This window comes from Meles meles, chromosome 10 (assembly GCF_922984935.1).
Source record: "Meles meles chromosome 10, mMelMel3.1 paternal haplotype, whole genome shotgun sequence".
Taxonomy (NCBI): domain Eukaryota; kingdom Metazoa; phylum Chordata; class Mammalia; order Carnivora; family Mustelidae; genus Meles; species Meles meles.
In genome coordinates this window covers 27,961,545-29,010,153 of record NC_060075.1, presented here as the reverse complement: position 1 = coordinate 29,010,153, position 1,048,609 = coordinate 27,961,545, and the positions used below count along the sequence as shown (strand labels likewise).

The 1,048,609-nt window shown below is 38.7% G+C and overlaps 7 protein-coding genes, 2 non-coding genes and 2 pseudogenes across 31 annotated transcripts; 4 read left to right on the top strand and 7 right to left on the bottom strand.

The window, feature by feature from the left end:
* The first annotated feature begins 63,598 nt into the window (after positions 1-63,598).
* LOC123951498 lies at positions 63,599-64,963 on the top strand (annotated as a pseudogene).
* Positions 64,964-120,448: 55,485 nt separating this feature from the next.
* Positions 120,449-122,778, bottom strand: FEZF1 (FEZ family zinc finger 1). 2 transcript variants are annotated; one of them, XM_046019976.1, is made up of 5 exons: positions 122,350-122,778; positions 121,978-122,199; positions 121,612-121,746; positions 121,236-121,368; positions 120,449-120,807 (listed from the first exon to the last, which is right to left on the bottom strand). In XM_046019976.1, exons 1-5 carry the CDS (start codon positions 122,776-122,778, stop codon positions 120,449-120,451), a joined length of 1,278 nt encoding a protein of 425 aa, XP_045875932.1. The 2 variants fall into 2 exon arrangements, with proteins under 2 accessions (XP_045875932.1, XP_045875931.1); XM_046019975.1 differs by having other exon boundaries at positions 121,978-122,778.
* Positions 122,779-137,497: 14,719 nt separating this feature from the next.
* Positions 137,498-657,331, bottom strand: CADPS2 (calcium dependent secretion activator 2). 17 transcript variants are annotated; one of them, XM_046019950.1, is made up of 32 exons: positions 656,621-657,331; positions 531,695-531,808; positions 468,254-468,586; positions 447,097-447,177; positions 439,274-439,510; positions 434,398-434,519; positions 390,007-390,118; positions 365,181-365,320; positions 320,683-320,749; positions 295,439-295,547; positions 293,994-294,194; positions 290,172-290,180; positions 284,770-284,906; positions 282,363-282,550; positions 261,482-261,583; positions 255,729-255,792; positions 251,745-251,868; positions 249,630-249,650; positions 226,222-226,325; positions 224,586-224,594; positions 213,999-214,155; positions 199,915-200,056; positions 199,670-199,789; positions 194,688-194,843; positions 192,983-193,130; positions 192,272-192,286; positions 186,617-186,691; positions 178,267-178,350; positions 178,128-178,160; positions 164,383-164,490; positions 144,252-144,356; positions 137,498-138,489 (listed from the first exon to the last, which is right to left on the bottom strand). In XM_046019950.1, the coding sequence occupies exons 1-32, from the start codon at positions 656,957-656,959 to the stop codon at positions 138,319-138,321; spliced, it is 3,927 nt and encodes a 1,308-aa protein (XP_045875906.1). In that variant the 5' UTR covers positions 656,960-657,331; the 3' UTR covers positions 137,498-138,318. The 17 variants fall into 17 exon arrangements, with proteins under 17 accessions (XP_045875906.1, XP_045875907.1, XP_045875909.1 ...); XM_046019951.1 differs by having other exon boundaries at positions 290,178-290,180; XM_046019953.1 differs by lacking the exon at positions 192,272-192,286.
* Positions 182,585-182,688, top strand: LOC123952385. Its single transcript, XR_006820635.1, has one exon. It is a non-coding gene; the product is annotated as a U6 spliceosomal RNA (small nuclear RNA).
* On the bottom strand, positions 211,509-211,646 carry LOC123952417. The gene has a single exon (XR_006820657.1). It is a non-coding gene; the product is annotated as a small Cajal body-specific RNA 20 (non-coding RNA).
* On the bottom strand, positions 486,761-487,891 carry RNF133 (ring finger protein 133). The gene has a single exon (XM_046019967.1). It carries the CDS (start codon positions 487,889-487,891, stop codon positions 486,761-486,763), a length of 1,131 nt encoding a protein of 376 aa, XP_045875923.1.
* Positions 490,363-491,277, bottom strand: RNF148 (ring finger protein 148). Its single transcript, XM_046019968.1, has one exon. It carries the CDS (start codon positions 491,272-491,274, stop codon positions 490,363-490,365), a length of 912 nt encoding a protein of 303 aa, XP_045875924.1. The 5' UTR covers positions 491,275-491,277.
* An 84,062-nt stretch (positions 657,332-741,393) lies between the features above and the next one.
* TAS2R16 (taste 2 receptor member 16) lies at positions 741,394-742,359 on the bottom strand. The gene is given in 5 exon segments (XM_046020249.1): positions 741,394-741,677; positions 741,680-741,777; positions 741,779-742,097; positions 742,100-742,254; positions 742,256-742,359. Coding segments are annotated over 5 exon segments (960 nt in total).
* Positions 742,360-789,206: 46,847 nt separating this feature from the next.
* SLC13A1 (solute carrier family 13 member 1) lies at positions 789,207-911,677 on the bottom strand. 6 transcript variants are annotated; one of them, XR_006820512.1, is made up of 18 exons: positions 911,552-911,677; positions 888,253-888,381; positions 879,426-879,562; positions 876,128-876,315; positions 875,497-875,545; positions 875,367-875,415; positions 849,635-849,786; positions 837,694-837,813; positions 832,953-833,051; positions 832,432-832,533; positions 829,235-829,341; positions 826,604-826,713; positions 823,466-823,627; positions 821,925-822,062; positions 819,663-819,832; positions 819,406-819,578; positions 797,203-797,268; positions 789,207-789,378 (listed from the first exon to the last, which is right to left on the bottom strand). XR_006820512.1 is itself a non-coding variant. In XM_046020769.1 (16 exons), the coding sequence occupies exons 1-15, from the start codon at positions 911,648-911,650 to the stop codon at positions 819,695-819,697; spliced, it is 1,779 nt and encodes a 592-aa protein (XP_045876725.1). In that variant the 5' UTR covers positions 911,651-911,677; the 3' UTR covers positions 789,207-789,378; positions 819,663-819,694. The 6 variants fall into 6 exon arrangements, 3 of the variants coding, with proteins under 3 accessions (XP_045876725.1, XP_045876724.1, XP_045876726.1); XR_006820513.1 differs by lacking the exon at positions 797,203-797,268; XR_006820514.1 differs by lacking the exon at positions 819,406-819,578.
* Positions 847,337-847,824, top strand: LOC123951762 (protein mago nashi homolog). Its single transcript, XM_046020772.1, has one exon. The coding sequence runs from the start codon at positions 847,343-847,345 to the stop codon at positions 847,781-847,783; it is 441 nt and encodes a 146-aa protein (XP_045876728.1). The 5' UTR covers positions 847,337-847,342; the 3' UTR covers positions 847,784-847,824.
* Positions 911,678-1,033,978: 122,301 nt separating the features above from the next.
* Positions 1,033,979-1,034,170, top strand: LOC123952339 (annotated as a pseudogene).
* The last annotated feature ends 14,439 nt before the right edge of the window (positions 1,034,171-1,048,609 follow it).

Here is a 1,048,609-nt window from a genome sequence, read left to right as displayed (position 1 = left end):
TGTCCTCCTTATACAATAGCCATTTGTCAAGCTTATCTCCATCCCTCACCTGTTGTCACCATCAGCTCACAAAAAACTTAATAAAAGCAATATATATGTGTGTTATATATATCCTTACTCATTTTTCCCCATTTTGCTTCTAACACAATACTATGCATGTGATGGACCAAAGTCTGAGAAGGAAACAGATGGCATAATCCAACTGAGTAAGTTAGGAGACAGAGAGACATGAAAGGAGCAAGCGTGAGCAGCAATAGAGGAAGGCAACAAAAAGATGCTGCCCTCCCTCTCGCCTCCCCCCCCCCCAGGGACTAGCAACAGTAAGAAGTATCCGCAGGCCTTCATGTGGCCGGGTAAGGGATGGACACCAGAACTCAGAAAGAGCTCTAGCTGCAGTGTGGCTGAAGCTATGTGGGAGTGCCACTTGATAGTGGTAGCTTTTAGCCATCATGGAGGGCGCTGCCTAAGAACAAAAAACTCCACCTAGAGGGAGCTATCTAAGGCAGAAGTCAATAAACTTCTTCTTCCAAAGGACCAGAAAGGTCTCTGTCACAATACCTCTGTCATTTGGAATGTAAAAGCAGCCAGAGACAATACTTAAATGGATAGGCATGGCTGTGTGCCAATAAAACTGTATTTATAAGAACAAATTGCAAGGCAGATATGGCCTGGGGGTCATAGTTTATAGACCTCTGGCTTAAGGAATGAATAATCTCCCTTCATTCTCCTACCCTCCCATCTCCTGCTGGTGCTGTCTACAAATTGAACACAAGAAAAACCAGAGGGTTGGTGCAGTCCATAAATGTTAGTCCCTCAGGAACAGAGCAGGTAGAGAAGGAGGCAGAAATTCTAGAAGATTCCAAGGAGAATATTCAGCATAAAAGGTGTTCAGCAAATGCTTGTTGAAATTAATGAATCATATGACTGGTTACTGTGATTACTCTAAAACTGGTTGAACATTCATGGAAAAGCTATCAAAATAGCTTCCCTGAATGCATGAATTTGGGAAAGGGCCCATGAGGCTCAGTCAGCTTCTCTCCTGCTTTACTTTGAGACCCCATCCACTTCTGACCTGCCCCCACCTTGAAGAAATATTAACCTGGCCCAAATCCCTCCTGTGTGAATTCCAAACTACTGTTCAAATGCTTATGGTATTCAGGAATTTTGCAAAGCATGTGAATGAGAAATACTGTTCCTTAAAATGGGGAATTCAAATGTTTTTCATCATACTAATATTTGTTGTAATAAATGTGACAGTACTCAGAAAGAGGAAGAACAACACATGAGATTAAAAACAAGGCTTGGATTCACCCCAAGTTGGCTAGCTCCCACAGTCAACCCCTCAGACACCTTCAATATAGGAGACCCCTTCCACCCATGTGGGGTGCTAGGTTAACACTCCTAAATTAGAAAGCTGTTTGGGGCACTCAAGCTGCCTCTCTTTCTCTCACCATCTTTGGCTTCTCTCTTCCCTAATTGTTCCTTACTTTGGTTCTGTCTTTCCTGAGAGATCATGAGGGTAGTTAGGCATCAGAACACTGCAGGTGAGCAGGACCTAGACTTAATCCCTCCTTTTCCACTCACTAACAAGCTATTTTGTCTCTTCATTTTCCTTGTCAGGACAGTGGTATATATCACAGAGTTCTCAGAAAGATTAAGTGAAGAATGTTCTCAATATATGTGAACTATTATTAGTGCTTACTATTTTATTCTGTCTTATCTTCTCCTTAGAATCCACTCTCAATCTGAAGTGAACTCGGCCATGAAGAGAAAACAGATGGATATTTGGAAGGAGGAAGTGGGAGCAATCTAGCACGCTACTAAGTTTGTTCTGTTTCTCAAGACTTTATATTTCTTACGTGAACGGCAATTTTTATTATATCATCTATAATCTTCCCACCCTAGTAAATTATTCCATTATAAAGACAAGTTTCTTGTAGACAGTGCAAAATCAAAATTTAAAAAAAAATAGTTTAGGAAGGCAACGTTTCTAAATGACTATTACTATTGTTGCCTCCCCAGTTATCTTAGGAATGAAACACACCTTCTTTATCTTCAAGCAATTTAAAACTCTGATCAGAAGCAGGAACCACCCACAGATAAACCTTAATTCCTGCAAACAGGCTCTGGCTGGAGATAGTGATGTCCGGGGGGACTGTTCCCTCCCACCCCCACCCTTTTATAAGAAAGCAGAGAAATCTAATTCCAAGTTTACCTCCTCTACTATTCGCAGCCCTTAACAAGCATTCCTGAAGAAAATAAAATTCAAGAAAATGGAAGTTTTCAGCGGTTCCAACACAACCTTTACTAGTTTCTAATGTTTCACAGAGTCGTCCAAGGTCTTGGCATCCTGTGAGAGTTGCGTGTGTGTAGGTGTACCTCACTGGGTGAGTTTGCTGCCCATCATTTCTTGCTTAGTAACTGTTATTAGAAGTCTACTAGGACTTACAGTTTTCAGTTAGTACCATCGTATTTTATCAATTGGTTGAGAATTATAAGTTATAATAATATTGGAAAATTTGGGGAATGCAAATTTTGGAGTATATGCCCCTGACAAATGATGGACCTAATAAATCCAAATCAAGGAAGAAAACCCAGTGTTTTTCCTCTGAGTCTTGTCCAAATGAAAGTCTCAAGAGAAAAGGTGACTGAGGGACTGAGAGAAGATTGGAAAAAGGAGGGAGGAGGTCATCAAAGCAAAAATAAAACCCAAGTATAGTTCTTCTGGAGTATTTGTAAGCGTAATTAAGCCAGAGACATCTAGCAGGCCAGGTTCAGGAGTCAGGACCTTCTCATTCTAGTCCTAGTCCTGGTGAGGGACTGTATGAAACCAACCTTTTACTGTTGTCATCTAACCATAGAACTAGGAAGGGGAGACACACACACACACACACACACACACACACATTTGTGGGTTTTTACAATATAAGAAGTAACAGCTAAGAGAAATAAGCTCAGCATAGGCAAGATCACAGCACGAAGCAGAAAATCAGGTGCAGAAAATGTCCAGCATTGAACTGACTTTCATAATTGCCATTTGTATGGTTACTCAGAAAAATGTAAACAAATTTCAAAAGAACAGAAAAAAAACACCAAAGGAAGATATTCCTATTGGATGGTGTACTGTTGACATGGCCCATGGTAGGCACAGGCCTTTTTCTCACTATCACTTACTAGTATTGAAGGACCCAACCCTCTAAAATGAAACAAAGGCAAAAGACAAGAATTTACAAAACAGCCAGAGTGCTGCTCGGACTAATATACATAGGCTAACTCCAAATGTTTGTTAGGTATTTTGTAAACATTTACTTTAAATAAACACTTCCCTACCCTAAGAAGCTAAATGCCCACAATGCCAAAACTATGTCAAGACAAACGCCACACCAGTGTATAAACTCCTAGGAGTCAGAGACTCGCTGTGTCTTTGGAATCCACCAGTGTCTACTGTTCACGCTACACACACCATGCCCAAGGGATCCATGCAGTAACGTGGAAGAAATAGATCTGGACTACGGGTAGAACAGGGAAATGAAAAGAACAAAATGAGGGAGAGTGGAAAAAACAAGGATAAAGAATGAGGTGAGTGAAGGGGGCCAGGCTTATAGCAGAGAATTAAAGCAAAATGTATTCACTGTGTACAAATCCAGTGCAAGGGAAACAAGAATGAGCTGCCATTGAGAATAGGAATGTATTTCAAAAAGGGAAAAAGAGTCAAAGGTTTTGTGAAAACACCCAAATCTTAGAGTTCCTCTACTGAATTTTAAGAAGGGAACTAGTTTGGGCCGCCTGGGTGGCTCACTCTATTAAGCGTCCACCTCTTGGTTTCGGCTCAGGTCATGGGCCGTGAGATTGAGCCCCACGTTGGGCTCTGTGCTGAGCTTGAAGCCTGCTTAAGGTTCTCTCTCTTCCTCTCCCTCTGCCTGGCCACTTGCTCACACTTGTGCTTACTATCTCTCTCTTAAGAAAGAAAAAAAGAAAAGAAGAAGAAGGAGGAAGAGAAGGAGAAAAAGCAGCAGCAGCAAATTAGTTCAGGAAACCTTTCACAGCTAGCAATAACTTCTGCTCCTTAATACCCTTCTTTCTAGGGCACAGGCTGCCCTTGCCTCCTTACATCCTCAGGCTCTTCCTGACTGCTGGGAAGGCTCCTTGGCTTGGCTTGTGGAAGCATGGCTGTGCTATCCACTGAGCCACAACGCTGAACCTTCTCACCTGAAAGGAAGGGAACTGTGTCCCTGAGCACCGAATGGGCTTCCATGGCCTTTATATTGAGTTGAATAATGTCTCCCCAAAAATTGATGTCCACCCAGAACCTCAGAATGTTTGTTTGGAAACACAGTCTTGGCAGATAAAATTAAAGTAAGAATTAAGATGAGATCATATTGGATTCATGTGAAAATGCCATGATAAGAGACAAAAAAGAACACACAAAGGCACAGGGAAGAAGGCCATGAGAAGACAGAACCAAAGACTGGAGTTATGCTGTGCCAAGCCAAGGAACCCCAAAAACACCAGGAACTAGAAGAAACAAGAAAGAATTCTCTCCTTCTCCCCCCACTCCCCCGGAGACTACAGAGGGAGCATGATGGTGCCAACACCTTGAGAACAGACTCTGGGCTCCCGAACTGTGAAATAATAAATTCCTGTGGTTCTAACCCAGTTTGTGGCACTCTGCTACAGCAGCCCTAGGAAACTAATATACTTGCAATCGCCAAAGAGCCAGGCTGCCATCCACTGTTTGGGTGATTGTTCGTGTACTGCTATCTGAAGACAAAACAAAATCATACAATCAATAAAAAAAATTAAAATGTACAATAACCGCATAAGCAGGAATTTAAAGTCAAGATCACTTTGTTAGACTGATCTTTGAAAGACTATTTGCTCTAAATGTCTAGAAAAACTGACGTTAACTTAGAGCTCCACTGTGAGCTCTAAAATCAATCTGAAATATAGGTACAATGAAGCTCTTTGATCCTATTTTTAGAAGATCCTATTTTAGATCCTTTAAATCCTGCCTAGGGATTTTGGAGGAAAGGCCTTATCCCTTCAATTTCTACAGATCCATTTAGCAAGAGTATCTCACTTACAAAAACCTATGAAAAGAAAAGTGGTGGAAACAAACTTGTTTTTATCATTTCATTCTTGACAAGTTGTCTGTAACTTATGCTCCCTCATTAGGTAGGCTGAAAAAAAGCTTATCGGAGAAATGGTAAATACTATCTTGAAAACAGCATCACTGTTATTATTATACCTGGTACACTGGGCAAATAACCCCCAGAATGTGAGAAAAAAGTCAGAAAAGTATCACCGTCGAATGAAACAGATGAACAACAGTAAAAAGGAGAGAAGTGGCCAAATTTAGAAATTGTTTCTAAACGAATTGCTGAAAGACTAAGAAATTTCCCAGATCTTCTTTAGGGACCCTGTTGTCTTCTCATGAAGATCTCTATGGGATTCATAAACGAACTATAACTTAATTGCTTGTTTTCTTTTTTTTTTAATATTTTATTTATTTGACAGAGAGAAATCACAAGTAGGCAGAGAGGCAGGCAGAGAGAGAGGAGGAAGCAGGCTCCCCGCAGAGCAGAGAGCCCGATGTGGGGCTCGATCCCAGGACCCTGGGATCATGACCTGAGCCAAAGGCAGAGGCTTTTAACCCACTGAGCCACCCAGGCGCCCAATTGCTTGTTTTCTGCCTATAGGAATAATGTGATAACAGAAGAGCAGTGAGATACATGGAATTGAAAAAAAGGTAAACAGGATCTTGTGCAATGACAGCGTGTCCTCTGGCCAAGCCAGCACAATGTCTATGTCCCTACACTAGAGACACAGGCGTAGATCCAGACTTTGAGAAAATACAATTTGGAGGATCTTCTTTTGCTTTCTTTCTTTCTTTCTTTTTTCTTTTCTTTCTTTCTTTTTTTTTTTTTTTTTTTTTCTGAAGTAAGCTCTACACCCAACATGGGGCTTGAACTCATAACACTGAGATCAAGAATCACATGCTCTATCAACTGAGCCAGTCAGGCCCTCTAGGGACCTTTCTTTCTTTCTTTTTTTTTTTTTTAAAGATTTTATTTATTTATTTAACAGAGAGAGATCACAAGCAGGCAGAGAGGCAGGCAGAGAGAGAAGGGGAAGCAGGGTCCCTGCTGAGCAGAGAGCCCGATGCAGGGCTTGATCCCAGGACCCTGAGATCATGACCGGAGCCGATGGCAGAGGCCTTAACCCACTGAGTCACTCAGGCACCCCTAAGGACCTTTCTAATATAAAAGGCAAAATTGTGAATTCAAAATTAAATACAAAAGTAAATACTTATACAAAGACAAGAATTCATCATGAATTATTAGAGGCTTGCAAATTCAAGTCCCATTCTTCTGAAATCTCTTTAAGCAATTTACCAAAAATGTGTCTAGAAAAAGTCTTCTGGCTTCCCCTCTCAACCTAGAACACACTACAGCTCCCAGCACTTACATTGCTCAAGTACAGGAGGGGCCAAAGCTGAAGGGTTTCTATGTTATGTTATATCTACCCCTAGAAAGTTGCATCCAGACTGCATCGTAACACAGACTTCCCTGAGCAGGAGAGAAAGCACTGTCAAGCGATGGCATGTACTTCTAATAGCAGATTAATAATAAACAGACATTTTGGCTTTCAATCTTATTTGAGTTCAATCTGCATAAGGCAGTCCCTATGACAATAATGAGGAAGGTTGAACATTGGGGTTCCTAGCAAATAACAGCATACTGAGATTCATAGTTGGCCAGCCAACCACACTGAATTTTTGACATCTTCACCAGTCCCACCAACTTCCAAGACCATATATCCACTTAGCAAGAAATGCTTGACTCTTCCCCTTCCCAGACACACATACTCCTCACAAGATAGAGCTCACTCCATTCCCTAAAGACTATGATCTTGGTTTAGGGTGAATTTATATCTAATATAGAGGTTCTTGCCCTTGCCTGTGCATCAGAATCATAAATAAGAAAAACATTCTGATAACAATATACAAACAGATTTTTAAAAAAGAGGAATGCCATTGGACCAAGGGATAAACTAGTGCCTTCATTAAAAAGAATCACATCTTGTTTCCCTGGTACAATGTCACAGCAGTGCTGTTTATGAAATGGAATGGTAGAGGAAGGGATGGGCTAAGAAGAAGAGTTAAGTTTCATGCATATTTCATTTGCGATACTGCAGAATATGTCTAGCTACAGATATCTTGTCACTATGGACTGCAATTACATTCATGTGTGTCTTTACCTTCTGGTATACTGTGAGCTCCATGAAGTCAGATAATGTATCTTACTCACCTTTATAATCTTGGTGTCCATCTCAGAGTCTACAATACAGAAGGAGCTCAATAAATATTTTATGAATGGATGAACAAATACACAGACATATGAAGTAAACAAACCAGTGTTTGATTATCTGTTTAGGAACTGAATCATCTAGACTGAAGCTTTTCCATTCACTAGCCAAGCCCCAGAGACAAGGGTGGGGAGGAGGGGGTATTCTCTACACATTTTCTTTTTTAACTTTGCACTTTCTTTATATAATAGTTTGCATTTTGGTTATTTGCTGCCCTGGATACTTTCAGGAAGAATGACTTAACTATTCAGGGTGAATGAGTTGGAATGAAGATCTGAAGTTTTCAGCTATGGAAACAGGAACAACATAGAACATTTTAACTTTTGACTGTGGAAGATGACGGTTGCATGTTTCTAATTTGTATGTGTTTTCCATCTTTGTGATAAGATGCTTTAATAAATCTCTTAAATATTAAAAAAAAAAAGCACCTGAAGCTTTGGTGTCTGGAAACCCTGATTCTCTCATTCTGTCTGCCTGGTCACCAGATTCTCCCAAAAACTACCTTCTCTTAGAGTCTTCACCCCCTACTCCACACGCTTATCAATTCATACCACTACTCCTTGCAATTACTCTGTAATGCCAATTGCTCATCTAGAATGCCAGCTAGTTACCTGCCCATATTCTCTGTATTCTGTGTTCTGCCTTCCAAGCTGCATGTCCCCTACTACTTGTAACTGTGTCCCAATGCCAATGGCAGTCCTTACCTGATTCCTCTCAATTTGTCCTTCTCTCCATGGTGTATCAGTCCACGTACTAGCAGGAAAGAAGTGGTAAGCACAAAGGCTGTACCTGAAAGGGTTTAATGAAAGTATTATTTAAAGAACTATAGACCAGAATGGCTAAAATTAACAAGACAGGAAATAACAAATTTTTGCAAGGATATGGAGAAAGGGAAACACTTTTATACTGTTGGTGGGAATGAAAGCTGGTAAATAGTATGGAGGTTCCTCAAGAAGTTAAAAATAGAACTACCTTATGATCCAGCAATTGCACTACTAGGTATTTACCTCAAAGATACAAATGTAGTGATCTGAAAGGGCACCTGCACCCCAGTGTTATAGCAGCCCTGTCCCAAATAGGCAAACTGTGGAAAGAGCCAAGATGTCCATCAACAGATGAATGGATAAAGAAGCTGTGGTATATATATACACAATGGAGTATCACTCAGTCATCAGAAAGGATGAATACTTACCATTTACACTGACATGGATGGAACTGGAGGCTATTATGTTGAGCAAAATAAGTCAGTCAGAAAAAGCGATTATCATATGGTTTCACTGATATGTGGAATATAAGAAACAGTGCAGAGGATCATAGGGGAAGGGAGGGAAAACTGAATGGGAGAAAAAATGTGAGAGAGACTTAGCTATAGGAAACAAACTGAGGGTTACAAAAGGGAGGGGTGGAGGAGGGGGTAACTGGATGATGGGCATTAAGGAGGGCATGCGATGTGATGAGCAGTGGGTGTTATATGCAACTGATGAATTACTGAACTCTACATCTGAAATTAATGATGTACTACATGTTGGCTAATTGAATTTAAATAAAAATAAATAAATAAATAGATGTGGACAAGACTAGAAGGAGCAAAAGGCCTAGAGAAACACCCAGGGAACAACAATAGTAGGAAATCATTGTCAACCCCAACTGAAGAGGCAAGAATAGTAAGCATTGTTGCCAGAAACTGGAAGAAGTTTGGAGCCACAGTAGAACTGCTAATAGAATCTATAAGCCTAGAATACAGCCTCTGCCAAAACTGTGGCCAAGTAAATGTGGGAGAGGGGGAATAAATACTTTAACCTCTTTCTCTTCCAACCTGTCAACACTCCATGGCTGTCTTCGTTCGACCAACCAAACTGCTCTAGAAGCCAAAGGGCAAGGGGACACTGGAAATGGAATCCATAGAGGTCGGTGTTGGTCTAGGGCACACAATGTGAAGGGCATGGTATGGACCAAGATATGGGTGGGGGGGAAGAAAACTGAGAATAACCAATACAGTCCATCTCCCTTTTGCTACTCAGTTTCCACTCTTGACTTTTAACTGGATGAGAACTCCTGATCCCATCACAGAGAAACACAGTCTCATCAGCTACAGGCTCATTGTTGAGTGATGTCAGTTCTGCCATACTTCCTACTGGAACCTAAACTGTAATGTTAGCCACCATTAGCACTCTTCTTATAATGTAAGGGAAAAAAAGAAGAAAACAGTTAATGAATTTAAAACTAGCTTCTACAGTGCTCTGAAGCTGGTCATAAGACCTAAACTGATAACAATAGCTTCCCTGTTTTATCACTCATTTCCTTGCCCACTACCAATACTTGGCAGTACAGAATATCTTTTTTAAATTTCAGTATATTGAGACACAATGTTATATTAATTTCAGATGTACAACATAGTGATTCAACTTCTCTGTTATGTTATCTTATGTTCACCACAAGTGCAACTACCATCTGTCACCATACAATGCTATTTCATTATCATAAACTGTATTTCCTATGCTGTGCCTTTTATTCCCATGACTTATTCACTCCTTAACTGGAAGCCTGAATTTCCCACTACCCTTCCCCCATTTTGCCCATTCCCCCAAGTCCCTCCCCTCTGGCAAACATCTGTTTGTTCTCTATATTTATAGATCTGATTCTGCTTTTTGTTTAGTCATTTGTTTTTTTAGATTCTACATGTAAGTGAAATCATAGGGTACTTGTATTTCTCTGTCTGACTTATTTCACTTACCATAATACCGTCTAGGTCCATCCACATTGTGACAAAAGCTGATCTTATCCTTTTTTAAAGCTGTGTAATATTTCTGTGTGTGTGTGTGTGTGTGTGTGTGTGTGCACGTGCGCGCCTGTGTCTGTGTCTGTGTACATACCTGTCAGAATGACTGAAATAAAAGACACAAGAAGTAAGTGTTGAAGAGGCTGTGGAAAAAAAGAAAAAGGAACCCTCATACACATACACTATTGATGGGAATGAACAGAATTCTTTATCTACCAAGTTAATCAAACATTCTTTACTGCAAATTCTGAGTCCTTAGTATTTCTGACTTTATTGTTATTGCAATTTCTCACTGACTTAGTGCTTTGAGCTGGGAATTGTAGAGTTTACGTATATTTCTTTTGTACACTCTCCAAAGCAGCTAGAAGTGTCCAATCCATTTCACAATTTAATTTCATGGTTGCCATGGCAACTAAGTGCCAGTTTTTTGATCTCTCTTTAGTCCCCTTCCTGTATTCCATCACATGCTACCTTCAATAATAATTTGAGTAATGTGATGTCATCACGTGACATAGTATATCCTATTTGCCCCGCAAAGGAAGTTCTCCATACACTCAAACATGTGAGCACTGCAATCCTACAATGCCACTTTGAGGATCTGCTTCCTGGGGTCACTTCTCAGAACAGTATCAGCCATGGTCTCAGTAGAAACATGATAGTTCACTCAAAGAGTCCCTCAGCATTTTTTTTCTTCCCATACTCCAAACTTTGGCCAGAATATCTCATCAACCCAATTCAACAAGAAAGGGGAAACTCTGGTGATGCAACCCATAAAGGTCACAGAACAAGTCAGAGAAACCTGGAGGATGGGTGGGATGGAGCAGTCAGATAATAATGAGACATTTTTTAAAAAGTAACTTGTTTTTGTAAGTTGTAACTCCTGAATTATAAAATTTAAGCTTAAGAAGATTTTTAAATCTTCTTTAGTGGATAAAAATATCAATATCTGTTTCTTTAAATCATTTGATGTATGAGACTATATGTGTATGGACAACACTCTCCATTCTAGAGGCCTGGGACCCCACTACCTAAGTCTATTTCTTGGCAAACCATAACAGACTCTCAACTATAGGAAACAAACTGAGGGTTGCTGGAGGGGAGATGGGCAGAAGGATGAGGTAATTGGGGGATGGGCATTAAGGAGGGCACTTGATGGAATGAGGACTTAGTGTTCTATGCAACTGATGAATCACTTAATTCTACCCCTGAAACTAATAATACACTATATGTTAACTAAATTGAATTTAAATAAAAAATTTTTTTGAAAATCCATTTCTTAATGGGAAGATTACTTGGCAAATGCCAACATGACTTATAATTATTTTCCTTTGATTATATTTTCCTTTTGAGGTTTAATGAGTTGAATAATTTGTTGGTGCAATTTTGTTAAAATGGAATTTATCAGTTTTAGAATATAATTTTATTACAAATTATATTTTATATAATTACAACTAGAAATATTCCTTCAATAATACTGTATGTGTTTGCCAATGCTATTTAGAGCAAATAAAATTGCCAGAGCAAATGTGACCTTTTTTTAAATTTCTCATCACCTGACCAGAATGCCTTTATTCCCACCCAGTCATATCCATTTAATAGAGCCAAAAACAAATCTGAGGAAGAGTGGGCAAAAACCTTCATTTCCTGCATGTCCTTCTCTCAGCCTCTCACCAGCAACACCTATTATTGCTTCCCATAAACTTTCTATTTTGGGTGAAGGAGAGGATCAAGAAATAGGGGGCTTGTGTTCAGGCTTTTCCTATTTTTGCAAAAATAAATAAATTCATCTCAACATATGTATATTTAAAATGATATTAACATGATTTAATGACTATTGTGTATATTATCGTTTCAATATACGACGAAACTAGAGAAATGACATTTCCTTTTTTCTCTACTTCATTATGATCACCAAATTTGTCCAGGGTCTGTTTCACTGAAGCTTGATCATGAATATTGATGTCTTATGCCATGAATACATTTTACTGTTTTTATTGATAATGTTATTTTATTGATAATGTTAGCTTCCTTGCTAGCATCTCTATAACAAAATACCATAGACTGGGTGACTTAAACAGAAATTTATTTTCTTACATTTCTAGAGGGCACAAGTTCAAGATCAAATGTCAGCAGATGGGATTTCTTCTGCGGCCTCACTCCTTGACTTGTAGATGGCCAGCTTCTCACTGTATCCTCACATCCTTCTTCTGTGCTGGTTCACCCCTGGTGTCTGTATGTACTAATCTCCTCTTTTTATAAGGCTGCCAGTCAAAGTGCCTCATTTTATCTTAATAGCCTCATTTTAACTTAATCACCTCTTAAAAGTTTCTATCTCTAAATACCATCATGTCTGAGGTACTGGATGTTAGGGCTTCCAACATACGAATTTTGAGGGGCACACAATTCAACCCATAACGGATATGTTTATACTGCAACATCAGCCTTGCACTGTGTACAAGCCATATTCCTCCTTCTCTGTCAACACCAGGCTAACGTTTACCTCTTTTCTTTCCTCCTTGCATTGACTGACATGCAGTTCTTATTTTGAAAGCATATGATGACAGCCTAGTAAAAGGTAATAAAAATCAGACTCTAACCCCATGCCAATATATTTTTTTAAAGATTTTATTTACTTATTTGACAGAGAGAGATCACAAGTAGGCAGAGAGGCAGGCAGAGAGAGTGAGAGGGAAGCAGGCTCCCTGCCGAGCAGAGAGCCCGATGCGGGACTCGATCCCAGGACCCTGAGATCATGACCCGAGCCGAAGGCAGCAGTTTAAACCACTGAGCCACCCAGGCGCCCCCTCATGCCAATATTTTTATAACTAAGTGATTCCGGATAGGTATCAATGTATCTCAAGAGACTAGAGTCTGTGTAGATAGTACAGAATCCTGGGGAGCACATGCTGAAGTAGTGAAAAAGAAAAAGGGTAACTAACAGGGTATGACGTGAAACTAAAAGGGGCAATACAAGGGGAATTTTAATGTCAGAAGAGTGTGTTTGAAGAAGTTTCCAAACCAAAGTGTAGGCAGTTGAAGAGACTTTTCAGTTTTTATGACCATTGACATCGCTGTGTCTGGGCACTTGAAAAGCAGAAAAAGAATGTATAGGCATGAAAAGCAGGGTTCATATTGATAAGAAAAACAGTACAGTGCTACAATCAATAGAACTTTGAAGATGCCTGGAAACCAGGGGAAGACAGGGAAAGAATTAGCAGAACTGAGACCAGCTGAGTAGGAGGATAATGCCTACCATAGCAGACAGAGTTGAAGAGTTGTATTAGAAAATCCAAATGCAGGGCACCTGGGTGGCTTAGTCGGTTAAGCATCTGCTCTTGATTTTGGCTCAGGTCATGATCTGAGTTGTGGGATGGAGCCCCATATCAGGTTCTGCGCCCAGGGGAGAGTCTGCTTGAGGATTCCTTCAGTCTCCCTCTGCCCTTCTCCCCATGCATGTTCTCTATCTCTCAAATAAATAAACAAATCTTAAAAAAAAAATCCAGGGTGGGAGGTTGGGGAAACAGGTGGTGGGTAATAGGGAGGGCACGTATTGCATGGAGCACTGGGTGTGGTGCAAAAACAATGAATACTGTTATGCTGAAAAAATAAATAAATTTTAAAAAAAATCCAAATGTAATGTTCCAGCAAGATACCTACATGACCATATACAGGGAAATTTAAGACTAGAATTAGAAAACTTAAGACTGTAGATAAGGATTTGGTGTGTGTGTATACAAGACAACACAAACCAGGAGTTGGTGAGGATACTGAAAGCAAACAAAAAGAAGAGTGGAGGACACAAACTCTTCTGGAACCCTTCTGGACTGGACTATGGTTCCATTTATATGTAATTATTGAAAAAAAAAAAAACAAAACTATAGCAACAGAGGATAAATCATTGGTTGCCTGGGGTTAAGGATGGGAACAGGATGTTATTACACAGTATGTCACTAGCATGAAGAAGTTTTGTGGATGACATAATTTCTGTATCTTGACGTGGTGGTTAGAGTTTAAGAATTTATACATATGCTAAAATCCATAAATTTGTTCTCCAAAAAGGGTAAATATTACTGTATGTTTACTTTTATTTTTTATTTTTATTTTTCGGGAGTGTGTGCACACGTGTGTGCAGTTGGGGGGGGGGGGCAGAGGGAGAGAATCTTAAGCAGCCTTCACGCCCAGTGGGGAGCCCAACACCCTGTTGGATCACACAACCCTGAGATCATGACCTGAGCAGAAACCAAGAGTCAGATGCTTAAATGACTGAGCCACCCGGGAGCCCCATGTACATTTATTTTTAAAATAAAGTAAGTTACACAAGTTCTTATTTTGATTTTTTTCTTCCCAATCAGGTGAAAGACTCATTGATCTTCTTTCACTTGCTGACAAACTTCTCAAGACTACTGAACACAAGAACTCCCCAAACTGGTTTACTCAGGGAAATGGTTCAAGAAAAATTAATAGCTTTGATTGTGGGCAGGGGTGAGGTGGGGTGGGGACTGGGGAAGAAGGGACTTTCTTGATGCAGTCAAACAGGTTTCTTTTCCTTTTTATTATGACGAAGTATTTCCTAGATTCTTTAATATCTCACTGTTTCTTGTGAAGTTCTGAGAGAATAATTTACAACACATTACCCAAGCTTCTATGACTAGAACATCTATTATTCTTGGTGTGTTAACATACCCCTGAAGTAGCAGTTGTCTTAGCTAAATCTGCTACAGCAAAATACCATAGACCAGATGATCTAAACAACAGAAATTTCCCATAGCTTTGAGGGCGAGAAGTCCAAGACCAAGGCACCAGCAAGTTCGGTTCCTGGTGAGATCTTTCTTCCTAATATGTTGTGAGTTCATTTTGCTACTCAGGAGGGGGATTATGAGTTTTATGGGAACCTTAACTTTATAAACAACTGCCAATTTGCTTTCCAGAATGGCTCAATCATGTTTTATTACCACCAGGAAGCCAGAAGAATTACAGTTTTTTCTGCATCCTCACCAATACTCAATATGTTTAGTCATCGTAATTTCAGAAAGTCTAATACATGTATAATGATAGCATTAAAATTGTGTGTTTTTTTAAATATCTATTTATTTACTTGAGAAGAAAAAAGAGAGCAAGCAGGAGAGAGAATGGTTCTATCATGGTTTTAAGTTTTACACTTGAACTTATGACCCACTTTAAAATTATCACATAAGATGTGAGGTTATATCAAGGTTTTTGGTTTTTGTTTTGTTTTGTTTTTTTGCTAATGGTTATCTAATTGTTCCAGCATGGTTTAAAATACTACCCTCTCTCCATTGAAATGCCCTTGCATCTGTGTCAAAGATAAACTGACAACACTTGTATAACTCCATTTCTGGACTATATATTCTGCTCCATTGATGTATGTGTCTCTTTGCCAATATCACACAATCTCAATTGCTCTACCTTTATAGTAAATCTTAAAATAAAGTATTAATAGTTCCTCTGATTTTATTTTTCCCTTTTAAAGTGTTTTGGCATCCTAGTTCTTTGGCCATCACATACAAATGTTTATATATGTAAAAAAAATCTTGAGATTTTCATTTGAATTACATTAAATCTGTAGATCAATTTGGGAAGAACAGATATCCTCATTTTTAAGTGCTTTAATCCATAAGCATTTATTTAGGCCCTCTTTGAGTTCCTTCCTCAAAATTTGCAGTTTTCAGCATACAGATCCTATACCTTTTTTCATTAGCATCATGCTTAAGGTTTTGTAGTTATTAAAAGGCAATTTTATTTTTTTAAGATTTTATTTATTTGACAGAGATCACAAGTGGGCAGAGAGGCAGGCAGAGAGAGAGAGGAGGAAGCAGGCTCCGCACCGACCAGAGAGCCCGATGCAGGGCTCGATCCCAGGACCCTGAGATCATGACCTGAGCAGAAGGCAGAGGCTTTAACCCACTGAGCCCACCCAGGCACCCCTAAAAGGCAATTTTAAAATGTCAGTTTTAGGGATGCCTGGGTAGCTCAGTAAGGTGGGCATCTGCCTTCAGCTCATGTCATAAACTCTGAGTCCTGGGATTGAACCCCATGTCAGGTTCCCTTGATCATTGCTCTTTCTGTCAAATAAATAAATCAAATATTTTAAAAAATAAAATGAAATGTCAGTTTCAACTGTTATTGTTAACATGTAGAAATACAATCAATACTTTTGTTGGTCTTACATTCAGTTTTCAACCATCTAACTTATTTTACAGAACTCAAAAAGAGGTAAACATTCTATTATGTTAATTCAGATATTTACCATTTTTTTTAAGATTTCATTTATTTATTTGAGAGAGAGAGAGGGAGAGGCAGAGCGAAAGGGAGAAGCAGACTCCCCACCAAGCAGGGAACCCAATGAGGGGCTCATTCCTAGGACCCTGAGATCATGACTTGAGCCGAAGATAGATGCTTAACCAACTGAGCCACCCGGGCACCTCCAGATGTTTACCATTTCTATTGCTGCCCCTTCATTCCTGATATGTCATGTTTCCTCCTGATATCATTTTCTTTCTGTCTGAAAAATGTACCTTAGCAATTATTTTAGAGCAGCTCTAAGGGCAACAAAGTCTCTTAGTATTCCTTCATCTGAGAATGTTTGACTATTCTAGATACCTCATGTAAACAGACTCATGCAGTATTTGCCTTTCTGTGACTAGCTTATTTCACTTAGTAGATTGTCTACAAAGTCCATCCATGATACAATTTATGATAGAATGTCCTTCTTCTTTTAAGGCTGAATAATGTTCTTGTTTTTGCATGCATGCATGAATATGTGTGTGTGTGTGTGTGTGTGTGTGTGTGCGTGTGTGTGACATTTTCTTTATCCTTTCATTTACTAATAGAGATTTAGGTTATTTTCACCTCTTGGCTATTATGAATAATGCTGTAATGAACATGACAGTGCAAGTATCCCTTTGAGATTCTCTTCAATTCTTTTGGGTAAATACCTAGAAATAAGATTGCTGGATAATATGGTAATAATGCTTATTATTTTTTAAGGAACCTCCCACTATTTTCCATAGAAGATCCACTATTTTACATTCCCAGCAACAGTGCACAAGGGTTTCAATTTCTTCATCCTCTCAGACACATCATTTTCTATTTTGAGGTTGTTTTTTTTTTTTTAATAATGGTCATTCTAACAGGGGAGGTGAGGTGGTAACTCATTAAAGTTTTTATTTACATTTCTCTGATGATTAGTAAGATTGAACATCTTTTCATATACCTGTTGAACATTTATATCTTCTTTGGAGAAATGCCTCTTCAAGTACTTTGCCTATTTTTAAATTGGGTTATTTGCTTATTTGCTCTTGAGTTGTAGGACTTCTTTATTTATTTTGGATACCAACCTCTTAGCAGATACATGGTTTGCAAATAATTTCTCCCTTTCCATAGCTCTCTTTTCACTCAGTTTCCTTTGTTGTGCAGAAGCTTTTTAGTTGATATAGTTCAATATGTCTATTTTTCTTTTGTTGTCTGTGATTTTGACATCATATCCAACAAATACTACCATACCCAATGTTATAAAGCTTTTTCTCCATATTTTCTTCTAGAAGTTTTAAGTTTCAGATCTCACATTTAAGTATTTAAGGGATTTAGAGTTGCCTTTTGTGTTTGATGTAAGGTGAGAATCCAGTTTCATTTTTTTGCATGTGTATATCCAATTTTCCCAACACTATTTATTGAAGAAACTTTCCTTTCCCCACTGTGTAGTCTTGTCACCCTTGTCAAAGATCATTTGACCACAGAGTATGGATTTATTTCTGTGCTCTCTATTATGTTTCATTGATATATATGTCTGTCTTTGTGCCAGTACCATACTTTTTTGATTATTGTAGCTTTGTAATATGTTTAAAAGTTAGGAAATTGAGGGGTGCCTGGTGGCTCAGTGGGTTAAGCTTCTGCCTTCAGCTCAGGTCATGGTCTCAGGGTCCTGGGATCGAGCCCCACGTCGGGCTCCCTGCTCAGCGGGGAGCCTGCCTCCCCCTCTCTCTCTGCCCGCCTCTCTGCCTACTTGTGATTTCTGTCTGTCAAATAAATAAAACTTTAAAATCTTTTTTTAAAAAAGTTAGGAAATTGAGGCCTGTAGTTTTATTCTTCTTTCTCAAGATTATTTTGGTTATTTGGGGTCCTTTGTAAAATTCCATATGAATTTTATTATTTTTTTCTATTTCTATAAAAAATGTCATTAGGATTTTGACACAAATTGCATTGTATATTGAGTCTGTAAATTACTTAGGGTAGTATGGAAATTTTAACAATATTTTCTCTTGGAACACTTCTGAACTCATTTTGTGAGTTCAGTGTTACTTTGATATGAAAGCCAGGCAGATGTTACAAGAACATTACAAGTCAATAGCTCTTATGAATATAGATGCAAAAATTCTCAACAAAATACTAGCAAGCTGAACCCCATAGCACATTAAGAAACATACACCAGGGGGATGCCTGGGTGGCTCAGTAGGTTAGGCCTCTGCCTTCAGTTCGAGTCATGATCTCAGGATCCTGGGATCGAGCCCTGCATCGGGCTCTCTGCACAGTGGGGAGCCTGCTCCCCTCCCCCCGACCTGCTTCTCTGCCTACTTGTGATCTCTCTGTCGGTCAAATAAATAAATAAAATCTTTAAAAAAAAAAAAAGAAAGAAAGAAAGAAACATACACCAGGGCACCTGAGTGGCACAGCAAGTTAAGTGTCTGACTCCTGGTTATAACTCAGGTCATAATCTCATGGTTGTGAGATCAAGCTCCATGTCAGGCTCCGTGCTCAGCATGGAGTCTGCTTAAGACTCTCTCTCTCCCCTTCTGCCTCTTCCCCCTCTAAAATAAATAAATAAATCTTTAAAAAAAATAAAAGGAATATACACCATGATCAAGTGGGATTTTTATGAAGAATGCAAGGATGGTTCAACATATGGAAATCAATCTGATACATCACATTAATAGAACAAAGGATAAAAATTACACAATCATCTCAACAGATACAGAAAAGGCCTTTGACAGAATTGGGTACCCTTTCATTATAAAAATACTCAGAAAACTAGGAATAGAAGGAAATTACCTCAATATAATAAAGACCAAATATGAGAAGTCCACAGCTAACATCATTCTCAACGGTGAAAAACTGAAAGATTTTCCTCTAAGATCAGGAATAAGATAAGTACGTCCAGTTTGGACATTTCTATTCAACATAGACTGGAAGTCCTAGCCAGAGCAGTTAGGCAAGAAAAAGAAATAAAAGGCATCCAAATCAAAAAGGAAGAAATAAAATGATCCCTGTTCACAGATGACATAATCTTATATGTAGAAAACGATCAAGATTTCATCTCAAAAATTGTTTGAACTAATATACAAATTTAACAAAGTTGCAGGCTACAAAATCAACCACAAGTATGTATACACTATTATCTCTATACACTAAAAATCCAAAAAGGAAATTTTTTTAAAAACCAGCATTTACAATAGCACCAAAAGGACTAAAATGTTTAGGAAAAAAACTTAACCAAAGAAGTAAAAGATCTGTACACTGAACACTACAAAGCATTGATGAAAGAAATTTTAAAAAACACAAATAAATGGAAATGATATTTTGTGTTCATGGACCAGTTTTACTCTAAACACAGCGCACCTTGTACTTCTGACTTCTTGTCCCTCTTTTGTCCCATCTTAGCATATCATTACAGAATATCATCTTCTTTAAAAGGATATTTATTTATTTATTTATTTGAGAGAAAACAAGAGCGAGGGGTGGGGAAGAAGAGAGGGAGAGGAAATCTCAAGCAGATTCCACACTAAGCATGAAGCCCAATGCAGAGCTTCATCTCAGGACCCTGAGATCATGACCTGAGCTGAAATCATAAGTTGGATGCTTAACTAACTGAGCTACCCAGGCACTCCCAGAATATCATCTTTTAAATGATTTATTGCACCCATGATTTTTTGTCCCTTCTTATTCTCCAGTTCTGAAAATCACTAATGACTAGAATTGCTACTTTAGAATGAAGGGTTATAAACTGGTGCTGGAAATGGTTAAGAGGAATAATAAAAGTAACCTTATGCTCTTTTATCTTCATCCTGTAATAAAGGGCTAAAATATCTAATAAGGTACCCCAAAATACTATAAAACATAAATATAGTTTCATCAGACAAAGGCAGGGTTTTGTTGAGTTAGAAAAGTAATAGGATTATTAGGAATATTTTGGAGTTTGGTAACAACAGAAATATCAAAAAAGAAGAGAGCTATTGTCAAGAGGGAAGGTTCAAGGAGCTATAGGCCTGGGCAGAATTCACACGAAAAAATTAGGTTGAACTGGATAGGGATGAAAAAATGGGAAAAAAGGATGAAAAAAAAGGAAGTGTTTCAGTGGCACTTGAGTTCCTATAACTTGTCCCACCTCCCTTCTGAGGTAGCCTGATGGAAAGAATATATTCTAAAAATCAGTAACTAAGCAAAAATTTATTGTCAATTTTACTAATACTTGGTACATGCCCTATATCTCAACAGTAAGTGATAAATAAGAAGATATAGCTGAAGCTCAAATCTAAAGGGAGATCTACTTCATGAGTACTGGAAGGGAGGGAAGGACAGTTGGAGGGAGGGATGGTGTGCAAAGAATTAATCTAATTCACTAATCCAACCAGCCACATGAATGAGAAGGGTAGGACTATTTCACTTACCCAGTCTTCTGCTTGTTGTGAAGACACTACCCAATTTATCAAATTTTCATTTAAGCCCAGGAGCATACCAGAGTCCAAGAGTCTGTGTCACCAAAAGGCATTGATGTAGCATAGTGACTCAGACTCCAATGAATCAGGACTGTAATTTCTTCTCCCATGAAGAGGAGTGAGGACAGGGAAAGAAAAAGGAAGGCCAGAGAGGGTTACTTCAAATTCCTCTAAAATGTGAGTGTGGGTTGGCCCCCAAGTCTCTTGTTTACAAATAGACACAGAAACATAGGAAAGAAAGGGAAATGTTTTCCTTCTTCCATAGTAGTTAATTAACCCAAAGATTTCAACAGGAACACTGGTGTAGGAAGGGTACCCTGTACAAATGGAATCATAGAATCATTTTAAACATCAAGGAAATAGAATTAGTTATGGGGTTGTAGTACTTTTTAAGTGAAAACAAGGTCAGCTGACTTGATTTTCAAGGAAACTCATGAATTATGTAACAAGGAAAACAGTAACCAGATGTTCACTGCAATTTAGTCTCTTTTTTTAAAAGATTTTACTTATTTATTTTTGAGGAGGGGAAGGACAGACACAGAGGAAGAGAGAATTTTAAGCAGATTCCATGTCAAAGGTGGAGCCTGATGTGGGGCTCAATCTCACGACCCCAAGATCATGACGTGTGCTGAAATCAAGAGTTGGACACATAACCAATTGAGCCACCCAGGCACCCCCATTGTAATTTATTATTGAATGTTGGAAATGAAAGTTTCCATACCTTACTTCATGAACTTGTGGTACAAGCTTCCAAAATCATGAGATGCTATCCTTTATCTGTCCCTCAGTTTTACATCCCAAATTTTAAGTAACTTCTTCACTTCAAGAGTGAATGATAAATTCCTTGTGGACTAGAACATATTAATCTATTTATTCTCATGAACATCTAGTCTGGTGGTGACACAGAGTAGATGTTCAATAAATGTTCATTCAATTAATTAGAGAAGGAAATGAATAGCAATGTACAGGAACCAACTGGAGCTGGATATCACTGATGGTTAAATATTTAGAAATTTTGAGAGCCATTGTTAGCTTAAAAGCCACCATGACGGAAGTATTTACACCATAGAAATCAGCAAACACTATGTGAAATCAGGACATGTTTGTTGGTTTGTTTGTTTATTTATTTTATTTAGAGGGCTAATTTTTCAGCACATCACTGCCCATCCCTATCATTGACACTCATGCTAATCTTTCCACTGTGGGAGTATCTCTCTTCCAGGTGATCTAAACCCAAGTTTACTAACTTCCAACAGACAGCAATATAGCCAAATGTCTTTCTGTCTGTTTTTCATTATCAGGTATATTTTGTTTGGTTACATCTTAAGAAAGTGTCAAAATATGGATATATTAAGAGCGTTTAATCTGGATTTAAAGATATATGGATGTGTATTTTCCCCCCTTAGTTTTAAGTACATATTCATGTAGACTTTTTTTAAAAGCCTAAAAGTAAAAGTTAGCACTGGTCAAGGGAACCCAAGGCAAAAGCTAAATAAACTCTGGCAAACTAAAAGAATTTATGAAATTACAAGTACACATAAAGATTTACTGACATGGGGTGCCTGGGTGGCTCAGTGGGTTAAAGCCTGTGCCTTTGGCTCAGGTCATGATCCCAGGGTCCTGGGATTGAACCCCGCATCGGGCTCTCTGCTCAGCGGGGAGCCTGCTTCCCCCTCTCTCTGTGCCTGCCTCTCTGTGTACTTGTCATCTCTCTGTCAAATAAATAAATAAAATCTTAAAAAAAAAAAGATTCGCTGACATGATGGAGAAAACAGTGAAGCTATTTGTTTCCATGCAGTCCCAGCCTGTTTTGTGCCTTGAACAAAAGGAATAAAAATTAATCCTTCAAACACTTTTACCAACATTTCAAAGCCAAGGTCCAAATATATTGAACACTGCTACTTATAAGCATTCCTGTGCTCTTACAAAATATCACTCTGACTAAACTCTATATATGAAGGAAAAAAGGAGAAATTAAGTGCCTCACCCTAATGCACAATGTTTCAAAAGCATTATTTGTGTCTCTGGTATTTATTTTAATGACTCCTTTTTTCAATTCAATGAGAAAATGCAGTCAAATAGATTGATTTTGAAAGATCACTAGTCTTAGAACCCTTTTATTGCCTCCTCGATATTGAAAATTCTTTATTTTTTCAGAAAACTAGACCCAGGCAGAGAAGAGTAGCATTTAGAACTAACAAAATTGCTCACAAGTTAGCTACTCATAGGTACTAACCTTTATTATTCTTAAATACATAGCAATAGAAGCAAATGATTCTATTTACCCTCACTATTTGATATGCTACTTCATATAACCATGAATTTCCCATTCCTCAGGGGTAAAACACTGGATCATATGGAGCAATCCAATGTAATTCCTTCTATAAATTCAACCTAGAGAAATCACTGAAGACTAATGGAAATTTATGAAATAAATGGCCTAAGTAAATAAATGAGGTTGTAAGGCTTATCTGATCCCAAATTGTGAAGTTTTTCTGGATAATCTTCTTCATGCCTTCCTTCTCCTTCTCTATGTCCTCCCCAGGCAAAAATTTATCTAAAGTGAATGAAGTTTTTTATTTTAGCCAATCTGACAGGTATAAGGTGATATCTCATTGTAGTTTTAATTTACATTTCCCTGACAATTAGTGATGTCGAGTATATTTTCTGTATCTGTTGGCCATCTGGATGTCCTCTTTAGAGAATGGCTAAAATAAAAAAGACAAGAAAAAAACAAGTGTTGGTGAAAATGTGGAGAGAAAGGAACTGTCATACACTTTTGGTGGGAATGTAAATCGGTATAGCCACTGTGGTAAACAGTATGGCGATTCCTCAAAAAACTAAACATTGAAGCAACAGCCTAGAAATAAACATACGATTATATGGTAAATGAATCTTTGACAAAGGAGGCAAAAATGTACAATAAGAAAAAGACAGTCTCTTCAACAAATGATGCTGGGAAAACTGTACAGCTATATGCAAAAGAATGAAAATGAACCACTTCCTTACACCATACACAAAAATAAGCTCAACGTGGATTAAGGACTTAAACGGGAGGTCTGAAACCATAAATATCATGGAAGAGAGCTACAGGCAATAATTTCTCTGACATCAGCTATAGCAACATTTTTCTAGAGAGCTCCCTTGAGACAAGGGAAACAAAAGCACAAATAAACTCTTGGGACTACATCAAAATAAAAAATCTAAATACAGCAAAGGAAACAATCAACAAAACTAAAAGACAACACACTGAATAGGAGAAGATATTTGCAAATTACATATCTGATAAAGGGCTAGTATGCAAAATATTCAAAGAACTGATACAACTCAATATCAATAAACCAAATAATCCAATTTAAAAATAGGCAGAAGACATGAACAGACATTTCTCCAAAGAAGAAATACCATATTGTACACCTGAAACTAATATGACACTGTATGTTAACTATACTGAATCAAAATTTTTAAAAGTTTAAACAAAATTAGTAGGAAAATCAATCAATCAATGAAAATCAAAATAGAAATACCATGTGTTCTAATAATTCCACTACTGGGTACTTAACCAAAGGAAAAAAACTCACTTACTGAAAATATATATGCACCCCTCAGTTTACTGCAGCATGATTCACAATAGCCAAGATATGGAAGCAATCTAAGCATCTATTGATAAACAAATGCATAAGTATAATGGGAGATATATACATACATAATGAAATATATATATATGGAATGGAATACGAGATAGATAGGTAAGATAGATAGATAATGGAGTATTACAAAGAACATAAAAAAGGATGAGACTGCACCATTTGCAACAACATGGATGGACCTAGAGGGTATTATGCTAAGTGAAATAAGTCATACTGAGAAAGACAAATGCATAGGACTTCACTCATATGCGGAATCTAAAAACCAAATGAATAAACAAACAAACAAAAAGTGGGATCAGACCTATAAATACAGCGAACTTACGGTGACAGAGGGGAAGGGGGTAGAAGGAAGGGCAAAATGACAGAAAGAAAATGGGAGTACAGGTTTCCAGTTATGAAATGAATAAATCATAGGGAAAAAAAGGTATAGTCAATAGTATTGTAATAGCAATGTATGGGACAGATAGTAGCTACGCTTGTGGGAAACAGGGTGTCCAATAACCCTGTTGTACACCTGAAATTAACAGTGTGTGTCAACTATACTCAGACAAAAAAAATAATAATAAAGTGAATGAAGCTTAAGCTTCAGGGTCTCTCTCTTACGTGGACCACCCTAAAGGCTGGAAACGTTCCCTTCATGGTTAAGTTTTTTAACAACATTTTTAGGCTACATTCCCCAATAATTCAATCACACACTAATCTAGGTATTGCTGTGGACATATTCTGTAAATATGATTAAAGTCCACAATGAGTTGACTTTAAGTAGGCATTTTACCCATTGAAGGCCTTAAGAGCAGAGCGGAGATAACCCTGATGAAGAAGAAATTTTACCTCTACAGAAGTTTCATGCCTGAAGGCTCCAGCCTGCTCTAAAGATCTCAGACTTACCATAACCATAGAAATCTATTTTTTGTAATCACTCTCTTGCTATATCCCCTACTGGTTCTGTTTCTATGACTGAACACTGACTGACACAGACCCTAATGTATGCATCCGGTTTTTTCCAAACACAGTATATAAGATATTTCAATCACACCACATTGCAACAATGATCTCTTTCCACTCTGACTTGCCTACCACACTGGTGGAGCGGTGAGCAGTGTTGCAGTTGCCACAGGCATCTGGGGGATCTTGCTAAGGGGAAGATGAGCTGGAGATATATTCAGTTTGAGTTTAGTCAATATATTTATGAGACAGTCACTTCTATAAATCATTATTTCTAGCTATTGCAACACAGGAACGCCTTCCTAAAGATATTCCTAAAATTTCAATGTACAAACACGTATGGCATCTGATAGAAGAGTGAAGGGCCAGAGGTCATATCAGATATAGATGTGTGCCCCGACATCTAGGACAAGATACATGTGGGTAGCAGAGAGTTAGAAAGCTTGAAAGGTGTGCAGCCAGAAGCCAGTGAGTGAAAAATCCTTCCAAAGGTAAAACATGTAAAATTTCAGCAAAGGAGATGATTCTCATTGACATCTTAAGTAAACGGAAGCTCCCTGACATGAAGAACATATTCAGTAATACATCCATGTACCATCATAATAAATGAACAGCCCAACGATCTTTTTGACGGAAAGTACTTAAAATAGCATTTATTACAATCCCTATGATTACAGTGTACAAACTTACAGCAGTACTGTAAATGTTACATGTTTCACGTCCCTCAACAGTCAAAAAACAATTTCAATTAACCATGTTAGATGAAAGACTGGAGTAATTTTCTATTCTCTTTAAGCCAAATGTCATTTCATATGAAGTGATTAAAAAATAAAAGCTATAGGGAAAAAAGTATTAACAAAGTGTGTCACTTAGTTTTTCTTGATTTTGTTGCATTTACCACCTTTGAATGTATAACTTGTTATTTCTTTTCTCCTAAATAAATATTAACTTTTGTACCTAATTGTGCATTTATAATTTTGTGGTATTTTTCTTAAAGAGGGTCCCTCAAACTGTTTAAGCTTCAGACCTCACAAAACCAGGATCTACCTAATCCATCCCCACATTTGCAGTTTGTCTGTTTTGGTGTCTCTCAACATTTTTCCCATTTCATCATGCTACTCAGAGCTCCCACTAAGAACACACCTTTCCTTCCTTAATTCGTATTTCCTTTTCCTTCCCCAAACAAGAAGAAGTTGTCAATATTCATGCCACTGTAAAAACTCTCTTGGTAACAAATACTATATAGGACTGGAATTGTAGAAAAGATGGTTATAAATGAGAGCCATGCAGTCAGGTGATCAAGCATTGGATAAAGTGTTTGGACTCAATCACATGAAAGGATTTTCCAAACTTGAGATTTCTACAATTACAAGAACCTTTATTCTAACATGCATTCTCTTAGGATTCTCTTCTCTGTCAGAGACTATAAAACAGTTTGAGCTAAAGGCTTAATGATAAATGTGCTTCACTGTATGCTATATTAACATAAACACAGAGAACAGCTCACATTAGGATACGGAGACGTGCCCTTATTTCAGAATCACGAGATTCTCCTAAGAATAAATTTGTTTTGGGTAAATGGCACCTGGAGAGAAGAGCACAGAAGCATGAAAACTGATAGTAGCTGAGCTTCCCTTTTTAAAAAAAGCATAAAATAGTCTATGCAAAATATGAAATTATATATTCTCTAGATTTTTTTAAGGATGATCTTAGTGAAGAAAGTGTAGTAATTAACAGATTATAGTAATGAGAAAATCTAACCTGTTCCAATATGATGGGATGGATCCTCATACAACAGTTGAATTTCATTCAAAATAATATTTAGGTGATACTGTCTTGCTGCTATGGTACATTCAAGGGAGTAGTGGCTCTGAGTTTGACACTATATATACCACTGAGTGGATACTCTTAGAAAAACCAGGAATGACAGTCTTGGGATTAAGAAGATGCAAGGCTCATGATGCAGGCCTAGAAGAATTCCAATAGGAGAGAAAGGGAAAGGTCAGGAGAAATTTTAAAAGTTTAAGATCATAATGATAGAGTAGTTCCACTCATTCTGGCCCACTCTTCCTGCGTACCTACTGTGAGCAGGTCATTGTACCAGACATATGGGGAATTTCAAAGAAAGTAGAATCTGCCCTGAGTAAGAGGAACAATAACACCTACAACCATCACTAAGTTAAGTATGTGCATAGTTCAGGGAATGGCAGTATGCAAAGGAATTTCAACATTTTATGCCCAGCACCCAGGAAGTTAAAGTCTGAAACAAAATCAAAATGCTCAGTTTTTCAGGATGAATTACATCCTCCTCTTCGGGGGTCGCATGATTGATTTTCTATTATCTGCTATGTGCTATTGCTGTGTTTATGGAGATCAACTTCCTTCTAAAGAAAGTGTCTTTTTCACATTTCCTCACACCAGGCCTTGCACAGTATCTATGGCAAAGATGGCTAGCAACAACATTTCCTAAGGGTCCTGAATGGGCATGTGACCCATGTGATCAGTTCTCACCAATGGAATATTAGTGGAAGAGTCCTGCTCGGTGCCAAGGCTTTTAAGAAACACATGCACCTTCTTTACCTTCACCAGCTAGATTCACATGACTACAAGTCCCCAGGATGGTGAGATCACAAGATAGAGTTTGGTTTCCTGACTCACTGCATGAGTGAGAGTCAACTAGGAACACCTTCTTCAAATTATTATGTTCCCAAGAAATAAATGCCTATCATGTATAAAAAGTAGACATGCCCGGGTCTTCTTGTTCTGCAGTCAAGCAATCAGATACAGTGCCTATATAAATGCACCTAATATAAATTTACTGAATTAAAAGTGACAGGCTAAGACAAGCATTCAAGTCCTTGCATAGAGCCCCACACACATCCTATTTCATGCTCTGTAGTTATTCAAGGGAAGGGAAAAAATGATGGAATGCATGACCTGTAAATTAAGGCCATAGTGAAAATAGAAGGTTGAAAAAGATGCAATGGCTGAGTTTTAATTAGTCATGTGAGGTGGGCAGTTACAGTTTTGCCATCTGACACCCACTCCCCATTCCCATGATCATCATCTCAATTGCACTTGGCAAACCCAGCTTTTCCTGTCCTCAGTCCAGGAGCTTAAGATGGGGCTCTACTTCAAGCTCCAGGCATTTCAATGTGACTCATACCAAACCTATCAGAATTCCAAGTTCGCTTTGTCACAGTGACTGGTTCAGGAATGAATATGAACCCAATTAGTACAACTTCATCTCGCTAACTATAAAAGTTGGCTCAGGTATAGGCATGTGACACAAGTCTGTCCATTTCTCATGAATTCATGGAATTACAGGGAAGTTACCAGGAAGAGAGGTCCCTGGCCACTTCTGGGTGACAATAAGAAGTTGGAACTGCTGTAGCCATTTCACTGTGGCAAGATGAGAGCCCATCTGAAAATAATATTAACCTGTGGAATAGAACAATGCCAAGGGACAGAGATAGATCACGTTCAGCCTTTGAAGCAATGTAGATCTGAAGCAGGCACGTTCAGCCTTTGAAGCAATGTAGATCTGAAGCAGGCACTATCCCTGTACATTTCTCTCATAGTAGATAAAAGCTCTGACCAATATATCACAGAAGGTTTTAGGGTATAGGCAATATACTCTGCCATATCTGGGTGCAGCTAGCAATTTTGTCAGATCCCTCTGATGGGCAATCAAAGGCCTAAGGAGAACAGGGTACTGAAATCTGTGGTGCTTAAAATGGTCTGGGGCTATGCCACAGTTTTATTCCCCACTCCCATATGATTTCCCTTAATCATCTATCTCTAAGCCATCACCAATATTAAGATAGACCAGAATTCCTGGGTACAAGTATTTTCCAGATTTTATCCCTAAGTATCTTTTTAAAATTTTGCATTTTAATTGCTCTCCAATAAACAAGCTGAATCAAAACAATGTGTTAGTCACACATGTGCAACTTGTCTACAGCACCCCAGCCCCTGCTTTCCTACCTTCTTGCCACCCTATGCTTTTCCCAAAGAGAAATTCCAGAGTTACACCAGCTTAAAGCGAGTTGAAAATTTTGCTCAGTAGAAAAAAACCAACAGCAGGGCCAAAATGGCTCTTCAGCATCTAGAGGAAAGATCTAAGATTTTCAGTGAGATTGGCACTAAGTGCCAAGGACCAGGAGCTGATGACCTGATAAAGAAGGACATGGTTAGTGAGAAGGAATGAATGGGATGCTGTCTGAATTGCTTTGGAGATAGTCAGTAATGAGAGCAACCAGTCTTTCATGTGATTTTTGTGACATGTCTCATTTGTTGCCTTGATCCATTTAAAGGACTTAGAAAGTGACCAAAATTGGGGCTTGGAACATTTACTTGAAGTTCTAAAGATAAAGTGGACAACCTCTATTATATCGACATTGCCAAATCAAACACTCAAACTTTTCACAATTTTGTTTCTGTGCCTCCCCACGCCTTATATTGAAGCCCTATATGAGCATTAACAGGCAGCACAGTCTTGGTTCAGCTCCCCCAGACTTTGTTTAATGGACCCCTTCCAACTACCAACCCATATTCTCACAGATTCATTTTAGATAACCTACTGAGAAAGGTCAGGAAAGAGACCTACTCTAGCTACAATGTAAGGAGTCACAAGTTCATATTCCATTTATGTCTCCAGTAATTGTATTTGTTTCTATTGCATTAGATGTTCCAAGATAATGAATACTTCCATAGCAACAAAAGTCGACAATAAACTGTTACCTTGATTTCCACATTTTCCAAGAAAAATCCAAACCAGAAATCTCAGCAATGAATGTGCAATAATGGCTACAAGGTGAACAGTTTTTCTATTCCTTTTTCTTAGCAACATCATTGATTGATTCTCTCAGAGAGGAACATAGATTAGATTAGATGATTTTTTTTTCAGTGGTAGAGCTTGTCACTAGCAATTAAAATATGCAGTCTCTTTTGACAAGCACAGGTGACATCAGGGAGATTTATTATATTCTAACACAAATGATTTACAAATGCAATTTTATTTTAAAACTCCCATCCTTTCTGTCTCTCTGGTTACAGCTGTCAAAGTATTCCAAAAGCAGAAAGTATGTGTGTAACTGAAGAAGAAGTACAAAATATTTTAGATAGTAAATGTTTTACAGGCTGAATTCAAAGGATTGCTATGGCTATATCTTTTTATTTTTTTAACCAATCACCTTTCTTCTTGGCACAACATGGGGGGCAACCACCTTTACATTGTGGAAAACCAGAAAATACTTTGTAATGAATTATAGTTAAGGGAGGACTACACCTGTCAGGCACAAGGAAACTGAATTCTGGCACCTGGAATTTAAGTCCTAGAAATGTTGAGGGGTCAAGACTCCCAGAATCAGCAGCTGCCTTTATAAGGGTTAGAGAGAACCCCCATATAGAACATAGGCATGTCCAAGAGAATCCCTGAAGATTCAGAGCTTCAGTGAAGTCAGTATAAGTCCTAAAGTACAGATTCCTAAACATCTACCTTAAATGTTTCTAAACCGGCTTTACTGGGTATAACTTAAAAAGTGAGGATTTCATTTTTCTGGACCTTGTGATTGTAGTTTTAGAGGGCCAATAAATTACACTTCTCTCTTCCCTACCCCAGAAAGATGCAGGATTCTGACAGAAATGAAAGCATGAATTTCATTTTTTAAAAAAGATGTCTTTATTTGAGAAAGAGAGAGCATGAGCAGAAGGAGGGGCAGAGAGAGAGAGGGAGAGAGAGAATCCTCAAGCAGACTCCCCACTGAGTGTGGAGCCTGACGCCAGGCTCCATCCCAGGAGATCATGACCTGAAATGAAGGTAGATGCTTAACCGAATGAGCCACTCAGGCACCCACAAAGCATGAACTTTATTAATGATAAAACTACAAGGATGAGGCTTAAATGATCAGCCTCAGGGCGCCTGGGTGGCTCAGTTGGTTAAGCAGCTGCCTTTGGCTCAAGTCATGATCCCAAGGTCCTGGGACAGAGCCCTGTGTCCAGCTCCCTACTCAGCAGGGAGTCTATTTCCCCTTCTCCTTTTACCCCTCCCCCTGCTTGTGTGCGTGCTCTCTCTCTGAAATAAATAAATAAAATCTTTTTTTTTTTTTTAAAGGTCAGCCTCAATAAATTTCCCAACACTGCCACCATATTGAGCTTGTGCATAGGAATATTCCAGTGAACTCACTATACTGGGATCTGAGACTGGCACCTGCTCCTTGTGACACTGAATCAACAAGCAAAAGCGGGGATGATCGTATGGCTAGGGGTTGATTGGTGAAAACGGGGAAACTGAGGTTGCTAATACATGAAAGAAATGAGTTTAGAAAAGAGAAGTTCCTGTAGGACACTTCTTAATACTATCATGTCCTGTGAGTAAAGTTCACGGAAAACAACAATCAATTTAAGCAGAAATATAATGGTTCAGATCCTTCAAGGATGAGAATTAGTGTCCCTTCACCAGGCAAAGAATCACAACTGTGGAGGTAAATGCTCACAGCAAAGGAAATATTGAAGGGGTAGTAGAAGGCAGTTATAAATACTAGCTACATCCATGTGACCTGTTGCAGAAAGAAGAACTGTAATCGTTACCAGTGTTTTACTTAGCTTTATATGACTATTTTTGTTTTCTTACCTCCTTCACCTCTCATTATCTAAGATGTGTTAATAATAGTAACGAAATATTCAAATTAACAGGATATCAAAAGGAGAGTGTAAATCAACTAGGAGAAGAATGAACACATAAAAAAAAAGACTTGTAGAAATGGATGAACCCACCTAGGGAGCTAAAGAGAAGAAAGTGATCTGAGAATGGAAAATGAAAGAGGACAAAGAGCTGGAAAAATGAAATTGATCTGCCAAAAGATTAAGAAGGAGCAACCAATGATGTGAAGAAAATGGTGTCCAACTGTGTCAAATGCTTCTGTAGATCAAGAAAGATAAGGACTTAAATATACCACTGTATTTAGCAATGGAGAGGTAATTTCTCACTTCAATTAGAACAAAGTGATAGGGATGGAAGCCTGACTAGAGCGGATTCATGAGGAATGGGAGGAGAGGAACTGGAGACTGAAAACATAGTCTACTTTTCTGAGAAAACCTGCTGTTAAGGGGAGCAGAGAAATGGTGGAAGCCAGTAGGAGGGAGGGGGTCAAAGGAATCTTTTTATTTTTTAGGTGAAAAATGCTAAAGCACATGTATATGCTCATCTGAATGATCATGTAGATCAATACAAATTAATAATTGAAGAGGGAGGGGAGAATTTGCTTGAGCAATGCCCTTAGGGAGGTGAAAAGCAATGGAATCCAGGGCACAAGTGGAGAAAGTGGCCTTAGATTGGTACTTAAACTGTTCATCTCCTTTAAGTGGAGGTAAGAGTGTTATGTGCGTTTAGATATAGATGCTTTAGTAGATTAGGTAGTGGGATCCTGTGCAAGTTCCTTGCTAATAACTTCTATTTTCTCAGCAAAGAAAGGATAAGCATCTTCACTTGATCCTGTGGTTCAAGGAGGGAAGTGCTGGAAGTGTAATGAGATAAGAGAAGAATGGGGTATTCATCTGGGAGAATAGGAGTGGGACAGAACTAGAAAACTGGGGTACAGTCACTGGGAGGCACTTGAACTTAGCAGACATGAAGGTAAGGACACAGTCCATGTCAGGCTGCTATACTACCCCTCAAGGACCAGGATACAGTTTCTTTTTGCACAAACAGAACTCAAAAGAAGAGAATGTAAAGGAGCAGAGCCAAGCATACTCAACTTCTCCAAAACTCCCCACTCAGGTAATTCAATCTTCTCATAGGGAGAAGAAAGAAAAGCAATAGGGAGAGGATGGAAGTGTTCCACTTGTAGGCTTTCCCTCCTTGGGAGGAGAATGGAAATTCCCTTCCTTCTAAGAAAACATGAGAAGTTAGGGGTAGATGTCCCCTAACCTGGAGAAGCATTTAACAGTACCCCAGTGGGATATACCTTCTGCATACTGGGTTAAGGGATTTCTTTGAGACATTTCTTAAAGAATCTGGCCAAATTTATACAAATACTCGATAGATCTAATTGTTGAGATTCATTTTATACCATAACAGAAAAAACAAAAACCTTTGGCCCCAAAAGTGGAAATCTGGAGCACAAAGAAATGATTGGTTCTAGTAGGTATGTAGCCAACAACTTCCTGGTCAAATTGGATTACATCAAGATTCTGAGGTTCCTAGTACAACCCAGAATAGCCTATGTGTTGGCAACACTAGAGAAAGATTATGGTTTCTGAAGAGTTTTTCCATCAATAAAATTGCCTCTCTCTCAAATCTTTTAATGACAAAAAAAAGTTTTAATCATTTAACTGTAATCAATTTATTTAAAGCTACCTAACAATTGAAAATGTTAGGAAATGGTAGGCAAACACAGTTGTGTAAAATGGTAGTTAATTTTATTGCTGACACTACTTTAACATACCAGTCGAAGTTGGGGCAAATTTGAGATTCAGTGAAGTGCTCATATGAGAGTACTAAATCTACAACATAGTTATAGTTTCTTATCCCAGAACCTGCTCTTTTAATCTAACAGAAATGCTCTATAAGTTCAAGTATAAGTGTCAGTATGTAGAGTGGCCCAAAAAAAAAAAAAAAAAATCACGAAAGAAACTCTTTTCCATCTCTAGCAGAGATTTTCAGCCCTGCTTACAACAATTATAATTACTTCAGAAACTTTTTAAAAACACAGATGCCTGAGATCCACTCCAGATTAACTTCAGCATAATGAAATGAAGGGTGGGATGGGGGATGGGCACAGATATGCTTTTAGAAGTCACTCATGTGATCCTGAGGTACACCAAGTTCTAGAACAATGGTTCTCAATCTTGCTGCAGTTAGAATCACCAAAGCACACCTTAGATCAATTCGATTAGAACCTCAATTGCTTACTTCAGGCATCAGTATTTTTCAAGCTCCCTTGGTGATTACAATACGTAACAAAGGCTGAGAACACTGCTTTTGAACCATTGGTTTAATGGAACCAGTTGCATTGGTTTAATTTCTATCTTAATTTTGGTATAATTAAATTAATTAAATAATGTATACATGTATATTTCACAAAGAGAAGAGTATTGGCTTGTTTGGACCAGATATTCTATTTTCTAAGGAAACTTGAACTTATGAGGCACAGTAAGTTTTGAACCATACTAGTCCTGAGAATTGTCCTCTGCCAATTTGTCTCCTATGGCTTTAAAGATGGAGAAGTATAGAGAAAGCTACGGATGAAAAAGGAACAAGGCAGCCATCATGGACGGAAGCTGCATGTTCAAGATCACAGATAAAAGAAGCCTGGGTCCTGGATAATGACAGACATCGTAGAATAGTTCCCTAGTCTTAAATCACCTACTCAGACTTTAAAATGAGAGAGAATTTATCTCTATCTTATTTAAACACTGTTATTACTGGATGACTTTCAATAGCCGAAACTGCCAGTTCTGACCTGGCAGTCTTGCTATAAAAGTGTATCTCCTATTCAAGGAAGTGTTTTTAACCCATATGGTTGTCATTAAACTGGATGACAAAAAACTTCCTAGTACTGCCACAAAATACATCTGTGAGCAGGAGGGGTCTCTTACACAATGGATATTTTCACTCTTAATTTTGGCACTTAGAGCAATATTCCTCGTATTTTGCCTGTGAATGACTTTCAAAAGTTCAGACTTTTACAAGGCTCTTGTAAATGGAATAAAACATTTAAAAAATCTTCAGGGGTGCCTGGGTGGCTCAGTCAGTTAAGCATCCAGCTCTGGATTTTGGCTAAAGTCATACACAGGGTTGTGAGACTGAGGCCCCCCCACTGGGCTAGGGGCTGGATGTGGAATCTGCTTAAGATTCCTTCCCTCTTCCGCTGCCCCATCCCCAATATTTTTTCAAACATGTAAATGTAAAGATGTTATTTAACAGAGTGTAATACACAAATCTTTTTTATAATCAAATTCAGTCAATGCCAAAGTATGATATATAATTGTAATTTATATCTTAAAAATACAAGTTGTCCAGCTCTCTGCCATCATGTAGGTAACACTCAGATCTCACAAATGAAACAACTCCAGAACAGTCTCTTAATTCCAAGTTTTAATTTTTATATTATATTATGTTGAAGTTAAATGTACTTCCAAATTTATTCTATTTTTCTTTTATAATTATTAATATCTCTGTGAATTACAGGGTATAATAATGAGTCAATTACCATTTCAATTTTAAATCTTTTCTTCACAAGTGAGCTTGTGCTGCAATTTGCAATTTTGCCACTGGATGGCACCAGATTTTACCTTTTAAAATCAACTGACTCCATTGAAATGGAGACTGGTGCACAGCAGTAAATATTTAAATTACAGGAGTTAATCAAGAACTAAATGCTTCAATCAGGTAAAATCACACCCTGATCCCCAAGTCAGTGCTAAAAACCAACACTGTTTCACCACGTTTGTAACTGAAGAAACAAAGTATGTGTGCAGTGAACATTTCAATTCCAGAGTGCTGACTCAAAGTAAATTCTATGTAACAACACTAACGAAAGTTTAAACTTGAAATCAGATTAATCCAAAGGAAAACTGTTCAAATATGTAAGTCACAATAAACTCTAACTCAGTACAAAGACACATAAAGTAATGCAAATATGCTCCAACTTTGTGAATTCAGGTTGGAGAGTATCTAAAGCTTATGATAACCACCTATTTTCTTGAACAATCCCCCATGTTTTGTGCCCTTGATAGGTTTTCTCAGTCCTTCTGTGGTCTGAGAAGTCATCTTTTGATTTCCCTATCAAAGTGGCCTTCTCTTAAAGGGAGTAAACCTTCAACATGCTCTTGTCTGATCCTTCCTCTCTTCTTTGTAATCTATACATTCAATCCAAAATTATATTTTAATAATTTCATAATATACACATGTATCAAATCATCACATTCTGCACCTTAAACTTCCACAATGTTATATGTCTCTTATAGCTGAATAAAACCAGGGGTAAAAAGTTGTACTTTGTATATGGGTTGGCTGGGCATTGTAACCAGCCATCTTGTACACTACTGAGAAAAACCATGCACAGGAGAAAGAGAACACCAGAAAAGGACAGTTCACGGGAGACAAGAGAAAAGTCCTACAGGATAGCTCTTTTCTCCCAGTTGCCTGGACCAGAAAAACATGGAATTATCCTTGACTCCTCTCTATTTTTCACACTAATCCATCAGCTCTATTTCCCAACTTGTAGGACTACTATGGTCTGAATATTTGTGTCTCCCTAAAATTCCTATGTTGAAATCCTAATGCCCAATGTGACGATATTAGGAGATGGAGCCTTTGAGGGGTGCTTAAGTCATGAGGATGGAGCCTTCATGAATGGGATTACTACTTTTCTTTGAAGATTTTTTTTTATTTTTAAGTGATCTCTATGCCCCACATGGGGCCCAAACTCACAACCCCGAGATCAAGGGCCCCACACTCCACTGAGCCTGCCAGGTACCCTGGGATGAGTACTTTGATAAGAAAACCCCACAGAGGCCTGGACCCTTCTGCCATATGAGAATGTAACAAGAAGTCAGGAAGCCTTCACCAGAACCCAACCATGCCAGTACTGTGACCTTGGACTTCCAGCCTCCAGGACTGTGAGAATGGATTTCTGCTCTTTATAAGCCACTCAGTGGAAGGTGTTTTGGTATCAGCAGCCTGAAAGGACCAAGACAAGGACTCAGTCACTTCACTCTCCTCCTCCTGTAACCCTGCTCTGAGCCACTACCATTTCTTGCCTCCATTATATCAACAGCCAAATAACAGCCTCTGCCACCACCTTCCCTCCCTGCAGCCTACTGTCAACACTGCTGCCAAGGATCCTGCTAAATGGGAAGTATCACTCGGCTGCTCAAAAGCTTCCAATGGCTTTTTCTTCTTCACTGAGTGGAAAGGTTGTGATTTTTAAGGTAAATCTTTGTATTTCCTGATAGCAAAATTAGCCTTCCTGAAGCAAACCTGTAACGAGTCAAGCTACCTTCAGCACAGCCCCTTCCTTTATTTTTTTTTTTAAGATTTTATTTATTTATTTGACAGACAGAGATCACAAGTAGGCAGAGAGGCAGGCAGAGAGAGAGGGGGAAGCAGGCTCCCTGCTGAGCAGAGAGCCAGATGCAGGGCTCCATCCCAGGACCCTGAGATCATGACCTGAGCTGAAGGCAGAGGCTTAACCCACTGAGCCACCCAGGCGTCCCCAGCATAGCTCCTTCCTTAAAGCATTTGTCTTTCCTACTGTAGTAAAACCAACATCAATGATGATGAGAACGATAACAGCATGTATGTGTGTGTGTGTGTGTGTGTATGCATGGCCGGGCTCTGTGGTATGTGGTCAACACCAACCAAATGTTCTCAACATCATTTGAGATAGGTATTATTATTTTCTCCTTTTTTTTTTTTTATTTTCTCCTTTTACAGAAGAGTAACTGCTCAGATAAGCAATAAGGCCATGACCCAAGCCTAGGTCAGCCTATCTTTATGCTATTGTTCTCACAATGCCCTCTTGCATTGTTGCGGCGGGTGGGGGTTGGGGCGGGACAGTGGGCAGAGGCCACAGCAGCTGGTTCTTCTCTGTGTTTCAGATTCCATCACTCCTTCCATCTCACTCAGATCAGAACTCCCCAGTTCTGTGCCTCAGCTCTGGGCTGGGAAATTTTATTAACTGATCTCAATGACAAAAACTTGGTTTATGAATTCTAATGTTCATTTTTAAACACAGTTATATGTGTTTGGTATAATTCTCTTGTTGTAAAGATAAAAATGTCTTCAAGCAAAAGAGTGGCCTTGGTGCTGAGCTCTGCGGCAGAGGCAGATATGTGGGGTAGGCAGAGGTTATTTCCAATGAAAGGCAGGAAGTTGGGGCACCTGGGTGGCTCAGTGGGTTAAGCGTCTGCCTTTGCTCAAGATCTCAGGGTCCTGCAGGGCGCCTGGGTGGCTCCGTGGGTTAAACCTCTGCCTTCAGCTCAGGTCATGATCTCAGGGTCCTGGGATGGAGCCCTGCATCTGGCTCTCTGCTCAGCAGGGAGCCTGCTTCCCCCTCTCTCTCTGCCTGCCTCTCTGCCTACTTGTGATCTCTCTCTGTGTCAAATAAATAAATAAAGTCTTAAAAAAAAAAAAAAGATCTCAGGGTCCTGGGATTGAGCCCCATATTGGGCTCTCTGCTCAGCAGGGAGCCTGCTTCCCCTTTCTCTAAGCCTGCCTCTCTGCCTACTTGTGATCTCTCTCTGTGTCAAATAAATAAATAAAATCTTAAAAAAAAGAAAAGAAAAGAAAGGCAGGAAGTTGAGGGGGGAGGAGGGAGCAGAAGAAAACCCCCTCTGCAGGACACTTTCTATCATGCCTAAACACTGCCCACTAATCTTAATCTTTACATCAAAATAAATTCTCTCCATATTTTTTATTAATTCCATTTCACTATTTACCCCCAAGGAAATATGGTGGAAATACTCGGGAAATATGCTGCAATTGCACAATACATAATACGGACTAGTTATAAGAAGGAAAGCCCCCAATATTAAGTCTTGGGTTCCATTATTTTTGAGGGTCAATGGAACCCCAATCTCTAAGGGTATTTTTTTAAATTGTAGCAATGCCTATCATCTACTTCCAAAACTCCTCTCCAGCTTGTATGAACCAAACTTGGAACAGTTATGCCTGGGAAGAATAATAAACTTTCAGATTTCTCAGGGATTGATTATGTTATTTCATAAGCTTCCTTGCATGTTTTTCATATATGTATTATATTTCTGTGTTGGTCAGAACTGTTAGTTGAAAATAACAGAAAGATACCTCAACCTGTGTTTTCAAACCAAAAAGGTAATTAGGAAGTTAAAACACAGCGAATTTGAGGGCCCCAACAAAGGCATCAGCCTTGGTGTCTCCTTCCCCTGTCTCTCAACTCTGCTGCTTTCCATGCTGGTATCCTTCTCAGGCATGTTTTGGGGTTTTTGTTTGTTTGTTTGTTTTTTGTTTTTTTAAGATTTTATTTATTTATTTATTTGTCAGAGAGAGTGAGCACAGGCAGACAGAGTGGCAGGCAGAGGCAGAAGCAGGCTCCCTGCTGAGCAAGGAGCCCAATGTTGGGACTCCATCTGAGGATGCTGGGAACATGACCTGAGCCAAAGGCAGCTGCTTAACCAACTGAGCCACCCAGGCGTCCCTCTCAGGCATGTTTTTGTTGCTATAGTTATTTTGCCTTTTTTGATGACATTTGGTTTTGGCTTTGGTTTTTTGTGGCTTTTAAAAAATATTTTATTTATTTATGTATTTATTTGAGAGAGAGAGAGCGCAAGAGCAGGGGGAGGGACACAGGCAGAAGGAGAAGCAGGCTCCCCTCTGAGCATGAAGCCCAACATGGGGCTCAATCTCAGGCTTCTGGGATCATGACCTGAGCCAAAGTCAGACAGTTAACTGAGCCCCAGGAGCCCAGGGTTTTTTGGTTTTTTTAATGATGGTCCATGAGCCATGAGGTCCATTTCCTGGGGTGACAATTTATACAAGTTTCAAGTGACAAGTTTCTTTCCCAACAGCTCCAGCAAAACTCTCAGTTTATTGAGCTGATGTAGGTCTTATGCTCAGTCTTGAAGCAATCATGATACTTGGGAACTGGTCATCTCCAAAAGGCCCGGCCTGTGACATAGATGCCTACCTCTGAAGAAGCCCCAACCCCATATACAAATTTAGAGTAAGGTGGTCAAGTCCTGAAAGGATGAGAAAAGATGCTGGACAGGAAGAGAAGAAGAAAAGAACATTTTTTATTTTTTAAAGATTTTATTTATTTATTTGACAGATTGAGATCACAAGTAGGCAGAGAGGCAGGCAGAGAGAGAACAGAGGAAGAAGGCTCCCCACCAAGGAGAGAGTCTGATGCAGGACTCGATCCCAGGACTCTGAGATCATGACCCAAGCCAAAGGTAGAGGCTCAATCCACTGAGCCACCCAGGTACCCAGAAGAAAAAAAAAATTTTTAAAGATGTCCTTAACTCTACAACATCTGTGTCTTCACCAGGCTATAAACTTATCAAGAGTAAGGACTACTTGTGACAATTATTTGTACTCCCAAGATAGTACCCAAAAGCAAAAGAGCTTATAAATAAATGTTTATTTACAAATTTCCTAGGTGCCTGAATTTAATGGGTTAAAAGTGACCTTTCTCGAAATTGAAGAAGACACAAAAAGATGGAAGACCATTCCATGCTTTTGGATCAGAAGAATAAACATTGTTAAAATGTCTATACTGCCTAGAGCAATCTATACTTTTAATGCCATTCCGATCAAAATTCCACTGGTATTTTTCAAAGAGCAGGAGCAAATAATCCTAAAATTTGTATGGAATCAGAAGAGACCCCGAATTGCTAAGGAAATGTTGAAAAACAAAAATAAAACTGGCGGCATCACGTTACCTGATTTCAAGCTTTACTACAAAGCTGTGATCACCAAGACAGCATGGCACTGGCATAAAAATAGACAATAGACCAGCGGAACAGAGTGGAGAGCCCAGATAAGGACCCTCAACTCTAATGTCAAATAATCTTTGACAAAACGGGAAAAAAATATACAGTGGAAAAAAGACAGTCTCTTCAATAAATGGTGCTGGGAAAACTGGACAGCGATATGTAGAAGAATGAAACTCGACCATTCTCTTACACTGTACACAAAGATAAACTCGAAATGGATAAAAGACCTCAATGTGAGGCAGGAATCCATCAGAATCCTAGAGGAGAACATAGGCAGTAACCTCTTCGATATCAGGCACAGCAACTTCTTTCAGGTATATCTCCAAACGCAAAGGAAACAAAAGCAAAAATGAACTTTTGGGACTTCATCAAGATCAAAAGCTTCTGCACAGCAAAGGAAACAGTCAACAAAACAAAGAGGCAACCCACGGAATGGGAGAAGATATGTGCAAATGACAGTACAGACAAAAGGTTGATATCCAGGATCTATAAAGAACTCCTCAAACTCAACACACACAAAACAGATAATCATATCAAAAAATGGGCAGAAGGGGCGCCTGGGTGGCTCAGTGGTTTAAGCCTCTGTCTTCGGCTCAGGTCATGATCTCAGGGTCCTGGGATCGAGCCCCACATCGGGCTCTCTGTTCAGTGGGGAGCCCATTTCTCCCTCTCTCTCTGCCTGCCTCTCTGCCTACTTGTGTCCTCTCTCTCTGTCAAATAAAATAAATAAAATATTTTTAAAAATGGGCAGAAGATATGAACAGACACTTCTCCAATGAAGACATACAAATGGCTATCAGACACATGAAAAAATGTTCATCATCACTAGCCATCAGGGAGATTCAAATTAAAACCACATTGAGATACCACCTTACACGAGTTAGAATGGCCAAAATTAGCAAGACAGGAAACAACATTTGTTGGAGAGGATGTGGTGAAAGGGGAACCCTCTTACACTGTTGGTGGGAATGCAAGTTGGTGTAGCCACTTTGGAGAACAGTGTGGAGATTCCTCAAGAAATTAAAAATAGAGCTTCCCTATGACCCTGCAATTGCACTACTGGGTATTTACCCCAAAGATACAGATGTAGTGAAAAGAAGAGCCATCTGTACCCCAATGTTTATAGCAGCAATGGCCATGGTCGCCAAACTGTGGAAAGAACCAAGATGCCCTTCAATGGACGAATGGATAAGGAAGATGTGGTCCATATACACTATGGAGTATTATGCCTCCATCAGGATGCATACCCAACTTTTGTAGCAACATGACGGGACTGGAAGAGATTATGCTGAGTGAAATAAGTCAAGCAGAGAGAGTCAAGTATCATATGGTTTCACTTATTTGTGGAGCATAACAAATAACATGGAGGACATGGGGAGATGGAGAGAAGAAGGGAGCTGAGGGAAATTGGAAGGGGAGGTGAACCATGAGAGACTATGGACTCTGAAAAACAACCTGAGGGTTTTGAAGGGGTGGGGGGTGGGAGGTTGGGGAACCAGGTGGTGGGTATTGGGGAGGGCACATATTGCATGGAGCACTGGGTGTGGTGCAAAAACAATGAATACTGTTATGCTGAAAAGAAATTAAAAAAAAAAAATTTTTTTAAGCGACCTTTCTCTAGATCAAAAGATGTGTTTCCCTCCCTAAGTAAGTTACTTCTTAAATTCCACTGTCTGTGCAGTAAAAAACATGCATAAGACATACATACACTTAGTGTTTTGATGCGTATTATTTCATGTAATCCAACCATATGCTAAGTACTATTTCTTTTACAGAATAAGGAAACTGAGCTTCTGAGTGGGTTAAGCAATTTATTTAAAGCCTCCCAGTTAATAAATGAGGAGGGCTTGGGGAGGTTTTTGATTCTAATACCAAATTATTTCCATGAGACTAGAGGTAGACATTTAAAGGTGACAGAATTGTATGGACAGAAAGTTATGTTAAGTAACTGAAATGGGATGCCTTTAGGAAAGACTTGTATTCATGTTTATGGTATAAATCAATCTTAATTGACTTAGTGCTGAAGTCCTCGTACATTTGATACTTGCCTGGTTACCAGAAGCATTTGAGTTAGGGCTCTCTACAGGACCATGAGGGGCTTAGAGAAAGAAGTCATTCATGCTCTATAACTTCCCATCAATGTTATTTCCTTGTTAAAATGAACAGTATTTATACACATTTGAAAATCACATCTAAATTATCCAGTATTGGAGGGCCTGGGTGTCTCAGTCAGTTGGTCGGCTGACTCTTGATTTCGGCTTGGGCCATGATCTTTGGGTACTGGGACTGAGCCCTGCGTCTGGCTCCGCACTCAGCAAGGAGTCTGCTTTAGAATTCTCTCTCACCCTCTATCCCCTTCCCACTAACTTGCACTCTCTCTCTCTCCCTTTCTAAAATAAATAAATAATTTTTTAAAAAAAGACTTAAGCTTTCTGATATGAAATAAACTAATAAATAAATTCATATTTCTGATATGAAATAAACTAATAAATAAATAAATAATAAATAAATAAATAACAGAGTCAAAGAAAAACAGAACAAAATGGTGAGTACAAAAACATAGAAATTTATATGATAAATGTGGCATTCTAATCAGTAGGAAAGGATTGGCTATTCAGTAAGTAGTACCATCATGAATGGCTATTCATTTGGGGAAAAAATTAAATTTGGTTTATACTGCACATAAAAGGAAATTCTAGAAGAAATGTAGTACTAAAAGAAAATATATTTAATAAGAGATATTTTCATAATTTGGTGGTGAAGACTTTGTAAGCAAATTATGAATGTCACAGCCACAAAAAAAAAAAAGAGTGAACTATTTGACTAGAGAAAGTTAGGACCTTCCATGTGATGGAAAGAATTACAAACCAGTAACAAACTATGGGGGCGAAAGAGTGCTTGTAAAACTAATGAAATCAGGGGCGCCTGGGGGGCTCAGTGGGTTAGAGCCTCTGCCTTCGGCTCAGGTCACGGTCTCAGGGTCCTGGGATCGAGACCCGCATCGGGCTCTCTGCTCAGCGGGGAGCCTGTCTCCCCCTCTCTCTCTGCCTGCCTCTCTGCCTACTTGTGATCTCTCTCTGTCAAATAAATAAATTAAAAATTAAAAAAAACTAATGAAATCAGAATAAACTAGGTGGAATGTGCCAATGTCAATTTCCTGGTTTTGACAGTGTACTATCATTACACAAGATATTACTATTGGCAGAGTCTGGGAGAAGAGTACATGGTATCTCCCTATGTAGTTTGTGTGTGGCAACTTTGTATGTATCCCTTTTTTTTTATTTGTTTAAGATTTTATTCATTTATGTGACAGAGAGAGACACAGGGAGAGAGGAACACAAGCAGAGGGAGTGGGAGAGGGAGAAGCAGGTTTCCCACCAAGCAGGGAGCCGGTTGTGAGGCTCAATCCCAGGACCCTGGGATCATGACCTGAGCTGAAGGACACTTAACAACTGAGCCACCCAGGTGCCCTTGTGTATATCTCTATATAATGGTTAATTTTATTTATCAACTTGACTGGGACATAGGTGCTCAGATTAAACATTACTTCTGGGTGTGTCTGTTAAGGGTATTTCTTGATGAGATTAACATTTGGAGTAGTGGGTTCAGGAGACTGTCCTCCTTAATGCCAGTGGGCATCATCCAATCCATTGAGGGACTGAATAGAACAGAAAAGTAACGAAAAGAGGAGCCCACTCTCTCTGCCTGACTGGCTGTGCTGGAATATGAGTAGTCTCCTGTCCTTGGATCAGGATTTACACTACTGACCCTCCAGTTCTTGAACTATAGCACTGGCTTTCCTGGGTCTCCAGCTTGCAGATAGCAGTTTGTGGAACTTCTCAGCCTCCATAATCACATATATATTTATATCCTCTTCCTGGTTCTGTTTTTCTGGAGAACCCTAACATGCCATAGTTATTTAAAGTAAAAAGTTTTTAAAAAGCTAAATACGATGAGTGTGTGAACTGAACAATTAAAAAAAAACTTGTGTTTAGTTGTGGGAAGTGATAAATAACATGAGTATCTGTAGAGAAGATAAGCAAACACACTTAATACTTCCCTGGAACAGCACTGTCAAGGAAAGTCCAGGCTCGACAAAACTGTCACCCAACATCCTCCACTGGGCAAGAGTTGGCAAGTTCCTCAATCTCTATATGCCTCTGCTTCTTATCTATAAAATGGACCTCAGAATAGCTATCACATTGGGGCTGTTGTGAGAACTGAATGAGCTAATATCTGTAAAGCACTAAGCCCAATGGATGGCAAGTAGTAAGTAATATTCACTCAAAACATAAGTAGTTAACAATTAAAGTTAGATTCATTCATATTTAACTATGTTGTATAAGTGTCAATACCTACATAATTTTGGGGTTTTGTACTAGGTTTTAGTTCTAAACCTAGTACAAGTCTAAAAAATGGTATGACAGTTATTTTCAAACTCATTTTTGTATTAGAACATAATTTATGAAATCCTTATACAAGACCATTGGAGCTTTAATTTTCTTCACTCTCTATTTCTCAGCATGCTAGAGAGTGTATTATCCTATGGGCTATTTAGACTTAGAGTTTCGTTCACACCGTCCTCAGGAACTGTTGCCAAGGTGCACAGAAAATCAGAATTGTCAATCTTTCTTATCCAAATCTCACTGCTAACTCCACCTCTGATGGCTGGTCATGTTAAAGACTAAAGTGAGTTGTTATAATGTAACCTTTAAATTGCACAATCCTTTTATTCAAAAAGCATTATTTATTCAAATGGCAGCAGAGATCCCAGAGTCCACAGCTACTTACAGAGTTTTCGAATATATAAGTGATTTTCTGTTCTGGATAGAAAACACGAGTGGATCAGATACTGGAATGACTAATGAAATGGGTGTGACAGACAACGAGATAAAGGATAAAGATACAATTAAATGTCACTGGCCAATCTCATTATCATTAGGACATCAGATTTTTTGGAGCATTGTTTTTACAAGCAAGTACTGAAAGCTGTTTGGGTGAAAACGATCACCATTGGGTGAAAGCAAACATAAGGAAAATTCAGGCCTAAAATTCTTCACATAAGTCGATCAGTTCATCATTTCAAACTATTTTGCTGCTAAATTTTTAAAAATCAGAATTTATATTTCCATTTAAAACTTTAGATGTGACATGCAAAAAAATGAGTAAGATTTAAATTTAAGTAGTTGCCAAACAATACGTTCTAGTTAATTGAGAGACAGAATTATATAAGCTTTTGTCACACACATAAGGGATTCTAACTAAAATGCTTAGTTCCATGATTACATGAAGAAGGACATTTGCTCTGAAACCTGCAGGCTGCAGCAAGTATTCAGGAAGCAGCTTTCTCTAATAGAAGGAAGAAGTTGCAGACTCTAACTTTTTTTTTAAAAGATGCATTTATTTATTTGAGAGAGTGAGTGCAGGGAGAGGAGAGGGTAGAGAGAGAATCTTAAGCAGGCTCCACACTTAGTGCTCAGTGTGGAACCTGACGTGGGGCTCGATCTCAGGACCCTAAGATCACAGCCTGAGCTGAAACCAAGAATCAGACACTTAACTGACTGAGCTACCCTGATGCCCCTGCAGACTCTAACTTTGAATATCAATTATCCCAGCATCCAGGCATTTGAAATTTCCCAAATCTGACTTGTAAAAATTCTTAAAACCCCAAAGAAAGTCCGGTTTGCCCAAAATAACCTTCATGTTATGGCTTTATTAAGGGTCCTAATCTGGCCTCATTTTGATTTGTACAACATTTATGGATAAGCAGCCCTGGGGACTTCTCCCAAAACCCACTGTACAGTGTCTCCAGACATGGACTAAATTTATTATTTCTTAAGATTGGTCAGGACTCTTCTTATTGTGAGTGACAGAATTCTTACTCAAACCAGCTTAGGGAATAAAACAAAAGGAAATATATGGGCTCATATACACATTAGTTCCATTAGAAAGTAATGTTTACTTAATACTCAACCCATTTTCCCATTCTTTCCCTCTTTAACCTATAAAATGTGATAAATTTCTTCATTTTTTTAAAAGATTTTATTTATTTATTTGACAGACAGAGATCACAAGCAGGCAGAGAGGCAGATAGAGAGAGAGAGGAGGAAGCAGGCTCCCTGCCAAGCAGAGAGCCTGAGGCGGGGCTCGATCCCAGGATCCTGGGATCATGACCTGAGCCTAAGGCAGAGGCTTTAACCCACTAAGCCACCCAGGCGCCCCTAAATTTCTTCATTTTTATTTACTATTTATTTTTATTTGCATTATGATCTAAATAAATGAATGACTACAACTGCTATATTAAGCAACTGTTTTAGCTAAGGAAGATCAAAAAGGCCTAAAGTAATTGATCCAGCTCAGTGACTTGCTCAACTTAAATGATACAACAATTTGGGACATTCTGATAGGCTATGCCCAAATTATGTGCCCAAATCTTGTGCTTTCTCAGATGAAGGAGGAGGGTATAGGTACTAAAAACAGACTGGGGCATCTGGGTGGCTCAGTTGTTAAGCATCTGCCTTCGGCTCAGGTCAGGATCCCATGGTCCTGGGATGGAGCCCCATATCAGGCTCCCTGCTCCGCAGGAAGCCTCCTTCTCCCTCTCACCCACCCTGCTTGTATTCCCTTTCTCGCTATCTTGCTCTCTGTCAAATATAAAAATAAAAATCTTAAAAAAAAACACAAAACCTAAAGTAGTGCCCAACTTTTAAAAATTTAATTATCTATTAGGTATTTAAAACATGCCATGCACTATAATTATGATAAATATAATAACTCTAATTATAGTTATACATACTCATAAATATTTACATATGATAAATACATATTAAATGGAATAAATAAAATAATACAATGCACATTTATTCATGTATCAATTATTAATATACTTAAAAATATAATTATATATTTCAGCTTATACAAGTTCATATTATATAACTCTCTATATAATAATATAAATATGGATATAATGCATATATAATTATGCTTATATAAATTTACATAAACATTATAATTATAATTAATATAAATAGTAATCATTGTATCCCTAGGGTTGCTTCTCATCCATTCATCACCACTAAGAATCAAGTGTTACTCTTAACTTATAGTCAATAACACTGAGGATTCAAGAGTTGTTAAGTAACTTCTCCAAAGTCTCACAGCAAGTGGAGGCACCCAGACAGTCCAAGTCCCTCTTGACTGTTACACTGTGCAGCTAGTAGCACAGCCGCAGCCCTCTTTACCGTCTGGTGTTTCCTTATCTAGTAAAATCTGCAATCCCTTTGCTTTTCAAATATCTGGTCTTCACCTTTTTCCTATGAAATATGAAGTACTAGGAGAGGCCAGATGGCGGAGGAGTAGCAGACTGAAATGACATCAGGTCACAGGAGTTCAGCTAGATAGTTATCAAACCACTCCAAACACCTACAAACTCAACAGGAGATCCAAGAGAAGAGGAGCAGCAATTCTAGGAATGGAAAATCGACCACTTTCTGAAAGGTAGGACATGTGGAGAAGTGAATCTGAAGCGACAAGAAGATAGACCATGGGGGGAGAGACCAGCTCCTGGCAAGCGGCAGAGCAGTGGAGCACAAAATCAGAACTTTTAGAAGTGTGCTCCACTGAGGGATATTGCCCCCAGAGGATAAGTGGGGGTGGAGCCCTTGCAGGGACAGTGTGGTCTCAGGACCTATGCAGTCAATGAAAGATCAGGGGTATCTGAATGTGGCAGAGCTCCCAGGTATCAGAGCAGGTAAGCTGACTACAGAGACAGAGTAGAGGAGTGAGCTCTCAGCTCGGGGTTACCTTAAACTGTGATCTGCGGCACAGTCGGACCACTGCTCTTTGAGCAGGGACCCCACAAGTGGCAGATCCAGGGAGACTCAACTTCCTCCTCTAAAGGCAAGAATCTGTTGGGTTTGGAGACTCCAAATGGGGCTGCGTGCCAGAGACAGAAATGCTTGGTCCCAGGTCGGGTGAGCCCAAAGCGTGGCTGGAGAGACCAGGGAAACAGGAGTGATTGACCCCTTTTTTCTAAGGGCGCACTGAGGAGAGGGGCCCTGAGCTCTCAGCTCCTCTGGCTTGGAGATTGGGAGGCCACCATTTTCATTCACATCCTCCAGAGCTCCACAGAAAGCATTCAGGGAACAAAACTTCCCAGAGCAAATTCGAGCAGATTTCTTAACCTGGCCCCTGGCAAGGGTGGTGCAATTCCACCTGGGGCAAAGACATTTGAGAATCACTTCAACAGGCCCCTCCCCCAGAAGATCAGCAAGAACACCCAGCAAGACCAAGTTCAGTGATCAAGAAAAATCAAAGAAACACATTCACAATAATACAATAACAGTAGGGAACGTTAATACCCCCCTCACTGAAATGGAGAGATCATCCAAGCAAAAGATCAACAAGGAAATAAAGGCTTTAAATGACACACTGGACCAGATAGAATCACAGATATATTCAGAACATTCCATCCCAAAGCAACAGAATACACATTCTTCTCTAGTGCACATGGAACATTCTCCAGAATAGATCACATCCTGGGTCACAAATCACATCTCAACTGGTACCAAAAGATTGGGAACATTCCCTGCATATTTTCAGACCACAATGCTCTGAAGCTGGAACTCAATCACAAGAGGAAACTTGGAAAGAACTCAAATACATGGAGGTTAAAGAGCATCCTACTAAAGAATGAATGGGTCAACCAGGAAATTAAAGAAGAATTGAAAAAATTCATGGAAACAAATGATAATGAAAACACAACTGTTCAAAATCTGTGGGACACAGCAAAGGCAGTCCTGAGAGGAAAAAATACAGCAATACAAGCCTTTCTCGAGAAACAAGAAAGGTCTCAAGTATACAACCTAACCCTACACCTAAAGGAGCTGAAGAAAGAACAGCAAAGAAAGCCTAAACCCAGCAGGAGAAGAGAAATAATAAAGATCAGAGCAGAAATCAATGAAATAGAAAAAAAAGAAAAGAAAAAAAAAAACCAATAGAACAAATCAATGAAACTACGAGCTGGTTCTTTGAAAGAATTAATAAGATTGATAAACCCCTGGCCAGACTTCTTAAAAAAAAAAGAGAGAAAGTAAATAAAATTATGAACAAAAGAGGAGAGATCACAACCAACACCAAAGAAATACAAACAATTATAAGAACATATTATGAGCAACTATACGCCAGCAAATTAGACAATCTGAAAGAAATGGATGCATTCCTAGAGACCTATAAACTACTGCAACTGAACCAGGAAGAAACAGAAAACCTGAACAGACCCATAACCAGTAAGGACATTGAAGCCGTCATCAAAATCTCCCAACAAACAAGAGCCCAGGGCCAGACAGCTTTCCAGGGGAATTCTACCAAACATTTAAAGAAGAATTAATTCCTATTTTTCCTGAAACTGTTCCAAAAAACAGAAATGGAAGGAAAACTTCCAAATATGAGACCAGCATTACCTTGATCCCAAAACCAGACAAAGACCCCATCAAAAAAGAGAATTACAGACCAATATTCTTGATGGACACAGATGCAAAAATTCTCACCAAAATACTAACCAAAAGGATCCAACACTACATTAAAAGGATTATTCACCACAACTAAGTGGGGTTTATTCTTGGGCTGCAAGGTTGGTTCAACATATGCAAATCAATCAATGTGATACAAGCCATTAATAAAAGAAAGAACAAGAACCATATGATACTCTCAATAGATGCAGGAAAAGCATTTGACAAAGTACAGCATCCTTTCTTGATCAAAACTCTTCAAAGTATAGGGATAGAGGGCACATTCCTCAATATCATCAAAGCCACCTATGAAAAACCCACAGCAAATATCATTCTCAATGGAGAAAAACAGAGCTTTTCCACTAAGATCAGGAACATAGCAGGGATGTCACAATCATCACTGCTTTCAACATAGTACTAGAAGTCCTACCCTCAGCAATCAGACAACAAAAAAAAAAAAATTAAAGGCATCCAAACCACCAAAGAAGAAGTCAAACTCTCACTCTTTGCAGATGATATGATACTTTATGTGGAAAACCCAAAAGACTCCACTCCAAAACTACTAGAACGTGTACAGTTCAGTAAAGTGTCAGGATATAAAATCAATGCACAGAAATCAGTTGCATTTCTCTACACCAACAACAAGACAGAAGAAAGAGAAATTAAGGAGTCAATCCCATTTTTGGTTGCACCCAAAACCATAAGATACCTAGGAATAAACCTAACCAAAGTGGCAAAGAATCTGTACTCAGAAAACTATAAAGTACTCATGAAAGAAATTGAAGAAGATACAAAGAAATGGGAAAGTGTTCCATGCTCATGGATTGGAAGAACAAATATGAAAATGTCTATGCTACCTAAAGCAACCTACATCTTTAATGCAATCCCTATAAAAAATACCTTCCTTGGGGCGCCTGCGTGGCTCAGTGGGTTAAGCCTCTGCCTTCAGCTCAGGTCATGATCTCAGGGTCCTGGGATTGAGCCCCGCATCCGGTTCTCTGCTCAGCAGGGAGCCTGCTTCCCCTTCTCTCTCTGCCTGCTTCTCTGCCTACTTGTGATCTCCATCAAATAAATAAATAAAAATCTTTAAAAATAAAACACTTTCCTTTTTTTTTGGTTGTTTCAAAGAAATGGAACAAATAATCCTAAAATTTATATGGAACCAGAAAAGATCACAAATAGCCAGAGAAATGTTGAAAAAGAAAGCCAAAGTTCATGGCATCACAATTCCAGACTTCAACCTCTATTACAAAGCTGTAATCATCAAGACAATATGATACTGGCACATAAACAGACACATAGGTCAATGGAACAGAAGAGAAAGCCCAGAAATAGACCCTCAACTCTGTGGTCAACTAATCTTCGACAAAGCAGGAAAGAACGTTCAATGGAAAAAAGACAGCCTCTTCAACAAATAGTGTTGGGAAAATTGGAAAGCCACATGCAGAAGAATGAAACTGAACCATTTCCTTATACCACACATAAAAATAGACTCAAAATGGATAAAAGACTTCAATGTGAGACAAGAATCCATCAAAATCCTTGAGGAGAACACAGGTAGCAACCTCTTCGATCTCAGCCGCAGCAACTTCTTCCTAGGAACATCGCCAAAGGCAAGGGAAGCAAGGGCAAACATGAAACTATCAGGACTTCAACAAGATCAAAAGCTTTTGCACAGCAAAGGAAACAGTTAACAAAACCAAAAGACAACTGACAGAATGGGAGAAGATATTTGCAAACAACATATCAGATAAAAGGCTAGTATCCAAAATCTATCAAGAACTTATCAAACTCAACACCCAAAGAACAAATAATCCAATCAAAAAATGGGCAGAGGACATGAACAGACATTTCTTGCAAAGAAGACATCCAGATGGCCAATAGACACATGAAAAAAGGCTCCACATCACTTGGCATCAGGGAAATACAAACCAAACCACAAAGAGATGCCACCTCACACCAGTCAGAATGGCTAAAATTAAGAAGTCGGGAAACGACAGATGTTGGAGAGGATGCAGAGAAAGGGGAACCCTCCTACAGTGTTGATGGGTGCATGCTGGTGCAGCCACTCTGGAAAACAGCATGGAGGTTCCTCAAAAAGTTGAAAATAGAGCTACCCCATGACCCAGCAATCACAGTACTGGATATTTACCTAAAGATACAAATGTAGTGATCTGAAGGGGCACGTGCACCCCAATGTTAATAGCAACAATGTCCATAATAGCCAAACTATGGAAAGAACCTAGATGTCCATCAACAGATAAAAAGATAAAGAAGATGTGGTGTATATATATATAGGAATACTATGCAGCCATCAAAAGAAATGAAATCTTGCCCTTTGTGACGATGTGGATGGAACTAGAGGGTATTATGCTGAGCAAAACAAATCAATCAGAGAAAGATAATTATCATATGACCTCCCCGATATGAGGAATTTGAGAGGCAGAGTAGGGGGTTTGGGGGGTAGGGAAGGAAAAAAATGAAACAAGATGGGATCAGGAGGGAGACAAACCATAAGAGACTCTTAATCTCACAAAACAAACAGATGGTTGCTGGGAGGAGGAGAGGTATGGAGAGGGTGGTTAGGTTATGGACACTGGGGAAGTTATGTGATATGGTTGAGGGCTGTCAAGTGTGTAAGCCTGATGATTCACAGACCTGTACCCCTGGGGCAAATAATACATTATATATTAATAAAATTAATTAATTTTAAAAAAGAAATATTAAGTAATTTTGACAGTCTGATCTATTATTCAGGATATCATGGCAAGGAGAGGGGGCTCAATTTACACAAGTGAGGAAACCAGAACACTAAGATACCTAGTAAAGATTGGACAGCTCGGGGTGCCTGGGTGGCTCAGTGGTAAGCCTCTGCCTTTGGCTCAGTTTATGATATCAGGGTCCTGGGATCGAGCCCCACATCGGGCTCTCTGCTCAGCGGGGAGCCTGCTTCCCCACCCCCTCCCTCTCTGCCTGCCTCCCTGCCTACTTGTGATCTCTGTCTGTCAAACAAATGAATAAAATCTTAAAAAAAAAAAAAAAAGATTGGACAGCTCTGTCTTTAAGCAGAAAGCAACCTAGAACTAGGAGCTCACACAGCCCTAAAGACAGAAGTATCCCAACAGCAAGTCCCAGTTAGAAATGAAAGAGTCAAAGGTAAGATGGTGGAGTGGTTTTCACTTTCTGATATAACTATTTACCCAGCACATCCATTCAGGAGGTTAAGAATACTTACACCTAGTTTAACTGATATCAGTAATACTGCTCAAAATCTGCAAGAAAAATCAGCTTTAGCCTTCTTTTAAAGCTATCAGAGCTCCCTCAAATTCATGCCTACTAAAAATGCAATCAGCATACTGATGTCCCCTTGCCTTGAGTGAATCAAAGAGCTCAGAGTAGCATAAACAGTACTAGAAGAGCATAAATACAACTAGACGTCCCTTGTTCTCAGTCTTTGATCATAACAATGAAATAATCCCTAAATGATATGTGAAAGGATTATACTAAATTCTTATCGAAACTTTCCTTCAACTGTTTCCTTCATTAACCAATTCTGAATTGGTATTCCAGTGATGGTAGTCTATTTTATTAAAAGCCTATATAGAAGCATAAATATTATCCAAGATATATGCATAGTAAGGTGATAAATGACTTCTCCAGAAGTGCATGCAAATTAAATTAACATTGGGAGTGAAGTCCTTCTTATTCAAAAGAATTCCACACAATCTACTGCTTCCCCCCCTGCTGAGAGTGCTAATTTATTTTTTCTTAACTAGAAAACCAGGAGAAGATCTCTCTTAAGACTGGGTTTTCTGTTTATTAATTTCTTTCATTGATTCTAAGATACTTTAACAACAACAGTGCATCAATGGTTACAGTATTTTCAAGCTATCTAATATAATGTCAGACAATATGTTTCATAGCGGAAAGAGAATCCCTTTGGAGTGTTATGCAGTTTGCCTCCTTGTACAAGGCATCAAAAGACAAACAGTAGCGAGTATTTGTCACAGCTTCAGAAGCCTAGTGATTGGACAGGATTTTTTGGTCAAGGACAGATACAGAGGTATTAATAACGACTTTCCAAGCATTTTATTTGTAAAGCACTTCAGGCAAACATGTTCAGGTAAAATAGTATTAATACTGGCTGTTTATGACTTTTCCCTCTGTTCACAGGAGCCCAGAAGCTCAGGAAATTAAAAAACAAAAACAAAAATCAGCACTGCTCTGTTTGTCAAACGTAATTTATATGAGAGGTAGTAAGTGAAGACACCCAGGTTAAATGATTTATATGTGTCTCCAAGGCCTAGGACTCCAATTTGAAAACTGCTTCTGTTCTAAAAATTAACCTGTAGCTTCACAAAAGTGAGGAAACCAGAACTCTAAGATACCTAGTAAAGATTGGACGGCTCTGTCTTTAAGCAGAAAGCAACCTAGAACTAGGAGCTCATACAGTCCTGAAGGTAGAAGCATCCCAAGAATTAAATATTGTCAGGGTAGGACAGCATATACTACTAGTTGTGTAATCTTGTTCAAAAACTTAGTTTATCTGAGTTCAATTCTTCATATACAAAATGGACCTAATTTGGGGCACCTGGGTCGCTCAATGGGTTAAGCCTCTGCCTTCAGCTCAGGTCATGATCTCAGAGTCCTGGGATCCAGCCCCGCATCTGGTTCTCTGCTCAGCAGGGAGCCTGCTTCCCCTCCTCCCCTCTGTGATCTCTGTCAAATAAATAAATGAAATCTTAAAAAAAAAAAGAACCTAATTTCTAACTTATAGGATTATTGTGAAGATTTAAAATAATGAATGCTTAATATTTAGTATACTTCCTAGGAAACAGTAGATGTTAAACAGAAAATAGCCCAAAAAGGCCAATTTAAGCCATTTTAAAAACTGAACACAAATATTAAATATGTTAGTATCAAACAGTTATCAAGAATATACAGGTTGTTTTTTTCAACTTAGCTTCCTACTGAAATATAAATATGAATAGCAACATACACAAGTAATAAGCGAATTACTCAATAAGTATTTAAAATATACACAGACCCAAACTGAGAAAAAGAACATTACCAATATTTCAAAAGCCTGTTCTTTTGTTTTTTCTTCCCTGTCACCGACAGACTTCTAACACCACAGTTTAGTTTTGCCCATTCTTAAACTTTATTGAAATGGAATATACAGGGGCTAAGTGGGTTAAAGTCTCTGCCTTCAGCTCAGGTCATGATCCCAGGGTCCTGGGATCAAGCCCCGCATCTGGCTTTCTGCTTGGCGGGGGAGCCTGCTTCCTCCTCTCTCTCGCCTGCCTCTCTGCCTACTACTTGTGATCTCTGTCTGTCTCTGTCAAAATAAATAAGTAAAATCTTAAAAAAAAAAGAAAAAGAAGAAAGAAATGGAATATACAGTATGTACTGTAGTGCCGGGCTTCTCCCCCTTCAGCATTACGTCATGAGATTAATCTATGTTGCTGTGGTGTCACAGTTCTTCATTTTCATAGCTACATGGATGACTATACTACAATTTCTCTCTCCATTTCAGAGTTGATGGATTATTGGAGCTATCACTGAATAATGCTACTACGAAGATTCTCTGTATGTCCTTTTTAGTGCACATATGTACACTTTTCTGTTGGGAGTGGAAGTTCTGGGTCATAGGGTATGCATATGTTTATTTTCAGTAGATACTGCCAAACTGTTTTCCAAAAATGTTGCATCAATTTATACTCCCAGCTGCAGCATATAGGAATTCCATGTTCACAAACAGTTGGGATTGCCAATCTTTTTTATTTTAGCCATTGTGTCGAATGTATACTGATACTTAATTGTTTAATTTAAATTTTAATTTCCCAGCATCATAGTGATGTTGAGCACCTTATTACAGGCTTATTGACCATTTGGAAACCCTCTTTTGTGAAGTACCTGTTCAAGGTCTTTGCCCAATTATCTAATGGTTTGTAATTTTCTTACTGATTTAGAGGTGCTTTCTTTCCCCTTACTCTAGATATGTCTTTAAACAGATATATGGGTGTAAAAATCTTTCTAAATATTTACTTTTAATTTATTAATGGATTTGTTTTAGATTAATTATTTATTTGAGAGAGAGAGAGAATGGGCAGGGGGTTGGGGAGAGGGAGAAGCAGACTCCTCACTGATTAGGGAGCCCAATGTGGGTTTCTATTCCAGGACCCCCAGATCATAACCTGAGCCGAAAGCAGACACTAAACTGACTGAGCTACCCAGACGCCCCTTAATGGCTTTTCTTGATAAATTAAAGTTCTTGATTTTAATGTGATCCAACTCATCTATATTTTCCTTTTTAGTTACAAGACACATTGTTTTAATTGCATTAAAAACAAACAACAAAGGGGCGCCTGGATGGCTTAGTTAAGCATCCAAATCTTAGTTTTGGCTCAGGTCATGAACTCAGGGTCCTGAGATTGAGCCCCACCCCAGATGGGGCTCCACATGCAGTGGGGCTTTCTGCTTGAAATTCTCCCTTCCTTGTCCTCTGCCCCTCCCCCCCCAATAAAAATAAATAAATCTCAAAAAAAAAAAAGATTCAGGAAACTAAAGGCTTCAGATATTGAAATTAAGATATATAATATCAAATTACTAGGTGGAGAATATTTTAAAATAGAAAACAAATTCTTTTAGAATGAGAAAAACAATTATTTAAAACTTCCAACTGCCACAAGAGAAAGGGTGGGTGGATGGGCAGATTAGGTGAAGGGGATTAAGATGTACAAACTTCCAGTTATAAAATAAATGAGTCACAAGGATGAAAAGTGCAGCATACAGGTATACTTAATAACACTGAAATAACTTTGTAAAGTGACAGATGATAACTACACTTATCATGATGAACTCTGGGTAATATACAGAATTATCAAATCAGTATGTTGTACACCTGAAACTAACATAATACTGTATGTCAACTACAATAGAAAATAATAAAAATAAAATATCCCCAAAAATAAAACATCTGAGGTAATTTGAAACTTTTATTATTTTTATTGGGAATTAGGTATACAGAGTTGGCTTAATCATAACCCTTAAATCATGATGCATTAGAATCATTTGCCAAGAATGGTCTTTTTAAATTTTGTTCTATGTTAAAAATATAATGAACACTTGGAAATTCACCACCTAATCTAAGAACTACTAACTTACATTTATTGCTGCTACTACTACTACTAATACTACCTCAGTGGATAGGTTAAATGCATGTTAAGTACAGTTGAAAGCAAACTGAAGAACCAGAAAATAGAGCTTTAAGGTTACCATAATGCAACACAAAGAGGCAGGAATATGAAAAATATAAAAGAAATTTAAGAGATAAGAAAGTTCAAATAAGATGGTCTAATTGGAGTCTAAGAAAAGATATGAGGGAAGACAAAGAAAGGGAACTATAAAGAAGTAATGGCTAGCAATTTTCAGAACTAATAAAAAATACCAAGTCTCATATTTTAAAAATATCAAAACCAAGCAGACTGTATAAAATTCATACCTAGAAATATTGTAATGAAACTGGAGAATTTTGAAGGAAACATTCACAATTTAAGACCTTACATTTGTACAACAGCTGGAAAGCAAGGACTGATGGACAGACCAACAGTCACTATGCTAGCATCCATCGTTGCTAAAGAACAGTAAAATAATATATTCAGAGTCTGCTGAAGAAAAAAACTAGAACCCTCCACCTAAAAAAATAAAGGACACATATTTTGTCCAGTACATGAGAAACAAAATATTGACCACAGGCCAAAAATAAGGCTCAAGAAACTTAACTATTATCATTCAGACCATGATTTCTAACCACAATGCAAATATGTTGGAAATTAATAAAACATTAAGACCATGTTTTCTAACCACAATGCAAATATGTTGGAAATTAATAAAACAGTAAGACCATGTTTTCTAACCACAAAGCAAATATGTTAGAAATTAATAAAAACAAAAAGCTACAGCCACAAGGCAAACTTAAAACAATTCTAAATAACTTCTGGGGTCAAATATTTTGTTATAAGCACTGAATCTACTCAAATATAGAACTAAGACAAACAACTATGGAAATATGATTGCAGAAAATTAAGGCTTTAAATTTGGGCACTTATAAAATACTAAGTAACAATTTGGAAGGTACATGGGAATAAATACAAGTTTTACACTTTTAGCATTTTTCTTAGTGAATAAAAATATTCTTATTGTGATAAATGAAGATTTATATTTTTAAATACTACTAAACTACCAAAAGTGACTGAAGTGGAACATAAGAAAAGAGCTAAAAGAACGTGTGAACTGCTGTTTTTCTTATTTCCTACTACAAAGAATACTATTGTCTAAAGTTGCTAAATTTTAAAATAAAAGAGTAAATGTAATATATAAAGTTATAAATGTATATAGAGTTTTAAAAATAAACAACAATTGTCCAAATTTAAAAAAAAACAAACACACACACATCAAAAAAAAAATCCATGCAGCAAAAGAAAGACTATGGGGAAAGCATTAACAACTTAACATAAAATAACAATAAATAAAACACAATATATTTGTTATATCAATAATACAACGTATAAGTGATGAATCACTAAATTCTACTCCTGAAGCCAATATTACACCACATGTTAACTAACTAGAATTTAAATTAAACTTTGGAAAAAAGAAGACAATGAAAAAATAAATATAGTATAAATTCATTGGCTAAAATGAAAAATTCATATTTGATAGTTTTTAAAATTATATATTATTTATAAGAACACATTTAAAACAATGTGATTCAGAAGAAGTTTAAAAATGAGAATATATAAAAATGGTTGCAAAAAGGTAAATAAAACAGGAATTAAAATATAATCTGTTTTGTCATTGTAATTTGAAGTGGTACATGCACCCTAATGTTTATAGCAGAATGTCCAAGTAGCCAAAATATGGAAAGAGCCCAGATGTCCGTCAACAGATGAATAGATAAAGATGTGGCATATATATAATGGAATATTACTCAGTCACCAAAAAGAATGAAATCTTGCCATTTGCAATGACATGGATGGAACCAGAGGATATTATGCTAAGCAAAATAAGTCAGTCGAGAAACAAATACCATATGATTTCACTTATATGTGGAATTTAAGAAATAAAACAGATAAACATAGAGAAAGGGAAGGAAAAATAAAATAAGACAAAAATAGAGAGGGAGGCAAACCATAACAGATACTGAACTCTAGGAAAAAGACTGAGAGTTGCTGGAGGGGAGGTGGGTGGGGGGATGAGGTAATTGGGAGATGGGCATTAAGGAGGGCACTTGAAGTAATGAGCACTAGGTGTTGTATGCAACTGATGAATCACTAATTTCTACCTCTGAAACTAATAATACAGTATATGTTAATAAAAAATAAATTTTAAAAAATTTAAAAATAAAAAAAGAAAATATAATGTTTTGATAATGAACTATCAGAAAGAGAAATTAAGAAAACAATTCCACCTCCCCCCAGCAACCCCCAGTTTGTTTTGTGAGATTAAGAGTCATTTATGGTTTGTCTCCCTCCCAATCCCATCTTGTTTCATTTATTCTTCTCCTATCCCCCTACCCCCCCCACGTTGCTTCTCCAAGGGGGAGGGGGCTATGGACATTGGGGAGGGTAAGTGCTATTGTGAGTGCTGTGAAGTGTGTAAACCTGGCGATTCACAGACCTGTACCCCTGGGGATAAAAATACATTATATGTTTATTAAAAAAAAAAAAAATTGGAAGGGGAGGTGAACCATAAGAGACTATGGACTCTGAAAAACAACCTGAGGGTTTTGAAGGGTCAGGGGTGGGAGGTTGGGGGAACAGGTGGTGGGTAATGGGGAGGGCACGTTTTGCATGGAGCACTGGGTGTTGTGCAAAAAGAATGAATACTGTTACGCTGAAAAAATAAATAAAAAAAAAAAAGAAAACAATTCCATTTACAAAGCATCAACAATAATAAAACAGGAATAAACTTAAACAAGGAACTGAAAGACCTATACACTCAAAACTATGACACTAATGAAAGAAATTGAAGACATAAATAAATAGAATGATATTCTAGGTTCACGGATTGATAAATGCCCATATTATCCAAAGCAATCTATAGATTCAATGAAATCTCTATCAAAATTCCAATGGCATTTTCCACAGATATAGAAAAAATAATCCTAAAATTTGTGTGGAACCACAAGACTCTGAACAGCCAAAGTAATCTTAAGAATAAACCTGGAGGTATCACATTTCCTGATTTCAAACTATATCACAAAGCTAGAGTAATCAAAACAGTATGGTATATTTTCTCCTATCCCGTGGGTTGTCTCTGTTTTGTTGACTGTTTCCTTGCTGTGCAGAAGCTTTTGATCTTGATGAAGTCCCAAAAGTTCACTTTTGCTTTTGTTTCCTTTGCCTTTGGAGACATGTCTTGAAAGAAGTGGCTTTGGCCAATGTTGAAGAGGTTACTGCCTATGTTCTCCTCTAGGATTTTGATAGATACCTGCCTCATGTTGAGGTCTTTTATCCATTTCAAGTTTATCTTTGTGTATGGTGTAAGAGAATGGTCAAGTTTCATTATTCTATACATAGCTGCCCAATTTTCCCAGCACCATTTATTGAAGAGACTGTCTTTTATCCAGTGTATATTTTTTCCTGCTTTGTCAAACATTATTTGACCATAGAATTGAGGGTCCATATCTGGGCTCTCTACTCTGTTCCACTGGTCTATGTGCCTGTTTTTGTGCCAGTACCATGCTATCTTGGTGATCACAGCTTTGTAGTAAAGCTTGAAATCAGGCAATGTGATAACCCCAATTTTGTTTTTCTTTTTCAATACTTCTTAGCATACGGAATAATATGGAAGACATTGGGAGATGGAGAAGAGAAGTGATTTGGGGAAAATTGGAGGGGGAGACAAACCATGAGAGACTGTGGACTCTGAGAAACAAACTGAGGGGTTCTGGGGGGGTAGGGTGAGCCTGGTGGTAGGTATAATGTAGGGCACATATTGCGTGGAACACTGGGTGTGGTACATAAACAATGAATTTTGGAACACTGAAAAAAATTAAATTAAAGAAAAAAATTGATCTGGGAATTTCATCACTGACCAACCTAATGTGAAATTTGGGGAGTAGATCTCAGCTATGTAACTCAACACCCAAAAAACAAACCAATTACAAAATGGGCAGAAGACATGAACAGACATTTCTCCCCAAAAAAGAAATACAGATGGCCAATAGACACATAAAAATATGCTCAACATCACTCATTATCAGGGAAATACAAATCAAAACCACAATGAGATTTTACCTCACACCTATCAGAGTGGCTAAAACCAAAAACACAAGAAACAAGTGTTAATGAGGATGTGGATTAAAAGGAACCCTCTTGCACTGTTGGTGGTAATATAAACTGGTGCAACCAATGTGGAAAACAATATGGAGGCTCCTCAAAAAATTAAAAATAGAGCTACTCCATAATCCAATAATCACAAGAATATGCAGTGAGAAAAAAATATTCTCTTCAACAAATGATGTTGGGAAAACTGCATAGCTATGTGCCACAGAATAAACTGGACCACTTTCTTACACCATAGACAAAAATAAGCTAAAAAATGGATTAAGAGGGGCGCCTGGGTGGCTCAGTGGGTTAAAGCCTCTGCCTTCGGCTCAGGTCATGATCCCAGGGTCCTGGGATCGAGCCCCGCATCGGGCTCTCTGCTCAGCAGGGAGCCTGCTTCCTCCTCTCTCTCTGCCTGCTTCTCTGCCTACTTGTGATCTCTGTCTGTCAAATAAATAAATAAAAAATATTTTTAAAAAATGGATTAAGAACCAGAAAAATCCTAGAAAAGAGCACAGGCAGTAATTTCTCTGACACTGGCCATAACAACATTTTTCTAGATATGTCTCCTGAGGCAAGGGAAACAAACAGAAGTAAAAATAAACTACTGGGAATACATCAAAATAAAAAACTTCGGCACAGCAAAGGGAACAATCAACAAAACTAAAAGACAACCTACTGAATGGGAGAAGATATTTGCAAATGATATATCCAATAAAGCATTAGCATCCAAAACATATAAAGAACTGATAGGGGTGCCTGGGTGGTTCAGTCATTAAGAGCTGCCTTCTGCTTAGGTTGTGATCCCAGGATCCTGGGATTGAGCCTGCAGGTGTGTTCCCTGCTCAGCAGGAAGTCTGCCTCTCCCTTTCCCCCGTCCCTCCTTCCCCACTTGTGCTCTCTCTCACTCTCTGTCTCTCAAGTAAATAAATAAAATTGTTTAAAAAAAAAAAACAAAAACCTGATACAACTCAACCCCCACACTCCTCCCCAATAATCGCACTACTGGGTATTTACACAAAGAATACAAAAACTCAGGACACCTGAGTGGCTCAGTCGACTAAATATCTGCCTTGGACTCAGGTCATGATCCTAGGATCCTGGGATCGAGCTCCACATCAGGCTCCATGCTCAGCAGGAAGCCTGCTTCTCTCTCTCCCTCTCCTCTGGGTTGTGTTCCTTCTCTCTTGTCTCTCTCTCTCTCTCTAAAAAATAAATAAATAAAATCTTAAAAAAAAAGATATAGTATATAGAAATATACATATATATGATGAAATAGTCTTCAGCCATAAAGAAGAATGAAGTCTTGCCATTTGCAACAATACGGATGAAGCTAGAGAGCATAATGCTAAGTGAAATAAGCCAGTCAGACAAAGACAAATACCATAATGACTTCACTCATACGTGGAATTAAACAAAACAAATGAACAGCAACCAAAAAGAGACAAACCAAAAAAACAGACTTTCAACTGTAGAGAACAAACAGATGGTTACCGGAGAGGAGGTGGATGGGGAGACGAGTGAAGTAGGTGATGGGGATTAAGAGTACACTTATCTTGATGAGCACTGTGTAATATATGGAATTACTGAATCACTATATTGCACACCTGAGACTAATATATCACTGTGTGTCAACTACACTGGAATTAAAATTTTAAAAATTACATTCTGGTTACAAACCACGTGATCTATTTTTAGTAAACATGGAAATGAGAAAATTCAGCTTAAGATAGTAGAGGTCATGTAGCATTGCTGTTACTCTGCAGAGAGAACAGTCTGTAGAGGAGTGCAAAAATGCAACAAAATCTTTAACTCAGAGAACCAAAACCATACTCCAAGGAAGCATCGTCAGCATCACCACCAGCAGCAACAGCAGCAGCCACCACCACCATCAGTACCTGCAAATGGACAACAAGCCAGCAGCCAAAATGAACACTTGACTATTAACCTGAAGAATTTTAGGAAACCAGGAGAGAAGACCTTCACCCAACACAACCAGCTCTTCGTGGGCAGTCTTCCCCCTGACCTTACTGAGGATGAGATGAGGAAACTCTTTGAGAAATATGGGATGGCAGGCGGAGTCTTCATTCATAAGAAGGGCTTTGGCTCTATCCACTGGCAAACAGGAACACTAGGGGAGATCTCGAAAGCAGAGCTGAACAACGTGCCACTCCGTGGAAAGTGGCTGAGTTTGTGCTCTGCCTGCCGTAGCACACCCAGTACGGTCCGAAACCTTCCTTGATGTGTTTCCAACGAACTTCTGGAGGAAGCCTTTTCCATGTTTGGTCATGTGGAAAGGGCTGTAGTCACTGTGGAGATCGAGAAAGGCCCTGAGGGGAAGGAACTTAACTTCTCAGGGAAGCCAGCTGCTCAGAAAGCTCTGGACAGGTGCAGTGAAGGCTCCTTCCTGCTGACCGTATTTACACAGCCTGTGACTGTGAAGCCCATGGACCAGCTGAATGATGAAGACGGACTTCCCAAGAAGCTGGTGATAAAGAACCAGCCATTTCACAAGGAGTGAGAGCAGCCACCCAAATCTGCACACCCTGGCACCTCTGAGTATGAGTATGCCACATGCTGGAACGCACTCACTGAGACGGAGAAGCAGCAGCAGGACCGAGTGGACCACAACATCAAGGAACTTGTGAGAAGCTGGAGATAGAGGCTGCCCACCGTGACACCAGCTCATGCTAATGAGACAGGATTTGATGAAGCATCAAGAACTTCGGAGGATGGAAGCGCTGCACAACCAAGAAAGACAAAAACGGAAGCAACTGGAGCTTAGACGGGAGGAGGAGCGCAGGCGCTGTGAGGAGGAGATGTGGCAGCAACAGCAAGAAATGAGGCAGCTACAACAAGAAGGATCAAGGGAACGTGCCCTGATGCAAGAGAACAGGAGACACGGATGGGCCAGGTGGCAATGGGAGGTGCTGTGGGCATCAACAACAGTCACCGCGCCCCTGCTCCAGTGCCAGCTGGAACGGCTCCTCCAGGACCTGTCACCATTATGCCAGAGGGAACCTTGCGATTGACCCCACCAACTGAACGCTTTGGCCAAGCTGCTACAATGGAAGAAATTGGGGCAATTAGTGGAACCCTGCCTCATCCCCACCCTGCATTCAATCATGCAGCTCCTGGAACTGAATTTGCTCCAAAAGAACATCTCTGATACTAATAAAAATGTCAATGTCTAGTTTCCCATAAACCCTTAAAAGAAGGAACCTAGCCTAGCTTGAATTCTGCCTTGGAAAAGTGTTAGGGGTTTCTCCCAATAGTTGGGTCTTCCTTGCCTGGACTACTCTGAGGGTGTTTGCTGGAGGCTGAGGGTGAGGGAGGGCCGATATTTAACAAATCAGTTCTGTGTGGTATATCATTTCACAGATTGATTCTGTGTGGTTTATTCCTGAAGTCTCCCTTGATTGTTGAGGGCCTGGGGGTGTGGGTGGGGAGGAATTATGGCAAAATGGATCTAGTTAGAGCTCCCATTAATCTTGATCATTCCATTCTTTACTCATCCTGTTGTATTTGCTTTCTCATTCTTATACCCTCCAAACCCAGGAGCACTGCCACATACACCACAAAAAAAAAAAAAAAAAAAAAATCCCACCTCAAGGATCTTAGTCCTATTGTTCCATTCACTTGCAGGTGGGAATTCAGGCAAGTGTCCAGAGAGGTCATAGACAACAAACATACAGTTCTTTTATATCCCATCCATCACCCCCTCATGTCCTAAGGAAGACAATTTCTCTTAGAGATTTTTATTTTAGTGTATCTTTAAAAAATCTTGTGTTAAGTTTCCTCCATCTTTTTTCTTGGGTAAGGACAACCCAGGAATGGCCCTTTTGTGCCTGTGATGTTGTTGTTCACATATTTTCTTGATAGGCCTAGTATAATCTTGGAAACAAGCTTACTATGTGCTGACGGTCAGTCACTCTCAGCCTTGCCTGTCTTAGGTAGTTATGCTGTGCATTATTTTTTACTGGTGTACTATGTTTGATTTGTTCCTGATATCTTTGGAGTTTTTCTGAGAAATGGAGCAGTAATGCAGTGTCTACTTATTAAAATACATTTTAAACCTTTAAAAAAAGAAATGAGAAAATTCATGCATTAGATATTATTATTAATTTTCGCAATAATTCTTCCATCAAGTTCATACTTTTATATTATTAAGTAAATTGTCAAAGAAATAAATTTACCCAAGTCCCAGTATCTTAAAAAAAAAAAAGTATGGTATTGGCATAAAGGCACACAGATCAATGGAACAGTATAGAGCACAGAAATGAACCTGTGCTTATATGATCAGTTCATTTTCAACAAAGGAGCCAAAAATAAACAGTGGGGAAGGACAAGCTCTTCACCAAATACTGTTGGGCAAACTGGATGCCCATCTACAATAAAATGAAACTGGACTCCTATCCTATACCACACAAAAAATCAACTCAAAATTTTTCCAAAGAGGACATACAAACGACTGACAGATACATCAAAAAAATGTTCACCATCACTAATTACCAGAGAAATGCAAATCAAAACCACAATGAAGTATCACCTCATGCTTGTTAGGATGGCTCTTATCAAAAAGACAGATGACTTTATGCTGAGTGAAATAAGTCAAGCAGAGAGAGTCAATTATCATATGGTTTCACTTATTTGTGGAGCATAACAAATAACATGGAGGACATGGGGAGATGGAGAGGAGAAGGGAGTTGAGGGAAATTGGAAGGGGAGGTGAACCATGAGAGACTATGGACTCTGAAAAACAACCTGAGGGTCTAGAAGGGGTGGGGGGTGGGAGGTTGGGGGAACAAGGTGGTGGGTATTAGTAAGGGCACGTGTTGCATGGAGCACTGGGTGTGGTGCAAAAACAGTGAACACTGTTATGCTGAAAAGAAAAATTTAAAAAAAAGACAGATAACAAATGCTGGTGTGGATGTGGAGAAAATGGAGCCTTTGTGCTTTGTTGGTGGGAATGCAAATTGGTACAGCCACTATGGAATACAGTATGGAGTTTCCTCAAGAAATGAAAAATAGAACTACCATGTGCTCCAGCAACCCCACTTCTGGGTATATATCCAAAGCACACAAATCTATTTTCTCAAAGAGATAACTGTACTTTCATGGTCTTGCATCATTATTCACAATAGCCAAGATATGGAAAGATATGGAAACAATCTAGGTGCCTATTAACGGATGAACGGATCAAGAAAATGTGGTATACGACCAAATGGGATTCATTCCTGGGCTGCAAGGTTGGTTCAACATCCACAAATCAATCAATGTGATACAATACATTAATAAAAGAAAGAACAAGAACCATATGATACTCTCAATAGATGTTGAAAAAGCATTTGACAAAATACAGCATCCTTTCTTGATCAAAAATCTACAAAATGTAGGGATAGAGGGCACATTTCTCAATATCATCAAAGCTACCGATGAAAAACCCACAGTGAACATCATTCTCAATGGGGGAAAACTGAGAGCTTTTCCACTAAGATCAGGAACATGGCAGGGATGTCCACTATTACCATTGCTATTCAACATAGTACTAGAAGTCCTACCCTCAGCAATCAGACAACAAAAAGAAATTAAAGGCATCCAAACCACCAAAGAAGAAGTCAAACTATCACTCTTTGCAGATGATATGATACTTTATGTGGAAAACCCAAAAGACTCCACTCCAAAACTGCTAGAACTTGTACAGTTCAGTAAAGTGTCAGGATATAAAATCAAGGCGCAGAAGTCAGTTGCATTTCTATACACCAACAACAAGACAGAAGAAAGAGAAATTAAGGAGTTGATCCCATTTACAATTGCACCCAAAACCATAAGATACCTAGGAATAAACCTAACCAAAGAGGCAAAGAATCTGTACTCAGAAAACTATAAAGTACTCATGAAAGAAATTGAGGAAGACACAAAGAAATGGAAAGGTGTTCCATGCTCATGGATTGGAAGAACAAATATTATGAAAATGTCTATGCTACCTAAAGGAATCTACATGTTTAATGCAATCCCTATCAAAATACCATCCTTTTTTTTTTTTTTTCAAAGAAATGGAACAAATAATCGTAAAATTTATATGGAACCAGAGAAGACCTCAAATAGCCAGAGGAATATTGAAAAAGAAAGCCAAAGTTGGTGGCATCACAATTCCAGACTTCAAGCTCTATTACAAAGCTGTCATCATTAAGACAGTATGGTACTGTCACAAAAACAGACACATAGATCAATGGAAGAGAGTAGAAAGCCCAGAAATAGACCCTCAACTGTGTGGTCAACTAATCTTCAACAAAGCAGGAAAGAATGCCCAATGGAAAAAAAGACAGCCTCTTCAACAAATGGTGCTGGGAAAAAATGGACAGCCACATGCAAAAAAATGAAACTGGACCATTTCCTTACACCACACACAAAAATAGACTCAAAATGGATGAAAAGCCTCACTGTGAGAAAGGAATCCATCAAAATCCTTGAGGAGAACACAGGCAGCAACCTCTTCGATCTCAGCCGCAGCAACTTCTTCCTAGGAACATCGCCAAAGGCAAGGGAAGCAAGGGCAAAAATGAACCATTGGGACTTCATCAAGATCAAAAGCTTTTGCACAGCAAAAGAAACACTCAACAAAACCAAAAGCCAACTGACAGAATGGGAGAAGATATTTGCAAACAATGTATCAGATAAAGGGCTAGTATCCAAAATCTATAAAGAACTTATCAAACTCAACACCCAAAGAACAAATAATCCAATCAAGAAATGGGAAGAGGACATGAACAGACATTTCTGCAAAGAAGACATCCTGATGGCCAACAGACACATGAAAAAAGGCTCCACATCACTTGGCATAAGGGAAATACAAATCAAAACCACAATGAGATACCACCTCACACCAGTCAGAATGGCTAAAATTAACAAGTCAGGGAATGACAGATGCTGGCGAGGATGCAGAGAAAGGGGAACCCTCCTACTGTTGGTGGGAATGCAAGCTGGTGCAACCACTCTGGAAACAGCAGGAGGTTCCTCAAAAAATTGAAAATTCAGCTACCCTATGACCCAGCAATTGCACTACTGGGTATTAACCCTAAAGATACAAATGTAGTGATCCAAAGGGGCACATGCACCCAAATGTTTATAGCAACAATGTCCACAATAGCCAAACTATGGAAAGAACCTAGATGTCCATCAACAGATGAATGTATAAAGAAGATGTGGTATATATATCTACAATGGAATACTATGCAGCCATCAAAAGAAATGAAATCTTGCCATTTGTGACGATGTGGATGGAACTAGAGGGTATTATGCTGAGCGAAGTAAGTCAATCAGAGAAAGACAATTATCATATGATCTCCCTGATATGAAGAAGTTGAGAGGCAACATGGGGGGGTGTTGGGGGGTAGGAAAGGAATAAATTAAACAAGATGGGATTGGGAGGGAGACAAGCCATAAGAGACTCTTAATCTCACAAAACAAACTGAGGGTTGCCGGCAAGAGCGGGGAGGGAGAGGGGGGAGGGTTATGGACATTGGGGAAGGTATGTGCTATGGTGAGTGCTGTGAAGTATAAACCTGGAGATCCACAGACCTGTACCCCTGGGTCTAATAATACATTATATGTTAATAAAAAAATGTAAAAATTTTTTAAAAAGAAAACATGGTATATACATATATAATGAAATACTATTCAATCTTTAAAAAGGAAGAAATCCTTTCATTTGCAACAACATGATGAAACTGGAGAGCATACTGCTGTGTGAAATAAGCCCTACAGAGGAAACAAATGCTGCATGGCGTTACATATGTACAAAATCTAAAACAAACAATCAAACAACAAAAAACAGTAAAAAAGTGGTTGCCAGGGGCTAGAGGGTGAGACAAATAAGTACAGGTTAATAAAGGGGTACAAACTTTAAGTTATAAGATAAATAAAGACTAAGGGTCTAGTGTATGACACGATAACCATAGGTTGGTGACACTGTATTGTACAACTGAAATTTGCTAAACGAGTAAAACTTAAACATTCTCACCAAGAAAAGGTAATTATGTGATGTGATGGATGTGTTAATTAATCCTTTCACAATGTATACATATATCATCTTTGTTTTGTACACTTAAATATCTTAGAATTTTATTTGTCACTTATACCTCAATAAAACTGAAAAACAATCTGTTTGGCATAAGCAGTAATTGTAGTTCATATTTCCTGAATGCAATATGCCAGGAGTATGTTTAACATAACACATTCAATCCTAAAAGTAACCCTCTAAGGTTTACTAGCTCCATTTGACAGATGAAGGTACTAAAGCCACAGAGAGACTAAATAACTTATTCAAAGTCCCACAATGTCATTGGAGGAGACAGGATTCCAGCCCAGATTTTCTAGTTCCAGAACGTGACTCCCTGGCAGCCTTGTGCTGTTTTTGCAGTCCAATAAAAGGAATATTTATAATATATATTTTAAATGCTTAGAACATTTTCAAGAAAGATATACTAGAAATTGGCAAAATAGTAGTTTCCTTTAAAGAGAGTACCTAGGGATAGAAGAAGTTTTTACTTTTCATTTCAGTCAGTTTTTGTTGTTCATTTATTTTTATTTTATTTATTGTTGTTGTTGTTGTTTTAGAAAGAGTGCATGAACAGGAGGTGTGGGGCAGAAGGGTAGAAGAAGAGGGAGAGAGAGCCTGAATGTGGTATATATATATCTACAATGGAATACTATGCAGCCATCAAAAGAAATGAAATCTTGCCATTTGCGACGATGTGGACGGAACTAGAGGGTATTATGCTGAGCAAAGTAGATGTGGATGGAAGAGGAAGAGAGAGAGAGAGAAAATCTGAAGCAGACTTCATGCCCAGCATGGAGCCTGACATGGGCTCAATCTTACCATCATAACCTGAACAGAAATCAACACTCAGATGATTAACCAGCTAAGTCACCCAGGCACATCATTTATTAATCATTTATTTGAGGGAGAGTTAAAGACTGGCCTCCATGTAACACTGGATGCATACAAAACTATACATGAAAAATTTACACATATTTTGCAGCATAATAATAAAATGAATTCCTGTGAATCACACATTGTCAAACATTACCAATACTATATATTACCAAAACACCAAGAGCCCTATTGTAACTTTCTTTTTTTTTTTTTTTTTTTTAAAGATTCATTTATTTAACAGATAGAGATCACAAGCAGGCAGAGAGGCAGGCAGAAAGAGAGAGAGAGAGAGAGGGGAGGAAGCAGGCTCCCCGCCAAGCAGAGAGCCCGACGCGGGGCTCGATCCCAGGACTCTGGGATCATGACCTGAGCTGAAGGCAGAGGCTTTAACCCACTGAGCCACCCAGGCGCCCCCTATTGTAACTTTCTAATCATATCACTGCAGCGCTTTTTCTTTTTTATTAAAAAGTTCGACTGGAGATACTTGGATGGCACAATTGCCTCACTTTTGTCTTTTTTATACATGTCCAAATATTTAAGAAACTAAAAAGTAAAGTGGAGAGGTAGATTAGAATGTTACATTCTCAAAACCGTAATAGCTGTGCACCCCAGTCACATTGTATGTGAGAGCATATTAAACCTAGCAATGCCCTGATTAAACCCGTATATTCCTGGGGGTGCCTGGGTGGCTCAGTTGGTTAAGTGGCTGCCTTCGGCTCAGGTCATGATCCCAGGGTTCTGGCATCGAGCCCCACATCAGGCTCCTTCCTCAGTGAGGAGCCTGCTTCTCCCTCTCCCTATACCTGTGGCTCCACCTGCTTTTGCTCTATCTCTTTCAAATAAATTTTTTTAATTAAATTTTAAAAAACCTATATTCCTCACCTGATGCAATGTGAGACACTACAGAAATATCTGCCATAAAGTTCATATAACAGGTTATTCTACAACCTCTCAAAGGGCAAGTTAGTTCCAAAGGGAAAAAAGCAATTTTATGCAAGGACTTTGCTTTTTAAAAAATACGTGTATGAAAAAAAATGCCCATGTTTAAATATTGTTATCACTATTAATGATAACATGAGAACTTATTTCCACAGGTACTATCCGCTTTTGTCACTCTACTCATTGTCATTGACAACATCACTTTTGGTTTAAAAAAAAGAAGAAGAAAAGAAAAAAGCAACTGAAAACCTTGAAACCCAAAGATCTTTCTTATGTGATTCTGGGATGAACAAACAAGTATTGTTCAACTGTTCCATAATAAAGTTAAGGACCTTTAATAATGCCAGTGCATTGATGATATTGTCAAAAGCTTTATTCTAATTCTGAACACACAGGCAGAATAAACTGTTCACTGGTGCTTTTAGGTGTTCTTTTAAAAACCTTTAAAAACCTGGTGCCATATGAAATCTTTAGCACTTAATGGAGAAGTTTCAATTCTTGAGAAATCTACTTATACGAAATAATTTTTTTTCATTAGCAAATTGAGACCCAGCAAAATTTTTAAAATAAATTCAAGTTTCTTAGAAACACATTTTATATAATACATTCTTTTCAAGTGATAGTTTACTTCTTTCACTGCAAAGTGTTAAAATGACAATTCAGGAAATTGGATGTGAAGATGCTATTTGAAACACTACACACACAAAAAAACATATCCTTCAGCATAATCTTGGGATTGCTGGTGCAGAGATGATTTAAGTAGAAGGATCTTAAAAGTACGAGCCAACACAAGCCATGTTTCTAGAATAATCTATACATTGTTATGTTCACTTTAGAATACATTTTAAATACACAGAGGAGTCACTTGAAATCATTTATCACGCTGCTCCCAAATAGTTATTATTGTTACTATTTATATTATTATTACTGTTATCTGAACACAATTTATTGATGTTCTAGTAGATGCCAAGAACCTACTAGGGACCTTATATACACTTTCTCTAACCCACACAATTCTACAATTCTCTCATGAGGAAATGAAAGGTGTCCCAAGGTTCCACTGCTGGAAAATGGCAGCACTGGCTGGTAGCCTGAGCCCAATCACCTCAAAAGTCTCTCTTTAATGACCTATACATCCTCTCATGTTTCTGTATATAAATCATAGTTTTTCATCTGGGTTGAAAATCAGCCTACACTGTAATTTTTAATAAAAATTTTATAACAATTTACAGAGAAAATGATACTTTCCAACCAGCTGGCATTTTTAACAATTGAGGCAGCTGATCAATTTGTAATAAGCTGGCATTTTTATTTCTTACCCTGTGCTCTCCATCAGTCTTCCTTCCCTCTCTGCACACAACACTTTAAATCCACCTATCCACACACTTTTATGATAAAATCAGATGCTATGAAGTGCATTAGGAATGACCCAGAAAGCAAGATAAGAGACTGATATATTCAGCAATTTGAAAAGTGATAAAAAAAATTATCTGTGGCATAGGACACATCAGCTTAGATAGTGGCTAAAGAGCAAGATTCTTTGAAATTTTAGAAGTTTTTGATAAATACTACCCTCTGGCATAGATTGGAAACTGACTCTGAAACAGTGATTAGCCTGCAGAAAGTTACTGGGGAGTGGTCTTGGGATCACCCTTGTGTAAGAGAGGGGTAAGAACCAAGATGGGGTAAGGCGATAAGGTGGGATGGGATGGTTCCAACAAAGGCCCCATCTGACTCCACAGGGAGCTCGGCAGCTGGGATGCCCATTCAGAAATATCCAAGCTGGGATAAAGGTGCTGAGAAACTATACCCACTCATTGCTCAGGATTTTTGTTTGTTTGTTTCTGTTTTTGTTTTAATTTTTTTTATTTATTTGACAGATCACAAGTAGAGAGGCAGACAGACAGACAGAGAGAGAGGAGGAAGCAGGCTCCCTGCTGAGCAGAGAGCCCCATGTGGGGCTCGATCCCAGGACCCCGAGATCATGACCAGAGCCGAAGGCAGAGGCTTTAACCCACTGAGCCACCCAGGTGCCCCCATTGCTCAGTTTTTTGATCCAGACTGCCCTAAAAGGAGCCAGATCTTGGGAGAGGTTGTTTTCTTCAGCTGATGGCAATGCCAGGAAGGTGTGATGGCTGCATACCTCTTCCAGCAGTATCTTCAGCAGCTGAAAGGGGTCAGGGCAGCCCATCACATGTTCATCACATGTTATGTTATCACATAAGGCCCATTTATGTTGAACCCCTATTCCCTAGGACCTCAGAATGTGACCTTATTTGGAAATAGGGTCACTGCAAAAGTAGTTAGTTGAGATGAGGTCATAGTGGAGTAGAGTGGGCCTTTAATTCAATATGACTGGTGTCCTTACAAGAGGGAATTTGGAGACACACACACTGGGAGAACAAGTTCTCACTCAAGACCCACAAACCCATGTATAATTCAGTGACATCCTAGATCTAGACCTATACACAGGTGCATAGATAAGATGTAGAAGTTATAGGGGTGCTTGGGTGGCTCAGTTGGCTAAGCAGCTGACTTCAGCTTAGGTCCTGATCTCAGGGTTCTGGGATTGAGCCCCAGGTCAAGTCTACTTCTATCTCTCTCTCTCCCCCACCTCTTATCTCCTGCTCGTGCACTCTCTCTCTCTCTCTCTCTCTCTCAAATAAATAAAATATTTTTTAAAAAGATGTAGAAGTCATACAGGGGCTTTTCCAGACATCTTCTGGGATTCTTTTTAGCTAAAATTCAGAATAACTGCTGTCCTGACTTTTAGAATGCTTTAGCTTTCTGGAGAGAACAAAAACTGCTTCTGATGAGAGCTCCTAGAGTGAGCACATAAGGCTCTGACCTGCCTTTTCACCATTTGTTTTAATAATTTAGGTAAAACACTGATGGCATGTTACCCAAACCTTGAAGAAAACAGACCTTGGATGTAGTTACTTCCACGTGACAGAGCCAATATCCAAAAAGACTAAACAATAGAATAAACCTAAATGATGAAATATGTCACAGAAATATGTAATATAATGTCCTTAGTTAAAAATAAGTCTAAATATAGGATGAGAAATACATGATTAAAAATGATCATAGGTTTCCATCGACCATAAGCTCACTCCAAGTCAACTCTAAAGAGACTGTCCAGGAGCTGAGGAGATAGCAGTCTTTGTCAAGGAAGCCCACAAGGAAGGCAGTGACTGTCCAGTGTTTCCTAAGGCAGTCAGACCATGCCTAAGGTGTTAAATTCAATTCAAGTACCACGTTCCCCAGGGCTCCTGCCAAACTAAAGACTACTCAGAAGAAATTAGCATGTGATGAATGACCTCATGTCATTTCACATTCAAAAGAAAACTGAAGGAACTGGGAAGAATTCACCAGGAGAAAAAAAATGGGAAACAAAGATTGAAAGCCTACTGTAGACAAGAGATTAAACTTGAGAAAAAAATGAAACAAGATAGGATCAGAGAGGGAGACAAACCATAAGAGATTCTTAATCTCGGGAAACAAATTTAGGGTTGCTGGGGGTGGGGGAGGAGGGATAGGGTGGCTGGGTTATGGACATTGGGGAGGGTATGTGCTACGGGTGAGTGCTGTGAATTGTGTGAAACTGACGATTCACAGACCTGTACCCTTGAAGCAAATAATACATTACATGTTAATTAAAAAAAAAAAAAAAAGATTAAGCTTGCTCTAACTGGTCCTGAGAAGGAGAGGTTTCAGAGACACTAACCACTGTTAGTTAAAGAGGAACTTAGGAACCAGGAGAGCTAATGCAGGGAAACAGAAACAGAGCAGTGAGCTCTCTGAAATTAGATCCAGCAGAGTTGTACCCACTTCCCAGGCACAGCAGAGAAAAGACAGATGCATCGGATAGAGAATATGCCTTCTGGGAACCTAAGTTTTATGATTTATCCATTCCTGGTCAAAAGGTCTTTCCAACACCTCAGTGCATAATGCCCACCCGTTCATCAGCCCCTTTTCACTTTGTATTTCATTCTTCCAGGCCAATTAAAGGGTCACAGAATCTTGGACGCAAAAAGCACCTGGAAGACCCCTTGATGCAATTTGTCACCCTGGCAGAAATCTTGCATTTGACACTCCTGAGAGGTAGCATACATCGCACCCCAACAGGGCTCCCATTTGATGCACCCCCATTGCCCTTCCCTGAAACATCCCCACTACCTTAGCCCTGTCAGCCCACATCTGTGTCCTGTGCTTTGAAGCAATGCAATGAAATGACTGGGAGCCTGGCTTTGGGAACCTCCCTGCATCTAATCCTGACTCTGCCCATTCCTAGCTATATGACTATAAGCAAATTGTATAACTTCCCTGTGTCTGTTCTGTCATACGGAAAACACAAATTATAATAGTACCTACATTACAGTACTATTATAAAGACTGAATGTGTTGGAGCACCTGGCTGGCTCAGTGGAAGAGGGTGCAACTCTTGATGTTAGGGTTGTGAGTTCAAGCCCGACATCAGGGGTAGAGATAATATCTAAGTCAATATTTAAAATAAATAAATAAATAAAGATTAAATGTTCTAATACATGTAAAACACTTGGAACAGCACCTGCCAGGTAAATGCAAATTAACTGTTAGCAAATACCACCTTACATACACTTCCTTCTCTATACTAGGTTTCATGTTTTCCACAACTCCTTGTGCTTTTTATTCCTCTTCCCCCCACAATATACGCACCCAGAACCTTAACTAAGGTGCTGCCAGGAATGGTTGTGAGTATAGGGAAGAGACAAACACTATGGTGAAGCCTGTTCCCTGTTATTCTTCCATCTGGACAATTTCCCCTACTGCATCTTATAAAAATAGTAATAGTAAAAATAGTTTCCAAAGGCCCATTTCCTGAACTAAATCATGTCACGGTATGGTAAAATAACATTCTACAGGAGAAGTAGTGACGAGAACCATCTTCAGCTCTCTCTCTCTCTGCCAAATGTCACCTTTTCATTCATGCTGCTGGTGATAACATTTCTCCAGTGGCTTACTGTAGCAGCAACCTTCTAAACCAACCACTGACATGCAGACCACAAGCCCCCACATCAATGAGCCTTGTGTAACGCTTACTTCGCTAGCCTTTACAAACTCTCTTCTATCCCCACCTTTACCCCGCCATCCCTGAAAGATCTAAAATAAAGGATAGGAAGAGACTGCCCTGTTCGACTGCTATCATTATGATCACAAGTTTATTAGGAACAACAAGGGAAAGGTTTCTTTCGTAAAAGAAAATACAAATAACAGCATGAACCTGAGTTATTGCTGTCAGAAACTAAAACGCCCCATGTCGCTAGTCCCTCCCTCTCCTGGATGTCCTTCAAGCCAGCGTGCTCTAGGCCCACCCGCATTTGCTCCTGGCAGCTGCAGCCCCGTTCCTTCCAAGCCTTCAGCTGGATGCTTGGTCCCTTAGATTACTTGAAACCCATCACTTATTTTCCAGAGCCTTAAAAAAGTTTCTTTCTTTGCTGTGATACCATATGCCCTGTCCTGCGCTCACCACACTTCCCCACTGTAGGTCTCTGGCTGGGGAGGGGGTGATGCAGGGGCAGAGAAAAAAGTTGGAAGGCAATCACCAATCACCTTTGGCAAGAATTCTGCAACTCCCAGATCCCACTCACACCGACACCACCATTAGTTTTTTCCAACATACCACATTATCAACCAGTGACATGCCATATATGAACTTGTTGTTTACAAGCTGTTAATTACAATACAGCCTAATTCTGTTTCTAACGTGGCCCTGGCTTGGTAGGCAGGCCATCTCCTGCTACTCCCTTGAGAGAGAATGACTCAAGGTGAGAAGCCAAAGAATCTTTTATTACAATTCATGGTGGTTCATTAAGACAACCTTAGGAGTGATGGAACGACCTTTCTGCTTACCTACAAATTCTAAGCTTATAGAAAATTAGAATAAACCTAATCTTTGGATTAGGTACCTGATTCCATGGAGCACAGACAAATCCCTTCCCCCAGGGGATTCTGATCTGGATGCAGTTAGACCTGTTGGAGATTATCTTGAAACAATTTAAATAAAGTTTCCAATAAAAATCCAGTAACGCTGTACCCAATTTTAATTGACAAGTCTAGGTATTAAGACTTTTAACTGTAAATAGTTAATTAATTCAAACTCCAAAATCAGATACTTAATAACATTTTAATAGGAAAACCTAATAGACCACAAATGTCTCCCAATTAGGAAATGTGTAACATGGGGAAAATTAAGCATATATGTGTATGTGTGTGTGTGTGTGTTAAGAAGTAGGACCCATGGGGCCCATTTTAGTTCAACTGAAAAAATAAACCAGGGATGGAATAAGCTTAAAACCCCAAATATTAAGTTTTTTTTCTTTCATTTCAGGTAGGCTCCATGCCCACCTGACTGAGCTAGCCAGGTGCATCCCAAATGCTAAGTTCTTATCACTTCGCAAGCAAATGCTTTTTGTAACCTCAAATACAGTCACCATTCTTTTTCTTTTGATAATTCCCATTAAACAGATAACAGGATGGAGGGGAAAACGTTTAAATGTGCCATAGAATTTGAACTGTTGTAAATATATTTCTTCTTTAAAACTGAGTTGGAAGTAAAGTCAAACAAACTAAAAACAAAACAAAACAAAACAAAAAAACCCTTGAGATTGAGTCTTTTTCAGAATACCAAAGACAAATACCAGATTGTTTTAATGATATTTAAGTTTTTATGAAAATATGACAGTCATTGGTTTGGCTGATATGTCCTTAATGGAATTGTTTGATCAAATAGGCAGCCTGGTTTGCTACAAAGCAGATCTATCTTAGACTTTCTGAATATCTCTTCTTGTACTGGTACTACTTTTTAACACCTTTTGAAATACCCATTTGTTACTTCTGGCACCCGGGTACACAACATGGGGAGGCAATATAATGCCTGGTTTCTAGCCACTATTTCTCATGCAGTATAAAAAACTAGCATCTAAAATAAGTACTTGTTCTCCTGAACATAATGACAGCCTCATTTCTGCAGTCCAATTAGGTAAGTCATGGTGCTTGATATAAATTCTCCTTCTGCTAGATCTAATTGGTAACAATTAAATTTCTCCGGTAGGTCTATTCCATATTATTTTAAGATGTACCATCCCAACTTAGCCACAGGTAATAGATGCTGTTCTGAAAAGGACTCTCAAAGGTAAGGCTACTTTGCAATTACAGGACAGCATGAAACTTCCATCTGTCTGCCCTTCTGAATTCAACAATCACAGTCCTTGGGTTACGGCCAGCTAACAAAAGACAATATATTATCATCCTTCTAATTTATTAGATTATCCTGTTGACAGTATGATAATCCATGTGTGTGAACAAGACTGAAAAGAAGGTGAGTGAACAGAATTGCCTTTCTTCACAGCAAGCCTGTGAAAAACGTCATTTGGATTTTGGCAAAAGACACTGCCCTCAGAGCATCCCTGGTTGTAGTTCTGCGATTCTACTGTTCAGATTGTATCATCAAAACATTTGCTTGATTTGTTTGTGCTTTGCCTCATCCCCACCCCATGTTGTCAGCTTATTGAAGGCAGGAAATCCAGTGTGTATTTCTCTGAGATCCCTAGGGAACCTGTGATCTTCTCTGAACACTAAGTAATCAATGAGGACTTGTTTAGCTAATTTGTTTGCAACTCCTGTTTGCCAACAGTTCACAGCTACTCCACATTACTTGATATAGTGCTTCAGTGAATCCCATATAGGTCCTCAGAACAGTGTCACGTAGTGGAGAATGCAGGAGACAAGGGATCCTAATACCTGCATTTGGGTTCCACTTTGCTGCTAACTTAAGTGTAATGGGAAATGTTCGGAAAAAGTCCCTTTATTGGGCCTTCAGACTCCCTGCCACCTTCCCACAGAGAATCTTTAATGTTACCTTTTTCATGAGCTCTTTCCTAACTACCTTAGTTAAAATCACAACTACCACCAGTTCCAATCCAGAAGCTCTATCCACTGTTCTCGTTTTATTTTTCTCCACAGCACTTAACACCATCTCACACGTTAACTTATTTATTGACTGTTTCCCCTCACTAGACTGTAACCCCCATAAAAGCTTTTGCCTCTTTTAACAAAAGAGTTCCACTACTTGGAACAATGTATGGGTGACTATAGATACTCACTGAATGTTTGTTAATAAGCAATATGTAACTACCATTCCCCTCTGAGAAGGAGATGGAATTAATAGATTGGGACTGGACTAGGGTCCATGGCTTTAAGATTTGTGGGCTTCTTTCCCGGAAGACAAAACTACATATTGCAACAAAGAAAGAGAACATAGAATATTTGTAAATTTCCTATTACAAGTCCCTCTTTGTTTAGAAATTATGCAAACCCAGTCTTTGTGTTTCTTCTGGAGAACAGGAAGACATGTTCCCTCTAGTGTCCTGTTTAGTAGAAATTATCAAGAAAAAATGAGTGATGACTAGGTCCCAGGTTATGTAAAGCATTTAAAATGAGTGATGACTAGGTCCCGGGTAATGTAAATCATTTGCTGGAATTTGACATCCCAGGGAAAGTCAGCAAAAGGGGTCATATCTCTTTCGGGAAATGGCACTTCAGTACAGCAGGGACTCAGTTGCAAGTTTCAAGAACCTCTCTGTTCATAGCCCATTCCCAACATGGCAAGGGTAATGTCAATTCATGGCTTAGAATTCTTCAAAAATTGAAGAATCCCACCTTTAGGCAAAGGACTGGAAGCAGCAATGAAACATCTCAGTACTGCTCAGTATTCTATTTGACGGTATAAATGGATTGAAAAGATCTTTAGCATGTTCTGTCTCTTGGTGTCCTGCAATTTTCCATTCAATGTCACTTTAAAGAGTTAGAGAATAATGTAACCTAGAGAGAGAAGTGCTGTGAGAAAGAGCCATGCAAAGTCTGGCAAGTATATATGATAAGAATTCTTCTAATCCTTCCCCAAAGGCTCATAAGCCTGCATACTTGGGTAACAGTAAACTTGGGAAAGGGAATGCAGTTTGATTTGTTGTTTTTGTTATGCTTTGTTTTAGGACTCTTGGATAAATGGCCCAAGTTGAAACTGATACCCAGGGACTTGAAGTGCCATAAGAGTCCAACTGTTAGAATGGAAGCATATGGGAATTAAATAATACATGGTGTTCTGACCTAGATTTGATTCATGGCAGATCCACTGAATCCAGTTAATTCATGGACTCATCAAATGGTCATTTCTCTGGACCATGAATGAATATACTTAGTGCATGGCACAATTAACACATTAATTCCTTATATAAGAGCAGCTGCATTGAAGGAAACCAGGTGGAACCTTCTGAATCTGCCCTTACCTATCTGAGATAATGAACAGAAAAGCAAAAGACTTTCACTTCTAGTTATACACAGTAATGAGACCACTGCTCCAACATCATTGCCAACAAGCTAAAAAACTAAATTATGGCTTTATTTAACTGATGAAAGGGCTTAGGACTCAAACCAAAGTAAACTAAAAAACAGAAAGAGATGAGCTACTTCTATTTCTGACAGAGCAGTAGGAAGAGGACGAATGTACCCTCGATAATGGCAAGGGGAATCCAAACAAACCTTTAACAAGCCTCTGATGGCAGAACATGTGGACTGGAATCCCAAGAAGTCCCCAGACAAGAGCAAGTCTGCACCTACCCTAGGCTAACATTTTCCCACAGGTTTTCACCAAGTGCATAAGAAATATAAATCAAAGATTGGTGACAGTGTGGCGGAACCAAGTGAAACACTCCCTGAAGTGCTCTTCAGCAACTCTAACACCTTGCAACTAGGCTATGGAACCCAAAGACTCTAGAATCTGGGCAGAACTTAAATACTAAGCACGGCTGAATGAAAACTCCTGATGTTGCCCCCAAAAAAAGAAAAACAATATTCAAAACAGAGGTGAATTGAATTTAACTAAGTTCAGATTCAGTTCAAAGTCTAGATTAGATTGCCTAACAATCTTACACTGATGACCTGCCCAAAGAAGGATCACCATAGTATCTACTTCAATCTCTGCTATTCTCTTACACATAATGTCTGGCCATATAATCCAAAAAACATAAGATACAGGAAGAAACAAGAAAATCTGAATAATGGCCAAAGAAAACAGATTAAGAGATACCTCCTACTATAAAATATCCCACAATTAAAAGCTAGTGATTTTAAAATACTTATAATAGAGGCCCTGGGTGGCTCCGTCAGTTAAGCATCTGACTCTTGATTTCAGATCAGTTAATGATCTCGGGATTATGAGATCAACCCCAGCACTGGGCTCTGCACTCAGTGGGGAATCTTCTAGAGATTCTATCCCTCTTCTTCTCCCTCTCCCCCTGCTTGCTCACTCTCTCTCTCTCTCTGAAATAAATCATCTTTAAAATAATAAATATGTATTAAGAAGAGATATAGAAAAAACAAAATGTGAAAACAGATAAAGAATTTTAGAAGAGATGGAAACTATAAACAAAAGTTAAAAAAATTACTATAAAAGAAAAATATGGTATCAAAATTAAGAATTCAAGCAATAGACTTAACAGTATAATGGATACGGCAGAAGAAAAAATAAGTAAACTTGAAGATAAGTCACTGACAATTACTTGAATTGAAATGTCAAGAGAAAAAAGAATGAAAAATGAAACAGAACATCCTAAATTACTGGGACAAATACCTAGGACCCTGATATACATAAAAGCAGAGTGCCAGAAGTAAAGGAGTAAGAAAACAGAACAGAAGACATTCAAAGAGATAATGCAATTTTTCCCCAAAATGATAAAAATACATCATTCCAAGGATCCAAAAGTTTCAGTGAACCACAAGTGGAGAACAAAACACACACATACCCACACACACACACAAACATTCACTTATACACAACATAGTCAAATTCCTGAAAAACAAAGATAAAGAGAAGATCTAAAAAAGCAGACGGAACAAAAAGCACATTATATACAAAGGAAATCTGGTATCACTTCTCATCAGAATAAATAAGAAAGCTAGTGGAAAAGACCAAAAGAGAATGGAAAATTATTTGAAAATGCTGTAAGAAAAAGAAAAGGCCATCCTAGAATCCCATACCCAGCAAAATCATTCTTCAAAGATGAAGACGAAATAAAGACATTCTCATTAGTGGCCATCTGAAAGATTTTTTTCACCAGAAGATCTGTATAGGAAACCTTAAAAGAAGTTTATCAGACTGAAGAAAAATACTATCAAATACTGGATATGAGGAAAGAAAAAAAGCACTAATATATAATCACATATTATTAAATTTTTATTTAAAAGATTATCAATTATGAAAAATAAAAACAGTAACATTAGTAATGTAAACTTTATAGCAAATACAGAAGTAAAATATGTAAGAATAAAAGAACAGAGGTCAGGAGAAGGAATAAAAGTACTTGCATTGTTTTAAGATTATTATAATTTTCATGAGGTAACAGGATATTACTTAAAGATATTCTATGACAAAATACATACCATAATCTCTAGAGAAGACACTAAAATCAAATGCAGAGATAGAGCTAAAAATAGAGGAGATAAATGAAGTTTCTAAAAAATAACTTCATTGAAAATAAGGCAGCAATGGGGGGGTAAAAGGAAACAAAATACAAATGGTAAAATTAGGGAAAGAAAGTAGACAAATTCACAATTATAGTTGGAGATTTTAACAGTTTTCTCGCAGTAACTGGTAGAAAAATTATACCCCTCCAAAATCACTAAGGATATAGAATATTTGAGTAACACTATCAACCAATTTCATCTAATTAACATTAAGACTAAACCACAATCAAAATTTCATAATACACATTCCTTTCACATGCATAAGGACCATTTAAATTTAAAATGATTTATTTAAAATGATATTTATTTATTTAAAATGATAAATATATAACAAAGTATGTTCTCCAATCATGATGGTTTTAGATCAGAAATCAATAAAAAAAAAGACACTTAGAAAATCCCTAACAGTTATAAATTAAGTAATACACTTCTAAATAGCCCATGAGTCAAATAAGAAAAAACTATAAGAAATACTGGAAAATATTCTGTACTGAAAGATCATGAAAAAATCATAATATATTAAGATAACAAAATCTGTGAAATACAGAAGTAGTGCTTCGAGAAAAAATGTATTGGTTTAAATACTTACATTAGAACAAAAAAGTAAAAAATCAGTTAGCTAAGATTCCACTTTAAAAACTTATTTTTTAAGTAGAATAAATTACATCCAAAATAATGGAAGAGGATAATAAAAAGAATGAAAATCAATACAATCACAAATAGACCAAAAAAAAAAAATCAACAAAAAAAATTTTTTTTTAAAGATTTTATTTATTTATTTGACAGAGAGAGAGATCACAAGCAGGCAGAGAGGCAGGCAGAGAGAGGAGGAAGCAGGCTCCCTGCGGAGCAGAGAGCCCAATGTGGGGCTCGATCCCAGGACCCTGAGATCATGACCTGAGCCGAAGGCAGCGGCTTAATCCACTGAGCCACCCAGGCGCCCCTCAACAAAATTTTTTAAAAGTTTAAAAGTCTAACTGAATTTATAATCCTCTAGTAAGATTTATTTAAAAAGGAAGACACAAATTACTAATAGCAAGATGAAAGGGGGGACTTCCCTATAGATGCTACAAATATTAAGAAGACAGTAAGTGGATATTATGAATAACTTCGTGCAAAAAATTTGACAACATAAAGGAAATGAAAAAATTCCTTAAAAAATACAACTTTCCAAAGTGGACAGAAGACAAATTAGAAATCAAATAGCCTTCTATCTATTAAAGAAAGTATATTTGTAACCAAAATCTTGTAACAAAAACAGCTGCAGGCCCAGATAGCATGACCAGTGAATTCTATTAAGTACTTAAGGAAGAACTCATTCCAATTTCACACAAACTATTTCAGAAAATGTAAGAGGAGGGAACACTTCCCAAATCAATTTAAGAAATTAGAGCTGAAAAGATACTAACAAGAAACGAAGCCTACAGAATAACATTCTTTAGGAATACAGGAATAAAATAATCTTAATAAAACATTAGCAAATCAATTTGGCAGCATATATAGATATATATACATGATATATACATATATAGGGTAATACAACATGATCAAATCGGATTTTTTTAAAGATTTTATTTATTTATTTGACAGAGATCACAAGTAGGCAGAGAGGCAGGCAGAGAAAGAGAGAGGAGGAAGCAGGCTCCCTGCTAAGCAGAGAGCCTGATTGGGGGCTCAATCCCAGGACCCTGGGATCATGACCTGAGCCGAAGGCAGAAGCTTTAAACCACTGAACCACCCAGGCGCCCCTATCAAATGGGATTTTAACCCAAAAATTCGAGGTTGGCTTAACATTTTTACATCAGTCTATGTAATTCACCTTATTAATAGCACAAGGGGGGAGGATCATATTATTATCTTAAAAGACGGAAAAAAGGATTTGACATCTCAACAGATGAAAAAAAATTTATTCACGATAAAAACTCTTAGCAGAGGCGCCTGGGCATCTCAGTCACTGGCTCAGTCTGACTCTTGATTTTGACCCAGGTCATGATCTCATGGTTATGAGATTGAGACCTGCACCAGGCTCTGTGCTCAGCATAGAGTCTGCTTGTCCCTCTCTCTCCCTTTAAATCTTAAAATCAAAAACAAAACAAAAAAAAAAAAAAAACCTCTTAGCAAACTAGGAAGACTAGGAAGAAAGGAAACTTCTTTTTGATAAAGGGCATCCATGAAAAACCATAGCTTAACATTACACATGATGGTGAAACACTGAGGTCTTTTTCATTAATATAGGAAGCAGTACAAGGATATCTGCTGTCACTTCTTCCCTTAAACATTATAATGTAAGTCCCAGCTAATGCAATAAAGCAAGAAAAAGAAATTTAAAAAATAAATATTAAAAAGGAGGAAGTATAACCATTGCTATATTCCAACAACATGTAAGTATACACAGAAAACCCAACTGAATCTCAAAAAATACTAATAAAATTACTGATAAAATAAAATATAAATAATACTAGTAATAAAAATACAAATACTAATGAACTTATTAAGTATATATACTAATAAGTACACTTACATATAATACATGTATAATATATAAAATTACTAATAAGTATCATATTAATGAATATATACTGTACACACTACATATAATATATAACACTAATTAAGTATATATCACTAATGAATATATTAAGTATATACAGTATGCAAAAATCGACTGTAATCCAAAACACTTCATAGTAACATTTGAAAATATATAGTTTATAATTCTATGGAAAACATCATACAATTAAGAATAAATCGAACAAAGGGTATGTAATACATCTACACTGAAAACTACAAAACCCACTGAAAGAAACTAAAGAAGACATAAACAAATGGAAAGATATATGCCATCATGGATTGAAAGAGTCAATGCTGTAACTATTCCCTGTCTTTCCAAATGCAATGCGATCCCAGTCAAAATTCCAGTAAGGGGGCGCCTGGGTGGCTCAGTGGATTAAGCCGCTGCCTTCGGCTCAGGTCATGATCTCAGGGTCCTGGGATCAAGCCCCGCATCGGGCTCTCTGCTCTGCGGAGAGCCTGCTTCCTCCTCTCTCTCTGCCTGCCTCTCTGCCTACTTGTGATCTCTCTCTCTGTCAAATAAATAAATAAAATCTTAAAAAAAAAAAAAATTCCAGTAAGGATTTTCATAGAAATTTATGAGCTGATTCTAAAATTTACAAGAAAGTGGGGCACCTGGGTGGCTCAGGAGGTTAGAGCCTCTGCCTTCGGCTCAGTTCATGAGCCCAGGGTCCTGGGATCCAGCCCCACGTTGGGCTCTCTGTTCAGCAGGGAGCGTGCTTCCTCCTCTCTCTCTGCCTGCCTCTCTGCCTACTTGTGATCTCTGTCTGTCAAATAAGTAAATAAAATCTTTTAAATAAATAAATAAATAAATAAATAAATAAATAAAATTTATAAGAAAGTGCCAAGGAGTTAGAATATCCAAAGCAATATTGAAAAAGGACAAAATAAAACACACTGCCTGACTTAATAATTTTACAGCTACAATAATTAGGACAATGTTGTATTGGCCCAAGCATAGATGAATATATCAGTGAAACAGAATAGAGTCCAGAAATAGACCAACATACATATGGTCAATTCAATGGGAAAATAAAAGGTTTTTTCCCTAACAAATGATTCTGTAACTGCATAAACACATGGAAAAAATGGACCTCAACCTCTATGCAATCATACACAAAAATTAATTTGCGATGGATCATAGCCTAAATGTAAAAGCTAGATTCATAAAGCTTTTAGCAGAAAAGTAGGTATGTATCTTCATGACTCCGAGGTAGGAAAAGGTTTCTTAAATCATGGAAAGCATTAACATAAAAGAAGAATTTCTGCTCATCAAAGTCATTAAGAAATGAATAGCCAAGGGGCACCTGAGTGACTCAGTCAGTAAGCATCTGCCTTCGGATTCGGCTCAGGTGCTGATCCCAGGTCCTGGGATTGAGCCACATAGCTCTGTATGGATCCCTGCTCAGTGGGGAGCCTGCTCCTCCCTTCTCCCTCTCCCCCATGTCCCCCTTTCCTCCTTGCTCTCTCTCACTCAAATAAATAAATAAAAATCTAAAAAAAAAAAAAAAAGAAATGAAATAAATAGCCTAAACAAACAAACAAAAGAACAGACTCTTAAATACAGAAAGCTAGTGGTTGCCAGAGGGGAGGTGTATAGGGGAATGATATAGGTGATATACGTAAAGGGGATTAATAGATACAAACTTCCAATTATACAATAAATACATCGTGGAGATGAAAAGTACATCATAGGGAATACAGTCAATAATACTGTAATACCATTTTATTGTGACACACGATTATACTTACTGTGGTGAGCACTGAATAATGTATAGAATTATCAAGTCACTATGTTGTACACCTGAAACTAATATAACATTGCATGTGAAATATACTTCAATGTAAAAAAATGAAAATCAACCCATAGACTGGAGAACATACGGCATATCCTTAAGAAAGAACTCATAGCAGCAATATACTTTTAAAAATGGCTACAAACCAACTATTAAACTAAATCTTTTTGACGGACCATAGAGTTAAACAGACACTTAGTAAGAGAAGATTAGGTACAGCCAAATTACATGAAAAGGTGTTCAAAATCATTAATCAAGGAAATGCAAAGTAAAACCACAATGAAATACCATTTCACACCTCTTAGAATGGCTAAAGTAAAAAACCATCCCAGTGCCGAATGTTGATCAGGATGTAGAGCAACTGATACACTCATATATTGCCAGTGGGAGTGAAAAATTAGTACAGTCTCTTTAGAAAACAGTTTGCACGGTAACTTTTTAATTAAACATCTTCTCTATGACTCAACAATTCAAATTTTAAAAAATTTACTCATTATAAATGAAAACATATGTACACACATACACACAAACTAGATATGAAGGTTAATAGCAGCTTTACTCTCAATGGCCATAATGGGGAGATAATTTCAGTGTCCATTAACAGGAGGATGGACAAACAAATTATGATACATTCATTTACTGGAATACAACTCAATTATAAAAGGAACAAACAACTGATACCAGGAACAATACGAATGAATCTTAAAACATTGCGGTGAGAGAAAGAATCCAAAAACAAAATGAAAAAAAAAAATCATACTGTATGATACCATTTATATAAAACTCTAGAAAAGCCAAATGTAATATATAGGCAGAAAGTGAATCAATGATTGCCTGGGGTCAGGGTTGAGAGGACAGGCAGAATTAACCTGAAAATGATGTACAAAAAACCTCTTTAGATGTAGAATGTTTTATATCTTGGCTGTGGTAGGTTACACAGTTGTACATAACTGCCAAAATTCACTGGACTATACACTTAAGATTTTATTGTATGTGAATTATACTTCAGTGAGAATCAACCAACCAAAGTAACTGAATATACACGGTTTTGAAAACAGAGTAGAGATTTACAGCATCCTTAAAAATCTAAAGGTTGGGGGCACCTAGGTGGCTCAGTGGGTGAAGCCTCTGCCTCGACTCAGGTCATGATCTCAGGGTCCTGGGATCAAGCCCTGCATTGGGCTCTCTGCTCAGCAGGGAGCCTGCTTCCACCCCCACCCCCACCCCCCGCCTCTCTGCCTACTTGTGGTCTCTGTCAAGTAGATAAATAAAATATTTTTTTAAAAAATCTAAAGGTGGGGCGCCTGGGTGGCTCAGTGGGTTAAAGCCTCTGCCTTCGGCTCAGGTCATGATCCCAGGGTCCTGGGATCGAGTCCCGCATCGGGCTCTCTGATAGGCAGGGAGCCTACTTCCCCCTCTCTCTCTGCCTGCCTCTCTGCCTACTTGTGATCTGTCTGTCAAATAAATAAATAAAATCTTTAAAAAAATAATAAAAATTAAAAAATTAAAAATCTAAAGTTTGTAGAGGTGGGAGTGTATAGCCCATTTTCATTTAATTCACTGTGTGGCCCCTATAATATGATGAATCCTGAAGAATGACAGTAGATATGTTCAAGTTCAATCTAGTAGTAGCCCCAATCATACTTACGGCCCCAGATATGAAATACTTTCTAGAGAAGATTAACATGATTCCAGATATATGATATGTAACTATTGGTCTGGCAAATGCTTTCTTTTCCATCTCTCTCAAGGAGGACAGGACACAATCACATCCATGCAAGATAGACAACAGTATAGTGTTACAGTTTTTCCCCAAGGCTATATTAACTCTCCTGCTCTCTGTCACAGTATAGTCCAAAGAGGCCTAGATCATTTGGATGTTGACATTCAGTGTGACATGACATTGACCCACTCCACCAATGGTATTATGAAAATCGGACCAGTTAAGCAAAAGCAGCCAGTATGTCGGAGACATTCCATAAAGTTGTTTTTTGTTTGTTTCTTAGGATTTCAGTGGTCTGAGGTATGCCAGGATGATCACACATGAAGTTCTGAAGACAACACACTTCGCACTTACAAATACTACTCCAACCTATTTACCGAGTGATGTGGAAGATTGACAGCCTTTAATGGCATCCAGACACGTAGAGGACGCTGTGGCAGGTTTGGGCTGTAGTACAAGCAGCCCTGTCAGTCGGGCCATATAATCCAACAGACCCTAAAAGAATCTGTGATGAGAAAAGTATGGATTTCATGGCAAGTTCCCATAGAAGAATTACAACATTAGATACCTAGAGTTCTGGAATAAGGCCATGGCATCCGCAGGAGAGAAGTGGCCATAGTAAGATATAAGTGGTACTTCAAAATCAATCATAAGCAAGACCAGAGAGCACCAGTAAATGCAGGAGCAGATGAGCCAGATTCCTACGACATCCATTAATACTGCAATTATGCCTCCCCCTCCACTCACAACTATAGCAAGTATTATCTTAGACCCAGAGTCCAGAGGTGGAAAAAGGCCATGCTGAGTTCACAGATGGGCTGGCTCGGTACATTTGTACAAGCCAAAAACTGGCTGCTACTGCACTGTATCCTGACCTGGGGGAGGGAAGATGTCTGAGAGGAAATGGCACATGCCATATAGAACATCCTCCTGAAAGGCAGGTTTGGACCTGGGCTTCCCCTGGAGAAGGGGCGATTCAAAGGCTCAGCCCCCTTGCATCACTTGAGGACCTCTCTGCAGAACTATGCTAGCTTCTTAGTACACCAGGGGATCGGCCAAGGCTTTTGTGACAACTGCATTACAGTTCAACTTCTCCCTCTGCCCCATCCTGCTTCCCTCATATGCTTACAAATGTCTTTCCCTAGAGCATATCTCAGTAATCTCCAACTCAGTCTGTTTCCCAGGAAACCCAACTTGCAACAGTTAACACAAAGAATCAATGTAATAAGTCAGGATTAAAAGTTCTACATCTAGAAAGTTTGTGGGAGTCAGGGAGGAATGGCTGTTCTGCTTGGAAATCCAAGTTATCCATTTTGATACTTAGGTTTTTTAGTTCTTTTGTTTCTGACAGGGGAGACGAATACCTTGTGCTCCAGCCTAGACCGGTGACACTCAAAACAGGACTGTCCCACCATTCTCTGAAAGCAGAGGGCGCTTTTGCCTGGAACATGTGTGAACAAATTACTTTCTCACTATTCTTCTGCAGCAAGGGGAGAGTATTTCCCAAAAGGCTAAGGCTTGCTGGTGGAATTGAGAGTTCTCTAGAGAGATTCACTTATTATACATATTTATCTGTATTTAAAGACAGGAAGAGTAATTAATGCTCGATATTGGGTGAAAGAAATATACCATATAGGAACAGCCGTGCTTAAAGTCTGCTACTCAAAGGACAAATATTTCTTTAACCCTTTCCTTCACCGTTATTTTAAAAACTGGACCTCAGGTGCACAGAACTGCTTTAATCATAACCCTAAATTCATAACAGGCTTCCATCATTTATTCATAGAAGGTTCTTATTTATTTATTTGTTGTTCATTTGGCTTGTTGATTTTAATAATAAACAATTGTGAAATCAGCACCCAACAAAAATTAAAATGATGATAATAACTGATCATCAGATCCCTGACCATCCTATCCCCCTGCTCCTCACCACAAAACTTGAGTTCAGGGGCACCTGGGTGGTTCAGATGATTAAACGTCTGCCTTCAGCTCAGGTCATGATCCCAGAGTGCTGGGATCGAGCCCCATGTCAGGCTCCTGGCTCAGTGGGGAGCCTGCTTTCGCCCTCTGCTCATTCTCTCTCTCTGGGTATATCTCTCTGTGACAAATGAATAAATAAAATCTTAAAAAAAAAACAAAAACTTGAGTTCATTGTTGCCTTGCTTTCCTTTGGATGTTGTTATATTATGCTTACATGTATTTATTAATAGCATATACTCTTGGTTTGGTTTTTAAATTTCCAAAAAGGCTATCTCTACACACTTTCAGTGTGTTATATGTCAAAATAAAAAGGGTTATTTAAAGGTATCATGCAGGATGTAATTTCTGGGGACTTTTCACCTAAAATTATATTCTTAAAATTCATCATATGTAGCAATATTTATTCATTTTGCTTATTGACTTCCTTTCCCACTTTTTTTTCCTTTCAAGGATTTTATTTATTTACATATTTGAGAGAGAGGAAGAAACAGACTCTGCATTGAGGGCAGAGCCCAACATGGGGCTCGATCCCACAACCCTGAGATCATGACTTGAGACAAAATCAAAGAGTCAGAGGCTTAACCAACTGAGCCGCCCAGTTGTCCTACTTCCTTTTCCATTTTAAAGATAAACTGTTAACTCAAAGCAACACAAAAAACCTCATCTGTTTCTGGAAATGCCTCTATAGATATCACCCTTTTTTTCTCATCTCCTCCTTTAAAAACATTAAATTTTTGTTATTTCCTCTCTTTTCAACATATTCTCATTTCACTTTACTCAGTATCTTGTACATGCCTTGCTTTTTCTTTTTCTAACGTAGTTTCAAGGAACCCTGGAACCTGTTCTTCAGTCTCAGGAGGAAGGGTGCTTGTTTTTTAAAAACTCAGAACAGAGAAATTAAAAATGCCTTTAATATAATGCCACACTTGAATATCCCCTGTGCCTATACATAAACCTTGTTCTTGTGGGTCCCTTAAGCCCACCTGAGGCCTTACACCAGTTGAGCTGTTTATAAAGATTCATTTGGTTGGGCATAAAGAAATCTCCTGTGGTATTGAAAACACATCCCTCAGAGAATAAAGGACCAAGCTGTTGGGCATAATGAAAATCAAATATAAACCTAAGCCATACTGGCACTTCATACACCTGGAACAACAGCCTGATGCTTTGGAGAGACAATGGCAGAAAACGAATCTCATGTGTATTCCAGATGGTTCTGAAGGATCACAGACAAAAAGCGTTCATCCCCACCCCCTTTTCAGAGCAACTCCAATTAAAATTTTCTCCTACTTTCCACTCAATACTAAAAGTTAATAAGCCCCAAGGATGTGACAGGTGATCCTTGTCCCACTGACTTACATGTGAACGTGAAGTCATCTTGCAGGAAGAAATGACAAACACCCCAACTACAACTACAAGATTACACTGACTTCTTCTTTGTGGATGTAATGACCAACAGAATACACAGATTTCCACACTGAGATGAATGCAGATGAGAGCTGAAAATGATCTGAGCTCCACAGTGCTGGAGAGGTTGGGCAGGACAGAGAAAGCCCCAGCTTGAAAGGGTGGCAGCAGTGGACAGCTCAGCCACATTTCTGCAGATACAGAAAGAATACACTTCCACCATTCACAACAGCTTTTAAAAGAGCAAGTATTTTCTATTCATTCTAAAGAAAATTATGTTTGTGAGATTAGAAAATTGTGTGGATGCAAATTCTCCAACCTGGTAATTATCTCTGATCCATTTCAATAAGCAAAGGTTTGGGGGAATTATTCACATATGAATCATTTTCACTATTTTTTATTTGCAGAATAGATTGGAACTGTATGAATAAGAGACCTTCAACTCCTATTAATATTTTTGCAGGCAATTGAGGCTCTCCAGAAATTGAAAGACAAACATTGGCAAATCAATAAAAGAAAACATTATTTTATTTCACCTTGGGCTCAGCCACCCACTGCCTATCTTCTCTCCATCCCTGGAAATTTTTCTTTTGAGCTGACCCAGCTAGAATATAGACAAGTGGTGAGGAGGTAGGAGTGGGCACTGCAGGTGAAGGGAGCTGCTTGAGCAAAGGTGAAACTTCATGGAGGGGGAAAAAAAACAAACTGACTCCTTTAGCTGGATTAAAGCATTCATGTGGGGAAGTGGTTGCCTGTAGAGGAGGACACTGTTTGTGGATGGATTTGAAGGTCAGGAAATTGGAAGCCACAGAGGCCAGTGGGGTGAGTAAGAGGGGGTTGGGGGTTGGGGGTATGAGTGCCAGCCGAGGACTTCAGCTAACAAGGGACAACTGGTAAGTGCCAGTAAGTAGAGCACCACAATGCAAACTGAAGGACTGGTGTCAGACCAACCACAACTAAAATATTGGTTCAGCTACTCCCTAACTCTACCACCTTGGGGAAGTTACTCACCTTGTCTAAGTCAAAAATTACCTACTTTCTAAAATGGGGATGACATTAGCAAGTCCTAATTCATGAATTGATTGGAGAATTTTTAAAAAAAAATCATGTGTAGAAGGGTGCCCAGGTGGCTCAGTCAGTTAAGCATCTGCTCAGGATGATGTCAGGGTCATGAGATCGAGCCCCATGTAGGGCTCTGCTTTGAACGTGGAGCCTGTTTAAGATTCTCTCTTTCTCTCCTCCTCTGCCCCTAACAACTATAGAAAGTACTGGTCACATTGGAAGATTAAGTATAAATATCAGATACCATCATTGTTATCTTCAGTATTACAATTATTATTTCAGGAAAATTAATTCTATGAGATGAGTAGAAATATCCATCCATTACTGCATGACAGAAAGAACCTAATTATCAGCAATTACATAAAGCGACTGTTTTCATTTTGAATAGCCTAAAAAACTGTGCCTTTCTTGGAATAAGCTACTACGAATTCCATATTTAAAATGTCCTTAGGGTAAAGTGAACTTTACCACTTTAAATTACAAAGAATAAACACAGGTGAACTTCAACTTAAATTTCTCTGTAAATTTTCTCTGGGAAAAAAAAAAAATTGGCCCAAATCTAGAAAAAAGAGCTAACTCACATGTGAAAGGCAAGTCTGTGCAGAGAATATACAGTAATGGCTGCATCAGCCAGGAATCACCTCCCTCGGGGAGGAGCAGGGTAGCTACAGATTGTAGCAGATGGGGATTATGTTTTCTTTGTTTGGCTTTATAGGTCTGAGGCACAAGAACACGATGGAACACAACTGCAGAATTGGGCAATTCCATACCCACCTAGTGACTCCAGTTTTCTTTTTATTGAAGGAATGAGGAAATTCAAAGGAACAGCCAAGCTCATTTTCTAAATAAGTTACTTAAAAGTCAAGATTTATGTTACTTATTTTAGTGGGTGGTTGTGTGAGGTAAAAGAAAGCTTGGTGACATAAGGATGGGATAACTCAGGTCAGATCCCTGCTCCTTAATTAGGGAGAGATAGATTGTATCTATCTCTCCCTAAGTAACCTGATCCATAAGAAAGGAAGAGAATTTGAATTAAATGATCAAAAAATTTCCTCCAGGTCTCAAATTCTGATACTACATTAGCCACAGTTTACATAATAATAATTACATCATCATCATCATCATCATCATCATAATACATAATAATAATACATAATAAATATAAAATAATAAATAATTACATAATAATGTCTCCCAATTCCTCTAAACCACTTATGATCTTTTCCTCCATTAAAAACCTGTAAGATTTTCCTCTTTTTTAGAACACTTGCTATGTTCCACCTAGTTAAGCATGTGTCTATCTCTTTAGTCCCCTCTAATTAACTATAAGATTCTTTAAGGCAGGAGTTTTTTAAAATTCATATTTAATTAATCCAACAATGTATAGAAAGAATTATGTACCATAGCCAAGTGGAATTTATTCCAAACGTTCAAGGCTGGTCAACATTCAAAAATCAATTAGTTTAATCCACCATATCAGCAGCATAAAGAAGAAAGGTCATACGGGCATATCAACTGATGCAGAAAGAGCATCAACTTTCTACTTTAGAGAGAAAACAGAAACACCCAATAGTGATAAAAACTCTCAGCAAACTAGGAATACAAGAGAACTTCTTTGACTTGATAAATAATATTTATATATGCTAACTAAATGTAATTAAAATAAAAACTTTAAAAAATAACACTCACAAAATATCTACAGTTAACATCAAGTTTATGGTGGTGGATGCCTTCCTCCCAAGACTGGAAACAAGACAAAGATGTTTTCTCTTACCACTCCTATTCAACATTACACTAGAAATCCTAGCTAATGCACTAGACAAGAAAAAGATATACAGATTTGAAAAGAAGAAATAAAACTATTTTTAGTGATAGATGACATGATTGTCTATAGAGAAATCCCCAGAGATTCCACAAAGAACTTCTGGAACTAGTAAGTTAGTACAGCAAGTTCAGAGGATACAAAGTCAATGTGAAAAAGGAAATTTTTTTATGTACAAGTAATGACCATTTATAATCTAAAAATGTTTCTTTTTTTTTTTTTGAAAGATTTTATATATTTATTTGACAGAGAGAGAGAGAGAGATCACAAGTAGGCAGAGAGGCAGGCAGAGAGAGAGGAGGAAGCAGGCTCCCTGCGGAGCAGAGAGCCCAATGCGGGGCTCGATCCCAGGACCCTGAGATCATGACCTGAGCCGAAGGCAGCGGCTTAATCCACTGAGCCACCCAGGCGCCCCCTAAAAATGTTTCTTAATACTATTTCCAACAACACCAAAGACATATATATACTCTGGTATAAATCTAGTATAATATATACCGAATATATATGTGGAAAACTAGAAAACATCAATGAAAGAAATTTTAAAAATCTAAAGAAATGAAGAGAAGGTGAGAGAGAGAAGAGATTTCCATGGATTGGAAATCAATCAGGAATTCAAGGGGAGAGGGGCTGAACAGATAAGGCGCAGATTTTGTGGGGTGTTGAAATAATTCTGTGTGGTACAACAATGGTCAATATATGATACTATGTATTTGCCAAAACCCACAGAACTTTATAGCACAAAGAGTAAACTTTAATATGCGCAAATTTTTAAAAATATGACTTAGAAGATCTTGGAATCCCAAGAAGGAAGGCAGACCGGGAGAAGAAGATCTCACTGTATTATAAATACACAAAACAACCTCATTGAAAGAAAAGGGATAAAAGGTGCTGACCTAAGTAATGATGGAAGTAAGTGGTCTGTGTAAGACAAAATTAACTGTACATAAGCACTATATTCTAGCTGATGAAGTTTTTTTTCCCCATAGGTGTACAGGCTACCAGTTCAGAAACTATACCTGAATAAATCAGTAAGTGGATAATAGAAGGAAGGAACCAGATTTCTCACTGTTTGAATGGAAGATTATAAAGTATAGAATGATCACTGTGCTACTACAAGTTTGAGACATCAGTACAAACTCATGTTTCACTTCATATAGATACACACAGAAATACTTGTAAGTATGTATATATATGCCAGTTACTGTAACACCTATATATCCTTGTTCTGACAGCTCTGAGGGACTGAAAGCAATGACAGCCCAGTAGCAAAGAGTGCCCAAACCTTGATTTCTTTCGTCTTTTAAAGATCTTTACATTTATTTTAGAGAGAAAGAATGAGGACAAGGGAGAGAGGATCTGGAGCAGACCCTGTGCTGAGTGTGGAGCCCACTGTGGGGCTCAATCCACAATCCTGAGATCATAATGTGAGCTGAAACCAAGAGTCAAACGCCTAACTGACTGAGCCACCCAGTTGCCACACTCCCCCCGCCCCCATCTTGATTTCTAATGTCATTCTCCAAAAAAAAAAAAAAAAAGAACCAGGGACCCTTGGGGAAATGGTTGCATTTATGACTAGAGAATGAAATTTGCAAGATGAGCCTGGAACACCTTGCTGTGCCAGCATATAAGGGAACACTCAAACACACACACACACACACACACACACACACACACACACACACAGACAATGATGGGGTTATGTTAAAAGGACATGGGAGCCAACTGAAAAAGTTCCCACCTGCCAAAGCTGGAACAATTGGAGCAAAAAATAATAATAATACGTAACCTAGTATTGTATTACAACCCAAGATATAAAGTGAATATCCATGAGGTCATACTGATATACATAGATGATTAAATAAATAAATGAAAAAAAGGCAAATCTTCCATGCAGAAGAATTCCAAATAATTTACGTAGATGCTCTGCCTTCAGAGAGGTGGAACTCCTCACCTGAGATTGAAACCAGTCATATTAGTGGCATAAATCCATTCAGTTTTGTAGTTTTTTCCAGCAGCATGTTAGCAACCTATGTAGAGTAAGAGAGAAAGCAGGTACATGAATTGATTCAAGACTGAAGCTCAAGGTGAGGGGGCAGTAAAATCAGATTAGGATGCTGAAAATACTGGTGAGCAAGTGGCTGACATCATGCACTGTGAAGCATAGGCCAGTTAGGGAGGGAGGCAAGACCACAAAGTGATAATGACCTAGATGAAAAAGGATGAAGAGGCCTCAGAGAAATGTAGTGAAGAGAGGTTAGCAGTGGAATTGATGAATGGCTTGAAAGATGACAATTACTTTGTATAAGAGCAAAAAATGACCAGAGAGACCTGCATTTTGAGTGTGGCACAGGATTCAGGAATGAGAAGACAGCAGGACTGAATGGTCTTAAGTCTCATATTTTAAGCAGGCTTACTGGAAGTCCTTAAGGGTGTCAGCGACTATACTCTCCCTAACCGAGTTAGTTAATGTCACAAATGAAAGGGTAGTAAGTAACTACTTGGCTGCTTTTGAAAGGCTGAAATTGGGGGTGCCTGGGTGGCTCAGTGGGTTAAAGCCTCTGCCTTCAGCTCAGGTCATGATCCCAGGGTCCTGGGATCGAGCCCCACATCCGGCTCTCTGTTGGGCAGGGAGCCTGCTTCCCTTCCTCTCTCTCTGCTTGCCTCTCTGCCTGCTTGTGATCTCTGTCTGTCAAATAAATAAATAAATCTTAAGAAAGGCTGAAATTGGAGACTGCCTATTTGTTATCCACCTGAAGCTGGTTATTTCTCAAAAGCATTGGCAGTGCCTGCATTGACTATGAGTCTCAGTCTTTTTTCCCCCCGCTTTATTGAAGTATGATTGACGAAGTTGTATACATTTAGTTTGTACAATGTGATGTTTACATATATTTTGTTTACAACAAAATTACATTACATATATTATGTTTAAAACATGCAACATATATTGCAAACATTACATTGTGTATTTACATGTGGTAAAATGATGACCACAATCAAGCTAATTGACACATCGATCACTTCATATAGTTACCCTTTTGTGTGTGTGGTGAGAACACTTGAGATCTACACTCTTTGCAAATTTCAAATATATAATAGATATGATTAACTATAATCATCTCCAGATGATTATAGTTTCCAGAATGTATTCATCTTTTTTCTAAAGATTTTATTTATTTATTTGACAGAGAAAGCACACAAGAAGGGGGAGCAGCTGGCAGAGGGAGAGGGAGAAGTAGGATCCCCACTGAGCAGGGAGGTCAATGTAGTGCTCAATTCCAGGACCCTGGGATCATGAACTGAGCCGAAGACAGACACTTAACCAACTGAGCCACCCAGGCACCCCCAGAATGTATTCATCTTATAACTGAAAGTGTGTACCCTCTTACCAACATTCCTCCTTTTTCCCCACCCTCTTGCCACATGTAACCATCACTGTCTTCTCCGCTACTATGAGCTCAACTTTTTTCTTCAGATTCTACATATAAATGATACCATTCAGTATTTGTCTTTCTGTGTCTGGCTTATTTCACTCAGTACACTGTCCTCTAGTTTCACCAATGTTGTTACAAATGATAGGATTTCCTTCTTTTGAGGGGCTGAATAATATTCCATTGTGTATATATATGTTCATCTGCTGATGGACACTTAGGTTGTTTCTATATCTTGGCTATTGTTGTAACGAACATAAGAGTGCAGGTATCTCTTTGAGACAGTAATTTTATTTCCTCTGCATATATACCCAGAAGAGAAATTGCTGGATCATTAGTTCTTTTTTTATAATTTTTTTAAAAGATTTTATTTATTTGACAGAGAGAGAGAGAGATCACAAGTAGGCAGAGAGGCAGGCAGAGAGAGAGGGGGAAGCAGGCTCCCCGCTGAGCAGAGAGCCCGATGCGGGGCTTGATCCCAGGACCCTGAGATCATGACCTGAGCCGAAGGCAGAGGCTTAACCCACTGAGCCACCCAGGTGCCCCACTGGATCATTAGTTCTATTAATTCTATTTTTAATTTTTTGTGGCACCTCCATACTGGCTATATCAATTTAAATTGCCACCAGTAGTGCATGAGGGCTTCCTTTTCTCCACATCCTTTCAGCAATTATTTTTCTTGAGTCTTTCACTTTCAAGAGTTGAGATGCATCCAGTCCCCAAAGAAGACATAGGCTGATGTAGCAAAGGCAGGAAATTGTAGTCCCTGAAGAAACCAGCAATACCCACCTAAACGAAATTCAAGCTCTATCTTCCAAAACATTCTCAGTCTATTCCACCACAGTCCTGATTCTTTTCCCATTTTGGAATCTGAGCTTCTTTGATGTGCACTTCATACCAGGTTCTGTGCTGGATGGATGGGTGGATAGATGGATGGATAAATGGATGGATGGATGGATGGATGGATGGATGGATGGATGGATGGATGTGTGGATGGGTGGGTGGGTGGATAAACATGGATAAATGTTACCTCTGCTTTAAGGACCCTCTTGAATACTATCTCTTCACTGAATGCCTCCCTTATTTCCTCAAATGAAAAGCAACCTCTCATTTACCTGTAAAACTCATGGAAAAATTTTTTGTCTTACTTATTCAAAAGAGTATCTCCAACCTCTATAGGCACTAAATAATATATGTTGAATTAAATAAATATATGTTGATTATACTACCACAGAATAGGTAACAGTATATATTCAATTATAGTTTATTTTATAAATAAGTATTGAGCTGAAATTTCTATAAAGGCAAAACTCATATTTGGTCCTAACTTTTATTTCTTTTGGCTCTTATCACAGGAGTAGATGTTCGACTAATGTTTGTAGAATCTAAAGGTATTAAGAATAACATACCTGTGACACCTGCGTAGCTCAGTCCGTTAAGTGTCTTGATCTCAGATCAGGTCTCAGTCTCAGGGTTGTGAGTTCAAGCTCTATGCTGGGCTCCACACTGGATGTAGAGCCTACATTAAAAAATAATAATAATAAATAAAAGAATGACACACTTGTCCAACTTTTCTCCAGGAGCTGCAGATCAATGTCCTATAATATTCCTCTAGAATTTCCTGGTATAATTTAAGGGTCTGATACCAGCCAGTTATAAATTTGGAAGAAATATTTCTGATGTTTTCAGGCTGTAGAAGTGATCACTGTTAAGTGAGACCTAAGCAGATTTGAGAGTTCATCAATAAGAGAAGTGTGCACTGAAAGAGGGTTTCCTTATGCTCATCATAAGGAAGTCCAGTTAAGGAGCATAGTCCAAAGGGGAAGTCAATGCTGACTAGAGTCACGATAGGGAAGCTTCAGATCATTAATTTTTCAATCACAACCACCAAGTCCAATGCCAATAATGAAGACTAAATGAGGGTTTATAGAGAGGGCCTGACCCAGTAAGCAATCCCAAAACCCCTTTCCATATTTATGCTAGAGATTTCTGTCCCTTAGCCTATATTAGGCTATTTTAATTGAATTGACTCTATTCACATTCATTAATTAGTTAGCAAGACTAATACTATGTAATATATTATTACCATTGACTATACCTCTTCAGGGTTTCTTGATTTCATAATCTGCCCATTGCAGCGCCCCACCATGATGATACATTGCTGCTTCCTCTGCTCTAGAACTAAGGCTGAATGCCACCAGGTGACCTCCAATGCTATTGTCTAAGTGGGTTCTTGGCAGCAGTCAATCAAGGAAGAAAAAGCAAGAAGCCTGGTAAAAGAACTGCAGAACTCGTGAGAGACTGGTGCTTAGTGAAGGAGAGGTAGAAGCAAGAGACTCCAACTGAAACCAAGAGAACAGCAAACTCCAAAGCCACACAAATATGCAGAAAGCAAGAGTGATGGAATTGGAATGTGCTGGAAACTGGAAACATGCTGGCAGATGGAGATAGCTAGCAGCACAAAAAAGAAGCTTGACAGGAAGAATGTGTTGACCCTCAGTTGATTCCTCATTAACTCAGGAGAGCATCAGACCTAAATAAGACTGGCCAAGTGGACGATGGCAAAAGACTGCAGAATGCAGTTTGGGAGGCAGGTCAGAGGCAAGAGTGCTGCCCTCTAACAGAGTCACTCCTTGGAGTTATGAAACCATAGAAGAGTCTTGACATAGACTTAGTGGATCAAGAAAAACTTCATTCCTCAAGGAATTGATATTTAACCTGAGATTCAAACAGTTGAATCAAAGGAAGTGAGGATTGAGGGTCCCTGCGGAGAAGAATGACTGTTAAATCAGAACAAACAGCATGGGCAAAAGCCCTGAGGTGGGAAGGACTTGCTGTGTTATCAGGTTCCTCTTCACATTGAAGAAGCTAAGAAAAGACCAGTGTGGGAATGTGGAGTAAATGAGAAAGGATACGGCAAAAGATTTAGAGGTGATTACTCCACCTCTGACCTGAAGAAGAAATTTGTTAAGAATGACCAAAAAAAAATTATTTTGAGACTTCCAGAATATCTATACATCTATGCTCATACATTTATATCAGTATCTATATTGGGATGAAAATGTTCTAAAGCTAGATTTTAGTAATGACTGCACAACCTGGTGGATTTACTTTAAAAAATTAGGCTGTACGCTTTAAATGGGTGTTTTTTCTCATATGTATATTATACTTCAATACAGCTGATTTAAAACTTGTTTTGGGCTTTTCCTGATCTTTTTTCATGTTTTAAATTTATGGAGAGGAAATGATTTTAAGACAAGTTCCACAGACTCTCAAAGCCATGAAGTTCATGTCCGAACTTTAGGGTCACGCTGGGTGGCAGGTGTTATGCAAAATAAAGATTTCTTTTCTCTCCCTTCTACTGTAATAACTTGCTACAATTTGAGGATGGCAGCTCCCCAAGCTAACAGTACAGCCAATTTATTGTCCTAATTGGCTATATATTTACAACCAGTTTATCTTGGAAAGTTCATCTATGAACAAAGTTATATCACCCAATGTTATATATTATTGAATAACCTGAGGCTTCATGGGGGGGGGGTAGTTGTTTGTTGTGTGTGTGGGGGGGTGTGTGAATTGTTGTTGTTGCTGTTGTTGTTTTATGGCTGAGGTCAGTATTTGGTTACAATTGCTTTGAAATTTCTCCAGGCTAAACTCAATACAGCTCTGCCCTATAACAGAAAAAACTGGATTTCAATGATTCATTGTAGATAAGAGCAAAGTCTCAATTTAACATCCTACAGGAATCTTGGCCCTGTATAAATGTATCCCTCAGACCTTCTCTATGCCATTGTAGTGTAGCAATCTATTCCATCGCGAAACTTAATCCGATTCCTCAATTTTCATAATGGGATTTTAATGCAATCCTCCATCTCTATTGATATTTAAAACATTGCTTATTGATTTAGTTAGCAATATATATTACAGGTTATGTAACCTTAACTTAATTTTCAGTTATGCTGAAGATTTTTTCGATCTCCATTAGGGGAGACTCAACATTCATGAAAAAATACCTGAAATACAGTCTAACTATACCCACAGAATCTCTATTTTTAGGGGAGGGGAAGAAAAGAAGAAGAAGAACCAAATTCCTGAATCAAACTGCTAGGCCCTCCAGTGGATGTTCTGTTAAGTTTTATTTTCACATCTCACCAATGGCCCAAGCGGAGCAATGCAGTAGGACCCAATTTTTAAGAGTTGGGTGTTTACTGTAAGGGACCCTTTGAGGATGAAATTCACTACATCCACTCTGTGTCCTCTCTACATACACCTACTGTGGCAACCTTCACCTTGCCTCACTTCTAGTGTAGTTTACTTCTTTGCAGCAAATTTTGGTATAGAGACAGTCAGTCACACCACTGATGATTTCTCCCTTTTCACGTTTCTTTTCGAAAGCATAAAACAAAACTTGTGTCTCACTGCCCGTAAAGCAACAAAATCTGCCAACAGTTTAATGTCCTAAACCCAGTTCAGGCTTGATTTTACCCTTCCTGGCTTCATTTTCTCATCTGTTAACTTCAGACTTTATTTTCTTATTGTATTCATATACTTTAGTAATCTATTTTACATTCCTCCTGAAACAAACAAAAAAAATCATTTTTAATGCTCTTACAGAAACTTTTCTCAGAATATGTTTCCTTCCTAAAATTCTGAAGGCATTTCAGATAACCAAGTAGGAAAAAAATTGTATTTCATTAGAGGGGCCTCCCTTATATGCTCTTCTTCAATGTACTCTACCAGCCTGCATAGAATGTTACCGCGGAGGAAGAAAGAAAGGATCTTTTGTAACTCATTTTTGAGGAGTTTTTAATGAGCCTTGGATCTATAATCTGGGGAAGCTCAGGAGGATGAGTGGAGTAAGTATCTAAACACGGTTCTCTGAAAGGCCAATGTAGTATTTCTGACCAGGATTCTTTGTTCTGCGATATTAGCACCAGGACCCACGGCTGTGCTGGTGTAAGGTATCCAGTGGCAATGGTGCCTATGACACCTTCCTGTGACGAATCTTGACTATTCCTTGCCTCTCTTTGTTTCTGAGTTCAGTTCAAAGCTCTGTGATCCAAACTGTGAGCAACTGTGTTGTAAGTCAATTTCCACTCAACAAATCCCTTTTCTTTTCAGATACACAGATCCAGTTTTATGGGTTATCCTCCAAAATCCTAATTAGTACACAGGGCCACTCATTTTCTTAAGGAGAGAGGCCCCACTCTCTGATTCAAAAGTAAATATGATGATGATATCTGGCTAGTGGGTCCCAATCGTGAGACTATGCTCTGACAAAAGAGGGAAAAATAAAGAAAAGACAGAATTTATTCTATGTCAGAAGATGCTAAAGGATACAAATGCCACATTACCTCTTCATTTTTTAAGATGCTTTTAGCTCCAAATAACAGAATTCACAAGTCAAAATGACTTCAACAAGGAAAGACCTTAGGTAGATTCAAGCATTAGGAAACCGAAGCGTCTATCATTTTTGTGGCTCTCTTCATGCAAAAGAATGTAACATTACAAATTTAATACTGCTAGGCCACTCTCCAGGTCTTAGAAAGTCCTATGAAAGAAAAACACCTTGACTTTTAAGCTTTATCCTAAATCTACCTCCAAAAATGATTTCTACCTCCTCTCATTAGAACTCTAGAAGTAAATCTGCAATACTTTAACTAATTCAGCAGCTTGATAAAGTCATTTGGGTGTAGGTTCCTTGCAGAATTATACTCTTCAGCATGTTCTTTTCAAGTTACCTTCCTTCATATTACAAGGTGGCTGCTAAAGTTCTAGGCAACAAATAAAAACACTGTAATATTCAGAAAAAGAGCACTGGCCATTCCAATAAGGCAAGGAAAAAGAAATAAAAGGCAAAAGGACAAGAATGAAAGAAGCAAAACTATTTTTATTTGCAGATTACAAATGTTTGCTCAGGAAACTCAACGGAATCCACTCATCAACTACACAAGTCGATAAATTTACCAAGGTCGCAGGATATTAGGTGAATGTATAAAACTCTACTGTGCGGGCTCTCTGCTCAAGCAGGGAACCTTCCTCCTCTCTCTCTCTGCCTGCTTCTCTGCCTACTTGTGATCTCTGTCTGTCAAATAAATAAATAAAAATCTTAAAAAAAAAAACCTCCACTGTGCTTTTGTAAGCTAAAAGTAAACAACTAGAAAGTTAAATTTAGAAATAATTCAATCTACAATAGGACCAAGAAAACATGAAATATTTAAGAATAAATTCAACAAAATATGTAAAACCTCTATACTGACAACTGTGAAATATTTCTTACAGAAATTAGATACTGTCTAAATAAGGAGATTAACTGGGATGCCTGGGTGACTCACAGTCAGGTAAGCATCTGCCTTCAGCTCAGGTCATGATCCCAGGGCCCTGGGATCAAGTCCAACATTGGGCTCTTGCTCAGCAGGGAGCCTGCTTCTCCCTCTGCCTGCCACTCCCTCTGCTTGTATGGTCTCTTGCTCTATCTGACAAATAAATATATAAGTAAATAAATAAATGAAATCTTTAAAAAATAAAATAAAGAGATAAACCATATTCATGGATTGGAATTCTCAGTGTTGTTAATATGTCAATTCTCACTAAATTGATTTATAAATTCAGTATAGTTCCAACCATACTTTCAGCAGGTTTTTGTAAATGACAAGTGATTCTCAAAGAGGTATAAAAATCCAAACTTGTCTAGAATAGTAAAAACAGTCTTTAAAAAGTAATAATAAATGCTATAAAGCTACAGTACTCAAGATAGTATACTGTTAGAATAAAGATAGTCGTTGGAATTAATCAATGGAATAGCATACCAACTCCAGCTATAGACCCTCAACTATATGGTTATTTTATTCTTAATAAAGGCACCAAAGAAATCCAAAGAGAAAGAGAAACTTTATTGACAAATAGTTCTGGGAAACCTGGATATGCATATGGAAAAGAAGTGATCCTCAATTTCTGCTTCATATCAAACTCCAAAATTAAATTAAAATGGATTCTAGACCTCATCATAAAAGCTAAAACCATCATACTTCTATAGAAAAGCAGAAGAAAACATCATGACTTTGAGGTAAGAATACATCTCTTAGGGAGAATGAATAAAAGAAAAAATTTCATAAATTAAATTTCATCAACTGCTCATCAATAATCACCATTAAGAAAATGGATATGGAAGCTACAGGCTGGGAGAAACACTTGCAAAATTATTTCTGAAAAAAGACTGGCATCTCAGATATATAAATAACTCCTACAACTTAGATATAAAAATGAGCAACCCAACTAAATAAATAGATAAAATGTTTCAATAAATATTTCACTAAAAAGAATGAATAGCTAATAGGCATGTGAAAAAGTGCTCAACATCATTAGTCCTCAAGGAAATGAGATACCACTACATGCCCACCACAATGCCAAATGTGGAATACTTGGGGCTTGCATTATTTTTTGTAAACATCTTGGAAAACTTTCTTATAAAATTAAAACACATTTTCCTTTGACCCAATAACCCCACGTTTAGGTGGTTACTCAAGGGAAATAAAAAGATTTCCACAAAAAGATTTATATAAAATGTTTATAGCAATTTTACTCAAAATAGTCAAAAACTGGGAAAATCCCAGATAGCCACTAATAGAAGAACACACAAACAGTGGAATATTCATACAACACAGTATTACTACACAATTTAAAAAGGAAGAAATCATTGACACATGCGACAATGGAGATAAATCCCAAAAACCCTATGCTGACTGAAAAGTTTTACACAAAAGAATACATAATATATGATTCTATTTATACAAAATTCTAGAATAGACAACATTATAATAGAAAAAAATAGAATAGTGCTTCTTGGGGGAAGAGGTGAGGATTGACTTAGAAAGAGAATAAGGGAACTTTCTGGAGTGAGAACAATGTTCTGTATGTCGGTGGGAATTTGGGTTACACAGTATATATGTTTATCACTTAAGATTTTTTACATATCATTTGTAAATTTTATTTCAAAAGGAAAAATTATAAACAAAATAAGCTCTAGTTAATATTATACATGCTGATATATCTAGTGCGAAGGGTATTGACATCTGTAATTCACTCTGAAGTGCATTAAGAAATAAGACAGATCAAAGGAGTTATAGATGGGTAGATATGTGATAAATCAAATATAGTAAAATATTTTTTACTATAAAATATTTTGTACTATCATCATCTAGTAAAACCTATCATTTACTATCTATCATCATCTAGTAGAATCTAGATGATGAGTATATATGTTTACTGTAAAAATCTTTCATCTTCGCTAATTGTTTTTTCACAATAAAAAGCTGGAAAAGCCCCCAGAAGAAAAAGGATTGTTTTGTTCTTCTGAATCTCTTTTGATGAGTAATGAAAGCTTTCCCCCAGTAATTCCCAGAATAATTTCCCTCATTTCTCACTGGCAGAAACAATCAGATGTTCACTCTCAGGGCTGTGTTGTAGCTGGCTCATACTGGTTTGCAAGAGTCAATTGTTAAATTTTCAGGAATTTTGTGAGCCAGTTGATGTCACATTGGTAGAATCAGCCACAGTGGGAGTATTTACATCAGGAAAATTGTTGAATGTTAACAAATCAGGTCTTTTTTTTTTTTTAAGATTTATTTATTGGGGCACCTGAGTGGCTCAGTAGGTTGGGCCTCTGCCTTCAGCTCAGGTCATGATCTCAGGGTCCTGGGCTCAAGCTCCCAATAGGGCTCTCTGCTCAGCAGGGAGCCTGCTTCCCCTTCCCTCTCTGTCTGCCTCTCTGCCCACTTGTGATCTCTCTTTGTCAAATAAATAAAATCTTTAAAAAAAAATTTTTTTTTTAAATTTAAAAAAAAAAATTTTTTTTAAGATTTTATTTATTTGACAGAGAGACAGTGAGAGAGGGAATACAAGCAGGGGAGTGGAAGATGGAAAAACAGGCCTTCTGCCTACTCCACTTGCAGGGTGTGGGGGTGGGGGGTCTCGATCCCAGAACCCTGAGATAATGACCTGAGTGGAGGCAGCCGCTTTACTGACCAAGCCACCCAGGCGGCGCCACTGGCTTTTTTTTTTTTTTTTTTTTGAAAGCCAACCACTTCTCACTCTCAAAAACCCCCGACAAGGGGAAAAAAAAAGAAACAACCACCCACTATGATAAGCACAAATTAAGCAAAATATACTTAAGTTACAAGTCGGACTCTGACTTCACGAGTCAGAATGTGAACACCTGAATCCAATCAGGTCTATTACAGTGTGGAAGAAAGGAAAACAACCGATAGGGTAGGAACATGGTCTGCCACACACATACACTGACTCACAATTCAAAAGAGTATACAGTACACTTTTGGTTCAAAAAAGTACACAGTAGGGACGCCTGAATCGCTCAGCCGTTAAGCGTTAAGCATCTGCCTTCCACTCATCTAGGCCCACATCCAGCTCCCTGCTGGCTGGGGAGCCTGCCTCTCCCTCCCCATGCTTGTGCTTCCTCTTGCTCACTCAATCCCTCTCACAAATAAATAAATAAAATCTTAAAAAAAAAAAAACAAAACAAAACCAGAAGGATATACAGTATAGTCCCCCGCCCCTTATCTTCAGGGTATATGTTCCAAGACCCTCAGTGGTGCCCGAAACTACGGAAAGTACCAAACCCGATATATACTATGACTTTTCCTATATATGCACACACCTATGATAAGATTTAATTTATAAATTAGGCACAATAAGCGATTAATAACAATAAACTAGTAAAATAAAACAATTATAACAACAGACTATAATAAAAGTCATGTGAACATGGTCTCCCCCGCTCTGTCTCTAAACACCTTGCTAGGCTGTACTCACCCTTCCAGCAGGGATGCGACAGGGTAAAATGCCTATGTGATGAGATGAACCGAGGAGAATGACGTCGCATCCTTGAGGTAAAGTTAGGCCGCTATTGACCTTCTGCAGATTCGTCAGAAGGAAGATCCTCTGTTCCCAAGTTGCCTTGGCCAAAACTGCAGATAGTGAAACCGCAGATGGGGGGTGGTGATGTAGGTAAAATGTGGCCCCCCACTTTCCCACCCTTACAGCTGCCCGTTCTCGGGTAAGTTACCAGTTTCTTGCATATCCTCCCAGGAATATTATGTTCATGTACAAGTAGAAGACATTTACTTCCTTCTCACAATGATAACTGTAAAACTTTTGTTTGGTTTTTGTTTTATTTAGCTGGTTAAAAACTATGTTGAAGGGGTGCCTACCTGGCTCAAAGCAGCATGTGACTCCTGATCTTGGGGTCCTGAGTTCGACCCCAATGTTAGGTACAGAGATTGCTTAAATAAAACTTTAAAAAAAAAAAAAAACGGTTTGGGGGTGCCTGAGTGGCTCAGTCAGTTGAGTACCTGCGTTCGGCATGGGTCATGATCCCAGAGTCCTGGGACCCTGTCCTGCGAAGGGCTCCCAGCACGGGGGGGAGTCTGATTCTCTCCGCCTGCTGCTCTGTCTACTGGTTTTTCTCTCTCTCTCTCTCTCTCATAAAAAATTTAAATCTTTAAAAAAAAAAAAGCCACAAAACTATCTTGAAGGTAATTTTTTAAAGAATTATTTATTTATTCATTTGAGAGACAAAGAGAGCACAAGCAGGGGGAGGGGCAAAGGGAGAGGAAGAATTAGATTCCCCGCTGAGCTGGGAGCCAGACATGAGGCTCAGTCCCAGGACCTGGAGAACACCATCTGAGCCACCCAGGTGCCCCAAAGATAATTCTACCCTCATTATATATTTAAGGTCTTGAATTGTCCTCAGATTTAGATGTATCCTAGAGGTTCCAAAATGTAGTGGTTTTTCTAAATCTTTTTTTTTTTTTTTTGAAATGGAGGGGGAGAGAGAGGCAAAGGAGGTGCGAAGAGCATGTTAAGCAGGGCTCACACTGGACACAGGACTCAGTCTCAGGTTCCTGAGATTCCTGACCTGAGCGGATATCAAGAGTTGTTCACTTAACCGGATGAGCCACCTGGTGCCCTAAACTTTTTCTACTAAGTATTAATCAGATGGAAAATAATAGCTATAAAATCTATCAGGAATTCATCATAGCAAACATCTCTGTAATAGTCTGTTTGAACAAAAAGACCTTAACTAATAGCATTGACACCTCCTGCATATCCTTCCTCATTTGTTTATTTGCTGTTATTCCAAATTTCAGTTCAATTACTCCAAATTTTCTGTTCTTCATTTCTGGGTCTTATTGATAGCCTTATCACAGATACTTTTAAAATGTTTTAGTAATGGATTCACATAGTGTGATCCTTCAGTAACCTGCATATTTACTCAAACTGTGTTCCTGAGATTTATCCGTGTTGTTACATCTAGTAGTCATCATTTATTTTCAATGCTGTATACTATTACATTGTGTAAGCGTACCACAGTCTATGTATTTTCCTGTTAATAGACATTTGAGTTGTTCCCAATTTTTTATAATTATAACAGTGCAATTATGAAGACTTCTACCCTTGTACCTCCATGTCCCTGGTACCATGTACAAGAAGTTCTCTAAGTTTCACAGCTAATGGAAGAATTTTGAGGTGATAGGAAGTTGCTAGATAATGCCAACATGCCTTCTAAAGTGACTTCTAAAACTATTATGGGTTCCTTCCCCCTCGAGAGCATGTAGGTATTGTGGGTGCTCTATATGCTCACCATTCTTGCTGTTGTAAAAATTTTAATTTGTCCAATTGGTTAAGTATGAAACTGTATCTCCCTGGGGTGATAAATTTGCATTTTGAGGATTGCTAAGAAGATTAAGTATCTTTTCACATGTATATGAGCACTTTTGGTTTCCTCCTTTGTAATTCCTTGTCAAGTTTTTGCTTGTTTTTCTATTAGTTTTATCATTTCTTTTTTTTAAAGGATTTATTTATTTATTTATTTATTTGAGAGAAAGAGAGAGATCATAAGTAGGTAGCGAGGCAGTCAGAGAGAAAGAGAGAGGGAAGTAGGCTTCCTGCTGAGCAGAGAGCCTGATGGGGGGCTGGATCTCAGGACCCTGAGATCATGACCTGAGCTGAAGGCAGAGGCTTAACCCACTGAGCCACCCAGGCGCCCCTGTCATTTCTTTTTAATTTACAAGTTCCTTTATATATGTTGGATAGTATTAGTCAGTTATGTGTGTTGAATGGTTTACCCATTTTATTCATTGCAAATACCTCTCATAAATTCACTATATATTCACAGTTCCATTTTCTTGCTATAATAGTTTTTGATCTAAAAAATTCATGTGGCATGAAGGTAAATGAGGAATTTAGAGAATTCATGGATAGAAGTACTGGCAAAAAACACCATGTACAAGACAGACAAACCACTATACATGACAAATGTCTACTCCAGCAAAGACAACACACTGTCCTCCATGAGGAGGGAGTGCAGTGTGATCAGTATATCTCCATGTAGGCAGCTGGTCCTGTAGTGCCATACCAAGGGCTCTTCATTAGATCCCACTATTGGCAAGGTTGTCATTCATCCATGAAAGCCACATCAGTCTAGTGACAAGCCCATACATAACTTTCACCCTTTTCATCACGGCCACTTTGGGTTTGTTTTTTTTTAAGATTTTATTTATTTGACAGAGAGAGAGATCATAAGCAGGCAGAGCAGGCAGAGAGAGGGGGGAAGCAGGCTCCCCGCCGAGCAGAGAGCCTAATGCGGGGCTGGACCTCAGGACCCTGAGATCATGACCTGAGCTGAAGGCAGAAGCTTAACCCATTGAACAACCCAGGTGCCCCCACAGCCACTTTGTTTTTGAGTCCAGTGGCAGGTATGGGATCACTGGGGAAAGAGGTAGTCTTGTCTACCTGATAATAATGATGTTTCATCACAGTTGTGGATTGTTCCAATCATATAGGACAGAAATATCCTCAGATGTGGGGCCACTCAGAAAGGTCCATTCACATGTCTGTTTTGGGGGGTTATAATATTCCAGGTTTCACTTCTGACTAGTGTCAGCATATCATGTGGAGCAATCTTTATACTAGGCTCATACTTTTCTTTCCTCAGTCAATTATTATAAAGAATGCTCCCCAAAAGGGCATTCTTTATAATAGTCTTATAGACTTGCAATTTCCTGCTCAACAAAGCTAGTCAACATGATATAATCAATATAGTGGATCAACATGATTTCCTAAGGGATAGTGAGACTCAAGTGTCTAGTAGTTCAGGTTGTGCAGAGAACATGAGAAATTACATAACTCAAAGGTTAGACAAAGTATACTGCTATCCTTTCCAAGTGAAAACAAATGGCTTCAGGCAGTCTCTACTCATTATTACAGAAGAAAGGAGTATTCAATAGTGATATGCCAGCCCAAGGTACATATTCATTTACTCCCCAAGACAGTCAATGGACAACAGCTATAATTAGAAACAGCCCTGATTAAGTTTCATAATCCAAGTATCATTTTCCAAGATCAACCTATCTTTGGAACAGCCAAGCAATTGTTATAGAAATGCTTGTATTCTTTATCTTTTGTATGTTTGAGATTAATATGTAAAACGGCCCCCAAGATATCCAGGACTAAATGTGGATTTTGAAACTAAGAAAAGTCATTTGTTTCTTGAAAAAGCCTAGATTTAAAGATCAACTCTGAGGTTCAAAGTAGAACGGTAAACTTTTTGTTCTAGAATTTTCTTTCTAGTATTTTCTTTCATTCTCTAAGCTATGTCTCTTGCCAAAAAAGATAGGGTTTTAGACAAGGAAGACCCGTAGGTGGCAAAAATGCTCCCATTAAAATCACTTCCTTAGGAAAGCTTTTTCAAATATCCACTTCTCCCACTCCAAGACTTTGTTAGATCCTCTTTGAGAGACTCTCTGTTCTTTCCCACAGTACTTTTCGTACTTTTAATCATTTTTAGTTACTTCTAAACACATATTTATTTCTCATATTATATTTTAAACTCACTTTATGAAAACTTTGTGCTTAATTAAACAATATATATGCATGTGTATTGTATATATATGTGTGAAGCGGCAGCATGGATTATGTAACATTTTCTGCCAGTTTGTGTGGGATTAAGGGTCATCCTGAGTTCTGGTCCACTTCTCATATTACTTTTCTAACTTTTTATATAAATGATTATATAAATGAAAGACTAAATTTCCTCAAAGGTAAAAATACCCAGCCACCCCACTGACCACATGGTATTCCATCTTCTACCTTTAGCAATGGAGACTTTTTACAAAGCAAGGCACAGGGAAGTGAGTCCAAATAGAAAGCAACCATCTTGGGGTGCCTGGATGGCTCAGTCATTAAGCTGCTGCCTTAGACTCAGGTCATGATCCCAAGATCCTTGGATTGAGCCCCGCATTGGGCTCTCTGCTTGGCAGGAAGACTGCTTCTCCCTCTCCCACTCTCCCTGCTTGTATTCCCTCTCTCCCTCTCTCTCTCTTTCAAATAAATAAATAAAATCTTTAAAAAAAAGGAAGAAAGAAAAAAAGCAACCATCTTGCTGGATGGAGAAACATACCAGACTGTGGGACTGCTGAAGTGGCTGGAAATTGGAGGATAGAGTAAGAACTGTAGAGAGGGAGGCTCTCCAGAAATACACATGGGGTCTCATTGAGTCTTTGGCCAAATATTAAGCTCTATATGCATAGAGAGAAATTCTATGAAGCCCGGTAGAGACTAACTGGGGGACTCTGAGCTGCACAGAGATTTTGTAGTTTGCCAATGCTGAGAGTTGTTGGAATTCTGACCAGCAATATTGGAGGGACTTGCTGAATATCAAAGCATTTAGCATAGACCTCAGGAAAACTACTTCTTAACTATGGCTACTACAGACTATTCTAACACAACATAAGCCCCAGCTCCAATTGGATCATGCTGATTCATCAGCAAATTAACTGCATATTTTAAAAAATACTCACCACTATTTAAAAGATATAAAAACTAATAATATAGTAACTCATATTACATATCTAGTAAACAATAACAAAATTAATACACATAGAAGCAAAAAAACGTGACATAAGATCTGGAAAATAAACTACAAAAACATATCCCAAGGTGACAGAGATGTTAGTGTTAGCAGGAAAGGACTCTGAAATAACTATTATAAAAGTTTTCAATAATTCAAAGAAAAATATTAGGCATAATGAGCAAATAGATGGGGAATCTCGGTAGAAACGTATGGGATACTATAAAAGAAGAATAAATGGATATTCTAGAACTGAAATTTATCATATCCAAAATAAAATTTTTACTGAATGGGCTTAATAGCATAGTAGATACTGCAGGAGAAAAAGTCGATACTCTTGTCCATAATGTCATAGACCATGAATCAGTAACCAAACAGGTCAAATAAAGATGCTGAATTGACCCCATCAGAACCTAATCTGAGGAATTAGATCCTCTAAGATCAGTTTCTAAATCTTGGCACTATGGGCCTCTTGGACCAGATAATTTTTTGTTGTAGGGAAATGTCTTATACATTTTTAGGATTTTTCGTGGCATCTGTGGCTTCTACTCAGTAAATGCCAGTTGAACCACCTTCACATTTGCAGAAACTGCAATGTCCCCAGACATTGCCAAATGCCCTCTAGCAGAAAATTGCCCCCAGATTGAAACCATAGCTCTAAATGAATGAAAAGAAATAGAACACTAGATTTCAGTCCGCTCCAAAGATCACTCATGTTATCTGAACACATAGTACTCTGTTCACACTTATAAACAACTCAAAATCATTGTTGATTTCTATTTCCCTTGCTAGAATATAAATTCCAGGAAGATAAAATAATCTGAGTCTTATGTCCTATCGCACATCTAAGCTGGTGCCCCTCACACTTTGAATGAATCGATGAAATGATGAATGCTGAGTTTAAGTTCTGTTTTTTGGGGACTCAGAGTGACTATACAATGCTGAGATAGTTTCCCTTTATGTATCACCTTTCAATAAATCCCTGAATATTGGGGCACCTGGGTGGCCCAGTTGGTTAAGCCCTCAACTCTTGATTTTGGCTCAGGTCATGATCTAAGGGTTGTGAGTTCGAGCCCGCATGGAGCTCTGTGGTCGAGATTCTTTCCCTCTGCCCCTCCTCCTTCAGTTGATGGCCGATCTGATTGATCCATACCTAAATTCACTTCCCTTCTCCTATATTATTTTTAAGCAAGTCCCAAACATATTATCATTTCACCCTTAAATAGTTGAATACATAGCTCTAAAAACACTGTTTTTTGGGGCACCTGGGTGGCTTAGTGGGTTAAAGCCTCTGCCTTAAGCTCAGATCATGATCCCAGGGTCCTGGGAGCCCCACATTGGGCTCTCTGCTCAGCGGGGACCCTGCTTCCTCCTCTCTCTCTGCCTGCTTCTCTGTGATCTCTGTCTGTCAAATAAATAAAATCTTTAAAACAAACAAACAAACAAAAAAACACTGTTTTTTTAAACAAAACCAAAATACTTTCTTCACATCTTAAAAGTTACTACACTTGATCTTAGCCAAATTAAATACCCAGTCAGTGTTCAAATTTCCAGTACTCTCAAGTGTCATAAGTGACTTTTATTTTCACAGTACATTTGAATGATTTGGGATTGAAATTTAATTTAAATTTGTTATTATTATTTTATTATTTTTTAATTTATTTTTTAGAGTGAGAGAGGAAAGGGGCAGGAGCAGGGAGAGAGGAAAGATAATTTTTAGCAGGCTCCATGCCACGTGGGGAGCCCTATGCAGGGCTCCATCTCACCATCCAGAGATCCAGAGCTGAAATCCATAATGGAATACTTAAGAGACTGAGCCACCCAAGCACCCCAGTTATTCTGTTTTTAAAATCTCTTTTAAATGATAGGTTTTCTTGTTCTCCCTGTCCTAGTCCCCTCCTCCTCCTTTTGCCCTGCCTTCTTCCTCCCCTTTCTCCTCTTCCTCTTCTTCTCCCTCTCCCCCTTCCTGTTATTCATCAAAGAAATTGGGTTCTTTGTCCTGTAGAGGTTTGTTCCAAACACTGGTTTTTGCTGAAATTTTAAAGATGCAAATATTATTCAGGGATTTGTGTAAAAAAAAATACATTTGTAGAATGTCTCACCTACTCCAGATTTGGTTCATATTTAATGGAAAAGTTACATTTCTGTGGTGTATTATCAGAAGATGTCACCATATTTGTTATGTGATCTGAGGGATCTGCATCAGAAGGGTCTGAACTTTTAGACTGTTTATACACAAAATGTCTATATTATTGTTACCAAGAAGAACAGTTAAATCAAGCTGAAGATCTGTTCTTCCTTTTGTGATAGATTTTTAGCTCCACTTAGGAGCTGTTACATGGTGTTTTCTCTCCCCACTCCCACCTTTGTGCCCAGGAGCAACGTTTGTTTGTTTGACAGAAAAATACTGGCTCTGAAGACTTGTATTGACAGAATTTTATTTCATCTTTATTTAGCAACTTGATCTCCATAAGACCAATAGCACTTTGATTTCATTTGATACCAATGTCACTTCAAACTTGAACAGACGATGTACATGGGTATTTGTAATAACTTAGTGCCCGTTCAAGTGCATGATGGATTCTGACTTTTGCTTGAAGTTCATTATGAGCAACATGTCACAATACAAGCAGAAAAACATAATAACAGAGGCAGATTTTCCTGTCAAGGTCATTTAAACACCAGGCTTTCTCCTCTTGTCTATTGCCTGGAGTAAGATAACCTACCATGACTTGAACTGGCAAATTGCTTCAGCACTAGGAGTACACAAATGACGAGTGTGTTGATTAATATATCTTTACACTATTTGCTTTTAGTTAGTATGCCCTGGAGCTGGAATGAGCATATACATCGATTCTCAAAACAATGAGATTCATAATAAGGTATCTTCTACTTACAAATATGGTTTATTTTTTGGTTTTAATTAATCTAATGGAAGTATCTAATTTCTTGTGTGAAAGTAATCTGTGGTTTGGCAAAAATATACCAGAAAGACAGTGTTATCTGGTTCAAATTTTTTTTTCAGGACTAGTCAACAACTTCATATTCTCACCCTTTAAAATTTAGGATTGTCTTTAATTTTCATGCTTCTAAATATGTACTGTTTGGTAACAGAGTAAGTCATGATTCCTTAAAAATCATAAACCTGAAGTGCAACAGAAATTGGCAAAGGTTTACTATGTGACCAAGAAACCAGTTAAGGGGGAAAATCACCTTTTAGTATTTGTTGGAGGGGCAGAATTGTAAGGTCTTCCATTGACTATTGGCCAAGTATCCCTCTTCATAAATTTCTATCTGCCCACCCCCCACTTAATCTCTAAACTCAACTATCTTTAAGGAGATTCTCCTTGATGTTTAGTAAGCTCTAGCAGCTTTGTCATAAACCAAAGTTCATTGATAATTCGCCTCCTGACAAGCAGTTCTCCTGAGTGCTTATTTTAGAGAATTTCCTTCTGGCTTCTTCTACTTAATCACCACCACTTCAAGCTACTCAAACCTGTAAGCAGACAGACAACCGTTTCCTTTTGCCAGCTTTCTCTGGAACGATTGTACCATCCCAAATTAGACCTATACAGTCATTCTGGTTCACAATAACAGAGCCCTCCCTCAACACACACACACTTTCTCTCTCTCTTTCATTCTTTCCATCTCTCCCCCACCCACCAAAACCAACTCTATCCTTCCATAGAAGACTTCTGTTTTCAATATTAAGTCAAAGCACATTAGCATGGGTTAGAAGGTGGGAATACCACATGTAAGTACTTCCTCATTGTAAGTATTTTACGGTTTAGTAATTTTCCTCAACAATGTTCGGCTTGCTTTTTACTAGGAAAATCGGATCACCTTGAAAGTCTGCAAGAATTACATCCTGGGGTTTTGAGAATAAGTTCAAATACTTACTGAGGATAAGTTCAGGAAGCAAAGGCCATTTTCTGCCCTTTAAAATGACCCCTGACCTCATTATGTTTACTCAATGAGAACAAATGCTTTCAAGATCCACCTAAGCCACCTCCAGAAAGTGGTTATCTATAACTACGACATTTCCAGAAACTCCCTCTGTGGCGCGGGCTGCTGTGAGGGAATGCAGCCAGCGCCCGGGACGAGCGAGGGTTTTCAGTCGGCGGCGACATTTGGAGAAGGGCTGCACTCCTGCCAGCCCCTCTGATTCGGAACCCACCCAACCACGGAATTCCCCAATTCACCATCACTTTCTGAGTCAAATCTAGCATGGATCTGGTCGCAGCAAAGGATAAGATGAGGTGTGGGGATGTCAGGAAAAGAGAAACGTGGGGGATTCGATCTAATAATTGCTAAGCCTGGCCTTAGAAGCCCCAGTGCGCGAGAGCCAAGGGATGGCGAAGGGCGTGCGTCCTGGGGTAAGAGCGGGGGGCTGTTGGGCCCCAATCCTGCGCGTGGAAGCAGTAATTCCCTGTTCTTCGAACCCTCCGGTGCAACTCCGCGCTCCGTGTCTTGGGCTTCCCCAACCCGAGAGGGACCGGGTTGGACTTGGCGTGGATATCCAGCAGGGCCCGCTCACCCCCTCGCCCTCTGTCCTCTCCCGGGCTGTCGCCTCCCTGCCCTTTGGGCCAACGAGGAGACCCTCAGGTCGTGGGCTCACGGCGCCCGCGTCAATCTTTCCCTGCCTTGAAATGCGGGTTCTGGTTGCGAAGGAAATCGAGGCCGTGCCCCTGCGGTGCCCCTTGCCCATCTTCGTCCTTCGTCCCGCCTTCGACTGACGGCGCCACATTTCCTTGAGCTCCGCAAGACGGGCAAAAGTGAGGCAGGACAGCAAATCTTAGACTCGTGCCCCGCGCTTCCCTCCTGCTCCGTCGGGGCGCTCCAGGAGTTGGCGACGCTGCCCTGCCCCAGGCGCAGGAAGGAAGTCTTGGGTTCTTTGGAGCCTAAGCCCGTCGCGTGGAACTGCGGCGGTTAGTCGGCGGCAGCAGCGAGGCCTGCCAGGAGTGCCAGGCCGAGGGAGGGGCCGAGACGCACCCAGCAGGCCGGCAGGGGTGCGGGGACCGCGGAGGCGAGGCGGGGACCCCTGCGGCCCGCTTTCCCCAGCACCTCTCCTCGGATGTGGTCCCGCTGCGGTGGCATGGCTGCGCTGCGCCGTGAGTTTGTCTGGCAGCTTCTACTGAGCAGCTAATAGTATAACAACCCGGCTTTGATAAATCTGAACTAATTACCCCTCTTAATTAAAGTCTTTAGCAGTTGTTTCACTGTTTTGGCAAGAAAGCAGGAGAGACTTGCAGTTAGAAAACACCAGAGCCCGAGCTCACAGCGGAGCTGCTGATTAACACTTGAAGCATTTCAAGGACCTGGCACCCTCCACACTTTGGTTTTCATCCATGTTTGCTCCTTGAATGGAAGTATAGTCGTCTATAAACACATATACACACATAAAAACACGGAGGCTCTTTTTGCCAGCTGCATATAAGTCAGTATGTGCCTTCTGGATGCAAACAATAGATATCCTTCTGAATGGTATTGTCCTAAAGCCTGTTTGGTATGTATATTACACACCTCTCCTGGATATGTTGTTTCCATTTAACAAACGTGTCAGATGGCCCAGGACAAAGACATGTTTCTATTAGAACACTCCACATCTACTGTCTCAGAACTTTGTCAAATTTCATTACCAAAGTTATAACTGTTTAAAAAGACTATTGTTTGTTCTTGGTGAATTTTTCAGATCAAATGTTAGGTGATATTAACCCAGGGTTGGACATTTAAAGAATATGAAGGATGAGGGGGTCAGAATAGTGATCTCTAGATGCATCCTATGAACAGAACCCTAAAGTTTGTTGATTAAATAAGCATGTTCCAAGTCTTTATTTCCAACAGTCAATGAATCAATTTTCACGTGCAATAATCAAAACCAAAATTCAAATTCATCCATAATGAACCACCTTTCTCTAATGTGTATGTGTGTGTATGTGCTCACGAATGTGGAACGTGCCTTTACAGGCACACACATCTATGCGTGTGTATATAACATACACACAGTGTCTCGTTACCTCAGGGAAAGAGGAAATGATAATAAACAATCGGCAGGCATCTTGAGACAGCAGAATAACACAATGGGAATATATACAATCATAAAATTAAAATGGTGCAGCATTCCCGGGTAGGATAATACAGATCTCAATAAATACAGCAGAATTTTGTTTAAAAACAAAAACAAAAACAAAACAAAACAAACACCATCTCTCCACCCGAGATGAAGTCTTTCCAAATTAAAAAAAAAAATGGAAACAAAACCCCATATTTTCTCATGATTGTTAGTGCCTATATAGGATATAATACACAAAACCATTTAGCAGGTGCATGCAAGAGGCGAAAGGCCAGGAAATGCAGAGGCTTCTGATCTGCTTTAACATGTGGGCCCCAATATGCCCAGGGGTCTGCAGACAAGCTTGGATCTGCATGACCCAGCTCTATTCCCCTGCTGCCTCAGTAGTGGGGACCCTAAAGGGGCTGGGAAAGGACTTTGGCCTTAATCACTGATGGGCTGGGTGGAGCCCGGGCTGCAGGGGCCCAGGGGGTGGCAGCGGTGGTGGAAGAGGTGGCAAGGTCGCAGGTGGCATCTGCTGTAGAGGGGGCGATGGGTCGGTGCTGGGCTCCCCAGCAGACGTGCGGGCCAGCCCCAGGCTGCTGTCATGCAGCTTGCGGACGTGCTTCTTGAGGTCAAAGTTCCTGCAGAAGCCTTTGCCACACGTGGGGCAGGTGAAGGGCTTCTTGTCATTGTGAGTGTGCATGTGAAAGGTGAGGTTGTAAACCTGGTGGAAAGCCTTGTTGCAGATATTGCACTTGAACTGCTTCTCCCCGCTGTGGGTCAACTTGTGGTTTTTGTAATTCCCTGAAACAGACAAATGACAGGGATGTGGATCTGAAAAGAGAGCCTGAAAAGAGAGGAGTGGACCATTGGAAAGCAAGAGGAAAAGCAGCCACAGCTCGGACAGCAGGTGCAGGGCTGCCCTGCCGCCTGCACTTCTCTCCCCAAGTTTACTTGTAAATATCAACAATGAGGTCGTTCCCTCCACATATTAAAACATATTTATTAATCCAATTTTATAAAATGAAAACAAGCAATTAGGAAATACCCCTTCAGTGTATTAACTATGCCTTTCTCTAATATTAAATCAGTCACACAGGTAAGAGGTTGAAACGTCAACATAGGTGCCAGTAACCAGCTGCACTTCAAAACATCATTTTCCCCCCTAAAATATCTGGAGAAGATTAGAACTTTTGGTAAGACTGCCATGAAAGGCCTCCTGGGTTCTGTACCTTTTTGATGAAATCCTTTGCCACAGAATTCACACACAAACGGTTTGTAGCCTGCGTGTATTCGGGTATGTGTGTTTAAAGTGGAACTTCTATTAAACGCTTTGCCACACTGGTTACATTTGTGAGGTTTTTCCTGAGAGAAAGGGAAGAAAAGTGGGAAGTTAGGGTATTTTGTTAAGGGGAGTCCTGCAAACTCAAAAACACGGTAATGCTGTCTCTCTCGCGCTTTTAAGCAGAACAAAGGCAAAAACATAGCATTTCCCCCGCCCAGCTAGCACATTTCAAACCTTATGCTAAAGAATAAGAGTTCAGCAGCTATTTTTCTACGAACTCTTTGGAAGTAAGCCAGGTGAAACTGAGACAGATGAACACACACCTGGGTGTGAATGATCTTGTGCCTGCACAGGGTGCTGGCTTGCCGGAAGCCCTTTCCACAGACTTTGCAAACGAACGGTCTGGCTCCTGTGTGCACTGGCATGTGACGGGTTAAGTTATAGTGTGCGTTAAAGACCTTAAATTTAAACACACAGAGAACAGGTTAGCCCAACAAGCACTTTGAAATCAAACCTGGAGGGGGGTGGGTGTACGGGGAGGAGTAAGGAAATAATCTTATAGCAAATGTATACAAATAATAACAAAATAAAATGAAATTTGAAAGGAGGGAAGGAAAGAGGGAAGAAGGAAGGAAGGAAAGAAGTAAAGGAAGGCAGGCGGGCAGACCTTCCTTCTACAGAGTACTTGCCTTTCCACACACTTCGCAAGTGAAAACTTTGGGCTTGGTATTAGGAGAGCCTCGGGTGAAGTCAGAGGTTTTGAAAGCGATTTTTTCCGACAGAAGCTGGGCGCTTTCTTTCATATAATGCTGCAGCTGAACCTGGGACAAGTCTTTGAAAGCTACTCCCGAGGGGTACTTCTCCACCGCCGGGACCACCAGTTTATTCCTTTCAGCTAAATACGTTTTTGGCTGAGGGTGCAGAGGGGAACTGAGAAAGTAGGAGGCCACCGGGTGGATGTTGACGCCGGCCGCCGGGTGGCATGGCCCATCACCTCGATTCAGGTAGCACAGGGTTCCCATGGCGTGGAAGGAAGAATGGTTGACCACACGCGGCCTTACCAGCTTGTACTGCTGCAGCGGCAGCGCGTCGCGGGCCAGGTCGCCCTTGAGACTCAGCGCGCAGTTGAGCAGGTCGCTGCAGCTGAACGCGGGCGCTGCGGGCGCCGCCGCCGGTGCCGCCGGAGCCTCCAGGCTCGCCTTCCGCGGCTCCGAGCCAGTCATTCCGGCCTTGGAGCTCGTGTCGTACGCCACAGGCACGAAGGGGATCATGCAGGGGATCGACGAGTTAAGATGCAGAGAGTGCTTGGGGTCCCCCTTGGGCACGGCTCCCTGCAGGAAGTGAGGGACGGGCAGGGCCTTGGGCTCGGGGGTGCGCGCCATGATTCGTTCGATGGAGAAAGCCAAGGGTTTGGAGGTGCTCATCATGTTGCCCCGGGCCGGAGCAGTAGCTAACATTTTGGCAGTCGCGTTGTGGCAGGTACTGTCCATGACTGAGTCGCCAGCGTCCGTCAGCCGGGGCCAGGCTGCGCCGTCGTTGCCTTGTTCCCTGCTTGTCACAGACCTGCGGAGAGGAGGACGGGCACCATCACCACCAGCAGCCTCCTCCTCCTCCTCCCCAGCATCACCAGCCGAACCTGCCTGCCCAGCCCAATGGACTCCTGCCAGCCCATCGCAGAGTTCTTGGCGCACCAATGACTCGAGGACAATCACTACTTATTTCTATCAATAGAAAGTGTTGTGTCAATAACGCAGCCAAGATCTCGCCAATCGTTAACTTCCAAGAGGAGAAGGTAAACTAGATAATTGCTCAATTCGCTTCCAACAGTCAACAGGAAAACTTTTTTTTTTTCTCTGCAGTCAGTAACTACTTTTCATTGGCGAGTGAAGTTCCCCCGCCCAGAAGAGGCGGGGGCGCTCTTCGCAGCGCGGCACGCCCTCCCCTCGGCTCACAGTCTTTCGGGCCCACACCTCGCCATCCTCCCCCGCCCCTTTGCTTTTTCCTCTGTCTTTTTAATTCTCAATCTGCTTAACCAGGCTTTAAAGGCCAAGCAAATCTGAGATCAATTTTCTCGTTTAGCTCTAAGTGACATCATCTAAAATCATTGTGCAAGGGCTAAATAAGGAAACAGAGTCTAATTCAGGGGCAAACGCCAGGCTATATTTATGAAACGCCAGGCTCAAGGCACGGCCAGGAAGCCGACCTCAGCGAAATCCGAGCTTTCCCTGCACGGTTCCGCCGCGCAGAAACTGGGCCCGGGTCATAGCAGCGCCGCCTCCTCCGCAGCCCTCTTTCTAGGGCTCCTCTGGGGCGCGGGGCTCGGGACTACCGCATCCCAGGGTCTCTGGCCCGAACCGAGTCTGGACCACTTGGAAGACGCCAGCAGGTAACTGGCCTCACAAAACGTCCCTGAGTATTAAAGGCCTTGGGAGGCTTGTTATGTGTTTGTGGTTTTGTAAATGCGATGTCACGACAGGAGCTTGGGAAAGACGCACTCCATTCACAAAGTTGAGGAGGAGTTGCCAGGAATAAGCGGGTGTCGCACCAAAAGAAGCCTCGGCGACGGCCGGACCCCACCCCTGATACACACCAACACACACGCGCGCGCTTCTATACCCACCGAGAGCCCGGAAATGTATTTAAATACCTGCTCTCAGAGCTCTGCCGGAGCATTTTAAACATTGAAAGTTGAGCTAAGGGAAACAACTAAGTGATCCCACCCCCAGGCCCCCATGTCCCTACTAGTGGAGTCCGAACTCCCCCAGACAGCGGCGCAGGAGGCAGCCAGGGGTGTGTGTGCACCGCGAGGCGGCGAGCACCAGGACCTGCGGGAGCGCGAGCACGCGGAGACCTAGCCCCTGCAACTCCCGCGTATGCAGGCGCCCCCGGGTCTAGCGCCCGGGTCAAAACTCTCCTCCAGGAGTGGTAGAACCTAAGGAGTGTTCCGGAAAAATTCCTCTGGCAGTTCCTCCGGCTGCGCGGGGTCTCGAAGCCTAGGCGGGCGCAGCCCGAAGCGCACCGAGAACAGCCGCGCTCAAGTCCTTGGTTGCTCCCCTTTGCGAGCCTGCAAGCAGGCAGAGCTTAGCCCCGGACTAGCGGCAGTGCAGCGAGGAGTCGGCGCCGGGAGCTCAAGCCAGCGAGTAAGTGGAGGAAGAGCGCAGAGGTGCCAGCTCAGAACCTGGCGGCCTGCACGCCCCCGTGAGTGGTCGCCCGCAGCAGTCCAGGGTGCCATCTACCTGGTGAGTTACCCTCAGCGAGCGCGCGTAGAACAGGTGGTGACGGGTGCCAGACATCGGGTGGGTGTAGGTGTCTTCTTGCAAGAGCCCTGAAAAGGAGGCTGGATGCAAACTGACTAGAAACCCTAGGACTGTTGAGCCCCTGAGGCGTGCCACCCCAAAACGCGAAATTGGACCTCAAACGGAGGAAATTAACCTCAACACAATCCCTCCTCCCTACCCCATTGCTCAGTCCAGGCTACTCACACCGGCTCTTCGTAAGGGTCTGCCCCGCCCCCGCCCGGCGAGCCCAGAGGGGTAGAAACCGCAGAAAGCCGGGGCTGATAAGGCGCCCTAATGCCCAGCGGCAAAGCAGGGCAGCTGGAAGGGTGATGGAGAAACTCAATTGCTAAGGATTTGGGGGAGGAGGCGTGAGTCCTATTGGAAATTGAAGGCAGCCAAAGGGCTAAATGGGGAGAAAGGTCTGGATGCGACTGGCCATAACAACTAGGCCAGGGAACTGCCTCGTGTCAGGTCTTGGGGTGGCTTCGGGCTAGGAGGGCAGATGTAGGGGTACAGAAGTGCCAACTGACTGAGGCGAGCATAGGGCACTAAAAGCAGAGTGCAGGAAGAGGCGCCACGCCACTTCGGGGCAGTTCTTGGCCCGGGCTCCGTCACCAGGGTGCGCCCACCCTGCAAAATCGTCCTTCCTTTTGCTGTTGGGGTCTCAGAACCTGCCTCCTCTTCTTCCTCGCTCAGACAAAGAGCGCGGGACGGCTTTGCTAGGCAAAAGGCGGGGTTGGGGGGGGGGTGCGTCCCGCGACAGATGGGTCGTGGTTAAGACTTTAATTGCTGCCTTTTTGGGCAGGTCAGATTTCCTTTCCTACCTGCCTCTTCCCAACATCGAAAAATCCCCCTCATGCTGCACTGCTCCAACATAGGGCCAGGTTTAAAGGAAAAAGCAACGAAGCATGAAACGGCCTGGCTCTGGAAAGCTTTGGAGCGCCCAGCTGACTTGCACAACTCACCTGCTTCCGGAGCGTTACCTGCCTTCTGGACTGAATGCCACCAGTTTCTTTTACGTTCATCTCGTGTCCCTCCCTTTCCCTTTTTCTCCCCTCCCCCACTCCCTCCTCCTTATGGGCAAAAGAGCCTTGCTTTAACCTCAGTAAATTTCTCCTTCAGTGGACACTGAACAAAAAGGGAAAATTACTGGCTAAGGGGTATATGTGTTTTCTATAGTTAATATTTCAACTATTTGCATTTCACCGGTCTTTTCGGGATTTGCCTTTTTGACAAGTGTTTGAAAGTATGGTGTCATTCAAGTAACACGAATATCTCAAAGTAGCAATTGCGCCCTTCCTTTAAAACATCAGACTCGAGCTTGCTAATCCTAAAGACTGAAGAGATGTTTTTATAAATCAAGGTCTTGATATTCCAACATTTGTTAATGAGTATTTTCTATTCAAAACCTAACCTAAAACTGTTAATTTAAAAAAATTCTCTATTAACTAAAGATTACCTTAAACAAAATGCAAAATGTATTTATGAAAGTCTTCCATCTTATTGTCAAATCTGTCCAGGACTTGGGTCCCCCCCAAAAAAACATTTGAAAGATAAAAAACAAACAAACACCAAAAAACAAACCAAAAAAACCACCCAAGAAAAGCAGAGCATATCTGGCAAATTTAGAAGTTTCTAAAACGGTCCAACCCTTTAAAATTCTTTATTCAAAGAATGCAAGAAAACCTTGTTCATTTCATTAATGGCAAAATAGAAACTCAGTTGTAGTTTCTTTGGATTTTCTCGGAGAATCTTATAATCCCCTCTCTCCGTCAGAGCTGGTGATTTAAGTGTCCCTCCTCTCCCCACCACAGAAAGGAAGTATTTATTTGCCTCACTTTAAATCCTTATGGAAGGTGAGTATTAAGTGTGTGGCTTATCCTGCATGAGATGTATTGAGGAGAGCAAAGCATTCCTTGATAAGAACAAACCAGATAAACTCTGAGTTAAGACCTTTTGAGAAAATAAAAAGTGCTATTCCTCTAAAATAATTTAAAGCTGTCATTTTTTTCTACAGAAGTTAATTTTTGTTTCAGTGCTTCCTAAACTGCATTCTTGATTGCTCAAGAACTTGCATGATTTTCACAGGCTTTTTATTTACAACCCTATCATAAGCAAATGTAGTTTTTGGTCAAGATTATTGCAATCTGAAATAAAAGGCAATATAGTGGAGCCTTCAATGACCAAATAATCCACAATCTTTTATCTCTTCTTCCTTAATAGGTCATAGAATATCTTGAATTTAAAAAAAATGGATTGAGAAATATTACAACCTATCTCACCTGCCAAGTGCATTACTTCATCTCTGGACATGTTTTTAGGATTATCAGACCTTTCTAATATCCATGACCTCTGCCTCTTCATCAAAAATAGCAGTCTGCTTTCTTTTGCTTCTTATTAGCTACTGTGAGCTAAATGGGGGAGACGAGATTATTATTTTGACCACCTCCCCTCCCCAGGCACTCAGACCCATCCACATTTCTTCCTGTTTAATAAATAGCAACCTACCTTCCTTCTAGAGAAGCAAAAACATTCCTAAATTCTTCTACAGCTTTGCTCAATCTTTATCTCTGACTGGTCTTTTGTTATTTCTTGTGGTGTGTGATGGAGGCGGGGTATTGGAGTAGGCCCCAAACGGGAGGGTCTGCAAGGTTCAAGGAAAAAGTCTTGTTGAGTACTTCAGATTAGCTAATGAATACACAGTGAGAGCTAACTTTCTAGCACATCAACCAACACTTAGGCAACAAGTTCAGATTTAAGGCTACTAGTGTACTTTTAGTATGGAAGCAGATAAAGGGTTTTTTCCCTAATTTTATAGAGCTTGTGAAGGGCAGTATTACTGGTTAGTTGTAAAGGAGGGGTCGATTAACTCACAGAGCCCTCCTTTCTTTTGGGGGAGGGGAGGCAGGCCAGTGGTTCGTTGTTTATCTTTAGACCTTTATTTTTACCACTATTTCTTTTTTAGTAGGGCTTCGTTGCAACCTAGTGAAATTATTGTCCTCAGAACAGTATTTACATATGAAATCAGTTTGTAAAGGTAAATGAAGAGCCCCAAAGGTGAGAGCTGTTAATGAGCCCACAAACATTACAGACAGGAATCACCTGCCCTGGGTTTGTTTCTGCCCCTGCACTAATGCTGGGATTTTTCTCACCCGTTCCCACAGGCCTGTGAGGTGTGTTCCCTACAGACTCGACTCAGGGCTGGAATTGATGGAAAAAGAAGTTTATAAACAAGCAACCCAATTTCTCAACTTATTCAAGAAGCTGCCTAGAAGTCAAGCTACAAAAGCCAGAAAAGTTTGGCTTGCAATTTCCAACGGTGTTGTTGAAACCTGGGACGTGATCAATTAGAAGAGGACGCCCCAAATATGCGCTCACTGAGAGCTGGTTGTGCAATTGGTTGATTAGCGTTTTTGCGCCAGTCCCCAGATAATTTTTTGTGGGCAAAGTAAAAACTACATTCAACACAGCACGATTCTTTCCTTGATAACTACCCAAGAGGTTTAGAGCAGTTTTGATGTTATTTTCAAACTTTCTTCCTTATTTCCCGCGAAATAAATGTCTATAATAGATATTCAAATAATACAGAGCAGAGAGTGAGGTTAGAGCAATGGAGAAGCAGAAGAAGTAAATCAAAATCCTTGAGCTAGAAATCTCTGAGAACCGTTTAACAATGTAGTTACCTCCCGGCCCCCGGCCGTCGGCGGCTCCCAGCCGGGAGCGCCCCGCGCCGACCCGTTGCCCTCGGCCGCGGGGGCCTCCATAACCGCGGCGACCTCGGCGTCCCCGGCCCCGGCCTCGGACGGGAACTGCGTTCCCGCTGCAGGTGCCGGCGCGGAGGTGCCTCGCCTCTTTCGCGATGCGTTGCTCGGCGCAGAGCTATTTAATGGAAGCCCGAAGTGGAACAGAAAAGCTGATCCCTCTCCCCGGCTGGACTCTCCACTTATTGGTCCTGGCTCAGGAGTCTCGAACAGTTACAGTGACGTTGGCGAGGCCAAGGGCGACCGGGCTCTGTGACACTGCCTTGGAGGGGCTGGGGATGGTGACTCAAGCGACTTAGAGGGGACTGGGAGCTGGGCCGCTACTCCCGAAGCCCGCCGCCAGCCAGACCTCCCCGTCCGCCGCCCGCGCCGCCGCGCGTCCAGCCGGGCTCTGGCGCCCACGCGGGGCCTCCCCGGTGCCCCGACTGCCTGCGCCGCGCGGTCGCCACCCGCGTCCCCCGACCTCTGGCCTCCACACCTTCACCCCCCGCGGTCCTTTGGGGCGCGATCGCGCTCCTCCCTCTCCCCGCCGCACCCCCGCGGATCCTGCGGCGGTTCTGTCCCTCCCCTCCCCACCCTACCCCAGGGCTGGGAGAAGGGGGCTGTCACCAAAGAGTTTCGGAGGGCGTGCGGGATCGGGTTTAAAAACCAAGTAACAGATGGCGGAGGACTCCCGTTTGAAAAGTTTTGAACAGAACAGTCGCTAATAGACTTGCTTTGACGACTCCGAGTGTTACTGAAGGGTCATTTAATCTAGATGTCAAGAGAAAGAAAACAGGGCTGACGCTGTGGCACGCCCAAGAAGGAACTAGAGCATTTTTTTTTTTTAAATAAGTTTTGCCTGTCATTTTCAGTTTCCCGGAAAACACTTTCTTAAACCGATGTTAAACGGGGTTGGGGAGGATGGTCGGGTTGGTGGGGAGGGTCACCTTTGAGTTCTACTCCAAAACCCTTTCACTGTCCGTTGTCATGTATTTCTGTGCCCACCCCTGCCCCCCTCGAATCCTCCCTTCGGAGCCGTTTGGCTTGTGCTTAGAATTACTGGGTATCTGCTGACGGTCCGGGGGAAAGCGAGCGAATTTTCTAACTAGAGTCTTCTGTTGAAGAGTTTCCTTTTACCTCCCGCTTCCCCCCACCCCCCATTTGTCCTTTCATTCCGCTTCCTGAGCTCTCCCGGCCAAGCCCTCTTCTTCCTTGCTGAAGGAGAAGGTGGGATGGCTGTCCCCCGAGCACGGTACCCCTTGGCCACCTCCAGCTGGTTTCCACAGTCCCTGAAAGAGGGAGGGAGACCCTCAGCCACTGGCCGTCCCCCTTCTTCTAATACAGGTGGACGCCCGTCTTCGATGTAAACTCCGCTACCCGCCAGGCCTCTCTCAGACCCGATCCCACAGGCTTCGCACACATTTCAAGAGTTGAGATGTAAATGCCAAGAAGAGATTTGATCCGTCTTTAAGGAACCTTACTAACTTTGACCATGTTAAATTATTGCTGCCTTGCTTTGAATTAACTTGGAAGTCGTTTTTCTTTTTCTCTCCCCTCCGTGTCCTCTTTAAGCTCAGTTCACTCGTTGACTTTCACTATGGGTAGGTCTGCCCTCGTAGTTCCCCACTAGACTCGGACAGGAAGAGGGTCCTGGAAACACTGCGGAGCGTCAATGTTGACGCGGGCAACAGGGGAGCGGCACCCCGCGGCCCGCGGTGACCTCGTGGGGTCGGCCGGCTGATGTCACCAACGTGCTCGCGGAGGCTCCTGGGGCCTGCGTGGCAGCTCCGAGGTCCTGCCGGCCCGCGGGGTCGACGCTGGGGAGAGGGGCTGGGTCTGCGTAAAAAGCCGGAAGAAGAAGGAGGCTGTGCGCATCATTCAAAGACTGAATGGGGTCGGTTCCTGCTGCCTGTGGAGGGGGGAGAAACCCCTCCTCTACCTAACCCTGTGATTCACAGCTTCTCACAAATTTACATAATACAGAGGCGTGGATGTAAACCTAAAGGACAAAAATAATAATTCAACAGCACATATTCCATTTTCGCACCGTGGGCCTGGATATGTTCCCGGTGTTGGCACATAAGCTGATTTCCAAAGCTTTTTACTCATGACAGAGAATAGCTGAACTTTCACACCACTGTTGAAAGAAGAGGCAGAGAGGGAGAAAAAAGGGAGAGAAAGAAATTGGCTTTAATGACTCTGATTTAGATTTCTTAGGAACGGCGAAAGAATTTTAAAAATTAAGAGCGTATTCTGTGTTCAAAAGGCGGTAGCTTGATAATAACTGGGGTTCCTTACTTTCCAAAGGCTCTCTGCCCCCTTTTACTTGGCAGATACCAACGTTTTGTTTGAAAAGCAAAATCATCATCCTCTAGTATTAATAAGACAGGCCAATTTATTATTTCTCAAGATAAGTGAAGGCCACAACATTTACTGGCAGAGTGACCCCGCGGTCAGCCGGGCTCCCACTGGCCAATGGAAATACAAGATGGAAAAGCGAAACGTGGCAGCTGTACGATACACGTGATTGCTGTCGTTGCCGTTCTAGGGTTAGAGTTTTTTCTTTCTTTTTTCTTTTTCTCCTGAGTTTGAAATTAGATACCCCTGGTAAATTCAAATTCTGGAGCTCTCTTTGAGGCATTTTCTTAGTGATTCCCTGTGGAACGCAGGGCAAGGGCAAATCCAGACGCAACATCTGTGGGACACTAGTGTCCCCTTATTTTAGCCACGATAGCCGCAGTGGTGCTGAGGCCCTTAGGTCTGGAGCTAGGCCTCGGCCAATGAGTCTCCCGTCCAGCCGCGAGTGAGCAAGGGCGCCCTCATCCCCTTGTTTCGGTGCGGGGCAGAGGAGCCTGTGGTAACTGGAAATCCGCAACTCAGAAGACCCTTTTCTCTACTCTCTTCTGTCTCTTACCGTCCTTCTCCCGGTTTCCCTCTTCTCTGCAAAACTGGCCATATTCTATAACTTGCAACCACCCCCTCCGAAGTTTGCAGTTGTTATTTACATTAATTTCTAGAGCTTTTAATTAAACCTGTAAGGGCAGGAACTTAAGAGGAGAAAACATGCACTTTTTCAAGTAGGCAGTGAATTCTGCCCCCACTTGCCACCAACTGCTGCCTCATAAAAAATACATTGTAATCCCCTTGGCTCCTCCAGGTCCCTTGCTATCCTTTTAAAGCTGGATTCTTCAATTATCTATTGAAATGGAGAACAACCTTTCCCCCTTTCTAAGAAAGTTCTTCATAAGTACTTTTACCACCAATTTGTCCAGACACTTTGAGGGCTAGAATAAATGATGCCAGTTTCCTGCCCTGTTTTGGCCTCCTAAACTGGGGTACCTTCCTCTGGGGAAGGCCACACAGCTAGTGGGCTCCTTGTTAACCAGAACAGATGGTGGCAGTTCCCTTTGCCTTGAATTGTTTTTCTGTGAAATGGGACCAAATCAAAGCCCACTTCATTCTTGGGAAGCTTGGAGATTGAAAAGAGATTTTAAAATTAACTACTTTACATATGAAAAGCTACCTATCATCTTGTTAAAAAGTTAGGCTATAAACTTTTCCAAAATATTTTTCAGATGACTGTATTTAAAAAACAACCCTTCTGCTCAATGATTCAGTTTTTGGTTAGATACATGGACATGTTAAAATACACACAAAGAATCACATTTGCTATATTATTTTTCACAACTTTGAGGATTTTCCTTATCCTCAGGGGCCTGCTCTCCCACATTCAGTCCTGAGGTCCCCAGGGGACACTTTCTTCTAAAGAACGACGAATTAACCTTTCACAAAAGCTTTTCAAAAATCCCAGTTTGATTAAAGCAGATTTCATCTCTTTAGAGGCAGTTATGCATTTCTAAAATTAATCAACTTTCTGATAGACTATCCTAATTATATGGAAGAACACACCTAGCAATCACACAATGTAACAACAATTAAATAAGAACTGGGCAGTTTGAATGAATGACAATGAAAGCAATTCTTCAATACAGCAACTTTGAAGTGTGTTTTAAAATTATTACCAGGCTTTGGGGGTGGGGAGGTTCTAACAAAGCTCTCTTTTGCCACAATCTGCTGCTACCCCAGCCTTTCCGTGTTTCACTTTCCACTTTCTGAAATACAGTCCTGTTGGGTTCTGACCTTTTCCTAAGCAACCCCCCTTTTAATGAAACTTTTCCTACTTCCCTACCAAAATCTTGTTGCAAAGTTACAATTAGTTTTGCTTCCTTGGCGTTTTAGGGAAATGCCCTAAACAACAAATTTCAGCATTTAAATGTTTCTTTCTGCCAATCACACCCCAAAGAGGTGTTGACTTGTTGAGTGTTAGCGAGGAAGTAGTGTTAAAAGACAAACTAGAGCTGATTTAAAGCAGAAAGGGACATAATTGGACATACAACTCTTAATTTTGCAAAGGTACACAGTGTGTGTAGGGGCTCCATAAAGCAAGTGTATACCAGAGCCCAGGAAAGGGGAACTACCCTGCCTGATGATTCTTGAATTCGAGATCAACTCTTCACTTCCACTCTTGACTTGAGAACCACGGATCCTAGGGATGGAAATTTAGACAATTTGAGAATGTGTTTGTTACCTTTTAAAAGTCACCCACAAATAAGCACATAAATACAGTCACTTTTAGTGTAAAGTTGCGAAGTACAGGGAGATTAAAAGCATCTGCGGTATTCCGGAGTGGTGTGTGTGTGTGTGTGTGTGTGTGTGTGTGTGTGTGTAAATTCCTGGATCTGGAACTCAGAAGCTGAAGGCAGGCTGCCTTAAGGGAATGATTAAAATGGGAGACATCCCTCCGGTTAAAAAAAAAAAAAAGTAGCTCTAGTCCCAGCCCAAAGCAGGGCGAGGCGTCTTCGCCTCTGGTAAGCGATGGGTTTCTGCCTCCCTGAGGCCACCGAGTGTCTGGCCCCAGCACCACCAGGGCACGCGTCTTCCTCGTCACGGACACGCTGGGTTGTGACCCTGGGGCGTGCCCTCGGCCCCGGCCGGTCTCCAAATTACTGGCTTTTTCCTGACCGCCTAGTAGGGCTGTCAGTTCAGCGCTCTGAGCCAAGACTCGGTGCTGACTGTGGCCCTCAGTGTCTGCGGTTTTTGCTCGGTTTCCGCGGCTCTGAGGGCGGCTTGGGGCACGCTGCGACGGTTTGCTTTCCTTTGCTTCTCTTTCGGTTCCGCTGCGCGTTTTCCAAGCGCTTCCTGCGCGCTCATCTCTGGGCTGAGACGCAGGACGCCAGCCTAGGTTTCCTTCAACTTTGGGAAACGTTAACGAACACCAATTTGCCCCTTAAATTCTCTTGAACTTGACCTACTGGGTACGGGCCGAGGTCTGAAATCCCTTGCTTATACGGCTAGCATCTCTGGATCATACCTGTCCGGTTTCAGAGCCCCTGACCAACATCATCCCCCTCGTGGCCCAAAGGCACGTTTCCAGCGGCCTCCCCTCCCAACCACTGCTCCAAGGGCTGCTCTCCCGGCCCTTGCAACAGACCCGAATAGGTTTGCCCCTCCCCGTTTACTCCTCTCCTCCCACTTGGCCGGCTTTATATAAAACCCAGGAACCGGACAATTCTAGCCAGTCCACTGACACGCCAGGGTGAGACCCGGCTGAAGATCCGCGGAGCCAGCTATGATGTCGAAGGACCCTGAAACCACCCCGGGGAGGATGGCCAGAGAGTGGTGGTGCACGCTGGCAGAGGGAGGCCTACCACGGTTTCTTCTCAATCCATTCCTCACGAAGAGCTAGTTAGTACTGGCCACAACTTACTATATGCCTCTAATTCTTACAATCACCTCCGCAATTAAGTGGCCATTTTACAGAGAAGTGAAGTGACTTGCCCAAGGACACAGAGCTCAGACGCAGGCAAGAGTGAATCAGTTAGGAGGCAAATCCAGGGTTTTCTGCCTCCAAGGCCCTGCTTACTACGATTTACCAAACTGTGTCATGTACACCTGGTTCTGGTCTATTTCTCTAAACCAGGAGTCTTCTTCATTTGGGAAGCACATCGAATTCTTCTACCCTCACTTCCTCTTTTCTCAGTAGTGTAGTCTCACGCTCCAGTGCCTATTCCCTTAGAACGATCACAAATTGCACACGGACTAAGGGCGTGATTGACTGTCACTCGTGACTTCGGGAACCCAGGCTCAGAGCGTTGTGCTCACGGTCTTTATCCGCTTCTGTTCCTTTAAGTATCTTAGTTCAGCGTCACAGAGAAGAACTGATTAAGTCCTCTTTGCCCCCATTTTTCATCCAACGCTGGGGGAAAGCCTCACTCTTGGAAGTGGGTGGGGTGGGCAGACCCCGGCCGCGTGCCTCGGGGACTGTGGGGTTCCCAATTCCTCTTCGCCTCCTCCCTGCTGCCCGGGGCCCTTGGGCTCCACTCTATCTGCCGCAAAGGACCAGAGCCATCTGAGCCGTCCGCTTTCCCCAAGGTTCCTGCCCGGCCGGCGAGCAGAGCTGGAAAGAAACCGGTTCCCGACCGCGGCTCCCCGCACAGTAGTCGGGCAGGGGGTGGGGGTGAGGGAGGGGGACCCCATGCAAAGGTAGGATGAGCACTGTCTTCCCAAACGGCCACAAATCAGGCCTCCAAACTCCGCACACAACTAGTCCACTTTTTGGTTGGTTTGTTTTTTCTTGGCCCCGATGGGACACGTGGAGGGCTGCGGGTGAGGGTTCTGGCGGGCGGTGCGGGCAGAGCGCGCAGGGGCCGACCCGCTTGCTCTCCGGGAGAGCGCTCGCCCAGCCGGCGGCGGCCGTGACCGTCTCTCAGGAACATCGATCCATCACTTCCCTTAAGGGACCCGGACCGGGAAATTTCCATTTTCTGTTTGGGGAGTAAGACATGAAAGAGACCGAACTCTCGCTCCGATCTCCCGGCTCTGGTCCTTCTACGAAACGCGTGGCGGGAGGGGCTGGGAAGGCAGGTTCTGGGCTGCGGCTCGCGGGGATCGCGCGCAAGGCCGGCTCGCTTGGCCCCTGCGCCCAGGGCCGGCCCCGGGTCCCCACGGGTTTTCGCGGCGGGTGGTTGGGGGCACGCGCCGCCCGGAGGGCAGACGGTCGCGGCAGGGGAGGGCTCTATGAGCAGCCGTGGCCGAGCAATGGCCGGGTGACCTTTCTCACCAAGCGCACCTTCCAGGAGCTCACGGACACTTCACCTGAAGTCTTCGCGGGCCAAGGAGGGCGATGCCGGGCCAGGCCAGGCTCTGACCGTGGGGGGCGGGGTGGGAGCCCTAAGACACTTTGCACCGGCGTTTACTGCAAAAGTAGCAGGAAATCCTTTCTGCAGAGCGAGGGACAATGAACAAGAACTAAGGGGAATTCAAGTGGAAAAATCCGTGAATACAAGAACGACCCACAGCTGGAGCTGAGAGGTTTACGTTAAGCTCTGCGTGGTTCTTTCCCTTTCCGGGAAAAGGAGTTATTATTATTTTTCTCCATGAGTTTGGAGAAACTTTCCTTTTAGACGTGTTATTTTAACAGACCCATTCCAGCTGGATATTAGACTGCATTATTTTCTCCAGCAACACTTCTTAAAATGCCCAAAGGATGCACTTTGGGCCCTTCCCCCAAGGAAGGTAGAGCTTTTTCTCTACCATTTAGGAGGGTAGAGCTATTTCTTTTGAGTTATAAATGATTTTCATTTTTTAAAAAATTGTAAGATTTGTTAGGCTTTCAATTAAATCCCTTTTAATGAACTAATACTTGAAAAATAACACTTGGCTTCCTTTAATAGACAGATGCTTGGGTATTCACCCTAACAGTTACACAGACCAATGAACAATTATTAAGTCATTTCAAGCAATTTGCAGTTATGTTGAAGAGAATTTCTGGGCAAAAACCCAAAAATGACTTTTCATTCTTTTTCAGTTACTTTATAAATTTCTCTTCATACACCTTTCTGTGCCTCAAAAGCTGGTCCACAAAGTCGTCATATACCTGTGAGCATCTCCACTACCTGCCTTTGTTGCTCTCCTCTCTGTGGAAGCCACTGGACGTTGGACTGGGGAATGGAGCTTTTAGATATCTCCTGGGCACAGAAGGGAAGGAGCAGAGAACGTTCAAATCTGGAGAGAAACTACAGGAGGCTGACCAGCAAAGAGGGCCAATAGGCAGCTGAAATAGCTCAGATCAGCAGCAAGATCCTGCTGACCCCAAGTGCTTTCCCTTGCATAAATGAATTGGATTAGCTAGGTATATCCTTGAGTATCTCTATATATGGCTAAGGGGGGCCATCAGTAATTCATCATTCATAGTTCAGGACAACATGGGCCAATTACTCAGAGATGAGCTATATCAAAGACACAGGCATTTAGGGAAAACAAGGGTGGGTAATTTCAGAGTCTACAGCCGCTTGAGCTGTGCAGCAGCAAGCATGGGGAGGGTACCGCTGAGTTTAGGGAAGCAGGACTGGACACCTGGTGGCCCGAAGACAGGGTGCTATTGGATATGAGGACAGAGAGAGGAAAAGAGAGCATTCCAGGGCAAATTGCCTTCCCACAACACTGAGTTGGGAGATTTAGTCTCTAATCCAGGAAAGGTGAAGAAATCTCCTTTCATGTTTATCTTGTGTCACAGGAGGTCTTACCCCTAGGACCTAGATTTGAGCCCAAACCAGTATCATACAATAACCAGATCAAATGGATTTTTGTGGACCAGTCCAGCTCCTGAGGGATCATTTACAACACTGTCAGAGAATGAATTTGGAGGTCTAAGAAGTTGTTTCACTTGCAAAATTCCCGAACTAGAGTTTACACAGATTCAGGATACCTCCAGTTATTCTGCATTAATTTACCTCATTTAAAAATTACTATGAATGAATGTAGTAGCACAATATGCCAGGATATTTTAGGGAAAAAATACAAGAATTAAAATTCATAGAGAAATTATACAGTGTAATCTACTTTCAAAATTATAGCAAGAAAATACTGTGGGGGGGAGAAATAACTGTTGACTAATACGTCAAATGCTAGTTAAATCACTAGCACTCCTAGTATTATTAGTTAACACAAATTGCTAATGTTGGTAATATATGAGTACATAGTCAACATTACTTTTGCTATGGAACAATGCTTTCGTAATTATTCTTTTCAGAAGTGTGTGTGCCCATTAGGTGCAAAGCAGTGTTAGTATCTTTTATTCATCTGATTGTAAACAAAACAAAACAAAAAGGAAAAACAGAGCCAAATTGTTGGGATGTTTGTAATACTGCAAACATTTTTTACTGCATTTAATTTATATAAGTCTAATAAATACAGAAGTGGTTTTGACCAAATACATTTTTATTGCCTGCAAGCTGTTACATTTAGAAGTAGGAGAAAGCGGTATGTTGATGGCGGCACACTTAATTACCTTACGCTTTGGGATTTTTTTTTTTCTAAACTTGAAAGGTATGTTCGGAATAGAACAGGACACAAGCTGACAGAGGAGCGAGTCTATATTTGGTTTGGCAGTCCTTTAAGCCTGCAGATGAACTCAGAGTACTAAGAACCAAGGTTAAAGTTTTTACACACATTACAACAATGGCAAATTAACTATGAAAAAAACCCAGACAAACCCTGACACATAAATGATAAACTATTAAATACACAGCATTTTAACAAGGGTACAATAGAGCTGACGCAGTGATCCGGAGTGGCTTCTTCTCACAATATCATACTCTGAGAAATGCAGATCTCATTTCACACAGAGGACACTACTTTGATGTAATCACCGAAGAAAAAGTCAAAGCTTCTAAAAAAAAAAAAAACAACAACCCCAAAATCATGTTCCAATCACAAACAAAGCCAAAGCCCATTTTAGGTCAAGCTACACTGGAGAGGCTGATCCTAAAAACAAAAACCAAAAAAAACTTGGCATTTTCCCCTTTCACTCTACTTCCTGGTTGACTCCTTGCAAAGTGGAGCTAAATACAAGCATTTTTATTTGGTCCAGACAATCGATGTAATTACAAAGATGGGGTACAAAATAAACGAGGTCAACATCCTCCTTCCTCCTACAGCGCTGGGATTATCAGCCTTCTTCTTCATCGCTGTCTTTCATGGTGATGCCCTGAAGTCCTCCTCCTTCCGAGACAGAGGCTGTAGCCTCCTCCACCGTTAGCCGTCTGTGCAGAGTATCGTAGGTCTTACTGTTCAGCGTGCCTTCCAACACACCCTGCAGTCGGAAGTCCCTGTACGTTTTCTGGAGGAAGAAGAGAGAATCTGCTTAGAGAACTTAGGGGTTGTATGTGTGGATGTCAATATGGATGTCCACATGCATATATCCTCGGTTGGCATTTCATAAATGATCTTGGACAAATCACTAATGGATCCCAATCCTAGCTGCCTGTGTCAATCAGCTTGTTGGTGTATTTCTGGGGAGAAAATGAAATGAGACTTTGGATACTGCTTTTCAAGCTAGGATCACTCTGAATAGATCAAAATGTTGTGACAGATGACAAATGAGCTTTCCTCCAAAATATTCCTGGTTGCGCAGACTTTACTATTTGAATGACTGGGAACAAAGGTGAAATGATATGCACTGATGTACATTTTTAATAGGAAGGAATTCTTGGTTTTTCAGTTCCTTTAATACCAAAAAAATATATTTTATAAAATGCATTAGCTTGTTGGAGGGAAATGTGGATGGAGAGATTTACTCCTATTATTGGTAAAAGAAATGTGCACTTTCAGTATTTCTGAATTATAACATTTATTATATGTACCATGGGTAAAAATTTGTGTACACCAGAAGTCTGTATGAATTCTGCCCTTTCCCTTTGAAATTCCCTTGGAATGTGAAGTGTCAAATTCTGGCACAGAGCTTCCATAGATGGGCTAATAAAACATGTATTTGTATTTTCTGTGAAAAGTATATAATTTGATGTATTATATGTCAAAAATAGGATAAACACATTAGTGTTTATGTAGTGATCCCTAAGAACAGCGACAAGAACAACAGAATGCTGGGCTCTTTGGCACAGAAGATACAAACCTATAAATCTTCCCTTATTTCACTCATCCCCTTAAGGCCAATCTTCCTAAGATATGATTTTTCTTTGGCAAACAAGACTGGTATCTTATTATTGATTTTTTTTTTTAATTTTATTTATTTGACAGAGAGAAATCAAACTAGGCAGAGAGGCAGGCAGAGAGAGAGGAGGAAGCGGGCTCCCCGCGGAGCAGAGAGCCCGATGTGGGGCTCGATCCCAGGACTCTGGGATCATGACCTGAGCCGAAGGCAGAGGCTTTAACCCACTGAGCCACCCAGGCACCCCCTTATTATTGATTTTTTAAAAGAAGATATCCCATTGTATGGAGGCACTTCTAAGGCTGTTTTTAATGCTATCTTTTAAGATCTTGTTTCCCGTCCTAGGTTACATTTAGAGGTCAATAGACGGGCCCTCAAGTACCAGTACCTTGTGCCGTTGTTTTGTTCTAAATGATTTCTAGTGGGCACTTTTTTTGCTGTTTGCTTTATACTTAATAGATGAAGAAAGTCAAATAAGAAGAAATGTTGTACTTCCTGGCCCCACACTCTAACTCCAGTGGCGGAAAATTAACATTAAGAGATGCCTGGTTTCCCTCATCTATAGAAGTTTCCTTCTATATTATATATATATAATATTCACATGGTTGAATTTTAGGTACTTATTTGTAGGAGGTAGGAAATGCTGCTGATGAGTGGCATCTTGATCCCCTTGATATACACACCTGGCTTACTAACAGACTTGGGGGAAGGAGTAAAACCATAGAAAAGACGTGGGACCCCTGGTATTTCACATATCTTCCTGTCTTCTTTACTCTGACTCATGCTCCCAGTATCATTCTAAGTTTCAGAGGTGATATGCTGAAAGCAGTACGGAGGGTGAATAAATTTTTTTTTCATTTGGATAATCACTTGTTATAAATTAAATTTACATTTGAAAAGTTCACCCCCACAGTCCACCAAAAATACACTGAACTGTGAGAAATGTTATACACAGTATCAGACGCAGTATCTTAACTGCAAATAACAATTTGATTCAGGGACTGTTTTTTTTCTTAAATGATCAGAACTATTTTTTACTTACATTTTAAGACACCTACACCCCACCACCTTCATATTCTCTAAGCTTTTTCTAAGCTTATTATGACTAAGGTGGAACTCTTTTCTAGCAAAACTTACATAATTTGCATCAAAACCCGTCGAAATAGCTCTGAAAGGCAAGTTTTGTCCCGAAAATCTGGTAACTGATACACATGGTATTATTATCACAGGTTTGTGTGCAAGACTGTAACTGTTTAATAGTTCGATTAAAAATATATCTAGCACACAAAATATTCACATACAGATAATGCATTGGACATGAAGTATGATTGTTCTGCTGATAATCATACACTGAGTTTGTCTTACTTTCTTATTATTAGAACTGACTTTCCTTAGACTTAGCTGAATCATCAGTATGTTGGTGAGAACGTATTTGTATTGTGGATTTACAGTCCTGAAAGCTTTCTAATTGACATGTTGTTAGGACTCTACTTCCTTATTTTATCACCAGGCAATAAGCAGTTAGGGGAGCTGCAGGACATGTACCCCTGCTATCTTCTCTGTTTCTTTTTAGGACTCATAAAACTTTATTGACTCTGGGACATCCTCTGTGGCTGCCAGCGAAGGTCTGCTAGGTCTTATTTAAGATGAGGGCCTGCCATGAGGGTGCTGCTCACTTGTCTTCTTTGCTCTTAGTAGAAGAGGCAGCTGGGGCGCCTAGGTGGCTCAGTGGGTTAAAGCCTCTGCCTTCAGCTCAGGTTGTAATCCCAGGACCCTGGGATTGAGCCCCACATTGGGATCTCTGCTCGGTGGGGAACCTGCTTCTTACTCTCTCTCTGCCGGCTTCTCTGCCTACTTGTGATCTCTATCAAATAAATAAATAAAATCTGAAAAAAAAAAAAGAGGCAGCTGATTTATGTTCACTGCTTTTAAACATCATATGGTCACTAGGGAGAACGCAAATCCATCAGTCATTTTGATTTCTCGAGGAGTCTATTTTTCTCCCTTCCTCAATGCCTCATTCTGATGTTAAAACCTGTAGATAATTTCTTAGTCCTAAACTCTTTGTGAAACTCTTAGGGGAATTTGTATTTTCTTAGCAAGCAACATGAATGAACCGATTACTATCTAAGCGTCTTTGTGGGGCAAAGTTGGCTGTCACAGACAGCTTGATGGCATCTGTGGGCACAGATGTCTCTGGTGGGCACAGAAGATTGACTATGCCTGTGGAGTAGTAAGGACGAGATTGCCAGAGTTGTGCAGCCTGGCTCCTGCATGGGATGCCCTGCTGTGTGGTAGCATGCTGGCTTACTCTAGGTGATGTGGATGGGAGGAAAGCCTACTCAGGGACCTTCACCATTGTATACATTGCTCTTTAACAGCTTCTTAAATTCACTGAGAAATGAACATTGTAAATAACCATATAGGTTCTAAAGAATTATAAATCTATGTATGAAATTGGTCAAAGTCTGTTTACATTCAAAGTAGGAAAAGGAACAATTAAAACATTAAATTATTAATTCATCCTGATTTTCACTGTGAAAATAATAATTTTTAATTATTAAATAAAGCTCTACAATTTGATTAGGTGTATCAGGCAAAGAAAGAATTTTGAGTCTGGGGACCTGCTTGTGAAAAACAAAGCATGGAAACTCAAACATGCTCATGAAACTTATTTTCATATTTATCAGTCTTGACTACTGGTAGCCCATAATGAAGACTATGTTAAAATAAGATAAGCTGATTGGCTTAGAGTACAATGGAAATGTCACCGTATAGTTCATGACATTGTCATTTTATTCTGCTAAAATATTCATTGCTGCTTGATCTTTAATTGTAATGACAATGTGAATATGAGAAAAGGAATAACGTTGAAAGAAACAGATGATGGGCTGGTAAACAATGGAGACTTTTATTCTGAAAACAGAGAACTTAACAATCTATCAATGAATGTCGATCAGCTGACTAGGTCCTTTCTGAAAAATATGGCTGATTTTAAGGGTAAGCAGCTTATCCCAATATTAGTCACAGTACAGACTGCAACCTTAACATACATAGATATTTAGAAGGTATACATAGATAACCCGGATTCTCTCTGATGACAGACAAACTTCATTTGGAAGCTCTCCAAGTCACATTTATAGAAACAAGGAAGAAACATTGCAGAAATGAAGGCAAATATGAAGGGATCATAGTGTGCTTTCAGTTTCTTTGTAAAATAAATAACACCTGGTAAGGACAGCTCTGGACCAAAGAGATTCTGTCCAGTGAAATGTAGTATGCTTAGTAGTATTAAAAATGAGTGGGGGAGGGGCGGGGTGCCTGGGTGGCTCAGTGGTTAAGTCTCTGCCTTCGGCTCAGGTCATGATCTCAGGGTCCTGGGATCGAGCCCCACATTGGGCTCTCTGCTCAGTGGGGAGCCTGCTTCTCCGTCTCTCTCTGCCTGCCTCTCTGTCTACTTGTGACCTCTCTGTCAAATAAATAAAATCTAAAAAAAAAAAAAGTAATTGAAAAAAAAATGAGTGGGGGGCTATCATTTTACTTGTTATTTATGACTAATCGTGATTGCTATTACTGTAACATGACTGGTCTGGTTTTATGGTCCAGTGGACTGGCCAATTTCTCACTCTAGAACAGAACTTTCCTAGTTATGGTTCTTTCTAATTTGTGATAACCTGTGTGGCTATGGCACAGAAGAACTTGTATTCTAATTAAACTGTAGGAACCTAGAGAATGCTGGAAAGTATTTTAATGTGGATAAAACTTAACGATATAATGCAATAATAGTTCTTCTCAAACTCTAACATCAGAATCATCTGGCAGGCTTATTAACATATTGCTGGGTCCCATTCAAAGTTTCTGATTCAGTAGGTCTGGGGTGGGGTCCGGAAATTTGCATGCCTGACAAGTTCCCAGGTGATGCTGATAACAGTAGGTCAGGAATGACACTAAGAAACATTGAGTGTGTGTGTGTGTGTGTGTGTGTGTGTGTAATATATGCACATACATACACAAACATATATATATATATATATGCCTATTACACATATACATATATGGGCACACATATATATGGATCTGGATCTATACATATGGTATATATATTCCATTTGATAAATGAAACTAAAATGGAAGTGAAGGTCATCATTTTAAAAGAACAGCTGACTCTCAATAACTTGTTATATTTTTAGGCATAAGGTAGGATTTGCCTCAATTTTAAGAAAAAGTTATACTTGTGGTAAATTTTGTGTTTCCACTAGAATATACAAAGTGTGAAAAATCATGTTAAATAAATATATGATTTTAAAGTCCTTACTAAATAACTGTAATTGTTATTTAGCTGTTAACTGTAGCTGTTAACCTTTTCTTTCAAAGAACAAATGTCAAAATGGCCTTGCTTAAGTGATGGGACACCTGTTGGTTGTCTGGGATCAAACTGATGATCAAACTGATCATCTCTTATGTGTGAGATGGGGCGTGCTTCCAAAGGAAGTCAGGCAGTGACTGTGTGACTTTCATGTCAGGATATGACTCTCCTTATGCTGTGGGCAGATAACATTCAAAAGCCTTCATAATGATACATGATCCTAATAAATACGAAGGAGAAACCATTTCTATAATCGAGAAATTTAATACCAAATTACTGTGGACCTACTACAATCAGGTAAATGTGTCCGAGGCTTTCTGTACATTATCTTAAAATGTGATTACTGGATCAAATATATTTCATTAGGGCAGAAAAGAATGATTAGCACTGACTTAATAATCTAACTGAAAATGTAAGTGAAGAGTAGCCTGTCATTGCTGAGAGCGATGTTTTTAAAGTACTTACATCCACCCAGTTACATCAAACACCGTTTTTTTTGTATGTCAATATCTGGCCAATACTCTTCATAGCTTGGTGGGCAATTCACATCCAAACACATTTTGTTTACCTTCACAATCTTGATGAGCGTCTTCAGTTGGTAAATATGAAGTTGAAGGTCTAATCTATCAGCCAACCAGACACAAATGACTTTCATGGAACTGCTGTACCATTGCTGGAAAGAAGGATGGGGGCAGAGGGGAGGAGAACAAAACAGAAAAACAGCCTCTGCAGTATTCATGTAACAGATTCGGTAATGAGGGGGTAATGACACACTCTGGAATGACCACAGATCAGCACTTGAAGTCAATAATGCTATAATTTCCTGTTAACAGAATTGTATGTTTTGCTAGAAAATCTGCTACGTTGACCTGGGCTGTTCTCTACATGAATTAACATGAGTCTTTCAGCCGGAACATATTCATGGGAAACTGTGTTCCCGCACTTGTAGCCTAGTGGCCTGCTTTGTAATCTGTAGGTAACAAAGGGCACTAAATACACGTTACGGGTTGAATGGGCTCCCAAACAGCAGGACGAAGCAGGTGAATTATTTTCGGAGGGAAATTTCTTATTAGCCTGTACATTATGTAAAAATCGAAGAGCGGATGCGTTATGCCATGATACATGCAGTCAGTACCCAGAAATAACAGGCTAGAGAAGCGACGGAAAGCCCTGCCACGGCTTAGGAGCCAGGGATCCGCAATCACACCCTTACCTACTAGTGGTTGAGGAATATTTGCCAAGATGCTTTAAAACCACCTAAAATAAAGATTTTGGACCTTAGGAAGGCATTTTACCAGGATGGAATTGCTGTGTCTATCAGAAACAAAAAGAAGAGGTCAGTTGACTAAATTGTGAAAGAACTGGTTTCATTTTGCTAGTGTTTTTGAAGGGTTCCTATTTTTTTCCTCTTTATTCTTTCTCTCATGTAATTTCCTGCTCCTAGGTAATGTCTAGGGGTATAATAAAAGAAGACTTTTTTTTTTTTTTTTTTTTAAAGGGCAATCTACCATTAGCGGTAGCATTTTAAGGAATTCGCCACTCCATGCTAGAACTAGGTTTGGGTGATACTGTAAAAATAATAATGCTCCTCATTCAGGTAACCTTGAGAAATAGCAAAGTCCATTCAGCTCGTAGGAAATGACAAGAGTTTTTGGAAAGAGAAGGGATTTTGTGTCTCTTTTGTATACGGAAATATAGTGACACTAGAGGTCAGGCACATGGGATGCGTGTGTGTTTAGGTATTCCAACACAGGAAAAAGATCTTAAAAAAATATTTTTCTTCCATAATAAAATAGTAAATTCAACTGTGAAGAGAATCTTACTTGATACGAGTAAGTATGAAATTCATCTGGACTTGTATTTAACATGGTTCTGATAAAACTTCGTATAAAAAATGGTATTTTAAGCCTCAATGAAACATGAATCAGTGTCACATTTTGTAAGATTTTTTTCTATTAATTTGTTAGTAGACTGAACATACATACATAAAATGAGATAAGCTAATTAAAAGGAATAATTGATTTGCTAAACATTATGATAGCATATGGATGAATGAAAATTCCAGGTTTTTAAAATGTGAGACAGGCTATGATTTTTAAAAAAAAATGTTATTCGTGTACCCAATTTTGCTCTTTCCTAAAGGTTGTTTTCTTAATTTTCTGGACTTTATAAAAGTATCAGAAACAAGTTTTACAAAAATAAGATATATCCTTAAATTCTTAAAAAAAATTGCTGATGAAGTCATGACAGAGTAATCACCAACGGTATTTCAATCCTATACTTCCCTATTTCAAATTATTTATAGTTTCAACCTCTTGAGTTCTATTTTAATATAAGTAAACACTCTCGGGTACTGGTGATAGCAAATATGAGATACTAAGTTAAGACTCTCACTCTATACCAGTCTCCAGATAATTTGAAAGCTAAAATGCAGTCATAGTGGTTATGACTCTTAAATTATAATCCTTCTGTAAGAGATAATATTTTTTTTGTTGGGGGGCCAAATATGATATATGAAGTCTAGCATACCTTACTAGTTAATCTGTTAGACTATAAAGTTACTATATCTATGGTAAGTTGTATGAATTTGAGGGAAATGAAAACACTTTCTGAGAATTTCTCCATATGCCCCTCTATGTTTAAAAAAAATCTTTACACAATTTAAAGTTAACTCATTTTCCCATTACACATGATACTTATGATTAAGTGATAATCAAAAGGACATCTAATGTAACACAGAAATTTATTATTAACAGCACGTCTTCGACACAATGCCAAAATTGTAATTTTAGAGAAAAATCAACTGGGGATAAAATGATGGTAAGTTAACTATAAAAACAGAGAAGAAAAGAGAACCATTGTGAAGTGAATGAAAAGCTTCAGCTACTTTACCATCATCTTAGTTTGAAAGGCAACCAATTATTCGATAAGGAAAGTTCTATAAGAAAAATTATTCTTTTCAGGTAAAAATGCATATTTCTTGGTTCCCGAGGCAAAACATTTTGAGGATTTTCAGCTAAATCAGGTAATTAAGGGAAAGCAGCACTTTAACTCAGAGTTTATGTTGTTACTAACAATAGCACAAAACCCACTAGGACTGTTTCTTTCTTGTATATGGTGAAAGAGACACACAAACACACACACACACACATTCCACGCAAACAAATAAGCAAACAAACACAACCACCAAAAAGAAATCTCCAACACTTTCCTATTTCTGGTGCTGGAATTGATATGTTCCTCTTTTGGGTGCTGGAATATGGTAGGTCCCATTTTTTTTGTTTGTTTGTTTGTTTGTTTTTTGTTTTTCATCTTAACACAAAACTCACAGGTAGATTCGCTTCATTTTCACCCACCCAAGCAAAAGCAACTTCCCCTACACAAAGGAGAGGAAAAAAAAAAAAAAAGAAAGAAAAAGAAACATTCAAAAGGGCGAATGTGCAGGAAAGTCTGAATGTTAGCAAATGTCCTTTCATTTCGGGAAAAGTGAACTTTATAAAACACTCTGGTTGACCATTCACTTTTTCCCTTCGGGGGATGACAAGGAAGGGGCGCTGCAGATCGCACTGAAGTCATGGGTACGGCATTACCGCTTCATTCTTTGCTTTGGTCTCCTTAGGAAGAAAGCAGTAAGTGTATATTCTACACTTTTTCCCCCTGCATCAATCCATGACAGCAGCCTACCACTTTAACAAAAAATATGTTTTTTGTTTTTTTTTTTCTTCTTTCTGTGGTTCATTCAACTCCTGTAAGGGCATGCATTACTCACTTCATTTTCTTGAGATATTTCTTTTAAAGCAAAAATAAAAGAAAAGGAAAGGCTAGGGTTGACTCTGTGAGACCCCTGTATTTATTCACACTTATTGTGCATGACTGTAGACTGGTAAATCATATTAGCAGCCCGTCTCCCCATCAAGCTGCTACTTGCTTTCCAGCCCTGGGAAGGTTCAACAACATCAACAGGAGCACGGAAAACAGAACATCAGTCTAATCTAGTGTTTAAGGTGAAGTTTTCAAACCCAATCTAAGAAGATCTTTAGAGCAAGCAACAAGCTGAAGGGCTCAGAAGGTGGTATTGACAATGAAAGAGTGTTGAAATATTGAGAAGCGTAGCACTTGCGCATTTTTAATAACAAGAGGGTCAACAAGGACACAGCTCCCTCAGTGCCAGGAGTTGCCACTGACTATGGAAATTGCCACACCAGGGCTATAAACGCTTGCAGTTCATCAGCTTTCTTAAACAGTTCATCAGCTTTCTTAAACACCCTGAACCCCCTCAGTGGACCTTTAGTCTTGAATTAACAAACCAAAGCCATGAAAGAGGGTGCAGTCTGAATGGCTGGCATTGATCCCCGACTGAGTGAGCACTGCTACAGGCCCTGAAAAACTCTCCATTGTCAATAGAAATTGACAAACCTCCTCTCCTAAATAGTGCAGCTGAGCCGGGCGGGATCCACGCAGCTGTAAAGGGCTCTGCTCTTGGGGCCAGGGAGCACTAACAATGGACCAAGCATGAGCTCTTTGTCAGTCCCAGACTCGGCAATTTTCTAACAAGGATTAAAGTTGTTTCTCCGCGGTGCCGGTGAAAAGAGATTTAGCAACATACCGTGCTTTCTTCGTGCAAGTTAAAGAGAAGTAGTTAAGGAATTTCATTATTCCGTTGACTAGGGGAAATATAAAACAAATATATTAAATACGCACAACTCCCTTTTCTGCCTATTTTATGATGTTTTTGAGGATGATTCAATTAAATAAAACACTTGCTGCCTGGAAACAAGTGTTTCCCATTTATTTTGGAAATTCTGTTTTTAAAAAGTCCAGCTGCTGGCCACCTGGAATGAGGTCTCAATACGTACTAATGCACAATGCCTTTAGACCCTCTGAGGCTGATATTCCTAAATCTGAATCACGAGACCACATAGGGCTTATATATCACGGCTGCTTCAAGCAAATGATTTCTGTCAGAATGTGGCTTCTGATGATGATGGCAAGGCAGAAATAGCTCCTTTGCTAGGAACAAATCTGTGATAAATTTTCTGCTTAACTGTTTAGCTTTTTATTGATTATGAATTGGTACAACCAGTTGATATATTTTCATTCTTCTCCAGCTATGCTTAACTCAAAAGGAGAACAACAGGAAAAAAAAAAAAACCAAAAACACAAAACACAAAAAACCAGAAAACAATCAAACACTTTTTAGTGCACTAAGATCTGGAATGGCTAAATTTCCACAGTCTATTTCTTCATTTATTTCAAGGGAAGCTGTCTGTTTTAGAAGTGTTGAGGAACCAAGTTGAAGTGAAATACCATCTAGAAAAGGTCATCTTAGGAAACTACCTTTCAAATGCTAGGTTGAATCGAATTAAAGAACAAATAACATTTTTGAAATGCTGAAGGTTTTGATAGACTCGATAAAAGCATTCTTTAGGATCATTTTGTAGCTTTGGAGAGTGACAAAATATTTAGAAACATTAATGCCCTACAGTTTCACCAGTATATTAAAAAGTAAATGTAAATGCTTCATTGTACATTGTGTGTTCCTTTTGTCAGAAGCACGTCTATTCCATAGAGCTAAACTCGTGGCCAGTCACTTCCCATTTCCAAACACTAAAACGCCAATTTTATATTAACGGTAAATTTGAAACAGTAACACCAACATCCCCCCCACCCGACCCTTTATGAGGTATCTCAGAAATGATGCTATGTGTTTCTATAAAACAGACTCCCGAAACACAAGCATCTATAAGTTTTAAGTTTGCTTTTTTTGTGGGCTTGAAATAGGAGTAAGGGCTACATTTCAGGAAAACCGAAACCAGTGTATTACAGTTAGAAATATAGGAAGTGTTTAACCCAACCTATACCTATCAACATTCCCAGCTAGACCCAGAGCCTGGTTCATGCCCGAAAGATAGACCCGCCTCTGAACATGGCAGCTGGGGGCTGACTGTCCACACACCGGAGAAGGACATCAACATAGAAGCCGAGAGGGCAGAACGGCCAACACCTTTTGTGTGGCTATTTGCCTGATTGAGCCTGTCAAAGCTTCCTCTATCTCTCAGTTTTCTCCTCTGTCATATGAAGGATAGATGAGGTGAATCTAACTTTTTACATAAGATTCTGATGTTCTCCAGAAATACTATGATGTTAGATTTGATTATCAGAGTAAAGGGCACAATTAGAACCAATACAGCCTGTGGGGTGCCTGGGTGGCTCAGTGGGTTAAGTCTCTGCCTTTGGCTCAGGTCATGATCTCAGGGTCCTGGGATCAAGCTCCGCATCAGGCTCTCTCTGCCTGCCTCTCTGCCTACTTGTGCTCTCTATCTCTCTGTCAAATAAATAACTAAAATATTAAAAAAAAAAAAAAGCCAAACCCTTTCCCTTTTTCATGGTGCTTAAATACAGCTTTATTAAAAGCAAGCAAGCAAGCAAGCTAGAGTTCCAGAACTTTCTATCACTTGCTATTTTGTCTGTTTTTAACTTTATCCATTTTGGCCTTTTTTTTTTTTAAAGATTTTCTTTATTTATTTATTTGCCAGAGAGAGAGAGAGAGAGCGCACGCGCATAAGCAGGGGGAGCAGCAAGGCAGAGGGAGGAGAAGCAGGCTCCTCACTGAGCAGGGAGAGTGACACAGGACTTGATCCCAGGACCCTGGCAATCATGACCTGAGCCAAAGGCAGATGCTTAACTGACTGAGCCACCCAGGTCCCCTCATTTTGGATTTTTAATGAAGCACATATTTATTATAAAAATGAAACGAGCATGTGTCATGAGGAATGAATGAGATTTCTAACGAACTCTAAGATGCAGTTATTCATGTCGTTATTTTTATGGATTCCGATTACAAAGGCATCTGACATACTTGTTAAGTCTTCCCTGGGAAAGTTAAGTGCATCAGTTAAAATTTCATTTAATTCCTACAACAACCAGGGGTGCCTGGGTGGTTCAGTTGGTTAAGTGTCTGCCTTTGGCTCAGATTGTAATCCCAGGGTCCTGGATTGAACCCTGAGTGGGGCTCCCCACTCAGCAGGGAACCTGCTGTCTCTCACCCCCCTTGTGCTCTGTCTTGCTCTCTCTCAAATAAATAAGAATTTTTTAAAAAATAAAAAAATTATTCTCAAAACAACCTTCCCGAGATGGCTATTATTATTCCCATGTTGCATATGTGGAAATTGCACTTATATTGGTGGAAAATTGAGTTTAGATTAGGTGTGTTATTCAGGTTTATACACTAAGTGTAAATGGCATTTATATCTTATATCTTATTTATGACATAATTTATATCTTATATCCATGCTTTAGAGTCTGTACTCATGACTATAGGTTATTCCATTTCCTTCTAGAAACCAGTCTGTTCTGTCAATAAAATCTCTGATTCTTTAAGGGTAGTTCCCTACTTCCAGCAGAAAACTAAGAAATCAATATTCACTATTCTTGGGGGGTTCCTGATAGTCCTATAACACAGGATTGTGAAGTAAACAGGAAATTGCTTATTGTTTCAAAGAAGTCTACCACATTTTCTAGCAAGTTAAAACAATCTACATTTCCAAAGACCAAAGATATTTGTAAACCTAATAATATGTAATGCAAGTAAATTCTTGCAAGAACCATACTCTGTTAGGATAACCAACCAAATGGCTCTTGCACTATGCCATTTCCACATATCCCATTCTTAAGATTTTTTTCAAGTAATCTCTATGTCCAGCGTGGGGCTCAAACTCATGACCCTAGAATCAAGAGTCTTAACGTGCTACTGAGCCAGCCAGGTGCCCCTCATTCTTAAGATGTTTCAAAGTGCTATGCACTTTAATGCTTAGGAATACTGGGAAGGGTTCTTTTTTTTCACTGTAACAAAACCATGCAAGGTGGGAAAGAAATCCTTGGTTCATTCATTAGGGGGCTCAATCTATATATACTGCTTTTGTCATTTTTTTTTTAACATCGAACCAAAGAGCATTTGATTCATGTTTTTCTTTTTCCATGTTCAATAACCTCATAATCAGGGTGGTTTTCATTTTCTACCTCTATCAGGAAGTCTGCAAAGGAGAGTTTATGAGCACTTTGATGTCTATTAAGAAAATGTAGAAAGTGCTAATAACATGGGAGGATTAACATATAGTAGGATAGTAGGTACCAAGTATGTTTGTTGAATGCTGAAAAAGCTTTCCTATTCTTGAAGTTCAATACTTCTGCTCCCGCACTTTCTCTTTTAAAAAAATATAGGGGTGCCTGGCCAGCTCAGTCAGTAGAACAGCTGACTTTCTTGATCTCAGAGTCATGAGTTTGAGCCCTACATTGGGAGTAGAGATTACTTTTAAAAAAAACTGGGAGACAAACCATAAGAGACTCTTAATCTCACAAAACAAACTGAGGGTTGCCGGGGGTGGGGGGGGTGGGGGGGTAGGGAGGTGGTGGTTGGGTATGGACAATGGGGAGGGTATATGCTATGGTGAATGCTGTGAAGTGTATAAGCCTAACAAGTCATAGACTTGTACCCCAAGGCAAATAATACATTTTATGTTAATGAAAATAATAAAAAAAAGTTCAGCAAAAAGCAACAACAAAAAACTGACCAAAAAAAGGTATAAATACCAAGCCATTTCTAGCTGAATTAGATCCTGTTCAGTTACAAAACAGAATAAGTTACAGAACAGGATAAATTCCGTAAACTGGGAGTTGTAGAAGCTCTTTTCTGCTACTATTTCATTCATCCAAAATGTCCTAAAAATAATATTATTAAGCTAGCCTATCTCTTACTCCACTACACAAAGTCATTAAAGTTAATACTGTTCTGGGGCTACCTGGGTAGCTCAGTCGGTTGAGAGTCTGACTCTTGGTTTCTGCTCAGGTCATGATCTCAGGGCCCCAAGATCTGGGGCTCTGTGCTCAGCAGGGAGTCTGCCTCCTCCCTCTCCCTCTGCCCCTCCCCATCCTTCCCCTCACTCATGAGCATGCTCTCTCCCCAAAATAAATAAATCTTTAAAATCAAACAAAGTCAACATGGCCCTTTATTATTCATGATTATCAAGCAGGTAAGTTTTATTCTGGGGCTCTTCACCTGGTGTTAAAAAGATTATAAGTGAAAATTTCAGATAATCAGTTGTTCCCCCTCTCTACTATTTCATGACAAATGATGGGATGCGGGCTGGTCTAATTTTTTGACTAAAATGACTAATCAGTTATTGGTTTGGCCAAACTCGGTGGTCAGTCCAGTTATCACTGTTGTGGCTAGTTTGGGGCCCATTGCCACTGCGTGGTTCATGTGGGCACAATGACCTTTTCATCGGGTTGAATGACTCATGTTGAATACTATATATAAAATTTTGGTCAATATTGCTTCTAAATTCATACATAGGATCTGAACAAAAATAAATCAGATTCCTGGCATGGTTATTGAATGGCACAGTTTGAGAGAAAATCTGGGCCTGAGAATTAACTAATAGCAGATTTTCCTGTTTCAGTTTCCTTATAAAAATGGAAAACAATCATTCCCAAATTACTTTTTGAGAGTGCTGGAAGGACTGGACTAACTAGCTACCGTTCTGTCTCCATCTCGTGGGCCATGCCCATAGGATCCATTCTCCACAAGCTGACTGAGCTGCTGCTCTGCTGAATGTTGGGTTTCTCTAAATCTAGGATTTCTGGGCATGTCAGTCCCTCTGCCTGGACTTTAATCCTGAGGTATGTTTCCTTGGCCAGATCTATGTCCACTTTTGAGATTCATTTCAACTACTATTTCTGCTAGGAAGCCATTACTACCTCTTACTAGGCAGAATCAGATGCTCCCATATTTTCCGCCCCTCGAACTCTGTAAGGCATCTATGAAAATATTTCACGGTGTGCTGGTATGGCTGCAAAGGACGGGCTATATGTCAACTCAAGGCAGCAACCAAGGCTTATTTTTATTGCTGTCTCCAGCCCTTAGCAGACTGGCACATATCATGTATTGCCTATTTGCTTTTAAATATTTGGAGACAGAGTACTGCATGTATGATGATGACAGCACAGGTTTTTGTTTGTTTTTTGTTTTTAACATAGACAGGACAGAAAAGTACCCAAATCAGGTTGTTGACTTGATTCACATGTTTCAGTAACAGAAGAAAAAATAGTTGAATAGATGTGAAAGTTGAAGAAATCACCAAAAGGTAAACAATGGCATCTGGCCAGAGAAACTGAACATAGGACCAAACCGGGCTTTAAATGTGACAGTTTGATTTCATTTTAAGGGATGAATTGAATAAAGGAGAATGTGCCCCCGGGTCTAGGTCAGACATCAGTGTCCACATACATAGTCTTACATATAAAGATATAATATTATGTGCTCAGATGTTGATGTGCTCAGCTCTGTCATGTCAGCAGGGAGCTGGCTCTCCAGCATATGCTTAGGGGCACTGGTCCCCACTTCTGGGGGTTATCTAAGGCTGTGGGGGCATATCTGGAATAGGGTTGGCAGTGCTGCCTGTGAATTTTCACTGCCAAGTGACATGTCCTGCGTGACTTCAATACTTGTTGGTTTTGTAAGCTATTTTTTTTAAAAAATGCAGAAAAATATCACTGTTATGCCATTGTTGACTTCAGTCTAAGGGTACAAGAGAACTCCCCTGGGATTTGAAATAAGCCCGGCTTTGAGCAAGGAACCCATGAAGGGTAGAAAGGGAGAGTGTGTCCTTATCTTGTAGTCATGGAGCTAGGTACAAACCTTGCATTGGCCCTAACTTTAGGCAAATTTCCAATCTTCCATCTGAAACAGAGAAATAAATGAATTTTATGATCACTGTTACCTCTTTTGAAAGGGAATTAGATTTTACTTCTCCATAATACATCCATTTGAAAGAAAATATGTTTATATCTATTCCGTAGACGAAAATATAACAAATTTTAATGAGAAGTTCCCTTTTCCAGTAGTCCCATTTGAGCATAAGATTGTAAGTTCCCTTAAATCAGGTACTTGGTATATCTTCTTCAATGTTGCCACACAGTGTGTGGCCTCTATGGAATAAATATTGGCTGGATGAACAAATGGTTAATAAGGGGAGTTTCAATTTCCTATTTTAATTAGAATCCATTGTCTCCATGAAAGAGATACACAACTCTGTGGGACAAAACAATGCCAAACCTTTTTACCCCAGCATTCCCCACCATGTTTTACACATATTAATTGAACAGTGAATTAGAGGTTTCCTTATGCATCTAAAACATCAACTGGGGGCGCCTGGGTGGCTCAGTGCGTTAAGCCTTTGCTTTCGGCTCAGGTCATGATCCCAGGGTCCTGGGATCAAGCCCCACGTCGGGCTCTCTGCTCAGTGGGGAACCTGCTTCCCTTCCTCTCTCTCTGCCTGCCTCTCTGCCTACATGTGATCTCTGTCTGTCAAATAAATAAATAAGATCTTTTAAAAAATGTTTAAAAAAAAACCATCAACTGAATGGACATTCTCCAACAATAAACATATACATTATCTGCGTACAGTGCAGGCAGTTAACTGAGGGGAACGTCAACACAAAGAAATGTGGGGAGTATATGGAACCATATTTATGAGCATCTGTAGAGCCAAAGTATGGGAATGTTATTTATTAGAATGCATGGAAGAACATGGCCTGAAAGAATCTTGTCCTGCCGCATTCAAACACCGCATCCGATTCCTGAGTCAAAGCCCTAAGCCATGACAGAGAATACTTAGAGAAGTTTCAAAGGACAGCCACGAAGATGATTAAAGGGCTAGCAAAGGGGCCTATGAAGAGAAGTGAAACAAATAGGGATTATTTATCCCAGAGTGGACAAGTATGACAAGCGTCTTAATAACAGTCTTCATATACAGGAAGGATTACTCCCTAGAAGATGCTGGCTACCTGTTTTTTTTTTCTCCACTCAGAGGAAAAGGGGAAATGGGTTTAAAAAATAGCATGAAGAATTTAGGTGAGATGGGGTTAGAACTCTATTTCAAATGAAATGTTTTGCCCAGTTTAACACAGGAAAATTTAGATGGACTCTTACCTAGGGCTGGGCCATCATCAGGAAATTAAGGGCCTCTCTAGGTGTTTGTAAGTACCTTTGAACACTGTTCTTTCATAGAGTTTCCTTTCAATCCATTCAATAAACACACCTAATCACGGTTTTACCACAATAGCCACTTCCTTAAACAGAGTTTTTTTTCAGTTGGACTTAGTTAACAGTGGCGTTCTCGCTGCCCTATCCGTTCATGAACATAGACGGGATTCAGGGGAAGGCTTGTAGACGGGGTGGCTGACAGAGGAGGACTTGAAAAAGCCACCACAGGAAATGGCTTTATGTCATGTGTCATTTGCTGATGAAGTTAGGTCCAAAGGGAAGGAGAGTAGTAGCTCCCAGTTCTACGAAAACTTCGCACTGGTCAGCAGACCGAGATGCTGGTCTCCGGGGAAGCCCACGTCTTTTCATGAATGAGTCACTAGTGGCCAGTTGCTGTCCAAGCATGCGGAGTCGCTGTGGAAAAACCAGGCTCTGTGTGGGGAAGTCAGATCTTCCAGAAGATCTTCAATGTGGAAGTCGCGTGAAATCAATACTAACGAACTTTGAAAATGCTCAGTGTGTTGCCCTCATTTTAACTATCTTTTATAAAATCGCTCAAGAGAATATTCTATGTTTCTTCAGTGACTATTAAGTCGTTGATATTGGCTTGGGTGAGTGAATGCCAGTGTACATTTACACATCTGGTGTGGAGGAAAACTGCTCGATGGAAATGAACGTTTTGTCATCTTCCATTCCTCAAAGACAATTTTACCACTGCTAAGGGAGTTTAGGGGCTCAAGAACAATTCCTTTCCCCCCTCTTCAAGGAAAAACCTCAGATCAGTTCACATGTGAGATTTTTTTTTTTCTTTCTTTCTTCTTCTTCTTTTTTTAAATTCTGAGCACAATTAAAGGTGAGTTAAGGCTCTGGTGGAAATCTAAAGAGCATCGGCAAATCTGAGCACTGCTCAGCTTTTGAATTGCTTTTCTACTCCTCAGTTCTTTTAAATGGTTTTCTATGGCAGGGACATTTTTCTTAATTAGTCACAGCTAATTAGTGTTCTGGCATAGACAAGTAATCAGAAATGTCAGAGCTGCAAGGCTACATCTCCCTAATCCTTTGATAATAATTTAGCCTCCTGGGAGGGCCCCAAGCTGCGGTAAGTAGTGACTGACAATAAGGCAAAATTAGGTGGGCAGCAGACCATTAGGATAGAAAAATAAAAAGCACTACCCAACCCTGCTGAGCACCATCAGGCAACTGGCTGCATCGCCAGATGAGGTGCCTGTTTAAGCCTGTGTTGTTAATTAGCTGATTCTACCAGACCTGCCACATATGTCCAGGTGCCTCATGCAAAGATGCGTATTTCTGGGAATGTGCCAAATGACAATTGTGTTTCATGATCACATTTCAAGAATATAAGTAAGAAGTCCACATAGTTCTTGAAGATCCTTTTGAATTATCAAAGAAATCAGATCAACCCGCTACGCGACATTTTCTTGCTGAGTTTCTTTTAGGCGATTAGGCACGCGTAGCTCAAGTTTCTCAGGTTTTTAATTCACCAACAGCTTAGATTCAAATGAGGGCCTTTGGCTGCCCTAAGCTGCGTCTGGACTTGCCAAAGCTATTTTGGCACCCGCCGTACATCAAAAGTAGATCCTTTTATAAATTCTTATACTTACAAATAATAACTTCACATTAAAATAAGGATTATAAACAAAGACGAACCAGACAGCTTAATTCGAGAGGGGAGGTTTTAAAAAGAAACAAACTTTGAGGGGGGAAAAAAAAGTTAAGGAGCAAGGTCTGTATGGCATGTCCTGAGGCAGACGAGGCAATGTAGGGAACGGGTTTGACTATGACTATCTTAAAAGAGGTCAAAGGACTTCAGTGTGAGTCCAAAATACTGTAGGTAAAATGAACCAGAAATTCAAACAATTAAAAAGACAGAACAAAACCCCCAAACACCTGGGAAACAATGTGTCCCAGCAGCTAAATCACACAGTGCTAAAGGCAACACAGATCACAAATGGAGGTTGAACTTTTTATCTACCTTTGGTACACAGCGAGGTACCAGCGTATATAACATCACCATGTTTAGAAACACGTGATCTCAAATAGCCACCAGTACATCAATGGATCTACGTCATCCATCCCTTTCTATTGACGAAGAAGGAAAATAATGGTAATGACATGACAATGATATTCACTTTTCGCTTTGCATGTTGACAGAAAAATCATGGTTGGGCATGATGGTCTAACAGTTAATGTCTTACATCTGAATTCTTTTATTATAGAGACAACACCAAAAAGAAAATCCTCTGTAATGGGAATCTATACTAATTTATGTAGTTTATGTAATAACTTCATAGTCTTTGAAAGTGAAAGATTATTGAAGAGGAAAACTATTTTTAAATCGACATTCAAAGAGAATATATCTATTATAAGAAATGCAAGAAGACAAAGACGTCTTCAGGCTTAATGGGCTGCAGCCTGCGTTCCCAATAATGAGACTGATTACACACACAAAGAAATTTATCCAAAGGAAAGGACTGAAAAAGTAGACATTCGATTCTAAATATATATCACCAAGGGCATCCTGTAGGAAAGTTGTATCTAACAGCTACTCCTATCCATGCTCTGCTGATTTCAAACATTCTCATGAAATCAACATGATAATGAACTGAATCTTTAAATAAGTTAAAAATAGTAGTGTTGATCTTACTGAGGATGGATAAATTCCTGAGACAGAAAGTTTGGGCACTGGTGTAAAACACTAAACTCAAAAATTCTGAGCATTTCTGCCCTTTCTTATTTGGGAGTCCAGAGACAACAGCACAGAAATGGAAAATGAGTTTTATTTTGAGAAACAAATTCTCTTGTAATAGGTTCAGGTTTTTTTTCTTTGTATGTTACCATATCTTAAAATGGCTTCTGAACTCATTTATACAGTTAAGGCCAATTTTACTTAAAGTGTTTAATTTAGAATTTCTTTAGTGAAAAGAATTCTTTTCAAGGAAAGTCCTGAGAAATTAATCCTTTATAAAACACTACTTAGATGAATATAACTGATTAACTATCATTTAAAGAATTACTTTTAATTTCACAAGACATCACAACAATATTTAAAAAAAAATCTTGTTGAGATGAAACTCTTCAACAATTAAATATTTAATCAGTTTATAACACAAGAGAATGTTTAATCTGCATGATTTACCAATTAAATACTGCACCCTGATGTGTCTTCAGCAACATGAGAGCTGAAATGAAATTGTTTCAAAGGGACTCAAGAAGGGCAATGCCCGATAAATGTCCAAAGGTTTAGAGAGGTAGTTAGGTTTAGTATGTATCCTGGACAATAAGATGTATTTCAGTCAACCCCTAACTACCTTCAGGTTGTGATATTCTTGGACATTATGAAACGACCACAGAGGGTGCTCTTGGGAAATTACTGCAGATGTCAGTTTTGACTTTGGAAATATCCCCGTGATCCAACCCAGGGATCCAAAGCTCTGAAGGGACTGTCCAGCATCTCTCGTGACACACGGGCGCCAGTGGCTGCCACTGTGTGTCCTGAAGCCTGAGCGTGAGGGAAGAAATATCATACCGTAGTAGACATAAAAATGGAATTTAAGAATTGGAAAATCTTTGTCATACTTTTGGATTGGGGTCAGATGAGTTGTAGATGGTTTTGATTTGATAAAAACTATCAAAGGTTGCTGACAATGATATTTCATATAGAAGAAAAAAACACACTGGGGTCAGAGAGATTGCATACAAAGCAGAAAAACCTTTGGGCGAATCTATGATCTTACTACAGGAAACTTCCTTAAGATTTCTCTTATTCAGAGAAGACACATTTTTCTAAACTGAAAATGTGAATTTAACATGTAGATTTTAAACTTTGCATGTGTAACGATGACCATTTGAGAGGAAGAGATAGTCTCTGTTGAAAATATTCTGGTCACTCAGAAAGACTTAGCATGGATATGGAGTAGAGGAGTTCCAATTAATTTTCTACATTGGGGTTCACAGCCCTTGTGGTAGATATAGAGAGTGTCATATGGCACAGCTATGTTTAATCTCTCTTCTACCTTATCTATTGCACTCGCTGTTGCTTCGTGGCTGGGATACCTTCCTTTCACGCAGCCATGACCAAAAAACTTACTGATAGCTACTGGGGGTACAACCTTAGCATTCAACCACCCACTAATTTTTGTCACCACTGCTTAAATTAAAATGAATTTAATCTAGTTGGTTTAAAATCTGGAAGATATTTCAGAAACCATCTGGAGTTCTAGACCAATTTCTTCAGTTTACACGTACCAACTCTACTGTGTCCGAAACAGGGGACATACCTTCTTGAAACTCACTCTGACAATCCATGGCGGAACTGTGGCTGGAACTCAGGTTTATGGATTCCTGGTCCAGACCTCCCCCCATAGTACTGTTTAACCACTTCAGATTTTGTAAATCTAAAGGAGGACAGAGATAGCATAGACTTTGAAACTGGAGAGACGCAATTTTGAAGTCTGATTCAACACTTAACAAGTCACTTATCTTCTCTGAGTGAGTGGGAGAGTGGCCTTAACCTGAGAATGAGGTCAAATGGGGACTATGGCATCTGGCCAGCGGGTTAGAAATGATGCAGGTGAAGCACTGAGCCCATTGCCTGGTACATGGACGTGCTCTGGGAACGGTGGTGGTGACAGCTTGGGCTGGGATTACTATTTTGATAACTGGAGATTACGGATATACCTTAAAACAAACTCAGTTCCTTCTATGAATAGCGTGAATCTGCCATTGTTTATTTAGACTTCTAAAAAATTATTTCTGTGTTGTGCAAAAAATGTTTCAGAAGGTTGACGACTTATGAATGAAGTAGAATGTCTTGGTTATTTGCCTTAATATTAACTTTTTTGGTCTTCAAGATTTAATGTAAAAGTCTAAGATTATCCTATTTAGGGCCTTGCAGAGAATACAAATTTTAATCCTCCCTAAGACTTTGGCAATAAGGAGCACAAAGACTATGGGTGGAGGCCAGAACAATAATACTAGCTGTGCCGGATGCTCAGGACCTGGGTCGCGGCTTGTGGCTCTATGGGTTGTATATGGACAGCTGGAGAAGCTACATTCTCCTTTGTCGGTGCATCCCAAAACAATGGACACAAATCTAGGGTAATGGTCATTATGTGGTCTTCGGTCACTGGTATAGTTATTTAAATAGAACCCTCAAGTATTTCACTACAAATATCAGGAATAATTAAGATGCTTACTGGATCAAAAAGCTTTTGAGGTCAGAAACACCACAACTAATTACTATTCTCCAGGTAAGTTTGCCAAAATGTTCAATAGTTTTTTTTTTTTCCCCATGAGTAGAGCACCATGCAGAAAAAAAGATTATTTAGTAAAACACGCAAGTGTTACAGTGTTGGTATTGGAGGCAGGAGGGATATGTATCTTCAGAATAACAGTTTTTTTTTTTTTAAAGATTTTATTTATTTATTTGACAGAGAGAGAGATCACAAGTAGGCAGAGAGGCAGGCAGAGAGAAAGAGGAGGAAGCAGGCTCCCCGTGGAGCAGAGAGCCTGATGCGGGGCTCGATCCCAGGACCCTGAGATCATGACCTGAGCCGAAGGCAGCGGCTTAATCCACTGAGCCACCCAGGCGCCCCAGAATAACAGTTTTATATAAAAATGTTGCAATTTGTGGTACTTCCAAAACTGAGCAAATCTTATTTTGGTTAAAAGCCTATCCTTTTTAAAAATTTTTGGATTAAAAAAATTTTAATTAACATATACTGTATTATTTGTTTCAGGGGTGCAGGTCTGTGAATCATCAGTCTTACACAATTCACAGCGCTCACCATAATACATACCCTCCCCAATGTCCATCACCCAGACACACCATCCTTTCTACCCCCTCCCCAAGCCCATCCTTCATACCCCATGCCCAGAAATTGGATGCCCTATGCCCTTATTAGGGTTGGTTAAGCCACTAAGTGTTGACTCGCTGTGGGGCATGTGCAGGTATGTGTGTGTTTGCACATTTTCCTCTGCATCTGAAGTTAGGAGTCTCTGTTTCCTTCCTTCCTTTCCTTCTATTTACATCTTACTTTAATTGGAATAGCAAAAGTTTGTCATGATAACTGAATAAAATCGTTCTCATCAATCTTTTTCCTCTAATAGACTAAGGTTGCCAACAGTATTTATAGGGTCATTATTTTCAACTGTTTCTTGACACCTAACAATATTATTTTAAGCTCCAACCAAGAGGATTTCTAATAATTATATAATGCCTCTCAGTAATGATCTGTTGTAGAAGATACACATTCTACTTTACCTTTCAACACATACTTGATAACCTCTCATTTACTAACTATAATTGAGGCAAATTCAGTCTTGGCTAATTAGGGGCTCTTAGTACCCCCTCATACATGTTATTCTTGATGACATATCAATAGAATTAGGGGCTACTTTTTATTTTTAATTACAGTAATAAAAATGTGCAATTTAAAAATATTAGAATGTTTAAGGACATTATTACTATTTCACAAATAATAAGTCCAGTGTCCCACTGGGGATATGCAAAATGACAGAACCTTCACAACCAAAACAGTATTGCTTGTCAAGCGTTCCTTTCAATAGCTAACTTACAGCCATGTCAGATGTTTAAGAATCAAAGAAAAGTATACCTAACCAGGACAATTAAACTAGACATAATTTTGTGTTTTTGTTTTTTAAGTAAGCTCTACGCCCATCGTAGGCCTTGAACTCAAAATCCTGATATGAAGAGTTCTATGCTCTACCAACGAAGCCAACTGGGTTCCTCTAAACTATACATAATTTTAATGTTGACCTCCTTGCGTCCACTTCAGTTAGCTCTGTTGGTTCCTGTGGTCACCACAAAAGGTCTTTGAAAAAACTTCGATGAATGGGAGGGATTTGAAGTAGGTTATATCTTTTTTTTTTTTTTAAGATTTTATTTATTTATTTGACAGAAAAAGATCACAAGTAGGCAGAGAGGCAGGCGGGGGCGGGGGGGAAGCAGGCTCCCCACTGAGCAGAGAGCCCGATGTGGGGCTCAATCCCAGGACCCTGGGATCATGACCTGAGCCGAAGGCAGAGACTTTAAGCCACTGAGCCACCCAGGCGCCCCAAAGTAGGTTATATCTTGATAGAGAAAGAAATTCGACCTCTGTTATGAATTGATGGCAAGCTTTGTAGTAAATAGGTCACCAAGGTGAAAAATTGAACATGTTAAGAGAAAACACACACATACACACGCACATACTCACTCTCTCCCTCTCTCTTGCTCTCTCTCCCCTACGTATGATGGCCTATTTCCAGATGAGTCTACCTTTTTCTCATCATAGAATGCATGCTTCAGCTATATGAAGAATAAACATAAAGGGAATAACATCAATCCAATTTTCCTATCCTGTTCAGCATTTCTGAAAATTACCACATAAGCAAAAAAGAGTAAAAGAGGATCTGGAAGTAAAACATATGCTTGTAAATTCAGAGCAATACCAAATGGAAGCAGAAGTTGCTAATATGGTTTCAGTATTTTGTAAAAGAGCCAGCTGGACAGATGATAATTTTTCTACCCCTGCAGGGCATCAAAAGCTTTTAGGAAATCATTCTTTTCACACATATTAACACTTAGCTTATTAAAACAGATGATACTTTTATTGTAAAACAGCCCGGGTAGAGGCTTGAAGCATAAAATCTGAGAGGGAAGACTCCTTTTGACCACCCAACCTGACAAACAGCGAACACTGACACCACAGACCATGGCGGAGAGGATGACGCAGCAAGACCTTCCGTACCTGCCACAGCTGAGTGTCACCACGAAGCCCGTGAATTGCTGTTATGAAAACATTTGTAGTAACTTGCATAATTAAATGAAACTGCCAGAAAAGCATTTCTAAAATGCAGGGGAGATGCACATAAATAAATACAGTTCAAAGCCAATATTCCATTTCAGAACCAGCGCTGTGCTGAGTTACGTGAAATTACATCCCGGCAAAGCACCATTTTCCTTTGACTTGACTGTTAAATAATTACAAATGAGTGACAACATCGTGATTGAAATGGATTGCTCTCTTAGTTTCCTTTGCAGGTACTCGACAAATGAAACTCAATGATCATGCTCTCTAAAACCACAATCCCCCATTGCTGGGAGTTGCTATGGGTCAATGAAGACTTCTGTCCCAATAAAACCACAGGGTTATGTTGTTCGCTTGCCATCAGTGCTGTAAACCAAGATAAAAAATGTTCAAGAAAGCAGAGTGGCAGGTACTTGCCTTTACTGCCGCTTAGGTCTTTGTTTAACTAAAGAGCGTCATATCAACTCAAAAAAACTTTTACAGGAAGAGCCAAATCCGTTATAACATGATTCTGTTTATGGACTGCGGCAAAGGCGAGTGAAAGAATGCTGTACACAGTGATAAACTGGCTATCATCTTGCTTGTTAAAATTAACCTTCGAAGGTTTTTGAGACTCTCATTCTAACAATGACAGTTTTCATGTACAAAAGAAGCCAATTAAGGCTTCTGTCAACAGTCAGAGAAATAAAAATATCAACTACATTAGCTGTATAGAAGAAAAAGGATCAGAAAAGGAGTCTGCTTTGCAAGCACACCATCAAAATGCAATTTTTCCTGCACCTATTTCTACGATGCCGGGAAGCCTTGCAAGGACAGTTACTTACATCAAACAGCTTTTCTATATACATTTCCTCATTGACCTTCTCTCGAAGAATATCCTGGTTTTGCCGAACAAACATAATGTAGGTGTCTGCCAGATCCATTCCCGGCTTCTGTTGTGAGGGAAAAGCATGGGGAATAAAAGATCAGGTCTCAGTGTGAAAGTACTATTTACTTAATCACAACCTTAGAAAATAATTCCGTATATCATTTCAAAAATTCTATCAGTAAAATACGCTCAATACCAAAATTGACAATGAGCACCTTCAGTAAATTCCATAATTTAAATAAATAAAAGTTTATTATTGATGACTGTAATTTGAGGTTATTACTAAAAGAAGTAGAGACATGTGGTTGTAAACTAACCAGATATCTTCTTTCTTTAAGGGCTATCTTGAAAGGTTAATATGCCAAGTATAAATGAGACTTTTTTTTTAAAAAGTCCCCACTTGAAATAATCATTTCCTAATTGGCAATATAATTTATTGTCACTATCTCTGGCTGGTTATACATATATATTAAAAACAAAAATGCTAGTTTTCCTTGGATTGCCTTCCTCAACTACTGTAGGTGTTCAAGGCGCATAAGCTAAATTTTGTTAATTTGAGTAAAATATTATTAAGAAGATCTTGGGGAAAACAATTTAATGGATTACAAACTGAAATGGAAACCAAAATTTTGAGGATTACCCATTGGTTCTACTCACTCCTATTTATCAATACTAGTTCAAAGATATATTTTATTTTAGAAATACAGTAAGAATTTTGATGAACTGATTTCCTAGGAAGAGTCTAAAGTATGAATTAGATAACCTTCTGAAGTTATCCAGCATCTGGTGTCTTGTAATGTTAGGGGAAATAGGGCAGAGTCTACAAAGTCAGTACCAGGAAGGGACAAAAACCTGAATGGCTTCTAAAGAGTTTTCCTTCCGGGCTTATCTTTAGTTCTTTTTTGAGTTTCAAATAGCTAGACTAGTTATTGAATGATCTCCACTTGGGGTTGATCTATAATCTATATTGAGTCATTCATTTGGTTAGAAGATGGCATTAACAAAATGGTGGAACTGATACCCAAATGAGCCAGTCTTTTATCATCTCCTATCCACAGAATGTACTGATAACCTCCAACAACAGACTCATTTTGCTAAAATCTTGCAGAGAAATGGGGTGAAAGAGAATATGGGCCGTTTCACTATTACCACTGCAGGAAAAACAAGGCATACCTCTGAATGTTGCGGTAGCTCTTCTCCTTGAAAGGACAAAGTTTTTATTGCTTTTTTTGGTGAGGGGAGTGTATTTTATATACCATGATAAAACCGCCCATCTCTTGAGCAGTGCACAGTATAGGTAATGCACGCCTCATTAATAAAAATTACTTTGATTTTTTTTGGTAACGAAGTTAGTTCTGAGTAATGAGAGTCACAGGAAGCTCTTACTGCTCTTATATTTGGCCTAAAGGGAAATATATACCTTTCAAATTCAAAGATCCTTTCAAACATGACCCAATAAAACAAACTTAGTTATTAGGTATAATGTGAAACAACTACTTATGTCTTCATAAAATGTCTTCACTGGTCTTCCCTTGACAAACACCCATATATAATGCAGGGAGTATGTTTCCAACCTAATGCAGGCAACTTATATTCATTCCTTCACTATTTTTCTGCATAACTCTCTTTAGCAATGTCTGAAAGTTTAAGCAAAATGACAAGGCTAACCAAGAGAGAAACCTAGGTTGTTTCTTCTTTTTTTTGGTGGGGCGGGGGAAGGGAGGAGGTGTTATAGATCAGTTTTTCCAGTGAAGAGGCAGGGTAATTTGCACAAAGTTTACTACTATTAATACTCGAAGACAGCTAACCCATAAGATAAATACTTCTCTCCATGTTTCACAAACTTTGTCAAAACACCAAAATATGAGAACATTCAGAAAACATACTGCCACAGAATGAAAATGACAAGAGAACACTTTTCTATGCATAATGGATCATGTACAGGAAGGTAGCTCAGCATCTGAGGTTCAATCAGGTGCCTGGAAACATACTACTATGATATACATAATACCAAGGCAGTTGGGCACACTTAGCGAAACGGGGGGTTAAAGAATATGCAAACAAGAGGCTTGCTTGTTCTACTATTTCTCACCCCCGCCAAACCCCATTTTTATTTCTTTTGCCAGAAGAGTAGGCTTACAAATTTAATCTAGTCAATCACTTGACCCATCAGACTCATTGGAAATCAAGCTATAGCTTGGAGGACTGGGGAATAGTGACTTTAAACACTTGCCATAGCTTCTAAGGTCTTTTGTCCTCTTTCTTTCTTTCTTTTTTTTTTTTTAAAGATTTTATTTATTTATTTGACAAAGATCACAAGTAGGCAGAGAGGCAGGCAGAGAGAGAGGGAAGCAGGCTCCCCACTGAGCAGAGAGCCTGATGCGGGGCTCGGTCCCAGGACCCTGAGATCATGACCTGAGCCGAAAGCAGAGGCTTAACCCACTGAGCCACCCAGGTGCCCCTGTCCTGTTTCTTTAATCCCTTTCAAGATAACATTCGACATAATGAAACCCCATCCAGGAAGAGTTTATCTTCTAACATCTAAAACTAACAAACACTTTATGGTTTAAGCCTAAAAGAAAATTAAATGCTGTTCCCTTTGGCAGACCCAAGGGAGAGGATACTGAAATCTGTAGGTTGAGACAGTTCTACACTTCCTAAGGAAAGAAGAATCTCTGGTTGAGGGTGTGAAGTAAAGCTCATTTAAAAGTTTATTTCAACAAAATTAAGTGCTTATATATATATATTTTTTTTTTGAAAATTATGTTTTCTCCCCTTTTGGCAAATTAAGATCCACTTGCCTGGAAAACAAAACCTTGCATTCTTACATTTCTCATTAGCATTATTTCTTTCTTTATCTTTGAGCTGTTTACCTATTCTTGAAACTGTGACATATGGGAATTTCACACCTAGTGAATATATTTTCATGTAGCTGTGGCATGAGACTATAATCATTAAAAGAATATACACAAGTAAAAGTAACTGCAACAGTTGGTGACATTTACCAATTAGAATTATAGTTCTTTATCCTTCCTTTAGTGTATGAAGGGTAATTATCTCTGATAAATTGCTGAAAAAGATGTAATTTTCATTTTAAACAGTTTCTACTTACAGTACAAATGTGTTTGGATAGAAGATATTATTGCTGGTTCAGTGCTCCTTTGTGCAAAGACTCTGTTTTATGGCAGTAAAATTTACATACTTTGGAAGTCACGGCGTCTAATTCCGTTATTACATGTTATGCATTTGATTCCATCATTCCATAGTGTCTTATTAGGAAATGGAAGTTCTGCTAAAAAGCAGAAACTGAATACACTCTCTTAAGGTTTTGTTGTTTTTTTTTTGTTTGTTTGTTTGTTTTGTTTTGTTTTGGGGTGTGTCAGTGAATGGGATGCCTGTCACTGCCCGGCAGAGACAACAAGGGCTGGTGCAGGTGGGTGTCCACTACCTTAGCAAAGCAGATGTCTAGTAAACTTCAGGAACTGTTGATTTGGATGAGTTTTTATCAAGAATACTGTGTTCTACAGAACTATATTTAGAAATCTTTTCTAAATGGTAATTATAGTTTTCTTAACGAACAGGAGAGAACAATTAAAAACCACATAGCAAGCACTCTATGGATTTAATGCCACTTAGAGTCCATGTGTTTTTTTTTATTCCCCCATTTAAAGCTCTGAGATCCATGGTTCACCAAGCACTAACTCCTCCATCTTGTTTATTAGGATAGTAATCTCTAAATCAAAATAGGAATTCTCGAATTCTAATTTGATTAAAAAAAAACAACAAACCAAAATTTGGCTACAAAATTTGGCTAACAAAGTTATAGTAAAAGGACACAAACATCTAAAAACTTCGCCTAGGAGCATCAAGAAATCAATAAAAGAGGAAGGAAAAGAAGTACAGTCAGGGGAGTGTCCCTGACATTGGGTGCTGAAGTAAGAGAATAGACCAGTGAGTGAGTAAGTTTAGGTAAGGGTGCAGGCTCCAGCAATTTTTTTTCAACCATTAATCACCAGTTAACCTAGTGAGATGAAAATGCTGTTGAGAAAGAGAGAAAAAAAAATTCCTTGTTAATTACATGCTGCAAATGCTCTTACTTCCTGCTGCTACACCTAATCCCACAGGTGCAAGTCTTCACTCTCCCTATTCACGGGAAGGTGTGTGCAATGCTGCAGTCATTTTCCACAGCAACGGATTTAGATGCAGAAGAAGCCGCTTAACCTTCCACGGGAGGTTAACAAGACACTATGCAAACACTGTCATGGTGTCTATGTAACAAGGAGACGATTTCTTAACTATACTATTCCAGTCTCAAGGATGAAATAGAAGCTACAGTATAATTGACTTAATTTGAAAGTGCACTTCTCATAACCTACAAAAGCTTGACTCGAAGAAACAATCAAGAGTGGGACTGTGATATCCTGGTTTACGATAATCTGCACATAAGAATCTTCGGAGATTTAAAACCATGGCAGGTCTCCTCAGTTCGAAACTGTAACAGCAATTTCTACTTCAGCTCCAGGACTGCAAGTTCAGAAGTCAGTCTGTAACTGATCATCAGGGAACGTAGGGCATAATTCTACAAACACAGAACGTATCCCAGGTTTTAAAATTTTATTATTTTTTAAAAAGTATTCTTTTTTAATATTCTTTTTAAAAAATATTTTATTTATTTATTTGACAGAGATCACAAATAGGCAGAGAGGCAGGCAGAGAGAGAGGAGGAAGCAGGCTCCCTGCTGAGCAGAGAGCCCGATGTGGGGCTCGATCCCAGGACCCTGGGATCATGACCTGAGCTGAAGGCAGAAGCTTTAACACACTGAGCCACCAAGGCGCCCCTTATCCCAGGTATTTTTTAACAATACATATCTTTCTTTCACTGTGTAATATATTCTTTATTACGTGGGCACTTATGCAGAAATTTCTACAGTTTTCCATTTGAGTGAAAATGTTCTTAAAGTGAAGCTTCTCAAAAACATTTGCAGTAGGTTAAGTGAATTATATAGTCTCAAAAACCTAAAAAAATAGGTTTGAGTATACCTATGATGGTTCCAAAAATATGTATTTACCAATTTTGTACAAAGTAGAATAATTATTTGTATTCACATAGAAAAAGCAAAAGGAAATAAACAGAACTAGAGCCTTCGAACTAGATTTATCCTATCTTAAATATTATCGAAGCCCAGGAAGAGGAATAATTCATAAGTTGGGGCAGGAGAGAAATGTGAACAATGAAAATGTCACAAGGATATAAAGTTTTCAGAAGTTTCTAGTAATAGTTTATCTCTTTTAAAAAAATGAAAAAAAAACCCCTCAATTGTTCTAAAAAAAAAACAACAACCCTCCTATTATTTCTTTTTTTTTTTAAGATTTTATTTATTTATTTGACAGAGATCACAAGTAGGCAGAGAAGCAGGCAGAGAGAGAGGAGGAAGCAGGCTCCCTGCTAAGCAGAGAGCCGGATGCGGGGCTTGATCCCAGGACCCTGGGATCATGACCTGAGCCAAAGGCAGAGGCTTAACCCACTGAGCCACCCAGGCGCCCCCCTCCTATTATTTCTAAGCAGCGAAATGGCCACAGTCATATTTCTCTTTGTTAAATTCAGAAGTATTCAAAGTTCCCTTAAGTCTATTATACATTCTGACTCCAAATTGGAAAGCAAAAAATTCTGAATTAAAGACAACAGCGCCCACATCCATTTGAAAACCTCTTTTAGATATCGAACATATAATAAGTGTTTTAAGTATGCATGTTTCCTTCATTCCCACATTTCTAAGGGAGAGAGTTCCATTACTCCAGCTTTCTTGCTCTGGATAAGGTTATTCTGTCTGCCCCTGGGAGCATAATTAGTAAAAAGCACGTTCTGACTATAAAGCTATGAGAGTAGATCATATCAGAATCTGCTATACTCATACTCATACTCATGCCTTATGTGGTCATATTGTTTTTAGTCCTAAATTCACATGGATGCCTCACACTACGTGGTGATATATTTTACTATTCACAGATCTTAGAATTTGCATGTACACTTTGTTGTATCACGGGGGGAAACAATCCTCCCAAAGAGGAGGTTCTTTTATGTACTAAGAGGGATACTGAACAATAGTTTAAAATAGCAGCCTGAAATGCTCAAGGCAAAGAGGCAGGTTGACTCTGAACTGAGATTATGGGCTTACAGTTTTCTCTTGCTAGTTCTAGTCTGTAATGAGGATCACTAACATCTCAGAGTTTGGAGGAACAGGTGCTGACACAGCACCACCATGCCAGGAAAGTGCTAGTATGTGTAGCACGTGATTCCTCTCCACTCTTATTTTCAGGAGTAATGACCGCGACGATGATGAAGGTATTCAATTCTCAGTTTATAGCACTGTTCGCTAACCTCTCCCTCATCAGTTGTTATGAGGTCAACCACAGAAACTATACTGAAGACTTGAAGACGTGAAATTAAAATGCTGTGGGTATTATTTCATTTAGCTTTTAAAATTTAGATTGACTCGGATTGATTTACTCAGTCCCAGTTTGGAACATTTCAGAATTTGGCTTAAAGGAGCCTTGAGGATGTACAAATGTCAAGGTCCAGAGGCAGTCAGTCGGTCCATGGACTTCCCTTGTATAGGTCAGAACAGACAGAAAGGAAAAACAAAGGAAGAAAGATGGGAGAAGCAAAATGCTTATCTAGGAAGGGCAGCCGGCAACCTCCTCTGCTCCTATAATGGCGAGACTTTAGTCTGGTCCTGGAGTGTATCTCTCCCTCTGGGGGAGTATGTCCCAGTGGGCAGGAGCTCCATCCTCTGGGTTCTGCCTGGCTCTCATTCTAACAGAAAGCATTGAGTGTTCAAGTGGCCTTATCTAAGAAATAAACGATATCTGAAGCAAAGGAAGGAAGAAAATACCACTGTCACTGAACTGACCAACTATATCTTTATTTTTAATTAAAAAATCTTTATTCAACTGTTAACCATTACCAAAGGGCACTAATATTTTTTTAAAGTAATCACTATACCCAACATTGGGCTCAAGCTCATGACCCCAAGATCAAGAGTCATATGCTCTACCAACTTAGCCAGCCTGGTGTCCTGTGACATGGTGGTCTAGGACATTTAAAGCTCACCACTGACATGGGGCACTTAGATGGCACAGTCAGTTAAACCTTCAACTTGTGGTTTTGGCTGGTGTCTGATCTCTGGTGGTGAGATCTAGCCTCCATGTGGAGTGCGGTAGGCACAGAGTCTGCCTGGGTTTCTCTCTCCCTCATCCTCTCCTCCTCCCCCAGCACGCTCTCCCTCTCTCACTGAAATAAATAAATAAATCTTGAAAAAAAAAAATGAAAGTCACCACCGATCTATGCAAGGTGCTTAACATTTGAAAAAAATAAATGAAAAACAATTTGATTTTTTTCACTCTGTTGAAGGCAAATGATTTTTCTTTTGGAAAACAATCGTGTTCTGAAGCAAGGAATGACAAATGCACAACGTATGAGAACAGGAAGCATCATTCCAGGTAGAAGCAGTAACAATCCCATTCATTTCAATAGTGCTTTACCTTTACCATGAACTTCTATACTAATACGCCTGTTGGAACTACTAAGAACATAGTGAGGGAGACGGCACAGGGATTATCCATTATCTTTAGTGCACGGGTGGGAAAATGGAAGCCCATGAGTCAGACAGCTAATAGGAAGCAAAGGGTGGGATGTGAACTAAATCTTGGACTCCACAGCAAGTTTGTACAGTATAGAGCTGAATTCAAGCCACACTTGGCAGATTAGACATCTTTGGCTGTGTCATAAAGAAGACCCAGCATTTGAAAGAACTATTCATAAAGACAAGAGAAAAATCATCTCCATTTCTTAGGACAGACAACCAGGCTTGGGTATCAGCAATAGGAAGCACAACAGTGGAGCGTTTCCCCTTTGCTTCCTCCTTGGTCTTGGTCACAGTCATCCTTGTCATGCCCTCCAGGTCTCTTTATCTGTGTCACCTCACTGTCCAGCACAGAGGTCATGTGCATTGTGTGTGCTAACGTTAAGACAATTTTCCATAGGCATTGTACACATATCCCTCACCCCCCAACAGGCCCCATAACTAACACGACCTATAATTTAGTCATCCATAGAATGGGTATGTTACAGAAACTGCAGGAGTCCTGCTAACTGTGACATTTTATCATTCTGTGAATTCTTAATGTCTGTCCTGTTCCATGCAAGAGACAGCAGAGACCAAATATGTCAGCTGGAAAATGATGAGAAGATGAGGAACGAGGGAAGAAATTCTGTGGACAAAGGAGCAATGACTAGACCAGAGTTAGAGGTTTTTTGGAGGAAACCACAGAGTATTTATTAAAAGGAAACACTATGAACATAATTTATCACTCTTGCTGTTGACCTCAATCAGTTGGCTGAGGGAGTATTCGTCAAGTTTCTCCCTGATAACCCAACGACCTCCTCCCTCGCCTCCACCCCCATCCCACCCTCCTTCTCATAGGAAGTCACTATGCACAGCCTTAAATTGCAGGGAGTTAAGCTGTCTCCTTGCAAGTAAAGTATCTACACTAACTATTGGGAACTCTTCTGTAAGGGAGGTTTATCTTTCTCATCATGTGTTTGCTCAATCGCATTTACTTGTATGAGTGTGGACTAATGGATGTTTATTTTATACTTTGGGTTATACTCTAACACTCCCTAATTTACTTACTAGTTCAAATGATCCTAGCTCAGACCATTGGGAGCTCCTTCAGAGGCCTCCTGTGTCTCTTAATATATCCCCTATCGTTGTGGGGTTTTTTTTTTTTTAAACATTTCCTTACTTTCCGTCACTATAAGATGCTCCAGGCTCATCTTGTGTATTTCCCCAGTCCTGCCCCAGTCCTAGTATCTGCCATTTCTCCAGAGAGTCCTGGTTCACTTTATATGCGAGATCAGATACTAAGGGCTGGGCACTAGGTATGGTGACTGCTACTGGGGTATCGTTGCTTCTGGGCTCTCTCAGTTAACAAGCCAAGGAAATATATGCATATAGTAATATTTCTACATGCAAACAGCTCTATGTTAAGTTCAAGACAAGTTCACACTAATGTCTCCAACTCTAACCCATTACCACACAGATTGTCCTATCCTCCTCCTTGTCTCCAACCTCCTACTCCAACAGGGAGAAACTTAGCTTTCACCAAACACCATCCCCGTACTTAATCCTTCACTTCCAGTGGATAGGTGTAGTGGTTTCTGAATTGTTAGCCTGGGGGGGAACAGCTTTATCAACTAGACCACCAAGCTCATGTTCAGTTTCTTTCTCCTTTATTATTATTATAGACTCCAGTCATTTTCAAAGTCACTCAAATCAGCACTTTTTCCTCCATCTTTTTCAGTGACGTTATTCCACACATTTGCAATAGAATTCAATTTTTTAATAAAAATCCAAATCTCCTTTCTGTCCTGGGATCCCATGGTATCCTATTTGATCTCTTAAAAATTTGCCCATGTTCAGGTTAAATCTTTGCTGCAAAGTTAGGTTTTGACAAATACATAATATCATGGAACCATTACAGTGTTGCATAGAATAGCTTCACTGCTCCTAAGTTTCCTGGGCTTCACCTTGTTGTTTCACTGACCTTGAACTTATGGCAACCACTGATCTGTTCTATAATCTTTATAGATTTTGCCTGTACTAGAAGGTGATACAAATGGGATCATAGTACCCTCCTCAGACTGGCTTTCTTCACTTGGCAATACGCCTTTAAGATTCATCTCTATCTTTATCTCTATGTGGCCTGTTAGCTGATTTCTTTTTCTTTTTTTTTCTGGATAGTATTCCAATTGTTTCATTCATCTATTGAAGGATAGTTGGGTTGCTTCCAATTTTTGGTGTGGATGTACATTTTCGGATCAGTGGGACAGATACCTAGAAGTGCGGGTGGGTTGCACGGTAAGATTGTTTAGCTTCTTGCCATTGCGATGACGTGGATGGAACTAGAGGGTATGATGCTGAGTGAAATAAGTCAATCAGAGAAAGACAATTGTCATATGATCTCCCTGATATGAGGAAGTTGAGAGGCAACATGGGGGTTTGGGAGGTAGGAAAAGAATAAATGAAACAAGATGGAATCGGGAGGGAGACAAACCATAAGAGACTCTTAATCTCACAAAACGAACTGACGGTTGCCTGGCCTGGTGGGGGGTGGGTAGGAAGAGGGTGGTTGGGTTATGGACATTGGGGGGCGTATGCGCTATAGTGAGGGCTGTGAAGTGTGTAAACCTGGTGATTCATAGACCTGGGGCTAATAATACATTATATGTTTATAAAAAAATAAAAAAAATTTTAAAAAGATTGTTTAGTTTTGTAACAAACTGCCAATCTTCCCCAGTGGCTGTGCTGTATTACATTTATACCAGCAAGGAAGGAGAGTCCCTGTTGCCCAGCATCCTTGTCAACACCTTACCAATTTTTAAAAATTAAAATTAAAATTTTAACCACACTAATAGGCATGTAGGTGTACCTCATTGTTTAACTTGCATTTCCTGGGGTGCCTGGTGGCTCAATCAATTAAGACTCTGCCTTCGGCTCAGGTCATGATCTCAAGGTCCTGGGATCAAGACCTGCATCAGGCTCCCTGCTCAGTGGGGAGCACTCTCCCTCTCCCTCTCCCTCTTCTGTGCTTTCTCTCTCAAATAAATAAATCTTAAAAAAAAAAAAATCCTTGAGTTTCCCTACCAACAAATGACATTGAGCCTCTTTTCATATGTTTATTTGATAGCTGTATGTCTTTGTGATAGTGTCTTTTCTGATTTTTTTTTTTTTTGCCATTTTTCAAATTGGGTTGTTTCCTTATTGCTGAGTATTAAGAGTCCTTTGTTCATTTTAGATACAAGTTCTTTACCAAATATGTGTCTCTGGCTTGTCTTTTCATTCTCTCAACAGAGCACAGTAGTTAATTAATAAGTCCAATTTAGAGACTTTTTCTTTCATGGAGGTTTTTGGTGTTGTACCTAAAAGCCTCATCACCAAACTCAAGACCACATATATTTTCTCGTACGTTTTCTTCTTAATATTCACAGGCATCAGTAGTAGAGATGTAGGGTCAGGTCTGAGGGGGAAGCTCCTCCATTAGTAATCTGCCATGGCCAGACCGTGTCAATGGTTTAGTGTGCTCTGCTGGGGCAGGGGGGCAAAATGATTTAATGACACTGGTAAGTTGAATCCATCTAGACAGTGATGAGTGACTGGCATGATAAAGAGCTTGGGTACAGTTGTTGTAGCAGTTTTAACGCATGTCTATTTCTCTTTCTCTCTTTTATCCTGGACACTGATTGGCTTGTGGGCAGTCAATGTATAGTTTCATCATGTAAGCTTGGGACCTAGCACTTAGTGTTAAATAAATATTTAATTAGTGAGTTCAGTGAAGAAATTAAAGATGTCTAATATAGAAAGTAAGAATTCCTCAGACAATATATCCCTTTCAATAGTCACCACATCCTTTGGGAAGAGGAGGCATGATTAATTATCATCAAATATTTGAAGGGCTGTCATGCAGAAGGGGGATTAGAACCAAGGTAGAATTCACAGAGGTACAGAATTTTAATTCATTATACGTATGAGGAGGTAAGCCTGCAATCACTGAGAAATTTTTAAAAAGCCTGAATGAATCTTTGTAAGGGATATCAAGAGAGGCACTTTCTGCATTGAGAAGGAGAATGAATGAACCACTTTCTATATCTTTCAACTCTGAGGCTCTATAAGGTGTAACAGGTCTAGTACAGGGTCAAATTAAGAACTTCAAAAGCCCTGGAGCACTTGGGTGGTGCAGTTGGTTAAACATCCAACTCTTGGTTTTGGCTCAGGTAATGATTTCAGGGGTCATGAGACTGAGCCCTGAGTCAAGGTCCTCCACTCAGTGTGGAGTCTGCTTGAGATTCTTTCCCCGTCTCCCTCTGTCCCTCCCTCTTGTGCTCCCTCCCTCTAAAAAAGATTTTTAAAATCTCTCTTTTTTTTTTTTTTTAATGAAAGAAACTAGACTTGTAATACTGGAGCAGATTTTAATCTCAGTCCACAAATTTAAAGATTTTATTTATTTATTTGACAGAGAGAGAAAGAGATCACAGGTAGGCAGGGAGGCAGGCAGACAGAGGAGGAAGCAGGCTCTCCGAGGAGCAGAGAGCCAGATGTGGGGCTCGATCCCAGGACCCTGGGATCATGACCTGAGCTGAGGGCAGAGGCTTTAACCCACAGAGCCACCCAGGCGCCCCAAAGATTTTTAAAATCTTAAAAAAAAACCCAAAACTTCAAAAGCCCTAAGAACAGAAATATTTATGGTGCCCCATTCCACTTGTATTTCAAAATAAAAACAAAGCTGTATTGTAAAATATGTTAGGAATTCCAACGAATTTCACGTGTTCCTATGATGATCTGTCTCTTTCTTTTTAAGACAGGAAATACAAACTCTCCTTAATCTTCCCTCTCTCTCTTTTCTGCTGTCATTTTTGTAAGACCCTACACGTGGGATTATTTCTGTTTATTACCCAGTGCTGACTTTCTGATTCTAGGTTACAAGACAAGGAGTATACCAAGACTTCTTTGGAATCATCTGTGAAATAAAAAAGCCATGTTCCAAAGAAACCCTACGCAAAGGCAGAGAAGTCCATGGCCTTTTGATTTAAAATGTCCATTTATATTCTCAACCATAGGGAACAAATGGATGGTTACCAGAGGGGAGGTGGGTGGGGATATAGGGACTGAAGAGTACATTTATCATGATGAAAAAAAGATTAAAAAATCCATTTATAATAATTATGGTAGCGATAAATCTGGGGACTATTTAGTCCATGGTATAAAATGCGGTTCTGCACTTGAAAACTCTAGCACTTTAGAACTGCTATACATAGCTGGCCAGCCCTTAAGCCACTGGCATTCATGATGACAGTAAAGATAGGATGCTACCTAAGCACAGTCTTAAGCAAAGATGAGAAGACTTGTATCCCATTTCAGTTTCATTTTCATTGTGCTCAAATTCTTTGAAATGTGATACATATGCCAAGATATATGGTTAAGCAGAACATACTAGGACTTGATCACATAATGTGATAAGAGGATGAAGGCAAAAGTAATTTGTGAAGATTATCAATTTAAAAGACTGCACTAACTTGTTGATTACATTTATCCTGTGAATTTTCTAATTATAGCTCATCGTATCTTCATCTTTGAACAGATTTACAGGTTACAAATTATTTCCCAAGAACTATGCGAAACACCAAATGCTAAGACAAGTGAATATTGATTTATAACACTTCTGTATTTAGAAAAGTAGTTTTTTAACTAGTTCATCTCTTTTGTCACTTTAACTCCTATTAGAAACCTGCTTCCATACAAAGGGAAGAGAGAGTGAGCATTTTTTCATAAATGGTACGAGGCATTCCCTACCTGGCCCTAGAGTATTAGAAAGAACTACCCTCTGCAACTGAGCTGACATGTTCTCATAATGATTTTACCTCCATAAGAGTTAAGCTAAAATGGAAAAAGTACACTGAAATGATCATGTCAAGCCTTCTTATGAGGGTTAGCACTTGCTTAAGGAAAATAAACTGCTCCCTGAGGGAATGACACTCATTGCTTTAAAGATCTGAAATAAACCTTTGGTAAACCATAATTATTTAAAAAAGAATTATACACACATACACACACATAGTTTTTAAAAGCAAATAAAAATACTTACTGGAACATCAACATATTTTGCAGCTGCTTTCACCTTAAGTGGAAAAGAGATAATTATGAGAATTATTTTCTTAACTGTTAGATAAGTACTTTGACAACAGTCAAAAGACAACAGAAGAGAACCTCATGCAAATACTTACAGTGAATGACAGAATGGATGAAAAGAAAGTGCCTTCATCGTATCTTGACAGCTTAGATAACACCCCTTCCAACACTGAAACAAACTGTAATTGTTTATAGTGAGTATTTAGACTATTAAAAATTAATAACAGGGCACATAATTTCTGGACCAACTTCTCCCATAGCACAAAATCCACAATGAATAAACTGATAGTCAAGGGGCTGATTTGTAATGTTTACGCTTTCATTTTGAAGGTGGGCTCTAAGGTCCTTTTCCATTGCTGGAAATAACAAAGTGTTTTTGTTTGTTTGTTTGCTTTTTAAGATAAAAGAATAAGATGTTCTAGGAGCCTGGTTACCAAACATGTGAGATAATTTAAGCCACTGATAAATAACTTGACATTCCTGAGACTATTCCTTAAAACGACTTTCAACTTCAGTAGAGATGTCTAGAAGCAATGATGGGTCAAGTGCAATCAGATTCCTTTCTATCACAGATCACTTGATCATTCCCCAACTTTTCTATCTACAGAAGAGGTTGAATCAAAATGACCAGATAATGGAAGGAATGTATAACATCCGAGGCTCCTATGACCCTGCGACCAAGTCCCACATTAGTTAACAGGCATTTGTCGAGCAGTTCTAATGAGGACATACAAGGATCACATCTGCTTTCAGAGGCTTACGAAGCACTTGGAGATAAAACATATGAACACTCTGTAAGCTACGAGGGAAAGAGCACTAGAGTGAGCTTAATATAAGCTCCTGATTCCACACTACTATATGGGCTCAGGCCAACCACAGCACCAATCAGTTCCTCTATCAGTTAAATAGTGTGTGTGTGTACGTGCATGCATGCATGTCTACTGCAAGTGGTATGGAATTAAAATGTCTCACAAGTGTTTTACATTTCTTTTTTAAAAATTATTTTATTTATTTGACAGAGATCACAAATAGTAGACAGAGAGGCAGGCAGAGAGAGAGAGAGGAAGAAGCAGGCTCCCCGCTGAGCAGAGAGCCCGATGTGGGGCTCGATCCCAGGACCCTGGGATCATGACCGAAGGCAGAGGCTTTAACCCACTGACCCACCCAGGCGCCCTGTGTTTTACATTTCTACAATTTTATATTTCTCTGAAGTTAAAATTAAGATGTGTATACCATAATATGATTAAAAATGTGGAGAATTATATTTCATTGAGTGGAAACACTAAGATCTGGCACTAAGAAAAGAAATTAGTAGGAATGCTGCCGTGTATCTTTCCTCTTTAGAACTAAAATAATACGCACTATTGACAAATTACATACTCCCAAAGGGAAAATACTGACAAGGTTTTTTAAATACGAAAAGGGAAATTAACGAAGGCTGGTTTTTGTTCACATAGCAGCTTCTTCAACAAAGTGATAATAGTTCCAGGGACAGAGCTTATTGGTCTCTGGTGACCAGAGAACTCACTGAGAGCGCACAGGAGATAATCTTTTCTCTGTGGCTGGTCAATTACTGCAAAATAGTTTATGCAAAAGAAACAAAAACTTCCCTATAGATTTCTCCATCACATCATGTGCGACATGATGTAAGAACACAGAAACAAAAGCACGCCAACGGCTGACTAAAATCGAATTTTAAAGAATGAAAACTATGCGTGGCTCGTTAGTTATCCTAAGGGATACAAACAGCAAAAAACACAAAATTACAAATTGCTCACAACTAAAAGTCAATTTAGCGCTTTCTTCCTGCCCATTAGGATTTCTTACCAGTCACAGCTGGCTAACTCAACTTGATGTGGTTTTCGAAGACCCAGAAGACCAATACCCCAGGGCTAGGTCAGACCAGGGGAAGGGAATTCCAAACTTAATGGCCCTCTGTGGAAAATGCCTCATCTCTTCTAACTCAAACCTTGAGAGTCAGTGTGTGCTGGGTGATCTCATTTGCCACGAGGAGAGCGACAATTGCTATGGTTACCAGACTACCTGAGCCAGGGAAGGCTCTAGCACAGCACCTGGATCTTGGTGCCCTCAAGTGAGTATGTGTATACACACGTAGGTGGTGCTGAGGGACCAGGCAAGGTAGAGGCAAGAAGCCTGTGGCTGGAATTAGAGGGTCTTAGTTCAATCGCAGCCCTGACCTGACAATCTCTGGCTCCAGGGTGATGGTGAAACCTTGAGCTTCTTTAGTGTTAGCACATTCATCAGTTGAAGGGGGGAAAACGACAGCCATCCTGTCTGTCTTACCAGGGATCAGTGAAGCTCAGTTGAGAGGATTTATGTGAAAAGACTGCGAAAACGGCAAAATACTAAAGAAATGTGAAGAATTACTATTACCCGTATGATTAGCTAAATCACTAGCCATTATATAGGTCTAAAAATCTATGTATGTTAAGTCACAAATTCGTGGGGTTAGCCTTGGGATTGCTTAGTGATGAGGAGTAATAATGAGTTTGGCTACTGGCAAATGGGTCTAGTTCAATAAAAGATAACCTACTGAGGTAGAAGAGAGTTGAGGATGTAAATCAAAGACCTGCGTTCAAGTTCCACCTGCTTCAGGGCTATTGGGCTCACAGCACGGGAAGGTGGCTTTGAACACGGCGGGGGGGGGGGGGGGGGGTCTGGCTCCAAAGCTCATGTTCTTTACAATTAGGGGGACACAGGTGTAAGCATCAAATGAAGTCAGTCTTGTGCCCAACCTATTTGTACTCAGTAAATGTCATTTTGTTATTATTGAGCCCCTAATGTGGGAAAGAAAGACAATACGAATTTTTGATCTTTCCTTCCAGGAACATGCAAACTAGCAGGAGAGACAGACATGTACGCTACCGGTCACGACAGGCAGCAAGTTTGAAGGGCCAGTAAAGATGGGCAAACAGGGTGACTGAAACTCGAGGCGGGAAGGCACGACTTCTAACTGGAGGATGTTGGTAAGCTCCCAGGTGGCCCAGGAGCTGACTGGCTTCAGGATGGCAGAAATGGAGGGGATAAAATGATACTCGGGGGAACCTACTGGTGGGCAGTTTTAGGGCAAAAGTCCCCCACTGCAGCAGCCGCAACCTGTCTGGCTCACCTTCTCTTGAGAGCACCTACCAGCCCCGGGGTGTATCCGTGTAGGTCCTACACAAGGACCGGTGGGCTGTTGCCCCCATGTCACAACATTCTTTGCCTCCATTTTAACAATAGCGGAGAGCCTCTCCTTGAGTCCCTCCCCACCCCACAGGGTCCCTGGGGAGGCATAACCCAGCGGGGACCCTGTGCTTACATGGCAGTGAACTGTGTCTGTACCCCTGGGATCAACCAGCTGAGCCATACCGTTCCTCCAGGAAGACTGCCTTTGTGAGATTTCTCCGAGGCACGCACGGCAGAAGAGTGGCCTTAAAAACCAAACTCTATTAAAATCAAGATTGACTAATAATGATGTATTTTCCATCTGGCTGTTAATTGCACAAAACAGCAAGATTCCAAAGAAATCCAGTTAAACGCTGGGTTTAGTTGCTGTGTCTTTAACTGCTTCCTGTGAACTTTCTCAGTACAGCTCGGGGAGGATATAAATACTTAGGGGTTTGCCTTGTGCTCTCTGTTCTCCTGAGGGTGTCAGGTTGGAATGAAACACTGTAATCTCTTTGTTTCCCTGCTCTTTATTGTAGATGCCATTTACTGGGTTTGTTTGAATAATATTTAACACCTAAAGTCTGTCTGGGTAATTACCAACTTTACCTCACTATGTACACTCCCAAGGAAATTAAAGATGAAAAGCACTTTGAAATGACGAGTAGAATGAAACATGCAGTATGCCACAAGGCATGGCGGTTTCAATTTCCTGTTGAATTTTAACAGGGTATAAGATTCATTTTCCCACATGTATGGAAAGTAGACCACAAATTCTAAAACGTTACTGGGAGGATTCCAGCTATAGATTGGTGGGTTCCAAACACAGTTCCTGCTTTTTCAGCGGTGACACTTCATGAAGGGATATTTGCCTCATTTATACTGCAAGTTGTAACATCTTTCACAGAGAAGAGATTCATCCAAATAAGACTGATCGTGAAAAACTAAGTTCTTTCCCTTCCTTCTCTTTTTTTTCTTGGAGGAGAGGGTTAGTGGTGCTGGAGATATTAGCAGATGTTTTATATTTATTTGGTAAGATCAGGACTAGCAAGTATTGTTAAAAATCCACATGCATACCATGGACTGGAAAGAACCGGGCTTCCTTCCCTGAATCAGAATCTTAATGTTATGATACAATGCAATTGTCCCTTCCTCGTCCACTTTTCTTTGAGCCTTTGTTCCAACTGACTTCCAAAAGGTCTTTCCAGATTTTCTGTATCGGTGTTTGGGATGCATACTATTTGAGTGCTTGCTTCAACAGCACATATACTAAAACTGGAGTGATACAGAGAACATTAGCATGCCCCTGCCCAAGGATGGATAGTATTTGACAGCAAATATTTATTTGTAACATACCTCGTTTCACAAAGTATCTAAGACAACCTCCAAAAGGACACATCTAGCCCAGACACTGGTAAATTCTTCACACTCTTCCCCTTGTTCCTTTTTTCCATTGCCGCACAAATAAAGTGATCTATAGTATTTTGTCTTTCCTTTCTTTCTAATGGCTCCTAATAATCCTTTTAAGCATGTCTCTGGGTTAATCCACCAAAGACCAAAGAACACTCTCCACAGTACCCTCTCTGTAATCTATTTGCTACAGGCAATCAGATGGATCTTCTTATAATGCAGATATGATTAATTCCTCACCTTTACTCGCTGCCTCCCCAACCCTTCCACGGCTTCCCAATGTTCTGAGATGAAGACATTACGTTCCTCAGGTCTGAAGTTGGGCTTTTCACCATGATTCCACTCTGCCTCTTAGGCACAGAGTTGGGAATGGTTAGTACACAAAAGCAGAAGTGTGAAAGTCACAGAAATTTGTGGAATGAGCTCAAAAGAAGACAAAAGATGGAAACTCAAGGGCTACCAGCATTTAGGTACTAGGTGGAGAAAGGACATAGAGATGGAAAGCCAAGTCTTTTCTCAGCATGGCAATGTGCATGCAGTTGGGGCACATACTGCTGAGTGCTAAGTATGATCGAGAGCTCTGGCTCATTCTCCAATCATTTGTGAAGACGTGTGTAATAAGAGGAGGATATGCAGGTGGGATTGAGGAGAGGAGGTAAAAAGAAGGAAGTATGCTTTCTAACTTAACCAAACGTAACAAATATATTCATCATGATGCACAGAATAACTAAAACGTGGGAAGAAATATTTGGGATCTTGACATCTGACAGGGTAAAAACAGTAAATGTAGAAGCTGCCCATTTTAATTTTTAGAGTGTTTTGCGTTTTGCTGATTTCCTAGACATCTAGAATTAGCATGTACATTGGATTAGGAATCTGAAGCTCAGAAGTTTGGTTCCTGACTCTCTTACTTAATTAGGTATGTGGTCAGTTTAGTAGACTACTGTGAGGATAATGTTTGTGTCTGTGAATTAGGGTAAAACTACCCATCCCATCGGAGTTTCACAGCTGGTACTTTCTAAATATCCCCTTTTAAGATATCATTTCATCAACAACAACAAAAATGCGAACATATTATCTTAGAGTACGATACTGGAGTTTAAAGATCTTTCACATGATAGCCTGGATAGAGATTCATCAGAGCAGTGTTTCCCAAAGTCTGGCTCACTGAACCCTTACGTTGAAATTACTGTGGTGTCTGGTTAAACATGTACCTTCCTGCTCCCCTTCTCAAACTTCTAATTCAGAATTGTTGGAAAGTAGGCATGGAATCCACATTTTAAATGGACCTCAAGTAATTTTTGGCTAGCTAACATTTAAGAATTGAATTATAGAGCCTTATTTTCTTTGTTTAATAAAATTAAAAACCCCACCATTTATTGTCATTTCCTATGGGAGCTTAAGATGGTTGATTCAATCTATCAAGTCAGTTTATTTTATACTTTTCAACTAAAGAATTAAAGATCATTAAAAAGTACTGTTAGACTGCAGGAGAAATGATCCAGAGAAAAAGACTAATCTAGACCTGATCTCATGTATAATAGTTACATAAGGCTATTTAAGTTAAAATTAAGTAAAGTTAAAATTTCAGATCCTTAGTTGCCCTAGCCAAATTTCAAGTGGTCCACAGCCACATGTGACTAATAGTCGACTGGATGGTGCTGAATAAATAATTTTATACCACAGAAAGTTCTACTGAATAGCACTGAACTTGAGAATACCGTTTCCTTACTTGATGCAAAGGTACTATTTTTTCATTAAAACAGATATATTTGATATAAAAAAAATCATTTTACTTGGCCAGGAAAGAATGCAGAGATGATATGCAGCCCTGCCAGCCTCCTCTGCAACCCATCCCCCACCATCAGAAATCCCGAAGTAGTCCTCTTTCCCTTCCTATTTCACCTTTCACCAACTGCCTGTTTTCATGCAATGTCATGACTTGCAGTATGCCCCCTTGTCACAGAAGATGCCCTGCACAGGAGAACTGTAAAGATGGGGAGGGGCCATCTGCGTAAACTCTCTCTGAATGACTCACAGACAATGAAGGCATCAAGTTCACTTCATCTCACTTTAGTGGGCTGTCTGTGCAGTACGGTAAGCCGCTATGCTGGGCCCCTGGGAGGACGGAAACCTGCCCTGCTCTGCCTCTGGAGCTTTGTTCTCCAGTGGTTCCCCCCTCAGCCACCCACTGGATGCTTTCACTGCTCACCTTTTCCCTTTCTACTTGTTGGTGGGTATGTGTTGTATGTGAAGGGGCAGGTATTCCTATGGGGGTAGAAGTCAAGAGAATGGGAACAAGCTGGAGGGCTGGTGTTATGCTGAAATCTTCCTTGTGGCTATTTTCCATCTCAAGACTTGCTACCAAGGAATTTGGGAAATAGTGAAATATACAAACAAACCCTCCCAAACCCCGAAGAATCCCCCTGCCTCCAAAATCAAGTATAATCCCACCATCCAGAGAAGCTCTGCCAACTTTTTGGTGTTTAGCCTCTCTTTTCTCTATGTGATGCAAATTCAGATTTGCATTTCTAAATATTTCTATTTCTGAAATAGTTTCCATTTCTAAAATGTTAGGCTTTTTTTTTTCACTTAATACTATATTATGAAGCCTCTCCTTTATCATTAATAGTCTTTGAAAGCATGGTTTCTTACTATAGACGTTCCATAGTTTACTTCACCATTCCCTTCATGTTAGATATTAAAGTTGTTTCCAATTTTTCATTAGAAGTAATGTGACCATATCAACGTATATATATTTTGTGCATCTCTCTGAGTAGGAAAAAAATGCAAAAGTACTTTTTAGGGTGTTAATGTACTTGATATAGTTCCAAACTATCTCTAGGAAGGCTGTAATGATTTACACTCCAGCAGACAGGAAGTGTGAGTGTCCCACCTCACCTTTTCTAAAACCAAGTGTTAGTTTAAAAACATCTATGCTAATTTGCTAGAAAAAGTGGTATGTTAATTGTAGTGTTTCTTCATTCCTTAAATGATGAGTGAGGTTTCACATTTTTCATGCCTCTTGGGCATCTCTGCTTTTTCTTTTCTAAACAGCATGTCCTTCATTTATTAAATTGGGGGCGTTTCTTCCTTTGCTTTTTTGTAGGTTCTTCTGATTGTTTTATGAGGCCTGTTTGGGGGTTCTCTGACCAAGCCTTGCAAAGAGCAAAGGCTCCATCTGCTCCTGAGAATGTGTCGTTAGACCACGTCCGTTCTGACTCCACACCCTCCTGAGTTCCATTTTCTGTCTCTTTCCCCCAGACCCAGATCTTGAATGTCAGCTCATGTTGGTCTGTTCCACCTTGGTGGGATTTTAAATCGTCTAATCACTCCATGGAATACTCATTGACGCTTCATCTCTACTTTTATAATGACAGGCCATAGCCTTCGTCAGAGATATCTGGAGCATCAGATCGGAAACCGTGGGTGCCTCTCAGGAGTGGGGAACCTCAGACTGTCATCCTTCTCAGTCTGCCTGGGACCAGCTCTAGAGCCTCGGCACCGTCATCCCCATAAAGAGGCTACACTCAATGACCGGTGACAACTCGAATCAGCCAAACAGATAGACAAATAGGAAGAGAACATAAATGTGAAATAATAAGGTCTTACTGGAAGACAGAGTTATTTTTAAAAGCCAACAGCTGCAAGAAAAGCAAGATGAACTGTAAACAGAAAATCAAAGTTGCTGACAAAGAGTGTCCACATTTTGTTCAGAACTCTTCTTGAAATCTGAACTTTTCTTGCATCTCTTTGTAAAACTATTTTTCCGTTAGGTATTTAGAAACATGAGACAGATTTTTCTAAAAATTCTCAGCAAAATGATTTTTGAGTCTGACTTAAAAAGATGAATAAATAATACATTACCTTTGAAACTAGCAGTGAAATGATTTCTTTTACAGCGTTGTCAATCAAATCATCTATTTTTGAATGGTATTGTTGCTGGATATTAAAAGACAAAGATGTATTAGTTGATGTAGACACAAAACTTTTGTCCTAAGTCATAAATGCTTTAAAGCTCCTAGTTATCACATATCAGATTTACTTAAAATGATCATTTTGAACACCAGAAGAACAAAACCTTGAAAACGATCCACCCAATCAACACTTTTTACATTGTGGCTCAGAAATTTTCCCATGTGCACTGTTGAGTTAAGCAGCTAATGGGGTTATTATATAGATGAATTGGGTTCTTATTCTTATTCAGGCAGAGGAATGTGAAGGATACTTTTTGTCTTCTCTTCTATAATTAAGGTGGCCGTGTATTTTTCTAAAGGGTTGGTTTAGCTGGAGAAGCAAAAAGACTAGAAAAAGATTTAATTAATACAGCATTTCATGTCTGACAACTCTCATTCATAAGTTATTTTAAATGTGCTCTAGAAATAAAATGAGCTCCCAATTGTTCAGTCTAAAAGGACCGTTTTTGTCAGCGCGGGGAGCAGGAGTTTATACAATCCTTACAATATGCTCAAGCAAGGGCAAAATTAAAATTTCATCAACAAAGGTGAATAGATGGTAACAAATTAATAAGCCATAAAAGGTATAATGAAACCGCACTCACTCCCCCCAGTTTTATCACTGCTTCCGCATGAAAAAGACGCCTTCAAGTAAATATAAAAAAGATGTATTTAAAATAAACCTGAAAGCCTCCTTTTCTGCTCTTAGAGAATACGAGAGAGTTGCATTCTTAAATTAGCAGCAGCTTTGGCAGTGTGTGAAGGCACATTCATTTAAACAGTAATTCTTGCTTTAGAAGCATTTATCTGACAGCCGATTGTCCCCAATAGCCACTTCAGAGAAAATGTGACTTGTAAAGACTAACCCTATCTTGATGGTTCAAGGCTTCTCGGAACAGCTAACATAATGCATAGAGTAAAAGTACTCAGGTCAGTATAAACATTAGACCAACTTAACAGCTGCCGGATGAATGGTTTCCTAAGATGTAAGTTTTTGAAAGCGATGTTTTTCTTCTGAAAACATGTCTCAAAGTTTCCACACACAACAAAACATCAGCGTAGGTCTGCTCTGGAATACACGGGAATGATTCCCCCCCACCCCACCCCCCCAGGCTCTGACCGTTACCAGCGGCTGTCTACCTGTAGACACAGAACAGGAAGCCCTGTTCTGGGGCATGGGAAGTCTCTGCTCTGCGTGTGTGAGTGTGTGCTGACAAGTGGTCTAAAATCAATAGCACACACATCAGTGTGGAGCTTTCTGGGCACGTATTTCACCTAGTGAAGGGAAACATGATGTGACTGTTTTCCTGAAAGACTTACTGATTCCCAAACTTGTGCTTCCCAGAGACGACTAGAAAGAAAATAAACATGGAGTGTGGATTTCTATTAGAGTAGGACCATGTCCTTTGCTTTTAGAACAGCTTGAAGGAAAAGGGGAGACAGTAAAGAAAAATGACAGAGAAGAGAGAGAGCTTGGAGGATCTGGCTGCTAGTGGAGGTGGCTGGGAAGCTTCCTCCAGACAAAGGTACCAGAAGTCCCCGGCTCCAGCCAGTTCTACAGCCGACTTGGTGTGAGGAGCTTACACAAATGAGGTCTGCCCACCTCTCCCTCCCTGCTCCTCTCACTTCATACTCTTCTCTCTCCAAATCTGTGTCTGTGCAGCAGGACGAAGTAAAATACCAGACTGAGGCTCCTCTTTGGGGCAGAATAGAGGCGATGGGCTCCAAGCTTCTCACTTTCCTCTTCCCTGGAAAGTGCTACAGAACATACATGGATCAAGGTGCCCAGATCCCTGAGCGCTTAAATATATACTTGATATGTTCAGTGTTTATTTGTATTTGCCGTAGGTTTCATTTCTTAAAAGATTTTATTTTTAAGCAATCTCTGTACTCAATATGGGGCTCAAACTTACAACCCCAAGATCAAGAGTTGCGTGCTCTACTGACTGAGCCACCCAGGTGGCCCTGCCCTATGTTCATTTTTTAACTCAAGAGTAATCAAATGTCATCGAAAGGCTATTGGATATAAAACTGTAGAGCTTCTACATCTTAAACTTTTAGACTGGATCGATTTGGACATATCCTAAAATCAAGAGATGAGCCACTGAAGAGGTTCCTTTGACCCTTTTTATCAAAAGGCAGGGAAAGGCATGGACCCCAGGAGCCATCACATTTTCCTATAATATACACCTTTAGACTGCTGTTTTCTTTGACACCTGATCTAGCCAAAAGCAGTGAGAGGAGAAGGAGGGAGGGAGTGGAGAGGGGAACAGGGAAAGAGGAGGAGAGGGATAGAGAGAGAAACGCAAAAAATTAAAAAGGAAGAAAAGTATACTAAATGCACTGCCCAAGGGGCAAACCCAAATAGCATAAGGGTTGTTAGGTTTTTACGATATGAGATTTTGCTGTTGTTGATTTATCTGATTAGCTGGGACTTTCACTAATGTTAAAATTGCCGGGAGCTTCCAGAATCTGTCCTAGCTGCACAGTCAGTGGAAGGTGATCTGGAAGCACTGTGGGTGGGAGTGGCCAGCTGGCCTCAGAATTCATATTTCATATGTACATTCTGCAAAGAGAATAGCTCACATATGCCACAGAGAGATGAAAAAAAGATTAGTTAGAACGAGTTATAGCTTCCAAAGACAAACACAGACACACAAAAAGAGATCACAGAGAAGAAAACACTTTATCTGCATAGACATTTACAATACCTAACCTGAAATTGGTATATTTTATTTAGATTAACAGACCCAATTTTTCATAAAAAGCTGCAAAGTTTTTTTGACTGCAACAATAAAAACCCATAAAATTTCTATCAGAATATTTCAAGTCAGGTCGATAATCCTACATACCAGGGCTTTGGCAAATCACAGCCCATTTCTTTGACTAATTCTCCCTACATCTGCCCCCAAAAGTAAAGTGTATGTGCTCCTCCAGCAGCGGATGCTAACTTTAGATCAAGATTAACCTTTAAGGAGTTCATACTTCATGGAACCCAGGGAATTCAGCAATCAAACACGGGTCTGAAATCCTGGTGCCCCTACACTCATGTACCTATCCTCATCTCCCCTGACTGTTGCTAATGTAAACATTCCAGAAATGGAGGCTGACCAGATGCCAGTACAATCCAGCATTCTTAAAAGATTTTGGTCCTTCTTTTGGGAAGAACTTTAAAGGTACTGGATTGTCAGTTCTGGAAATGGAAGCATTCTACTGTAGGTGAGAACAAATCCTACACAAGGAGCCCCCATTAATGTACTTCTGTCCTCAATGGATGGGCCATTGGATGTGGGGGCACCTTAGTGAGACCCATGCAGTTGGTAGAGAACAACGATTTCTAAACACGGGTGGTTTTGTGGTCCCAACATCTGTCCCTGAGGAACTGGCCTAAGACTGCTGACTCATTACACACAGCTGTCGCGTGAGGAGATCATTTGCTCACTAATGACTCCATTAAACACCATTCCAGGCTGCAGTTGAGCACATTTTCCTCAGGTGCCATGTGAGAAAACAGAATCTTAACTCAGGAGCACAGAAGGGGCTGCCTTGTGGAAAAGGAGTTGAGAAGGCTTCGTCTCAGCAACGACATGTAACAAATTTACTGAAGATGTTGGAGAGAGAATTCCTTAAAATTCAGAAAACCATCCCGACTGGGTTTATCTACAGAAGCATATATTTTACAAGGTTCCAAATTGTGTAATAATCTAGTTTTTAATTTGCTGCTTACTACAGAATGAGGTCACCACCTCACCTCTGCATGTAATGTATTTGCTAATTTGCCTCAATTCCAAAACTTATCTCAAGCACAGAGAGGGAAAGCCTGTGCAGTTATGTGGGTGTATTTATTGGTGATTAAAAGCAAAGTATAAAGTCCTTCTTTTGCACTGAAATTCTTGCTAACCACTTTTCACAGTTGCTAATGGGTTTTACACCTGCACATTTTGAATTATATTAATTGTGTGAAAGTTGTGGGGAACTAATTGTCTCTGGTGAGAAGGTACAGGTGCGAATATAATGAACAGTAGCAGATTACTTTTCAAAGCCATTTACCTATTAATATAAAGAACCATTTGACAATGCAACAATGTTTTGTCATTTGTGTGTGTGTGCCTGTTTTTCTTTTGAGGTACTATTGAGAGCTGTTTCTTACAGGGGAGGATTTTTAAAGTGGTGACAAGAAATCAGTCTGTTCATTCGAGCACTACATACTAAGTGCCTATTATGTGTCAGGTACTGCCATGTATGTTAAAACAGATGGATAAATCCAATATCAATGGGAAGAGGCAAAGATGATCTTATAAACGTGACAAGAAATGGATGGACTTATGGAGAGACTTAGGACAATATTTCTGAGTAGACCATCAAAGACTTACATCTGGATATCGAAAAACATGAAAAGGGAGAGAGATGAGCCATTGATATCCAAGCCAGCTGCCTCTTCAGATGACTAGAGGCAATAAATCATGTTGTAGGCATTCACAGAATGATAATTATTGAACATTCTATAACACATATAAGTTACTTAATATACATGTAAGGTTGTATGCTATGGTATTAGAAATGCATCTTTTCCCTTTAAATTGCTCAAAGAATGAAATATGTGTGCATGTGCATAAATTATGGCCAAATAGCTAATGTCTACATCTGGGTTAGAGAAGTATGACATTCACAAAAAATGGGCCCTCTTACCCTCTTTCAGAGCTACCTAGCCTTTCTGCTCGGATGAGAATTGTCAGCCCAGTAGAGTCACCCTGAGTGTCTTACAGTGTAAGACTTGTAAGATTTAACATATCCATAGAGCACAAAAACACTGTAACATATCAAAACACATATATAAGACAGGTAAGTATACATAATACCCAGTTTATTTAATATGCATAAAATTTTTCATATCACGTTCCTCTGAGGTTCTGGGTGGTAATTCAAGACAACTTTGTGTGGGGAGAAGAAAGGCTCCTGACACACAGGCCTGCCTCTTCCCATCTCTGAGAATGGTTACTTCCCAGGCCACGAATGGGAAGAAAGAGTGTATCACTGGTGGGCATGTACCTTATTGAGATCCACAACTGGATACTTCTGCATGAAGTGGCCTTAGGAATGGTCTCCTGGTCCTCAAATTTAGAGATACCCAAATAGTATATATTTGTCATCCAGAGCTCCAAATTTTTCTAGTATCGGTGAAAGTATATACTATAGGTATATGCATCTTGAAAATATTAATAATCATACTGCTTCTGAATTTGTTGAAAGGAGGGTGAGTTCATTTTGTTTTAAATAATTTTATCCTTAAAAAAAATCTAAGAGCAGTTTGCAGATCCTGCAGCCTAACAGGGAAGAAACATTCCCCTGGCATTATTTGGGGCATAAGTATTTATACATGCTTTAATGTGTCTCTGGGTATTGCTATGTTATAATAAGCTGTTAGTGTTATACACATACATGGAAAACATAAATCTGAAAGTGGAATTAATTAATTTGAAAAGATGAAAATAAAAAGGGCACATTTACACAAATAATAATTCAAATAAAAGTGTGTTTTTCCAAAAAAAAAAAAAAAAAGACTTACCCATTGACTACCAAACTGGATCATGCCATGGAGGAAAAAAAAAAGACGATGAACATAGGGGAAGAGTAAAGAAATGATGAAACAGTAATTACAATGAACAAAATGTCAACTTAAACAGATAATCTAAGAAAAATTGATCCACTTTCACCCAATCAACACTCTTAACAAAAATAAATCATGGGGTAAAGTAAGCTGTGTTTCTGAATATAGAACCAAACAAAACATGAATCAAAGTAAAAAAAAATGGGACATTTATTTAAAAAAACAAGTAATTTTTTTAGCACGTTTCTACTTGATCTTTAAAACACGGAAACTTTTGTGTAACTAAAAATATTTCATGTGCTATTTTCTGTGCCTTGTGTTTTGAATGCAAACTCTGGGTACTCTAGATTTGTCTAAACAAAGCAGGTAGCTTTCCAGCTTTCTTATTTGCTTGTGAAAAGCGAGGTTTATGTAAATACACAACACCTAAGCTGTTAAAAGCCTCAATGGACACTTGTAAAATTTGGGGCAGTCTTCATATAAGACAGAAGAAACTGACATGAGCAAAGGGATAAAGGGCCTTCCATTATTACAGTCAAGAAAAGCTCAAACACCTCTATTGAAGGACTTGGGTCTTTTCATCTAATCAAGCGAGAGACTTCCGGAACCAGCCTCCAGCACCCTCCTCTGTCAGGGTACCTATCTGTACCTGACACTCAGTTCACTCACCTCTTGTCCTCCATCCAGGGCACAAAGCTTGGTGCTTTGCTTTTTGGCATCGACTAATACATTAAACATTGTACACACGGAAGCCGGGATGCGCAACTCGGTGGTTTTGCTTGCCTTTTGCAGCTTGGCTTCAAATGCAGTTCTTGTTCTAGTCATTAAAACATGAATTTGGAGTAAGAAATTCGGAAATATGTCTCACCTGTTTAGTAAAAGTGAAATCAACACTACAAGATGCTGATTTAACACATGCAAATAAGGAGTGTGGCATTGCTTGGGAGCTAGGGGCTGGGATGCTCTTCTTGTCTCAGGTGTCTCATGTAAAAGATCAGGGAGCTATTTTATATTAAACAGCTTTTACAGTCATGCAGACAGTATCTCTACCCAAAGGAAGCTATTTTTTACAGCTAGTGTAAAACTTTTTACGGAAACACCTCTTAGTTTTACTTAACTGCCTGAATTAATTTCCAAGTATAAAAACCACTTGCGGGGCACCTGGGTGGCTCAGTGGTCACCTGAGCCTTTGGCTCAGGTCTTGATCTCAGGGTCCTGGGATTGAGCCCTGCATCAGGCTCTCTGCTCAGTGGGAAGCCTGCTTCTCCCTTTCTCTCTGCCTGCCTCTCTGCCTACTTGTGATCTGTCAAATAAATAAATAAAATCTTAAAAAAAAAACAAACACTTGCTTCTCCGCATTAAAGCAGAACAAATCTGAGCAAGGGTTTGCCAAATTTTAAAAAAACTACAAGTCTGGAAAACTCTAAAACATAATTAATGTACAATAGAGAATGCGTAATTCTTTTGTGTCCCTTAGCTTTTCTTTCAAATACCCAAATTTGTAGGCAGGCATTTGAAAGAAAGTGTATTGCAATTGTTTTTGTGGAAGTAGCCAAAGAACACCCACAGATTTGAGACATTAGAATCACGCATGAAAATAATGATATTTTAAAACATTAGATAATCTAATTGGTGGCCTTGCTTTAGGAATCCATTAAAAAGACAGGATTTTTCTTAATTTTGAAGAATTCAGGATTGTTCAGTTGCTCCAATCAGTGTTAATTCCAATACGCTGCCCACAGCGTTCCGTAAGTATCATGAACAAGGGCAACGGGAAAAACACTGCTTGGCTAATTAGAGATTCAGTGCTGATTTTCTAAGAACTATTAAAGAAAATGAAAGTACTTTTGGAGAAATTCAAAGCCTCATAACTTAGTTCTGGTTCAGTTCTGAAGAATATAACTGGATAGCCGGAACTCATTCGATATGCGAAGGGAATACCAGAAAACAGAACCATTGATGGCGCGGATCATAATCTGGGTTTGCCACGCCATTTCACAGCAGACACTGCGCATAATGCATCAAGTACTTAACAGACCTCTTCCATATGTCTCAGCAAGTACTGCCTCGGGAATTGAAAGCACAGTATTCCCAGAGAGACAACCATAAGCACCACAGAAATGATTAATATAGTATGGATGCTACTGATGAGGACAATGTGAGAAGGTGTGTAAAAAAAAAAAAAGTTTCAGGCCAATTTTATCAGTTACAGGAGGCCCGAGGATTAGGTCTGAGAACCCAATGTTCATTAAATTTTGCAGTGGTAGTACATATTGAAACCTTCCCTTGCAACAAATAAGTAACAGGTACTCGGTGAAAAGTGCTCCTCTGGGTGCTGGTTGTACAAAGCAGCAACTTGAAAACACAGGTCTACCTTTTGACACAGGCCTCTATCATATCACTGGCCATTAGTTTAAGTCTTTGCTCTAAGTGGTGGGCAAATTCTTGTTCTGGCCAGTGCAGATCAAAGACAAACATCTGAAGGGCGTCGAGTTTCCAAAAAAGGTCTTCTGATGTTGCTGAGCCATTGCTAGAAGAAAAAGGAAACATGAAGAACATCATGAACTTGCACTGTTCGCCAACACACTGCTTTTTGCCTTTCTGTATCAATTGCCATTAATGAAAAAATATCACATAAAATCTCTAATAATCGGTCATTTCTTTATTCAACCTTCTGAATCTCTTCCTTTTTACTTAATGAATATATGGTGAGGCAAAAAAAAAGCAAATAGAAATGAATATAGTAAGGTTTCATAAAAAAGGGGTAGAATGTCAGGGGTGGGAGGTTGGGGCAACCTGAGGGTTTTGAAGGGTCAGGGGTGGGAGGTTGGGGGAACAGGTGGTGGGTAATGGAGAAGGCACGTTTTGCATGGAGCACTGGGTGTTGTGCAAAAAGAATGAATACTGTTACGCTGAAAAAATAAATAAAATGAGAAAAAAAAAAAAAAAAAAAAAAAAAAAAAAAGGGGTAGAATGTATAAGGGTACTTGACTAAGGAAAAGAAATCAAATTGTACACAGAAGAACAAACATGTTAAATGCTTTTTACCAATCTATAGGATACAGATAAATACATAAGCATTTCTTCCTGGAAATTCAAAGAGTGTGTTTTACGTAAGAAAGTCCATCTGACTGCCACTAGGAGCCTCACTCCTTCGTGCACACACGTGCCTCTGTCCTCACAGCGCCTTCTGTCCGTCTGCAGACAGGTGCACAGTGTACAGATCCTCAAATCTCTCAAGGACAGGGGAAGTGGAAGTGGAGTAACAGGCTGAGGAGGGAAGCAAATCTCAGGCCCACTTTGAAATGCTTCATGACTTTTCTAGCTCGTAACGAAACTGAACAGTACAACACACAGCCTAATAGGGAAATGACATCCTGGGTGCTCGGAAGTCGGAACACGGTTCAGGTCAGGTCATCCCATCTGTCTAACTTGGGATCTGTGGCAAAATCACTCTAGGGGACTAAAGTTTCATCCCGTGCATGAAGGTAATTTGTAGCAAGATACATATAATATTTGGGCGAAGGATAATAACTACTGCTTTCCATTATGCAAGTAGATAGCCTAATAGGGAAACAGAAGTTTTGAAAGTAAAATAATCTTATGTTCAAACACACTGAAACTTAATAGTAAAAGAGAACAAAAGGAGAAAAAGGGGCTGTGTGATTCAGTTCTCCTCAGCCTTCCTGTAAGTGCTTAACATAGACTCACCTAAAAATTGTATTGTTAGTGTGCAAAAGAAAAATAGAGAGATGAAATAATTTATCACGAGAGCACAGTGGAAAACTTTCATAAAAATAAAATTCTTAAAAAAAAATTCTTTAAATACCCACTTTGTTTAGCCAAATATATCTTGATTAGTGGCTTAAAAAAACAGCTCCTTCCCTGGCTAATTAAATGTGTACTTCCCTCCCCCACCTCCACCTCAGTATCTTTCCTGCATCACCAGCATCCTTTGTGTTCCTCCTCCCATTCTGCCAGTAACTCCTCATGGTCTCCTTGCCTAGCCAAGATGTGCTCAGAGTTCAATTCTCAAAGGACCATCCACAGCTCCTTACTCAGTATCTCGTAACTAAAAATCAGTGCCCCCAAAGTACCATTAAACAAAGGAAAGAGTCAACACTATGTTGACGTTGCTGTAAAATGTCAGAAAAAAACACATTTATTTTTCCCTTTTGCCACATATATAATAAAAATCAGAGGGAAAAAATTGTCCAGGCAAAATCCTCTTATATATTTATAGTGTGCAATGGGTAAATTAGAGACCCTATATTTTAAGAGTAATTGAACCTAATTAGTTAAAAAAGCAAATCTACTAATAATTTTTTATTTTGGAGAAGTAGAAGGTAGCTATTTGAAGCATGTATGTATTCTTAATAACATAACAAAACAAACAAAAAAAAACCATCATCAGAACAAAACCTGAAATAATGAAGATGGAATTCTATTGAAAATGGACTCTTGGGGCGCCTGGGTGGCAGTGGGTTAAAGCCTCCGCCTTCGGCTCAGGTCATGATCTCAGTGTCCTGGGATCAAACCCCGCATTGGGCTCTCTGCTCAGCAGGGAGCGTGCCTCCTTTCCTCTCTCTCTGTCTGCCTCTCTGCCTACTTGTGATCTGTCTGTCAAATAAATAAACTCTTTAAAAAAAAAAAAAAAGAAAAAAGAAAATGGACTCTTGTAACATGACAACTAAGTCTTCATAGAAAATATGGATATATGTTTCTTTTGTTTTTTGATGCTATGGAATGATAAATATGCTTAATTAGGAACGTAATTAAGGTAACAAGTGTTTGTTATAATAAAAAATGTAAATAGGTTTTCTGTTGAGCTGGAATTTATAACCTTCAATTTACTCAGAAATTTTCGTCTTAAAATTACTTTTAATCACTGACGTATTCAGAAAGTATTGTTAACAGATTAAAGAACTCAAATGTGAATAATGAACTCTGAGATAACTTCCTGAAAATGCCAGTAGGAAACTTATCTTATTGATATCTACTTTTAGAGCTGAAGAACAAAAATAACAAAAAACAAAAAACTGTGAGGGAAGACATAGAGAAGCACCTCGTAAGGTGCTACTGATAAATTGGTAGGTAGGAATGTACCTTTAAAGCCATGGTTATGTTCTCTTTTTAATTCCTTACATATGAAACATAGTTTTTATTTATTTATGTTTTGCAATTTAATGCTTTATAACAAAAGTTCAAAAAACTAAGGATGCCTGGCTGGTTCAGCCAGTGGAGCAGGAGACCCCTGATCTTGGGGTTATGGGTTCAAGCCCTGCATTGGGGTTAGAGATTACTTAAAAATAATAGAAATAAAATCTTTAGCAAAAAAATCACTCAGAACCCCAAAACACTAGTGATTACACCATAGCATTATAAGTAATTTTAAGCACCCTGATGAAGAGCCTAATGTTGATAATCTTAGCAGGTAAAGATAACAGTGATTAACTTGTAAAACATGTTTTTTTATTTACTCAGAATGATGAAAGTATGAGCACTTTAGTTACAAAGCCACAATCGTCATGATTCCTGTCCTGAGAAGTGGGTCATTTTAAGATGGGGATTCCAACAAATGAGATTCAGGCTTCACACATACCTCAAAGCCAAAAAATGACCCCTCAAAAATCGAAATATCACAAGGTAATGCCCACAATAATGTTTTTGGTTAAAATCAAGGGTGTTAAACAGATGAGGAATGAAGAAGGAGAGGAATTAAATTATAAAACAGTGTTAAGGAGCACAAAAACACATAAACTTAGAAAGATACATTATACTTCCCAGATAACTGCCAAGCACGCACAGACACGACTCTATACACTATAACTGCCCAAAGCATTTGCCTGAAAGAAAGAGATTCATGTGTAACCTAACCTCCCAGTAACTATCGTGGGCACAGTGGTGACGTTTAACTTGGAGAGATCTCACTAAGCTATTTTGCAAGTTATTCTTGGTCTCTTTTTTCTTGAGGGTATGCAGTCTTGACTGGGAGCAGATTTACCAGTGGTGGGAGGACAGGCAGAAAGGATGCTGGGCAAGTTCTTAGCCAGTATATTCTTTGGAAGCTGAATACATGAATAAGGATTGAGAGCTTTACGGTCTCCCAAACCTGGGTTCAAAGCTTGCCTCTGTCACTGACTTACTGTGGGACCTGAGGCAGGTTCTGTTTCTTAAGTTCTTTATGACTTAGTTTCCTTAATTGTAAAATGGGGACAATGACAGTTACCTACCAGGATTGTTGTGAGGCTTAACTGAGGTAAAGGATTTGGCCCTTAACCTGGAATATAGTAAGTGCTTAATGAGTGGTAGCTATTTTTCTTCTTCTAATTATTATTTTTTCTAGCTGCTGTCATATGAGACCTTGGGCAGAGCATGGACTATTATTGAGTTCATTTGATTCTCTGAGGCTCATACATTTGAAAACTCTACAGTTAGGAACAATGATGATTGATGATGTAATAATGATAAAAATAACGATAAAAATCATAATGTAGCGTAGGAGTAGTTATTATTTATTGAGAGCCTGGGATGTGCCAGGCACTTTTCATCGCTTTTTTTCTTTTTTATCCTCACAAGAATGTCTTTAAATTAGGTGTCATAACCTTTTTAGCATTGGGGAAACTGAGGCTAAGGAAGACTTACTGATTACTAAACTAGGACCTAAATTCGAATTTCAAAGCCTGTGTCCTTTTTGTTCTAGCGACTCTTAATTACCAAATCTGTACTAGGTGGGCTGAATCACAGGGTGGAACTAACAGGTATGGATTTTATGATATAAAGATTATTTAAAAATAACAAAGTACATCCACTGATAGATGAAAGGACAAAGAGGAACTTGCTGGTGTTAGGAAATAAAGGACAATCACTTCTCTGCAACATGAAATATTATTTAAAAGTACGACTGAGATAAAATAGAAAAACATATCCTTGACATGATTCTTAATGATGGTTTTCTACTTGTACAAGAGAAACCATGTGGGTAGTAACAAAGCTGAAGTCAACTACGGTTCCTAGACATACTGTTACCACAGTGATTGCCTGGACTGTGGTATATCGTTTAGGCTCGAGTCTACAACCTGGGTCACAAAATGACCTCTCACCTACAGATCACATATGAACTACATCAAATCAGCGAGTGGGGTTGTTTTGTTTTTGTTTTTGTTTTATCTGTATCATTTATCATCAATTTGCTCATCTTAGCTTAATAGCTTAAAAAATTCACACAACACTAAAACATAGGATTCCTCAACCGATGATGATAAATGCCATGCAATCTGAACACATGTGCACAGAACACAGCCCAGGCCATGCACTAGCTAGCACACCACCAGGAAATAAGTGAGGGATACACACGTGGACTCATATAAAGGAGCCATCCACGAAGGAGTAGAAAAGCTAGGAATCTGTGGAAGATTAAGAGGCAGACTTGGAACTTTTGGAAGAGCTACATTGGGAAGACTGTTGGCGATATTCCTGTAAAGAAACAAACAACGTGGGAAGGGACCACCATAAGCAATAACTACAGATGGCCATGTGTAAAGTCATAAGGTCAGGACTGAAGAGACAGATGTTCTATGGACACTAGGCAAGATACCTACTTGACAGGCTGCCATGTCTCTTGCTCAAAACCTCTGTGAATTGACTGGGCGATGGAGGACTCCATGAGATCGACGTAGCGGACAACCAAGGGCACAAAGATTTCTTGCAAATGTTTGTGAAATTTTCCATTACATAAAAGTGCTGAAATAGTCAAGCAGAAACAGTGTTCGTCAGAGGGATCATATCAGGCATTTGGGAAACAGAGGTGAAAACACGTTTCCTGAAAGAGTCTGACACAGAAGAACTGGTATAAAATACAGATGGTATCGGGTCTTCCTCCTCGTGTTGAATATATCATGAAAGCTTATCAAGAAGTATAATCAACCTCCTAGGTATGGCTGTCAACATGCAAACAGATTATATCTCGACAAAATCTTCCCGGCAGGTGGGATGTCTTTACTTTCTAAGAGGTTTAACACGTGAGGCACATGACCACTTGCCAGAGACTCAATGGAGCTGCTGGATACCCTGAAGGTCTTGACACACGTAAATAGAGCAATAAAGAGAGTTACAATCCCTGGGCTAGATGGTATGTCACGGGAGAGCTAAACCCATTCAATTCTAAGAGCTAAGCTTGATGAATTCTAAGAGATACACTTATTTAATTCAGCAGCAGGATGACTGTGGCCTTGGGACTATCTATTCAGATTCATGAACTTTTCGGTTATTTGTGGATTTTCCTGTTAGTCATCCAGTTTTCTACATGTGTCTTTCAAAACAGCATATCATATGCATTTTTCAGGTGTCCATTTGTCTTAATGAAATACACTGTGGGACATCCTACCTAAAGCAGTTGTGGAAGTCTTAGAATTTGTGCTATTGGGATAGGACTATCAAATAGGTAGGTAATAGTTAACGTGCACTTCCCTATACCAGAAAGTGGGCGCTTTCTATGCCCAGGATGTGATTTCATTAGGAAAAAGTCAGTGCTGGCTATAGACTGTGTCACACCTACCCACTCCCCTGCCAAATTCATATGTTGAAATTCCAACATCCAGTGTGATGGTGGGGCCCTTGAGGGGAAATTAGGTCATGGGGGCAGAGTCCTCATGAACAGGATCAGTGCTCTCATAAAAGAGATCTCAGAGAGATCCTGGACCCTTTCACCATGTGAGCACATAGTAAGAAGACGGCCATCTGTGAAACAAGCTCTCACCAGATACCAAATCTGTGGGCACCTTGATGTTGGACTTTTCAGCCTCCAGAACTGTGAGAAATAAACTTGTACTTTATAAGCTACCCAGTCTCTAGTATTGTGTTATAACAGACTGAACGGACCGAGACAGTCAGTATGTGTCTAAGCTGTATCATGAAAGAATAGAGAATCTGTAGGAAGACACTAAGTAATGTTAAATAATATTCAATAAGTCATTTGTAACTTTTTAGATGATGGTACATATTTGTTTCTCAAGTGAACATATCTTAAACCCAGCTGTAATTTTTTTTGACTCTCAAAGTGAGAACAGGTTCATGTAAAAATATCCATCATGGCTGGGAAAGGTATTTCTGAAGAGATGGTATTTTAATTGAGCCTAAGTGACAGGTAGCCATTCACAGGAGATTTGGAGGAAAGATCTCCAAGTAGAGGAAATAGCTAGTAAGAAAGTTCCAGGCAGGGAACAAGCTGGTGTACTTCCAGAAGGACGAGAAAGCCAGTGTGGCAAGAGTAGCATGAGAGAGCGGAGAGAACAGTCCGAGATTATGTCCAGAGAGTAGGACATGGTGAGAAGTATGGGGTTTTACTACATACAAAGGGAAGAATCATTATTTTAATTATTATTAAGCAGAGGAGTGCCATGATAAAAAATATCTCTGGCTGCTGTGTGGAAAATGGAGTAGATGACCAAGGGTGGAAGCCCAGAAGACAGTTCGTGCTCAGTGCTTGACGGCAATAGACCAGGTAAAGGGTGATGATGATGATGATGGTGACCTGGATAGGAGTAGCAGAGGAGGAAGATGGGGAAAAGTCTCCCCGTGATCCCATTCACTTTTAGGACTCTGAATTGCTGCATATGCTTCTTTTTTAATTTTTTTTTTTTAGATTTATTTATTTATTTATTTATTTGACAGAGAGAAATCACAAGAGAGGCAGGCAGAGAGAGAGGAAGGGAAGCAGGCTCTCCGCTGAGCAGAGAGCCCGATGTGGGACTCGATCCCAGGACCCTGAGATCATGACCCGAGCCGAAGGCAGCGGCTTAACCCACTGAGCCACCCAGGTGCCCCTGCTGCATATGCTTCTACACGAAATCTAGTCCCTAGAAATTTTAAAGTAATGCCTCATAAAACATGCAGCTAAATATGCCACTTGTCTCACATAATCTTTAGGGCAAAAATACCCCTAAAGCTAAACAGTGTTTTAAAACTTTGGCAAAATGTATGATGCTTACCACAGTGGTATGAATATTGTTTTAATGGATTCTGAAATTTGTGAGAAGCTGGAAAACTACAGACACATAGAAGTGAGGTAGGAAGCAATTTTAAATACAGAAGACAACATTTTTTTTTTCTATTTCTAGTTACTCTAGTTTAGTATTTTTTGTGGTTAAAGCATTTTTTCTGGCTTATCTATATGCTAAAAGATTTCCTATTAAAGTGGGAATGATAATCATAATTAAAGATAAATGTCTTATTTAGGAGACTAATGTTATCTTTTTTAAAAATCATTTTATGTTTTTATTATTTCAGGGCCCTTAAACACAAATAACCTGTTCTCTTTTCTTGGAGTACTTTCTTTTATTTTCTCTTCTTTTCTTTTATTTTTTTTCAGTGTTCCAAGATTCATTGTTTATGCACCATACCCAGTGCTCCATGCAATACGTGCCCTCCTCTTAATGATGTTTTCATTAGCACACTGAAAGGAGCTTTATTTATTCCTGGAGATTCAATCACAGAGCTAGAAGGTACTGTATAGATCATGCAGTTCAGTTCCTTTTGCCAAATGTCACCTAAATAAGATGCTGAACATTAAGGATGAAATATTCTCACTCAAACCACCTCAATCACTGCGGTAAGCAAATTAAAAAATAGGCTCTCCACTTAAGAGCTCGCTCTTCCTCCTCCTCCTTGCCGGCATTTTTGGAGTGTCAAGCATGGGACTAAGTTTTTATATGCATTCTCTCATTTAACCATCACAAAAATTCTATCAGAGAAGCACTATTTATAAGGAAGCTGAGGAACAGAGAATTTGGGGACATGTGGTAAAGTCATCTAGTTATCAGACAACAGAACAAGAGCCCCTTTTAACCTCTATAGACTATATTACCATCACCCCACAATTTGCATTACCATAAATTATTATTTATCAATCTAGCCATTCATACAGTTGCCCAACCTATCAGCAGTATATCAGCATCTTTTAAGACCTAGAAATGCAGAGATTATTTAAGGTAGAAAAAACCCTTGCAAATGACAAATGCTTTACTCTGTATCTTAGACAAATTATATGTTTCTACAATTAGAATTTTGAAAAACTCAGTTTTACTATGAAAAAGTCAAGAGACCAAAGAAAACTATTATATTCAAAGAGCTGAAAAATGAATCAACACTGTGAAAATATTTAATGTGCTTATAATATATATTGAAAGCTGGACAACATTGCATTGCTATACAGCTAGACTGTAGCCTAACTCTTAATTTACATGGCCTAAAACAGAAAGACCCAAAGGCTCTACATCTTGATAGGTGCTGTTAAGCACTGTCATTTTTTCTAACTAGTCCAAGACACGCTCACTTAAGAAATTATTACATCTACAAATATAAATGAGTACTCTACCTCATCAATTCAAATGCTTCTTTATTATACATTTAGAGATTATGCATGTTGGCTATTAAGTCATACTTAGTTTGTTAAAATGAAGAAGCACATAGGAGAATCAACACTCAATGTTGTTATTAAATGTTATAATGATTCTAAGATTAAGTGCCAGTTGACTCAAATGTAATTCTAGCAAGAGCTCTCTTTTTTGATATGCTTGATAAGCACTGAATTCATCAACTTGTTAAATAAGCCTCCTTCTCTTGTATTCCCACTATGGGAGTGAAAACAGATTGTCCACCAATCACTATATATCAGTACCTGGTGATTATACCATAGGCTTGGCCTTTAGTTCCTACATCCAATTAGTAACCAAGACCTGTGTATTTTTTTTTTTTTAAAGATTTTATTTATTTATTTGACAGAGAGAGATACAAGTAGGCAGAGAGGCAGGCAGAGAGAGTGAGAGGGAAGCAGGCTCCCCGCCAAGCAGAGAGCCCGATGCGGGACTTGATCCCAGGACCCTGAGATCATGACCTGAGCCGAAGGCAGCGGCTTAAACCACTGAGCCACCCAGGCGCCCAAGACCTGTGTATTTTTTTAAATTTTAAATTTTAGGTAGCTAACATACAGTGCAAGATTGGTTTCTGGAGCAGAATTCGTTGATCATTGCTTACATAAAACACCCAGTGCTCATCATAACAAATGCCCTCTCTAATACCCATCGCTCAGCGTATTATGTATCCTTAATATCCTTCTTAACAGGTCCCTTCCTCTTCAGCACCACTGCTGCTGCCCTACTTCTAATCTTCTCATATCCTGCCTTGATTAGTGCAATAATCTCTTTACTGGTCTTCAGGATCCCAATTTTCCCTTTGTCGACCATCTTCTTCAAATCTCAAAGCAGACAGACTTGTCAAAATATGAAACTAATAATGTCCTTCTGAAAGATTATATCTTTTGGTGGATCATCACAACAAATTCTAACAACCTTTGCATGGTATGAAAGCCATCTATGATTTATCTTAAAAATGACCTTGGTGGCTCATCTCTGTGGTCTGACCCCCATATTTCCTGTGGTCCGGCCACAATGATTCGCATAGTTCAGTTCAAGTCTACACTTAACTCCTTCCAACTTTTCTGGAAATGCTTTGTTCTCCTGTCCCCCTGCCCAGTTATTGGTTCATCTGTCTACTCTCTACCCTGTGCAGGCTTCCACTGCGGGCCAGAGCATGGTTCTGCACCTGTTGCCGCTTCTGTTTCTTCCTACAAGTGTATAAGGTCTTTGAGGGAGGGGCCGTATCTGTATTCTTAGTATCCAGCAAAATGTCTGGTTCCAAGCAAGTGTTCAAATGTTTGTTGAATGAATAACTACATGGATATAACATTAAGATGACCACATTATTTTTCAGGAAACTGTCTACGAACATACTAAAGCCTGCATATTTCTTCATATTTTCTATGCATATTTCTTCATTGAATATGCAGTATTAAATAATATTGGCATGAACATCTATTTTTGATCCATGTCCAAGATCAGACTGCTAAAAATTCTGCTGGATATGAAGGTTGGCTATTTTAGGTCTCATATTTTAATGAATGTGGCAGAGGGGGTTTTTTTCTGCTCAATCATGACTCTTGACAGCAAAAGTTCACATCCTGAAGATAGGGGGTGAAAATAGAGTGTTCCTGTATTTCCTAAGGCCAGTCACAAATGCTTAATTCTGGCCAAATTCTGCTCATGTTTCAGCAGTGTTCCTTTTTACTTTTTTAAAAAAATCAAATTTTAGACCCGCTTTCCAAAGTCTTAGAAAACTGGCAATTGGCAGTATTATTTCTTTGGTAATTAGACTCATGAAAGGGGGAGGGAGGGAAGGAAAGAAAGAAAGAGGAGAAACAGAGAAGAGAAGAAATAAAGAAAATCTGCAGAGGGGCGAGGAAGGACAAGAGAAAGCATGGTGTCAAAAGGCAGGGCTACGGGAAATACACACGCGCTGTACTTGTGTATGGAAATGTATGCTCTTTTTCTCAGTTGCCCATATGCCAGTTTGCATTCTGCTCCTATCAGACACCATCAAAAGCCCTCTTAATACATAGCCCCAGGCACCAGAATGAGTGCTTCTATCTTCTCCATCTGGTTTAGTCAGGATAGGTTGTGATTTGGGCCGCCACCTGTCCCAATCAAGCCTCTCCGAGGCACCCATTCTCACAGTTCATTGGAAGAGGCAAGTTCTCGGTGTGGCCTTATGCAAGAATGCTCCTGACATTCTACTTGAGGTGTGGAAGTAGAAAGGACTGCTCAGAAGGAGTCTAAAACAGTGGCTGGCAAGAATGTAAGTGGGGGACCAGCATCCACTTTGTTAAATCATCTTTTTTTTCCATCCAAAGATTCCACGTTTCCAAATATCACCTTGTCAGAAAAGGAAGCATCAGTGAAGCATCAGTGACATCAAGCCCAAGAGTGCAATTAGAAATGGCAGAAGAAAGCAAAAGGCTTAAATAAAAGGTAAACTAGGAATGCAGATGTGCCCAATTATTTTGAGCATCCCAGTAATTAAGAAATTAGTGTTGATTATTTACACACCAAAAAGAGTCTTACGTTTACAAAAGTACTTGTCAGAAGCTTCTAATAGTAAGAGTTCGACTGAGAATTTAAACTATGATCCAATTAATAATAATTACTGAGATAATAATCATGGAATAAACGAAGAATAAGCAGATAAAAGAGTTCCTGTATTCTTTTTAGGGTAAAAATAGGCTGTTGACTCCTGAGCCCATATAACCCAATTTTATAGTATGCCACCCCTTTCCAATTAGTCAGCATTAATGGATTACTAGGAAGAATGACTTTCCTACCTAAAATTCTAAATAGGCACTTCAGAAGAAACTAGTAATTCGTGGCCAACAAAACAAACAACACCGACCACACTAAAAACAAGACTTGGCCACAAAACAACAATTATTCAAGGGACTACAAACTGTGGGGATCTTGCACAATGAGAGCCTACTGGATAAAGATATAAAATTAACAGGCCACTTTCCATGTTGACAAATGCATATAATGAAGATTCCTATCACTGAAAATATGAACATGGGTTTCGGGAGAAAAGTCAGGAAGATTGCAGCCAAAACACACTTATGTAAAAGGAACAAAATTCATACAACCAAACAAAAAAATCTCCTGAGATCTAGGAGTAGCATCCAGCCAAGAATCTGGCACATTATTTAGGCACTCCATACACGTGTGTTTACTGAATAAATACCAACAAAAACCCACTGCCTAAAGGAGACTTAGAGAGTATGCTTTTTAAGTAGAATAAGAAACTCATTGAGTTTTATTTTCCTTTTAATTAAAAGCCTGATTGGTAAATTTATATAGTTCGGTAATATTTAATTTGTACACTTACTAGCATAACAACCTCCTAAAACCATGTCCACTTCCTCCTTTTGTGTTCACTTGTTAAAAATTATCTACCTACCTATTTACCTTCCCACCCATCCACCTACCTAAGGAATGAAAGCCCTGGTATTATAATGTTTCCTATATTTTGCACAACAACTCAAAATCCAACAAATCCAAGTTTAAAGCTATAATTAAAAAATCTTTAGTACAGTATATGTAATTGAGTTATATTTTTATAAATTATTGCATTATAGTGGGTCGGGGATATATGTCCATACGTGCTACTAGATGATACACTTTTCAAGGGCCAGAGCTGTTTTTAATCCATGTTTCTGCAAGGTGATTGGGATTTGTAAATTTCAGGCATTCAGCGCCTATTTCTTACAGAATTAATTCAGTAAAAAACAATATAAACATTAACCACGGCTTAGCGTAAAGATGGAGAAGTCTCATACTCCTGCAGTTCTCATGCCGTCTTTTATGAGATTAATATAAAACCCAAAGGGGAAAGTCTGTAATTTTATTCCGGTTATGTACAAACTTCTGACTGGGATTATGTTCCATGCTGCTCGCTCTAGAAGAGGCAAACAATTGAGAATGGCTGTAACGGGATCAACAGTCCCCAGATGTAGGGTCCTTGATGCTCACAGCCTCCAAGACCAGAGGTCTCTGCTGATCTACTGTGAAGGACACATAGGCCTTCTAGAGCAGGTTATTTTCTTGAAGGCATTAAGTTGTATGAAAATATAAGAAGCAGACTAAGAATTTAAAATATCTACATGTAGGAAAGAACCTAGAGCAACACTGTGGAACTCAACGAAAAAGAAAAAGCTAGCGACTCCTTGTTTTCCTACTGATACGCTCTGGCAAAACAGATTCTGACGTACAATTTTGAATTCAGTCAACCTGGAAATTGGAAGTAAATAAATGTTCACATTTTTGTGGTCATCTCATCATTTAAAGAAGGGTTTATCTATAAAACTAGGCTGGTTCACAGCCCTGCTATAGTCTAGAAGTCCTATCCATCCTGCATTGTTCCCAGTAGATCTACGCACAGATGTAGATATCAACACCACTTCGTGAATTTCAGAGGCACAGCTCATTCAAGCGCTTGAGGTAGAGGAACATGCAGGTGTCAGCCCTCCCTATTTCAAAGCTTGAAGATTAACCTCATATACAATATGGTGACCTAACAGTTCCTCATTTGAAAGAAATCTGAAAAATAATCTCTGATACAGCCCGAGTGTGAGAATAACCCAGCGGGATTTCCACTTCTTCATTTCTTAATGAGTTTTTTGATAATGAGAGGTGACTTTGCCAGTCACTCTGGGCTCTATTATGGCTAATTTGACTCCACTTCACTCTCCTTGTTAATTATTAACACTAGCCTTTTTATCCTCATGAGACCACATTCCCATTTTTCTTTTTTCGATCTTTATGAGCCCATCTTTATGAAGGTGAAAGTCTTGGAGAATAGGTTTTCACTTAGTGTAGAGCTCGAACATTTATTATTCGTTTAGGCAGAGACGCTGTGACATTGATTATATAAGCACGGGTGTTCTTCAGGATGGCTTTAATGTGCTAGCAATGTGAAAAGGCTGTTAATTAAAGAAGAAGCACCGTGGTTATTTTTCACTTGGGAATCCGTTCCCAAAAGAATGGTCATTTGCCACTTGCTAACATATCCACAGATTAAAAGGTGACTAGCTCCAAGGGTTTGCCTTTCAGGAGTGCTGAAAGAAATGATCTGTGCCATTTGCAGATGGCTTTCGTTTGTCAGAAGCAGTCACTTGCCATATCTATTATCGACAGGACAATTGCAGAAGACGGCAGGCAAGGGTAGAATCTTTTTGTGCTAGCTTTCGAGTCACACAGCACCATTTAGCTAGCATGTTAATTGCTTCATTATGAAAACATTTATTTTCTCTCAATTTTAATATATCTCTTTCTCAAAACTGTTTCCTTAGATATCATTTAAAGTGATTACCCACTTAATTATCGCTTTAGTTGGGGGGGGGTGGATCAGGGTGGATGGAGGGAAGATGGAGGGACAAGCAGGAGCTGTCTTTTCTGGACAGAAATCAAGGAGCTGGAGTTTGTTTTCCTCATCAGTCCTGCTCTGGGAATCAGTGGATTGTCTGTGAGGGGCAGGAGATTGGGGACACTTGCTAAAATTATGGTGCAGCTGGTACTCTTCCCTTGAGGAAACACCACATTTCATCTCCAAGGGTTCTTAAGGCTAAGACTTTCCTTAATCATGGCCAACTCTAAGGAAAGACGCAGGCCACTGGCAGAAATTTTCTTCTTCTTAAAATAGAAACTGAATTTGCTGTCTTGAATCTTCCCCCCCCAACTCATTATGTTAGTCCCTGGCATTCTCACCACGGACGTTTCATCATGTACTCAACAGGACAATATATACCATTTTCTGGTTCTTTCTGTACCCTTTAACCACCTCTCTTCCCCTGCCCCCATAACTCAAGGACCTTCTGAGAACTTTCTAAGGTAAAAATAAAACTTCAAGGAATTTCCTTTCTTCCTTGAAAAGGAAGAAAGTTTTATAAATGCCCCAGAATCTGCTTTTTTTAATGCAGACGCAGACTGAACCAGTGATCCTCGCCAGCAAGCTCACACCCGGCACATTGTCTCTTAGAGATTTAGTTTCCTCGCCTGGAAAACGAGGAGCTTTGTCAAAAATCCTGTCCACTTTCCAAAAGATAAACACCTATTTTAAAATATCAAAGCATCATGATTTTAATAAAAGAAAGATGGTAAACCACCAGCGGGGACATCTGAATTATTTGTTAAAAAACAAAACCCTAAACTACTCAGCTACCAAATTTTCGAGGCACAAATAAAGTAAAAATTCTAACTAATACCTCCAACTTACTTGGAGATGTGTTAGTAATTTTTATTTTGGAAAAGCAAACATAAGCAGGAACATTATCATATATCAAAACCATTTAAAATCTATATAATTCATTGTGCACTGCATGTGAGGTTATAGCAAACATTGTTATCCAGCAAAATATTTCCACTTCCAAGACTGGACCTTGCAGAGCGATCCGTTTCTATTAGTCGTGGCTAAAGTTTAATTAACTAGAATTTGGGCTATAATGTTATTGGGGTCAAGGTGGTAAAAGTAGTCATTCCCATGGCAGTGAGATAAGGCTGTTTCCTTCTAAGTGGGATTAAACGGAGGAAGTTTTATGTTTTCCTAAAGCTTTCTAAAAGGTCAATATGGGGGCAGCAATAGTTTCACATTTAACATTTGGATTGCATTCACTAAATCACTATTTGAATACTTCAGGGATTTAATAAAACAAGCACGTAATTATTAAAAAATTCTTCATTATTATCAAGAGTGATATTTATAGCAAAAAAAAAAAAAAAGTATGTTTTACCGATCATTAACATGCTCAGGGGTCTTGGTTTTTGGATAGTAACTTGTGAGTTTGAGATGTAAGTCACTACATTCTATTTCAATTCCCCAGACTCTCCTGGACTCCCCATACCAAAAGGAAACTATGGCACTGGGGAACTTTTCTATTTACCTCACTACATGGAGGAGCTGTTTTTCTCTGAAATCACGGATGTTTTCTCAAATCTGTTAATTACTGCAAAAATCAAAGCCAAGATCTAGACTTACCCCAAAACTGACATCGCTCAAAAGGGATCAGTACTAAATGCTTCCATGGTTTAACTGAATCACGTGGGACAAAACAGCATACAATACACATTATGAGTTTAATAGCAGCCGATGTTACAGAAATGGTTTAAAGCAGGAAAGGGAGTAAGCAACTCTTTTGAATTCAATATTTGCAGGTCTAGATAAAAACTAAATTTCTGCTCTTCTCATTTTAGTGGTTTCTCCCGCCCCTCGCACAGTTCCACAGAAAGTGATTTATTGCTTTCAGAATAAAATAACATATGTCAGAACTTTTGTTAGTGAAGAAAAACTTGAAAACTTGTCTCAAGCATTATTTTGTTGGAGGATGGATGTAGGCACTTCAACACAGAAATCTTCCCACTTGGAACCGTGTAGAGGGTGAGCTGGCCAGTCTGACACAGCTAAGGGCTGAGAAGCGGGGTTTGCGCTCACAACTGGCGTTCCCCAGTGTCGGGGCTGACCTCCTGGGTTCCTGATGCCCATGGCGCTCCTTCTCTTCCAGCACCTGTTCTCAGCTCTTTCTTACTACCCCACGCCTTGCAATCCTGTGCAGAACCCTGTTTAGGTGTATTTGTTCAGTGCTGTCTTCGGGGCAGGCAGGAGGCCAGGCTACTTTTGGGGCGATGCAGGCCAGCATCAGCCCATGGGAGTCCGGCACTATCCCAGGAGAGCCAGAGGTCTCATGTCCAGCACTGCCACTTGGCACCCTAATTTGGCTGTGGGGTCGCAGCCCTACTATAGACCAAGTGGGGGTCCCAGCAACTACAGAGGTCTGAGACAGGAAAACAAAGCTGTCAGCTCATGGCCACCCAACAATGATCCTCGAGGGCTGATCTCGGCTTCCAACCCTGTGTGGAGAAAGGGGAGCCACCCCTTCCATAGCCTTGCATTTGGGTGAGAGGTCTTGCATTTTAGTGTTCTTAGTGATATAACTCTCATAAATTTACACTTGCAATGCAAGAACTCTTCTTAAAAACAAATATTAAAGGATGCTAATTCACTGGAGTTGTAGTAGAGGTTCCCCAAACCCCAGTTTCTAAGAAGTCCACACTTGTTTTCTCCATAAATTCCGAAATGTTGAAAAAATTAAATGATTCATCATCTTTGCTGTTTGAACATTAATAAATGCCCCATCTTTGAATAAACTCTCCAATAAATTTAAATATGGTCAGTTATTGAGTTTTCGTGCAAATGGAGAAAGCAGTGCTAGAAGTAAGCCTACATTTATTTACTTTCAGTTAGGGACCTAATGCATAATATATGTATTTATTTTCTGCCCAGGTTTATGGTCTTAAGACAATATTAAACCTGAGTTATAATTCTTAGCAGAAAATTAATGATGCTAAAAGACTGAGAAAAGAAGAAGGTCACTAGCTGGCAGGAGGGAACCAAACTACAACTTAAAAGCTGGCTGGTCATTGTCTGCAGAACGAATGATCCACATACAGATAATTCAGTGTGGGGTTAGTAACTTCTGAGAGTAGACCCTGGGATTAAATCTTTAAAGTAGGAAATAGAGCTTAGTTCTCTGGCTTTCTAATAGGATCTTTTGGAAATGGAATTGGATAGGAGATGAAACTGGTTGAAAGAGGCAAGACTGAAATTTTCAGTTAGTTTCAGACTAGTATCTATAATATTTATTTTGTCTCTACTACACGTGAGCTGCTATGGTTATTAATCCTCACCACCAATGACACCGTAGTACTATTATCTTCCTTCCTTTATAGATGAAGAACCCAAAGTCCACAGAAGTTGAGCCATTGTCAAAGGTCAAGGTGCAAGTGGCAGAAACAGATGTGAATCTGTCTGGCATCAAAGTTCATGTTATTGATTACTAAAAAATGATGCTTCTCTTACCATAACAGAGGTTCTTAACCGGCTGTCCTAAATCTGATGTCCATGGGAAGTCTAATACTATACACAATTTCATATTAGTGTGGCTTCCCCCACCCCACAGTAAAACAGTAGTTTTATCAGAGATTCACAGGGACGAACAACCAAAGAAAAGTAAGAAATAATGGAGTGATGAACAAAACCAAAAAAGTAATTTTTTAAAAAGAAAAAACAAATGTATAGACATGGATTTAAGTTTAAACCTAGAAGTACACAGTAACGGTTCCCCGGGGGAAGAGAGCAGTTAAAAAAAGCTCTGGAGTTTTAAAATATAGCAAGTTCGAAATGTATCACAGGTGAGTCAGAGCAGCGTGAGGGCCCCTCTCCTGGGGGGCTGGGTTACTCGGGTCACACTGTGAGCACCGTGTTCTCCACAGCACCACGGTCCAGAGCAATACTGAAAACTGGAGGGAGGTCGGGGCAGGGGAATGTGAATGGAAGGGTCATGGGCACAGAAATCCCACCATGTGAGGAAGAACTGAATGACCTAGCAGCAATGACTTGGAGAAGAAAACACAGACTGGGAGAAGGCTGTTCCATCCATCGAGCAGAGCAAGTCACAACCAGAGCAAGTCACAAGCAGAGATCAACTTGGAATAATAATGGGAAGGACTGTATAGAATAGGTAACTGGTGATTCTATGATCAACGCAAGTGTTAAAGCAAAGGCTGTCAGCAGGACCCAAGGTTGAGTTTAAGGGAGACTTTAAAAAAAGAGTCATCACAGGAAAAGCCCAAGAATCTGTATGTTAAGAAATATCCCTAAAAAATCCTGTTGTAAAACTAGGTCTGTTCCGGCTGTTAGAAGACCATGCATCCGAAAATTCGTAAACCTTATTGCACCGGGAAGAAATGTCTCAATAGAGGACCTTTACATTCTCTTACATGTCTCAGTACTGAGAGAGCAACCCATACCGCACAGCAATACCACACCATCATCTGTGGAAGTGAATCCTTCTAGGGCCGACAATAAGGTTTCAGTAGAGAAACCTTAACAAAGCATGAATTCCTAGAATAATGACACATTTCTAAGGTGTCTTTCAGAGACGTAAGTATCTCAAGTGCTTTAAAAATGCTAAACTTTGAAGATTTTTCTGCTTCACAAGGTGCAACAAGAAAGAAGTCTATGTTAGCAGGAGGTTGCAAATAAGAGGAGCTTCAGAGGCCCGTGGAGCAATGTGGGCATGTTCCTGGTGTCCCCCAGAACCAGGCCTGAAAAAGTCAGGGAGCCTGAGCAAACACTAATGTTATCTATGTCCGCCTCGCCGAGTGAGTGCGAGAGCTCTATACATAATACATTCACACACACAGCATTTTCTCTGTCCCGCCCCATCTCATAGACCAAAGAAAACGCAAGTGCTTACTGTCATTTCTGAGGAAATTATTGAGTAGCTGGAAAAGAGGAAAACTATCCCAGGAGTCTTGTGGTTGGGCCTCCAGTGCAGTATCCATATCTACTGTGAATAAAGCCCAAAATTTCTCCGCATGCTCTGCCAATAAATCAGGCCACCAGGCAAATGCCTATAAAAGGATAAACAATGTAAAATTAGACTACTTCTTCGAAACACAAATATCGTGCCACCTGAAAACATGTCACTGAAAATGAAATTGTAGAATGTCGTTGAATAGGATACCACATTTAAAAACATTTCTAGTCACAGAAAAAAGTAGATATTAAAATATATAAGATACCATAGTAGTTACGCTTAAATTAAGAGATACTAAAAAGTTTTCCTTTTGTTTTATATATTTTGCAAATGTTCTAAATTAAACATGTATTTTTAAAGTAAAGTAATAAATGCATTTTGCATTTTAGTTCTGTTTTCGATTTCATATGTTATTCAATGACAAATTTGCTTATTTAAAATTTGTGTTTAACATTTCTTCTCACATTCAAAAAATGTTACCTTTTATTTGTAGTACTTTAAAAAATAAATCTAAGGTCTAAAGCTCAAACATGCTTTTTTAGAGAGGAATTTCCAGACCCTCCAATGTAAATTAGGTACTCTGGTAGGTACGTAGTCTTTTCAAGTCTTACATAGTCTCTCTGATGCTCAGCATTTTAATTTTACAAGTCTTGGTATTGCATCTATGACTACATATGTGAATATTTTAATTTCTGCCACTTAAATTAGACTGTAAACACTACAAAGACAAGTCTGTATATGTTGTTTATTACTTTATACTCAGGTATTTTCTGATGCCTTCTGCTAATGGCAATAATCACCCTAAAAAATCTGCTGTTTAGATGAGTGAAAATACTATTTACTTTTTAGAAAGTTCTTGAAAACAATGTGGTCTGATAATGGATCATAGCCCCAACACCACCTGCCCATGCAACGTAGCAGCAGGCCCGATTTCCCATGGTCCCTGCCAGCCAGGTGGACCAGAATCCTACCAACCACAAAATTGCCAAATTGTTCCCTAAGCTACTAAGTAGATAAATAGGACTGTAATGAATAAGTTTGGGTTTTGTAAAGAAAAATCAAATCCAAATCAGATAACTCATACTGAAATACAAAGTTTTAAGTATCTTTTTCTCTCAGATCTATTTGATTTATATTAAAGGAGCAAACTATAATATAGGAAATTATGTGACTTTAAATGTGGCATGCATTTTAGAAGTTGGTCCAAGTAAATAAAAATACCTTTAACAGACAGTCAAGTTTCCTAAGAAATCCATATTTAGATAATAGAAGATATTTACAGTCAGCACTTTTTTCCCCCAGAGCCTTCACTGGGGCTAATGTCAACAAAAAATTTAATATGGCAGTCTTGTATTTTAAGCTCAAGCTTTTGGGGATACATTCTCAGTTCCTATTTTTTTTTTAAAGATTTTATTTATTTATTTGACAGAGAGAGACAGATCACAAGTAGGAAGAGAGATGGGCAGAGAGAGAAGAGGAATCAGGCTCCCTGCTGAGCAGGAAGACCGATGTGGGGCTAGATCTCAGGACCCTGAGATCATGACCCAAACTGAAGGCAGAGGCTTAACGGACTGAGCCACCCAGGCGCCCCTCATTCTCAGGTCTTCTTTAATGTGCAAACTGCAAATACAACTGCCAGTATATGGTAATGGGAGTTAAAGAATGTAGAGTTCTCATGGAAAGATTACAACATACTTTTCTCTTAGCTCTTCAAGGACAGACTTTCAAAATGCTTGATTCCACTAATCCCATGCTTCAGTGAATAGACTGATTACTCCCCATTTTATTAATGTGGCTGGGCTATGTGAAATCTGAAATCAGCTGATCAAGATGTTGGATTCAGTTATGAATGAAAATTGTCTCAATTCAACTTTTATGACTCTCATCATGAGAATGCAAGGTGCTAATGAAGGCTTTTTTTGAATCATAAAAGGGAAAAGTATTAATAAGGACTATTACCAGAAAAATTTGTTAATGGATACACAGTATAGAAGAAGTAAATTCTCACATCAGTAACATTGCTTGTGTGTGTGTGTGGTGGGGGGGGGCGGTAGTAAAAGTGTAGTGTTTCTGTATGTGATTAGATTTACGTTATCCCTTTAAAATGGACTGTTAAAAGGTCTGGAGTCCAGTTAAAAGGTAAATACTTGCCCAAGAATAGTTTAAGTGTAAATGAATTAAACTTCCCAGTCAAGAGACACAGACTGAATAAACGAATAAAACAACAAGATCCCATTATATGCTTATGAGAGACTTTAGACTTAAGGACACACATAAGCTGAAAACGAAGGAATGGTAAAAGATATTCCATACAAATGGTAACCAAAAGAGAGCAGGGGTGATTATAGTTACAGCAAACAAAACAGACTTTAAGTAAAAACTGCTATAGAAGAAAAAGCGGGTCACTATATAATGATAAGAGGGTCAATTTACCAAGAAGATAAAACAATTATAAATATATATGCACCTAAATATATAAAACAAACACTGACAGATCTGAAAGGAGAAACAGAAAGCAATACAATTACGACAGGAGACTTCAATAGTACACTTTCAATAATGAACAGATCTCATCCAGATGGAAAATTAATAAGGAAACAGCAGACTTGAATAACACTATGGACTAAATGGATCTAAGAGATAGAAATATAACATTTTACCCAACAGCTGCAGACTGCACATTCTTCTCAAACATACACCCAGGATAGATCTCATGCTTTGTCACAAAAAACTTAACTTTTGAAATCACCCCAAATGTCTTTTCCAACAGCAGTGGAATGAGATTAGAAGTCAGTACAAAAGGAAAACAGAAAAATTTACAAAGACATGGAGATAAACAAGACATTCTTGAACAACTTTTGAATGAAAGAAGAAACATAAGGGAAACAGAAATATCTTAAGACAAACAAAAATGAAAACACAACATACCAAAATTTATGGGATGCAGTAAAAGCAGGACTAAGAAGGAAGTTTATAGCAATAAACACCTATATTAAAAAAGAAGAAAGATCTCAAACTACCATCTCATGTCACACCTCAAGAAACTAGAAAAAGAAGAACAAACTAGGTTTGGAGTTAGGAAAAGAAAGAAAATAAGAGCTTAAATAAATGAAATAGAGAATAGAAAACAAGAGAAGAGATCAATGAAATTGAGAGTTAAGTTTCTTAAAAAATAAATATCAACAAAGCTTTTGACTAATAAAAAGACAGAAAATGCAAAAAAGTAAAATCATAAATGAAAGAGAGGACATCGCAACAAATGCCACAGAAATTAAAAAAAAAAGACCATTCACCAATGCCTTATTGAATATGACACAAAAAGCACAGACAACAAAAGCAAAAATACATAAGTAGGACTACATCAAACTAAAAAGGTTCTGCATGGCAAAGGAGACCATCAAGATGAAAAGGCAACTTATGGAATGGGATAAAATATTTGTAGAAAGTTTATCTAATAAAAGCGTTAATATTCAAACACGTGTAAAGAACTTCTACAACTCAATAGCATGAGAACCTCAAATGACTTGAATAAAGGATGGGCAAAGATCTGAATGTACATTTCTCTGAAGAAGTCTTACAAATGGCCAACGGCTATATGCAAAGATCCTCAACATCATTAATCATAATTTGATTTTTCAAATGCAAGTCAAAACCACAATGAACTATCACCTCACATCTAATTAGGATAGCTATTATCAAAACAAAACAAAACAAAACAAAAAAAACCAAAAAACAACCCAAAAGGTAAGTTTTATTGAAGATGTAGAGAAAAGAGAAGTCTTGTATACTGTTGGTGAGAATGTAAATTGCTACAGCCACTATGGTGAACAGTATGGGGATTTCTCAAAAAATCAAAAATAGAAGTACCATATGACCTAGCAATCTCATTTCTGAGTTTGCATCTGAAGGAGTTGCAATCAGAATCTTCTTCTTTTTTTTTTTTAAACCAGAATCTTAAGGAGATATCTGCATTGCCATGTTCACTGCAGCATTATTCACAATAGCTAAGACATGGGAGCAATCTAGATATCCACCAATAGATGAATAAAGAAAATATGACATTTATATACAATGGAATATTTTTCAGCCTTAGAAAAGGAAATCATGCCATTTGCAGCTACATGGTTAAGCCTAGAGGATGTTATGCTGAGTGAAATACTCCAGGCACAAAAGGACAAATACTACATGACCTCACTTAAATGAGGGATCTAAAACAGTCAAATCCCTAGAAGCAGACAGTAGAATGGTGGTTTCATGGGGCTGAATGCTTGGGGTGGGTTGGGGAGAGTGTGAAACACGGAGGTATTAGTGAAAGGGTACAAAGATTTGGCTATACAAGACAAACAAGTCTTAGAGATCTGTATAGGGCCTATAGTTAACTGCTATTATTACCTACTCAGCATTTTCCTTAGAGGCTACATCTCATGTTAACTCACACAAGAAAGTAATGTGGATTTCTCCCGCTATCTGATCTCAGTTTTGTTTTAATTTGTTTTAATTCTTTAATTAAGAATGAGTTTAAACACATTTTTTTAAATGTACAAGGATCCTATACTGTTTTTAGTGAACTGTTTTTTAGGTCTTTCCCCCTTCCCTTAACATTTTTTTTTTTTTTTATTAAGTAAACTCTGCACCCAACATGGGGCTTGAACTCATGACCCCAAGAGCAAGAGTCACATGCTCTACAGACTGACCCAGTTAGGCACCCCCTTCCTCCCCTTTTAAAATTTATTTTTTGCTGGTGTTACAACTTTTTAACCAAATAACTACAAAACATTCACCCTTCTGGGATATAGAATTTTTTATTATTCTTCCAATCGAAACTAATCACAAAAAAGGATTCATTATACTATAGCCAGAGAAGTCAACATTTACTTTCAAGAACTTTCTAAGAGATACATGGTTGTAAAACTCCCATTTAATTTCTTCAAATGTAAATTATATTAAAACCACAAGATAGTCAAACCACAAAACAAAATGGATTATAAAATATCAACACACTGGGTATTTTCTTTCTTTTTTCTTTTTAAAAATATTTTATATCTTTATTTGATAGAGACAAAGTGAAAGTTCAAGCAGGGGTAAGGGCAGAGGGAGAAACCCCCCCGCTGAGCATGGAGCGTGATGCAGGGCTGGATGCCGGGCTGGACTCAGGGCTTGAGCCCAGGATCCTGAGATCACGACTCGAGTCAAAGTCAGATACTTAACCAATTGGACCATCTTGTTGCCCCATCACATTGGGTATTTTCTTAAAAACTTGTATCACAAGAATAATGTTCAACATATTAATTAAAAAAACACCATGTGATGAATTAATGGATGGCAAATATAAGAAAATATTGCCTACTAGGAAGAATACAGATACTAGATTTAGGGACACTCAATGCCTGGCTCAAGGTTTAGAACTTCAACTTTGCGGCTACAAATATATAAATGTGCAAAACTGCTGGAAATGGTATGCGCTATGTCATGAGCTATTGCTCTTTCAAAATATTATCTTTGAATCCTTTTAAACTGTCTACTAAAATGGGTATATGACGAGTATTACAAAAATAAACAAATAAAACAGTATAATTCCATTACATAGGTCTTACTCTTGTTTTTTAGAGCTATAGCAGTGCCTGACCTGACACTCTAGGTAAAGCAGAATAGAAATTCTAGTAAAAATGCAGCCCGAGGCACCTGGGGGGCTCAGTTTGTAAGTGTCTGAATCTTGACTTTGGCTCAGATCATGATCTCAGGGTTGTCAGACTGAGTCTCATGCTGGACTCCATGCTGACTGTGGAGCCTGCTTAAGATTCTCTCTCATTCTCCCTCTGCCTCTCCCTGCTTGAGCTTTCTCTTTATTTATTTTTTTTTTTAAGATTTTATTTATTTGACAGACAGAGATCACAAGTAGGCAGAGAGGCAGGCAGAGAGAGTGAGAGGGAAGCAGGCTCCCTGCCAAGCAGAGAGCCCCATGCGGGGCTCGATCCCAGGACCCTGAGATCATGAACTGAGCCGAAGGCAGCAGCTTAAACCACTGAGCCACCCAGGCGCCCCGAGCTTTCTCTTTAAAAAAAAAAAATGCAGTACTGCAAAGACAGTTTAAAGTCTCACCTCTAGCTCATCAATGCTTTTACAAAAGATTAAAATTAAGAAAATTGTGGCTTCTGGGTGGCTCAGTTGGTTAGGCTCCTGCCTTTGGCTCAGAGCATGATCCATGCTCAGCGGGGACTCTGCTTCTCCCTCTGACTCTCTCCCCTCTCATGGTTTCTCCCATCCTCTCTCTCTTTCAAATAAATAAATATAATCTAAAAAAAATAAAATAAAATTAAGAAAATATCAATCATGTTAGGTCAGGATTGTTTCAAGACTTGGAAAAATTTCCACAGCGCTTTTTTTTCCCCCATAGCTCTTTTTAAAGTGAACTTGGAAGACAAAGCCACGAGGGCGGAATGAAATAACATGGAATAGAATTTTCTTTAAAAAAAAAAGTTGCTTCAGGATAGCAAGATTTTGCCATCAACTCAAAATTTTCATCATGTTTAGCAGAAGTATACATCTATGTGTAAAACTGTATTCCTGACGAACGTCAGCTGGTCTGTGACGAAAGCTTATCGTTCTCCTAGAGGTGAGAGGAGAAAGCTTTCAGCAATCATGGTCTTTGAAAAGGAAAAGCAAGGGTCACAGTCTGTGGCCTTGAGAACACAGGGTGGATTCTACACTGATTCCCTCATCTTTTCTGCCACCCTGCTGGGGGGCAGTCCTCTCACCCCGGACTGTCAGTAAGAGGAGAGGCTGTGTAATGTCCTCCCTCGAGATGGTAGAGGGTCCAGAGCACCAGGATCTCCACCAGGGAGGAGGAAACCCCACTCAGAAATGCATCCAGCTGTAGTGCCCTAACCAAGTCCTGATCATCTGGGTTAAAGTCATCCTGGCTCTAACGTTAAGCCACTAATTAGTATAAATGAGATGGCAGAGGCAGAGGCAACGTTTAATTTGATTAAGAGGAAAATACAAAACAAAACTTGATGAAAAATCTTTAGCCAAACCATTTCTATCAAAGTTCTAACAATAAAAAAAAAAAATCTTATACAGTGAAAACAATGTATGTGGCCATGAGACAATACTTTAAAGCTGTGTTTGTTTTCTGGGTGTTATTGGAAACAGTGGCAGCTAAGAAGGCACTCCAAACCTGGCAGTGAGTACTGAGCTTCTGTACTTAGTGGGGAGACTTGAGCGCTCCTGGGCAAATCAGTTCCCTGGGTGGATTTCTATTTCCTCACCTGCAATCTGGCAATAATAATACTTGTCTGAATATCCCCTCGCATTGTTATGAAAATTCTATGAATATGAAAATCTCCTGATCTACAAAAGTAAAAAACTAATCACTATCAGTAATTACAGAAATGAGCTGAAATCCATACAGATCTTATAATGTGAGTTGAGATGTTTTCCATGCCATGTATTGTTATAAAGGATCTTTATACATTACAGTATTAACCCTCCAAATAACCCTTCAAGAAAGGTAGATGGCATAATTATCCTTAATTTGTAGGGCGGCAAACTCAGAGAGATTAAATGACTTGCCCAAAGTCAAATAGATGGTAGGGTACAGAACAATAATTTGAATCCAGGTCAGCTGGAGTGCAGAGATCAAGTTCTTACACATGCAGACTCTTCTTAATTAACTATATATAGTGCATTACCTGTCCGTCCATATGTATATTTATCACATTTTGCAGCTCAGACCACTGGTAATGTCCTGTTTTTTTTTTTTTCCTGCAAGAGCATCTATTAATATCTTATTTCTTTATATCTTTTCTAATTTCTTTGAGGGCGGAGGATTTTCATTACTTTTACACTCACCGTATAGTTAAAATTTATAATTTATGACCATAAAAAAGAAAATGGCTGCCTAAATGAGTAAAACCTGTGAATCTGGTTTTGGGATGCTGTATGTGCTCATTTTTCCCCCAAGAAAAGATCAGTTTGCAATCCTGTATTTTGTAGATGATCCTGAAAGCTCAGGAGATAGTCCAGTGTCTTGAATAACCTCCAGCCCCAAAACACACACACACACATACACACACACCCAGGCAATGTAACACTGACGGGCCACATTCTAGAAACATGTAAGCTCTTCTGAGGAGCAAGGAGAATAGACTAGAGGGTGACAGCTAAACCACTGTCAGGCCAACCATCAGTTTTTTACAACTCTTTCAATTCAACAAAATCTCTCCCTAGTTGGGTTCATACTTGAATATGGATATTGAAGTAACCGAGTGTGGTGATAAATGGAAAATACCTTTAAGCATAATCAGGGTAAAATACCACTCTTATTGTTATATATATTATTATATATACTATATATATAGTATTAAAAATTACTAAATAATTAAAAGCCTTTTTGGTGAGATATTCATACCCATGGAAGTTCATTTGAGAGTTACGGCGGCAAATGCAATTCTGCCTCTCTAACTCTCCCATCTCAAAACCACTTGCTGGTCTTCATCTTCCATGATGAGGGACATTTGTTGGACCAGAGGCTAATCTAACCCTAAACCTAAAACCACCCTAAAAAAATGCTGGTTTATCTCACTGGCTATCTACCTGGCTATCCAGATATAAATACTATGTAATTAACAATAATTCAATTATTGAGATTACTGAGAGTTAGTTAGTAGTAGGTAGTAAACAGACCTTATTCATGAATAAGTAACCGGACTTTAAGATGTTCCTTAGATGTGCATGCTAGTGAGATGAGCAAGGTCGCACAGAAGCAAAACAGATGGGAAAAAATATCAAATACCCCTTCTCTTCGGGTTAGAATCCAACCAGAAACATAACCTGGTTCAGATGCTGACGTTCATGTGCGTGAACAGATGTGCAACTGTGTGTGTCCACACTGAACTCCTTTCCTGTCCTGCCTCTATTGCTGGAGGGTCTGGGGCACAGGCAGCTGAAGTGCAAGGTGAATCAGCTACGTGCACTGAACTGAGAGCTACCTGTGATGTAAATACCAAATTGCTGCCAAACATCGTTTTTGCTTCAGTATCACCGACATGGTGGACAATATTACATTTAGACTATTTTAGGGAACTAAGTCAAGACTCTGCTGTCATAATAACCAACAAAGCAGCAACTTGAGCTGTGCTTGTATTGATCTTATTGATCTCCTGATCTTTTCAGCACTCCATCCCCCTAGGCAGGGTCCTAGGATACACCAGCCAGCAAGGAAAGGAAGAGAATGAATGGAAAGGGACATCTCCAGGCTTGCACCATAATCATCCGCTCTGCATTTACATCCCTGCTGTGATGCCTGGTATGAAACTTGGCAACAGATCCAGGCTCAGACAACACCTGCACCCTTCTACTGAATGAGAAATAACAATGTGGTTCTCTGCAAAGCGCCCAGGTCTGAGTCCCATCACTAACCACCTGTGCACATGTGGCAAGTTGCTCAACCTTTCTGGGTCAGTTTTCTTATCAATCCAATGGCGTATGTGGAGACAGGGTGCTGGTGAGAGCCCAAGGCATTCTCATCAGCATCTGGGACCTCCCGCCACCAGCAAATGGAGAGGCCTTTGGATGGATGGTATACAGATCTGTTTGCCTAAATTCCTAGTTAGGCACAGTCTAGTCACTGGAATGTGGAGACAGCCTTAAAGATTTTCTGGAAAGGATCTTAAATGATCTTTTTAAAGAGAAAACAAGTCAGAAAAAAGCCGGAGAGAAGAGGTTAAGAGGCCATCTGAGAGAAGGGAGGACTGTCTTTTAAGCCAGTCACTGTCAAAAAATGTGAAGGACACAAAGACTGCCTGACTGGGAAATTGCTGAAAGATCCAAACAACCTCTTAGCCCTGAAGGTAAACTGCCCTTGGGAGACTGGTAGAATGAAAGTAAAAGAAGCCTGAGCAGGAGCCAAAGGGAGGGCTTTGTGAGGCAGACGTGCTGACCTCCACCGAGGGAGCCAAGCCAGGTGCTCTCTCACGGAGTAAAGAGACCCCAGCTTGAACATCCAGCAGAATAAAGATCAGTGCAGAGTTCAGTCTCCTAATTCACTCTGGAAATGACTTTAGAATCAGACCAATTTCACTCCACAGTATTGTCTGGAGAAGTTGGATCTTCTGGTTAAAAAAAGAAAAAGGCAGGGAACATGGCTGGCTTAGTCAATAAAGCTTGTGACCCTTGATCTTGGGGGTTGTAAATTTGAGCCCCATGGTGGGTATAGAGATTACTTAAAAAATAAAATAAAAATCTTTAAAAAAAAGAAAAAAGAAAATGACAAAAAAATAAGAGAGAGAGAGAGAAAACTGCATTATCCAAATCCTTTTAGCTGGCCTTAATTATGCATGCAATTATTAATAATACACAATTACCAAAGCACAACAATTGTAAAGCCTATTCCAAGAAATAGTCTTTAATTGGAAGGAGAATTAGGTTGGCTTTAAAATTAACTATCGTCAAAGTGAGTTCTATCTTACCTTCACTAAAAAAGTTATTCCATGCTAGAAAAATAGTGGGAACAGTTTTACTCACCTCTCTTCCCTGATGGATTCCAAGAATTTGGAAGCATTGGGGGATGGAAAATGCCATAGTGTTACTAAGCATTTTTAAAAGAGGTCATTATAACAGTTCTATAGTTATAGTAGAATATTTATGAGTTATGACTATCTCTGTTCAGTAAAGTCAACCATATTTTTGTGGATTAGAAAATATTATTTACATTTTAATTGTGTTTGGATACATTATCTTTAATAAGCATGTAGTCATTGTATGGAACAGACAACATTGAATAATTATATTTAAAAACAGGAAAGTAATTATTTTCCTTACGAGGGCAGGAAAATTAAATAGTGTTTCTGTGAATTGTACGGGAATATTAGATGTACCTGTTTAGGTGAACTATACTGCAACTGAATATCCAATCAGCAATAGTTTTTAATTCAAAAGGTCTAATACTCTGATGATAATGGCTTTTAATAGAAGACAAAGACGACACGTACATATATTTTATCACATAATCATTCTCATTGTAACATAGCAGTAGTACCAGCCCAGAAAATATCCTCATGGGGATTCATTTCAAATTATTGAAGCAGCTGTTTCTTCAGTTTAAAATACAATATCCATAACAAGTTCACACATGACAGATGCAAGGTAAAAACTAGATTCCATAGTGTGAGCTAAAAGCAGATGTTTTGAATGATCATATTTATAACCAGATACAATAAAGCTTAGTAACCTATAGGAAGGTTTCATGAACATTCTTTAAGAATTTGCTTAAAATGTACTTCCTATAGTTTCTTATATTTTTGAGAACTTGGCTTCATTACATATAAATATTGTATAAATTCTTAAGTATCTGGGTTTTTAAAATTTTTTTTGCCCATTTCATGTGCTTCTTCAGGAATAACAGCACTGTCAGAATGCTGAAATTGGTTCTATTTACTTAATTCCATACATTTTCCCCCACGCAATCCATTCCAATTTTAGTTTACATGCTGCCATGTAAGCACTCCCCACCCAACCCAAGTGCCGAAAAAGAAAAAAAAATTTTTTTTTGTTTAAATAAACTCATGACTATTAGAAACAACTTTGGAAAGACTATTAGAAAGACTTTTAAGTCTTAGAAGAAGCAGTTGGCCTGGGGAAATACCACTCTACAGAGGGAATGTTAATATATAATGAAAACTTCAGAAAACTATAAACAATGAAGGCTTAGTGAAAACGTAAAGAAAAGTCTGATGTAAGAATAAAAGACTAGTTCTCAGTCATACAGTTATGGATGTCTTCTATCTGATTTTGTTATAGCGGATCACTACTTTTCCTTTTGCACACTGATGAATTTACATTTCCAAACTAAAGCAATCATGGCATCAAGAGATGGGGTTTGCGCTCTAGCTTTGCTTCTTACTACTGCTACATCTTTGGCAGCTCCCGTAAGCTCCCCCATGTTCCAGGACTATTGTCAGGAATAGATGACAAATTCAATTTTGACAAATTTGTAACATATAGGAATTATGTATCAGGGAATGCACACATGGTCTCAGTTTTTTACAGGTAGATGGCCAGATGTATATCAAATCTATGGGCAGGCCACTCCTTCAGTGCTGTTCCCGTTACGGCAAAGCATTATATGAAGCTTTATATGACAGTTAAAGCAAGTCATCACCTCTGCATGATGCTCTTCATTCTGCTGTAAGACTTCTATGCAGAGCTCTGCTAGATGAAGAACCTCTTCCAGTTTTCTAGCAGGAGGTGCCTGGTTCATGGTCTCTATGTTAAAAAGAAATTATAATAATGTGACCTTGAAAATAAAAAGCCAAACATATTCCAGTTTGCAATGAGACCAGGGGGTTGAAATAGAATAGAAAGCATGTTTTTGAGAAATAAGAGATGCAAAATACACAAGTAAATACATTCTTTAAAAAAAAAAAAACAGTTCACCAGATTGCAGAAAATATTTCACCCACAAAGCAATCCCAGGAACTGCAAGTGCTGTGACATTTAATATATAAGAACGAACAGGTGCATCAGCACATCAGATGCTCAACTTCTGCAACAAACAAGTTATAATTCCCCTCAAGGTCAAAAACACAAAGAGAGCAGATACCACAGTCTTTTCCTTCTCTCTGTATTGTATTATCAATACAATACCGTTCTTACCAGATGAGTCATTCCTGACAGCAAAAACCATGGCTTTTTTCCCCCCTGTTGTTGTTGCTACTTAAATTCTCAGCCTGAAATGTCTATATAGTTTATGTTGATTAAATTCAAGAAGTATAAAGTCACCTAAAGCAGTCTGACAACCTTCAATGAACTGATTTCCTCCCCTCCTCTCCTATCCACCATTATGTCACCCTGTCCCCTCCTCTATCTGCAGAGGGCTGGGGAGGCATTCTTTAAAGCTGAAGGTTCTTTCGGCATCAAGGCAAACTGGTATGAAAAGGACAGGCCACAGATTAAGTATGGCTATCCTAAATTCAGCAACAGAGAAGGAAAAGCAGTTGATTTTAGAGATACAAGAAACTGGCAGAAATTAGAGGTGCCCTATGTAATGCAATCATTTCAAAATTGAATGTGAAGAACACTGTTTCCAATAAAGACACGGAAGATAAACACTGTCTTACATTCAGGGACTCTCTCTTTGTCCCAGGAAGGAGGTTATAAGGAAGAGAAGTAAAATTTTCAGAAAAAGAGCTTTTGCTGTGGAACCTAAGGAGTTTTGTTTTTTGGCAATGGATCTTTTCCTTTAACGTCTAAAACTTCAGCCTTAAATTTGGAGGATGCTCTCCTATTTGCTCATTTCCAAGGGATATACAATGATGCAGTGAAACACTGCTTATGACTGGTTCTTGTTCATTAAACATTCACTGTAAGTTTACTATAGGTCACAGTGTGATAAACATGGGGGGTTCCGCCCCTCAACCCTGAACTCGTCCTCCTAAACCTTCCTGCAGGATGGAAGACCACCGTTTGTCTGTGACAGGGATCAAGAACAGAAAACCAGTCTGCCAAACACCATGTAACGGAGTGTGCCTATAATGTTCTTAGCTGTGAGAAGTAGGAGGACGTATAAGCCATGCCCCTGTTCTTAAACAACTCAGACTCCAACAATCACTACTGAAAGGATCCTTAGACATCAACTATCCAATCTTCCATCTGTTTCATGATCACTTCAACATCCTCAAAAGAGGGTGATGTCAAGAAGGCTCATGACTTTGCAAGGCAGTCTACTCCACTTGGGGGCAGCTCTCCTTACTAAAGTCTGGTGAGGAAGACAAGATCCTTAAGAAGAGTTTGGAAACACTGTAGAGCAAATATGGCAGTCATGTAGGAGAGGTGAGAACAGCTGAGAGCAGGTGGGTTTGGGGGGAGGAATCAGCAGGAAGGTAGGACCTGAAGCAGGTCCTAAAGGAATAACAAATGACCTAGGTAAGTAGAGAATGGGTTTTTAGAAATGACTGTGTGACAGAGATGCGGTGCATTTCAGAGGAAGGTGATGATGATGATGATGATGATTACAAATGTTACCACTTACTGAGAGCCAATGAATGTGTCAGGCATAGCACCAGGCACTTTCCATGCATCATTACACTAAATTCCCCAACAGCTCTAAGTTGTTTGGTTATTTGTCCATGTAACTTGTAGATAAGGAAACAAGCTTGGAGAGGTCAAGTGCAACAGCTAGCAAGTGGAGTAGGTGAGTCCTGAGCTTAATGTGGGCTCTTACCATCTCTGCCTTGCCCTTGGCTGGCTGGAGTACAAACGTGCTGGAGAACAATGGGTGATAAGCCCCAGATTAGACTGTGGCAGGATTTTGGTGAGATGATAAGTATCCTGTATAACTATGTAAGTGTTTCTTTGCAAGGCTTCAAATTAAATTAATTTTAGGAAAATTTATCTGTGGTTGCATAGAAAAAAGGATTGGTAAGGTTGTACAACCTGGGTCAGGTCTAGTAAAACAGAGAACTATGGGAAGATGATAGTGGGAACAGAATAGGAAGGTGCAGGGATGCTCTGAAGAAAGAATTTGCAAGCCCTTGTGAATAACTAAAAATTGCAGGCCACAGAGAAGAATGACCCCGAGGTTCAGAGACTGTGGCTCAGGGAGTGAGGGCGCATGGTTGATGAAGCCAGGGAATGGGTAGTGGGACATTCCATATATTTTAGGACTAATTTCCATATATGTATAAATTAGTTATTCTAAACAAAAAAGAGAAGTAAGCATTGCAAAATCTGCACACAGAGGGAGTTAAGATATTTGGATTCTCTGCCTATGAAACTCCTACTTATCACCGAAGATACAACTTGAACATTACCTTAAATGTACGACCTTTTCAAAGTTCGTGGCCTGAATGAGTTGCTCCTCTCTTTGAGCTCCCCTCTTATGCGCTTATGAGCCTGTTTACTCCACAGTGTCCAAATCAAAGTCAGAGACAGGGTCTTGTTATCTTGTGCTCTCAATATCACAAGTACCTAATGAATATTTACTGACAATACAAGATCACTTTTTTTTTTAAAAAGAAAAACCCTGTTAAAAGTAAAATCAGTACCCAAATTATTTCAAGTAACTGTGTGTGAGACGGCAAATATCTCTTCTGTCACTAACACACCAACAGTGGACTAGTCAGCAAGTCCACCAATGACGTGCAGCGGCAGTCCGAGAATGATGCTCAAAAAACTGATGGGCGCTGCGTTCTTAAAGGATTTGAGAAAGACTTCTTTGTAAAAGAGTTCTTAAAATCATTTTTAATTCTCAAGAGCATATCACTTCTTTTTTTAAAAAAATTTTTTTAAAAATATTTTATTTATTTGATAGAGATCACAAGTAGGCAGAGAGGTGGGCAGAGAGAGAGAAGAGAGAGAGAGGGAAGCAGGCTCCCTGCTGAGCAGAGAGCCCAATGCGGGTCTCGATCCCAGGACCCTGAGACCATGACCTGAGCCAAAGGCAGAGGCTTAACCCACTGAGCCACCCAGGCGCCCTGAGCATATAACTTCTATGCCTTAATTTTTCCATCTTGAGATTGAAAGTGGTGAATTACATTGAGAACTTGGAGCCCAAGGGATTTAGGGATTAGGAATAGGTTTTAGTGTGTGTCCTTCAAATTATATACAAATTCTATATAGAGAGGCGTTTGGAGGCAAGAAGGATTGTAACTTTCAGGTTTTCAAAAGCCATAAGCCAAACAAATGCTAAGAGTCCACTGAACCCTATAATCTCTACACTTCTAGCCAGTGAATTCTATGCCTCCTATAAATATAAGCATTGGGCTTTCTTGACATTGTATTATATTGTTTAAACATATTCCTATGTTTTTTTACATCATGTTTCATAAGGAAATAGAAAGGCAACAATCTTTGTTTTTATCACGAAAGAAATTATTTTTCCTACCTACTTCAGTACATTATTTACTGAATCCTTACAACCATTCTGCCAGTTAGATAATCATGGCCCCCATTTCCAGATTAGGAAAAAGAGTTCTTGGGAGAGGTTAAAGAACGTGTCCAAGGTCATACAGGGCACTAGGTGAGAGAGGATTAAAATCTTACTTCTGATGCCAGGTAAGCAGCAACAAGACAAAGACTTGAAATCTTTTTCACTTTCAGCTCTCCGAATAACACACACACATACACACACACACTAAACTGCCTGTATATATTCAACAGAAAATTCTGAAATGGCTAAATGTTTGAAGAGTTTATAAAGTCACCATATCCTTAGCCACAAGTATGCAATAATGGAGACTAATCACAGAAACAACCTGAAAACTTATTTCTGTGTACGTGTGAATATGTCAAACACAGCTTTTACGTTTGACACTAGCTTAAGTAAAGCTCTGAGAGGACACTGTGTTCTACTGAAACTTAAAAACAGTCTAAAACGTTTATTTTTCCTAGACTAAATTTATCAGGAGGAGTGGAACTTTGTACTTAAACATAATGGGCACTCTAATCCTTTAAATAAATAGCATTTTTATCAAGTACACTGTGTACGCCATCTCTGGCTGTCACTCATTTGACTATCACCAAGAAGTTTAATGCGTTCTGTAGTCAGAACTCTATTAGACAGGAAGGTTATCAACAGCCCCTTTAAAACCAGAACACTGAATATTTGAGAATGCCTCCTCAAAATATTCACTTTCACTTTTTGTAACATTTTTACAGTGTTACAGATATCTCTATATTCTATATTCTACAAACTTCACACCAAGTTGCTGATCGTTGTAATACATTTCAAATAATAACAGTTACAGTGAATATGCCCAGAGTAGTGAGGCTTCTTCATGACTTTCAGTGCATTGCTCTTAGGTATGTTTCTTCATTTTGGAACACTTTTACTTTTTTACAATAACACTCCCCGGCTGCTCAGATCAATTCCTTTTAATTATACCTCCGTACATTTAAGAAGAGGTCTCACTAGAGGAAAGGTAGGGAGGTGGGGAGAGGTAAGAAAGCTTGGCTGTTCTGCTCTGGTAGGTTTTAATTCTGTTCCCCCATTGCATACTTCCAGCACATTCTCCCCAGCTGCCTCCCTTCCAGCCATTTCCTGTCAAAATCTCTAGTGGTGGATACACACTAATGCTCAGAGTGAAGGTTGTGAGGGGACCTGGAGAAAAGACCAATAAGATAATTTCAGTCCTTCCCCCCCCCATATAGGATATGGAAAAATTTATAGGGTACTTGACCTTAACTCTTACAAACTCATATCTATACTTGCAACTAAACAAAACATTGAATTCAATAATAGTAAAAAAAAGTTTGAAAATTCCAGTGTGGGGGGGGGGGGGAAGAATTCAAGATGGTGGATTGAAGAACCATGGCAATAATGCCATCATAATACTTCTCTCCCTTGCATCTAGGTCATGATAACCAGCTAGAGTGCATCAAAAAGTAATTCCTATATATGCACTAAGATTTCTTGCTTGGTTCTTCAATATCCTGATTTTGTGACTCTGAATTTGATTCAATAAACATTCATTGCCTGGAAGGTATTGTACTAACAACTGAGGGATACAATGAGGAACAAGGTAATACTTCTGCCTCCAAGAATTTCTGTATCTCTCTCCCTAACCAGATTATAAGGTAGAAGATAGATGCATACTGTTTTTGTTAAGTATGAGGAAGTCCTTCTATAAAGCTCTGATAGAGACTGAATTAAATGTACTCAATATTCAAGAACAGCATTATTATTGAGCATGAAATAGGATCAAAGATATGTCAATAGGAAGGCTTTAAATTGCTCATGGATAACACGGGGATCTTTAGAAAGAAATACTGCTTCTTTTAATGGGTGTTTGAGGTCGAAACCTTAGATCAGAGAAAGGTAGCAGCAGTCTAACACTGAAGGCTCCCACCTTTCTATTCCTTCTGTTTGAAGAAAAAGAAAGAAAGAAAGAAAGAAAGAAAGAAAGAAAGAAAGAAAGAAACAGACAAACACACTCTTTTGCTTCTCCCATCCTCTAACGAACATCAGTCAGATGGATGAGGAGAAAGCCCTGACGCTCAGGACACTGAGGTGAGAAACTTGTAAGATTTAGGGAGGGACTGTAGGGGTAACTGTGGGTCCTGAGGGGGGGGGGGAAGAAAAAGAGGAAAGGCAAACATGAACACTCTGTAGGGAAAGGAGACGAAGGACCACAGCTTGGAAGGAGCAGGGAGATCAGCAACACAGAAGCATTCACCTGGGATACACTGTGGGACCTAAGCAGTAAGGTTTTACCTTACCTGGTATAAAAGATCAAGAAAGTTGGGCCAAGGGTATGACATCTGATTTCTTCTACCTGGAACCCTAAAGGTCATCCAGAGGCAAGGATGATCAGCATCCACTCCATGGACTGCTGCTTGGAAAGCTTATCTACCCTCAGACCTCGCTGAGCAATGGTAGAATGGATCCCTCCATTTCCTTGTGCTGTCTCCCTCCACCAAAGCAGGTACTGACTGCTTCCTCCTTTCTTGCCTTACAGAAATATAAGGCACCACCACATCTCTGTCTCTCTCTCTCTCTCCCACACACACTGCACACTGCTATAGGCGTGTAAATGATGTGTTCCAATTAGATCAGAAAAGGTTCCATCTGAGCTACTGCTCCATGTTACATGTCTTTTTCCACTTATAAAGCCCTTTAGACCAGTCTAGCTGATTCAGGGAATTTCTACTGGCCCCTGATTCTGTCCTAATTTTAACCTTAATTTCTGTTGGGGTCAATGTTCTCCCCCTTTGCAGGATCAAGACTGACGACTCAACTGGAAAGTCGAAACTTTCATTGAGGCATTTCTCTGACCCATCGTCTGGCTCTAGCCACAGCAACCTGTGGTGACACAGCACCAGAGGCCAGCCCTACCAGGCCCCTGAGGGTCCCAGTCCTGGCCAGATCTCAGTGCTCGTGGGACTTCTCATCCTGAAAGGGAGAGGAGGGTAGGAGATCAAATACTTCCTTTCCCGTTAAGCAAAACCACCTGTCCCTCTCCAAGCCTGCCTGCCACTTTCCAGATTTATGAAAACCTGATTCTGGGGGCTCTCCTCTGACTTAGTCACCTAGAAGGAACAGGATATAATTTGCTAAGAAGGTTGCCTCAGGATCTAGGGGAGAAGTGGTTTTTAAAACCAAACTCCATTTCCCCAACTCTTCAGGGCCAACCTGACTCCAACTTGCCCAATATCTGACTCCCCAAGACTTGATACTGTCAATTAATGCAAGAGAATAACCTCACATTGACCCGTTCCTGGTCTGAATACAACCTAAATGCGGGCATAGTTCTCTGAGTGCTGGAATATATATTCCTTTAAACAATGAATGGAATATCTATAATTCCCAATAGATTCATGCTTCTCAACTCCAGCAGGCACCAGAATCTCCTGGAAAGCTTGTTAAAGCACAGATTGCCTGGCATCACTCTCAGAGTTTCAGATCAGGAGCTCTTGTTTGGGGCCCAAGAACTCACCTTTCTAACAAGTTCCAGGGAAATGCCAATGATGCTTGTCTCCGGTAAGCACTTTGAGAACTACTAGTGTTTATGGAAAAAGAACTTACATACAAAGGCGACCTGTTGAAACTTCAGGTTACTTCCTCCTTTCCTTGAAATCAAGCTACATCATTGTATAAACTTCGTTTTAGGAAAAAAGGTGACTTTTTCCTGTAGAATCTGAACATGTTTTACTTTTCTGTAATGTTATTCCATACAGGATAGCATCCATATAGATATGGATACTATACATATAGCTAGAACAATTCTGTGTGAATGAAAATATCTAGATGTCATGGACCCCTACAACAGTTTAAGATCCGTGAGAATACTAATACCTCAGATGTTTGGAAACAAATAAGTCTGTGGACTGCTAATTCCTAGCACCCCTTTAGGACCAGCTCATTGAATGACCCTGTCATTAAAAACAAAGTTCCAGTTAATACCCCTTTGGAATTAACCAGGCTTATGATGTAGTACTTTGGAATAATTGTCCTGTGGTGATGGTCACATTAACTACTTTACCTGGATTATCTTGTCAACCAATAAATTCATATTAAAGCAAATGGTCAACTGTGGAACAAAGGAGAATTGGCCACTGGGGTATATAGGCCAATAGCAGCCAGACTGGACCCAAACTGAATAATCTGCAGAAGCCAAGAACAAGGGAGATCCAGGAGTGATGACGGGCCATAAAAAGCCAGATACATACGTGAGGTAGATGTCAGTGATGTTTTATGAGACTTTCTTCAGGAGGAATATGAAGACACAGTCTTAAGATTTTAAAATAAGGAATGTTGGTGATGGAATTAGAGAAACATCAGTAGGCTTTAATACGTAGTTTAACAGTTGTCACAGGCTTTTATGGGATTTTATGAGTGGAGAAACACAGACAGCTTGGTTTGAGTTTCATTAAAGTTGTCCTTTTAACTCCTGAGACCCCGGCTCTCAAGTTTGTGAAGCAGGAAGATCCAAGATCTCACAGGAAAAAAAAAAATCATTATAGTGTTGCTGGCTGCAAGAACTATGAAGGCTTGGAAGAGAAGAAAACTCTCTCCAGTGGATATTTAGCCAGCTCTGGTTGGCTCTGGCTGGAATATATGCCGCAGGATTCTAATGAGAGCATAAAAATTTTCTACTGGCAATTCTACCTGGTAATTGTATAACAGGGGTTTTCCCAAAGACTGGTCTTTAGCCCTGATATATATCGATATATCCTATATATCATTTATATATAAATACACACACACACCTCACACTGATACATATTTGGCAGCTGAAACTGACAAATGGTGTCCTTGGTATTACTGTTCTTTATGCATACATTGTATATCTCCTCTCACTATAATTCCGATTCAGGAACTGAAAACCCTCAGAATCATCTCAGTTATAGTGACTGCCAGGCCAACACTAAATTATCATATAATTAATATAAATTAATTAATTTAATATTTAATATTAAATAAATTAAAAGAAATATTTAATATATAATCAATATAAATTAATTTAATATTAATAATTAATATAAACATATTATATAAATAAATATAAATCTTAAATTTCATGCCTGGTTCTTCTTGTCTTCAAACTACATTTACTTAGAACAGGCTTTCCATGGTCATTTGTTATATTAATGCATCAAAGAAGTACCATCACACCTCCACAGGCCCATTCTCCTGCCCCTTAAATGCTCTTTCCTTCTCAAGGAGAAGGTCTGCCATAAACAATGGGAGTCAGGCAAGGCAGGATCCCATGAGGTGCTGGGGATGAAGGTGTGAGAACATGGGCAATAGGAGGGTGAAAGGGACTACAGAGGCTGCCCAGCTGGGGGACAAGCTGAAGGAGAAGGAAAGAAATAGAAAGATAGACTTTGAAAGGATTTGTAACCTTGGGTGCTAAGAAATGAGTTCAAGATCTTGCTGTCTATATGTACCTCTGTTTCCCTTGACATGGAAGAAAGATGTGTTAGGGCAGCCAAGTGATGTGTTAGTAGTAATTTTTTAATTTTTAAAAAAGATTTATTTATTTGATAGAGAGAGAGATCACATGTAGACAGAGAAGCAGGCAGAGAGAGAGGAAAGGAAGCAGGCTCCCTGCTGAGCAGAGAGCCCAACGCGGGGCTCAATCCCAGGAGCCTGGGACCATGACCTGAGCTGAAGGCAGAGGCTTAACCCACTGAGCCACCCAGGCACCCCAGCAGTGATATTTGATGCTTCGATTTGGACAATGTCTCCCAGTTGGACAGGTGTAAAGACCAGGTGTAGAGAGGAGAGTTGGGCTTAGTGATATCTCGAATATTTCTACAGTTTTAACATCCTGGGTTTGCTGGCCACTATGAACATGTGTGTAACCAACATACCTCAGGGATATTTTACAGGTTCATTTTTCTGAAATTAAAAAAAAAAATCGGACATTACAAACATTGATCAGGCCTTTTCATGTAGTGCTTGAAGCTATATGGCCACTTAGTTATGGGCCCATAAGTAATGAACTCTCATCTGTCCAGGCTGTGAGTCCTTACAAACTCTGTGGAGAAATAAAGAGGCGAAATCTGTCAGTCTGCATTACTCTGGTTTTGTCCAATTGGAAAAGACTTTTGAATACATCTAAAGTACTCAGATTAACAAGGTGCTGCACGAGCCACACTGGTCCAGGTCACTCGGTTTACCTGCCGACACATGTTAGTGAATAAATGAAAAGGTCACCAACCAGTCGGTTTCAAACTCTGGATATGAAGGATGATAAATTCTATCAAATTGCTCATGAAAGAAAGAAAACTTGCCATGTCAAGACTGCATTTATCTGTGCATCGCATTCCATATACAAGTAAAAAAACACACACACACACACACCACAAATATATGACACATTGTCAAGTGAGCGGAGTAAACTGACATCCTTTCTGAGACCTTTTAGAGAACAGGTGTTGAACGCTTGTAATGAGATTTCTATGCATCTTCAGAGGAAGGAGACAAGATTGTAGCAAGAGCCATTCAGAGTGTGACAGATCACGGCTGAGGGAATAATTTCCAGTCAGGGGCACGACAAAGGAGATATTACATAAATGCTTTGTTTTCTCAGGAGGTGCTTATGTTCTCGCTAAGAATTCCTACAGAAGACAAATATTCACTGAAGAAAAGATTTGGAAGAATAGATTTTTCCAGATCCTGGGGAATCTGGGATATAGTCAATTAACTAACTCCTGATGCACTCTTTTGTGTGGTTACCTTATATTATTTTACGAATCTTTTCCTCTTGCAACTGTGAATCGATAGGATTCATAGAGCTTTCAAGGCATCACTTCAGAGGGGGCTAAAAAATTTTTTTCTAGCATAGATAGCTAGCTGACAATTCTATGTAGAAAATGAACTAAAATGGAACATGTTATGTTTTATAAGAAAGTTAAAGCAATTTTGCTTCAACTCAAATAGGTATCAGATAAGCTCTGAAAATCAGCAAGGAAATGAAAAGGTAAAAACATTAGTTGGGGATAGTCACAATAAAGAGAAATACTAAGTCCATAGTGGTTGACATTTACTTCATAACACTGAACTTTCTCATCACTCTGGAGACCATGTTTCTGTCAGAGAATGATTTAGTTTTTTTCTATGTAGAAGTCCTTTTTCTTAAAAAAAGATCTTTAGGGGTACCTGGGTGGCTCAGTGGGTTAAAGCCTCTGCCTTCGCCTCGGGTCATGATCCCAGGCTCCTGGGATGGAGCCCCGCATGGGGGGGGGTGTCTCTGCTCAGCAGGGAGCCTGCCTCCCCCTCTCTCTGCCTGCCTCTCTGCCTACTTGTGATCTCTGTCTGTCAAATAAATAACATCTTAAAAAAAAAAAAAGATATTTAGGGAGAGAGTATGTGCACACGCACGTGCAGTGGGGAAGGGCAGAGGGAGAGGCAGAGGGAGACAGAGTCTCAGACTCCCATCTCAGTGCTAAGCCCCCTCTGCAGCGCTCCCTCCCAGGCCCGATATCATGGCCTAGGCCAAAACCAAAGTCAGGCTCTTAACCCACTGCACCACCCAGGCGCCCCAGGAAGCCCTTGTTTCTAACTTCATCTCTGAAACAGCCCATCCTTTCCCCACTGACTTATGTTCCCGCTTTAACACGGATGAAGCATAGCAGGCTTTTCCTGTTTGTACATGGGTCTACGTTCTTCACAGGCTTTGGTGAAGGTTTTGTAATCTTAGTGTCAGGACAAGGCGAGTCTGTAACTTTTTTTTCTTTGACTTATTCAATATCCTCTATTCTCCCATTTAAATTTGTCATGTTCTTAAAAAAAAAAAAACTATGGAATTCTGATGCGACACTTCAGTGAATTATAGATTAATTTGGGAGTGAGCTTATATATGAGGCTATCAAGTCATTCCTCTTAGGGCATGAATCTTTTTTTTTTTTTAAGATTTTATTTAATTATTTATTTGACAGCGAGAGAGAGAGAGATCACAAGTAGGCAGAGAGGCAGGCAGAGAGAGAGAGGGAGGGAAGCAGGCTCCCCGCCGAGCAGAGAGCCCGACGTGGGACTCGATCCCAGGACCCTGAGATCATGACCTGAGCCGAAGGCAGTGGCTTAACCCACTGAGCCACCCAGGCGTCCAGGGCATGAATCATCTTATATTGATTTTTTTTAAGATTTGAGAGAGAGAGAGAAGGAGATAGCATGTGTGCATAGAGATGGAGGGGAGGGAGCAGGGACAAGGAAGAGAGAATCTTAAGCAAGGTCCACACTGAGCAGAGTCCAAGGGCTCGATCTCATGACCCTGATGTCAGGACCTGAGCTGAAACCAGGAGTTGGCTGCTTAATCTACTAGACCACCTAGGCGCCCCTTCTTGTATCTACTTAGATTGTGCTCTATAACCTTTGATTTTCATATGTTTCTTTAGAGATCTAGGAAATTTTACATGCTTTTGGCAAACTCAATTCCTGGATGCCTTGTAGTTTGGTTACTGTAAAAGACACTTTTTGTTTATATTTTTAGCTAGTTGATCTATGGTGTGGAGCAGTGGTTCTCCGACTGTGGTCCATGGACCACCGGGGATCCCCAGGACTTTTCAGAGATCCATGAGGTCAAAATTATTTTCATAATACTGAGATTGTTTTTTGTCTTTTTGGCTCTGTTGATATTTACAGTGATGGTACAAAAGCAACGGCAGGTAAAATGACTGTTATGTCAGCACGAACCAAGGCCATGGTGCTAAATTCTACTCATTGCTGGGTTCTTTACCCCCACGCACACCAGTAAAAAGTCAGTTTTCTATACGAAAGTCCTTGATAAAACAGTAAAACAAGCTTTGTTGAATCTCTGCCCTTGAGTATACATTTTTAAATAACTGACAAAATGAAAACTTTGCACAAAGTACGACTACATACTGAAGTGTAATGATTCCCTAAGGGAAAAGTGTGTCATTGTTTGAGTCGGGGAGGGGGGCACTGTTCTTTTCAGAGAACCATTTCTAGTTGAAAAGACGACTGATGGACAAAATATGCTTATTTAGACTTGGGGATATTTGGCAGACATTTTCTGAAAAAATGAAATCAACCGGTTGCTTAAAAAACCAGCATTGGTTGTAATTATAAAATCAAAGGTTTCAAAGAAAACTAGAATTTTAGAAAACTTCTACCTGTCATGAACTTGACAGCCTCCCAAGACTTTGAGTCTTTCTGATGAGGCAGGTGATATTAACAAGGACGACTTTTTGATATATCAACACTAAGAAGATGATCTTGGGCACCTGGGTGGCTCAGCTGGTTAAGCTACTGCCTTCAGCTCAGCTCATGATCCCAGAGTCCTGGGATCGAGTTCCACATTGGGCTCCCATCTCCATGGGGAGTCTGCCTCTCCCTCTGACCTGCCCTCTCATGCTCTCTCACTCTGTCTCTCTCTCTAATAAATAAATAAAATCTTAAAAAAAAAAAGATCTTAACTCAGTGGACCAATAGTTTCCAAATGATTACTTCATTGTGTTAAAAAATCATGCATGGCAAAAGATCTATTCAAAGTAGATGATGAACCAACTGGATTGAATAGTATGAAAAATTCACTGATAAGCTTTCAGATTCTACATTGCAATTAACCTGTAAGAAATTACCACTTGCCAAGCTTTGGTATAATATCACAGAGTTGAAAACCCACAATTACCTAAAAAAGTCTATTAAAATACTCCTCCCTTTCCAACTACACATCAGCTTGAGGCCAGATTTCTTAGAACTATATATCAACCAAGACAATACATTGCAGTAGACTCAATGCAAGAACCTATGAGGATCCAGCTGTCTTTTATTAAGACAACCATTAAAGATGGGTGCAAAGAATATTTTTTTTTCAAAGGCAATTTATGTTGACAGGTGATGAGTTTCCTATTGTTATTATAAAAATTAATATTTCATAAATTTCTCCATTTTACTTCTATTATAATAAATATTGGTAGGAACAATCCATCTAAAGAAAAGTTCTTTGGGATCTAAATCTTTAGAGTGTACTAGTTTGTGAGACTGAACATTTGAGAACCACTAGTGTAGAGAAATGGTATTTATTTTAGCAGGTTGACTTTACATCCGGCAACCTTACCGAACTCTTACCTAAAAGGTTCTATGTAGGGGCACCTGGGTGGCTCAGTGGGTTAAGCCTCTGCCTTCGGCTCAAGTCATGCTCTCGGGGTCCTGGAATTGAGCCCCATATCAGGCTCTCTGCTCAGCAGGGAGCCTGCTTCCCCTTCCCTCTCTGCCTGCCTCTCTGCCTACTTGTGATCTCTGTCAAATAAATAAATAAATAAATCTTAAAAAAAAAAAAAAGGTTCTATGTATATCCTGTTGGATTTTCTAGAGAGATGATCATTTCATCTGCAATGATGGGCTTTTTTTTTTTTTCTTCCATCTGCAATGACAGCTTTATCTCCTCTTCCCATTCTTTGGATTTACTTTTTTCATTTCTTTAATGTTGTCCAAGACTCTCAGTGTTGTGGCAATGATTCTCTAAGTACTGGTCCCTAATCCTAGAGGGAATGCCTCTAAAACTTTCTTCATTATGTAAAATATTTACTTTAGATTTTTTTCTATATGGGCTTAATAAAGTTAAGGAATTCTAGGATGCTAATAATGTAATTTTTAATCATGTTAGCACTGAACTGTTTCACGTACTTTTTTTTTTTAATATCTCTTGAGATACGAGTTTTGCTTTCAGTTTGTTAGTTTCCTGATGTTGAACCCCTTTTATATTCCTGGGATAAACCCCATTGATTATTTTCCCAATACACTGTTGGATTTTTGTGAGCCTTTACTTAGTGATTTTGCATATATGCTCACAATGAAATGGGCTTATGTTAATCTTCCTTTGTTCAACTCCCTTTATCAGGTTTGGGAATTAAGACTGTATTTGCTTCATGAAATGAACTGGACAGCTTTCACTCATTTTCCATTTCATTGAACTTATTTTGGATAGGATCTCTTCCTTAAAAATTTGGTAGAACTCACCTCCAAAGCCAACCAGGCTTACGGATTTCAGAATGGCAGGGTTCTGACAACTTTTTAATTTCTTTAAAACTGATTGGCCTGAGTTTCATTTCTTGTGTTGATCACACCGATACAGTTTTTCAAGAAATGTATCAATTTCATCTAAATTCTCTATTTTTGTCTTTTTTTTTTAAGATTTTATTTATTCATTTGACGGAGAGAGAGATCACAAGTAGGCAGAGAGGCAGGCAGAGAGAGAGGAAGAAGCAGGTTCACTGCGGAGCAGAGAGCCCGATGCGGGGCTCAATCCCAGGACCCTGAGATCATGACCCGAGCCCAAGGCAGCGGCTTAATCCACTGAGCCACCCAGGCGCCCCCTCTATTTTTGTCTTGTTCATAATACTCTTCCATTATTTTCTACATCTCATATCTCTTGTTATTTTTCTTTCATACTCTATTTACCTGAATTTTTTTCTTACGCTGATGAAAGTCGATCTTACTGTTTCTATTCTCCACATTACTTAGCTTTCCTTTTACATTGTCTATACCTTTTCGCCTTTCCTGCTGCCTTCACTCTGATCTCCCAGATGACTAATAAGTTCTTCAGCTGTATTCATCCTGTATCCAATGTTTCTTACACCCATTTATTACTTTTATACCTAATATTTCCATTTGGTTTTTCATGACTTCTGGTCCCTGCATCATATTGCTAGACTCTTCCTACATGTCCTTGAATATATGTATTATGCTTAATTTAAATTTTCACTCCAAGTATAATAAGTTCTAGATGATAGATATCATCGGTCTTTTATAAGGGCTGTACACCTCAGGAGTCTAATTATTTTGACCTGAGAGCTATTGGCCATTTGGAGAAACTCAGGATGAGATGGAGGGCAGGAGCTTGCCTGTGTCCTTTGAGGACAGAGAAAGTTCAGCATTGGAGCACAGGATCCCAGAGTACAGAACCAAAATGAATAATTCCCTTTTGCTACTAACCCATTCGGCAACTCCTAAGGATAGGGATTCATTGTTAATCTGTTAGATTCAAAGCTGCAGCACTTGACCAAGAGTCCCCTTAGGTTGTAATTCACTAGGCTAGAGGTTGGGATGCAGAGGAGGGAAGGCGTGACTGCCCGAGAGTGGCGAGGCCCTTTCCAGTTTTCATTTCATGACAGCACAGCTGGGCCCAGTCTTGATAATGCCAGATACCAGCCCCTGCTACCAACTCCAAAGGCAAAAGGAAAGGAATTGATTGTCTCAAGGCAATGCTCTATTCACTCTGCTCAGCTATACTCCTGATGAGTCTAACTCCCCATGAGACAAACTGGTGAGATTGGAAACCAAACTCCTTTGGGCAGACAAGCGCAGTGAAGGTGAGGGAAATAAAATGGAGTATATGCTCTTCTTTGGATGGCAGATGGAAGGCAGTGGAGAGGTCAGGGTAAGGCAGCTTTATTTAGGGAGACACCAGGGTTATAGATGGAAAGGAAATATGTAGAAAGATGGAGGAACAGGAGAAAGAGATATATGACAAAGTAAATTCCATCCAGAAAGGAGGAGGTGAAGTTGAGATCAGTATCACAGATGGATGAGTCAGCCTTGAAGAAAACACCTAATCCCTTGATGCTGGAGAACAGGAGACATAGGTTAAGTGGGGATGCTGAAAAGTTTGCAGGTGCAGAGCTACAGAGCTGAGGCTTACTCTGTTTCCAAGGTGGAAAGGAAGGGACTGCTCTTGAATACCCTAAACTTATTTAAGATCAAGATCTTAAGTACTTAAGATCAAGTTCCTGTGAGAGCTGGATTTGGAAAGAGAACATCAATCAAGATTGAATCCAGGTTCATTTTGAATATGGGACTAGCTATGACCATACCTGATGGAGACGGTCCTCATCTATTATAACGCACACTACAAAAATAAAGAAAGAAAGGGCGGATGACTCATGACAGAGACTGTGAGTCAAGGAAAGGTGGCACCACTTGGGGTCACAGAGCACCTCGGCAGAAGCACGGCGAGTCATCCAGTGCTGGCAACGTTAACGCCGACGTGAGGTATGGAAAGCCCAAACCAGAGGCAGCAGCAAAGTGCTGTCAGCAGCTGTTTTCAATCGAGTGGCAAATACTAATGTCTCCTCACAATTAAACTCAGATAAATCAGGAAAGATGGTAATGAAATGCAGATTTAGAACCAATTTCAGAGGTGAGGGCACTCAGCGTCCTTAAATGTCTCTATGGTTTGTCTGGAGCTGAGGCTCCTCCTCATCCTTTGGTCACTAGAGCTGAGGGTAGAGAGTGCAATAGCCCCGAGACTGTTGCCAGCATTACCATCATGCTGCCACTGGTATCCCGGGCGCTCCTATGGCCTCACTTGACTTGTCCTGTCATTGGTTACCCGTGCGTGCAGAGAGCGAATGTACACCTGCACAACACACTTTCTGCATCTGAAGTCTGCGTTGAGCTAACTGAAGGTACACACATAGCTCCAAAACCCTGTCGGATGGAAGCCAATGTCTTCCTTTGCCTCTTCTAGTCAACAGACCCTGCAACTCCTGTTCACTATGTCCTACAACATCTCCGGATTCATAGGAACTAATCTGTCAACATTATCATGAGTTAACTAATTGGTGTGAACACAAATTATACAGTGTGGGCTTGCCATCTTGTGTGAGGTGGTGAGGAAAAGAGCCGCAGCAAACAAACATACTACAATTGTTCATTCATTCCAGATCAGCTGTGGAAATGGCCAGAGCAAATTCCTATCACTCAGAGTACATAAAAGAGCATAGGGTTGTAATACTCTCTGGTATATACATTATATAAACGAAGGCTACTGGTGTAGCAAGGAAGTAGTGTTAAAGACATTTAACTCAAGATACTGATGAGAAAAAGATAGTTTAAAATGAACATTTTAATTGCATATTAGATGATGGAATAAAAGTAATTTATGGCTGTCAGAAAAAAAATTTATCTTCTTAGGTAATTTAAAGCATCCACTGATCATCTGAAATATATCCAGTTTTTCTTTGCATATAGGACAAAAATAAATTTTAATTTGATCCCTATCCAGATGATGCAGCTCAAGCAACAAGCTTTTACTCTATATACACATATGGGTTTTTTTTTTTTAAGGTTTTATTTATTTATTTGACAGAGAGAGTGAGTTAGAGAGGGAACACAAGCATGGGGAGTGGGAGATGGGGAAAAAGACTCCCCACTAAGCAGGGAGCCTGATGCAGGGCTCTGATCCCAGGACCCTGGGATCATGACCTGAGCCAAAGGCGGTGGCTTAACAACTGAGCCACCTGGCCACACCAATATACACATATTGTTTTATAAACTAAAAGCCCTTTATAGAGTTATGATTTTCTAAAAAAATTTTTTTTAAAGATTTTATTTATTTATTTGATAGCGATCACAGGTAGGCAGAGAGGCAGGCAGAGAGAGGAGGAAGCAGGCTCCCCACTGAGCAGAGAGCCCGATGTGGGGCTCGATCCCAGGACCCTGAGATCACGACCTGAGCCGAAGGCAGAGGCTTAACCCACTGAGCCACCCAGGCGCCCCTAAAAAAAAATTAAAGATAACAATAAGTAATTCTCTCTCACAGCCAGAAATTACATTTATCAATTTGTCTCTAAATCATCAGGTTACTTAGAAACAGAAATGGTCATAGAGGTTTTACTTTCATGCCAAAGTTCCACTGTTCAAGCAAAGCTGTCCAAAAAGGCTACAAAGAAATTCTTTAAATCTTCCATTTTGCCTTCTAGTTTTTAAGCTGAGAGGTCTGTTTCTTCCAATATTCAAACTACCTCCATCCAAGTATCATCAATTCTAATGGGAGTGCAAAATTGCAGGTCTATTACCTAGACATTAACCTGAACTCATTGTAACATAGACTACTCAAATAAATTTTAAGTCAAATTTATAACACATACAACTTTTATGAGAGAAAAGGGTCATTCTAAAAATATTAGTAAGAAATTATTCACTAACAAAAAATATCCTCATCACTGTGTAGTTTTTTATCTACTCACTGCTATACAACAGATTTTATTATTTATCATTACACCCTGACAATGGAGTGCTAAATTAAAATGCCACCTGATGGCAAACACATCCTAATGACGTAAGGACTGCCAAAGTGCAACTTCTCTCAAAGAAAGCAAGCAGTGTGGCCCTCTGGGAAAGCATCTCTACCTGTTCAACAGAGACTTTGAAAATGAGAGCACTTGGGGGTTAGACCTGGAAACCTGGCAACCAAAGGGCCCAGACAGATCCTCAGTGTACAAAGACTTTGCCTGTTCATTCCATGCTACCTTTTGTTTAAGGCACCTCCATGTTTTGAGATTCACCACAAGTCTAACTCCAAAATCTATGCAAAAGATCTCAGGTCAAGGCAAGCTCTAGGAGCCGTCTCTCTCTTTTATCGTAAGTCCTCATACGGTGCATAGTTTTCAGAAGAAAGCAGGGACTGTTATTAGATATATTATTGCTGTTCTGGTCTATAAGAAATTCCTTCAATTAAGGAATTGATTCTCCTTTAAAAGGACCAAGTTTGCATCAACAAGGCATACAATTAAAAAAAAGAAAAAGGAGACACAATTAAGAAAATGAAGTTTCAGTACCTTTTGAACCCTATATTATACTGTAAAAAGGATCTTACCATTACATAAACAGTAGTGATAAAATTAAATCAAGGAAGAAAACTAGCTGATTTTGCAGCCATGTAAATCTCAAACATTTCTTAAAATTTTTTAAAAAAATGCTTTCCAGAAATTTTAAGTTCTGAAAATGAACTATCTGTTCTCATGAAACAAATGCAAAGAATTCCCGAGGAAAGAAGGCATTAAGAAAGAGGGTATTTGTTTTATTTAATTTATTACAAAGTCGTAAAATCCCTTTATTCTGCAAATTTGTGTTGCAGATGGAGAATGTGATGAATTCCAAGGATGGAAGAGAAGTAAGAGTCCAACTGAGCATCACGCTGAATTATAAAAACAACTGAAACAGGTAGACTGCTAAATATTGCTAATGCAATTGTTCTCTATAACCTTTGGGTTCTGTGATTCAGATTTAGTCTCCGTGCCCCCCACCCGTCCATGATAAGAGCATGAAATTCCGGTTTAATTTTTCCAATCTTGTTATTTTTAAATGGTTAGTTTTTGCTTTTATATTGTTAATTATTCAGTGATTGATTTGAATGACCTTTTGCAAGCCAGTTTGCCAGTTTACAGATGTTCTCTCTGCTATAAATAGCCTGATCACTCTCTGCCATAAACTCATTCATTTATTCAATAAATATTTATCGAATACCAAACATGTGCCAGTTGTGGTTTTCAGCACAGGAGATAGAGCAGTTATTGAAATACAAAAATCCTGCCCTTGTGGAGCCAACATTGTAGGACAATCGAAGGATGAATGAACTATACCATGTGTTCGATCGTTAAGGCCAAAGAGAAAAATAAAGTAGGGAAGGGAGGGAGATGCTCTGGGTTGGGGGAGAACACCTTTCAACACCTGACACTGTGAGATATGTTGTGTGTGTTGGGGGGCGGGGACAAAAAGATTCAGATTCTCGAGTCCAACTCTTAGCCTTACGATAGGATCTGTGTTGCCCAATTAATTCAGCAGCCACCAGCCACAGGTAAACAAGTACTTGAAATGGGGCTATAAAACGTGCTAGCAGAGTAAAATACACACCAGACTTTGAAGACAATGTATGAAAAACTAACATAAAATATCTCATTAATAATTTTGTATATTGAATACTTTTTTAAATATTTTGGATATATTAGGTTAAATGAACTATTATTAAAACTAATTTCTCCTGTTTTTTACCTCTTTAACGTGACTACTAGAAAATTTTAAGTTACATCTATAGCTTTCATTATAATTCTACGGACCCTACGGTTTCAGACTTCCTGTCAAATGCCCACGTATCTTAATCAAGTGCAAATTTAACTACCCAAGTTGCCAAGAAAAGGGAGGGAGGAAGACTCAGGAAAATAAGACAACAGCTCAACAGGTAGATAGTATGTTGTAATTGCCTACTTCCTAGCTGTCTCTGGGCGGATGGCTAGTGACCTCCCTGCTTCAGTTTCCCGGAAAAGCAATAATAGAAACATTTATTGGAAAGGGTGAATGGATACATGTAAAGTGCTTAAAACAGTTCCTGGTAATAAGCGTCTGCCCTTCTTAAACAAATATCCATACTTTTGGCAAAAGTGACCCCTTGGCCCTTGTGATGTGCCTGAGGTGTTGAGGTCAGCCCTTGGAATCAGAGAGCCTGGGAGGCACGGCAGCCAGGAACATGGTGATCCAGGGGTGCAAATTCCACGTGTGCTGAACTCAATAACAACGGCACATCCTTTGGCAGCTCACTGACTTTTCTGAAGTCTCAGTTACCTCTTCTGTAAAGTGTCTGTTTTGTAGAGTTGTTTAAGGAGCTAATGAAACAGAGTAAAGAAGAAAGCCTCCGAGGGAATAGGCAGTCAATAGATGACAAAATCATGACAAATCTTGGGCAGAATTTGACTCCTCTCTAGATGGTACAAACTGACTGAAGAAAGGATCATAATGCCCAAGAGAATACTGCTTGCAAGTCGTATCAAGCATTCGAGCTCTTACACATGTAACCGACTTTCTCATTTTTAGTCACTTTTAAAAGTACCTCCAAGAACATTTACTAGGTAACCCTGTTAACTTGCTACCAAATGCAACCAAAGAAAGAGAACTACATTTCTTCAAAACCTCTCCTCTGTTACTTCAGAAAATTCTTCAGCTGAGATTAGCTTTCCCCTTCAATCCACTTAAATCACCTAGACGACACTGATTTTTTTCCCCTCTTTTACAATTCTTTATATTAAAAATTTAAGGATCTTTTAAAAAGATTTCACTGAGAGACAAAGAAAGAGCAAGCGAGCGAGCAGCTGTGGGGGGGGGGCGGTGGCGTGCAGAGGGAAAGAGATCTTTAAGCAGACAGTACACGGAGTGTGGAGCCCAACTCAGGGCTCTATCTTGGGACCCTACAATCATGACCCCAGTCAAAATCAAGAGTTGGATGCTTGACTGACTCCACCACCCAGGTGCCCTTTAAAGATTTTTAAGTCATCTCTACACCCAACACGGGACTCGATACTCATAACCCCAAAATGAAGCCTCCCACGCTCCATCGACTAAGGCAGCCAGGCGCCCCGGTGAGCATTTAATTTTAAGGAAAATGTTTCTCCAAGAGTCATCAGCCTGTACCGTTGAGCAGTAGTATGAATGTCAAATACGTGGGAAGGGAAGGTTTCTGTCTGGAAGCGAGGTCCGTGGGAGACAACAACTCTCCCATTCTCTCCTCTCTTTAATGGGAACGTGTGCAACTTTACATGGTGCCTTTGCCCGTCCTTCATGAAGGCTCTCTGTGACCCCTTCACATCTCACAGGGGAGGGAGCACAGCCTCGGTAGGCTGGGGATGAGGACACCCAACCCAAGTCCCAGCTGGCTTACTTGTTTACTTTGTATCAGTGGGAAAGCCCCTAACAACTCTGGACTTACTGTGGGTCAACTACATACAAACTATCTTTACAACAGAAACACTGTGAGGGGTGAAATGCCCTGAGAGATTCTGAAGAAGTTTGTCACAGAGCACTGGACTGCGGCTGTTACAAAGAGCTGTCAGAAGAGGCAATGGTGTCTCTGAAGGGCACTTCCATGATCACTGCCCGTGTGTTCTTTCCCCTTCTCCTGGCTCAGAGCTTTTTGTGCCTGATGCTTTCTGGGGTTAAATACTGAAACGCAACTGAAAAAGTTCGGAAATGTAGGAATAGTCAAAGACTTCAGTGAAAAACAAGCCAAACTTGTCTACAACCCTCCATGCAGGGTTTGAAAGAGGGAAGGGAACGTGGACTAGGCAAGTTCATCACTGGTCTCTTGCCCTGTGGTTTGCAGATGGAACTAACTAGCTAAGCTCTCATCCCTCTCCAAAGCACTGAGAGCCTATGTGGTGTCAGCGGTGGGGGGCTGGATGCTGGGCCCCAACAGTGAACCTGTTCCAGCTGGACCCTGCCTGCGAGGGGCTAAAGAAGAGACAGGTAGGATAAACAGATAACAGCACATGCAATTACATTAATTGCAATGGTGATAAGTGGCATAAGAAAAAAGTAACAAAACCTTTACAGATTCAGAGACCCAGAGAAGAACGCTTTCCTAGCAACTGCCTGAGGCTGGGATTTCAGAACCCCTGTTCATTCCTCACATGAGCAACTTTGAAAGTTAAGAGCAGCTTACTTAATAGCATTTATGCTTTTTACTGTTATTTTTCAGGAGTGATAAAGGAAAGATGGTCCTCTTTTCTAGGTGTAAGAGCCCTCCAAATATTGGCAACAGCTTCCAACTAAGATTAGTGTCCATGCTTCGAACATAATGTATAACATCAACACAGCCTCAGGTTTTCTGCTTTGAATTTATGTAAAGAATATCGCTGAAATTTTACAGAGATAAATGGCCTGAACTTTCCCTACAAAGCATTAATAATAGTTCCAACAAAATCAAAGTATTGTCAGTAACTTAATCAAAGTGCCTAACAGGAGCCCTGAAAAGCAGACAGCTACTCATCTCTATCAAACATCACGCCACCACAACAAAAATCACGACATGTGCATGCACAAACATTCATTACCTGCTTCCTTTTCTGCTGGGCCTAAAACATAAGAAAAGACAATTTAGGAGAAAAACAGATTCTACGCTTGCTGCTCACATAAATAATGCAGGCAGGCAATCAAGCAAAGAAAAGTGGCCCACTTTGTATTTCTAACTTAACAGTTTGTTTTTGGTCTGGTCTGGAGCATAAACATTAAGTTTATTTATTTATTTTTAAGGGGGTTAGAAAAAAGGAAGATAATGCATAGAAGTTTTCTCATATAATAAACATGCATTTTTTTTTTTAAATGGAGACCGTTCAGTAGTCCCACCCAATTAGGTTTCTAGGATCCATTTTCTAGAATCTTCTCAGTCAACTAGAAGTTAAGAGACAGATGACTCCAGAAGGGAAAGAGTGGGAGAACTCCCTGCCCACTGTCCATTTAGTCCTATGATAGGCTCTTCTCTAACACAGACTTGCTTTTTTGTGTGATCCAGAAGAACAGCTCTGTCTTTTGACCACCAGTGTTAGCCCGCCTAGCTAATTAAAAAAAGCTACCCATGGTGGTGACAAATAATTTTATTTGTCCACGTTAAAATGGACTATGACTAGAAAATAGAAATATTCTGCATATCTTTTCAGGATTCCTGGACAACACAACAGTCAAAAATGTTAACTAGAATAGACTGCTAAGAACAAAAGGATTCTCCTAGGTTCTTTGGATAGAGTTTAAACATTTGGGTAAAACAGTATTGTGTTTATTCAAGTTATGCACAAACTTTTTTCCCCTTATCCAATTTGAAAGGTTTTAATATGTCTATTTTTGTGTCGATTCTTTCAAACCATGTTCACAACACATAATATTTCAAAATGCAAAAATTGTTTGAATGAGTATTCAAGATGAGAAAACCAATCTGTTTATTTTCCACTTTCCCCAAATGATCTAATATTCATTGCTTTTGCTTTAACACAACGTGATATCATAATTAATGATGTTAAACTGGTAACTAAGGAGGTTTCATGTTGTTACTCTCGTGATATAATATTGGTTGCTATAGTGATGGGATGGCTTTTTTGTTAATCACTCAGGAGGTTGGTTATTGCATGCTTGTTAGAAATCTTGATCAGATTTGGAGAGAAAAAAGGATATAACATAGCCAATTAGAATCAATTTTTTTCATTGTCCCAATTTTGATAAAAATATTCTAATGTCGGTGGTGGGTGATGGGGAGGGCACGTTTTGCATGGAGCACTGGGTGTTGTGCAAAAAGAATGAATACTGTTACGCTGAAAAAAAAATAAATAAAAAGGGAAAAAAAAACATATAACATTAAAAAAAAATTTATAACTAAGTACAGTTCTAAAGTTACTAACATTTTTCTAAGAGAGGATTTTGCTTTTATTTTTAGATTAAGTATTTAACACTATAAACTTTTTTCCTAAGTTAATGCTACATGTACTACAGAAGCCATTTGTATGGTAATTAAAGCAAAATATTTGAGGCTCTTCCTATTTTTAAAGGATTGTTGAATAAAGCTGATTTGGGGATTTTGCCACGAATTTCAATCTAGTTATTTCTAAGCACCTTAAATTTCAGCATTCTTAATGAATGAAACTGGAAGGAAGAAGAAAAAATGTGCAGTCCTCTCAAGAGGTCTAATCTTTCAAGTGCATTAATATATTGCAAGCCATGAAAAGTTGAAGGGACTTCTATCAGTTTATTTTGGCCCTCACCATAATCAAGTTTCCTCCTTCTCTGAGAGTGTTGAACAGAAAATAAAATTATGTAACACTATACAGTTACTGATCAGGACAGAAGACACTACCCATAATTTAAATGTTAGACATACTTACGGTAATATCAAAAAATACAGCCCATGAAAACACCTTTTGGTTCCTTGAAAACTCAAAATAAGAACAAAGGACAACTTAAGCACGAATCCTGGGTCTTTCATTCAAGCAGAGTCCCAGGAGGCATATTAAAGCAATGAATAGGAAAAAGCTCTTCAGTTCACCAGCTGAGATTTTAATGAGACATTTCCCTTTGCCACGGCACAGGTTTGTTCAGGAAAGGAAAGAACTTCTCACAGAAAATTCAGTTAATAGGCATTGTTGGCTCTCCCTGCCACTTGGGCAATTGCTCAGTGCACTGACCTTCTATTTTGGCATATTCTGTGAGTCTAGTGTAATTGATCAAGGCCGCTTTCTCGAGACATTTTCTGACCACTTTTTTCACCTCTTCTGCTGGTATGGGAGTGGCGATATCTTTCATTAAAACCTAAAGAGGGGGAGAGAAAGAGACTGTGTAAAACAGATACTACAATCAAATTACACAAATTGTCCTAGAGCTATTACAAGGAAGGGGTCCTAGGTAGTACTGGGGGAAAGTAATGAGTCGGCACCTCACAACTGGGAATGTAATCCTCTCGTCTTGGCTCCTCCTGTCTAAGCCTCATTTATGCACATCAAAACCTCCCATAGGCCAAACCACCATTCAGTGTGATGACTGTCACTTTTCCTCCAGGGGCCTATGACACCATTAGAGCAGCTGTTTCAGATCAGGATTATAGTCCTTGGGACAAGTAATAAAGTTTGTCTTGCACATCCCTAATTTAAAAGCTTTAAATCATTTGAGCAATATATATGAAAACAGTAACAAAATGCTATGAAGAATAAGCACTATTTTTTTTCTTTTTCCCCATTTTATTTATTTTTTCAGCGTAACAGTATTCATTGTTTTTGCACAACACCCAGTGCTCCATGCAAAACGTGCCCTCCCCATTACCCACCACCTGTTCCCCCAACCTCCCACCCCTGACCCTTCAAAACCCTCAGGTTGTTTTCCAGAGTTCATAGTCTCTTATGGTTCGCCTCCCCTTCCAAAATTTTTTTTTTTTTTAATAAACATATAATGTATTTTTATCCCCAGGGGTACAGGTCTGTGAATCGCCAGGTTTACACACTTCACAGCACTCACGATAGCACATACCCCAATGTCCATAGCCCCCTCCCCCTCTCCCAATCCCACCTCCCCCCAGCAACCCCCAGTTTGTTTTGTGAGATTAAGAGTCATTTATGGTTTGTCTGAATAAGCACTATTTTTGAACCATATAAAAATCAAGATCTCTAATTCTCACAATTAAACTTTAATTACTTAATCTGTTGAGGGGGAGAAAATCTTTTCATGAAATGAATGGAATATCAAATGTTAAAATACACAGAAACTTTCTGAAATTAAAAAACAACAGATTATTTTCTGTTGAGTTCCTAAATATATTTTTGGTGTTTTTTTTTTTTTTCCATTAGAAGTATTACTATTACCAAGGGGAAAATACAATTACATTCAGAATTCAAAACATAATGTATTTGAGCACTTTTATAATTATTCACTGATAATTTTCCTCAAAACTTTCTCAGCGATAAAACCGCTTACAGTCAGTTTTGATTATACCACTAGTTAACCTCTCTCTTTCCATACAGTTAATGCAGCTTTTCTGGCTTTACTTATATTCAAATTATAAAATAGAAGACAAAATGTGAATATAGAGAAGACAAGAACGGTAAGTATTCTTACTATTCTGTTAGTCTTTTAACTTAAAGATTCATCAAAAGATTATGAAAACATCCATTTAATGCTTTATTATTTCCTTCTCTTTAATCAACTTTGGTACTAAGGATTTTATAATCTCAAACTTACTCAACCATTTAAGCATTGGTGATCCTTCACAACACAATTTGTTAGTCAAGCTTTCCTTTTCAAAACAGCAAACCTTAGCACTTAAAAATCTGCTTGCTATCAAATTCAATTATTCTTCATAGTCTCATATTAAAAATCTTTAACACAGTTACATATATGTGGCACTTTAATTAGAAATGCACCTTAGGTTCTTAATAAGCAAAAAAAGAAAAAACAAAAAACAAAAAAACCCTTCTGCTCATAGTTAAAAAAAAATAACAACAAGCATTAATGTACTATTATTTTTGTTTTTAAATGTACTATCATTTTTAATGTGATCATTACTACAGTAAGTTTAAAATTAATTTTGTCCCATATACAGAACCAGGAACTTTACTATTAGGCCTTCCCATGGTGACACGCATTCATTCATTTATTCATTCAGAAAGAGTGTGAGCACAAGTTGGGGGGGGTCGGGGGAGAGAGGGATGAGGGAGAGACTCTTAACCAGGCTCCATGCTCCAATATGGAGCCCAAAGTGGGGCTTGATCCCACAACCCTGAGATCATGCCCTGAGCCAAAATCAAGGGTCAGATGCTTAACCAACGGAGTCATGCAGGCACCTGACACACTTTTAAATAAGAGAAATAGCTGTTAAAATTAGAATGTATATGTTGTTACAGAGGTGAGTCCCGGGTCAAAATATTTAATTTGGAGTTGGGGGGAATTGTATCCCCTTTCCTGGCAAAGTACAGATTATGGGCTGGCAAAAGCAAAACGGGAGACACAGCTTGTTTCCTGTATCCCCTCCATTTCTTCCAAAGCATAATAAGTATGAAGAATTCACATGTAGATTTCGTTTTCCTAAGATGTCAATAAGTACAGAGATGTGAAAATGAAGAAATGGCCCTACCATTTCTCTCTCAGTTCAGCAAGAGACATGATAAGTGACTATAACTGGAAAAAGGTCACTGTTCATCCTGCCACTTGTCAGTGCATGAGGGCATCTATGCTATTATCAGCTGTTCCTTGCTGGGGGAGGAGGGAAGCTCTACCATGGAAACCAGAACACAGAGAGGCTGCATTAGGTACCCAGGATGGGATGCCATTCCAAAAGTAAAGGTCTCGGTAAAGATTTTTTCTTTTCCTTGATACCTCAATGGATTAGATGAAATGAATACTTTGGACGGGTCTGGTTTACATGGAGTTTTATTATAAAAATTCCAACACAACAAGTAACTACTACAATAATAGTTCTATCACACGATGCATAGGAATCAAGGATAAGATGGGGATAGATAAATGCAATCAATGTATATAGTCATCAGTTCTCGCCCTCATCTTGCAAGTCCTTCAATCACTGAAAAATGTCTTTTCTTTTTGCTTTTACAAGACATGCTAATAAATAATGCAATATACCTAGACTTCTTTGGCAGAAAAGTGGACAAGACCAAGTGCTTTGAAGTCAATAAATCAGAACCAGTTGGGGCTCCTGGGTGGCTTAGTTGTTAAGCATCTGCCTTCAACTCAGGTCGTGATCCCTGGGTCCTGGCATCAGGCCCTGCAATGGGCTCCCCGCTTGGCGAGGAGTCTGCTTCTCCCTCTCCCTGCAGTTCACCCTACTTGTGCTTGCTCTCTATCACAAAAATAAACATCTTAAGAAAAAAAAAAAAATCAAGAACAGAATAATCAAATCATGAGCTTTAAATGATCCTTAGAATTTTTTTTTTTTTTTAAATGTTTATAAGGAACAGGAATTGTCCACATCACTTACCTGTTAGGCTCCAACTAGCATATGAATAGTTCTATAAATAAATGAAAATGATACTTCCCTTTCAAACCTTGTCTGTTACATAAACAGACATGGAGATGTACTTTCATTAATAAATTATTTTAGCATGGATAGGAAAGCCTTGTGTTACTTATTTTTTGAGGGAAAATGAATTTCTACAATTCATGAATCCATTTAAAGTAACACAAATTGAAATGGATTCTGAGATTGATTTAGGATGGAAGGAAGGATACATTTGGGCATGTTAAGTGATAAACCTTTATAGGTATGAGAGATGGGAAGGTAGACAGACAAATAAGTCATGGGGGGGAGGGGGCGGGTAATGAAAGAACTGTGAAGTCTGAAAAACAGATGATTATACTTAACTGGAAAAAAAAAGACTATTTCATGAGGGAAAGAAAGAGGTGGGGGAAATGGGTACTACCAAAATGTCATCAACTCAGCCTCAGATGGCAGGGGCTGGCTTCAGAAAAGCTGCGGGGAGGAGGAAGTAGGAGGTAGGGAGAGTTGGAATGTAGTTAGGAGCAGGTGAGAAAGTGATGAAATGTGAGCGGACAACCCCAGAGGACACACTCCTTGTGAGGAATGAGCCTATCTGCCTGGTTCAGTCACTAAAATACACAGCCACTGCGCGTGCAAATAGTATTTATAAAGTAGTGTTCAAACGTACCCTTTCAAGTAATGAAAGCGTAGCTTTGAGAGCACCTTCAGGTCGTCCAAAGGGAAAACAGTATCTTTAAAAACAAGAGGAAGAACAAAAACATCAAACATTTACTATCCAAGACTACTCAAGAATTCCCTCTTCTATTACTTGGCATTATTCAAAACCAGTGAAAAGTGGTTAAACTAGCATCAACCCATCTGGGAAAATCTTAACGGCAGAAGTTTATTTAGTTCCATGCTTTCAGTTTCCTTCAACAGTAAGGGCATCAACTGTGATGAAACATTCTAAAATTTTGATGATGTATGTTCAGAAAGAACAGAGTAAATTAAGAACAACAACAACAAAAAATCTCCAAGAGTCTACCAGTAAAAAGATAATTAAAAAACATTTCCTAAAATCTTCATAAGGTTTGCTGTTATTCAAGCCTTATGCTAAAAGAAAGGATTTCCCCCCATTTCCTCCAGTGTTTGTGTGTGGCCTGAGATGGACACATACCCCACAGACATAACTGCTAGTGCAAAACACGTTCCAGCTCCCTCCTTTCCTGACTATTACACCTGCCTATTACGCCAGTAGCTAACTCTACACCCTCCGCACACAAAACACCAACTTTCCAGAGCTCTGCCACTTGCCATCCGAGATGGCCATCCTCAGTCTTTCTAATGTCATGCATTCCTAATAGACACCAACAACCAGAGGGCAGGTCACGCCAGCGTTCTGAAATCAGGGTCAGAGGCTGGATGAGTGAGTGGGCTCCTCAGAAATTAGCTGACACATGGTGGTAACAGATTTATTGCTCTTTACACGGGTCCCTGTTCAGGTCACTTTCCACTTAAAAAGCAGAGAATGTCAGGGCCTCTTCTTCCTGCTAGAGCTGCTCGCTCTCTTGAATCAGGCTTGGTAAAGCACCTCCTCCCCAACCACCACCCCCAGCCTCAAGATCAAGGGCTGCTGGAGGCTGAGCTGTCCTCCGGCTGCTACTTGGCTCTGGACTAGAAATCTCCAAACCAGTAACTTGAGGTTTATGTATTTCCATGTCCTTTGCAATTATTCAGGGGCTTGGTAAACACACCTTCTAAGACATAACTCACAATGAAATTATTATTTTTTTTCCACAAGGCAATCTGAACAGGTTTCCCTAAAAACACACACATTTTTTTAAACACATATATTTTAAATTCAATTTCTTTTATAGCAGCAAATTTTAAAGACTGATAAAAGATGCATTTTTCACACAGTTGTTAAATCCATATTACAACAGGGTTTTGACTTTATAGAACTTTTATTAGTGTCAGATAATTGCAAAAAAAAATCACAAGTCTAGTCAAATTTTTCTTCAAAAGTCTATTTCATTTGCTGTTAAAAATTTCCTTCAATTAACTCTTACTTCAATGCATTCTCTTCCTCCTCCCCGCTACCATGCACAAAAGCAACAACCAATTTATTTTTGATAGTTTTTTTTTCCTGTGCAGTGTTGCTTTTTGGAGCATTAGCAAATTAGCAAAGTAGCTTTCATCATTTTGTATACCATAAACCTTAATCCACGTTTAACTAAAACACAAATTGGGTTCTTATAGTCCCCTCCCCCTGCTTAAATCTTTTCAGTGTATTTGCATAATCCACCCATTGTCTTTCCTATTGTTTATTTCCATTAACCTGTGGGTGACACATTTTATGAATGGAATGTTACTGATCCCCAGATTACATTTAGCATTTCAGGGCTCTGAGGTCCCACTGGGTATGTTCTGAATTAGCATTAGCTGCTCATGATGTGTAAATAATTCAACACATTTACAGAGTACAAGTAATCCTGAATCAATAAAGTACAGAAAATAACTACACAGAAGCCTAATTAATCTTTACAAAACGAGTTTTAAAAGAAAGGAATAGTTTTGCTCCACTTTCAGGATAAATATTTTAGGTTTTTACCACTTTGACAGCTCTGCAATAACAAAGCAAAGTGGAAAATACTCAACCGTCAAATAAAATTCAACCAATCTTAATATCTAATCTGAATAAATTAAAATCATCTTGATTCCCATTAGTAAATTGATCAGATAGATGAGCCTGCATAGACGTGTCTCACTATTAAACTTTTTTCCTTTATCATTTTAATATACAGTATTTTTTAATCAAAATTATATATGCACAAGTCTGAAAGGAAACTTCTTCTAAAGCTTTATTATGAAAAACAGAAGTCCTTTATGTCATTTCCACCCCATTCCCCAAGTAATTTCTCCAGAAAAACAAGTCTTTTACTTTAAGCTGTTTCTTTCTGTATTTAAACATTATATTCCTAACCTACATGCTAATATTTCTAATTCTCGATTTTTCAGTTTTATATATTATTCTACTAACTTTCCACGATGGAAGTTAGACTCAGAGGTATAAATGACATATAACTGCACATATTTAAAATACGTAATTGGTAAGTTTTGACATAGGTATACACCTGTGGAACCATCACCACAATCAGTTTAATATACATATTCATGACGTTTCCTCTCCATCCCATGAACCCAAGCAAGCATGGATTTACTTTGTATTTGGATTGTTTGTATTTTCTATAATTTTGTGGAAGAGGGATATTATAGCACATATTTCTTTGCATCTGATTTCTCTCGGTATATTTTGATATTCATTCATGCTATCAACCATTCATTCCTTTTTATTGCTCAGAAGTATGGGAATACACTGCTTATCTTTTCCTTGTTGATGGCCATCTGGCTTGTTTTCATATTCTGGCTATGATGAGTAATGCTGGTATGAACATTCATATGAAGAGTCTTTGGGTGGACATGTGCTTGCATTTCTCTTGGGGAATACCTACAAGTGGAATGGCTGGGTCATATGTTAGGTGTTTGAATTTTTAATAACCTGCGAGCTACCTTATACAGTGGATTGTACACTTCTATACTGCTATCAAGAGTACATGCAGAGTTCCAGCTTCACATCCATGCCAACACTTACTGGATGGTAATTATTTTTCTAATTTTAGTTATACTAATAATATAGTAGTACTGCATTGTGTTTTAGTTCGTCTTTCCCTAAAGAATAAGAATGTTGAGCACCTTTTCATATGCCTTGTCACCATGTGTCTTTGGTGAAATATCAGAAACAATTTTTTATTGGGTTCTTTCATTTCTTACTAATTTTTAAGAGATACTTAAACATTTTGCATAGAAGTTTTTTTTGTGGGGTATCTATTGTGCAAATACTTTTTCCCATTCTGAGATGTGTCTCTTTATTACCACATCAATGTCTTTAAAAGATCAAATGTACTTAATATTGATAAAGTTCAAGGTAACATTGTTCCATTTATGAATCATGATTTTGGTGTTTTGAAGAATCTTTGCTTAGTCTAAGAACAAAGAAATTTTCTGTTTCCTAGGTCTATCCATTTTGAGTTAACTTTTTAATCAGGTATGACGTATGGGTCCAGGTCGGTATTTTGCATCTGGCTATTTAATAGTTTTAGCACCATTTATCGAAAAAAAAGTGTACTTTGCAAACTATCTTTGTATATCTTTGAAAATCAATTGACCATATGTGTGTCAATTGTGTGAGTCAATTTCTGAACTGTCCATACCACACAACCTTGATTACTTGATTTTTGAGCAGGTATCTTTGCCTTGCTCTTGATCTTAGGTGAAAAGCATTCAATCTTTCACTGTTAAGTATGAAGTTGCAGGTTTTCCACAGATGCCCTTAACAGGTTGAACATACATTTGGTACGAATTCGTTTAATACTATTGTTTACTAATTCTATCTTCTGTGTCACTTCCACTTTTGCCTGTTTTCATTCTCTTCATTGGTCATATTTTACCATTTCTTTGTATGCCTAGAAATTTTTGACTGGATGCTAAGCATTATTATTTTACATTCTTGGTGGCTCAGTACTTTTGTATTCCTTTATTCTTGAGCTTTGTTCTGGAATGCAGTTAAATTACTTAAAAACAGTATGATTTACTTGAAACTTGATTTTAATCCTCATTAGGAGAGATAAAAATAGGGCTAATATTTTTCTATTACTGAGGCAAAAATTCTCTTTAGTATCTGACCCTCTGTCCACGACTTAGAAGCTTTCTACCCTGGGTGGTAGAAACTGGTACTCCTCTTAGCTCTGCGTTAGCTTTGGGGATTATCTCCTGTAATCCTACCTCAGAGTGAAAGGATTATTTGTCTGACTTTAGTTTCCATACATACACGCTTAAATCAATACTGAGTTCAAGACTCCAGGGGGACCCTCAGCAAATACCTGCAGGTCTCTCCTCTCTTCTCTTTAGAAGTTTGACCTGCAAACTCTGGCTGCCTTCCCTGGACTCCCATCTCTGCCTTGTCAAGGCGGGGGTCCACTAGGATTCTCCTCCCTGGGCCATGGCCCAGAAGCACTCTCCTGGTGTCAGGCAGAGACAATGAAACGGCTTAGTCATTTATTTTTCATCTCTCAAGAATCACTTTTATTCATTGTCTTATGTTTAATGTGCTTTAAGAGCATTTTTCCACATTTTAAAGAAATTTAAAAGTTTGTTTGTTTCAGATGGGAGGGTAAATATAACCCTGTTACTCCACCTTAGACATATGTAGCTTTTTGGTTTTTTTTTTCCTTTTTGGATTACTTTCCCCCGTCCTAAATGGAATTCCTGTCCTTCCTATCTTTCTAACACAGTTATGCCATTTTGGGGTGTTAAATTCAGTATATTATGTAAATGTCCTAGATAAGTGAGACACAGTATATACTATGATTTATGCGCCATTATTTTGTTTATAATTAATACTTGTCTTTGTTTTTAATATCCTCTTTTTATAGACATAATCTAATGTAACTAATATAATTAATAGAACTCCAAACTCAATCTCAGGTGGGTAAATCCTCTCTCAACATACTAAAACAGCTGAGTATTTTGTCAATTTAATTTATTTGAAGAATTTTTCTGACCTGCTCTCATCAGAACTGGTTGCTTTCTAAGCTCAATCATCACTTGGGGTTTCTATTAACTATCACTATGAAGACTCTCTCCTCTTTAACACTGATTTTCTGTTCAGGGATCTTAACTACCCTCTTTGTTTCTTTGTCTCCTTTGTCTTGAATTGCATTCTCCAGAAATATTTCTGTTTTTAACCATTAGGTTCTATTGAGCTAACTGTAATCAGGGGAAAAAATACCAAGATTTTGATCTTTCATTCTGTATATGTTTTTTAGTATCAATGGTTAATTTTTTTGAGCAAGGAAATGTGCCAGGTAACATGTCCCTTGTTCTCATGTAAATAATGTAAATTAAATTACTAATGACTTAAGAAATGGATATTATAACTATGTGATAAGTGACTAGCGATGAGTACAGATGATAAATGTTGAAAGACATCAGGTTTTCTAGTCTTTGCAGGAATGATCGAAAAAAAGCTCTACTATGAAGATAGGACACAAGAAGCTCCTTGCCTGGTGACTCAGAGAGAGGTAGGACTACTCACCAGAGCTGGAAGAGGCTGCTCAAGGATGAGAAATGCACGAACAAGAGAGAGAAGCATTCCGTAAATTGAAGGGGTAAGGGACCTACCTTCATGAATGGTGGAAACTGAATGACAGGCTTGGAAAGAGACCACAGACTGAGGAATATGGATCTTACCTGACAGGCAATGGAGAGGAAGCTACTGATAGTTCTTAAGTAGCCACAGAAAGACATAGTAAACCTCTATAGGGAACTGGAGTGTTGAGTGAAGAAAGCAAATACTTAATATTAATAAACAGAGTATAATACCTGAAATGGCTTATCTGGTTTTCTAAAAGGGAAGAGAGTCTTTCTTTTATCTCCTCAAATCTCTCTTTTTCTTCCATTGAAACAGTTCCAATTCCATCAGGCCTGGAAAACAAAAATCAGAATCAGTAATTTACAGTGATAGAATGTTTACTTTCATATATTTTATATCTTTATATATCTTTATTTATATATATTTATATATGCATTTATCTTTATACCTCTATTTCTCTGAAAAATAATTAAGGAAAATGCATATTAGTTGACAGAATACATATTACTTGCACCTATAATGGAAATTTATTTAAAGGAAGTATTTGTAGCCATTTGCTTCATATTTTGACCTGGAATGAATGGAATGGAATTATTCTGTTTTAGACAGCTTTCAAGGTAAAGGATTACAATAAATATTTTCCAGATCTACTGAAAACAATGACTAGTCCTTGAGAATGGTAGTGAAAAGTATCTTATGTGGTACCAAACATTTGACAAATTGAATAAGTATTCCATGGATGAAAATATTATAAAAGCATACTGAATACAAACTAAAATGTTTTAACTACTTTTCTTCCAAATAAAAATTAAGCTCATGTGAAGCAAGAGATTTCATTCTAATTGTAAAAAACACAGAAAATTTGAATGCATTTGGTGATTTGCTGCATAATTTTTTTGTTTAAATGTGGGGGTTTATAATTCAAAACAAATAGTTGAATAAAAGCTTATAGAGAACACAGATTAGCTGCATTTCTGGAGCTTCTGCTCAGCCAAATATCCCTATCGAATCAAGGCAAGTTTTACAAGAGCTTTTAGAGGTAGTTATGAAGACTGAACAGAAATTTCTTACTAAGGTCAGGATTAAAAGAATAAAATATTTCTGGGGCGCCTGGGTGGCTCAGTGGGTTAAAGCCTCTGCCTTCGGCTCAGGTCATGATCCCAGGGTCCTGGGATCAAGCCCCACATCGGGCTCTCTGCTCCGCAGGGAGCCTGCTTCCTCCTCTCTCTGCCTGCCTCTCTGCCTAGTTGTAATTTCTCTCTGTCAAAAAAAAAAAGAATAAAATATTTCTAATGATGGATTTAGAATTTATTCTGTATCAGTTTAACTACCAGGTTGTATAACAGTCATCAAAAATTTTTAACACATGAACTATAACTTTGTTAATACAATGAGAAAGACCTATTAATCTCATATTCCAAAAGTGTGTATTTTAATGAAATGAATCTTTTGCATTTGATAATTAACACCAATCACTTCCTCCTCTATTAGCTTATTTTTCTAAAGATTGTATTTTAGTTCCCAAAGACTTATGTATTATAATTTTAAATAATTTTTAATATTATGGGTAAAATAGGGCGCCTGGGTGGCTCAGTGGTTTAAGCCGCTGCCTTCAGCTCGGGTCATGATCTCAGGGTCCTGGGATCAAGCCCCACATCAGGCTCTCTGCTCAGCAGGGAGCCTGCTTCCCTCTCACTCTCTCTGCCTGCCTCTCTGCCTACTTGTGATCTCTCTCTGTCAAATAAATAAATAAAAATCTTTAAAAAAAAAATATTATGGGTAAAATAGGTAGAAATGATTATGAAAAAGAAAAATGAATGCTTGATATAACTTTCCCCAGAAGATTTTTATTTGGTGCGCCCACTCTTTTTTTCATCTATATATAAACATGTATGTGTGTGCATGTGTATCTTTGATGCTTGTAACTAGTCAATTAGGATAAAAGCAATTAATTTTAAAGTTATACCTGAATCATAATGACATAAAGTCCTTTTATACATCTCAAAGCATCATTTCAGTCTGAAATTTTTTTTGCCATTATAGAGAACATAATGTTATTTCAGAGACTCATATGCTGCTGGAATTTATGCTCTGAAAATCTTACAATTATACTTCATTCCTAAATAGGGAAACATCAATTATTTTATTTCATAGTCAGAATAATACATCCTACCAGAATGTATTTTCAATGTGAACCGCAGCAAAACTAATAGCAAATATTGGTCTTTCAAATACTTTAGGAAGGAGAAAAGAAAATCTGATCTATAAATTACAAAACAATGAACTCTGAGCTAACCCCCGTAATTGATAAAAATTTATTATATCACAATAATTTATAATATAATGTATTTTATCACATATTACTTCAGAGTCAATTCCCACTGAGCAAATGATAGCACAAAACCAAGACTATAATTTAAGTATACTAATGATCACAAAACTTCAAGTGGAGAGTTCTATATACATCATTAACTTGGAAATTTGAGCATTCAGATGCAAACTATGACTACATTATGTTATCATACAGGTAGCATAAAAACTCACCACAAAGTTGTGGGTGGGTATTTCACTCTATACATCTACGCAAACTTGATGAAAAAGAGCAAAGAACTTCTATTTATTATTCTGATGACTGATACGGTTCTTGGGCTTTGCTCTCTGACAGACACCACATGGTTATATTAGAGTGAATTTTACTGTTTGCTTCAACTGTCAAAGGACAGTTTAGCCAGGGGTTTAGGTGACGAAAAGCGAGAAAGCTAAGTCAGAGGAACATCACTTGTGTCACTAAGACAAAGACTGCTGTATACAGTGAAAAGCCATCATTTTAGTGAGTTTATTATTAAATTAAATAATATTTAATTGTATTTAACTGAGAAGTTAAATACAATAGTATTTTGGACCTGTCCTTATTTACATGCCTTTTAGTGCCTGCACCAGACTAGGTACTGAATATTAGGTATATGAAGTGGACATCTATACCTAAGTGACTGGGAAAAAACAACAGCTTTGATGCAGTCATGCCTAAAAGTAACAGCTCCTTCTAATATTATTTCTCCTGGGGCACATGGGTGGCTCAGTTGTTCACCAGCTCAGGTCATAATCCTGGGGTCCTGGGATCCAGCCCCGAGTCAGGCTCCCTCCTCAGCAGGGAGTCTGCTTCTCCCTCTAACCTCTGTCCCTACCTTTGTGCCTGCTCTGCCAAATAAATAAAATCTTTTAAAAATATTAAAATTATTCTTCCCAATAAATGCAAATATGTCCGGTGTCATCAATATCTTCCTTATCATAGCCATTTATTAAAATTTACGTAACAACGATCAGTAACAAAGTTCTAAATATGCTCCTGGTACTGTGCTGTTTTATATGCATAACACAGGATGCTCACAGCAAACCATTCTCCAGCATCCAAGAAAGGAAGCTGCTGAAGCTCAGAGAGGTTAGGTGACTTCCCCAAAGGTGCATAGCTAACAAGAGCCAGAGCCTGTACTTGAACCTAAGTCTCTTGCATTCCAAATCTAGGGCTCTTAGAGCCCATGTTTTATTCTCTTTCCCCAACACTTTCAGAGAAAGTAATAAAGAGGGGGGAAAAAACCGCCTCTATTAAAAAATGTGAACTGTATCTGAGAAGCAATGTGTAATATTTTAAATATACTTATATCAGACATTTTCTATATTACTTATATAAGGCAGAGGGCTTAAATAGCTATAAAATTTAAGATAAATGACACTGAATCAGTAATTTTCTTTTTTTTAGATTTTCTTTATTTATTTGAGAGAGAGAGAGCACAAGTAGGCAGAGCATCAAGCAGAAAGTGAGGGACTCGCAGGCTGCCCGCTGAGCAAGGAGCCCAATGTGGGCTCAATCCCAGGATCCTGGGATCACGACCTGAGTCAAAGACAGAATCGTAACCAACTGAGCCACCCAGGCACTACTGAATCAGTAATTCTATTAAAAACAAAACAAAACAAAACTCAACAAGGTCAGTCCTTAAAATTTGTACTTGCAGAAAGTAGCTTTAAGAGAAATTTAAACTATTTGTATTTAATGAACATCCATCTAGTAGACTCAGGGTAACAGAGATTTAAAATAATAACTTTATAAACTCAGTTTATAAATTCTGTTACCTGTACCCTTCAAAATATCCCAAGTATGGTTACAGTCTCCTTAATCTCCCTCTTCTAGTCTTTTCTGTGTCAGAGTATTGGCGACACGCTACAGTGAGCTTATTCCAAGCCTAAGCCTACATCGTAATTCTAATACTCATTCCAAAACTGAACATTCTTGGAACTATCTGCAAGACTTTGTAGGACCTCCCCATACACACCCTGATCTTCTCTACCCCTCATAGCAGGTCCCTTCACTCTAGCCACTCTGGCCTCCTAGCTTTTCCTTAAAAACAGGACACATCCTCTGCCTCAGGGCCTTTGCACATGCTGCTCCCACTGCCTGGCATGGTATTTTCTGAGGCACACAGAGCTTGCTCACTGCCTTCTCATCTCTACCCACATGACTCAGGATTAGTAAGGTTATCTCTAACCACCTGCTGTAAAGGTATCATTTCCCATTCCCACAGGTCTCTTCTCCTTTAACATGCTTTGTTGCTGGTTATTGTACATAATATGTCATCACCCCCATGTGATAGATCTGTTTATTGTTTGCCCCCTTTGTGCTGCACCCCTGGGACCCAAAGAGTAGCTGGCAGATTGATGCTCAATGGCAATTAAATGCTAAAGATGTGAATAAATGATACACCACATATAAAAATACCAGCTATAGCAGATACTAAAAACTCATGAATGAGTAGTATCACAAATATTATTGCTTATTAGTATTAATAGGGCATAAATTAATTGGAATGTTTTAAATCATATAACAGTAGGTAAAACGAAATTTTTTGAAAAGCAAACAGTACAGGAATTATAGTTAAGTAGTCTGGGTAAAAAGATCTCTGACAAAAGTTAGCTGTTTTTATATTTAACAGAAAATTTTCAGTATTTACCTGCCATTTTAATTATTAGTGAAATCAAGGATAGAATTTTTCCCCTGAGATAATAAAAGTAAAATAACAGTCTCTTTGATACTGATAAAAAGACAATGTTAAAATATGGTTATTGGCAGCACCTGGGTGGCTCAGTGGGTTAAGCCTCTGCCTTCCGCTCTGGTCATGATCTCAGGGTCCTGGGATCAAGTCCCACATTGGGCTCTCTGCTCTGCAGGGAGCCTGCTTCCCCCTCTCTCTCTGCTTGCCTCTCTGCCTACTTATGATCTTTGTCAAATAAATAAATAAAATCTTTAAAAAATATATGGTTATTGAAAATTCTAAAGTAAAAGGCCAATTTTCTGATTTAATGTTAACTGGAGCTTAATTCTAAGACTGATAAATAGCAAAGTTGTTCTGATGCAAAAAAAGGGCATTTTCATGTATTGAGATTTAAATTTTTCATTTTTTTCCTGGTGCCTGTAGTTATTGAAATCACGTGATTTTAGTAGGAAGTTTTCCATGAAAGTTTAAGAGCAAATTATAAAATACAGTTTAAAGGTAGATGCATTCTTTTAATAATAAGCAAAGGGACACCAAATATATTTAGGTCTACATTAATTATACTTGATTCTTAAAAAAAGGAATTTGTACACAATGGAAATTCTGCCACTGATGCTTACCAGCCATCTCTTCTATCTGCCTACGGGTCTCAATCTGCTTCTAGAGAAAGCATCACACGTAGGCACACGTAGGCGCGCGCACACACACACACACCTTTTTCTGAAAGGCAGATTTGTCCAAAATAGTTCTTATGCATATTAACGCCTATACAAATTAATTCCACTAAATTCATGCATGAACAAAGGGATCTCACGATGGACTTTAGAACTTGTGTTATTCATCAGTCTGGCAGAGTAGGCATTTAAAAACAAACAGAATCCATCCTGTATACTGGACATCTTATCATCACTATCAACTCTTTCTGTAACCAGTACAATATAAGCTTTAAGTTGAGAAGGCTCTTCTTGAAAGACTACTCAGGAAGAAGAGAGAGAAACCATATCCTCTTCTCCATCTTCTATCTCTCACGGCTTCTGAGGTGTTTCTGATAAGAAATTAGTTTCTATGAAGGGAAGAATCATTACATTTTGAGAAAGATCTAAGAGGAAAAGAGTGTGAAACTGGGTTGCAGAGTTAGGCATTTGAGCGGAAGAGTAAACATCAATGGCAGAATCTGCTTAAATATTTAAATATGGACTAACCTCATAGCTCTACTTCTCTTGAACAGCTTACAGTTCACACATTTTATGGTCTTTTTTTCCCAGTATAATATAACCTTTCAGAAGCCCATAAAGCCCAATAAGAACAAATTTTAATATCCATTTCATCCGGCTGCCAACAGGTTTTAAAAAACAATTGTCCTGAAACATCCTCCCAAAAAAGAGAAAGGGTTAGAAAGCCCAAGGATGTTTTCTGAACATTACAAGACCTTGCTGGAGGTCCATAATGGAAGCAAAGCATATATTAAGGAGCTCGAGAAGTCTGATAGTAAAGAAATCTGCTTAACATCACTTCTCAAAATTATTTAATCATGGGATCTCTCCACAATTCCCACTTAAAAAGCATCATTTAAGTGCTGACAAGCCATCTGTTTTATTACTTAATGAAAACTGTACCATACTCTGTGGTTATTTTCTCAATCATTTGATCAGCTAGACCCACCTCTAGATACTTGAGGGATAAAAAAGTGTCCTTGGTTTTATAATCTCTAGGAGTCTGTGTGTTGCCTGGAACAGAGTGCTCAGGAAGCCTGTGGGTTGAATAATACCCCAGGAGTGAACACTGTATAGAAAAGTCTGGTAAACTGATGAGTTCAATTTCCTTTACCACTCCATAGACCCCCTGACTCCCCAGTGCATCAGGTGCAACCCCCTGTCCTGCCACTTTGGAGGCTTGCAATAAAAGCTATTTTACAAGCAGTGACAGGGCAGAGGACCAAGTTCATGGTCCTTTGAGTTTCTTAGAGGCTTCTTTTCATGTGCCCTCTTCCAGGAGGAATGTAGGACATCTTAGTTTCCTCTAGACAAAGTAAGAAGGGGACAGACACATAGGGAGTGGCATTTCTGAACTGTCAATTCTGCCCATAGCACAGCAGGTGAAAGTCACTTTGCACTTCGTGTCTTTCCCCCCAATACCCAGTTGTGAACAGAATAACAAGGAGAGGAAGACACAGCAGAAGAATAAGAAATTATGGGAAGAGGAGGCAGACAACAACAGTCTCATATTTCTGTTCCCTAACCTAGAACACTTCTTACTGTTCCAAACAAAATGGTACTTCATTTGGATGGTCATGTATTGGTCACAAAATCAGTGTCCTTTCATTTTCCTTGAAATTTTACTTATCCAGAAGAAGTTAATTTGACCCATAGAGTCATTGAGCTAGAAACAACATTTTCTTTGAGAAAATATTTTGCAAATAAAATTTAAAATTCCTGTTTTGTTTCTAAGCACTCCTTCCTCCTAATTCTTTTATGTATTTCCTACTGTAGTCTCTTTGGTGGCTGTAAAAAAAAAAAAAAGATACTTCTTTAAAAAATGTAGTAATTGGACTCTTTGAAGATATGAGATCTTGTGACTCAGTTTTTGTGTTAAGTTACTGACAAAAGACAGGTCATGGACAGTAATCAAGGTGTTTGATAACTGGGTTCTCCTAGAATCAAACTAAATTCATTATCACACACATCATTCTAGAATTCAAGAGAAATAGAATATTGAGGTGATTTTTAGATAAAAATAAAGAGTATTAAGATTGGTAATACTTCTCTGATAGGTCATCTTCGCCCCATACCTTATATTATTTTTAATAAACCAGTTTTTAGTATTTGTCTTTGTGTTTTTCTGAATTGCTCTCCTAAATTACATATAGACCTTTAACTAAACATTTCTTTAAATGTCCCAATCATAAGTAATAGGTAATACTCTTTTGTAAATATAATTCCAGTTTTCATTCTACAAAATCTAATCATACGCTTTAACTCTGATTTTCAATTTGATTCCGTTTTTTAATTCTTTTAATGAAGTATCAACATCTCACATTATTCAAATATCCTAATATATGCTTCTTAATGGAAGCATATTTCATTTTATCATGTACCAGAATTTATTAATCCAATATTAATATATATTAATTATTATTATTAATTAATTATAATATATTATATATATTATAATATATATAATATATTATAATATAATTATAATATATTATATATATATAATATATAATATATAATTATAATATATTATAATATATTATAATATATTATATATTATATATTTATATATATTATATATTATATATTTATATATATAAATATATATTTATATATAAATATATAAATATATAATATATTATTAATTAATATTAATATATATTAATTCCAATATTAATCCAATATTAGAATTTAGACTTTTCCCCTCTATTTCTTCCTACCATACACAGAATACATAATATACTTATCTTCTTACAGATATATAATCTTACACCATAATTTTTTTAAACCATCCTTACTGTTTGAATGGAGTAAATTCCTTTTTTTTTTTTTAGGGATTTTATTTATTTGTCTTACAGAAAGAGAGAGAATAAGAACAAGCAGGGGGAACAGCCCAATGTGGGGCTCAATCCTAGGGCCCCGGGATCATGACTGAGCTGAAGGTAGGCACTTAACTGACTGAGCCACCCCAAGTGCCCTCTTGGGGGTAAATTCTTAAAAATATATTGTTAGTTTAAGTGGTGCTGTGGACTGAACTGTGTGCACCCTGAATGAAAATTCATACACTGAAGTCCTATCCCACAATGTTACTGTATTTGGAGATGAGGCATTTATGAGGGAATTAAGGTTCGAAGAGGTCAGTCATAAGTATGGGGCATGAATCTGATAGGATTGGTGGCTTTATGAGACAAAGATAAGGCAGTTATCTGCAAGCCAGGAAAAGAGTCTCTCCCAGGACCGGACCGTGTTGGCACCTTGATCTCTGACTTCAAGTCTCCAGAACTGTAAGAAAATACATTCCTATTGTTTAAGCCACCCAGTTGATGGAATTTTGTTACGGCAGCCCAAGCTAAGGCAAATGTAATGGTATTCTCAACATCTGATAGATGCTACGAAACTGCTATTTAAGAAAGTACATATCAGCTTGCACTGTGACCCATGTGCATGGAATGAATAATTTCCCTGCAACCTCACCAACGGCAGTTTTTATCATGTTTTATAATCATGTTCAATTTTATACATAAAAAGTGTATTTCATTGTCTTAATCTACTAACTTCTCTGTGGTAAAATCATACAATTTTTCTAGTTAACACAGGTTCTTCCCATGGGTCATAAAAATCATTGCACTTGATTAGTAACATTCTTTAATTGTGAACTCTACTTACCAAGGGCCCCAACATTTCACCCATAAAATCTGTAAACCAATAGTCCCACATCATTCATTTCCTTACTTACCAGATATTTACTGAGTATTTGCCTAGGTCCTGGGGATAATACAAGCACAAAAGAAATGTCTCCTGCCCTAACAGAGTTCATAATAGGGAAAGGCATATATAAGAAGAATCAGACTATAATGTACAGTTACACTGAAGAAGGGCGAAAGTACAAAGCTGTGAGGTAGCATGGCTTTCCAGGGAAGGGGTCAGTTGGGGAATGGTACTGAAGTTGAGATGTGCTAGACGAGCAGCAGAAAATCAGGTGGGACCTGAAGCAGAGGCTATGGAAAGTGCGCCAACAGGTTCTCCAGAGAGAGGTTCAAAGATTTTTTTGATGCAAATTTCATCATGTGACTTCTGCTCCATTGGCTGGATATCCCCAACATCCCTTTTCACTACAGAACACCTACGGTGTAAGTTATAATAAGCATCCAGTTGTGCTAAGCTTATAAAAGAGTCAAAAAAATATCCCCAAGGCCAGGAAAATGAAAATGAACCAGAAACTGAAACCAAAGTAGGGATCAATGTGAACACCAAGGCTGCCTTGGGGGGAAATGTGGGAACCAAGAGGCTTTACAGCTATGTTTAAGAGAATGCACCACGGGGTCAGCGACCTCACAGACTGCTGAACCTGAGATTCCAACACCCGTGGATGGGCTGTAGGATCCGTTCAAGGATGGTCCAGAAAGGGTCAATATTCTTGTAATGGGGAGCCAACAAGAAAATCTGTCCGTTCTACAGCATCTGAAGAGAGAGTGAAGGAATCTTCCCTGAGAATATGCACCACATGCCTGGCCTCATTAAACTGGGAACTGCCAGAGCAATCAAGAAACCACGAAGATAAGAAAATAAAGTAGCTACGGAAGCGCCTCCATTACCAAATAAAAGAGCAAATCCTCTTTAAAAGAAAATATTCTCAAAACAGGCCTTGTAGAATTCTCATAAATTTCAAGTTCATGTGCTTACTAAAATAAAAACAACAACAACAACAACAACAAACAAACGCTTAGCTAAGTGAGAAAACAGTGACCCTGGCAAAAATGTCAGGGGAAATAAGACAAACACCTAGAAAATTTAGTTATTAAAGTTGATCAGAATTTATAAAAGGCCTAAGGAAAAAGTGGGGGGGGGGGGATAAAAACCAAGAATCAGAGATGTTCAGAAATAATCAGATGGGTTTTAAAAAGAACCCAATAGTATTTCGAGAACTTAAATATTAGTAATTGAAATTAGCAATATGTGGTTTGAAAAGTAGATGTTATAGCTACAAAGAGAATAAAGTAGAGAAAGAGTTGGCAAACTATAGCCTACCACCTGTTTTTACTAATAAAATTTTATTTAGAACACAAGCCACAGTCATTCACTTACATATTGCTCATGGCTCTTTTTTTTTTTTTTTTTTTTCCATTTTATTTATTTTTTCAGCGTAACAGTATTCATTCTTTTTGCACAACACCCATTGCTCCATGCAAAACGTGCCCTCCCCATTACCCACCACCTGTTCCCCCAACCTCCCACCCCTGACCCTTCAAAACCCTCAGGTTGTTTTTCAGAGTCCATAGTCTCTTATGGTTCGCCTCCCCTCCCCAATGTCCATAGCCCGCTCCCCCTCTCCCAATCCCACCTCCCCCCAGCAACCCCCAGTTTGTTTTGTGAGAGAGCGTATCATGCTTAGTGAAATAAGTCAATCGGAGAAAGACAACTATCATATGATCTCCCTGATATGAGGACATGGAGAAGCTCATGGCTCTTCTTGAACTAAAACACAGAGTTGAAAAACTGTAGCAGAGACCACATAGCCCACAAAGCCCAAAAGATTTATCATGGGGGCGCCTGGGTGGCTCAGTGGGTTAAAGACTCTGCCTTGGGCTCAGGTCATGATCTCAGGGTCCTGGCATCGAGCCCCACTTTGCTCTCTTTGCTCAGCAGGAAGCCTGGTTCACCCCTCTCTCTGCCTGCCTCTCTGCCTACTTGTGATCTCTCTCTGTGTCAAATAAATAAATAAAACCTTAAAAAAAAAAGATTTATTGTGTTTACTATCTGGCCCTTTATAGAAAAAACTTTGCCAAGTTCTGACTAGAAGAGAAAATATAACATAGAATGTAGCTGGAGAAATAAGTAGACAGAATATATATTACAGACAGTAAGAGAGATACAGAAGATAAAACGCCTCATATATGATATTTGGAATTGTAGAAAAGAGTGGGGTTAGAGGAGAAGCAGTATTTAAAGAGATGACAATATTCCAGGATGATCGCAAACATGGATGTTCACATCAGAGTAAATTCAAAGAAATCCACACTTACGCAATAGCAGGGCACATGGGTCCGAAATCCACAGGAATCCCAAGCAGCATCCATGAAAAGAAATGCACATGTAGCTATGTTACAGCGAACCCACAAAACACTAAAGCACAAAATAATCTCGAAAGTATCTGGAGAGCAAAGACAAACCCCCCTCAAAAGAATGGCAATCCGACTGTGAGCAGCCTTCTCACCCGTAACACAGGAAGCCACAAGAAAATGGAGCACTACCTTTAAAGTGCTGAGAGAAAGTAACTGTCAATCTACAACTGTATGCCTAGCAAAATTTTCTTTATAAAATGTGGATGAAACAATCACAATTCCAAATAAAAATTCACTACCTATAGGGGCTCCATGATAGGAAATCCCCAGGGTTATATTTTAAGAAAAAAAGGAAAATAATTTCTAAATCTAAGCAAGTATTGAGTATTGAGTATTCATTATAGGAAATTCCCAAGAATATATTTTAAGGAAAAAGGAAAATAATTTCTAAATCTAAGCAGGTACTGGGCACGCATTTGAAAACAGAAAATAAATCAACAAGGATACAACTAAAATACCAGACAAAATAAGCCTCTGAACAAGGAAGGGCGTGGCTGGAGCAAAGTGTTCCAAGGTCTCTCCACTCTTTAGAAGGATAGAAAATTTGTTGATTAGCATAAAGCTTAAAAATTTAAGAATATGCACACTAAAATCTTAATGTTGGAAAACGTAAAATATTAAGGGGGGAACAGATGATCCTGGATGAAATAAGAAGGCAAGAAAAAACAAAAAGCAGGGCGCCTGGGTGGCTCAGTGGGTTAAGCCTCTGCCTCCGGCTCAGGTCATGATCTCAGGGTCCTGGGATCGAGCCCCACATTGGGCTCTCTGCTCAGCAGGGAGCCTGCTTTCCCCCTTCTCTCTCTGCCTGCCTCTCTGCCTACTTATGATCTCTGTCTGTCAAATAAATAAATAAATAAAATCTTTAAAAACAAAAAACAAAAAAACAAAAAGCTTACAAACATGAGTCAAAAAAAGAAAGGCCAAAATAAAATGGTAGAAATGAATTTAATCGCATCAACACAGTGCTAATTGTAAATGTGTTGAGTGGATTAAAAAACAGAACTTGTCATAATGGAGAATTAAATTAGAATCTAGCTTGCTATTTATAAAGCACACTAAAACACAAGAATACAGAATGGCTAAAAGTATGAAAAAATATATCAGACAAATATCCACCAAAAGAAGGTTACATTAATAACCATCTAAGTAAACTTGAGTGCAAAACGCATTGTTATTTATGAAAAGGGTCATCAAATAATAATAATTTCCATTTACCAAGAAGATTTAACAATTTAAAACTTGAATGTACCCAATAAATAATCTCAAAATATCCAAAGTAAAAATTGGCCTAAGTAGAAGGAAGAAACTACCACAGTACCAACAGCTTTCCACTCACTAGTCAGGGAAAATACAAGAGGAGTTTGAAGCAAGTTTTAGTACCAGAAAGTAACAGGTGCTTTAAAGTAAAAAAAAAAAAAAAAAAAAAAAAGATGGGGCACATCACAGGGAGTCAGTCTAAAAGAGATCTCAATGGCTCAAGCTGGAACGATTTGAGCAACAAAATAAAGCAGCATCAGATTACAACGCAAAGTACCAAATAACTACAGACGAAACCAGACTGATATAAACAAATGGTTGATTAAATAGAGAACAATTTTCCTTGCAGAAGAATTCCAAGTAAAGTATGTAACTGGTCCTCCCTCAGGGAAGTGTCATTTAATGCCACTTGAGTGTGAGTGGGACCTAGTAACTTACTTCCAAAAAAATAGACAGAAAGCAAAATACTATCTTTACAGTGGAGAAATCTGGCATATATTACCTTGACTAACACGACCAGTGGTGTCCTATGGATATCACATACTCCCTGACAGGATGAGGGGAGAGAGCATTTCATCTCTTCAAAAACCCATCACCTCAGTCTAACCATGAAAATGTCACACAAACCCAAATTGAGGAATGTTTGACAAGACACTTGACCAAAACTCCCCCAAACTAACAAGGCTGTGGAAAAACAAGACAAAGACTGAGGAACGGCCACAGATCAGAGGAAATGTGACAACTGAATGCAATATGAATGGCATCCTGAGTTGGACCTTGGAACAGAAAAAAAGGACATCAATTAAAAAAAAATGGGGGTGCCTGGATGGCTCAGTGGGTTAAGCCTCTGCCTTCGGCTCAGGTCATAATCCCAGGGTCCTGGGATCGAGCCCTGCATCGGACTCCCTGTTCAGCAGGAAGCCTGCTTCTCCCTCTCCACTCCCCTTGCTTGTGTTCCCTCTCTCACTGTGTCTCTCTCTGTCAAATAAATAAAATCTTAAAAAAAAAATGGACTGTGAAATCTAGATAAGAACCAGTGGTTAACAGTAACATGTCAATGTTGGCTTCTTAAGTCTTGACAAATGTACCATGCTAATATAGGATGGTAACATTAGAGGAAACCAATACAGAAATTCCCTGTAATATCCTCACAAATTTTCTGCAAATCTAAAATTATTCTAAAAAGTTGATTTAAAAAAAAATTAATGAAGAAGAGAAGGAGCAGTCTAGTTTAACAAAGCCAGAAGTTACATCATTGAAGAGACTAATAAAGTATACAAACTTCTGGCAAGATGAATTGGGTGAAAAAAGGGAAGGTAAAATAAACAATATTAGAATGTGCAAAAAGCAGGTAGAGCAACAAGTACAAAGAGAACAAAGTGAAATTAATATCCACACATTTGAAACTTAGGTAAAATGCACTATTTCCTGGAAAGCCATAACCCTACAAAACTGGCTCAAGAGATAAACGGAAAGCGTATACAGTTCTTTAACTACAAAATCAACTAATGCAATAGGTAAAAATCCTTCCACATATAAGGCTCAAAGTCCAGATGGTTTTAAAGATGAGTTATTGATAAATATTAAAAAAATAAGTCATTTGACACTTACCCAGAGCAAGCTAGAAAACTCTCCAAACTCATTTTACATGGCTGTGATAGCCTGGATGGGAGGAGTATGAGAAAGGAAAATAATTGGCCAATTTTGTGTATCAACATGGATCTAAGAACCCCAAACTGACTGGCAACAGTAAGTGGTACAGATGTGCACAGACAGTTCTTTATGTAACAGCATTACATCTACATTCTTAAAAAACTTTAATACATTAGAAAGTTACATGGATGATCCAAATGAAGACCCCAAACTTCTTCACACCTAATTCCAGACTAAGAAGGCTCTAAATGCTTAAGAAAAGCTACATTGGGGGGTGGTTCTTGCTTCTGTTGGTAACCTGATTTGAATTCTAACACGGATCGAAAAAACCCTTTGCCTTGCCTCTTTCTCAAGGATTTACCCTTCCGTGGTAAATTCAATGGGCTCTTTTATGTACTATTTCAGGAAAATCCTGAGCTTTATGCTGCGAATGAATGGCATGAAGGGAAAACAGAGGCAAATGACTAGTGACCTTCATAAGCAGTCCTCGGGTCACAGTCTAGTGACTGACCTAGCTTGGAGGACGGCCTTCTTGACACCTGTTTTTGGCCATGTCTTTGCCACTGTCCCATTAGGCCCACAGGGTCTTCCAGCAACATGAGTTATGCAGCATTGATAGAACTATTCATAACGAACAGATGGGAAACTGAGGCTCAGACAGGACCAACTGCTCCAAATGAAATAGCTCCTAATGGGAGAGCCAGGACAGGAAGACAGATGTTCCGACTCCTGGCTTAGTCCTACTGGCAACACACTCAGTCTCTCCGCCTACTGCTCACTTTCTGCTTTTGTCTGTCTTGTCTTGAAAGGCACAGTTCCTTTACTCCAGTATTGAACTCCAGGTTCAGTGGGGACAGCTGTTATTGCTAGGCAAGCTTGACTGAGGCAGATTTGAGGTTGCTCTGTAGGTTCTGACAGAATCCAGAAAGAAGCCTCAGGGTATACTGAAAAGATACCCGCTGACCACTGCCCCTTCCACCTTTGCACCTGGCAGGTGAAGCCTGTTTAACAGGCCACATTACAGGAAGATAACCCTTGCTCACAGCATTTGATCTGGCTGCCCACCTGTCCCAGAAGCGAGTCTCCAGATTCACAACTGATAGAACATTTAACTTATTTTCTCTATGTTATATATCAAAGACTAGAATTAAGAAGCAAGTGGTAAGAGGGGAAAGAAAAAGCAGTAAGGAAAATCCTTGATGAGCCTATTTGATGCAATTCTCTATGATTTTACTCAAAAATGCACCCGGGTCTCTAAAACTAGAGATGGGAAGTTGAGGCACAATTTCTGCAGTGATAGGTAAGAGGAAATGTTATCATCTGTGAAGACAGGGACATCATCCTATCATAGCACGACGGTCCCGTGAAGGCTACCTACTACTCTGTGACACAAGCTGGAGTCCAGAGAAAGCAGGGATGACCTTACGGATGTGCCCCAGTCATGTCCCAGTCCTGTGCCCTGCCTGCCTTCGCCAGGGCGCCGCATCCACACCCAACAGTCAGCAGAGACGTCCCAGCCATTCTGTGCTGCTGCTTTAGCTCCCTCACCCTCCACCCGACAAGCGAAACCAAGATGTATAACCGCACACATCAACCTAGAACTTTGCCCCACGGTGCATTGTCTCCGAAAGGCCCTTTTCTTGCTGCTATGGGTCCTCAGGGGCGCGCTCGCCCAGGGAGTGGCTGTGCTATTCACGGACGCGTGCGGCTGCCCTCCTGCGGGAATGTGTCTGTGTCTGTCCTTGACTCGCTTTTTGCTTTCTGCCTTTCTTTTCCTCTCTCTTCTCAGTCTTAGCACCAGCCAGACCTTTTCTGTTGAACTCTCTTCTCTCGTCGCTGAGACGCCCCGAGAGCTATTCACAGGAGACGCCGCGGCAGGGAGCACCAGAAGAGCTCAGAGCCCTGTAATAGAATGTGCTCCTGGAGATGTCGCAGCCCAGACAGCACTGCTGTCCTTCACTTCAGTCCGTAACAAAAGGCAATCCTTTCTCCTTTTGAATTTTTGACAGAGGTAGCTCAGGTAATGAGCCAAACGGTGCTCTGAATGTGTGTCTCGACAGACATAAAAATGATCCTAAAGAGAGACGATGCGAGGACTGCGGAAAAGTCAGACTTGATGCGGAGGGTATTTTCAACAAAAGTCTATAAGCAGCAGATACCGCAGACCTGGGAAAGAGAAGCTTATGTTCCCGAGGCCAGGCTGCAAAAACCCGAACATTCTATCAGCAAAAAACTGAAGAGTTCTAATTACGTATGCGCCACAGTATTTCCACTTGGCATGAGGTGTTACAGCTCTACCTACCTTTCCTGGTTTTCTCATCTCACAATTTACATCCCCGTGGCTGGGTGGCAAAGGCAAGCGTTTTCGAGTAAGAACTAATCAGTACTCATAGAGTATAATTCCCTAGTACCTTCATGTCAGTATTGCCCCTTCTACATATGAACCTTGGAGGTTCAGAAAGGTTAAGTGACTTGCCCAGCCTAGGTCCCTTTGCAGATTTTAGAGTCAGATTCAAGTAGGGATCTTTTGTCTCTTTTTGTTTCTTTTACTGTGACAGCATGACATTTCTGAATGATATCTGTTAGACTCTGAAGATTACAGGAAACATGTTACCCTTCAGTTTATCTTAGATAACTTCTACCTTAAACTGAGGTTCAAATTTCCCTAAGACTGGCATTTCTCCTTTTTTCCTTAATCTATGTGTCATCTAAACGTTGAATCCCATACTGACTCTAATTTGTTTACCACCACCGAGCGACTCTGAAAAATGTATATTTTAACCTAGAAAATGGATTTAGTGTGTAATATTAGGTATAATACATACACGAACACATAAACACACCTGAAATTACACTTTACAGTGTACCATTATAAAGAAAACAATAGTTTCATAGAATAAAAGTAACTATGGCAACCTATAGATTCAAATCAGGCTGCCTCCGAAGCAGCAGTTTCCAGGTGCCTCAGTAACTTTCCATTAAAATGTGTCTCAAACACATACGTTTTGGGGAAGCATTAGCTGAATTTCCTACTTAATGTTTTCAATTTGATTATTCCTTTCAGTGTTAATGACTAAAATCATCTGATCACACTAAATTCTTAGGGCATGTCTGTTTCACTGCCATCTTTTTATCCTCTTGCATTTCTGAGTCCTGCCTAACGTTGATAGACCTATCTTTTGATACCCACTGGTCAGGGGAAGTCATCCACTGGTCAGGAGCTAAGAAACTGGTTGAGTAAAAAAAAAAAAAACCACCCAGGTTGGTTGTCTATTCAGTCATCCCAACCATCCTCTGTTCTCGCCGCTCCCTTACTGTTCCCTACCCCCAGCAAAGTTTGTGGAGCAGAGACGGTTTACTTTGGGGTAATGGGAAACGGGACGATGATCTACAACTTCTCCCTAATTCCCAGTTAAGGCTCAGTTAAAACCCTGAACTGAGGTAAAACCTGAGGTAAAACCCTGAACATTTTACTGAGGTAAAACCCTACACCTTGTACTGAGGTAAAACCTTGAACAGATCCTGAGACTAGGACTGGTTTTATTTCACTGTGGGATGAGAAGTGGCAACAATGACGACTTCAATTCAGAAAATACTTATTGTGGCCAAAACACGCAAGGCAATATGGTATGTCTTCCTACAGAGTGTAACAGGTGACGAGAACCAGTTTTTGCTTTCAAGATAGGATAGAAAGCAGGGGTGGATAGAAGCAGGGGTGTGTGTGTGGATTTAGCATGTAGGTTTACATGAGAAGTTTATAAGGAAACTACAGATACAAGGTATTTTGTGTTTGTGATAACAGAAGGCCTCTTTAAGGAGTTTCACGGTATCGGACTATCACACACTTGGAAAAAGAGAAACATTACGTGGAGAATACATGAGTTGCCTGGGGTAAAGATTATTTGGGGAGGGATACTTGGAGAGAAGTCTGGGAATATGGGACAAGAACGACGTTGAGAAAACCCTCAAACTGTAGCTTGGAACTTAGGTTTAATTTCATAATCTAACAAGAATCACTGAAGTTTTCTAAAAGGAGTATAATAGAAGTTAATCTGTAATTCTGAAGCTGATTACTAGACTGCTGTAGGGAGAAAAAGTAGTAGAGAGATGTACAAAGATAAATACGCAAGAAGAAAAAGGAGACTCGAATTTGGATAGTGCAATGGAAGAGATAAGGTCTAACTTGAGGGGTGCTACGAAGGCAGAACATTGGCCTGGGCAACAGACTGGGTCTAGGAGATAAAAGAAAAAGATGAATGCAGAATGAATAGGCCACGAATGGAAGTGCTATCAACATTAACTAATGCCGTTGTTCATTCATCAATCGAATGTTTATCGAACACCCATTCTGTGCCAGGAGTGTTACTTTTTGCCAGGCACCCTGCTACGAGTGAAAAGAGGTACAGGAGCCGGTTTAGTGAGATGATGGACTTAATTTTTTTTAAAAACAATTATTTATTTTAGAGAGGAGAGAGAGAATCTCAAACAGACCATGCACTGAGCCTGATATGGGGCTCAATCCCCAAGATCATGACCTGAGCCAAAATCAAGAGTCAGATGCTTAACCACTGAGCCACCCAGGCACCCCAAGAGGATGGACTTCATTTTATACCCGGAGGGTTGAAAGTGCCAGACCATTCAAGCTGTCAATTGTTGATAGAGACCTATAGTTTAGGAGAGTAATTGGTTTGGAATTATCTGTGTAAAGACAGGTCACCGAAGCTGTGGAAAGGGGCAAGATCACTGGAGTCCAATTTTTCTGTGAGGTAGAAAAATCCTCAGAACAGAGCAAGTTCAAGAACAGATGCGAGAAAAGAACTATACTGCATTTGGGGGTCTGGAGGAAACAAGTTATTAGCAAAGAGAAGGGCAAAAATAAGTAAGAAGGGAGCCAAGATGAGACAGTCCTGCTTCAGGGAAGACGAGCAGCGTCTCAAGCGGCACAAGCCCTCAGAGAGTTTGCAGCATCAGTTTTTCAACAGGAGTAAGGAGAGCGAAGCTGGGGAAGAGGCTACAGGACCAGGTCCTTTACTCAATCTATTTCAAGAAGGCTTCTTGGCAAGCCAGGAGCCAGAAGTCCAATGAGAGGAATGGAGAGTGAAATTTGGTTGGGAAGATAAAAGAGAACAATGGAAAGGTAGGTTGGCATGTTGACAACACTTAAGACAATGGGAACTACCAGTTAATTTGTTTTGACTATTCATGTGCCAGGCACTGTTCAAAGTGCTTGATATACATTAATGTGTTTGATCCCCATGATGATTCACGGATTCTGAGAGATAAACCACGTTTTATCTTCCTTACAGATAGGTAGTTCAGACAAGACTAGAGTATGAATTGCTATACACCTTACACGATGATTTCGTATTACTTTGAACCCTGGCAATCTGACTTCAGAGTTCCTTGACCATTCTGTTATGTTGTGAGGCTAGTAAAAGCTTACACAGGGTTGTGGAAAGAAAGGAAATACAGAGAGAGGGAGAGAGAGAGAGAAGGAATAATGACTGAAACAAGTTAAAAGGCGGATGGGAGAAAGGGTACCTCCTTTGTGGGAGGAACCCCAGAAAAGGTTCCCTGGGAACAGGATTAAGAGAAGAGAGGGATTAAGACATGGAGAGATTTTAAGCTTAGAGGCACATGATTGGGGGGGGCCTGCATTAGGTGATTTTTTTACCCCTTTGGCTCAAAACACTAGAAAGAGACACTTGTTCCTAAAGTACAGATTGGTGGGGGGCTCCTTGCTCGGTGGGGAGCCTGCTTCTCCCTCTGTCTGCTGCTCCCCCTGCTTGTGCTCTTCTTCTCTGTAACCAATTAGTAAGTGACATTAAAAATAAAATGAAAAAGTATAGATTAGGGAAGGGGCTAAGAGAAGATTCCACGTAAACCTCCCTGTTTATCTTGCTTGATCAATGAAAGCTTATCCCACAGTGGAAAAGCAAGCATCATCAGGCACACACAAACCCGCCAGCAAGCCTCACCCAGACACACATATGCATAACAATAGAAATACAGAGGACACTTAAGCTGTGCAGCCCCTAGTACCAGGTGGTACCTAAGAACTAAAAGGCAACTTCTAATCTCATAGATATTTTCTCCCTTTCTCTTTCAAGTGGCTTTAACGGCAAAAAGAAACATAAAGTGCAGCCAACCTAAATCAACAGCGTATTGATGTACATTTTTCCTTTGTGGGTTTTTTCCCCACCTCTTGCAAGAAGTGTTTGCTATTTAAAATCTGTTACTAGGTGATAGTGGCAAAGCACATTTTTCTCTCTTCCCAAGTCAACCCTACCCATTTCACTGTGTGTTTGCAAGTAAAAATACCTGTTGCCATGCACATGAGAGGCGCAGAATGCAAAGCTGTAATGGAGCAGGGTTGGGTCAATGACAGCACCATTTTCTGAATGTTCCATCAGTTCTGTAAGGTAGCAGAGATGTCTGTGACAGCCTCTCACACCATAACGGGCACAGTACTCATCTAACACAAAGACTTGGCCAGGGCTGAACCAACCCTGCAAAAGAAAAAAAAAAATTTTTTTTTTCCTTTCTGTACTAGGATTTGCTTTTCTGCAGGCACTCTTTGACATTATAATGAGAAGCTGAATCCAAGAGTCTTCGGACATTTTTTTTTTTATTAGTGGTTATGTTTTATGTTATTTTCATAAAGCTAATGTCATCAGTTTTGGACCTGATCTGGGACACTCGTAATCGAATATGATTCTCTTCACTGCCGTGGCAAGGCACGGACTACCCGCTTTTCTCCACTGTCATTCAAAATTGGCCAAATTTATTCACGGTATCTAAGTCGCCAGTCCCAGAGAATAACATTCTGACAAACTTCAGTCCCTGTATGAATCCAATAAAGAGAATGGTTAAAGCAGACACTATTATTGAAATTGCCTGGTTGCCAATGACATGTTATAAAGTGAACTAAGACAATTCCAGTTAAGTCTAGTGGTGGTAAACATACAGTATTTGGGAATTTGCATACTTGGGACACTGTTCTCATTCAGTTTGTCCTTCTAGGACCAATGTAAACAGGGCTAATGCCTTACTATAGTTTTTTTGTTCTCTTGAAATGAGATGTGAAGGAGCGTGCGTGTTCGTGTGTGCATGTGAGCCTGCTTGGCTAACACTGGAGGTCAGGGTTAAGCAGAGTTGCTTTATAAAATGTTTCGATGAATTATATGGACTAAAAATAAACAGTTTCAAAAGGGGGTAGGATAATTGTGCAAGAGAAGGCAAAGACTGGTGAGAAACATAGAAAGGTAAGACAGCAATAACACAAAGTAGAGGAGGAAAAAAGAGCACCTAATGGCCGTGGTGATGGGGCAGGCCCTCGGTGGACAAACAGTACGTCTGTGTTGTATTTGAGCCACCATGCTTGCGAGTTACTACGATCTCCATGTAGTTCAGTGACCTTCAGTGAATGGCTCAGGACACTGAAAGCCACTTGTTGAGTCATGATCTACCTCCAGGACCATCCTGCCTCCAAACCCTCTCATCACAGCATGCTCGCTACCCTCTAGATACAGCTGAAGACACGCTATAGTGTTCTCAGACCTCTCATGACACGTGGGATGGTTCACCCAACCAAACAACTTCTGATCACTCATTAACTAACTCCACTGAGTGGAATCCACCAGGGAAGCCCCCCTGCTGGTGTCCACTCCAAGTGTGCTTCCCCCGGAAAGATACCACCGGGTTTTGTGATGCTCTTACTCTTCACGTAAAGTTGGGGCTGGATCGGGTTTCAGCCATCCAGTGACATGTTGAGTAATAGGTACTTAATAAAGAGTCTATGAATGGTTTATCAGGAAAAAAATTCTTCTAAAAATGATTTATCAGGGCAGTAAATTGTGATCATATTAGTAAGTGGTTTCAGTTCTTCCTGTCTATTCAAACATCTCCAATGAGCTTAGAGCACATTCTGTCTGAAATGTTAAAGACAATGTAGCTTTACTGTCGGTAGCTGACACATTCAGGAGCCAAGAGACTCTGTGGTGATAGAAACAGGGAGAATCCGGCTGGATACATTTCAGAGGAATTGTCACAGACAATATAAATCCTGGAAGGGCCCATATGGATGCTAGGCTTCAGTTTAATGCCCATATTCTGAGCAGTCAAGCATTCCTTCAAAATGTAAATTATACTTTATATCCCCAATTTTGCCCGGTTTCAACACAGAGACAGTAGCAGTTTCTTTGGTTTAATTTTTTAAGGAATCCAAATTATCTTTGGAGGGCTAAATGAAACCAAAGTTTCCTCCGTTACATGTAGCCCTGTCATATCCTTTCTCACACTGTTTCCTTCCCCCGCCACCTGGGTTGGCTTTCTAGGAACAAAAGAGAGAAATGGAAGATAGCAACATTTGGTAAGCAGAATTTAAACCTTCACATGTCTATACAGGTGTTAGTAAATCCTTTCCTAGAGGTTTTTTATCTTCATTAAAGCCTTTATTTTCATTCAGCCTTCTGCAGAGGGACTGATAAACCACAATTCAGTGTCCGTTTGAGTCTCCTCTCGTGTCTATTGAGTGGCACAGCAGTGGTCTTCAAGTGTATAATTTTCAAATTGGGAAGCAATCGATTGGAATCCTTTATCCTTAACTCCCAACTACAGTTATTAAAGGAATCAGGAATAAAATGCCGCTTCATAACAAGTGTTTCTCACTTTAAAAAAATCTTTCATTCTAACCTATAGGAGACTGGAGAGACAGACTTGTACTTACCAAGCAAGAATAGGAATCATTCAGTCTGTGATCCAAAGTCTGCCTCTGGAGTATTCTAAAAAGGAAGGCGTGGTCAAGCTTGCAAGGATTAGCAGAAATAAACTCATCCATGCCATGTTTCTGAAAACGGTCTGCATCTGTAAATTCAGAAAAGGATGTACAATATATTTATTTTTCTGGCTTAATAATGGGCAAATACAGTTTTTGAACCCAAAATGCATGCCGCATGATACCAGACTGTTTTGTATTATAAAAAATACAATGCCGAGAATTCAGCATAGTAACACAAATTGCAATTTTTTGGAACCCTAATGAATGATGACCTGGAAAGATCTGCAAATCATTTGAAATGAGGAAATTTCTATATTCAATCTAAGCTGCTTCTAATATTCATCAGAGAACTAATCTTATTTTCCAATTTTAAGAAACATAGATGCATTTTAAGTATGTATTTACAGAAGGAACCAACTGGAAAAGAACCCAGGTCTCATCATAAAAAACCAGCAAGGATGGGTAGAAGCTTGCTTTCCAAATGGCAAACTAGGGCAGAAATGAACACACAGGCTTCCACTGGACCACTTCCAGTCTTTTTTTTTTTTTTTTGAGTCTTTAATGGGACCAACCTTAATGTAGAATGGCAATGAATGCTCTCAAGCTTCAAGTTTAAGAGACATGAAAAAGGGAGCATCATGTTTGTGCAAATATGCAGACAAAGCATAATGTCCCAAATGGCACTTCAATCAAAGGTCCAAATTTACTGTTCTTTACAGATTGCATCTTTCAACGCCTGAAGACCCTGCGGGTTTATCAAAAGGCAAGCTTTTATGATTGCTTTCATTAATGGTATGTTTTGTCAAAGTCTTCAATGCGAGTTATTTACTAAGTATAGAGAGAAAAAGCCACACACCACCCAAAAGGAGTGCTGGGGTGTTACTACATTAGCTCCGTTAGAAATGAAGCATGCATCGGACAAGCAATCAGTTATCGGGATAAAAGTGGACTCTCCTGACAATGGTAGAGCTGAGGCTCCATTGTTCCTTAAAATTCATAGATAGATCTCATTCTGGTAATTATAAGAAGTAGAGTCTTAAATGTAAGCTGAATGTAGTTCTTAAAAACTATATGGTACAATCCTAAAATTGCAAAGGAAAGGAGACAAAAGTTTATTGATTAAACGCAATTATAGAGTCAGGCTCATAATAAAACTCAGTATTGATCTGTGGACATGATGCTAACATAGTCAGTCACATTTAGATATTTAGCCCAGATCATATTGATCCTATGTCAAGTTCAACTTTCAGCCATATTTGTGGATGGAAGAACTATGTAATTCAAACTGAAGGGTCTTCAGAATCACATTAAAAAAAAAAACCAGATCTCACATCAGTGACAGCTATCAAAAGGTGAACATAGCATGTAAGCAATGAATGGGCATTCACTGATGATGGAAGGTATGAGGTTATGATCCATGGAGAAATTGGCATATGTATTCCTTTACATACACTAATTACTTAACTGAACAATTAAATGCATTACATGTGGTAAATTAGTATTAATTAGATGAACACTGAATGTTATTAAACTGCTTTTCCTAAACTTTTTAAGAAATGAGACAATTCAACTTCTTTTATATTTTATTCTTATGTCTGATAGTCTTTCAAAAGAAAGTCTTTCAAAGTTACATACATGATAATGTGAAATCATATGAGTAGACAGGATACTGAAAAATGCAAGGCCTTTTGTATTTTAAATAATCTTAAAATCTTCATTTATCCATTTAATTGAGTAAAAAAAACTTTGTGTCGTTTATGTAATTACTAGTTTTATAAAACAACTGCTGAATTTTATTCATTATTTCTTTCACCAGAGAAGGTCATAACAAGAAGTTAAAAATAACACCATTAATGACTTGTCTGTTGAAAATAGGATCTATAAGAAATTCCACAGAAAATCCATAATTCTTTCATTCTACAAAATACATATATTACAATTCATATAGTACCTGCTATATAATTATCTTTTTACTTTTATCTTTTATAAAGGTTTATAGAAGCATATTGACATATTGACACTGATAAACCTTGTAGGTGAACAATAGTCTATTAAAAAAAACCAAAAAACCCTACAATCGCTCTGGTGTTATAATTCTATGAAAGTGAAATATATTCTTAGGGAGTATCCCATCTTCAAAAGACAGGCTGTAAAGACCAAGAATCTCTATCTCATTCTTTTTAGGTCTGATAAGCACAATTTAAAATATTTTATGTAAATATACTTCACCATGAACCCTGGTTCATTAGTTTCCATGAATTTATAAAAAAATAAATTTTGAAAAAGCAACAGTTTCGATCTACTTGTGTGAGAAATCGTTCACTTTAAAATCCTCTCATGAACTCAAGTGAACTAAGAAAACATCTATTGTTAAAATATTACTTAGTTTTTTATTTCTGTGAAATACAGTTTTCTCTTGGCATAACATATCTACATCGACTCTTAGGAACCAGAGATATCATCTGCATCAAATAAATTGTGCCTTTAATCAATTACATAACCAAATACAAGGCTTGGAGACGTGCTTTAAAACTGGGTTATGCTCGATTATCTTCAATTAATGTTTATTAAAACACAAAATTACAACGACTAGTTTTAAATGAAAAATCATCCATGGCACTAATCAAATGTTCACTGATAATGACAAATTTCAGTGCAGTTTGTCTTCCAAAATGATATAAGAAAATTATCAAAAGAAACCAACAAGATAGGAGCTTGAACAATGCACTGCAAAACTGTCATAAATTGTGATGATTAACCTGTGGACTAACTACAGATGTGGGACATGGTAATTGAGGAGACTGGTGCAGGGTTTCTATGGTAACAGCTGGATATATGCTCCAGCGTCTTTAGGGTGGTACTGTCACCAGGTGTGGTAAAAGTGGATGGAATAAAATCCAAATTGAGAAAGACTATTATTTGCTATAGATTTATGGAATTATAGAGGCTTATTCAAATGGAACCTGAAAATTTAAATTTTTCATTACGGTAATAGCTGTTGAAAGTCAAGGGAAAAGAATAATAAGTAGGCTGATGGTACCAATTTAAACAGTTAACACTGACTTGAAAATAGCTAGCCTACAAAACAACGTGAGGACTATTAGCAAGCTAGTAGGCCCCACTGTGGTATGTGCGAGGGGCTCTTTGGGGGGTATGGACCATATCCAGCCCCTATGTGCTCAAGAATCCAAGCCGCAGGATAGGTATCTAAGTCAGAGTTCCAAATGTGAGATGGGGAAAAATTTAACTGAAATGTTTTGTCTTCCTTTGCAACTAATTCTAAGGATGCTGCATTTTTTTTTCCTTTTTTCTTTTATTTCTTTTTTTTTTTTTTCATCTCTTGTTCCTGGTGTTGAGAGAAATTAGGGACATAAAACAGGGGAGGAAAAGGAAGTGGGGGAGAGGCAAATGGGATATTGCAGGAGAAGAGGTGGCCATTCATAAGCATTCTGAGACCACTCAGGTGTCCAGGTCTGGGACCCAAGTACCAAAAGGCCTATGGAGAAGGTGCTGTTACCTAAGAGCTCATCCTCTTCTCTGCAAAATCCTGAACTGAACTAAGCAGCATATGAACCTTCTGAAATACAATAACTTGGTTTAAAATGGTCCTATGGTTTAAGCTTGCCCGTAGTGGCATTTACTGATACCACATCTGATTATACTTTCCTTATAGCTCAAACTCTCATTGAGCTTGAAAATTCACAAGAAGTTAAACATGGCACAGAGAAGGACCTCATGTATTTCTGTATCACCGATGTGGCCACTAATAGGAATTCTTATGTTACAAAATTTTCTGTAGATTATCTTGGTTGATATTCTTTGTTTCACGTACACATTTTATGCTGAGCACCAAAGAGAAACATCAATACATACATTAATTAGGAGTTTGTTCACACCTCTGTTACTGACCCAAATAATTTCTTGGCTTGTTTTTGTTAAATTGACTAAAAATGGATGTATGAAATGTACACATCTTGCTTTCTGAGGCAAATAACAAATAAGTAGTATTTTCACATGACAATTTTAATCAACACATACAGACGTAGAATTGCAAGCAAAGCAAACCAATATTCAACATTTACTTGAAATTATATACTCAACGTAAAGTAAAACATACCTATGAAGTGTGAAATTTAACTTACTAGATCAATCAAGAAAATAAGCTCATAAAATTAAATGTAAAGTCCTATTCCGATTTAAAAATTTTTTTAAAAATTTTTTTTGACTTGAAGGTAACTTTTCTGGTTCATTTTTGACATTTCTTTATTACTGGAAGTCAACTTGTACTGTGTTGTATTGTATTATGTTACATACATATTGTATGACCTTATATACCTAAGAGAGGAAAATAAAAAACAGGTGCTTTGCATAGGGAAGAATAGTTTAACTGAAGAATGCCTGTCAAAAGCCTGGCAAAAGGCAATACCCTATCTGAAGCAGAAAATCTGGATAGCAAGCAGACCCACTACCCACCCATTTAGTTTACCGTATTTTCTTATAACTTCTAAATATCCTCAAAACCAAAGAAATGGTGAAGTTGAATAGATTCATGTACCAGAAAAATCTATAAATACATATCATCATTTATATCCTAAAACAGACAATAAGTTTGTCTTCAAATAAGATAGACTTTAGAAATTCATTATTTCATTCTATCTCAACATTTACTCAGTGTGTTTAATTTTTAAGAAGAGCTTTCTTTAAGTTATAACATGGATCTTCAAAGATTAGTCAGAAAACTGAGGAAATGAATCAGTAACTAATTCCTTTGAACTCATCCACTGTGAACAGTTTAGGTATAAGTCTACCTATATTTATACAATTTTTTAACAGTTAAAATATCACATACATAGTTTAGTATTTTTTTTTTTTAAGATTTTATCTATTTATTTGACAGACAGAGACACAAGCAGGCAGAGAGACAGGCAGAGAGAGGGGGGAAGCAGTCTCCCTGCAGAGCAGAGAGCCCTATGTGGGGCTCGATCCCAGGACTCTGGGATCATGACCTGAGCCGAAGGCAGAGGCTTTAACCCACTGAGCCAGTCAGGTGCCCCCATAGTTTAGTATTTTTCCATTTAACATTACTGAGTATTTCTTTTCCATGCTATATAACACCTTCACAACCATTATATTTATGTCCATGTGAATGGTAGATATTAAGTTTTTCCTACTTTGCTCTTGTGGCAAAAATAGACTTTTGTTTCATAAATGGTAAAGTTAACCTAAATATTCTCAGTTTGCCTAGAAAATAGGAGACTAACACTGTAAACAAGATCATGATATTCCTTCAAATATATTATTATAAAAATTTTGATAAATGAAGCAAAGAAAAAAATCATGAGAATACTTACCCTTACCAGCTATAGGTCAGCAAAGGAAAGAAAAAGCATATTTAAATAGATTAGGAGCATACTGATTCCTATAACTAGTCATTTTAATTTCATATCATTTTCTTCCTTTCTACTAATGACTCTGAAAGTTGTTCTTCCTAGAGATGATCAAAAAAAGAAGAAAAGGCAATGCCATGGAAATCGCAGAAGGGAAGGAAATACCAAGAGCTAACTACTCTCTGAGAAGTCCAATGGATGGCTTCTCTGATAGAGGTCAACATCAGTATTCTCAATTCAATGAGGTAGAAACACATTTTTTCTCCTTCCTCCCCTCCCCCCGCCATTTTAAGAAAGAGAAAACAGCAGGGTCTGCAGGGATAGAAAACTTTACTAAACATCTGGAATACATGAAAGCTATTGGCAACATAACCAAAACAGTTTGGCTTTTTAGAACAAGTTTGGATTTTTTGGAATCCAAAAAATTGGATCCAGGGGCTAGAATCCAGGGGCTAGAAAACCCCATTCCACTTAGCCTAATCAGCCCTGCTTTGACAATAGGCTGATATCTGACAGTAGAAAAGTTTTGTGAAAAAGAGATTACATGGCTATTTGAATCAACTGATTACTAGATCTTATATTCATTAAATCTGTATTGTGTCATCCTGGCCTTAATGTTCTAGGCCTGACCACTTTTCTTGTCATGACACAAGATGGATGATATCCGTGAACTCAGTGCACTCCTTGGGTATTTCTTGCACTTAGGATGTGAAAAAAAATACTGAAATACAAATGAACGAGGAGACCTTTTCACAAAAATAATTTTCAAGTCACTGTAACTCAGTGGTTCTCAAATGAGGGTGTTTCTAGTCCATCTTTAACTCTGCATGGGTGCAGAGTACCCCTCAACATTTGACAATGTCTGGAGATATTTTTGTTTATCATATTGTGGGGGTATGGTTTGCTATCAGCACCTAGTGAGTGTAAGCCAGGGATAAAGCTAAGCATCCTATAATTCACAGGACAGCCCTCCTGGCAACCCCTGAAACAAAGAATTACCTGGCCCAAAATATTAATAGGGCCGAGGCTGAGAAATCTGGTTCTAACTTATAAAAGACAACCATTCTGTTTCTTGTCAAGATGTCGTCATGGAGCATGGATTTACCTCCTATCTGAAACAGCGAAAAATTCAGGAAAAAATACATTTATAGTTCTCAAAACACTGAATATTAGACAACCCAGGAGAGTGATTCCTGAGAGACAGGAAACAAATGTGGTGAGCTGAGGCACAGGGAACGAGAGTCCACAAGCACTAGCGGGCTCCCCAAGTTGAGAAGACGGACCTGACAATTCAGGAAAGTCAAAATGGCTATTGACTGACTTCAGGAATACGGTTTCATCCTCCTTCCTCTTTCCATATTCAGCTGAATACTGACCGCTTCACACATGTGAGGAGACTACCTCTGGCCAGGGCAGAAATCATCCTAAATGATGAGAGGGGGCAGTGCTCACAACTCACACAGAACCCAGAGCCTGCAATAGTACATGTTCTCAACAGCCAATAGGAAACCTCAAAATTCATGGGTCTTCAGTTAGAGTCTTTAAGAAGAACCCTGATCCAGAAATGGGGAAAATGGATTAATCCAAGACTACACACTGTTTAGCCCCGAGCCTGCAATAGTACATGTTCTCAACAGCCAATAGGAAACCTCAAAATTCATGGGTCTTCAGTTAGAGTCTTTAAGAAGAACCCTGCTCCAGAAATGGGGAAAATGGATTAATCCAAGACTAGACACTGTTTGGCTCCATCTAAGAAAACTTAAGAGTAAAACCTGAAAAGATTGAACTGTTTCCAGTGACTTAATTGTGTCTTAGAATAAAACTCAAGGACATTTTCAGGAAGAAAACTACATCAAGGCACATTATAAGCTAACTGCTCAACACCAGTGTTAAAGAGAAGATCTTTAAAGCAGTTAGAGGGAAAAAAAGATACATGATGTATAGAGGAACAGGCAAAAATGAGCACATTTCTCGTTACAAAAAAAGGTGTTAGAATGTGAGGCAAAATCTTTAAAGTACTGAAAGAAAACTTTTTTTTCAAAATGAAGGTAAATTACCTTTTCATATATAAGAAAGCTAAAAGAATTAATCATCACCAGACTTACACTTAACTCAAAAGAAGTCTTTCAAAAAAATTTTTTTTTTTTAGGATTTATTTGACTCAGGAAAAGGGAGAGAGAGCAAAATCCAGGGAACAACAGGCAGAGGGAGAAGGAGAAGCAGGCTCGCTGCTGAGCGAGGAGCCCGTTGCAGGGCTCGACCCCAGGACCCTGAAATCCTGACCTGAGCAGAAGGCAGATGCTTAACGGACTGAGACACCCAGGTTCCCCAAGAAGTAAAAGATTTCTACAAGACAATTGAGAACACTGGAACTGATTACTACATGGGTAAGTATATAACAAACATTTTCTCATATTATTTAAATTTCCCAAAAAGGTAACTGACTGTTAAGGCAATAATTATAATATCAAGGCATTGTGGGCTTTATAATATGTGTAGAAGTAAAATGTAGGACAAGAACAGTCTAGAGGCTAGAAGGGGAGAACTATTTTCAGGTTCAAACACCATTGATGAAGTGCTATGAAGATGGACTGGGGTAAGTTTAAAGATGTATACTTTTAACCCTGTAACAAAGGTAGCCGGACTTGAGCTCATCTTCCATCATTAATTGTTCGGCTTAATATGCCATTAAGATGCCCAGTTGTGACAGTGAAAAGAGAGCAGTTATTTGATACAAGAGAAGTACAAGAACAAAATAATGCATGTCAAGATATTACTCCCCTATAGAAGAACCTTAATAGTAGAACCTTTTGACCAGAAAGTAAAATATTGAATTTAAAGCCAAAGAAAAAAGCTTATTATAGAAGAGACCAAGGAAGTTTTGCAAAGGAGTATAATAAGTTAGAATATTTGGTTTAATGATTATTAAAGCTGTATTTGAATATGTTTCTATGATTATTACATCATTTGTTATTAGTCACTTATATATTTAAAGGAAAAATAACAATTTTTAAGTGATTTAAATTAGCATACAAAGGATGACAGGAATACTAAGGTATTTAGACTTATCCTTTTTAAAATCAATCTACAACAGAACATATAGCCCTATTGTCCTAGGAAGGGGTGGTTCAACACATTGGTGTTCTGGAGTCTTGTCAAGGCCTATTTGTTTTTACAACACTTTTCCCATTTTTATAGAACACATAAAGTAAAATAGCATTTTATTAATTTTTAGTTAGAAGTTTATTAAATTTTATCAAATTGATATTTAATAATTCAACAATTTATTAAATTATTAAATTTTATTAAATCAAATTTATTAAAATATTTATTAAATTTATCACACAATATATAATATATATTATTACAATATTTTATTAAAATGAAATAAAATGTTAAATATTAAATATGTTTATTATAATATAATATGCATATTATTATAATACACATATTATTTAATATTATATTATTATAATATAATAATACACATATTATTTTATTAAAACAGTATTGGGGAAGTTTTGGAGAGTTTTCTTATATGGTCTTGAGATTCCCAGAGATACCCCAGTGCTTGGCAAATTCATGACTGAAAAACCCAGGCAATATTTATCCTAGAACTGTGTGAAAAAATTAGAGTGCTGATTCTATGGCTACTAATACAAATGATTTTTATTCAATTAGGAATTCATTAGTGATGTAAACTATGATACTGAACAAATGTGTCTCAATTTTATATCTTATTAAGGTTATTAATTGATAATCCAATTGTTTTTCAACACAACTTACAAAGCTGAGCATCTGCATGGAGGGTCCCTCCTTTAGGATTCAGCTTCTGGGTCTGAATTGCAGGAATGGGTTTATAGGACTGACCTGTGGCCCTATACATGGCCTGAACCCATAATATTCTATCTTGCTCATCATCACTGGCAAATATCACAGTGTCTCCTTCTTTAACTGCATTAAAGAACATCTGGCCACCTTGAAGGCCTGTGGAGGAAGAAAGACGTCATTAAAAACTTACATACTTGGCAGATTACAAGTTCATTCACTAAACAGTTGGATGGAAGAGAATCAGTTTGACATTAGTAGCTAAATGCTATTAATAAGAGAAAGGTTCAAACTTCCATGTCACTTTAAAAATTAAAAACAGCTTAAGGAAATGAATAGTTCATGACACAGTAGTAACATTCTGCAAGCTGTACAAACCTCCATAGAAATATATAGCACAGTCTGCAAACTCATGTCAGAGAAGAAAGTCTTCTCTTTTGGCACATTTCTCATTCTATATGCAGGAGAAATACATGGTGATTTTAGCAGAAACGAAAGACAGGTAGGGTAAAAGTGATACTTGTATCTGTATGGTATTTTATCCTTTGGAGAATTCTTTCATAAAGAAGGTATTTTGCATTTTTCTGTGACCAATTAGTGAATGTGAACACAGATTCCTACTTTAAATCTCTCCATATTAAATTCTTAATCTTGGGGCGCCTGGGTGGCTCAGTGTAACGCACTCAGTGGGTTAAGGCCTCTGCCTTTGGCTCAGGTCATGATCTCAATGTCCTGGGATCAAGCCCCACATCAGGCTCTCTGCTCAGTGGGGAGCCTGCTTCCTCCTCTCTCTGCCTGTCTCTCTACCTACTTGTGATCTTTCAAATAAATAAATAAAATTTAAAAAAAAAACTCTAAAAAATAAATTCTTAATCTCAGTATTTATTAAATCTCTGTATTTAATATTACTTTATTAATTTCATTAATCTCCACATAGGCATTAATTCATTCCCTCACCAATGGTATATACCAAGCATCTAGTACATACCTATATTAATATGGAAGTAAGGAGAGAATTTAAGAATGTGGTATTGGGAAGAAAATTGGTAGAAATGCAAAAATCATCTGCCACTTCTTTCCCTATTTCTGTCTCTTGTACCTGTTGGCTTCTAGTACAAAAGTTCATATAAGCATTGCCAATGTTTCTTATATAATTTTTCTATTATGGTAACTTTCACATATTACACCCTTGTCCTAAAGAGAGCAGAAATGATGAGTTACGCTAAAGCTAAGCAGCCCTCAGAAAAATATAGTTTGAATCTCATGAAGTTTTCTCCAGGTATGTAAGTAAAATATGACCCCTATTCATTCAACAGAGTTTGAAACCTGGAACAGAGAGAAGATATTTATGAGAATTTCATCAATACATGAATGGCGGAGAAAGTGACACAGCTTAGAATTACCTGGGTGGGGATCTGTATAGTCCACAGTGTATCCTTCCAGCTGCATTAGTTCTTGTGGTTCAGACTTTTTCTCTCTATAACTGCACATAGCAAATGTGTATTGGCTAACCTGCGCAAGAAAAGGTTTGCAGAGTGCTTGTGTTAAATTGATTTTTTATAAGACTCTTTGCCAAATTTGAAAGACAACATGCATTGTTCATAAATTAAATGTCAGCATTTTTCAAAACCTAGCTCAAAGATAAAAACACCTTTCATCTGTCAGCTTGCCGTGAAGCTTGCCGTACCTATGATCCAGCATTTCCCAAACCAATGACCTGCTGGCCTAGAGTCTGTGAGGTATTACTAGAAGCACCATAAGAAAGCATTCCTGTTAAAAATAAGTTTGAGAATTACTGAGTTAAATAAAGATAAACAGCTTCTTCACTGCATGTTTTCTTATGACCTTTAATAGGCTGACATATGTCGTGAATCTCTAAAATAAGACATAAGGGGAGGATTCTCAAACTTATATGGTCATAGAACTACATATATATATTTTTTTTTTGAGAGAGAGAGAAAGCGTGTGCACACAAGATAGCAAGGTGGGGGGTGGGCAGAGGGAGAGAGAGAATCTCAAGCAGGCTCCTGGCTCAGTGCAGAGCCCATGGGGGGCTCGATCTCAAGACCCTGAGATCATGATGTGAGCTGAAATCACAACAGTCCAACCCCTAACCGACTGAGCCACCCATGTGCCCCATGGGACTACATTTTTAAGCAGGCTTATTTTAAGCCTTTAACTAAAGCAAAAAACAAAAACCAAAACAAACCAGATTTTAATAAAAGTTGAGAATTTCCTAGCCCACGTAACCACAGCCACAGGAAAGTCCAAGGTGGAGTGAGTTTTAGACAACCCATGATGTAACACTGCCAATATCTGCTGCCTCTCCATTCTACTTCTCTCTTGGAACTGGCTTCATTTTCATGGGCTGCAGTCTAACTGACTTAGAACCACAGTTGCAAACAGCAATCAGTCACTTCCCTGACTGTCCCACCCCCAGTCATAAGGCCGTATTTGCACCAGTCACTGTGGCAAAGGGGTAAAAGTAACATTAGCCCAGTTTGGGTCAAGAGCTTACATCTGTTGCCAAGAATATGACATGCTATAACAGATGGGCTCTGAGAAGCTCCCCCAAAATAGAGAGAGGAGCTGCTGTTCCCAGCAGGAGATAAGAATGTTTGGTGGGTTAACACCTAAACTGCAAAATAATCTTACAACATAGGATCCATGGAAAATAGTTCCGGGTAATGTGAATTATGCCCCCTTTCCACTTTTTTTTAAGTACAGATGAAACTAAGGAAACATAAAAAATTGCTTTTAAGGGGCGCCTGGGTGGCGCAGTGGGTTAAAGCCTCATGCCTTCCGCTCAGGTCATGATCCCAGGGTCCTGGGATCAAGCCCCACACTGGGTTCTCTGCTCTGCGGGGAGCCTGTTTCCTCCTCTCTCTGCCTGTCTCTCTGCCTACTTGTGATCTCTGTCAAATAAATAAGAAATCTTTAAAAAAATAGCTTTTAAGAGACAAAGATTAAAGAGGACTCAAAAGGGAGCTAATTATGAAAGAAAGAAATTACATGGACTACGGTAAAATTAAGAAATTCTCATTAAAAGATACCATGAAGAAAGTAAAAAGGCAAAGCCAGAAACTAAGAGAAGATGTAGGCAAATATCTATTCAACACAGAACTAGTATCTATTGGTATGGAGGGGACAGGTAAGAGCAGCAAATGAGATTACCTAGAGAGGGGGCGAGTCTGCTTTCGGACTCTACCACCAACTCCTGCCTGAGTCCCCAGACTGCTGGAAACTTACAATCTGTAAGCCTCATTGTGTATTATGCAATCCCTCTGATCCAGCTTCTAAGAACTTATTCCAAATAAACAAATGGACAAGGATTCAAAGATGCATGTGTAGTGTGTTCACTGCAGTACTGAATATAAGCAAAAACTGGAAAACCAACAGTGGCTTGGTTAAAGACATTGAGGCATGACCACACAGTCGAATGCTATTCAGTCATCAAAACATGTATGACAGGTTTTTGTTTTTTTTCCCCAGACACGGAACTATTTCTCAGATTACATCACAACATAAAAAGTAGGCAAAAAACAAAAATGTAGCATGTGCTCTTTTTGGTAAGCACTATACATATGAATAGCATACAGACTAAAATATCTATAGTAATTATGAGAAGGTGCCATTGTGAGTGATTTATTTAGTGTTTGAGTTTCTCTACAGAGTAGATTAATCTCTAAGAGTTGCATGTTCAACTGACTGAGCCAGCCAGGTGCCCCTGAGTTATATCTTTTTTTTTTTTAAAGATTTTATTTATTTATTTGACAGACAAAGATCACAAGTAGGCAGAGAGACAGGCAGAGAGAGAGGAGGAAGCAGGCTGTCCGCAGAGCAGAGAGCCCGATGCGGGGCTCGATTCCAGGACCCTGGGATCATGACCTGAGCCGAAGGCAGAGGCTTTAACCCACTGAGCCACCCAGGTGCCCCGCCACTGAGTTATATCTTACTGAGGAAAAAGGAGCACAGCTATTTCCATTTTGAGAAAAAAAAATACATAAAAACTTGTTTGTGAATAGTGAGGCAAAAACCCGAAACACCTATGGTTTTTGTACTCTGGAGTTCTCCTTTCCTTCCCCTCATAGACTATTGATGAATTTACTTTTTCACCTGCCTATGCCCAAGGCTTACAGACGAAACCTGGTGGCGGCTCCTACAGGGTCTGTTACTAAAGGCGGCTGCAGTTTCCTTGTGCAAAAAAGTATGATTGTGAGGGATCTGGGGAGATTGGGAGTGGTGCGATGGTGGATGGTAAACAATGACATACTTCCATTATTCTAAAAAGAAGCTCATTCTCTTAGTTAAGGGCAGTAACTTAGTCCCAAGTTCCACCATTCTTCCGTAAAGTGATTTAATGTAGTGCTATCTTAAAAATGTAAAATATTTCAAGCATGAACCAAAGTACAACGATATGCGAACATGTCTATACTCATCATCCAGCTTTGTTTAATCATGACTTTTTTCTTTTTTAAAGATTTGAGAGAGAGAATGCTTGTGTGTGGAAGAGGGGCAGAGGCAGAGAATCTTAAGCAAACTCCACGCAGCGTGGAGCCTGACACAGGGCTTGATCTCACGGCTCTGAGATCATGACCTGAGCTGAAACCAAGAGTTGGATGCTTAACCAACTGAACCATCCAGGTGCCCCTGAATCATAACTTCGTGTATATATACGCTTTAGGATTTTTTTTGTATAGTTTTATCTATTCAAACACATTTTCTTTTATCTCTTCACAGAGGTAATTACCATGCTGAATTGTGTGCTTATTATTCCCATGCATGTTTTAAAAGTTTTATTACATATAATATTTTAGGTTCCTAGACCCAATTCTAACCTGTTGGGTATGTAGGCAGGGTGGTTTCCACACCAGTAACAAACAATACTCTGGACACCTGTTGTGTGTCCCACAATACGCTCAGTTCTAACTCTATACCAAGAGAGCGCACAGAATTAGAATTCCATAGGTTAAGGGTTCAGTCCTACAAGATTGCTCCCTCCCAACCCCCCTTCAGATGCCAGTCATAATCCCAGGCTCTAATCTATTCTATAGGTTGGAGGTTTCTCTCTACCCTTTCCTTGTACTTCAGATGGTAGTCCAAATTAGTATCTGTACAGAAGATGAGTTCCCACAACCTCCTCCCTAAATCATCTGTTCACCAACCTGGAAACTCTCCCAATCCCCTTCTTTTGGGTTTTTATACAGGCTTCATTACAGCAGTGTGACTGATTAAATCAATGGCCCTTAGAGATTTATTCAATGCCCCACTCCCCTCTCCCATGTCTGGAGAATGTGGGGTAGGTGGGAATGAAAGTTGCTACTCTAGTCACACTATCCTGCAGGCAAGCCCTGCCCATCCTTGGGGGGGTTCTACAAGTAACCATTAACATAACAAAAGATACCTTCATCACTGCCTGGGAAGGTACAAGGGTTCTGTGTTAGAAGGGGATAAAGGCCAAATATATATACATATTATAAATCACAATTACCATGTTAGTAAATTGATAAAGTTTTTCTTCACACAATTTAGAACTTTGTATGAATGAATCAGACACATTTCTTCCACAACTTTTTCCCCTCCAAAGTTCAACGTATTTAACCATCGTTTTTGTTTGTTTGTTTGTTTTTTAAGATTTTATTTATTTGTCAGAGAGCGAGTGATAGTGAGACAGTGAGCGAGCACAGGCAGAGGGAGCAGCAGGCAGAAGCAGGCTCCCCGCTGAGCAGGGAGCCCATGGGGGACTCAATCCCAGGACCCTGGGATCATGACCTGAGCCAAAGGCAGACATTTAAGACTGAGCCACTCAGGCGCCCCTTAACCATTTTGATATACAACACTGTGAAGTGAATTGTTACACTCTACCCAATGTTCTAGTGAGGGCCTTCGGTTTCTTACACTTGTTGCCATTAAGAATAATGGCCAATGGGGGCGCCTGGGTGGCTCAGTGGATTAAGCCGCTGCCTTCGGCTCAGGTCATGATCTCAGGGTCCTGGGATCCAGCCCCGCATCAGGCTCTCTGCTCCGCAGGGAGCCTGCTTCCTCCTCTCTCTCTGCCTGCCTCTCTGCCTACTTGTGATCTCTCTCTCTCTGTCAAATAAATAAATAAAATCTTAAAAAAAAAAAAAAAAGAATAATGGCCAATGGTCATTCTTGCACACATGTGAGAACTATTTGAATTATTTGAAGGGCTACACCAGGGAGTGCAACTGCTAGGTCCTAGGGCGTGTATATCTTCAACCTCACCAGGTATTGCAAAACTACTTTCTAATTCATACATACACCAGTGCTACATGAGAGCACCTGACACTACACATCTTTGCCCAACTCGGTATTTTGAGTATTTTTACATTTTACCAATTTAGATGAATGGGAAGTGGTATCTCACTAGAGATATCTCACTATCTCACCCAAATTTACAATTGTCATTACTAATAGAGCTGAGCATTTCCTCATATTTTTATTAGCCACTTGGGATTTCTTTTCCTGTGGGTTTCTTTATTAGACAAGTTTGCTCATTTTCTGATGTATCAGTCATTCAAATCCTTTTTCCAGAATCAGTTTCACTAAGGACTTACTTCCTTTTTTGAGCGCTTGCAAAGAGTACCTTTGCATTTTGTTTTTCTGCTTTCTATTTCTTTTTGTTTTCTGCTTTCTATTTCTTATTTTCTTGCAATCTTTTTTATTTCTGTCTTCTTTTTGGGGGGTGGTTAACTTTATTCTTTCATGAATATTTAAATTCATCTACTTAGCTTATTTTCAGTTGTTATTCATTATATAGATTCAATAAACATAAATGCCTGTATATTTAGGTTTATTCTAAATTTACCCTTGTTTCATCTCACAAGTTATATACAGCATTTCATTAATTCGGTTCTAAATATTTCTCATGTTCATTAGTTCTTTTCTACACATGAGCACATAAGTGCGCTTTTAAATTTGGATCTGCAGTTACATTTTTCTTTTTCTTTTTTAAAGATTTTATTTATTTATTTATTTCACAGACAGAAATCACAAGCAGACAGAGGGGAGGAAGCAGGCTCCCTGCTGAGCAGAGAGCCCAATGCGGGACTCAATCCCAGGACCCTGAGATCATGACCTGAGCTGAAGGCAGAGGCTTTAACCCACTGAGCCACCCAGGCACCCCACAGAAGTACTTTTTATGTTAATTTCTTAACTTGGGTGTTCCCCTTATATTCGTATAAAATAAATATGAACTTCAACATTCTCTGAGTATAGGTTAATAGTTACAAACTCTCAGGAGTCATTTTTACTCCATATTCAGAGCCTAAGGCCGAATATAGATTTACCAGCCTGGAGGCAGGTTTTCTTCTAGTCCACATTTCACGGAGATCTAGCTCTTCTAAGTTCTTTATGAGAAGATCTCTTATCCAAATCCCCACTTTGAGAATGCCTCCGGGTATGTTTTCCTTCTCTGCGTGAACAATAAAATCCCTACACAGCAACATCAACACCTTGTCCCCATACTTCAGCCCAAATATCCTACAGTCTCAATGCACAAAGTTCACTATTTGGTCCCTGAGGTTTTCCTCCTTGCAGTACAGCTATGCATTTAAAAAGATGTGTATGGGGCCCCTGGGTGGCTCGGTGGGGTCAGCCTCTGCTTTTGGCTCAGGTTGTGATCTAGAGCCCCAACATGGGGCTCTCCACTCAGTGGGGAGCCTGCCTCCTCCTCCCTCTCTGCCTGCCCCCCCACCCCCACCCCTGCCTGCCTCTCTGCCTACTTGTGATCTCTATCCGTCAAATAAATGGATAAAATTAAAAAAAAAACACACACAAAAAGATGTATATCGTACCATACGCAGCATTTCTAGGTGTTTTCCACAAGCGAATTCTTAACATTACCTTAGGACTAGCCAAGATCACCAATTCGAATCCTTGGGCTAATCTTCCCATTTTTTCCTTTTTTATGGAGATTCTTAGTAACAGGTCTAACTTTCATATGTATGAGAAAAACTACACATTTTCACATTTCACTACATTCCAGGAAAAAAAAATCTATGATGGGGTGAGTATATGAAACTGAAATATGTTCAGATTTGTCTTATAGTTAAAATAAAATTATTAGACTTCAGGAGATTAGCAACAATACTTTTGTGACCAATTATTAACAAAAGAGAAAAATATACTGAGCCAGTAATCCGTAAGTTTCCTGTTCTGTTCTTTCTTTTGGAAGAATCTTAAAAACCTGGCTGAAAGAAAGTCTCCTGACACGTCACCACACGAACAATCTGGAATCTGCTGGGAGAAAGATGACTAACACGGAAAGGTCTGCCTTCCCTGCATGGCTTGCAAAAATCTCCCGCAAACAGTAGTTGGAATTTATAGCTACCTCTGTGTTTGGTACTCCAGACAGGTTCTCCAACAAGACTTGCCCATTTTTATTCATTTTTCCACCTGAACTCCCAAGCAGGAATATATCACCTTCACCTTTAAAATGGCATGATTCATATTTCCTAATCTAGTAAACCCTAATCCTCCTTTCAGGACCCTTACAAACGTGTCCCCTTTACACTGTTTCTAACTGCATTTACTAGTGTGTGTTCTTTGTTTTTGACTCACTGGCTCCCACAGTGTCTGGCATATAGCCTCCATGAAATTAAACTTATTTCAATTCAATAAAATATTTAGCCACATTCGAAAATCTATTTGACAGTACAGATCACTTACCTTGTTTAAAAAAAATACTAGGAGTCCAGCAGCCCAAATTACCCAATTTGTATTCTTTAACGAAACTTCCTCTACTTACAAATAATATTTGATTTTTTTAAAAAATGTCAAACACATCAATTAAAATGTTCAAGAAATGATAAGCATGAGGCTAAATTCATTCCTTTATCTAAGTAGGTTGTCTTAAGCATCCTTTGTGTGATGAACCCAGATTTAAGAGCTGTGGAGGAACCAGGTCTTATTCTTTTAGGTATACTGGTAGCTGTGATGCAACACCCAGTCATAAGAAGCCTATTAAAATGCTAAGATATTTCAAAAAAAAAAATGAAATAACCAATCAAAAAGTGAAATAAAAAATCAAAAAATAAAAGCAAATCAAAAAAGTGATTATGGAGTGATTATATTAAAAAGAAAGTCCTATTTTCTCAAAAACATCTGATTCACTTAAGTGAGCTCTTGTTGTATTTTATATGTTTTTATTTCGAGAGAAAAGTAAAGCCAAAATATTAGAAAGAATTGCAAATTGAAAACTGAACAGGAAAAATGATAAGCAACTTTGGAATTGTAATGGAACTTAATAATATAATTTCATTCATGTACATGAATGAAATTATATGATATATATCCTATATATGTATGTGTATGTATATATGTGTACACACACACACACACAAAGATACATATTATGTAATCGTAGAGATGGGACTGGATTCCACAACAGTATGGGTTTACTTTCTGATAGCACTATCTTAACACTCTACAAGGTATTTATTTAATCAGTAATAATTAACAAATGAAATATTGTTACGTTTGATAGAATTATAGATTTTGTGTGGTAAGGATCTTAAGAAAACACATTTGGAAACTGGACACTACGATATCTAGGGGACTCAAGTCTCACTAAACCACAAATAGTTAAACACAGAGCTAAGCTACAATGAAAAGAAAAGATTGTTCTCTCGAACACAGTGGTATTAAGGGATCAGGGTTCTGGGCCCTTGAGATCATGATCTCAACTCCAGAGTTCACAGATGAGGAAATTGACCTTCCCAAGGTCACCCAGGAGGAAATCATTATCTTAAGGCTAGAAACGCAAGTGTCCACAAATCTAGTTAGATATATTCCTTCTAATATGCCATATTATTTTATAATTCACATTCTGAAACTTATATTGCTTTTCCAAATAAGCCAATTACTTATTTTCTGGCAAAGTTATTATTTAAGATAGCTGTAAGATATACAGTTATATGTAAGAAACTATAATCAAAGACTATTAAAAGGGGCGCCTGGTGGCTCAGTGGGTTAAAGCCTCTGCCTTCGGCTTGGGTCGTGATCCCAGGGTCCTGGGATCAAGCCCCGCATGGGGTTCTCTGCTCAGCGGGGAGCCTGCTTTCTCCCCTCTCTCTCTGCCTGCCTCTGCCTACTTGTGATCTCTGTCTGTCAAATAAATAAAATCTTAAAAAAAAAAAAGACTATTAAGACTACTATGGGTATGGGAGAGAAAAGAAAGTGAATTGAACAGCAAGTAATTTGGGGCATTATCCCTTTATTTTCTTTTCTCAGATATATATTCAATAAATCACCATCATTTATTTTATCAAATTTATTGATCACATTTTCAATGAATGTAAAATTATCATCCTCTGCTGTGTTTAATACTGCTCTTAAATTTTCCTTGGTCTGAGTACTGTCATGCTACTTTCTCTCCATATTCTTGCCATTTGCGGTGTAGCTCTTAAGATCACCAAACAAATGGATTTTGTTGTTTAATTCCATTCTGAGAATTGGACTCTTAATGTGTACATTTAATACATGTATAGTAAGAATAGGTGTCTTCTGCTTTAGGTTTTTAAAAAAATTTTTATTATGTTCAGTTAGACACCATAGAGTACATCATTAGTTTTTAATGCAGTGTTCAAAAATGTTTTAGGTTTACTAAAATTTCCTCAACATCCCATTTTTATTCTCTGCCAGTTACTTTAAAACTTTTCAAGGACAGAGCTAACCTCCTATCATCTCTATTTTAAAAAATCATTTTTGACTGTTTCTTATATAACCTGAGGAGTACAGCCCATTTTTAATCACTCCATTCATTAACTTTGACAAAAACCTGGAATTTAGTTTCACATTTTGCTGTAATTCTTCATCGGGTGCCTGGGTGGCTCAGTCAGTTGAGTATCTGACTCTTGATTCCAGCTCAGGTCATGACCTGAGGGTCCTAAGATTGAGCCCTGCGTTGGGCTTTGTGCTTAGCGGGGACTCTGAGATTTTCTCTCTCTCCCTCTCCCTCTGACACCCACCCCCCCAACCTCCAACGCTCTCTAAATTAAATAAAATTTTTAAAAAATTACTTCACATGTCCATAATTTGTTCAGGAATCATTTTTTATGTTTATGTTTGACTTAAGATATTTTATAACCGTTAATAGAGATTTAGCTGTTATCATTACTCTTTATTCTTTTATATTTTAATTTTCATATTTCTGAGAAACCATACTCATTCACCTCAAATACCAGGAGTTTTGCTTTAAATATTTTCAGGAAGGTGACTTACAGAACACAGATGTTACTCGATTCTCAAGTCCCACACAACTTCCCATCAATTCTCTATAGATGTAACTCTACTGACTTCTGTAGTTGAGTGTTAAGATGTAGGAAGCAACACATTGTTAAAAAAAGATTTTATTGGAGAGAGAGAGCACGGGGGCGGGGGTTGTGGGGGGTGAGGGGGAGGGAGAAGCAGACTCCAGGCTGAGCAGGGAGCTCCATGTAGGGCTCCATCCCAAGACCCTGGGATCAGGACCTGAGCCAAAGGCAGACCCCTAACGCACTAAGCTACTCATGCACCCCAATGCACATATTTTTAATTGAAAAAAATAGTTTACAAGAAATGTTTGAAGGTATCTTCTCACTAAATTTCCTGAAATGTGGAGGTTTATCTGCAGACTCTTCTAAGTACCAGAAAATGTTTTTGTTTACTTCCACTGTTGCTTTTATTACTACTTCTGTTTCATCTGTATTCTCTTCCCACTTCGATAAGCAGATTTTTATCATATTGGGTATTTTCTTTCTTTCTTTCTTTAATATTTGCCACTGTGGGTAGAGTTTTCGGACTTAGAACTTCTTGAAGTCTTCTATGTTACTTACTTTATTCTGTTAGTGTTCATTCTGTACATTATTGCCTAAAATGTGGACATCAATTTTTTTTGTTTTACTTCCTTATTTCTGTCAGCTCTCTTCTATTAATTTCAGGCAGCTCTCATTTCCATACACTTTTCAACGGAGTCCATGTTTCTTACACATTACGCAAAACCAGTATTAATATTACAGAATCCCTTCACAGGTCTCCATTACTCCCCTCCCTTCCCATACCACCTCACCTCTCCTCTATCCTTAAATAACAGGGATCTTCCCAGGTCTGATTTTGCTGAATGACAGGAAATTCTCATTGCTTCCCCTTCGTCTCCCACTAGAGAACTTGACAGGATTTACCCCCTCAGTCTCAAGCCAGAGAGAAAGTCAAAATGAACAGCTCTCTCACCCAGCTTCGATTTTCTAGCACGCATTTATGCAGTGAGGTTTGGGTAGGAATTCTTCCAGTGGCAACGGTATGGTTCTCTACATTCAGAGGCAAAACAAAGTATTTAAATATTAGGTGGTTTTTACATTTTATTTGCTTTTGGTGAAATTACAGAAGGAACTAATTTAGTCATAAGATGATGGAACAGTAAAAATATTTTAAATGCTCCAATGCTATGTGTTTGGGGCGTCTAACTAAGGAACTTAAACATACAATGGAAACCAGTTGAGAAAATGAGTGCTTCTGTGACATAACTGTTCCCACCGACCTGCTTAGGTGGGCCAGCGTTCTCCAAGCTTACATCTCTAAATAATGCTATACACAAGGAATCAATCTGAAACCCTTTCTCTTTTTAGAAAAATTGCTCATTTACAGGAAAATTGGGCAGGGAAGGCACCAGTCCATGAAGATGGGCATTTCCAATAAAATTTCACTTTTTTATGTTTAATAATGATTCTTCAAGTTTTGTCACGTATCCACTTTTATTAGTTGTCTGCTAGTTATGAGTGTAAATGTGCATCAATATAAAATAATCTTTAATACTTAAAGCCTTTGGTTATAAGAGTTTTCTCCTTTTCACAGTCTTATTCAAGTGAGGTAGTTTAACTTGGTTTCTTCAAACAGAGGGAGAAGGGGAAATAAATCTGGGTGTCTAGCAAAAGAAGAAGTAATGAGGAAGCTCTTTTTAGGGAAAGGGGCTGTCTTTCCTATGTTATTTTTTATGTCTGTTAGGTCTGTTCTCTGCTTAAGTTTGCTTATTTATGTGGCATAAACAGAAGTTTATTGTCTCCCTGTTTTGGAGGCTTGAAGTTTAAAATCAAGGTTGGTTCCTTCCGAGGGCTGTGAGGGGGACTCTATCCCTGGTCTCTCCCATCACGTCTGTCAATGTTTGGCATGTCGTGGCTTGTAGAAGCATCATCTCGGTTTCTGCCTTCATCCTCCCATGGCGTTCTCCCTGGGTGCCTGACTACTCCCCAAACCTTCTTCTTTAGAAGGACAGCAGACATGCTGAATTAGGGGCCCACATTTTTCCAGTATGACCGCATCCTGATTAGGACACTTTTTCCAAATAAGGTCACATTCTAAGGAATGTTAGGAATTCATGGGAATTTTTTTTTTAAATTCCAACTTTGTACACTTCTTTTTAATTTCAGAGTAGCATGATAGGGTGATGAAAGAGGATTCTGACACATAATACTTATTTCCTAAGAGTAAAATTCTGTTGGGGAAGACCCAGGGAAATAAGAATTCAAGGAGAAAAAGTTAATAAAACACAATTTTCAATGGTTACAGGTAGCCATAGAATCACAGCGGCACTTAGATCCTCTTTGGCGTTCTTACAATTGATTAATGGTTTTATTTTTAGAAACTGCACCCACTGCAACTATTTAAATTTATGATGAAAAATTTACGGTGACCTGGGGCACCTGGTTGGCTGAGTTAAAGCAACTGGCTCTTGATTTCTGCTCAGGTCATGATCTCAGGGTTGTGAGATCAAGCCCTACATAGGGCTTTGTGCTAGGCATGGACCCTGCTTAAGAAGGGTCCTGGAAGGAGACTCCCGGGGTGCCTGGGTGGCTCAGTTGGTTAAGTGTCTGCCTTTAGCTCAGGTCATGGTCCCAGGGTCCTGGGACTGAGCTCCACATCGGGCTCCCTGCTCAGTGGGCAGTCTGCTTCTTCCTCTGCCTGCTGCTCCCCCCCGCTTCTGTGCTGTCTCAGTCAAATAAATAAATAAAATCTTAAAAAAATACCAAAACCTCTCCTCCCTCTCCCTCTGTCTTCCCTACTCCCATGCCCTGCCCCCTGCTCTTAAAAAAAAAAAAAAATTACAATGACCTACAAGTTGTACAAAATTATTTACTGGCAAAAGAGTTTGAAGAGTAGCATGAATGTAATCTGGTCTTTTAGTAGGACATATTTGGTCATTCTTTGATACCTTGCACGTATCTTGGAATTAGTCTTTCTGGACTTACTAGTCAGAACGGTACATAACTGCCTTTAGATCCACATGCATTTATAATTTTGATATATTTTCCTGTTCTTGTGGTATCTCCCCCTCCATTCATTCACTCGACAAATATCTACAATGAGTATTTCTAGGTCGGGAGCATTATAACAATGTCTTCAGCATCTGACAAAAATCAGAAAAAAAAATTAGAGAAATAAAATCAATCTCAAAGAGAATGGAGAAGACTCACAAATAAAGAAGTATCGGAAACAACTTTGAGTGTGAATCATTTTTGAAGAAAAATAAAACCATAAAGAGAATGATATTGAAGGGGGTGTATTTTTGATAACTGGGCCAGAAAAGGGCTCGCTGAAGATAATCATATCAAGGTATTTCAAACAGCAGGAAAGGGGGATAAAGTCAGGTGTAATAGGAGTCTGCCATTGCGAAATAGAAGTCCAACTCTCATTGCCCTCACTTACTCTTTCCCACTCATCTCGGATATGACCTTGGGGAAGTCACCTTAACTCTTACATACCTCAGTCGATTTCCTGTCAAAGGAGACAAGGATGATGGCCCTCCAGAGCTCTGAGAGAATCAGAGACAACGGATGTAGGGCTCCTGGCGCCTGCTCGTCTGTGGTGCAGGAGTCCCCAACAAACCACACCCCGCCATCAGGAGACTACCTTCCTCTCTCTCCTCCTTTGGGACTTCCTAGAATCATTTCATTGGGGCTGGAGATGGGCCTTATTGCTGTAACAGAGAGAAGGCACCTGGCCGATTTTGGTTTTGGGGACCATATGCTTCTCTGCTGTGAATGACTTGAGGGCTTTGGCTTTCCTCTCTTGGCTTCCAGGTCCCAACCTCACTTGGTTCTCCCCGCACCCCACCCCTTCTCTAGGTTGTTTCTTTCCCATCAAGATCACAGACTTGTCAAATGAATAGTAAGTAAACAAGAACTTGAGAAAGAGAACGTGGAGATGCCTCTGAAGGTAGTTTTAGAAATGATCCCCTTTATTTCTTTTCCTTTTTTAAAAAAATTAATTTATTTTTTCAGCATAACAGTATTCATTGTTTTTGCACAACACCCAGTGCTCCATGCAACACGTGACCTGTACCCCTGGGGATCCCCTTTATTTCTTTTTTTTTTTTTTTTTAAAGATTTATTTATTTGACAGAGAGAAATCACAAGAGAGGCAGGCAGAGAGAGAGGAAGGGAAGCAGGCTCTCCGCGGAGCAGAAAGCCCGATGTGGGACTCGATCCCAGGACCCTGAGATCATGACCTGAGCTGAAGGCAGCGGCTTAACCCACTGAGCCACCCAGGCGCCCCTCCCCTTTATTTCTAATGGATATGATCTTGATTATACATTTCAATGTAGGTTTTTGAAATGATTACTCTTTTTAAAAGCATTCATCTCTAAAGATCTCTATTAATTATGTTCATGTGGTCATGCACTACAGAACCCAGATATGATATGTGTAACCCACCTAAAATGCTAAAAATTTGTTTTCTATTTAAGATATAGTTTTTCCAAAATTACCTGTCAAAAGGCTTGTTTTTTCACACGCAATGTAAAATGCTTAACATCAGTGTTGTTTCTTTAATATAACTTGATACAGGTCTAGTTGCTGTCTTAGGCTTTAAGCACTTATATTTCTAGCTCACTTTAAATAATTATTTAACATGACGGATACATAAAATTTTAAGTACCAAATTCAATATCTTTAGAAATAATAAAAAAGCACAACACAAACAACAAACAAAAAACCCTTCACCCTCAAAGGAATCACCTACTTTCTAAAGCCATGGTGATTTAAATGATAAAGTATTAAACACGTGTTTTATTTTGTGCATCTTTTAATATTTTACTTAATGCTTTACTATCTCCAAAGTCACTCACCAGCCTCAGAATCTGTCATGGATTACTGGGCAGTGAGTTTCAACAAAGAGTACAGATGGAAGAGTAACAAAACACCAACGACTAACAAAGCTGTCACCAAGAATTAGGAAACCCAACCCAGGAGAAAACTGGAAAAAAGTACAGATTGGCTTTTGAATACACCGGTTCCAGAAACAACAGACTACAAATACCATCCTTTTTTTTTTTTTTTTTTTACAGATTTTATTTATCTATTTGACATAGAGAAATCACAAGAGAGGCAGGCAGAGAGAGAGGAAGGGAAGCAGGCTCTCCGCTGAGCAGAGAGCCCGATGCGGGGCTCGATCCCAGGACCCTGAGATCATGACCTGAGCTGAAGGCAGTGGCTTAACCCACTGAGCCACCCAGGCGCCCCGAATACCATCCTTTGAACTCCCTGCCTCCTGGTTCTAGTTCCATAAAACGATGCTGCATTTTACACTTCCCTGGAGTTCTTTAGTATCCCCAAGAGCTTTCACGTTCCCCATCTCTTTTGCAAGGTCATGCTAAAGCACATTCCTGAGGCAAAGTCTCCAATGAACCTGCAGGATACATTCTAGTGAATGCTTCTGAATGCGTTAACACCTCATCCCTACTGGTTTGCTAGCCGATACCCAAACTGAGGGTAATCGGGAGAAGCTGGAGTCCGAAAAAAGTGTCACTGTCAGTTGGCACTAAGTTAAAATACATCACTGAAAGAGAAGCTATGGGATCCGGCGGCGGCAGGGGGGGAGGTGTTACCCTGCTCCCTGGGCTCCCAAGGGGGGCGGATTCTGCGGCCTCTACTCTGCTTCATCACCACATGACAGAGAATTACACAGAAACAGGTGGTCTGACCTAGTATTTGTTTTCACTTACAAGCCTCCTTGTATATTGCCGAATAAAGCTTATATAATGTACTGTACTGCAATTGAAAATCCTTCCCGTGGAAAGATATAGCAATAATAAACATTCAGTATACTTAATGCAATCCACTCTTAACTCCATAAAGAATGGATTTATTGAGAACTGGGGGACAGAAACAGACTTTAATCTGAGGACAGCATTAAATCAGGTTTTGGCATCACTACCTTTGACAGGGGCACCTTCACTTAAGTTGCTCAGGTCCCACGCGGTCTCTGCATCTGGTCTGGGAATCCGCCCATGTCGTTTTCAGTTGCCAGTTTGTTCAACACCTGCCTGCGTCCACGTGTGTGAGTGCTAACTACGAGTTTTTAGAGACCACGTTTAACAGTAAACAGCATCCACGTTTCATGTTGTATTCCTACTGCAGAGATCATGTTAACAGCTGGCAGCTTAGCAACTGCCACCATCTAATTTCAGTAAAGATTAAGGCTTAAAAAATCCTTAGCTGGAAACGCTCTTGGTAGAGGCCAAAGGTGCTGCTAGAATTATTTAAAAAAAAAAAAAAATCCCCACAGCTTAATTTAATCAAGGAAAAAGAATATATCTTCAAGATCATGATGGCTTTGAGGGGAATATATATTTATTGTCTTGACCAAATGGCATAAAAAAGATTTAGCAATTGGTGTATAAATTAAAGAGGGGAAAGGCAGTCTTTTAAAAACAATGATCAGAGTGATGCACATATATTAAATTATTTAACAAATAGTTTCCACTCACAGTGGATTATAAGAAAGACTAGGTCCTTGTTTTCATGGAGCATAAATTCTAAAAGGGGTAAAGAAATAATGGGAAAATATATAAATAAAAAAATATAATTTTGATTAGAAATAAATGCTCTGAAAAATATAAAACTGGGACAGGGAGTGAGTTGAAGGATACTCTGGATTGGGTGGGCAAAAAAAAGGTCCATTTTAGGTGACATTTGACCTGATACTCCAATGGGTCAGTAGAATGAGCCAGCTGTGGGGAAATGAAAGCAATAGAATCTTCAGAATTCTTATAGATGCATTTAAGAGTAGCTGAACAAGCACCAGATGAAAGAAAGGCAGGGGACTTAACTCAAAGGCATATTCACATAGAAATCACCCACTAAAAAATAAACCTATATTAAGTATTTATTTGGTACATTTGGAGAAGAAGGCTCGTGACGCTGAGGTACTGAACTCCAGTTGTTGGCCCTGTAACTAATCTGGGGCAGAACATGCAAGTTCAAGTGCTGCTCAGTGGGACAGAGAACTCGCCAAAGAGGAAGCCAGGGGCCAGAACATGTAAGATCTTCTCCGGGTCATGGTCGGGGTAGTTCTACGCATAATGGGAAGTCATAGAACGATTTAAGCAGCAAGTGGCAAAATCGGAGGTCTGCCTCAAATAGATATTTTGGCCATGCAAACAAGAGCTTATAAGGAGAATGGTAGGAAGCAGAAGTCGCTAGGATGACGCTGTATATGAGAGCGGTGTGATGATAAGAGCAGTTTCAGCTAGCACAGAGGCAGAGGCAGAGAAACTGGAGAAGGTGCATCTAAGTGGGATGCTGCTCTGGCTGTAGTTCCAACAGGACACTGAGGCTTGGTCATGTATGCCCAAACAGAAGTCTGTTTTATGTTCCACATAGAGGTGTGAAAAGGAATCCAAATTAAGGGACAGATAGGACTTCCTTAAATATTTATGAATCTGTATTATGTGGCAGGCATACATGTAGGTACGTAGAAAGATCTACATTGAATATAAATACATACATACACACAGGCTACACATACACAAATTTAGAAATTGAGACTTGTAAAGCAATTTTCAAAAAAAAAACAACAAACAAACCCCAAAAACCCTAAGCCCACCAATGTCTCATTCTGACTTCACAATATTGCACAATTCTCATTCATAGGTCCTTTGTGCTATTTTGGTAGGTACAAGCTCTACAATAAGAGGAATCAGACATTTCCCTAGAGTCAAAACATGAAGGTAACAGCAAGTTTTCAGGGAATACTGGGCATTCCCGAATGCAATGAATGAAGGGGGCATTTTGTGTTGGGATCGCCACCGGGTCCGTACCAGATTCTCCTTACGAAATCCAGCCCCATGTTCACTTCACCTTTTATAATTTTTGCTCTGGAGATACAGGTAAGGATTCATGTAATAGCTCATCTCTTATAACTATTTTGAAAAGTAAATGTATTGTTAATGTCCAGGGGTAAACTGTATAAATTAATATGACCATTGTTTTCTTTACTATGGAAAATTCATTGGTCACAAAGCAAGAGTTATCTTAAAAAATAAATTCTAAAGAAAAAATTCTTGTCCGCTAACATTTTGTTGCAAGTAAGCCCCACAACCCAGAGAACTTTCAATTTTCTTTCATATTGCAGGTGTGCATCTTGAAAGATAAAATAATTTTGCTGAAACATAATGACTATTAATTATAAAAAATGACAAGTGAAAAAACAAGCCAAAGTTCTGGTGACTATTTGAGTATTCCTGAGTCATCTAAAGCTTTATAATCATATCATAGGTATCCATGCCCTTTGGCCCAGTTACTCCATTTCTATAAGAATATTCCCACATACACACAAAGCTTAACATATAGGGGAGACACACACACAGGCACATACATATGTCTACATGTATACACACCAACACACACACAGATTGTACCACTGCTTATTTTTTTAGGGAGAGAGAGAGAGGGAGGGAACACAGAGGAATGGGGAGATGGACAGAGGAAGAGAGAATCTTATGCAAGCTCTACACTCACTACAGAGCCTATCTAAAGCGCTTGATCCCATGACCCTGAGATCATGACCTGAGCTGAAATCAAGAGTCAGATGCTTAAGGGACTGAGCCAGCCAGGTGTCCCACCATTGTTTATTTAAAAAAAAGGAAAAACTCAAATGTCCATGAAAGGGGAATTGTTACATAAATTTTGTTAATCCATACTATGGGATCCAATCATCCAGTCAAAAGAATAAAGTGGATTTTTATATACTGACAGGCACCTCATCTACAATATTTATAAAGGAGAACAAAGCAATATACAGAATATATATATGGAATGATTCCATTAAGAAAATAAGCAAAAACCGGGGCGCCTGGGTGGCTCAGTGGGTTAAAGCCTCTGCCTTCGGCTCAGGTCATGATCCCAGGGTTCTGGGATCGAGCCCCGCATCGGGCTCTCTGCTCTGCGGACAGCCTGCTTCCTCCTCTCTCTCTCTGCCTGCCTCTCTGCCTACTTGTGATCTTTGCTGTCAAATAAATAAATAAAATCTTTAAAAAAAAAAAAAGAAAATAAGCAAAAACCAATAAGGAAAAATGTGCATGTGTCTGTGTGCACACGTGCACGCACACACACACACACACACACAGAGTTTCAGAAAGCCATTCTAGTGGCAATGGTTACGTGGCAATGGTCCTTTGAAAACAAGAATGGAATAAGGTGTCAATGCTGGCAGGGGTACTGTTGATGAGGACCTTTCATTTTCTCCATAAATAATTCTGTATGATTTGATTTCTTCCTACACTGAACATGCCCTCGGTCTGCAAATTTCAAATCAAAGACAGCCACTGTCCCATGACTTTCTTTCTTTTTTTTTTTTTTAAAGATTTTATTTATTTATTTGACAGAGAGAGATCACAAGTAGAGAGGCAGGCAGAGAGAGAGGAGGAAGCAGGCTCCCTGCTGAGCAGAGAGCCCGATGCGGGACTCGATCCCAGGACCCCGAGATCATGACCTGAGCCGAAGGCAGTGGCTTAACCCACTGAGCCACCCAGGCGCCCTGTCCCATGACTTTCTTGATCTGGCAGACAATATACTTTTTCACTTCCCACTGCTCTCAGCCAAGAGCTGATGTCCGAAGACTGGATCTAGATCATACAATTTCATGTCGTAGTGGTATTCTCAAACACATGAGAGCAGCGTGCCACAGTGGGTCTCCCTGTGTACCTACTGGTTCAATAGCAACAGGCTGGGGAGGCCACTTCTTTTAAGTCTCAAGCAGATTTCTGAGGGCGTCTCACTAACGGAGTGCTTCTCCTATGTGTGCAGCACGTACGATCCCGCAGTGACACGGCTCCCTGTTTACATCCCGTGCCAACTCAGCTGATGTGTAATTAACATTATGTCTTGATGGCCTGCTGTTGTTTGCAGCAACTTCAAGTCATGATTCTGACACGTCGACAACAAGCAATGAACACTTTGAGACAGGGCCAAAACAACACTGATGCCTACTTCAGTTTCCAGTGAAGTCACTCAGTAAGTAGCCTTCACGAGCATGAGACTCTCCGTGCTTTCACTTACTGGCCAGGTCTAGTCAAACTGTCTTGTACCTCATGAAATTAGTGATCTGCAGTGACTATTCCTATAGCTATCTGTCTTCAGACCAACACTATTTGTGTGCATCAACTGAATCGTCCCCTTAGGACAGGGAACATAAAAGTTTACTCTGTGGACTGAATTTGGATTTGAATGCTTGACTCTACCACATACTAACTTTAAAATTCCAGGTAAATGATATAAATCCTTCGTACAACAGGGATCATATTTATTACCTATCCCTCAAACATACCTTATTCTGAGGATTAAACAAGATGATGTGTTAAAAGTGCTTCACAGAGGGGCACCTGGGTGGCTCAGTGTGTTTAACCTCTGCCTTTGGCTCAGGTCATGATCTCAGGGTCCTGGGATCAAGACCTGCATTGAGCTCTCTGCTCAGCAGGGAGCCTGCTTCCCCCCTCCCCCTGCCTGCCTCTCTGCCTACTTGTGATCTCTGTCAGTCAAATAAATGAATAAAATCTTAAAAAAAAAAAAAGTGCTTCACATAAATGCCTGCTACTACTGCTCAATAAATATAGCAGTAACTCTAGAAGGTGAGTGCTTCAAACATACAGGATTTATCACAGAATATGCAATATGTGGGGACATATGGTTATTCGAATAGGCATTAGCAGATTATAGATTTAGGAAATAATTCAGTTTGATTAAATCAGAGAATTTTAAAGCTATTAAATGCTTGTACTGTAGTGAACAAAAATGTATTATTGTCCTAAGTATTTTACAACAATGATATCCTCCAAATCTAATGCTAGACATGGAATAAGCACAAGAAAAATGAATAAGAAACACTTAAGTTTAACTTTGGTAAGATTTCAAACATATTCTTCAAAATCAATTGCTCTTTCCTTTTGGCTTGGACCCGCATTTCCACCTTCATTAAAAAAAAAAACAACAAAAAACAACAACAACAAAAAACAGCAACAACAACAAAAAACCCAAGAACAGCAGCCTCTTAAAAAAACAAGGAAATCTATTCAATACAGTAACTATACTGACTTCAGAATCCAAATGGGGACCAAAGCTAATCTTACTTACAATCTTACTTGGAAGCTCAATAAGCACCCCACGTTAATAAATAATTTATTGTCCTATTTTGAACTCTGCTTTAAATGTTTATATGAAAGTCTTTTCACCTCAGCAGCTCTTCGAGTGTTCACTTTGAACAATGACTTTGCAGCTGGCCAAACCGGACTCTCAATCAATTTTTATGAGGACAAATTCTTGAGCTGATGGCTACATCTCCTGCTATATCACTCGTATAATACACACTCACAAGTGGTGATGAGATTCCCATTATCGCCAGAGCACCATTCTGCCCATGGCAGCAGCAGACACAGCAGGGGTACAGTGTCCTCCCTCGAAAAATGACTCCGTCACCTTTCAGTAATGCAGCCTGCAGGTATGAACCTCCAAGCTGCGTGCCAATAGAATGAGAGCTCTCTTTAAAAATACTAATAAAAACTACCCAGTTCTTCCCAATGGGTCCTCTCATTGAATCTCCATACGCATCCGTCTTGATTTTGAAGTGTGTGCATTCAATTTGTCTTCCCATTACATTTGGAATTGAAAGGAAGATTCAATTGTATTTAAAACTTCAAAAAGTTGCCAGAGTACTGGCATGTTTATCTCAATACATTTGGCGTGGGATTCTCTGTAGGAGGGCATGTATGTACTTATATTTGTGCAAAATTATAATGCTTAAATAGGACTTCAGATTTTAAGATGACACCTCAGAATAAATATGCATTCATCATAGTCTGGTAGTGTTTTTTCTAAATTTCAATTATGGGGTATATAGGTTTACATTTAAATTTTAATTAAGGGTTTAAATTAAAGTTTGCCCTTTAAAATGTTACACTTAGAATGTCTGGCTGGCTCAGTTGGTTAAGCATATGACTCTTGGTTTCAGCTCGGGTCATGATCTTAAGAGTCTGAGATCAAGTCCCGAGGCGGGGTATGTGCTCAGAGGGGAGACTGCTTCAGATTATCTTCCTCTGCCCCTTCCCCACTTGGTTCACACAGTCTCTCTCTCAAATAAAAATCTTAAAAAAAAAATGTTAAACTTATTTTTGTTACTGAGAGAACTTCCTAGCTTCCCAAAGACATGGTTAATGTTCCTCAAAGACATAACCAATTAAAGATCTTAAAGAATTCTTATTCTTTCTTTCATTCCTAACCTCTTTTATAGGGTGGCCATCAAAGTACACATGTTTGTTCTGTAACTTTTGGTTAGTTTACTCCTTACTTACGTAAGGAGAAAAGGATTACCTCAAATCTCACCTGGCTAAAACCATGAGGTGATTATCTGATCTCTCAGGACAGGCTAATAAAGCCAATTTTCACACATACAGTCAACACAGTTGAAACTCTCTTAGCCTGTCACTTAACCAGATCTCCAGACTAATGAACACTCTGATTCATTCTTTAAAACATAATATGATCCACATGCACTAATAAATATATACTCTTTGGTATTAACCCAAAGGAGTTGAAAATGAAAATCTACATAAAAACTTGCCCAAGAATGTTTATAGCAACTTTATACACAATTGCCAAAATTCAGAAGCCACCAAGATGCCCTTTAGTAAGTGAATGGATAAACTGATTAACCCAGACAATGGAATATGGACTATTATTCAGTAATGAAAAGAAATGAGTTATCAAGCTATGAAAAGACATGGAGGAAACTTACAAGCATATTACTAAGTGGAAGAAACCAATCTGAAAAGGCTATGTGCTATATTATTTCCATCCTGGAAAAGGTGAAGCTACAGAGACAGTAAAAAGATCAGTGGTTGCCATGGAGGAGAGAAGGGCCAAATTGGCTTGGAACAGGATTTTCAGGGCAGTGAAAACACTGTGTGTGACATTTCAGCGTTGGATATATGCCATTATACATTTGTTCAAACACATTTAATATACAACACTATGCATATTGGATGACTATGATGTGCCAATATTGGTTCATTCTTGGTAACAAATGTATCAAGTGATGTTGATGATGGGGAGACCATGGCATGTGTGGGGGGTAGGGGGTGTATGGAAAAATAAAGTCTTTAAGAAAGTAAAAATAAGGGCACCTGGGTGGCTCAGTGGTTTAAGCCGCTGCCTTCGGCTCAGGTCATGATCTCGGGGTCCTGGGATCGAGTCCCGCATCGGGCTCTCTGCTTGGCAGGGAGCCTGCTTCCCTCTCTCTCTCTCTCTGCCTGCCTCTCTGCTTACTGTGATCTCTCTCTGTGAAATAAATAAATAAAATCTAAAAAAAAAAAAAAGAAAGTAAAAATAAAAAAAGTGTGATGACTAATATGTAAAACTCTGTGCTTATTAAGAGTCAGCTAGGTTTGTTTGTGCCAATAACATCAGCTATTAAAACTATGAAATTAAAAAAGAGCCTGCATTGTAATACATGAAGTAGGACAATGAAAAAGAAACTGTAATTTCTATGAAATATCAGTTGAATGACTTAGATTTGATAAAGTTGCTAATACAAACCAGTTAAATTAGATGTGAGACATCTATAAATAGGAATAAAATCAAATGCCCAGAAAGATCTGCATGAAAACTGCCTAGTCAATGCATTTAAGTCCTTGTAATGATGTAAAGAAATTAAATATGGATGGGGCACCTGGGTGGCTCAGTGGGTTAAAGCCTCTGCCTTCAGCTCAGGTCATGATCTCAGGGTCCTGGGATCGAGCCCCACATCGGGCTCTCTGCTCGGCAGGGAGCCTGCTTCCTCCTCTCTGCCTGCCTCTCTGCCTACTTGTGATCTCTGTCTGTCAAATAAATAAATAAATAAGTAATTTTTAAAAAAAAAAAGGAAATTAAATATGGAAACCAAAAAAGAGGTCTTATGGATGTGGTTTTTGGAGGACAGATCACTCAGAACTCCAAACGGAAGACACTTACCCAAAGCAAATGTTTGGGCTTTCTATTAAGACCGCCAAAGTACTTGCATACAAGTACGTGTATCTTTTGTTAAATTAGTTGACCAAATATTGGTTCTAATCACATAAGGCTGCATTTTTTTTTTAATTTTATTTATGTGACAGAGAGAAATCACAACTAGGCAGAGAGGCAGGCAGAGAGAGAGGAGGAAGCAGGCTCCCTGCGGAGCAGAGAGCCTGATATGGGGCTCGATCCCAGGACCCTGGGATCATGATCTGAGCCGAAGGCAGAGGCACATAAGGCTACATTTTAACGAAACAGGCTGGCTGGCTGCCATGCAGATAAAACTACTTTTGATGGAATTTTTATACTTTTCATGAAGTCACCATGCATTGTGGCACAAAAATGGATAGATTACCTTACATCTAGAAGACAGCAAATGAGTTTTCCTTCCTTGGCATTTCACTATGTTATTCTGATAGACTCCATTTAAAGTTTGCTTAATGCATGGGTAGGAATCGACAAGATTTTAGAGACTATTTTATGTTAAGAATACCAAGAATGATTTTCTCTTCATATATATCCATTGGGGATAAAATAGCTTGGATTCATCATAGAATGGAATGACTACTACTTAGAAAGTATTTCTTACTGTAAATTTATTTTGATGAATACATTCTATGAGCAAAGGTTATCTGTAATTAACAAACAAACAAAACAGATTCAGTGAGAATAAATATCCAGTAACCTGTCTATATTCAGAATCCTATATTGCAAACCAATCTACCAGTCCAGGTAATTTACTGATGTAATTATGTGAATAGGTGATAAAAATGGAATATCTGTATAAAAGTGGGAGCTTCTAAGTATTATGGTTTATCTATAAAATATCAGAATGATGCGGTTTTTCCCAAGGTATGGTCCTGTTATCCTGAAGAATTTAAGATCTTTTCAGGGAATCTGTGAGGTCAAAACTATTTTTGTAATAATAGTCAGACATCATCTGCCTTTTTCACAGCTATCCTCTCATGTGCGTATGGTGGAATTTTCCAGTGGCTAAATTTCATCTGATATTGCAACAGATTGAATGAGGAAGCTGATATGAAAATACAGCTGCATTCTATTAAGCTAGACATTAAAGAGATGTACAAGAGTGTAAAATAATGCCTCGCACTTACCTAAATTGATTCAGAGCACAGTTATTTTACATAAAACTGTTACTTGTGTTAGCATGTAAAAAAATGGCTACTTTTATTTTGAAATGAAGTATTTAAGTTTTTTTTCTTTATTTTTAATTTCTAACACAGTGAATATCCATAGATTTAACCCACTAAACCAAAGTTTGAGAACTGCTGTCTTAGATTGATTGTGTAACAGGAAAATAATTTACTAACCTGAACAAGAACAAAGTAACGTTTTTTCCATCTTTTCCAAACCTTCTGTCCTAGGGCATACAGATATCTGGTAAGAAAAACAAGCAAAGAATATTTTAGATGAATAACGTTGTGGCTCTGTGCAATCGTATTTCTTCCATAGGTATTTATTCTTGAGACCAGCCTGCTAAAGGCAAAGTTTAGTTCATTTGGAAGCTGAGACAACATGTCGCTTCTGTGTTACAAAATGACTGAGCTTATTCTAGGTTCTTGAAAGGGAATTGATTTATGTGGCTTATCAATTTGTCAGTTCTTACTACAAATTGAGCGAAGTTGGAGCTAGAAAGGATAATCAGAGAACCAGTGGGAATTTTATTCTTAACACACACTTCTTAGGAGAGACAAAGGCTATAAACTGGGTATAGAGGATTCATGTTTCAGCTCTCAGATGACCACAGCTGAGAAGTGTGGCCTAAGGGGGAGGCATCTGTAGAGTCAAGAACCCAGAGGGAAGGGTCACTGTCCAGTTGGATGACCCCAAGTTACGTTGGGGTCTCAGTTTCTGTTTCTTCAACGATAAATGGCAGGACTGGGTTTGCTGATTTCTAAGGACTCTGCCAGCCTCAGAATTTGGTGGCCTAGCTGACTTACAGAAGTACCTTGCTGCAAATTTTCTAACCATGGAATTCAGGCAATCCCGTATGTGAAGAAGATATAGACTAATTCAACATAGTTACCGCCAGCGCTTTTGTTGAACTTCACATTGCTGATAGCAATGTGAAAGGAAATGAATAAAGCAGGCAATCATCTGAGAATAAAACTTTTCTTCTTATGGAATATATAGACGTAAGCATATCAAGGAGGAAAAGAAAGATATTAAACATTAATGAAGGAAAGCATATCATGGAGAGCTATTTTGAAATTATACCACAGAAACTTATACATACCTCCTACAAAAGCAGAAAAGATTGTTAGATGCTTGAAATATGACAAATGTAGGCCTAATTTTTAAATTAAAGATTTTAAAGTATTTTATCACTGTCCTTTTCTTCTGAAATGAAGGTTCATCTCTGTAAAGACAACTCTAAATTTATATATGGTTCTGAGTATTAAAAAAGTACAATGGTTATTCATTTATTTGGGGGCTTAAAGTCTTGAGACTTTCACAATGTTTATTTTTTTTTTTGTTTTTAAATATTTATTATTTAAAGAGCACGCAAGATGGGGAAAGGCACAGAGAAAGAGGTCTGAGAGGAAGAGCCCATATGGGGCTCCATCTCACAACCCAGAGATCATAACCTCAGCCTAAACCAAGAGTCAGACACTCAAGCAACTGAGCTAGCCAGGCACCCCAGAGACTTCCACAAATTTTAAAACTAAAATCTTAGCTTGAATTTTTCATCTCTTATTAAAATAATTTTCTCTTGTGAAGCAAAGCAAACACTCTTGCCCTCTCTTTAAAGAAATCCAAGATATTGGCTAAGGTATGTTGAAACGAATGGGTACGCTTTAAAAATTTTTTTTTAATACCCCTTCCCTCATTTGTCCCACCCTAAGCTTTCCCTCCTCTGGCAACTGCCAATATGTTCTCTGTATCTATGGGTTTGATTTCTTGGGTTCTAAATTTTCAGAATCAAGAAAACTAACATGCAGTTCCTAAAAGTCAAAATAAAAACTAGGCTTTTACATTGGAAATCACCATCCACACTGCCCAAATTACTTACTTTCTTTCAGACACATCAGCTAGCTAGATGAACTCTTTGGCTCGCACAATACCCTTGACGCCACATGACCTGCGCTCCTGGATATGATGTGTATGCATTTAGTGACTGACAGAGACATCCACAGTTCCTGTTCTCCCCAGTTCACTACCCCCTCTCGAGGTCCCTTTAAAATCCTTTGCCCCACCTTTGCTCCAGCTTCTCTAATTTCTCTTTTGTGGTTTTGGTGATAGGTGTTAAAGCTGCTCTCTGTCTGTCCTAGGTAATTTCCCTCTCCTGAAATGCACACACCTGAACTTCTATCACAGGGTTAACAGCAATGACCTCAGGGGCTAGATACAGGAGATAAGACCGATGGCCTGTATGAAAGTGCACAAGCAAAATGTGCACCAAACGGCTGCCCGAGAGCCAGAGAAAATGTGGCATCACTTTTGCCGGTGACCACTGCCTGCTTCTGAGCTCCTTCAAGGGCCTCACTTAGCATGCTGCTGGGCAACTTGGGTCATACATAAGTGAAAGTGAATAGCGATCCACAAACCAGCAACGCCATCAGCAAGTGTAAGTCTTGCTGGGAGTGAAGTTCCTACACAAGGAGTACTACAACCTGCTGCAACCATCACCCAAAACCATGGATCGACACTCTGGGAACGACAATGTAGGATTTCTCTGAAAACAGCACGGTCGTGGGTGGACACATGCATGTGTCTACTGGAGGTTGGGAGAGGATATAAGAAATTGAAAAAGACAATTTGAGACTGGAACCAAGGTAAGCACCTGAACGTTGGGCCCCGAGGTATTCTGGGGTGTTACACTTCAAGGAGAAATTCAATCAACCGTACACGGGAGTCACAAATGAACAAGTGTATCTCGGAAGTAGCTGGGCGGGATGGTTTTACTCTCTGCCTGAGGAAAAAAAACTACATTCAACAAAAGATCAATTGCATAAAGGAAATATTATAAATGTTATGTAGCAAGAATGGATAGTTTCTGCCCTTCAGTTTTCACATTAACCAGACTAAAATTTTATGAAATAAAATGGACACGAGTACATCCGAAAAGTTAACTATCCTGGATAAGAACACATTAAACTTAATTTCAACAAATTTGAAGGTTTTTTTTTTTTCACTCTAAGAATGATTTCTGGCATTAGGTATCTAGTATCACTGTCTTGCTGCTTTTTCACTGGTTTAAAATTAGATTCTGGGCATAAGAGATATTTAAAACTGAGGGAAGAATGAGAACAAGATGTTCATCAATATTGTTTAAAATAAAAAACTCAAAACTGCCTAAGAATCAAATGGTAAGGAAGGAGTTAAGTTGCTATTAAAAGTGATGTCAAAAAGAATGATGTGAGGGGCGCCTGGGTGGCTCAGTGGGTTAAAGCCTCTGCCTTCGGCTCAGGTCGTGGTCCTGGGGTTAAGCCCCGCATCGGGCCCTCTGCTTCCTCCTCTCTCTCTGCCTACTTGTGATCTCTGTCAAATAAATAAATAAAATCTTAAAAAAAAAAAGAATGATGTGAAAAAACTATTATAATGCTAGTTTAAAAAAAAAAAAAGCAGTCACATGAGCTTACAGTACATGCATGGGGAGAAAATCCAGAAAGACACATCAAAATATTAAGCCTGCAGTTAATACTGGGCTGTTGAGATTAAAGATGAATTTCATATTTTTTAAAAAATAATCTCTATGCCCAACATGAGGCTTAAACTCACAAGCTCAAGGTCAAGAGTTGTACACTCTACTGAACCAGCCAGCCGCTCCTTCATTTTGTTCTTTATGACTTCACTTTTTCACAATTTCTACACTAAGCAGGTCTTCCTTTGTTCTTTTTATAGTAGGGTTTACTGGAATGGTTTACAGAAAGTAAGAATGCTCCATTTCACGTATATAATTTGGTGAGTGTTGACATCGCAATGGAAGTACCAATACTGCGGACCTACAGAACATCTGCCCTCCCCACCCAGAAGTTCCTTCAAGTCCTTTCCTGATCAATCTCCTCCTCCCATCCCCTAGCTCTGCAACAACTGTTCTGATTTCTGACTTTTCAGTTGTTTCCCAAAATGCCATAGAGATGGAAAAAACAGAGTATGGAGCCCTTTTGTGTTTGGCTTCTTTCACTTAGTCAATGGCTTTTGAGATTCGCCACTGTTGCCTGTATCAGGAGTTCATTCCTTTCCGTTATTGAATATTATATTGTATGCAGTCACTTCAATGTGTTTATCCATTCACCAGTTGTTGGACATTTGGATTGTTTTCTCTTTTCTAGCCATCGTAAACAAAACTGCTAGAAATATGCATGTAAAGGTCTTTGTGTGGGCATGTGTTTTCACTCCTCTCAGGTAAATATCTAGGAGTGGGATGACTGAATTATATTTCAAGTGTGTGCTTAACTTTATATGAAATGGCCAAACTGGTTTTCCAAAGTGGCTGTACACTTTTGTATTGCCACTAGCCATGCTTGAGACGATGTCATTTCATTATCAGAAAAAAAATATTATGAAGGATTTGGGAGACCTAATCACTATATTTTCGGGACGACAAAGTCAAGTACAGTGACAAATATCCTCATCTTTAGTCTATAGGTATCATGAGTACAGTGGAGAATCCTACAAGCTTTAACAGTTCAATGGTTTACTGGTTTTCAGGGTGATTCCCAAGTTGTGGTGTGGTGGTCTTAGCTGTAGGAGGGCTGAATTGTGGAGAGAGTAAAGAAAAAGCCGAAATCATTTGAATATTTGGTCATAAGCACAAATCCATTTATTAGAAACGTGTAAAAAAATCAAAATGCATTCTCTCCACACTTTTTTTTTTAAATGTTGTGTTAGGTTATAAATTCTCTTTTATGGATAAACTGTAGTAAGATCTACTAAGATTTTTTTATTTCAGAAAAATATACTAAAGTTACATTTAACATATATGCTATTAGGCACTAAGATTCAGTTCATTACACTTACATAGAGATATTTGAGTATTCTTAATTACTGAAAATTGAGTTCCTCTATATAGAGACTATATCCATAACAAATTTTTGAAGAATTTGTATACATAAGCCAACTTGGTCATTATTATTAACATTAATTATAACTGCAAGATTCTGTAAAGGAGAAGGTATGGTTGATAGGGCTAAATCTAGTGACAGTATTAATTAAACAGATCTTTGAAAGTTTACCTGTCATCCATTTCTGTATCATAAAAATAGAATTTTTAAAAATTCTATTAAAGTTAAAAAAATCTATTATTAATATTTTCCTTTCTGATTTCTGAACAAATTGGTTTTTTATCGCTGTGTGAACTCTGATTCTACCCAATAAAGATGTAGAGAAGACCTTCCAGGAAGCGTATTTGTCATTCTGGACAGATACTACCTTGGTTAGTCTGTGGTTCGGTCTACATAGCAGCTGTATTCTCCCTGAATGTTCTGTAACCTGCTGAGTCATTGTTAGCTTCCTCTCAATTGATTGTATGATTAACTCAAATAAAAAAGACAGGTTTTGGTTTTCTTTTTTTTAGGATATGTAAATCAGACCTGCCAAATACCAGTCAAACTGGGAACACACAGTTAACTGGGCTTTATGTGACAATTTATAACGTTATCCAGCAAAATAAGTATTTATCATATAGCCCAACAGCGACATTTTCTATAGCATACTGCTAGTTTCTCTCACCTTATTTTGAAGAGGTCTTAAGGAGGAAAGTGAGTTTTTTGCTTTTTTTGTTTTTCTTTTTTACACGAAGCTTTCAACATTATTCATTTTCATCAACCTAGAGAATTTGGTTTTAAACAGAGTGTTTTTACTCATCCTTGTTAAATTATCTCAGCTAAGTAACAAATGGATGGAAAATGAAGGAACACATATCAGCAACTTCCATAGTCCTACTACATTCTCCAGGCCTCAGAGTAAGGCCCCAGGGGGGAAAAATCCCTATTCAAAATTAAATTTGATCCAAGAATTACCTGAATGGGAATGAGAGAGAATCTACTGTATATAACATACTTGAAAAGGACATACTTCCAATCCTCATTTGTACTAAATATAGAACATGTTTTCCCACTGAAATATTTTCAACACAGCACAATACTCATGTAACTAGAGTATTTTGGATTACTTAAAAGTAACTGCTCAGATACTATTTAATAGTGTTTGCTTTCATCAATACATCCAACTTAAGGTATTAAGAAGTTGTTCCCTTTGAACAAAAAATTGCCTGCTTAACTTTAAAATCTTCTCTTCTTACATGGGATTAGGTAACAAAGAAATTAGCAGCACTGACACAAAGCTTGGATTTAACACATAAGGCTTAAAGCCTTGAAGCATTTGGTTTTATAGATCAGTATAAACACAGCAATAATCTTAAGGAATTAATCCCTCTTCTAGGGCAGCGCCTAATGGGGAGTACTATTTGCTCCAAAGAGACAGAGCATTCATTGCTAGAAAACAAGACACAAAACCAACTAAATGTGTATTGATGTATCATTTGCCTATGACTATTTTTTTTGGTGTTACTGTTTTTGGGTCATATTCTATCCTCAAATATAGAAGATATGTCTCCCTGAATTTTAAGATTTTTGATTGCATCTTTAAAATAGGATGTGAATGCTGTTAGGTAAAACTGTCAAGTGAAGAGAAGAAAGGAGAGACAATTAAAGAACTTTGGTAAGGCCGAAACTCAGGTTACATACAAGACAAACAGAGCACTATTTTTCATCTTCTCTATCACTAGCTATAGTCAGGAGAGAATCTCCACACTAAAAATGGTACAATCTTTATGACATCACTATGATCCTTAAAAGAGTTAACGTGTTAATAACCCAAGTTGCTTCTGAAAGTTTTCATTTGTGGACAAAAGCGGAGCCTTCACGAAATCTATCAGAATAATCTGTGACAACAGGAATAGACACTTTTCTTTAGATAAGTGTGGCTCATTAGCAATGTGTATTATTATCAATAAAATGATCTCACAAACAGATTGAGAAAAGTGGTGTTTGGTGAAAATGAGCTTCAAGCAAACAAAAATCAGTACTATGACTATGCTTATTTTTGCTGAATTTTCAGAGAGATATTTACATTTCATTACATGTTCACACTGCAATGCTTGTGAAATAAAATTATTTTAAATGCTTGTTTTTACACAGTGCCCCCTTGATGTTTTTTTAAACGTAGATTCACATATATCATTCTGTGATTTGTCTCCCTTTAAGCCAAAAACCCTCCCAAATTAGTTTTAATAATAAGTTAAACCATTTTTCTGTACATGGTATAAATTCTCTGCTAATATATATAAGCACAAAAGTTAAAAATTTCAAGAACTCATTTTCCGATTAGTTTTCAAAATTGAGATTTAACTCAACTTTGTAACACAGCATGTCTGACCTCCAATATATCCTACAATATTCTGGCAAATAAACAGCTAATATTCTCTAGGCCATATTTGAAATGGAAAATGGAAACATGAAATAACTAATTACAACTACCCAAACACTTTAAAAGCACTTTATAAAACCGAACTTAAAGATTGTTCAGAGAATACTTCAACATACAAAAATTCTCCAAACATACTACTAAATATTGTAGTTAAGTTTCAATTAGAGTGGTGGCATACAGTTGTAATAGAAAGGAGACTATGACAATTTATTTGCAGGGAGTACATGCTGTGGGAGTTCACGGTTTCACTTTATGATGAAAAATCATCACTAATGAATATTTGAAAAACACAATTGTATACAGAATATGGGAATTACTCAGTGCTTGGAAAAAAGGACTGTTACTTTTCTCAGATCACTTGAGTCTAGCTTTTAATTCAAAGAAATGGAACAATCCATCTACATGTTGAATGATAAAGTCTTCTTTATACAAGGTTTCATTTTTCAAGGAAAAATACAAAAAGGAAAAAAAATCAATATATAGGGTCGTTTAGTCCTGGAAAGGGCTTTCTTAAAGAGAAATCTCAGTCAAGGTTGAAGGAGCAATTAATGCAGGCTCAAAAATCTGGGCCATTCTGATAGAGTTCGGTTAACATGTGGCAGAAGTAATCATCCACTTGTGAAAATGATTTTCGGTTCATTCTCAAACACCTTTCAGACACTCATGATCCCATTTAACTGACAACAATACAGGCTATCTGTGGGCACCATTGCATCTGATGTGAAAACCAATAGGGACCAAATGCCCTCAGGCACTTTCAGTCATCCTGCACGTTCTCTGCTGCCTGTATAAAAGAAATCTTCCTTTCACTGCATTCTTTCTTTTATTTAACCCTGCCAGATAAGCCTTTTTTTTTTTTTTTTTTTGGTTTTATTTTTCAGCTAAGGACAACAGAAAGAAACTGATTCAAGACAACAGTGTGACCTGGGCATTAAGAAACCTAGAAATAAATACTTTCCAATTGGCTTTTATCCTTCCTGAATTCTTGTGGGAAAGAGTACGTGAGGAGGGGAGACAAGGAATGGCTCCCCACCAAGCAAAATTACTTCACATTCTGAGAGAAATTGTGAATGAAGAAAATCCAAGACTCCGACGGTTGAACGAGAAGTTGAAATGCGTATGATGTACAAACAGACTTACAAAAGCAAATGAGTAAAATGTAGAGCCCTTCACTCATCTGGATCATAGTTTACAGAATTGGTAACATAAAGAGGGTCTCCCCTCCTGGGCCTCAGAAGTCCCATCTTCTGGTAGTTCACACTCAGTTAAATCGGAGTTTAATCTCAGGCCACGTCAGCATTATCAGAGTCAGGAGAACAATCTGAGGTATACAAGCTGTCTTCTGGAAACTGGCTTGCCACTGCGCACTCTAGAATGTGAACAGAGGCACGTGGACAAGAGGCAAAGACTCTACTGCCCCAGACTCAGCCAAGACACTGAGAACTATGAGTGGCCGTTCCTAAAGGAGGTCTGAAATCAAGGACAATGCACTGTCACCTAGAAACAGCACTGAACCGGGGAAATTACAGAAGTACTGTCCCAGGAGTAGGACTTATAAACAATGACACACAAGCCAAACAAGGTAAATCAAACTGTACCCAGAAATCTGTGAGCGAGGCAGTTTTTCCTATATTTATCTTTCATAACTGAGCAGCAGCATTCTTTTATATCTCAACAGAAAACATCCCCTAAAACCGTTTTCAGATGGTTCACAGTCTCACCAATACTGGTATTCCTTACGTTATACGAATATATTAGAGTCTCATTCTCAAAAACTCTAAAATGGATGGTAGATTTTGTAGGTAGGGCTGCATGTTTTTCCTGCTTCAATGTCCTTCCAGATAAGCAATGCTTTTCTGCATGTGCAGAAACTTTACTGCTTTGTTAGAAGTTGAAGAAAATTAGCTAAGTGGATTATAAAATATCTCAGAAGGGGATTAAAATAGGTCCAAACAAGGTGCAAAGCAACCCACTCCGACCAGGCTGCCTTGCACAGAGGCAAGTCTGTGCCTCCATCCCCTGTGATGAGGGTATAGGCTGGGAAGATGGGACTCTCTGGGGGGTCATGCTAGGGACACATTCCGAAAGGAAGTGCATGCCACACTTGGTGAAGCCGCTCTGGGGCACCTACCAATTAAAATGAAATAATTCACTTTGCCAATCCTAGATGTTTTTGTGAGATAATCCATTAAACTCTCCTCTTTTAAAAAATGTAAATGGTTTGGTGATAAGGAAAAGTTTTAGCAAGGGGTTTTTATGTAACAAATTGTATCTTTTTTTAAGATTTCATTTATTTGAGAGACAGAGACAGAGAGCATGAGCTTGGGGAGGGGCAGAGAGAGAGAGGGAGAAGCAGACTCGCTGATGATGAACATTTTTTCATGTGTTGTTAGCCATTTGTATGTCTTCTTTGGAGAATTGTCTGTTCATGTCTTCTGAACATTTTTTTGACGTAATCACCTGTTTTGTGTGTGTTGAGTTCGAGGAGTTTTTTTTTTTTAAAGATTTTATTTATTTATTTGACAGACAGAGATCACAAGTAGGCAGAGAGACTGGCAGAGGGTGGGGGGGGGGCAGGCTCCCTGCTGAGCAAGGAGCCCAATGCGGGACTTGATCCCAGGACCCTAGGATCATGAACTGAGCTGAAGGCAGGTGCTTAACCATCTGAGCCATACCAAGTACCCTGTATCAAACTGTATCTTATTGACTACTGGAAATACCTTCCTTTTTGGGGAACAGTATTCCCAAGGCAAAGCAAAATAATCACTTTTAAACATTATATACAATATAACTATTCCTGAGTTAGCAGAAAATTTAAGGTCTGTAACTGGGGTTTATCTCCTCTACCTCCTTCATATTTAGGATATATTTGAGATGAAATGTGTACACAAAATGCCCATTTATAAACTATATACATTCTGAAAAGAAAATCATCGAGAAAGTAATTTGACATTCAGTGTTTTCCACTGTGTGTCTTGGGATATTCAGATACAAAGCAGTATTATGCAGAAAAAGAACAAATTTGCTGGGCAATATAAGCTAAACGTTCTGCATGAAGGGATGAGTAAGAGCTTGTAGTCGAGCTGGAAGACACACCAGGAAGTGGGGAAAGGAGGGGAGAATAGCAGATGGAACATCTCCACAATTACAGAATCTTCTTCCTAGAATCTCTCTTAGGAGTCATGTTCTCCAGCACGTACTTCGGAAGTTAGTTAGACCAGGATACTGATAATGAGTGTTTAAGCAATAAAATTATACAATTCAATTTTTACATTGTTTAAAATTAATGAAAAATCATAACTAAAATATCTTCTTTGCTTCTAACATCGTTTTAACTAGGGAGTCTATAAATATTTGTTTGGAGGCAAAAAAAAAAAGTTTTCTGTAATATTTGGATCATGATGTCCCTGGATTATATTTGATTTTGGAAAGATGTCTTGTTCTCTGATGTTCCGTCTCTGGTCTTGGTTAATGAGAACAGTTTTGGAGGACTCTGAAATTTAGAAAACGAACTATATCTGTCTTCCAAGTAACTTATCCTCATGGGAGTCATTTACAAAGGCATTTGAATTCCTCCTGATACCCAGCAGGTTTCACAGATTCACTTCCTGAACAGCCTTGTTCCACCTACACTGGGTCACTTGAACTTCAACGTTCTGTCTTGTGACCAGTCTTATCTGTGACCAGTAGTCAGGGAGGACAGCATGGAGCTCTGGTTCACAACTGGAGGGACTATCCCTCCAGCTCTGATGCTGTACCTTGGCCTCAGTGTCTCATCCCCTGCTCTCATTGTTTGGATAAGCTACCTGATACACAGGCCAAGGACCCAGCTTTGCTCTTGTTTGTTTGTTTGTTAAGATTATTTATTTATTTGAGAGAGAGAGAGAGAGCGTATAAGCAGGAGGCAGAGGGAGAAGCAGGCTCCCTGATGAGAAGAGAGCCCAATGTGGGAGTGGATCCCAGACCCTGGGATCATTAACTGACTGAGCCACCCAGGCGCCCCTGCTCTGTCCTTGCTCATCTTCCTCTGACACCATGACTCTTGAATTCCGGACCTATGAGTTGGTCCTAGGTCTGGGTGATGGCTCACATCTGTAAACACCGCCTGTGCTGAGATCCGAGGATGCCTTTTTTGACACTCCTCCTCTGCACAGATACTCTGTTCTCCCTGCTCCTCTAATAGTTGTGTGTTCACGGTCTTATCCTGTCAGCTCCGCGCTTCTTACAATTTCATTAATTTCCCACAATTTAAATTAATTTAGTTCTTGAGTCTCACATTGCCACTTTCTTTCCATCCCTCAAATCAACTATCGCCTTTCTCAGAGAAGCCCTCTCTGATATCCCTGATAAGGTCATATTCCTTTATTTTTTTTAACATTTTATTTATTTGACAGACAGAGATTACAAGCAGACAGAGAGGCAGGCAAAGAGAGAGGAAGGGAAGCAGAGAGCCCGACTTGGGGCTCAATCCCAGGACCCTGGGATCATGACCCGAGCCAAAGGCAGAGGCTTTAACCCACTGAGCCACCCAGGTGCCCCTCCTTTATTTTTTTTTTTTTTAAGATTTTATTTATTTATTTGACACACAGAGAGAGAGAGAGAGACGGTAAGAGAGGGAACATAAGCAGAGGGAGCGGGAAAGGGAGAAGCAGGCTCCCCACTGAGCAGGGAGCCCCACGCAGGGCTTGATCCTAGGACCCCGGGGATTATGACGTGAGCCGAAGGCAGACACCATTTGACTGAGCCACCGAGATGCCCTGGTCATATTCCTTCATTAAATGTATTAGACAGGATGTGACCCCTTCTCCCAAAGCCCTGCTACAGCCTATGGCAAGCCATACTGAATTAGTTCTTTTCTAATAACAAGACCATAAGTCCTTATAAGGGCAAGGGCCACATCAGCCAATCCCCACCACTCCAGTCCACCACCGTGCCTTCATATAGCAGGGAGTCCATAAACATTTTTGGAATGACTAAATGGCTTTCCTAGGTCTGTCATTAGAAACAATCATAATAAGAACAGAAAGAGGGGCGCCTGGGTGGCTCAGTGGATTAAGCCGCTGCCTTCGGCTCAGGTCATGATCTCAGGGTCCTGGGATCGAGCCCCGCATCGGGCTCTCTGCTCCGCAGGGAGCCTGCTTCCTCCTTTCTCTCTGCCTGCCTCTCTGCCTACTTGTGATCTCTCTCTATGTCAAATAAATAAATAAAATCTTTAAAAAAAAAAAAAGAACAGAAAGAAAGTAAATCTTCAGCAAAAATTTATATAATATGGGGGCGCCTGGGTGGCTCAGTGGGTTAAAGCCTCTGCCTTCAGCTCAGGTCATGATCTCAGGTTCCTGGGATCGAGCCCCGCATCGGGCTCTCTGCTCAGCAGCGAGCCTGCTTCCTCCTCTCTCTCTGCCTGCCTCTCTGCCTACTTGTGATCTCTCTCTCAGATAAATGAATAAAATCTTTAAAAAAAATTTATATAATATGTATCAAGGTAAAAGAAAAAGCCTTGGATAGACTTTGGATATTCTATAAAGTTGATATTTTTATACTTATTTAGTCATGAGTATTCAAATAGTTTTAGCAGAATATTGTTCTCATATTTAACTTAATATGGAAGATCAAAACCCAAGGGGAACAGGAAGCAGCTGCTATGAAACCAGACACAGAATTTCAAGAGTCCAGTCCACACACCCCGTTATCCAAAAAACGGACTTCTGAACTTTTTAAAGATTTTATGTATTTATTTGACAGACAGAGATCACAAGTAGGCAGAGAGAAAGAGAGAGGAGGAAGCAGGCTCCCTGCCGAGCAGAGTGCCCGATGCGGGGCTTGATCCCAGGACCCTGGGATCATGACTCGAGCCGAAGGCAGAGGCTTTAACCCACGGAGCCACCCAGGCGCCCCTAAACTTTTTTTTTTTTAAGGCGCAACATGGGGCTTGAACTCACAACCCTGAGATCAAGAGTTCCATGCTCTACCAGCTGAGCCTGCCAGGTGCCCTGATACTTTCGGTGGCACGGTTTGAACCACTGCTGGAAAGGGTCCTATGTCCACACTATTCACAGGGCCCTTTGAGTCAAAATGGAACAGAATACATTCTGTGTCTAACAATCTCAAAATCCCCCCAGATTTCTAGCTCTACTAATATTCTTTTTTTTTTAAATATTTTTTTAAAATTTATTTGACAGAGAGGTCACAAGTAGGCAGAGAGGCAGGCAGAGAGAGAGAGAGAAAAAGGCTCCTCACTGAGCAGAGAGCCTGATGCGGGGCTCGATCCCAGGACCCTGAGATCATGACCCGAGCCGAAGGCAGAGGCTTAAACCACTGAGCCACCCAGGCGCACCTAGCTCTACTAATATTCTTAAAAAAAAAATTTTTTTTTTGCTAATATATGGACATTGTTGGAATCTCTGAGAAGCCCTAATACTTCATAAAGCATTTTTCTCTTTTCTTTGTCTTGGTTCTGAACAAGTTGGCTTCAGAGAACAGAGGTAACAAATGGCAAAAATGTCACCTTATTCAGTACTATTATCAGACATACTTTCCGAACTGCAGTCACAGACCTTGCTGAACGGTCTATGTGAAGATCCTGCCACGGACAGAATTATTTAGGGAGAAGCAGAGAACAGGGACTCCCTATGGACAACTCGCCTTCAAAGGACAGAGTGGAAAGGGCTCGTCTATGCATGCCCAGTTCCTGCCTTCCAGCTAAGCAATCAGGTAAGTCTGATAGAAGGGTGGGAAGAGGGTGGAGATGTCCCCCCACGTGGAAGCAAGTATCAGGGGTGTGCAATACCTTTTTCAAAACAGAGATGAAAAAGTGAAAATATTCAGAGAGAGACAGAGACAGGGAAAGAAAGGGGAAGAGGAGAAAGACAGAAGCAAAGGCAATTTTTAAGTCCCTTTAACTGCTATGTGCCTGGTATGACTTTCCCTTTTTTCCCATTTAAAACAGGAACAGCGGGGCGCCCAGGTGGCTCAGTTGGTTAAGCGGCTGCCTTCAGCTCGGGTCATGATTCCAGGGTCTTGGGATCGAGCCCCACATCAGGCTCCCTGCTCAGCAGAGAGCCTGCTTCTCTCTCTCCCCCTCTCCCTGCCACTCTGCTTACTTGTGCTCTCTCTCTAGCTCTCTGTCAAATAAAAGAAAAAATATATTAAAAAAACAATGAAACAGGAACAGCAGTACTTGCCCTGAGTGTCAGCAACAGTGTCATTACAGAAACAGTGCAGTGATGTATGTAAAAGGGCCTTTGGAACTACAAAGCACAATGTCAATCAAGATATCATCATTATAGCAGTAGTAGTAAAACATACTGAAAAAAAATTTCAATCTAACTTTTTGGAAGGACTTTCTGGAAAGTGTGGGGGAATGACAATAAATTTTCCAATTTTGTCCATTAAAAAAACTTTCAAAGAGTGGGGCGAAAATTTGTCCATTTTTCTAAAATCAAGTATAACTAGGATATTGCACAAGTTGCAATAGAACTAGTTCTTCTCATTCATCAAATAAAAGTATTGTCTCTATGTAGTACATATATGTTTCCCAGTTACTGAATTCCTTAAGTTCTGAATAAATTGCTATTTATCAACAAACACATTCTAGAATACTATGGAAAAATGCACTTTGATGTAGTTTTTGTTCTCACCTGTATCTATTTATTGGGGGAGAATAACAAAGTAAAGGCAATAGTAACAAGGGGGCCATGTACAGTGACGCTGGGATTCTAGGGCTAGGCTTGTAAAATGTTTCCCATTCTCCTTTAATTTTAAAGCTTAAGAATTTCATTTATTTATTTGCCTCTTAAACTATATTCACAGTACTTCTGCCTATGAATGCAGGATAAAAAGAAAAATGAAATCAAGATAGCTAATAGAAAAAAAACCTTTGACATTTACAAAACATATTCAGAATTTCAAGTTACAGGCATTTTTGGTTAAGACTGACCTTAGTGATATCTTTGATCATTCACCTACTACTAAGCATTAAAGTTTTTCTACATTAATTCGATAAGATGTCTTGACGAGTTTGATATGCCCAAAATGAAATACCACTTCACCTCCTTCTAACCTTTCTTTTTACATTTTTTTTAAAAAAGAAAATGTCCTTAAGGTTGCTTAATACTCTTTAAAGAGTGCCACCTTTATGACAAGTTCTAAAAGGACAAAAATATTGTTCTGTTTTCAGGGAGTGCTTGCGCCATCTACTGGAGAAATATAGGACTACTTCTGTCAAACAAAAAACCAACACTTCCAAATATATTTTCCTTTAAAATGCAACTTTGGAACAAAATCTTGTCCTTTTCTTTCTTGCATTTGAAGGCATGTATCGGTCTAGGAAATCAAGGTTTCCCACAGGGTTAATGTACATAATTTCAAATGTATTCAAATATACATTAGTTCAAATATCTCAATATTCCCTTCTTCATGGAATCATTGGAGAGTTATACATTCATAGGCAGAACTGTATGTAAAATAGAAAAATACATATGGAGCAAAGGAGATAAATAACCATTTTATTACTTATTAAAAAAATATACCAGCATCTAGTTTTAAAACAAATATAAGCAGAATCCCTCTGCCATTTGCCATACAGCAAGGGATAAAGATTAGAATTGTATTCCATAAATTTGTAGAGTATCAAGATTACTTCACAGAGAAGAATTAATAAAACGATTCCAAAAGTATCTCTGATTTTTTTTTTTTTTTTCAGAGACACAGTGAGAAAGCATGAGCAGGAGAAGGGCACAGGGAAAGAGAATCTCAACTAGGTTCCATGCTCACACAGGGACTGATACTGTGAGAGTGACAGACTGAGACACCCAGATGCCCCAGTCTCTGAATTTTTCTTGATAGTTAAAATCCCAATAATAAAACATAATGCAAAAAAAAAGTAGTAGACATTGATCTGTACCTCCCCCCCCCCAATTCTTTTTATGGTGGCACTAGTTAAAACCAGAAGAACCACAAAGAGATTTGAGATTCGTTCATTTTCAATTAAGGAGGCATATTTTTTTCTTCGGAAAATTAAACGGGAGGCTTGTTTGAAGGTCCCTATCATAATTACATCCTGGGGTCTGGGGTTTGATTCAGTCGGTGGCACATACAGATCTGCTTTTCAATAGGATGCAGGAAGTAGAAAGCTATAAATTACAATGTAACTGTAATTGACAAGGATCCAGATAATTTTCAGTTTATCAGAGGACTTTTCCTGCCGGCCTTTGCTCTACAATCAGAAGGAAATAGCCAAGAAAACAAACTTATAATCAGAGATTATAAGACCTGTCTTGGAAATAGTGCTCTTTAGTGATATTTAATATTTACTTTGTACAGTTCAGGATACCAGATATGCTCCCCAGAAACATTAATATGATAGAGAAAATATTATGAAAAGTGAAGATAAGTTATCATAGGAATTCTCACAAGTCTGGAATTTTCAGAAAGATGATCATAGATGAATAAATGCTCCTCAATCATCAAATAAAGTTAAAATATATTTATGAACTCTAAAAAGCAACACAAAATTCTAGTAAATATTAAGGGAATTTTCAACAATAGAGTCTGAAATAAGGTTTCTGGTCAGACTTACTCTGCTAGCATTCAAGTTAATTATCCTTTCTATTCCATCAGCAAGTAACAAAAAGTCAAAACAAAAAAAAACTGAGTAAAATGGCAGACTATAATATTACATTAGAATATATTTTCTGTCATAATATACATTCTATACAGATATTCTTCAACTCACTATTGTCAATTCATTTCATTGTTTCTTTGTAAAAGGTTACATTTTATCTTTTGAGATTTATTGAATTGCTGGCACTGTCCTTTGTACTTCACATACGTTATCTCAGTTAATACAATAATCCTATAAGGTAGGTATAGTTATTGCTGTAAACTACAACAAACATAGTTTATAAACCACTTTTGATACTTTTAATACTATGAAGACTATGTTAAGGACTACCTTTAAGTATTATCTAGCAATATTCATTGAATATTTATACTTTCTGACTTTGCACAAGACTCATTTTGATTATAGTTCATTGTGAAGGAAAAGTCCCCAGCTGCTATATCCATAAAACTATGATGTTCATGGAAGATTTTACCTCTAAGCTCTGGAGAATGTGGTCTTCATCTCAGATCAGTAACATCAAGACCACCCCTTGCAAATTGGCTGAGAGGCATCCCGTCCTGGTTGCTGGTTGGGTTGTGAATAAGAAAGTGCTTCCTTACACAGGAGGCCATCCCCCAGTTGCAGGTGTTAAGATATGAGTCTTCATTTGGAGCAAAGACAGAAAGCAAAACAGTAGGGGACCCTCAAAGGGTGCCATCTAAGTCAGGTCAGCCTTTTGGGGAGAGGGCATTTATCAGACGATAGCAGGTGAACTGTCAGAAGCCAAGAGAATGATGGCAAGCTTTATGGGCAGTTTCTCCTACTCTTTGTGACTTTATCATTTGTTCTCCCTCAGCATAAAGACTTTCAGAAGTTCTACACTACCTTAACTGGACAAAGAGAAACAAAGAAGGAATGTCTACAGTGGCAGAGAAAAGAAATGAGGCAGGAACAGTGCATATCACAGAACTCGCATAGTTTGAAGGATGTGAGAGATTCTCTCCAGGAAGGGAAAACTCACAGTCCCAATCCTGCCATCTGGTCACCCAGATCTTCCCTCCTGACTAAAGCATTAGAGGTCTGGAGTTCTTCTCTTAAGTGCAGCAGTATTTCCTTCCAGTAGTTTCCACAAACTCTCAGGAACAGAGGAACAAAACTACTTACTTAAAAAAAAAGAATCAGTACAGTTGCTGTATGAGATGTTACACTTAGATGGGTAAGAATTCTAAAACTGGTCTCAGCACAGTCTATTCTTACTAACTGTAAATAGATTAAATGATTTTTTTTAACTTTTCTTATTTTTTGGATTGTTTTTTAAAGTAAGTTCTAGGCCCAGCATGGTGTTCAGTCTTCTGACCTTGAGATTAAGAGTCACTGGGTCCACAGACTGAGCCAGCCAGGTGCCTCTAATGATTGGTGTCTTAATTGCCTCACAGGAGAATCTGGTAACCCAACCAATAATAGATCTTTAAATGTAAAGATACTTATAAACTGGAAAGAAATACTGTCAGCAGCATGATTTTGAAATCTAGGCCATGGCTGGATGTCATCACATGGAGTCAGATCTGAGAAATTGCATTAACTGACTGATTAATCTATATAAAGCAAGCGGCATTTCGAATTTTCATTTGATTAAAAAAATTTGTTGGCAGGGTGGGGGGGGGATGAAAATGATGAATCAACTACCCATTCTGATTCCTATGGACCCAGATATAATCATGGGCCAAAACCAGCTTATTTTTTCAGACTCATTTACTTGTGGTGTATTACTTATAGTAATATGTAATAGTATATAGTAATATAGTAATATGGTGTATTACTTATAGTGTATTACTTATAAAATATATTTCCTGGAAATATATTTTCACAATATTTCAGGCATATCTGATACACTAATTTTTAACCTAATAATTTTTGAACAGTTAGAAATTCAAAAACATGTAAAAACCCACTCATCCTAATTCAGTGGTTCTCAAATGTTAGCAAACGATGAAATCTTACACAGAGAGCTTGTGAGAATACACACTGCCGGGCCCAGACTAGATCAGGCCTGAGAATCTGGGGCTGGTGTTCCTGGGCCAGAGACCAAACATTAACACTTATTCCTCTATACCTGTTTTGAAACTTTAACAAAACAAAAACCACAGCCACACCTGTTCATCTTAAAACATATTTTCACCTAGAAGTATATAATCAGTTAAAATTTCCTTTTCTAAGTGATAGAAATCAAAGTAACTTTTCTGTTCTTCTAAAATTTGCTCACAGTGCCCCCAAGTGGATGAAAAAATTACTGCCAAGAAAGGAAAACCGAAGGGTTCTCCCTGGGACGGAGTTTAAGTAAATTTATCTTTGTATTTGCCAGAATGTCCACCCTGGTGCTCTGCCCAGCATACCCTCAGCACGGGTCAGCTCTGTAGTAAACACTGGAGCCTACTGTAGTGAGACCTATCCCTCTTGCCCTCTGGGTTTTCCTTGTACAACATTAATGTCAGGCCAAGTAATCCCCAAATCTCTTTTAACTCTAAATTTATGATGGTATGATGTAACCACAAACCCTATTTAGAAAAAAGTAGAATATAAAGAAATGACTAACAGGAAAACTAACTTTCTTCTGTGCTCTCCATTCTCACCATCACATTATTTCCTCAAAATTGTGATAATAGTTTAGGGTTTAGGGAAAAAAGTGATTTGTAATTAAATGACTGAATATAATGCAATAGTTAGGAGTTAGTGGTGAAATGGGCTGTGGCCCCACATTGGCCCTCCCAGCGCAGGAGACTGGTGGCTGTCTGTGCCATATCCTAAAGGAAGTCTTTGGAAGGAAAAAACTTCTCTTCTTAGGTGTTATAATATCTTTACATACATGCCATTGATATTTGTGGATTATATTCTGTAATTCATTTAAAAATGCCTCAGCTTCTACTTTTTTTTTTTTTTTTACTTCAATGAATATATATGGAATCACTAAACTGGGGGCCCTGAGCTACAAAAGGAAACTGCTGATATGCCAAAATTATTTAAAACAGCAAACACTGGCAAAGAGGACTGGAGCTTAAAGGCTTGATACTGACTAAATCCTAAGAACTTTCTTACATGAATGTATGTATCTCTCTGCCTGTAGCCCTCTCAGCTATTACACTTCCCATCTCTTCTTCACTTTTTTAAAAGAATTTATTTATTTGAGAGAGAAAGAGAAAAGAGAGCACAAGCGGGGTGAACAGCAGAGGAAGAGGGAAAAGCAGGCTCCCCGCTGAACAAGGACCCTGGGATCACGACCTGAGCTGAAGGCAGATGCTTAACTGACTGAGCCACCCAGGCAGCCCTCTTCTTCACTTATTATTCTCTTAATTTCAGAAAAGAACCTTCTATCTCAAATGTATACCCAGGGTCTACACATTTTTGTTACCACTCGAACTAACAAACTCGTTCGACATACTAGAAGAACATTAATTCGAAGGGCAGAAATACGGGTTTCGGTGGCACCACACGGTGACACCGGCAAACGCTGTGAGGGGACTAGTGATTACCTCTGCCTCCCTGCATTTCCCGTAACTTCCTTAGCACACTACATAATACCCAGTAAAGTCTCATGTTATTTCATGCCAATTAACAAATTGCCAACACGTCATGCTAATAAAAAAAGCAATTGACCTAAGTAGAGGGGCTAATTAAATGGAGTAAGATAATTAAACGATTCTCAATATGTAATCAAAAATTATGGCTGGAAGTGTTTCACAATGTTGTCTTTTTGTTTTCAAGTATCTGCCTATCGGCAAAATCCTAATCACTGTATCCATATGCATAAAAGACAGATCCAGTGCAGATGTTAATTTGTTGCATGATAGAAATCAGGTGTTCAATTACAAATAATGGGGTGTATGAGAGAACGTCCAAGATTTCCATTTAGCTGAACACACGCATCTCAACCGGCAAATGATTGCAAAGCATTCTCATTGGAATTAGCTACTAACGTGCACCCGAGGCAGAGCACATTCAACTCCTTTATTATCTTCATTATATAATATTCACATCTCCAGCCCCGTGGATTACCTAATTTGCCGTTGATTTAGGAGTGGCAAGAAATTCTATTTATTGAACTCTTTTAAAGGGATGATTTTGATTTTTATCTTAACTCTAGAGCATTTAACGGGAGGACTTTTGTTACCTAATGTTATATTTAAACAATCTAAACCATTTGCTTTGTACTAAGGTAAATTCCTTGAACTAGGAATACTGTAAGCTTATAACATGTAAAGCCTATTTCCACAAAGCCCTCCCCACAGAGTATCTAAATGTTATGTTAGCAAAATAACTACAGAGAGGGGATCAAGTGTATTCACTTGGCTAAAAGGTTATGTAGATTTGCTTTTTGTATTTACGACCACGACACGGACTTAAAACATACTTACAAATTAAGATATTTATCATTCCAAGCCTATGGATGGACACAATTCTGAGAAGATGAATAAATATATTAGACCAATGTTGGATTATGTCCTAAATCAAGACCCTAATATTAGGGTGCCTGAGTGGCTCAGTCGTTAAGTGTCTGCCTTTCGCTCAGGTCATGATCCCGGGGTCCTGGGATCGAGCCCTGCATCCAGCTCCCTGCTGAGCGGGAAGCCTGCTTCTCCCTCTCCCACTCCCCCTGCTTGTGTTCCTTCTCTCACTGTGTCTCTGTCAAATAAATAAATAAAATCTTAAAAAAAAAAAGACCCTAATATTTGGGATTTTCCAATTAGTTATTCAGTAACCATGAGTGCCAAGCCTCTAAAACCTTAACATCAGATAACCACAATAGAGACAATGGAAAAGATAATTTGATTAGATGGCAGAGTAATAGGGGTGTTCATCAATGAGGACTTCATTATTTTAAGAGAACATATGAAGGTTTCAAAAATATTATAAAATTCCTTTCATTCTCTTACCTCAATGAAATCAATGAAAAAATATGTAACTCCTTAAGGTCTCTTACTCATTAAAAAATAAATGCTATTTCTGAGTCTGTGGCAATCAGCAAAGCCTTAAAATTTTTTCAAAGAACAGAGAGAGATCATTTCCATAAACCAAGAGATGCAAAATGGTGACCTTATGGGACAAATCTGGCCTGCAGATGTGCTTTGAAAGCACAGCTTTAAAAATAGACGGTTTGAACTGCTTTTCATGTTCCCTTGATTCCCATAATCCAGACTGTTCCACTCTTCATGACCTTATTCTTAATGGCTTCATGCACTTACTTGATTGGCCTGGCCTTTGGCAGCATTTGACTCTTGTGAACTCCCAGTGTAATCACTTGAGAAAAGTACTGTGTGTTATTAGGCAGTGTTGTCTAATGGTTTAGGGAACAAGCTCTGGAATCAGACAAATGGGTTTAAACCACAGTCACTAACAAGTTACAGGACTTTCATCAAATTCCTAAACTTCCTTTGCCTCAGGAATCGCTCTGTAAATTGATGTAATAGTAACTTCAATATCCTATAAGTGGCATATATAAATCAGTCATATAAATTATATCATAAATAATCTCACATCAAGCTGTAAGAACTAAATAAGACTATATTTAAAGGGCCTAGCTCCTTTAAATATATTTAAAGCAATTGCTTTGCTTTATTTTGATGCCACAGGTATAAGAAATCATATGCTTTATCATTTTGCTAATTAGTAGTATAACAGATGTGTACTCTAACAGGGTAATATCCCACCAGATTACGGATACATGTCCTACTTCAACTGCTGCTTGCTGCAGTCAAGGACTCTTTCCAGTACGCTCACTTGACTTGTACAGAAGGGGCATAAGCTATTACTTCTATTGACTGTATATTCCTTTCAGAACTAATGAAGAATATCGCTGCATCACTGATGAAATGTTGACAAGAATTCCATGGCAAGTAGGCCTTGTTTTAAAGGGTAATGGTGTGGGGCACCTGGGTGGCTCAGTGGGTTAAAGCCTCTGCCTTTGGCTCAGGTCATGATCTCAGGGTCCTGGAACGGAGCCCCGCATCGGGCTCTCTGCTCGGCAGGGAGCCTGCTCCCCCCAACCTCACCTGCCTCTCTGCCTACTTGTGATCTCTGTCTGTCAAATAAATAAAATCTTTAAAAAAAAAAATAAAAGGTAATGGTGAGATTGCAGGTTGATGGGATGCAATATTGAAACTACCACCACCAAAAATGACTCTCATGTTATTTGGAGCTTTTTAGAACTTTTTCAAAGAACTTCATCGCAAGACTTACTCTTAAATTCCAACCAGACTAGAGGATGAGGGGATAAGAAGACCTTAGAAGAAGAAACCCTAGACCACCTCTCATTATTAAGGGAAAGGGAGAAAATCTGTAACAGGGCAAGGCATCCTCATAGAAATCATGTTTGTAATTGGGTTTCTCCAAACCCAAATTTTATAATATAATCTCCATAGAACAAGCCAGAAGACACAAGACAATATTAGACAACATTTAAATATTTTTCAAAAGTCAAGAAAATGGCTAAACTTTACCAAATGCAAATAGTTTCTTGTATAAAATTAGTAATACTTTTTTCTCCTTTAACCATCAGTATGGTGATTTACATTGGTGGCTTTTCTGATGTTAAACATCCTTACATTTACAGACAACAATGTTTTATTAAGTTATTTTAAATATAAATATTCTCAGCATTGGCAAAGACCGCAGATCACCAAATTCATTATCTGTAAATTGATAATGATTCATAACATTCACACATAGATACTGAATGACTTTAACAACTGTAATCTGCTTCAAAAATGATATATATCTAAGAGTGGAGTGAGACAAGAAAGGAAATATTTGTTTTAAAATTCCAAAAGATACTATTTTTTTGATGTAACATAGTACACATGTCATGTTAGAATCTAATTCTTTCATATCTAGTCAAAATTATTTTTTTACAGTTATAATATTAAATATTTATGCCATGAGTTTTAATTTTTGGCCACAAATTTTTTTTGGAATTGTGAATCTGTCAGATTTCTTTGTATTTATTCTCCTTGGAGTTCACTGACCTTCTTTGATGTAAAAGCCAATATTCCTCAGGGCCCCTGGGTGACTTAGTGGGTTAAGCATCTGCCTTCGGCTCAGGTCATGATCCCATCCTGGGACTGGCTCCCTGCTTGACAAGGAGTCTGCTATTCCCTCTCCCTCCGCCCCTTCCCAAGCTCATGTTCTCTCTCCTCTCTCAAATAAATCTTTCAAAACTAACAAAAAACCATTTCTCATCAAACTTGGGAAGTTGTTGGCTATGATTTTCAAATAATTTTTCTTGCTTTTCTTCTGAGACTTCCATTAGGTGTCTGTTGGTGGTGCTACATGGATTTCCAGCCATCTCTGGACAATCATTGTTCCTTTTTTCTTCCCCTCCTTTATTTCTGTTCCTCGGACTGGATAACCTCAATTGCCCCTTATCATTTATATGGATTCTTCTGCCAGCTCCAATCTCTTTTTGAGTCCTTCTAGTGAATTTTTAATATCCATTTTTAAATTTTTTTTAAAGTCTATTTATTTGACAGACAGAGATCACAAGGAGGCAGAGAGATAGGTAGAGAGAGAGGAAGGGAAGCAGGCTCCCTGCTGAGCAGAGAGCCCGATGTAAGGCTGGATCCCAGGATCCTGGGATCATGACCCGAGCTGAAGGCAGAGGCTTTAACCCACTGAGCCACCCAGGCGCCCCTATTTTTTGATTTTTAAATGCCAGATTTTTAAAAATAATTTCTTTCCTTATTGGCATTCTCTTTTTAATGAGACACTGTTTCATAATTTTTTCTATAGTTTTTAGCTTTGGAAAATATTTAAATGTTGTCTAATATTGTCCTGTGTCTTCTGCCTTATTCTATGGAGATTGTATTATGAGAAAATAATAGCCACACTAGGCTTGAACTCATGATCCTGAAATCAAGACTTGAGCTGAAATCAAGAGTAGGACGCTTAACTCAGCCACCCAGACGCCCTTTTTAAATTTAGACAGAATTAAGGAGAATAAAAATGTTGGCTCCTCAGTCATCCTAGCCACATTTTAACATTTTAAGTATTCAAAGCCACACATAGTCTACACACTGTGATAAATAAAATAATGAAAAAATATCAAGACCCCATGGAGCTGAAAGAAACTGGGAATTCAACTCAGCATCACAGCAGTTCAACCTACTGGATGGTCCAGGTACCTATTTCCATCACTTTAGTTCTACTAGACAGTGTTGATACAGAGAAAGAACATTCACAAAACAATGAAAAGAATTCAAAACAGAAAGTGAATTGGCAGGGAAGAATGAACACATGAATCACAAAAGAAGAAGCCTGAGTAGTAGAAAGGCATAGGAATAGACATTCAAACTTAGGAAACATAATAAAACATTATTTCCCACTTATCAGAAAAAGCAACAATTAGAAATGTACACACACTAATTTTGGGTAATGATACAGGGAAGTAGGATTGTAATAGGAACAGATAATCTGGAAAGCAATCCTGGAATACTTCATTAAGTATGTGTATGTCTGATTCCTGGCTACACGTGGTGGAGAAATTTTTACATAGGCCTACAAATAGACACAAAGGGAGACAATTGGGAGTACTACTTATTATGATGGACTGGAGACAATTCAGGTGCTCATCATTAGAGGACTGCATAGATAAATGTGATAAACACTATGGAATGTTATATAGTAAGAAGAAATGACCTAGAATAATATGTAACAATGTACACAATCTCAAACTGAAATATTTTATTTTTGAATTTTAAAAGTCCACTGAGGGGCACATGGGTGGCTCAGTGGGTTAAAGCCTCTGCCTTCGGCTCAGGTCATGATCCCAGGGTCCTGGGATTGAGCCCCGCATTGGGCTCTCTGCTCAGCGGGGAGCCTGCTTCCCCCTCTCTCTCTGCCTACTTGTGATTTCTGTCTGTCAAATAAATAAAATCTTTAAAAAAAAAAAGTTAAAAAAAAGGTCCCCTGAATCATAACTACATTTATAAGTTGCCATGTAGTGTTAACAGACCTTATAATTCATACATTATCATGTTGACATCATTTATTCACTAAAGGTTTTTCCCGAATTGTGATAAATGCCAAAACAAAATATCAATATCCCCGAAATCTGAAAGGAATTTAGGAATTCAACTTAGTGTTACAGCAATATAAAAACCATACTAAAGTTTATGATTCTATGAACTCCATTCTTTCAAGTTCAATAATCCAATAAAAATTAAAATGTACCAAATTAAAGAAACATTAAAAATTTTTATGATTGTTAACCTTTCTTAACCATAAATCATTTTAACAAAGTCTGTTATGGGTATGCTGTTGAGTTTGGAACTAAATTTATATCTCAGCTCTTACAAATAGTCAAACTAATTATTTCAGAATGAATGTAGAATGACACTTTAATTAGTAATGCATCTCCTGGCAATTAAGATTCTCTTCTTGTCTCAGCAATTAAAATGGCAAGACATATTATTAAGGTCCCACGATTCTTCATACCTCTTCCTGACAATTACTTTGAGAAACATTAGAGGGATGATCACAGCTATAATCCATTCACCGAATATTTGGTAGCAGGATAAACACTTACTCCTCTCTGCCTCGTAATTTTTCATTTCATGCATATTACCTATCAATCATTAATGCAATTTGTGCTCTGTATCATAAAGTTCAATTTTTCATTTTATATAATTACAACCAATTGATTTTATAGAAATGCAAGTTGCAGGAATAATTTTAATTAAGAAATAATTTTTAACCCATTTATTCATGATATGACTTTAATGGTCAGAACATTAACGTGGTTGATGGAAGCAAAAATATCAGAGCTGAAAATGAGACCTCTAAAACTACTCTAAATCAAATATATTAATAATAATGAAGATATATGCATAAAATTGTTAATATTGCTGATAGGATCAGAGAATAAAGAAGGACTTTCATTTCTAACTTTCAAATATCTAAATTTTTAAGAGTATGAGGTAGACTTTTATGCCCTCTTTGATGATTCCCTTATAACTCATTTTTTATAATGCCTGTTACTACTATAATATGAAAACATCTCAAAGTTACACAGACTATATAATTCTATGCCATAAAGTTAAAACATGGTACCTAAGACTTCATTCTCTCAGATCTACTTAGAAAGTCTAATGGTCAGACTGAACAATAGAGATGTCTATAGTTAAGTGCAAGTTTTGGAAACTGTAAACAGAACCTATCAAAACTCTACAACTGTGTCTTAAGGTCAAAGCAAAGGCTAAACTTATGGGAAACGTGTCCTCCTTTGAATAAAAAGGTGTATTTGTGTCTAAAGCTAAAGTGGTAATGGCAAAGCGTTATTAATTTTTAAATGCCAGATTTTTAAAATAATTTCTTTCCTTACTGACATTCTCTTTTTGATGAGATACCGTTTCATAATTTATTCTAATAAGCTTATCCATACTCTCTGAAGTATTTCCAACCTGAAACATTACCTTCCTGTTCTCTTGTAGCTATCCTGCTCACTTTACACTAGTTTACTCATTTCAGGTCCACTCCTTATTCATTTTTGAAACTGAGGTATGGAGGATAGACAACATTGGTTTCAGGTGTACAATATAATGATGCAATACTTGTATATGTTGGGAAACGATCACAGGAAGTCTGGTTAACATCCATCACCTCCCAGTCATGCATTTTTTTTCTTGTGATGAGAGCTTTTAAGACCTACTCCCCTTAGCAACGTCCAAATATGCAACACAGTATTATGAACTTCAGTCACCAGGCTGCATATTACATTCCCATGACTTGTCTTATAACTAGCAGTTTGTACTTTTTGATTCTCTTCACTCAGTCAATTTTTCTGCCTTGGTCATCATAGTCTATATCAGCCTAGAGATCTAGATGATCAAGTTTGATCAGCTTTCCTCCTGTAGCTTTTCACATTTCATGAGCGGAGTTGAGCCCTCTCAACCTTTTTAAATATGTGCCATATTTGTTTCATTCAATATTCATAAAAACACAATTCTCACAATCACTACCTACTGGGATAATATTTTTCAGTAAACAGATACTGATCTCAAATAATCAGATTCTTGTTCTTTCACTGACCAATGAAAATTATACTCAACTGACCTGAGCAACACTTCTGTGTGTCTATTAAATACTCACAAAGAGTTAAAAAGCAAAGCTTGGCTATTTTTGAATTCTGGCATCAGGGCTTTTGGAAACAGCTTCAAACCACCAATTAAAATAGATTTTGTGAACCACTTATTTAGGATCTATTTTCAACCCCGGGATATCAAAGTCATTGAAGAAGCATTATCTGTTAGACCATCGCATTCTCTCTATAAGATTTTGCTCTATTTTGCCAGCTTGTTCCCCATTTTACAGTTCTCTTCATTTTCTAAGCTTATGCTATTAGGTTAATAGCTGTTCTATTTCAATGGGGGAAGTGATGAGTTCCAATGTATTTCTCCTGCTGATTAATGTTAAATATCACTTTTTTTAAAAAAATAAACTCTATGTCCAACATGGAGTTTGAACTCATAACACTGAGAAGAGGTGTGTGCTCTGCCAATTGAGCCAGCCAGGCAGCCCAAACATCACTATTCTAACAGCAGATTTCACCCATCCATTCCTTCTCTCAAGGAGTCTGGCACAGGGTTATCAATAAATGCTGTGGAGTGACTCATTTGGTAAAACCACACCTGATCAAACAATGGTGACTACTACATTCCAATCTACAAGAAGCTAATCATAACTGGACACAGTGTGAATGATTCTAATTCTATATAGAGAACGTTCAGGGCACCTATGCACGCAGGGTCAGGATATCTAAGTCAGCCCGAAGTGGAAACAGGAGGAGTATGAAGTAATTTTTATAACTGCCTCTTAATTTGAAAGTACATACAAATCAACCAACTGTCATTATTTGTGTCCACCAACGCTCTGAAGCCTAGATGCAAAGTGACAGTGAAAGTCAGGATTCCTTCCCTGTCTTCAGAAAAATATACAAGTATACAAAGAAAATAAAATTCTTGAAAGTCTATCAAAAGAAGATAGTATGTGGTAAAAGCCAAAGATGACAAAAGAATCTTACAGCTGGAGACAATGCATATTGCTGCAACTGTTGGTAAAACTTGAGAAAGGGTAGCATTATCTTGTAAAGGAAACATTTACACTGTCATCAATTCAGGATTTTTACTCTTAGGTAAATTCCTAAAAGAAACAACATATATGTACCAGGAGAGCTACACAAGATGCTTTTAGTAGCACTGTCTCAAGCAGCCAAAATCTGGAAAATCTGGAAATCACTAAAATGCCCACTTTGATAAAATGGATAAATTACCATATATTTATAGAAGGCATAATATACATAATATACAGGAAAGATCGCATACATAATTACATGTGTAGATAACTATTATAGACTATAGCAATGGCCAAGGATTAGGACTAATCCAATTCAGTGCATCTGATGTGTAGAAGAGAGGAAAAAAGTGAATAGGCTTTGGCAGCAAGATAAGAGTGCACAGTATTAGCCTTTGTTATGTAACATATCACCCTAAACTTAGTACCTTAAAACATCAATCATTTATTATGTCTCATAAACCTATTATTCACTGAGCATCATTATGGATCTGATCAAGGCTCTACATGACCCACTCATCAATCTATGGGTCAGTCCTAAATTGGTTAGCTGCTTTGTTCATTTCGTTGGCGCTCACTCATGTCTGAGACCTTGGCCAGAACAACTGGGCTTATTCATTTCTGCTCCTGTAGTGATCTAGCCCATATGTGTCCTCATGATGAAGGCAGAGAGCATGACAGAAAGCGAAAATTCCTTGAGTGCTTTCTGAAGCCTCTGCCTGTGCCAAGTTTGCTATTGTCCCAGGGGCCAGAGCAAATCACATGGCGGAGCCCAAGGAACATATAGGGCAAAAGATGAAGTTGAGGGAGTCCGTTTATTGGATTCATTTACATAATCAACCTACCATGTGTACAAAGAATGAATTTTCTAAATAAACCTGTCTCTTCTTTCCATACAGCAAAGGCCATTCTGGCTGACTAAAGAGTTTTATGTAAGGAAGGTTCTAGGCAGACAGAAGGAAGGAAAGCCCATTCTTCTGGTACAAGACAACCTATGAGAAGATGACCAGTTCCCTCAAAACCAGAGGTGTGGGGACAAAGTTATTTGGCAGTCAGTGGACAGTCTGCTCCTGAGAAAGTTTACAGAGAAAACAAACTGCTTTTTTTGGCACACAGTACTAGTGCAAGAAAACATGTAACCTAGTACTAGACCCATATGAGTTAAGTATGAGTGGAAGAAATAAGGTTGAGTTAGTAAAAGCACAGTTGGGCATATGCCCCACATTGATTTTGCTCAAGTTAGGGGTTTGCACTGAGTAGCCGGAGGAGAAAAGTTTGAAAAAGATTACGTTGTGGGGGTGAGGGGGCACCTGGGTGGCTCAGTTGGTTAAGCATCACCTTCAGCTCAGGTCATGATCTCAGGGTCCTGGGAGTGAGCCCCGCATCGGAGGAACAAGGAGTCTGCCTGTTCCTCTCCCTCTGCTTCTGCCCCTCCCCTGGCTTGTGTTCTCTCTCTCTCAAATAAAAAAAAAAATAAACTCTTTTTTTTTTTTTAAAGATTTTATTTATTTATTTTGACAGAGAGAAATCACAAGTAGACAGAGAGGCAGGCAGAGAGAGAGAGAGGGAAGCAGGCTCGCCGCTGAGCAGAGAGCCCAATGTGGGACTCGATCCCAGGACCCCGAGATCATGACCTGAGCCGAAGGCAGCGGCCTAACCCACTGAGCCACCCAGGCGAAAAATAAACTCTTTTAAAAAAGGCTACATGGGGCCAGATTTTTGAGGAATTGGAATGCTAGGCCAAAGAATGTGAATTTAATCCCATTAGTGGTGGGAAGACCGAAATTTTGGGGCAGAAATAATAGTATTCTGAAATCCTGGAACAGTTTGGAAAACAGGTGAATACAGGCAGATCAGTATAAAAGTATTGAAACAGGGTTTTTTTAGGGGGGGCAGGGAGGGTAGAGAATGAATTAGGGTTGGGAGAAGGAATGGAAAGAGATTTGCCTGTTGGAAATACTGTGGAGAGAAGGGATTAACTACCAAGTGAGGAGGAAGTGGTTAAAGACAAACTTAAAGACCTAACGGGCAAAAATGTTACCAATCTCACAAAGGCGGAAATAGCGGATATTAAGATTTTCTGGCTCATATTTGGCCTACTGCTATAGCTCTCTAACACACAGTCATTTAAGAAAATTTCAGAGGTATGGATATATGAAATAAACAAAAGCACTCAATTATATATTCACACTTTTTAAAGGCAACACTGATTTTATAAATCATGAAAAGAAAATTTTTTTCTAATGTGGATACCAATGTACTATCCTTAAGGATATGAAGGATCCCAGGATGAGTGATGAGACATTTTAATACTTGGGAACTCTGTGCTCTCTCTCTTCATGCCATTAACACTGGTATTAATGTTAAAGTTGTGATGATTCTTTATAATCTTTATAATCAGAACATCCATCCATCCATCGCACTAAAACAAATTCATTTGCTATCTTCCTCATTACCAACTTAATGATTTCCAGACATTTCAAATAGAGTCTTGATATGAAACCGTGGCTGTGATCTGATTTTATGTCCCATTACCAATGCCCCATTTTGCTAAACTCTAGTATGATCACACAGAGAGGATTAGCAATACTTCTTAGGACCGGATGTTCTTGGTCAAAAGAATCCCAGGACTAAATACACTCAGAGAGGAGTTAGGATTACTTTAAAAGAGATTTCATTTAATCGTTTCTGTATTCCCAGGTGCTGTTCTACCCATCACTGTTTTCCACTAACACCCATTTTCTTCACTTTGGGTTGGTCATTAACAGCACCCTTCCCCCCCAAACCTACTGTGCTCTTTTGTCCAAATGAGGCCAGCTTTGCAGCAATGAATATTGGCTTAGTTTTTTTGCTGACATGGTCATTCACTACTGCCTGGCTTCACACTCTTTTCTAGTTCATGCACTCTTCAGGCTCCTAAATTTCTTCCTATTTTGGACCACACTAGGCTCTCACCTCTTTGCAATCTTTACACAAGCTGACCACACTCACAGGTTCTTGGCTTGGCTTGGTCCCCCCTCCTTGCCACTGCCTCCCCTCTGATGGACCCTTGAGGCTTCCTGTCTCTGATGATCAAGGCCCTGGTCTTTCTCTTTGTTCTTCTTTGTCAGTTATTGGGGAGAGTATTTTCATGAAGTTTTGGGAGGGCCAATGTAAATGGAGTTAAAGTGTTCATGACACAGAACTGACAGAATTCTGAAATAAATATGACTTTTAAATCAGGAATTACTGTAGAAAGAAAAAAGCAAAAGACTTTTATTGATTCCACAAAGACAGTGTAAACAAAGCTCATATCCAGTTTTCTTTTTTGCCTTTAATAAGTAGTGGTTTATATATCATTCTTGTATATTAACATTATCCTACAGTTCCAACACCTATCCCAGAAATGGACTAAAAATAAAACATTGGCAGGTAATAGATATTAAAAATCTACTTTCTCCATCATAGTTAGGCAAAATGTTATTAAAGGAAGTCTCACTGTAGAGAGTAAGGACTTTGAATTTCAAGTTTTTTGGACAAGAATACATTTTTTCATAAGTCTCTAGATTTCTAGTCCTATTTAAGGCTTTGGACTACTAAAGCCTATTGTAATTCCTCTGGAGAAAGATCTTGAACCATATTCCAACAAAGAGTGGTACCAATTAGATAATGGCATAATTTGAAGTTTATATCCAATCAATCCAATACTTCTTTCAAATACAGAAGAACAGTGAACATAAATTCTGCATTCTGTTCTTTCTTTGGAAAGAGAACACTCTAGTATTTCTTTAGCTTCTACTGATCAGTAGGCAGTTTTCTAAACAACTAGGTTTAAAAATAGCAATAAGACAGTGTAAATTTTCCTCTGGAAATTAGATTTGGTTGGGGGTGGGGGGTACTAGTCAACAGCAAATCACCCAAACAGAGATACCGGAGATACTGCTCTAGTGATAAGACAAACAACAGCCAGTAAATATAACATCAGGTAATGAGAGAGCTTAAAGAATGAAGCCCGTCGGAAGAGAAACCCAGCAGCGAGGAGAGAAAGGCGCTCCTCTGTGGAGGGTGGGGAGGATGGGCACCCCAGCCCGCAAGCTCAGAGAACCAACAGGTGTGGGGGCAGAGGTGGGGGAAGAGTTCTGTCAGTGTCCACCACTGGGAAGGGCCTGTACCAGGAACCAGCTGAGAACACTCAGGCAGCCCCTCCAGAACCCCCATCTCAATGACGCCAACCTCTCCCAGAGATTATTTTCATAAAACATCAGCATATTTAATTAGAGGAATTATTCAACTACATGAATGTCTTGGGTGCTATGGTAACTACAGAGTGCAAGGTTTTGAGGCAACAAGTGTTAAGTCAACTTTTCAATCCCTCCTTAAATGAAGCACATATAAAACCACTTAAAACACACAAGTTAAAACGTATTTGGTATGTAAAAATGGAGATCAACAACTTATTGAACAAGAGTGGATAGATTTTAATACCACAACTAGAAAAACTTGACAGACTGCTTAGACCTAGAGAGGATCTGTGCTTGTCTAATGATTTAAACAAGAAAATTAAAAGTAAAATTAGCCACTGCCCTAAAAACAGGTAAGACATCACTAGTTATTTAAATAACAGGCTTTGAAAGCTTTTGCCCTTTAAAAAATAAGTTTAGAAATTTCCCCTTTATTTTAGCCCAGTGCAGTCATAATAGCTTACTCTTCTCACTTGCTATGAAATAATCTCCAGGTGTGTTTTTTTTTTTTTTAAGAACTTGAGCTTATCTGAGTGTTCACATATAGTATGTTCCTTTTTTCTCCCATTGGACATAGAGAAGGCAAAATAAAGTTAGCAGCAAAAAATACACACACAAACCACTACCACCACCAACTACATCCATAATAGCTGTCCAATAAAAACACATTAAAGCCTAACTATTAAAGCATCGGGCCCTAGTGGGAGACATAATTTTTATATTCTGAAGGTATCAGGATTCGCACACCATTTCCCCATCTGTCTTTGAGAATTTTCTTCCAAATAAAATCTAACAATGTGTTTAAAACTAGAAGGTTTTAGTACAGCTCATGGGACTATAATTTCTTAAAACAACCTTCAATCTGATAACCACCATTACTAGTTGATGGAGCATTTGCATGGAACAGGCACTGTGCTACACGCTTTAGGAGTACCTCTCATTTCTTGCTCGGGACAATTCAACTTTAGAGTTCAGAAAAGTGAGGCTATGAGAAGTTAAGGAACTTGACTAAGTTTGCCTAAAAATGAAAGGGCTCAAGTTTGGGGGCACCTGGGTGGCTCAGTGGGTTAAAGCCTCTGCCTTTCGCTCAGGTCATGATCCCAGGGTCCTGGGATCGAGCCCCGCATCGGGCTCTCTGCTTGGCAGGGAGCCTGCTTCTTCCTCTCTCTCTCTCTGCCTGCCTCTCTCCCTACTTGTGATCTCTATGTGTCAAATAAATAAATAAAATCTTTAAAAAAAAAAAAAAAAGAAAGGGCTCAAGTTTGAACCCAGGTCCAACTCCAAAGCCTGTGTTCTTAACCAGTCTGTACCCTGTGTCTCCTGTTTATGGAAATGTCCTTAAAGAGAATGAGGTGGCTTGCAAATCATTTACCTGTTTCTATCCTATCTGAAGAATGTGAACTAATTCTACCTTACTTTCCTTAGGACATCAAGTTTCAGGTTTAAAATAAAATTGAAAGAAATTTCAGAGCTGGGAGAAAACTAAAAAAAATTTTTAATGAGCTCAATATTCTGTTTTCAAGATGAATCCAAGATGGCATATGACTACAGACTCAGGGCAACCTGCGAGCAGAGCTGGCTAGAGCCTAGGTCCCCCAGTCTAGGTCCCCCCTGCTGCTCGGTAGCAGTCCTCATGGGTGCCTGAGAAGGAGCAAAAGAAAGTTGTCAAAGGTGGGGGGTGAGTTGGAAATAGTGCCTTATTTTTTTCTTTGTTCATTTAATTGTTAACGGGGTTTCTTACACAGCTGGTTAAATCACAGTGCAACAGCCTTAGTGTTTAAATTCCCAGAAAGACTTTATAAGAATGACACAGAGGGCTGCTGCTCAAAAAGACTCATTTTCCCTTTTATGACCACCTTTAATCTGGGCGCGCCTGGGTAGCTCAGTCATTAAGCGTCTGACTTCAGCTCAGGTCATGAACCCTGGCTCCTAGGATCAAACCCAGCAGCAGGCTCTGCCTCTCCCACTCCCCCTGTGTTCCCTCTCCTGCTGTCTCTTTGTCAAATAAATAAAATCTTTAAAAAAAAAAAAAGAAGGACTACCTTTAATCTTTAGAGCATCCTTTTGGAATAAGGCAGGAAGAAATGGAGAAGAGGAATAACCTGGAGCCCAGCAAATTTCTCATCAGCTCAACTTATTATCAACTTATTTCACAGCCAGAGGAAGCTTAGTTTCTCTGCCATCCATTTCCTGACACGCACTTCTGAATGATATTCTTCCAAGTGCAATGATTGCACGATGGGTAAGAAGGGCTCGAATAGTGAGAAGCCTAGTCTATCACATCCCACAGGAACTTCAGGACTGAAGGACTGACCCCCTCTCCCCTAGCCAAGATCATGTGCCAGGTCACCTTCAATTCTGGAATTGAACAAATTATAGGGAATGCCTATGTCTCCGATAGTCACTATTTGCAGATGATATGATACTACATTGAGGAAAAGCCTGGAGACTCAACCAAAAAACTATCAGAACTGATAAATGAACTTAATAAAGTTACAAGATACAAAATACACAGAAATCTGCTGCACTTCTACACAAAACCAAGTAGTATAAAGAGAAATCAAGAAAACAATCCCATTTACAATTGCATCAGAATACCTAAAAATAGGGGTGCCTGGGTGGCTCAGTTGGTTAAGTGACTGCCTTCGGCTCAGGTCATGATCCCAGGATCCTGGGATCAAGTCCTACATCAGGCTCCCTGCTCAGCGGGGAGCCTGCTTCTCCCTTTCCCTTCTGCCTGCCACTCCCCCGATTGTGCTCTCTCTCTCAAATAAATAAAATCTTAAAAAAAAAAAAAAAAGAAATACCTAAAAATAAACAACCAAGGAGGTGGAATACTGGTACTCTGAAAACTATCAAACAACCATGAAAGAAATTGAAGATGACACAGACAAACACAAAGATGTTCCATGCTTATGAATTAGAATATTATTGAACTAACCATACTACAAAAAATCTACTGTTTCAATGAAATCCCTATTAAAATACCAATAGCATCTTTCATAGAACTAGAATATGAAGCATCTTTCATAGAACTAGAATATGAAACCACAATAATCTGATTTTAAAATGGACCTGAACAGACATTTTCTAAAGATATGAAAAGATGCTCAACGTCACTCACCATCAGGGAAACACAAATCAAAACCACAGTGAGATATGACCTCACACCCCAGAATGGCTAGTATCAAAAAGGAGTAACAAGTGTGGGTGGTGAGGATGTGGAAAAGGAAGCTGCACGCACTGTGGGTAGGGATATAAATTGGTGTACCCACTGTGGAAAACAGTACAGAGTTTCCTCAAAAAAAATTAAAAACAGAAATACCATACAACCCAGTAATTTCAGTACTGGGTACTTACCCAAAGAAAATGAAAATAGTACTTTGAAAAGATTTATGTAGTCTTTGTTCATTGCAGTATTGCTTATAATAGTCAAGAGATGGAAGTGACCCAAGTGTTGGATAAAGAAAATGTGGTATCTATATACAACACAATATTATTCTGCTATAAAGAATGAGATCTTGCCATTTACAACAACATGAATGGATCTAGAGGGTATTATGCTGCCAAGTGAAATAAATCAGAGATGGTCAAACACCGTATGATTTCACTTACACGTGGAATCTAAAAAAGTAAAAAAGAAATGGAAAAAAAAACCCAGATTCTAAAATATAGAGCACATGGGGCGCCTGGGTGGCTCAGTGGGTTAAAGCCTCTGCCTTCGGCTCAGGTCATGATCCCAAGGTCCTGGGATTCGAGCCCTGCATCGGGCGGGCTCTCTGTTCCGCATGGAACCTGCTTCCTCCTCACTCTCTGCCTGCCTCTCTGCCTAGTTGTGATTTCTGTCAAATAAATAAAATATTTAAAAAAATAAAATAAAATATAGAGCACAAACCGGTGGCTCCCGGAGAAGATGAGTGAAATAAAGAGGATTAAGAGGTACAAACGGCCAGTTATAAAATAAATAAGTCAGAGATGAAGAGTACAGCATTGCAAAATATTGTAATAACGCTGTATGGGGACAGATGACTACATTTATCATGATGTATTGATTTATACATTACTCCATGCTCATCATGATTGGAGTAATGTATAGAATTCTGGAAGCTATGATGCATACCCGATACCAATGGGCTATTGTATGCTAAATATATTGCAATAAAAAATATACTTCTCCTCGAAAAAATTCTATGAGATAGGCTCTACTAACATTTTCATTTTGTAGGTGAGGAAACCAAGGCACACAGAGTTTTCATAACTTTCCCAAGATCCCGCAGCAATCAGCTGGTACAGCCAGGATGTGAAGGCAGGTGGTCTGGCTCCAGACAGAGTTCATGTTCCCAAGCCATGCTGGCTCTTTAAATATCGGATGGCAGGAGTCCTTCAAAGCTCACCTTAAGGAATCCTCTCAAATGATTTCCCCAATAAGCAGATATTTGGTACAACAAATTTACCTATTTTTAAGTAGAAGAAATTATTTGATCTTTAGTTTGATAACTGCATTCTTTCATCCCAACAGTAAAATCTGGAAAATAAAATTTCACCCATAGTTGCATTATTCTATTTAGTATATTACATTTCTGAAGTTTTACACATACCTTTTTTTTTTTTTTTTTTTAAGAGAAGGAGGGGGCAGGGTCAGAGGGTGAAGGAGAGGGAGAAACTAAAGCAGGCTCCACGCCAAGTGCCGGGCCTTACTCGAGGCTTGATCTCACCATCCTGAGATCATGACCTGAGTCAAAATCAAGAGTCAGACACTTAACTAAGCCGCCCAGGGGCCTCTATATCCATATGTTTCTTTCTTTCTTTCTTTTTTTTAGTACCACTACTATAATCATATTAGAAGCAATTCTATAACTATAGTGTATTTTTCAAATCAATTTTACATAAAAGAAACCTAATGTTTCAGTCTTCACACTTCCTTTTCTTGTCTTGAGAAGATTCAAATAAATCCCACATGTCTTTTCTTCCCAGGTGTCCTTCCTTCTACCACCTCTATTCACCCTAAGCTCTGCACACCCTCTCTGTGCAGGCACACCATGGGATGGGTGGACTAAACTCTTGGAGGGGTGAGGGAGGAAATGATCTGATAAGTCATAAAGTTCTAGGGGCTCAAGGGGCCATTCAAATTCCCTAGTCAGATGTCCCCTTTAGCAACTGATGAAAGCAGGCTAGGACAGGTGTGATAACTCACCCAAGTTAGTGACAGAACTGAGACCATACGGACAGGTGTCTTGGCTCGAACACTGGTACTCGTTCTATGCAAGTATCACTGTCTGTCCTCCACCTGCACTACCATTCAGCTACACGTATCAGAGGAAGGAACTAAAAGCGAGTACCCTATAAAGTCCAAATTTTTCCTGACCTTCCACAATGCTCGCTTTACAAGCTCAATATTTTGGCTTTATAAATTCAGTGTTAATATTTTAAAACTTCTGGATGCATGCAAAGAAACAAAAAGTACTACTTTGTCAGTACAAAAATTTTATGGTAAGGCATCAATTGAGATGGAACAGATCTATTATAATTCTGTATTTTAACTGTTTATAAAATTATTTAGTATTCCTAAATAGTTTTCACTATAATTTTTTTAAATGCCCCCAAATAATTAGGATAACCTATGAATATGGTCTGTGGCTCCTGAAAGAAAATTTTAAAAGATCTTATATTCCACCTTTAATTATTTGGCTTGATTTCCAGACAGGACACCGAAGGATATTTAAAAAGCAAAAGAGCATAGTTATTGAATGCATGAAAGAGAAGAAAGTAATGTATGTTAAAATATAACACCTGGAAAAAATCTCAAGAATAAAAGGGTGTTGAGCAGAAAGTCACATTTAAGGTTAAAGTTAAAGGCAAACTAACTTATTACAGGAGAAATCAGAGAAGTTTTACGAAGGGAGTATAAGATAAAACATCTAGTTTAGTGATCATTAAAGCCATGCCTGAAAATGTTTCTACCATTATTATATAATTAGTCCCTAGTAAACTGAAATAAAAATAAAGGTCTTGATGTAAATCAGCATACAGAAAGGGACACAAATATAAGGCATTTGGAAAAACAAAGTCACCTTTACAGCTTATTCATTTTATCATTCTACAACAGTTACACTGAGGTGTATAAAGTATCACAGACTTCTCTTCTGAAAGCTGAAAGCTGTGTGTGTGGGAAAAAAAGATTTCTTAAGAACCTAGCAAATACTTGGTCAGAAGTTTTGGCAAGGCAGTAAGAAGTGGGATTTCTATGAAATTAGAATAAGTCAGAATAGGGTAAATTCATATTGGGAAGGCAAACAGACCTGCATGTAGGTTCAAATGTCAAAACATGGTTATTTTAGACAAGGACATGTAGGAAAATCATTCTAAAAGGTCAGCTTAAATTGGGAATCTATTTTTTTCCAGAAAAAAAAAAAAATGAGACCCATCCTTTCTGTAAGGCCTGGACCCTCTAAGCAAATGCCACCTTGACAAAAGTTAAGATTTTCCTCCCTCTGATCATGAGACTATCCCCTAACCTAACTGAAGATCATAAACCTTAAAATCATCAACAATGCAGTTTTATTAAGAGTGCAGTCATTTCATTTTATGAGCAAGTGCCATGTTTGACAGCATGACACCCCAGTCCCTGAACGCACGGCTGGTCAGCTCTCTGGGAAACAAGGGACAAGGATAATGCAGCCAGTGTGGTGTTCGTGCCCTCCCTCCTGCTGGAAGCTGACCTATTGTCTCTCCCCTGCAGCAAGAAACAGGCCTAGTGCCTTTTAAACCTTTACGGTATAATTTAAAGAGAGACTTTTGTCAATGACAATTATGAAATATTTCAGTACCTCTGTTTAATCAACAAATGTTTAAATAGCCAAACATGACTCTGCACAGAGAGAAACAGGAGATTTACGAACAGTACTTTGGCCAACATTTTATCTTACCAGTTAACTGTGACAAAACTCTCACACAGGTACACATTCATTTCTTTCCCTATAAAATACTCAGTTGCATGAGGACCTCGGCTAGGTCCACTCCATCTCCCTCTACGTATTTGCAACCATTTAATTTTCTTCTCTCTCCTTTACCATTGGAGAACTGTCCTAAGAGTCATTTGTCTTATTTAGGTCTATTTTATTTTACCTTTCTTTTGACTGAAAAAAATTACATTTGAATTAGGAAAATGTTATTTAATAAAAACAGGAATAGTATTCTGAGATTTAAGTTAATACTGTTCCTCAGCCACTAGGCTATGCTAAAGGACAGTCCATTTGTTTAAGAACAGTTCTGTCTTCCAGATATCCAAAAAAGGAGGAAAATAAATTCGAGAACCGAGTATGAATTATTTAACCCACCTAGCTGGTAAGTCATTTAATAGATGTATATGAGTTTATATAATTAGTTTATAAGACGTATTCCAAATGAGTAAGTAAGCCCTTTTTAAAAAAATCAAATCTATGTCACGTGGTAATGTACAGTTTGGATTTAAAAGAATGAAATCATCTTTATGTTTATTTTATCCAAACTAAATGTATTTTCATTTACATGTAGTCAGTCCCATTTTTAAAAAACTATAATGTCTAGTCATGGACTGATTAGTTAACAGAAACATGAGCTTTTTATCAGATATATTATTCTGCTTATAAAAAGGTTATTCAAAAATGCAAGAGAACCAAACACATTTATTTTAGATATTTTTCACATTAAATTTATACTCTATTCTCTAACTTGTGTTTAGAACCCTTTGCATTTCAACTTAGGAATGCAACTTACTGCCATTTTTTCCTTAAAACTCTAAAGAGCATACTACTATTTTCATCATCATTATTATATTAATACCTATCCTTGACTGCAAACTGTGCGGGGCACTGGGATTTAAATAAGTCTAAAAACTCACAGGGCAGTTGGGGGCACAAAAAATAAACACTGTTAAAATATATTGAGGGTGGGGCGCCTGGGTGGCTCTGTGGGTTAAGCATCTGCCTTCAGCTCAGGTCAAGATCTTGGGGTCCTGGGATCAAGTCCCGCATCTGGCTCTCTGCTCAGCGGGGAGCCTGCTTCCCCCCTTCTCTCTCTGCCTGCCTCTCTGCCTACTTGTGATCTCTGTCTGTCAAATAAATATATAAAATCTTAAAAAAATATATATTGAGGGCCCACACAGGTGCTATATATATGTGATAAATATTCATTTACATATTATAATAGTTCACATAAGAGATGTCATATTCCTAGAACATCCAACAGGCTTTTTTTTTTTTTTTTAAAGATTTTATTTATTTGACAGAGATCACAAGTAGGCAGAGAGAGAGGAGGAAGCAGGCTCCCTATTGAGCAGACAGCCCGATGTGGGGCTCGATCCCAGGACCCTGGAACCATGACCTGAGCTAAAGGCAGAGGCTTAAACCCACTGAGCCATCCAGGTGCCCCAACAGACCTTTTAAACTAAAGACCCAGAGGATTTCAAAGTCTGGTTCCCAAAAGTGCTTTGAAGATAAAAATCCATAATCCTCCCAATTTAGTTTAATCCACTTGACAAGTCTATCTAAAAGAGGGGTTTGCCATATTTTAAAGATAAATTAATCTTTAACTTGACTTGACTCTTTTTCAATTATTCATTACTCATCTGTTAATTATTCATTATAGGATGAATTATTGACAGAACACAATCCAGCCCCAAAACTAAACACTATTAATCTACTACTCATATCCTATTATAGCTTTGGCATATGATAGAGTACTTGGAAGAAAAAGGTTAGTGGACTTTTTCTTAAATGTAATTAAATTCAGTAAAATCCATTTATGAAACACTGCAGAAAAAAGATGTATACAGTTATGATGGAGGTCAAATCATGTTTGCCCATACGCACAGGGGTGATATTTAAAATATTTATGTGTTCCCACAAGCTCTAAGGAACCCAAACAGCTGCCTGTGCTAAAGCACCTGTACCTGCCATAGGGAAACATCGCCATCACAGTTTGGAAACCTTTAATTCTGGTTGATCATCATCATTATTATATGTCCAAAATAGACATTAAATTAGTTTTTACGGAATCGCTATTATGGAATATGATATTCTTAATTATGCCACATAACATACCGACTAGCAGAATAGCATCACAGGTATTTTCAGTTCTAGAATTCCTTCCTTTTACATATATACTATATACATATAACTTACATATATACTATAAACTAAAGAGATACCCGAAGGTCTAGAATTGCCTATTGGTATCTTTTAGGAATGGCAGATATTAATTCATATGGCTGGATCTAAAGCATTCCTGATCTGAATCCAAGGTGAGTTCTTGGGCTTTCCATATTAAATTGAGAGGCTATGATGTATTCTCTTTAGTGATCCTCTTCACCGGTAGTCTTAGACAGAAGTTAACTCCAGACCCACCTTAAGGTTCCTGACTTAGTCAAGAGCTTAGAGATAAGATCTAAACCAGCTCTCCTTCAGTGCAAAGGATTAACTAAAAAAATTTAAAAAAAGGGAAAAACCACCCCAAAATCAAGTCTTAGCAGGGGGCAGGATCGACCCACCTACCCTGGAACATTCTAAAGGAAGGAGTTGCCAAAGAGGAGAACAGGATTTCCACAGAAGTGAAAGGCTGTAGAACTTGTCATGGGCCAACCTCATGTTTAATCTTGGTTCTTGGGATACTCTGAAGGCTCCAGGGGTATTCACCAGGGTACTGGCCATTTGCAAATCAAAGACTGTGTTGGAATTATAATACACAGGTTCCAATGTCTTAAGGTGCCCTTCATCAAAAGAGATGGATATAAAAATAGTAGCGAAATAACTGAGTGCCTGGAATTTATGTTCCTTTATGCCCAACTCTAGGCTCTACTAGTTTCTAAGCACTTTAGGGTAGTAGTATTCTTTCTATTCTCAAACCTCTCTATGCCAGCTGCACCCAACTTGTCTTCTTCATTGGCTTGAAAAGTCTTTCCAGAACTCTTTCTTGCCTATGAATATGCTATGTCATATGACTGGGGTGCCCTTCCTCTTCCTTGCCCACTCGAATTCATACTTCCAAGTTTTATCTCAAAAGTCAGGTGTCTTGTGAGATTTTCATGACTAACTGCAGCTAAAATCAGGTGTTCTTTCCACCAGCTCCCATTCCTCTCTTAAGGCACTTATCGTTCACTATCAAAATTATTTGCATACAAGCCTGAATCCCTGACTAGCCACTTCCTTTAGGCCTGAGATGGTATACCACTGAGGTTTGTTCTGGGAGGAACACAGTAAATGCTCAATCCGCGTCTGCTAAATAAATCAGTGGTGAGCAGGTAGACGGAGGAATTTGAAGAACTCTAAATATTGAATCCCAGAATTCCATCTGCATTAGGAGCTGAGTCATGTTAGCCTTTAGTCTGCATTCCTACACCGAAGACGCCATGATGTGGGCTACCCAAATTAAGGTTTCCTTTCAAACAGTCCACCTCTGAGCTGTTCTTCCGTCAGTGAGCCTTGTTCTGACTCGGCTTACATTGCCCATCCAAACCAAGGAAGCAATGTGGTCATTAGGCCTCGCCAGTCATCCAAAAAAGCCTTATCTTACTGACTCAGCCTTTCACTCTGCCACAGTGCTGGTGACTCGGTTCCGAAGCCGGCAGATGACACGTCTCTGTAAGGGAACGGACTTCCTTAGGCTCTCGTGTTGGCTGCTAATCTCAGAGGGAGCCACTTCAGAACTGCTTCTCTCCACTGTGAAAAAAGGTCACGTTCCTTCCAGATAACTCACAACCCTGTACTGGGATTTGACTGCAGTGAGTAGTACATTGTTAATCTGAGAAAGACCCAGTTTTTTTTAAATAAAAAACAAAAAACAAACCAAACTCATTTTATTGTCTTGAAGAGCTCAGATCTGTTACCTCACCAACTATAAGGGAACAAGAACCCTGGCTGAGGTGAGGGCTGACCGGGGCCTGTGAAAGGCCCTGTGGTCCAGCTTCCCCACCAGCGTCAGCTCCTCCATCGTCGATGTGGCTTTCCACACACACACTGGATGGACACTCACAATCCTCCCTGACAAAACTTTTCACAGCCGCCTGGGTTAGATCTGAATGACATTTTAGCTTTAATATGCTTTATGTAGTGTAACCATTTCTGGAGACCTGAATGCTACGCTTGTTTCAACCATCATTATATTTTGGAAAATATCTTTTAGAGCTTTCCAGCTATCACTACTCTCCATCGATATAAATGGGGTAGAATACCACTGGGATCGATTACCAACATTATGTTAGCATGGACACAGTTATTTTAACTAAATACCCAGGTGTTTATATATAAAGCTGTCTGGGAGTTTAAAATAGTAAGTTGTCCCATAAGTGTCATTTTGGGGGAAAATTCCATGATATATTGGCTCTGTCAGTAAACAGACAAAAGGGATACATTGAAATTAAATTCAGTAATTCAGGAGAAAAAGATGTCAAGTACACACTCACCCACTATGTTTCATATGTGGTGGTTTATCCATTCGCACTGCTAATTTGATTTTTAAGTCAGAGTCCTGGCTATTTTTTGGAACTATCATTCGGTGAAACTCAGCTGACTTGGAGCTATTAGAAGTTGGGTATAATATCACCTGTAAGAGACCAAAAAAAAAAAAAATTAAGTGCACAATATAGTGTCTAATGATCGGAACGGAAATCTTTTCTATGTTTTCCTGTTTAAAAAGAAGGTATCATGCCCACACGTGTCTACACCATTTGACTCCCACCACAACAGATGGGTCTTCAATACAGACTCATTTATCTTTTTGACAATGTGTTTTCATATTATCACGTAATGAGTTTTCTTCCTGTGTCACTTCATAATGAGGTAAGAGCACAGAGGCTACAGTTGAATTGACAGTTGCGAAATACTTGTTAGACACCTATAATTTCAAGCTATTCTAAACTCCTCGGGACAAAAGTTCGGAAAGAAATATTTTCTGAAATTAAAGATAGCATGTTTAAAAAAGTAAAACCAATTATTTTAGGCCGCAAAATATAACTCCTGTTTTAATATTTTCATTGTAAAACAGTACGAAAGGAAATCGACTCAATTAGTGATGGAGAAGACTGATATCCTAGCACATTTTCTGCCTTAGATCAATACCAAAGGATTTTTTTTTCCCCTGATGACGTTTTCAAAACCATGAAGACGATATTAGGACTGAAACAAAGTCATTATTTTTAGCAAAACTTCCAAATTACCAAATGATTATTTCATAACTCTATGGCTTCACAAAGCCAACACAGAAGAAAAGCTTTCTCTTCAGATATTACATGCTATATATAAGCATACCTCATCTTATTAAATTTCACTTTATTGTTCTTCACAGAGCCTGCATTTTACATATTGAAGGACTGTGGTGACCCTGCCTAAGTAGGCCTCCTGGTGCTGTTTCGCCAGCAGCATCTGCTTACCTTGCATCTCTGTCACGTTTTGGTCATTCTCAAAATGTTTCAAATTTTTTTTTTTTTAAGATTTTATTTATTTATTTGACAGAGAGAGAGAGAGATCACAAGCAGGCAGAGATGCAGGTGGGGGGTGGGGAAGCAGGCTCCCAGCTGAGCAGAGAGCCCGATGTGGGTGGGGCTCGATCCCAGGACCCTGGGATCATGACCTGAGCCGAAGGCAGAGGCTTAACCCTCTGAGCCACCCAGGCACCCCAAATTTTAATGTTATTATTCAATTTGTTACAGTGATCTGTGATCAGAGAAAAACTATGATGTTACAACTGTAATTGTTTTGGGGCTTCACTAACCATGTTCAGGTAGGACAGCAAACTTAAATGTGTGTTTATAAATCTGTTTTCTGCTGCTTTACCAATTGATTATTATGCTGCATCTCTCCCACTTCTTGGGTCTCCCTGTTCCCTGAGACACAACAATATTGAAATTAAGGTAATAACCTTACAATGGCCTCTGAGTATTCAAGTTAAAGGAGGAGTCACACGTCTCACTTTAAATAAAAAACTAGGCTTAGTGAGGAAGGCATGTCAGAAGCCAAGACAGGCTGAAGGCTAGGTCTCTTGGGCCAACTTGTCATCGTCAAGTAATAGTTCTTGAAGGAAATTAAAAGTGTACTTTAGTGCATGCATAAATGATAAAAAGCAAAACAGCTTTATTGCTAATATAGGGAAAGTTTTACTGGTTGGGAAAGAAGATCAAATAAGCCATAACATTCCCCAAAGTCAGAGCCTAATCCAGAGCAAGACCCGAACTTTCTTCAATTCTCTGACAGCTAAGAGAGGCAAAGAAGCTACAGAAGGAAAGTCTGAAGATAGCAGAGTTGTTTCACAGGGGTTAAGGAAAGAAGCCATCTCCAAAACATAGAAGTACAAGGTGAAGCAGTCAGTGCTGATGGAGAAGCCCCAGCAAGTTTTCTGAAGATCTGAGTAATAGAAGTGACAACACTAAACAACACATTTTCAATGCACACAAAACAGTCTTATGTTGGAAGAAGAGGTCATCTTGGACTTTCATAGCTAGAGAGGAGAAGTCAGTTACTGGCTTTAAAGCATCAAAGGGACAGGTGGACTCCCTCTTATTAGGGGCTGATGTAGCTGGTGACTTTAAATTGAAGCTAAAGCTCATTTACCTACCCTTCCAAAAATCCCTACCAATCCAAAAATTCCAAGAACGATACTAAATCTGCTCTGCTTGAGTTCTACACCTGGAATAACAAAGCCTTGATAACAGCACATCTGTTTACAACATGGTTTACTGGCTATTTTAAGTCCACTGTTGAGATCTACTGCTCAGAAAAAAAGATTCCTTTTGGAATGTTTGCTGCTTAGTGGCAATGCACCTGGTCTCCCAAGAGCTCTGATGGAGAAGGACAATGAGATCAGTGTCCTTTCCATGCTTGCTAACACAGCAACCGTGGATTGAGGAGTGATTTTCACTTTGAAGTCTTATGTAGGAAACACACTTTGTAAGGCTAAAGCTGCCATAGAGAATGATGACTCTGATGGATCCGGGCAAGGCAAAGAAAACATTTTGGAAAGGATTCACCATTCTAGATGCCATTAAGAACATTTATGATTCATGGGAAGTCAAAGTATCCACAGTAGCAAGAATTTGGAGGTAGCTGATTCCAATTCTCCTGGATGATGTTGGGAGTTTTCAAGACTTCAGTGCAGGAAGTACTGCAGGTGTGGTGCAAACAACAAGAGAACCAGATGTGGAACATAAAGATGTGACTGAACAATTGTTCCTTGAGATACAACAACATTGGACTTAGGCCAATTAGTTACCATGCCACGGTAAATCCTTCCACTGGCTTCACTTAGAAGTACCCATTAGGAAACTAAAATGTGGCAGGAATGATGATATTCAATAGTGAGATGATCCTTAGTTTGTGGATCAGATGCTATTAGTTGTTTTGGGACCTTATTCAGTAACCTGTCATCAGCATTTAAAGAATGAGAAAATTGTCCAATGTCTTCATTTAAATATTCTCATCTGCACAAGACTTTTGGAGTTTGGAACAGTACCAATTTTTGTGTAAACATAGAAGGGAGAGTTAAAAAGGGATAAAGTCTGTTGGTGGCTCATGCCAAAATAAATTTGGAGGGAAAAAGGATGTGGTAGGGAGAACAAGAAAAAGCTTTCCAGAATTGCTACGGAAATGGCAGCTCTAGCTTCAGGGGTGGATATACACTCTTCGTCTTTGTTTTTACTTGTGTTCAAGTGACACAACAAATGGCTGCAGTCTCCTGGTAACACGTTAGCAGGTAAGGAGGTACTTCTTGTGGGCGAGTGATGGAAGTGGTTTGAGATGGAAATTCCTCCTGCTGAAGATGCTGTGGAGATGGAATTCACAAAAGGATTTAAACTATTACACAGACTTAGTTGGTAAAGCAGTGGCAGGGTTTGAGAGGGCTGATTCTAATTTTGAAGGAAGTTCTACTGTTTGTAAAATGCTAGCAAATGACAGCATCGCATGCTAGAGAAATCATTCGTGAAAGGAAGAGTCGATCGATGACGGCAAACTTTGTGTGGTCTTAATTTAAGAAGTTACCATGGCCAACCGAACCTTCTGGAACCGCCACCCTGATCAGTCAGTAATCATCGACATGAAGGCAAGATCCTCCACCAGCGGAAAGATGACAATTTCCTGAAAGCTCAGATGTTGGTTAGCATTTTTAGTAGTATTTTTTAATCAAGGTTATGTACTTTTTAAAGAGAATGTTATCACACACATAGAAGATTATAGTATAAATATAGCTTTTATATGCACTGAGAAATCAAAAAAAATCATTGACTCACTTTTTCAGGATATCCATTTTATTGCAGAACTCTGGAACTAAACTCACAGCATCCCTGAGGTTTGTCTGTACATAAAATGATGTATTTTCCCCTCTTTAGTCAGTCATAACATTATTTAGACATGGCCTGTATCCAAGCCTTGATATTTTTAAGTGGGAGGACTATATCTGAAGGATAAAGATATGAAAGGCAGTGTGTATTTTAAGCCACTCTTATTTTATACCAGTGTGAAAAGTAAACAAACTTGAAATTTCTGTGTAAATGGAAGAATTATAAACATGCTCAGGTATGCTAAAATGTTCTGAAAAACAAAACATGGCAACTGAATTTGGCATGCTCTGCCAAAAAACAAAAGTCTTCATTTCCATGTATAAGTGGAACTATTCACGGAGAAATTTTGAAGCAAAGCTCTTATTCTCTCTAGGAAAGACAGCAGTCATAAAAGCTTCTTAAACTATTCTCAAGTTCCAACTTGTTAAATGCAACTGCTATTTTGAGCCTTTCCTCAAGCCTATCCTAAAAGCCACAGCTGAGTTGAATCCAGCAAGTCTATACACTTGAGCATATAAAGGCACATCCAGTAACAGATAAAATGGCATTTGTGATATTTTAAAAAGTGTTATAGAATTAATCCCTTGTGACAGCTAAAATAGCCAATGGAATATTTTATAGATTCTTTCTTAAATGACAGTTAAAAACAAGGGATAATTTTTGGCTCATACCGGTAGACAAAACAACGTCATTATCAACTTAGAGGAGGACGCCAAAAACAAAAAAAAGCAAAAACAAAACAAAATAAAATAACCAAAAAACAAAGGCGAAGAGCTGTATATCCACCCTCTGAAGCTAGAGCTGCCATTTCCCTAGCAATTCTGAGAAGCTTTTTCTTGTTCTCCCTATCACATCCTTCCCCCTCCCACCAAATTTACTTTGGCATGAGCCACCTACAGGCTTTATTCCTTTTTAAATTCTTTCTTCTATGTTTACACAAAATTGGTACTGTTCCAAACTCCAAAAGTCTTATATAGATGAGAATATTTAAATGAAAACATTGGACAATTTTCTCATTCTTTAAATGCTGATGACAGGTTACTGAATAAGGTCCCAAAACAACTAATAGCATCTGATCCACAAACTAAGGACCATCTCACTATTGAATATCATCATTCCTGCCACATTTTAGTTTCCTAATGGGTACTTCTAAGTGAAGTCAGTGGAAGGATTTACTGCTTATCTCTGTTCATTTAAACCTTTGAGGGCCCATTACGTGGGGACACTCCAAGGTGAAAACTACGGATGGCTCAGATCCCTCAGGAAGCTCAGAGTTTCATCCTACCAGAGCTAAGAGCTCAGATACTCTGATGATCTTCCTTCCTCTTGCTGTCCTTCTATCCCTACGATGGGCCAAAGTTTTCTGATTCTATCAGTCTCTGGGTTTCTGCACTGTCATTTCTTTAGTGGCTCTGTTCTATCACATGTGAAGCTGATACCCTGTGTTACATTTCTTCCTTTTGAAAGACCTAGAATTAGAATTGTGTTTCTCCTGACAAACACTGACTGACACATGTAACAAATGGAGGTCCATACATATGAAATACATTGCTTCTAAAAGAACTGTACTGATGGATAAACCCTGAACTTAGTCTTAACAATGACTGTAAACAAGGTTCCAGGTCCCCAAATTGCACATCCGTGAAGTGGTCGTGGTCATCTACATGATGGTGCCACAGACGGTAACAGATAAGCCGCAGCTCTCAATGAGTAGAGCCCAAAGGGCCAGGAGAATTAAAGGACAAAGGAGTTCTTTTTCAGAAGTAGAACAAGGGTCTAATGAAGAGATCCTGAACACTGCCAGGACAGGATTTCAGTCTTGTCCCTGGACAATTATTCCTAGGTATTTTCCATTTTACCTTTTTTTTTTTTTTTCCTTTTCCCCAAATGGGCTACTTGGCTGTAGCTCTCCTGTGTCTGTTCCACTGCTGTAGGCTGGATTGCTGCCAGGGCAGGGTGGGGAGGGGAGGTGGAGTAGTAGGTAGTTAACATGAATTTTAGTTCATAGGTCACCAGGCTATAGAAAGAGCCAGGGATGGACCTGTTGGAAATGCTGGATTCTGGCCTGGAGGAGACTTCCGGTGGATTCCCTTGAGTTGAAGTGAATGTGTTCTACATGTAGGAGGAAGGGTAACACAACTATTCTCATATTTGGCTACAGGGGCAAACTAGAGCTGATTATCTGTTTACTGGGATTCGTGATTTCACTAGCTTAGAGCTGTTGCTAGAATCAGTAAGGCAGAGATTGTATTTTCTAGCTCCTCTTACATCTAGGTAGGGATACATGACAGTTTTAGCTAATGGAGCATGAAGAGAAGTGGTAAGCTTCACTTTGGGCAAAAATAATGAAGATATAGGTATGCCTTCTTCATCCCTTTTTGCTCATCTGCTAACCAAATACAGAGAACTCCGATGCCCTAGGAAATGAGAACCATAAAATAAAATGGAAGACACTACAGCCCTGAATCACCAAATGGAGGAAATCTACCCCATCTATCAGGAACACCCAACGGGAACTGTTAGGCAGGTGTTACTCTTTTCAACTAGCGAAACGTTTGTTGCAGCATTTAGTAGTATCCTAAGTAGTATATGAACAGAGTTTGGCATCATAGGTTTTCTTTCACAGCTAAGTGCTTAAAAATGTTAAGATAGGCTTGAATAGGACTTGGCACAGCAATTAAAATATTTAACAGATATAACAATTAACTAAGGATTCTGCTATATTCCAGGTTTACATCTAAATTAATTATAGCTCTGTGCAAAATATTTAGCTTCTTCTATTATTCAGCAAAGCTGCCTATTCTTTGCTATTCATTTCTCTGAACTTTCTATACATATTTCTGCTTCTTCTAGTTTATTTTTGTCATTAACATTTTAAATGTCTTGTCACTTAGCAGGACACATTTTATGACTCTTTATCTTTTTTTTCATCTTAGATATAAAACCAACCTATCTTCTTCATAATAAAATGTCAACATTACTTGCCATCTTTGCTGAGGTGTAATGAAAAACACAACTTTTTTTTTTAGGCTTTGTTTAAAATTCTGTCAAATTTAATATACAAAAAAACCCCCTTAAGAATGAAGTGTTTTATATATATATATAATATATATATGTATATATGTGTGTGTATTATATACTATATACTATATGTATTATATATTATATACATACACACACATATACATACATCATGTTTAGAGTAATATGAGGTTCATGGGATCTGAACACAAGCTGACGCCCCTATACTGTTCTCCTATTAAAATATTAAAGCCAAGCCATGTGCATTTGTGCACATTTCACATTATTTTAACTTTGTGACCTATATATTTAAGGCCTCCTAAATTTCTAAGTGATTTCAACAAATGTCTGAAAAATGTAAAAACTAAGGGAGGAAAAATCCAGAACTAGGGGAGCCAGATGAGTCCTGGGGCTAGGTAAGCAATTCATTGCCCTTTTCTATAAATATCTGTTAGCCTAGAGGAAGAAAAAATGTATGTGACCACAATACTTGCATTTTAGTCTTAGGACAGAGATACATACTTGATACAATTCTAGCTCAAAGATGGGTACAACCACCAATTCTGGAAGAAATCAGGACAAAATACATAGGGAAATTATTTCCATTTGGGAGTCTCAAAGAACACATAAGAATTACAAGGCAAGACATGGGGAAGTAGTTGAGGCATAGAAATGAGGCTGTTGGCACTGAGTCACCTTAAGAGTGGCCCTCTAGAAAAAGACACACAAACCTGTGCTAATATTCTTAACTACTATCTTTAGTTCTCAAGCCCTTCCCCAAGCTTAATTGGCCAGATCTTTTTTTGTTCCCTGAACCTACCCCCAGTCAGCTACTATTGCTGTCCCCCCATAAGGACCTCAATCAATACAAATGCTCATCAGATCTTCTGCCACATCAACTCTCTATCTCATCAACATATAAGAACACCAACAGACAGATGAAAAGATTCTCAACATCACTAATTATGAGGGAAATGCAAATCAAAACCACAATGAGATATCACCTCATACCTGCCAGAATAAGCTCAAAAAGATACAAAGTAAGTGTTGGTAAGGAGGTGGAGGAAAAAGAACCTTCATGCACCGTGAATGTAAACAGGTACAACCACTGTGGAAAAGAAGACTGGCAGTTCTTCAAAATAAGAAAAATAGAACTATCATATGATCTAGTAATTCCACTACTGGGTATTTATCCAAGGAAAACAAAAACACTAATTCAGGAAGATATACATATCCCTGTATTTCTCGCTGCATTATTTACAATAGCCAGGATATGAAAGCAACCCCAGGGTCCATCAACAGATGATAGAGGAAGATGTGGTATAAATACACAATGGAATATTACCCAGCCATAAAAAAGAACAAGAGCTTGCCATTCAAACAACATGGGTGGACCTAAAAGCAATTATGTTTAATGAAATAAGTTAGAGGAAGATAAATTCCCTACGACTTCACTTACATGTGGAATCTAAAAAAGAAATGAACAAAGAACAGGAAAAAAAAAATAGACTCTCAAATACAGAGAATTGGTGGTTGCCACGGGGTGGTGGATAGGGATATGGGTCAAAAAAGTGACGGGGATCAAGAGGTACAAACCTCCAGTTATAAAATAAGTGACAGAGATAAAAAAGTACAGCATAGAGAATATAGTTAACAATACTTTTCGGAAAAGAAAGTGAAACACTAACTTTTGAGAATTAGGAAAAGAACTCTATAATTGAGACTAGAGGCCAAAGAGGCAGAAAAAGCACAATGTGGTGTGCTGTATTCAAGCTGGACAGTGTATCAGGGAGTAGGAAAAGGCCAACAGTACCAAATGGCAAATGAGAAAGTAAGCACAGTACACACGGAAAGGGTATTGCTTGATTTAACAGAGAAACCACTCAAGATCTCAGCAAGTTATGTACGGCCAGACTGTGATAGTTACAAGAACAAAAATCTATCTGAGGAAGAGGAAAGCACTTCCTTTAACTCTTAGGTGATCAAGATAGGGCAAGTTGGGCAAGATCACTTTGGCTGGAAGAGCACTGTTTGCAAAGGTAGGGGCAAGAAAGCCACGGAGGGTGCAGAGGGCAAGGAGATGGGAAGTGGTACTGACAGATGACAGCAGAAAGACCCGGGATAGGCTGTGAAGGAGCGTGTTTTGCTAAGGAGTTTATAGGTTATCCCATAACATGCAATTAAAAGATGCTTTTCAGCCAGGGAATGACAATCAAATTTTTATACCCCTGAGTAGAGAACAATCCCATGTCACCCGGCTGTATACATCCCAGAGCAGAGGAGTGGGGAGGTGTCCTAGCATCCAACTGAGAGATGAACTAGACTTAAAAATACATCCTTAAAACAGAGAGTAAAAATGCTATTAGCTAGAATCATGTTTCAATTTGTGATTAAAATCCTTTTTGCTGACAATCAGATGTCCTTGAGACACAGAGTTCTTTAAGGGTACATGTAAGGGAACATCCCAGGTAAGTAGAGCTATCTCTATGACAGACCTTGACTTTCTGGGTTCAGCTGACTTTTTTTAATCTTCTTCGTTCAAATGCTGGAGACTTTATACTTTAAGATTTGCAATGACTAAGATTTTATACTTTAGCTAAGGTTTACAACGTGAACTTTTCAAGTACCAAATACCTTCCTGAGAGCTATGACCTTGAGAGACAGACTAACTGAATTTACTTGATTTCAATAAATTTGTATTTAGCACATGTTAATAACTAGGATATATTTTCCCCAATATCAGAGCCTATGTATTTTCAGTGTGTGGAGAAGATAAATCAAAAGATTTTTCTGAGAGAAATCTACATCCTTAGTAACATTTTCCAGTGTTTTAATACACCTGAGGCTGCTTTGCCTAAATCATTTCCCTTTCGATTTAATATCAGGGCTTCCTGTCCTACTTAGCTGAAACAAAGAACACCTGCTCACTCTCACTAACACAATGCTCTTCTGTGTACTGAAAGATTAGCATTAAGTCTTCCATCAGCTTCATTGTCCGTAGGCTAAATCCAGTTCCCTTTATTTTCAAAGTTGGAAAGAATCCTGGAATTTATAATATGGAACTGATCAAACTCCCAACTCCTTACCAAATGTGTAGCTGGCTTGACAGAGAACCATTCAACTCCTTCCTTCTATATAGTACTTTTTTTTTTTTAATAAGGCCCTTCTCAAATAAAACAGTAAAAGACAAAGTATTATCTCGATTCAGTACTTTCTCCTGACATTAACTTGTTAAAAGATAGAGATTAAAAACCTTGTTATTTGCATGATGGTGGCTGAGAAGAGCGTATGGAAAAGAAAAACCCAAGTGTATAAATTATTCCTAAAACTTTGCTGACATCTCTACTTCATAATGAACCAGTTTATGATGGGGCTCTTAGAATGCATTTAGGAGACTATGCTCCCTGAAGCCAGGAGCTATTCTGTCTTCGAGTATCTCATTCATGGCTTCTAGGTTAATGTAAGCCAGTATCTTCAATTAAGCCCTTTTCACCATGACTCCTCTTCATATCCTAGAGGAGACACTTACCAAGCATTTGTTGGTTGGCTGACTGGATAGATGCTCAGAGAAATTAGAAATAAAAATGCAAACCCAATATAGATATTTCAGTGAGGTGAAAAAAGAAAAAGGCTTGCCAAATTCAATAACAGAAAATGATGGTAGTAATAATTTTTTTTTGTTAAGTATTAATTTTGTAGGCCAGATTTTGTATGCCAATTACATGTGGCCAGTCTATAAAAATTTCTGAAACTCCCATCTTTCAAAAAATTCCTGTAAGAGGTAGAGTAAGTTTCCCAAAGATGTCTCTACATATCCTAATCTCTGGAAACTATGAATAGATTACCTTAAATGACAAAAGAAAATTGAGGTAGCCGGTGGAATTCAGATCGCTAATTAGCCAACCTTAAAATAGGAAGATAATCCTAGCATATCCAGGTTGGCCCAATACAATGACCAGAGTTATTAGGGATGAGGAAGATAGAAGAGTGGGTGTGGGAGCCATGAGTTGTGAGAAACGCTCAGTTGGCCAGTGATGGCTTTGGACATGGGAAGGGAGCATAAGCCAAGAAATACAATGAGTCTCTAAAAGCTAAAAAGGTAAGGGGCGCCCGGGTGGCTCAGTGGGTTAAATCCTCTGCCTTCAGCTCAGGTCATGATCCCAGGGTCCTGGGATGGAGACCCGCATCCAGCTCTCTGCTCAGCAGGGAGCCTGTTCTCTCTCTCTCTGCCTGCCTCTCTGCCTAATTGTGATCTCTGTCTGTCAAATAAATAAATAAAATCTTTATAAAAAAAATAAAAGCAAAAAAGGTAAAAATAAATTTCATTCTCCCTTAGATCCTCTGGAAAGGAACTCCACTCCGCCAACATCTTGATTTCAGCTTACTGAGATTCCTTTTGGACTTCTGACCTCCACAAATGTAAGACAATAAATTTGTGTTGTTTTTGGTAATTTGTCAAAGTCACAATAGGAAACAAATACAGAAAATAAAGGCTGAGATTTGATCATAAAAGAACAAGAAATGTGGAGATTTGATTAAAAAAAAACAAAAACCCTAAATTTACCTTTTAAATTTCTTCTGCCAAGTATGTGCTTCAAAGATATTTTTAAATACAGACTTCTATCAGTAGCTTTGTCTGATTAACAAGAGGTTTGTGTGATTATTTCTCTCACATCCCAGAAACATTCTGCTTAGATGAAATCATTTGAATTTTTATTTTGCTAAAGTTTTAACTTTCCTTATCCTGTATATTTTTTAAATGATTAATAATGAGGCTGATTATTTTGGTTTCTGAAATGAAAATCACCATGCATGTATTTCCAACAAATCTAAAGTTTCTTATACCCAAATGATCAACGATTATTTCTTTTATTACAAAGTCTTTCTTGAAGATTTTGAAAGACATAGTCAAGGCTGTCACTATATTTTTTATGGCTCAGTTAAAGATAGTGGCCTTTATTCATCTTCATACATCACTTTTATGGCTTGTAAGGTGTCGATTTCCTACCTCTCCTTGGATGGAGCAATATATTCCATCACAGCTCATCTGTGTTTTTTAAGACTTATCTAGACAGAAAAGCATCATTATTATTCTTGATCTATTCCGCTCCACCATAAATTATGAATAGCAGTAACCTTTATATTTCCTTACCAATACAGTTTCTATTAGAGGACACTGCATGAGTAGCTTTATCGCGTTTCTTTTTACTAGCCTGGTTATAATAATGCCTGGCATTTATAAAGAACCTTTCAACTGAATGCCTCAAAGTGCTTTGTGAAATTTAAATTAACTCTCACATCACCCTTAAAAGATAGGCATTACTGTTGTTATGTAAATAACTTGACACTGAAGTTAAATGAATAACTAAGGAAAATTACTTCGGGATGACAACAGACACTTCCAACGCTATATCCCCCTTCTTCAATCAACAAATTATTCCCTTAATTATTTTACAAACATTATAATGACTAATGTAGCTTTGTTCTTGCTTGAGTTATTAAATACTGTAAGAATACATATGTATGTAAATATCTATCTATTGATTTAAGTACTGTAAGAATTTTTAGAGCCAACTCAATTTTATTTCTGTTAATCCAGAATATACAATGGAAGGATGGGGAGAAGAAGTTACAGACTATGTCTAAACTTCAGTAACTCCAGCTGGGTCCTTAAATATATTTGATACATAATTTAATATATGGTAAGGTAAGATAGAAGGTGGTAGGGAACAAAGGTCAGGGCAGAGACTGAGAACTTACGTGACTTCTCCATTTGTCCTCACAGCTATTTTAACAGAGCCAATACCAGAATCAAGTTCTTCTGGAAGCAGGTTTTAAACTTCTGAGTTTCTGATGCTCAACCATCTGAATCTTATACCTTTTACTTAAAACAATTTGTTTTTTACTCAAACACTACAGGTAATAAATAGTAGGGAATACAAGTACTTAGCTTTTGTGTAGGAGCGCTAAAGACCATGAAGGTGAAATTCTTATGTGGCTTTGAAGAGCTCCAAGATGCACAGGAACTTCTTTTCTTAATGCAGCAACTAGAAGTGGAGGTTCTTAATGGACTCGAGGAAGTTCTAACCTGCTTCCTCCATGTATTAAAAGAGAAGGGCTGAACTACTAGAACCTCATTCTGGCTGTAGGATCTAAACCAGATATTTTCCTTCAACTGTTTCAGTTTATCACTTGGTAAGGAAGCTCAAGCAATCAAACAAAGGGAGTTATGCTACTGTCTACCCCAAGTTTGCTCAGGAGCAATGAAACGGAATCAGGCAAAGTTCAAGAGATTCCTTTGTTCATTCATCTTCCCAAAATTAACTGGACATGTACTGTAGGTCAGAAACAATCAGATGTTGGTGAAAGGATACTATGTCCTAGGCCTCACCTTCAACAGGAAATGAAAATACATCATTTTAAGGTTTTTACACTAATATAGCCTTATAATATCACTCGAAATTAGGCTGTGATGAGTTAAAGCAACACCTAGAGTAAGTTATTGATAATAAGTCAACAAAGAAAAAAACAACCATAAAAATGTTCAATTAGTCTAAAGAAAAAAAGGGGAGGGAAATAAAGGACAGGAAAGACAAAACAAATAGCTAAATGACAGATTTAAACTTAACCATACCAATAAATCATAATAATGATTAAAAGATTGCCAGATTGAATACGAAATAGAAACTCAATTATATGCTGCTTAAATAAACATATTTTAAAAGTAAAGAAATAGATTAAAGGATGGAAAAAGATAATATGCTAACACTTGTTTAAAAAAATCTGGGATGGCTAAAACAAATTTTATTTTATTTTTTTAAAGAGTTTATTTATTTGACAGACAGAAATCACAAGTAGGCAGAGAGACAGGCAGAAAGGGGAGGGGAATCAGGCTCTCTGCTGAGCAGAAAGCCCCATGCAGGACTTGATTCCAGGACCCTGGGATCATGACCCAAGCCGAAGGCAGAGGTTTTAACCCACTGAGCCACCCAGGTGCCCCAGGGATGGCTAAAATAAATTTTAAACCACAGTATATTACAAGGGATAAGGAAAGTCGTTTCATAACGACAAAGCAGTCAATCAGTAAAAAGGATATGGATATAAAAAAGGATATATTAATAAAAAGCATTAATATTCAGGCACCTAGCAACAGATCTTCACTATACAAAAAGCAAAAAATGATAGAGCAAATCCAAAATTACACCCAGAGATTAATACCAATTTATCAAAAATTGATTTAAAAAAGTAGATAACCAATAAAGATATGTACGATCTGAATACTGTAAACTCTTTGATTCTTCTGAAACACCCTATTAAACAACGGAGGAATACAGTCTATAAGTGCATATGGAACATTCACCAGATGGACCATATTGTGGGTGATAAACTAAGCCTCAGTAAATTTTAAAAGGATCAAAGTTCTCTAAGTATATTCTCTAATCATAACAGACTTCAATTAGAAATTAATAACAGAACTCTGAAAAACTCTAAAATATGTGGAAACCAAATAACACATGCTTAATAACCTAAGACCAAAGGAAAAAGAAAATAAAACTTAGTATTTTCAAAAGGATGAAAATGAAAAAAAAAAAAGATAAAAATTTGTGGGATGCCACAAAACAATGACTAGCAAATGGGTATTTAGAGCACCAAATATCTAGTTTAGAAAAAAATAGATTTTTCTCAAATCAATGGCTTCCACCTTTAAGAAATAGAAAAACTATTGTAAATTAAACCCAAGATACCACAAAAAATAGTAAAATCACAGCCCAAATAAATAAAAATTAGCAGAAGGAACTTTATCAACTTGATGCAGGGGATCTTCAAAAAACCTTATACAGCTAATATTATACTTAATGTTGAAGAAAAAGACTGGATGCTTTTCCCAAAAGATTGAGAACAAGACAAGGATGTCCATTTTCACTACATCTTTTCAACACTGTATTGGAGGTTTTAGTTGTACAATAAGGCAAAAAGAAATGGTTTTAAAATCTGCTTAGAAAGGAAAAACAAAGTGTATTTTTACACAACAATATTGTTTATGGAAAAACGATCTACAAAATAGTACCACAAGTAGTAAGTTTAGCAACATTGCAGGATACAAGATCAATATTGAAAAGTCATCTCTATTTTAATATACTGGCAATCTAATTTAAAACATTAAAACAAAATGATACCATCTAGAATAGGACCAAAAATATGAAATACTCAATGACAGATCAGACAAAAAATGCAAAAACTTGTTAGGAGGAATGAAGAAAAGGGAGGGATATAATATACTCATGGGTCAAAAGACCCAATACTGTTGATCAATTCCCAAATTGATCTACAGATACAATGAAATCACAGTCAAAATAACACTGTGTTTTTTATAGAAAGCTACAAACTGATTTCAAAATTCAAAGGAGACAGCAAAGAACTTAGAACAGTCCAAAGAATTGGAGAATAAAAAAAAAAAAAAAAAAAGAAGCTGGAGAACTACCAGTCCTTGATATGACATGACAAACTTACGATAAAGCTTATCAGAGCAGCACACCTTTGGCATTAAGACAGGAAAACAGATCAATGGAACAGACTAGAGAATCCATAAATAGACCACAGATACATATACAACTGATTTGTAACAAACGTGCTAAGGAAATTCAGTGAAGAAAGTTTTTTCAATAAATAGTACTAGAACACCCAGATATTCATACATCAAAAAATGGGACTTCGAGCTATACATAGCTCTAGATATAAGAAATTAACTAGAAATGGATCAAATATCTAAATGTGAAAATCTAAAACTATAAAACTTCTAGAAGAAAACGAAGAATTCTGACCTTGGGTTCAGCAAAGATTTCTTAGATACAGCACCAAAAGCATGAGCCATAAAAACAAATTCACCAGTTGGACTTCATCAAAATGAAAAACTCCTGCTCTTTAAAGCACACTGTTAACAGAATGAAAAAACAAACTACAGACCCAGAGAATATTTACAAAACACATCTCTGATAAAGGAGGTGTAAACAATTTATTATGGTCTTTCTAGACTCAAGAACACAGGCAACTCAATTAAAAATTGTGGATTTATGGGGGCACTCAGGTGGCTCAGTTGGTTAAGCATCCAACTCTTCTGCTCAGGTGATGACCTCAGGGTCGAGAGATCAAGCCCTGGGATGGGATTCCATGCTGGGTTTGGAGTCTGCTTAAGATTCTCTCCCTCTGCCCCTGCCCCCAGCTAATGCATGCACGCTCTCAAAAGAAAAAAAAAAATTAAAAATAAAATTGAAGATTCATCAAAGAAAACATATGGATGACAAACATGCAAAAAATGTTCAACATGATTACATTAGCTGTTAGAGAAGGGCAAATTAAAACCATACAGAAATAATACCACACCTATTAGAAATAAAAGATAAGTATAATGTGCATGTGTCTAATATCTGTTCTGTGTGGGAGAGAGCCAGACCTCTATTACTATAGGGAAACTGAAATGTCAACTTCTGCTAATATTACCACCCACATGGACCCACCATGGAGGATGCCTATTTATATCCTCTGCACCTTCCTGAATGTGAGAAAGCAAGAAAATGCTTTCCTTCACCGCTACACTGAAGAGGCCAGCCAACTCTTTAGAGAGGGCCTGAGGTAGAGACACTAACAACTGAAGTCAGACTCCGAACGATAAGTCTTCTCTAAATCTTCACAGTACATGATTAATGATCCAGACGTAATTAATTGCAGGGAGAAAAAGTATTTAGAAGGAATGTGCGCCATGTATGAATTATCTCTGGCTCTTTTCCCCTCTCTGCGGTCCTGCCTCTTGTCACTGGCATGGCTCTGGAGATAGGACAGCAGGGTTCTGTGACAAATGGCTACATGAATGGACTGAAGGAGGAAGGAGACCTTTTCTGTGACTTGCAGTTTCAGAGAAGCTACACTACTCACTAAAACTACAAAACGTCCACAGTATAGGGTGAGTTGAATTATGCACATGAAATGCAAACAAGTCTCCATTCATTAGAGGATGTGAATTTGCTGGGCATGGTAGCAGTCATCCAATGCTGCCAATTTCAATAAAACTAGATATTAAGTTCTGCTTTCAAAGTGAAGAAAACATATACTACATATTTATGTGTGTGTGTGTATACATACTATGTACATATATATTAGTAGCTTTTCTAATGTTTGATTCATATATAGATGAATCAAATTCACATAATGCTGGAAACTTTATTTTTCAATCCTCAAATATAAATTTCGACTATTTGAGTGAAAAAAAAAAAAGTCCCAAAGTGATTTTTATTAAGTTAACTGTATATTTTTGAAAACTTAAGATGCTTACTCAAAACATCTGTAGTCTACTGGGCACCTGGGTGGCTCAGTTGGTTAGGCTATTGCCTTTGGGTCAGGTCACGATCCCAGGGTCCCAGAATTGAGTCTTGCATCGGGCTCCCAGCTCCATGAGGAGTCTGCTTCTCCCTCTGACTTTCTCCCCTCTCATGCTCTCTCTCACTCTCTCTCTCAAATAAATAAATAAAATCTTAAAAAAAAATCTGTAGTCTACTCACAATTTATTACTTTGTATGTTGATATTAGAAGTTTGATGACTGTGTATAAACCAGGCAATTAGAGAAATGTTTAAGCTTGATGGGTTCTAACCAGTTATATAGGGGATATCCCATTAAATATGCTAAGTTTGGCTAAAATAATTAAAGTAACTCCTAAAAGTTTTAACAGTAATGAAGAACTTAGAGATTTCAACTCACCCAAAGCTGTACAAGTGAGAATAACAGAAAAGGATATACTCCAGAAAAACTAGAGGGACAAGAGAGAATATTAGATTGACCAGTTAATTGGTTAACTAACACTATTTCTCACTCTTCAGACAGATCTCCTTTGATGCTTCATTAAGCAAACAGAAGAAACAACTCAATGAAAAAGGCAAATAGATGTTAATTTTTACTTGCTACACTAAGCCATTACAAGCTGCTTGAAAGGTAATAGTTCATTTTAATGGACTAATCAATTCAGCAATTCTAATGCACCTTAATATTTAAGATGCATCTGAAATTAACCGTCAGCTGCTGTTTCCATATAGTATTTGTATTTGTGAAACAAGCATGATGACTGTTGCTGTGAATTATGAGGGATGAACATCTCAAGAAATGTTACATGGAAGTACAGATATTCAAACAGAAAGAGTGAGAGAAATACATAAAATAAAAACCTTAATTTCAAGAATAGGACTACTCTCAAAATGTGTATCTAAGAGTAAGCAAACTGTTAAGTCTTTTGCGATCGCAAAATATCGTCTAATCAAGTTGGAAGAACAATGCTCTGGCTCCACGGCGTTGCAAAGGAAAACAGATTCTCTGATTTGCAGGAGCCTCCATCCTCAGAGAGGCAGAAGGACCAGCACTCTCCCACGTGTCCTGAAGATGTAGGACCAAGGCTGTCAACTCAAAGCGTATGAATAGACACTAGGCTTTTTCTAACAACAGTTAGAATGTCTTTAGAGCAATGCTTCTAAAACTAAAAAGTCACTTGGGTGGCAACTTTTAAAAAATTTTTTTTGGGGGGCGCCCAGGTGGCTCAGTCCGTTAAGCATTCAACTCTTAATTCAGCTCGTCATACTCTCAGGGCCCTGGGATCAAGCCCTGCATCAGAATCCACACTCAGCGGGGAGTCTGCTTGAGGATTCTCTCTTCCTCTCCCTCTGCTTCTGGGCTCGCTCTCAAATAAATCTTGAAAAATTGAAAAAAATTTTTAAAAAAAGTTTATTTTGTACTCAAGAACATCTTGCAGCAAGTTTAAAAGTTACTAAGGAGTGCAAGAATTCCTTCTGAAAGACTCAGTGGAAACCTCGCTGTCTACAAAGAGATGTCCCGTGACATACTTATTTAGATTTTTCTACGGCTATGCTAAGTAAGCCCTGCTTTTGAAGTTTTAGGAACAAAATCATCTTTAAATTTCTTTTCTTTGGGGGCGCCTGGGTGGCTCAGTGGGTTAAAGCCTCTGCCTTCGGCTCAGGTCATGATCCCAGCATCCTGGATTGAGCCCCACATCGGCCTCTCTGCTCAGCAGGGAGCCTGCTTTCTCCTCTCTCTCTCTCTGCCTGCCTCTCCATCTACTTGTGATCTCTGTCAAATAAATAAATAAAATCTTAAAAAAATTTCTTTTATTTGAACATAGTTGATACAATGTTACTGATCTGATAAGTTGAAACCTTATGCTCTGCTTGCCACAAGCATAGCTGCCACCTGTCACCATCCAGCACTATTATAAAATCACTGAACTGTATACTTTTGGGTGCTTGACTATGCTTCATTAAGCAAACAGAAGAAACAACTCAATGAAAAAGGCAAATAGATGTTAATTTTTACTTGCTACACTAAGCCATTACAAGCTGCTTGAAAGGTAATAGTTCATTTTAATGGACTAATCAATTCAGCAATTCTGAATTGGTAGCAGGCAATTTGCCTGCTAGCACAAGCTCATAATATGAAAAATTTGTTCTTCTGCCTCCAGGTTTTCCCTAAGGCACCTGGTGGAGTGTTGGCCACCAATTCAGATGAAAAATCTCCATATGCCACCTCCATTTCCATAAATAGGTGTTTGCACCTGCCCTCCACAAACAAAATCTGCATCACAAGCACTTGCCGAAGAATATAACCTTCCATTGCCCAATGCCTACTTAAACTTGAACTATCATTTTGCAAAACTATATGTTATAGTAGATTTTTTTCTTATCCCTGTGACTTACTAGGTCTCAACCCTGGCTGCCCAGTGATACTGTTTGCAACAGGCTTCTCAACCTTACATGCACATACGGTCTCCTGAGAAGTGCTTAAAATAATCCTGTTTGGGCTCACCCCAAACCAACCAAAAAAAAAAAAAAAAAAGAAAGTGTGGGCTCACAGGTTGAGTCTTTTCATGCACTCACTCCCTACGGGGGGTTCTTACGCACACACAGAGTTGAAAAGCACCATCACAGTAAAGAGCAGGCCAGTGTACTGTAATAAGATGCAAACCATGGCACAAATTGATATAAAATGTATTAAAGGACGATGCATAAAATGACATTAGCTTAAATAATACCCCGTTCCTGCTTTAAGCCACGAAATTAAATCGGCTCACATTCATAACATAATTTGTACAATACTGCCAAATTTTGTCATCTCATCTGGTGTACTAGTTAATGATTTAGAACAAAGGCTTTGGGGTCAAAGCATCCAACTTGTTGAGTGGTCTTAATCGGATTCTCACTTCTCTGTCTCAACCTGGAATGTCACCACCATTCTCAAAGAGGACTGAATGGGGCAAAGGGTCTGATTTCTTTCTCTTGCATTGAAGTTTCATCTATGTTGTTACATGACTTAATAGTTCATTTCTTTTTTATCACTGAATAGAATTTTATGCACGTACCCCAGGTTGTTCAGCCATTCCTCTGTTGAAGGAACTTTACTGCTTCCGGTTTTTATTTTTTTAAAGATTTTATTTATTTGGGGTGCCTGGGTGGTCCAGTGGGTTAAAGCCTCTGCCTTCGGCTCAGGTCATGGTCCCAGGGTCCTGGGATCGAGCCTTGCATCGGGCTCTCTGCTCGGCAGGGAGCCTGCTTCCTCTTCTCTCTCTCTCTGCCTGCCTCTCCGCCTACTGTCTGTCAAATAAATAAATAAAATCTTTAAAAAAAAAAAAGATTTATTTGACAGAGAGTGACACAGCAAGAGAGGGAACACAAGCAGTGGGAGAGGAAGAAGCAAACAGGCTTCCCATGGAGCAGGGAGCCTGACACGGGGCTCCATTCCAGGACTCTGGGATCATGACCTGAGCCGAAGGCAGATGCTTAACCTACTGAGCTACCCAGGTGCCCCTGATTCCCAGGTTTTAGTAATTATGAATAAAGCTGTTATAAACATTCCCCTACAGATATTTACTAATGAACCCTTGTGTAAATACCTAAGAGGGCAACTGTTGGGTGATATGACATGTCTATGTTTCACTTAAAAACAAACAAACAAAAAACAAAAACAAAAAAACCCACACCTGGCAAATTGTGGCTGATTAGTTTTGCATTTCTACCAGCAAAGATTAAGTTTCTGTTGTTCTGCGTCTTTGTCCACATTCGTTATTGTCAGCTTGTTTCTCCCTTAACGTTACTAGCTGTACAGCGGCGGTATCTCCTTGTGGTAGGGATCTACTTTGCAGACTGTGTTGCTCCTCTTTGAATGCAACTGCTCTGCTGAATTTTATTTTTATTTTTTTTTAAAGATTTTATTTATTTATGTGACAGACAGAAATCACAAGTAGGCAGGGAGACAGTCAGAGAGAGAGGAGGAAGCAGGCTCTCCGCAGAGCAGAGAGCCCGATGCGAGGCTCGATCCCAGAACCCTGGGATCATGACCTGAGCCGAAAGCAGAGGCTTTAACCCACTGAGCCACCCAGGCGCCCCAAAGATTTTATTTATTTGACAATGATCACAAGTAGACGGGGGGGGGGGGGGGAAGCAGGCTCCCGGCTGAGCCGAAAGCCAGATGCGGGGCTCGATCCCAGGTCCCTGAGATCATGACCTGAGCCCAAGGCAGAGGCTTAACCCACTGAGCCACCCAGGCGCCCCCAACTATGCAGAATTTTTTTTTTAATATTTTATTTATTTATTTGACAGAGAGAGAGAAGTCACAAGTAGTCAGAGAGGCAGGCAGAGAGAGAGGGAGAAACAGGCTCCTCACTGAACCGAGAGCCCGATGCGGGGCTCGATCCCAGGACCCTGAGATCATGACCTGAGCCGAAGGCAGAGGCTTAAACCACTGAGCCACCCAGGCGCCCCTATGCAGAATTTTAATTAGAAAACTTCACTTTAAAACTCAGATCCCCAGATATCTGTTTCTAAAAGTTTAGACTATAAACTTCAGATCATGTAAGCCCTTTTCCTTCACATTAAAAACAACAAAAAAAAAACCCCAAAAAACAAAAACAACAAAAAACTTCCTGCTTCCCAGTATAAAAGTAGATAAATATATAGCAAATATTACTCGTAGCTCTATGACCCAGAGAAGATCACCAGTTTCTTCTGTGTACACGCATGGGCTCAGACTATAACCCATCCAAAAACCCCAAGTTTAAAGCAGGAATGAATGAGGTGTGTTTGAGGCACAGAAAGAAAGCTGACTATGAAGGAAGGATGATAGTAAGCAAGGTGGCTGTGACAAGAGATGAAATTAGAGGAAGAGAGCAGTGCATGGACAGCAGGGGACTTCGGTGCTGGTGAAATTACCAGGAGGCCTTGTTAAACGAACTGCAGCATACCGCCTCCAGAGTGTCTGGTGCTGCAGAGTCAGTGCGAGGCCTGAGAATCTGCATTTCGAACAATTTTCCAGATGCTGCTGTTGCTGATTCAGGGTCCCACCCTGAGAACCATTCCTAGGCATGCTACACTATGATGAGGAGTCTGATTTTTATTCCAAATAAATGAGAAGACTGGACTATTTTACGGGAGAATGATGTGATTTGCTTTGAATTTTAAATAGATCATTGTAGCTGAAGTGTGAAAGCTAGATCATAGGGGACAAAATGATAAATGGGAAAGTAGTGAGGAAACTATTACCAGCAAGGAAGGGTAGTGTCCTGAATTAGGGTACAGGAGATACTATGACGTGGATATAGTCGGAATAAATTTAGGGAAAGTTGACAGAACTTGCAAATAGATAGGAGTATTCTATGTCAAGGTCACTGGCTTGAAAACCAACTCTCTGAAAAACTTTATGGGGGTGCCAATCACAAGTTCTATTTCAGAAATATTTAGTTTGAGATAACTGTTAAATGCCATTAGAAATACCAAGTATGCAGACTGGATATACAAATCCAAAGATCCAAGAAAGAAAAATAAAAAACTGGAAGTCATTAACACATAAATGATAACTATCATCACAGAACCTACTCAGATCATGAGTATAGTTCAAATGGATTTCTAAGTAGGGTGATGATGCGCACCTCCCAGGGGGTGTGTGGCAATGTCTGCAGACATTGTGACCATCTTGACTTAGGACTGGGTGAACTACTGGCATCTGACTGCGGGTTACAGATGCTGCGAGAAAAGCTCCTAGCAACGAAGCATTTTCCTGCTCAAAATATCGATACTGCTGGGGTTCAGAAACTCTGGCACAGAAAGAAAAGTGGTCTTGTATGAAGGGAGCAAAGGGGCATGAGGTTTTCTCAGACATACAACTGACTGGAAAACATACCATTTACATACCTAACTTAAAACCTGCATGCATATATATATATAGCCAGTGGAGAAATGAATTAAAAATATCTAAAGCATGGGGCGCCTGGGTGGCTCAATGGGTTAAAGCCTCTGCCTTCGGCTGTCATGATCCCGGGGTTCTGGGATCGAGCCCCGCCTCGGGCTCTCTCCTCAGTGGGGAGCCTGCTTCCTCTTCTCTGCCTACTTGTGATCTCTGTCAAATAAATAAATAAAATCTTTAAAAAAATATATCTAAACATTACATTATAGCTTTAGACTTAGAATGGCTGCTTTTAAGGAAATAGGGTAAAATTGATGTAATAATAGTTTAAATGAAAAATCCTAATTCGTAAATCCGTAAGACCAAAGTTAGTATCCAGGGCTCTTCTGTGAGATTATGCTACCTGTATACTTCTGACGAATGGATCAGTGCACAAATATGTAAGCACATGAATGAATGGTATGGCCTAGCTCCTAAGTCTTAACAAATACATGTAGCAAGGAAACAAAAAACAAAATCCAGAATGTGAATACTGACTCAATCTCTAGAGTGTGGGTACAGATTCACAAAATCCCTAGAAATGGAAATAATCTCAAGGAGGCAGAAGAGAAGGATTTGCAATGAATAGTCACAACTTTAGGGGGAAAAATTCCAATATATCCAATGATCCCAGTATCTTTCAACATCTAGCACCACATAAGCTGTTAATCTTCACCAGAAATTTTCAAAGAAGATCTGTGAAGGCTTTAACCTCTGGAAAACACCTATGAATTCAGTCTTCAGGTCTGGGTAAGAGAGATCCATGTTACAGAAGATAACTTCATAGCTTTCGCACTGACGCCTATCTACTTTATACATGAGACTGCAGATTATCTTTCACACAGAGAGGTGTTAAGATCACAAATCTACCCTAATCTTGATGCTTTTAACAGTCAGAAGAAGCTGAGTACAGTGGAGAAATACTGGCATTAGAGGATATATTCTAGGTATGAAGTGAATGCAGGATAAAAAATTCAATGTTTGGGGCACCTGGTGGCTCAGTGGGTTAAAGCACTCTGCCTTCCGCTCAGGTCATGATCTCAGGGTCCTGGGATCAATCCCCGCCCGCATCAGGCTCTCTGCTCAGCAGGGAGCCTGCTTCCCCAACTCTCTCTTGGCCTGCCTCTCTGCCTACTTGTGGTCTCTCTGTCAAATAAATAAATAAATAAAATCTTTTAAAAAAAATTCAATGTTAAAAGATGTGTGGAAAAGACCTTCTCACAGGGAAAATAGGAGAGGTAAGAGAGAAGTAGCCTTAGGTATTCTGTAATCAGTCTGATCATAACGGACCCAAACAGAGGATTTCAAATATCAAGATGCTGCTTTTAACTCATCGACACAAATGTTTAAATGAGAATTCTCTCTCGCCAAGAAGGACAAGTTGGCTTGTCCTTCACATCCACTGACCAGTGCATGTTAAGAAAAGTGGGTCTCTGACTGTGATCTTATATACACAACCTTTTCCTACCCAAAGCCTGTCACACTTCTATGTTATTGACAATTATGTTTAATAAATTGGAGCTGTATCTGGGACTGTGGTAAACTACAAATATATTGTTTTACGCAGTTTATGAACAGAAAATTCACACACTACATACCAGTGTACTTTAACTGTGACTTGAAAGAAGTAAAAACTGTGTGACCTTGAACACACAGGGTGGAGCACAACTCACCCTTCCCAGCTCTTTATCTTCAAGGGCTAGGACCCCAGTGCTTTCCGTGAAGAGTTTTACTTTGACCACAGGCCGAGGATGGGTGGTGTTAAAATCACCTTGAGTCCCCCATCTGCAATAAAGGAACAAAGATTTTCTTGAAGATGCAGCATTAATATTTTTTTTCCAGCCAGATGTATCTCCTTAGAAGTCCCATTAAAGCAATACAGAATCTTTTGCGGCTCAATGAGATTTTTATCTTTGCTTTCGTTTCTGACAGATGGCACAGTCAAGAAGAAAAATAACAATAAGTTTTACAGCTTATAATAATTTCAAAGCTGTTCTAAAAATTAGCACATTAGAGTATAAAAGACAGTGTGCAATGCAGTGAGAATTTAGGTTAAAGTAAAGATATGTAGCCACTGAAATGTATTATTTACTCAAATATAAATTATAACCCCATTATTAAAGATGCCTGGGGGAAATCACTAAAAGTTTGTTTATAAATGAGACGGTTTCATGGAAAACTTTTTGCATGCGGAAGACTTTACCCCATCATTTCTTGGAAAGTCTATTAATTTATATGATTTTTAAAAGCTCCTACAAAAAGGAAAGAAATAAGCATTATAAAAATATGAACGTTTCGCTGTTAATTTCCCAATACACTCTCCCAGGCATGGAGTTAGTCTGTCGACATCTGGCTTTTCAATCATCGTAACAAAATAACATTTTTCCTGGCTTATCTTTTAATTAGTAGCATCTCAGCTTTACCACACACCAATTCAACCTAGTGTATTTACAAACACAACTGGCACACACCTGATATTAAAAAATCTTATCAGTATTTCTCTGAACTCTGAGATCACAGACATGCGATGCAGCCCAGCAGGAAGAAAATGCCATTGAGAAAAACACACAAAAGTGGGATTTAACAAAATAAGGACCCTGCTACAAATAAATTGCCACATAAAAATACAGATTTTCTTATATTGTTTTAAAAAAAAAAAAAACCATTTACCCTTTTCAAGGCATTATCTGAACTTTATTTTATAAACCATACTCAGAAAGCTTGGAATAGACAAAAAAATGGAGGAAAGTCTAATAAAAATTGAGTAACTGTGACGTCTTCCTCTCCTACTGCGGCAGTGATAACAGCATAATGTGAGGTAAAGCAGAGGCCATTTGAGTGACCGAGGAAACTAGTATCCAGAGGCAATTTGGTCTCCTGAAGTCATGTGCCAGAGGGAAAAGAGGGATTCAATTAGGATGGAAAAGAGGCTTAATTTTTATTTGAGATGTCTAGAAAAGGGTTAGCCAAGAATTTTTGCCATTTCATAGAATTAAGATGGTCTGAGATAAAGTAGAGCTGAAACAAGACTATAAATGAAAATGGATTCGAATTAAGGGAGAAAAATTCTCAATTCAGAGTGTCGGATCTTCAGCCTTGAACGGTCAAGGCCATCCAGGTGACAGCTCTGGAATAGATTCCCGAGACATATTCATCTTTACTTGGCGCCATGTGATTAAACGTGGCAAACCAATCCTTTGCAACATTGTCTTACAACTGAAATCAAAGATATGTCGTAGTCATGTGCACACAGACTAAGAGGTCTATATAGAATTTGCTCATCTTTTAAACTAATTCTCTTCATAAGCATTCCTTTGTTGGTTTTTTCCTCTAATGTCAAAATCCCTCAAAAGTACTTATACTGTTTTCTACAGCTGTTTGCAATTACCCGTCTACAGCAAGGCGCAGTTCTCCAAAGAGAAAAATACTGGCGACCCCGCGAATCATCACTGGGGGACGCAGTGAGTTTCATCTTTTACCCTATCTCCCCGCCACTTTACATGAAGGGAAAGGCGTGCTCTCTTCTGCAGCACGGACACTAAAACTGGAATGATACAGACAGGATCAACGAGGCCCTGTGCAAGGACAACACGTGAAGGGAAAGGCGCTGCCAGTTCCGTTAGAGTAAGACAAATAAACAATAATGCGTATGTAAAGAACTGTGCTCACTCGTGATCCTGTGAACTCCCAGGAAACTGCCTTCTATCTCAGAGCCTTCAAGAACACACATTCATCTATTCTTTGACAGTTCCAGACGGGCCACTCTAATATATGCCATTTTAGTACAGGGAGTGCAATAAGGATAGTCTGACTCCTTCTTTGTGCCCCTAAAACCAGGAAATACATCTCCCACATGAAATGTACCCTCCCCAGCCATCCGTACTGGAAGGTAGAAAACATCCTTATTAGCAGAATTTAAGGGAATTTAAGGCCAAAGAGACTGTATAAGCAAACCTCATTACTTCTTTACTAACTTACCATCCCCAGAGCTCAAGCTTCTGTCAATTCTTCATAAATTTATTGTTTGTCCAAGAAATATCAAAGCAGCTTGCTTTGGTCACTTCTTGGAGCCTCATATTTCATATACATTCAAATTAAATTTGTTTTTCTCCTGTTAATCTGTCTTATGTCAATTATTAGACCAGCCAAGGAAACTAGAAGGAAAATTTTTCCACCCCGACATCTCTAAATCTTTATTCACTAGACATCTCTTGTTTATTCACTAAAAACATTTAATTATGTAAATCGTACATTAAGTGTCCAACATGAGATGCAGTTTAAAGAATAAATATCAGCATTCCCACCACTCTGGTTCGGAGGCAGAACATACCAGTGTATCAGAAGAGTCCTCTGTGTGCCCTGGTCACATCTTCCTCTCATCTCAACCCCACACTACCACCAGAGTAGCTAGGATTCTGGGTTCTGTATTAACAATTGTCTTACATTTCTTTTTAAAGAGAATATTTTTAGCATTTTACCTCTGGGGTGTTCATTACTCCAGGTGTCTTGTAGTTGGTCTTGCATGGGTAAAGGAAATTCTCTTCCTAGTTCATTAGATACCCACAAATAAATCAGAGTATGTGTTTTATACATATATATATATATGTATATACACATACATGCATATATATGTGACATATATTATGGTGTATCAGTTATACCCTGGATTTTCTATCACAGAAGCAGGTACATTTTATGGACAGTGTTAGATATATCATAGCTATCATATGTATCAGATAGAGATCATAGACAGATCCTACCTATCTAATCCAGAAATGAATGCTGTATTAAACTTTTTCCTGCACCTACTGAGATGATCAGTAACTGCAGTGGTTCAGCATTTTCTTGCTTTTCAGAGATAAACCCAATTTCCCTAAAAAAAAAATTAGAATGCTGAAGTTTGGCATTTTGTATCAATATTCATGACAGACTAGCCTGCGAATTTCTTTTTTTTCTGTAGATTACATTCTTGTATTGTACTGTTTTTGTCATGCTAGCCTTATTCAATGAGTTGAACAGGGCCACAGTTTTGTTATTTGGAAGAGTTTGTTAAAAAAAAAAAAAGAATTATCTGTTCTTGGAATTTACCCATTAAGCTGTTTGGGTCCAGTATTTCTTTGGGGGAAGATATTTGCTACTGCTTCTATTTCTTCACTGGTTAGAATTACAAAACTACTTCAGTTTTCTATTTAAACCGATTTTGATTTACCACTAGAAAAAGTTATTTCATCTAAGTTTTTCGAAAGTATTTGCACAAAGTTGTAAAATACTTACCTTTTGTATCTATGGCATCTGTAGTTACATATCTTTTTTTATTCCTAATGTTTTTTTAAAAATATTTTATTTATTTGACACAGAGAAATCACAACTAGGCAGAGAGGCAGGCGGAGAGAGAGGAGGAAGCAGGCTCCCCGCTGAGCAGAGAGCCCGATGCGGGGCTCGATCCCAGGACCCTAGGATCATGACCTGAGCCGAAGGCAGAGGCTTTAACCCACTGAGCCACCCAGGCGCCCCTATTCCTAATGGTTTTTTTTTTTTCCATTTTTAACTTTGACATAGGTTTGTCTTATTATTCTTTTCAAATTACTATTGCTTGACTTTGATGATCTCCTCTGCTGCACACTTGTTTTCTATTTCATTAAACTCTGCTTTTTTATTTCATCATAATTTATCCATGTTAATTCTGCTGTTGCTTTACATTTTTAACTTGAATGCATAGCTCATTAATTTTAAGCCTTTCTTTTGTTCTAAGCATTCAAGCTTAGTATTGTAAGCATTTCAGCCTATAAATTTCCCTTCACCACTTTAAGTACAGTGTCCCACAAATTTACATTATTTTTGTTATTATTTAACTGTTTACAAGTGTGTTTCTAGAATTTATAAACAAAGTTTTACTTTTTCCAAGTAAGTCTTATGCTTATTACATTAGGTTAGATAATAGAACTTGCAGGATACTCATCTCCTGAAATAAGTGAAACTAGATTTTATATATTCCACAATATGTAGGCCTGTGTGTGTGCATGTGTTTATGTGGGTCTTTAACTCTTCCATGAGTACACGGAAATAAAAAGTCCTCCCCATTATGGGTACAATGCTATACATGTGGCCATTAGGTCAAGCTTGTTAACTGTGCTATTAAATCTATTTTATCATCACTGATATTTTGATATCCTTTATCTAGCAAGGTAAAAGTATTACCTCCCAACAAGAGAGAGATTTTGATAACTTCCTTTCATATTTTTGTCAACGTTTGGTATCCTATTTGGTGATGTAAAATATTTAATAGTAACCATGGCTTTTGAATATGCAAAGATATGGATACCTTTTATATCTGAAGGCCATGATTAAACTTCTACCATTAGACTTCTGTAAAATTAGAGAACACTGTGCTAGGAATGGTAATAAGATACAAAACATGCTTAGAGAAGTCACACAAAGGACTGAATCAACATATTCCAAGTATACCAGTAATTTATTAGAAAACAGAGAGCTTAGAGGAAGTTACCAGGAAGATATTAGTAAATTAGAACTTGGGAAGCAATCTAGGATATCCGTTCCGAAAACCTATGCCAACAAAGGCAGGCTACTGCTGGACTATCACAAGCCCCAGTAGGCAAGCCAGAAGAATTTGTTGACCTAATAAGCCTGAGACCTCCTGAGTCAAGGACAAGCAATGTTAATGGCCAGCTCCTGTGAAACAAGGGAGAAACAGTTATAAATATGCTTTCGGGCAGAAAGAAGCAAAGGCACACGGATCCTGGCAGATCCTAACTGTAAAAGCCAGAGGACTAAACTTTTATGATATTTGACAAAAATGTGCAGTTTTAAAGGGGTGCATAAATATAAGTACAGTGGTATTTAATAGTCCTTATAAGCCCTGACATTCTAGAATACAAACTGACACCTCCCTGATAATTTCTCTTATAAAAGCTAAAAGTTAAAAAGATACATACAGTTAGAAAATGCTTATGAATTCTACAATAAATGAATTAAAAACAAAAGTCCTCCCTCCCACCCCACCCCCCAAAAAGGCAAGGAAGGAGGGAAGACGGTAACAGGTGAATATTTTCAGTATTCACCAAGATATTTCCTTGTTTTCTACATAACTGGCATGTTTAAACACTTTCAGGAATTAATACCAGTCATTATCTTCCTACTATTTTCTCTGTATTATGTGATAAAAGAATACATTACCCTTGCTGTCAATTTGCTTTGACTCAAAATACATTGCCTTTTTCTACTTCTGTGAATGTATTATTTATGAGGATTCAGACTTCCAATGTAAATCTTCAAAAGAATAAAATATCTACAAAGCACCTTTACGAGGACAGCAGGACTTCCTGGCTATGAAAACACAGAGTAGTTCACATACCGACTGAAATAACTGACATTAATTATGTATTTGCTATTAAGTGTACTGGAAATTCATATCATGCACCAAAATATATGTACATGTCTATTCATCCAGTAAGGCTGTTTCTAGGAATCTGCCCTAGCAAAATAATCATAAATACCAGAAAAACTATAAGCAGGAACATATTCAATACAGCATTATGCATAAAAGCAAAAGCAAGCAACTGAACTACCAAAGATGAAGGGAAGATTATATAAATTTTGTGGCATACAATGGAATATTTGCTGCCCCTTAAAATGATGCCTATGAAGGGGGGTAAAACAATCTAGGCCTCTTCTTTCAAAAAACTGAGTACTTTAAATTTGTCAGACAACAGTCTAGTGTCGGCGACCAATGTCTCTAGTCTCTTGGAACTTACATTCTAATAGATGATAGACGACAATAATTTGAATATATACTGTAACGTATAACCTCTGAACCTTGCCTGCGTACCTGACATGCTTCTAAGAGTATCTGTAGGACTAGATTCGAACCGTGACCTAAAAGGATCCTCAGAACTTACTAGCATATTTGTTTCAAAGTATGTTGAAAATCATTAACAGTGCAATGGTTATCAAAAGTCATCCAAATCCCTTGGTTCAAAATTGTTATTGAGCACATATAATGCAAACATAATGGCAGAAGCTACAGCTTCAACCTACATTCCTTGTCTATGACCAGCACTGAAGAACAGGGCATATGGAACTTCAAACATTATCTCATCTATCTATCTCTCCATCCTTTTATCCATCCAATTATGATAGGCATTGGGAAAGGGCAGGCATTAAAAAAAATAAGAATAATAAAATCTCAGAACAACAGATCCTGTCCTAGATGACCTCAGACTGGTAGGGAAAAAGACATATAAACTCATAAATATAATAAATCCAATCACACAGAATTGAACAGGGTTCTAAACTGCACTTTTAAAAATTACTTCAGAGACTGAGCCTTTTCTCTTTATTAGTCATCTGAATTTCTTTTATGACTTGCTCTTTTATTATAGTTGTCCATTTATATATTACATTAAGCTTTCTCTCTAGTAGGCTTTCTTTTGATTTAAAAAAAAGAACCTCTAAAGATAAAGACATGGACCGTTTCTGATACCATATATGGGAAATATTATCACAGCTGGTTACTTCCTATTTAACTCTATTAAAACTATATAGTTTTAAACTATTAGATAGCCGCATTCTAGCACTTTGATTTATAGTTTCTGATTTTGACTTTGTGCTTAAAGAGTCTTTACTTAACCAAAGATTATATAACTATTAACCTTATTTCTTCAACATGCTTCTACTGTTTAAATCTTCAAGTTGTCTAAAATTTTACAGTGATGTTAAATGGCATTTTACCTTAATTTTTCATCTATCTGGATCTCATTTACTTTAGAAGTCAAATATATTTGTGCTATTATTATAAAAACTATTATTATAAGAACTGGGGCTTGATGCTGAAATTTGTCCTAAAAGTCAATCTCCTGAGCTGTACTATACCGTTTGAATTCTCATGGCTTTATGAGATGTTAGGATACCAGTTAGAACAAGAAGGAAATAGACGTTTCCAACTTACTATATTTCTTTTCAATAAAAAGGGAATTCTCTCCATTTATTAAAATGTATCCTAATGTCTTTTGGTAAAGTCAAGCTTTTTTCTACTATGTAGTTCCTACCCATTCTGTGTTAAAGTCATTTCAGAGTATTTTATATTTTGGGCTTCTAAATAATGTGTCCTTTATACCAACGATTGCTGGTATACAAGAAAGTTATAAACTTTTTATAAGTAATAGCTTTGCCTTATTTTCAATCCAGTGATTGCTTTTAAATGTTTCTTTACCAAATTACCATTAATTCTATTACAAAATTTGGGTCATTAAAATAATCGACAATGATCTATAATTCCAAATACATCACTTATTTTGTAAGAGAAAATGAACTAAGGATCTAACTACAGGGGCACCTTGGTGGCAGAGTCGGTTACACATCCGACTCTTGGTTTGGGCTCAAGTTGTGATCTCAGAGTTGTGAGACTGAGCCCCTTGTCCAGCTCTATGATCAGAGGGGAGACTACTTGGGATTCTCTTTCGCTCTCTCCCTAGCCCCTCCCTCTTATGCTTTCTCTCAAATAAATAAATCTTTAAAAAAAAAAAAAAGTTCTAACTACCGGGTAAAATTCTTAAAATAACTGTAGCATGAAACACAGGACAATCCCACTACTGATGATCATTTTCATAGCAGGCATTGTAAGATTAAAAGGATGTAACATTTCTCCAAGAATATTTGCTTCGATAAAGTTGAGGCTCCTAACAAATATTCCAACACCAGATTCTGGTGGCACTGATTTAGATATTCACTTAGAAAGTAGAAAGTCCTCCCAAGTTTTCCGCAATCATATGGGTCTGAGGTCTCTTCTGCTGCCCACAGGGGATTTGTCCCCCACACTGATTTAGAGTCACCGAATTCATGATAAGGCATCAGGATTGCTTTGTGTTACTTTTAATTACTCGTATATGGTGACAAGGTGGATGAGCACTCTTCCCAAGCTCTTGAAGAGGGACCAAGAGGGAAAAGCTATGCTTGAGAAGGGGAGGCAGAGAGTTGATCAGGAAGGCCTGATGCTAGGTTATCTTCTGGAGCGCCAACAAGTTCCGCGCGCCGCTGTGTGCCTTCCTGGGTCCCGGATGCTGTCTGGTTGACTGAGAACCCACAGCTGTGTCCTAGCTCACGCCGCGCTACGTAGAGGGGCTTTAGCAGGCTCTGGATGCATAAGGAAAGCTGCGCCCCTTGCCTGTATCTGTCGGTGTCTTTCTGTCACTGTCCTGCTCACAACAGCCAGGAAAACACTAACACTATAATGAAACAGATGCGTATGCAAAACAGGTACATTTGTAGGACTTGTAAAATATACAAGGAAAGGCAAGATGTCACTATTATCCACATACAGGGCTCTCCCTCCTTCACTGAATAACTGAAAATTGAAACGTTTAAAAAGAATTACCAAGAGTCTCTTAGAAAGTACAAATTAACTACAACCCTGAAAGCAGTCTCAAAACAATATTAGGCACTGAACAAATTCTTTTAAATACAGAATTTCTGGTTAATATGAATAAGGCAGCTTTATGGAAAGCTCTTTCTCAGCAGAAGACACTTTTGAAAGAGCAGCTTTTGATATTTAAAAAGTTCAACACTTCTATGTCATTTCCCAGGGCCCAGCTGTATCAGTTTATCAATTACTGGTGGGCTTAAGCCAAAGAAAAAGGATAGAATGGAGAGGATAACTGCATTCCTATAGATATGTGGACAGATGGTACAAGAGGTGAAGGGACTTATTTGAAAACTCAAGCATCTGATTGCATTAAGTTTGCTGGAAATTCAGGTCTGGACCTTAGTTACAAGGCCGCAAATAAAGATACAGATCAGAGAGTTATTCACCGAGGTGACAGGAGAAAGAATGAATGTACCTATGAAGAGTGTTCATTAAATACTCCATGACGGTAGGAATTTGTATCTTACAAATCCAGGCCTATATATATACCTCTATCATGTGTGTGATGTGTGCACCTGAACACCGGTTTTTATTTATTTTTAAATAAAAGGGATATTCAGATTGTTCTGTAACTTGTGCTTTTACATAACACTACATATTGATCTTCTTTACACAATTTTTAAAAAAGATTGTATTTATTTATATGACAGAGAGAGAGATCACAAGTAGGCAGAGAGGCAGGCAGAGAGAGGAGGAAGCAAACTCCCCGCTGAGCGGAGAGCTCGATGCGGGGCCGATCCCAGGATCCTGAGATCATGACCTGAGCCAAAGGCAGAGGCTTAACCCACTGAGCCATGCAGGTGCCCCTTCTTTACACAATTTGAAGACAGTAAAGCATTCCCCCACCCTTGTATGGCTGTGCCAGAATTTACTCAATCGTTCTTCTACTGATGGACCTTAAGGTTGTTTCCAACTCCAACTACTACAAAAGTGCTGCAAAGACACCTTCATATATATACAATTGTTTTTACATAAATATTGAAAGGACAAAAATCGGGGCACCTGGGTGGCGAGGTCTGTTAAGTATCCAACTCTTGATTTCAGTCCAGGTCACGATCGCAGGGTCATGAGATCAAGCCCTGTGCCTGGCTCTGCACTGGGCATGGAGCCTGCTTGGGATTCTCGCCCTTGGCCCTGCCCCCACCCTCAACTCACGTGCCTGCTTTCACACACACTCTCTCTTTGAAAAAGGAGAAAAGAAAACCAAGGACAGAAATCGAAGATAGCCAAGATTTTAAATTATTCTTAACTAGAAAAGAATATACTAAGTCATTCTGAAAATTGATTATATATACCTATGTAAATAAAATGCAGCACAAAGAACCCTGTCCAAAAAAGTACAAATTTTAAAATAATTCATTGTAATATAAAATCCAAGTTTGTTAGGATTTCAAAATTTTATTGTAAACATCCTTCACTTTCAGTTTTAATAATCTGTAGGACAGATTTTAAACTTCCTTTAAAAATACATCGAGTATATCATTAAAACAAATTTCCTATATACATTGAATGAAATTAATTTAAGTTGGGTGATCAATAGCGTTTATAGAAAACTGCTTTACTTATTGCTATTACTGTTATTGACACACTTTAAACATATTTGAAATTTCAATTTGGTATCAAATTTGAACCACAGAGCTCAGTAATATGCCCAAGGCAATATAGCTATGCCAATGAATGAAATCATGGTATGCTTTCTAGGTCATGAAGGTAACAATTACTTGACAAATTACATTGTTACTTAGGAGAAAGTATTCCGTTCTATTCTTTCAACAAAACCATAGGAATTACTCTGTACAGCTATACGATGATAGCAACCCTCAAGGAAATTAATTACACAAATATAGCATCGTTCTGAATAGTTTCAGGTAAAGATGTATGTGTGTGTGTGGGGGGGTCAGATCAATTAAAAATAAATAAATCAGAACCAGTACCAGAGTCCTTGCCCACAGCAGAGTATAGTGGTGGAGAGACAGTTAAACAGGGCAGACACCAGAGAGAGTTTCTGGACTCAAAGACCAATTCCAACATGCACAGGGAGCCTAGGCGAGCACCTTCAGCACAACTCGATACTAGTTTCCTCACCAAACTGATGAGGTGCAAATGAAGGCAATTATGTTAACACCCATAATGGCACAGCACCTGTCATACAGAGAGTGTGCGTGGAATGACTGTTATTATTAGTATCCAGGGTAGTACTATTTTAGCTTTACTGCACGAGCAAAATGATATGTACCTGGAAAAAAAAATGGATAGTTTGGAACATGAAAGTTTAATCAACTTCATAAAAAGGCAACACTAAAATCCAGACAATGTAAGAAACTACAAAGAGAGAGGCTTCCACTAATACCAACATGTGACAAAAAAGAGGACACAGAAAGGAAGACAGAGGGGGAGGCAAAAGGAAGAGAAGAGGGGGTGGTGAGGTGAGGGGGAGAGAGATGGAGAAAAGGAGGGAGGATGGGTAAGGACCAACTCAGGGGATGCCTGGGTGGCTCAGTCAGTTAAGCGGCTGCCTTTGGCTCAGGTCATGATCCCAGGATCCTGGGATCGAGCCCCGCATCAGGCTCCTTGCTCGAAGGGAGCCTGTTTCTCCCTCTGCCTCTGCTTGCCACTTTGCCTGCTTGTGCTCTCTCTCTCTCTGACAAATAAATAATTAAAAAAAAAAAGAGAGAGAAAGAGAGAGGGAGAGATAGACCAACTCAGGATAAGGAGAGTTATAATCTGAGTGTTACTCTAAATCTTAAGTTTTTGCACGTTACGTTCATCTTCCTTTAAAAAATAATTCAGTCGAAAATGCTGACATGATGCAGATTTTAACAGAAAGACTAGAAAATATCCTTTATTTTAAATGAAGTTTTATCACTAGACTGCTGGGATATCTTTCAAAAATGCTACATTCAAACTTCTGATTAGGACGGAAAGACAGTACAAAGTCATTTTGGGGGATGGCTTGAGGTGGGTACGGACCACTTTCAAATTGAGAGAAAAAATCCCAAGGGCTTCACCTTCATTCTCTCTTGTTGTGTCCTGGACATTTCCATTTCCCTTCAAAGAGACAGCTCCCATTCTGCTGCTCTGAAGATTACTAAAGCCTCAAGAATAACGGGATAAAATTACCCTCTAAAGTTCTGTATCTCATTTATGAAGTATTCATGTCATTAAACCTCTATATCCAGAGTAATCATATTATACTTATACCATTTTCTTCTGGGAAAGTCTAGCAAGCATGTGAGCACAAAATCAGGTTTCAGAAAATATAATTCCTCACAAGCATTTTCCTTTCTCTCCTTCATAGCAGGGTAGTTCAAAGATATTAGCTTGAAGCACCTAATTTTAAAGAAAACCATTTGTCATATCTTGTATTACAATTTTACTTGGCCAAGGCAATACAAAGAAAGTGTAACTTTTTAGAAGATGGAAACCAAGATTTTAAAGCACTTAGAGAAATACGAAACAATGGATATAAGCTACAATAATTTAACTTTAAAGCATGAAGTGTGTTATACAACAGATCTCTAGAAAGAGGTTCAAATAATAAAATGCAGTGGTGCAGAAATGAGTACAACTATACTGAATAAACCAATAATTAATCACCTGTACACACATATCAACATATGCTCATCCTGGGGTTATAACCTCAACTTTGAAGTAATAGGAGAACATCAGCCTGGTTTGTTCCTGGCATTTTGGGTTTTTTTGTTTGTTTGACAAAAAAAATAAAATGTGATTGTGTTATGTGAACTGGAAAAAAAAAACGCTTTCAACTGTGAAAGGATGCATTATCCTTCAAAGATAAAACATACTACAGAAATTTAAAATATAGGGCTTCAAACTATTACAGTTATCACTAATCGGTACAGAATAGTATTCTAGTAAATTGAAAAATCCATCAGTTACCAGTACTTTTTTACCAGATATATTCCAATGATGAATCTCTAATGTGATGGAACTTCAAGGCAGGTTAATGCTCTTGGAGGCCAGACAGAGGAGTGTAAAAATGCTTTCCTCTCTATTTTCCTAATTTGAAGACCCTGGAATTGCCAAGGTAATATAATGTCAGCGCACCTATTCTTAATGGCTTACATTTAAAAGCAAACACTCCTCCGATGTTTCCAGCTTCTCCCAAGGTAAAAGACTCTCGGTCCTTAAAGCAGTAACATGGGGGCTCTAAAGAGAGAATACCAGACTGAATTACCTTTCCTGCTTCACTTCATTTCTCCGAGGAATGGTCCTCCTGGGGGGTCTCCCTGCAGATAAAACTTTCTCTTTCCTAAATGACAGTTTCTTTGGGCAAAATAAAAAGATTTTTCGACTGCACAGGAGCAGCTTGGGAGGAAAGAAGTTTCTGAATTACACAAATATCTGAGATTTCCAGAGGCTAGAATTCCTTGAGATCATTCCTGAGGGGGTTGAGAAGATCATAAAAAGCAGGAGGTACTCAAAAAAGGTATAATGCGGGGAGCAGAGGCAGGCAGACGCTACAGGATGCCAAATAAGAAGGCGGCTGAAAGCAGCCCCTAGAGCACCAGCCGAGCACACGGCAGAGCGGGACACCACAAGCAGCCTCCGGAGAAATCTGGTCAAGCAGTCCACACAAACTAAGCAGCCACTGCTAGCACTTGCTGCTCGGGCTTCCTAGGAGACCCATCCCCATGTTATTCAGGAAAAGAAATCCCTGCTTGCAGATCTCTGATGGCCAGTGTTAGAGGTGACCCTACAACATCAGTGCAACACAGACGTGCCTTTAGAACTTAAGGACACTCACACTGCTATTTTGGAAAATTTTAGGACTCATGAGTTAAGACAAGAAGAGAACCTGTTAGGGTTTTAAAGAAATGGAAACTGCTGCCTTGATCTGGGTTTCTCCAACATTTACCTCCCCGGCGCTTGAAGGAACCTTTAAATAAGGACACTTTCCGTAATCCTGCCCTCGCTTGGGAAACCGCTCGAATGGCCATGTAATAAGCACTGAGTACGTGCCCATCACGGAGCTGATCGTGAAGAGTATGAAGATGAAGGAACACGGAATCCAGCCCGTAGGGACATGGGCTTGTAGGGAAAGGGAGAAGTAGGAAATGGAATAAATACTATTGTGTGGAGGAAAGCTGAGGAGTGATTTTCACTTTAAGGTGGAAGACTCCCTGTACTCCTTTTCTACCTTTAGGATCTGTCTTAGCAGCTCCAGCTGTCTGTCTACAGCTGTGTTAAGCAGCTCTTCCCTCACCGCAGCCACCACTGTAGCTCTGGATGTAACCCGTACACGTTACGATACTCCGGAGACAGACTCTTAGCAATAGAAGAAACCGAAGGTTAGGGGGAAGTGGGCGAGAGGATGAGTTAAACAGGTGATGGGGATTAAGGTGTGCACTGGTTATGATGCACACAGGGTGATGTACGGAACTGCTGAATCACTGTATCACACACCTGAAACTAATATAGCCCTGTATGTTAACTGGAATTAAAATAAAAAATGAAAATAAAAATAAGTCAAAACAAAACAGAACAAAACACAGTACCCAAGGGAGAAAACTATATAGGAAGAATGTGGACTTCAGAATCACAGAGAACTCGTTTTGAATACTGGCTGCTCCACACAAACCATGGATATGCTGGTTAGTATTTTTCTAAGGATCCATTTTCTAATCTAGAAAATAGGAATAGTGATATGTCCCACCTGACATAAGCATTCAGAAGAATAAGTGAAACCAATATGAAAATATCAGAATGCCTGGAAAATTAGGAGACATAAAAAATAAATGCTTGTTATTAATTTACTTGGGTACCCCATTTTCTTGATGTCAGGGATGGAGGTCCAAATAACCAATTCCTGACTGCTTTCGCATACCAGCTTCTCTGAAGTAAAGTCCTTCTCTGAAGGAAGTCCTGTGAGTGATCATGTATGCTCTTTCCTGCGGAAAGTAGCAGCAAACATATCAAGTGTGAGAGAAGACAGGTCTTCAAACATTCTAGGTTTAAGCCATATTACTTGGTAATAAGCTTTGGTTGAAGGCTGACCTTTGGGAAGCCCATTACTGCGAAAGGAGCACCAGCAAGCCTGGCTAGTGCAAGTTTTGGCTTTAGGTACTCTTTCACTTGGTGAATGGAAAGCACTGCTATTTGACATGGTCATTGTACTCTAATCTTAAGGCAGGAAGAAGCATTTTGGAGAATATTATGTCAAATGTATTTGCAATTCTTGAAATATTTATAACATCTTCTCGGGTGCTGTTCAGAAGAGATTCTGAAACCAAAGAACTAAAGATGCCAGTCCTTATAGTATTTTGTAGTGGTATAAAGCTGGAGCTTATCTGGGTCAGTCTCAGAACCTCCTGTTTCAGGTGGGGCTTTGGTCAGTATATTTGTGGAAAGTCTAGTCTAGAGATGAATTTAAACTATCTTAAGATGGAAGGCTCTAGCCCAAAGGTCTCTTCTGCCCTGTTTTGCCCGGTACCCACAGAGGAAGACACTTCGGTTTTCTTATTTTCGTTTTCTTTTTTTCTCTTCACTTACTCTGCCCTTGAGCTATGATTGTTACCAAAAGTCTTATTTTCAAAAGCTGGAGATAAAAAACAACAACAACAACAGTGCAAAGAATGACTAAGTAGATGAGCTGACTAAAATGACCAGAGAGTCAAGAAACATGCCCTACACTCGCCTGTTCCTTCAGGAGTAGTAGGGATTCCTTCGTCCCATCTCCCTCACCATTATTTGGTAACTATGCATCTTTCTGTTGAAAGCTCAAGGGTTCCTCTCTCAGAAAGACATCCTTAGCCATTTCCACCTGCTCCACTGGACAATCCTCCAAATAAAATCTGCTTTATTTCCATAGATTTATATTCATTTCCTTCAAAGCAGTTACCCAGTTTGTAATGGTATGTTCCTAGGTGCTTAGCTATGGATGCCTGTCTCCCCTGCTTTAGACAAGTGCCACTGGCTGTAGCTATGTCTGATTTTAGTCATCATTTCAATCCCGGGACCTGTGCAGCACGTGGCAGAGCTCAAAATGATTTAATAAAATGACACCATATACTTTATCCTAACAAGTCCTCAAGGGACAATGAGAGGAGCTGCAGTATTTGGATGACCAAGTTTTCTTGACAAGTATATTTTACTATGCTAAATACAGGAGGGGAACCGGATCAGATGAGGAACTGTGCTTCTTTAATCTCCCACACGGGATGACTGCACAAGTTCCATGTATAAAAGCTCTAGATCACACTGTCAGGGATACAAACATATGCAATATTTCTCATACTTATAGATGAATCATTTTTACGGGTAATGCAACCAACTCTAGGGAAGGGATGGGGGGATATTGTTAAATAAAAGCAATCAGCTGAATTTGAAAGCCACTTCTGTATTTTAAAATATGACATCGCCTTTAACTAATATCATCCGTGGTTTTAGCATATTTATAGTGGTTAATATTCTAAAGCAAGTGGGTGTCTTCATATGAGAACTGTCACAGCTGATAAACGCAAGGATACATTTAAGGTTTATTTATTTATTTGACAGAGAGAGGGAACACAAGCAGGGGGAGTGGGAGAGGGAGAAGCAGACTCCCTGCTCATACGGGGCTTGATCCCAGGACCCTGGGATCATGACCCAAGCCAAAGGCAGACACTTAACTGACTGAGCCGCCCAGGCATCCCAAGGATACGTTTTAATTGTGTTTACCTGAGACTACTATTCATTGCTTACCCAATCTGTCTCAGCAAACAGTGAAAAAGTAGAACTTTCTTTAGGCAAAATTTGTTAATGAGTAACAGGTGGGTCTTAATGTATTCATTAAGCATCTATTTTTGAGCATTTAAATTTTCGTTACACTTTGCAGTGACTGAATAAAACTTTTGTGGGTTTTTTTTCGGTTGTTTGGGTACACTTTTTTTTTTTTTTTTTTTAAATCCTACCATCATTGTACCTTTGCCTGGCTGGCTTAAGTAGAGAACACTCCGCAATAATTAAATGCTACATGACTGCTTTAGTAGCAGCCACAGTTTTCCCTAGGAGGTAGATCTCTGATCTTTTTACTAACCGAAGTCTTTCCTGGCATTAAAAAAAAAAAAAAAAAAAAAAGCTGAGGCAAAGACTATTTGTACATATTATAAAACTAAATACTAACTTCAGATGAGAAAGGTAGTGTACTTCTAATTTCCCTTTTAATACCTCACAAACATTAAGTTAACCAAATTGTCTTGTATGTTTATAATGTCAGAAGAGTCACCATATTTTTTTTTAAGATTTCATTTATTAATTTGACAGAGAGAGATCACAAGTAGGCAGAGAGGCAGGCAGAGAGAGAGGGGGAAGCAGGCTCCCCGCCGAGCAGAGAGCCCAATGCAGGGCTCGATCCCAGGACCCTGAGATTATGACCTGAGCCGAAGGCAGATACTTAATTGACTGAGCCACCCAGGCACCCCAAGAATCACCACATTTAACTGTGGATTTGTATTCCAGTTCAAACCCCGTAAGATACATTCGTCATGTTTTTTAATGGAAGCATACAGAACTTGTGACAAAGCCAGAGTTGGCATCTTAACATTTCTTGTAAAAAAGGGAATAATTTGGAGCGCCTGGGTGGCTCAGGGGGTTAAGCCTCTGCCTTCGGCTCAGGTCGTGATCTCAGGATCCTGGGATCAAGCCCTGCATCAGGCTCTCTGCTGGGCGGGGAGCCTGCTCCCCCCCTTCTCTCTGCCTGCCTCTCTGCCTACTTGTGATCTCTGTCAAATAAATAAATAAAATCTTTAAAAAAAAAAGGGAATAATTTGTTTTTAGAAGACAAAATATTATCTGGGTCCTTTGAACTCCCAAATCCTGTGTTTACAAAATAGAGCTTAGCTGCTTGGTAAGATATCTAATTATTTTGGAATTACAACTTCCTTTCCCTTAATTACCTATATGTATATATTTTTTAGTTGTCACTTGTTAATACTTACATATGCGAAACAAGTAAGCAATGTGGGTGGAAGATTTTTAAGTGAAAACAAGCACAGTTGTGTATTTGGTTCAATAAAAATATTCTACCTTTGTTACAAAGATATTTTCAAAAAATACTTTCATACTTAAAAAATTAGAATATTATAATAACTTTAAGGAATGTTAAAATTCCAGCTTAAATTTAAGGGGTGTTTCCCCCCAAGAAACTGCATGTGATTTATAGAGGAAATTTTAATATACACTGTCTAGTCACTGTACAAATGTTCCGGATATAAAAGATGAGATGTCAGTGTTAGATTATTTGCAATTTGAGAAGGAAGCTGTGGGACACAGAAAGTGATCTGTACAATGTCACTTAGCAGATTGTATTTAACTGTGTGGTGGGTGGAAATTAGGATGACAACTGGCTCCCAGCTGCTCATTAAGTCCAGACCCATGTTTAACTTTCTTATGCATGAACACTAGAAAACTTGTCAGGGTTTAGCTACAGTTTCATATGGGTATCTAGTTTTTGTTAATCAGTATGTTCCCTATAGATGAATTAATCTCAGTGATATTTAACTAATAGATTCTAGAGAATACTGTTGTCTATTAATACAGGTCAAGTGTGTCATCCACACAGAGGTCACAGAGCCACTGAGAATGCAACGCTGGACAAGAGCCAACTTCCGCCTTCAAGGAGCTCACAGCTTTGGAGGGGGCCAAATAGAGGAAACTACAACACACAGAGCTTGGGGAGGGGGTTGCAGGGTACACATGGTGCAGAGGAAGCCTGTGGGGGGTCAGGGGGGAGTGAGGGCAGGGGCTCGGGAAGACTTCAGAGAGGAGAGCACCCTAAACCGTACCCTAGGGGAGACAGCCAGGGCAAAAGGCAGGCAGGCGGGCCATGCACAAGGACAGATACTGGTTCTCCCCACAAACAGTTCCTCTTCCTTTTCAGGGCATTTAAATATGTGTATGGGCAGAGGTTATGGGAGTTAAATTACCTAAGATGCAGGGACAGTTCCACTGATGAAAACTGTTCCCAGAAAAATGCAATATTCCACTCCTGCTTCAAAATAGGGTGGCTGGCTAAATGCAAGGGAGGGCGGGGTGGAGAAGTGGAAGTCAGGCAAACGCAGAGCCAGGCAAAAGGAAGTCACCAAAACACATTGAGGGCAATGACATAATCTGGTTTGTTTTAGAAATTGGACTACAGGGGAGGCAAGAAGGGAGGCAGGGAAACTAAGTAAAGGCTCATGAAATAAAGTTATCAAAGGCTGAACCAAGCTGCTGACCACAAAGGTGTAAGAAAGGACATCGTTCTGTTGGGCACTGAGGAGGCACAACCAACAGGGTTTAGACATAAGGACTGGAAAGAAGAGGAAAGGTTGAATGCCCAAATTTCTGACTTGGGCACCTGTGTAGACGGAGGTACCACACACTGCGATGGTACAGAAGAGGAGCGTTCAAGGTAAAAAACAAGTGTTCCTATTTTGAATGCATTCAATTTCACAGTCAGATACCCAAGTGAAGATATCCAGGCAGAAGGATATGCTAATCCAATATCAATCTGGATAATTAAGAAAGGGATTCTGTCCATTGTAGAATTACTTTCAGTAACAGCCTTCTGAACCTAAAAGCTCTTTTTCTTTGTGTTCTATGACCCAGGGTTGGCCTACCGTAGAAGTTTCTTTCAGAAGAAACAATGCCACATACAACATGAATTACTCACATATTAAGGCAATACAGAATAAATTCTGTCTCCTCTCATAAAAGAGAATGATTATATTCTACTGTGAAATTCTTGCTCATCCACGCCATATGGATAAATATTTCTAGATCAGATCAATTATCCTCCTGATAATATATCTTAATTTACACAAGTAGTGCTATGAAAACTGAATAATTGTGATCAATTTCTAAGAACGCGGTGTTTGCGTATTACATCTTTGCACTGACGTTAAGAAAAGAATGATTATAAACTGGATGTACACTTTTGGTCCAAGCCATCGCAAGCTACATGATGGCAAGAAAACAAAGCCAACAACAGAAAGGAGCTAAGGAAAGGAATTAGCCTCTTTGTGAACAGAAAGAGCAGCCCCATGGAGTCAAAGCCACAAAGCCAAGCTCAGCTTGGTGTAAACAAGCTTTCTCTTTTTAAAGATCCCACCAACAGAGGGGAAATAACAAAGATCACTGGCTAGGTTGGGGACCTTCTCTGAAAAACGAAGCTAGGAAACATTCACAGATATGCCTAAGAAAATATTAATGATGAAATTTTAATGTAATCACCAATCTGTCTGATTATGGGAGAAACAGGTCCATCTGTCAGTAAGTCTCATCACAAAAGTGACTAATTGCATTAAGTCCACAAACCTGTTGTGAGCCTTCCAGAAATAGTTCTGCAATTTTAATGAGTTTGCCACAGAAATCGAGTCACTTAGTCTGAGCCATTCATAATTCTAGTCCCACCATAAGTAGGATGTGGGCCTAAGCAAGGAGCTCACAGAAATACTGAAATTCACCAGAATCTAACTATGACATAAAGGCGTTTGGAGGGGAACATTAAAAATGTACAATTGTTGGGGCGCCTGGGTGGCTCAGTGGTTAAAGTCTCTGCCTTCGGCTCAGGTCATGATCTCAGGGTCCTGGGATCAAGCCCCGCATCAGGCTCTCTGCTCAGCGGGGAGTCTGTTTCCTCCCTTCTCTCTGCCTGCCTGCCTCTCTGCCTACTTGTGATCTGTCAAATAAATAAAGAAAATCTTAAAAAAAAAATGTACAATTGTTTCGGTCCTATTTCTCACAAGCCTAATTTACTAAACAAGTCTCTCTCCTAGAATTTAGCTCGGCAGCCTTCACCTGGAATCCAGCATTGCAGAGCAAACAGTGATCCAAAATACTGGCCCCTATCTAAAATAAGGAACTGGATATAAATGTTTTGAATTTTTCAAGGGAATCTACGGGAAAGTTGTCTGATGTTGATATGAAAATTGACCTACAGTCACTGATTTTAACAAAAACACAAGATGCCTCTTTATGAACACAGTTTTTAAATGCGGAAGATGAAAGTTTAAGCTGTTTTATACCTAAAATTGTATTTCTAATTCACAAATTCACTTTCTTCCTAGACATTTACCTTATTTAAATGTGAAGTAATACAGGGTATGAAAATAAGAAAAAAAGCAGAAGACTTTGCCTCTACCATTCTGGCAGAGCTATGTAAAATTTGTGGGTTTTTTTCACATTTCACATTTAATATTTCACAAATATTAAAATTTTTGAAGAGTCTTATGAGAATTTGCCAAATTCGGTATGATCCAAATGTTGCCATCTGCCAGCAAAGCTATATTATGGTAAAAAGAAGAAAATTAAACATAAGAACACAGTCAGAATTTCAAAAACTTGCTCCAGGTAAATCTTGCTGTTTTACAAAAGCCAAAAGATATCACATCTTTGCCAAACAAATCCATCTTGCATTTTATATAATAAGGAAATCAGAGCCAAGATAACAAAAGTGTTACTTGTCTAAAAATTGACTAATATTTCACTTTTATTTCTTTTGCCAAATTACCATCACTGTGGTTTCTTTTGGTGGTCTTTTGTCAATGAAGCTTTTCCAAGAACAAAAGAAACTTAAAAATAGGCTTGTCTCCCAAACTTTTAAGACCCTATTTAAAATGATAATGTCATTATCTTTGCAGCAATATTTCCAAAGCCTACAATTTTAATTTGGAAGATGTTAAAGTGTAAAAAAATAAAGCCCATCAAAATCCCCCTCAAGTTTACAGAAGATTTACTCTTTCCTTAAAACAAAACAAAATTTAAGAAAAAACACTGTCCTATCTTCTAAGTAATAGGGTTCCTACACTTAAAGATTTCTTCAAGTTGTATAGAGTCGGAACAAATACGATGAATAATAAGTCTCATTCTGCCAAAGTCGCCTGGTAATTGACAATACTATAGATATATTCATGTGTCCCCTTCCTTCTAAACAGGAAGGCTTAAAAATTATGATTTAAAAAACTATATAAATTTTAAAATTATCAACTTATTATTAATAAATTAGGAATAAAAAGTGTTAAAATAGAAAGTCACTGTCATGATACATTAATAAAGGTGCCTTGATAGGGGAAGAAAACGTCCCTTCTGTGGCTGGAGCAGAAATTTCCTTTTCTTTTTTCTTTTTTTAAAAAGACTTTATTTATGTATTTGAGAGAGAGAGAGAGCATGAGAGAGGAGAAGGTTGGAGGGAGGAGCAGACTCCCTGAGGAGCTGTGAGCCCGATGCGGGACTAGATCCTGGGACTCTGGGATTCTGACCTGATCTGAAGGCAGTTGCTTAGCCAACTGAGCCACCCAGATGCCCAAGGAGCAGAAACTGCCTAAAGCAAATTGTCCAACCTTTAACTAGATAGGATAGGACAAAGATGACTCAAAATCAGAAGCAGAAGAGAACTTACAACTGAAACCACATAAATAAAACCATGTAACAGACTGTTCTGAACAATTAATGCCACTAAATGGAATAACCTAGAATAAATGGATAAATTCTTAGAAACATACAAGACTGATGAGGAAATTTAAAAAAAAATCTTATCACACCTATAACTAGCAAGGAGATTGAGTAATCAAAAAGCTGTCAACAAAGAGCCCAAGATCAGATGGCTTCACTGGTAAATTAAATCACAATTTTTAGAAAGAACTAAGCACTAATCACTTCTTAAACTCTTGCAAAAAACTGAAGAGAACACTTTCCTTTCATTTTTTGGAAGAGAGTGAGTGCATGTGAGCAGGAGGTGGGGGGGGGGGGTAGAAGGAGAGGGACAGAAGCTTAAGCAGACTTTCGTTCATTGTGGGGCTCCATTTAACGACCCTGAGATCATGACCTGAGTGGAAATCAAGACTCAGACCCTTACCCAACTGAGCCACCCAGGCACCCCTGAAGAGAACACTTTCAAACTCATTTTAAAAGAACAGCATTCATTGGATGCCAAAACCAGACAAAACATATTAAGAAAAATTACAGACTAATATACTTGGCATATATAGAAACAAAAGTCCTTTACAAAATACCAGCAAAACAAAATCATTAAAAGGATCATACACCATGACTAAGTGAGTTTATTCCTGGGATGCAAAAATGGTTCAACATATGAAAATCAATGGGATACACCATAGTAACAGAATAAAGAATAAAAAAATCACATGATCACCACAACAGAGAAAGTATTTGATAAAATTCAACATCCCTCATGATAAAAATCTCTGAAAAAAATACCTCTGAGGTATAAGAGGAATTTAACTCAATAAAATATTGGCCATATATGACAAGCCTACAGCTAACAACATCCTTGATGGTGAAAAGTAGAAAACTTTTCTTCTAAGATCTGAAATTAGGCGAGGATGCCCGCTCTTAGCACTTTATTCAGTATAGTACTGGAAATCCCAGCCAGAGCAGTTATGAAAAAAATAACTTAAAAAGAATACAAATTAGAATGGGAGAAGTAAAATGATCTGTTTGCAGACATTATTTTGTATGTAGGAAACACTAAAGATTTCACAAAAAAATGTTAAAACCGAAAAATAAATTTAATAAATTAGCAGGACACAAAATGAATATGCAAAAATTAGTTGCATTCCTATACACTAACAATGAATTATCCACAGAGGAAATTAGGAAAAAAATCCCATTTATAATAGCATCAAAAAATATTAATTTAGGAATAAACTTAACCAAGATGGTAAAGACTAACAGAATGAAAATTACATGAAATTGATGAAAAAACTTAAGAAACATTTAAGAATAAGTAAACAGAAAGATACCCCAGGTACATGGATTGGAAAATTTATTATTGTTCAATTATTCATACTATCTAAAGCAATCTACAAATTCAATGTAATCCCTATCAAAATTCCAGCAATTACAAAAATTTAAAAAATCCTAAAAATCAAATGGAATCACTATAGACCCTGAACAGCCAAAGCAATTTTGAGAAAGAAAGTATCACACTTCCTGATTTCAAAATATACTACACGAAGCTACAGCAATTAAAACAGTATGATACTGGTTAGAAATCGACATACACACCAGTGAAACAGAACAGAGGGCCCTGAAATACACACACATCTACAGGATATTCACATATCCTGTAGACCCTGGGCCCTTATCTTAACACCATGCTCAAAAATCAACTCAAAATAATGATTTAAATATTAGATCTGAATCTATAGTTTATAGAAGAAAAGATAAGGATAAAGTTTCAGGTCATTGGTCTAGGTAATGATTTCTCGAATATGATGCTAAAACCACAAGCCACAAAGCAAAAACAGCAAAGTGGGACTACATCAAAGAAACTTCTGCACAGCACAGGAAACAATCGACAGAATGTAAAGACAAACTACGAATTGTGAGGAAATATATGCAGATCTTATTATCTGTTATTAGTAGTTTTGGTTAATACCCAAAGCATATAGAGAACAAGACTCCATAGCAAAAACAAGCACAAACAAAAAAAAAAACAATTAGAAAATGGGTAAAGGATTTATACAGACCCAGCTCCAAACAAGATACACAAATGGCCAAAGACACATGAAAAGATGCTCAACATCTGTAACCATCAGGGAAATGCAAGTCAAAATCATGATGGAGGCTACCTCATACCTGTTAGGATGGTTCTTAATCTAAAAAACAAAAGATAACAAGCGCTGGCCAGGATATGGAGAAAATGAAATCTTTACTAACAGTGCTGATGGAAATATAAAATGGTGCATTCAGTATTGACAACAGTACGGAGGTTCATCAAAAAATTTAAAAAAAAATAGAAGTACTACACAATCCAGCACAATCCTACTTCTGGATATATACCTAAAAGAACTGACATATGGATCTCTAAGAGATACTAGTACTCCCAAGCTTGTTGCAGCATTATTCACAATACTTAAGATATGGAACAACCTAAATGTGAAATCAATGGATAGATGCATAAGGAAGGTGTGTAAAATCACTCCACCTTAAAGAAGAATGAAATCCTGCCACATGTGACAACAGGGATGAACCTTGAGGGCCTTGCACTGCATATAATTAGCGAGTCACCAAAGGCCAAACAGAGCAGAATGGTGGTTGTCAGGGGCTGGGGGGACGTGGAATTGAGGACGTGCTGCTTACGAAGTAAAAAGTTTCTGGGGTTCCTGGGTGGGTTGAGCGTCTGACGCGTGGTTTCAGCGCAGGTCACCATCTCGGGTTCATGAGGTGGAGCCCCGTGTAAGGGCTCCACACTCAGCAGGGAGTGTGTTCTCTTCCTATCCCACTGCCCACCCCAGCCACCCCGCATGCATGCACATCCTCTCTCTCTCAAATCTTTAAAAAATAATAGGTAAAAAGTTTCAGTTACAGGAGATGAATAAATTCTAGAGCTCTAGTGAAAATCATTTTGCTTATAGTAAAAAAAAAATTGGGCACTTAAAAATTTATTAAGAGGGGAGATCCTATGTTGTGTTCTTACCGCCATAATGAATAAATTTCACTTGCAAAGGATGTCAGTCTTCATCTAACTACTGCAACTGTATTTCATACAGTTACCAAGCCGAGAAGAGTAGCTATATAATGTGTATAAGCATTAATGTACACACTATAGATATATCCCAAAATGAGTCTTTAGGATGAATATAAAAATTTAAAACATTATAATACATTGCATTAATATCTCACTATGTTTAAGTAAAAAACAAAAATGCTTTAGTAAAGAAAAGACTGTGCTGAGATCAGTCTGTGTGCAAAACCTTCACCCAGCTCAACTGGTCTTGGAACAGTACTTGGATTTCTTAGAGAAAAGGAAGCACCTTGCTCCCATGTGCAGAGGCATGGTGGAGTATGGCATTTCTGACCACTACTTAGCTGCATCTCCAGGTCACTAAGGCCATTTAAACACTCTGATTTACACAAACAACCTCCTGTATTCCCTTCTTCCCACTAAGGGCCCACAGAGGATTCCAAGACAGTTTTACAAATTGTTTCAGATTGCCCTATAGCCCACACAATCCCAGTAATAGAGGGTTGCATTGAATTTAGGATTATCCCTTCTTTGGCTGATCCACGTCTCGATGGTAGTGGGAGTCCCCAGCTGTACAGCAGTTCCGCAGCCCCCGCACAAGTCACAGCTGAGTACCCTGCACATAATGTAGTAACAGGTGCCAACATGGAAAACGTGGCGGCAGGGTCACCATCAACAACTCAGAATGCTCTGATGCACGGCGCTAGCAATCCTTTGACAGCTGCATTTTACAGAGCAGAGATAAATCTTCAATGACGTGAACTGAGAAACAAACCAATGCCGACAGTAAATACAGGATAACCAAAGAATGCTGTGCCTTGGTAACTGACACTAGGGCCATTATTCATGTTGAAAACTGCCTATAGTTGATTGAAACTAACTCTCAAATCTTAAAAAAAAAAATGGTTATGGGATTCTTACCAAATAAATATGATAGGACAATAAAAACACCCCAGCCAAAAATCTCAGGCAGGACTCTGGGGACAGAAGCTCATTTCACTTCATAAAATAAATTTCTTTCATGTTGTCAAGAGCGCTCAATCCTTCATCAAGTGTGAGGTGTGAGCCCCCTCCTGCTAATTCTCTGGACTTTAAACAGAATGCTAAGAAACCATGTACACATTTTAAAGCAAGAAATTTTTTTTTAAGATTTATTTATTTGACAGAGATCACAAGTAGGCAGAGAGGCAGGCAGAGAGAGAGAAGGAAGCAGGCTCCCTGTTGAGCAGAGAGCCCAATGCGGGGCTCGATCCCAGGACCCTGAGATCATGACCTGAGCCAAAGGCAGAGGCTTCAAACTACTGAGCCACCCAGGTGCCCCTAAAGAAAGATTTAAAAATTCAGTGACAAGCATACGAAACAAAGGCTGAAAGAAAAAAATAGTATATGGAGTGAAGTAAAAGCAGAAGAACGTGGTTGAAAGTTCCCACACCGATTATCTCACTTCACGATATAATCCTCGATACAAGCATATTGCCCCATTTCACCAATAAGGACACACACTGAAGACAACCAGCCATAACATGGGTTCATCAAAAGATTAGTGCATCTGTGGCAAAGCTGGAATAATTTTATATTCGGGTCCCTCCTATTTTTTCCTTAAATCCATGTTGTCCTGACAGATGCCCACTAAAGCACTTTGAAATTATCATTTTAAAATCTTGAAATCTGAATTCTTTAAAAACTCTACCTTCTTTACTCTTACTACCAATATAGGTCTATCTATGTCTAATGATTATAAATTCTGGTCATTTCTGGAACTATGAACTTATTTACCACCTCACATTACATGCTGTTCAATTTGGTTTCCTAAAATGTCTTTTCTACTTCTTGTTATCAACATCATCATTCTCCGTTCATTGTTCAAGGATCTCGGCAAATCTCTTGTATGTGCTACCCCAGCTCTCTCCTCACAGCAGTTTTCCAAGCAGTTATCATCGCACACAGTCCAGAGAAGACTGGTCCTGTGTTGCACCCTGAGGCGTTACGCCCGTCTGGGTGAAGATCTGTAGCAGTCTCAGTGGAGGTGGGTCCCAGGGACATCTCCAAGAACGCCCAACTGAATTCTTGATGGAAGGACAGGAGAGGCATCTAAGGGCATCTTTTCACCACATGAGTTAATTAGTTGGCATCTGAAGCATATCAATAGTAATATCTTCTGACCTCTGGACTCAGTCCGACGTTAACGCACAGCATGCTTGAAAACGTACAGACACTCTTCGCACATTTTCAAGTTCACATCTAGAAATTTTAAATTGAAATGTTTAAGGTTGCAAAGGGTCTGATTCCTGGTACACTGTAAGCAATGATGAACATAAAACTGTGATGTCGTTATTAAGGGAATTCAGTGGACTCTAATATGATAGAGCAAGATAGCAAGATAATCCCACTGCCATCCATGTTAAAAACACCAGTATAACTCCTCTGTAATAGAAATTTGAGGGGCCCCTGGGTGGGTCATTCAGTTAAGCAGCCAACTCTTGATTTTGGCTCAGGTCATGGGATCGAGCCCTATGTCAGGTCTTTGCACTCAGCAGCCAGTCTACTTGAGGATTCTCTCTCTCTCTCTCTCTCCCTCTCTTTCTGCTCCTCCCCATTTCTCAGACTCTAAAACACATAAATTTTCAAAAAAAAAAAAAAGAAATTTGACATTAACTTCTTGTACCTTGAGATTCTACTTTGATTCCATTTCCCGCCTCAGAAACTTAGTTTTATTCTACTATGTTTTAATACCTGAGTATGTTTTATTGAGGACCCTATTTCAATCATCTGTACCAAATTTATATATAAATTTTAATTTCTCTGAAAATGCTCTGTAAAGAAAATATATATTAATATGTATAATGCTGTATCTATAGATATCTATAAGATACTTGTTTATATAAAATACAATTTATTTATATTTATATTTTTATAAAATATTTTATATAAAATATATATTATATATACATATATTTATATATATAATACATAAAATAAAATATTTTATATAAAAACACACAGATTCATCTCCTTCAGGAATATACCTCAATATAAAATTCACATGTGACAAGCCCATAGCTAACATCACACTCAACAGTGGAAAACACAAATCATTTAAGATTAGGAACAAAGCAAAGGTGCACATTCTTGTCACTTATACTCAAGATAATATGGAAGTCCTAGCCAGAGCAATCAAGAAGGCAGGAGGAAGGAAGGGAGGGAGGAAGAAATAGGGAAGGATGAAGGAAGGAAGAAGGGAGGGAGGGGAGAGAGGGACAGAAAGGAGGAAAAGGAAGGAAGAAAAAGAAGGAAAAGGAGGAGAGAAGGAAAGGCACAAAGAGAAAAAGAAAGAGGCATGCAAACTGGAAAGGAAAAAGCAAAACTGGCTCTATAGAAAACATAATCTAATATATAGAAAACCCTAAAGACTCCACCCCAAAAAACCTTTTAAAAGTAATGAATACTGGGTATTTACCCCAAGGATACAGATGTAGTGAAAAGAAGGGCCATCTGTACCCCAATGTTCCTAGCAGCAATGGTCACAATCGCCAAACCGTGGAAAGTCAAGATCTCATTCAACAGATGAATAGATAAAGAAGATATGGTCCATACATAAAATAGAATATTATGCAGCCGGGTGCCTGGGTGGCTCAGTGGGTTAAAGCCTCTGCCTTCAGCTCAGGTCATGATCCCAGGGTCCTGGGATCGAGCCCTGTATCAGGCTCTCTGCTCATGCTTCCTCCCCTCTCTCTCTGCCTGCCTCTCCACCTATAGAGATCTCTGTCTGTCAAATGAATAAATAAAAAAAGAATAGTATGCCATCAGAAAGGATGAATATTCAACTTTTGTATTAACATGGACAGGACTGGAGGAGATTATGCTGAGTGAAAGAAGTCAAGCAGAGAGAGTCAGTTATCATATGGTTTCACTTACTTGTGGAGCATAAGGAATAACATGAAGGATTTTAGGAGAAGGAAAGGTTAAAGTGAATTGGGGTAAATTGGAGTGGGGAGATACAGCATGAGAGACTGTGGACTCTGAGAAACAAACTGAGGGTTTGGGAGGGGTGGGGGGTGGGTGAGCCTGGTGGTGGGTATTAAGGAGGGCACGTATTGAATGGAGCACTGGGTGTGGTCTATAAACAATGAATCTTGGAACACTGAATAAATAAAAGTAATGAATAAATTCAGTAAAGATGCAGGATATAAAAATCAACATACAAAACCACTTGCATTTCTATACACTAACAATAAAGTATCCATAAAGGCATTAAAAAACAGTCCCACTTCTAACAACAACAATTAGAATAAAATATGTAGGAATACAATTTAACCTAAAAGGTGAATGATCTGAACACTGGAAACTGTAAGATGTTAATGAAAAGCACTACAGAAAATACAAATTGTAAGATAACCGGTGTTCATGAATCAGAAAATAATTGTTAAAATGTCTATTCTATCCAAAATGATCTAACAGAGTCAATACAACCCCTATCAAGATTCCCATGGCAGTTTTCAATGAAATGGAAAAAAAAAACTCTAAAATTAGTTTGGAGCCACAAAATCCGTTGAACAGCTAAAGCAATCTTGAGAAAGAAGAATTAAACTGAAGGCATCCCACTTCCTGACTTCAAACAATATCACAAAGTTAGCTTAAGTGAAATAAACCATATGCAGAATGACAATTACTGCATGGTCTACCTTATATATGGAATCTAAAAAAAATAAGTCAAACTCATAGTGACAGCCTAAGAGTGATGGTTATCAGAAACTGTAGGATGGAAGAAATGGGCAGATATTAACCAAAGGGTACAATGTGTCATTTATGAGTAAGTTCTCAAGAACTAATTACAACATGGTGACTACAGTCATATGGTTTACAATGAATTATATACTTAAAATTTGCTAAGAGTATCAGTAGAACTCAAGAATCTCAACACACATACACAAAAGGTAACTACGGGATGTGAAAAATATATTAGTTTGATTGTCATAATCATCTCATAACACATACCAAAACATATTTTATACTTTGAATATATACAGTTATTTATCAAAAACCAAATACAAAGCTAGGAAATAAATTTCTTCTGAATTTAGTTTTTATTATAATTACTAATAATATTCAAAAGATCCAAAATAAATATGACAAGTGATTAATAGTAAAAATGAAAAAATTTTTGATGCGCATCTTATTGAAATGGACAGTGCTTCCCCCCACAATTAGTTAATATATCTAAAAGTTAATAGTTAATATATGACTCCTACTTAATTCTAGATTGAGTTCATCATCAATTTCAACTGATCAACTGCTAGGATTTTGTTTTACTATCATACGTACGAAAAACAAGTACATAGACATTATTATAGCAATTTACATCAACTTATTTTCTACTTAAATGTAACCAAATACAGTGATCGATAAGCAAAAATTATTTTTCAATATAGCAGTTGAAAACAAATCCTTCATCTTTATTGAAAGCAAGGAAGTATAAGCCACCTAACTTACAGAAGGGTTTACGACATCATTTGTCCATCATGTTCTCAGAACTAACACATCACAAATTTTCCTTTTGAATGGTGACCTGAAGGTTTTGCACTCTAGGACAGGAGTCATGGCAAGAGTCAAGCTGGTTGAGAGATGTGCCTTTTATTTGAAAAGTCAAGGAAAAAATCTCTACTATTCCTATGAAAAGGGAGTGGAGAAAGAACTTGCAAATAGCAGGCTCTTTTCTAGAAAGAAGAGCTTTAGGAATGAGTACTTAAGATCTAAGGAATCATATATTGATTCTATTAAAATTATACTGTCCCTGTGGCTCCCTGGAGAAGTGGTCTTGCTTACCCAGAAGGTCCCCAATGTCAGGAAAGCCAGGGTCGCAAGCGTGGGAAGTGATCCTGAATTCTAGTTGCCACTCAGCATGCACAAGCAGAAGACCTGGCTCTCGAGAGCGTGTTTTCCATGGATTTTATAGAAAAATGGAAGCTTGGGATGGGAAAACAAGGACTGGGTGTTCTGATTATAAGCTGTGCTGTATCAGGTATCCTCCCATGAAACATACTGGGAGACTATTTTTCACTCTAATGGGTAAACATATAGATTACTGAGCACTATTTGTCCATATTCCTGCAGCTGGTGCTAGACAGAAACCAGGAGGTATAATACACAGTCCCTGTCTTCAAGGAGCTTCAACCTCATTGAAGCCACCTGCTAAGGAAATTAAGTACAAGCAGGAAGAGGCTATGTGGCTAATAGTGTTAAGTCTGTAGCTCACGAAGAGGAAGAGCGCTGCTACAGAATGCATCATTCTAGGAGGGAGCAGTATGATATCCCAAGCTCCCGCTAGCAGGGAGAGCTGCATTAGAGTAAACTTCTGTGTGGACATGTGCCATAACAGAAAGCATTTGCTAATGGAGAGGACTACAGAGAGCACCTCCCCCCCCCACCCCGCAACATGGTGCCTCTTCATCTTTTCCCCTCCTCCCAACCTCAGCCCTACCCAAAAGTGGTAAAATGAGTATATGAACAGACAAAAGAAGAAGAGTGAACAGAACTGAAGACAGCAAATTTTCACCTCCCCTATAGGTTTCTGGATGAGCTGGAAGAAAAGGAACAAGTTTTGAAAAGGCTTAAGCATGACTTAAACTGTCTGAAAATTTTAATACCTAACAATGAACAGAACAGCCATGGTTTCTGCCAAGACATAGGATCCATATCAAAGGATATGGAAGGTGAATCCTGGAGCATGTCTGAGAGTAACACAGGGGTAAAAATTGTTTGCTACTCACACTCCCCAAAATTGAGTCCATTCAATACACTGGTTACATAAATCTAATGGAACAATAATGAAAACAACTACAAAAGTTGCTCTGAAAAAAGTCACAGATTATAAAGGGAAGTTATTTACAAATGGCAAATCTGTCATAGAGATGTTGATAACCATAATTTTATGAAGTTTCTCCCAACCCCTCTCACTCTTTTTCCGTTTTAGATCACTAGGGCTGTTCAGCATTTGGAACCTTAATCTAGCATGTCTTCCCTTTAATTCAGATGTCATTAATTACAAGGATCCCCAAATCAGCTTCCTTTACTTCCAAATAAATTCTCAGTGAATGTAATTTCTGTATTTGGCCAAGGTTTGTCTCGTTAGGCTTCATTTTGTTTGGCGCCAGTAGCATCAGCTTAGAGAAATGTTACTTCTGGTGAATTCATTCATATAAGATGAAGCAATCTCGTGTTTTTAAAGATGGAAATGAGAAAAGGTGAAACTTACACCATTCAAGTGTTTACCTTTAGGTTCATTAAAACAAGCACATTTCTTGATAGATTTAAAAATGTAGTATATTTGATCTCTGGGTCACAAGAGTAGCAGGCTAATGAAAACTAACTCAGAAATTACTAAAATGAAAACTAATATGCTTTTATAAAAAGCACGGCTAGGTTCCTTTAGTTTATATGCAGTCTGTATTTAATCTCTCAAACACTTGTCCCAGCACCTTGTCACTCTGATAAGCTTTCCATTTGTAGCTTCATTATTCTCTCCATAGTTTGACAGATTATTACAATTCTGATTCAGAATTTAGAGTTTCTAGAAACGGGTACTGAAGCCTCTATTTCCCATCATTTTCATGAGGTTGAAGAATGTTCTGTCCTCCTATCTGTAAATATATCTCTCCAATGATACAACTCATCAGTTTTTCCTGCTGCTCCTTACCTTTCTACTTTATTACTTTCAGAGGGTGGGAAACAGAGACAAACTAAACTTCAAATATCTTTAATAAAATAGCTCTACAGCATCAAAGAGACACAGTATGGTAACAACAAAATAAGCCCTCCCCCAAACAGTGCTGCTTCCCTTTATTTTTTTTTTTAATTGTGGTAAGAACATATAACATAAGATCTACCCTCTTTTTTTTTTAAGATTTTATTTATTTGACAGAGAAAGAGATCACAAGTAGGCAGAGAGGAGGCAGAGAGAGAGAGGGAGAAGCAGGCTCCTTGGCTGAGCAGAGAGCTCAGTGCGGGGCTCGATCCCAGGATCCTGAGATCATGACCTGACCGAAAGCCAGAGGCTTAACACACTGAGCCACCCAGGCGCCCCGAGATCTACCTTCTTAAATGTTTAAGTGTACAGTACAGTATTGTTCACTGCAAACCTAATATTGTACAGCAGGTCGCTACAATTATTCATCTTGCATAATGGAAACTTTATATGCCTTGAAGAGCATATCCCCATTTCCCCTTCCTCTGAGTTCCTGGTTTGTTTTTAACAACCAATTTCTTTGCTTTTATCTCCCTGGTACATAGATCTATCTTTGGCCTCCATGGGATATTATTAGCTCTTGTGTTTTTAGGCACTCAAAGGATGGTCATTATTTGCAGGCACAATGTTATCAAGAGATTCGTGATGACTGCATGAGTCCTCCCGCATCAGTCTGTCATTCTTCTTGTGCTCCCTTTCCTTTCAGGTGGTATCATTAAAAGTATGGGCTAAAAATCAAGTAAAAAAATATCTGGAAAAGATAAAAAAAGCTATGCAAGTGTAGCAACAGTGTTTTTGTACCTCTGTTTACAGAGAACAAAACCTTTCCTGGCTCATGAGAGACTATGAAACAATGACTTAAAAATCCATGAACAGGGGCACCTGGGTGGCTCAGTGGGTTAAGGCCTCTGCCTTCGGCTCAGGTCATGATCTCAGGGTCCTGGGATAGAGCCCCGAATCAGGCTCTCTGCTCGGCGGGGAGCCTGCTTCCCTTCCTCTCTCTCTGCCTGCCTCTCTGCCTACTTGTGTACTCTGTCAAATAAATAAAATCTTAAGAAAAAAAAATCCATGAACAATTTCCTCCCTAACTGAAATACAGTTTACCTACATTCCCTTCCCTCCATTAAAAACTAAAAACTTTAATAGATTAACTCATTACTACTCTTTATAAATCAAACTTGTCTATAAACACACTTTTATGAGATCTCAGATTCTATATTCTAAGTTATGTACCAAGATCACATGCTGTTTCTACCTAATTGCTGGCAGGAAATAAGAACTACAGGAATGAAACAGGCAGTGGCTAGAAATCTTGATTAAGTTTATTGGAAATATGGACTAAATAAGGCACTTTAATTAGTATCAGACAGAAGGATGAATTGATCTCCAATACGACACAAACTGTTGAAGCTATAAAATTTAGAAAACGTGTCTGAGGCACGATTCACTATAATGATGGAGGAGATGAGTCTCTTTCCTGTTGTGCAAGAGGACTTCAAGAAAGAAGTAACCACACTGCTGGAAAGCAACAGTCAGCATTCAGAAGACACATTTTTAATTTAAAGTGGTCTGCCCCTAGGATACAATGATAAATATAAATCATTTAATTCATTTTACAGTGAACTCAGTGTTCATGAGGGAAGAGAAAAGCTATTTTAGCTAAATTTCCTTGTGGTAAGAATAAAAAGGAGTACTGGAGGACTGTGATCATATTTCCTAACTTGTAACCATGTTAACTCATTTAAATTATCCAGTTAGATGTTGTTCCCTATTATCAGAATCTCTTTATGAATACACGATAAGCTAAATGACTACTGATATAAAAGTTAACTCATCTGACTGACCAAATACTTAAGTATCAAATAAATTTTATAGAAATTATGCTAAATGAAAAAACCCAGACTACCGAGTGCATGATTTCATTTAGATGAAATGTCCAGAAAAAATAAAACTCTAGCACTAGCAGGTAAGTGAGCAGCTTCCTGGAACTGGCAGTTCCAAGACTGCAAATGGATGCGAGAGACTTTCTGAAGTGATGTGTTTTAAAACTGAATTGATAGCAGCACAAGCTGATAGCAGTACAGGCGCCTAAATTTACTGAAAATCATCTACTTGACAATGTAAGAATTTTATGCTGTGTAAATTGTACCTCAATAAAGCTTTTTAAAAAGATTCTCTAGGGGCCCCTGGGTGGCTCAGTGGGTTAAAGCCTCTGCCTTCGGCTCAGATCATGATGCCAGGGTCCTGGGATCGAGCCCCGCATGGGGCTCTCTGCTCAGCAGGGAGCCTGCTTCTCCCCCACCCCTAACCCCATCTGCCTCTCTGCCTACTTGTGATCTCTCTAATAAATAAAATACTTAAAAAATATAAAATAAAAAATAAAAAGATTTTCTAAAAAACAACAGGGTATTCTAATTCTTAGGGTATTTGTACCCCCTGAAGATTTCATGGACTACTGCTGTCCTTGTGTTTATGCTCCCCACTTCCAAATTCCCATGTTGAGGCCCCAAAACCTCCGTGTGATGGTATTTGGAGTTAGGGTCTTTCGGAGGGGATTGAGTTTCAGTGAGGTCATGGAGGTGGTGGTCCGTCTCCCCATTCTGTGAGGATACAGGGAGAACTTAGCCCTGTGTAATGCAGGAAGGGGCCCCTCACCCAGAACCCGACCCTGCTGCTGCCCTGATCTTGGACTTCTATCTGCAGATTTGTACAAGATACATATTTGCTGTTTAAATCACCCAACCTGTGGCATTTTTACTGTAGTAGCCCAAACTGAAAAGTGTGGTGCTACTGTAACAAATACCTAAAAATGTGGAAGCAGCTTTGGAACTGGGCATAAGGGCTAGGGGCGGGAAGAACTTGGAGATGCAGGCTAGAAAGAGCCAGTATTACAACGAAGGGACTCTAAGGGAAGTTCTGGTGAAGGTTCAGTAAGAGAAGAGCTATAGACGAAGCTTCCGTCTTCTCGGAGAAGACATATTATGAACAGAATGTTGGTAAAAACATGGTTGGTAAAGGCTATTTTGATGAGGTCTCAGTGGGAAAGAAGAACATGTTACTAGAAATTGGAAGAAAGATTATCTTTCTTATCAGTGGCAAAGAACCTGGCTGAATCATGTTCATGTTCTAGCGTTTTGTGAAACACTAGTTTCTGTGCAATGAAACTAGAGAACAACCTGAGGGAATTTCTGAGCAAAGTGTTGAAGGAGCAGCTTGGTTGCTCCTGACTGCTTACAGTAAAATGCAGTAAGAGAAAATGAATTGAAGACAATTATTATGTAAAAAGTTAGCAGATCATAAAGATTTTAAAGATTCTTAGTCCGTCCATAATGAGAAAGCTTGTTCAGGAAAGAACACTCAAGGTGTGGGAGACCAGCCATTTGAGAAGGAGGTAAGTGTAGGTATGAACCACGAACCTAATCAACCACCTCAACAGGAACACTGTTGGCTTGAACTGAAGGAGACAGAAAGGAAGGAAGGAGAGCTGTTGAACTCCTTAGACCCTACAAACTGGACCAGAGGGCACCTGGGTGGCTCAGTGGGTTAAAGCCTCTGCCTTCTGCTCAGGTCATGGTCCCAGGGTCCTGGGATCGAGCCCCGCATCGGGCTCTCTGCTCAGCAGGGAACCTGCTTCCTCCTCTCTCTCTGCCTGCCTTTCTGCCTACTTGTGACCTCTGTCTGTCAAATAAATAAATAAAACTGGACCAGAGATTCAGCTATGAACACATTCTAGTCTAGCAAGGGAGGAATGACTCCAAGCACTGAGAGATCATCAGTGCTACCAATCCCAGTAAGGCCTTTAGTACAACAAGCCTGCAAGGGTTTGGAGGAAGGCAGGGCACCGATAAGATGATCTCCACCTCAGTTTCAAAGGCTTAGACCTCTGCCCAGCAGGCCTTGTGGGTGGGGCCACTGCCTTGGTTTCACCATGCTAGGTGGCAGCGACCAGAAACTGTAGGGGTTAAACACCCATCCAGCAGAGCCAGCCACTGGTCTAGTGGGTCCAGAAGGCAAAGTTTGGAACCAAAGAAGAGCACTCCTGAGGCTTCATGTCTAAAGGAGTTCATGGTGCTAGGCTTTAGATTTACCTGGGACTTGTCACCCACTCTTCTATTCCTCATTTCTCTATTTTGAACTGGAATATCTATTCTGTGCCTCTCCCACCACTGTTCTCATGAAGCAAATAATTTATTTCGTTGCATAGGTTCACGGCTGGAGAAGAACTTTGCCTCAGAATGAATCATAACTCACTTTACCCATATCTGATTTGGATAATATTTAGATGAGTCTTCAGATTTTAGACTCAGAACTGATGCTCGAATAAAATAAAAACCCCTGGGGCTGTTGGGATAGAATTAACCTATTTTGCAGGCGAAGACATGAGTTTTGAGAGGACTGGTTGTGCGCCCCCAAAAGTTCAGATGCTGAAGTTGTAATCCCTAAAATAATGTCTTGAGGTGGGGCTCTGGGAGGACACTGAATGTGGATGAGGTCACGGGGATGGAGCCCCGTGATGGAACTGGTGCCCCTATAAGAAGATGAAGAGATGCAAGAGCTCACTCTCCACCCTGGGAGGACCCGGCAAGAAGGTGGCCCCCCAAAGAGGGTCCTCCCTGTAAACCTCAGTGACTATGCTGGCAGCTTGATCTCACACTTCCAGCATCCACAACTGTGAGAAATAATGTTTGTTTAAGCCGCCCAGTGTTAAAACAGTATTTCTGTCACAGCAGCCTGAACTAAGAAGTCTAGAAAAAAATACAATTGCCATAAAAGAGCTTCCCAACCAGTGAGTGGTGACATACTGTTGTGTTCCTAGTGGGTTTCAGGAGTGACTTCTGTTCTCCTAGTCACTGGGGTGACATGATAGGATTTGAGTCTTTTACTTTCTTGCTAATAAGAAACTTCTTCCATTGACTGTTCACTGTACAAATAACACATTTTCCTGATCCCAATTCTCCTCGCTGAGTGAAAATGTAGAGAACATGTTGATATTTACGGGATGTTGCTCAAGCAGTGCTTAGAAGGATATTTATAGCTCTAAGGGCCAGTATTAGGAAGATCTCAACTCAAAAATCTAACTTTCCACCTTAAGACACTAGAAAAAGAGGAGAAACTAAACCTAAAGGAAAAAAGGGAAGGAAATAAAGAAGATTAGAGTGAGGATCAATGAAACAAAAGTTGGGTATTTTAAAGACAAACATTTTTTTAGCTAGATGGACTAAGAAAAAGGAGATTCAAAATACTAGAATTCATTGAATTCATTTTAGAAATTGAAGAAGAAATATTTTATGGAAATAAAAAACATTGTAAATGAATACTATAAACAAATGTATGCCAATAAATTAGGCAACGAGAATGAAATGGACAAATTATTCTAAATACACCAAATCCCAAAACTGACAAGAAGAAACAGACACTCTGAATAGATCTACAAGAAAGAGATTAAATTAGTAATGGAGACCTACCTACAAAGAAAAGCCCAGCCCCGGAGGGCTTCTTCAGTAAATTCCAACAAACATTCATGAATTAATACTAATTTTCCATACTTAAAAAAAAAAAGGAGACCACTTCCAAACTCATTCCATGAGGCCAATATAAAATCAGATCGGTCACAAAAAAGATATTATAGATCACTATTTCTTAAAAAGATGCAAAAAGTTCTTAAAAGATTGGAGAACTAAATGCAGTAACAAATAAGAATTAGGCATCGTGACCAAGTACAAACTATGTCAGAGATACAAGACTAGTCTGACACCTAAAAATTCAATAATGTGGGGCAGCTGAGGGGCTCAGTGGGTTAAAGCCTCTGCCTTGGGCTCAGGTCATGATCTCAGGGTCCTGGGATTGAGCCCCACGTCAGGCTCTCGGCTCAGCAAGGAGCCTGCTTCCCCCTCTCTCTGTCTCTGCCTACCTGTGATCTCTCTGTCAAATAAATAAATAAAATCTTAAAAAAAAATTAAATAACGTAATGCACCATGTCAATAGGATTAAAAGCAAAACCTAGATGTTGAGAAACAGAGGCAGAGAAATCATTTGACAAAATCCAACACCTTTTCATGATAAAAACACTAACAAATCTATAAACAGGAACTTCCTCAAACTGGCAACAGGCATCTACAAAAAATCCAGAGCTAGGATTATACTTAATCATGAAAAATATATGTTTTTCTACTAAAATCAGGAATAACGCATAAAGGTCTACTCCTGCCACTTGTACCCAGCACTGCAGTGGAAGAACTAGTCAGGGCAATTAGGTATAAAGTGAAAAAAAAAAAAAAAAAAAAAAAAAAAGAAATAAAAGGCATCCAGATCAGGCAGAAAGAAATAGAATTATCACTACTTGCAGATGACACGATCTTATATAAAAAGAAATCTAAGAAATCTCATAAAATAACAACCATTAGAATTAACAAGTTCAGCAAGGGTGCAGCATGTAAGATCAATATTTTAAAAATAATCTTTATATACTTACAATAAACAATCCAAGATAACTTAAGAAAATGATAAAATACCAGGAATAAATTTAACCAAAGAAGTTCAAAACTTACACTTTGGAAACTACAAACTATTGTTAAAAGAAACAAAGGTTTAAATAACTAGAAAGACACTATGTTCATGAGTAGGAAGACAACACCATTGATTAAGATGGCAGTACTCTCCAAGCTGATCAGATTCGATACAATCTCTAGGAGAATCCCAACTGGAGATATTTACAAAACCTTTGTGGAAACTGGCAAAGTTATCCTGAAGGTCATATGGAAATTCAGAATAGCCAAAAGAATCTTGAAAAAGAACATAGCTGGAAGACACGTACTTGTGATATTAAAATGTTACACAAGGCCAAACAAAAACAAAAACAAAAACAAAAAACAAAAACAAAACCTACTTCATAAAAGGCAATGGTAAGCAAAATACTGTGGTACTAGCATAAGAACATCAATGTAATACAATTCAGAGTCCAGAAACAAACCCATGTTATCTATGGTAAATTGATTTCCTAAAGGGTACCCAGAATATTTAATGGGAAAGGAATAGTTTCTTCAATTTCAGAACTGGACAACTAGGGGCACCTGGGTGGCTCAGTGGGTTAAGCCTCGCCTTCAGCTTGGGTCATGATCTCTGGGTCCTGGGATTGAGCCCTGCATTGGGCTCTCTGCTCCGCACAGAGCCTGCTTACCAACACTGCGCCGCCACCGCCCCCCCCCCCGGCCTACTTGTGATCTCTGTCAAGTAAATAAATAAAATCTTAAAAAAAAAAAAAAAAGAACTGGACAACTAAATTGTCACATGCAAATAAAGGAAGTTGAACCCTTACATCCTACCACAAATAAAAGTCAGCAGCTGACTCTTGGTTTCTGCTCAAGTCACGATCTCAGAGTCATAAGATCAAGCCCCGCATGGGGCTCCACACTCAGTATGGAGTCTCCTTGAGATTCTTTCTCCCTTTTCCTCAGCCCTTCTCCCTGCTTGCGCACACGCAATCTCTTTCTCAAGATAAATAAATCTTTAAAATGGGTTAACGACCTAAATGTAAGAGGTAAAACTATGAAAGTCTTAGGAGAAAACATGGGGCTAAATTTTTGTGACCTTGGATTGACCACCAGATTCTTAGACCTGGCTCCAGAAGCATAAGCAGCAACAGCAAAATAGATAAACTGAACAGTATCAAAAGATAATATCAAGAAAACAAAAAGATAATCCACACAAAGGGAGAAAACATTCACAAATCATATATAAGAATCTAACATCCAGAATATAGAAATAGCTCTTACACTTAAAAGACAACTCAATAAAAAAGGAGGGACAGACTTAAATAGACATTCCTCTACAGAGATACACAGATAGCTAATACAACATATGAAAATATGCCCAACATCATTAGCCAGGAGTGAAGTGTAAATTGAATCACAATGAGATACCAAGTCCCCCCTACTAGAATGACTGTGTATAGGGCAAATAATAAGTACTGGTGAGAATGTGAAGAAATTGAAACTCTTCCACATTGTCGATGGGAAAATAAAGTGGTGCTATCACTGTGGGAAGCAGTTTGGTGGATCCTCAAACATCTAAACATGCAATTATTACCCAGTCCAGCAATTCCACTACGGACAGACCTAAACCAATGGAAAACAGGGACTCAAACAGGTATTTGCACAACTTTACTTGCAGTATTCCCAGTAGCCACAAGGTGGAAACAACCCAACTGCCCTCAATCTAAATGAATGGATAAACAAAATGTGGTCTTTCCATGCCAGGATTTGGTCATGGAAAGAAACAAAGTTCTGAACACGCTAGAAGTTCTGAAGTTCTGATACATGCCAGAAGTTAGAGGAAGCAGAAAACACTATGTTAAGGGAAAGAAACCAGTAACAAAATAGCACAAACTATATGATTCTATTTATTTGAAATGCCCAGAATAGGCAAATCTATAGACAGAAAGTCACTTAGTAGTTGGTCAAGATGGGGGTGATCTGAGGTTGATAGGTCAAGGAGCACGGTGCTTCTTTTTGAGGTAATGAATAGGTTGTAGAATTGCTGATGATTGCACAACTCTGTGAATATACTAATACAGACTAATATAACTGACCTTTAAAACAAAACCACACCTCTCCCTTGATTCCATATGCTCTGCCAAAAATAGCCCCAATCAATTTCCTTCTGTCTCATGGCCTCCTTCTAGGTCTAAAGAATCTCTTGAAAGAGTTGTTTATTCTCTTTATTTTCACTTTTTGTCACACTATAACTCAACTCTATTTGCCTGCAGGAGTAAATACTACACCCTTCAATATTTACTGTGACTAAGTCATAAAAATAAGTGTAAGCAACTGAATCAATTTTGACAGCCTACTGGGTACCAGAAGATCGAACAGGACAAGATGTCTACCTTTTTCTCAAGGGGGAAATACAAAAGGAACAGATAGGAAGCACATTAGTCTAAAGATTAAAATGAACCAGAAAGTATCTACTTCATAGTGGGTTATCTAATTTTTTTTTTCATGTTGGGTTATCTAAAAGAGGTGCTCTCAGCAAGTGAGGTTTAAGATTTTTTTTTTAAGGTAGGCTCCATGCCCAGAGTGGAGCCCAATGCAGGACTTTAAACTTTATAACCCCAAGATCAAGACCTATGCTGAAGTCGAGACTCAGATGTTTAACTAACTGAGTTACTCAAGTGCCTTGAGTTAAGATTTTTTTTAAATTTAAATTCAAGTTAGTTAACAAAGTGCATTATTTTTTTTTCCCTTTTTATTTATTTTTTCAGCGTAACAGTATTCATTCTTTTTGCACAACACCCAGTGCTCCATGCAAAACGTGCCCTCCCCATCACCCACCACCTGTTCCCCCAACCTCCCACCCCTGACCCTTCAAAACCCTCAGGTTGTTTTTCAGAGTCCACAAAGTGCATTATTAATTTCAAGGTAGAGTTTAGTGATTCATCAGTTGCATATAACACCCAGTGCTCATTACATCAAATGCCCTCCTTAACACCCTTCAACCAATTACCTCCTCCCGCCCACCCATGTCCCCTCCAGCAACACTCAATTTGTTCCCTATAGTTAAGAATCACTTATGGTTTGCCTGTTTTTATTTTTCCTTCCTTTCCCCCGTGTTCATCTGTTTTGTTTCTTAACTTTCACATGCATGGAATCATATGGTATTTTTCTTTCTCTGACTCAATTCACTTGGCATAATAAACTCTAGTTCCAGCCACATCATTGCAAATGGCAAGATTTCATTCCTTTTGGGGGCTGAGTAGTATTTCATTGTATATATACACACACATCATCTTTCTCCATCCATCTGCCAATGGCCATCTGGGCTCTTTCCTTATTTTGGCAGTTGTGAACATTGCTGTTACAAACACTGGGGTGCATATACCTCTTCAAATCACTATGTTTGTACCCTCTGGATAAATACCTAGTGGTCTAATTGCTGGGTCATAGGGTAGCTCTACTTTTAACTTTTTGAGGAATCTCCATTACTCTTTTCCAGAGTGGCTGCTCTGGCTTGCATTCCCACCATCAATGAAAGAGGGTTCCCCTTTTAATGCATCCTCACCAACATCTGTTGTTTCCTGAGTTAATTTTAGCCATTCTGACCAGCATGGGGTAGTAACTCATTGTGCTTCTGATTTCCCTGATGATGAGTGATGTGAAGCATTTTTTCATGTATCACTTATTAGTCATTTGTAGGTCTTCTATGGAGAAATATCTCATACCAAGGATCCAGCCATACAAAGATAAATGGAAGGCAGGCAGAGGGAAAAACAAGTGTAAAGATATGTTTGAGGAATTACATGAAGTCTAGTAACTGACGAAGGGCTAGGGGAGGTCCCCGAGGTAATGAGAGCCTGGTTAGGGATAGACCTGTAGGACTTCTTATAAGGCACGGTGAGAAGTTGCAACTTGCTTCTTCTCCATCTCATAATGCCCTGTGCATATCTGTCCTGCTACACTTGTATTTCTGTCCCCACCTTAAATTTGTGCCTGCCCTAAGGAAAATGAAAGTTTTTGTTCACCTCTATCTAACCACTGCCAACCAGGATCTGATTAGACATTTCCTGAACGAACAGACCACATCATCGTGCTGTGATAAGACAAAAATGCCAAGTCCTGAGGAAGGAAAAAAAATCTTTTCTAAAAGCAGTGTACATCTAGTGCTTCACGCAATATGTGCCCTACATAAACAATGAATCTTGGAACACTGCATCAAAAACTAATGATGTATTTTATGGTGACTAACATAACACAATAAAAAAATAATTAAAAACATAAAGGCAGTGTACAAATGAAAGCCAGGCAATTTTCACTCAAATTCCTCAGGCTAGCCTGGTTATTTCTACCAGACACTGTGATGTTTCCCAAGTTTCAATCAGTTAAAGAGAACATCTTCCAAACTTAATTAAACTCATTCCCAGAATTTGAAACCTAAAGCTGCCAGCTAAGAACAGCTTTAGCTTCTCTGATTACTGTGCGGTTGTCAGTAATTGGTTCTCTAACTCAAGCCTATTCCCTAAGTGTTCTACGACACTGTGCAAAATTATATCCACCTCAACATCATCAGTGCCGTATGGTCATCAGCAATACATGGAAATGGAAAAGCTATTAGGTTATAGTATAGGATCAAGCACCACCTTTTAAATAACACATGAAAACACATGCTTTCTTTTTAAATGACACACGAACATTGACTTCCGGGATAACTAGCTTCTCATTTGCAGGTTAGATTTTGTTTGTACTACACAGGGAATCTGCTACAGTTCTAATTACAGCATCCTTATCTAGAAAGGCACACAATGATTCTAACACAGTTGAAACAAAACTAACCAATAACCCTTGAGTATAAAACCACACAATGCTGCAAATGAATAAACCATGTTTCTTTGGAAGGGGAAAATTTTTTTTCAGCTGGCTTACTGTGGCCTTGAGGCTTCAGCTTGGTCTGTCTGCAGTTTTTCTCCTCCTTCCACTTCCATTGTACAGTAAACAATTCGATTGGGAGCAACAGACTTCAAACCTTGCACTTCCATTATGACAATCTAAAGATTGAAAAAAAATTGTAAATGATACATCAAGTTGGCAGTCTCCAACAAGACATAGAAGTAGCAGAATTGACAACAATTAGAATGACCGACTGATAAAAGTATCTGGCAACACCAATGGTATTTTATCTTCGCTAGAATCATCTGTATCCATGGAAGGTATAATAAGTAACATTCTGAGGAAGTTTGATATTGAAGAAATATCTCCTGCCAGCTTATTAAAGTAAGGTTAAGATCTCTAAAGATAAGCCTTACTGAGTTAAATGAGGTATAAACTCAGATTCTTTAAAAATGTTGGCAAGTCTGCATAAGGTAAAGCGGAATCACCCACGAAAATTCAGGGAATGTGCTAAAAGCAGTACCAGTTGTGTTCCACATAAAATGAAATCCTATTCGTGAGTGGTGCCCATCAGTGGTAATCAGTATGTAACATCATCAGAACTTTGTCTGTTCACTTATTTAGATACTATTAGTATTTATAAAAGAATATTCATTATAGAAAATGTGTATCTTATCATGAAGTATGGGAGATATAACCTGCCGGTGACTATCTTACACTAACTTGGAAAGGGGAAAAAGGACTTTTCCACCCACTAAAGTTATGTGCTACTTTCATGCAGCACATTGGGAATGGGTAGAAAGACTGATACTGTTTTATGCACTTATAACTCCTGGAAAAAAGGGAAACAAATATGTTTCAAGTGGGCTTTTTAACGTTCATATTTTTGCTTTTTTTTTTTTCAGTCAAATCTTGCATCCTGAAGTTTCCCAAGCTCTTGAAACTCATAAAATAGATTCAGTGGCATTTTTATAATATGCACAGGTTTTTATTGATCTCATGAATTTGTACAAACAAGATTAACAGCCTCCATGCCACATAGCTACAGAAATACCCAATAAAATCATGTATTGATCATTTAATACATTATTAAAATCATTCCACTTTTGAGTTGTGATATGAATCTCAAGGCAAAAGTTCTCCAAGAAGCCATCTTTAAAAAAAACTGTCCTTCCTTTCACTCTTCAGCACAACAGAAGGGTTACATTCGTAAATACAAATGCCCATTTTTTTCCCCCCATGAAAATAATGGGAAACTAATCACTAAAAAAGAAAGGTCAAATTCAGAACCATTTTCCTTCCACAACTAAGACTTTTGGTATTTTAACACACCGAAATGTATACCAACGCAGGAATAAAAATAAGGGCATAACAGAAAACAGACTAAGAATAGAGAACAGTAACACCTTTCCTACCTTCTGTAAAATATTCAAAGTTAGAACAAAGCACTTCATCTTGTTGATGGAAAGTAAGCAAAAGGAGGTATGCATTCTTAATAAATCAACGTCATTGTTAGTCATTTTGAAACTCATTAGATCCTTATACAAATAAGACTAAGCAGAAGCTGAGACAAATGACTGACAGGATAATCATATCAATCACAAGCCAATTCCACAGGGACTTACCAACATGATTGAAATGACTTCTTAATACAATTTTTGGAAGGTCACTTAAAACACGGGAAGCAATAGAATTGTGTACACATAATAAATGTTGGTATCTTTTAGTTCATATGTGGGAATATGCTTACTTGCCCTGCATCTTTTTCCATAGTGCTTTCAGCAAAGTGCAGGAGAGAAGAAAGGAAGTACCTGCTTAACACTATTTCTGTCACCTCTCCTACAAACTACTGCAAACAGGACCTCATGAAACACACAACTTGTGAAACAGTTTCCCGGTCCGCAAACTAATACTCCCGTCTGTGCCAGGAATGTTTTCTTCTGCAGAACTGCCACTTTCAAAAGAAGTAACTTCTGTTCTGAATCCAAACATATAAATAAAATAACACAATTCTACAGATTTGATTTCCAAAAGGAATAAAAAAAAAAAATACGGGTGGTCTCCATCTTGAATGATAAAGACAGCCAAGAATTCCATGGACCATCAACTGACCTATTTCAGGTCACTATTCCGACCAGTTCCCCACAACACCTGGTAAGGGAACATGGAAAATGAAACCAGTCTCATTTCCATCTTCTCTTCCCCGATCTCTCTGTGACAGATTTAATAAAGATAAAATACGCAGAATTATTCTAGACGCAAAAAGAAGGGAGGCATGTCCAAAATATAAAACTTGGTACTGTGCTTCTGAATGATGCATTGACCAGAGTTACACGACACGGAGTCACAGGCAGGTTTGAGAAGATAAAGCTGAGCTGTACGTGGGACATGTACTACAAGCCAAAGAAGTTGTCACCTGGCCTGCCAGCCCAAGACCGACGAAAACTACGAAAATCAGCCGTACTCACGCCAGTGACACCATCCCTCTTCCGACATGCAGACTCAACTTCATACATTAATCTATGCTGTCCTCCCCTTACTTGAATATTTATATTCAATATCTGGCTTGTGGTTTTGCAGGTTAGCTTTGCTCTTGCTTTGTTATTCTCTCTGAAGCCTTCACCAATGGAGAGACCTAAAAGTCCTCTTGTTGTGGCTACCTTCTGCCTTTTTGTTTTTTTCACGGCTTTTTCCTAATACCATCAAAGTCTCTAATTCAATCCATATTTATCAAGTCAACTGTGTGCTAGGCAGTGTTTTAGGTCCTTGTGATACCTCAGCAAACAAAACAAGCCCTTAACTTCCCGTAGTTTACCATGTAGTAGAATCTGTCCGACAGTGAATAGTAAACAAACTGAATTAGGTGCGTTAGGTAGTAAGAGCTGTGGCAAAAATTCAGCTTGCTAAGAGAACAGGGTATGGTGAGAGAAGAGAGCAGTTGGTAGCAATTTTAAAGAGGTGATAAAATTTAAACGGTTTTTCAGATCTGCACTTGCTCCCTAGACTCAGGCTTCAGTTCGTAGAAAAAACCTTTCCCAGTGGACCAATTTTAAGCCTGACTGACTAAATGTGAGACCCTGAAATTGGATTAACTGCTTGCCTTTCAGAACTTTCTTAGGCTGAGAAGAAAGGCTTAGATAATGGGCCAGGGATAATTACAGAGTTTAGCCCGGCTGAGGTCAAAGGCCCTGGGGACAGAGGGGGACCTCATCTGTTCTCTCAGGTGTCCACAGGTAAGCACTGTGTAGTCTGCACAGAATGTGACTTCATTTTGCTGTTGAACACACAACTCCTATTTATAATACCGGAAGTAATCATAGAAAACCTCTCTATTATGCTACGGAAGGAAAACTTCTGCCTTACATACACATAGCAAGAGAGGACTATCAAAAACAATTCTACAAATAGGCAAGCTTCTCAGACCATGCAAAATGAAGTTTTAACTCATTTTCTCTTCCTAACATCATTCTATTGTTAACTGAGCAGCCCTGTTTCATACACTGGCAATAAAGGACAGAACAATTCATAGTTTCACACCGACGCTCACAAGGATAATTTTGTTTTCAATAGGGAAAAGAGTTCATAAAAGCCAGTTATTTATAATTTTGTTTAAAAACTTTTAAACAATAGAGAAGAAAGAAGGTGTTTTGAATGGCTTCCAGTTCTGCTGGTAGATTTATACATTACAAAAATAATTTGCTTTACAAATTATACCGTAACGGATTTTATTTCATACAAAGACTTAAAAAAAACACCTTGGCATTCTACACTCGGTCAGTAGGAAAACAGATTTCTACCTGTAAGATACTGGGTAGTTTTCCATTAAATATCTCTTTAAGATACTGAAGAGATTGAGAAGAAACCCAGAGTAATGGCAAAATCATTAGGTCATCCTAGAACAGAGTCTCAGGTCAGAAGAAAACCCATTTCTAACTCTCATAGTAAATTTAATCTATTAACCTACAAAAAAATCATTAGCCTGGAAGTTAAGAGAGAGGCAGTTGGCTTATCCTCAAGCCTGAATTTATCTTAGAGTTGAACAGGTGGAATAAAGAACAAAAGCACACATTTGCTTTTTCTGCTGCAAACTAAGCAAGCCAAAAGAAAGAAGTTATCAACAAAGAAATTTAAAACGGTGCCTCCTAAAACTCCACCAGTCAATCCACGAACTTCAGTAGCAGTACTGGGCACCAGCAAAGAGAATTTAACAATGCAAGGAAGGAGTAACGAGCTTTAATTTTTGAGAGCGCTCTGAATTTAAGCTCGATATTGCAACTATATGTGTTTGTGCCGTGTATAAACGCATAAAGAAACACACGGATTAGCCCCAATACACAGATTAGCAAAGAAGAAATGTAATCATAAAAAAAAAAAAATCAACAGGTGGCTGTGCGGAGTCTGCGTATCTGGTTTCTAGTGCGATGTATAAAAGGGATAAAACTCGGCAGTCTGAGAGAACACAACTTTAAATGTGTGACATTTGTTCCTATTCTTTATAATATGTACTGTATCTGTAATGAAACTGGACATCCTGGAAAGGAAGAATTCTCTCCTTATCATCTCTATGCACCCAATATTGTGTTTCAAAGCTGGCTGGTGGGATTTGATTCTAGAAAAATACCATAGGTGAGGTAGGTTAAAAACAAAGCGAACCAAAAGCCTGCAAGCAATTCCCAAGTTACAGAGAATTCAGTTATGTGTCTAAATCCTATCTCCATCCAAATGTGCTTTTACTGATAAACTTAAAACCAAGATAGTTGGCACAAAGATGAATTTTCTCAAAACTTACTATTTTATTATTTAATCCTGAAACTGGGATTATGTTTAAAGAACAATGTGTATTAGTTTGCATTCACAACCGGATTGTCTAGCAATCTACTGTCAGAGGTGAGCACGGGATCACGTCACTTACCTCTAAGGTGAATGACAGCACCACATCCGACTTTGACAGCTGAATCTCATTCTCATCGCCTATGTCCAGAAATGCAGAATTCTGTGAACGTTTCAGTTTTTGTAATTTAAATTCCGGACCACCTTTTGAAACTGGAAGACTTTCCAAATTGGCCATTAGCAAATTCACTGAAGACCGCAACTCTTCTATATACATAGTCTCCATTTCTTTTGTTATAAATTTGGGGAAGTTTCTTTCCTTGAAAATAATTTAAAAAAATGTTACAAAAGTTATTATTTCAATTTTATCATAGAAGATTATATGATGTATATCTCTGATTGTCTTGGAAAACTGTGACACTCAATATAAAGGCACCTGCCCAGTTCTTCAGTCTCCAGGCTTTAAAATCATCAAGTTATGTCTGAGTACATTACATCCTTTATTCAGAATCATTATGGTACAAAATAGGTAACATTTTCACATTAACTATTTTTGATAAGGTACTTGCTTAAGGAAAAACTGAAAATCTACATGGAAGAAAATTTAGCATCTAGATCAGTCTTAATTAGTCACTGTAAACTTTGAGCTGCTTGGGGTAAATTGGTCGGTAAGGAAAATGTGCAGTATACGAATGTGTTTGCCTGTTAGGAAACGAACATCACAAACGTCTTTCTTATCACAAATATATAGAGGATATCCTTTTTATAAGTAAGAATTCAAATTAAAAAACATAACAGCAATATGCTGAAAATTCTAGAATTTTCACAGGACACAAATGTAACCAGATCCCTTATGACCATAAATTCAGGTTTTTAGTAAAAGGTTTAGAAAATTTTAAGTTAAAAGCAAAAGGCCAACTTATAAATAAAGCTGCACCTGAAAAAGGATAATAATATCAATCTAGAAGATTCATTTTTCTTTCTGAACTACATGAGCAATGCCATTTGGTCCTTGGATCTCTGTAATCAGATTTTGGTTTCTTTCAACTCGATGAGAAGGACATTCCAAATACTGGGATTTAAAAAGATATGGACAGATATTGGCAAATTGCCCTAAAAGCAGATGATAAACAATTACATTCTTACCAACAGCAAAAGGAGGCTTTCTCTCACTATTGGTTCTTTCTTAATCTTTGGAAACCTGGCATTAGGTCTTTCATTAAAGAGAGTTTATAGCTTTATGATATGAAGTATGACGTCACGTGTCAGCTTATTTGTACAAAACTGGCTGGGAATGAAAGCCTAAAGCAGCCACCTTGCAAATGACTGCTTAATGCTCCAGAAAAATTAGTACCTTTCTCATAGTTTCCCTGGGTATCATTTGAAGCGTAACCTAAGAAATCCCCATCTCTGGGATGACTAGAACACATCCCAAGTGCTCTTGTCAACCTGCACCTAACCTGTGACTCACTTCCACCAGTTTGCTCATAGGCTGGAAAGCAACATCTGGTACCACTTCACAAATCAGTCCCAGAGTCTCAGGCCACCTGTTTTCTTCTCCCCGAATATAATCGTCACATATTTCTTTTAACATAATTTACATATAATCAATATTAAAACTGCATATTTATTATCACACAGTAATTAAGTGTCCACATTCAAAATTAACTTTCTTAAGGAAGACTCTTAAGTATCCTTTTAACATTGCTCTAGAGTCTGAAGCAAAGTTCCAAAAACGTTTGCAACCTCAGGAAAAACACCTAACGAGTTACAGAATACCTTGGTTTCCTTTGAGGGGGGGAAAAAAAAGCTACGTTTTGGAATGGTTTCTCAGAGCATGCAAGAGAAAAAAAAAACAAGCAAAATAAGCTATAAAAAGATTTTTATATTTATGCACTGTCTTTATTTTTGTATTTAAATTCAATCAGCCAACATATAGTACATCTTTAGTTTTTCGTGTTTTTTTCTTTTTTTTAAGGATTTAATTCATTTGTGACACAGAGAAAAGCATGATGGGGAGAAGGGCAGAGGGAAAAGCAGGCTCCCCACCAAGCAGGGAGCCCAATGTGGGGCTTCATCTCAGGACAGGAGCTGAAGGCAGATGCTTAACCAACTGAGATACCCAGGTGCCCCCAAGTACATAATTTTCCTTAGTTTTTGACATAATGTTCAAGGATTCACTGAACAAACATGCTGTGTATAACACCCAGTGTATGTACTGACTTTAAAAGCTGTTATGAAAAGTATCCAAAACTCAAAAATAAGGCAAAAAAGGTGAGGGGGTAGGTCCTTTCAATGTTCTACAAGGGCAAAGGGCATCCAAGGGTCATCTGAGGAAATATACTCAGTTTAACCTACTGTTTATTGATTCAAGGTCCCAAACAGTGAACATGTTGCCTTACAGAATTTTGTCTGGAAAAGACACAAATAATGTGTGTCTGCTGAATAAGATAATCCAATGGTTATAGTTTAAAACCTTGTTGGAAACTGACTATTTTTAGATCTAATCCAGGAATCTTATTTTAACCTTGCCTAAAAACACCTAGTTTTGATATGCTCTTTGGATTAGTTTTAACATGTAACTAGTTTGCTCATTCATCATGCACTGAATGAAATCTTTATTTGGTGTTTACATTTGTAGGAGTCATAATTTTGCTTTTTTAAAAATTTTACTTTATCGAAGCAAAAAAAATGTTTGAAAGTTTGGATGCACTAATTTTTTTCTTCAAAATTTTAAGCTTACTTAGCATTAGCAAATAAAGATTCCAATTCTTATTTAGCTTTAGTTAAAAACGTCACTCGCCATCACTGTTCAAGGTGAGACTGGCAGGAATCACCAAAATTGATGGTCTTATTGGCACTTTCCAACTTTTCAAGAAATAGACTATATTCAATTTTCTTCCTCTCTGAGGGAAAAGACAGACAACTCTGCTTTAAAGCCCTGAGATTTATTAATAGTATTTCAACTTTATTTAGCCTGCTTATGTTGCCTCTTTCTTGGAAACAAAAATCAACCGTACTTCAGGCAACTATACATGTTAAATTTAATCTTTTAAATTAGAACAGACTCAGAAATAGGGTTATCCTCTAGATTAACTGTGAGTTGTTCTTATAAACCATGGTTTGAATATTCTAATTCACTTGCTCATTAGTGGTCCTAAAGCATCATATACACGAAAATGTTAAAAAAAAAAAAAAGAAAGAAAGAAAGAAAGAAAGAAAATGTTTTCTCCATTAAAAAAATTCTCACCATTCAAATTTAGTCCCTTTTTAAGTGCTCCTAACTTCCACTAGATGAAGCCTTGACCAGACTGGTAGGTGGAAGATGGGGACAGCTGTCAGACTCTAGAAATACTCTGAAGACAAATGCAAATGGATTTCCTAATAAATCTGTCATGAGGCACGAGAAAAAGAAGGGAGTCAGGGATGATATCAAGTTTTTTTTTGGCATAACTGACAAGACAGTACTGCCAAGAAAGAACTGGCCTAGCCTGACTTCTTCACTGAAAATTTTAAGCACCCTCCATTCCTCCTGCACTCCTGATTCCCTCTTGTCTTTATTTTCCAAAATAGCAAATGAGCACCTTTGATAATTCAGTTATATGGAACATTCTTTTCTTATTATTGGCTCTACCAAATGCAAGCTCCACCAGGGCATGGCAGGAATATTTTTGTCTGGTTTTATCCCAAGACAAATACACATTTGTCTGGATGTATTCCAAGTGCCTACAACATTGCCAGGTTATTTTAGTAGGTGTTCACTAAACATTTATTCATTGAATTTATAGATAGAAAACTTCAGGCTCCAAGAAGTTAAATAAACTTGCCTAATGTTCTATATCTAAGGAAACAGCATTCATGGATTTGCCTACACGTTTTTCTGGCCCAGTCCACATTTTTTCCTATGATTTCCTAATAATTATGCCTTGGATAAAGCATTAAATTCAATATTTCTATCCTTTGAAAAAGATTTCTGCCCTGGGGCTTTGTTGTTATTATACTGTGCTATGAAGTATGATAGGAAGTACTACTGATTACAAATTATTAAGGGGCCACACTTCTGGACTTATCAGACTGAAGAGGCAGCTGGGTCCAAGACAGCAAAGTCCAAAGACCAGGTTTTTGAGGCCAGCTTCCACCATGTTATTTGTTTTGTAATCTTGAAGTCAGTAATCTTCCCTAAATCTCAATCTCCTAGTCTGTACAATAGACTCATTCTGTCCTCTGTCCTTCTGGGTTCATAGGATTCCTAAAGGAATATAATACAACAAGGTCAGTAAATTATAATTAGCTTTATGAATATTTTATGCCGATGGCTTACAACTGGTGAAACTGAATTAGAAAGCAATTAAACATGTTTTATCTCCTATGGCAACATACTCACCAAAAGCCATCTTATATTTGGTGCCTTTTTTCCCCTTCCAATTTCACTGGCTTCACTTCCTTTTCCATACTTTTTTAAACGTATCAGTGTTTGAGAAGAAATCACTGGGGTGCTGTCAAAGTCTCTGTCTGTGCACCACTGATCCTTTCCTCTCAAGTCCGGAGGTTATAAACCCACACTCTCCTCCCAGGCATGAACTTGAGACACCCAAGACTCTCCCTCATGTTTCATAACCCTCCAGAAATTCATCCAAACTTTATTCTAAAGCAGCACATCTTCAGCCAGGCCCTGAGAGAAAAAAATCCAACTCAAACAATGTGCATAGACTCAGTATCTATATCTACATACACCTAGAAAATCTACAAATGTGGATCACAGATCCAGAGGCCTGACCCCACAGGGTCTGGAACATCTCTCTGGATGCTCTCCCAGTCTCAGGTCTTCAAGAAAAGCAAATGTCTTTCCAGCCAGTTCTCCAATTCATATTGGGGAAAGTGTTATCCTCTCTAAAGCTTCCAATAGCCTTAACCTACTTGATTGCCATCCTATAAATTCGACACTTGAATCTCCACAGTTTGTAGTGCCTCTCCAGATATCCAGAGGGTAGTAACATGGCATGTTGTCCTTTGAACCACTGTCCTATGTGTGAATGTAACTCTTTTAGCCCCTAATTCATATCATTGTTGGTCTTTATTCATCTAGAAATTCCTCTTCATCTATCTCTGGCTTAGTTCTCACAACTTACTATCATCTCTGCTACCTTAATTTCTCTTCATTTTCTCGACTTTGCTACTTATCTCCAGTTTTTCAATAATTTCCCTTTTTGAAATTTAATATACTTCTAGATAACACAGTATTAGCATTCTTAAAACTTACGCATTGTTCATAAACACATTTTTCCTTGCAAAATCAAAAATATTTCAACTGTTAAAATCAGCATGGGATGTATGTTCTTCTCAATGGCTGGAAAGTTCACTACCTTGATTTGAGAGATGGTTAACAAGGACCATGTACACATACATTCACTGAGCTGTAAACTAAGTATCTGTATACTTCACTATACACATTATACCCAAATTTTAAAGAAATGAAGAAATTTCCCTCAAAAGGGAGGATTCTTCAGAAAGATGGAGGGAAGTAAAGCAAGAGTCCAAATACTCAAAGTTTTGATTAGCAGAAGGGAAAAAGGAAAACATACCTCAGATTAACAGCACTATAACCTCAAGTCTATTGGAAAAGATAATTTTCTTTTACCACTATTAAATTAATTCATCAATTTACTAAAGAATTATGCAAATAATGAAGTTCCATGTACTCTAAGAAATCTTAAGCATTAAGAAGAATAAGTTTGAATTGTTAAAAGGTCTATATTGCCTAAAGCAATATACTTTCAATATATTCTATACTTTCAATGCCATTCCACTCAAAATTCCACCGGCATTTTTCAAAGAGCTGGAACAAACACTCCTAAGATTTGTATGGAACCAGAAGGGACCCCACACTGCTAAGGAAATGTTGAAAAAGAAAAAACTGGGGGCATCACATTGCATGATTTCAAGCTTTACTACAAAGCTGTGATCACCAAGACAGCATGGTACTGGCACAAAAACAGACACATAGAACAGTGGAACAGAGTGGAGAGCCCAGATATGGGCCCTCAACTCTATGGTCAAATAATCTTCAACAAAGTAGGAAAAAATATCCAGTGAAAAAAAGAGAGTCTCTTCAATAAATGTGCTGGGAAAACTGGACAGGTACACGTAGAAGAATGAAACTGGACCATTCTCTTATACTATACACAAAGATAAACTCGAAATGGTAAAAGACTTCAAAGTGAGGCAGGGACCTATCAAAATCCTAGAGGAGAACATAGGCATAATCTCTTCAACATCGGCCACAGCAACTTCTTCCAAGACATGTCTCCAAAGGCAAAGGAAACAAAAGGGAAAATGAACTTTTGGGACTTCATCAAGATCAAAAGCTTCTGCACAGCAAAGGAAACAGTCAACAAAACAAAGAGGCAACCCACAAAATGGGAGAAGATATTTGCAAATGACACTACAGACAAAGGGCTGATATCCAAGGTCTATAAAGAACTCCTCAAACTCAACACACAAAAAACAGATAATTATGCCAAAAAATGGGCAGAAGACACGAACAGACAATTCTCCAAAGAAGACATACAAATGGCTAACAGACACATGAAAAAATGTTCATCATCATTAGCCACCAGGGAGATTCAAATCAAAACCCCACTGAGATACCACCTTACACCAGACAGAATGGCAAAAATCAACAAGACAGTAAACGACATGTGTTAGAGAGGATGGGGAGAAAGGGGAACCTTCTTACACTGTCAGCGGGAATGCAGTTGGTGCAGCCACTTTGGAAAACTGTGGAGATTCCTTAAGAAATTAAAAATAGAGCTTCCGTATGACCCTACAATTGCACTACTTTGGGGTATTTACCCCAAAGATACAGATGTAGTGAAAAGAAGGGCCATTTGTACCCCAATGTTCATAGCAGCAATGGCCACAGTCGCCAAACTGTGGAAAGAACCAAGATGTCCTTCAATGAATGAATGGATAAAGAAGATATGGTCCATATATTCCATGGAGTATTATGCCTCCATCAGAAAGGATGAATACCCAACTTTTGTATCAACATGGACGGGACTGGAGGAGATAATGCTGTGTGAAATAAGTCAAGCAGAAAGAGTCAGTTATCACATGGTTTCACTTACTTGTGGAACATAAGGAATAACATGGAGGACACTGGGAGATGGGAAGGAGAAGTGAGCTGGGAAAAACTGGAGGGGGAGACGAACCATGAGAGACTGTGGACTCTGGAAAGCAAACTGAGGGTTTTAGAGGGCCGGGGAGTGGGGGGTTGGGTGAGCCTGGTGGTGGATATTAAGAAGGGCACGTATTGCATAGAGTACTGGGTGTAATGCATAAACAATGAATGCTGGAACACTGAAAAGAAATAAAACAAAATGGGAAAAAAAGGAGAATAAGTTTGAAATTTATTCCTGTTACATAGAAACACATGACTGTACAAATAAATTATATTGAACACACTACCCATGAAAGTCTTTTACTAGAAACTTCAGTTAGATTTTTCATCCATTCAAATATTAGTTGACCCCACTATGTACCAACCACCATGTTAGATAGCTTGGAAAACGTGATTTTGCAGAGACAATATTTTACTCCCTGAATAGGTTATATTTAGCACAATATTAAAATTCTTTTAAATCTGGTCATTTGAGAAATTCAGGCATTGCTTTCAGAATAGTCTACAAAAGTTATTGAGTTTAAACATGTACTATGTGTAAGACAGGATGTGTAAAATAGAAAATTTGCTCCATTTAGATAATATGCACTCAGACATTTGGGCTTAAGGAGCATGCACACGGAGAAGAAAATGATAGAATTATACTACCTATACAGAACTTTTTCAGCTCACAGAAGTAGGAGTAACAAGAAATGTTGTACAGTATGTCAAAGTTAATAATTTACCTTTGCCATTTTCTCTGCCAGCTGTAAACGACCATCAAGTTCCCTTCTGATCTGGGCTGCTTGTTCATCTGCATTATCCAGCTTTAAAAACAGAAATTACACATAAGTGATTACTAAATGACAGTGACTTACAGATTAAAGCAAAGATTTAAGGACTCAATTGTTGTTTTTAATAAATTCTCTCAGCTACTTATTGAGAACACAGTATGATATTTAGTTATATTGGCAGTCCAACTAAATTTCTTGGGCACTTTTCATTTTGGTTTTGTTCACAAAGAGTTGTTAAACTGCTAATGGTAATAGCTCAGTTTATCAAAAATCTAATTATAATAATTCCTTGTCCAACCTCTCCACAACAACTCTAAAACCAGGAAGTCCTTATTTCCTTGAAATTACAGTAAATTGTCTTGAAGCTTTTTCAGTCCATCCCTCTGTCTTTGTGAAGGTCAGTCCTGAGTAGTTCCAGGTAGATAAATATCTTGTTTTTTTCTTTCAGATTTCCAGAGTGGTGAGATACTGAATAATGTTCTACTTCTTTGTCCTTTCAAAAAACATTCCCTTGATTTTCATAACAAGTTTGTGTGTTCGTGCCAAATTATTAAAGTATTATTTGATTAACTGATAGAACTTCCTACCATTTAAATCTTCACATTCTCTTCATTCGAGTATCAATAGCTTCATGCTACCAATAAACCCTCCACTCTCTTACAGATTGGCACCATATTTGAATTCCATTCTCTTCTGCTAAATTTGATTGAAAGTAGGAGAAGCCTGCTACCAACATTTTTAAAGATGTTAACATGGAAAATTATTTCCACTGATCCAGTGAAATAATCCTTTTCTTGTATAATTTCTTTGAACTTTTCCTTATGATTCCTTCTCTCCAATTATTCATAATCAATTTCCTTTATTAGCTCACTCTAAAAACTGCTAAACTGAGGAGGTCCTATGAGCCACGACTGTGTGGGATGTACTGGATGGGCTACAAATATTTCTCTGGCCTTTAATTCCTTTTCCTTTCTTACTTCCATCATAAAGAAACCTGGACCACAGAATACAACTGTGCTATAATAAAGGTCCACCTGAAGACTGGATTAATAATGAGTACAACATTAAACACCCAGGAGAGGGGCGCCTGGGTGGCTCAGTGGATTAAGCCTCTGCCTTCGGCTCAGGTCATGATCTCAGGGTCCTGGGATTGAGCCCCGCATCGGGTTCTCTGCTCCGCAGGGAGCCTGCTTCCTCCTCTCTCTCTGCCTACTTGTGATCTCTCTGTCAAATAAATAAATAAAATCTTTAAAAATAAAAAGTAAAAAAAAAAAAATAAACACCCAGGAGAATACAGATTAACTTTTCTATTTCCTGAAGAACTTTAAATTGACCAGATTACATTCTTTAAAGTAGCTTAAAAAAAAGGAGTAGGGGCAATGCAGGTCAACAGGATGGTAGTATCAGGACATATATATAGAGTCAAGAAATGGGGAAAGGTGTTCTAGTAAAAGAGCACCAGGGGGCACCTGGGTGGCTCAGTGGTTTAAGCCTCTGCCTTTGGCTGAGGTCATGATCTCAGGGTCCTGGGATTGAGCCCACATCGGGCTCTCTGCTGACTGGGGAGCCTGCTTCCTCTTCTCTCTCTGCCTGCTGCTCCGCCTACTTGTGATCTCTGTCAAATAAATAAAAATCTTTAAAAAATGTTTAAAAATAAATTCTAATAAGGCAAATGGATTTTCCTTTAATTTCCATTATGAAACTAATTCCATTATGAAACACAATTTCCATTATGAAACAAATTTCCATTAAGCTCCCATGAGAGGTTAACATTTGTAAATATTGGATGGGGTTCTCAGACTTCTTCATCTACCGGTTCATCACCTGGGTGCTCTCCTTGAAGCACACAGTCTTATATATCATGTATCTATAGCTCCAATCCTTCAGAAGAGTTTGACTTACACTTCCAACTACTTCTTATTTACCATTTCAGTTTGCATAAGGACTAACAAGCCCAAAATGCAATCCTGACTTCCAGCTCCTCAGACCAATCATTCCTTCAATGAATCATGCTATGTCATTAACAGCAATCTATTCATCCAGCTGCTCGAACCCAAAACCTAGGTGTCATCTTTGGCCTTTTTCCCTCACAGCCCACAACCAATCCAATCTAGAGTGATGGAGAGTAAAATCTAGATCATGTTAAGCAGACCAGAATTCAGGTGCTCTGATTCCTTGGCCAGGACTCTACTTTTTTGGGAGGGTGGAGTGGAGGCTCTTCCTGGCCACTTCAAGAAGATCTCCTTTCACCGGAGGAGTTGTACATATGGTTATGGTACAAGTAATGCTCATTTCTTTTCCGAACCCTCCAGAAAACTTGGGTTTTCACACCACTTCCTCCGCCTCTCCCTCCTCAAAATAAGTAAGTAAAGTCTGGAAGATGGTTTACAGATGTGGGACATCAGATTTTAAAATGCTGGGTAACACAGCTGCTGCTAATGTCTGATTTGGGGTAGGAGATAAAGAAAATGGAGATATGTGGACACTGGAGTCCATGGTAGGGCCCGACACAAGCCTTCCTCTATGAGGACAACTTCATTGTCTTTAAATTCTTGATTTCAACACATTGTGGCAATAGATTACTTACTTCACAGATGTCCTTTCCTGGCACAGAGCATTTCCCCAGGTCTTTTAAAGAGGATTATTCAACCCTGACCATAACAGATGCCCAAATGTATTTTGATACTCTGCAATGCCTCCTCATATCCATTGCACAGAGCATTTTCAATTATCAATTGAAAATTATCAATTTCAATTACCACTTCAGAATCAATTATGACTTCAATTATCAAGATATTGTTCCAGACTGACAAATATTTAAAATAGGAAATGTACTTTTATTTTCCTCCTCTTCATTACATAGGAAGTACTGTTTCCACATTCAGAATCCCCCATCACAGAATGTTTTTCATGTCTTTTAAAAAGAGTCAGTGGTCAGGACCATAACAGATGCCCAAATGTATCTTTATTCTCTGCAATGCCTCTAGTATCTATTATACAAAGCATTTTTTTTTTAAATTTTATTTATTTATTTGACAGAGAGAGATCACAAGTAGGCAGAGAGGCAGGCAGAGAGAGAGGAGGAAGCAGGCTCCCTGCGGAGCAGAGAGCCCGATGCGGGGCTCGATCCCAGGACCCTGAGATCATGACCTGAGCCGAAGGCAGCAGCTTAATCCACTGAGCCACCCAGGCGCCCCTATACAAAGCATTTTTAATTATCTGTTGGAAAATTATCAATTTCAGTAACCACTTCAAAAATCATTAATTGTCATATTAAAAATCAGTGACTTCAATGATGAAAATATTCCACTACTTTGACAAATTTTTAATACAGAAATATTTTTTCCTCCTGTTCTTTACAAAACATGCCACATGGGGCTTGTGGTTTCCACATTTAAAATTTTCTAGGCTAGGGAGTTCTTAACCTGGACCTTTGGGAATCTGAACCACTCAAGTTGTGAGCAAAATTTTGTGGAGTTATGCATTTTTTTCCCTTGGGTAATGGTTTGAGTTTCATAGCTCAAAAGGGTGGCAACTCCCTAACTCAAGAAGTAAAGAACCACACCATGGGGAAATCTTTCCAGAAACCTCTATTCATTTCTTCTAGAAGAGGCTATGTTTCTTTTTAAAACATAAACCATGGAAGATGGTCACCTCAGACCTACATATCATTGACCTTACTCCATACAGAGATTTGTTAAATCTTTGTAAAGGGACACTAAGACAAAGGCTCTCAACAGTGTTGGCAATGGGCTGGTTATTTTACTATTTACCCTTTCTTACACCGACCGTACAACAACCACTCTAAAGGCTCTTCAGTAGCTACGGAAGCAAGGGCCTTCCAGGAGCTTGTATTTTATATCAAAAACTGAAAATAGTACACAGAACAGAAGGGAATTGCCACAAGAAAGCTACTGATCAGGTGCTGTAAGAATTCAGTGAAGGAAGAGATATGTTTCCCTGGTTGATTAGCATCACGATGGCTTTGCAAAGAGAGAAATACTTTAAAAAAAAAAAAAATGGACTTGGAGGAATAGAGAAAATGCTGACCTAATGCAGCAGCCTTTGGGTCTGGACTTGCAAATCTCCAACCCTAGACTTTCCTTGCCACATTCCCTGCATCCCCCTCATGTCATTGGAAACAAGCTCCAAGAGGCCACAGGGATGAGCAAATCCCTTTACAGAAGGGCTCAGAAGGACTCAAGGCCTATGTGGTATCCAACTCTCTTACAGTTATGAAAATTTTAAACAGCATAAAGATAACTTTACCACGTTTCACCCAACACCTCCAATTTTATAACTAGTGATATTTTTCTAATGCTTTAAAAACTACAAATATCAAATACTTGAATCATTAAATTTGCTCTTATCTTTTAGAAAAAAAAGATAATTTATAAAAAGCACTTTTCACAGCACTGTTTAGCATCATTACCCTCTCTCGTTAATCTATTTTCTAGAACCAGGATAACTGTATTAACATTGTCAATCATTAAAAAAAGGAATTAATAGCTATTTTTCCATTATGATGGCTTCATACGTGCCGACCTCACTCAATTAAGTTCTTCTTTTTCCCACTGAAGAAATTAGTTTTTCCTCTGACTTCTCACTCCAATTATGGTGTATTTCTTTTCAAACAAATTATATTCTGTCATTTTCTTGTAATACTCATCTTTATCCTTTAGTATGAAAAAGGCAAGTAGACTAGGATTTGTTTATAAACTTAGTGTTTTCCCTGAGAATAGTTCATATGCTGGTCCACTGTATTTATATTGTCTATAAATCTGGTCATTTACAGATAATATATCATAAGAAGTAACTGGCACAAACCTAACACTGATTCCAAAAGAAGACTTCAACCAACACTTATCATATATTTTCTAGTAGCCAAGAGTTTGACAGTAGCAAATATATATGAATTTGGCAACAGAACCTAAAACCACTGATCAAAAGTTTTTAAGTGTTAAACTAATCTACTTCGCCAATAAGTTAATTCCGTATTATTACTTGAACCACAATTTATCATAAAAATAGAGCCTAACTCTACCCTACTGATTATTTCTGCTCTGTTTTCTGTTTCCTCCCCATCCCCATATTACAAGCACACATGCAGGTCCTTGGCAGAATATCTCCAGTTATTTCTCAAAACAATGTTGTAATAAATCAGTACACACCACTGGCCTTTCTCCTGAGTTCCAGGAGAACTCCAACTGAAGGCAAGGCCTTTCCTTTCAGGCACCCACAAAGCCCTCACATTAAAAGTGAACCTGTTTTTTTTATCATCTACTCCTCATCATGACTCCCTATTTCTAGATATCATTCTCACTATCCTTGGTCAGTCTATAATCTCAGAGAAGGGAGGGAGGTAAGGAAAAAGAAAGGTGACAAGGAATTAAATGAATAAATGAACATGAATAAAGAGAATGATACCCAAACACCTTAGCCTAGTATTCTGGTCCTCCTAAATTTCATTCCATTCTCTTTTCAATTGGATAATTCCATTATCTGTACAAATTAGTTGTTCAGTGTTTACCGAAGATGTTACATTTTCCCAGTCGCATGACTATGAAGCTCCTCATACCAATCATTCCTTGTGTTTTGAATTTGAATTGCTTGTGTTTCTTCTGCCTGGGACATTCTTCTTACCCTACCCTCATTGTCCTCAATCAATCTCCAAATCTGAGATTACTTAACCAATCATTTAATAATAAAACAGGTATCATCTGATGACCTATCTTTCACAGTCTCCTCTTATTGTTGAACTTCAGACATTTATGACCTCTACTTCAAATTGCAATGTAGGTCCCCTGCCAGCTCAGCCTACCCTATTAAGAGGAGTAAAACAAATCCATCTTTAATGGTGGAATTCACATAACTGGTCTCAATTTTAATACAAATATAAAGAATAATTACAAGGCTCTTGGACCCTAATATCCCCTCCAAGCTGATCCATCTTCTATGAGTCAATCTCTCTCAAAAAACAAAAACCCCATCTCTCCCTTTTTCTTGATCACTGAGATGAGGCAACAACACAGTAACAAATTTCTTGTGATTTCATACAATAAAAAGAATGTAATAAGAAGTTATTTCCATACCCTCAAGAGAAACACATTACATATTTGATGTTATGTATGATTAAAGTAACATTATGTCTGCTAGATACATAGCATTAAAAAAAAATTCCCTTATATCGATCTAATCTTCCAGATTATATATATAAAAAAACCTCACACAAATATCAGTTCTGCTATGCTCCTTCTAGAATAATTCTATGAGTCTTAAAAATGCATTTCCAGAAGGAAGAAGGAACATACCTATCTCAGCATAATAAACCAGCCCACAGTTAACATCAGATTCAATGGTAAAAGGGTAAAGATTTTTCTTGAAGATCAGGAGTAACACAAGAGTGCCCACCCTCAACATTCCTATTCAAGATAATACTAGAAGTCCTAGCTAAAGAAACTAGGTAAGAAAAAGAAATAAAAGGTATCGGAACTGCAAAGAAGTAAAATGGTCTCTGTCTGTAGAGAATATGGTTTTTTTGTTTTGTTTTGTTTTTTTAAAGATTTTATTTATTTGACAGATAGAGATCACAAGTAGGCAGAGAGGCAGGCAGAGAGAGAGAGAAGGAAGCAGGCTCCCTGCTGAGCAGAGAGCCCGATGTGGGGCTCAATCCCAGGACCCTGAGATCATGACCTGAACTGAAGGCAGAGGCTTAACCCACTGAGCCACTCGGGTGCCCCGAGAATATGGTTTTATATAAGGAAAATCCTGAAGACTCAACCAAAAAAACTATTAGATCTAATCAATGAATTCAGTAGTTACAGGATATAAAATTAACCTACAAAACTAGTGGCATTTCTGTACACTAACAATGAATTTTCTAAAAAAGAAATAAAATGCATTAACATAGCATCAAAAACAATAAAATACTTAGGCATAAATTTTACTAAGGAGGTAAAAGATCTCACTCTGAAAACTCTAAGACACGGATAGATAAAAAAAAAAAATCAAACATATATAAATGGAAAGGTATCCTATGTTCATGGACTGGAAGACCCTATCAAAATCCAATGGCATTTCTTCTTTACAAAAGTAGAAAAAAAACACTCCTGAAATGTATACAGAACCGTAGAAGACCCTAAAAAGCCAAAGCCATCCTGAGAAATAAAAGCTGGGGCCATCACACTTTCTGATTTCAAGATATACTACAGAGCTGTAGAAATATAGTCATCAAAAATAGTATGGTACTGGGGCGCCTGGGTGGCTCAGTGGGTTAAAGCCTCTGTCTTTTGCTTGGGTCATGATCCCAGGGTCCTGGGATCGAGCTCCACATCGGGCTCTCTGCTTGGCAGGGAGCCTGCTTCCTCCTCTCTCTCTCTCTGCCTGCCTCTCTCCCTACTTGTGATCTCTGTCTGTCAAATAAATAAATAAAATCTTAAAAAAAAAATAGTATGGTACTAACAACAACAAAAAATAGTATGGTGCTGACATAAAAACACAAAGACAAAATGAACAGATTTGAGAACCCAGAAATTTGAGAAACCAAGTACATACAGTCAACTAATATTTAACTAGGGAGCCCAGGATACTCAATGGAAAAAAGAAAACCTCTTTAATAAATGATGCTGGATTGGGGAGGGTATGTGCTATGGCAAGTGCTGCGAAGTGTGTAAACCTGGCGATTCACAGAGTTGTACCCCTGGGGATGTTTATTAAAAAATTTTTAAAAAGTTAAATAAAAAAAAAAAAAATGTTGTTGGATAATTAGATATTCACATATAAGACAATGATATCTATCATTGTCATATATCCTATACCCCTCACAAAATTTAACTCAAGATGGATTAAAGACTTAAATAGAAGATCTGAAACCATGAAAATCCTAGAAGAAAACACAGGAATAAAAGCTCCTTGACCTGGGTGTCTTGGTAATGATTTTTTTGGACAGAATGCCTAAAGCAAAAGCAACAAAATCAAATATAAGTAAGTAGAACTATATCACACTAAAAAACATATGCTCAGCAAAAGAAACCATCAACAAACTTAAAAGAAAACCTATGGAATGGGTGGGGGGGGCGCCTGGGTGGCTCAGCGGGTTAAGGCCTCTGCCTTCAGCTCAGGTCATGATCCCAGAGTCCCGGGATCGAGCCCCACGTCCAGCTCTCTGCTTGGCCAGGAGTCTGCTTCCTCTTTTCTGTCTGCCTCTCTGCCTACTTGTGATCTCTGTCAAATGAATAAATAAAATCTAAAAAAAATTAAAAAAAAAAAGAAAACCTATGGAATGATGAAATATTTTCCAACTATACATCTGTTAAGAGGCTAATATGCAAAATATATAAAGAATTCATACAAATCAAAAGCAAAACAAAAACAAAACCACACAATTAAAAAATGAACAAAGGACCTGAACAGATATTTCTCCAAAGAAGATATATGAAAGGCCAACAGGTAGAGAAAAAGATGCTTAACTTCAGAAGTCATTAGGGAAATGCAAATTAAATCCACAAAAATATCACCTTATTCCTGTTAGAATGGCCATCATCAAAACAAGAGATAACAAATGTTGGCATGGATATGGAGAAAAGGACTGTGCACTGTTAGTAGGACTATAAACTGGTGCAGTCACTATGGAAAAAAGTATGGAGGATCATCAAAAAATTAAAAATAGAACCACCATGTGGTCTAGTATTTCTACTTTTGGGAATATATCCAAAGGAAATGAAAACACAAATCCGGAAAGACATCTACACCTCCCATGTTCATAACAGCATTATTTACAATAGACAAGACATGGAAACAACCTAAATGTCCATCGATGGATGAATGGATAAAGAAATTGTGTACACACACACACACACACACACACACACACACACACACACACACACACAATGGAATATTATTCACCCATAAAAAAGAGGAAATCCTATCATTTGCAATGGTATGTATGGACCTTGAAGGCATATGCTAAGTAAAATAAGGCAAAGGAAGATAAATACTGTATGATCTCACTTTTGTGTGTAATCTAAAAAAAAAAGCAAAACCATTTTTTTTTCTAACTTAAAAAATGAAATTGAGAGAAAGAGATCAGACTTGTGGTTACCAAAAGACAGGCAGGAGGAGGTGAGGGAAAATGTAGAAAGAGAGTCAAGAAGTCCAAACTTTTCCAGTCATAAGACAATAAGTACTAGGGATATACTGTACAACATAAGCAATATAGCTAACACTGCATAGAATATATAAAAAAATTGTTAGGGTTCTCATCACAAGGAAAAAATATTTTTCTTTATTGTATCTGAGAAGATGGAGGCTAGCTAAACCAATGTGGTAATCATTTCACCATGTATGCAAATCAAACCATCATGCTGTACATTTTAAACTTATACAGGGATACAGGTCAATTACTTTTCAATAAAACTGGGAGGAAAAGTACATTTCCCAAACCACACTTTCATTTGAATCCTAAAAAGTAGGGAAACAATGAATGAGTTAATTAGATGTAAAATTACCCTACGTGAACTGAATTATATTAAATAATGGATCAAAATGTTCAAAAGCAAGAACGTAAGAATTTAACCTCAAACATAAAAACCATGGGACTTCAATAGACTGAAGACAATGCATGCATATTCTCTAAAATGGTAGATGGCAAATTTTATGCATTATGAAATCTTTAGTATTTCATTTGACATTAACATTTCTCTTCTGGACAAAAGTAATGAGCTAATACTTTCAAGCAACTACTTACTAACTATTCACCTCGATAAAATAGTTGAGTACACATTCACATTAACAATTTTAAAATGCTGAAACTGAAAGGGTTTAGTATTAAGTGACCCATACACTACCAGGGATATTAGAGAACTTTGTCAGAGCACATTAGAACTCCAGCCTCATCAGGACTAGTGAGAACGAAATTTATTTTTTAAAAAAACCATGAAATTTATTATTATTTAAAATTTTTTCCCCAAAGATTTTATTTATTTGACAGAGAGAGAAACAGAGCACAAGTAAACAGAGCGGCAGGCAGAGTGGAGAGAGACGCAGCAGAGAGCCCGATGTGGGGCTCAACCCCAAGACCCTGGAATCATGACCTGAGCTGAAGGCACCACTTAACCAACTGAGCCACCCATGCGCCCCAAGAACAAAAAGTATACAGCACTTACTACATGTAAAGACTGTTCTAGGGCGCCTGGGTGGCTCAGTGGGTTAAAGCCTCTGCCTTCGGCTCAGGTCATGATCCCAGGGTCCTGGGATCGAGCCCCGCATCAGAATCTCTGCTCCGCGGGGAGCCTGCTTCCTCCTCTCTCTCTGCCTGCCTCTCTGCCTACTTGTGATTTCTCTCTGTCAAATAAATTAAAAAAAAAAATTTAAAAAAAAGACTGTACTACACAACACATGAATGTAAACCTCGGAGCAAGCTTATGGGACAGGTCATAACTTTATCCTACTTTAGTGATGAAAAATCTGAGGCACAGATTGCTTTAAGCAATTTTCCCAGGTCAAGGTCACACAGGTAATAAGGGGCAGGGCAGTTTGACTGTAGGAGTCAACTCAAATTCTTCACAGCTTTCCCAATGCCCTACACTCAATTTCCATTCTTTCATTCACTATCTGTGAGTATTTACAATAAGAAACACATGAAATATTATGGTAGAATTAACGGTACAAGGATTAAATATCTTATGCTCAAGCTATTAAAGTGAAGGATAAGAATTTATTATATATAAATATAATACAAAGTAGAATAGAATAGGCTTTGGGGTAATGATAAGGAATTGTAAATTCCTCTTTTTTTTTTTTTTTTCCTCCTCCAATATTTAAGAAAAAAGACTGGGCGTGGGAGCAGGGAATTTCTTTAGGGTCTTGAAGAACGAAGAATGGGAATTCCAAGTGTAGAGAGTAATAGAAGACAAAAACTAAAACCCAAGAAAATAACAGGGAGTGACTCAGCTTACACAGAACGCAGGGAATGAAAAGAATTGCTACATAGGAAAGAACATAAGCAAGGCAGGGGTTGGGGGCAGATGGAACACCAATGGCTATGAACTTCATTCTGTTGACAGAGAGGAGCCATCTTTGTTTCTATCTAAGCTGGGTCATGATGAGAACATGATGGTGCTCCAATATTATTAATCTGGCAACAAAAATATGTAAAGTTGGAAGGGGGAAGCAGTTAAGAGGTTACTGTCATGCTCCATCTGGGAGGTACTAAAATCTTGAGCTATGGCAATGACCATGGACATGAAAGAGATGATGCAGTATTATGGAAAAAGCAACAGCGCAGGTAATTGGGCTGGAAGACACAAAAAAGACTGATGGTTAGGAGTCGGAAGGCTGAACACAAACGAAGGAGAACCACTTTGGGATGAGAAAAAACAGCATTTTGAACCTACTCTGTCTGAGAAGTTTCAGATTCATCAGTTTGCCGTGGGCTATCGTGAGACAAAATGGAAAGAGAGGAGCCGACCTAAGCAAAAAGGTAAAATGCAGTGATACTCAAAATAAGCAAAGTGAGTTTTGTTTTTTTATTCTAATCACTGCAGTATTTTTCGGCTCTAACTCAGTGCAACAATCACAATAGCATCTCATTTTTCAAAATCAGGGTACTGAGGCTCTCTCTATTTTTCAAACACTATTATTGCTCTTGGTACCATACCAGGTACAAAATGAGTTTGCAAACCTCTGATGAGGATTCAGAGGCTGAAAGGCAAGCCTTATTAATCTGGAGATCTTCTTATCAGAATCATGAAAACACTCGCAAATAGAAAATGACATCATTTTAGACAGTGAACAATAATAAAGGTCTTTCTGTAAGTTTGTCAGATAGCCAGAATCAATCACTGCCACCCACTACACAAGAAAATCTTACTAAGATAATGATCAATTGGCCCTTCTCTAAAGTGATTAGGGTAAATGGAAATTTTTTATAGTCTAAAGCAAAGAGGATTTGGGATATTATGACCTTGATAATCAGCTCAAAGCATTAAGTATTACTGGGTACTCTTTGGTGAGAATGTGTCAATCTCTTTTCCTCAGCCTTTTGAAACCACTTCTTTAAAAAAGTACATTATAAAAACAGAGAAGCTGGTCTAACCATCTACCAAAAGAAGCAGGTGTTAAGTTTTCTGGGCTATACATTTCTAAAAGTCGAAAGATAATAAATGCTTAAGAAAGTCTGATGGTGTGAGCTTGGTGCACAGTAAATGCCCAACAAATTTAATAAAATGATTCAAAGTACTATACAAAAGGGTTTTCTTGAATATACAATGTTCTTACTGGTTGATTCCCTAAAGATTTTTCTGTTTATTCTATTATCTCCTTGATTCTACTCTTAACTGACTCCAGGATAGTCAAGAGTACTTTCTTCTACCATGACAAATTCAAGGGTCACTGCATTGTCATCTTACCTGACTTCTGAGCAGCATGTGGCGTAAACACTCTCCTTCTTTGACATGTCTTCTCTTGGATTCCCTGACATTCACTCTGGTCTTCCTCCTACCTCACTGGCTCTGTCTTTTTCATTGCAGCCTCTAAATCCTGGTGTCCACAGGACTCTATCTTGGGTCCTCTATCATCTTGAGCTCCAGATTCTCCTAATATGATCTCATAGTGTCCCCTGGCTTCAAATACTAACTTTATCTAAATGATTCCCCAGTCTGTATGGCCCAAACCTAACCACGCACTGGAATTTCAGATTTGCATATCCAACCACCACCTGCCATTTCCACTTGGACATTTAGTACTTCGTTTTCAGCATGTACAAAAAAGAACTCCCGACTTCTCTCCTACAATTCTCCCTCCAAAAACATTGCTCCTTGAGAAGAGGGAATGCCATATATTGAGAGCCTAAAACAGTGCTTGACTAGAGTAGGCATTATCTTGAAAGAAAATTCTAATTACAGATGCCCTATCAGACCATGGCTAACTAATGCTGCATCATACAAACATTAACAAATGGAAAGATATCCATTAAGGCATACTACCTTTTCTACAAAAAAGAGAGAGAGAGAGAGAGAGAGAGAGAGAGAGAGGAATAGGCAGTCTTACTCAAAGTTCTAGTAAACGGTATGTCTTATGTTATAGACCCAAGTGGACTCCCAGTTTCTGTTGAAAACCTAGAGTCCATCTTTGTCCCTTTCCAGGCAATCAGGCGTTCTACTGTTCTGACTCACGCCAAAGTTCCCAAGTGTGGGGGGAGCCCAGGAGGATTGTGAAGCACAACACAGGGCACAGTCCCAAGAGGACACGAAGACAGACCCCTAGGTCAAATCCAGTAGTCCAGGAACTTCACAGGCAGCAGAGAAATAAAACAGGACCATAGCAGGGCAAGGAGCAGAGCCTAGAGATGACTTGAATAATTAACATGCAGATCTTCTTCCACTTCTGTTTTAATAATGCTGGGTCAGGCCCAAAAGGTGGCAGGGGATGGAAGACACACAATCCATTCTTTAGGCCCCAGAGAAGGATCTTTCCAGAATCCCAAACTGTTCCTGTCATGTCATTGCTTAGGGCCTACCTGTGTTCCCTAGCTCACGATAAATTCCAAGCTCTTTTGGCTAGCATTTAGGCCCTTAATATTCAAGTCCTAACTCTTAGCCTCATCTCCTGCTACTCTAGCAACACACATGACATACCTTCCTAACAATTCCAAGCTTTTCACTCTCCTTGCACCTTTGTAAATGTTATTTTCCACCTGTCTGTTAAATTTCTTTCCATCTTCTAAAATTCAGGAATTTGTGCCTTCTCAGAATCATTAAACTTCCATTAAAGTTCCAAGTGAAAATTAGGTTTTCCACACTGCCAAATCACCTCTTCTTCCTGGACACATGGCTGGATGGTTTCTCAGCCTCCCTACAGTTTTTGAGGTCACCATGGCATTAAATCCTCAATGGACCATCAGGCAGGAGTCCCCAACCTAACCGTGCATCTTCATCAACATAATGTAGAAAGAAGGCTTTTTAAAAATAGACAGTGGGTCCCATTTCTACAGGCTGTCTCACTTAGTCCGAAGTGGGGCCCAGGTGTCCCACAGTTTTTAAAGCTCCTTAGGTCATTCTAACGTGCAGCCAGGGTGAACACCAAAGAAATCTGTGCAAACTATCCCCTATTAAAATAACTGTCCCCCACACGCTCACGTCATGCTGTAAACCTACCCTCAGTAACATACCGTTGAACTCTACCATTACATTTTCTTTATAGGTTGGTCTCCTCAACACACACAAATACCTTCAAAGAACCAAATCTTGTCATTTTCCCTTGCTGACATTTTTAAATATCTCATTTTAATTTTTATACAATATTTTCATGAAAAATCACAAAAAAAGATATACTTATTAGGCAGGGAGGCAGGCAGAGAAAGGAAGGGAAGCAGGCTCCCTGCTGAGCAGAGAGCCCAATGCAGGACTCGATCCCAGGACCGTGGGATCATGACCTGGGCCAAAGGTATAGGCTTTTAACCCACTGAGCCACCCAGGCGCCCTGACAAGTTATATTAAATAAAAAGTATTATCAAATCACGTGCTACTCGTTGAGAAAAAGAGGTGAAAGGTAGATAGCCATTTCCCCTGAGCATTCATATTGCTATTTTCCTTTGACATCCTGAATGCAGATCTTCCAAAGGAAGACTGACAGTGAGAGGGGCAAGAAACACAGTAACTGCCTAGATTTGCTGATTTTCTTAAAACTCTTAAACCCAAAGTGCTTAAACTCCAAGGCTAACACTCCTAGAGAAAGGGTATCATAAACCTACTTTTTAAAAAATTTTTTTGTTTGAGAGTGTGAGCGAGCTGTCCATGCAAAGGGGGGGGGGGCGGGGACAGAGGGAAAGGGAGAACCAGACTCCCACCCCCACTCAGAGCAGGGAGCCTGATGCAGGGCTCCATCCCAGGACCCTGAGATCATGACCTGAGCCGAAGGCAGACACTTAACAGACTGAGCCACCTAGATGCCCCCTGAACACTACTGTTTAACCGTTTGTAAATTACCCTTGCTTATCCTTTAAAATATGCAACAATTCTTTAGTACCACTTGGAGTTCTTGCAGTCTTCAGCGAACATAAGAAATTTGGGTGGAGGGATATTTAGAGGAAGATTTCAGTTAACTTTGTTTTGACCATTGGGTGAATATGGATGGATCACTTTCTTCAGTGAATGGAATGGGATTATGAAAGATTAATGAAGGTAGCCTTGGGCAGAAAAGATGAGGATTCAGATAGCTGTCAAATTCAGTTACTAATTCTCTTAAAATAATCTTTAATAACCTATTTTTGTTCAAAGGCAGCTGATAACTAGGACCACATAAGTAGCAGTATTTTATAAGCAATAGGTGAAAAAATTTTTAACTTAAGATTATATAATACAGGGGTGCCTGGGTGGTTCAGTGGATTAAGTCTCTGCCTTTGGCTCGGGTCATGATCTTGGGGGTCCTGGAATCAAGCCCCGCATCAGGCTCTCTGCTAGGTGGGGAGCCCGCTTCCCTGTCCCCTGCCTGCCTCTCTGGCTACTTGTGATCTCTCTCTGTCAAATAAATAAATAAAACCTTTAAAAAAAGATTATAAATACAAACCTTTAATATCAACTAACTTTGTTTCTTTAAAGGTATAACTATATTCACTTGAAATTTACTACATTTCCTTAAAGTTGTTCTGAAATTAAACTTTTCGCTAACAGATTGTTTTTCCTTCAGTTTCTGTTACTCTACCTCTGGTCTGATTCAAGTAAATAATGGCTAACAATTTCAGATTCTTATATTGTTATGTTGCTCATTTTAGAATGAGCTCCTTCCTTTTTTACCTAATATTTTGTTCTGTAAATGTGCAGCAATACAAACACATTACTCTCCAGCCAAAGAATCCAAAGTGTGACAGGTAAGTTTTACTACGATAGCTAATCTACAAAATATCTGGATTGTTCTTTTTCTTTATTTTTTGGTAACATGTAGTAATTCTTCTTTCAATAATCCCAGCTTTATAATTTAATTGTGATATCCTCTACATTCATGTTTTACTTTTATGCCTTAATTTTGATAATGACTAAGTTCCTGGCTCCAATCAAAAGGAATGAAACCATCTATGCTTTAGAAGACAGCTTCCTGTTTTTCTGTTCCTGATGCTGATCCTACAGTTCCGGGACAAGAGTTATGACCACATAAAGCTCCTGTCGCCATCAGGCTACAGCCTTCACATTCCAGTTTTTCCTCAAGCACCAGGGACTCTGGCTGTTGCCATCCTGCACATCTTAGCAGAACAGCTCTCTGGACAGAGCCTCTGACCCTGAAGTGAGCACACATCTGTGAGGTTTCCTAGGGGACACCTACCAGCAAAAAATAAGGGATGAGCTAAGGGTAAACAAATACAGAAGAGTTACAGTTAGTAAGTCTCAAAGTCTTTTTTAGATATCAGGAAAGTGGAGTAAATTTCACTGACCTATAGCTGGAGCCAGGTCCCGACAGCTCAGCTTTAAAGTCCTTTCTGCAGTCCCCCAACCCCTGTTCCACTATTCCTCTTTTCAAACTATTCTTTCCCTGTAAAACACAGCCTATTGTCTGTGTTTTCTATCACCTTTTCTTTTGAGACCTCTGTTGAAAGACAATGGAAGAACAAATAAGATACATACGCCCTTGAGAAAGAAAAAAGAATCTGAGCTGTTTTCATCCATTTTCTTTATTTCATTGATTTTATAAAATGACTGTTATGCCAAAATAAAGCTCTTCCTTTATTTATTTGAGGATTTTTCTATTTTTTTCAAGTCTATCAAAGAAATAATGCTTAGAGCTTTTCAAATCTTAAAACCAAAGGAATTGCTTTGAGCTCAGACCAGTAAAGAGATTGGAAATTATTACTCCCATTCTTAAAATAAAGTGCTAAACCAACTGAAAAGCAATGACTTTTCTTGGACTTGTCAGAGAACTAAGGCTGCAGGGTAAACCACTACTCCAACACCTGAAGACACAATCAAAACCAGAGAGAGGAATACCCGGAGCAGAAGTCAGGGGAGGTCATAAAGGGTTGAACTACTGACTTGACATGTGATTTGGACACATTACTAGAAGCTAAGGGCAGAGAGTGAGAAACTCCTGGGGCTGCAATCAGAAGGGGGCTCCCACATCCTACAGTAACTCCACCAAGTTCTCGTTGTCAGGATCCAAGAAAGATCCCCATGTGGACTTAGCAGGAAGTGGGGAAGAAAAGCCACTGTTAAACCTCCCACATTCTTCTACCTAACAAAAGGGGACGGACTTTGCCAAATGGAAACACTGAATAACTGTCCCAGCTGAAGAGAGAAAAGGCTACCCTCTGCGGTCTTTGGCCACCTTCTGATCTCTTCTACTGGGAAAAATAACACCTAAGTGAAGAGGAGGCACAACTTCTAGGAAATGGACTGGGGATGCTTTAAGCAAGGAAGGGAATTAGGCACATGGTGAGGAGGGAAGCCATGCTCCTAGACAAGGGACAGAAACATTTGTGAAGGCTACGGCCCCAAGACATAGGCCTACTAAAAATCCGAGATGCAGTCAGAATGTAGAACAGTCCCTCTCCCCAGCACTCTACATCACAATACCAACACCAACACAGCTCCAGCAGTAGCAGCAGAGGAGCTGTAAGAGAGACTCGTTCTGAAGATGAATACTTAGGAAAGCCCAGAGTCAAAAGACAGGACATTAGAAAAATCTGAAGCTTCTTGTGCCTACTAAGATTACAATAAACATTAAACACAGCCTACCTTCCAGTCAGATCAATGTAAATCCTCACACTAAAGGCAAATATATCTGATACAACAGGCCTGCCTTTCAAAAAAAACTTAACAAAACATGCCAAAAGAGAAAAAGAAACACAGATTGGAGAGACAAAGCAAGCATCCCAATGGGATTAAGTGGTGACAGAGATGGTATAGGTATTAAAAAAAAGAAAAAAAAATTTTAAATAACTTACATTAATAAATTAAGGGCTCTAATAGAAATATATTCATCAATATTTAACTGTACAAGTGAGTTATTGTTTCTTTAAAAATACAAAGCCTTTTAAAACAGAAGATTGTGGTTTTATAGTCATCCTCCATTATGACCAAATAACTACCTGGTTTAATAACAGTGAAAATAATTATGATGAATGCAAGAACAGACGGGTAATGTAAACAAGGAGAAGGGAAGTCTAAGAAAGACTCAAAGGGAAAGGCTAGGTCAGTAACACTAGCATAAATGAACAGAGCCTTTGATGGGCTCACCAGCAGACCTGAGGATTTTAAGGAAGAGTTGGTGAACTTAAAGAAAGGTCAACATCAACTTCCTAATCTCAAATGCAAGGAGAAAAAAACTTAAAAAAAAAAAAATCCCATAACTGTGGAATGATATCAAGTAGGGGTGACACAAACATAATTGGACTATTAGAAGAAGGTAAGAATGAGACAGAAGGAAAATCTGAAGTAATCGCAGCTGAGAATTTTCCAAACTGAATGACAGACACCAACCCACAGATCCAGGAAGCTTAGAGAATGCTAAGCAAGAAGATCATAAAGCCTATCCCTAGGCATATCATTTTCAAACTCAGGAAAGTAAGATAAGAAGGAAATACTGAAGTCAGAACACAAAGGCATCAGACTTCTCATCAGAAAGCATGCAAGCGGGGCGCCTGGGTGGCTCAGCGGGTTAAAGCCTCTGCCTTCAGCTCGGGTCATGATCCCAGGGTCCTGGGATCGAGCCCCGCATCGGGCTCTCTGCTTGGCTGGGAGCCTGCTTCCTCCTCTCTCTCTCTGCCTCCTCTCTCTCTCTGCCTACTTGTAATCTCTATCTGTCAAATAAATAAATCTTTAAAAAAAAAAAAAAAAAAAAAAAAAAGAAAGCATGCAAGCAAGAATAGTGGGAATTGAAACCTTCAGAGTGTTGAAAGAAAAAGAAAAAAGCTAACTGATAAACTTATATCCAGTGAAAAACTGAGGAACTCCTCACCAGTTGTCCTGCCTTACAAGAGGTATTAAAGAAGGTTTTCAGAAAGATTAGGAAAGTGACATCCAGTCAGAAATGTGGGTCTACATAAAGAGTGTCAGGAGAAGAAAAGAAGATAAAATATAAAAGTTTTTATTTTTCTAGTTTTCTTATTAATATCTAAAAATTAAGTATTTAAAGCAATAGTAGTAACAATATACTAGATAAAAACATCAGGGAAATGAAGGATAGAAATATCAGTGAAATAAATGACAGATGTCACCAGGGATGGGAGGGAGGGATTGGGAATTCTCTTATGGAACAGCTGTATTATACTTGAAGACTTTTAGTGGTATTTGAATATGGAGTTGAATATTTTAAAATGTAGACTGTAATCCCTAGAGCCACCACTAAACAACCCCTAAATAAGTTAAAAAACAACAACAACAACAACAGTAGTACATCAAAGAAAAATCCCATAAAATTGAATCACATAAAAAGCTCATTTCAAATGAGAGGAAGCTGAGAATAAATGCAAAAAAGTGACAACACTTACTAAGACGGTGGAACTTCAGCCAACTATATCCCTTGAAATACAAATGGTCACACATAGTCATTAAAAGACAGAGGATGTCCAACTGGATTAAAAAGAAAAAAACAAGAGGCAATCTGATGCTGTCTACAAGAAACTCACTTTGAACATAAGGAATTAGATAGGTTAACAGTAAACAGAGATAGACACCAGACTAACTGATCAAAAGAAAGGCTGAGTAGCCATTTTAGTTTAAGACAAAGCAACTTCAGAAAAAAAACAAAATTATCAGGGATAAAGAGGGATTATTATATCATGATAAAGGAGTTAATTACATAAAAAGACAGAAGACTATTTCAATTATTAAAAAAAAACTGATAGGTTCACTGATCAGATGTTATGACCCTGTAACACTCAGTATACGTTTCAATGCATTTGTAATAACTCATTTTAGAGATCCATCTGCTCTACTAGACTTTAACATATGGAGATATGGAGAACAAATATCTTCATTTGCTCAGTTTGGTTTCCCCAACACCCAGCAAGTCAAAAACTTGAATAAATACTCAATAAATACCAAATGTGTGAATCTGAATTTCCCTAAGTTATGTTCATCAATATTTAACTGTAGCAGTAAGTTACTATTTCATTAAAAATACAAAGTCCCTGTTGCATTTATCTTTTAAAACAGAAGACTGTGGTTTTATAGTCATCCTCCATTATGACCAAATAACTACCTGGTTTAATAACAGTGAAAATAATTATGATGAACACATGAATTGTTCACAGGATTAAGATGCTACACTGCTTTACTATTAATTGTCAATTCATTCACTTGAAGTGATTCACAAGCTAGTAATGCAAAGCAAATGATACACATAGAATGCAGAAATTGAAATTTGTGAAAAGATTAAAAATACATGTAAATTATGTACATTATAGAAGTATAAGTCTAATGAATGCATGAATTTTTAAATGCCTAAATTATGTCTATTTAAATTGTATATTAGGGCATAGTTTAATAATTTATACCACTAAAATAAACAAAATGCAAATATGAAATGAATGCATTATTAGATAAATCATAGGGCCCAAGGATGAAAGATGTGGAACCTGATATTTTATTCAATTTGTCCTATGTATGATTAGAGTAACAACTGAAGAGAAAAAATACTTTTTATTTGGTCGTCTCTAAATTTCATAGTTCTGTAACACCTTTGTTTCTATCCTGTTGGGTTAAAGAAATTCTGAAGTTTCAATTACTTCCTCAGAACTCAGAAGACCAGCCTAACTTTAGGAAAAAAATTATTTTGCAATCAGGAATACCTGTTTATTATAAACTGCCCAACTTCTTTAGATAATAGAGGATCTTCATTTTATTATTTGAGGCATATCTCTAATGTACCAAACAGGTGAAAATCTGAGGTCCTAACATAGGACATATGGGAATGGTTATTTACAGGATAGAATGTACTTCTCCCTCTATTAAATAATTCTTTCAAAGTTTCTTTCAAATACCACTACTCAATTTATTAAAATTCATTTTCACTCAACTTTTCAGGCAAAGTCATTATAAAACATACATTTTCATAGGCTTGTAAATATTTGATATTCATTCTGAGCCAGGTGGCGGAATGGGAAATATGGACCACTTACCTGACATGCATTATAAAGGAGTTGGTGTTCTAATTTTTTAATACCCAGAATCTGCTGAAACATCTCATAGAGTTGCTCCTTGCTCAGAATAAGTTCAGACACAGCACTTAGGGCCATTCTATTGGACTGTTTGCACATGTCCTCTTCACCTCTGTAAATGGCATCATATTTGGCTATCCATGAACTGAGGACTGTCTCTTTGCTCAAGCCATCAATTTCTGGCAGACTCCGCACACGTTTTTCTATGTTTTTCTTAAACACCTCTCTGAAGTCATTAGCAGAACATCCTCCACTCTGAACCATTCTGGCCACTCGATCACTCTTCAGAAAAACCTGGAAGACACACGAAAAACAAAAAACCCATTTAAAATTGGGCAGTAATACTAACATTCCTTGCTTTTAGCAATCCAGCCAGAATTATGACACCAAATGTTCTATAATGATTCAAATGTTTTATAACACATGGTAACTGATGACATAAGAAGGACCCAAATCTTCTAAAAATGATGAAATGTTTACAAAAGGCAGTAATGAAAGCCAGGAAACCATAAGATGAGCCGACTCAAACTACATGTACCCCTACCTGAAGGTCATGGGCATCTCTGCAACTGAATCCTTTCAGAGTTAAGAAAGTAATTGGAGATGTAAACTCAACTTCTTTATCTGTACTTTAAAGTTCTGGCTAGTTTTTCAGCAGGGAGGGGGTTCCCAATTATTTGAGTGAGGATCTGAAGGCCAATAGCCTGGTATCCAAGTCAGTACCCAACATGTATACCTTAATCAAACGGGCTCCCTGGCTGGGAGATTATGGTGCAACCATCTCCATCCCTGACTTCACCAGTTCCCCTGTTTCTTGCACATGTCTCAGAGCTGGTAAGAATGGATGACAGAAAAGCAAAACCTTTAACAAATATCTAGATGTTCCCTAATACCAGGTAATAACATACAAAGACAAGCACAGAGAGAGGGGTTCAGAAATGGATAGGAAGAGATGGGAATTAAGGTCTTACTGTGCAAAACATCAGGGTTGGCCTTAAACCTCTCCTTTCTTCTAAGCTGCAGACCCAAATATCAACAAGTATCAGTCAAGATTCATTAAATATCTATTCCATCATCAACAGTCCTAAAAATCCTCTACAAAGCAGGTAAGATGGTTTTTATTCCTTTTTTTCCTATAATGACCAAAAAAAAATTCTTCCAGAAGAACCTGTAAGATTATTCAGTGCAGACCCGTGAGTTCTGTTAAGTTTATGAAACAAAAATCAATGTCAACTTTTACCCTAAGAACTGACTCGAAATAATGGTACTCTAAGTTAGGACCCCACTACTTGGACTAGACTATTATCATGTCTGTCTGGCATGTGGGTAGGCAGCAGACATGTTCTGTACAAAGTGGTCTCACTGACCATCACCTGACCCCACACCTTCCACCAATGTTTGATTTCTCCCCTTTTAGTGTCCTTCACACAAAATGTTGTTTCCTCTCTTTGCTCAATGGCCAGAAGACTCCTGACTCCCGAACATTTTGGCTAATATACTGAAATACGTGTCGTAAATTCTACATTAGGCAAGCATTGAACACATACGATGTTTCTGTTCTCTATATCAGCTGTGCCTCAGTCACTATAGAAAAGACTTATTTTCTGTTTTTTTTTTTTTTTATTATTTTCTGTTTCTAAGCTGAAACTAATTCTTAAGAGACAGGTGTAAGAATAATACCTTTACTTTATGCAGATCAATGAAAATAAAGGTAATCAATAATGTACTTGTGCCAAGAATACCGTTAACTACTTTGGGACACATTAGGGTGCCTTCATCTCCTTTGTCACCCTCTTCTAATTGCGCAACTCTCACTGGGTACTAGAATTCAAGATAAATTATATCTATATCTATTTTTTTCCTAATTCCTATGAAACTATTATATTGTTAAGTGGAAACCTATGGAAGCTGAGGAATCAAAGTCATCAATTTATCACTTTTCTGTGCTACCCCTCCTAGCACCCTGCCTGTGTCAGTTAGTACAACTTTATGAAGTGTTGGGGGGACCCTCTAGGACGAAGGGCTCTCTTCTTACACCTGGAAGTATAGCACAAATGTGTGGACAGCTTCCCCCAGCCCGAGGGTGACTTCTTAGTACACCAACCCCCACTGGCAGACCCCCAGCGAGTTCTACTGTGGGGCACCCAGAAGCCAGACTCCCCAGGAGTAGGGTGGCACTGCAGTCAAACTCTCTGCCACACAGTGGGACATGCCACATCTTCTCCGATGAGGTCTGGACCTCAGGCTTTGAGATGTGGGGAGCAGGACCCTCTGCCTCGGGCTCCCTGCTCATGGGAAGCCTGCTTCTCCCTCTTCCCCTGCTTGTGTTCCCTCCTCTCTTGTTAGCTCTCTCCCTGTGTGAAATAAATAACATCTTTAAAAAAAAATTTGGTAATTGATTATGAAGCTGTAACACCAAGATAGGTTTAATTTGCAATATAAATACCTTAATGCTGGCTTTGGAAAAGCTTTTAATTACTTGGTATCTAATACTCTGAGCTGCCAGGGATTTTTATTTTTTCTCAATTTCCACCTAACTCAGGGCTCAATTCTACCAAGTAACCCAACAACGTTTTTGTTTTTGTTTTTGTTTTTTTAATTTTTATTTCTTTGACAGAGAGAAATCACAACTAGGCAGAGAGGCAGGCAGAGAGAGAGGAGGAAGCAGGCTCCCTGCCAAGCAGAGAGCCCCATGCGGGGCTCGATCCCAGGACCCTGGGACCATGACCCGAGCTGAAGGCAGAGGCTTTAACCCACTGAGCCACCCAGGCGCCCCCCAACAACGTTTTTTGAAGCAAGGATAATAAGAAGACTTTGTGGAGTCTTAATTCCCCTGTAAATCCATACCTAAACCATACTAATGCAGTCAAATTACATGTTATTTATGGAAACTTAGGCAGTAATCTTGTGTCAGGCCTTTTGCTAAGTACTGAGGGGACAGAAGAATGAATGGGCCAGAGACCCTGCTCTCAAAGCTCACACAACCAAAGACACGGGATAAATAATACATTAAGAGCAAGAATGGCAGCCTATGCAAGGTGGGGGGATAGAAAAGGAAGTTATGAACTCCATCACCTGGGGACAAGGCTGAAAACAAAGGGGTTATAAAACAAAGGCAGGGACCTGTGATTTGAATGACTGTGGGTTGAAGGGGAAAAGGGAGAAAACATTTCAGGAAAACAACAGAAGTAAAAAGGAGTGAGGCATAAACAGCATGGCCTTTTGAGGGCAACGTAAAACTTTCATCCTGCAGAGCACTAAATTTAAGGGTGAGGGGAGCAAAAGTTGTGCCAAGCAGACCAACAAACCAGACGGCAAAATGCAGTGTGTGCCAAGCAAGGGATCTGAGGGCTCTGTGACAACTGAGAGTCAATGATGGCTGCACGACCCAAGTACTAACGTGTTGACAAACAAGAGTTACACAAAACTGGTGGCAGCATCCAGGGTAGATGACAACAAACAGAACAGAGAATGGGACATCAGTTATGCAACAAGTACAGCAGACCAAAACAGGAAGGGTTTGATTGGAATTAGAAGACAGAATTAACATATGTTGGTTATTTACAGGATATAGAAAGGCAGGAAAAATTTGATGATTTTTTTTTTAAACTGGGTTGCCCAGATTCCATTAACCAAAGAACAAAAGAATATGGATGAACAATGTGTGTGTGTGTGTGTGTTGGGGGGGGGCAGTATCTGTATATGGTGGGGGGTAAAGGGGTCAGGGATTATCAGCTTAGTTTTGGTGGAGGTCAGCTTTGAAGAAAAGGTAAACTAAAAACAAAGTCAAGAACACAACTCTAAGAAATACCTAAAATTAAAAGGTTGGCAGAAGAAATGGATCCAAGAGAGGCTGGTATGTCAGAGAAAGAGGCAGCAAAATGCCATATTAGCAATCAAGAGGGGTGATCAAGACAAAGAATCAAATGCCACAAGAGGAATCAACTAAATTAACTAAATTAACAACAGACTGGTCTTCCTCACCAGAGGTCACCTTTGACAGAGATTTCCTGATGTGGAAGAGAGTGGGAGCCCATCTACAGGAGAGGAAAGAGGACAAGTGGCAAAGATGAAGACCGCAAACACCTGTTCTTTTAGGAAGCATGAATAAAAAAGGAAATGGGAGAGAAGCAAGAAGCTGGACTGGGAAACTGCATTTAGGCAACGAGAGAGACAAGTCAGGAAAGGGAGGTAGTTTAAGGTATGGAGGAAAAATAATGACAGTATGCCACACCTATGAGGATTGCAACTTCATGTGAGTCCTGAAGCAGAAACATCACCTAAAAGCTATGCCCTGGTTCCTAATGCTGAGGTATGATGAGAGGACATGTACATATTCACCATTTGAAGTTGCTCAATTCCGGGATAATTTGCTATACAGCAATACATAATACATTCAAATACCCACACGGTTTACTCTTACTTCATGTGGGTCTCTGTTATATCATTTTCTGAGATTCCCCCCCACCCCACCCCACCCCCCGCCGCCTATTCATCATTCTCACCCTTTTATCTTGCTCTAGTTTTCTTCTTAGTACATGGCTCCTTATATGTATGTCTCCCCAAAACAGAAAGTATGTACCACCAGAGCAGACACTCAGTTTTGTGTGCCTCTGAATCCAGTGCCTAATACAGAGCCTGTCTTATAATTAGAGCTGAATAAAGATGTCTTGAAGAAAGAAAGGACTATCTATAGACCGCGAATGCTTTAAGGCTAAAGAGGATGAGAGAGGCTCACAGATTTCCTGATAGGGACGCCTGTGTGAGAGGAACTGGAAGATGGACACACATTAAAAAACTGAACATATATGATGTGGTATGGTTGAAAGGAATGTACTCAGGAAGGCAAGATAGATTTTGCATGAGGAAGGGAAAGCAATGCTCTGAAAGCAGGAGTAAGCAACAGTCCTCCCCCAATCCTAGATGTAGGAAAGGCAGGCCTAACATCACAGAAGTCTGCTTTTCTCTTCCATGTTCTCCTTTAGGATTCCATGCTGACCCACGTCAGTTAGGTCTGCGTTACTCCATTTTGCACATGCTTCCAATTCTGATACCAACACAAAGTGTGATCCACCAAATGCTCCTGGTATCACTCAGGCTTCAGACATGGCTCTCTAATACCAATCAAGAGCTCTCCTTGCTTGTAAGGTTAGGGTGTCAGTGGGACAAATGTCATAATGGAATGCATGACTTGGCCAATTGTTTGCTGCACCTCCTGTACCTGCTTCAGTCAATGTCAGATCCTACTACTTCCTCTGAGACCTGGAAACCATTCTCGACTCCATCTTCTCCATGTTCATTTCCCAAATTACAACTTGTCACTAAACCCTGTTGATCCTACCAGCCCCTAAATTCCTCTCAGATCATCTTTGCCTCTTCTTGTACCCACAAGAGTTCATGCCCCTCATTTTGTCTCAACTAGCTAAGAGCATTAGCCTCTTTACTAGTCTTTCTGCCTCAGAAGTTTTCCTAAAAGCCACTCATCTCATTTCCCCAAATTTTTTCCTTTGGTAGTAGCATTTTTGTATTCACAAAAAAACTAGTATTTTTTTTTTTTAAACCTGGTCATTTCAATCCTTCTCCAGCTTACAAATTCTTCACTGACTTTCCACCGAAATTGTCACCAAGGTCCTACTTCAAATAGCTCCAAACCACCACTCTGGCTTCATCACTACGCATTGTCTCTCTCCTTCTCCATGCTCCAGCTCCGCTAGTCTTTCCAAAACTTCAACTGGCCATCTCACCATCATCCAATTTTCTTAGTAACGCTTCCTCAGTGATTCATTCCCAACCTGCCTTGAATCAGCACGATCCTGTTTGTTTGTATGCAAACCTAGTACCCTTTTTTCTCCTTTACAATACTCATCACTTTGTAATTGTGATAATTGAGTGAAGGTTCTAGTGCCACTTTATTTTTACCCACTAGAGAGTAAGTTCCATGAGGCCAAATATAGTTTCATTCTCCACTGTATCTGTAGTACCTACCACCAGTCCAAGGACAAGTGCAAGCACTCGGAAAATATCCCCAGAATGAGTGAATGAGGAAGGAATGAATGGTATGGATGGTTATTTCCCCATCCATGCACTTGCAAAACTTCAATTAACCACTAATGTTTACCGATTTTTAAATACATGCTTAATCTAAGAAATGGACCTTGTCCACATGAATAGGAAAAAGATGTCTCAGAGGGAAGCATGAGAAAAGTCACAGAGGAACATAAAACTAGCTTTGTGAAGAAAATAAAACGTATTTTGCCTAAAAACATAATGCTTAAATGACAATCTCTGTAATTGCAGCAATGATAGTTTGTAAAGATTTTTCAGGTATTCTAAATTATGAAACTAACAACGATGGACTTAGTACCAACAGATATAAATGATCTTAATCTTGTATCCTTTCACAATAATAACTATTAAGTTAAAGGCAGACAAGTGTGGCAGCATAAAGAGGCTGTTCCTAGAAGTTGGTCTCCAAGCCCTGGGTGCACATAGACAGATTTCTGCTGTCCAGGATCCTCAAAGAAGTTCTGTCTGGGGTACATCTAGGGCGCCATATTGGTGCTGAAGTGGCCATGGGAATTCAGCTCATCGACGAACTCACTGATGAGCAGGTATTGGGTCTCCCTACAGCTCTTCACATATCATCTCCCTTTGTCCCCACAATCACCTTGTGCCACCTTTGTTATCTTTTATCTTTTATAGATTAAGCGATTTAGGCTGTGAAGTTCAGTGACTGGCCTATAGTCACATACTGGAAGAACAGAAACTAATGGAATCCAAAAGCAACATTCTTCTCTCTCACTTCTCCCACTCCTCGCAAAGGTTCACCCTCTGGCAGCCACATACTCTGATTGGTAATTCCACACATGTTGGCCAGCACCCACCACCAGTGACCTTTATGTGAAAATGCCACTGAACACCCAACCAATTCAGTGTGGGAGTGAGGAAAGGGACCTCAAATAACATGGCATATAGTCACATTTTCCCACATTTTAGCAAGTTTTATCTTGTACAGGGGCCCGCTGAGCACGCCAATGGTACTTTCCATTCACCCGCACAGTCTACATACTAAAAACGTTATTGAATATCTTAAAGTCATGGTGAATAACAAAATTGAAATGTGATGACAACAGAAAACGGCATCTGCAAAAGGTAAGGCTGCTCAGCTGTCCAAATAAAACTTCAAATACACTTTGCCACAGAAGCCTTTATTGTTCACACATTACTTTTGATCTGATCCATGCATTGCTTCTTTGCTTCAGAAGGACTGTATCATGACAAGAAAAACATTATCTGCTTGCCACATCATGGTGGCTATCCAGGAGATGGTTCCCGGGAAGGCTGCCAGCATGCATTCAGCCAGAGAAAAACACAGGGAAAGTACAAGAGCCCCACTTCTAAGAGACGACTTTTTCTCCTTAATAATGCCAATTACTAATAATTGCCATAATGTATGCTGTGCATAGAGAAACAATGACTGTTTTAAAAACTTTTTCAGTTGTTACTAATTCATGAAGCCTTTTTTAACAGTGATGAATTTAGTCCCACTACACGTCCATTTCTCGTTTTCCACTATCAACACCAGTATTTATCAACTCACTTCATATGCCCAAAGCCAGTCATTACTTAGGTTCCCTTTCGGGACTGTATTATATCAGTCTCTTCATCCATCTGGGGCTCCTTCAAGTTGCTTTGCCGGTCTTCCCTTCCACCTCTCTGGAGAACATACTTTCTGTTCCAGTAAAGGGGCACACTTGTTTAGCAGAGCACTTGACAAGTTTCTTCCCCCATACTTCACCTCTTTGTTCCATAAATACGTTATCAAAACATACTACATGCTGGGCAATGTGCTCAGTTGGGAATGCACCAGTGAGCCAAAGACAGGCGTTTGCTGCCCTCACAGAACTTACACTGGAGGAAAACAAGGAATTACACCAACTAAAATGACTGTAGCTCAGCGAATACTATTGGGAATTTCTGGAGCTATGAAAGTTTATAACCAAGTTCTGAATCCATTTGAGGAGGGCACATAAGATTCCCTGAGGAAGTGAGTGGAGTGATGAAAATAGAGAGGAATTCCTTTGGAAATGTGAGGAGACCAAGGGATGGTGGATGGGGGAACACAGCTGGTCTAAATGGCCTTGGAAAGGTCCTTGGGCTTCAGTAAATCACATAAGGATCTAGTGGAATGAGAAGACGCTAGAGAGGAGGGACAGGATTCACAGGACTTGGAAGGTACTTGGTTTTTATCTCAAGAACATGGAATGCCCTCCAGAGTCAGGGAGTCATGTGATTAAAATAGCATTTTGGAAAAAGGGAGAATATATTCTAGGGTTTAACATATATTAACCTTCACAACACAAAGTAAGTGCTAGCATCTATTCTGAAGTCTTTAAAAACAAAGAACAACAACAAAACACATTGGAGGGGAAAGAAGCATGCCAGAGATCACATAGCCAGGAGTCTTCTACTGGAAGACTGGAAAAGTAAAAATGTAAGCCCAGATGGTCTCACTCAAGAGCCCTCCTCTTCCCCACCAGGCCATCAGATCTGAGGATTTACCAACTTGTGGTTCATTAAACTGAGCAACAGATTTGAGTGGATGAAGAGAATCCAGAGGTAGAACTTTCTGTTACTCTCTCTGTCCTTTGTGAAGCTTCTCACTGCTTGATACCATTTCTTTATTCTGAGCCTTTAGGGAGGAGTTCCCCATCCTCTCTGAAGAGACCAAACACACCCATCCTCACGCTACAGCAAATTCTATAAAGCATCACTGTATTTCTCCCTTGCTTAGGCTATGAATTTCATTAGACCTGCACCTTTAAAGTTTCTGTAGGTCTGGTATCATTCAATACTCAAATTTTAAAGGAAATCACGAGACCCTTTTAGTCGTAATAGACTTTGGAAAGCTACCGAATCCAAAAGGTACTGTTTTGACCCCTGTGGGATGCAGTTATCCCTGACTCAGTGTAAATTAATGTAGATGGCAACGTAATTTCAGTAAAGCTAAATTTATTCAATATTATAGTAGAAATCATAGGTTCAACAAGTCACTTATTTATAGTACAACGATAATAAGTTGTGGGATTTTTCTTACTGTGGTTAATGATCTTTCTTGGCAAAAATATAGAAAAGCTATACTTGACCTTGGTGTTCACCAATCCATGAATTCCAAAGGTCTGGAAACCAATTATTTAACCAGTCTCATCCCCTTATCAAATGTACAAAAGTGTTAACAAAACTGTTAGCAAAACTGATATTTTTCTTATTTGAAAAATAAATTAGGTAAGTGATACCTTCAGGCTTCTAACTTTAGACTAGAAAGCAGGTGCTCTCGAATGACCCTTCCTTATAACTAATCTAATGCCCCTATAGCAAATCTAAACCCTCTAAACTACAAAAATCTTCTTGTATCATCTTGTGGTTTGACTGAGAAAAGTTTATATTCAAATAAACATAAATGTGATCTGAAACATAAGAAACTTCTTTTGAAAAAATATATGAATGCTATTGTTACCATAATCAGCATTATAGTTTTTAGAAAGCTTTTTTTTTTTAATCTTATATCAGCTAGTAGCAGATTCTTTAGATTTTTTTTTTTTAAAGATTTTATTTATTTGACACACAGAGAGAGATCACAAGTAGGCAGAGAGGCAGGCAGAGAGAGAGAGAGGAGGAAGCAGGCTTCCTGCTGAGCAGAAAGCCCGATGCGGGGCTCGATCCCAGGACCCTGAGATCACGACCTGAGCCGAAGGCAGTGGCTTAACCCACTGAGCCACCCAGGCGCCCCGATTCTTTAGATTTCTTATAGGTATTTTCCAACACAAACTTCCTTAAACTTCCCTAAGCCCATGGCACACTTTCCTTAACCCTATAACAACAGAGCCTGAAACTGAAAGAGTTACTAAGCCACTCATTCTAAGGACAAACATACACCGAGAAGCAAGATCACTGGGCACCAGCTGGGCTTCCAAATCTGAGACTGGGATGGTTTAGGGTTAAAAAAAAAAGATCATGTTCACAGTGGAAAAGCTAGGACATCGCAGATGTGAATTTCTACTGTGCATTCCTATATGAATACATAAAGTGAAAAAAGAAGCTACCTTCTCTCAACCCTCTTATTTCACTCCACATTTCATGGTACCATTGAAAACACTAAGGGGCACCTGGGTGGCTCAGTTGTTTAAGGTCTGCCTTGGGCCTGGGTCATGATCCCAGGGTCCTGGGATGAATCACGTCCCATCTTCAGGCTCCCTGCTCAGTGGGGAGCCTGCTTCTTCCTCTGCCCCTCCCCACCACTCTCGTGCTTTCTCTAACAAACAAAATCTTTAAAAACAAACAAAACAGGGGCGCCTGGGTGGCTCAGTGGGTTAAGCCGCTGCCTTCGGCTCAGGTCATGATCTCAGGTCCTAGGATCGAGTCCCGCATCGGGCTCTCTGCTTGGCGGAGAGCCTGCTTCCCTCTCTCTCTCTCTCTGCCTGCCTCTCTATCTACCTGTGATCTCTCTCTGTCAAATAAATAAAATAAAAAAAAAAAAAAAAAAAAAAAAAAAAAAAAAAAAAAAAACAAACAAAACAAAAAAAGAAAACACCAAGTTCCTGGGTTGAGCTATTTTGTTCTACCTATTTTATAGTTTTTTTTCCCCTCATGATGATAAAGAAAAAAATTTTTAATTTAGTGTATTACTTCTGTAGTCTCATAGTATCTAATGTTCAATAAATCCTTTATTATATGCAACAAAGAAAATGTGCTCAGTCTTCCAGCTTTACAATACTCCAAAGTCGATCCTGTAATTCTGTTCACCTCACCCTCACTTCTGTGCCACTCTCCTTTTGTCAGCGGGAAAATAATGTAACACACACTGGAGGGGAATCACACCTGGGCTTTCAGGCTGTGACCTGAGCCGAGATCCCCTGCAGCAACCTGGCTCAGTTTCCTCCCTGGTGGAAGAGGGATAACTTTAACAACTTTTTAGTAGTTATAGAATAAATTAAGAGTTTAATCAGTGCTATGGGAAATGGGAGCCATGGACCAATGCCAGCACCCAAGTTATTAATATCTATCACTAAGTACAAAGAATTTTTAGAAACTTAAAGTGATGTGACATTGCTCTGACATCCAAAAGCAGAATTTTACACCAACGTTTGGTTATGAAAGTGTCCACACAGAAAAACTGAAAGAAAGGTGTGTAGTGGTTTGAGAAATCATTCATTTAACCAATCTCATTTCTTTATCAAACATGAAATCATGAGTTTAAACATGTAACTGCCTTTGTCCTGACAGATACCTCCAGCCTAGATGTTACAAATGACATTTTAGTCCAGTGTTTCTCTCACCTACCCATCTACACCTCCATCAATCCAGATTATTTTTGTTATGCAATTCAGAATAAGCCAGACACGATTTTTATTTTAGAAAATAACCCACAATGGATTGGAAAACAAATACTGGTCCCTTTGTTGCAGATTTAATACCTCAGAAACTTTTGAGAAGACGGGTGATATACTATGTGGACACAGAAATTGAGAAAGAATATTTCTAAAAACTGGGCACACAGGTGGCTCAGTCAGTTGAGCATCTGCCTTCGGCTCAGGTCATGATCCTGGAGTCCCAGGACTGAGCCCTGCATCAGGTTCCCTGCTCAGCAGGGAGTCTGCTCCTCCCTCTCCCTTTTACCTTGTTCTTGCTCTCACTCTAATAAATAAAGTCTTAAAAAAAATATATTTCTAAACACCAAATCACTTTATTTTCTACAATACTGTCAGGACACCAGAGAATGAGCTACTACCCTTTCATATTCTAGGTTTCTTTTTTTTTTTTTTAAGATTTCATTTATTTATTTGACAGAGAGAGATCACAAGCAGACAGAGAGGCAGGCAGAGAGAGAGAGAGGGAAGCAGGCTCGCTGCCGAGCAGAGAGCCCGATGCGGGACTCGATCCCAGGACCCTGAGATCATGACCTGAGCCGAAGGCAGCGGCTTAACCCACTGAGCCACCCAGGCGCCCCTCATATTCTAGGTTTCTAAAGCATGAATCTTAAGGATACCAAGTTCTTCACTCTTGATAAGCCAGGAGCCTACAGCAGAGAAATGAAGTTCCAAAATGAAAATGAAAAAAATTTCTAGAAAGTCAATCTTCAAAGCAAACATTCTGCTAATTCAGAGAAAAATGAACCCCCCCGAATCACTGAACTACAATCTCTCTGGCATCCGCGGGCTCTCAATAAATATTTGTGGAATCAGTTTCTGCAGTTTATACCATGTAGTTATTTGTTTTTCCACCAGAGGGCAACTATGCATGGAACAACAATGTTGGTTTTTAATCCCAGGATTGGGATTTTCAGGATAGTGAGGAACTTCAAAGGTACAAACCCAAGAGCCCTTTTGGAACCTGGATACCCCTCGGGTGCCTGGGTGGCTCAGTCAGGTAAGGGTCTAACTCTTGATTTTGGCTCAGGTCATGATCTCAACATCATGGAATTAAGTTTTGTGTTGGGCTCGCGCTCAGCGGGGAGTCTGAGGATCCTCTCCCTCTGCCTCATCCCTTGTTACCTGGTGACAACGCTTCCCCTGCAGCAGTCATTCTCCGACAGACTCAGATCCCCTATAATAGCAAAGAAAATGTAAGCTCTTCCCCCAAGGCCATTCTTCGAATTTTTAATGGCAGCTAACATGGGTGTTCAACCTTCCAGGTTAACCACTGCTCAAGGGACAGCCCCCCTCACTAAGCTGGTGGCTCTCCGCACATGCTGCACTCCCCAAGCATGTGTCCCCGTGCAGAGCCGGCATTCTTTCCAGGTCTTTGGTTCAGCTGTTCATCTTCTTAGTGAAGCCTCCTCCATTTAAAACGGCAACTCTGCCTCGGACTGTTCCTGCCCTGTTTTCAGTTTTATTTTTCTCCACAGCACTTACAACCATTTAAAGTATTGCATTTTTACTATAACTTAATCCCACTAGAAAGCAAGCTCCACTAGGGCAATAGGATCTGTATGGTTCACCCCTGTATTTCCAGACCAATATTTGTTGAAAAAATGAAATTATCAATGAATTTGCCATTAGGGTAAGATCTCCCCATTAACATGAAAAGGAGTTAATTCGAGCTACAGAAGCAGTGGTGTTATTAACACAGAAGATGCCATGCAGCTTCGGGTGGCCTGCTTAGACGTATTTCAGCTACGTTTTTATGGACGCTAGGTCTCCCTCCAGCATTTGTGAAGCTGAGTTTATGAACCCAAACCTAGGAATTTATAGAATTCCCTTCTGCATTTCATCTATGCCCCCTGTTTTAATATGTTATTTTCAGACCTTTACTAAGCAGGTGGTGTTAGAAACCATCTTTACCCAGTGTGGGCTGCCCAACCTAGTGTGTGGGCTGCCCTAAGCTCTTTCTGTTTTTTGGGTTTTTTTCTAATCTTCTACTTTGGAACTCCTATGTTTTCTCACAAATCCCCTGGCAGTGTGATAGTGCTGGTAGAGAAACCAGAACTGGGAGAGGAAAGGAGTAAGCATTGATATGCACAAGTCACGCATTAATCAGAGAAGTGGGGCACATGAAATATGCTTAAATGTGTCTTTTAATGTCACAATAGCAACTTTTATCTGTGTAGCCCTTCAAGATGCACAATTATCTTTATACTTTCTCATTCTGATTACATCCGTGTGATACATTCTTTTTTGAACATAAACTGACTTTGACACCAAATAGAGGTCCCTAACCTTGAATGTTCATCAAAATCAGTGGGATGACTTGTTAAAACAGGTATCTGCCCCCCACCACAGTCCCCAATTTTCTGACTCCATAAGCTCTGCAATGGAGCCCGAGAATCTGCATTTCCAACAATTTGGAGTGATGTTGCCACTACTGGCCTCCGGACCACTGTTCTGAGATGCTCAGCCTTGGGGAAAGGACACACATAACTGGTCATCTGATATAAAAGCATGGTGGGATTTTCCAGAGGCAACTGTGTTTATCACTGAACTTTCAAATGGGGAAGGATTTCAATTTTTAGGGGGGAATTATAAAAATTATTTTTAACCTTCTCAAACTGCAAAGGAAAAAGGTTATTACAGAGACAATCCCCACCACACACACATTAATTCACTCTTTACACAAGAGATCAATTCCAGAATCAGTACGTCCTAATTGTAAGCAGGCTTTCCCCTGGAGCTCAACTTTCCCTTCTCAGATACACCTTGCCCACACTCTCACCCACCAACTCCTTTATCACTAATTACATTGAGCTTTCATCAGTTACCACTTCTACCCTCCCATTAGCATTCCCATTAGCATTTCCAATATCTTTTAGCTAGGGGTTTTCTTCTAAGGCCCAATCCCTAAAGTCCTCTAAACAGGACTCCTCTCAACACTGCCTCCTTAAACACTAGTTTTCAAGCTAATTGTAGGGTAGTGGTGAAGACCAGGAGCTGTGAAACCAGACCGAGGTCAAACACACATCCTGCCACAAACTGCTTAGCCTCTGTGGATCTCTAATTTTCTCATCTAAAGAATGGGATACTAAGTTATTATATTAATAATCACTTAAGTAAATTCTATACAGTTATTGATGGGTACGTGTTATACGGTTATATCTCATATCAGCAGCTGAATTCATCAAGGAGCAGTATCTTGGAGGTCTAAGATGACAGCACAATCGTGAAGACACGTGGGATGCTTATAGGTGGTCTCTCTACGAAGAAGGGAGGTTTCTGTGGAGGGAGGTGATGAAGAGCTTTGACACCTGTGTGCACAGGGCTCTGCTCATCTCAGGTGCATCACTCCCTCCTCTGCCAAAAAAAAGGTCTTTTAGTTTTAGAAAACCAGGCATATATTAAGATATTTCTGTGTTGGTAATTTTAAGAACCCATAATCCTTATTCTTCATCACTAAGCACTAAACATTTTAAAATAATGCACTAAATACAAAGCCAAATAAATTATAAAATCCAGAAACTTGGGCCCAAAGTAAATGGTGGAGCAAGAACATGGAGTTGCCATGACCCTTCACACAGTAGCAATATGTGAAAGCTTACTCTCTCTTTTTACACCAGTGTTTCTCCAAATTCTAATCCTTTCCCCCACTCGATTACTGTGTGCTATTTCAAAAACCAGTAAGTTTGTAAAAGGAGAAAACACTAACTATACACTAAAATACCATCAGAAATGCCAGATCCCAAGCTCACTAAACCCTTTGAAGTACTCATACTATGGCAAATATTATGGCTGACCAACATCTCTCTAGAATACAATTGCCTTATAGTTCGTCTATGGTAAGAGAGAGGGATACAATCAGTTTAGTGTGTCCTGTAATACAAGGAAATGTATAGACAAAATCACCTATTGCATCACCCAATCAGTGGTCACCTTCTTTAAAACCCTTGTCACTTTAGTAAATATTAAATCTAAATTGTTCCAGTAATTTTAAAAAGTTCCATTTTTATAAGGAATATCAACACCCATTAGAGGTGAGTGTGGGGAATCAAACTACTAGAGAATGCAAAAATACATACAAAGAAGATATACAAGGGAAATCCATCATGACACTGGTATCAGGAACAAAATACTTCACATTATAGTCCCATGCCATTATGACAATTTATTTACATCACTATGTGTAAGAGAAAATGATGTAACTGCAAAGTAGGTAAAAATCTACTACAACGAATACCTTACATTGGACATAGTAGTCTTATTTCCAGGTCCTAGTTATTAAACTCAGTCTAAAAGTGGTTTATTGATCTGTTTACAACACTCTAAAGACAAATCTAGAACTGTTTTGTTCTGACATAAGAAAAAGCAATGGAAAGCACTCAGTCCACTACCTGCTACATGATAGGCACTCAGCGATAAGAGTTCCCGAGCTCACTGACCCAAATATAAGTTCTAACACCCTTCAAAGGGCATCCACTGAAAATTCTCAAATGGAGGCAAGCACACATTGTATTAAATGCCCATATTAACAAGACACTGAATTATTAAAGTAGGTAAACATTCATTTCATACACACAATAGGTCAGGTTTTAGGTTGACAATGATGAACCAAGGAAAGAAACCAAGGAGGGTCCAGAGGAGGACTGAAAGAGAAGGCAAGAGCAAGGTTAGTGTGAAGAGCAAACAACATATTCTTCAAGTTCTGGGTCTGTCAGAGAACACACAACCCAGGTTAATTTGCTAGGATGACAAAGAATGACAATGATTCTAGAACCCGGATTTGGGGGCTGCCAGCACTGCCAGATACATTCACTTCCAGTCAAACTCTTGGACAGCCGGTGGAAGCCACCCTAGCCACCCCGTGAGCGGCTAGCCCTGGGGGCAAAGATGCCAACAGTGACCAGTTTGACAAAGTCAACTTATCTTGGTTTAGCCTCAGATCCTACTAGGTGTGGCCCCTCAAAGAATCCTCAGGGTCCTTTCTTTTCAATGTGATGCCTCGTACCTCAGAATATGACTTTATTCTCCCAGATAAACTGAGACCCTCAAAACCGTGTTCCTGATAAATCCTCCACAGTATGGGTGCTCTACGGTTCTTTCAAAGGGCATCTCCTTTGATTAACTTAGTCCAAGCTCTCCAGGATTAGGTATAAAAAAGCCTGTGTGTACCCAGTCAGGTTTCACCCCCTCCGACCTGGTCACCCTGGATGCACTGTGCTGTGTGCTGATTCTCCCCAGCCTTAGAAGATTGATTCTCCCTCTTTCGGTCTTGCTTGGTGTTATACTTAGAACCAACTATGGCCCATCCACCTGTCTCTGAATTCCAGTGTTAGCCTTAAACTCAAGAAATCACTCCTGGGGTGCCTGGGTGGCTCAGTGGGTTAAAGCCTCTGCCTTCGGCTCAGGTCATGATCTCAAGGTCCTGGAATCCAGCCCCGCATCGGGCTCTCTGCTCAGCAGGGAGCCTGCTTCCCTTCCTCTCTCTCTCTGCCTGCCTCTCTGCCTACTTGGGATCTCTGTCAAATAAATAAAATCTTTAAAAAAAAAAAATCAATCCTAATAGCTCTCTCTCTAGTGTTGCACAAGAACTAAAACCTCACTATCAGCTCAGGAGAGTTAAAAGGTCCTTGTTAAAATTATGCACGCTCGGGCGCCTGGGTGGCTCAGTGGGTTAAGCCGCTACCTTCAGCTCAGGTCATGATCTCAGGGTCCTAGGATCGAGTCTCACATCGGGCTCTCTGCTCAGCAGAGAGCCTGCTTCCCTTCCTCTCTCTCTGCCTGCCTCTCTTGTGATTTCTCTCTGTCAAATAAATAAATAAAATCTTTAAAAAAATTATGCACGCTCCAGAGCATTGGGTGTTAAAACGCAAATAATGAATCATGGAACACTACATTAGAAACTAATGATGTACTATATGGTGACTAACGTGATAAAAAAATAAATAAAATTATGCATGCTAAATTGAAATAATGGATTCTGAGCTAAATATAATAGTTTTCCATTTTGTCAAGATGATTTAGGGTGAAAATTTTCAGAATTAACTTCCCATTATTGTGTATGATGGGGATAAACTGCCCCAATTTTTCATATTAACATATATTTACATTATGAGTAAAGTACTCATTCCTTCACTCCAAGAGTATGAGTGCCCAGGACTGTGCTAGATCCTGGGAATACAGTGAACAAATCCCAAGTAAACACAATACAGCAGACACAATCCCAAGATGTCATAATAACACCTACATTGTGATACCTATCTCTCCAAAATAACCCAGCAGATTTTGAATATTTAATGGCAAAACAAACTGGGTAGTATGTTGGAACCCATGGGAAAATGAAACATCAGAGGATTTATCATTTAAATCTTTCTACACATTATAAACATGTATTAATTATAAGAAACACTGGATGTGGAATTATTTAAAAGAGCTAATGTTTTGCTTTTAAAATTGCTATCATTATGCATATAACAAATCACATAAAGGGTACTAATAGCTTGAAAAGAACTGCTTGTCAAGAGTAACAGGAATAAGATTCCATACAGCAAAATTTTCATGCTAATAATGAAAAAACGCAGCACAATGACTTCAAAAGTAATATATTGTACTATATATATAGTCTCAAAGCTATTACTCTTCCTAGCACATAAAAGGTAAATTTTCTTTTCCAAACTTAATTGGTGGTTTCTGTATAAGGAACATGCAAATACATTAATTTTCTTACCAAAATAGAGCCCAATATATGTACAAACATTTAGGGGGTGAAGGTTTGTCCTTGATTTTAACATGCACCTGTATGTAGAAACAGACATATGTACTCACAGGAGTGACAGACACTGACAAAAGGTTAACATTTAGCAAGGCAAAAAAGGAAACAAAAAAACCCTGCTAGGCCTTTTTTTCTGCTTGACGGAGAATGGAGAAAGTTAGCAAAATAACAGAAAGGGACACAAAAACTATACTTTAAACAAACCAACTGCTTGTCAGTATTAGGACTTGAGTTGACAAACAGGTTTAATCCACTTCCTCAAAGGCCATGCTGTCAAGGTGAAGGATGAACGTCTTCTGCTACAGCAGGAGGCTGGCTGTCATTTTGAGGAGCGGGCTCCTCCTCCTCCACCCCACGGGTCACTTTGTCTGACTCTCTCGCAGGAGGAAGTTCGTTGTTTGTCCCCTCTTCGCTAGGGAGGTTACCAGACAATTCATTCGACATGAGAACTTGCAAAGATTCCGTTCCATCTTCAACATCCACCTGAATGCCCAAAGCTTTAAGAATGTCGCATTTGCACATAGGACATGTCCCATGGGCCAGAATCCAGGGGTCGATGCAATTCTTGTGGAAGAAGTGTTTACAAGTGAGAATACGAACTGTATCGTTAGGCTTATAGAGTTCGAAGCAAACTACGCAGCTATCTCCGTTGGGACTGATTTCCGCGTCCCCCTCCTTCAGCACCCGAAGCTGGAGCTGGCCAAAGGCTTTCTTGAGATCGGTCGTTAACCGCTGCCATCTCCGGTTCTGAATCCTTGCTACCCAAAGTCTCCAAATATGATAAAAGATGAAATATGCTAAAGTAGCAGTTGTGACGATCACAAAAGACACAAAATAATGATTCATCCAGATGATGTGTTTTCTCCCCACCTCTACTATGGCTGTGACGTGAACTCCCTTCTGAATTAAGTGTAAAATCTCCATGCCCTTCAGGTTACCAATCATCACCACAACGATGTCTTCAAATGCCTGATGAGACATGGGAAAAACCTGATTACCAGTTCCGGGGAAGTTGTAGATGATCACGCCACTGGCTCCCTTCTCAACGGCTACCTTAACTTTCTGTGTGAAGGTACAACCTCCCCGTTCAATGAGTGCGAGCCAGGTCTCGGAGCTCTTTGATCTTCTGAAACTGGTAGTGGGATTACACGCATTTTGAGTTTTCCCCTCTGGTGGCACGATAACTCCTGCCACTCTCTTCAAAGTGGAGCTTCTTCCAAAGACTCCGGTTTCCCCCAACTCCGACAACATGCGATTCCCAACGTGAAAGGATATGTTCATGTAAGCAGTCCAAACAGCACTAGCTCTGCAACAGTTCTGACAAAGAAGCCAAAGAATACCGAGTTTCACAAGCCAGGAAGATGCAGGGTTGTTTCCATGAGTGCCAAGCCTGAGCAGATTCATCTCTCTCCTCACCTAGAGACTGAAGTGCCAACCCAACAGAAAGATGTGGCTTCCACATCTGTTGACAATCAATGGAGAACAACAACATGAGAAAAATCTTCTGGGTGAAAACAAGTTTCACAGTCTTCCAGCATGTTTTTTGTCAGAAATTCTTAAAGATGTCTTAGGAGGTTCAGATGTTTTATTAGAGAGAGAAAGAGAAACACTTTAGATTGAAAAAAAAAAAATCGCAGTCTCACTAATGTAACTCCAGATGCTGTTTACAGTTGGGTAATGTGATTATGACATAAAAGGCAACACAGCCAATTAGAGAAGAGCTTTGAGCCTGCTAGAAGCGTACTGGTCTGAATGGTTCAAATACTGTTATGGGTGATTTCTAGGTTATAAGATCAACTCAATCCTTGAGCTACCTGTTAACAGATAGCACTTTCAACGAAAAAATTAAATATAAAATTCATACAACATGCACACATACAAAACTTGAAAGCATATGCAAGAAAGCCACGGGACTGCCATTTTTCTTGACAATATATCAAGGAAACATGTAATAAAATGGCAAGTCTTAAATAATTAGAAATTAGTACCATGAATAATTACGTGGTAAAAGCAGTGGACTCTACCACTTTTGACTCACATTTAGTCACCGTGCCAGTCAGCCTATAAACCATTACACTAAATTTATTTAATAATTGCTTGCTCAGGTATGTTGGTTCACTTTGGTTTTGATTCTGATTTTTAAAAGGAGGATTTGGATCTCCAAATCCTGTTAGATTTCTTCAGCTCCCCTTCTTCACTCTTACACTGATTCTCCATAGGGATGACAGCAGTAAAGAACACTAATCTCTTTTCCCGGCAGATCTTGGCATCTGCTACTAACAGTATTTTGAGGGAAGAAAGAAGAATAGAAGCAAAAAATTATATGTAGCAGTCTAGTTTAGCATAATTCATTTTAAGCAAAAAGGCAGCTATTGATTTTAAAAAGAAAAACGAACGTCAAGGTCTCCATTTAGAGTTCACCACCACCAGCAGTGTTAAAGGTTATAGATGCTCGGAACAAAACCTTTGTCAAAATCAACATCCCTGGTAGACCCACCCTCTACACACACACCCACCCATTGTCAGCTCTGCCTTTATTTTTGCTGCACTTACATCAATGGCACAAAATGACTCGAGACCAAAACAACGTGTGAACTAATGAACGTGGCCAACCCCTGGTGCTGCCACACACTTTCTTCAGGTTATCTCAGTGGTTCTTATCCACTAGCCAGGAAACCAAGAACTTTGACCTTGAACACAAAGGTCTGACCTTTACACAAAGGATACTAAGAGACCATTTTGGTTGGGTCTTACCAGGACTAAGGGAGCTAGTTCTGTTTATGAAATGTGAATCAAAATAATTTGAGGCAGGAAAGGAGGAGGAAAAGGTCCTATAGACCTAACCAAAACAGCATAAAAAGAAAACATTATCGTGTAAACTATAGCTCACCACAGTCCATTTTCTTTCCCAAAGGCCATTAATCTGATTTTATTTCCATACAACCCATTCTTCCAAGTGTATAGTACATAGTTTGTAGACTCAAAGTGCCATCCAAGTTGGATATCAATGGTTTAGCATTTCACCCAAAAATATTTGTCAAAATCAGAACTCAAATCTTTCAGCCGCTTAGTTACACATAGGTGTTTGCGTTTATTTACTCAAAAAGAGAAGCAAAATACGGCAAAATATAGAACTTGCAATGCTAATTAAAATTTTAGTTCCACTCTAGATCTATATCAAAATGGCCAGAGACACACTCACCACATACCGCCAGTATTTTAAGAAAACAATTATTTACTAATGTCACTTCTAGAAAGGAAATCTGCTACCACAGCTAATTCACTATACTAGGATTTAAAGGGCTGTGGCAAACAAAAGTGATTTTTTGGGTGTGATCCTGCCCTAAATGAGGCTTATAATGATTTCAAATATTTTAGTTATATAACCAGAGGTGTTATCATCTAAAATAATTACTTAGAACACATTACTCAGTACCTTTGAAAACCATTTCCTGATATTAATTAACCACGAAGAATTAAATCAAGATCTAACTCTATAATGAAAGTTATTTAACAGCAATATTAGATATCAAAAATATGGAAATAAAATATAAAAAAGAAACTGTCAAGTATCACAACTCTGTGGCCTCAATGTCACAACCATTTTAGCTTGCAGACTAACTTGCTTTTAACATATACTAATATTCTTATTTGGATAAGGGCAAAAAAGTGGCAACCTAATGAAAAAACAACAAGTTCAAATAGCTAGGCATGATATGGAGTTTTATTTTTAAAACACACAAATGTCATCCTCATTAGTACTTAGGTAGAGAAGATGAAGTTGCTTTTTTTCTCTACATAAAGTGCTACAAGAGAATTCATTTCATTTTAGTCTTTGGAAAGACTCGGTTACATCTTCAGAAGCTTCTCCAGGTTTAAGTTTTCAGAATATCACACTTGCACATGGGGCATGTCCTATGGGCTAAAAGCCAGGGGTCAATGCATGCCTTATGGAAAAAATGTTTGCAAGTTAAAATACGTACTACATCTTGGGGTTTGTATATGTCAAAGCAAACAACACAACTGTCTTCATTTGGATCTAGTTCCTTATCCCCCTCCTTGAGCACGCGCAGTTGAAGCTGACCAATAGCTTTCTTCACATCTGCTTTTATCTGTCTTCGCCTCCTGGTGGAAGAATTGGGCACCCTAGGTCTCCACGCACAGTACAAGAAAAGGTAGGCAACTGTAGCAGCCAGGAAGGTGAACAGAGACATGATATAATGGCTCAGCCATGGCAAGTGCATTCTTCCCACTTCGATGATGATCGTCACATAGACTCCCTTCTGAATCAAGTGCAAAAGTTCCATGCCTTTCAAGTTGCCTATCATCACGGCGACTATGTTTTCTGTTCCCTGGTGAGACATGGGAAACACTTTGTTGCCCGTACCTGGGTAGTTATAGATGATCACCCCATTTGCTCCCTTCTCTGCTGCTACATTGATCTTATGTGTAAAAGTACAGCCTCCCCGTTCGATGAGGGCCAACCAAGAGTCTGCCTGTTCAGGCCTGCTGAAGTTGGTCATAGGATTACAAGCATTCTGATTCCATCCTTCAGGAAGTACCACCGCACCAGACACCCTTTCCAAAGGAGAATGATTTCCGAAAACTCCACTCTCTCCTAATTCTGATATAATCCGATTTCCCACCTGAAAGGTTATATTCAGGTGGGCCGTCCAAATGGCTTTTCCTTTAGAGGCAGGAAGGCTAAGTAGTAGAAAGACGCTAAGCCTCAACAGTTGGGATGAAACAGAACTATGAGTTGAAGGAGTAATTTGAAGTAGGCTCATTCCTCCATTTGCCTAGTAACTGACAACAAAAATGAAACGTCAATTATAAAACAAAAAAGCTAACTCCAATGGTTGGCAGTAGCTATCAAAGCGCATCAATGGAAAAAGGTCTGCGTTGATCAAAGGTATGCTGCTCCTTCCAGCATTTTTATTTTTGGTAGATTACGTTTCTTATAATGAAACAGAATAACAAGAGCTGTTATTACTACAATGTGATTTCAAGAAAATTATGACTTCCTAATGGGGAAATTGTGACATCAGAGGTAGTTAAGCCAATCCAGTTGCTTATATTAGAGCCCTGCATGCTGAAATCCTATTGGCCAAAAAGTTAAGCTAGGACTCATGGGATATAACAATTTGCATAAACTCTAAAGCAATAAACAGGGAAATTTATCATTTTTAAGCCTTGAGTTTCTTCCCCAGTTCTGGATTAAATGAAAAGCTGCCTAAAAATACTTTATATTCATTGTTTTTCTGTTAAGCAAAGTATAAATCATTTATGTATTAGAGTACGTGGTTGGCCAGTCACCAGTTCTCATGCATGGTTCTACGCTACCCACTATGCTAATCTATGGACAGTAGGAACAAATCATTCCCACTCTCTTCCAACATTAAATGCTTATCTCAGATTCAACATGAGGACAATAAACATGCTGTAAGACTGACACATGGCCAACATGCAAGGGGAATTCAACTTTTCACTAAAATAGTTACTAAGAACCCACTGTGTGTTAGGCGAATGCTAAGCCTGGTTCATACAGTGGAGAAGCAAACACACACACACCTATTGGAGCTCACTATCTGGTAGGGGCAGATTTAAACACAAGCAGATGTATAGTTGAAAGTTGAGACAGTATGGTTCTGAGAGGAAAACCGGAGTATTAAGAATAATATAGAAGGAGCCAGACTTTGATTAGCTGTCCAAAGCATTGCTCCCCTAAGGAAGCGGTACTCAGTCTATGACTTGAAAAACCTATCAGAATTACCCAAGAAAAGAATACTATTTCAGAAAGCGGAAATGCCAGTTTCAAGACCCGAGCACAGCAAAGAACACAGTAAGTGGAAGGATCCGAAGCAATATGTGTTTCGCAAGATGAGAGGAGAGAGTGCAAAAGTTAAAGGGAGAGGAAAGCAAATAGCAGTCAGTGTTCAGGGACATAAATGTTACAACCAAGGGCTTCGGATTAGGTCCCAAGGACAAGAGAACCATGCTGGAGGGCTCCAAGCTGGGGAGGCCACTTATAAGCATTTCAAAGCATTCACTTATTATCAAACGCACTTTGGCTGCCCTCTGTGGGAAGTGATTTAGAGTCGGAGGGTAGAGAGGTGAGATGAGCTTAAGTAGACAGTGGCTTGGACTCCTGAAAGAGCGCGGTAGAGAAGCAGAGGCACAGACAAGTCTTCGAGTTACTGCAAAGGTTGAATTAACAGATGTGGTAACTGGAAGGGTAATAGCAGATTGAAGAGAGGACAACCATAACTGTCACCCATCACTGTATTCCTTTATTGTTGCAAACCATGGCATCTTTACTGCTTTAAAGATCCTTTAATGCTGGTTTGCTTCTATTTGAAGTCTTCACCTGAAGTCTGTTTCAAGGCTTCAATAAATTGGCAACACTCAAACATTTGTTATTCACTTTATAGAGGACACCGCATATGCCCCTAGGCATGCTCTAACATCCTGGGGATACAACACCACCACCACCACCACAGACAAAGAGACAAAGAAATCAGAGGCGTGTTGAATTTTTCATTTTGATAAAAACATTTAATTGTACTCCCCTGCTCATAATATTTAATATTCGTTTTTAAAAATTAAATTGGAAACAAACTTGGATCATTCCTACCATTTTCTTCGCACATCATGTTGTAAAGATAGATAAAATGTAGACTTTTCCCAGCTTCAAACCAAGTGGATCCCTGGCCCATTCTATTAACATCAACGAAGTGAAGCCTGGCTAAGACAACGGTGTACATCATCACATTGGAGGCTGTTTACACCTGTGATTATTTAACATTTGGGGGTAGGATTTTAACAAGTCATCTCTAAGTCATGGGAATAAACAGCACAGCATAAGGAATATAGTCAATGGTATTGTAACAGCATTGTGCGGTGACAGATGGGAGCTATGCTTGTGAGCAGAGCATCACGTATAAACTTGTCCAAACATTATGTGTACGCCTGAAAGTAATGTGACATGGTGTGTCAGCTACACTTGAGAAAAAACACCACTGGAATAGAATTTAAAACACTGGAATTACCTCCTTCCAAATGAGGTTATTAAAAAAACAAATCATTAAGTTGTAGAGACCTAATGTCCAGCATGGTGACTGTAGGAAATAATAATGTATGCTCAAAATTTGCTAAGAGAGTAGATCTCAAGTGTCCTTATCTGTTACACAAACGGTAACTATGTGAAGGGATTGACATGTTAACTAGCTTAATTGTTCTATCAAAATGTATACATATATCAAAATATCACATTGTACACCTTAAGTATATACAATTTTTGTCATTTATGCTTCAGTAAAGCTGGTAAGAAAAAACAATTCTAATTTTTAAGGGTAAAGAGTTTAAATAGTAAATATATTTTGGCTCAAAACATCTCAAATCTCAAGGTTCTTTGTATGTTTGGGAAGATTTGGCAAATTTACTAATTCATTACATTTTTCTCACCATAAAGTGAAGTGATTAAGGCAATGGTAGTCTTCTGCCTGAGTCTTAGAACAAATGCAACCATAAGAAACAATCCTTTAACTTCAACACAGTGGTTTCCGAATGGGGGACAACGCTCCCTTCTGAGGGGCACTTGGCTATTTCTGGAGATATTTTTGACTGTCACAATGCAACAGTACTATTGGCATCTACAGGTAGAGGCCAGGGACACTTTCAAACATCCCCAAATGCATATGATGTTCTGTGAATTAATTAGCTGGTCCTAAATGTCAATACCAAGACTGAGAAATGAGTGGAACAGGCTTGGGAGGAAGGAACCATCCCAAAACTCACTTCTCCATGAAAAACAACCACATCCGAGTTCTTATCAGGGAGTCTTAAGTTTTTATAACTGACAATACATCAAAAGTGATGCCCTCATCCTATCACCATTTCCCATTTTGCTTGGAATAGAAACAATGGAGACCTGCACAAGCAACCTATTAGTCCATGAAGCCTCATTACAAACTGCATCTATTTTATCAGGACCAGACCCCAGAGTCTTCTATCCTGGGGCTGGGATAGTTGAATAGAAAAGAAGCAGAAGGGCATGTGGGCTGAATGACTGATGCTATTCTAATCTGTTCCTTTTAGACCATTTATTCAATCTATAGACTTTCTTTCTTTTTAACAGCAAGGTGAAAGAAGTTTTCACTCTGAACTCTGCAGGACGATTAAAGAGAACTGACTTACACTTCTATGGTCTGCTGATCCAGGGGTTCAAACTCCCCTCTCCTTCCATCTTGTCATTCTACCTATGTACACTGCTTTTCATCTTACGTAGGCTCACATCATGATCCCCAAAGGCAGCTCCTCTTGTTCCACATATCAACAGGCAGAATGGGAGACCCTCTAGAAGCACAAAGAGACTTTCCTTCTGCACATCTCTAAAAAACTTGATGTCACTCTGGCTAGCAATGCTTCACAAACCCATGCCTAATGGAACCCCTGGAAATTGTAGTAGAAACTCAAGTTAATCGTGGTTTACCTTGCTGGGAAGGACCTGTCCCCTAGCAGAGCACGTGGTAAGGGGGACTGCAAACCTCATTGGTACTCTGCCACTAAGGGAAAAAGGTATAAACTGGAATGTGAGTAGGGAAACAAAAAGCTACAGGCTCTAAATTCCTTAGTTTTACCCCAGGAATAACACTTAAATTATCATGAACCATAACAAACATGTAATGCATACTCTATACTCTGTACTGACAGAAGCCAGAGCCTATATTACAAGGAACACAACACGGCTCTTATATTAAGGAGGTCATTATCTAGGCAAGAGAAAGGAGTTACACACAAATTCGGAATGCGCATGTGTGTATCTTAACTTCCAGGTTCCAACTAAAATTTCAAGGAGGGTTATAATTTTCATTAAGTTGTGGGTGTGTAAAGCAGGTGACCTCTTCTCTATCCCTCTAATCTTCATCAACTTTTGTTAAGAATGTTCAAACTTCCAGAAATCTCTACTCTGATGAGAGAAATAGCCAAATATATTCACATAGCATCGCTCCAAAGTATCTTAAAGATACAGGGAATATTGAAAAAACATTGTTCAATGAATTATTTCACAAGTCATGGTACCCCGGGCTATGATATTAGAGATCTCCAGGAATCCACAAAACACACTGGATGTTCATTTAAGCTAGAAAACTATGTAGGTTTTCTGCAAGTAATTAAATGTAGCATAATGGGATTTGGCAGGAAAAGATTACTGACCCAAAGTAGTTCATGGAGAATCACCAAAAAGAAAATAAGGCTGATATTTTCTGAAAGTAGTTATCTTAAAAGATATTTAAAAATAAAACAATCTTAGGGGTGCCTGGGTGGCTCAGTGGGTTTAAGCCTCTGCCTTCAGTTCAGGTCATGTTCCCAGAGTCCTGGGATCAAGCCCTGCATCAGGCTCTCTGCTTAGCAGGGAGCCCGCTTCTTCCTCTCTCTCTCTCTCTCTCTCTCTGCCTGCTTGTGATCTCTGTCAAATAAATAAATAAAATCTTTAAAAAAAAAACAGTCTTAGCTTAACATTTTATTATATTTTATTGTAAACGGTAAGTTCTCATAAACAATGTATTTTCTCAATTTCTCCCATAAGTTAATCACTACTCTTACATATTCTCAGACATATGCAAGAAAAGATTAACATACAAATGGACCTTCTCCTCTTGATAGTTCTCAACCCAGAGAAGAGTTCTGAGTATGTTAAAGTGAAATACAGTGAAGTTTTAGAATAACATAAGTTTCTGAATTACCTTGAAATTCACATATCATGTACTAGGGCAGGTCCAGATGTATGAAAACAACAAAACTTACTCAGGCTCTTCATTATTCTTTATTATTAACCAACATAATGACTTTCAGTATCATTAAAGCTCTGATAATTATGAATATTAGAAAAAAACAAAAACAGCCAAAGCACACACATTTTAAATCACCACATCACTAACCACGATTTCTTCACTAATGTGAGCCAGGATTACAATTCCTTTCCATTTACCGCATGCCCAACAGTCAGATGCATGAAGAAGCTTGGTTGGGTAAGAGCTCCAAAGCTCCAAGAAGCCAGGGGAATACTCACATTTCTCAAACACTTAAGAGCACTGGCTCAAAAGAGCTTGTTTGAAAGAATGATTAACATTGGTCAGGGTCACCACACTTGAATGAGTACTTTCCCACTGCTTTAGTTTAGCCTTCAAAATCATTCCCACAGTGTACAGTTCTGCAATAGCATCTTATCTCCCATCACTGTTTTGCTTACCTTGGATTCATTCTGTTGCCAGAGCAACCTATAGACAAAAAGTAATGAAGTTTACAATGGCATTCACGTTTGCTGAAAATCTTAGATGGCTTGCTCTAACCACAGGATAACGTCTAAGAATGGAATCTAAGCCTCTCCAGCTTGGTCCTTTCCTCAGGTCCAGCCTCATTTTCTACTATTACCAGTCCTGAAATTTATGCTTTCTCAATTCAAACAGCTTATGGTTTCCAGAACTATTGCAGCAGTCACTATATAAGACCTTACACAGGCTTTATCCCTTGTGCAAAACTATCTGTCTCTATAGTAGGAAAGCTGATTGCAAATGACACCAATTACCTCCCTCCCTCTAGTGACACCACTTGCAGGTCCTTCCATCAGGAGGTGGGATTTATTTCTATACCCCTTGGTATAGGTATAGAATCTGGGTATAGGGGTATATAGAATCTGGAGGGACTGGTGACTTACACAGGTAAACAGACTAGGACAGAAGTCCTGATGTGTCAGTTCTGAGCCTAAGCATCAGGAGGCCTTATACTCTTCCCCATTCCCTATCTTCTAGAATGCCAACACCCTCAAGTAAAGAAGACTAGCCTAACAGATGAGAAGAAATTACTTGGGAGGAGAGCCTAGGTATCCTCACTGAGACTACCCTAGATCAATCTACAAATGGGCCAACATGTGCAAGAGCCCAACACAAGTAAAGATGTCTGTGTGATCATAAAGACTGAGTCTAGGCAAGACCTGAAGACTCACCTAGTCAATCCTAGACTTCTGAGCAGTAACAGATACTGGCTCTCATTTTTTAGTTTATGAAAAAAATCGCTCTGATATAGTTTTGGGGTGGTTTATTATGTAGCAGTTGATACAGCTCCTCTACAAAATTATCTATTAATCTCCTTGAGGGCTGGGACTCAATCTTTTATATCAGTACTCATCCTCTACCACAATATCTAGCACATCATAAATTTTCAGTGAAGGCTGAATATATTGTTAGTGTCATTATCCTCCATATCCTAACCTATACTACTCCTCATGCAATAATACTTAGTTTTATCTTTATAAGGGTGATAATTGTAGAGCATAACATAGTTAAAATATGCATCATGAGTTCAATCTTTAATTGTTCCAAAGACTTAATACTCCAAACTGGATTTCCTAAAGCCATACTTGAACACAAAGATAAATGAGCATTTAGGATATGACCAAATCCCTTTCAACTGTAATGGGTGTAAACCAAACTAATTATATTCCATTCTACATTCAGAATTGAAGGTTCACATAACTAACACTAAACTGAAGGACAATTTTTTCTTCTCAATCTACCTAGTTAGAACATAGAACAGTAATCAACAGAGAAGGAACACATTACTAACCAAATCTGAGAAGTAATTGGGGAAAACCTTTACACTGTAACCTTTGCATTTAGAAGGACAGAGGGAGGAGATGAAGCTCCTTAAGTAAACACAAGATTGAGGAAAATATATGATGGTATGGTCATCTTATTTTGATCCCAGGACGAAAGACATCTTAATATTAACTTAATCATTTAGACTGGATTTTTGCTTGAAAGGCTGGAGAATAGCCAATATACTCAATAAAGGGGGGGGGGGGGGAACGATACCAAAGCAGAATCTTCTGAATAACCACCAAAACTTGTCCTGTTGTCTTAATAGACTATTTTGCTCCTGTAAACAAAAAGTCAACAAAAAAAAAAAGTCAACAATGAAGACCAAATGTATATGAAAGGCTGCTTTTGAGGCTCTGCCTTTTTAAAGTTGTTCTAAACCCTAAAGTAGTTTGTAGACCTTCCTAAGCCAAAGTCAGTCATCGAAGGTTTCTACGTTTTTCCCAAGACCAGTCGCACTGAGCACAGTTAACTCTGAGTAAGCTCTTAGCAGTCAGAAATAGCAAGGCAGAGGTGATTAAGAAGATTTTCCCACTTAGATTGGTTGTATTTTTCCAGGTCACAAAACCTTTCCTCACTTATGAGGTAACTGAATTCCTCCTGGGAGGCAGCAGACAATCAAAAACAGGAGAGTGGAGTCATCATACCCACAGCAACTGTGCTGAAGCCCCCAGCTGCGTGACAGACCTGCTAGGAAACCGTCCTGACCACATGCTAGCTGAGTGAGGGGAGCCACACTGAGCCTCCGTTTTCTCATTTGTAAGGTTGGAGAAGTACCGTTGGCCTCCCAGCACCTTGGAGGAGCATCAGATGACCACGTCCACATTATTGGTAAATCACCAAGTACACTGCTGGCGTGGCAGGGGCTCCCTAACTGGGCCCTCCTTCCCCTTCCCAATTCTCTACAGCCTATTCCCCTCCATTTTCCACCAAACAAAGTTCTTCTCGAACTTCATGACTCATCTCAGGCTTCTCTTTGCAATCTCCCCAGACGAAAGCACCTGCTCCTATGACACACTGTTTTTGCATCTATTTGACAGTCAATCTTGCCACATAGTGCACGTAGTTAGAGGCCTGTGTCCGTTCATACTTCAGCTTGATTTAAAATGTCTTGTGAGGAAGTGTTCACTTATTTTTGTAATACCCGTTTCTTCCCCTCCTTGCTGCTATGCTAGTACTCAGTCTCTGTCAAATGTTTGACTTTTCAAGCATTTATTCTTCAAAGTATTAAGACACGCCAGCCGCTATGGCAACCTCTGCTTTGTGAAGCCACCCATTAAAAAAATATACATATATATAAACAGGTGATGATTTGACAAGTCTTTCCTCCACTAAGAATGACCTTGATAACAGTTGTCCAGAAAATCCTTATTTATTTATTTATTTGACAGAAAGAGAGATCACAAGTAGACAGAGAGGCAGGCAGAGAGAGAGAAAGGGAAGCAGGCTCCCTGCCGAGCAGAGAGCCCGATGCGGGACTCGATCCCAGGACCCTGAGATCATGACCTGCGCTGAAGGCAGCGGCTTAACCCACTGAGCCACCCAGGCGCCCCAGAAAATCCTTATTTAGTACCACAGGATCATTTTCTCTCCAAAAGAATTCCATCCACATGTCTGTATTTGAAAAATGGAATAATATACAGCCATAAAGTAACAACAGTACTCTACAACAGTTGAGTAGACTCTACTGAATTAAAAATCCTTTAGGCTGTATATCAACATATCTATATATCTCAGTCATACCTCAGACGGTTATAAGAAAACTATATGAGATTAATTTTGTAATATTTCAGCACCTCAAAGCCCTAAATCGTATCAGCAGTAATACTGAAAACACAAAGTTCTTTTTTGTTTGTTTATTTTCGGCACAACAGTATTCATTGTTTTTTGCACCACACCCGTGCTCCCATGCAATACGTGCCCTCTCTATTACCCACCACCTGCTTCCCCAACCTCCCACCCCCGCCCCTTCAAAACCCTCAGGTTGTTTTTCAGAGTCCATAGTCTCTCATGGTTCAGTTCTAAATGAAATCAACTTTCTCAGCAACCCAGAAGGCCCTCTATTATATCACCAGCCAAAATGCAGTCAAATCCTCTAATCCCTAGAAACTTTCTGATTAAAATCCTAGAATTCTAAGAAAGTCTCTATATTGACACAGACCATCTGGTATCACTTTTCCACATATAACACTCACTCTTAAAGACTACATAAATGCCTCTTACCACCTCCAACTACACAGCTAATATGACTGCCTATTAGACTAAATATTTTGGGATTCACAAAGGGGGCAAGAAAATAGAATTTGCTTATTTTGATTATTATTGTCCTAGTGTACATGATGAACTTCAAACAAAATGTCTTTTTTTCTTCCCTCATACCCAGAAACCTCCCATAAAAACAAAATAGAGTAGCAAACCTTTTGATACCTTCTCCTGGCATGGTATTGTTCAGTATGATGAAAAGGTATCTTATTTTATCAATTGTTACATTACTAACCCATATCAAATCCCAAGAACGTTCAGGTCACCAATGAATCAAAACTTAATTTGAGATTTAAGGAAACAAAGGGTTTATAAAATCCACATAAAAAATTCATCCTATACAAGATATAGAGTTGAATTATTTATGCTCCACTGTACTTTATTGTGATGGTATTAAAACTATGCAGGTGGGAAAACCAAATGATTGACATTCCATATACATCAAGAAGGAAAGCAGACAGTGGAAAGATGGCAACAGAGCAGGATGACCCTAGGCTTGTCTTGTCTTAGGAATATAACTAGGTAACTATGAAATCATAGTAAATACCCCAGAAATCAATCTGATTACTGGCAGGACAACTTCTACCCACTAAAGACAGAAGAAGCTACATCAAGGAAAGTGGGAAGTGCAGAGATGCCGATTGGGAGAAAAAGATTATGGACACTGTAATAGGGAGAGAGCTGTGGTTACAGGAAGGGTGAGGGACAGACTAAGCACAGAGTGGAATACACGGGGGAAAATGAACCTCTATGGCAACTGGCTTGGAAAGTGACAGGGCCCAAATTTCTTGAGGTCTTGCAACCAGCAGGGCTAAAAACCTGGAGTTTTAAAAGTCAGCACACTTGGCTCTGGGAGAACTCAGAGGATATTGAAACTGCTATTTGCAAGAAGGAAGGGTAAACAGCCCACAGGCATAGGAGGTGGAAATGCCAACCTGAAGAACACCTGGGTCATACAGTGGGGGAGTTTAGTTGCTCATCTCAGAGGATGTCCCAGAGAGGAAACATGAAGGGAGAGACCCCTCCGCCCCACGCCAGGAACAAAGGAACCAGCAGGGACCATTTCCTTCCCCACCCTTCAACACCACTCAGGGCCACCAGCAGGAACCAGCCAGCACCCACACTGACTACTGAATTGCTTATGCCAAGCCCTAACCCCCACACTCTGGTGGAACTACCCTTCCTGTCACACTTTCAGTCTTGGCCCTGGCAGGACCCTCCTCTCTCAGAAGACTGGCTCAAACCCCCTACCTACACTGAAACTCCCACCCCAGGAGTTTTTCCAAGTCCTGCAAGTCCTCTGTTCTGGTGGCAGCAGAGAAAGATCTCATTTCACAAGCAGATCAGAGCATACCTAGTTAAAACTTGCCACATTCAGACCAGGGAACAAACACTGCCCACAACACAGACAGCCTCTGCCCAAGACCGACCTGAAGGAAAAAGCAGTCGGGACACGACAGCAGAGTGCACGCAGCACACATTGAAGACAACCACCGAAGTGCCAGGCCCTAGGGAAGACAGGACACTGAACTGCAGGGCATTACAGGACCTCTTCTTCGTAAGGCCTTTACTCTCAAGAACAGGAGAAGCAAATGACTTTCCTAACACAGAGACACAGCACAGACTTAGATAAAATAAGACAGGGACACATCCCAAATGAAAGAAAGAACAAGGCCACGGCAGGAGACCTAAGTGAAACAGATATAAGTAACATGCCTGATGGAGAATTTAAAGCAATGATCATAAGGATACTAACTGGACTTGTGAAAAGAGTGGAAGACATTAGCGAAACCCTTAACGCAGAGATAAAGAATAACACAGCAGAGATAAAGGGCTCAAAACACAAAATGAGAAACACATTTGATGGAACAAACAGCAGGCTGGAAGAAGCCGAGGAACAAATTAATAACCTAGAAGACAGAGTAATTAATGAAGAGAAATGTTAAAGAAAGCTTAAAGAAAGAGAAATGGAATTACACAAAATGAGGATAGAGTTAAGGAACTCAGTGATTCAATCAAATGTAGTAACATTCCTACTATAGGAGAACCCAAAAAAAGGACAGAGAAAAGGGAACAGGGAATCTGTTTAAAGAAATAATAGCTGCAAAATTCCCTAATCTGGGGAAGGAAACAGATATCTAGATCCAGGAGGCACAGAGACCCCCAACAAAATTAACAAAAGCAGATCCACACCAAGATGTATTGTAATTAAATATGGCAAAATTTAGTGATACAGGAAAAAAACACCAAAAGCAGCAAGACCAAAGATCACCCATCATATACAAAGGAAACCCCATAAGGTTATCAGCAGATTTTTCAGCGGAAAGTTCCAAGCTAGACAGGAATGGGAGGACATATTCAAAGTACTGAATGGGAAAAACCTGAAGCCAAGAATTCTAGAGTATTAACCAGCAAGATTATCATTCAGAACAAGAAAGATAAATAGTTTCCCAGATAAACAAAAACTAAAGGAGTTCATGCCCACTAAAGCAGCTCTACAAGAAATATTAAAGGGGTCTCTGAGGGAAAGAGAGACCAAGTGACAGTGTAAAGGTAGAAAACAAAAGCAGTAAAAATTAGTATTTCTGCATACCTAAAATGTGAGGAGAAAAGAACAGGTTCAAACTTAAACAACCATCAACTTAGCCGCTTCCGGTCTGACTCTGGCATCTCTGCTAAGGGTCACATTGAGCTATGAGGTGCTGCTGTGGTGTGTTTTAGAGTCAGCACCATGGCAGAAGACATCAAGACCAAAGGCAAGAACTACCAGACTGCCCCTTTCGACAGCCACTTCCCCAACCACAACCAGACCAGGAACTGCTGGTAGAACTACCTGGATTTCCACTGCTGTGAGAAGGCAATGCTGCTAAAGAGGGCAATGTCTCTGTGTGCGAATGGTAGCGGGATTGAGCCCCGCATTTATTGGGCTCTCTGCTCAGCAGGGTCCCTGCTTCCTCCTCTCTCTCTGCCTGCCTCTCTGCCTACTCATGATCTCTGTCAAATAAACCTTAAAAAAAAAAACCAAACAAACAGCAAAAAATGAAAGAGAAAAGGTAATAAAATGGCTCTCTCTCTCTATATATATACACATACACATATATCAATAATTACTTTGAACGTCAATTGACTAAAAGCTCTAATCAAGATGACACAGGGTGATGGAATGGATAAAAAATAGGACTATCTATATGCTGCCTACAAGAGACTCATTTCAGACCTAAAGACACCTACAGAATGGAAATGAGGGGATGGAGGGAAGCCTCGGTGGCTCCCTTAATCCCAGCGTCCTGGGATCAAGCCCTGTGTTTGGCTCTCTGCTCAGCAGGAAGTTTGATTCTCCTTTTCCTTCTGTCCCCCCCCTCTCACTTATGTTCTCTCTAAAATAAAATCTTTAAAAAAAGTGAGAGGATGGAGAAGCATTTATCATGCAAATGGATGCCAAAAGGAAGCTGGAATAGCAATTCTTAAACCAAACAAAACAGACTTTAAAACAAAGACTGTAACAAGAGACAAAGAAGGACACTATATAATAAAGGACAATCCAACAAGAAGATATAACAGTTATAAATATTCATGCACCCAACATGGGAGCACTAAAATAGTTAAAAGAGTTAATAACATAAAAGAACTAACCACTAATAATATAGTAATAGGGAACTTTAACACATCAACAGACAGATCATGAAAACAGAAAAATCAAGGGAAAACTGACTTTGAATGACACACTGAACCAGATGGATTTAACAGATATATTCAGAACATTCCATCCTAAAACAACAGAATACAATTTTTTTTTTCAAGTGCACATGGAACATTCTCCAGAACAGACCACATATTAGGTCACAAAACAAGTCTCAACAAACTGAAAAAGATCCAGGAGATAGCATGCATCTTTTCTGACCACAATGGCTATGAAACTAGGAGTAATACACAAGAAAAAAATCCAGAAAGACCACCCCACCCAAAAAAAAGAGGGTTACTACTAAATAATGAATGGGGCAACCAGGAAGTAAAATTTGAAAGTACAAGGAAACAAATGAAAACAATGGCCCCAAACCTTTGGGATACAGACATATATTGCTGGAGGAAATAAGATGGTAGAAGTAGTAGGGAGAAAAAAAAAAAAAGAAGTAGTAGGGAGACCCTGAGTTTGCCTCATCCCTTGAACCCAGATAGATAAGCATCAAATCATTCTGAACTACTAGGAAAATGATCAGAGGACTAAAAAAACAATTGGCACAAGTAAGGAGAGAACATGGCCAATATGAGTGCTGGAGACATGAATTAGGGAAGAGAAAAGCCACAGTTCTGTGAAGGGAAGGGAGCCCCTTCTGTGGAAAGAAGTCAAGGAGAGCAGTGCATAGGGCTCAGGTAAGATGCCTCAGTGTGTGGGTGTGCAGATTCCCTGGTTCACACCGGTCCACTTTCCTGGACTACATTGGAAGAGGATATTTTCCTTCTCAAAGGACAATAGGCCTTCTGGGCACCATGGAGCAGTGGCTCAACAGTAGGAGACAGAGACATGCAGAGGGCAGATAACATGGTTGCAGTTTTTGCTGTGCTTCCTTATAGACTTCAGGCACTCATGCAGGCAGGCAACTGCTTTTCTCAGACAGAAGGGCACCAGGAACAGCTCTGTGAGGCTCTCCTCCAAGGGAGGGGCATGGATCCACACCTAACTGAGTCCTTTAAGATTTGGAGTTTGAGGGGCACATGGGTGGCCAGTTGGTTAAGGGTCCAACTTCTGAATTCCACTCAGGTCATGATCTTGGGGTTGTGAGATCAAGCCCAGTATAAGGCCCTGTGGTGGGCCTGGAATTTTGAATTTCAGCTGCTGGCCAGAGATAAAAAAATAGAACTGTGGCTGCGGAGCCAGGCAAGCTGATGGCTCAGCACAGACAAGTTGAAGGCAGGAATCTGATGAAAGCCTGAGACACAAGAGGGGAAACTTTGCTTTTCTGTGAAGGCCTCCTGAACAGCAGTGGTCAGGAGTTCCCCCTTCCCAGGACGAGAAGGCAAAGTGACATCATCTTTCACTCCCCTGCCCACCATCACAGTCAGACTTCAGAGACAAACACAGTGCCTCCAGGCTAAAATCAGTTATATCAAACCCTGTAGCTCCATCCCCTCCCCCGTTGCACCCCCTGACAGGGGAATAAAGAACAGGTCTGATTGTGAGCCAGTGCGGCAGGCCTTTCCCCCAGCAGTCCAACACAGGTCCCCAACATGTACCAAGTCTACGGATCATAGAGTGCTCCAAAGTATCAGCGTCAGTTCTGGCAGAAATAGGGTCAGGCTTTCCTCTTCCTTTAAGTTTTATGCTTTTTTCAAAAATTTTTTTTCTTTGGAATTACATGTCTTGTTTTATGTTCATTTGTTGGTTTGTTTCCCTTTCTTGTTTTTTTAGATAAGCCTTTTTCTTTTTTCCTTCTTTTTCTTTGGAATCAGGATTTTGTTTTTTTGTTTGTTTGTTTTTTTTTTTTGGTTCTTTTTTCTTGGACTAGGTGTCCCCCACATTTTTTTTTTTCCTTTAAAGATCTTATTTGAAAGTGAGTATGTACACATGAGCAGGGGGAGGGGCAGAGAGAGAGGGAGAAGCAGACTGTCCCCCAAACCCCACTGAACCAGGGAGCCAGACACAGGGCTCAATCCCAGGACCCCAAGATCATGACCTAAGCAAAGGCAGATGTTTAACCAACTGAACCAGCCAGTATCCCATTCACCCTTCTTTTTAAAATCAGGCTTATCTTAAAGAAACCAAATCACACCTAGTTAAAGTTCCAAACAATTCCCACTGCAAGCAAGGAGGAACTCTCTAGAGGACTGACATGTAGGAAAGAATGACAAAACACAACACAGTGTACCCAGCGTACACCAGAAACACTTCCTGAAGCACCAGGCTCTGCACAGTATATGACCCCTTCTTAATATACTATTACTTTCCTGAGCAAGAAACATAATGACAAGACAGAAGAATTCTCCACAAAAGGAAGATCAAGAAGAAATCACAACCAGGATTTTTTCTCAAAATAGATATAAGCAATGTATCTGAACAAGATAAAAACGAAAGTCGTAAGAATACTGGCTGGGCTTGAAAGAAGCCTCAAAGACACCAAGGAAATACTGGCTGCAGAGATAAAAGACCTAAAATCTAGTCAGGCGAAAATAAAAAATGCTATAACTGGGATGCAAAACTGACTAATGTTATCACAACAAGGATGGAAGAAGAGGATCAAATAAGTGATATATAAGTTAAAATTACAGAAAATAAAGCTGAAAAGAAAACTATCAGATCACAAATATAGACTTAGGGAACTGAGGGATCCCACAAAACACAATAATATCTGCATCATAGGAGTCCAAGAAGAGGAACAGCATGGGGGGGAAATGGGTAGAAGGTAAACTAGAGTAAATTATAGCTGAGAACTTCCCAAATCTGGGCAAGGAAACAGGCATTTGAGTCCAAGAGGCAAAGAAAATCCCCTCAAAAATCAACAAAACTGGTCAACATGAAGACATATCATAGTCAAACTTGCAAAATACAAAGAGAATTCTGAAAGCAGCTAGGGACAGGTCCTTAACCTACAAGAGTATACTCATAAGGCTAGCAACAGACCTGTCCACAGAAACTTGACAGGCCAGAAAAGAGTGGCATCATATATTCAATGTGCAAAATGGAAAAAATGTGCACTCAAGAATACTTTATCCAGTGATAAAGTATAAAATGATAAAGCCAGGCTTGGCTTCCCTGTCTGGACACCCTCAGGCCAGGGCTCCCCAGTGTGGGTACTAATAAACCACCTCAGAGCGGGGGCACACACACACACACAAGGTTTCTCCTGAAACAGTACTACACTGTATGTTAACTAACTTGAAATTAAAATAAAATTAGCCCTTTGGAATGCAGCAAAAGCAGTTCTAAAAGGCAAGTTTATACCAATACAGGCCTATGTCAAAAAGAAAAATCTCAAACAAACCAGCTAACCTTATACCTAAAGGAACTAGAAAAAGAACAAACAAAGCTTAAAACCAGCATAAGGAAGGAAAAGATAGTTTGGAGCACAAATGGGGGGAAAAAATAGAGATCAATGAAACCAGGAGCTTGTTCTTGGTGGTGGTGGTGGGGAATCAACTGATAAACCCTCTAGCCAGATTTATTAAAAAAAAAAAAAAAAAAGACAAAGAACCCAAATAAAATCACAAATGAAAGAGAAATAATATCACATACAAATGTTATTATGACTACATGCCAACAAATTAAACAATCTAAAAGAAATGGATAGATCTCTAGAAACATAACTTACCAAAACTGAAACAAGAAGAAATCAAATATTTTAAAAGACCAATTGCAAGCAAAGAAATTAAATCAAAACAAACAGAAGTCCAGGACCCACTAAGGCTAATTCCATTAAGCATTTAAAGAATGGTTAATACCTTTCCTTCTCAAACTATTCCAAAAAATAGAAAAGGGAAATTTCCAGCTTCATTCTATGAGGCATTACCATAATACCAAAATTAGATAAGGACACCAAGAAAGGAGAACTAAACCGTAGTATGTCTGAGGAACATAGATACGAAATTTTCAACAAAATATTACCAAACTGAATCCAACAATACCTTAAAAAAAATATTCACCATGATCAAGTGAGATTTATTCTTTGATTGCAAGAAAATCAATGTAACACATCGATAACAAATGATAAAAACTGTATGATATTTCAATAGACACAGAGAAAGGATTTGACAAAGTACAAGATCCATTCATGATAAAAACCCTCACAACGTCGGAAGGAACATTCCACAATGTAATAAATCAAAAATCCAGAGCTATAATCCTCAATGTTCCCTAAGATCAGGAACAAGAAAAGAATGTCCATTCTCACCACCATTTCTTGTTTGTAGGCTTTTGTTTTTAAGATTTTTCTTGTTATCTTCACACCTAGTGTGGGGCTCAAACTTACAGTCTTGAGATCAAGAGTCACATGCTCTGATGACTGAGCCTGCCAGGTGCCCGTCCCTCTCACATTTAGTCAACATAGTACTGGAAGTCCTAGCCATAGCAATTAGACAAGAAATAAAAGGCATCCAAATCAGCAAAGATGAGGTCCAATTTTCACTATTTGCAGATGACATGATACTATCTACAGAAAACTCAGAGGACTCCACCAAAAAACTGCTGGAACCAATGATAAGCAAATTCAGTGAGATTGCAGAGTACAAAATCAATTTACAGAAATCTGTTCCATTTCTCTACACCAATAATGAAGCAGCAAATTAAGAAAACAATCCCATTTATAATTGCACCTAAAATAATACCTAGGAATAAGCCTAAATAAAGAGATGGAAGACTCTGAAAACTATAAAAACACCGATTAAAGAAACTGAACATGATATAAAGAAATGGGAAGACATTCCATGCCCATGGATTGGAAGAACACATATTGTTAATAGCTATACTACCCAAAGCATTCTACACATTTAACACAATCCCTATCAAAATACCAACAACATTTGTCACAGAGCTAGAACAAACAATCCTAAAATTTGTATGGAACCACAAAAGACCCTGAACAACCAAAGCAATCTTGAAAAAGAGCAAAGCTGGAGGCATCATAATTCTGGACCTCAAGTTATATTACAAAGCTGTAGAAATCAAAACAGTATGGTACTGGCACAAAAAGATACCATGGGCAAATAATAGAATAGACAATCCAAAAATAAACCCATAATTATAAGGTCAATTAATCTTTAACAAAGCAAGAAATAATATCCAACAGGAAAAAGACAAGTCTCTTGAACAAATGTTGGGAAAATTGGATGGCTATAGGCAGAAAAATGAAATTGGACCACTTTCTTACACAATACACAAAAATAAACTCAAAATAGCTTATAGACATAGATGAAACCTAAAACCATAAAAATCCTAGAAAAGAGCACAAGCAATAATTTCTCTGATATCAGCCACAGCAACTGTACTCTGGATAGGTGTCCCAAGGCAAGGGAAATCAAAGCAAAAACAAACCATTGGGACTATATCAAAATAAGAAGCTTCTGCACAGTGAAAGAAGAAATAAACACAACTATAAGGCCACCTAAGAAGTGGGAGAACATATTTCTAAATGACATATCCAATAAAGGGTTATTATAGAAAACATATAAAGAACTTATACAACTCAACACCTCAAAAGCAAAATTAAAAAATGGGCAAAGGACATGAATAGACATTTCTCCTAAGAACAATGAAAAGTTGCTCGTAGTCACTTATCAAGGAAATCCAAATTAAAACTACAAATTTATCACTTTAAACTTGTCAGAATGGCTAAAATCAACACAAGAAACAACAGGTGTCGGAGAGGATGTGGAGGAAAGAAAAAATCTTACACAGTTTATAGGAATGTGAACTGGCACAGCCACTGTAGAAAACAATATGGAGGTTCCTCATGAACTTAAAAACAGAACTACCCTACTCATCAGCAGTCACATTACTGGATATTTACCCAAAGGAAACACGAACACTATTACCAAGGGGTACATGCGCCCCTGTTCATAGCATTTTTTTTTTCTTTTTACAATAGCCAAGATACAGAAGCAGCAGAAGTGTCCATCAACTGATGAAGATGTAGCATATATGAAGGGCACTTGTGCATGGACACACACACACACACACACACACAGGAATATTATTCAGCCATAAAAAAAGAATGAAATCTTGCTATTTGAAATGATACGGATAGAGACAAAGAGTACCATGCTAAGTGAAATAAGTCAGGGAAAAACCATCTGATTTCACTCATGTATAATTTAAGAAACAAAGCATAAGAGCAAAAGGAGGGGGGAGACAAACTAAGAAACAGACTTCACTATAGAGAACAAACTGATGGCCACCCAAGGGGAGGTGGGGGTGGGTGGGTGGTATTGTTGTGATGAGCACCCAGTGATTAAAAGAAAACTTTAAAAAAGAGGGAAAGTAAGAGTTAACCTGAAAATATATGTGAATGACAGTCTCTTTACCTCCAAGTATATAAAGTTAACACTGTCTATCCTCTCTACAACTTTCTGAATTATTTCTAGTGGTCTTATTTTTAATTTGATTTTCTATACTGGAAGATTTCCTTTTAAGTTCTTTGGAAAACTTAACACTGTCCTTTCATCAATCATGGAATAAAATCGAACAAAAAGTAGGGCCATAGGTGAAACAATTATAGAAAGGACCCATTAAAAACTATGAAGACTGAGACACACAAAATTTGTGGTGTTTTTACATTCTTGTCTCAGAAATACACAGGATGGGCTACTGAGTTTGAGATAGAAATTGAGAGCAAACTAGACAAAACTTCCCTGCACAAATAGGAATAAAAAGTACTCAAGGTTATTTGTGTAGTTTTCTTACAAACTCTTCTAGCTAGGGATTCATCTATAGTACTTTTATAATTTGTTGAATTATAGTGATTTATAATCACTATATATGAATTTATACATGAACAACACAAATTCCAATTTGAGGCTTTACTGGATGTTGGTAATTAATGCTTTACATATTTTACTGCTCACAACACAATTAAGTAAACTACTTAACAATCTCCATGCTATAAATAAGAAAACTGAAGCCAAGAAGGAATCTATTAAACACCATAGAGCTAGATAAGTAGATCAATTGGGATTTGACCCCAAAGTCCATCTGAATGTCTCATAGCCCAATTACTTGTTTTTATAACTAGGTCCAGATACATAATTATTTTCCATATTGGATACTGGTCAAGAGCAACTTTTTCTGACATTGAGTTAGTCCCCCCACTTTAATATTTAAAATCTTAATGGACTATAGGAAATGTTCTGTTCGGGTTTTACCAGAAGGATTAGGCAGGATTTCATCTGTAATATTTGGAGCACAGCTCATTGACAATTATGTACACGTTTATCTTATCCTTCAACTCCATCAAAAAGGTTAATCATAGAAAATTCAATCAAATTATGGGGAGTTAAGTATTTTTAAGATGCAATATTAAAGGGATTTTAGAATACTCAGGTATTCATCACCCAGCTTCAGTGATTCACTCCATGGCTGCCCCGTCTTTATCTTCTCAGGGTGGTCCCTCTCCGTAGCCCTTTTTTATTCTGACAATAGAAATTATGATTTTTATTCTGCCACAGAAATTAAGAGCACACTCTACTCCAGTATGCCCTCACCTTAAGTACATCTACAACAATCCTACTTCCAAATAAAGAAATTCCAAGGATCTAAAAAATCTGAATCTGGGGGAACACTATGCAACCCAGTATAGTTGTTTATTTTTAAGGAAAGTAAATTAGAAGCCCTTTATATACCATCTAGTAACTTAGAAGTCCTTTATATGCCATCCTCAAACCAATAATCCAGAGTTCCAGAGATAAACCCTATTCTGAATGTGCTATTTTAGTAAGCTTTATGTGCACGTATTTTTAGAAAACTATACTACATATTGTAAAACTATATAAATAGAACTACACGATTCAAATCATTTTGCAATTTTTTTGATCACTGTCTTTGAGATTTACCAATTTTATCGTATTCTACTATATAAACAGGTCCTGTTTTATATTTATTCACTCATCTGATAAATATTTGAGCTGTTTTCACTTCTTTAATGCTGCAGACAATGTCACAATGGATCTTCCTGTGTGGGTTTCCTTGTGCTTGAATTTCTCTAAAATATACCCTGGAAGTTCAATTTCCAGGTATAAGGTATAAGCACTAGGCTATTCCAGAAACTGAGAAGAATGTTTACAAAAATTTACAACTTAAGCCAGAAGCACGTTAAGTACTCATTCTCCTATACCCTTATTAAAGTTTCATTTTTCCAAATTTGCCAAACTGAAAGACCAATGGTAGCTCATTTTAATCTGAATATCCTTTGATTACTAGGGATGTTAATCATCTCTTGATTTCGTAGTGAGTTGAATTATTCCAAGATATATTTGACATCCCTGTCAAATCCCTGGAGTTTGTGAATGTTACTTTTGTTGAAAAAAAAGTCTTTGCAGATAAAATTAAAGATCTTGAAGTGAAGAAATCATCTTCGATTACCAGGTGGGTCCGAATCCAATGACAAGAGTCCTTATGAGACACAAGCAAGATCTGGCAGACAGAAAGAAAGGCAGCAATATTAAAAGGCAGGCAGACTCTAGAGTGGCAGGATCAGAAGACTAAGGAAGACAATGCTAAAAGACACGAAAAGCAGGAAGAAGATTTTGAAGAAGTCTCCCCAGACATTTCTGAGAGGAGCCTTGCTTACATCTTGATTTCGGATGTCTAACCTCCCAAACGAAGAGAATAATTTTTTTTTTTTTTTTTTTTTTAAAGATTTTATTTATTTATTTGACAGAGAGAGATACAAGTAGGCAGAGAGGCAGGCAGAGAGAGTGAGAGGGAAGCAGGCTCCCTGCCGAGCAGAGAGCCCGATGCGGGACTCGATCCCAGGACCCCGAGATCATGACCCGAGCCGAAGGCAGCGGCTCAAACCACTGAGCCACCCAGGCGCCCCCGAAGAGAATAATTTTAAGCCAGTTTGTGGCAACTATTACAGCGGCTACATGAAAATGTTACAGTTTATTAACCATTTAGATTTCCTATTCTTTGAATTGTCATTCATATCCTTTACTCATTCTGTTCAGGGACTATTTGCCTTTTCATACAGATGTACAGGAATTACATCTATTTTAGATATTAAGCCTCTGATGATCATTGGCTTGTTGATCATAATACCATCTATTTAATGCCCCCCTTTGTTTTGTCCTGTGAAATATCTCAGCTTTCAGAATTTCAAACACTTACAGTTTGTGCCTTCTTTGCCTTAAAGAAGGCATCCTTTGTTTTCTTTCTCCTTTTCCTTTGTTTTGTTTTCTTTCTCATTTTCCTCAAAGCTCTTTTCGCATTTCCGCATATAATGTGTAGAATGTTTTTGCGCAGACTGTGAGGGCAGAATGCAGGATTATATTTAACGTCCTATGAGTAGCCAATTATCCTAGTAATGTTTATTCATCCATCATTTCATTAAAAGTGTGATGTTTATCCGTCATTTCATTAAAAGTTTATAATGCCACTTGTTTATATCTATGCATGTGTTTATTTATGACCTATTATGGCAGTATTAATAGTGAGGGAAGGTAAATAAGCCAACTCCAATTACAACCACTTGTCCCTGGTAGGGCAAATCTCCTCATGCCCTTTCTCCTCTTCTGCATAATCTTGGCTGTTCTTGATCCCTTGGCTCTTCCATGTAAGCTTCAGTATCAGTTTATCAGTAATATAAGACAAAGCACAATCCTGTTGGAGATTGCAATTGCAATGACTTCCTCATTACACTGAGGTTAACTGACAAGTCAGGACTTCAAATCTTCCCATTCAGAAACAGATTGTGTATGTTCAGTAAATATTTCATAGTATTTCTACCCTGGGGCCTTACAGTCAGCTTTATACCTAACAGGTACTTTGTTTTAATGCTTTTGAGAATTATTTTTTCTTACTGCCATCTTCTACTAGGTTATTTAACAAAGTGCTACAGGTCTCTGTATGTCTCTCTAGTTTTCATCCAGCAATCTTGAAGTTGTTTTAGTAGTTTCTCAATAGCTCATCCTGAAATGGTTTATGTGGAAAACTTAGCAGCCACCACTATGGACAGTCTACCTTTAGAAGTTTATCTTTTCCATTTGAAGTGACTAGGAGTACAATGTATTAAGGGAGGATAGTAAGGGAGAGTAGCCTTGTCTTATTCCTGATTTTCTTTTGAAAACTTCAAGTCTTCATCATTAGCTAGGTCACTTTCTATAAATTTCTGATATTCAAGAACCTTCTTTGTAGTGCCCATTTAATCTTGGATATTTTTACCTTGAGCACATGTTGAACTGTATTAATGCCATTTGTTATGTTACTATAATCACAATCTATCCCAATGATATCAGTAGTTCTAATATTGACTCATTCACACACAATATAACATACTTCATGATACACAGCACTGAAATTTACTAATATTTTATTAAGGATTTTTGTATCCATGTAAAAAGACTGATATTTAGTTTTCTTATAATTTCCAAATTTGGTTTGTACAAAAATATACTAGCTTTATCAGAAAAACATTCCTTCTAACTTCCAGAATGCTTAACAATTAGAAATTATTTTTCCTTGAAGGTTTGGTAAACTATTTGAGCCCAGTGTCTTGGTACCATAGACATCACTTCATTATCATAATAACAGATCATTCAGGTTTTCTATTTCTTCTTGAGTCAATTTTTCCAAATAATCGCTTCATATAGATTTCCAAATTTATTGGCATAGAACTGTTCAAAGTAGTTAAAACCCAATTTAACTATAACTGTACTATCTGTGCTTATCTAGTTGTTCTTTTGTTTTTTTAAGATTTTATTTGTTTTTTGAAAGACAGAGATCACAAGTAGGCAGAGAGGCAGGCAGAGAGAGAGAGAGGAAGAGGAAGCAGGCTCTCCACTGAGCAGAGAGCCAGATGCAGGGCTTGATCCCAGGACCATGACCTGAGCCAAAGGCAGAGGCTTTAACCCACTGAGCCACCCAGGCGACCCTATCTAATTGTTCTTATTCAGACATTTGTTTTTCATTTATCTTGGTAACATTCGTCTCACAAGACTACTATAACTAGACTTCAGTGTTAGTTTTACTATTTTCATCATGTTTACTACTTTCAAGTTTATTCTTTGTGGTAAATACCCAGACACAGCACTATAGCAATTACTTCAGGCAACAGTATATTCAGCAAAGACAAAGCAGAGATAGAAAAATAAAAGTTAGGGGCACCTGTGTGGCTCAGTGGGTTAAGTCTCTGCCTTCAGCTCAGGTCATGATCTCAGGGTCTTGGGATCGAGCCCCACATCAGGCTCTCTGCTCAGCGGGGAGCCTGCTTCCTCCTCTCTCTCTGCCTGCCTCTCTGCTTACTCGTGATCTCTCTCTGTCAAATAAATAAATAAAATATTTTAAAAAAAAAAAAAAAAAAGAAAAGTAAAAGTTAAAGGCTTAAGGAAAACAAAACAAACCAAAAAACCCCAAAGCTTTGGTTTTAGTGTTTCCAAGATGCTCTTCAGTCCATGGCAGATGTTCTGACTCAGACCTGTGAGCCTAAACACTCTCATTACAAGGCTGATGTTAACACTACGAATTTACTAATTGGGTGGTGGAAGAACCCATCTTCACTTTGAGAATGCCGCTGAAGACACTGCTTCCTTCTTAGTGACAATGAATGCCTCTCAGCAAGTTTTGAGATTCTTGAGCTCTTCCATCATATATAAAACCTTTTTACTTGCATATACCCTTTACCCCCCAGTACTCAATAGCATGGGTGTTCTCTCCAGTGACAGGGCATTAACCTTTTGCAAGCAAACACTATTGGACTGTCCACTGTTACTAGTTAGGAGTAATTAAGCCTTACAATTCTGCTTCCTGGAGAAGGTTTCTCTCCTTACAGTCAAACTGGTGGGGTACAGAACCTGAGCCTATGGACAAGGAGCAGGAATCCAAATTTGGCCCATCTATAAGGCACACAGGACTCCTTTGCCCTACAATTAAGATCAGTAGATGTTCTTCTGCCTATACCTAAAAGACATGAAAAGATTCTTTCACAGGAAAACACCAGCCCTATTCTAAGCCTGTGTACCAGGCCACCTGTGTGGCCCACCTGCAGTTCAAACTGAGTGCATGCTCCTTTGAGGAAGGTGCAGAGTGTAAATACAGACCTGACTCTAAATTCAGAGGTGCTTTCCCATGGACAAAGCCAGCTACCCTCATCTGCCACGGTCAAAAAATTCTCACTGGTATAAGGCTTAAAACTTTCATACAATCTGTGAGGAAAGGAAAGCAAGTTCTACAATTATAAAACCAAACAGTACACCAACTCCAAAGTAAAAATCCCAATTGTCTACTCTTAGTAATGTACCACTGAAGCTTAAAGATCCCTGTGACCCTAACAGAAACATGAACATGATCGTGTTCCCCCACATTTTACTAAGGGCTGTATCTTTCATACACATTTCAACATGAAAAATTACATTTTTCTTCAAAAGTTTACAATAAACTCATTTGGAGCAAATCTGATCTGAAGTACTTTGAGTCTATTTATAGCCACTCCATGCTGAAGAAAATGTTTAGTTTCTATATGGAATGTGAACATGCTTTTCATTCTACTAAGAAACCTTTAAATTTTGACAATCTAACACAGGTGTTCTGATTTTTTTATATACCAACAAAATTTGCCACTTAAGGGAAATTTGTAATGAACAAAAATGACAAAACAAAGATTATTTCATAGTGCAAATTATCTTTCCTAATATTAACTGTTCTGTACATTTAATATTTTTGAATTCAAACTATGACAGATTCCCAGCTTATTTTCATGTCTGGCATTATCTATCACATTTTTATCAGTTGGCATTAATTTTCCAAATAGCTTGTCAAGAACCCAATTAGGAAGTTTTCTCCTCTTCTCAGTTTGGTCCCACCAAACAAGCAAAATAGGATGGATATTTAGTAGCGATGCCTAAATAGTCTGGCAGCTTCAAAAATGTGTAAATTGAAGGTACAAAAACATTTTTCTTTTAGCGAGCACACGCATGGGGAGGGTATGGGGCAGGAGGAGACAGAATCTTAAGCAGGCTCCACTCCCAGCATGGAGCCTGACAGTGGGGCTCCATCTAATGACCCCAAGATCACGACCTGAGCCTAAACCCAGAGTCCCATGCTTAACCAACAGAGCCGCCCAGTCATCCTAAAGGTACAAAGACATTACAAAAATTAAAAAAAAAAAAAAAAAAAAAGCAAACAAAAAAGAACAGATTCTTGTAGGTAAGTTTTAATGTTTAAGTGAAAACATTAAATGGGTGAGACCATATAAAATTTTCTACGCAAATTATAAACAACATGACAAAGAAGTGGCAGAAACTTTTTTCTCCCAATGAGACTACAAATTGGCTTACAGATAATATTTAGATTTTCCATGTGGAAGTTAGCTTATAAATGAAAAAGTAATTAATCTTCATACCCTAAAGTTAATAGTATTAATGAAGTAGCTTTAAAATAAGGAGTAAATAAAACTCTGCTGTAGAAAATCTTAGAGAACATTTAGCAACTGAAATCTTAACCATCTTTTAGCTCAAGGGCCTTAAATTTCACAATGCACCCAGGAAAGAACCATTTTATTCACATAGAAAAATTACTGGGCAGAAAATAATGAAATACTACTTATCTCTAGTATATTCCACATTTTCCGATACACACTTAAGGTTTATTAAGGTAGAAACTGAGCAGCTTATGTGACAGTCACTATGCAATTTGATCATGACATCTTAATCTGACAACTCCAGCAATCTCATATTCCATGTTCTCCATTATATTCCTACATATCTGTAAATCTTCTGACATGGAAAAATCATGTGCAGATAAGGGAAGAGGAAAAAAGGGGAGAGAGAAGTGGAAGGAGGATGTAGAGAGGAGGGAGGGTTACAGGATATAAGCAGGGAGCACAGTGCCACAGGACGTTTCCTCTATGCTCTTTGGATAGAGGAAAGTGGCAGGAGCCAACGGGGCACATAATGAAAGGCAAGATGCACATGTTACCTTCAGCAACTCCTGTTTCTCCCCCCGTTGAGGACTAGCCACGTATGTAAGAGGCAATTTAGTGAAATGAGGTGCTGTGACTTGAAGGCTTGTGTTCCACCAAATTCCCAAGCTGAAATCCTAGCACCCAATGTGATGGTATCAGGAGGTGGGGTCTTTGGAAGACACTTAAGTCCTGAGTGTAGAGCCCTCAATAATAAGATTAGTGCTCTTATAAAGACTCCACGGAGCTCCCGAGCCCCCTCCACAGCAAGAAAGCACCATCCATGAACCGGGAAGTAGTTCCTTGCAAGCCACCCCACTGAATCTGCCAGAACCGTATCTTGGACTTCTCAGTCTACACAACTTTGAGAAGTAAGTTTCTGCTGTTATAAGTCGCCCAGAGGACTGTGTTTTAGTCCTTTCAGGCTGTTAGAATAAGACAAAGATAAAAACTGTCAACGAACTGATCAAACATGCAAGCATTACAACATGACACTGAAAAGAATGAGAAAACACTATGGAGCAGAGAAGAGCAAAAAGAACCACAGACTACCAGTCAGAGACAATGCAGGGAGCCAAGGACCTGGACTGTCCGTGAGTTCAATAGAGCAGTAAACAGAGGCAATTAAAGCCCTTTCTCAAACAGAATTCCGTCAGGAATCTAAAATCAGGGTGCACTTGATCTTGCTTTTACCTACAACCTGCTGCATTTACAATAATCACTTGCCACTTACTGTTTCAATAGTAAAACCATCCTAAGTGTAATAACTTTGAAGAGATTAAGTTAAAAAAAAAAAAAAAAAAAAACAGCCCTAGCCAAGATGCAAATCGTCTCTGTTCTAAGGACTCAGCCTCCTTTGCATACTGGGTGATAGCAATGGGCAAACCAGAATCTGAGTGCGGGAGGAGGCGGGGCCAGCAGTCACCTCAGGGGCGGTGTGGGGTGGGGGACAGTATTGAGTATAGGAGAGCTCTTTAAAGACAGCGGAGGAAGTAGGGGGAAAAAAGGGAGGAGGAAGAACAGAGGAGGGAGTGAAACAGAGAAGCACCAAATATGACTGAGGTATGCAGCTCTGCATGGAGGGGAGCCAGAAGGGACGTCTCATAAACACAACCCTTCCTCTCCACTTCCTAGCTTGCTCAAATCATCTACTTTCTCCATGCTGCAAGGAAATAAGGGCACCAAGATCACACTGCCCCTCATCACTCTCAGTGCCCAACTAGAGCACAGAGAGAAGCCAATTTTAAAAACAAAGGCTCCCAATCAGAATGAGGGAGGGAAGCTCCCTTCCTTTTCTCCCCAACATGCATGGAACAGAGGTCAAGTCTATTTTAATGCCTTACCTCTTGAAGGACCCTTCCTAATCCACCTACAATGACCACAGCTTTAACACCTATCCCTGGTATTCCAGATGTGCATATAACTTTATAAGAAAAGTAGAAGGTAGGGGAATTTAATTCCCATCCTGGTTTCTGTGACATAGAAACCTTCAGAACAGGGATAACTAGTCAAGCTAAAATCCCAGCAGTATATGAAGGACTAAACATAGTCCAAGGTGACTGGGGGGAAAAAATCGCAGAAGTAGGAAATCATCACTTACTTTTCATCAAAATCATGTAGAGATTAAAGGCCACTGGGGAAGGAAATATTTCCTCTGCAACTATTTGTCGTAATTTAAAAAATGAAAACATGTGCATACCATCTCAAAATTGGAAAAAAACTTACTGAAAAGGGAGTGTTCCTACAATAGAGAACTACAATTACTAAAATGTTTCCTAAACATTATGTTTGAATTCAACAGTTCACAATTTTCCCCTAATCCTGGAGCACAGGCAGGGCTACTCCAAATCCACATGATCAATGGACACCCAAATGTTGGCTGAATAGAAATAAAACAAATCAGAGTCATGCTGAGGGTGTCCTGCCAAACGAGTCCGTGTTAGCTCTTTTAGAGACAATAAATGTGTGCCACAGTGAAAACATAATCTCATTGAATTAAGGAATGTAAGCATATTAACTCGATTTGGAAGAACATGCCAAACATTTGGAAACAAAATTAGGAATGCATACAGAATTTTTTTTTTTTTTTAAAGATAATTTATTTGACAGAGAGAGAGCACAAGTAGGCAGAGCGGCAGGCAGAGGGAGAGGGAGAAGCAGGCTCTCTGCAGAGCAGGAAGCCCAATGCGGGGCTCAATCCCAGGACCCTGGGATCATGATCTGAGCTGAAGGCAGCCGCTTATCCAACTGAGCCACCCAGATGCCCCACATACAGAATGAATGCTGTTAAAATCGTATATGCTTAAATAGACTTTGACATTAAGTGTAAGATATTATAAAAGTATGTATCACCATCACATGAAGAACCCTGGGCTCTTCTACTTTGTCCTCTACATGATCTGTCTCCCATCCTGTTCTTAAAAGTGAACCATGTTTGATTCTTGGTCAATAATTAGATGTTCCTAAGATTATTGCCACACGAATAGCAAGTAGAATTATTCCAACTTTAAATACTATTAGGTATATCCATAGGAAGCTCTTTTTTAGTACATCAGAGACAGATACTGGTTGTTCAACTGAAAAGTTACCATTTGAAATGCATTATGCACCACACCCTGTAGCAAATGAACATGCTTCATCTAATTTTCACAGCTTCATAAGAAATCCACAGAAGGTCAACTTCCACGGACATAATATTTTCATGTTGAGATAGGGACCAGCACATTCCAATTTTCCTGGGTTTGCTCAACAGAGAAGGGAGAACTTTAGAAGAATCAGGTGGTTTCAATCATCCCTACTCCATGCTAGTGAAGTTGGCCACGATGATTTTCATCATCAACTGCTCATGCATCCCTCTTTCCCAACAGACTGGACTCTTGGAGGTCAAAAACCCTTGCCTTATTCATCTTTTAATTCCAGGGCTTAAGATAGTACCTGATTAGCACTTCAATAAATGTTTATTAGATGAGCTGTTTAATTCAACATTGATTACCCAGTGTCTAAATGTTCAGGAGCATATAAACCATGATTTCCTGCTCTGAAAGAGCTTTTAATTAGGAAGCAATACACATGATAATATGAATTAAGTGCTGAACTGGGCAAAAAAATAAAAAATAAAATAAAAAAAAAATATGCCAGGTACTTTTGGGAAAGCAATGCTCCAGGTAATAATAATGCTCACATTTAGCACTGTGCTTAGCAATTTAAATTCATTAATTGGTTTAATCATCAACAATCCTGGGAGGTGGATGCATTTATCACTGTTTTACAGATGAAGAAAATGAAGCAGCAGAGTTCAGTTCCAGAAGTCACACAGATAAAAGGTGTTAAATCTGCAAGTCCAACACAGAAACAAAACACCATTTTCTCTGCCTGCTATTACCCCTTGTGCTTTAAACTATTTCCTCTGTGACGAAGCCTTCAAAAGTCCTCTAGTCAGATTTCTAACCATTTTGGTAACAGGAACCTTTTGGCAGTTTAGCAAAGCCTCTGAACCACCCCACCCCCTCGAATAATGCTTTTAAGCACAATTCATACGATTACAAAGGAAAGCAGTTTTACTGAAATACAATTATGAAAATATTTTTAAGAATATGTGCTATAGCAATTTATGCGCATCTTTAATAACTCTTAACAAGATGTCCTAAAGGATTTAAAAGTACTATAATTTCAGTGTAGTTCATGAGCTTCCCCAGTATTTCCAAGATAGCTGCAATCAAATATGTGATATGAAAATACATAATTTTGAATCCCTGAATTCTACCTCTGAAATGTTGCACTGTATGTTAACTAGAATTTAAATTAAAAAAAAGAAAATACATGTATTTTGATTGGGGATAAAACCACAGATATGGCTGGTACTCCTGTACTTTGTGGTGTACATTCATTAAGTAAATGCTGAATTTCAATTAGAGGTTAGTGAAAATAAAGGTGTAATATTTTCCCATCTGCACTCAGATTCCCTGAGTTCTATCCGGATTAAGAAGATCAACTGTAAATTACAACTAATCAGTTTCTCTCTGAAATCGTCTCTTTTGGAATTCTTCATGGTCCTTCCTCTCATCACAACCAGGAATGCTGGGAATGTGTTTTTACCCTCAAAAGCTAGTACTTTAGAGCAAGGTAGAAGCTAAGCACCTGGAGGGCACCTGCTCAGCCCCTCAAACACAGTGGATGGTTGAAAGATTATGAGATAAATGCTAATAGCTTTCTTTATTATCCCTTTGGCTAACAGCAAGTACTTCCTAAGCAGCTTCCTTTTTTTTTTTTTTTTCCAAATAGCTGTCCTTTATCAAGACAAAAAATGCTATTTCACCAGCTCAACTACTTAAAAAATAAACCTCCCATCAAATACCTAGATTTGTATGTAAAAGAATGCTCCTCCCAGTGATCTTCTGAAAATAAGATTTTCCATCCTAGGGGTACCTTCAACTGACAAAATAGTTCCTTCAACTGTGAAGTACGAAAGAGTAGGGACTATGGCTATAGTGAGTTTTGGGGATCCCAAATGATCCCCAATGATCAAATGACCCCAAATGATACAAAAGTGACTTTCTGTAAGCACTTTGAAAACAACAAAGGTTAAAAAAAAAACAAAAACCAAAGGTAATATACCAAAATGTACTAAGAAACAGATGATCAATGACGATCATAGCTAACAGCATATTTTATTGCATCTTTTACCTGTTTAATACCTTATGCTTTAAGAACTTTTTTCTGATCTTTTTTAGGGCTATGGGGGAGAAAAATTTGGACATATCAAGGTGAGACCAGCACCCACTTGGACCAGGCTAACAAGGGTACATGGGATTCCTCTCAAAATCTCACCCCTGAAACCACTGAACAGACAAAAAGCTTTAAAAATAGAAACTCAATGCAAAAGACTCTATTGAGTAAACCTGACAGCAGGTAAGCAAAGGAAACACGTCTGAATTAAGAGTGATATACAAAGTTGTGACACTTTCAGGGTCAAAAAGGCTCAGGGAAACTATTTACCCCTGAAAACGTTTAGAAATTGAAAAGTGTTTCAGGTATCAAAGAAATTAACTGTAAAATTAGAAAGAAATTTGATACAAAAAAATCCATGTATGATACAACTTGCCTCATGAGGTAAATCAAAGAACAATGGTTTTTCAAAGAAATGTTACTCTTAAGATAACAAAGTAACAGGAATGAAACTAAGTTCTCAAAGAAAGACACCTAAAGAGCTTTTCCCTTATTAATGAAGGACTACACTTATAAAAGTGACCTGCAACTCAACAGCTCACCTGTAAGAAAGCTCGGCAGGGTGACCACTCAGAATCTCTAAACACTGACATGGCATTTTTTCCAGAAGAAGGATATGGCTTTGCCGACTTGGATTTTATCTAAAGAACCAAGAGTTCCTGATAGCATGATAGACCAAGATAGGTCTAAATTCTTCCTGAATCATGATGTGAGGCCAAAGTGTAACAAGACTGTGGCACCACTCAAAAAGAAGCATCTGAGATATGACAAAGACATTCCCTTGCAGTGCGGTAACCCAGCCAGGAGAACGTGAACACTGGGCTTGGGGACTAGAGGAAGCTGAACTGAGTAATCCACATGTGCTTCTGTTCCTTGTGGCTACCTGGCTTAGATTAAGTTTCCAAATCCCTGGCCAAACCGGAACACTGCACTAGATCTACTAACCTGCGGCTACTCTGAGATATGCCATCCTTATATGAGAATGCAGATGAAGATCAACGGTTAAAGAGAGAAAGGTAGAACCATGCCCTCTGCCACAAATACGTCACCTAAGCCTGAAAAACTCAATCACCAATTCTCCTAAAAATATGTAAAAAGGAAGAAAATGCTCGAAGTGATTTCCTTGGCTGCTTTCAACCAACAAAATCCTACTACCATGGACTATGCCTTCCTCACTACAAAATGGATGCCATCAAGAAGGCAGGCAAGGCTACAAAACACATCGACAGGCATTATACAGCAAGCTCCCCGAAACAGAAATAGAAATGTTTTCAGACATGAAAACATTGCCCAGCTTCTTACAAAATGCTTAATTGAAAATGCCATCCTTAGAATTTAAGAAAATGCGACGTGAAATAAAACCACTAATATCAAAAATAACAAATACAATGTGATCTGCAGAGCTCAACGCAAATTTAAAACCTCACTTCTCATTACTGGTTCCTGGGATTTCATCTATGAAGGTGCTGACCTTTTTTTATACCCTCCTGTCACAGGCTGCCAATCTTGGTTTACTCAGCATTCATCAATTCACTATGAAAATATAGGCCTTTTCCATGGCATTATTTCAAATTTTAAAGGATTCTGACAGGTCAAACATCCCTTGGAATATGAAAAGTAAATCTTTCTATCCCAAAGTAAAATCATACAGAAATGCTCATCAAAATATTTAAATGCAGACCTGCTCAGCCTCTCTCCCTCAAGCTGACACACACAAGACAAAGTAACATTCAAGTAGTGCCTATTAATTCTAAAAGAATGACTACATAAAGCAAAACAAAAATGCATTAAAAGGTTCTCAGTTTTCACAAACCAAAGAACTGCACTTCTTAAATTAACTGACAATTTTATTAAGGTTAACACAAGGTAGTGGGGGATAAAGGTCAAGGTCAGAGTCCAATCTCTATCCTCCAAATATATGCCAGTCATCCCATTGATCTTTATTTCCAAGGCTCTCATTCTACACCATATGTCACTGTCACCTGGACCACCACAGTAGGCCAGCCCTTGAGGTGAGCTCTTTTAAGTAAGCTCTACACCCAATGTGGGGATTGAACTCATAACCATGAGATTACTCATGTAATCTGAGTTAATACCAGTAACCATGGTTACTGAGTAGTACTGACCACTGACTACTGACTGAGCCAGCCAGGCACCCCTGTACTTATTTTTTAAGTAAATACTAAGAGTTCAGTTATAATGCCAGGGAAAGAAAGTAGGTAAAATGAAGGATACCAAAGTGATTGTTGGTCCCAGGAAGCTGGAACGGATATCCCAGTTTCCATGGGAGAAGCAGGCTGAAGTTCCTTGGTGTTCTGGATTAGGAAGATATAGTCTTGCTTTCTTTTAATATGTGTGTATAGAAATTTAAAACTATGGCCCAGAAATTTTCCTAGAACCACAGTATCAAGCCATCCTCCTTTGTTCTTTTCATCTTCAAGATGTGAGAGTATACAAGACAAAGAAAGGAAAAGTGCCTAGAGACAAACTACCTTTCAGAGACTTGTGCAATTACAGACAATCTGAGATCTTCTTCCCCCTTCAGCAGATGAAGAAACAGGTCCACAGCTATGACATGAATTATACCAACCATCCGTTATCTACTCCCAGAGCTACTAATCCAAGGAGGGTGGTAGCTGGAGGGGTGGAAACATGGGATGAAAGCACACTCATGAATGGTTCTTGAACAAGAAAATCCAAAGCAGACAAAATGGATGCAGTCTCTATTTGGGATGTGAATGTGCCTTTCATTCCACCAGAATAGGAAATGCAGTATTGCAGGTAAGGAAATGTACAAAAGAAGTTAACCACAGCATAACAAAGTCTCTTGGTCTATAACGAACACTTACAAATTAGTGTATTTTTTTTTAAGTTATTTGAGAGAGACCAAGAGAGTAAGCCAGTGTAGGGAGAGAATCCCAAGCAGACGCCCCACTGAGCAAGGAGCCCCATGCAAGGCTGGATCTCATGACCCTGGGATCATGACCTGAGCTGAAACCGAGAGTCGAATGCTTAACCAACTGAGCCACCCAGATGCCCCTATAACTCAGTGTTTAAAAGAAGAATATTCAAATGGAAAAATGGACAGCTCATTCATAAAGAAATGAGAATGACCAATGTATAGTGCTAAAACTTCCCAAAAGCAGGAACAACTGAACCAAATAGTTGGGACTTATTTTATGTTTTTAATACTGTTTTTTAGCAACAGCTTTAGGATAGCAAGTTTTCCTTATTAATTCCCTAACATAAGTATGTATTAATTCTATTTAAAACTGTTCTTTAGTAAAGTAGAAATCTTCTGAATTTCAGAATTTAAAAATGTATTTTAAGTATGTAATAAAAGGGCCTAAATCAGAGTTCAAAATATTTTAGGATTCAGTTTTTCATTTTATATGAAATTTGAGAAACACTGAAAACATTTTTAATTTCAATTTAATTTAGTCTTAAGACTCATTCTGTCTTATTAGCAGGAGAAAATATGAAAAGCAAATGGTGATGGCGGGGGTGTGACTAATGACAATACATTTTTGGCAGCTTTTAAAATGCTAAACACCCCTATAGTCCTCATCTGTTCTTCAAAACCAGAAGAATATAAACCAGTGGAATAAGAAAACCACACCCTTTCTCAGAAGTTGTGAACAAAGCCAAGCCACCACCACCAGGAGTGATAAAACTTCTAACTTTGTTATGCTGAAAGCAACTACTAAGCAATTGTATATTCTTTTGGAAATCTCTGAGAAAGGCCATTTACTTTCTTACATGTCTGCTATAAATCATACTGTCATTGTTTATATTTGAATGAAGCCCACTTGATTTTTGTGAAATGAGCAGGTACCTGATGGCAAGAACAAGTTGGAAAGTATTAGGTTGCAGTAAGACCTACGTTTCCCCATTTCCAGAATCAGCTCAAATTTAATGAAGGACTACACTTATAAAAGTCACCTGCGACTCAACAGCTCACCCGTAAGAAAGCTGCGGCAGGGTGACCACTCAGAATCTCTAAACATTGACATGGCATTTTTTCCAGAAGGATATGGCTTTGCCGACTTGGATTTTATCTAAAGAACCAAGAGTTCCTGATAGCATGATAGACCAAGATAGGTCTAAATTCTTCCTGAATCATGATGTGAGGCCAAAGTGTAACAAGACCGTGGCACCATTCCTATATTGAGATCGATTCCTATATTGAAAAACAAAAAAGCAAATACTGGTAAAATTAATGTCCACTTTATGCCTTCCTCCCAACAGCAAGTTATTTACAGGAGATAAAACACACACACACACACACACTTGAAAGGAAAAAAAAAATTTCAATTAAAAAAGAAAGCAGAGCAGAATCTAACGACCAACCATTAGCAACCATAAAATAACCAAGATTATTACTGTTAACTTTTATTAAGTAGCTATATATACTACAAGCCCTTTCTTCTTTTCCTGTTCTGGTCCCTCAGTACCACTGCGGCTGCCTTGTTAGGTGATTTACATGCTTAGGTCCATTTTTTTTTTTTTTTTTAATTGTACTTAACTTTATGGGAAAAAAGACTGGTGAAATTTCACCAAAAACAGACTTATGTTTAGTACTCCATAGGCTGATATTATAGCCAAACTTAAGATATCTTACCAAAATGCATGTGATAAAAATTATGTTGTCAATAAAAATCATTACCTTCACAATACATAGAGCATTCTGCATAGTATTCATGGTAAATACTAAAACAAAGACACATGAATGCACCCCTAAGAGGGCACCACATAATCCCAAAATCTAATCCTGTCATGATCTAGTTGAAAGATGATCTCTTAAAGTAATGAATATACCTTGAAGAAATGCTTTAGGTCAAATAACATGGAGGAAGACTGTATTTTAAGTGTTGTAATTAAGATCCCAAGTGTAAAGGAACAAAGAGGTATCTGAAGTTATAACCAATAAAAAACACACCAGTAACTATTGTCTTTAGAAAATAGACATTCAACCAAGCTGGAAAAGACATCATAAAATCACTAAACAGCATTTATGCAACTAAAAAACAAACAGAACTTGAGAGTATGAATATATATTGTTGTATCAGTAACACACACTTACTAGGATTCTTCATGTCTATTACAGTTAGAAATGGCCATCACAGCTAAAGGCTACAAAACCTAATAAAAGAGAAAATTACTGCTGATAAGATTATTAGTAGTTGAAAACAGTTGTATAAAAGCAAACAAAATATCCCGGAAAAAAATAGACCTCAAAGGATGTAAGAAGCCAAAAAAGATCATAGAACCATCGAATACTAAGAGAGAACACAAAAGCTCAACCATGCTTCTGAAATGTTTCAATCTTTGAAGAAACAAACCATGAACGAGAACAGTTACAATCAAAATAAATAACATACTTTTACAAACAATACCTTCAGAAAAAGAGTTGTGGGGGGAAATAAAGAATAAACAATTTCCACATAGAGAAATAAGTGTGACAGGTCTCAATCACTTAGTCAACAAATATTTGCTGAATGCATTTGTGTGCTACACACTAGGGATACAATAACCACCAGGACAAAAACAGCTCCTTCAGAAAACACCTCTGCCAGCAGTTGTAAGATCCAGTTCAACGTGTTTCTCAAAATAGGGTGAGTCGAAGTCATCCAGATCCAACTTCAAAATTCAGATGCTCTATCCTCAGGAATTCTGACTCAGTAAGTCTTGGGTGGAACCCAAGAATCTACTTTTCAGAAGCTTTAGTGGAAAGCGAAATTTTAGCTCTATTAATTAGTTGTACAGATTTTAGTACTCTTGTTTTAGTGATGAAATAGATGAGTCTGTTTAGAGGATTTATTCTAAAGAATGAAATCTTTTTCAGCTTGCTGGGCACATACTACCCGACACAGGTGTATTCAAAAAGGCAACTGTGAAACAGCTCCATGAGTATGAGTCTGAAATGTAGATTCATATTTAACTCAGATGCTTCCTCAATATATAGCAGCAGACAAGTCATTTAACAACTGTGAGCATTAGTTTCTATAATTTGAGGGTAATACTTGAACTCTTTACCCAGAGATGCTGGAAGAAAAAACTTGGGTATTTTTATTAGGCTGTTGAGAGAGACTACCAGCACTATCAGTCATAGCAAAGTATACAAAACTGTAATCCTAAAATAAAGGGAAAAGTATTATGAGGAAGAAAATTGAGAAGGGAAAAAAAAACAAAAAACCTTATTTATCCAAAAGAGTGTTCTTATTCAAGAGTTTAAGTACCAACTGTGTACCACCTAGAGAGTAACTTCTAAATTCAACTAGAAGTATATCCCCATAAACACAATATTAGTATCACTAATCTTAACACTGCTTTGAGGGTTGTACAAAGACAAGGTGGACATAGTCTCAGAAGTAAACACTGGCCAGAAAGACTAGATCACCCAGTCCAACTACCTCTTTAGTTCTTACAACTCTTTCTGTAACAATTCCAACCAATAATCCTCTAATTCCACTGGTTAGAAACCTACCAATTGTACAACAATCTGAGGAGCTTTGATAAGTACAGATTCTGAATTTCTGATTCACTAAGTCCAGGGGAGAGTTTCAGGACCTGTTGGGGCAACAGGCTTTCCAACTGATTGTGAAGTGAAGCCAGAATCTGGCCTCCAGGGCCGCTGCCCTCACCAGCCCATTCTGCATTCGGACAGTGCAACAAAACTCTGATGGTGGATTGCAAACGTCCCACTTTAGTGGCCATCTTAGTCCTAGTTCTTACTGTAGTTTCCAAAAACACAACTTAATCCATCTCCAGATTAAACATCTGTTCCTTCAAATAACCTACATATGATATGTTCCAAACCAGATTAACCTTGAGTTTGTCCACTTTTTTTTTTTTTTAAGATTTTTATTTATTTATTTGACAGAGATCACAAGCAGGCAGAGAGGCAGGCAGAGAGAGAAGAAGGGGAAACAGGCTCCCTGCTGAGCAGAGAGTGGGATACGGGGCTCGACCCCAGGACCCTGAGCAGAAGGCAGAGGCTTTAACCCACTGAGCCCCCCAGGCGCCCTGTCCACATTTTTATATATGGCGCCCAGAAGAGAACACAATCCTCATGTAGAATACAGTGGGGCTACTCTTTCTTCTGATTGAAGTTACAATCTTTTCATCAACATAGATTAAGTGTGCCTTTTGCAAACGTATGGCCATGTCACATTATGTGTTTAACGATTTTGTTTTGTTTTTTTAAGAGAGGAGTGAGCAAGCCAGAGCAGGGGTTAGAGGATGGAGAGAGGGAGAGAATCTCAAGCAGGCTCCAGTGCCCAGTGTGGAGCCTGAGGCAGGGCTTGACATTATGACCATGAGATCACGACCTGAACCAAAAATCCAGAGTTGGAAACTTAACCAACTGAACCACCCAAGTGCCCTACACTAAGTCATTTAATAAGCATATTAAAAAACAGTTTGGAATATATTTTGGAATAGTTTTATATTTAGACACAAGTGGCAGATATATTACTGCAAACTCCCACACGTTCCCCTCACCCAGTTTCAGCTTTCCTAACCGAAACATGCCCAGGGTCCCTAGTACATTTACCCGAGCCAAAAATGAGCTGTTTAATTTTTTAAATTACATCTTTTTTTTACACAAATTACTTTCCTCAACCCCATTTCCTTCTCCTGAACACAGACGTTTAGCTTTTCTTTCATTACATGACACTAGGATAGGCCCTCATATTTCATCTTGTAAGATTCAAGGCAAGATTTCACCTTTAAAGACTGACTCAAGATGAAATAAAATGTCCTATACTTAAGAATTTTTAAGGGGGGCCTGGATGCCTCAGTGGGTTAAAGCCTCTGCCTTCAGCTCAGGGTTCTGGGATCCAGCCCTGCATCGTGCTCTCTGCTCAGCAGTGAGCCTGCTTCCTCCTCTCTCTCTGCCTGCCTCTCTGCCTACTTGTGATCTCAGTCACTCAAATAAATAAATAAAATGTTTAAAAAAAAAAAGTAAAGAATTTTTAAGGTCCTATACTTTAGGGATTTCGAGTCAAGATCCGGTTAGACAACATCACTACTGTCGTGAGATTCATGCCATTCACGTAATTGGTAAGCAAGAATTCTCTGCATTCATACAATTCAACGGACCAACACTGGGGGTAATGTAAAGCCCCCTTGGGTTGCATGAAGTAACTTCTAAGGCATATCATCAGTCAATTACAAATCCAACCAATTACCAATATATCCAGTTATTCTCCATGCAAAGATATTCCCCACATCAGGGAATATCTGACCTACTGCATTCTCCACATTTTCTTTTTACTAGTCTAATAGGGTTGCATGGTCTGGCTCTACAGGTGAAGATTTAGATTGTCCACCCAATAAAAAGGAATGCATTCCCCCAATGGCTCTGAGACGGTTAAGATAAAAAGGGAATTTTCTAAATTTAACATCCACTGGCAACTCACTGAAGCAGTCAATGACCACGTGTGGACGCTGGTGCTCATAGAGAATCCATGGGGAATTCCTGACGAATCACAAACTAAAACCACAGCAAACAGCAAGGTGGTATTGATAGTATTCCTCCAGGAAGAAAAGAGAATTCTATTTATCCTACTGAAATTAGCACTCATCTTAATTACAAGGCTTGCAGAACAAAATGGCACAAGATAGCAATTTACTATTGAAATCCTGATTAAGAAGGATAATTCAGACATGTGGACCCAAAGATAGCTATACTCAGCTGTATCAATCACTGCCAGAAGATTTTTTTCTGAACACTTTACTTCTCCTCAAAAGATGTCAATAATTTCCAATTCCGTTTATCTCTGGAAACCAGGTCGTGGAAGTAGAGTTTTTAAATTGCAAAATAAAATTGACAATGCTTTCAGGAACGCTGCAAACTCATTGCCTTCCCAGCATACTAGTGAGTTCCTTAAAATGGGAAAGACACTTTTAAAAAAACTTTTAAAAAGCATCGTAATGTCAAAACCAAAACTCTTTAAACTTACTTCATAGTAACTCCGAACTGCATTGCAAAATGCTTCATCGGCCACGATTTGGGTTTCTCCGTTGAGGAAGGCCTGGAACCTTTCTTTCAGTAACTGCAATTGTTGCTTGTTAAGCTGTAAGAAAAAAAAGGGAATTAGCTGAAACATTAGCTAATCAGAGAAATGCAACGATTCTTTTTTTTTTTTTTTTTTAAGATTTATTTATTTGACAGACAGAGATCACAAGTAGGCAGAGAGGCAGGCAGAGAGAGAGAGAGAGGAGGAAGCAGGCTCCCAGCTAAGCAGAGAGCCCGATGTGGGGCTCGATCCCAGGACCCTGGCATCATGACCTGAGCTGAAGGCAGAGGCTTTAACCCGCTGAGCCACCCAGGTGCCCCAAAATGTAACGATTCTTAAAGATTATGATTGCTGAAAGTTAATTTAACACCTAGAACAAGATTTATGTTAATGAAAAAAAAAAAAAAAAGCTAAAAAGCTATTTGTACTATGGCTCAATTTTAAAAGGTTTCCAGTTCACTTCTTATACTCTGGAAACCTAAAATTGCAATGCAATATAAATTTCTACAGATGGGAGTTCTTGTATTTACTGCCCTAGTGTCTTTATAGAAGCAGGTAAAAATCTAAAATTTGGAAGAGAAATGAACTGTTGTCCAAAACCACTAGCTATCCTGAACAGAAGAGCCAAAAGGACAAATATCCTGGGAGATGAGTGAACAACAGCTGCCTTAGATGAAGGAAAATGAGAAGAAAGAGCACAGAGGAACCCTGAGAAAGAATCCCCTGGAAAGAACACATTTTGATGCCCAAAGTTTGGGTTCCATGCGCATACCTCAATGCTTGAGGTGAGACAGAGAACTGATGAGACAAATCCTAAGGAGAGAGAGGCAACAGGCAGACAGGGAGGGAATATTTAAGCACACACCAAGGGAAGAGCTGTACACCAGGGGAGGGGAGTTCGAGTGCACGACCAGATTTCCTCACCCTAGACCTGAGAGCCATCATTATTACTAAAGGTGGGTGGGACATGAATTGTGAGTTACCAACCATGTCCTCTGGTCATCGGCAACAAGCAGTGTCGGCTACTTAATTTGTAGGGCTTGGTGCGATGTAAGAATGAGGAGCCTCTTGTTAAAAAAATTAAGAATTTGAGGATGGTAGAAACAGAGCCTTACACCAAGCATGGGCATGAAGCCCTTACAACTGTCCCCGAAGTCAGCCCTGACCACGGGCACAGACTTCAGCAGAGGTGGGCCACAGGAGGTCGGGCACCAGTTTAAAATGCTCAACTGGTGAGAGCACAGTTTTGCCGATAAAGAAACACAAGCCCAAGATACCATAAGGAACAGGAAAGGAGTGATCTTTCCATTTAATTTGTTCCTCCTCCCACTACTGAAGAACTCAGTCCACTTCTGGATTCTACAGAGAGACGTGAAGCATTTGGAAATATGCTGGGGAGAAAATGATGAAAAGATTAGGAAGGAAGACAAACTGGTAGGATTTGGCTTCAAGATGAAGGCTGATGGGACCTCCCTTTAAATCTGTTCAAAAGACTTATTAAAATGTCATTCAAATAGGAGACACAAGAGTGTTCAAAAAAAATTTTAAAAAGCCCTCCTTTTTTGTTAGATCCAGGAATCTGACAAAACAGTTTGTAGAGAAACTGTTGCTGGTAGTAATAGACCGGTAGAGAACTGCCCTATTGTACCCCAGAGTAAGAAACCTCTTCCCCTGCACAGTGAAGGAAAAAGACCACTCTGTGTAAGGTTATCGCTTCATTTTAGGGAAGCTAAACCAAGCTCAAGAGCAGAGCCATCACCGTTATATTACCCTTTCTGCTTCTGTGGATACGGAGATCATCGAAGCAGGAACCTCTTATGTGTGTGTACTGACAAGGTCAAGTAAGTCCCCAACTTCAGCTCTGTAAGCATGCTCAGGAAAGGACCAGATGGAAACAGGACAGCAGTTGCTGAGAGCAAGACAGCTGAGAACAGTTTAGCTGCCAAGCCCAGGAGCTGCTAGGAAGGGCTTCAATTTGCAAACCAAGTGTCCAGGTAACATAATGGATGTGGAAAAATGTAGAAATAATGGATTGGAGGGGATCTTACTGAGCCTTTGACCCATCTCTGTCATTTGATTAAAAAAAATATATAAATAGCTTTCAAAACCTGAAAACTTCCATTTTCTTCCATCGGATGCATTCGGTTCTTTACAGTGTTTGCTTCACCAATGAGTTACTTTTTGAGGATTATGGCACGGGAAATTCATGAATGCCAATCAAGGAAAGGAGATCTGCGCAAACCATCTTCTTGGAAACACCTACAATGTTAGTATAGTTCACAAATGTGCCAGACTTCAATACTTTTATGAACAATTACTGCAGTTACATTTAAGACCTAAAATGTCAGCAAATATTATAGTGACAGAAGTCAATCAGTAAGTACTTTTAAAGTAGAGACGTCTGCATTTCCACAAAAGATTGGGAGGAAAAAAATTAAATTTCAAATCTAGCTACAGGGATAGTCATTTAGAATGCAGAGTTCCCTAAATTCTATTTGCATTATCAAAATAAATCATATTATACATCAACAGAGAGACTACTGGAATAGACCCAAGAATTAGATCCAAATGCACTCAGAAACATACTAGAAAATACCATTATAGCACCTCAAGTCAGTAGTAAAAGATGGTCTATTTAATCAATGGTGTTAAAGTAACTGGATAACCAAGCAGAAAAAAATTAAACTGTGGGCGCCTGGGTGGCTCAGTGGTTTGGGCCACTGCCTTCGGCTCGGGTCATGATCTCAGGGTCCTGGGATCGAGTCCCGCGTCGGGCTCTCTGCTTGGCAGGGAGCCTGCTTCCCTCTCACTCTCTCTGCCTGCCTCTCTGCCTACTTGTGATCTCTCTCTGTCAAATAAATAAATAAGATCTTTAAAAAAAAATTAAATTGTATGACACAGGACACATGTGCTATATTAAACAGTATGACATTAACAGTATGACACATACTGTTACATTAAAAGTTTTTAATTCACTGGAACAATAAAAAGATGAAACCATAAAGGTACATGATAAACATAAAAGGTTTCCTTTTAACGCTAGTATGTGAAACACCTTTCTAACCATGAACCCAAATCTCCAAGTCATAAATTTAAACATTAAAAATAAATCATGCATGGGGGGCACCTGGGTGGCTCAGCGGGTTGAAGCCTCTGCCTTCGGCTCAGGTCATGATCCCAGGGTCCTGGGATCAAGCCCCACATCGGGCTCTCTGCTCAGCGGGAAGCCTGCTTCCCCCCACTCCCCCCACCCCCGCCTGCTTGTGATCTCTGTCAAATAAATAAATAAAAATAAATAAATAAATCATGCATGGAAAAAATATCATAGGCAAAATCATTAGAAAAAGACCAATGAGGAAAAACATATGTGTGTAACTTCCATCTTTAAGAGCTAATTTCCAAGCATAGATCCCAGAAACTATTAGGAATCCGACCAGTAAGGCAATAGAAAAATGGACAAAGTGGATATATTTAAGCTAGGATAGCATGCCTAACTTCATTCATAATAAGTAAAATGCAAATTAAATCTGCATAACAGAGGAAGGATTCTGGGAAGATGGTGGAGTAGAAAGCACCAGAAATCTCTCTCCTACCTAGACTACAACTGCATTGGCAGTTTCCGCCTAATGTAAATATTTCGGAATTCTGGAGTCTACTGAACGCTTGCAACTTACAGGGAAAGGTTTAAATGTAAACTGCAGGAAATTTTGGCCAATTTTAGCTCCTAGCACAGTAGCAGCTAGTCATCCCCCACCCCTAAGCTCAGTGGCAGGAAAAAAGGAAAAAAAAAAAGCTAACAGCCTAAATTTTCATAAATAGAGGGCTAATAAATGCTACATTCAAATACTGGCAATACTATTAGCTCCATAAAAAGAACAAACAGGTTCCCTTATTACAGATATGAAAACATCTTCAAAATATCTATGGGGAGGGAAGTTAGTTATAGAACACTAGGTAAAAATAAGCCAGCACGCCCATAGAAAAGGGGCAAAACAGAGCACGTATGTGAATTTGTTTCCATATGCAGATGCAAACTACGGAAGAAGGACGGCTGTGCGCCCTGGACAGATGGAAAATACGTGAAAGATTTTCCAACCTATTCTGCTATATTCATTTTAGAATTTTAAATCACAGGCTTCACTAAAATTTTCATTGAGATTTAAAATAAGCTATGATAGCCACTTTGCAAATCTTTCAACTCAGAACGATTATGATCCATTGCATGAAGGTTAGATCTGATCATCTTGCAGGGAGACTGGACAACAGATGAACTGACTTTTCAAGTCTCCTTTCAAGTAGAAGATGTGAACTTGACAGTGACCCACCTTTTTTTTTTTTTAACATTTCAAGTTTGATAAATTCTTTGATATTTAGACTGATTTTAGTATATGAGTAATCCTATTCAATATTCTGATCAATGCAGAAATCTTTACAAAATCCCTATGAAGTCCTCTCTCAGCCTTCCTTTGGGCCTATTAAAACTGACACACACTTTCATTACTTCACAATAAAGCCTACACTAACTTTCAAGAATTGAAACCTGTTGCCCTTATGACTGTCCCACAATCTTAGTTCTAACACCAAGACAAAATGTTACTTTCCTTCTTGCACAAAGCAGTTCAGAACCTGGAAGACAGGGGCTGGCTTGTTGGTGAGTCTTCTCCTTCCCAGGATGAACTCTGCCAGTTCCCCAACATACCAATGGTACTCTCTAATTTGCTCATAAATTAGGCATTCAACTGTTAAGTAAAACTTAGTTACTTCTAAGTACAAAAAAGCACACTGAAAGCTGTCTGTAACATACAAATGAAACCCATTACAATAGGGACGTCCCTTGTAAAATGTGCTGGGTAGACCCGTCCTGATTCTCCAAAGACAGGGTGGCCAACACAGACAAGTGGGAGGGCCGCTGCCCACATTCCAAGCACTATTTTTTTTTTTTTTTTAAAGATTTATTTATTTGACAGATAGAGATTACAAGTAGGCAGAGAGGCAGGCAGAGAGAGAGAGAGGAGGAAGCAGGTTCTGCGCTAAGCAGAGAGCCTGATGCGGGGCTCGATCCCAGGACCCTGGGATCATGACCTGAGCTGAAGGCAGAGGCTTTAACCCGCTGAGCCACCCAGGCGCCCCCCATTCCAAGCACTATTAATTCACACCAAAAACAAATGAACTCTTCTTGGCAGTCCCATCAACTGACTCACATCGTCCTTATCAACAAAAATTTCTAAAACATTCTTATATGTTTCATTAAACCACATTTCATCTTGCTAGAGTTGGTCTATTGTTCCAGTTGATTAATATTTTGGTACAATTCTAGTTCCTTCACCTAATGACCTGGAACTCTCCTAGCTTTATGTCCACTAACTTAACATGTTATCCACAGGTCTTTGTCCAGGTCATTATAAGAAATCTTCAGTTCAGATTAAGAAACAGGAAACCTCTGATTGCATGGGTTCATCCAGTTTGACACAATTAACATTCTTTGGGGAAGTTGACTTTATCATGATTTATCTTATATTTTCGTTTTCCCCCATATACTGTCTCTACCCTAGTATGTTTACCAATGAATGCATAACATTTTTCAAATACAGAGAAAATTTTAGACAGATCTTAAGATTTTATTTATTTGACAGACAGAGATCACAAGGAGGCAGAGAGGCAGGCAGAGAGAGAGGAAGGGAAGCAGGCTCCTCGCTGAGCAGAGAACCCAACGCAGGGCTCGATCCCAGGACCCCGAGATCATGACCTGGGCTGAAGGCAGAGGCTTAACTCACTGAGCCACCCAGGTGCCCCAAATACACAGAAAATTTTAATGTGAAAATTATCCAATGGGAATTTTTAGAGAGCTTTTTATATGCAACTAAACTGCAGAAACTTGAACATAAATATCCTTGAAAATATCTAAATACAGCCAAGAGATTAGTCTTATAAACAAACACTCCGAATACTGAGCTAAAAGTAAAAAATTTGGTGAATCTTGGCTGGCAGGGATCATTTATGAATAATAACTGCACAGGAAAAACACTTAATTTTCAAAGTTCAGAGATGTTTTAGGTTTCTTAGGTGTTTGTGTGTTCAAGTTAGATTCTAGCCTTTTCATTCTAAGTCACAATCAACTGAAGACTTAGGTCAGTATCGTGACTAGCAGGACACCAGCCACTTAGAATAGTCAGGAACTCAGGAACCCAGCAAGGACTGCTGTGCAAAGCCTGCCCTGACCCATGCTCCCCCATCCCAAGTCTTCACACTTGTGGTGGGAGCTGTGTGACACCCCAGGAAGTAAAGCTGATCACAGCGTCCCCAGCAGAGGGGCAGGGGACTAGAGGGTATAGTACCTTCAGGGTTGGAGGGTGGGTGATGGTGTGTGCATATACCTCAAAAATACTGACAATTGGTTTTCAAGGAATTAAAAGGCCTTACTCCAGGCACAGATAGTCTCTGAAATCTATAAGCATAGCTTTAATGCCTGCTCATGAGATAGAGTAAAAGATATTAACAGGGCAAGACTCAAGTACAGGTGTTATTTTCATCTTCCCCCCCCAACACTCCATCAAAAAGATCTATACAAAACCTTTGGGGTAAAATAATCAGTACCTTCAATGTTTCCCAACCAACAAACTTCTCCAAACTGCCCTTCAGAACAGAATAACAAAGGAGCTGTGACCATGTCTCATACATTATAAATCCTGTGGCAGGCGTTGCTCTTAGTAGTTTCCTACCCAGGTAACTTTTCTTGCACTTTTCTGTAACCAGATAACTGGGATACACCTATCTAAGACACAAGTAACAGTCTTACTTGGTATTTCCAAGTTAGGGCCTAGGAGACAAAAGCAGTGTGACTTGCAGGATACCCTAAAAGGTAGCTGAAATCCAATACTTTTAACTCTCTCCTCTTCTACTAGCTGGAATTTGAGGGGTTTGATGGACCGCTCAGGTTGCCCCATAAAGATGGGATAAGATAGAGCCTGATGTCCTTTCCAATGGGAAGCAGCCATTGTAACCCCGGACCACCTACCCCCCACCCCCGCAATTTCCTTTAATAAAAGAAGAAATAAACTTATGCAAACATCACTCTTAATTGGAGCCTATTACTGACCGAACCGAATCCTAATGCATACAAATCCCAATGAGGTACCCAACCAAGGTAGACATGCCATGGGTTACTACCATCCCTTGCTGGTAAGGTTACCTTAATTCTGAGATAAGGCATTCATTCCATAAGTTACTTTATATGAAAAACTCCTTATCCAGTAAACTTGCCCCGATGAACAGTGAACACCACGGTTTAAGTGCCTGAGGCAGAGTAAAAATTATTTTGGCAGACAGAATTCTATTGTCCCACGGTACTGAAAGTGGGGATGAAAAAGTCCCAAATTTCCAAGTACTACTTGAACATTTTATAATGAAATATATACTGTGATGAGTACAGAACAAAATGCCACTCATCATGAACAATTGGGCTCCAGGCTAGGCTTACTCAGCCACTAAGTGAACTACTGCTATCCATATTTTCAATGGCCTCTGAGTCCAATTCAAGCCTCAGCAAGATTACACGCCATTACATGATTGGTGGGTGGGAAAGGAAACCTGCTGGTGAATAGTGCAACTAGGAATGTTCAATCCATTAATTCTATCAATTTCCTTGCTACATTGTACTAAACACATTCCATGCACGTCCATTCAATCTTCCTTAGTCTGCTACAGATTGTTGATCCTCATTTTATAAATGAAGAAATTAAGCTCCAAGAAGTTAGGCACCTTACATCACTTCACATCTGGTTAAGAGCCAAGGAAAGATTCTAAACCAGTATCCTGATCCAAAGCCTATATTCTTTCTCCTCACCATACTAGTCCGGTTTCCTCATGGTCACTGTCCCTGCCACACCCCAGTAAAAGGGGGTTTGTCACCGTCTGATGTGTCATAGATAGCTTGTATATTTTGCTTTTCACATGTCCCCCTAGAATAAAATCTGCATCAGGATAAGAACACAATTTCTAGCTCATAGAACATGCTCGGTTTTTTAGAGGATGAAAAAGTGAACAAAGGACAAAGGCCAGTTGCTGTGAAACTATTCCTTAGGAGTACAGCCGCAACTTCCACTCATACTCACCGACCCCCACGAAAAAGCTGGTCTAGCATGCAATTATAAAACCTCAAGACTACCTCAATCCACCACAATGTGTCAGCAAACAGCTATCAGAGATGTTCACCGGTTCATTAACAAGATTATAGGTGACAAATGGGGCAGTAATGAAGAACACTGCCTCTGGTGTCAGACCACCTTTGTCAGTTTCCAGGATCCCCCAACAATTTGTAGGGTCTTCGGGTCCCTTAACCTCCACGTCTCCATTCCTAATCTAAACAGTGATGATAGTAATAACATACAATTTAATAAGGCTGTTGTCAGTAAGATAATAGGGGGGAAAGTGCTTAACACATTAAATGCTTTAACTGCTATTTTAGTAATACACTGTGAAACAAACAAAAAAAAAATGATTTCCAAAATTGCAGAAGTCAGGGACAAAAACCAGTCTTAAAATGGATGCAGATGGACAATTAATGACAGACTGTCCAGAGCTATTCTGTGCAGTGTACAACCACGCCTGACCACCAAGCCCTTGAAACGTGGCTAGTCCAAGGTGACATGCGCTCAAAGTCTAACATACCAAATTTCAAATACTCAGTACGGTAATATGCAGCATCTCACTAATATTCACGTATTGGCTATATATTGAAAAACATTTTGTATATAAAGGGTAAGTTATTAAAATGACTTTCTTCAGTTTTTAAAGGGTCACTAGAAAATGTTAAATTACTTACATGGCTCACATGTTATTTCAATTGGCTGGCAGTGGCATCGAGCAATGCGTGTGGTGATCAAACAGCCACTGAAAGCAGAGGAACAGAGCCACGCTACGTCCCACCCAACAGGTGTGGCCTCACTCACGGCAGTCATACCCACAGTCTACAGCTTGTAGCCAAGTCCTGTGGTAGGGCTGATTGAGGAGAAATTGAGCAAGAGATAGAAAGGCAATACCTAAGTATTTACCTAGTGTTTTCCATTGCCAGAGAGTGAAGTAGGTTTTCTTAGTCTCATGTTATGGAGGAGAAAACAGGCTTAGAGGTTAAGGTACAAAACCAGTTAGGTCATAGGACCAAGATCCAACCTAGGCATCTTCATTCCAAGGTCATGGTTTTTACCCTATTACTACCGCTGTCTATGCCACTGGCATGTTCTTATTTGACAGTCTTCAGTTTAACCTTACAAAAGACAATCTGGTCAATTGTGGAGCCATTATCCAATAAGACTGTTTCATGTTCTGAACAGGAATACAGGTTGAGAGCAAACTGGCAAATCTTGTCATTATCCTCCAACAACCTGCTTTAAGCCCACCTTACTCATTCCAGCATCCACCTCACCCACTACTCAGATGGAGATGGACCTGTGAATGCCTTTAATGGTCCCAACTAATAAGCTCATCAAAAGCAAATAAAAATCATCATACTTGGTTTGCATCTGTCCGCTTACTAGAGCTGGTAAAACACCGATCCTCAGTAGGTCTGTGAAGGTGTTCCTAGAAGCGATTAGCACTTTATTCAGTAGACTGAAAAAAGCGATCCGCCGTCCCAATATGGGCAGGAATCATCTAATTCATTAAGGGCCCCAAAAGAAAAAAGCTGAGCAAAGGTGAATTCTCACTCCTCTTGAGCTGTGACATTCATCTTTTCCTGCCCTTGGATATCAGAGCTCCTGGTTCTTGGGCTTTTGGACTCAGACTGAATTATACCAGCTTTCCAAGTTCTCCAGCTTGCAGAGGGAGGATTGTGGGACTTCTCAGCCTCCCTAACCATGTGAATCAACTCCTGTAATAAATCTCATAGGTCTATGTCTGTATCCTACTGGTTCTTCTTCCTCTAGGGAACCCTAACGGATATACGGACGGTCATATGTAACAGTCTTAGCAATATGCTGCCATCAAGCATGTCAGAGAGGACTATGGGTGTACAAATCTGATGAGGCATTCTGCAATGTTCTTACTGCCATCAAGATTCACCCTCTCCTCCATTAAGATCTGACAAAAATCACTAGGGTTTCCCAAAAAAAGTCATCTTGGAGATGAATGATGTTAAAAAAAAAAAAAAAAAAAAAAGGCCAGAAATAGGAAGCAGTCAGCACACATTCTGCTACCTCACCACTTGCAAAGTCAGAAGCAATCAGTCAGAAGCCAAAGGTTCTAGTCCCAGCTTCCTACAAACCTGGTAGACCATGTCAAAGTAGGTAACAGGACTGCCCTTTTGAAACAATAGGACTTTCCCCTGACCACCCTTAATAAATGTGTAATTCAATACTTAGTAACAGGTAAAACAAACTTAGCCACTGGCTACCTTTGGGGTTTCTTCTTGAGCAAATCATTCTCCACACCCAGCTCAAGATGCCAGACCATTAGAGTCTTATAAAGCTTTCACATGATTTGATCAGCCTGACTAGGGAAGTAAAAGCTCTTCTCCTTCCCTCCAAATCCTTACCCCCTCATGCTTGTTCAACACGTCTTAGTACCCTCTCCCTAGATTTCCTTTCTTCCTTTAGAAAGTAACCCAAATAAAACCTCCAGGAAACCGCCTTCCTCCTGCCCCCTCAAATGAAGTCATCCCATCCTGTGTGTCACTTGTACACCCCATATGTACCCTATCATTTGCGTAACAGGACTTTCTCCTTACTAATGTACATGTTCCTTACACAGGGATGCCAGTCATTTATATGCTCACCCCCACTTGGTATTTGCTGATATGAATTCATCTACAGTGGAAGAAAATCCAGAGTGGAAGAGGATATCACCATGCACTACTGCTTTTCTGGGCACGCATCCTGTCCTAACCACCACTAGTAGTAACAAAACAGAGTGAGGGGTTGGGAAGAAACAGTCTTAAAATTCCAAGATAGATTGTGCGTTGTCTAAGGAAGTTCATGACCAGACTCAGGGAGGCCTAAGAAACAGCAAAGGATTTCTTTGCTGAGCTGTAGTGTGAGTAGTTCTGTTTTGCAGAGGATATTGTTCTCCAGCAGGAAGAACTTTGTGCCTCGGTACCATCTGGTATTTCATGGCAAAGTTCCGTATGCTGAAGAAACAGTGATTTTATATTCGTCACAAGGAATTTGGACAGACTCGGCAACAGACAACTGTGTACTTGTCTGAAAGCTTAAACACGCTGACCAGCTCCAAGCCACACAATGGCCTTTTCCAGTAGCTAGTAAGGGCTCTGGGACTGCTTTTGCAAGAAAACAGGATCTCTATTGGCTTTCTTCAGAAATGTTTTCAGTTTTTGCTTTCCTTCTAAAGCAGATACATCATGGATGAGAACTGCTATCTGTGAAAAGCGGAAAGGAAACTGCAGCTTGCCATCTTTGTCAACCCATTTGACACACGCAGTGGCAGATTCTAGTGAGACTGCATCTACCTCACTCCTTTAATTTGGTTCCAGTGCACTGGACTGAAAGTAACAGAAGGTCCAACTCAAAAGGGCCTATTAAACAATGAAGGGGTTGACTGGCATATCTCAAGAAAAGAAAGTTCCAGTTCAGTTAATTCAGTTACCCAGTGAAGTTACCAAGGAGTTATCCTCCTCATGCTGGTTTGTCCTCAGTTTCCCTGCCTCCGAAGAAACCCATATTAACTCTATCAAAGCATCCTCCCATCACAAAAACCAAAGATTGAAGTATTTTTACTCAGGAAAATGGGTAGAATGAGAAAACTTCCCCAGAATCAGCACAGCCCTACATGTGGGATTTCTCCCTACATGTAATTACCCAGAAAGGATTTGTGGGTCCTTTCCTAAAGAAATCTAGAAGTCAAGATCAAGAAAAGAGAGTGTGACGACTGACAAAATCAAGAGTCACTATCGTAATTCAAGAGAAATCCAGCTAGTCCTGAGCAATGGTGGTCTGGTATCTAAAAAAAACACAAGGGTCCGGTTAAGGAGAAGGACTATTTATGTAGGCAAACTAGCGATGCTATTCTGTCCTGACCTTTCCAATAAGGAGGCTTAGAGTGGAAAATTGCATCAAAGAGATAAAGACTAATGTTTCCCAATGCCTAACAATATTTCCCTAACAAATTCAAGCCTGTACCTAAACAAATCTTAGCTGCAACAACTTTAAGAATTCAAATGAATTAACTCATGCTTATTACTGCAAAGATCACATCATCCCTTTAAAGGGAAATATTTTCTTCTTTAGCCTAACAAAATTTAGTCCAGCAAAAAATCCTCATACCTCCACAATATCATGGCATAACATTCATATCACCAAATTCAAGGATCTTTGAAGATTAAACAGATAAAAACCCTTCAAGATTAACATTAAAAGAAGGGAACACCTACACTAGAATGACAAATATTTTCAAAATTATTTGTATTAACATATAATGTATTATTTGCCCCCGGGATACAGGTCTGTGACTCGTCAGGCTTACACATTTCACAGCACTCACCACAGCCCATACCCTCCCCCAATTTCCATAACCCAATGACATAAATATTTGCTTTAGATTTTTATATTTGCTTTAGATTTTTAGATTCTAAAAGGAATGCTCAATTCCTACACAGAATACTGCTGGTAAGTGAAGGCAAATGTGTAGTACACTTGTACAGAAAGTGAGGTCAAACCAGACTATATAAACATTTCCCGACTAAGAAAAAGCAAGTAGTTTATTCTGTCAACTACAAAGCTAGCTTTCAAGTAACTGAAAACAATAAAATAAGGTATTTTAAAACATAGCCTGCTTCTAGAGCTAATTTAGTCAAATGGCTACTTTTTGCTACACTTTTTGAGTCTAAGCAGGATACCACGGCCTCCTTTTACACCAGTGGGCTTCCAGGTAAGGCTGCCAAATATAGGCTGTCCCAATAAATGTGACGTTCAGATAAGCAATAGATAATGATAAAATACTTATGCTAACCACGCATTAGGGGTAGTTTTTTTTTTTTTTTTTTTTTAATGTTTATTCGACAGAGAGAGATCACAAGTAGGCAGAGAGGCAGAGAAAGAGGAAAGCAGGCTGCTCACTGAGCAGAGAGCCCGATGCGGGGCTCGATCCCAGGACCCTAGGATCATGACCTGAGCTGAAGACAGAGGCTTTAATCCACTGAGCCACCCAGGTGCCCCGGGGGGGGGGGGGGGGTACTTTTTAGTGTAAACATGTCCCATGAAATACTTGGGATATACTTACGCTAAATATTATCTACTGTTTACTAAAATTCTAATGTAATTTAGGTATCCTAGGGTATTCTACACTTGTATTTGTAGCCTACCTTCTGACTCTGAGGCTTTGTAACATCTTCTCTTTGTTCTCTGCATTGCCTTGTGTTTCTCTGCCTCTTAGGACCTGACAACGTGTCACAGTTACAGTCACTTCCAAATCCTTTATCTTTTCAGTACTATCTGAAAAGGAAGCTCAGAAATTTTTTTTTCACAACACAACTCAATATGCTATGTAAGACGCAGACTGGACAAATAGAGGAGATACAACTTAAGGTAAGTGTGATGGCTTAAAAAAAAAAATGAAAAAACAGTGAGTTTCTCAAACCTGGCTCATCACAGTCTTTGAAACTTTTCCAGAAATGCAGATACTAAAGACCTACTATGCCAGAGTTCTGAATACAGTAACCTAGAAAGTTAGTCAATCAAAGTCTGCAGGGTCTGGTATCCACGAGTTAAGATATCAACCCAGCTAAACCAAATGTAGAGAGGCATCAGTGAATTGATTTTAGTTTACAGAGCATACTAATTCATCAAAAATCCAAATTGTAGAGTGGAAGCTAGCATAAAATGGAAAAACAGAAGCCTGATCCACAGAACTAACAACAACTTTTAGATTTTTACTCATGACAAAGAAATAGGAGATTTATCTTCTGGTTAGTATAATAATGAGTCATATTTTAAGATATAGGAGCTCCTTGGATCTGAAATCTTATCTGCTTGGAGTGCACATAAAATGCTTACCTATAAAGGAAACTTCTCACTAGAAATGATACAGGATATTTGCAGGGCATGGGGTATTTAACATACAGAACCCATGAGGTTCAGCCTCCTACTCTACTGAGGCAGAAGTCTCAGCACACAGAGTGTGGTAGAAAGTTAGAAGCATGCCCAGGAAAGTTAGTCCTCACATACAATGTAACTTTGACACGCCTAAATCTTACAGGAGGTGGGGACTTTATATACCAAACCTACAAAGTAACATACAAAACAGAATGCCAGAAACATTGTAAGAAATTAAAGTAATTCAAATAAACATGGAAAGACTTTGGCCACACAGAACTTCCAAATACAACAAAAGCCACAGGGATGGAGAAGGGTCACTGCATAGTGCCACTCGTTAATGACCACATGTCCTATATATTGCCACATAATACATTTGTCTCAAGAAAAAACCTACGCTCCAGCGAAGGCATGAAAATAAAGGCTGCTGAACAGTGAAGTGCCATGTAATTCAGGCCATAGCATTTGCATTTTGGTCCTAAAACTGTCTCTTAGGACTGCCTTTGGCTCTGCTCCATTTACTGCCCACCTAAAGAGCTAGAGCCAAGCCAACTAGAAGAGTCCTTATTTACTCTTCGTTAATGTTTAGGACTATTATCAGTTCCATTTTACAGGAGAAAATGTAGATTCACAAAACAGATGTCCAAGAAAACTCAAGATAACTCAAAAGGGATTCAAGATGCTAAAAACTGAAAGATAATCTAGGATGTGAATATATAGAACAGAAAACTTAAATATTTTGTGCTAAAGTACATTTAAATTTTTTTTCCATATTGGAAGACATTCCAGTGTTAGTTTCTGTTTAGTTTCTCACAAAAAATTCTATGAACAAACCCTACTTATCCTATAAAATATCTATTGACTTTGCTAAACTACAATACCATCCAAATTACTTTTGTAGCAAAGAATAGCACATTCTCATGCTTTCTGAAACAGTTTTCTGAAGGCCTGAGTAGAATAAATTCGTGAAATATTCCTGGATATCACAGCAAAATTTGTCTCCAAGACAGAATTATAAACATCAATAGAGAAATTAAAGCATTAATAATTTAAGATATAATTTTGCATTACAGTCATTAGTATATTGTAAGGAACTATATCAAGCAGCTAAAATGAAAAAAACACTGGGTAAGTTTCATACAACTCAAAAGGCTTCCATGTGACAGTCCTGTGATTTGTCACATCTTCCTAAACATTATTCACATACCCTACCTTTGCCTACTAAAATGTCTGGCATTCTCTAATGACAAATTCTTTGGGTTATAGTATCGTTTCCAGAACCCATGCCTTATTAAAAGTTCCTGCAGCAGGTCAGTATTTAGACCCATTAGTTCTTTAAAATGCACGGCAGCTTAACATTAATTCACTAAGCCAACAGCCTCTTCCTAAAGAATAGGGCACAGATAATTTTCCCTCCTGATTAGGAAATGAACCAGCAGAGGAAAAGGAGAAGGAAGAAGGGAGAGAGAACAGACAGAAGGCTGTGGGAAGGAAGGGGAAGAGGGATGAACAGGAGAGCATAATGGGATACAACTTCTACTCCCCAAAGGGGAGTCATCGCAACGAAGTGCCCAATGGATGCTCTGGTAGTTGATCCCTTAGTCAGCAGCCCTCAGGAAAAAAATTACTTGTCACTGGAATCAACTGGTACCTAGACATTAGTCTCTTATTAATATACAGTTCAAAAGCACGTTTTTAAAAATACAATCTTATATAGTTAAGTCAAAGCTAACTTATCTACTAGGGAAAGGAGATGCATTTTATGCTACATACATACAAAGCACAAAAATTCATTCTCACATTATTGTTTAAGCCTAAAATCCTACATATCACTTCTCAATTACTACATTGCCCTACCATTTTCTAAATGCACACAAACAGGAAACTTCAAAGCAATAACTACCTCAACTTTTATTTAGAAAGACTTCATATTTAATGTTTCTTCAAATATTCAATAACTGAAAAACAACCTGAGGGTTTTGAAGGGGCGGGGGTAGGAGGTTGGGGGAACCAGGTGGTGGGTAATAGGGAGGGCACGTATTGCATGGAGCACTGGGTGTTGTGCAAAAACAATGAATACTATTATGCTGGAAAAAAAATTAATTAAAAAAATATTCAATAACTCAATTCAACAAATATTCAAGAACCTGTTGCATACCATGTACTGCGATGAAGATGGGTAAAGAAGAAATAAGCCTATCTTCAAAGAGTTTAGTGATCTTTTAGGAAAAATACATCATCTTTTCCCAATATTTTGTAAAATAAACTATGATACTTTGAAATACAGTTGCGATTTAAGGAAATTTTTTTCTTCCTGTGATCTTGGTTTGTAAAGATGCACATTAGTTAACAGCTATGACTACCAAAAAATAGAACTAACTTAGAGCACAACTGTATACATATTAACACACAAATGCATATGAATACGTGCAGAATATACACATACTCCCCTACCCAGTCACAGGAGGGGGGGTGTGATTAACAAGTTTATAGAGCAGAGCTTCCCAGCTAAATGCTGCAATGTCATCAAAAGGTCACTTTTCAAATTACCGTTCAAAAACTTTCAACGGAGTCCTATTTGAACATTATTTATGTGGCTCTTTTCATAAACTGTCTTTGTGATGTCCTGGTAATTTGGGCAAGGAAGCCTTGATGCAGAGCACTCCCCACCAAGAAGCACCAATACAGTCCCCCTTACCAAATGCACCCCCCCCCCCCCACCGGGACTTCCAGCTAAATGATTCAATCAGTAGGATTACCAACCTCAGTGTATAACCAGAGTTTGGTTTAGCATACACCTGCAAGATATTTAGTTTTCATTCTGTTTAATTTGCTTTTGCATTTCAGCTTTTCCTACAAATCTAGAAAGTAGCACAGGTTATCATTACTACTTACCAATCCTATTACTGTCTTTGTGTGAACTTGATCAACTGTTTACAAATTTATCTATTTGTTTTATTAGTTTTACTATCTACTTTTGTTTTATTAGTTAACCAAAGTCTGATTCTTGAAGGAATTTGATGATTTGGCAAAATGTTTGCTCCTCAAATCATGTAATGTGATTGAAAGAATTAAGGGCCTGTAGAGCTTCATAAATAGGTATTTTTTCCCAATTTTTTATTTAATGAACATCTACATTTGTGTGGATTCTTAAATTTTCATTGAGTTAAAGGATATTTATGTCTCAATATTTCCTAAACCCATTTTTAAATATTTGTGTAGTCTTATTTAACGTTCTTTAAACAGGCAAACTTACATTTTTTTGGATCAAGTCTCCAACCTAATAGCTCAGTCTCCTTTAGATCTAAATCATAAAATTTTTTTACAGATGTCTTTCCACTGAAACAAGCAACATTTTTTTTTCTTTTTAATTTAGAGTATTTCAGATAATAGCGACAAGTAAAAAGGTTTGACACTAACTAGACAGTATGAGGCTCATACTAGATCTGGATTTGTGTCCTCCAGTAATTCTTTCCTGTGGTCTAAGTGTCTTATTTCCTTGTGAACATTAGCAAGTTAAGCAAAATTACTACATAAACCATGCTGATACCTTTCCATAGTACATCCTCATTAAACATTAAAAAGTGAAGGGTTTTATGATCTTTGAAAATTTTATGAGCTAGCTGACATATGGATCATATTGAACTCTAGAACTCAAGGTCATGCAATTAAAAGCTAAAGCCTAAACGGCAAAATCAGTTACACGTTAACATTAGACTGCATATGGGACGAGCGAAGCAAAGGATATTGAAAAAGATGTCATTTGTCAAAATCCTTACTGATGAAGAGGTCAGGACAGACAATTCCAAAGATTATTAAAAGAATTTTCAGGGGCGCCTGGGGTGGCTCAGTTGGTTAATCATCTGCCTACGGCTCAGGTCATGATCCCAGGGTCCTAGGTTCAAGTCCCCCAGCAGTCTCCCTATTCAGTGGGGATCCTGCTTTTCCCTCTGCCTGCAGCTCCCCGTTTGGGCTCTTGCTCTATCAAATAAACAAAATCTTTAAAAAAAAAAAAAAAAAAGCTGAAAAGAATTTCCATTACATATTAATGAATCTGCAGCTGTTTAAATAGTCTATGATTTACCTAAAATTCCAGAACAGTCATGGTTAGAAAGACACTGTTTTGTAGAGAAATCCCCTAACAAAGGACAAAGGACGAAATATCCTCTGTAGCAGAAGAAAACCGAGGAACAAATAAGACATTACACAAACAAGGTGTTTATGCTCTGCACTGACAGGAATGTGTAAAGGCTTCAACATCAAGCGTTTATCCTGAAAACATTGCAATTTAATTAACACATCATTTTCTTCCAAACAACCCTTCCTATAGAAGTTTGCCTGGATTCCACCTTAAATTATGTTAACAAAATGGTGAAGATAATCCAAGTTGCGACGGTCCCATCTGTTTTCAGCTTGTATGTGAACCAAGAGGATCAGACCATCATTTGTTATTGTTTCCTACCACAGCCTCCTGATGGCACAGAAAAGTTTGTCTTTAAAAAAAAAAAAAAAAAAAATCACCTTTTAGTTTCCACTTTAAAGAGAACTGTCAATGCTTGATTCTCATGTTGCAGATTTGTTGCTGGACAGTTACTGGCTTCAAAACGTGGCTGACATTGGAGCACCAGAATGTACCAACGGAAAATTACACTGGATGAATATAGAAGTTAACATGTACAGACAAAGCTGATAGATTCAAAACAATTCAGCTTCAGAGAAGTGGGGTTGAAACAAGTTACTAGCACTGTTCAATGGGTATTCTCATTTATATCCTAATCCTGCAGATCATCTAATTATGCACAGTCATTTTGAAGTTCTTGATAGAAGTTCAATTTGAAATCTGTGTTACATAAGTATACCTGCATTTATCAAGAGATGTTACATTGAAAGAGTATTTGTACCCTTAATAACTGAATTTCAAATATTTAATGTTTTCCTACGTCATAGTCATTCATTGTAAGAAAGTCCCCTGAATAGTTTCCAACCCTTACAGATGTATTTATACCCTCTAGTTTGCACCCTACAATGCAGCATACAGAACTGCTATATTGAAAAACTCCGGGGGGGGGGGTTGTGGTGGTGGTATCTTCTATGTTGAGTAAATGGTACTTCCTAAAATTCTGCTAACAAGGCAGCCCTTGGTCATACACATGACGACCATCGTTAGTGTGTTCTGGCATGTAAGTGAGAAACCTCTAAAATATGGCCAAAAGGCAATGTTTTAAAACACTGCTGATCAGTTTCTGTTAAGTTGGGCACATTTTTCAAAGTGCTCCTTTCTATAAATGTGGCAATAGAGAAGACGGACATAACTTTGGTTGAGGCTCATTTGGTCCAAATGGTCTAGATGCTTTGTCGTCGTTTAGTTACAAAATGAAGACAGTCCTGACATTCATGTCCTGAATACTGGCTGAAATTTGGAAAAGGGAACAATCCTCTGACATAACATTCCCCTGCTTGGACATTCAATCTCTCATTCAATTAAAAGACTAGAAGACCATGACATTTGTATCTTTGGGGTAAATACCTAGTAGTGATCCAAAGGAGCATCTGTACCCCAGTGTTCATAGCAGCCCTGTCCACAATAGCCAAACTGTAGAAAGAGCCGAGATGCCCATTGACAGATGAATGGAAAAACAAGATGTGGATGTTATACACACACACAAAATGGAGTATGACTCAGCCATCAGAAAGGATGAATACTTAGCATTTACATCGATGTGGATGGAACTGGAGGGGATTATGCTGAGCAAAATAAATCAATCAGAGAAGGACAATTTGTTTCACTCATATGGAATATAAGAAATAGCACAGAGGATCATAGGGGAAGGGCAGGAAAACTGAAGGGGAAGTCATCAGAGGAAGACAAACCAAAAAATCTTTTTTTTTTTTAAAGATTTTATTTATTTGACGGGGGGGGGGGCACAAGCAGTGAGAGCAGCAGAGGTAGACTAAGAAGCAGGCTACTCACTGAGCAAGGAGCCCGATGTGGGGCTCAATCCTGGGACCCTGGGATCATGACCTGACCTGAAGGTAGATGCTTAACCAACTGAGCCACCCAGGCACCCTGAGACTCTTAAGTCTAGGAAACATGCTGAGGGTTGCTGGAGGGGAAATGGGTGGGGGGATGGGGTAACTGGGTAACGGGCATTAAGGAGGGCACGTGATGAGATGAGCACTGGGTATTACATGCAACTGATAAATTATTGAAATTACATCTAAGCTAATGATGTACTATATGTTGGCTAATGACCTTAAATTTTAAAAATTGACTAGGAACAATTACATACTGGAAGAAAAATTATAATTTTAGACCCAACAAAAGGAGGTAGTCATTACCCACATGATACTGTTTAAGCAGTTCATTTTAAAGTTATAAAAGCTCATCTACCTCAAACCCTTGGCTGTCTTCATGAGTATACCCACATAGTTCAAAGAAAAAATTAAGATCAGCAGAAGCGTAAGATAACCATACAAATATAGCTAGGATTTCCTAAAATAATTTTCTTTCTACATAAAATGATAAAGTTTAAAAATCATTTGACAGTAACATTCACAACCTAGTACTTTAACAGAGAGACATCAAATCTATTAGACGCACATGAAACAAATAAGCTTGCTTCCCTTTATGCTTTGTTAAAAACTTCCTTGTAGTTTTTACATCTTGGATTAAATTGTGTGTGTGTGTGTGTGTGTGTTTTCTATGACTTCTTTTTTGGTTGATAACTGCCAACAAATTAGACAACTTAGAAGAATGGATGAATTCCTAGAAACAATATTCCAAGACTGAATCATGAAGAAGTAGGAAATCTGAATAGACAGATTACTAGTAACAAAATCATATCAGTAATCAACAAACACATACCAGGTCAAGATGGCTTCACAAGTTAAGTTCAAACTTTTTTTTTTTTTTTTTATGAGAGAGAGAATGAGAGAGAAAGCACAAGAAGGGGAGTATCAGAGGGGAAGCAGACTCCCCGTTGAACAGAGAGCCCGATGCGGGACTCGATCCCAGGACCCTGGGATCACGACGTGAGCCGAAGGCAGCGGATTAACCCACTGAGCCACCCAGGCGCCCCCTCAAGATAATTTCTAACTCCTTTTGGTGTCATGCACTCAACCTCAGCACAGCAAGAAAATGGTTAAGCTGCAAATAAAGCAAACTTTTCACTGTTTTTTACTTCAACCTCTAAAATCTTTGATCATTCACATTAAGACTCAAACATTCTCATACATACTGTAGTGGCCACACAGTTGAAGCAAATGCAATCTTGCACCTTATTTTGAAAGCCTCTACTGGATATAAAATATAATGAATGCATAATGTAATTATTTTGAGACAAATTAAGAGCCTGATTTGGGTATAAACAACATGAATTTTAGCACCTATATTTCTTAAGTTTCCTATTCATGATATACTAAGTTCTTACCACTTTTTCAACAGGCACACATCAAATCATCTGTATTTCTTAAAATGTGAAATCAGACTTATAGGGACATAGGGGCAAAAGCTACTTAAAACCAAAGGAAGATGTGATTAGCATATGTTTACTGACCTTTCTCTAGGCAGTCATCAGAGCTGAGGCTAAACCACCTTTCAGAATTAAAAAGAATCAAGTTCAATTATTTCCTCTACCATGAAAGCCTTTGGGATTTAAAAACAAAAACAAAAAACAGTGATAGCCGCAAACCATCAGTGTTTCTTAAGCCAATCTTTAAGAAAGTTCAAGGGGAAAATGACTAGGGAAAAAAAAAAAACAGTTTAAGGTTAACACATTTCAAACAGTGCATTTGTTTAGAAAGGAAAATTTTATTTAGCACAAACTAAAAATTGTGTCTAAGGGCTTATTTCAGGGGAGGGGAGGAAATGAAAGTCAAGGGGAAAAGAAGAGGTCAAAGAATCCATGTAGTTTCAGAGCATATTTTTATGAAGCAAAAATTCACTATTTCCTCCCTAAATGGATAACCACAGTCTCAGGAGACATTGCCAAAACCATTAAGATTATTATGGCTCTGAGTAACCCTTCTTCTACTGAAAAAGCATATACTCTGAAGAGTAATGAAGCAGACGTCAGTAGACAAAAAGGATTAAGACACATGACAAAGGGTGGATTGAAATGCAAGGTTAGGGAAAAAAAACTTCATTATAGTTATGTTTCTGATTTTTCAGAAATACAAAGAAAAATTACTACTTTGGTACATTTTATCATGTGAATCACCTTGTAAATAAAACAAGGTGGTAGAAATAGAGTTTCTGAATTCTGATCATAAATCAAAGCACAACAACTGTAAAAAAAAGATGAATTAGAATGGCTTCAGACTCACCAGGAATTAAGACAATGGAGCAAAGTCTTTTAAAAAACGAGGGAAATGGATTTCTACTTAAAATTCTTTACCTAGTCCGACTATCAGTTGAGTGGGTTAGTGAAATAGCCTTTTTCAAATTTCAACAATTTAAAAAATATTCCTCTTATGAACCACTATCTCTCAGGGACTTATTGGAGGATGTACTTCATCAAAATGAGATGCTCTCCCATGAAAGAGGACGTCCTCCAAGAGAAGAGAACTTTCAACCAAGGAGCGGGGCAGATGGCATTTCCAAGATGGCGGAGATCATAGGATGACAGGTATGCACCAGCCACAAAGGGCAACGCTGTCCAAATTGGAGGGCTGTGAGTCAAAAGACAGATTTGTTAGGGACTTTCATCACAGTGCATTTTGCCGCTGTATATTTTGGGGTTCGTTTGTTTTTACTAACCTGATAAAGCTATTAGAGAACATGTTCAGCCAAAGCAAGAGATCTTGGTAAGAGGGAAAATGATTCTAAAGACAAAGGGTGGGGCTCCTGGCTGGTTCAGTTGGTGGAGCATGGGATACTTGATCTTGGGGTTGTGAGCTCGAGCCCTTTGTTGGGTGTAGAAATGTCTAACAAACAAACTCTTTTTTAAAAAAGCAAATGAGGGAACCCTGGAACATGTTTAAAAAAAAAAAAAATCCCTCAGGGACACCCAGCCCTCCAGAAGAATAACCACAGGACTGGAAGCATCAGAGCCATCTGTCAGCAAAGTAATAAGGAGGCCCTGAGAAGCAGCACACCTAAGTCAACTTTACCCAAGAAGCCAGAAGCAGCACATGTATGCTCTCTCAAGACGGAGAAAACCTAGCTGGTGGTTGCTGGTCCAAATTCTGAACCAAGCCAAAGGACAAAGGTTATTTTCAACGTGACATTACACATAAAAATTGAACTTCTGGATAATGAAGGAAAAGGACAAAGGGAGAGAGGAGAAAGGAGGAAAGAGGGCAGTTTTACTATACTGGGATCATAACTGTTAGCTGCAACAGAGAAGTAATGGACTCCTTCATAGGACACATGCTCTTGAGCTATCCCTCATTTTCATCATGCCCTGCTGTGTATTAGTTGGTTTGTCCATCCATTCATATTTTCTGATTACATGAATAGGTTATTGAACAAACCAGTTAACAAAGACTGAAAAGCAAGAAAGAAGGGACTATCAAAATAGTACTTTCCTACTGTCTTTTAGTAGAATAGTAACACTGACATGCATGCACGGGCAAAGCAAGCAATGGAAGATTTCTAAGCTATGCTCTAATAGGGGATCATTTGTATCTTGGTAGTCATTGGTGATCTAGTCAAAGCATCTTTACCACCTGTGTTTTAGCTGGCCCGAGAACTTCCAACATAGGACATACATATAACGGAAAAAAATCAGCTAATGACTGATTTGCAATCTCACTACGAGTGAACTCTAAAATGTTGAACCTGTGTGGCTAAGTGCAGCTTTACTAATGAGATGCTGATTTTAACCCTTGTTAGTTTTATTTTTTTTTATATAGATTTGGCACTCCTATTTCTTTGAACACCTTATTTATTTTTCTCCCCATAAAAAAAAAAAATTTCTTTTGCTTTTGGTTCAAACCTTCTGTCTAAGTTAGTTAGTTAGTTAGTTCCTAAGTTAGTTCTTAAAATAGTCAAATGATGACTACATCAAGGCATGCTATATATCAACCCTCAATCTAGTACCCCAAAGCTCTCTGGGCTTCTACACTGTAGTTTGAACTTCTGATATTCCTGGCTTAAAAAGGAATACCTAGGATAACAGCAGAAGGAAATTCTGACAAAACCTAAAAGCAGCCTACAGAGCACCCAATCCACATAATCAGTGGAGGTCTCCAGAGAGATGGGACCATAAATAAATAAGTAAACAAATTATCAGAGAAGAGGTTTTCATTCCTCAAGATGACCAACTTGTGGAGAGCTGTGTTGAGAGGATTTTAGATAGTGAGGGAAAGTTTGTAATTAGAAGTTTTAAGTAAGAAAATAAATCGTTATTAGCTTCAGGAATACCAAAAGGACAACTATTACAATTCCCAGTTTTGAATACCACAAAAGCAAAAGATAGCAAATCGTGATGCAAGAAAAATATACCTTTATGCCAGTAATGAGACAGGGAAGCAAAGGGGATATAGGATAGGATGTAGGACAACAGCACTAAATCCTAAACCACAATGACAGGAAGCCAGCCGATAATGACTAAATGGATTTTTATCGATATATAAGCATTAAAATGGCTATGTGTAATTCTAAGAAAAAAAAGCAAAAATGATTTTCTTAACATTAACACTAAATCTTTGTCCATTTTCAGTCACTGTGCCTGGCACAAAGGAGTTGCTCTACAGTGTTTATCACTGTATGAATAATGACGTTAATCAAAGTAAAAACCAGCAGCTCTGGAAGACTTTGTTAGGTAACCCCAAAGGGGTCCTATGTATGACCACACTACATGGAAGAGACATGCTAAAAGTTTGAGACATGTCAAATTATTACAATAGGAAAAGGCAGAATTTTTATTTCTATAGGATATAGGATTTAACGTACCAATATTATGAGTACATGTATTTGACTGTTTCACCAGTATATCTACAAGTTTGTGAATTCAACTGGGTCAAAAAATTTTCCACATCTTCTCATCCAAGCTACCTAACCCCTAAAATGCTCTCAGGTCTATTTCTCTATACATTTCCCTCTGGACCTCCCTCTGCCTGGTATCCACTGCCCCCAGCCCAACACCCCCACACTTCTGCTCCACTCAAGCCACTTCTAAGACTCAGACGATCACATTATCAGGACACCCTCTCTGATCTCTGAGCCTGGAGACCCTCCTTTCCTACATGTTCCTTTATCACCCTATCAGTATGCCTATCACAGAATATCACACACACACTAAATGTTTTGTCTCTCTTCCACTGAAGAGTAGGATCTTGACAGAGTGACTATCCTATTTATAACTGTATCCTCGGCAACCAGCATACTTGGTGACTGTAGACATATAAGTGCCTGAATAACAAGTCTGTTCCTTAAGTAACATCTAGCACCTACTATGTGCCACGCATTTCCCAGGCACTGAGAATAAAGCTGTGAAGACTACCAATAGTCGGCCCTTGTGGAACTTACCTTCTAGATGGAAAGACAAAGATGCAAATAAATATATACGATTGTGTAAGATGGTGTGGATTGGGAGAGCCCAATACTAAAGCCCAGAGAAGGGACAGTACAGGGTACCTCAAGAAAGGTATGCCACTAACTGGTTAAAAATAATTGGCAAGGTTGGGGGAACAGGTGGTGGGTAATGGGGAGGGCACGTTTTGCATGGAGCACTGGGTGTTGTGCAAAAAGAATGAATACTGTTATGCTGAAAAAATAAATAAAATGGGGAAAAAAAAAAGAAAAGAAAAAAAAATAATTGGCAGGAAATCATCCCACCCCTCTAAGCCTCATTTCTCCACGTACAAAACCCAGAAACTGTTACACTAAAAGCAAGACTTGCAGCCTAGGCATCCTACTACACCTGCCTGTCCTGCTCCTGTGCTCCCTCCCACTCACCTCTGCACGGGGCAGATGGCAGGCCAGGTCAGCTGGCTCTCTGATGTACACAGAGTCACACTCCCTGACTTGTATGCTCATCAATCCAGGCCCACTGCAGGGGCTCCTCAGACACCGTGATGGATTATACCAATTGAATCGTACATGTTCTGGCATGTAGCAGAGTTCAGGAGCTCCCAACGATGCATTGGCCAGATCAGGGCTTTGAAGGCTTATAGCTGGATTTTACTCCAGCAGAAAGTCAGGGCTCAAGTAACGACGACGTCAAACAGCGTCTCAATTGGCAGGTTTATCTCTAAGCCAAGAATTTTTAAGCTGAAGTCCAATAGCATACTTAATTCTCCCTCTTAGAAGGGATTAAAATGGCCACAGAAAATCTGGTCACTTTCTACAGCTTACTATTGATTTATGGGGGGGAAAAAAGATAAACCCTGGAAGCTAATGGGGGTTTAGCAAGCACCCAGAAGAGTACCCAGAGTATGGTAAGAAACTATTATTTGCTAAGTGCATGGACCAATGACTGACCAGTGATCAGTGGGAGAGGGCAGCAGCAGTCAGGAACTCATGAATCCGTAGTTCTCCAGCTCTCTACACCTGAAGGGCCATCATTATCAAATTTTTCCTCAGCTTCTTAGGGCATCCACTCCACTAACAGTATTACAATGTCTATTCAAAATAAAGCTGTCTGTAATATTGCTAAAACTCAAGTGCCCTCTTTGTTAGGGCCATTAGGTCCTTTGGTAGAAGCATTAAAAATCAGTTGAAGGAGCAGCCGTCAATAACTAGAAGTGTCCTGTGTAACCATGCTGCCTGGAACAGAAACGTATTTAATCGAAATAAACCTATGGTGTCCTTTTTATTAACTCTCACTTACAGTTGGGACAAAATACTCCAGACGGGGGCAAGGTTCCCAAGGTCACTCAAGAACCAGCAGTTTGTGGAGCTAGTGTGCCAATCCTCAGCTGTGTTTGATTTCTGGGTTCAATTTCTCTCATGAAGGTAAAGGACAGTTTTTCAATTACTTGAGCCATGGTAATGTAAAGTTAACGCAGAGTAATTGCTAGCCAGCTATATCTTCAGAAATGTTTTCTACTGATTTAGGAGTATTTTTTTTGCATCTGTGATCCTTTTCCCATTTTCATTCACTATCTTCAAAACAAACCCCCAAAAGTTACCGTTCCGTGTCCTACAGTCTGTGTTCTTTGAACCATGGGGCAGGGAGAGAACCGTTCTTTCCCTTTCGATATACAGATTTGGCTCAGAAAAAACCTTCAACACGAACCAATATCCTTTTGAATCTATCTTGCTAACACCTAAGACAAGGTGTTACAAGGGTATATGCCAGGGCAAAAGGCAGTAAATCTCAGCTACATCTGGGCTATTTCGAAAGCTTTTAAAAGGACTTTGTGGCACAGAAGGGTGGGAGAATGTATGTCAGCAGATGACGACACCCGAGCTAACAGGATGAGGAGCGACAGGTAAGCGGTCAGACCCTGTTGATGGGGCCCACGTTAAATGCCAGCTCTGCCATTTGCTCGTTATTGGGAAAGCAACGCACTCTTCAGAGCTCGCTTTCTCATCTGTAAAGTGGGGATAATAATAGTACTTCCTTCACAGGACGGGCCTAAGAATGAGATGACTAATACCTACAAAATACAAAAGCCAAATAGAAAAGACAAGCATCTAACCCTAATTAGCTACTTAATAAAAAGTCATTATTCCCCTAGATAATATAAAGAAAGATTCAAGAGAAGGCCGCCTGCCAAACTGTGTTTTCAATGCTATCAAATTTAGAATGCTTCTAAGCAAACACTCTCAGAAACTTTTATGAGTTTTTAAGTGTGCATGTAATGTCATTTTAATTCTTTCTTAGATAGTTACAAGATCTTGCTTTATTGAATGCTTCCTAGGTTTTAGGTAATAATCTCACTCATTCAATGACGCAGCCCATGGAAGTGAGACCGGATTCCCACCTCCGGTCTGTTAATTCCAGACGAGATCGGGCACCTACATGGCCATAGGTCTGCTAATTTCAAAGTCTACACTTTTGAACACTATATGTCACCCTACCCCTTTATTTCCTCAGAAACCACCGGAAGTGCCTCCCACTGTGCTTTTCAAGAAACCTAAACTTCCCAGTTGGAGAGGAATTACAGTCTTATTATTTCTACAAGGAAAAGTGAATAGCTGAGAAGACATTCAAAAGCATACAGGGAGACCCACAAAGGCCCTAATTCCATACAGCTGGCACACCAGCTGTGCCTGTGACTTACTCCCTTTGCCTTACCCCTCCAGTGTAGTAGTGTGTAAATGATTTTAGTAACTGTAAATTAGTCACTTCAAGCATTTTTAGTAAATATGAAGGGGACTTATCAGTGACTGGAAGAACTCCCAGATTTTCTATCATTTCACAAGATTATAGTTAAATAGGGTGGAAAAATGTTTCATAATAGAACTTAGATAATGTTGAAAAATTAGGGTTCTAGAATGCTGGTTTCCTTACTATGACTGATCTGCCTCTTATTTGTTTTTCACAGAGGAGAAAATCATTTTTTAACAATTCTAGAAAAATTAGGCCAGGTAGCAGTTATGGATAAAATGAGTTTCTGGCCTTATATATACAGCTTTTATTATAGTCTACAGCCACATGTCAATCACAAAGGGAAATGTGATAATTAAAGCCAAACGTCCCCTAATAAAGGAGGACTTGTAGCAGGCACCTTCAAATGTCTGATCACCAGTTTGGCTGAGTGACACAAGCACCTAACAATCATAGAAAAACTGTGGATACTACCAAGCCTAAATTCAGGTTTAGGACTTTCATTTCCTAGCTACTGCTCGGGGGCTTGGTAGAAAGTATGACGGTAACATGAGCATTTGGTTAGTCTCATAAGAAATATACAAAGACATATATGAATCTGAGTAAGACCGCCCTATTAGAAAATTTTAAAGGAAATGTAGGAGGCAAAAAGAGGACAAATCAATCTTAGCATCAAGTAAAAGCACTACCTCAAAGGTTTTCAGAAAGGTCACCTTACCTTACCCATTGGTCATCCAATAGCAATCTTTAAAACACTATCAGTTATAGAAGACTATTTTTTTTTTCCAGACTGAAAACAAAATGCCTAAAGAGGACACAAAAAAACTGTCTTCAGTTTTGCAAAAGATATATGCTATTTTTAGTTTCTGCATAGACGTGAGGAAAATCATATCGTGGATAATTACATAAGTAATAACGTTCCATCAGAAGCCATATGTTTAGACTTAAATGTTTTCCCTCTCAGGTTTCATCTTCAAGTACTGAGTAGCCCAAAGATCCCATGCATCTAAAGTCTTAAGAGTATAGAAGATACGGGGCGCCTGGGTGGCTCAGTGGATTAAGCCGCTGCCTTCGGCTCAGGTCATGATCTCAGGGTCCTGGGATTGAGCCCCGCATCAGGCTCTCTGCTCCGTGGGGAGCCTGCTTCCTCCTCTCTCTCTGCCTGCCTCTCTGCCTACTTGTGATCTCTCTCTGTCAAATAAATAAATAAAATCTTTAAAAAAAAAAAAGAGTATAGAAGATACATTTTACTCTAAAAAGAAAACCCAAATGAGGAACCACCACCGTGCTTCAAAGCAGAGCATATGATAGAAAACAGATAACCTGAAAGATAGCATATGTTAAGTACCACCCCTCCCCCCCAAAAAAAACCCCTCACAGCTGCCTTAAATATTTCCAGATCACACCAAGGCTGCCATTCCAATCGCACGGTCAAATCTGGTCTACATTTCATGTGCGATGCGTACCACACGAGAGTTACAGAATTGGACTTTCTGCTGTTTTATTAGCACTGTCCTCAAGACAACTCCAGTCAAGTCTTGTGATCGGACAAGACCCCTCTTATTCCTCTGCCAACACATGGTTTTACAAGTCAAATATTCTAGTCCCAATCTCATGTTTCTCCCTTTGCAAAGGGCCTCGCCAGCTTTTCTCTTCCTTCCAGATTCCTAACGTGGCGGAGTTAGTTGTTCTTTGGGAAAGCAGCAGCTGGGATCCATGGGCTACCATAGCACTACTGAGGACTCGGGGCCCCACAGGCTACAACATCAGCAGTGCTCCCCGCCTCTGCTTCCGTTCAGACTTTGTCACATTACCAGATCTTTACCCAAAGTCCCCTCTCCTCGAAATCATTCCCTATGTGCAGCATCATCTTCTGGAATGACACGAATCCCCTTGTCAAAGGTCAATATTCTCAGTGGTTCTCAGATCAAGTAAAAATGGCACACTTCCTAATTAGAGACTTCTAAATACTTACACGTGGTTCAAATACCTTCTACTTCAGGAGTGATATGCTGTAACCCAAAGTAGAGGCTTCAGGCTGAGACACATGAATTTGAATCTGTTGTTAAATCACAGGTCTTGGGTTATTCAGTTAACATCTCTCAAGCTGGTTTTCCCCCCTTCAAAATGGTGATAGTAAGAGAAATCTCAAAGGGCGGCTGTGAGGGCTACAGTCCATAAGTATAGAAGTGTTTAATAAATGTTAGCTCTGTGTCAAGTACTATTGTAAGTACTCCACATAATTAACTCCATCCACATAACCACCCATAAGAGCTAGTATCTGTTTTACAAATAGAGAAACTGAGGCATGAAGAGGTTACATGACTACCCAAAGACACCAACTATAATGGATGGGTTAAAAACGGGAACCTGAGGGCACCTGGGTGGCACAGTCAGTTAAGCGTCCAACTCTTGGTCGTGGCTCAGATCATGATGTCACTGTCCTGAGACTGAGCTCCGCATTGGCTCTGGCTCCGTGCTCAGCATAGAGTCTGCTTGAGATATTCTCTCTTCCCCTCTGGCCCTCCCCCAACTCATTCTCTAAAATAAACCCTTAAAAAAAAAAAAAAAAAAAAAAAAAACAGAGCCCAGGTGTGTCTATAGAACTCCTTGCCCTTCAGGACACCTTGTCTCACTAAGCACACTGTGTCATCAGTCTGTTCATAGCACCAGCCACACAAACGTTTTCCTACACCATCCACACTCCACCCTCCATCACGCAGATTGCAAAGGCAATACCTTTTTTTAAAATATTTTATTTATTTATTTGGCAAGGGGTGGGGGGGAATACAAGCAGTGGGAGTGGGAGAAGCAGGCTTTTCCTGCTGAGCAGGGAGCCTGACAGGGGGCTCTATCCCAGGACCCTGGGACCATGACCCGAGTTGAAGGCAGATGCCCAACAACTGAGCCACCCCGGCGCCGCAGTAAAGTCAGTACCTTAAGAAAACTCAAAAAAGGGATAAGAACATGAGGGATTAACAGGGTCTCCCACGTTAAAAAACAAGAGCTCCCTTTAAAGAGTCTGACAGACCATTTTGTAGTGAAAAAGTATCCTTCTGCGACTCAAGGGCCACTGGTCCTATGTTGGAGAAAGTTTGTGACCCTCCCCTCAAAATTAGCATTTAGAAATCCTAATCCCCATGGTGAGGGTCTATGAACAAGGAAGCATGCTCACAATACAGAGGTTCTGCCTGCTCTCTGATCTTGGACTCCCAGGTCTCCACTGAGGAATGTTAAGTCTCACAGATTACAGTAAGTATCCTGTTACGACAACCTCGGCTAAGACACCCCCACAAACGTAGTACATACTGGGCTTCAGGTAGCTTCACTTCTTCTGGTGGCCATTTAATAAGGAAGAATGACAAAGACAAGAACGGCAGTCTTTCTTCCCCTCAGTGCCCAAAACAGATTAGGTAGAGCAAACACAGAAAGAAACTCAGGAGCGCTGCATAGAACAGGGCCCAGCTTCGGCACACTGAGGAAGTGAGGTGCCTGCCGTGTGTATGGTGGCACCGGTGGGGCAGTCCTCACAGCAAGCCCGCCACACAGTAAGGCAGCAGGGGCTCCCGTTGGCTTGCAGACGACCGGGGCATCAACGCCTTGAGGAGCCAGTTTCCAAGCACAGAAGCAGGGCTCAGCAGAGAAGTAAAACAGAGCCAGGAAGAATTCTCAGTGCTCGCTCAGGCCTTGACGCAGGTCCTTCCAGATGAATTGAGGGACTTGACTAGAGGCTGCTGGAAATTTTCAAGCAATGAGCTGGGCAAATTTCATCTTGTTGCATATTAGAATCAAGGGAGTTTGGGAAAATACCCATGTTGAGGCCCAAACCCCAGGGATTAATATAATTGGTGTAGGGCAGGGTGTAGACATCCCCATTGGTTTTCAAAGCTCCCCAAAAGATCTAATGGTCAGGAGTTCAGAACCACAGCCTTGGGCTCTTTAAGTCCAGAGAAACTGCTTATGGTCCTTTATCATGTGGGTGCTGAGAAGCATTAATGGATACAGAGCTGTTATAAAAGAACTGGATTTATCTTCTAGAAAGTCTATTACAATGCAGGCCACAGGTAGTCTTTCCATCCATTTACTCAAATATGGAGCCTCTATAATTAAAAAGGCGCAGTCAGATGGGCAAGGCCAAACATGCTAGCTATTCTGTATAGTGATGAAAAGGCCAGAAAAATAATTAAAATACTGTGCAATAGGTAGAATATAAATGTGAAGGATATAATGGGAGTAGAGCATTATGACACCCAAGATTCGTGTGCACAGCTAAGGTATCCTAACACTTCCAGGATGAAGAGGATTCTGAGCCTACGAGGGAAGCTGCCAGGCCAGCTAGGCAGTAGGTCATTCCAGGCTCGCGAGAACTTCATATCCTGCGTCTGGAAAGTGATGCAGCGGAGACAGGAACAAGGGCCCTGTGGGAACCTTGTCATCAAAGCTAGAAGTGACTGCTAGAAGAGCTTCAGTTTCACAATGAAGGTAATGGGGGGCACCTGGGTGGCTCAGTCTGTTAAGCATCTGCCTTCAGCTCGGGTCATGATCCCAGGGTCCTGGAATCGAGTCCTGCATCAGGCTCCCTGTTCATTGGGGAGCCTACTTCTCCCTCTCCCACTCCCCTTGCTTGTGTTCACACTCTCACTGTGCCTCTGTCAAATAAATAAATAAAATCTTAAAAAAAAAAGGGAAAAAAGGTAATGGGACACCACAGGCTTTAAAAATTGAGCTGACATGATCAGATCTGTGTTTTAGGGCAGGGGAGGTGGGGAAGGCAGAGTCCACTACTTTAAGGGTAGAACTGTGCTGATCAATTCACTGCAGAAGAATGAAAATGATCTGACGCCAGGAAGGGAGAACAGAACAACGAGCAGACGGAGTAGGGGAAGCACATGAAGAATTCCTGAAAAATGTGATATCAGGCATTTGGGAAAATAAAAGTGAATCAATTTCATTCTTGGGTTTATATAATAATCCATCAAGACTAGGTCAGATTTCTGCAAGAATGGTTTAAAATACAAATTTGACTAGTAGTTCACTTCAACAGGTCAAACTCTCCAACACCATATAATGATCTTAATATGTGTTAGGAAGAATTTGTCAGATTCTATATGGATTCCGAATTTTAAAACTTAATTAACTCTTGGGAAGAACATTACAATCTGCATCTCAAAACAACGAACAGCATTCTTAATGGGTGGAAAACCAAGGACAATCCCAACCAAGAATATCACCTTACTGCTGGGTACGACTATCTTAAAAAGCTAAATTCGGGAGCTTCTGGGACATGAGGGAGTTCAGGAAGTTCAAGAGATACAGCTGGATTTGTGAACAACAAATAATTCCTGAGGAGTAAAATCGTTTGATGTAATAGAAAAATCCAGTGGCAAAAATAATCCCCAGAGTAAAATACAGGAGAAGGTATGTAAGATTCAGAGTCCACACAAAGGAACATCTTCACGGAGAGATTTAAAGTGTAAATACATGGAGAAACCCACCATACATTTCTGGAAAGTTGGACATCGGTTCTTCACAAATCCACATGCTTACTTAATGCAAGTCCGGTAGATACAAAGCACTCTTCTACACCTGGATGAGACACTTAAACCATGTAAAACTGCAAGACAATCAAGGTGAAAATATACCCTCTTGATATGACTTTCCAAGGCAAGGAGAAGACAAAGAATCCATAATTGTCAATACATAAACCTTTTGTAATGTCACAGATGGCCCATATGAAATAAGCAAAATGTTAACGTTATTAGAATTAGATCAAGCAGAAAAGAGAAGACAGGAGTAATTCATAGGAATTAAATACTTCTAAAATGTCCAATTGCTCTAGTAATAAAAAAAAAAGCACACTGAATAAATTATTAAATTAATACTTTTAAAGTTGTCATGCTCAGCGCTGGAAAGGATTTGGTGCTTTGGGAAATTTTAAACCTAAATGAGCACAAAAATTGGCAGCTGGCATTTCTGAAATGCTAGTTGGCCTAAGACCTACATATTGTGTGTTCTGCTTAAATAAGCAACTCTTCTATAATCAATCCTAATAATTGGTTCAAAAATCGGTGTTCATTTACTGAGTGCTGCTCTTAGGGACAGCACCAAACGGCTGACGTGAAACACTGTTTAAACATCAATGCTACCTACACGAATAAACCTAGCTCAACTACGGTGCATGAAACACCAGGGAAAGAGTGGCTAGAGGGTACATCTGGGACACCAGAACAGAATCCAGCCCAGAGACCTGGAAAACAAATCACAGAAGAAACGTAGGATTCATACTGAATCTTTTTATGTTTACACATCCTAAATGTTAGAAAATGAACAAGTCTTTCTGGCACTGCTTTAATATCAGAAAAAAGGTTGGCATATAGAATACTTTTTAATCTTTACTGCTGTAGCAAACTACTTCTCTGTGACAGCACTTCAAATTCTCAGTCCACTTCCCTTGTGAAGCTTTCCTCGAATCACCTTTTACATTTTCAAGGAATGAAGACAGATCAACAGTTTTGCTCTCTGATGTTTGGCATTCACAGTTTCCTTCACCTTGTTTGTTCTGCATGCTCTGTGGATTATAAACTTATGTCTGCTTAGTTCTGTCTTGTGCAAACTTTGTGTAATATAGGTCAAATTTTTTATTAACAGGCTGTAAAAAGGAAAAAAAAAGAACCCAAACAGCCAGGAAAATCAATGTAGTTCAGATGCTGAATTGAAGTCCTGTAAGCATTTTAGATTTAAGAAAATAACTCTTCAATTTCATTTAACTTTCAAGCACTACGTATTGTCATATGTATTAATCTCTAGAAGGTAGGTGTAAGTTATTGAGAACTGCTTTTGAATATAAAAAAACTGGCTGAAATTTATTCAAGTCTTCCTATAAAAATAAAAATACACACTCTGGAAACATACTAGCTGACAAAAAAGCCTTCTCAAGCCAATTTCTTTCAAAGCTAAAAAGCTATTTTCTTTTCTAAAAATGGAACAATGTGTTAGCACAAGCTTATATTTAGCAGGAAGAACCAGAACCATTTCCAAGGCAAAGTTAGTTAAGACTCCCTCGTTTCTAGGTCTGAATTTTTCATTTATTTTCATATCCCTTTGTTCAATCAAAGCATAAGGTTATGCATTTTCTACCAACTATGGTTTAACCACTTACCATAACCTTTGCTATAGAATAGGTCTCTTATCAATTCTGCAGTGTAATTTCACATTAGATATCCTCTTTGGTCCTAAAATTATTTAGAATAATGTTTCATTTGTTTGGTTAGGATTTTTGGTCATTTCAAGCTTCTAATTTAAATGGATTTAGGAAAGCAAATAAAGACTGAATTGTTTCTACTTTTTAATACTAATTCAACTTTCTTCAGAAGGCTACACTATAAGTATTTCAGGTATTTTTTTTTAATACGTGTATGTGTGTGTGTGTGTGTGTGTGTGTGTGTATCCATAAATATTTTTTATCAGCAAGCTTTTTGAAGGTGATCAATAAAAACTGGGGGAGATCTGACCATCTGTTATATTTTGAGAGAACTATGGTAATGTCTCTCAAGTAGGACTTCCAGAAGTTGTAGTTTTTATAGATTCAGTTGCTACGTTGTTTTGCATTATAAAAGCTCAATGACAATTACACTCTGCACATGCTGTACCTCTGACCCAGGAGTGAAATGCAAAATATTCGACATAGAGGACAGGAAAATATCTGAAAAGGCTGAGATTTTATTGTTTGCAAGGTAACAAATAGGCTTGCCATTATTTTATAGATGCTGGCACAGGAGAGGAGACTCTTGGGTCAAAGATGAAAAGAGATTATTCACAAAAGTTAGCATTAGCTTCATGTTCCATGGGTTCTCCTTGCTAAGTCCCACAGAGGTGATGCAAGGTAGCTTGATGCAAGACGCTTGCATGCACAGTGGGTCGGTGTCAGAGCTAAAGGATCCTGGAGTCTAGGAAATGTGGGTTGTTTGTTTTTTGGTTTTTGGTTTTTTTTTTGGAAGATTTTATTTACTTATTTGACAGAGAGAGATCACAAGTAGGTGGAGAGGCAGGCAGATGGGGGGGCGGTGGAAGCAGGCTCCCTGCTGAGCAGAGACCCTAATGCAGGGCTCAATCCCAGGACACTGAGATCATGACCTGATCGAAGGCAGAGGCTTAACCCACTGAGCCACCCAGGAGCCCCTGTTTTGTTTTAAAGGAGCTGCTTGCACAACTCTCCAAACTTCCTCCCAGGAGGAGGAAAGACAATACATTTATTACCCTGGTTAGGAAACAAAGTCTCCCTTTGTCACACAGGGCAGATTTTTTTTTTTTAATATTGCATTTTCTTACCTTTAATTTAGCCTACTTGCACCTATATTTGCTTATCCCTATCAAGAATCAACTTTATATGATCTTCCCCCTAGTAAAATATGACTGTAAACAAGGTTTTAATTTCCCTTCTCCACCAGCCTCCTGAAATTTACCGAGCTTAGACTCCTGATGCTTTTTTCAACACAAGAGCTCTTGAGTTTTGAAAGCCCTTTCCTCACAACTGTATTATGATTCCCAGCCTTCTTATGAAGTAATATTTCAACTTTTATGATAAATTTTACTAATTTCGGTGGTCACTGCCGATTCTTCCATTCCACCTCCAAGTTCCTGTTAGGATTCCTTTTCCACTTGGGTGGAGTACTTTTTCTGAAGTTCAAAAAAAAAATTTTTTTTTTCTAGTGAAGTTAGAAGAGCTTATAGTTCTTAGACCTGTAAAACAACAGCAGGTTCTTCCTCTCTACAAATGGTCTCATTCAGCTATTGCCACAACCAACCAGAGAACTCTAGTAAGAAGCATTTGTTCTCACTAGTCTTCAGCTGGGGTAGCTCTGCTTCCAACTACTGGTCAACCAGGGTGACTCTTCTACTGGTCTCACTCTGGGACGAGGCTGAGGAACAGAAGGTACACCAAGACATTCTTCTCATAATAGAGGCTGGAAGCTCTCAGAAGTCCAACCCAACCTGGTAGCACATTTCAAACCTCTGCTCAAGTACCACCCCAAACACTGCATTTGCTGAAGTCAAAAGCCAAGCTCAAAGCAAAGGGGCAGGAGAGTAAACTCTGCCTAGAATGAGAAAGAAAAGCCAGTATTTGCTAGACAAGCTGAACTAGGACACTGGTCTACAATATACAATGGACGGTGAACCTTGGTTCACATCCCCACCCTGCACTACCCTTCTCAGTCTTCAGTTGAGTGTCCACACAAAACCCACTGCAGCAAGGGTCCCATTTGTTTTTCAGAACAGTCTTCAGTGAGAAAGTCAGGAGTCACACAGGTAGAATTAATTGATACATGATCATTTCGTTACCCTGTGCACCACTCCATCACCCACCCATCATGTCTCACTCTCCTGCTACTCTGAAACTACAGACTTACTGAAGCCTCTTGGGTGAAACCCACCCACTGACTAGTCCCTTCCTGGGAAGTCCCACTGTTCCATCTTGAATCACAGGCTAGTCAGCACTACTGGACTTCTCTCCTTACCTCACCCTGTCTGCCGCAGAACTGCTAGAAATTCCTCAATGGCTTAGGCTACTGAGTGGCATCTTTCCATGTTTTCGTGTTGTCGTTATTACTTGTTCATCCTTTCCATATTTTTAGGAGAAAAGAGGTGGGTTGGCTCAACTTATCTCGAGGTCCAACACAAAGACTGATTTTAAACTATCTACATATACAGAGTTGTAAATAAACCCCTACATATCACACAATCTAATTTTTTTTTCCTGCTTGAGTCCATACTCTTCCTCACTAATCTTCATTCAGTCTTACAAAGAAACTCAGAACACTTCTACCACTAGTACTATAAACTGATACATCTTTGGCTATTTTTCTCCATATTCAATTATGTAGATACAAATATGCACACAACTACATAAAATACACAGGTATTTTAAGTCATAATTCTTTTATGAGAATGGGAAATTACAGCTTTTGGTAGCCTACATTTCAACCAGCACAAACGATGACTCAACCAGTACACCTCCAGAGAAACCTCCCAGGTAATCTGATTTAGCTCTGAGCCCTTCTCTTAGGACCTGCAGACTACTACACAATACTTGGCCATGCCACAATTCATATGGCCATTCCCCTCTGACAGCACTAAGGTTGTTTCCACTTTTGTATCTCTACAAACAGTGTACCAATAACCATTTTCACATATGTATTCTTACTTATGGGGGTACTTTTATTCTAAAGGGTAGTCCCACATGTGGAAGTACTGAATTAAAGAATATAAATTTTAGAATATAAATTTTAAAAAAGAATATATTAAATTTTAATTAATAGATCACTCTAACATGTTATAAGAATACCCTTCCTATCATATCCATGATAACATGTTATTTTAAAGTTAGTAGTCTTGAGGGGCACCTAGATGGCTTAGTTGGTTCGGTGGCTGACTCTTGATTTTTGACTCCAGTCATGATCTCAAGGTCATGAGATCAAGCCCTGCATTAGGCTCCGTGTTGGGTGTGGAGCCTGCTTGAGATTCTCCCTCCCTCTCCCCCCACTCTCAACCCCACTCCTTCTCACTTCCTCTCTATCAAAAATTATTCTGATAAGTAGAAAGCAATATTTTAATTTGCATCTTTTCATCAATTTGTTGATCATTTGGATTTGCTCTTCTCTGAACTGTTTCCTTACTCATTACCCTGTTCTTGTCTATTACCAGGTCCTTCCACATAATTGCAATAAATACATCATTTGTACTATATTTGCAAGGTGGGAAATGGGGGTGATTTTCCCTATGGTCTCTCTTCTGCTATTGAGAGAATTTATCTTTTCAAGTCGTTATTTTTCTCTTACAGCTTGTGCTGCTAGTCTTGGTTATAAAACCCTCTACTACTCTGAACTTTTTATGTCTTATTTCATTTGTTATTTTATCTTAATATAAGATTTTCATTTCCTTCAATTATGTCAGTATCATTCAGTAAAGAACATCCTTTCCTAGTACAACCTTCTCATAAAAAATTATCACGTGTTAAAGTCCTTTCTACTCAAGTAATTTTTAATGTTATTCCACTCACCTAAACTGTTCCCAGCACAATACTGTATTGATTATACAGAGTTTGTAGTACTGTATTTAGAGAATACTCTGAGTAAGCCAATTTCCTACTCAGTAAATTTTCTATCCAAGCACTTGTTCTCCATAAATCATTTCTTCCAATTTAAAAAATAACCATGTTGGGATCTGAAATGAAAAGGTTTTAAATGTGTACACTGAGTGACTTGATATTTATTGGTATTGAATTTTCCATCTCAGGACAGTGTAAGTTCATTTGTTCAGATCTGATTTTATGTTGGGAAAAACTGGTTTATTTTTCACATATGTAGGTCTTACGCTTATCGGGAATTTGTCACTAAAATATATGGTTCTGTCATTCTAAATCACTTTCATTTTTATTTCTAGATGCTTAGTGTATAGTGCAGACCATTGATATTCGGGTATTTGCTGTGTACCTACAAACCTTATCATATTCTATTTTTTACTAGACTGAGTTTTCTACGTTTAAAATTGCATCTCTCAGTAACAGGGGTAACGTCTTCAATGTCTTTGCTATTTTTACTTTTCTATTTACTAAGATGTTCAAATAGTATTAGATAACCTGGTTGTTACTGAAACTGTACTAGTAACCATTTATTCCAAAATTTTACCTAGTGCCTTTAAATTAGTTTTCATTGGAAAGGACTTATGAAATTCTAGCCCATCAGTACAGCTAAGAAGTATTTGGTGCTGGGAGGTAAGGGCAAGGATAGGGATAGAGTGGCTGAGTTATGGACATTGGGAAGGGGTATGTGCTATGGTGAATGCTGTGAAATGTGTAAGCCTGATGATTCACAGACCTGTACCCCTGGGGCAAATGATACATTATGTTAATAAAAAATAAATGAACCAAAAAAAAATAAATAAAAGTATCTTAAAAATAAATAGTAGTAGTATTTGGTCCTCTACACCAAACAAGAGGATGTAATGGATTACATGTATGGTTTTTCTGGTTTTTTTTCTTTATAGTTTAACTCTGTTTGGTGTCTGTTTTTAACTTGTCAAAATAACTGTCTTTATTCAGTATCTGTTCTTTCCTATCCTCAATCCTATTCACCTTTTCCATTAATACTGTTCTGATTTTGGATTTTCTAAAATGGTAACAATGACACTTCATTTTAATGTCTCTCATTCGAAAGTTCTTAAAACCACTTACAACAATGGCAATAAGCCATAAACAGGATCTAGCTTGGTTTTACTCTTCTAATTAGTCTCATATCTGGCTTTAGTTTTGTAATTATTCTGTTCATGTTTAATACAATGATTAACATTTTAGTCCTTTATTCCGTTAGTTATTTTATGTTGTAATTTTTTTTTTATTTTTAAAGATTCGTCAATTTATTTATCCCTCCCCCTTATTAATTTGGACATTCTACATTCTTCCATTTAGTCACCTTCCTTTTCCCAGTTCTCAACCAATGATAGGGCTCCATTCTTTGAAAACATTACATTCTTTGAAAAATTACAACTACTTCCACAAAGATAAACGGAGTTTTCCCTCTGTGACCTTCTCTTTACCCTTTCACACCCCTGGTAAGCTCAGTGTGTGTTTTGTTTTTAATGTCTCAACATTCCTATGATCTTTTTAGAATGCTTCCACTTCTCTGCCCACCATTCTCAACTTTAAAGTTGTCTGATACAGTTTACTTTTAGGTTTTCCAGGAAAACTTAATGTGTCCCTATTTTGCACTTAAGTTACAAATTCCCCACACAGCTATCTCCATCCATTTAGGTTTAATTTCCAACTATCTACACACAAGTATGTTACGGTTTATGGTCAGTATTTGCTCTATCTTATCTTGAGCTTCCCCTTCAGGTTCATTTAGAATTTGGTTAGCACCTAGGTTATGTATGGGTCATTCTCTGAATTTATCCATATCCTCAAGCATCTTTCATTTAAGCAGCAGGTAAGTTACATAAGTTGGTAATAGGATTCCGGAATTCTGGTCCATTTCTCTCAGTAGTCTGTGGTTATCCCCATCTCCTCTTTTCCTGACTTGCAGATGAGAAAGCCAATGCCAGGCTGGTTCCCACCTCCCACTGTTTTCTAAAGTAAGTGGATTTTTTTTTTCCTCCCGGGAGCCATCTATAGCCTCGGAGAACATATTTTTTACCAGAATAGGTCTACACCATAGGTCTTTATCAGGTGAGCCTAGACCTTAGTAAGCCATTTATATTTGCTGGCCCAGATCTTTCCTATGCTCAGGTCAGGAAGACTGTTTACAATTACGTAATTCTCATCTTCACTATTTTTCTTTTTTCACCGTCACTAAAACTTGTTCCTTTCATTTCAGACCTCAGGGACCTACTCTCCCATTCTCCTATTTTTTTCCCTCATGATTTTTATCTTTTTATCATCTTTTAATACTTCTGTAATTTGAAATATTTTTGTACTCCGTCTTCCAGAACACTAACTCAGGCCTCAGTAGTGACCAACTTCCCTTTTATTCATGAACTAAGTAAGTAATCACACCTAAGATTTATAGGTGCTGCAAATGAATCACCTTAGGTGTTTTTGTTTTGTTTCTTCTATTTTTAAGTATTTAACAGGTCTCCTACAGTAAAATACTTCACTCCCAATTTGTTGTGATTTCCCTTTCCTGGCTGCAGGTTCTCTTACATAGATTCTTATCTTTGCTGGTTCCAGTCTGGTGGTTCTCTGATCTGGCTGCACATCAGATTCACTTGGGTGGTCAGAGAGTTGAAAATTCCTGAAGTCTAGGGCCTATTAAATAGTAAATCCTGGAGTAGGTACTCAGGCATCAAAACTTGGGTCAATTGTCCAGGTAAGTGTGACAACCAGAGCCCTAACTTGGTTCTATGTCACACCCATGCGAGCTCTGAAGAGGTTATCAAGCCCTTGCTGAGAGCAGAGGGAAAGCCTCTTTGCTTTCAAGCCTATCATCCTCTCAGGCGCAAAAGCATGGATGACCCAGTCTGGCTATTCAGCCTCCTTTTGGGCTTTTGGGGGTCAGAGACATCCTGCACATTTTCATACCCCTATTCCTAGTAACCTTCAAATCTCTGAAGGCCAGGCTTTTCCCAGGATCTCTTCGAAGCTCATTATCCTGCGGTACCAATATTACTCTCAGAGCAAGGCTCAGATTACTTAGAGAAAGCCTCCATCAATTCTTTTCCTTGAAGCGCCACCTTTAAACTTGCTGCCCGTAGGTCCTTACAGCTCAGAAGAGCCCGGTAAGGAGGTTGTAAGGGAAAGAAAACATACCCAGAAATACCCAGACCTTCAAACTATACCATCTGAGGAGGGATCATAGCGACTTTCATCTTTTACATTTCCCATGTTATAGTCAAGATCTACATATAGGTTTTGTTCATTTAGGCAGTAAATTAGCAGCATGGCGGAAATATGGGTGAGAGACCAGGCAGAACGGTAGGTCAGCTAATAATGAGCATTAGAATGCCAACAGCAAATTTCAAAGGGGAGGGAGGATGATTAAGCAATCAAGAAACTAGGAGAAAGAGGACTACTCAGAATGCCTGAAGCAAAGCCAAAATGATTAATAGATTAGATTTGTACAACAAGGCTGTTTAGTTGAAAGAGGGTGAGTAGGGAGTGGACATTCTTGCAGCACTTCTAGCATTTGTCAACGTTGGCAAGTTTTGCTTGTAAGAACTTAATTTTTATATTTATGGATTTAGCAGTGTGTGTGGTACTCAGTAGTGAGATAATATACAGCACAACTTTTATGAGTAATTTTCCCTTCTAATTTTCAAGTGCAAATGTTTTTACTCATGTTGTGAGTCCCAGGTTTGAGACAGGATTACAACTAGTATTTTCAGATCCTTACTCCACGGGAAGTAAAGAGCAATCAAGCATCACGAGATTCCACTTTTTTCTATAAAAGTGGTTTTGTTTTCAAACTGATTTTGGCTACCTTCTATTCAAAAGAAAACAAATTCAAAATAAAAGCTCACACTGGAAAACACATGAAAGGAGAATCAAGACTGCTTATGACTCCATCTTCCCAGCCCAAATCATTCTCTGCTAAAAACCAGGTTGCAGGAGAAGGAGGTGTTGGTGTCTCTCACAGCCACACCCCCAGTGCTAGAACATGCTAGGTAAGGCTGCCTATTTGCCTGGCATATGAAAAGTAACTCCCTTAAGAACAGACAGGACTATTTGGAAACAATTCCTAATTCCTCTGTCTAAATATTCTCTGGGTAAGTCATTCCTAAAATTAAACTAAGCACCCGGAACAGCTCATGCTCTTACTAGTTGAGTGATTTGAGATATTTAACCTCCCTGTATCTCATGAAAGTTTCACAAGGCGTCTCGCCCCACTCAGAGGGAAAAGCCAAAAGTTTAATTACCCATTTTTCATGCCACTTGACAGCAGTGTCAAGTATCATGAACTTATGCACACGCCTTCTTGGGGCATCACAGAAGGGTCTATGAAAACCATAGGCCTACCTGCTATTTTATTACAACACTTATAGATGATGTGCTCTCCAAACGGTTGGACTCCATGGCCAGATATATTCCAAAGCAAGGCCCAAATTCCAGGTAAATCAACAGTCACTTAAGTTCAAATGGCAGTTGGCAACAGGCATGTCACCAACACCAACTCTGTATCCAACAGCCCATCTTTACTGTAATACTCTGGTATTACTGCAACCATTTGCTTCCATATCCATCTCCCCCAAAGGACACACACACACACCTTGTATCAACGTTAAGTGCCTAGTCAATTACAGGGCCCACTGCAGGCTCCCAACTGTGTGTCTGGGAAATGGGAGAAAATTCAAACCTAACTACGTAATCGCTTTCTGGGAAGTCTGATATTAGCAGAGGATCCTTCAGGATTATCTTCCACTGCTCACAGAAATTCCTGTTAGTCTGGGGATGAGGCAATGCAGTACTGACTATGCGACGCCCCCCCAACCCTCACTAGACACCTCTCAAGGTCCAACCACCAGCCTAAAAAAGCTGGAAAGGTGTTTGCACAGGCATGGCCCGTCCAAAGAGGACAAGGAGTCCCTGACGAACAGTACTCAGGCTAGATGACAAATGTCCTTTGAGACTGAGCACACACTACTCAAGAATGAAAAAGTACAAAAAACTTGAAGTAAAAAAATCTGCCCAGCCATTCATCAGGCTGGAGCAACAGACATGGACAGAGCCACCTTCTAAGCTAATAGGAAGCATTTTCCTCAATGACCCCTACTTTACAGTAACTCTTTACTGTAAATAATACAGGAAATAATATAAGTAATACTATTATGTATTATTTAATAAGTAAATATTGTATATGTTAATATATATTATAATATTATCTAATAACCCCCTTTGAGTGTACGTTTTCTCACTCGTGATGAAACTTAGTTCTCTAAAATCAAACTATCAAAAGTTTTGCTGTTTGAAATCCTAATGATCAGAATGAAGCATTTATTTCACTTTTGCCTAGATGATCTAAGTTACTTGGACAAAGAAATAAACCTGAAATAAACACAGGTGCAGAACTTCAGAAAGGTTTATGGATACAACATTTCACATCACTTAACTTTGTAGTTTCCAAGAAAACAGGACCTTGGTCCACTCTGCAGTGACATTATCCTATTTACACATTGTCAGGCTCTAAACCTATCGCAAAGTTTATTTACATTTCACCTAAACTTCACTCTTCTCTAGAATCCTGTAATAACTCTGTATTTTCCTTTAATTGTTGAGAAATTGCGTAGTTCCTCTGTTGTGTCATCTCCTTCCTTGCAAAGAATAAACATGACTTTGTTGTACAACATCTTTGTCCCTAATGGTTTTCGGCTGATCTGGCAATGGCAAGACCCTTGGGAAGGCTTTCCCTTTCCATGACTGAGTTTAGAGTCTAGCAAAAGCTGATGAAGTCTGGTCTCCCCGAGGTCACAGGGCTCCCCTTTGCCGCTTGTATTCAGTCAGACTTAGGTGGACTTGTCTCCCCAGGGTTCAAGTCCTCAAACCATCACCACAATTAAGGAGTTGCCTGCTTCAGCAGTACAAACAATCCTGTATTTCACGAGCCCTTTTCTGAAGGCTCAAAGCACCCTGGCTGTCATCATTGACAACAAAGGAGGAAGCAGAACTTGCCTGTGTCCCAGGCCTTAAGATACTCCCAAGTCCACAAGTCGTCAGAGAAGCAAAGTGTCCAATGGCAGAGGCAAGGATATCGGTGTTTCCAGGTCCTCAGACTGGTTGCACTGGACCCGTGTGTGACAAAGAAGGATGAGAGTGTAGGGTGTCATCTGGGCTGGAAGCATGCAGAATGCCCGCTGCAGCATCGAGAGTCTACTCGGGACTTCACGTTTTTATAACCCCTCTTCTGTCAGAAAGGCTGTCTTAACTGCCTTCCTAGCCCATGTCCCCTAAGGCCAATACATTTCAAGGAAGGGTTAGTCTCTAATTGGTTCATTTATTCCCAAGTCCCAGTAATTAGTAGTGAGAGCTCTTACTTAATTGCCTCAACCACTTTAGAAAGCACTCAGAAGGCAAGGTCTTACCGGGGATAACTGCAAACGAACAGAACATTCTCAACCACTTACTACAGAAGCATTGCAGCCTAACCCCAAAACATCCTTAGTCCCCAAACCCAGAGAATATCAACACAAATCCCCCTGCTTCCACAGAAGAAATGCTTTAACTTATAGCTAAAAATGTCTATAGATAAGTGTGTATAGTCAATAAATCCCTTTCAAAAATTTTTATATATAAAACACAGAAGCCAAAAGGAAAACATTGGTAATTTGACAACATAAGATTTTTAAAAACTTGTGCATGGAAACACAAAACAAAAACAAGAAAACACCAAACAACCAACAAAACAGGAAACACCACCCTTTATGAAGGCAAACTGTGTGGGGAAACATCAGCAATGCTAAGAGCTACAGAGCTCGTTTCCTTAACAGAGCAGGGACTTGACTACAGAGTTCATAGAAAATAAAAATGGCACTTAACGCATTTTCTTAGAAAAATAAACTATAGGGTGCTAAAGGGGTGACTGGGTGGCACTGTCAGGAAAGCACCCAACTCTGGGTTTGGGCTTAAGTCATGAGCTCAATCAGTGTGGTGAGATTGAGCCCAGGGTCAGGCTCCATGCTCGGCACAGAGTCCACTTGAGATGCTCTCTCCCTCCTGTGCTTGGGCACGAACTCTTGCTCTTCTTTACAGTAAGCTTTGAGGGTGCCTGGGTGGCTCGGTTGGGCAACTTCCTTCAGCTCAGGTCATGGTCTCGGGAGTCCTGGGATCCATCCCCACATCAGGCTCCCAGCTCCACGGGGAGTCTGCTTCTCCCTTTGACCTTCTCCCCCTCTCGTGCGCTCTCTCTCAAATAAATAAAATCGTAAAACAAAAACAAACAAACAAACAAAAAAAACAAAATAAATCTCTGAAAACAAAAAGATATGGTGCCAAAGGAAGGAGGTAAAATGTATTCACATAAGAATGAAGAATCCTATCATGCAGGTTTTGGGGTTGTTTTGTTTTTTCCAAGAAATATAGGTCCCAGTTTCGAAGTCTACAATACGACTGTGATAGAAGAACTATCAGAGTAGATGAGTTTTCCCTTAAATGCAATTTTATTAAAGTTCTTCTCTAACTCAAGAAAATGCTCCTAATCCTCCTGCATCCAGTTTAGTCTTTAAAATAAAGACTGTAGAAACGAGTGCAACAATGCAGGAAATACAGCACTTTAAAATATCAAGACAAAGATTAAATGAACTCTTATGAAACATTTAACTTAATCCACATGAAACTGATTTTTTTTAAAAAGTATCTGGCCATCATTCTTGAAATTATAGTTCATGAATACCAGCTAGGACTGATACCTGTTTAAAGACAGCTCTTAAAAGATACTCCAATGTCTGACTAGTTCTGCTTAATTGAGCTGCTACTTGAAAAATCACAGGCAGAAAAAAATGTAAGCCTTCTGTAGAAGCAAAGTCTCCCAGGAGCCCATCTCTAACTTTTCCTGGCTATCAAGCCTTAACACTGAAGGATTTAGGAAAATCAACTATGAGCAAGTACAAAAGCAAATGGGAGCACCTAAAGTAAAACAAAGGGGAAAAAGATACAAATCACTTTAAATTCTGAGCTCCATATGCAGGGTGTCCACAGTGGAGGCAGAGCTGCCTCCATTCTACCAGTTGTCTGAATTACTGTTCTTAAACACTGCAGACCATTTTGACCAGAGCAGAATTAAGTATGCTGTATGAGACTATTCCAGTGGGATAAGAAAGTATAAATTACCAATTTGTAATACAGGAAGTTCAGAGGCTGAAAATCTTACTTTGGCATCACAGAGAAATTATTTCACCTAAGAAATTATTTTTCTACTTTGGTTTAAAATATTACCTAACTTTTAAACATTATAAAAACACACTGGGGAAACCAGAGATGGGATGAGATGGTGTTCTTTTCAGAGATAACGCAAATTCTCAAACTTTACTATTCTTGGTTCTTCTTTTAACATTCTTCGTCTCCCTTGCGTTATTTGATACTCTATGTCAACTAAATCTTGAATATGTTCTGAATTGGGCAAAGGGTAAGAGTGAAACATAGTGAGATATACCAGTAATTAACAGCATCTACCAGATTAACAACAGCTTTTCAAACACTATCTGGAGAAAGATTATACAGGATGCCATTACCAAGTACATTGTGATTTACCAACTTTATCAACATATTTTATTGCTATTTATTCTCAACATAGCAAGATGAAGAATTTTTATAAAAACAGGCTATCTTGGAAATTTTCCAGCTCAAGTAAATTTTTAAATTTAAAAAAAAAATGAACTCAATCTAATTATAATCCACAATCTAAAGTGTGTGTTCAGAATTGAAGGCATTTTAAGCTTTAGAAATTACCAAATGGGCTGATTAAACAATAAATGCATCTTTATCTCAATGTTATCATGAAAAGATTTATATACATCTAATTATTTCTCAAAATCTGATGAAGAAAATACATTTTATATTCATGTCTGATGCCCTAAAGGAACTAAATCAAGTGGCTACATCCATCTGTAAGCAACAGACCAAATTCCACGTATCACATTTGCCTTCTTATACTGAATATTAAAAAGAAATGAACCTTAAAAAAAGGCAGACTCAGTGTCTCTCAAATCACAATCTTATCCCAAGTGAAATGTATTTCCAAGTATACCCTTTGGTGAACAGAGATCACCATTCCTCTGGCAACAAACTGTAACAAAGAATCCACAAAACGTATCATTTTAAACTACCTTTGTTAAAATTCAATAGCCTTTATAGAAGCACCCATTAGATTCTCAAAGGTATTTACTAGCATGCAATTATGGATTTCGAGTAAAAGAGAGCTGATGTCTTTCAAGCAGCTTATTTTATAAAGCAAAGAAATAGAAGTAGAAGATGTTCCATTTAAACATAAATGGAGTGAACAAATAAAGGTAGATCACTCACCCCAAGCCAGAAAACTAATAGGAAAGCATTTGGTCTCTTAAGATCAATGGAACACCCTAATAGCACCATGTTTATCTTATGTCAACCTCTAGTCAGTGCAGGATGGACAGGATTTGCACACTTCCAGTGTGATTCTTGACTGCATGTCTGAACAATCCATTGAGTACTTTAGTTCACCCAAAGAGTACTGAGTGCAAAGGAAGAAACCTAGAAGCCATACTTTTCAGCCATACTGTGTACAAACACTAAAAGCTTGCCTAAAAGCAGCAGGATTCATGGTGTCAAGTGTGCAAAAAGATCACTAAGGCCCTTTATCATTTCCCCTATCTTTTCACTTCCACTGTTTAAAACTCCTTGGTCCATCCCTCCAACCCCTAAGCTTTGAACATTATTCTCTGACAAGTTCAGACACGGAACGCTCATCTTCAAAATACCTTCAAGAACATCTATAAAATCACTCTAACTCCACAGTAAAGCTTTAACAAATCAATTATTTCCTTCCCTACCTCCTCATTTTAACTATTGAGAGTAAATAAGATCAGAAGACACTATGAACCTCCGTGAACACACCATCCTTCTCAACTTAACCCTCATTGCTTGTTCAAGGCTGCAGCTCATGCTCACTCAGGCCCTGGGATCAAGGTAATATGCTCCTCTCCTTGATGGAAAGCCAAAATAAGCATATAAACTTCCCCACAAAGTTATCTAAGATAGGAATTACTAGCTGAAACAAGGATAAACTCTCAAAAGTAGAGCCACAGCTACCTACATGTTATGTATGGCCTCTGTCTCTACATCAACCAGACACAAGTCCTTTATTACCCCAAATCCTATGAAGTCAATCAAAAGCTAATCTTCACAAAGCTTTGGTCAATGTAAAATATTATAAAACCACCTTTCAAACCAAATACTTGACAAGGATCACTTATTTAAAAAAAGTCACAAATGGATCCAATGGTACTGGATCCCTAGAGAATTCCATTTTATTTTCAACTCTACTTCATGAAACTTGTTCCAGGAAGAAAATAAAAGAGCTACATTATGGTAGGAATATTTGAGGTTTCCTGAGCTCAAAGTTATTTATATAAACCTGTCTTTAAAAAACTCAAGCAGCAAGTAAGACAAGACGGGGAAGAGAACTCTCCCCTTTGCAGAAAGTACTCAATGGTTATTTTGTGCAGCTAAATACCCCAAGCCACCCCCCACCAAAAAAGCTATCAACAGCAAAAAGTACTAGAGCAATCATCTGTTCAGGTGTAACCCACATTTAGAAAAATGGTCTTCCTCTGTGAAAATGCTGATCACATTTTCAGTCATATGATAAATCTAAAGGCTTTGTAAACTAAATCAGATTCAAGTTTAACATCTTCCTACCATTCGATGATTTAGCACTTTAAATACCAACCCCGAGACATTGCCAATTTATCTGAAAATATTAACTATAAAATAGTGGCCAAATAATTCAAGAAACTTTTTTTTAGAGAAGACAAAAATGTTTTGAGTATAGCTCATTAAGTAAATGCATAACACATAATTAACCTAAAGAATTAAAATGGAACCAAATTAAACAAAAATCTTTTCATCAAAAGCCCTGAACAAGGAGATAAATTTAACAGTGGCACTTAAATTAGTTAACACATGCCTAACAATCCAACTCTTTAAGAATATTCAATTATTCACTTTCTCTTCTAGAGGATTTGGTTTAATGCCTAGTATTCACTTGTCCCCCAATTAATACATTTATTGGTGTAGGAGAAAAGTCACTGAAACTCAAAATCAGGGGAAATAAATCTACAGCTCCTGGCCGTGCCACCTACAAGCCAATGAACCTTGAAAAAGTTGTCTCTGGCTTTTCCACAGTAAATGCAAAACACCTGACATTCCCTTATCTTGGGAAGTAAACACTATCGCATGTAAACAGTGCCCCATAAATACCATTTACACATAGATTATTTTTCCGTCTGCAGTCTAGTTCAATACCTGGAATATATTACACAGTCACAGTCAATGAACAGATAGATGCATGAGATACATGCAGAGCCATGATTCTAGTTCTATTCTTGTTCCCAGTATGAGAAAATACTTCGATAAATGTGGTCATGTTGGAAAGCTTAACATCTCCAAGCACAGTGCTCAATCTGTCAGAATAAGTGAAAAATTTTTACCTCACAGATTAATACTTTTTAAAAATTAATATGCTCCCTTCACAAATATCCATCAAATGCCAGGAAAATGATTCTTCAACTTTAACACTCACATAAGACACCTGGGAGTTTTTTGAGAGAGAGAGAGAGCAAAGGGGAGGGGCAGAGGCACAGGGAGATGCAGGGCTCCATCCCAGGACCTGAAGTCACGACCTGAGCTGAAGGCAGATGCTCAACCAATTGAGCCACCTGGGTGCTCCATCTGGGATTCTGGTTCAGTAGCCAGAAAAGGCCTGAGAACCTACATTTCTATCAAGCACCTAGATAACAATGTGCCTAAACCCACTAAGGTTTATGCCAGGAATGTGCAGTCGGTTCAGTGTGAAAGAAATATCCTAGAGAAATCTATTAACAGATTAAATAAAAGCCATGTGATTATATTAAAGCTTAAAAGGATCTAAGTCATCTTTGCTAATAAAATGTTTAGAAAGCAAGGAACAATATTCAAGTTTCTTCATTTAGTAAAGAGTATCGAAGCACAAATTCCTGTACAATATTTAACTGAAACATTAGGTAAGCTCCCATTTAGATTGGGAAAAAGACAAGGACACCTAGTACCACTGATACTACTTATATACTGGAGATTTTAGTCAATGCAATACTACTAATAAAAAAAGCTCGCATTTTTAGAAAAGGTTTGTCTTTACTGGAAATCATAGATCTATCTACATGGAAAAGCCAAGAGATTTTTTTTTTAAAAACTATTAGACTTTAGGAAGGATTTAACCATATAGACTTACAACAAAATTTAAGTCTCATAATAGAAAAAAATGTCTAAGTGTCAATATGGGTAGAATCTCAAAAGTTCACAGACTTAATAACCTGAGTTATGTTTCTATTATGGAAGAATCTATACTATGAATGCCAACTATCCCCCTGAAATTTCCCTATGCATATATATAAAAAAGAGGCTAACTTACAACTAATGCTGAATTTGTAATTCATCTTCAAAGAAGAGAAAGAAATAGATGCTCAATGATCTCTTCTTTTTTATAACAAGCTGAGACCATTGCTGCCTCAGGGATTTAGCACTCCCTATTCTGCCTCAGATGCTCAACTTCATTTCTCTAACAACTGGTTGGACCTCAGCTCAAAAACTTCCTTTCCTAACAGCATGGAGTTTCCTCAGAAAGTTGAAAATAAAGCTACCTTACAACCCAGCAATCGCACTACTGGGTATTTACCCCAAAGATACAAACATACTGATCCAAAGGGGCACGTGCACCCGAATGTTTATAGCAGCAATGTCCACAATAGTTAAATTATGGAAAGAACCTAGATGTCCATCAACAGATGAATGGATAAAGAAGATGTGGTATATATACACAATGGAATACTATGCAGCCATCAAAAGAAATGAAATTTTGCCATTTGCAACAATGTGGATGGAACTAGACAGTATTATGCTGAGCGAAATAAGTCAATCAGAGAAAGACAATTATATGATCTCCCTGATATGAGGAATTTGAGAGGCAAAGTGAGGGGTTTGGGGGGTAGGGAAGGAAAAAATAAACAAGATGGGATCAGAAGGGAGACAAACCATAAGAGACTCTAAATCTCAGAAAACAGACAGAGTTGCCGGGGGGAAGGGGGTTATGGAGAGAGTGGTTGGGTTATGGACATTGGGGAGGGAATGGGCTATGATGAGTGCTGTGAAGTGTGTAAGCCTGACGATTCACAGATCCATACCCCTTGGGCTAATAATACATTATATATTAATTTAAAAATTTTTTAAGATAAAACAAAAAACTTCCTTTCCTGATTTCATCTAACATAAATTTGCACACCCCAGGTATAGCCCATTATAGATCTCAAACCATAAGGATCTTGTTTGTTCCCATCCACCTGCCTACTTTTTAGCACTTCCATCAGAACATAAGCTCCATCACTGAAGAAATCGCATCTCATCATCTCCAAGGAATGGCATCATGTCTGGCACAGAGGTTTGTTCTTAGAACATGTTCCTCAAAAACAGTCTTTTCTTTTTTTTTAAACTATTAACCATCCAAAAGTCTAAGTGGTTGGTTAAATAGTTACACATGCTTACAATGGAATAACATATACCATTAAAATAGCATTGCTGACGAGTAGTTAAGGATAGCTGGTAAACTGGGACAATGCAGACCACAGTCCCCATATTGTGATCAAATTTATACATACAAAAGGATACACTTCTTACCATGACTACCTTTGATGAGCATTGTTCTTCATGTTTATTTTAATGTTGTTTTCATTTCTGTATTTCTATAACTATGGTTTTTAATAAGAAAAACCCAATGTGGGTGTATTATTAGATGCATGTATTTTAAGGATATAGACCTCTTCACTCCCCAACTCCTTTATTACCTTATCGTACTGTATATGATCTCAAACACTAAAAAGATTTACCAGTGAACAAGTCATACAGCTCAGTGCTGTCTACAGAAATCCACTTAATCCCTTATCTTGCTGCTTTAAACAAATATAAATCTTCAGGGAAATAAAAACATATTGCTAGTATTTTGTGAAGAGTAATCACAATCCGGGAAGACCCATTTCTTTACCTTTGCAAGGTAGGAATAACCACCTCTCTCAATTCCTGCCCGGGGAACGTAAGAGGAAGAGTAGGGAAGCCACCACTTTATTGTGGAGTCTCACCCGGGGATCGGCAAGAATGCTGGATTGCTCCCACCATGACAGAGAACACGGTGGGAAAGGACTAGCGTATCAGAACCATGTATGAGAGTGTGACAAACCCTTCCTCCCAGTAACCTTTAACCACTAGACGGTGATCTTGTGGCTTCATAGTCCAGGTCTCCGACATCACTGGTCTCCTCAAGGGGAAAATATTGGCTAAAGAAGATACTTGGGAGGTTGGGGGAGCCGGTGGTGGGTATTACGGAGGGCATGTATGGCATGGAGCACTGGGTGTGATGCATAAACAATGAATTCTGTTATGCTGAAAATAAAAAAAAAAAAGAAAGAAAGTAGAAGATACTTAAATTCATCTTTAAGAGTTGTTTTAATTAAGAAAACCAGACATTGTCAACTGAGGATTATGCACTTCAAACACAGCTATCGTACACAGTTTTAAATAACCAAGATGAATGCTCAAGTCCTGGTTCTTCCAGTATTTAAAAAAAAATTTTTTTTAAAGATTTTATTTATTTATTTGACAGAGAGAGACCACAAGTAGGCAGAGAGGCAGGCAGAGAGAGAGGAGGAAGCAGGCTCCCTGCTGAGCACAGATCAATGCGGAACTCGATCCCAGGACCCTGGGATCATGACCTGAGCCGAAGGCAGAGGCTTTAACCCAATGAGCCACCCAGGCGCTCCTTCCAGTACATTTATACTCAAATTTAACTGAGGTGCGGGGGGAATACTTAAAAATGACAATTCCTAGCCTTAGGCTTTCAGCTTTTGAACTCTGACCTGTTCTTTTTAACCAGTTTTTTGTTTTGTTTTTTTTTAACCAGTCTTGAATGGGGGGAGGAGAGATCACTACCATGCTCACACTAAGTCTTTCGCTCCCAGTAACTAACATCTGTATTCTAGCCAAACGGTGGGAAAGGGCCATCAATCCACTGTGGCCCCATGTTCCCAGCCACCACAATGCTCTTGCCAGTCTCTGACTGAGGATGGGACTGGACCCAAACTCGAAGTTTTCTTGGAAAAGTCTAGGTCAAAGCTTTAACGCTGACCCCGGCAACTCCTTTCCCCCCATCAGTGCACGGCACTGGCACAACTCTTCTCTAGAAGAGGAGAAACAGTGAATGTTCTTTAAACTTTTCAGCTTCCTTTGAAATGGCTTTTTATGTGAGGCACCTGGGTGGCTCAGGCGGTTAAGCGTCTGACTCGATTTCAGCTCAGGTTATTACCTCAGGGTCATAAGATTGAGCCCTGCATCCTGCCTAAGATTCTCTTTCCCCCCACCCTGGCACCCTGCCCCCAGCCCAAGCTATAAAAATTAAGGATTTTATAAAACAACTTTTTTTTTTTTAAGGAATAAATTTTTTAAAGAAAAAAAAAGATTTTTTTTTTTTTAAAGATTTGAGATTGAGAGAAAAAAAAACACAAGAGGGAGGGTCAGAGGGAGAAGCAGACTTGCCCCCCCCACTCCTCTAGCTTAGCAGATAGCCTGATGTGGGAATCAGTCCTTGGACTCTGGGATCATGACCTGAGCTGAAGGCAGACACTTAACCAACTGAGCCACCCAGGCACCCTAAAATGACTTCTTGTAAGCCAAAACAAGGCATATCTCTAGGTATTCTCTCTCTCTCTCTCTCTCTCACACACACACACACACACACCATGAACTGGAATATAAACAACCACAGGAGACTTTTTTTTTTTTTAAACAGGCACAGACATAAATTGAGTTATCTTTCAGGAAAATGTTTGATGTAATAGAGTATCTGCTCTGAAATCCTGTGATGAATGGCTGACAGTTTTAGAATCATTGATAGTTTCAGTTAAAGTCAAGAGATCAACTTACCATTTTCAGAGATTTCTTCTAATGGCATTTTAAGGAAATGCCAAGCATTTTTGGTTTAACTAGATATGGTATTGAGTCAATGAAGCAGAAAACACACAAGCTTTTCTTAAACTTCTGAATTTCTGTGACTGGAGACTACTACTGTAGGTTACAATAGAGATGTCCCCAGGACACCACGTACCATGAAGGTACCCTCCATGGTAGGGTCAGTTTCCCTGTACTTAATGACTGGACTGACATATCCGAAATTCTTACACACCTAATAGGATTTTTCTAGGTATTGCCTTGAAGTTAACTATCCTTTTTCCCCTACAATCCCTATGCTACCTCTAGAAGTTCTTGTCCCTTATTTACTGTTTCTAATACACTTAAACTAGAGAAGTATGATAGAACCTTATGGAAAACAGCAAGTAAACCCTAGGGATTGGTAAGGGGCATTCTTATCAAAAGCTCTTGTACTTCAGGAGGACTTTGCTTTATTTAGCAATGTCATCCAGTTAGTATTAACTGTAGTTAACAATGGAACATCCAGGCCCAGTTTTTTGAGGGCAAAAGCTTCATGATTCCTCCTTATTCCTCCATAGCTGAGACCCAGCACAGGGACTTGCTAAGTATAGGAGAATTCCTTTAGTTTTTTTCTTCTTCTTTCGTACATTCCAGAGTAAAACACAATTTATCTGAACCTAATTTTAAACTGTGGAGGCAGACATCAAAACCCTCCATACTTCTTTGCAAGTATAGTCTTCCAAATCTTTTATCCCAACAGGTCATAGGCTTCTTCCCTGGTTATGACTCAAGCACTTACACTATTAGGACAGGTATCAGGAGAAGCCACAACGAAAGGTCTCAGAATTACCAAGGGTTGAGGAAAAACAACACTGACAAGTGGCAACATTACACGCTCCAAAATTATAAGGAATAACAGAGTTGCAAGTTACAATGCACCTCTCATCTTAAAGACTCTTCCCCACACAAAACAAAAAGAGGAAGAGGAAAAAAACATGTATATGGATAACTACGGATTTGCTACAGCCCTTCCCCTGCTTACACGTGAATGGTGGGGTAAAGGGACACAGACACAATGACCCAGAACACTAGCTCTTTATGGAAGTTTTTTATGGCTTTTACATGTGAACTCTCCAACAAAGCAGTACTTTCTTGTTTAAGTCAAAGTCATGCCTTTTTCTCTGTAGTATTTATGTTAGAACAATGGATATGCCAACTGTTGCCACAGGATCCTTTCTGAAAGTATAATTAAGAGCTACTAACCCCAGTGACGTCGGATTTTCAGATATTCTGATTGTGGCAGAGCCACGAGATGGAAAACTTGAATCGTCAGAAGCAACTCAGAATGTAGGTCAAAGAATCATAAATCAAAGCTACAAAAATTTGTCCCACGCAGTTGTTCCTGAGGATGTAGAAGATTAGTGTTCCCTTCTGAGTAAATAAATCACTTTTGTGACCATCTCAGTTCTACACTGAAATAAATTTGCTTAGAACTGGCAATAAAAATTTGACCTGCCATTTCTTTTCCTACTACTGCACCCAAACTAAAAGAAAACACATATAACAAAGTGTTATGGTTGGGAAATAAAGGCCAGAATCTAGAAGTATTGCCTAATTCCCCCTAGTGACTTCACTATGTTGGCAAGGACAGTTAATGGATTTATAACATAAATGCTGCTTTAACACGGACTAAAATAACTTCATGGGTCTATAGAGCAAGTTTTCATCCAGATTCCTGTCATCCATTAACAGCAACACTAATTATTTCTTTCTCTTGCAGCTTACCTATCTAATACAGCAACTTCAGTGAATATAACGCAGATTAAACCATGACTTCCTCAGGTTAGCACTAAGCATTTTTGCCAAAACTATGACTTACATTACCTTTTCCTCAACAGTTAACATAGCTATACCTAAGTCTAGCAAACTGTTTTAGCCTATTATTTGAAAATTGCCCATCTTTACATTTTTATTGCAGGGTAGTTAACTTATGGTGTTATGTTTTAGGTATACAGTATAGTGACTCAATTCTATACATTACTCAGTGCTCATCAGAAGTGAACTCAATCCCCTTCACCTATTTTAACCATCCTCCCCACTTCTCCCTGGTAACCATTTATTGTCTACAGAGAAGAGTCTGTTTTATAGGTCTATCTAAAGATAGGCAATATTAAGAAGTAAAATAAGTCAGTTGGAAGTTTCATTCCCAACCAAGGTTGAAGACTGTTCATTTATGGAGAAGAGGGAGAACATGTAGGACAGCTGACCTTCTATTGCCCCTTGGCTCCAAATCCACATGTTGCCTACTCTTAGAGAACTGACCACACAGAAGTCTTCCTCCTTTGCTGTGAACATGGCATTAAATGGTCAGTGGAAGACGCTGGTGGGACATTGCAGGAGAAAAGGGCATTCTTCTCTGGTTCCAACCTGTCTGTGGTTCATGGCTTCTTGGTCCTATTCCCCAACTGTAAGCAGTGTGATCAGGGAATACATTGCTCTACCCCAGTTGTATGCCCCAAACCAGACTCTCAGTAGTCACAGCCCCAAAATTTGACCCAATGAACACTCTACTATAGTCCTCAGCCCTGGACATGGTACACCCTAGGCCTCACTCCACTTGGCCAGTGGGCATGCTTCCATTGCTAGAATCCTTCTGCCTCCTTCTACCATCTGGGTACATCTGAGCCCCTAAGAAGCATTCCTTGTGTACCAGACTGAAGCTGTTTCTAATCTGGAGGGGTAGTATCCCTGCTTGCCTGGCAACTGTGGACTAGCACTGGCCTGGATAATTCCATAAACTTCTAATCCACTGTGAGCTGTAACATACGTCCTAAAATGAGCTCTCACTTCTAGCCTTGGACAGGGGGCTCCCTTCCTAACTTTGTTGCTTCCTTAGCCTATTAGGTTGCTAAAGCTGCCATAACAATACCATAGACTGTCTTGAACAACAGGAATTTGTTTTCTGGTAATTTTGGAGGCAGAAGTCCAGGGTCTAGGTGTCAGCAGGTTTGGATTCTTCTGAGGCCCCTCTCCTTGCCTTACAGATGGTTGCCCTCTTTCTAGGTTTCACATGGTCTTTCTGCCATGCACATGCATCCCTGGTGTCTCGTATGTCCTCATTCTACTTATAAGGACACCAATGAGACTGGATGTGGGCCCACTGTAATAGCCTTTTAACCTGGTAACAGCATTTTAACCTGGTAACACCTTTAAAGAACTTATCTCTAAAGAAGATGACATTCTAATATACTGGGGTGATTAGTTTCACCATATGTATTTTGAGGGAGCACAGTTCAGCCTATGACACTTGGATGGGCTCATGTATCCCATTAAGGTATCGCTTAAAGTTCTGTTTACTCCTTTTGTGGTAAAGCGTTAATCTCAGTAAGTTTTTCTTGTTCAAATTACTTTTCAAGTTTCTGCCTCCAGATTGAACCCTTTGATACTTGGATGGTGCAGTCATGTTTGGACTGGAATCCCTACATTCTACATTCCTGTTTAACTGCACCATTCCAGTATAGTTTTACAGAATTCTAGTATTGTTCTGTTGACTTCTCTGCCACTCATTCTTAACCATCAGTTAAAGTTCAAGAGAACTTTACTGATCAAGGTCCTGAAGCATACCGTTATAAAAATGAGTAGCAGCAGCTTCAACTACTGCTAAAGTGACAAAACCTAACAGTTTGCTTGATATTGGACAAGGATGCAGATACTTGAGCATTGTTTGAGGGATATGGAGTTCGAGGTTAAATTTCTTAGATTGAAACTGAAGTTCTCATTGTAAGTATAAAGCAAACCAAATTCACATAGCTCTGAACGCAGGCATACTATCCACCTGACATTTTCTGAAGCTCCAGAATCTGCCACAAAAATGTTGTTTCAGTAAAACTCAGATACTGCATAAATTTATGAAAAACAGTATTTCAAGAACTCAGTCTTGGCACTAGGGACACTCATTAGTACTGGATTATTGTTTCTATGTATTTTCAGTAGAAAGGATAGCTAGGTTTACCTTTAACTTTATATAGAGATGGGATTTTGATACACAGGCATGCATACGTACATACGGAACTTCATACTGGTAACTCCAGTTTAAGTTTAGGACCTCTGGTTACTTATATTCTTGGAGTGGACACTGATGGACTTCTGGAATACTTGGCAAGACTCTACCACCTTGCCACCAAAACAGGGCTGTGTCCCTTTAATAAGTCACTAAGCTGTTTCACATGGTTTCTGCATGAACGTTGTATAGTTCATATCACAAAAAGATTTTTAACTAAAAATTTCAAATGATGGCAAGTGTCTAAGAAATGCTTCCTTGCATCTCAGTATGAAATAATTTTGTAATGTATTTTTAAAATACCCACAAATATCAACTATCAAGTCATGAAAAGACACGGAGGACTTTTAGATGCATAGTACTAAGTGGTGTTTTTACACACAGATAAAGCATCCTTGGAAACCATGGTTTTATTACATTACCCACTGCTAAGCAAGACTACTCATTAGGGAAACTATTTGCTAAACTGAGCACACCCTTATTCAACCACTTATATCATTTGTTGTTGTTGTTTCCTCTTTTAAAGATTCTAGTATTCTAGGTCCTCAGCTAGTTGGGCCTTTCACTTCTTTCTCCCCCTCCTATCTAGGCTTTCAAATTCATGAAAGGAAGTAAAGTCCTCAAAGACTAAACGCCCTACTTGTACCAGTGTTACAGAACCTGGACTGGATCCTGGAAGAAGAACCAAGCGGCACTCGGAGACTTTGGAGGATGGGAGGTTTATTTAACACCAGTGGGCTCAGAGGAGGTTGTTCTCCAAAGATCTGAGCCCCAAGCACAAGCAGGGAGGGGAATTTATACCCTTCTACTTCCGCATACTTGGTACTATTGGCGCGCGCCAGAAACGGGGTAGGAAAGAACCCAGAAGGGCTTTGAGACGGGGGCTGGAATTCCCTTGCTGGTTTGGTCGGACATCTTCAAGTACAGTTTTTCCCTATCGCCAGTATCTTGCTCAATGATATCTGGTAACACATCAATTCCCCATATGTATGATGCCACACATCCATGAATTAGGACTTGATTCCATGAGTTATTCTGAAGAATTTTCATGATATACTGACACAAAATAGAACTTCAAAAAAAGGGAAGCAGGGGCGCCTGGGTGGCTCAGTGGATTAAGCCGCTGCCTTCGGCTCAGGTCATGATCTCAGGGTCCTGGGATCGAGCCCCACATCGGGCTCTCTGCTCCACGGGGAGCCTGCTTCCTCCTCTCTCTCTCTGCCTGCCTCTCTGCCTACTTGTGATCTCCCTCTCTGTCAAATAAATAAATAAAATCTTTAAAAAAAAAAAAAGAAAGAAAAAGGGAAGCAGCATTTACTTCTCGTCACTTATAGATCTAAAACACTGAACAAATGCTAAAAGCTAAAAAAGGTCTCTCAGATGGTAAATGTTGTAGGAAAAAAACATGGTGTAAAAGAACTTTTTAATATGGGAATTGCAAGTATTAACAGTCTATGGGAATGGGTGTGGAGGGCATTATCTTTATGCCAGATCCCATACCTTATTGTCTTCAGGATCTCTCCACAGTACCCAGCACATAGTATCTATTCATTATTTCAAACCTTAGTATCTTCCAGTTATTATAGGTTAGATGCTAAAAATATCAAGTTCTAGGATGCCTGGGTGGCTTAGTCAGTTGGGCAGCTGCCTTTGGCTCAAGTAGTGATCCCGGGGTCCTGGGGTCAAGCTTTACTTAAATTATGGTCGCTTTATTTTTTTTTTAAGATTTATTTAACAGAGACACAGCAAGAGAGGGAACACAAGCAGGGGCTTTGTGGGAGGGAGAGCCAGGCTTCCTGTTGAGCACGGAGCCTGATGCAGGGCACTCTTTAATACACAGTGAAAACCTAGGGGTTATTTTTGGCTCAATCTACTGTTTGTCAACTGCTCCTTGGACAAAACCTTCTGGTCTTACATCCAATATGGAACACAGTAGGAAAAGGTAGGAAAAAAGACGAAGGTCCTAACACTTCCCATTCTTCCACTCAGATTTTAAAGCAGCAGGTAGGAGGAAAGATTTTTCAAAGTCAACATTAGAGAAAAGCACAAGCTAATTATGTCTTTATCTGTACTAAGTCCCTTTTGACCCTCCCTGCAAGATGTAAATCAATACCTGCATTTATAGGGTTTTTCTTCTCTTCCTACTCACAATTTAAAAACAAAGTATAATCACGAATAAAAACACTTTCATTTTCTATTCAAGTCCAAGCTCCAAATTATATCAACAGCCTATAATAATCATATTGCTTAATTATGCTAATTTGTGATAATTACACTTGTCTTTTTGCTAAAATGTTATTGTTATATAACTCATCATCTCTAGCTGTTAACCACAAATGGAGTGTTTACACTTCTACAGTCACAAAAATAAGCAAAGCTACCATCACCTGTAAATTACCTTGCTTATTTAGGTTAAGAACCTTTTAGGATCACAAATTCTCTTAAAAACTGAACTTTAACATCGAGAAGTTTGACTTGAGTAAATGCCTGGAAAAGCATGTAGGCTATAATACCGTATTCTGACAATACCACTGCATTAAAACTGTACAGTGTTAAAGAACAACTTTGTCTCGGTTACTTTCAGGGATTTGGTAATAACATTTTAAGTACTGCACAAAAACAAAGCAAAACAAAAAACATAAGCTGGGTAAATTGGGTAATAATGGGAAATACTTAAGTAACTGAGGATCCTTTTGAAGTTACAGATGTACTAGTCTTCCCTTTCTACTCCCCTCCACCTCCCCCAAAAGCCATCCCCTCTAAACATGGAAAAAGGAGTATGTCCCATAAAAATGGGAAGCAGGGTATTGAGGACACTTGTTATGAGCAGCACTGGATGTTGTAAGTGATGAATTACTGTTCCTACTCTGAAACCAATAATGTACTATATGTTAAATTTAAAACTTTATAAAGGAAAACAAAGTTTGGGGCGCTTTTGACTCAGGTCGTGGGATCAAGCCCCACATTGGGCTCCCTGCTCGCTGGGAAGGCTGCTTCTTACTCTCCCACTCTGCTTGTGTTCCCGCTCTGACTCTTGCAAATAAATAAGAAAGGAAGAGAGAGAGGGGAGAGGGGGGAAAGAGAGAAAGAAAGTTCACCAGGGAGAAGGGAGGTCTGACCTAGGTTTTTATTTTTTTTTTAAGATTTTATTTATTTGATACATATAGAGAGATCACAAGTAGATAGAGAGGCAAATAGAGAGAGAGGGGGAAGCAGGCTCCCTGCCAAGCAGAGAGACCGATGTGGGGCTCGATCCCAGGACCCTGAGATCATGACCTGAGCCAAAGGCAGAGGCTTAACCCACTGAGCCACCCAGGTGCCCCGGTTTTTTAAATTTTTATTTAAATTCAATTAATGTATAATGTATTATTGGTTTCACAGGTGGAATTGATTCAGTCTTATAAAATACCCAGTGCTCGTTACATCACATAACCCACCCCCACAATGTCCACCGTTACCCCATGCACCCCCTCTACTACCCTCCAGCACCCTCGGTTGTTTCCTACAATTAAGAGTCTCTTATGCTTTGCCTCCCTCTAATTGTCATTTTTTCTTCTCTTTCCCCTATGATCCTGTTTTGTTTCTTAAAGTTTTAAAAGTAATGTTATCCATGCTAGCTTTTAATAAAAAGGTTTTAGGTTAATAAAATAAAGGTAGGTGTTTTTCGGTTAACAAAATAAAGGTATAGAGATTTCCCATAGAAACCCCCTACTCCAATAAATGCACAGCTGGTCTCCTTATCCAAATCCTCCAGAATAGTGTATCGGCTACAGTTGATAAACCTACACTGACATCATAATCATCTAATGGACTTCATTTACCTGAAAATCCATGGTTGGTATTATCCAACCTATGATTTTGGACAAATGTATAGTAATCACGTGTACCTGTGATTATGGTGTATTTTCACTGGCCTAAAAAATCCTGCACTCTGCCCATTCATCCCTCCCTTCCCTATCCCTCAACAACCATTTATTTACTTTCTCTCTAGTTTTGCCTTCTCTAGATCAAAACTGGAACCATACAGAAGCCTTTCCAAATCTGTTCCTTCACTTAGTAATACACATTTAAGCTTCCTCCACATTTTTCATGGCTTGATAGTTCCTTTAAGCAGTGAATAATATTCCACTGTCTAAATATACCAATTTATCCACTCACCTACTGACCACCACCTTGGTTGCATCCATGTTCTGGAAATTATCAATAAATCTGCCACTGTGTGTTTGTATGTGTGTTTGTATGTTAAATCTGCCACTGTGAACACAAGTTTCAAATACTCTGGGCAAACACTGATGAGTGCAATTGCTGGACTGTATGGGTAAGAGTTATGTTCTTTTTCTACGAAGCCATCAAACCATCTTCCAAAACAGCTGTTCCATTTTATATTCTCGCCACAGGAGTTCTTACTATTCCACATCAGTATTTGGTGTTGTCGATGTTTCAAGTTTGGGTCATTCTAATCGGTCTGTACTGGGAGCTCATGGTTTTAATTTGCATTTTCTCCAGCTTCAGTTTTGAAATTCCTTCATTTGTGTGTGTCTAGGGACATGAGGGCAAAGCTAGTCCTATTATTCCCATTTTAAAGCTTAGTAAAATGAGGCTGAGGAAAAGTAAGCCCAAATCACACATAGTTATCCTGTGGAACCGGATTACAAGGTCTAACTGCACCAGGCTATTCTGCCAACTGATATGCTGTTACGTGTTTTGAAAAACAAGCAGAGAATATTGTAGGTGGCAGAATCACCAAAACCCTCAAGGGACAGAAGGAGATATACTAAGCCTAATACATGAGCAAAATGACAGGAAATCTTCTCAATTTGGTGACGACTGAAACAAACGAACAATTTTGAAATATCCAACGAAATATCGAAGCAGTTTTTTTTTTTACATTTTTTATTAACTTATAATGTATTATTTACCCCAGGGGTACAGGTCTGTGAATCGTCAGGCTTGCACACTTCACAGCACTCACCATAGCACATACCCTCCCCAATGTCCATAACTCCAAGCAACATCTTAACAGCACCACTGTAACCATAATGGTGTCAATAAAAACTAGAAAATCTGTATTGCAGGGCTCAGCAAGCTTTGTCGGTCCTACCAAAATGGTATTCTAGTGTTAACTGTTTTTTTAAATCAAGTATATTATTCACCACATACCAAAAATTTTATGAAGTTAAAACCTGGGTCTACAGTTTTGTTGGGACACAACCCTGCCCATTCATTTGCATACCAGGCCTGCTTTTGCATTGCAAGAGTTAATACAGAGGCACTATGACCCAGGAAGCCAAAAATATTTAGTATTTATACCATAAATTGAGTTATTGTATTGTATGGTTTTGAAGACAGTCAACATTTATCCATTTTTAATAAGCTCCTGTGAATCAAGAAACTATAATGTTTGTTCACATACGGTAGTCATCTTACTAAACTGATTGTATTTTGGTTAATGAAAACCACCTTTACACACTTGATTCAGGGTCTATGTACTGTTATGAGCTGAGTGGAAATTATTCCTAGGTCGATCCCACAGAGCTTCTGCACAAAGCTTAACACTCAAATTAGAAAGCATGAAGGAAAATAAAACCGAAGCAGGCGGGGTTTTTTTTTTTTTAATATTTTATTTATTTGACAGAGAGAAATCACAACTAGGCAGAGAGGCAGGCAGAGAGAGAGGAGGAAGCAGGCTCCCTGCTGAGCAGAGAGCCCGATGTGGGGCTTGATCCCAGGACCATGACCTGAGCCGAAGGCAGAGGCTTTAACCCACTGAGCCACCCAGGTGCCCCGAAGCAGGCGGTTTTTACAGGCAAAAGCCAAGATGTATTTAAGATGTAAGGAAGGCTTAAAACAAAACAAAAAAAACACTTCTGCATAGACTTTGCAACACAGCTACAATAAAATGGTTTCAATAGGTTAGTTCTGCAACTCATTAAGTTATTCCACACATCATGTATGTTTTCCTTAATCAAAAGTGTTAAGAGTATCTGCAAAGCTCACCTACTAAACATGTCCTCCTAAACTAACCCAACATGCTAATTTGCTTCTAGAAAGGAATGTGCTCAAGGTCCCATACAATGCTCAAGAATAAACTTCAAATGATTATGCTTTGACCTCACATCTGGAGAAACTGCTGATTTCACAAAGCTGTACCCCAGCAAAGTTCCTCTACAATTTTTAAACAAAAGATCAAAACATTAACCCTCTTTTAGAAATAAAATATCTAATTCTAGAAATTATTCCCTAGCTGCAGCGTAAGCAAGGAATATTCTAGGCAGGTCAGACCACGGAGCAATGCAACAGAAATAGACTTCAAAGGGGAAAGAAAACGAAAAAACCTGCCATAACTAATAATGAAAAGCGACAATTCATAATTCATAATATATTCCAGAGCATCATTAAAACTTGACAAGGCAAATACAGAATAAACTTACCAGTTCCTGCATGATTATGAAGCTGCATTAATTACCACCTCTAACCCACCAGTCACTGATAGCAAAGTTTCCTTTCATCTCTCAGACAGCAGCTCTAATTGCAATCATTCTGCTTAGGAATTAACCTAGTTATTGTTAGAAGATGAATTCTACTGTCTCGAAATGAATACTACTTCCTAAATGTTTCCATTTTGTTTAGCTTTTGAAGAATTTTTTTTTTTTTTTTTTAAATCAAGGAGTGTGCTCCAAACTATTCAATCCTTTCCAGGAGAGAAACACCTGATGTTCATCTCACAGTGAGGTCTTAAATGCACAATACTCTATTTCAAGGAAGAAGGGGAGGGGGGGAAGCTTCCCTTGTCTCAGTTTCCCCCCACTGTAAATCGGGTAGACTAGAACCTAACTCCTAAGCTTGAGGTATTAAATGACAATGATGTACCTTGTTTAAACACCATCTTAACATATAAACGACTAATAGATTCAGATACAACCATGATGTCTCAATACTGGGAATGAAAAAGGAAACCAGTCAGGTAATAAAGTTTTAAGTTGTTAGTATAGTCCCTTTCTCCCACTCTCCCAGATAGCTTTCCTCTAAGAGTCTCAAGTAAAACAGTGCTTCTGATTTTGAGATCTGCATACAAATACCTTGGAAATCCTCTTGAAATGCAGTCTAATTTAATAGGCTTGGGGTGAGGCTAGAGATTCTGAATTTCTAAAGGTACCTGTCCTACAGTTACAGTCTGTCCTACAGTTGTCCACGGTCTGAGTAGCAGGACTTTCTAACTATGGAATGAGATCAGCTGCAATTCAAAGTTATTTTCATTGCAAGATATGGACTCCACCAAGTGCATTCACTCAGTAATTCTGACAAAATAGAACCTGTGACAAACTTGAGCTTTGGAGCTGGGTCTCTGAAAAAGTCTCTTGCCCACTTTTGCACCAGATTCTGTCTTCCTTTTTTCTACCCGGGGTCCATCACCATCTACTCTGCTGGTTGAATAGCCCGTCCCAAGAAGGGCAGAGGTGGTTCAGAGTTTTCAAAAAAGCACTCTGGGGGTGCCTGGGTGGCTCAGTGGGTTAAAGCCTCTGCCTTTCCCTCAGGGCATGATCCCAGGGTCCTGGGATGGAGCCCCGCATCGGGCTCTCTGCTTGGCAGAGAGCCTGCTTCCTCCTCTCTCTCTCTCTCTCTCTCTGCCTGCCTCTCTCCCTACTTGTGATCTCTATCTGTCAAATAAATAAAATCTTTTAAAAAAAAAAAAAAAGCACTCTGAGGTTCTGCTGTACCTCCCCCCTCGCAGAGCTCCAGTTCCACACCTGATCTTCCCAAACACTGTGACTTGTGCAGGCAAAAGGCACTGGTTTGCAACTGCTCGGTCCCAACCTACAAGTAACTTCTTGTACTCCTAGATTTTTAGCTTAATGAGTTACTATAACAGCCCTGTAACAAAAATTAGGATTGTGATAATACAAGTAATGGGGGGGAGGCTGTATTTTCTTTGCATTTTCTTTCAGTGTATCCCTCTCACAGAAATCACAAGATAAATGTTTCTTACCATTCCTAGTGCATCAACAAGATGAGCAAGGGGAATTCAAGAAATCTGTGCAAGGATATGTAGCTAAAGGGGTATTTATGACATCTAGTAAGTGTTCATGCTCTTAACCGCACCTTCAAAAACCGGCACAAGCCCTGAATTTGAACCACTAGGCAATGTCAGAGTGCATTTTCTCAGTGCCCTGCCAGCAAAAGGATAAACTCGTAGAGTTCTGCCACTCTGATAGTTAAAACAATGAGAGCTCATTTCTTCCTTAACAATTGCTCTTCTACTTCTAAGGGTCACTTTTCTCTTACCCTTTTTTCTTTTAGATTATTACTTTCACTTTTTAGTAGCTTCTTACAAATCAAGATTAGTCCTTATTCTGTGGGACATGTCATGAAGATTTCTAGTTCATCTGGTTATTTCAACCTCACTTCTAATATTTGGCAAAGGTGCTAATGTCTTAACCGCCTCTGGGTTTGAATCTTGTATAGGAATGTTTTCTCCACTCCTAAATTCTTGTACTATTTCATTTTCTGTGTTCAGAATTTATTCCTGTGCATTATGTGAGGAACAAATCTAAGTTTACCCTTTTCCATCTGGCTATTGTGTTGTTTCAACACTATTAATAAGTCCAATTTTTTCCTCACTGAGTTGATATGCCCTCCTTTTCAAATACTAAGTTTTATGACCAATGAATTATAGACATGATCCAACAGCAAACAAACAAGGCAGGGGCCCTTCGAGTGTTGACTGAAAAGTTCAAAGTAGAAAAATAGCAAGAATAGCTAGAAAAAGTACTGTAATTGGGTGAAGGGGAGGATTATCCCATCCTAGTATTAATTATTGATTCCCTAGAATTAAACGTTCTCATAAATTGGCCAATATTTACACTTAATCCAGAAATCCCATCTCTAGTGTATTCCAAAATACACTCATGAATACAAAATTACAAAATAACCACTGCTCAAAAACCGTGTCATTATCTGTAAGAACAAATGAACTATGATTTACCCATGCAATGATAAAGAGCTCTAAGAGACCAGTCTACACATCGATCAACACAGAGCAATCAAGGAAAATTAAATGAAAAAGCATGATAGACAATCTTTCAATAGGATCCTTTGTGAGTGGGAACAGCAAGGGGGCAAAGTTAAAATGGATATAAAATGTATTTCCAAAGCAACAGAACAGCAGCAACAACAAACAAAAAACACTGACATGGTTATCTAGGGAAAGAGGGAGGGGAGGCCACTGAAAGGAAGACTGTGAATATACTTTACCCTATAGTTTAGTTTTGGAAACAAAGTTTTGTGTTTTTCAATTAATCTATTTTCAATTAAAATGTTTATGGAGATAACTGCAGGATCACACACAGCTGAAATAAAGAATTGCAATGTCTGATTTGTTCCATGGTAATAATTTGCAAAGCTAGAGTGATAATGAAGCCAGTATACTGACACGGACACAATCCATCTATCTTATATTTCTCTAGCTTTGTGTTCCTTGTATATGTACATTAGGTTATAAATGATTTTGTCATCTGTGATGGTTCCTGTAATTCAACACCATCGATACAAACGAGTGAGGATTCTTCATATTGCCTGCTTAGACCACCACCCCACCTGGTCCTAACGCCGTGAAAGCTAATCTCTGATTTCCAGAATTTTATCCTTTAAGTAGTGTTGTAAAGCACACTTTTGCTTCTGGGAAACCTGAATAGATGTACTTTTCCCTATTCCTCCCATTAAGTAGAACTAAAAATCGTGGGTATCATATATAAAATAAGGACCAGATTATTTAAGAGAAAAAGGCTGGAAACCAAGAAACACTGGTTGGTTCTGTCTCATACATTCCAGATTTGGAGCTGAAGACGTAGGATGCCCAGAAACACCAATGGGTCCAAACAACAAAAAGGTTTCTCCAGCTAACAAAAAACTAGCAGACAGGCCACTTAAGATGATTTAAAAAAAAAAAAAAAAAATTAGATCATAGCCACTCTATTCCAAACACACACACACACACCCTCTCAAAAATAAGACACCAAGAAAACCCCACAAAACTACCATCACTACACCAAAACTTCCTTATCTTCACCTGTGTCAGCAAAGGTCAAGTGGAAGCCTAGGAATTCTACTTTCTCTAGAAACTAACACTTTAAACACACCTGCCTGGGCTGTGCCAGAGACTGCCAAGTATGAAAGAAGCTAGGATTAGGGTCCCCTGGGCAGTAATGAGCACTCCGCTACTAGGTCGCTGGAGGCAACATGGGGAGTCTGGAATTCAGCCCCCACACAGGGTGGCGTCCCTCCCATTTAGGTGGGGACAGAGGAGGGCTAGTGGAGACTGAAGACTTTCACCATCACCCAGTGGGAACACCGTGGGGTGCAGGGAGAGAAGGAGGAACAAATTCCACTCCAATCAGCAATATTTAAGAGTCTCTATTTGCGGGGCGCCTTGGTGGCTCAGTGGATTAAGCTGCTGCCTTCAGCTCAGGTCATGATCTCAGGGTCCTGGGATCGAGCCCCGAGCCCCGCATCAGGCTCTCTGCTCCGCAGGGAGCCTGCTTCCTCCTCTCTCTGCCTGCCTCTCTGCCTACTTGTGATCTCTCTCTCTGTCAAAATAAATAAATAAAATCTTAAAAAAAAAAAAAAGAGTCTCTATTTGCATGTCAACAGGTTGAATAAGAACCTAGACTTCTATCTCTTCCTGCCAGTGATGAGGCAGTCCCCCCACCACCACTTTGCTCCTACCAGCAGCAAACAACCAGTTCGAACACAAAGTTTAAGAAACACCTAGAGTTTGATACAAAAATATCTAGGTTTCAATAGGAAAATCATCATAACCAAGACCCAAGAATATCTGACTAAATAAGGAGACAATCAAATGCCAACACTGAAATGACAAATGTTAGATTTATTGGACAAAGATTTTAAAACGGCCATCATTAAGACTTCCTGAAAACAATTACAAATGTTTAAAACCCACAAAAAAAAAAATCGCCTCAGAAATAAAAAGTCTCTGCAAGGAAATAAGGGGGAAAAATAGATTTTACATATGTAAGAACCAATATTTTTAAATTCAGTGAATGAATTCAGTGATAGAATGGAGGGAACATAGAAAAGAATCCCTGAACTAGAAATCAGAATAGGAAATGTCCAATGTGAACAAGAAAAAGACAAACTGAATAAACTGAACAGAGCCTTGCCCAGCTATAGGATTATCGTTAACTTCTGTGTTATTGGAATCACAGCAGAGGAGAAACAAGGTTGAGTCTGAGAAAGGGCAGAATGGTGGCTGAAAATTCCAAGTTTTTTGGGAGACATAAACCTACAGATTCAAGCAGCTCAGAAAACCCCAAACACAATAACCCCCAAAATCCATGAGTTGAATCCTCATAACTGAACTTCCGAAATCTTAAAATCTTTAAAGCAGGTAAGAAAAATTTCTCATTGGAAATCCTGGAGACCAGAAGTGGCACAATGTTTTGCAAAAGGGGGAAGAAACCATCAACCTATAATCCTATATCGAACAAAAATATCCTCAAGAAATAGAAGGGAAGGGGCACCTGGGTGGTTCAGTCATTAAGCAGCTGCCTTCAGCTCAGGTCATGATCTAGATATTTTTGTATCAAACTCTAGGTGTTTCTTAAACTTTGTGTTCGAACTGGTTGTTTGCTGCTGGTAGGAGCAAAGTGGTGGTGGGGGGACTGCCTCATCACTGGCAGGAAGAGATAGAAGTCTAGGTTCTTATTCAACCTGTTGACATGCAAATAGAGACTCTTTTTTTTTTTTTAAGATTTTATTTATTTATTTTGACAGAGAGAGAGATCACAAGTAGGCAGAGAGGCAGGCAGAGAGAGGAGGAAGCAGGCAAAGTGGTATAATCACTATGGAAAACAGTATGGGGGTTCCTCAAAAAATTAAGAATAGAAATACCCTATGATCTAATAACTGTATTACTGGGTATTTATCCAAAGAACACAAAAACAATAATTCAAAAAGATACGTGTACCCCCATGTTTATTGTGCCATTATCTGCAAAAGCCAACATATGCAAGCAAGCTACGTATTCACTGACAGATAAGATGTGGGGCACATATACACATACAGGAATATAGGAAAAGTTTTGATTCTTTTTAAAGATTTTTTTTTTAATTTTATTTATTTATTTGACACAGAGAGAGATCACAAATAGGCGGAGAGGCAGGCAGAGAGAGAGAGGGAGAAGACGACGCCCTGCTGATCAGAGAGCCCAATGCAGGGCTCAATCCCAGGACCCTGAGATCATGACCTGAGCCAAAGGCAGAGGCTTAACCCACTGAGCCACCCAGGTGCCCCTAAAGATTTTATTTAACAGAGAGAGACACCAAGAGAAGGAATACAAGCTGGGAGAGTGAGAGAGGAAGAGGCAGGCTTCTGGCCAAGCAGGGAGCTGGATGTGGGTCTGATCCCAGGACCCTGGGATCATGACCTCAGCCAAAAGCAGATGCTTAACAACTGAGCCACACAGGTGCCCCTGAATTTAGGAAATATTTAGAACACTATAAAAATGAGAGTCTAAATTTCAATGGGACTGGTAAAAAGGTAGATTGTCACAGGTTATGTATGTTTAGGTAATACCTAGACCTACCTCTTAGAAATCTGTCAAGACTCATCTGTAGGTATAGCATGACTTTAAAATACATTAAAGTAATCCATAGGAAGGCTGGACCAAGAGGGAAGTGAAAATGAGGAAACAAAATGAAATGACAGACTCATACCCTAACATAGAAATGGTTATATTCAATACATATGGCTTAAACATACCAATTAAAGACAGATAGACAGTACATTAAAAACCATGACCCAATTATATACTGCTTACTATAAAAGGACACAGATAATTGAAAATAAGTGTAAGGAAAAAAGATATTATGCAAACACCAATGAAAGGAAATTAAGACTCAAAACAGACTTCAGAACAAAGAAAATTAGTAGACAGATATTATATTGGTCAATCTACCAAGATGACATCACTAACCTAGATGTGTATGCAAAACACAAGGCTGTGAGATATGTAAAGCAAAACTCAGAACTGAAAATATACTAGTCTACAGTTAGAAACTTCAATACTTCAAATTACTGGGAAAGACCATCAGCAATGACACAGTATTCGACACCTTCAACTAACAAACTAATGTTACCACTCTGCCCTGCAGAATACATTCAAGTGCCATGGGAGCACACCTCAAGATAGAACATATTCTAAGCCACAAACTTAAAATTTTTTTTTGACTGATACAGTGTGTTATCTGACGACAGTAGGACCAAATCAGAAATCAGAGACAAAGACAACAGGAAAATATCCGAACATCTGAGAATTAAGAAATGGGCTTCTTAATCATCAATGGGTCAAAGAGGGTCTCAAGAGAATTTTTTTTGAGAAACACTACATTGAATAAACAGGAATATATGATGTTTCTATATTTGTAGAACACAGTCTAAGCTCTCAGATCCAGAACCTAGAAAAAGAATAAGATAAACACAATTTAAGCAAAAAAAAATTGAAAACTGGCCATCAACAGAGGATGGGGAGGAAACAGATCAATGGAGCAAAGTGCTGGTACTTGGGCAAAAATAAGTCTGTTAAATTTCTAGAAATAACCATAGCAAAAGACACATATCACCATTATCGGAAATGAAAGACAACACTATTGATCTCACAGCTATTAAAAATTATGAGTGAGGGGCGCCTGGGTGGCTCAGTGGGTTAGGCCGCTGCCTTCGGCTCGGGTCATGATCTCGGGGTCCTGGGATCGAGTCCCACGTCGGGCTCTCTGCTCAGCGGGGAGCCTGCTTACATCTCTCTCTCTCTCTGCCTGCCTCTCTATCTACTTGTGATCTCTGTCAAATAAATAAAAAATAAAAATCTTAAAAAAAAAATTATGAGTGAATACTATGAACTCTATATTCATAAATTTGACAGCTTAGGAAAAACAATGTCAATTCCTCAAAAACAACCAACCTACTACAAGTCATCTAGGAGGAAACCAATAACCTGAATAACAGGAGGAAACCAATAACCTGAATAACCCTGTAATTAAGAAGTTTGAATTTTCAATTTAAAACCACACAAAAGGGGCGTCTGGGTGGCTCAGTGGGTTAAAGCCTCTGCCTTCAGCTCAGGTCATGATCCCAGGGTCCTGGGATGGAGCCCCACATCAGGCTTCTGCTCCAAGGGGAGCCTGCTTCCTCCTCTCTGCCAGCCTCTCTGCCTGCTTCTGATTTCTGTCAAATAAATAAAATCTTTAAAAAAATAAAAAAATTAAAAAAATAAAACCACACAAAAAAGTGTCCTAGCGTAGATGGTTTCACTGGAGAATTCCAGCTAATGTTTAAAGAATTAACCACAGTTCCATATAATCTCTTCTGGAAAATGGAAGGAGTATATCCCCTTTTAGAAACTAGTCATTTGAGACGCCTAGGTGGCTCAGTTGGTTAAGCCGCTGCCTTTGGCTCAGGTCATGATTCCGGGGTCCTGGGATCAAGTCTCACATCTGGCTCCCTGCTCAGAAAGGAGTAGGTTTCTCCCCTTCTTCTGCCTGCTGCTTCTTCTGCTTGCGCTCTCTAAATAAAATCTTTAAATAAACAAACCTGTCATTACTCTGATACCAGGATTGGACAGATCATGCAAAAAAATTACCAGATGCAAAAATCCTCAAAGTATTAAGGAATACAATTCAGCAACACAAAGAACCTCAACTATGATCAGGTGGGGTTTACCTCAAGGAAGTAAGTTCTTTGACATTCAGTGGTGGTGTTCAGCTTTTCTGAAACCTTTTTGACTTCTGTCTAGGTGTTTTATATCTTGACTAGGAGTGATGTGCTTATGTCCAACTAAAATGTGGAGGTCTATTTCATCTCTACCAATTTTTGCTTTATTGAGGCACTGTTTGGTATGTACACATTTAAAAGTCCTGTCTTTCTGTTGTAATTACCCTTTTACATTAGGTAGTGCCCCCCCTCACAACAATTTTGTTTGCTCTAAAGTCTAATTTATCAGATACAGACAGTCACTCCTACTGGGTTTGTGAAGAGGTTATGAGAGCGAGCGAACTCCAACGAACAGGAAGAAGGACAGAGGGAGAGGGAGAAGCAGGCTCCTGCTGAGCAGAGAGCCCGATGCAAGAACCCTGAGATCATGACCTGACCCAAGGCAGATGCTTAATCAACTGAGCCACCCAGGTGCCCTGCTCTTACTGTTCATTAACGTTCACAGGCTGATTTTTCTATCCCTTTACTTTCAACTTACCAATGACATTGAATGTCAAGTTTCTTTTTTTTTTTTTAAGATTTTATTTTATTTATTTGACAGAGAGAAATCGCAAGAGAGGCAGGCAGAGAGAGAGGAAGGGAAGCAGGCTCTCCGCTGAGCAGAGAGCCCGATGTGGGACTCGATCCCAGGACCCTGAGATCATGACCTGAGCTGAAGGCAGCGGCTTAACCCACTGAGCCACCCAGGCGCCCCAATGTCAAGTTTCTTATAAGCAGAAAACAATTGAAGTATTTTTGTCTAAGATACTAATCTGTTGGCTGATACATTTAAAATTCTGTTAATCAAGGTAAGGAACACCTGGGTGGCTTAAGTTGGTTAAAGCTCAGACTCTTGATTTCTGTTCAGGTTATGATCTTAGGGTCGTGAGGCCGGGCAGGCTACAAGGCCCCATACACTGGGTATGGAGCCTGCTTGAGGTTCTCTCCCCCTCTCCCACTACCCTTTCCCCTCACCACCCCCTTCTATCTCTCTCTCAGAAAGAAAAAAACAATTAAGGTAATTGAGATGTTAGTGCTCAAGTCTGTTATTTGCTCCTTTGGCTTTTATCCTGTTCCTCTGATCTTCCCTCAGGTTACTTGAACATTTTAGAACTCCATCTTGATTTCTTTACTGTTTCCACGTATCTCTCCATATAGTTCTCTTGGAGTGTTCTCCATATTAGAATTTAAATTAACTTCCGGATATCAGCATTTTATTACCTCCAGTAAAGTGTGGAACTTTCACTTCCACTTAGATCCTTTTACCACCCCAACTTTTGTTTTGACTATTGTATGGTGTGATAATTTGTGCTCACCAAATACTGGTTATGAAAGTCATGAGCAAAAAAGTTTAGTCTCTTCTCTATGCTCATACTTATGTTCCATTGCTTTTTCCTTCCTGATGTACCAAGTTTTTTCTTTTTGAAGAAATTCAGTGAACCCTTTAGCAAAAGTCCATTTGGCACCAAATTATTTGTTTTCCTTTTTTCTTTTTAAGATTTTATTTTGAGAAAGAGAGGGAATAAGCCATGAGGAGGGACAGAGGGAGAAAGAGAAGCAGACTCCCTTGTTGAGCAGGGAGCCCGATGCTGGGCTCGATCCCAGCACCCAGAGATCATTAGCTGAACTGAAAGGCAGGCACTTAACCCCCTGAGCCACCCAGGTGCCCCAATTATTTGTTTTCCTTAAGGCAAATGCTTTTATTTTCCCCTTTTTACTTAAGGATAGCTCCACTGGGTATAAAACTTGAAGTTAGTTCTGTTCTTTTAACACTTGAAGATATTCCAGGCTGCAAGTCAGGAGATGGTAGGTGTGGCTGGTCTTCTGTGGGAGGAACCCAAAACACCCCAACACGGTGCTGGCCCAACCTAGCTCTCTTCCCATTTTACAGTTAGTTCTCCTCTGTCTCTGATGCCATCTTTTCTTGAAAATTGTGTAAATTTTTTTTTTAAGATTTTATTTATTTGACAGAGATCACAAGGAGGCAGAAAAGCAGAGAGAGAGAGGAGGAAGCTGGGTGCCTGCTTCCCAGCCAAGCAGAGAGCCCAACGAGGGGCTCGATCCCAGAACCCTGGGATCATGACCTGAGCCAAAGGCAGATGCTTAACCCACTGAACCACCTAGGTGATCCCCCCTTTTTAAGATTTTATTTATTTGGTAGACAGAGATCACAAGGAGGCAGAGAGGCAGACAGAGGGAAAGGGAAGCAGGCTCCCAGCCAAGCAGAGAGCCCACTGCAGGAAGTATGTAAATGTTTTATTAAACACTTTTTGTAAAAAAAAAAAGTCTGTTCATCTCCAAATCACTATTTTAAAAGTCAAATAATAAAAATATCATGGTCCTATCTTGTCCTCCAAGAAGGAATAGGGCCATGATGACTGTAAGCTCATGGACCAAGGTCTGCCATGATAATGCCAAAGTATTTTTTGTGGTCAAAGAGCACTATTCTTCACTCTCCAATCCAACCCGCCATATTTTAAAGTTTATACAACTTGCACCAATTCTAATGTGTTTTATTTTCTTTCAACAAATGGGGAATGCAGAGAATCCAAAAGCAAAACTTAGAAATTTTCTTCCTTCCACTTTGAAGAGATACATCAATTTTGTTAAATGTATTTTACAAGAAAAAACCTTTGTGAACAGCATTACAAGGTCAATGTCCTGCATTCCTGCCCTTGCAGCATGCAAAAGCCACCCCAATATTTTCAGTTATCCTATGAAGGAAGATTAATGTTAAACTGGTAGATTGACTCAGCCTTCTTTTAGAAGAAGTGAAGAAGGCTTAAGTTTTGTAAGAAAAGCTTACAATATAGTTAAACTGGTACATAAATAATATACTTCACTCTAAGTAACCTTAGCCTTTACCTCCTATCATTTCATGTAGGAAGTGTATTTTAGAACTGTTTTAAAAATATAACTTGAGGGGAGACCTGGGTGGCTGAGTCATTAAGCATTTCCCTTTAGCTCAGGTCATGATCCCAAGATCCTGGGATCGAGCCCCACATCAGGCTCCCTGCTCAGCGGGAAGCCTGCTTCTCCCTCTCAATCCCCCTGCTTGTGGTCCTTCTCTCTGTCTGCCATATAAATAAATAAAATCTTCTCAAAAAATTTATATATTTCAAGGCGAGAATACTTTATACACAGGAAGGTTAACTAGTTTGCCCAAGGTGACACAACCAGTAAGAAGGAGACCCATCATTCAAAATGTGGACAGTTTCCCTCTACAGTCCCTATCAACCCAACTGCAGAGAGACTCCAGTCCTGGGAAATCACCGAAAGTGTGTCTACTGCAAGATTAAAAGGCAAAGTAAGTGTAAAATCTATATAATGAAGATTCTATTTTAAATGAGGACAAAACATGGCATTCTATTCATGGACAGTGCTATAGAAATAACATCAATGAAGCCTTCTTAGAGTCAGAATGTTGCTAAAAATCAAAGGATGAAAATCCCACAGGTAAAAGATCTGCAGAGACAAACTATTCTGAATATGCGACAATTTAAAAATAAGCAGTAAGTACCAATATAAGAATTTTAACTTCCCCCATATACTGTGCATTAGAAGAGGATAATCACAACACTAGGGGATCTTCAATTTCTATTTAGTAGGTTATTCTATGACCAAAAGATCATGGAGCAAACAATTTGTTGGCTGGAAAAATAAAAGGTTGAAGACAGTTCCAAATCCAATAATTAAATATCCCCCCTCAGCTATAAAATAACTTCATTCTGTAAGAGAAAAAAAAAGGTTTTCCATTTATAAATTCCAGCTATAACACCATGAAATTCAAAAGATACTTACAAAAAGTATCATTAAATGAACATAATCACCACTTCCAATGAACGGAGATTATGATTAAAGAAAAAAAAAAAAAGAACGAACCAGGGGCTTTCGGTGAAAATAGAAAAAACCCAGCACCAGTTTGGGGGGCGGGGGGGTGTTTTCTTTTTCTTACTAGGCTCCACTCCCAACATGGGGCTTGAACTCACAACCCTGAGATCAAGAATCTTATGTTCTACCGACTAAGTCAGCAAGGAACCCCCCAGAATCTTTCAAATGACAAAAACATTTGAGGGACATATTATTAGGCCTTTCTAGGAGACATTTAGAACCTTTGCTGGAGGAAGTAGTACTACCACGAAAAATTCAGTGACATACTAGGAAATAGGCCTCCTCCTTTTCTTTCTTCCCCTTGAACATGATCAATGGGGCTATTATTCAGATGTTCTTGTAATAAAACCAAGTCCAAAATTACACTAACAACATAAAGGACTCAGACCTCTATTACTTCAACACATCAAGCAGTATTATGCCCTACTTGGTGTTATTTTGGGGTTCCCAATAAAATACGAAGGCAACTCTGCATCAGTCCAAAAAGAACAAAACAAAACAAAAAAATACACATTCTAATTTGCAAAAGTAATCAGCACCTTCAATTACGGATTTTCATCACAACCTATGATCACATTTATATTTCCATGAGAGTTATACAGAATAAATTTTTTAAGTAAGAGGGCCTGAGATTTGGGAGTTATTTCCCAAATAAGGAACTATTTAGGTTCCTGTTGGGATGTGTGTGTCGGGGGGGGGGGGGGTGTGGGGGGCAGGAGGGTGTTCTACATGAAGTCCCTGGAATTACTGCCAGTAAAATTTCAAATCACAAACTTCATTAACGCTCCACCTCAGCAGGGGCTAAAGCCTCAATGATAACTCCTCACTCTCACACTAAAGCAATTTTACCAAAAATTAGAAAGCCCTTCCCATTGTTAGTACTAGAGGAAGAGGTTACGAGGCACCCCACACACACCTCACCCCCAGCCCCACAAAGCATACATGGAGATTGCCACCGTAGCTCTACTCTCAAATATAAGAGATCCAAATTTGTAACAAATTATGGTATCTTCCCCCTCTGAAAAAGGAAACTGTCTAGAAAAAGGGATGCAAATATAGTATGTAACAAAAGCTCCAGATCTGCATTCCATAAAGGAATGGTCGGTTCTGCTTAAAGACTATGAATGCAACATAAATCATGCTACAAAACGCTATCACTTTATGTGTATAGACGTTTATGTGCACATGCATATTTCACTCTAAGAATCATTCAAAAATATATTACATGCCAAGCATCATTAAGATACATATACGAAATAGAAGTCCTGTCCTTAAGGGAATTCTAGTCTGGTCCAGTGGGAGAACATATAATTCCCTCAAAACATCAGGTTCTTTTAAGTCTGCAGGTTGCAAATTCTTAGTCTTAAACCAGTTAAATATAAAAAGCATGTTAAAACTCATATATAAGGTGCCGGGGTGGCTCAGTGGGTTAAGGCCTCTGCCTTCGGGCTTGGGTCATGATCTCAGGGTCCTAGGATTGAGCCCCGCATTGGGCTCTCTGCTCAGCAGGGAGCCTGCTTCCTTCTCTGCCTGACTCTCTGCCTACTTGTGATCTCTGTCTGTCAAATAAAATCTAAAAAAAAAATAAATAAAACTCATGTGTACACATGCTTAAATGAAAGTGAGAACTTACAAAAGAATCTTCACCCTTATACAGAAATCTAGTCTTGTAGGTGGCTCTTTATTAATACTTTCATTAATACTTGCTTGAGAAAAACGTGACATATAGATTTTCCAAGTTTATTTACCCTCAGGTAATGATATCCTATCATGCTTGATCAGAAATCATTTTGAATTTTAAGGCCTTATTTTCCTGGGTCTAATCTTCCATCTGCAGTAGAGAGAAAGAGAATGTATACAGATGACCCCTGCGTGTGTAACCAGAAACCCATCAGTGTATCCATGGGAATACAGGCCAATATTGTGATCAGGTTCTACCTACCACTGAAAGGAAACCAAACAACACCATTTATGTAAAAATGCTGCTATATGAATTAGTAATTCAAAACCATAGCTTGCTATATTACAGAAGCCAAGAAATCACAATACAATATGGAAACTGCCACAGTAGTGACCTCTACATGAGCACTACCCAAATCTTCCTTTGTCATGAAACCAAGCGATTCTGATAGGGAAAATGAGAGACTATCAGATTCGAAAAAGACAATTTTGGCAACAAATTAAGTATCATACCGTAACAGTAAATACCTATTATACATTTGTCCAAACTCTTAGAATTTACAACTCCAGGAATGAATCCTAAGATTAACTGTGGCTTTGTGTGATTATGATGTGCCAAGGTAGGTTCATCAATGGTAACAAATGTATCATTTGTTGGTGGGGATGATGTTAACGGGGAAGTTATGTGCATGTATGGGCAAGCTCTGCCGCTTCCCCTTAGTTTTGTGAACCTAATAATGCTATAGAAAAATTGTTAGAGAAAGGTGAGATCTGGCAGGACAACATTGCTGGTGTTGACTCCTTCCTTTGGCTCGGGATTTCTCAACCAGCCGTCCTGCTCTGGGCAAGTATCTGTCTCTCGCAAAACTCGGAACAGTTCATAAAGGCCTCTTGTCAGAGATTGGCAGGCATATGAACGGGAAACACCATATAAACATTGAAAAAAAAAACCACATCTTCTCAAGTTGCTGGATTTTCTCCTTCATGGTCTTAAAAAAAAAAGTAACTAGACATCTTCCATTTAATAAACCGATGCACATACAATAGAAATGGGAAAAGGATATTTATCCTTATAATGCTTCTCAAAAACATTACTCAGGCCAGAGTTCATCTCAGCTACGCTGAGGACCGACCGTCATTCAGTCAATAAATGACATTTGTTTTCACAGTCCTAAAAAAAAGGTTTGTTTGCTCCGCTTGACATCAGATGAAGATGCCAGTCTTTATACACATTTATAAAAGTAGAATATGTAAAGTATGATACAGTGGTACAAAGATTTTTAAATAGAAAAGTAGTTTCATGGGGCACCTGGGCTCTGGTGGTTAAGTGTCCAACTCTTGATCTCAGTTCAGGTCATGATCTCACGGTCATGAGTTCAAGCCCTTCTTTGGGCTCCAAACTGGGCATGGAGTCTACTTTAAAAAAAAAAAAAAAAGAAAAAAACAATGAATACTGTTACGCTGAAAAAAAAAATGGAAAAAAAAAAAGAAAAAGAAAAAAAGCTTTCATGATGAAACAAACCATTTCTCACTTTTTTCCTTAGCTCATATGAATACAACTCTTCCTCTAAGTACAAAATGGCAATATTGTACTTAGACATCTATTTTTATCAAAAAATTGGGGAAATTACCTAGGAAGGAAAGGCAGTTGTCCACGGATAGTGAGGCTAACATTTTATTTCCTTCTAGTGTTTGCTCTGTCCATTACAGAGCAATTTTACCTAATTGTGATCATAGGAGATAGTATTTTTAACAACAGGTCATGACAGGATTCAAATCTTGAACAGACAAAATGGCTATCTAATGGTTTGCACTGTTTTAATTCCTGCTGAAATTGACCTTTCCACCCTATAAAAATGTTGTGAATCAGGTCAAAATGTACATGTATCATTTTTTATCTTTAAATATTAAACATGAGGAAATGGTTTTAAGAATTTATACCCAAAAAGACATTTCCTTTCAAAATTTTTACTTCAACAGCTTTAAGGTTTTTCAATAAAAATTCATTCACGTTAACAATAAAGTCCTTGATTAATTTATGGACTTTATAAGAATTTACCAATTCTGGAAATATCAGATGGGAAACAGATTTGAGCTGGTTCTTAAATAAGTAAGGTTTGACCTGTTATGGAAGAATCACAGCCAGGAACCAAGAATACCTTCAACACATTTGGCTACAATAAACTTATGAACTGTTCAGGAAGGAGTGTCAAAGAGAATGACCAAGATAGGCCTTTGAGAGCAGAGGTGACAGCTAATATCATGGAATTAGGTCAAATAGTAAGGTAGACTAAATGGGTAATAACTGAAAATCAAGGTCTAACTCTTGGGAAATTACCCTGAAAGAGATGAAAAAAATCCCAGATACAAAAAAAGAAAAAAAAAAAAGAAAACCAAAGAACCACCAAAGCATTATAAACTTAGGGTAAGGGCAGAATTACCAAAATTCAGTGAGGAGACAGTTTTGAGCAGGGCAACATCCCATACTCCAGAGGGGCAGGAAACCAGATGAAGAGGCCAATGGATTCAGAGGTGAAGACATTCAAGAATTCAGTTTCAACAGGAAGAATAAGCAGAGATGCCTCCTAGATTGTGCAGTTTACCTTTTCCAGAAAGACCAGCACAAACCCAAGTTCCCTTATTAACCAAGTCGATAATTGCATAGGGAAACTGAAAATCCAATCCATTTTTTAAAGGATGATCAGGTTTGTCTGAGGCAAGGTCATATATATCCCTGAGGAAGAACATTTCAGGGCAAACAGCACGGAGAAGATGCTTAACGTGCAGAAGGCAGTGCCAAGAGACTGCTGGTGAGTAAGAAACAGGGAAGCGAGGACAGGTGAGATGGGACGTGAAAGTGCTGACAGGGCAGATCTTGCAGGTCCCTGCAAGACCCCGGGCTTTTCGGAATTAGGCAACCATCGAAGTTTCAAGCAGAAGAGTGAAAAGCCACCTGACCTGGAGCCCTGAAACACGGAAGTACAGCAAACCTGAATGACTGGGGCAGTTCCTACAGTGCTTTGTGGTTAGCAACAGCAGCACTGAAGAACGGGTTCCTTGTGCTGCCTAAGTTTGTCATGAGCTCTCCACAGAGCCCCTGTGGCCCATGTGCCATGAACCAGGAACAAAGCTGGGACCAGGGCAGCAAGAAGTCGGGTTCCGCCGACTCCTAAAGAGGGAAGCACCTGCCCAGTTACCAGGAAGTACTAGAAAATGACCATTTCTCTAAGTGTGCCAGGACATGGAAAAAAAAAAAAAATGAGGAAGTGCTTCTCTAGAGCATTAGTTATGAAAGCAAGTTAGTTACAATTTTAAAAGGAAAAGGAACCCAGGGCACCTAGCTGGCTCAGTCAGTGGAGCATGGGACTCGATCTTGGGGTTGGGAGTTCGAGCCCCACGTTGGATATCGAGATTACTTAAAAATAATGTCTTGACAATTTTTTAACAGGAATCCAAAATAAGATCAGATTACATTTTTATAAGTCTTATAGGGCAAACCAATCCCATAAGTGTGAGAATTCAAATTACCTTTGGATTTACATTTTGACAAAATAGGAAATGAAGATAAAGGTAAGCAATTGAAGCCTCAGATCCATTACTCAGATCTACTCGTAAGTGGAAATTTTTGGTCTTTGCATTCCATGTCTGTTCAATGGTGCCTTCCAACTCATTTAAGTAGTGAATATTGCATGTGAAAAATAAGTTATTAGATAGAAGTTAATGTTATATAAGAATCTGGGCACCTGGGTGCCTCAGTCATTAAATGTCTGCCTTCAGCTCAGGTCATGATCCCAGGTTCCTGGGATCGAGCCCTGCACTGGGCTCCCTGCTCTCAGCGGGAAGCCTGCTTCTCCCTCTCCCACTCCCCCTGCTTGTATTCCCTCTCTCACCGCCTGTCAAATAAATAAAATCTTTAAAAACAAAAACAAAAAGAATCTAACATGTATTAGAATTTACTTTCTATGGAATATAAACCGTTCTGTTTTTCAGGTTTACTGACACAACTTGGTTGTAAAGATTCAAAGCATCCAAACCCCTAAGAATAGAATTTTATCGTTAATTTGGTTTTATTAGTTGACTCCCAAGATTACAACACTTTGTCAGCTCGAAGAATGTATTTATCACATGCATATGCCGGTATACACATCTACCATGCAGGTTTCATTTGTGTAATAGCATTGACTTTATAACTACAGATCTGCTTTCTGTTTGTAATGTCGACCATTACCCCAAAGTATATCCATCCTCAACAAATAGTTTCAAGAGTTTTGAACAATTTAAACTCCAATACAAGCATCAAAAGGAATTTTTTTATCCTGGCTTTTAAAAAAAAAAAAAAAACACTGCTAAGTGATCCTCTTAGATCACTGCATATAGCCTCTAGCAGGGCAGTCTACAAAACAGCACTGAAAAGAAAATAAGTAATCTACCATCAACTTCTAGATTCCTTCTGGCTTTCTTGCTCTGTCTTTTCTGTTCCACTGTATACCGGAGCTGAGAGAGTGGACTCAAGAGTGTCAGAGTCACAAGCCTCTTTAAGGGGCACAGTGGTCCATGGCATAGATGCCCAACAGAGCCTGAGAGCCTAATACCAGCATACCTAAAACCAATGAAACAATTACCCAAAAACATCCCCATATTACAAACTGAGAAAGCCTAATAGTGGCAGCCTCCAACTTATAAGGGGTCTTACTGCTATATCTAGTATCCAAAAAAAAAAAAATCACAAAACAATTTTTCCATTATTTTTTTGAGTTAAAACATTTTAGGAATAGCAGGAAGTTGATAAACATAATAAAATGTACCACACTAAACAGAAGTCACAATATTCTTCAAGGCAAACTGGAGAACTTCAAGAACTTTCTCTTAAGAAAGTTAAGATACTTTCTTAAGTATCAGATACTTAAGAAAAAAAAAATTACTATCATTAACATCCCTCTGGAAATTCTTAGTACGGCATGAAATGGGTAGCAAAGTATTGTATAAATTGCTCTGTTATTTGTAGATCCACTATCTATAAAAAGATTTTTTTACTAAAGCCATATGTATAATAAAACTTGCAGGCTCATACACCAAAAAGGTAGAAAGTTTGAATACGAAGGTATGTAACATTACTACTCCTTTATGAAAAAGCTAAGTATTGCAAAACAACGTCTTTTTTTAAACTAATATTCCAAAAAATGCAAGTCTATCAAATTATCCCTGCTGTTAGACAGACTGCCTATGCTAGAGGTTATATGCAATGATCTAAGGGCATCATTAAGCAGTCTTTTACCCAGGATAAATTCTTTTTAGTGCTTGTACTGGGGTCTGAACTGTTGAACTCTTTCAACGGTTTAGGGTGTTTAGGGTGGAGATTTTGTGGGGGTAATGGTCAACATTACAATTGGAAAGTGGATCTACTGTTCTAAAGTAAATGTAGTACACAAATGAGACACACAGGGTACATGTATACTTGTATATTCAAGTGATAGACAAACTGAGTAGAAATTTGTTGACAAAGCTTATTTTGAAAGAATGTCTAATACAAAAACATGAAAGGGACAAGTCAGTTTAGCCCCACCTTGTACATCAGACAGCACTAAAAATCAGAGCAGATGGAGGCAAAAAAATTAGAAGTGTAGGATCTAATTATACGGAATGTGTGATAAATTTACTATTAAGTTCAAGGATTAGGAAAAATAGGTAACACAGCACTACAGAAAATTTTCCATTTAACTCTACCTTGTAGCATAATGCATGCTACAGCAACCATAAATTTTAAGCCAATTTATTAAAGTAGAAGTGAAGATGAAAGTTGAGTATCTATTAGGTTTCCACAGGCATATTAATTTTTCTCAAAGTCTGCTATAAGAGTAGGAAGAAACATCAAAAGAAAAATCCAAAAATCGGATTATGGGGAGAAAAAAGAAAACAGAACCTCTGCCTACCATAAAATAGTCAAAGGGAAAAAAAAGTGGACTTGAATTCTCAACTATTCTAAAACCATTCTAGAACTGAAGATCTTCAGGTCTGAGTCAACTGAATCCAAATTTCAAGAGCCTAATTCCTACCAAGTGTGGTACTCAAGAGTTTTCTACTCCAACCTAAATATCCAGGATGACTAGTCAACTTCAGAGTCCCAGGAAGAGATCGGACACTCAGAATGAGATAAAAGGAACTTATTTACAGTAGAGTGATTTACAAGGTGGAGATGTAACAGAACCCCAAGGGATGGAACTCTGACCTAGACAGCGGTGGCCGAACTGTTACCACTCCTAGACCAGGAAGAGATGAAGGAGCAGTTTACTGCCACCCTGAGAAACAGCCATACAGTTGGATGCTTTGTGGAGAGCAGTGAGCTCCAGCAGAGAAGCACACCCCGATCCAGATGATCCTGGAGGACAGAGATAGGGGCTGAATACTCGGACTTCTGTCTTCCCCCTACATCTCCAGCTTCAGCCAGGTTCCCCAGGGCCAAACCTAACCAGAAGCCTGAGGCTAAGAGTCCACACAGGTCAGCCTCTGGGGTTGAAAACGGGGTGAGAAGGGGTGGAAAGCAGGTCTAGAAGAGCAAACCAAAAAAATCTGCTATGACAGGGTAAGCCTAGTCTCATGACCTCTCTTCTTTAATTCTAGTTTGCAGCTTTGTTCTTGGCAGTTTCAGACCATGCCCTAAAACCCAGCAGAAGGTCCCTGACCATATGCAACCTTCCTCCATTCCTCTTTCACCATCTCAAACTGAGACTTATTAAAAATATTCACACTAAACCTAAGTACCAAAAATGAAAAAAAAAATCACTAAGATTATAAAGTCGAACATAGTGCTTACAGAATGACATTTTAAAAAAAAGCACAGAGCCCTTGTATGTTGAAGTTATAACCATGTGAATCTCCATGTTGAAAATGGTATGTGTTAACATTCTAGAAATTCAAAGACCACTATCTAAATAGAGGTAGGAAAGGGAAGACAGATCACAAGAAAACAGGTGTCTTACATCATCTAGTAAGGGCCCAGGCAATGTTTCACTTGAAAACAACCATGATTTTTGCTCTAAAGACAATTAAAGGAAATTAGAGAACTTGTTAATAAGCCTTTCAGTACCCACAACACCAAGAAGTTTTTTTGTTTTGTTTTGTTTTGTTTAAAACACCTCAAAAACAAAAACAAAAAAACAAAAAAACAAAATACCTCTAGTCAGGGCAGAAATCAAAATTGTATGTGGAAGAAGGCACAAAGGAAAACAATGTTCTAATATCCTGTATCCTGATTAAGGTACTTAGAGATTATATTGCTTTTCAAAACTAAGGATACTAAGTTGGGAAAAAAAGGCTTCCTTAGCACTCTGTGACTGCTAGATAACTCCCATTTCTGAAAGAACACCAAGAAGAGCCTGTACTCCTTTACTAAATGGAGTATTTTTCTTTCCTACCAAAAGAAGGATGAAAGTTTCCCTCAATACAGGAGGATGGAGAAAGCAACCCACAGAATTTCGTGTGCATCTGCCACAGTGGAAAAGGCTACCAAAACATCCAAGCGTTAAGTTTAGAAGGAAGGGAACTAACCTGCCCCTACCACTACTCTGACTTTTAAGTGGTAGTCTGTCAAAGAGTTACCATCAAACTTTGAAATGAAGGGATATTCGAGACAAACAGGAGACAATTTGAGAGGTACTATCAAGATAGCAGCTGGGAACCTCTGCGCAAGCTAACTCAGATGAAGTGAATTGCCTCCTCGAGCCAGATAAAAACGATTTCTTTTGAAATAGGATCCTATCATCATCAATTGCCCTGGCGATCCTTATCAAAATCTATTTACCACGCTATCAGCCTCTGAACCTTCCCGAGAGCTCAGTCTGACTCAGCCCAGACCTCCAGAGCCAAGAGGCTCATCAAGGTGCCTGTATCAGTCCTCTCAAAGGAGACTTTTTCCACCCAGTCACTCACGTCTGAAGCTCACCTACAAGTGTGAATCACCAGCCCAATGACTAAGAAAGCCACAAGCCATCCTCATTGAGGGACACTCTGAAAATGTGTGCGCTGATTGATGTTGTCCCAATGACAGGCAGGTGAAGGGACACAACTGGCATCAGAGGGGGAGGACCTGTTTATGCTAAATGATCCAAATAAGGAGCTTTAAACACCCTCCAGGACATCCACATAAATGAAATACATTTACCTTTATGAACTTACAAACTTATCTATATGAACTGAGCCTAATGCTAAGTTCATATAGAAGTATTTGTGTCATTTTAAACATATACACAATTTTTCAAAAATACAACTACTATGCAAATCCAGGAAAGACTGTATTTTACTAGAAATCTTAACAGTTATTTGCTATTTGGGAAATCATACTGCAGGCCATATTCTTTGAATCAACAACCAAATACACTTATGTCAGTCGGCGTTGGTGATCGGTACATTCTAGACAGCTGTACTCAACTATTTACACGTTGATTTACACGCTAGTTTACTAGTTATTTTTACTTTGTGTTATAGATAGGGCATTGTACTACCATCCGTTTGTTATAAACACTTAAATATAGCTATGTGATCAATGAATTCTGTTTTGAGACACAAAACGTGGTATATTATACGTTACTGGTTATAAAAAATTTTAAAAAGTGCTGGTCCTAATAGAATTAAGAACAAGTAATTCAGTGTCCTCACTACGGAATTTTAAAATGCACATATTTAAAAGTTTGTGCCCTAATTCTCCACCATTAGTTTTTTTCGATCCTTTTCTTGAAAGTTTAGGTTGTCATTCACATATTTGAAATCTCCTACTCTCCTGACCCAAGAAGTCTCATTTCCTTATAACCCAGCTTCCCTAAGCTCCCAACAGCAATTACATTAGCCCTGTAGCAAATAAAGTCACTTTATGGCCTGTCCAGGCTTATGTAACTACAGAGACATCTTCCTGAGGCGAAAGACAGGGAATCAAGATCAGCTTCATCACCACCCCACATTAGTGGATTTTTGCATTAACCTTCTTAAAGAGGGCTACAGGAATCAAAGATTAGCAAGAGGTAGGTCCTGTTCTTGGTTTCATCTCTGGCTTTCCAATGTGTCCCTGGATGAACTATATAATGTGTAAGCTTTAAATTCTTCAGCTGTCCCTCAGGCTGTACATCAGTATATATACCTAGATATGAAATCATGAGACTGGTTGTTACCAAAACAAAGTGATACCGTGGAGAGGGAAACATGAGGAAGCAAAGTTGGAGCTTTGATACAAAAGATAATATTTTTAAAATGCGCAGCCAGCGATGCACGTATGAGGTCTCTAAAGAAGAATTGAGTTCCTTGGGGGGTTACGCTATCATGCCAGATTATGACATCTGACAAAGGAAAAATAATTTCACCATAAAATTAAGCAGTCTGACACGACAGACTATGGAAGGCCTGACTTGAAATTCCACACTGATCAGAGGACAAAAGCAAGAAAAAAGTCAGTTAATGAAGAGTGTAAAGAGGGCTTGATTGTAAGGAATCTGAAATAAAGCCTACAGGATGAAAAGGTGGGGGGTGGGGGGGCGCCAAAGTTTGAAAGTGAAAACAGGATCCAGGTGGAGGACAAGTTAGGAGGCATTGTGAGCACGGAGGTCTGATGAAAAGGTGAACAAGGAATTCAAAAGTAGTACCTTGTGTCTGAAAGGAAACCACAACACCCAGCAGAGAAGCCATCACAGATGAGCGAGGCAGGAATTCAGTTTCCAGGCAACGAGGGCACCAAGAGGAGAACACCAGCCCAGCAAAAAACTGAGTCTATGGCTTTCTGCTTCCAAACTGCTCATACTGATCCCACTAAAGACAAAACTAGCCCTGCCTCAGGGCAGGGAGTGAGGCTGAACCTGCCAAATACAATTAAGTGTCAGGACTTAAGTTGGATTTCACTTTCATATTAAAGTTCACCTTCTAAGATTAGTGGCGAACTCTTTCACAGCTTCAAAGCTAAGACAAATACCCTCCTTGTCCTCTCGTCTAAAAAGGGATACTTAATAAAATAGGAATCCTGGTCAACCCTGCTATCTAGATTGGTCATCAAAGGGACATGTTTCTGCAATCATTCCTGTGAGTTCCCCTCTCAAAGAACGTGCTGTAACAATGCATTATCCCCAGAAAGCCTGTATCCTATTTACACACTGGGAACAATTTAGAAGATTGGCACTCAAATATTAGGATGGAAAATATAGGTTAAGTAAGTAGAAAATACCTCTTAAAATATCTCTGCGGGGCGCTTGGGTGGCTCAGTGGGTTAAAAAGCCTCTGCCTTCGGCTCAGGTCATGATCCCAGGGTCCCGGGATCCAGCCCCACATCGGGCTCTCTGCTCCGCAGGGAGCTTGCTTCCTCCTCTCTCTCTGCCTGCTTCTCTGCCTAGTTGTGATTTCTGTCAAATAAATAAAATATTAAAAAAAAAAAGTATCTCTGCAATGATGCATCTCAAATTACAGTTTGGGGACAGAGATTCAGGTATAATGTATGCAATCATGAGACAACACTACCCAAAGCCACATCAAATAAAGGATTGAAATCAGAGGTTTGGTGTGGTTAGAGAGGTCAGCTATTTGAGTTTAAAATACAAAAGAGATTTACAGCAGGCAATTTCAAGAGATTGAGCAAAACTCAGATGTACAGACATGTGGCCTAAAGCAATATTTAAATGAAAGATGTACCAATATTTTGTTCTGAGGTTTTGTTGCCAAGTCCATATATATGCATGCATGTGTATATGTGTGTGTGTGTGTGTGTGTATATATATGTATATATATATATATGTGTATATATATATATATATATATATATATATATATATATATATATATATATATATATATATATATATAGTTGTTTTCTCTAGTTTTCCTTAACCCATAAGCTCAAAGCAGGGCAAGATTAAGGTGCTTCTGAGATTTAAAACTTCAAATTAGGCTTTATAATCACCACTTCCCCACTGACAGGATCGGAGCCAAATAGATATCCTCAATTCTCTACCACAAATATTAGGAATGAGGGGGAAGAGGGATTTATCACTGTCCATCAGAAGCAGGATAATGGCCCCAAAAGACTTGAGATGATTAAGAGCTTTATAGTCCTTGGATTGGTTGCTGTGTGACATCACCTAAATCCTCTATCACATCCGTGAAGATCATCACGCCCAGCTTAGACCTCAAGCTGGGCTGAATGTGTACTGAGTTATAACTATAGTGTATTCCCTTAAGTCCCAGGTTCTTTGCATGGTACTCAAACATCCATAATCGGGCCTTTCCAACATTATCACCCCCCCCATGTCTGTTATACTGCAAATCGTACCAGATGATACCAACTGCTCTCAACATACCTGCCACTCTCCTATTCCTTCAAAACCATCTCCTTTCACCCTTAAGACCTCATTCGAATGCCATCTCCTTGGTGCCTTTTCTAATCACCCTGACTAAAACCAGCCCTCTTGCATAAATGTCCCACGTGTTTATTTCAGGTTATCCAGGGTTTTGTGTTGTTTTTAAACACATGAAGCTTCATTTGTAAATCTCTCCCACTGCACTAACTATCCCACTGCAAGCTTCAGCCTAAGGCAGGGCCTCACATAGGAAGAAGATCTTCAAATCCCGAAGTTTGAGGTTTTGACTACAATTTAAAATTGAACATTAACTACCAAAGTGAGATTTGTAGGACTATAGGTAGCAGAACTGATCTATTACCCAAGTTATTGCCCAGGAAAAGTTACAGTGCCTACTGGAGATTTCATGAATAACTGTTTGAAGGAACACAAAGTTGTTTTGTTTTTGCATATCAACACAATTGTTAAGATTTCCAAAGAAAAAACTGGCGCCTGTATTTCTATCCTAAAAATCCAGGGGTAAGGAAATTCGCTGAGTTCTGTTTCTTTGCAGGGATTTCACGATTAGGTTTGAGACATTTCTTATCATGCAAGGTACTAAATGGTAAGCACCGCATCTTACATATTCCGTTTAGTCGAATTAAAATTAAAGTGCTGAAGATGTTCAAATATTAAGTGATAAAGGTACTATAAAACCTAGTAAGCAAGGTTTATTCATCTCCACTCTAAGGAATAAAAAGATGAAAAACTGATTTAACAAGTCTGTGCAAGAAAAATTGCTTCATATGCTAGAGAGATTGTGTACTAAATTGTAGCCTAAAGCACAATGTACAAATCTCTCAAATATCAAGAAAATTGTGGTAATTTTAACCGTTGCTGAGAATCTTTATGGATGTGCTTAAGTCTCAAAAGGAAATTCTAGGTAGAGTTTAGTTAGATGCAAAAGTTGCCTAACACAGGAAATCTAAAGCCAAGGATGAGGTATTTGAAGTACCACCCTAATTTTAAAGTGAAATAGATTCAGGGATTCAACATGAGAATTACAGAAATAAAAGTTGTGATAGAAGCTCTGAAATAGAAGTCTGTGTTGCGAACTCTAACAGCCAAAAACATGACAGCAGACAGACCAGTTATTTACATCTGGGTAGGGAACAACCGCAAATAGGCCCAAACACAGTCAAAACTCAAGCTCCAGGAAACAAACAAAGCCGATATGAGGATTTTATGCATCGAGGTCACTGAACTAAAAGGAGGCCCAGAGAGCTGGTCAACATTTCTGGGTGTGTAGGAGCATATTTCCCCAGAGATTAGCATTTGAATCAGGAGAGAGAATAAAGTCTGTCCTTCAGCGTGCTGATGGACACCATGAATCCAGTGAGAATCCAGTTAAAAAAGGTAGAAGAAGGTTCCGTTTGCTGACTGTGTAGCAACATCCATCTTCTCTTGCCGCCCTCGGACATCAACGCTCTTGGCTTTTGCATCTTCAAATTTGTATGAGGACTTAAACCACTGGTCCTTCAATTCTCAGGCCTCTGGAATCAGAATGAATGACATCAATGGCTTTCCTGGTTCTCCAGGTTGCTGACAGCAGACTTCGGAATTTCTTAGCCTCCATAATCAGGTGAGCCAATTCCCTTATTAAATCTCTTCTCTCCTGAGCACTCCCCCCTCCCCATCAACCACAAAGTGGTTCTAGTTGTCTAGATAATCCTAATACAGCTCCTCAGTAAGGTGACAAAGTCAACTGAAACTTTCACATCCTGAGACAACCCTCAAGTTGGCATCCACTCCCTTCCAGCAGTAGGCCAGGCTATGCACGGCCTTGCAACATCTGTCTACCAGAGACTGCTCAGGTAAATTCCTGTGCCCTATCCCACACCTGTTGACCCAGAATGCCTGGCAGTAGGCTTAGGAAGGAGGGTGCATTCAGATGGTTCCCGTTTGGTGGCTAGCGCATGCTGCAGTCTGAGAACCATAGCTTTAAAACCTTGAATTTAATACAAAGTAAAACCTGAAGTCTCTCTAGTCCCTTATTCTTTTTTTTTTTTTTTTAATATTTTAGAGAGCATGCCCACACACAAGCAGGGACAGGGGGTCACAAAAACAGAGGGAGAGAATCTCAAGCAGACTTCTAGCCAGGACAGGACTCAATCCCAGGATCCTGAGGTCACACCTGAAACCAAGTGTACGATGCTCAACCAACCAAACCACCCAGGCGCCCCAGCCTCCTTCATCTCTTCTGATCTAGTTCAATAGTTACCTCCTACCCAAAGTCTTCAGTGATAAACTGATGGGTCTTTTGCTTTCTTCGGTAACTGTGTGTAGTTCTCTCTTTTCCCATTTTATTGGATTTATGTCATTTCGCTTGTTTGAAAAATAGACACCACATCCTCTATGTCTAACTCAAATTTTTCTTCATTTCATCATCCAGAGCCCCCATGGGAAAGATACTATTCTTTTGCCCATTTAACACAGGGGATAACCAGTTTTCATTACTGTGCTTCAGCTCACACTGTTAGGAATTAGTGATGTTGCCATTCCAAGCCCGTAGCCTTTATCAGTTATTTAACTTCCCTAAAGCAAATATTTATTTCATAGTCTAGAAAAGAGAAAGTGTTCCTGGCATAGAATAACTAACAGTAGTAAGAGTGATAGAGGTATTCTAATAGTGCTGGTTAATATTTAAGACTGAAAGCAATTAGCAAAGCCAATAAAAACATCCTGCCTTCATCAACTATTAGGTGGAAACAGGAGAACTTGTTACAGAACAACCACATGATAACCTGACAGAAGTCTTGAGCCTTCTATCTAAGGACATGATCTCCTTAGAATACCCCATATCTGCTGATAGCCAAGCTCTCGCAGTTTTAGAAATGTCCCTGACAAAAGCAATGCCCTTATTCTCAAGCCTTGTAACTAGGAGTAACAGTTAAGTCCCTTCTGAGATAGTATTCCAAGGCAGACAAGCTCTTCCTCAGATACCAGAGTCACTGTGGGAATGAGGACAATCTGAATCTCTCAATTTACATGGAAAGAGTCAAAAGGAAAAGTCTCCCCTCAAATTGGCAAACACCTGCAAAACCTTACAGAGAAAAGGCCATTTCTCTAAGTTTACCATACACCAGGTCTATGCTGAGTGCTTTCCTGGATGAGAAGCCAGGGCTCACAAAGGCTCTAACATCAAGATCAGATGTGAGCAAGGGACAGAGAACACCACCTCCAATGCCTCCCCCAGCACGGCTCTTCTCAGTGGTCACTGCAAATTGAAGTATTTCATGTCAGTGGGCTTATACAGACTCTGCATCTGTGTGCAACACACAATGCTAACTTCTCCCTCAACAATTTTGGACTCCCAGGCAACAAAAAGATTCAAGCATCTTGTACTAAATTCAGAAGCAGTGGAGATCAGAAAGGGGAGAGAAACTGCATCTCAGACACCTCAAGGTTTACACACAAAAGTTACAGGAAGGAAATTTGCCACCCCAAATCATGCCTCTTTGGCGTAAGGATTATCTTGAGCTCATGACTTCTAAGAGCAGACACAGGAGAAGCTCTGAAAACGTAGTCCAAGTTACCCTTCTGAAAGAGACCGTTAAAAACATTTCTAAGCAAAGTCTTCATTCCTAAGTGTATGTCATTGATACCAGAAGAGGGGGATGACTGAGTCTCTAGAAACTCTTAACAAAGGAGAAAGCAACTTAGATCTGTAACCACCCCATGTCCTTGTTTACTGTGCTTTGCCTGATAACCTCCCAAAACTGGCTTTTCCTCCCTACTTCGTGTCCCCACCCAGACTACCATCTTTTGTCATTAGCTGGAGATGCTATTTAATGTTCTGGCTTTAGCCACTGAGGCAATTACTGAGTCTTCCTGGATCTTTCCCATGTGTAGGAGGCATACAGAATATTAAGCGACTGTTTATCTTCTTTTAATCTTTTATTACAGGGGGGTGGTCTCAGCTAAGAACCTAGAAAGGTTAAAGCAAAGCCATTTTTTTCTCCCCTACATTTTTAAGATTTCACAAGGAAGACAAGTTCCTAAAGCATCTTGGAACAGCTTTTCATGTTCTATTAAGAGAACAAATGCAAGAGCATGGACCCTGCTTTCCAAAGTCCCAGACAGGTTAAAGAATAATTACTAAACCTCTCAGCCTTCTGGGTCGAACAGTTTTCATCTGAAGACTAAGAAATTCAGCCTAAACTCAGCCCCCTAAGTTATCTAGAGACAACTCAAAGTCCTAGTTCCGTCAGCAATTAATAACTGTTAGTTGCCCACTATTTGATAAACATGAATAAATCAATTTGTGTATCAAAATTTTGCACAGCTCTATTGAAGAATGTTGGTACATTCTGAATTTCTCCTCAGTCTATAAGATGCCTGGGTGAAACTTATTTCCATTGTTTAATCTGCTTAGTCAAAATTCATCTAAAAAAAAAAAATCACATAAACCTCCTAGAAGAAAACATAGGCAGTAAGCTCTTTGATATTTTGATATTGGTCTTGACAATTTTTTTTTTGGACCAGTCTCCTCAGGCAAGGTCAACAGAAGCTAAACAAATGGGATTACACCAAACTAGAAAGCTTTTGCACAGCAAAGGAGACAAAACAGGCAACCAACAGAAGATATTTGCAAATGACATCCAGGTAAAGGGTTAACATCCTAAATACATGAAGAATTTACATAGCTTAATATTAAAAAACCAATTAAAAGATAGGCAGAATACGTGAATAGACATTTTTGCAGAGACCTGCAGATGGCTGACAGGAACATGGAAAGATCCTCACTATCATTCATCAGGGAAATGCAGTCAAAGGCACAGTGAGGGACATCTGGGTGGCTCAGTCATCAAGCGTCTGCCTTTGGCTCAGGTCATAAAGAAAGGGTCCTGGGATCGAGCCCCATGTCAAGCTCCCTGCTTAGTGGGGAGCCTGCTTCTCCCTCTCCCTCTGCCTGCTGCTTCCCCTAGTTGTGCTCTTTCCCTGACAAATAAAATCTTTTAAAAAGTCACAATGAACTATCACTTTACACCTGTCAGACTGGCTCTTCTCAGAAAGACACTATGTGTTGGCAAGGACGTGGAGAAAGAGAATCCTTGTGCACTGTTGGTAGGCACAGGTGGACATATAAATTGGCACAGACACAGTGGAAAACAGGACGGAAGATCCTCAAAAATGTAAAAATTGAATTGCTAGATTGTATGGTAATTCCATTCCTAGTTATCCAAAGAAAATAAAAGTACCAATTCAGAGATACATGCACCCCCTGTTCACTGCAGCATCATTTGCAATAGTCCAGATAGGGAAGCAACATTAAGTGTCCATCAACAGATGAACATGTGCGATATATATGCAATGGAATATTACTCAGCTATAAAAAGAATGAAATCTTGCCATTTGTAACAATATGGAGAGACCTAGAGGATATTATGCTAAGTGAAATAAATCAGAAATGCTGTATGATTTCACTTATCAGGAGACAGAGGGGGGAGGAGAGAGACAGGACAGGGGGACAGGCTCACAAAGTAATACTATTAGCAAAAGTTCCAACATAGCCAGTAAAGACAAGTTTATTAGATGCTCTCCATTCACCTTGGCAATATTCTTAGTCTGTCCAAGAGCACATTATAGCTAGTGGCCTCCTCACTGATCATCCAAGCATTTCTGCTCTGACGAGGACAAGTTAGAAGTCCACAATGAGATGGTTGTTTTTCCAACTAGCTGGATTACCTCTTTGGTGTTCTAGAACATGCTGGCATTTTCTCACATCTGCCCCTTTGTTCTTAGTGTTCCTTGAACTTTGAATGCTTTTCCTCCAGATAGCTCTCCCTCCCCCGCCTCCTTTGCCTTTGGCTCAACAGCAAGGATTTTATTTCAGTGTCATTTGCATTAGTTTGTGTCTATCAAGAAGCCAGTATTAAACATGTGAAAGATATTAGAGTAGAGTCTCGGTCCATTCAGACTACTATACACTAAGAACAGACTGGGTGACAAGCATTATTTCTCATAGTTCTGGAGGCTGGGAAGTCCAATTAAGGCACAGATAGATGTGGCATCCAGCAACGGCCCACTCTTCCTGTTCACAGGTGGCTGTCTTCTTGTTCTGTCCTCACATGGCAGAAAGGTGAGAGTTCTCAGAGGGTCCCCTTTTATAAGGCCGTTAAACCCATTCATGAGGATTCCATCCCCAAGACCTAATCACATCCCAAAGGTCCCACCCCCTAATACCATCACCTTTGAGGTTCGGATTTCAATTTATAGATTTGGGGGAGACAAATATTCATCCCATAACAAAGGACAGCAAGGGACGTCCTCATACGAGACAAAAGGTAGAAGAGAGGATGACTGGACTTTTGGCAAAGGTCTAAGAAAGGTTCAGCCAAGCTGATGGGAAGTCCTTAAGCTCAAGTCACCTGATAACAGTGGCACTACTTAAAGGATTTCCTTAGGATCCCTTTTGTTCCCATTCAACTGGCTAGACGAAGCCCATGGAAACTTGGCCTTACAGCACAAGGGAAGAAAAGGGCAGCAAGTGGGCTATCAATTATGCCCCATGGCAGGATCCCCAAGGGGGGTATTTTCCGAGTCACCCCAGCTTGTAAATCCATTAAGATATCTAAGATTTAGTGAGCCCTTAGTATGTAGACTAAACTTTATGCCTTGATAGCCACAGCCCTGTAGCAGGGCGCTATCACCGTTCGTTACAAGGGAAGTGGAAACACTGGGAATAGACCGTGATCAGCTTGTGTCCGAAACAGGATTTGAACCCATTTGAACCTTGAGAGTTTGAAGTTTTCTATTAAAAAGTTAAACAAAATACTCGTTAAGAATTGGTAAAATACTGTCCCATTAAATCCAATATAATTGAAAAAGAAATCCTCACAATCCAGGAAGATTTTTCTTGCTATTCCTTCAAAGACTGCACATGCCAGATGTTGTATGACCAAAACTGGCAAAATTCCCTGCCCTCACTGAGCTTATGGGAGAGAGAAGGTAAGGATTACTCAGTATTATATATTAGGTGATCAGTACAACAGGGAAAATTAAAACGGAGGTCGAGGAGAGAGAGCAGGAAATGTGTAAATAGAAGAGGCAGTTTCAAGTAGAGATCAGGATAGCTTTACTGAATTGATGGTTGAGCAGAGTGAAGGAGGAGAGGGAGGGATATCTAGAGGAAAAGCATTCAAGGTTCAGGGAACTGTAAGAACAAAGGAGCAGAAGTAAGAACATGCCAGCACATTCTGGAACAGCAAGGAGGTAGTTTAGCTAGAGCAGAAAGATGAAAGCGGGGGAAGAAGGAAGTCTGAGAGATAAAGGGGGCCCATCAAGCAGAGCCTTGCAGGCCACGGTGAAGGCGTTCTAGGAGTGCAGTGGAACCCAGTGGAGGTCCTGAACAGAGAAGCAATCGTGCTTTTGTTACAAAGGAATCATTGACTGTAGAAATCAGATTCAAGTTGGAGGTGGTAAGCACAGAAGCTGGAAAACAAGTTCTGAAGGCTACTGCAGAATCCTGCATTATAATCTCCACTCCAAAAGTCAGAGAAAGTTAAAGAACTAGAACTTATTTAAAGTATCTAAAATGGAGACATAGAAGGTACATTAAGGGTGTGCCTTATGCTAGAGAAGTAACAGGACTACAACCTTTAGAACCATCCTTGAGGAAAAGGCCCTGGTCTTTGTGCCCATCCTTGGCCTGTCTGCCTTGCCATCTATTCCTGTCTTCCCCTTCACATGACTGAACCCCCCAGACTCTAGCGCCCAGGCTTCCTGGACAGCTGGCTGAAGACAGACTAGCCAGAAACTGGACCTCATGAATAGGAAGGTCAAGGTATTTCTCACCCAACCACTTCTATGCCAGGTAGCATCTCCATCAGTATCACATCTCTGCTGTTCCACGTCCCCAAGGGCAGCCACCTCCCCGGTTGCAGTAACCACTGGGTGGCCCCAGATCCTGGGTTCGGCTCTCACCAGGTAGCTCTTCTGCTACAGTTCAACTCCCACCAGGCAGCTCTTCTGCTACAGTTCAACTCCCACCAGGCAGCCTGCCCCATCCCTGACTCTAATAACACCAATCCTTTCCTTCCCCTACTTTAGCCCAAGGATTGGGAGCTGCTTTCTGCAGCTGATAACCTCTGTATTGCATAAAAGATTCATATTCGCTCTTTCGGCTTCCCTAATACCTTTGCAATTAGTTCCCTATGCTACATCCTCTCTCTTAAACCACTTTGATGGTTTTTCTAACTAGATCCTTATGTAATCCTCCATCAAAACATACAAATAAATGTTTATATGTTAAGTTAGAATCTGGAAGGTATGCACATATTCTGTAATGATTTACACTATTCATATGCCACATTTCCCAGGGAAATCAGGCTGAAGGAATATCAAGGGGAGATAGAAGAAAAGGGGGAAGAAGGAAAAAGGGGCAGTGGGGTGTGGGAGGAAGCAGAAGAGGCGAGGGACATGTACTGATCACTGTTTAGTGGTACACTCTCTTAAGAGTGTTTGTAAAGGCTCCTTTACAAAGAGACTCCTCATGGCATACAGCTCAGAAAACCTCATCTCAGTCCTTCTGGAGAACCTGCTGCTATCAGCCAACACCACAAGGCTTCAGGCACCCCTGGGGCCATGTCCTAGGAACTGCCAGAAAGGAGCCTGGTTTTCACCTACCCTTACTCACAGCATGTAATTATTAAAAAGTAAAAGGAGGTGAAGTCTACATATAGGAAAGTCAATAGAGAAACTTCAACTATTAAGGTGTCAAGACAAAGGTACCACCCACATTTGCTACAGAACATGGGCAAACCAGACCCCCTCCATCACACTGCTCAGTTGGGCTGGAACAGGGAGTGCTGTACACACAAGGATTAGGGAGACTTGCACGAACAACCTCTGGGTTAACACTTATTATCCTTGCAGATAAATAGTATGCATAAACAAGGATAGAAAATCTAGCTTCGAGTGCCTGCGAGAATAACAATTCCTACAGAAAAGAACACTTAAGGTGATATTGTATTGCATAAGCGTTTGGTATAAAGGGAATGTGGGATTGACCCCAGGGAAGATAGGTACCCTCACAGATCTGAAAACTTCAGCACAACTGTTAGTCACCACTAATTCAAAAATGAATCATGTCCTTGAAAGTCACAGTATAAAGGGATACTGCCATATTTGCATCAGACCTAAAAAATTAGATAATGTTTACAAACTTGTTATATATGAAAATACAACCCATGCAAATATAACCTATAAAAGCTTTGAACTGCTTAAAAGCCTTTCTCCCCAGAGAGGTAGTAGTCTGGAAGCTTTTTAAGTGTCACTTTGATCCCCCATCTGCTGTAGTTAGGACAGGAAAGGATGTGGAGGGGAAAACAAGCACCATCCTATGAAAAGGGATTGCAAATTTCCTAGAAGGCTCATTTCCTTACATTTCGTATCCCTTAGCAGGTTCTCCCATAGAATGGTGGATACAGTAAGGGATCATTGAAATTTAGAGTTACTACACACATTTAGTCTTGGTAAGTCCAGGTATGTAAAGGTATAGACAGTGAATCCTTGAACAATGCATGTGTTAGGGGCACCCACTGCTGTGTAGTCCAAAATCCAACTATAACCTGACTCCCCCAAAACTTACCAGCTTTCTGTGGACTGGAAGTTTTACCAATAATTAACACATTTTATAGGTTTTATAATATACTATATTCCTACAATAAAGCTTAAAAAGTCATAAATTCACAAGAGACCCTGAATTTAGAGTACTATAAAAAATCCACATGTAAGTGGACTGTGCAGTTCAAATCCAGATTGTTCAAGGGTCAACTGTATGGACAGAAGTTGAAAAAATGTTTGTCTTCTGATAAACCACTGACTGGAATTCAAACTCCAAACATGGATAAAGGACCCTCCCATCCACACTATAAACATACCAAGAATTGAGGGCAATTAAGGAAATAACAGCACACTAGACCAGGATAAGAGGTCACAGGGAATCCGGCCTTGTGGCAGGAAGGTACAGGGTGTGGTCTTGATACAGCCAACGGACAGGAGACCTACAAAATGGAATTTAGAAGCCATAGAAAAACCTTAAAGTCCTTTAGTTGTAAGACTAAATATGAAGTACAGACTGCATCTCAGTCTAGGACTCAAACCCTGACAACTTCTGAATTCTAGGTAGTATTTTCCATTGCATAGAAGTCTTCTCCATAAACGTGGCCAAAATTTAGTTTATATTCTGCCCCCCTTGTTGGCATACACTCCATGGCTTAGCTACCGTTCCAAATCCCTCCTCCTTTGCTTTCCTCTCATACAGAAACTGGTAAGAAAAACCAAACATCCCAGCCTCCTTACAGCTATGGTTTGCCAAGAAGATACAGAAAGTCAAAGTGGGGAGGGGATCTCCTTTTCAGAACAAAGTCTCTCTACGATGAAGCCCACGGCTCCTCCTTTCCTTCCACTTGGAACATAAATGCCTCGTGTGGAGAAGCTGCAACCACAACAACGAAAGCCGCAGGGCAGGGATGAGAGCACAGGCAAGCCATGCTGGCACTGTGTCCTCGGAAAGGGAGAGCAGTGAAGCCCAGTGGCTCAAGCTGTCAGACAGCCAACAAAACCCTGACTGGAATATCCCCACATCCTTTTCTCCTGTTTCATAACCCACACGTGGCACCAGGGAGATCCTATCGTGAAATCCTCATTCACCTCAGCCTGTTTGCTTCTCAGTGTTTAAACATCCTGCAGCCCTCCGAATTCCTCCATCCATGCTCTCCTCCTCCTGACCTGAGGCGCCCACCTCCTCGCTGCCACCAGCACACTCCTCTTCAACACATACACCTCTTCTGACAAGGTTTCCAGACACACCAGCGTGGATTCCTGGGTCCCTCCCTGTCTCACAAGGTGCTTCACAGTAATGGTCCCAACAATACCTACAAGAACATATGAGAAGCCAGCATGTCAACATTGTTAAGATACAAAGAGATCTAACTCCTCGGAGCATAGTAAGGCTGTCTTTGTGTAACCAAAAGAAACCAACTTTACAAAGACACATCTTTAATAGGACAGCCACGGTTGGCAAAGGCGCAGTGAGACTGGTACCCTTAGACTCTTCCTAAGTGTGTATGTATAGATCGGTAGAATTATTCAACACATGGTTGAACCTTGAACAGGAGTTGGAACTGTGTGGGTCCACTTGTATATGGTTTGTTGTTTTGTTTTGTTTTCCCTCTAAGTGCAACTAATGTACTCTCTTCCTTAGGATTTTATCGTTTTTCTCAAGATCTTAAGAATATAGTATATCATATACATAACCTACGTATATTGACTTTTTTCTTTAAAGATTTTATTTGACACAGAAAGAGCAATCACAAGTAGGCAGAGAGGCAGGCAGAGAGAGAGGGAAGCAGGTTTCCTGCTGAGCAGAGAGCCCAACGTGGGGCTCGATCCCAGGACCCTGAGATCATGACCTGAGCTGAAGGCAGAGACTTAACCCACTGTGCCACCCAGGCGCCCCTTGATTGACTTTTTATAGTGAGGCTTCCTGTCACCAGCCAACTATTAGCAGTTAAGATTTTGGGGAGTCAAAAGGTACACAGAGTTCACTGCATGAGGTGCAGGGGGCTTGGCGCCCCAACCCTGTACTGTTCAGGGGTCAACTATATAAGTCTCAAACCGTGCACACTCATAACACTCAGTCTAGAATTATGAAATCTATCCCTTATCCCTATATGCTAAGCTCATCATGGCATAAATGTTAAATCAGAGTGTGTAGAAGGAAAGAGTACATGACCATTAAGATTTTTCAATAGGGAGTGCCCGGGTGGCTCAGTGGGTTAAGCCTCTGCCTTTGGATCAAGTCATGATATCAGGACCCTGGGATAGAGCCCCGCATCGGGCTCTCTGCTCAGCAGGGAGCCTGCTTCCCCCTCTCTCTACCCCTGCCTCTCTGCCTACTTGTGATCTCTGTGTCAAATAAATAAAATCTTAAAAAAAAAAAAGACTTTTCAATAGGAAAATAATCAGAGTATTATGCTGAGTAGCAAAAAAAAAAAAAAAAAAAGCCAAGATACAGAATAGTTTATAGCACTGATGAATGGCAAAGTAGGCACAGCAACAGTCACGATGAACCGTTCAGCACTCATCATTGTAACCTCTGGTCAGATCCTGAGTATTTCCCCCTAACTTCTGTTTCTGACTTAGCTACAAGCACATTATTTCTATATTCAGGAAAAATATATGTTCTGCAGATACAGGAGAAAAGAAACAAGATAGTAAAAAAAAAAAAAAAAAAATCTAACAGTACAAGAAACCCAGGCTGAGCTACCACTAAGTGATGACCATTTTCCATATCCAGATTCAAGGTTGCTTTGAACCCTCCATCCACATGCCCGTACAGCATGCACTTGGAATCAAGATCAAGAACCCTCTTAGCAGTTTGATAGACTCCATTACAGTTTATGAGAATTGAGAATTCCCATTATGAGGTCCTGACATTTTAAGATCTCCTACTCAAATAATTTCCGATACAAGCTCCAATAATTCTCTTTATAAAGCCACTGTAGAAGATCACAAAACTTTCAAGACCCTTTCGGTCAGGCTGTAACTGGAGATAACAATGCACTATCCTGACTTCAGTGCAATCCAACCAGTTTTAGGTAAGAGCTCTTATACCAGAAATACAACTCTTATTTTGAAAAGGAAAAAACAAAACAAAACAAAAAAAAAACTTTGAGAAGTCCATGAATTCAAGATCCAAGGGTGTAAAGACACACATCAGAGAATTCTAATACCATCATTTACAAACTGACCTAAGACAGACTGCTTACATTCTGAGCAAATACAGAAATAGAAGATGGGCTCAAACGTCTAATACATTTAGTGTGCACACTGTAAAGTGACATTTAATCCTACTCATTTATTTTAGAAAGCCGTTATCCATTTTATCCTTTTTTAACCTTCATGCTCTGAAGAACACCTTCAGCGCATGGTCAGCAACATTTTGGGCACATTATAGACAGCTGATATTTTCAACTATTTTTGTGAAGATAGGCAGACTCTTCCGCTGTCTGGCCTCTGAACAGCAATATGCAATTCTGAAATTACTGAAAACACTAGGGGTCTTATGTGCTTTCTCATCAGGGACCTCACAAGTAAAAAAAGGTAGGATTTAAGCAAACATACTTTAATGAAAAATAAAAGTTAAAGTGTTCTCATTGTCACACACTCGGCTCTTAGGGAAAAACACTGATGTGACTACCTACTGAAACCAATACAGATTGAGCTGTCAGGGAGCACAGCCTGAGGGCCACGCACTATGAAAATAACTTCCCAAAGTATTACTGATAAAATTCACGTCTCTTCCTGGACCACAGCTCATATCCCACAAATTCTTTTTCAGAACATACTGCTGATTTCCCTTCAATAGTCCTTTATTGGTATGCTCTTAAGACTGCTTAAAAATAATCGGGACAGGGGCGCCTGGGTGGCTCAGTGTAAGGTTAAGCCTCCGCCTTTGGCTAAGGTCATGATCCCAGGGTCCTGGGATCGAGTCCCACATCGGGCTCTCTGTTCAGCAGAGAGCTTGTTTCCCCCTCTCTCTTTGCCTGCCTCTCTGCCTACTTGTGATCTTTGTCAAATGAATAAATACAAACTTTAAAAAAAATAATCAAATGAACTGGGTTTTGGTTAATTTTAAGTTTACACTAAAATCCCCAAAGACTCCATTTCATAAGTGACTAACTAAACATGGGAATCATACTACATGTGTTGAAAAAAGTTGGTTAGGTCACAGTTTAACCTTTGCAGCAACTGGTTAATGCCCCCATGCAAGAATAATGCTGAGTGACCAATCAGTTTCTTCTGAAATCCCTTCCTTCATCATCAGGATCATTGGAGACTCTGGGCCGTACCCCATTTAGTAGTTCCATTAGTCCACATGGAAGGCAAAGATAGAACTAAGTCATAAGAAAATTAAGTCATAAGTCATAGGAAATTAAATCAGAAGATAGGGAGTATTTTAATTACACACAATATGAATACACGGTTCTGTTCTTGGATTTGCTGAAGCTAACTTTGTATTACTTGTGCTTAAAGCAAAGCCAAGAGGTGGCCAAGAATACTTCAAAAAATCTCAAAAGTAGGATTAGAAAATTCATCCACATAGAACCTTGTGAAATTTTTAAGTATGCTAAGACAGTAGAGTGATTCCAAGGAGCTGCTTCACCTTCCAGAAAAGCAACCACCATCCTTTATAACCCAGACTTGGTCCACCACAAGTTCACAAATACTAAGAATTTCCTTGTGTTAAAAAGTGCCTACAGATTGAATTAACAAGTACCCAGAACAGACGTCCATCAACAGATGGATAGAGATGTGAGATACACACACACACACACACACACACACACACACACAGGAATACTACGCAGCCATCAAAAAACCCCAAAATCTTGCTATTTGCAATGATGTGGCTGGAACTACAGGGTATTATGCTAAGCGAAATAAGTCAGTCAGAGAAAGAATTATCCTATGATCTCACTGCTAAGAGGAATCTGAGAGGCGGGGGGGGGGGGGGTGGTCCGTGGGGGGTAGGAAGGGAAAAATGAAACAAGATGAAACCAGAGAGGGAGACGAACCATAAGAGACTCAATCTCAGGAAACAAACTGAGGGTAGCTAGAGGGGAGAGGGGTGGAAGGGATGGGGTGGCCGGGTGATGGACACTGGGGAGGGTATGGACTATGGTGAAAAAATTTTAAAAATAGTAATAAATAAAACAAGTACCTAGCACAACAAACTTTTAAAGCGAAGAGATTTTAACATTTTCGAATCCTCTAAAGTCAACGCTAAAAGCATGAGAAAGGAAAAAACGGGTCTTCTAAAATGAAACCAGACTTCAGCTTTTCATTGGCAACACTGGAAGCTGGAAGAATGTGCATTAATGCCTTCAAAGTTCCAGAGGAGGAGGACTTCAACCCACATTTCAATGCCCAGTCAATTCCTCTATCAAAACAAAGATAATTTCAAACCCACATAGATTCAGAAAATTTGTCACACTTTCAAAGGTGCATGTGAAAAGGTTCAAACAGTATTAGGAAATAAGAACAAGGGGTCTTCAACTCACAAGAACTATGAAAAGAGAATCCTAACTTTATGCCTCTTGTTCAGCTAGGAGTTTATATTAGAGTAAACCAGAGGAAGGCTTTGGTGGTGGTGGGGGGGGGGGGCAGATGTGCGGGTAGGGGTGCAGGAAGAGGTAAAGAGATCAACGTTAGCCATTACAATGATCTCCAAACCTAATCAGATGTCCCATGCCCTGGGTTCCCCCTTTGCTCTCCATACCCATTAGGCTCTCTCATTTACCCAGCTCTGTGGCTTGTAGAACTGATAGGCCCTAACAGCCACACATGTCTGCTCTTCAGCTTCTCTTTGGGATTCCATTTTCATGAGGGAACTGCACAAAATCAGAGAGGGAAATACAAGCCAACAAGAGACCATCTCTGGGCTCACTCGCTACTACGCACCCTTTTGGCCGTGACTCGATTCTCCTCCAGGAGACCACAGCCTCTAACAGAGAGCTTACTCCCACTCCTTGTTCCTGGTCAGTTCTGGCCCTAGTCCCCTTCTTTTGCCCACAGAGGCCTACACACATTAAGGTCTCCCCTCTGTTTACACTGAGGGCTTCCCCATCCCTCATCGGTTCTCTTAAAGCTGCCTGATCCTCTCATTTGTGAGTTGCCCCTTGGTGTGATAGCAATTTCTGACTGATTCCTAACTTGTAAGTCTCCTCCCTTTAGAAAAAGATAACCCCTTTCCTACACAGAAGTGAAGCTTATCACTAAGTTATAGAATTTGCTCATATTTTCACAAATACAACATCCTAACTGGAATAAGAGGAAGGGAAATAACATGTATTTCAGATATAAGTGCTTGGGCATAGCTGGTCTAAGAAAATAAACTAGACACACATATACACATATATAATGAGAGTCTGTTTAAGGGAAATGAGCTAGTATTTAACTGAATATTGTCAATATTACTCCTTTGATACTTTGAAGTGTTCAACAGTTCACTTATCCATAAAATCCAGGAGAATAGGACAACTCAAAAGCAGACACAAGTGTCCTATATCAGAAACACAATCACAGTGCTGTTGGTGACATTTCTTCGCTAGAGAGAGCAATTCTTAGGAAAGTTCCTAAAAAAAGTTCCTAAAAGAATGAAGCTGAATCTTCCCCTGAATTTACCCAAAAGTTATATTTCTAGGAAGATCACACATATTAAACCCACACAAAAGATACTTTGTATTTTATAAAACGTTATATTCTAGGCTCAAATAACTAAGGACAGGCTTTTTACCTACATAAACCCAAAAGGACATTCAAATGCCTTGTAGGATGAAAGACAAACTGTCATGTATTTCGGGTTTTCAGAATCCCTGGACGCTACCCACTAAATACCAACAGCGACTCCCCAGTCACGGAGAAAACCAACATACCCACAGAATTTTTTCAGATATCTGCTGGGGGTGTTTACCATCCCCATTGAGAATCACTGGTTTATAATTTGCAACAATTTAAAGAGACAAGGAAGGGAGACAAAAATAGAGAAACAAGAACTCCAAAAAAAAAAAAAAAAGTTTCAAGTATTATAAGAATTGCAACTAACGCATACCAAGCAGTTTCCCAGTAAAAGATAGTCTTCATATAAACTCTGCTCAGTATCTTTCAGGTTCTAGAGTCCCCTACTCGAAATACAGAAATCTTCAGGATTCTTAAAGATAAAATTAACCTTGGGAGGGCATTTTACTCACAGAACGGTCTAGCTGCAGGTGTTGCTGGCAATGGATTTAAATTCCAGCATCTGAAATCCCTTCAGTCTTTCCCCCACGGTGACAAGAGGAACATCTCCTGCCTCATACACCAGGACAAGAAACAAAACAGCTGGTTGTTTCTGTTAACAGGACTAAGTGTAGTTAGAGTATGGACAGAATAGCCCACTTTAACAAGCAAAAATCAAGTAACTTGAAAAATTCACATGAACAGAAGTTCACTCCTCACTCTTGCAGAAGAGTGAGAGGTGTGGTCGCTCTCGCCCTGCATGGTTGCTGTGCTGCCCTCAAGTAGAACCAGGTCTTCATCCAAATGGCTACTGTGACTGCCAGACAGAGACTGCTCCTCCGACCAGTGGGCAAGGACAGAGGGGATGGCAGTGGGGACATGTCCCTCTTGATTTAGGTGTAGAGCCCAAGGCAGGCTGCCCCAAGATGAGCCACTCTGGCCTTTTTTAAGGGAGAGGGGCATAGGGGAAGAGAGGATTCCAAGCAGACTCTCCACAGAGCATGGAGCCCCCACACGGGGCTCAGTCTCACAAGATCAAGATCAAGACCTGAGCCGAAATCAAGGGTCAGACGCTTAAGCAACTAAGCCACCCCAAGTGCCCCTGGCATATTAAAGTTACTTGAGACAGCCTCTGCATGGAGGACAATCAGACCCGGCTCTGTCCCCTCACAGCAGGAAGTCATCTCACCCAAAATGTAGCCTCCTTGTGCCAGGAGGTAAACATAACTTTATCATTAGAGATGAGAAATTTAGGAAATTTCTGGAAAGCTATACAACTTTTTTTTTTTTTTACACTAACTTACTACCTTGGCCCGAATTCTGTTTAGAATTCCTTACTAATTGAGGCTCCCCGAGTTCAGTTCTTTGTCCTGTCAATTCCTCCAGTTTATGATCTTTGCCTAAAAAATGAAAAACTGCCTTAGTCATTTATGTCTCCAATTACTGGGTCTCTGTGTGCATGCAATAAACCTTTTTTCTCTTGTTGGTCTGTCTCATGTAAATGTCTTAGTCCAGCCTGAAGACCTTAAAGGTAGAGAAGAAGGTTTCCTTCCCGTCACAGAGAATGGCCCATACATTTGCACCCATCACTTCCATTCATACCCACTACTCTGAAATCAGTCTTCTGGCTATGGCTAACTGCAAAAGCTGGAAAAAGTATCAGATTCTGATTGTTCCCCAGCCACCAACAATTTGGGAAAAGACTTGTCTGCTACATCCTTGCTCTTATTCTGCTAAGACTCACTTCCTGCCTTCTTCAGTGAAATCTCAAGTCTCTAGCTGGTCTTCCGGAACTGTGTAAAAACAAAGACTACCTGTCTAATTCCTCATCAGAACTGATGATGCCATGGGATGTGGTCCGGTTCTCATGCGGGAGAAATAAAGTTGGCGTCCTCCAAAGCTATGTTCTTGACCCACGCACTCTGGGCAATCACGTTCCGTCCCATGGATAAAAGAGAAGGGAAGCGGAGAGCAAGATAAGAAATGTCATCTTCAGCAAGACAGTCGTGCGCCTAAAAATTCTATTGCTTGTAAGAAAGGGATAACATGTTGAAAGCAATCACCGGAAACCAATGATGATAAAGAACCACATTCAAAGTAGAAGAAAAGAAGCCAAGCGCTTGTAGGAGTGAGCAGACCCTCCCCACTGTGTCTCTATAGGAAGTAATGGCTAAAGTCTAGAAAGAATAGGAGAATGTGGTGTGATCTTTCAGTTTACAAAGCATTTCCCAGAACTAAAAAAAAAAAAGGGAAAAAGAAAATGTGAAGAGTTAAAAAGGCTCCTTCTGGAAAGCTGACCGGCAATGGAGAGGCATAGACAGACTAATTCTAAGTCCCACAAGGTTTGAGTTTAACTACATAAATACTTAATAGCCCAGTCTCAGCATATTATAATCTCAAAGTAGCACTATTTTACCATACTGATTATTTAAGCTCAACTACGCTACAACATGGAGTAAATACTTCCTATGTTATACATCACCTCTGAGGTGACCATCCTATTCAAACCCAAACCATTGCCCAAACCTCCTAACTGGTCTTCCCACTTCCACTCTTGCCCACATAGCCTATTCTCAAGGCTATACAACTCGAAGAGGGTGAATTAAATTCCACACAAATGTAAGGGGCTGAATTCAATTCCACATAAATGGTGGCTGCTGGAGTTATGCAGCGTATTTTCAGGTCAAAGATCTTTTTAGATCTTTTAATCTGGTCACTTCCTGTATCGACTCAAAACTCAATGGCTTCCCAACCTTAAGTTTTGACCATCTTAACAGGACTTACGGAATGCAGGTGAGCTTCCCCATGCCTACAGCCCCAGACTCATGCCTTCTCCACCTTCTGGTGCTCGTCCCACCCTAGCCACCATAACTTCTTTGCTGTTCTTCCTAAACTAATTTTATTCCATCTCAAAGCTCTTCATACTTGCTGGTAATGCCACCCAGATGTTCCTTCTCCTCACCTACACCCCATTTTCAAGTGGCTCAAACACTTTGGCTTAATTCAACCAATTCCTGCTCCTCAGGGAGCCTTTCCCTGAACACCCTACCTAAAGTAGCTCAGATGCCAAACCCCCTTCCACAGTGAGCATCCCTCAATACTTACATATCCACTTGCGGATAATCATCTCCTCTACTAAAACTTTCATGAGGGCTGTTTTGTCCACACCTACACTCCCAGTGCCTAACACAGAGCCTAGTACACAATGCCTGCTTAAATATTGCCTCAATATTTACTGCCTAAATGCAATAGGCTTTATAGAACGTTTTTCTAAGTGAAAATGAGAAAACGGGGAAAAAAATCACCACCACCACGACCACCACCCTTTGAAGATTAACTCCATGCCAGCACTGTGCTAGGTACTTCAGAAGTTTTCTGTGATCTTCACAGCATCCTGAAGTGGCCATCCTTTTGCACATCAGACAGCAATCTAGAGAGGACAAGGGCAGAACCCTGTTCTGCTACAGCTAGGGGCATCCCATAAACAAGAGTGAAGGTTGTAAAGGCAAAGAGGAAACTGGAAGGGCAACACAGGAGGGGAGAGAGACTGCCAACAAGCTTAGAATATTAACCATCTTCCATCCCACTTTTTCCAGCATCTGCACAAAGTCTTTGATAGTTTTACACACAATTGAAATTAAGAACTACTAAACTCAGTAAGTGCCAATTAACACCCAAAAATCTGCTCTTCGCAGCATACTTCATGTAGATCTCAGTTGTACCACATTTGAAACCTGTGCTTATCATTTTAATCTCACTTTCATAAAGCACAATACATATGCATGTACATCTATGCGTTTATATTTATATCGTTGCTCTACACAACAGTCTATACAAAGAACAGCACTGAAGCTGAGTTTTGGGTGGCAAAGCTACCATGTAGAACTCAAGCTGTTCGTCAGATAATCTAAGAAAGGCTGAATTCAGCATATGAATTACAGCTTAGAAATAACATGAAAAGTGGGTTTTGAAATTATACCTAAAACGAGCTGGTAGCGTCAGCTCTACATTGCTGAATCCAAGTAGCCTTTCCAGTCCCCATCCTACTTGACCTCCCAGTAGCACTTGTCCTTGTTGTCTACTTCACTGTGTTAAATAGTTCTTTCCTCAGTTTGTGAGGTAGACCATGCTGGCTTTCTTCTGTATCAGCTGCCCCTTCTCCATCTCCTTGATCCGCTCAACCTTCTCTCCCCCTTAAACCCTTAAGTTCTAGGACCAAAGCATTAACACCTCCTTGCTGGATTCGTTTTTCTACCACATCCTCCAGGCCCACGCTTGCAATTAAAATCCACAAGATAATTCTCAAATTTACCTCTTGTACCCAAATTGCTCCTTAAACTACAAACGATTGTCCTTTGGGTCTCTACGTATTTGAAGGACCACAAATTTAACATCTCATGTATTAGATGTTAGCTCCCTTATGGCATGATCTGTCCTGGATTAAACAGTATATCCCCACACCACTTCTCTCACATACTTGTAAGAGTAAAAAGGAAATAAGGGACAAAGTCTGGGATTTATAGGAATTCTTAAGGGATTGCACACTTAAACCATAATTATGAAAAATGAAGGTTATTTGGACATTTTGGCCTCCCCCAGTCATTTTAGGCATACTGTTCTACCACGGAAGGCAGAGTGGCCCTCCAATTGAAGCAGGGTTGAGAGAACAAGAACATGCCTTCTAGCTCCCTACCTCCCACTGCTCAAAAATACATAAGTCCTTCTGGTTAGGAAAACCAGAGCTTCACAAATGTAGCCAATAGTGGTCTTGTTATAGTTCAGAATGGCTCCTGAGGACACTCAGCATTTCATAAGCCTTTTTGGCTAAAGCAGTGTTTTGAATTTTAGATCATTTTCTAGAAAACTAAATGAAAATAAGATTCTCATCTCTTTAAATAAAATTTGGAATATATTTCCTTAAATTTATGAAAGTAATAAAAATACAGGTTTCAGAGCAGAATTTAATTTTCCCGTCTTCCAATATTCATGCAGATACATAAAAGTATCTTTAAAGAAACACTGCCAACTGAATATAAAACTGAAACCCATTCAGAGGAACGTCCACTAACTTCATAATCCATGAAGAAAACCAGAGACACATAAGCTACTTAAAATACACACATGCTCTGCCCAGTGAATCAAAACCGTAAGCACAACCATGAGGAAGATATAAGATTTATATCCTGTCACTATGCGTCCCTGGCTCCAGGATGGGAGAGTTCAAATGCCATAAAGACAAAACAAAAAGCAAAGGAAACTGAAAACAAACAAAAAACCGGAAAAGATGGATACATTGGTTTTATAAGAGCTTGAAACCATCATTGCCAAAGACTTGGCAAAAATTGTTGTATTAATTTTTCTTAATATAAAATAACCTCAAAATGTGTATGCACAATGCATATCCAGATGTACGTGTTTATATGTACATACAGGTGAACAGAATCAAGTAGATTATGGATATCCATATCTGAAACTCCAACAGTTTAATTTCAACTTTAAAGTTGGACAGAGTTCTTGTCCACCACCACACTAAATGAATCAAAATCAGTGATAAAGGAACTCCCATTAAGTATATACTTACATTTACACTATTAAGAATTTGGGATCAACACCCCAGTATTTATGGCAGCAATATCAATAGCCAAACTATAGAAAGAGCCTAGATGTCCATCGACAGATGAATGGATAAAAAAGACATGGGTGAATATACATATTATGAAGCTATCAAAAACCAAAATCTTCCCATTTGCAATGACGTGGATGGAACCAAACGGTATTATGCTAAGCAAAATAATCAATTAGGGAAATCAAGTATCGTATGATCTCACTGATATGAGAAATTTGAGAAACAAGACAGGATTATAGGGGAAGGGAGAAAAAAATGAGACAAGACGAAACCAGAGGGAGACAAACCATAAGATTCTTATTCAGGTCACAGACTGAGGGTTGCTGGAGGAGAGGGGATGAGAGGGATGGGGCGGTTGGGGGATGGTCATTGGAGAGGGTATGCACTATGGAGAGTACTGTGAATTGTGCAAGACTGATGAATCACAGACTTGTACCCCTGAAACAAATACATTATGTTAATTTAAAAAAATTGGCATCAATACATAGGAGTTAAATACTTCTGGAAATAAAGATACAATTATAGCAGAGTAATGTACTCACTATAAAAATTAGAAGAAAGGGGCACCTGAGTGGTTCAGTCGTTGGGCGTCTGGCTCTGGCTCAGGTCATGACCCCAGACTCCTGGGATCGAGCTCGGCAGGGAGCCTGCTTCTCCCTCTCCCACTCCCCTCTGTGTTCCCTCTCTTGCTGTCTAATAAATAAACTCTTTAAAAAAATGATAAGATAGGAATGATTACTATAAAGCTAATTATTAGATGGATAAAAAAATCCCAAAGTCAGAAAATTTGCCTCATTTGTAATAAAAATATCTTAATACTAAGTGGGGGTGGTTGGGTGGCTCATTTGGTTACACATTAGACTATTTCAGGTCATAATCTCCAGGTCATGGAATCAAGCCCTTTGTGGGGCTCCTCAGTCAGCACAGATTCTGCTCCAGGTGCTCTCCCTCTGTCCCCACCCTCACTTACACTCTAAAAGAATAAAATAAGGGGCACCTGGGTGGCTCAGTGAGTTAAGCCTCTGCCTTCGGCTCAGGTCATGATCTCAGGGTCCTGAGATCAAGCCCCACATCTGGCTCTCTGCTCAGCGGGGAGCCTGCTCCCCCCCCCCCCCACACACACACCTATCTCTCTGCCTACTTGTGAATTCTGTCAAGTAAATAAAATCTTTAAATATTTAAAATTAAAACCTTAATACTAATTATACTACAAAAAAAATTGTTCAGTGAATCACACGGTCAACATAAAATCAGAAATTAAAGAGAAAACTTCAACACTAGAAATTTTTTTTTAAGATTTTATTTATTTGACAGAGAAAGATCACAAGTAGGCAGAGAGGCAGGCAGAGAGAGAAGGAAGCAGGCTCCCCGCTCAGCAGAGAGCCCAAGGTGGGCTCAATCTCAGGACCCTGAGATCATGACCTGAGCCAAAGGCAGAGGCTTAAACCACACAGGTGCCCCAACACTTGAAATTTTAATATTCTAGTTAACTACGTTAATACCAGTTCAAGAGAAAAATAACACTTAGCAAAAATTTAGTATTACAGACGGGTGCCAAACTGTATCTAGAGGTAAATTCATAGCTTCATATATTTTCCTTTTATTACAAAACAGAAAAGGATCCTAATTAAGCTGCCAGATGAAAGAACCACCTTATTTCTCTCCTTCCTTAGCCCTCCCCCACAAAAAAAAAAAAAAAACCTTAGGAAAATAGAAACTATAAAACAAAGCTTATGAAGTTAACATGTATTTTTATAAAAATATCTGGGCAATCCAATTTTTATTGACGTTTTTATTTTTTCAGTTGAGAGAGTATGCACGCATACTCTGTTGAGACCAAGAGCACAAACAAGGGATTGGGTCAGAGAAAGAGAGATAAGGAAGCTCTCTGCTGAGCAACTGGGGGCTCAATCCCAGGACCCCAGGATCATGACCTGAGCACAAGGCAGATGCTTAACTGACTGAGCCACCCAGACACCCTTCAAGCCAATTTTTAAAGAGAATAAAATCTGAAGACTGAAAAGTAAAGAAAACAAAAGAGATATGTCCAACTACATTAATATGCCTGAAAATCAATGGCCAATTCTCTGAAGTCATAATGTTCACATCTGAATGCAGAATAAGTAAAATATCTCATAGGATAAAGAGGAAAAATTCAAAATAGATTCTATTAATTTCAGGAGTGAATTCTTTCTTCTGTCAAACAAGCATATGCTACCTTACATACAAAAAAAAATTCTTGAGCAAAATTAATATATTCAGTACTATTCCTTAAAAATCAAACCTGTTACAACAGCCAGCATTGAAAATGAAATACCTTTCTGAATAGAGGGCAAAAAAAAAAAAGTGGAAGTCTAGGGAACAGGAAATCAAGTGTTTTAAAAATCACAATCAGGGGCACTTGGGTGGCTCAGTCATTAGGCGTCTGCCTTCAGCTCAGGTCATGGTCCTAGGGTCCTGGGATGGAGCCCTGTATGGGGTTCCCTGCTCAGCGGGAAACCTGCCTCTCCCTCTCCCCCTGCTTGTGTTTCCTCTCTTGCTGTGTCTCTGTCAAATAAATAAAATCCTTAAAAATAAAAAAATAAGAATCACAATCAGGGAGCATTTATCCTAGAAATGTAAGCATGATTTAACAATATTAAAACTAGTCACAAAGTAATTTGATAAAGTCAATTCCTGATATGTCTATCCTTTTAATGTAGTGAAAAAATAAAGAATATCCTAAAATATAGTATATTCCTTGGTATAATATACCAAGGAGAAGCATTCCTCCATAAAGCCTGGATCAAGACAAAGGTATGGCAAAAAATACACTATTATGAACATTTTTACAGTGACATCAAACAAAAGGTAGAGCTATTCGATAGGATACGTCATTACTATCATGATTCAAGCACCCACATAAAACATCTAGAAGGATCAGGTAATCACTACTGAAGCCGTCACTAGTATAGAGAAACATGATCATTTAAAATGTAGTTTAGGAGCACCGAGGTGGCTCAGTCGGTTAACCGTCTATCTTCTGCTCAGGTCATGATCCCAGGGTCCTGGGATCCACAGCTCAGCAAGAGTCTGCTTCTCCCTCTCTGTGCCCCCCCCCCAAACCCTTGCTTATGCTATCTCTCGTTATCTCTCCCTTTCTCAAATAAAATCTTTAAATATTGAGTTTTAAAAAAATTTCTTAAAACAAAGTTAGTTTATAATAGTAATAGAAAAAGATAAGCCACAATTAAAAATTCTAAAACGTTTCAAGATAACCTTGGTTATAAACCTAGGTCTATATAAGAAAACCTACAAAACATCACAAAGACATAAATAAGAGGCTTTACTAATTGAGGTGATGTTTATGTTGCTCAAAAACTGAATTTAGTGTCATAGTTTCCCCCAACCCGCTTAACCAAAAAAAAAAAAAAAAAAGCTACCATGTAGCCTGGAATATGTGCATCAGTAGGCACTAAACTAAGCACTTTATATAGGTCATCTAATTTAATTATAACATGAATTCTATGGGGCCATTATCTCCATTTTACAAGTGAAAAAAACCAGCACCCAGAGAAAGGAAATGCCTTCCTCACACAATGCATGGATCTACTGAAGAATGAAGCCCAAGCCCTCTGAAGACAGGATCTCCAAAAAGCTGCTCTACTTGGGGCACCTGGGTGGCTCAGTGGTTTAAGCCACTGCCTTCGGCTCCGGTCATGATCTCAGGGTCCTGGGATCAAGCCCCGCATCAGGCTCTCTGCTCGGCGTGGAGCCTGCTTCCCTCTCACTCTCCCTGCCTGCCTCTCTGCCTACTTGTGATCTCTGTCAAATAAATAAAATCTTAAAAAAAAAGCTGCTCTACTGCTACAATTTAAAAGGGGAGAGGAGCGTGAGGGTGGGATAGGAGGAAAAGAATTTGACAAATGGGAATTAATCCCATCAGGTTATTAAAATGGGATTATCCTAAATCAAAGTTATATGGCACTAGCAATAGGAAGAGCTAGATCAGTTAGAATAAGTAACCTAGAGAAAGATGTAAAGAAAAAACATACACAGCCTATAACACTAGCCTGTGAGGGGGATTTCTGCTGGTTTTGCTCTTTACTGTATTTCCAAAACATCTGGTAGTGTTAAGTAGAGGCTCAATAAATATTTGACCAATGAGTTAATGAAGGAAACAATGTGAACTTGCCTTACAGCTTAGTAATGGAAGTAGAACATAATCAATTAGGCTACAAGAATTGCTTAGTCATTTGGGGGAATAAATCAACTCCCTGCTTCAAACAATTCTAGATGGGAAGTTGTTGAAGAGAATAAATGTTAAGGAAAAAAATAAACTATATCTAAAAACAGTAAGAGACCGATTAAAGAAACCCTTTCCACAATGGAACGCTATCCTCAACATATTGATAAGCGTTCCCATCAGGAAAACCAGTATCTCAATACAAAAATGCAAAAAGGATGTGAGACCATACACATACATTCATCCTCACAATCAGCAAAGAGCAAGTTAACAATCACCTCAGCTACCAGACTGGAAAGATAGCCTTTAAATTGTTCGTAGCCTTTGCCCCAATAACATTTTCACTTTAAAGATTCATCACTAACCAGAAGGTTAGAAAATGAAAATACTCAAACCATAAGGTTTACAAAGTGAGGATACAAAGATTCGAGAAGACCATCCATGTTGCTCTACAAATAGACTCCCAAACACAAACCAACTTAACCCATTAATGCTATTTTTTTAATTTGTTATTATAGTTGATACACAATGTTCATTTCAGGTATACAACACTGACCTGACACTTACATAACTTGAAATAGGTTTTCTACACTAAGATTTTGCCAAAAGACTGAACAGAAAAATATCAAAACACTTAGAACTTTTTAAAGATTCTTATTTTTTATTTTATTTATTTGACAGAGATCACAAGTAGCAGAGAGACAGGCAGAGAGAGAGAGAGGGAAGCAGGCTCCCCGCTGAGCAGAGAACCCGACGTGGGACTCGATCCCAGGACCCTGAGATCATGACCTGAGCTGAAGGCAGCGGCTTAACCCACTGAGCCACCCAGGCGCCCCCACTTAGAACTTTTTAAACAAGAAATTTAAGTACTTCACTCAGAACACATTTAGGAATACCTTAGGAGGTTTACTTTTTTGAAAGACCTTTATGCACTACTACCGCATACACAGAGGAAATATTTCTCCTACTGATGATCTTGAAAAGACCTTGGTGAATTTACTCTTCAGTTAGACATTACTCATGTCAACTCCTACTCAGATTTCACTCTACTCTCCCAGTTTATTTCGGGATGGAAGGCAACACTCAGGCTTACCCTGAGCATCCTACATTTTCTGTTGCTAATTCTGTGATCTGTGGTTCTACAGTGAATTACACAATTGCAATTTAATCTCCTCTAGTATATTACCTAATTAAAGACCTTTTAGAAGTCTAATATGCATGATCTCCCACTGTACTAATTCAATAGAGTCTAGAATATTTGGATATGTCGCTTCTACCCTTAGAGCATTCCTACTGCCTTTACCTTAATATGGAATAGGGGTTTAATTACAGTAATCTCCTTATTGCAAATACTTTCACCTTGCCTAGATTAAAATAAGCCTAGTTCCCTGTAGCTTTAACAAGCAGTAGCCATTTTCAACCTTGGTTGTATACCAGAATCACCTAGAAAGCTTTGAAACTACCACATTGGGGCGCCTGGGTGACTCAGTTAGCGTCTGGCTTAGGTCATGATCCCAGGGTCCTGGGATCAAGCTGCATACTGGGCTCCTTGCTCAGCAAGAAGCCTGCTTCTCCCTCTCCTCCTCCACTCCTCTAGCTCTGTGTCTCTCTCCAACAGAAATCTTTTAAAAAAATAAAACTGCAACCTCAGAGATGGATTTCATTAGTCAGGGGTGCAACTTGGATGATGGGATTCTTAAGAGCTCCCCCAGGTAATTCTAACACACTGTTAAAGATAGAAATCACGGGGGTTTTTTTGGGGGGGGGGGGTTGTTTTGTTTTTAAAGAAAGGAAATCCCACCAAATTCCTTAGATGACTTTGAAACAAAGGGACCAAAACAGCAGTCCTAAAATGAAGTGTTACCAATTTAGGACAATAGTTTCATAATTTGATTCCTAAACATTCTTAACTTTGGGAAGATGTCCTTTGTTCCAACGATACATCCACTGTTCCATCATTAGGAATATATAGCCTAAAAAAGGAAGCACCCAAGACTACATGACCCACCACTTATTCCTTAAGAGCTAAATCAACTTGAAATGCATATAAAATAGCACAATCACTCAAGAGGCCTGCCTCACTACCAAATGGTAACTGGTGGGATTTTCCATTCAGAATTTCCATATTTCATAACCTGACAATTCGCTTTCAGTTTAAAGTTCTTTAATGACCTTACAAACTGTGCTATTTATCTTGTGAGTGTACAGGGGAACGGTTTCCATTAAAAGGAAAAAAAAAAAAACTAGAGAGGGAAAACAGGATTACGTTATTCTACTTCACTTTATAAGCAGTCACTGTATCACAATTGCCTCTGATTTCATTTTTGAAAGAAGCAAACACCAGTATCACTTAATCCATTGGAGTTCTCATTAGCACAACTCATTCTATTAAAATTAAGTGCTACGGTCTCAAGATACTCCGGGGAGGGTTAAAGGAATTTAAGCAACACAGGATTGCCGATTGCCTGAGATGCTGAAGTCAGTCTGGGGTTCTTCAGTGTGGTTCCCACCTCACTCCCCTCAGGACAACGTATTTCAGATTAAAAGCCAACATAACCCAACACTTCTACATTTGCACCATCATGTACAAAGGCTGAGAGCACATGGAATGAATTATCTGACCTCCAGAAGAGGGTGGCTTAAGACTTTCACATCATCTGCTGGAAATCTGCAAACAAGAAAGCAAGGCAGACAACTGGGCTCCTACACTGCTGGTCTCTTGGGTTTGACAGAAGCATTAACAAAGTTTTGCTTGGCAATCCTTTGTTCTATACAAACAGGTATAACCATTTCAATGGCTTTCTTTATGGGCGGGGTTGGGGGAGGGATCCTGGAGAGCTCAAAAACATGGTGAGTTGGGGGAGCGCCTGGGTGGCTCAGTGGGTTGAATGTCGACTCTTGGTTTCAGCTTAGGGTTTCAGGATCATGAGATTGAGCCCCACCATCAGGCTTCACAGTTTGGGGGGGGGGTCTGCTTGGGATTCTCCTTCCTCCTCTACCCCCCCATGCACATTTGCTTTCTAAAATAAGGCAAAAAAAAGTTTAAGAACTTTAGTTTCCAAAGATGAGACAACTTTGCTTTTGTTCCCTTTTCCCAAACTATACCTAAATCTTTGAAACATGGAGTAAATCGGATATGTCCATGTATCCAGACAAGGTTATAAGATATACTCTAAGAATGCATCCAGGCCACAGATGTAGCTCTGGCACCAACGAGGGGCAATAGAACACTAAGACAAGGACTCTCAGCGGAAGGTAAGGAATTCTCAACCTTTGTAGATCTGTAGGGTTTTTTCCTAGAAAACTGGCTTTCCCTGAACTTGCGGGGGGGGGGGGTGATTTAAGCAGTCAGAATGTTAAAAAACCTAAGGAACTATCCAGAGATAAAAATGGCTGCTGTAACGAGCATTCAGATGTCAGTTCTAGGAAAGCCCACTTTGTTTTCTCACCTATTTCCCTACAATGTACTCTTCCTGATCAGTTTTACCTAATGGCTTACCTCCCCCACATCCGTGATTTCACAGTATTTGTATATACTTCTCAAACTTAGAATTAGAGGTAAATTACACAAAGTGGTGGGAATGATTATTCCATGTATAGGTTTAATAAGTCACAATTTAGTGTGATTATAGTGGCCATGCACACAAAATGCAAAGAACATAAGTATATGATTCATATACAAAATTATTAGATACTATTTTAATCTTTTTTATGGGTTTTTTTAAGATTTGACAGAGACACAGGGAGAGAGGAAACACAAGTAGGGGGAGTGAGAAAGGGAGAAGTAGGCTCCCCGCTGAGCAGGGAGCCCAATTCAGGGCTTTATCCCAGGACCCTGGGATCACAACCTGAGCTGAAGGAGCTGAAGGCAGAGGCTTAACCCACTGAGCCACCCAGGTGCCCCCCCTTTTAAGATTTTGACAGATCACAAGTAGGCAGAGCAGCAGGCGGGGGAAGGAGCGGGCTCCCTGCTGAGCAGAGAGCCCAACGTGGGGCTCTACCCCAGGACCCTGAGATCATGCCAAAACCAAAGGCAGAGGCTTAACCCACTGAGCCACACAGGCACCCCCGTGTTTTTTCTTAGAGAATTTTTATTTGACAGAGCACAAGCAGGGAGAGGGAGAGGGAGAAGCAGGTTCCCCACTGAGCAGAAAGACAAATGTGGGGTTCAATCCCAGGACCCTGGGATCATGACCTGAGCTGAAGGCAGTCACTTAATGAGCCACCCAGGCAACCCAATTCCTGTTGGTTTCTAAATAGCTGGTTCCAACAGGTGACTTTAGTAAATTCAATAAAAACAAAAATCATGTAACCACTCACTAGAAGCCTACAGACCCAGCTAAACTCTTAGTACATTAAGTCCTATACATCTAGAATGTAGCTCTAAATGACCTGTAGTCTAAGTCCGTATCTGTATGAGTGAATGTACTTAACCTGTTATGGTGGCCATTATGTTTGTCAGACTCTTCCTCCTTCTAATCACCATGGACACCACCAGTTTTCTCCTGTGGAGTTCCCAGGTTTTCCAAAGGCTTGACAAATTGCCTTTTAATATGCCTTATAACGAAACAGATCTGATTACGTGTTGTTTTGTAGCTTCAACACTGATCCCACCTGTAACCAAAGACCTAGAGTAATGCAAAGTCATACAAAGTGTAGATCTTTTAAACAAAGATCTAGAGTCCTACATACAGGCTGTAGTATTCTGATGGTGCAGAAGTAATCAAGGCAAAAAGGCATCAGGCTTAGGCACTTCAGAGCTGAAGTCCTCTCCCCACCAGCGGATGCTTCATATTTGTATCACATGTGAACCTCTGGATATGTTCGTTCAGGTGGTAGGACCACCGGATACAAAGCTTTGTCAGTATCTGGGTGCAGTCATCAGTAGTCAGGGCCTAAGTGGCATACGCCAGCCACTCAATCCTCCGAGTTGAAGTTTTCCGGCCAAGAGCAAAGAAAGGCATGTTTTAGTCAACGGAGTTTAATGCTACTAAGCTTTCTCAAATAACTCATGGATAAAACCCTTAATTTGTGGGCCTTAGAGCCAAGAAAGGGGAAAACATACACACACACACACACACACACACACACACACACACACACACACTCTCTCTCTGAAGATCAGCTGCAGTTCACTGAAACTCACCTGCCCTTAACAGAGCTAAGACAGTTAAGGTAAGGCTTTTCAGTCATTTATAGACACTTTCAGATCTTAATCTGAAAGTCTCTAAAATTCTCAAAGCTTTAAGCAGCAATATGCATTTCAGTAATATTTGAGTCTTTGATTCCTTTTACTAGGTATCTGACTACTTGAAGATAAAGAATAAAAATATACGATGGATTAGTGATTTTGCAGTTATGCTGTTATTTTTATACAACCCAACTGTGTAATTCAAGACTTGAAGTTTTTGGCATTAATTGACTTGTGCATCAAATTCACAAGAATATAAATTCCCACTTCACTGTCCTAGGAGGAAACCTACTGCCAAGAAATGCTCCAGCTCTCTTTAGTAAGCAGCATGTTAAGAGAAAAAAAATGTGGAGCCTTTTAAATACGGGAAATACATACTTAGATTATATGGCCTCCCCCTTAATAAAAACTCAGAGGCTAATCTAAATGCATGCAATGCTCTCAACATTTACAGAATTCAAGTCTCCAAACAAGCCAAACATTTTTGCAGAGATCAGACGCAGGATTTTGTTGCCTGGATTTGGTAACACCTGGATAGGGTTATAACCGTTTCCTTCATATTGTGAATGCACCGGTTTCAAAGTTCAAGTTCTGCAGGAACTTTTTAAATAGGAATCAGATCTGCAGCTATAAACAAGTTTCAGTAACAAAATACGACAAGTACACAGTATCCATCAGCTATCAGTGACTTTTTACAGAAGAGTCTGAACAGGAATACCCTCAGTCTAACCATATACACTTTAATACACCAAAAATAAGCTTAAGTTCTGCATGAGTGATCAAAGTGATGACTGGATGATGTTCAGAAGCATGCTACAGGACCACAGAGAACATAGGTCTATACTTACACTTAGTTAAGGACTACGGAAGTTGAAAGCTGCTTGACCTATGGAGTGGAGAAGCAACAGGTGACGGCAGCAGAAGCAGCAGTGAGGAAGTACTTAGCTAGGAGTGGGATGGAAGGTGCACAAGAACTCCATTGGGTACCCACAGCTGACCTGACCCTCAATTGGTCTGAAATTAGGAAATGGTGCTTGGATATATTGCTCTCTTGCAAAATGAGGAGTCGGCCTACAGGACACATCTTTTCCAGCTCCAGCCTTGTGACTGAATTACCCACAGGGTTAGGTTCTGGAAGGATCTATGTAATTAGACCACAGCCGCAGAGAATCATCCCGTAAGTACTCCCAGAGAATGACAGGTTCAAAACTGCTTCTTGGTTTAGGCGTGTTTTTAAAGGCTGAATAAATGAGGGTGGCGGGAAGATTGTTTAGTGAAAGCTACAGCAGTGTTTCAGAAGGCAATTCACAAGCTCTCCAATTTTTTTTAAGATATTCCTCACATGCTTCATACTTCAGAAAACACCTATGCAGCTAAATATGCCTTGGGCAAATTACAAGCTCTCTGGGTCCCCACATATTGCCCCCCCCCATATTGTTATATTTTTTCCTGAACATTTAGTTTCAGCAGTCTATTAGATTTCCTAGACATGTTTTATTTGGAACATTTACCCCATTAGGGCAATTTGAGTCATGACTTTCATCTGTTACAGTACATTAGACCCCTGGAAACTGGTTTTAAAACTCAAGTTGGCAGACATTACACCTGAAACTCCTTACCACTTTGGGATTTAAAAAAAGAAACCCCGCATTCCTTACTAAGGGGCAATGCGCCAATCCTTTGTTTTTCATCAATAGTGCGTTTCATTAGGGCCGACTCAGACCAAGAACTACTCACCTACAGCAACTCTACAAAACTGCGTACCTTCTCCAGGGTTTGGATTTGAAGTCCTAGTTTTACAGCAGTATAGGAAGCTTAACTTTATTTTTATTCACAAGGAAAATTTCTACCCTTCGCCTTAGTGAAGACTTCAACAGAAGTGTCCAGATTTCACCTATTTCGCCTAACTACACAACCATTTACACCGAGAGCGAAGCCCAGCTCCAGCTGAAGCAGGTGGACAGGAATGCACCACGGCCAATAGGAATTAAAGTTTATGGGAGTTGCGTACTTAACCTGGCTGGAGGGAAGCCCCACCGGGTGCAGCCACCGCACAGCCGGCGCTAGCGGTGAGTCTCACTCACTCCTGCCAAGCTGACAGCTTCTCCCGACAGGAAAGGTGGCTGGGGGAGGACGCGTCCTCTGTAACCCGAAACCCAGTCGGCTAAAGCACGGTCTCCCCCCGCCCCCGAAAATTCCCTTGAAGCTCAAAGACCAACAAAACTAGTCGCCGCGCTGAACAAGGGACAGAGGGCAAGCGACCCGGAGCTCTCCCGGGAGAAAACTCCGGAGAGGAAGAAGTGGCGGCCGGAGGCAGCTGGTCCTGCGTGCAACTCACCTTCTGCTGCCTCCGGGCCATGTCGGTGGGCTGCTTAGCGTTGAAGGGGTACGCGATGCACCTCACTACGAAGACGTAAAGCTGCAAGCGGATCCTCCGCTCCTGCTCCTCGTCCAGCTGCCTCTCGGGCTCATCTCGCCCCTCGCTGAGTACCGAGGGGCTAGGGCTCACCGGTCTGGCCGCGCTGCCGCCGCCCGCGCGCCCCGGCGCGTCCCGCCGCCCTTCCCGAGCCGGGGCCGGCGGCGCTCGCTGCGAGCCGCCGGCCGCCACCAGCACATCGCGGCTCTCCTCTTCCAACCCTTCGTCCGACTCCTCTTCGCTGGAAGACGGGTCCAGCATGGTGCTCGGGGCGCCCCGCCGCTCGGCCCGCGGCCCCCAAGCGCCTCACCCGCGGCAGCTGCGCCTGCCGGTCCGACGGAGCCGCGCGGCTCGCAGCAGCGGTCGCAGAACGAAAGGGAAACTGGCTGGAGCTTTCCGGACACGTCGAGTTGGAGACGGAATGTTTCCTACCACCCGGGCGAAAGGGGCGGGCAGGAGCCGGAGGAGAAGAGGGGGAGCCGCCGGGATTAAATAGGCGGAGTTAGCGTTGGAGGTGAACGTGAGCGCCTCGTGAATTCCTCTGCCCGCCCGGGGCCGGCCAACCCCGTGATCCTGCCGCGCCTGTGGGCAGAGGCGGGGCGGCCCGAGAGCCCGGGCGCAGGTGGGGAACCTGTGGCTCCCACAACAAGCAACACGTGGAATAAAATGTTGAGCGGGCGCGGGGTCGTGGAGTGCGCGTGCGCGCGCCGCGGCTGCTGCCTGGGCCCGAGTGCCGGGTACCCGGGCGCGCAGTGTGCACAGGCGGGGTGCGGCTGCATGTGCGGGCTCAGAGTGCGCACACCCGGGGTTGCTTGCACTGCCTTGAGCCCCACCCCACGTCCTTTTTCTCCCACCAGATTCCCGAGGGACGGGTGGACCCGGGGGGGGGGGGCGGGGAGGGGGACAGCTTCTCCCCACCCTCCGCCCCGCACAGTGAGGAGAGGGGCCAAAACGTCGTTCAGACCAGAACCTGATGCCCAGGCTTGAACCCAAGTGCGTAAAAGTGGGGCCTGAGCCGCTCGCCTCAAAATAACGTTGGGAAGAGACTTTGGAAAGTCTCTCGCTCTGCTCTGCTGCTGTTTGACGCTTTTGCTGTTAGTCCAAATTATAAAGTCAGAGGAACGTTCTTGACAAGGGGGAAAAAAAAACCACGCCAGCCTTCCTTTTTAAATGGTTTTTATTCCCACAGACGCATGAACAAGATAGATTTTGTATTTGAGAAATGGCACTCAGGTTCAGTTCACACATAACTGGATTATAGTGTAGGTTGGGATGCGGTTGACTCAAAACACGTTGTGCAGCTGTAGACATATATCCAACAAATATTTGAGCCCACGCCGGGTATCCTGTACTGTTAGCATTTGGCCGAGCCCGCGGAGCACACGGACAAACACTTGGTCGTTGTTGGTTCTGGCCTCAAGTGGGCGTCTTGAGGCTGCACCTGAATCCTCTCTTATCTGCAGATTTTTCGGTCCCACTGCCGGAACCACCCGGGAGTTTGTTCTGGTGATTCTGTTTCTGATGTACTTAATCCCGAGGGCAGGGGGGAAAGGAAATCTAGTGCGTTCAACACAAGGTGCGGTGTGCTGTAGCCAAGCTGGCAGAGGATTATGAAGCAAAGGGGAAATATCACCAGGCATGTGACGCTATCACCTCTGAGCTTGTCTACTCTGTGGCCAAAAAGCAGTCTTTCAAGCCACTTCCACCGTTAGGTACACAAGAGAGAGGCTTTCCTTCTGCATTTACTGACATTCTCCCTAGATGGGGGTAAAAAACAACAACAAAAAAAAAAACAAAACAAAAAAAAAAACAAGGAAGTATTTACTCCTAGGGACTCTCGCCTATTTATCAATCCTTAGTGGATGCCCACAGTGATAAAATGTTCATTGAGGGCATTACTACTGGCGGTTTTCCAGCTGCCGAGGAAAAGGAAATCTCAGAAACTGGTTTAAAGATGTTTTATGCTTGGCAAGGTGAATAATAAATGGCAAACCTACCCATTTAAGTGATAGTATCTACTGCTCATATACATAGCAAATTACTTTTGCAAAGTTTTATAAATGTGCCCATCTAATATGACCAAAGTAACCTTTGGTTAAAAGGTGATGATAAGGGACACCTGGGTGGCTCAGTCTGTTAAGCATCTGCCTTCGACTCTGGTCATGATCCCAGGACCCTGGGATTGAGTCCCGCATCCCGCTCCTTGCTCCACCGGGGACCTGCTTCTTCCTCTGCCTGCTGCTCTCCCTGCTTGTGCTCTCTCTCCTCCCAACAAACATATAAATAAAATATTTTTTTTAAAAAAGTGATGATGATGGTGATGATGACAGTTACCTTTTATGGACTTTTTGGTCATGACTGCACTAAACCCTTTATATACATAATGTCATTCATTTTTAGTTCCTTTGTACAGATAAGGAACCTGAGACTTAGAGAATCCTCTTCCTACACAACTAACTGTTGGAACAAAGACTCAACATAGTGAGTCCTTTCTAGTTCCAAATAGTGGCTTTTTCTATTATAATCTGATTATAAATCAGTATATTAAACGTATTATTTTTTAAACTGATAACTCAACAAGAGTTTAATTCCTAGCAACATAAAAGTATAATTTAAATACAGCAGCTTTATTGCCCTTATTTTTCTTACCAAGAAAGGTAATATCTTTGTTTCCTTTTTTAATTAGTTAATACTACTTGATGTGTTAGCTTATCATTCTCTTCTTAACCAAAAATAGTTATAAAATTAAGGGTTATTGAACCCTTGGGGAACCCCACTAGAAAATATCTAATAATTTTTAGAATAAGTTCTACAGTGTTTTCTCTATGAAGATGAAAATGGTTTAATGGGCATAATTAAAGAAATAATCAAAAAGACAACAAAGGAAATGTTTAAGGATTTTGTTAATTAAACATACATTGCTTAAGAAACTAGCATATGTTAAAACCATGCTAGGTATATTTAGAAGAACAACATATAGTCTTGGACCTTAAGTTTGTAGATTGAAGAATGACAAATGAAAAAATAACTTATTTTAAAAAACAGAAAACACATATTGATATTGCAATCTGATGATTGTTCTAATAACCCCAAAGATATGGTAATACAGAGAACTACCTCATACAGGACAGAGTAAAGGAAGGATGCTTGACATACGTCTTGAAATATGATTCAGAGCTACTGGGGTGAGAGCACTGGGGGCAGGAGGAACCACGTTTGCAAAGGGGTGAAATTGTTTGCACATTTGGAGAACAGCAAGTAAACTGGCATGTCTGAAGTGAATGATATATATGAAGATGGAGGGGGTGAGCCTAGAGAACAGCAGAGACAAATTCAGCATTGAGCAGGACAGTGGGCAGGCATCTTGGTCTTCTATGTCATGCTTTGGAATTTAAGCCATATCCTGAGGGAAATGGGGATATACATAAAGGGTTAAGTAAGGTACAAGCTAATGTGATCTGTAACTCGTAAGAGTTGGTCTGGAGCACGGTAAGGGCAGTGAAGACAGAAACAAAATACCAGTGAAGTTAGTAAGAAAATCTGGGGAGAAACAATGAGGGCTTGAGTTTAAACAGGAGAGAAGGGGAAGAGGGAAGCTTAAGAGATAGTCAAAGAAATTAACAGAATATGGATAGGAAGCTGAGGAAGAGGGTTAATGAAAGACCATGGTTCTCAGGTTGGGTAATTTGACTGATAATAGAGGAAATATGGACTTCTACAAGACATATAGGTTTGGAGAAACATGAAGTTTTTTTTTTTTGTTTTGTTTTTTTTTTAAAGATTTTATGTATTTATTTGACAGAGATCACAAGTAGGCAGAGAGGCAGGCAGAGAGAGAGAGGAGGAAGCAGGCTCCCTGCCAAGCAGAGAGCCTGATGCAGGGCTCCATCCCAGGACCCTGGGAACATGACCTGAGCCGAAGGCAGAGGCTTTAACCCACTGAGCCACCCAGGTGCCCCGAAACATGAAGTTTTGAGGAGCCTATCACAAAGATCCTAGGCTCAGTTGGAGATATAAAGCTGTTACTCAAACCTATTAAGGAATAAGGGAATTGTCAGCATATTAGTGCTAGTGGAAGCTAGAGATACAGATGATTAGGGCCAGAAATCATGACTCAGAGTAAGAAGAAGGCCAAGGATGTGTCTCTGAGGAAACCTCCCTGCCTCGTCTCCAATTAAGGGATGGTTCAAGGAAAAGGAACCTGAAAAGACAACCTGATCATTAAAAATTAATTGTTCATGATTAATATTTTTAATTTTGTGCTTACAATTTATACCTTAAATATTACCTTTTCAGGTCATTATAACATCAATTGATGCTCCCAGATAATTAAATAAATGACGACTGATTGGTTTGTACAATTTCATAAGACTATGGTTTGTACAATTTCATAAGACTATGATTGGTTTGTATGATTTCATAAATATACAAAATACATATGAACTTATTAAATGATTCATTTTTACTTTTTTCAAGGTGAATATAAAAACAAATTGAACCTTTACTGCTTTTTAATGAAACACCTCTAATGCTAGGGAAAGATGGATACACAGTAATAAAATAGAATATAAAATGTGTTTTGGCAATGATATTTAAAGAAACAGGTGTGTGACCTGAATAGCTATAGGTGGTCTGTTTCCTGGTAGAGAATTGATTTGTGCATTTGACCTGAAAGGAAGATATTAACTCTTTCAAGTCACAGATGAAATCGTTCCTTCATTGAACAGACATTTTTGTGGGCACCCACTCTGAGCTATGCACTATTCTGAGTAGATAAAAACAATAAAAGTTAGTCCCTGAGGCAATGCATATAAAACAGACATGAGCAAAATAAGAAATTATGGTAATATATGCTCTTGCAGTAATAATGAAAAAATTCACAAAATATCCCTTAACTGTTTTGGAATGGGCAGTCTATTATTTTTTGTAGTCTAGTTATCACTAAAATATTATTACAACAGAGAGAGGAATCTTTTTCAAGTCAAATAGAAAGACCAGTTTTACGAAGATGCATGGGAAAACTGTCAATTCGCAAACCCAACTAAGAAAAAGAATATGCATTTACAGAAGTCAGAGAAGAACAACAAATTTAAGATGAGTATTTACCTCTTATGAGGCAATAACCCTCCTGGCAACCTCATTTAAATCCCTCTCCTCTCTTTGCTCAGCTTTCCCTTTCTCTCCCCTCCAGTTAGAATTCAAGTCATAGCAGAGAATTGTTCTAGGACTCCCCTTTTTACAGATAATGGGAAAAAAATATGCAAATGATTAGCACAAATGGACCAGGAAATGAGTAGTTCACACTGATTGATACACAGACACACGCACACACGCACACACAATATAGTCAAATGATTATTTGAGAAGATTAAATAAGATAATGCATGCAAAGTACTTTAAACTCTTTGATAGAGAGCAAATGCTGACTATTTTACTGTTATTAAAATTGCTTTATTGTTTTCTAATTTTTTTTTAATATTTTATTTATTTATTTGACAGAGAGAGCAAACACAAGCAAGGGGAGCCATAGGGAGAGGGAGAGGGAGAGGTAGAAGCAGGCTACTTGCAGAGCAGGGAACCCAATGCAGGGCTCATTCCCAGGACCCTGGGATCATAACCTGAGCTGAAGGCAGATGCTTAACAGACTGAGCCAGACAGGTGTCCCAAAATTGCTTTTTTCTTTAGCTCACTGCTAACCATAGAACTACAGAAACAAACTGTAGATAGGATAGTAAATGATCCTATGCATTTTTATTGGGTTTTACATAACTTAGAATTTGTATTTCTAGATTATTTGTCTTGAAACAACCAGAATAAAGGAAATTCCAAATATGTGTTAAGGTTTTTTGTTTTCAGAAAGAGAAAAAGAGAGCAACCATGAGAGTGGGGAGGGGTAAAGGGAGGAGCAGACATCCTAGTGATCAGAGAGCCTGATGCAGGACTCTACCCAAAGACCCTGAGATCATGACCTGAGCCAAAGGTAGACGCTTAACCAACTGAGCCCTCGTGTTAAGGTATTTTATTAAGATCTCAGAGATTTCATAATTTTTGTAAGAAGGCCTGACCCCACAAGAAGCAGCTACTTTCCTTCTGTTCGTATTCAATCTGTGGGCATTCATTAATGATTGGTTACAGTTTTGTTCTTTAATTTTCCATTTTGTGAGAAATTTGGAGGAAGTAACAGAAATGAATTGGTTGTGAAGTACAGGGAGGGAAAAGGTAGAAGCATATTGTGACCTATGTGCTCAAAATGTCATGAGAAAAGTCTTACATTAACTCAAGATATATAATGTATGTGGTGATTATGTTTTCCTAGAGAAGTGGGCATTTAGCCTAGAAGACATATTTGTGTTTTAAATGTTAAGAAAGACACAAACTGAGTTTTTTGTGGCAATGGATAAAACCTAGGAATTATGCTCACAAATGGATAAAGCAATAAGTAGAGGTTTTTTCCCTCTAGCTTTCATAGTTTTTTTGAACTTACATTGACTTTGTTCCTGAACACATTTTCTGCCAATCAATAATATTTATTGAGTGCTTATTCTATATTAAGCACTATACTAGGACACTGTAAAGACAGCTTTGCATTGATTGACTAGAAATACAGCCAATGTCTCACTTAAGAGATGAAAATTCTGCTACTGTAAAAAAAAATACTTACACCATTTCAACAATAATGCTCAAAATAATCAAACCAAATTGAGATAGAGTTTTTATTAGAAACAATTATAAGTGACAGTCAAATTACATTACATGGGAAAAATAAAGATATTTTTTAAATTTATTTATTTATTTTCAACATAACAGTACTCATTGCTTTTGCACCACACCCAGTACTCCATGCAATACGTGCCCTCTCTATTACCCTCCACCTGGTTCCCCAACCTCCCACCCCCCACCCCCCACCCCTTCAAAACCCTCAGGTTGTTTTTCAGAGTCCATAGTCTCTCATGGTTCATCTCCCCTTCCAATTTCCCACAACTCCCTTCTCTTCTCCATCTCCCATGTCCTCCATGTTCTTTGTTATGCTCCACAAATAAGTGAGACCATATGATACTTGATTCTCTCTGCTTGACTTATTTCGCTCAGCATAATCTCTTCCCGTCCTGTCCATGTTGCTACAAAAGTTGGGTATTCATCCTTTCTGATGGAGGCATAATACTCCATCGTGTATATATACCACATCTTCCTTATCCATTCATCCGTTGAAGGGCATCTTGGTTCTTTCCACAGTTTGGCGACCGTGGCCATTGCTGCAATAAACATTGGGGTACAGATGGCTCTTCTTTTCACTACATCTGTATCTTTGGGGTAAATACCCAGCAGTGCAATTTCAGGGTCATAGGGAAACTCTATTTTTAATTTCTTGAGGAATCTCCACACTGTTCTCCAAAGTGGCTGCACCAACTTGCATTCCCACCAACAGTGTAAGAGGGTTCCCCTTTCTCCACAACCTCTCCAACACATGTTGTTTCCTGTCTTGCTAATTTTGGCCATTCTAACTGGTGTAAGGTGATATCTCAATGAGGTTTTAATTTGAATCTCCCTGATGGCTAGTGATGATGAGCATTTTTTCATGTGTCTGATAGCCATTTGTATGTCCTCATTGGAGAAGTGTCTGTTCATATCTTCTGCCCATTTTATCTGTTTTGTGTGTGTTGAGTTTGAGGAGTTCTTTATAGATCCTGGATATCAGCCTTTTGTCTGTACTGTCGTTTGCAAATATCTTCTCCCATTCCGTGGGTTGCCTTTTTAAAAATAAAGATATTTTTACTAACTGCTATTACTCTGTTCTGTGGCAGAGATTAACAAACTTATTCTCAGGACCTATTTACACTCTTTTTATTTTATTTATGTTAGTCACCGTATAGTACATCATTGGGTTTTGGTGTAGTGTTCGATGATTCATTGTTTGTGTATAACACCCAGTATTCCATGTAATATATGCCCTCCTTAATTCCCATCACTGGACTAACCTATCCCCTCACCCCCCTCCTGTCTAAAACCCTCAGTTTGTTTCCCAGAGTCCATAGTCTCTCAAGGTTCATCTCCCCCTTCAATTCCCCCCTTCATTTTCCCCTTCCTTCTCCTAATGTTCAGACCTATTTATACTTTTAAAAGTTGCTAAGGACCCCAAGACCTTTTGGTTATGTGGATTATATTTATTAGTATTTTTAATATTAGAAAAATAAAACTAAAAAATTTTAGAAATAGTTCTTAATTCATTTAAACATAATAATAACAAACCTATTATATAACATAGGTTACATATTTTTATGAAAAATACTGTATTTCCAAAATAAAAAGCTGGGTGGGAAGAGTGGCATTGTTTTATACATTACAAATCTTATTAATGTCTGACTTAATAGAAATCATGTAGATTCTTGTTTCTGCTTCTACATTCAACCTGTTGACGTATATTATCTTGTTTGAAATAGATGAAGACAACACAATCTCACATATATATGCAATTGACAAAGGAAGGAGTATTTTAATGGCTTTTTTATGTAATTGTGGCTATTCTATTTTGATAGTACCCCAAAACTCAACAAGTGATTGTTTAAGATTAGTTGCAATGTGGAATCCAAAACCACATCATCAATAAACCTTTCTTACACTTGTTCACTGGGTAATGTAGATTGTCCAAAAGTCGACACATTTTCTTTAATTATATAGCACCCCTTAAAAATTACATTCATCAATAACCAGCAATCTCACCAAAAAAAGTCATTAAGTACCAGAAAACTATCAAGCTCACAATTGCAGACAGAAGTTTTCCAAATTCTAATTTTTGCTTGAAAGCTTGCATTTTATCATTGGCAAAATACTGTCAGTTGTGACTCGCTCCCTTCACTCACGTTTGAGCAAATGTCTGCCCAATTATATAAGTATGAATAATTATAATTTGTTTGTCAAGTTGTTCTCTCCAGTAAAAATTGTGTTCTAGGAAGAAGCAGCTGGTTCAGCTTGCAACTCAAAAAGTCCCTTCTCCTCCAGGTGACTTCATTAAGATGCAGAGTTACTTTTAGGTATACCTCTCATTTCATGTCACAGAATATTTCTTTAAATGCATCCCCAGGGTTGAGATTTAACAAAATTAATACTTTTTGCTTTTTCATCAGAAATGTTTGTTTTTTTGTTTTTTAAAGATTTTATTTATTTATTTAATAGAGAGAGATAGAGATCACAAGTAGGTAGAGAGGCAGGCAGAGAGAGAGCCCAATACGGGGCTTGATCCTAGGACCCTGAGATCATGACCTGAGCCGAAGACAGAGGCTTCACCCACTGAGTCACCCAGTCACCCCTCATCAGGAATGTTGTTAAGTGATACTAGCTTTTTTTATCTTCCTCCTGTGAGTGTATGCAGGTGACGAACACCATGACTACTGGTGGGTTTTGGAGCAATGGCCTTAATTCACACTAAAGCTCCAGCACAGATCCACCATCACTTCAGTGGCATTTGTGTGATGTCAACCTGGTGAAAATGACAAGTGACATCTTAATATTCATATGAAAGTATTTTCAACCTCTCTGAGAGGCCACTAGGGATGCTCGGGGGCTTAAGGACCATATTTTGAGAATGCTTAGTCTTCAAGTTTCTGATGTTACTATTGTATAACTAACACGTTGTTACTCAGCAAAATCCACTCACAAATATTCTTCCCTCTGCCTGATTTTAAAATAAAGTAGGTATTATACTATGTTGTTTTTTTGTTTTGTTTTGTTTTTAATATTTTATTTATTTGACAGAGAGAAATCACAACTAGGCAGAGAGGCAGGCAGAGAGAAAGGAGGAAGCAGGCTCCCAGCGGAGCAGAGAGCCCGATGTGGGGCTCGATCCCAGGGCCCTGGGATCATGACCTGAGCCGAGAGGCTTTAAGCCACTGAGCCACCCAGGCGCCCCGGTATTATACTATGTTGAACAAATATATCCATGGATCTTATTACAGGTAAAGGTATTGCATGTGAAAATATTTGCATTCCTATTTTAAATGATCAGATCTTTAACTTTTTCACATATTTTATGCAGTCTCTCTCAAAAATTAAAGCATTGTATTAAATTAGCAAGATATTTCTAGAATATTAATAAACAGTAATTATATAGAGATAATTCTACATTTGATTTGAAAATTTAATTTAACATCTAATATAGTGTCTTGGATCTAAATTTAAACATCATACTATTATTATAAGTCTATTATACTTCCCTGGGTTTCTTATTAAGCCATAAAATACCTGTCTACACTTAAGAAGTAAACATAAAAATATGTATGTGGTATGCTTAGAATTTTTCAACTTTATGTTCTTTTTTTTCCACTAATGTGGACATCTAGGAATAAGTTAATTTTATTAACTGGTGACAAGTTTCCATTTGAAACAAAATTTAAATATTTAGGTTAAAGAGTCTGCCTTATATAGAAAATGATTCTTAACAGCATATTGTTAAAAACTATACTATCTGTTTGGGTAAAGCCAAAAATTCTATATTATTTGTCTTCATCGTAGTTTTAGATCTCACTCTGAAGTAAATAGTCTGAAAATAAAATTCATATAAAAATAAACCCATAAGAACCTCTTTGCTTACACTGATCTTTTTATATAATTTAGTTGTGGGGAGAAATGTATTAAAACCAAATAGAGAGAGAGTGTGTGTGTCTCTATAAATTATAGATCCTCTCTATTATAAGATTTCATATTTTTAAAACTTTTTAAAAAGATTTTATTTATTTATTTTACAGAGAGAGAGAACAAGCAGGGGATAGGGAGAAGCAGGCCCTCGATGAACAGGGAGCCTGACATGGGGCTCAACCGAAGGACCCTGAGATCATGACTTGAGCCAAAATCAGACGCTTAACCCACTGAGCCACCCAGGTGCCCCAAGACTTCATATTTTTGCAATTAAATTCCTGTTGGGCTTTTGCTTATTAAAATAGGTCCTAAAGAAATAAATGTTGAAATAAGAAGAATATTATTTAAAGTCATAGAACATGAATGAGCACCAAGGAGTCCAGAGCTCCTAAAATTATAGGCAAAATGTATCGCATCCATGGACTGTTTTCCTAAGAAGAGGTTCCAAAGCTTTTATCATGGAGTTCAAGACACCAAAAAGCAAAGAATCACTGAATCTCTATTCTAGAGTAGAGTAATTCTATAAAATATGAACGGGGTAAATCATATAATGTCAAAGGCCCATACTTGATAACTAAGGTGAACTTGTTATAGATACGAACCATGCATACCTAACTGTATCTTAACAATTAATTGGGGAGTTTTGTTCACCAATTTTTCTGTAATCTCCTTAAACTGGCTTTGTGTTCCACATTGCAATAATAAGGATTATTAAGGAACATTTGTTCAAGAATATCATCTAAAACCTAAACATAATAATGGACATGAAAACATTTAAATACTAGATAAACACAAGGAGACTTTATTACCAGTTACACAGTATCAGCAGAGAGTTAAATAGGTTTATTAGCACCTAAACTCGGCATTCTTTAGGAAGTGTGACTCATGGCTAGTAACACTTCTTCTTCTCAGTAGTTCTGTAGTTTTAAAGCATCTTTGCAAGGTGATAAGCAATGACGTTGCAGTGTCATTTAGAGACTGACAGTATCCTGGACTTCATGTCTTATTTCACAAAGTTATAAATTTATACTGTAATGAAAGTTGCTTATTTTCTTTTTATTAGAATTCCTAATTTGGGGGGCGCCTGGGTGGCTCAGGTGGTTAAGTGTCTGCCTTCCGCTCATGTCATGATTCCAGGATCCTGGGATCAAGCCACACATCAGGCTTCCTGCTCAGTGGGGAGTCTGCTTCTCCCTCTCCCTCTGCCTGTCACTCTCCCTGCTTGTTCTCTCTCTCTCTGTCAAATAAATAAATTTCTTAAAAAAAAAAAAAGAAAGAAAGAATTCCTAATTTTGAAAGGAAAAAGAATTACAAATCTCAGTTTGTAACTTCATTTACCATGCCATCAGAAACACATATATTCGTATGTGCACACATACATTCAGATTATTCAATTCTATATCATGTTTCTTTGTTATGTTAAAATAGTCTTCTACAATTTTTTTGTGGTAAAGATTTCCCTTCACAAACTCAAAATGATTTGTGCATTTCCAAATTTTACAAATATAGAAATATCCATAAGATGGTGCTGTATCTTTAATTTGGTCAAACACTTGAATGCTAAAATACATCCTTTACAAATATGGTTAAAAGACTAGGTTAGCGTTTAACCTGTAGTAAGTCTTATTCTGTAGAGATGTCAGTCTAAGTGTAACCAGAATCTTTACATACTTATTTTTCATATATCACACAATTGCTAAAATAACTTGATCCCAGATTTAGTCACCCACTCTAGGTGAAAAAAATAATTGAAATCCTCATTTCAATGGACATTTTCTAAAGAATAGCCACTTTACACATACCATGTTAGACAAATGAAGGAGTTGAATTATATACTGTATCAATTTCTACCAAGTTTAACAATAGTCTTTAAAAGTCCTCTGAAATATCCAATTTGATAGAAATTAGAAATGACATCACATGCAAGCACTTCCTTTCAAATGTTGAAGGACTGTAGAGGAAATAACTCAATAATTTTCTCTATCTAGTAAGATTATTTACCCAGTAAGGGAAAGGTGATTTAAGATGTGCTAATTGTATAATGTGTTTCTGATTTAGGGTGATGTAATCAGGAGAAGTAATATCTCATATCCTATCTAATTATCACTCATAAGCAGATTTAATAGAGTACTTAAAAATTGGTTACAAGATCCCTTGTGTTTAAGATAAACAATCTTATGCCAAAGGAATAGAAACCATTATATATAGGGAAGGCATGTTCCTGAAAGGAATTATTTGAAGTCTTGAAGGGCAATAATGTAGGTATATTAAGGCAGGAACCAAGTCTCCTTCACAAAACCACACAAAAATCTCAAAAAAAAATATTTACTGCTATAATTTGGGGGCATATTTAATTTTATGGTTTGGCTTTTCTGTCAGTTGCTCAAATTTTTTTTATCACTTTGAATAGTGCCATCTTCTGAATGACACCATCATTACACCTCTGAATCTAATACGATGCTAGAGTTTTGTAGAAAACTTTGAATAGATTAGTAGTCATTATGAAGTACTGTACTAGTAAACAGAAGACAGCCTGAGACAGGCAGGTATGACCCATTCTGTCAGAGGGATGAGGGAAGCAGGTGGTGCTTGAGCAGAGATCATAAGGATAAGCATGAATTAGGAAGTGTCTTTCATAATAAGTCGGGGACTTGCTTCAAAATTATCTGGGCTGGTGATGGGGTGGGTGGTGCCATAGATGAAATAAGATAGTATTGCAATATGCAATATGCAATATGTTTGATAATTTCAATAATAAGTGTATGTATATATATGTGCGTACGTGTGTGTGTGTGTGTGTGTGTGTGTGTGTGTGTGTGTGCCTGTATACATCTAGATCTATATAGTATTTTGGGCAGAAAGGAGGATGTATTTAAAGGCTCTGAGGCAAGAAGGAATCTGGTTTGTTCCAAGTCCCAGAGTGGCTGGAATGCCCAGAACTGAAGCCAGATAGCCTAGGGCCCTGTGGACCATACCCAAGGTTTTGGCCTTTATCCTATGAGCAATGATGGGTGTTAAGCATCAGAATTATATTCATATGTTTTATTTTTATTAAAAAAATCATGCAGGCTGTACTCTAGAGATGACAAGAGGGCAAGAATAGGTGAAGGCAATGACAAAAGGGGAAAGGAAATAATTGGAAAGAAATATAGGAGTTACAACTGAAGTAACTTAAAGAAGAAATGGGTATTACACAAAAATGAGAGGAAGCTGTTAAGGCCTCCCAAAGTTTTGAGTCTGTACAACATTAAACTTGAGAAATTCTTTTAATTAAGAAAATTGTTCTTATCAGATTTTGAAAATAACACTGTGGTCTTGGTCTTTCTCAAACCATGGAATCGTGAATAATTCTGTCCTTTATTTTCTTTTTCTCTCTTGAAAAAAAAAAAGTTCAAAGTCCCTACTGGAAAGTTAAATTCCTCCTTTTCAGTTTCTATTTCATCCAGAGTCTGGGGACCTTAAAATAAGTAAGTTTTTTTGAATAGACTGAAATCAGCTTTAATATCCTGGATCCTGTCCAAAAAATGAGAACATCAGTTAAACCCATATTTCTGATGTTTATTTCCCTTATCTTACAGAGTGTCCAAGTCAAGAATTGCAAACATGTGGTCTTCGAACAGATACCACAGATTTTCAAGAAATGAAGCAAAGAAATCATTATGAAAATCTACAGCAAGGATAATGAGAAAATTGATCTTCTCCTTTCTTTCAATACTAGGGTTAGTTTATAACTCTTAACATACTACTGATACTGATAGATTAATTACATTCCTAATGGAGGCCAAAAATGGTTCAGGATTAGGAGTAGCTATTAAAGGAGTTTTAGCTGAGACAGAAGGAGTTTCACTTGAAACCCTCACTGGAGACTGTCATAGGGTGAAGCACTCACTACAATGAAGGATACTTAAGTAAAATTTATTGCTTCCAGACTGTTAGTCAGTTTCATGGTGGTGATATAGTACCGTTCAAATGTTCCCATTTAATATTTTAACAGGAAAGTTTGGAGCTGGTGTAACACTTTATCTATGCCACCAAAAATTTTCCCGGGAAATCACTGGAGAAGTTTTGGGATAAAAAGGCCATCTGTGTTACGGTAGAAAACAGAGCAAGTTAAATAACATCTCTAGTCTTTTAATTTTCCTGTGATGATGTAGGGAACAAACTTCTCACCTAATCCACACCAAACTAACCATGGCCATGACCTGAATCCTACAGTGATTTAATGAGACATCTCATCTGGTTAGAGCTTGCTTTGCTTGTGGTAAAAAGAGAAGGAAAAGGGGTAAAATGGACATTTTCTATCTATCATAGTGACCCAACTTTCAAACCTTTCAAATTTTCTGAATTATTCTAATTCTAATTCTATTTCTATTTATAATTCAAAATTTTCTGAATTACCTGTATTTTATAAATAAAACTCAATTTTTAAAACTACAGAACAAATATTAAATCCAACTATTTTCCCCATTAATAAAAAAACAGTCTGAGGCAGAAGGTATCCTAGTATAAGACTGCAACAAAATTCTCACTTAAGGTGAGGATTTACAGAGCATTAGTTTGGATGCTGTTAGTTCGGTGGTGGGGCAGGAAGCAGACACCCTCTGTATAGTCCATTCCATACAAATCTGCTGTAAGAGGAAATGACTTCCTCGACTTTACTTCCCTAATGATAAACATACGTTGTGTTTTTGTTATTTACAAGCTGAGAATGCTATTCTAAAAAAAATTCACTTTAATTTCTCTCCACAAATATTTAATGAGTGCCTATTGCACATAAGGTACTGTTCCAGGCACTGAGAAATTGCAAGAAAGAAAATAGACTTAGAAGAGAAACTAAAATTTCCATAACACTTTTACCATATTCAAAGAGATTTGATAGCTATCACTGCATTTTCTTTTTCGCAATGGTTTTATAAGGAAGGCACAGAGGGATTCAATAATTTGCCAAGGTTCATTTCCTTAATTGATTAAAACAGTCTTTTAATTCCAGACCCATAAATTCCTCCTGATTTTCGTTCATCCTCCAACCAATTATCTTTGCCTACATACCTGAAAATAACTGAACGAGTGGTAGTATGGTTTAGACTCTGTGGCCATATTGTCAAACCTCAATGTCATTTCTGATATTTAGGGGGCTGAATAACACACCACCCTAAAATTCAGAGGAAAGAACAATAATCAACTATTCTTTCTCACTCGTCTGTGGGTTTACCTGATGTAAGCTGGGCTGTGCTCTAAATTACAGGTTGGTTCCAGGACTGCTCCAGTTCTGCTCTGCCTGTCTTTTATCCTCTTTGTACCAGTAGGCTATCTAGGGCAAGTCCATTTCATTGTGATAGCAGAGGCATTAGAGGAGAAGCCATTCCTGCATACATATTTTAAGCCCTATACTTGTGTTATACCTATTAGCATCCCATTGGCCAAAGCAAATCTTTGAAAGACTTTAGCCAAACCTAAAGTCTTTCTAAGTGAAGGGACAGGGAAGAACACTCTGTCTGCCATGAAGCCAAAGCCAGTCACAGGACCAAACCAAGTATCAATGGGGTGGGAAAGTAAGTAGGGGCAGTGAATTTTTAAAAACAATCATTTAATCTACCATGGTAGCCCTAATATGCCTTACCTCAGCTTCTCCCTATGAAAAACCCACCTAAGGTTACCGTGAGAATTCAACAAAACACCTAGGGTGTTCTTCCTATGGTGAGCTCTGGGTAAAGAGTAGGCACGATTCTGTATGTCTTTGCCTACCTCCAGGTGTCTCCTACCCATCCAAGGGTCATCTCCCCTTATCTGCAGTTTCACGTGTCACGGTTTCAATTACTGTTTGTCAATGGGCATCCGGAAGCAGATTTCCCTTTTTCCCAGAAAGCATATTTGTTTGATACAGGACAATAGGTTTATATTTGAGTGAGGCTAGCTCTAGTGATCATATCCATATATATGACTCATCTGTAAGGAAGGACTATCAGGCAAGTCAACCAAGTTTCTTCTTATGATTTAAGGGACATCTCCTCATTCAGGTTTTTTGGTCCATATGAGATTGCTAGCATCCAAAATACAGTTTGAAGAAGTAAATGTCCTTTTTTTTTTTCTTTTTTTCTTTTTTTTTTTTCTGAATTTTCTGTTATAGGGGGTGCCTGGGTGTCTCAGTCAGTTAAGTGTCTGCCTTTGGCTCAGGTCATGATCCCAGGTCCTGGGTTTGGACCCACCTTGGACACCCTGCTCAGTGAGGATCCTGCTTCTCCCTCTCCCTCTGCAACTCTCTATGCCTATGTGCTCATACTCTTTCTGACAAATAAATAAGTAAAATCTTTAAAAAATAAATTTTCTGTTATAAATGAATTTCCTTTTCAAAAAGAATTATAATGGACATAACTCAATTTGAGTGTCACCACATCTGTGAAATCTTCTCCAACGTTTCTTTCTTCCTCTGTGACTGTCAATATATTTTTCTAAACCTTTACTATGGCAGCACATAGATTCTATATAACACTTTTTTTTTTTTTATTCCTGTCTCTTGAAGTGAAATCTTTTAGGAAACAGTTTCTTATTCTTGTCTCTTTCCTATCACAGTACATGACACAAGGTAGATGATCAATTAAACTTATTGAATAGAATTAGGGATAGGGCAGAAATACAACCTAACAAAAGACCACTGAGTTTCACTTCTGCTCCACTTCTATTTTTTTTTAAAGATTTTATTTTTGGGGCACCTGGGTGGCTCAGTGTGTTAAACCTCTAACTTCAGCTCATGTCATGATCTCAAGGTCCTGGGATAGAGCCTGGCATTGAGCTCTTGGCTCAGAAAGGAGCCTGCTTCCCCTTCTCTCTCTCTCTGCCTGCCTCTCTGCCTACTTGTGATCTCTCCCTCTCTCAAATAAAAAATAAAATCTTTTAAAAAAAGGATTTTATTTTTTATTTGAGAGAGCGAGAGAGCACAAGTTGGGGGGTGGGCAGAGGGAAAGGGAGAAGCAAATTCCCCACTGAGCAAGGAGCTTGACATGGGGCTCAATTCCAGGGTCCTGGGATTATGACCTGAGCTGAAGGCAGATGCTTAACAGACTGAGCCACCCAGGGATCCCTCTGCCCCACTTTTAAAAGTGATGTTCACTAAAGTGATTAAAACCACAATAACAAAGTCCTTCATACTCACCTGAATTAACATTAAAAAGACTAGAGGATGTGGAGCACTGGAACTTACACTCTACTAAGTGAGAATGTAAAATGGTATACTTTGAACAATTGCTTGGCAGTTTCTTATCCATTTAGACATATAATTACCATAGGAACCAGCAATTTTATTTCTAAGTATGTATTTACCTTAGAGCAATGAAAACCCATGTCCACACAAAGACTTGTAAATGAGTGCTCAGATCAGCATTATTCACAACAGCCAAAAGCTAGAAGCTATCCAAACAAACAGGTAAATGGGGGAAAAAAGTATGGCACATGGATATAATTTATTACTACTCAGCAATAAAAAGGAATGAACTACTGATGTATGCAACATGGATGAATCTCAGAAATAACATGATGAGTGAAAAAAGCCAAACACAAGAAGTACATACGCTTAATTCTATTTATATAAAAGTATGGAAATTGCAAACTAACCTGTTATAACAGAAGATAGTTTCCCAGGACGCGGAGCAGAGGGAGAGATGGATTGTGAGACACTATGGGGAATATTTGGGGGTTATGAAAACATCCTCTGTGTCTTGAGTCATAATAGTAGTTTCACAGATGCATACGTCTGCCAAAGCTCAACAAATTATAGAGTTTATATGGACATAGTTCATTATTTGTAAATTATAACTCAATAAAATTGATTAAAAAAATAAAAAGTTTTCCAAAAGGCATGGAATAAAATGACCTATAGAGAATTAACATTTTTTGACAGATGATAGTCATTGTAAGATAGAAAGAAAGTAATATGGCCGAAGTCTTGTAAATATGGTCATCTCCCCTTATCTGCAGTTTCACGTGTCATGGTTTCAATTACCGTCTGTCAATGGGCATCCGGAAGCAGATGATCCGCGGGAGGAATCTACGAATCTGCGGAAGGTCAATAGTAGCCTAGTTTGGACATGATGCCTGAGTCATCCTCCCCGTTTCATCTCCTCACATGGTCATTTTACCGTCTCAGATCATCACAAGAAGGGTGAGTACAGTACGTTAAAACATTTTTGAGAGAAAGACCACACTCACACAATTTTTTATTATAGTGGATTATTAAATTGTTCTATTTTATTATTAGTTATTGTTGTTAACCTCTTACGGTGCCTGATTTATAAATTGAACTTTATCATAACTTTGTATGCACGGGAGGGGGGCGGAAAGTATATATAAGGTTCAGTTTTATCCACAGGCATTCACTGGTGGTCTTGGCACATATCCCCTGAAAATAATGGGGGAGGGGGCTATTGTAATAAACTGTAGTTAGTGCTATTAGTTTAGGCACTGCTGATACACAAAAGCTTTTTTTTTTTTTTAATTTGGGAAAGAATTTTCAGGTGTAAAATTAAATAGTAGAGGTAGTACCTATAATCTCATTAAAAGAATTAGAAGTACTGACAAAAAAAATGAATTAAACATTTCATACACAGTCTCCAGAATTCAGAGAAGACACTTATGAGGTCATGGTAATGTATAAGTGCTTACAAAAGCTAACAAAATTTGGACCCAATTTAGTGCATCCCTGAGGAGACTGTTACTGGTTTCTAATTGCTTTCTCTCCTACCGTTGGCACATTTGAATCCACAAGCTGATCTTACATTTGTTTTTTTTTTTTCTTTTCTGCATATGACGTTTATAAAGCACAGAGTAGAGTTTCAAGGGTCAGTTTCCAAATAAGCTCAATTTTTCTGTTGTCCAGCCAAAAGTCAGTTAAGCTTTTAACAAGACAGTCTCTATTAGTTCCAACTAATTTAGTTTTTTCAACTTGAATATTTCAAAGAACAAGTAATAAAGAATCACAGTAAACAGTCATGTGAGTCTCTGAAACTTTAATAGACTACTTATTTGGGGATTTTTCACCAAGAAACATTGCCATATACATAAATAAATTTTCCTCTGGCAAACATATACCTACACATATTTCCACCACACACAAATTTTCAAGAGCTGGAACTGGGAAGAAAAAATAGTTAGTGGGAAAATACTAAATAACCAGAATTTTTAGTTAGTTGTCTGTTTTCCAAATGTCTTACAACCTATACCTTTCCACAATGATAAAGCATGCAGGGAAATACAAGGAAGTTTGCAGCATTTTGCATATATAGCAAAGTAGTATTAACATCCCCCCCCCATCACTATTAAATGTTTATTTGAACTCTAGAGTTGTGTACTAAGATATCCACATGCTAATGCCCTGAAGATAGTAACCACTGAATTCAAATCACGGGTGGAATACTGACTGGAAATATAGACTGACTGGAATGTAAAACTTGTTTTCTTTGTAAAAAGATAGCCTATGGGGGCACCTGGGTGGCTCAGTCATTAAGTGTCTGCCTTTGGCTCAAGCCATGATCCCAAGTCCTAGATCAAGACCCACATCAGGCTTCCTGTTCCTGTTAGCAGGAAGCCTGCTTCTCCCTCCTTCATTCCCCCTGCTGTGTTCCCTCTCTCTCTATGTCTCTCTATGTCTCTCTGTCAAATAAATACATAAAATCTTGGGGCGCCTGGGTGGCTCAGTGAGTTAAAGCCTCTGCCTTCGGTCCCGGTCATGATCTCAGGGTCCTGGGATCGAGCCCCTCATCGGGCTCTCTGCTCAGTGGGGAGCCTGCTTCCTCCTCTCTCTCTCTCTCTCTGCCTGCATCTCTGCCTACTTGTGATCTCTGTCAAATAAATAAATAAAATCTTAAAAAGGAAAAAAAAAAAATCTTTAAAAAAAGGTAGCCTCTGAACAATAAAAACAATTCTGGCATGAATGCTTCTTGTTGATACTATTAGTTCTTAGCTATAAAATTGCCTAGAAAAAAATTAAAAAATAAATTTGCCTGGAATTTTTCCAAAGCTACCTTCTCATAACAGAATTTCATTACTATTTGAAATGTAATATCCAATCACACTGAAAGTAAAATATTTAGGTAGCTAATAATAACAGTAATAATAATAGCTAATGTTAAACCCAGGAGCCCTTGGCATATATATGTGTGTGTATAAAAAAATTTATAAAGCTCTTAATATAATGTATTAATATGTATATATATATACATATTAATAATTAATGTATATATATATATATATATATATATATATATATATGGGTGAAAATGTGCAGTACAGGCCAGGCATTGTATTAAGAGCTTTATAAATTTTTTTTCACTTGATCGTTACAAAACCCCCATTAAGTACGCTCTATTATTATGCCAACTTTACAATGGAAGAAACTGAGACTTGGAGATATTAACTTCTCCAAGTTTGCTCAATTACAAAGTAACAGAGCTGGAGTTTGAGTGCAGACAGTCTAACTGGAGAACCCAGCCTCTTAACATCTACGAATTGCAAATATTTCATTATAGAGAGGAGGTGAAATGTAACTGTCTCCAAAGTTTAGGTAAAGAATGGCAGAAATTAGGCACATTCCTTAGAAGACTGTAAAGAACCAGGGGTGGCTATAGAGGATTCTAGACAGCCTTACAAAGGAGGTAATAGTAGGGGCGCCTGGGTGGCTCAGTGGGTTAAAACCTCTGCCTTTCGCTTAGGTCATGATCCCAGGGTCCGGGATCGAGCCCTGCATCGGGCTCTCTGCCTGGCAGGAAGCCTGCTTCCTCCTCTCTCTCTCTGCCTGCCTCTCTCCCTACTTGTGATCTCTGTCAAATAAATAAATAAAATCTTAAAGGAGGTAATAATATCTAAACTCACCACTAATCAATGAATAATTTTCTTGTCAAATAATTTTTAAAACATGGCCAAATACTTGTGAAGCAAGCGATATAGTAGATGTGAAAGATTCTTTGTAGTGGGGCCTGGGTACAAACCCATGGTCCAGGGACACAGCAACTAAATAAATTCTTAGTAGCCTGAAATTTGAGATTTGTTAAAACATGTTAAACATGTTTTCTCCTAAAGTTAATTTCTGGAGAGTAAATTAACTAAGTACTGGTGAACAAATAATGAGGGGGAAAAAAAAACACAGAAGTAAAGGAAATGGAGTACTACTTGCACAGATTGGAAATCAAAAGCATTTTGAGAGGATAGTGATTTGAAGATGAAAGCCACAAAAAATTGTTAGTTTGACTTTTGAAAATGGTCACATTAGTTTTGAATTTTTTTTCTCCAGTGTACATTTCATTGATTTCCAATATTATTCGTATTTTTTAAAAGGGTAATAATTTCAGAATATTTAACATAACATGCAAATTGTACTGTTTCTATACATTAAAAATATAGTATAAAATTCATAATGCATTTATTTTATTTTAATTTTTATTTGTCTCATTTCTTTTCATTTAGGCAAAACTGCCTTGGGTTAGAATCATCTCATTTTTCTTACTTAGCAGCCTGCTTCCTATGAAGGGCAATTCTGAATAGAAGCCCCATGTTAGCCATATACTAATCTAAAAGAAAAGAGGACTCAGAAATCACTGGGTACATCTCTTGGCTTTGTACTACATTCAGGCACTACTTACATAAGCAAAGGAAAGTATGAAAAAGAAATCTATTGTTTTATTTGCTAATCAGGAACGAAAGAACAAACCAGCACAAACAAGTGGAAGATTTTCCTGGAAGAATGGTATCTAAGAAGTCTTTAATTCTTTGGTACATTCTGGAATTGATCAGGAGATCCCCCAAGATTTTTATGACCTATAGTCCTTCTGGCTAAAATACAGTAATTTATAAGGTCAAGCAAACTGGATAAAGGGCACGCTGGTCAGAGGATGAACCAAAGCTCTCTTGATACAGAAGCCAATTCAGACAGAAGTACCTCAAAATCTAATTCAAACTGGGGGGCGCCTGGGTGGCTCAGTTGGAAGCCTATGCCTTTGGCTCAGGTCATGATCTCAGGGTCCTGGGATCCAGGCCTGCATCAGACTCTCTGCTCAGCAGGGAGCCTGCTTCCTCCTCTCTCTCTGCCTGCCTCTCTGCCTACTTGTGAACTCACTCTCTGTCAAATAAATAAAATCTTAAAAAAAAAAAAAATCCAATTCAAACTGGCTTAAACAGTAAGAAAATTTATTGTCTTATATGACTGAGACTCCAGAAGCCTAACTTCAGGTCTGTTTAATTCCGAAATTCTGGTTCTGTGTCTTTCATAGTTTCCCCCGCCTTCCTCCCAGTATTGGGTTTTTCCGTAGGCTGCTTTCTACGTAGTAGTGAAAATGCTATATTGCAGGGCACCTGTTACTACACCACAGAAAGTCACAAGGATGCAGAGAACTATCTTATAATACCAAAGATACTTCCCAACCCCTTACCCTCCTCCAAATCATTAGCAAATCTTTCCCAATTAGCCAGAATTTGGTCATATATCCACTTGCGACTGAATCTTGCAACCTAAGATGTGCTATGTGCTGATTGGCTTAGGCCTAGATCGCTGAACCAATCACTAGAATTCACCTTCACTCTTAGACCAATCAGGCTAAGCAAGCCCTGGAGAAGAAGGGACAGTCATATGATCAAAGAAAGGATTTTGCTAGGAAGGAAGAAAGGGACCCAGATTGGTAGGACTAACAAACTTCATCAACCACAAACCTACCAATATAATCAACTAAATGTTCAGTGGCATTTTGAGGAAATTCGTGGAAAAACTAACTCCCAAGAAGGCATGGTATAGGTATAGTCAACAGAAACTCTGGATGGTTCTAGCCTGTCTAGGAATGAAAAGGAATCAGTTAATAATATTCATAACTCTATAATGAGAAGGATCTGCTTTCCATTCTATTTCCTCTATATCTTGGGATTTCCAGGCTCAAACGAAAATTCTTTTGAATACTATTTCTGGGTGCAACACTTCTCTTTTCTCCCTTTGGTTTTTGCTATAATAATATATATAAGACATATAATATGTATATTCATGCTTAAATGGCTGACCATACATACTGAATATTATTATGGCAAAAAGCATACACAGACATGTCATATCATACATAGACATGAATGATCCTTTGAGGGTCACTTAGAGGGTCACACAGCCACTTGAAGAGGAGAGGTAGGATGCAAACTCAAGCTAGCAAGAGACTGTTTTCATCCTAGATTATACCTACTGCCTTATGGAATATTGCTTCTTCATTCTGGGGGTTCTCTTCCCTTTTTTCCTACTCTTATTTCCTATTACTTTCAGAATTTATTCTGATGTTTTCATTACTATCCTTCTCTTGCAATGAGCTCCTCAAAGATCTCCTGACCACAGGACAGCTTTCCACTGGTTTTCTTTTCTGTTATTCAAGATCTATTCCCTTACTTATTTGATTCTGCCTATTACAAGCATCTATAAATACTCTTCAATGTTAAGTTTTTGCTCTCTTATTTTGGGGAGTTTATTATAAGTGTTCTCTCCCCGTATCTTCTAAATCAGAGCATAAGTGTTAATGCATGGACTTACCTTCTCTCTTAGTTTTATATTAATATATTGCTTTCAAGTTCATGCTGTTTGTTATATAATTCTTTTTAAGAGCATTTAATAGGCAACTACTTGCTTCTTTGTAATATTCTGTAAGTAGTTTAATGTACCATTATTTTTCTGGTTGTACTTTTAATTTCATTGTAGTTCTTATATTACTTTTTGAATATATTGTTCATTAAAACTTTTTCTGTTTTTTGTCTAATTGTACTACATTTCATATCATGATGTTCAACATTTTTAGCCATTTTTTTGACTGAAATAGACTAGGACTGCAACAAGAAGGAACCAATAATAAACTCAGTAGGTTTCTATTTATACTATAAATGCTAATCATTTTTATGATTTTATTTCATAATATGGTATCCTCATTATAGTCACTAAATTTCTTGAGGAAATATTACATTTGAATTTCCACATGTTTTCACAAAAGGTGAAGGTCAATTGAAGCTATAAGCGAATCAGGCAGATTCTGGCTTATTGTATTATTGCTTTTCAGTGTGTATCTAGAGTCCAAGTCTAGCTGCAGCCTGAGTAAGGTTTTTTTATTGATATAAAGAAAAAAGCCTTCTCTTTCTCAAGCCTTGTACATCCATCTTGACAGACAACCTGATAGACACACAAGTCCAGGGCAACCATGAATGTGAGTGGCCCTCCCTAGAGCTGTGCATAACCAACCATATGCCCTGCCCCAAGAGAGACCACATCAATGTTCTATTTATTTCACTGAACTTTTCCTGGCATTGCTCAGCCAGCACAGCACAGTATTAAAGTAATCAGACATGATTCTTTGAATTCTTTGCAACTGACAAGCAGATATGCTAAGATAAAATAAGAAAATAATTTGATCTTTCGGTTTTCTTGGCATCTCAGATTCTGCTGAGGGCCAATGAATCTTACCATTTATCAAATTCTTGCCATTTATCAGAATGGCTTTATCAGACTTATCAGAATCTTGCCATTTATCAATTTAAACCCAAATTTCTCCTTCTGTTTTAATATTTTTGAATGTAGCATTTCAATACTCTCTCAAACAATATTAAATGAAATAACATTTTAACTGCTAAATATAATGGCTAAATTGCAAAATTTTACTATATTTTTTAAGAAATCACATTCCTAATGATATAATAATATATCATATTTTAATTAGAAGAGTCATGTTCTCCGTTTGTAATTTTCTTTTTTTTTTTAATATTTTATTTATTTATTTGACAGAGAGAGATCACAAGTAAATAGAGAGGCAGGCAGAGAGAGAGAGAGAGAGAGAGAGAGGGAAGCAGGCTCTCTGCCGAGCAGAGAGCCCGATGCGGGGCTCGATCCCAGGACCCTGAGATCATGACCTGAACCGAAGGCAGCGGCTTAACCTACTGAGCCACCCAGGCGCCCCCATTTGTAATTTTCTTGATTATCATTGAAAAGGGTAAGACAAAGTAGATGTTTAAGGCTATTATTAAAGGTTCTTGAGGGGTGCCTCGGTGGCTCTGTCGGTTAAGCGACTGTCTTCAGCTCAGGTCATGGTCCCAGGGTCCTGGGATTGAGCCCCACATCTTCTCTTTGCTCAGCGGGGAGCCTGGTTCTCCCTCTGCCTGCTGCTCCCCTGCTTGTGTTGTCTGTCTTTCTGTCTCTCTAATAAATAGAACCTTTAATTAAGAAAAAAAGTTTGGGGCACCTGGGTGGCTCAGTGGGTTGAGCCTCTGCCTTCAGCTGAGGTCATGATCTCAGGGTCCTGGGATGGAGCACTGCATCGGGCTCTCTGCTCAGTGGGGAGCCTGCTTCCTCCTCTCTCTCTGCCTGCCTCTCTGCCTACTTGGGATCTCTGTCTGTCAAATAAATAAATAAAATCTTAAAATTTTTTTTTTAATTTAGAAAAAATTTTTAAAAAGTTCTTGGGGTGCCTGGCTGGCTGAGCCAGTAGCACATGCATCTCTTGACTTGGGGTCAAGAGTTCAAGTCCCATGTTGGGCCTAGAACTTACTTAAAAAAAAAAGTTCTTACACTTGATGGGTAACTAAAAATCAGTTGGGTTTTTTTGGAAGTGGAGGTGAGGATATGTGTGTGCTTTATTTTAAATGAGATTTATGATAGCTTATAGTGAAGCAAAAAGCCACCTCAATAACCAATCATTTGTAACATACAAAGAGAATATTCTTTAATAAGTGAAAATTATTAGAAAGAATCTAGAGAAAATTATAGAAAGAAAACTTCAGATATTAATCATAAGAAGGTACAAAATATTATGGAGAATTCAGAAAATAAAGGAGAAACTGTGTGTGTGCATGTATGTGTGTGTATATAGATGTTTATATGTGTATGTGATATTTGTGGTTAAATTCAGAAGTACTGTTTAAGTTGTACCTTGAAATACATGTTGAGTTGTTAATATTCATCATTTTCTTTCATTTTCCTTGCCTAATTTCCACTAAAATTATATATGGAAGACCGAAGAAATTCTACAGGTTAATTATTCTTTCTATTATCAAATGTCCATTTTCACTACATTTGTTGTTTTTTTACCCTGGATGAGTATGACAAGGATTACATATTTTACACATTTTGGGGTTAGGTTGGAATAAAATTTTGAGATTAGTAAGCCTATACATCTATTACCCTTTTTCTTACAAAGCATGGAAATGAGAGATGAGATGTAACTAGCCATTATATTCATAAATATTTTCAATTTTGGAATGAGGTTCAGATGAATAATTAGTTTGATTGTTAAGATTATTTCAGGACACACCACCAATATGTATCATAACCAGAATTCAATCTAATCACAACCATGAACTCACAACCTAAAAATTTTGTCAGCAAACAAACGAAAATTAAAATGCTAGAGAATAAGGTAATCGAAAATCAAAACTAAATCAAAATTAAGTGCCCCAAACTTCAAATGAACATAAATTTCAGTAATTTCACTTCATTTTATCTTTAAAGGTTTTATTTCTTTAAGTAATCTATACCCACCATGGGACTTGAACCTATAACCCCAAGATCAAGAGTTGCACCCTCCACCAACTGTGAGCCAGCCAGATGACCCTAAGTAGTTTTATATCTTAAGCAATTTACACATGTGCAGCCTGGCTATAGTTAGGTGAAGTATATACATAGTTTTAAGTTCTATATAGTACAGAGAAAAACTGATATACTAAGCAGGAGCTGCTCTGGATAAAAGCGTGCCAGTGTATTAAAGGGCTGAATGACAAAATGAGCATAGAAGGAATAAATAGAGATGGGAGCTTGTTATTAGAACTTCACATGAAGGAGGACCAAGCATGTTCTTGAGTGAAAAGGTCAGCAGCTCCAGATCGTCAATGGCATCTTGAAATTTCCCAGAAAATTGATATTTCTTTCTATTTTAATGCTAACTAAGAGCATCTACAACAAAGGTAGAATAAAATGGGCATTTGATAATAGAAAGAATAATTAACCTGTAGGATTTCTTTAGTCTTCCATATTTTTTTTAAATTGAAATTAGGCAGAGAATGGTGTTCTCTACTGCTGTCTACCAAGCCCTGCATCTGAGAGATGTGCAGATAGAAACACTGAAACACAATGTTTTGTTTTCTTTCCTTCATTCCTCTGTAGAGTATCTATTTCTTTCTACCTTGATGAATTCCCATGGAAATCCCAGAAAGAAATGTAACCTCTTTTTAGTGCAAAGCTAAGAGCAAAATCTAAACAGACAACATGTGTTTTAATATTCAGCAATTTTTTCTAGGGAGACAAGTTTTTCCGATCTGTTGTCTTCTTGTTTCTGAGAAATTTTGCATGAAAATGTGTGTGTCTGAAGTAATTCATTAGGGAAAGCCTGCTGGCTATTTGCTAAGAGTCCAAGCAGAATAGTATTCATCTTGGCAATTCATCAGGGATTGGAAGTTGGTTCTCAGATTTACAAGCCTAAAAACTTGATAGCATAATTAAGAATGGACTCCTCTTTAAAAGTGTACTAACAGTAATCACACTCACAGAGACTGATGTGTATAATCAAATGCTTATTATTTTACAAAGAGAAAAATAATAATGCATGTCAAAAATTCTTGCAACTATTTAAAGCATTGGATGCAGATTGTTAAAGGAAAGCCATTTATAATCAAGAATTTGGAATAAGCATAGAATTAGACCAAAGGGAGTTGTGTTGGAGAAATATAATTATGAAGTAAGTCTTTTCCTAGCCCAGAAAACCTTACCACAAAGGTAGAAGAGAAGGTAAACAATTTTATTGTTGAATAAGCAGTAAACCACAATCTGATACACATCACAGGCAATCCACCAAAGGGATTGCAAAAACAAAATGTCTCACTCTTATACAGCTAAGGAGATACATACATTATATAAATGTTTTCAAGATGAACAATAACAATTTTTTTTTTTAAAGATTTTATTTTTCCACTTGACAGAGAGAGAGAGATCACAGGTAGACAGGGAGGCAGACAGAGAGAGGAGGAAGCAGGCTCTCCGAGGAGCAGAGAGCCAGATGCGGGGCTTGATCCCAGGACCCTGGGACCATGACCCGAGCCGAAGGCAGAGGCTTTAACCCACTGAGCTACCCAGGCGCCCTGAACAATAACAATTTCTTAAGAGAACAGCACCATTGTCACACATAGTTCATCCTTAATTAACTTGGTAATTGAGAGGACCACCTATGTTAGCTAACTGGTTTACACAAAAGAAAAAAATTCTTATATCTTTATGACAGGAAGCAGTTTTGCCGCTTGGAATGAGACTCTCATTGAAGTTAAGCCATGAACCTCCCACAGACAGTAGGAAATAGGGGTGTTATCTGTCTTGATTTTACATTTTCAAAAAGATGTTTCCTAGGTCATTGAGAAAGATTTTTCTAGCTCTTAAAAATAGCAAGAGTCTTATCTCACTTTTTTGTTTAAAGATTTTATTTAACAAATAAATGTAGGGAGCCCTACATGGAGCTCAATCCCAGGACCCCGAGATCAAGACCTGAGCCAAAGGTGGAGGCTCAACAGACTTAGCTCTCCAGGCTCCCCGAGGTTTATCTAGTTTTTAAGTTTTTTAAAATTTATTTATTTAAGAGAGAGAGAGAGCGTGAGAACATGAGAAGGGGGAGGGAGAACCAGATTCCCCATGAGCAGGGAGCCCAATGCGGGACTCCATCCCGGGACTCCAGGATCATGAGCCCAAGGAAGTTGCTTAACCAACTGAGCCACCCAGGCACCTGGTTTATCTAGTTTTTGAAAGACTATATATCATTTGATCTCGCTTACATGTAGAATCTAAAACAAACAAAACACACACACACAAAACACTACAAAACAAAAAAGTACAAAAAACCCTAAGCTTATGGATACAGAGAAGGCACTGGTGGTTACCTGAGATAGGGGATGGGGGTTAGGAGGACAAAATGGATACAAGGGGATAAGAAGTAAAAGTTTCCAGCTATAAAATAAATAACTCACAGGAATATAATATATGGCATGGAGGCTATAGTTAATAATACTGTTTTACATATTTGCAAGTTGCTAAGAGAGTAGATCTTAAAAGTTTTCCTCACAGAAAGAATAGTTTGTAACTATGTATGGTGATGGATGTCAGACTTAGTGCAGTGAACATTTCACAGTATATACAAATAGCAAATTATTATGTCATACATCTGAAACTTATATAATGTTTCATGTCAATTATATCTAAAAAATAAAATAAAAGACATTCATTTCAAAGAGGAGAGAAAGAACTTATAAGCTTTCTAAGTAAATTCTCTAAGAAAGGAGAAGTAGGAGAGAAGTTCTTTTATTTTCAACCGGGAGTATTAAGCCTCTTTTTTTTTTGTTTTTACCCACAGAGGTACAATATTCCAATGTTTAATTTACGTCAGACTTGTGTTGGCCTCATTCCTTTTTTTCTCCCCTAGATATTTGGATTTTCACATTCTTTCTCTCTCTCCGTCCCCCTGTGTATCTATCACTAAATCCTTTCTCCAGTCATTAACACAGGCTTCCTTTAAATATGCTATTTCATTCAGTCAGGTTACCATTAGCCAGGGGAGTCATTTGCTCTCTGAGGCAAATCTGCGTATTGCTGCTTTACATGTTCATTTCAATATCTGTCTCTTAAAGCAAACTCATTTCCCCTTCTTCCAATTTTTGTAAAGGCATTCGGAGCTATATATAGAAAATCTAACGACATGGAGTTTACCTGGAAAAGTGCACTCCTAGAGCAGGCAGTCAGCAACTATTGCTGATTGATTGAGAAACCCCATTAACTGAAAGCCTGGCATAGTTTCCATTCCAGTTGGGCGGGTGTCTGCTTAGTGTACTGGCAGTTACACCAAGTCCTCACAGTTCCCTTTACTGCTGGAGGAGAGGAAACCTCTCTCCTCTCTACTTCCCTTTGAGGTGCTTTGGCTGGCCTAATAATTAAATTGACATAAGACATAGATTAACAGGAAAAAAATTAATTTCATATGTACAGGAGCCCATCAAAATGCAGTACTCAAAGAAGTGAGCAAAGTAGATGTCTTTTATGCCTTTTATATACAAACCATAAATTTGTGAAGAATTGACAAGAGGAAGAAGTTTGGGCTTGGGGTAGTGAATTAGTGAAGACACAACAAGGATTGTTTATACAGCCTTCTCAGCCCGAAATTTCCTGTCTCTGGTGATAAGGATGTTTTTCTTCCTCCTGGTATAAGGAGGGTATCTTTTACAGGGTGATTTATTTTCTGCTTTCAGGGGGACAAAGGAAGGCCAGAAGCAGTTCAGAGTGTCCTTACTATTTCTTAACTTTGACTCAAAATAATCAATATGCCAAAATGGCATATTAGGGGCAGTGGTACATACTCTGTACCTCTCACTGTTAAAAAACTAGCAGTATTAAGCAATCAATAGCATTACCAAAATAATGACTACATTTATATTTAATTATGTATGACTACTTCTTAAAACTTATTTAAGTCATCTTTACACTCAACGTGGGGTTCAAACTCACAACCCCAATATCAAGAGTTGCCTACTCTACTGAGCAAGCCAGATAGCATCACTTTTTAGACTACATTTCAAGTGGAAACATTGCAATGGGCTTGTGAATCATTATTCAACCTCTTGAGATTTACCTGAGCTTGCATAACCACTTTGTTGTGAAAATGCAGACTAGAAAGAAACCTTGTGGTTGAACTAGACTAGCGCCCTATTCAACAACTCTTTCCCCACCTGTACATCCAGCCACTTTATTAGCATGCTCATTGCTGTGGGATCTGTTACTGCCTTAGGCACTTTGAGACATACTCAAATTAACATGTGTGCCTTGATTCCCTAGGGCTTGATTCATCCGAAATTACCTTTGGAGGCAGCCTTGCTGATCTATGACCACTGATTTAATAAGGAACGATCACTACTTTTAAGAGTTAGAAACTTTGAGCTGCTTTGTTGTGCTTCTTGTCTCAGAAGCACCTTCCTCCAAATAAGGTTATTTATTCTGGATAACAGAGAAAACAAAGAGGGAATTAATACTGCTATCTTTAAACAGATCCTAAATTAGTAACCCAATGTCATATTTCTGCAAGACATTCTAGTAAGACAGTTTTTATAAGTCTACTACCAACTGAATTAATGGCTTTAGAAAAGAGAGAGCCAGAGTATACGCATGCATATGCATACACATGGGGAGGAGGAGGAGGAGGAGAGGGACAAGCAGCTTCTGTGCTGACCACGGAGTCCTCTCTGGGGGGCTCAATCTCATTGACCCTGAGATCATGACCTGAGCCCAAATCAAGAGTGGGACACAACTTACTGACCCACCCAGGTGTCCCCAATTTGCTCTTTTTTATGTCAAGATTTTATACTGTTCACCAGATAATAACAATTTCCTTAAAAAAAAAAAAACAAACACAACTTCTCAATATTATTTCCTGCATTTCTATAGACTTTTCCTCATTTGGTATTTATTTTCTTCAGATTCAAAGGTGGCAGAGATGTTTCATAGGGAACAACTTCCCTGATGTGAAATAAGAATGCAAGGCATTCTCTTTCTGGAGATTGTAAAACATCATAATCTCAAAGTGGGAAAGACAATGATCTCATAAAATCCAAGAAACTTGAGAATGGATCCATTCTCAGTTACCAGATCAGTGAGTTTAGGTAAATTATTAATCCTTGAGCCTCAATCTCCTCATCATTTCCCCATATATATTTTATCTCATGGTCACTATGTATAACACTATAATATGATTTATAAGAGAATGTTAGAGAAAACACACAAAACAGCTGACACTTAGCACCTGTTCAATAAAGGGTAGCTATCATGATCTTCCTAGCCAAGGCACTATAGCATCCTACTTAAAGATCACTGACAAATGACAATTGTAATTTGTTTGGCACTATTCTCTTGGACTCAAATGTATCATTTCTATACCTGAGACGAGTGCAACCTGTTTTCATAATGAACTGTAATATATTCCCAACACATTATCCTTGTCCTGCAAAAATATCCAAATCATGCCTTAGAGCAGAAAAACAATTCCATCAAGATATGTATGCATGCTTCCATGAAAAAATATTCCTTATATATTTATGATCAAATACTGCAGTTTTGTTTTTATTCAAAACCCAGTACCAGACAGTGAAATTATTACCATGGCACATATGTGAATAAAAACCATGAAGCATGAGATGTTAAAAATACCAATTTCTTCAAGGGAAAAGAGGAAAATGAGGTTTTGTCTAATCAAGAATATTAAAAGATCAAGAAGCATAGATTTTTTAGTAGTATGGAACTCATCTTATTCAAGTCCCTCTCTCCTCCTCCTACATTTTTTGAACAAGGAAACTTGTTCATATGTATATTCATATATATGAAATAATTTTGTTCTGATATTACTAAGATAAAGCTCAGATTCCTGACATTCTATTATGTCATGGTCGTCATTTTCTTCATTATTGATTTGTATCATTCTATATCTCACTATACTGTATCTAAGTGTGTATCAATTTGCATTTATCCTCACTCAGTTCTACCTTCTGTATCTTTTTTTTAAAGATTTTATTTATTTATTTGACAGAGAGAGACACAGAGAGAGTGAGAGAACACAAGTAGGGGGAGTGGGAGAGGGAGAAGTAGACTCCCCACTGAGCAGGGAGCCCTATGTGGGGCTCGATCCCAGGACCCTGAGATCATGACCCAAGCCGAAGGCAGATGCTTAACCGACTGAGCCACCCAGGTGCCCCTACCTTCTGTATTAATTTTTCATGTTTTCTCCCTGTGCTGTATTTTTTGGTTTTTCAGATCTGTCTTCCAGTCAGCACATTATTACTCATCTGTGTCTAATTAGCTGCTTAATCTTTCCATTCAGGTTTGTCAATGTAAATTTTGTTGGATTATAACATACATTTTATTGGATTTTTTTTAAAGATTTTATTTATTATTTGGCAGAGAGAGATACAGTGAGCGAGCAGGGGACAGGAACACAAGCAGAAGGAGTGGGAGAGGAAGAAGCAAGCTTCCCTCTGAGCAGGGAGCCCTATGCGGGGCCCGATCCCAGAACCCTGGGATCATGACCTGAGCTGATGGCAGACACTTAACAAGTGAGCCACCCGGGTGCCCCTATAACATACATTTTAAAAGCACACAAATCATATGAGTAGCTTAATGTGTTTTCACAAAATGAATATGCGCACTCAACCAGCACATTATGAGCACCCCAGTAGGTCTCTTTATGCCCCATCCTGTACTTCTTCTTATTTCAAGGCAACCAATATCATGACTTAATGGAATTAGTTAGTTTTGCCCATTAAAAAAAAAAAACTTTCTGTGAATGGAATCTTGAAATATATTCTTTTTTGATTATGGCTTCTTTCTTCTCACAGTATATTTGTGGTATTTTATGAAACTGTAGTTTGAACATTGTCACAAATTTATAACATCTTGGGTTTTTTAAAAATCTTTTTTCTTTTTTTTAAGATCTATTCATTTACTTTAGAGGGAGAGAGCACTGGAGGGAGGGGTAGAAGGAGAGGAAGAGAAAATCCAAGTGTAAAGCGTGCAGAGCCCCATGCGGGGCTAGATTCCCACAACCCCTAGATCTCATAAAATCCAAGAGACTTGAGAATGTATCCATTCTCACTGACCAGATCAGTGAGTTTAGGTAAATTATTAATTATCTTTAAAATTATTAATTATCTTTTAAAATCTTTAAAAAGATTTTATTTATTTATTTGACAGAGAGACTCAGATCATGATCTCAGCTGAAACCAAAAGTTGCACAATTTACCACCGGCACCACTCAAGTGTCCCTCCAGCATCTTGTTTTTAAAAATATGCCACCATTTGGGGTGCCTGGTTGGCTCAGTGAGATAAGCCTCTGCCTTTGGCTTAGGTCATAGTCTCAGGGTCATGGGATCAAGCCCCACATTGGGCTCTCTGCTCAGCAGGGAGCCTGTTTCCCCCTCTCCGTCTACCTGCCTCTCTGTCTACTTGTGATCTCTCTCTCTCTCTGTCAAATAAATAAATAAAATCTTTTTAAAAAAAATATGCCATCATTTATGGGGCACCTGAGTGGCTCAGTTTTGATTCCCGGGTTCAACAGAAGGAAGGTGGGACACCTGGGTGGCTCAGTTAGTTAAGCGTCTGCCTTCTGCTCAGGTCATGATCCCAGGGTTCTGGGATCAAGTGCCACATTGTGCTCCCTGCTCAGTGGAGAGTCTACTTCTGTCTCTGCCTGCTACTCCCCCTGTCTGTGTTCCCTCTGTCAAATAAATAAACAAAATATTTAAAAAATAAATATCACAATTTACTGATCAGTTTTACTATAAGTAACTTGCATTCCCACCAACAGTGTAAGAGGGTTCCCCTTTCTCCACATCCTCTCCAACACACGTTGTTTCCTGTCTTGCTAATTTTGGCCATTCTAACTGGTGTTAGGTGGTATCTCAATGTGGTTTTAATTTGAATCTCCCTGATGGCTAGTGATGATGAACATTTTTTCATGTGTCTGATAGCCATTTGTATGTCTTCATTGGAGAAGTGTCTGTTCATATCTTCTGCCCATTTTTTGATATGATTATCTGTTTTGTGTGTGTTGAGTTTGAGAAGTTCTTTATAGATCCTGGATATCAACCTTTTGTCTGTACTGTCATTTGCAAATATCTTCTCCCATTCTGTGGGTTGCCTCTTTGTTTTGTTGACTGTTTCCTTTGCTGTGCAGAAGCTTTTGATCTTGATGAAGTCCCAAAAGTTCATTTTTGCTTTTGTTTCCTTGGCCTTTGGAGACATATCTTGAAAGAAGTTGCTGTGGCTGATATCGAAGAGGTTACTGCCTATGTTCTCCTCTAGGACTCTGATAGATTCCTGTTATAGTTTTAGATATTGACATTAATCCAGTTTTGATTTATTCAAACAACACTGCCATGAATATTCTTGTATATGTGCTTATTAACATTTGTAGGCATTTCTCTTAAATATATATCTAGGAATAGAAACTTGATAAGGGGAAGATGACAGAGTAGGAGGACCCTGGGCTCACCTCTTGCCATGTGGCCACCTAGAGAGCACCCACAATGGCATAAATAACCCAGAAAGCAACTGGAAAGCTGGCCAAACAGACTCTCCATGGTATGACATAGATAAGAGGCCACAGCAAAGCAGACTGACCCTCTCTGATCACTCTTGGTACGACCCCATCAAAGCAGTGCCACAAGCCTGGCAGTGTGTACACAGCCCAGACAAGGGCCAGCACCACTCCAAGTGAGTCCTGCTTTGGGGAGAGGGGGAGAGAACCACACGTCAGCCTGACTATGACCCCAACAGTGGGCTGGGGACAGGCAGCTGATCTGACTGCAGACCTCACCCACCAACAAAACCTTCTCAGGGACAACACAGGGAAATTGCCTGCAGTTGTGTGCTACTTCATCTCTGGTAAACACCTGGTCTGACCCAACTCAAGACGAGGGCAGCCCCCAACTGGCCCACTAATACCACAGGGACCAGACTCTGCCCACAACATGCAGGAAGCCATGGCAGGCTGGACTGAAGGCAAACACAGCTCCACCACAACAGTAGGACACTGCTGTAGCAACACACATAAGAGACACCTCTGAAGTGCCAGGTTCTGGGGAACAGGGAACATTGCACTGCAGGCCCTTTTCTTCATAAAGCCACTACTGTCAAGTGTGGGAGAGAAACAGACCCAGAGTTAGACAGAATGAGGAGACAGAAGAATATGTTCCAAATGAAGGAGCAGAAGAAAATCAGAACAAGAGACCTAAACATAATAGAGATGAATGATATGTCTGGTAGTGAATTCAAAGTAATGCTCTCATAAAGAAACTTGCCAGAATTGAGAAAGGAGTGCAGAACTTCCCTGAGACCCTCCACCAAGAGATGGTAGACATAAAAAAGAACCAATTAGACTATTGGACTCACTGAATGGAAATAAAATAGACCACCTGGAATAAATAGCAAACAAGAGTAAGCAGAAGAATGGATAAGCCACCTGGAAGACAGAGTAATGGAAAGTAATTAAGCTGAGCAGATAAGAGAGAAAAAAAATAGACAAAATGAAAATAGACCCAGGGAACTCAGTGACATTGCCAAGCATAACAGTGGCATGATAGGTATCCCAGAAGGAGAAGAGTGAGAAAAGGGGACAGAAGATTTGTCTGAAGAAATAATAGCTAAAAACATCCTGAGTCTGGGGAAGGAAAGAGAAATCCAGATCCAGGGAGCACAGAAAGCCTCCAATAAAACCAACCCAAAGAGGTCTGCATCAACACACAAAGTAAATAAGATGGCCAAAAGTAGTGATAAAGAGAGAATTTTAAAAGCAGCAAGAGAAAGAAAAGCAGTGACGTATAAGGGAAACCCCATAAGGCTATCAATGGGTTTTTCAGCAGAAACTCTGCAGACTAGAAGAGAGCAGCATGATAAATTCCAACTGCTAAAAGGAAAAAAATCTACAGCCAAGAATACTCTACCCAGCAAGACTTTCATTTATAATAGAAGGAGAGAGAGAGTTTCTCAGAAAAACCCGGCAATTGCACTACTGGGTATTTACGCCAAAGATACAGATATAGTGAAAAGAAGGGCCATATATATTCCAGTGTTCATAGAAGCAATGGCCACAGTCACCAAACTGTGGAGAGAGCCAAGATGCCCTCACTAGCCTCAGCAATCAGACAACAAAAAGAAATTAAAGGCATTCAAATTGGTAAAGAAGAAGTCAAACTATCACTCTTCGCAGATGATATGATACTATATGTGGAAAACCCAAAAGACTCCACTCCAAAACTGCTAGAACTTGTACAGGAATTCAGTAAAGTGTCAGGATATAAAATCAATGCACAGAAATCAGTTACATTTCTGTACACCAACAACAAGACTGAAGAAAGAGAAATTAAGGAGTCAATCCCATTTACAATTGTACCCAAAACTAAAAGATACCTAGGAATAAACCTAACCAAAGAGACTAAGAATCTATACACAGAAAATTGTAAAGTACTCATGAAAGAAATTGAGGAAGACACAAAAAAATGGAAAAATGTTCCATGCTCCTGGATTGGAAGAATAAATATTGTGAAAATGTCTATGCTACCTAAAGCAATCTACACATTTAATGCAATCCCTATCAAAATACCATCCATTTTTTTCAAAGAAATGGAACAAATAATCCTAAAATTTATATGGAACCAGAAAAGACCTCGAATAGCCAAAGGAATATTGAAGAACAAAGCCAAAGTGGGTGGCATCACAATTCCGGACTTCAAGCTCTATTACAAAGCTGTCATCATCAAGACAGCATGGTACTGGCACAAAAACAGACACATAGATCAGTGGAACAGAATAGAGAGCCCAGAAATCGACCCTCAACTCTATGGTCAACTCATCTTCGACAAAGCAGGAAAGAATGTCCAATGGAAAAAAGACAGCCTCTTCAATAAATGGTGCTGGGAAAATTGGACAGCCACATGCAGAAAAATGAAATTGGACCACTTCCTTACACCACACACGAAAATAGACTCCAAATGGATGAAGGACCTCAATGTGAGAAAGGAATCCATCAAAATCCTTGAGGAGAATGCAGGCAGCAACCTCTTCGACCTCAGCCGTAGCAACATCTTCCTAGGAACAACGGCAAAGGCAAGGGAAGCAAGGGCAAAAATGAACTATTGGGATTTCATCAAGATCAAAAGCTTTTGCACAGCAAAGGAAACAGTTAACAAAACCAAAAGACAACTGACAGAATGGGAGAAGATATTTGCAAACGACATATCAGATAAAGGGCTAGTATCCAAAATCTATAAGGAACTTAGCAAACTCAACACCCAAAGAACCAACAATCCAATCAAGAAATGGGCAGAGGACATGAACAGACATTTCTGCAAAGAAGACATCCAGATGGCCAACAGACACATGAAAAAGTGCTCTACGTCACTCGGCATCAGGGAAATACAAATCAAAACCACAATGAGATATCACCTCACACCAGTCAGAATGGCTAAAATTAACAAGTCAGGAAATGACAGATGCTGGCGAGGATGTGGAGAAAGGGGAACCCTCCTCCACTGTTGGTGGGAATGCAAGCTGGTGCAACCACTCTGGAAAACAGCATGGAGGTTCCTCAAAATGTTGAAAATAGAACTACCCTATGACCCAGCAATTGCACTACTGGGTGTTTACCCTAAAGATACAAACATAGTGATCCGAAGGGGCACGTGTACCCGAATGTTTATAGCAGCAATGTCTACAATAGCCAGACTATGGAAAGAACCTAGATGTCCATCAACAGATGACTGGATAAAGAAGAAGTGGTATATATACACAATGGAATACTATGCAGCCATCAAAAGAAATGAAATCTTGCCATTTGCGACGACGTGGTTGGAACTAGAGCGTATCATGCTTAGTGAAATAAGTCAATCGGAGAAAGACAACTATCATATGATCTCCCTGATATGAGGACATGGAGAAGCAACATGGGGGGGGTAGGGGGATAGGAGAAGAATAAATGAAACAAGATGGGAATGGGAGGGAGACAAACCATAAATGACTCTTAATCTCACAAAACAAACTGGGGGTTGCTGGGGGGAGGTGGGATTGGGAGAGGGGGAGCGGGCTATGGACATTGGGGAGGGGAGGCGAACCATAAGAGACTATGGACTCTGAAAAACAACCTGAGGGTTTTGAAGGGTCAGGGGTAGGAGGTTGGGGGAACAGGTGGTGGGTAATGGGGAGGGCACGTTTTGCATGGAGCACTGGGTGTTGTGCAAAAAGAATGAATACTGTTACGCTGAAAAAATAAATAAAATGGAAAAAAAAATAAATTCCTTGATTTGATATTAAAGTCTCACAATAAACTTGCCCTTATCTCCGAAAAAAAAAAAAAAAAAAAAAAAAAGAAGATATGGTCCATATATACAATGGAATACTATGCCTCCATCAGAAAGGATGAATACCCAACTTTTGTATCAACATGGACAGGACTGGAGGAGATTATGCTGAGTGAAATAAGGTAAGCAGAGAGAGTCATTTATCATATGGTTTCACTTACTTGTGGAGCATCAGGAATAACATGGAGGACATAGGAGAAGGAAAGGATAAGTGAACTGGGGGAAATTGGAGGGAGAGATGAACCATGAGAGACTTCGGACTCTGAGAAACAAACTATGAGGGTTTTGGAGGGGGGGGGGTGAAGAGTTAAGTGAGTCTGGTAGTGGGTATTAATGAGGGCAGGTATTGGACGGAGCACTGGGTGTGGTGCATAAACAATGAATCTTGGAACATTGAAAAAAATTTAAAAAAATTTTAAGAGATTATAAAAAGAAAAAAAAAGACAGAAAAACAAAAGTTAAAAGCAAAACCAGCCACATCCCTATCAGACATAATGCCATCAGCCTGTGGAACCCAAATGCACCAACTACCCTCCTGCTCAAGTCAGCATGCACTGCGTACCACCTGCTCAGTGCCAAGTCAACACACATTCACTGCAGTTTGCCAAGGGCTCAAACTGACACTCTTCCCCTCAAATTCCAGCCCCTGTGCTCAAGTTTGTGCAGAAAAGTAGGCATAATTATAACAGCAGAATGAAGCAATCCAAACAGTGACACTAATTCTGTGGAATATATAATGGAAAAAGGGAGTATGCTAGACTGAGAACATCTCCAACAAACGCATCAAAGAACAATACATACGGCATGATTCTGGTTCCTAAAAGAAACAAACCCTGGAAAAATAAAACAAGACAAAATCAGAGAGGGAGACAAACCATAAAAGACCCTTGAGGATAGGAAACAAACTGAGGGTTGCTGGAGGGGAGAGGGGTGTGGGGATGGGATAACTGGGTGATGGGCATTAAGGGGGGCACATGATGGAATGTGCACTGGGTGTTTCATGCAACTGATGAATCACTGAACTCTACCTCTGAAACTAATAATACACTATATGTTAATTAATTGAATTTAAATTTAAAAAGGAACCCCCCAAAACTTGATAAGGTGTGTGTATGTTCCACATGAGTAGATATTGCCAAACAATTTTCCCAAGTGATAATACCAATGTAAATAAACATCTACTGCAGTGTGTGAGAATTCCAATTGTTCCACATCCTTGTCATCTTTTTTAAAAAAATATTTTATTTTTATTTATTTGACAGAGAGTGAGACAGTGAGAGGGAACACAAGCAGAGGAGTGGGAAAGGGAGAAGCAGGCTCTCTGCCAAGCAGGGAGCCCAATGTGGGGCTCAATGCCAGGACCCTGGGATCATGACCTGAGCCGAAGGCAGCTGCTTAACCAATGGCAGCTGCTTAACCAACTGAGACACCCAGGTGCACCAACACATCCTTGTCATCCTTGTCTATTCTTCTCATTCTGATATTTTTGTGGAGTTTTCTAGTACAGTAAACTTGAACATGTTTTTATGTACTTACTAGCCATTTCACTTTCTTCTTTGTAATGCCTGTTACCGTTTTGGGCTCAATTTTCCCTTGTGTTGTCCTGTCTTTTTAAATGGATTTGTGTGAGTTCTTAAATATCCTGGGCATTTGTATAAACTGTTATATAAGCCCTTGACAGTTGCAGAAACTGCAAATATCATTTCCTGGTAACCTTTTCAGACCCAATAATGGTGTCTTTTAATGAAAAGAGGTTCTTAATTTTAAAGCAGTCCAACATATCCATTTTTTATTTTATTGCTTTTTGTGTTCTGTTTAAGAAATATTTTCCTATCCCCAAATAATAAAGATATTATCCCCTGGGTTTTCCCCTCTTCTTTTTCCTTCATTTATTTACTGTTCACATTTGCCTTGAATACACCTCAGTTTAATTTTTGCATAGTGCATGAAGTAAAGAGGCAAGCTCCTTTTTATTTTTCATAGATTTTCAATTACTGCAGAGCAATTTATTGAAAAGCAGTTCATTTCTCCATGAATTGCTGTGGTGCTTTTGCCACTTAGTTCAGTCGTCCTATTTACCTATCTTTGCAACAATGCTATAGTTTTAATTATTGTGGCATTATAACAAGTTGTGAAATATGATAGTCTAAGTCCTCCAAGTCTGTTTTTATCTAAGATTGTCTTGGCTTTTCAAGTTTCTTTGAATTTCTATGTGACTCTTAGAAATATCTTGTCAGTTTACATACTCACAAATACACATCTTCTTGAATTTTTGGTTGGGATTACATTGAAACCAGAAGTTAATTTGGGGAGAATTGATATTTTAAAAATATCAAAGCTGCCAAGCCAAAAATATGGTGAATAATACTTTATTTACTTGATTTTTCTTAATAAGTTTTTGAAATTTTTATTGTAGAGGCATTGCACATTTTTTATTAGATTTAGTTTGGGGTATTTGATGATCTTGATGCTATTGCAAATGACACTGATTTAAAATTTTACTTTTTTTAGAGGGGGCTTGGCTGGCTTAGTCAGAAGAACATGTGACTCTTGATCTCGGGTTCATAAATTCAATCCCCATTTTGGCCATGGGGCTCACATAAAAAAGTAAAATAAATCTTTCAAAAAATAAAAAAAAATTAAAATTTTCTTTCCACTTATTCATTGCTAGTATGTAGAAAAAGATAATTTTAAAAAAAGATTTTATTTATTTATTTGACAGAGAGAAAGATTCAGCAAGAGAGGGAACACAAGCAGGGAGAGTGAGAGAGGGAGAAACGGGCTCCCCATTTGGATCAGGGAGTCCAATACAGGGCTTGATCCCAGGACCTTGGGATCATGACCTGAGCCAAAGGCAAACACTTAAAGACTGAGCCACCCAGGCATTCCCCCACCGCACAAAAAAAAACAATTTTATATATTAACCTAGTTAATAACTTTGTTATTGATCCTGTTAATCCTACAGTTTTGCCAATATCACTTATTATTTCCAATAGTTTTCCTGGCTTTTAAAAAATATACAAAATGTCATAAACAAAGTTTTGCTTCCTTCTCTCTGATCTTTTTACCCTTTATTTTTTTTACTTGTCTTATAACACAGGCTAAGACCTCTGGTACCATGTTGAATAGGAATGGTGGGTGTTGACATTTGAGACTTGTTCTTGACTTCAGGGTGAAAGTATTTACTCTCTCATCAGTAAGTATGATGTTAGCTATGGATCGTTCATAGACAACCATTATAAGAATACCATTAGTCCTTTCTAGTCCCAATATAGGAAGAGTTTTTGTTGTTTTTTTTTAAATTATGGGTAAGTATTGGATTTTATCAAATACTGTTTTTGTACTTATTGAAATGATTATTTTTCCTTTATTCTGTCAATGTAAAAATTACACAGGTTGATTTTTGAATGTTTATCTAACCTTATATTCCTGGGATAAACCCCAGTTAGTTTTGATGCATTATCCTTTTTATATATAGCTATATTTGACTTGACAATATTTTAAAAGGATTTTTGCCTCTGTATTAGCGAAAGAGTTTGGTCTATAATTTCTCTTTCTTGTAATATCTATGTTGGCAAAAATGAAATAGGACATATCCACTCTTCCTCTATTCTTTGAAGGAATTTATCTAGGAATCGTATTATTTGTTATGTCAGTGTTTGGAAATTTTCACTAGTGAAGTTTTTAGAGAATGTGGTTTTCTTTGTTTTATAAAAGTAGATTCATTTTCCTTAACAGATTTAAGAGTATTTAATTTTTCTATTTTTTGACAAATAACTCTATATGTTTAAGGTATACAATGTGATGTTTTGATATAAGTGATTGTGAAGCAATTAACACGATCAAGTTAGTTAATGTATTCATCACCTCACATAGTTACCATTTATTTTTATCTTTCTATTCTTTCTTACCTTAGGTTTTGGTACTGTCAAAATGTAATATTTTTCAATAAAAAAGGGTACTAACAATTTCTCATTTTTGTTCAACTGAAATATATAAAATTGCTCCTAAATTCACAACTTAATTATATGTAGGACTGAACAAAGCTAATTAAAAGACTTTTTTAGCAAAACACAGGCTGCCAAAATAGCAAATTTCCCCGAATTTGCTAATTTATCTATTGAATGGTTTCTATGGTTTCTCTACAGTGTTATTCATTCATTTGGAAGGTATTTTTAGACTGTGTACTTGGCATAAACATAGAATTAAGAAATAACATAGAATTTACTTCTACCATATTTGCTTGTTATTAAGCTATTTTCTTGCTGCCTCAAACCTACTGTTTTCTATTCTGCCTTATATTGCTAGGGCTGGGACTATGCAAACCGCATTTCTGTTTTGCCAGTTGACTCCCTCATAGATTTTGACAATAGAGAATTCTAAAGGAAGACTGGAGACTGACAAACGGAAGAGGGTTGTGTTCTTTCCTGTGTTGCCTCTTGTCACCATCAACCCCACCTGAGCAATGGTTATTTACGCTGGAAGTGGCAGAAGATAACAGCAGCAGTTGGTTCTGTTTTGATTTCTGGCCCCAGACTCCTACCACTAATCTCTCTTTGCCTTCTCAGAGATACCAGCACCATTGACTGGCATCATATCCTCAGCTGTCTGAGTCCCAGGTCCTTGGGACCTCTTCTCTAAAATCACTGAGTTAATAGCCCCAGGCAGCAACCTGTTTTCAAACTCCTAGTTTTTGTGGTATTGCTTCTTTCTTCCCTACAGGTGGAAGCTTCCTACTGCACTTGCTACCTCTATGATACTTCCAGGTTCCTATTTTTCTCTTTTTGATCCTCCTGTAACAGTTAAATCAATTCCTTCTATTAAATTTTCTGGTTAAAATTGTTAGTGTGTTTTTTGCTATCTTAACTGATAGACTATTTCTTTTTTTTTTTTTAAGATTTTATTTATTTATTTGACAGAGAGAGATCACACGTAGATAGAGAGGCAGGCAGAGAGAGAGAGAGAGGGAAGCAGGCTCCCTGCTGAGCAGAGAGCCCGATGCGGGACTCGATCCCAGGACCCTGAGATCATGACCTGAGCCGAAGGCAGCGGCTTAACCCACTGAGCCACCCAGGCGCCCTGATAGACTATTTCTTAATCTATACTTTTTCTTTGCAAATAACAGAAACTTACTTAAACTAGCTTATCATAGGATTTAGGTTTCTCCTGGAATCCTGAGACAGGAAGTACAATCAGGCCTGGTAGATTTGGAAAGAGCTCAGAACTAGGATTACTCCTTTTCATCTTTCTGTTACGCCACAGTCTGTCATCTTCTCTATTCTTTCCTCACCTTCTTTCTATCTCTCAGTAGGCTAATTCCCTCTACCTTTCTCTTACAACATACCATAGCTCTGGGTTGGTTTGTTTTCTTTAAAGACTTTATTTATTTATTTGACAGAGAGACAGAGAGCGAACACAAGCAGGAGAAGTGGGAGAGGGAGAAGCAAGCTTCTTGCTGAGCAGGGAGTCCTATGCAGGCCTCAATCCTAGGACCCCGGGATCATGACCTGAGCCAAAGGCAGACACCTAATGATGGAGCCACAAGGAGCCCCTGGGTTTGTTTGTTTTCAGTTCGGGCATTGCTCACTAGTTGATCTGAATTTCAGTTCTAGATACAGGGAAAGAGACTTTGAGTGGCCTTGTTTGTACAAACACCCACCTCTGGTTCCAACAGCATTAGCCGTTACAAACACAGCTGTGGTGCTCTTCCACCAGGGTGCAGAGGGGCAAGTGTCAGAGAGGGGGATGGTGCTGACTGCATGGCTCAACATGTTTTTATATCATTACCCAATTTTCTTTCATTAAAAAGGATCACAGCTTAAGGAGATTTTTTGGGATGATATATTTGAGGCATAGGCCATTTTTGTAAAATAATTATTAGATTATTTTTGAAAACTTTATTAAATACATGATCACCGCACAAAAATTATAAATGTAGATGAACAAAATAGAATAGTAAAATAGAAATAATAGGATAGTAAAAAATAAATATCACAGACATTTCCTGGTATATATTCTGGAAATTACATGTATTTATATTTATATATGCATATATATTTTTATTCTTTACAAAAATGAGCTTTCTGAGTAGTGATAATTTTGAGTAACTCTACATATCAATTTGAGAAACACAAGTACTTAACCTAGATTATTGGACATTTATAGCCCTTAATGCAGCTATGTTTTTGCAAATATCATTTAATATATCCTCTGAATGACTTTTTAGGAGAGGTCTTTCTAAAGTTGATAAACATATATTTCAAGATGTTTGGTATATATTTTTTTAATTGCCAGAAAATTTGTGTACATGTCACCCAGTTGCCAGGAAGGCTATATCAATTAATATTGCTTCCATCAATATAAGGAATTAACTGATTTTTTTTAGTTTTTGTACTCTTAATACAATTGCTGTTATTAATTTTTAAAATAGGACAATTTGAGGGGCTCCTGAGTAGCTCAGTCAGTTAAGTGTCTCACTTTGGCTTAGGTCATGATCTCAGGATCTTGGATAAAGCCCCCTTTTGTGTTGGGCTCCCTGCTCAGGGGGGAACCTGCTTGTCATTCTCCCTCTACCTCTCCCCCTACTTTCTCTCTCTCTCTCAAATAAATAAAAGCTTAAAGAAAAATAGGACAATTTGGGAGTTAAAAAACAAACAAACCCTAGTATCACACTGTTGTCTTAACATAGATTTTTTTTAAAGACTTTATTTATTTGACAGAGAATGAGAGAGCATGTAGGGGGAGGAGCAAGGGGAGAGGGAAAAGCAGGCTCTTTGCTGAGCAGGGAGCCCAACGGGTGATACAGGACTTGATCCCAGGACTCTGGGATTGTGACCCTAGAGGAAGGCAGGTAATTAACTGACTGAGCCACCTAGGCACCCTGACATACATTTTATTTGTAAATATTTAGTCAAAGACCTTTATTATTTGTTGGTCATTTTTTTTCCTTTGTGAGTTGCTTTCCTTCTGTAGAGTCATTTTTTTAACTGGTAATTTGTAACTGCTTGGAAGAGTTTATTAAATTACCACTTTAGTTTATAGTTTTGATCCTTGAACCCATCAACTTTTTAAGTTCACATAACATTTATTTTGAAAGTACCATTTAGGTTTAAGCTAATTTCTCTGCCTCCTTGTCTCAGTCTCTTATTTTATTAAAAAAAAATTTCCATCACTGAAATAAGTGTTGGTTAACATGTATGGAATTGTGTATTAACCTACTTAACCTGGTCAAAAGCTAAAATACAGATCTCTTAATAAATAGCACTCAAAAATAATAAATCCATGAACAGAGGAATTAAATTAGTTACAAAGAGTATCTACCTAAAATTCAACAAACTATGTAAATTGACTAATTTGATTATAAAAAGTATTAGTTATAATGACTTAAAATATTGTTTATTCCAAGTATGACATTTTAATTTTAAAGATTTTATTTATTTATTTATTTTAAAGAGAGAAGGGGAGCATGCAAGGTGAGGGGGGTAGACAGAAGATCAAGCAGACTGTGTGTTGAGTGTGGACCTGGATGTGGGGATCAAGCTCATGATACTGAGAGTACAATCTGAGCTGAAACCAAGAGTGTGACACCCAACTGACTGAGCCACCCAGGTGCCACTCACATGTGAATTTTTTTAATTAAAAAAATTAAAATATTTTACTTACTTATTTGAGAGAGTATAAGAGAGAGAGAGAGCATGCATGCACAAGCAGGTGAGAGGGGCAGAGGGAGATGGAGAAGCAGACTCCTTGCTGAGCAGGGAGCCCAATATGGGAATTGATCCCAGGATCCCAGGATCATGACCTGAGCAGAAGGCAGATGCTTAACTGACTGAGCCACTCGGGTGGCTACATGTGAATTTTAATAGGAGATTTATTAATCTAAATATTTTAATTTAAAAGAATGAAAAGTTCATGCAAGTAAGGAATATTTTGGATATTTATGAATTCTTTACAGTTTAAATGTCATCAGCAGTCATTCACCAACCTCACCTGGAAATGACAATGGAGTAAGACACTGCCTAAACACTAAACACAGAAGATGAAAAAAAAAAGGTGAATAGTAAAAGCTAAGTAAAAGTTCTACAGAACATGAAATATAAAAACAAGCTTATACTTAAAAGTTTCAAAATGCAATGGAGACATCTTATGCTCTTGCAGTTACTGGAAGATTACTGCAAAGTTATAATTCAAATAGTTTGTAGTCACTGTATTCTAATTTTTAGTTTCACATTGTATTATCTTGAGTAGTTTTTTTTTTTTTAAGATTTTATTTTTAAGTGATCTCTATACCCTAAATTGGACTCAAAGTCTCCTCCTTGAGAACAAGAGTAGCACACTCTACTGACTGAGCCAGGCTCCCTGATCTTGAGTGCTATAAAGCTCTTTGCCTATTTCCTAAGTACATATAGAAGATATGACATGAGTAATGAAAAAAACACTGAGAAACGTTTTAGACTTTTTAGGAAAAAAATCACCCTGAGTATACATGTCTTTCAATTCTGTCTTGTGGGAAACAGCAGAAGAATTACATGTATTAATGTTTAATATGTACAACATATCCTGACACTACTTGAAAGGAAGAACCCTGAGCCTGCAATGTCAATTGCTCTGATTTATTTCTTATTGGGATGAAAGGAGCCTAATGAAACAACCTCAGAACTTAAAGAGAATGAAAAGAAATCTGGGAAGGCCTGAGTGTGGTATTGGTTCAGTGGTGACAGATGACAGAGATTATGACACCAACCCAAAGTATATTTTCCAATTAGGGAAGGATCTGTATGAGTTAACTGTGTATTCAAGAGTGATGCCAGCAATATGGCTGAATAAGATGTCCCTTGTTGTATCCCCCATTCACAACAACAATTTAGCATCAATCCACAAAGTGTATCTGTGGGAACTGTTGGATCCAGTACAATATACAAAAAAAACCCGAGAGGAGTCTCACCCACCCATGTGTTGAGTAGTAGGTATACAGACCTTGACCTGTTGGTGGGCTCTGTAGTGGCCTCTGAGTTGGCTGTGGACAGTCTTGGACAATCATCCATGGATGAGAGAAATTTTGTGGAAGACCAAGTTTTCAGTGAAGAAGCTCCAGCCCAACATTGGAGGGGAAAAAAAAGTACAAGTTTAGATGCATTAGAGAGAGTAAGAGGAACAGTTTGACTTCACCTGTGTTATGCCTCCCCAACAAGGGGCACAGCTCAGTGCCAAGTGAGAACTTGCTGGCCTGTGATCTCTCTCCCATAGGGGAAAGTGAGTGCATGGGACTGTCCCCAGGTCCAGCTTCCCCAGCCCTGTGTCATGTTGCCATAGAGACCTAATTCCTTTACCATATACAGAGTACTGAGTCCTGAGCTGCAGGAGGAGAAAGAGGAAGGAGTCCAAGAGAGTGGCTGATCAGAGTCTCAGAGGACATTAAAGAGATGCAGATCCTGCTAACTGAATCAGGAACCACATCCATGAGACACTGGGGACATCTCACCCATGAATCTCCCAACTGGAATACGAGCAGCCCTAGCACTCATTAAAGAAAATAAGCTTTAACATTTATTTACTGTCTGTCTGTACTGTTTGAAGAAATAATATTTATTGAATGTTTATATCACAGTGTAATATTCTCTGGTTGCCATTATGTTCAATAAAGAGAGCTCAGAATTTAGTTCCTAAATTTCTTATTTGTCCACTATGGACTCATTGAGCACTAACACTTAGTGAACACTTGTAATAGGTAAACCATTAGCTAGGTTTTATGAAATTTTGAATTTCATAAAATTTGAACATATGTAAATGATATGAAATGGTATAGTAAGTGGTAAATGATAATGGTCTGAAATGGTAAATGGTATGAAAATTTGAATACCTGTAAATAGTGTCCTTAATGTTGTTGCTTCAAATAGGAAACTAAAACCAAGATTAGGATAAATCAAATCATATATTATAAATAAATACTCTGATATCCTAATGTGGAAACAGAACCTAAATCATTCTGATTTGCTAGATTAAATCTTTCTCTAACCTTTAATTTTAGCCTCAAAATATAGTAAGTATAGCTGTAAGAAACCCTTTCTTACCCCTCCTTTGAACATCAATGATTCTCTCTCCAAGCTTTACTGGCCTAAAGAGGGATTGAAAGACTTTCTCTAAAGGGCTTTGATTTGGACTAACCTCATTGATTGTTTTCTTCCTGACATTACTTTGTGAAATTAGATTGGGACATGTTTTTCCCTGAAGAGCTCTACATCCACAAATGTTTCCGATTACATGAAATCACTCAGAGTGTGAAGGGTCATCATACAGAGAAGAGTGTCCAACTCTTCCCCCACTGTTATGAATGACAGAATAAGAGAAGAGGAGTTAAACTGAAAAGGAGGAAGGATTCGGCTTACCTGTGGGAAAGGTTTTATTGTTTAAACCCTACTGTCTTAGAGCAGCATGACTCTCCTGCGGTTAAAAATAAGAGCCAAGAGCTACTTGGAATTTGCTATGTGCCAGGTACTGTTCTACGTCCTTTACGTGTGGTAAATCATTGTCTCTTTCCAACTGTCTTCTGAGAAAGATACTGTTATTATCCCTTCTTTACAGATAGAAAAGGGTTAGGGTTACAAGCCTAGGCAAAAAAAAAAGAGAGAGAGAGAGAGCATGAAAGAGAGAGAAGAAAAGGTCCATGCTCTCAACCACTCCCTTATTTGGCTCCTTGTCCTGTCTTAGTTCTTTACCTAACCCGGCTTCTCTTCTGCTTAGCTTTTGTGATTTTTCCTTCAGAGCCCATATTTCCTTTCTTGCTAGTTGACACTGCTTCTCCAAATCCTGTATGCTAAATTATGGTAGTTTTAATTAAACCTCCCATAATATTTTAAAAGTATATAATCTTTCCAAGGGGGGCACCTGGGTGGCTCAGTTGGTTAAGTGTCTGCCTTAGGCTCAGGTCATGATCCTCAGAGTCCTGCGATGCAGCCCCACATCAGGCTCCCTGCTTGGCAGAGAGCCTGCTTCTCCTTCTCCCTCTGCCTCTGCCTGCTGCTCTGCCTACTTGTTCTCTCTCTCTCTGTCAAATAAATAAATAAAATCTTAAAAAATAAATCTTTTCGAGGGAGGTATATGTAGAGGAGATTGGCCTCTATTGCTTCCAGATAAAGTCGTTTATAACTTTTGTATTGTAAACCCAGCAGCAAAATTTCCCAATGATGTTTATGTCTCTTTCTAAATTAATTCATAATTCATAAACACCTGTTGATTAGAAGTAATGAATTGAAAAGTATTTCAAAGAAAGCTTTGCAATGAAATGATCTCTCTGCCAATATAAGAAGATAGATGATTATATTTAAATTTTCTATAAAAGAAATGGTCTATTCATGTTAGGCAAAAAAGGTTTTCTAAAATCTCCCACAACATAATACTGAAGGCTTGGATAAGCTTAGTAAACTGAACTTAATTTCTCATTAGATAAAGATTATGGTGTGTTCCCTCTCAATATGGATCCTCATTTTCCTGCTATCATTTAGTTGTGCTTTGCATTATTTTCCCGGCTACCATCTGCCACGGGGCTATGATCTCATCAAGTTTCCAAACCCAGCTGGGTAGAGTCTTCTAAGAGCCTCCATTCCAGCAGCATCTAACAGTGTGGAAGGGAGGATGGTGGTGAATTACAGGCATTTTGCAGAAAATAATTTCTGATGCAGCATTTTTTTTCTTATTTTGATGTGATCGGTAACTTCTAAAGCTACCTTTGTCCCTAATGAGTTTTCTTCTTCTATGGGTAACTTGGTCTGATTCCAAAATATTTAGAGTTTAAAGAACATTCCTGCAAGATTATGTGACCAGGTAAAACCCTGAATAGCCTTAAGTGACTCCAGAAAAAGCAGAGCAGACGGAGAAAACATCAATTCCCAGATTTTTCTCCACAGAATTTCTCAAAGTGCGATCCTCTACCACTTTCATCAGAAACACAGAAGGTGCTTTTTAAAAATGGAAGCAGTAGTCTCTCTCTAGATTTATTTAATCAAAATATCTAAGCCCTGTGGATCGAAAGCTACATTTTAAATAAGCATCGCAGGTTAATCTTACATACTCACATTTGACAACCAATGTTTTTCTATTTAGGCAGGACCTACCTACAGAAGCAATGATACCAGAAAGGAGCCATGGACAAGGGTGACCTTCAGAGCCTTTATAAGGAAATGAGGCTCTGTTTTAAGTGACTGTGGTTTATGGCAGGTGCACAAAATGAAATAGATACAGGGATCCAGCTATGAATAGGTGTCCTGTATAAAGTAAACTTGGACATAAAATATAGACATAAAATATGCCATCTTATAGACGTAAGGTATGCCATCTGCTACTGAGATGACTTGATGCAATATTCAGCCAAAATGGGATGTTCCATAACGGATGGTCTGGGTAATGTGAAGTTACCCCAAGAGGAAGTGGGGTCCTGGGCCTTTGTCTGAAAAATCCTGGGGTAAAAATGGGCCCTTGCTGGTTTGTCATGGAATCCTGTCCCTAGAGGTGATGCCCTTCTGAACAGGAGTATGGCTGCTGAGAAAGTTTTCCATCCTTATAATATTTTTCAGGGCCATCCTTATAATAATGTAATATCATCTAACTTGGCTTGTCTTTCCCTTGCAACCTCAGAGAGCTTAGCAAAGAATTAGTATTAAAACCTCATTTAATAGTTGCTACTCAATACCAGCAAAGGGAGAGAGATCATCAGTAATCGGAGCAAGGCAATTTTCATTTTATTAAAAACACCCAAGCTCCTAGTGACTAGCTCTGTTTATGACTACTCTCTCTTGATAGTAAACTATCAACTTGGAAATCTTTCACTGAACATGCTTACTGAACATTTTTTTTTTAAAGATTTTATTTATTTATTTGACAGAGAGAGAGATCACAAGTAGGCAGAGAGGCAGGCAGAGAGAGAGGAGGAAGCAGTCTCCCTGCAGAGCAGAGAGCCTGATGCGGGGCTCGATCCCAGGACCCTGAGATCATGACCTGAGCCGAAGGCAGCGGCTTAACCCACTGAGCCACCCAGGCGCCCCTGAACATTTTTATTAATTAAAATTTTTTTTTTCGGGAAGATGCATATAGGTTTGGGGTTAGGTGCCAATGAATTGAGAAGTGATCCAATGAAAGCAACATTAGTATAGGAGTTTGAAGGGTACTCTTCCTCTCCTATTCCCTTTGAATTCTTAAACAAAATAAGGAAAATAAACAAAGTAATAAACAAATTCCAACTATACTAGGGCTATATCGAGTTTTTAGATTGAAAATAGAACAATGAAGTAAAAGGAAAATATCCAAGGTAATAAAGTTCACTTCAATGGGAAGACTCTAAAACTTTGTTTGCTCTTATGGGGCAAAAGTAAAGAGCACTTCTTATATCTATGTCTTCTGAACCTAAGATTGTATGATATATATGATTTTCATATTTAAATTTGGATTTATATATATAGGTTTTTAAAGATTCTGTTAATGGACACGTACTTTGCTACGAAACTAGAACTGGAACATTATGTCTCAAAATTGAGGTTACTAAGTACATAGCATAATTCAGCACCTAAGTCATGAAAAAATTTATTGTTAAATATTCACCAATCCAAAATGCCTGGCTATAATCAAGTGTAGTCCTGTGTATTTGGAATACAATTAAAATGAAAGCTTATGAGACTGCCAAGGCAAATCAAGGTGAAACAATGCACATTTTTCTATTATGTTCACCTTTTTATTCCTCCTTTCTTTATCACTAATGAGCACTCACAGTTCTGAAAATCTATTATTCCCCATCGATCATTTCTTCCCAGGCCCTGTGAGATGAAATTTGGGGGAATCATCACTGATTGTGATACTTAATCTTTTTTCACTTTCCCCTGTCACCCAATATCATAATCACAAGCCAGCTGTTCTTCACAGACATACTTATTCTTCACCTACCCCCCTGCCTCTGTCCCGTCCCCACTCCTGTATTACTTGCTTTCTCTCTCATTGTTCACCTTCTCCCCATTGCTTCCAGCCTACTGTATTCAAACATGGGAAGAGGTATGTCCCCTGCCTAATGCGCACTCATCCTGAATGCTTCTACATCCTCTCTTTGTCTCATCCTGCTCAAATAGAATATCCCTGCAGCTTTTCCCTGTTTGTTTGTTTTTTTAATTTTGTGACTTTCTGTTGTGGTTTCCATTATTTCCATTTTACTGAAATCATTCCAATTAAAAAGTGACCAAAGATCTCTAAAGCCAAGAGTCTTTTCTTTTCCTTTTTGACTCCATATTTGACAATACTGTTAGACTTGCCCAATTTGACACAACTACATTATGCTTGTTTCTCCAGTGTTCACTTTATTTGCTTTTGAAGTTTCTTCTTTGCTTGCTTCTTCTTCATGACCCTCTTTAATTTGATTATGATCCTTTCTGGAGGACCCACTATTTCCTTGGGATGCTAATTGCCTTGAAGAACTCCTTATATCTTACATTCACAGACACTAAACTTCATTGCATCATTCTGGCATTTCTTTTTCTGAAATTTCTATTTATATCCTCCAGTAAACTTTCATTTTTCTGCCCCAGGTTTAGTTAAAAAAAGCAGAATGCTCACTGTCATTGTCCTTGCTTCCTGTGCTGCCTGATTGTTCCCCAGCTGTTGTCTCAACTCTTCGTCTCCAATACAACTTTCTTGCTAATTTAACTTAACCCATTAATTCCTTTGTGCTGTATTTCCCACATTCTTCGTCTAGGCCCCAATTATTTTATGCTTGAATCCAGTCAATGAAAATGTGTTGAAATTTGCTGGGAATTTTTCCAATCATCACAGATAAAGAGATTAACACACCATAATCTCTGTTCTCAAGGAATTCTTGACATAGTGGAGAAGATAGTAGACTTTTAATGAACTACTTTTTAGGGAATCTGAGCCATTTGCTGTTGTTACTTGTGCTTCAAAACCTGTCTGACTCTGATCTCATTTATACTACTTTTTCCTGATGAGGGAGTGTTACTCTTACTATAACGTAGGCAGCAGACAACTCCCAGTTCATCATGGGCATCTCAGAAAACGTATTAACTCAAGGGCTAGTGGTCAAGCACTTGGTCTCTATTTACCCTTATCGGCAAGTCATAAACTATTTTTCCAAAGGGAAATAGTCCTCTGCAGACGATAGCATAGCTTCACCCTAAAATATATTTCTGTGATGTATTCCCCTATAGGGTCTGGCCAAGACTCCACACAACACCCCTATCTGCCCAGACATTTCAGACATTACTGGATCTACTGGGTCATATGACTCAGATGGCAGAATAACTTGTACAGCATCCTGGAACAGTGATACAGCTGTATTTTGTTCTGGGCCCATTTAAAATTTACAGCCTTTCAGGTGTTTCAGTAAATGGTTTGTAGCAATACACTCAACGTATTTGATGACCCTAAACTACAAAGAGATTATCAGGCCTCTTTTTTAGTAGCTGGGCAGGACTTTTAAACTATGGAAGGGCTCTTTCAACATGCCCCAAACTACCGTACTCCTAGAAATTTCACTGGGGTGTCAGACCCTTGAATTTTCATGGAGGTTATTCCCTACCTCCTAACCTACATGTGACTTACCAGGGTTTCTATTTTTGCTTACCAGGAAGGTCCAATCAGTGTCATATCACTGTATTAGATCAGCATCATATCCTATGGGATGGATAAGTTATCAAAATGCCTGAAGACTAAATATAACAGAGAGGCAGTAGGTTGAAAGCAATCTACTCTCAGTTGTCTCTCCCAAGTACAGAGGAAAAGATATTCACCAGTTTAATAGCTGTACACCAGGAACCAGGAACTATGTTGATTTATTCTAGTCAAGAAACGCATCTAGACTAGCACTGCAATAGGAATCACCATCTCATTAAATTTATGATAATTCAGTGCAGTTCTAGGGGCTTCCTCTTGGCTTTTCCTACTGTAATTCCTGCCTTACTCTACGGGTCAGGGAACTACTAAGAATTCTGGCAATTGTTAGGTATGTCTATTTCAATTCTGTTTTCTGGGATTGGAAAAATTACTACAGTGGATAGAAGTCCTACTGGAGTCGTATGGGGCAGACATGAACCAAAACCTTTAGTCAGGTGACTGCCCCATACAACTCCAGTAAGCCTCTTGGCCTGACTGGTATGGTTTTGTCCTCCATGGTTCATGTCTCCGCCATACGACTCCATAATTCTCTTGGCCTGACTGGTATGGTTTTGTCCTCCAAATTAGCTTTAGTTTATAGCTGGGGCTCAATAATTCCCTCAAATCTGTGTGTTTCCTTTTCCTCAATGCAGTCACATTGGTAAATGTCCACAATCTCTTTGGAGAAGGCTAAGAAGTTTTGTAAGATAATTTGTTGGTAATGGATGAGGGTCCCTCCTCAAGGAATCCCAGCCCTACCATCATTCAAGAGGCTTTCTGTCTGTAAATTGGGTTAAATCTGGGAATTGGTTGAAGGACCAGGACTCTATTGAGATGATTTAAGTTAGATTTCTGTTCACCATTATTCAGTTATTAGAGCTGTTTTGATTATTCACATAAAGCACAGCTTTTATAGACTGCTCATATATTTCAGACCTAGAATCACCATAATCAATTAGCCATTGCCAAAGATCACTCCGGGTCAAATTAGTCTGCTTCCTATTATGGTAACTGTACCTTCTTTGACTGACAGTTACAACCTGGAACTTGGTTCATAGTACACTGAGATTGCACTCTCCCACATAGAATTCAGAGAACTTATTTTATTTTATTTTGTTTTATTTTATTTATTTGAGAGAGAGAGAGCATGAGCAGGAGGAGGAGCAGAGGGGGAGGGAGAAGGATGGGGAAAGAATTTCAAGCAAACTCCTTGTTGAGCATGAAGCCCAATGTGGTACTTAATCTCCCAACACTGAGATCATGACCTGAGTCAAAACAATGAATCAGATGCTTAACCCACTGAGCCACCTTGTCACTCTGAGAGATAATTATTTTAATAGCAGCATTGCCCACTGTTATTCCTGGCCTCGAGAGAACAGATGTTACAGAGGTCTTCAAGGATACTGGTGATCCCTTCACTAGTTTACTTCTCAAAGCCTTTATAAAGGAAGTGTCCATCAAACCTTCCTTGGGGACATAGTTTAATTGGTGGTTGAGGAAGTCACATGTTATAAAGTCATTACAGGCTTCCAATAACCGTTAAATATTTGATACAGTTCTCTGCAGAATACCAGGGTAATTTTGGTTTTTCAACTTCAGTCAGCATAAACCACATTTAACTCCAAATTTCAGGCATTGAGCCCATAGTGCCAATTCAAGCTACTTTAGGTTACACATTAAATTCAAAATTTCTCATTAATCCCCCTACATCAGTAAGTTTGGCTTTGGGCAATATTTCATTCCTTCTACCTGATTCCAAACTCTTAGAAGCCATTAAATAAATACTCCTCAGGTTTTAGTTTGTGTATATTAGCAAAATATTGCAATATTGTGTATGGTACTTCTTCCTAGGTCATACTTTATTCTCAGTGTCCTGGATTTTAATATAGTTATAGGTCAGGAGTAGTAGTAAGAAGAAAATTAAGATTTCTTGCATTGGCAACTCTCTTGGGAAAGTCATTACAAGTTCTATAGTCAAGAAGAGTCTAACCTCCTTCTACAGTGAAAATAGGCTACTTCTCCCGCCAAAGGAGACACAGCAGAATTTGGAAGTTCAAGGTGTCCAGCTTCTCTGGAACTTACTCAGTTTTCATAGTTTCCACTCTTTTCTAATCAGTTCTATAACTTTAACATAAAAAGAGTCTGTGACTGTGAATTCTGTGTACATTATAATTAGCCACCCGCTAATTGGAATTTGGGTTTATTTTCAGAAATCTCAACCATTTAGCTATAGGATGTGAGGAAACTTTCTAAGTATTCCCTAGATGTTGACCCGGGAATTTGAAGCTCTAAACTCATCATTTTATTTTCCCAAGTTTTTAGAAGTAACCAACCAACTCCACAGTCCCTATACTCTTTATTTCTATTAAAAACCTAGACTTCTAGAGGCACTTGACTACAGATGACAAAAGGCAATCTCATGGCTCACCCTTAGAGCTGGGAATGGTTTATCCAATCCAAATGACATGACCAAGAGTGAGCAGGGCATGACTTTTTTCATGGGAAACAGGGTGCTATTTGTGGAAAAGGGCAAAAATATCCAGCCACCCTGTCCTTTTCTCTTCAAAGTTGAATATGAAATGTAATGTACTATTGTCATCATGTAGAAGGTCCTTCTCTGAGAGTAAGAATAGCATGGAGCGAGTCAGAAGCTAGGACATGGGATAGGGTAGAGGAGAACGCAAGGAGACCAGGTGCTAGAGGATGAGAGAGAGACACCAGCAGAAAGAGGAAATTGCAAAAACAGTGAGGCTAGAAGTAAAGACAGAGGTTCTGCCTACTTTACAGTTTTGTTTAGAGCTATACCTAATAACAATTAGGCTAATTACCTCAGGTCCAGCGTAGCATTAATTTTTAAGAAGAGATGGACACAATTCTTTTCATACTAAAAATATTCTGAGATTTGAAAGAGAAGTAGTGTTAGGTCATATAGGCTTAAATGAGAACATGTTCTGCTCTGATATATGAGTGAATTCTTACATTCTGATATCATTTGAGTAATAAGTGATAATACTATTCTATTATATTAGTGATTGTTTGCACTCGATTATCACTGTTATATTGGAATGCAATCTGTGTATCTCTCAGGGAGGGTGGGCAGGGTGTCCCACTAAACTTTCTGCTTACCATGTGTTGCAATCATTTCCAAGATACTGAAAGTTTATTTATTTATTTATTTATTTTAATTCAATTAGCCAACACATAGGACATCACTAGTTTCAAATGTACTGTTCAACCATTCATCAGTTGTGTGTAACACCCAATGCTCATCACATCACGTGCCCTGCTGATAATGAAAGTTTAAAAGTACTTTCCCAAAGGTGTATCTTGATTTTGAAAACAATTTAAGATCCTTAGATTTAGGACAGATTTCACAGGCTTCCCATAACTCAAGTTACATGATTTTGGGGGGCCTCATACAAAATGCCCCAAAAGCAGCAAGTGCTAACCACTCTTCCTGCCACTCCCAAAACCCTGGGCTTTTGCTATGAAGTCTTAGAATAGGGCTTTTTTGATGATTGTGTAGACTTAAATTGGATGAGCTGTGGAATAGAAGCATCTGGCTTTAACTTCTGTTTTTCTGAAGTTTTATCAGAGGAATTTTTATAATGATTCTGTTTAACCTCATTTCCATTTATCAGTGTCAGCCTCTTCTGTGGGAGTCTTAAGTTTACCTTCTGTGACCTGCCGGTTATTAGCAGAGCTAAAAATATATAAATACCTTTCTAGGCTTTAATGTTAGTTGATATCATCAAGAAATAAACCATATACACATGCTCTTAAATGCTCAAATTCCCATCTTGCTTAATTTTCAGATTTGCCCAGATAAATTCAGTCACATCATATGGGTTTTTTTTGTTTTGTTTTTAAAGAAGCAACTCTAATATGTTGCCATTTCAAACTGTCTTTGCAATTTAATATCATATTTTTTGTTATAGAAAATTGTGAAGGTACTTGAACTTTAGACCAAGAGGTTTGTATTTAACTTAGTATGGATTAGAACCATGAGATACAATAAAATACTGTAAAGATAAAATAATACTAAATATAATTTCATCTTTTCTGTATTGAGAAATCCTTGGACCTTAAAGGTCCAAGGCAGACTGCTTGGACCTTAAAGGTCCAAGGCAGACTGCTCTCTGCCCATTAATATCCACTCTCTTTTTCTATAGTAATGGGTTTTCAGTGGACCATGTGACCAACCAACCAACCTCCTTTATATTGAAAAGTGGCCATATGTTCTAGCCCTTACCAGAATACAGCACTAAAAGGGGTGGAGCTTTCCCTCGTTTGGCCTCTTCCTTCATCCCATTACGATGAAACATAGAACATGTGCCAAGCTGCTCCAGCAGGGCAAGAGAAGCAACAAGAGAAATGGGAACATCCGGGCCACTTGCAATATACCTATTACAGGAGAAAGAAATACAATTCTATTTTATCTGAGCCATTTTTAACTCGGTTACCAGTAATAGCAGTTAAAGTTGCATCATAGCTAATTGAGTCTGGTTTTACACATGTAACTGTTCTTTACAATGGAATATCCCTTGTGAAGAACAATTCAAAGTATAAATACAATAGCTTCAGTAGACAGCAAATAACCTCTCATGATACACTGCCTGTTTCTGTGTGTCACTTACAGCAGTGACAACCAGTTTTGGTGCATGTACGCTGGTGCATGATTTCCCCACACACTGTTTCCCTAAGCCCATTTATTTTTGTACTAACTTTGTAATACTTGCTGTATCCACATCTGTTTTTAATATTACTTATTGATCATATTCCTTAACTTGGCTTTCTATAACTAATATGAGTAGAAATTGATATGATTTGGAGTAAGCAGAAGACATTTATAAAAGTAAGTGCATTGAAAACAATAAACGAATTATAGCAAATCCTACTGTCTGCCAAAGGCCCGTGGCCTGAGGTCTGATCTCTATTTACTTAAAGAGATCAGTTTATTTTTTTTAACTTAAATTATTTTTTTTATTTGACAGAGAAAGAAAGAGTGCACAAGCAGGGGGGATGGCAGAGGGAGAGAGAGAATCGGGCTCTCTGCTGAGCAGGGAGCCTGATGTGGGGTTCAGTCCCAGGTCTCTGGGATGGTGACCTGAGCAGAAGGCAGACAATTAACAGACTGAGTCAGGTGCCCCAAGTTTATTTAAAGTATGTTTAAGATACTACCAAGAGGCTGAGACTTCCTCTTTGGTATAATCAATGGAAAGATATTTGGAAAGAGAAGATCTTTATCTCTATGGGATTAATTTTTTTTTTATATAATGCTGCAGAAAACTTGAAATCATTCAGGAGTACCAGTCTTACACATCGGAAAATGCTGCTCTTTGATTCTGTTTTTTTTTTAATATAAATAAATGAAAGATAGTAATGACCAGAAAAAATATTGGGTGGTGAGTGTCAGCTGTATCCCACACGTCGCACAGTTTTACTGGGATCTTATGTAGTGCTTCACTCTGGAAGTAGATCCGAAGATAGGCAACTACCTAAACACTAGCAGTCCTTGTTACTTGTTGTATCTTCTCAAATTTTTGTCTGGAATTAGACATTAAACAATTTTAAGAAGTAACTTCATTTTCCCCAATATGTGTTTTCAAGAGTAAATTTGTGACCTCATTCCGGTATAAGCCTGAAACGGACATCAGGATCTAACTGGTTAAACTTGAATGGACATGTAATCTTGGACGTTAAAATAATAAGCATCATTAAAGAACAAGATAAAAAGAGAGTAGCTCATTTTACAAGCAAATACAGATTTGTTTAGTTTGAATGGTTTCTGATTACAGAGGGATTGTTCCAAACCTCTGAGGTTCTTGTTTGGAAACCTCAGGCTACTCACGTGTTGGCTTAGCGACCACATCAACTTGGTTAAGCTGGAATTACTTTTCCTACAATCTGTTTTCTTATATGGTTTTAGATTAGAGCTGGAACAGAAAAGGAACTTTTTGCAAGGCTTGGAAGGCAAAAATGGAGCGGTCATCTCCCTCCATCATTTCCTGAGGTGGCTGTGATAAAGCACCCCAGACTTAGTGGCTTTAAACACCAGGAATTTATTCTCTGAGTTCTGGAGGCCAGAAGTCTGGTATCAGTCTCACTGAGCTGAAACCAAGGTGTCAGCAGGGCTGTGCTCTCTGGAGGTTCTAGGAAGACTGTGTTCCCCTTCTTCCAGCTTCTGGTGGCTGCTGGCCTCCTTTCCTGTAGATGTGGCACCATCACTCCAGCCTCTGCCTCTACGGACACATTGCCTCCTCCCCTACCACGTGGGGCAGGTCTCCCTTCGCCTTCCGCTTCTAGGACATTTGTGGTTAGATTTCAGCCCCTCCCTGGGTAACCCGGGATCATCTCTCCATGTCAAGATCCTTCACTTAATCACATCTGAAAAGACCTTTTTTCCTTATCAGGTAGTATTTGCAGGTTTCAGGGACGGAGACCTGATATTATTAGGTGGCTATTACTGTTATATTCAATTCTTTCCTCTATGCAACTAATAGATTTTTCAGCCGTGTCCATTCTGTTCCTTGCTGATTCTAAGCTATTGGTTAGTTCTGAAATAATGTTTTTTTTTTTTCAATTTGTTTCTTTATAGCTGTTTATATAGCTGCTTTATCTTCTTCTCCTTAAGTTTATGTTTTATTGAATTCTAATCCATATTCTATTTTTCTATGGCTTAAATCACTCTTGGAAGATTTTCTTTCCCTTGGATAAAGCCTTCTTCTGTAGCAGGTTCTTCATCTCTGCACACTTTGCTCTCATCCTTCTGTTTTCTTATTTTTTTCCTTTATGGTTGTTTTTGCCTTTTTTCCTCAGCTTGCTCATGTTTGATGTGGTTGTATCTAGACATTCTCAGTGTTTTGATGTAAAGTGATTGAATTCTTTTGAGCAGCCTTATCTTTATCAAAGACTTATTATCTGCTTAAAAAGTGGTGATTACGTTTTATTCACCTTTCTGAAAGATGAAGTGTGTATGAGAGCTGGGAACTAGAGCATCCTTCCTCACTGGACTTAGGTGCTGACTTGTTTAATATTTTGTTAATGGCTCTCTCCAGTCTTCATGGGATCTACACCATCTAGTGCAAGGTATGCTGTATTTTTAAGAGACAATGGCTTAAGGCTTTATATTGGTCCTCTATTCTGGGATTAACCCCTGCACAATGGTAATCCTTAACAACATATTCTGCCTCTGCTGAGCTTCTAAAAACCTGGAAAAACATATTGCTTTCTACTCATAAGGCTTTCCCCTGCTTCCTACTCACCTTATAGTACATTTCTCTCCACTTGATAGTATTAGTGAGACATTAAGGATTTCAATTCACCATTTCCTTTAATACTCCTTGGGATTTCAGAGCCGTGTACAAAAGCCCCAGAATTTTCTATTTTTTTCTTTGATTGCAATACATTTGTTATTTTGGATTATTGTTTATTTCATTTGTGCTTGGGAGAGGGAAAGCTTGTAATCCAGTTTTGCTTTGTCCCCACTGAAAAGACATTTGACAACACGTTTGAAATAGTGTGATCAATCTGAAACTGATTTAGAAGAAAACAATGGAGATAATAAAGCATTTCAATTTTGACAGTTAAGAAACACTTAAAAATTGTCATTTAAGAAGGAACAAAAGATCTTTACTTACAGAAGACTCAGACACAATCAGCTGTAATTAAAAGCCTTCTTTTGAAAGAACGAATAGGCCTAGTGTGTGTGACCTCAGAGGCAGGAGAAATATCAGAGGGATGGAAATCACAGAGCATCTGATTTCAGATGGATACAGGAAAGAATCTTCAGAAATAAGAGATGCCTACTCCTGGGCCTTAGCTCTTGTTTTTCACCTTCTTTTCAAATTTTCTTTCCCGGTGATGTCTGTGGAAAGCACTGCATTATTCTTACCAATCCATGGGGAATTCTAGATCTTCCCATCATTATTTTTATCTCTCCCACTCTGTTCTCCCACTGTACTGTTGAACTATTAAAGTACACATAAAAGCAAATGTGGTTTTGTAATTACTTGTATTTTTGTTTCTCACTTAAAATATTTGACCCATCTTAGTCCCTAATACAGCAATTTTGACTGAATTAACTTAGAAAATATATTTTTAAACTATATCTCTACAAATTATTAACTTAGTTTGCTCTAACATAGTTGTCCTACTACTAGAAATTAAATTTATTGATTAGCCTCTTTACCTATTATAGTATGTCTTTAATGAAAAGTTTCTTACCTAGTTATTACTCTACTTTTGTAAAAATTTATTATTTAGAATTTTCAGAAGAAAATTGGACATAGAACAATCAAACAATCTGTTGGGTATGATCATCAAATTTTAAAACATGGTATAACCTTACAGGATGTATGATATTCAGTACAAATAAATATTTAGCAATATTGTAGTCCTTAGTTTTTGGTGTTCTAAGAGATTGCAAATCTCATCTTTGCTTAAATTTAGAGGATTTTAACACTTTCTATAAGAGCATATCATAGAAAGGGACCAATTTGAATGCCTTTCTATCCCACTATCAGTCTTCATAATTAATGAAGTCTTTCATTATTTAAATAAATATGCTAAAACCATTTGTCTGGACTAGCAGCTACATATTAAGTTAAATTATTAATACTTCTGAGTGGGCAGGATTTAAGAATTTATGTGTGCTATAACTTTTTAAGTGTTACTAATATATTTTTTCAACAATGTCCTTAGCCATGATTTTGCTTCCTAATTCCTATGACATTTGATACTGTTGAAGCAAAAGCCTTTCTAATGGATTATCCTACTTTTGCTTTAACTAACTGAAAGCACTGAATAGATATTTTAACAATCCAATGTACTCACTTTCTTGTTTGTTTTGTATTTACCACTGATCCCATTTCTTTCACTCCTCCTTAGCACCCTCTCTTACTCTTTCTTCTCCGTTGATCCCGAAGGTTACTAGAGATTATTCGCAGAAATCCTCTTCTTCTTCCTCTCCTCTCCTCTCTCTCCATCTCCTCTTCCTGCTTCTTCCCCTCTTTTTTCTTTATCCCGCTTTTGCGGAGAGGAAGCAGAATTGAACGGATTTCCCAAATGTCCTGTTGTGTTTCTTGACATTTTTTTCCATTTTATTTAAAAGTAATACTTCTGGAGTGCCTGGATGGCTCAGTCAGTTAAGTGGCTGCTTTCAATTTAGGTCATGATCCTAGGACCCTGGGATCAAGCCCTGCATCGGGCTCTCTGGGGAATCTGCTTCTCCCTTTGCCTCTGCTGCTCCCCCTGCTTGTTCTCTCTGTCAAATAAGTAAATAAAATCTTAAAGATAAAAACAGTATTTCTATATTGCTTTACAACTTGCATATCTCTTGCTACTGGGGAAGGGGGAGGGGAGGGAAGATAAGCCAAAAAAGAAGTGGAGGGAATAAGAAAAGGAAAGGGATAAATACGGAAATGTGAAGGGAAGAGAAGGAAAATTTGGAGTGGTGTTACAAGGCAGACAAAGATTATGTTTAAAGTGAGATTCAAGAGTTGTGATAAAATATTGGTGGAAGAATCAGAATAGAGGTTGGTAACCTCCCCATCCCAACCCGGTTCTTTGTAGATTTTCTTTTATTATTTTAATCTCTATCACATTTAGTTTTCTGTCTCTGACATTTTTATAAAATTAAAACATTTTAATACCCCTGACAAATTAAAACAAAAAAAAAACCCCAATTTGTCATCCTCCAAAAGTTCTCTAAATCCAAGTATGTGGCCTAAATCTCCCATGGTTATGCTGGTCCCTGTGCCCAGTGCTCCCCTACTATACCACGCACAACCTGCTCTGCCCATAGACGCTGGGAGATAGAATAAACTTAATTTCTTTTCAGTCTTTCTATTTTCTTTGGTAACTTTTTTTTAAAGATTTTTTTTTTCAATTTATTTGACAGATAGTGAGTGAGCACAGGCAGGGGGAGTGGCAGGCAAAGGGAGAGGGAGAAGCAGGTTCCTTACCCAGGAAGGAGTCCAATGCAGGGCTCAACCCCAGGATGTTGGGATCATGACCTGAGCCCAAGGCAGACACTTAACCGACTGAGCCTCCCAGGTGACCCTTCTTTAGTACCTTTAAACACAGTCTTAACTGTAGATTATTACTGCACACAGCTTTATAAGACAGAATTTAGTATTCCTTTTTTTGATGTGACCAGACATCCCTTTCCCACTTCTGATTATAAGGTAAGAATGGTTTTCTTAATACAAATCAGTATTTCTAAAATTTCTTTGTGGATTAGAGTTGGTTAATACAGTTTAAGTCAGTAGCATTCCCTTTTTCTTCTTTCCTTTTTCTTCCTTCCTTTCTCCCTTCATTGCTTGCTTGCTTCCTTCCTCTTTCCCTTGGATAATTTTTCTCCAACACAGTGGAAAGCTTCCTAGTCCCTCAGCACAAAGGAAGTAGGTGGTATTTCTTGAGGGAGAGGCTGTAGCAACTTCTAGTGTTTATACATCAAGACCTTCCACTGTATATAAATACAAGCTGTGTTCCATGTAAAAACAAGGATCTTTCCCTGCTCTTAGAGTTGTTTATTTTAACAATCCACCAAGTATGGGTTTTTAGATACAAGTGAAAACTTCAGTCATGAATACTCATACTTTAGTCGACACTGTAGCCCTGCCCTTAGCTTATAATGGTTTTTTCCCCTTTCACCCCCAACTCTCCCCCATATAGGTGGGAAGAGAGGATGAGGAAGACTGTTTCCCACCAGAAATGCAAATATTGAAACTAAATTATAAAGCATATATGCAAAGTATTGATAATACTGTACAGGTATAATCTGAAGCAAAATTTAAAGGAGTGAGCCACAACAGTTGAGTATGACACAGCAGTAAGGTTAGAAAATGCTGTTGTATTATAATATTCCTGCTGCAATGTGAAAAAGCAAATTTCAGCTGGAGAATAAAAATCTCAAACACCAGAGTAGAAGCTAATCCCAGCTTTCACATATAAAATATTTTAAAAAGACATATTTAAAAGACAAATCCTTATCTGCCCTTTCCTCTCAGCCTTCCCTGTCCCCACAATGTTTTATCTGTGAAATTATTTTTTCTAAGAATGGAAGAAACTAATGTCCTAGAAAAATCTTTCTAATATGGGTTGTTTCCTTAAACTATCCATTCTGTAAGACCCTTAGGTTTGTGGAGATTGTGTTTCATGCGGATCAACCTGTAACATGAGCAACACTGTAGACGGCTTATCATGTGCTCTTATGGGGCAAACAGTGGCATTCAATGTCACAGCTCCCCTTAAAGAAGAGCTTACAGGGAGTGGAACGAGGGACGAATGGAACATCTATTGTTTCTCTGGGGCAAACAGTGGTATTCAATGTCACAGCTCCCCTTAAAGAAGAGCTTACAGGGAGTGGAACGAGGGATGAATGGAACATCTATTGTTTCTCTGGCCAACATCAGCCCAGACTAGAGGAAAGCAGCTTAGGAAAGGGGATTGTAATTCAACACAGATATGTCAAAACTCTATTCAACCTGCTATCAAATCATGAACATGGAGGATCTTAGTTTCTATCTCTAGATGGGGAAGTATAGAAGAGGATGGCAGAGCCAGTAGCCTTAAGGGTTAGGGTAGGGTAGAGACAAAAAGTTATGGAGAAACATAGCGAATGTTTAGAAATCAAAGAAAGATGCCATATGCCGGCTAGTTTATTTTTTCTGAGGTGTGTTTTCAAGAAGAACCAAAAACCTAAAAAGAATTGACAGTTGTGGAGGAGGGGATTGTATGTTCTCATTATGTGTAAGAGCAAGAAAGGGATGAAAACATTCAGAAGCCTGAAGAGAATGGGAAGAGATATATAGCACAGGGAGCTTGGGGATTAAGTATGGTCAAGAGGACTTTTTTTCCTTATTTTTTCCTCTATCTCTCCAAGTTTTTTTTTTTTTCTTTCTGGTTATATAAACAATATCTACTCATTGTTGAAAATTTGGAAAATAGAGAAATGTTAGAGAAGACATAAGTCAATACATAAATACAAAATAAAATCACTTACAATCTACCAGTCAGGCAACCGATACCATCATGAACATTTTGGTGCATTTCCCTCTCTTTTTTCTTTGGCGTTTACATTTTGAGATGTAGTTATAGCTTTTATCCAAGTTCCACATGCATAAGACTTTGAGAAAATAAGAGTTCTGTAAAGATTGTTAGGAAAAGTGACACTTTCAAGTTTTAATGGATTTTTTGGACATTCACTCCCATTCCTCCAAGTAACACGCTTATTTTGTCTCCCCCCACCTCCCCACCCAGTTTTAGGCATTATCTTAACTTGAGAAAAATGGAGACTGGTTGTTGCCAAAACATAGTTTTAAAAAGGTAAGACCATGATTCTCCTGCAGTCTTAAAGTGAATACATGTCAAAGTTGGTAGTTTAAAACAATTCCATTTACTATTTCTCATGATTCTGTGCGTTGACTGGGCAGTTCCTGGTTTCTAAGAGGGCAAGAGCAGAGGCCTTGAAGCTCCCTTGACACACTCTCAAAGTACTTCACCAGCCTTCCCAGATTCAAGGGGGTAGAGAAATGCCCTCCCTTGATGAGAGGAGAAGCAATAACCCCCTTGCAAAGGGGGTGGCCACAGAGAACTGGGATTTACTAAGGGAGGTTCACCACAAAGTCCTTTCAAATTTTTGTTTCCCCCAAGTTACTGTTATTTCTCTGCCTTTCCTATTAGAAGATTTCTTCAACTATCTGGAGATGCTATTTAATTCAAGACTGTTTATATCCTTTATTTATTAAAGCATATGGCACCAAAAGGCTGATGGAAAGCTCTGTGTACAGCTGGCATGAGTTGAAGGTGGGATTCACTGCTGGGTGATGTGGCTTGACATTTGTTGAGGGAACCCCTAGTAGTTGACTTCCCCAGGAAACTGTTCCTAATCTCCTGCCTGAAAAGGTATAAATCAGCTGCTGGTATTCTCTAACCTGAGTCCTGGAGAAGACACTTTTCAGTATGGTAGTCTAAGTTCCACTGGTCCCCCCACTTCATATGTCCTCTGTTCCAGCCTCCCTAGAGAATAAGCCTCAGGCTTTGCCAGGGCAGGCAGAGGAACTGGGGATGCCATTACTCTCTTAACAGACTTTAGCAATACCTCCTGTTCACTGCATTTCCGCTCCCACCTCCAGAGGTGCCTGGTGCCTTCATTTCTTTCATGGGTTACGTGGTGTCAATTGGTTTGCTTCTTTGTTTTCCATATTTTCAGTTTAGGATTCGACTTTCTCAGTAATGCTGAGTTAGTGATCAAGTGTCTGCTTTCTTGCTTACAAAATCTTGTTCTTGTCTTCTCTTCCTTTCTCTTTGTCTGTGAGGGTTTATGCTCCCACCCCACCCTCCTTTGTCATCATGCAGTGTGGTTTCAGATGTGACTACTGTGTACATTCAATGGCAGTCAGAAAACTCTGCTTTATGTATACTGCACATATATATTATGTATTAATTCATTGTGTATTTTTTTAAAGCTTATTTCCTCATAAGCTGGGCCATGTGAAGGGTTACATGTGAAGGGCCCATAAGCTGGGCCATGTGGTTACAATGACCTTTTTGGAAACCATAGGGCTGCTATACCCATGGTTTCCACTGAAGAATCTTTAGGTTACATGAAGCCATGTTTTATGCCACAAACCTAGCCATAACTGATTGAAACAGGGAGGAGCATCTGACCTATAAGAGCCAAATCTGGGGGGGTTCAGTCATGGCCTTGGAAGTGGGCACAAGTGCTCTGTCATGTGTGGGTTGTTCCATATTAAATAGTGACTGTCATTTTTCTAAGGGAGTTGGTATCGGTCAGATGCACAGAGAAAAGGGGGAAAATCTATTATTAGTAAAAACAAGAGCATTAAGTTTGGAGATTAGCTGAGTCAACATCATTTCAGAACACTGAGCTAGGGAACAAAGATGTCACTGCTGAATAGGAACAAAAAATTGAGGTCCCTAGAATTGCTTTGCACTAACATTCCAGCACTCTGTGAAGCCTGGTTATGGGATAAGCGATACTGTTTACTATTTAGTTTACTCCTGGTATACTTATGAAACAAATCCAAATTAATCAGCATAAACTATTCATAGTTCTTTTCCTTGTGCATTCTGAATACAGCTAGTTCCCCGGAACCCTGGGCAGTGATGAATACACAGCTACTTTTATTGTGCTGATAATGATCCTGGAAGATGGGATCTGGAAATAGTCTTATCTCATATGGGTTAGGACGAGTACACTCTGCTAAGGGTGTGTGAATAGAAAAAAACCGGCATCATAATTGAAATACAGTTTCTAATTCTCATTTCCCCACCAGCTATTTAAATTCCTGAATTAAGTTACCTATTCTCTACTCCTATTATTTTTTTCTTTCTCTGCTGAGGGCTTTGTACTAGAACTCAAAGATCTCTCCTTGCTCTCAAAGTCTGTATCAACACATCTGTGCCATCAATTCTTTCAAGATCACAGAGACAAAGATTTACACAGTTCATTTCATGCAGTCAGTCCGTTTCATGACTAGCCCAAAACAACGCTTTCTCCACTCCTTTCAATTCTCTTCTTATTTCTCTGTTATAATCACTTAGATTTTCTCCAAGGCAAACACCTGGTTAGTCAATGGGCAAAGCCCAGGCAACAATATTGAGGTGTCCATGGAAAAAGAGGATGTGCAGCGTGTGAATTTGTGTGGTGGTTGTGGGAAGTAGGCCATGAGCATAGTGAAGGCAGAAAGAGAGGTGTGATGCTGGGAACAAGTGGTATCTAAGAATGCCTTTGATGAAAGTTTATGTTTAAAAAGAAACTTACACTTCTTGGACATAGCAATATTTTGGTATAAAATAAAAATAAAGTTGATACTAAAGTTCAGATATTGGTTCTAGAAAATTGTAGAAATTTGGTACGAAATAAGTTTTGTAAACATAAGAGTACATTCATCTTTCTCTCCCTTAATGTTGAAAGAATCGGGTCAAAAGACATTAAGCCAAAAGACGACTGGTAGAGATTTCAATGGGGAGTATTATAATTTGTCCCCAGAGCTCCAAAAGTCAGAGGCAATTTCTAAATAAGCTACAAATAATTATGACTAGAGTTTCTATGTTTTCTTATTAAAAATGCAATTAAATTATTAAGTTTCCTTTAAAAGTAGACAGCACAGGGGCACCTGGGTGGCTCAGTGGGTTAAGCCTCTGCCTTCGGCTCAGGTCATGATCTCAGGGTCCTGGGATCGAGTCCCACATCGAGCTCTCTGCTCAGCAGGGAGCCTGCTTCCCCCCCCCACCACCTGCCTCTCTGTCTACTTGGGATCTCTGTCAAATAAATATAATCTTAAAAAAAAAAAAGAAAGTAGCACAAAAACTTTCTGGATAAAAGTATAGTTTTGTTTATCTCTCGAGCTAAATGCACACTAAAATCACATTATCTCCTCCAAAGTGAAAGACAGAACAACCAGATGATCCAGGAATCCCACTTGTCAGTATTTATCCAAAGGAATTAAAACTGGGATCTGTACTTGTATATTCCTTGCAGCACTATTCATGATAGCCAAGATAGGGAAACCACCTGTGCCCACTGACAGATGAATGGCTAAAGAAGAAGTGATGTATACACAAAATGGGATATTCGGCCTCAAAAAAGAAGGAAATCCTGTCGTTTGTGACAACATGGACAGACCTAGAGGACATTATGCTGCATGAAATCACCAGATACAGAAAGACAAACACTGTATGGTATCATTTATAAGTAGAATCTAAAATAATCAAATTTCCCTGAAACTGTGAGTAGAAAAGTGGCTGCCAGGGGCTGGGCAGGGAAATGAGGGAAGTAATGGCCAAAGGCACAAAGTTCCAGTTTTACAGGAGAAATAAGTTCTGGCAATCTACTGGACAGCACAGTGCCCATAGCCATCAATACCATATTGTAGACTCAAAATATGCTCACAGGATAGACCTTCCCTGAAAAGTTTTTTTACCACACTGAAACAACAATGGTAATAATAAAGGGGGCTGGAAGAAACTGTGGGAGGGTATGAATGTATTTATGATCTTAATGGTGGTGACGGTTTCATGGGTTTGTACTTACCACCAAACTCCTACAACTGTGTGCATTAAATATGTACAGCTTTTTACATATTAATCATACCTCAAAAAAGTAGTTTAAAAGTAAAATAAGAAGACTCAGTATTTGGCCTTTTCCAGAAAAGATCATGGACCCATACTCTAGGGCACTGATTTTTCCAATGTCAATGTTCATCTAAATAATTCAGAAGACCTTTAAAAATGTAGCTTTCTGGATTCCACATTTAACATATGAATTCTGTAAGTCCAAGGATGCCTAGGAATTAACACTTTAAACACTTAACGTCAAGCACTTCTGACTCTAAGAATCTTGAGCCAAACATTAAGAAACACTGCCAAAAACAAAACAAAACAAAACAAAAAAAACCCCACTGCCTCAGAGTCAACAATACGAGCTCAGAAGGTAGTTTGTAGAATTCAAAGAACTCTCTGCTGTAAATAAAAACTTAAAAAGCAAAACAAAACAGGTCTCTGCCGTGTTTTCATCCTTTTCCCCCAAATTAAAACCAAGCTTCAATGCCTTTCATCTTTACTACAAAAGACAAAGTTCCCTCATTAGAAACTCCTTTCATGTAAAACAAATATCTTTCCACTGAAGTATGTAGGCCCAGATAGTTCACCAAGAGCCTCTCAACCTAGTTCAGTCTGAGACATACTCTCAAAAGGTTTGGAGCAATGATTCCACACTCAGTCACAGGTTTGTGGATAAATTTTGATTTATTCCTGCTCATATAATTTTACATGCATGGGAATAATTTGTTTAAAAAGCTTATCTCTTGTCCTTGAATAATTCTCTAAAGGAAATTATTCAGGCAAAAATAAAACACTTTGGTTAGCTTTCTACCTACTGGTTCTTCATTCAAATTTAGCGTAAAGTGAATTCAACATTGAATTTCTTCTGTTTATTTCCAGAAAGGAAATTACAGTTTAACAAGCGCACAGGCAGCTCCTGATTTTTAATATTTTAGTGTTAAGCATCAGGGGCTTCAGGCCTTGATCATCAGAAATGATGAGCTAGTAATACAAAAATGCTGTTGAAGGCAAAGAGGTTTTTTTTGGTTTTGTTTAAGATTTTATTTATTAATTTGACAGAGAGAAACACAGCAAAAGAGGGAACACAAGCAGGGGGAGTGAGAGAGGGAGAAGCAGACTCCTGCTGAGCAGGGAGCCCCATGTGTGGCTTGATCCCAGGAGCCTGGGATCATGACCTGAGCCGAGGACAAACACTTAACTGACTGAGCCACCCAGGCACCCCAAGGCAAAAGAGTTTTTGAAGAGACTGTGTTCTGGCTGTGTTTCCCAAATAATTCTGATCCAAGGAATCCCATAGATCTTGGTTGAAAGCACGTATTTTGTGGAACCTTTTCTGGAGATTCTGATTTGTTAATCTGGAATGTTCCCAGGAATCTGTATTTTTAATCAGAAGCCCGATGATTCTTATATTAAGGAGAGTTTAGGGAACACTTCTACAAGGTTCTATCTTACCAGTCAACAGTATCACTGCAGGATTTTTCCCCCCAGCATATGAGAATTACAAAAAAAGAAGATGGGTCATGTCTTTCAGGTCTTAGCTTGCAGATGTTCCTGATTTCTTCATGGGGATTTCCGCCTCTGATAAGAGACTTGAGACACAATCTGAATTTGTTCCATCACCTCAGTTCTCTGGCTGTGGGTGCTTACCACATTTGGCTTAGACATGATGAGTCCTTAGATGGTATGTTCTGTTTTATTATAATCCCTCTTTCAACCTTCTTGCAAAAAGAGATAAGCCTGACCTCCCACTCTCTGTCCATGTTATCTATCCCCATCCTTGTGACTGCCACACTGGTGTGTCGTGTCAGTATAAAGAATTCACTGTAAGAAACGCTTTTCTCTGAAAGACACATATACGGAAGAAAAATACTTATTTGGTGAGTGTTTGGAATAATGAATTATTTCCTAATGAAGATTCCATATAGTGGTGTAACCAGAATCTGGAAAGACATCTATGAAGAGTTTGAAAACATTCTCAATGTTGTAACTTTTCATTTGCTCTGCTTTTCATTTCAGCCAAAAGAAAAGTACGATAGATATTTTTTGATTGATAGGGATGTGCAGGAAACATAGTGATTTTTAACTAGAGGATTCTGGAGGGAATGTGAGGAGTAAAATTTTAATTTTAACAAAACAGGACACAGCCTGAAGATTTTATCTAGGATAGATGGCTGCTAATATATTCCTTGTAGTGGTAAGATTCTGTGATTCTTTTCAAGCCTTCAGAATCTCTTATTTTAAAATATATGATTCTAATCACTTTCATCCATTTCATTCCTCCCAGATGCATGCTTGATTGTCGTGTACAAAGTTAGAGAGAAATCTCTGGAGTTTTTTCTCACACCTAGGATGTAGGAAGCTGAAAAGAATATGCTCCCATCTATCAATGAGAAAGAGCTGGATAAATGACAAAGTCATAAATTTTCTTGAACCCACAAGAGAGCTAAAGACATCGGGTGATTGAAGAGTCTGGAACCTATGGAGGAACAACTTCCTCCAATGAGGGAAGGGATGTATGGAAAGGGTATCCTAGGGTAGAAAAGGCAGGAGGACATGTCAGCCACCATACTTGCACCTCGGCAGAAGAGAGAACATTGCTGTTTCTTCCTTCCCTTCCTTCCTTCTTCAAGATTATTTATCTATTTGACACAGAGAGAGAGAGCACACACAAGCAGGGGGAGGGGCAGAGGGAGAGGGAAAAGCAGGCTTCTCGCTGAGCAGGGAGCCCTACCAGAGGGTCCATCCCAGGACACTGGGATCATGACCTGAGCCAAAGTCAGATGCTCAACAACTGAGCCACCCAGGAGCCCCTAGAACATGCTGTTTCTAGGTACAAATATTATTTACCTCAAACTCTATGTAAGAGGTCTGTCCTTCAATCAAAACATGAAACACAAGGAAGAAAAACAGAATCACTCTCAAGAGACAAACAATTAACCCAAATATTGGAAATATGAGGTAGCTGAACTGCTCTTTAAAAATAAACTTTGATTTTTAAATAGTTTAGATTTACAAAAGAGTTTTAAGAATCGAGGAAAGAATGCTAACACTTGGTTTCCCTGATCGTTAATTAGGGTACATACAGCACACTTGTCACAACTCGGGATCTAACATTGATATGTTACTATTAACTAACTCCTGAAGTTTATTCAAATTTCACTAGCTTTTCCTTAGTGTCCTTTTTCTGTTCTGGAACCTTACCCAAGATATCACATTGCATTTAGTCATAGTGGTGCCTTAGCCTCTTTTGGTCTGGCACAGTTTCTCAGAGTTTTTTGAGGGCTTTTGAGGAGTACTGTTGAGATACTTTGTAAAATGTCCCTCAGTTTGTGGTTTGTCTGATGTTCTTCCTCATGTTTAGACTGTGTGTCTAGGAGGAAGACCACAGAGATGAAGTGTCATTCTCATTACTTCAAACCAAGCGCCCATGCTATCAACATGACATACCACTGATGAGGTCAACCGTGTCACCTGGCCCAGGTGATCTTTGCCAGGGTTCAGTCTGTTCAGCAATTTACTTGCTGTTGGGCTAGAATGGCAACTTCCAAGCTCTTTCCATGTGGAGCCCAAAACGGGAAGTCCCTCCATTGTATTATTTTAGAAAATGATTTGTTTCATCTGTATTTTATTTTATTTTATTTTTTTTAAAGATTTTATTTATTTATTTGACAGATAGAGATCACAAGTAGGGAGAGAGGCAGGCAGAGAGAGAGAGAGGAGGAAGCAGGCTCCCTGCCAAGCAGAGAGCTCGATGCGGGGCTCAATCCCAGGACCCTGGGATCATGACCTGAGCGAAAGGCAGAGGCTTTAACCCACTGAGTCACCCAGGCGCCCCTCATCTGTATTTTAAAATGGATTTGCTCAGCGGTGTCTGGGTGGTGCAGTCAGTTAAGCATCAAGTCTTGGTTTTGCCTGGGGGGTGGTGATCTCAGGATCCTGACATCGAGCCCTGCGTGGGCTCCACACTCCGCATGGAGTGTCTTGAGTCTCTCTCCCTCATCCTTTCCTCCCCACTCCAGCATGCACTCTCTTTCTCTCTGAAATAAATAAATCTTTTTATTAAAAAATTGATTTTGGGGTGCCTGGGTGGCTCAGTGGGTTAAAGCCTCTGCTTTCAGCTCAGATCATGATCCCAGGGTCCTGGGATTGAGCCCCACATTGGGCTCTCTGCTCAGCAGGGAGCCTGCTTCCTCCTCTCTCTCTGCTCTCTGCCTGCTTGTGATCTCTGTCAAATAAATAAATAAAATCTTTTAAAAAAATTGATTTTGCTCAGTTCCACAAAGTAATTTCATTATTTTCCTTAAAACTTCTGTTTTTGGGGTACCTGGGTGGCTCAGTGGGTTAAGTCTCTGCCTCGGCTCAGGTCATGACCTCAGGATCCTAGGATCGAGCCCTGCATGGGGCTCTCTGCTCAGCAGGGAGCCTGCTTTCCCCTTTCTCTCTTCCTACTTGTGATCTCTGTCAAAAAATAAAATCTTGAGGGGCGCCTGAGTGGCTCAGTGGTTAAAGCCTCTGCCTTCAGCTCAGGTCCTGATCTCAGGGTCCTGAGATCGAGCCCCGCATCGGGCTCTCTGCTTGGCAGGGAGCCTGCTTCCCCCCTCTCTCTCTGCCTGCTTCTCTGCCTACTTGTGATCTTTGTCTGTCAAATAAATAAAAATAAAATCTTAAAAATAAATAAAATAAATAAAATCTTGAAAAAAAAGTTTTTATTTTTTTTTAAAGTTTTTATTTATTTGACAGACAGAGATCACAAGTAGGCAGAGAGGCAGGCAAAGAGAGAGGAGGAAGCAGGCTCCCTGATGAGCAGAGAGCCCATTGCAGGGCTTGATCCCAGGACTGTGAGATCATGACCTGAGCAGAAGATAGAGGCTTGACTCACTGAACCAGCTAGGTGGTGCCTGTTTTTATTTTAAAGATTTATTTATCTTAGCAAGAGAATGTGAGTAGGGGGAGGGATAAAGGGAGAGGAAGAGAGAGAATCTGAAGCAGACTCTGCCCTGAGCCTGGAGCCTCAGGTGAGGCTTGGACTCAGGAGCCTGAGATCGTGGCCTCAGCTGAAACCAAGAGTTGTAGACTTAACGGACTGAACTACCCAGGTGCCCCTAAAAGTTTTAATGGTTACTTCTCTTTTATTATAATTTTGGATAATTTTCTTTTTTCCATTTATTTCTAGATTAAATTAGTAATCTATCTATTGTGTTAAGGTTTTTAACTAACATTTTTGGATTTTATTGGTTTAATTCCTTTTCAGTTTTCAAATCCATCAGTTTTTGCTTTTTATTAATTTCCTCTTGCTTTGTTTTCCTTCTACAGCTTTTTGAGTAAGGTGTTTAATTCAAATTTTACTTTCGTATTTGTATTCTTATAGGCATCCAACACTAAAACTGCTTTAGTTGTATCTCATAGATTTGATGTTATATTTTCAGCTATTACCAATAAATTTTGAAATCTTGTTTGTGTTCTTTCTTGACTCAAGAGTTGTTTTATTAGTATGTTTTTCAATATTTATGTAAAAATGTCCTTTTAAACATTTTTAAATTATTAATGTCTAGCTTTATTGCATTGTGTCCAATAATGCTGTTAATATGAAACTTTTGGATTTTTCTCCTCTTTGGTCTTATGTGTGGTCAATTTTCATAACATGTTACATGTACAATTAAAAATAAGGTTTATTATCTACGGTTAGGGCTTGGAGTTCAACATACACCCATTTTTTTTATACTGTTAGCTCTCATATTTCTCTTTACTAATTCTTTGTGCCTTCTTTTTCTTTGCCCTTTTCTATTTTTCTACTACAACAATATCGAAACTATCTGGTTTCTTAGCTCACCTTAATTCCCTGGAAAGAAAACTGGAGCGGCTTCTTGTTCAAATGATGTGCTGAAGGAGGATTCTCAGGAGAAAATGAGTGAGGGATGCTGGGTTGGACAGGTCCAGGGGGTGGGGGAAGCTAGGAGCCCAGAGGGACTGCTGAGTATGAATTGTCCCACAGAGTTAGTCCGGCTCAAGGGGGTTGGACTTTTATACTCTGTATCGTTCAGTCATTGGCTGTAGGCTACAATATGTGGGCTGAAAATAGTTTCCTGAGTAAGGCTGTTTCTGTTGCTTGTTGGCAATTCTTTTAAGAAGGGAGCTCCTGTGAGCTATTAGCTGCTGATAGTGACAACAGCTGGGAGCTAAGAGCACTGACTTGATAAAATGGATCAGGGAAGCAAATGAAGCACACCTACTACAGCGAGTAATCTCTTCTTCCCCTTCCCCGCCATTACATCAGAACACAAGAGACGTGGGGAGCAGTACAGTGTGGACGGCCGAGCTCACCATTGTCTTACATGGACTTCACATATTTATATGACTAGTCCTGAAATTATTAGAGTTTGGGATCCTTGATTTTAACAAATGTCAAGGTAGCCATATTTAGTTATCCTTGTTGATGTCATATATACATTTTTTTTTTCCTGGTATCCATTGCGTGAGAAGGTTCATGATTTATTTTCATATCCATTTCAGGTACAAACACATTTTTTGCTATACTTCCCAGTTATTTTTTAGTGAAAACTGGTAATGGATGTGTGAGGTCTATAAATTATAGAATGTAGGTATTTGTAGAAGAAAGTTCTGGAGAGACTGTTTTGTCTCGCTGTGTACCCCCCTGCATCTCCCTCCCTTTGAGCCTTCAGCGAGGGCTGGAATACGAAACATGGCATTTTTCAGACTCGGCAGCTAGTGATGGATGTGTGGTCCAGGTTCAGTAAGCAGAGGCGCCCACCAGAGTCGCGCAAGGAGGAAGTGGGTGATGGGGGGGAGGGGTGGCTGTGTAGGTGAAATCCGATCTTGGGTCACAGGCATTTGAGGCTCTCGGGGCAGATGTGATGCAAGTTCTGTTGCCTGTTCCCTAACGTCATGGAAGCCAAGTGGCAGATGGTGTTGCTGGAATAACTCTGTGGTGTGGTTGGGTATTTCTGCTGGTTGCGTTGCTTCTGCCTCATTTCTTAGCCCTCCCTGAAACTATCTACTGACTAAAAACTTATGCTCGAGGCACCCATTTTCTGGTTAATTCTTAGGTTTCTACATTTAGAGCAGAAAGTATGGAGGAAAGTTGATTCCTTGATTTACTCTTCAGAAGATAATCTTATTTCCAAGTTCTGGGAGTGGCCCTCATTCAAACCATCAAGTACTGACAACACCAATCTGCCAATATTCTCAAGAAGTATCGACCTACACAGTCTATCTTTAGATGTTAAGAGTGAAGGCTTGTGAAACTTATCTTTCTTCTAATTTGAAACTTAAAATTTGAGATCTATTTTCCTTGTGAATGTAGGGGATTATTTGCAGTCATTTTGACTGCATCTTGGCTGTGTTTCAGTTTCTTACATATAACATATTTTAATAAAAATATCTTTTTTTAATAATAAAAATATCTTTTAAAAAATCTATCATTTAGGTAAAAATTTAAAGAAAAACTTAATTCATGATAAGGAACTTATCTCTTATCCTACCAGTTTATCCTGTCATTTTTGATATATTTCCTCTAAAAAATTTTTTTGAGTTAACTTGGCACTGCAAAATAGCTTATACAACTCTATCCTTGCCACTAAAACTAGCAAAAAGTCAATTCATACTTAGGATCAATTTTGTAAGTTTTATTAAAAATAGAACAAATAATCTTAAAAAGATGTTGCTTTGGGAGTTTAAGACATGACTAATAGATGGTGGATGTGTCTCAAGAATTCTATTTAAAGCTCTTTCTAGAAAGGCCAAAGAAGATGCATTTTTCTCTTCCTGTTAGGAAGCATTTTGACATTAAGAATAGTCACAGGAATAACTTACTTTCCACTGATTGTAAGCAGATACTCCTCTAAGCTGAGTTCCCTAAACTCTCTCCTTTAATATGTGTTTCTGGGATAAAAGTAAATTTGGACAGTTTTTAAAAATTGGTTTGCGGGGCGGCTGGGAGGCTCAGTGGGTTAAAGCCTCTGCCTTTGGCTCAGGTCAGGATCCCAGGGTTCTGGGATCGAGCCCCACATCGGGCTCTCTGCTCGGCAGGCAGGAGCCTGCTTCCCTTCCTTTCTCTCTGTCTGCCTCTCTGCCTACCTGTGATCTCTCTCTGTCAAGTAAATAAAATTTTAAAAAAAATTGGTTTGCAAATATAGTCATGTCATGATTGTTTTATTGCTTCGATATTACTCTTCCATTGTCCCCCCCAAACTTTCTTTGTTTTCTCTTGTTCTTTCTTTATCTTTCACAAGACCAGTTCTGGAAAGAACTTGCCACAATTTGCAGTTGAGATCCAAGATCAATAAAGACCATTAATAGAGCAATAGCACCGTGAACAGAATGTAAACACAAACACCAGAGTGGGCAGGAGAGCAGAACTCTGTGTCAAGAATACCTCAGAAAATGATTTTCGCCCAGGGCACAGTTGAGGGCTGCTCCATCTGGATTCAGGGAGAGGGAGTTGTGGAGGCCAAGGTGGCAAGAAAAGGAAGGAGGTAGGCATTTACCTTGAACTTTGATTTAGCTCCTTCTGAGCAAGAATTTATCTCAAGGTCTTTTTATACGGGGAATGTATTACACAACATAGGACAAGCAATCTCAAAGAAAATAGAGAGGTATTTCATATCTTCTGACTTTCAAGTCTCATGTAACAAATTTATTGAATAGACTGAGCTCCAAAGAAACAAGCTTTTCTCCGACCTCTGCCTCCAAACATATTCCACAGATCATCCTTTCTCACCTCTTGATGTCATTATAGATTCCACAGGTTTCAACGGCTCGTCTCATTTTCAAGTTTTTTTAAAGAGTCCAAATCAACATTAATGTCATATCTAATTAAAATCTTCATCTCTTCTTCTATCTTAGGTCTAGTACAGAGGTTGATTATCAGCAGGGAAGAAAGTGCGGGTTCAATTTTTTTCACTTCCCCCTCCCAATCCCTTCTTGCTCTTAGAGGACCACTGAGTGGAGGAGAGTATAAAATTAAAGTCTAATTGCCTGATGCTATTGTAATCTGGCCATTGGTGCCCTCTGTTGGGGAAGGAGTGCAAATGCAGGCTGTTTCCCATTCTTCAAGATAGGATTTCCGTGCTTGATCATTCCTTGGTATGGTTGGGAGAGGCACTTAATACTGAGCTCCTTTCAGCTCTTGCCCTGTTGTGGAAGACCCATAGATTCTCTTGCAGCAAGAAGAGCCAAAGTTAATCTAAGCAGTCTCACATGGATAACAAAACTCAAGTGTGACTTCTCAGGGAGGAGCCCTTTTTTCCCCAGGAGGAGCCCCACTGGGTACAGCTGCCAACCCATCTTCATAGTCTCAACAGTGTACAGTAGGTTGATGGTAAATATTTATGGAATAAATGAGATCTGAGGCAATTCCTGTGTTGTCTCAACGGAATTCAGTGTTGTTACTCATCATCCATTGTCACCATCACCACTGAACATTAATTGAATTTCTTATGTGTAGAAAGCTGCATTGTCAAGGAGCTGATAGAGTCATCAACTCAATGAGGCATAGGATATCCTTCCTTTTTTAAGGAACGAAGACATAAGATGCTTCTTTTAAAAAAATTTATTTTTTAGAGGGTGGCAGGAGAGGGTGGCAGAGGGAGAGAGAGAACCCTAAGCAGGCTTCACACCCAGCACGGGGCCATACACAGGCTCCATCTCACCACCCTGAGATCATGACCTGACCTGAAATCAAGAGTCAGATGTTTAACTGACTGATCCACTCAGAACACCCCGCCCTCCTTTAACAACTAAAATTCAGCATCCACTCACAAATAGAAGTACCTTTGTGATAGTTGTGGGATCCAGCACTATAAGTCAGGGGACCTGGGAGGAGGCTTGTCCACCTGTGGGTCAGGAAATAGGCAAACAGACATTGGTTTGGGCTCTGAAGCTGGCAGGAGCCTGTGAACTGGCTTCAGCCCCATTCGGCTGCTCTTTGGGAGCATGAGGATCTCAAGTTATGTGGAACTCCCCAGAGATAGAGTCAGGTTCTCCAGAGGAGAAGTTCCAGCACTCCATTGGAGAGAGAGAAAAAAAGAAGAGTTTGGACATTGGCATAGGTGTGGCTACTTCTGCCATAGGAGAAAGAGAAAGTCTTGAGTGAGTGCTTGATTTCCCCAGCTGTGCGGGAAACTACTTTTCTAGGACACCCAGAGTATTCAAGCAGGATTTCCCTGACTCGGGGTAGGGAGGAGAATCGAAAAAAGGCACACAAGAATATCAGTGGATGTTAAAGGGATGGGGTTGAGTTGCTGGGAGAACCTCACCTGAAGTTCACTCCTGCTGACCCACAGGCACCCCCAATGCCCTGAGTGCCAAACCCTTATCTTCCCTGACTCTGTGGCTGGCTCCGTGTGAGCAGTCCCCAGGGAGGTGATGCAGCTATACAGGGAGGGCACACAGAAACCAGGCTTGACCAAAACACACTTGCAACTTGCCAACAAATTCAGTAGAGTTTCAGGCTTCAGCTCATGGGGCATTGTGTGAAGGGTGGAGAGTTTTGGTGCGTACATAGTATATGGGTGCATACAGGTGCCGGGCTGCAGCACCCACATGGCTCCTCCAGAGTTCACCACCACCACCCATGGGCTTCTAAACATCTGCTCCTAAAAACCAGGGTCACGGCCTTCTTTATCTTTCTACTCCCTGTTTATTGCAAGTTATCAGACAAATATACTCTATGTATGTGTGTTAATGAGTGTTAATAGTGACTATTATATGAGGGCACCTCAGTGGCTCAGTTGGTTAAGTGGCTGCCTTCAGCTCAGGTCATGATCCTGGGTTCAAGCCCCACATTGGGCTCCCTGCTCAGCGGGGAGCCTACTTTTCCCTCTCCTCTCAGCTCATGCGCTCTCTCACTACTTCTGTTGTTATCTCTCTCTCTCCCACTCTCTTTCTCTCAAATAAAGAAAAAATCTTTTTTTAAAAAAATGAGTATTATATAGGGTAGACTATTTAAAAGTTGGAAAAGTTCTAGCTAACTTCAGCTCTCAAAAAGAATTTTCCTTATTCTTGGTCCAAACATCACTGTTATTCTGTATAAAGTATTTCCCTTGTTAAGTGCTAACCATCTTTTCCCAAATCAAAACTCTTTGCTTCTTTAAAATTTATCCCTTGGTTTCCTTTTCTTTTCCTTTGATTCTTAGGTCTGGTATTAACCAGCAGTATGAATTTAGGTAATTCACTGACCTTTTAAGGTCTGTTTTCCAGCTGAGTTGGATTGGATGATCTTGCCTTGTCTTTTTGGTTGGAAATGATAAAATGTATGTGAAAGCTCTTTGTGAATTATTAGGTGTCACAAATATAAGGGATATTTATTATTTCTATCCTATTATTTTTTAGGTTTCTATCTTGCTATTTTTTTTTTATTTCTGGATCCCTTCAACTACCCTTAATACCTTATGTATTTCCAGAATAAGTTGTCCATTGCACTTTATACAAAAGAAGACAGAGTATGACAAATATTTAACCACTTCTGGAAGAGTGTCTATATATGTGGTACTTGAGGGGAAGTTTTTTTTTCCCCCTCCTGTTCTTTATACATGTATGGAGATTACAGTTTTTATTTTTTTCAGCTTTCTGAGATTTTACAGCATGCAAGATATGGATACCACAATTGACCAATGGCAGTAATTCAAATTCTACCAGCTCTTGTCCCACCATTCCCACTGGGATCCCAAATCCTTGCAACTCACCCCCCAACCAGCTTCCTAAGTATTCCTGGAGGAATCTTGTCTGATAACACAAGGCTGATATCTACCTCTTATTTTCCTTTTTTCTTCCCAGTCTCACTTCACTGGGTTGTGATTGTGCTCCCCGGATATCACTGCACCCGCCACGTTCCACCCACCTTCTACCAGAGTTGAATCCTTGGAGCTTGGGAAATGCCAAGTCCTCACAGATGCTGCGGTGAAGTGGTAAAACAGACTTCACTGCCCTCTCTGGGCAACAGTAGCTGTGCTGCTGAGGTACGCCGAACAGCACAGCGTCTCTGGGGAAAGTGTTCTTTCAGATGGTACTTCTACTTTGCAAATATGAGTTCAAGGAATGACTTGACCAGGAGACAAACTGGAGTGACAGACCAAGAGCAGATGAGAATTTCCATTCCCTTCCAGGGCCTAAGTCTTTCATTCACAGTCTAGCTTGACATCGTTTCTCTCGTAGGACGGTTTTCTCTCAGAAGGTGTTTCAGGCTTCTAATGAGAGAGCCAGAAGTTCAGTTCATCAGCCATGTCCAATTTATATAAAAGGTGAAAGCTCTGGCATCATAATGCCTTCAGAGATGAAGCTGCCTTTAGGGAAAAACACCTTGATGAATGTCTGGAGCAGTTGGAAGTGGAGGCTCAGAGGCCTGAGAGTTGGCTGTTGCCAAGATACTTTGTTGCTAGTGGGTGAGGGTGCAGAGGAAAGAAATGATGAAAGAGATGTAGTGGGGAGAAGGTAGGACTGAGTCTTGCAAGGAAAGGGGTATGAGAGAAATCTGTGGGGTTAAGGAGGCTGAACAGTTCTAGAGAAGCTGGGTTCTAGAGAACAGGGAAGTCATATAGGTGATTTCCAATTGAGGACTAGGATGTTCTCATATTCTTATCCATTTTAAAAGGGCTTTGGAATGTGACAGAGCACAGATAGAAGAGAATAGAAAATTTAAGCCAATGTAACACAGATTTTGCAAAGTAAGAGGAGTTCCCAGCTGACACTTGGGTTATATGTCCAAAACCAGCTAAGCCTCGATCTAGGAGTCTTCCTAAAGTTCATTCCAGCTTGAAGTATAATAGAAAGACAAGAATCCAGCCAATGGAAACTACATACAATTGATCCAATTTGGTTATTAATATTTGGATAGGCTCAAGGGTGAACCCAGACTTGTGAAGTATTCTGCTATTCTGGGAAGAGTATAGCGTCATGATGAACAAAAATGAAAGAAGAGTTACATTTTGACTTGAGTTTTAAAGGAATGAAGGAACAGTGTTTGGTAGAGAAGCAAGGAAATTTACGTCATTGGATAAAGATTCAGAAGCAGCAGAGAGAGATGGCAAGACCTTTTTTTGGCTAAAGTTAGGAAAATGGTTTGAGGGCTTGGCATGGGGAGCATTCAGGGCATGGACAATAAATTCTTGTGGGGAAGGGATTCATATTAATGTGGAAAGTAACTGGCAGTCATGAAAAGAATAAAATAAAAATGGTCTGTGGGTATTATGGTTTTGGCTTTCTTGTGTATAATATACTGGGAGATTCCAGGGAGGAGACAGGACTAAGAGTTATGGGTAAGTCATGAGAAAGTTGAGACCAACTTGGCAACTGTGAAAGGTAAAGGAGCATCGTACAATGGAGAGAGGATTGATTAGAGTTAGGTGGCTGTGGGGCTGAAGGAGAACGTGGCTAGCATTTACGGTGTATCCCTATCCCATGGGGGAATGTCAAGAGCAGTGCTGGTTATTGGCATTAGTTGTGTCAGTGCAAACTCCCCTTTGGCCAGGGGTCTTCTTGTACCCTGTGCCTCGGGCAGCCTCTAGGCCCCAGTACCTTACCTTTAAAACCTCTTTCAATTTAGAGCTGCTCAGCATTAGTGAAGAGGAGTGAGTAGGGACTATTGTATAGATGACAACTTCCCAGACCCAGAACCAAGACCTCTTATCCAATGAGATGCTCATAACAGAGATGAGTAGGGCCAGAAAGTAAGAGGTGAAGAAAATAAGAAGATGGCAAAAGACTTTAGGGCAGTGGTGTGAGCTTTCACGCTGGAACTGTAGTGGCCAGTGCTGGGGTGTTGCATCTACTCCATGTGTTGGAACAGGGAGGCTGAGTGTGATGGTGGAGGCCAGGAACAGGAGGAAAGAAATAACCATTGCAACTGTTTGATAAGATATGGTAAAATATAGGTGGAATGTCTTAAGTCTCTCAATCCTAGGGTTGTTTATAGAGAAAAGTCCCACAGTGATTACGTGAAGATTCGTATAATTCCTAATAGCTGAAATGGTGATTGACACACAAGAAATCAACAGAGAATCCAGCAACAGCCAAAGAACGAACCTGAAAATTCTCCACGTTGGCCAGAGGAAGATGGGGTGGGTAAAGGAGGAGACATTGATGCAGTAGAAGACGGCGAGCAAGCTGGTTAACCTGTAAGAGTACTAGTAAATTCCCAGGTGATTGATTAGTACCAAAATACATAGTTAGGGTTAAAATAGGAGCAAAAATTGTTCAGCACCGACACCCACTGTAGACAGAAGCAACAGATGCCCAGGCAGGTGGAAATCAAGTCCATCGATGACAGCCTCTCTGCTCAGCACTGCAAAAATTAAGTTGTTCTGCATAATTACTGTCAAGGATTTGAGCACGTAGATGATTATGAAGAAGACAGTGAGTTGGAGGGGGAAGGCCATCACCCTTGCACTCCCAAGTATGTTCTTGGACACAGATTCAGAATCTCTGCACTGACTGCCAGGTAGGGATAGGCTCCAGGTCCCGCTCCCATTGCATGCAAATTTTCCCTGGCTCATTTTTTATTTTGCCTTTCTCCTAGCTGCAGGATTTGCTTATGCTTTGCTTGCTGGTTTATTATCAGGCCTGGATGCAGGGAGATGTTTTTTTGAATGTAATTTCCTGCTCCTGAGGTGATTTGCTTATTGCCATAAAAGACATACATCTTTCCTTGTCACACTCTTTTTTCTGTTGAAGGTGTCTTTAGCTTATTTTTCCATCTTCTTGAAATGATACCCCTAGGGGCGCCTGGGTGGCTCAGTGGATTAAGCTGCTGCCTTCGGCTCAGGTCATGATCTCGGGGTCCTGAGATCGAGCCCCGCATCGGGCTGTCTGCTCCGCGGGGAGCCTGCTTCCTCCTCTCTCTCTGCCTGCCTCTCTGCCTACTTGTGATCTCTCTCTCTGTCAAATAAATAAAATAAAAATCTAATAAATGATACCCCTACTTTTTTCACCTAAAATTTGAACCACAGCAAAGATAAGGCCTTCACCGTCCATTCACGTCCTGGGTAGTATTTCTATTCTGTGGACTGAGTGCCGTAACGGAGCAAACTTCAGAAACCCTGCCTCCCTGGCTTCTACAGTAGCAGAGGATGAGGCTACAACCAAAGTGTGAGTGTAAATTAAAAATAATAAAGAAAAGCCTTTACTACTCAGTTTCCATCAAGGTCCTGGAATTCCAGACCTTCGAGCACCCCCATCCAGTGCAGGCCACTCTCAACTCCCCAGTGAATTCCTCAACTCCGAGAAATCACTGCACACCCCACTGCACCCCTGCGATGGAGGGTAGCATCTGTAGCTGTTGCTCTGCCCATGCCAACGCCTTGAGCATATGCCTTCTCTCTCTTGTTCCACCGACATTACTGTGTTTTGTCTCCTCACACAACTAGGTTTTCGGTCTCTGTCAGCAGTGCTCCAGGTGAAGAAAGAGGGCCTTCTCACCACCAGTAAAACAATTTTTTGAGAAGTTAGGCCTGCTGAGTAGAGAAGCCTAGAAGCTTGGCTCTCTTTGTTTGGAATGCTGGAAAAATGGACTCTCCGATGGCAGTAACTTCAAATGCCCCTGACTCTGGTGTAAGCTGGTTCTGTAAAATGGTAGCCCTCTGCGAAGAACCCAGGAATTATTCCTGGAAGTGTCTCCCGTGGGCTCACAAGCAGGTCTGGCCACAGGAGACGCTGGATGGTCTGATTGATCAGGCTCCTACTGAGGACTCTGCACCTGCCAGCTGCTTCCCTTGCCAGCAGAGCATCATGGCCTCTGCGGGACTGTTCTCCATCATATGCCACGACGCTCAAAGCCTCATCTCTCCAGAGCCTGAGCCTGAGCTCAGCCTCCAGTGATCTCTGGTGAAGCAGAGTGTGCCGTGTTCACACTCTGAGCTATTACGGGGGACTTGGAAGCCTAACCCCTTGCTCTTCTACCCTTCACGTTCTCCCTAGAGGCAAAGTTGGTTTGCAGTTGCTCAGACAGTTACAATGGCACCCCCATGAAGCTAGCTCTGCTTCTTGCTTGATTCGGAAACCACAGTTCTGAGTATCCAATGCTGCTCGTGCGGGGGTGAACACGTCGTGATACGTGGCACCTTGGAACATGAAGACAGGATTGAAAGACTGTAAGACCCCTATAAGCAGAAACCTGTGCATTTGTAGACTTTAAGCACTGTTCTGGACAAGGGATAAACTACACATGACTTCCAAATATCTAGGAATTAATTCATAGCTCTCTAGGCAGAGTAGAGGATGAACTCAGGAAATGAGTTCAGGAAAACTATACCAGAGAGGTACCAAATATTTAATTAGTGGCTTCAAAAATGAAAGGCAAATTCTAATAATTGCTAGTTAGTGAGAGAGACAAAGTGAAAGTCATTGCCCTTATGTGTGATAAGCACCACGTCTTACGGACTTTTAATCATTCAAGGAAGAGAAAACAGAAGTAATCCCAGATGAAGCTTAGAAATCTTTTTTTAAAATTAACATATAATGTATTATTTGTTTCAGGGGTACAGGTCTGTGAATCATTAGTCTTACACAGTTCACAGCACTCACCATAGCACATGTCCTCCCCAATGTCCATAACCCAGCCACCCCATCCCTCCCACCCGCCCTCCAGTCCAGCAACCCTCAGTTTGTTTCCCGAGATTAACAGTCTTTTGTGACTAGTCTCTCTCTCTGGTTTCATCTTGTTTCATCTTTCCCTCCCTTCCCCCATGATCCTCTGTCTTATTTCTCAAATTCTTCATATCAGTGAAGATCATATGATAATTGTCTTTCTCTGACTGATTTATCTCGCTTAGCATAATACCCTCTAGTTCCATCAACATCATTGCAAAAGGCAAGATTTGGGTTTTTTTTTTAAGATTTTATTTATTTATTTGACAGACAGAGATCACAAGTAGGCAGAGAGGCAGGGAGAGAGAGAGAAGAGGAAGCAGGCTCCCCGCTGAGCAGAGAGCCTGATGCGGGGCTCGATTCCAGGACCCTGGGATCATGACCAGAGCTGAAGACAAAGGCTTTAACCCACTGAGTCACCCAGGCACCCCAATTTTGGTTTTTTTGATAACTGTATAATATTCCATTGTAGATATACACCACATCTTCTTTATCCATTTATCTGTTGATGGACATCTAGGCTCTTTCCATAGTTTGGCTATTGTGGACATTGCTACTATAAGCATTAAAGCTTAGAATTCTTAAACATAACACAACAAACCACTGAACTCAAGATACAAAGGTGACCCATAGTTTAAAAAATTATGCTAGTAAACAGAATATTAGAAAGCATCTGTTTTGGGGCGCCTGGGTGGCTCAGTGGGTTAAGCCGCTGCCTTCGGCTCAGGTCATGATCTCAGGGTCCTGGGATCGAGTCCCGCATCGGGCTCTCTGCTCAGCGGCGAGCCTGCTTCCCTCTCTCTCTCTCTGCCTGCCTCTCTGTCTGCTTGTGATCTCTCTCTGTCAAATAAATAAATAAAATCTTTAAAAAAAAAAAAAAAAAAGAAAGCATCTGTTTTGCATTCTCCATAAGATGCAAGAATCAGAAAATTAGAAAGTGAGATGACAGTAGTTTGCAGTTAAAAGGTGAATGGGTTGAAATGTATCCACATGTATGGAGGGAGAAAGAATAGATAAGAAATGAGAATGAGTGAAATATGCAATAACAGCAATAACCTGTGCATTTTGTCCTGGATACACTAAACATGTTGCCCCCTATAGACACTGCCTCACTCAAAGAAACCTCAGAATGCTCATGAATGCTCCAGACCTCTTTCTGGGGGGTCTTTGAGACAAATCCTCATGCTTTAGCCCTCACGACAATACTGGCCACAGTAGTTTGACCAGGAATGGGCTGTCAAAACCAGCCACAGGTAGGCTGCCTTGCAGCCTGAGGGCTGGCACAATTCTATTCCACAGAAGCACTCTCTCTGTGATAGTGACCCATCAAGTAACCCAGATTCGCTGAATGTGAGATGTTCAAAATGAATCCCTCTAGCCTGGTGGTTGATCTTCTCTGGGGTTAGGAGTTCAAAGGTTGAATCTTTTATCGTGCATGCATGTGAATCCTGTGGAGTGATTTCTGGGGTCTCTTGATTGAGCAACTAAAACACTACAACACCTAGTTAAGTACTTAGAAAATATCTATTGAACGAATGATGAGCACAAGGAGGACTGCCTAGAGCACCATATGTTCTACTACATTGTAAGTGTAAGGGCCAGCGTCCTAGCATTACAGAGAATACACACTAGGATTACACTCCTCTGCCATTCAAACAACTGAAACTGGCAAGGATGCTGAAATATAAGTGTGCTCAAATTGGCAACTGTTTTTTAAGGAAAAAATTGTGACTTGGCATTTCATTTGAACAAATGCATTGAAATTGAATGAGACAAATGGTGACTTTATGATCATCTGTGACATTGTGGAGAGAGATTCTCACAATCCTCACTGCTATGAATATGTGTTATTGGTCAGTGTTTGAACCAATGGGACTGGCAAAATGAACCCCAGCTTAATACAATGTAAATTCAATAACACTCTGGTCATGTCCCATCACATGGTAGTTTATTTACCTTATTGTAGGTAAAATAGTGGCCCCCAGGGGCGCCTGGATGGCTCAGTGGGTTAAAGCCTCTGACTTCGGCTCAGGTCATGGTCTCAGGGTCCCGGAATTGAGCCCCGCGTTGGGCTCTCTGCTCAGCAGGGAGCCTGCTTCCTCCTCTCTCTCTGCCTCTCTGCCTACTTGTGATCTCTGTCTGTCAAATAAATAAATAAAATCTTAAAAAAAAATAGTGGCCCCCCAAATACATCTGACTCCCCAAAACCTGGGATTATGTTACCTTTTATGGAAAAGGACTTTGCAAATGTCATTAAGTTAAATATATTGAGATAAGAAGATGATTCTGGAAAAGGTGGACCCCAGGTAGACCTAGTGTAATCACAAAGGTCCTTACCAAAAAAAAAAAAAAAAAGAGGCAGGAAGGTGAGAGAGAAGGAGATGTGATGATGGAAGCAGAGATTAGAGTCACAACCCAAGGAATCCAGGCAGCTTCTAGAAGCAGGAAAAGGCAAGGAACAGATTCTGTCCTAGAACCTCCAGAAGGAACACAACTATGTGGGTACCTTGAGTTAGACCCATAAGACTCACTTCAGACGTTGACCTCCAGAACTGTAAGGTGATAAATTTGTGTTGTTTTAAACCCCTGTATCTGTAGTAATTTCTTACAGCAGGAATAGGAAACTAATAGAGACAACTCAAAGAAATAGAAAACCAAACTCTACGTTAGCTTGCATTTTATTTATGGGTATCTATATGTGGTAACTCCCCAAATAATGAGTTTATACACAGGGAAAATCTCAGTAGAATAGACTCAGACTCCTGTGACAAATCATGTTGTAAAAAAGGGTAAATACAGGAGGCCTCTTAGGAACTACTTATTACATACAGGAGTTTCACCCGAGACCCCTAGAAGCAGTAATGCTGTACAGGGAGTCATCTGCGGAGCTTTAGAAACAGTAACCGACGTCTTTGGGGAAATGTTCAAGTCCTTTACCCATTTTTAAACCAGGGCATTTGCTTTTTGCTATTGAGTTTTAGGCGTTCCTTATACCTTTTGGAAAACAACCCTTTATTATGTATATGGTTTGCAAATATTTTCTCCTATGCCTTAGATTACCTTTTTATTCTTGTTGGTTGTTTCCTTTCCTGTACAGAAAATTTTTAGTTTGATGTTGTCCTAACTTGTCTATTTTTGCTTATGTTGTCTGTGCTTTTGGTGTCATCTCCAAGAAGTCATTGCCAAGTCCAATGTCAAGGAACTTTTCCTCTGTGTTTTCTTCTAGGAATTTTACAGTTTCTAGTCTCACATTTAAGTCTTCAATGCATTTTGTGTTGATTTTAGTATAGGGTCCAGTAGCATAGTGTCCTTTAGTACAAGGGGCCAAGTTCTTTCTTTTGCAAGTGCATATCCAGTTTTCCCAACAACGTTTGTGGAACAGACTATCCTTTCCCCATTCCTTGTCCATGATCAGTTGATTATTTATGCATAGGTTCATTTCTGGGTTCTCTATTCTGATCTGTTAATATATATGTCTGTGTATGCCAGTACCATGCTGCATGTCTTAATTACTGCAACTATGTCATATACTTGGAAATCCGAACATGTGATGCCGCCACCTTGTTTGTTCTTTTCCAAGCTTCCTTTGGTTATTCTGATTCCTTTATGAACCCATATGAACTTTAGAATTATTTTTCTATTTCTGTAGAAAAGAAAGTTCATTCCTAAGTATACTACCATTTTTGATGCCATTGTAGGTAGGATTGTTTCCTTAATTTTTTTAGATGGTTCATTATTAGTGAATGGAAATGCAACCAGTTTTGTATATCAATTTTGTATCTGGCAAAATGGCCAACAGTTGTACAGAAAGATGTTCAATGTCATTAATTATCAGGTATGCTAATCAAAAGTACAATAAAGAAAGTATGGAAGACAAATGATTTACTCTTTGTTCTGAGGTTAAAAACATCACAGTGAAGAAGAAAAAAGAGAAAAAAGTACCATAAGCTGTCACTTCATATCTGCTAGAATGAATATCATTTAAAAAACAAAAAGATAAGCATTGGAGAAGCTGCAGAGAAATTGGAATACTGTTGGTGGGACCATGAAATGGTGTAATAACAACTATGAAAAATAGCATGGAGATTCCTCAAAAACTTAAAAATAGAGCTACCGTATATCCAGCAATCTCAATTCTGGGTAGATATCCAAACATTGAAATCAGGATCTCAAAGAGATATCTGTGCTCCCATGTTCATTGTAACACTATTCATAATAGTGAAGAAGTGAAAATGACCCAAATGTTCCTCAACAGATGAATGGCTAAAGAAAGTATCACACACACACACACACACACACACACACATACACACACACACACACACACACACACAGTGGAATATTATTCAGTCTTAGAAAAAAGAGATCTTGCTCTTTGTGACAACATGGATGAACCTGGAGGACATCCTAAGTGAAATAAATAAACTAGTCATAGTGGGATGAACACTGCATGATTCCATGTATATCAAAAGGAGTCAAATTCATAGAAGCAGAGAATATAATAGTGGTTTCCAGGGGCTGGGTAGAGGGGAAATGGGTTATTGCTATTCAATAGGCAAAATGTTTTAAGTTCTGCTGGACGAATAAGTGCTAGAGATCTGCTCGGCATCGTGGAATCCATGGTTAACAACATGGCACACTCAGAATTTGTCAAGAGGATAAATCTCATGTGAGTATTCTCACCAAAAAACAAAACAAAATAAAACAAACAGACAAAAAAACCCCAGAGGGACTGAAGAAAACTCTGGGAGGGGTTGCATATGGCTAGTACCTTGTAGTGATGGTGTCATCAGTGTTTGCACATGTCTAAACTCATCAAATTATACACATTAAATATATGTAGGTTTTTGTATAGTTGACCCTTGAACAGCGTGGGGATCAAGAGCCTGGGCATACCCCCCATGTAGCTGAAAGTCGACATACAACTTTTGACTCTCCATAACTTAACTACTAATAGTCTGTTGTTGACCAGAAGCCTTACTGATGACATAGTCATTTAACACATATTTTGTATATTTTAACACATATTTTGTATGTTACACTATAAACTGTATTCTTACAATAAACTAAGCTAGAGGAAAAATGTTATTAAGGAAGCCATAAGGAAGAGAAAATGCATTGATTGTAGTGTACTATGGGAAATCTCCATATGAGTGGATCCATGCAGTTTAAACCTGTTCAAGGGTCAACTATGTGCATCAATTATACCTCAATATAGCTATTAAAGTAATAATAATAATAAAATCAATAACCACGACCCAGGGTTCATCCCTAACACTCTGATTTAATTGTCTCGGACATAGCCTGGGTATCATGGTTTAAAAAAAATCACCCTACCTAAGCTAGATGGCAGCTCAGTTTTACATCTATACCTTAGAGCCACCTCTGTGGGGAAGATACCTGAACATGTAGTGACAATTACAAAACCACCCCATGCATTTTTACTTTGAACATCATCTATAAGGCAAAGTGAGCCCTCAATTTCACCAGTTTTTAGCAGCTGGAAGAATGATGAAAGTGTCCACTTCTTCAGGATATATTTCTCATCCATCCATAGTCTGAAGATGGTCTTCTTTAGAACTATCTTATCCCTTAATGCATTCACACAATACACACTTTGCTGGGACTCTCCTAGTTTCCAAAGTTGTGAAAAGACATTTGATTCTTCTAACACCATCACCGGATCTGGTACATTAATTTTACTAGAAAAGCCACCATTTTTCTGAAACTACAAATATGATGTTTGATGCTTTTTGTGTCATATTTTCAAAGCATTCATGAACTCCATGCATGTTTCAATAAACTAATAACATTAGAGCCTGGATATTATATAACATTTAGGGCTGTGGCTTCTAAACGAAGCCTTCTCTGAAGATCCTATGAAGAGTTATACTCTGTATACCCCTTTTAAAGTTTCTTTGTGTTATATAAATCCAGAGATAATCCAGCTTTGGAGATGATTTTAAACCTACTCTTGGTCCTATACATAGTAGGGGAAGCTTCTCTTCCGTCTGTGACAGTCTCATTTTTTCCTGGTATTTATTTGTTCTGTGGAGGAAGATTGCATCTGTCCTTAAAGACTGTAGGAAAAATGATTTCATTTTCACCCCAAAATGAGCAGCACACTTTATTTACCTTCCTTCTCCTTCATAACTCTCTTTCCTGAAAAATAGAACTCTTTCCCCCCACAGGCCTTGTCATGCAGTTTTGTGTCTTCAATCCTTGCTAAAGCAAGCCCAGATTTATAAAAACAAAAACAAAAAAAACAGTGGATTTAGCTGTCTCCCAGTTAGCCAAACACATTTTCTTCCTCGTGTCACTAGCATGCAATAATAATCAGAATTGACCTTTTTCGTTTGAAAACGGTCAGCAGTTTAAAAGAGTATCTAATGGTAACAAATGTGTGTGATCCATGAAGAAGGTTAGGGAGTGTTCTCTCTCCGATTTCTAATTCTGCCACCAACCTCTGTGGCCTGAAGCAAGTCATGTTTTTCTTTGCTTTTTATCTCATTCTTTAAGTAAGAATCATAGCATTAATTAGTTTAGTCTCTAATTTATTGAATGTACACATTATTGAAACCCTGGGAGCATGTACCCAGCCAATGGGCAAATTGCAAATTATAGAAAGTTCAAGAACTATAATTTGATACTAAAATGGTGCCACTCAAGGGCCTTCGGCAAAATTCTGACCAAAGAAGTTAAAGTCCACCAGCGCGACCATCATCAACAGAACAAGTGTGTTTCAGGAGACATACATACCAGAACTGAGCATTGCATCTGTTTCATCGTTCCCACCAAGCACTACCTGCGATGCCTTAGAACCTTTAAACACTCGAGGTAGAGGGCTCTGACTATGGATGAGAATAACTTCCCCCTTCTGTAAGATTCAATTAGAAAGAGACAAAAACCAAGTATTCCAGAGCCTCGGAGATGTTTCACTTACTTTGTCTCTGTCTCGAGAGGACATAGTGTCAATCCATGAGGCCGGAAGGGGTCAGGACAGCACCCTACACACCACCCTAAGAGACAGTCCTCCCTTGCAATGTCCGAAGTCAAGGTTCCTGTGGATGAACAGCATCATTAACAGCTGGAGGATACTCAGACATGTAAATTCTTGGGCCCTACCCCGACCTGTTGAGTCAGGAATTCCAGGGGTGGGACCAAATGATCTGAATTTCAACACGGTTTGTAGGTGATTTTGAGGCCTGATAAAGTTTGAGAACTAATGCTAGGAACACATCCTATCTGGTTCCTTCTAACTTTGGGAGGATTTAGGACCTCGTCACCTGACCACTCTTCAGGATGCTCCTGTTATAAATACATTTATCTTGACTCCAAGGGAAGACACACTCTGGCCCAAGCTGAGACTCTCAATGCATATCAAAGAAGTATGATTTTGCTTTTGTTTTTAATAAACAACATCCCACTGTGAAGGTATCCTCATTCTAATTTGGGGCGGTAGAATATTTTCGGAGGTCAAGTATCTCAGAGAGAGGTTTTGGAATAAATCTTAATGACATGTGGTTAAAAAAAAAAAATGAGCAAGAGACATGAGCTCCTGAAGAGCTGTGAGAGACCTTCACTTGGTTTCCCTCTGTCTCTTTCTCAGCTCTGAGGTCAGTAATTCCTCAGCCAGCCCTGGATGCAAACAGTGGTGGCACCCCTCATGGAAAACTTGGATACCTCTGGACTGCCCAAAGGATTTGCGTAAGAACACAGGGAACAAGAAGAATGACAGTGCAAGAAGAGAAGACAGGAAGATGAACAAAAGGAAAGGCTTGAGAAATAAAGAGAAATAGGACAAGAGTTCTCAAACCTCCTGTTTTTGTCTTCTCCCAGATTTCAGAGTTGTTTATACGCTGCCTAAACTTCCTTTGCAGAGAGAGGCAAGTAAAGCTTTGCTGGAACTGTGTCCCTGGAGTTAGGAAACAATTATTTCTCAAGGGTAAAGATGCCAACCACATGCGTTATCCTGCTAGGACCAGCCCCTACCTTCACTCTTAAACACACAAAGAACAGAAGAATGAAAGCTGTTAATTGCTTCTGGGGTCAAAGACAAAAGGGGTGTTGATGGTATAAACTGCCTTTGATCAAATCATAGCTGATAAATGTTTGTCACATTTTTTCTTAGAATTTCTGATGTCGGAAATATCAGGTGCATGTCCAATCCGACTCAATGTCTTTATATCCAATCAGTCCACTGTTTCCATGACTTAGATTCAAGGAAAAGCTACAGTGCAACACTTTGACAGGGAAATGTGCATGAGCCAGAAGCCTGTCGACAGGTTTAGAATTCCCTACGTAAGCTTTTCCATGAAAACTATATATATCAAATGCAAATACAAGAGACATAATTTTCAAAAAAATTTTAAAAGATTTTATTTATTTATTTGACAGAGAGAAGGAGAGAGAGAGAGAGAGCAGATACGGCCCTGGTTGGGAAAACCTGGGATACTTAAATATGGGATGGAGGATATCTGAATGCCCTTCAGGATTTTGGCTATACAGATACCACTGACCGCTCAGTACTTTCAGAACTACCCCACCATTCCCTGTAAGAGCTATTAGATCTCCTGTGCTGGAAGATGCTGTAGAGGCCTCTCTCTACAAGGCAACAAAGGCAGCCCTCAGGAGCTGCCCCATCTCCTTTCCTGGGTGACAGGCTGTGAACAAAAAGTTCCAGCAGGACCTAGATTGAGATGTGGTAAACCTGATAAAAGAGCAAAGAGATTAAATGTGAAAGGAACCGCAAGAAATTGGCTAGATGGATTAATAGTAGATTAGATTCCCGTCAGGGAAAGGCAAATCAAAACCACAATGAGGCATCACCTCACACCTGTAAAAAATGGCTATTATCAAAAAGACAAGAGAGAACAAGCGTTGGCAAGGATGTGGAGAAAAGTACCCTTGTGCACTGTTGGTGGGAATGCAAACTGGTGAAGTCACTGTGGGAAAGCAGTATGGAGGTTCCTCAAGAAGTTAAAAATAGAACCACCATAGGATCTAGCAATCCATTTCTAGGTATATTTCCAAAGGAAATGAAACCACTATCTTAGAGATATATGCACCCCCTGTTTATGCAGCATTAGTCACATTAGCCAAGATATAGAAATAATCTGTCTACTGATGGATGAATTGGTAAAGAAGATATGAGATCTATATCTGTATCTATACATCTATATACATTGATATCTATATCTACCAATGACATCAATGGAGACCTTGAGAACATTATGAAAAGTAAAAGAAGTCACCCACAGAAGGACAAATACTATATATTGTCACTTACCTGTGAAATTTTAAAAAGCTGAATTCATAGAAATAGAGAAAAGGATGGTAGTTGCCAGGGGCTGGAGAATGGGGAAAATGGGGAGAAGTTGCTCAAAGGGTGTAAACTCCCAGTTATAAGTTGAGTAAGTTCTGTGGATCTAATGTATATCATGGTGACTATAATTAATAATAATGTATTACATGCCTGCAAGTTGTGAAGAGAATAGGTTTTAGAGGTTATCACCACAAGAGTGCTTGGGTGGCTCAGTCCATTAAGCATTTGACTCTTGATTTTGGCTCAGGTCATGATCTCAGGGTCATGGGATTCAGCCATCCCTGTAGGGCTCTGTGCTCAGCCCAGATTCTGCTTGAGATTCTCTCTCTCCTTCTCTGTCTTGCATACACATGGACACATGTACTCTCTCTCCTGCAATTAATCAATCAACAACTTAGAATAAATAAATAAATGAATAAATAAATAAATAAATAAATGTTATCACCACACACACAAAAAGGTAATTATGTGAGGGGATGGGGTGTTAACTAATTTTATTGTTGTAATTATTTCACTATATATGCATATCAAATCATTACATTGTATACTTTAAACTTACGTATGTGCTATGTCCATAATAATATTGCAATAAAGCTGGAAAAAGAGCAGATTAAACTCTGCAGATGAAAAGATTAGGGAACTTAAGGAAATAATGGTAGATCAATACTATAATGTTTTTATTAAAAAAAAGAAAACGAGGCTAGTAGAACGTAAGTCAGTGGAGAGTACATCTGGTTAATAACACATTTGGACTATCAGTGTGCATTGCACACATTTTCACTTATTTGTGTTCTCTCTCATTTTCATATGTATGTACATTTGCAACTCAGTATCCTATATCTTCCTTTAATCACCTTCTGGAGAAAGATATGGGATACAGAAAGACTCAAATGAATTCAAATATTAGCATATATATGTAATATAGAAACATTAAATTAAAACATATGGCATGCCAGTTTCAATATCCCTTCCCAGCTTTTCACAGTGTAATCTGTTTTGGATATGATTCATAAGCTTATTTCTTTTCTTTGCAACTAGATAAACATAAAAAGTGTCCTCTTGGATAATAAGGAATAAAAATGCATGACTTAGTTAACTAACTGGTTGTTTAGTAGTTTATGAAAAAATTTGATTTTTATGGTAGCCAACACAGGGTAACTAAGGAATCAAAATCTGGACCAGGGTCCTCAGGCTCTTGCTTGACCCCCAGTAGCCTCCCGGAAGGAGGCTTTACTCCACAACTGGAGTCAAGATGAGAAGAAAGGGAACAGAACAAAGAATGTCAACATGAATGTCAAATGTTTCTAAATTGGGAAGTTGTTTTTGTTTTTTGATTTTTTGTTTTTTTTGTAGAATGTTTTCAAAGACTGTCTTGCCTTGTAAAGAGAGGAAATGGGAAACAGAAAAAGTTAAAGGTATTTAGGTTAGTCATACTGTATTTGGGATAAAGAAAAGTAGATACAACTTTTAAATAGAAGCAAATGTTTTATTTCAAAATCACTTAACTTGCCTTCGTTACGTAAGAGAATTCAGATGATCCAATAAGGAACATTATCTAGAAGTATTAGATTTTTCTTGAGAACCAATAAGCGAATTAGAAATGAACTCCTGCTATTGGTGGAACAACCCTGAATGGGGGGTGACGGTAGATGGGACTGATAAGGTGCAGATCCTTACTTGTGATGCTGTAGCAGGAGGGAAGCAAAGACAAACACCCCTGAATCCTACTCAAAGTCCTACTGCACACCATTCCTCCTTCAAGAAACTTTGAGAACCAAATCCAATTTTTGGTTATTACCCATTCTCTATTGCTATGAAAATGTTACCAGATGTCACCATTAATTGAACCTCACTACAAGAGGAGCAATTAGCCTTCTATCCATTGCCTCTGTCCCCCCAGCTTGGAGGAAGACACCCTGGCTGAGAGAGGAAATTCTCATCAGACCACAAGTGACAGATAAGAAAGATGAGAGCTGGAGTCTCTCTCTACTACTTTGGTTTTTGAAGCAAAACATTTGACCTTTGCTTCATGAGTCTGGGTTTAATGAATATTCAATTTTAGTAGCCTAGGATAAACTGTCCTCAATCCCTGTTCTCCTAGCTAACTTCAGCCATCTGGAAGAATTATGTATTGTTTCTTACATTCTAGTTTATCATCTTTGAGCCTCCCAGATTTAACAGGATCAGTAGAGAAGCAACGTATTTGCTCTTCCTATAATCATCTCCGTTGCCCCAAATGGCACATCCAACGTTCCATTTGCTCATGATGAAAATAATGAAATCACTTCTGACTCTTTCTTTCTTTCATATCCCATATTCCATCCACTAGCAAATGTGGATATCCAAAATTTACCCAGAAGCCTATCATTTCTTTTCTTTTCTTTTTTAAGATTTTCTCTACTTACTTGACAGAGAGAGAGACAGTTAGAGCAGGAACATAGCAGGGGGCATGGGAGATGGAGAAGCATGCTTCCTGGCAAGCAGGGAACCTGATGTGGGCCCAGTCCCAGGACGCTGGGATCATGACCTGAGCCAAAGGCAGAGGCTTAATGACTGAGCCACCCAGGTGCCCCAGAAGCCTATCAGTTCTTAATACTTCTGCTAACGCTCTCCTAGAGCAAGCGTCCATCATCTCTCACTTCAATATTGGGATTGCTTTTCCACCATCTGTAGGACTCTACCGTTGCCTTCTACTGTTTATTCTTAACACGGTGTCCAGAGTGATCCTTTTAAAATGTGAGCCCAATGAGTTACTGCTCTGCCCAAATCTTCTGATGTCTTCCCATATTATAAAATCAACAAGATCTTCCTCTCCTCAGCCCCATCATTTCTCTGACCATCCCCGCTCCAACTTCAGGGTCTCTTAGGGTCTTTTGATCTGTTAGTCCCTGTCCCACTGAACTACTTCTCAAAGATATCTAGTTTACTGTGTCAATTCCTTCTGATATTTGCTCATATACCACCTTCACAAGGAAGGCTCTTCTATCAACACTTACATAAGATTGCATTTTCTCCCTCCCTACCCTACTCCTCTCTCTGATACTACCTCAATCTATCCTATCTTTTCCTTTGTTTTTGTTTTCCTCATGGCACATATTCCCAACTGCTCTACCACAAACTAAATTATTTGTTTAGTGTTTGCTTATTTCATCAGAATTTAAGGTGCATGACAGTAGGAACTTTGTTTTGCACACTACTGTCTCTCCAGTGCCCACACAGTGTTGGGATCATAAAAGCCCAATGAACATTTTCTTGGGTGAGTTGTTGAAATTTGCTAAAACAATGGTAAGCTTTTCTAAGGCTATTCCTAACTTCTTGAAAATATTTACTCATTACCAGAAAGGGGACCAAATGAAGAAAGGTGGATAAATGATTTGAAATCCATGCCATGTTGGGTAAATAGTTCAACATGAATTCTGTATGTATGGAGACCATGAGAGATCTCTTCATGGAGAAGTCTCACATTCGCATTACCACAGCTAAAAGTTACCAGTGGTGGAGATGTGGCCTTGTATCTGGAGTACATACTGATTTATTCATTGTTTCATGGAGCAACAGTTCAAGATTTCATTCAACAAAAGAGATAAATTTGTAAAGAGTATCACGGAAGCGAAATGTCGTGGTGGTGAGGAAAATAAAAGGAATACTTAGAAATGTCAGTTTGGAATAATGACTCTACAATTATGAAATATGATAATAAATAATATGCTGTTGTCTTGAATACCCCAAAGATTAGATCTGTACAGAATGTTCTTCTTTTTTCCTGTTTTGTCATATGCTAACCTAGCACATTTTTTCAAATGACCTTCTAATGCAATGACCTGACTAGAGAATGTTTATCAGAGGAAAAGTCTACTCGACTCTCATCTCCCTCACACACCTCAGTCCTCTCCTCCAGATCTTCATCCATTTCACTGGCTGCTTTTCATGTCAGTGGTTTCCCTTTCCTCTTGTGACATCTCCACTGGCTCCTCGAGTGTGGCTCTTACTACCATCCTCACTTGCCCGTCTATAACAATGTTCTTTGATGACTTTTCTGTGCCTAACCTCCCATGTCTAGTTCATGGGTCCCTTCTTGGCTGGACACTAACATTTTTCCTCTTTTATTCCTTTTCATCTATATCTCCTCTCCCTCCTCAATACCTCAACTAGCAATCGTGCCTGACCTCAGGTTGTTGTAAAGGAGATTAATTGTTGTTCCTGTGCCTCCATCATCCCCGACAGCTCAGGAAAATGGACTTCACTCTCTTTGCTTAGGCTCTAATCTTCATTTACCTCCTCATCTCACACCATCCCACTTCCTCCGGGGTTACATTTACATTTTGTCTTCTCCCTTACAAACATTACCTTTCTCCTTATTTCCTCAAACTTTTTATACCTCAAACATTTTCAACATTCCCAGATATTAAAACCAAAACAAACAAAAACCAAACAATCAGAACCAAAATTGCACAAAATCCTGCAAAACTTTGTAACCTTTATTTAATCTCTATTCTTTTCATGCAAAGCAGAAGGGTATAGACTCACCTGGCATTTCTGCTTTCTTTTCCTGACCACACTTTATTATTATTTTTTAAGATTTATTTATTTATTTGAGAGATAGAGAGTGAGATGGCAGGGGAGAGGGGCAGTGGGAAAGGGAGAGAGAAACTGTAAACAAACTGCGTGGAGACCCATGCAGGGCTCCATGTCCTGACCCTGAGATCACCACCATTGGTTAAATGGGGCATTTAACCAACTGCAACAGCCAGGCAGCCCGCTCATGCTTTATAGTCTATTTCTTCCTCCACCATTCACTTGAAAACGTTTACCAGTATCTTTCCATTACCATCTTCTAGCCATCTCATATGCTGTCTCTAATTATTTAATGAGCACTTACTTTATGCAAAGGGCTATATTAGGCAATATAGAACAGTGAACACACTAACTAACCCTAAATGGCTTCTTAGTAGGAAAGCTAGATTATTTATCTAGTGCCAGTTTAGAAAATGAGAAAAAAAAGGGAACTGGATATAAAAAACAGAAAGTAAAGGAGATACAAATTGTATGTAGAAGTAGCATAATTGATCATTGATAATTACAGTAAGTGAATAGCACTATAGTATATTGAGAATAGCATTCCCTAGTCAGTTTGAGTGAGTTAGAGTCTTGGCTTTACCACTTAATAGTTCTATGACTTTGGTCAGATTACTCTTTTGTTTTCTATAAAATGGGAATAAATTATAATCACCTCAAAATCTTGGCTTGAGTGTTTTAAAATGTAGCTCATTTTCTAACACTTAGGTTGGCCAATAAATGTCAATTACTATTATCAAATTACATATAGAAGATAAAAGTGATACTGTGAGATGAGAACGGAAAGAGATTAAAATTTAATTTGTCAAATAGTCCTTAAAACCAAGAAATATTTGAAATAGTTTTCTTTCCAGGGCTACAGTAGTTATTTAAATATGATTTTGTCTGTAGTTACATATTATTCATGGCATTCTTTATAATTTTTATGTCACTTTTTTTTAAGAATTTGTGACAGAGACCACTAGATGTTCACAATATCCATTTTCCCCTTCTTCTATAGTACAGAATCTTGATTTTTAGCTGGTCACTTTGTAGCCCATTTAAAGCGACTACATTTCCCAGATTCCTTTGCACTACTTGTGACCATATAACTAAGCTTTGGCCAAAGAGATGTAAGCCCATATGGTGGACAGAGTTTCAGAGAGTCCTCCTCTTTCTCCAATTTGTTTCCTGAAATATAGATATGATAGCTAGAGCTCTAGCGACCACACTGGATCATGAATCAGCCCGCTAAAGGTCCTGAGTCGGTAAGTGCAGGAAGCCTGGATTCCCGATGACCACAGAGCTGCTATTCCTTCCAGGGACTACCTACTTTTTTTTTTTTTTTTAAAGATTTTATTTATTTATTTGACAGAGAGAGAGATCACAAGTAGGCAGAGAGGCAGGCAGAGAGAGAGGAGGAAGCAGGCTCCCTGCGGAGCAGAGAGCCTGATGTGGGGCTCGATCCCAGGACCCTGAGATCATGACCTGAGCCGAAGGCAGCGGCTTAATCCACTGAGCCACCCAGGCACCCCGGGACTACCTACTTTTAGAATCCTTTTATAAGAGAAATAAACTTCTATTTTACTTAAGTATTTTTCTTACTATCTTTATTACTCTTGGTACCTGAAGCTATGCCTAATTCTGAGTTAAGCTGCTTATTAATTACCTTCTTTTGATAATTTAGTTTTCTCTGTTTTACGTGCAGTCTCATCTAAGATTTCTAAAATTTACTTACAAAGGTCAGCTGGCACTCCAAGTGAATTGGATTGAATTTTCATTTTCAAAATAGAATCTATTAATTAGTGTTATAATGTTCTATTAATTTAGTAGCGCTGCTTCATTGTTTTCGAGATTATATTAATCTGTTCCTTACCCTGGTCGTAAAACAAACAAACAAAAAAAAACCAAATAATTGTTTTTCTAGATAGGAAGGTAGAAAAGTGGATGGTTAATCATCCATTGGAGAGAACTGTGAAGGAATAACATTGTTAAAAGAGGTTAAAAAGATGTTACTTTCCTCCAAGTGTAACTTGAAAAGGGGCCAGTTATTTTAGTGTGAACTTTGTCAGGAGAAGTGAGAAATACTGAAAAAAGTGCTGTTTGTGTTCAGAAGCTTCAATCACTGTGTAGGAAGACTGCCTCCTTTAGAAGCTATTGTGGTGTATAAGTAAGAGGCCGACACAGATGGAACATAGTAATCAAGATTTAATAAGCATGGGTCACAAAGGTAGTGTAAGTCATTGAGGCTGAATTCGGAAGATGAACAACACAGACCTGTAACCATGGAAACACAACGGGCCAAGGATAATTCTCAACCTCTGATCAGCTTTTGTTTAGTATTAAATGCCACTTGGCAAAGAAGGAAAATGAAGTGCTGAGAATACCCAGATGTACACTTCACAAACCTTTTTAAAACCAAATAAGCAGAGGGATATTGAATGTTTGCCATGACTAAAGGCAGGCTTGTATACCGATACTTGTCTAATCAGACACAGGAATGGATCCTCACAGAGGATTGTCACAGGACTAGCAAAGTTTTCATTTTTTCATTGGTGTGAGAGATAGAAAATCGAGGTTCCTGATATGTGACATGATTGATAGCAATAAAGTACTGTGAACATTTATAGACCACTTAGTCTGTAACACCTCTACACTGACAGAAGACTGGCCACAACGTTACTAAGTTTCAACTTATTTCCGCTTCATTCAATTAGCAACCATCCTTGGCATTTTCTATGTGCCCAGGACTGCAGTTAGCCACCGCATCCTGCTTGAGACTCCGTTCTTAGGGGAAATATTGCAGAGTCAAGAGGCATGGGGAGGTGGCTTTTGGAGATTAAAATGCATTTCAAAGAAGTCTTGGTAATCAAGCTCAACACTGCACAAGGAAAATCTCTCAGTTGCTCATTCATAATATATCTATTCTTATTTACACACAATCGAGGTAAATTTGCATCTCTGGCTACCAAGCACTTAAGCAGCTTAGACGCAAAACCTAAGAAGAAAGAAAAAAAACCATTGAAATGAGCACATTGAGAGCATGTCCTCTGAAATGGGCATATCCTCTGGCGACAATGACAAGTGTGACCACTGAGCACATGAATGATGGAAAATAACATGAAAAGAGGTTTTATATTTTATAAAAAACCATTTTTTAAAAGGTGATGAGAATCTTGAGGACAATAATTTGCAATTATTAGCTTTAGGAATTGATGACTCTACTTAACTTATCAGCCATGAAATTACCATATGTAACAGAGAACAATGGTTGATTATAACTAAAACTTATTGTGTTCCTAGTATGTAGTAGTATTACGCACTGGGTAGGCATTTTGAATACATTTATTACCTCTGATTTAATCCTTGAAACAACTATATCGACATGCTATAGATATTAGTATTGCCTTTATTTTATAAATGAGGTATTTTAATTAATGTACAATAATCTCAGGTATTTTAATTAATTTACAATATGTCAGTGAACTTTAGGGGGCTGAAATGTGATTCAGACTCTGGTCTTTAAGATGGCACAGCCCATGCTTTCTGAGTATCTTTATAACCTTCTTCACTATCCTATGCTGCATCTTACGAAAGAGATGTTGGTTTTAAGACATTTTCTTTTTATCTAGAAGTGAGCTAATCAAGTTATATTTGTAATAGCCAGATTTTTAGTATATATACATATATATTTATATACACATATATATTTATATATATATATTATTGGTCAGAGAGAGAGAGAATGAGTGGGGTTAGAGCAAAGGTCAGAGGGAGAGGGAGAAGCAGGCTCCCCTCTGAGGAGAGAGCCTGACATAGGACCTAGGACCCTGGGATCATGACCTGAACCGAAGACAGACATTTAACCAACTGAGCCACCCAGACACCAATCACCGAGCTAGAATATATGCATTATTTCATTTACTAGCGTAGCTATAGCAGGGGACCACTATTAGTATCCCTGTTCAACTGCCAAAGAAACTAAGTCTTAGAGAATTTTCACTTTTCCACATTTGTGCAACTTTTAAATGGTGAAGTGGGATTGGGAATTAGAACCTGGGTATTCCTATTTCCAGAGCATGGCATCTCTGACTGGCTAGAGAAAATGAGTTCTTTCCACTTAAGTCAGGTTTTCATCTCAGTCTTCCCTAGGCTTCTCCGGCTTCTTTATTCCATTCACATAGTCATTTCTCATTACTACAATCCTTGCACATATCTGCTTCTCAGAAAACCTGGACAAAGTTACTTGGTGAGTGCTCAAAAATTTGAGGACAGAAGACTCACTGGCAAAGGGTGAAATGTTGTTTTGAGCAATAGTAGGTATTGAAGGCTATAGGTTGACAGTCACTTTAACAATTCCATCCTTTGGTGTCCAGAAGTCCATTTCATTGTTTATTTTAAAAAGCCAATTATATTGTGTCTGTTCAAAATAGGGAGTCATTCCCATTTTGACTAGTTCCTAAAAGAAACCAGAGCAGGGCCTTGAAGGCTACTGACTGGTTCCAGAGCAGCTTCTGCTCTGCAGAGGGTTTGGTCCAGGTGCCTGGTTAAAACACACTAACTAAGGACTAGACCCTGGGGGCGCCTGGGTGGCTCAGGCGTTAAAGCATCTGCCTTCTGCTCAGGTCATGATCCCAGGGTCCTGGGATGGAGCCTCGCATTGGGCGCCCTGCTCAGTGGGAATCCAGCTTCTCCCTTTCCCACTCCCCCTGCTTGTGTTCCCTCTCTTGCTGTTTCTCTGTCAAATAAATAAACAAAATCTTAAAAACAAACAAACAAACAAACAAACAAACAAAAAACCACAGCAGGACTAGATCCTGTACGGGCTACAAGCCCTCTGTCCTTTCTGTTCCATGAGGAAAGCCTAGAAAGGACCGGTTGTTGCCTTCCCCAATCAGTAATTTGGTGGGACTTTTTCCTAGGTTCTGACTGGTTTTCCTACTTGTTATATTGTTGGGAGATTCTTTGATGATCTCTTTCTTGAATAAACGTATTTTTTAAAGATTTTATTTATTTATATGACAGAGATCACAAGCAGGCAGAGAGACAGGCAGAGAGAGAGGAAGGGAAGCAGACTCCCTGCTGAGCAGGGAGCCTGATGCAGGGCTCCATCCCTGGACCCTGGGATCATGACCTGAGCCAAAAGCAGAGGCTTAACCCACTGAGACACCCAGGGGCCCCTGATAATCTCTTTCTGTTTTCATGTTTATGTAGCAGGCAATTGTGATTCTCACTATGAATTTGAATTTAAGTAAAATGAAACTGCCACCTAAATGTGCACTGCTTCTTAAAAAAATGTGAAGTATTCCTCATGAGTAGAAAGATTTGTTTTTTGTGGAACATGGTCTCTAGACTCCCTGGGAGAGGTCTTTGAGTCTATAAGTCTTCAAGGATGTAAATGAAACCTACTTCTTCCATTGATGTAAGACCTATGACTTTATTAACTTGGGAATCCACAGATGATCTCTGAGTACTTCCAAGCATTTTTTATGTTCATGAAGGTTAAAGTAAAAAAGACAACGTATTTATAGTCTAAAAGATGACCTGCAATAATTTGACAAAAACCATACTCGGTGACAGCAGCTGTGTTAGTTTCTATTGCTGTTGTAACAAATTCCCACTAATTCAGGAACTTAAGACAACACCAACATATTATCTTACAGTTCAGAGATCAGAAGGGCTGTTTTCCTGTATTCTAAGCATCCTAGGGAAGAACCTTTTTCCTGGCCTTTTGAGCTTTTCTAAGGCTACATGCGTTTTTTGTTTTTTGTGTTTTTTTTGTTTTATGTTTTTTTTTTTTTTTGGCTTGTGGCCCTTCCTTCCATCTTCAAGGCCAACAGTGCTGCATCTTTATCTTTCCCTCTCTGTTCTCTGCTTTTGTCATCACATCTTCTCTGCCTCTTCTGTCACACCGCGGTTCTCTGATCTCTTGAGGCCATCTCCCCCTTATAAGGATTCTTATAACTACATTGGACCCCCTAGTTTAATCCGAGATGATCTCCCCACCTCATATCTTAATCACATCTGCAGAGTCCTTTGGGCCAGGTAAGGGAACATGTTCACAGGTTTCGGAGATGTGGGCAAGGATATCTTTGGGGGACTATTCTCCTGTTTACCACAGTAGTCTTAATAATAATAATAATAATAATAATAATAGATGCAAGTTAAAACAACAAGTTAAAAAAATACAGGTATTCCATATTTGTCTGGTGGGAGTATAAATCATTAAATTCTGTAAGGTGTTTTAGTAATATGCACCAAGGAACTTCAAGATAGCTCTATCTTTATGCCCCCATATGTATGTGTATGTATGTATGTATATAAGACATATATTACATATATACATAATATTGTTTACCAAAAAGAAATTTAATTACAATAAGTGGAAGCAACTTAATGCATCACAGGGAAACTAAACACATTTTGAAATATCCATAATAATGTCTCATGGTATTTTTAGTAAAATCATTTTTGAAGGATATTAACAAATAGGGAAAAGTCTTTATTGTATTTTCATAAGTGAAAAAAAGTTCAGTACTGTTTATCATATGACCCCATATTTCATATTTACATGTAGGCATATATAAAGACTAAATGGGTAAATGGCAGAATTCTCACTGATTTCATTGTAATGGAGTTAGTAATTTTAATTTTTGTGGGTATGCTTCCCTCTATTTCCCAGTTTCCCAAGTTGAATATGTATTACTGTTACAATAAGAAAGAAGAAGAAATCTGTTTTTAGAGACTTCAGTGATCTTAATCCATAGGGAATAAAGATTTTTGGAAGTAAGTTTTAATTATGTAAGCATATTAATCACAGGCTCTAAGATGATGAAGCAAGGATGGATGGACAGTCTATAGCATTTTAGTTATGACCATCACAAATACTTTTTAAGCCTCTGTATTTCTCAGAAACACCTCAGACCTCTTATTTTTCTGATTTTTTAATTTTGATATTATTTCTATTCATTCCTTAAGCTTTCTACTTTTGTAAAATTCACAGGATTTATTTTTCTTGCATGCTTACTTAAACTCCTTTTAAAATGTATTAATATTGTTATTGGTTATCTTGCTGTCAGATTTTAGTCTGTAGAATTACCATATTTATTTTTTTATTGTAATTCCAGTGTAGTTAATAAATAGTGTTATATTAGTTTCAGGTGTACAATATTGTGATCCAACAATTCCACGTTACCCAGTGCTCATCAAGACAAGTGTACTCTTAATTCCCTTCACTTATTTCATCCATACACCCACCCTCCTTCCTTCTGGTAACCACCTGTTGTAAAACACACTGTTCAAAAATAAAGCCATGCATTTGGAGATAAAGGAGATTCTCTGGGGCAAATCTTTGCATTGCCCCAGCAATTTCACAATGTAAGGAGGAGTAATCAAAACAACCTATTCCTCAATTATACCAGTTAATAAATATTTGTATATTTAATACCTCCTTGTACCAAGATTTTAGAAATACCCTGTAAGTATATAATACTCTTTTTTCTAGTACCTCAGGTAGGCTAATGTTAGTAACTGAGAGACATCTAAGACATTCCTTAAGTCATTCAGAAGGTCAACAACAGAGGTTCAACTATGGTCTTGCAAGTAATTTTCGCTGGAAGTAGAATGCATGATATTGTCTGACCTACAATGGAGACGCATATGGTGTTAGAGCTCTAATAGTCTAGGGGGTGATTTTCCGTGAAAGTGCAAGGATTGATTCTGTGGGAGCCCTGACATTTTTTCAGGGGTTAGCCCCAAGAATTAGGTACATCAAATGACCAATTCAGTGCAGAATCAACTGAGAACATTCTTTTAGTGACTGTTTTAACAACCCAGTGACTTTTCAGCTTTTCATATTTGCAGATCTAAGAAGGGAGAACCATTAGTATCATGATGATAATAGAATAATATTACTGGATATGATCAAGGTGTCCTGTGCCACAACTGTTGTGTCCTTAGACAAGTTTCTCAGCCATCTGGACGTTGGTTTTCTCATCCCTTCATGGAGAGCAGAAGACGGTGGTTGAGGTTTTAAATGTCTAAGTGACTCCTCGAGTATCTTATAGAGAACACAGCTGGAATTTCGACTGGATGCTCTTTTGACAATTAGGAAATGTTCAAGAAACAGATGTCAAGGCTAGAGAGGAAGCAGGTAAATGTCTCATCTCAGGATTTGGGGACATTTACCTAAGAGAAGACAGAACAGAGAGGAAACCTATTTTAAAATAGAAGCAGAGCCATCACATGGTAGTTATCTGGAAAGCTACGGTAAAAGATCCATCCGAAGGACATAACAAAATGCCAGGCAGAACACCCTACACAGAGAAGGCAAATGGTATTGGTGCTTTGAAGATGAGGGGAAGAAAAAATTGATTCCACTAAAGATAGGATAACTCAAATAGTGGAACAGGCAGCCATATACAAGGTAGGAAGCTTCCTGACACTTTAATTTTAGAAGAATTCAGAGGATGTGATATGCTGTTGAAAAGATTTATGGATAGAGTGAAAGACTGGAATGTAAGACTTTTTTCATTTTGAGAGTCTGTTTTTCAGTGATCAGAACAATAGTATTCATGAATGAAAATAAACAGACTTAGCCAAATTTCATTTTATTTTGAATGCATAGAAAGACAGTCCGGGGAATAGAATCAAATGTCCTTGTTTTAGTCAAATTTTTGAATCCTCCGAAGTGGGTGACTCTGATCAAGTCAGTTGAATTTTTCTACTTCCCACATCTGTGGTATCTACTAGTCATCTAATTCTTGAGATTATTGTGAGGGCAAATTAAAAAGTAAACAATATGAAACCTGCATATGAAAGCCCTTTACATTGCTGAAAGTGCTAGATAATCGTTTGCTTTGTGTTATTGTTATTCCTACTATAACCTCTTTTATTGATCATATAATAGGACCTATCTCCAACCTTGCAACTACTATAAAGGGATTATTTATCCCTAATTTATAATTTAAAAATGAGACTAAGTGCAGATTAAATTCTTAGTGCTATCTAAACCCAGAAAAGGGCACATATTTTCTTCTCAGCACAGAAAGGAAGATGCTCTTTTCAGGTAAGGAAGACATTGCTCTGGGCTTCTTCATTTCAACTTTCTGTGCATGAAATTGGTGTTCAAGGTTCCTCATGTCTGACATGTAATTTAGTCTGCAAATGGGTAAAAGCTGGAAAATGACAGGGAGAAGTAATGGGACCAAAACTAAGGGGTAATTCACAGGGAAAAGGGAGAGAGTATTTGTAAATTGCTCAAGCTAGTCTGGATCCTGAGTAATCCTGATAGAGCTCAACCACCTGACGAGTAATTATGGGATGGGGGGGTCACTTAATTTAACATAGATTTTATCAGACTTTAAGCTGTCTCTCTGTATGTCTTTTCGAAAGGTCATATTTTCAATTTCTCCAGTGGGTGAAGGAAAAATTGCCTTTCATTAACTTCAGACATTTTTTCTCTACTTTTTGGGAAAGTCTGAAAGTTTGAGAATGAAAGTAAAAGACATCTTCTATATTTCCTGGCTGTCGGAAGCAGGAGAAGAAAATAGAAGGTAGAAGGAACAGATAAACCCAAAAAAGATGAAACAAGTCCTGCCAAAAGTAGAAAAAAAAAGTCTGAAAAGTTACCTGAGCTTCCAAGAATATTTATCACTTGAAAAATGCAATCGTTATTAAGGAACCAAAGAAAGCCATAGGGTGGGTCAACTACTCATTAGGCTGGTCAGCTCAGGGAAATCCGTGGTGTGTTGTCCCCGAGCTGAGAGAATGCACACGGACATCTTTCGGTTCCTAAACTACTGCGATTCTTGGTCGATTAAATGGGTCTTTCACAAGACATGAAAAGGACTCTCACAATGGAGGCTCATGGAAAATAAGATTCTTCAAGGTTTTGTGTGGGATTATTTTCATAACATTGTCATAGCATTTTCCACTAAGTATTAATTTAAAAGGAAAATAGGATGGTAATTGAAAAGGAAACGTATGAGTCACAAAAGGAAGACTGTTGAAAGGAGTAGGGTGATTGGTGGTATGATGTTTTAAAGGCAGAAATGTCAAAAGTTGATCTGTTTATATAATAATCATGATCGCAATAAATGATTTTTATTGAATGGGCCATTGCTTAGACAAGGCATATCAAATGGGTTTTTTTGAAAGCAGTAGTTAGCTAATGTTGTTGTACCAACATTTGATAGTGAGAGTGCCAGAGTACACACCAAGAACACTGGTTTACGAGGCAAGTTTACCACAAACAATCACCACAAATGGACTGCATCTTATACTAGAACTAAAAGGCCCCCATGCAACACCGAGCCAGAGTAGAACATTCTAGCTTTGTTTCTCATCTCGTTGACATGCCTTATGTTGACATGTAGTCTAGTCTTGCTGTGTTTGAAAATCTCTCCCAGCTGCATCAAGATGCTTAAATTAGTGGCCAGCTGGAAAGGACCTCTAATCCGGAAGGTAGCACAACTGTTCGGCTATGACCAATAGCTATGGAGATTAACACTGCTGACAAGTGGTAATCCAAAAAACAGCTCTCAGGCCCTGAGTCTTTTCTCTCCCCTCCTTCAACCAAAATTTGTATTTAAAAAAAATTCTCTCTCTATGTATGTGTATACATATATATATATATATACACATATATATATATATATATATATATATATATATATTACATCACAATGCTTCTACTTTCTTATGGTATGATGAGCTGTATAGAAAGGCATAGTAAGGCAAAGGAAACAAAAGCGAAAATGAACTTTTGGGACTTCATCAAGATCAAAAGCTTCTGCACAGCAAAGGAAACAGTCAACAAAACAAAGAGGCAACCCACGGAATGGGAGAAGATATTTGCAAATGACAGTACAGACAAAAGGTTGATATCCAGGATCTATAAAGAACTCCTCAAACTCAACACACACAAAACAGATAATCATATCAAAAAATGGGCAGAAGATATGAACAGACACTTCTCCAATGAAGACATATAAATGGTTATCAGACACATGAAAAAATGTTCATCATCACTAACCATCAGGGTGATTCAAATTAAAACTACATTGAGATACCACCTGACACCAGTTAGAATGGCCAAAATTAGCAAGACAGGAAACAACGTGTGTTGGAGAGGATGTGGAGAAAGGGGAACCCTCTTACACTGTTGGTGGGAATGCAAGTTGGTGCAGCCACTTTGGAGAACAGTGTGGAGATTCCTCAAGAAATTAAAAATAGAGCTTCCCTATGACCCTGAAATTGCACTGCTGGGTATTTACCCTAAAGATACAGATGTAGTGAAAAGAAGAGCCATCTGTACCCCAATGTTTATTGCAGCAATGGCCACGGTCGCCAAACTGTGGAAAGAACCAAGATGCCCTCCAATGGATGAATGGATAAGGAAGATGTGGTACATATACACGATGGAGTATTATGCCTCCATCAGAAAGGATGAATACCCAACTTTTGTAGCAACATGGACGGGACTGGAAGAGATTATGCTGAGCGAAATAAGTCAAGTAGAGAGAGTCAAGTATCATATGGTCTCACTTATTTGTGGAGCATAACAAAGAACACGGTGGACATGGGGAGATGGAGAGGAGAGGGAGTTGAGGGAAACTGGAAGGGGAGATGAACCATGAGAGACTATGGACTCTGAAAAACAACCAGAGGGTTTTGAAGGGGCGGGGGGGGTGGGAGGTTGAGGAACCAGGTGGTGGGTAATAGGGAGGGCACGCACTGCATGGAGCACTGGGTGTGGTGCAAAAACAATGAACACTGTTACGCTGAAAATAAACAATAAAAAAAATATTTATAATAAAAAAAAAGAAAGGCATAGTAATAAGGATAGCCACTAGTACAAAATTTATGATTTAGATATACTTGAACTATTTTCAATTTTTACTATTTTATTTTTGATCAATGCTCTTCTTTGTGGTCTCAGCATCTAGAAATGAGTTTGGCATAGTCCATTTTGAAGGAGAGAACAAACTCATGGCTAATTGATCGGATACAAATGAAAGCCGATGGGAGTGGGATGTGAAACTTTACTTCTTGCAAATAGCCTTTCTGTATATACAAAGGCTACTTCCCACAAGGATACCTTCTTTCTCCAGGCTCTTAGCCTTTGGTTACCTCAAAGGGTCCAGCTTCATTCTGGAGGCAAGTTTCAATGTCTCTAGGAAATCTTAACAGAATGATTAAACTCAACTGTCCTTTTGTCCTCTCCTTTTTTTTCCTTTTTCCTTTGTGGAATGTGGATATTTTGGCTAGGACTACAAGTGCAGCCATTTTATGACCTTGTGATGACTTAAGGCAGGAAACCACCAGAAAACATAGGGCGTTGGAAACTCCTAGGGTGTCTGGGTCATAGCTCTTATCCTGGAGCTAAAGCATCAAGTCTGGAATACCCAACTCCAGATTGGTCAAGCTGCATAGCCAAAAAAATCTCAATCTTATTTAATCCACTTTCCACATAGTTGTTATTCACAGTTAGGGCAGTTCCTAATGGGAACAGGGTAACTGCAGGATCTATAGTTTCTACAGTTTCTAATACTTGATTTTAATGTTGCCAATGGCAACTTTCGATATTTCCACGGGCATCTCATGTGTATCTTACGTGTCCCTCTGGCGTTTCACATTCAAGGATTACTCTGATGTTCAACTCATCCTTCTTGCAAAAGCTCTTTCTCATCTTTTTTTCTTAATCTCAGCAAAAGGCATTTTTCTTCTCTTGGTCAATGAAGCCAAAATTTGGGTTCCATCCTTTTACCTCCTGGGAGAAATTAATCGTACCTTTAATGATCAATTCTCAACTCAGTACTTGGCCTTTAAACCTTCTTTATCTTTTATGCAATTCCTAGTGATCTTTCTAAACGGCATGTGATTTAGGAGCTTAAGTAACCTATTACCCACCCGAGTGTGTCTCTACCTTTCTCTTTATCATGGCACACATAAAAGATTTTATGTATCTTGGTGTGAATGGATGCAATTACCTGTTCAGAGGGACTTGCCTGGGTGGGAGCTTTTCTCGCACCTTCAGTCACTCCAGAGCTGAATTGTTCATGGAATGTGAACCTGTAACAGATTTAGCGTTATCAGTCAGCTGTGCTGCACTGCTTGGCCTTAGGAGATACAAAGTCAAAATACCTTACTATGTCATACAAAGTTCTTGCAGGATCTAGTCTTTGACTTCTCTTCCAACCTCATCTCAAGCCGCATTCCTTCGCTTGACCTCCCCAATCCATGGTTTTATCCCTCACCCTCCCATAGTTTTATATATAAAAATATATATGATGTATAATATATGATGTATTATATATAGATCCTATATGTGACATAATATATATGTTTGTATATACACACATATTTATGTGTTTGTGTGTGTATTTATGTCTATCTATATCTATCTCTCTGACTATTCTGAATTTTTTTTCTGGACTGTGACAAATTTCTTCATCCTTCTGGCCTCTGCTTCCTCATGTCATTGCCATCTTCAATGTACATGTTGAACATTACCTTGTTAAATTCAGTTCACGTGCTATCTCCTCTATGAAGTCTTCTCCCTCAGATACAATGGATATTTCTCCTCGTATATCCACTGGTCCTTGTTAACACTTCTGTAATACTCGACTATCTTTTTTATTAATATGTTGTTCTCTCTCTATGAAGCTTCTCTAATAGAAGTCAGAGGCCATGTAATATTCATTGCCATGTTCAGTATCTATTTTCAACAGTGGCTGACTCACAATGGATACTCCATAAATATTTGTCAAATATTGTTTGTTGGTAAAAAAGAGAAAAAACACTTTGGGGAAAATGTTCAGAAAAATTATTAGACCATATTTGTTGATCCCACTGACAGAAAATTTTTTTTCTCTTTACTCTGTTGATGACCTTAATGCTAGTTAAAAATAAAGACCCCTAACTTTGTCCTTGAAATTTGTTCCCTGACAATTGAAGTCTATGGACTATGGCTAATATAAAGACAAACGCTTCATTTGAAATAGTTCTTGAATAATTTTGGCCTTATCACTCTGGTTATAGATATAGCCTTAAAATGTAAGGCTTTAAATCACTTTTGGTTCTTGCATAAGAAAACAGATGTTCAGCTTGCTCCACTGGTTTGCTATATTCACAAGTGATTTGCCATTGAAGGAATTTATTGCTGGAAGGAAATTGACTGTATCTATCAAAATTTAAAATGCACCTCCCTTTAATCCAACAATTCCACTTCATGTGTGAAATAATGTATTTATAAGGATATGCATTATTGCGTGTACTTATACAATCAAATGTTGCTTATACTTGCAAAATTGGAAAATAGCTAAATGTTCTTTAATGGGGTACTGATTAAATGCATTACGGTATATCCAAACGTTATGTGGACTAATATGGAAATATCATAACTCTAAGTTATGTTACTTAGTGAATAAGACAAAAGAGTATGTATACTATGCTATCATTTATATCAAAAGGCAGAGCTTGTATGTATAGCTTGTAAAGGCATAATATTTCTCTAGAAAGATATATAAGAAACTGATGAAAATATTGGCTGGGGTGGGGGACTGATAACTAGAGAAGGAAAAAGAGATTAAAATTTACTTTTCACCGTTTATATGTCTTATCTTTTGAATATCATGCCAAATACATTTATCATGTATCAAACAAATAGGCATGCATTTCAAATAAAAATATTCTTATTTCAAAAAGAATGGAATTCATATATCAATAACAAGGTCTCAACTAGTCGGTTTTGCTAAGCTGCCTAGAGATTTTTATGGCAAAAGATCAAGAACACAAAATTTATCTCTGAATAGCTACTAATCAGGAGTCTATGCTCTTGTATAAGTATGACGTACATTATTTTTTTTTTTAAAAACTCTACATTTTCATAGCTTTACAGATCTACAAATTTGGAATACAGTGTATGGCCTTATATTTATTTGTATGTACATGGTTTTCTTCCCAAACTAGATGGTAAGCTATCTTCAGGTCAGTGACTTTATTTTTATTTTCTTAATGCATCAGAATACCTAACATAGTTTCTTATATGCAGCAAGACATTGAAAATGTATTTCCTGATTGTGCAAGGAAAAGATTAGTAAAGGGACTTAGCATTGTTAGTAATCCCTACCTCTAGCTGTATGGGATGAAAATGTAGTCATTCATTTCGGTGCCTGCAAATAAAAATTTAGCATGTGCTACTTTCTTTAGCAACTGAGTGGTCTTAGAGAGTTATTAGCTATTAACTGGATTTATCGAGTGTGCTCCTCAAGCAGGCCTCTAGATATATTTATAAAACTATGAAACAAAGATGGAACCATTGCTGTTAAGGTTTATAATGAAAGTGCTCTAGAGGCAATTCATAAAAGCAGGTATTGGATATAATCACACATGTACACCCTACTGCTACTCATCTAGTTTAGGAAGAGGAATGACTTTAATGTTTCTCTTCCCTTCATGTGTTTATCTTTCTTAAAATCCTATCATTACCCTTTATCCTATATAGATTTTTTTTTTTTAAATGATGCACTGAAAATTTGGAAAGGCCTCCATACATTCATTTCAGGAAAAGAATGTGGAGGGGCTACCTCATGACTTAAGGTTCAAATAAGTCTAAAGGGATGGATCTTCATGAGGGGCTGATTTGCACAAGGCCTTTGTTGATGACAGTCGAGAAAGAGGAAGGAGACGCCAGTGCCAGAATAGCTCCTGTGGGAAGGAAGTGATGAGGAGGAAGCGGAGGGGATGGTGTGCTGTAAGTCTCCCGCTGAAAGTCTCTGGGAGTAGTGATGTGCACGGAACAACAATGGCCCATTTTCAAGGAGGAACACAGGAAAGGGCAGAGACCCAGCTCTGTAAGAACGGTGGTGTCCTGGTTCTTCCTGGGGAGGAACTCCAGGGGAAGATGCGTGGTATGATGACAGCGCTGTCTTACAGAATTCGAGTCGTTACACTACACAGGTCATTCAGGGGAATCCCAGAACTAGCGACAGGAAGCCCTGTGGCGGGAGTTGGCGGCGGATGGGAGGACAAGATTGACAGAAGCTGCTGCCATTACCCTTTCGCCATCACTTATAAATAAATCTGGATAAGGCCTGCTCAAACGCACACGAATGAATTTGGGAAGGAAATACCACCACAAGCATATGTAGTTGACTCTGGGACAACACAGCTTTGAACTGTGCAGACTCACTTACAGGCAGCTTTTTAAAAATACATATATAAATACGGTATAGTACCGTAAACATTTTTTCTCCCTTATAGTTTTCTGTTTAAAAAAAATTATTTATTTGTTTGAGAGAGAGAGATAGAGAGCAAACAAGGGGAGAGGGGCAGAAGGAGAGGGAGAGAGAATTTAAAGCTGACCATGGGCTGAATGCAGAGCCCTACCGGGGACTCAGTCCCACCACCCTGAGATCACGACCTGAGCGAAACCAAGAGTCGGATGCTTAACTGACTGAGCCCCCCAGGTGCTCCTCACTTATGACTTTCTTAATAATATTTTCTTTCTCTACATCATTGTAAGAATATAGTATATAATACCTATACAAAATATGTGTTAATCAATCGTCTATGTTATTGGTAAGATTTCTGGTCAACAGTGGGCTAGTAGTAGCTACGTTTTTGAGGACTCAAAAGTCCTATGCAGATTTTCAGCCGCCCAGGGGGTTGGCCTCCCCACCCCTGCTGCTGCCAGCACCCTATGAAGGTGCACTCACGTGAGTGGGTCGGTCCACCATGTCAGGTTTATTCAATTATAAAGGAAGGTTAACCTAATTACAAAGCAGTTTCAGGCTTCCAAACTCAGTGATATTTCACTATGCATGTAACTTGGCTTCATACACGTCACACAAAGCAAAGCACAACACAAAGTCACACAACAAACACGATACAACCAAGGGCGATAAGGTCACTAACCGAATGTGAAGTCCATCTGAGAGTGCGCGGCTGAGAAGAGGCCTGGGTCCAGGCAGTCTTGGCGCTGGCAGGTGCTGCGTCTTACGTTCACGCCCCGGAGGAGCTCTGCTCTGTTCAGAGACCAGCCAGGAGGAGCCTCCAGCTGCAGTGGCCTTTTTGATGTGGTCTGATGTGAAAGGGTCAGCGTCTAGAGAATCTGGTCGTTTGAGCGAATGTCCTCTTTTTCATGGCGTTTCATCAGTCTTGGGCCTCTGCAGGCCTCCTCTGGGTCTGCTGGTTGTCAGTTCTGGGTGTCGTTGGCCTGTGTTCGTTTCAGTGACATTTAGTCTTAGCTGCAGTGTCCTTGGCTGCTTATGTCACCGCTTGACATGAGACTTCATCTTACTCTCTTTACCTGCATTGTTCAAGGGTCACCTGTATTCGTAATATGTCAACCGTTTTACTTTCTGAATTAAAAAAATATTAGACTGTTATTTTGGCATGAAATCGGGATAGGCATACCGTTGTTCACCAAGTGTTAAAGCTCATGATAAATAAATATCATCTTTGCTACTATCCTTCATGCTGTTTTCCTACCAAGAGTGTTTTTATGTTCACAGGAACAGATGTAGTGATAAGAGATCCTGAGGGTTTTTTAAAGGTTCTTCTTATTAAAAAATACTAGCCCTCAAATACACATACACACACACACACGTGTGTGTGCGCAATATTTACAAAATAGGAATATGTAACATTTATGATCTATGATGCGTTCTTGGGTAAAACCCTTTTCACAATGGGAAAGGAGTTGTTTTCAAAGCAATGCTGTAATTTTTGAATTTTTCTTATTTAACCATCAGGTATTCAATGTTTGCTTGAATCATCAAAAACTTTATTTCAGACGGCAACTGACATTTTCTCATATTAAAAAAATAAATCCTTGAGTTGACAGACATTCAACCGTAGGAGGGAAGGCTTGAGCTGACAGTTGCTTCCTGGCACAGGCTTTTAATTACAGAGTCAGCATGCAAGCTTCAGAAGCCCCAAGGAGTCGGTAGCTAACACTGACTGGCATTCAATCCACTGGGAGAACGGAAAGAGGAAGTGTGGCAATTACTGGCATCCAGGGGGAACGTGATGAGTATATATTTGCCCTAGGACCAGGAGTCTTAATTTCCTATAGAAAAGAAGACGACTATTGTTCCATCTGTGTAGTTTTATCAGAAAATAAATTGTTTCCCATAATTGAAATTTTATAATAATGAAGGCTTAAAATTTATTCACTGTTACATTTAGCCATTTTAGATAAAGTCACATCTTTTTAATGTATGTTGGATATTTTCCTGTCCTGTTAAGTACAGTATCCGGAACAAAATGTAAAGTTCTCTTATGCAACCGGAGTGATAAATTTCAACTGTTTCAGTTTTACTGTGAATGCGGTGAGACCCTCTTTTTCCAGCTCTGGTCTTTATATCAGCTGTTCTTTCTCCAGGTCAGCTTCCAGCTCAACAGCCCAACTGGCCCTTCTAAAATGTTGTTTAATGTAATCTAGGGACACAGATGACCAAGTTTATTACATTAAAAAAAAAATAATTTCTTCCTCATTGTAAATCAATGGGCTTTTATTTGATGCTCAGAAAAGGACTTCTTTTCCTGTGGATTCAAGCATTTTAATATTGCCATTTTTCTAATCAATTCCCAGAGGATTTACAGAGCATTTGTTATGTGTCAGGAGTGAGGGAGGTCGCCACAGATGTGTCCTTTGGGTGAGCAAAATGCTACGGAACTCGGATATTTTGGGAGGCAGGGAGTGCTGGTTTCGGTATGTCTATCCAGACCTTTTGCATTTCTAGGCACTATAAGGAATTCCTGCTTTTCAGATCTTCTGTCTTCTTCTGAATCAACAAGAGGATGGGACATGACCTCTCAGGGCTTTTGACTTTACAATCAGAAGCATAGTGTTTCCTGTGGGATGTCGTCCTTCAGAGCCCTGAGACACCCCCAAGTTAACAATAGAAAGGGCTCTGGTCCAGATCACATAAGGAAGTTCATTTAGTTTCTGCACTTAAAATGAGATGGATCATTCTTAGTTTCTCTGCGAAATTTGTCTCCCCCATACGCTTGCTCACAAATAAAGGCCCACATGAATTGGGATGAGCCACATTTAAGAAAATATATAGGGAGGGGTGACTCCTGGATGCCTCAGTCCGTTAAGTGTCCCATCCTAGGTTTCAGCTCAGGTCTTGATCTCAGGGTTGTGAAATCGAGCCCCATGTTGAATCTACTTGAGTTTCTCTCTCCCTCTCCCTCTGTCCTTCCTGCTTGTGCTTTCTCTCTCTCTAAAATAAATAAATTAATTAAAAAAAAAGAAAAGAAAATATATAGGGATAACAAACATGAAAGTAGATAAGGGATCTTTAACCACTGGTTAGTCTTAAATCAATCCTTCATGGATAAAGACAAACCAACTAATGTATAGATTCCTGGTCCCATGGTTTCTCCTGACACTTCAATTCTCCCTTTTAGGGAAAATCAGCGGTTCAGATCTTGGCTCTTTTTAGCAGCTTCACTCTAGTCCAATTAAATTAAAATCTTTAGGCTCTTCCACTATTAATACAAAAAAAAAAAAAAAGGAAAGAAAGAAAAAAGAATTAAAACATTCCAAGCAACTTTAATGTATGGCACCAAGTTCAATTGATTTAAAACATGCAGTGAGTAGACACTGCTTTTGCAAAGTCCCATTCCAAACAGGCATTTGATCTTTTAGCCAATCTACTTTCTGAGACAATTTCACTTAAACAGAAAGTTGGAACAAATAGAATTTAAAACAATCTTTGAAAAATCTGAGTCAAACGCAGCAACATACCAGGGATGTAAATTTCCCCAACTTGCTAATCATAGAGTACAATCACAGGTATGAACTGAATGTGTCATATTTTGACACATCAATAATGGCTCTTAATCATAGCCTTATATTTTACTATTGAAAAATTGCCATTTAAATGCCACTTGTTAATGACAAATTTTTGGCAGTCTATCCATACATAACCTAAGAATGGAAAAAACTTTTGCTAAAAAATAATCGGGAATAGAAAAGAGATTGTACTAGGTACTAAAAATGTATGCTCTGAAAAGAAAGATAGGTGAGCTAGTTTCTTCCTATTTTGATTTTTTTTTCTTCACCAAGTCTTTATATAATAAAAGGGCAATTATAAAAAAAATTTCAGGAAATAAGCAAGTTGTATTCACTCCTTTTGACTAATCTGGCAACTTTAAATGGAAGTGATATAACTTCCTCCTCAAGCTTGCCTAGAGTTCCTTAAAAAATAACATTTCAAAACTGTTAGAATTGAGAGCAAATCACTCACTAGCTTCTTTAGAGAGATCCATACTTTGTCCTTTAATTTAAGAAAATCACATTATGAAGCATCATTATTATTTTCAAGATAGTTTTTTTTGAAGATTTTATTTATTTAGTTAGAGATGGAGATAGAGAGAATGCAAATATGAGCAGGGGGAGGGGGAGAGGGAAAGAAAGAAACTCAAGCAGACTTCTCACTGAGCTCAGCTGACTGAGCTACCTAGGTGCCTCAGGACAGTTTCTTTTCTTTTCTTTTTTATTTTTTTTAAAGATTTTATTTATTTATTTGACAGACAGAGATCACAAGTAGGCAGAGAGAGAGGAAGAGATGCAGGCTCCCTGCTGAGCAGAGAGCCCATATGGGGCTCGATCCCAGGACCCTGGGATCATGACCTGAACCGAAGGCAGAGGCTTTAACCCACTGAGCCACCCAGCCGCCCCAGGACAGTTTTTTTTCTGATAAATTCTTCTGCAAACTTTTCTGGGTAAAATCAAAGTGGCTTCATAGATTAAAAAAGGAAAAGAAAAAGAAAAGGAACTGGAGTGCATCCCAGATTTTTTCATGTGAACAATAGTATCTTAGATTCTTGAAGACTTCAAGTAAGCAATGTGTTCAGGTAAACTCAGCAGAGGCTTTATCTACAGACACACAGGGAAGGGTGGGCTCTCGGGATACTGGCAGGGTCCGCTGAGAGGTTATCTTGATGCTAAGTGCTTCCAACAGATCGTCCCCTGTCCACGGAGCAGGCATAGACTGGTCGTGAAATAACGACCAGTGAGCGTGGAACTGCAAGTCTGGGAGCCTTTCCTCATAACCATTGAGCTGTACTGCTTCTCTGAAGACTCAGAGAACCAGAATCACATAACATGAGATCCTACAGGGAGCCTAGAAGGCCCATGTCAGGAACTGAACTTTGTCATCCACTTAGGAGTGGGGGATATCAATGATAAAACTTTAAAATTTATTTGGATCTTGGGACTGACCTTGTTTGTTGATCTTACTCAACTTCCTGAAATTATTAACTGCCAAAAATACAGAAGAAAAGTTACTTTACAAATATGCTGTTCTAAAACATAGTTGAGTGAGGAGAAAATATTCCCATTTCAGGACCATGGGGTGGTCTCTGGGCAGAGGAGCAACTGCGCTTCTTTGTGTTATTCAGAAGGAATGTGTAAGAAAAGCCCTTACACTTGACTCGAGATGGCCAAAGCCTAAACTGCTTCATACCTTCAAGCTGGGGGATTCCAAGGAGGCTGATTTTTGTTTGTCTGTTTGTTTTCTCTCTTTCTTTTCTTTCTTTCTTGTTTTTTTTTTTTTTTTTTAAATATCTGTCCAAGCAGGAAGCTTTCTCCTCTCAAGGCAAGAACTTTCTGTGGGAGGATGGCTTCTAGATTTGGCTGACGTTGAGATGGGGAGCCCTGTAAAGGGAGTAAATGAGAGAGGCAGATCAGGCCTTAAAAGGATTGTGTAGAAAGAGAAAGAAGGATCCATTTTTGACCAGCTGGTCTTCAAGAGAAGAAAATTAACACGAGAAATATTTAAACAGATCTCTGGGGTACGTATGGATATTTTTCTGACACATCACCATGTTGAGTCCCCAGGTGACTCTGTTTTACCGTGGTCACATTAAGATTTAAGACCTATTATCTGGTTTGCCGACTGAAACTCTGAATCAGTACTCTCTAATGCCGTGTTTTCCAGGATGTTTGATTTAGGGTCTTAAAGACTAGAAAGCAACTGCCTGAGTGAGAAGGAGATCAGGAGAGTGAGCCTGAAGCAGGAGTAACAAGGGCTGTGAGAATACAGCGCCTGCAATTTGATGTCTTAGAGATTTGAAGAGGAAAACGCCTGCAATCAACCGAACTTTGTCACACTTTCTAAAAAGTTAGAAACTCAATTTAAAAATACCCTGACTGGTTTATTCCTTCAAATAATTATCCAAACCTCTTCATAGACCTTCCCTGCAAACCTCCTCTTTGTTCTGATTATCCTAAACCCCCTTCTTTCCAAATGCATACTTAAGTCTCTTTTGAAATGTAATGGTTTTGTGAAGTTTGTTTTCTTTCGGTTAAAAGCTCACCTTCCACTGTGGGTCCTACAGCAATTCCTCAGGGTGTGTATGGAAGAGTCTTGGGTTGAACTGTACACTGTTATATCAAGAAACAATAGTCCCTGGGCAGTCCCTGGGCTCTGGCTGAAGTTCATCTCATTTCTTCCCAAGTACACAGGAAAGCTGTATTTCAAATTTTCTAGTCCATTCCCCCCACCCTCCCTGCACAGCTGAATTAGACAGAGGCAGTGTTATGTGAGATACCCAGAATGAAAGAGTGTAAGAAATGACTTCAAACTTGCAGGCTGGAAATGAGGTGTTATCTTTCCTTCTCAGACACATAATACATTTAGGAATTAGAGTCTTTCCGGAAAAGGGAGCAGAGGTCTCTGACACTAATAATTAGGCTGGAACCTCGTCAGGAGCTGAGATCAAGTCCCATAGAGGCTGAGCTGCCAAAATCAAGTAGGTTTGGGTAACACTGCTAGAAGTCATTTGTCACTGGGAACGTTACGGGTATCACCATGTCAGGTATGAGGCAAGAGGACATTGTTCCATGGTTAGAAAATGCATTGAGTTGCTCATAGTATGTTCTTATAATTGTCTGTATTTCTTTGGTGTTAGTTGTGATCTCTCCTCTTTCATTCATGATTTTATTGATTTGGGTCCTTTCTCTTTTCTTTTTGATGAGTCTGGCCAGGGGTTTATCAATCTTATTGATTCTTTCAAAGAACCAGCTCCTAGTTTCATTGATTTTTTCTATTGTTTTTTTGGTTTCTATTTCATTGATTTCTGCTCTGATCTTTATGATTTCTCTTCTCCTGCTGGGTTTAGGGTTTCTTTCTTGTTCTTTCTCCAGCTCCTTTACGTGTAGGGTTAGGTTGTGTACTTGAGACCTTTCTTGTTTCTTGAGAAAGGCTTGTACCGCTATATATTTTCCTCTCAGGACTGCCTTTGCTGTGTCCCACAGATTTTGAACTGTTGTGTTTTCATTATCATTTGTTTCCATGAATTTTTTCAATTCTTCTTTAATTTCCTGGTTAACCCATTCATTCTTTAGAAGGATGCTGTTTAGTCTCCATGTATTTGGGTTCTTTCCAGCTTTCCTCTTGTGATTGAGTTCTAGCTTCAGAGCATTGTGGTCTGAAAATATGCAGGGAATGATCCTAATCTTTTGATACCGGTTGAGACCTGATTTGTGACCCAGGATGTGATCTATTCTGGAGAAGGTTCCATGTGCACTAGAGAAGAATGTGTATTCTGTTGCTTTGGGATGAAATGTTCTGAATATATCTGTGATGTCCATCTGGTCCAGTGTGTCATTTAAGGCCTTTATTTCCTTGTTGATCTTTTGCTTGGATGATCTGTCCATTTCAGTGAGGGGAGTGTTCAAGTCCCCTACTATTATTGTATTATTATTGATGTGTTTCTTTGATTTTGTTATTAATTGGTTGATATAGTTGGCTGCTCCCACGTTAGGGGCATAGATATTTAAAATGGTTAGATCTTCTTGTTGGACAGACCCTTTGAGTAGGATATAGTGTCCTTCCTCATCTCTTATTATAGTCTTTGGCTTAAAATCTAATTGATCTGATATAAGGATTGCCACTCCAGCTTTCTTCTGATGCCCATTAGCATGGTAAATTGTTTTCCACCCCCTCACTTTAAATCTGGAGGTGTCTTCGCGTCTAAAATGAGTTTCTTGTAGGCAACATACTGATGGGTTTTGTTTTTTTATCCATTCTGATACCCTGTGTCTTTTGATTGGGGCATTTAGCCCATTAACATTCAGGGTAACTATTGAGAGATATGAATTTAGTGCCATTATTAGCCTGTAAGGTGACTGTTACTGTATATTGTCTCTGTACCTTTCTGATCTACTACTTTTAGGCTCTCTCTTTGCTTAGAGGACCCCTTTCAATATTTCCTGTAGAGCTGGTTTGGTGTTTGCAAATTCTTTCAGTTTTTGTTTGTCCTGGAAGCTTTTGATCTCTCCTTCTATTTTCAATGATAGCCTAGCTGGATAGAGTATTCTTGGCTGCATGTTTTTCTCGTTTAGTGCTCTGAATATATCATGCCAGCTCTTCCTGGCCTGCCAGGTCTCTGTGGATAAGTCTGCCGCCGATCAACAAATTGGACAATCTGGAAGAAATGGATGCATTCCTAGAGACATATAAACTACCACAACTGAACCAGGAAGAAATAGAAAACCTGAACAGGCCCATAACCAGTAAGGAGATTGAAACAGTCATCAAAAATCTCCAAACAAACAAAAGCCCAGGGCCAGACGGCTTCCCAGGGGAATTCTACCAAACATTTAAAGAAGAACTCATTCCTATTCTCCTGAAACTGTTCCAAAAAATAGAAATGGAAGGAAAACTTCCAAACTCATTTTATGAGGCCAGCATCACCTTGATCCCAAAACCAGACAAGGATCCCACCAAAAAAGAGAACTACAGACCAATATCCTTGATGAACACAGACGCAAAAATTCTCGCCAAAATACTAGCCAATAGGATTCAACAGTACATTAAAAGGATTATTCACCACGATCAAGTGGGATTTATTCCAGGGCTGCAGGGTTGGTTCAACATCCGCAAATCAATCAATGTGATAGAACACATTAATAAAAGAAAGAACAAGAACCATATGATACTCTCAATAGATGCTGAAAAAGCATTTGACAAAGTACAGCATCCCTTCCTGATCAAAACTCTTCAAAGTGTGGGGATAGAGGGCACATACCTCAATATTATCAAAGCCATCTATGAAAAACCCACCGCAAATATCATTCTCAATGGAGAAAAGCTGAAAGCTTTTCCGTTAAGGTCAGGAACACGGCAGGGATGTCCATTATCACCACTGCTATTCAACATAGTACTAGAAGTCCTAGCCTCAGCAATCAGACAACAAAAAGAAATTAAAGGCATCCAAATTGGTAAAGAAGAAGTCAAACTATCACTCTTCGCAGATGATATGATACTATATGTGGAAAACCCAAAAGACTCCACTCCAAAACTGCTAGAACTTGTTCAGGAATTCAGTAAAGTGTCAGGATATAAAATCAATGCACAGAAATCAGTTGCATTTCTGTACACCAACAACAAGACTGAAGAAAGAGAAATTAAGGAGTCAATCCCATTTACAATTGTACCCAAAACTATAAGATACCTAGGAATAAACCTAACCAAAGAGACTAAGAATCTATACACAGAAAATTATAAAGTACTCATGAAAGAAATTGAGGAAGACACAAAAAAATGGAAAAATGTTCCATGCTCCTGGATTGGAAGAATAAATATTGTGAAAATGTCTATGCTACCTAAAGCAATCTACACATTTAATGCAATCCCTATCAAAATACCATCCATTTTTTTCAAAGAAATGGAACAAATAATCCTCAAATTTATATGGAACCAGAAAAGACCTCGAATAGCCAAAGGAATATTGAAGAACAAAGCCAAAGTTGGTGGCATTACAATTCCGGACTTCAAGCTCTATTACAAAGCTGTCATCATCAAGACAGCATGGTACTGGCACAAAAACAGACACATAGATCAGTGGAACAGAATAGAGAGCCCAGAAATCGACCCTCAACTCTATGGTCAACTAATCTTCGACAAAGCAGGAAAGAATGTCCAATGGAAAAAAGACAGCCTCTTCAATAAATGGTGCTGGGAAAATTGGACAGCCACATGCAGAAAAATGAAATTGGACCACTTCCTTACACCACACACAAAAATAGACTCCAAATGGATGAAGGACCTCAATGTGAGAAAGGAATCCATCAAAATCCTTGAGGAGAATGCAGGCAGCAACCTCTTTGACCTCAGCCGTAGCAACATCTTCCTAGGAACAACGGCAAAGGCAAGGGAAGCAAGGGCAAAAATGAACTGTTGGGATTTCATCAAGATCAAAAGCTTTTGCACAGCAAAGGAAACAGTTAACAAAACCAAAAGACAACTGACAGAATGGGAGAAGATATTTGCAAACGACATATCAGATAAAGGGCTAGTATCCAAAATCTATAAGGAACTTAGCAAACTCAACACCCAAAGAACAAACAATCCAATCAAGAAATGGGCAGAGGACATGAACAGACATTTCTGCAAAGAAGACATCCAGATGGCCAACAGACACATGAAAAAATGCTCCACGTCACTCGCCATCAGGGAAATACAAATCAAAACCACAATGAGATATCACCTCACACCAGTCAGAATGGCTAAAATGAACAAGTCAGGAAATGACAGATGCTGGAGAGGATGTGGAGAAAGGGGAACCCTCCTCCACTGTTGGTGGGAATGCAAGCTGGTGCAACCACTCTGGAAAACAGCATGGAGGTTCCTCAAAATGTTGAAAATAGAACTACCCTATGACCCAGCAATTGCACTACTGGGTATTTACCCTAAAGATACAAACATAGTGATCCGAAGGGGCACGTGTACCCGAATGTTTATAGCAGCAATGTCTACAATAGCCAGACTATGGAAAGAACCTAGATGTCCATCAACAGATGAATGGATAAAGAAGATGTGGTATATATACACAATGGAATACTATGCAGCCATCAAAAGAAATGAAATCTTGCCATTTGCGACGACGTGGATGGAACTAGAGCGTATCATGCTTAGTGAAATAAGTCAATCGGAGAAAGACAACTATCATATGATCTCCCTGATATGAGGACATGGAGAAGCAACATGGGGGGGTAGGAGATAGGAGAAGAATAAATGAAACAAGATGGGATTGGGAGGGAGACAAACCATAAATGACTCTTAATCTCACAAAACAAACTGGGGGTTGCTGCGGGGAGGTGGGATTGGGGGAGGGGGAGCGGGCTATGGACATTGGGGAGGGGAAGCGAACCATAAGAGACTATGGACTCTGAAAAACAACCTGAGGGTTTTGAAGGGTCAGGGGTGGGAGGTTGGGGCAACCTGAGGGTTTTGAAGGGTCAGGGGTGGGAGGTTGGGGGAACAGGTGGTGGGTAATGGGGAGGGCACGTTTTGCATGGAGCACTGGGTGTTGTGCAAAAAGAATGAATACTGTTACGCTGAAAAAATAAATAAAATGAGAAAAAAAAAAAGAATGAATACTGTTACGCTGAAAAAATAAATAAAATGGAAAAAAAAATCTTTTTTAAAAAATCAAAAAAAAAAAAAAAAGAAAATGCATTGAGTTGAAACAGGGCTTGTGGATCTTGGGGCTGAACAGAGACTTGGGTTAGTGGGATAGTCAGTAGGAATAGTCAGTATTAGGAAATATTTATGTCCACTTGGATTTTTGTAACAGAATACTCCTCAGCCATAGAGGATAAAGCAAGGTGTGTGGTTTCTGGGTTCACATGCTGAAATCATACCTGTCTGTAGATAGAAAGGTCGATATGTGCCCTACCTATCTGTTTAAGCTTAGGGAGAAATGACAAGGGTCCAGTCAGCCAGATGTTGTGAAATGTAGTTTAGTGAAATCGAAATAGCTTCATGAAGTCAATGCAGGTCTCAGAGATGGGCAGAAATTCCGACCAAACCCAGACATTCTCAGAACCCCAAAACCCTTGTTACCATGAAGCTTCTGATGCCATATGAAAGAAAAACCACCGTACCTCAGACCAGATAGCGACATGACAACCAGGTCATGTGGACTGTGGTCTTGAGGACTGAGAGGTGAGGGAGGTTCAAGGCAGGTCGCTGAGGCCAGATCCCTGTCCAGCAAGTTTTAGGCAAGCAGAGAGAGAGATTGTTACTGAATCAGCAGCCCCTAGCTATCCAGACATCGGGATCATACCATGCACCCCCAGATTTGCATTCCCAGTTCCAGGATGTTTCCCAAATGAGATTGTTGCCAACACTTCAGCAAGATCTCTGGCACTTGGTGGACCTCAGCATGATTGAGACATTGTGAAGTCAATCCAGAAATACCCAGACTCCAGAGAGAAACACACCTTCACCTCACCCCCAATTTGTTGGGGCTTCGGTGAGGAAGGACAACTAATGGCAGAGTGCATTCAGGAGCTCAGAAGAAGGTAAATTCCCTATCATTTTTCTCTGGGAAAGAAGAAAGACCCATGGCACAGTGGAAAGAGAGAATCCAATCCTGATGTTGCTGTGTTGGCTTTTTGAATAGATACCAGTCTTCCAGTCTCAAAGCAGGCTCATTCTTACACCAGTTCTAAGCACATACATGTGTACACACATGCTCTAATGTATACTATATATATGTATATACATATATTATACATTATATATATTAAATGTATGTGTATTATGCATCTACACTATAATAAATGTTTGTATACTTTATATAAGATTATATTACATAGTATTTGTCTAAAGTACAGGTGATTTTCAAGGTAATAGAATTTATTTATTCATTCCTTTTTTTTCAGCAAATATTCTGAAATATACTATTTTGCATGCCAGGAATGTAAATCAGACAGGGTCCCTCCTTTCATGAAATCTATCTTCACGTCTGGGGTGACACAAAATGGGCAAATAATAAAACAAAGTAATTCAGGGTAATAACAATTGTGATGAAGGAGCAATATAATTGAAAATGAAGTAAGTTGGGCAGTTTAGGCAGGACTTTGCCTAACCATTAAAAAATTTCACCCATGGGGCGCCTGGGTAGCTCAGTGGGTTACAGCCTCTGCCTTCGGCTCAGGTCATGACCCCGGGGTCCTGGGATTGAGCCCCGCATACCATCAGGCTCTCTGCTCAGCGGGGAGCCTGCTTCCCTTCCTCTCTCTCTGCCTGCCTCTCTGCCTACTTGTGATCTCTGTCTGTCAAATGAATGAATAAAATCTTTAAAAATTTTTTTTCACCCATCTTTTCCACCCATTTTTTCTAAATTCTGTCCTCTATTTAGGCTCTTCCCTTCATGTTCATCAACCAGGAATCCAGAGAGGGTAGACTAGAGCAGGAGGCCAGAGTTTTGCTATCTACTGCTGGAACCACACAGGTTACACTAGGGGAAGTGAAAGTACTGCAGGCCTTTAAACTCTCCAGGGCTTCTCCCTGGTCCTGCTTTATCTCTGAGCACTGAGTCTAGGTGTGATGGGCAACAGGGAACTGTGTACCTGCCCCTGATTGCTCCGTCCTGGCTAGTTTTCTCCAATAAATGCTGTGCGGGGGTCTGGTACTTGTCATTCAGATGTATGCTAAATGTATTTATGAAAGTTTACTGCAGAAGGCTTTATAATAAGGAAGAATACATAGTATGTGTCTAATTATCGAATATTGATTAAATAACAACACGACAAACATGACAAAATGAATAAGAATCATATTGTTCTGAAAAGAAAGCTGCATTTTACCAATTCTATAGCCCACAGCCCTTTTGATCCACCACCCATGCATCCATCCATCCTTCTTTCCTTCCTTCCTTCTAATTTTGTTATTAACATTCAATGAGGCATTTTTCCCCATGAAGTATTTATCCTATTACTTCAAGGGATTGAAAACATCCTAATTTTGTTAAAGTGACTCCATTTCATGATTTTGCACTGTATCTAAAATCTTCAGTGGTCTCTCCCATTTAAGTTTGTGTCACCAAAACTGAGTAAGATGGCCAATAATCTGATGCTAACCAAAGCAGCCCCAAACATATGCCTTACAGTGGTGACATTGAAGTAAACTTTCACTTATAAGATAAATAAGTTCTGGTGGCCTAAGGTGTAGCTTGATGACTATAGTTAACAATATTGTACTGTATCCTTGAGAGCTGTTGAGAGATTTTTTTTTTAAATTTTATTTATTTATTTGACAGACAGAGATCACAAGTAGGCAGAGAGGCAGGCAGAGAGAGAGGAAGGGAAGCAGGCTTCCTGCTGAGCAGAGAGCCGGATGCGGGGCTCGATCCCAGGACTCTGGGACCATGACCCGAGCCGAAAGCAGAGGCCCCAACCCACTGAGCCACCCAGGTGCCCCAGAGAGAAGAGATCTTAAATGTTCTCACCATACACACAGAGATAAATACGTGAGGTGATGGAGGAGTTAAGTAATCTTCTTGTGCTAATCATGTGACAATATATACATATATCAAATCACCATGTGGTACCCCTTTTATACAATACGTCACCTCTATCTCAATAAAGCTAGAAAAGTTAGAATAAAAGTTAGAATAAAGCTAGAAAAGGGGAATACTAAAAAATCACATCCCTTAGAAAAAAGCTATTTGTGAGTGGCTGGCTGTAAACACCTTAGAGAAGTAGCAATTAGGGCAGTACCCTCACCCAGAGGCTGTGTCATTTTTGATGGCTGCTGGTAGAGGCAAAACATATGGTGGGAACTGTGTGCGCAGGTATGGGTGAGTAAAGCCAGCAGAGACTGTGGATGAATGTTAGGAAATGAAGATGCAACTATTAGAAAGTGTGTTCCTTTCTAACTTACACTTTGTTTATATGATGATATGTATGATGAGAAATACACAGAGAAATTTACACACAGAAAATTATTCTTTAAGTACCAGTTCTTTTATTTGTCGGGACAGGTGTTCCAATTGCAAGGATGAGTGTTGATGTCCATTCAGAAGCAATTCGTCTCGGTTTCCATGAACAAGCTTAGAGCCTGGTTCAAAAATGCAGTTAATTTTATTTATGTGATGTGTTCTGGCTTCTGGGTGCCTAGAGAAACATAACTCAAATTACATTCTAAGAGCAATGTCGTAAGCAAGCTTCTCAACTTCCAAACAAACAAACAAACAAAAAAAACAAAAAGTACCAGGGGTGGGAACTGGGGAGGGTTTGAGGTAGGAGTGAAAACCAAAGTGCTTGGTTTTTGGTAAGAAAGCTCATTCTGTGATGTATGGAAATGGGGAACAAACTGGCAGTTCATCATTATATATCATTAAAAAGAAGAAAAGTTTTTAAGGACTTCTCCTTCATGTCTGAGCGTAAAGCAAGTACCCAGAAAGTAACTGCCTTTCTTCAAGTCACTTGAACCATATGGTGACTTGGTTGCATTTGAAAACCAGTTTTGTATTTTGATCACAATAGTCAGTAAGAACATACTAGAAAAACATACTGACATCATGTAGTTTTCAATGATTACTGATGTGGAGATATGACTTAGAGGAGAAACTTCTCCCAGTGAGGCCACTCTGTGGCTAACCCTTCTTGTATGTAGTTAAAATAAGTCCAATTTCCACCAAATTTTATTCTATAGAAATTTATTTATTTTATAGAAATTTATTTTGTAGAATTTCATACTACTCTGAAAGACTCTAGTTCAGCAGTAACCAAAATGAACCCAGGACCAGGACAGCCTTAACATTCCTCTCAGCTTGCCTGACTTCAGACAGACTTCCTCCTGATTCCAGGCTCCTGACGTCCCTTTCCTCAGAGCATCTGTTTTAGAAAACATGTAAATTCTTTCGATGCCCCTTTGAGATATAAAGCTTTTAGAAGTCTTTTGCCAGTATTAAACCCAGAAATGTCTTTCTCCAGGAGCTGGGAGTTATTTCTTTAAAATGTAATCATCAAGGAGACAGGGCCTGTGGGAGAAGAGGAGGCTAACTGTGTAGTTCTGTGGGTGCACAGGAGCAAACTCGGATGGCCTAATCACGGAGAAGAACATTCGCAGACTTAGGAGTAACTCAGTGGCTTCACACATTGACCAACCTTCTCTCCTAGGGTCCTCCAGTACTCTTCCACAAGCTCCCCCCAGTGCTGACAAACTCTCCTGCCATTGATTTCAAAGAACATGAATTCAAACGCAATTCTGGCTTTTCTCTCCTGTTGCAATTGATTTGCATAAAATCTTCCTTTCTTATTTAACTTTCTTATTTAACTTTCTTATTTAACTTTGACTGGTGGAATTTTTGCTTGGACACCCAAATGTGATTATCTGTCGTGGGCATGAAAGCTTCTACTGTCCCGATGAGCTGCTTGATAAAGTTAGTGTGACCAGAAGGGTTTTGGCGGAGGATGGGGGCAGGCCTGGATGAGAAAAGAATTGATTTGCGTGTAGTGATAGGTCTCTACCGCTTTGTCTACTCAATCTTAATGAAAATAATAGACCAAAACTACAAATTACATTTCATAATTTGTGTAGCTATTTTATCACCAGTAGTTTGACAATCTCTGATGTTAATAATTCATTCTGTTTTGTTTTGTTTTCTTTTAGGAATGTTATTGGCTGGAGTAGGGAAGAGTGTTTATACCCCTTATATCCTATGGATTGTTGGAGAGAAAGATAGAGAAAGAAAGAAAGAGAGCAAACGAGTGAGCTATGTTTATACACCCTCATTCTTGCATACTTGGAAGGAATCTGTCTAGACTTACTGAAGCCCCGAAAACAAATATCGGGGGCCAGAGCAAAGCAAGCCACAAACCAGAGGGAGCTTTCAGGGAGCCTTCTGCTCTCATGTTAATTGCTTCAGACTTAAGGTAGTGACCCTAAGGCGTATTGTTCTTGGAGAATACCTTTGGACTTTGAGAAGATTATAACCATTTGTAGATATCTGGTGGCTGTCCATTATGAATGGAGCTCTTAGAAATTCTTTAAAAACTAAATTAAAGAGTTGTGAAAATGTTAAATATAATTAAACTTCCTTTTCCTTGAGACTTTTTGTGATTGTCTTACAAACCATCCCCAGCAGAATATGATTAAACCAATGAAAAAGGAGTTTGATTGTGGTGGTGATAATAATGGCAGTGGTGTGGGGAGAGAAGTGAAGTTTAGAATAATAATAATAATAATAATAAAATAAAGATGGTATAATTGTCATCACCAGTTGTTACCTAATTAGGCTGTCCTACTCTCTTAGAAATGGTAATAGCATATTTAATAGCTTTATTTATACGTCAAAGATGGATTCACAGATAACTAGCAAATTGCCTAACACTCTAAAGTTCTAAGAAAATCTCCTGAGTTAAAGTCAGTCTCTACTGGTGATGAAATCCTTTGAGAATTCTGTAATGAGCTGGGTCTGGGGGGAGCTAGATAGGAGAGGCTCTTGCTTATGACAAAAACAAACTTTGATGCCCAAAGAAAATAGTGTTCTCTAAATCAATAGCAAATCAGAACCAGACATAAGCTGATCTTTTGAAGAACTCAGATGTCAGAGTCTGTAACCATTTTGAAGTATTGCAGCTTCACATCGGTCAGAGGTTTACTTTGAAGATCTGGTCTGAAGCAGTTGCTTCACCTTTTGGAGGTTCCTATGATTTCAAGACCCTAAACTACATAGCAGAATAAACCTAATTCCTGCATGGCTTCAAGGTCAAAAGTCTTTCACATGTGTTATCCATTGTTTTGGAGAAAGTTCTTTCTTAGGGGCATCACCGGAATGGGAATCCACCCCCACCCGCACACACACAGCCTATCTTCTCTGAGAGATGAGTATACAAGTTTGAGGTGTAAAGGCATCCCCTCTGTGGGGATGAATCATTGTTCATCTTCTGAATCATTCTGAATCACTGTTTTTAGAAAGGCCAGACTTCAGCTTCTTGGTGCATAAACTCCACGTCCACTGTGAAGTTTGAGCATGTTGTTAACATACGCTTCCAGGGACAGATGGGTGGAGCCTGGAAGCCCCCTTCCAGGTTGCTACAAAGGGAACCTCCCAGCTTCTGAGGAGTCCACTAAGTGCTTACAGAATCCATAAGAATTATACGTTGTTAACCCATCAGGCTGCAGACTTACATCTAATAAACATTAGAGATAATGTTTTTAAAACACTTTTTTTTACTGATTATATCTTATATCGTTAGAACTCTTAATCATTTAGAAAATATGTTCAGAAGCATTATCTCAGTCTATGAACTTCATAGTTACCACCCACCCATCCATTCTCGTATTTATTCAATCGATAATTTTGAGTAGTTACTAAGCACCAGATATACCAATATGAGGTACATATTTATAAATGTGTTTTTGAATTGAGGAAATTGAGTATAAGTTTGATTAAATGATTAGATCAGCATCACAAGAGAGTAATGTTTAGGCCCAGGTCTTGCACACAGAAAGTAAGGCCAATCCAGTACCCTCCTCAGACTTTTAGATCTGAAAAGCCATTTACTCCGGCAGGGCAAATGACTAGGACCCAGTGCCTGTTGCTGCTGAGATAAGTTTGAGCTTTAAGTATTTTTCTTCTTTTTTTTCCTGAGAAGCAAATCTTCCTTCCATGTAGGTGGGAAGTCTAGCTCAGGAACCAGAAAAACATTGTGATATCTATGTTTCATCACTTCTCAAAGGAGAGGAAGTAGAAGAGAGAACTAAGTCAGGTACACAATGTCAATTTATATATCATTATGATACATCAATGGGACTAAAATTATGTGATCATTATTCATTGATTTGTATGTGCCCTGGAATGTTGGCCTCAAATAAAACTTGTGCTGTTTTGTTAAATGCATTTCTCCAAGAAGCTTACAATGTTAGAAAACGATTCATCTTCCTAATTTTTATAACATTGTGGTAAGGAATGGTGGAAGAGGGAATTGAGATGATTTGAACAATGTCAGAAGAACTGTGAGACATAAACTGATATACACATAGACTGATTTAAATACATTCGAATTTAGTCCAGGTATCAGATAACCTGGTAATGCTAATTTTTCAACTTTATTAGTTAATTCTTGATTATATTGTATTAATTCTGGGTGCACCTTATTATTCTTTTAGAGAATACATGTTTCATAAGGATATACTTGGGGTTAACTTTTCTTCCAGTATTTATGTATGCCAGCAAGGAAGCATTGCCTTATACATTGGTCCGGATAGGCCAGGTTGTGCCCTAGTAAAACAGCCATGAATTCCAGTGGTTAAAGACAAATAAGGCTTATTTCTGTATTAAAGCCAGGCAGAGGCTGGCTCTGCTCCCCAGAATCACTGAAAGGTTCTGGTTAAGTGCACAGGAAGATTTCTCCCGCCTCAACCTGGAAGTGACACAGGTGATTTCCATTCACATTTCTTTAGCCAAGACTAGTCTCACTGGCCAGCCGAAATGCAAGATCACCTAGGAAATTTATTTTCCCATGTGTTCAAGGACAGGAGAACTGGATACGTAGTATTTATCTCAGTATATTTGTAATACTCACAGCACATTGATGGGATTTGACAGCAGAGAAAGATGGAAAAGTATGCAAACCATTGTCTAAAGGAAAGAAAACACAACTGGCTACTTGATACTGTGTATAAATTCTTTTTAGTTTAAGGTATCTGTTTCTCAATCCATCTTTCTACATATCATTGATCATGATAAATAATTTTTTTAAAAGAATTTCATTACATACTGTACCGCTCACAGTTCTCTAGAGAAATGGAACCAATAGGGTATGTGTCTCTGTATGGAGAGATACCTATTTTAAGGAATTGACTCATGATATTGAGGCTGGCAAATCCCAAATCAGCAGGTTGGGCTGGCAGGCTAGAGATCTAGAAAGAGCCAACGCTGTACTTCAAGTGCACAGGCCATCTGCTGCAGAATTCCCTCTGACTAGGAGGAGGTCAGACTATGGTTCTCAGGAATTCTCCTGATGAGACCCATCCACATTAAAGGGGCTAATCAGCTTTATTCTAAGTTACTACTTTAAATGCTAATCTCATCCAAAACAACAATTACCACAGAATTATCCCGAATAATGTCTGAACACATTTCTGGACACCAGGGCCCAGCCAAACTGACACGTAAAATTAATTATCACACATACTTAAATATAATTCCACCAGCTATGGGAGCAAGAAGGATGTGCTTGCCCTTATGATCTGTGCCTTCGGCTTGAACTATTCTTTTATAGCCACATCCAGATTTATGATTCCATAACAATCAGGGTGTCTAGTAATAATCCCTTCAGAATTACTGAAGATCAGTTTGCTTTTAAATATTAAACTTACAAATGAAGTCTAAAGCCTAATGACGTGGCTTCTCCTCATTAGTTCAGTAAATTCCTTTATAGCATTAGCTCTTTTCAGATTCTTAATCACTAACCCATTACAATCTTCTATAAGTTTTCCTCAGATTTTTTCTTCAAGTATGAACATATTTCTACCCACCTAGATAAAATTTTTAAATGTGCATTAAAATCAGGTTCCTTTCTATGTTAAGAATTAGGTACTTAGTCTTAAATAGCATGTTGAAAAGTAGGAAGTGTATTGTTGCCTGAAGAAAAGTCATCCAACTTTTATAAATAGAAGAGAGGAAGAAACTATCACCTATCACATAATAGCTGAAACAGGGGACTTCATGAAATATGTTTTTCTTTTGTGAGGAATACCAGTAAGGCACTTGATCTGTGTCTCTGAATTACTAAAACAAGTGAAATCATGTTGTCACCTATTTCTAGAGCACTGGATGAGGATTAACAAGATAATGTTGGTAAATTGCTTGGCGAATCTCAGATGCAGGGCAGTTGGTGAGGAAGTAGTTAGCGAGGCACTGATTACAATATACTCACATGTGTGCAAACAAGTACACACACTTCTAAGGTACACTTACGTGTATGTATGCATCATAATGCGTTCTACGTGTTCCTACGTCATCTGAAGCAGGGTTCTCAGCCTTGGCACTGTTGACATGTTGGGTCAGACAATTTATTATGGGGGCTGTCCTGTGCATCGTAGGACATTTAGCAGCATGTAGAGGTCTCTACCCACTGCAGGCTAGTGGCACCCCTTGCTTCAGCTGTGACAACCAAAAATGTCTCCAGACATTGTCAAATGTCCCCTGGAGGGCAAACCTCTAGTTTAGAGGTTAAGACAGAATCAATGGTAGGGAGTTAAAATATGAGAAAATTCATAAATTAGGCTAAAAGGGAGCTTTTAAATTAAAAAGAGAATAAAACAGTTTTTTTTCCCAAAGTGATAGCTTAAAGGAGACTTTTTTTTAACTTGATATGTTGATCCCCCAAATTTATATTGGAGAAAAAAAGGACAAAGATGACTAAGATAATTTTGAACGAAATTGGCAGGGGAGCGTGCCCTTTTGATTAATTATTATATTAATTAAGGCAGCATGCTACTGAAATAGGAATAGGCAAATAGCCCAATGGAACATGATCAAGAATCTAGAAACAACCACAGACACAAGACGTCTCTTAACATTTGTAGGATCTAGTGCAACAGTGCAAATGGAAACCCATATGTCATTTAATTAAGCTAGCAAACAAGTGAAATATATTTTATCTTTCTAATTTGACATATACACATTTATATGTATATATACTTGGAAGGCAAAATTGGAATTTATAATTCCTGGACTCCTGGAGTTCCGTCTCAGAATGTGCTGGTACAGGAGGAGCAGGCCTCAGACTCCAGTTCCCGAATCTCAGTCTAACCCTATTCTCTTCCCATTACCAAAGGTCTCATGCACAGCCATGTGTGGACATCAGGACCCCAGCCTGTACATCCAAACTCTTTCCACAAATCCACCAACACAGCATCCACTTGGCCAGCCCTCAGGCTTATTGTGGTATGGTCTGCCTTTGGGAGAAGCACATTGTGCAGGCCATTGTATGTGGGCCCAGAGTTGTCTGGGCATGGAATTCTGGGATCCAGGGTCTCTATCACTAGCTAGGTTTAAAACTGTGATATGGGCTCTGGGTGGGTCAGTCTCTTTCCTTGCTGTCTCCTCTTACCTTAGGAAGGGATGTGGCTCGAGGGGGACCAAAGAAGACCCTTTGAGGCATGGGCCCTAAGCTTAGAGGCTCCCCTTCTTGAAGTCTGTGGTATTGTATAAACATATGAGGAATATATAGGGAAATGTTCTTTTCTTTTTTTTTTTAAGACTTATTTATTTGACAAAGAAAAAGACAGCGAGAAAGGGAACACAAGCAGGGGGAGTGGGAGAGGGAGAAGCGGGCTTCCCCCTGAGCAGAAAGCCCGATGTGGGGCTCGAACCTAGGACCCTGGGATCATGACCCGAGCTGCCAAACGCAGACACTTAATGACTGAGCCACCCAGGCATCCTGGGAAATGTTCTTACATGACAGAGTCTTTCAAACCGGTGGGGAAAGATAAGGGCATTTAACAAACAGTACTGGAATAATTGATCATTTATATAGAAAAAAATAAAATTATATCTTTTCCTTATAGCAGCATAAAATAAATTCAAAGCTATATTAAATACCAAAATATTAGAAGCAAAGATTTAGAGCTTTTTTTTTTTTTTTAAAATATCAGAGAATGACTATGATCTCAGAGAGACTATCATGTTGAGCCACAGGGGAAAGTCAGACAGATGCAACACAAAATCTATCACCACAGGCTCATAATTGATATCCTGGTGAGAAGTTTAACAGAATATTTGGTTGCTCTATAAACATTCACTAGAACACAGTTTAGGGCCTCAATTCAAAGATCTTAATTTGTTTTAATGAACAATGTAACTATTGTGGCCACCCTACGGAGTCAGGATTGACTGTCTCCCTCCTCCTCAAATTTAGTTCCTATGTCAGGCTGATAAGCCACAGAAGCACCAAGAGCGTATGAAAAGTTGTATTACTCACATAATGAAGCTTTCTGAGGAGAGCAGGGCAGGCACCCAAGCAGATCAAAAAGCCTAGAAGCCCAGTCTAATAAGGAGAAAAAAACATTAGACAAATCCCAATAAAGTGACATTCTACAAACTACCTGACCAGTACCTCTCAACACTGTCAAGATCGTTAAAACAAAGAAAGTCTGAGAAATTGTTAGGAGAGCCTAAGGAGCTATGACAACTTAACATGGTTTTATCCTGGAACAGAAACAGGACATTAGGTAAAACTAGGAAATGTGATTAAAGAATGTACTTAAGAATAATGTATCCATATTGGTTCATTGATTGTAACATACCATACTAATGAAGGAGTCAATAATAGGGGACACTGGACGCACAACACAAATATTATACTGTCTTTGCGACTTTCTATAAATCTAAAATTATTCTAAAAATAGATCTTATTTAAAAACTGTGTTAAAACTTTATTTAAAAACACCTGGGACCAATGGGTCAATAAAAGAGATTAAAGTCCCCACACCAGGATTATTCTTCTAAGGGAGTCTGGTATGTGAAAAGACAGTCTTAAAAATCGATGGGGAAGATATTAGACTTCTCACCTTATATTACCAGGGTGATAGGTTTATTCACACTGAAAATTTAAACATAGATGCTTATTCTTAGTATTTATAAAAATACATTTTAAATGGATTAAAAACAAATGTTAAAGGCAAAACAAATTTTAAAAGAAATTATAGGGAATAACTTTATAAGTGGCATAGAGAAGGTTTTTCTTAAATAAGATACATATGGAATAAAACAAAGGAACCATTACTTTGGTAAAAATTAAAGAGGATTAAAAGCTAATTTAATGAGGGTTTAAATCTAAAATCTTCAACTCAATTAAAAAAAAACAAAATAAACAAAGGCAAAGGATGGTCATTCACCAGGACAAGATATATGCAACTACAAGTGTCAAAGGATTACAAACAAGAATGTAAAAAAAATGTATAAGGAAATCCTATAGTTTAATAAATAGAAGCCAACAACTCAATAGAAAAATAGGAAAATATATGAGCAAGCAATTCATAGAAAAAGAAATTTAAAATATTTATTCTCATCAATCAGGGAAATGCGAATTTAAATCATCAAATACTAATTAATCCATTCAACAAATTGGCTGACAGTATAAGAAAATCGCAAATATGAATTGGGGGTAAGTGAAAACAACCAATACTTTTGGTGGTGTGGAGATCAGTGTAGCTACTTTCGAGGATCACTTGGCAAAACACAGTGATGTGTTTTGTGTGCAAAGACAAGGTGCCTACTGCACAGAAGTTCTCACAAAAGTGCACGGCGGGAGGTGGCACCTGGGGGGTTCGGTCGTTAGGTGTCTGCCTTGGGTTCAGGTCCTGGTCCCAGGGTCCTGGAATTGAGCCCTGCATCGCGTTCCCTGCTGGGTGGGGAGCCTATTTCTCCCTCTCTCACTCCCCCTGCTTGTTTTCCCTCCCTCACTGTGTCTCTCTGTGTCAAGTAAATTAATTAAATCTTAAAAAAAGAAAAAAGAAAAAAGAAGTGCACAAGGGGGCAAGGGGTTTTTCATTGCAGTATCAATTTGTTTTGTTTTGTTTAAACTGCCTTTTTTTGAAAGCTGAGGTGATGATTTTATTTTTTTAATTTTTTATTTAAATTCAATTAGCCAACAGGCAGTACATCATTAGTTTAAGATGTAGTGTTCAATAATTTATCAGTTGCATATAACACCCAATGCTCATCACATCATGTGCCCTCCTTAATGCCCAATCACCCAATTATAATAATGAATCATTGCCAACAATCTCAGTATATATCGGTAGCGGAAAGGCAAATGCTTCATGGACTATTCTTAAAAAGGTATTTTCTACATTCATTATAAACTAATGAAATATGCTACCATGTCATATTTTGAATATATACTGTTAAGGGAAATATATATACTGAAGAAGGATGTATGAAGATAAACAAATGAGAAGTCAATTTTAAGTCTTATTTACCTCATCATGAAAACAGATCCCTAAAATTATTATGGCAATGTTTTAGTTGATGTAATTTGAGTAACAGTAGAAAATTTTTTAAAAGATTCATTAAATAGTTTTTGACAATTCACAACAATCTTTCTTTCGCTGATAAAAATTAGCAAACTATTATTTTATTGACACCGGCAAAAGTAGTTTGGCAAATACTGAGAAAATGACAAAATTTAGAATTAAATTTCATTCAACTTCATACTGTCTAGATTCCCTGAATTTATTAAGATTCTATCTTCAGAAAAATGATATTTGTCAAACAGTGTTTGAAGACAAGGACTGTTTTGTTTCATTTTCATTTCTGTAACCCCAGTCCTCTGCACAATTTCTAGAGCAGAGTAATCATTCCAATATTGCTGAAGGAAAGCATGAGAAGTGCATTTCCGTCACTATCATCTAAATGCCTGACAGCTAGCTGTTAAGTCTTGGTGTGCTATAATGCAAGGCTCTTCATCGTTTTAACATTATTCCCATCTACTGCATTATTAAACATTTTTGTCAATCTGATCAATTTAATAAATATATTGTACTTGCTTTTTTAAATGTAAAATTTTAAAAGGTATTTTGTTACAGTAGCCACCCTTGTTTTCTGTAATTATTTATCTTCTGTCAATTAGATTAATGGTATCTATAATTACAGTTAAATGTAATATATATTAGTGGTCCTTAACTGGAGTAATTCTGCCCCCCAGGGCATATTTGACACAGTCCAGAGGTAAGGACGGTTGTCACAAATGGAGGACGTCTGCTCCTGGCATCTAGAGGATAGAGGTTAGGAAAGCTGCTACACATCCTGCAAGCACAGGACAGCTCCACACATAAAAGACTTACCTGGATTATGATGTTGTTGAGAAACCCTGATCTGTACTGCAGGGAGAAGGAAAGACCTTCAAAGACCAACTAGTAAATTAGTTCTCCCCATTGAGTGAATGTGTAACAGAAATCAGAATCTCCCAGAATAAGAGATGTCAACGCACATGGAAGGGCTGCATGTTTTCTTTGTTTGTTTTACTTCCTTCCCCCAGTAAGTTTGGCAGAAATGCCCCATCCTCTTCCCTGTGCCTTAAGGAATGGGAAGTGGGGCAGAGCTGGGCTCAGGGCGGACACTCACCTCCATAGTGATTAGAAAGGAGGAGTTTTTGCCTAGAATAGAGAAGACTAAGAATTTGACTCAAGAGGGAATGAAAACTCTGAATCTGGGCCCTGCAACCCACAGATACATCACACAGCTAAGAAAGGAACCGCACACACGCAGGCAGCAACATTAGGAAGTGGCTCAGCTCCCAGGAAAACTCAGGGTCAGATCCTCCCTCCATAGAGGGCCTGGGGACTGTAGATGTACTTCCGTTATCCATTCGAGCACAAACAAAAACCATTTGATAAAGATGCGCCTGGGTGGCTCAGTGGGTTAAGCCTCTGCCTTCAGCTCAGGTCATGATCCAGGGATCCTGGGATCGAGTCCCGCATCGGGCTCTCTGCTCAGCAGGGGGCCTGCTTCCCCTCTCTCTCTGCTCTGCCTCTCTGTCTGCTTGTGATCTCTCTCTCTGTCAAATGAATAAATAAAATCTTTAAAAAAAAAAAAGATGCAAAAGCAGTGAGTGTAGCTTTAGCAAGTAACACCAAACGAATGAAGAAGGAAAAAAATAATAATAAAAAATCCTGCAAAGGATCATTTGTAATCTTCTACAGTCACTGGTGTGATATTAAGTGTATTAAAGCCCAAATAATAAATTATGTTTGCCTGCCTTTGCATATTTTTCCATAGGCAATGCAAATAATAACTGAAATTATGCTAATCTAATCTGTTGTGACAATCTTAACTTAATCTTAACCGTAAGGGCAAGAGGAAAATGCTGAAAACTTGTTTCTCACTAATCCTGCTGCCACTGAATCTGAATTAAATTAATTTTCCACCTTTAACAAACCGGTGAGGCAAACGTCAAATATATCTCACCGTAGGAAGGTTAAAAATGTTTTTATGACTACTCTGAATAAAATCTCTGCATCCAAAATATGTGAGTAAGCACATGGAAATCCCCCAGACCCGTGCCTGCTCCGTAAAATGTGTGAGCTACTCTTTTTAATAATGCTGGGCCCCAAGACAGCTTCAAGTCTAGTAAGTGTCTCGTGACTAGCTGAGTGAAGACAGGGTAAGTGCGGTGGTCTAGTCCAGAAGTTCTCATGTGACCAGCGCTGAACATCATGGGGAAATATTTGGGGGAAACCTGGAGATACCAGGACCAGGAGCAGCAAGTGCACAATTGTCATTCGTTGTGTCTAGCAAATGTTCTTCAAGCAACAGCTTTTCTGAGTCAGGAAAAGATAGAGTGATCTGGATAGGAACAAAAATCTGAGTAAGAAAAATCAGTGACACGTGCCATCTCCTCGCAAGAATGGATGAGATGACATCTTGTAGCCATTTTGAAACAGGTGAAGGGAAGCATGTACTGATTATAGTGAATCAGTTAAACATCATATGGACTTCCACAGGAAAAGTAGCTCAGGGAAAAAGTATTTGTCCTGATGATAACATCAGAAATATAAAATCACCATGGGACCTATAAAAATAAGACGGTAGACTCTTATTAAAGCACATAAAACAGGATCTGAAAAAATGTTGTACAAAAGAAAATGCAAATTGAATATAACCACAAATCAGTTGGTAGCAATAAATGCTGACAACATAGAGATGTTATTGGCAAGTAATATCTAGAACATATGTAACACACACAACATATGGTTCACATTGTATTACCAATTATTAGAAATGCTTTTAAAACTTGTAAACATATGGCGTTATTTTAAACTATCTTTTTGTTATTTACTAATTATATTACATTGTCATCATGAAGCATTGTCTATGATTGATTTGTTGTAGTTTATTGAGATGTTCTGTGAAATAGTTCGTGATCAATTTATAAAAAAAATAATGGAGAGCTGGAGACAGTTAGAAATATAGTAGACAAAATAATAGGGTCATATTGAAAATTTTATTCCAATAATACTGAAAACTAAGGTGGAAGTCATTCATAACAAAATTTTAAAAATCTGAATTGATTTATAACATCAAAGCAGAATTAAATATATTTACTAACCAAAAATCTAGTTGGGCAGAGGGATGGGGAGATGGACAGACATGCAATAAAACAAGTAGAGTAAAATGTTAGTGAGCAGGGGGAGGGGCAAAGGGAGAGTATCTTCAAGCAGACTCCCTGAGATCATGAGTTGAGCCAAAATCAAGAGTTGAATACTTAACCTACTGAGCCACCCAGATACCCCTCGATCTTATTTAAATAATATCGTATAAACACGTTTCTATTATATTCTTTTATCTCCCCACCTCAGGCTTTCATATGCCACTCACTCATTCAAAAGAACTTGGTCATACCTTCTTTAAAATCAACCTATCAATGAGCTTTTCATATTAAAAAAAGATCTTTGAGCACCCACATTTATCCAAAACATGAAAATGTGGGTTAAATGCTGTCTTCCAGAAAAAAACTGATTTTTTTCTCCTAAGAGTGACAAATATTTATGACAATGATACATTTTCACAGAGAATTCCTAGAACCCCTCACAAGGTCTTGCTTTAAAATAATGCTCTGTACCACAGGCTGAATCAGCTCCCAACTAATTCTAATGTGACTCTCCCTCTAAATAGGAGTGGCAGAGGTGCGGGGGTGGAGCTGATTTTCCAACTCTTCCTAGAATGTTTGTATATACGCTGATAGGCATTAAGAACAAAACTTGGGAGACAGAGGGCACCATTAAATCAGCATTTGTCATATTTTTTTCCCAAGGGAATTTTTTAAAAAGGGGATTAGAAAATGTCAGTAAGAAAATTTTGGAAAGTCTAATTCGCAAGCTGACATTTTTTATGGGGAAGTTAGAAGATACGCTGATGATTGCTTTGATAGTTCAGATATTGTTGCTTTGCTTCTTAGGAGGCACTTAATCAGACTCTACTAAGAAGGAACAATGTGACAAATCTTTGAAATGGTGTGATGCATATTGCAATTCACACAGACATTCTGAGTGCTTTGTAAAAAGGTACTCTATCAGTCACTCAGACAGTAAGAATGAAAAACAGATGGATTGTGAAGAATAAAAACGAGGGGAGGAAAATGAGGCTCCATACTGCTCCCGAATGTGCAGCGTTGCATTCCTCTCTTCAGTTCACCCAAGTTCAGGTGCAGCTGAGAAGTGATGTCTGCACTTCTAACGGCCAATCTGTCAGCAGCACCTTCCATCCCAACCTCCATCTCCATATTTATTGTTCATCGCAAATTACTGTTTGAGTAGGGCTCTGAACGATGTCAGTAATAAATATTTACAGCTACTCCCACAAAACTCTTACCACTTCAGTAAGTGCAACATCATGGACACTGCAGAGGGGCTCAAGGCACAGCCTGCCAACTTCTGTGGCCAAAGACATGTTAGGAATTTCACTGGACCTTATAGGGACCTAACACAGCAAAGCAAAATTGTTGTTTTTTTTTTAAGATAGATTTATTTATTTATTTATTTATTTGACAGAGAGAGAGAGAGAGACAGCAAAAGAGGGAACACAAGCAGAAACAGGCTCTCTGCTCTGCAGCGCTGGATCCCAGGACCCTGGGATCATGACCTGAGCCCAAGACAGAAGCTTTAGGACTGACCCACCCAGGTATCCCAAGTTTGTTCTTTTTTAATGCTGAATGATGTTTTGTGGTATGGATGTGTCACAGTTTGCTTGACCATTCACACTTTGAGGGACAGCTAGGTTGTTTCCAAGTTTTGACTTTGACTGGTCATTTGTATGTAGATTTTTGTAAGAACATACATTTTCATTTCTCTGAAGTAAATGTTCAGGATTGCGGTTGCTGGGTCATATGGCATTTTGGTGTGCAATCTTTTGGTAAGAAGTTGTTAATTTGTTTTCCAGACTGGCTGTACTACTTGTTTCCCACACACTGTCTGATTGAGTTTCTCCACATCCTTACCAGCATTTGGTGCTGTCATTATTCTTTATTTTAGCCATTCTGACATGGGTATAGGAATATCTCACTGTGTTTTAAATTTGTATCACCTAATGGATAATGATATTGAACATCTTTTCATGTGCTTATTTAACATCTGTATGTTCTCTTCTGCGAACATACAGTTATCTTCGTATCGTTTGCCTACTTTCTAATTGGATTGTTTGTTTACTAAGTTTTAAGTGTTCTTCACCCATCATCAGTATTATTCTTTGTGGTTTTCAAATATCTTCTCTCATTTCATGGTTTGTTTCTTCATTCTCTTAATGGGATATTTGTTGAACAAATATAAATTTTAAATTTTGATGTCCATTTATTAACTTTTGCTTTCATGGATTATAGTTTTGGTGTTAAGCCCAAGAACTCTTTGGGGCATCTGCCTTCATCTGAGGTCATGATCCCAAGGTCCTTGGATCAAGTCCTGCATCAGGCTCCCAGCTCAACAGGGAGTCCGTTTCTTCTCCCTTTGCCTCTGCCCTCTCTCCTGTTTGTGCTCCCTCTCTCAAAAAATAAATAAATAAAACAATTTTTTTAAAAAAAGTCTAAGAACTCTTTGCTAAGTCCTAGATTCATGAAGATTATCTTCCATGTTTTTTCCTAAATGTTTTAGAATTTTATGCACTTTACATTTAGAATTTTACATTTGTGCATTTAAGTTCATGATCAATCTTGAGCTAATTTTCATACAAAGTATGAAGCTTAGGTCAAAATTTTGTTTGTTTCGTTTTTTGTTTTTGTTTTTGGATGTTCACTTCTCCAGCACCATTTGCTGGAAAGGCTGTCTTTCTTCCATTAAATTGCTTTTTTACCTTCGTCAAAAATCACATTTGGGTGCTTGGGTGGCTCAGCCATTATGCATCTGCCTTCGGTTCAGGTCATGATCCCAGGGTCCTGGGATGGAGCCCTGCATTGGGCTCCCTGCTCAGTGGGAAGCCCTCTCACACTCCCCTTGCTTGTGTTCGTTCTCTCACTCTTTCTCTCTCTGTCAAATAAATAAACAAAATCTTTTAAAAATTTTTTTAAAATAAGCATATTTAGGGGCTCCTGGGTGGCTCAGTGGGTTAAAGTCTCTGCCTTCGGCTCGGGTCATGATCCCAGGGTTCTGGGATCGAGCCCCGCATCGGGCTCTCTGCTCTGCAGACAGCCTGCTTCCTCCTCTCTCTCTCTCTGCCTGCCTCTCTGCCTGCTTGTGATCTCTATCTGTCAAATAAATAAATAAAATCTTAAAAAAAATAAAATAAAATAAAAATAAGCATATTTATGTGGAACTACTTATGGGTTTTTATTCTGTGCCAATTATATATATCCATGTCTTTCCCAATACCACATAGTCTTGATTACTATATTCAAATAGTAAGTCTTGAAGTTGGGTAAGCTATCTAGTCTGGCTCTGTTGTCACGCTCAAAAATCTAAATATAAAGTCTATTTTACATTTCTTTGAATATTCTCACTGGATATACTGAGCCACTTTACAACTGGGATTGAGAGGAGATTGCATCAGATACAATAGTACTATTATAGCCACTAGTACTTGCGTGTTGGGTTATTGTCTCTGCTTTCCATATAGGTTTTCCCAGGAAAACCCGTCAAGGATTACCAGTTAAAAATGCTCTTTCTTGGAGGCTTGTTTTCTATTTTGTAAAGTACTTGGCTAATGATAGATTTTAAAAAAGCAAGCCACTAGAAATGTTCAAAATGTGCTTTAGGGAATTGTATATAGTTGTGTTTCTTTGTTTACATTCTTTAGTCAAATGAACATATGAAGATAAAGAAGATAGAGACAGGAGATGGAATGTGCATAGTGGTCAGTGGGACTTCTGTCTCCATGGGAAGACTAAGGTTCTTTATAACCTTCAGAGTTCTGGCTTTACCAAAAAAAAGGGGGAGGGAGTAAATACAAGTAACAGTAGCTTTCAATAATATATTAACTATAAAACTGCTTTTAACTCAAAGTATAAAATATCTAGCACACTAAATCCACATACAGTCCTGACTACAGATACAATAAAAGAATTCAAATTCCAGTTCTGGTGATGGGTTCTGGCCCTGTTCAAATTCTAAAGAGGGCCCATGAATAGGTTCTGTATGGAGGAGGTTCTCTGAGGAGATTCTCTGAGGAGAGGAATGCTTGCTCTCAGTCGACCTCCAGCTCTCACCGAAAGCAATTACTTTCCCAGCTGAGATGGAGACTAAAAGTTTATGGAGAGGGACGCCTGGGTGGCTCGGTTGGTTGAGCCGCTGCCTTCGGCTCAGGTCATGATCCTGGGGTCCTGGGATCGAGTCCCGCATCTGGCTCCTTGCTCGGCAGGGAGCCTGCTTCCTCCTCTCTCTCTGCCTGCTTGTGTGTACTCTCTCTCTCTCTGACAAATAAATAAAATCTTTAAAAAAAAAAATAAATAAATAAAAGTTTATGGAGAACATAAATGGAGAACAATATCAAGGACTGTAGTCAAAAATGAATTCCCAGACCCTGAGGAATTACCTGTCATTATTTATTATTCACTTAACATTTTTAAGATGATCTACCCAAAAAGCCCTGTGGCTGTGAAGATAAAATATTCTTGTCAGATTACAACCTCTGTCAGAGAACTGTCTCAGATTGAATTTACCTTGGGGCTGAATTGTTCTCTGAGCAACTTCCCCAAGATTTTAAACTGCTTATCCCTTAATTATTTTTACATATAAACAACAATAACAAAATGAGTTATATTTGTCCTAGCATCCTTTCAAGTATGGCTAAAACATCTTCAGTTTGGAATTAAAATAACAATTAAAACTATAGCAAACAATTTAGGACATTAATATTAGATAGCTATCATAGTATTGAAGTTGAATAAAAAGCAAAAAGGGGGTTGTTACACATTTTTTCTAGGCTCTAGACTCACTTCATCTTAAATTTTAAACCAGAATGCGGGTCTGACCATTTTCCTCCATTTCACTTTAAGTGCACATTAGTTATTTCTTCATGTAGTAATAAATAAGTAGTAAATAAATCTCAACCTCAACAAATTCAAATTTGTATTCATGAAGTCACCCTCTACTCCCCAATACCACCATAGAGGCTCCTAATCCAGTATTTACTCTCTTATCTAAGAGCTGCATTATACACCAGTGATTAAAATTGGAGACTTCAGAGCCATCCAGTTAACTCAACTTGTTCTGATTCCAACATTACTGGGGGGGGGCAGAATTATAATTAAATCTGACTCTTTTAGATACTTCCACTTTTGGCAAAATGCAGCATGAGGAACAAGATTTACCTCTGCTGAAACAACTAAAAGAGGAAAAACTATACGAAACAGCAGTTTTCAGACATTTGACATCACGCAACATAGGACAGTGATCTCTGAAGGAGAGGAAATAGTTGCGTCCTATCATTATTCCAACTTACAACAAGGGGAGAGATTCCAGGCAGCAGTTCAAGAAAGGGGGAATCCAGGCAGATGCTGGTGATCACGTGCTGAACAGATGGAGCTGGGAGTCAGCAGAGGACTGGTGGCTACAGTGTTCAGGCAGAGTATCAGAAAGGAGAAACATGCACAGACATGTGCAGAGAGATCTCCAGGACTCCTGTCTACTATTCTGCTGACTACTGATCAACACAAGTCTCTTAGGAAACAACCTCGGGTGAAGAAAGAACTAATCGAAATTATTAGCTGGGACAATTCCAGAAACTAACACAGAGCTGGGAATAATTCATGTTTCCACCAGCTAGAATGGAAAACCTTAAAATTAATGGGACATCAAGTGCAATACTCAAAAGGGTATTGCGTTAGTAGTGAGGCAAATGCAGCTGTAGACTAAAGTGTTTTCTGGTCTCACCCCAAAAATCTTAAGAACAAACATCAAAAGGATCAAACTTTTTTTAAATAATGCAACTGTGCCCCAGAATAACACTCAAGTAGATAGGAATAAAAATATGTCTGATATTAAACAAAGTAAAACAAGCAATGTCTTTTTTTCATTTGAAAAAAAATTACCAGGTAGAAAAAGCAGGAAAATCTGACTTTAAAATAGAGAAAAATCGGGCGCCTGGGTGGCTCAGTGGTTTAAGCCGCTGTCTTCGGCTCAGGTCATGATCTCAGGGGTCCTGGGATCGAGTCCCATGTCGGGCTCTCTGCTCTGAAGGGAGCCTGCTTCCCTCTCACTCTCTCTGCCTGCCTCTCTGCCTACTTGTGATCTCTCTCTGTCAAATAAATAAATAAAATCTTTAAAAAAATAAATAAAATAGAGAAAAATCAAGCAATAGGCATAGAAGCAGAAATGACATATATGATAGAATTACTAGACAAGAACATCAAAAGTTATTAAAATTATATATGTCAAGAAGTAGAGAAAATGAGTATGCTCAGTAATGACAGGAAAAATATAAAAGACCTATATCAAATTTTTAGACTTGAAAATTACAATATTTGCAATGGAAATCATACTTGATTGAATTAACAGGAAATAATTGGTGAACTGAAAGAGGTAGCAATAGAAACTGCCCAAAAGGCTACAGAGAACATGACAGAAAAAACAAAAAGCAAAAACAGAGATTCAGTGTATTTTGGGATAATTTCAAGTGATCAAATATGTTTGTAATTATAGTCCTTGAAAAAAAAGGGTAGAGAGAATATTCTAAGGAATTGCGGATGAAGGTTTTCTAAATTTGATTTTAAAAAAGCTTTTTAAATACTTGGAAGCCTATTGAACCCTGAACATTAGAAACAAAGAAAATTATATCAAGGTACCTCACAATTAGATCACATAAAATCAGTAACAAAGAAACACCTTAAAAGCGGCCAGAAGAGAAAAAAATACACATTACATATAGGAGTACAGAGTTATGAATTAAAGTACACTTCTCATCAAAAAGAATATAAACTGGAAGACTGTGGTACATCTTTAAATTCCTGAGAGGGAAGTATTGTCAATCTAGAATTCTATTCCAAATGAAAATATCCTTCAAAAATGAAACGAATAGATATTTTTTCAGACTTAAACTAAAGCTAAAAGAATAAAAATTGTATCTGGTAGAAACTGAAATAATAAGACTATATAAACGGAATGAAGAATGTGGGGAAATATAAAACAATTTTTGATATTTTCAAAAGATATTCGACTACTTTTTATTTTTTTTTAAAGATTTTATTTATTTAGCAGATTGAGAGACAGCACATGCAGGATGAGAGGCAGGCAGAGAGAGAGGGAGAAGCAGGCTCCCTGCTGAGCAGAGATCCTGACATGAGGCTCGATCCCAGGTCCCTGGGATCACGACCTGAGCCAAAGGCAGACACTTAACCAACTGAGCCACCCACGTGCCCCTATACGACTGCTTAGACAAAAAAATAGTAGCAATGCATTTTTGAGTTTATGATACATATAGAAATAAAATGTATGAAACAGTGCACAAAGTGGTAAGGGGGGTATAGGTATAAATTCTTCTAAGAATATTATACATGAAGTGATAACATATTACTTAAAGTAAATTTTGATAAGTTAAAGGTAAGTATAAAATTTAAGTAACTATAAAAATCATAGTAAATAAGTCAAGAAATGAAATAAAATTAAATAATAAAAAGCAGTCAATTAATACAAAGGGGGGCAGTATAAGAGGAAAATAAAGCACAGAACAAATAATATAGAAAAAATAGCAAAATGGTAGATTTAAATTATACTAGTAATCACATTAAATATAAATGGTCAGAGCACCTAAATTAAAAGACAGAATCTGTCATATTTGGTTAAAACATAAGAAAACAAGATTTAATTATATTTCCTACAAGAAACTCACTTTAAATATAAACATACAAGTAGATTAAAGAAGATGTGTTTCATATATACAATGGAATATTACTCAGTCATCAGAAAGGATGAATACCCACCATTTGGATCAATATGGATGGAACTGGAGGGAATTATGCTAAATCAAGCAGAGAAAGACAATTATTGTATGGTTTCACTCAGAAGTGGAACATAAGGAATAGTGTGGAGGACCACAGGGGAAGGGAGGGAAAACTGAATGGGAAGAAGCCAGAGAGGGAGATAAACCACAAGAGACTCTGGAATCTAGTGACCAAACTGAGGGTTACAGAAGGGAGGGGTTTGGGAGATGGGTTAACCAGATTATGGGTATTAAGGAGGACACATGTGATGATGAGCACTGGGTGTTGTATGTAACTAATGAATTGTTGAACGCTACATCGACCACTAATGATGTACTGTACGTTGGCTAATTGAACATTAAAAAAAAAAAAAAGTCTGGAGGGTGCCTGGGTGGCTCAGTGGATTAAGCCGCTGCCTTCGGCTCGGGTCATGATCTCGGGGTCCTGGGATCTAGTCCCACATCAGGCTCTCTGCTCGGCAGGGAGCCTGCTTCCTCCTCTCTCTCTGCCTGCCTCTCTGCCTGCTTGTGATCTCTCTCTGTCAAATACATAAATAAAATCTTAAAAAAAAAAAGTCTGGAGAAAGATAATCTATGCTAAAACTAATTTTAAAAGTTGTAACACTTACATTAGTATCAATATATTTCAGAGTAAAGAATATCAACATTGATAAAAAGAGCATTATATAGTGATAAAGGCATAGAGTGCATGGCAATTTTACATTTTAATTTTTTTTAAGATTTTATTTACTTGATAGAGAGAGATCACAAGTATGCAGAGAGGCAGGCAGAGAGAAATGGGGGGAGAAGCAGGCTCCCTGCTGAGCAGAGAGCCTAATGCAGGACTCAATCCCAGGACCCTGAGATCATGACCTGAGCTGAAGGCAGAGGCTTAACCCACTGAGCCACCCAGGCGCCCAGCAATTTTAAACATTGGCACACCACCACCACCAACAACAACAAAAAATAGAGTTTTGAAAAACATAAAGCAAAACCTGATAAAAATGCATGAAGAATTGACAAATCCACAATTATTGGCAAATATTTCAACATTCCTCTCTCAATATATAACTGATGGAACAAGTAGGAAAAAAAATCAATAAGAATATGGAATATGAAAAAAGTAGCAACCAAGTTGACCCAATTGACACTTTAGAAGACTCTGCCCAACAACGGCAGAATATACATCCTTTTTAAGGCAGAATATTTATCAAGATAAACAATTTTCTTTCATAAACAAATCTCAGTAAGTTTAAAAGGATTTAAGTTCTACAACACTTGCAGACACTTGAAGGAAGAAAATGCTTCCTAACACATTCTCTGAAGCAAACATTACCCTAACACAACAACAACAACAACAAAGTAAGAAAACTATAAAATGTCCCTTCTGAACACGGGTGCAAAAATTCTTAACAAAATATTCATGAGTAAAACCTAACAATATATAAAAAATACAAAGTATCATGTTCAGTTTGTTTAATTCAATTTAATTTAGCACATTAACAGACTAAAAAAGAAAATCATAAGATCAACTCCAAAGACGTAGCAAAAGCATGTGGCAAATCCTAATATCCATTCCTGATTTAAAAACAAACAAAAACTCTTAGTAAACTAGCAATAGATGTTTCCTCAATCTGATAAAGAGGCTCTGAAAATTCTACAGTCAACATTCATAACTGATGGGAGAAAAAAAATGCTTTGCTACTAAGAGAAGAAAAAAGGCAAGGACATCCTTATTTAAAAGATTTATTTATTTATTTGAGAGAGAGAGAGGTTGCAGTGGAAAGGGGCAGAGGAACAGGGAGAGAGAAACCCAAGCAGACTCCACACATGTTGTGGAGCCCAACATGAAGCTTGATCCCACAACCCTGAGATCACAACCCGAGCCTAAACCAAGAGTCAGACACTTAACTGACTGTACCGCCCAGGCTCCCCAGAAAAAAAGACAAGGATACCTTAAAGTAAAATGTGAAATAAAAGTATCCAGGTTGGAAAGGATGAAATATCACTGAGTTTATTCACAGAAGATATCATTATATACACAATTTTATGAAATCTGTTTTAAAAACCCAAGTAGAAATAATAAATTAGCTTAGTGAATCAATTTATAAAAATATATGGCATTTCTAAATCCTGGCAACTACTAATCAGAAATGAAGGTAAAAAAACAAGACCACGTACAATAGCTTAAAAAAATGAAATACAGTAATATCAAAAATATGATACACTTAGGGATAAATGTGTTTAAAGATGAATAAGACTGTACATTGAAAACTCTATAACATCACTCAGGGAAATTAAAGAATACCTAAATAAATAGAGAGATACAATGTGTTCATAGATCAGGAGACTCAAAATTTTTAAGATGTCAATTCTTCCTAAGTTGATTTATCTGTCATGACTAGAGTTCACTGGGTTCCTGTTCTAGTCTCAAAAAATTTTTCTTCTGATACACAGTTTATTTTAATGGTCTAAGGTGATGAAAGTCCCTAAACTCCATCAAGAAGTGTTAAGGAAGGAAGGAAACTGGTCTGGAAGGCCAACATCTAACAGATACAGAATTGTTTGAGGAATTAAAGTCTTTCTTCAAACCAAAAGCCAATTTCATGGCAGTCATTTTAAGATAAATCAAACTTTCTTTATTCAAAAACATCTCTTCTTCCCCAAGCTTTTCCACCAAAAATTTCCCCCACTCTCTATCAAGATGACTTGAAGTTTGAAAGTTATTACACAATATATAAGGTACGTCATTTTCATGCTTTATTTGAAAATTTATTTATAGGCCATAATAGAACTTGGAGTAGATGTATATTTGTAATTTCTTTGTGTAGAAGCACTGTAAGAGACCACTATTCTTGAGATTATAACAAACATAGTATCTGACTTTCTGAGAAGTCCAAACACATTTGCCTTAAAAAAAAAAGAAAGACAATGCGTCAAGAAAGAAAGGTATGCTAAATAAAAAAGGACAGAATGAAGCAATTAGAATAAATAAGGAAAAATAATGGCAATGCTGGCTATTACACATGGATGCAAAAGCACATAAATTTTCTTGGAATGAAGGAGGAAGCTACGTGACATTTCTGGTATTTTGGTAATCTTCACTGCATTCTTTTTACAGAATGATATCCACAAAGGCATAGCGTCTGACTCAGTGGCCCAGCCGTAGATGTGCTGCTGCGGGGAGGTCAGAGGCTACGCTCAGCTCAGCAGGTGTGCAGAACTACAGCTGTCAGGATTCATCAACAACCCTCTATACAAGGCTCCAGGGAGCACTGCCAACTCGGGGGTGGGGTTGTGGGGTTTGAACTATTTGAAAATCCCTGAAGTGAAAACTAATGATGAGAGTCATTTAATGGACTGAGAGGCTCATTCAATACCAACATGCCACATTATTTCAAAGAGTTATTGAACTTGGTTTGTAGTATTCAGTGCCTAATTTTCCTGCATTTTCTTTGTGTGCTGAATTGTATAAATGGAGATTGATTTGAAAAGCTACATACATACTTTTTTCACTGTTTTACCTCCAGTGTTCTCTCTCAACCAAGGGCCAATTGGGCAAAAATTAAAAGATTCTCTGGAAATCTCCACTTAGGTATTATAAGCTAGGAGTAACTTTTCTATCTTAAATCTAAGTTTCAATGAGAGCCTGGCCAAGAGTCTTCTGAAGAAGGAGTTTGACCAAGGCTGTGATTGTATGAGTGCAATTACTTCTGGGTGACATCATAAGGAATACAAATGATACATTAAGAATGCAACCTAATACTGAGCTTGCACTATGGCCAGTTACTGCTCTAAGTGTTCTCTGTGTATTAACTCCTTTAATCTTTATAACTCTATGAAAATATCTTGCTGCCTCCAGAGGCCCATTTTCAGATGAGGAAAGTGTAGCATACAGAGGTTCACTAACATATCTGAGGATGAGATGGGTGAGTGGCAGAACAGGAATTCAATCCTGCCAGTCACTCTCCAGATCCTATGATCATGAACACCGCTTTAGACAAACAATGGTTTTGGTCTCTATTTGAGCTAGGCTGATGTGCTCTGTTCTGTGGTTATAGGTTACATTCATTATTTGTGCCATGAACTAATTAATATACTGACTCTTCTGGGTATAAGATGTGAGCTTCAGGCTCTCTCTCCTTTGCACTTAACATGGAGTCCTGCAGAAGAGTCGGGTTAACGGCAAGGAGGATCTAAGCACAGCTGGGGCTTAGACACACCTTCCTCCTAAGACTGCTTGGACCCCAGAGAGAAGCAGAGAGCATCCAAAGTCCTGTAAGCTATTGCAGTGGTGGATCCATAGGACTTGTGGTTGTGATGAAGAGATGTTGATTTCAGGGATGATGTGAGTCGTGTGAGATCTTCAAATCAGAAGTGAATGATGAAACCAATGGGAATTGTACACTTCAGAGGACTGTACCTCTCAGTGGAAGCCAGTCTAAACGCAGAGACTAGATGCATCTTAGCTGCCCAGTTAGAGTTTCATATGTACGGTCTATAAAACTTAGATAAAACCCTATGCTGAAGGAAACAAGAGAGAGGCTCTAAAAAACAAAAAATAAGTTGACTAAGTTAAACTCTGAAATCAGTTAAAACACTGAAATGGAGAATTTGACTTGGATTTAATTAGATTAAGTGTTGTACTGCCAAGAAAAATGGGGACCTGAGAGCAAAATTAGAATATTATGCTTTTCATATCTAAAATTTATTTTTTAAAAATATTTTATTTATTTATTTGACAGACAGAGATCACAAGTAGAGAGGCAGGCAGAGAGAGAGAGAGGAAGAAGCAGGCTCCCCGCTGAGCAGAGAGCCTAATGCGGGGCTCGATCCCAGGACCCTGGGATCATGGCCTGAGCCAAAGGCAGAGGCTTTCACCCACTGAGCCACCCAGGAGCTCCTAAAATTTCTATTTGATACTTTTTCAGATCTATCTGGTCACTTTTCATAGTCTCTCATTCCTTATTATATTTGATTTCTATTGTTGTCAAAACATAAAAATTTAGTGCTTAAAACAGCAGTCACTATTATTTTAAAATTCTGTAGATGAACAGACCTGTCCAAAACAAGTCTCACAGGACTAAGATCAAGGCGTCTGCCAGACTGTGTTCCTTATCGGAGGGTCTTAAGGAGAATCTACTTCTAGGCTTCCCCTGTGGTTGGCAGACATCAGGTCCATGTACCTGCAGGACTGAGGCCTCTGTTTTCTTGTTGGGTTTCAGTCAGGGTCATTCTTAGCTTCTAGAGATTTTCTGCATTCCCTGGCTTAAAACTCCTTTCATCTTCAAAACCACCAATAATGAGTCCAGTCCTTCTCATGATTTAAAACTCTCTGATTTCCCATTGCCTCATCTTACCCACTTGACTCTTCTACCTTTCTCTTTTGGTTTTTAAAGGCTCACAAGGTCATAGGATTAGGACCACCTGGATAATCCAGCATAATCTGCATATTTTAAGACTAGCTGACTAATAGTCTTAATTATATCTGCAAAATCCCCTCCTAGCAGTACCTAGATTAGTGTTTGACTGAATAATCAGGAGACAGAAATCTTAGGGAGACATTTTTAGAATTTTGCCTACCACTATTATTATATTTCTAATACCTTCTTTTATATTTTCAAACACACTTCCTCATTTTATATTCTGTATTTGACAGTTAGAATATCTGTTGTCTGTACTTTGGATTGTCTCTTTTGTTTATATGGCTCTTGAACAGTATATTTTATATCTTGGTAGACTTCACAAATTTTGATTACAATTTCTCACGGAGATTTAACTTTAGTAATTTGAGCCCAGGTTGAAGAAGGTGTTCCTTCTTTTGCCAGGTACTTAGGCACATTACCAACCTAGGATTGTTTTAAAGTTTGAGATTAAGGTTTTTCTCCCCCCACATACACCGGTATTCAGACTTTAGGCCCATAACCCGAGTAGTTATGAATTCTCAAGGGAGATTTTACCCTTCTACCCAGGGCATAGACCAAAACATTAAGGTCCTCTTGATGTTTCCCTTTGTAGGATGGGACTTTTTTCTCCTGGTTCACATTTTCTCAGAGAATAGTTCTTTGAGATCCTCACACTATGTAGTTTTCCACTCAACCCACAGCTTGCTTGGGTCCTGGTTTTGTCTTCCATCCCTTGTTCCCTGTGTGCCTATTGAAAGTTGTCACTGCTAATCCTTGTTTAAGTGTCTGGATTCTTGCTGGTGCTCCATCATCTTTTTCTTTTGAGGACTTACAGTATTTTCTTGCTGACACAGGAATGTTATGTCATACAATATTTTTTATTATTTGGCTTTAAGATTTACTCCCCCCCAAACTGCCTCTAATATCTATACAACCATACTATAAGTAAGAAAATCCCCTTTATTTCTTTTTTAAACACTGTATCTTTTTTTTCCTAGGCAAATGAAGATCCCATATTTGAAAAAACCCTTTAATTTCTGCTTTAGTTATATGCTGTTTTACCATTTACCCTTGGGCTATTCTGGTCTTCACTTCTACAATGGGGTCCTGTGGTTTTGATATCTGCATTCCAAAACTTGCCTAGTAAATTTTACTTTGATTAAATTGCTTCATTGCTGAGTAACATGGCTAATGGTGTCCTATAGTAATAATTTTAACTTTTCCTTTTCAGATAATGTCAGAGTACTAAAACTGATCCAGTTTGTTTGGGTTTATTTTTTCATTATTAGTACAATCCTCCCCCTCCTAAAAGTAAAAAAAAAAAAAATTTTAATTTGCTAAAATCCACATTCAAGCAAAGATAGTCATTCATTAACTAAATCAATAAAACTTTGAACAAAAGGATCACAAAGGTCCTTACCAATATATTTAGCCATGGCAGAGATAGAATAATACATCTAATAATAAATCTTTAAAATATAATACCATGTAGTACACATGTGAAGAAACAGTTAAGGCATCGGGATATTGTTTTATTAATTTAAAATAGGATTTTAATAGGGTTAATTAGTAAGGTTATGTCATAGGGTTAGTTAATAGGGTTAATTAGTGCCATTGGCTAAAAGTGTACTTCCCTACCTCCCAGGCTGAAAAGAAGAACAAAGCCTTGGATACCAAGTAAGGTGGAAAGAATGCAGACATTTGAAAAGAAGGAAGTCTGAATTCTAGAGATGCTGACATGTTCAGAGGCAGTTGAGGGGAGTGAAGGATACACATATGCCAGTGGAGTCTTCTGAGCACTTGTATGAACAGACAGTTAATAGGCACTTAGTGAAATTGCTACTATTATCTAGAAAGATCCAATCCAAAGTAAGATACTGGGATTTAAAGTGACAAAGATTTCTAGTTAACCTTTAAGTAAGGATCAGGATAATAACAAAAACACTATCTACCATAGAGTGGGAGGACAGAGATTTGTTTGATCATCTGTTCAGATTCCCTTTTGGAAACTTTCAAAGACGGCATACAACTTTCAAAGTAAAATAGTTTGAGAACTTTGATGTAAATAGGGCAAATGTGAAATGGATGACTTAAGTCATTTTTGATACAGCAACTAAACAGAAAGATGTAGCAAAAGAATGATACGGCTCACTTAAACAAATTTTGACTAAGTATTATTTTCCCTGTACTCAGCTGACAGCTGTTGGAAGTAATTCATTAAAATGATTTAAGTTGAAATGCTTATATTATTTTCTTGAGAGCAGAACTTACTCATTCTAATTTGAAAAGTCATTTCATTTTTCATAATTAAAATGTAATCATCACATAATATAATTCAGCAGTGATAAACTGGATGGAAAGAAGCCAAAAAGTAATACTATTGATCATAAGTAAATGTGCAACATATGATAAGGAAAGAAACAAGTGAACAGAGGGAACTTAGAAGATATACATAAAGAAGCACTATATTTTAAGGTTTAAATGGACAACTTTTTAAAAAATGATAAATTTTGCACTAATTAATAAACAAATAATGGACAATCTATCATATAGTTTTTTAAAGAAATGTCTTCCTTTTTAAAAGACTTTTTACTATATTTTATTTTTAAGAACAACTTTATAAATACTATCCTTTGCAAAAAAAACCCAAACCAGGCCTGATTATTTCTGCAAAGTTTAAAAATACCAAAGGTATTTTCTTGTTCTGTCTTCCTTTTTATTTTTAGTGTGAGAATTGTTATGTTTTAACTTCTCCCTCTTTTCCTGACTGCGCACGCAATATTTTGTTTTTGATTGTCGTTTTTCTCCCTATAAGTCTGATTTTGGAACGTCAATAGACCTCATTCCTCTTCGCATCCTGAGTATTAGGAGACTATTCTCCTCCCACTTTGTTTGAATGTTCAGATCTCTTTCCTTTTCCTTTTTGTTTGCCCATGAATAATTTACTTTTTCTTTTGTAAATTTTTATTCTTATTTTCTATCTGCTATTTCACCTCAAGGTTGGTAATAATGGAGTTACGTGACTTTTCTTGTCTCTATACATAGTGATAATTCATTTAAATTTCTGAATCTCTTTTTACATATGACACTATGTATTTCTATTTTTTAATTTTTTAAAATTTATTTATTTTTTATTTTTTGAGGGAGGGGACAGCAGTAAAGGGAGAGGGAGGGAGAGAATCTTAAGGAAGCTCCAGGCCCAGCATGGAGCCTGCCATGGGGCTCGATCTCACATCTCTGAGAACATGACGTGAGTTGAAATTGAGTCAGATGCTTAACTGAATGAGTCACTCGGATGCCCCTGACTTTATATATTTCTGAAGTAAGATAAATACTTAAGCAACACTGTTATACGTATACATAAATGTGTTAATAGTTGTATAGTGTTTAGCTTTTTTTTATAACCATACTGTGTTAACAGTGCAAATCATAGCAAGCATTATTCACAGCTCTACAAAATGCATTTCTTAGTGCATTGAGATATTAAAGATGTGAATTATATTTATCTAACATAGGGCCAAGTAGAAATTAATCCTTATCCATGAGTTTTCTGTTGTTTAGTGGATTCAACTATAATTTTGAAACTATTAATTCAATTTCAATTTTCATACTATATGCATACATCAAGAATAATCTGGTATTTTTTAAAATAAGAGAATGCGTATTTCAATCAGATTAAACCTTTTTTCTGCACCACCAGCTGGCCACAGTTTTTGGTTTTTCAACAAATTCCCATCAACAACACTACAGAAATGATTTATCCAAGTACCTAATTAATCGGTATATTTTATTTCCTATTTCTATAGGAAGTTTCTAAAATAATAAATTGATGTTTGAAATGCTACACCAAACCCAAACTGTAAAATGAAGCAAATCACCTAATCTCTCTGAAGGTCATGTGATAGATTACTCTTATGTTGAAGCAGGATGCATATGGTCCATGAGCAAAATCTCAGCTGTGGGCTTCTTGGTAAAGGCATGTAGATGCTCTTTGGTTGCACCTCAAAGAGACTGTGAACTCTGGGTTATGACATCAGGTTTTGGGTGTTTCCTGGAACCACAGCAGTATAAGGACTAATTTAGATGTGTCATCAATTTTCCAATGCCAAGTCTGCAGTGAATTCTCAAAACTCACCGTAGGACAGTCAGTCATAGGTTTCATGCTTGTCATGGCATAGTCTCATTACTGATTGGAGGAGCCCAAGAAGGGTAAGTAGAGAGGTCAAACATAGCCCCAATCCAGGTGGACATGCCCAGCATCACCACAGCAACACCCACAATATTAACGCCGAGTCCAGCTTTAACCTTGAACAGGAAAGAGCATAAATGTCAGTTTTCTGAATAGAAAACCTATAGGAGAATCGGAATACTATAGCAGAAAGTATATGTCAGATTTATATGCATCATAAATGATTAGTATAAATTGTCATTTCATGAAACAATGAGTTCTTCCATTCATGTCAAAAGAGACTCTGTCCCCGACTAAATGACATTTAGTTGGAGATTCTAGGAGGTTCCTCTTAGGAATATAATGGAGTCATTATGGTACAAAAAAAAAAAGAAAAAAAAATCCCTTTAAAAATTTGTCATTTCGGGGGGCGCCTGGGTGGCTCAGTGGATTAAGCCACTGCCTTCGGCTCAGGTCATGATCCCAGGGTCCTGGGATCGAGCCCCACATCGGGCTCTCTGCTCAGCAAGGAGCCTGCTTCCCTTCCTCTCTCTGCCTGCCTCTCCACCTACTTGTGATCTCTGTCTGTCAAATAAATAAATAAAATCTTAAAAAAAAAAAAAATTTGTCATTTCGGGACGCCTGGGTGGCTCAGTGGGTTAAAGCCTCTGCCTTCGGCTCAGGTCATGATCCCAGGGTCCTGGGATCGAGCCCTGCATCGGGCTCTCTGCTCAGCAGGGAGCCTGCTTCCTCCTCCTCTCTCTCTCTGCCTGACTCTCTGCCTACTTGTGATCTCTGTCTGTCAAATAAATAAATAAAATCTTTAAAAAAAAATTTGTCATTTCATGTTAAATCAGAATATGAGTTTTGAGGTCTTGTATTTCAGTGGATAAGGTTCAGGTCACTATATGATAACTGGATCCTTCATATTCACTCAATACTATTATTAGTTTAGCCTTCAGCATTCTCTTACTGAGATTTAATAAAATGCCACTTCTATTCATCTTCCTTTGAGTTCTCATTTTTCTGGTTCTTATATCATCATCCTGGCATCCACTAAAAATTTCAAATTTGCTTTCTATCCATTAATACAGCAAACTACTGCTCATGACCTGTTTTGGTAAGTTAAGTTTTATGCTACCATACCCATGGTGATTCCATATTGTTGTTGGCTGTATTCATGATACAATGGCAGAACTGAGTCATTGTGACAGAGAGCATATGGCCCAGAGTGTCAAATATTTATTATCTCTTTACAGAGAAAGCTGGAATTTCTCTGCATTCTCTGTATTAAAACATGGAGTCCCAAGGCAAAAGGGGATACCTCACAATGATTATTACAGAGGCCCCCTTTACTATCCATGTAAGCCGCTCATTTATTCCAGAATCCTGGCTCTATTTTTTTAAATTCACACACACTGGACACTGGTTATATTATCTTATACACAATTTCTTTTTCAAAAGGATATCATGTGACTTCTGCATAGAGACCTTTCCAGAGTTTTTACATTGCAGGGGGGTAGGGACAGCACTGTGTGTGGAAGGAGAGAACTGGGACTTACTTGGAACTGCATCTGCATGGAAGCTCACAGAATTTACTTTCATTATATTCTTGTTTGGTTTGGAAGTTGGTAATCAAGATTGGTGGGAGGCTAGAATATTCTCAAGCTAGTCCTTGACTACCACTACTTTTGTATTGGCAGAAATGCCTAAGTTTTATCACTTAAATGTTCCATTATTACTTGCTTGTTCTTTTATGTCAGGTGCCACTATTAGAATCAAAACAAGAAAGATGACCTTTCATTGGCAGGTACTGAGTCCAGTGTATTGTTTGAAGCAAGTATTGGTTGCAAAATATTTGTGACAGAAAACCAAAGTGCATGATTACCGGATTTCATTAACCCTATTTCTTCCTTTTGCCTATGTCAAGCTGGATCCTGATCTCGACATGTAAGTTTCAAGCCATTGTGCTAAACATATTCTATGCTCTTTTGATTTTACTGATGCATTCAGTATCTCTATATTTGTGACTGCAAATTCAAATGGCAAGTTTGCTTCTGGTTATCATTCTTAAAAACAATTCTGTACCAATCATGTACTCACCTTTAGTAGCAGAACTCAAGCCAGGCTTTTCCTGGCAGCTGATTAGTGTGTAAAAGGATAGATAACCCAAGACATGACACATAAAAATGTCTATTGGAACTGATTGCTATCTTTCAGCTCACTCACCATATCAATGACTTTTAGATGGCCATAGGAAAAAACAATAGCATTGGGCGGATTTGCTACTGGAAGGAGGAATGCAAATGAAGTACACAGAGTAGAAGGTAACAAAATATAAAGAGGGTTCACTTGAATGGCTTCAGCCTGTTGGAAAAGATAAAAAGGAGTCTAAGTAAAATTTTGAGGTAGGCACCAAGTATCAAAATGAACAAAATCATTATGATAAGCTTTCCCAGAAGCAGGTTAAAATCTAAACATAATATTATATACACAAATGCAGTTATGACTTGAGGAGTATTTTTCAGAAATGTCTCTTCCTCTTATTTTTTTATATGGTTATTGGTGTCCATTTAAGTAGTACAGCTCAGTTCATTTAGAAAATAAAGTATCATTTATTCCAGGAACTAAATAAAAACAGAAACAATTTATTATTTATCTAGTGCTAGTGCTCTGTGTGTGTGTGCATTTATGTAAAATAACTGAATCTTCCCAATGACCCATAAGATGGCTACTATAGCCCCAAATAACAGACGAAGAAACCGAGGCCCAGAAAAGTAACTTGTCCAAACACAAAGCTGGCAAGCAGGAGAACTTATGAAGGGTCGTGGATCCTTCTGGCTCCAAAGCTTCTCATTATTCCATTAACTTTTCTGCCTCTGTGCCATATGTAATCTAAAATTGGCTTAGGGATCATCACAGAAGAAGAATTACTACTATTCTTAATTTATCACATTATTTTCTAACTGTGCTATGTTGAGAAGTGAAAAACAGAAAGACCAAAATGATATTTTACCCATATAAACTGTCTACATTTCTTCTCTAACATGAAGCAGCAGCTCAAGAATGCCAACATACGCCCCTTTAGCTGTAGAGGAACAATTCCAGAAGGGCAATCCTTCTTAATTTAAAGTGCTATCCTCTCACCACACTCAGGTGTCCCAGTAAGAAAAACATTTTACCTCAGCTATTTCTTGTAATTGCTAGAAGGTGGGGAGAAAAAAGGAAGATTGTCTTTTCCTCTCTCTCCTTGCAAATCCACTTTTCACTTATCTTTTAAAATTATTCCCCGGGCTGTAGAAAACTGTATCTAAGATATTTAAGTTTAAAGCCTGAAATGTAAGCCTAGCTCTTCATTCACTTGCAAATCATTTATATGAACCACTTCTCAGAAATTGAGGAATAATCTGGAGGGGGAAGTGTCAGTGTTAGAGATCTAAATACTGAAGTTGCCAGGAAACATGGACTCCCAAAGTCTTACAGTTGGAAAGGATCCAGGCTGACCCTCCCACTGTGTGCGAATGAAAAAATCTGGGCAGAGAGAAAGGAAGTGGTTCTCTTAAGATCGTGCTGTTTGAATGTGGAAGAAAAGAATTTTCCTGAGTTAGGTCTCCTAAAAATGTATTAATGCAAATAAAGACCACTCTATATGTTACTTATAGGAAGATCATTCATGCCAAAAATTGATTCTATACCACAATATGAAAACCAGCAAAGGAGAGAACACTACTCTTTGGATGACTATAAAAGCAGATGAATGAGATACTCACCAATGGAGATAATATAGGAAGAAGAAGGGTAATCGTAGCTGGATTGCTGGCTACCTCTGTTAAAGATGTGACGAGCAAAGAAGATATCAGAATGATTAGCCATACTGGTAAGGAGCCTAGAGGAGATAATTTATTTCCGATCCACTTAGATAGTCCTGACTCCTAAAAAAAAAAATTGCAATATTATTCATTAACAATTCATTTTAAGCAGACACAATTTAAATGTATAAGTTGTATCACTTGCTCTAAGAAAGAACTCAGTTTCTAAAGTTGAAGTTTAATCTTCCATACTTTTTCATGGTTTGGAAGATCTAGGTAGCTTTGACAGGGAGGAGTTCTCAATTATTCTTATTTTAACATTACTGACATGCTTTAGGAAATTTGAATCGTCTTCCCACATTTTTTCAATTAAATTTTATCTAATTAATATATGTGGATATTTTGGCAAGTCATTTGGTACTATAGGGCTTTAGGAAAATGGCGGTCCTCTGGTCTACCTCTCACATCCCCTAAGTTGTGTTCCCCAGAGACAACTTTCAACTCCTATTAGCTATTTATGGCTACTTTTTAAATTACGCTTTTTTCTCATTCTCAAATTTAGACATTATTTACTGACTAACATGTTACATAAGGATTTAGCTTTCTTACGCCATCTACCATACATATATTTCCTGTCCCTTTATTCCTTTACTTATATATCAACATTTTAAATTAAATCAATGTTTAAAGTTTGCCATTATGAGTATATGAATATTACTCATACCTGAGTCACTTAGTGTACTGTGATTATGCTAAAACTATGTTAAAGAGCATTTAAGAGACAGGGAATTACAAAAAGGTGAATGCTTTAGTAGCTAGCAGCTATCTTCTCCCAAACAGAAGAGTTATCTAGTTCTGGCCATTTGCCAAACTAATTACAGTTTGAAACAAAATTTTAGAAGAGTAAATGTCTCCAAATCTTTGGAACATATTTTTGAAGCTCCTGGCTTCAAGGGTAGGGTTATTCTAGATATCCCATAGAAATTCAAATCTATGTATTAGGAACTTCAAGACTCCCCTCCAGGGTTTCCCTAATTCTGCCAGTGAGAGAGCCTAGTGTATCAGAAGAAGTCTGTGACTTCTCATTTTCTTCGATTTTGCAAGTCTAGGGTCTGGCCAATGCTTTTAAAATCCCTTTGAGTATCTAGAGTCCAATTCAGACAGAAATTCTGGGAAGCAGAGATGGACAAATTTCATATCAATGTCAGAATTGCTGATTCTTACTCCCTCACAATTCAAATTATCAGTCAAAAGAATGGAAGTTATTGATTCTCAGAAACCAGATCTCATTCTTGCTGAAATAGTAGAAGAGTGTATTTGCCTTATATTTCTATCATTTACATTTGAGTGGTCTATGAAGCAAGCCGAATCTGATGTAAAACAACATTGTAAGTGGCACTCAGGATGGAGAAAATTTCAAAGATTTTCACCCCTTACTAAATCATACAGCTGAGAGCTCAGTGTCCAAATACCATACAGAAAAAATGACAATGAAGTCAGAAGCAAAAAAGTCTCCCTATAGACTATTAAGATGATAGCGGATAGTTATTTGTCTTGAGAAAACTAAAAAATTAACTTTCCAGAAACTAAAAGCCTGGACCACAACACCTCTCTCCCACTATCCTTTATACTTTGATGACTCAATAAGGAAATGGAACAGTTATGAGCTTTAAGTGTTTCACAGAAGGCTGTGAAATACAGAAATGAGAGGTTTTTAATGAGTCAAAGAGCAAAACATTTTCATGGACTTTCTGAGAAGATACTTTTCTTCTAAAGAGTCCTACAATGACTTTCAAGTGACAGAGGCCTCCCTAGACTTGACTTTTTTATAAACCAGATAGAGGATAGGCCAAAGAAATAGCAACTTTATTCCTCACGGTGGTTTTATTTCTCCCTAAAATTGGACATAATATAATATTAGCCATAGTTATGTAAAATTATCTCTGGACTTCATTCAATAAACATGTACAAAGTACCTTTAATGTACTTAATCTGCAACAGAGGTTTTGTTGTTGTTGTTGTTGTTGTTTTTCTTGGTATTTGACAGAGAGAGAGACAGCAAGAGTGGGAACAAGCACAGGGAGTAGGAGAGGGAGAAGCAGGCTTCCTGCTGGGCAGGGAGCCTGATGCGGAGCTTGAACCCAGGACCCCGGGATCATGACCTGAGCCGAAGGCAGACAGTTAATGACTGAGCCACCCAGGCTCCCCCTTAATATGTAATAAATAAGTGAGTAATAAAGTACTGTTTTTACTTACTCTCTTTCTTTGACAGCCTTGGGGCTATCCTATATTGAAGCAGACCTATTGAGTAGGTCTGTGACCTACTCAAATTCATCATGAAAGGGGCACCTGGGTGGCTCAGTGGGTTAAAGCCTCTGCCTTCGGCTCAGGTTATGGTCCCAGGGTCCTGGGATCGAGCCCCGCATTGGGCTCTCTGCTCAGCAGGGAGCCTGCTTCTACCTCTCTCTCTCTCTGCCTGCCTCTCTGCCTACTTGTGATCTCTGCCTGTCAAATGAATAAATAAAATCTTTAAAAAAAATTCATCATGAAATAAGGATAAAGTTATGAACAACATGTTTTGCTAGTAATCATTGTATGTATGATTTTTATATCTTTTTTCTTACTTAGCTAATTTTCTAATACTATTTTACGGAATAAGAATTCTAATCTTTGGGGCATCTGGGTGTCTCAGTCAGTTAACAGTCTGACTCTTGATTTTGGCTCAGGTCATGATCTTAGGGTCGGGCTCTGCACTCAGCATATTGCTGCTTGCGAATCCCTCTCCCCCTCTCTGCTCCTCCTGGCCTACCCCATGCTTACTTTCTCTCTGTCTCTTAAAAAACAGTGTGAGAGAATTCTAATCATCTTTGCTTTATTCCTTTTTCCATATTGGGGCAGCATTAAAAAAATGATGTTTTATGCCTACAGCCTGTAAAAATTATTAAACTCACTTCATCTGTGTAGTATAATTAATGCATGGCTATTGAAATCTGCATCATTAAACTGATAGGCTAAAGTGGAATATGCCAAAGCTTGAATATCTCTTGTTCTTTTGAAAAGTCTAGTTAATTGTTAACTGTCTTAGGCACAGAGTATTACCTCACAGCCATCTGCCAAGGCAAACCCTCCACCAACAAGAATGGCTATATCCCAGGGCATGAATGACTGGAATTCTTTCCAAGTAATCAGTGGTGAATAATCAAAAGCAACTGCAAAAACACAAGTCCTGTAGTTATACATTGCTTAAAATATGACAATATGACATTTTTCTCTATTATTCTAAATCACCATCTCACAAGAATTCTTTAATATTCCTACATCGTTTATAGATAGGGAACTTGATTTAGACTTCGAGTAATTTCTACCAGGCTGAGGTGGAACACTGTATTACAAAAATGTTTTTTAAAAATGTCATAACTTGGAAAAATTCATTGGATCATAAAATAGAGTAAACTTAGATAGATTATAACATTGTCATTTATAATGTCACTCATTCATTCATTCATTCATTCCACTAACATCTTTGCCTCCTACAGGCAACCCAGTGTGTCAGAATATACTATTTTTTGCTATGCATAATGTAATATGCCATTGGTTCTAATATCAGTGTAATATTATAATTTTATTCACTAATATTTACTTGAATATTGCTTTTTTTCCCAAATCATGAGGAGGGTCATAATAGATTCATCAGGATTTCAGTTTAAAATCAAAGTTCTGATTAAGTAATTTAAGTATCATTCATAAAACTCTTAAAATTCTTATAAAGCAATTATCATAAAGATTTCTCTTGATAGTTGGGTCATAATGGCTCATTTGATTCATTGAGAAAAAAGGCCATCCATGAATATATTATTTCCATTTAACATTTGTGTGTAACAAGCAGCCTTCTACATGGTATGATTTTATGGTTACTAATAAGATTTTTTCCTATTTCCTTCCCCCAAACCTAAAAAAAACCTACAATCACCATTGTTGGAAATTTTGCTATTTCTTACCTGAATTAAGGCATATATCCTGTTAAAAGGCAAACATCTCTGAAATGTACCTCTCATGTAAAATTTAACATATAATGTCTTATTTGTCATTTTTAAACCTAGTGTGGATGAGTTTATCAGGGAGAATAGGAGTTGAAGAATGAGAAGAGAGAGAATGGTGGATGGGGGTATGGGGTCCAAGTGCAGGCTGCCCCAAGATGGGCCACTTTGGCATGAACATTATTGTGAGTTAAAAGCAATCAAAACCCAGAAGATTCATTAAAAGCTCTTGGCCCACCCCTCAACTACCTGCTTGTACCAGGGAGAGAGAGGGATTAATAAAGATTCCTCTTTACCTAAGAAACTTAACTGCATAATTAGGCACACTTTGTTTTCCAAATGTCTCCTTTTGCCTTCCCACTAATGGTCTTTCTTCTCTTTGTATCCTCAGACCCTTACCCCTCTTCTTAGCTCATATAAGAGTGATACTGCTTCATTGTCTTTGGAACTTCCATGTCTGTGTGGATTCCCCACACTACTATATTTGACTTTCTACCATTAATCTGTCTTATGTCAACTTGATTCTTAGTCCAGCAAAAAGGATCTTGAAGGGCAAAGAAAATTCTTTCTCCCCAACAAAAGCAAAGTTCTTTCTGAGAGGGGGATTCAGATGTGGGAGCCAGGAAATTTAAGCCAAGCATTGGTTCTTCAACACTTGCCCCTGACAGGCCTGAGGGCTTTGACTGCAATGGTCACTGTCCTCAGAGTCTCATAGAAATTATTTCTCTGTCCTTTTATATCTCCTTATAACATACTTGGAGATATTCTAATTTCAAGTAATGAACAAAAGGCATTTATATCAATGTTATGTTATTTATATATGTCATGTCCTAGATATCTGACTCATTAGTCATTTATCAATTTGGACTCAGGAAATCAGGTGTGCCAACCCAGCTGCATGAATCCCAGTTCCATCCAAGTGAAAAAAGGAGGAAAACAGAGAAATAAAAGAAAACCCAACAATAAAAAACCCCCACAACTCTACTAGATTATTTCTAAACAATTTTAAACTATTTGTCCCACAATAACAGCACAGGAATGTGACTACCCAAAACAAGCTGTATTAGTATAAAGCACAGATATGAATGAATCCTATGTTTTAAAATTTGTGTGTGTTAGAAGGAGGGTATGTTCACATAAACATACTTTTTTGTCCATGTATTACAAAGACAAGGAATGCTCCCCCTGAATACCTTGTCTTTCATTTGTGACACTAGGTTCTGGCTAAGTGTGGGCTTGATTGGCATTCTCTCCAGGATTACTATAAGGCTGTAAATGCTCTTTCCCTTGAAACTCCTCACCTTTTTAGATCCTCAGCATTTATTACCAAGGGCTCATCATGAAGTGTGACTTCCAAGTTCTTGTTCCTATGTTTGCCAATAGTAAGATTAATTCTGATTATGGCAGGGAAAGTGGGCTTATTGTGGACCACATAGTGTCACTTGAAGTGGAATTCTAACCATGGTGCATAAAGAAATCTACTTCTCACTTCTGCCAAGTAAGATGATCCTTCTTGTAGGGGGAGGACATGTGCTCATTGAAAAAGGGTTGCAGTGTGCACACAGGGCATCCTAAGCCAGGGGCTGTGTGAGCATGTCTATTCCTTCTGTTCTAAGGGCTAACTGAAACCAGTTGAATTTTGTAATTTTTGCTCTTCTGTCAAATTGATTCAGAATTATAAATAATACTCAACCAATTTCTCCTGTAGGTGTAGTTTTAGTCAATCTCTTAGCTGGGATAAGAAAGAATAGGATTCCTATAAGTAAGGCAACAGTTGAATCTGTAGCAAAACCAGGATACCTGAAAAAGGACAGATGTGTACATTAAAAAATGGCATCAAAATTTGTATGAACTGAACAGCAATTGACTATGCTATTGGCCTACAAGTAGTAGTTATGGTACAGGTTAGTTATTCTGGATAATCTGTCCTAAAATCTATGGATTTCCAACCAAATTTCCCACCAAGCCAAAAATCTCAGACCATGTTCCCGTTGTTTCCATATATGTCTCCTTATTTTCAAAACCCATGAATACATATACTGACATACTAGCCCTACATGGCAAATTCCTTTTTAGGTAAAGCTTAAGGATTTGGTAAACAATTTTTTCTTTGTATTATTTCTTTTCATTATACTGGCAGAGAATTGAGGCAAAAATAATTACTAGACTAGGCAAAACCCTAAATAATTGTTGTGTAACATCCTACTATTGAATTGTGGCAAGGAAAGGGTGTTTCTGGAGTCCTCTAAAACTCTTCTCTAAATTATGAAAAGAAATTGATTTGTTGTTGTTGTTTTTAAGATATAACACCTGCTACTGTGATTATAGAGCCCAGCCATATCATATAAATGAAATCAACCCATTTAATGCTTTGCACCCTATGAAACTCAATCAAGAATATTAATTATTAGAATGGTTTATGAGATTCTCATAAATGATTGCTATACAAATTAAGAGTGATTCAGGAACAGATGGGGTCTTAGAATCACCAGGCCATTCCAGCAAGTAAGACAGGCTCCCAGAAGCCTCAACAGTTAAGAAGCACCTGGAAACCAGCTATGAATGAAACAGACATACATAATAATTAGAACTCAGTTTTAAGATTCAGCAATATTAACTAGAATCTTTGTAGTCCGAGAAGCATGTGTACACCCTAGAGGTTATTTTGCTCCCTTGTAACTCAGTAAGGTGTACATACTGTAGACACTACTCTCTACTTCTGTGATTTACTTGAGCAGTCTAAATAATCAAGGAAGTGCATTATTTTATTCAATCTGACAACTTTATAAAGGAGTTTGTTTTCCTTAAATAAGGATTTTATTTATTTTTTTCCTGAGCAAAAAGCTATCTTGGTATAATTTATTTAACAAACTTAACCAATATTTATTATTTTATTGTTCCTTATTGCTTTTATTTGAGTTGTAATTTTTTTATGGTATTTTTGCCAAATTAGGTCAGGGATCATGTAATCTGATTTTGTTTTATATGAAAAGACACATTGAATTCAGTCCAGGTTCAAACAGATGGGATGAAAACATTAGGCGGTAGCTATAAATCTTGATATATCATTCTAGTTTTGGAAATTCTAAATGCTTAAAATCTCTATATTACAAATATATTCTACAGAAGATACTTTAAATAAAATCAAGCCATAAATGCTGAAGTAATTTTGTTCCAAAGACTTTTAAAACCATAATTATTTTATTATTAGTTTATTTTCATTTTATTTTTAGTTTATTATGAAGGCTGTCTCACTATTACAAAATATTAAGGTTACACAAATTTCATTTGCTCTGGCAATTTATGAATCAAAGTTGATCAGATTTGTATCCTCAAATCACTTCTTTTAAACCTTTATTTCTTTTCACATTGTTTTCTTTCAGAATTCTAGGTAACACAAGCACCCGCCCATAGCAAACATACTCTGTTCTGCTGCAAGCGAAATATCTCCTGAATTACACTTTCCTTCTGTAAGGAATAGAAATTAGAAACTGATTATATTGAATTTCCAACTGGGCTTTCTTCCTGGTTTTTATTAGCTACTGTCTGATTTCATTGGTTTTTACACACCGGAGTTTAGAGAATGCTCTCCCTACCTAACATAATTGGAGTGGGATTTTAAAAAGGAAAATAATTACTTTATATTGGTTTAGGACCTATTACAAAACTAAAAAGTAACACTCCAACTGTTAAATGATAGTTTGCTATGAATAGTTTGCATTGAATAACTGGATTCTGCGTTTTATTTGGACTTGACAAAGGGAAAAGTCCTAGTTCCAAACAAAAAGTTGATCAACTGAAGCCGATCCTTTGAAACGTGCTACCATATCGCACTGGTGCACTTGTGTGTTCACCAGGAATTTGCACACAGACTTTGCACCTTTAAAAAATGTTGGCAATGCCTACATAGCCATGATGCCCTGATTCAAGAAGAGAGGGAATTCTTTATTCCGTGCAGGCAGAATACTTTGAACCCAAACAATTTTGGTTTCTGTCCCCACAAACATGGATTCTTGCTGTGGGATGTGAGACAGGAAGTCATCATCAGAGATCTGCTCAATCTAGGAACTCGAGTACTTCAGCGAAAAATGGATTAACAATACAAATTTCAAAACCAAAGTATTTATGTTGATATGTAGGATGGTCCTTAATTTAGAAAAATCACACTATCATCATCCCCCTCACTTTATATGACTCAGCATGACTGCTGGTCTAGAAGACACTGTGAGATAAAATAAACTCAGCCCAGCTTCTAACATTAGTTTGTACAATCAGTCTTATTACTTACTCGGGAATTCCTTATTTACAAAGAAGGGGTAGGGATAGATTTCTAGTGAATTAGTATAAAAATGAACATAATTAGAAAAAAAAACACAAGATAGTGAACTGAATAAAAAAATAAGTTGGCAAAAATCAAGGAACGTGAACCCGTATCAGGTTATTAACAAGGATGGAGTGGGATTTATCTCACATAATAAACATTGATATTACACTTAGGTAGGGAGAATGGCAGCACCGCTGTTAAGTGCCATTATTCGCTTCACTTTACAGATGATGAAACTGATTGGCAATTGACTTGCCCAAAGTGGAAGAGCCAACCCAAGCACAGAACACGGCTTTCTGATTGCATTCCTAATTTTGTAAGGATGGAAACAGCATTGTCTAAAGGAGCCTGACTTTTAGTTACAGTGTATATGATTATCTTATCTGCAGTCCTACCCTGGATTTCATTCCTTACCGTTTTCCTTCCTGGAAGATTATAATTAAACAATCTTTTCAATGGAAAGAAAGGAAAAGAATCCCATACAATCTTTCAGAGTTATAGGAACCACCGAGGAGAGAAACAGAATAAACCAGGAAGGGTTGACAAACATAATACGGAATGCTTACTTGGGAAAAAGTGCAGACCAACCAGAAATAAACCCAGGATCTCGGCTAAACCACAGCAGAGCCATTACAATGAAGAGCACCAAGGTCACAATTTCCTGATACCTGTGGGAAAATTCCAATCCTTTCATTCATCTTCTCAGTCAGGAAATTTGTAGAAACTCCCTGAGCTACTGGCAGAGCAATCTTAGCAGAACACTAAACACTAAAAACCAGATCAGATGATTCCGTGTCAGTAATTTGAGAGAATCTGCACAGTTAGAAAAAGACTTGACTCCTCTGTGGGTCTTTGGCTGCTTTTCATTCTATCTGGTAAATTTTAGTTAGACGAAAGTACGCATTTTGTTATGTTGAGTTATATCTACAACAGTCAGCGTGTTCAAGGCCCTTACCAGGTGTTCTAAATACACTGCAGATGATTACGTGCATGTTTAGCTTTAAACAGATACTTGCAGTATAAGCAGCATGTATCTGTGCGTGGGTGAGTGTGCTTGCCTGTATGCCTGTGTGCGTGTGTGTCTTACCTCAGTGGCCCAAGTTTTTGGTATTCTTGTTTAATCACCTCAGCACAAGCTTTTTGTTTGGCAGTTTTGGTCTTGCCACATTTGAACATCTCCTTAAAACTGAAAAGAATAACGGAGCCTGTTAAGCAAAGAATTCTCCCTTTATAGAAGAGATTTGTGTGAAAGCTTTATAAAATACTAACCTCCTTGCCAGTAACAGCAATCTGTGCATAACGCCTATACTTCCATCCCCTTCTTCGAATGTCCTCTCTCCTTTTTCCTGTTTGGCCTTGTTTGCTCAATTTTCAAGGGTTAATTTTTGTTCCATATTTTCACACCTCTTACCCTAATCTCTTCCAAGTCTGTTTGTACCATTGGAATTTTGTCACATGTGGCTCATCTCCAATTTAACACCTCTGTTATACCTGATTGTTACAGATGTTCATTTCTTTATTGTCTATCTTCATAGTCAATTGCTGCACATGGGTAAATTTTCTCTCGCTAGGTAGATAACGAATTACTGGAGGGCAGGGCAGAGTCCCTGATGTTTACTCTGGTGCAGTAACTCAACAGGGGCGCATGCTAGAAATACGTGACTCATCAACTCCACAGTACCTTGGTCAGATTGATGAGACAGCTGCTTGTCAGATCCATCAGTCTGCCCAGATACACAGGACTCAAGCCACTAGGCAGAGTGGTCACTGGAGCGGAGAAGTCACGTACACGGCTCGTGAGCGGAGTCTACGCTAGATCTCTTAGAATGAAAACCAGCTCTATTACATTTTTTTCTTCAATTTCTTCATCTCTTATGCCCTAATAGGATGCACTAGATAGTTTTCCATCTATTGTAAATACTGCCAGTCTCTCTTTCTATCAGTGGCTGCTTTCAGTTATACCTTTCCTTTGTGACTAACTTTTCTTTCTTGAAGTCCAGGGTCTTTAAAACTTTAAAACTCTTTTTTTTTTTTTTTTTTTTTTTGGTGAAGTACTGCTCTAGGATTAGATTTTAAAAAATCCCTCCAGAGGAATAAACAAATGAGCAAATGTTTCAATTCTTATGTTCTAGCTTTTGGAACGTCTATAAGTAGCTCATTCAGATTACTTTATGTGTGGGTGAGGAAGGCATTTCTGAGTGTATATCCTAAGGATCTGAAATCTGGATCTGAAGAGATAACTGCACTCACATGTCTACTGCAACATGATTCGCAGTAGCCAAAATATGGAAACAACACAGATGCCCCCTGACAAACAAGTGGATAAAGAAAAAGTGGCATAGAAAGAAAAGAAAAGGTGGTAAATACATACAATGGACAATTACTCGGCCTTAAGGAAGCAGGAAATCCTGCCGTTTATAACAACACAGATGGACTTGGAGGACGTTATGCTAAGTGACATAAACCAGACACAGGAAAACAAATATTGCATGATCTTATACGTAGAGTCTAAAATAATCAAACACATGAAAACAGAGAGTAAAACAGTTGTTTCCCAGGAAATGGAAGGAGATGGAAATGCGGAGGTGTTTATCGAAGGGTACAAAGTTTCAGTTATGAAAAATAAGTAAGTTCTGGAAATCTACTGCCCAAAATAAGGCCTGTGATTAACAACACTGTATTGTATACTTAACAATTTACTCAGAGGGTTGGTCCTACGATTAGTGCTTTTACCATAAAAGGAAAAAAAAAAAAAAACCTCAAAAAGCAAAGGGGGCAAGAGGAAACTTGGGAGGTGATGGAAAAGTTGATGGCCTTGGTTGATGGCCATGGATGATGGTTCATGAGAGTATATGTATCTCCAAACACATTAAGTTGTATACATTAAATATCTACGGCTTTTTGTATGCCAGTTATACATCAATAAAAGCAGTTTTAGAAAAAGAAAAAGTGTAGGATAATGCTGTCATGTCAATTGCTGGACTAAACATGGATATATATGAGGGAGAAAATAGGAAGACTAAGATGGTATGAATGTAGCTATCCCACGAAGATATTTTATTTACTTATTTTTTCTGTAGCTCTGCTACTCAGACTTGTTCAAAGGAACAAGTTTCCCCAATTCTTAAGTCATCCATCCTACACATTCAAAATCAATCTCCTGTGCACACTCCAACCACTGAACATTAGGTGGATGTTGTTATATTTAGGATGCATGAAGTAATATTTAATTTTTGTAATCTCAAAAATACTGGCTAGTGCAAGTCTTGAAATTTTACCCCTTGTCACAATATAAATACTAGTATTATAAGAAACTGAGCCATGGGGGCGCCTGGGTGGCTCAGCAGGTTAAAGCCTCTGCCTTCGGGTTAGGTCATGATCCCAGGGTCCTGGGATCGAGTCCCACATCGAGCTTTCTGCTGAGCAGGGAGTCTGCTTCCCTCTCTCTCTGCCTGCCTCTCTGCCTCCTTGTGATCTCTGTCTGTCAAATAAATAAATAAAATCTTAAAAAAAAAAAAGGAAAGAAAGAAACTGAGCCATGGACTACTTTGAGATCCTACTGTAGAACAGAAAAGTAGAATTAAAAAAAATAGGTGAGTCTTGGGGCACCTGGGTGGCTCAGTAGGTTAAGCATCTGACTCTTGGGTCATGATCTCAGGATCATGAGATCATGCCCCATACTGGGCTCTGTGTTGCTTGTGGAGCCTGCTGAAGATTCTTTCTCTCCCTCTGCCCCTCCCCCTGCTCCTTCTCCCTCCTTAAAAACTGTTTTCCACCTGGTAGACTGCATATGTACCTGGTCTCTTTGGTTGAGGATGATATATAGTTAAATCGAAAGCCATACTGGCTTTGCTACAAATGAAGGTTAATGCCCTCACAAAGGAACCGATGAAGCATATGACAATGCATCCGGCTCTTCATTTAAACAAGTTCAGTGGCACTGAGAGATGATCTTCTCCCTCCAGGTATGTTGGGGTCATTTACAATGGGTGAGTTAACTGGGTTAACAGCCAACACACTAACCAGAATGTATGACCGCCTGCCAGGGGAGTGGCTGATAATTTCTGTGTGTTGATCTAAAACCTCTGGAGGTGAAGACCCTCACTGGCTGAAATGGACACTGAAAAATTAGCTAGAGCGGGAAGCTGTGTGACGTCTAACCGATCGCCCACACGACGGGACTATTTAATTATGCCACTGATCATGATTTATGGACTTTACCTAATGTATGCGCTTGGCAGGCTTTTTGGTCTTATAGACAACACCTTTCAATACATCTGCCCTTTATTTTCTTAAATTCTCCTTTATATGAAATGGTGGGCCATTTCAAAATAATGACAATGGTTGCAGACATTTTTTATAAGTCATTATATGTGGTGACAAAGGAGGAAACTGCTACGGGTCTGTGACTGGATGCTTCCTCCCTAAGCTGGGATACTTGTCCTTTGCATCCTGCATTGCTACCTGTGGAACTGAATAGACCCCTGGAGGCCTGGATTTCCAGGAAGGGGCATTTAGTATGCAGCTGGCCTCTCCCCACTGATGCCCACCTGCTGAAGTCAGTGACATCCCACACATTTGCTTCAGCAGGAGGACTGCCACATGCTGCTCCCACAATCTGGACGAATGGTTTTTTTTTTTTTTTTTTTTTTTTTTAAATCATCAGTACCATCTTCCCACTACTAACAAGACTGTGGCGGTTTTGGAGAAAAACCAGGAAGAGGAACAGAGAGGGAAGAATACCAGTCCTTAAATGACTCGGAGTGGAAAACTGGGGCCTGGGCATGGAATGCCACCTGATCCCAGTGCTTTGCTTTTCTAAGGAAGTACACGTAGCTGACTTCAGTCTCACCTGCTTGGTAGATCACCTGTTGTTTTGTTCACAGGTCCTTGAAATTATTTAACTAAAAGCCAATAAAGATGAATTTGAATTTGGTTTTTCTCAGGAACAGATCCTCAGGGTTTGATTGGTAGTCATTTTCCCTTTCTTTTTAGAGTATTGTTATCCATAAATATATAAAGCTGCATTTTAGATTTTGCTGTGGAGCCCTTCATAATTTTAAATGCTGGCTGTCATTTTTATCATTTAAGTAGCTTATCGGCACTTATGAGCCGCCTGCTTCTGTCTCAGCCAAGGTAATATTTGCAAATTCTCCTTGAATCCATATATTCGACGTTTTTCAGCTTGTACACATATGTATTCGAGTTACAGCATTGGAAGTGATCTGATCTTCCAGTTAAATTCCATCATTTTACAGTTGAAAACACCGAGACTGAGAAAGATCACTCATTGTGAGAAGCTACAACTTTGTCCCTGGTCTTCTGATTCCTAATCCAACATTCTTCCCACAGGGCACACTCTCACATCTTTCTGTGATTTTTTTTAAAGGACATACCAGTTTTGGTGGTAGGATGAAGCAAGAATCTTGTATGTTACAGTTTAAAGTAACTAGATAACCAGATAAAATTCCCACATACAACCAAGAGGAGGGGCAAAACTTCTTGAAATTCCACTTTAACAAGCTGGACTGGGTCCTTATTATAATGAGTTCCTTATGCCTTTCTGGCTGATTAATAAATTATTAGCTTAGGACTCAAAGGAGAATGAGATGGATTTGCTTTTTACAAACTCTCCTCCACAGCCCACATTGTTTAGATGATATTCTAGCTTATCCTTAAAATATGTGCTCATATGTGGCAGTTTTGTGAGGAAAAGAAATGCAGAAACTCCATGTGTGTGAAGTGGGTCAAAGAGCAGTGGGTGAGCAGCTGAGAAGTGGGAACCGAAACACCTTTATTTATCTGATTAACATGCAATATTTACTTACTTGAATCCTAGGAAAAGCCACTGAAGCCAGATCCAGGACAATAATAGAATAATAATAGCAGCCGGGAAGGAAAGCATAAACCATGATCCAAAGTTAATGCAATGACAGTCAGGGTAGCGCCTGTGTAAAAAGACAGAAAAATGTTCTTGGGAGCGAACAAGTGCAATCCTTTCTGCCGGTCCTTGGGAAGCAACCGTTCACATGCTTCCCGGGGCTCCCAGCCAACAGGGAAGATGTGGGACCTTCTCATCATTAAGTATAGCATTTGGCTTTACCTCTTACCTTTTGTCCTAATTCTGTAACTAACAATTGTTGCTGCTTCCCATACAAGCAAGAGTAATTCTGCTGTGATTTTTGTTCCTTTGTTCAATCTGTAAGGAAGAGCTTGGGAAAGCTAGCACGGTGCCTGGCACTCACTGAATGCACCAGAAGTGGGAGTGCATGGGTATGCGTGCCTCTTGTTAGCTCTCAAAGTATCAGTATGTGAGTGGGGTGAGCCAAGCGCACATGGGAGCAGATGAAAATGAACTTCACGGACCTGAATGTCGGCTACCACTCACAATGGTAGCCGGCACTGGGGAAGGGATTCTGATCCATCCCTATTGTCTCCTATGCTGTTTTCCCGCTGTTTCCTCTGCCCTGAAGAAACTGTAACCCACATTACCAGGCATGTGCTAGACTTTTCTTCTTAGAATTAGACAGTGCTTTGGGGCTCAGTCAAATGGAATAAATCTGGACCAGATAAAAACAATTAAAAGCTTTTCTCCTAGTTATTTTCAGCGTTTTAGCCCACATAATCACAAAACAATAACAAAAAAATTGGGGGGGGGGGGTCAGAGACAAGCAGTTTTTTTCTGGTGACCTCACATTTATGTTTCCAAAATGTAGTATAAATTCCAAATAAATTCTCATATAGTTATCTATTTTATGACAGAAGAGGGAAAAACAAGAAACTTGAAAAACATTTGTCCTTGATTTTTTTCTTCACACAATGACACAAAGACAGAGCTGGAACTTTGGAAAGTTCAGAAAATATACAGAAGCAATAAAAACATGATTAACATATTTTAATTATTTTTGAAATGACAAAATATAAAGAAATTTCTAGAAATGATAGATTTTAAATTCTTGTTCTATTTGAATTTGCATTTACATTTGAAAATCTATTTGAATTTACATTTACAATCAATGTAAATAAACAAAATGTTTCATGCTACATGCATCAATATAAGCCACATTTTTATACTTTACAAATTGTTTCTCCTTCTATTTTACGATGGTTGCTAAGTAATGCAAAGAGTTTTAAAAAATAATGGGTTTGTAAAACCCTAGATTTCTAATGTTTTCTACAAATTTCCTTGAAGTTGTGGGTACTAGAGTTATCATTAGCAAGTTGAGGATGATTATTATCTACAAGAAGATCCAAAGCTTAGCTTACATATTATGCAATTAGAAATGACAAATGATGAATAAGATGTGCTTGAGAATACAGAGAATTGATGAATGGAAAAATGCTTTATCATGCCCATGAGCTTCCACTGAGAGTTGCTCACTTAAAAAAAAAAAAATGTTTGTTGTCTTCAGTTGGAAAATGCAATAAGGAGGAAATGCTTAAGCTTACTTCCCATCAAGTTATTAGACTTGAATTACAGGTTGATGACCTGTGTTACTCTGTTCAACCTAATGGCATTTAGAAATGTTACTAGAAGTAGGGTCAAAACAGTACATTTAGAAATGTTACTAGAAGTAGGGTCAAAACAGTACCCTAAGTCCAATTTCATTTTTCACCATCTGTGGCTCATACCTTGAGATCAGGCTGTGTTGTTCTTCCCACCCAATCCTGTAAAATTTGTTTAACTGAAGAAGGGTTTCTTAGAATTTTTGCCTGGAGGAATAGTTCATTTAGAAAAATGAAAGCCTGAAAAAGCAAAATTCTGTTTTGTTTTTGTTTCTTTCTTTAGCAAGGATGTGAATAACACATAGGACAGTGGCCTCCATGAACATAACCTTTATACTTGTATCTGCATGAATATTTCAAATGATAATGGAATGAACGGCATACTGTGAAGTATTAGTTTCACTGTTTTTTCCTCCACTTCCTCATACCCTGTATAAGTAAAGTTACTATAAGTATCTTCCTAAAGTAAATATAGAATTCTTCCATCATGAACCATGTTAAGTATAATTAATTCTGATGGAATCTTTTCTTTCACCCAACAGTGTATTTTTGGAAGTCTACCATGTATCAAGCACTCTTCTAGATACTGAGGATATAGTGGTGAATTAGATGATGTGGACCAGGCTCTCATAAAGTTTACTTTTAAATGAGGAGTGCAGGCAGTAAATAGGTAAGCATAAAAAGAATCAGAAAATAAAACAAAATAATGTAATAGAAAGTTACTAGAACAAGGGAGAAATTTTAGAGTGTGGTTAAAGAGGATAATATTGGAAATGAGATCTAAATGGCAAGAAGGAATAGGTCATGTAAATAACTGGGAAACAGCATTCCAGAGGAAGTGGCAAGTACAAAGGCCCTGGGGTAGGAATAAGTGTAGAATGTTTGAGGATAAGAAGGCCAGTGTGGCTGTGGGTAGTGAGCTAAAGTTAGTGACTTGAAATAAAGTCTAAGAAGTAGCCAGTAGGGGCAGATCATATAAAAACTTGTAGCCCATCAGAAGGAATTTGAATTTTGTACAAATGCAATTACAGGTAATTGGAACATAGTATATAAGTTAGTGACATGATCTAATTTAAAGTCTACATAAATTTGTGATTTACATAAAACATACTGCTTAGATGGATCCTTAGGATTGAAGGCAACAAGAGCAGAAGCCAAAGGGTGATAGGCAGAATTCCAAGATGACCCCTTAGATTTCTGCCCCTGGTATACATTTCTTGTATAATCCTCTCTCCTTCTGTGTGAGTAGAATTTGTGAATATGGCGAGATTTCATTCCTGTGATGAGGTTCTTTTATGGAAAAAGTGAAGGGACTTTGCAGCAGTCACCAAGGTCCCCATAATAATAGACTTTGAGTTATTTAAAAGGGAGAGTTGGATAAATCTGAGTTAATCAGGTAAGCCTTTAAATGGCAGCCTTTCCTGCTGGCCTAAATAAGTGAGCTTTCATGTAGCCAGAGAAGGCTAAGTAACAAGGATCTAGCCATAGCCTCTAGAAGCTGAGGGTGACTCCCTGCCAAATAAATGGGCAATAAAATGGGCACCTTGGTAATTCAACCACAGGGAACTGAATTCAACAACCTGAATGATCTTGGAACACGGCACTGACCTTCTGTGGAGATTTGAAGGCCAGCTGCCATCTTGATTTCAGCCTGGCCAGATCCTAAGCAAGGGATTCAGATAAGCTTGGTCTAGAAATCCTGACCCACGGAAATTATGAGGTCATAACTTCATGCTGTTTTAAGCCACCAAGTTAATGGTAATTTGTAAAGCAGTAAAATAAAACAAATACACAAGGAGATTTATTAGAAGACAAAGTCTGGCAGAGGAGTGGGGGTAGAATAGAGTAGAAGTAGAGTAAATTTTAGCTGAAGTCAGATCGGTAGCAGTGAAGATGAAGAGAAGACAGTTGATTTAAAATAGTTTGGGGACAAAATGTGGAGAAATGGGGGACTAAATGCCTCTTATTGAAATGAAGTCTGAGGGAAGAACAGGTTGGAAGACTGGTAAGGGATTAGTGAGTCAAAACACTGCAATGGGCCTGTTAATCCGAGACGTCCCTTAGGTTTCCAAGTGGTCATGTTGGACAGGCAGTTAGATAAGTGAGTTTGGAACTGAGAGCAGACAGCAGGTTAGAGACATAAAATAGGTAGTTACCAACATTTGGTGATATTATAAACCACAGAAATGGGTGTGAAAATTTCAGGAGAAAAATGGAGATAAGAGGAACAGGGAGTGCACCCTGGGGCATCTAAGTTTTAGAGGTCAGGCAGAGGTTTAGGTATGAGCAGATGAGCTTAAGCACATTTAATGCTAACACAAATCCTGTGAGGAAAGCATTATATTTCCATTTTACACAGGAAGATACTAAGTCTCAGAAGGTTAAATGGATTGTTCAAGGTCACGGATTGTACAGTCAAGCGCAATTTTTACCCCAGGAGGAGTATTTAAAATACAACGTCTTTTCATTAAAGCCCAGTGTCCTCAACTCTGGTCCCCAGGGGAAAATAGAAAGTTCCATGTATATTGTGAAATATCTATAAGACAGGGTACAAAATATCCATAAGTCAGGTACAAAAAAAAGACATTTTAGAACACTATTGAAATGATTTCACCATAACAACAGACATGATTTGACCTGAAGCATGTGGGCCCTGTCATTATTGAAGATAGTCTTGTTACAGTTCTTATGCCCAACAACAAAATGATGATAGCATTGATACTAATGAAATACACAGAAGTAGCCTTGAAAGAATTTATGTAGTTGTGGAAATTTACAGCTTTGAAATCAATCTTGGCCTTGAGAGCACTATAAGCTGTGTCCACACTGATTATAGTCCTTTGATTAATGACTGCCTTGATTATTTCTGAGTCAAAGCCATTTTTCGTTTTTGTATTTGTGTTTTTGCAGACGTTTCTTTTCAAATATTAACTACTTGTTGTTCATGAGCCAAGCTTATATTTTTAATAGCAATAGCAAAAACAGGATCAGCAGCAACAGCAGCTAGCGTTACTGACAATTTCCTAGGTGCCAGGTCCTCTTGCCAAGAGCCATCCGAGCATTATCCCATTTAATCCTCACAGTAGTAGTTCTAGTACTGTCCCATTTTGCAGATGAAGGAACTGATGTTCACAGAAGTTAAGCTAATAATTGGAAAGACCGAAATCTGAGCCAAGGTCTGAGTCCAAACTTTGCAATACTCAAATTTCTTCTATAGTATTTGCCAGAGAAATTATTTCTGAGAAATAATAATTGCTCATCTCTCCAGAGGAAAATCATGGTAAATTTTGAAGGTAGCTATTGCTAGGTAACTGGCTTACCCTCTCCTTGCATAATTAGCCAAGAAGAAAAAGGTTAGGAAGGTGGGCTTTGAACATAGGGCATCTATGAGCACATTTATTTTACCATTTCTTAGTTTGTGAACCCAGAGTAGTTATAATTTAACACATAATTAGTAAGAGTGACTGTGCTCATTATTGATAATAAAACTACCTTCCATGCTCTTTGTATACCCACATATTTCACAGCTGACACCCACAAGCTGAATAATATACTTCAATAATTAGCAGGCTATGAAATATTACTTGTGATAATCTTCCACTTTAATCTGGTAGATTTGATTTTTGGGCTTAACTAATAGCTATTCTAGCGGTTAAATAATACTGAGGCACCAAAACTACTCTGCTATGAAAGCAGTCATTGTCTCTAATAACATTTCCCTTACTAGCATAATCTTAGTATCAAAAGATTATTTCGTTATTTAGATGGTTCCCAAGAACAATAAGCACTTCATTTATGTCTTGGTACAGTTCATCTCAGCCAATGTTTATTGATCATCTACCTATGTCCCTGGCGTGTTAAAGAATTAGACAGCGATTCATGGAGACTCTACAAGATTGCAGATCATCATGGATGACGGCCTGCATGAGTGTGGATGAGACAGGTTTATAGAAATGTGAATGTAGTTTATGATAAGAGATGGGAATGGTGGTATAGAACTAACTGAACAGAGTTTCACATAAAAGAGCATCCACCCAAGTGGAGAAAGAAGTGGATAGAGTTGGCAGTTCTTTCAAGAACCAGAGTAGGAAGAAATGGGTTAATTACAAAGTGGTATTTACTAACAATATTGTCAGGAAGGGAGGAGATTGGGTGATGATTGGAAGTATTATCAGTGGAGCAGAATGGAGTAAGGGTCAGGTAGAGAGCACTGATCAAGCAGGATTTACCTAATAGAGGAGGCAATAAAAATCTAACAAACCTGTAATGTTTTAACAGGAGGTGGGTAGAACCAAAAAAAAAAAAAAAAAAAAAAAAAAACCATTTCCAGAATGTTCTATTCTAAGGATTAGTTAAGGCTAATGATCAGTTTTAGGTAGAATTTAGGTACTCCTGGTGCAAGATTCAAAGATTAAGAATGTGGAAAATTTTGTACTTTATAGTTGAGTCAGATAATTAGCCCCATCTTGTTAGTATTATTCCAAAAATCACCTTCCAAACTATATAATCAGCTCATGACAACAAGGGGATGGTTCAGTCTAACTAGCCACACACTTAGCTTTGCAACTATTTCAAATAACATTTGTCATGTTTGCATGCTTACATTTTATAGAAAGAAAATACAACCCATGAATGTGAATACTGAAGTAGTCCTTCTTGTCACTGGCAGCAAACTTACTTTTTTTAGAACTTTGCCAAGTTGGCACCCTCACATATGGTCTGTGAGACAGGGAGGCTGTGGGGTGGAAAGAGCACGGGGACTCAGGCCATCTGACTTTACCTGGCAGTTCCTCCATTGACTAGTGTTCAACTTTTAAAGTGTCTGAGCCTTCGGGCACCTAGGTGGTATAGTAGGTTAAGTGTCTGACTCTTGGTTTGGGCTCAGGTCATGACCTCAGGCTCATGAGATTGAGCCGAAGTCAGGCTCCATGTTCAGTGCAGAATCCGCTTCATATTCCTTCTCCCTCTGCCCTTCCCACTTGTGCTCTCTCTCTCTCTCTCTCAACTAAATAAATATATCTTTAAAGTCTCTGAGCCTCAGTTTCCTCTTCTGTGAAATGGAATTGTATACATGATCTGAAATTTCTGTCTTCACTTCTTCTCTACTTGCTCATTGTTACTTATGATGACATGTCCTTCTTTTCCAAGACTAATATTTCTACTTTTGTTTCTAATTTCATTCTTCTTCTACCTGACACCCAGCCAATCAATATTCTTCTCTCTTTATCTTTTTTTCTTTTTCAAAATGTCATATCTCTCTTACAGTTTCCTTCCTGAGTGTAAAACAAACCTGACATCTTCCTTGTTCCAGGAAAACTCTGTGTCTCTGGTCAAAACATATTTGTTCTTTTCTTCTTTACTTTGTCAAACTTGAAAAATCATTTAAATTAGCTGCTTTCCCCTCCCTGCTACTACTTACATCTTAACTCTTTCCAGTCTAAATTCTGCCCCACCTCCCACTGTTTTGTTGGAGGACACTGTTAAGAACCAAGCCTTTTTTTAGCCATCATCCTACTTGACCCTCTGCCACACTTGTTCCTGATTCATCCTCCATTTTGAAAATGGTCTTACTTAGCTTTCAAAATACCCATGCTTCTGGTTCTCCACGTACTTTGATAAACTTTTCTCATCTCCTTTCTTGTCAGCATTTCCCAAGGGTCCATCCTTGTCTGACTCTTTTAACTTTTTTCTCCCTATGTGACCATTTCTGCATTCAAGATGCCAATTTCTGTGTTTATATATATATATATAGCCCTCAAATTTTTAACTAACTTCAACAATGCATTTGCAAATGCCTACTGGAAATCTTGTGGATAGGCTCTTAGCAGGCCATTTTAATATACCTAAAATCAAATTTGTTAATTTCTCCAATGAACCTAGAAGTTCATGGCATCACTAGTTATTGAACCATATTGGCAAAAATTCCCAGACTTGCCCTAACCCCTCATTGCCCTTAAATCCTCACACCTAATTGCTCGCCATTTTCTGCTTGTACAGTGTCTTGAGTCTAATCTTATCACTTCGTAACCAGTTTAGTTCTCCCCTTATCATTTGTCAGCACTTTGGTAGCAGACTCCTAATTGGTTTCCTGGCCCCAGACTTTTAGGATGGCAATCAATCTGCACATTGCTATTCTAAACAGTAAGGAAAAAAAAGGAAAGAAAAGAAAATCCACAGACTATTTTACGGTCTCGCAAAAAAAAAAAAATTACAAACTTTTTGTGCTTTGATTTTATGAATTATCTGCCTTCATTTTCTCTATAAATACTGTGTTTACCTCTTTTAAATTGGGCCATATTGTACAGACAAGTTTTCTCTGGTGATCGAGGGGTACTGCACACAGCTATGGTCTTCTTTTAGGATGCATGCTCAATAATGTTTCTAGGGAGGTGATTTTTTAGGGAGACAGACTTGAGGTTTGAATGACCATGGTTTGGATCTCAGTCTGCTAGGCTGAATATCGACTTTCTCAACTCTAACGGTAATGATCAACATTTACTGAGCATATGCTCTGCACTAGATATTTTTTAAAGTACTATTATTTTTTGGTAAAACTTTAAACAACTCTCTAAGAGAGAAATCTTATTATTTTTCCATTTTTCTTGCAAGGTTAACAAACTTTAAGAGAGCTTAAAGTAATCTAAGATATTAGATTACTTAAGTAATCTTAAAGCTCAAAGTAATCTAAGATCATCTAGTTTGTAAAAGGAAGATCTGGGATTTCAACACGGGCATTTTAACTTCCCTGGTGGTCTAGTGGTTAGGATTCGGCGCTCTCAACACGGGCATTTTAAGCCCAGAGCCTATGCTTTACTCACCTTTATATGCCACCTTTGTGGCAAGGGTATATGGAATATGTGTGGACTAAAATACATGTGAAATTTCTGGCAAGAGTTCAATACATATCACCTGACTTTTCTCCTACATGTCAAAAACCAAGTGTTATTATATTTTAAAAATTTTAATGGTTTTCACGTATGTATATTTTATCTAGAAAACCAGATAGAATCTCAAAGCTTCCTAGCAAGTTTTATTTTTTGCATTCTCCAAAAAAATTCAAAACAGTATTGTGCACATCATCAGTACTCAACAAATGTTTGTTGACTGACTGAGTGTATGGATAAATGTTTGTTTTTATTTGCACTTAATAAAATTTAGCTTTCTCATAATTCACTGTTCTTACATTCTTTGTGCCAAAAAGAAAGCAAAAGATAATATATATTTACATATAAATATATTTTATATCTATAAGTGATAGATAGGTAGATAGATGGGTAAACAAAGGCTTTAATATGTGTTATTCATTCTCTTCCTCCCATTGTTTGTTTGTAAGATAGCACCTTTCTCTAGATGTCAATGGTGGGATATCATTGATTGTTAGGATTCCTGAACCCATGGAGCTGAGCAAGATCCAAAATGAAATGATATAAAATGGCTGTTGCTATTGCTTTAGAATACACAGCAAGCAGTGTCAAAAGGAAAAGGTGGCATTATTGTAGAATATTTGAAAATAAAGAGCAATTTCTTTCTAGCTCCAAACATCTGGACAAAAATATAAATCTTTTTTTTTTTCCCCTGCAGTTTTAAGTTTTTGGCACTTTTCCCAATGAAATTGAATGTATCTCATTCCAATGTTGCTTTGAAATGTTGTTGTATTTTGGGGCCAATATTTAAGAAAAAGTGAGTTAAAGATCTGGCTGGTTTAATAACATCGGTTATATTTTTTCACATAAGGTTGTTTTCCTACTCTATTCTAGTATTTTCTATCAAGAAGGGATACTTTGAGTTTCTTTCCATTTGTGTATAATTCTTAATATTAAAGCAAACTTTTGAAGAAAAAACTTCACCAAATTTCAAAGTACATGTTAAACATTTTCTAAATTTAAAGAATATTTGGGGTCAGTGTTGGGCACAAACAGCGACTGTTTGGCTTGGTGGTAAAGTTTCGTCTCAGTTCCTTCCTTATGAACCATGGAGAGTGACTTTTATCTGCGTTACTACGTGGGTCATAAGGGCAAATTCGGCCACGAGTTCCTGGAGTTTGAGTTCCGACCCGACGGGAAATTGAGATATGCCAAAAACAGCAATTACAAAAATGATGTCATGATCAGAAAAGAGGCTTATGTACATAAAAGTGTAATGGAGGAACTGAAGAGAATAATAGATGACAGTGAAATTACCAAAGAGGATAATGCCTTGTGGCCTCCCCCTGACCGAGTGGGCTGGCAGGAGCTTGAAATTGTCATTGGAGATGAACACATATCTTTCACAACATCAAAAATTGGTTCTCTTATTGATGTCAATCAATCCAAGGATCCAGAAGGCTTACGAGTATTTTATTATCTTGTCCAGGACCTGAAGTGTTTGGTCTTCAGTCTTATTGGATTACACTTCAAGATTAAGCCAGTCTAGATTGAAAACTGGTGTGGACACAAGGGGGGTTGGGAGTACCTGTTTTTAATTACCATTATCAGGAAATCTTTGTGTATATCAGGGCAATATTTTTTTTTTATAAACCATAAGTGACTGTCTTTTTAAATATATAGCAAAAGGAAAAGAAAAAAAGAATATTTGGCCAAGTTCCCATGTTTAGGAGAATTAGAAGAAAGGATAATTAGGGAAAATAGCACTTTTAAAGTGCCATAGTGCTCCCAATCTGTCATTGCAAATGGATTACTGCATCTAAAGAGGGAACAGTTAAATAAAAGAAAGAAAATTTGGTTGGTACATTGTACAAGACTGCAGACTGAGGGCAAACTCATGGATTACTTTAACATCAATCTCATGGGAATGGTGGAAACCAGAAGTTGTCTAAAATGAAAAATAACACAATAAAATTTTGGTATAAATTTTAGAAAAAGATTTACCAAGAAGACCGAAATGTGGAATCTCTTTCCTTGGGCAATTCATGAAAAAGGATAGAAGTCTAGCTTTTATAAAGAGGTCAGATACATTTCCTGTCTTTAATTAAAAGATACATTGGAGATATCCTCTCTGACACAATGAATTTCAGAAGTCTCCCACTTATAAACCAGATGCCTTTTTAAGGTTCCTTTCTAAATTGTCTATTGGAATATTCAGGATGGATGCATAATCACAGAAAAAAAAATCAATAAACCCGGCGGTCTGTGTTAGATTGTCCTAAACCCCTCTACCACTGTTCTTTGCACACAGTTCTTGTTCTTTTTAGAATGGCGTGTGACATTTTTTGAGTGAGATATTTCTTGGAAAAGCTATGCATGCATAATATTTTGCAAATATTTTCAAGAAAGTTCATAAAATCTGTGAGTCTGCTTGAAGAATGTAGTTTTTCTGATTCTGAACCCTAATTTTTCTGTGAAAAGATGTAAATCCTATTCCAGGGAGTCCTTAATGCTGCCCGCCTTGCTGGAACTCTGACAATGACCTGTCCTATTAATACTTGAAAATACATCTCAGGTGCACAGTCAGTTTGAGCCCTCAAGTAAAAGCATGGACTTTCAAACTATTTTTTCAATAGTCTTACAAGATCTCTCTTAAATAGCGTCAAATATTTTTACATAGTTTACTTCATTTAATTCTCACAATAATAATCTGAACTGTGATTATTTTAGATATGAAAAATTTAAATCTTGGGAGAATAATGCACTTTTTACTGTTCAAGTTCGAATTCACAAAGGAAGTGTCTGAAAACTATGGGATTTTTAACCCAAGTTATCTGACTCTACCCACAGATTCCCCATGTTCTCCAATGGATTAAGTCACAGTTACAAACTTATATTTAGAGTCATTTATCTGTCCTTAGAATACGTTATTACTACCATTTCTTGCAATTGCCCAATCCTTCAAATCTTTCTGAATTCAGGTAAGATTTCTGTAATTAGCAAATTTGTGTGCCACTCATCTTTTAAGTTCAAATGCTAGTTTCCAAACCCTACATAGATTTTCCTATGCAAATAATCCCTATTCACTTTAGTTAACTATCATTTGTGGTATTATTTATAATAAATGTTTCCCCCATTTGATTAGAATGGTCAGCCAGGAGTTATCTCTTCTGAGCTGCCTTAGGGGATCTGTAGGCACCTGTTAATTCACTATTTCCTCCATATTTAACTCTTAGTAGAAGGGAAGGTCTCTAGACCTATATAGATGTCCTGATGAAAAAAAAAAGGAGAATTAGCTCAGTATAGCAATTTCCATTCCTGAATTCTCTGAATCAGTTAAGAATAATCCTTGTAAGTTACATGCTATTTATTAAATCAACAATCCAGTAATTTTACTTACGTATTGAAATGCTCAGCGAAGATCAAGTTGGTAGAAGTGCCGGTGATGGTCGTCAATCCTCCAATGGTAGAAGAGTAAGCAATACACAAGCACATAAGTTTACACATCATGTGGTCCCTCTCTGTTCGATACTTGGCTCCCCCGCCTGAGTTCTGTTCAACAAGAAAAACGTTTACACATCACGTGGTCCTTTGCTTGATATTTGGTTTCCAAACCACCAATATTTAATCATTTTCAAGTCTTTACAAAAGGAAAAAAGGTGGCCTCCTTCGCCTTCTTCTCAATTAAACTGCAGCCCAACCTCACCACCATTTTCATAGCCAAACGACTCAAAAGAGTTGTCTACATTCACTGACTCCGTTCCTTTAATCACTCCAACCTGACTTCTGTCCCTTCACTCCACCCCAACTGCGTTTGCTATGGTTATCAATAATCTATGTATTAGTAAACCCAACAGATACTTTTTAGTCTCAGTTTTGTAGGCGTCTTTACAGTACCTGAAAGAGTTAACTACTTGTTCCTGCTGGAAAACTCTTCTTGGGGCTTCTGTGATATCTCACTCTTTTGTGATATGTAAGTTTTTCTATTACGCCTCTGCTTGTTTGTCTATCTCCCTTGCCAATTCATTTTTCTTTATCTTACCTTAAAACTGGAATTTCTTGAAACTTTGTCATGGACACCTGTCTCTTTTCACTGTAACATTTATCCTTAGGAAATCTCATATATTTTCACTGATTTAATGAATATAGATACACCACACCACCAATTCTGGTCTTCAGCCCACATTTCTCCTTTTAGACCTATATATATCCAATTAACTATTTAATATAATTTGAATGTGTTAAATAAAACTCCAATCCCAAAATGTTCGAGACCAAACTCACTATTTCCTCCCACAAATGTAGTTCTTCTTCAGGATAATCTATATAAGCTAATAGCATTATCATTATAATTACAAACACTCATAGTGTGCTCAATATATAATAAACACTGTTCTAAATTAAAATTAAATAAACAAGTTAATTCATGTTAGCACTGTATCCCATTTTACACATGAAGACAGGAGACAGAGTAAAGTTAAGTGACTTGCTCAAGGTAACAGAGTCTGGAAAAGGCAGTCTTGGATTTTGAAATCATGTAGTCTTGCTTTAGATTTCAAATCCTCAGCCACTATACTCTACTGTTTGTCCTCCTTGAAAACAGTCTCTTCCTTCCCACCAAATTATGTCAATTTTACATACTTAAATATGTCTGGACTCTTTCGTGTTTATCTCCACGGCTATCACTTTGGAATAAATCAACATCATCTCTGATTTGGATTATTGTAATAGCCTCGTTATGGGTCTCTGTGTATCAGTTCTTGCCTATGTCAGACCTATTCTACACATTGTAGCCTTAAAAAAATACAGATATATTTTAAAAGTGTACAAATAGAAGAATCGCCCTGTTTCATAGAGATAGGATGCTGCCTGTGATATGTGCACTGAGAGGTCTTTTTTTTTCCTAGTGTTCCAAAATTCATTGCTTATGTACCACACCCAGTGCTCCATGCAATATGTGCCCTCCACAATATGCACTGAGAAGTCTTATAGAGAAATCATGAAAAAGAAATATTTTCTGTTCACCGAAAGTCATCACGGATGTGGGAATGACTTAGTATGGCAGGGTCAGGAGCACTGAATTGTAATTTGCCTTTTACTTTCTAATTAATTTAAAAGTTAGCCCCCTTGACTCTCTACTCTTCACCAAAAATAAATTAATTCATAAATGTCTCCTTTTGTCTAATATTTCCTACATGGTAATGTTTCATATTTTCCATGATAATAGTTTCCATTGAAAACTCGAAAAACAAATGGTATGTAAATAAAATAGCAAAATAAGCTTAAAATTTCTTGTAGGAGTATAAAGTGACAACTGAAATTTAGGGCTTAAATATTAACTATTTTAAAATAGAAATAAACCCAAAAATCAGAAAGTGATATATAATTTGGATATTAATTAGAATGGAATATTAATATTGGGATGGGATAATTAATGGCCTATTAATAAGAATGGAAACTTAAAGATGTAATGTATATAAAGTTCTCCTTGCCACATTAAAACTTTCTTAACTGCAAATATATGCATATATAGATGTATATCTGTGTGTATAAAACATAATGATTAAAATGCATGGGTAGATACAAAATTTAAAAATCAAAATAGGTTTGCCATGTTTCATCCTTTATGGATTTCCCATACTTTTTCCTATGTATAGACTTAAAATAAATACATTAGGTGATATTTATGCAAATATCACAGACAATTTTAGAAATGCATTAAAAATTCAAGGTAAATTTAAATTCTGCAGTAAATTATAATGCCAATATAACACAGATTAAGGGTTAAATGCAGATGTTGGGAGGTGGGATGGGGTGCAACGCTTGTGTTATCTAGCTGGTCAACATGAACCCCTGACAGTCAGCTCTACTCTTTTGTTTTGTTTGCTTAGGGCATGTGATTGCTGTGCTGACTGAAGAGATGATGCTGAGGTAAGGGGTGAAGTTTGAAGACCAGAGTGACAGTCGTGGAGGATAATGCGCAGGAACATAGAGCTCTTAAGAAAGGCTGAGATGAGCCATTCATTGAGCCAAATATTAGTGCAGAAACTACCAAAGCAAGGGAAGGGAGGATCCTCAGCAGATTAGTCTTTTGCCTATGACAGTGTTTTCAACCTGAGATCAAGGGGTTTGACCCTGGCCCAAAACGATTTGGAATAGAAAGCTAAGAGCACGTGTTTGCAGATATCAGGCCAACAAAGTAAGCATGACATTTCTCCATAGGTGGAGGAGGAATCTGGTGTGGGTGTGTGTGCTGTACTTTCTCCTGAGAGTCTGGGAGAGAAAAAAGATTCCTATGCAAAGAAGGGAGGAGAAGCAAAGCATCTAGAGGGGTGAAGCTGGAGACAGCTGGGGATGACACGGCCAGAGGGAACCTCCCATGCTGAGGTGACTGACGGACATTGCCATGGACACACTGAATGGGAAAGTGCTTGTTTTATAATGTTTCATGATGGGGGGCTTATGTGAAATTAAATACACAGAATGAGGCAATTTTTGTAATAAAAATATATCCATACACATATAGTGCCCAGGAATAGATGAAAATGAAACATGTCAACATATTAACAATATTAACAATGGGATTGGGGTATCTTTTGTTTTCTTGATACTTTCTGTATCTTCCACAATTATAAAAAAGTTTTTCCAATATATAAAAGAATTGTGGATTCTTAGTGCAGGCAAGTATTTAGAAATTAATGTGGTACAAAGACCTCATTGTTCAGAAGATCAAAATGAGTCTCAAATATGACCTAGGTAGTCACTGCAGAGCTGAAACCAGAATCCATGTATCTGAGTTTCCAGTCAGTGATTTCCTTTGTACCATTTACATTCCAGAACATTTTTTATTTATGTGTTTTGAAGCCTACATCTAAGACTTCACACTTAATTACATTTCATATTGTTTTTAACATAGCAATTACAACCTATTATTTTTATTTAATCCCAATTCTATGCTTGTTATTTCACACAAATACAGGACATCTAAGGTCATGTGGATATGCCTTCTATAAATTCTTCCAGTTGAATGATGAATTTTGTCTAGGACATGATCAAATGCAGAATCCCATGACATCATCACATAGGTGGTGCTCAAGGGACATTTCAGAACAGGAATCTTGCAGGTCCAGATATAACTCACTCTTGCCACCTGGTGGCTATGACTGCAGATTCCAGGGGCATATTGAACATGTCCAGTATTGGTTACTAAAAATGCATACATGAACCAGCATGAGCTAAACAGTGGCCTCCAGTTATGTACAAAATAATTCACTGGGGTGAGAGTGGCATGAGAATGTTAGGGTTTCTATTTATATTTAAATAATAATGCAAGGTTAATTGTACAAAATATTAGTTCTGGCTAATCATTTTCTGCTTGCCAAAGACAGTTTAAAATCTTCTAGCTCTTTTTGGATATTTATTTGCATAAGGCCAATATAATATCATGTATTGATTTCTCAGTTGTAGGCATTATAATTAAATTTCTACTATTTAGGTAAAGAGAATTTAGCTTTTTTTCATAGACTTGACCACTGAACACACTCAGATTTTAAATATCCCTATCATCTTCCCATTTATGGCGACATGATAATTTTACTTCAAGCAGAGTTCGATGTTCAGAATGTTGTCTAGAGTAGAGATCCATGAACATCTGAGCAATATGGTCTGTCTTACTTTTCCTGTTTGTACGCCTTCTCTACCCCTCTTTGCTTACTTAGTGTCCCAAGTTTTGCTTAATTTTCTAAGTAACCACTAAATGGCTCCAAACTATTCCATGGTTGTTTAAATCTTCTCTGAGAAGATCAATCAAATGATAAGATACTTAATCTACATCAAATATTCTGCCAACTTCACTGTCTTAGAGCACCTCTTCCAGGGCCTTCCTAACCTCTAGTCATTTTTCTCTCTAGACTGACAAAGATCTACCTCGATTTTAGTCTATCTTCTCACTTCATTGATAGTTTGACTGGATACTGATGCCAAGATTGAAAATAAATGTTATGCAGAATGTTGGAGGCATTCTTTCCCCTGAGTTTCCAGTGTTGCTGTAGAGAAGTCGTCAGCCATTCATATTTTTTATCTTTTTAATGAGTCAGTTTTTCTTGTTTTCTGAAAACTTTTAGGATATTCTTTTTTCTCATAATATTCTGAACAATAACCCTCTCAATGTGTGTTTTATATCTTGGCTGGCACCCAGTGGGATTACATTCTTCCACTATGGAAAATTTCTTCAATTTTTGATAGTCTCCTCAGTTTTCTCTACACTTTTTCTGAAATTTCCTTATTATTCTCTTGTTTCTTTCCATTTTTCCTAAATTTACCATTTATGATATGTTTTATATCTTTTAATTACATTTTACATACTTATTTTATATTTTATGTTCATACTTTATTTTTTGCCCCCTAGTTCCTCTTTTAAAGAATGCCATTCAAGAATAAATTCTTAGAGACATACATTGTACCCATACTGAATCATGATGAAAAAGAAAATGTGAACAGATGGATTACTAGTAAGGAAATTGAATCAGTAATCCAAAATCTCTCAACAAAAAGAGTCCAGGATTAGATGGCTTCACTGGTGAATTCTACAAAATATTCAAAGAATAATTAATACCAAATCTTCCTCAAACTTCCAAAAAATAGAAGAGGAGGGACTCTTCCAAACTCATTTTATGAGGCCAGCATTACCCTAATACCAAGACCATTCAAGGACACTACAAAAAAGGATAATTTTAAAAAAAAGATAATTACACATCACTATCCCTGATGAACATAGATGCAAATATCCTCAACAAAATTGTAGCAAGCCAAATTCAAGAATACATTGAAAGGATCATACACCATTATGAAGTGAAATTTATTCCAGTGAATCAAGGATAATTTAACTTCTACAGATTGTCAATGTGATATACCTCATTAAGAAAATGAAGGAAAAATAATATTATCATAGCAATAAATGTAGAAAAAGTGTTTAACAAAATTCAACATCCATTTATGATGAAGAAAGTACAGAGGAAATATACCTCAACATACAAAAGGCCATATATGACAAGTTCACGGCTAACATCATACTCAACGGTGAAAAGCTTACAGTTTTTCTCCTAATATCAGGAATAAAGCAAGCATGCTCACTCTCACAACTTCTATTGAACACAGTATTAGAAGTCCTAGCTAGAACAATTAGGCAAGAAAAAAAAAAAAAGGCATCCAAATTGGAAAAGCAGAAGTAAAACTGTTACTATTTGTAGATGAAATGGTATTATATATAGAAAACCCTAAAGTCTTCAACAAAATATTGTTTGAACTAATAAGAAAATTCAGTAATGTTGCAGGATACAAAATCCATATGCAAAAATCTTGTATTTCTATACACTAAAATGAACTGTCGGAAAGAGAAAAAAAGGATAATTTCCTTTATAAATTGCACCAAAAAAAAAAAAAAAATCCAGAAATAAATTTAACCAAGGATTGAAAGACCTGTATACTGAAAACATAAGACATTAATTAAAGAAATTGAAGAAAATACCAATATATGGAAAGATACTCCATGTTTGTGGATTAGAAGAATCAATACTATTAAAATTGATATTACTCAAAAGCAATAGTACCCATACTACCCAAAACAATCTACAGATACGACGCAAATTTGATAACAAAATTTCAATGGTATTTTTCACAAAAATAGAGCAAACAATCCTAAAATTTGTATGGAACCACAAAAACCCCTGAATAGCCAAAGTAATCTTGAAAAAGAAGAACAAAGCTAGAGGCATCAAGCTGCCTGATTTATAACTTTATTAAGAATCTACCAGAATTAAAATGGTATGCTATATGCATAAAAATAGACAAATAAACATAGGTCAATGGGACAGAATAGACAGCCCCAAAATAAACCCCCATAGATACAGTCAATTAATTTATGGCAACAGAACCAAGAGTATACAATGGAAAAAGGACAGATTCTTATGAATGGTGTTTGAAAAACTGGCCAGCCACATGAAAAACAATGAAATTTTACCACAATCTTACAGCATACACAAAAATTAACTCAAAATGGGTTAAAGACTTGAATATACAACCTGAAACCATAAAACTCCTAGAAGAAAACATAGTTAGCTCCTTGACATAGGTCTTGCTGATGATTTTTTGAATCTGACACCAAAAGCAAAAATAAACAAATGGGGCTACATCATACTAAAAAGCTGCTGCACAACAAAAAAAAAACTGTCAACAAAATGAAAAGACAAACTACAATATGAGATAAAATATTTCCAAATCATATTTCTGACAAAGGGCTAATATCCAAGATACATATAGACCTCATATAGCTCCATAGCAAAAAACCCAAATAATTTGATTTAAAAATGGGCAGAAGGCCTGAATAGACTTTTTCTCAAAGAAGACATACGGATGGCCAACAGACACATGAAAAGATGCTCAACATCATTAACCATAGGAACCAAGGAAATACAAATTAAACCACAATGAGCTATCACTTCATACCTGTTAATGTAACTATTATCAAAAGGACAAGAAATAATAAGTGTTGGTAAGGATGTGGAAAAAAAGGAACCCTTGTGCACTGTTGGTAAGAATGTAAATTGGTATAGCCACAATAGAAAACAGTATGGAGGTTCCTCAAAAAATTAAAATAGAACTACAATGTGATGTAGCAATTCTACACTGGGGTATTTATTAAAAGAAAATCAAAACACTAACTGAAAAAGAAATATGCATGCCTATGTTCATTGCAACATTATTTACAGTAGCAATGATATTGAAACAACCTAAGTGTCCATTGATGGATACGTGGATAAAGAAATTGTGGTATATGTACATAGTTGAATATTACTCAGCCATAAAAAATGAATAAAATTTTGCCATTTGGGATAACACAGATAGAAATCAAGCACATTGTGTTAGGTAAAATAAGTCAGAGAAAGACAAATATTATATGACTGCTCTTACAAGTGGAATCTTAAAAAAGAACCCACACACACACCAAAAAAAAGAACCCACAAATACAAAAACACACAAAAGAAAGAGCTCAAAGATGCAGACAACAGATTGGTAGTTGACAAAGGCAGGGGGTTAGGGAGACAGATAGATAGGTGAAGTGGGTATAAATTTATTAAAAAATAAAACTTAAAAAAAAGGAAGGTGCAAGACAACATATATTGTATGCAACGTTTGTAAATAAGAAGCAAAAATAAAACAATAAGAGTACCTATGTTGTAGGAAAAAAAGGATACCTTTCATATTCCATGAATGCAATTCCTTTGTTTGCCTCTCTGACTATATCAATGATAGTTTATTTTCTTGTGTCTTCTTCTTGATTAGTCTCTGTTTCCTGCAACTTTCTGCTTCCTTTTTGTTTCTTTGGAACTCTCTTTCATGCTGGAGGTTATCTTCAGATATCTAGAACTTTCTCATCCTTTGCTCATATAGAAGGCAGTGAAAAGCTGATTGGAAGCTCGGTACATGTGCTTTGGGAGTTGTTATTGACTGTGGGTTTCCCTGCAGTGTCCTCCGACTGGGCCTCTTCTTTTTCTGAGAAAATCCAGTGGCATGCATACTCACCTTTTCTTTGTGTTGATTACATTCCCCAGAGAAGGACTTCCTGGTCTCCTGGGTGCTGACACCTGGAGGGTATAGGCCTGGCGCCTGGGACCAGTTGGGTAGAAGGCAAGGTTCTCACCATTCAGCAGATAAACTGCCTCTCACATGCCTGTTTTCATTGTGAAACCCTTCTGTGGCATGAACTGTGTCTGGTTCTCTTCACCCTCTGATTTACGAGTCTCAAAATGACACTTCTGTTTGGTGGAAAAGCAGCTGCATCTTTGTAGAGTTGAGGGAAAATTTGGGAATTCAATTCTTTTCATAAGCAATTTTTTACTTAGTCCCTGATTTTCAACATTTTAAGAACTTTGAAGGGTGCTGCTATGTAACCTGGATTGTTTATTGTCTTTCCTTGCTGTTGGTTTAGGATTCCACTTTTATGAGATAACTGAGTCATTTCCTACCCATCCTTTTACTTTCCAGCGTCCAAAATGATTTCGCTGTCATCTCTTCTCTTGACATTTATATAATTGTGACTTATGACTTAAAAGGTCTATTTGGTTTTGTTTTAATGGAGATTTAGGAGAGAGTGAAGGTAAATGGGCTTATTCAATCTGGCCTCTTTCTGGTAGATGCAATATTTCTTTTTTTACATTAAAAGATAAATAAATGAATCTTAACTAATAATTATTGCACAGATTGACCTTGGTCATTTCATGGTCCATACAGTGGTGAATTATACAGGTGAAAGATCGTGGGGGTAAGTGAACGCTCTGTTGTGTGAAGAGGGAATGACAGTGGGGCCCTGTCTCCTTTGTTTGGTCTCAGCATATTGAGTTTACATGTGCTTGGGTAAATGGATAACAGATTATGCTTCCTAATTTTAATTAAAATAGCCCTTTAATGACGTGCATATGGCTTTAAAGGATTTCTATAGGAAATTACTTATGTAAAGAAAGCCCAAAATAAAGATAACACATAAGTGAACAGCAAGAAAATATGAGAGGCATTCCTTCTCCTACTCCTGATATGAAGTCTTCATGAAGTTCTGGTAAGGATCTATTCTGTTATAATCGGAACAACTCAAAGCATCTGGTAACAGAATTGAAGTTATCAGTAAGACTCCTGGAAATATGATTTATATCTACTCTAGTTAATAAAGAATTATGTTGCATATTGTGAATTAGAGTATTACTTTAAATAGTAATAAATAGTATGATAGGGGCACCTGGGTGACTCAGTGGGTTAAAGCCTCTGCCTTCAGCTCAGGTCATGATCCCATGGTCCTGGGATCGAGCCCTGCATCGGGCTCTCGCTCTCTGCTCAGCTTGCTTCCCTTCCTCTCTCTCTGCCTGCCTGCCTACTTGTGATCTCAGTCTGTCAAAGAAATAAACAAAATCTTTTTAAAAAGTAGTAGTAGTATGATGAATAGAAAGATATTTAAAATTTAGCACTTAAGACTTGAAAACTCTTTGTGAAAATTCTTTTTTCAGCAATATTGAAAAGTATAACTAAATCCAAGATTTATTTTATAAAATGTTTTTATCCTAAATGTTAAATATTTAGAAGCTTTCTTTGTAATTTAATTGTGAATAGCCAAAAATAAAAATATATATGTGTTGGAAAACATCTTTTTCTTTCTATAGCAGTAAATATGACTGACCCATTTATAAATAATGTAGTAGCTTTTTCTTTTCAGCCACATGAAAAATCAGATTTCCTGTTAAATAAAATGCTGTTTAAAATATTGAAAAAGAACCTTAAAACTGCATTACAAAACAATACAAAAGTAAAGAATTTGCCTTGACCCTAAATGAAGTGAAAGTGGGAATCTTAAGTGAGTGACTACGCAGCTTTTTGAGCTGAGGATTTCAATTTTTTTTTTTCCAGAAAGAGCTGGATATAGCAGATAATGCCGAAAGCCCATCCTCTATGTGGACTTATATGGGAAAACACTCATAAAGCTGGGATCCTTTGCAAAAGTAGACAGCAAGGAAATCTCATGCTGACTTAAAGGAAAACATAATATAGCCCCAAACCTCCTAATCATGAGCATTTTTAGCCTAAATTGGTGTTACCAATTATTGTGACCTAAATTGTTAGCCCAAATTGGTGTTACCAATAAATTGATGTTAATCAATTGCTGTATTAAAATAAGAACAATACTACAAAAGCTCTTCCATGCAGCTGCAACCCAGGACTTAAGGAATTCCCAGAGAAGTTTCAAGGAAAACCAGCATTTCAATACTAATAAAACTCAACAATAAAAAACAAATAATCCAGTTTAAAAATGGGCAGAAGACAATAATAGACACTTTCCAAAGAAGATATACATATGGCTACCAGACACATGAAAAGATGATTAACATCACTCATCATCAGGAAAATACAAATCAAACTACAATGAGATCCCACACTTGTCAGTGGTTAAAACTAACAACTCAGGAAATAACAGGTCTTGGTGAGGATGCAGAGAAATGGGAACCCTCTTACACTGTTGGTGGGAATGCAAACTGGTTGCAGCCACTCTGGAAAACAGTATGGAGTTTCCTCAAAAAGTTAAAAATAGAGCTAACCTATGACCCAGCAATTGCAGTACTAGGTATTTACCCAAAGGATACAAAAATACTGATTCAAAGGGATATATGCCTCCCAATGTTTATAGTAAAATTATGAACAATAGCCAAACTATGAAAAGAGCCCAATGTCCAAAAAATGATGAATGGATAAAGAATATGTGAGATATATAAATATGTAGATAGATAGATATAGATATATCTATACACTGAGTAATATTCCATTATATATATAGAGAGAGATTTATCTCTCTCTCTCTCTCTCTATATATATATATAATGGAATATTACTCATCCATAAAAAAGAATGAAATCTTGCCATTTGCAATGATATAGATTGAGCTAGAGAGTGTTTATGTTAAGCAATATAAGTCAGTCAGAGAAAGACAAATACCATATGACTTCACTCATACGTGGAATTTAAAAAACAAAACAGGTGAACACAGAGGGGGAAAAAAGGAGCCAAACCAGAAAACAGACTTCTAACTATACCAGATAATTTGAGGGTTACTAGAGGGGAGTGGGTGGGGGAATGGGTTAAATAGATGATGGGGATTAAGGAGGGCACTTGTGATAAGCACTACGTGGTGTATGTAAGTGATGAATCACTGAATTCTACACCTGAAACTAATATCACACTGTCTATTAACTGGAATTTAAGTAAAAAATTGAAAAAAAAAATAGTATACCCCCCTTCTCAACACACACACACACAGACACACACACACACACAGATAAGGCAACAAAGGTGAGAACCAGCAGAAAACAAAACAGTCCAAAGACAGATTTACAGGATTTCAACCACTAGAGTTATTAGACATATAAGTAAATTAATCTATGATCAACAAAATTAGAGAAGAGATGGAAAATATGAGTAAAGAGAAAGAGACCATAAAAATCACCAACGAAATCTTTTTTTTTCCTAAAGACTTTATTTATTTATTTGACAGATTGTGAGAGATCACAAATAGGCAGCGAGACAGGCAGAGAGAGAGGGGAAGCAGGCTCCCCACTGAGCAGAAAGCCCAAGGTAGGACTCAATCCCAGGACCCTGAGATCATGACCTGAGCTGAAGACAGAGACTCAACCCACTGAGCCACCCAGGCACCCATCACCAAGGAAATCTTAAAGAGATACAAAGAGAATTTATAGAAATTAAAACTTAAATAACTGAATTTAAAAACTCAGTAAATGGGTTAAACAACAAAATAGACATAGGCAAAGGGAGAATTACTGAACTGGGAGAATGATCTGAAGATATTCTTAATGTAGTACAGTAAGATACAGAAGGGAAACAAAGAGGTATTAAAAAGCCTGAAAGACAGAATGAGAAGGTTTAACGTGTGTTTAACTTGAGACCAGAGAAAATAATGACTGAGAATTCTAAAGGATTATTGGAAAAGATTCAACATACACACATGCACATAGACACACACATATTTTTAAAGTAACCAAAGAGAAAGGACTATTTATTAAAGGAATGGTAATGTGAATGACTACTAGAAGTAAAAAAAACAGTAAAATTACATCTCAATGTGTGAAGAAAAAATAATGATCAATCTAGAAATCTATAACCACAAAAATGTATTTCAGGAATTGTAAAGATATCTATATAAAACAAAACTGAGAGTTTACAATGAAAAGGTCCTCTCTGAAGTACATTCAAATGATATATAGAAATATATATATTTCTGTAAGTAGAAAGAGCATCACCCCAGATAGAATGTCTAAGAAGCAAGAAACAATAGTGAGCAAAGATACTAGTAAATATGTACATAATCTTATAAAGCACTGATTTAAAAATAAGATTATATAGTTTATAGGAGAATGATAGACTAGAACTAAAAAAATTAGAAAACAGTCACATGTAAATAGGAAGGGATGGTGTAGTTGAAATGTCCTAAGGTCTTTGTCCTGTTCAGGAGAAAGAAAATAATGGATTATTTTTACATTTTTATAAATCAAGCATACATGATGTTATAGTGTGAACTGTGTCCACCTCACATTCATATGTTGAAGCCCTAACACCAATGTGACTACCTTAAGGAGGTAATTAAGGTTAAATGAGGTCACGAAGGTGGGGCTCTAATCTGATACAGCTGGTGTCCTTAGAAGAGGAAGAAAGAGACCGGAACTATCTTTTTCTCTCTGCTTCTGCATAGAGAAAATGCTGTGTGAAGACATGAGAGGCAAACTGTCTACAAGCCAGGAAGAAAGGCCTCACCAGAAACTAACCTTGATGGCTCTTTGATCTTAGACTATTAGCTTACAGAAATGTAAGAAAATAAATTTCTGTTGCTTAAACCAAGTCTGTGGTGTTTTGTTATGGCAGACCTAGTTGACTAATACACAAGATAGAATGTTAAGGAAATCTAAAATAACAGAGCATAAAATATCTTTGTGTTTGTGTGTGTGTGTAGGATGAACTAAATAAAGAACAAAAAAAGGGACATCTGGGTAGTTCAGTTGGTTAAGTGTCTGCCTTTGGCTCAGGTCATGATCCCAGTGTCCTGGGATTGAGTCCCACATCAGTCTCCTTGCTCAGTGGAGAGTTGCTTCTCCCTCTGCCGCCTCTCCTCCTGCTTGTGCTCTCTCTCCTGCTCTCTCTGACAAATAAATAAATAAAATCTTTAAAAAAATAAAGAACAAAAAGAAAATAACTGTAAACACAAAGGAAGTAGTAGGTAGTACTACAATAGTAGGGGATTTTAACATCCTGCTTACATCAATGGATAGATCATCCAAACAGAAAATCAACAAGGAGAAACAGTGGCTTTGTATGACATATTGGACCAGAAGGACCTAACAGATATATGCATAACATTCCATTCTAAAACAGCCAATGTACATTCTTTTCAAGTGCACATGGAACATTTTCCAGATTAGATCACATATTAGACCACAAAATGAGTCTTAACAAATTCAAAAAGATTGAAATCATGCCATGCATCTTTTCCAACCACAACACTATGCAACTCAAAATCAACCCCCCCCTCACACACACACACACACATCTGGAAAAAGTACAAATACATGGAGGTTAAATAACAACAATGCAATACTGAATGGTCAACCAAGAAATGAAAGAGAAAATTTAAAAATACATGGAGACAAATTACAATGAAAGCACAATGGTCCAAAATCTTTGGGATGCAGCAAAAGGTGTTCAAGGGGGAAGTATATAGCAATATATATAGCTACCTCAAGAAGCAAGAAAATTCTCTGATATCCTCGAAAATTCTCAAATTACACCCAAAGGAGCTAGAAAAAGAACAACAAACAAAATCCAAAACCAGTAGAAGAAAGGAAATAACTAGATTAGAGCAGAAGTAAACAAAATAGAAACTAAAAAACAAAACAAAAAATAAAAACGAAAAAACAGTAGGACAGATCAACGAAACCAGAAGTTGGTTCTTTGAAAAGACTAACAAAATTGATAAAGCTTTAGTCAGACTCATCATCAACAACAACAACAACAAAGGAGGGTATGCAAATAAACAAATTCAGGAATGAAAGAGGAGAAATAACAACTGACCCCACAGAAATACAAAGGATTATAAAAGAATATTATGAAAGTTTATATGCCACAAATTGGACAACCTAGAAGAAATGGATAAGTTCCGAGAAACATATAACCTCCCAAAACTGAATCAAGAAGACACAGAAAATTTGAACAGACCAATTACCAGCAATGCAATTGAGTCAGTAACCAAAATACTCACAACAAACAAAGTCCAGGACCCAATGGCTTCACAGGTGAATTCTACTAAACATTTAAAGAAGAGTTAATACTCATCCTTCTCAAGCTATTAAAAAAAAATAGGATTGGAAGGAAAGCTTTCAGATTCATTCTATGAAGCCAGCATAGTCTCATACCAAAACCAGAGTGAGACACTAAAAAAAAGAGAATTAGAGGCCAAAAAAAGAGAAGTAGAGGCCAATATGTGTGACAAACATAGATGCAAAAATCCTCAACAAAATATTAATAAACTCAATTCAACAATACATTAAAAAAATACTATCATATGCAAGTGTGGTTCAATATTTGCAAATGAATCAACATGATACATGACATCAAGAAGAGAAAGGATAAAAACCATATGGTCGTTTCAACAGATGCAAAAAAAAAAAAAAAGCATTTGACAAAGTACAGTATCCATTCATTACAAAAACTCTCAATAAAGTAGGTTTAGAAAGGGAATATACCTCAACATAATAAAGGCCATATATGGAAAAACTCACAGCTAACATCATATTCAGTGGTGAAAAATGTTGAGAACTTATCCCCTAAGATCAGGAAGAAGATAAGGATGTCCACTCTCACCACTTTTATTCAACACAGTACTAGAAGTCCTAGACACAGCAATCTGACAACAAAAAAGAACTAAAAGGCATCCAAATGGTAAGGAAAAAGTAAAATTTTCACTATTTGCAAATAACATGATACTATATATAGAAAACCCAAAGACTCCACCAAAAATCTATTAGAACTGGTACATGGATTAAGTCAAGCTGTAGGATACAAAATCAATATACAGAAATAATTTGCTTTCCATATACTAATAATGAAACAGTTGAAAGGGAAATTAAGAAAACAACCCCATTTACAATTGCACCAAAATATGAAATACCTAGGAATACATTTAACCAAGGAGGTGAAAGACTGGTACTCTGAAAACTCTAAACCATTGATGAAAGAAATTGAAGATGATAGAAACAAATGGGGAGATAGTTTCTGCTCATGGATGGAAGAACAAATACTGTTAAAATGTCCATACTACAGAGGTTCCTCAAAAAATTAAAAATAGAATTACCATATGATTCAATAATTCCACTACTGGGCAGTTACCCAGAAAATATGAAGACTATAATTCAAAAAGATATAAACTGCTATGTTTATCAAAGCATTATTTATAATAGCCAAATTATGGAATCAGCCCAAGTGTTCATTGGTAGATGAATGGACAAAGATGTGATGGAGATCATATAACCATGTACATATATATATATACACAGATACATACACTGGAATATTACTAAGCCAAAAAAAGAATGAAACCTTGCCATTTGCAAGAACATGGATGGATCTAAAGGGTATAATGCTAAATGAAATAAGTCAATCAGAGAAAGAAACATCATAAAATTTCACTCACATGTGGAACTTAAGAAATAAAACAAATGAACAAAGTAAAAGAGATAAACCAAAAAATAAGAGTCTTAACTATAGAGAACAAATTAATGATTACAATGGGGGAGGTAGATGGGGGGATAGATGAAATAGATGAAGGGAATTAAGAGTACACCTATCATGATGAAAACTGACTAATATATAGAATTGTTGAATCATTATATTGTACACCTGAAACTAATATAACACTGTATATTAACTATACTAGCTTAAAATAAATTTTAAAAAGAATTACAGCATTAGCACCACACAAACTCGAAGACTCCAAAAACATGATTATACATTGAAAGGGGCACCACAAAACGATAAAAGCGTTAATTAACCAGGAATATATAAACATTCTAAACTGGTAGGGACACAATAACATAATCTAAATAATCAAAAAACATATAGAAGCCAAAACTGATAGAACTAGCAGGAGAAATAGACATATTCATGTCCTAGAAGGAGATTTTAACCAAAGAGTTTCATTAATTGCTGGGTTAAGTAGGCAAAAAATTAGGTCACAGACGATTTGAAAAACAACTTGGAAACTGATGTAACAGACTTTTGGAAAATACTGCACTGGTAAGTTGAGAATAAACAATTCTTTATAAGCACAGTGAAGTATTTATCACAATTGACCATGTGCTAGCCTACAATTTGGTCTCAACAAGTTTAGAACTGAGGTCATACAAACCAATTTCTTTTTTTTTTTAAGATTTTATTTATTTATTTGACACAGAGACAGATCACAAGTGGGCAGAGAGGCAGGTAGAGAGAGAGGTGGGAAGCAGGCTCCCTGCTGAGCAGAGAGCCTGATGTGGGGCTCAATTCCAGGACCCTGGGATTATGACCTGAGCCGAAGGCAGAGGCTTAACCCACTGAGCCACCCAAGTGCCCCCAAACCAATTTTTGAGCACAGTAAAATTAAGTTAGAAATTTTTTTAAAAAGTAGTTACAAAAAGCCTCATTTATTTCAGATTTTAAAATATACTTCTAGGGGTGCCTGGGTGGCTCAATGGGTTAAGCCTCTGCCTTCGGCTCAGGTCATAGTCTCACGGTCCTGGGATCAAGCCTCACATAGGGCTCTCTGCTCAGCGGGGAGCCTGCTTCCCTCTCTCTCTGCCTGCTGCTCTGCCTACTTGTGATCTCTCTCTCTCTCTCTGTGTCAAATAAATAAATAAACAAACAAATAAATACATAAAATCTTTAAAATACACTTCTAAGCAATCGCGAATGAAAGATGATAATATAATAGAAATCCGGAAGACACAACAACTGAAAAATATGTGGTATAGCTAAATTAATGGAAGAAAATTCATCTCCTTAAATTCTCACTTTGGAAGAGAAGAAAAGCTCAAATTTCATAATGTAAATGTCTAATTTAAAAAGTAAACAATCAACAGAATGAATTCAAAGATAGGACAAAATAATTAAGAGGAAATGAATAAATTAGTATACATATAAAATATGATCAAAGAGCCAAAAGTCAGTTCTTTGACAAGACTTGTAAGACTAATAAAAAAGATAAATTTTTGAAAGACTATTCAAAAAAAGTTTAAAAGCACAAATAGAAATATTAGTAATGACAAACGCTTTAACTAAAAAGGCTTTAGATATTAAATTGGTCTTGGTGGATATTATAAACAACCACATGCTAGTAAATTTGAGACGGAATGCATAAGTTCCCAAAATTACAACTCAAGAAAAAAAATAGAAAATATGAATAATCCTAAAACCAGAAAAGTAATATAGAGTAATTTCTAAATATATATGTCTTCTGCTCTCTCTTTGCCCTGCTAGCTGGAGTAGAGAATGGATAAAGGGAGATGAGGGAGCCATATTGCACCATGAGGCAGAAGTCAAGTGCTGAGAATGGCAGAGCTGAGACAGAAAGAATCAGGGTCATGGTGTTTGTGGAGCCACTGTACCAGCTTATTTCTATCTCGTTAAAACTATTGCTATTTGGGTTCTTTGTTGTGATGAACAAGTAACTAATACAAGTGGAAACACTGAAACGAAAACAAGAGAATGATTAATACAACATTTTGGGCTGTGGTTGTCTTAGCAAAGGGAAGGATATGTGACTGTGAGGGAAGGAGATGGAATCAGAGAAGAGCTCATGGAGATTTCTTGAAATTTACTAAGCTGGGATATGAAATATATCATTTTATGCATTTTAATATTCTTTAAATTTTTCTGTTATATTTCATAAATATGTGTATGTATGGGGCACCTGGGTGGTTTAGTGGGTTAAGCCTCTGCCTTCAGCTCAGGTCATGATCTCAGGGTCCTGGGATCGAGCCCCACATCAGGCTCTCTGTCCCCCTCTCTCTCTGCCTGTCTCTGCCTACTTGTGATCTCTCTCTCTCTGTCAAGCAAATAAATAAAATCTTTAAAATATATGTGTATGTATAAAATACTTCATAATCAAGTACATAAAAACAATTTGGGGATTAAGTAAAATAAATGTGTTCCTCTGTGAGGAAATCCTACTGGAAGATGCATAGAAAAACACTGCTGAGGATTTTAAAAAAAAAATACAGTATTAGAATAAATTATAGTGTGGAGGGCTTACCATACACTTAGAGGAAATTACAGATGCTTCCAACATGGCTGACCTTATGTTATTTTCTAGATGATATATCAATAACTTCAAATGTGAAGAACTACATTTTGGTGATTCCAAAGTGAAAGATATATGGGACAAAAGCTATTATCAACAGCCAATCATTTCTTTAACAACAAAATGTTTTGTGGAAACACAGCTAAGTACTGATAGCAATGGAGCTAGGGCTTTGACTGAAATAAAAATTACAATCTGTAGTGAGGGCATATTCACAGTTTGCTGCTGTGATTTCTTTCTCTTTTTTAAAATAAATGTTAAACGTTCTTCATTCAGAAGTGAATTTACCTCACCAACTGTCGCCACCCAGTTCTTTTTTTGTTTTATTATGTTAAATTAGCCAACATATAGTACACCATTAGCCCCTTCTTTCATCAGAAAATACACCTGGTGTAATTTTAGATGAATTAGGTTTTACGTACTTACCCATGGAGACATTCAATTTCATTCTAGTCTATACTGATTGTGGAGGATACTGGATCCCCATTATGTATCAGAAATTTAATCTTTTGTTCTGATAGAATAATATATAAATAAATATTTATATTAAATATATATTTATAAATAAATATAAAATATATATTTATAATAATATGTATTATTATAAATATGTATTTGTTATTGTGTTATGTAAGTCACCATAGAGTACATCATTAGTTTTTGATGCAGGGTTCCAAGATTCACTGTTTGGATATAACATCCAGTGCTCCATGCAATACATGCCCTCCTTAATACCCACCACCAGGCTCACCCATCCTCCCACCCCTGTCCCCTCTAAAATCCTGTTTGTTTCTCAGAGTCCACAGTCTCTCATGCTTTGTCTCCCCCTCTAATTTCCCCCAATTCACTTTTCCTTTCCTTCTCCTATGTCCTCCATGTTATTCCTTATGTTCCATAAGTAAGTGAAACCATATGATAATTGACTTTCTCTGCTCGACTTATTTCACTCGGCATTATCTCCTCCAGTTCTGATATAATAACATTGATAATGAGGTTTCCAAATTCTTGAATGAAGTGTGTTCTCCTAATTGGCTTAGTAAATAAGATAGTTATGATTTCTTTTAAAAGTTCAATTTCTCCTATTCCCAGAGGCATAGGAAACTGACACAGTTAAAAAGACCATATAAAGGGTACAAACTGGGGCGCCTGGGTGGCTCAGTAGGTTAAAGCCTCTGCCTTTGGCTTAGGTCATGATCTCAGGGTCCTGGGATCAAGCTCCGCATAGGGCTCTCTGCTCCACAGGGAGCCTGCATCCCCCCGCCTGCCTCTCTGCCTACTTGTGATCTCTGTCTGTAAAACAAAAATCTTTAAAGGGTACAAACTTTCAGCTATAAGATGAAAAAGGACTTAAGACTGAATGCTAAATTTGGCAAGTTGACAACACTGTACTGCACAACTGAAATGTGTCAAGAACGTAGAACTCAAATGTGGTCACACGGGTGCCTGGGTGGCTCAGTGGTTTAAGCCGCTGCCTTCGGCTCAGGTCATGATCTCAGGGTCCTGGGATCGAGTCCCGCATCGGGCTCTCTGCTCGGCAGGGAGCCTGCTTCCCTCTCACTCTCTCTGCCTGCCTCTCTGCCTACTTGTGATCTCTCTCTGTCAAATAAATAAATAAAATCTTAAAAAAAAAAAAAGTGGTCACACACACACACACACACACAGACATGCAAAAGATAAATACGTGAAGTGAACACTATATCAAAAGCTAATTGAACATAATAAAAAAAATGTGAAGTGCCTAAACTGGATAAACATCTAGGTACCAATAAACTAGATGGAGGGAATCCTTTCACTGTTAATATGTACATCAAATTGATCTACACTTAAAATATCCCACAGTTGTTTTCTACCTTATTGAGACGTAACTGACAAATAAAATTATAGGATATTTAAGTGTGAAGTTACAGTGCTCTGACACAAGCATACATTATGAAAAGATTACCCCAGTCCGACCAATCAACATATCCATCACTCACATATCTATTTTTCTTTTCCTTCCTCCCTTCCTTCCTTCATTTCCTCTCTTACTCTCTCTCTCTCCCTTCTTCCCTTTCTTTCCTTCCCTCCCTCCTTTCCTTCCTTTCTTCCCTCCCTCCTTTCCTTCTTTCCTTCCTTCCTTCCTTTCCTCTCTCTCTCTCTCTCTCTCCCTCCCTCCTTTCCTTCCTTTCTTCCCTCCCTCCTTTCCTTCTTTCCTTCCTTTCCTCTCTCTCTCTCCCTTCTTCCCTTTCTTTCCCTCCCTCCCTCTTTTCCTTCTTTCCTTCCTTCCTCCCTCCCTTCCTTTTCTTTCTTCCTTTCTTTTCTTTTGTCAGACATTCAAATACCACTACCTTAACCAATTTCAACCATACAACAGTGTTAAGTATAGTCACCATGTTTTACATTAATTATATCCTTGAACCTTATTCATCTTATAGCCAAAAGATTTCACGCCACCCCTCAGCCCTTGACAACCACTTTTCTACTCTTTGTTCCCTTGAGTTTTACTTTGTATTTTTTTAGATTCCACATATAAGGTGATATCATAGTATTTGTTATTTTTTGTCTGCCTTATTTCATTTAGCATAATGCCCTCAAATTTCATCCATGTTGTTGCAAATGGCAGGACTTCCTTCTTTTTTTGTGGCTGAATTATAGTCCACTGTATATTCATAACAGCTCTTCTTCATCCATTTGCCCATTGGTGGACACTCTTCCCAGATTGTGGCTATTGTGAATAATGCTGCAATGAACACAGGAAGGCAGATACCACTTGGCGATCTCATTTTCGATTCCTTTGGATTCCAGAGTGGGACTCCTGGATCATATAGTAATTTCATTTTTAATTTTTTGATGAACCTCTCTACTGTTTTCTGTAGTGCCTGAAGCAGTTTACATTGCCACCAACAGTGCACAGGGGTTGCTCTTTCTCCACATCCTTGCCAATACTTGTTATCTCTCATACTTTGATGCTACTCTTTTTCTATCATCATCTCTCTATAAACTATAGGGTTTGGCTGAATGAGTGAAAGAAGATAGCTAGGCTGTGTCAGGTGGGGACTGAACAGCCCTAATAATTGGCTTTGCCACCCAATTTCATCCAGTATCAAATGGGAGAGTAACCAAGAACAAGTTTTTGTTTATGTCTGATCTGGACACCAGATATTCTAGAACTGATATCCCCTAACTTGGCAGAATTAATGCCTCTAGATTATGATATTATGAGCTGTGCTAATTACTGTTAATATGGTTCTTTGAATTCTTTGAGAACATTAGACAGTGTTTTCTTACAGATTTTGGTGTTCAAAAATAAAGATTTTCACCCCCAAAATAAGTACCTAATTAAAAAACAAGATTTAATTTGTTCAAGGACATTTTTCCTTTGAATTTTTCCCTTTGGAGAACTACACACTATCTAAGATGAATGGAAAACAGTTATCTTAGACCTTTCATTAAAAGCAAACTGATTTTCCAATTCCTTTCATTTGAAGATGGCTGGAGGTTTAGAAATTGAGCTAGTATAAAAATCTGGGATATCTCTCTGAATGATACTATAATGCTTGTGAGGAAGGGAAGAATCTAGCAACTTGATTATTCTTTTGGCATGTAAAACATGATTTTCAGATATCTGGAACTCATTTTTTTATGGAAGTAATATGAGTGATGATGACTGTTCTCTCAGTCATCTGGAGCTTCATGCTGGAAACTGACATATTTCTCCTTGTACTGCCAGTGTCTCTTTAGGTATTCCATTCTTTTTGTTCCTTTTCTTTTCAAAAAATATGTTAACTACTTTGGAGTCATGCAATCTTTACAGGCTAAGTACCTACCCACCACTTTCATTCTGGACACAAACGGGAGCTCTGCTAATGTTTGGGTCATGGTCTGTAATAAGAAGAGTACTTGGCAAGTCATGGAAAACATCTATTTTTAGGTAATAAGCACTGGAATATGATTACTCTTAAATCAGTTTCTGGAATCTGAGGGACTACTGACTATCCGCCTTCAAAACCAACATGTAATCATCACCACCAGCAGCAGCAACAATGGCAAAACTATCATCATTATCATTAGCATCTATATCAGAAATTTGCAGTTTTATTAACAAGAATTTTAGAGCTGATACATTTCAGTTTCAAACTCTTATTTTCTTTCCACCAAAAATGAAATTAATTTCCATGAATAGCCAAAGCAATCCTGAGAAAGAAGGACAAAGCTGAAGGTATCACACCTCTTGGTTTCAGACTATTACTATTACTATTACTAAGCTATATAATCAAAACAGTCTGGAATTAGTATAAAAATATACACACAGACCAATGGAACAGAATTGAGAGCCCAGAAATAAATCCTCAAATTTATAGTGAACCAATATGTGACAAGGAGTCAAGATACTTAGTGAGGAAAGGATCGACTCTTCAATAACTGGTGCTGGGAAAACTTGATAACCACAGCAGAAGAATAAAATTGGACTTCTATCTTACACTGCTCACAAAAATTGACTCAAGATGGATTAAAGACCTAAACATAAGGCCCTACACTGTAAGGCTCCTAGAAGAAAACACAGGCAAATACTCCTTAACATTGGTCTTGACAACACTTTTTAATGTGACACCAAAAGCAAGTAAGACTTCCATGTCTAATAAAGAACAAGTTTGTAATGTAAATAGTTATCCTTCAATTTTTCTTTTACACAAAGCTGAATTTTATACACTAAGTTCTAGAAAGACCACAGAATCATTGTTCAAAGGCCTTGCTTGTTCTTTTCTCCCGAACACAGAACTCCATCTTTATTGCCTAAAATGTATCCAAATTCCCTTTCTTTTCCCCTACTGAAAATTTATTCCTCATTCTGCGTTCCCGATCTCCATCAGTGGCATCACAGCTTATCTTCACCTACTTTAGTCTAGCGGAGCCATCTTCTATACTTTTCTCTCTCTCATCCTCAAAGTCTGATTAATCAAGAAGTTCAATTAGATCTACACTCTCTGCCCTTCAAAGTGTTGCCATAGTAAGTTTCTCAATGGGAAGAATTTACCATGCTGCTCTCCAGATTCAAAGATTCCAAAAAAAAAAACAAAAAAAACCCCACAAAGATTCCTACTTTCTCTAAGATAAGTTCTAAACTCTTCCGCATGGCATGACCAACTATTTTTTTTTTTAAAGATTTTATTTGTTTATTTGAAAGACAGAAATCACAAGTAGGCAGAGAGAGAGAGGAGGAAGCAGGCTCCCCGCTGAGCAGAGAGCCCGATGCGGGGCTCGATCCCAGGACCCTGGGATCATGACCCGAGCCGAAGGCAGAGGCCTTAACCCACTGAGCCACCCAGGCGCCCCATGACCAACTATTTTTAACATGACTCAGGCTATCTAGACATTTCACATAGCACAATTCATCCCTAGCACCTGCAGTGGAGACGTTTTCTGGAAAAGCCCTGCTCTCTGCTTATCTGGGTCTTTGAATGCCTTGCTTTTTCTAATTAGACTACCTCTTATGTTTTCACTCATTAATTAATTAATCAAGATAGACTTCTACTGAATACCTATCCTGTGTTAGGCCATGAAGCATGCCAGGGGATTAGATCGTGAACAAAGTAGACCTGGTTCCTGCATGCATGGAGTTGGCTCTCTGCTGAGTGAGTGTGCTTTCTTCTCCCGAACTCAAATCTCTTTCACTCATACCCCCTCCTGCAACATGCCCTGATTTAGCTACCTGCTCCACCTTTGGAAGACTTAGCCTCTGTGCCTGCTTTCGTTGTAGGATTTATGTCACACATTTTTAAAGCCCATCTTCCCCACCAGACTCTATCTGCCTACAGTAAGCAGCAGGTCTTTTCATCAGTGGATCTTCCTATAATGCTGAGGATAGTGTTGGATGTCAAATTGATTTGAAGGGACTTGACCCAAAATGTAGGCATCATGCCAGAAAACTGGATTTCTAAATATAACCATGAGAAAGTTACTGAGTGCAAGTATATTCTTTCTGTTTATGTTTGCCAATTTTCAGAATTTTTAAAGCTCATTTTTAATGTGTTCTTCTGTAATACACCTCACATGCTGTTGATTCTCTGTTTTAAAAGAATTACTTGTATTCCTAAAGATAATGTTTTCAGAAATATATATTCAATTCTCATTGTTAAAACCCTGTAGCTAATAGCTTAAAACTTATCCCTGTTATTTGTCTTCTCTTTACAGAGAAGTCACTCTTTCCTTGAAGATTTCTGTAAATAACAAGAGGGTTTTCTTTCTCCTACTGAGTTGCATGTAATGCATTATAGCCTGAGGAAGGAACATATGCCCCACTCTCCTATTCCTAATGCCATGGTTACCGGAAAACTATTTCATGCAGGATTATTTTTCAGTGATCTCAAGATCTATTACTCCCAATACAACATAGTATAGAATTTTTATATTGATTTATTCTGGGGAAATGAATTCTGTGGGATGGTTTACAAAAGTCTCCTTCCTTCCTTTAATAGCTAGAATGACTACAACTCCTCCATCTGTATTTTGACAGTGGCGATTCATAAATTCTGCACTGAATTTTTTTAGTGGGGACACTAAAGATAACTGGATTGTAATTGCATGAATAAGATGCTCTAAGTTTATAACCTGAAAGAAATGAGAATAGTCCTAATGAAAATCAGGCTATTGGGCTGATAAGATTTTAATAAGAAAATGAAACAATGTTCTGAAACTGGAATTATATTTCTTTAAACTACATATGCTAACTCCCTTTACCATGAACGACATATGCTAACTCCCATCATCATGAACTAAGTAAAAGAAGAAAAACAATGCTAATTTTCAAAGCCTAAAAAGTTTTCTATCAGAATGTTGATTTTAGCCCATGTCTATCTATGAGGGCTTATTAAACCATTACAGCGTGCTTTGACTTAGGCAAGCAAAGTAATTTATAGACAAGAAAGGAAGTAACAGATTTAAAAATGCATACCTCTCAGGACACCTGGGTGGCTCAGTCAGTTAAGCATCACACTCTTGATTTCAGCTCAGGTCATGATCTGAGGGTCATGAGATTGAGCCCCATGAAAGGCTCTGCACTGAGCTTGGGTCCTGCTTTGGATTATCTCTCTCCTTTCCCCTCTGGCCCTCCCCACTCCCTCTCTAAAAATAAAAAAATAAAAAATAAAATGCCTACATCTCTAACTGAAGATCTAATATAATTTCACATATAATTATTTAGAAAGAATCACATTTAATGTACCTTTTCCAGCTCCGTCTTGCTTGAAATTTTTCCTGCATCATTACTGTATCTGAAAAATAAATTGACCCAGTTTATAATGTTATTAAAATGTAATTTAGAAAATCCTAATGAAAATGTCAATATTCTTTACCCTGGAACTGGTATTGGTTTCTCTTTCTTCTCATTTGTTTCAACAACTTCTGCAAAACATTAAATAAAAGAAAAATAATTTAAAGGGTTATCTGTGTGTGTATGTGTGTGTAAGATGAAAGCATTACCAGAAATGGAAAACAAATTCACCTGAACTGACATAACATTCATCTTAATAAAGTACGTTATAAATTCAAATATCACCCCAACATTTCCACTCCATCAAGGTAATTCATCAGAGCTAGAAATAACCACAGCCAAATGTAATGCTCTTTCCAAACAGAATGTAGGAATTAAAGATTCCCACTATTATGCTCATTCTCACTATTATTATGTCTGTTCAGTAAGGAAGAGTAACCTGGGGTTTACTGAGAGGGACAGAGAGAGAGTTCCATCAGACTGACTAGAGGCTAGAAAGGGCATTCTTCCTTTTTGTCCAGATAATGTAGATTCGACCATTAATTGAAGGTTAAATATTTGGGTGATGTATAATATTGGGAAATACAGAAAAGAGAGAGTTAAATTCATGTCATGCACATATGGACAGTTAATAAAATACAAGCCAGAATTCTTGAGTTTCTGCCTACTGCCCAAATGATTAGACCCCACTGCAGCGTCTCAACATGTGATACCATCAATTTCCAGTCCATGGTTGACTGATCCACTGATACGAGTCATCTGAGTGGCCTCAACCTCGGCCTCGGCGCTGATGATCTGCTGTGCCACAGCCTCAACGATGGGCATCACCATGGCAGCCGTGGAGGTGTTGCTAAGCCACATGGATAAAAAGGCGGTACTGCTCATGAACCCCAATGTCAGCCTGAAATGAGAGGGCCTTTAATATGAGCTGTGCTCTCCAGCTTAACTGCTCTGTATTATTTAACCATAAAGAACGCTGTTTGTAAGTTGGGAATTTTTTCAAAACACACTTAAGTTAGGGTTCCTCTCCGAGGGTGAACCCTGAGGACAGTCAGAGCCAGACAGGAATCAGAGCAGCACATGGAAGAGTGGTGTTCTTATCAGATTTGTTTCCCTGGAACCATAAACTATCTTCTCTTAAAACAGAAAAATGATGACGTGTATTACCACACTGCAAGTCAGTAGATGGTAGAATAGCTTGTAGTATTATACCAATATTTGAATGCCCTTTACAGATGACACATCCCTTGAAATACTAGTAAGATGAAATGCAATCAGTTTTTCAATCTAGGGTCCCTTATTCTTTCTTTTATCTTTTGGTCACAACTCTGTTTATTAGTATGTGGGTCAAGGAGGCACGAAGGCAACGAGAGAAATTATTTATAAATCTACTTTTTACTGTTGACTCCTCTGATTCAATATACGGTAGATGGAGGAAATGGTTAAAATTACTGGTAAAAATGAGGTTTCAAAATTTTCTGTAGGTTCTATTATTTATGCTTTCCTGAATTTGACATTCCTGCCTATGGTCAAGGACTAGATATATTACATTATCTTCTCTTATAAATAAAGTACTTCTTCTCCCTTAAAAATAACACCTAAGACTGTAGGATTTTAAATCATATCTAGAGGCTTTCAAAAATCATACTTGGGAAAAAATTTTTTTTTAATTTATTTGTCAGAGAGAGGGAGAGAGAGAGAGAGAGAGAGAGAGTGAACACAGGCAGACAGAGTGGCAGGCAGAGGCAGAGGGAAAAGCAGGCTCCCTGCCCAGCAAGGAACCTGATGTGGGACTCGATCCCAGGACACTGGGATCATGACCTGAGCCGAAGGCAGCCGCTTAACCAACTGAGCCACCCAGCCGTCCTGGGAAAAAAAAAATTGATCTCTTTTGAGTAGGAGATCCCAGAAAATCATTCAGAAGCACATCCTTCCATATGCAGCCATTTATGAAATTCTATGACTCCCTTTAAAAGTGGATCTACAGGGATGCCTGGGTGGCTCAGTTGGTTAAGGCACTGCCTTCGGCTCGGGTCATGATCCTGGGGTCCTGGGATCAAGTCCCACATCAGGCTCCTTGCTCGGCAGGGAGCCTGCTTCCTCCTCTCTCTGCCTGCCTCTCTGCCTGCTTGTGTGTACTCTCTCTCTCTGACAAATAAATAAAATCTTTAAAAAAAAAAAAGTGGATCTACAAAAAAAAAAAAGAGAGAGAGAGAGAGAGAAAAGAAAAGAAAAAAAAGTGGATCTAGAAGACAAATTCTACACTATAAATTTCAAGTTCAGATCGGGTGAATAATTTCTACATGTAAAACAAAATAAAACTCTTTAGATATCTGTTTAAACAGGAAATGATTGTCAAGAAAAAGTGAACATTAGGAGAAGGAAAGGAAAAGTGAATTGGCGGGAAATCAGAGGGGGAGACGAAGCATGAGAGACTGTGGACTCTGAGAGAGCCGGGGGGTAGGTGGATGGGTGAGCCTGGTGGTGGGTATTAAGGAGGGCATGTATTGTATGGAGCACTGGGTGCGGTGCATAAACAATGAATCTTGGAACACTAAAAAATAAAATAAAATTTTAAAAAAATCTAGAAAAGAGAAAAATAAATAAAAGAAGTTTTTTAAAAAGTAAACTAGAAATACTTTTAATTTAAGGCATTGGCAAGACATGAAATCTTCCTATAAAAAAAAGATAGTGAGCACACTTTCTGTGTGGTGAAAACGCCTTAAGTTGCAAAGCCACTCAGTGGTATAAAGGACAGGACTCTTGCTTCACTGCGTGGTTTACTATCCCATCCCCTGCAGTCAGGGAGCAGATGGTCAAGGAAAAGATACACATATCTATAGCACCCCAAGAGGCATGGAATACCATTTCATTTCAAGAGCAGAATTTCCTTAACACATTCATGTTATAAACATTTAAAGTAGTAAATATTTTAAAAATTTGTCTCATCTGAGTTATTCTTTGTATTTAATGAAACTATTTGATTCATAAATGATCAACACAGATGTAGATATACTCTAGAATGAATCATGCAACATAATTCGATAAAATTTTCTTATTTTCAAAGAAAATGAGAAGGAAAGAACCACTTCATACTTTAGAGCTTAACACTATCATGTAAGTGTTTATGACACTGGAAATACATATATGTATATTTTTTAGCTCACATCTATGTTCTTAACAAGAGCTAGATCTAAAACTAAAGTAACCAATTAATGTAATGGAAAAAAAGCATTTATTTCAGCGGGGAAAGTTAGTCAACTGAGTGATTTCACATTCTGTAGATGAAATCTCTTAACTGATTGTTTCACTTTGCAACAGTCCATTTAAAAAGAAAAATGTTCAGGGTGCCTGGGTGGCTCAGTGGGTTAAGCCTCTGCCTTTGGCTCAGGTCATGGTCCCAGGGTCCTGGGATAGAGCCCCGCATCGGGCTCTCTACTCGGGAGGGAGCCTGCTTCCTCCTCTCTCTCTCTGCCTGCCTCTCTGCCTACTTGTGATCTCTCTCTGTCAAATAAATAAAATCTTAAAAAAAAAAAAGAAAAGAAAAGAAAAATGTTCACCTTGGAATGTTTCTGCACACATTTGTATTTGTCAGTAATGTCTTTGTCTTTGGTTATTAACATCCTCCCCATGATGATGAATGCTCTTGAACAAGTCTTGAATGTGTAATCAGCCAAATAAGCCAGATACAACTGAAATCTACTCTGAAGTCTACCATCTTGTCTGTTGGGGTTCAAGACTTCTCTCAGCTTTGACTCCTACTGTGCATGAAAGGTAGGAGGGGTGTGTGCACTTATTCCAATCTCCCTGCAATTAGACCTGAAAGTTGTTGTTTCTTCCTACAACTCCAGTGCACTTTATAGCCTTTTCATATTTGCAAAGGAAAGAAAGGCATGAATTTTACTGTGATGTGAATGCTTGCCTGGATGTGCCTTACTTATTTAGTTATTTGCTCCGCAAAAATGTGATCTGTTTGGAAAGTAAACCTGGAAGTGTAAATGGAGAACTTACCATGCTGGGTTCATACCCACTGTCATCACCATTCTCAGAGCAATCCTTTTGTGCAAGTTCCATTTTTCTATTGATGTTGCTAAACAGATGACTCCAATTAACAGTAGATGAAAATCTTTGAAATAAGCAGATGCCACCTGAAATTTATGATTAAACCCATGATTATTTATGTTGGTGGGGGGAAAATAATATTGCCCAAGAAAGCATTATTTTGCTACTCTTAACTTTGACCTTTAAACTACTTAATCTTTCTATTAAGAAAAATGTAGATATGTGAAAAATACAAATTTAACTTTGTTCTATATGTTTACCTGGAAATAGGAGTGTTAAGGGAAAATACATACCCCAAAAAAAGTATCCAAGATACTGGGTTTTGAAATAGCTGTGTAACGTCAGGCAAGTGCCTTCAATGCCTTAATTTTTCCATCTCCAAACCAGGGCTAACTGGTATATGCTGTTGCGGTAGAACAGCAGTGATTGTGATTTGGGAAAGTCCAAGTTGAGTCTCCAAACCACCAGTGTCTTTGTTACCATCTATTATTCCCAAACTGTAGTGTCAATCCTAAATACTTCAAATGGTTTTACCTTCAAAATTATTTGCTATAAAATAAATACCCTTGAATAGGAGCCAATATTTTAAGCCATTTTTAGCTAACACCATTCAGAGATTAGTAGAGTGTACAGACACTTTGGATCAATCTATTTACCAAAGAATGCTCTGAAGTATGTTAGGTACATAATCTTTTTCTTTCTTTTTTTTAAAAAAGATTTTATTTATTTATTTGACAGAGAGATCACAAGTAGGCAGAGAGGCAGGCAGAGAGAGAGGAGGAAGCAGGCTTCCCGCCGAGCAGAGAGCCCCATGTGGGACTCGATCCCAGAACCCTGGGATCATGACCCGAGCTGAAGGCAGCCACTTAATGACTGAGCCACCTAGGCGCCCCCATAATCTTTTTCTTTTTTTTTTTTTTAAATATTTTATTTATTTGACAGAGAGACCCATAATCTTTTTCTTAAACAACAACAAGAACAACAACAACAAAATTTTGTGGTCAAGTAAGTTTACAAAACATAGAGTTTTGAAATACTAGAATTTTCTTTCCTGTAGGTCTCCTCAAAACCTTTAAATATGAATAAGCATTGCCACTCATAGAGTAGAATTCCACATACAACATATTTTTCAAAATTATCTAACCACAGAAACCTTATTTTTAACTGTTTAGGTATAGTACTTTAGGAGACTGATATTTAAGAGACCTGACTTCAGAACCTGCTTGGTTAAACTGAATCACGAGGCTGTGCTGAAAAGAGTGGATTATAAGAGGAAATATCTCTTTAAAAAAAAATATCTGGTTGAAGGAATGGAAGAGTTGAAAAATAACTATTCCAATATGAAATCACAAAGGAGTAGAAAAATCAGTTCTCTGGGGTGCCTGGGTGGCTCAGTGGGTTAAGCCTCTGCCTTTGGCCCAGGTCATGATCTCAGGGTCCTGGGATCAAGTCCCGTACCGGGCTCTCTGCTCAGCGGGGAGCCTGCTTCCCCCTCTTTCTCTGCCTGCTTCTCTGCCTACTTGTGATCTCTCTCTCTCTGTCAAATAAATAAATAAAATCTTAAAAAAAAAAGAAAAATCAGTTCTCATAATAATTTTGTTATTTTAAATTGTATTAGCATTTTCAATATAGCTTACTAAGCTTGGCTTGGTTTAAAAAGAAAGTAAAAATTAGCTTTGGAATTAAAAGTGGATAAGTGGATCTCTTCATTATGTTTTATGAAAAGTTCATTTATTTTGTCTTTCACAGTTTGTATTTACCTCTTTACATTTTATGGTACTGCATAATAGAAAATAATTCTATCAATTTCCTTAATATTTCACTTATTAATTACTCTAACCCTGGGTAAGTATTTACCATGCACTGAAACTGTTACATGAACAGAGAATGCGACGATAAACACCTGACATGTGTTTGCCTCTTCACACCTCTTCAATTCTCACGTATCCAGATTTTTAAAATAGTTTCTACTATTTTTCTGTATTACAGAGCCCTCCTGGTTTCCTTAGAATGTTGTATTATGTAAATAGTGCATTTATCTGCTTGTTGCATGTCTTTTGTAATATACTATACATTCTAAGAGGGCCAGGAATCTGTTTTGCTAGTCATTGCATATTTGGCACCTAGTACAGTCCTGGTACAGAAGAGGAGCTCAGTAAATAATTCTGGATGAATGAGAGAGGGAGGAAGCGAGTCAATGAATAAGCTATGGTCCTTGAGCTCCTAAATCAGTAGAGAGATCACAAATATGAATTGTCTACACTCTGTTCCCAAACTTCTCTCTTCCTAACTCTCTCAATCGTTACTTTCAGTGTAAGTATTATTTCAAATTATTAATTTACTAGTGTTTATAGACTTATGAACCATTGTTTTTTCTCCCTAGGTCTATCTCTGCCTCTCTGAATTTTTCTTCTTGGCCTACATTGAAAATTATTTTTCCTCTGCCCTTTTCTGAAATGTTGGTATTCTATAGGGTTTGGTCTTCAATCTTCTTGTTTTGTGCACCTGAAGATTGAATCTTACAGATTCAATTTCTAACTCTATGTGACTAAAATAATGGTTGGCACACAGTGGGCATTCAATACGTATTTGCTGAATGAATGCTGAAGACACTAAAATCTTCGTATCCAAACAGATAAGTCTGGTGTATCCAGCTGGGCATTTCCATTTGAATTTCCCACAAACATCTAAACTTTCAGCATGTCCTTTGTTGCAGCAAATGAAATTTCCATCTACTTAGTTGCCCAAGTTAGAAAGCTAAGAGTCAGCTACGCTTCCTTTCTCACTTCCAGTATGTGTGGATTAGTCACAAAGTCCTACTTTCTCTAGTTCCCCCATATATTTTATTTTTAAAGATTTTATTTCTTTATTTGTCAGAGAGAGAGTGAAGACAAGGAGGCGGAACTGCAGGCAGAGGGAGAAGCAGCAGGCTCCCTAGGCAAGGATCCTGATGGGGGACTTGATCCCAGGACTCCAGGATCATGACCTGAGCCTAAGTCATATGCTTAACCCATTGAACCACCCAGACGTCCTGTTTCCCTATATGTTTTAAATTGTCCACTTTGTTCTATTGAAACATTACTATCTTAATTAAGTTCCTAACTGCTTCTCGCATGGTTACTGTTTGATCTTTTTCTAATCCACCCTTTACCACTGTCACAGTTACTTTTCTAAAGTGTAAATCTGCTCACAACCATGTGCTTCCTGTACTCCTTCACTGGACTCCGTGTCTTTTAAGACTAAATCCAATCTTCCCAACATCTCTTCATCTCACCTTCCCAGGTAAGCCTTTTAATGCTCTGCAAATTTTTCCCTAGGTGTGAAATTCTCGAGTCATTCAACACTTGCCTGTCATTTAACCTGGAATGACCCTCTTCTCATACTTTGGTTATCCACCATCTTCTTTCATGGATGAACTCAGATGTCAGTTCTTCTAAGATGCCTTCCCTGACTATCCTCAACTTAAAGGCTATTTCCTTTTGTGAGAGCACATCTTCATCTATATAGTGATCATTTACTTACTTAATTATCCCCTTTATTGGATAAGACATATTTTAAAGGCAGAGGTGTGTCTTACTGATCATTGTATTTATGGATTTAGCACATTCCTGGCACATATTGGCACGCATTAGATACTGAATTAGTAAGTCCCTAGACTCAAGGGGCTTACAGGTTATAACATGCGAAAAACAAGTTAACAAAGACTGCAGTAAGGTATCATGGGTGTGTGAGAAATATTTTTTCAGGGGCACCTGGGTGGCTCAGTTGGTTAAGTGACTGCCTTCGGCTCAGGTCATGATCCTGAAATCCGGGATCGAGTCCCTCATCCGGCTCCCTGCTCTGCAGGGAGTCTGCTTCTCCCTCTGACCCTCCCCCCTTCTCATCCTCTCTCTCTCTCTCATTCTCTCTCTTTCAAATAAATAAAATCTTAAAAACAAAAAACATTTTTTCAAGTAATAGTTGAGGCTCAAAGAATAATTATCACCTTTTTAATGGGGAATTGGGAAACTTATCCTATAGGACCTGATACTCAAGCTGATTATTGAAAAATGAATAAACATTTGAGTTTTCCTCTTCTCTTCTCTCTTTCACAGTTTTGCTCATGAAAATAAGACCCAGGTACTCTATTCCAATAGTCTGAGAATTCAATGAAGAAATAAATGCAGAATTACTTTAAAAATGCAAAGGAAGGGCACCTGGGTGGCTCATTTGGTTAAGTGACTGCCTTTGGCTCAGGTCGTGAACCTGGAGTCCTGGAATCGAGTCCCACATCAGGCTCCCTGCTTGGCAGGGCATCTGCTTTTCCCACTAACCTCTCTCTTCTCATGCTCTCTCTTTCTCTCTCCCAAATAAATAAATAAAATCTTTTTAAAAAATGCAAAGGAATGCACAGGAGCAAGCAATTATTAGTAAGCGATTAAACACAGAAGGAAGTCCAGGACCATGAGACATTCTTGTTGTAATCTCTTCAGATTATGTCTGCAGTTGGCAGATTTTGTAAAAAGGTCAGATAATAAATGTTTTAGACTTTGTGAGCCTTATTGTTTCCATTGCAACTATTCAACTTGTCTTTGTAGCATAAAAAGTAGCCAAAGACAGTATGTAAATGAATGACCATGGCTTTGTATGTTTCCAATTAAACTTTATTTTAAAAATTGGGTAGCCGGCTAGATTTGGCTCTCAGATTCATAGTTGCCAGTCTCTTAACAGACTATGTAAACAAAAAATGGCCTGCAGCCCAACTCTCTAAATGAAATCAATTATAAACCTAAGGAGGAATTTTCACATTCTTTGCTTCCCATTGTAGTACCTATTCTTTGGGGTTCGTCAGAGTTAGTATATTTGTAGCACATTAGTCACAACCATATGTGTGTGTTTATAGCTTATGTACATAGGAGATAATAAGAGAAAATGGTACTGGTTTATAAATAACACTGATAATTATAACTATTTATGAGGCAAAATAAGCATGTCAAACAAAATTCCTAATGAAATTTGAAGTCATATTTCTGTTTCAAAATGGGATTTCATCAAAAAACATGCACTTTTGCAATCAGAGCACCTGGGTTCTCTCTTAGCTATAAAATGTACCAGTTCACAACCTTTCTTTAAGTCAATACACTAATCCATTAAAGTTCAATAATACTTCACATCAAGTTTGTGAATCAAACGAGATTTTTTAGAAAAGTCAGTTATAAAGCATATGATTAGAATTATATATATTTTGTTGTTTTAAAAATATTTATGTTTCATTGCTAATTCCAATGGCTGATTCCCAGTTTTCACATTAATTGACCTATTAGTAGATTAGACACATTTGATCATCGCTTCATCCTTAAAACATTTCTAAACTTGGATTCCAGGATCCCACACTCTCCTGGCCTTCCTCCTACCTCAATAACCTATCCTCATTCTTCTTTGCTAGTACTTTCTCTTCTTACCAATCTCTGAATCTTGTCACTTTCCAGAGCTCAGTTCTTTGTCTTTTTTGTATTGTTGTTGTTGTTTTAAATCTTTACTCACTCTCTAAATCACCTAATCAAGTTTCAGAGCTTTCAATACCACCCATACGCTGATGATCCTCAAACCGATATTTCCAGCTCAGCTCTATCGCACGAGATCTGGACTTATTTGTATTTAACTGCCTAGTCAACACCTTCACTTAGATATCAAATAGTTCTTTCAAACATAGTGTCAAACTCTGTACTCCCAGTGTCAACCTCTCTTTTGCAAGAAGCCTACTCTGCCCATAGTTTTCCCCATCTCAACTATGGCAACTCCATTTTTCCAGCTGCCAGGTCAAAAAGTTCTGAGGCATCCTTGAATCCTTCCCCTTACCCCCCATCATATGCCATATAAAATCATATAGGAAATTTTGTTGATTTTATCTTAAAAATACATTAACAATATATTCCATATCCCCATTACTATCCCTGATCTGAATTGCTATGGCCTCTCAACCAGGTTATTGCAATAACCTGCTACCCATTTCCTTCTTTCTACTTTCTCAGCACAGCAGTCCAAATTATCCTTTAAAATAAAAATCAAATTGATCATGTCACTTTTCTACTCAAAAATCTCTAGAGGGTCTCATTTCATTTCATTGACAGTTAAAACTTTACAGTGGCCTGCTTTGGCCCTAGATGGTCTAGTCCCTCTACAATTATCTCCCTGACATCACCTTTTGTCATTCTCTCCTTCATTTTGCTTTAGTCACACTGCAGATATATAACTCCCTTGAAGTCTTTGTGGTGGGTATTTGTCCCTCAGCAATAGTTGTTCTCCAGATAGCCACAGGACTAACTCCCCCATTTCCTGTAAGTCTTTGTTCAGGTATTGACAGCTCATTGAGGTCTACTCTGATCATCCTGTTTAACTCTCTCCTGATCTTCATTATCCTGTTGCATTTTTGCATAACACCAATTACCTCCTAACTCACTGTAACTTACCTAGACATTAAGGTTGTTTATTGTCTCTTTTCTCCTAAGAAGAAAAGGACTTTTGTCTGTATTTATTCACTGATATATTCCCAAGAGCCTAGCAGAGTCCTAGAACATAAATATTTATGGAATGACTGCGTAAATATGTAATATAACATCTGCATATACATATGTGTACCTCCACATTTATATGTGTAAAATTTACATATAAACATATTTTCAAGGACAATAATAATAATGATATTTGTTTTGGAATATCTAATTGAGCACACTAAATATTTAACATTTCTGATTTTATTCAATGGATATGAGAGATATTCAATATTTGTTGATATTCTTTAATACAACAAGGTGCTCAGTAAAAGTATTAAACTTAAGTATTAAAAGTTTTCAAAAATGATTCTTATTTCCTCGTGCAGCTTTCTGGGCCCATACACAGTAAGTCTTTAATCATGTCCTGAGTGATCTCATCTATAAGAAATATTGGGAGGAGGAACCTGCCCCAGGACAAAATGACCAGAAGAATGTGCTTCTAAGTCTAAGATTCTATTACTGTTGTTTAGTTTGAGGCTGACACTCCTGGGGGATGAAGGACTCTTGGACAAGTACCAGCAGTCTGAGTCATGCAACTGCTGAAGGTACTTAGAATTTTGCTGCCTCTAGTGGTGGGTCCACATCCTGTAGAGAGGCAAAGGTTTGGCAGTTCTCACAAAGCCAGGCTTTCCTAGGTACCCTTTTTCCCCTGTCTTCCTCTAGCCTGTTTGCTACAGAAACGCCCCAATTCTAGTTAATCTTACTTCTATCTCAGCCTCTATTAAAAAGCCAATTTTATTGTTATTAAATCATAAGAGACAAATATGTCACTGTTGAACTGAATTATCTTTGGAGGTACAACCACCCAAGCCAGCAGAACAGGGGTTAATAACTTGACACATTATTTTTGAGAACTTGCCAATCCTTTCTTTTAAAATTTCCTTTACTGGGGCACCTGGGTGGCTCAGTGGTTAAAGCCTCTGCCTTCAGCTCAGGTGGTGATCCCAGGGTCCTGGGATGGAGCCCTGAATTGCACTGGGCTCTCTGCTCAGCAGGGAGCCTGCTTCCCTTCCTCTCTCTCTGCCTGCCTCTCTGCCTACCTGTGATCTCTGTCTATCAAATAAATAAATAAAATCTTTTAAAAAATAAAACAAAATAGAATTTCCTTTACTAAGATCCATGTAGCCTATTGGAGCATTTGAAAAACTTCTTCACTTATAGAGCCCAGATAGTAGGACAGTAGAGTGTCAGCCCTGGCTACTCTCTCTTCCCAATCAGTGGGAAAGAAAAGAGTCAAGATTACAAGGGAAGGAAAAATGCAGAAACAAAAGAGGAGCAAAATGGATCTGAAATGCAAAAAGATAGTTTGAACTACAAAATGAGGACGAATGACATGAAGAGAAGGAAAAGAATATTTTCTCCCACAGAACAAAAAAACCCTGTATCATGGGTTAGTTGGAAAAATCTCCACCCACATTACAAGACAGATGAACCTCAAGATAGCAGTATTGGACTCTGGCAAAAGATAGAAGTCCAAAGGTGATAAATTGCAGGACTGGCATCTTGAACTTGGCATCTTTCTTGAGACTTTCAGCTGCGGTTTAGGCAGTTGTGTGCTGGGTGGCTGGAGACTGCATGAAGATAGATATTCCGATTTCAATGCATTTCATGCTTTTAATGAGAAACTGAATCCATTTTCTTCAGACGGGTACCCTCAGATTGTATAAAGGTAAAAAACACCGCTCAGCATGAATAAACTCCTCTCAGCAAGAACAAAACAGAAATACACATGAAAGTTAATTTGGCTTTATCTTTTGAAATGGCAGGTTTCTGGAAAAGAAAACAGGGTAGCTTTTTCTTCATTAAAAACAAAAATTGCTTTTCTAACACTGTGCGAGACCAAATTCTGCTGAAAAGAAAAAGCTAATGCAGGATGTGAAAGGTTGGTCCTTTTGTTGGGAGGGAGTCACCAGGCATAGATATCAGCCTGGGAAGGCAGGACATGCATTTCTCAACAGGATTATTGTTTCCTTAAAAAAAAAAAAAAAAGATTTATTTATTTTGAGAGAGAGAGCAGAAGGAGGGGCAGAGGGAGAGACTCTCAAGCTGACTCCCCACTGAGGGTGGAGACTCACACGGGGCTTGATCTCATGACCCCAAGATCATGACCTGAGCTGAAATCAAAGAGTTGGTCCCTCAACTACTTGAGACACCCAGGTGCCCCTCTTGTTCCCTTTCAATACAGCTTTTCTCAATGGCAGTATCAGTACAAAATTAGGACAAACATTTGCAAGAGGACTTACATTCTTAGAAGTCATGATCCCAAAAAGTGGAAACATTAAACCAGGCAGTAAAGCTGTTATTGACAGAGGCAAAGCTTCTGTAAGCCAAAATATGGCAATGACAAAGAGTGTGTAGGCACATTCTGCTTCCTGGAAAGAACAAAGGAAAAATGCAAGGTGAAATAATGAGACTGGGAAATCATCATTTAAATCATAACCACATTTGCTGAATGGAGCTGTGTTACTGAGAAAGCAAGAAGAAACTTGAAGGCCTCTGCACCTTTGAGTTGGGCAGTAAATAGTTATTTCTTAGGGATTCTAAGAGCCAAAATTTAGTGTACATGAAAAACCAAACCAAAACAAAAAAAATCCTCCTTCATGAAGTTTCTTTCACGTTTCCTTCAAAACAGGTAACAGTATATAGTCCATTTTTTTTTTTTTGTGCTCCTTTTAGTGTGTATGAATGCTTGTGCTCACCTTTATTTGGTTATAAAATGCACTTCCAGTTCTTCTGGAGTGCATAAATAGTCAAGTTACTGCCTTTTCCCTGGGGCAAGACATACGTGACTTGAATTGCATTCCCTGGTGCCCATTGGTTGGCACCAGCGTATACCTGCCTTCCCCTCCTATCAAAAGAGAGAAATCAACCTAGAAAAAACTTTTTGTTGTGCTGTTTAGAGAAAGAAGGAGAGTGCCAAGTTATGTGACATGGATGAGACTAAATCAGCTCCTATACTTACGGACCTAGAAGTTAAGAACCTCCTGCTTTGCTTTTTGGAGACAACTGAGCTCTTGAAGAAACACAGGGAGACTCAACAGAAACGAAATTCTGAACAGAATCTGTTGCTTTGCTAGGTATAAAATTGTGGGTTTCTATTTTAGAGCATTGTTAAGAAATGGTTGAGATTTGGGGTTCAAGATGGCAGAACTGAACTCACCTCCTCCCACAGATGCAACATATCTACAGCTACACATGACATAATTTCTTCCACAAAATAAACCCAAGAACTAGCTGAATAGTTTCCTTCATAACAAAGGATAAGAGTCACATCCAGACAGGTAAGAGACAGGAATATGGTTTCACCAAAACCCCCAGATGTGGTATGGTGACCCACAATTGGGAGGTATCTCAAAATATGTAGTTTCTCCCTGAGGATGAGGAGTTTGCGCCCCATATCAAGCACCTCAACTCTTGGGATGTGCACCAGTGAGAGGAGTTCCCAAAGTGTCTGACTTTGAAAACCAATGAGGCTTAGGTTCAGGAGACCCATGAAGTTGTAGGGAATGGAGATTTTACTCTTAAAAAAAAAAAGATTTTATTTATTTATTCGACAGAGAGAGAGCACAAGCAGGAAGAGTGGCAAGTAGAGGAAGAGGAAGAAGCAGGCTCCCCACTGGGCAAGGAGCCCGACATGGGGCTCAATCTCAGGATCCCAGGTCATTGAGCTAAAGGCAGATGCTTAAGTGACTGAGCCACCAGGCGCCCCGGAAATTTTACTCTTTAAGAGCTCATGTACAAACTCATCCACCCTGGGACTCAGCACAAAATCGGCAGTTTGAACATTGCCTACATTGCAGATGAAGGAGAGTCATTTGTTAATCTTAAAAGTGTCTCACAGAGGGGCAGAGCTCATTAGGATCTGTCCATGGATAGAAGTGCTTGTTGGTTCCATTTTTGCATTCTTCATTTACTTTGCTAACACTCGCAGGTGTGCCCCACTCCTATACTGCCTTACATCCCTGCCAGAGCTGGGAAGCTGAATGCGCTGCACTCACAGCCCTGCCAAAGCCAGCAGGCAAGTAGAGCCAATACAGGAGTTGCCCCTTGAGTGTCTGCCTCTGTTGACCAGAGAGGATAGCATCTCCAAGCCCTAGAAATCTGAAACAATTGGAGAGATAGTTGTCGGCAGGCTACCACTTCAAGAAACAAGAAAAATCTCAAACAAACTAACCTCGCACCTAAAGGAATCAGCAAAAGAACAATTAGTCCCAAAGTTAGTAGAAGGAGGAAAATAAAGATCAGAGTGGAAATAAATGAAATAGAGACTAAAAAGACAATAGAAAAGATCAATGAAACTAAGATCTGGTTCTTTGAAAAGATAAATAAAACTGAAAAACCTTTAGCTAGTCTTAATAAGAAAAAAAGAGAGAGGGTTTAAATAAATAAAATCAGAATGTTATCAAATAAGTTACACCTGACACCAAAGAAATACAAATAATACAAATAATTATAGTAACAAATAATAATACAAAGAAAAAATCATAAAAGACTACTATGAAAAATTGTACAAATTGGACAAACTAGAAGAAATAGATAAATTCCTAGAAAAATACAATCTTCCAAGACAGAATAATGAAGAAATAGAAAATCTGAAAATAACAATTACTAATAAGGAGATTGAGTGAAGTCATCAAACACCCCCAACAAACAAAAGTCCAGGACCAGAGAGCTTCACCAGTGAATTCTACCAAAATATTCAAAGATTTAGTACTTCTCATTCTTAAACTTGTTCAAAAATTGAAAAGATGGGAATGCTCCCAAACTCATTTGATGAGGCCAGCATCACCCTGATACCAAACCTAGAAAAGGACACACAAGAAAGAAAATCACAGGCCAATATCCCTAAAGCATATAGATGCAAAATCCTCAACAAAATGTTAGGTAATTGAATTCAACAGTATGTTAAAAGGATCATGCATCATGATCAAGCGAGATTTATTCCACGGATGCAAGAATGATTCAACATCCACAAATCTGTCAAGGTGATATACCACACTAATGAAGGACAAAATTCATATGATTATCTCAATAGATGCAGAAACATACCTGACAAAATTCAACATCCATTTAAGATAAAAACTCTCAACAGGTGAATATAGATAGACTGTACCTCAATATAATAAAAGCCATATATGACAAACCCATAGCTATCATCACACTCAATGGTAAAAGCTGAAAGCCTTTCCTTTAAGATCAGGAACAAGACAAGTGTGCCCATTCTCACTATTTTTATTCAACATAGTACTGGAGGTTCTAGCCAGAATAACTAGGCAATAAAAAGAAATAAAAGACTTCCATATTAGAAAGAAGAAATAAAACTGTCACTATTTGCAGATGACATAATACTATATAGAGAAAATCTTAAAATACTCCACCAAAAAACTATTGGAGCTAATAAACAAGTACAGTAAAATTGCAGGACACAAAATCAGTATACAAAATCTGTTGCATTTTATACAGTAACAATGAACTGTAAGAAAAAGAAATTAAGGAAACAATCCCATTCACAATTGCATCAAAAGGTATAAAATATCTGGGAATAAATTCAACCAGGAGGTGAAAGGCCTACCTGTATATTAAACACTGTAAGACATTGATGAAAGAAACCAAAGAGGACACAAATAAATGGAAAAATATTTTGTGCTCATGGTTTGAAAGAATTAATGTTGTTAAAATGTCCATATTACTCAAAGCAATCAATAGATTGCTTGAAATGCCTATCAAAGTTTCAGTGACATTTTTCATAGAATTTGAACAATCAATGCTAAAATTGTATGGAACAAAAAGTGTGAATAACCAAGCAATCTTGAGAAAGAAAACAAAGTTAGAGGCATCATGCACCCTGATTTCAAACTATATTATAAAACTGTAATAATCAAAACAGTACGGTGGGGCGTCTGGGTGGCTCAGTGGGTTAAAGCCTCTGCCTTTCGCTCAGGTCATGATCCCAGGGTCCTGGGATCGAGCCCCGCATCAGGCTCTCTGCTTGGCAGGGACCCTGCTTGCTCCTCTCTCTCTCTCTCTGCCTGCCTCTCTCCCTACTTGTGATCTCTATCTGTCAAATAAATACATAAAATCTTAAAAAAAAACCCAAAAACAAAAAACAAACAAACAAACAAAAAACCAGTACGGTATTGGCATAAAAACAGATTCACAGATCAGTGGGATAGAATAGGGAGCTCACAAATAAACCCACATATATATGGTCAGTTAATTTATGACAAAAGAGCCAAAAGTATGCAATGGAGAAAGGACAAGCCCTTCAATAAATACTATTTGGAAAACTGGATAGCCACATGCAAAAGAATGAAAACTAGACCACTATCTTATATCATATACAAAAAGTAACTCAAAATAGATTAAAGGCTTGGGTGCAAGACCAGAATTTATAAAATTACTGAAGAAAACATAGGCAGTAAGCTCCTTGACATTGGTCTTGATGATATATATATATATATATATTTTTTTTTTTTTTGATCTGACTCAAAAGGCAAAAGCAATAAAATCAAAAACAAATGTGACTGCATCAAACTGTAAAGCTTATGCCTGGAGAAGGAAACTATCAACCAAATAAAAGTCAGCCTAAGGAATGAGAGAAAATACCTGCAAATTATGTATCTGGTAAGGAGTTAATACCCCCAATATATAAATAATCCATAAAATTCGGTAACAAAAGCAATTAAAAAATAGGCAGAGGGTCCAAATAGACATTTCTGAAGAAGACATACAAGATGGTCAACAAGCACATGAAGGATGCTCAGTATCACTCATCATCAGGGGGATGCAAATCAAAACCCCAATGAGATCAACCCACACCTGTCAGAATGGCTATTATGAAAATGATGAAAATGAAAGGAATAAGAAGTGCTGGCAAGGATGTGGGGAAAAGGGGAACCCTCGTGCACTGTTGGTAGGAATGTAAACTGGGTATAGGCACAAAGGAAAACAGTGTGGAGGTCCTTCAAAAAATCAAAAATAGAATTATCATATGATTCAATAATTCCATCACTGGGTATTTATCTGAAGAATATGAAAACACTAATTTGAAAAGACACACGCACCCTTATGTTCATTGCAGCATTATTAAGTAGCCAAGGTATGGAAACAACCTAAGTGTCCACTGATAGGATGAATGGATAAAGAAGATGTGGTGTATATATGTAACATAGAGAGAGAGAGATGTCAATGGACTCTCTTAGCCATAACAAAAAAAATAATAAAATGTTGTCATTTGTCGCAACATGACTGGCCCTCAAGGGTATTATGCTAAGTGAAATAAGTTGTACAGAGAAAGAGAAATACTGCATGATTTTACTTATATTTTGAATCTAATAAACACATGAATAAACAAAATCAGACCAAGCCAAACTCAGAACAGATTGGCAGTTGCCAGAGGGGAAGGTGTTGAGGAAGTTAGACAAAATGGGTTGAAGAGGTTCAAAGGGTACAAAATTCCAGTTATAGAATAAAGAAGTCATGAGGATGTATTGCACAGCATGGTGACTACAGTCAATAATATTGCATTTCACACTTGCAAGATGCTAAGAAAATCTTAAAAGTTCCTATCATAAAAGAAATGGTAACTCTGGTTGCAGATGGTAACTAGACATACTGCGGTGATCATTTCACAATGTATACAAATGTGGAATCATTATGTTTCATTATACTTGAAACTAACAGAACATTGGATATCGATAATATTCTAAAAAATGGCTGAAATGTATTATTATATTTGGCTTATATAAAAAATGTTGAAATCACCTGGAGTGTAATAAGTGATCGACAAAAGTTAGCATCTTTTATATGGCTTTGTTTTGCTCTCACAAGGCTTAATCTCTGCAAAATCTGTGCTGTGTGTGAAAAATTTATAAAAACTGCTGTCTGCATTTAATGAAGTATTTTATTTACAGTTCTCCCAAGGCAATAAAATTTCTAGCTCTCCTGCCCTCCGATTCCCCCATGCCAGGGTAAATCTCTGAGCTTGGTCTTTGGTCACCTAGCGTCCCTGCACTTTCAGTGGGAGGGTCTAAGAAATCCTTAATAAACTAGGATTATGTTATGCCTTCACCATGTTATCTTTTCAAAGGAGAAAGAATAAAGCTGCTTGGATGTTAACGGTTTTATAGACAGTCTGCCTCTATAACCTTAACAATGAAACACAGCTGGGCTTTAACTAAAAAACTTCCTAATTTGCTCTGGAGAGGATTTGTGAATACTTAGCTTAATTAATTAATTAATTTAAAAAGATCTTATTTATTTATTTTAGAGACAGAGAGAGTGTGAGCAGAGGGTGGGGCAGAGGGAGAAGGAGAGACTCTCCAACAGACTCCGCCCGGAGCATAGAGTTCAGTGTGGGGCTCAATCTCATGACCCTGAGATCATGACCTGAGCTGAAATCAAGAGTCAGACGCTCAGCCAACAGAGGCACCCAGGCTCCCCAATACTAGCTTAATTTAAAATACCAGTGAATGAGAACCAAGCCTGTGTTTTCTCTTGGTGAGAACACATGAATACCACTTTGTTTTCTAATACTTGCAGGAACCCAGATTTCAAAGATAAACGAACCCCATTACTGCCTTGCTCTTATCCCCACAATCAGATCCTCTATCTATCCCTGTCATTTTCTCTCTCAGATCTGCCCCTCAGCCTCCACCCCTCTTCCTCCACTGCGGGCTAGCTGTTCCACAACCACACCGTCTTCCAAGGAGCCGCTTTGATTTTTGTCATTCCCTTGCATAAAGCCAGATTAAAGGACTAGTCACCCTGACAACTGTTTGGAGCACCAACCTATAAGGGACTGCTCAAAACAGAAAAATAAATCCAGTGCTAGCTAACATAACCCCTGTTTCATCTCAACATGGGCCTACTTCAGCTAGACATCATGGTCTACTCAGGAGTGGCAATGTTTGAAACACAATAAAAAACAAAATTTCAAGTACTAAATTATTAATTTCCCTAACAACTTTCATATTTTTACTGCCCAGCCCTGACTTAAAATCAAGTCAGTGATTTTCAGGTGTTTATTGGAAATAATCTAAAATCCTCATCTTGTATGCGAGGCCACCTTCACTCTAACTGTAATAAGATTTACCTGACTTGCCTGAATACTTCCTGACATCATATCTCTAGTTCTAAAGAGCTCATTTACATGTCTTCTTGATGTTTGGGTTCTGATCCCTGCTCGTCATCATGCAACCTCTTTCTGAACTTTAATACATGATGTTCAGCCAAGTCGTCATACTGATAATTCCCCAGATGCCCTTAAGGGACAGTTTCTAACTGCCTCTAACTGTACTCTGGACTTTGGACTCTTGGACTCTTTGACCCAGTCTGACTATTGAGATGAAGCAGCAAGCCGACTACCAAGTCTAACAAGAACATACATTTTATTTGACTCATGATGATATGTATGTGTGTTGAGTTTCATTTGAATCATAATTTATAAACCAACACATTACATATTAAAAATAAAATCTGAATTTCTGGGTTTCCTTGAAAAACCAAGGAATTTGGTAATATGGGGATCATATTCTTCCATGTCAACAATTGTTCGGACTCAAGGAGAGCTTACCCTTTAAAGACAGACTTGTGCTTTTCAGTTCTGCAAAGCACTACACCTTTTCACTTTATTCTCTTACTTGCTTGACCTTTGTTAGCATCTCAATAAAATCTCTGGTAATAAAAATGCTACCCAGACATGCTGCCTTGCAAATAAATCTTGTTTTACCATTCCAGAGTCAACACTTGGACCATTTGTTTGAATTTCTCCGCCTGACCCCCAGTGTGGTCCATGGACCAGCAGCATCAGCATGACCCGAGAGCTTGTGAGAGATGCAGAAATCAGGCCTTCCCCCATGCTTGAATCAGAATCAGCATGTTCAATTTCCCAGGTGACTCTTATACAGGTTCAAGTTTGAGAAACACTGAATTACTTCCTCTTCCAAACCTTCCCTTTAATCTCTAATTCCGGGTCCAACTTGAAAACTGGACACTTGCTTCCAGGTAATATTCTGCCCAAGTTTCATCTCCAGATTCAGACCATATTTTTAAAAGTTCCCCATCCTTCAGTGTTAAGGTTCAAATTTGTGTCTTGTCTAGGGAGCCTCCCCCAAACACTCATGTGCATTTTATATTTTTGCATATGAGTCCCAGGAGGTTGTAATTACAGCTGGCTAAGGCACCATATTTGCATTGTTCCCAAGAGTTGCCTTCCCAGAATCTATGGGAAATGCCCCATTTTTCTTAACTTAATGAAAATTTTAAGTCTAAAAAGGAGGAATACAGAATTATCCAGAGGGCTAGGGCTGGCTGGTAGGATAGCAATCTGTCTCCGTTTTCTTAGGATAGTGCTGGTTTACACCTATTGCCTTTCTGATTAGGAACCCTTTCCATTCTCGTGTCCCTCATTTATAAATTACACAGCTATCCTACTGATGGGTCCCCATCCCAGGATATCTCCTTCCAATTCCTGTTTTCTATTATGTGATCTTTCTTGGTCAGGCTTGGAGTCATGGGCAGGAAAGTGTTCTTTTCCATCAATACCTTTCAGGTTTTTAACAACAGAAGGTTAATCCAGATACAGTGTCAAGCATTTTAAGAATCTAATATTAAAATATATAGAATTATTTTTAAAACCAAAGATCTATGAACATTCTTGTTAAGAAGAAAGAACAAAAGATAGAGGAAAACATTTCATTGTTTTCTATTATTTATATATATTTTAAAAATCTGATATTAGGGTGAGTAATTTTTGGTAAACAGGCTCTTCTGATGAAGAAGAAAACTCAACAGTTGTGTGTGCTGCCACTGAAAGTGTGTCCTGGATATCTGATTCACAGAACCAGCTCTGGGGTCGGGGAAAAGTTCCTTCCTTTTGTCAGTAGAAATCCAGAAACTGACCCATTATCTCTAGCTATATCATCTTTGTTTCCTGTTGATCTCTTTAATTTTTTTTCTCTTCCCTCTCTCTACCTTATCACCATCCCCCTACTGTTGAAGTAGAGTCACTCCCCCATTACCACCACTAGCCATCACAACCACTACTCCTACTACCATGAGCAAACAACAAAGCAACAACAAAGAAAGGCCAGCCGTCAAGTCAGTTAGACTGTGGGTGAATGGTTTTCCCCTCTCTTTCAATTCCTCTCAAGTCTAGTGGAAGTTGCTGTTATCTTTATTAAAATGAACTCTGCAACCATAACAAGTAATAATTTGAATAAAATTTTGTTCTAGAAATAGCAAAGCACTTTGGCACATGAGTTCTTGAGCTGAATTAGAGCAACACAATAATGTCTACTTCTTTTTTTTTGTTATGATGGAAAATATAGAAAGAAAAAAAGATTCAAAATTCTGACCAAGACTGATTTTATAAAACAGATTTTTTTTAAAAATCATGATTTATTCTCAAAATACTACAGGAAACAAAGGGTGCGGGGAGTTGAGAGGGCTTCCTCAAATGAAAATACCTCAAAATAAAAGCATAAAATTTTCTCTTCAAAAATTTATATATTCCCTACAATTTCCAAAAGTTACATGGTAAGTTCAGCAAACAAACCACATGCAGCCAGACAGAGGCTGTTGTGCAGAATACATATGTTGTAAATCCCATTACACAGCATGAAGTGTAATGCCCCTTAAGCAGGGTTTCCTGCTCTGTGTGTGTACATTGTGCCTCCCTGGCTCGTTTAGGGCTCCCTCCACCTTTTCTATTGTATGAAGATTCTCTCATACCTCCAGAGAGATGAAGCTATTAAGTGCAGACTGGTTATTAATATGGATAGGAAATCCCTTTTTCTGACAATATAGAAAAATGTATTAGAAACCTTCTAGCATGGGGCACCTGGGTGGCTCAGTGGGTTAAAGCCTCTGCCTTCAGCTCAGGTCATGATCTCAGGGTCCTGGGATCAAGCCCCACATCTGGCTCTCTGCTTGGCAGGGAGTCTGCTTCCCCTTCTCTCTCTGCCTGCCTCTCTGCCTACTTGTGATCTCTCTCCTTCTGTCAAATAAATAAATAAAATATTTAAAAAAAAGAAACCTTCTAGCAATATATCTTTTTTCCTTATTTTTTATTATGTTTATTTAGCCAACATTAGTTTTTGATACAGTGTTCAGTGATTCCTTAGTTGCATATAACATCCAGTAGTCATCACAATATATGCCTTCCTTAAAACCCATCACCTGGTTACCCCATCCCTCCATCCCACTCCCTTCTGTAACCCTCATTTAGTTCCTGGAGTCCAGAGTCTCTCGTGCTTTGTCTCCCTCTGATTTTTTTCCCCACTCGGTTTTCCCTCTCTTACCCTGTGGTCCTCTGCCCTAGTCCTTATGTTCCACATGTGAGTGAAACCATACAATAATTGTCTTTCTCTGCTTGACTTATTTCACTTAGCATAATTTCCTCCAGTCCCATCCATTTGATGCAAAAGTTGGGTATTCATTCTTTCTGATGGCTAAGTAATATTCCATTATATATATGTACCACATCTTCTTTCTTCACTGATCTGTTGAAGAGCATCTTGGCTCCTTCCATGGTTTGGCTACTGTGGATGTTGCTGCTAGGAACACTGAGGTACATGGGCCCCTTCTTTTCACTACATCTCTATCATTAATAAACAACATTTGGTTTTAAAATTAAATAAGGTTTACTGCATATATTATTTTTCAACTTGTTTTTTCATTCATGTGAAGAATGACTTTTTAATTCTCATTTTACTTATGTATGTCAAATACATTCGTGTTGATACATGTAAACCTATTGTTAATTCATTTTAAATGGACATGGCATTTCTTTTATGAATGTATTACAATTCATTTGTCCATTTTTCTACTGAAGGTTCTTTCCCTTCAATTTTTCATTATTATAAGGCTATGAACATCTTTTTACCTACCTTTATGTAGACAGAGGAAAGAGATTTTCTAAGCTAGAGTATAAAAGTAGTAGTGAAATTCTGAATGAAAGAGGTGGAGTCTAACTGTAGTGGGTATTGCCAATTGCTATCCAAGATGGTTGTATCAGTTTATATCAGCCAACAATGTGAGAAAGTTCCATTTTACCAACCATTGGTATATTGGGCTAGTTTACTTGACAATCTGATGGTATGAAAAGTTCTTAATTCAATTTGTATTAGCTTGAATACCACTGAAGTATTTTTTCATGGTTATTGAACATAATTGTTTCTCTCCTGCAATTACCTTATTTATAGCCTCTGACCATTTTTCTGTTGCTTGTTTGCTTCTCTTTTTCATGAATTTGTGGTTATTTTTAGATTTTTAATATTTCTTTATAAGGTAAATATTTTTCTTAATCTCTGGCTGATCTCTGCAATTTGCTTTATTCTATTTTTGGTTGAAAAGATTTTACTGCGGTTATTTTAAAATTCTTTGGTTTTTTTGGTTTGTTTTTACTACCTTGTATGAAAAATTCTTCCTGTATTATATGGTTCCATGTTTTTTTCTAAAGTTTAAAAATTTTCAAGTGTGGGGCCTTGATTTATTTGTATAGGAAATTGATACCTTATTTTTCCTAAATGTGTAGCCAGAATGCCCTGGCTTTAAATTTGGATGGTCCATGTTGCTTCTCCATGTCCTCATATCAGGGAGATCATATGATAGTTGTCTTTCTCCGATTGACTTATGGGGGGGTAGGGGGATAGGAGAAGAGTAAATGAAACAAGATGGGATTGGGAGGGAGACAAACCATAAATGACTCTTAATCTCACAAAACAAACTGGGGGTTGCTGGGGGGAGGTGGGATTGGGAGAGGGGGAGCGGGCTATGGACATTGGGGAGGGGAGGCGAACCATAAGAGACTATGGACTCTGAAAAACAACCTGAGGGTTTTGAAGGGTCAGGGGTGGGAGGTTGGGGCAACCTGAGGGTTTTGAAGGGTCAGGGGTGGGAGGTTGGGGGAACAGGTGGTGGGTAATGGGGAGGGCACGTTTTGCATGGAGCACTGGGTGTTGTGCAAAAAGAATGAATACTGTTACACTGAAAAAAATAAATAAAATGAAAAAAAAAAAAGGAGGAGAGGAGGGTAAAAAAAAAAAAAAAATTTGGATGGTCCATCTTCTCCCCACAATTCCTGTATTCCTGTTGCTCTATATTTCCTATGCCAGTTTTTGGGGGGTTTTTTGTTTGTTTGTTTGTTTTGTTTTTAACAAACGCAGGTACATGTGTTTCTGGGCTCTTTATTTTGTCCCTCAATCATGGTCACCTTTTAAAAATCACTTCTTGCAAAATTATTAAACTCTTTTAATTATTATAGCTTTTCAACAAATTCTGCAATCTGTAGCTCAAGTCTCTCAAATGTGCCTTGATTCTCTTATTGTTTTTATTCTATTTGGAGGGCTTTCATCTCTGTGTTGCTTCCATTCTCAGTCTTCCTTTCTTTTTTAGTATTATTAAACTTTTCTTTCTTTTTTAGAGTTAAATTTAACTAAGATATAGTGTATTATTAGTTTCAGAGGTAAAGTTCAGTGATTCATCAGTTTTTGTTTCTTTTTTAAGTTTTTATTCATTTGTCAGAGAGAGAGGAGAAGCAGGGGGAGCGGCAGGCAGAGGGAGAAGCAAGCTCCCCAGTTAGCCAGGAGCCCGATGCAGAACTCGATCCCAGGGCTCTGGGATTATGACCTGAGCCGAAGGCAGACACTTAACTGAGCCACCCAAGCACCCCACATCAGTCTTATATAATACCCAGTGTTCATTACATCACGTCTTCCTTAATGTCCATCACCCAGTTACACTATCCCTACACCAACTTTCCCTGCAGCAACCCTGTTTGTTTCCTATGATAAAAGTCTAAGAGTCTCTTATGGTTTGTCTCCTTCTCTGATTTTGTCTTGTTTTGTTTTTCCCTCCCTTCCCCTATTATCCTCTGTTTTGTTTCTTAAATTCCACAAATGAGTGAGAAGTATGACAGTTGTCTTTCTCTGACTGACTTATTTCACTTAGCATAATACCCTCTAATTCCATCCACGTTGTTGTAAAAGCAAAATTTCATTTTTTTGATGGCTGAGATGTATTCCATTGTGTGCGTGAGTGTGTGTGTGTGTGTGTGTGTGTGTGTGTGTAATTGCATCTTTCATCTTTCTTATCCATTCCTCTGTTGATGGACATGTGGGCTCTTTCCATAGTTTCACTATTCTCAGTCTTTCTTAATTATCTTCTTGCATGTTGAGATTGAGTGGTAGTTGTTTTTTTGCGTGTGTTTGTTCTTTCTGTATTCTTTATTCCTCATCTAGAAGCTTTACAGTTGCCTCCAGTAAGTCCCTAGCTTCCCATCTGGAATGTCTGATTTTGGCAGCCTGAGGTCCTTTCCTACTAGAACAGGGCAAATCCAATCATCTAGCTGGATCCATTAGCTTGAGTCAGGTCCTGGTGGAAAGGCTGGAAAGTGCCTGTCTTGATGAATATTACCACAGACAGTTGTCTGTAGCTTTTTCTTTTTTCGTAGCAAGAAAACTACTCTCTGGCCCTTATTTGGGTCATTGAATCTGACTGACCCCAGAATGAGGTGGGAGAATTTTCAACCATAGGTTCTCACCTTTACTGCCCTTGTTTGCTTGTCGGACCCATTCTTGTCTACAGAAACATATATTTGCTTTGTGTTTAAAGTGGAAAACGGTGAGGGTAGAGATGTCCTAATTGTTTGAACTTCATCTATACTGCTAATCATAAACTTTATAGATAGAATTTACTTAAAAGCTGAAGACATCTAACAAATAAATAGACAAATCTGTTTTTCTGACATATAAATAAGTAAAAGAATGGGAAAATAACATGCATGAATGCCTACTACACACCAGATACTCGATGTTCACACACACAGATACACGCACAATACTTGGTGTTCTACATGATTTATCCTTTTTAGTTTATACCAACATTCATCGAGGTGGGTATTGTAATTCCATGTTCAAGTAGGGATCAATGATCACATTGCTAGTATGTGGCCGAGCCGGGCTTCAATTCAAGCAAAAATGCCATGAAACCATATATTTTATTTACAGCTCTATTCCCAGCACTTAAAGCAGCATTTGGCACATAGTAAGCACTCAGTAACGTGTGTTAAATAACTGTTTTCTTCTCACAGTTTTTCAGTGTTATTCCTACAGTTGTTTCTATTTATATGTCTTGATCCTTATATAAAAGCCTTAATCACTATCCTAAACATAAAATTCTTCAGCATAGGAACCTCTTTTCTTTGCCTTGCTTTCTTTTCTGTTTTCTCTCCTACTTGCTGGTACTGGATATCTGAACCTTCACCCCAGCGGGTGAATGTCTCCCCAATTTTCCTGGAGCTCTCATCTCTGTTGCCAATAAACAAGAATTGAAGCTAAAACTTTTCCTGCATCGATTACTTCCTCACAGTTGACACTTTCATACTTCCCCAGGCCCCATTTAACAATAACACAGTCATATCTTGTCTTAACCACCTCAACCAAGTGCAGCCAGGGTACTTGCTGCAGAGGTAGGAAGGCAAATGAAGCTATGACTAGGCAATTTGGATAATAGCTTCTCCCCCACAAATTCCGACTGTCAAATTGTCTTGGGAAGTATGGCTGATTATATTTAAAAATCACCTTGGTTCTCTTTTAAATTATACCTCCAGATGGAATTGAAATAAAAATTAGGCTGTAAAATATAGTTTTTTTCATACCTTCCCTCCATTTTTTAATGACACTCTGACTGATATTAGGGAGTAATTTGGCTGATGAATTAGTACACATGTGGGTATGATCTCTCAGCACAGCTTGAGAAAAGCAGGACCAATCACAGACCTCACTCACTGCAATTGATTTTCTAAAGAGAACGCAGAGCAATTAAGAAAGGAGAAAAATCATGCATTTTAATCTGGGTGCTACAAGAAAAACACTATTATTATTTGACAGAGCCTGAAAGGGCTTTGCAGAGTTTGTGATACACCTACCCCTTCCGCTGCAGTGATTTCTCAAGACTCAATCCATATTAACTGCAAGGCTTAAAATGATTAGAAATATTCTCCTTTCAGAAGAGAAGGAGTAAGGAGGAGCTCAACTTACAAAGTCAAGGAAAAGTAACTAGTATTTCTCATTACTTTTTAGCCCAAATGCATAGTAGGGAAAGGCGACTGGTGGAACCACTATGCCAATTACTGGAGAACATTTAACTCCTTCTTTCCATTTAATCTCTGCAACTAATTAGCACACACAGCAGAACTAGAAATGACCCCAGAGTTCACCTAGTTCTCCAACCTGAGAACATTAGAGGGTGATCAAAAGGCAGTCTGTGGATTATCTGCTTCAGAATCATGAGCAGTCTGTTCAGTGTGCACTGTCTTGGGCTTCACATCCAGAGCTGGTGATTTTAAACAAGTAGCTCCGGTAAGTCTGGGGCAGCCAATCCACAGGTAACATTTAAAACTCTTGATAAGGGTCTTGTTCACCTTCCAGATGGGGAAATAGGCTAGGGGTAGCACGACCGCATCACTGGGGGAGTTTTTCCAAATATGTGAGAGAAGTCAGGGCAGCTGAGGCTACGCTGTGGCTAAAAGTCCCTAAATCTCAGCAGCTTAGACAACCGAAGTCTGGCTTGCTTCTACTATCTGTCAACCATGGGTTACAGCTACTCTGCAATCTAGGCAGAGGGAGGCCTCACCTCAACTTGTGCTTTTTTTTTTTTTTTTAAGATTTTATTCATCCATTTGACAGAGAGAAAGATCACAAGTAGGCAGAGAGGCAGGCAGAGAGAGAGGAGGAAGCAGGCTCCCCATGGTGTGGGGCTCGATCCCAGGACCCTGAGATCATGACCTGAGCTGAAGGCAGAGGTTTAACCCACTGAGCCACCCAGGCGCCCCTCAACTTATGCTTTTGTAACCAAAAATCCAGAAACATTGGAGTAAGGCAAACTGTGAGCAAGCTTTTAAGGATGTGATATAAATACCATTAAAGAAGCTGTGTCCTTGATGGGCTTGGGAGTCAGATGGACTTGCATTTATTTATTTTTTTTTTTAGCGAACCATAAGAGATTTTTAAATTTTTTTATTTGACAGAGAGCGAGATCACAAGTAGGCAGAGAGGCAGGCAGAGAGAGAGGGGTAAGCAGGCTCCCCGCTGAGCAGAGAGCCCAATGTGGGGCTCGATCTCAGAACACTGAGATTATGACCTGAGCCGAAGGCAATGGTTTAACCTACTGTGCCACCCAGGCGCCCCTCAGATGGACTTGCATTTAAATCCTCTTACTCCCTTTATAGACTGTGTGATTGGGCAAATTGCTTAACATCTTTCATTAAGTCTCTGTTTGCTCATCTGTAAGATGGGAATGATACTGAGTATTTCTAATGGTTGCTATGAATTTAATAGTGGATATTCACATCCTTGTTGTTATCAAGCTAGGTATAAAAATGTACCATGGAAGGAAAAAAAGAGACACCCTCCTCTTACACCAGTGCTCTTGTTCTGTCCCTTTGCCACACCTGTCACTCTGAGTTCTTTCCTTTCATCATCTTCTTTCTTCCACATCCTATCTTTCCTCCAAGATCTTGATTAAGCCGCCCCTCCCTTCCTTCTGCCATGGGAAATCATCAGTCATTCATTCAGCATAGTTATCAACTATCTCCTGTGTGACTGGCAGTATGTTCTTAAGGCTTTTGTGTCCGGGGTGGGGAATGATGAAAGCAAAATGGAATACACACTATAATGCAGGCTGAGGTATCCATGATGCAATGAGGGCATTGAGGACCACCCTCGGTTTGTGTCACTGCCGGAACTGCCTTTCTCAAGAAGGGCAGAGCAAGAGGAGAGAGCATTCCAGAACAAGGGTATGGCATGTGCCAAGACCGAGAGGCAAGAATAGCCATGAATAGTCAATAGTAACCCAGGGACTGCAAATGGTGAAATATCACTAATGTGGAAACCATGAATGTGGGAGACAAATACTGGGAGCTTGGGGGAGGGCTTTTAGGGAAAATAAATGGCAAAATCTTGAAGATCCATCAATGTATACATGTTTTGTATAGATATTTTTCTCTGTAGGAAAAAAAGAATCACTGGAGAAGTCTGACCAGGGATACAATAGGACCAGGTTGGCATTTTAGAAATAGTGCCCTGGTAGGAGACTTTAGGGGAAAAAAGACTGTGAAATGGTCCATGGGAGAGAGAGATGGGACAGCATCAAGGGAAGCAGTGCCAGAAATGGAAATGAAGAAGCAGATGGGAGGGAGAGTATTTAGGAGGTGAGGCAACATAGTCTGATGATTTGCAGTATCTGAGATGACACACAGGTTTCAGGCTGGGAATGGGGTGAAGGCTAGCAGGTTCTCTGAGACAAAGAAAGCAGAAGGAGAGGCAGATGGTGGGCCAATGGGACTGTGTGTCATTGGGGGCATGGAGGGGCTGGAGATGAATAAATCCCCAGAGATTTATCTACTTTTTAATTACATGTCTAGACAAAAACGATTTGTTTAAATCATTTGGCACTTATTTATATACAACCTTACTTTGTGATTAATGTTTGCCAGTGTATATTGACTTTCCAGAAACTGTGCAAGCTACTTGACAGCAGAAATATTAATTTAAACTTATGTTTGAATTCCATAGTTCATTGAGCACAATAGTTTGGGCTTAGCAAGTTCTCAAAAATACTCATGAAGGAATATATATCAAATTTGGATTTCCTGGTTTAGTTCTTCTACCACATTATTATCAGCATGATTTCTATTTTTTTTTCTTGCCCTCCATCATTCTGATACTCTTTTGTGACTAAAATGCTTACTTTCTTGGAGTTTACAGTATTTCCCCCCTTATCTTAAATCTCTACCAAAATTTAAATCAACATTTAAAACAGTATCAATTATTTCTATTAATATGTTTATTTGACTTGTCCCTTTCAAAGTTCATTATGTTTTCTTGGAATTCCTCCCTTTCCTCTTCTTTCAATTGTAGTCATTTTAAATTCTTTCCCCTTCATTTTCATTTTCTCTATGAAACTTCCCAACATACCACCCCCCTTCTTCTAGCACATTCTTTATCACTTATAAGGTTGCATTTCTTTATGAGCATGATATTTCTCCTGTATTTTTTTTTAATGATTTGGCACAACAAGTCTCTCATTACATATCATTTCTTCTATTTATTATAATTTATATCATAACTTTGAAACTCATGGTAGAGCAGATGAATATATTGTGAAGGAAGCATAGGTAAAACATGACAACTGCAGAAATACAGCTGGTCCTTAATGCTGTAGTTCCTCCCTCCCTAACCTGTGCTGTGCTGGCACACTATGCTCTGCTATGTTGACTCTCCCATTCTCTTTGCTCTTCAAGTCTTTCTTGGTGCAAAATATTTTGCAGAGAAACCCTGAAGTATCTGAGAGATAACTGAAATCTGATTTTGGTTTTGCAACCAATCAACTAGGGCATGCTGCTCAATATCTGTGTGCCTATTTCCCTTCTCCTTATCTCAAAAAGGCATCTGGGTGGCTAGGTCAGTTAAGCCAGTTAAGTGTGGGATTCTTACTTTTGGCTCAGGTCAAGATTTCAAGGTCATGAGATGGACTGGATGTGGGGCTCTACTCTCAGGGCAAAGTCTGCTTCAGATTTTCTCTTCCTTTCCCTCTTCTTCCCCCTCTCCCCTCAATTATGCTCACATGTGTGCTCTCTCTGTCTCTTTCTCAAATAAATAAAAAAATAACTGGGGGTTGCTGGGGGGAGGTGGGATTGGGAGAGGGGGAGCGGGCTATGGACATTGGGGAGGGGAGGCGAACCATAAGAGACTATGGACTCTGAAAAACAACCTGAGGGTTTTGAAGGGTCAGGGGTGGGAGGTTGGGGGAACAGGTGGTGGGTAATGGGGAGGGCACGTTTTGCATGGAGCACTGGTGTTGTGCAAAAAGAATGAATACTGTTACGCTGAAAAAATAAATAAAATGGAAAAAAAAAGAAAATCTAAAACAAAAGGGGGGTTCTAATTAGAGATAAACTAGAAATAAGCTAGACAGAGTGAGACGTACCTGGAAGAAATGCACTCTACACAGAGAAAATATTATTGCTCAATTTTCTCCGCTTATTGCTCCTTAAAACACTCTGGCCTTCTTTTTATCTCTTTGTTTTATTAACAGAAATACAAAGAAAAGTCAAGAATTGGAAAAATGAGTAAGGAAATAGTACAGAGTAATGAGAAAAGTAAAAATTAACAAGATATTAGAAATAGTAATAAAAGAACAAAGTTACACAGAGGCTATCACTGGAACTATGGTATGTACCCTAGGCCAATTTTAATTTTTTATCTGGTAATATTTAAGAAATTTCCTGTCTGAGATAAGGAAATGAGAAAATTCAGTGTAATTATTAATTACATGCAAATATTTACATAAGTAGGAATTATGTTACAGGCTTGTTTTATTGATCACTAAGTACTAATTGAAGAAAGACTAAGAATACCTCTTTGTTTATGTGACAGTTAAAAAGACAGCATTTCTAATGTTTCAGAGTAAAACAATAATAAAAATAGGACTCCTTTAGTAAAGTGACATTTATCCCAATGTATTAGGAGTATACTTATTATAATACTGTGGAAGATATAAAGACACAGATATTCAGTTGTGGTTGAAATCACAGCTGTAGAGTCAGATGTTGATTGGAAACATCTATACAGCCACATTTTGGTAAGCTATTTGCTTGTTTCTGTCTCTGTTTCTAATCTGCAAAATTGGACTAATAATTATACCTAATTCATAAAATTAAATTTGAGCTTCTGTTTGACGTATTCTTTGCTATAAAGTTTCCATAAAGACATGGAAAAACACAGTCTTAAAATTTCTTCCAACTAGAAGATATTAAGATGCTAACCTGGTTGTGGCTTTAGGTGAACATCTGGGCACAGCTGTGAAGGGAAGGGGCAGCATTTCTTGACAAGCTGACATGACCTACTTGTATAGCTGGTATTCTGGGACATTCAGCAAATGACATGTAAGACTGCTACAGACCTCAAAGGCCTGTCCCCAGTGGTTAGAATCATTGCAGTGTTCTGCCTTGAAGACACTGAATAGCATGAGGTCAACTGAGGAAATGGTTAAGATACACCTCATCTGTGGTTTGACCTGTCTAAAGTTTTTTCACAAAGAGAAATCCCTGAGTTGTTGATAATGACTATCAAGTCACACTTTATATACTGCTTCAAAATAGAGGATAAATCTTCAAAAACACAAATATAGAAAAGACTAAAACATAGCTGCTGTTGAAGCATGAATCTGGGGGGTGCCTGGGTGGCTCAGTGGGTTAAAGCCTCTGCCTTCAGCTTGGGTCATGATCTCTGGGTCCTGGGATTGAGCCTGGCATTAAGCAGGGGAGCCTGCTTCCGCCTCTCTCTCTGCCTGCCTCTCTGCCTACTTGTGATCTCTGTCTGTCAAATAAATAAATAAAAATCTTAAAAAAAAAAGCATGAATTTGGAGTTCTGACAGAATCTGTGTTTAAATCCAGTTTCTGTAGCACCTATGTGATCTTTGTTGGGTCATATATCTTTGAGCATCAGTTTTCTCAAATGTAAAATGGGAATGATGGAACATGTGTGATTGTCTTACTGGTTTATACTGAAGGTTAAGTAAGATCATTTGGATAAAGAAGCTGGCAGAATGCCTAGAACAGAGGGTTTGCTCTGCAAAGGGAATCCCTTCTCCTTCACTTTGAATATCTTATCATTGATGTCACATTTCTGAACTGAGATGGAATTAAAGTAAGGGTTAAAGCCAGTCTATAGAAACAACTCAAAAATCAGTAGAAAAATGGGGGAAAAAACCCAAAAAACAAAACCAGTCAGCAATTCATTGTTCATTCTACATCATGTAGACTTACTGTGTTTTTATAAAGCAAAACTGATTTTTTGTTTTGTTGTCCTTTTACTGAGTGTTTAGTTGTCCTATTACTGAGTGTTTAGAAGCATTGAGTTCTCCAGTTCAGTAACCTGAAAGTTACAATAGATTGATTTGGAACCATGTCAAAGTAGACTCTACTTCAAGTTCATACCCCCCAAAAGCCCATATTCTTTGGAAAAAAAAAAAAAAGGTTCTGCTTTCATTGTAAGCAAGAGTTAAAATAGTATTCTTTGAGTTTATTTAGCAGTTGATTGAATGATTAAATATGCATTTGAAGTGGCCAAAAATGAAATCACATTATTATACTAGGAAAAAACCCTCAGATTAACATTGATTGAGTTTTAACAAATGATTTGATTAGAGGAAAAGGAAAGAGGAACACAGTTCATCAAATGCAACTTGATGCCAGGTCCCTGGTTTCTCCACAGACCTAATGTACTCTTGTCATACTACCTTGTGGGGAAAAAATCAATGACTGCATTTCTTAGCAAGAATACACTTTCTGATTAATGAAACATGCACTGAAACCACTGCTTTTTATTTATTTAGTTGTTCTTCCTTTCAAATAATTTATATTAACTTTCTCTGAAAATTATGGAAGATAATCAAAAGTGTCACGCACGTGACATTAAAGTGTACACCAAAGGAGCAGCACAGATGATATGCAGTCAGAGCCTAGGTTTGTACTGACTAGTTTAATTTCTGATTTTCTCTGCCATAAATAAGGACTTATGCTGAAACTAATCCAGAAATATTAAAATATAGCAGAGTTCCAGGTAAGAACTAGGATGTACTCATAGTAGAATGGTAGAATTCAGCCAGGTCTGGGGAACCCACGGGACCAGGGGAGTTAAAAGAGAAGGCCATCATGCAGTAACAAGTCTCTGAAAGGGTTCTGGGTTGAGCGTTCAGATTTGAGCTCTGTGTCTGTGACTCAGATTTGTCATCTAGTGGCCACCAGAGACTCATGTAGGCGTCTTTGGAAGTAACTGGAGGGGAAGGGGAAAGGAGGAGAGGGAAAGATTAATCACACAAAATTTGAAAAACAACACCAACCAAACCAAAACAATGAACTATGCCTATTGTTTTCACTAGAAATTCTTTAAGGCTTTGAGGGTTCAGAACAATCTTTGCCCAAAAAGGATGGGGAGTCCTTTCCTTCCTCAACAGGGAATTGTGAAACATCAGTGTGAGGACAACCCCAGTCAGGGAAGCTGCTAGAGCTGGATGGTTGCAACCCATAGCCAGGGGCAGCAGAGACCAGTCCCTTCTCCAACATTGTAGGCAGAGGAGACCTTGGTAGAATCAAAAAGGACTATTCATTAGCTCACATGAATTTCTGTCAGAGGTTCCAAGAGTAGTGGCAGACTTTTGAGGATCCAGTGTATCATAATTACTGTGATTCTATTTTAACTCAGATTGGTAAAACCTTGATTAATACTTGCTAGAGAATAGCATCAGAAAGGCATCATGGGGTGGTGGGAATTGCACAAGGTGTGGGTCAACACATTTAGGGAGACTCTTGCGGCCCTACTTACTGTGTGCCAGCCACTGCTCCAAGTGAGTGTTTGATGAGTGCTTATGCATTTAATTCTCACAGCAAGTCTTTTAGTATCCCAATCTTACACATGAGAAAATAGAACCATAGAGAAGTTCACTAATTTGCCCAACTCACTCAGCTTATAAGTATACCTGGGACCTAAAGCAGAAAGCCTAACTCTAGTGGTTGTCCTCTTACCAACTGACACTCATCACACCTGACATAAAGAAGGTGCTCATTAAATGTTTCCTGATTCAAATCATTTTAGCATGGGATTAAAAATGTCCTGGGTTTGGGGGTGCTTGGGTGGCTCAGTGGGTTAAAGCCTCTGCCTTCAGCTCAGGTCATGATCCCAGGGTCCTGGGATCGAGTCCCGCATCGGGCTCTCTGCTTAGTGGGGAGCCTACTTCCTCCTCTCTCTCTGCCTGCCTCTCTGCCTACTTGCAATCTCTGTCAAATAAATAAATCTTTTAAAAAAATGTTCTGGGTTTAATGTTCTGGACTTAGTAAACTGACTACACTTAAAAGCAAACAGAAAAATGCTTATAAGTATACCAAAATGAAATAAAATCTCAAATGATCAGAACATGGTGCAATAATTCTTAAAATTTCCTGATTAACCAAGGAAAATTACTTCATGCTTTCAATGTTTTCTCATCCCATAAGGAAAATATATTTCTAGGAGGCTTGGTGGCCCACACCAAGCCATGGAGCTGACAAGTAGATTCGTCTGTGCTAGGCGCTGGGTCTCCCGATTGTTTTTGTAGCTCTTCCCCCAGTAACATATTGCTGCATGGGCTTGGGAGAAGGGATTGTGCTAACCCAGGATCCTCCTTGGAGACTGATTAACCAGTATGACAAGATCTCAAGGGTTGTACTTCTTTGGTCTTCCTCTCATCTAGTTGCCAGACAGAGAACAATTCTGACTGAATATATTATTTAATTATTCTAGTTAGTCTTATTGAGAATCAACCAACATTAACCACTAAAAAGGAGAAAAAAGGACAAAACACAATGTATGACCATCCTGATTTCCAATTCAAAGTGGCACCCCCTACACACACCTCTGAACAAGGCAATTACATAGAAACAATAAAGAACAATTTAAAAAATCAGGAAACCCACCAGCCTATTCTCCAGGTTCACTTACCTTGGTGCGAACGATGATTGGCAATGGGAGTAAAACCAAGAGAGTGAAAACTATAAGGAGAAACCGGCGATAAACTAAAATATAACTAAGGACTTTCATCGTCCTGAGTAGGAGACTTTGAAAGTACTCTCCTCAAAATAAGGCAGATGTTAAATAACCAATGTGGATTAATATTTCTCCAGCCCCATCATCATCATTTACTGACCCAGACTGATCAACATGAGTTAAAATTAAATCTCGATTTTTATTGTTTTACTGTCACAATTAACATGGAAAGATAAGCCCAAGAGTGTTTGCAAGAAATTACATGCCAATTGCTACTTTAGCTTTTGAAAGATGCAACTGTTCTTTCCCTATTTAATTTGTTCACATTAACTAGAATATTGAATGGCCATATCCAGCAGAAGGCAATCTCTACTGGATGCCTCCAATGCCCTTCCTAAGAAAGTGCATTTTCAGTTTGTGAATTGAAATAGCAATTCCAGTAGTAGGAATTTCAGTATATCAGTGTGAAAGGTAGGGGTTTTGGTACAGATGGATTCTTCTAGGGCTTCTCAGATAATGTGTTGAGGCAGCCCTCTACACTGCCTACATGAAGTTTGGCTCAGAGAAGAGCCCCTGACCTCTCTCATTCAGGAATTCTCTGCACTCATTCAAAAGATAAATACTACTTCTGATGTCAAGCAGCATTTTTCTCCTCAGTACCATATTCAGTTGAAAATGGTTTACCTACTGTTTGAAAGCAAAGTTCTGTGTGTTTCTTAAACCCTATAGTTTCTTTTGATAGAAAACCAAAAATTATCATAAAGCCTTATATAAGCGCTCCCCTGTTCCACTCTTTCAGGACTGAGTTGGTACTATTGGGCTGATATTGACCAGATAATCAACAGGGAATCTACACAGAGATGAGTCACTGGGGTCATCTAAGGGGTGAGTGTGTGTGTGGGTGTGTGTGTATCTGTGTGTAAGCACATGCGTGAAGATGGTACGATTCTAACAGTGATATGGAGGATGTATTTTAATATTGCTCAGCACTAAAGACTCTGGTTTGTTTCTCACTACTTTGTAAATTAATAACCCAATATACTTCAACTAAACAACTACTAAGTACCTAGCCCTAGGTATAAACAGAACACATTTCCTTCTATAATTTATAGTCAATTTCTCTTGGTTTAAATACCCTTACTTGGATGTAATCTATTGTTAGCATTTAGACCTTATTTCTAATTCCACACTAATGTAACTCTGTTTTCTTTTCCTATAAACGAAGATAATTCTTTCACCAACACTCACTGTATTATTAATGTAGATGAGAAAGCATTGTTTTTCCTTCTAAATGTCTAAATTTCTAAAGATATATCACAGATAGTGACTCAGGAAAATCAGGAGAGAAAGCAGAAAGAAAAGTCTCCAAACCAGAAAGGCACATTACACCTTGAATTTGTTAGGTTAAAAAAAAGAGAGGGTAATTACAAACAATAGTAATGAATAGTCAGCAATAATTAAAAAAAAGTGTTAAAAAACACATTAATACACTGTGATTACAAACAGGAAAGCTTAATATCATTAAGGTATGCTTCTCCCCAAACTTAATCTACAGATTCAACACAATACCAGTTAATCCCAACAGGTGTGTGTGTGTGTGTGTGTGTGTGTGTGTGTGTGGTTAAGTTGACAAAGTGCTTCTAAAAATTATGTGGAAGAGCAAAGGACCAAGAATGGTCCACACAACCTTGAAGAACAAAATCAGGACTTCCATTACCAGATTTCAAGACTTACTACAAAAAGTCACTAATTGGGGCATTTTGGTATTGGCCCAAAGAAAGACAAATAAACCAATGGAACAGAGAGAGACTATAGAAACTGACCTACAAAAGCAGGCTCCCATGCAATTCAGGCAAGAAATGATGATCTTCTCAATAAATGGTACTGAAGTAATAGGATATCAATGTGGGGGGAGAGGAGCCTTGACCTCCTACCTCATATTATACATAAACTTTAATCTGAGATGGGAAATTGTGAAAGCAAAAACACTAAGGCTTCTAGAAGAAAATGTACAAGAAGATCTTCATAACTTTGGCAAAAATTTCTGAAATTTGAACTAATGGGCACTAACTAAAAATATAAACCAGTGGTACATTGGACTTCAATTAAGTCAAGAATTTCTGTCCATCAGATGACTTCATTTAAAGAATGAAAAACACATCACAGAGTAGGAGGCAATATTTATAAGGTATGTGTCCGACAAAGGACCTGTGTCACAGACATTTATGGGATATCTACAAGTCAATCTTAAAATGACAGAGTATGAGATTTAAGAAGTGGGGAAATGCCTTTAACAGACTTTTCCCAAAAGAGGATCTCAAGCCGGCCAATAAGCACATGGAAGTGTGTGGAACGTAATTACTTCTCAGGAATATAAAACTCAGGAATATAAAACTTCAAAGAACGTAATTACTTCTCAGGAATATAAAACTTCAAAGGAATATACACCTCCACCAGAAAGCCTAAAATGAAAAAGAATAAATCTGTCAAGGAAATATTGCTGAGGGTGTGGTACAACAGGAACTCTCATACTTTGCTAATGAGGGTGTAAATGCACAACCTGGGTGTCCTGGTCAGTTAAGTGCCAGACTGTTGGTTTTGGCTCAGGTCATGATCTCAGGGTGGTGGGATCAAGCCTTACGTTGGTTTCCACACTCAGAGTCTGTTTGAAGTTTCTCTCTCTCCCTCTGCCCCTTCCCTACTTAAATAAATAAATAAATATTTTCTGAAAACACACACACACACACACACACACATTAAACAGAGTTACTCAAAACTGTTTCAATAGTTCTTTCTTTCAACACCCTGTACAGTTCATTGCATGATTTTTTTTTTTTTTTAAGAAACTACTTCTGTTCTTAAATTTCGTTAGGCTGCCTGGTGAGACCATTTGAGTCTCACTTTCTTATCTTAGAGGATTTTACTTTATGAGATGACACCCAAAATGAAAAGGCATTTGTGTGACATTTAACAGAAATGAGGGAGCAGTGGCACTCAAACCAGACAGAGACTAAAGGGAAAACTCTTGACATTTGTTGGTGCCTCCTTTCTTTGCCCTATTTTCACTGTTCTGGCACTTTTCTCACCAGAGTAAGGCTTGCAGGACCCTCCTATAGTAGCCCGAGGCTCTAGCCAGCTCAGTCTTCTGTGGGTGCCCCTTACTACAAAATGGTCCCACATTTCCTTCATGTCCAGCCAATCTCTTGTTTCTCTGTCACATAAAGCAGAGACCTGATAGGCTACTACACACTAAGCATGAACGGCTGATGTGAGCGCATACCTCTCCAAGGGTCACCAGAGAATGACACTCTCAATGGGAGATTTTGGGCCCCTTGGAAACATATCTTAGGGTGTCCTTCAAATCACAGCATACTGTTAACCAGGTCTACAATTGTCAGAGTGCACCTCTTCTTGGTACAGAAAAACATAAATCTCTCTTACTATGTCACAGATGTGCTATGTTTGACATACTTGACCTAAAATGAATTACACCAATGCACAATCATGGATTAACTCACTTAAAACACGTCCTTTATAAGTATAAAAGTGTCAGAAACATTAGTCACTCATTCACAGTTATTCACCATGTGCCAGGGAGTTTACACCACCACCACATTTAAGCTTCAAAACCCAATACGAGGTATTGGTATTACAGATATTGTTATAATTACTTCTCTTCTATAGGTTTGGAAACTAATATTCAAAGAGGCCAAGTAAAATGTCCCAGGTACTACATGATATAATAATGATGCAAACCCAGTTCTTTCTGGTTCCTAAGGCAATGATTTTTTTTGTATATACTATGCCATATGTCTGCCATAATGACTATGAATATGACACTAAACACTAAATCATCAGATCTAGAATTTTTATATACACACATGAATTGGTTGGCTTAGAAATTGAAGCTCTAGAGTTTGCTTTTTTATGTCCCTTGAGCCTTATGATTGAACATAACGTGAAATTTGGGTCCAAGCATAAGCATAAAGAAAAAATCCTTCTGTATGTACTCTGAGTACCTTTATAAAGAAGTTAGACTGTCCAGGTTAAGTAAATTGTGTAGACAATCAACCTGAGGGGAGTGGAAACCAGCTTTTATGTGGCTCTCCACATGCTTCTCTCAGCCTTGTTTTCTGGATATCTCTTTCTTATGCCATGTTTGCTCCCAAATTTGTACTTTTCTTCAGGCCTTTCCCTCTTCCAAGAATATGCTTCCCTTCTCTATATTTAAATCCCACCAATCCTTGAAGTGTGACTTGTAGACTCATCTCAAATCTGCTGCCTTCTTTAGATCCGTCCTGACAATTCCTGTCTTTCCAGACACCTACCCAGGAGTCTCACTGGGCTAAATACATCCAAATAATCTGGACTGCTGGGTGAAGGTACAGATTCCCTGCCCTGTTGGGTCAAAAAACGGCTTCATGTTTAGTTGGCTCCCTATATAGTTTTCATATATACTAATATTTAAGAATCATTGACTTGGTATTTGTAAGATACAGCCAGCCTGGAGTAAACTGACTTACACTGATTACAATTTTAATAATACATGTCAATCTTAAATCTTCAGTAAGACTACAAACTCTCTGACTATAGGGGACATTATTTACTTCCTTTTATGTCCCTAACAAAGTGCTAGGCACAAGTGAACACTCTGTGAAAAATATCTGATAGAATAAGGAGGCCAAATTAAGGAGTCACCCTGATGAATCACAAAAGTAGGAAATAGGCACTCCTGTTCTCCAATTCAAGATCCGTGGTTCAGTTTGCTTTAAAGTGGAGGTCACATATTTCCCCTGTATTTCCTAAGTACATCTTTTCAGTTCTAAAAACAAACAAAAACTACAAAAACCTTTCTCTAAACTTACCTACAAATATATATAAATGGGAACCAATTAGCCTCATTGCTCATACAGAGTATGGTTGATAAGAGGAGCACTGGGTGAACTGATGAACTGTTCAACACTACATCCAGAACTGATGATGTACTGTGTGTTGGCTAATTGAATTTAAATTTGAAAAAAATAAGAGCTGTTCTTCGATAGAGTATTCAGTTTGCAGAGAGATGTGGCTTGTTTAATGGGGGAATATTTGCTCCATTGTAAATGTGCCCATAAATACTCAGATAAGAAAGTGTGTATATCCGGTATATACTTTGACTAGGATAAAAAGTTGGAATGCTTTTTACTGTGTGTTCCTATTTTCATTTTTGAATTTTTAGAGTCCAAAGTGCATGGCATTTTAGTCAATTACTATTGTTGAGACCACCAGGTCAAACACTAGAGGTCAGATTCTTCTCCTCACAGTCATTTGTTTCTAAGCTTCGACAAGTCCCTAATTCTGACACTCACTCATGCTGCATCTCCACTTATATATTCGGGTTACATTATAAATTCCCTAACTTCTAGACATTGCACTGTGAAGGGTTTACTCTTTGAGTGCTGAATGTGAGCTGTGCCCTAACCTTTTTAAACACTATGAAAACTCAGATAATTTTTCCCTCCTAACTAGCATCTAGTGGTCAGTTTCCTCAGTAATTTTTTTTTAAAGATTTTATTTATTTATTTGACAGAGATGACAAGCAGGCAGAGAGGCAGGCAGAGAGAGAGGGAAGCAGGCTCCCTGCCGAGCAGAGAGCCTGATGCGGGGCTCAATCCCAGGACCCTGGGATCATGACCTGAGCCGAAGGCAGAGGCTTTAACCCACTGAGCCACCGAGGCGCCCCTCCTCAGTAATTTTTAATATTTTTTATTTCCTCTGGCCCACTTTTCCATTCTTTAAGATGAGTTCTCTTGATAAAAGTGAAACATACAGACCATGTATACAATAAAATTTCCAGGTCCACACCAACGAACTGTATCAGTTTTAAATTTTGTTTCCTTATATAAAGGATTAAGTCATTATGTGGGAAGGAAAATCTTCCCTGGAGATTCTATGTTCCTCCACAACTCCTAAACACCTAAATTCGTACACTGATTATTAACCACCACTTCAGTAATCATTCCTCCAATGCCCTGAAGTAAACGGCTGACTGAACAGGGAAAATTGAACTGTGTCCTATGAGGTGAGGACCTGAACTCCCACAAACTGAGAAGCAAAGCACATTCCAAAAGGGGACCTATTTCCAGCAAAAAAAAAAAAAAAAAAAAAAAGCAGTTGTCAGAACACCTTAGTCCTGCAGCCCAGACACAACCAGTCACACCCTCTCCTGGGGTGGGAGGAATGTTTCCCTTTGGCGGAGGCTGACCATATCTTTATCTTGGGCTCTCTGGGAGATGAAAGAGACACAGTTGAGCGTAGAGGGAGGAAGAGGAAATGTGGAGAAGATACGAAGAGGAGAAAGGACATTCTGGAATACTTGGCATACTATTAGAAAAGAAAGGTGAATTGTCTAGGACTCTGTTTATTTCTGCTCTCCTGCCCAATCACCTTACGTAACAGTCATGTTCCAGTCATCTGCACACATGAGACAGTGTTGTCATCCTCATGATGACCCATAGGGTATTCAGACGTGAACCCAGGACTCCTGGAGGACACAGGTATTGCCAGCATCTGGATGGGAAAGCAGACCAGAGTTTAAGGAGTTCTAGTTAAAGAGAGGATTGCTTTTGATCGAGTCTAGGAATCCCAGCAACGGAAACTGAGGAGCCACAGAAATAGACCACATGATCCCAGCTGATCCAAGGCTTCAGTCCTCTTGTAAAATCAGGATTTCATATGGTTCAAAGCAGGCAGTCAGAAACTGCATTTGGGCATTGTCACAGAGGTCACTTTAAAGAAACCAGCGAGGTAAAAATTTTGCCCTTGTAATCTCAGTTCTGCTATGGATTCACGATTGCTTACAGCCATTATTTTTCTCTCTCAGAAAAAACACTGGTATTTCTCCTGCCATTTCACCACCAAAAATATTGCCCATTTGAGCTTGGAACATCTCCTGTCCTTGATGACAGTGAAGAGAGAAAGGGTTAATATAGTTCCTAACAGTGATTCATTTTAAGTGTAGTGAGTGGCATTGACATAATCCAGCTTACTGTCAAGCTGACCCATCTTCTTTGAAAGTTATTTTTTACCCAAGTGTAGAATATTTCACAATATGTCATTAACATGAACACAGGAAGTTAGCCAGTCTGCCCTCTTGCAAGTAATTTTCTGTTGGCATAGCTACAGCATTCACTGTTCTTCACCACATGCCTTTTATTATTTGGGTTTGGCAGCTTTTGGTTCAAAATGGTCGCTTATAGAGGAAATTCATTGTTTATAAGAAGTTAATGTGTGCCTTGTGACAACTTAAGACCTTACGAAAAAACATACCAACATTTATTCTGACAAGTTATTTATACTTACATTTTCATCCATTTTCTTTAACTACAGATTCACAGGGGTACATTTACAGAACAGTATTTTCTTCTCGATTTATATGGTTGTGCAGTTAAACCATATTAATTTACAGACCATGAGGACACAGCTTAATTTATACTTTTGGCCTGGATAAACATCATATAAAATGACAGTGGTGAGTAGTTTAAATTCTTGGAGACTTTAAAAGAAATGAGGCTAATAAAATGGATCCTTCTAAGTGAGGCAATTGATGCGAATAAGATACGGTACCTCCACAAGAGAGCTAACCATCAAATCGGGAAGATGCCAGGCATGTGACCAAGAACTCCTCATGGCTTAGAGCATAAGACACGAGTTGTGGGAGGGGAACTAAGTCTAATGCTCTGTTATCTTTCACAACAATCTCCATGTTCATAATCCCTAAAATTAATTAGAAATTCTTACAGCAGGAGTCTTGACCTAATGTGGTTTTCCTCACAGTATCTCTGGTTTGGGAAAGTTGTTTAGGCCCCTGTGACACATTGGTGCTGAAAACACCATTTGTTTGGTTTTTTAGCCCTTTCTCTTTTTTTCCTAATTTATGGATGTATATATGTAATCTCTATACTGAATGTGGGGCTCAAAGAGCAAGAATCACAGGCTCTTCTGACTGAGCCAGCCAGGCACCCTTAGCCCATTCTTGAGGGGCTCTAACCATGGATGAGTCATCCCTTATTCCATATTTAAATAACCCCTCACTTCTCTTTTGGATTTTTTTCTCCCCGAGATTTCCCTGAGATTAAGCCAAAATCTGTCTGCCTGTACCTTCCATCTACTTTTTAAATATTGCTTTTTGGGATTGTTGGGCTGGAGTTGGGGAGGTGGAAATCTGCTACTCTTGCAAATGACAGCCTTTATATTTTTGAAGTATAAATCAAGAAGAAAATACTGTTCTGTAAATGTACCCCTGTGAATCTGTAGTTAAAGAAAATGGATGAAAATGTAAGCATAAATAACTTGTCCTTTGTCCATTTGCTTCTACTGTTCCTCAGGTCTCAAACTTCAAGTCTTTCCACTATCCCGGGCACTCATCTCAGATGAAAAACATGAACTGGTTTTTTCTCTCTCCCTGACCGATAGAGGTACTGAACTCTATTACCTGCAGCTCTACTGCAGACGCTGTTGGGCAGAGAGGAGCAGTTCTCTTGTGGTTCTTACAGAAATGCAAGCTGCCCTGCAGAGTTTGTTTTGCATTGCCCTATTACATTGCTGAAACACTTTGAGCTTACTATCCAATGAATGTTCAGAATATTTTTCCATGAGCTATAGCTTAGGAATCCCTATGTTGTCACACTAAAAAACATGGAAAATTTTCCCAATGAATTTCTGTCTTGTTAGATTTTTTTACACGTTTTAATTTGCCTTTTCTGTCATTCATCACATACATGCTATATGCAGATTTAATGACAGTACCCTCCATATTTTTATCTAAAATTATCGATAGTATATTCAACAGGTTCCTTTCTCCGGATACTAAGGTGACATTCTTGCATTAGAAAGCAGCTCTTGGATACTCATTTACTCAGGTCTACTAAACTGTCTTCTTTTAGTAGACATGACTTCTAGAAAGTCCATTCTAGAACCTGGCCCAAGACTGACATCTCACTAACTTGTGTATACTTAATAGCAAGGTCTTTTGCCTTGTTGACAATCAGGATGGTATCTTTCCTATCTTTAAGCACAAATCCACAGTTTCCTATCTTTAAGCACAAATCCACAGTTCTTTAAAAAATTTTGAAATCTACCTTTCCAGAAGTTTCTGTTACACATCTGATTATGTCTACCCACTACTCCTTGGCTAGCATAAATGCCAAAAAGGACATAAATCATTTTTTTCTAAGGCATAAATTACTCTCAGCTTCACTAAATAGTTCTCCCTCTATACTTTGAAATATGCTTTTGTCTGGATAAGAAGTATTAGTAATTATTCTTATTATATCATTGTTTTCTTCAAAGAAAGGACTATCCATCTAATTACTCAAATATTAGAAATGTTCATATTTTCTAGAAAAGAAATGTTACCAGTATTAAATATGTATGACTGTATATGATTCTATAAACTCCAAGAGAGCCCATGTGGAATTAGTACAAAACGAGCAGTGTTAGAAACCACTAGTATTTTTCCTCCTAGCTACTCCTTCCTCTCTTTTCTCTTATCAGGATGTTATCTCCTGGGCTTCACATCAGCCACCTGGGGATCTTGGCAGAGGCCCCTGGAGAAGGAAAGGATCAGGAATGGGAAGGACCAAGGTTGAGAGAGTGAATAGATCTCAGACCTTCCCCTCAGGGGAAGGAGGCATCACCCGAAATTATAAAGACCTGAGCAGGTACCTCAAAAAATTAAGAATAGAAATACTATATAATCCAGTAATTCTACTTGTTATTTACCCAAATAAAATGTGAACACTAATTTGAAAAGATAGTTGTACCCCGTGTTTATTATAGCATTATTTACAATAGCCAACATATGGCAGCAACCTAAATTTTCATTGACAGATGAGCGAATAAGGAAGATGTGGTATATATATATATATATATATATATATATATATACACACACACATATATATATGCACACACATCTATATTTATATAGATATATTTATATATTTATACAATACAATCTATATTTATATATTTATACATATATATACAATGAAATATTACTCAACCATGAAAAAAGAATGAGATCTTACCATTTGCAACAACATGGAGGAATCTGGAGGGTATTATGGTAAGTGAAATAAGTCAGAAAAAGACAAATACCATGTGATTTCACTTACATGTAGAATCTAAAAAAACAAAACAAATGAACAAACAAACAAGAATAGAATGAACAAACAAACAATGAATAGAAAAATAGAAACAACAATAGAAGTAGAACAAACAAACAATGAATAGAAACAGGCTCATCAATATGGAGAATAAACTGGCAGTTGCCAGAGGGGAAAGGGTATCCTCTATCCAAAACCCATATTCTCTGTATCTGATTTTTATTCTACTTAGAGAATTATTCTAAGATTTGGCCATGTATAAAATTTGTCTGTCAATGGCCAATTTAATCACTCTCAACCTCAAGACTCTCTCCATATCTAAAACATTCAAGGCAATTCTCTGCTATTCTCTCATCCCGGACTTTCTTAGAAAACAATTACTTGATTTTCATCTCTTACTGTGATACTCCCTTAGTCTGACAGCCTCGTGGTAACTCTTTTCATCTTAACCTTGCTGCCTACTTCTGTTGGCTTAGTTAATGTATTATGATGGCTGATAGGTCAACTCCGTTACACTGGGAGAAGCACTCCAGTTGTTTACTAAGTAGATAGATTCTATAAATATGTATTGTATCTGGATTATTACCGCAAGTTTTAAAGTTCCTTCCATTTTCCAACTCCTTCAAGACCTTTGCTATAGTCTCCTACCATCTTTCCTGATTGCCTTATTACTTCTATGTAGATATTCCCCAAATAAGTAAATTTGCTTTGTAGGCTTCATTATGCTCCCTTTAAAAATCAAGGATTTATATGAACTCACAGGTCTTACATTCTATATTTCTAGAACTGATTTATAGTCAAAGAATTTCTTTTCAGTATGTATGTTAAAATTTTTCTTTCAAAAATGTAGAATTCTCAAAACTTCCTAGAAAAATTTACAGATTTCTAACTTTTGATGCTGCTTCTCCTAAAAGTGAAAAAAAAAAAACCCTATTAACTATATCAAAGAAACTATGCAAAGTCAATCCAAAAAAATAGCCAAGAGATTTGTTACCTAAAACAGCTTTGAGCAAACCTACTGCTATATAGAACTTCAAGAAACCCAATCTTTATAGTATAAAGAAAACACCAAGAGGATTTTACATTCATCTTTTCATAGACCCAGCAGCTTTCTGTGCTCACTCATCCTGGAAGATGTTTCATAGACATTGAGTAAACTATATCTCAGGATTCACTTCATTGTCACATGTTTTCACTAATTATCTGGCAGCCAGTGCTCTGTCAGGGAATGTGCACTTTGAACTTGAGTGAAAGGCACAATTAGTTAAGACGGACTTAGAAATAATAAAAATTGAGGTAAAAGTAAAACTACTTTGATGAAGGTGAGGACAATAATTCAATGGGGAAAGAAGAGTCATTTTAATAAGTGCTTGGGACAACCATATATCCATATGCAAAAAAATGAAGTTGCACCCCTGCCTCACACTATATACAAAAATTAATTTAAAATAGATCAAAGAACTAAATGTAAGAGCTAAAACTATTAAACTCTTAGAAGAGGGGCGCCTGGGTGGCTCAGTGAGTTAGGCCTCTGCCTTCGCTCAGGTCATGATCTCAGCATCCTGGGATCAAGCCCCGCATGGGGCTCTCTGCTCGGTGGGGAGCCTGCTTCCCTCTCTCTCTGCCTGCCTCTCTGCCTGCTTGTGATCTCTCTGTCAAATAAATAAATAAAATCTTTCAAAAAAAAAAAAAAACTCTTAGAAGAAACATTGTTTTAAAAATTTGTGACCTTAGATTTGGCATTGGTTTATTTATTTTCATTCATTTACTCCTTCATTCAATTGTGTTATTGTTGTTGGCTTTATCTAGTTTATTCTTTTAATTGAGATGTAATTGACTTATTATGTTAGCTTCAGGTGTACAGCATAATGGTTTGGAATATTTGTATCTGTTGAGAAATAGCACTAGGAGTCTAGTTAAAATCCAACACCACACATAGTTACAATTTTTTTTCTTCCTTGTGATGAGAACTTTTAAGAACTATTCTCCTAGTAACTTTTAAATGTACAATACAGTATTATTAACTATAGTCACAATGCAGTGCATAACATGCTCATGGCTTATTTGTTTTATTATTGGAAATTTGTATCTTTTCACCAACACCTCTGGCATTGTTTTCTTTAGACTTGATATCAAAACCACAAGTAACCAAAGAAAAACTAGACAAACCGGATTTCATCAAAATTAAAAATTCTGTGCTCCAAAGACACTATCAAGAAAGTGAAAACACAGCCCACAATATGAGAGAAAACATTTAAAAATCATGAATCTGATAAGGGCGTAGTACCTAGAATATATTTTTTAAAATTACAATTCAATAATAAAAACACAAATAATACAATTTAAAATGGGCAAGAGATTTCAACAGATGTTCTATAAAGAAGATACACAAATGGCCAATATGCATCTGAAAAGTTGCTCAAGATTACTGGCCACCAAAGAAATGCAAATCAAACCAAAATGGAATATTAATTCAAATTCACTAGGGTGTCTACAATTAAAAAAGGCAGATAATAACAAATGTTGGCAAGGATGTAGAGGAACTGAACCCTATACATGATTGGTGTGAATGTAAAATTGTGCAGCAGCTTTGAAAAACAGTTTGGAAGTTCCTCAGATTTTACACATGGAGTTGCCATTTGACTTACAATTCCACATTGAGGTATATATCCAAATGAAACGAAAACATGTCTGCACACAAAAACTCGTATATGAATGTTTACAAGAGCACTTTTTTACAGGATTTTTAAAAAGTGGAGACATTCTAAATGTCCACCAAATGATGAATGGATAAACAAAATTGGTATATCCATAAAATGGAATATTATTAAGCCATGAAATAGAATGAAATCCTGATACACACTACAACATGGATAAACCTGGATAACATGCTAAATAAAAGAAGCTAGACATAAAAGGCTACATATTACACAGTAATATATAGATGAAATGCCTAGGATAGGCAAATTCATAGAAACAGAAAGGAGATAACTGGTTGCCAGGGGCTGGGGGAAGGAGAGAATTGGGATTAATTATGAATGGGTCTGGGGTTTCTCTTTTGGTTATGAAAATACGTTGAAATCAGACAGTGGTGATAATTGCACAACTTGTGAATATACAAAAAAACCACTGAATTGCACACTTTAAGAGTGAATATTACAGCATGTGAAATCACATCTCAATTTAAGGAAAGACAAAATGACTCAAAATTACATAATGTGAAATTGTTTGAAAAGTACAAAAGCACTTTGTCAGCCGTTCTCAAACATTCAGTCTCAGAGCTCCTCTATACTTTTACCTAAATATTTTCTCATATGCCATTTAGAAAATAAAACTGAGACATGCTGAGAAAAATTTTAATGTTTACCATTTGTTTAAAACTCAAAATAAAAACCCCATTAAGGGCAAACAAAACTCTTCACACTCAGAGAAGACTACTATTAAATAAGAAAATTGTAATTGTTAAATCCTAGACATGGACCATTCTGTGTTACAATAATCACCAACACAGATATTATGGATTGAGGTAGCTGGGGTAGCAATCTATTTTATTGCTCAAGTCTGGACAGTTTTGAGAATAAAAGGGACGCTATTCTGGAAATGTCCCAGGAAAATTGCATCATGTGGTGCCCTTAGCCATGGCACAAACTGAGAGTTAAGTGGAGTCTAAAAACAAAGATTTAGGATCTTCCCAGGGTCTGGGGAGAGGGTTCTGGTCAAAGGGAATGAATGATGTGACACAAGGAATGGAGATGGACCTGAGTAGATTCGTTCGTGGTACAGAGGGTTTTAGAAATCCTGAGAGCTCCCAGAATCTGAAGAGTAACTAAACATTTCACTAAGAATTTTAAACACTTAAAGTAATCTATTTTTGAGCTTCAAAAAATAGTTGGAGTGCCAAGATGGTCTCTGTTAGAGAGAGATTTTATTTATGATTCTGACAGACTTGCTGATTCACTGGCCACAGAGCTTCATCTCATTAAGAAAATAAAGTGCAGTTGTGGTGAAAGTAACCGGGAAATTCATGCCTCCTACACCACAGAGGAGGAATTACTTTAATAAAGGAGAGTGTCCTTCCCTTAAGCAGGGACTGCCAACTCAAATGCCTTTGGGTTCAAGACCATCAAATATGAAAGGGAAGCGCAAGTGGAGAACTTTGGTAAAATCAAAAGTAGAGGGCCCACTGGAGGAGGCAGCCATCCTCAGGGCCAGTTTGTGGGCATGAAATGCTGCAGGTCCCAGGCTATCAGATTTCTCTGATTAAAAAACAAAACAAAACACTTCAGTAACATAAACCTTTATGTGAAATTTCCTGATATTTAAATGTGGGCAACTGATTCAGTATGCTACTAAGAGAAATGAAAGCATGAATATAATCCTGTTTATAGTTCCTCCAATTACAAACTCTGTCCTATGACCCTTAGGATAGATCTGCACCTATCCTAGCTAGCCACATATCCCAGAGTGTGGATGACTCAGAGAACAAGCTGTCGCCATTAATAAAGAAAGAATGTCAAAGTCAGGTCTAATCAAGAGGTCAATGTCATCCTTGTATCCCAAGAGAAGCACAGTTTATTGTATATCGTTGCTAAGCAACCTGGGGGATATAAAATGAGCTTCCCATGAGTTATGCTTGGGAATGCGCTAGCAGATGCATTTATTATTCTAGCAGTTAAACATACAGAAGCCAAACTGAAGTTGGGACAGTTGAGTCTTCTAGTTCAAATCCTTATATCCAAGATGAGTAACTGAGCTTAATGGATAAAAGCTGACTCAAACCACGGCCATGCTAAGATGATGCTTTTGTCACCCTCCATCCCACTGTAATTTAACATCTCATCATAATGTAAGATACAAACAGTCTGACAGTATATCCTATGTCCATTCCTTACTGACAAATAATATACATTTAGTGTATAAATAATATGCATTACGAGTAACAATCGCTTTTCAGCCTTTCGGCTAAGACCAAGAATGAAGAGTAACAAAATAATCTACTTTTTTGTAGGGAAAAATTTTTAGTGCTGATCTTGCCCAATGTTTGCCATTCTGACAACTTCTATGGGACAATTCAGGACCTAAAACACGATGTTCCCTTCCAGAAGGGCAGTATTTACTATAGGATCAGCAGGATTCTGCTACTTCAAGGAGATAGACTCAGACAGTGAATTTGATTACAGATCAGGGTCAGTGCTTTGAAACTGGTCCCTGTGGGAGAATCTGAATGAGGTGATCTATGAAATCACCATCTCACCAGCAGCTTTAGAGAGAGGAAACATAGTGCCTAAGTCACTCAGCTTAACAAAAAGAGAAAGGAGGAAGGGGGAGATAAGGGAGAAAATAATTTGAAATCCCAGCTGTAGAATCATTTACCTTGACTGATTTTAGACTGTAATCTTAGCAGATGCCCAAATGAACTCTTTGGGGGCTGTCTTTAGAACTCTGCAAAAACACCACTGTAGAAATTGGGACCCAACGAGCCCGGCAATGGTGGTTTGCTACAAGGCCCTCTGACCCTCACCCAGTGTGCAGCCCAGCTGAGGGCACCTGGCTGTGAGCTCTGGTGCCTGTTAGCATTGCTTCTGCTAGAAGGACCCACAGTAGACAACTCATCAGCCCAAGGAAATGGTTGCTGCAGGAACCAACTGCTTTGGCACAGGACGGGTACACTCTCCAAAGGAAAGACCAAGGGATGAGAGACCAGTAAACGATCATTTAAACTCAATTTAAAACTTTTTAAAACATGTTTTTTTTTTTTTTAATGTGTCTGTTGATTGAATTTCTGTTGCTTTTATTTCATCTAATGTGTGTTGTTTTGTCATTTCTAATGCATTTTTTTACCTTTCTCTTCCCACTGGTGGCATTCTTTAGTTCATTTGATCTGTGGGTAAGACATTGACTGCCTTCTAACAACAGATGACTGCATGCTCTCTCTTAGTTCCCCACTTGCTATAGGGGGGACTGGAACTCCTCTGAGGGCCACTGGAAGTCTGCAAGTGGCAGTGGGCCTTAACTTTTTTCCCTTTCACCAATCTTGAATTTTCCAGTGACTAAGTAGATCCCCATTCACCACATAGTTCTGTAAACCATTGAACTCACATTTCAGTTCTGGTTCCTTCGCACCCAGCTTTTTGTGGCTGCATTTCACCCATACCTTCTCTCATTCTCCATGTCTGGCTACTAGGATTGCTTGTCTCCATCTCCACCAACTGTGCCTCTTACCTTTGCGCATTCCATGCCTGAGGACCTCCAGCCAAATCCCACACATCTTGCCTCTGGGGCACACTTTGCAATGAAAACTGAGTGCTTGCTACTTTTGGTTGAAAAAAATCATTCCCTTATCAGCTTCCCAGGTTTGAAGAGAGGCACTTAAACTCCTTATACTTAAACTCCTATAGGTTTTGATTTGGGTCACTGGAAGATTTAAAGCATAAAAAGAACTTAAACAGATGAGCATTTAAGATTGCCAATTTTGGGGCGCCTGGGTGGCTCAGTGGGTTAAGCTGCTGCCTTCAGCTCGGGTCATGATCTCAGGGTCCTGGGATCGAGCCCCCACATCAGGCTCTCTGCTCAGCGGGGAGCCTGCTTCCCCCTCTCTCTCTGCCTGCCTCTCTGCCTACTTGTGATCTCTCTCTCTCTGTCAAATAAATAAATAAAATATTAAAAAAAAAAGATTGCCAATTTTGGCCACAGGTTTCAGGATGAGTTAGGATAGGGCCTTGTACTTTTAAAATTTTAATGGTTGAATTTTTTCATTTCTCAACTGCTGGTTTTAATTTCACCAGTCATTAACTTTCAGTGTCTTGTAATTTTTAAAATAATTTTTTTTGTCTATTATGTTATCCTATCTATGTGTCAATCTATCTGTCCATCTATCTATGTATCTATGTTTCCATCCATCTATCCATCCATCCATCCATCCATCCATCCATCCCCTAAAACTAAATCTTAAATCCCATTTTCTTTGGAAACATAACTTTTCAGCAAAACAGTACATAGGGGACTCTTAATCTCACAAAACAAACTGGGGGGTGCTGGGGGGAGGTGGGGTTGGGAGAGGGGGAGGGGGTTATGGACATTGGGGAGGGTATGTGCTATCGTGAGTGCTGTGAAGTGTGTAAACCTGGCGATTCACAGACCTGTACCCCTGGGGATAAAAATACATTATATGTTTATAAAAAAAAAAAATTGGAAGGGGAGGCGAACCATAAGAGACTATTGACTCTGAAAAACAACCTGAGGGTTTTGAAGGGTCAGGGGTGGGAGGTTGGGGGAACAGGTGGTGGGTAATAGGGAGGGCACGTTTTGCATGGAGCACTGGGTGTTGTGCAAAAACAATGAATACTGTTACGCTGAAAAAATAAAAAAAATTAAAAAAAAAAAACAATACATAGGGGAAAGACAAGAGAAAAGAAAGAGATGGAAGACCAAGAAAAAGAAAGGCCAAAATGTATCGTTCACTAGAAAATACATGGTAACAACATTCAAGGAATTTGTCAAAGTTTTATTAAGCTTCTTTCATTTACCAGGTGTTTTGTTCAGCATCTGGGATATGAAGATTAAGAAGATGTGGTCCCTGTCCTCCAAAAGCTTACAGCATAGCAAAGAGAAACAGATTTGTGAATAAAGGCAAGAAAGTATTTTAGAGACTCTGATGAAAACCTCTCTAGGGGATAGTTAAACACAAAAGAGGGAGTGTTCAGTCTATTGGGGGATTAGAAAAGGGGCTAGAAATGCTTACTATAAAGGAAATAACTGAACAGGTTTGTTAACTGTAAATGTTTCCCAGAGAATATTGAGAGGAAGGATTTTGCAGAAAGGAACAAAGATGTCAAGTGCCCCCAGTAGTAGAGATGCTTAGGAAAGCATTTGGCTGGAGTAGGTGGGGTGTGGGTCAGGTATTGCAAGAGGTGAAGCTGGGTGAATTAAAAGGACTAGGAAAATTCATGATCTACTCATGCATGATATATAAAGCTCATATCAAGCATTAGGGACTATGCTGGAAGTGGGTATACATGGATAAATAGCACCTAGTTTTTGCCTTTGAAAGGCATAGAGCCTGGGTAGGTAAGGCCAATGTCTAAACAATATCTGCAATGTGATGAGTATTAAAATAGAGATACGAAGGACACAACTTGAAAGAAAGAGGGGAAATGCACAACTCTGTCAAGGGGATTGTAGGGAATAAAGGTCACAGTGAATTAAGACATGAAGGAGAGGAGTGATGTTTACTGGACAGACAGAGGTGGCATTAGGAACATTCCAATCAAAGGGTATAGCCCTAAAAACAATGGCACACAGAGGATCTTGTATATTGTTTGATGTGCCTGGATCAGTGTCTGTGTGGGGAGAATGGCAGGATAAGAGGCTGGAAAAGCTGGTGGAACCTAAATGGTGATGAACCTGGAATTCCAAGGTAAAGAATCTGGACTTCATTCTATAGGCAGTAGGGGAGTGCAATGATTGGGTTTACCTTTCAGAAAGATTACTCTGGGCTTATAAGGGGTAAGAAAAAGAGTGGACTTTATTGAAAGAATACTGGGGTGATTCATGGAACCTCTGGGAGAAAAAGAACTAGACTCTAGACTACTTTGAAGAATGACACCCCAAATCATGCGCAGGACTGGCTCCATTGGACACGGCCCTCTGAGATGCTGTTGCCACTGAATGCTACAGTGACTCTGTTTCCAGAACCAGACTTCCTGCCACAATTGCCAGCAAAATGGAATACATGTAGCACTTCCTTTCTCCATTTACACACTTCGGAATCCAAGTGTTGCATGGATGAACCTAAGTAAAGGAGCCAGGTCTCATACCTGTGTTCTTGCTACCAAGAAGCCAGAGAAAAGTAGATTTCTGGGATTTACCTTGGGAAGGCTGATTTTAAAATGTTGGAAATGCTCCAAGCACACCAAGCCTGGCCCCAAGGTGCTGCTTTGTCATGGCAGATAGCCATCTACCTGACAATAGAGTTAACGACAATCGAGTTAGAAGCAGGCAACCATGAGAAGAATTTAAATAATTTTGCAGTAGTTCAGGTCATACATGAACTTTGACGCCCAACAGTGGAAATGGAAAAGAGGAACCAAGACTAAATATGTAAACTTTAAGGGGGTGGAATCTATTAAACCAGAAGACAGGTTGGATAAGAGATCTGGAGAAATAAAGGGCCATGGGGAGCCTGCACTGAGGGAAAATAAGCATCTTTACAACTGTTGAAAACAAAGGGCAATTATACTAAAGGATGGCAAAAAGTAAAAATAGGGGAATATATATATATATTGATATTTGAAGGGTTTATTTTTAGTAATCTAGAAATTTGCTTTTCAAATATTTTGCTTTCTAATAATACTGACCAAATAAGAGAATCATGTAGTTATAAAACATTTGGTTATGTTCAAGGAATTGAGATGTCCACCCAAAGTCAAAACTATCTGACTTCCATTCGCTGGAATATATAAGTATTACATTTTTGCAAATTGATGATACAGAGACAAATATTGAAGAGTTGACATTGTCAGCAAATTATCAGATATTACTTTTTCTGGCATTTAGTTCTGTCTAGGTAGGAGTTTACTTATTTAACTAAATAGTTTGTGTCCCAATTTAATGTCTGAATTATTCAGACATTACAGATTCTCTCTGAATCTTTTTTGTGGTAATAGCTACTACAATGTAATCAGTCTGGACTACAAACAGAAGTGCCAAGAAGGATGTATTGGATTGTTCCATGTCTACCATGAATCTTTTCCACTCAGGAAGGCACTAGGCAAATTCTTTGGGAGTGTCACTTTGGGGAGGTGGTGGCTCTGATCTGATGCTTTCATCTAAATAGCCAATGAACATGTTCCTGGGCCATGTGGAGGCAACCTAGGCAGTCACAGCTTCCCTCCTGGCCAGACCAACACCCAGAGCAGTACAAAGACCGTATCTGTTGGCTCCTTCCTCAGAGCTCCCACGGGTTCCTTGGAATCTCTGTCTGACAAGCCAAAACTCTTTCTCTTTCATCTGTGGAATTTGGGCAGTGAGAAGCCTCTCTTTTCTTTACATTTAGTCCTAGGGAGTGTAGGCATTCACTTCTTCTTGAAAGCAGTTACTGAGTAAATAAGGCCCTTCTAACTCTGAACAAAGATCTATCTTGATAAATTCCTTTCATCTAGACAGGTCTGCCTAGCTACTGTTAAATCTGCCCTTTGTCTTTTGATTCCATCATTCTTATAAAAACAAACAACAAATCACAAAGTGCTCCTGACATCATCTTGGTACTGTCGTAAAATCTAGACAAGTGATTCGAAACTTACCAGAGAATCTTTACTTAGCTGCATACTATATATATTATTCATTTATTTAAAAAAATATATTAGCTGTGAGGTGATGGAAATAGGCTCAGGTTTGGAGTCACCAGCCTTGGATTCTACAGATTGATTTTAAGCTATATGAAGTTAAGCAAGTCAATTAGCTTCTTTGAACATCATCTAAGAGACAGGATTGCTCTGAGGACATGAGATATTTGTGGAAATATTTTGTCAACTGCTGAGAGTTGCACACACTGATGTGTTGCTGATGCTGAGGCTGCACTGGAACAGAAGGGATGTGTTACACTCAGGACTCTGCATGGCCTACTAAATCCTGGGGTATCTGCTACACTGAAGAAATACTCTCCTCCATAACCCTATTTTATCCTGTTCTTTGGCCACCCACTGACCATGCATTCCACATCAGGGCTTTTCACAGTTACTTTGTCTGCTAGCAATTCTCTACATTCCCATTAGTGCTGACCACCATCTGTCCATCCTTCAAGTTTCAACATAAATATCAGTCTTTGATACATCTTCTTGGCCACCTAGATGAACTGAGTCTATCTAGCTAAACCCTCATAGATCCTGGGTTTTATAGCATTTTTCAGGATTGTAATTTATCAATTCCACAATTAATAATAAAATGCCAGTATTTACCATCATACTATAATTTCTGTAAGAGCAGGAGTGACTTCTGTTTGGTTACTGGGACCTATTTCTTAGGTGTTTGGACACTGCCTGTGATATGGACATTACTCAGTAAGTGTTTGTTGTGTCAAGGACCTTCTTGTTTTGCCACATTCTTACGTCCCTGGTTAGGAGAAACTTCCTACTGGTTTAATTAAATATTCTTTCTCTCATTGAGTGAAGCAATTCTACCAGATATTTATTTTGGATCCTAAGTAACTCCCAAATGCTCCCGTAGTATCCTGTACTTTCCTCCATTATAGACACTACTAAACTTACTTATATGTTGTTAAAAAAAAAAAAAAATAGCAATGTCCAGGCAGTCCCTCAGACCAATTAAGCTAGAATCCCTCAATTGGAACTCAGTATCATCATTTCTTGAAACGTCTCCCTGGTGATTCTATTCTGAAGTCAGAGTTGACAACCACCGACAATTATATTATATCCTTATCAAGTATTGACATGTCTTATCTTTGCCAGGAGGCTCAGGCCTTTGAAATAAGATTTATTCTCTGGATCTAGCATAGAACTGAATATTTTAGAGAGTACTCAAACAATGTTTTTGAATGAACGGTTAGATGAATGTGTGTTATTGGGGTAGAAGCAAGTATATATCAACACCAGACCACTCTTACATTAGATATGTAAGGAAATGCTGTATATCTAAGTATTACCTGAAGGCATTCTCTGTTGAATGAAAAAAAATCTACGGTAACCTCCTGCTGACTAAATTCAAGATTTTTTTTCCCCTTGTTTTGGATAGTACAATAGTATTTCAGTCATATATAGATATTTCCAAAAGTATTTATAAGGTAAACATATGCCAGTAGGACAATGATAGTATTTTCTTTTGGGCAATAAATATAGAGTAGCTGAACAGGATAGTGTTTGGAGGAGTAAAAAAAAAAATGGAATGAAGTTCAGTTTTTCCAAAACTCAATGACTAAAAATTATACTGATTTGGTCAATGATGCTTTATCCATATTTTGCATATATCAGTAGTTTCTTCTTTTTTAACCTCTGAATAATATTTGATTTATGGATATACCATATACCATGTTTTGTTTATCCAGCCATCAGTTGGTGGACAAATGGATTACTGCCAGGTTTTGGCTATTCTAAATAAAACTACTATGAACACTTGCATAATGCCTTTTGTGGACATATATTTTGACTTCTTTTGAGTAAATACTTAGAAATGGGATTGCTGAGTCCTTTGGAAATTGCATAATTAAAAAAACCTGCCATGTTATTTTCCAATATGGCTGAATCATTCTGCATTCCCACCAGTGGAATGTGAGTTCCAGTTTTTCTACATCCTTGTCAACACTTGGTATTCTGAGTTTTTGAAATTTTAATCATTCTGGTTGGTATGTAGTGGTATCTCAATATGGCTTAAATTTGCATTTCTTTATTGAGTAATGATATTGATTATCTTTCAAGTGCTTATTAGCTACTCCAGTATATATTCTCTCTGTTGAAATCTTTGGTCTTTAAAAAAAAAAAAATCAGAATGTTTGGTCTTCCTACAATTCCTAGTATTACTATTATTATTATTATCATTACTATTATTGAGTTGTAAGTATTCTTACTATATTCTCAATATAAGTGAGAATATTATCTATCTCTATCAGATACATGTTTTCTCTCAAGTCACACTGTGATGGAAATCTTTTGCTATCAGATATTGGAATATTGACTAGTACCACATGTTGCCTGTCTGACCCAGCTTCAGGCTCCACACCCTGGTTTGCATAGATTCACAGCACAAGGCTATGCAAACCAGATCCACTCAGCCTTTGCAGTCCTTAATGACACTAACTCTCTGCTCTGGACATATTCTTTTCTGCGGCTCCTTACAGATGCCATACTCCTTGTGTCAGTGTGTGTGTCTGTATGCTATTCCTCCTGTTGAAATAATCTCCTTCCTCTCTCTTGCTTTTTGGAAAAGACTTCCTTTATGTACTTTATCCTGCTACAAAGCTACAGTAGAATATATTGTGGTCATGTGCATATCGGTTTGGGGGTTAGACAAACTTGCATTCAAGTATGGATCTGGACATTGCTAACTCTGACTATGGCTGAATCACATAACCATGTTAAGTGTCAATATCCTCATTTACAAATTAGCAATAATAAGAGTATGTTGTTTTCTCTTTATAAGTGGAAATAATGAAAAGGGCTGTTGTGAGGATTAAATCAGAGAAGGCATACAGAGTACTTTGCATAGTACTTGTGATATGGGGAGCACTTAATGCTCAGTAAATGTTGTTATAATGGTATTGATTTATAATAATAATTGAAAATTATAAGAAGAAAAATTTAAACCTATTTAGCCCACACTGATCTCTCTTCTCCCTGGGTTTCTATTGCATTGAGAGTCATTTCTACACAGTTTGGCATTCATTGTTGTCTTATTATTTCATATGTGCAGGTTTTGCCTCTATGGTTCAATTGTAGGCTCTAGAATGCACCTAACACAAAACCAAATGCATAGTAGGAATGCTGTATAAACTTGCTGATTGGTTGATGGATTTCACCTCCAGGCTGCTGAAATAAAACTCAATAATGCCACTAAATGGAACAATTCAGATCAAGAGTAGAACCTTTCTGAATCCTCCGAAATCTAATTAAGGGGAGATTGGTGCTGTAGCACTAGACACAATGCAGAAAGATAACAATTAATGTTCTTATTGGAGTCAGAATGGAAGCCATTCCTTATATTAAATGTCCCAAACCTGGGCTGTATGGCATGACATGTGCTTTCTCCCTATAAATCTGAGATTAGTACACTTGCAATATCTATTTTGCTTTAGTAAACATTCATTTGTCTTCAGACTAAAACCTCCCTTTCTGAAATCACAGATTTGTTTGCTTTCAACACCTGTGATATGAAAACTCTTTCATCATTCTGAGGACCATAATTAAGAACATTTACCACATCCCACGGCAGAGTGAAGAATGATCACAAAACCTCCAGAAAACAATGAGGACTATAAGTGCAAAAAAATAATCACCTCATTTATTTGTTCTTTGAACTTATTATAAATGCTGCCACCGTTTATCTTTAAGTATATATAATTCAACATGCATAAAATTTGGCTTTAAAGGGATAAATGTGAGTGCCTGGGTGGCTCAGGTCGTTAAGCAACTGACTCTTGATTTCAGCTCAAGTCATGATCTCAGGTTCCCAAGATCAAGCCCTAGTAGGGCTCCGCCCTTAGGGGGGAATCTGCCCTTTTTTTTTTTTTTTCCTTTGCCTCTGTTCCTCCCCCCACTTGCACTCTCTCTCAAATAAATAAATAAATCTTTTAAAAAAACAAAGGGATGAATGGGTCACCAAAAGCAGTTCTGGAAAAGTGAATTACAGCAATGGTTGAAAAGAAGGAAGCACATGTCCCAAAGGATTTTCTGAGTGCTTTGAAGGGTGTTACTTTTTTCAAGTAACCATGTATTTAAATTCTCTGTTCCCAATCACTACTACTATCACCATCTACTCTCTCCTGCTTGTGCTATCCTGTCATACTAGACCCCCTTTTGTCTTCAACATGTCTTCAACAACTCATTTATGTTTTTCCTTTTAATCTCTCCATCCTTATCCTGGCGTCTCCATATTCCACACCAACCAAACACCCTACTGACATGTATCACATTCCTCAGTAGCGTTTATGGAGCAATCGTTCAGTGAGCATTTACTATGTGCCTGATGCTGTTTCAGACACTTACACACATCACTGCATTTCATCTCCTAACACAACTATCAAGTAGTCTTCTCACTTTCTCCATATAGGGTGCATGCTGTTGCTGGGCTTTTATTGGTTTATTCAATTTATAAATAATGTTTCATGCTTTATATAACTTTTTAAAAGCTCCTTGCAATAACTCTGTGTTCCACAGATGGAAGAGCCCCTGGGAACTAGGCAATACAATACGTTTTATCTTATTAATTATTCCATGTTATCTATTTTACGTGTTTATGTCCTACTCTCTAACCTAATTACTTAACTAATTAGTAAGCTTCTTGATTTTAAAAAATGGTTAAGGAAATAGGGCTTCAAATAAAAATGTTGAATATTGGACTCAATACATACTATCTGTGTGACCTTGGTATAGTTACTTATTACTCTGTGCTTCCACTTCTTTATTTAAAAAAATCAATATAATGGTGATAAGAGTATTTACTCTGTAAGATTGTTGTAAAGCTTAAATGAGCTAATGCATATAAAGTGCCCAGTATATTACCAAGAACATGGTAATCATTCCCTGCTAAAATTACTACTATTATTATTATTATCATTGCTGAGTCTATAGTGGTTTCTCAATAAATACACTTAGTTGGAATTCAAAATTGTTCATCTTCCTCAAACTGAGGCCACCTTATGGTAGTCATAATGACCCTTAGGTAGATACAATATTTTTTATCCAACTGGTATACTTTTTAGAGTTAAAAGGGATCCATTAATATTTATGCTGGGACAGGAGGCATAAACTGAATTGTACTCTGGAAACTAGAGGTATGGTCATGGGAAATAATATCCTTAGGGAATGGTTTTCCAAAGCTCTATTCAATAGGTCTATGTCCTCCTTTTCCAAGTTGGCTTTAAAGACCTAACTACTTAGCAACTGACCAGAACTTAACCTTGTCTGTAGTTTTATTATCCAGTATCAATTATAATGCCAAATTATTAACTTTAATATCAGTAACTGTTAACTGTTTTTTATTCCTTGGTGTTTTTGTCATGGGTAGTTGTTCATACATGTTTATTTATAAGTGAAAACCTTACCCAAAATATCTAGAGAGTCAAAAAGTGAATTTGCTAACTAGTACTGGGAAGTCCAAATTTCTGTCATTATTCATACATGATCATGGTATCTATCTATTGCCTAGAAATATATATATAGATATATATATATATAGAGAGAGAGAGAGAGAGAGATCTTATCTTTATAGTCCTACTGTATATATTTTTTGGTCTTTCTGGCCTTTTTTAGATTAAATGTCTCCTTGATGGTAAATACCAGATCCTGAAAAGAGGCATTGACATGTGATTTCCAGTTAGAGTAAAAGCAGGCTGGGTTGATACCAGAGTTTTGTTGGTTCTATGCCTTTATTCTAATCTAACCTCCTTTCCTCTCATCCTCATCCAGTTACTTTCGGGAGAAAACACACTGGGGACTGAATAAATATTTGTTAACAGATACCATCATGATGGCATAGGAAAAAATTTAGATTATGAGCAATAAAAAATATAATCCAACTTGCACTGCCTTGTTTTCATAGAAAACATTTCATTTTCATTCCTGTCACAATGAATGAATAGAGCAATGAATTCTCTGAGTCTCCACACACAATTGTCCTAAAGGGATATTCATTTACAATGCCAAAAGCAAAAGGAAAACAAGCAATTTTTTTTCTTACAATAACGCACTTCGGAGAGTGCCAAAAGGCCATTTCATTTTAATTAGTAATTTGTTATTTTTGAAAGATGCCCCTCCTCTCCCAACATCTCCCTTCTGTCCTGACTCCAAAGTGCACCACTATCAAAACAACAACTAAAAAAGAGAGCCAATGAGTAACAGCCATTGTTACTCAAACAATGATTCTTATCCTCACTTTTATTGCTAAAGTATGGTGGAAAGGTAATATTCCTTCCCATAACCAGCACTCCCTTGTGACTAGTTAAAGCTTACTTTGGGTCAGAAGAGCATTTTGCAGGACCATTATAGGGAAATCAAAGATGGATGACTTGCACTTTCTTACGGTGCTCCGTCAACAGCCTCTCTTCAGAGGTCCACTGTGGCCGAATGCAGAGCATCCGAGGATAATGGTTGGTTTTAAGGCCACTCTGCACAAAACCATCTTTACCATCAGAGAAACAGCTCATAACTCACTGTACTCATGGTAGAATCTTAGCACTTGAATGCTTCAATGCTGTCATGATTTGTAAATAGAACATCCAGGCAGGTGAAGGAAGACCAATTGACAAATTCAGGAGAAGTAAACACAAATAAACAACCCAAACAGTCACCTGCATCCCCTAACTTTCTGTTTTGAGCACTATAAGTACTTCATGCATTCCGTACTTCATGCACCATTTATGATAAGAGTGGAAACCCTCATTCTTTACCATTGCATATCAACCTTTCATATAGATTATGGCATACAGTAAGGTCTAGATTGGTGCATAAAGACAAGAACTGAGATCTCACAGCCCCAGGACAGCTCCAAAAGAAAATTCCATTCACATTTCCATCCTGCTCCTAACCATTTCCAGTTCATCTTCATGGCTGGAGCTAAAATGTTGCCTCTTCTGGGAAGTTTTCCCTAACCCATCCTCACCCCCCAGAAGAATAGGAACTCCTGTTGTATATTTCAAAGTACCATGTATTTCCCTTGTTTGTAATTACCTGTGGAACCAGCTCAGTCATCTAAGATCTATTTAATTTAGTTCAGGGACCCCAAACTACAGGTATGTTTCTTCCTTACTCATACCCACTTGGTTTTCAGCTTCTCTCCTTTGGACTCATGGGTGTCCCACTGTATCATGTGTGTTTGGGACGTCAGGTTCTCTAACAAGATTAAGTATATACAAAAGGCACAGGCAAAGGAAGGGCACACAGGGGCAAAAGTAGAAAGAGAAAGAGACATTCAGCTTCAATTCAATTATCTAGAAATCTGCCATCAAACCATCTGATATTCTAATATCTGCATATATATTAAGTTTCAATCAATAAAAATATTTTATCAGAATTATTAAAAAATGGATGCATCCAAATCTTGTTATTATTTCAGGGTCCCACTGGCCAGGCTGTAGTGAGGTTCTCGTGCAGCTTGCTGAGGAGGGGAACTAACTGGCACAGGTCTAGGTGTAGATAATGGACCATCTCTCCTGAGTAAATATGGGCAAGGACTCAGCTACCACAGGGCTCCTGAACTCTTGAGCATGCTTTTTACGGGGATTTCCCCCCTAAGTCCATTCACTCAGTTCTTGTAGAATGTTCTTGACCAACATCTCAGGAATCATTCTTAGGCCTTTATTGAGTATTCTTCCCTCTGTGAGCCCTTTTCCCCCTTTGCCCTTTTCTCTTTCATTCCTGTCACATGTCCTTGTCCTCCTTACACTCAAAACCACCCCCCTCTACATTCCCTTGTTCATTTCAACAGACCAATGAACACAATGATTTACATATCTAAGGAATCTTTCCAAGAGGTTATTTGGCAGTATTCTTCTCAGGTAAATTTCTGCCGCTGATAAATAGGAATAAGAAGTGGAGAAAGCTTCTGGACCTTTCTGTAAACATTTTTTTTCCTGGTGCTGTTTACCACTTTACACTCTGGTAAGTTTACTTCACTAGTGAGCTAAGTGAAAAATTAGGCTTTATCATATCATGTGCAAAATTCATTAATTTGAAATTGACTTAAGAAAAATTACTTGAGTGCCTTCTTGCCCTCACCAAACTTAGAATCTGTAAGACAAACAATAAACAAGTGAAAAAACCTAATATATAATTGCAAATTGTGATTAAGTGCTTTTGTAGCAGGTATGAATTATAGTCAAGTAAGCCTAAACTGTCAGATTAATTTGTATTCTTCAAACAAAATTAAACCTGCCTCTGAATCCCCAACACATCAGGCTAGTGGGAAATTCAATCTTAGTCATTTTGGGGGCCACCTCCTCCTCCTTCAGTCTTCAGGTCAGCATGGCTGGGATTGGATTGTTGAAGTCACTGAGCCTACATGGTCCTGAAAGGGCAGGCAGCCTGTTGCCCCCAGGCTACATTTGAACTCAGAACTCTTAGCTGAGACGAGTCTAGTTCCAAGGGAACAACATTCCTAGAGACACAACAGGATCCTGCTCAGTAGAACTCAGAACCTTCTGTGAAATTCTGCCAGGAAACTGGAAGGGAACCACTGCCTCTGGATTTACACTCCTCTGTCCCTTTCCCTGGGTTTGGAAATGTTTTCTTCCACCCTCTAACCCCCAACCTCACAGGCATTAGCCTTTCTTCTCTCCCTTTTGGAGTACCCAGTATAATCTCCTCTTTAAAATTAGGCCTTCCAAAACCTAGGAGAGAAAAATAAAGAAAACAAACACAATAGCTCTCAGTATTATGATTCTTCTATACCAACAAAAAGAAAAGACAAATTAATATCTTGATGGATTCCCCTAATACAACATGCAAGAAGCACACAGGGCTGCACTGAAAGGTGTAACAAGGTAGAGTGGAGAATTTAAGAAGTCAAACAAGGCTACTGGGGGCTGCGAGAGGTGAAGAAGCCAGCTATGGGGGGAGCAGGGCTGAAGAGCACTCCGGGCAGGGATGATACCAGGTAAAAGGCCTGGTGGGGGGACGGCAGACCAGAGCTGTGAGGGCTCTCAGTCTGGAAGACCGGCTTGAAAGAAGCTTATTAGCTGATGCAGAATGTTATAAAATCAAGTTGGAAAGGTAATAGGGAATCTTTCCAAATACCGATCACTTATTGTACCCTTATGTGTATTATTCCATACAACCCACAACTGGCTTTTATTCAGAACCTCTGTGTGACTAGCACAAAGACATAATTCCTGCTCTCAAGGTGTTCATATTCTGAGGAAGAGACACAGCAAATAAACTGTAACAACACTGTGTTGAAGGTGAATGACATAAGGGCCAGGAGAACTGAAACATAGAAGAAAGACACCTGATCCAGGCTAGGGAGACTGGAGGTAGTGCATCTGGGATGAGTCTCAAGGAATGTACTGGGCAAAGAGGCCACGGCACCCCATTCAATGTGGTTCACATGTATGGAGAGTCAAGGGATGAGAGTTCCTTGTTCACTTAGGGGATGCTGGATATTTCTTTTCTTTTTTTTTTCCCCCTTAGGATTTTATTTATTTATTTATTTGAGAAAGAGAGAGAGAGAGCACGAGTAGGGGGAGGAGCAGAGGGTAAGGCAGAGGCAGAAGGAGTCTCTGCACTGAGCACAGAGCTCGCTTCCATTCAGGCTCCATTCCGGGACCCCGAAAACATGACCTGAACCCAGGTCAGACGCTTAACCAACTGAGCCTCCAGCCTCCCCAGGAAGGCTGGATATTTCTTACAAATTTCAGTAGTACTGTTCCTTAGACTTTGGTTAATTCATGATTTGCCACAACAAGGACTCAAGTCAGTCTGCCTTGATTTTAGTCCTGGTGCTTCCATTTTTTAGTGGGTGAGGATGATGGTTTCCTCAAACTTCTATGTCTCAGTTTCTTCAGGTGTAAAATGGGGATAATAATAGTGCCAATCTCCTAAATTCATTGCTATGAGGATGAAATAAATGAGTAAATCAAAATAAAAACCTGGCATGCAAATGTATCATACTATGTATCTTTTATGCTTAAAAAGTCACAAGTAGATCCTAAAACATTTTTCATTCTTCTTTATTTCTTCTTAAGCTGTCATACTCCATTCTCATATTGTATCATACTGCCACAGTTGTTAAGTCACTCTCAGGGGGAAAATAAAATAGAATATTCTAGATTTCCCCTTTCTTTTAGGATAGCAAACAGATACTCCAGTGTATTCATTTTTACATCATTGAAAAATCAGATTTAGAAGTCTATCCTAAACCTATTGTCCTACTCCAGCATGAAACCAATGGTTTCAGAGATAATGTATACTTAGCACCTTTAACTACTAAGTTCCAGTTAATAAATGTTACTGCTTTTCAGCTACTACCACATCACAAACCACCCAGAAATACATGAACTTAAAATAAGAGATACATGTATCCAGGTCAGCTAAGGACTGGATGACTTAGCCCAGACTTCACTGCTGTTTGAGTTCTTGTCTTCTCTATGTATGCCATCCTAGGGCCCAGGTTGAGGGGACAGCAGCTTCCTAAGGCAAGTACAGCAATAGCAGAAGTGTGAGAGATCAAGGCCAATGATGCAATCCAGTCTGCTCCTATCCCTCTGGGTGAAGCAAGCCGCACACTGAGCCCAAGGTGGAAGTAGCAAGCAAAGCACACTCTGATTCCCAAAGGGCCGGGAATTACAACCTGCCCACCTTGAGTCCCAAACAAGTCACATGCCATGCCCAGTATGTAAATATTTTGAAGAGTAATTTAATCTACCACAATTACTATGGTTGATAATAACCTAACATGTTACCTTCTCAGGAATATTTACATTTTCATAAGACTGTATTTCCACAGAGAAATGAATGAATGGACTCTATAGCAAATAATTGCTATGGAAGGAACAGTTTCTTCTTATTCAGTAATTGATGGACCACACCCTCAATCTATTTGTTTTATACATTTGGAGATGAGTACATTATTGGATGTCTATCAGAAGGCCACACATTCATCATCCTTCTAAAACCATTACTATGGAAATACTGAGATTGAAAAATCATTTCACTGATGGATCCTAACATAGGACTTGCCATTTCTCAGAAGTGACTTATGGTGTCAAGGCCAACAGGAATAGAGGACTGAAGTAACAGAATTAATTTGATTGTTTTTAGGAATAAGTAGAGATCTGAGTGATTTGGAAGCCTGTGCATTATCTTTCCTCTCTGTAACTTCAAGTCAACCCTTCAGATTCATTGTACAGAACAGAGAATAAAAGAATGGAGAGTTGTACACGTAAGTAATAACCAGTAAGGGCTGGGACACTCTCCCACTCTCCATGGAGGTAAGGATATTAACATACATTACAATCTAATTCCTGAAGTCATTCCAGCCAAATTGCCTTGTATTGGTGCCCCGATGGCTCAGGAAGAAAGGCATCATGCATGCCAAAATCCAGTATGTGAGTAGCTTTCTGTGTCTTTCCTCACAGAAGCACCAGAGTCTCCGAATCACAGAGAGAGCTGACGGGTTGTCTAGAGACTGAACAGTTATTCCTCCCACACTGTGCTTGCCTTTATAAAAAAAGCATACAGGACCTAAAGTGAGCAAAATTGCCAAAGACGTATCTGAGTTTTCATTCACAGGCCTTTGAGGGACTATTTATCACAGGGATGGAAATTAACTTGGTTTTATACGGTACTAAGCTGGAATCACTTTATGTTTCATCTCAGTAAAGATGCTGTTAATTTTCATTTATTCCTCAACCATGAGAATGAGGAGAAAAATCAGCACCATGCTGTTTAGATTCTAATTATGTTCAAGGAAATAACTTGTCTGCTTAAAAATCTCCCTGACTGCATAGCCCCCTCACACCCTTTTCCCCTACCAGTTCTAGTCCAGAAATGTTTTAGAAACATAAAACAAGTTCTTTTATATTGAGAAGACAAAGACAAAGCCAAAAAGGGCAACTCTGTGATATTTGAGGTTTAATAACTATTTTGCAACAGGACTAATTGATACTTTCTGTTTTGGTCCATTGCTATATTTTGCTCTCTTTATCCTTTCTGGTCAGAAAATACACACTGGAGTTGTTATGTTAACCTGGAAACTGCATTTAATAAGGTCAAGGTGATTTTATGACCATGCTCAATTTGTGTGTGTGTGTGTTTAGTACAGGTATGTGGGGCAGCGGTGGAGAGGTGGGGAGTCCACCCAGAAATGAAGCCAGAAATTACCTATCACCAAATGAAGGGGAAGCTGATGTGCCATCTCAAAGAGTTTGAATTCTCTACTCAGGACACTATGAAGCCATTGTGAGAGGAATCTGGGAAAGTCCATGGCATAAGAGAATGGATATGTAATAGGAAGGCACCATGAATTGAACTAAGATGTTTGTTCTGCCCTTGAATCAATGTTGTATGGGGATAAAGGGTCTTAAAAGAATTCTGGGGAGAGAGGCTCCTCTAGGAGGAGGCAGCTGGGAATAACAATGTAGGGTTCAAGACCATACGTTTGCCCTGTTGTTAGACTGTTAGACTTCCTACCTGCTTTAAGGCCTAGGATCACCAATTCGCCCTCTTATGAAGTAAATGCAACATCTGCTTCTCACGCTTGTCAGGAGTGTTTAATGAGACAATACACTAATGGACAGGAGGTTTTATAAACTGTGACAAGCTGATCCAGCAGTCAGCCCTGTCAGCCCTACTTTCAAATTACTATATCCAGAATCTCAACACTTTCACCATTTCCATACCCTTCATGCTGGGCCACGCCACCTTCAACCCTGACTGCATTATTGCAAATATTTCCTGATGGGCTCCCTGCTTCCACACTCACCCCTCCACCCAAGTTTCCCTCAGTCTATTCACTACAGAGCAGTCTATTCTCTACTGACTATAATGCGTCAGTCAGACCATGTTACTCCTCTACCCAAAAGCCCTCCATTTATACTCAGAGTAAAAGCCAAAGTTTTTTTTCTCTGTTTTAAGATTATTTATTTATTTATTTATTTATTTGAGAGAAATTGAGATCAAGAGCACAAGCAGGGGGAGGGCAGAGAGGAAGAAGCAGGGCTCCTCGCGGGGTAGAAGTCCAATGTGGGGCTCTATCCCAGGATCCCAGGATCACGACCTGAACTGAAGGAAGATGCTTAACTGACTGAGCCACCCAGGTGCCCAAAGCTAAAGTCTTTAAATTGGTCTAAAGACTCAGTGTGTTCTGCCTGCCTCCCACTCTCTGCATTGCTGACCTCATCTCTTCCACAGGTCTTCTTGCTGCTCATAAAACAATACGACTATGTTCCTGCCTCTGGGACTTTGCACTGGCTGTTCTCTCTGCCTGGAATCCTCTTCCTTCAGACGCCTTCTTTGTCTCTCCTTCTTTAGCTCCTCACTGGACACCTTACCAGAGAGTCTTTCTCAGATTTCTCTCTATAAAGTCCAGGATTTTGTTTGTTTGTCTTGTTTGTTTGTTTGTTGTTAGTGAATCAACACAATTAATTCTTAAAGGTCCATTATAATCCTAAGTTAAATTTCCTTTCTTTCAGTCTGTCTTTTCAGATCTTCTTTACGGGAGAAGTAACTTTGTATTACGAAGCACTGGAGTGCACCATTCAATTTACATCTCTAAGTTTCTTTCAATTCTTTTGATACCCCCTTTGTCTTTAGTGTCTCTTCCGTATTACATTGGTACAATGTTATAGTCTCAGAATTTGCTCATGCCAAGGAATGTCATTTCTGCTGTGTGCCCCACCTGACACCACCAGCCTATGTTGGATCCTTCCCTGCTGACTGTATTGACAAATGCAGTTATCTACAGGCTGATCCACTCCTCTTATGGAACTGATAAGGGTCAGTCAGGTGGGAGAGCAGCAGTCTTCATCAAATAACACCACCACCACCAATGATAATAATAAAATAATAATTTTCACACACCTCATGCTCTCCATCCTGTTTTATTTTGCTCTGTTACACTGTCACCATCTGATACACTGTGTATTTCCTTGTTTATTGACTGCCCATCTCCCTCCCCTAGGATTTAAACCAGGAACAGAACTCTGTGTTTCTTTTCACTGCAGTATCCCCAGTGGCTACAACAGTGGGCTTAGTAGACCCTCAACAGCCATTTATGACAATATTTTAAAATAAATGAATAAATATTAGTGATGAATGGAAATTTTCAGGAAGCCAACACAAGAGATTCATAAAAAAGATTTATAGATCTTTATAGGTAGTCCTTCTACTCCTTTAAAAGTACCTGTCCCCTCCTATTTCATTCTTTCTTTGGAACTGCACTGGAAATCACCCTTGAAGGAAAAATAAAGCACCGACACACACATTCACACACACAAACACTCTCAGAAGACACAGACCGGGATCATCATTTTGATCTACCAGTCACAGGATGCTGAAAATAGAATAGGTACTGTGCCGAGCATTTTATATGGTTACTCTCATAGCATCTCTAGTAAAAGGAGTGACGTACTTCCCCAAGGTTCCAGAGAAACCGGATGAATTGAACTAAGGCTCCAGAGAGAACAGATATGATTGGACAATCTGAACCCACAGGCCACGCTGGGAAGCGCCATGCCACCTATACCTTACCACCCACCTCCTGCTTGAGATCTCTTCTCGGACACAGAGCAAAAGGCCATTGTGCTTGGTTTTTTTTTTTTTTTCCCATTTTATTTATTTTTCAGCGTAACAGTATTCATTGTTTTTGCACAACACCCAGTGCTCCATGCAAAACGTGCCCTCCCTATTACCCACCACCTGTTCCCCCAACCTCCCACCCCTGACCCTTCAAAACCCTCAGGTTGTTTTTCAGAGTCCATAGTCTCTTATGGTTCGCCTCCCCATCCAAATTTTTTTTTTTTAATAAACATATAATGTATTTTTATCCCCAGGGATACAGGTCTGTGAATCGCCAGGTTTACACACTTCACAGCACTCACGATAGCACATACCCTCCCCAATGTCCATAGCCCCCTCCCCCTCTCCCAACCCCATCTCCCCCCAGCAACCCCCAGTTTGTTTTGTGAGATTAAGAGTCACTTATGGTTTGTCTCCCTCCCAATCCCATCTTGTTTCATTTATTCTTCTCCTATCCCCCTACCCCCCCATGTTGCTTCTCCATGTCCTCATATCAGGGAGATCATATGATAGTTGTCTTTCTCCGATTGACTTATTTCACTAAGCATGATACGCTCTAGTTCCATCCACGTCGTCGCAAATGGCAAGATTTCATTTCTTTTGATGGCTGCATAGTATTCCATTGTGTATATATACCACATCTTCTTTATCCATTCATCTGTTGATGGACATCTAGGTTCTTTCCATAGTCTGGCTATTGTAGACATTGCTGCTATAAACATTCGGGTACACGTGCTCCTTCGGATCACTATGTTTGTATCTTTAGGGTAAATACCCAGTAGTGAAATTGCTGGGTCATAGGGTAGTTCTATTTTCAACATTTTGAGGAACCTCCATGCTGTTTTCCAGAGTGGTTGCACCAGCTTGCATTCCCACCAACAGTGGAGGAGGGTTCCCCTTTCTCCACATCCTCGCCAGCATCTGTCATTTCCTGACTTGTTAATTTTAGCCATTCTGACTGGTGTGAGGTGATATCTCATTGTGGTTTTGATTTGTATTTCCCTGATGCCGAGTGACGTAGAGCACTTTTTCATGTGTCTGTTGGCCATCTGGATGTCTTCTTTGCAGAAATGTCTGTTCATGTCCTCTGCCCATTTCTTGATTGGATTGTTGGTTCTTTGGGTGTTGAGTTTGCTAAGTTCCTTATAGATTTTGGATACTAGCCCTTTATCTGATATGTCGTTTGCAAATATCTTCTCCCATTCTGTCAGTTGTCTTTTGATTTTGTTAACTGTTTCCTTTGCTGTGCAAAAGCTTTTGATCTTGATGAAATCCCAATAGTTCATTTTTGCCCTTGCTTCCCTTGCCTTTGCCGTTGTTCCTAGGAAGATGTTGCTACGGCTGAGGTCGAAGAGGTTGCTGCCTGCATTCTCCTCAAGGATTTTGATGGATTCCTTTCTCACATTGAGGTCCTTCATACATTTGGAGTCTATTTTTGTGTGTGGTGTAAGGAAGTGGTCCAATTTCATTTTTCTGCATGTGGCTGTCCAATTTTCCCAGCACCATTTATTGAAGAGGCTGTCTTTTTTCCATTGGACATTCTTTCCTGCTTTGTCGAAGATTAGTTGACCATAGAGTTGAGGGTTGATTTCTGGACTCTCTATTCTGTTCCACTGATCTATGTGTCTGTTTTTGTGCCAGTACCATGCTGTCTTGATGATGACAGCTTTGTAATAGAGCTTGAAGTCTGGAATTGTGATGCCACCAACTTTGCCTTTCTTTTTCAATATTCCTTTGGCTATTTGAGGTCTTTTCTGCTTCCATATAAATTTGAGGATTATTTGTTCCATTTCTTTGAAAAAAATGGACGGTATTTTGATAGGGATTGCATTAAATGTGTAGATTGCTTTAGGTAGCATGGACATTTTCACAATATAGAAGACCAAATGACAGAGAATAAAGAAGAATAAAGAGATAAGTGACACCATAAACGAAACAACATTAGAATAATTGGGATTCCAGAAGAAGAAGAAACAGAAAGGGGAGCAGAAGGTCTATTGGAGAGAATCATTGGAGAGAATTTCCCTAATATGGCAAAGGGAACAAGCATCAAAATCCAGGAGATGCAGAGAACCCCCCTCAAAGTCAACAAGAATAGGTCCACACCCCGTCACCTAATAGTAAAATTGACAAGTCTTAGTGACAAAGAGAAAATCCTGAAAGCAGCCCGAGAAAAGAAGTCTGTAACATACAATGGTAAAAATATTAGATTGGCAGCAGACTTATCCACAGAGACCTGGCAGGCCAGGAAGAGCTGGCATGATATATTCAGAGCACTAAACGAGAAAAAATGCAGCCAAGAATACTCTATCCAGCTAGGCTATCATTGAAAATAGAAGGAGAGATAAAAAGCTTCCAGGACAAACAAAAACTGAAAGAATTTGCAAACACCAAACCAGCTCTACAGGAAATATTGAAAGGGGTCCTCTAAGCAAAGAGAGAGCCTAAAAGTAGTAGATCAGAACGGTACAGAGACAATATACAGGAACAGTCACCTTACAGGCTAATAATGGCACTAAATTCATATCTCTCAATAGTTACCCTGAATGTTAATGGGCCCAATGCTCCAATCAAAAGACACAGGGTATCAGAATGGATAAAAAAACAAAACCCATCAGTATGTTGCCTGCAAGAAACCCATTTTAGACGCGAAGACACCTCCAGATTTAAAGTGAGGGGGTGGAAAACAATTTACCATGCTAATGGGCATCAGAATAAAGCTGGGGTGGCAATCCTTATATCAGATCAATTAGATTTTAAGCCAAAGACTATAATAAGAGATGAGGAAGGACACTATATCCTACTCAAAGGGTCTGTCCAACAAGAAGATCTAACAATTTTAAATATCTATGCCCCTAACGTGGGAGCAGCCAACTATATCAACCAATTAATAACAAAATCAAAGAAACACATCGATAATAATACAATAATAGTAGGGGACTTGAACACTCCCCTCACTGAAATGGACAGATCATCCAAGCAAAAGATCAACAAGGAAATAAAGGCCTTAAATGACACACTGGACCAGATGGACATCACAGATATATTCAGAACATTTCATCCCAAAGCAACAGAATACACATTCTTCTTTAGTGCACATGGAACCTTCTCCAGAATAGATCACATCCTGGGTCACAAATCAGGTCTCAACCGGTATCAAAAGATTAGGATCATTCCCTGCATATTTTCAGACCACAATGCTCTGAAGCTAGAACTCAATCACAAGAGGAAAGCTGGAAAGAACCCAAATACATGGAGACTAAACAGCATCCTTCTAAAGAATGAATGGGTCAACCAGGAAATTAAAGAAGAATTGAAAAAATTCATGGAAACAAATGATAATGAAAACACAACAGTTCAAAATCTGTGGGACACAGCAAAGGCAGTCCTGAGAGGAAAATATATAGCGGTACAAGCCTTTCTCAAGAAACAAGAAAGGTCTCAAGTACACAACCTAACCCTACACGTAAAGGAGCTGGAGAAAGAACAAGAAAGAAACCCTAAACCCAGCAGAAGAAGAGAAATCATAAAGATCAGAGCAGAAATCAATGAAATAGAAACCAAAAAAACAATAGAAAAAATCAATGTGCTTGTTTTTATGGTGGTATAATCTAGGTCTCTGTATTGACTTATGTGGAATTAAAAAATCATTAGCAACTAGGGCTTCTGCATATGTCACTTGATTTTCTGTATGTGTGTGAAGCCAGAGGGTTTAACTGCACAGGCCAATTTTAATCGGGAAACAGAAAATCAGTAATTTGGGAATTCAGTAAAACTGTGTTCAAGAAATGATTTTAACTAATTAATTCTCATATTAGGATTTTGTTTGTCAGCTATCTTGTCATGGGCACAAAGATAAGGACTTCCCATGAAGTGAAGAGAAGACAGGGCAACTGCGTTAGGAAAGAAGGAAAGCTCTTAACCCAGAAATTCAAGAGACAGTGTGCACGGGAGAACTGGAGAATGGCAGAGAGACCCAGGGCAGGAGAGGCAAATGCGATACTAGAGCAGGAGAGAGGAATGGGAACGAACGAAAAGTCTGGAAATTTTCAGGAGTTGTAACCAGTGAAATCTTGAGTTCACAGTTGGGGTGAAGGTCAGGGAAGGATTGAGAAATATCTCAGAAGCCCAAGAGGTTCCTACTTGCATGACTGGATGGGTGTTAGGATGGTGCCATTAGTCAAGCAGAAGCAAATCGTATTTAGTGAGTTCAGTTTCACTAATGTCAACTATTTATCTAAGGGGTTAATCATCTCATCATGCTCAACTATAATTCTGCAGGTTTGAGATTTATTTTACATTAATATTATTAAAGTATCTCTCAAATATTAGCTGAAATCTTGATACCCTTTGTCTATTCATCTCTGTTATGTATCTCTTGTACTTGGAACAAAGTTACTTTAAAACAATAGAATATCATTTAGTATAAAGTAATATGGTGTGGTATGTAATAATATAATACAATTCTTGGTATTATTAATAATAGCTAACTACTGCTGAGCATTTATGAGCCAGACATGTTGTCTACTTCTATCTTCACAACAATGTATAAGTTGGGTAGCACTGAAATAAGGTTTTGAACAGTTAAATAATTGCCCAATTCACATACAAGTGGCCGAGCCAAGATTCAACTCATGTTATTTGATTGCAGAGTCCAAGTCCCTAATAATTAAGGTATCTGGCTTTTCTTTTTGCTTTCTTTACTCAGTTTCCCCAAACCATTTGTTAAATGATTAGAGACATTCAACACTTGTAACTATTTTTCATGTAATTTCTATTAACTACACTTGCTTTAAAAAACAGACACATAGATCAGTGGAAAAGAATAGAGAGTCCAGAAATCGACCCTCAACTCTATGGTCAACTAATCTTCGACAAAGCAGGAAAGAATGTCCAATGGAAAAAAGACAGCCTCTTCAATAAATGGTGCTGGGAAAATTGGACAGCCACATGCAGAAAAATGAAATTGGACCACTTCCTTACACCACACACAAAAATAGACTCCAAATGTATGAAGGACCTCAATGTGAGAAAGGAATCCATCAAAATCCTTGAGGAGAATGCAGGCAGCAACCTCTTCGACCTCAGCCGTAGCAACATCTTCCTAGGAACAACGGCAAAGGCAAGGGAAGCAAGGGCAAAAATGAACTATTGGGATTTCATCAAGATCAAAAGCTTTTGCACAGCAAAGGAAACAGTTAACAAAATCAAAAGACAACTGACAGAATGGGAGAAGATATTTGCAAACGACATATCAGATAAAGGGCTAGTATCCAAAATCTATAAGGAACTTAGCAAACTCAACACCCAAAGAACCAACAATCCAATCAAGAAATGGGCAGAGGACATGAACAGACATTTCTGCAAAGAAGACATCCAGATGGCCAACAGACACATGAAAAAGTGCTCTACGTCACTCGGCATCAGGGAAATACAAATCAAAACCACAATGAGATATCACCTCACACCAGTCAGAATGGCTAAAATTAACAAGTCAGGAAATGACAGATGCTGGCGAGGATGTGGAGAAAGGGGAACCCTCCTCCACTGTTGGTGGGAATGCAAGCTGGTGCAACCACTCTGGAAAACAGCATGGAGGTTCCTCAAAATGTTGAAAATAGAACTACCCTATGACCCAGCAATTTCACTACTGGGTATTTACCCTAAAGATACAAACATAGTGATCCGAAGGAGCACGTGTACCCGAATGTTTATAGCAGCAATGTCTACAATAGCCAGACTATGGAAAGAACCTAGATGTCCATCAACAGATGAATGGATAAAGAAGATGTGGTATATATACACAATGGAATACTATGCAGCCATCAAAAGAAATGAAATCTTGCCATTTGCGACGACGTGGATGGAACTAGAGCGTATCATGCTTAGTGAAATAAGTCAATCGGAGAAAGACAACTATCATATGATCTCCCTGATATGAGGACATGGAGAAGCAACATGGGGGGGTAGGGGGATAGGAGAAGAATAAATGAAACAAGATGGGATTGGGAGGGAGACAAACCATAAATGACTCTTAATCTCACAAAACAAACTGGGGGTTGCTGGGGGGAGGTGGGATTGGGAGAGGGAGAGCGGGCTATGGACATTGGGGAGGGGAGGCGAACCATAAGAGACTATGGACTCTGAAAAACAACCTGAGGGTTTTGAAGGGTCAGGGGTGGGAGGTTGGGGCAACCTGAGGGTTTTGAAGGGTCAGGGGTGGGAGGTTGGGGGAACAGGTGGTGGGTAATGGGGAGGGCACGTTTTGCATGGAGCACTGGGTGTTGTGCAAAAAGAATGAATACTGTTACGCTGAAAAAATAAATAAAAAAAATAAAAAAAATGTGTGCATATAAAACATCATTTTTAAATACATGAAAAACAAATTTATTCTTTTAATTCAGTCAAAGGAATTAGAATCGTATAGGTCAGCAGATTGGTATAATAAGAATATTTCTTCTTATCCTTCCTCTCTAAATTAAGTTTACTTTTTTCTTATTTCTTGTGATTGAAATTTTCACACTTAAATATTTGTCTTGACACACATAATTAAATTTAGAACAACTCAAGCTTAAATGGCTAAATCTTGGCTCTACTAAATTTAATGCATGAATTACAGGGATGGTCTAAGATGGCATATAATTTTTGAATATCACTACTGGAACGTCACTCTGTTGCCTGAGCCCACCATGCTAATTCAATAGATTTAGAAAGAAAAAGCTCTTTGATTTGGAAGGAGACAGCAGTAAATTGTTGAGCATGATTCTGGCATTTTGTCACTCAAGTGAATATGATAATGATGGTATCATTAGGCAAAATAATAATGTGACAGTTTCATATGATGAAGGAACACTTCTGCCACAGAGAATTTAAATGTCGAGCACCTGGATTCCCAGATGTTTACCAGTTTCAGCCACACAAAACCCTCTGCTAACTTGTAACTCTCTGAATGATAAGTTTAAAAGATGTTGGGTAGTTATAGAAAAGAGGCCAAAACACATAAGCACTACTAGTAGTGGAGGAAGTAATATTCCTTCACCCATTTGTTAAAATCAATTGTATTTGCTCAATGAGCCTACCCGAATGTGGTCAGACAGACTGAGAAAATGGAATTCAGTTGTGACCTTCACCTTCGAATAGTTTTCAAGTATTCCTTTATAAAGGATGCTTTCCTCTCCTGTGCATTTCATTTTCCTCAAATGTAGAGTCGTGTGTGCGTATGTGTGTGTGTATTGGAGTGGAGCTATCTTTCTAAAGGGAGTGGATTTTTCTCCCCAATTAGAAACAATCCTAGCCTCCTCCTTTGTCCCATGATTACTGGTTTATAGAAGCACTGGGTTTTGTGTGGAAGCCAAGTTCCTGAGTGCCCAGTGTTTGTTCACCCATTTTTAGGTGTCTTGACGCTTGATGGAACAGGTAAATAATTACTAAGCTTCCTCTTTCATTGTACTTCTAAGGTCTTGCCTTCTTTGTAGTTAAGAAACCCAATGTAATAACTGAGCCCGTCTGACCTATGGAGAAAGCGGCTTTGTTCAAAGGGTGGTAGATTGTTTTTAGCCAGTTTTTCAAAGCTATCACATGGTACACACCTTCTTTCTAACAGTAAGCAGCAAAGAGTGCCAACTTCCTTGTACCTTGATGGAATGAACTTCTCATCTAGACAGTTCTGAATTCCAGTTCTCTAAGATTCGTGTAAGTTTGGAGAAAACACTTAAGTAATCCTGATCTATCTGAAAGTAAGATATCATTGATCATGCAGCCCTGCTTCCATCTTTGCTGCATTTCAGGAGCATCTGGAAAAACTCAAAAACAATCATGCCCCAGTCCCTCGTTTAGAGATTCTGCTTATTTAGTCTGGAATATGGCCCAAGACTCAGCATTTTTCAAAGCCACCCATGTGATTCTAATGTGCAGCCAAGGTTGAACTCTTCCAGTCAAGAGGCTTAGAGGCCATTCAGTTAACAGGCACTCACTGAGTCACCTTCTGGCAGTTGGTTCTTTTCCACATGTGTAAAGGCTTACTTCACTGACTTAATTACTTATTTAAAATTCTTAGAACACAGCAAAGTACTCTTTGTGACTGTCAATTTGTTGAAGAATACTGTTGTAGGGGGAAACATCTGATTTTTGTTTACATTAAAAAAATCAATCTAAGCTTATTTGAAAGAGATTTAGAAAGGACATTCAAGTTTTCTTTCTTGTGACTACTCTATTGTTATCATGTTTAGAGGTTTTTAAAAAGCAACAATTCAAAAAAATAAAAAGCAACAATTCTTTTCTTTTTGGCAATCAGTTAGAATACTTTTAATGTAGAAAAATGATAAATTCTATCAGTTGTTTCAGTTAGCATTCTTATTACTTCAACTCGATTACTCAAGAAATTTCTGCTAGATGTGCAGAGTTTGTGTCTTTAAAAAAAAAAAACTGGCTATGCCTGAGGTATAACTGTAAAAAATGAAAAATACATCTGAAAGATAAATGTTAGTATTTGCTAGAAAATGTCACTTTTATTAGGAAAACTTGGTATGTGGTATTCATAGCCAGGTGTCTACCTCAAAGAATCTTGTATCGTTATCTCAGTATCTGGATCCTTTCCTGATTCAAACAATTAAAGACTTTCAAATAAACTGAAATTCAACATGTGAAGCACATTTTGCTTAACTGAATGATATATCAGTTTTCAAGATCTTCTTAAGCTTGAGATAGCATCATTTAAATCTCAGAGCTCAAGACAAGTTCAATCAAAAACTGGATTTTCTATAAGTCAAGATTCATGTAAACATTCCTGTCAGATTTCCAAGTTTTTCTGGAAGGGCTCATGGGGTAGGGTATATATGGCAGAGCTGAAAGCAAGCAGGATTCTACCTGACCTGCCTGAGTGGTGGCTCAAGAGTCTGAGCTCCAGCACTGGGAACAGGAGGAGAAAGGACATTCTGAGGGAAGGTGGCAAAGGGATGAGCTTCCCCAGCTTTGCTGAGAGGTCCAGTTTTAAGCCTCCAACGCTGAGGGCAGTCAGTCAGTCTTGATTTAAACGCAGTCAAGATTTTCATACTACATATATACCCCTGCCATGATATTTCGGGCCTTTGCCTTGTGTTGAGTGTGATTTATGTCATTACACTTAATTACACTGAATATTTTGCCCAGCATATCATAACCCTTTTCTTTAAGATCTGGATAAAATGCTCCGCCTCCAAAGTCTATCTTGACTCCAAATTGTTTCTCTAGTTCACTGCTGCCACCTTAGCTGAAGCCACCACTCTGTCATTGGCCTGCCTCACACTAACTCTTCTCTTCCTCGTCTCATTACCGCCCTCCTGCACTCCATCTTTTCTTCACACAGTAGTCAAGTGATCTTTTGCTCAGATCATGTTTCTTTTCTCCGTAATTCTTTCCTCTTGGAATAAAACCCGTCATTATTACAGGCCTGCCTTCCTCTCCAGCCTGACGCGGGTTCTCTCTCAAACCTCTCAACCGTGCAGGTTTTTCAGGGTCTTGAACTTGCAAGCATCTCAGAGCCTCTAGCCCTGACCTCCAGGCTATTGATTTAAAAATACCGTGTTCTCACCAGTAGGTCAGACACAGAGATAAACCCACAGAAATTATGCATTTAGTAGTCTCCAACTTATCTCACAGGATCCTAGTGAATATTAAATATATACTGAAATACTGACAGATGATGCATTCATATGGTGCTCAACTCTCTGAAAACCAAGTGTATTAGAAAAAAATACATATATGTGTGTGTTTATCACTCAAAATATATTATTTGAATTCGATTAACTATAATTTTAAGTTACTTTTTAACAAGTTTGGTTATAAGCAGATTATAAGCATTATTGGGTGTGGCTGGTAGAAACCTGTAAACAACCAGCAGCAAGAAAGAAATGACAAGGAAGGAAGGAAGGGAAGGACGGAGGAAGGAGAGAAGGAAGGAAGGGAGGGAGAAGGAGGACAGAAGGAAGGAAGGGAGGACGGGAAGAGAGAAGGAAGGAAGGAGAGAGAGACAAAACTGTGCTTGACTTATTTAGTATAATGGCCAACAGCCTTTCCTACATTGGTAGCCCGAGGAGTTCATCTCTACTATTGCACCCTCAAATTTTTATGTGCATAACTACACTCCACAATTATTAGGAAAGCTAAATTGTGATCAGTGTATCCTGTTTAATGTAGTAGAGAAATGTAAAATACAGATATCTCCATCTAAAGGATTCAAACCGTCAGCCAAACTATTGTACTTTAGTTACCTAGACCATTCACTTGTGTGGAAACATCTGTCAGTTTTTTAATGGCTGCTGTAACAAGTGACCTCAAGCTTAAAATGGTGCAAATTTATTGTCTTACTGTTTTATAGGTCAGCAGTCTAACACAAGTTTAATTGGGCTAAAATCAGCATGTCAGTAGGACTATGTTCCCCTCTGGAAGTGCTAGAGAATCTGTTCCCTTGCCTTTTCCAGGTTCTAGAAGCCACCCACATTCCCTGGCTCTTGAGTCCATTCCTTCACCCTCAATGCCAGCAACAGAAAGTCTGGTCCTTCTCATACTGCACCACTCTGACCTCTTATGCCCATTCTTCGCCTTCTAAACTCCCTGTGTTTATAAGGGGCCCACCCAACTAACTCAGGATAAACTCCCAATTTTAAGGGATTGGTAGCTGATTTAGCAACCTTAATTCCATTTACAATCTTAATTCCCTTTTGCTATGTAACCTTAACAAATTCACAACGTCCAGGGATTAGGAGGATGATGTCTTTGGGGCAGTATGTCTTGGCTATGGTAGGTCTGCAGACCACAGGTGTTATCCTAAATTACGTTTGTTGAAACAACATGGGAGAAAAAAACACATTTCAGGCCTCTTCTGCAAAATAACAAAATAGTCTTCAAAATGATAATATTCACCCCATAGGGTTATTGTGAAAATTAAACAAGGGAATACTCATGAATAAATTTTTGCAAACTATAATAACCCTTAAAGTTAAGTGCATGCCACGAGTCTACACAAGGCAAAGAAAGCTGTGGAATCTACACCAGTCAACATTGTAGACTTGCCCCAGTGCCTGCTCTTGTGGTGGGGGTTCCAGGGTCCTACAACTCTATAACCATTCTTTTTTTTTTTTTTTAAAGATTTTATTTATTTATTTGACAGAGAGAAATCACAAGTAGGCAGAGAGGCGGCAGAGAGAGAGGGAGGAGGAAGCAGGCTCCCTGCCAAGCAGAGAGCCCGATGTGGGACTCGATCCCAGGACCCTGAGATCATGACCTGAGCTGAAGGCAGACGCTTAACCCACTGAGCCACCCAGGCGCCCTCTATAACCATTCTTTTAGCGCCATTCAGATGCCCCGCCTCCTGGTTAATACTCCCTTGGGAGGAAGAGCCAGGTACTGAGAGCAGGGTGAGGTCACAGAGGGATTTCCTACATGAAGATCTTCCAACTGAGTGGGTCCACAGCCAAAGCCCTCCTAGTTCCCTGCCTGCCCAGTAGCAAGGTATCCGACATGATATGTGGTAGCCACACGTTGGCCAAGTTATCACCTGCCTGAAATGAGACGGCCCGTAGCCTGTCCTGGAGGCACAGGTTTCTACCCAGTTCACAGGGGCACGTATGTGACAAAAGTGTCAAACTAGAGATCTCTTCAATCCCAGTGTGCTCTCCATATACGATCCGTTTCTATGTGGACTCTGACACAAAGAAAAAAGATCCCACAATAGCTGGCTAATACTGCAAAGTCAGATGGAGAGGCTGGTGCCCTCCCTTACCCCCATTCATCACCCTTAGTGACTGGCAGAGCCCCATGCAGCTCTCCAGGAGTTTCGGATGGAAACTTGGCTCCTCCTTTTTTTTTTTCTTCCAATTCTATTGTATGTACTGCAGGGAAACATAAAAGATATCTCACACATGGAGCTCTCTTTGATAACGATTCAGTGGATTTACATCACCCCCAAAGAAGCCTTGCAGCCATGGTCTTTGGGCCCTGAAGTCGGTAGTGAGGCTGGTGTTTCAGCCACACCAGCAAACCAGAGACGAACTATCGTTGAATGAGCCCTGCCACATCTGTGAGCTTTTCTCCACTTTCAGCCTGCCCTGGACTTTAGTTCTAGTTCCATCCAGTTTTAGACTTTCACTGACATAAAGAACAGAACATAGAGAACAGAAGTTACAAGTTATGTATGCAACAATCCATTAGGCTAGTTTCAGTGATTGTTCCTGAGGAGGAGTTATTTTGAAAATCCGGCCTTTCAGGGTCAGAGTCCACATTCACCATATAAGAACAACTTCAAAGGAGAGTCAAGTGCACGTGGAGGGTGTATAATTTCTATATACCTTTTTGCCTCCCGACTCCTGCATAGTAGTTTCCTGGTAAGGAATGCAGGATCAGCCTTCACCTAGTGACTTGTCTTAAGATGTAAAATAGCTAATACTTGCACTCTAACAGCTGCCTTCTGTATAAAAGCAGCAAATTACAAACCGCGCATAAGGATTACTCGGGGATAGATGTATGCATGTATTTATGTTCATACATATGTATTTTACACCTAGTGAACACTGGTAAAATAAGAGAACACATTTAACAGACACGACTTAGTAAGCCCCGCCTCCTTTGAGGTGGCCAAGTGAATACATCGCTGCTTATTTCGCAAGTTCCAGGTGTGTTTTTATATCCTTGGACATATTTCTGGGACCCATCCAGGAAAGGTAGGGTTACATTCAGACTCATGCTCCGTTCACCCTAGCAGCAGGCAACCTACCAAACTTAAAATTGAGTTTCTCCCGTAGACTCTAACTTTTTACATTTCCGCTCCCACGGCAACTGTTACATAGAATTAGGTATGAGACTCATTTTTTCTGCATTCTCCTGTGAAATATTGTACGATAGATTCCGAAGGAGTAATCCAAATCCCTTAAGACTGCTCAGATAGCAGGAATGAAATTCTATACCTAAGGGAAATTACCGTGGAGGAGAGCAAGTGTATTTCCATGTTCTGTAGCCACTCAGAAGGCGGGCCGGAGTTTCGGGAGAAGCGACAGAGGAAAATAAAATGCAACTTTCAGATCTCAGAGCTGGTGAGGGGAAGGAAAGTGCTCTGGGCCTGAGAGAAGAGCAGTGACCCATTATGAGGCCAGTATTGTACTGTGAGGCCCAAAAGGAGAACATAATTTGGTCTTCCTAGGATAGGGGAAAAGTTTTTCTTTAATTACTAGAGAACATAATAAAAATGACCTCAAATTTCTCATATGAATGATAAGACTGAGAGAGAAAAGAAATATTTTAAGTAAATGACAGAGTGAGGTGGCTAAGTAAACTCTATCATACAACATTTCATTGACTAAACTCAGATATCAATTGTGAGACTAAGAGCCCAAAAAACCGCTTTCCTTAGGAAAGGGGTAAAGATCAGTTTCTTTTGCGCCCTCCCACCTTTCCCTTACATAGTATTAAATCATGCAATTTAAGTAGCTTTGGAATTACATTTAAGAACTTAATTTCTATGTAAGTCTCTTTTCTCCCACCAGCAAGGTGCTTCAGAACTGAGGACTTCACCACACAATCTGAAATGTAATCTCCTTCTACTTCCTCATACTCCATGGAAAACAATCAGACCTAAATCAGACTGGATAGTGTTTTTCCTGCCAGGACTTTAAAGGACCAAAAACAAAACAATGACAAGGACAACAAAACAAACAAAAAAAGCCCTCCACACTTTACAAAAGGCCAAGCCCACTTGATTTCAACAGATTTGCTCTGGGAGACATGGGCATGGTGGCCAGGCTTGGAGCCTGTGGTCCTACCTTTTCATTTGGTTTCCCCTACTGCTGTGGGATTCTGGGCTTGTTTGCTCTTTATTAAAATAAAAGGACTGAACTAAACTATATCTAAATTTTCTTTTTGGCTGAAAAATTTAAAGATTCTAGAAAGCTTAAGGCCTGTTTTCCTCCAGTCCACCCACTCTCACACACGAATATAAGGGATCTGACTTTTATATGGTGTCATTGATTAGAATTGTTTGATTCTAGACAAATAAACACCCCAGGAACGCTGGATTATATGAAGTAATTGGATTAGGAAATTTAGCAGCAGGTAAAAGAACAATTTGGGGAAGCTCTGAAAAGATATTGACCTATCAACCCATTATTCATAAACACTGGGGAGTAGAGAAAAAAATCCTATTTGTAAATAGGCAGAGGAGTATCAATAAAACAGATTAAGACTGAGGAGAGAAGGGAAAAGTGAAAGAGTTCTGGGGACAAAGGGAGAGATTGGAATGAGCAAAAAATGAGGCAAATCAGGATGGGACATGCCATGTGAAAAGAGTCAAGAAAACATCAATGACTGGGTTTGCTTTTACATTCCTCACTTAGAAGATGATGTTCCTCAGGGCACGCGGGTAGCATAGTCGGTTAAGCATCTGACTCTCGGTTTCACCTCAAGTAGTGATCTTGGGGTCGCGGGATGGAGATCCCCACATTGAGCTCTGAGCTCAGCACGAAGTCTGCTTAGGACTCACTCCTCTGCCCTTCTTCCCTACACACCCATGCTCTCTCTCTCTCAAATAAATAAAAAAAATTTAAAAATGATGTTCCTCGCTGAGTGAAATAAGTCAAGCAGAGAGTCAATTATCATATGGTTTCACTTACTTATAGAGCATAAGGAATAACATGGAGGACATTGGGAGATGGAGAGGAGAAGTGAGCTGGGGAAAATCTGAGGAGGAAACAAACCATGGGAGACTGTGGACTCTGAGAAACAAACTGAGGGTTTTGGAGGGGAGGGGAGTGGGGGGATGGGTGAGCCTGGTGGTGGGTATCAAGGAGAGCACATATTGCACGGGGCACTGGGTGTGGTGAAAACACTGAAAAGAAGTAAAATAAAATGGGAAAAAAAAGATGTTCCGGGGCACCTGGGTGGCTCAGTGGGTTAAAGCCTCTGCCTTCGGCTCAGGTCATGATCCCAGGGTCCTGGGATAGAGCCCCACATCGAGCTTTCTGCTCTCAGGGAGCCTGCTTCCTCCTCTCTCTCTGCCTGCCTCTCTGCCTAGTTGTGATTTCTCTCTGTCAAATAAATAAAATATTTTAAAAAAATATTAAAAAAAAATGTTCCTCAGCTGAAAGAAATAACTATTTCACAAACTTTCACTGATTGGGGGATAAAAGAAAACATTTCTAAAGACCCTTCAGTGATGAGGAAAGGAAGATCAGAAAGGAAATAGTGTCTAAGCAGAATCATGAAAGGATAATTACAGTTTGTCAGGAGGTCTGGGCGGGTAAGTTTATCATCATAAAGGATCAATTTGCAATTCAACCATTATACTTCAGTACATCCTGAGCTTTCTACCTTCCCAATTAAAATACTTACATTTGCAACATATATGACAAACAATCCTGAAATATGCTTCATGAAACAGATAAATGTCCTTAAGTGTGACCAGCAGAAAACAATAAGAAATCATTCACAATTGTCTCATGGATTTGTATTATCGCAAAAGGTCTTGCAAGTGGATATCCTCTTGAGACATCATAAGCATGCTTTTAAATTAGTGATGTTGATACAAAAATAAAAATTTGCTTGTCTTAGAGTAGTGATAAGTTTACAGGTAAGGCAGCTTTATTCTTCCATTTTCTCTCCACATATTGATATCTTTTTTTTTCTGATCTCTGGAAATAGTCTTTTTTAAAATTTTTTATTTTTTTATTAACATATAGTGTATTATTAGCCCCAGGTGTACAGGTCTGTGAATTGCCAGGTTTACACACTTCACAGCACTCACCATAGCACATACCTTCCCCAATGTCCATAACCCAACCACCCTCTCCCTAACCCCCTTCCCCAGCCCCAGCAACCCTCAGTTTGTTTTGTGAGATTAAGAGTCTCTTATGGTTTGTTTCCCTCCATCAAGATCAAAAGCTATTGCACAGCAAAGGAAACAGTTAACAAAACCAAAAGACAACTGACAGAATGGGAGAAGATATTTGCAAATGACATATCAGATAAAGGGCTAGTATCCAAAATATATAAAGAACTTACCAAACTCAACACCCAATGAACAAATAATCCAATCAAGAAATGGGCAGAGATGGGGTGCCTCGGTGGCTCAGTGGGTTAAGCCTCTGCCTTCAGCTCAGGTCACGATCTCAGGGTCCTGGGATCGAGCCCCACATTGGCCCCTCTGCTCAGCAGGGAGCCTGCTGCTCTTCCTACTTGTGATCTCTCTCTCTCTCTGTGTCAAATAAATAAATAAAATCTTAAAAAAAAAAAAAAAGAAAGAAATGGGCAGAGGACATGAACAGACATTTCTGCAAAGAAGACATCAAGATGGCCAACAAATACATGAGAAAGTGCTCCACATCACTCGGCATCAGGGAAATACAAATCAAAACCACAATGAGATACAACCTCACACCAGTCAGAATGGCTAAAATTAAAAGTCAGGAAATGACAGAAGCTGGTGAGGATGCAGAGAAAGGGGAACCCTCCTACACTGTTGGTGGGAATGCAAGCTGGTACAACCACTCTGGAAAACAGCACAGAGGTTCCTCAAAAAGTTGAAAATAGAGCTACCCTATGACCCAGCAATCACACTACTGGGTATTTACCCTAAAGATACAAATGTAGTGATCCAAAGGGGCATGTGCACCTGAATGTTTATAGCAGCAATGTCCACAATAGCCAAACTATGGAAAGAACCTAGATGTCCATCAACAGATGAATGGATAAAGAAGAAGTGGTATGTGTGTGTGTGTGTGTGTGTGTGTGTATATATATATATATATATATATATATGAATACTATGCAGCCATCAGAAGAAATGAAATCTTGCCATTTGCAATGACGTGGATGGAACTAGAGGGTATTATGCTGAGCGAAATAAGTCAATCAGAGAAAGCTGAGACACATATTGATATCTTAACATCTCATTCTTTTCCCCATGGTTGAAATCAGCTTCCATACCAAGACTACCTAGAAAAATTGTTCAATTCATCCTTTCAGTCTCTGCACAGACACTATTTCCTGCCTGTCATCATTTGCTTATTATCTCATCCACTCAGCTATGAGCAACTTAAGGCCAACGGCAAGGAAGACTTTTTTTTTTTTTTTTTAAGATTTATTTATTTGAGAGAGAGAGCAAGGAGGAGGGGAAGAGGGAGAGGGAGAGAGAGAATCTTGAGCGGACACCGTGCTGAGCACAGAGTTTGACCTATGACCCTAAGATCACCACCTGAGCCGAAACCAAGAGTCAGATGCTTAACTGACTGTGATACTAAGGTGCCCCAAGATCAAGGAAGATGTTTTAAGTCATCTCTGTATGTCTGTAACTTGGCATGGTGTGTAGTCAAAGTTAGTGTTCAATAAGGATTTTTCTTGAATGAATTAATAAAAGTAAAATAAAACGGGCATATTTGCCATTTTTGGGGGGTGAACTCTGAGGCTTTGAGATACAGCAAAATACACAAGGAATGAAGTAAGTTATCACTCCAGGGCATCTACTAGAAGCAAGGCAAGAATCACATAGGATAAATTTTTGACTACATGGACCCATTCTATTTACTTTGATAAAATAGTTTTGAGGAGCACCCAGCCATTTGTGTAAGAACATTTCATTAATTTCTTTTTATCTCTTTCTAAAGCTTGGAATTTTTATCTCTTTCTAAAGCTGACAATTTAAAAACCCTGGGCTGCCCACCACTATGAACTTTTTAAAATTTCTGAGCCCCAGTTGAAAGATAAAAAATTATTGGACAATTCTATCATTCCATCACTCACTCAAAATCCTTTTATCCCCACTTCCTTGCCTGTAAAATGAAAATAACACCTATAGAACAGGCTATTGTGAGTATTAAATGAGAAATATGTAGAGAACATGCATTATATTGCCTAGCACATAGAAGGTGCTTTATATATACGGTAGCTATCAAAGTTATTGCCAAGTGCAGCAGAAGGATTTGGCCTGAACCAAAAGATACTGTATCTCCCTTCTTCCTTCCTAGTTAGGAAAAACATTGCTCATTCCCTTTTCTCTGAACCTAATTACGTATTAAGGGTTTCATCATCCCTGATTAAAATGGGATATTACACTACTTACAGTATGGCCTATCATATTTCTTAGATGGTGATCCTCTAGATACCAAACCAAATAAATTACCATTGGCTTGAGTAAAAAAAACAGTACTGTTTTGTTATGTGGTTTGAGGCAAGTTACCGAAATTCTCTGTTCCTTGTAAATTGTGGATAATAATAGTACCTATTTCATAAAGTATTGTTACAATAAAGTGAATGAAAACACACACACACATACTTCCTAGAATATTGTTTGCATGTTGTGAGCTCTATGTAAATGTTTACTATTATTATTATTCACTTTTATTTTTTTTAATAAAATTTAAATTAAAATTAAATTAAAAATTAAATAAAATAAAATTTATTTATTTGACAGAGAGAGCTCACAAGTAGGCAGAGAGGCAGGCAGAGAGAGTGAGAGGGAAGCAGGCTCCCTGCTGAGCAGAGAGCCCGATGCAGGACTCAATCCCCAGACCCTGAGATCATGACCTGTGCCGAAGGCAGCAGCTTAACCCACTGAGCCACCCAGGTGCCCCTATTATTCACTTTTTAAAAGATTTTATTTATTTGATATAAATAGAGAGATCACAAGTAGATAGAGAGGCAAGTAGAAAGAGTGGGGGAAGCAGGCTCCCTGCTGAGCAGAGAGACTGATGTGGGGCTCCATCCCAGGACCCTGAGATCATGACCTGAGCCAAAGGCAGAGGCTTAACCCACTGAGCCACCCAGGCGCCCCTATTATTCACTTTTAATCAGTAAGTATTGAAAATACCAAACCAGACAACAACATACAATACAATCTGGTTAGCAGTCCACTTATTCCTCAATAGTCTAACTTTGGCAGCCAAAGAGCCAGGGGTAGTGAGGTCCAGTCCTGACTACTTTACCCTTAGAACTATGGGTGGAACCAAAGAATGTTACTTGCACAAAATACCACACGTCTCCTTCAGTGAGTCAGGAATTATAAGCCTGCCATATTTTGTTTTACTAAAAGTGCTTCACTCTGCAACAACCAACATTTTAATACAGAGAAAAAAAAAAGGAGAGATGGTATTTAAAATTTAAGAACCACAGTAACAACTTTCAAAGAGGAATTTCACATTAAGAACAGAAGTGGAAGAGAGAATTATTTACATGGAAACAATTTTCTTACTTTGCTAGTAACTTTTGAATTCCCATTACCATATCTCTGAGCTATTTTTGATGTCTCCATCAAGTTCCTCTGTTTGTTACATAAGAGCTTGTTGCTATGGAGATGACAGAGATGGCACAGACTCACCAGCATGGACCATTTTCCAAACAAATAAGCGTCTTTTCCTCCCTTAAGAGAAATATATGCCTATCTCAGACATCCCTTGTGTTTGCGTTCTGAGAAATAAAAATATATCTCACATTTTCCAATGAATTGGAGCACTCAGTAGTGGGAATTTCTTATGAAAACATTAGTTACGGGGCACCTGGGTGGCTCAGTGGGTTAAGCCCCTGCCTTTCAGCTCACGTCATGATCTCAGGGTCCTGGGATCGAGCCCCGCATTGCACTGGGCTCTCTGCTCAGCAGGGATCCTGCTTCTCCCTCTCTCTCTGCCTGACTCTGCCTACTTATGATCACTCTCTGTCAAATAAATAAATAAAATCTTTTAAAAAAATAAATAATAAAAAAAACATTAGTTACATTTAGAGAAGGCCGATCTGATACTCTGATTTATATTCAGCATAAATCTTTACTAACCACTTTACTTAATAGTAGTACTTTTACAACTCATGAAATTATTAACACATACACCATATTATTTGATCCACGCAGCCTCCAGTGACATAAGAAGATGTGATTTATCCTCTCGTCTTATAAGGGAACACATGGTGGCCTCAAGACACCAATCTGCCCAAATGAAAATGGCAGATGTCGGAACTCGTCCCCAAGCCTCCCAAGTGTTCCTCTTCAACTCACTGCACCTCCCAATATCTCAGGGTACAGCCATTTTCAAATCTGGTAGTTAATTACAGTTCTCTGACTCTATCATCTTCACCCTCCTTCTCCTCCTAACTAACTTTTATTGACTGGTCGCATGCTCAGACAATGTTTCAAGTACTACTTATGTATCATGGTTATCACTATGGAGGAAAATGAGGAAATCCTAACTGTTGGGAAAAGCAATATCTTTTTTTAATTTTTTTTTATTTATTTGACAGAGATAACAAATGGGCAGAGACGCAGGCCGGGGGGAGGGGGGGAGCAGGCTCCCTGCCGAGCAGAGAGCCCGATGTGGGGCCCGATCCCAGGACCCTGAGACCATGACCTGAGCCGAAGGCAGAAGCTTAACCCACTGAGCCACCCAAGCACCCAAGCACCCCAAGTTAAAAGCAACATTTTAACTTTAAATATATCTGTAGTATATTTCCTTTACCTTTTTGCTGCCAAGTACCTTAAGGAAAGCAGAAAAGCTTACTTAAAAGCCAAAAACTCTATAATAAAAGTGTAAGCAAACTACACTCAAAATTGTATATGTCTTATCCATAGTTTCATCTCCAACACCTAACATAGTGCTTGGCTTGTAACAAATGCCCCATAAATATTTATTGAGTACTAGTTTTGTCACAATTAATGCTTCTGATGCACACACACACACATACACACACACAACTAATTTATATAATACGCCCATTATACGTTATATGTGCATTTCTACAGCACTACCTCCTAAAAAAAGAAGTGATTCTATATGTTTGAAAGTGAAGTTCCCAGCAATGCATGTGGGTCCCAGAGACGGGTTGTTTGGGAGCCTTCAGCTAGCCCACTTGTTTGGAAAATCAATAGAGAAACATCACTTCTTGAGAGACTTTTATACAGTAGAATATTTGCTTGTTGCGGACTTTCATTCTCCCTCTGTGTCTTTTCCCTTTCTGCTTTCTGCTTTTTCCCTTCTGAGCAGAGAGCCCTATGTGGGACTCGATCCCAGGACCCCGAGATCATGACCTGAGCCGAAGGCAGCGGCTTAACCCACTGAGCCACCCAGGCGCCCTAGAGGTTCTTTAAGGAAAGGAAGAAGAGCCTAGAAGAAGCAGACCTAACATAGGACCCCCTAACAGGCACCTTCTGCTTCAAGGCTTTCTTGGCCTATGGACCCATGCTCAGTGCTTGGTTAATATGAACACATTCCTTTTGTATACTGGCATATTTTTAAGCTTTTCATATCGGTTCTTATCAGATCCTTTTGAAAATCTTCAAGGTCAACACAGCAGGAACCATTATCTTCCTTTTACAGATGAATAAACTGAGGACATGAAAGGTGACATAATGTGTTCAAATTGCCATTAGTAAGTTCAGTGTCAGGTAAAACGAAAGCGTCATTACCCACATTCTCCTGGGGAAATGGAGGTGAGCAGAATAGTAGCCAGACCTTTTTAACAAACTGTTAACAGACTGTTCAGAATACGACAAGATAAAGCATAAAGAAATTAATGTGTTCCCTGAAGTTATGCTAACAGTTTTTTCATTCAGTTAGTCAATATCTTTATTTTGCTTGATACACATGGACCACTGTATTACATATATGGGGCGATATAGTGATGTTAGCACATGGCTCCTACCAAGGAGGTTATATATGTGTTTCAGAAGTAGATTGAAATGCAGGAGGAAAAACTGTGTTTCAGAGGCCCTGGAAAATTGAGAGCTTGAGGCCACCTTTTGCATGGTGACTGTATACGAAATACTATGAGACACAGGTCCCAAGCTCAAAGAGATTTGTTTTTTGTGAACAGACTTTTCTTGGTTCTGAATTTTTTCTTCCTCTAAAAAAAAAACCAAAACATAATGTAAATCATTTTTTTTATTTGACCTTAAATGATATATGCTGCTAACTCATGTTATGCTAACTCGGGAGGCAGGAGATGCTAGACTCTTCCCATTGTGATACAGGGATTGGTTCTTCTAGATCTTAGGACTCAAGACCTTAAAAATATTATATTTACCTCCTAGAGAAGAACATGCCACATTTTATCATTAAATCATACCAAGACCAATAATTAAGAGTTGTGGAGAAGAGTTTAAAAGGGATTAAAACAGAAGTGTATTTTTTTCTTGTCATCTTTGCCTCTGTTTCTCAACTACCAGACTTACACACTTACGGTTACTTAACACATTCTACTGGGCATAAGGAGGGGGTGAATATGAGTTGGTAGAACTGGTCAGGTTTGTGTAAGTCCATGCCCACTAGGGGGATAAAAGAAGGGGAAACAAAAGTTTAGTATACATATCTAGTAATGTACATGTCACGTAAATTTTGTATGTGATGGGTAGTGCATTTAGTGAACATTTCAAATTTTCCTATTGTCCTTTTTGCAAAATGTAAAATTACACTGGGAACTACAAAGACAGTCAGAAGTCTTTACATTAAATTGCTGAAAGCTTGTGTACATCTGAAGAAAGCATAGTTAAATCTGGTAGTACTGATTCAAAACAGAAACCAACCAACCGACTGACCAAAGAAGGAAATACGGCATAACCCTCCAAAGATGAAGATTTAGTGTCTACCATGAAAAAAAATTTTTTATTATTTAAAAATACTTTATTAGGCAATAAAAAATAACATATAACATTTATTGTAAGCTAAGTGTTTATATGATTTATTTTAATTTTCACAACAACCTTATAAAATATATACTACCACTATTCCTATTTAGAAGATGGAAAAAGAAGATTTGAGGGGCGCCTGGGTGGCTCAGTGGGTTAAGCCTCACCTTCAGCTCAGGTCATGATCTCAGGGTCCTGAGATCGAGCCCCGCGTTGGGCTCTCTGCTCCGCAGGAAGCCTGCTCCCTCCTCTCTCTCTGCCTGCCTCTCTGCCTACTTGTGATCTCTCTTTCTGTCAAATAAATAAAATAAAATCTTTAAAAAAAAAAAAAGAAGATTTGAGTATTTAGGTAACTTGACCAAGGTTACTGCTAAATCACACATCTCTGGCCTACCTCACAATCTTGAAACACAAGAAAGAACCAGTGTTGGTAAGGATGTGAAGATAAAGGAACTCTTATGCACTACTGGTGGGAACACAAACTGATGCAGCCACTGTGGAAAATAGTACAGAAGTTTCTCAAAAAATTAAAAATAGAATTACCATATGAGCCAGTAATTCCACTACCATTTACCTAAAGAATACAAAAACACTAGTTCAAAAAGATACAGGCACCCCTGTGTTAGCTGCAGCGTTATTTACAATAGCCAAATTATGGATGTAGACCAAGTGTCCTTCAACTGATGAATGGATAGAGAAGAGGTGGTATATATAAACAACGGTAGCCATAAAAAAGAAGGAAATTTTGCTGTTTGCAAAAATACTGATGGATCCAGAGGATATAATGCCAAATAAGTCAGTCAGAGAAAGAGAAATACCATGATTTCACATGATTTAATAAAACAGATAAAAAAATAAAGAAGAGACAACCAAAGAAAGAGGCTTTTAACTTGCAGAGAACAAACTGGTGGTTATCGGAGAGATGAGTGAGATAAGTGAATAGGATTAAGAGTACACTTACTATGATGAGCAGTGAGTAATGTATAAAATTGTTGAATCACTACATTGTACTCCTGAAACTACTATAACATTGTATGTTAATTACACAGAAATTTAAAGAAAAAGAAATAAGGCAGATTACCTTTAAAATTACAGGTCACTTTTCAGCAGGAACAATGGAAGCTAGAAGAACATAAAATGGCAATTCCCAAGTTCTTGAATAAAGTGTAGAGACTTTAAGAACATAGATTAGTTCACAGAAAATAATGTTATATGGAAGAATCCAAACAAAGAAGAATATATACTGTATGCTTTCACTTGTAAAAAGCAAAACTGGGAAAAGCCAATCTATAATGGTAGAATTGAGCATAAGGGTTCCTACAATGCTGTAATATTCTGTTCTTTGACCTGGGTTGTGGCTACTTGGGTGAATTTCCTTTGTGATCATTTATTGACCTGTACTCATGATTCAGTATTTGTCTGTATGAGGGTTTTTTCCTCCCCTGTCTCTTTCCTAGTTCCTGGAATGCAGTTGTCATGAATAAATCTTGATCCACAGGGAGGAAGGCAACACACCAGGATGACAGAGCAGTGATTTAAAAGGCATAGGACCCTAAGTACTTACTGGAACTTCCAGATCAATCTGGGCGGTCCATCTCCCAAAGTCATTTACCTGAGAGGAAATAAGCCTACAGTCTATTCAAATCTATCCTATTTGGTATTTCCATTTTTATACAATCAAACCTAATCCTAAAAGATACAACTGAGAAGCACCTGGGTGGCTCAGTGGGTTAAAGCCTCTGCCTTTGGTTCAGGTCATGATCCCAGGGTCCTGGGATGGAGCTCCGCAGGGAGCCTGCTTCCTCCTCTCTCTCTGCCTGCCTCTCTGCCTAGTTGTGATTTCTCTCTGTCAAATAAATAAAATATTAAAAAAAAAGATACAACTGATATGGCACTCTTATATCAGGATACCTATCTCTCCTTTCCCCATTTTCCCAATTTGGTTACATCTCAATTTTTATCACATCAGTTTCAGCATTTACATAATCATTACCATAGAAATAGTAAAAGAAAATACAGTTCATTCTCCATGGTATAGCATAAATTGGGGAATTTGCTCACTTCCTCTCTCGCCATACTAATGTCTCAGCACAGAGTTGTCCTTTATTTTAGTTGTCTAATTATGGTGTTCCATAAAAGAACCATAATTTCAGTGTCTGGAAACTGCTAGGTCAGATTGTAGGCTCACCAATGGCAATGACTGAGTAGTAAAGAAACAAGCAAGCAGTCAAACTTCAGGAACTTAACATGTATTCCAAGTAGTAGTTAGGGTTCCTTTCTGTACACTTACAGCTGCCTATTTATTGAAAAGTAACTTATCATAAAGTAATACACTGACAGTAATACACTGGTGTTTATAAGGATATGAATAAGAAAAAGTCCTTTATATCCAAAACAAATATTGTCAAAATCATGACTTATCAACATTTTCTTCAATAAGAAAATATTGAAAATGTTATTGTAGAATATTTAAGAACTCAAAAAATGTTTCATATATGCATTTAAGTAGAAGGAAGAAAATGATAAAACAAGTTTTATTTAAAAAATGGAAGAATATATTCCTAAAACATTAATGATATCTCTGAATTATAAGTTATAGTGCATTTTATTTCCTTATTAATGTTTTTTAATGTTTTCCATTTTTTATAGCATTATTTTCCATTGAAAGCAGGAGAATATGGGGCGCCTGGGTGGCTCAGTGGATTAAGCCGCTGCCTTCGGCTCAGGTCATGATCTCAGGGTCCTGGGATTGAGCCCCACATCAGGCTCTCTGATCAGTGGGGAGCCTGCTTCTCTCTCTCTCTCTGCCTGCCTCTCTGCCTACTTGTGATCTCTCTGTCAAATAAATAAAAAAAAAAAAAGAAAGAAAGAAAGCAGGAGAATATGTTATCACAGAAAACTGGGCAGAAATTATGAAGAAAGTTCTCAATGCTAACATGATCATTTTGGACTCCCTGGCAAAACAAGAATGAAGGCTAAAATACTGCTCCTGTATATCCCTGTTATTTTATGTAATAATTAGAAGATGCCAAAGGAAAGCATTTAAATACTTGAAACAAAAGCCATCAGAATCTTAAACGCTAAAATGGAAAAGTCCAATTAATTAAAAAAGAAAAAAACTTCCCCATTGAATTTCATGTTGTGATTAGAACAAATGTAGCACTTATTGTGTGCCTGGATTTTAAAAGACATAATGTAGCATCCCAAACCATAAAAACAGTGTGAATTCAATTTAATTTGCATAAGTACATGCAGTAAACATAAGCTGAAAGACATTAAGAAGAAAAAACATAGACTATGTGTTAGGTTGAATGGCAATATTTCTAGAGGCATTTGCATGGTTTACGATAAATATCCATAATACTGTAATTCCCACATATATACTAAGTTCCTACTATGTGAAAAGCATTATGCCAGTCCCCGTGGAAAATGCAAAGCTACATATCCTCTACCCTAAAGACACTTATAATCTCTTAAGGAAAATAAATACAACTAATCATGTACAAGACTGGGAGATAATAAAGAAAGAAGTGTAAGCAAACTTCTCTAAGAGTTAGAAGGGAAGAAAACCTTTGTCTTCATTAATCATCTGAAATAAGAAATGAACTTCTCAAAAACAATGTTGGCTGATGATTCCAAATTGAAGTTGTTAAACAAACCTAGTGTGGAAAGAAAGATGATGAATATTTCACAAGAGTCTGGAAATGAGAGCAGAAATTAACAAAATAAGATTCAATTTGAAAATAAAGGCAGGGGGTGGAGGGGAGAAGACACATAGACATCTAAAAAGTAATCACTCAAGAACATTCAGTTTCCAGTGGGCACAGTCCTAGAAAATAGCTTTACCTAAAACCTGTGTGCTAATGATCACACATTATTGCAACTCAGTGTTACAGCCCAAAGGCCCAAAGTCAGGGTAGGCAGTAGGTGAAGAAGATAAAGGGGCCTCCAGAACAAAACAGGAAAAGATTTATCCTAGTGAAATCACAACTAGAAAAAAAAAATTACCTCAGAAAAAGACAATAATCACAAAGATAACCAAGATAATGGTAGCATTTAAACAAAAACAAAGTATAAGTATAGTGGAAAGAAGTTGAAAAAGCCAGAATTATATGAGGAAGAAAAGAAACCAACCAATGGTATTGCGCCTACCAGCTAAGACAATAACAAAACCATGTACCACAACGTGGTTAATTTAGGAACTGTAGTTTTATTAATTACTGATGAAACTGGACTGCTGTTGAGTCAACCTAATCAAGGTCAGAATAAACCAAACCTACTGTACTCTTGCTGATTGAACTTTTTTTTTTTTTTAAAGATCTGCATTTAATGCCATCAAATTAAGTAAAGTTTTGATCCTAAGTCAGGAAGCTACCTGAAACATTAGAGCATGGAGTAAGCTATCTTTAGTCTAAGAGTATCTGGAATAGTTCTTAGGGGGTTAGTAGCGCTTTTTTTGTTTGTTTTTTGGTTTGGTTTTTGTTTGTTTGTTTGTTTGTTTTTTTGAGAGCATCCCAATACTCATTTCTCTCTACCCCACTTTAATTCACTGCTGCATGGCCACAAGCTTCTAGCTCTGGTGAACTTTCTTTTGAAGGTGTTGGCTGGGAGTAGCTTGACCTCTCTGGCCAAGTCAAGTAGAGGACTCAAGCACTCCATTTTTCTTATTGAGAGATTTTTTTCTTCTGTCTTTGCCCTGCCATCTATATTACTCTCTTCTTTATATTACACTTTTTTTATTGCAAAATACTAGCTTAAATTCCCTATATCATTTAGAAAGAAAAGTTCAAAGTGACACTTGAGATTTAAACATCTTTGTGGTCAAGCCATATGGCCAATTTAAAGTTATGTTTGACTCACTCATTCAACCTAAACAATTACCTTAGTTTAATGGCAGAGCCACATCATTATACATTTGTCAAAACCGTAGAACTTTCTATACAATAGGAAGAGTTGATCCTGATGTAAATCACGCGGTTTAATTGGTAACAATGTATTGATATTGGTTCACTGATGGTAACAAAAGTACCACATTTAATGTAAGATGGCAATAACAGCAGAAATTACAAGCATGGGCGAAAGGTGTATGGGAACCCTCTGTGCTGTCTGCTCAATTCATAAACTTAAAACTAGTCTAAACATAATCTATCGATTTTTTAAAAATATTAGTAAGTTCTCGGAAAATAACATTCAATAAAATATTCTTGGGCTGTTCCCTGAGCCCATTCAGCAAAAGAGAGGGATTTATAAGCCAAACTTTAAGTAGTGCCCAAGTTCAGGAATGGTGAATGCTTCTAAAACCCCTCCACATTCAGTATTAACCTCAGACCACCAGCACTGGGACTCTGAGCACCAGATGAATTTCAGAGCCTAATTCTGCCTAATTTTAACTGAAGTAGAACTGAACCGTTCCATATGTCCTGCATGTCCCAAATAGCATCCAGGGTCAGCTCCATTTGGTATAGTAAAGTCTCCTCCTTATTTTAGAAGAATCTGAACTACTATCCTACCTCCTGCTTCTGCTGTATTTTTTTCTAGTTGCTCATATCTGAACCCCTGATTCTGACTTCTTGTCTGAGTCACCTCAACATCAGACCTTGAAAACATGGTTTCTACAGAGCACTCTTCGCAGTCCTGAGATGGTTCACGGGATATGACAGTACTACGTTTACAGTGAGTCTGTAACAGTCCTCAACTATTTTACAAATGATTAATGGTCAGCATGGGTGAGAATATAGTCACCCTCCACATTTTAACAACTTGACAATAAGGTAAAAAAAATGTATTGATTTAACTTCTATGAGGTCAGACAGTAAGAGAAATTTAAAAAAAAAAACAAAAATAGGAGGAAAATTTTATAGGTTTCTTAAGCAGACATACAACTCGAATTAGGAGTCCTTACAAGAGTATAGAATATGTGTAGTTATAACAGATGCAACAGCTGCTAATCTATTCCCAGATAATCAGATTCTAGGGTACGACTTTGTTGAAAAGAAGACCTTAATTCTGGGTGCCATAGCTAGGGATTTTAAATAACCACTTGGTTGAAATCATACCATAAATGGGCTAGACAAACCAAGAGAACTCTAGAAATAAACTCAGATAGTGAAGCAATGCCAGTGAATATTGGTTTATTACATGTCATGGTGATTCACAAGGTCAGTGTCTGCCTGTCTGCCAGTAGGCCAATCCCCTGGACACGGTAGCCTCCACTGTGGTCAAAGCTCAGCCTTTTCTTAGACCTACTGTCTGAGGTTTTCCTTTTCTACACTTCAGACTTGAGTGTTTTCTCCTCACTTTTTGTATTATGCTTGCTGATGCCTCCAGTTTTTAATATCATAAATCTTTATAAATTTCCAAGATACCTGCTTTAAGTTTAAAATCTTTTTAATTAGCCAGGAATTGGAACATGTTCCAGCACATTTGTTAATAATTACCTTATTTCCTAGGAAATAAGAACCCTCAAAGAATTGCTACTTCTGATAATAGAAATAAATCTGTAGGCTGATACCACTGGTTATTTTAATAACTGACTAGATTAAGAAAAGCCACTGACTTCATTTCAGGTTTTTATCTCAGACTGTGGTTAACTCTTAGGTAACAGAAGGCCAGACTGTCATGACCAAGAGGTTATCATTGTGGAGATGCTATTATGTCCAGGACCATACTATTTCTATGTGTGATTTTTGAGGATTTAAAGCTCATAAGCAATTGGAAAATAGGTCTTTGCTCTCTAGCATACCAAACAAAAAAAACATGCATTCATTCAACAACACAATACTAAGAAACCATACACAAAGGTAAGCCAGACAAGACTGCGCTTTCTGAAGAACCAACCAAGCTGAGTCTCCTGGGTCATCTACTCTTACTGTTTACTGTAAGACGTAAAATCATGTGGATTGTATACATCAGGCTCCAGAGTAAGTTTATTAATGTTCTCTAGCTATCCAAACATCAGGAGAGAGGAAAGAGTCAACGCATATAAATGCAAGGTATTTCTGACACCAAAGCTTGGAATCTACAAACAGAAGAGGCTGTGGAGGCACAGAAATATTCCCAGAGGTTTGCTCTGCTAATGTTAGTTTTAAGATAAACACCACAGACATTCTTTTTCACTTCAATCAATTCCTTTTCCTCTGAGGATGCATAGATCTTTACTAATATAATCTTTAGTTACCAGCTGTACTCTCCATTTTGCAAATTCTACCCTGCTGAAATATAATACCAGGAATAAAAATATTGAGAAACTGCCACAATCAGCCCATGTTTTCTTGAACCAGTATGAAATTCACCATCTATAAATGTTAGAGGAAGATATAAAAATAAAGTTACCAGAGCATCAATTGAAGCAACTAGAAAACTTGGTAATTAAAACTTGGTAATAAAAGATTAGAGATGACAAGACCAGGTAATAATATCAAAGCAGAAAGTAAGTTCTACTCTGAAAAACAGAAGTGTTAGCTTCTATCTTCTTAATCCTAAAATGTTGATCTGTCTCTGTCACTTTTTTTAAAAAGATTTTTATTTATTTATTTGATGGACAGAGATTACAAGTAGGCAGAGAGAGAGGAAGAGAAGCAGGCTCCCCACTGCTCAGAGAGCCCGATGTGGGGCCTGATCCCAGGACCCTGGGATCATGACCTGAGCCAAAGGCAGAGGCTTTAACCCACTGAGCCACCCAGGCGCCCCTCTCTGTCACCTTTTAATTTATAGAGTCAAGAGGAACTATGCCTGTAGAATGAGCTTCTATCTATAGTTTCAGAGGAAAATCAAAACATGAGTAAGAGTCTAACTTTGATTATTAAATCCCCATATTTCTAGTTCTCACATTGATTAAAAACCAAAACAAAACAATGTTGGCAGAGAAAACTCCTACTTGTTCTATCAAGAGGCTGAACCATAGGAAATTGTAAGTATTCAACGTATATATAATATCCTAATAGAGGTATAGTAGGGCCTCTCTTAGATCTCCTGGATGACTGAAGACAATACAGTATTTGTATGAAGTGGAATCAGAGGCAATGATTGTAATCTCTGCACATATAATGCTTATTTGGTGGTAGTAGCAGAACTGAAGCATATGTGTTTTGATATACAGATTTTTAATTATTATTCTGATATAGCAAGACCAGCCAATGAGAAGATAATCTGTTTTGTTCGCAGGTCCCAAGAGACAGGGCATCACCATGTCATGGGGGTGGGGGGGCATAGGGAGAAGCAGCAGGATTAGTCAGGAGTCACAGGGGGAGGAGGATATATAAGGACAAGCTTTTATTGTGGTTTTCATGGGAAGGAGCAGGTGAGATAGGGTACGCAGGTTTAAGATTGAATAATTTCAGTGGGCTTTGGGGCACAGGGACTCTCTTTGTTGTCTGATACCTGGTCCTCTGGTCCTGGGGTGATTAGGGCAGATGGATAGTGACTGAAAGAGTGAGAGCCTAATAAAGCAGGGATATGGGCTCTGGGTTGGTTAGTTTGTAACTGAAAAGTGTGCTGATAAGCAAGTTATTTACTATCTCTAGAAGTTGTTTAACTCTATAAGGCACAGCCTCTCCAGGATCAGAAAGGTCGGAGATGTCAAAGCATCAGAATACAGAAAATAAAACACAGAGTTAATACATTACATTGTCCAATAGATTCCCTAGGTGCCAAGAATCATGGGTTTTTATCACAGCTCTGTCAGTAATTATTTATGCAATCTTAAAAGGTCACTTCTCTAGCCTTTAATTCTTCCACTGATAAATTAAACATTATTTGACTAGATATATCTTTAATATATTTAGGTACATATTTAACATTCCTTAACCGACAATCACATGTCCAAAGGAGATGCTTATTACATTCAACAAGATAACGCTCTTGCTCAGGACAAGGATTTGGACTATAAATCCCTGGTAAATTTAGTCTGATCTAGAAAAATCAGGTTTGAGTACACCTGTTTATTGTCTTGGTTTGGTTTGGTTTTTAGCCAGTCTCAAAGTAGACAGGTTGTTACTGCAACATACACTCTGAAAAACCTGCAACTTACAAGCTAGAGGAGCTTCTCATGTCTCAAGCTTTCCTGTAACTACACTGAACTTGACTGACAAGGTTTGTAAGCACGGCCGAGTCTGGTCCTCCTTCAGCAGCACTATCTCATTTTCCCTGATTGCTGACATAAATAAGCAGCAACAATATTTTATCTTCCTCTTATTCAGCTTTTATACAGCAACAAGGATATGGAGAGCTCACCATGAAACTGTTACTTAATAAAGTTATGCATAGCTACTAGCAACTAGCCCAGCAATAAAGTGTCTTAAAGCAAAATACAAATGTAGACATGAAATTGTAATAGGGAATTCAGAATTGTTCTCAACGATATAGGACCATCTTATTGTATTCTGTATCACACCTGAAATGACATATTCCTCAAAACTCTGCTTGGTGCCTCTGCCATGTTAGCCCAGGTCTGTGATCCTTGGGAGAACATACACACTTCTGATATTTCTAATAGTTAAGTGGTAATCCTTCAACGTTCCTACTCCTAAGTAGAAAATCCTCGGCTTAGACAGTATTCAACCTCTTTAGGTTTTGGTTATATATAAGCACATTTTTGAAATAGAAAGTCCCAGTGGGATGTGTTATGGGGGAGGGAGTTGGGGCAGCAGGGACTAGGGGATGGTGAATCAGGTCACAAAACAGTATATATGATCCTATTTTTGTAAGAACAAATAGTAGATATATTTAAGTGTCTGAAAAAATATATAGCCAATTGTTAATAGAAATTATATGTTGGTAAAGAGACTGTGGTGATTTTAATTCTCTTTTTTATATGTTTTGTATTTTCTGAATTATTTGAAATGAAGATATATGTATATGAATGTATACATTCCTTTTATAATAGAAAAAATGAAGTTATTTCTACTTTGAAAAACAAAATATTCCTACATCTTAGAGAATTGAAGACATTATTGAATATTATAAAACTTGGGTAAAATGTAAAATATTCACTTTCTTGTAAATTTATAGGTCACTATGTCCCCCCACTACTTTATTTAGGACTTTCAGTTCCTAATTATTAAAATCTCTGGCATATGGATAATATTGAAGGCAATAAAACTAGACATTATGATGGAGACTATACATAGAGATTGTTCTTGATCATGGCTCAGTAAAGCAGCCCTGTATTCTTCAGGCCACAAGACGTGAACTAAAAGGAGAGAATTTCAGTAGTAAAAATAATTAAAATATTTCAGTAGTAAAAAGAATTAAACTATTTCATCAGCCACTACCATGGTCTCAGTTCAAACAATTTCTCAGCCCTCAGCTCCTCAGGGTTCCCTCTAGCAGGCAACTGGGTCTGATGGTTTTATTTAAAAGCTTTGTTTGGGGGCGCTTGGGTGGCTCAGTGGGTTAAGCCTCTGCCTTTGGCTCAGGTCATGATCTCAGGGTCTTGGGATCAAGTTCCACATTGGACACTCTGCTGGGTGGGGAGCCTGCTTCCTCCTCTCTCTCTGCCTGCCTCTCTGCCTACTTGTGTTCTCTCTCTCTCGGTCAAATAAATAAATATTTTAAAAAATAAAAATAAAATAAAAATAAAAGATTCGTTTGTTTGCTTAGCGTACCATAGTAATGAGGTCATGGTTCCACGAATACTCCTTTTACCAGGTGGTTTTTCATCAGGCACAAAGGTTTTGCAGCCCCAGATTGTGCCAGTCTATTTAGCCAGGCCTTCTGCAAAGCCATGGTTCACAGAGGAGCCTGGAAGAAAGCATGGGACGAAAGCATCACAAATCTGTGACCACTGCTTTCACAGTACCTTTAAGTTTGCTCCTGTGATAATGGCTCAAATACTCCCATGATAACAGCTTTACATACAAATATGAGGATTTCTAAGGTGGGATTAAATCACTCTAAATATGGTCTTCAAGTAAGCCATCTACACCTCCCTGCTGAGAGTGACGGGGAAGCTCATATGGCCCAGCAAATTCTACCATCTGATATCAAGGTGCAAAATGACTTGTGACCTTGATGTTTCGATGTCCCTCCTACCTTCAAAGTCCTACAATATTTGGGTGGTATGTAAAATTTGAAAAGTCAGAGAATAAAATAAGGTCCTCCGTAAGTCACTGAAGTGGCAGTCAGTCTTCATTTAATGTCCTTGTGCTCATTCCTATTTGTTATCTCTGTTAGATTCTGTTGTTCTCACTTATTTCTGTGAGTTGTTACAAATGAAAAGATGGGAGATATTACTCTAAATTGGAAACTTTGCAAGGATCCATATTAAAGGAACACTCATTGCCTATAACACAGCAAACTTTCAAGGTCTGTATTTTAACTGTGAAGCATGTCAAGAACATATATCACAAATATTTGACCAAATGCAGTTAGGGTTGAAATTATTTTCACTAATTAATTTTACTTTGAAATCACCAGTCAAAGCTTAATGTCAAGGATAAAAACATTTTTAAATGTGCTAATCTGCATAATTCTCCTTTAAGTGAGTATTATTGGCCCTGTTCCCCCCCAAAAAAGACAGCTGATCGGCCTTAAAAAGAATGCATTTTGATAGGTGGAGACAAGGCAATAATGCAGGTATAACTATTCATAGACCATAGTGCTAAGTTTTAGCTAGTTAGTAATTCTATAAACTCTAAGATTAAAGATCTCTTAAGTATGTCAACTATGACATAATTTTACCAGATAGAATGAAGAGATAATTGACCTGTGTGTTGATAATTAAACTTTGCCAATGAATTCAATTTACAACATAGAGTCTCATCATGGAACAAAATCATTACTATAAAGTAAAAAGGTAAATGTTTTAATGATAATTGTTTGGACAATATACTGGCTGACCAGATTACATAAAATATCTGAGAAGATTATAACTAATGTATAAAAATGATATTTGATAGAGTCATCACTTAAATTATTCATTCATCACCAAAATATGCAAAATGATGACATATCTTTGTTTTTTAAATTCACATAGTGTAAGATCTATCCTCTTAAGTTTCTAAGTGCGCAATACTGTATTGTTAACCACAAGCACAATGTTGTACTGCTGGTGTCTAGACACTTTACAACCTGAACAGCTGAAACTTTATCTGTTGAACAACAATTCCCCACCTCCACTGCCCCACCCGTTCCCAGGCAACCACCTTTCTACTTTCTGCTTGTATGAGTTGGACTACATTAGGTACCTCATCTAAATGGAACTATGCAGTATTTGTCCTGTGATGGGCTCATTTCACTTAGCATAATGTCTCCGAAGTTTGAGATATTTACACTCCTGTGTTCACCACAGCCTTATTCATACTAGCCTATATGTGGAAGCAACCTAAATGTCTACTGATAAATAAATGGATAAAGAAAATGTATTATATACATGCAACAGAAAATTATTCTGCCTTTAAAAAGGCATACTTTTATTTTTAACTTTAACTTTTTATCATGGAAAATTTCAAACCACAGAGCAGGATAAATCCCCATGCTCCCAGCATTCTGATTCAATAATCATCAACCCATGGCCAAAACTGTTTCACCTCTCCCTCTCTGTACTGAAAGAAAATCTCAGTTATTTCATGATTTTATTCACTAATATTTCATATCTATGAATGTATGCACTTAAAAGGTAAAGAATATTTTATACGCATAACTGTAAGACCATTATATCTAAAATTGAGATAACATCAATATCATCAAATATCTTGGAAGTTTCACATTTCAAATTGTTTATTAAAAAAATATGTTTTAGGGGCGCCTGGGTGGCTCAGTGGGTTAAAGCCTCTGTCTTCGGCTCGGGTCATGATCCCAGGGTCCTGGGATCGAGCCCCGCATCGGGCTCTCTGCTTGGCAGGGAGCCTGCTTCCTCCTCTCTCTCTCTCTCTGCCTGCCTCTCTGCCTCCTTTTGATCTCTATCTGTCAAATAAATAAATAAAATCTTAAAAAAATATATGTTTTACAGTTCCTTCTCTGAATCAGGGTCGAACTCTATATATGGATTCATGTACCTCTAAACTCCATAGTTCTTAAATTGGTAGTTGGAACTCCTTTCCCTGTCTCGCTTATGCTGTAGCCCTTACCTCTTTATCATACTCCTTTACACCAAATGCTACCTCTGATTCTTTTACTCTTAAGCCACAATTAATATCATCTTTGTGGTAGTTGGAATAATGACCCCCCCAAAGACAGCCACATCATAATCCCCCACACCGGTCAATATGTTACATTACATGTGAAGGGGAAATTAAATTTGCTAATCAACTGACTTTAAAATGGATTATCCTGGATTATCCACCTGGGCTCAGTGTAATCACCAGAGTCTGTAAAAGCAAAAGTGGAAAGCACAAGGGTAGGTCAGAGTGATGGGATGTGAGAAGAACCTGACTCTTCTTTGCTGGTTTTTTTTTTTTTTTTTCTCATTTTATTTATTTTTTCAGCGTAACAGTATTCATTCTTTTTGCACAACACCCAGTGCTCCATGCAAAACGTGCCCTCTCCATTACCCACCACCTGTTCCCCCAACCTCCCACCCCTGACCCTTCAAAACCCTCAGGTTGCCCCAACCTCCCACCCCTGACCCTTCAAAACCCTCAGGTTGTTTTTCAGAGTCCATAGTCTCTTATGGTTCGCTTCCCCTCCCCAATGTCCATAGCCCGCTCCCCCTCCTCCAATCCCACCTCCCCGCAGCAACCCCCAGTTTGTTTTGTGAGATTAAGAGTCATTTATGGTTTGTCTCCCTCCCAATCCCATCTTGTTTCATTTATTCTTCTCCTATCTCCTACCCCCCCATGTTGCTTCTCCATGTCCTCACATCAGGGAGATCATATGATAGTTGTCTTTCTCCGATTGACTTATTTCACTCTTTGCTGGTTTTGAAGCTGGAGAAAGGAGGCCACAAGCTAAAGGATGAGGACAGCCTCTTAAAGACGGAAAACTCTGCAAGGAAACAAATGTTCCCAGAGAGTCTCCAGAAAGAAACATGTACCTGCTGATACATTGATTTTAGCCCATGAGTCCTGTGCTGGGCTTCTAACCTAGAGAACTGCAAAAGAATACATTGTATTGTTTTAAGCTACTAAATTTGTGGTAACTTGTTAACAGCAGTCATAGAAAACTAATACACGATTCTTTTTGCTCATGTAGTACTTTGTGCCACTATTTAGTTGGAGGTAGTAAATGTAGTGCATCAGAGTAAGATTATACCTGGATTCAAATTTCTGCTCTGCTACTTCTAAACTGTATGATCTTTGGCAATTAAAGGAACCTTGCTCGGGCACCTGGGTGGTTTAGTTGGTTAGGTGACTGACTCTTGATTTTGGCTCAGGTCATGATCTCGGGGTCAGAATGATTCTGACTTTTATTTGAATGTATGCAGAATTGGTATTCGCTGGTCAGTGTTCAGGTATAAATGGTTAATAGATCATATAAATAATTGTCTTGCATCCAGTCCAAAGGAAAAAAAGAAAAATCTTTTAAAATTTATAACATTGTCAACTTTGTACAGTACACCTTGTTCTATATCTTAAAGACCTTTCTTCCCATCAACACTTACAATTCAACCATTCTCTAGAAAGCTTTGTTATAAATGGATCCCTGCAGAGCTCTTGATATAAGCCTTATTGAGACTGTTAGTATTTGAAAGAGACTCTATACAACATGCTGGTGATTCACTGCTCTAGATTTCTGGAATTCTACCCCTGAACTCAGCCCAACCTCCAAAAGCCACATATTTGTCACTGGGATATCTGAGTCCTTACAGAAACAGCTTATTTTCATTGTGTTGAGTCTTCAGTAGCTATGAAGGTTGTCCATAATGAAGAGTTAAGTGAAGAATGAGGCAGCATCCTTTCTAAAAGGAAGTGGGAGATGCTGTTGCTTACACTGTTCACTATTCCTGCACAATCTCAAACGCCCGAATTATCACTCAGCGAAATATGAGTCTTCCTCGCCCCTAGCTTTATGAATGATTAATGATTATCAAGAAAAATCAAAGCAATAATACAAGCAGCCTCAGTATCTATGAAGCCCCAAATATCAGGCGCAGCTCTTAGAGGACCCTCTGATGCACCTGTGTTCATTTGGTTTCAGAGTTGTTGCCATCTATTAGGGGTCAGCCAAACAAAGGAAAACCAATGACTTTTGGATTGCTTATACACTTCATTAATCACATAGACCTGTTTTAGCCACATAATTAAATCCTATTCTTCATCATAGTTATGGCACAAAATTCCATAAATTTCAGATTCATTAATAAGAGTCAAAGTAGATAAACCATGTACACCCTTCTAAAAGCATTCCTGTTAAACTTTCATTTGTCTTTTAGCTGTAAATTCCATAAGTCATTGTTTGTAAGAGTTCAGGTCAATCTTACCTTGGTCAGCCCTAAGGAAAGAGGAAAGTCGTCACAGACCCACTGTCCTTCCAACAAACAAACTCCTCAAAGAATTCAACAATAGAAAAAAAAAACTCTCTCTCCTAAAAAGATGTTCCAAAAATAAATAAATAAAGGTAGAACTATTACTTCAAAAAAAAAAAAAAAGATATGCTTACTTTTCCTTTTTTTGAGAGAGGGATGGGGTAGAAGGGGCAGAGGGGGCGAGAGAGAGAGAGAGAGAGAGAGAATCTTAAGCAGGCTCCAGGCCCAGTGCATATCCCAACACAGGGCTTGATCTCACAATCCTGAGATCACGACCTGAGTCAAAATCAAGAGTCTGACACCTAACCGTTTGAGCCACCCAGGTACCCCAAGATGTGCTTACTTTTAAATGACAATGAGAATTACATAACTCAATATATTTCTCCTCTTTTTTGGCTGTTGCTTTTATAACATCATGCCTAATATGAGTTTTAATAACCTTAAAACTGCTTATATCCAAGGTATTATGTATAATTATCCTCAATCTCATACACCATTATTGTTTTTTCTTTGTAAATGCATCTTTTAAGCAAACTCAAACCATTTTTGGAATAAATATATTACAAATAGCTGAAAGTTTTTATATTTACCTAGAAAATAAATCATAATTAGCTTCCTCTTTCCTTCATGAAAGCTCTTGTAACCACAGTCATGATCATGGACAGAAATAATTTCTGCTAGAAATATTGCTTCTTTTCCACCTGTGCCTCTTCACCCTCTTACACTTCCTAATCACAAACCACCATTTACACACATAGAGTCAAAGGTCATGGAACTTACTTCCAGTTACTGGATATTGTCCTTTCCTACCACCTTTCCCCAGGCTAAAGTTCTCTTAATTAACTATATTACCCTGCACTCCACAAACCCAGCAACCTTAACTAGCTGTTGTCTGTTCACTCTGAAGTTCCAAAGTTCCTGAATAGTAAAAGGCATGAGGAAACAGAAACTCTAATCCATGAGACTTGAATAGCTGCTTATGGGCTGATGGCATGATCATCCCATTGAGAGGAATGAAGAGTGAAGTCTATCAGTGAGTGTCACACAAAAAGAAGAAAGAGTAGGAATACGTCCCGTAGCTTATGATTGGGCAAAGAGATCAAACACAAGTAGATTATCAGAAAGAAAGAAAAAAAAGAGAGAGACCAAGATTCATTCTAAGACTATAACTTTTCTCTCTTAATTTAGGTAGTCCATGAATACCAGAATTCTAAAATACTGGGATTAAAGGGACTTTAGACATCACTTTATCCAACTTCTTTACTTAAAACCATTTTAAATCAAACTGAGATGAAGAAAGATAATAGTGGCAAGTCAAATCTTCTTTTCCTTTACTTTATAAGTCTTTTATAGTTCTTTTTAATTTAGCTTTGTTTTTTCTTTGCCTTATACATTTTTGAGGGCAAATTTATCAATCTTTTCCCTCATAATTTCAAGGAAAGTTTTAGTCGTAATTAGAAAATTATTTCCATTTTATAGAGGAATTCTTTCTTGTTAAATACATGTATAGTTTCTTTTTCATTTTCACTTTTTAAAATATTCAGATCTCTGATCCATCAGAGGAGTTTATTCTTTTTCTAAGATTTTAAAATTTATTTGAGAGAGAGAGCGCACAAAGGGGAGGGGCCAAGGGAGAGGGAGAGAGAGAATCTAAGCAGACTCCCCACTGAGCACAGAGCTCCTCTCGGGGCTCAACCCCAGAACCCTGAGATCAGGACCCAAGTGGAAATCAAGAGCCAGATGCTTCACCAAGTAAGTCACTCAGGTGCCCAGAGAAGTGTTTCTTGTATATAGTCTGAGGTAAGAATCTAACTTAATTTTTTCCCAACATTTCTCCAGTTAACCCAATACAATTTGTTGAGTTATTGTGTTTCCCCAGTGCTTTAAGATGCATAAATAATCCTACATATTTGGGTCTATTTGGGGTTTTTCTATTGTGTTCCTTCTGATTGTCAGTCAGTCCATTTATGTGCCAGTCTACACTGTTTCTATCAGCGCTACATGGTATGTTTTAGAATCTGTTACTGCTGGCCTCCTCACTTCCCATTGTCCTTTTCTTCCTTCCCCCCCCTCCACCCCTTTTATAGCTATCAGAATTTGATCGATTTTTTTTCATATGAACTTCAGGTTCCACTTATCTAACTCTGTTTTTTAAAAAACCTGGTAGTTTTATTGGGGTCTTATTTTTATCTTGGATTGATGATATTGTCATCCTTCCTTTCTAAGAAAATGGAATACCTTTCCATTTCTTTAAACATAATATATTTCACAAGTAAGTGCTTAACGTTTTCCTTATACATTCTGTACAGTTGTTAGCAGTATACTTTCCTCTCATATTTTTTAGTTGTGATATTTCTATTTATTCAGAGACTTAGCATTTACATTCTAAACTTACCTTTATTTTACTCTTAGATGTGCAATTACATATATGCAACAATATATACTAGAGCATTTTGGCTACAGTAATTATCTCTTGATTGGATGGATGAAGACGGTTCTCTAGCAGATTCTTCGGGAAGAAAGAACTTGTGAATGCAATATTCCCTGAGTTCATACATGGTTCAAGTGAGTTTTCTATAGCTGTGAAAACTGAAGGACAGCATATAAAATTCCTGAACCACACATCCTCCCTCAAACTTCTTAAAAATGTTACTCTACTTTTATCTAACATCATACACAGTTGTTGGCAACTTCAGAGTTTTTTAAATTTCTAATTTGTGGTTGTCTTTTATATCTTCAGTTACTTGTTTAATCATATTAAATTCACTTTTCAATATTGTGTTACAATATTCTTTTGCTTTATGGCTTTTTCTCAGGGCAAGGAAATTATTATCTTACACAATTTTTCATTTTCTTTTCCTTTTTTTTTAAACAAGATAATAGGGCTCATCATCTCATTTAGAGCAGGATAAGAAATGTTTCAGAATCAAAGTCAAAAGTTGCCCAATTTCCCATTATTACTGCATGGTAGCACTTCGCCTCTCTTACAACTTGATTTTCTCTCCCTGGGACTCAGACATCTCTTTGCTATCAAATAACCCCTCTGGCTGATTGTCCATTGCCTATTTTCAATTATTGTTTCTAATGCTGTCTTCGGTATCAGAAATGATGAGAAATTGAGCATTTTTCCCTTGGAGAATACAACTTGACGCTATCTTACTAGCTGAGCTCTACAAATCCAAAATCGATACCTCAGTTTCTTCTCACATTCCCTAAGTTTTAAAGAAAAATTAGAATGCTGTAAATAAATGTGGTACCAGATGCACTCCAGCAAATGATAGCTCTTAGAATAGCATCTGAAATGACAATATGTACTCACTTGGAATTCAGAAATGAAAATGTCCCAGTGCCTTGCTTCATTACTGAAGGGAATCAGCCTTAGAGCACAGCAATTGCCTGTTCCCACCAGCTGACAATGAAATGAATACTCTGTAGGAGCTGAGATGATTGTGGCATTAAACTTAGCAGTCTCTCCATGATCCTGCAAGACTGCTACTGAATCTAAACTAAATCAGTTCTGAGAAGAGTCTGTACAGAACTGGTTCATCATTTAAAATCTGGAGGGGGAAAAATGACTGAAATCAAATGAGTTAGGAAAGATATTATCAACTAAGAGACAACTCAGGGATCTGTTTTAGATCAAACTGAGAAAATAGGGAAGAAAACAGCCAAACAGCCCAAGGAGAGTTAACATCATGTGCAAAAGCCTAAGAGATTGTTTTATTATTGTCATCAGTTGCAATGATGATGATAATAATAGTGATCTGGTGTTCAGTGAACACAAAACAACGCAACAACAACAGTGTTGGCTACAGAAAGAAAAGCATAATGCGGTTTCCCTGGCTGGTAAGCTTGGCATCTAAGCTGCCCAGACTATGACCCATAGCAGGGACACCAAGGGAATGAAGAATATTCATTTCTTCATTAGGGTGACGTTTAGGGCAACCTAGGGTGAGCATATAACATAACGTCAGAGACAGAGGTCTGTGTCCTCTTATCTATTCTCTTGCTTCAGAAGGGTAGTGAGTGAAAAGATAAGTCCTGGGGGTATTATTAGTAAAAAGGAGCAAGGTGGGCGTGGGAGGAAGAGAGAAGAAAATTGATATCTCTAGGTAAAGCTTTTTGAATATGTCTCACTTAAAATTCACAACAATGAAATCAGTTAGATGCTATGACTTCCATTCTACATAGAAAGTAACTGAGGTTGGGAAAAGTTAAAATTGTCCAAGTGGCAGGCAGGGAAGCAAGTAGAGTGACAACTTGAAGCCCAAAAAGGCAGAGCCATGACATTTCAGATGAAGGGCTTGAACTGAAGCTCAACAGGGAGATGAACTAGAAGACACTCGATGGGATCTCCTCCATTTGGAAGTTTCTCATCAATGTAGCCCTGCTGCAAGTCCTCTTTTTGTCTTAAAGAAATTGGAGAGTACATAAAGATTGTGCATCACATGTGAATACATGACATGAAGAATCTTGTTACAGCTTTTACTCCTATCTGCAGATGAACGGGTCCAGAAAGATGCAAGAGAGTCTTTGAGTGTACATACATAAAAAGTCTACTTGTTAAGACCAAGTTTGGCTCTAATAACTAACCTTCATAGCTAAAATACAAAACTATTTGCAAAGTATGATAAAATATCTTGTGGTCATAGTGCACCTTACATCTGTGTATTCAGCCTCCATGAATGTTGACCGAATTGTAAATTAGGCCAAACTCCATATTCCAACAACTATTAACTTTTTTAAAGATTTTATTTATTTCACTGACACACAGAAAGAGATCACAAGTAGGCAGAGCAGCATAGAGAGAGAAAGAGCAAGGGGGAAGCAGGCTCCCCGTGGAGCAGACAGCCCAATGTGGGGCTCGATCCCAGGACCCTAGGATCATGACCTGAGCCGAAGGCAGAGGCTTAACCCACTGAGCCACCTAGGCACCTCCCCAACAACTATTCATTAAGAGAATTGTGTCTGATATGGCACTGTCTTGTAAGTAATTTCTGTTTATTTGTTTACTTCTGTCCAGAGTGTATTCGTGCAAGTCTTTTATTAGTTATGTTTTGTGAAAGCACACAACTACAATGACACATAAGCACAGGAGTGTTAGTCTACGTTTTTAATAAAGGTATGACCTTTTTGTACACTTGATTCATCAAGTGCTGACAAATATGACTAAATGTCCCACTATGCTTGGATCTATTTCTTTTGCAGATCTGCCAATTCTTGCTTAGTCGATTTTGAAGTTCCATTATTTGATACATCCAAGTTTAAAATATGATGTATCAATACTTTTAAAAATTATACTCTGATCTTATCTTTTTTAAAAAAATTATTTATTTATTTGAGAGAGAGGGAGAGAGAGTGTATGAGCAGGGGGAGGGGCAATGGGAGAGGGATATAAGCAGACTTCCCACTGTACAGGGAAGTCCATCCCAGGACCCTGAGATCTTGACTTGAGCCAAAGTCAAGAGTCAGACACTTAAACACCGGGCCATCCAGGTGCCCATTGTTTATCTTTAACAATGTTTTTTTGCTTTCAGCTTTCTCTGTATGTTAATATAAGTATATTAATTTCATTTTGTTAGGAATATCTTTTTCTACTCTTGACTTTTAAATTTTCTTTGTAGGATACAAATATAAGTACATGAGCTTTTGTTTGGTTAGGAATATCTTTTTCTACTTTTTGGTTTTCAGAACTTTGGGATCATTATGTTTTAGATGTACTTCTTATCAATAAGATATAGTGAGTTGCCTATGTGTATGTTTTTAAGTCCAGTCTGAGAAAAAATAATTAACTGGCTCAATCTGCCAGTTTTTCAACTAAAGCATTTATCCATTTATAGCCATGATAGTTACTGAAATATTTGAATTTATTTCTGTGGTCCTATTTTTGCTTTTAATGTTGCTTTTTTCCTTCCTTCCTTGTTTTTCCCTCTTTGGATTATGTTTTTTTTTTTTACTCTATATCTTTTAACTACAAATTTGGAGAATATATACCACAATCCAATTTGGTTAGTAGTTACTTTAAACTTTCTATCACAAGCTATTAGCTTCTTCAAGTCTAAAATCAATAAAAAGTCTCTATCATCCTCTCAAACAATATAAAGACTTTAGAACTCCAAACATGTCTCACCTGTGTGATACTGTCATTGAGAATTTTAGTTTTGGTGGCTTTCCTTGTGTCCCACAATGTAGTATTATTGTTGTTCTTCCTGGTTTATATTAGGTGTTCGGTGATTATTTGTTAAATTAATGATTAACAGTTAAATATGTGGTACACTTACAGTAGCATAATGTCCACTGAATAAGTTAAAATCTCAATATGAGTCTGCTCTGGATCGCCTGTGTCTGCTCATATCCTCTGTTCCCCCTCTTTATTTCTTCTGTTTTTTTTTTCTCTTACTCTCTTCAATAGCCGTTCTGGTGTCTTCTCCCATCTTTTTCTGTCCTCTGACTCTCAGACAAAATCAATAAAGCTCTGCCACATCTATGTAGCAAAGCTGGGAAAAGGCAGGGCTCATTGATCCGTTAGAGCACTTGAGCACCAATGTCGTGCTGGCCTCTGCCTTAGCACTGGGACTATTATACCTAGTTATTATTGCCTCTTGAAATCTTAATTTACAACCTTAATTTCAGCTCTTCAAAATTCTGAGCGTTACTTAATGAACTTCAGTACTTACTAAGTGTTCAGTAAAACCGCTCAATTCAAATGATACACACTGATGACTCTATTTTAAAGGTAATATCCCCTGAGAGTAGTACTGGAGCTCAACGTCTACATCTATCCATATTAAAATATCTTTGAAGAGCATTTTGTCATACTTACATATACTAAACTTGCATCTGAAAGAAATCAAGTTCAATCCCAGGTAAACGAGGTTCGAAACATTCAGGGTGGTTTGGTGGTAGAGTAATTTGCAAGGCCTAGAGTTAAAAATGATTAGCGGTATATTGTTCAATTTCTTTGAAATTGCTTGCTGGCTAGTGTCTAGTGTATTTTGTTTTAGGTCTAACTGGCTTTTATAAACACCAAAAGATGGGAATTTGTAATGTCAACACTGACAGAACAGAACTATTCAATATTCCAACTGAATTTCTTATTTTCCCCCTTATTTTGTTATACCTTTCAACGCTGTAACTTACTAAAAATAAATAAATAAGCAAACAAACAAACAAACAAATAAATAACAAATAAAAGCTCTCTTGTCGTCCTCTACTGGACTTAGAAATATTATTTTATGTCATGTCTCCTTTTTCTAAAAAACAAAACCAAGAGCCCTGTGCTCCTCATCTTCTCAGATTCCCAGATTCCTTTAGCAAGGTCTGTCTCCATCCAAGCACAGCCAACAGAAAGTAATCTGCATTTCTTACGGCAGCAATCATGCCCAGGTGGATTTGATATTGACTGTGGCAGATTTGATAGATTTACAGTTGCTTCACTGAAAGCTCACATACCTCATGAGTGTTTTAAAACAACAGAACTGCATGAAAGAGGCTTGAGGTATAGAGTGGCTGTAGTGTGCAGATCAAACAAACAAAATCATCGGGGCCAATGGTTAATTATGCTTGCTAACAACTTGCCTTCACGTAGGTGGGCTGAATGGCTGCCTGCATAAAGCTGCTCTCAGATTCCCAAGGTGCCCTCCCTGTCCCCCAAAATACTACCCTCACATATTGCCACTTTACCCACATTCCTGGCTCCTACATAGCCTGAAATTCCCACTCTCTCTTTGGGGTTATACAACGAACTAGTTATTTTCCTGGAAGCACTACGAAGGTTTATCAAAGAGTTGAATGAGATGGAAGAAAAATTCTCCTTGTATATTAGCATGAATTATTATGTGAAATTACCTCATATCACCTTGAATACATAGGGGGTTCTAGGGAGATTGAGGGTACTAGGGTACTCACAGGTTAACAAAAGGTGGGGATTTGATAACTCCAATAGCTGAAATTGCTAAAGACCTTTACTATACCAGTATCTTATTTTTTGTTTCTATTAGTCATTTGCTCTTGTTTCCTATAGCTTGGTAAAGTTATAAATGAATGCTGCACATAGGATATGAAACATTCTAGAGACATTTGCCTTCTAGTAGGCAGTTAAGATAGAGGAAATTCACCTTAATCCAGTCTGAAGTTGAAACTGAGCTAGTGTGAAGCAGACTTTAGCTTGAGTGTGAGCCAGTCTACTTCTGGTTTGTCGTTACTATTAAAGAGTAATTCTTCAGGAGTCACAGCTGAAATCCTGGGTTGTTAACTAGGTCTGTCCTCCAGTGATCTCTGAATTCCACTTTTGTCTCAAAGCTCTGGTCAGATTTCCAGCCTCTCAGCCATCATTTACAGACTGGCAGATGCCTTGAGGGGAAAAGCAGCACTGAGTGTTGCACACATCACTTTCCCTTCTCTTCAGCAGTCTGGCCCTCAAGTCCTTGCTACCCTGGAATCTCTAATGTCTTCAAGCGAATAATGTGTGTGTGTGTGTGTGTGTGTGTGTGTGTGTGTGTGAATCCAAGCTTTTCACCCTCCTAATTTTTCTTGGAAGAATGATTGATCTGCTATAAGCTAGTCTGCCGTAGCTGGAAGCAGAAGTTGTGGTGGATAATTGGAATTATTATGTGTGGAAAAGGAAAGACAGAATAAGTTTTTATTTTATTTATTTTTAAAGATTTTATTTATTTATTTGACAGAGAGAGATCACAAGTAGGCAGAGAGGCAGGCAGAGAGAGTGAGAGGGAAGCAGCCTCCCTGCTGAGCAGAGAGCCCGAGCGGGACTCGATCCCAGGACCCTGAGATCATGACCTGAGCTGAAGGCAGAGGCTTAAACCACTGAGCCACCCAGGCGCCCCATAAGTTTTTATTTTAAATCACCGTTGTATTAATCTGTAATCTGATTTTTTAAATATTGTTTTCTGTCATTTTATCTGTCATTCGATCCTGTTATGTGGTCTCTGGAATTCTTGCTGAAGACACCTATAAAGATATAAGTATTGTCATAACAATTTGTTATATATTTGTTGGTTTTTTAAGAGGGGGAGGGACAGAGGGAGAAGGATAGAGAGAATCCCATTCAGGCTCCATGCCCAGTACAGAGCCCAATGCAGGGCTCCATCTCACAACACTGAGATCATGACCTGAGCTGAAATCAAGAGTCTGACACAAAGTACTGAGCGACCCCAGGTGCCCCTGTCCTAATAATTTTTAACAGCTAAGTATGAATAGTACTTCTTTCGTCAGCTTCGAAAAAATCATAGATCCACGGACTTGGAAGGGACCTTAGAGAACACACTCTAGTCTCTCATGAAGAAGCCAACTTGCCCAGGGTCCCACACTGTTTGGAGGAATGGACAGTAAGTGTCTTCTTCCTGTCCAGCACTCTTTCAACAATACTCTATTGCTTTCAGCAGAACAATTATGTCATGGAAGATTTCTGTTTACTGACAATTCTTGGATTCTATAGTCCTAATGTAACCCTCCCCCCAGAGAAAAAAACTTTTTTGATTATTGCCTATTAATCTCATTCCATCCCATACCCTAAACCTTCTTTTTGAAATACTGGCCCAGGGTGTCAAAAGATGACTATGATTTTCAAACTTGCATGGTACTGTATAAAAGAGGGTGTTGTATGTAGGAAGTTGAGTAGAAAGGTTTGTAAAATAGCATAAGAAGACTGGGTGGGCAAAAACCAGATAATTATGTCAAAAAAAAAGTGGTTAGAAGACATGAACAGACACTTCTCCAAAGACGACATACAAATGGCTAACAGACACATGAAAAAATGTTCATCATCACTAGCCATCAGGGAAACTCAAATCAAAACCACATTGAGATACCACCTTACACCAGTTAGAATCGTCAAAATTAACAAGACAGTAAATAACATGTGTTGGTGAGAGAGTGGAGAAAGGGGAACCCTCTTACACTGTTGGTAGGAATGCAAGTTGGTACAGCCACTTTGGAAAACAGTGTGGAGATTCCTTAAGAAATTAAAAATAGAGATTCCCTATGACCCTGCAATTGCACTACTGAGTATTTACCCCAAAGATACAGATGTAGTGAAAAGAAGAGCCATCTGTACCCCAATGTTCATGGCAGCAATGGCCACAATCATCAAACTGTGGAAAGAGTCAAGATGCCCTTCAACGGGCAAATGGATAAAGAAGATGTGGTCCATATATACAATGGAATACTATGCCTCCATCAGAAAGGATGAATACCCAACTTTTGTATCAACATGGACGGGGCTGGAGTTGATTATGCTGAGTGAAATAAGTCAAGCAGAGAAAGTCAATTTGGTTTCACTTACTGGTGGAGCATAAGGAATAACACGGAGGACACTGGGAGATGGAGAGGAGAGGTGAGTTGGGGGAAATTGGAGGGAGAGACAAACCGTGAGAGACTGTGGACTTTGAGAAACAAACTGAGGGTTTTGGAGGGGTGGGGGATGGGTAAGCCTGGTGGTGGGTATTAAGGAGGGCACGTATTGCATGGAGCACTGGGTGTGGTGCATAAACAATGAATCTTGGAACACTGAAAAGATTTTAAAAAATAAATAAAAAGAAGACTGGGTGGAGAGAATGTTTTAACTGGATGAAGTGACAACAAAGGCTAAAGAGCTTTCATGTTAATATACTTGTTGAATTAGTTTAAGAGCATGAATCAAGCACATCATCTCTAAAATTGTCAATTCCAAATTTTTAAAGACATAATTTCCATGATAAATAAAGTAAAATTTTTATAATGGCTTATTTATGCATATTTTCAATTTTTTCAGTTCCAGCTGAATTGAAAATGAAAGCAAGTTTTTATTGCCATCTTCAAGTTCTAAGGCATATCTCCTATTAGTCTTTTTATTACCTCCAATTAGGTGTGGGTGTGTGTGCAGTGATCTTAGAAGTCAAGCTGAACAGGCTATTTGAAGTCATTACATCCTTAAAATGGAGAACAAATATTTCTATGTGAGAACATCAAATAAGAAATTAAAGATCAATTTGCAGGATGAAAAAATATCGTATTAATCCAAGACTCCTTTAACCTGCCTGAGAATCCAGATTTTTCACTCAGTATAATAAAAAAACAAACACTGGTGGTTGGAAGACCATAAAGCCATCTCATTCTTTTTACGTGTGCATTCTCAAGGTCTTAGTCATGGATAAAGCTACATAAAATTAGCAGATAACATGAACAGTGTGATTCAAGGAAAGTTGCAAGGCTATACCTTTGGGTAGCTATTCCCTAAAAGCTCCCAAAGTTTTGCCATTTTAATCTGTCCAGAAATCCCTTTTACTGGAGGAACAAATGGAAATCCTAACACCATTAAACATGGTACCTGGAACAGGTCATTTTTATGCACTTAGTTTCTTGCACATATTTGACAGATATTTTTATTGTCATTAACACCGAGCAATATGGCAAGTTCTATATTGCAGAGTTCTGAGATGATAGAAGAAAGGAAATACCTTTCAGTTAGAAAGGATTATGAAAAGATTGAGGAGCATTTGAGGAAGGAAGCCTGAGTATACATGGCCAAGAGATGTACAGAACATAAAGATGTGCACTTCCCAGTTTTCCCTGCTGCCACCTCTGCTAGGTGGCCTCTTATTTTATAATGTTATCCCAAGGAATAACTTTTCTCTAACTTACACTCCAGTTCCTTGCACCTTTTCATACTTTCATATTTGAGAACGTTAACAGTTTCCACTTCCTTTCTCTTCATTCTAAGACCTTTATGTATTCCCAAGCACAACCAGGGACCACACTAAAAAGTGTAAAATGCTGACACTAATGAGCACAGTATTAATTACTTATATTTTACTATCAAAGAAATAGGAAATAACATCAAGAGTAAGGAAGAGCCTGTTGTCTTCTATTTCCAAGCTAAGTGTGTATTCTCACCCATTCATTCTGAAAATGGTTCATTCGAGACAAACTGATACAATTATACCTTGTGACTATTAACATTTTTGTGGTGTAACATTCTTCAAAAATTTCTCTGATGAAAGTAATGTTCTTTTCATATTAAGATCCTCTGATTCTAAATATTTGATAAACACTGCATCAAACTTTTATTATTTTTGGTGAGGAAGTGGAAAAACAGTTGATGATTAACCAGTCTAAAACTCAAAGACAGATTTTAAAGTAATCATGGCCTTCATAAGAGTATTTTTGCAATGAAATTCATAATATACATTTCATTCTGGAAATAGTGAGTCTCTTCTGTAGTTGTAGTCCTCTTTTATGTGAGGGCTATTAGTTTGTTAGCTGGTTATACAGATGATAATGTGGGTATTGATTCTGACTCCTTGATACATTTTATTTAAAATATTCCATGTGTATCATGTAGAGTAAAGGAAATAAAATTCTGGAAAAAAGGGTGTGTATGTGTGAGTGTGTGTGCATGTGTGTGTATGTGTAAATGGCTATATGTACAAGGGCATACCTATTCATACAAATAGTATAAAATAAAAAATTGGGGGGTGCCTGCTTCCCTTCCTCTCTCTCTGTCTGCCTCTCTGCCTACCTGTGATCTCTGTCTGTCAAATAAATAAATAAAATCTTAAAAAATTTAAAATAAAAATTTTTAACAAACATACCCCAAGAAATTGAATACTTATCTAGAGATAGCATCTAAACATGAATTTCTAACATGCTTCTTCAAAGTCCAATACTGTTTAAATCCTAGTAGAAAGACTTTTGCTTATAGAGTATTTCTTTCTATTAGGCTTCAGGTATTTGACTACTACCTAAAGTTCTAAGAGCTAAATGTCAGAGGCACATTAGAACTTTGACTGTTCTGAGATTTAATATGAGCAATTACCTTGCTCTTCTACCTGGCTGGTAAATCATTTACTCCAGTGGGAGAATTTTTCTTTTAAAAATGCTTCTTTTGAAAACAAAAATCTCAAAATAGAGTTGAAATAGAAGCACTGTGTATTTGCTCCAGATACAAACCTACCAAAATAGAAAACTGGATGGCTTTTTAACTTAAAACCCCATGGGAAATTGGGGGAAATGAGTTTAAAGTAAGAAAGATAGATCTAAAATTCTTTCTGCTAAAAAAGGGTCAGAACAAATTATTGGATGGAGAAGGTTAAACTTCAGTATTAGTGGAAGCGTGTCAATATATATTCTATGCCGAAAGGCCTAGAGGGCAAAGTTAACACTTCCTCCTGGAGCTGAAGGGCCATTCCTATCCACTCTCCACCTGCAAGGTCTAGCAACAGGACAGCGCTGTTGGGGTCTGACAGCCCTGAGTCCAGGTTACAGGCGTTCTAATGATAACCTGTGTGTATTTCTTATACAGAATGGAGAAGAAAATGGTTTTCAGAACCAAAATCATAGCCAGAAAGATGTGTTCCATAAAAGAGGGAGCCAAACTGACCCCATAGCTGGATAATTCTCTGCCTGTCTCAAAAGGAATAGTTATCTATTTTCCTTTTCATCCCGCCAAGCTAAATAATGAAATAAACTAAGGCAAATTCAAACTTGTCAAAAAAGAAAAGTTTCTTTGGGAATAGAAGAGGAATTGGAATTTGAAACACACAAACTGTATAGTATTAACCAGCAAGTCCTTTGAGGGTTTGGCGTAGGCTGTACTTCCGGGTAGGAAATATGAAGAGGGAAGAGCTCCGTTAGAGTTTATATTAGAATTTTCTTCAGTGATAACAAGTTGATCAGTGTTTACCTCAAGTCAACCTTGGCAAACAGTTTGAGTTTTTCTTATGATTTCCAGAGGCATAAGCAAAACTGAACCAGGTCAAGTTAATTTCACAAATAGACTAAATTAAGCTTTTGTTTATATGTTTCAACTGCTTTTATCTGCTCAGGAGTTTTTCAAAGCTGGTCTCCATTTGGTTTTGATTTTAACAACTCTTATTAACTCACAGACTTCGGTAACTCTGAACAGAACATTGCATATTTACCCCCACATATGTCTCGGTGCTATCACAACATTTCCTTGGCTTGTAGCTGCATTGCTGTCTTTCTCTGCCTTCATCTTCCTGTGGCCCACACCACTGCACACTGATGCTCGGAGAGGCTGGCTTTGGACTGCATCCTGAGTCCAGCAGATGTTCTGGCTGTGGTAATACCACTGGAGACCATGACTGTGATCACAACAAAGAGCACTTCCTAAGAACGGCCTCCCCTTCACATCTGTGGAGTAGGTCACCATGCCTCCCTTGAGGCTATCAGTCAGCATCATTATATGTTTGGTGTTCATTATCTAAACCCTCCAAACTCTTCAAGAAGAGTTGTCTAATCCACAGCAAGCAAGACACCCATAAACACTGATGCGTTAGGGCCATCCAAATAAGATATTAAAATGCTGTCATTGAAGTTTTAAACTTTGAAACGTAATAGAAACATTATTCCCCGTGCAAGGCAAGTCTCGGGATTTAAACATGCACTTAAATTCTCAGCATTTAAGGCCACTATATGCAATATTTTAATGCCTAATAAAATGAGGAATAATCCAATATTACAACGCAATTTGTGTGACTATCCATGCTATTGATAAAAAGAGAAAAACAGCCTCCAGGGTCTAGACTGAAGTGTCCCCAAAATTGAGAAGGAAAGAAAGAAGAAAATACAATAGGAAAATTCATTATCTTAGTTATTACAGCAAAATTATACTGGTTTGGGACTTATCAATCACAGATGAAAGATGTAAACACCACCAGACATCATCCTTTCTGCAGAGATGTCAGTCATAAATGAGGTTTCATCATTTATATGCTTGTCCAAAGTGGTAATTTAGAACTATTGCTATCGGCTCTGGCTGTCTCCAGAATGATAATTATGAATTAAGTGGTGAGCAGATGCTTCGAAATAAAAGTTTGCCCTGGGCTGCCAGAAGCCTAAGGACAAAGCTAACAGTCACGATAAAACAGTAGTAGTTTAAGCACAAGATTGTCAATACAGCCAGTCTCCCAATTTGCTAAGCATCGATTGAGATCAGCCATGACATACAAAAATGGATGATTTTAAGAAAAGAAACTGTCTGGTACATCGTCCTTTTTGCTTTCCTTTATCTAGGTCTGTGCCAACTCTGAATATCTTAGAGCAGCAACCCAAAATTAATTCACAGGAAAAAGAGAAACAGGCTAGTAAAAATTGTATTTATAAGCTCACAGCTAGAAATATGTGCTTAAAATGGGATTTATTCTTTCTTATTGCTATTGGAATGGACACTTAATTTTCTCCCTAAAATGAAACGAAACTTTCAGAAGATTTATGGCTGCTGAGAGAACAGTTTCTCACATGCCAGCCTATGTTAGTCAAGTTGAGAATAAATCATCAAAGAAATCTGACTAGTACTACAATGCTGTTCATGCAAAGTAATATTTAACTTTCTACCCACATAAAGCAATTAACTGTAGGACAGCTATCATGAATGAGTTCACCGCATTCTGTAAAATAATATCCTAGCATCACTGACAATTAGCATTCTTTCTCTTTCCACTGTGTTTAGTCTTTCTGTACCTTCCCTTTTTCTCATCCTCTCTCCTTTGCCTCTTCTCTAAAAATATTTTCCTTATTCTAACATTGGAAGGCTGGCTTGGCTACCCTCCTGGCCTGAGGTGTCTTCCCCCTCATTTTCCCTCTGTCACTGGGATTAACTAAGTCTGCTTCCTTGGAAGCAACTGTAGGTGAGGATACCGAGGATCCCAGACGTGGATTCCATCTTTCCACACTATTGATATGACATTATTACACGGTATCATTCATTTAGATTGAGAATGATGACTGATATTCTCTCTACAAATATGCTTAGATTCTTTCTACAAATGCCCTTTTTGCTTGAATGTATATTGAGGTTTTTTATCCAAACAGATTGAAAATTACCTAACAATTACATATAAGAGTTTTGAGATGAAGGATTATCTTTGTCATCTTGTGACCTCTAATAGCTGCTTCACCATTCGTTAGGAAAAGAGATTTCTAGTTAATAAATTATGAGTCCACATTATAATTAAAAACCTTAGTCAATTAGAGTAAACACCATTATGATGTAAAAATAAGATGTAATAGTATTTTTTTTTTTTGAGTGCTTACTATGTGTCGTAGACTTGGCTTTGGTTATTAAACACATGCATAGCCCCAGGACTGTTAGTGCTGTCTCTGGGGCAGCAATGAGCACACTCAGTCTCCAAGAAGATACATCAGTTGCCTGTGTTCCATTGTTCTCAGCCTCTCAGAGCCTTGGCAGCAAATCCATTCTATCTACTCCCCATGACTTAAAGACACATCAGACTAATTTGAGGGACATGATTTTCTTTTGATAGAACATAATCCATTGTATAGCCAAATATTTTATCACAAACTTTTACTGTATTTTTATATCATTCCTATAATTCTCACTAGTAACTGGCTCTGGGTTTCAGATTCTTTTTTTTTTTTTCAATATTTTATTTATTTGACAGAGAGAAATCACAACTAGGCAGAGAGGCAGGCACAGAGAGAGGAGGAAGCAGGCTCTCTGCGGAGCAGAGAGCCCGATGCGGGACTTGATCATGACCCGAGCCGAAGGCAGAGGTTTTAACCCACTGAGTCACCCAGGCGCCCCTTGGTTTCAGATTCTTAAATCATATGACTGAAATCTACACTTCTTTTTCTTCCATGCTGTGTAAACCTCTGTTTACAAAGCTTACATATATCAGGAAAGGCCAAACTGCCACCTTAGTAGCAGATTTTGCTAACTCACGTTTAATCCAAGGGACTTTTCCTTTGTCATCAGGGGTTCTGAGGTTGAGGAAATGCTGCTATTAAGAGAAAAATCTAGCTGAGCACCTAATGGCTGCCCTTTGAAAGGAAATGACACATGTTTTTATTTTAGGAATTCAACTTATCACGGGATAGTCATGTGAAAATGAAATCAAGTTAATCATCTCTTTCTATGTAAATGTGCTCCTGGTCATACTAGTTAAACATTAGGACTTACAAAAATCAATTTTCTAAACTGCCTACTTCAGAGAATTATAGGAGAGGAGGGAAAGTATATAGAAATCATTCAGAGGTGAAGTTGTGTAAAGAGAAGTGTCCTTGTGTTCACATGGGATGTGTGGATCACTTGAGGAAAGGCTCCATTATCAATCTGATTCTTCACATTCATTGTCTACAAAGCTCAGAGAATTGGTGGTGATTCAGAGGGTTAAAATCAATCAAGAGAAGCATGAAGTGTTGTTTTCCTCAGTAGAATCCTGAACCCCTTAACACCACAGAACTTGTCTTATTAATCTTAGCATCACCAAAATCCAGGAAAGAACTTAGGGAGCTGCTCAACTTATATTTGTTGAGCTGAAACAAAGTGAGAACTTTGTTATGAGTTAACCATAGTTAATGCTTTTTTAAACATGAAATTATATATGTATGTGATATTATAATTTAGAATACACAGTTCGTTTTTAAGATTTGAGAGAGAGAGAAAAAGTGTGTGTGAATGAGGTTTGGGGGGAGAGGGGCAAAGAGAGAGAGAGAGAAAGAGAACCCTAAGCAGACTCCACTGGGCCCAGAGTCCCATGCAAGATTAGATCTCAGACCCTTAGATCATGACTTGAGCTGAAACCAAGAGTAAGATGCTTAACCAACTGAACCACCCAGGTGCCCCTAGAATACATAATTCTTATTGTAACTTTATATGCATTTGGTTATATAATTTCTACAACCCTGGAATGTGCACTATTTTTATCTTCCACTTTATAGATGGGAAAACTGAGGCACAGTGAGTTGAAGTAATTTTCCCAAAGTCACACAGCTAGTAATGGAGTCAGCCAGGATCTGAACCCAGGATTCTCTTGCCCCAGAGTCCATGTTCTCAACCATTGAGCAATACTTGTCCTTCATAAAGTCTCATAAGAGAATGCTTTCCTAAGGCACTGTGTACTTGGTCATGCATACAGTTGTCATTTCCCTAATTACACCATGAACTCTTGAACTCTTTCAGGAAGCATCTAAGGATTACTCACTTTGAATCTGATCCAGCAAACCCTTGAACATACTGGTCTGTTTATAGGTGGATAAATACATCCTAAGAGAATCCTCAAGTCAGGGGAAAAGATAACCACAGTGGGAATCTTCAGAGGTAGCACAGAGGTATGGATAGAGATTATACTTACGTTCTGGACTCTCAGAGACAAAGGCATGATTTCACACTAAAATATTTATGACTAAAATCCCCTAAGAAAGGAGAAGTAGGGTCAGTACTAAGACTAGAACCTAGACCAAAGCAAGAAGCCCTGGGCTCTTTGGGTAGAGCTTGAAGCATAAGAAAGGAAAGCACTGTCTTCTCAGGGTCAGGCTTAATGTGTGGTAAATACTCCAAACAATGTTGGGAGAAAGGACAATGGTGGCCTGCTCAGAAATTTCTGCCAAGTGTTAATATACACAGAAATCTTTTCCTATTTGGGCCTTTCATCTTCCCAGTTAGCAGACTGATTTATCAGATTTATCAGATTAGTCAGTTGGCATCTATGGAATAACATACAGAAGGGGAAGGCTTTAGGGGTGAATGGAAGAGGGAATGGAAATGGCATAAGAATAATGGCTTTCAGATATCAATGGGCCTGCCGGTGGGATGTGGCCTGGGGGGCTAAGCATGCCTTTGGTGATAGGGAACCTGAACAGACACCTAGCACCTAACCTGTAAGTGTAGGTTATGAAGATATTTTTTGGTAATATACATAGGGAAGAAAATATTTTACTAGGTATAGAACAAAAAGGTATGCTTCCTTGGATCTCAGTTTTCTCATCTGCAAAATAGGAGGGGATTGGACTAGATGACTCCTATGGCTCCTTCCAGATCTAACATGTAGAATCTACCACAAGGTCATCAGAGCCATAGTCAGCTTGAATCACTGAGCAGTCAAAAACAAACAAACAAAAAACCTTTGCCAAGAGCTAGCAGGGTCTGAAAAGTTTGAAAGCCTAAACCAGCCCGCTTCCTGTCCAGTACACCTTTTGCCCTTCAATAACCATGAAGGGTCGTGCTTTATATTCAAAAGCTACCCAGAGTCTGGGTATCTTAAGTACTCAAAATCATAAAATTAAATTCAAAATCTGAAAATCTTCTTAAGAAATGTAAAATGGCTATGAATGGTTACACTCATTTTAGAGATCCCTTCAATTACTAAAAACCATACACTGCAAAATAAAAAAAAAATAGCTCTCTGTTGTACAGTATTCTGCCACATTGAGGTTTAGCACTGTGTCAAACAGGAAAACAAACACACTGAAAAATTATCTTATGGGTTTCCTAAGGGCCCAAAGTTGTCTGAATTCAAGCCCATCTTCCCTTCCAAGAGAGTGATAAATCTGAGACAAAAACAAGTCACATACACAGAAAGAATCTACAATCACAGTCAATTTACTTACAAATATGTACTGTTTCTACACCATATGGTTCGAACAAAGACATCAAAAAGTGAAAACAACAGCAGGTCTTGGGCATAGCAGCCATAAAGATAGCTCCATTTCCAGGTCTGGGCTGTTCTCAGTGAAACATCCACTCCCAGTCTGTTCCATCACAGGCACTCTGTTTTAAAAATGCATTTACAACTATGCAGTCATCAAAAGAAATGAAATCTTGCCATTTGCGACGACGTGGACATGGAACTAGAGGGTATCATGCTTAGTGAAATAAGTCAATCGGAGAAAGACAACTATCGTATGATCTCCCTGATATGAGGACATGGAGAAGCAACATGGGGGGGTTAGGGGGATAGGAGAAGAATAAATGAAACAAGATGGGATCGGGAGGGAGACAAACCATAACTGACTCTTAATCTCACAAAACAAACTGGGGGTTGCTGGGGGGAGGTGGGATTGGGAGAGGGGGAGCGGGCTATGGACATTGGGGAGGGTATGTGCTATGGAGAGTGCTGTAAAGTGTGTAAACCTGGTGATTCACAGACCTGTACCCCTGGGGCTAATAATATATTATATGTTTATAAAAAATTTTTTTAAATTATTTTAAAAAATTATGTAATCAACAACAACAAAATGCATTTATAGGGGTGCCTGTCTGGTTCAGTTGGTGGGGCATTCAACTCTAGATCTCAGGATCCTGAGTTTGAGCCCCACATTGGGTGCAGGGATTATAAATAAATAAACTTAAAAAAAAAGATAACTAAAAATGCATTTCAGAACTTCCCTTCCCGTTGACCCCTATGGATGAATTAATGCTTTGCACACCAGGTTAAAAATTAGAGGATCTTTTCTGTTCTAGTGGTTCTTCCTTTCAAAGATATTATTTTGTCTGGCTATTCCACAGATGGTGAGGACACAGCAGATATGAATGAGAGGCCTGAGCACAGACTGCTCAGGTCCATCATATTGTATATCATGATGCCTCTGCTCTTCCTCATCTTAGTGACCCCCGTCTTGGCCCCTCCACCTTCTCCTGCCTCCCAGCTCTTCATAGCTCCCTGGTTAGGTCCCTTTTTGTTCTGTCCCTCACCCCACTGCTACTGATAGTCCCATATCTTCTTCCCTATCACAGCACAGTCCACATTCTCTTTTAAAACATACCTATGTATTAAACATCTAAGCTAAAATAATGAGTTAATGAATCCTAATAAAGATACTGCTTTAAAAATAAACATTTAGAGAGACAGCATGAGATAATGGAAATGAATTGCTTTTGGACTCAAAAGATATACGTTTAAGCTCTGATTTCATAATATAGTAACTTTTCTTCTATTGAGTCTAAACTGAATAGTGTTCCCTTGTAAAATATTCATAATCATTAAGAGACTTATGGAGTGTTGACTATTCCAGCTGTCGTGCAAAGCATTTATCTGCAGGATCTAATTTACTCTTCACAACTGTCCTATGAACTACTTATTACCACCTCATTGTAACGTAAGATTGAGGCTTAAAGAGATTAGGAAACTTGATTAGATCTAGGGTATTAACCTACATTTTTCTGAATCCAGCACCAAAACTTACCTTATGAGGTTGGTATAAGGATCAAACAAGATGGTGTATAAAGGCCCTCTGTGGGTTATGAAATATCGTGTAAATGTAAGCCACTGTCCTACCCAGGACTTTAAATTAAAAAATCTAGAAATTTTAGACATCATGTCCAATTGGGAAGAAGAAAATGAAAGGGCAGCAATTAAACCTAAGACTTCTTATTACAGAAAATAGGGATTCAATATTCAGGAGGAACAAAATATTGTACAAGAAATGCAAAAGCAAAACGCGCTGTATGGCTTAGGTAACAGAGAAGCCTCTCAGGGCAGGAAACTCTAGCACAGAAAAGGGTAGAGCAAGAAAACACTGGATTTACTAATCACCTATTTCTTCTTTCTTTAGTTTTTTATGTCACTATCAGGAGTTCTTCCCAGACTATCCAATAGAATGAATAAATACCTCTTAATACTATTTTTGGAAGTATCAAAGAAAAATTGCTCTGGATAGGTTAAACATGAAAGGAAGACTTAACTTAAGACTATTAAAGGGGCACCTGGATGGCTCATTCAGTTGGAAGTCTGACTCTTGATTTCACTCAAGGCTTGATCTCAGGCTCCTGAGTTCAAGGCCTGCCCTGGCCTCCACCCGGGGCGTGGAGACTACTTAGGACCATTGCAGTAGGGAAGATAGGGTGAACTCAACTCCTCTAAAATAGAAAGTGGTGATTTTAAGATTTTTTTTTTTATTTATTTATTTGACAGACAGAGATCACAAGCAGGCAAAGAGACAGGTAGAGAGAGAGGCCGAGAGAGAGAAGGGAGGAAGCAGGCTCCCTGCTGAGCAGAGAGCCTGATGCGGGGCTCGATCCCAGGACCCTGAGATCATGACCTGAGCTGAAGGCAGAGGCTTTAACCCACTGAGCCACCCAGGTGCCCCGAAAGTGGTGATTTTAAAGTACTTGGGTGAGCTAGTGGGAAAATGCTGGTGGACATTAACTGAGAGATTATCAATATGATCAGGACATTGGTTAACCGGCACTTAACAAAGCTGGGCTCCTACTCTTCCACAGAGACTAGGTGAGAGAGGCCCTAACTTACTTGTTGATTACATTTCAAAGGTCCCAAGTCACTGAGGAAGATATTCCTGAGTTGTACAACTGGAAAATCTAGGAGAAGATTCACATCTCAAAGGAGCAGAAGAATTTACAACTGCAAGTTTTCTCAAGTAAATGCTCTAAGAAAAGGGAGCTCAGGGGTCCATAATCAGGAAGACTGCCTGAAGTTTAGTCAAGCTGAGGGGAATGTTAAGGCCATCTTACGTACTATGACTAGGCACACTAGATAATTCGGTTCCTTTTTTTTTAGACACTCATCCTAGGAAACCCTCTCCTCTTCATTCAATCCAGGCTGGTTGCCCTCTAGGTCTAATGGCACAGCTATCAACCTGGGCTTTATCTTTGCTCTTTCTCCTTACCTGGAGATACCATTCTGGTAGAATATATTGATTTGGTAGTATACACATACATCCTTCATTAAAAACTAAGACATGGGGGAAAAATATGTTTTTGAGACTTTAAATGTCTGAAAGTGTGGTTTCCTAGTGTCACTCTAGACAAATCCCTTGGATGGATATAGAATTCTAAAATTAAAAGTCATTTTCCCTTCATAATTTTGAAGATACTTTTCCACAGTCTTCTAACTTCCAATGTTTCTGTTGAGAAGTCTAATGTCCCTTTGTCCTCAGTTCCTTGAATATCAATTTGTTTGACCTCTAAAGGCTTTTAGCAAATTCCTGTTATCCTTGGTGGTCTGAAATCATGTTCAGTGCATTGAACTTTCAATGATCCCTTCCCTCTGAAGTCACATATTCTTCAGTGATGCAGATGTTATTGGATAAATCTTTCCTCTGTTTTTCTTTTTTCACTCTTTCGGGAACTCTTATGAGTCAGATGTTAGATCTTATGGATTTATCATCTGATGTCCTCTCCTCCATTAACTTTGCGTTTTTGTTCTAATTTCTCAGTTATTTACTGACTTTATAACACTTTTATTGATTTTTTTTTTGTATTTTTCATTTCTGAAAGCTTGATATTTCTATTGCTGCTTTAAAATATTCTGTTTTGTTTTTTGGGTTTGTTTTTTTTTTGAGGTTTCTACCTTTTTTGTTTTTTTAATTTCTTTTCAGCGTAACAGTATTCATTGTTTTTGCACCACACCCAGTGATCTATGCAATACGTACCCTCCTTAATACCCACCACCTGGCTCCCCCAACCTCCCACCACCCCCTTCAAAACCCTCAGGTTGTTTTTCAGAGTCCATAGTCTCTCATGGTTCACCTCCCCTTCCAATTTCCCTCAACTCCCTTCTCCTCTCCATTTCCCCATGCCCTCCATGTTATTTGTTTGCTCCACAAATAAGTGAAACCATATGATAATTGGCTCTCTTTGCTTGACTTATTTTACTCAGCATAATCTCTTCCAGTCCGGTCCATGTTGCTACAAAAGTTGGGTATTCATCCTTTCTAATGGAGGCAGTTTTGTTTTTATTTTAAAGATTTTATTTACTTATTTGACAGACAGAGATCACAAGTAAGCAGAGAGGCAGGCAGAGACTGGGGAAGAAGGCTCCCCACTGAGCAGAGAGCCTGATGCAGAGCTCAATCCCAGGACCCTGGAATCATGACCTGAGCTGAAGGCAGAGGATTTAACCCACTGAGCCACCCAGGCACCCCTGGTTCTGGGGTGTTTCATGAATGAAATATAATCAATTATCTGAGAATACAGACTTAAATATACTATTTTCAAAGTCCCCTGTTTTTTCTTTTGTCTTTGGAGTTTCTTATTTTTTACTAACTATGTGGTTGATTTGTCTTCCAACTGTCTTTTAAGTTGAAGATCTTTTCAAACTTTCGGGTAATCCTTGATTGACCAACCATATTTACGAGTGTGGTGCTACAGAGCTACCTGGAAGTTCACTTCAGCAGACTTCTAGAGTTTAAAATTGGAGCACAGAGGTTGCATTAGAAGACCTCCAAGTATCAATATCTTTGCTAGATATTGTTTGTGCACTGTCCCCCATCATGTCTTTTCTCTGTTCTTCTCTGTCCTACCCTGTGTCCCCTGAGGCTGACCCTGAGAACTACATACCAGGGCTCCCTAAATAACCAGACTTGGGGTATTTTCCTCTGCTTTCCTCTCGGCTTCAGCACACTTTCTAGCAGTATCTGTAACTCTCCATGCTTCAGTTACTGCCTAGAGGGCTTTTTTTGCACTGTTTTACTCTTCACTGGCCTTTATTTCCCTCCACTGTGCCTTCAACTCTGGGGATATAATGACTTCTTACTGTTGCTAGTTGCTAGGTGACTCGTCATTCCTCATTTGTTCATGTACAGACTGTAAGTAGTTCTCCTTTGTTAATGTCTCTTCATTTGAATCATCTTTCCTGCTAGGATAGCAGCCACATGTCTTTTCTTCTGAAAACTTCAGTTTCTCCAGAGAAGAATTCTGTAATATTTCTCCAGGAATAATGGAAAATGTATATTTGACTTTGACTGCTCACACAGCAAGGAGCCCAGGGTGGGAGGTCAAGTTTCCATATACATAGTCTTTATTATTAGTTTATCATTTACCATTTTATTGCAATTGTTTTTCTCTACCAGCTGTTATCCTTGGTGTTTTTGAGATTTATTCTCTACAAAGTAAATTTCCAGTTTCTTGGTAGGGTTAAGCTATAGGAAATGGAAGAAAGGATCATTATTAGGTCTAACTGACTCTCAGAGAGGTATTTAACAAATTCTTTTTGTTTTCAGCCCCAAGTTTCATCCCCATCTTGTGTAATAATGAGGTGTCTCTAAGTCTTGAATCTTTGCCAACTTTCACGTTGTGGACTGATCTGCCTCGTATTGATGATATATGCATTCAATACTATAATTTTCCCTCTAAGTGCTGCCTTCTCAGGATTCCCAAATTTTGATGTTATGTGTTTTTATTTATCTCAAAATATTTTTAAATTTCTTCTGAGTTTTTTCTTTGACCCATGCATTATTTAGAAGTATGTTGTTTAATCACCAAGTATTTGGGGGATTTTCTAGCTATCTTTCTGTTATTGATTTCTAGTTTAATTCCATTATGATCTGAGAGTAGAAAGACATTGTATAATTTCTACTCTTTTAAATTTGCTATGGTGAATTTTATGGCCTAGAATGTGGTCTATCTTGGTGATTGCCACACATGACTGTGAGGAGAATATACATTCTGCTATTGCTGGATGAAGTACTCCATAGATGTCCATTATGTCCAGTTGACTGATGAAAATGTTTTGAGTTCGACTATGTCCTTACTGATTTTCTGCCTGCTGGATCTGTCCATTTCTGAGAGAGCAGTGCTGAAGTCTTCAACTATAATAATGGGTTAATCTATTTTGCCTTGTAATTCTATCAGTTTTGCCTCATCTATTTTGATACTATGTTTTATGTGCATGTATGTTAAGGATTGCTATGACTTCTTAGAGCAGAAGGGAAAAATGAAAATATCAAGTAGTGACTTTTATGAAGTTTACCAAGCATTTTGTGTTACAAAGTCTCTCCTTCATGTCCTCCAAAATTTTCCAAACAAACGAATAAAACTTGTTTTATTTACTTATGCTTTCTGGCATGGGTGGGCTTTCAGGGCAAAATGCTGAATTCCACTGTGAGTTCATGCTGCAGATGGAGACAAGCAGCATTTGGGTTCTACTGTTCTTTATTCTCCTTTCTTCATTTTTCTTTCCTTCTCTCCCATTCAACAAATACTAAAGACATTTACTTAGTTATTATACTAGCTGCTATGAATTATAAATCTGTTTTCAATACATTTACAAGACAGTTGTAGATACTGAGAATTGCACTGGCGTTACGGAAAATGGAGGAAAGCGTCTGAAGTATTGCAGCAAAGTAATGAACAGAGCACTTGGTGTAGAGAGGAACAAATGATACAGTCTCCATCCACAAAGGGCCTATGTTCCAAACAAGGGATGTTAGAATATAAGGATTAATAAAAGAATAAAGTTGAAGAGAACATTCTAGATAATGCAAAGTTATGTCCAGGGACAGGGAACCTGAAGCTGAGTGACCCATTTAGCGCAGACAAGCCAGTCAGTGTGGGTGCAGGGAAGGGTACAAGTGAAGAACTGTGTAAGGTGAGCCTAGGGGCAGACTGTGGAGGAACTAGTACATTTTGAATGTCGTCCTGAAAACTGTGGAGAGATTTTCAAGAATTTTAAGATGAGGTGTGGGATATAAACAGGTTGAGATTATTAGAAGACCACTTGGGAGCACTGCTGGGGATAACAAAGCAGGGCAAGATGGGAGGCAGGGAGACGAGAGACATAACTGCAGTCTGATTGTTAGAGCTATTCCATGTTGAAGGGGCTCCCACAGTGGTAGGGGATATAGAGATGAAGGAGAGAGTAGGCAAGTTATTGCAGTGGGTGATTAAAATCTATGGAATCTGGTAACGGGTTATTGGGGTGAAAGAGGATGTAAAATAAAACCATAAAGAAAGATCTAAGATGATTCTTGGGTTTCTGGGTTTGGTAACTGATATCAAGGGATTCAATGGTCTTTTCAAGATCTTAAATTGCACACAAATGACGTTTGGAGAAATGAGATTCAAGAACAAAGAGAAAAATCCGATTGAAGTAATGGGTCTAATGAATATTTGCTTATGCGAGAAGATCAGAGGCTAAATATTTCTAGTTATGACTCAAATTTAATTGAGTTCCTAATGCTTTTTCTAATATCTGCAACTCAGGGAGTTAAAGGAAACTTATAAACTCCAGGGAAAAATGTAATCCCTGCGCTGGAACTGAAGCTGGGTACATATAAAGGGGCATGGGGAAATTACACGGGTCCCTCACTTTAATACCTGGGAAAACAATCTACTGGACTGGCCAGTGTCCACATGGGGGCAATATTAATAGTAACAGTTAATGCCATTGAGTATGCGGCCTTGTAATTACATATAAAATGTAGTTAGATGGGCAAGTCTGTAGGGGCAGAAAGTAGAATTGTTGCAAAGAACTGGGGAGAGGGGAAATAAGGAATGACTGCTAATGAGTAATGGGATTTCTTTTTAAGGTTATGAAAATATTCTAGAATTCAAGAGTGGTGGTGGTTGCACGGCCTTGTGAATACACTAAAAACCACTCTACTGCATACTTTACAAGGGTACATTTTATGGGATGTGAGTTATATCTCAATTTTTTTAAAAAAGGAAAAGGCCAAGTCTCAGGGCCTACATGCCACCAACCAGACCAGTTGAGGCATCCTCTCTAGTCCTAGGATCTTTGAATTAAAAGATTATTATATATATTATTACTCAGAACTCCTCTCTGAGTTAGGTTCAGCTCCTTTCACTGGAGACCTTCTGTCTACTTTAAAAGTAATGACCCTTATAACACTCCTTGTCATCTATAGCTTTCTTGTCCTTGGGTGGCAAATTATTATCCAAGAATCAAAGGAGGGACAGGGAGAGAATCATTCCAACCATTCCAGATGAAATGTATCTGCAGCTTCTAGTGGATGAGTGGCCTTTTTCTGTAGGATGCAAAGACTTAGCTTATTAAAGAAATAAGAGCACACACACACACATCCCAAACATATATCCACCAAGAAACTGCAATCTCCATTTCCTATATCTTCATTATGTCTGAAACCTAATCAATTTTTCAATTAGGTTAGAAAGTAATGATGTATTGAAATTTCATTTTAGTAAGACTAGAGTGGATTTTCCTTACCAATCCTTACTTGACAGTAAGGATTTTCCTTACTGCTTGCCTTTAGCTAGCATGACACAATGAAAAAACCATGGGCTTCAAAGTCAAAAAGATATTTGGTTTACCTGGTAGTGTGTGTTCTTGGACAAGGTGTTTGGAACACCGTAAGCCTTTGTTTCTTTCACTCTAAATTGAAGATAAACTACCTCAAAGGATTACATGCCATTAAATATGCTAAGTATCCAGCAGCAACTGGTAAGATGTTTTCAATGAGCATTACTCCATTCTCTGTTATGACAAGGTATAGTTCTCCTGTCTTTTTACCTGTCTTTTTACCTATTCTCTCTCTCTTTCTATCTAACTTTCTCTCTCATTCTCCCCTACCCTCCCTCCCTCTTCCCTTCTCTTTCTCTTTTTCACATTCCTTAACAAAATCTGGGGTATTTGACTCTTGTGCCAACAAAGAGACACCAAAATCTAAGATTTTATAAGATTCGTTGAATGTCTTTTTTAAAAAGTAGAAAATCATACATCACATTTTAATGTTTACTTGTTTCTATGAATCATACAAACATGAACTAGAGGAAGAATCTGGTTGCTCAGTGATTTTCCACCACTTAGGCATAATAATACAGCTGATAGGTCTCTCTGGCCTTTTCATCATCATTTTCAGCCAAGTCATGTTCAGTTAGCATATCATTTGCTTGCTGGCAAGATGAGTACTTTAATATGCGTAATAAAAAAAAGAAAGAAAGAAAGAACCCAAACAGGAAAATAGAACACCTTTTTAATAACTGATGCATTAAATGAGGAAGCGTGTTCTTTCATGAGAGTATATTACTTGACCTTCTACAGAGACAAGTTCATTGGATTTAATTTTGAGGAACCAATTACATTTTTTATAGCCAGAAATGGTTTGACTTGACTGAATTCTGGTTAGGATGCAAAGAGGCTATTAAAATGATTCTTAGCCTTTTTTTCTAGAGATGGTCCATTAATTGCCTGTGGATATTTATTCCTCAAACCTCCTACTCTATTAGGCTCAAACCAGAGTTGTAACATTATGATGTTTTTATTGATGTAATTAGTAACAAATGGTACTCGTTAACTTGGTTATAACCAAATTGGACATTTGACAAATGTTCTCAGGGCCTTGCTCCAGTGAATTACTATAGATATGAGGCAACATATTGACCTCAAAAGATGAAAGAATATTACTGTGGAAAGAAAAAAAAAGGCAAAAGCACTTTATCAACTTTTGGAAAAGCAAAAATAATGGTTTTTAAAACTAATTCTTTTTAGGTTTCTCTGAACACCATGCTGAAATAATTTAAGACGTCTGTTCAGTACCCAATGTCAAGTGAAATATTAAAAGATAGTTTAAAATTCCAGAAGCAAAAAGAACACTATGAAGAGCAATAATACATTGCATTGAGAGATTAGATCATGAACAAAATAAATAAACAACCCACCACTTTGCTCTACTCCTCATTCTTCAACCAGCTCCTGTTTAACCAGAAAAGCTAAGAAGTAACAACAATGAAACTTTCTGTCCTATCGTAATTCTGCAAATTGTAACTTTGAAAATCATATACAGATGTGTACCAATGGATATCAAATGTGAAAAGGCACAGGGAACTAGTTTCACACATGTAGTGTAAGGAGTCAGAATAAGATTTTAAATCAGGCTACAATAACTTGGAATTCATCCATGGGCTGAGTTGATATTTACCTTCATGTTATTCGAAATCAGAATTTAGCAAGGATTTTTCTTTTATTTAAATAGTTAATTTTCATGCTTTAGGCAATAACCATTGCTGTGCTAATCCCTGACCCACATGAACAGGTAGGGTGGGGATGGTAGGGAAGTGAGGAGCAGTAAAGGAGGTGGACCCTCATGTCAGCCAGACGTAAGCATTACGTAGCTAGAGAAGAAACTGTTCCACAAGGCTAGGGTAGTTACTGTTTTATCCCATTTTATAGATCAGGAACTGAAGCTGAGAGGGTTCTTGTGCAAAGTCATAGCTACGAATCAATTTTTTCTGCCCCCCAATCCCACGTTTTCCCTGCATCTTCAGAAAGACAATGCAAGATTCTGAACAATGCAAGGGTGCCTGATCAACAAAACACCTTTCTGAGAAATCCTCTTCTGACAAGAAAATTGAGAGGAGGCCAGGGTGGCCCAAGGTTCTCCACTCCTACTCTTACTAGCACTCCACCACAGAGCTACACTTCTCGCTCTTCAGTGCCCCTTGGATAGCAATGTGAGCTGAGGTCTCAACAGGTAGAAATGAAGATGCCCCATCTTCCTTCACATGAAAAGGTCACCTGTTACATACTGTGTGAGGGTTCAGAGAAATGGGATACAATCCTTGTTAACCAGATGCTTATAAGTTGATTAGAAGAAAAAGGCACGATCATCCTTGCTTCTATCCACCAAAATAAATATAATGAGAATTTTAGGCAACTATGGAGGAACGTCAGAAGGGATGTTTTGGGGCAAGAGTACTTTCAGAGGTCCTCCATATTAAAGCACATAGGTAGGAGTCAGCTTCAAAATGCATGAGGACAGGTAGATTGATGTCGGTGTGAAAACATTACTCCTTTTCTTTTTCTGTACTCCCTTTCGTATTTTAGTACTTTCATACCTCATGTCCTATTGTCCATCTAGGGTCTCCAGCTGCCTAGGCCTTACCTTGTCTATGAAGGACAACTTATACTCAAAATCTTTTCTCTTATTCCACATTCTCAGTATTCTACTCTCTCCTGAAAATTCAAACTGAAGTGTTGACTCTCCCAATAAAAATTACGCTTTAACAGGATCAGGGAGTCAGTGTTGTTGGCAATATTAGCCATCAAGTTAAGCTATGTGGATATTTTTAAAAGATCACAAAAATCACTTCCAAAGGAGTGCCTATTATGTATTCTTGCTCAGACCATATCCTAAGACAATGGTTCTTAAACCAAACTATCTTAGGATTTTTTTATTAATTATATTTTAACCTCAAAAACCATGAATACAATCAATATTTTTAACCAAGTAACTGACCTGAACTTTGTTCAAGTTTCCTTCTTTTTTTAATAAAAAAAGAGACCTAAGCAATCTTGCTTCCGTTGGTCAAAAAAATTCATTTTAGACACTATAAATGTTTCAATGTTTTGCCCATGATTCAATCTGCGTAGTTAAAAAGAAATTTACTTTGGCTTTATGTACAAATTTTTACTGTATTTTACAATTACTGACCCTTAGTACATATTGAAAACTGAGAGTTACAAGTATTTGATATCCTACTACACCGGCACACATACGAAACAAATAGAGCCTTTCTGGTGAATCCTGTCTTGAAGAAAACTGAAAAAAATGAAATCTAAACTATGGTTGCTATCTAGCAGAATCTCAGCAAATCCTTGAGAACCCACTATATAGGTAAACTATTTTCTTGTTAGAACCAATCTCAGTCCCCTCAATAAACTTGCATAAGGGTTTCAGATCCAAAATAAGGTAGATTTATGAGCATTGGTAAGAAAGAAGTGCTAACTCTAATCTACATAAACATGGTTGGCTTTGGCATTTTCTTAAGAAATACTCCTCCAAGGAAAGGATTTATAAATAGGTTGCTGAGACAACTGTATTTCCTAAATCTCAGTAAGCAACTCCCTATGCCTTATAAAACAAAGCATTTTGGGGGATGCCTGGGTGGCTCAGCGGGTTAGGCCGCTGCCTTAGGCTCAGGTCATGATCCCAGAGTCCTGGGATCGAGTCCCACATCGGGCTCCTTGCTTGTCAAAGGAGCCTGCTTCTCTCTCCGCCTCTGCCTGCCTCTCTGACTACTTGTGTGCTCTCTCTCTCTTTCTGACATACAAATAAATATATAAAATCTTTAAAAATAAAAAAGCATTTGAAATACAATTAAGTTGTGAGAACTATAATCTTGGAAAATCTTTAATGAGAAAGTACAGTATCATAAGGACTAAAGTTTATGGTGACTACAGCATTCTAAATACATACAATAGTAAAATTCACCAGTGTGTTTCCATGATTGTCTTAGGGACCGGTTAATTCTTATTTAGAAATAAAGGTTAATAAATAGAGACTGGCGATAATATTCCTCAATGTTAACTATTATTATAATTGTCCTAGGAGATTGTGTGACACCCCACTCTAAAACAGCATAGTTACTGAGGAAGCTTCTAATATTGATTTAATTTTGTAAATAAACTTTCCTATAAGAAACAAAATTTGCTGCCCAGCCCCATGGGATTTCAGTCCACTCCTTAGTTGTTTTTAGTCATAAATTAACAAGTTGGCATTATTGTATACAAATCAATTCCTTCCAGATGACTCAATCTTCTAGAACTTACCGCTAAAAAGAGTGAGAAAATTGGGTTCTAGTACTGCAAATTGGAGGACATGTGATGACCCCATCCAGAAGCACTCTCTGAAGCACTAAGACTCAGGCTCTGAAAAGCAGCTCAGTCTTTTGCTTGCACTTTCCTCATTACCACAGCAAATGTTAACTTTTAAGATTAAGCATCATTATCTTCATCTTTTTTGCATTCATGCTTTGGATTAATTTCTATTGTCTTGGTCTCACTTTTGGAAGAATTATACTTATTTACACTGATGTGTTAAGAAAGCAAATTTGAAATTCTCTGACTTTGAATAATATGTGCCAGGTATAATTTTAGAAAGGGATAGTGCCCTGAAATCAATCAGTAAATGAAAGAGAGTAAGTCCAAAAACATTATGGAGCTCCCATTTCTGACACGGTAAGCACTGTTTTGTGATGACAGCTAGTATCTGCCATAATGCAAACACTGAGGGCATTTAGGGTGACAGAGCTCAGGCTGTGACTTTTGGTCAGTCAGAACATGCTCAGTTCATAATCTGTGTAGAGGCCAAGGGCAGGCCACCCCAAGATGGTTCATTTTTCATGAACATTATTTTGCATTAAAAGAAATAAAAACTCAGCAGATTCAGGAAAAGCTTTTTACCTCCCCTTCAATTGCCAGTATATACCAGGAAGAAAGCTACTCACAGGGATTCCTCTTTACCTAAGAAATTTACCTGCATAATTAGGCAGCCTTTGTTTTCTAAACATCTCTTCTCTGCTTCCTGCTAGTGGACTCTCTCCCCTCTGGATCCTCAGATCCCTACTACACCTTTCTTTACCTCATATAAGGGTCATGTTGCCTCACTCACTGTCTTTGGAATTTCATGTTTGTGTGTATTCTAAATTTGACTTTCTTGTATTAATCTTTCTCATGTCAATTTGATTCTTAGTCCAGCTAGAAGGATCTTAAAGGGCAGAAGAAAATTCTTCCTCTTCAACACCTGCTTAATCATAATAACCAAAACCTATGGAAACTCTTTAAAAAAATGTAGAATTTTGGAACCAGGTAAAACTTTAGTGGTGAGCTAAGCCAAATGCTTAGTACTTCTGATGAGAAAAATTTTCCAGAAGTTGCAGGATTTGCCTGCCATCACACAGTTTCCTAGGAGAAATCTGGGACCTTCGGACTGTTGGTTTAAAGCTCCCTATAGCTTCACCCTCGTTTCCGTTTTAACTTGCACGGAGGGACAGAACTCATGCCCTTTAATCCTTGCTGCATTTTTGTCACTTAGAAGCACTATATTAAGCAAGGGTAAATACTTATTATATGTATTTTATTTAATTAATTATTAATTATTAATGAGGTTATTTAATCAACCTCACATTGACCAGTTCAGGCCCCAAACGTTATTCCCCTGAGTTAGTCTGAGCAATTGTTTCTGCAATTCAGCACATGTTTGTGGGGGGAGTGGGGAAGGCGGATATAAGCATCTGCTTAGGGTAGGAGAGAAGGAACCACAACTCTGCTGAGCAGAACATTTCAATTGCGACAAAGAAATGGAAAGGAACCAGAGCTATCCCAATGAATAAGATAAAGGAATTGCTCACAGGAAAGATAGTTGGAAACCGGGTTGACATGTACTGTCTTTACTTTTAGGTTAAAAAACAAAAGTCTCTGAAGGATTACTACCCTGAGGCAAACTGAACCTGCACTTTATTTTAAATAGTTGTAAATTATATCTAAAGAATCATTTTCCACAATAGATAAACATTAAATGAAGAATGACTCTCATCTAGTATGTATCCTACCATATATGAAAAAAACTTATGAGGAATAACACCTTTCAAAATGTTTGAGATCTTTTAAATAATTAACTACAGGTTATTATTTTTTTTTACAGGTTTTTTTTTTTTTTAAATGGCATCACAGACTGTTTTTCTTTGAGAAATAGGTTTTTCATGGGACGCCTGGATGTCTCAGTTAATTCAGTGGCTGCCTTTGGTTCAGGTCATGATCCCAGGTCCTGGAATCCAGTCCTCATCCGGCTTCTTGTTCAGTGGGGAGCCTGTTTCTCCCTCTGCCTGCTCTGCCTGCCACCCCCACCCCCCTTGCTTGTGCTGTCTCTCACTGGCAAATAAATTAAAAATTTAAAAAAAAAAGGAAAGAAAAATAGGTTTTTCTACTATGTGTTCTTCCACAAATCCAATGTAATTAACCCATTCGGTCCTTCAAAAATACATCAGTAAAGTGTGAAGAGAGAGCAGATGGCCCAGGGCAATTTGCCTGTGGGGAAAACTCAATGCAAAAATCTTGTGGACCTGGTTATTAGGATCACTTCATATGCAGGACAACACACTTGCCTCAAGCTAAACTAATGTCTGAGGTTCAATGGTGCCAGGCAATCCCAAAGTCACTACTAAGATTTCAGGATTTGTTCTGGAATCAATGCATAACTTTTCATGATATCTCATTCATTCATTCATAAAACATTTATCGACCAACCAAATGCCAAGTACTGTGCTCAGTCCTAAGAATACCAAGTTATTCAGAAGTCCTGTACTTAATGAGCTCAGAGGCTAGTTTGAAGAGTTCTTATTTAGCACCAATACACCAGTATTATTTCAAGCTGGTTTCTATTCTGATTGGTCAATACCTGTACTCTGCTGGTTTTTAAATGTTTTGAATATCCTCTATCACCTTGTTGTTTGTAATTATAAATTTAAGGAACATGGAAGAACTTAAAACCATACAACTGTGAGTTTCCTGAGTTTTAATAGAGGTATACGCAAGGGTCAGTGTGAGAACCCATATGAAATTCACATGATGGCATCTGAAAAACCTTCAGAGAGAAGACATTGGAGCCTTAAAGAATAAGGTTTGGGAGTGGTGGCAGGAATGGGGGAAGGGATTCAAAGGACGAGGGTAAGTCTGGGCATTATTGGAATTCCAGTACTTATTCTTTCTGACCAAATAATATTTGGAAGCAGCTCAAGTTATACTACCACACAATGCATAATTAAATATAGCAACTCATTTGGATGTTTAGATGTTTAAATGTTTTAAGCATTTAGATGTTTAAAAGATAAGACTACTATTCATATTTTTCTGAAATATTTAAGGATATCTGGGAGCATTGTTTAAACATAAATAAATAAAAATGGGAAGAAAGCAGACAATAGCTAAATAATAGGAAAGCATATGGCTTCAAAAATTGGTAAGGAGCTTCTTAGATATAAAGCCTTCTTCTAATTCCCTCTTTCTGGATTCCAGCCTTCACTAGCCATTAAATTATGGAGTGAGGATGCACAGGAGGGACTATAGGGAGGATGGATATCTTTTGGCTGCCTGCCATTCTCTGAAACACTAAAGTACAATAATAATGGTAAATTATTCTGTCTTGTTCCAAATGATTTTTAAATTTTTGGAGAGCTTTCAAATGCTTTTGAATTAAAAGAATGATTGCAATCCTAAATTTTAGGAACGTGAGAAAACTTAAAATGATCCTATTATTTTAAACTCGAGGCACCTTCATTCTTAATACATATTATTTTACAAATCCTTCAATATTTCAAGATCTAAATAGATTTTTTAAATGTTCTTTGAAACTTAACTTCTTTATTTTAATAGAAATTAATATAGATGCTTACTTAATATAGACTCTTACATTTAAATGTATGTTACATTTAAATGTATAAATTAAAATATATACAAATATCCAATAACAGAGAATACTGCATATTAGCTTGTTAGTTGAATTATCTTTTATGAGTAAACAAACTTAAAGCTTATGAATGATACCAGATGGAGAACCAAAACTATCAGTGTTTTCTGCATTTTGACTGCAGTGACAGTGAACCAAGGAGCTTGGAGACACACCATGCCTCAACCCTGACCTCCAGAGGCCATTCTAAGAATGACAGAAAGTTTCTAAGATTTAACAGTTGAGTGAACCTTATTAAAGCTATCTAATTTGTCCATGTGCTTTAGTTAACCTGTCCCAGATCACAATAAACAAATCAGAAAGCTACCCTGTCTTAATCCAGAAAGAACAATTCTAAGTTTCTTTCATTTCCAAAGTAATCCTCAATATTTTCGAACTGGCTGAAATTTCTGACCCATTTAAGTACTGCAATTAACACTTCATTCACTCTTCCTTCTATTATTTATGAAGAACAATAATTCTCCTTTATGAAGAATGATCAACATTCTCCTTATTTTATTATCAGAAAAATGAAAATTATCAGCACAAGGGTTCTCAATTTTCCTGAATGAACTTTTAATCTTTTCCCACAGGTCTCATTTTCTAATCTTTACTTATTTTTATGAGGCTACTCTAAGACCTTTATTAGATTATTGACATTAAACATCATGTGTCAGGGGCGCCTGGGTGGCTCAGTGGGTTAAGCCGCTGCCTTCGGCTCAGGTCATGATCTCAGGGTCCTGGAATCGGATCCCGCATCGGGCTCTCTGCTCAGCAGGGAGCCTGCTTCCCTCTCTCTCTCTGCCTACCTCTCTGTCTACTTGTGATCTCTCTCTGTCAAATAAATAAATAAAATCTTTAAAAAAAAAAAACATCATGTGTCAATGATGAAAGAGATGAATTTATTTAATATATTTCAGGAAATTTCATATTTCTATACCCATAAGCTATGAAAGGACCATCCTAGAAAATTATAGTTAATTAAATGAATTAGCTACTAATGATATTTAAACAAACAAACAAGTTACTAATAAGAATTAAATGACATGAAGAAATATTAAAGTGTCATTTTGACATATAATATGAACAGGATAGGATAGTTCATATGTCTATATAGTTCATAGTTCATATTCATATGTCAGATGCTACAAAGGATCTTATTTCCAAGAACTGATAACTAAAGCTTATCCTGGGCACACATGGCCCATATTTTAAGAATAGAAAACTTACAAATATCAGGACCAACACTTTTCTGAAAGACTTATTCAGAAGCAATATTAGGACAAAACTCCATATAACTCCCAGCACACCTCTATCACTACCCACCCATTGCCAATATAGAGAGAATATGAGTCCCATAAGTGATCAGACTTGGGGGCTGCAGGAGGTGGTCTTATTAGAACCTACCCACCTTGCAGAGTGTGATATTTCTAAGAAGTATATGTAGAACCAAAACAAAAACAGAGTTGTTTTTGTTGGGGACAAAATGGAGTTGATCAACACAGGTCCATTAAAGAAAAATAAAACTTAACCTTACCTAACATAAATTGCAGGAATTTACAGCTTTTCTCAGAAATCAGCAGAAGATCCCAGTCAATCCCCAGATGCCAGCCAATCCCCAAACAGCAAGTCTGCTTGCATCATCTTTGGACTTCCTTGTTCCCTTCAGTTACCCTAATGTAAATAAAGAAGAAGATCACTAGGCAACCAATCAGCTGAAAAAGCCAAATAACTTCCACATTTACCCCATAAAAACCCATTAGTCTGTGAGCAACTCAGAACTCACATCTCCCATAGCCTTTAGTTTCCCAACTTGTAGGTCAAAACCCTTGCAATAAACTTGTCTTTCTGCTTGGTTTTACTCTGTGTGCAGCTTGCTTTTTGACATATATTTCTGTTCATTCAGATGACCAAAACATATTTCTCATGTATATTTGATCTTCATCCATGGTTCCTGGCTCATTTCTTCCAAAACCTCTACAATTTCCTGAAGTATCAGGAAGCACCTTTTGTTATAATATTTGGTCTCTTGTTATTTATCAGTTCCTGAAATTGATTCAGAGCCATAAAGGTGAAATGGGCATTTTATTATTCATAATAAGACTCTTTCCACCACAACTGGGTTTATGTTTATGAGGTGACTTTTGGAAAGCACCTAGAGATGGGGGGTTGGTTCCCAGAGAACCTAATCATGTGATTAAGATTTGGGACTTATAGTCTTACCCGATGACTTCCAAGGGAGTAGGGAGGGACTCAAGGTTGAATCAATCAGCGACTGCCAATGATTTAATCATTAATGCCTATGTAATGAAGCCTATATAAAAAGCCAAAAGGAGAGGGTTCAGCGAGCTTATGGCTTGGTGAACATGAGGACATTCAGGGAGAGTGGTATGCCTGGTAGGGGCATGGACACTCTGTGCCTTTCCCATACCTTGCCCTATGTATCTTTCCATTTAGCTGCTGATTCATATCCTTTAATATCCTATAATAAACTAGTAATCTAATGAGTTAACAGGTTTCCTTAAATTCTAAAAGCTGTTCTAGCAACTTAGTCAATAGCAAGGAGGGGGGGCATGGGAACTTCTAATTTATAGCTAGTAAGTTAGAAGTACAGCCAACAACCTGGACTTGCAACTGGCATCTGAAGTAGAGAGTAGTCTTCCAGGACTAAACCTGTGGGAGCTGATGCTATCTCTGAGTGGAGAGCATCAGAACCGAGTTGAACTGTAGGACACCTAGTTGGTGTCCAAAGCATTGCTTGGTGATGAGGAAGTAACTTTCCCACAAAACATTAAAACCAGATACAGAACCTCAAATACAACAACCTGAGGTAAAGAGATAGATACCTGAAAAAGATGTAGTAAGAGTCTTCTAAGAATCTTGATGTCTAGAACTGCTGACTGAACTTAAGCATCCTATAGTGGGGTGGACATAATGTTGGATTTACTACATGTCCATAAGGAACAGCAGTTACAGCCAACCAAAGAATGAGAAATGACTTCTAAGTGCAACCAAGAACATGGCTGTCTTTTGCCACTCTTTTTCTCACTCCATCGTTAAAGGAAAGAAAAAATGGAGTATTTGCATATTTCTCTCTCTTCCCCTCACCTTTCTCTTTCCCTTCTCTATTTCTCCCTCTGTCTCCCTCCCACCCTCTCTCTATTTTTCTCCAGCCTTGGTGAGATTCATCAAATAGTAGACAGATAGAGATATAGAGATACAGAGAGGGAGGCAGAAGAAAGCTCTCCAGCCTTATAAGAGTGCTTACACTACATAGATAGATAGATAGATAGATAGATAGATAGATAGATAGATAGAAAGAAAACATGTGAATCAGCACTGCCTTCAAGCACCTTACGGTCTAATAAAGTAATGTTTATCTTCAAATAAGATACTGAAAAGTCACCTGTATAAATGATAATTTAGCAATTTGTTGAAATATGTAGCCAATTGACCTTTTTATATGTTACACCTATAAAAACCACTTATATGCTAGTGTCTTGAAAAATGGCCATTTTGATTCTGTTTCTTCAATATGGTCTGACCCATGTGTGAGCGACGTAATTGCTGGTCCATGGTGACAAGCTGCAAACACCAAAAGCTGTTTGCAGTCCTTCTCACTTGTTCTTGAACTCCTGTTTTAACCCACTTCATCTTTTTATCTTTATTCTTAGCTTTGGTCTCATTTTTTAAAACTTGCTTGCCAATATAGACCTGGCATTCAGATCTGATTTCTTTGACTCCTGACTTATGGCTCTAACCTGGATCCCTGACCAGTTCTCTCTGGCTACTTACCCTGGTGGCACACTAATAGGAATGAGCCCCTCTGGGCTTAAACCCCCAACCCCAATCATCCATCTACACTTAACCTTCTAATGGAGATGGCTCTGACCGATTAGCACTCACAGAACAATATTAACTACTTACACTCCAGAAATGTGCCCATTTCATTTTTTTTTTACCCTCGAAGAACTTGATCTGATAAAAATGGCAGAAACCAAAGGTTATTGACAGTCTTCCAATCACAGTTCTTAATCTAAAAAAGCACATCAGATACTAAAATACAAGGATTAAAGTAAAGAATAAGGAGTCAGAGTAACAGCACAGTCTCTCCAGTGGCTGGAGTCAGGGTTCTCCTGCAGTGGTAGGAAGGCTCAGAATTCATAAGGAAGTCAGTTCTGAAGGTGAGGTACAAGTGAACAGAATAACAAAATTTTGCTTAAGAAATAAAAAATTGCAGCCAAATCATTTCTTGTGTCCTTGTCAGTGTGTTTTCTTAGCATCCACTGTGTTCACAATAGGGTAAATAGGGAAGGACAGACTCCAGGACCCACACAAATCAGCTTCCCAGCCCAGGTTGAGCTTAGTCACAGACCTCAGAAGTGGGGGCAGAAAATAAGTTGGAGAAGAATTCTACTTGGCACATCAAGCACTCTATTTCTTTGGAGAGAAAATACCAGATCCTGGACATAATGGCAAACATTGGCATATCTTAAAGGATATTTATTAAAATGTTCTATTTTATAATAGATATGCCTTTTAGTATAATTAAGGGAATAAAATTTTTAATCTTCTCATAAATGCTTTCTCACAAATAAGAACTGAGGAGAAAAATTTTCTTAACCTCTTTCCTTCTGCACCCTTGGAGAAGAGTCTATTCCCACAAAAGACAAGAAGGGCTTGAGGGTATGATTCACATTACCAAGCCACTGGCTTAATTTCCCATTTTTTCTCTGTGTTATAATGGCTTTCCCAAATGAGAGGAACATTTCATTTTTTTGGTGAACATTTTTAAAAATCGGTTTTGTATTAATGTTTTGTCATGTTTGTATGGATTAATTAAAACTCAATGTAATCATTTTCTGGAATAATCATTATTTAAATAAATTAACTATTTTGTTTTAATAAAGACAAGAAAAACATTTTCCTTGAAATACCTTTTTTAGTTAATAGATTTGTTCTTCAAGATCTAGGACATTAACATTCACATCCTGCTTCTGTTTTATGGCTAGGCATAATCTTTATCATTAAGAGAAGGAAATTATGACTAGCATTCAACAATAAGAATATTGCCTTAAAAAATGAATGTTTATCTCATTAAGGCTTTCAAAATGACTTCTGAGATGATGATATATTATTTTATATTCCAGGAAAAGAAGAGACAACTGTAACTATAGTTACCAAGTGTATCAGGGACCTCTGCTTTCTCAAATAGCCTCCAGACTAAGTATTTATTCAAGGAAGTTGTCATGTGAACACACTTAGGGGCAGGAGGTTAGAGAAGACTTTAAATGCTCCTGTCATAAACATTTTAATATGTAACATTTATTATCTTCATTTTTTTCATAAAACACTACGTACTTCAAAAACAACTATTAGAAAATATCCTTCCTTGAGTTGACTAAAACAATTAACTGGCCTTAGTCCTAGTACAACAGGTATTTATCTTCTAGACCTTACATGTCCAGTACTTAATGCTCATAGATGGCCTTGACTTGCTTAATATTTTTAACTGGAAGGAAATAACTCCTATTGTTTCAGCAGACAAAATAGAATGTCCAGCTTACCTTGCCTCCAGAAAATACTCCCTCTACTTACTTCATGAGGATATAAAATTCCAGTGTCTGGAAATAATGATGTCTATGCACGAGGCTGTGGTACAGTCTGTATTATTCTACATATTGGTACTCAATACATTTGACTTACTCAGAGAATAAAAAAAGTAGGGTCTAAAATCAGGTACCTGAATTTGAGTGCTAGATACTTCTCTAACTAGATTTGTGAGCATGACAAAGTTACTTATCTCACTAAAACTCTATTTCCTCATCTGAGAAAATAGTAGTATCTTCCTCATAAATCAGTTTTGAATTCTTAGACCTCAAGAAATCAATATTCTTGAGGATTAAATGAGATAATTGAGGATTCTTGAGGATTAAATGAGGTAACAATAAATGTTATCTATTATTGCCTTGTTAATGATATTATATATGCATATCATAGCTCAGAAGTTGAAATTACACTAAAGAAGATATTCATGACTTATTTAAATTGTTATATAAACAATTGTTAAGCTTCCCTGCATCAAGTGTTGCCTTTCTTTGGTGCACTTGACAAATGGGTGGTGGGTTGTCTTACATCCTCCCCTAAGTCATCCTCTTAGCACTCTGTGGCTCTTCTGGGCCTCCCTTGCTTTACTGAGACCTACTGTGCTTCTTAATGCAGTTTCAGTGCCACAAGCTGGGCAAGCCCAGACTTTCCTTAACGCCTCATTGTATCACTGTCCACGGTGCTAACACACAGGCTAAAGAAGTATAACAGAAATGAGAAGGGTAAATGAAAGAAATGAGAATATTGGGGAAAAAATTTAAATTACCCAGTAAGTAAAAGGCTGTCCACAGTCCCAGGAAAAAGAAAGTCAATTTTCTTTCACAAATCACCTCTCTGCAGTGATAACCCAGTGGTTATCTTTGCTTCTCTGAGTTGACAGCTGCTTTTCTTCCTTCTCTTTAAAGAATCTCTCTTCTTTATACTCTCACAGAGCCAGTATCCATCCCCCTTTAGAAAAACATCATCCTTTCCTGTTCACAGATATTTTCTTCTAAGGATCCATTTCCCTTCTCTTACTAATGTGATTCATAGAACATAATGTTCTCTGACACTTTTCCCAAAGATGTAGTTACTCAGTTTGGAATTACATCTTGAGGGATAGCTAGTCCTTTTATACACACAGTAGAACAATCCCTGTTTAAAAAAAAAAAAAATTCAATTCTCTAAGGCTTAGTATCTTCCAAGATATCTCTACCAGTGTTAACAGAAGATAATCTTTCTTATCCTTCAAGATAATCAATAGGAAACTATTTTTTAAACACACAGACACACCTCCAAAGGGAAGCAGGGGGGATCAGAGGCAGTTTAACATTGAGGAAAGCATTTTCCACAAAGATGACAGCCTCTTATGTTATTATGCACAGTGGCACCAGTTCTCTTCTGTTCATCTATTTGAGATATCTGGATTACAGTCCTGACCTCAGGCTATTCATCCTCATGGGATTTCTACTCCCTTCGGAGAACTTCAATTATCCCAACTGCTTTAGCCAGAGTTGAGGGGGACCAAGGAAGTCTCCCTAAGTTGGTTCTTACTCCTCCACCAGGAGCCAATACAAAAAAGCTTTAGTATACAGAAAGGCTCTTGATTTTGTTAACAAATTATTAAGTTATCTTATTAGATAGAATAAATTTCAGTTTGTTATTTTAGATTTTCTAGGTACAAATAATAGCATTCTAAATTATAACTCAGAAGTTCCTTATCTAATGTTTATACCTCAGGTTTTATTACCACATTCTTAGAAGGAGCAATCCTAAATATACTCCTTAATTCTTGATGTTGTTACAAATATAAAGGTTCAAATATTATTCAAATATATTTGTTTTCTTTAAGTGACCATTAACCTAATAGAAATAGAGTGTTGATTTCAAATCACACCAAAAAAAAAAGGAAATAAATGCATTTGATCAAAATAAATAAAATGTATTCAGTCAGGACCAAAAAAGATAAGAACATAGTAAAGAAGGCATAACAAAAATTAAATAAGACTTCTATTTCTGGATTTGACAGAGCAACTGGTATAAGCAACTGGTATAAGAGGTATTTTTTTACTCTTATTTAAAGAGTGGACACTAAGAGGAGTAATAGAAGAAAAGGCAGCAAAAATTGGAGTTCCAAGCTGCTGAAGAGTTTAGAGGGAAACTATCAGAGTTATAATGGTAGAAGACAAGCAGAAGTCTGCATGGAGATTGAACTTGAGTCATTAGGCTTGGCTGAAGATGCACAAGATAAGACTTTGGGAAATTTTTTTTTTTAAGATTTTTTTTTTTATTTAGTTATTTGACAGAGAGAAATCACAAGTAGACAGAGAAGCAGGCAGAGAGAGAGAGAGGGAAGTAGGCTCCCCGCTGAGCAGAGAGCCCGATGCGGGACTCTATCCCAGGACCCTGAGATCATGACCTGAGCCGAAGGCAGCGGATTAACCCACTGAGCCACCCAGGCGCCCCAAGACTTTGGGAAATTTAAAAGAGATTCTCTGCTACAGGACAGAGAACTTTGAGTTCAACAAGTTCTGAAAAGACATTTTCCAAGTGGTTTACATTCATTTTAAGTTGATCACAAGGGAGATATTATTAACAATTACCTTCATCCAGCCTAATCAGAAAATGTAAATAAACACACAGGCTGCTTGATGGAGAAAATAAATGAGAATGCAGTTAAATTAGCAAAGTAGCAAATTAACCCAGAGTGCACAACAGTCAGGTCCAAGAGTAATATACACATAAAGAGCTTCAGTGAGTTTCTCTAAACTTGTTTTAAGAATTATTTTCTAACTTCCAGGGAAAATAGCAGAGTAGAAGGGCCCTGTACTCATCACAACCTCTGGATTCAACTAGATAACACTTGCATCAGAGCAAATAACCTAAAAAGGACCCAAAGACTGGCCAAACAAACTCCACAACTAAACCTAAAGAAGACACATCAAAGAGGGTATGAAGGGTGAGGACATGGTAGGAATCCAAACCCCAGTTATCTGATGGCAAGAGGGAGGGAGCCACAAGTGTGGAGAGGAACAGGAAAGACTAGCATTTGGGGAGCCTGAAAGGGGAAGAGAAATCCCTGGGGCATTTGGCTTTGAGAGTCAGAAGGGCCAAATTTTGTGGGAGCTTGAAATCAGTGGGACTTGGAATCTGGAACTCTAAAGGTCAGTGGGCTTAGTGTGGGAGGATGTGGCAACAGGGAACTGAGTCCCTACCACTGAAGGGACAACACAGAAAATGGCTATGAAGATGCAGCCTGGGAGCAGGAGTTTTGGGGGGTGGTGCCTGGGGCTTGCAAGAGGAAGAGTTGGTTGCTGATCTCAGTTCACTAAGGGACTACTCCAGGAACAGGGGAGCTGGCCAGTGTCATTTTCCTCCCCTGCTCCTCATCATAAACACATAGCCTCCTGTAGGAGCTAGCACTCACTATCTAACTTCCTTACACTGCTCCCTCCAGCCAGGCCTGCCTCAGTCCTGGTGCTGCAGATCCTCTCCCCCCAGAAGACCCAGGCAAACCTTGCCAACATTGCATCTTGCAACCTCCCATAGAGGATACATGCACCTTGTTAAAACTGCACCCCAGCCCGTCCATGCTTTGTGGATAGTAAGGCCGGTCCTCCTCTCCATGAAAGCTGTTCATTCCTTGTGGAGAAGGACCAGCACCACCTAGTAAAAAGGGTACCTCCCACCCACTACTTTCAAAAGCTAGAGACTTAGTTGACTATCCTAACACAGAAAAACAGACACAGAGAGGTAGGCAAAATGAGGAGACAGAGAAATATGTCACAAATGAAAGAACAGGACAAAACACCAAGAAATCCAAGTGAAATGGATATAAGTCACATGCCTGACAGAGAATTTAAAGTATTAATCATAAAGATAACCATTGGACTTCAGAAAAGAGTGGAGGATGTCAGTGAGATCCTTAAGAAGGAGAAAGAAAACAAAGAACAAATCAGAATGCAATAAATGAATTTTAAAATACTTGATGAAATAACAGAAGAGAAGAAGCAGAGTAATGAATTAATGAACTCATGGACAGTAAAAGAAGTAATCAAACTCCATAAATGAAAGAAGAAATAATTATGCAAAATGAGAATAGACTTAGGGAACTTAGTGACTCCATCAAGCATAATAACATGTGCATTATAGGGATCCTGGAAGGAAAGAGAAAGAAAAGGAAGAAGAAAATTTATTTAATGAAATAATAGCTGAAAACTTCCCTGATCTGGGGAAGGAAAGAGATGTCCAGATCCTGGAAGCACAGAGAATCTCCTCCCAACAAAATCAACCAAAGGAGGTCCACACCAAGACACACAGTAAATAAAATGGCAAAAAGTAGTACTAAATAAAAAAAATAAAAACAGCAATAGTAAAGAAGACAGTTATGTACTTAAGGGAAAGCCCAGAAGGCTATCAGCAGATTTTTCAGCAGAGACTTTGCAGGCCAGAGTGGCATGATATATGTAAAGTGTTGAAAGGGAAAAATCCACAGCCAAGAATACTTTATCCAGCAAGGCTATCATTCAGATTTGAAAGAGACATAAAGCGTTTCTCAAATAAACAAAAACTAAAAGAAACCAGTCCTACAAGAAATATTAAAGGCAACTTTTTGAGTGGAAAAGAAAGACCATACGTGAAGTACAGAAAGTAGGAAACACAAAAGCAGTAAAAATAAGTATTTCTGTAAAAAAGAAAAAGATCAAAGGATTCACAAAACAAAAGGATGCAAAATGTGACACCATATATCTAAAATGTGGTGGGAGACAGAAGTAAAGAATGAGTTTGAACTTAAGCGACCATCAACTTAATACAGACTGCTATATGCAGAAGATGTCATATACAAACCCAATGGTAACCACAAATCAAAGACCACTTATGCAAAGAATAAAAAGGAAGGAATCCAAGTATATCACTAAAGAAAACCAGCAAACCAGACGAGAAAAAGGAATACAAGGCATCCAAATTGGTAAGGAAGAAATAAAACTTTTACTATTTACAGATGACATGATACTATAAATGGAAAACCTGAAAGACTCCCCCCAAAACTATTAGAACTGATAAGTGAATTCAGTAAAGTCACAGGATGCAAAATCAATGTGCAAAAATCCATTGCATCCCTATATACTCATAATGAAACAGCAGAAAGAAAAAATAAGAAAACAATCCCATTTACAATTGCACCACAAATAATAAAATACCCAGGAATAAACCTAACCAAAGAGGTATTTTGAAAACTATAAAACATTGAGAAAAGAAATTGAAAATGACACAAGGAAAGGAAAGACATTCCATGTTCATGGATTAAAATAACAAATATTGTTAAAATGGCTTTACCACCCAAAGCAATCTACAGATTCAATGCAATCCCTAAAAATACCAAGAGCATTTTTCACAGAACTAGGACAAACAATCCTAAAACTTATATGGAACCACTAAAGACCCTGATAGTCAAAGCAATTTTGGAAAAGAAAAGCTGGAGGTATCACAATTCCAGACTTGAAGTTATATTACAAAGCTATAGTAATTAAAACAGTATGGTACTGAAATAAAAATAGACACATAGATTAATGGAACAGAAGAGAAAACCTAGGGGAAAAAACCCCATAATTATACGGTCAACTAATTTCAACAAAGCAGGAAAGAATCTAATGGGGAAAAAGACAGTCTCTTCAACAAACTGTTGGGTTTGCATGGTAACTACATGCAAAAGAATGAAAATGGATCACTTTCTTATACAATAAACTCAAAATGAATTAAAGATCTAAATGTGAGAACTGAAGCCATAAAAATCCTAGATGAGGACTCAGGTAGTTTTGTCTTTGACATTGGCCATAGCAACATTTTTTTAGATATGTCTCCTGAGGCAAGGAAAACAATCTGAGGGTTTTGAAGGGGCAGGGGGTGGGAAGTTGGGTGAGCCTGGTGGTCGGTATTATGGAGGGCACATATTGCATGGAGCACTGGGTGTGGTGCATAAACAATGAATTATGGTAGACTGAAAAGAAATTTTAAAAATAAAAAATTTAAAAAAATAAACTATAAAGATGACATGAAAATAAAAATCTTCATTGTAAAGGAAACAATTAACAAAACTAAAAGGCAACCTACTGAATGGGAAAAGATATATGCAAATGACATATCTGATAAGGGAATAGTATCTAAAATATTTAAAGAACTTATACAACTCTATACCCAAAAAGCAAATATTCCAACTAAAAAAGGGACAAAAGACAATGAGCAGACATTTCTCCAAAGAAGACATTTAGACCACCAATAGACACATGAAAAGATGCTCAATGTCACTTATCATCAGAGAAATACAAATCAAAACTTTAATGAGCTATCACCTCACATCTGTCAGAATGGTTAAAATCAGAAATACAAGAAACAAGTGTTGGCGAGGATGTGGAGAAAAAGGAACCCTCTTGCCTTGTTTGTGAGAATGCAAACTGGATAGCCACTGCGGAAAAAGGTATAGAGGTTCCTCAAAATGTTAAAAAGAGAACTATCCTAAGATCCAGTAATTGTACTACTGGGTATCTACCCTCGAAATACAAAAACACTAATTCAGAGGCATAAGAAACAAGACAAATGAGCAAAATAGGAAGAAAAAAAAAGAGAGAGGGAGCAAGAGAAAGAATTAGACAAACCAAGAAGCTGACTCTTAATTATAGAGAATAAACCGGTAGTTGCCAGAGGGGAGATGGGTGGGAGGGATGCATGAAAACAGGTGATGGGGATTAAGAAGTACACTTGTCTTGATGAGCACTGGGTGATATATGAAATTGTACACCTGAAAATAATATAACTATAGTAGAATTAAAATTTCAAAAAAAAGAACTATTTTCTAGTAAGTCATGTATCTTGATTTTAGATATCTAACTAATAAATATCATAGATTTGTGGCCCATTTCTCTTTGTGTGGATCAGTTCTTAATTTTGCTGGACTATCAGAGCAAGGAAGACCAAAGAGACCAATATGGGTTGTGGTTTCCTCATATGTAAAGTGAAGGCAAATATCTGTGGGCTTCAAACACACAAGGTACTAAATGAATACATTTTGATTATTTAGATTTATACTGCCAAGAGGGGCTACAAACCATAATTTTATTATATTTCCCTGATTAATTCATTCAACAAATGATTTTTTAGTATTAATATATGACAAGTACTGTTTTGGACATAAGAATTAAGCAGTGAACAAAACTAACAAAAATCTTTGCCCTCATGGAGTTTGAATATAATCACAGTGTAATTAAATTAACATGATCTAGAGGATTGAGTTGGCTTATTTTATTTTTTCCTAGGAAATATTTTTAGGAATAAGTTAACCTTTTTATTTTTTTCTCAGTTGTTCTGGCTTTATTCTTTATCTTAATATTTAGACTGTTTCTTAAAGAAAACTTAAATTTGATTTATTAATAATAATTAAATATCAGTAAGTAGTTCAAACATGCATAATACACTTGAAAATTGTATACACTGAAAATTTATTCTGGAAATAATTCAAAAATGGATAAAAGTATTTTACCAAAAGGATATTCATGTTTCACCAAAAGGATTTCATCAAAAATAAAGGGCATGCTTTATTTTTTTAAGTCACATTTAAGTTTCCTACAATGATTGTGCAGTACTTTGGTTAGAAAAAGAATATTATTTTAAAATTTTAGGGGCCCCTGGGTGGCTCAGAGGTTAAAGCCTTTGCCTTCGGCTCAGGTCATAATCCCAGGGTCCTGGGATCGAGCCCCACATCGGGCTCTCTCCTTGGCAGGGAGCCTGCTTCCTCCTCTCTCTCTCTGTCTGCCTCTCTGCCTACTTGTGATCTCTCTCTGTTGAAAAAATAAAATCTTTAAAAAAATTTTTTAAGTATATTTCCCCATATGTCTATAGAAATTAGGTTATAAATAAATAAATACAAAACTTGCTTTTAATATAATAGTCTACTGAACGTAGAAGTCTACAGGTATAAGCTTTGCGCAGTGGCAGTATCGTAGCCAATGAGGTTTATCCGAGGCGCGATTATTGCTAATTGAAGTCTACAGGTATAGCTATAACCTAGGTAAATGGTGCAATTAGTTGAGACCTCTTTGGCTGAAAAATAAGGACATTTCTTAAAGCAGTGGATTGGAGAAAAATCTTTTTGTGAAATATTCATTGAGTAATCAAGCTTTAACTTAGTCCTCTCTGATGTGCATTTTAATATATTTTTATATGAAAGAACAATAATCTGTAGAAAGCAAGTTTTCTGTTGCTTAAATTGAAATGCCATTACATTAGTGACAACTGTCCTAAGTTTAAGAATTGTCCTGGATAAATAAATTCTTCACTGTTAACACTCCCCTGAAAAGTGCTGCTGAGAAACTTTTTTTAAAATGAAGTCATGGAAGTAAAAAGATACAGATTTACATATCCTATCTGACTGTCTTCAGAAATTTAAAAGTAAACTAGGACTACTATTGAAAGTCAGTCTAGTGCTTGTAAGTATAGATCTCTCTTAAAAAAACTAAACTAAAATAAAAGACACAGAAAGGCTTAGCCATTGAAACCTGCCAGTGAATGGGATCCAAAGTCAGTCTTTCCTGAGTCCTCTTTGTGGGAGTGCACTGCTCTGTGAGTTGCTACCTATTAGGTTTGAAATTATTGGTACATGAAGGATTAAGAAGATACACCGTGTTTCAATGTGCCCAGAAATGCGGGCCTTGGTAACAAGAAATACTTGGGTTCTTTTTTTTTTAGCAAGTTATATTAGACTAAAGAAAATTTTCTCTAAATTTCATTTCAGTTTAGAGCTTGCTTCACTGGTTGCTAATATCTGGATTTTTCTTTTAAATGGAACTTTAAGAAACTCTTTTTGCAAAGGTAAATTAAGCTCTAATTATTGGTACAGTGACTGATTTCATCAGCACAAATAATTGCTAATGTGGTATAAATAACTACTACCCGGACCTGTCTTTCAGGATTATGGTTCTACAAATCTAGTGCTCTTTAGATTCTTACCTCATGTTAGAGTATGACTCTCAGTATTTTGTATTCAACAAATGCTTCCTGAACATCTATACTCCACACTACTATGAACATCTAGGCACTGTGTGGTAGGCACTTGGAATTTGAAAAGAAGTAAGATAGACAAGATCTTTGCCCTTTGGAAAACAGATTAAAAATAGGTGAATTATGTGTGTTTTAATGTATGGGTGGTTTTTTTTAAGATTTTATTTATTTGAGAGAGAGAGAGAGTGAGCACACACGCACACACATGAGCTGGGGTGGAGGGCCAGAGGGAGAGGGAGATGCAGACCCCGCACTGAGCAGGAAGACCGAAGAGGAGCTTGGTCCTGTGGGATCATGACTTGAGTCAGCAGAGGCTTAACCTACTCATCGATGAATGTCTTAGAGGAAACAGACAGATAAAGATAGGGAAGACAATATACTTCAGATGGGAGAGTCAAAGAGAAGAAATGTAAGCTAAGACTTGCATTCTGAGAACTCGTCCAAGGGGAGTCAGGATGAGGGAAAAGAGGGACAGGAAGAGAAGGGAAACATCCCACATAGATCAAAAGTCCTAAATGAAACAAGGTTCATTATGTTATATCGACTCAAAGGAGACTGGAAAGAGGTAAGGTTAGCCTCCTTTGTGTCATGAAGGCCTTCAGTTTAAGGTTATAGATCCTCATCCTAAAAAAGTACATGAAAATTTATATGAAATTTTGTGTACAATTTCAGGGCTTTTCAAAGAATTATATTCATACCTGATTTGACCTTGTTAGAAAAGACCCAGATCACTTCATGTGAGTGAAACACTTTCCCTTGTTCAAAGCCTCCTCCCCAGACACCTGGCAAAAATCTCTCCACTGGAGAGCCCAGCAGGCTACCCCCCATTCCTGAATACACAGGCATAAGCACCAATCAAGAGCAGAAGAAAGTTTTAATTGACAGTGCAGGAAAATTCAAAGATGTTTCTTTTCACCAAGCAAGTTAAGATTTCTCAATAACTTCACAATGTCTGACCATGAGTATTCCCACATGACACACAGAGTCCTGGTTCAAGAATTTTTCATCTTTCCTCAGTGAGTTCACTGGAAAGACATGGAAAGACTGGAAATCCTTACAAGGACGCCTTGTAAGGATTGGCCAAACCCTCGTGTCAGTGGAATCCTCCCACCCTGTTCTTCTTGTTCTGTTGTCCAGAGGCAGACCCAAACATGCAGGCTTCTGTTCCTCATGTGGACCCCACCACATGCTCCTGGGTACTTAACTGTGCTTTGGCCGAGGATGTACAGAGGTCCTCATCCAGGCCAATCAGCACGTCACTATATGCGGAGCTAAGACTGCAGAGCGAGGCCGCTCATGCTCGAGAGTAAAGTCAGCCAACGTGTTCAGGGCTAAGTCTGCCCCCACCCCAATCTGTTTCTTCTACCAGTTCCTGAGACTGGTCTTCAAGCTCCTCAAGCAAATTTGAGGAACAGGAAGTGCTAAGTTCAGAATACTTCCTCTGGCCACCGAGTGTTACACATATATCCTGACTCATTTCTTTCTTTCTTATTTTTTTTTAAAGATTTTATTTATTTATTTGACAGATAGAGATCACAAATAGGCAGAGAGGCAGGCAGAGAGAGAGGAGGAAGCCAGGGAGCCCAACGCAGGGCTCATCTCAGGACCCTGGGATCATGACCTGAGCCAAAGGCAGAGGCTTTATAACCCACTGAGCCACCCAGGCGCCCCAATCCTGACTCATTTTCTAATGCCTACAAACTATTGAGACCACAAAAATTACCAACTTTTTTTTTTAATTTTATTATTTATTTGCCAGAGAGAGCGAGCGAGCACAGGCAGACAGAGTGGTAGCAGAGGCAGAAGGAGAAGCAGGCTCCCTGCCGCGCAAGGAGCCCGATATGGGACTCAATCCCAGAACGCTGCGATCATGACCTGAGCTGAAGGCAAGCTGCTTAACCAACTGAGCCACCCAGGCGTCCCAAAATTACCAACTTTTAAATCTTATTGTAGTAAATATCAATAATATGAAACCAATATGAGATTTTCATGCACCAACCTGTAGCTGAGTCATTTCAAGTCAGTATTCTGGGAAAATAAAATATTCTGAACAGTCCTTTAAGATTTGCAATAATGGAACTAATGAATAAATAACATTTCATTGATTATTCACTCAAGTATGGACTCTGTTTCCTAGCACAAGACTTCTACTTCTAATATGCTATAGCGGTGCCAGTGTAGACTGAATTATATCTCCCAAAAAGATATGCTGATGTCCTAACCCCAGGACCTATGAGTGTGACTTTATGTGGAAATGGTGTCTTGGTAGATATAATCAAGTTCAAATGAGGCCAGACTGGATTAGGGTGAACTTTAACCCAATGACTTGTGTCCTTATAAGAAGAGGGAAATTTGGACAAAAACACACAGAGGCAGATACTGGAGTTACAGGTCCACAAGGCATGACCACCACGGATCACTGGCAAGCACAGAGGCAAGGAGAACAACATGGAACAGATATTGTCTCAGAGCCTCCAGAAGAAACTAACCTGGCTGACAACCTAATTTGGGACTTCTAGCTTCCTGAACTATGACAGAAAAAATCTTTGTTGTTTGAAGCCACCCTGTTTGGGGCACCCTGTGATGGCAGGCCTAGGAAGCTAAAATAGGTGCCGAGGGCTAAACAGGATATTCTCTTTATTATAATATGTATAATGTCATTTTACAAAAGAGAGCAAAAAAAATCTAACAAAATAGGAAGACTAAAGCCAGCTGATAGCCATCTTAATGCTTGAAATTCTATCATTCTGACTCTTAAACCAGAAAAATTGTGTAGTTGAGCAATTATCCAAACAAATGGTCCTTACAAGGACCAACTTAACTAATGTAAGAACTCTCCCAAATGTGGCAAGGTAGCCTTACAGTCTGAGTTCACTTGCGTACCTTGATGAAATATTATGTTGATATTTCTTTATACCAAAGGAGAGTTTGGCCTAAATTATCCACCCTGCCTATCAAAATCAAGTTCAACAAAATTGCATGAATTGTATAAATATGGCTTTAGTGTTTATATAATTGTGGTTTGTTTTTTTGTTTTTGTTTTTGTTTTCAGAAACTAAACGTTTAAAATCCTTTAAACCGCAGAAATGTTCATTTCTCTTCCAGGATGCATATATTTCTAGTGTAAATTTTTAAACAAAAGAAAACAACATAGATCTTTTCAACAAATGTATTTTAACCTTGAACCAAATAAAAGCAATTTAGTATTTTCTTGAAAAGACATGTCCATACAAAGCAGAAAAGGAAAAACAATGGAAATAGTTTAAAACAAAGAGTTTGGTTTAAGACAAATATGAATAAAGCAAAACAGAAAAGGTCTCACCCCCTACCAAACACCACAGAAAAATGTCAACATAGCAGAAAATGTCAAAAGAGAAAAAATTTTAACCTTCTTTAATCCCATTCATTCCCCACAGACTTCAAGAATCTTTCCTTATTAAATAAAAACTGTCTTCTTTTTTTTTTCATTTCAAGAAAGAATATAAATCAATCTGCCACTGCCCTAAAACACAGACTAAGACTAAAGAGGGGCAACAAAAATGATCTTCCCTTTCCTGGTGCTGCCTTCCCTTCAAAGGCCTTGGGGTATCAACAATATGGACTACCTACAATCTGAGGCCACTCAGTACAAAACAAAATGAGGGGAATTGAAGTCCACCCTTCTCTCTGCACAGGGCAACAGAGCAAACTGAAAGGACTGGCATTTGCACAGCCCCAGGGGTGCCCTTCCCCCCACATAATCTATGCAGCATCTCAACAGAATGGTTCAGAGCTGACCTCCGGAGTGAGTGGGTGGAGCCAATATGGCTTCATTACTTACTAGCTATGTCACCTTCGCAAGCTATTTAACCTCTGAAGCCTTAGATCTCATCTACTGAACAAGATACTAATATTCTCTATTTCATAGGCCTATGGAGGGTCATAAAATAATGCAAGTACTTGGCATATAATAAGAGGAACTCAACAAATCATATATATATTGTTAATTTATATAAGTTTAGGATATGGATATGTTTAGGATATGAAAGTTTAAACCTTCCTTCTGGGTCTCTCCTCTACAAATACATTCACATATTTATACCATCTCCGGACATTCTTATCTGTTTTGACTTATCTATTCTTATCTAGTTATCTTATCTTACATTAAACAGCTAAAGCTCCAGTTACAAAGTCAGACGTCCTTGAGAGAAGGGTTACTTAGGTTGATAGAGATTTAGCTCCCAATTTCCAACAAACAGTGAGAGACAAACAAGCTTCTACACTGATGTTACATCAGTGGCCTAGAGAAGGCACGAATGTGAGTGAGGAGAGACTTAGGAATAGACACAACTGGAGACTTCCTTAGGCTCATCAACAGATAAACACCTGGGCAGTTAGTGGCTACACAACTGTCCTTTCTGCCAAAACACTAGTGCTTTTCTTTAAGATTTATTTATTTATTTGAGAAACAGAGAGCTCGTAAGCAGGGGCAGGGAGAAAGGTTAAGGGACAGAATCTCAAGCAGATTCCCCACTGAGTGCAAACCATGATTCAGGTCTTGATCTCAGGACCCTGAGATCATGACCTAAGCTGAAACCAAGAGTTGGACACTCAACCAATTGAGCCACACTGGTGCTTCCCAACACTGGTGATTTTTGACCAAAGGCCAAAAGCCTCGGGCAGTCTGCTAGTCCTTAGTTATACAGGCACTAAGCCTAAAGAACATGCACTGAGTTGAAGCTACAAGGTCACTCATGTCCAACACAAGGGAAGCAAGGGAAGCAAGTTGATTCTAGGTACCTCTCTCAAATGCCAACTGTGTGTCAACAATCTTCTGATGGAGCTGCTGGGCCAAGTATCAGTTTTCCTTCCTTTCCTGTACTTCCCAGAAGTACAAATAGTCTTCTGAGTATTTGTACCATTATGTGAAGTCATCAACTGTATGAGAGTTTCTTATATTAAGTCACAGAATTACTGCCGTGGACAACTGGGGCTTAATCTTATAGCGGCTCCTTGAAAAACCATATAGAATGTACCTCAGGATAAGTAGTTAAAATCATAGCCCAGCTGACGTCACCCAGAGAGGTGGGAAAATGGTGGGAGGTGGGAAATGAGGTGCGAAAATGAGATGAGGAACAGTAAGTTCTACTATGAAGTCAGGGTATCAAATGGAGTGAGCTGGGCAGAGAGGAGGTAGTGATCTCAGAAGGATACTTGAAATTGAGATTATAGAGTGTTAGGTCATAGTTCCTATATTGGCCCTCTTACTGGAGGACAGCTTAGATGAGAAAAGAAAGCTCAATCAAAGTAACTATTGGCTCCTCTCTGTGCCTCAACTCACTCTACCCCGTGCTGATTAAATGGTTTATTTGAATTACAAATTTGGGAGAGCAACCCTTGACTCAGCTCCACCCTTCCTCCTTTTGGAAGCACCTCCTTCCAGAGACCACCAAGTTCTCTGCCCTCTGTACTATAAGGTATGGGCTACCCCAGGGTAGGAGGAGGGGAGGAAGAGAGGCCTGCTCCCACATGGTGTTGCTCAGGACAAGGTGAGAAGTTTGCCTGATTCTTGGGTTCAAAATTGGAAGTTCATGGCTTATGAACCTAAAAGTCCCCAAAGGAGGGTAAGAATTGCTGCTGAGCATCTGAAAGTCAAAGCTGACCCTATTCTAGAATATACGCCTCTTTGAAGTGGTAGAATCATCAGTTAAAAAAAATGTTCTTTAACTTAGGAGAAAAAACTTGAGAGTCAAATGTGAATGAACCTAAAGCCCATATAGGAAAGATCCTTCTTCTAGAGACTGATCTTAAGGGGGAAATAGGACTGTGCTGAAGCTGAAAGGTGGAAGAGAAGGTACCATCCAATCAATCCTCCACTCTTCACTGAGGATCTAGCATGCCGGCATGGGATTCAGGAAAGAACACGGTGCTAGAGTAAAACAAAGATTCCACTTGTGCCTTTGCCATTTGCTTGTGAGCTTCTTTAAACCTCATTTTCTCATCTATGAAATGGGTCAGTAGCACCAAATTTGCCAGGATAGTATGGAGATTAGAAGTGGGTGCGCAGATGTATTAAGCACCTTATGTTGATAGTTCTCACACGATAAATGGAAGCTGCTGGAAGATGTCTGCTTATAAAATGGGAAAAGTGATAGGGAAGGATTGAAAATGATCACATCCTGATTTAAACCTATGCCAAGAAGAGAAATACTGGAAACTTGCTTCCACTGTGTATCATTTGCTTCCTCTGGTTATTCACAACATAGAGAAATTTAGTTCAGTCCTGGAGACACATGCCAGCCTCCTGTGGACAATGTGGGGAAAGCTAGGCCTCCTGAAAGAAGAGGCTGGTTTTGTGGACCTCAATAGAAAAGCATCAAGGAGTTAACCAAGACTCTTCAGGTTAGAGCAGATCTGAGAATATACCTAGCATTAATTGAAAATCCAAACATGATAAAATGTGGCCTTAACTGAACACTTCATTTTTATTTTCTGAGTCATTAACAGATATCCCTGAGTCCTTACTGAAAAATACTCATGAGCCATATAAGGATCTTTTCAAATGAGCTCAACTAAATGGAAGCATGTTTAAGCTAAATTATTCCAATCTTTGATAATCCCCATGTCCTAATATTTCTCTATTTTAAACTTAAATTAGAAATTTCAATAATGTACTGAGATAAAATGTTAAATAATACGGTAACCATGTAGAAAATGAATATTGTCATAAAAACAAGAATATTGATTTTTTCTTTTTTTTTTCGTATGTTGCATTTTCTCATTTTATTTATTTTTTCAGCGTAACAGTATTCATTCTTTTTGCACAACACCCAGTGCTCCATGCAAAACGTGCCCTCCCCATTACCCACCACCTGTTCCCCCAACCTCCCACCCCTGACCCTTCAAAACCCTCAGGTTGTTTTTCAGAGTCCATAGTCTCTTATGGTTCGCCTCCCCTCCCCAATGTCCATAGCCCGCTCCCCCTCTCCCAATCCCACCTCCCCCCAGCAACCCCCAGTTTGTTTTGTGAGATTAAGAGTCATTTATGGTTTGTCTCCCTCCCAATCCCATCTTGTTTCATTTGATTTTTTCAATAAATGTTGATTGTATGCCAAACAAGTGCACTGATCTTGGCATAAAAGATACTGCACATAAGCCCTTCTTCTGGTTTCTCCTTGATGCTAGAGAAGAGATTCAATTCAAAACCAATTTGTTCAAGACTCAAAGACTGTTTGGAGAGCTGTGTCAGTTACCAAGTTCCACCAAGAAGTCAGTCCACTATAGCATACACAGAATGAACTCTCCTTTTAGAGACTTGGGCTTAATAATAGTTCTACTTTTAGGTTTTTGGTTAAGTTTCTTCCTAACTCTGTATCTCAGGATTTTGGTCTGAAAGATGGGTAGATTAAACATCAGAGACAGAATATTTGTACAAAGAACAATTTTTAATTAGATGGCAAAAGCAACCAACCATCTAAAAGCAAACTATTGAAAGTGTTCAACCACATGACTTTATTAAAGAAGACTTACATTATGAAGAGAATTGGTTTAAGTCGTGTTATTCCCATCTGCCTTTTAACAATTTAAAAAGCTCCTTAACATAGTTGATATTTTGTCAAAGCATCATTTTTGTTTGTTTTCTACTCTACTAATATTATTTTGTTGGCAGGTATTTCTTTTCTGCCAAACTAGAGAAGAAAATTCACTACATACATTTTGTTTTTCTCTGGGTATCTCTAAAGTTTACTTAAGTAAACTTTATCTTCACATTTATTTTAATGAATAATTGAAATTGAAATGAATGAATATTGAAGGATTTTCTCTGAGACCATGACCACAGCTTTTCCCAAGGATACCAGCATTGACTATCTGTCAGTTACAAAGCAAACTCTTTTGAGTTTGCTCAGGTTGTACAGTTATATAGCCGAGGATCTCTAAGATCTTTGCTGACATACACAACCACCAAGCAAATACAATATGTGAAGATTCAGACTGACCTAAAATATAAATTAAGAATATTTCTTCTTTACAAGAGGAATTGCTATAGGTTTTCTCCTGGCAACTCTGATGCATATTACCAAACATACCTTTAAAAAAATTATTAAATATTATGTATAAGTTCACTCCATGAGGCCCATTAGAGAATCACTGACTGTTCCCTAAAAATGTACAACTGATTTGGGTACAGCTACATAAACAACTAACTGTGACTCAGAAATTTTAAACCAATTACAAATAGGGGTTTAGGCAACATGTTGTAAACATGGAGAGAAGAGAATAATACATTCTGGTTGAAATATTAGTAAAAATTTGGAAATTATCCTTTAGCTGAGCAGTAACATAGCAGAAACATTTTGATAAATGGCACAACATGCTATCTTGGTGGTCTGCCCTGATCCCCCGCAATCCCTTTCACTGCTTTGGCTGATGCACCCAAATCCTAGCTGCTCTGGAGTGCTTCAGCTAACAGTTTACTCCTCCGATCTTCTCTGGAAGAGGGCCTGTGATTGAAACGACCTTTACGCCATTTACCCCATTGTCAATGCCAGTAATTGACTGAATGGGGGTACAAAAGCCCCACTGCCTCATCTCAAGATGGGACAGTATTTGTGGTGGAATTTACATTCCAGAATTCCCCATTATATCGTGATGACACTAGACTCTTCCTGAAACTACCAAGGATTGGATTCTTCCATATCTCCTTCCTCTTCCGATATTATTTCTCTTTCTGGGGTTTTACTCAAAGGAGCTACAGGCCTTGGCTCTCCCAGCCAAAACCAGGAAAGTGTACCTGGGAAGGGTGCTAATAATGTTTGCTGGACCAAACAATAGTGGCAAAATGTAAAGCTGATTAAGCAAAATTTATCAATAGGGAGGTCCTCTCCCGTGAAACAAAATCTAGTATCCTGGCTAGAGTGCCAGTCCTGAAGCATAGCTGATAAGCTGCTTAGACACTTGGGAAAGTGCTGGCTCCCATCAAATGAACAGCACTAGCAGAATTGCCCTGGCAGAGCACGGAAAGGAATCGAAGGCTCAGGGGGGTGGACTTGTTAGAATGAATCTATTATGGAAATCCCCCAAACTTAAAACAAACCACTTCTTGGAAAGCCCAGAGGACTCTCCTTTCCTTGGTGGACCTAGCTATTGGTCTGGTGTCCAGGAGGGACGGTGAAGGCAGATGCTGAGGGCAGCAAGTCTTGCCCTGCAAGGTGCATCTCTCCAGGCGCATTACAAAGGGATACCTGGTGAGTGTGGCCAGATGCACGAAGTCTGAAAGACAGTATAGATTACCTTTGCCTTCAAAACATTTAAAATATATGGAAACTACATAGACGAAAATAGAAGGAAATTTAAATCCTTCTAAGAAAATCAGTGAGACTAAAGAAATGAGTCTGAATTAATCAGAGCTACCCTCTCATCCTTAGAGAAGGGCGGCAACAATGGACAAGGATCCAATTCAAAGGTTTTGTGTTGGGGCCAATTCAAGATGTACATCACCCAGTCCCTTCCCTATTCAGCCCAGCAATCTCGGAGTGGGAGACTAAAGACTCAACACATATACACAAGACTCTGGAAGCAGCACAGAGCAGACCCTCTCCATAGCTGTGAAAGCTCTTAGCCATCAGGAAGGAAAACACTGTGGATGGCACTAAGTGTACCATAACAAGAGCAATTACAGCAAGAGTGATTACAGCCTCAAGGATCGGTGCTTCTGTTATTCTGTCACAGGAGGAGCATGTGGAGTCACTGACACATGGTGTGTTGGGAAGGAACATAATGTTGGCCCCAGAGAGAGGTGTTCCGTATCCATGAAAAATATGGCCCTCCTCCTAACAACATCTGTCACCTTCGCTTATGCCCAATGTGCTGTTACTGTTGCTTTTTTCAGAACATATTTTAGACTTTTATTTTAGCCAAGATATCACACACACATCGCCCATCAACCCTATTATAGCACTTGCTGAGACATATGGGAAGAGTGGGGAGCAAGATAGCATCGGAAAAGGTAAAAAAAAAAAAAAAAAATAGGAGCAGAGTCAACCCAGACTGGTTCTCATTATTAACCCAGAGTTCACTCAGAATGGAATCTAAGGAGCAAGAATATTTGCAAAAGATAGTTGTTAGTTGTCCTCATAGCATAAATCTCTTGAAGTAAACTCTAACTGGGGATAATATTAAATCAGTACAATATATACAAAATAAAGTGCTCATTATATCGCACACACTAGCAACTCTACTCCAAACACCACACATGATCTTTATGTCCTCGATTTATCATTAAAACTGAATCTTAATAATTTATATTTGAAAGCCACTGTGCCTATTGTCTTTAAAAGAAAAAAAAACAAAGAAATCTGGTTTGATTTAACCTGTCTCATTCCTAGATTCGCTTGTTATATAGCAAAGCAGTCACAAGATAGCACTACAATCTTTTGTGATTATATGCTGACCATCAAACCCCTCTGAGCTATAAATTTGTCCGCTGAAAGGCGATTTTTTTCTCTACTAATCAGCTATCCTGTAATCTGACATTTACCGTCTCTCAGTCATCAATGGCAGCATGATGCTGTTAGCAATATTTGCAGCTCTAGATCCTGAAGACAGACCACATCTCAGAGTTGTGGGTGAATTTTTTTTCTCAAGAAAATTCCAATGGTTTTCTCAGAACTTCATTTCCATGCCTATCCTTTTGGATCAGAGTCAGTGCTTGTCTCCTTGAATGTCCTTTGGCACAGCTGATTAGCCAGAACCTGCTCTGATTTTTAAAAATGGCCTTAATGCCAAGATAGTTTTAAATCTCTATCAATGTCTTTTAGAATTTATTTCCTTTAATACCTCCTTTTCAGAACTCATGACTTAGTTCAAATTAGCTTAAAAACTAAAACGTTTACTTCTATTCCTCATAATAATAAAAGACCAAATATCCAGAAAAAAAGGACCTTTCCTTTTAAATACTTTTTAATGCATACTTGGTCAATGATAAAGCTAAGGAAATTCAGAAGCCCAAAACCACAAAAAAAGCACAAATCTAGAGAGATGAGCCTGTGCTAACACTACAATTTCTCTCAGGACATGGGTCAGTCCCTGGAAGTCTTTGGTTTAACGGAACATAAGGTGAGAAGACAAAACCAAGCCCTCTCGTCATGTGGGAAGTTGTAACAAGATACATGTACCTCAAAAGTCAACACTCTCAGTGGGTAAAGTTAAAAATCAAGCAAACATAAACAAAAAGAAAACAGCTGAGAAAATGTATCTGTCTCAGCCTTGGTTGGTAAAAGGGGTTGGGTGGAGGAATTGCCTCCTGAGAATTCAAAACCACAAGCTCACACTCATGTAAACTTGGGGCTGGAATTCACATCTCCAGTGAGGCCCTTATATCCCAAACTGAAAATTCGGTTTGCTCCTGATTGGCAGTTCCTCCAGAAGCAAATGACAGAACCACCTAAGCCCTCTATGAAGAGAAGCATTCTCCCCTTAGGCCACTTAAGAGTCCCAAGATTAAATTAATCCAAGTGGGAACTACAGATCTGAGATCCTAGGGTTTGCGGGATTAAATGTCAGTCTGGGGGGTAGCCACAGATTCTGGTCATGAGTTTCTAAAACCCATGACCCTAGTGAGAAGAAAGGAAAATAAACCAGAGATCCCCCATGGAGGCCCACACTTACCATCAAACTATAGGATAGAAGAAAATCTGCCAACTTGAGGCAAAATCTCAAAGGAAACTTAAAATCTGTTTCCCGCATGGCTCAGAGTGAGGGGAAACTAAAATACAGAAATCCATAGACTTTAGGCATACAAACAAAATTTAGTTAGAAGAAATAATGGAAGAGCTAACTATATTTGCTTTGCAAAAAATAACAAAGATTTTTTTTCAGGTTTTATTTATTTATTTGACAGAGAAAGAGAGAGAGAGCACAAGCAGGGGGAACAGTAGGCAGAGGGATAGGGAGAAGCAGGCTCCCCACTGAGCAGAGAGTCCCATGCAGGGCTCCATCCCAGAGTCCCGGGATCATGACCTGAGCCAAAGGCAGATGCTTAACAACAGAGCCACTCAGGCGCCCGAGTACATAAGGTATTACTAATTAACAATACCAAGCAATGAACCCTCAAAAAATAAATGATGAGGTGAAGAGAATGATGAAAACTGTATCTTACAATTCACTGTGCTTACTTGATGATGGCTAGATATGTAGAATGCTTTTCCAAAATCTGGTTGTAGGATATTGGAAATGTGTATATTAATGGTGTAATAAATAAATTAGCACTTTACCTACTAAAGAGAACAAGCATTTTCAAGCACATTAGCAGCCATGAGTTATTTACAAAATATATGGCTGGCATGCAGTAGTCAAACAAAGGATGGTAATAAATCTAATTGCAATTTATTGTTGACTACTAATTAGTGAAATTCCCAAAGTAGTTTTCTTTAAATATTTAGATATAAATACCATTAATATGGAAGAGAACTACAACTACATTGTTAAAAATTTTCTAGTTAAGCCTTTATTATTATAAAACAAAATTTTTTACTTTCCTATCCTGAGAAAATCAATCCCAATTACTAACATTTTATAAATTCTACTGCCACTCAGGAGCTCCTGCTGGCTCAGTTGGTTAAGCAGCTGCCTTTGTTTCAGGTCATAATCCCAGGGGCCTAGGGCTAAGCAGCCCCAAGTTGGCTCCCTGTTTAGCGAGGAGCCTCCTCCCTCTCCCTCTGCCTGCCACTCCCCCTGCTTGTGCCGTCTCTCTCTCTCTCTCTCTCTCTCTCTCTGTCAAATAAATAAATAAATAAAATCTTAAAAAAAAAAATCCTACGGACACTCAGAATACATCATAGGTTGCAATAATGACTTTCTTATGACTTAAATCTTTAAATTAAATCAAAAGTGAATTAGAGAGATTGATCAGAGTGCTCCAAAGAAGATTTCAAGAGAAAAAGAAATTCGAATAGAATCCTGCAATGATCCTAACGTAAAAGACCCAAACCCAAAAAAGAACCAGATGAGACCCAAGGAAGTGAGAAAAGTCAAGCCACGTTTTCTCACAGAGTCCACAGTAATTAGATCTAGATAGAATGCAGATCTGGATACTTCTGTGTCGACAAAAAGATACAGTAAGCAACCACTAGTTCATTTGTTGGGATTTTGAATGCTTCCCACATCAAGATAAAAAAGATTCATGTTTAAATGTTTCAGTGCTCATCTTGTCATTACTAGTAATGCCTTTGTCTTGAAACCAAATTTTCCACTAGTACAAACCTGCTGTTGTCTCCCTGCTTAGAACTGTAATTTGTTAACATTAGAATTACTAACCCTTGAAATTAGAGGTTATAGACAGCTCATAAACTAGGAGAGATCTCTCAGTGTTTCAGCAGACTTTTCTAGTCTTTTAGAGAAATCCTTATTATGCTTTTCTGAATTTCATAAAATCTGTTGTCCTTGCTTAGAGCTTTGGCAGGTGGAAAACCTCCCTGAAACTGCTCAGTGGACTCCTGAGAAGCAGCAAAGAAGGATGAGCATGAAGAAACCATAGAAAACTATGACTGACCAATCCAATAACAGTGTTCCATT

Excerpts from the sequence above, each read along its gene's own strand:
- FEZF1 (XM_046019975.1), bottom strand. The coding sequence starts at position 122,778 with ATGGACAGTACCTGCCACAACGCGACTGCCAAAATGTTAGCTACTGCT. Across the intron at positions 121,747-121,977 it reads CTTGCGAAGTGTGTGGAAAG|GTCTTTAACGCACACTATAA; the intron begins GCAAGTACTCTG and ends TTTAAATTTAAG. Across the intron at positions 120,808-121,235 it reads CAAAGGATTTCATCAAAAAG|GGAATTACAAAAACCACAAG; the intron begins GTACAGAACCCA and ends TGTCTGTTTCAG.
- RNF133 (XM_046019967.1), bottom strand. The coding sequence starts at position 487,891 with ATGAATCTGCTCAGGCTTGGCACTCATGGAAACAACCCTGCATCTTCC.
- RNF148 (XM_046019968.1), bottom strand. The coding sequence starts at position 491,274 with ATGAGCCTACTTCAAATTACTCCTTCAACTCATAGTTCTGTTTCATCC.
- CADPS2 (XM_046019950.1), bottom strand. The coding sequence starts at position 656,959 with ATGCTGGACCCGTCTTCCAGCGAAGAGGAGTCGGACGAAGGGTTGGAA. Across the intron at positions 194,844-199,669 it reads GCTCCTTTATATGAGTCCAC|CAATGGCTCAGCAACATCAG; the intron begins GTGTGTATCCCT and ends TTTTTCTTCTAG. Across the intron at positions 193,131-194,687 it reads ATAGAGGCCTGTGTCAAAAG|AACAAGAACTGCATTTGAAG; the intron begins GTAGACCTGTGT and ends TTTAATGACTAG.
- LOC123951762 (XM_046020772.1), top strand. The coding sequence starts at position 847,343 with ATGGAGAGTGACTTTTATCTGCGTTACTACGTGGGTCATAAGGGCAAA.
- SLC13A1 (XM_046020769.1), bottom strand. The coding sequence starts at position 911,650 with ATGAAAGTCCTTAGTTATATTTTAGTTTATCGCCGGTTTCTCCTTATA. Across the intron at positions 876,316-879,425 it reads GTGGGTATGAACCCAGCATG|GCTGACATTGGGGTTCATGA; the intron begins GTAAGTTCTCCA and ends CTCTCATTTCAG. Across the intron at positions 819,833-821,924 it reads ATCTAAAAGTCATTGATATG|GTTAAAGCTGGACTCGGCGT; the intron begins GTGAGTGAGCTG and ends TTCCTGTTCAAG.